General features: G+C 49.7%; 19 protein-coding genes, 3 long non-coding RNA genes and 1 pseudogene across 57 annotated transcripts; 14 read left to right on the forward strand and 9 right to left on the reverse strand.

The window, feature by feature from the left end:
- Positions 1 to 59009: 59009 nt before the first annotated feature.
- On the forward strand, positions 59010 to 203082 carry SSBP3 (single stranded DNA binding protein 3). 4 transcript variants are annotated; one of them, XM_084785587.1, is made up of 18 exons: positions 59010 to 59495; positions 60458 to 60530; positions 60758 to 60819; positions 63285 to 63369; positions 162816 to 162905; positions 181631 to 181711; positions 182625 to 182684; positions 185569 to 185635; positions 185746 to 185822; positions 190896 to 190984; positions 191593 to 191641; positions 192236 to 192271; positions 192741 to 192795; positions 193999 to 194069; positions 199680 to 199758; positions 200486 to 200514; positions 200602 to 200703; positions 201364 to 203082. In XM_084785587.1, exons 1-18 carry the CDS (start codon positions 59440 to 59442, stop codon positions 201391 to 201393), a joined length of 1191 nt encoding a protein of 396 aa, XP_084641713.1. In that variant the 5' UTR covers positions 59010 to 59439; the 3' UTR covers positions 201394 to 203082. The 4 variants fall into 4 exon arrangements, with proteins under 4 accessions (XP_084641713.1, XP_084641714.1, XP_084641715.1 ...); XM_084785588.1 differs by having other exon boundaries at positions 59012 to 59495; positions 190920 to 190984; XM_084785589.1 differs by lacking the exon at positions 181631 to 181711 and having other exon boundaries at positions 59014 to 59495.
- Positions 89132 to 454772, reverse strand: DIO1 (iodothyronine deiodinase 1). Of its 2 annotated transcripts, XR_014779950.1 has the most exons (5): positions 454368 to 454772; positions 444681 to 444824; positions 441387 to 441586; positions 438510 to 439023; positions 89132 to 89144 (listed from the first exon to the last, which is right to left on the reverse strand). XR_014779950.1 is itself a non-coding variant. In XM_084785601.1 (4 exons), the coding sequence occupies exons 1-4, from the start codon at positions 454702 to 454704 to the stop codon at positions 438931 to 438933; spliced, it is 774 nt and encodes a 257-aa protein (XP_084641727.1). In that variant the 5' UTR covers positions 454705 to 454772; the 3' UTR covers positions 438491 to 438930. The 2 variants fall into 2 exon arrangements, 1 of the variants encoding a protein (XP_084641727.1); XM_084785601.1 differs by lacking the exon at positions 89132 to 89144 and having other exon boundaries at positions 438491 to 439023.
- MRPL37 (mitochondrial ribosomal protein L37) lies at positions 209540 to 222192 on the reverse strand. Its single transcript, XM_084785581.1, has 7 exons — positions 221771 to 222192; positions 219372 to 219555; positions 219168 to 219283; positions 215696 to 215881; positions 214449 to 214606; positions 211236 to 211439; positions 209540 to 209745 (listed from the first exon to the last, which is right to left on the reverse strand). The coding sequence occupies exons 1-7, from the start codon at positions 222114 to 222116 to the stop codon at positions 209668 to 209670; spliced, it is 1272 nt and encodes a 423-aa protein (XP_084641707.1). The 5' UTR covers positions 222117 to 222192; the 3' UTR covers positions 209540 to 209667.
- Positions 222282 to 240072, forward strand: CYB5RL (cytochrome b5 reductase like). 5 transcript variants are annotated; one of them, XM_084785595.1, is made up of 8 exons: positions 222295 to 222359; positions 223794 to 223872; positions 224333 to 224577; positions 226795 to 226943; positions 228267 to 228354; positions 231641 to 231745; positions 235064 to 235267; positions 238432 to 240072. In XM_084785595.1, the coding sequence occupies exons 3-8, from the start codon at positions 224380 to 224382 to the stop codon at positions 238633 to 238635; spliced, it is 948 nt and encodes a 315-aa protein (XP_084641721.1). In that variant the 5' UTR covers positions 222295 to 222359; positions 223794 to 223872; positions 224333 to 224379; the 3' UTR covers positions 238636 to 240072. The 5 variants fall into 5 exon arrangements, with proteins under 5 accessions (XP_084641720.1, XP_084641724.1, XP_084641721.1 ...); XM_084785594.1 differs by lacking the exon at positions 223794 to 223872 and having other exon boundaries at positions 222282 to 222359; XM_084785598.1 differs by lacking the exon at positions 223794 to 223872 and having other exon boundaries at positions 222282 to 222359; positions 235127 to 235267.
- On the forward strand, positions 247966 to 264335 carry CDCP2 (CUB domain containing protein 2; the record flags this gene model as incomplete). Its single annotated transcript, XM_084785580.1, has 6 exons — positions 247966 to 248044; positions 254249 to 254596; positions 257813 to 258148; positions 258431 to 258784; positions 260936 to 261114; positions 264009 to 264335. The coding sequence occupies 6 exons, from the start codon at positions 247966 to 247968 to the stop codon at positions 264333 to 264335; spliced, it is 1623 nt and encodes a 540-aa protein (XP_084641706.1).
- On the reverse strand, positions 295700 to 334508 carry TCEANC2 (transcription elongation factor A N-terminal and central domain containing 2). The gene is made up of 5 exons (XM_084785603.1): positions 334265 to 334508; positions 333403 to 333545; positions 321793 to 321934; positions 304673 to 304866; positions 295700 to 296712 (listed from the first exon to the last, which is right to left on the reverse strand). The coding sequence occupies exons 2-5, from the start codon at positions 333502 to 333504 to the stop codon at positions 296524 to 296526; spliced, it is 627 nt and encodes a 208-aa protein (XP_084641729.1). The 5' UTR covers positions 333505 to 333545; positions 334265 to 334508; the 3' UTR covers positions 295700 to 296523.
- Positions 334661 to 355625, forward strand: TMEM59 (transmembrane protein 59). The gene is made up of 8 exons (XM_084785593.1): positions 334661 to 334926; positions 342762 to 342867; positions 344173 to 344267; positions 346678 to 346830; positions 348682 to 348763; positions 349756 to 349837; positions 352996 to 353104; positions 355002 to 355625. The coding sequence occupies exons 1-8, from the start codon at positions 334738 to 334740 to the stop codon at positions 355155 to 355157; spliced, it is 972 nt and encodes a 323-aa protein (XP_084641719.1). The 5' UTR covers positions 334661 to 334737; the 3' UTR covers positions 355158 to 355625.
- Positions 359738 to 367421, forward strand: LDLRAD1 (low density lipoprotein receptor class A domain containing 1). The gene is made up of 6 exons (XM_084785602.1): positions 359738 to 359832; positions 360180 to 360234; positions 362712 to 362837; positions 363470 to 363607; positions 364693 to 364821; positions 366699 to 367421. Exons 1-6 carry the CDS (start codon positions 359797 to 359799, stop codon positions 366845 to 366847), a joined length of 633 nt encoding a protein of 210 aa, XP_084641728.1. The 5' UTR covers positions 359738 to 359796; the 3' UTR covers positions 366848 to 367421.
- Positions 379331 to 401359, reverse strand: LRRC42 (leucine rich repeat containing 42). 3 transcript variants are annotated; one of them, XM_084785582.1, is made up of 8 exons: positions 401218 to 401359; positions 395353 to 395839; positions 387264 to 387395; positions 385723 to 385841; positions 384554 to 384642; positions 384000 to 384113; positions 381045 to 381129; positions 379331 to 379776 (listed from the first exon to the last, which is right to left on the reverse strand). In XM_084785582.1, exons 2-8 carry the CDS (start codon positions 395823 to 395825, stop codon positions 379523 to 379525), a joined length of 1266 nt encoding a protein of 421 aa, XP_084641708.1. In that variant the 5' UTR covers positions 395826 to 395839; positions 401218 to 401359; the 3' UTR covers positions 379331 to 379522. The 3 variants fall into 3 exon arrangements, with proteins under 3 accessions (XP_084641708.1, XP_084641710.1, XP_084641709.1); XM_084785584.1 differs by lacking the exon at positions 401218 to 401359 and adding an exon at positions 401102 to 401124; XM_084785583.1 differs by lacking the exon at positions 401218 to 401359 and adding an exon at positions 401070 to 401092.
- Positions 401600 to 430923, forward strand: IFT25 (intraflagellar transport 25). 3 transcript variants are annotated; one of them, XM_084785605.1, is made up of 6 exons: positions 401600 to 401715; positions 412055 to 412167; positions 423912 to 424018; positions 425505 to 425573; positions 427804 to 427847; positions 430502 to 430923. In XM_084785605.1, the coding sequence occupies exons 2-6, from the start codon at positions 412070 to 412072 to the stop codon at positions 430613 to 430615; spliced, it is 432 nt and encodes a 143-aa protein (XP_084641731.1). In that variant the 5' UTR covers positions 401600 to 401715; positions 412055 to 412069; the 3' UTR covers positions 430616 to 430923. The 3 variants fall into 3 exon arrangements, with proteins under 3 accessions (XP_084641731.1, XP_084641732.1, XP_084641730.1); XM_084785606.1 differs by having other exon boundaries at positions 401647 to 401796; XM_084785604.1 differs by lacking the exon at positions 401600 to 401715 and adding an exon at positions 401819 to 401929.
- A 4048-nt stretch (positions 454773 to 458820) lies between the features above and the next one.
- Positions 458821 to 506621, forward strand: YIPF1 (Yip1 domain family member 1). 2 transcript variants are annotated; one of them, XM_084785600.1, is made up of 11 exons: positions 458827 to 458932; positions 459166 to 459242; positions 459981 to 460060; positions 467443 to 467606; positions 479112 to 479192; positions 479435 to 479522; positions 484047 to 484163; positions 490883 to 491049; positions 491376 to 491558; positions 495812 to 495941; positions 506393 to 506621. In XM_084785600.1, the coding sequence occupies exons 3-10, from the start codon at positions 460030 to 460032 to the stop codon at positions 495905 to 495907; spliced, it is 927 nt and encodes a 308-aa protein (XP_084641726.1). In that variant the 5' UTR covers positions 458827 to 458932; positions 459166 to 459242; positions 459981 to 460029; the 3' UTR covers positions 495908 to 495941; positions 506393 to 506621. The 2 variants fall into 2 exon arrangements, with proteins under 2 accessions (XP_084641725.1, XP_084641726.1); XM_084785599.1 differs by lacking the exon at positions 459166 to 459242 and having other exon boundaries at positions 458821 to 458932.
- Positions 498017 to 498556, reverse strand: LOC311599587 (small ribosomal subunit protein eS24-like; annotated as a pseudogene). The gene has a single exon. The product of its transcript is annotated as a small ribosomal subunit protein eS24-like (transcript).
- A 10299-nt stretch (positions 506622 to 516920) lies between the features above and the next one.
- On the forward strand, positions 516921 to 565299 carry NDC1 (NDC1 transmembrane nucleoporin). Of its 4 annotated transcripts, none has more exons than XM_084787635.1 (18): positions 516922 to 517269; positions 518301 to 518421; positions 521694 to 521795; positions 525037 to 525211; positions 525910 to 526048; positions 528652 to 528760; positions 529648 to 529699; positions 532769 to 532904; positions 534156 to 534248; positions 536598 to 536679; positions 539848 to 540003; positions 542954 to 543193; positions 543282 to 543397; positions 545518 to 545568; positions 547604 to 547667; positions 548392 to 548492; positions 560854 to 561014; positions 563837 to 565299. In XM_084787635.1, exons 1-18 carry the CDS (start codon positions 517018 to 517020, stop codon positions 563898 to 563900), a joined length of 2214 nt encoding a protein of 737 aa, XP_084643761.1. In that variant the 5' UTR covers positions 516922 to 517017; the 3' UTR covers positions 563901 to 565299. The 4 variants fall into 4 exon arrangements, with proteins under 4 accessions (XP_084643764.1, XP_084643761.1, XP_084643762.1 ...); XM_084787636.1 differs by having other exon boundaries at positions 528655 to 528760; XM_084787637.1 differs by lacking the exon at positions 521694 to 521795.
- Positions 565300 to 588288: 22989 nt separating this feature from the next.
- Positions 588289 to 784712, forward strand: GLIS1 (GLIS family zinc finger 1). 7 transcript variants are annotated; one of them, XM_084785566.1, is made up of 11 exons: positions 588289 to 588422; positions 589537 to 589834; positions 708940 to 709108; positions 712608 to 713508; positions 766770 to 766931; positions 770024 to 770134; positions 773327 to 773459; positions 777413 to 777569; positions 781825 to 782000; positions 782295 to 782462; positions 784238 to 784712. In XM_084785566.1, the coding sequence occupies exons 2-11, from the start codon at positions 589579 to 589581 to the stop codon at positions 784393 to 784395; spliced, it is 2391 nt and encodes a 796-aa protein (XP_084641692.1). In that variant the 5' UTR covers positions 588289 to 588422; positions 589537 to 589578; the 3' UTR covers positions 784396 to 784712. The 7 variants fall into 7 exon arrangements, with proteins under 7 accessions (XP_084641692.1, XP_084641694.1, XP_084641696.1 ...); XM_084785568.1 differs by having other exon boundaries at positions 770024 to 770122; XM_084785570.1 differs by having other exon boundaries at positions 588302 to 588472.
- Positions 784713 to 817228: 32516 nt separating this feature from the next.
- DMRTB1 (DMRT like family B with proline rich C-terminal 1) lies at positions 817229 to 825287 on the reverse strand. Its single transcript, XM_084784715.1, has 4 exons — positions 824697 to 825287; positions 821418 to 821626; positions 819273 to 819486; positions 817229 to 817364 (listed from the first exon to the last, which is right to left on the reverse strand). The coding sequence occupies exons 1-4, from the start codon at positions 825232 to 825234 to the stop codon at positions 817282 to 817284; spliced, it is 1044 nt and encodes a 347-aa protein (XP_084640841.1). The 5' UTR covers positions 825235 to 825287; the 3' UTR covers positions 817229 to 817281.
- A 15283-nt stretch (positions 825288 to 840570) lies between these two features.
- On the reverse strand, positions 840571 to 840896 carry LOC311600776 (ATP synthase subunit ATP5MJ, mitochondrial-like). Its single transcript, XM_084787816.1, has one exon. It carries the CDS (start codon positions 840879 to 840881, stop codon positions 840699 to 840701), a length of 183 nt encoding a protein of 60 aa, XP_084643942.1. The 5' UTR covers positions 840882 to 840896; the 3' UTR covers positions 840571 to 840698.
- Positions 840897 to 849311: 8415 nt separating this feature from the next.
- LOC311599619 lies at positions 849312 to 851048 on the forward strand. Its single transcript, XR_014779972.1, has 3 exons — positions 849312 to 849538; positions 849862 to 850076; positions 850745 to 851048. It is a non-coding gene; the product is annotated as an uncharacterized lncRNA (long non-coding RNA).
- Positions 851049 to 881999: 30951 nt separating this feature from the next.
- Positions 882000 to 887675, forward strand: LOC311599017. 2 transcript variants are annotated; one of them, XR_014779755.1, is made up of 3 exons: positions 882000 to 882257; positions 887114 to 887274; positions 887446 to 887675. It is a non-coding gene; the product is annotated as an uncharacterized lncRNA (long non-coding RNA). The 2 variants fall into 2 exon arrangements; XR_014779756.1 differs by having other exon boundaries at positions 887117 to 887274.
- A 62858-nt stretch (positions 887676 to 950533) lies between these two features.
- LRP8 (LDL receptor related protein 8) lies at positions 950534 to 1025987 on the forward strand. Of its 11 annotated transcripts, XM_084784540.1 has the most exons (21): positions 950534 to 950810; positions 951535 to 951654; positions 983522 to 983644; positions 991815 to 991943; positions 994777 to 995157; positions 995992 to 996114; positions 996906 to 997028; positions 998944 to 998982; positions 1000059 to 1000178; positions 1000251 to 1000376; positions 1003004 to 1003178; positions 1005103 to 1005330; positions 1006560 to 1006678; positions 1006912 to 1007051; positions 1008238 to 1008379; positions 1009666 to 1009818; positions 1010912 to 1011139; positions 1013560 to 1013628; positions 1017817 to 1017989; positions 1018930 to 1019106; positions 1021269 to 1025987. In XM_084784540.1, the coding sequence occupies exons 1-21, from the start codon at positions 950702 to 950704 to the stop codon at positions 1021305 to 1021307; spliced, it is 3036 nt and encodes a 1011-aa protein (XP_084640666.1). In that variant the 5' UTR covers positions 950534 to 950701; the 3' UTR covers positions 1021308 to 1025987. The 11 variants fall into 11 exon arrangements, with proteins under 11 accessions (XP_084640666.1, XP_084640665.1, XP_084640668.1 ...); XM_084784539.1 differs by lacking the exon at positions 998944 to 998982; XM_084784542.1 differs by lacking the exon at positions 996906 to 997028 and having other exon boundaries at positions 950535 to 950810.
- Positions 981433 to 987175, reverse strand: LOC311598960. Its single transcript, XR_014779721.1, has 4 exons — positions 985287 to 987175; positions 984751 to 985221; positions 983553 to 983620; positions 981433 to 983327 (listed from the first exon to the last, which is right to left on the reverse strand). It is a non-coding gene; the product is annotated as an uncharacterized lncRNA (long non-coding RNA).
- Positions 1025988 to 1028144: 2157 nt separating the features above from the next.
- Positions 1028145 to 1035630, forward strand: MAGOH (mago homolog, exon junction complex subunit). The gene is made up of 5 exons (XM_084784583.1): positions 1028145 to 1028333; positions 1029661 to 1029719; positions 1031065 to 1031175; positions 1033403 to 1033485; positions 1035411 to 1035630. Exons 1-5 carry the CDS (start codon positions 1028246 to 1028248, stop codon positions 1035508 to 1035510), a joined length of 441 nt encoding a protein of 146 aa, XP_084640709.1. The 5' UTR covers positions 1028145 to 1028245; the 3' UTR covers positions 1035511 to 1035630.
- A 2497-nt stretch (positions 1035631 to 1038127) lies between these two features.
- CZIB (CXXC motif containing zinc binding protein) lies at positions 1038128 to 1045797 on the forward strand. 2 transcript variants are annotated; one of them, XM_084784579.1, is made up of 8 exons: positions 1038128 to 1038234; positions 1038458 to 1038541; positions 1039974 to 1040030; positions 1040496 to 1040577; positions 1040763 to 1040794; positions 1041662 to 1041739; positions 1043588 to 1043653; positions 1045480 to 1045797. In XM_084784579.1, exons 1-8 carry the CDS (start codon positions 1038229 to 1038231, stop codon positions 1045555 to 1045557), a joined length of 483 nt encoding a protein of 160 aa, XP_084640705.1. In that variant the 5' UTR covers positions 1038128 to 1038228; the 3' UTR covers positions 1045558 to 1045797. The 2 variants fall into 2 exon arrangements, with proteins under 2 accessions (XP_084640705.1, XP_084640706.1); XM_084784580.1 differs by lacking the exons at positions 1038128 to 1038234; positions 1038458 to 1038541 and adding an exon at positions 1038552 to 1038673.
- A 6714-nt stretch (positions 1045798 to 1052511) lies between these two features.
- Positions 1052512 to 1070691, reverse strand: CPT2 (carnitine palmitoyltransferase 2). Its single transcript, XM_084784562.1, has 5 exons — positions 1070387 to 1070691; positions 1062347 to 1062427; positions 1060290 to 1060396; positions 1055345 to 1056649; positions 1052512 to 1053077 (listed from the first exon to the last, which is right to left on the reverse strand). Exons 1-5 carry the CDS (start codon positions 1070536 to 1070538, stop codon positions 1052746 to 1052748), a joined length of 1977 nt encoding a protein of 658 aa, XP_084640688.1. The 5' UTR covers positions 1070539 to 1070691; the 3' UTR covers positions 1052512 to 1052745.
- Positions 1070692 to 1107111: the final 36420 nt, after the last annotated feature.

Below are 1107111 nucleotides of genomic sequence, written 5' to 3' on the forward strand. Positions count from 1 at the left end.
GAGAGTGGAACTCTATTTGGCCTCCTTGTCAGCCCCATCAAGGACTATCACGGCCAGGACACACGCCAGCCTCTGCTACTCCAAAGAGGTGTAACTGTGGAAACAGGCAGGCACAGTAGTTCACCAACTGTAGCCTCAGCACTCAACAGACAGAAGCAGGAGGATTACCATGAATTTGAGGATATCCACAAACAAACAAACAAACAAACAAACAAACAAAACCCAGGTCTGGGCTGGAGAGGTGGCTCAGAGGCTAAGAGCACTGACTGCTCTTACAGAGGACCCGATACCCACGTGGTGGTTCGCAACTGTAATTCCAGTTCGACAGGATCATCACTGGTGTGTGAGCAACAGGCACACACACAGTGTACACAGTGTACATACAGGCATGCAGACAAACACCCAAACACATTAAAATAAAAACATGCCGTTCGTGGTGGCACACACCTATAGGTGCAGCACTCAGGGAGGCAGAGGCAGGTGGATCTCTGTGAGTTTGAGGCCAGCCTGGTCTACAAAGTGAATCCAAGACAGCCAGAGTGTGTTACACAGAGAAACCCTGTCTCCAAAAACCTATAAAACAAAATTAAAACAAGAACCAACCAACGGGGGGGTGGGGGTGGGGTGGGGGAACCCAAGGCCATCGAGATGGCTCAGTGGGTAAGGCCTCTTGCCGCCAAGCCTGACAACCTGATTTTGGTCCCCAGGGTCCCCATGATGGAAGGAAAGAACCACCTTCCCACAAATGTCCTCTGAGGTCCATAGGAACATACTGTAGCATTACCCACCCCACTACTACCCACCCCAAACAATACATAGTAAATAAATGCTTCTTCTTGTTGTTTATTTTTTTAAGGGGGGGCAGCCTAGGAAACACTAATAGAAGGCTAAAGAGAGGCAGGCTTCCTAATAGAGCCCCTTTGTAGCCTCAGAACTCTCCCGAGCCACAGGTGAGGAGGACCTGGAAACTCAGAAAAGAACTGTAGCTTATTTCAAGGACCATCACACTAGGAGAATGGTGGGATTTGACTGTGGACCCTCAGAGGCCTGGGCTAGGCCCAGGACAGACCTAATGGGCCTTCAGTAGGTCTAGCTTAGAGGATCTGAGGCTAGCAGGAAGTCCTGGCTGGCCAGCTCCAGTGAGGGCCTTGGAATGTGAGGAATGTCCATCCCCAGGGCCCGGGTGTGGACAAGGTGACCTCTGGGGAGATAAAGTCAAATTCCAGTACTGCGAAAGTAAAGTCTCAGAAAGCTGCAGAAGCAGGCCTGGGGTGGTACAGGGAGGGACCAGAGTGGGAAGAGCAGCCTGCCTGGCTCCAAAGCCCTCTCAGAGATAGTCGTTAGGATTGGGGAGTGCAGCAGGAGCTGGGGGGGGAGGAGGGTTGGGGAAGGAGGACGGGGCAAGATTACAACCCAGCCCTCAGGACAGGTCAGCTGCATTCCTTGAGCCCTGTCCCCAAGCATTACCTGGTCACCTACCTGCATGTTGCCACTTGGAAAGCTCTGGAGGACCTCAGCTACTGTCACCTCACTGCATTCCCTGCAACCTCCCAGCATCCTCTCTGGAAATGCTACCTCTGTACCCCTAGCTGAACGCTCCGGAGCCTTGCTTTTCCCTTCTCCCTCTCATGCTATGGGTCTGCGTGCAGTGTCCCTGGGTCCGCCTTCCTCCGCCTACCACCATGAGCCAGTCTTTCTGCTCTTGATGCGAGTACATTCGCTGAGAGCTGGGGAAGGAGAGGTGATTTGCCAATGATCAACCAGATGTTTCAAAAATTAAGTATAAAATGAGAAAAACTTTTTAAAATTAATTTATTTATTATGTATACATTGCTCTGCCCACAAATACACCTGCACAGCAGAAGAGGGCATCTGATCACATTGTAGACAGTTGTGAGCCACCATGTGGTTGCTGGGAATTGAACTCAGGACCTCTGGAAGAACAGTCAGCACTCTTAACCTCTGAGCCATCTCTCCAGGCCTAAAATGAAATTTCTTTCTTTCTTTTTTATGGCTCATTTGCAAGTTTAATCCATCAGCTTCCCCCCCCACCACCCCATGGTACAATGATGGTGAAAATGATGGAAAAGACAGTATCTAAAATGAAATTTCAATGGAGCTGGTGAGGTGGCTCCTGCCTCCAAGCTTAATGACCTGAGCTCGATCGCTGGAGCCCCATATCGATGAGAGGAAAGAACTGACGCCCACAAGTTATCCCTTCATTTCCACATGAACAGCATGGCTTGAGCATGCACACAGTCACAATAATTAATAACAATAATAATAATAATAATAATAATAATAATAATAATAATGCAATAAATATGTAGCATTGATTTAAAATTATTTACATTTCAAATCAGCCAGTTAAATTAGAATTTCAATATACCATCAAAATGTTTATTGCAAATATATCACCAATGTTGCATGGGGTTATATTTAAACTAGAATTGAATTTGGTTTGTTGGTTTGTTTGGGTTGTTGTTGTTGTTGTTGTTGTTGTTGTTGTTGTTGTTGGAGACAGAGTTTCTCTGTGTAGCCCCAGCTATCTTGAAGCTCACTCTGTAAACCAGGCTAGCCTCCAACTCAGATCAGCCTGCCTCTGCCCATTGAGTGCTGGGAGTAAAGGTGTTGGCCAGCACCACCTGCTTAAAATTCAATCTGTTATTCATCTGACACAGTGTATTGAGAACCGTGTGTTTTACCAGACCACCCTGAGACAGCCCACTTTACCACTTGACAGTCTCCAGTGGGGGCCAGGAAGATGGCTCAGTGGCTAAAAGCACTGGCTCTTCCTCCAGAGGACCCAGGTTCTGATCCCAGCACCGACATGGCAGTTCACACCCATCTGTAACAACAATTCCAGGGGAATCTAATCCCTCCTCTAACCTGTGAGGACACCAGGCACACAAGTGGTGTACAGACATATACCCATATACACATTATAATAAATAAATGTGTTCTGCTTTCCCAGAACACCTGGGTTTGATTCCCAGCACCCACAGGGTAGTTCACGTCTAAAACACCCATACAGATAAAAATGAAATACTAATTTAAAAAATGTTTTTTTGAGGGCTGGAGAGATGGCTCAGAGGTTAAGGACACTGACTGCTCTTCCAGAGGTCCTGAGCTCAATTCCCAGCAACCGCATGGTGCCTCACAGCTATCTATAATGTGATCTGATGCTCTCTGCTGGCCTGCAGGTGTACATGCAGACAGAGCACTGCATACATAATAAATAAATAAATCTAAAAAAAAAAAAAAGCTTTTTAGCCGGTCATGGTGGCGCACGCCTTTAATCCCAGCACTTGGGAGGCAGAGGCAGGTGGATCGCTGTGAGTTCGAGGCCAGCCTGGTCTACAGTGTGAGTCTAGGACAACCAAGGCTACACAGAGAAACCTTGTCTCAAAAAAACAAAAAAATAAAAATAATTTTAAAAAGTTTTTTGAGAAGCTTGGATGTGCCCTGCTTAGAGCATTCTTCTTCCACTGGCCCCTTCTACTCTAAAATGTGCTTTCTCCCTGGCTGAAGAGTTCAAGGACAGAATCCTTTTTATTGGCTCTGTTTTGCTTGTTTTTCAGGCTTAGCCTCTTCCATGAGAGAGGCGGGGGCCAGCCCAGCTTGAACAGGTAATGTGAAGTAAAGCCCGCTTATTGGAAAGGTCTCGTTTTCTGCCTGGATGGAAGGTGTGCGTGGAGCCGACTCCAGAGGCTCAGCACCCAGACAGGGCGCTTTACCCAGCTCTCTAGCTACCAGACTTCTGGGCCTCCTCCAGGAAGCGCGATGCTTGAGGACCAGGAGGGTGTTCACTGGGCACAGGACAAAGTCTTTTACCCTCTGTACTTGCTTCCATTGTCCTCCAATGCTGCCTGCTGCTTGCCCCGTAGTGGGGAGAGGCTAAGAACTCCCTGCTGACACGGCTTCACCGGTACCTGGGGCTAGGTCTTCCTGGGGTCTGCTAAGTCTCCCTATCTGGGCAATCTGGGGCCAGAACAATCTATTGGCCTGGAGTGCTGGGGCCCCAGGACTGGGAGCAGAAAAGCGGTTTCTTGTTTCTAAAAGGCGGCTACAAGACAAGCTTTCCCCTCCCCCTCCCCCTCCTGCCTCCCTTTGCCCCAGCTCCCCAGCCCCGCTCGACTCGCTTCCTGTCGGTCCAGGAAACAGGCCTGCCTGAGCCCAAGAGCCTAAGAGGAGGGGGAGCAGGGAAAGCTTGGCCTCTGTGCAGCCGGTCTGTCCTTCCTCTTTTCCTTTGATCAGCCTGCCCAGCCACCTTGCCGGGATGGACAGCGCCTACGCCTACCTTCCACAGGAGAAAATTGAGACCCAAAAATGTGGCCATCCTAAACTAAGTCACACAGTTGACTGCTTGCTCTCTCACTGGTGTGTGTGGGCGGGGGGGGGGGGGGTTGGGGTGGAGAGCGGGAGCGGTACATGGGGACGAGATGGGAACCAGGCTAGCAAGAAAGGGTGTTGTAATTGACTAGAGGCAGTCTCCTTCAGGACCCCCCGCCCTCCCCGCCCCGCGCAGTGATGATGCACACCTGTCTCTAATCCCAGGGTTCTGGAGGTTGAGGCAGGGGAATGTTAAGGGAGAGGGATACTGAGTTCAAGGCCAGCTTGGACCGGACTACAAAGTTCTCTGCCCCCAAGTCCTAGAGAAAAATGTCCACGTTCAGACAGGGTTCTCAGAGAGACCAGGCTAGCCAAATCCTGTCCCAACATGCAAGTCACCCCACACCGCTTGGGGAGCCCTCCGTCAGCCGTATTCTGCCGCGCAAGAACCTTTTTGCCCGGTAAGTCCTGAGTGCCCTGCCTTGGACGCAGACTTCACTATGAGTCTAGCCCTATTGTTTCCCCGCTAGAAATGAGCGGCTACTGTCAGATGCTTCTGGCCTTTGCAAAACGGGGTTCTCTGGAGAGAACAGCTCATGAGAGAAAGAGCTGTAAGACGCAGACCTACAAAATTCTCACTATTTCAGTGGGGAATCAGACAGGTGACCCCACCCACTCACACAGCGGAAGAGACTTTGGCACATTAACTCCACGCTCAGCTCTCACTGAGACAGTCTTCAAGCCTTCATCCTCCTCAGCCCTGGCCCCTGCAGCTCCATCCTCCCCTTTCTCCCTCCAACCCCCGTTCTCCCCACCCTAGAACAAAAGGGACATTTGACATTCTTTGTCAGGTGCAGATGCATCCTGGGAATCCTGGGACCCACCAGGCCCACAGCTGAGACCTGCCACCTTCCCCTAATACTGGCCCTGCTCTCTCCAGGGGTGCTTTCCAGGGGAGAGGAAGGGAGGGGCCTTAAAGGAGCAGAGCCTGCTTTCCGAACTTGCAGGAAGGAAAGGGGGAGGGCACAAAGTGGCCGGAGGAGACTGTAGTCACGTGACCTGTCTGGGGACTCCACCGGGGCCAGCAGCCTCTCCTGGCTCCTAGCCAGAAGTTCTTCATTCACTGGGGTCTCAGGATTGGGCTTTATTTTATTTTATTTTATTTGTCTTTAGATCTTTTTTTTTCCTTTCTCATTTTGTTTTTGTTTGTCTATCTGTTTTGAGACAGTGACATTCTATGTAGACCAGGTTGGCCTGAAATTCATGATCCTCCTGCCTCAGCCTCGCCAAGAACCTAGTCCCAGATCTGCCCTCTTCCACTGCGTTAGCCTTGGTGGATTGCAGCCCCACCCGAGCCTCGGTGTCTTCTGTGTAAAATGGAAGGGGGGAATGAGGGTATTGTGTGGGGAGGCAGGCAGTGGGGAGGTGCAGGACACGGCACCAAGCCAGTTCCCTGAGTCTAGTCCTGGGGTCCGTCAGGAAAGGGCGCAGACGGTCTTGTGGCAACGGCTCCATTGCAAGAGAGGCCCCCCCAAAACCTGTCTGCTCTCTGCTGGTGTGGTCTTAGAACTCACAAAGTCCATTCACCACCCTATCTCCTTCCACCATCAGTGACCCCCACCCCCATGTGTGTGGTGTGGGGTGCGGTGCACATGCATGCTCTTGAGTGTGTACAGGTAGTGTGTGTGTGTGTGTGTGTGTGTGTGTGTGTGTGTGTGTGGTGTGTGCCTGTGTGCTCATGGGTATGGAAAAGATGATAAGATATGAGATGCCAGATATCAGATATTAGAATATATGAGGTTTATTAAATGAGCAGAGGAGAGAAGGAAAGGGGAGAGGGGTACCCGAGAGAGAGAGAGAGAGAGAGAGAGAGAGAGAGAGAGAGAGAGAGAGAAAAGAAGAAGAAGAAGAAGAAGAAGAAGAAGAAGGAGGAGGAGGAGGAGGAGGAGGAGGAGGGAGGTCTGTCATTTTATATACTGGGCAGGGCCACGCTGCTATGGCAGGTAGGCAATGACATCACAGGTAGACAGACTGAAGTAAAAATTCTTTTTTGTTGTTGTTTTTGTTTTATTTTGTTTGTTCTTTTGGTCTTTCGAGACAGGGTTTCTCTGTGTAGCCCTGGCTGTCCTGGACTTGCTTTGTAGACCAGGCTGGCCTCGAACTCACAGTGATCCACCTGCCTCTGCCTCCCAAGTGCTGGGGAAGCAAAATTCTAACAGAGGCCAGAGATCAACTTTAGATGTTGTTTCTCAGGAGTTGTCCACATTGGGTTTTGGTTTGTTTGTTTTGTGTTTGAGAGAAGATCTCACTTCATAGCTCTGCCTGGCCTGGGACTCGTTGCCTTGTAGACCAGGCTGGCCTCAAACTTACAGAGATGCACCTGCCTCTCCTTCTCCAGTGCTTGAATTAAAGGTGTGCACCACCATGTCCACATCTTTATTGTTTTGGTTTGGTTTGGTTTTGGTTTTTCCAGACAGGGTTTCTCTGTGTAGCCTTGGCTGTCCTGAATTCGCTTTGTAGATCAGGCTGGCCTCGAACTCACAGAGATCCACCTGCCTCTGCCTCCCAAGTGCTGGGATTAAAGGCATGTGCCACCATGCCTTGCTTCTTTATTGTTTTTTTTTTAATTGTAAAAAGAAGTATTATTTGCATGTTTGAGTGTGTGTTGTATATGTTTGTTCACACGTGTTAGGGTATACATGCATGTGAACATTACAGAGTTGGTCCCATCCTTCCACCTTCATGTAGGGTGACGGGGCAGTCACACGTCACCATGCTTGCAACCAGCATCAGACTGGCCGTGGGTGGAAGGAGCAAGGCAGAAACTCAGACCCTGCTGTCGTTTAGTTTGGCTGAAGTCTAGGGTTTGCTTTTTTGGGGGGGGGGGGGGAAAGAGGAAGCTGGGGGCCCAGCAGCTGGCTAAGAAGGCTGTTCTGTGGGCACAGAGAAGCACCGGGGCTCACTGCATGCCAGGCAGGGTTTACTCACTGCGGTTGCCGTTCAGAGCGACTGCAAGCTAGATCATGTGGCAGGAGGGACAGCTGTACACACAGGTACCTTCTGACAAAGGGACGTGGGGGGGGGGGGGAGAGGGGAGGGAGGGCTCACAGTGTTGCTGAGCAAGTCCTCCAGGGAAAGAGGGGGAAGTGAGCCGGGAGACAGAGCAGGGAGAGGAAATGGAAGATTAAGTGCACAAGGCCCATAAAGCTCAGCGCAGGCCCAGCCGGATGGATTCCCGGTTTATAGATACATTTTTATGTTCAGGGATGCCCCACTAGGCCTGAGGGCGCAGCAGCGAGAGCAGTCACCCATCGAGGCAGGAAAAGACACTGGGTTGGAAGGGACCCTTTAAGTCCTGTGGTCCTTTCTTGCCACCCTCCTCCACCTATCCCTAGGCCTCTGCCTGGCTGACAGCCCAGCTGGAAGCAATTGTAGGCGCCCCCAGCCTAGAGCACTGCATCCTACAAAAGGCCCTGGTAAATAGCAGCCCACACCCTAGACAGCCTGCAGCAGCACCCCCACAACCCCCAACCCTCCACCCCCGCCAACCCCTTGCAGCCCCCAGCCCGGAAATTTAAAACAACTGCTCAACACAGTCTTAAATCCTCCAGGACGGGCTTGGGGTTGACAGAATGCAAGTTTGAGGCTAGCCTAGGCCCTGCTTGGAGATTCCAGCCCCTCCCCCCCCATCCCCCCAGCACTCCCTGAGCACAGGCTGGCCAAGGTCTGATCAGACCTGTGTCCTGATTGGGACTGCTGTGTCCTGGCATTGGGACTGGCAGGGAGAAATAGTACCCTGTATAGGAAGAACCGACAAACAACCCTGTCATGTGACCCTGAGCCATCAAGATGCTTTGGGGCTTGAGTTTCCTCATTTATCAAATAGGTGTGACTTTTAGCTAGTCTATCTCTCAGGGTTATATAAAAATATGTGTGCTGGTGGGGCTGTGGGAGAGGCTGAGATGGTAGCTTACTTCTATAGTTTGTATACATGAATCCTGGGCCCAACAGCCTGTAGAAATCAGCCATTGCACGCCTCTAACGCCAGCATATGGAAGGTGGGAGCAAGGGGATCAGAAATTCATGATCATCTTCAGCTGCATAGTGAACGACAGGCCAGCCTGAGCTACGAGGCACCCTATCTCAAGCCTTAGCAACATGGCTCACTGAGTAAAGGTGCTTCGTGTCCAGCCTGACAACCCAGAGTTCAAGCCTTGTGACTCACATGCAGGGAAGAGAGAACTGACTCCCACAAGTCGTTCTCTGGCCTTCATATATGTGTTATGCACACCCCTATCCCCACCACCTGCACAAATAAATGTTATTTAAAAGTTTTTTTTTTTTAACATGGGTGTTGCATGCCCTTAATCCCAGCACTCAGGAGGATGAGGCAGGTGGATCTCTGTGAGTTCGAGGCCAGCCTGGTCTACAAAGCGAGCCTAGGACAGCCAAAGCTACACAGAGAAACCCTGTCTCAAGAAAAAAAAAAAGAAAGAAAGAAAGAAAGAAAAGGAAAAAAAGTTTTTAAAAAACACTGTCTTGAGAAGGTGGGAACGGGAAGATACAAGTGAAGGGATAATAACTGGGATGTAATCTGAATAAATTATAAACAAAACAAAACTCTATCTCAAAAAAGAGGAAGGAGGGAGAGAGAGAGAGACAGAGAGAGAGAGAGAGAGAGAGAGAGAGAGAGAGAGAGAAGAGAGAGAAAGAGAGGCCTCCTGCCCCAAGGAAGCATAGTAGGACAGCCATGGACACTGATATGTGGCCAATGCATGGTTTGACAAGATACACATCCCTGCCTGTGTACCTGGCTCACTCCTGCCACGTATTCTCCTGGGGTTGCTTCGGCTTCCCCTGGGAAGTACGAGGAAGGATATAGCCAGTCCCTGCACCAGATGGGTCTTCAGCAGCATTACAGGGCCCCAGGCAAGCCTTGGACAAAATTTCCACCAGAATCCCCTGGCCCGCCCCACCCCCACTCTGGGACAGACCTCAGCCAGCAGGCCTCCCAGCTTTGATCAATACAGGGCAGGCAGCCAAGGCGGCTGCAGGCTTCATCCTCCCAGGAGGCCCCAGCTCAGCCAGGGTCACAGTGGGGAGGGGCTGACGCCCAACTCAGGGGCTGGGGGCAGGGTAGGGGGAACAGAAAAGGCTTGGCTGGCCATCATTCACTCCTTTGCCAGTGTCTATTCAGTCCACAAATATTTAGTGAGCAGCAGCTATGTACCAAGCCCTGTCACCAGCATTGGGGACAACACAAGGAGCAGCTTGCAGGAAATTCATGGAGAAGAGACAAAATGCATGAACAAAACAGCAAAAAGAAGCTGGGCGTGGTGGCTCACACCTTTAATGCAGCACTTGGGAGGCAGAGGCAAGCGGATCACTGTGAGTTCGAGGCCAGCCTCGTCTAGAGTCCAGGACAGTCAAGGCTACACAGAGAAACCCTGCCTCAAAAATAACAAAACACACAAACAAAGACCAGCAAAAAGGATAGTTGTAAAAGGTGGCAAAGCCCGGTGTGGTGGCATACACGTGTAATCCCAGCTCTCAGGGAGGCAGAGGCAGATGGATCTCTGTGAATTCAAGGCCAGCCTGGTCTTCAAGGTGAGTCCAGGATAGCCAAGGCTACAAAAACAAAACCACAACAATAAAAACAAAACACAACAACCCTATCTCAAAAAAGCATAATGATGAAGATGATGATGATGTGGCAAAAACTGAGCATGGATACCTGTAATCCCAGAACTTGGCAGGCAGGAGCCACAGAGGCACAAGTTCAAGCCCAGCCTGAGCATAGAGTCTATCTCAATAAATAAATAATTTGTTTGAGATAAGATCTTTCTTTCTTTCTTTCTTTTTTTGGTTTTGGTTTTGGTTTTTCCAGACAGGGTTTCTCTGTGTAGCCTTGGCTGTCCTGGACTCACTTTGTATGCATCACCGTGCCTGGCTCTAATTTTTTTTAAAAAATGAATTAATGGAAAAGAACTGCTAGGCAGTGGCAGTGCATGTCTTTAGTCCTAGCACTCAGGAGTCAGAATTCTGGGCCAGCCTGGTCTACAGAGTGAGTTCCAGGACAGCCAGAGCTGCACAGTAAAACCCTGTCTTGAAAAAAAAAAATCATGATGATATGAATTTCATGCTGTGAAGAGAGAATTGACCTCCAAAGGTGTCCTTTGCCCTGTGCGTTCTCTCTCTCTTTCTCTCTCTCTCTCTTTCTCTCTCTCTCTCTCTCTCTCTCTCTCTCTCTCTCTCTCTCACACACACACACACACACACATCATATGCAATAATAAACAAAATTAAAGTAAATTTAAAAATAAGGATATCCAGGTGTTTAGTTTCATTTCCTTCGCTGTGATAAAACATCCTGACAAAACCAACTTCAGGGAGAGCATTTGCTTGGCTCCCAGTTTCAGGCTACAGACATCCCGGCAGGGACGTCACAGCTGCAGGAGTCTGAAAGCTCTGCTCACATCTCAGCCACAGTCACGAGCAGAGAACAGTAGACTACTGCGTGATTCTAGTGTTCAGCTCTCGTTCTCCAGGCCTCTCCAGTTCAGGATCCGCTTCCTAGGGGGTGGAGCCTCCCACAGTGGGCAGTTCCTCAGAGTGACTTCCAGGATAGCTATACACAGAGAAGCCCTATCTCAGGGATGGCTGAGATGCCGGCCAGGTAAACCCAGAACTGTGAGGCACAGAGACAGGAACGCTGGGGTTCGCTGGCTACCTGCCCAGCTCCAGGCTAACGAGGGACTTTGTCTTGTTTTGTTTTGTTTTTTTGAGACAGGGTTTCCCTGTGTAGCCTTGGCTGTCCTAGACTCACTTTGTAGACCAGGCGGGCCTCGAACCCACAGTGCCTCTGCCTCTGCCTCTGCCTCACAAGTGCTGGGATTAAAGGTGTGTGCCACCACTGCCCGGCGGGACTTTATCTTTTAAATATAAAACACAGAATGATAATCTGGCCTCTCTGTAGACACCACATACATATCACACACACACACACACACACACACACACACACACACACACACACACATACACACACACAAAGGGTGGTAGGGTGACTGGGGAAACATTCTCCATGGCAGAGAAGGGAAGGGTGCTAGCATAGTGCCGAGGGTCGGGACACCTAGGAAGCTGAAACTGGTCAGGGCATGTATTTAAAGCACGTGTGTGACTCCCTGTGAGTCAGAGAGGAAAGAGATTTGGGTGAGGAAAAAGGTAGACTGGGCTGCAGGGACCACAGAAGCCTTTGCTTACTCCCACAGGCTCTGGAGCCAGAAGCCTTGCTTGGCCTGGCTTGAGGCAACGGGCTGGGGCTCAGAACCTCTCTGAACAGCCATGGACCTTGGCCCCAGGAAAGGGGCCAGCTGTCTGTTGATGGACAGTCTCAACATCTGTTGCTGTCAGTGTTCTCTGCCACTAGAGGAACGAGAACCTCACCCCAAAGGGGGAGATTTGGGTGACACACAAAAGCATCCACTCCACGTTCTGACATTTGCAGGGCGAGCGTCCCAGAGGGGACACTTCCAAAGCCGACAGTGTGGCTAGCAGGTGGAGGCACAGCAAGAAGCCAGTGCTAGGGGACACTAAAGAGCGGGGCAGTGTCAGCATAACAACCCGAAGAGGTGGGCAGAGGCCACGCAGAGGAACTTCCTGCAGAAAGTTAGCAGAGAGGAATCTGCTGATTACCTCATGGGGAAAGACCCCGGGTGGAGACGAGGGCAGGGCACTCGGAGGGTGTGGACAGCCATGACTTAGGACTTAAGGCATGAGTTCTGAGATGAGCGGCCTGGGAGGTTCCGGGAGTCCAGGGAAAGGCTCTCACGGGTTATGGGCTACCATAGAGTATTGTAGAGATGTTTCTAGCATCCCATGGGGGTTTTAGATTTTTTTTTTTCCAACCTTAGAAGATTCTGGCATGTTGTGGATCAGAGAAGAAAGCTCACACCACTTCTTTTCCTTAAGGTGGGCAGTTATCGCATTCCTAAACCCAGCTGACAAGGAGACATGCAGCTCCTGTGTGCCCCCAAGGGCAGCAGCCCTCTGAGTTTTGATTCTTCTTCTGGAATATTCGTTCCCAGAGTTGCCTCCTTGGAGCTGCCTCCGGGGTCCCGTGTTTTTCTTCACCCTGATTGCGCCTGTTCTGCTTTCTCTGTCAGCTCCACATGGGTCCTGTCTCCATCCCTACCCCCACACCTGTGAGTTACTCCTGAGTCTCCATCACATGGAGCGTGGGCTCTAACTGTTAAACAATGGAGAAAATGGACAATGAAAAGATGGAGGGCGTGTGCCAGGTTGCCAGCACAGAGAGTTTAGCAGAGGTCCAAAAGTTGGCCTTCTGTGTTCTTGGGCCCTGTATCTGCACTGTGGCCGACACAGAGCAAAATGTATGGGAAGGAACCAGGAAAGGAAGGGCCGGGGACATAGTTTAGGTAGTGGCATGCTTGCCTGGTAAGCATGAAGCCCTGGGTCCCCAGGCACTGCATAAAATCAAGTACAGGGGTAAGTGTTTGTATTCATAGCATTTAGGAGGCAGAGCAGGAGGATTGGAAGTTTAAGGCCAGCCTATGCTACATGAGACCCAGTGTGAAAAAAAAAAAAAGAAAGAAAGAAAGAAAGAAAGAAAGAAAGAAAGAAAAGAAAAATAAAAAGAAAGAAAGAAAAATAAAAAAGACACGGTGGCATACACCTTTAGTCCCAACACTCAAGAGGCAGAGGCAGGCAGATCTCTGAGTTTGAAGCCAGCCTGGTCTACAGAACTCTACAGAACTAATGGCAGGGTAGCCGGGACTACAGAAAGAAACCCTGTCTCAACCCCACACACACACACACACACAGAGAGAGAGAGAATACATAGACATCCTCTGTAATTATTCTCTATATGACAGAGTATTTCTATAAAATTTCATTGTATTTACTATTGAAAGGAATCTTGAGATGACAAAATTGCTTATGAGGTCATATGCAATTAAGGGATTTGAGCATCTGTGGGTCGGCTTGGGGTCCTGGAAATAATCTCCCATGGACACCAATGGGCCACTGTCCTTAACATAGATGAGGAGGGCTAAGAAAACCTACTGGGAGTGGTAAGGTCCCCGGAGCCAGGGAGGGGGGAGCCTTACCTCTACAGTCCTGACTGGGTGAGAAAATGATCATTATAACCAGATAAGCGCTCAAGCCAAGTCTTGGAAGTGGGGCCTTGGAAGCAGGGGGTTGGGGGCCCCCTGACAGAGCCTTGACCCCAGAGGAGAGGGAGGAGAGGAATAGATGATGGGTTTTTTTTTCTCTCCTGCTGGGGTCTCCTGATAGTCGAACCAGAGGCCCAGTTTCCTAGGTTCCTAGAAATCAACCTTCGGGGCATGAAGCTAGCTGAAGAGGGAAAAGAAACAATAAGAAACAGGTCCTGGGACAGAGTGTGCTATGAAAACGAGAGCATCCAGCCCACAGGGAGGCAGTGCACTTGTGCTCTAAAAGTCACGAGATGTTTGGCCAAGGATATTAGAAAAAAAACATGATAGTTCAAAACCGGCCAGTGGTGGCGCATGTCTTTAATCCCAGCACTCAGGAGGCAGAGGCAGGTGGATCGCTGTGAGTTCGAGGCCAGCCTGGTCTACAAAGAGAGTCCAGAACAGCCAGTGCTATACACAGAAACCCTGTCTCAAAAAACAACAACAGCAAAAAGATAGCCCAAATGATGCGTTCGAGTTCTAAGAGCATAGAGTTCTTAAAGAACTTGGGAAGAACGGACAGGAATGGAGCTGGCACCTGTCAGAGAGTGGGGAAGCAAGGGGCCAGTGAGAGGGCTCAAAGGTCACGGAGCCTGCTGCCAAGACTGATGATCTGAATTTAATCCCTAGGGCCCACGTGGTGGAGGAAGAGAATAGACTCATACAAGTTGTTCTACGACCTCTACGAGTGCCCTGTGGCATCTGCACGCACACACACACACACACACACACACACACACACACACACACACACGGTAAATAACAAAGTAATTAATTAAAAGAAAGAAAGAAAGAAAGAAAGAAAGAAAGAAAGAAAGAAAGAACACTTGGCATAGTGGCACGTGCCTTTGACTCCAACATTTGGGAGGCAGAGGCAGGCAGATCTTTATAAGTTCAAGGATAGTCTTATCTAGAAAGTTCCAGGACAGCCAGGGCCATGTAGAGAGTATCTCAAAAAGAAAAAGAAAGAAGGCTGGAGAGATGGCTCAGTGGTTCAGAGCACTACCTGCTCTTCCTCCAGAGGTCCTGAGTTCAATTCCCAGCAACCACATGGTGGCTCACAACCATCTGCAAAGTGATCTGATGCCCTCTTCGGTCATGCAGGCAGAAATGCAAATAGAGTGCTCATATGTATAAATAAATAGATTTTTAATATATATTTTTAAAAATATATCATACACACACACACACATATATATGGAGAGAGAGAGAGAGAGAGAGAGAGAGAGAGAGAGAGAGAGAGAGAGAGAGAGAATGGAAAATGGAAAGAAGATTCCAGAGCAGTATAGGAGAGAAGTAAAAACATAGCTTCTTGGATAGGAGTGAGCAGTTCTATGTAGGATTTAAGGATATTGAGAAGATTCCAGAAACCTATGGAGTGGAAGGTAGAGATAGATCTCAGAATTTTTTTTTTTAAGATTTATTTACACAGTGCTCTGCCTGCATGTATGCCTTCAGACCAGAAGAGGGCAATGATCTCATTATAGATGGTTGGGAGCCACCGTGTGGATGCTGGGAATTGAACTCAGGACCTTTGGGGGTTTTTGTTGTTGTTATTGTTGTTTGTTTGTTTTTCAAGACAGAGTTTCTCTGTGTAGCCTTGGCTGTCTTGGACTAACTTTGTAGACCAGGCTGGCCTTGAACTCACAGTGATCTGCCTGCCTCTGCCTCCTAAGTGCTGGGATTAAAGGCGTGAGCCACCACTGCCCAGCAGGACCTTTGGAAGAACAGGAGGTGCTCTCAACCTCTGAGCCATCTCTTCAGCCCCAATCTCAGAAATATTGCTGTAGGAATAAAATAAAGTCACTGGCCATTTTTTAGCTTATTTAGAATATTCACAGAAGCCAAGCATGGTGGCATATGTGTGCAATCCCAGCATGCAGGAGGCTGAGGCAGGTTTTGTGGCCGACCTGGACTACATTGTAAATTCCAAGCCCATTTGAGGTATTGTTAAAAAAAAAAAACTCTCAAGGAAAAAAAGTTAATGAACATTCTAGGAGCTGGCATTATGATCCTTAAAATGTAGTTGGAGTGTTGGCTGGAAAGATGGCTCAACGGTGAGGACCTGTGTTCAGATTTCCAGAATTCATGTAAAACTGGGTGTGGTAGCTCCAGTCTATAATCCTGGTGCCTGTGACAGAGCCTGAGGCAGAGACGGTGTGCTGGTGTGCTGGCTAGTTTTATGTCAACTTGACACAGGCTAAAGTGATCTGAAAGGAGGGAACCTCAGTCAAGAAAATGCCTTCATAAAATCCAACTGTAAGCTGGGCAGTGGTGGTGAACATCTTTAATTCCAGCACTTGGAAGGCAGAGGCAGGAAGATCACTGTGAATTCGAAGTCAGCCTTGCCTACAAAGCAAGTTCAGGACAGTCAAGGCTACACGGAGAAACCCAGTCTCAAAAAAGAAGGGGGAAAAAAAAAAGAAAAAGAAAAGAAAAAGAAAGAAAGAAAGAAAGAAAAAATCCAACTGTAAAGCATTTCCTTAATAGTGATTGAAGGGGGAAGGCTCAGCCCATTGTGGGTGGCACCATCCCTAGGCTGGTGGTCCTGAGTTCTATAAGAAAGCAGGCTGAGGGGCTGGAGAGCTGGCTCAGAGGTTAAGCACACTGTCAGTTCTTTCAAAGGTCCTGAGTTCAATTCCCAGCAACCACATGGTGGCTCACAACCATCTATAATGAGGTCTGGTGCCTTTGTCTGGTGTGTACGCACATATTCAGGCAGAATGCTGTATAAATAAATAAATATTTTTTGAAAAAAGAAAGAAAGAAAGAAAGCTGAGCAAAACACAAGGAGCAAGCCTGTAAGCAGCACGCCTCCATGGGCTCTGCACCAGCTCCTGCCTCTCAGGATCCTGCTCTGAGTTCCTGTCCCAACCTCCTTCAGTGATGGACTACAATGTGGAAAGGTAAGCCAAATAAACCCTTTCTTCTCCAACTTGCTTTGGTCAGGGTATTTCATTACAACAACAGAAACCTTAGGACACAAGGTATAAATTTTGTTATTTGTTTACTTATTTGTGTGACATGGGCACCTGCCTGCTTTTGTTTCTCAAGTGCTTAGATTTCCTAAACCTTTTTTTTTTTTTTTTTTTTTTTTTTTGGTTTTTCAAGACAGGGTTTCTCTGTGTAGCCTTGGCTGTCCTAGACTCACTTTGTAGATCAGGCTGGCCTCGAACTCATAGTGATCCACCTGCCTCTGCCTCCAGGGTGCTGGGATTAAAGGTGTGCGCACCACTACAGGCTTCCCAAACCTTTTAAGCTTTTTTTTTTTTTTTAAGAATTTTATTATTATGTATACAATGCTCTGCCTGCATATACATCTGTAGGCCAGAAGAGGGCATCAGATCTCATTATAGGAGGTTGTGAGTGACCTTGTTGCTGGGAATTGAACTCAGGACCTCTGGAAAAGCAGTCAGTGCCCTTAACCTCTGAGCCATCTCTCCAGCCCCTTTTAAACTTTTTCCCCCCCTAAGACTGGGTTTCTTTGTGTAGCCCTGGCTGTCCTAGAACTCACTCTGTAGACTAGACTGGCCTCAAACTCAGAGATCAGCCTGCCTGTACCTCCCTAGTACTGGGATTAAAAGTGTTCACCATCACTGTCCAGCTTAATTTTTTTAAAATTTAATTTTAAATTAATTTATGTGTATAAAAATAAAATAAATTATGTGTATGAATGTATGTCCATCTGTATACAGGCACCTGTGGAGGCCAGAGGCATTGGATCCACTAGAGGTGAAATTCAAGCAGTTGTCAACCACTTAATGTGGGTCCTGGGAACTGAACTAGGATCCTCTGGAAGTGCAAGCAGTAGGTGCCCATAACCACTCAGCCATCTCTCTAGCTTGAGATTCCTGAAATCTAAAGAATATCATTTGAATTATAACTACTATTTATATAAACATTCAGAGCACAGGGGTTATTGAGATGGCCCAGCAGGTAAAGGCACTTGCTGCCAAGCCTAACAATTAGAGTATCTTAGATTTCCTCCACAAGCATGCTTGAAGGAGAGAACAGACGCTTACACTCACGCACACACAAATGTAGCTGGGTGGTGGTGTATGACTTTAATCCTAGCACTCAGGAGGCCAAGAGGCAGGCAGATCTCTGAGTTCAAGGCTCGGCAGAGAAACCTCATGTCAAACAGCAACAACAACAAACCAACAAAACAAACAAAAACAAAAACTGCCAAAAATAAAGAAAACACAAAACAAATAAATATAATTACTTTTCATTTTAAAAGTTTGAACAAGCCAGGAAGTGGTGGTGCACGCCTTTAATCCTAGTACTTGGAAGGCAGAGGCAGGCAGATATTTTCCCCCCAAGACAGGGTTTCTCTGTGTAATAGCCCTGGCTGTCCTGGAACTCTCTTTTTTAGACCAGGCTGGCCTTGAATTCACAGAAATCTGCCTGCCTTTGCCTCCCGAGTGCTGGGATTAAAGGCAGGCAGGCAGATCTTTAAGTTTAAGGCCAGCCTGGTCTACAAAGTGAGTTTCAGGGCAGCCAAGGCTGCACAGAGAAATCCTGCATTTTCCAGTCTCCAGAACAGTCTTATGTCCTCACTTAGCCACAGCCCTATAAAGTAACCAGGGTTGGGGTTGGGGATTTAGCTCAGTGGTAGAGCGCTTGCCTAGCAAGCACAAGGCTGTGGGTCCGGTCCTTAGCTTGGGGGGGGAGGGGGGAGACAAAATAAAGTAACCAGGGTCACAGGCATGCTAGGCAAATATTCTACCCCTGAGCTACATTCTCAATTTTAGAGACGAGATCTTTATATAGCCAAGGTTGGCCTTGAACTCATAGAGCTTCTGATTGACCTTCCCAAGTGTGTGTGGGACTGTAGGCATGTACCACCACACCACTGAGCTTACTCTGTGTGTGTGTGTGTGTGTGTGTGTGTGTGTGTGTGTGTGTGTGTTTGTGTGTGTGTGTGTAATACCGTTTTCCTACCAGTGAATTGCAGTGGCCTTTTTCACATACGTGTGATATATATAGAGAGTCACTGTTCTGTGTTAGCGATCTATTTGTATACCTTGTACTACTAAAGTGGTTTTCTTGGTTGGTTGGTTAGGTTTTTTTCTTAAGATTTATTTATTGTATATGAGTGCTTTATCTGCTGAAGAGGGCATCAGATCAAGTTATAGATGGCTTCGAGCCACCATGTGGTTGCTGGGAATTGAACTCAGGACCTCTAGAAGAGCAGGCGGCGTTCTTAACCACTGAGCCATGTCTCCAGCCCCCATTGGTTAGGTTAAGACAGGTTTCTCTGTGTAGCCTTGGCTGCCCTCGACTCGCTCTGTCTGTAGACCAGGCTGGCCTCGAACTCGCAGAGATCCACTTGCCTCTGCCTCCCGAGTGCTGGGACTAAAGGCGTGCGCCACCACGCCCAGCTTTGGCTGAAGTTTTATAATGAAGACACTTTTTTCCTTGTGTCAGGGTTTTGAGGAGTCTAAGTTGGTCTGGAACTCTTTCTGTAGTGGACAGTGATCGCGAGCTCCCAAGCCTTCTGCCTCTACAAGCCAAGTGTGGAGTCTTGGAATTAGGAGGATGTGCCAGCCTGCGTCCAGGCTTACAAGATGCTCTAAGTGGATGGAGTCCAAGGCTCTGTGCACACTAGCCAAGCTTTTTACCAGCTGAGCCACATCCCCTGCTACCTGCTTCCTTTCTCCTCTCTCTCTCTCTCTCTCTCCCTCCCCCCTCAAGATAGGGAGACAGGAACTCCCTGTGTAGACCAGCCTGGCCTTGGAACTTGTGGTAATCCTTCTGCATCTCATTTGGCATAAAGCCTTAAATGTTGTGCTTTGTCAGCATTATACTTTGTTAACTTCTTTCTATTTCTATATAAAATTCAGAATTTAATTTATTTTTTATTTTTTGGGTGGTTGTTGTTGTTTGAGGTAGGGTTTCACTATGTAACAGAGCCTTTGCTGTGCTGGAACTTGGTCTGTAGACCAGGTTGGCCTCCCTCAGACTCTATCTACCTCAGAGATCTATCTACCTGTCACTACCTCCTGAGTGCTAGGATTAAAAATGTGTGTCACAGCACTGACTGCTCTTCCAAAGGTCATGAGTTCAATTCCCAGCAACCACACGATGGCTCACAACCATCTATAATGTGATCTGGTGCCCTCTTCTGACTTACAGACACAATACTGTATACATAATAAATAAATAAATCTTTATTTAAAAAAAAGCAAAATAACAAATACAACAAAAGAATAGATCCAGATAGGGCTTAGTGGACTATCTCTTGGTTTGGATGGGGTGGGGGGAAGCAGAGGCAGAGGGGTCCCCTGAGTTAGAGAGAATTGGATCAGCTGGAAGCAGAAGGAGACATAAAATAAAATAAAAATATGTGTGTGTGTGTGTGTGTGTGTGTGTGTGTGTGTGTGTAAATTAAATTTAAATACAAATAGCCAGGCTCTTTCAGTATTGTGCCCAAGAATACTACATGACAACACTTACAAAGTCCTTGCTAATTGCCAGACACTGTACTAAGCATTTTTCCATTCACTAACTGTTTTTTTTTTAAAGAGGCAGAGGCAGGTGGATCTTCATGAGTTCAAGGCCAGCTTGGTCTACAAATCAAGACAAGATAGCCAAGGCTACACAGAGAAACCCTGTCTTGGAAAAAAATATTATTATATAACAATGTTCCACCTGTATGTACACCCACAGGCCAGAAGAGGGCATCAGATCACTTTATATATGGTTGTGAGGCACCATGTGGTTGCTGGGAATTGAACTCAGGACCTCTGAAGAGCAGCCAGTGCTCTTAACCACTGAGCCATCTCTCTAGTACTCACTAACTGATTTAAGCCTCAAAAACATGTGATGGTGTAATACCCAGATTGCCCAGATTGTGAGACCCCCCAAAAAGACTACCAGGATTCAATACCAGTGCAACATACACAGGGTCCTGTATTACAGGCTCGAGCTTGGGTCACAATCCTTCCTGATGCAACAGGCTAGGAGAGTGGTGCTGGGCTTCAAGGGTAATGGGATTATAAAGGGGGAAAAACCAGGGGCTGGAGAGATGGCTCCGAGGTTAAGAACACTGACTGCTTTTCTTTTCTTTCTTTTTTTAAAAAGGATTTTTATTTTATTACATATACAGTGTTCTACCTACACACCAGAAGAGGGCACGAGATCTCATGTAGATGGTTGTGAGCCACCATGTGGTTGCTGGGAATTGAACTCAGAACCTCTGGGGAAGTAGACAACGCTCTTAACCACTAAGCTATCTCTCCAGCCCCACTGACTGCTTTTCAAAAGGACCTGAGTTGAATTCCCAGCAACCACACACGGTGGCTCACAACCATCTCTAAGGTGATCTGATGCCCTCTTCTAGGCCTGCAGGTGTACATGCAGGCAGAGCATTGTATATATAATAATAAATAAATCTTAAAAATAAAATAAAATAAAGGGGAAAACAGCTAGCTGGGTTGTGGGTCACAGGAACGTCAAGCTTTAGGCGGGTTGGGTGGAGGCTGGATCACAAGGGGAAGTTGTGGGTCACAGGAGTGTCGACCTTTGTCAGCCATCTTCAGTTACCAGTAATTTATAAGCAAGGTGTACAGAACACAATAAATTTATATGTTTAAACAAAACAAGGTAAAACAAACATACAGTGGCCACACACATACATTTTAAGATAGACAGACAGAACTTTCTCTAGATGTAATTTCAAAAGAAAAGTACCTTGTCACTTGTTGAACGCAATTGATACAGGCAAGAGCTGGGGCTTTCCAGCGGTGTCCCGGATTAGGGGCATACTTGGGAGGCTCAGGCTTGTAACCAGACTGCAAGCTGGAAAAAGTTCTCACCAAGGCCAAACACCAGCCGCCCCAAAGCCCTGCAGTTCCTGTGTTATGCAGGTGCTTGTTCAGTGCAAGTGGTGGAACATTTTAAAAGACAAGAAGGCAGACCTTAGCAATCCTGTTTCCACCCATCTCCTGAGGCTGCTCAAGCCATAGAGAGCACAAGCAGGTGGGGAGCAGGGCATGTTGCTGCTGGCTAAGGGCTCAGGTGTTTTGTTTTGTTTTTAATTTATTTGTTATTATGTATACAGTGCTCTGCCTGCATGTAAACCCACAGGGCAGAAGAGGGCATCAGATCATATTATAGATGGCTGTGAACCACCATGTGGTTGCTGGGAATTGAACTCTGGACCTCAGGAAGAGCAGTCAGTGCCCTTAACCGCTGAGCCATCTCTCCAGCCCCAGGTGTTTTGAACCAGCAAGAATCCAATAGGCTCCCATGTTCATGGCAGGGGTCCCCAGAGGGCCTTTGGTGCTTGGGACAGGCCTCTCTACTAAGGACTCAGCAGCAGCCGAGTGTTCAAGTAGGGAGTGGGAGGCACTAGGCTCAAGCTGCCATGCTTGAGACCTGGCCCATTTCTAGAACTGAGACGGTTTCAAGCAAACAGAAACGCAAAGTGACTGCACAAACAGAAAAGTGTTGGTAGGCGACAGAAAAGAACCAAAATTCAGAACTGCGACTGTCCTGAGAGCCAGCGGGCTCTGTCACATTTTGCCAGAAATCAAACTCAAAGTAGCCTATTCCGTAACTGGGCTCTGCCTGAATCAGAAAGCCAGACCTGGTGTGGAAATCTTACAAAAGATTCTTAGTCACAAGAGTCACACAGAGACAAAAAGGAAACAAAGCACAAACTGACAAAAATCAGACTTCCTGGTGCGCACAAGTAGTGAGACATTGGCATCTCCCCGTACCGCGGGAGCGACCAAAGTTGAGTTGTTTGTCCTGGCCTTCTGTCTGTCAAAGTCTCAATCAACACTATACACATATACAAAACAGTTGGATGCACAAACACATTCAGGTCACTGATTTGAGAGGAAACAAAAGTACTGACTCAGCCATCCAGGAGAGTGCTCAGTAGCCAGATCTGGTAATAAACAGATGTGAGTCTCTAAGTCTTCCTGATGAGAGTCAGAGACCCCCTCCTGATGGGGACCAAAGCCCCCCCTAATGAAATTCTAAGGCCTCCCTGATGGGGGTCAGAGACCCCCCACTCCTGATGGGGACCAAAGCCCCTCCCCCAATGGGATCTGGAATTTCTTCTGGACTCCCGCAGCCGTGACTATACAGCACGTCCGCTAAGTCACTCCTGGCTGCCACAGATACAGAAGTCCTTGGACGCTTGGAAACACAGACCATGGCACAGACATACAGAATGACCGTACACTTACACAGACACACACTTACTGGCCAGTGTAGGACCCTCAATTTGGGGTCCTGGGGGGTGTGGGGTATCCCAGACGAGCCCCCAAATGTAATACCCAGATTGCCCAGATGGAGAGACCCACCAAAAAAAGACCACCAGGACTCGATACCAATGCAATATACACAGGGTCCTGTATTACCTTCTGGGCTTGAGCTTGGGTCACAATCCTTCCTGATGCAACAGGATAGGAAAGTGGCACTGAACTTCAAGGGTAATGTTCTTATAAAGGGAAAAATCCACTAGCGGGAGTTGTGGGTCACAGGAATGTAGACCCTTAGGCAGGTTGGGTGGTGGCTGGATCACAAGGGGAAGCTTGTGGAGGCTCAGTCTCCAGGGAAGTTATTTATCTCAGAGGAACATTGGATGCTGATTGTATATATTTGCTCTGGTGGAGTCTCTGGAAACTGCTTGCAGGTACAGTTTACAGCAGTACGTGGTCACTCCTGGAATGCAGGGAGAGGGGTCACAGTTCTCACAGAAAATAGAAAGCATGTAGTTAGTTACAGAACATACAGAACATGGCATTAGTTTGGTCCTTACAATGAGCCAAACTAATTTCTCATTTCATAGATGAGATATCTAAAGTACAGAATAGCAACATAATCTGCCCTGTTCCAGGCAGCTTAGTAACACCTTATCTCAAAATGAAAACTGAAAAAGCCCTGCGGTTGGCAAGACGTGGTGGCATGATGCTTTTTTTTTTTTTTTTTTTTTGGTTTTTCGAGACAGGGTCTCTCTGTGTAGCCTTGGCTGTCCTGGACTCACTTTGTAGACCAGGATGGCCTCGAACTCACAACGATCTGCCCGCCTCTGCCTCCCGAGTGCTGGGATTAAAGGCGTGTGCCACCACGCCTGGCTGGCATGATGCTTTTAATCCCAGCATTCCAGAAGCAGAAATGAGCAGATTGCTGTGAATTACAGGCCAGCCTTGTCTACATAGTGAGACTTTGTCTCAAACAAACCATCAGGGCCTGGAGAGACGGCTCAGCAGTTAAGAGCACTAGCTGCTCCTCTAGAGGACCAGGGATCAATTCCCAGCACCCACATGGCAGCTCACAAATGTCTGTAACTACAGTTCCAAGGGATTGGCTATTCTCTTCTGACCTCTGTGGGCATGTACACACATGGTGCACAGACAGACATGCAGGCAAACACCCACATGCATAAAATTAAATAAAATTAAACAAACAAAAGTAGCTGAGGTCAGCCATGGTGGTGCATGCTGCTAGGCAAATGCTGAACAGGAGGAGGTGGGGTCACAAGTGTGAGCCAACCAAGGCTATAACATAAGCAGAGAACATAGCTCAGAGCATCTGCCAAGCATGTACAGGCCCTGGATTTATTATTTATTTAGGGTTTGCTTGCTTGTTTGTTTTTGAGACGGACTCTCTCTAGAAAACCTTGGCTGTCCTGGAACTCACTCTGTAGACCAGGCTGGCCTTGAACTCGCAGAGATCTGCCTGCCTCTGCCTCCCCAGTGCAAGTGCTCAGATGGAAGGTGTGGGCCACCACCGCCCTGCTGAATTATATTCCTAGGCATTGCTTTAAGTTCCCTCACTCGAATATTAAAAGCTGTCCCTCCTTCTGGGTCTGAGTTGTGAGTCTATAACCACTCTCTAGGCCTTCACCAAGAGAGGTTCGGGCCCCACCCACCCCTTCTGTGCTCTGTTCTTCCCTACTGAAATTTACCTTCTAAAGCATCCTGAAGAATCGTCTTCCAGGATCCTCCTGAGACTTCGTCTACACTCACCTCTGCCTGGGTTGGGTGGTATGTCACTTTAATGTCTCATGGACCTCCACAGCTCTGATCAGAGCATGTGCACCTCCCTGCTGGATGTGAGGGACACTTGAAGTGAGTTTGTGGATGTGCCTGGCAGGCAAGGATCCATATTTACCTGTGTATCAATGTTCCACACTGTCCTGTCCTCGGGAGGCAGAGGCAGGTGGATCTCTGTGAGCTCGAGGCCAGCCTGGTCTACAAAGCGAGTCCAGGACAGCCAGGGCTACACAGTGAAACCCTGTCTAGAAAAACAAACAAATAAACAAACAACCCAGAAAACAGCAGCCAAGCCAAATGTGGTGGTGCATGCCTTTAATCTCAGCACTTGGGAGGCAGAAGCCGGCGGATCTTTGTGAGTTCAAGCCAACCTGGTCTACATAACAAGTTCCAGGACAGCTAGAGCTGTTTACACAGAGAAACCCTGTCTCGAAAACTGAAAACCAAAACCAAACAAACAAACAAAGCCAAAAAAAAAAAAAAAAGAAAAAGAAAAAAGAAAGAAAGAAACCAGCAGCCAACACGTAAACACGTAAGCTTTAGCTTTAGCAATCTAGAGCTTAAGGCAGGAGGATGAAGAATTTTAGGCCAACCTAGGCTACAAAATGAGACACTAAAGAGTGAGAGGGGAGGAGGGAGGAAGGGAAGAGAAAGGGGGGGAAAGGAAGAACGAGAGGAGGGGAGAAGTGTGAGCTCGAGGCTCCGCTGAGCGCCCTCAGGCACTTGTGGCGTGGGTCTGGCGAGGCTTAGGTTCTCCACATGTCTACAGTTTTAAACTTTTGACCACGCTTTTTTCAAAAAAGCCAATCGTCTATATTCAAACCATGTAATTGGTTATTTAAAGAACAATAAAAAACAGTTTGCTTACTCACCTAAACAAATTTATTTATTTCCTAATTATGTTATGTCATTTTAGAAAATTTGAAAAATACCTAACTATGGTAAAGAAGGAAATTAGAAGCATCTGTACGCCGCTGGCTTCGTCAGAGGATTCCTTCTGGTTCGTCTTCCATTGCAACTCATGGCGGGTTCCTGTTTGTGTGTTTGCTTGGTTGGTTAGCTCGTTTTGATTTGGTCTGCTTTTGGTTTTTTTGAGACAAGGTTTCTCTGTATAGCCTTGGCTGTCCTGAAACTCGATCTACAGCTCTCTAGACCAGGCTGGCCTTGAACTCACAGAGATCTGCCTGCCTCTGCCTCCCAAGTGCTGGGAGATGTACATACCACCATTGCCAAGAGTTTTTTTTTTTTAATTGTTGTTGTTGTTTTGCTTGTTTTTGTTTTGATGAGGAGGTCTCTCTACGTAGCCCTGGCTGTCCTCGAATCTGTCCTCAAACTTGGAGATCTTCCTGCCTCAGTCTTGTGCTGGGATTATAGAAATGTGCTGCCACAATCAGATCTCTCTCTCTCTCTCTCTCTCTCTCTCTGTGTGTGTGTGTGTGTGTGTGTGTGTGTGTGTTTATGTATATTTCATGTGGGTACCTCCTGAAGAGGCCAGAAGAAAGCATTAGATCCCTTGGAGCTGGAGTTACAGGCAGTCCTGAACTGCCCAACACAGCACTGGGAACCAAATTCTGGTCCTTTATAAGAAGAGCAAGTGCTGGGCCAGGCGTGGTGGTGCACGATTTTAATCCCAGCACTCGGGAGGCAGAGGCAGGTGGATTGCTGTGAGTTTGAGGCCAGCCTGGTCTACAAAGCGAGTCCAGGACAGCTAAGGCTACACAGAGAAACCCTATCTAAAAAAAAAAAAAAAAAAAAAAAGATGAGCAAGCGCTCTTAGCCTTCCTCTACTTCCTCTAGCTTTTCTTTTTATATTTTTTATTCACCCTTCTTTAGTCCCTACACTATTGGTATCAATAGTATATCATTTTACAGAGGAGAAAATAAATACTTTGACCAGAAAAATGGTTTTGTTCAAATTCATAACTACTAACAGATATACATTATATATAGTCTCCCTCCCTCTCTCTCTCTCTCTCTCTCTCTCTCTCTCTCTCTCTCTCTCTCTCTCCAAGTGTGTGTGTATGTGTGTGTGTGTAGTATGTATATAATTTGGATAAATATTGTCAAATCCTCTTTGCACCCTTTTTTTTCTCCCCTAAGCGGGGAACTCACATAGCCCAGGTTGACCATGAACCCTCTATGCAGCAAAGACTAACCTTGAGCCTACTGTCTCCACCTCCCAGGTGCTGAGATGCTGCAAATATGTACCACTACTCCCAGCTGTCCCTGTTTTCAGTCACTGTTAAGATGGCCTGGAATACATTCTGTAGCCCAATTTGGCCTAGAACTCAGAGCAATTCTCCTGCTTCGGACTCCTTGACTTCAACCAACAATTTCTGTAAAACAGTGTTGTGAATGACTGCAAAATCTTAGCATCTTTGTTCTGACCAGTCTCCTAGTAGGTAAACATGCCTGGTTACTGTTCACATTTAGTTCCCAGAAGTATACTTAGTGTGTCCCACAAGCCCTCCTGACACAGGCTGCCACCTGCTCTCCAAAAGGGCTGGCCAGGTACACACCCAGCAGAGCCGGAAGAGGCCCAAGTCCTGGCAGCCCCAGCAGCCTCGGCAGCCTCACTGTTTACCCCCCTCCTGGAGCAAGATAAGCATCCTCGGTGCTCTTTCTGCCCTCATATCATGTAGACACAGCCATAGGCTTCTCAGTGTGTTCTTACCTCTGCCCTATTGCTTCCCATGCAGGCATAGGGCCTCCTAAGAAGCCCCATCCAGAGGGTGAAGGTCAACACTTGCCAAGCACATGTAAGACTCTAGGTTTGACCCTCGGCCCTGAAATTAAACAAAATTAGCAAAGAAGTAAGTTATCAAAAACAAAAATAAAAAACAAAAACCAACCAACAAACCAAACAAACAAAAAGCCACATCTATAGATTGGGAATGGAAGAAAATCTAAAACATGACCAAAGAGACAGAAGATGCAGTTGAAAATGTAAGGGGCAATTAAGACAGCCAGTCATTAATAAATCAAGAGCTTGTGGACCAACTGTCTAAGTTAAACTCCAGACAGAAGCAAGATTTTAGCATAAATGATGACATCATGAAAGTTCTGGAGAACTCTCCCACGTGGAACTTTCCTGACTGGGAACCTACATATACTCTCAGGCATGACATCAACCTAGAAACTATGAAAAAAGATAACAATAAATTGGAGAACATACAGCCAGGTGTGGTGGCGCATGCCTTTAATCCCAGCGCTTGGGAGGCAGAGGCAGGTGGATCTCTGTGAGTTTGAGGCCAGCCTGGTCTACAAAGTGAGTCCAGGACAGCCAAGGCTACACAGAGAAACCCTGCCTCAAAAAACCAAACCAAAATTGGATAACATAAAATATATGTTAGGTCAAGCATAGTGGCTCATGCACATAATCTGAGTACTGGGGAAACTGAGGCAAGAGGACAGATGTGCATTTGAGGGAAACATGAACTACAGAGTGAGTTCTAGGCCAGGCTACACTATGTCCCCCAAAAACTTTGGATTTATTTTCATATCACAGAAAAACTGTAAAAGCAAGTAACAAATAATTATACACATGAAAGTAGGGGAATTTCTTTTATAAATAGAAGCTTACTTTTATTAAAGTAGAAATAATCTTTACAAATTAATCAGATAAATAGACAAAAGGTGGATAAAAAACAGAATTGAGCTGGGCAGTGGTGGTGTACACCTTTAATCCTAGCACTTGGGAGGCAGAGGCAGGTGGACCGCTGGGAGTTCGTGGCCAGCCTGGTCTACAAAAGTGAGGCAAGGACAGTCAAAGCTATGCAGAGAAACCCTGTCTCCAAAAAAAAAAAAAAAAAAAAAAAAAAAAAAGAATTGAGTTAAACACCAAAACCTCTCCGTATGGTGACTCACACCTAGGCAGATCTCTATGAGTTTGAGACCACCCTAATCTACATAGTAAGTCCAGGTCAACCAGAGTGACACAGTAAAACGCTATCTAAAGGGCTGGAGAGGTGGCTCAGAGGTTAAGGGCACTGACTGCTCCTGCAGAGGTCCTGAGTTCAATTCCCAGCAACCACATGGTGGCTCACATCTATAATGTGATTTGATGCTCTCTTCTGGCCTGCACAGACAGAGCCCTGTATACATAACAATAAATAAATCTTAAACAAACAAACAAACAAGCTCTGTCTCAAAAAGAAATGAATGGATAAATAAAAGAAAGACAAGTGGCCAATAAACATGCTAAAATATCAACATTCCCACTTATAATTAAATGAAAGTAAGTTAAGCCAATGAGAAACTAGTTTCACCTATCAGATTTTCAAGATTAAGTAATGTGCTAAAGGGCTATAATCTAGCACTTGGGAGGCTGAGGCAAGAGGATCAGAACTCCTAGACCAAAGTGAGATCCTGACTCAAACCAACCAATCAAACAAGTTAAAACAAGGGCTGGAGAGATGGCTCAGTGGCTAAGAGTACTGTTCAATTCCCAGCATCCACATGGCAGCTCACAACTGACTATAATTCCAGTTCCAAAGGATCTGACACCCTCACACCAATGCACATAAAATAAAATTAAATAAATTATTTATATAAAAAAAAACAAGTTAAAACAAATAAACAAACTGGGCACAACGGTTTGGAAGTGTAAGCCAAAGGAAACACTTCTGCCTGGAAGTTGCTCTTGGTCACAGTGTTTTATCACAGCAACAAAGCGTACCATGAATAGAAACTTGGAATCCAGCCTGAGCTACACAAGGCTGCTCAAAAAAAAAAGAAGAAGAAGAAGAAGAAGAAGGAGGAGGAGGAGGAGGAGGAGGAGGAGGAGGAGGAGGAAGAGGAGGAGGAGGAGGAGGAGGAAGAGGAGGAGGAGGAGGAGGAGAAGAAGGAGAAGAAGCAGCAGCCAACCCCAAAATCTGCTGAAAATGAGGACGGGGGTGACAGCTCACTGGAACACACATATATTCTCAGCGCTGAATAATCTTGGAAGGTCATTTGTTTAACTCATACCCTGAGATACTATAAAGCTCTTATAAAAAATAAGAGTGTTGGCCGGGCGGTGGTAGTGCATCCCTTTAATGGCAGCACTCAGAAGGCAGAGGCAAGTGGATCAATGTGAGTTCAAAGCCAGCCTAGTCTACAGAGCAAGTCCAGGACAGCCAAGGCTATACAGAGAAACCCTATCTTTAAAAAAAAAATACTGACATATATCTATATGTGTTATGAAAAACCAAAAGGGAGGAAAAAAGAGTAGGGTCACTCATAGTGGGCTGGGTTCTCCCATGTTAATCCTTAATCAAAAAACTGCCTCCACAGGCTTGCCCACAGGGCACTCAGATTAGGGCATTTTCTGTCAAGATTCCCTCCTCTCAAATGACTCTAGCTTTTGTCAAGTTGAAAAAAAAAAGAAAAAGAAAAAGAAAAAGAAAGAAAGAAAAAGAAAATCAACCAGGACAATGGGACATGCCTTTAATCTCAGGGCTCAGGAGACAGAGGCAGGTGGATCTCTATGATTTCAAGGCCAGTGTGGTCTACATCGTGAATTCCAGGAGAGCCAGAGCTACATAGTGAGACCCTACCTCAAAATGAAAAACAACCAAGCAAACAAAAAGAGCCAAGCTCAGCAAGGTCAATTTTACAATATGACCTTTCAAGAAATGACAGATAAGGAGGCAGAGGCAGGTGGATCTCTGAGTTCGAGGCCAGCCTGGTCTACAAAGAGAGTTCCAGGATAGCCAGGCCTACACAGAGAAACCCTGTCTCAAAAAAACAAAACAAAACGCCAGGTGTGGTGGCCCACGCCTTTAATCCCAGCACTCGGGAGGCAGAGGCAGGCTGATCACTGTGAGTTCGAGGCCAGCCTGGTCTACAGAGTGAGTCCAGGACAGCCAAGATTACACAGAAAAACCCTGTCTCAAAAAACCAAAACCAACCAAGCAAACAAACAAACAAAAACAAAACAAAAAAAAGAGAAATGTCACATGTCCGTAGGCACCGATACTCAGGAAGCTGAGGTATGGGTCTGAGAGTACAAGACCCAGCAACCTCGTGAGGACTCCCTCTCTGTAGAGATGGAGCCCGCAGCCTCACTGGTGCTAATAGCAGGCTCCGCCCCTGGGCGCTGCCGGTGGCCTTTCCCCTCCCACAGCCTTTGCCCTCACCTTAGCGGTTTATTAGAAGCCTTTGGTCCTAGGCAACAGAAACTGCCTGTGACTGTTGTGAGCCTAAAGCGGTGAACTGGAAGGCTGCGGTGCAGCTGTGCTGTAACAGAGGGAAAACACAATCATTACAACTCGGTGAGGATGACGGGGGCAGTCTCCCAGGAGGCAGCGCGAGCAGCCCTTTCCAGGTCTGCATTAGGCACCATCCCTGGACCTAAGTCACTCCCCAAATGCACCTCCTTCATGTGAGCCCTTGCTTGGGGATTTATTTGGGGAGTACAGACTAAAACAAAGCTCCATGCTGGGGATGAACTAACTACCTTATGCAACAGACCAGAATTCAGGTCCGTAGAGAGCTAGGCATATCCCAGGACTCAGGAGGCTGAGGCAGGAGGATTGTAAGCTTGATCAACCTGGTCTACAGAGTGAATTCAAAGCCAGGCAGGGATAGGCAGGGTTACATGGTAAAACCTCCTCTCCAAAAGCCGTAAAAAGGTTTTGGAGATGGGTCTGTGGCTAACGCTGCTTTCCACCAAGGCTCACAACTTGAGTTCATTCCCAGAAGCTACATAGGAAAAGGAGAAAACTGATATCCAAAAGTGGTCCTCTGACTTCCAGCACTGACACACACACACACACACACACACACACACACACACACACACATTAATAGAAAAATAAATGTTAAATAGCTTAAAACAACAACAACAACAACAGCTGGGTAGTGGTGGTGGTGCACACCTTTAATCCCAGCACTTGGAAGGAGGCAGGCGAATCTCTGAGTTTGAGGCCAATGTGGTCTACACAGTAAGTTCTAGAACAGCAAAGGCTACCCAGAGATAAGCTATCTCAAAAAAACCGACCCCCACACCCCCCAAAAAGAAAAAACTTAAACAAAACAATGTTAGAGGAAAGCATGCCCTGTCATTGGCCAGGTACAACAAAGTATAGTCCACTTCCCACCCTCCACCCCCACAGGGTTTCTCTGTGTAGCCTTGGCTGTCCTGGAACTCACTCTGTAGACCAAGCTGGCCCCAAACTTACAGAGATCTACCTGCCTCTGCCTCCCGAGCCCTGGGATTAAAGGCATGTGCCACCACTGCTGGGCACCTTTGGACTTATCACAGTGGCCTTAAGATGATTTCCTGTACAGCACATTCGCCCAAAGCAAGCCGTGATGCTCGAGTGAAAGGCCCTGGAAGCCCTCCAGTGGGATTTCCCCGACACCAGTGGGATGTTGGGCTACCTCATTCACATCTTGTCTAGACTTAGCTTTGTCTCCCACACACGTCTGTGTGCTCCTGTCTCTGCACACTATCCTTCAGACACCCAAGCCTGAAAGCAGTGAGGACCTCATCTTTGTCCCTATAGGCAGGCACTAACCATCTGGCCCAACAACTCACACTTCGCTTTTCTTTTTTTTTCCTCCCCTGCCTCTCTTTACTCCTACAAGGTTTTCCTAGACCTTAGCATGGCCTTAATCTCACCATGCAGTTTAGGCTGGCCTTGAACCCTTGGCCCTCCTACCTCCATTTTCCTGTGCTAGGGCTGTTGGCATGCGTCACCAGGCTGGGCTTCCTCTTTCCAGTCTCTTCTCCTCCCCTGCCCTGCCTGTTGTCTGTCCACAGTCCTTCCCATTGGCCTCCGTGCTTGCTCCTCTCTACTTTCCATCAGTTCCAGTTCCAGAACAATCTTCCTAAGGGACAAGTCTTAAAAATCACATTGCCGCCGGGCGTGGTGGCGCACGCTTTTAATCCCAGCACTCGGGAGGCAGAGGCAGGTGGATCGCTGTGAATTCGAGGCCAGCCTGGTCTACAAAGTGAGGCTAGGACAGCCAAGGCTACACAGGGAAACCCTGGCTCGAAAAACAAAAATCACATTGCCATATAGGACTCTTGACCAGATCAAATTAAAAAAGAAAAGAACAAGGCCGGGCGTGGTGGCGCACGCCTTTAATCCCAGCACTCGGGAGGCAGAGGCAGGCGGATTGCTGTGAGTTCGAGGCCAACCTGGTCTACAAAGTGAGTCCAGGACAGTCAAGGCTACACAGAGAAACGCTGTCTCGAAAAACCAAAAAAAAAAAAAAAAAAAAAAAAAAAAAAAAGAAAAGAACAACCCCGCCCTCATCATCCTCCAGGAAACGGTCTGGCATCTTCACATCATAATCTGCCATGCCCTGGCCCATCTGGCCTCTCCTGGGCAGCTGGCAGCATCCCCCGCACTGGTCCAGCTTCTGCCACTGCCATTCTGTGCGTCAGATCCTGCTCTTCCTGTCACTGGGGCTCAGAATGTCCTTTGGCAACATTGAACATACTGTCCTGACTCAAACTGGTTGAAACCGCCAGAAAGCAGAGTACCTTGCTCTGGGAGGAGGCAGAGAGGGAGCCGAGCCGCCTCTAGACAGTCTGCAGCTGAAAAATGCCGAGGAACCAGCTTTCTGTCTCTGTCTCTGCCGCCCTCAGGGGCAGACTCATCCTGAAGTCAAACCCTTTCAAGGTTGGAAGATGTGGCAGCAGATACAAACCGCACACCAGTCACGACAACACCCGGCAGAGGAAAATCGCCCTTGTTTGCTGTCTCTCTGTAAGGCACTCTCTCAGTCTAAGAGGCTTGCTGCTAAGCCAACCAGTAGATGCCTTTAGGATAGGTGCAAGGGTTGCTTAGCATCTTCTCCTGGACCCCAACATTTACTCTTCACCTCCCACCCCTCCTTTACTCTCAATTTTTCAGGACAGGGTTTTCTCTGTGTAGCCCTGGCTGTTCTGGAACACGTTCTGTCTCGGAAAACCAAAACCCAAACAAACAAAAATGTACTTTATGTCTATGGGTGTTTTGTTTGCGAGTATGTCTGTACACCACAAGCATGTAGTGTCTGCATAGGCCAGTAGAGGGCATCAGATAACCTGGGCTGGTCTTTACATCTGGCTGCATGCCACCTTGTGGGTGCCAAGACTCAAACCAGGGTCCTCTGGAAATGCAGCCAGTGTTCTTGTCTGCAGAGCCATTTTTTCCCCCTTCCCCAAACCAAAGTGTTACTGCCTCGGAAACAGCGGTTCTCAACCTGAGGATCACAGCCTCTGGGGTTGTCAAACAGCCCTTGGACAGCGGTTGCTTAGACCACTGGAATACTGAGATTTACACTACGATTCAAAACAGTAGCAAAATTAAAGTTATGAAGTAGTAGCAAAAATAATTTTACGGGGGCTGGAGAGATGGCTCAGCGGTTAAGGACAGTGACTGCTCTTCCAAAGGACCTGGGTTTAATTCCCAGCACGCACATGGCAGCTTACAACTGTCTTTAACTCCAAGATCTGACACCCTCACACAGACACACGTGAAGGCAAAACACCAATGCACATAAATAAATAATTTAAAAAATAATTTTATGGTTTGGGGGTCATGGCAAATGAGGAGCTGTATAAAAGGGTCGCAGAACGGGAAAGGTTGTGAACCACTGCATTTCAGAGCCCTAAATGTGGCCAAGGGTTAGAGCTCTGTCTGTCTATTCCACCAGACCAGAGCTGTTAGGCATGGCCATGTGAGCTCTGTGGCATACAGAATCGTGCTCACCAATACCTAGTGCTGAGGTGACTGGCTTCTTTAGTTTATCAAATATGTTTACAATTAATACAATCTTTAAGCCAGGCATGGTGGCACATACTTATAATCATAGGACCCGAGAGGCCGAGGCAAGATGACAGCTAGTGGAAAGCTAGCCTAGGCTATGTAGAAAAGCCTAAGCAAAAGAAAGTAAAGGACCATAAAGCCCATATAGTTTGTTACTGTTTGTTGTTGTTGTTGTTGTTTTTGTTTTTTAGGAAAAATAGTCTTTTGAGTGCCCTGCAAGAGGGTAACAGACTAGGAGGTAGCTAGAATTTGACCTGAAGAAAAGGCTTGCAGCCAGAGTTTACATAGTATTCCGTGATGTCGATACACTGTGTCAAAGATTATTCCACCCACATGGATTATTTTGCTTTCAAGTGTAATAAACAATGCTACAATCAATTTCCTTTTACAGTGAATTTAGACATTGTGTTATTTTCCTTATGATATAAATCCTTAAGAAGTGCGTATATGGGGGCAGGGAAGACAGCAAGGTTCAGTGGCTCGTGAATCCCGTGAATATAGTGTCTCAGTGATTTGGGAGGCTGAGGCCAGATAATCACATTAGTCCAGGAGTTTAGTTCCAATCTGTCTGGGCAGCATAAGACCCAGGCTTTCACCAGGCACAGTGGTATGCATCTGTAATCCCAGCACTCAGGAGGCAGAGGCAGGTGGATCACTGTGAGTTTGAGGACAGCCTGGTCTGCAAAACGAGTTCAGGACAGCCAAGATAACACAGAGAAACCCTGTATTGAAAAAAAAAACTAAAAAAAAAAAAAAAGACTCAGGCTTTAAAAACATACTAGGGAGGCCAGAGAGATAGCTAGCCCATTGGTTAAGAGCACTTGCTGCTTTTGCAAAGGACTTGGATTCAGCTCACAGCACACATACCACAGCTTGCAGTCATCTGTAACTCCAGCTCAAGGGAATCCAACAGTCTCTTCTGGTCCCTGAAGGCACTATGCATGCATATGGTGTATATGCATATATGGAGATGAACACTCACACACAGAATATATATCTATATCTGTATCTGTATCTGTATCTATATCTATATCTATATCTATATCTATATCTATCTATCTATCTATCTATCTATATATATATATATATATATATATTGGTGTTTTGAAACAGGGTTTCTCTGTGTAGCCTTGGCTGTCCTAGTCTCGCTTTGTAGACCAGGCTGGACTTGAACTCGCAGCGATCCACCTGTCTCTGCCTCCCAAGTTCTGGAATTAAAAGCATTTCCCACCACACCTGGCTAAAAATGTTTTAAATAAATAAAATAAATGATTAATTCATATTTTTAAAAAAAGGTTTTAACTCTTGGATCTGGTCCTATAGTAGGTGTTGTCTCTGTCCTCTCCTTTGTTTGTTTGTGTGCTGTTATTGTTGGGTTTTTTTTTTAAGATTTATTTATTATTATGTATACAGTGCTCTGCCTTCATGTACATGTGCAGCCAGAGGAGGGCATCAGATCTCATTATAGATGGTTGTGAGCCACCATGTGGTTGCTGGAAATTGAACTCATGACTTCTGGAAGAGCAGTCAGAGCTCTTAATCACTGAGCCATCTCTCCAGCCCCCTTTTGAGACAGGGTTTCTCTGTGTAGCCTTGGCTGTCCTGGACTCACTTTTTAGACCAGGCTGGCCTCGAACTCATAGAGATTCGCGTGCCCCTACTTCCTAGAGTGCTGGGATTACAGGCGTGGACCGCATCACCCAGGGTTTCTTTTTCTTTTTTAAGACAGGGTTTCTCCGTGTAGCCCTGGCTACCCTGGTACTCCTCTGTAGACCAGACTGGCCACGAACTCAGAGATCTGCCTGCCTGTGCCTCCTGAGTGCTGGCATTGCAGGTATATACCATCACTGTATTGCAGACATAAACTTTTGGTTCCTTAATAAATACTGAACTAAAATTGTACGGCTGCCGGGCATGGTGATGCATGCCTTTAATCCTAGCACTCAAGAGGCAGAGGCAGGTGGATTGCTGTGAGTTCGAGGCCAGCCTGGTCTACAAAGTGAGTCTAGGACAGCCAAGACTACACAGAGAAACCGTCTCAAAAACCAAACCAAACAAAAACCAAAATTGTATGGCTTAACAAAAGAAAGCATTTGTCAGCTTTGAGAGTTCCCTCCAGGACACAGTGGGGAAGGTGTATGCCTGGTCCCTGGTGCCATGAGTACATTTACTATTAGGTCTGTATTCAGTTGAATTTCCTGGAAACCCACCTTCATTGTGATAGTTGTAGTTGAGGGTTCAGTGTAGAGAGAAGGCAGGAAGGCAAGCCCAGGAGAGGCAGTGGCTGGGATTAAAGGCATGTGCTACCACATGTAGTATCCCTGAGCTTTTGCAAGCATTTCTTCTCACCCAGACAGCCTGCCTGGTGCAAACATTCACCCTAAGGAACTGAGCCCTAGGTTACTGTGCCCTGTTCAGACCACAGTGGCGCTACTTGCTCACATGGCACTAATGCCAGGCAAGGAACACCAGAGGGCACCTCAGTGAGTCACCTGAGTGTGACTCAGGGGCACTCTGTTCCCGTCCTGTGGGAACATTCCCTTTGTGCTACTGATGGTCTGGGTCATCTCTCACTGTTGACATTTCCTTTGCTGAAGGCAGCCACAGTAGCCCCCGGAGTAGTCATGGCTTTAATGAGCTTAATAGATATAGTGACAGCATCATTTCCTTGAGCCCTGTAGGCCCCAACCTTTTTTTTCTCCTTCGAGACAGGGTTTCTCTGTTTTAGCCCTGGCTGACCTAGAACTACTGAACATTGTAGACCAGGCTAGCCTTGTACCTCTACTTCCCAAGTGCTGGGATTAAAAGCATGTACCACCACTTCCGGGCCCACCTACTAGGGTTTTAATTTTTGTTGTTTTTCTTGTTTTGTTTATTTATTGCATATGAGTGCTTTATCTGCAGAAGAGGGTATCAGATCACATTATAGATGGTTGTGAGCCATCATGTGGTTGCTGGGAATTGAACTCAGGACCTCTGAAAGAGCAAATGGAGCTCTTAACCACTGAGCCATTTCTCCAGCCCCTGTTGTTTTGTTTTTGAGACAGGATTTCTCTATGTAGCCCTGGCTGTTCTGGATCTCACTCTGTAGACCAGGCTGGCCCCAAATTCAGAGATGATGATGACTCTTCTTCTTCTTCTTCTTCTTCTTCTTCTTCTTCTTCTTCTTCTTCTTCTTCTTCTTCTTCTTCGTTACAAACTGTGTGTGTGTGTGTGTGTGTGTGTATTAGTGCTATAGTGCACATGTGGTTGTAGAAGACAATTTGAGGAAGTTTGTTCCATCCTTCTGCCATGTAGGTTCTAGGAATCAAACTCAGGTTATGAAGTTAGCAGCAAGCACTTTAGCCGGCTGGGCTAGCATTGCCCAAGAATTAATTCTTTTTGGTTGTTGTTGTTGTTTTGTTTTGTTTTTCAAGACAAAGTTTCTCTATGTAGCCTTGGCTGTCCTAGACTCACTTTGTAGACCAGGCTGGCCTCAAACTCACAGAGATCCGCCTGCCTCTGCCTCTCAAGTGCTGGGACTACAGGCATGCACCACGAAGCCTGGCTCAAGATTTATTTCTTCATGAAAAGATAAGCCTAGCGGTGGTGATGGTGGTGGTGGAGGAGGTGGCACACAACTTTAATCCCAGTACTTGGGAGGCAGAGGCAGGCAGATCTCTGTGTTTGGGTTCAGCCTTGTCTACAGAGTGAGTTCCAAGACAGTAAAGGCTACACAGAGAAACCCTACAAAAAAAACATTGGAGAGATGGCTCAGTGGTTAAGAGCACTAGCTACTCTTCGAGAGGACCTGGGTTCAGATCCCAGAATCCACACAGTGGCTCACAACTGTCCACAATTTCAGTTTTAGGGGATATGACACCTTCTTCTGTGTCCACAAGTATTGCATGGAACATATATGTGCATGCATGCATGTGTGTGTGTGTGTGTGTGTGTGTGTGTGTGTGTGTGACAAACTGGATGTGGTGGCACATACAGAGGCAGGCAGATGTCTGTGAGTTCAAGGCCAGCCTGGTCTACAAAACAAGTCCAGGACAGCCAAGGCTACAGAGAAACCCTATCTCAAAAAACCAACAACACAAAAAGAAAGCAAAACAAAAACAAGAAAAAGCTCACATAAATAATAATTAAATATTTTAAAATTTGCTTTTGGCTGGGCTTTATGGCACATGCCTTTAATCCCAGCATGCAGGAGACAGAGACATGTAGATCTCTAAGTTTGAGGCCAGCCTCCTGGCTTCTGGCCAGCCAGGACTACATAGTAAAACCTTGTCTCAGACAAACAAAACAAATAGAAACAAGGAAATTAGCTGGGCATGGTGGTGCACACCTTTAATCCCAGCACTCGGGAGGCAGAGGCAGGCAGATCTCTGTGCGTTCGAGGCCAGCCTTGTCTACAAAGTGAGTCTAGGACAGTCAAGGCTACACAGAGAAACCCTGTCTCAAAAAAGAAAGAAAGAAAGAAAGAAAGAAAGAAAGAAAGAAAGAAGAAAATTGCTTTCATCTTTAATAAATGGTAAAATTAAATGTATACCAGATAATTAAAAAAAAAATTTCAAGCCGGGCAGTGGTGGCATATGCCTTTAATCCCAGCACTTGGGAGGCAAAGGCAGAGGCAGGCAGATCTCTGTGCATTCGAGGCCAGCCTCGTCTACAGAGTGAGTCTAGGACAGTCAAGGCTACACAGAGAAACTCTGTCTCAAAAAAGAAAGAAAGAAAGAAAGAAAGAAAGAAGAAAATTGCTTTCATCTTTAATAAATGGTAAAATTAAATGTATACCAGATAATTAAAAAAAAAAATCGAGCCGGGCAGTGGTGGCATACACCTTTAATCCCAGCACTTGGGAGGCAAAGGCAGAGGCAGGCAGATCACTGTGAGTTCGAGGCCAGCCTGGTCTACAAAGTGAGTCCAGGACAGCCAAGGCTACACAGAGGAACCCTGTCTTGGGGAAAAAAAACTTAACTTTTTCTTGGATTTTACTTTATGTGTATGAGTGTTTTGCTTTTGTATATGTTTGCTCATCAAGTGTATACCTGGTGCCCACAGACATCAGAGGAAGGTATCTCATGCTCTGGGACTGCAGTTAAAAATAGTTGTAACCCAAATACTGGGAACCAAACTTTGGTTCTCTGAAAGAGCAATAGGTGCTCTTAACCCCTCCGCCATATCTCAGCCCCAAGTCAACTGCTTTATGCTTTATTAGCAATAACTGTGTATTTGTATACTTTTGAAATATTTGCTTTTATCATGTCTCTGTGTGTGTCTATGTAGGTGTATGTATTTGCACACAAGTACTTTTAAAATTCAGCAGAGTATATCGAATACCTTGGATCTGGATGTACAGGAAATGATGACCCACTAACTGGGGGTTCTGGGAATCGAACTCTGGTCCTATGAAGAAGCAGCACATTTTCTTAACCACCGAGCCAGTCCTCCAACCACCACACAGACTTATTTCTTCTTGAAACATAAAAGTTTCTTGCGGGATGTGGTGGGAGGAGGTTAAGCAGCCCTGAACTACATCTTCTGCGTTCATGACGCAGGAAGAGAAGCACCCCTTAAAGTGATGCGCCTCGGTGTGAAGTGTGGTCATGCCCTGAAGCCAAACAGGAGTTCCGAGGGGAGTTCTCCTGTGGACCATCCCCAGCAGCTGACAAGAGTGCTGGAGCTACCACCATGGCATCCACGGAAGCATCTCAAGTGGGGATCACACAGCTTATCACCATGGACACTGGGGGAGGAAATAAGGTGATGCACGTTTAAAACCCTGAAATTGCTCTCTCTCTCTGAACATAAGTTTCTATTCCCTACTTCAAAAATATTTATTCATTATTTTAATTTCTGTGTATGTGTGTGTGCCCGGATGAGTTTACATGTACCACAAGCATGCAGGTGCCCACAGAACCCAGAGGGAAATGGATCCCCTGGGGCAGGAGTTACAAGTTGGGAACTGCCTCATATTGAGTGCTGGGAATCAAACCCTGGTCCTCTTCAAGGGCAGTTCTTGATGGCACAGCCATCTCTCCAGCCCTCTCTGTTCCCTTTATGACAAGAGCTCTGTATCTTTTTTTTTTTTATCTTGTTTCTCTTTTAAATTAATTAATTTGGTTTTCCGAGACAGGGTTTCTCTGTGTAGCCTTGGCTGTCCTGGACTCACTATGTAGACCAGGCTGGCCTCGAACTCACAGAGATCCACCTGGCTCTGCCTCCCAAGTGCTGGGATTACAGGCGTGCACCACCATGCCTGGCTTCTTGTTTCCCTTTTTTATCTTGGCCAGCAGGGATTTCTCATGATCATTCATAGCATATATATGTTCATTTTGTTCTCTTTTTTTGGTCCTGATTTCTCTTCTTTTCTCTTTCACTAACCTTGAGCCCAGTTGCTTTGTTTCGAAACATCTCTTTGCATCGGGAATCATGTTTATAGACCCCTAAGGAAATACCTAGGAGAGGGAGACGCTTTGAACACGGCTCATTTTCTGAGACGTGATGCTGCCTTACCTAGAGCACAGCCCCAGCCTCTTACTCCAACCTTGCCTTGATTTGTTTTGACATCAGCCAGCCAACCTACCAACCACAGGCAGCTAGGCTTGGGAATTCAGCGTGACTCACACGGCTATGACAAATTGGAAAAATAAAAGCAGGTACCAAAAATGGGGGAGGTGGGGTGGCGTTATCATGCAGACTACCAGGAGCCTCCTTCCTGCCTCTTCCTCACTTCAGACTGCTTTGCTAAGCCCTCCCACTCTCCCACTGGATTCCAGCCACTTGGAAGACAGAATGGAGCATGTGATGCTTAGATACTGGGGCCCAGCTGGGGCCTTCCACAGCACACGGGCCCTACCTCAGGGCACCTGGGTGACTTAGTCTTGGGATCCGCTGGTAGGCTACACTGGCATCTCTCTGCTCTGTGCTGTTCCCAGGATAATCTTGTCATTGAGGGTTGTCGTTTGCTACCCACCTTCCTGCCTGGGGAAGCCTCTCTGCCTGCCACCCTCCCACTCTTGTTTCCATGTATAAGATGAGCCACACTCAGGAATAACACTTGCTTGCAAATAGCAGACACCGCTGCAGAGGAGTTTCAAATAGTTTCAAATGCCCCATCATTCACAGCTCTGGCGGCTTCCATCCTTCTTCATGTCTGCTTCAGGGCTCAGCCTCCCAGGACCTGGGCTTCTGCTCTCATAAAGTAGTTCCTCTTGCAAGTATGCTGGGGCCCAGTGAGTCAGCACAGACTTGTGCTCAGGGAGGCCTATGGGCTGGGCAGGCGTGTATATGGTGAAAGTTCTAGGAGTGAAAGATACATTTCTTCTGTTTTTTGTTGTTGTTGGGTTTTTTGTTTGTTTGGTTGGTTGGTTTTTTGGTTTTTTGAGACAGGGTTTCTCTGTGCAGACTTGGCTGTCCTGGACTCATTTTGTAGACCAGCCTGGCCTTGAACTCACAGCGATCCGCCTACCTCTGCCTCCCAAGTGCTGGGATTAAAGGCATGCGCCACCACCGCTGGCTTTTTTTTTCTTTTTTTAAAAAAAAGATTTATTTATTTATTTATTATGTATACAATGTTTTGCCTATATGTATGCCTGCTTTCCAGGAGAGGGTACCAGATCTCATTATAGATGGTTATTATGAACCACCATGTGGGTGTTGGGAATTGAACTCCGGACCTTTGGAAGAGCAGACAGCGCTCTTATCCACTGAGTCATCTCTCCAGCACCCCCACCCCCTTTTTTTTCAAGACAGTGTTTCTCTGTGCAGCCTTGGCTGTCCTGGAACTCGATTTGCAGACCAGGCTGGCCTGGAACTCAGTGGTGGCTCATGCCTTTAATCCCAGCACTCGGGAAGTAGAGGCAGGTACATCTCTGTGAGTTCGAGGCCAGCCTGGTCTATAAGGTGAGTCTAGGACAGCCAAGGTTACACAGTGAAACCCTGTCTCAAAAAAATCAAACCAAACCAACCAAAAAGGCATGGCTAACTTTTTTTCTTTTACATTGTATTTATTTTGGTATGCATATGTGGTGCCACACTGTGAGTGTGGAGCTTAGAGGAGAATTTGTGGGAGTTGGTTCTCTCCTTCTGCACACGCGGCTTGTGGCTTGAGCTCAGGTCATTTGCTTAGCAGAAGGCTCCTGGTTTTACCCACTGAACCATCTCACCAGCTTCAAGGGTGCCCAGGGTCAGCTAGTGCAGCCATGGCTGGAGGTGGGGTACGGGGCAGTGGGTGGGTGAGGGGACTTGTGCATCACTCTTCCTCCCAAGCCTCAGCTTCCTCTCCTGGGAACTAGGTGAAATGCTACCTGCTTTTAGGTTTGTTGCGGCCACCTAATAACGTAGTCCCTGAGTGTCACCTACCTTTTCCTGGCCACACACCAGGTCAGGCACTTGACTAAGCAGACGATGGCTGTCATCCCACTTAGCTAGCTGTAGCCTCAAGAGCTTGTGTGGCCACCCTCGGTTTATAGAGTGGAGGCCAGGGTTCGTGGGACAATGGCATGGCCATAGGTGGCAAAATGAGGCCTCACAAACTCAGGCTTCGCTGATCCCAGGTTGGTGCATTTCACTACCAGGGAGACCAGCCTTTCGTGCATGTGCAGTTGCATGATGGTGATTTTATACCTCTTTGTCCATTTTCCCTGGCAAATCCCCTGAGCATACCAAGAAACTGAAGCAACCACATATGGTGCCATGTGTGGCCCATCCTGCTCAGTGCTGTACCCCGAGAATGGCATCACAGCTCTTACTTCTGGCCTGGGATACACGGGGCATGATTGGGGGCAGCGAAGAACCCAGCGAGGCCCCTTAAAAGGTTGGGTGGTGACTGGGTCTCATCAGACAAGGTGTAGCTCCATTCGGCACCTGTATCTGGGCTTGTTCTTGGACAGGGAAGCCCTTTGACCCTAGGGTCGGGTCCTTAGGTGGGGGCACTTGCTGGGCTGAGAAAAACTAGATCTTAGAAGCCAGGAGCTGGGCTGGGCGTGGTGGCGCACGCCTTTAATCCCAGCACTCGGGAGGCAGAGGCAGGCGGATCGCTGTGAGTTCGAGGCCAGCCGGGTCTACAAAGTGAGTCCAGGACAGCCAAGGCTACACAGAGAGACCCTGTCTCGAAAAACCAAAAAACAAACAAACAAACAAACAAACAAGAAGAAGAAGAAGAAGAAGAAGAAGAAGAAGAAGAAGAAGAAGAAGAAGCCAGGAGCCAGAAAGAACCTGCTGCTGCTGTGTGCTGTGTGTGTGTGTGTGTGTGTGTGTGTGTGAGAGAGAGAGAGAGAGAGAGAGAGAGAGAGAGAGGGCCTGCTGCTGTCGCTGCTGTTGCTGCTGCTGCTGCTGTTGCTGCTATTGCTGTTGCTGCTGCAGCTACCACCTACTGCTGCTGCTGCTGTTTCGTGCACACGTGCAAGAGACAGTGCAAGAGAACAGAAGGGACAGAGTCAGAGCACAGAAGAAGCGAGAGACAAAGGAGTAGGGGGAGAGAGGGAAGCCCATGTTAAAAGATCCAAAACAGCAGATGAGGGCCGGGAGGGGGCTCAGACCATGAAAGTGAGTAAAGGTGCATGCTGACAAACTCGATGACCTGAGTCCACTCTCCATGGCCCACAGGATGGAAGAAACCCAAGACCCAAGGGTTGTTCTCAAACCTGAACATGCATATGTTGTAGTGGTTGCATACACACACACACACACACACACACACACACACACACACACACACACACAAACACAGAGTAACAAAAACACATGCCGGGTGAGGTTAAGAGGGAAGACAGAGGGCAGGGAAGGACAGGACGAGAGAAGGAGTGAGGCACAATCTCCCCTCAAACACAGTTCATTCCCTTTCACCAGACCAGACACCACACCACATGCACAAGGCATCCAGCAATGGCCAGAGCAGGCCAAAACCCATCGAGGAGCCTGCTGAAAGAGACAGAGAGACAAGAGGACAGACCAGGAGGCAGGAACAGAGGCTGACAGAAATGTAAAGGATGGGATGTTGCGGGGGATGGAGCAGTGAGCTAAGGGAGGGACAGGGCTCCTGGCTTGCCCTAAAGAAACTCTTTTCCTACAAACCTGACTTTGACCACTAATCAGGCTTGCAGCAGGGGATTTGTGCTCTCTCATTCCCCCTATTGTGAGGCCCAGGGTTTTGGTTTGTTTGGTTGGTTGGTTTGGTTTGTTTTGGTTTTTTTGAGACAGGGTTTCTCTGTGTAGCCTTGGCTGTCCTGGACTCACTTTGTAGACCAGGCTGGTCTTGAACTCACAGCAATCCGCCTACCTCTGCCTTCCGAGTGCTGGGATTAAAGGCTGGCTGAGCCCCAGGTTTTAAAGACCAGGAAACGGGGGCTGCCGAGATGGCTCAGAGGTTAAGAACGCTGTCTGCTCTTCCGAAGGTCCTGAGTTCAATTCCCAGCAGCCACATGGTGGCTCACAACCATCTGTAAAGTGATCTTATGCCCTCTTCTGGCCTGCAGGTGTATATGTAGGCAGAGCACTGTATACATAGTAATAAATAAATAAATCTTTAAAAAAAAATAAATAAAGACCAAGAAACAAGTCTTGGGTTCCATGGCCTCAGCTTTGTGAGGGGAAGCTTTGGAGACCCCAGCCTCAGGCTGCCAGGCTCCTGAGACACTGACCACACATCTATTGACTTCAGGCCCTGTCACCTCAGAGGTCAATTAGAGCACTACCTGACTGTGAGACTGCTGCTTGGACATTCTGGGTGGGGTCAGGCCCGGATATCCATTGTAATACTGAAGTGGGAGCCAGGTGGAGGTGCCCTAGCTGGAGCATGGGGCGTCCTGCAGGCCCGACAACCCTGATGTGTAAAGTCACATGAGAGTAAGTTTGGAAGAGACCTGTGTTTGAAAGCTGGGACTTTGACAATTGCCGGTGCCTGTTTCCGTGGAAACGGGGATCAGAAGCAGAGAAAGAACCTATGAGCTCTGCTCTAGGTACCCCAGATAGTGAGGGGAGAGGATGGATGGCACCCACCCCCTTCAGCGGTGGTCTCTGGACCTTCTCTGCCTTGGGCTGAGCAGGGAAGGCTGGGGCTGCCTAGGAAATGTGATCTCTCCTGTAATCCGTTGCTCTGAGCCTGCGCAGTGGGGGATGCTGGAGCAGGACCACCTCAAGGCTTAGCTGCTTAGACTCCTCCCTCTCTCCACCCCTGCAATTAAAAAAAAATGTGTGTGTGAGCATGACTGTGGGTTTTTTCATGCCATTGCACAAGCATGGAGGTCAGAGGACAATTAGTGGGGATGATCTGTCTCCCCTCCATACAGATCCCAGCAATGGGCTCAGGTTGCCAGATTTGATAGCAGGCACTTTTTTTGTTGTAGTTTTGTTTTGTTTTTTTTGAGACAAGGTTTCTGTGTGTAGCCTTGGCTGTTTTGGACTCGCTTTGTAGACCAGGCCGGCCTCGAACTCACAGCGATCTGCCTGCCTCTGCCTCCCCGAGTGCTGGGATTAAAGGCGTGCGCCACCACTGCCCGGTTCATGGTAGCAGGCACCTTTACCTGCTGAGCCCTTTCGCTGGCCCTCGCTTTTTGCTTTTTGAGATAGAGTCATCACAGCCAGCAACTCTGGCCCCAGATTCCGGACGTGGCTGAGGATGACCTTGAATTTCCCCTGTTCCTCCTGCCTCTGCCTCCCCCGCACCCCCTCCGTGCTGCTGGTAACACAAGCATGCATCAGGACTCCAAGTTCAGGCAGCGGTGGGGATGGAGGTTACGACATCTTTGTGCGTACTAGGCAAGCACTGGCCTCGACCCCACCCCTTCCCCACTGTTTGGAGACTTTGTGTGATATTGTCTTCTGCCTTTTCATATGGGCACCTGCCCAACCTGCATGTTCACCCTAAAACAGCAAGCACTTGCGCCTGGATGATGGGGCGTCCCTCGTCCTCCTGACGAGCGAGCCAACTTCTCAGTAGCGACTTCTGCTCTTGCTGCCATTCTTGCCTCTCCTGCCTGACGTCATCACGTCATCCAAAAGCTCTTTCCAAAACTGTTTGGGCTACTTTGCTACTTTCTCACTGAAGTGCTGTCTTTCTGGTTCTTATTTTATTTTATTTTATTTTATTTTTTACAGTGTTTCTCTGTGTAGCCCTGGCTGTCTTGGAACTCACTCTGTAGACCAGGTTGGCCCGCCTCTGCCTCCCAAGGGCTGGGATTAAAGTTGAAGGCCTGCGCCGCCACCACACCCAGCTTCTGGTTCCTCTTACCAACCTCTCTGAGCAGTCCTCCTTGGTCACCCAACTGGCTACTCTTTCATCAGCCCTGTTGGTGCTCTGCAGAGCTGCCAGAGAGCCATCTTCTCCCTGGGAGGGCTCGTCATCGCCCATGACAGTCCAGGCAAGGCCATCTTCCCTGACCCCCTCCACCATCCAGTTTATCATTCCTACACTGTCCACAGGGGCTCATGTGCTCCGTCACTGCCCTGTCACCTTAGATCACAGACACTGCAGGAGCTGCCTGCTTCCCCATACAGGGACCATGGGTCTCTTATGTATACATCTGTCCCCACTACCCAGAACAACCTGTGCAAAGAGGCGGAAGCCGATCAGGCTTTCATGGCAAGGAGCGTGGGCTCCATCTTGTAGGTTAGGGAGGGAGCCACTGACAGGTCTTTTTTTTTTTTTTTTAAAGATTTACTTATTATGTATACAATATGCATCAGATCACATTATAGATGGTTGTGAGCTACCATGTGGTTGCTGGGAATTGAACTCAGGACCTCTGGAAGAGCAGTCAGTGCTCTTAACCGCTGAGCCATCTCTCCAGGCCCCCACTGACAGGTCTTGGGCACGATAGGGTCTCAGACCTGTGCTTGGAGGGCATGCCTCTGCTGGCAAGGGAGGACACAGAGATGCTGCAGAGACAGACGGGACAGTGTTCTGCATGCCAGCAAGTCAGTGGGGCCTGTGCAGACCTCGGCAGGACGGTTGCAGGAAGAGGTGGAGGGTGGAGCCGATGAAGAGTGCTCACCAGGTCCAGCGGTCAGCAGGCACTGGCTATGGTCCGGAAGAGGAGGGGCAGAGGCTGTCTCCAGCTAGCTGCCCTGGCACCTGGGGTGGGATGGATCTAGGGGGAGATCCAGTGGAGATCCAGGGACCATGCTCATATGTGAACTTGTGGAAAGAGCCAGAGCCAGAAGAGAGCAAGGGAGGAGCCAGCTTTGATGGACTGTGTTACCAGTCTGTACACATATATACATACACATATATGTATATATGATCTTAATATATATGTAATATGTTTATGTGGCCTGGGTTCTCTGCTGTGTTGATGATCTTGGATTTAGGGCCCTTATGCTTCGGCTTCCTGGGTGCTGGGATTATAGCTACATGGTGCCATTGTTTTGTTTGTTTTTGTTTTTGTTTTTTTGCTTGTGTGGTTTTTCTTCTCTCTCTCTCTCTCTCTCTCTCTCTCTCTCTCTCTCTCTCTCTCTCTCTTCAAAACAGGGTTTCTCCGTGTTAGCCTTGGCTGTCCTGGACCCACTTTGTAGACCAGGCTGGCCTCGAACTCACAGCGATCCACCTGCCTCTACCTCCCAAGTGCTGGGATTAAATCTACCTTTTTCTGAGCCATCGACGTTGGGGCTTGGCATGTGATGCTGGTGCAGAGTGGGGGAGCACATGGATGGGCTCGGCTTCTAGTGCTGTTATTAGGAAAGGAACATGCCAGGCACCCCTTGAGTGGGGACACTTGTGGGGGTACAGGGAAGTTGTGTCCTGATGCTGAGCTGTACAGCTGATGGCGGATCAGTGAGTGAAAAATAAATGGCTTTTATGATAAGCCACTAAGATGTGAGGACTGTTGCATAACCCTGTATCATTGATGGTGTGACTAATAGCATTTTAAGTGGAGGCTGAAGAAAAAGAATCCTTCAAGGTAACAGGAAGAACAGAAGGGAGAAAGGAAAATCAGGAGAGGTGGGGGCTGGGCATTAAGGCAAGGAGAAAGTTCTTGAGTTTTGAAACCTTGAGCTCAGACCCGGGAGGTACCATATCTGCATCTACAGAAGCAAAGGTGTCTGTGATCCCAGCATTTAGGGGCTGAGGCAGTAGTACTGCCCAGCCTGGGCTATGTAGGGAGTTCCAGGCCAGCCTGGGCTACAGAGGGAAGACAAGCATCTTTAGCTATACGGTGTGCTGGGCTCCCTTAGCTGTTCCCCAAGGCTTGGTCTGTACTCTAGATACCAGTGACTCTCCAAAGCTCTTCCTGGGACTCCGGACTCATCTTCTGCCGTCTTTCGGCTGTCTCCGTCTCCCCTGGACCTCTACTGGGCTTTCTAATCCCAACCCACCCAGGACTGACCTTGTAGCCTGGCCCTTAGAGTGTTCCCTTCCTGGATTCTCTGAAAACAAGTACTATACCCACACCGGGAGCCAGGGGGTCCCTCTGTGCTTCTTTCCAAGTTGACAAGCTCAGGAAATGCTCACCCAGCCCCCACCCTAGCCCCTGGCCCTCTTCCTGGCCCTCTTCCATCCTCTGTGTGCACCAAGGCACCCTAACTGCCTCCGTGCCTTTCCTGTTACCCTGGTCCCCAGCTCCTTCCCTGCACAGGGGATCCTCTCCTACCTAAAGCATCAGGGCTTCAGCAGGAGACAAAACCAATCTTCTTAGCATGATGCCCAACGCCCTAGTGCCAAGCGGTGCATGTGCTAACTCACGGTGCCCTTTCTGTCCCACTTTGTTCTATCCCTCCCTAGCTCCTACCAGGGCCTCCTGGGGGGCAGCTTTCTATGCCCCTCCCCGCCCAGTTCCCGGGTAGTTCAACCATAATATGGATCTTGCGTTTAAGGTGGCCCCTTTGAGACCTCAGATGTCCCCTAGCAAACAATTCTTCTGCCCCTGCCTGAGTACTCTCAGCTCAGGTTCTTTTTTTTTGTTTTTTTGCTTTTCTTTTTTCTTCTGAGATATTGTTTCTCTTTGTAGCTTGGATGTCTTGGAATTGAGGTCTTCTCTACCATACCCAGATTCTCAGCTCAGGTTTTTTTTGTTGTTGTTGTTTTTGTTTTTTGTTTTTTGTTTTTTTTTGAGACAGGGTTTCTCTGTGTAGCCTTGGCTGTCCTGAACTCACTTTGTAGACCAGGCTGGCCTAGAACTCACAGCGATTCACCTGCCTCTGTCTCCCGAGTGTTGAGATTAAAGGCGTGTGCCACCACTGCCCAGCCTTAGCTCAGGTTATAATTTCCTTGAATTAAAAAGAAAATGTGGTGCCAGGCAGTGCTGGCACATGCTTTTAGTCCCAGCATTTGAGGCAGAGGCAGATTTCTGTGAGTTCGAGGCCAGTCTGCTCTACAGAGCAAGTTCCAGAACAAACAGGGCTACACAGAGAAACCCTGTCTCTAAACAACAACAAACAAACAAACAAATATGGTAAGGGCTGGAGAGATGGCTCAGTGACTAAGAAAACTAGATGTTCTTCCAAAAGACCGAGGTTCAATTCCCAGCACCCACATGGTAGTTCACAACTGTGTAACTCCAGTTCCAGGGAATCTGACACCCTCACACAGACGTGCACGCAGGGAAAACACCAGTGCACATAAAATAAAAGTAAATAAACTAGTTTTTTAAAAAAGGTTTTAAAAATGTGGTAAAGCTGGCGTGGTGGCGCACGCCTTTAATCCCAGAACTTGGAATGCAGAGGCAAGTGGATCTCTGTGAGTTCGAGGCCAGGCTGATCTACAAAGTGAGTCCAGCACAGCTAAGGCTACACAGAGAAACCCTGTCTCGAAAAACAAAAACAAAAAGAAAAGAAAATCAATAAAAAATGTGGTGAACTCTGCAAACCATGGCAGAAACTGAGGTAACTATTTAAGTGCACAGCTGGGCAGTGCTGAGACCATTCACACTGCTGAGCAACCATCACCATGTCTAGCTCCAGATTTGTTTAATCTCCTCAAGTTGGCCCTGTAGCTAAGGAGCTACCAGTCCCTGTTCCTACACTGTGACTGCACGGCTTTCTGTGCCTGCCCACACTTTGAATAATGACACAGAAGCCTATTATATTTATCATCAGCTTAGGGTGCTACAGGCAATCAGATACTCAGCTTCCTAACCTGACAACTCAACACCAGCCTGGATTACGTCTCACCATGGGGTCCATTACCTGCCATCTTGCTTGTTTGTTTGTTTGAGAATGAGTTTCTCTGGTGTTTTTGTATGTTTGTTTGCTCAGGGGGTTTCTGAGACAGGGTTTCTCTGTGTAGCCTCAGCTGTCCTGGACTCACTTGTAGACCAGGCTGGCCTCGAACTCACAAAGATCCACCTGCCTCTGCCTCCCAAGTGCTGGGATTAAAGGCATGCGCCACCACTGCCAGGCTGGTTACCTGACATCTTAATCTCGTTCTGGCACCTGCTTCTTCATCTGTGTCCCGATGGCAACTCCTCTCTCACTCTGGTCCCTATGTGAGACAACCCTGGCCCCAGAAGTCCCACCTAATCTCTCCAGCTCAGCTTATTGGCTGGGCAGCTCTTTATTTGACCAATAATAAAGTGATAGAAAACGATGCTTCATAATAATTACAATAGCAAAGTCCTGCCTGTAATCAGATCTCTATGGAACAGAAATCAGTATTTGAATACACAGTGCACAAAGACTTCACTCCCTCCTGAGTGTGACTCCTTATAGGAGTGGAGAGATGCCTCAGCTCTAAGAGCACAGGCTGCTCTTCCAAAGGACCTGGATTCAATTCCGAGCACCCACATGACAGTTCACAACTACCTGTAATTCCTGTTTAACAGGAACTGACACCCTCACACAGACATACATGCAGGAAAAACACCAATGTACATAAAATTGTAATTATTATTTAAAAAAACATTTATTTATTTATGTATACAATGTTCTGCCTGCACACCTGCAGGCCAGAAGAGGGCATCAGATCACATAATAGATAGCTGTGAACCACTGTGTCGTTGCTGGGAATTGAACTCAGGACCTCTGGAGCAGCAGTCAGTACCCTTAACCTCTGAGCCATCTCTCCAGCCCACGAATAAATTAAAAAAAAAAAAAAGAGTGGACTCAAACAGCATTTGCTCTTTAGCATTCTGTTAACATGCCCCCACCCCTACCCGCACCCCTACCACTGTTCCCTCTCCTGACACTGGGTCTCAACTATCCCACACTGGCCTTGAACTTAATATGTAGCCAGGGATGGCTTTGAACTCCTACTTCCAGGAGGCGTTTGCCTCTATATATACCCAGTTCTTTTTGAAAATTTTCTTTTTCTTTTTCTTCTTTCTTTCTTTCTTTCTTTCTTTCTTTTTTTTCCCCCCGAGACAGGGTCTCTCTGTGTAGCCTTGACTATCCTGCACTTGCTTTGTAGACCAGGCTGGTCTTGAATTCACAGTGATCTGCCTGCCTCTGCCTCTCAAGTGCTGGGATTAAAGATATGCACCACTACACCTGGTTCCCCTTCTTTCTTTCTTTCTTTCTTTCTTTCTTTCTTTCTTTCTTTCTTTCTTCTTCCTCTTCTCCTCCTCCTCCTCTTCCTTCTCTTCCTCCTCCTTCTTCACAGGGTTTCTCTGTGTAGCCCTGGCTGTCCCGGACTCACATTGTAGACCAGGTTGGCTTCCAACACACAAAGATTTGCCTGCCTTTGCCTCCTGAGTGCTGGGATTAGAGACATGTACCACCACGCTTGGGTTAGTTAGTTAGTTAGTTAGTTAGTTAGTTAGTTTTTAAAGACAGGACTTTTTTTGTGTGTGTCACCCTGGCTGTCCTGGAACTTCGCTCTGTAGACCAGGCTGGCCTCGAACTCACAGAGATCTACCTGCCTCTGCCTCCCTAGTGCTGAGATTAAAGTGTGCACCACCCTACCAAGAAGAGACTTGATACCCTATAAGCATATACAGGGGGAGGAAGTCCCCCTCAGTCACAGTCATAGGGGAGGGGAGTAAGGAGAAAATGGGAGGGAGGGACGAATGGGAGGATACAAGGGATGGGATAACCACTGAGATGTAATATAAATAAATTAATTTAAAAAATGTGCACCACCATGCCTTCCCCCCCTCTGCCCAGCTTTGGAGTTTTAAAAATCTTTTTTTTCTCCTTTTGGAGGCAGGGTCCCCTCAGGTAGCTCATGACCTTCCTGCCTCAGTGCTTTGATTATAGGCATATGTTACCTGTTGCCATGCCCCTTTAAAATTTCCTCCCCTTTCCCCTCCTTTCTCTAAGGCCCTGCCCCCATTTCCTTCCTTTTTAAATCTGAATACTACTCTATGCATTTTATTTATACATTCATAGGTGGACACTGGGGTTGTTTTCATCTTGTGGACAATTATGTACAACATCTGGACTCCTGCTTTGATAGTACTCAGAAATAGAAATGTTGGATTTTTCTTTGTTTTTTGAGAGAGGGTTTCTCTGTGTAGCCTTGGCTATCCTGATCTCATGTTGTAGACCAGGCTGGCCTCGAACTCATAGAGATCCACCTGCCTCTGCCTCCCTGAGTGCTAGGATTACAGGCCACCGGCGTCACCACACATGGCTGACATGATGGCTTTTAGGGTGACTCTCCATAATGGTTCTCACAGTGGTTGTCGCATACCCCACTGACAGCACAGAATGTCCGATGCCTCCACATCCTCAACGTTCCTCACTTCCTGTTTCCTTTGGGTGGCCTTGCTTTTTGGTGACAGCCATCCTGATGGGGGTGACTCCAGTCTCTCCTCAGTTGCCTGGTCCCTGCACTGTTACATGGCAGCCCTCCTTCCCAGCTCTTGTCTTCTTTCCTGGGTAGTCTCTGGCACCATAGCAAGAAAGACTTCCAGACCCTGTGAGCTTCCTGCTGAGGCCATGAGGGTCAGATATCACCCATTCTCCCTGGCAGAACTCATGCCTGCTGCAGACCGCCCCCTCTCTGAAACACCTCTCCCACACCCCTACAGTTTCTCCCCTTCCCTCCTTCCTTTAGAACACAAAGTTGAGGTCACCCCCTCAGAGAAGCCCTCCTTCCCCACTGGCTCGCCTCCACCCAGTCAGCCTGCTGTTATTTGCTAGTGTGGGGCTGTCTGCCTCTCTCCTCTGACTGTTCCTAGCACTCGGCACAGTTTGTAATGACTGAAGTACCCGCATGCCTGCTGAATTAACCTTGTCTTCTCTGCTGGCCTCTTAGCGCCACGGACAGGAGCTGGAGACATCTTTTTGGTCTCCCCATTGTACGCCCAGCACAGACCGGTGCCCGGCCAACACTAGGCATTCAGAATACCCTTGCCGAGTGACCCTTTCAACCGCACCGTAAAGTCCCATGCAATGTTCCTGCCCTAATGAGGGAAGTGACGGTTGCTATGGAGAAAAGAAGAGTGCATCTGACCAGGTGTCTTTCTCTGGGCTCCTCGGGGAGGGACTGCAGCTGCTGACCCGGAGGAAGTGAGGGGACGCCACCAAAAAGGATGCTTCAGGGAGTGAACACCCTTGGCTTGTGGCTCAGAGTACACTAGCCAGGTGAGGGGCACAGCTACTAAGAGGCAAGAAGTGGGAACAGAGACCACAGAAAGGCCAAGTGGAGTGAGAACCCATTGCATCAGTGGCAACTTCTCCCAGTCGCCTGGACAGGGTCTGGCCTTTACTGTCTGATAGCGTCCTGTATTCAGTGCACACACTAGGTGCTTTCTAATAGGAGATCTGTCCTATACATTTCCTGAAACGGGTTTTACTCCAACACTGAATTACTCTGTTGAAAGACATTCATGCAAAGCACATTTGACTTTAAACTTCAACCCACTTTTTTTTTTCTCTCCTCTTTAGTAAAACCTGTTTGTGGACATCCTGTCTGCCTCCCCAGTGCTGGAATTAAAGTCAGGCACCTCCTCTGCCTGGCTTGGAACTTTATATATATTATTCTTTTTCCTTTAAAACATGGTTTTAAGTAGCCCAGTGGACCTGAAATCTAGTCAAGGGTGGCTTTGAACTCTTCAAAGTTCTTGCCTTTACCTCCCAGAGCGCTAGAATTACAGGCATGGACCATACTGCCTAGCTAGTGACCATCTTTTTAAAAAAGTTTTGTTTTTTCCCCAAGACAAGGTTTCTTTGTGTAGCCCTGATTGTCCGAGAACTCACTCTGTAGACCAGGCTGTCCTCAAACTCCCAGTGATCCACCTGCCTCTGCCTCCTGAGTGCTGCTGGGATTAAAAGCGTGTGCCACTACTGCTTGGCGCAAAAAAATAAAATAAAATAAAATAAAATAAAATAAATTGTATGTAGCCAGCTGCGGTGGCTCAACCTGTAATCCCAGCACTCAGGGAGGCAGAGGCAAGTGGATCTCTGTGAGTTCAAGGCCAGCCTGGTCTTCAAGGCAAGTCCAGGCCTGTCTTGAACCCCTTCCACATGTGTGTGTGTGTGTGTCTGTGTGTGTGTGTGTGTGTGTGTACATGTGTGCCTATAAACGTAGGTGCCCTTAGAGGCCAGAAGGCGGTGTTGGATCCCCTGGAGTGGGCTTACAGGTGGTTGGAAGCTGCTTAGCTTTACACAGTGGATGCTGGGAACTGAATGTTAAGCCTCTGCAGCCACTGAAAGCACTCTTAAACTGCCACCTCTCCGGCCCCAATCATCACCTGTTTTTCAGTTTGTAGAAACTTTTCCAAATCCTGACTTCTGAGTCCCCAGACTGCCCCCACCCCCCATTACCCAGGCTGTGGGCCCCGACAACAACGCTGCTGACAGAGAGCCTGGAATGCGATTTCCTATCTTTTCCCATCTCCTGTCCTCAGGCCTTTGACATGGACAGTAATACCCTCACTGCCCAGACAGGACACGGAGGCTCTGTGTGAGCTATCTTTTGCCCAAAGGTTGCCAGCGAAGCAGGGAAGACCTGGAATTCTCACCCTTCCCAGGGAGCCTCTGATGCCCTTGAGGGATGGGGGTGGGGAATTCCTGCCCAAACCCGAGCTGACATGGCGCTGGCCAAGGCTTCCAGCAGGGCTGGTGGTGATTGGATTCTCTGGACTGTGCTGGGGGCCGCAGGGGGAAGGGCTGCATGCTAAGCTTAAGTCCCAACAGGCTCAGAGGGCAGGAGGGAGCCCCAGCCTTCGGCAGCTGTGAGGAACGCCGTGGTCACACCACCAATAGAGCTGAGAACCAGCCAGAGGGAAACCAGATACCCTGGCGTCCCTGGCCAGCACAGCTTCCTCGGGTTGAGCTCACTGGCTTCAAGTCCCTCTCTTCCAACTGCCACCTTTTGAAGGCCCGGAGGTCTCGAACCATCACCAGTTTGTGGGAGAGGGAGAAGTAGTGGCCTAGTTCGCCCATCTGTGCGTTCCTTTCGCCGCCGTTGCCGAATGTGGTAGTCCCTAGTGAACTGGCAACTTTGCTGACCCGGAGGAGTGGAGTCATGTTTCCATGGGGGTGGGGTGAGGTGGGGTGTGGTGGGTGGGGGTCGATGCTTAGTGAACCACACTGAAGCAAGGTGCAGCCTTAGTGCCTTGGCTCTCAGGTCCGGTTAGCTGGAGGCATATCTTACTGCAGCCTGGGAGCTTGGGGGTGGGGGGCGGGGGGTGGGTGCGCAGGAAGTTCCTCAGTAGGGGGATGCGACCATCCAGCCGAAGTAAGGAAGTCGTGTGTCACAGGAAGAGGCTCCCGGCAGAGGTTTTTTTTTTTTTTTTTTTTTTACAACAGTGAAGCCCCACAGGATAAGGGGTTTTGTTTATGTTTGGGTTATTACTCTGTGCTCAGGGCAGCGGCTACATAGTAGATGTGCTACAGAAACAGGTTCTGAAACTAAGGGGTTGAATGCCATGTGTGAAACGGCTCGGTCATTATGGGATCTGACCGTCCAGTACGACTAGGTGGTAGAAGCTGTGGTGGGTGGGGCTTAGCACCGGGCGTGGTCTGATCTAATCCTATTGTGGGTGGTGTCGGTTTCTTATCTCTTCACCCAGCCCAGAGCTACTTCAAGCCTAGGGTGTTTTTTTTTCCCTCCTACCCTGGGTCCCATGGTGTCCTGGTCGTATCAGAATACGCGCAGGTACGGAACCTGTGCTGGGTTCTGGAGACACACGGACCCTTCTGTCTGGTTGGGGAGACAGACAGTAAACAAGTGGCTTTTAGACAATGGGCAGGGTAGATGGAACACTACTGTGCGGGTTCAACTGAGCAAACGGCACGGGACGCGAGCCCACAGGCTAGGAGCCGGGGGTTTTGCAAGGAGATTATGTGTGGAGGAGTGGTAGTTTTTTGAAGAGAAGGGGTCTGGGGTAAAAGGCATTCCAGGCAGAGGTGTCAGCCCAAAAAATGTGCTCCGAGGGAGGTAGGGAGACCCAGTGGGAAAAGATAAAGTTGGGGACAGAAAGGCCACCTATGGGTGTTTTGGGCCTGCTTCTGATTTGACTAGATTCTGGAGAGCTGCCAGCCGCGGCGTGCTAGCTGCTCCAATGCCAAGGGCTAGGACACCTCCCTCTGATCTCTCTGGCGACGTCCTCCCTCTAGCTCCCTTAGCTCCACCAAGGACCCACCAACCCACTTGGAGCCTCACTCTGCCAAGCCTCCCACAAAGGGCAGACCACGGGGGGGGGGGGGGGGAGGGGGACTCGAAACAACACCCCGCCCCCACATGTCCTGAAGGAGGGGCCAGTCCTTTTGCAAGGGAGGAAAAAGGAAGGGAATTTTAGCTTGGTAGAGCATCAGGCTATCAAGAGCTTAAAAGACCCCCGCCCCCCAAAAAACCCTTTGCCAGCTGACAGGCGAGGAAGTGGATGTGCCCGTGGTTCTGAGGCGACAGAGCCCTGGGGCTGCTAGGCACGGCCAGTCCCTTGGCAATGGGTCCCTGAAGGGCAGTGCCTTCCCCTCCCTCAAGACCTAACTGGTCCTCCTAATCTGCGGGGCCTGCAGACACCAATGAGTCAGGCATCTTGTGAGTCAGTGTGTTGACAAGCCACCCCTGGCCATTCCTAGCCCATCAAAAATGGAAGGAAGTCCAAAGGAAGGGTACGAGCAGACCTATTTAATTAGCACCGGCTCTAAGGTACCTTCAGTTAGCACTATTAAATTAAACCGCCTAGGGGAAAAATAACTGTAATTATTTCCTCTTCTTCCCTACCATTGTATGTCAACTCCCAGCCTCCACGCTGCTCCCCTCCTTGACAAAACAACCTTTAAACTAGGGGCTGGCACAGGCATCCCCAAACCAGAGCTCAGTGTTTCCTTTTTTTCCTGTCCTTCTGAGTTCCGGTTCCTAGCAGAAAGCAGAGAGTCTACAGGGGTCCACGGCGCTTGGCTGTATTCTAATTTAGGGAGGCTGTTACAAGAGCAGAACATTATTCCAAAAAAAAAAACAAAAAAACGCACCCTGAGTCTCCTTCCTGATCCAGTGCAGATCCGTTTGCTGCGGGGCATTTCTTTTTAAAAGACCCCTTTCTCTCTTCTGCAGAGCAAAATAAGCAAACTTTAATGGTAGGGAATTATTGTTTATTTTGTTGAAATCTAGTTCTGAGTTTTCCTACTTGAAACGTGTTTTCCCCAGGACACTGACCTATCCTTTAATTGTTTGGTGCGAGGCATGTTAGGGGGAGGGGCGTTACTTGTTTATTGGAACAGCGCAGTTAAAAAAAAAAATCAACCTAGGCTAACAGTTTCAAGGCTCCCCTAAAGATGTATCCAAACAGGCAGCCAATCAGCGCTTACACAGCTTTTTCTGCTTGACTCTTTTAAAGAGACAGTGCCGACAGTGGTTTATCACATTTAAAGAGAACCGCGCTCTAACAGTATGAAAATGGGGGAACCATCCCTTATTTCAGTAGTTTTTGATCTGGAGTCCCCAATGAGAGTCCACTGCTGGTTTCTGGGATCCTAGAGTGGACAGAAAGGAGTCGGGAGCAAATAGCTTGGTCACTCTGCCAACCCCCCATTTCCCATTGTACACCTGGGTCATTGACAATGGAAGCTTCCCCTCCCCCTACGCCCGACTCTAGTCCCCCCACTCCCCAATTTAGCTCCATTTATTTCAAGTTTGAGATTTCTGCGGCGCGCATTCCGAGTCGCGAGGCGCCCAGGTGACGTCTCTCACCCAAACGGAACCCACTCCCGTGGAGAAAGCGAAGGGCTAACTTGCCAGGGCTAGCAAACCTCAGAAATTTGGGAGAAATCACTCTCCTTCCTTCTAGTCCAAGAACCCCTATCCCTTCCAGCAGCCTGCCCGGGGCACGCCAAGGGCCATTTTCGCGCCGCTCCACTTTGGGGTTTCCCAAAGTATTTTAACGATCTAGTAAAGAAGCAGCCGCGCGCTTTGGCGCCAGCTTCTGCTGCCCAGCTCCGCGTGCAGCCCCCCGGTTAGCAAAGCAGGGCTGGGCGCAGGCTGCTCTGGGTGGGGCGGGGAGCAAGGCCGGCTGGGGTCCTGGTCCGCAGAGGGCAAGATCAGCGCGGGGAGGGCGGGGGCACTGGGGGCCAGGCCGACGCGGAAAGGGGCGCGCCTGGCCAGCCGGGGTCCGCGCCTCTCCCCGCGGCTGCTGCCGCAGCGCCCAGTCCCCGCCGCGCCGGCAGGGTGCTCCGGTGCAGGCCTGAACCCCCTCGCGCCGCCGCCCCACCCCAGCGCTAGGGCTAGCCCCCCAGCTCCCCCGGCCGGCGCACTAGCGGGCAGCGGCTCGCGGAGGAGGCGCAGCGGGACTGGCGCGGCCGCGCTGACAGGCGTCCCTCCCGGCCTCCGGGCCCGCCCCCGCGCGCCGATTGGCCGCCGCGGCCGTCCGTCGTGGGGCGTGGACGCCCGCCGCGCTCCTGTCGGGGCAGCCACGTTCGGTTGAGCTCCAAGTAGACCAGCGGCGGCGGCGGCAGCGGCAGCGGTGCTGAAGGCGCAGAGGGCGGCGCAGGCGGAGCTGGGCGGCGGGCGCGCGGGCCACGAGCAAGCGAGCAAGCGAGCTGCAGGCTTCGGGCGGGCGGCGGCGGCACAGCTCAGGCCGAGCCGGCTCGGGAGGAGTTCCAGGGCGATGGGGCCGCGGCCGGGGCTGACGCTTTGACAGCTGGAAAGAGCGCGGAGCCAGCGCCGGGGAGGGAGGGAGCGCGGCGAGCGGAGTGCGAGCGAGCGGGCGAGCGCCGGGAGGGGGCCGGGAGCAGGGCAGCTCAGGAGACCGGACGGTAGCGGCGGCGGCGGCGGCGGGTTCGGCGCCCTCTTCTCTGCAAGCCATGTTTGCCAAAGGCAAAGGCTCGGCGGTGCCCTCGGACGGGCAGGCTCGGGAAAAGTAAGCCTCTCGCGAGTGGGGCCGCGCCGCGGGCGGCGGGAGGCAGGTGGGCGCGGGGGTCGCGATGCCTTGTGCCCCGGGGCCGGGTCTCTGCTCCCGCAGCGGCGGCGGCGGCGGCGTGGAGAGCCCATTGTTGGGCGCCGGCTGAGACTGGGGCACCCTGAAGGGGCGGCAGGGCAGCGGCGGGCGAGGGTAGTTGGTAGACGCGCGGCAGAGCGGGCGCGGGGCCCCGCGACGAGGGTGGGCGAGGTCCTACTGTGAGCCGGTGCGCTGGGCCGGCTGGGCGCGGGGACCACACTTTGCCCACCGAGTGCGGGCAGGGGGCGCGTGGCTTTCTGCAGCCCCGAAGGGCTCCTTTTGTCCGCCAGCGGCGTGAGGAGTGCGTGCCGGGGGCTTTGTTTGCCCGGGAGCGCTCTCCCTTCCCAGCCAGCGGCCTCGCCGCCAGCCCAGTGCGCTCCGGGGCGCCTGGCTGGGCTGAGCAGGCGGCGCCGGCCTGGCCCCAGGCTTGGGGGACAGTTGTTTGGGGGGGGGAGATGCTGAGGGCGGCGCTTTGCTGCCCTCTCCAGAGCGCGCCAAGTACCGGGACTGGGGCTGAGTCTGCCCGGACCCCGAAGCTGGGCTAAGGCAGCGAGCTGAAGTGGGCTGGGTGGCTCAAGGCTCTTGTGGCTTTCGAGTTTGCTGCGAGACCTAAGTGGGTTTGGTCCCAGTGCCACTTCGAAGTTCAAGTTTGGGGACCGTTCCCTCCCTCCCCTAGCATGTCTGAGGTACCCACCCACTAGCTGTTCTGACCCGGATCCTGTCTCGCGGGTGATAGGTACTCAACCTCTTGTCATGGCCACAATGGGATGGCACAGACCTGGAGGGGCTCAGAGTCACTGGCAAAGGTCCAGAGCGAGCCTCAGTGTGATCTGACCCTTCCGTCTCCCTCTCTCTCTTTCTCTCTGTCCCTGCTCACTTTCCAGGTTAGCTTTATACGTCTACGAATATTTACTGCACGTAGGAGCACAGAAATCTGCACAGACCTTCTTATCAGAGGTGAGTGGGACTCTTTAGCATCCAGTTTCTTTATACCCCTTCCTCCCCACTATTCTTAGACCCTTTGTTTTCAGGAGCAGCCACTGTGGCCACCATTTTGAATTTTTATCACCTTTTGGCATTTATTGTTAGTTGGTCTTCACAGCCTTTTGGCTGGGGAAGGCCCTGCGGGCCCCCCCCCCCTCTTTTCTGCCTTTCTAAAGCTGCCTCCACTCCCTCTTTTCTAGATTCGATGGGAAAAAAACATCACACTGGGAGAACCGCCTGGGTTTCTGCACTCGTGGTGGTGGTAAGTTTGTGTGATAGTTGTGTGTGTGTGTGTGTGTGTGTGTGTGTGTGTGTGTTTTGTTCTGAGGCCCAGGTCCAAGCAAACAAAGACAAGGGTCTGGAGCAGGCCCCTCTTCCCTTAGTCTCTGCTTTGCGCCGGGCAGGGCACCTCTGGGTGATCTGACCAGGCTTGGTAAGGACGAGAAGAGAAGGCAGAAGAGGCGGCTCCCTGAAGTTTTTGCTGATGTTTCCCTGCCTGTGGGGAACTGACTAAATTTTTCTATGCCAGGGTAGAAATGTCTTACTTTTCCATCTCACTCTGGGGCACTAGGCAGGGGGGCTCGGAAAGAGCTAGAAGGGCTTTTTGTCAATCCTGCATACTGCTTTAATTAGAGGAGTGGGGGCAGGGCGGGTGGAGGGGACACCAGGTCTGTTCTGCAACTGGCCTGTCCCTTATGTTTTCTTCCGTTTTAAAAAAAGAAAAAAAAAAAGGCAAAAAAGCCAAACCTTAAGAGACATCTCCTGGGCCTTTCCCAGGGACCCTGAGAGAAGCGAGAAGGGCTACACTTCCTGTAACAACACTGATTCAGACTGACTGGACCTTCCTTTCCTCTGCCTACCTCCCCCCCCCCCCCCACCAGCATCCCTGCAACCACAAAGCCTTATTTTACCAAGAACCTTAACCAGCCAGAGGTGGCCTGGCAGGATGCCTTCAGCTTGTTCAGGGCTGGCTCTCCTTATCTGTGATCCTCTCTCTAGGCCTAAGCAGCCTGTGGTCTTTCCTGCAGGCAGGAGGGAAGCTTCGGGTCAGAGCCTTCAGCAAGCTGTCTTGAGTGTGTGACCTGGGTGTTTTGTGGGACTGATTGGTGGAATCTTTCCCATCCTTTTGAAAAGGAGGCTGGGTGGCTTTTGATATTTTGTTGGGAGTCCGAGGCAAATGCCGTGTGTCGTGTTGGGATGTTAGCGCTTACCTGACTGCAGGCTCAGGTTACTGTTTCAGGGCTCTTTGAACAGCGGGAGGGTGCAGTGTCTGTTCCAACCTGTGCAGATGAGTTTTTAATGACTTCTGCCAACCTCCCAACTGCCTGGTCGGAGGAGGCGGCTGGTGTGGTGCAAGGATTCCACCTGCGGGAGTGGGTGATAGGTTGGCTGTTTGGGGGTGAGTGTGTTGACGGGGTTGATTGGCATTTCTGACCGGCCTGGATCTTGTAGAAACATGGGCTCGTTAGTGAAAGTTATTCCGAAGGTGCTGGGAATTTGGTGTCTTGAAGTCTTGGCTGTGTGGAGTGCTCAGGGGGCAGTTGTACGGGAGGGAAGATGGTCCCCAGCCCCACCCCCACCCCCGCCCCGCAGCTGTGCAAAGACCTGGTTTCTCTGTTGCTCCTGGAGTTTCTCACAGCTTTTCGTTCTTGTTCCAGGAATGGAAGGTTGGTTGTACTGGGCTCAGGTTGTAGTGGCCGTGAGTGGCTGTAGTCTGGTTTGTTAGAATGTTTGCCTTGTGGCTTGGCACTGAACAAAATGCTGCCTGTTTCCTGGGGCCCCTGAGGTGGCGGTGGGTTTTGTTATAGGCGTATACCTGGAGGGTAGTGATTGTCCTGTGGTGCCAGTGGAGCTCCATGTGACAGGGCCAGCAGAGCTGAACCACAAAGTCAGATCGGACCTCAGTTCCAGTGTCCACTGTGCCCTTCAAGCTGGTTCTGGCTGGGCCTTGGTTCTGGTATAGAGTGTTTCTAAGGCTCTGCCTGTGTTTGGGTAGCATTCTCGTAGTCAGCACAGAACTTGTGTGTTCTTGTGACTATGGACTGTTGGAGTGACCATATTAGAATTACAGTCTGGAGTGCCATACCCTGGCCCTGTGCTCACTCCTGCCCCCTTATTCTGTTACCCCCCCCCCCCCATTCTGAACTGCTCCCCTTATTCTGTATCGGAGGGGTGCTGTCTGGAGAGGCCCTTCTGCTCAGTGAGAGGGAATACGTTCTTGGTTGTCAGCGCTCCTTCCTCTTTGGCTCACAGACAGGTGGGGGTGCAGGCTACGGGATTAAGAACCCATAAGGTTCCCTTCATTACCAGAGTCACCCAGATTGCCTGGGATGAATCATAGCTGGGCCCTGACTTTTGACGACTTAACCTTTTTACAATGTGCTGCAGCCATTTTGGTTTGGGGTGGCAAAAAGGACACAGACAGGACGGGCAGACTCTCGTCTAATTTTCTATGTGGACACCCATGGGCCAGCTGTGCTTCCCCAGGAGTGTCACTGATGTCAGGCACCCAGGCCAGGGAGCTGCCTGCATGGGAGACCATTACAGGCTCGCCCGGGGGCGGGAGAGAGGTTGCGTCCAGTTGTCTTGCGGGCTGAGTTTGTCCATTGCTCTCAAGCAGGCTTGGGAGACCTGGTGCTGTACCGTGCGTGCATCCTGCCCTCCCTCCCCGTTGTGTCCACAAGTAATAATTAGTAACCTGAGCTCACTTTGTTTTTCTATTCGCAGCGTATTTTGGGACCTTTACTGTGCAGCTCCTGAAAGGAGAGACACTTGTGAACATTCAAGTGAAGCGAAAGCCTTTCATGACTATGTGAGTAACAACTTTTTAATCCTGGCAATAATTACAGGGTTGGCTGGCTCTAACTTCCTTAGTATCAAAAGCAAGTGCACAGCCAACTGGCACTTTATTTTCTCCTTCTCGCCTTCATATCCATGCTTCTGCCCACCTGCCTCTGCGGCCTGCCTGCCCGGACCCTCCTCCCCGCCCCGGTGTTTTAAGTTGGGGAACAATATTTCGTTATTTTGCAGTTAGATACCCATCTGGAGAATGAAAGAGCATTTGAAGACTCAGAACCCTGTGGGGTTTTTTGTTAAGAGTTAGCTGGGAGGAGACGGAGGACTGAGCCCGGCTAGCGTTGGCTTAAGGAAAAAGTGACCACAACCAAAAAGATGGGAAGGAATCGTGAAACTTGTGTTTCAGGCTAGAAGGGGTGGTCGAGCAGCAGCGTGCTGGAGTGGACTTTCGCAGTCTTTTCAGTGTGTATATGTCACACGCAGTGTGGGGACCCCATATTACTCCCCTCAGGTATTGTGTACTGTAAGGTGCGAGGCTCACTCGCTCGACTTTGTCCAAGTACTCTCTGTTAAGTTACATTTATTTATTTGTGTGCACACTCACATCTGAATCGGACTTACCCGTGACACAGCGTGAGAATGGAGTCAGAAAACAACCTTCGGGTCTCAGTTTTATCTCCACACCATGTGCGTTCTGGGGCTCAAAGCCAAGTCCTCAGGTTTGGTGGCAGGCACTGTTACCCGCTCACCAATCTTACCAGTCCACCTGGGGTTGAGGGGAGCAAGGATGGGGCACCAGACAGCATCTAGTGCTGTAGCCCAGGTTGGCCTAGAACTCAGTATGTAGATTAGGCTGGCCTTGAATTTTTAGTAAGCCTATCTCCCAAGTGCTGGGCTAGCCACCATGATGAGCTCAAACTTTTCTTTTGAAAATAGTTAAATTTTACCAGGCTGTAGGGTCTTCTATCTGGATAAATGTAAGGTCCATGGACTCATTACAAGGAAGGTACCTGTGATGCTCGCCTTCCACGGCAATGCTGGGTTTTGTTTTTTGTGTTTGTTGTTTGTTTGTTTTAATGCACACTGAGCTAAAAACGGGTTTCGGCTGGCCAGACTTTATGATGTGATGAACCAGGTGGCTCACCTATGTCAGGGAAGAATGGAGTGAGGAAAGGGCAGTGCCTGGATGTCTTCCACCATTTCCGGGTTTTTGCTTCCAGTAGGCACTGCAGCTGATTGTGTGTGTGTAGATGTTTGTGGCAAACATGTGTGCAGGCACACAGTAGGAGATCTGTTTGGGCTTGTGTGGTAGGAACAGTCCTCATATTCTAGGTCTAGGAACTGATAAGCAGCCTCAGGACCCATCTTCTTGGCCAGGACATTTGCCTGCTCTGCATGCTGAGCTTGAAACTGGGCTAGGAGACCAGATCCCACCCGAATTCCATAGCTGGTCAGTTTCGATGCCGTGGGGGTAGTCGTGGTGAAAAATGGCTTCTGTAACGGGTTAGAGCTCACTGGCTTCCCAGGGAGTTAATGCGGTGGGATTTTGTTATGACTGGCAAGTTAATGCCCTCGGAGTAGGATGCTCAGGTACGGGGCCAGTTCTTGTGTCCTCTCGAGGCGTGAGAAAAAGAAGCTGGGCGGTGCTACTTGGAGTTTTCAGTTGTAAAAGGCTGCCTCACGGAACTGGAGCTTGCGGGAGACGGACAGGTACAGCAGCCAGGTGAAAATCGTCAGTGAACTGACCTACCTTCCCCTCTCTACCTTAGCAGAGCTATAACTACAAATAGCCAAACCTACCTTGCTAGTCTCTGACTACATTGCAGATGGTTTCATTTTAGAGAAGGAAGGGAGGCCGGGAGGACCTGCTTCAGAATCCCCTGCCCTTAGGCCGGGAATCACACTCAGGGCCCTGCATGTGTCCGGCAAACATTCTCTCACTTGAGTTACACCCTCAAATTCCTCAAGCCAGTCTTTGATAGACATTTATATGCTTTCACAGGAAATCATAGATGCTAATGATAATTTTTTTTTAAAGTTAGCATGTTTATTTATTCATTTATTTATTTACTTAGAGACAGAGTCTCACTGTGTATTCCTCACTGTCCTGGAAGTCACTAGACCAGGCTAGCCCCTGCCTCCTGAGTGCTGAGATTAAAGGCATGACACTATCCCCAGCTACTTATTTATTATACGTATGCACACCTGCACACACGAGTGAATGCACACCATGTCCATAAAGGTACCCTAAGGGTCAGAGGGCATCAGATTGCTGGAGGTGGAATTGTATACGGTTTGAGCCTCTTGAGGTGGGTGCTTGGGACTGAACTCGGGTCCTCTGCAAAGCAGTAAATGCTCTTAACCGCTGAGCTGTCTTTCATTCCAGCCCGAAGCTAATGCTTTTTAATCAGCTTTGGCACTCTAGTTAAGTAGCATTGAGATTCTCTCCGGCAGTTTGTGGTTTGGTCTTTCATCTGGGAGCAAGGTGGCAGTGGTAGAAATGTGTATGCTAGTTTGCAGCCGGTGACTCGTTAGGGAACGGCAGTCAAACCCCGCAGATCGCTGAGCTTGGCATGACATTTAGAAGATGCTGCTAAGAGATGAGGTCATCCTAGTTGGGGGCCCATGATTCAGAGGTTTGCAGCTCACGGCCCTTTTGCCTTAAGTTGGGATCAATTTGATGTGTCCTGTGTGTGACCTGAGTCAAGTCACAAGGGAGAAGGAACGATGCGTTTGAGTGGGGACATTTCCTCTTCTTTTCTTTGAGACAGGGTTTCACTATGTAGGTCTGGCTGGCCTAGAGCTTGCTATATAGACCAGGCTGGCTTTGAACTCAGAGAGCTCTGCCTCCCTCCGCCTCCTGAGTGCTGGGATTAAAGGTTTGCTGTCGCAAGGCCCTGGGATTTTCCCTAGCACTGCAAACGCAAGGAAGAGAAGAGATACTCCAGGCAATTACGTTGCTTTTCTGTTTGTTCTTCTCATTTCTTCATCTAGAGTCTCTATTCCCACGGCTCACTGAGCTAGCCATCTTCCTAAGACTATTCCAGTGGCTTATTATATTTATTTTGTGTATATATGATGTGTGAGCCTAGGTGGGTGCACCACCCTGCCTGTGTGGAGGTCAGAGCGTCACCTTCAGGAATCAGTTCTCTGGGCACTGAACCTCAGGTGTGTCAAGCACTCTTACCTGCTGAGCCGTCACGCTGGCCCCCAGTGGCTTCCTACTGGTCCTCTCCTTGGGCTAGAATGTGTTTTTCTCTGTTTTCTTGAGTTCTCATTGGAGGAGAACTTTTTTGTATGTGTGTGAGACTGGCCCTTACCGTGTTGTGATTCTCACTTCTCCCGCCCAGTTTCCTGAGACGCAGGGGTCATAGGCATCAGCCGCCATGCTCGCAATCGAGGACACCTGTGCCCAGGTTCTGTATTTGCCGATCCTTCCATTTGAGTGTCTTGTAAAAGTCACCTGCGCAGCATGTCACACTTGCCACAAATCTGGCTGTGTGCTAATGACTGGACTTGGTCACTTACCCTGCCCCTGCCTCGGACAGAGGAGGCATGCTGCTGCCTCCGTCTTGTAGCTGAAGAAACCGAGGCACGGAGTGGATAATCACAGCGGTAGAGTTAGAGTGTGCACGCAGCTCACGGCTAACACCATCACATGGCCCAGACCTGCAGTAGGCATCACTCGGCTTGCACGAGTCTGGCTAGCTTTTTAGATTTGCCTTTCCAGCTACAGCTCAGTAATTTTTTTTTTTTTTTTTACCATGGCATAGGCTGGGAGCTATTTATCTCTGTAGCTCCCCTGAGGCCTTCTACATAGTAAGCACATGCTGATGGGAGAAGGGAGTGAAGTAAGCGGAGGAACACAGGTGATTTTGGGGAGAGGGATAACCTGGGCCAGGGCAGTTCATAGACTATTGTGGGATGCTCTTTAGATGACAAGTTCTGGGATTTAAAAAAAAAAAATTTTATTTATTATTATATATACAGTGTTATACCTGCATGCACACCAGAAGAGGGCACTAGATCTTATTATAGATGGTTGTGATTCACCATGTGGTTGCTGGGAATTGAACTCAGGACCTTCAGAAGAGCAGCCAGTGCTCTTAACCTCTGAACCATCTTTCCAGCCATCAATCCAGCCTAAGTTCTGGGATCTTGAGCAAGCGGCAGTTTTAATGTCAGTTAGCTAGCTGTCCAAGTCCTTCTTAGACATGTACGGGGTGAAGAGTGTTCCCTGGCCCTGGGTGGTTGAGCCAAGGAGACTCATAGATTCTGAAAGTATGGGAAAAAGTGTCTGGGATTACCTATTGGCAGGGAGGAGGCTCCCCGGCTCACAGAGAGGGTGTGGGTCTTGGCCATTATACTGGGTGAGACTGTCATCTTGGCTGGTCATCTCTTTCCAAGATAGGCAGGGCCAGGGGGTTGGGTGATCACTAAGACCCCTCCCAGGGCAAGGCCAGATGTGTGGATCCTGGAATGAACCAAGTGAGTCAGAGCAAGGGGCGTTTAAGCTGTCTTTGATTTGGTGGGTTTTTATTTGAGTCACTGTCTATTTTCCGCCCCACACCTGGCGGCCTGGGTTTTCCTGGCTCATTTAGAAGCCCGAACACCCTGATGTTTTCCGCGTGTACATGGAGTGACAGCAGTTTTGTGTCTACAGCGGACTTTTCTGAGAACGGCTTTGCTTGCCCCGAGCACCTGAGGCTGCAGGATCCGCGGCTGGGTCCCTGTGTGATTTCTTTGCTGTTCACCCCAGGCTAAACAACTCTTCTTAAGAGTGATGAGGAAAACCCACAAGACTCCACTGAGTTCACCTCAGGGTTTTCTCTAGGTGATCTGTTCTTGTCCTTTGTAAGTTGGCCCTCCCAGGCGTTTGTGTCTCGTACTCTGGGTCCAGAATTGCTTTGGTCCCTTCCTTGTGTGGAGCTGTAGGATGGGTCTGTGGACAGAGAGAAGTATCTTGGGGGCCTCTGCAGACCTCTGGGTCCTCTTCTTCCTGTAATAGCTGTTATGTGGTAGCAAGGAAAGAGCAGAGTAGGGCGGCCCCACAGTGGCCCTCAGGTGCTACAGAACACTGCCAGGAGTTATCAGGGCAGCCTCAGGTGGCACACCTCAGACATGCGACCCTGGTGGCTGCCTTGTTGGTTGGGTTTTATTATTAAATCTCACTTCCGTTTCACAGATGAAGAGGCTACAGCCAGGCATTTTGCTTGTAAGTCTAGGAGGTGCCGGAGCTGAGGCTAAAATTCCCAGTCCTGCGCATCCTGCCTGTCAATGTTGACTGTATTCATGTGGTGCAGGCCCCCTGAAAAGAAACAAGAAACAAAAAACAAAAACAAAAACAAAACGGGAGATGTTTGCACTTGACCAGAATGTGCCTGGTACCCAGTCTGTGGCCCTTTCCGATCTCTGAAGAGATGACTTAAGAGACTTACACTGAAGCCCCCGTAAGGAGACCTGCGTAGTCACAGGGCCAGGTGAGACCCGACCCGTGGCAGTTGGAGTCTGTTGCGGTGAAGTGTGTCTTTGCTTTTGCCAGAAGTGAGGTGATAAAAGCTACAGGTTTTCCTTTCTAGAAGATTCATGTGTCCTCATAAAGGAGACTTTGTTCACGATTTTAGGAAATTCATGGGTTCTTGCTCCAAAAGCGCCTACACTCCGTTTCCCGCAGTGAAGAACTTGGACAAGGTAGCGGACTTGGTTCCTGTGACCTTGGCCGGATTTCCTCGCTTGTCTCAGTTTCCCTGACCTGAAGACCTGGCTCCTTTCAGTGTGTGCCCCTCCCCCCCACCTCCTTCTGGGGGAGAGATTGTTAGCAGAGGGGAAAGTGCCTGAGTCGTGGGTGTGGGCAGCAGCTGAGGTATTTGTGGCCGGGTGGCAGGGGTCCAGTGTCCTCGGTGGGTTTGAAATAGCAGAGTGATATTTGAGAAGGCTCTCCTTGGATATGCTGAGCTGAGGTTCTTGCTGGGCACCGAGTGGCTGTGCCTGCCAGGGCCCACTAGGAAGTGGGGATGAGAGGGTGGCTGTGGGCGCTGCTGGCACTGGAGGAGTGCTGTCCTCTTTGATAAGCCAGTCTTGCTATCTGGCCAGAGGTCCTGGCAAGTTCAAGGCTTGTCTTTGGCATTGACCCTTGGCACCTTTGTGCGGCAGATTAAAAACAACAGAATATACACAGTTGCGCCCTGGCGGCTACCCCCTACTCCTGACCTTCCTCACCCCCTATTCTCCCTCCCCACCGCCCCCACCCCCTTGCCCCCAGCTTATACTTTGTTTTTAAGTCCCCTCTTTGGGCTCCTGTCCTGTCTTCTTGAGGTCCTCTTGCCCCCAGAGGCTGCCAGACTCTTCTGTTAGTAGCTAATTAAACATTAAGTGAGGGACTGGAATTGCATTTTGCCAGAACCCGGGCAATGTGGCCACCGTAATGGGTTTCAAGTGGCTGTAAGACCCCAAATTGCAAATCCTTGCCCTTTATTTAAGGCGGGAGGTGGAGCTGGGGAGGGGGGAGCGGATAGTGGGGACCCAAACAAAGTTTTTGGCAGTGGTCACTTCATTTGAACTCCCAGACCACAGTGCGCAGCAGCCTTTTGCATAATGCCATCTTTGTTAGCTAAGCATTTGCAAGCTTGGACTGAGAGTTAGCTCTGTGCCAGCCAACACTTGGAGGGAGCTGGGAGACACCCAGTTCTGTGTCCCTTAGGTCAGCTCTGTTTTGTAAGGGAGGAGGGTTCTCCAGTGGGCACTCCAGTGTTGCTGGGCCCTTGTGTTCCGTCTGAGTGTGTGTTTAACCCTTAAGAGGAGATGTAGTGGTGTGTGCATGTTTGTGTGCATATGCGTGTGTGCGCGCGCACACTGAGGCTTGTCAGTTCAGATAGCAGAAATGTTACACTGGCTGTAGCCTTTGTAATACTGTCTGAGGGTTTAGAGTATTTAGCAAAATTAATCTTTTTTAGCTCGGTAGTAATTCTGACCACGGCACAAGTGCATTAGGGGATTCACATAAACTTCTTTAATATACGTTGCTGGGAGCTTACAGCAAATAGACAATCACGGTTGTTTGTTTTTGACTTGCTAGGGTAATGGGGTTTTCCATGGCCTTGGCGAGATGAGTCGGAGGGATGTCTTTCTGTGGCATACCTTTTCTTTTCCTGGGCTTGAGGCCTCTGGATTTGGTTGAGTTTGAGCTCTGGCTGGTGCCTTGGACTTGCCGCTAACTTCATGTGCACGCGTGCTTGCTGCTTCCTGTCTGGATGGACTTTGGGTTCATCTGCTACCCCATCTGCAGGCTAGGGAATGGCAGTTCCTGCAGGGGTGTGAGGAGGGTGAAGGGGCGCAATGCTGCCTATGTATAAATACAGTGGGCTGTCTCCCAGCCTGCGCATGCTGAGTCTGTTCTTTGTAGTCCTGACGTTTGCTCAGAAAGCTCTTTTATAGCACCATTTCCAGGAAGAGCAAGTTGACCCTTATGGAAGAACCCTGGGTACTTGACCGATCCCAGGGATGCCCTTCTCTTCCAGGGCCCTCTCCCTCCCAGCTGTCTTGTCTCACTCCCTGCACCCTCCTGAGGGGGCAGAGCTGGGGGGTCCTACCACAACTGGCACTGATAAAGGCTCCCTTGAGATGTCCCTGCCTCTTATCTGTGTTGGACAGAGTGTCCTGGACCACGCCTGCCTGGGCAGCCGCAGAGCCCAATGTGGAGGCCCAGGGGCTTGTGGGTGGCACTGGCAAGGATCTAGGTCTGAATATCAGCCTCACGCCTGTGCTAGCTTTGTGGTCCTCCGCTCCGTAAAACACGGACAAGGCCTGTCCTCTGCTCTCCACTTTGTGGGTGGCCAAAAGAAAGGCAGGAGAGCTGTCCCTGGAGGCTGGTGGTGCTGTGTCAATGTGCATGGGTGTGAATAGACTAGCAGTCCCTGGGTTAGGGTCCTGTGCCATCTGCTGCGCTGAGGCCTCACCTGATTTTCTGCTTCTGTGAGGAGTCCTAGGAGGGGCCGTAGGGGCTAGCCAGCTGGTGAAGGGACACACTGAGGAAGTTGTTTTGGTCTCTTGGTACTTCTTGGGGTGAACCCCAGGTGACCATGAGCCAGGAGCACATGACACTGTCCATAGCTGCCAGACAGCTGCCCTGCCTGCTGGTTGACAAGCTGGAGGTAGGCAGGACTGTGATCAGTGCTTCGAAGGGTTGTGCGCAAACTCCTGTTCTGGGTGAGCAGTACGTGTGAGTAGAGACGCCAGGGCTGCAGATAGTAGAGCTGGGTGACACTAGTCGTAGGGAGGCCAAGCAGAAGAAGGAAGGCCCAGAGGACAAAGATGCACACACCCTTCATATTCTCTCCCAGCTCTCAAAACTGCGTAGCCAAGCAGGATCCAAGACACTTTGTACTGTCTTGTTGCGTGCTAGCTGTGTGGACTGCAAGCGCCTTAATTAATTTACGTGCCTCAGTTTCCTCAAGTGGTAAAGAAGTGATGAAGCAACATACCTCTCAGGGTTATCATGTGATCTTATGTAGACACACACACACACACACACACACACACACACACACAGCATATACTTAAAGTGCACACTCATGCCAGGCTCATTGTAAGCTCTGCATATACGTGTGCCCTTGCTCTTCCTGACTCTGGGAAGTCCAGCTTTCTGACAGATGGTGTTCAGTGATTGATAGCAGGGAGCAGGGGGGCTTCGTGTGCGAGGTATGTACCAGTGAGGCTTACCTTTTGTTCACTTGCCCACCTGTTGACTAGCTTTGGGTCCCTGGGGTCCAGGCAACTGTAAGAGATAGGGGTTGAGGCATCGTGCGCACAGCCTCCACATCAGCGTGTTGCTATCGAGAATGAAACGAGATGGCACATGGATGCCCCTGACTGGTGCCAGCCTATACTCATACCCATTTCCTCTGCTACTCCAGGGACCTGGAACACATTCTTTCCCGGCTGCCCCTGGCTCTTCCCTGTGGCCCTGCTTGGTGCCATGGCATCCGGGAAGGGTGTTTTGTTTGCCTGCCCACTAATTCTTCTGCTAGTGCTGGTTTAGAATGCGGCAGCCTCCCACAGGCAGGCCCGCCAGGACCATCCCTTTCTTCCTCCAGGAACTTGGAAACACTCTGACTCACTTGTCACTTGTGGCCTTGGAAGAGAATTCTCTGAGTCAAGGCGCAGTGTCTTCCCTTCCTTCTCTAGACCCTTGAGGGATGAAACTTCCTCCATGGCCTCCTCTGCCATCCCCAGTTCTGGGGCTGATTGGGGCATCTTGAATAAACCTGAGATCAGCGAGCAATACTCCGCTCCCTGAGAAATGAGAAGGATTTGATCCTTGCCCAGGCACTTAGAATGGCAAGTAGCAGAGCACGGTGAAGCATTGTTTTGTAGATGGTTGTGACCCATTAGTGTATCTTGAATGTACTTAGTGGGTCAAGGCTGGCAATTACAAAAAAAAAAAAAGAAGAAGAAGAAGAAGAAGAAGAAGAAGAAGAAGAAGAAGAAGAAGAAGAAGAAGAAAAGAAAGCAACCACTGTATCACAGAGTAAACAGGGGAGCTGCTTCTGGCAACCTCTGTCCAGTGATTTATGGGCACGCACTAATGTGCATGTGCCCTGTCTGCACTGTGTAAAGTTGTCACAGCCTAAAGTCTGCCATCTACTGGCCCAGGGAGAGCTGAGGGCGATTCAGGTTGGGTGACTTGGGTCAGGTGATAGGCAGTGGCCGAGCCTCAGTTTCCAGATCTGTAATAAGAAGGAAACAGCTTCAGCTTTGGAGGGTTGAGGCAGACCCATTCCCTCCCCATCAGGTCTCGGGTTGGAGGGGAGTCCTTTGCTTCTGCAGTTTGCTGTCACAGTCTTAGTCTGTTGAATGCACAAGCAACAGTCAGTGCACGCTTGTTGCCTGCTGAATAAGTATCTCCCACTTGGAGGGATGGCGTGTGGGCAGGTACGGGAGGAGATGATGGTCTCACTTCTCAGAGGCAGAGCGAGGCTCATGGATTTGCTCTGTGGCTGGCCACAGGCAGCTCCCCATGCCTGTCTTAGGTTGGGGGCATCTCCCCAATACAGAAGATTGTGTGAGCAGTGTCCAGGAAGGAAGACTGCAGGAAGACACTAAGAAAGGGTCTGGGTGTCCTCTGTGACCTAGTTTGGCCCAACCCCTTAAATCCCTTATCCCCACCCTGGTGACAGCTTTGTGACCTTCCCTGTTTTGGGGGGGAAGCAGTGCCATCTCATCTGTGTTTCCCAGTTCTCTCCTATTGGGTTCCTTGGAATCTGAGATTTTCCTCCGCCTTCCCTTCCCAGTCACAGAAGGCTCCCTCAGAGAGGAGGCTCTGGGGTAAGAGCGGACTGGCAGAGTGGTTGTTGCTGGGCGAGTTTTCCTGGGTGTTGGGCACAGTGCATGGATTTGGAATAGGATGGCCAGGGACAATTCTGGGAGGGTCGTTTGGGTCTCTGGGAGTTGTTCCGGGTTTGCTCTTCAGCAGGAGGCAGACAGTGATGTGAAATCAGGGCTGGCTTCCTTCTACCCCTAGCTTTTTGAGTCACTGTAATGCTCTGCCCTTCTCCTTTTTATTTTTTGGGACAAGGTCTTGAGGCGGACACTAAACTCACTATGTAGCAGAGGCTGGCTTTGGGCTCACCATTCTGGCTCAGGTCAGCATCCCAAGTCCTGACATTACTGGTATGCACCACCTCTGTTGGGCTTGGGGTCTCTCTGAGAATTCTTTTTTTCACATTTGAATTGACTTCAGCTGGTGGAATACTGTAGATGGGGAAACTGAGGCTTAGAGCAGGGTGGTAACCCTGCTGGTTCGTGACTGTAGGGCCCCCAGATGGCCTGCGGTAGACACTGGCTCCAGACACTGTCCACCTATGAGGCTGCCCTGTGTGCCATCCTTTAGGAATCTGGCAGCCTTCTTTTCTGTGATGCCTTGAGGCCTTGGCTACCGGGCCTGTGCTGAGGGGGCAGAGGCCCAGTGGGCAGGCCTGGTGTCAGGCGTGTGCGCGTGGCTGGTCTTTTCTCGCTGCCTTTTAGAAGGCGTCCAGTACAAAATGTTATCCTCTCTCTGGAGGCCCTTGTTTTTGGCTGCTCCGCCTGCCAGCTCCTGCGCTGCCTGCCTGCTGCTTGGGTTACTCGAGGCGGTGCTGGCTGAGGCTCCGGGCACAGGTTCCGCCGAGGGTCTGCAAGCCATGAGCAGCTACGGAAGGGATTTTACAACATGACAGGGAATTTTCAGCCACCACGTTATCTCCGAATTGGCCAATTGATGGCTTCAGCAGAGCATCTCGGCGACCGGGAAGCCAATACAATTTGAGTTAGTTGTGACGGCTGCCACTTTAAATACCGCGGTGAGTTTCTGTCAGTGAGCTAATATGTGGAATAGGGAATTGCAGAAAACTTGATCACCAGAGTGCTCCGGTCGATTCTGACCCCAAGCTACAGAAAATGAACTTAAATCTAGTTGACTGTCGCCACATACTTTCTTTGGCATTATTTTGCTGGCAGCATCTTCGTCAAAGGGAACTAGGTAGAAATCACAGCGTTCGCCTCTGGCATCACCTGGCTTTAGAGAGAGGGAGTCTGCTGTGGGTACTGGAGCCCTAGGCGGTCCAGATGGCGGTTTTGTGGTGAGGGACAGCTTACTAAAGGCTAGCATTATGGCTTGCTAATAATCCCCTATCTAACAAATGATACAAGTGTTTACTGAGCACTTACTATGGATGCTGATCCTCAAGTTTTCATATTATTGTTGTAGTTATTAGTTATTATTGTCGGTGTTGTTGTTGGGGTCTCATTATGTAGTCCTGGTTGGCCTGGAACACTGTGATCACCGGGCTTATGCCTCTGCCTCTTGAGTAACGGGATCAAAGGCATGTTCTGAACCCATTCTCCTCCGAGAGTGTAGGGGGCGGGGCATAGATCTTATTTCATGACTAGAGGACTAGTGTTGGCAAGCAATTATTGAATGCTAACTGTATGCCTTATGCTGTTTTCAAGTAGGTTTCATCTCTAGGGTTGGATTATTTTGTTTCCATTCTTATTTTGTAGATGAGGAAATGGAAGTATTTGGAGTATGCTGAAAGCGGCCTTAAACTTAGCTTTCTCTTCTTGAGATAGTCTCACCTATCCTTGCTTGGTCTATATCTGAGGCTGACCTTGAACTACTGACCCTCCTGCCTCCACCAGCTGAGTGCTAGGGTTACAGGGAGCCCTGAGGTGGTACCTGTTTTGCCAAGTGCTGAGGATCAAGTCTAGGGCTTTGCGGATGTGAGGCAGATGCTCACTTGTCCCAGCTTTTGATTTTCCCAGTGCAGTCTTTGCTCCCGCGCCATGCTGCCTTCCTAAGAGTTAGTGTAAGCGTGTGGGATGGCATACGCCTGTACTCCCAGCACTTAGGAGGCTAGGGCAGGTAGAGTTCCAAAGGCGTGAGGCTGTCTGGCCTACATAGTGAGTTCTAGGCCAGCCTGCCTACAGAGCGAAACCCTATTTCAAAAAGCCAAAACAAAGTGAACCCCTACCAAAAAAACCAAAGCCCAACCCCTGAAAAACAAAACCAACAAACAAAAAACCTTACCCAAACCACACTGGGCTTAGCAGTCCTGAGAGTCCTGGACAGGCCCAGGCCGTGCCTGAGGGGACTAGGTTTCCTGATTAGATCTGGGATTCCCTGTGGGAGGAGGGACTGGCTGTTTTCTAACCACCTCATCTAAGAAGAAATTGGCCTGTGCCGGTTGCAGCAAGGGTTTCCTTGATGTTTTGGTTGTGAGGCCAGTCGGTAATGGCTGAACCATCTCTCTAGCCCAGGAAGGGTCCTGTCTCTACTTGCAGGGCCCCCTTTGACTTGTTTCCTGCCTCCTCTTGTGGACTACAGCATGCTTGAACGTACTTATATACTTTATTCATGAGGACATCACACATATCGAATCATCATTCATTAATTATTTCTGTAGTGTCAGGGCTTGAACTCAGGTCCTTGAACAAACTAGGCAAGGGCTATGACTGTCCTCAACCCAGAGGCACTGTTCATTAATTTGACTTGGCTGAGCTTTTGAGACAGACCCTTTCTATGTAGCCCAGGCTGGCCCTGAGCTCACGGCCTTTTTGCTTACGCACCCTGAGAGTACAGGCGTGCTAACCCCTATTCCGTAAGAATGATATACACGCCAGTCAGGGCTTCTTAGCAGCTCCAGGGAGCCAGCCTGAGTTCAGGTGGGTGCAGTTGCAGCGAGCAGAAAACACCTTAGCACGGCTGACCTGAGTCTTACAGAGCCCAGGTTAGCAGTGGCGCCTCAAGCATTCCCAGTGAAGTGTTCTGGAGGCCTGTTGGCATCGTTAAGCCGAGGACCTCGGCTTCCGTCGGGTATTCCCCACTGACAAACAGCGTCGGAGGCGCTGTCTAACTTGGTCCTGGCTCTGGAAAGTCAGAATGCAGAGTTGTCTCTGACAGGAACACCTGAGGTCCTATGTGGGAGAGCCCGGGCCGCTGGTCAAGGGTCCCACACGCAGAAAGTGCAGGGCTGGCTCTTTGCGGACTTGGAGAGGCAAGAGGGCTTATGCTTTCTGCCTGTCTGAGCTGTTTCCTCACAGAGAACCTGGATCAGGGCACAGCAAAGTCCCCAGATCAGCTTTCTTAACAGACCCTCCTCCTTAAAAGTGGCCGGTGATCATTGTCTTCTTCCTAGGCTGTGGTTTTCATAGCGTGAGGCTAGCGAGGTACATGAGGGTGACCGGTATTTACTGAACATTTACTCTGACATTTACACAGGACTAGTCCTGTGCGGGGTCGTAATATTTAATTCCCTCAGGACCCTGCAAGGCAGGGGCTGTTATGATCCCATTTCTTGGATGAGGAAATCAAGGCTCTGAGAAGGGAATTCAGGTACCCGGGGCCATGGCCTTATCGAGTAAAGAAGTCAGGATGACTTGCCCCCAGGGCTCTCTGCTCTTAGCCTCTGAGCCACTTCGGTACTGATAAACTATGGGATGGCTTTGGGAGATGGGTCCTGGGGGAAAACTGTTCTTTGAAAAAAATTGGAACATTTCATTACACAAACCTGTAAATGAGTGTCTTGAAGGAAAAAAAAATGTCAGTGACAGTTTGCTTCTCAGCGAGATGAATGCAGATAAGCCTATTTTGACTGTTAACTTATTTTGTTGCTTAAAAGCCAGTGACACGTAGCATTGGATTTATTTTTCTTCACAATGTTTAAGTGTTTGCCACTTCTTGAATGACGTGTGTGAATTTGGAAATTGTCTTTTTTTGGGAGTGGAGGCTGCTGTGAACACTTAGGCTTGGCCTTCGAAGGGTCTTAAGTTAGGTTTGCTGGGTGCAGGTGTATGTAGCCGGGACATGGCTGGGGAGCAGAGTGGGAACCTGTGCCTGAGGATGCCGAGCGAGCCCCACTCGAGAGTAGGGGTCACGATGGAGAGCCCGTCGCAGGAGTCTTTGTGACGGAAAGCCTAAATATTTATTCTGTTCTGTCCCTAATGAAAACAAATTGTCAACAGTTGTTCAGTAACTGACTAAATTAAAATCTGTAATTAGTCAATTAGATTAAAGAGTTGGCACAACCTGATTGTATCATGCTGCTTAGGTTATTAAGAGAAAGGGTGTGATTTTTAATTACTGAATGCTAATTTTGACAGTTTCAAATAGAAACAGACGTGATTTCCCCCCTTTCCCTAATTCTCAATGGTTTGGAAAGTGAAGACACTTAATGTTTAGATTATGGTTTTTTTTGAAGGCAAATAATCCAGGATGGCCTTCTGTAAGTTGGGAGGGGCTTGAGTGGAGAAGCCTGTGTTGGATCTCACTGAGGGCTGCCTGCAGATTCGTCCTTTCCTGAAAGAGGTGTGGTGTTTCTGCTTTGAGAGTCCAAGTCTCAGTTAGAAGTGATTCATCTGTAAGCTCTCTTTTAGGGGTTCCTCAGTATTTCACCATGTGTGTGTGCGCGTGCGTGCATGCGTGTGTATGTGTGTGTTCTCTTCCTCTACTCCCGCCTCTCTCTGCAGAGTCTCACTGTGTAATACCTGCTGGCCTCACTTCACATGTGATATGTGGACCAGACGGGTCTCAGACTCATTGAGATCTGCCTCTCAAGGGCTGGGATTAAAGGTGTGTGCCACAGTGCCTGAGCAGCTCTCATTTTTAAAGAAAGATTTATTTTATGCATAACGTTGCCTGTGTATATGTCCGTGCCCACGCCCGGTGCCCAGGAAGGCCAGGAGAGAGTGTCAAGAATCCTTGGAACGGGAGTTACAGACAGTTGTGAGCTTCCGTGTGCATGCCAGAAATTCACCATGGATCCTCTGGAAGAGCAGCCATGGCCTTTGACCTCCGAGCCATCTCTTCTGCTCTCTCTTTTTTGAGTCAGGGTCTTGCTGGGTAGCCTGGTTGTGCCTCAAATGCATGATCCCCCTGCCGTAGCCTCCCAAGTTCTGGGATTCCAGATGTGAACAACCCTACCTAGCTGTTTGGAGGTTTTGTTGTTGTTGTTGTTGTTGTTGTTTTGTTCTTTGTTTTGTTTCTGTCCTGTAGTTTAACAGCCTGAATCCAGCGGGGAAACCATGTGAATGAATTAGGGAGGGATGCTGGAGATGTTAGTTTGCGTGAAAAAGCGTGGAGATTTGTCTGATGTTTCTGTCTGCTGGTACCCAGTGTTAGGTGACAGTCTGGAGTTGTGGAGTGTGCTTTTCTCCACGGGAAGAAGCTCTGGGTGGAATTAACAGGTTTTGCTTTCTGGCTAAAGGGAGCTGAGAGCTGAGGGGTTGGCACTAGGTATTGGGGCTGATGACGGGGTAGGGTGGGGGCTATGCAAGGCAGGAGGGAGCAGCCTCTTGCTTGGGAGGAGGGTGGATCAGGAAGCAGATGCTGTTTATGGGTTAGGAGTGGGAAGAGCAGGCCAGAGCATATGGGAAAGTGCAGTAGGGTGACTTGCAAACGGAGCAAGACCTCTTTCTCAGTGTTCTGGTGGACGTTGAGGCAGTCTCTGGGTTAGTGAGCTCCTGGACCCCAGTACACGTCCCTGTCCGGCTGTCTCGGGTTGGCTCTGCTCCACGGATTCATGCTGTGGGGGCTGAGCTTCACAGGGAATACTACGTTGCTGCCTCAAAGCCTGGTGGGAGTGAGGGCCAGTGGCCTGTGTGAGCCTGCCACTGCTGCTAGCATGGGCTTTTTGGGAAGGCAGCATTGGCCTCCTGTGCCCCTGGTGTCATACTGTACAAACCGCAGCATGGGATAGAGTCACAGACAGTACTCAGGGTGGCTTTCTTGTGGCCACACCTTCATTATGCTGTAGGTTTTGCTTGTTTGTTAGTGTGTGTGGAAGTCGGAGGACACTTGTGGAATTGGCTCTCTCCATCCACATTTACTTAAGTTCTGCAGATCATACCTAGGTCGCCAGGCTTATAGAGCTAGCACCTTTATTTTCTGAGCCATCTTGCCCGCTGTCATGATTTTTTTTTTTTCTTTTTGAAGTGCCAGTTAGGAGAGCCCTTAGCCTCCAGGACCTCACATTTACAGTGCTTGGTGATCTAGAAGCTATTTTTCTTTACCTGTTGTGTCTGATGGAACCAAGGTGGGAACCCTGGAGCCTTCTGAAGGAACACAGCGTGGCACCCATCCCTGTCAGGCCCATCAGGTCTGCTCTGGCTTCTACCTCAGCATCCTCATCTGTAACGTGGGATTACACTCAGTTTGCAGTGGCTACTGGGTGGGCGTGGCGGGGAAGGAGGAGCCAGAGAACCTCAGGAGATGGAGTCAAGAGTCAGGGCTGACAGAGGCATCAGGCATCAGTCCTACGAAGGCCTTTGTTTCTGTTGGGTGGAGCTGTTCTAGTGCGTGTGTGCTGCACTGGAGGTTCCTCTTTCAATCTCAGGCTCCACAGGCACCCTTAAACCCCTTAATAGTTGGTGCCTGTGCCTGTACACCTGTGTGTGCATGGGCACATGTGCATGTGTGTGTGCCTATGCATGTGTGTGTGTGTGTGTGCCTGTGCGTGTGTGTTAGTGTATGTGCCTGTGCATGTGTGTGTGTATGTGCCTGTGCATGTGTATGTGTGCCTGTGTGTGTGCTTGTGCATGTGTGTGCGAGCGCGCATGTGTGTGCCTGTGCCTGTGTGTGCCTGTGCCTGTGTGTGTGTGCGCGTGTGCGCGCATGGTAGGGGCTGGTCAGAAGAAAGGAAGTAACAATGCTAGGCGAGAGTTTATTTTAAAGGCTGGTAGGTTTGTAGCCTTGGGTAAATAGGGAAGCTTGTAAATTTGATTTGATTCATTTTCTCCTGAAGTCTGTTTTTGGTTGAGAGTAGGGAAAATGGGGACAGCAGCAAGAGCCAAGTGCCTTCAGGTCACAAGCAGCTGTATGTTCCCAGAACATTCTGTATCCTTAGGGCTGAGGACCTCATGTCGCCTCCCTGGTGCCTGCTGCCTTGTCCCTCCTGGCGGGGTGGCCCTTGGGCTGGGGCTCTGGTCAGTTGCCTGAATGGTTGAGCAAGGGTTTCTGCACATGGGATGACTTCCTGCTTCCTTCCTGGCCTGGACTTTGCTCTTTTCTTTCAGTTAGGGAGTAGGCTCTCCCTGTCCTTGCTCATCACCCTGCTCTGGAGTCATGGACAGGCCGCCCACGGTGGCCAGTGGAGAGCTAGGGCGGGTCCTACAGTGGAGGCCTGTGTGAACAGCTCAGGAGTCAGACACTTGCTCTGGGAGGACACGGCACGAACAGAAAGGTGGGCAGCAGGCAGAGAGCAGTGGACATAGCTTGTTGGAAAAAGAAAATTGACGGGCATAGATGTTTCTTTGTGTTGAATTAAAAGTTATGATGACTTTTTGTTGTTGGACTGAAGTTTGAACTCTTGAGGCTTAGAGCTGCCAGGCTGTGGTTAAGCACAGCACAGGCAGCTTCTATACCTCAGGACCTTTGCACACGCTCTTCTGCTTGGCCCGCTTTCTCTCACTCTGGAAGAGTCTGATTGACTTTACATGTCTCAATTTAGATGTCACTTAATTCTTAAAGTCATGTTTGAGTTGCTGGAGACAGGTCTAATGGTAGATTTAGTAGTGGGCCCTGAAAACTCCGGTCTTACTTACAATGGACACCCAACTCAGCTTTGTTGAGGCTGCCTATCTTCCAGGTAGAGCTGTGTGTAGTCTGAATGCATTTGAAGGCTTCCTGAGGCCCCCTGATGCTCTCAGAAGCGGTCCAGGTTCGGCGCTCCCTTTGAGCCCTAGCTGTGGTGTTTGCCGTCCGTTTCTGAAGTAGGCCTTTGACATATCGACAGAACTTTACACGTCAAGTGCCCTCAGAGCTATGTAGTAAAAGGCTCATTCTTCACTTGACCCAGCCTTCCCCTATCTCCTGAGAGTCCTGGAAACCCCTGCCCAGGTTCTGTTTGTTTTAGGTGGACTGTGGGGGGGCAGGGAGGTGGTCTGGCATCTAGCTCACCTCTCCCTCAGCTTGAGGCTTAGTGGGGGTGCTAACCTGGCCTGAGGGAAGGCACCCCGGCGCTGATCATCAGACTTCCCTGAAGGTCTATGTGAAAATACTGTACTATTTGGCTCTGTAAGTCAGGGTTGTGGGTGATTTTTATCAAGCTCTCGAGTCTACAGTTGACCTTTGCTTTATCTGTAAAGACTCCTGTTTGCTTAGCCAAGGATAAGCAACAAGATTCCAGAGCGGGTGGCCCCAGTGTGGGCCCTGGGTCTTTGTATGCATCTGGTTGCTTCTAATTGTGAGAGTCTTATCTTTTTTTTTCTGGGAGGGGAGTTAGCTACACCCTGGTGTAGAAGCTTATTTTTTGAGCTGCCCGTTCAGGCCTTCTCAGGCCTTGAAATGCATGTTCCTTTAAAGAACCATTTATTAAAACTGTCCCAATATATCAGAGCCAAACTTTTTACCCAAAACCACACCTGTGGGTCATCACAGGGGCCTGTTTCCCTCATCTATTTAGTGTGTCTAGTCTAGTCTTTCAAGTATCAAGTATCAAGTATCAGATGCCTCTCTGTGTGTTGACAGACATTGGTGCATCCTTTGCCCTCACATGGCTTGGCTTCTAGACCCACCTTCCTATTGTCAGGGCTTATGTGCCATCTTTCCGGGTCACACGGGCCTGTCTCCCAGGAAAGCACAGGGTTGAACACCTTCCTGCTTTCTTGACGGCTGCACTTCCTGGGGGACCCGTTTCCCTCTGCCTGTCCTGACACCCTGGCTGTGCTGTGGGTCAGCATTGTGATGGGGCTAGTTGCTATGACTCCCGAGTGTTCACCTCCTCCTTGGTAACAGTGTGGTACATGAGCCCTTTGTGGTCCCAGTACAGGTGTGTGAGCCGGGCCGAGCTGAGCTGATGGGCAATTGGAGAGCCTGGAGAAAGTGGGGGTTGCTTCTCAGAAAGACCCACGTGGGGATGCAGTTAGAAAAGAGTGCCACGTTATTCTAGAACTGATGGAAGCAAGACAAAACAAAAAAACAAAACTGCCTTTGGGAAACTGACATCCACCAAAGAGGCCGAGTGAGAAGGATGCAGAGGTTCTCAAGGGCTCACATTCTCTCACATTTTAGTTAAATTTTTATAGGTTTTACTAAAAGCACAAAGTCTTCCTGTGCGCCCTACCCCCATTCAGGTTGGGCATTGCTCTCAAGCCCTGGGGGCCACCTCTGAGGCACAGGTGCTAGCCACAGCACCCCCTTTCCTGTGAGTCAGCAAGCTTGTCCTGGAATATCCCTCCGTGGTGAGGTCTGGGCAGCACTGGGCCATAGCTCCTCAGGAAGCTGGTGGGCCGTCCAGAGCTGCCCTGCGCACTTGAGATACGGCTGCCTCCTTCCCCCTTCCGAACGCTCTTTGAAAATGCTTTCAATGCAGAGCGTGTGTCTTCATGAAGGTTCTTTTCATGAGGACAGATGCTGTCACTGTATGCATCTGAGCAGCTGGTTTGGATCCGGAGCCCACTGAGGCCTGGTCCTCTATCTCAGTCTCTGGGGCCCTGTCAAGCCTTGGGGACTGGGGTGCAGAGGAGTCCTGGGGAGGGGAGGGAAAGGGAAGAAGAATAATCTACGTGTGACTTTGTCAGCGCCACAGAACAAACCTGCATGCTGCTTCTGTGGGAGGGGCTGTCTGATCTCAAGTGGGGCCAGGCCAGCTGGACCCCTCGGGAGTGGGGGAGGGGCGGAGGCACCCGGAGCAGCTCCTCCTGTTAGATCAACTGCTTCCCATTCCCTTCCCTCTTTGTGCTAGTGAGGTGCCCCCTCCCCCTTCAAGCCTCCTCTGTTGCCTCTCTGTGGGACCCAGGATGCCTTTTCCTTATCTGCCTCTCAATTGTGTCAGCACCGTGGATGAGAGTGGATGAGAAGGACTTCGGCCTTGTCAGTGTTGTGCTCTGCTTGCCACGTTGTAGGGGGGCTCAGATACTGGGGTGAATGAAGCAGAGTTCAGAGAGAGCAGGATTTTTGCACTGGGCACCATTGAGGGCGGAGCCGAGAAGAGAGGGGTGTGGCCTTCTGCAAGGGTCTCTGGGTCTTCTGTCTCTTGGCCTCACCAGTAAGTAGACTGTCTCCTTTTTGGCATTGTCTTGGGTACTGATGCCAAATTTTTGTTAATGCAAGATGTGATATCTGGCCCTTATTAAATCACAATCGAACCAGAACCAAGACCAAACAAATTGAGAGCCACCATGAAGACATCCCATTGAGGTTTCCGGCCACAGACCTAGGCAGGCCATCCTCACCCATACTTGGATTTTGTGGCAAAGGCCCATTGGGAATTAGTGTTGTTTCTTTCCTTCAGGCAGCAGGCTTCAGGACGGAAAGATAAAACAGAAAGTGAAGGTTGGGGTTCAGAGGGTGTCAGAGGTAGGAGGTATGTTGCTACTGAACACCCCCTCCCTCCAAGCCCTCTACTACACACATGCACGAACACACATGCACGTGTGCACACACACACACGCACACACACCAGTACCTTGCCCTGCGCAGCAACTAACAAGTCTGTCACTGGCTGACACTTTGAGGGGTTTCTTTTCTTCAAATAAATAATTCTTTGTCTCTCTTTGGGTGGCAGATTGGGCCTGGAGAGGCAGCCATCAATGGCAGGTGACTGCAGACAAGTAGGCTAGAAGAGACTAGACCAGGCAAGGAAGGTCCCAGAGACAGTGCCCAGCCTAGAGTGGGCGGGGCAGCAAGACACCTGGAGCTGCCTCTCACCCTGTGCGCCCTCTCACCCTGTGTGCCCTCTCACCCTGTGTGTGCCCTCTCACCCTGTGTGTGCCCTCTTGCCCTGTGTGTGCCCTCTCGCCCTGTGTGTGCCCTCTCGCCCTGTGTGTGCCCTCTCACCCTGTGTGTGCCCTCTCGCCCTGTGTGTGCCCTCTCGCCCTGTGTGTGCCCTCTCGCCCTGTGTGTGCCCTCTCGCCCTGTGTGTGCCCTCTCGCCCTGTGTGCCCTCTCGCCCTGTGTGTGCCCTCTCACCCTGTGTGTGCCCTCTCACCTTGTGTGCCCTCTCACCTTGTGTGCCCTCTCACCCTGTGTGTGCCCTCTCACCCTGTGTGTGCCCTCTCACCCTGTGTGTGCCCTCTCACCCTGTGTGCCCTCTCGCCCTGTGTGTGCCCTCTCACCCTGTGTGTGCCCTCTCACCCTGTGTGTGCCCTCTCACCCTGTGTGTGCCCTCTCACCCTGTGTGTGCCCTCTCGCCCTGTGTGCCCTCTCGCCCTGTGTGTGCCCTCTCGCCCTGTGTGTGCCCTCTCACCCTGTGTGTGCCCTCTCACCCTGTGTGTGCCCTCTCACCCTGTGTGTGCCCTCTCACCCTGTGTGCCCTCTCACCCTGTGTGTGCCCTCTCACCCTGTGTGTGCCCTCTCACCCTGTGTGCCCTCTCACCCTGTGTGTGCCCTCTCACCCTGTGTGTGCCCTCTCACCCTGTGTGTGCCCTCTCACCCTGTGTGTGCCCTCTCGCCCTGTGTGCCCTCTCACCCTGTGTGTGCCCTCTCACCCTGTGTGTGCCCTCTCACCCTGTGTGTGCCCTCTCGCCCTGTGTGCCCTCTCACCCTGTGTGTGCCCTCTCACCCTGTGTGTGCCCTCTCACCCTGTGTGCCCTCTCACCCTGTGTGTGCCCTCTCACCCTGTGTGTGCCCTCTCACCCTGTGTGCCCTCTCACCCTGTGTGTGCCCTCTCACCCTGTGTGTGCCCTCTCACCCTGTGTGCCCTCTCACCCTGTGTGTGCCCTCTCACCCTGTGTGTGCCCTCTCACCCTGTGTGTGCCCTCTCACCCTGTGTGCCCTCTCACCCTGTGTGTGCTGGTACATTTTCTTGCCCAGGAATATGCTAGTGAAATGCCAAAGTGAGGAAAGAGTGACTGGGCAGTTCCTTCTCTTCCTCAGAGGAGAAAGCAGGCTCCTTTCCTGTCTCTTTGTCTCTTGTCCCCTTTGTCCCAGCCTTCCAGCTCTGTGGCCTCCCCTCCCCCAGCGGTTCCTTCCTTTGTGCCCAGCAGGCCACTCACCAGTGGAACTTAGCTGAGGCCTGCCGCCCAGAGAAGCAGTGAGGCCCAAGGAGCCTGCGGATGGGCTTAAAGTGAACCCAGTATTTTCCCCCAGCCTCGAAAAGGTGGTGAAGTTTGGCCCTGGCTTTTGGCAGCCTCTTCAGAGGGAGCAGCATTGTTGGGGGTTGTGCCAGACCCAAGGTTGTAGCTGGCCTCACAGCCTTTTCCTTGGTTTTGCCCAGAGTGATTCTGGGGCCTTTGTGGTCTCAAGCCCTCTGTGAAACAGCTGGAATTATGGACACGCTGAACTCTAAAAAAGCTTAGCCCACATCTGTCACACGAAGGTGTTGGGTTTTTAAAAAATTAATATTTATTTTTATTTTATGTGCATGGTGTTTTTGCCTGCATGTAATATCTGTGTCAGGGTGTCAAATCTTGGAATTACACTTGTGAGTTGCCATGTGAGTGCCGGGACTTGAACCTGGGTTTTGGAACCACTACTGAGCCATCTCTCCAGCCCCTGTTTTAAAGAACTTTTAAGACAGGGTCTCTCATGTCTAGGCTGGCTTGAAACTCACTATGTAGCTGAGGAGGAGCTTGAACATCCTACCCTGCTGTCTCCACCACCCAAGTGCTGGGATGACAGGCTCTCTCTCTTCCCCCCAGTGCCAGTTTATGTTTTGTTGGCGGTGGGACCCAGGGCCTCGGCAGGCTAATGCTGGCCACTTGGAACACATCCCCACAAGAATAGTGCCTTGATTACCTTAAGTAAGCAAGGGTCAGTCACAAGGGCGGAAGCAAAAAAACCTCCAAGGAGGAAACCTGAAAGTTGGGGAAACGTATCAAGAGTAAAGTCGCTGGGAACATGGGGGAGTTGGCCTTGGTTCAGTTCTTTCTGGCAGATTGAACTCTGGCGCCTGATTTCTAAAGATCTGAGGACCTTAGCTTCTGGGTGTCTTGTGACCTGGCCCATTGTATTATTGCCTTGACAACCTGGGGCCTGGGAGGGTCCACAGAGGTAGATCGGGGCTGGCAGGGCCCAGGCCAGGCACAACTGTGGTCAGTTAGTGTACCGCCTTTGCTGTCTGCAGTGTTTTTCTCTGCTTACCACATTCAATTCATCAATTCACCTGCACACATTCAGATAATAAACAAAAAGGAAATGACGTACATTTAGAAACAATATAATTCACCCTCATTTTTTTCTATCAGTTCTTTAAAACACTGCCAGAAGCCACTTTTCCTCATCACCAACACTCTGCCTAAATTGGAGTTCTATTTTCACTTTAATGTGTGATCTGGTCTCTAGAAATTGTCTCAAGTCACAGGGACCCATTATTAACACGGGAGCTGGCTTTATAGCAGGTGTCCATGGCTGAAAGTGCTGCCATCCCTAATCCCTTGCCTGATGTTGGGGAGGGGGCAGCACTGAGTGTCAACTCCTTGCCTTTCTGAGTGACCCTGATAATTCTCCAAGCATTGGCATCTTCAGCCATAGCCGCCAGTGGCCGAGGTGCTGAGCAGTGCCTCAGGGCTGAGTACGGAGCGGTCAGCACATCCTTAAATGTTCCCACGGCATGCACCCCAGCATGCCAGGCTCATGGCAGCCCTGCTGCCCTTCTGGTGTCCAGAGTCACCCTGTGGGCCTGTCAGATGCAGATCTGTGGGGAAAGCCAGGAGGACCACAGTGGGTTCTGTTTGGGTTGGGCAGTGGGTAACCCATTCCCGGAGAAAGGCTTGTGACCTCAGTAGGCAAGGATCAGTAATGGGTTCAGGTGAGGCCCTTGGCTCCGGGCCATTTATTGATTGCCTGCCTGTTCAATGTAGTGCTTGCGACCTGACCTGTCTGCTGACGCTCCCTCCCAGAGTACTGTTTTAAATGCCCTTGGTTTGGGGACCTGTGCCCTGGAGGCAAGAGAAGACTTCCTACTCTGTGGAAAGGACTCAAAGAAAACATTGAGGCTTTGTCTTTTAACAGTTTTAGTCCGGAGCTGGCACTTACATCCATTGCCAGGTTGTCGTCATGGTCATCATTTGTTGGCTGCAGGGTGACAGTCCTCACACTCTGATCCTGGGTTGTGTTAGCCTGTGGCTGAGGTGTCTGTCCGTGCCCAGGTTTGTGGAACAGATTTGCATTGCCGTTTGTAAATAAGTGCTGCTTTGAATACCCACCTTTGATATGCCTGTTGTGAAGGAGCTGGGATTCTCAATTTAGACGTTTGACGTAACCTGAAAGTGAAAGGATTAAACGTGTGTATCTTAGGAGACTTAGGAGAGTGAGGGGCATGAGACCCCTCAGTGGAGTGTTGTCCCCTGGCTGACACCTTCCATAGCCTTTGCAGGAATCCCAGGCTGACCGCATGCTGAAGCTAGCCTTTCCTTCAAACTGTTGAACTGTCTGTCCCGAGGCTTTGCGGGGTGAGGTGGGGACTGGTGAAGCTTTCAGCGCTGCCTTCACTTTCCTGCTGCCTCATCTGGATCTCCTCTTGATCTTCCCCATTGCTGAGCCCAAAAGTGGGGGGGCCTGCAGAGGGGTGAGGTGCCAAGTTAGAGGTGTGAAACTAGGACCAGGAGGAAGGGTCTGGCGTGCAGGGCAGGTGTCTTTTTGCAGGGCTGCTGTGCCTCTTTGGGGGTGGAGGTGGTGTGATGGAGATGGGGGGGCACATGGAGGGGTGGGGTGTGTGTGTGATGGAGATGGGGGGGCGCAGGGAGGGGTGGGGTGTGTGTGTGATGGAGATGGGGGGGCGCAGGGAGGGGTGGGGTGTGTGTGTGATGGAGATGGGGGGGCACATGGAGGGGTGGGTGTGTGTGTGATGGAGATGGGGGGGCACAGGGAGGGGTGTGGTGTGTGTGTGATGGAGATGGGGGGGCGCAGGGAGGGGTGTGGTGTGTGTGTGATGGAGATGGGGGGGGCACAGGGAGGGGTGGGGTGTGTGTGAGATGGAGATGGGGGGGCGATGGAGCAAGTCCAGGAAAGCCAGGCGGGGGGAGGGGCCCCATTTGCATTGGTGATAGTGGCTCTTGGGGATGGGCCTTAGCTGGCATGAGGGAAGGTTCTTTCCTCCCCTCGCCCCTTCCTGCCCCTCCTCCCTACTATCTTCTGTCTGCTACTCTGCCTTCCTCCGTCCCTCCCTTGCCTCCTGGCCTTGCCTTTACCTCCCTGCAGACCCTGCATACTGCCTGGCCCTTTGCCATTGGTGCTGCCTGTCATACTAAAGAGCGAAGCTGGTACAGTTATGTGGGCTCCCAGGTGCTTTTTCTCATAACCGTCTCCTGCGCCTGGAAACTGTGGAGGCTCCTGGAGAGAAGACTGGCAGATGGTTTTCTGGAGCTTGTCCCCAACTTGACACTATGAGCCAAGGGTAGCTGCTGGAAATGAAGTGCCCAGGGCAGGATGAGTTCATCTCAGAATGGGGGTGAGGCAGAGAGGGGCCAGTGGACTGGCATGGGCGAGAGTAGATCTTAAGTAGTGCCACCGGGCCGGTTTGCCGTATGTCTTGGGGGAATCTGCGTGCTCTGTGTTCCAGGCGGACTCAGCTCCTGCAAAGGTTTGTCTTCCACCACCCTGCTGAGCACCTCTCCTTGAGAGACTGTCTGGTTCCTGGGGTCCCAGAGTGAAGACAGTGGGTGGGCAGCATATGGTCCTCTGCCTTGGTAGGCTGCAGGACAGGGCCACAGTCTTTCCTGTGCGTACCCCCACTTCCATCCCCCCCGGGAACACCTTCATCCTTTGTGTCCCTGGTGTCTGGCCTCCTACATACCTGAGTTATGCTTGGGCTTAGCATGTGTTCTTCTCACAAAATGAGAGAGAAAAGGAATCGCTTTTAAGCCAGCTTGTGCCCTGTTGGCCAGTTTGTACCCTGATTGCTGAAGCTGGATGCAGTGGGGTTGGCCTTCCAGACTGTTCATCTCTCTTTAGGCTTACAGCATGCCAGGACAGGCGAGTGTGGTGCTCCTTTGCATTCCCTCCCTTGGGTGTGGTGGAAAGGGTCAAGGTGAATGTGGCCCAGGCTTTCTTCATCTCCTCACGCCTGAATCTCAGCTGTTGTACCGATAAAATGGGGATCATGATGTCAGCGGCTAGGGCAGGATGATTGAAGGTCACTCACTCTACACCGTGTCACCAATAGGCTTTGGAAGACTAGTGGGAGACAGGCACCCTTTGTGCTCTGCAGCGGGTGGGGGGGGGGGGAACTAATAATAAAATGGGCCTTCCCGTGGAGTGGTGCATAGCTGCATCTCAGATGTGAGTGGCCATGATACTCTGGCCTCTTGGCTACCTGGTTGACCTGTCCCCTGGCCTGGACTCTGTCCCGATCTTCCAGGCTGCCAGCATTTTGCCAGTGTGGGCTGCCTCCTGAGTTTCTGCTCAGCCCTGACTTCGGTGGGAGCTACTCCTGTCCTGTTGTGAGGACGGCATCCAGCCACGGCTCTTTGTCAGCTGTGGTCAGCTCTTCTGAACTGTGCAGGAGCTCTGTGGCCAACTTTGGAGCAGCCTGCCCTTCTTGTCCAGCAGAGTGATGGCGGAACAAAGGCATGACTTTCTGGAAGTCCCCAGCAGGGGTGTCCCAGGCCCTCAGCTTCAGACATCCTTGAGGGTAGCAGGAGGGTAGGGGCGGGGCTTGCCGAGCTGGGCACTGACAGGCTTTTCAAACTGTCCTTGTCCTAGACGGAGCCCTCATAGTCTACCTCCTGTCCTCAGGAGTCTGCACTTGTCGATTGCCCTCTTTCCTGCTGAGCCCTCTAACTAGAACAAACCACGGAGGATGCATCCTGTCTCTGACAGACAAGGAAACTGAGTCCTGGGCAAGGAAGAGGTGTCTTCTTCACTGACAGAAAAGGGCCCCAGAGGCTGTTGAAAATTTCCCCTCAGTCTCAACAGCATACTAGTGAGGTCTCACCTTGCTCCCAAGGCCGTTGCTATTGGCAACCTACTTCCCCTGTTGGTTCTGGGGGCCCTTGAGGGGAAGAGGGAGGTGGAAACCAGATTTGTCAGGTGGCTGTTGAGTGCAGGTGGGGGTAGTACTAGTGACACCAGGAGGGAGGACCAGGCCGCATGGAGCTATCAGGGTAAATAAAACCTGTTGGTTTCTATCAATTGTTCCCTTTCCCAAGGAAATCATAGACGGAGACTTTGTGCTTTGTGTGGTGGCATGTCTCCCCTGTAACCCACAGGACTGAAATGGAAGAAAAACAAAGGGAAAAAGGTCAGCTAGGCAGTGTGTCTGTGGAAGACAGTCCAGCTTGATTTTTTTTTTTTTTGTTAAGCCAGGAATTCTTCAGTTTGGTGGTAATGGGGGAGTGACCCATAATCTGTCCAGAGGTGCTCAGCACCATGTCCAACACGCCGCCATCCCAACCCCCACCCCCGTGAGGCCTCAGTCAGGGTTTTCTGGTGGGGTCTCAGTCACATGGTTACCAGCTGTCATGTTAGTCAGGTAACCCTGAAGCTACAGAGTGCCCCCGTGAGGCACCGGGCTGAGAGGACCGGGCTGACTCTTGTCTGAAGGGCAGGCAAAACAGTTCACAAGACATGGATGACGGTCAGTGCTGGAGGGAAGGCAGGCAGCCACAGGAGGGGGTCAGAACAGAGAGCGCAGGAGCTGTGCTTCGGACTAGGTGTGGCGGGGGCTTCCTGGCTGATTATGGGATGTGCTGTAGCTGGTCCCAAAGGAGTAGGAAGAAGAAAGGGAGAGGGGGAGTGTCTCTGAGCTGGTGAGCTTTGCTAGCGGTTGGCCTTGAGAGGCTACAGGTGACGGATGTTGGAAGTAGTGAATTCCTGGTACCCTCAGCCCCAGAGAAGCGAGGCGATTCTGGCTCACCCGGCTCACACAGTGGACCCAGCTCCAGAGACCAGGGATGTGTGGAGCAATTCAAGTCACTTCCCTGCACTGGTGGTTGGGTATTTGTAAGCTGGTGACTTGGTGAGTCAGTGACCTTCCTTTTTGCCTCAGCTTCCTTATCTGTGAAGTGAATGTATGTAAGTTCCATCTGCCCATGTCTGAAACAGCTGGCTCTGTGGCGCCTGTTGGGTGCTTTGGGCTGTGGGGCACTGCCCACCCCCAGTTCCTTTGCCAGGTACTGAATATAGGTAGAAAGGTGTTGGGGCTTACGGTCCTGTCCGCCGTATGCCTTAGTTTTGGAAGTCAGAAGCTTTTCAGATTAGATACAGTGGGCAGACTGCTGCTCCACACAAGTGGGTGCATAGTGCCAATGCTAAGCAGGAGGCGTTTTTCATCGTTGTCTTATCTTTCAGTATTAGTACTTAGTATTGATGGTCCTCTTCTTCAGTCCTCACCATAGAGTTGGAAGCAGCGTCAAGGTGGGACACGCATCCAAAATCAGTGATGGGCAGGCAGGACAGAGCATGGGGTGTGCCTGTGCCACAATGAAGAGAGGCCTAAAATGGCCTCAGGAGTCCTCTGAGATAGCCTTCCAAACATGTGGGGTGAGGTGTGAGGCTGGGACCGACACAGGTGGAGCCTGCACTGGTCTCTCCTTCCACTTGGGCTGAGTGGTGCTGTTCTCCTTGAGCTTCTACTGGGCTAATGTCCTTGAAACCTAGACTCAGCTCTGGACAGAGTCTGGCAATTCGGAGAGTATATATGGTGGCCTGATGAGGTGACAGAAAGGATTGCCTGCAGACGCTGCCTTTGCTAGCTAGCAATGTTCTCTGTGGGTGGTACCCCGGGATCAGTGTCATGGCTCCCCACCCACCTCCATCTCCCCAACACCTGGAGCAAGTGGCCTTGTCATGTCACTCACGAAGCCCATTTGGTGACATTAGGATTGTGTGGTGTATGGCACCGGGCAGAGAGAACGTCTGGAAGAACTACTGAAGACACTGGATATTCACCTTTGTCCCCAATGACGGGGGACAAGAAACCCAGGCTTTGGTCATGAGAGCTAGGGGTTCCACCACTGAACGCCGCACTTGGCTAATTCTTTGTTGATTTGGAGGCCTCTCCAGGATTGTGTCATGCCTCAGGGCCACTCTTGTGGAGAAGGACTATAATCCTTAAATATAACAACCCCTTTCTTTCACTGGACACTTTATCCAGTGGTCTCCTGTATACAAGCTCATTGGCACCACCTTCCAGCAGTCCCGGGGGTAATGATAGGCAAGGCTTAGTCCCCTGCTTTGTTGGTGAAGAGGCAGGTGGCTTTAGTGACTTTCCAAAGTCACTTGTCCATGTGCAGTGTACGAGGAAGCTCAGAGTAAAATCCATTCTCAAGGCTAGTCGAGGTGTGCAGGGCAGATGGTAAATGCTTGGTATACTCTGGGGCCTGTCCCCCCTTGCTGGAGTCACACGTGCAAGCTGATCTCAGGGTTCAGGATTTTCAGTATGATATCCACTCAGTCGTTATCATTCAAGTAACATGCCCATTCAACGTGAGTCCATTGTCACCAGGGTCACTTGCCGGGCTGGGAGGTGGCCAGGGGTGTATATCCCTTTCTCTAGTTGTTTGGATTTCTAGGTAAGTGAAAGTTGGATGCGTGCCGTGAATGGAATCTACTTGGAAGACCTGTACCTGCCTGGCAGAGCCAGCCTACCAACTTCCAGGAGGGCCCTGGAGAATCTTAGGAACATGCCCGGCATTTGATGAAAGGAGGGCTGTTTGAGTCGGAGTGCCAGATGGTGATCCAGGAGGGCACGGGAGGCGGGAGCAGCGTTTTGCGGAAATGTGTTTGAACCGTGCTAGTTGAAAGAAGGGAACATGCAAACTGCCTTCCCGGCTGAACTCCACTCTGCAGATTGATCTCTCTTGGGATGTCCTGAGAATGCCTTTTCACGCTATATAGGGCCCTCAGGGTGTGGGGAATCTCAAGAAAGTTGGGGTGAATGAATTGGCAACTGTTGTGTCTGGGGTGTCACAGAGGGTACACCGTTCTGGGGAGTCCCATCAGAGTGGCCGGAATAATAGAGTTCGCCAGCCTCTTCCTGAGTCTGAGAATTTGGTCCTGTTCTGGGCATCTTCATACGTCAGGCTTGATATTCTTATTTAAGCTGAGCCTTGAATTGTGCACCTGTCCTTTGATGGCCGGAACATGGGGACAGAGGAGCGTCTTCTGTGCTCACCTAACTCAGGGCTGTCTTGTTTCGATCACATAACTCTCTTCAAAAATCAGCTCCGTTTCTTGCTGTCAGCCTCCACATTCGTTTTCCTGACCTTGGATTTCAAGGTGCTTTTTATCTGTCCACCTGGCTGGCTGCCTGTCTCTCATTCATAGAGTGGCGGTCATCTGACTTCCTGCTCATAGGAAGTCCTCTCTGGTCACCCCGGCCTTGACCTAAGGAACTGCTGGCAGAAGCAGTTCGGCTCCCCTGGATTTGAGGACTGTTCTACAGATGTCAGCAAGGAGGGACCCTGTATGATGTGGCTTCAGTCACCGCTCTTTCCTTTGTAGCAGAACCTTTTCTTTAAACCAAGTCTTACAGGGAAGCCCATATAATAAAATAAAGCAGACCGCTGTGAGCTAGGGCGAGCAGAGGCTCCTGCCAGTGAGCTGCTCTTCTTCATGCCTCTCAGGCACCTGCTTCTGGGGGGGGGGGTTCACCTCTGAGGGAGCGCTGTTTAAGATGCCTCTGATTGGGCTGGCGCTGTGACTCAGTGCTAGAGCATTGCCTAGCATGTGCAAAGCTGGGTTCCATCTCCAGTGTTGTTAAAAAAGAAAAAAAAATAGCAGCGAAGATATTTTTGATTCAGTTAAATACCCAGTGTGGGGGATCCTGACCAGGCTAAGGAGGCAGTGGCCACCTAGTCATACCGGGGTGCTTTTGGTCTGTCAGCGTTCCCCTGTTCTTCAGCGACATGTTTGGACCCATTTCAGGAGTGCATCCAGAGTTCTGAGAAATGGGATACACTGCAGAGCCCAGGAGAGGGCTGGGATCAGTCATGGCTGGACAAACAGCACAGGACTGCAGGCTCCTGAGCATTCCTAAAACTTCCAGAATGTTCCAGGCATAATGGCTTGTGAGTTGGTACCTACTTTTTTCAGTGTGTAGAAAATGATGCAAACAGCTAGAGTCTTAGAGTCAGTCCTTTGGCCTCAGGGTACTGTCACCATTCTTCTGACTTTGACTTTCTCCACTGGGTGCTTGGTGTCAAGGGCTCCCAGGTGCTCCCTCGAGTCCTTGAGTGTTTTCCATCTTTTTGGTGAGCACCACACTGCTTGATGTGCGACAGTTCACCCGTCTGTAACTGTTGTTTTCTGATGTTCTGGCGCTTGACATTATGATTGTTTGCCAGTTTCCCATGTTGCAAGTGGCACCCTGTGCTGAGCACCATTCGTGCTAGATGTTTTTGCACACAGGCATTGTGGTACTGTTAAGGTGTGGCACTGTTGGGTCTTGTAGTTAGAAATGCAAGTCTGGGCTGGAGAAACAGGTGAGCTCTTCCTGGGGACTCAATTTCAGCTCTCAGCACCCGGGTTGGGCAGCTCAAAACTGCTCGGGACCCCAGTTCCCAGGGACCTGATGTCCTCTTTTGGCCACACACACCAGCACACATATACACAGGGCCTGTCCACCAAGCATTCTTAGCATTGTTCCTGAGAGAGTAGGAAGGGACAGGACTGGCTGTAGAGGCAGGGAGCCCTGGCCCTGATGAAACCAGTTCTTGGGGAGCGGGAGGGAGACCCCCTGCTGTTTGTTGCCCTGCCTTATCTGGCCAGTCTGGCTCCAGAGAGCTGGGACATTGCCCCTTGTCACTTTCGTACTCTTTTCTTTTTTTTTATGCTCTGCTCCAGTAGCAGCCCTGTAGAGACTTCCTACATACTAATTGATTAGATATAGATGCTTTTCCCCGTGTGCCCGCTCAGTCACCGAGACCTGTTTATTTGAATGTACTTTGCTGCGTTGGTGGAGGCTTGCATAAGAGACACAGATTGGGCTGTAGGGACAGTGGGGGCATCAAGGACTTAGCTCACAAAGAGATCACTGTCTCCACCGCTGTTGCCTGGGTACTGCTGACCCCTTTAGGACTGGGATCTCAGAAGGTGTACGGGGAAGGATGATCAGAGAGCCAGAGTGGCTGCAAGATTCCCTCCCCCTTCTCTTTGCCCAAGTTGATAGTTTCGGAGGAGGGCTGAGTTTGGGTGTAGATAGTATTTATAATTGGAAACTGAGTTGAGCAGGTGGCAGAGGAGGGCAGGGCATTCCACTGCCAGCTTCCCAGAACCTTCTGTGAGCCATTTTACAAGATTCCCGAGGAAAACCTGTAAGGTGTAAATGGCATCATGGCTCCCCTTCTGGCGCACAGAGTTGAGCTACTAGGATAGTGTCTTGATAAGTAAGCACTGTCCTGCCGCTGTCAAGGGATGCCAGTAAGATTGGAAGCAGGTTTGTCCTGCTGCAGAGCCAGTTCTTACCAAGCTAATGATGTCATGGCCCAGGATGTGGAACAAGTGAAGGTTTTGGACAGAGTTGCCATGGCTCTGCCCCCATGTTGCAGTACTCTGCCCTCACAGCGGTTTGGGCGGTGATGACATAATAGCCACAAATACAGAATAAGCTGTGGCCGCATCAGCGGGATGTTCGCAGCACTCGAGTCTCCGAGGCTCTGGGGAAGCAGGTAATCCAGAGAGGTCATCAAAAGACTTTCTAGAGGAAATGCATTCTGGGGAGGGGTGGAGACCCTCACAGTATGCACGCCGCAGTGTTCTAAGCGCTCTGGACACAGACCCACTCTGTCTCACACCAGAAGCTCTGAGCTTGAAAGTAGGACCAGGCAGAGAGGTCGAGTAACGTGCCCACAGTCACACAGCTAGAAAGTGTCCCAGGCAGGGTTTGAACACAGGCAGTCTTAGTATTTTGGCAGGTGCAGCCTACCAGAACTCAGGAAAGATTGGGTGGGAGGAGTCAGGGGAGTCTCTGTGGGTAGTAGGAGACCTTTTCCCTCACACCTGCAGGCTGCCTGCACCCTCCTGCCCTCCCACGAGCAGTTCATAAGCCAGGGTTCGGTTCCCACTGTTGCTCTTCACTGACGTCCTTAAGTGGTACCCTTACCAGTATTGTGGCCATTGCTTTCTTGAGGATAATAGGAGAATCTGGAATCCCTGCTGCATCTCCCATTGGGAGCACACACTGCCAAACCCACGACACGATTGAGCATGCCCTCATGCTTGCGCTGTGGCCCCCCCCCCCCCCGCCCCCCGTACCTGGGCTGCCCCACGGCATTTTGACATGGTGTGTGATGTCCTTGCTTCATCATGCGGCACAATGGCGCCTCTGTCAATAAGGCAGCTAATTAATTTTAGCTCTGTGAGGTTGCCTCATCTCCACACACTGTTCACGTTGCCTGGTGTCTTCCCGGTGAATGCGCGAGGAAGCTCTTTGCTGCCATTGTCTATTGCTGGAGTGCAGCAAACATCTTTCCGTTTTGCCCCTTTCCAGCTGCTGGTGGCTGATTTTCCGGGGAAGTGTTGGGTGCTCCTTTTGGGAGTGATCTTAATTGCCGGAGGCGTCACATTTAGCACAGACCCCACTAATTTGGACCCCTCTGGGGCATGGTTGTGTGAGACCTGGAAAGATGACATTGCAGATGACTGTTGAGGACTGTTGAGGAAAAGCTGTGTAGTCCTGTATTGCAAGTTCACCCTCACTGCTGAGAAGGAAGTGCCCTGCGTGGGTAGGGAAGGAGGCGGGACTTGGGAGGAGCACCTGAGGTTTCTGTGTGTAGAGGAAGGGGTACTGGTAAAAGGCAAATAAGTTGCCTGTCCTTTTGACTATTAATTTGCTTTTGTTGTTTTTTCCCTCCCCTGATTTTAAAGATTTATTTATTTATTTTTACATATAAGTACTCTATTGCACGTATGCCTACATGTCAGAGGAGAACATCAGATAGATGAGGGCATCAGATTCCAGTATAGATGGTTGTGAGCTGCCGTGTGGCTGCTGGGACTTGAACTCAGGACCTTTGGATGAGAAGGCAGGTGCTCTTAACCTCTGAGCCATCTTCCAGCCCCTTGACTATTAATTTGGGTAGACCCTCGTGTTCCCCATCTTCTTTCCCCGTTTTCTACACCTTGATATGGAACTTGGGCTAAGCATTATGCCTGTGGGATGTACTGGCTGTTTCTAGTTCCCTGCTTAGCTTTTGTTTTGAGGACCCCACCCCTCATTTTATTTACTAGTGTCTGGGATTTGAGGGCAGCTGAGACCTTACCCTTTAGCTATGGGCCTCAGCGTCTCCCTGTGTGAAGTGGAGGTGCAGCAGCACCCCAGCAGTCCCCATTCTTTGAACTACCTTAGTTAATGCGTGTGCTTGACTCAAATGTGGGTCATCAGGCCTTCCTGGAAAGGGCCAGCCGGTAGATCGTTATCGTGGGCAGTGTGGTCTTGCAGCTCAGCCACAGATGATGCACACATGAATGCATGTGTCCGCGTCCCAGGTCAAGCGTGCTTACGGGTGCTGCCCTTAGCCCCTGCGCCTTAGTTTGCAATCTCTAGCTCTAGCGTGTTCTTACTCTCTTAGGCTGCTGCACAGCAGGGCTGCTCACTCACACTGCTGCAGCCTCTGCACCAGGTTAGCCTGTGAGGCAGGATTCCTGTTTGAATCAGGGCAGTACCTGAACCCTGAATTCTCCTGAGGCCCCCACTTTGCCATGAATCTGCACCTCACCCATACTTTGCTTCTGGCAGATGGAAGGTGGCTTGGCTAGCCCTCCCCAGGGAGCAGATGTGTCAGTCTGGGGCAAGTCACCCAGCTCCCTGGAGTGCTGTCACACTGGGGAGTTCCCAGTCAGAGTCTGGGTAAGACACTACCTACTGTAGAACAGTACACTCTTGCAGTGGGGGAAGAGGGGCAAAGTATGGTCAGTTCAGGGATTTTTGTCTTGTGTTTTTATTATATTAAATAGCTGTGGCTCAGAGGATGGCTGCAGGGATAATAATGCTGCATTCTTGTGCCCTCCCATATGGAACCCCCCCCCCCCCCACACACACACTTCTTGATCTTTACGATGCTGCTTAGCTGAGAGTCAGGAAAGGCTGCCAGTGGGGGCTAGAGGATGAGGAAGACAAACATGCTTACCCTTCTTTTTTTTGTTTTTGTATTCTGTTTTTAAAGTTTATTTTCATTTCATGTGCACTGGTGTTCTGCCTTTATGTATGTCTGTGTGAGGGTGTCAGATTCCCCTGGAACTGGAGTTACAGACAGTTGTGAGCTGCCATGTGGTTGCCGGGAACTGAACCCTGGTCCTCTGTAAGAGCAGCCAGTGCTCTCAACCACTGAGCCATCTCTCTAGTCCCTACCCTCCTCCCCCTCCTCCCCCTCCTCCCCCTCCTCCTCCTCTTCCTCCTCCTTCTTTTTTTTTTTTTTTTTTTTTGTAACTTTGCCCATTGTGGCATCAGATTGGTAGCGTTTCTCTCGTTTCTTTGAACTGTGCCGCGTTCCTGCCAGGTGGAGACATGCCGGTCGCTCACACTGCTGCCGGCTCTGTGGTTTCTTCCCCTGAGCTGGCTGGCCAGAGAGGGGTGCTTGTTCCCATCTTCCAGAGTGGTCAAATAAGGCACTTTGAGGTCCTGGATAGAAACTGTAGCTCGTACAGACTGAAGTGGCACTCACAAATAGTACCGGGCCTGGCAGGGGTGCTGTGCAGGAGCGGGCCTTGAAGGTCTGTCTGGCGCCTCTCTCCCTGGAGTGCCCTCCAGAGGCAGGGCCCTGACCACGTAGGTGGTGAGGATCACAGCCCTCTCTGTCTGGGGTGTCATCTGGACGGTGCCACCCGCTTTGAGACCATTCATTTTCTCCCCTGCCCCCTTCGGTTCTGTTGTGGCTCCCGAGGGAAAACGCAGCTTTAGAAACACGGTAGGGAGGCTCTTGTGGGGGAGTAGAGGGGGATCCACCACTGAAGCAGGACTTGGCCCCTAGGGCAGCCTGCATGTGGCTCAGCCGCTCAGACAAATGTTTGGACAGCTTAAGAAGATAAACTCAAACTTAAGTAAATAAAACCAGCTACCTGGTTATGAAGGAAAAGTCAGGTGTGGGGCCTTCTGTTTCCTGGCGCTTTTTAAAGAAAGCTCTGGAGCTCTCGGGTGAGGAGTCTTTGCTTTCCTTAACAACTTGCCTCTCTGTCTTTACACCTGTATAAGGACACCTGAAGGAGCCAGGTGGGATACAGGCTTCTGCCTTTCGGGGTATCCCTTCCGTGAGGCCGGCCGCAGCCCACATGCCTCTCCCCCGGTCATGGTCTGTCAGTCCACAGGACAAGTCCAGGAAGCCCCTGCTCTCCCAGACCATTTCCTGGGTGAAGAGACGGTAACTGTGGAGGACGCGAGCTAGGGAATCTGGGTCTGCCCTGCAGGGTCACCGTAGTGCTAAGAACGAGGCCACGTTGGTCCTTTGAGACCCGACTATGTAGCACAGGCTGGCCTGGAGCCTTCAGCCTCCCTCCCTCAGCCTCTTCTAACTATTATGAAGTTATTAGGCTTTTACCTGGCACTGAGGTAGTACACTGAATTTTACAACAGAAAAGGACACGTAAGGAATTAAGACATCATGTTCACAAATGATCTGTAACTTGAACTTTTTAAAAAGATGTATCTATTTTCCCTTTGTGTGTATGGGTGTTAGGAGGACTGCTGTGCACAAGCGCGCCCCATTGCAGCAAGCTGATTGGTACCCGAGTCGGACTGTCTCAGTGCTCGCCGCTGTTGGTGTGGTGGACGGGGAGAGGGAGTGTGTGTTTGTTTATGGTCTGCTGTCCTTGTCCTTACCATGGAGGTGAAGGCTGGAAGAGGGATGAAACAGTTAAGATGCTAGACGCTAGACTGGGAAGGAGAAGATGCACATTCTGATTTCTGCCTTCAGTTGGGTAGGAAACCCCATTCCTTCCTCAGTTCTGAAGGGCTGCCCAGGTCTCTGTGTGGAAGAACTTTCTGGTTCACTCTCTTCACTGAGGCAGTGAGGATGGAGTGCATGAAATAGGAAGGTGACGGGTCTTACCAGACACGTGAAGTTGGAGGAGAGGGCGTTTCCCTGTGACTGGTAGTGTAGCTGTTGCTTGCTGCCACCACTGTGGAACTGTAGCCCGGATGTATCTGCAGTGCCTTGAAAGGCCACTTGTCTTGATTTTGGTCTCAGCTGCTCATAGGAACACATACCCTTGTTCCACTGGGCCGGGAGGAGGAGAGGGGCCCTGGTCCCTTGAGGACAGGCTCTGCATCACCTCTTTAAACTCCTCCTCCTAACCCGGTAGCGCTTCCTGAATCCCCGCGTGGGAGTGTCTGCTGCTGGCGTGGGCGTGGGGGGAGTGCAGCGTTTCTGCGGAGCCCCACCGCAGCTTGACTTTGTCATCTCTGTGTGGTTCGACTTTCCAGACCTTTCTCCTTCTCTTTTTCAAACTCGAACCCTCTCTTTCGAGCAGTTTCCTGAGAAGGGAGCAAGACCCTTAGGAATTGTATTGTATCAAGATTTACATCTCTGTGGCGAGGACAGGAGTGTTTGATGTGTGGGTTTTTACGTGATGTTACATTGTGAAATAGTCTTGGTTGTCCTTTGTCCCGAGTTGGCACATGTCACTGGGAGCCCTCAGGAATTTCATGCCTAGCACTCCTCCCCACCGGAGCCTCATCCTGCCAAGGTGGCATGGGCATGGCCCCCCATTTTGCAGATGAGGAAGTTAAGGCTGAGAGAGGGCTGTTCAGTAACTTCCCCAAGACCACGTGGCTCTTTGCACGGCCCCACACTGCCTCCTAGCTTCCTCCTTGTGGAAACACCCAGGCTCTGGCAGGCTTTCTTAGATCAGCGCCATTCCCAGGAGGAGGTCTTACTTGGATCATAGACTTTCAAACACTTCAAAACAGGACCGAGTTCCCTGACATTGTCCTTTTGTAGCTGAGAAAAGATGGTCTCCAGGGAGAAGTGACTTGGCCAGGGTTATTCAGTGAACTTGTTGGCCAGATTCATTTCAGACATTCGTTGAGCAGAGTGGTGACTGGCATTTTACACACACACACACACACACACACACACACACACACACACACACACACACACACACACACACACACACACACACACAAAAGTCCTGGTGGACAGAACAGAAAAACCCCTAAGTTTGTGGTACTAAATTGAAGTTTTTATATTCCTATGCTTTACCTTTCCTCACTAAGCTTCTACATAGCTTTTATTTCACCATGGATTTGGGGGAATGCAACGGGGATTTTAGTGCAGTATTTCGAATTGAATACAAAGTGATAGATAAATTAGTTTGGGGAAAAGAAGTTACATAATTGAGTCTTAAATAGAGACCAAGTCTAGGGAGATGACTCAGAATGGCTAAAAGTGCTCAGGAGGACCCGACCTTGACTCTCCAGCACTCTCCACACAGTAAAAGCCAGGTGACCGCACATACCTGTGCCTCTGGGAGGCAGAGACTGGTGGGCTCCAGAGCTTACTGGCCAACTAGCCAGTGGGCTCCAGGTTCAGTGTGAGACACAAGATGGAGAGTGATAGAGGAACATTCTTACAGTAAGATATGCAGTGTCCTCCCCCAGGTTCTGCATTTGTATGCATGGTACATGTACGTTCAAACACAAACACACACTCCACGGGGTTTTCTGGTGGCCAAGTCTGGCCTTAAACTCTTGACCTTGCAGCCTCTAAGTGCTGTGATTACTGTGTTTGTCATACTGCCTTGCCTCATTCTTTGTGCAACTGTTCTTTGAGCATGTGCGGTCATGCTTTGATTGAGAGATTTCAGCAAGTGAGCCAAACCTGAGGGGACGGCAGTTCCATGGCCTTGGGTTATCCTGACACCCAGTAGCAATGGGAGGTTCAGATTTTAGTCTTTTGTGATCGCCAGTCAGATTTGAGCATTCCCCTTGGGTAGGTGGTAAGTTATCTAAGCATAGTACACTGTCTTTTTAGCCTGCTAGGCTGGGTGACACGGCCAAGGAACACCAATATGGCAGCAAGACCTCCCAGAGCCACAGGGACAACCTGATGCACTTCCTGTGCAGTCTGCCCTGAAACTGCAGGGCAGAAGAACCCTAAACATTTGAGTTTTCGGCACAATGGAGCCTTTCTTACTTACCCTCGTCTCAGTCACCACCTGCAGCTTTTGCCACAAAAGAGTGACCTCTGCTGCTTGGAAGAGGGGGTGGGGTTTGACCAAGGGTGCCAGAGAAGCCTGGTGTTTATAAAAAGCCCTCTGAGGTCAGCCAGAGGCAGGCAAAATCCTTCCATGCCCTCCTTAGGAATCCAGGACCTTTTTTTTTTTTTTTTTTTTTTTTTTAAAGAAGACAGGCTATTTTAAAACATGAAGGGCTGAATGTTCTCTTTTATATTTTCCCCATCTGCATATTATCAATTGATAACCTTTAAAGTCCCTTCTGAGCCTGACAGTTTCTCTGGCTCTGATTCCTACCACAGCCCATGCTTTGTCATAGAGGCAGGGGACTTGTCCCTTGGGAGGGTGGACAGATGCCTGGATGGATGGTAGGTATTTCCACCATCAAATGGACAGACCTTCTTGGACAGGTCTTCCCATGAAAGTCTTTCTTCCTCCACCCTCACCAATGGGTTCCCGTCTCAAATAGCCTCAGCTCTGCTTTGGATGGTATCGCACTGGCTTTGGGGTTGTCTGTGTTCTTCTGAAAATGTAGTTTCCCAAACTGACCTGTAGCCCCGCCTCCCCCCAACTCTCTGGCCCGGTGCCTTGAAGTGTCTGCAGTTGGCAACAGGGAGGAAACCTGGCGGTGGGGAGGAAGATGCTTCCTCAGGCTGGAGTTGGCAGTGATCCGCTTTGCTCTGTGGTAGATATTAACTGCGTTCCCAGGCCTGGTTCCTGCTCCCAAATGCCAACAGCTCTGCCTCTTAAGTGAGGTTTTAACTTAATCCCCAACCTTACCTAAATGTTACTTCTATTATTATTCAGAGCTGTGGGCAGAATTTCCCTGCAACACTGAGGGGCCTGAGAGGCTGAGCCTGTAGGTGATGGTGGGGGATAGGGGTGGGGAGGTGGGGTGGGGGTGGGGGGGGGCGCGCAACAGCGGGGTGCCTGCTCAGCCTGGAGGGCTCTAGGCAGCATCTTTTGTTCTTAGCCCCACCCAGCTAGGGCGGCTCCGGTCTCCTAGGGGTCAGTAGGGTGTCTTTAGAGGTTAGGTTGGACAACCTTTCATATACCAGCAGGAGAAACTGAGGCATGTGGGGCAGGCCTATCTATCTCCCCCTTTTTCTGTCTCAGAGTTAGAAACCAGGCTTCTTGTGGTGCAGCTCTCTGCCTCAGAGAGAGACCACAGTCTCTGAGATGCAGTCTTTGTGAAACTTCCAGGTGGGGTTTGTCCCACATAGAAGCCCCGGAACTGCAGTTCCTTTGCACTTTAGCTGGGCCCAGATGGGCATCCTTGAGCTCAGGGCCACTGTATTCACACGCTAAAGGTCTGTCACCAGGGATGGAGCATTGTCCGAACAGCATTCCTTGCCCAGTGAGATTCTCCCCAAGGGTAGACCAGATGGACCAGTCTTCATTCTTGTGCTTACAGTGTCTGATATATAGGAAGTGCTCAGCGAGGATGTGTTGAATGGGCCAAAGGGTTTGGATAACAAGCCATAACAATGGATAAGCTTGGTGGCAACCCACCTATCTGGTGGGTTTAAATGGGGGCGGGGGAAAAAAAAAACCAAAAAACTTAAAAAAAAAATCTCAAAAACACTCCTAGAGCTTTTCCTGAAAGAATGTTCCATTCTTGGGTGGAATACTCAGTGTCTTGTCTTAGGGTGTGGGGTGGGGTGGGGTGGGGGAGCGTCCTCCCTTCAAAGCTGCCTCTTGGAAGTCAGCGGCCAGCTTGCAGACCAGTGAGTGTCCAGATGCTGGCGTTCAAGCTGCACATGATAAGATGCCCGATAAAGTGCTCCTTTCTTACCCCAGAGTCGGAGGGGGGTGTCCTGCCTTCAATTCTGCCCCAACCCATCACCTCTCCTCAGCTCCTTCCAAACTTGACCGACAAACTGATCTAGTTTGTCACCCCTTGTCCAGGTGGTTACCAGCGAGGAGGACGTTAGCGCCTCGATTCACTGGGTTTTGTCCCGGCTGTCCCTTTTGGGTGGGACCCAGAGGTTGGCTGGAGGCTGAGGCACAGGATTGGGTTTTCTTTCGTGCTAAGCATCTTGGTCATGAACCTTTTCCTCAAGAGGGAAGTGAACTTGCTGAAGCAGAGCCTGTCTCCACACTGAAGGCAAGTTCCCTCGCTTTCTTTCTTTTTTCTTTTTTTCTTGTTTTTTGAGACAAGGTTTCTCTGTGTAGCCTTGGCTGTCCTGGACTCACTTTGTAGACCAGGCTGGCCTCGAACTCACAGTGATCCGCCTGCCTCTGCCTCCCGAGTGCTGGGATTAAAGGCGTGCGCCCCCCCCCCCCCCAGCGTTGCCTCGCTTTCTGAGTATGGCTGTGCACCTGCCAGCACAGTGGCCGCACCTGGTCAGTGCAATGTGCCAAGCTCCGAGAAGATTTGGGCAGATGTCCCTCTCAGATACAGACTCAAACCGGAGTCCCGGGTTGCCAGCCTCTTCCCTCGATCCCACTGGGATTTGTTCCCCATCCTCCTTCCTGATTCATCTCTTACTGGGAGACTATTAGCTCTCCTTGCCTCACCCTCCTTCCCAGGCACGGTTTGGTCCCCTGGGTCAACCACACAGGCCTGACTCCCTTCCTTGAAGACATGATAGAGGGGGGCTGTGGCGGGACCTTTTCCTCTCCTGTGTCCATTTTTTCCCTTCAAATCAGAGCGGCCGGGGAAAGTCCTTGTACACATTGGTTCTAATAGAGAGAGAGAGAGAGAGAGAGAGAGAGAGAGAGAGAGAGAGAGAGAGAGAGAGAGAGAGAGAGAGAGAGAGCGCCTGTGGATGCCGGTCCTGGAACAAATTGTGGGTGAGGGTAGAGGAAGGCTGTTCAGCTGTGGAGGATGGCATGGCTGGGTGGCTGGGCTGTCAGGGGCAGGAAGGATGCTGAGGATGACTTGCAGATGTGTGGGTGGAATGCAGGAGGAGATGCAGCTAGATGTGGCGACGCCACAGCGCTGCCTCACACCGGAGTGGGCGCCACTATACCCAGGCTCTACGATTGGAGTGGGAGAGCCAGCAAGGGGCTGGGGGCCTGTTTGGCAGCAGGTGCCTATGAGACAACTGGAAAGTGCCAGTGCTTGCGTGGCCATCTGTCCCCTGCGCCTAACTTCCAGCCCCCTTCTGCTTGCCACAGAAGGGCGGCCTGACGCTGTTCCACAGCACAGGGGCGAGGTGCCTGTCTGGGAGGGGCAGGCAGCTTTCCGTGTTGCCTTTGTTTAGTCCCATCTTCCTTGTAGCTCCTGGTGCTTTGGTGTTGCCAGGTGTATGGAAAGTTTGTAGGCTGCTGTCAGCCGGCCTTTTGGTGGGTAGTTGGTGGGAGGGAAAAGGTGGGTGTGGGCAGGCTGTTCACTCTCGCTGTTTGTTTGCCCAACTGTGGACTCTCGCCCTCGCCTGGCTGCTTGCCGTTTTCTCATTCTCTTGCTTTGATTGTGGGAGTATAGCCAAAGCAGGCCAACATTTGGGATCTGGGTTCGTCTGTACACCACCCTCTCCCAGCTACTTTAAAGGGTTAAAAATTATGGGGAAGTTCAGCCGACACTTGCAGCAAGATATGGTTGCCGTAGCAACAGGCCTTCTAATCTGGTAGGTGACCCGAGAGACTGGAGAAGATGTAGGGGTTGGTTTGGCATTTCATCATTTCAGAGGCTGCCTCTCCAGCTGGTTTCTTTGCTGAGCTGAAGCTTGCTGTTCCTGCCACCAGAATTGCTGGCACATTCCAAAACAACACTTTTCGGATGGCACGAGCAGTGCTCATGGGGGCTTGGCCAGGTGGGGTGGAAGAGAAGGAACTCTGGGGAGGGACTTTGTGTGGGACAGCCCCTTCCCCCCTCAAGAGAGATGGCCTGGACAGCGGTGGGTCTGGTGCACTCTCCTTATTCATTAGCCCTTTGACAGTTAGGTTTTTGTTTTGTTTTGTTTGAGACAAGGTTTTCCTGTGTAACAGCCCTGGCTCTCATAGACTCACTCTGTAGACCTGGCTGGCCTTGAACTCACAGAGATCCACCTGCCTCTGCCTCCCGAGTGCGGGCATTACAAACTGTGCTCCACCATGCTGGGCTGTCCATCAGCACCTTCAGTAAACGGAATTGTTTTTAATGTGTGTGCTTATGTATGTGCTGGTATGTGTACATGTGTGCATGTGTGTGGAGGCCAGAGGCCAGCCTTGAGTGTCATCTCCAGCGCTGCTCTTTCTGACTTGAGATGGGGGCTTCTCATTAGCCTGTCAGGTCACCAGTTCACCACTTGGGAGCTCATCAGTTAGGCTCAGCTGGCTGGCCAGCAGTGGGCAGGGGCTCTCTTGTCTCTCTGCCTCGCCAGCACTGGGATTACAAGTGGACACTACCATGCCAACATTCTCACGTGAGCTCAGGGGCTCAAACTTGGGTCTTTATATTTACTGGCTGAAATATCTCTCCAGGCCCCAAATCCTGTTTGTTTGTTTGTTTTGTTGTTGTTATTTTTTAAAATTGCCCTAAGAGGGACTAGCTCTTTAGGGAAACTTGAAAGGTCTTCCTCTAGTTGCTGAGAATACTCCTTAAATTTGAGGGCTCCTTTGACATGGAGGAGGGCTCAGTTGTTGTTGCTGTGTTCTGGCCTGTCTTCTATTTACCTCCAGATGGATTTTGTCTAGACATTTGGGTCCGTTGGGCCTATGAGGTACCTCATGCTTGCCAGGTACCTGGTCCAGCAGTGCCAGACAGAGGGCCTGGTTCCCACCAGTCCCTCACAGCCATCCTAGTGTGCTGCATGTGACAGGCAGCACTGGTTGAGTCTCCCAGTGCGTACGCGAGGAACCTTGGAAACAAAGGCAGGAGAAGGAACAAGAGCCACCTAGCCCACGTCTTTGCTTTACATAGACTCTGTAGCAGGGTAGCCAAGAATGTTGGCCTTGGGAAGGCCGTCGGTGTAGCCTTCGGACTTCCAGGCGCACAGGGCCTCATGGACGGTGGAGTTTGGTGGGTGCCGTGCTCTGTGGTGGGGACATCTCAGTCAAGCCCTGTGAGTCTTGAGATTCTCTCAGTATTAATCAGCCTCTGGTTTAGAGGAGGAGAAGTGGCAGATGATTGACCTGTGTTGGAATCTTTGGAGCCGCTTTAGTAGCTCTCAAATCTTGCGCACACACTTGTGTTGGTCACAGCAGTAAGGACAGTGCTGTCCTGGGAGGTACCACATGATCAGGGAACTGGGTGAGAACCGGACCCAGAAGACACCAGCCCCGGTACTGTCTTCACCGGGAGACTTGAGATAGAGTATAGGTGGGGCTAAGGGAGAAACGGTTTTGAGAAGAGATGAGACTGGACAAGAAGGAGGTGACCCGAGAGAGACAGAGTCTGGCGGAGGCTCTGCATAGTTTGTGGAGAAGAGTGCCTTTGTTCCACAGTATCATTTGAAGAAGCCATCTTATCTATATATAGGTCAGGAAGTCAGGACCCTTTGGCTTTCCTGGAGAATGTCACATTAAGCAGGCCAGATAGTTTCTCTGTAGAAGAACAGGACTGTGTCCCGTGCTATGCACCCTGGCATGATGGTTCTGAAACGTCGTTTGGTCCTTTATGTGGAGACTGAGGTGCCGCATGCAAAAGTTTGCCCTTTTGTGCTGTGAGAGCCTGTTGCTTAGTTGGGGCCCACCCACCTCTGCGGGGCATGGCCCCGCCCCCGCCCCAGGCTCCCAAGCCCCATCTGGGAGGTGAACTTAGAGACCCATGGCTAGGAGGGGAGATAGAGGAATGTGCTGAGCCAGGCAGGTTGGGGCAGGAACCTTCAAAAGTGCCATTGCACCCACAGGAACATTCACGTGCAAGGACTTCGCCACAGTCGGTGTGCAGATAGCTAGCACACTGGTCCCAGGGGGTCTCAGAGGACCCTGCCACGTTTCTGCGCCTTCCTCTGAGAATGCCCAGAGTTCCTTTCTGTCAGCTTGGACTGTCCTAGACCCATCTTCTTCTAAACATTCCACATTCCAAGAAGACTGTGAGATGAGGAAAGATCGGTTTGCCACACATGGGCTTGCTGAGTAGCCCAGGCTAGACCTAAACTCACCGCCTCGCTGCCACCACCTCTTAGGTGCCGAGATTATAGGATTACAAGCACGTGCGGCCTGTGGCCAGCTAGAATTGTTTTTAAAGTTGGGTTCTATTTAGACTCTTGAGATCCATGGCTGAGCTTCAGCTGTTCGTGGGCGTGACCAGAATGATTTATAGCCTCTCTGAGTATCACTGCGAATGCTTCCTGCAGGCCCGTGGGCCCTCTGTGGTTCTGTCTGGTGTTTTGTAGGCCGTCCTATTCAGTTTTTATGGCAATGGCGACCACTGTTGCCCTGCTCCCGCCAAGGGACCCGAAGTTGTATGTTCTGTGCACACTCATTAGGAAGTAGCAGGAAGGGGGTGGGGACACAGCGCTCAGGTGGAGGCTTGGGGACCCAACCTCAGCTCTGCAAGGAGCAGAAGGGCCGCCTGTCAGCCCTGTCCCCAGGCTCACTCTGCGCAGACAAGATTCTGAGGGGACCCCGTGAGTGTGATCACTGTACGTCCCCGCCCCCACACACTAAAAGTAAAGCAAATATTTAAGAACCCTGCAGCACCTAAGAAGCCGCAGAGGCTCAGTTTCTGTTTCTAGACTCTGGGGTTCGTTTTCCTCAGTGGGGGTAACTTTTGGAAGGGCTGTGTGGCGTGCACTTTGCAGACCCCAGGCTGCTGCCGGAAGATTTCTTGCAGCTTGGCACCCTTGGCTTGGGCATCCAGACTTGAACAAGACCCTTTGTGTCTAAGGAGTTGCTGTTTGGAGTGCTAATGAATCAATTAGGAAATTGCTTGCTGCTGAGGTCCTTAGCCAAAGCAGGGCTGCGCGCGCGCCTGACAGACCATCTGAAGGCCATACACGGATAAATCTTTCTTGGCCATGGCCCTCGTAAATCGCACCACAGCCTTTCCTGGGCCCGTTAATCACTTTAGCAAAGCAGGCCTTCTGCTTTGCTGGGCTGCCTTGTGCCTGGCACAGGTCTTGTGTCTCCATTTGTCCCGGCGCTGGTGAGGAAGGCCAAAGCCGCTTCAGTTCTGTATAACAGCCGTGGTGTGGAACCTCCCAGAGGCATTCTTAAGTCTCTCCCCAACAGCAAGCAGTAGGGAGATGTCCATCTTAATGAGAGGCAGCAGTGGGCCTCAGAAAGTGCATGCGCCCTGCACTCAGAACATCACTCAAGGCAGAGCTGGAGCCTCCAGATCCCAGATTTTCAAATAACACTGTGTTGTGTGGCCTTTCCAATTGGAATCCATTGCTCTATTTTTTTTGGGGAGGGGGGAGGAGTTCACAGTCCCAGGGTGGGAGTTGCAGGTGAGGAAAAGCCAGGTGGGGTGGAGGTGGAAAGGTAATTTTGGTTAAGTATCAGGGGTTGCTTTTGGGGCAGATGGTTAGGATGACAGCCAGCAGCTAAGGCTGAGGGAACCCATGGCTTTGGTGTCACTCATTTCAGGGCACTTGCTGGGGCTTGCACTTGGGGTGCATGGGAAGAGGAAAGAGAAGGTGAAGAGGAAGAAATTGTTGTGAGTCTCATCTGAGGTCAGGGGTGGCTCTTGAACAAGGCAACAACAAGCATAATGATTGGTGTATTTCTCTGGCTGTTATACCAGCTTCTTCCTTATTGGTTATGTACAGCGTGGACTCCCCTCCCCCCAGAGCTCTGTAATGTCTTTAATTGAGGCCTTTGCCGGTTCTTGCCTGAAAAAGCCAGCATGCTTGTCTGAGGCTGGAGCCTGAGGCAGCAGTTTGCTGGGCTCCTCATTTAATTTAGTTTCATGGGGTGTTGGGGGCATTGGCGTTTTGTTTTGTTTTGGTTTGTTTGTTTGTTTGTTTGTTTCCCTAGCTGAGGCCAAGGTTGTTTGTTTAGGGCTCAGATTTGTTTGTTTGTTTTGCTTTGTCTTGGTTTTTTTGTTTTGAGAAAGAGTCACTGTTGGTCTCGAACTTACTATGTAGCCCAGGCTAGCCTCAAACTTGTGGCATGAGCCACTAACCATGCTTGGCTAGATTCTGCCCTTTTCTTCCCAAGATGGTCTTAGTGTCTGGTAGCTCTGATGTGTTTGCTGTGGAGGCCTTAGATATCTGAAAAGGTGTGTGTGTGTGTGTGTGTGTGTCTGTCTGTCTGTCTGTCTGTCTGTCTCTGTGTGTGAATGCTGAGGCACCCTGGAGCATGCTCTGAACCTCTGAGTGTGGCAGCGGACCGAGAAGGGGACCACAGGTAACTGTAGGCCCGCATAGGTAAGGCAGAGTCTGGAACCTTCAGCCGTCCATCTGCGCAGCCAGCTACTTGGCCCTCCCATGTTGACTTGGCCCTATCAAGTTCCAGTATTGGAAGTCCAAGATAAATAAATGTAGCCCCTGGATGGAAGCAGGCTGGCTTTCTCCCTGTGGGAGCTCAAAGTGCAACAGCTGTGTCGGTAGACAGCGCCAGGTGATATCCTGTGTGGCAGGCTGTTGCGGTGAGGTTCCAGGAACTCCAGTCGGGATGGGAGGCAGATGCATGTGGTTGGCTATGGGCAGGCACAGGGGCGTGTCTTCTTCATCTCTTGTCGGTCCCCTTGACCTTCAGTTTCTTTTTAAGCCTTTTCCTTGTGTTTTGTTGTCTTTCCTAATTCCACTCATATTTCCACCCACCGTTTTCACGTCTGTGTTTCTTTTTTCTTTTTCTTTTCTTTAAAAACCAAAACCAAACCAAAACAACAACAACAACAACAACAAAAAACCCAGGGTTTCTCTTGTGTAGCCCTGGACCAGGCTGGCCTCCCTGAGTGCTGGGATTAAAGGTGTGCATCGCCATGCCAGGCGCACATCTGTGTTACTTGACACTAGAGTTGTTTCAGATTCTGCTTGGCTGTTTTCCAGCTGCCAGGCCAGGGGCCAGAGTACCACCCAGTAAAGGTGACTTTCTTGCTGTGCTCTGGGTGGCACTAGGACACTCTCTGGCCTGTCCCTGGTGGTCTTGATGAACCATCAAGGTTGGCTGCATAGATTTCCTTCCTTCTCTGTAAATTTTGAGGCCACTTGGCTCCTTTTATTTCTGAGGGAAGGGTGACAGGGAAAGGTGAAGGGTTGCCTGCTCTTTCCTGTAGGAAGGTGGGACTCTGATGGTTTTGCCATGTGTGAGGGCTGTCCGCTCTAGGCAGCCTTGGTAGCTGGTAACTTTTATTGGAAGGGCAAATACTGTGCAGTGTCAACACGGATGTGCTTTTGCTGTGGATAAACACGAAGAGCCAGGTGTGTGGTAGTATATAAATGGCTGGGGTCAGCCACCTTTCCCCCCTCACAAGAGTTTCCCATTGCGCAGAACCCAGATGAAATGTCTCAGAACCTCGCAGGCAGCCAGTCCGAGAAGAGCCTACCCAGATGACTGGAGTGGAGTAGAAGGCGTTTGTAGCTTCGGAGTTGATGGAACCAGTGTAGTATAAATAGGAAATCTGGATTATACGTATCCTCAAAACACTACAGCTGAAAACCACACATGCCCAGTGAAATGGCTTCAGAGCACTGTCTGCGGGCGGGCGGGCGGCAGGGGCTTAGGCAGTGGGGGACCTTGTTCCTGGTCTCTGTTACTCATCACCTCTCTGCTCTTGCTCCCACACGAACCAAGGAGACGAAAGTTAATTGTATTGTGTCTGTGCTTTCCCTCCTTCACAAGAGCATACCCACGCTGACGATACCCTGTGAGGAGGAGTCCACCTATGTACCGTTTCTGGCCAGAGCACATTTTATGTTTGTAATGAAGCAACTCCAGAGGAATTCAGGAAGTCTCCTTTCTGCCTTTCTGGGAGTGGCGTCTGTCACATTTTGGACACAAGTATTTGTTGCATCAAGAGTGGCAGATTCATATAGCTTGTTGTCCATACCCATAGAGAGAGAGTGTGTGTGTGTATGTCTGTGTGTGTCTGTCTGTCTGTTTGTCTGTCTTCCTTCTTTGTAAAGGTAGATAGATCACAAACACAAGCAATGCATCTCAGGCCTTCACGACCTGAGGATAATAGTACTGTTCAGATCCATTAATATTGGCAGTGTGATTCCGCGGCGCCCCCCCCCCCCCCCCACTTTTTCTCTCTCCAAACATGTCCCTGCTCTTAGAGGAGGCCACACCCTTCCTTGTGCTCTGATCTCCGGCACTGTGCTCTTTTCTTCTGGGCTCCCCAGTTGCCGGGGGCCCAGTTCTCTGTTTCCGTCCTTGCCCACTTTGGTGATCTGCATGACCAGAACTTTCTGTGAGGCCTACCCAGACATTCCATTCCCTCTTACAGCCAGCCAGAGGCCTTGGTGATGACCGTGACCAGTATCTTTCTTCTGGAGTGAGGAGGTGAGGTGTAGTCTTTGCTCCCAGCCTTAGAGTTGGGGCTTTATGTGGGAAGCGTTAAGGCATGTGTGTCAAGCCAGTAAGATGGTAGGTGTTGGCGTCTCAACTTCATGTGCCTCTCCTTTGCCCCCTCCTAGCACTGCCCACTAAATGTGTGTAGAAGCCAGGGATTTGGTTTTCCCAAGCCTTTCCCTAGGGGCCCCCCAAAGGCAGACCAACTCCCCAAACTACTGAACCTACTGGCCTACATGCCTGTCTTTCAGTAGGACTATTGAAAAGATGCTGATTGCTAGCGGCCGTGTCTGCTGTGCCCTGCCACTGTTCACCGCCATCACTGTGATACAACAAGGGAGAGATTTACCACGACACCCCCCAAAACAAAGACACCAACCAGCAAATGGAGGGTCAGAAAGGTGGTGTGCCCGGCTAGAGCCAGGACTGGAACCAAGCAGCATGGCTTCAGAGCGTGTGGCAGATGCCCAACATGAGCAAAGAATGCACTGTTGTTCTATAAACGGTGACAACAGCATTAGAAGCGGTGGCGGGTTAGGGTTCTGTTTCCTCCCCCAGGCTTGCACCTGCTCCGTGTCTCCTGGTGCAGGATCTGGCTCCTGAGGAGCCTGCAGGCTGGTGGAGGCGAGTGCAGGTCCGCCGCTCTGGGAAATGTGTGAAATCCTGTTCCTGAGCCGGCCGGGTTCTCTGAGTGTCCCGGCTGGCGTGTTTGCTAGTCACGAAACATGATCCATACGCTGTATTTTAGGGTTCCCCATCTGTCAGTGTCAGAAAGGTTGTCCCCTGAGGGGGATGGGGGTGGGGGTGGGGAACCCTTGGCACTTTGTGGTGGGAAAAGGGGAAAGGGGTCTGGGGTTGGCAGCCTAGGGCACTGGAAAGAGGTAGGCATGGGTCATGCTTCCACGTACATAAGACGTGCCAGGTCACTTCCCTTATGATGTTTCTCAGATAAAGGAACGGCCGTGCAGGGGGTTGGGGAGGGAGTCGTGCTCCTTTTCCACCCAGGTTCAGGGACTGAACAGCTAAGGTTTGAACATCCATGTTCAAACATCCATGTTCTGGAACTCTCTGCTGGTCACCGTGGGAGGGAGAGTGGCCTGGGAGCCTCAGAGATAGTGGCAGGAGCTTTCCTCAGGCCCGCTCGCAGGATGCTATTTGCACTGGTTCCCACCTGTCCTCTGGCCTCTGCTGGTGGCAGAGAGAGCGAGAGGGAGAGGAGCGAAGGGCTATTGATCTACCCTCTCCTCCTGGGGAGGCCACAGCACACTCAGGGCTTTCTTTTTAAAAATGTATTAACCTGACCGTAAGCAGGCCCCAGTTTAAAAATAAATAAAAGTAAGAGGCTAAACAAGTGGGAGTGGAGGGCAGGGGTGGGGTGAAACCTTTAGAGACCTGAAGGGCACAGGGAGGGCTCTTTTTTTCCTCAGAGTGCCTTTAAGCTTCACACTGGGCTCAAGGGTGCCTGTGGCCCCACTTTGCTTCCTTGAGAGCCCTTTTTTCTTTGGTTTAGTCTATACAGTGGACTTTCTTCAAACTTCAACCCAAAAGGTCCTCACAGAGTACGGGACAGTTGGCCACGAAAGCTTGCCTTGTTAGTCCTGCTTGGGCACCCTGGCCACCCTCCTTGTCCTAGCTCCAGCCTTTGCACGTGTGGCTTTCCACAATAGGGTTTAACCACCTCTGAGGTCTCACCTGGAGCATGCTTCTTAGGGAGTCTGCTTTCTTCTGTCTGGATCATTCTTTCTGTTGGCCCCTGTGGTTCCCAGGACTAGTGTGGAGGCTAAACACAGGGAAGACCTGTCCTCCTGTCTTAGGGTTTCTGTTGCCACCATGACTGAAGCAAGTTGCGGAGGAGAGAGAGCGTATGTATTTGGCTTACACTTTTATATCACTGCTCATCACCAAAGGAAATCAGGACAGGAGCTAAAACAGGCCAGGAACCTGGAGGCAGGATCAGATGCAGAGGCCATGGAAGGGTGCTTGTAATTGCCCCTCATGGCTTGCGTAGCCTGCTTTCTTACAGAGCCCAGTGGCACTAACTCAGGGATGGCACCATCTGTGGTGGACTGGGCCCTCCTTCGTCAGTCTTTAATTAATAAGATATCCTACAGTCAAATCTTCTAAGGCATTTTCTCAATTGAGTGTTTTTCCCTATCAGATAGCTCTAGCTTGTGTCAAGTTGCCATGAAAGTAACCCACATACACTCCCTCTGTATCTTTACACTAGCTCATGCTGGAGATTACCCAGCCCAGCCTTATAAACACAGATCTCAGGAACTCCTTATGGAATACAGGGATGGCGCCCAGGATTTACTCTTGTTGGTGCATGGATACAGTTTGGCAGAGGTGGAGGGAATGGCGTTGTAGTTATAATACCCAGTGGGTGCAACCCCCCTCCCCTTTCTTTCTTTTGAAACAAGATTCTTACTATGTAGCCCTGGCTGTTCTGGAACTTACTATGTAGACCAGGCTGGCTTCAAACTCCTCCTGCCTCTAAAGGCATACACAGTCATGCCCAGCCCCTTTAGCTCCCTGTTTAAGGGGAAGTAAACAGTGAGGTTTCAGTAAGTTTCAAGGGGGCATTTGCCAGCAGGCCAGGGTGTCTTTGCGTCTCCTAGGGTAGCTGCCGCCTCACATGAGTCTCTATCAGCTTGTTCCCCCTCTGCATGGAAAGACTGGAAGCCCAGAGGTTAGAAAGGACTTAGCCAAGAACCCAGTATCTTTATCCAGATCTCCACTGTCAGGGGACAGGGGTGGTGGGCATGTGCTCTGGGGCTCAGCCTCCCTGTGTTGGCTCACAGAGCAGTACCTTTGTAGGAGGAAGGGGCCAAGAGACTTGGGTTGCTGCTTCAGAGCACCACAGCCATGGCAGTGGCATCGGAGCTCAGGCTTTATTATTCATACCCTGCTTCGGCCTCCCACCGAGCTGGGGTAGTGTGACAGCTCCCACGTCTTGCTTGGGCTGTGGGGGGCACTCTGCCGCTGGTTAGTGAGAAGAGTCAGAGACTTGCGCGCCCCTCCGCCACTGCTCCCCCATCCCCTCCTCTGACTGTATTTTTCCTCCCCACCTTGAAATCACATTAGACCTTCTTCTTGTTCTCCCTCCCTCTTCCCTTCGAAGCCACTGGGGATCCTGGAAAGGTACCGAGCGAGGGTGATGAAGCAGAACCTCCACCATGCTGAGAGTAACATTCCATCATTTGTAGCTAAAAATAAAGCCTGCGCTTGCTTCTCTTTTGCAGCAGATATTTTGGGGGGGAGTGGTGGTGGGTGGGGAGTGGGTGGGCTTTGAAAGGGTCATGTGCCCCTCCCCTCCTCCACAGGTGTGAAGAGTCCCACTACTTGGGACACAGTGGGCTTGATGCTGCTCACCCGCCTTGCCCTCTTCAGATCTCTCAGGAAACCCATCTCTAACCTCAGCAGTGGCTTTGCACATGGCAGGGGTGTAGTGGGTGGTTGTAAGATGGGACAGGTTCCCTGACTCCCTTTGCTAATGTGACAGAAGCTGAGAGGAGCCAGGCCACCTTTAGAGGACTTCCTTGGTGCTGGATCTTTCTTTTTGATACCTAGAATGCACAGAGGCAAGGGAGCGAAAATTAGTTTGTTCAATTAATTTTGTAAACATTGACTGAGCAGAAGTTTTATGCCAAGTCACACGACAGGGACCTAAGCACTTAACTGAAAAGCAAAGTGGCTGTTTTTCTTTTTTCTTTTTTGATTTTCTGAGACAGGGTTTCTCTGTGTAGCCCTGGCTGTCCTGGTACTTGCTCTGTAGACCAGGTTGGCCTTGAACTCACGGAGATCCACCTGCCTCTGCCTCCTGAGTATTGTGATGAATGGTGCGCGCCACCTTTGCCCAGCATGGGTGTATTTCTTCTTGAAGGTACTTGTTCTTAGTTTTGGGGGGCAAGAGAGGAAGAATATGAGTGTGTGTGTGTGTGTGTGTGTGTGTGTGTGTATGGTTTGGGGGAGAACCACCTGTGCAATGGCTGTTCACCTTTCTTAAGGTGCTTAGGGTACTCCTCACCCCTGTAATCTCTTTGCTTACTGTGTGTTAGACTGGAGTAATACTTTTCTTGCATTTGTTTCCTGGGCTAAACATTAGCCTTAGTGCTCTTCACCCATTTTCCAATTGATGAAATTCAAGCTCCCCAAAGGTTCACTTAACTTTTGGGAGCGCCACAGACACTTGTCCTGTCAAGCTGTTTAGATCCACCTGCATGAGAAAGTACACCTGTGAAGAGCCACCTATCGGTCCACCTGCATGAGAAAATACACCTGCGAAGAGACACCTATCTGCCCACCTGCATGAAAAAGTACACCTGCGAAGAGACACCTGTCTGTCCACCTGCATGAGAAAGTACACCTGTGAAGAGCCACCTATATTTGTCCACCTGCATGAGAAAGTACACCTGTGAAGAGCCACCCTGTCTGTCCTCCGCACTTTCTTTTGAGAAGTCTTCAGTACAATGCTAGTTAATCTGAGGGATAAGACTCTCCCATCATTCCTGTTTCTTTAAAACAAACAAGCAAGCAAGCAAGCAAGCAAGCAAGCAAGCAAACAATCCAGATGGTGTTAAGTGAAGCTGATATCTGGAGAGGCTAATATGCCTTAAAAAAAAATTTTTTTTTTTTAAAATTTAAGGCAGTTGTGGTGGCACATGACTGTAATCCCAGAACTTGGGAGGCAGAGGCAGATGGATCTCTGTGAGTTGGAGAGATTTCGAACTCGCTTTGTAGACCAGGTTTTCCTCGAACTCACAGAGATCCACCTGCCTCTGCTCCCAAGTGCTGGGATTAAGGATGTGCCACTACGCCCAGCTACATGTATGCAGTCTAAATGGTGAGTGCTCCATGAATGAAAGGCACACAGGAAAGGTATGGAGAGAAGACTATCTTGTCACCTGGGCCTCAGGCATCCCACTTAGGGACTCCTTGCACTGTTGTCATGATCTGATTTCAGGTAGCTGTGAAAATGGCGGCAGTTGTAATGTGGAATTCCCTGTTGGCCCTCAGCAGCTGGTCTAGATGTAGGAGGCTGGGGCGTGTGTGTGTGTGTGTGTGTGTGTGTGTGTGTGAGAGAGAGAGAGAGAGAGAACAAGCTGAGGCTTGTTAGGGGGTGTCACTTTGTTCTGCCCTTTGTGCCACCAGGGAGAAGGGTGGGAGCAGAGAGCTACAGTAGCTATTTTTACATTGTTCACGTCATGTTCAGAAGTACTAGATGTTTGTGGCCAGATCCCTGTTTGGCCTCAGTTGGGGAGAGAGAGCTCCCTCAGCTGCCTGTACCCGCATGGAAACTTGAGCTCAGCCTCGTGGGTATATGTGTTGTTCCGAAGGCAGAGGAACCCAAAGTGACTGTGCGGTTACCCTGGGTCACTGGGACTTGTCCTATTGGGGCTTACATTCCCATGGTTCTTCAGAATGCTGCCGGGGGACAGGATGCCAGCGAGGGCGGCACTGGCCGTGGATTCACCCATGGACGTACTTATTCAACAGAAAGTCTCTCAGTTTGGGGCACACACTAGGTGTGTACTAGTGTGGGATAAAGTATTGTCTTTGGCAGTTTTATACGATTGATCATGTATAAACCAGGCATGTATGCTGGGCTCTGAGGGAGGGTCTGGCTGTGCACAGTTGGGCTGTTGGCTACTGAGCCTCACGTGTTCATACATACTGCTAGGGTCATTACATACAATTTTGTTAATCACCTGATGTTCTGGGAGTTTAATTTTTACCAAAAAGAAGGGTATACTGTCTGAAAAGTTTGGGGGTGGGGAAAGGTGGTATCTCATGCTTGGGATTCCAGCACTTGAAAGGCTGAGGCAGGAGGATCACCATGAGTTCTAAGCAAGCCTTGGGTACACAGTTCGAAACCAGCCATAGGTTGTGGGTGTGTAGCTCTGGGAGAGCATGTGTCTAGCAAAGCCATATTACAGTCCCCAGCATTTGGGTGAAAAGGGAAAAGAAAGAAAAGAATAAAACCAATGGAAAAGCTATGTACCAGTGTCGCACTTGACGCCTCAGTGGACAGATGGGAGCGCCTATGGCCTTGGACCTAGAAGTCATTGTATTTCTGCTTGAGAGGCCTGGCTAGAGTGGGTTGTTGACGAACAAGACTTAAAGAAACCAGTAACCCCCTGCCCCATTCTAGTTCACTTTGTACACTGTGTGTGCGTGCACACGCACGCGTATGTGCACATTTGTGTATGTGTGTGAATGTCTGCCCGCGCGCCTGTCCCTGGCACAGCATTATTTGCAATGAGTGTTCCAAATGTCAAGTTCCCCTCGACTTGAGCTGAGCAGATGAAACAAAATGGCAGATAGATTAGAAGGGGCTTGAGAAGCCTTTTAGGATTTGAAAACCGGACTTTGTTGACTTTGAAAGGCTGCTGAGCTGACCCCATCTGCACAGGGGCGGGGGCGTCTGCTACGCTGTGGGTTTGGAAGGCTGCTGGCCCCCTTGGATGCGTGCATCATCATCTCCAGTCACCTCCTCACCCCCATGCGTGCGGGCCAGCCTGTCCCTGAGCCCCTCAGAGGTAGAGCCCAGTCCTTGTTCTTGAGGGATGAGAGCAGGGGTGGGGGGGGCAGAGGGGGGGCAGAGGGGGGGCAGAGGGGGGGCAGAGGGGGGGCAGAGGAGCTGCTGGCGTCTCCTAGAGCTTCAGGGCTTTAGGCAGGTCTCCGAAGTGTGTGTGTGTGTGTGGGGGGAGGGTGAGAGGTGGGGTGGGGGGGGGTGCATGTCAGTGTCCCTGTTGAGTCTTTAAAGTATTTGCTGTAGCTTTGCCAGGGACCTGGTAGGTAAAAGGAACGAAGATGGCCTTATTGTGTCACAGTTTGTAAAATGGACCAAGACGGATGTGAAAGTTAAAGCTCACCAAAAGCATAGAGATCTTGGCTAAGAACTCGAGTGTCGGTGCCAGGAGAACCACGGAGAACCACGGAGATGGTTCTCCCTCTTTCTGTGGAGGTAGTAGCTAAGGCTCAGAGAGGTGAAACAATGGGTCCAGATCGGCCCGGGAAGCGGTGCGGTTGGAATGTGAGTGTGCCTCTTTGGCTTTCGGCTCATGCTTGTCCCATGACATCACATTGGCTTCTGCTCTCACTCTTCTCTTCTTCATAGCCTCATTTTTCCTGCTCTTCCTCCAACTGCTTCCTCTTCCTGCCTGGACTCCCCAGGAATCCCTCAGTGGGTGCTGCCCCATCCAGCCTGGGGGAAATAGGGGGAACAGAGGGGTCTAAGCAAGAACTCAGCTCCTTACTGCTCTGTGACACCTCATAGGGGTAGTATGTGTCCTTTATTTTCTTTCTTCATTCTTCCTTTTTTTTTTTTATTTTGATTTTTGGGTTTTGTTTGTTTGTTTTTGAGACAGGGTTTCTCTGTGTAGTACTAGCTGTCCTGGAAAGCTCCTTGTAGACCAGGCTGGCCTTGAACTCACAGAGATTTGCCTGTCTCTGCCTCCTGAGTGCTGGGATTAAAGGTGTGCACCATAAACCCCAGCTCAGACACACACACACACACACACACACACCCCTCCTACGGGACTGAGAAGATGGAATTCCTCTGCAATGACAGACGAGTGGAAGGACACATGATCCCTACCTTAAGCCCTGGATTGTCCCGCCTTCAGCAGTAAGGTGGACCACCGTGGCCCAGAGGCTAGAAGGATCTTTCTGCCCTTCTCTCTTACTTGCACACTTTGGCACAAGGGCCTTTTGTTCCCAGGAAGCGCCGTTTTCTCTAGAAGCATCACCAAGTAGCAGGAACTCTGATAGGGTTCATGCCAGAGGAATAAAACATCAGTTTGTGAGGAGGAACGCAGGAGAGACCATGGGGGCTGTGGGTGCCTGGCAGCAGCCTGCTCACACACTCGCACTTCCTCATGGAACTCCCTACTACAAGAGGGTGGCTCCCAGGTCCCACTGTTGTGCAGAGGGCAGAGCTGGCTGAGGCCCAGGGTGGCCATCCTTGTCTTCGCTCTGAGCGCTCTTTCTGTAGCCCCATCATTTCTCCGTGGTGACAGCTCTGCCAGGCCTGCTGCTGATCAGGTTGAGTCAGCTGGTCGGCAGATCCCCCTGCTCTTATTTCAAAGCAACAGGATGAGAGTGAATAGGCATAAATGTAAAGTCCTGTGTTTAAAAAAAAAAAGAAAAAAAAAAAAAGAACATGTGGCCGCAGGGCAAAGAAGAGTGGTTTTAATTGTGAGCTTGAGAAAGTGACCATCAAACCCACCTGATAGCTGGCTCAGTGTGCCAACAGTTGGTCACCACCGAAAGAAAGTAACACAGGATTCCTGAACAATGCCACATCCCCTAGGAGGACGACGATGTTATAATTGCCAGTAACTCTTAGTGGGTAGGTGTTACACCTGCATGACTGTTAAGTCATCTTTGAGGTGTAGTGTGTGGTCCTCCTGTTTCAGGACATGGCTTGTCTAGAGTTATTCAGGGGGAAGCACAGGACCAAATGACCCCAGGGCAGACCAAGAACTTGTACTGGAACACACAGGGTGGGTGACAGTAAAGATCCTGAGGGAAGGACAGAGTGCTGGAGGAAATTATAGCACTTTAGCCCTGAGGCAGCTTCAGCAGGGCCTACCTTTTCTTTGTTCCAGGCCCAATTCCAGACACTTTCTCCAAACAGTGATGGCTCTTACTGCTCCTATTTTTCAGGCAGAGAAATTGAGGCATGGGGTAGGGGTGCTGAGTTAAGTAATTTGCCCAAGATGAGACTGCTGTGTACAGTGGATCAGGGCTTCAGACTGGAACACAGGGCTTGCAGCCTAAAGGAAGACGCAGCGGGCAGCGGGCAGCGGGCAGTGGGCAGCAGGCAGGAGAGCCTTTTCTGCCCTCTACTGCAAGGTGATGGCTATTCTGCTTGGACTAAGGGAAGAGCCACAGCCTGAGTGTAAATGTTGAAGGAAGAGCCTGGTCCTTGACTCTTACCTCTGTGGACACCAGATGGCCACGGAGCAGGTTCCCTGTGGGTGGCAGTGAGCTCCCTGTTGCCAGGTGACTGCCCACAGCCAGGCTTGCCCTCGGAGGCAGGATATATAGAGCATGGCATATATAGGATACAAAGGTCTCCAGGGCCTACTGTGCAGCTGGCTGGCTCCCAGTGCTTTGTTGAGGACCAGACCTTCATGGCCTGCAGGTGGTTGTGTGTTCCGCAGGGGTGGCCCCCATGGATCAGTGCAGAGGAAGTGACTGGCTGTCTACTGGGTCCAGCTTGGCCATATTAGGGAGTACCGGTTGTCAGGTCCCACAGAATGCTTACAATGGTGCCTGGGAACAATGCTGCGTAGGAGGAGGCCTGTGTTTGCTCTCCTCCTGACCCGAGGACACACTTTTTTTTTTTTTGTCCCCTTTGGTCCCCAGTGAACACTCAGCCTGGCCCTGAGTGCATTCGGCTCTCAGGAGGTAGAACGTTTGCTGTGTGGCAGATAGACAGTCATCTGAGCTGGACTCCTCTCCATTGGCGGGGGCTGGGGGTTGCGTGTGTTTCTTGATGTTCTCGAAGCCCTTGTCGTGGAGGGGGGAGGTAGCAATCACCTCCTTGCCTGTCATGTGTGGAGGGGCAGGGAGGAGATGACATTACCTCACCGGCAAGCCTGACTATAATTAGCCTCTGGTGACTTGAACTGTGGTGAGGGGCCTTTGAGGACTTCCTGCACGGCCCAGTTGTCCTAAATGAGGCCCGGATTGGCAGCTTCGCCCCGGCCCAGGGTGTCTGAGGGCATTGGTGGCGACCTGGTGTAGAGCCGAGGTCCCCTGGACCCTCGGCACAGGCCTCTGTTGTGCTGATGATGTGTTTGATTGCAGCTCTTGCTCTTCCTGCCAGGTGGAGGGGAGTGACTGTGACTGCCGCTCAGGGGTTCTTTCCCTTGCTGCCCCCTCTGCCCTCTCTGGCTGCCATACCTTGTCACATCTCTCCCTGCTTTCCTGGGACCTAGGAAGGGATCACGGAGCCACGGTTCAGTTGCTCTGCTCAGGAGCTGTGTGTGGTCTCGGGGAAGCTGACTAACCTTTCTGAGTCCTAGTTTGTCTCCAGGATGGGGGTGGGGGGTTTGCGGGAGGGGTGGTGGTGAGGTGATAGGAGTTTGACCCCCCTCTGTGGCCTCCAGCCCTGCAGCTCTATGAAGGTAAGATTTCATGCAAGTGTGCAAGCCGCTCTCCCTCAGGGTTGGAGGCTCTGAGTTACGTGTAGGCGCCATGGGAAAGCCCCAGATGGGAGGTGCAAGGGACCCCCCGCTATCCTTCACCATGGCTCTGCCACTTGTTTATCTGCCTTGATGCTGTAGGCACAGGTGCTGTCCTTCCTTGCTTGAGGCTGCCTGTGGGTGTGTCTGCACCATACTCTGCACCAGCTGATTGGCAAGGCCTTGGTCTGACTGACAGCTGGGCACAGGCGAGTACCGGATCCCCCGTGTCATGTGTGGGTTGGGTTCCATCCTGCTTTCAGGCCTGGGACACCATGCTCTACGTCAGGTCCACAGGGGCGGAGGTGGCCACAGAGCAGACCAGGAGTCCCCATCTCACTGCCATTGTCAGCACTTTACATCCTTCGCCTGTGAAGCTACGTTATATTCTGAACTGATTCCGTTTTATGTAACCTGAACCCGAGTATAGTGAGCATGAAAGGCCAGCTTTTTCCTCCTCTTTCTTTATAAAGGATATCATAGCATCTGGAAGTGACTGGGCACCTGGGTTGAGGAGCAGAATTTTCGCTGGCATGCACACACTTGTATAGTGTAACATGGATGTGTCCATATAACTCTCCCATGTCTTTGCTTTTTTTTAAAGATAGCTAATTTATTTTATACGCATGAGTGTTTCGTTGGCATGTTATGTCTGTACACCACATGTGTGCATGGTGCCTGCAGAGGCCAGAAGAGGGTGGCAGGCCCCCTGGGAGTTTCAGATGGTTGGGAGCTGCCGTGTGGCTTGGAGAGCCTGACACCAGAAGAGCAGCCAGTATTCTTAACCACTGAGCCCCTCTCTGGCTGCTCCCCCCCCCCCCCATGTCTTTCTAATCAGGTGTGTATCAGCGATATTTCATGCCGGCTGGGGCATGGGCTTACACCACGCACACGTGGATAAACTTTGTTCTGTGCTCAGAGTGAGGACGTTGTCAAGGTTTTCATGATGAAAGCGCTTGCAGTGATGGATGCCGGTGTGTCTTAACAAAAAGTTTAACATGCCATCTAACAGTGCCTTCAGTGGCTAAAACCACTCATTTTCTCCTTATTTCCAGGCACCACAGGAGCCCTGTTCTGTTCCCTAGGAGAGGTGATTTCCACTCCCAGCCCCCTGTGGGTGCCTGGGAGGGGCGGCTCCATTTTTAAGTGGAACATCAATGAGTGGTCCCTTCACCACCTAACTTTGGCGAAGGTGAGACCCTGACCCAAGAGATTCAGGGTGGTCATGCCCTTGGGAGTTAGGCTCTGAAAGGTTTCTCTCTCCTCCTCCTCCCCACTCCCCCATAAGGTTGGAGCTGATCGTTGTACTGAGATTTGGGCTATGTCAGTAGGTGAACCCTGTGTGGCCTCACCTTGTGGGGGACAGACAGGGTGTACTGAGAGCCTCTCTCTGCATCTCGTGGAAAATGACTGTGGATGGGAGTGAGGGACCAAACCAGGTACCCTTGCTCCTGTTTGGTCCAAGAGGTAGTAGCCAGCAGATTCTTAGCTTTTTAGACTCAGCCCAGGGAAGAATGTGGTAGCATAAAGGCAAGTGAGAGGACGAGGGAGAGAGAGCCATAGAGGAGGGAGACGGGGTGCAGGGCCAGGCTGAATTGCTCTATGGGCACAACAGTGCTGCCCTGTACATTGTAGGCTACTCTGTGTCTTGGGGCTGATAGCACCCTCCCTCGCTCCTACCAGCCTTCGTAGGCCTTGTCCCAAGGCCCTTTGTGTGGTCCTCCCTCTCTCTGCAGGGGTGGCAGTTACATTTATTCAATTTTGGTCAATGTGCTAAGGTTGCCAGGTGTATACTAGGGCTCTCTAGGATGCCTGGCTCTTTTTATTAATTAGTTGCTAATTTTAATTTTTAGAATTCATTGTCTTTAGTCTTTTTGAGGCAGACTCTTTCTGTGTTGCCCAGGCTGGCCATGAATTTGAGATCCTCCTGCATCAGACTGCTCCTGGATGTCAGCACCACAGGCCAGGAAGCCTGTCCTGGGGTCCCTTTTAGGGTTCCTCCTTGTAGCCTCTTCTCCAGCCATAGGACAAAAGGAATTTGTGTTCCTCTACCCTCCCTCACTTGGGTTTGGAAAGAGGACAGCCACCCAGGGCCACCCTTTCTTCCCCCTAGTTTGGGGAGTGTGTGTGTGTGTGTGTGTGTGTGTGTGTGTGTGTGTGTGTGTGTGTGTGAGTGATTCCTTGCTGCCAGGCAGAGTCCCGGGAAGCATAGAAAGTTCCTGCCAAGGATTATGTATCTTGGGACAGTTGAGTGAGAGTTGGACTTCTGAGGTAGAAAATTGTCCTTTTTTGGTATCCCATTTAGAGCCTGGGATTGCCTGGATCTGTACCCTGAGCCCCGGGTTGAGCCCAGGGGCCTGAGCAGGAGGTTGAGGACAGTGGCCAGAAGTGGGGGAGAGTTTCTGCCTGGCCAGCCGCCTGCCACATCCTAAAGCATAGCTCAGTATTGATCAGTGAAGGAAGCTGAGGCTGTCGCACGCAGTAATCCATGCTCCAAAGCAGGCTTGCTCCTTGAAGGAAGAAAGAGAGCGGAGTGGTTTTGTCCCCGATCTAACATGCCTTTAAAAATGCACCTTGATTTAAGATTCAGCTTTTTGCAGCATATTTTAAAATGTCAGAAGGATAAATATACAGCCTTTCTAATGTGTCTGCTTTGAACAGCGCTTTTACAAAGGGTGCCGTTCATCCTCAGGGTCACCGGCTGCTCAGCTCCCTCACCCCCTCCCTTGCTGTGGGTGATCCGGCCACCTTCCCCAGGGCAGCATTTTGGTAGGGAGGGGAGAACAGAGGCACACTTCCTCCCTCCCAGTCCCGAAAAAGACACTCATATCTGCCTAGTTCCGAGACTGGTATAGCCGTGTAGTTCCTGGAATGCGTTTGGGAAGTCTGCTGTTAGACTTCCAGAAGAGGCACTGGCTTCTGGTAACTTCCATCTAGATAAATATATGTATACTCTCCTCACTTGGAGTAAAAGCCCTTTAGTCAGGGAGTCAGAAAGAAGTTGCTGGCTCTGGCCCACCTGCCTGTCACAGGTCAATGATACTTAGTCTGTCACCTGTGATGAGAAAGCAGCTGGGGTCTGGGGTGAGGCCAGGCTGTATTGTCAGGTACTTAGGCCAGTGCTCTGAATAGCCTTTCCTGAGGTAAGCTAAGATTGGGTGGGTTTAGGCCATTGGCGAAGGTGCCACTGGAGGTTGAATCAGGGTGTGCGTTGGTCCTGGAGATTGAACCCCAGTCATCTCACATGTTAGTCAAGTGTGCCACATCCCTAGGCTACTTTTCATGTTTCATTATCTAGGCTGTCCTTGAACTCCCTCTACAGCCCAAGCAGGTCTTGACCTTGCTGTCCTCTTGCCTAATCCCGACTAGCTTGGATTACAGGCCTACATGGCTCCGCCTAGCTGTAGCCTTTTCATCTCATCGTTGTATATGGATTTTTATAAAGATAACCTGGCAACCTAGCTGGTGATTTTTTTCCCCACCCTAAAGGAATTAGAGGGACCCCTGGGGCTTTGTCAGGATTCAGTTCCCCTAGCTGAGGAGAAAGAAAGCCTAGTAAGATGGCAGTGGTGTCCTGCTTGAGGGCTAGCTGCTAGAGAGCTCCTGGTTTGAGGAAGTAATAATCTTGTGTGTTTAGCCTGAGCTCCACTCCATAGGTAAAGCAGTGGAGGCCTAGAGAAGGCTGGGGTTTGGCCAGGGTTGCACAGTAGATCAGTGTGGACCTGGGAGCTTTCCCAGGATAACCTATAGTCTCTTATTCTGCTGCCTTAGGTGGGCTGAGCTGGGCTGAGGGTTGGGCAGATAATGCAGAGAAAGCCCTGATCTTAGCATGTGAGCAAGGCAGCTAGAGGGAGGCGTCACCCTGGACCACTTGGTTCTAATCTGTGCTCACTGTTCCCCCAATAGAACAGGAGGAGGAACACCCACTTTTGTGTGAGCTCCTTGGCCATGGGGTCAGGGCAAAGCTGTTAATTCTTCCTCCACTCCCTCCGGTCACCTTTCCTCTTTCCCCCCAAACCATTTTTGAGGATCATAACATTTATCATGAGCCTTATTATGAGAGACTTTTTCGTGTTTAAAAATAAGTGCCGGCTTACAGGACTATATTTGGTATATGGAAGTCGTTTGCATGTAAATGTGCTTAAAGGACAACAGCACATTAAGATGAGAGGAGCCCTCGCTAGAGGGGCCCAGGAGTGGACATGGACGGGGAAGGGGCTCGGATCTGCCTGCTGGGCCAGTTGAGTTGAAACCTCAGGCTTATTGGAGCCATGCACTTTTCTTTAGAGACAATTGCAAAACAGGATAACTAGTGCTTAAAAATTCATAGAAAATGTTTCTTATCACAACGTCATAATTGTTATGACTCAGAAAAGTAAAATTGCCATTCCACTCTGCCTGTCTGCCCTCACTCGTGTCCCCACAGCAGCTGCACAGACTCTTTAAAAAAGAGAGAGAGAGAGAAGGAAAGAAAAAGGAAGAAATCCAAGGCAATGCTTTATTTATGTTAACGGCTACATTTGACTTGAAAATTCTGTCCCCTGAGCCTTGAGGTCAGCACATTACGGGTGATTGATGGCTGTCAGGAGCAAGCCAGGTGGCAAATTGCAGCGGGGGAAGTGGGCAGATGATGCTGTGGCTTTCAGGGGCTTAGCAGACCCTGAGCTTTGAAAGGAACACAGCAGAAAACAAAAGCAGATGGACACCTCAGCTCTGGCCCCTTCTCTCTCTCTCTCTCTCTCTCTCTCTCTCTCTCTTCTCTCTCTCTCTCTCTCTCTCTCTCTCTCTCTCTCTCTCCTCCCACCCCACTTTTGTACTTGGCACTAAGAAGTGAGGATGGGGGTATTCATGCTATCAGAGCCACCCAGATTTATTACTTAGGGGCGCGATACTATTATGAGGCTCTGAGTATGTTGTCCCTAAGATGACTGATTCTCCCAACCCTGAGTACCCCAAAAGTCTTAGCCCAGAAACCAGGAGGCCTGGCTTTTTCCTTGGGTTGCCTGTCTCAAGGACATCTTGGATGCCCCCACTTCTCAGCCCCGTTTCTGAGCTCGGTAGGTCTCTTTTCCCCACACTCTTGCCGCCTCATGGACTGAGTTCCTTAGGATTATGTTTCCAATGGGCTTTCTGGCTAATCCTTGTGTGTTTTCTGTGGTGGAAACAAATGGTGTCAGACCCACAGGCCTGTTTACAGATGGGGAGGCACGGAAATGATGGAAGAGCTTTGAATTTTAAACATTAGCTAATGAAATTGCCGATGAGGGCACCGGATGGAACCGGCCCAGTATTCCTGTGTCTTGGAGGAAGAGTGCAGCTCAGTAGGGGGACAGGCAGGCCCACAGACCTTTGTGGAGTCCTTTCCCAGTGTCTCTGAGTGGCAGACAGTAGGAGCTCTGATGCCTGCCCCAGCATCTGGCCTGGTTAAATAGATGGTCAACACAGGATCTGAAGGGCACAACTCGGTGCTGTGTCAAGACTGGTGAATCTAGTATCTGCAGAGTTCCAGGTTGGGCAGGAAAAGGAGGCTGGCCTGGCGGAAAGCAGGCAGGGAAGCAGGACGGTGTTCCTGGTAGCTGCTGGGTGAGGCTAGAATCTCTTTCCCGGGGAATGGGCAGCAGTTCGTCATTTCCTCTGCCTCTGCTTCCCCCGCATTACCGCGCAGTGTGGAGCAGTTGTGTAGAGATGGGACTGGCTGTTCATTCATCCGCTAATTGTTTTGATAAGAGAGTCTAATTATCCACTGTGATCATCAGATTACCCTGGCTCCAGGAGGGAGACACTAGAGTTTGAGCTGCTGCTGTCGCTGCCGCCACCATCCCTGGTCCCTGCCAAAAGGATTCTTCTCCTAGTGCCCAGGCCACCCAGCCCAACGCTGATTGGAAAAGTATCAGAGGTTGGTGGTGGGCTCTGCCCGCACAGTCAGCCCAAGAGCATAACCCGCTGGTGTCGGGCAGGAGACGCCTTTTGATTATCTTTGTCTCACTGTGTTAAGTCCACAGATGGTTCTAGGGATCTCAACCTGTGGAGAGGAGCGTGGGGCAAACAGAGGAAAACACAGCAGGTCCTCTAATGCGTTGACGTCAGCACTGAGACAGATTCACATGCCTTTTTGTACTGTTTGATTAAGTTCTGCTTCTGTGTGATTTCCCCCCTGCCCCCATATAAAAGAACAATAGGCAAAAAAAAAAAAAAAAAAACAACCGAGAGGGCAGATTATAAATTAATCCAATAATTGAATCCCTCGGCAGAGGTAATGGCGAGCGATGGCATCGTAATTGATCTGATACGGGTTTTCACATAAGTGGGAGCTACAGCGTAAGGACCTGCCTCATCTTGGGAGGAGGGGTGGAGACCAAGTGTGGGATACCTTTGACACCTTGGCCACTGGGGATGTGTCTCGCCCCTCCCCTCCTGTTTTTCATCATTCAGGTGGGTGTCAATGGGACCCAGAGAAGCCAATGAGTGATGCTTCAGACAGAGAAATGGGATTCCAGACTGCCCTGTGCTTAACGTGGCTCTTAGAGAAAGCACAGCCCTCGCCCGTGGGACCAGACAGGGATCAGTAGGGATCAGTAGGGACAGGCAGCAATGTGATGGAGACTCCTCAGGACAGGAGTGGCCCTCATGCTACTGCAAGGCTGTGGTCCCGTCCCCTTTTGACCGTTGCAGTCTCATAAGATGGGCATGGAGCAGGGGAGTACCAGCTTCGTTTCTTCATTCTGAGCCTCATTCTCGCACCAAAGTGCAAGGCCAGAGATCCAGAATCCAGTTCTTGTCGGTTTCAGGGCCCCCTGCTGCTGCTGCTTCAGGATGTACTTTCGCTAGCCAGGCCATTGTCTTCACCTTTGGGGCTTAGCTAGCTCGGGAAGTTTGGCAACACATCAGGCCATACATCTAAAAAACCACCCTCCAGAAACCACCTTAGCAGATTTACCGACATTTTGGACCTGCCACTTCTCAGGAGCCAGCATACTAAATCACAGCAGGACCACTGCCCTTGCAGGTAGAAGTTTTCAAAACATTTCAGCAGGACACATCACTGCCCCATTAACCTGCTACTCCCAAAACCTGGAGTAGCTCTGGCTGGCCTGGAACTTGCTATATAGACCAGGCTGACCTTGAACTCAACAGAGAATCACCTGCTTCTGCCTCCCTAGTGCTGGGATTAAAGGTGTGCACCACCATGCCCAGCCTACTAAATGATTTTGTTGTAAAGGGGGTTAGTCCACAGCCTCAAAGACTAGAGTCTCCAGGTCTGGTAGCACATTCGGAGGCAGAGGCAGGTGGATCGCTGTGAGTTCAAGTCCAACCTGGTCTACAAAGCGAGTCTAGGCCAGCCAGGGCCACACAGAGAAACCCTGCCTCGAAAAACCTAACCAAACCCCAAAACAAAACAAAAACCCACTAAAGAGTCTATTTTGACTTTATGGTTCCTTGACCGGAAGGCTTTCTGCATTTGGGAGAGAACCTCATTCATTGCCAACAGAACTGCTTTAGAGGCCAAGGCTCTTGGTGACAAACTGTGGGCAGAAGGCTTCACCCTGGTTCCTGCCTTTTGCAGCTGTAGAGTGGGGCTTATTACAGTGCATTCTCCTCATATGCTTGAAGATTAAATAAGATGACTTTTGTAAACTGCTTAGGGTACCCTGGTGCATGCTGGCCATCTATAAATGGCATTTCATCAGCCTTATCTGAAGAGGACACACAGATCCAAGGGTTATACCACACTTAACACTGAGCTAACCTGATGGGGGAGACACCTCGGTTTGCTGGCTCTCAGCCCTTCCCCAAACCTCAACAGGCTTTTCAGTCTCGCTTTAAGGGAGTAGAAGCAGAGCAGCCACCCGACAGCAGTGCCTGCCTTTAATCCCATCAGTACGGGAGGCAGAGGCAGATGGAGAGCTCTGTGAGTTCCAGGCCAGCCAGGGCTACATAGAGAGAGCCTGTGTGGGTCAGACAGCCCTGTTGCTCATACCAGGGCCAGACCTTTCCAGATCTGGACGGGGAAATTTAGCTCTTAGCTGAACGCAGACCAGCTTTCAAGCCAAGCACCTTCCTCCCTGCCCTTTGCTTGCCTGGAGGCAGTAGCATGGGAGCGGAGCCGTGAACGGCACTGCCTGCCTGTCGGGACAGGGTCTAGCCAGCAGGCCAGGGCAGAAGCTCTAGGTAGCAGGCCAGGGCAGAAGCGGGAACACCACCTTCTAGGGAAGATGGGGAGCCTCCTTCCTTCTAGAAGCAGGACTCTGGCATCTTGTCTAGCTGGAGGAACTGGTTTCTAGGACTTGGCTCCTAGGCCGACCTGCTGGAGGGGTCCTGGGATGGAGAGAGAGAAAGAGGCCAGGGGCTGTGGCTCCATCTGCCTGTTTTCTGAGCTGTTTACTTTCCCCTTCCAGTAAAGCCACTTACTATCTGTGTGTCTCCTGGTCTTTCACAAAGCTAATTAAACCCTCCAGGCAGTTTTAGGGCCTAGATTTCTTTACTTTCCCGGCCATTGTACTTTTTGGTGTGCTGGAAGCTTGTCTTAGATCTTTGAGCCTTTGAGCTGGGAAAGAGAATGGAAGACCCTGTAACTTCTTCCTCCTCTGCCCACCTAGCATGGTCCCAGCATGCCTGCCTTTTCTGTCTTTTTATGTTTGTTTGTTTGTTTATGTCCCTTGAAAAATCATAGGTCTGGGGTCTGTAACAATAGTGTAGTTATTTACCAGTATTGTTCCTTGCAGAAGGCAAGGATTGTGGGATTTTATTTTACCTCTACCCGTCTCTCTCACAAAGAACTAGTAGAACAGGGGGTTTTCCCAGTCAGGTTAGCATGGGGGCCCCACCCTTAGCATGATGTCAAATAGGTTGCATCCGAGAGCTGGTGTGTCCCCCCTTAAATAAGACTTACTGAACGCTGCTTATAGAAGCACAGTTTGGGGGACCAGAGGTCTAGGACTAGTGACCCCCATGGGTGGTCAGCATATCAGCTGCCTTAACCCTTGGGGCAGGAGTGGGTTGTTGGTTTTTCCTGAGTCTTCCTTGGCTCTGGTCGGGGCCACTTGTCCTAGACCTCTGGAGACCAAATCTAGTGCGTCTGCTCCTCCACTCTGTGTGGGTGGGGAGAGCTTGCCTTCCGCATTCCCGCAGTGTATGCCCTGTGTTTCCATGTGACCTGGCCAGGCGATTGCCTTGTGGAACTTAGTGTCACCTTCGGTGTTTGTGATAAGTGGGTGTACTGTGAGGTGGTGACCACAGAAGGGTAATCTGCCTTGAGGGTCCTGCGGGGGCTTTCTGGGGCCGCAGGGACAGCTGAGTGGCGTGCAGAGAAGAAGGATGGCTGGCACAATTCAGCCTTTGGTTCTGGAAGAACCTCCTAGCTTTACCCACACCAGAAAACTTGACAGGCAGGGGCTGTGCTGGGGCCTTGGTTACCTCAGCTCAGTGGGATTTCTCTAGTCCTTGTCAATTCTGCTTCCTGCTACAAACTGCTGCTCTGTTGCTCTTTCCTACATGACCTGCCTGGCCCAGCCGCAGGCAGGGACAAGAGGACGAGCAGAGAGACTGGGAACCGAACCAGCCCCTCCTTGTGCAGCACTCTCCCAAGCTGGACCTTGAAAGGTTGACGTCAGGGCCGTAGGGTCCTGTCTCCTGTGCTCACAGCAGGCTAAGACCTACTTGAATTTGGAATGGGCCAGGGTGGAGTGCTAAGTCTAATCCCTTCTCAGAGCACTTCCTACTTCCCTTCTTCAAGCCGGCCTTGTGGGGAAACACAGCCTTCCTCGCCCAGCCACCTTCCCTGATTGGCTAAGGCCTCTCCACCATTTCCCACTGCCGAGGACCCATCGTCCATTTGACTCTGATGATTCTCAACTCTGTGTTGCTCATCCTGTCCTAAGTTCTCAGAACGACACCTAGAAGACAGTCAGGTCTGAGGAGCAGCACGCCTGTGCTCGAAGGGCCTTCCTCCCACACTTTGGTAGCGTGCGCCCTCTTGGCTTGCATGTTGCAGGCCAAACACCCATTCCTCTACTCCCCACACTGCACCCCACACAGGAGAAGAACCCGAGAGCCATGCTGCTGTTCATGCAGGTTCATCTGGGAGACATTTATAGCTCTGCGGGCTACTCCTGCAGTGCCGAAAGCTTTCAGGGTCACCATGGGTGTGTGGCAAGGAGCCTAGGACACGCCAAGGGCAGAACACACATCGGTATTTGTTCTGCATGTGTGTCTGTGAGGGAACTGGATCCCCTGGAACTGGAGTTACAGGCATGGAGCCTGCCATGCGGGTACTGGGAATTGAACTCAGAACCTTTGGAAGAGCAGCCAGTGCTCTTAACCTCTGAGCCATCTCTCCAGCCCTAGTGATGGCCCCGCTTTTTTGTCCTTAGTTTCCTTATGTAGAAGCTGGCCGCTGCCAGAGTGATCCAACCCTGGTGCACCGCATCTGCCATCCCGAGGGGCCCTCTCTGTGCCCTTTTCCTGGGGTCTCTAAGGGCCTGTGGTCAGCATCTTTGCTCAGAGCGCCCGCCTCTCCAGCATGAGCAGAAGGTGTCCTTGGAGTCCACTCCGACCGCTAATGTGCCTTTGCACGTGAGCTTCCTTCTGCCTGGTGTAACCCTTGCTCCTGCTGAGAGGACTGGCTTCTCTTTTCAGCTGGTCACCAGGCTGCTGCCCGCCCCCCTCGCCCCCCCCATACCCCCACCCCCACCCCAGATAACCTCCTGCCTCCTCAAACAGAGTAACTGTTCACTCTTATATTCCTGTGCTTCCTTTTCAGAGTCACTGGTTGAATGCTTAATGTCTGTCAGGCACCATACTGGTCGCAGGGAGTTCCAGGCAGCACCCACCCCCACCCCCACCCCTCACCCCCAAGCTTGCTTCTGTGGCATTCTGTTTTCTCTGTAACTCCCCTGTTTGCTTGAAGTCAGGGCCTGTCTCTCTTGAGTCTCCTGCAGGACAGTCTGCATCAACTTCCTAAGTGCCTGACAAGTGCCTGACACTTGCCAGGGCCCTAGTGTTAACTTAAGGCCTGTTCGCCTCACCCCTCTCTTTGGTTTCTTTGAAGCTAGTCCTCCCTGCTTCCGCGTCTTTTTTTTTTTTTTTAATCTAGAAGTGTCCAGTATCTCTCATCTCAGAAACTGACTTTTCTTTCATCTGACTTAGTTTCTTCCATCTGGAAAAACGCCCAATTCACTTCTGAAGTTTGTCCCCTCTCACCAGGTATGAAAGCAAGTGGCTGTCCTGAAAGCAGTATGCAGGGTTGTGTTGCTACATAGTAGAGGGGCCTGCTAGCCAGCCGAGCCTTTCTCCCCGGCCAGGCCCGAGGAGTGGTGAAGACTCTCTAGATACTCTAGATAAGAGTTTGAAACCAGCTTTGGTCCCTAGAATTTCACCCAGGCCACCTGCCTCCTTCAAAGAGAAGAGGCCAACAAAAGAAGAATAAAAATACCGGAAATACCATGTCTTAGCTGCACTTCCTCTTTCTTCTTTCAGGACCTTTTTTTTTTTTTTTTTTTTTTTTTTTTTTTAAACAACCCAATAAATTATCGCCAAACCTGCTTCTGGCCATTTTCCTGGAGGTGGTCATTGTCTTCTTGGAAGCTGGCGCCAGCCTGGAGGGTTGATCATTAACAGATTTTCCCGGGAAGGAGAGCGAGGGCCACAATGGTGGTATAGGTAGTGGGGCTGAGGGTGTGTGGCGAGTGGGTTGTGTCAGGAGCTTTCTCTTCCCTCAGGAGAGCCTCTTTCCTGTGGCTACTCTATCTAACATGTTTGTGAATTTTATCCACGAGAGGAGTTCTCCCTGGTCGTGGTTTCCCTTCTTCTCCCCCCAACAGCAGCAAATCCTCCTAATGCATGAGCAGTGTCCGTGTCAGGTGAAAGGCAAGCTGGAAGCATCTGCCTGTTTGTGGTCCTGCTTTAACAGTGTGATGGGGTGGGAACCGTGTGTGCTCATGCGCGTGCTTGTGGCCTACCTGACGTGAACCCTGGATCTGAGAGGTGGGCCCATCACCTCGAAGGGAGAAGGGACCCAGCTCCTTTAGAGCTTGGCTTCTTCTACCTGCCAGTTTGGGACAAGGAAACAGCCCTGACTTCTGGGTTGCCACAGAGAATGGCACCATCTTGCTTGCTGATTGGTTGCTCCCTGGCCCTTGCCCTGCTGGGGGGTGCCCTGCAGCAGTTGAGGTGCTGTCTCCAGGTTTCAACTTGCTCACATGCAGAATAAGCACACCTACTCACTGTGTTTGAGAGGTAGATTGAATCATGGGGGTCACTGTGCCTAGCATGTCGCCTGCCCCATCTCTCCGTCAGGACAGCTGAAGGGTATTGTGTGTGCTGTTAGCAGTGGTATATCAGACAGCATGTGAGGCCTGAAAGGTGTTGCCACCTCCAGCCTGGCAAGAAGGCTGCGGTGACCCCTCTGCTGGCAGTCTTGCTCTGTCTGCAAGCCTGTGCTTCTTGCTCCTTCCCCGGATGGCAGGCTCCTCAGAGCTGCTTGGAAAGCTCTCTCCCTCCCACCCCCCTCCCCACCCCACCCCAGAACTCTGGGGGTGTGAAGATGAACTGGTGTGACTATAGCTTGGTGTTTTGGTGTCTGTGAGAAAGGCAGAATTGGCTCAAGCTGCTTTCTCAGTTAAGGGGATTTAAGAAGAAGGAGGGAAAAAAAAATTAATCCTACCCTGGTGATCAATCTGACACCTTCCCTTTGAGCCCCAGATGGCTGGTTAGGGTAGAAAGTTGGCCAGGACTGCTGTAAGCGAACTGAATGGAGTATCTGTCTGTACATTGGAAATTGTGGCTCTCAGTTATGTGCATGGATTTGTGTGCGCAGCATGTGTGAGGGAGAGGCAGAGACAGAGAGACAGAGACCGAGGCATACTCCCAGAAGACTCCCATTGGTAAATGTCATTGTCGGAGGTGGCAGGCAAACTCTCCTTGAAACCGTGTTCGTTCGCCTAGGTTTGAGCCTCTCTCATCTCTCTTTTTTCACTTCCTGCGGGGGGGGGGGCGGGGGGGAGTCTGAGCTAGGTGAGTTGGAAGATGGGGACACAGGGCTAGCTGTCCCGTTATAAGCAAGGTCGGGGAAAGCTGAGGACGCAGAAGGCAATCTCCCGTTCCTACACTTGTGGCTGTGAGCCGATGCCTTTTCTTTGGATAGATAAGCTTGCGTTCAGCTATTCAGTTACACCTTAATGGCCGCAGAAGGTTTTGTTGAGCTATTTCCTGATTGTCTGGTCCCGCTGCCCCTTCCCTGCCGTCTTAACACTACACAGCACCACTGTGAATGTCTCATTCTCAATGGTTTCCTTGGGATAAATTCCGAGAAGTGAATTTAACTGAACGAGGAAAGGATGGGCTCATTTCAAGACCCTTGAATTATTTTGCCAAGGTATTTTTTTCAAAGGGTTATCTTAATTTATACCAAACACAGGCAATGCATAAATAAATGACTATGTTTTTTACTATTCTTTTACCTGAAGTGAAATTTTTTTCCATTTTGAAAAGTTTTTTGCTCATGATAAACAAATTATAGCTGTTCATATAGTGTTATTGCTCTAACTTCCCTTCTTTCTGCGCTAACCTCCCAGCATGGGATTGCCTGCTCGTGCTCCGCTTGGTGCCAAGTGATGTGAAGTGAACTCTCTTTCCCCAACTTCTAAGTAAGAAGGGGGCCGCAGGCAGACCACAGGTGACCTTGATCCACTCTGCAGGATCAAGATGGCTGCCTGTGCTCTCTCAGAGGTGGCCAAAGAAAGTTGTGGCCTAGAGAGCCTGACTATCGAGGAATGAGTGAGCACCCCAGGGCTGGCTTTGTCCACCAAGGCCCTAGTCCACCCTGGCACATCATTTTGTTCAACAGCATTTATGGGGCCTCTTGGGCACCAGGCTCAGTGGGGACTGGGAGGTGGATAAGAGCCAGCAGGCTCTCCAGGCAGACAGAATCACACACAGGGAATTTCTATATGATGTGACAGATGGCTGGATAGGGTGCCATGGATGATCAGGGCCAGAGTGACAAGCTCTGCCTTTCTTTTGTTCTTGAGATTTTAAGCTCCCTTCCCCCATTCCTGCTTATTAGGGGAGGTTAGGCTCCTGCTCTCCCTTCCCCACCCCCACTCCCAACCCCGAGACCCCACCCCCACCCCCCCACCCACCCCCCACCCCCGGCCAGTGCTGGTACCTGGGTAGCTTTGGATTGCATTGGCTTTCCACACAAAATGGGCAGCTTCCTCTCATCCTGGCGTGAGACCCAGCCCCACAGATTCCGCAGATACCCTTTGGGAAAGGAATTTTAAAGCAGAACCTAAAGGGCTTTAAGTTCCTGTGTTCTTGTCCTCAGGGTTCTTGTCCTGGCAATTCTCCCTGCCGGTCTAGGTGACTCCTGTGCGGTGAGTCTGTCAGGTGAGGGGCCAGCTTCATGGCCATGGCACTTCATGTGACAGCGTGTAATCAAGTGGGGCCTTCTCCTTGTGGCCCCCATGGCTCAGTGAAGTGGGGAGTTCTTTCTGATTGTCCTTGGTGTCTATGTAGTAGGTCCCCAAAACCTTTCATTTGCTCTCCCCCTTCACATGCCCGACAACCAAGTGATTCTGTCTGACTGGGGAACCAGGTCTAGGCGGGGAGCTGGCTCAGCGGAGCCTCAGGATCCTAAGGGAGACCTGGCCGCTGGCTCTAATTCTGTCTCTTGTTGTCTATCTGACGGGGCTCCCTCCGTCTCCTGTCTCAGATCTCAGCCACTTGGGTACCTCCTAGGTCTTAAAAGTAAAGGCCCTGCCACTCCCTGTCCTGGGGTTTAGAAAAGCTTAGCCCTAACTCCAGCTCCTGACCCAGGGCAGAGCTGATGCTCACACTTCACACTTCTCATGCAAGACGTGGGCATTGCCTCCAGGGTACGGGCTATTAGTGTCACAAGCCGTAGGCCTACAGTTGGCTTTGGAGTGTGTCCCTTGCCCCAGGTTCTAGCTGAGGAGCAGGAAGGCCCCAGGCAGAAGAGCAGGCAGGGCCCTCTGACTGTTAGAGGAGGGACCCCAGGCCTGTGCTCCCAGCTGCCTCCCATTGTCCTGGAACCGCAGGCGACAGCCCCCTCCCCCAGACCTTCCTCTGGAGAATAAACATATCAGCGGGATTGATTACCCTGCAGGTCCCTGGGCAGCTGGCTCTGGCCTGCATCTGGAGCTGATGTCTGTGCCGCGCCTCCTCCGTGCTCACCATTGTCTTGGATGGCTCACTTCCACACATCAGAGCTGCCTCTGCTGCTCTAACCCTAGTGCGACCCCAGCTTCGTGTTTGCCCGTCCAGTGGACACTTCCTGCTTGAGGAGGGGAGAAAGGCTGAAGTACACACGAGTCGGTCATCTGGCCTGATTTGGACAGGATGTCCCTTCCCATCCCAGCCCCTCCCTGGCCTCCCACCTAGGTCTGGCTTTCTGAAGGAGGTTCAAAGTAGGTGACATATTTCCAGGAAGTTGAACCCTATCTCCTGGCACCAGAGGGGAGACTCAGAAGGGAGAGATAGCCTAGTGGCTACCGTAAGATGCTGGGTTACAAAGTTCTGTACCATCTCCGACAAGGTGGGAGCTACAGGTCTTGAGGCCTAACAGTCCCTGGCATGGTCAAGCAGGTTTGATCTAAAATGCTGGGCTCAGGCAGGAACTGTGACAAGAAGGGACAAATTTCAGGTCACTGAAATCTCCCCCCCTCCCAGCCCCAAGGAGGAGCTGTGAAGGTGTCAGAAGGAGCATGCGTCCAGTCCCCCACGCCCCCTGCACAGTGACTTATCTGCACAGTCCCCTCCTTTGACATGCTGCGCTGCTCAGAGCCGATGCCTGTGCTAGTTTTCCCAATGGGCTGCTGCTTTCCATGGATGCTAGAGAGAAAGCAGGGGGTTAGATGCAGACTCATCTCTGTGGGTACTTTGGTCAGCAATGGGCGTATGCCAAGTGGGGCTGGCAGCTGTAGGTGTCAGTGAGTCTCCAGAGCCTCAGACCTGAGGATGCCCACTCTATGGGCATCCTCTGTGTTCTCTATGTGTGGGGTGTGTGTGTGTGTGTGTGTAGGGGGGGAGAGATGCAACTGTACAGGTGCACGAGTGTGCTCGTAGGGGGGGTCAACTGTACAGGTGCACATGTAGGCATGCATATGGAGACCAGAGCAGGATGTTTGCCATCTTGTATCCTTATTGCCTTAAGATGGGGTTTCTAGCTAGCCAGAAACATTCTGCTTCTGGTGTGTGTGTGTGTGTGTGTGTGTGTGTGTGTGTGTGTGTGTTTTGACTGGTTAGATATGGAGCTCTCTGGATCCCCGGTGTGTGTATGCATGTCTGTCTCCATCTCCCCCCCTACCCCCCACGCTCTCGCGCGCGCTCTCTCTCTCTCTCTCTCTCTCTCTCTCTCTCTCTCTCTCTCTCTCTCTGGGTGTGTGAGTGGTTGGTTGGTTTGACCAGCTAGATATGGAGCTCTCTGGATCCCTGGTGCTGGAATGAGGGGCGCAGGTGTGCGTGCCCAGCCTTTTGTGTATTCTTCATGCTCTCATCCACCAAGGCATCTGGCTAGCCTTACTTTTACAGCTTTTGTGCTGACAGTAACTTGACTTGTCCTCCACCTGAAGACCTCAGAACTTGAACACGGGCTGGGGGTGCGGAAGGGCCTGCTTGTTCAGTACGGTGGCCGGACTCCCCGCCTCTCTCCCCAAGCCGTGCTGATGGGAGTGGAGAAGCTGGGATGGCTCAGCCCTGTGGGCTGGCTGACTCACTTCTGATTGGGGCCCTGTGTCGCTGGCTTCTTTCTTTTGTTGTTTTCCAAGCCCTTTCCAAGCTCCACTGTCTTTATGAGCCCCACAACAGGTCCTGCGAGTTAGGGAGTCCGGGGAGCATGGCATCGTGCTGGTTCTTCAGGCGCTGGGCCTGTGGCCTCATTCTCTCTGGCTTTTGTTCCGGGAGAAGAACCCTTTCTGATTTTGAGTTGCCATGTGAAGCACGCCATGGCCTGGCCAATCTCTCTGGCCACTGTCAGACCTTCGTTCTGCTGCCCTCTTCTGGGGCGACCAGTTCTCTACTCAGGGGTGGCCCCTTGCCTGATCTTCACCCCAGGAAGTAAGTGCCCGGCTACAGAAGACTTCTTACTGCTTGAGAGCTCCAGAGAAATGACAGTGGGGACATGTCCTTTCCTCGTCTCCATCCATACTCCTTGCAAGGATGAGGACACATGCTTCTTATAGGTGCCATCACACCCCTGCCCCCAAATCCAGACCCACCCTAACCTGTGTTCCTGGGGAGACCCGTCACGTCCCTCTACCTCTTAGAGCGGGGTGGGTCATCTGCTTGTCATAGGGTGTAGGCATCTCAGCCGTTTAGTCTCCTAGCAGCAAAAACACCGGAGTCTATCAAGTGGGGGGAGGAGGAGAGGGGAGGGGAGGGGGAAAGGCAGATCCAGAACTGCAGATCTTCAGAGTCCACCCCTTTTGAGCCCTGCCCAGCAGACCTGCTTCCCACCCTGCTGCCCTCCCTGTGGTCTGGACCCACCCTGCCTTGTAGATTGCAGCATCAGGGAGCTACTTACCCCCATTAAAACTGGGAGGGCCAGGGAGGGAGGAAATGGGCTAGGGTGTGTTGGGAATGTTTTTAGCTAATGCAGGGAGTGCTTTTAAAAGGCAGGTAGAAAAAAAATTCTTTTTCTTTATAGATCAATTAAAAAAAAACCCTTCTTAAAGTGAGCCCCTGGGAAGGTGTGTCAGTAGACTCTTGTTTTCTTATGTTCCCTGACCCTGCGCCTCTTTCCTAACAGAAAGCCCTAAGAAATTTCTATCTGAGGGGACCAGTGTTTTTAAATGCCAGGTATGGAGAGCTTTATCCCAGGAGGGTGTGTGGACTGTGACTCCCCAGGGCCATACAGCCTTTTTGGCAGCAGCAGGCACGAAGAGGGGCATCTCATCAGAGCCAGGCAGATGGTGTTCACCTGCTCGGGACACGCTCCCTGGTGCTGGGGCCCTTGGAGTTGCTGAGATAATGACAGACAGCTGCCAGCCCTGGACCCAGATCTGCGGGCATTCAAAGGCGCAGACGTGTGCGGGGAGAAGGGGCCAGCCCAGGGCCTCCCCACCCGCCAAGTCCTGCTTTTGTTTTGAGAGTTGTGAGCCCCTCCTTTCCCACACCAACATCCGAGCAACAAGAGCGTTTTAATGGAGGACAGTTCTGTTTTGTCAAGTGTGACCTGGCCTTCCCTTTGTCTGGCCTCCCTTCTTTGTGCATGCCTGCGGCGGGTTTTGTTCTGAGGGCCAACGGAGCTGGACATGGATTTGGTGTGTTCCTGGGGTTTTCCTTTCTCTTTCCCTTTTTTGGCAGCAGCTAAAGCTTTTGGTTATTTCTGAGTGCAGGACAATTGGGGAGTTGGAGATCCGAGGCCACTCCAGTGCCTTTGAGTCCCTGAGTGGTGTCAGCAACAGTGAGTGGCAAAGAAGCCAACTTTCTGATGGCCCGGAGATTTCCCGGCTCATTGTATATGTGTGTGAAGGACAAAACATTTCTCATGGCCTCAAGTCCTAATAGGGGCATTTGCCCAAATATCCTCAGAAGGCAAGACTGGCTGTCTGCAGCCAACACTCTGCCCTCTAGCTGTGCCGAGGAGGATACCATGCTATCTTCCTCCTTCCATGCCAACTAGGTCTGTGCTGGCTGAAGTTGCCTGGACCCGGCTCCATCCAGTGTGGGCGCTCTGATTAGCGCGCCTCACGGTATTGAATGTGACTTCCCTCAGGGCAGGGCTCAGGCCTGATTCCTTCAGGCTAAGACTCAGGTCAGTTCAGCAGAAGAGTGGTGTTAATAAGATTATAGGATCAGCTTGATCGTCGTAAATGCTCCAGTCGGGTGTCCTGATTGTTCACCTGTGCTGGCACCTCCGACAGTTGTCCTCTGTTGAGTCACTGGAGCTGCATTCCATGTGTGCCCCTTAGGGCTTGTCAGAAGAGCACTATAACTCAGCTGCAAGTAATGGTTCAGGCCAGCATTTCATCTCTGTCTCGGATTATTCTAAGCTTGTGATATTTGTCCTGCACAGGCCTCCAGACAGAAATTGTCCTTTATCACAAGTTGTTAAAGTAGCCTTTTTCTTTCTTCCTTTTTTTTTTTTTTTAAGATTTATTTATTTTTATGTGCATTGGCTTTCTGCCTTCATGGCTGTGCGTGGGTGCCAGATCCTCTGAACTGGAGTTGCAGACCGTTGTGAGCTAGTTGCCATGTGGGTGCTGGGAATTGAGCTCCAGTCTTTTGGAAGAACAGCCAGTGCTTTTAATCTCTGAATTAAGGCTATCTAGGACCACAGTATAAGACCCTGTCTCCAAAAGATAAAACAAAACTGAGTTTTCAAAACTGTCTTTGAATGAGTTCCTGACTTCCTAGAAATCCTCTTCTTCTTACTGTAGTTATTTATGAATGTCTTTGGTGAGACTTTGATTTTTGGGTAGAGGTAAGCTTGAGAATGTCATCAAATGTATTTTTCACATGCACACACACACACGCACGCAGCACATGTGTGCAAGCCTATACACAGTGTGGTCTGATGACAGCCAGTAAGTGTGGGCTTCAGCTGGGCAGCAGCTAGAGTGCCGCTTGATCTTTGCTCGTTAGAACCCCAAGGTTGAAGGTACAGTCAGGAGTTGATTGGTGGTCCTAGCAGAAAACACAGTAGGTAGGCAATGCCACAAAATACCAGTGGCAGTCCTTGAGAAGTGTCAGGGTCCCGGCCCTGCCTCCTAACATAGCTTCCCCATTCATTTTGGGGGTGACCTAGGTAAGAATGAAGATGGCACTGGCAGTTTGTTTGTCAGGCTGGTTTAAAGTAATTCTGCACCTGTGAGCTATCAGCCTGGTGTCCTGGCCTGAAATGCTCTGCCTGCTTGGACCTGCAGCCTTGCAGGTCCACAAGTAGTGTGCCCTTTGACACCAGCCCAGGACTTAGCTGAACCAAAGTGTGTTACCATATTGTTCCTATTCTTACTCAGCAGCCTGTGTGTCACGTCCACTGCCTGTGGGCTCTGTGCTAGCCTGACTTGGTTCTATGGGAACCCAGGAGAAGGGTGGATGGCTCGAAGAAAATATGAAATGAAACAGGCTGCTGCCAGTCTGGCTAGAAGAGTGCCAGCAGGCAGTGACAGTGAAGGGTAAGTTTGGGAAGGGTTGCTGAGGAATATATGTCACGTTCCACTGGGACATGGGTCAGCATATTGGCACATAGGAAGGCTGGTGGGCTGTCGTGGGAGAAGACAGTCATAGAAGCAGTTTGCAGGTAAGAGCAGCTGGCTTGGAGGGAAAGTGGCAGCAGAGGAGAGAAGCCTGCTAAGCAGAGAAGCGCATGCGGGTTCTCAAGTGAGGGGTTCTTCCCCGCTGTGGCGCATCGTCCCCAAGAGCATCCAGACTTACACACACTTGCTTCTGTTCTAAGAGCACGTGTGGCCATGTGGCTGCCCAGGAAGGGAACTTTCTGCTCTCCGCATCTAAGCTGTCATTTCCTAGGCCATGGAATCTGAAAGCAGGAAATCTGAGCCTCTAGGATGTGTTCGAGGCAGGTGCCGGGTCCCCTGAAAACGCAGAGTTACACTGAAACAAAGGGACTTGTGCTATTCAACCTTTATTGCTCCCTTGGGAGGGAGGGATCTTTCCTTCTCAGACATGCTGGTACATGGTCCCAACATTTCAGGAGACTGAACTAGGGGAGTCCCAGATTTGAAGGCAGCCTGGCCTACGTATTGAGACTGTCTTAATGACAACAAACAGGTGAAATAGCCTACAGTCCCATTAGTTCACTCCTTCACAGTGATGGCGGCACTGTTGGTTTCCTGGGTGTTGTGAATGTAATTATTTGTGATTGTCTGAAGCCTGCCGTGGCAGACCTGGGATTATCCTGTGGCCAAGTGCCTGTCCGTTCTCTGACGGCACCCACCCTGCTCAGCCTCCAGCCTGTCTCTGACAGCGTCCCCTGCCTCCTGGCAAGCCCAGGGCGATACCTGGCTGTGGTGATGGCTGGACGAACAGTGACCTGTAGCTGCCCTCTCACTGCTTGCTCCTCACACTGGGAGGTTGCCTAGAATGACCTGTTTTTCTGGAGCCCTGCCTAGTCTTCCCTCTCTCAGGTACCCCAGTACCCCAGTCCGTCTGCATTGCCTGCCCAGTGTCTTTCTCTCTGCCAGAACACACTTTGCCCTCAGAGTGTGCCCATGGGCAGCCCATGTAGCAAGGCTTCCAAGAAGGACCAGCGGTGAGAGGCTGGCCTGCTTGGGGTTGTTTAGCCCTGCACCTTAGGTGGGTGGCCTATACTCACTGTGCACTTAGCAATCTGTACTTACAAGTGGTCAGAGAGCAGGAAGAAAAGGTACATGCAGAGGCTTCGCCTATTAGAGCGTTTGGTACTGAGAAATCCTGATGGCCTTGTATGTGAAAATACTGAGCCAAGGCCTACCTTGCTGCCAGAATCTGTTCTCTGCTTCTGGAGCTAGATACCAAAGTGGGTGCTGTCAGGTGACACTAGGGTGGCATAAGGGGTTGTCTGGCATAAGAACAGGCCACAGCAGGAACAAGGAAGAGAGAACAGTAGTTAGGAGAGCCTCCGGGTGAAGGAGTCTTCTTTGCGCTCTTGGACAGCACCAGCACCCTATGGCTCTGGTTGGAGCCCTCTGTCCTGTGTACCTGTGGTGTGTAGCGTGGTGAACCTCGCTCCTGTCTCTGATTGCGTGGTACAGTGTATACCTTACTGTATCAGCATATAATACTGTTAGCCTGACAGTTACCTTGTTGGCTAATTGTTTCACACATTTATCTTGTCTTTCCTGCTGCTCCTTCTGAGAAACAGGTACTGTTTCTATGAGTCTGATTTCTGCCCAGGGCCCAGTGGCTAGGGTGTAGCCTGGCCTCAGGGCCCGGGTCTAAGTCCTGTGTCGGCCAGGTGGATTTGATCTGTGGCCTTCTGTTGCCCACAAGCATGGTCTTTGAGCCCCTTTTAGCCCTGCTAATCTCTACTGTGGTGACTACGCCTTTAGGTTAGGGCCTTTCTGTTCTCGGAGTGGCCAGGCGTCACTCCTTTGTTCCGCACGAGTGGCCACTGAGGCTAAGTGTTGGAAGGCACCGATGAATGAGACATATGGGAGATTTTTTTGCTCTCGGGGGTCTAAAAGAGAAGGAAGTAGATACTCGAGACATAACCTGCACATTGTTCTTAGTTGGGAGCCACATCTACCCAGTATATATTAGACGTTTTGCACAGCCCCACCTATGCTGTGGGATACCAGTAAGCACTGGCGATGCCTCTAGTCCCGCTCTCACACTCAAAGCTAGAGAAGGTAAGTAAATATATACCCATTCTTTCAGGAGTGTGTTCTCCCACACGTGGTGCTTTGGGGTGAGCAACAGGCACAGAAAATGGGCCTGCACCCTCTGCTCATCAGAGCCCTGGGAGACTCCAGAGAGGGGTACACAAAGTTTTTGTGCGTCCCACCCTAGACAGTGACCCAAATCTGAGGTGTTTGTTTAAATTCTTCCTTTTTCATATATGATTTGGGGAGAGGCTGGGCAAGATTTTAAAGCTAAGCCAGATGAAGGCAACACCATGGGTGTCTGGGAGCAGGGCAGCCCCGGGAGCATGTGGCTGGGTCACCCCTTATAATTACACCTCTGTGGGGAAGCGCCCCCCCCCTGAAGCCAGGATGGGGGAGTAGGGTGGGGTGCCTGGCTTCCCATCTGCTCAGCCCCACTTGGCTCTGAATGGATTAGTTCTGTTTGGGTTAGAGCTTACTGTTGTGTGTGCTCTTCAGCCCCCTCCCGTGTGTTCTCTCCCTCACCCAGATGCCTGCTCAGGACTGTGAGCTTTAGGAGCAGAGAGCGTCCCCGTGTGGGTGAGCGAATTGTGAAGTGGCCATTATCCAAACAGGAGACAGCGGCAGCAGCACTCAGCTTTCTATTCTTCTGGACCCCCAGGAAGTGTCATTGTAGATGGAGTGCGATGAGGTGTCAGGACCCCGTGGGGCTGAAAGGGAGCGTAGTGTAGACATGGAGGGAGCCGTGTAGTCTGTACAAAGGCGCACCGCCCGGGACACGGTGCCCCGTAGCTTAGTTTGTGATGCTAAACCGAAGGAGATGCGACTGCTGATGGTTTTCTGTGACTTTCTTTCACACGAGATTTGTGAGTGGGCACTAATTCTTTCTGGCCAGATGGTCCTTAGTGAGGCTTCTATTGAAGGGGAACCATTGGCACAAAATTACTATTATGGGCAGTGTGACAGGATGGTCCGTCCTGACCTTGGTTTAGTGACCCCCCTGAGTCCCTGCTTTCTCAGTCTCTCGAGTGGAAATACTCATCTCTGCCCTGCAGGATTTATGAAAAGCAAAAGTAGATAAAGTGTAAGTGCCTCGGTGACCCCTCAGTGGGCACTAGTGTTCCCGGAGGTGTCAGAGCCTCTGGAAAGCCATGCCTGTCATTGCGTTGGGCATTTGAGTCGTTGGAAGTGTTGGTAGAAACTGTTTGAGTTGCTGAAGGAGTTCAGGGGAGCTTCAGTAGGGCCCAGCAGCGCTGCTCTGAGAAATGTGCCGTAAGACTCTACAAAGTTTCCTGGGAGCGAGTGGACACCGTAGGCAGCGTTGGAGCCTGCATTCTAACTAGCGACTAGAAATCTCACACATGTGGAACAATTAGAGAGAAATAACAGATGGTGTCTGATCAGATGTCACCGCGCTATGAAGCTCTCCCAGACTGCTCCTCCCCGAAGGAGAAAGAACCCTTCCTTTTCTCTGGTGTCCCGGGCGGGACAGGCCTGTGCAAAGCTGTATCGCATCGGTTGTAATGGGCCATTTGTGCAACAGCAAATGTTTACCGAGAGCCTCCGTGTGCCAGGGATGTCCCTGGGCCTTCCTCCTGTCTTTGCTGGCACCTTGCTGGGCCCAGAGCTGAGTTAACTTAGGACTTTCCACTCCCAGGGCTGGCAATGCTTATGACTCATGTGACTTTTGAGTTCCCAAACAGCTCTTTGCAGGCCACCTCAAGACACCCCCCTCCCCCAACCCCGGGGAGGGCAGCCCTCTCCTGAGTAGCTTTCCTTGGGGGCTGGTGAACTGAGAGTAATCTTTGGAGACTTTTGGCCAGCCTACAGTAGTTCAGGAAGGCTCTTCCTCCTTGAGGACACCCTCCCCTGCCCTCCCCTCGTCTGTCTGTCTGACTGTCCTGTCTGTGTGTCTGTCTATTTTGAGATAGTGTCAGACTAGTCCAGGCTGGCCTAGAACTATGTAACCCAACTTTGTCTCAAACTCCCCAAGTGTTGATGTGAACTGATCAGGTAAACTCCTTCTGGTATTGGGTTCTGAGAGTTTTGAAGTTTCTTTTGCAAATAAATACTTGAATGTGCTAGACTCTTAGCAAGGCTAGAGAGATGTAGATGATACTGCTTGCATCCTAGTCTTGGTCTAGGGCAGTGGTCCTCAGCCTGTGGGTTATGACCCTTTGCGGGGGGGGGGGAGTCCCATCAACTATCTTGCATATCAGATATTTATATTACTATTCATAGCAGTAGCAAAATAACAGTTATGAAATAGCAACGAAATAATGCTATGGTTGGGGTTCACTGCAGCATGAGGAACTGTATGAAAGGCTGACGGCATCAGGAAGGTTGGGAATCCTGCTCTAGAGGGAGAGACAGCTGCAGCTGATGTCGATAGTGTCTGCAGAACCTTGCCACTGATCCCCAAGAGTCCTGGGAGAAGGGCTGCCTTAGATGGCTGCCTCGCGAAGCGGCGTTATGTGTGAACCTGAAAGAGAAAAGGGGCATCAAGTGGGTGCCTGAGAAGGCTGAGGGTGTGGGGCACTCCAGGGTATGGAAGAGTCTGAGGACGTGTGCCAGCCCACGGGTAAGGGACCCTGTGAGCACCAGGAGCCAAAACTGAGTTCAAATCAGGCTCCATGCAGACAAGGCATCGGAGGACTGCTGAGGCTGATTCGGTGCACTGGGGAGCAAGCTAGTGATCCAGGGTTGCTGCTTCTGGGGAAAAGAGCAGGAATAAGACAAGGAAGCTGCCTGGCCTGGGGAGTCAGGCTCGAGGTGTACATCCTGGTAGTGTGGGGATGACAGGAACCCTACATGGTCCAAACCCTTGGAGTATTTGGTGGTTGGGAGACGTGCCCACAGCCCCCTCACACACAACATTGGCCCAATGGAGAGCTGTATTTGTACACCCCCATGACTGCTACCTTTGTTTCCAGGGGTTGGCGGCTCAAGCGTGTAGGGCAGGGTGCTCCCTTCTTGGCAAGTGAAGTGGAAAATGCCAGTGTCTTGCAGTGAGTCTCAGTGGGTGTGGGATTGGGTGTGTGTGTGTGTACTCGGCTGGGCGTGCCTCCAGCGTCTCCCTTGGACAAGGCATGCATGCTAGCCTGGCTGGAAACCTGCATGGAGTTCTTCCCTTATAAAATACTATTTTCCTTATACCTATCCATGACACCAAGCATAAAGCCCCAGCAGCCCTGAGCCCCTATCACACCCCAGGGGTGTGTGTGTGTGTGTGTGTGTGTGTGTGTGTGTGTGTGTGTGTGTGTGTGTGTGTGTGTGTGTGTGTGTGTCTGTGTCTGTGTCTGTGTCTTGTTATTTTGGATCCACTGCAGAATTTTTCACTGCTGCCAAGTTATTTTCTTAGGATATTTTTAGGCAAAGTGAGATAATCGAGAAGGAGGCCACATGTATTTGCGGGGATGTTTGCACAGGACAGCTGTGGTGTTTTGGGGGCCGGGCCTTCCTCACCCTTTCTAATACACTTGAAGAGAGTCTTGTAGCGTTTCCTCCTCTTGCCGGGGATGCATGGGCGGGGAGAGTGGTTGATGAACCTTCTCTTACAGAGATGAAATGCAGCTGGCTGTCCTCCCAGCACACCTACCGATGCCTCCTTCCCACAGAGGGAAGTATCCGCTCAAGGCCACAGATGGGTGGGGGCGGGGGTGGAGTGGGATGAGCTCAGGTGGGAGGGGCAGATGCTGTGAGTCTGAAATCTGCCAGAAAGGCAGGCACCTCCTGGGTAGCATGGGCTTGAGCGCGCACCCTGTGAGGCATGAGTAAACGCACTCTGTGTTCTCAGGGACAGCATCAGCCACCCCCTGCTCTGCACCCCTGCTAGAATGCCTCCATCCTCTCTTTGTAGATTTGCTGCCTCTTGAGTTTGAGTGTGTGCTGTCCACATGGTAAGCTGGATAGAAAACTAGAGCAGAGAAGGTCCCCTCTGGCCACCCAGGATGTGAGCAGCTTACACAGGCCCGGATGGCGCTCTTCTGCATTAAACCCAGGACCTCCATCTGCAGGATGGAGGCAGCGCTGATGAGATTAGAAGGCTGAACCAAGAGGCCAATTAGATCTGAAGCTGTACCTGTTTGGGCAGCTGTCTAAGCCCAGACCTGCACCCAGAGTCATGCTGGAGACTTTAAGGAGCCTGGCCAAGGCAGAGGGCAAGGCCTAAAGTAGCCTCACCACTTATGCCAGGAGTGCCCAGACCTGGTTGTAGTCAGGGCACAGGAGAGAAGTGATAGGACATCTGGTCCAGGGGCTCTCAGAGCCATGGCCTTGCGATCTCTGTGCAGCCTTGCAACCTGGGCAGCAGTTAACGTGAGCGTCCTGTTGTATGGCTTACAAAGCCAGAACTAGGTGTACATCCTTTGTTTGTGTGGGAGTGAAGGGGATAGGAGGGTCCCAGGGACAGCCTTTTTTAGGTTTCCTCAGGAGAGGTGTGTCTGTGCCTAGCCAGGAAGAAAATTCCATCCCCTCTTGGGCAGGACACTGAGCTGGCAAGATGGGCCATTAAAGAAAAGAAGCAGGAGCTTGTTGAGAGGTGAGCTGAGCAGTCTCCCCTGGTGTCTACAGAGAGTCAGCCTCAGAGCGAGGGGTTCTGTGTCTGTGCTCCTGGCTCACAGAAGCTGGGGAGTTTTGGGGGCGGTGCTGGGAGCGCTAAAGATCGGTTCTTCAGAGCGTCAGAGAACAGGTATGTGGCAGCTGTTAAAGGTGTGTGTGTGTCTATGGAGGGCCTGATTCACAAACACAGGCCTCTCCCTTGGATGCAGCAGAAGCCATGCGAGTTCTGGGGGGTATGGGGGTGGGCAGGCAGGGGTCATAAGCCTCTTTCTAGAGCCAGGCAAGGCACAGACATCTTGGGAACCCTGCTCTTGACTTGGTATGTGGGCCAAGGGGCCCTCCATCTCCTTCCTGTTACGTAGCTCTGGGTTGAGTTTTTGAAGGCCTGCCTATGCCTTGTCCAGGGTTAATTAAAAATTCTCGTCCTGGGTGGAGACCGGGGCTGTGAGCAGAATTAGACAAAAATCAAAGGAAAACAATACACATGAGGGCAGTTTTGCCACAGATCAGGGAGCTTGGTCATCTGTCAGGGCCCAGTGTGCTGCTCTGGGTTTCAGGTTTCACAATGGAGCAGACGCAGGATTCAAGTTTGGATTGCTCCAGCAATCTGGTCCCGTCTTCCAGTCACCAGCACTGGGCCAGGGAGTGAGGGATCTGTAGGAGTGACCCTGTGTTTGCCCCTGTTGACATTTGGGCTTATGCAAGTATGTTCTGTTCTTTGAGGTTTCATGTTTATGAAGAAGACTTAGGAAGGAGGATCCCCCCATGCCCCCAAGAAGGGCCAGGCTGAGCGTGTCCAAAAAGCCTCTTACCTTGGTTACCAGAGGGAGGGGAAAAGACAAGGGATGTATCCCTAGTCATTTGATGTTTAGTGTTTATCACATGTGGCAGACGCTGAGACCTGCTTTTCCTTTTCGGAGCCAGAAGTCTGCAGGAAGGACGTCTCTCACCCAGTCTTGAGGCCAGCTAAGAAATACTAAGGTGTTACCTATAGGAGTCTCACACAGGGTCGAAACAGTCTGCTCAGTGCCCGGGGCAGCCTGAGAGATGCATTGGCACGGCAGGGAAGTGGACGTTCCAAGTAGATAGGAGGTCATGGCGTGCGCAAAAGCTGGGCACGAGCAAGATTTCCCTATGGTTTCAAGTGAGAGACTGAGACCAGGAGGAGGATGGAACGGGAGGAAGAGAGGTGACGATGAGTTCACAGCCTTTCATTATCCCTGGATCTGCTTCTCAATGGCCTGCATCACAGGGCGCATCACAGGCCAAGGCCAATTGCCTACCTCTAATAGCTGAGCAGCGGGGGCTGCGGAGCCACCCTGAGTTCAGTGTGGTCTCGGCTTTGCTTCCCACAGCCCACTGCTGTGTCGTTTCCAGTGTCTCATTGGGCTTCCCCGCGGAAGGGACAGCGGTGGAAATCGGCGTGTTCTCACGTTGACCTCTAGTTTATAGGCCTTCTAGGTTATTTGTGTTTGTTCTTCTTCTGGCCTGGAAAGCAAGATGGTGAAGGTGGGTATTGATAGGAGACTGGGAATTCTCTGGAAGATGGAAGGGGGCGGGGGAAGGGAATCGGAGAGCTTGTTGAGCAGAGGATATGAAGGTAATGGCTTCTAGGGAGGGGGCTGGGAACTGGATGTTGAGTTGGCACTGTCCCAGGTGCAGTTAGCACAGGGAGGGGTCAGCGTGGGATGGGAGCCCAGTCGCTAGCCTCCCTTCCCTCTATCATAGTGTTTGGCAAGCAAGACTGAGGGAATAGGCACATGACGATGTATGGCAGTGTATCTCTCCCAAGCTAGCACACGGGCCTTGCTCTGTGATGCTTGTCTCTTGTACTGGGGGCTTGGAGGATTCAGCTGTGGCCAGTGGTCTCAGGCTTGCCCAAGGGACTCCGCTGCAATGGAGCGTGCTGTCTGAGAGTGGACCTCTGCGCAGTCATCCTCAGCTCCGCCCAGCCCAAGGGGCAGCGCCTACCTCTCTCTACCATTCCCAGACTCCACAAGCAGTCCGAGGCTTCCCTTGGTCCCCCTGTGAGTCCCATGTGACAGTGACTGTTTGGGCCAGTGGAACAGAAGGGTCTCGTTCGAGAACCCTTTGGTCTTGAGCCTGTCTGAGAATAAACAGCAGCTTTTGCTTTGCTGAACTGAGCCAAGAGCAGGAGAGACAGACTGGCCTCGTCAGTCCACAGAGAACTGAGTTCCCTTCCTGCACCCCATCTCTGAAGCATGGCCCTCAGGCCCTCTGGAGCAGGGAGTGACAACAGGAGCTAAGCTTCCTGAAGTCACCCCACTCTGCTCACGGCCTCTGTACTCGGGCCTACAATGCTTCCCCAAGAGAGCTGAAGACGACTCTATAGTTGTCATAAGGGGGAGAGTCAGCGGTGGTTGTCGCTGTACTGATGTGCCCTGTGACTCTAGGGCATGTGGTCTACCTAAGTCATCTGGTAGCAAGGACTCAGCTAGCAACAGCAGTGGCCAGGCATTCTCAGTTCCCAAGCTGGGGTATGCCTGGGCACAGTGTCCTGACACGTATGGGGCTGCGTGCATACACACGCACATGCGTGTTGGAGCGACTGGTTATTTGGACACGGCCTAGCGATAAATTAGAGGAAGACGGGAGTCTTGGGGTTTGACCTTATGGATGTGGTAACTATTCCTGAAAGGCAGCATTTCTGCAGGAATTTTATTTACCCAAATAATATTCACTGAGACAGCATCTTCTCTGCTCTGCACACTAGACCCGCCCCACCCCTGAGAAGACAGCTGGCTAATTTAATAAGGAATTAACAGTCAGGTGTGACGAGTGCTGTGATGAGCACTTGGAGGACGAAGGGGCATCCTAGGCTGAGACGAGGAGAGCATGGGGTGGGGTGGGGGGAGGTGCGGGGGGGAGGGGGAGGTGCGGGGGGGAGGGGCGGGGGGAGGGGCGGGGGGGAGGGGGGAGGTGCGGGGGGGAGGGGGAGGTGCGGGGGGGAGGGGGAGGTGCGGGGGGGGAGGGGGAGGTGCGGGGGGGGAGGTGCGGGGGGGAGGGGGGAGGTGCGGGGGGGGAGGGGGGAGGTGCGGGGGGGAGGGGGAGGTGCGGGGGGGGAGGGGGAGGTGCGGGGGGGAGGTGGGAGGGGGGAGGGGCGGGGGGGAGGGGGGAGGTGCGGGGGGGGAGGGGCGGGGGGGGGAGGGGCGTCTTACACAGGTGGTTGAGCAAACACATCAAGTGCGAGCAAGGCTCTTGGCAGCTGGGACCAGGTCCTGAAGCGTGTACGCGACAGCAAGCCATTCTTTGCCAAACAGAACCTAGAATCTGACTTGTTGGGCCTTGGTGAGGTCTTGTGAAGAGCATTTATTTTTGTGCTGTCAGCACCTTAGTGGTGGGTGAGGGGAGCACAGGCTGGCCCCTCCTCTATGGGGAAAAAAACTTCTGTTCCAGAAGTTAGATGAGATTTCTGAGTCCGAGAACTCGTGAATCCCTTCTGAAGTCCAGCTGGCCACCTCTCGCCTTTCCAGGTCGGGACTTCCGGCGTACACTTTGGCAGGTCTCACTAACACTCCATCATTGTCCGTGTCTGGAGGCTCTGGACCCTTTATTGGGATAACAACAAGAAAACACTATAGGCGTGTCACGTCCAAATTCTGATTATTAGACAAAAGCCAGCATTCCTCAGGGATTTGTGAATCCAGTTCTCATCCACCAAAGGAGCCAGTTTCTTCATCAGTGGCCAAAGGGACAAATGGCTCTTTGCTGCCTGTTGGTGTACCAGTGCACATGTTGGCCTCCACACTCCCTTGGTATCACAAATACTCATCCCATATTTTAGGGTCCATGCTAGCATCCTTACCTTAAACTTCATCTCACGGGCTCCCCCCACCCCCAGCTGTGCCCCCTCTCTTGGTCATCTCTCTTCCTCTCTTGTGCTCCCCACCCCTCCCCCTGGCCAGGTCCATCCTGCTGGCTGTGTTTGTCTACCCCGTTGAGTCTGCTGCTTTGCTCTCGCCGCTGGAGACTCTTCCAGACGCCTCTGGTGCTTCTCTTCCTTAAATCTACAGTAAAAAGACCTTCCACTTATCTTGGACCAGTCACGTCTTCAGTTTATACATAGTGTACCTGACAGATCCCCAAAAAGTATCCACAGAGAGCCCTCAGTGGCAGCCTCCAGGCCAGGGCTGTGTCCAGGACGGAAGTAAAAAGTGAATTGGTGGTTTGTGGTGCGTGCCTGACCCCTTCGCATTGCTTTGGAAGTGGACCCGTCAGCACTCAGCCTCCAGGGCGAGCTGTGCTCTAGAGTAACGCTGAACAGGAGTGTGGGGCTCCTCACAGCTGACTCCTGCAGAAACAGAATTTGAGACATGTGGCGTGGCTGTTTGGCTTCTAAGGAAAGCAGGTACCAGGGCTGTTTCCTTTCCTGTATTCTCTCTCCTCCTCCCTCACACACACAGTGGATCCTCAGGTATGAACATAGCCCTCTCTTCAGTGCTCCTTTTTTTAGTTTGTTTGGGGCCCTGAACAGTTGGGAAGAGGGTGACAGGACAAGTCTCTTAGGTTTAGCCCAGTACAGCCAACCGAATACTGTGTAACTGGTCTCCAAGGAAAGTGAGTGGCTCAGTATAGGGTCTGAGAGGACTCCTTCACAGCTGGATGCCCGCAAGGGAGGGCCACGTGGAGTGTGTTGGTGGTGTGATGTTCCCAGCAGTGTGACTTAGCTCTGAATATTCTCACTCCATGTGACCTCAGGGATGACCCCTTAGCCCCGTCATTCTGCAAAGCAAGAGCTTAGGGCTCTGAGAAGGCCAGAGCGGCCTTATTCTTGGTCTCCCTCCTGTTTCTGTCAGTTCGCACGGAGCGAAGCTGCAGGTGTGGAGCTCTTTTATGTCAGTCTGAAGATAGATAGAGGGGAAGAAATGTGGACTTTGAAGTGAGAGCCACCAGGTTTGAGTCCTAGACTGCTACTTCCTGGCCTGCCATGCAGCCTGGGGCAGGTCAGCTCTCTCTTTCTCTCTCTCTCTCTGTAACACAGGGAAGATAATACCTCAACTGTAGGACTGTTGAGAGGATCAGAGATAAGCACATAAAAGGCCAGGCATTAGGAGGTACCTGTTAACATGTCAACTCTTGCTGTCCTGTATGTCACCTCCAGGGGAGTAGAGACTTAGCCTAGGAGCCTGGAGGCCCCATCTGTAGGCTGCTCGCTTTGCAGCTTAGTGTCCAATTTAGGCCTCTGCCCTCCTGCTCTGCTGATGACAGCGCCTGGCAGATTCTCAGGAGCTGGTTTTGAGCCCCCTGACAAGGCCCTCCACCTTCCATGTCTCTGCCTATGCAAGAGGCAGACCTGAGCTGCCGTTGGGAGGGCCATCTGCACGGCCTCCCACCTGGCAGCTGGGCTGGAGGGCTGCTAGAGTGGACAGTGGCGGGCACTCTGAGTGCCCAGCTCCTCGTGGTGTTGTTTGGTCCAATTTCCTTCGCATTGTGACCTACATCATTCTTTATTTGCTAAACCCTCTGAGCAGGCAGCAGTAATAAATCAATTAATGACTCCGATGAATCGTTTAATGGCTGACAAAATAACACTAAAGCCAACAGCTTGCATCTCTCCAGCAGTACCAAAGGACGCTGGTTGACGCAGGGTGGGGGGGACGAAACAGAGACTGTTAGCAAAATTAGCCCAATTAGTGGTGCTTTAGAGGCTTAGGAGGCATCTGCTCAGCTCTGCGCTCGCAAGTGGGGATGGCTGCATGAACCACGGTGGGCGCCTCCTCGCTGCTTCTCCCAGTCCCTACGAGAGATCCCAAGGATTCTAGCCCACTCTGCTACACAGAAGAAGCTGGGTTTGAGTTGTATATCCCTTCCCCCATGTACTGTTAGCTTCTTGGCTTTGATATAGGGACCCCGGTGAACTTTTGAGACTGTGCAGTCATCTTGTCTCAGCAGAGGACGAGGAAAAATGACTCTGAGCCTACTAAATTGAGTGCCAGCTGAGGAGGTATGGGCTCCCATCCTTGAAAGATGTGTGGAGGACTTTGCCTTTAATAATTCCTTTAAAACTCAAAGTAAAAAGTTCCTAGAGGCAACGGCTTCTGTTCACTGTGCGCCTTGGTCCCGGCAGGATTAAGTTGTCATTGGAACTGAGCTCGTATGCGGGTCCACGCCAGGGAATTTTCCACTCTCAGGAGCAACTGCCAGCCCTTCTTGTTAAGGAGCTGTCATTGGCCTACTATGACATGTTTGTGGTTGTAAGTAGCTCTCTTTAAGACAGCAGGCAGTGTGTGCATGTATGTATGTGTGTTTTGCTAATGGCGTAGCCCATCTTTTTAAGAAAAAAAAACGATCATTGTATGAAGAGCATGCTGTTGACCTGGTGCTTGCTGTTCCTCCAGGGGCACTGCTCTTCCTCAGCCTCCCCAGCCGTGTGTGCATGGTGCAGCCCATGCCGTGGGCTCACAGAGAAGGGCACCCTGGTTAGGGTCCAAGGCACAACCAGGTAGCATCAGCCTGGGACTCCATCTCTTACCATGAGGCACCTTTTGATCCAGTTTCCAGAATAGCCTGGTGGGTGGGCCAGCCTGTGGTACAGGGGGGGGCTCTCAGTCTGGGGTACAGGGGCCCCCTCTTAGCCTGGGAAAGCCAGTTTCTCTTTCCTTTGAAAAGGACTTCCCTCCCTCGCTCTTTTTTTGAGATAGGGTTTCTCTGTGTAGCCTTGGCTGTCCTGGACTGGCTTTGTAGACCAAGCTGGCCTCGAACTCACAGAGATTCGCCTGCCTCAGCCTCCCGTTCTGAGGTGGCCACTGAGGAGAGACTACTTTCTAGAAGTGTAACTTCTTCACAGCAGACTTCTTCATCTTCTTTCCCTTGAGTGCCCAGCCCCTCCTGACACAGCTGTGCGAGTTCACAGACTCTGCCGCTCACACTGTGCTGTGTGTCTGTGGTCCTGGCTACTCGACCGAGGCAGGAGGATTTCTTGAGCTCAGGAGTAGGAATTCAAGGCCAGCCCGGGCAACATAGTGAAAGCCTCACCTCACAAATGAGCATACACAACAAACTCAGAAAACTAGGCCTGCCTGTCGCCCACGTCTGTGTCATGCTCAGAACTGCCGATGGCCTTGCACACCTGCTTTGCACACAGACTTCTTTCTAGGTGGCCAGCAGTCACCCATCCCCAGAGCGGGAGGCGCCATGGTTTTAGCCCACTGGGGTATTGCCTGTCGTTGGGGGGTATTACCTATTCTGAGCTCAAGGCCTCAGAAGGGTCTTATGGGCCTCTATTTTCTTATGTGCAGCAATAGATTACAAAAGGGCCGAGAGCGCAGGGCGGTGTAGCCATCCTGGGCCTGGGCAGCAGTTGCCCCCTTATGTGAAGGAACCTCCCCCCCTCATGCTGAGTAAAGGTGGAGGAGCCTGTGCCCACCCCTGTCTGGAGATGGGGCGGGTCCCAGCTAGACACAGCACTGTGGGAATTTGAGCCCCATGCTGGGAGAAAGGGTTAAGATGTCAGCAGTTAATCTCCTGCTGCATCTTCGGGGCCTGCTGTCCTGCAGGGCCCTGACTGGAGCACCACCTCTTCCTTAAAGCCGCCCTGATCCCCCCTAATCCTTGTTTCAGCGCCTGCTTGCAGCACCTTTCCCCGTCCCTCAGTTCTCTGTCAGCATCATGAAGTCACTTCATCTCTTAGGCCTTCAAGGCAACACCCGCACCGTGTTATCTTCCTGCCTAGTGGGTGCGTACTGGCCACCGGTGTTTGCTGAGCACACCTGATGTATACAGCCCGGCAGCCCCTTTTCCTTCCCACTGGCCTCATTTCTCCTTTTCAGGCCGGCCAGTTGCAAGTGAGGTCCACAGGCTCTTTGTGTGGATCTTACCTTCTCTGACATCCAAACACTGTCGCACTCCCTACTTCTTGGCAAATGGCCCTCTCTGAAGTAGAAGGTCGCCCTCCTCGGGCATGTTCCGAACACACAGGTGACCTCAGTCACAATGAATTGTGATTATTGGACGGTTTAATGATGTGCCTGCTGTTTCTTTTCATGGGCCAAAAAGTACCCAGCTTTTCTTGGGAACTGCAGGGCCTGCTGCAAAGACTGGTCCTTGGGCTTCCTGATTCCTGAGATGGGACATGTAGGGACTAAGGTTAGACCTAATTATTAACTGTATGACTTTAAGACTCAGTCTCCTTACAGATAAACGCAGAGATGCCAGCTTCCTGGGATGCTGGGGCTAAATACGTCTCCCCCATCCCCCACCCCGACCCCCAACCCCACCCCCTCTTTTGGTCTATGGGATCAGAGTGAAATGGTGCTTTGCTTATCAGTCTGCTGAGGGGACAGGGCATGTGTTGATCTACCTCCCCTGAGCTTTGTGGCCTTTTTCTTCTGTGTTGTAACCTTCCCTTGGTTGCCTGGATGAAAGGCTCAGGCGTCACTGGGACGACAGAGCCCTCAGCAGCCTTGTGTGCCACATACTCACACTTACAGGCCTGGCCAAGGATCATGGGGGGTGGTTTCTGGCCAGAGCTAAGCATTGAGGACCCTTTTTCCAGTGTTCTTTCGTGAAGTTCCCAGGATAGCCCTAGGTGGTAGGAGGCAATATAGCAATCTCATTTGCTCTGTCGCTAGTGAGCAACCCAGGTTACCCCGGCCCATCACCCCCAAGGCACCCTGGGACATAGATCAGGGAGGCTTTGTGTAGCTTGTTCTGTCATAGGGCCCAGAGCCATTCCTTGGCGCCGGGCAGATGTGTTCACCCTCTTCCCACATGCCCGCCTCTTGGCCAGTTGAAGCCGGGGACCCTATGTCACTGGGACTTGTTCTTGACACTGGTTGGTTTTGTCTCTTCATTATAGATCAGCTCTTTGATTTCTCTGAGCTGCAAAATCCGAATGCCATGTTCCACCCAAACCCACTGTCCCGTCGTGTGGCCTGTGCGGAAGACCAAGGGGCCACTTCTTTTGTGCCTCTTCAGTTGCCACTGCTCTGGCGGGGTACCGCCCTTCTCTCGGCCCTTTGAACTCCCACAGTGCATCTTTAGTCTGTCAGCATTGCTGGGGTGCACCAGGCTACCCCAGGGCTCTGCACAGACTCGTGGGGCATTGTTTGCTGGGAGAAGCACGGGTCTCCTGCTCTACCCAGGGGCCATTTCTGGCAGGACCACAGCTCCCTTTGACACTTTCATTTCTCTGGCCATATCCAGGACACACCTCCTGGCTTGGGTTTCAGTCAGGGAGGGTTTGCTGTTGGTGGTTTCACACGTGGCTAGGCCGCTGCATGCCAAAGCCTGCGAGCTGGGAAGGGCAGGCAGGGAAGAACTTGTAGGACAAAGTACTATTTTTGCAGCCTTGTAAATGGGTCGGGAGTTACTGGCTGACCTGGGAGAGTCCGGGGTTCATTGTCCATTTACAAAAATAGATATTTATTTATTTTATGGGGGGAGGCACTACGGCACGCATGTTGAGAATGGATTCTTCCTTTACTCTCTGTGTGGGTCCTGGGGATCGATCTTAGGTCGTCAAGCTTGGCAGCAAGCATCTTTATCTGTTGAATCATCTTAACCATCCATGAATATTTGACTTTTTTTCATTTTTCTTGCAACACGATGGGCATAGCTGTAGGAATCCATGAATGTGTGTGCGTGCGCGTGCGTGCGTGTGTGTTTTCTCCTTTGTCCATATATTCGTGCTAGAACGGGTGCTGGAGAGGAGGGTGTAGGGTCCAGAGCCCACGTGCCAGGGCTCAGAGACAGACAGGCCTCGGGTGCTTCTTGATCTGTCATCTCTGGAAGGGTTAGATGCAGGGAAGGTTGCCACTTAGTCCAGCTTGCTCTGCTGTCTCCAGCAGACCTTAGGAAACAGAGTCCCCACGTGAGAAGGGACCTGAGTCTGATGAGAGAGAGAGAGGTCCTGGCCTTTTAGAGCCAGTGCCCTTTCTGCCTTGACTCAGTGTGTGGGTGTCCATCCTTGGCAGCTGTGCAGTCCACTGTGCTGTAGGCCTGGAGGATGGACCAGGCGTTTGGGTTTCTGGAGAAGACTCGCTTGAGACGCTTTGTTGGTTGCCGTAATGGAACTCTCGGCGCTCGAAACCATGGGGAGAGGCCAATTCTTAGCAGTCCCGCGCCGTCTGGCTCCAAGGTGGTCAGGTTTGAGCAGATCTTTGAATAGTAAAGTGACCATTTATTGACCACTTGCAGTATGCCTCACCTTGTGCTGGTCTTGGGCATAGGTAAGCGGCCTCTGTGGTTAAGGTGTGGGAGGATGAGGGGCAGGTCAGATGTAGACCGGTACCCTTGGTTGACGTCTGTAAGAGCTTCTCCTGAGCACTCCCCTGTCTCTTAGCCTCTCAGCACCAGTTGCTGCTTTCCTACCCTTTTAAGTCTCCATTCCGGCCCCAGCTGAAGCACAGCAGAGCTTCTCAGCTTACCTGCTGGGGGAGGCTTAACAACAGAAGTCATCTCCTGGCCTCCAACCTCTTCCTCATGGTTGAGGTGAGAGCCTTTGTTGTCTTTCATTGGGGGATGGTGAAATGCTGAGCGTCCAGTCACTTAATTAGGACCATGTTTCCTCTGGCCTCTCACCCACCCTTAGTCCCCAGAAACACCCACCCACACCTGACTTCATAGGTAAGCCACATCGGAAAGGGAAACAGCAGTGTACTCACAGGTTCAGTCTTTCATTTAAAAGTTTGCCCCCCCACCCCCACCCCCACCGTGTTCTCCCACATTGTAACAAATGCCTCAACATGTAAAAAAGGCAAGTACCCAAATAACAAAGAAACTGAATGTTTTTCGGTGAAAGTAGAACTACAGTTGTCAGGGGAAGCCAGTTCAAAATGTAGCAATCCAGAGTGTTAGTCAAAATACCTAAGATCCTATCCAGTTGGTGTTGATTCCAGGTCTGCTAGTCGGCTGGGTAGTCGATGGAGTTGAGTGTGCGGTGCCTCTTTCGGAGGAGCCCAAGAGATGCATGGGTTTCATCTTAGCCCTGGTGTCTTGTGGTGATCTTTTTGCTCCTGGTACAGAGTAGTTGTTGGCTGCCCCAAAAAGTTGCAACTTAATCTTGTAGGCAGGACAGTCATTGTAAGTTCAAGACCAGCCTGGTCCAGTAGTGAGTTCTAGGCCAGGCAGGGCTATGGGATGGGGGTGGGGGTGGGGTGGGTAAGGAGGGAGATACTGATTTTTCATAGAACTCTTAGCCACAGAGAAACAAAAACACAACTAATGGCTGATTCCCCTTGAATCCTCTTCCAGGTAGAGGTGGGACTGGGTATCTCTGTGTGTGTGTGTCTGTTTGTCTGTGTAGGCCTATGTCTGTAGACTGGGGAAGCAGATGCAGGCCTACAGTGTTTAGGGCTAGGCAGAATCTCCTTAGGGAGGTTCTGTGGGTGTCTTCATTTTGAAAATAACCTGCAGCCAGCTCATTCTGTTTACCTGGGACCTGCCAGGCACCCGCTCCATTACTGAGTCTTCACCCCTGGACCAGCAGGTCTTTCCCTGCCTGCAGACCTCAGCGCGTCCCAGCACCCAGTCCCCACACTCTGACCACAGAAGTAGAATAAGGCACAAAGTCAGAGGCATGCCACATAAACTGTAGCGCTCTTTTGGTGGGCTGTTCATTCTCTTGTACTGGTATGTTATTAGTGGGTGTCTACACTTCCATTTTATGTCAAGAGGAGGAAATAAGTGACTTCCTGAAGTGATGAGAAGGGGCCACATTCACATATAAGAGGGCGAGGGATAGAGTGTCATGTTCTGGGTCATGATGGAGTTGGGGGGATTAAGGCTGGGTGGAAGTGGCCAGGGGTGTGTGTGGGCCGGGGGTGTTAGCTTCTATAGGGAAAGCAGGGGCGAACTCGGGGAAAAGACCTAGATCTGTGACTTCCTCAAAGTAGGGCTGTGACATCTCAGCCTCAGCTTTGCACATGTGAGTACAGAGTCGGGCGCACCAGCAGGCTGGACGCAACTGTTGGAAGGTGGCTAGGTGGGGCATCTGATGTCTGCTCACTCCTGGGTGGGGGGGGGGGGCTTTGTTGAGGCAGATGTACCAAGTGGAAGCCAGGACAGCAGCATTCAACAAGTAACGACTGTCTCCCATCGTGTAGCCCCCACCACACACTTCTCAAGAGGCGTTCGGGACTCAGTGAGGGTCAGAACACACAAGTCCTTTTGTTCTAACCTCAGTGTCTTCTTACTGCCCTGCCATCTATTCAGTAAGCTATGGGTATTTATGGACTGGCTCTGTGCACCATGTAAGATTTGTAGAGGTACCACTGTTTATGAATTGGTCCCCTGCTTCTTAGAGCAGCTGGTGGAAAGGCAAGGGGTGCTAGCAATAGACACAGGGTACTGACTGCATCACCACTCTGCCAGGTACTACAGGAGTACTTTTGCTATGTCCCTATCCCACCACTCCAGCCTAAGGGTAGACATTAACTCCTGCCCCCCCCCCCCCTTTTAGAGTTGAAGCAGTAGGGGCCCAGAGCTTGCCCAGTGGATGATACCTCTGCTGGGCTTTGCATAGAAAGTGGCCTTTGAGGAGGAAGAGTCTGTTGGGGGTAGGGACCAAAGAGTGTGGTTGGATGTCTGCCACTGACCTCCCCGTTCTGTCTCCACAGAGTGCAGCAGCTGCCCCAAGCCCTGTGCTTGGCAACATTCCCCCCAATGATGGGATGCCCGGAGGCCCCATCCCACCAGGTTTCTTTCAGGTACGTGCTGGCCCGGGGCCCTGTGCTGGGCAGGCAGGAGGAGAGGAGGGCAAGAAGGCAGCTTGGTTTGCCATGGTTTAAATACAGTCGCTTCGTGTTGGTTGAGGCCTCACATTCTCGTCTCATCCACTTCTCTAAGAGCCAGCAGAGGGGAAGAGAGAGCCGGGAAGGCTGTGGCAGCGCCCTTCTGTTCACCCTGGTGTGGTGGAGGTCAGGGCTTGCAGGCCAGTGTGGAGCTCTCTTAAAACAGAAGGCGTATTCTTTGTCTTTCCCCCCTTTTAATGAGTAAACTGTCCTCTGTTGCTGTTCTGTTGCTGCTGTCACCATTGTTGTTTACTTTTCCTGTCCAAACTGCAAACCTTAGGCGTAACTAGAACAACACAACACCCCCCCACACCCCACCCCTACCCCGCTCTGGCTAACCACTGATTTTTTCCGAGTGCCATCATGAGCGTCGCCCCACAGCATTTGTGCCCGCGCTCTGCCCGCCACAGGCAGGAGCGGATCCCACATGGGGTGGGGAGCCCCACCTTCCCCACAACACACCTTGCTGGTCTTTCTGGCAGGGATAGGGAAGGGTATGGGAGGTGTGAAGTCGCCTTTCTGTTTTGTCAGCTGGGTGTGGCTGCCACCCCCTCCTTACTTCCTTTTCCATTCCTTCCCCTCCCCTCTGGTGTTGATCCCTCTTGAGCCAAGCTGAGGCGGGGAGAAGTGCTGCAGCCTTAAGAGTGCTGTCAGCCTCAGCCTGCAGGGCAGTGCGAGAGAGGCTTTCCTGGTGGAGCTCTTGACTGTGGCTTTGCCAGTTCTTTCAAGCCTGTCCTCACTGAGTTTGAGAAGTGCTTGGTTGTCCATGCCTTGTAAAGGGCAGGGCTCCTAGATAAGGCTGTGGAAGAGAGCTCTCAAAGGAGAGCCCAGGAATGCAGAGTTGGCTCAGAGGGGCCCCATGCACAGTGCAGGATGGGAGCCTTGGAGTCGTGGGCATGGAGAGACACTTCCACTTTGCAAGATAGCACATTTTAGTTGATGGTTATTAAGGGAGGAGGGCCAGCACACATTACTCACTAAGAAGGACATCGGTGAAATTTGCTCCTTCCCTAAAACAGAAAGAGCAGACCACAGTGAGGAGAGATACAGAGATGACAGTTCAGGGCCTCAGATGGCCACACGTGTATCTATGTGTGTTGCCAGCATCACCAAAACTGGGCCTCTGTCCAAACTATGGAGTCAGGGACGGCTTCAGGAGTCTTAGGGCAAGGCTGCAGACAAAAGGAAGAGAGCCTGAGAGACAGCAGGAGCCTAAATACCCGGAACCTGTCAACCCAGGAAAAGCAGGAGCTGTGGCGTTTCTGTCCGTTACCAGAGAGGAGACAAGGATCTGGCCGGCCCCTACTGTTCTGCTCAGTGGGTCTTTTTCTGCTTCACGTATCTCTGCACATGGTGTCGCAGATGCCCTGATGCAGTCCAAGCCTGGCTTCTCTGCCTGGCCAACATAGCCCATCCACGCATCACAGCCACTGCGTGCCTGTTCTGGGTTTTCTAAGGAGAGCTGTGGCTTCTGGGTACCCACCTCAGGCTGCTTTAGTGCAAAGTGGAGAGTAGACAATTGCGAATTGTTTGTTTGTTTGAACAAATTAAATACGTGTTTAAAGTTTTGCTTTTATTTTATGCGTGTGAGTATTTTGCCTGCATATATATATGGACGTGCTCCATGTATGTGTCTGATGGCAAGGAAGTCGGGGCACAGCGCCGGATCCCCCCGATCCAGAGCTGTGCATGGTTAGAAACCACTTGTGGGTGCTGAAAACTTAACCTGGATCCTTTACAAGAGCAATAGTGCTCTGAGCTGCCAAATGTCTTTTTTAAAAATAGGCCATTGACTTCTATTTTGGCCTCAGCCTAGGACAAGGAATGGGTCTGCTTGATATGTGGGCAGCTCCCAACTTCCTGCTTTGCTATGCTCTTCCATGGTTAAACTCTAATTCCAGTCATACTTTGTGGGCCCTCCCCTATGACGTTTGGGGGTGTGTGGTCAGAAAGCCCAAACCAATTCCTGCCCTTATTTAGCCACTGCCAGCCACTGTTAAACAGAGGTGTCTTTTAGCCTTGAGATCATCTCTGTTCCCCAAGCAAGGCACTGCCAAGGCTTGGCTGGGTCGTTCAAGAAGGTTCTGGTTCTGAAGCCTCTTGGCTCTCTCACTGACTCAGTTGTGTTTCCCATTCCCTGTCAGTCAGATGAAAGGAGGCGGGGCAGGCCAGGCACACCGCGATGCTGACCACTTGGCCTGGGCCCCTGCGAAGAGAAAGGGTATCTCTCTAAAGGAGGAAGTGACGGCCCATTTCCGGGACAGATCATCTCCCAGCAGGAATGTTAGGGATTGATTGCTGCCCTTTACTGTCCTCAGGCAGCCACTCTGATAGTGGAAGGAAAATAGAGATGATATCAAGGGTTTTATCTGTTGTCAACAATTGTACTTCTTCTCTTTGTGGCTGCAGCCTGGGCAGGTGGCTGTGCCACAAGAGGATGGTGGCCTGGGAAGCCAGCCCAGGTGGCCGGGCCAGCCCTGTCCTGCGGTATCATATACCTTTACCAAGTCAGAACTGTAACACCAGTTGGTTCTAAATTTAGAAGCCAGTGGGGCCTCCAGGGTGGTCAGGAGGGAACAGCTGACTGTTGCCTATGGAAGCTCCTCAGAAAATAGCACACAGGACTATGGGGCAGGAGTTAGGAGGTTGGGCTGACAATACAAGAGGCTCTGCTTGCTGTCCTTCCTTTGGGCCCAGGTTTCTGAGATGGGCAGTGCTTGTTCTGGACCTGTGGGGTGATGTGATATGTGTCTGAAAAGGCCCTGACTAACCAACAGACGCAGCACCTGGCAGTACTAGAGTGGGACACAGTACACACTGGAACTGAGTTTACTTGTGGCGTTCATGGTACAGAACAGAGGCCGAGCCAGCCCTGGAGTGCTGACCTGGAATTCTGACCACACAAAGTCTGATCAAAGGCCAGCTTAGGCATCCAGGACTGACACTCTGGAGAAGGACACAGAGGACTTGGCCGTGTGCTTTCTGAATGACTTGGGCCAGTCTTCCCCGTTGCTGGCCCTGGTTGTTCTCATCAATAGATTGATGCGGGCTGGACTGGCTAGTCAGGTGTCCAGTTTGGATTTTTAGCTCTAAACCCAGATGGACTTTACACAATCAAGCAGTGGCAGTTTCCCCTCACAGCTTAACTCAGGCCTCACATCTGGCAAGCAGGTTAGCTTTGGCTAGGCTCATTGGCCTGGCCAGGGCCCCTAGTTTCTTGGCCCCAAGGGAAGACTGTCCAGTAAAGATTTCTAGGTCCAGAAATGGACAATTACAGGAGAGCAGGGGTCCTAGAGCAGGGCACATGGTGTAGACTGATTCTGTTGTTACTTTGTTTTTTAATTCCAGTAATTATTTTCAATTGTGTATTTTTAAGCATGCAGCTATTTTGCTCAATGATTCTGCCAGCGAGAGGGAGACTTAGAAAGGTGAAGGACTACTCCACATTGCCCAGTTAAGTAAAGTTTGTCCTCAGAGTCCAATGTCTGGCTTCCTGGCTCCCAGTGTACACTCCTTCCACGGGCCACTGAAGTCCGAGTGTAGGTGCCTGTCTGATTGTCTGAGAGAGGAAGGAGAGCCTATGGCTGTCTTCTTGAAATAGCAGCACATAAGTTTCAGCCAAAAACCAGATGGGGTTGCCCAGCAAACAAGTTCCACGGGAACCTACTGGCAGTGTTGGATGCACAGAGGACCAGTGAGCGTGTGGTCTATGTGGACTAGACATTCCAGTACATCTAGTCCAGTCTGGTTGCTCATAGTCTGGAGGGAGAAGGGCAGTGATGCCATAGGGGCCCCACAAAGGTCACAGGGTTGAAAGTTGTATCTTCTGTGGATCAGTCCTGGGATAGCAGAGGGAATCAACTCTTTTTATCAAAAGCTCAGCTGTGGAGACAGTGATTGACATTCCCTTGAAGGAGAGAGAAACCTGTTTTTGTTATGATCCCAAGTGTGGGATGGGGAATGGTCTTATGAGAGAACAGGTGATGTTAATCCACTAGAAGGCAAACCACCTTGTGTGGGAGCTTGATTGTTGCCAGCTGAAAAGATCCACGAACAGACTCTGGGAGGAGATACATAAATGAGCCCCAAACTGGAGGTGGGGCTTTTTGGAGACTTCGGATAGTTTTGGCTGTTAATTGCTCCACTTCGAGACACTCCTAGAGAGAACCACTCGAGGCAAGGCTTCAGGGCTTCCGCTCCTGCTGAGGTTCCGGGTTCTGGTTACTCCAGGTTCCAGCAAAAGAAATCCTGCTGATTACACCTGGAGAATCGCTCCTCGGAACTGATATTCTTACGGTTTTGTTATTGTATTTTTTGTTGTTGTTGTTTTTTTGTTTTTTGTTTTTTGTTTTTCGAGACAGGGTTTCTCTGTGTAGCCTTGGCCATCCTGGACTCACTTTGTAGACCAGGCTGGCCTCGAGCTCACAGCGATCCACCTGTCTCTGCCTCCCGAGTGCTGGGATTAAAGGCATGCGCCACCACTGCCCGGCTGTTATTGTATTTTTTAATCCTCTTTTCCTATTACTTAGGTTAGTCGGGTTATAAGTGACGTACGCTCGGTTCATAAGTTCGTAATAAAATATATTTGTAAAGAAAATTGAGCCTACATTCCCTAGCGCCCATCCTAGTGAGGCCCTCTTCCTACCTCCTTCCTCGTTTCCAGCCATGCCCAAAGCCCTGGAAATAAGCTGAGCTCTGCCTCTGAGGCCTGCCTTACCCTCCTCTGCCCCTATACAGGTACAAAGACAAGGCACTGCACACAGCCTGGAAAACAGGGAAATAAGCAGATAGGGAGAGATCTACAGCCCAGCCCTGCCTCCTGCAGTCTCAGCAGCCAACCCCCACCCCCCACTCCCCACCCCCAGAAGCAGCCTCAAGAGAAGAGGGCTCTGTTGGTTGTTGACGTCCTGCCAAATGGCAGAGACAACCTTGTCTTGTGAGGCTCCGGCCTCGGATCCCAAGTCCTTGAGGGAATAGAGAGAAGCTAATTCGAAGCTTTGTAGAGAAGGCAGCTCTCCCATCTGCAGAGTCTATGGTGAAGTGGGGAGCTGCTTGGTAGTCAGCAAAGACAGGACGGCTGGTAGAGAACCCTGCTCTGAGCCTTGGGGAGGGTGGTGTGTTTCCAGGCAGGTCAGAGCCCAACAAACAAGAACGCACGACCTGACTCATGGCAGTGGGTCAGCTCTAAAAGGTTGATGCTGTTTACTGCTGTCCTCCCCAGAATAAAGGGGGGAGCAGAGGGCACGTGGGCCATTCCTCTAGCCAGAAGCTGTACCATAGGACAGGCGCTCCTGCTCCCCCACTGGCCACTTCAAGTCGAGGGTTGGGGGGAAAAATTAAACCTCATTTTCCTGATTTCTGAAACCCAGTACTAACAGGAGCTTGCTGTCAGGACTCGGAGCCAATGGAAAAGATGGTGAAGCAGGGAATGGGGCAAGGACCAAATTCCTGGGTGTCAGACATGGTCCCTAGGGTTGGGGAACTGGTGAACACTACCAGAGGGGCCTGTGGACAGGAGCTTTCCAGAGATTTAGTGCAATAAAGGCTGTTAAGGAGGGAGGGACCTCACGGTGAGAGAAGCCATGCAGAAGGGCAGGCCGGGGTTAGGCAATGCTGGGCAGCTTAGGGGGCAGGGATTGGGTGTAGTAGTAAGTTAATGTCTCCTGCCTCTTTGGTCCTCTCGTTGCCTGTCCTGATGCTCAGGCCCTTGCAAGTGGAGCTATCTGGCCTTTTTAGAGTTAGGGTGCCAAGTCTTCTCCTCAGAAGAGGTATCTACCCCTTCTGTCTTCTGGGACTGTACTGACTCAGAGGGTAGGCCCCAGAGTTGGCAGCATGGCTACAGCACGGACAAGAAATCCTGCTGGCTCTGGACAGGTCTGGTTAGGAAGATGGTCCTAGACCGACCAGGCAGAGGACTGTGGGTACACTGCTTGTCATTCCAACTGCTGCCCACCCTCCACCCCAAGCCCTGCCCCTCCAGCCCAGCCTCTGCCTACAGGTGCTTTGTGATCCCACCCCCAGGGGATAGGAGCTCCCCACACACACACACAGCTTCTTACCAGCTCTAGTCATCTGCTTCCAGACTGACAGAAGGCAAGGTTGCCCCTGCTGAGAAGGATTAGGGTGAAGTGCCCAGCTGCTGGGTCCAAGTCTCAGTTGGAGGCGAGGTCCTTCCAACTCTCCCCCTCTACCTGTTCAACTCAGCATGCACTGGTTACTGTGATAGAAGCCAGCTGTAGGGCAGAAACCTGAAGAGCCACCCTCACCTTCCCCCTCTGCCCCCCTACACACAGCCCAAGATCTACATACCCCGGATTGTATCTAGCCCCGCTGACAAATACGTGTGTCCTTACAGAGCCTTCTATCCGCTCTGGGACTTATGTTCTCTATTCAGTGACAGAGCCTTACAACCAATCACCTTTCCTGGTCACCATCACCTCCACAGAGGTCAGGCTATGCTCACCCGGTGGCCAGCCTGGTGCCTTGTGTCTGCCCAGTGGCAGATGACCGGCTCCAGGGCTCCTAGCAACCATGGACAAAAGGTTATTCCTGACACGCCAGGCCGGCTGGGGCCTTGCCTGGTACGGCTGCCAGTGTGCATGTGTGTGAACAGGTTTGTGTCTGCACACTCCAGCTGCCCTCCCTCCCCCCTCCCTGCCCCCCCCCCAAAGCATCCTCCACATGTAGCGCCGTAACTCTCACTGATGAAATGGAAAGTTGAACATAAATCAATGTCTCCCTCCCCGTTAGCTATGCATCAGCGGTCAGCGCCTGGGAGATTTGCTCAGTAACAAAGCCCCCAGCGGCTCTGCAGGCTGCGACTGCCCCCTAATGCAGAGCCAACCCCACACCGTGGAGCCATGCGAGTCCTAGCCTCCAACACTATACAGCTCTTCTGTACACTCCTTCCCAAGGAAGCAAGAGGCCCCGGGCAGAGGGCCTGAAGGCTGATGCTTGCCCTTGGTAGGCCTTACCTGTCAAGCTGTAAACTGGCATCCATGCGTCGGATGCCGGATGCGCTGGCATCTACTGCTGTGGAAGGCCTAGGCCTGGTTTCTCCTCTCCTTCCTGGACCTGCATTTTATACTTGGGTTTCTTTCAGCATTGAGTTCTCTTTTCTGCTTCTGAGACCTGCTGGCCAGCTGCCCACCTCTCTGCTATTTCCTTTCCCCAGTAAGAGTCACCTGTGGGGGTGCTCCCATTTGTGGGCGCTATCTTGTTGGGGCTTTCTGTAGCCTATTGCAGGGGTAGACCCTCTGTGCCCGTCCTCCCATCAGCACACCAGCAAGTTGTGTGAGACTTTTCTTCTTTATAAAGAAGAGGTGAGATTTGCTTAGTCCTTGTAGCAGGAGGGGTTTGAGGAAGAGAATTCCAGTAGAGCCCTGTGCAGTACAGAGTGCAATACCTAGATCAAGATGGCCCCCTGGGCCAACAATATTCTATATTCTCCCCCTAGGAAGATCTAGGTCTGGGTCCTCCTGGGGCAGGATTCAGAAACAGCGCAACCATCTAATAGAGTATGAGGATTCTTCTGAGGACTTGGGACATGGCAGGGCCATCAGATGAGTTTCAGGTTGGCCCCCCCGGTTCCGTCTGAAGACCCTTCCCTAGGCAGCTTTTCCACACAGAGTTCCATTCAGACATGAAGGCCTTGACAGTCATGAAGCTTCTAGCCCAGGCCCACTGAAAACTGCTGTGAGCTTTCTCCCAGAAAGTCCCTGTCTCTTGCTAAGACCTAATAGTGGTGAATGAGGCTGGAGGTATTAGGGACGTTAGGGACAGGCACAACTTTCAGGAAGTCCCAGGTCTGTCAGGCTCTCCCACTCAGCACGTGACAGGGCATCAGCTCTGTATTCGGGGCAGGGTAGGTGTGGATGGTAACCCTGTTCAGGCCAAGGAGCAGCAGGGAGCTAGAGCAGGGCCTTGGTAGCCACAGGACTATGCCTCTTCCTGGTGGCAGAATGTGGGCTGCACTTGAGGTGCCCCAGAGGATTCCTGCTGTTGCTGTCTGTGCTGGAGGGAGATTGGCTAGGCACCTCGTATTTGGGGTTGGTGATCTAGCCATGGCTCCTTAGGGCCCCTGTGAAGATGCCATGATGCTATGATGCGATGATGCACAGGAAACCCTGCCTGGCTGGGTACCCGGTGAGCGCTCTGTACCTAACCAACATTTGGATGATTGCTTTGTGCCTTGGGGCCGCTTTGTTCTATGAGCTTCCTGAGTAGCCAGGATGCAGGGCTGCCTTGAGTGTATTCTCCTGACAGAAGGTCGTCATGGCATCGCTGAGGTTCCCAGATTCTCCAAGCCAACTGTCCTGTGGCCACTTAACCCTCCATTTCCACCGACAGGGTCAGGGCCTATGAGGCACCAGCCCCGTGTGGCCCTTAATGAGGCAGCCTCCTAATCCCTTCCTGAAGTCTGCCCCCTTGACTTGTTCCCTTGGCTTTGGCCACCGGAGTCCTTGTTCTTTGGTCTAGCCAACAGGAGCCTGTAGGGGAAACAAAGGCAGGGAAGGAGGTTGTGGGTTCGGGAGCGTCTGCTTCTGTTCCTAGTGGCTTATTCGTGTGAGCTTAATGGAGACCTGCTCAAGGCCCCAGGGACCACACCAAGTTCTGTCACCAGAATCTGCCAGAACATCATTTGGGTTTGACTTTTCTCTTGCCTGTAGAACAGAAACAGCTCTCTATACCTCCGAATTGAACCACCATGCATAAAAATTGTTGGGAATCTGCAGGATTCCTTTCCAGAGGCCAGCATTCAGTCACTCAGTCAGTCAGTCATGTAGCAAAGAGTCTCAGTTGAAGCCTTTGGCCTGCCTCTCCTGGGCCTCCAAGTGTTCATGGACATACTTGTCAGATGCCATCCTAGGCTGCCATGTCAAGTCCCCTGCCTGTCCATGGTGTTCTTAATGATAAAACTCCACGTTTCTTAGTGTAGCCTCTGAAGTACAGTCTGGTCTGTCCCTGCTACCCTCACTCCATGACTAGGCCAGCTCTCAGCCCCCCAGGGCAAGGGTCAGACCTGTTGCTCTAGGGCCCGGTCTCCATTCCTCTGTCAGCCTCTGTGAATTCTCCCAACTGCAGAGTTCTCTCTTCAGAGAGAAGGCTGTTCGTTCTCAGGCCATCATTCAAGAAGGCTTTGACAGAGTCTTGCCCTATCCTTGCTCCAGGGTCAGAAAGGACAAAGCCAACCCATGGATCTAGTCAGCTTCTTTTCCTGAAGTTAGTTTTAACTGATCCCTATAACCTTAGGCTCAAGTTGTAGGAATAGTCAACGAGTCTGGAAATTTGTGATGTTGTCTGGAACAGTCCTGGTCCCCGGTACCATTAGAGGGAGTGGACACAGGAGGCACAAGGGCAACCATATCCCAGACTTGCCATTCAGCCATTGAAGAGCCTTGTATCAAGTGGGATTCCTGAATGGGTAAAAAAAAAAAAAAGGGGGGGGGTCCCTGAAGAACTCTAGGAGGTGGGCAGACTCATGAGTGACAATGTCACATCTTAGCAGCTGCCTGTTTGGTGCTAGCTGGCTCCTGGCACTGACCTGAGTACTTGGCTTTGGCACTGCAGACTTGTGAGGCATGTTAAAATCTTGAGAGGCACACAGGCCAGGCTCCTGCCACAACCCTGGCTTCTTCCGTTACCCCAGAGTCACGCCCCGTGCTTCTGCCAAAGTTTTCCCGTGACAGTGTGGGCCAGGCACCTCAAACCTGTGCACTCCCGGGGTTCTGGCCACTCACCAGGTCACCCAGGCATGTCAGGGAAGGAGAGGCTTGAGAAATCACGCAGCTGCTGGGAGAGCTGCTGGGGCAAAATGCAGATAGTTGCCCTCTTGGTCTGTCCTCAGATTCTGCTGTTCGGTGGGTGGTGCAGGCTGAATTCTGGGCAGTTTGGATTTGTGGCTTCCAGGGGACAGTTACCCGCTTCCTGGCTGGCTGTGAACAACCGTGGGCCGTCTGTTGGGCGTGTGCGTCGTGTGTTAGGTTGGAGACGCTGTGTGTACAGTGTGTCTGGAGGGCTTCAAGCAGAGGACCCTCTGGGTGGCTGAGGCTGTGCCTCTTCAACATGCACCTCCCCTTTACTGCGCTGTTGTGATTAACAGCAGAGGCGGAGGCCGGGTGCTGGCAGGCAGGGCGGAGGCTGGCAGGCAGGGCGGAGGCTGGCAGGCAGGAGCTGGCTGCATCGGTAGCACCGTCCAATTTCAGAGCAAATGGCAGTTCTTAGCAGGTGGAGACTAGATTGCTCCGGCAAAGCAGGAATATTCATTCTCCGAGTGTCCCGAGGAACCAATGTAGTTTACCATGGGGTCCATCTCTACCTTCCACATACTCCCCAAACGTGTCCCTTCGCAATGACTATTAGTCGGAGGAGGAAAGAAGCCCTCAGGGGCGAGAGCGCATGTGCGAACCCTGACCTGATAAGTGCTGAGGTTGATCCCAGCAGGGCCGCAGAATCCTCCTTCCCTGTGTAGTCAGCAGGGGGCGGGAAGTAGCACCCCGGACAGCTGTTAACTCCCCGGGTTTTCCCCACGGCCACAAGTCCTGACTTCCGCCTTGAGAAGGAAGTAGAGAAACATCTTGGGAAGAAATGGGCAGGTGATCCTTGGAAATACCAATCTGATAGTGACTTCCTTACAGTGGCTCCCATAGGTGAAAACTCTCAGGCCCAGACCCGGGGACTCAGGTGTAAACACACCTTTCCCCGTCCTGGAACGGCTAAGACGCCACCCTCTGGGCCCAGACTGTCTGCCTTTCTCCGTCCAGGGCACATTTGTACCTTCAAGGTTCTGCCTCCCGTGATTCGTCATGATCATTGCTTGCCTAAATGCCCACTCCACTTGCTTTCTGTCTCCGCTGCTGCTGTGGCCATGCTTACCCTTTGGTCTCCTGCCGGGCAGGGGAAGGGTGCTGCTTGCTTCCAGTGCGTCATACACTTGCCTGGGAGGATGGTCCTCAGTGGTCAGATGGAGTGCCCAGTAGTCTGAATACTGGATATTTTTCCTTTGTCCCTAACAAAGCTGGCCGATTACACAGATAACAGACACAGTGTCCAACAGAGAGATATCCCCCCCCAAGGTTTTAGAGTCCCCAGATTGGCCTCCTCTTTTGCCCCATCCCAACCTATCATTAGGCCTGATGAATCCAGAGACTGCTCCATGAACTTCGCTCCTTAGGAAGGGGGCCAAGCAGTTCGAACCTTCCCCGAAGAGCACAAATGCTCATGTCACAGACAAGAGAAGCCCAGCACTGTGGCAGGGGATGAAGTAATTGAGGTCATTGACAAGGAGGGCCTCTGGGCATGTGGCGAGGGAAGCACCTGTGGAAGTCAAGGTCAGCTCCTAAGAGTGAGCTTTCTTCTTCCACCATGTGTGTCCAAGGACCTAGCTCAGGTCATCAAGCTTGGCTGCAAGTGCCTTTACCCACGGAGCTGTCCCACTAGCCCCCGCGGCTAGCTTTTATGCTGCGGTGATGAAGTGCAGTTTATCATGGACCAAAAGTTAAGCAAGGCTGGTGAATGGTGATGTGACCAGTCGGGAGAGAGAGTGTTTGCCGACCCCTGGCTTGCATTCATTTGGCTATCACCTATGGTATAACTTGGCTCTAGTGCCTTAATGTCACTGGATTGTCATGCACCCCTCCCCCCCCCCATTTCAAACTCAGCTGTGTAGTTGAAGCTATCTTTGAACCTTTGACCCTCCCTCCTACCTTCACCTCCCAAGTGCATGCGCCACTATGCCTGGCTCCATTTTCTCCTTTGCAAATAGTTGGTTTTTATTTCCTTTGTCTTGTAAGGAAGATGTGAGTTTTAAAAGCAGCAAGTAGGTATAGTATTGTGCTTTTCCTTGCACATTAACAAAGGCCCCAGTTTTCCCTCGTCAGCCTTGAGAGCCATCATCTCATTCAGGGGTCTGTAGATCATGCCTGTGATTGGCAGGCTAGCAAACGTCCAAGGCTTTGTAAGCCATGTTCCAACTTCTCAGCTCTCCCATTGGAGCACAGAGGCTGCTGTGCACAGCGTACAGATGAACATGGCTGTGCCCCAATAAAACCGTATAAAGAGCTGGCAGACCAGACTTCTCTCTGATCTGGTAGCTGTGGCCTTGTGGCCTTTGTGTTGCCATTCACTTCAGCCTCTCCCTCCTGAACCATGCACAGTATGGCAAAGGCCTGGATGAGTCTGAGCATGCGCCTTCATGGCTGGGGCGTGCCTGCCCCTTTCTCTGCCTAAGAGCAGTAAACATACATTTCCATAGGCCCCATTTGAGAATCGCATTCGCTGTGAGCCGTCCCTATGGCTCAGTGCTGTCCTGACATCACGGAAAGATGGACATGGAAGAAGGGCGTGACACTGGCTTTCCTTAGCTCAGGTAGAATGCAGTGCATCTCTGCTGATCTTTCCCAACTGTCCCCTGAAGTGAGACTATCACTCTGCACTTCTTCTCGCTCTTAACCGGTGACTTCCCAGTCCTAGGATGATGGCCTAATGTCACTTGTCTGAAGTCTAATCCCATCCCTCTGTCCTATGCCCGCAGTGCGTCATGTTGTGGGCTCACCCATTGGGCATCCAGCAAACCCATGTGATGGTGAGCATTGGGAGGCAGGTTCCTAACTCGGCTTCCAGAGGATGCCACCTTTTGTGTGCACGCCAGATCTATCCTGGGCACGCATAGGGATAGTCACAGCCCCTGTACCATGGAATCTGCTCTCCCCAGATATGCTCTCACGTAAATAAATAAATAAATAAATAAATAAATAAATAAATAGCGTTTCCAAGAGACACCCTGAAGCGGGACAGAAGGGCAGCTCTCTAATGGAGCCAGGTCCCTCATGCAGACTGAAGGAGTAGCTCCTCGTGCGATGAGCACTTGCAGAGTTGACTTGCCCTTCCCCCATCCTGCCAGATGTCAGCCTCCAGTTCTAGTGGGGTGAAGGGTGCCTGTGGCTCAGGGGCACACATTGGTGTCCTGTACAGAGCGAGGTATTAGCCCTTTCTGCCCACATCAGTGTCAAGGAACGCAGTCTGTGAACTGCTTCTGCTGTGTGTAATTTCATCTCTTCCCTCATCTATAGCAACATGTCCAGCAGGCAGGTGGCCGCTGGTGCCGCAAGGCTGATAGAGCCGACTGTCCCCAGAGTCAGGAGAGGTGGGCGTGGTATGGGGTCTTTACATCTTCGAGTCCCCTTTCCAGTAATCTTCTGTGAGGACAAAAGTCAGATCTGGCCTAGAAGATAACGACACTGTCATTCTAAAGCACTGTCCCAGCCCTGAGGACTGCGTGGGAACAAACAACCTGGGTGATGAGCCGCCATGGCCCTGGGCCACAGGCCAGGACTCTAAGCCTGCTTCCACAGCCTTAACCTCACGCCTGCTCCTTCCACACATGTGCAGGTACTCTTGAGGGAGTGTAGGTAGTAGCCTTTAAGAAAGGAGCACAGGAGGCGGGCAGTAGTGGCGCACACCTTTAATCCCAGCACTTGGGAGGCAGAGGCAGGCAGATCTCTGTGGGTTCGAGGCCAGCCTGGTCTACAAAACGAGTCCAGGACAGTCAGGGCTGCTACATAGAGAAACCCTGTCTCAAAACAAACAAACAAACAAACAAAAAAAAAAAAAAAAAAAAAAAAGAAAGGAGCATACAATTTATCCCTTCTTTTCTCCTTTAAAAATTAGCATATATTTACTTTAAAATTTTTTTTCAATTAAAGAGCTATCATTCTTTACCCAGAGTCATTTAGAGTACCAGCTTGGTCAGTCTGTGGTACTCACATGACATCATAGTTCCTCAAGCCCAAAAGCATTAGAGGTACCACCCAGAGCTGCTTGAGGCCCCTTGATGTGGCTGTGTGGTCAGATGTCCAAATCTCACTGCATGGGCCCTGCCCTGGATGTTCTAATGGGGCAAACATCAATACTTGTTGCCTCAGAGCTCTGCACACACCATCACCGGACAAGGAGGAGATTGGTGAGAGCTTGCAGGATACTATCTAGCTTTCCTCCAGCTCTGGACATTCACGGCAGGACACCCTGACGCAGGCCAGAACCAGCAAGACAAACTGCCACTTTCCCTGCCAGATGTCTTAGGGGCCCGTTGTGAGCTGGGCGACACTTGCTGTAGTGCCTATATAGATGGTTCTGTTTCTCTTAGGGAGGCCTGAGGCTCAGGGATGTTAGGGATTTTCCCATCATTCCTGAGGCATCGCTCAAAAGCCTCAGTGCAGGGCCTAGCCAGGTTGTGGCGGGAGGGCTCCTGCCGGTAACTGTGAGGTGCTTTTCTGCAAAAAGCTCCGATCTTCAAGCTGTAGGAGTGCCGCTCCCTGCCTTACTGATGCCCACAGAGGCCTTTTCACTAAACCGCCAGCCTCCCTACTGTAAGGTTCTGTGAAATGGCCAAACACTTGCCTCGATCACACCCGCAACAGAGCCTCCCAGGCCTTGTCTAAGTGGCTCTCACAGCCTGCTGGATGTAACACTATTCAATGCTGAAATTACAGGGGGAAAAAAAAAGAATGGAAAGAATGTGAGGGGGGTCAGGTATCTGAAGGCAACTATCTAGAGCCAGCTGTGAGGGAAGGGCAAATCCATTAACAGGGTCAGGCAGTGTGAAGGCTGCATAGGCCATGGGTATATTTTCCACCTTTTCTAAGATTTGTGAGCAGGAATTGCCCTTTGTTTTGGCTCCTCCTCGCCTCAGGTGCCCTGTCACCTGACACAGACAGTGAAGGGAGTAGAAATAAGTGTTCTGCTGCAGGACTGGACTGTAGCTCCCGTTCCAGATCCTGGGCCTCATAGAGCGGACCTGCCTCCTGTAGCCACTGTGGGCCTCGGCTTATCTCTGGGCATTAAGAGGGAGCTAGGTGTCCCTCCTAGAGCCCTAGGTGGGTTTGCCAGCTCTTGGCCTTTTTGTCATTCGGATCTCCTTTTCCCAACTGGCCCAGGAGGTGTCCTTGCAGGATGGTGGGCTCCCCATATATCCTGCCTCCCCCACTTAGTAACTGCAGTTGCTGGCTAGCACTCTCCCCTTTCTCAGCTTTGCTCCTTAGCTATAAAGCAGCATGGCTGTTGGTCCTTATGTGGCAGAGCATAGGATTAAGTGAGCCGGGAGCAGGCAAAGGCCTACTCGCCCCTGGGTTACCAGAATTGGTTTTGCTTGTCAGTGAGGGGACAGGAGCAGCCAGTGACAGAGCTAGCTAGAGTGTTGAACCCAGTTTTGTTGTTTGTTTTCCTAAACCTTGTTACTTTAAAAATAGGTGTAGATGGGGACGTAGTGTGCCACAGGGAGCTGCTACCGAGTTAGGAAGCTTAGCTCAGCAAAAAGCTAGTTCCTGGTAGTCTGGGGCAAGCTGCAACCCCAGGCTGGACTCCTCTTCTCTTAGAGATGAAGGGCAGTAGGGAAAGAGATGGCAGTCTGCTAGCATAGGGCCACCTATAAAGAAGCCCAACTCAGCCATCCTCATCCACCCTAGTGTTAAGCAGATCTATGCCAGGGGACCCCCCCCCCCACTCCCACCTCCCAGCACCACTGAGGGGATAGGCTGTGGCTAGCTGGACTTCTAGACACATTTCTAGCCATTTTAGGTTCTTCAAAAAGCTTACAGCCGCTAACTCCAGGAAGGCCCATGGAGAACTTGTCCTGCCTGGGGAACTGATCGCAGGGACATCCTCCTCCTCCCACCTCAGCAAGGGCTTTGCTTGTTTGTCTTGTTCTACTTCCTGTGTAGTGAGTGCTTTACCATCAGGTAAACTAGCTGGCAGCTCTCTGTGAACATGCTGGCTGGCCAGGAAGATGAGGCCACTTGTTAGTGGTTTAATGAAATGGCAGGAGAGCCATCACCTCCTCATGGAAGCAGCAGTGCATTTTCCTCACAGCAGCATAGAGTTCTCTGAACATAACGCCGTATTTTGTTCCTGAGGATGTGGCAAGCAACGTGGGGTTCCTTTGAGGGGGATGCCTCAGACCATCTGAAGGACACAGCACAGACACACAGCATAGTAAAAGATTCTCCGAGCTGAGGACAGATGGTAGGGGTGCAGAGACATGAGTGAACTTCCAGAAAGGCCAGGGGCAGCGCCTGGAACTCACAGACAGAGGCAGGGCATACAGGGGGCTGTGTGTGCCCTCAGGGAGATGACTTTCTTGTCATCTGGATTGAGGTTGCCATAGGGTTTCCCCTCTGGGCTATCTCTGTGGGCCTGGGCCAGGATTCTCTGCAAGGAGTCAGGGAGCTGCTGTGAACACAGTCCCCCCAGGTTCAACTGTCCGGTCCCTCCCTGCCCCCACATGCCCTCAGGGCCTCACCAACAGCTTTGTTCTGTGGTGTTTCTGTCTTGGTGACTAACTTGCTATCTCCTCTTGTGAGGATCTAGCCTGCTGCCTCTAACCAGGCTTCAGACACTGAACCTCACTTGTCAACTGTCACTTGAGGCCCAGAGGTGAGCACCTGGTGGGGCTTCAAGTTGTTTTCTCTGCTCAGCAAGTGAGGTGGCCACCAGGGATCACTCCTGCCCAGTGAGGCACACAGGTGTGAGGCGCTTGCCCAAAACAGTCTGCTTGCTCTGCAAACACGTTTGTGTGACCAGGGAGGGAGACAGGACTGTTGGGGGGGGGGGCGTTCCCTGTTGCCAGGAGCTGGGGGGCCGGCAGACAGGCCTTGCCCCCTCTCAGCAGCTGGACCTAACCCTTGAGCTCTCTTCCCACGTTCTTTTTCATTTTCTTTTTTTTTGGGGGGTTGGCTTCAAATTATCTTGTTTTGTTTACATTACACCCAAGTTTTGTGGTACAAAAGACTTGCAGGTGCAAATATGTCCCGCCTTCATTAACTTCCCCTCCCTTTTTAATTTATGTGATTTCAATTTTCCTTCCCTGTACTGTTAATTAGGGGACCCTCTAATCAGTGCCATTATCACAGTGGTATTCATGTTTAGGAAAGCCGCTAAACAAATGCTTGCAAAATTGCTAAATGGCTAATTAATGTCTGTTAATTAAGAAAATTGCTCATGGTAACAAACCATGCCGTTGCTGGCAGCCGCTAGAAAGACACACACTTGTTGAAATTAGTACCATGGCAGGTAGGGGAACATCTGCTCCTCCAAGCTTTCCGGAAGTGAGCAGCCCCTGACTTAGCCAAGAAGCTCTGGGTCTGTCCGCGATGGCGCCCTCAGCTGCTGGAGAGTCCTTGTCTCCTTGCTTGCACTTTGTTGTCTACCTCACCCTCACCCCCACGCCTCCCCAGTTCCGCATCTGCAGGGGCCCCTCAGCGAGCAGTGTGGCTGCCTGGCTTTGGGAAAGGACACTGTCACTAACTTGCTTTCCTTATCCCTCATGGATGTCTGGAGTTTTCCTGTACATATGAAGGGACAACTGAGGAGGAGAAGAAAGGTGCACTAGGCGGTGTGACTCATGCCCTAGCCTGAGTCCAGGTCCCAGTGGCCTGTTGGATCAGAAGGGGCTTCAAAGGCCAAGTCTCTGTGACCCACAACAGAAAACATCTATGGCATTGTCTCCTAATCTGCATACGTGCATGTGTATGTACAAACACATGCACATGCGCACATAATTTCTCATACACACTAGAAGTTCTAAAGAGATACTTTCCTTATGACACACATGGCTCTCTGGTATTCTCTCTCTCTCTCTCTCTCTCTCTCTCTCTCTCTCTCTCTCTCTCTCGTTTCATTTGTTTTAAAAATTAGTGTTTGCACTTACTACATTGATTTCAGCACCTACTGGTAAGGTTAAGTGAATTCATCTCCTCATATGTTTGGTAGCGAGTTGAGCTTTGGGTCAGCTTGGAACTGCACTGGGCTCAGCATCACCTGGCGTGGAAAGTGGCCCCTCCATCCACTGAACCACCAAAGCAATGACAACCTCCATGCTGGCGCCACTTGACCCTCAGCCTGTCTCCGCCACTTTAGAGCTTGTGTGGCGGAGGCCTGGTCTCTTCATCTCTTGAGAGAGTGAAGGTTGAAAGGAGGGACACCACCATAAAGAACTGTTTTGAACTGTAGGTGAATTCATGAGCCACAGAACCCTGGCACCGGGTGGGTGCTCGGTGACTCTGTATTGCCCGTTGGTTTAGAACCTAGCCCCGCCTGCTGCTCTGCCTCTGTCCGTGTTTATCCACTGTTCCCTCTGTCCCACTTCCACCAGGAGACCCTTGATGAATACTGTCCCAAATTATCTGTTCTCTTTCTGAGACTGTGAGCCCCTTGAGGGCAAGGACATCACCTGTGTCCTCTGAAAGTGGTACTTGGCAGGCATTGCCCCTGGGCCCAGGGGCCCCGGCCCGTACCCTTGTCTGAGTCAAGTAGCGCGTTTGACATGGCTAACTCTTTTCAGTAGTAGCCTGTGTCTGACCCTCGCTCCTGCGTGCTTTGATGAAGGTGCTTTGTTTTATTTTATTTTATTTTTGTTTTTCCAAATCCCCTGTGAATGTACTGGTCAGCCTCCTTCCTTCCCGCCTGCCCGCCGTTGTCCGCCATCGAACCAGGACCCCAGCAGCGCTCCACCACCCGCCAGCCACAGCCCACCACCCGCACGCCCGCCGCCACTCTGCGTTTTGGTTTAATTTTTGTTCTTTTAAGCTTCTTCTGCGCTTCTCCATGTGCTGTGATCTATAACCTGCCTCTACTGTCTGGCCTCACAGGGTCCTCCGGGGTCACAGCCCTCGCCGCACGCACAGCCTCCACCTCACAATCCCAGCGGCATGATGGGACCCCACAGTCAGGTAAACGCACTGTGGCTCGCCGGCCGCTGGCCGGGGGCGCGGGGCCGGAGGAAGGAGAGAGCCGCAGAGGAAAAACAAAAACCAAGATGTGCTCCAGCATTACCTTCCAGTCATAATTGACAAGTTTAATTAAAAATATATATTTTTCTAAATACAGTCTTCATTTGTTGGACATCCCACCCAGTTTGGATACAAAACCAAGAGAAAAGAAACAAAAATATTTCTGTGACCTTGTCAGTGGCCTTTACGTTTTTTGTTTTTTCCTCTCTCACTTTTGTTTGATTTTGAGTTTGGTTAACCATTTGTTTGTAACCAAGGCTGCATCCCTGGCCTTTTCTTTGTGCACTCTCGCTGCTGAGAAAGCTTTGTTGCCCATTTCCCTGCATTAAGTTAGGGAGCCCGCTGCCCCTCACTGTTTTGTTTTGTTTTGTTTTTCATCGTGTTTTCCCATAAGTCCTTGCTCCCTTCCCACTCCTCCCCGTCACTGGTTTCTGTGTGTATGCTCGAGTGTGTGCCTGTGTGCGTGTGTCCTGCTCTGTCTGCAGACCTGAAGATACGATGTCTTGCTCCTTTTTTTTTTTTCTTGTTGTTTTCTTTGCCCTTGTGGAGAGCAGAGGCGGCCTCCTTTGCCCTGCATTGATTTAGCTATTCTGCGTCCTGTGTGAAGTCCCAGCTGCCGCCCCTTCACCCAAAGTAGATTTCTGCAAGCCAGTGCAGGCTGGGAGACCTGTGTGGTGGATCTTTGCTCCTCTGCCCGAGGGAAGTTTTGCCTGGAAGGAAGAGGCTACCGGACTAGAGAGAGCTTAGAAGATCACTAGTTGTCATAAACTGGACTTTGCAGAGTGCAAAGCATTTGTGTTTGTCACCATACAGTAGTTCAGGCTGTCATTGAACTAATTCCCTGTAATTACAGCCTTTTATGTCACCGCGATACGCAGGCGGCCCCAGGCCCCCGATCAGAATGGGAAACCAGGTACAGTAACCTCTTGTTTTCCTCTTCCCTCTCAGCTATCCTTAGGCCTAGGTAGACCTGGACTCCAGTCAAAGGAAAGGCGCAAGGCCAAGGGGTGGAGTAATAGGTTTCAAGGTCGGGGAAGGCTTGCCCAAGCGTCTGCTTGGAGCCAGGATTTAACCTGCCTGTCCCAAGGAGCCTCGGATAGCCTGTATTCAGATAGCAGCAGCTGGAGGGGTTGCAGGGACCCAGCTCTTCTAGAGAAAGTGGCAACGACCCTGACCCTCCCTTCTAGCCTCTTCTTGGAAGAGGGTCTTCCTCCTTAATGAAGTCAATTGACAGTGTACATTTTTTTTTTCCTGGAAGCTTTTGAGAATTGCCACGGCTGGTAAATATAATCCTGCTGTTAGGGGGAAAGATGTCCTGTAGCAATGCTTAGATCAGGAGCCTGGCTACAGAGGGAGCAGGGTACTTGTGAGGTTTTCAGCAGTCTGCCTGCTTCCCTGAACAAGGCAGGACTTGTTCATATAATTCGAAAAGTACCCTGCTTATGAAGAGAGCTTTTCAGCCCAGGGTCCAGTACCTTCCTCTGGCCTATCAGGGGTGGCAGGCTGGGGAAATGGGTGTTCATTTGGTCTTCCGTGGTCCAGCCCGTCAGGGTGAACTGCTGAAGAGCAGTCTCTACTGAGGACGGACAGGCAGACGAGGTCTGATGTAGGCATCAGGGAGATTTCTCCTGGTGCCAAAATATTCTTTAGCCAGAATTCTTCCAATGACTTAGCAAAAAGTCTTCCCAAAAGTCTCTGGCAACACTGCCAGGAGTTCAGTCTGAGGCACTGCAAGAAAGCCCAAGTGACAATGATGTGGGGACTATGGAAGAACCTCTTCAGTGTGAAATTACCCAGCACATTTCTACCTTGCTGGTTTCCTCTGCCAAAGTCCTTTGTTTCCTGTTTTCTCCAACACAAGGGGTGGGGGTGGGGGCAAATTTAGAGAAAGGGAATTGAGAAACCCAGGGCTTTTGTTTTGTTTTGTTTTGTTTTTTGAGCAACAAAGGCTCTTGGGTATGTTGCAGGTAAGGGAACAGAAGGAGGGATTGAGGAATGACTTTTCCAAGGCTAGGGCTTTAGAAGAACAGGCTTGAATCCCGCCACTCAGGGTAGCAGAGGCAGGTGGATGGCTATGAGTTCGAGGCCAGCCTGGTTTACAAAGCGAGTCCAGGACAGCCGAGGCCACACAGAGAGACCCTTTTGCAGGGGACGGCAGAGAGAACAAGTTGGGCTCTGGGGGCATTCCTGTCCCCTGTGGACCTCTGGGGGATATGCACAGTGAGATTGTGACCCCATCTACAAGGCTAGGGTTCCATCTCAGTTACGAGGGCATCAATCACATCAGCCTTCTAAGGTGAGACTTGCTCTCCTTAGCCATCAGCCGCATAATCTCCCTCCCAAGTGGCCATCTCCCCATCTCAGATGCCTCACTGAAGTTAGTAATTCCCAGGCCCCTTAACCTACACTCCCAGCTAAAACCCCTTGACATGAAGCAGGTTTATAAGCTTGGAGAAGAGTGTTGTACAAAAAGCAGCCATTGTTATAGTCAGGTGGGTCATACTACACAAGGCATCTAGGAGGCCCCAAATCCCCGATCTCCATTAAAAACCGCCAGCCTAGGTGACTCATAGTCCAGGACCTTGAGGAGAAAGAGCCATGAGAGGGCAGGATGGCTAAATTTGGGGTACAGGGACCCAGCCTCACCAGGTCCCCAGGCAGTCAGAAACAGCAGCTGCCAGCAGCGCCCTGTGAACCTGTGATTCATTCAGCCTGTCAGGAGGAGGGGGTGGCCCTCATAAAGCCTCCTTGTCCTGGCCTCCCACTTCTGTTTGGAAGCTGAGGAAGCAGTGACTGCTGTCCCTTCAACTCTCACCTCATGGTGAGCATGCCTGGCGGCATTCCCTGCCAGCCAGAGGCTGACAGTTCTGCTCAGTTGCCCTCCAACAGCAGTTGAGTGTGGGAACCCTGTCATGGGCCCCCAGCCTTCACAAGCGTTGGCACCTTCAACCAGGAGCTGTGGCCCTCTGCCACCAAGGCTTTTCTTCCTGCAGTCAATAGGTCCCCTTTGGCCTAGCAGTCCCACAGGACACTTGGCCCAGCCTCTGCTGCTCTCTTGTTTTTCAAATTACAGCTAGAATAACTTCATCCCAAGTAAATTACTTTTTAGTCTGTTTTTGTTTTAGAGAGCAATTCTATCTCTTTTTGGCAGGTGTCGTACTGGCACCAACTGCTTAAAGAACCGGCCATCCTTAATCACCCTGTTCCTCTACCGGGAGCTGCCTTGCTGCCCTAGGGTGGGAACAGATAGAGGCTGTGAGGCCTGGGTGGCTCCGCTGACTCAGGCTCAAGCTCCTCAAGCTCTGGACCCTACTTAACCCCGCCTGAATTTCAAAGGCCCCTTTACCTGGTTCACCTTTTGAAAAGTGAACCTCCCTATGGCAGTGCCCCGCCCCCACCCCCACCCCCACCCCTGCTCTCCTTACCTGGAGGTGTACATCTCTGGGAGTGTACATCTTCAGAGTGACATCTCTGAAGCAAAGGGAAGGTAGGGCCGGTTTAAACTGCAGCCCTTGGGGTTTGTGTTCCGGACTACAAATATGTGGGTTCAGATGGAGAGACCAACCCCCCATCTGCTCCCACCTGACTGCTACAGTTTTGACTAACGCTTGCAAGGACTGTCTGCCCTGCTTTCCAGAGCTGAGGGACCCTAGCCAGCTTGCAAGGATAGTCTCGGGATGCCATGAGCAGCCCCATGTGGCCAGGGTGGAGGGGCAGGATGGGGCAGGCAGATGCGTCTTGCCCCCTCCCCCAGCTCTCTAAGCAGTGACTCAGGCCGTGTCTCACGTCTCTTCCAGCCTCCAGGAGGAGTTCCTGGGACACAGCCATTGCTGCCCAATTCCATGGATCCCACGCGACAACAAGGTAGAGAGGGCAGTCAGGGCGGGGCGGCCTGAGGCATGGGGGGCAGGGGGAGGCTCCTCTTCGCTCTACTCCTAACAATTCATGGCTTATTGATTTTTTTTTTTATACAGGTCACCCCAACATGGGAGGATCAATGCAGAGAATGAACCCTCCCCGAGGCATGGGGCCCATGGGGCCTGGCCCACAGGTAACCAGCTACCTGTTTGTCCGTCTGTCTTCCCCCCCTGCCATCTGTGTGCACCCGCCTTCTCTCCTTTTTCCATAGTCTGTCAGTCTCCCACATTTCTGGCTCCCCTCTCTGTGGGATGCTGGGTGGGTATAAAGCCCCTGAGAACCTGGGCACAGGGCGTGGCTAGGAAGCCATCTGCGTAGCAGACCCTCCCAGGGTGAGTGTCACAAGCTGTGATGTGGGCGGGGCGGGGTGGGGGTGGGCAGGGGGGATCGGCAGGAATCCAAAGCCACTTCCCACCCCGAGTGGAACAGACTTAAGGGTGTTCCAGGACTACCTCATGAGTGGAGATGATGTCCTCGGATGGGTCACTTTGACTTCTCTGGACCCCAGTAGGCACCTTGTCACCTACCGAATGAGAGTCTCTATCTGCGTCCTCAGGCAATGGGGCTAGCCATGGTCCTCAGCACCCCCAGGCCCTGCTCCTCCTCGCAAGTCTTACGTTGGCCCTCCCTCTCTTTACTGTAGGTGACTGGGTTTCCAGTTCCTCTAGGGTTGAGGTCTGTCCTCTTGCCCAAAGTTCTGGCTTTTGTAGGGAAACCTACAGACTCTGAACCCTCCGTTCCTTCCCAGAATCCCACAGCAAACCAACCTGCTGCCTTTTCAGTGGTGTTGAAAGATTTTAGGGCAGTCCTACCCTAAGTCCTAAAAGGAAAAAGGGCCACAGCAATCTTCCATGAGTCCCTCACAGTTCATGTTGTCCCCCTTCCTGTCATCTTGAGCTGACCACAGGACCACCCCTGGACAGGGCAGAGGGCACAGCATCCTCCCTACAGAGTCAAAAGTGGGTCCCTGTGCCCTTGGCCAGAGCCGTGTGGTATTCACTGCTGGTGAGGAATTGTCGGAGGCATTGGCTTTTCTTCAGTGTGCTATGGAATCTGAGTGATGCTGAGTGAGAGCTTCCTTTCCCTGTGGGGGCTCTGAGAGGCTCAACAGCCACAGCTCTAAGATGACTACACAGTGTCCACCACGTAGGGTGCTGAAAGTACTCAGTGCTCCGTGTGATCCCTGGGCCTTGCTTGCCCCAGAAAGAAACGTTTATATTTTCTGACACTAAGAACTTAAAACTGCTGCGTGTGATAGCTCACACCTTTAATCCTAGCACTCAGGAGGGGAGGCTGAGGCAGATGGAGCTCTGTGAGTTCCTGGCCAGCCAGCTAGCTCCTACATAGTGAGACCCTGTCTGACTACATAGCAAGTTCCAGGTCAGCAGGGGAACCCAAACAAAAACAGAACTTAAAACCAGTGTTCAGGGCTTCACCTGGTTAGGCTTGACTATGCTTATTCTCTTTCCCTGGCAAGGTCATTAACAGTTTCTGAGGCCTAATAGTAAGGTTGGGTGAGAGTGGTAGCACGGCTGTCACCATGCTTGTGGACCTTGGTTCCATCCCCAGCATCACAAGAAGCAAAACTGAAAAAAAGACCTACAGGGGCTGGAGACGTAAGCTCAGCTGGCCGAGTACCTGCTATGCGTGGAGCCCGGATGTGATCCCAGCGTTTAGGAGGAGAGTCAGAGCTCAAGGCTTACAGTGAGTTTAAGACCAGCCTGGGCCTCATGAGAAACTGTCTTAAAACAACAAAAACAGAACTAGAGAAAGAGTGAGAATCAGTCAGTCGAAAATGTTATCAGGGTGAGCACAGAATACCCCAGAAGCTTAGGCCTTTCTCCTGGCTCCAGAGTGTCTCACCATATCAGTCCAGAGGTTCCCAACATCCAAGATCCCCAGGCCTCTTGCCTTACCACATCAATTGGGTGTGTGGAGCGGCTTTGGCCATATTCCCTAGAACATGCTGGGTAGGGTGTAGTATTAGATTCCAAAACCAAACCTCTTGTGAGCAGCCTGGAATCCCCATACCAACTTCTCTGAGGCCAGAAGGCCTAGGGTTAATTCAGTACTGGGTCAGAGGCAGTCGGGGATTGGGCATCAGGGTCATCTAGGATGCAGCAGAGAGGACCCTGTCTTAGCTCCTGTTCTATTGCTGGGAAGAAACACCATGACCAAGACAAAGGTGGCTCACAATGGAAGGTGTTTAGCTGGGGGCTGGCTTACAGCTTCAGAGGCTTAGCTCATGGTCGTCCTGGTGGGGAGCCTGGCAGTGGGCAGGCAAACATGGCGGTGGAGCAGTAGCTGAGCGCTTAAATCTGATCTGCAAGCGGCAGGCAGAGAGACCGGGCCTGCTGTGGGCATTTGAAACCTCCAAGGCCACCCCCGTGCCGCACATTCTCAACAAGGTGTGCCTGCTCCGGCAAGGCCACGCCTCCTAATCCAACCAGAAGGTCAACGAATTAGGAACCAAACATACGCCTATGGCAACCTTTCTCCTCCAAAGCCCCTCAGCTCTCAGGGCTTCGCACTGGAGAGGACAGACCCTCTTATTCCCCGGGGACACTTCTTATTCCCTGACTGCTGAAGCTAATGGCCAGGCCCAGGAATGGACAAGAGGGTCTTGAACTTGGTACTGAGAGACACTGGTCTCTTCTAACTGTTGGCAAAATGGCCCTCCCGGGAGGTGGAACCCTGTGAGGCAGGGCAAGAGAGTGAGTGGCTGTGGACACTCCATTTCCTTTCTGCGTGACCTGCACTCTGCCTTCAGAGGGGCAGCCAGCCCGTCAGGCAGCACAGTTGAGCACCACTGCATGAGTTGGGCTGTGCTGAGACTAGGCTAGGAGTGGCAGTTTGGCCAATGACCGCCCCCCCCCCCCAAGTGCTTTCTAGAAGCAGGCGGGAAACAGTATAGTCTGGTGTCTACTCTATAGGTAGACTAGCTTTCCAGGTTTTGGCCCCTTATCCTATTTCAGCCCAGAGGAGTGAGCAGTCAGGCCTCACCCCGTCCTTTGCCTCCAGGGCCTAAGGTGGCCTTAATGTGCAGAATGACCAATGGGAAAGAGACAGCTCTTGCTGTTTGCTAGCGTGAGGTAGCGAGTGCCCTGTTGTCCAAGTTCTGGAAAGTGAATCCTTAGATCAAGCGAAATCTTTTGGCCTCTTGGACACTTTAGGTAAAGCAGGTTCAAGACCTTTGAGAACCAGAGGGCACCAACCAATGGCTGTATGCTCGGCCGTTCTGGCACCCCCTGCTGGCCCAGAATGCCAGAGCTGCCCTTCCTGCAGGCTCCAGTCATGCCACTTTAGGCTTAGAGCTGTGGAGCAGCCGCCTCTTCCCTAGGCAGGGGTGAGTTAGGGAGACCCTGTGGTCACGTCCTCCCATCATCACAGAGCAGTGCTGCTGAGGGTGAAGGGTCAGCTCCCGCAGCTCCAGAACCTGGGTGCCGATCTTCCAGCCCCGTTTGGAAAGCTGATGCTTCCAGTCGGAGGACTTGATCCCCAAACCTTGTTTCAGCTCAGCTCCCATTCCTGCCTTGCTTACTAGGCAGCTGTGGGCAAGTGTCTGGCCTCTCTGGGCCTCCAGGTTGTCATCCGTGAAGTGGGAGGTGTGTGGAGTGACCCTTTGGGCCGTGCATGTATACATGGGGCACTTGTCATGGGCTTGTGCCGGATGCTAGCTTGGTAGGACTGGGGTCCTCTGTCTGTGTCTCCCATCAGGGCAGCGTGCTGCAAGTCTAGATGGCCAGCCCTCTTTTGACCCACACTTTGTGCTGTCATCTCTAGTCACCATGCACCCCTCAACAATAAGGGTACCTCACAACTGACACTCCACAGTCAGCAGGGGTCCCCGGCAAATAAGCTCCTTGTCCCTGTTTTATAGACAAAAACAGGCTTGTGACCCTGCAGGCAGAGCCTGCCAACAGGCCCCTGTCCCAGCTTAACTAACACCCCGCCTAATTTATAATCACTGAGGGAGTTGCCGTGACTCTTAAATGTGGCACACATAAAATGTGGCGGGGTTGTGTCCTCCACAGTGAGAACTGTCATTTATGTAGTTGCCGGAGTCAACAGCAAGTGGACAGAGCTGAGGTTGGCTGTTCTGCGGCCTCTGTGTGAGCTGCCTGCAGCCTAGCCTCCCTGGAGACCTCACTCTTTGCCAGCCAGCTGGGTGTCACTGCCTGTACTGTGTGTAGGCAGTGTTCTAGACCCAAAGCCTCCATGGGTGACTTGCAGAATTGGGAGCCCCTTGGTAGTAGTGAGCTTTTGGGAGGTAGTTCTTTGTGAAGACACCTGTTTCCAGCCCAGTGTTACCTCCGTGCTTGTCTGACCCAGCACTGTCCCCTGGTTTTCATCTCCTTCCCGCCAGAGGTTTTGGGAAAGAGCCAAGGCTTCTGGGTGGAACCCTGCTCCGACATTCGTTCACAAGCCGATTTTGGCCAGCGGCTCCCTCTTAGTCCTTCAGTCTTGTCTTTTGTAAAGCGGGATCAGCTTCGGGGTGCTGTTACAAGGACAGACAGAGCAGATGCAGCAAAGGAGCAGTGTGTACACCGCAGAGGCCGCTCACACTGAGGCCGGATGCCGTCAGGCCGTCAGCGTTCCACCAGCCTGCTTCTCTCAGATGCCCGACAAGGGCAGTGCCCAGGCTCACAGCTGGTGCAGTTTGTTCTCTTCCCTGACTGTCTGTCAGTCACGGGCACCCCAGGGTTGTAGAGGTGTGGGTGTACCGTGGAGGCAGTGTCCTGCTGTCCTGACCCTCGGAGTCCCGCTGCAGGGGAGAGGGATGGCTGCGTGCTGGTGGGGGGACTGTTGGGCATTCTGAGGTCGGTGGCATGGCGGGCTGGTTTCCTCGGCTCTCTCCTCCCTCAGAGTCTTATGTGACCCCCTTTCACCAGTCAGCGTCGGACCTGGTAGCAGAGCTGGCCTTTCATCTAACTGCTGAGGGCTGTGGGAGGGGGCCCACAGCAGCTTGCTGAGTAGACACATTGTAGGGGGTGTCATCATGAAGGCCCTGAAAGCACATTGACTGTTGTGACTGTCCCTCTGTGCTGGCTTGTCGTCATTGTGGTCCCTGTCACTTGGTCCCCATCCTTTCTGAAAGAATGTATGATTTTTTTTTCTTCTCATCAGGTTGTCTTCACAGACTAACCCTCTCACTTATATTCTGTGTTTGTCTCCCTTCCCCGGTTCCCCCTTCTCCTTCTCATAGACTGACCCTTGGTTATCGTTGCAGAATTACGGCAGCGGCATGAGACCACCACCCAACTCCCTTGGCCCCGCCATGCCTGGGATTAACATGTAAGGCAAATAGGCCCTGGCCAGTGCCTCAGAGCCTGTGGCCTCCCCACCCACTGTTGGAGCCCCTGAAGACTCATAAGTCACTGGTGCCTCTCTGGACCACAGTTTCCTCATCGCTAGGGTGAGAGCCTCCGCCTTATACAGTGTGTGTGCCAGGCGCAGCGTTGGGCGCACTTCTGATCTTCAGGCTCCTCCTACAAGGGGTAGTTACTCCCTGTCTGTGGATGAGGTCAACTGAGGCCCAGAGAGGTAGAGTGACTTCCTTAGGCTTGCACAGCTTCAGTGGCTGATCCAAGATTTTATCCCTGGGCAGATGAGCCCTGATCTCTAGTGTTTACATGAGAATCTCTGGCCTATCTTCCTAGGGAAAAGCAGAAAGATGTTTACATTAAAAAAAATTTTTTTTAATACCATATATTTTACAAATTGTACATATAATTGGAAGGAGTGCATAAGTCTCCTTCCGTGGAACTGGCCATTACTACCCCAGAGTCAGGTGACCTCTAGGCCTTCCTGTCCCGCTGCCAGCCTGTTCCTCTGCCCCTGCTGGCTCCACTCCACAGCGTTTGTAGCCCCACCTTCATTGTCTCCATCTCTCCTTCCCTCAGGGGCCCAGGAGCTGGCAGACCCTGGCCCAATCCTAACAGTGCTAACTCAGTGAGTATCCAGGTCTGGTGGGGCGCCATTTTCTACAAAAGAGGTTCTAGGCTCTGGGTAACTTCTGTCACCGGGAAGAGGTGTCAGGAGGAGGGATTATGGTAGCATTCCACCTGGTGCCTCTGGGAAGGAGGCCCGTGTGGGCCGAGGCCGTGGGCAGTGTGCTGGGCTCCTCTGCAGAGGCTCCTGGGGGCCAGCCAAGAGCCCTGGTTCCAGGTGAATTATGGTTTTGGTTTCTAGCATTGAAGGCAGTGATTGGCGAGCTGGGAAGAAGAGATGCAAGCGGATGGGTGGGTGGGCGTTGCTCTCTTCCACCCTCCCCCCCAAATGGGAGGCCTCTGGAGACCCTACTCTCAGGCTCCGCCAAAGGCTGGGGAGAGAAACCCAGTCCCCCAGGACCCCTGCATTGGGGCTTCACTCATGTCTCAGGCTTCTTCCTCAAGAAACTGGCCAGGTTACTAATTCACTGGGTCCCCCAAGCCTCTCATAAGAGTGAGTGTACCCCAAAGTGGGTTTGGAAATGAAAGGGCACACACAATACTTCTCTGTCAGGGAAGGCAGCTCCAATACATGACTCCTAAATCTTCTTTCCAGATCCCGTACTCCTCCTCATCACCCGGTACCTATGTGGTAAGTGCAGCTGTGGGTTTTGGCTGTCCAGTACATATGACCAGGTGCTGGGCATTCAGGCTCTGATGTGGTCCTTGTGAGGGCACAGATGAGCCCAGAGTCCAAATTGCTAGGGCTTTCGCTATCTGCGTTTAAGTTATCTGTACCAGCCTGGGATAGCCCAGACTTCTCCAAACCTTGACCCAGGAGAGGACGCCTCCTGAGTGGCCAGCTTACCCAGCAGACCGTATATTCCCACTTAATGCCTCTGGCTTTCACTGGTTGGTGTGCATTAAGTGGGTGTGAGCAGATGTGCCACACCCACCAATGATGCCTTAGTTCAGCTTTCTTCGGGCTTGTGTGCCCCAGCTCTGAGTGCAGGAGAGGCAGCACCAGATGCCAGGCTGTTCTGGGCACTGGAGGATAGCAGAGAGGCCTCCCCAGGCCTCTTGTCGGCACAGATCACTGATGACAGCTTTTATCTCATCAGGGACCTCCTGGCGGTGGCGGGCCTCCGGGAACCCCCATCATGCCCAGTCCTGCGGGTAAGAGCGCTTGAGGGGAAAGGGGAAAAAAAAATGTCAGGTGGGAGTGGGGGGCTGTGTGGTCCTGGGGCCTGTGTTGCAGATCCTGGCCTCTCTGTCACTGCTAAGCCCTAAGCAGAGGATGCTCTACCAGTCACTGGTACCTGGAGGTTTAAGGGCTGTGAGCCCTTGCAGCCAACAGCCCATTCATTGTGTGGTGTCAGTCACGTGACCCGTCTGTCTTGTACACTGCTTTGAAAAGAACAAGGCTGAGCCGAGGTCTGAAACAATAAGGTCTCATTGCCCTAGGTGACTCAAAAAGGGTCTCTGGGGACCAGGATTTTCAGGCGCACACGCACACACTCATGCTGAGCTCCCGGCTCTCTGGGCTTCTGGTCCTCGGTGTAATGTAAGAGATCTCCTTCCCTTGTTTCTTTTTATCTGGAGAAGGCGTGCGTGCACACGAGGGCAGGTGCACACACGCTCATATACACAGTGTCACAATTCTCTGTCTGCCGGCTAAGAATAGCATTGCAGTCAGCCGGAAGAGTGCAGCATACGGCCCCTACCCAGCCCAAAATAGAGGGAGAATTTCTGCTCCTGACTGAATACTCTCAGCTGGTTTCCTAAGGAGACTTTCCTGGCGAGGTGGGGAGTGGCTGGAGCCTCCCCTGCCAGCTCCCCATAAAGGAAATCTGCTCAGCTGCAGGGGTGGAGCTGGCTGCAGCCGCAACTGGCTCCCGCTCCGGCTCCCGCTCTGCAGCATTGATGAGCAGCATGACCTACATTCAGACTGGGTCACGTTAACCCACTCCATATGTTAATGCGTCCCCATCCCCACCTCCTACCCCTCAGCCTAGCAGAGTGGTTCTGGGTAAGTTCCTGCATTTTCCTTCCCTGGGTGGGGCTGAGAGGAAACACAGGTTGTGTCCTTGTGTCCTTGCTGGGCCATGGGAAGGGATCTGAAGTCCTTGTGCTGTGCCCACCCTACTGCCCAGATAACCCTGAAAGTCTTGGTTTGTGGTTGAATGGTTTTTACAGTTGAATTTTCCGTGATTAAAAACTTTGTGAATCTTCATTAAATACAAATTAGCCAGAAGATGGTGATACTTAGAAGAAATTTTAGGTGATAAAATACAAAAGAACGAGTTCAAGTGCCACGAGTTTGTTTTAATTAAGAAATGAATTAATCACCTGAACTATATGGTTTCAACTATTCTACAGATTCAACAAATTCCAGTGACAACATCTACACAATGATTAATCCTGTGCCGCCGGGAGGCAGCCGGTCCAACGTGAGTCTGCTTTCTGCTCATTTACATACTAGATACCATAACAAATCATAATTAACTTCATCAGCTGAGGGGAAAGCAAGCGTAATTGATTTTAGCCATTTGTTACCAAAGATGAATAAAATAACCCATCAGAAAAGTGATTAACTCTTGGGGCGAGTCAGCGCCCGTCTTATCGCTAGTGGAGGCAGGAGGGGCAGGGCTCACCCTCTGGTCAGGTGTTGAGATGCTGGCAAGGGAAAGCCCCAGGCTGCGGGGGGGGGGGGGGGGGGCTTTGACTGGCTGTGTCACCTTAGGGAGTCGTTCTCCTTCCTACTTCCTGGGCATTATGTTGCTAAGAGGAAGCCTGAGGTGAACCTCCGGGGACCTGCCGGCCTGACCCATGCCAGCGCCAATATGGCAGCTGTTTTACCTCTCCTTTGACCTTCTCATCTGAGTCCCCCAGTGGTCTTCCCTCTGCAGGAGATGAGCTGGTCTAGCTTTGGGCCTGGAGTGCTCTGGGCCTCTGGTTTGGTAGGCCCAGTTCCTGAGATAATACGAGTCTCCCCCCCACCCCCAGTCCCCACCTGCGGGCTGACCTGTGCCGATGGCAGCACACATTTGATGTAATCTCCCCAGCAGCCTCCTTTGCAGGGCCACGTGTTGGATAATACAGGAAGCTCTTGTCTTATACAGCCCTCCCACCCGCCCGCTAGCCTTGCTGTCCCCCTCCCTAGGGCTGTCGTTGATCCAGATTTTACCATTGAATGCTCTGTGTCCTGAGATACCCAAAGGCGTAAGTCCTGTTCTGTAGCCTTTGGTATAGAAGGTTGAGTGGAAAGAATGCCAAACCCACAAAGGCCCACTGGACCCGGCGGAGAGCACTCTGTTAAGTCAGGTGGACGTGGCATAGGGCTACGGTCACCATTGTACTTTCCCAGGCTGTGGATGCTGGTGGGTACACAGGCCTCTGCCTGCTGCTGTGGTCTCCTCTCACGTTTGCATCACGGTACCACTGGGCTTTCACTTAACTTTATGAACACTGTGACCGTGTGCGTAAGAGTTGAGGTCCTGAAACTACGAACTGCAACAGTGCCAGCTCCAGTGCCACCCAGATAGCTGAGTGACTCTTCTTTTTCTGACAAGGGGAAAGGCACACAATGGGATAAGGACAGTCAAGAACATTCCAGGCCGTGTAGACGGGTACCTGGGTGGGGGAGCACACACTCACTCAAGTGTGTGGCGACTAGCGCATCTTTTAAACAAACTGACACTGGTGTCCATCCAAAATTCAGTAACACCCCAAACCCCAGCCCCAGCCCCAGCCCCTGCCCAGTCACTGCGAGTGCGCACTGCAGTCAGCGCTGCCGTCACCCAGTTCCCTGGTTGCTCTGGATCTAAGGCTGTTGTGCTCCGGATCCAGTGGTTGCAGCGGAAAGTCCTCTGTGTGAACCAAAGAGAAGAGGGGATGTTAGGGGATGTTGATAACAGATGCCTCAGCTGTGCTCGCCACGGTATGCCAATGGCACCTCACAGTGTTGTAACACAAGACTGCACACTGAGGGTGCAGCCCAGGGTTAGAGCACATGCCTCGAAGGCAGGAGACCCTGGCACCACCCAAGGGCTGGGGGGGGGGGGGGGAGGACCACCCTCCTGCTAGGTCCTTTGATTTAAGAACTGGAATCCTATGCTACCTTGATTTCCATGAGGCTTTTAATGAAATCGCAGAGAGCAGAGCTGTTCTCTTATCAAATGCGAGCTCCAACTTGCTTCTTGATCTGCATGCTCAACAGTTTTAATATCTCTCCTGGCAACTTCATCTGAAAGCATCTCACACCCCATGGACCACCATTTCCACAAAGGCCGTAGTTGCCTTTCTGTGAGAACAGCCTTCATGGGGAAAGTTTAAGTCACTTGTCACTTTGCAGAAAAACTTCATGCAAATTTTACTTCATAGAACCAGAATGCCTCAGATATGTACCTGTAAGCTGACAGTCATAGGGGGGAGGGCGGCTGGAGAGATGGCCCAGTGGTTAAGAGCACTGACTGCTCTTCCAGAGAACCCGGGTTCAATTCTCAGTACCCACGTGGCAGCTCCCAACTGTCTGCAACTCCTGTTTTTAAGTATGAGACAAGCTGGTATGGGGGTTCACAGCCATGATCCTAGTCCTCAGGAGGCAGAGAGGCGACAGGCTTGCCATGTGTTCTAGGCCAGCCTACTTAGTTGCAAGTCTGAGGTCAGCCAAGGCTATACGGTGAGAGCAAGGTCTCAAGACACAACAAAAGCAATGGTGTGAGACAAGACAGGTATCCACATCTACTCTGGAAATCTCTTGAGGAAAGGGCAGGAAAAGGAATTGGAATGAAAACACGTGTGGGCTCACCCAGATGGCTGCGCTAAACCTCACACCACCGAAAGAGTGACTCAGAGCTTTAGAAGTGAGGCCTCAGGAGAACCCGGAAAATACCATGGTCAAGGGCAGCCAAGTTAAATAGGACTTTCCTCGTTTCTTTCTCAAAAACTTAACTTACTTGGACTTCAGCTTGGACCTCACAAGTCCCAAGTGTCCTCTGAGCTTGAATACCATTTCTTCACAGGGCGTGTATCCTGTGCGTGCTGGTGTTTGCAGATGCTGGACATGGCAGGCAGGCATGGCCTTATAAAGAATGCCCCAATGCTTTCAGACAACTCAGGCTAGCAAGGAGAGCCGAGGTAGAACAAAGGGTGCACCTGTCAGGACAGAAGCGGTAGTGAAAATACACGGCTTCCTCATACATGACATTTCTTTAACCAACCTGGCTCCTACTGTTGACTAGTCCTGTCATTTTGGTTAAGTAATGGTGTTCCTGTGTTAACCAGTATAGATTAAAGAGGCGGAGCTGGGATAGCGGCACCCACGGGCAAGCAGATGAGGTGGCCTCCCCTCCTTGCTCCCGTGCACAGAAATGGGCTCAAGACCTAGGAGATGCTCTTGCTGTGCACGCATGCGTCCTCATTGAACCTCCCAGAACTCAAGGGGCTATCTTGTTTGATTTTTAAAAGCTGGACGTATGCTGTGCCTGTACTGCCAGCATTTGGGGAGCTGGAAGCAGGAGGAACCCAGAGGTCGCAGGTCACAGTCTAGCTGAGACAAGCTCCGGTCTCAGGTAGAGACCCTGCTTCAGAAAATAAGGTGGAGAGCAATAGAGGAGTCGTGTAACACTGACCTGTAGCTTGTACACAGTCACCTCTCCACCTGTGCACACAAACTCGTGCACACACACATATACACATAATTAAAATTAAATCCCCCCCCTCCCCCATTTTAAGCCAGGTGCACATTAGTGCCTATAGATGTGGCTGTTTTGGAGGCTGCAGTAGGATGATCACTTGAGCCCAGGAGTTCAAGGCCCATCAGGCCAACAATGGAGTCATCTCAAGAGGGGACAAGGAGAGGGTTAAACAGAATTAAGCCCCAAATATGTAAAGAGCTCTGACGAATCAATAATAAAAAGACAACCCAATTTGAAAAACATGCAACAAATATGTGAATAGATGCTTCTCCAGAATTGTACAACTAGGCTATAAACGCACAGGAAGAAGCTGTTAGGAAATGCAGAGTAAAACAACAAGGTACCTCTTCACAGCAGGAGGATGGCTGTGAACAAAAGCGTGGGCAGTGGGGTCTGGGAGAGGTGGCTCAGTGGTTAGGAGCACCGACTGCTCTTCCAGGGGGCCCAGGTTCAGTTCCCAGCACCCACATGGCACCTCACAACTGTCTGTAACTCCAGGATCCAACACCCTCACATAGATACACAGATAAAACATCAATTAAAAAAAAAAAGGCATGGGCAGTGACTATTATTGAGTCTGTGATAGAGAAAGAAGCCCTCCTCCATTGCTGGTGGTAATGCCGAATGGTGCAGCTTCTGAGGAGAGCATCCGGCACAGCTGGAGAGGGCAGCGACAGAGACTGTGTGGCCCAGCAGTTCACATGGGTGGACACGCCTGGCCACAGAGCTGAAAGCAAAACCACCCTGAGTGTGTGGTGACAGATGGATGTGGCAGTGCTCCGCTTTGGACTAGGAACAGTACAAATTTGAGTGAGAACACGGGGCAGCCATAGACATGTCCTAAAGTTGATGTGGTCATAGCCCAACCATAAACATCATAGATTGTATGGTGTAGCAGTGTTTGAGGTTATTAAAACAGAATGTGGAATTACATGATAATACGTAATTTCAAAATTATCTAATTTGAAGACAGATGTGTCCGTCTGTGTCTTTATCCAGTCCCTGGGAGGCAGAGGCAGGGGGAGGTTCTGAGTTTTGGGGTAGCCAGGGTTCCATAGGCCCTGCACCAAAAAGACAACTAAAAGTCCTTGACTTTTAATATATTGCTCATATCTATGTTAGAATAACAGTGCGCGTTAGTGTATGTATGTGATGTGTGTTTTGTGTTAGCAACTTTAAACACTATTTTTTGGCCTGGGACAGTTGTGTCCTGGGAGCCTAATAAGGTGACATCCCCTTCATTGTCATATCATTTAGGCTAATTAGCATGAAATTAGTGCCTGGAAGAGTGACAAAGTTGCTGAAGCCCCCAGTCCCTGTACACGTCAGCTCTCCACCAGCTGTCCGTTCTGCGCCCCCCCCCCCCCCCCCCCGTCCTGTGTCTGTTGCCCACACAGCAGTTCTAGAATGGCTTCTACAACCTGTTCTGCGTCCAGATTCTGCTCATTTCTGCCGAGGCTCCGCAGCTTCGGAAACTGCAGCCACGCCTCATCTGTGGCTGTGCTTGGAACTTGACCCCTCTGACCTTGGTCCTGTTGGGTGGCTGTGAGCTCCTTCTAAGGCCTGTGGCAGACGTGTGACTTGATCGTGTCCTCAGCACCCAGCCCAGGCCAAGTGCCCAGCAGTCCTCCCTCTGTCACGCTATGTCTGTCCCGCCCTGCCCTCTATCCAGTCAGCACCACAGGCACCGGCTCCAGGCAGGGCTCAGCATCACTACTCAGGATGTGTGCTCCTTCCTCCCTGTGGGGTGGGCTTGGCACGTGCAGGCAGCATGGAATGGAGCAGGTCCCTCACCGTTGCCCCCTGAAACTTAGCATGCCTGAGGTGTAGGCTCATAACAGACTGCCCTGCTCCACCCTGCTCCGTCCCACAGCTGGTTCTACCTGTGCCCTAGGAGACTGTGCAAAGCACCTCCCCTGCTCGGCTTCAAGTTGCTCCCCTGTAAGATGCCGGCGACAAGTCTGAGTCATTTGATCTGGCCTATGTAGTTGAGATACTTGTCAGTGCAACAATGAACCAGGCACCTACCCAGGAGTGGATCAAGCCCTGTGAGGAGGCCGAAGAAATTGGCAGCTGGCTGTGCTTGGAGCTTGGTGGCCTTCGTCTGGTTCCTTTCCCTTTCAGTTTGCCCGTTGGAGTGGTTTATAGACTCAGGCCCTTCCACTGGGCAATCCCCACGGCCAAGACAAGGAACCGTCTCCTTCTCCAGCACGTGGTACCTAAGTCTGCCCAGCCTGGAGCATCCTCAGTGTTCTTCTAAGCAGCCAGGGCCCAAGGCCTGATCCCTTGGAGGAGTTTGGGAAGCAGAAGGGTGGTGCCATGGGCCTGGGTCTGCTAACCGTGCTCTGCTCACCCCCACAGTTTCCAATGGGTCCTGGCTCAGACGGCCCAATGGGAGGCATGGGCGGCATGGAACCCCACCACATGAACGGATCCTTAGGTAAGCCAGCACCTGCGCATGCGCCACCTGCCCAGGCAGCGCACTCTGCCTCAACTCCTTGGTCACCTGGGCCTGGGAAGATCCTGAGCAAGACCTGCTGCCCCTGCGTGGAGGGTTCTCTACACAGAAATAATGTGAACTCCCATCCACGGAGCCAGAGAAAGTTTTCTCAGTTTAGAAAGAAGAAACAGGCTGGGCACAGTAGTGCGTGTCTTTTCAGTACTTTCATACTGAGGTGGGAGAATGGTTAATTCATGGCCTGGCTGGGCTATGTAGTAAGATCCTGCCTCAGAAAGGCAAGTGTGGGGCTGAGGAGATGGCTCCAACAGTAATGTGTTTGTTTGGCAAGCATGACCACCTGGGTTTGATTGCCCAGCACTCATGTAAAAGCTAAATACAGTGGCACACACTTTTAATACTAGCACCGTGTGTCTCAAAAACAAAAACAAGCAAACAAATAAAAAACCCAAAAAAACTAGCACTGTGAAGGCAGAGACAGGAAGATCCTCGGGGCTTGTCGCCAGCCAATCTGTAGTTGAATCAGCAAGCTGAATCCAGTTTCAGTGAAAGAACCTGTCTCAAAAAGGAAGGTGGACAGCACCTGACAGTGACCTCTGACCTCCTCAATGTCCACACATACATGAAAACATATGCCTACATATATCCTACCCCACCCCCCCAAAAACCCAAAAACGCCATCCTGACTCAGATTCTTCTTCCTTCTTAGGATCAGGCGACATAGATGGACTTCCAAAAGTGAGTGACACTCAATGTCCCCGCCCTCAATAATATCCCCCCGTCTGTTAGGGCGGCATGGTCTCACCTTCTTGTCTCTTTCCACAGAATTCTCCTAACAACATAAGTGGCATTAGCAATCCTCCAGGCACCCCTCGAGATGATGGCGAGCTAGGAGGGAACTTCCTTCACTCCTTCCAGAATGACAATGTAAGCTCCCCCCCCCACCCCGGCCTCCACCCCTGACTCTTCTAGTCCTTGGGACCCAGTGGTTCTCTCAGGCCTGGAGGCTCTGTAACTGTGCCTCCAAGCTATGCTACTTTCACCTCAGTCATTTTCCACCCACTTGCAAAGTCCTGGCCACTCACTGCCCGTTTTCTGCGGCCTGGTCCTTCCAGGGGCGCTGGGAAGGTTGGAAGCCTTTGGCATTCACAGCAGAATGGAGTTGGCAAGGTGGCACTGCCCCGTGGGTTCATCATGCAACCAGGGATTTCCTGGGCCCTCGGTGCGCAGGAGCCACGTGACCTTCTACGTCCCTACTCCTTGACGAGAGCAGCCTCTGAGAGCTCCAGACTACCTCCTGCCCAGAGCGCCCTTCAGGGGCCCTGACTCACTAAGTCCGGTTCCCTCCTGTCTTGGTTTTTCCGAAGAGAATGAGAACTGGAGGCCGTTTGTGCTGCCAGAGCTGTGGCACGAACCAGAACAAGGCTGGTCCCGGGGTTGCCACCTAGCTCCTCCCTCCCCGGCGCCCTTCCCTAGGTTTGCTTTGGTCAGCACTGCACGCGGAGCCCTCAGCAGGCTCTCGGCACATTGGCAAGTCCGCGGCCTCTCCTCCCCGCCTGATCTTCAACCTTGCTTTTTCCCCTGCAGTATTCTCCAAGCATGACGATGAGTGTGTGAGCCCCCCCTCTCCAAGACGCTGAGAGCCGGCATTGCAGGCAGAAGATGCCAGAAATTATGCAAGAAGAAGTGAGGTGTCGGTACCAGGAGCTGGGAGAGGGCGTCTCCTGCTCCCCCGTGCCCCTCTCATCCACTCCCCCACCTTTCCCAATTTTAGTTTCATGCAATAAAAAGGCCAAACTTTTTATTCCGTAAAACATGAAGGACAAAACTCAAAAGTATATTTCAAGTACAACCAGAAAAATCCCACCCTCTCCCTGCCCAAAAGGACCTTTCTCTACGTGACACTTTTTGTTGGGATTTTTTGTTTGTCTATTTGTTTGGGATTTTACCATTGCTGGGATTTTTAATTTGTTTTCAGTGGAGTTTCTTTGGGGGGAATTTTTTTTTATTGGAAGCTTCTAGCAAGCCCTCTGCCCCACCCCAATCAACCTCTTTGCTTTCTTCTTAAAAAAAAAAAAAAAAAGAAAAAAGAAAAGAAAAGAAAAAGAAAACGGAAAAAAAAGGAAAAAAGAAAAAAAAAAAGAAAGAAAACCCCACAAGACCTGCTGTCTGTCCCCAAGTCCTACCACCAGAAAAACTAGTCTGGGTGTGCAATGTCACACTGACGTTGTAGCCATCTAATAATAATAATAATAAACTGGACAGTTTACAACCGGTGGTTTCTTTCAAAAACTGGGGGAAAAAGAACAGAAGTCAAGCATTTGCACGTTGGCCTTTGGGGTTTGCTCTGGGCAAGGAGATGCAGGTGTCTGCTTGGCTCTGGTTTGGCTAGCCAACACACCGTCACTCCTGCCCCGACCCAGTGTCCACAGAGGGCCCAGAGCCCCAGCCTGCTGTCGCCCAACAGAGACCATCGCTGTGACCCAGCGTACACACTGTTCCAAGATGGCGCCTCGTCTACAGACCTCTCGTGCCCAGCCACTGGGGCCTCCAGTCCCTTGGTCCCACCGTCTCCTTGGCAAGAACCCTGCTAGCTGGGTAGTGGCTCAGGCGGGGCTGATGTGGGATGCAGAACGACCTCCATGTTCTGGTCCCGAGGTCCTCACATAGTGCACACTGGCAGGGTGGGCTGACATTGTGGTTTTCTTTTTCTTTTTCTTTTTTTTTTTTTTCTTTCTTTTTTTTTTTTTTTTTTTTTCCTCTTGTTCGTCTGTTTTTAAAGATGGGTATTGGTTGGAATTGCTCTGTTTTTGCGTGGAACTGGATGGACAGACTTCGGCATCGCTGTGGGGGTGGGGGGAGCACCAGCAACCAAACAGACACTGTTTCTGGTCCTGTTTTTATTTTCAAAAACCGACAAACCTGATGGCGGAGCCTGTCCCCTCTGAGGAGGGGTGACTTGGCTGCCCTGGCCTTGCCCCGTGGCAACCTTTGTGTCTTGTCCTGGAAGACACTGAATTCTTTGTACATTTACACCCTCCTTGTGCCCCGCCCACCCTTGTAGCTGGTCTTTGTTTTCTTACCTCCCCTTTCTGACCCATGTATATCATATTATGTGAGATACCATCTGCCTGAAAAAAGACCTTGTGCGGATTCTTGGGAACATTGTAGCTGTTTCTGTGTTTTTTCTTACCTTGTAGTCTGGTTCTGAATTATGAGAGGAAAAAAAAAGTAATTATGATACATTGTAGTTTGTGTACGATATATGTTGATAATGTTTTATTAAAGGGACATCTTTTTTCCGCAGCCCTTCCTGACATGTTTGGGGGTGGGGGGGAACCCGGGTAAGAGCTGATGATAATGATCAGAAAGGAGAGGCTGTGCCTGGCACCTGAGCTCAGAGCTGAATGCAGTGGCCTTAGGAGTGGCTTATGGCAAGTGGATGTGGGGATCGCCTCAGACTGTTGGAGGCCTCAAGCGGAGGCAGTTTCAGTTTTCTGGCCTACAGTCATGTTTCAGCTTCCCGGGGTTCCCAGGAGCCTGTGAGGGGCCAATTGCTTAACAGTCGCCATACCCAAATGCCTGCTATGTCTGGGATTGTCGGGTAGTACAAGGGTCTTGTAGGAGCTGGGTTATTGGAAGGTTGGGTTTGTTGGTTGGTTGGTGCTTGTTTTGTTTTTGTTTTTTTAATCTCTCAGGGATAGGGTGGGAAAGGCAAGATATTTGAGTGGGAAAGGATTTCATAACTGACCTGTAGCTTACAGAGGGGCTGGACAGTGCAGCAGATGCTGGTTGGCAGTGTTCACTATGTACTGCTGATGTTCTGGGTACATCTAGGACTTCAGGCCTTGGGGTCAGGGTGGGGACCACCAATGCTTGAACAAAGTGCTCTCTGCTTTTCCAAGAATCCTAGAACCAGGTTGTAACTTTGCAGGTTGGGTCTCGCCTCTGTCGCTCCTTGGGGCACAGCAGGTTAGTGTGTGACTGGCCTCAGGTTCTTCATCGCGGCTCTAATAGTGAGCAAGGTGTATGCTCACCACTAGCGGCTGCTGCGGCAGGACCATGGGATGAGGAGGAGCTGTCTGTTGGGGAAGCAATCCCTTTGGACCAGTGGGCGATGCAGACTGTGGCGACCACACTGGCTCGTTCATGCTTCCAGACAGGAGTTGTAAGGGGGTGCTGTGTGGGAGAAGACATCCCCAGCCCTGTCTTGGGTGGCAGGTGACCGGCCCTGCATTCCTACCCACCACCTGGGTGCCAGAGCAGTCCCTACAAGTTGGTTCCCAGTATAGATGGCCACCCAAACCCTGGTCTTAGAGGAGAGGACTGTCCTCCTTCACCAGGGTCTTGTCATTACCTTGCTCAGGCCTAACCCAAGACATCAGTACCAGGCCAGAGCATTGCCCTGAGCAGCATGAAGCTACCAGAGGAGGGAAGGATTGAAGCTCAGACAGGAGTGGAGGGGACAGCCTATGGCCTCCCTGGCTGGGGCGTCTCTGCTTCCTTCCTGGTCCTCTGCTGTGCACAGGCTCCTGAGTCAGAGGGGTAGCTGGCCTGGCTGGAGAGACCCACACACGTGCCCTAGCTGCCCTTTCCTTGAAAGCTGCAGTCGGAGGAGAATCTGAGTCTGTTGTTTACCTGAGCACCTGGCCTAGACCTGTCCATGGGGCAGCAGAGGCGTGTCCCCCCCCAGGAGGCTCTGGGCACCCACAGAGTCATGATTGTTCTGGCCCTGACTCTGGGGGTGAGTCACCTGTTCTGCAGAGGGGTGAGGCTTTCCACGGCTTGGCTGTGGGCTGTGGGCTGTGGGCTGTGGGCTGGGCAGGGAACGGGACTGGAGGGAACAGGACCGTCCTCTCAGCCCCAGGCTCACTGTGGGCTTAGTATTGGGCATGAAGATGGCACACAAACAACCAGACTCAGGGCCACATATTGAAAGATGGAGGTGCAGTCTGTCTATGCAGGGCTTCCTCCTATCCCTAAGACCCTGTGAAACTCCAGCCCCTGGCAGCTGGGGCCTGGACAATTAACTTCTTGTTCAGTTTCCTGGCTGCATTTTGGACCGTCCAGTGCCACCAAGATGCCATTTCTGAGGCTTCTCACTCTTTCTCGCATTCACCCACTTGTCATGTGTTTGCCGACACCTACCTGCTAAGCAAGACAGGCCTGGATGGACGGTGCCACCCCTTAATGGGGCCAGGCAGGTGCTTGTGCAGGTTACATTGAGTCAACTAAATAGGCAATAAAGAAACCAGGTGTTTAGGCCTGTGTTAGTGACTAACTAAGGGAACTGTTGGCATTTGGATGACTGATGGCTGGAGACAGGCTTAGGTCATCTAGAGAATAGATAAAGATGGGTCTTCTGGGGTTTCCGGTGATCAGAAATGGAAACGGGGGGGGGGCAATGGAGGGGGGACAACAAAGGGTGGAGGTGGAGCTGAGGGACTGTGGCGTGGGTCAGCGCTCATGGCATCTGAGGGCTGGAGTCTCTTTCCTTTCCTCACTGCCCAGCACTTGATGCCTCGTACATGACTCCCTGGCGGTTTGTCACCTAGGCCTCTCACTGTCCCTTCCCATCTGTTCCCTGGAACCAAGCCTCCAAAGCCCCACCATGAGGACGCCCCTCAGCTGTGTCAGCTGTGTGCATCCCCAGGCCCTGTGCTGATGGGTCCGTGTCTGCTTTCTCTAAGCCAGGACCTCTCTTCCGGCAGGTGCTCAGTGGGTGTTTGTGAAGGGCCTGAGGTGGCTGAGCCAGTCACCCCTGGAGCATGCTCCAGTCCGGCCACCTGTCCCCAGTGCTTGTTCAGGCATGGCTAGGTGTGGGGAAAGGTGGCTTTTGTGGGGCTACTGCAGATTCAGGGAAGCTAGTTATTGAAGTGGCCACCGGGCAGACTAGGAGCTCCTGGGGACAGGGACTGTGGCTCACATCTGAGTCTCCCAAACCCAGCATACTGCCTGGCACATAGCACATACTTCTAGAATAGTGTGAATGACTAAACTGCCAGGTGAGCGGTGTGGTGAGCTCAGGACTCCAGTCCTGTCGCATTTGGGGGTTCTCACATCGGTCTAGCTGGGTTAGCCTGTAAACCATGTATTCTAAGGGGCACATTGCTCTCCATGGGCTGGACTCAGAGAGGGAGGTCTTGCCCTGGCCAGCAAACCCACTCCCTAGATGGGTCTAGGTGGGTCTGGTGAGATGTGGCCTGAGGTAGCTGCCATGAAGCATGCGCTCCCAGGCAGCAGCACACTGAACCTGTGTGGCCTGACAAGTGAGGCAGGTCTGGGAAGGGGACACTAGGCTATCAAGGTCTGTCATCCCTGCCTCCAATCTTTTTAGAGAAGACCCCTACTGTGTGTGGCCCAGCAGGCTGAGAGAGCTGAGACTACTGGATGACTTTCCTCTTAGCCCCTGAGGGCACTTAGCCACCAGAACACCTAAAAAGTAAAGGGGTGTGCTTAGAGAGGGCGTTGCCCTGTGGGGAGGTGTGACAGCCAGCTGGGGGAAGGGTGGTGCTTATGCTTAAGAAGGACTGGTCCCTAGGACCCAGGGTGGATGTAGATGGCGGGCAGAGTGAAAGATACACAACCACTGGGGTTAGGGCCAGCTCACTCTGACCGCAGACCTGAGTTTGGCTGGATTGCCACCTCTACAAGGTCTCTGGAGGCTCGGCTACTCGGTCACTTGCACTTCTTCTTTTAGCAAAGATGCTCAGGGGCAATTCTACGAATGCTGTGGAGATGAGGGTCGGAGGCTCTGTGCACGGTCGGCTGCAGGCCTTACCCAGCTCAGAGGCCAGACTGTCTCCAGATAGTTTCCTGGCTTGCCCTATTCTCCATTCACACGTTTGCCCTGTGTCATTGACTCGTGGGCCTATTGCTCTGTGTAGCCTCCCCAGCCTGGGAGGGCAATGCTAACAACATCATCCTCAGCTGCTAGTTGCTAATAAGTATGTCCCTTCTGGGAACTGCCTCCCTCCAGACCTTACTGTTTCCCAGGCAGTGGCCAGTAGCTGATGTGGGCCAAGGTGGCACTGTCTTGCCTCAGTGGAGGACTCTGCTGTGCAGAAATGCAAATACTGTGGCTGTAGAGCCTATTTTGTCTGCTCTGTACCCACAGCCTTGCACCAGGTCTGCCACATGCCAGACACTCAATGAGCTGCTGAGAGTGGATCAAGTGGCTGGCAACTTGTCATCTGGGGCACGGAGTACATACTCGAGTTGACTGGAAGTAAATGCCTTCCTAGAAGCTCCCAGGATGTGGGTGAAGCATTTGGGTTCCCCATACCAGGTGACCCTCAGCATTCATGTGAGCATATTAAGGGACAGACTTCAAGTCCTGTGCCTTCTACAAGGGACTCAGCCTGAGCAAACATCTGAGCTGAGTTTGTGAAGCTCCTTCCAGCCTTCCAAGTGGAATCCCAAGGCCCCTGGGCAAGCCTTCCAGCCTCAGAAAAGTCAGCAGAAATTGAACCCCTTCCAGCCAGGGCTTCTAAAAACTACCAACCAATTTGAGGGAGTCTGTTGACGCCCACCTAATTCAGAAGTGAGAGGTTGTGCACAGGGGTTTTGTGCTCAGTCCATAAGAGGACGACTGGGGGCAGCTGGGTACCGGAGGCCACGGGGAATGGCCTCTTCCCAGACTTAATCCCCTTGAGACTGAATGGAGTCAACCTTTCTCCCTCATCCTTAGAAAGGAATGTATTTATCTTTGAAGCAGATCCATGTAGCCCAGGCTGGGCAGGAATCCCCCGTGTAGGCAAGGGTAAACCTTCCAGCTCCCGAGATTTAGATTTTAGGTGTCTATCTCCACTCTGCATGAATGAGCTTTTTAATGGGTTGGACGCACTCTTGTTCACTATAAGAATATCATTTTGGCCCCAAGTCTATTCTTAAAGTCCCCTAGGCTTTTCCTCCCTCCTCTCCTCTCTTCCCCCATGCCGTGCATCCTTCAGATGCAGGCTGGCCAGCTAGGCGCTTAGCCTCAGCCTCTGAGCCACAGACAAAATGTCACCCCATAAGAAAAGCAAACTGGAAGAGACACGGCGGTTGGGTACAGGGGAGTCAGGGAAGGGCGTTCGTCTCTGCAGAGGTGGCAGTTGTCATCACCTACAAACATTCTAGTTCTTCACCAGTAAATTATGTGGGCCTTGCCACTTCCTCGGCTCCCCATCTGTACGGGGGTGGGGATGCCCACCATGTCTCCTGCCTCAGAAAAGCTGGACTTTGTGCTCAGTTCGGTTCTTTGTGCAGTGGGCTCTGGGTCCATGGGGTAGGACTGTGGCCGACAGGCAGGAGGGCCTCACTCTGGAGCAGGGGGAACACGGACTGCCAGCCCTGTCACACTGGCCCATCCTGGGTCGTCTTGAGGCCTCTCTCAAGCTGCAAGGTCATGGGCTGACTGCTTACTGAGAGCCTTCAGCCCGGACTCGGCCTGTTCATTTCACCCTGTTCACTAGCCAACAAGCCAGTCCCAGAAGGACCAGAGCTGCCCTAGGCTTGCAGCCGTTACTGTCTACTGTCCCTTGGAGAGTTAACCATGGTGGCCTCCAGCTGGCCTTCTCAGTCGTCAGTGCCCTGTGCTTCCGCCAGGGTTGGAGAAACTTCCTCTGAGTCAGCAGCTCCACTGCCATCGATTTACCTGCCAGTTATGCTGGCAGAAGCATCCTAGCAGTCATGAGCAGGGATGCTCGCCGCTGCATCTTGTAAAAACCCACACCCAGAAACCACCTGTGTGGCCATCTACAGGCACAACTGCAGCAGAGGACGGCAGGGGTGGACCCTCCCTGAGAGTGTGGCAGGAGGGGGTAAGTGTGCCATGAGGACACTAAGTACACAGAGTTGTATGCTTAGAGCACACGAATCTTGATGTGTGGGAAACAAGCCGTATTGCCCCTTGAAAGTTTCTGTAAGAACCCAGCACATGTTTAGAGCACCTGCTATGAGGCAGGCAAGACAGTCATATTCTCGAATCTTGAAAATGAGAAAGGGGGCAGAGGTGTGACTCAATGGTACAGTTCTATCCACAGGTTCAAGCCCTAGTTCTGAGGGATGTGGCTCAGTGGTACAGTGCTTTCCATAGGTAAAGCCCTACTGAAAGAAAACAAACAAAAAACCCAAGGGACACAGTGTGATGCCACATGCCTGAAAGCCCAGGACTCGAATGCTAAGGTCGACAGCAAGTTCAAGGTGAGGCTGGCTCCACAAAACAGAAATAAGTGGGTGCTGTGGCATACACCTGTAATCCCCGCACTCAGGAGGCAGAGGCAGGCAGATCTCTGTGAGTTCAAGGCTAGCCTTGTCTACAGAGTGAGTTCCAGGACAGCCAAGTCTACACAGAGAAACCTTGTCTTGAAAAACCAACAAAAGAAAAAGGGGCTGGTGGGGTGGTAGCACACACTTTTAATCCCAGCACTTGGAAGGTAGAGGCAGTCAGATCTCTGTGAGTTCGAGGCCAGCCTGATCTACAAAACAAGTCCACAACAGCTAGGACTGTTATACAGAAAAACCCTGTCTTCAAAACAAAGCAAAGAAAAAGAGACAGCCAAAGACACTGAAACACACATAGTGATTGTGGGGAGCCCCAAACTCCAAGGAAAGTGGTATTAGCTACAGGGTTTCAATGAGGAAAATGAAACTCCAGCACCATTCTCTGAGTCCACATGAGTGAAAGGCACAGCTGGAATAGGGCCTGTACTGTAAGAGGCACATGGCATGGTCTGCACCCAGCACCCCACAGACAACTTCACACCAATGTAGGCACCAATGCAATACAAAGACTCTTTATTGCCAGTGAGACCACCAGACCAAGAGGGAGGCCAGGCCAGGCCAGGCCCCACCATCCCAGGTACAGGCTCTTCAAAGGAAGGAGTCAAGCCCCAGAAGGTTCTTAGTTCACACAGCGCCATGCAAGTACAGAGCTAAAAACTTCCTGAACGTCTCCGGATGGAAATCAACAGGCCCAACGGGTTCCTGGAAAAAACACAGACCATTAGACCCTGCTGCCAGTTTTCATGAGAGCAAACGAAGCAGGCTGCTCGTCTAAGAATCATCAGTGCCTGGTGAGTTACCATCTTTCTCCTACACCACCTCTCTGAACAAGGACACCGAGGACCTGCAGACAGGTGGAAGGTTCCTGGCATCTGTCAGCTCCCTAAGTCCCCTCCCTCCAACCACCAGGGAGTGACAAGAGTCCCCCATTCTACACTGGTTTGCAGGACCCTGCTCTCACTGCTGGAGGCCCAGGAGGGAGGCAGATCTCCTTCCTATCTGCAAGAGACTTCCAATCAGGTGTCAGACAGGAGTGTGTGTGTGTGTGTGTGTGTGTGTGTGTGTGTGTGTGTGTGTGTGTGTGTGTGTGTGTCTAACTCACTGACTTTCACACATGAAGGGCAAGTAGGTCAAGCCTGCAAGAAGAAAGGACGGAGGTTTAGAGACAGCACAGGGTGCAGTGGAAGGCACGAAGCCAAGATGAGAACCCAAGCCCACGGTGGTGGGGCGGAGGCAGGAAATGGAACTGGAGAGGTTAATTGGGAGCCCTGACCAACAGGCCCACTACAGATTTCATATTCCAGGAGAAAGATGGGACGTGACAGTAACAGCTGACTGGTGGGGTCGGGGGTAAGCTGGTGACTGCACATATGACAAAGGGGCTGGAGCCAGAGAAGAGTCCAGACTCCCACAGCATTTCAAGGGGAGAAACACACTGACAGGCTGGGGGAGTCACCAGAGAAAGGCCACTCAACTCCATGAGCACACAGGCTCTGTGTGGGGCACAGTGGAACGAACACACACACACACACACACACACACACACACACACACACACACACACACCCTGTACTCTGCGCGCCCTGTCTGCACAGTGCCTCTAGCTGTGTTCTATAAGGCCACTCAACTCCATGAGCACACAGGCTCTGTGTGGGGCACAGTGGATCAATCGAACACACACACACACACACACACACACACACACACACACACACACACACACACACACACACACACACACACACACACACACACACACACACACACACACACACCCTGTACTCTGCGCGCCCTGTCTGCACAGTGCCTCTAGCTGTGTCCTATTCTGAGCGGTTGTAGACACCACCACTGCCACTGCCCAGATATCAGGTGGACTCTTAGCTGAGCCCCAAATGCAGCAGGGACAAGGTCTCAGCAGGAGACGCACATGGCTGACAGGGGCACTCACAGGACTGCCTTTGGGGGAGTTTAGCAGGTAACCACAAGGCAGCAATGCGACTGTACTATGACAGAGCCACACTGAGTTACTGAAACAGCGGAGGAGTAGACACAGGACAGTTTCCCACAGCAGGAGCCCAAGAGAAGGGCAGGCAGATGAGGGTGTGCAGTCCCTAGAGACCCTCCTGCCAACCCAGGCCCTACTAGCAAGGTCACCCTAGAGGGGCAAGTCGAGGCCCTGGTGTAGGACTCACCACCACCACCTTCTTTTTGATGACTGGACGGCACCAGAAGTGCCGGTAAAGGAGCTGGTCCGAGTCCACCCACACCAGATTCTTGATGCCCTCACTAGACGCCACGTCTGTGGTGTTCAACTGCAACACCAGGAACTGGAAGACACGGCCGTCAGTGCCCACACTCTGCACAACTATGGGCTGCTCCAAGACCTTGGGGGTGTTCTAGGAAGAGAGGACAGATCAACTATGTGGTGGAGCAGTGCATACCAGGCAGCCCAATCCTACCCTTCAGAACACACACCTAAGCAGGGCGTGGTGGCGCACACCTTTGATCCCAGCACTTGGGAGGCAGAGGCAGGCGGATCTCTGTGAGTTCTAGGTCAGCCTGGTCTACAAAGTGAGTCCAGAAGAGCCAAGGCTACACAGAGAAACCCTGTCTTAACCCCCTTCCAAAACAAACAAACAAACAAACAAACCCACCCACCTGCTTCCTTTTTATGGCTTCATCTCAGGGCAGGTGAGGCAGAAGGAAGAGTTCCAGAGTCCACGGCCTCCCATCTCCCAGTTGGACCTCTCCTCGCCTAGCCAGGCCTCTCCTCACTTAGAACTGGCCCTCCTTCACCTAGCCTGGTTTTCTCTGCCTCAAGGCCCCAGAAACCTGCTCTGCAACTGCAATAACTCCCAGCCCAGCGGCCATTCCTGGGCATGCCTTGCCGTTCAGGCAGGTGAGCTGGGAGGTTAACAGTGGGAATCCCTCAAACCTCTGCCTTACACCCTGCTAAGACAAGGGTGACATCAGCTACCACAGGCTAGCCTGCACCTTTATGGTCAGACCTAGCATGCAGTTCTTGCTCCGTCTGACAGGCTCAATCCAGTAACCCGACTTGCCTGAAGTCCCACTGATGGACCGAACATGCTGTTGCCACCGGCCTTGTTCCCAAGGGCCTGGCATCACTGGTACTCCTGAGAGCTGGACTCCGCACCGCAGTCACCTGAGTCTCATTGGCTTACTGCGGCTTACAGTGGGGCACACTGCTGGAGGGTGTGCTCCAGGCACGTTACAGCCACTGCCTGCGCGGATCTCGTGGCAACAGTAAAGACATTCGAGATAGTTCTGGGAGCTCACCCAAATGCCAGGCACCCTGCCTGCTTTCCACTCACTCCTCTCATATATTCCTGCTTCACAAAGCTGCGGTTTGGAGAGGTTTGGTCAAGGACACCATGAGGCGTGAGCTAAGTCTGGTCACCCCACTGTTCCAGTGGCACCCGATGTCCTGGCACATCTGACAGCAGTAACCCTTGCCATTCTTAAGTGTTCCCGTTTGGGTAACTCCACGGCCTGCCTCTGCATACCTTGTACTAATCCAGATCGCTACCGGCCAAGGATCCCACAGTCGAGCCCTAAGAAGCAGAGCATCCCTGGTGTGAAAATGCTGCTGCCTTGCCCTCCAGGGCCCGCCCGACTAGGACTGGCTAAGCCATGCCCCAAGAGTGGGCCACAGCAGAGCTGTTGGTCTTATGAACACCTGTTCTCAGATGCACGAGAAATAAATAAGGAGAAGCACCTGCAAGTGTTAGCCGGGAAGCCGTACTGACGCTTATCTCCCTCCACAGATCAATAAAACTGCAGGCAGCACATAAATTTCTCAGCAATTTTACCTTTTACATGGAGGCTCTTCCCATAACGGCTCAACTTCACAGCCCCAGCAATGATTTGTACCTGGAGATGGTGGGGGAGGCTGCTTCTCTGGCCTAACTGGGTAGCAAGCAATTAGTCATCACCGCTACCTAGGCACTTCTGGCACTGGCTGGCAGGGACTGCACTGAGCCTGTGGGCCTGGGACATGTTAAGTGGCTGCTTCCTCCCTGTGTCCAGACTGGGGGCAGCACACCCTTCCCATCTGTAGGAGCCACAGGTCGATGGATCTCTGCTTTCCCACACAGTAGCTGTGGGATCCTGGGCGGATTTACCTAATCTTACAGAGTTCAGGAAGTGAGCAGTGAGGGAAAGGGACTAAGCCCACACTAAACCCACAGCCCCTCCCACTGTTAAGATGTGAGGCCACATCAAGAGCCACAGCTGCTAAGCTTTCTGGTTCTATTTCTTTCCATGCTGGGGACGGAGACCAGGGACTCACCCGTGCTGTAAGGTGCTACAGCCCACGCGCAGGCTCTCAGTTATCTGGTCTGGGACGTAACTGAGCCTTCCTGAGCCCATCCCTTCATCTATAGAGGGAGGCTAACAGCACCTGCCACACATGGGTGTGCAAAGGAGCAAACTGTGTGGGTGGTCCTCAAACTTCAGTGCGGTTTCCAGCCTCACGGGAGGGCTCTTTAAAGACTGACTGCCAAGCCCCACGTCAGAGCCTCCGATTCAGCGCGTCTACGAAGTTCCTGTCCGTCAAGCTCCCACATCAGGTCCTAATGCTCCTCCAGAACTGTATTTGGAGAACCTCTAATGTCAACAGTTTGTTAGTTTGTGGGAGCATCAGGTGCTCAAGGGCAGTTTATTCTACTGCGCACTCATGCAGCCAACCAAACCCCCTGCTGCTGATGCCTAGGCCAGGCAGGATGGGTGGAAAGCCAGATTTCATCACTCCCAGGATGCCTTTGGGTCTTAGGTTCTAATGAAGACCTGGGAGAAGAGCAGGGGCCACAGCCCAGCCAGGCTTTCCCCTCATCTTGAGACAGCTCTCTGCGGCGACCAGTCAGCCTCCGTTCTACACCGTCTAGGTCTTGGGACTTCCTCTTAATACTGAGAGCCACCACCATCTTGGGTCCCTGAGCTGAAAATGCACAGCCTGGGCCATGTGCTAAAGCTGACTTCCCCGGGCCTCTTGATGGTGCTGTGTGCTCCAGTTCTGACCCTATAGAACAGACTAGACCGTGGAACTCAAACAACCATAGGCTTCTGAGTAGGGGGCCCCTTGTTCCTGTCCTTTCCCCACACTTCCTGTTGGAAAATGCAGGGTGATTAGTTCCCTGGCCCTATGCGCACTGGAAAGTGGAGCACTAAATGACACCCAGAGGGCCACTGTGTCCTGGAGAGAGTGGCAGCCGCATCAGCCCCCAGGAGAGGTCAGCCGGTTGCTGCAGCTAGGCGGAAGTGCACTTTCCCAAAGCTCCTTAGTCAAACTCGGACTCAGTCCCCACTGCATTCGTCCTGGAGGCAGTCTTTAGAGCAGGAAGCCAGCCCCACAGAAAGCAGCTCCACCATCTTCACACACATACCCCATAGAGGCGCCTGGCCTGAGCCAGGGCATTCGCGAAAGCAAACAGGAGCATCTTGGCCCTTAGCTGTTCTGGAAGTAAGCGGTGTGGCCGTATATTGGCCTTTTCCAGGAAATACAAGGTGTGGGGGTAGGGGTAAGGATAGCCCTCCAGGAAGCCTGCAAGAGAAGGGACAGGACGGGTGAGGAGACGGATTCCCCAGCCTGCCACAGAGCCCAGGAGTCCTCCCCACCGTGGCTCAGGTACTGAAGACTTGAAGGGGACACTAGGGCATGAGTGTGCTCACAGATCTGTGCATGGCTGAGGGGCTGAGATGGAAGCCAGAGGCAAGCTGGAAGTCAGAAGGCTCTAAATGCTACTTCTTGGCTCATCACAGAAAACGCCTGCCAACCTGCAGCAGGTGCTTCCTACGCGCATACTCTCACTCCATCCGTTCGCCTCCTCTCAGTGCACAGCCCACAGTGATACAGAGTTGAGGATAACTAAAAGCTGTGCTCATTACTAAGAAGGCAGAGGTCAGTACTGTTCCATCGGTAACCAATGACTTGCCTTATACCTCACAATTTCAATTTAGTGCCTGTTCACTTCAGACATGACAGTGTGGCTATAAATAAATCTCTGACGGGCTGGGGGCTTCTAGAACAAGCGCCTGGATCAGTGGATGTGGGGAAAAGAGGAGGGAGAAAGACATTGGGGACGTGGGCTCTGAAAAACCTGAAGAAGAGTGCTGGTTGAGCAACCTGGCTTTCTGCATGCCTTGGTCCTTCAGGCTGCTCCACTCTGCAGCATGGGGACACCCAGCACGAGCCGGGCGAGGTGGTGCACAGCTTTAATCCCAGCACTCAGAAGGCAGAGGCAGGCAGATCGCTCTGAGTTCAAGGCCAACCTGGTCTACAAAGCGAGTCCAGGACAGCCAAGGCTACACAGAGAAACCCCTGTCTGGAAAATTTTTAAAAATAAAAATAAGAGGGCTAGAGAGATGGCTCAGAGGTTAAGAGCACTGTCTGCTCTTCCAGAGGTCCTGAGTTCAATTCCCAGCAACCACATGGTGGTTCACAACCACCTATAATGAGATCTGGTGCCCTCTCTTGGCCTGCAGGTGTACACGCAGGCAGAGCACTGAATACATAATAAATAAACCTTTAAATAAATAAATAAATAAATAAATAAAAATAAGAATAAATAGATAAATAAGAAGCACGTCCCTTATCCCTGCACTGGCCGAAGTGCAAGGCGTTGCTCCTTACCGGTGTCGTCCTCCAGGTCGTAAACATGGCATTCCCGAAGGTCGATGATAGGAGATACAGGATAGAAGGTCTCCAGAGCATGACTTCTGGTAGCTTCAACCTCCTCAGGGGAGGCCATGGTGGGCAGAGGGTCCTTGGCACTCAGTATGGCACCACTGGTACCTCGGACCTGAAGGAGAAAAGACTCTAAAATGGGGAAAAGATGATTAGTCTAACCTGGTCTTTTTACAGCTCTTCGTGTGTGAGGCCTTCATTACCCACAACCCCCAAGGCCGAGCCTGCTGCGCGTGCTCTCTGGATGACCACCAGTCCCGGCCACACGCCACACCTCACCTAGGCATTACGATATTAACCCTGAGCCCGAGAGGTGAGGACCTAGAACTGGGTGCTCTCTGGATAAACCCCAAGGCTCCTTCATCTTCCCAACACCAGCTCCAAGCAGAGTTACCCTTTGCTCTCAAGGAGCCCTTCAGGGGGCAGGTGCTGCGGTGTATTCAGAAACAGCCCTCTGTAAAGCCCAGAGCGCCTCCTGGAGGAAGCAAAACCTTAAAACTGAGCAGCTGAGGGAGCATTTGGGAGACAGGCAGGCGGATCTCCGTGAGTTCAGGGCCGGCCAGGGCTCCACCGTGAGGCTGCCTCAAAAGCCAACAGAGGATCCGAGGGAGAAGAAGGGTGGGCCTCTCTTACTGGGACCAGCTAACTCTCCATCGAGGGGCTGTACTGTGCACGTACGTGGTCAGCCGCAGCTCTGCCTCTGGCCACTGGACATCCATCCACATCCTCCCTCATCTAAGTCACAAGCACCAAAGCTGTCTCAGACACTGCCAAATGCCCCGCTGTCTCTAGGTGGGTGCCTGCCAGGCAGTGAAAATGAAGACTAGCGTGCAAAAGCACGGAGGAACAGGTCAGGGTGACTTGGACGCAGCACTGGAGAACAAGAGCCATGGAGAGAGAAGTGCTATGAACAGGGCCAGAGGGGGCATTGCTCAAAGCCACGCAAAGGGCCAGATTCTTCTTAACAGAGTGAGAAAAGCCGGGCAGATCCGAGAGCCATGGGTAAGTTGGATTAGCATGTATACGAATGGGGATTCAGGTGGTCAGAGGAAACACGCTTACAGTTAACCTATCAGTGAGCCTGTTGTGAATATGTGGGAATGTCGTCTGCACTGTTCCCATGGGAAGCCACATGCCACCACCAGATGAAACGTGTTGGGAAAGACCGTTGTCAGAGGCTGAGCGGCTCTGAGCAGCACCGCCTTTGCAGGTGCCTGGGCTTCAGAAAGTCAAATCTCACCGTGAAGGTAACAGATTAGAAATCGGCGTGGTCGGGGCTGGAGAGATGGCTCAGTGGTTAAGAGCACTGACTGCTCTTCCAGAGGTCATGAGTTCAATTCCCAGCAACCACATGGTGGCTTACAACAATCTATAATGTGATCTGATGCCCTTTTCTGGCCTGCAGGTGTACATGGAGGAAGAGTACTATATACATAATAAATAAATATTTAAAAAAGAAATCAGCGTGGTCAACAGCACTGTCATTCCATTAGCATGAAGTCTCACAAGATATGTAAAAACTGAACGCTCCATCTGCAAATGGGTAGATTCTGCAGTAATTGCACCTCAAGATTAGTTTTCTGAGGCATTTCCTGTTTCCTCTAACAAATGTGCCCGGACCTCTCCTAACCTTGGGTTTTAGGTTCTCCCCACAGATCACTCTAGTGTGGTTTCTAATTCAATTCCCTCCACATCCCTCCTCCAGTGACAGCTCAAAATGGGACAGTTTAATTAGAGGTAATACTTGACAATGGGCCAACAAGTACTCTCCATTAATGAGGGGCACTAATTTCCTTAGTGGTGCCATTACCTCTGCCAGGCTGAGTCCTTGCCAGAAGTCCATATGCAGAGGGGGGAGATGAGGACATCCCCAGCCCCGAGGACTCCACAGCTGGCTCCAGCTCCACACGTCTCTCCCGGAACACCTGGACTGACACTGCCAAGTACACAGCCCATGCAAGAACAGACAGGTGGGGAAGCTGGGCGCCAAAACGCTGTGCGTGACAAACTTAGGGACACAGGGAGGGGGCAGCAGAACAGGTGGTAACTAGGACTAGGAGGAGGCCACAGCATAGGGGGCCTTGTATCCCATGATAAACCACAGCACTGGGTTTCAAACGACGGGAACACAAAGAAGACTTGCTTTGCTGTGAGAACCCTAGCAGCTCTGCTGACGTGGACGTGGAAGGGCGCAAGGGTATGAAAAGGGAAGGTGTGTCAAATATTCTGAGCCAGAAGGCTCAAAACGATGCTCCAATGTTATGGAGAAATTTTGGGAGACTGTCCAGGCAGCCAAATATCTGTCATTTCTATACGTTTGGAAGCTGCTTGCCTGCACTTCCTACATATTTAGGTAATATTTATTCCTTCATAAGTCTCTGATGGGGTTGAAGACTAGATAGTTATAGTCTCACAGTTAAACTTAAATTGTTTAGGATGACAGAAATTGACAGAGTGCCAAAAATAAAATGTAAATGTTTCCTAATAATTTTCATTTTGCTGTCATTCTATATAGTTTGTTACTGTAAGAAGAGCCTTTTATTAGACTAAAGAGGGGAGACCTAAGTGTAAGGTTATTGTGTAATTCAAATGCTAACTTCTGTATCCATCCCCAATAGCTGCAATTCTTTTTCTGAAACTCTCCTGTCTCAATGTTGTATAAGCTCTGCCACCCAACTGTCCCCTGATATGCCAATAAAACAACTTACAGCCAATCGCTGAGCAGGGGAATGGACTTCCTGCCAGCCGGGGGAGGAGGAGTTAAAGGAGGAAGTAAGGTTGAGCCTCAGGAGAGGTCCAAGAAGACATCAAGAGAGGAGGTGGAGCAGGAAAGCTACAAAGTCCAAGTACCTCTGGGATGTACACTGGAGGAAACCAGATTTAGCTTAGAGAGTTAAGAATAGAGTAGTAACTGCTCATTTGCTGTGTTGTGAAGCTTATTATTAAACAAATAGAAAAGAGTCCCAATTATTTGTGTGATAGCCAGGTTAAGAGAGAAATTGAGAAACACAGTTTTGTAAAAATAACTGTAACCGAGCTACTGGGTGTGGGGACGGCAGAGGCCAGCGTGTTTTGTTATTTCCTTGTCATCAGTGTTTGGACAACCCCAAGCATACTGTGGGTACTCAGTATTGATGCTCAGCCAGCCGTCAATAGTGGAATAAAGTCTTAGAAGCAGTTAAGGACAGAAACGAGAAGAGGCTGGGTGCGGACTGGAGGACCACAGGCCAGCCAGTGCTGTAGCGCTACACCCTATCAAGGAGCTTGAGCCGAGAGTATGTGGCGGGAGCGGAACGGGAGGGATGGGCCCTGGCGATGGGGCTGAGAGCAGCAGAGATTAAACCAACCAACCAACCAACCAACCACCAACCAACCAAAACGGAACCCAGCAAGGCCTTCTGGTACACGGATGACTAACCTCGGTTCCAGGTGGAAGACAAGTAGTAGTTTTCGGCAGAGATCCGCCTGGCCAAAGAAGGATGCTTCCCAATCTGGGACTTGCACAGCTGTATGAGGCTGTTCACAATGACCGGGCTTGGAGGGAGAGAAAAGAAGAGTTGGAGGCTTAAGGCAACACGTAACTCCACTGTTCCTCAGCTGGGACTCTATGGAAGAAGCTCACCAGTAGGTCCGTCTCTTGGGGGTGTCCTCCGTGGAGTGCCAGAGACGGGCATGCGAGATGATGTCTAGAACACGCTCCTCTTCGTTCTCCACGTGATTCGCGGGATCCTCAACAAGACTAAGAACTCTCTTGGGAAGGCCTTCTATTAACTTGGTCTTAGTAAGCCAGAGAGCCTGCTTCACACCTTTGGGACAATCAGAGGGCGGGGGGGGGGGGGGGGGGGGGGGGTGTTCATGTCAGGTAGCACCAGGCAGAAAAGGCTGCCTCGGCAAAGGGCTGGGCTTGTTCTGAGACATCTGAGCAACAAAACCAAAAGCCGAGAGTAGGTTCAGATCACAGCTCAACCTCAGGAGTGATGGGAGTGAGAGTAGACGTGGGAACGGGTGCCAGCCATGGGAGGGGTTCAAACTATGCTGCCTCCCCTGCTGCCTCCCTCCAGGAAGATAAATCAAAGCCCCCAGACTAGTTCAGTGGAGAGCAGCCCTTCCCTTCACTTCCCTTCTAGCCACCCACATCCCAACCCTGACTAGAAAGGCCCAAGCATACTACACTTGCTTCATTTATAAGGTCTGAGTCCATTAAAGCTACTGCATTCTGCCACTGTGGCACAGGTGCAGCCACGGGCAAGAATTTGACGTGTACGTGGTTGTGTCCCAATAAAACTTTATTTACAAAACCAGGGCACTGCCTCATTAGCTGACCCCAGCTCTGCGATGTTTACTGCTAGTAATCCGAGAGCCAAGTGTCATGGTCCTCTGGCACACACGCGAAGTCTGTAGTGTTTAGAGCGGCATTTACTGAACGTCACTCCTGTTGTCATGAGCTTACTTATAAATTCAATGGGATTTTATAACATGAAGGGGGGGAGTTTGGACAGATGGTGGAGTTTGCTTCAAGTCACTTATCTTTAAGGTGACAAAGGTAGGTTTCTTTCTTTCTTAATGTATCTGAGTGTCTATCTGCATGTATGCCTGCAGGCCAGATGAGGGCAACAGATCTCATTACAGATGGTTGTGAGCCACCATGTGGTTGCTGGGAATTGAACGCAGGACCTCCTGAAGAACAGACAGTGCTCTTAACCACTGAGCCACCTCTCCAGCCCTCAATGAGTACAGTCTTAATTTCTAATTTAAAAAAAAAATTTTTTTTTTCTAAGACAGAGTTTCTCTATGTAGCCCAGGCTATCCTGAAACTTGTTCTGTAGACCAGGCTGGCCTGAATTCACAGAGATCCCCATTTCTGCCTCCTGAGTTCCAGGATAAAAAGAATGTAACACTACCTCCCAGCTGCAGTCTTAACTTCTAAAACACAGTCATCCCCTTGGCATCCGTTACTGGGGTCAAAGGAGTCATGTCCTGTGAGTGCCTTCACAGCAACTTCTGAATGGCTAAAAAATGGTTAATGGCTAGAAAAATCAGCTTGCAGGTATAGGAGGGGGCACTTTAGGAGGCTGGCCTGTGGCTACTAGTTTTTGTTTTGTTTTTCAAACTTATGACTCTCTTGGTTTAGCCTCCAACCCTGTTAGACCTCTTTATTTCCTAGTTATCCTTTGGAAAATACTGCTCCCGCATACCTCAGTTGTTTTTGTTTTTAGGATTTGCTCTAGCCTCATCCTGATGTAGGTGAAGAATGAAAAAAGGCACTCATTTTTAAGTCTTTTTAAACATTTATTTATTTATTGTGTATGAGTGCTTTATCTGCAGAAAAGAGCACCAGATCACATTATAGATGGTTGTGAGCAGTCATGTGGTTGCTGGGAATTGAACTCAGGACCTCTGGAAGAGCAGGTGACGCTCTTAACCACTGAGCCATCTCTCCAGCCAAGAAAGGCACTCTTCATAATCAGCTCTGGAAAATAATCCCTGACGATACCCTTGAGAAACAGATTGGTTTTGGTTCGAGAAATTTAGGGGGGCAAGAGGGTTGGTACAGGGTTTCTCTGTGTAGCCCTGGCTGTCTTGGAACTCACTCTGTAGAGCAGGCCGGTCTCAAAACTCAGAAATAGGCTCAGGACATTTTGCTCTGTTCTTAAGAGTGACGGGCTCCTAAGTGGGTAGACTTTTGAGTGCAAATCCCTTCCTTGGAAATACATCCCAGACCTTTAACAAAAGACACTGACCAAGGAAACTAGCACTGCGCACCTGGCTTCACTACCACCTCTTGGCTACAGCTGACGATCCTGTGAAATGAGCTACAACCCTGGGAGGATCCACTCAAATCCTCCATTGCTCCCTCTCATGCACACTGCCCTTTATATCCCACTCGGTCCTGACAACTCTTAGAAGATGGAAGCCACTCTGGTTCTACTTCGCAGAGGAAGAAACCGTGACCCCAAGGTTGGGGGGGTCAGTGCTGAACAGAGAGAACAGGGTCTCCTCCCGTTTGTCTCGCGGTCTCACCCTCAAGGAGTCGGCAACGCTGGTGGAAGACGTAGCAGGGCTGGTCCTTGTACAGAGGATGCTCGTGGATCGGGCCCGGGCGGTGGTTCCGTGGGTCATGCCAGCCACGCTCCCACGGCGGGAAGATCGGCTGCGCCAGCCACGGGACGAAATGCATCTTCCCCTCGAAGGTAATGGGCTCCACACCCGGAATCTCGTATACCCGGTGCAGGGGTCGAGGCTCGGGCTTCCGCGTGGAGCGCACACCCCACTCGTACGCCCCACGGCTCGGGGCCCCGCAGCCTCCGAGGCCAAGCCTCCCAGGGCCTGCTAGTGCCCGCACTGCGGGCCCAGACACCAACGCCATACCGACCAAGTTTCCAAAAGACCTCTACCTGGACGCCGCCATCTTTCCCCGTGCAGGGCCTGCTGGGAACGAAAGGGGCTGGGCGCAAAAATATCGCGTTTGGCAAATGACAGACACTTCAACCAATCACAGTTAAAATGTCCTTGCTTTGACCCCACCCCTCAGGCAGTTCCCATCCTTAGAGGTGGACCCTCCAAAGCGCCCTCTGCGTGGTGTTTCTGCTGAACAAGTGCAGGTGGGGAGGTGAGTGGTGGTGGCGCTTGCCTGGACCGGAGGAGTGCAGGGTCTCAAGCCTTGACCACTGTAGACCTTTAGAGTTCGAGAGGTGCCAGTCTCCTCGCTGTAAAATTAAGAATTGAAATGCCTTAGCAGGTCCGACACCTAGTGGGTTCTAGAACTGTCTTCCTCTCCCACCTGCTGCTTCCTACGCTTCCCTGGCTGAGGCTTTCCTGGAGGCCAGTGCCGGAACCGCTCCTTAGCTCAGCACCTGCTTCTGCCAGGCTCACTCACTGTGGGGGGTCGGGGTGGGTATTGTGCTAAGCACTGAGTGGGCGGGTAGAGCTTAGATTTAAGAGCCACAGAGCGAGAACACAAGCGAACATGGATAATGGCAACACACATATGTTTCCTGTCCATTTCCCTAGGTCTTTCTCTCTCGTTTAACTACTGTCAAAGTTGCTATCATTTTTATTTTTGTGTAATGATTGTCCTGTGAGCTTGGAGAGCTGCTGTGTCCCGTGTTCCTGGAGCAGTTGCCTGACATGTATTATATGCTTACAAATAAATACATATTAAAACAAATAAGGTGCTTGGTAGTGACAAGGGGACACTTGGGAAGAGCCTCTGAGGGGAGATGACCTTTCAGCTAAGGGCAGAAGAGTATAAAGAAAGGCATCCAGGCCAAGGCTGCAACAGGAATTATGCCATGTCTTTAAAAAGTGTGGGGCTGGAGAGATGGCTCAGTGGCTAAGAGCACTGGCTGCCCTTCCAGAGGTCCTGAGTTCAGTTCCCAGCAACCACATGGTGACTCACAACCATCTATAATGAGATCTAATGCCCTCTCCTGGCATGTAGGTGTACATGCAAATAGAACACTCATATACATTAAATACATAAATAATAAATTTTTTAAAATGTGATTGATGTGGCCAACATCTCTACCAATTTCCAAAATAGCTGAGACGATAGGACTGTTTAAACCCCACAAAGGAGGCACGTGTAAGGCAAAGGACGGTGTGGCTAGCACTGGACAGGAGTTTACAGTGAACAAAAAAGCCTTTTCACGTGCTTCATTTTAATATACCCCTCTCCAAACCCAGAGAGTGACTGGCATAAAGAGCGGCCTCAGTCACTCATGTTCCTGATACATAGCGTGCTGAAAGACGGATTGATTGGATGGATGCAGCACCGTGCTAGGTCCTTTTCTTTTCTTTTTTTTTTTTTTCTATTTTGGTTTTTCAAAACAAGGTTTTTCTGTGTAGCCTTGGCTGTCCTGGACTAACTTTGTAGACCAGGCAGGCTGGCCTCGAACAGCGATCCGCCTGCCTCTGCCTCCCAAGTGCTGGGATTAAAGGCATGCGCCGCCACCGCCCGGCTAATCCGTGCTAGATCTTAACAGGGACAGGGACCATGTCCTGTTCACTTCTGTGGCGTTCCACCACCTAATCTTGTGCCTAGCTCCTAGACCACAGGGTGAGCACTCACCAGTCAGGAGGAGCTTCCCGTATGCCAGCTCTGACAGGAGACTGCAGAAAAAGTAAGGCATCAACCGTGTTCTCACTGGTGCCCTGCCCTCAGAAGCATACTGACCACACAGCGCTCCCTGCACAGTAGAAAAGGGTTTCTGGGGGGGGGGGGGGCGGTCAGCTGGAGAGATGGCTCAGAGGTTAAGAGCATAGACTGCTCTTCCAGAGGTCCTGAGTTCAATTCCTAGCAACCACATGGTGGCTCACAACCATCTATAATATGATCTGATGCACTATATACATAATAATAAATAAAATTTTTTTTAAAAGAAAAGGGTTTCTGAAACCAAGTCCCCTTTTCTGCTGAGATTTATTTCATACACATGCACACACTCACACAACCCCGCCCCCCAATAATTGTAAGTAGTAAGTGTGTCCATCTGACAGCAGATCTCTGGTTAAACCATCCCTGTCCCTGTAACCTGGCAGGCCTTGGGGAGGACAGAGCTAACCCCTGTATTTTCCTCCCAGGCTGACAGCAAAGGAGAGCCTGGCCCACTCCACTCGTCCCAGTGACCATGGATCTGAAGGAGGACAGTGATGCCAAAGCGTGGCTGCAGCTGAAGCCTGTGGCGCCGCTGCCCTCCCAGTGCTGCGGCAGTGGCTGTTCACCCTGTGTGTTTGACCTCTATTACCAAGACCTGGAGCGATGGGAGACAGCCCAAGCCAGAAACGACAGGAGCCTGCTGAGTGGGAAGCAGCCACCTGAGACCCGGGTGAGGAGTCCAGAGTGGCAACATCTGTCCTCTCTGCCCTGCCCAGGGTGCCTGCTATGGGCAACCTTCCTTGACTAGACATTGGAGAGAAAGAAGCAGTCATAATGGAAGCAGACAGATCCAGGGAGCAAGGTCCAGACCTGAAGCCAGCCTAGTAGCTATGTGCATTTAGTCTAAGTCTTTTAACCTCTTGAAGCCTTAATTTCCCCATCTGTAAAATGGATCACACTATGTTTGTTTGTTTTTATTTGTCGTTTGGTTGGTTTGGTTTTTCGAGACAGGGTTTCTCTGGGTAGCCTTGGATGTCCTGGAACTCGCTCTGTAGACCAGGCTGGCCTCAAACTCACGGAGATCTGCCTGCCTCTGCCTCCCAAGTGCTGGGATCAAAGTCATGCACCACCAGCATCCAACTGGACCAAGGTATTTGTAATGTTTAGCAAGAACCTAATAATTATTTCGCCCAACAGATATCTACTGAATACCTGTTATACACCAGGCCCTGTAACCACTGAGGAAAGTGAGCAAGGCATAGTCCTTGTCCTCAAAAAGCACACTAACATGGTATTACACGGCCAGGTAAATAAGGTGCTGTGGTTACTAAGTTGTCTCCGGTGCTTGCTGACTTTCTTGTCCCTTCCCAACCCCTAAAGAACTTCGTACACTTCACAGTAGTTATATGTTCAGTATGCCGTGCTTATAATCACCTTTAAAGTGATATTGCGATGTTTGGTTAATCTTACAAAACACCATTTACCCCTTTGGGGTTTTGAGAAGGGTTCTCTGCATAACCCTGGCTGTCCTGGAATTCACTCTGTAGACCAGGCTGGCCTCAAATTCAGAAATCCCCCTGCCTCTGCCTCCTGAATGCTAGGATCAAAGGCATGCCCCCACACTACCTGGACGAAACAGCTTATTTCAATCTAATAATTTTATATTTTAAATTGTGATTTAAAATAATATATTAATTCCCATAGAAATTTACATTTTATGAAATACATATTCAGAACTAGGCATAGTAGCACACATATATTATATATAGAGATAGATATACACATATACGTATATAGATACAGATATATATACCTTGACCAAGTAGTGAGTAAGGTCAGTCTGAGCTATGAGAAAGAGAACAAGCAAGCTCAGTAGTAGTCATGGTATCAGAGAAGACTTCCTACAGGAAACCCAGGCGGGGGGGGGGGGGGGTTGGGAAGGGCCAAGACCTGAGATGCAGAGGACACGAGTCCCTGCTCATGGCTGACTTTGAAAAACAAACCGTTAGGTTTGGAGTAGGGACTGCTGCGTACTCTCACAGCTTCTGTGGTGTCTGTCACAGATGTGAGGCGGGCCCCATACTGTGACTGTGTGACTCTGTAATTCCTATTTCCCCAAAGGAAGTTTACCAAGGACCCCAATCAGGACTACTTACTATGGAGGCAGGTTAACTAAAAGGCTGAGCTTTGCCTCTTCTCCTGCCTCCTGGGAGTCACACACCCTGACTGCCAGCGTGCATTGTGGGCAACTCACCAACCACATGACGTGGGGCCCCTCTTTTCTCTCCGATGCCTGTAAGAGGGAGCCCCCGCTTAGCCTCATGGGCCTGAGCTGTATTTGGAATCTCCACCATATTCTCTGTCTCTGCTGTTAATAAATCTGTTCCCAAAAGGGCAGTCCACCCCCAGTGTGCCTCCTGAAATCCGAAAACCTGGGGCCTTGAGGCCTCAGTTTCCCCATATGTGGTACAAGGCTGTTGGGTTGGATCACCCCTAAGGCTCCATCAGTCCTTCAGCTCTCCAGATCCGGAAGTTATCAGATCTGAAGGGTGAGTAGGGTCCGGCACCGGAGTGTTTTGTATAGAGGATACAATAAAGACCTCGAGGTGGGCAGTGACAGGTGGCCTTGGTCTAGCGTCTGTTCTGTGGGATAAAATGAAGCTTGTGGCTGCCCACGGCTCCTTTGAGTAGGCTAACGAGCCTCTGCTTGGCCCTGCAGTGGTGGGGAGCTACAGACAGCTTCAAAGAAGAGCAAACTCCACGTTCTATGCTGTAGATCAAGGGGAGCAAGGGCCAACTCTGTCGCATCGGGAGATGGCTCTCATCGGGGGAAGTAGCAAGGATGTGTGTCCCTTGGGTCTGATCTCTAGAGGTCACATCTTTTCCTGTTGCAGGGCTGTTGTCCCTTGGGTCTGATCTCTAGAGGTCACATCTCTTCCTGTTGCAGGGCTGTTTTACCAAGCTGAGTCCAGAGACCTTCCTGGCCTTCCACATCAGCACCTTGGAGAAGGTCACCAAGGACACCTATCTTGTCCGGTTTACACTACCTGGACACAGTCAGCTCGGCCTGCTTCCCGGGCAGCACCTCGTCCTACGGTACACACAGGTAGTGGGGGGACCAGTGTCTGCTGCCCTGCTTTGTTACTAACCAGTTGAGTAGCCTGGGGCAGCTTGCTTGACCTTTCTTAAGCCCTTGTTCGCCTTCCTCAGGATGGACACAGTAGCAAGGAGTCCTCAGCATGGAGCTCAGTAAAATGTGCTTTTGTGATACCTAATAACACCAGCACTTTAATAGCACTTTCTGGCCAAGGCACAGCTCTGTCTACTCACATCCACAGAATCATTTAGCGTTCAGACTCTCTTAGCATTGCATTCTGCATTTGGTTTTTGGTTGTTTTGGTTTGGTTTGGTTTGGTCTTTTTGCGATTTACTCATTTGTATTTTTTGCATATGCATGTGTGCTTGAGTGTATGTATGTGCGTCATGTGTGCAGTATTCAAGGTCAGAAAAGGGTGTCAGGCCTTCTGAAATTGGTTACAGGCAGTCGATATAGGTGGAGACCCAAATGGAGGTTCTGTGCAAGAGCGCTGAGTGCTCTTAACCTCGGAGCCATTTCTCCAGCCCTCTGTTATGACTTTAAATGAACTTACGTCTATGGTATGCCTGGAACACCACAGGCGTTGGTACCTCATAGCTCTTCTCAGGACTCAGGATTGCTCTCCTGACCCCATGGTTAGCAACATTGTAAAGACAGTGGGTACAGTGGCAGGGCTTTGGCCTCGGACCCCTTTGAGGACTCTTCCAGGTCTCATGCTTGCTGGTCTATGTTAGACTCATGAATCTTAGCAGCTGTTTTGGGGGGGGGGGTTGTTGTTGTTGTTGTTTTTTGTTTTGTTTTGTTTTGTTTTGTTTTTTTGGGTTTTTCAAGACAGGGTTTCTCTATGTAGCCTTAACTGTCCTAGACTCACTTTTTAGACCAGGCTGGCCTCGAACTTAGAGCGATCCACCTGCCTCTGCCTCCCGAGTGCTGGGATTTAGCAGCTGTTTTTATCTGTATCATTTTGTAGCGTGGAAGGAAACCATAGTAATGTCCCACAAACCGCTCACATCATCAGTGCTCTTTGGCGTTCTATTCGGTCTGATCCCGGTGAAGTCACACAACCAGGACCTGAAGGGCCACTCCCCTGCTGTGCTACAGGAGGTGCCGCTGAGAGATTACGTGGCCTGCACAGGTCTCACAAGTAGCATGGGTAGCAGTGAGCTCAGTGTTCTTCCTTCTGCTGGTCCTCCCCTGTCCCTCAGGGAGGACCTCTGGGAAGGACTGGAACCCACCTTCACATCCATCAGCCTGGCAGAGGAGGTGCCTGATAGGAACTTGTTAAACGCCTGGCTACCTGACTGTGTGCTTCTCCTTCCCAGGGGTACAGTAGACGGCTTAGAAATTCAGAGAGCCTACACTCCCATCAGCCCCGTCACTGCAGAAGGCTACTTTGAGGTTTTGATCAAGGTGAGTTGATTCTTGTTGAGGATTCTGTAAGGTGCTGTAGACTTGTCCTTCCCCCTCCAGCTTGACTCGGGTGGAGGGATTCCCATGTGTTAGCTGGCGTGAGAACTGGCTGACTTGAAGGAGCAATACTTTCTGGGGAGGGCTCGCTCTTCTCCTTTTCTATGGAGAGTGCTGCTGGGCATTTGACAGAAAACATGTTATTGGGGATTTTAGGAAAGCTCTGCCTTATCCCGTTTTATATACTGGTGGGAAAAGAAGTGGGGAGCAAGTCCCTGTACCCCTGTGTGCTGGTACAGGGATCCAGCCTGACCTGGAGGGACCCCGCCAGGACACTGGTCAGATCAATGCAGTACAGCATGATGCTAGTCATGACAGAGGTAGCCGGGCCAGCTCACAGTGGGTGACATACAAGGAACTCAGGCCCAGCTTCCTGGGAGATGCTGTGTGTTTGAGGGCTGAGGAGCAAGAGAGCTGCGTGAGGAAGGCTCTGAGAGCCTGGGAGCAGCAAGGCAGAAGAAGCTGGGATTGGAAAAGGCATGTATCCAGGCACAGAAGGGGGCAGGACGCAGGAGAGAAAACTGGGCATGAGGACCCCACAGCCAGGGCTAAGCTGACGCCCTCTCTCTGGGAGGTGGCCTCGAAGGAGGGGTGTGGCCTGACCGTGGCAGAGAGTGAATGGCATTGAGGCCTGAAAGTGCTGCTAGCCAGACGTAGGAAAGGGTGACCGGACACAGGGCTAGGAACCCTCTTCAGCCCAAGTGGTGGAAGAAGAAGACGCTGTGAGACAGCGGGCTGGTGGAAGAGTCATCAGGGATGGGTGAAATGGGTCGGGTACAAAATGCAGTAAATTACAGACATGGAGGCCCAGGGTGAATAAACTAAAGAGGTTGCTTTCTGTGACCCTCTGGCGTTTGACTTAGAGCATGTGCACCTTCCCGTGAGCCAACCTGCTGTAGCTGTGCCAGGTGTGTCCAGCCTCTCACCACACCATCCTGTCACCTACAAAGTTGATGCTCCAGGACAAGTGACTCAACAAACCAAAAATACTAATAATGCTTTAAAATACGTTTGCGAGTTTGTGTCAGGCCACTTCCATAGCTATCCTTAGCAGCCTGTGGCCATGGGCACACATGCCCGCAAGAGAGAGCATTTCCCTCATGGAATCGTAAGGAGCTTCAGTACTAAAGAACAGCTCTGACATCCAAGCCTCCTCCTTCCTCGGCTGTCAGCATCCCAGCTCACTGTCAGCTGGCTGCGGCCAGGGAGGGCCCAGGCTGGAAGGTGGAGGAAGGAGTGTTCTGGGTGAACAAGCCCCTGACTCCGAGGCCTAGGGCTGTCTTGGGCCCCTGCTTTCCTGCCCGCCTGCGGAGCCTGAGTGTTTAGCCCTCCCCCACATAAGCCTGGACGAGCTCCCTTCTGCACGCTCCTGTTTGTCTGGGAGATTCCACAAATCCTCTCCAAATGGCCTGCTTCCTGCGCTGCTTGTCTAGGGCGCTTCTGCTGAGAGGATAAGCCTGGAGACAGTCCTCCAGAGCAGCCGGGTCCCTCCCAGCTGCACTGCAGCGGCTCAGGCTCATCTACTCCTTCAGAGAGGCATCATTATCCCTAAGCCACTGGCTGGGAAGGGCTGGAAATATCTTTGCAAATTGGGAAGGCAGTGGGAATTTGTGGGTGGTTTTTCCCTAAGGAGGGCTCTTTCTTCAGGCTCCCCCTAAGCCCTGGTTACGCTGCCTGTGACTCTGTTCTCATTTCAACCCATGACCCCAGAAAGGCCATACCATCCCCACCTTACCAGCGGCAAAACTGAGGCTTAACGCCTCTTGGGCAGTAGGAGGAACGCTGTGTTAGTTTCTGTTGAACATTTGCTTCAAACTAGGCTCTCTGTGGCAGAATGTTTTCTTTGGTGTTGTCTGCGTCACAGAGCTGCTTAGAGCCATAGCTAGGGTTTTGTTTGTTTTGTTTTATGTGTATGGACAGTAGTGAGCCAACACACAGGTGCTGGGAATCGAACCCAGGCCCTCTGGCAGGGCAGCCAGAGCTCTTAACTGCTGAACCATCTCTCTAGCCCCTATAGCTGGGGTTCTTACTTTCCCCAAATTGGGCCCAGAAACCAAAATGTGCTCCCATGCAGCTTCCAGTAAAAACCTTCCCTCCCAGGTCAGCAGGGATGTCCTGTGCCTCATGCAGATAGTCTCAGAGGTAGTCGTGGGCGCCTGAAGGGAGGTCTGACCACTAAACCCTAGTCTCTCCTTCCTGTTTTGTCTCTCACTGTTTCCCCTGACTCTACCACTCCATGGCCATCTGTTCATCCCAAGAGAACATCTGGCGTCCTGTGCCCTTGACCGTGCTGCTGCAAATGCCAGAGTCATCTTTGCTTGTCTCCCCAACACCTGTCCAACCTTCAGTGTCTCCACCTCCAAGAAGCCAGCCTTGCTTTACTCCGTAGGCTCAGGCTTTCTCCTCACAGACTGTGAGGCTTTCTCAACCTTGTTTTTGTCTGAGATGTGTATATACATCCTTCCTATATTTTGAGGCCTTTTAGAGGAGGCCTGACTGAATACATTAATTGATTGGAATAATTATTGCTGAATGTTCATGGTTCAGGCACTGGACTTGTTGGTGTTTCAGGTCCAACTGCGTGCCCTGCTAACCTCAGCATGGTGCTCAGAACAGAGCAGATAGGCTGTGTAAACAGCGCACCCACTTAGTCATCCCAGCGGGAGGTGGTATAGAATGAGCCAGAGACTGCAAACTGAATCCAGCATACAAATGTGCTTGGCTCCAGCCTGCCCAGGATCGCAGAATTCTGAGTTTATCGTTGGCATTTCATAAGTGGGAGGGTTTTCAGTAAAAAACATGGATCACCTTCATCTCCTGGAAGACCCCTGAGATCTGGCGACATCTGCACACTAACTACAGACTAGCACCTGCAAAGTTGCTTCCCCTAGTAGAGAGACTGCTGTCTTCCTGAACCTGGCTGTTAGCTGTCTTTAGTCACTACCCAGTTCTTTGTCGGGCTGCGCTCCCTGCACAGTCCCCTCGGGCATCCGGGTGTGAGACCTCTGAGATTGGGAGGTCCACTGGAGTCCCATCGCAGCCTTACCATCCACCGGGTTTAGTAGATGCCAGTGCGGATTAATAGCTCCAACACGTGGGGTGCACAGGAAGGTAAGCTGAGAGTCCCCCAGAGACACTGAGCATGCAGAAGGAGATCTAAGTGTTAGCAAGGGAGGTTTGCACAGTGCCACACGCCTGTCCACCAACTGTTGCCTGTGTTTGTTTCAAGTGCTATCGGACGGGGCTGATGTCCAGGTACGTGGAGTCCTGGAGACCAGGAGACACAGCTTTCTGGCGAGGGCCTTTCGGAAGCTTCTTATATGAACCAAACAAGGTCAGTGCCAGCGCCTTCAGTTCTGAGGAGCTTCCCCAGGCTGTTCTCTGGGCCGTGAGTCCCCTGTTTGAGGCTAACACTTCAACCCAGTCCCCGGAGTGGTGCTGAGCTTAGACAAGGAAGGAGATAACAAAACTGACCACTCGACTCCAAAGCTGTTGATGGCTGCCTGTGCCACAGGAAGTCAGGCTTCAGAGGTGGCCTTCAGGACGCCGCTGCCCTCTGACACTCAGGTACTGTTCCAGCCACACTCAGGAGGCTAAACGCAGCCCACACTCACTGCTGGGAGCTGAGAACTTCTGTACTGGAAGGCTCTCACCTCATCTGCATAGCAGGCTTGGCTCTCTGTCCAGTTTTCCCAGAGAGAACTGGCCATTTTTCATCGGCTGCGTCATGCCTGGGAAGAGGTCCAGTCATATGTAGCGTGAGTCTTGAGAGTCCTCTGACCCAGCAATTCCATTTCTGGAAGTCTGTTATAGAGAGAAAAGACAAACCCAAATGATTGTTCTTTTGCATGTGTTGGTGACTTTTTTATTTATAATAACAAAAGACTAGACTATCCAACAAAGGGGCCAGTTAAGTACACTGGCTACAGGTACTTCATAGAGGATTCTCCTAGATTCTGAAGTTAGTTTTTAATGTTGCTCTGTGTTATGCTATAAGAGCAAGTAACAAGTACTTGGTATAAAATACACACCCAGGGCCGGGCATGGTAGTGCACACGCCTTTAATCCCAGCACTCGGGAGGCAGAGGCAGGTGGATCGCTGTGATTTTGAGGCCAGGCTGGTCTACAAATTGAGTCCAGGACAACCAAGGCTGCACAGAGAGACCAAAAAACCCCAAAACAAAACAAAACAAAACAAAAAACACCTTGTAGGGAAACTAACTTAAAATGCACAGAAAAAATTGTATATGGACAATGTATGAAACATTAGTAGGTTGGGGGAGGGGAATTATGGGCAATTTTCATTTCATCATTATACTTTGCAAATTATCTAGAATGAACACCTATTACCTTTATAATTAGGAAAACAAAGCAAAGCCAAAACAAGTGGAAAAGAATGAATCATGCTTGCCTTGCCATTCTTTTTGTTTAATTTAAAAATAGCTTTTATTGTATTTTTCCCTTATTATAAATGCAAGTCATGTTTACTAACAACAAAAAAAATCAGAAACAGACAAAAAGGAGCCCAAATGCACCTGCAAGCCATCTCCCCAGGGTGCCAGCCTCACTTCCCACTTCCCAACTCTCTCCCACACATATATGCAAATGCATACATGCACACACATATATGAGCATCATACAGCCCTGCCAGGGCTAGGATATAGCTTAGTGTAGACCCGCTTTCCTAACTCTTCTGAGGCCCTGGGCTCCATCCCAGTAAATATCTACCCTCTTACACACTGCCGAACCCATCTGCAGTGCATCCTCTGTGCAGGCTCTGGCTTTAACACTTGCCATGTGGTGCTCACTCAGCCCTCCCAGCAGCTCCTGGCGATTTGTGCCTCCCGCCCCCATTTTACACACACAGGTATATATGCTGACACTCTCCAGCAGTGTTCTGGAGCTGCCCATGCTCAGTTCTGCATTCAGTGTTCCCCTCATTCTGGGTCCTTACCCTCCAGAACAGGGTGTGGGTGTTGTTTCTTCTCCTGGCTTGGAGCAGATGACTCTCTCACCATTTTTCCTATGAGAAAGCCTCCCAGTGCCTGTGGCCTGCATCTTTGGGACACCAGAGGCCTCTGTTTCTTACCTAGAGTCATTGGTAAGGGGCAAGGGTGGTGGCTCTCACATTCAGATTGCCACCAAAGCTTTGCCAGGGCCTGCTCTGCTCCTTGAGAAAGCTCAAGTACCCACCCTCTGTGGGTGTCGCATTACACACAGATGTTAAATCAACCACAGAGACATCTGTCTGCGCCATCATGCCACAGGCAGACACGAGCACCTGTCCAGGAGGAGGCTGGTAGTATTTGCCAGTGTTGTATGAGGGAGCCACAAGGCACTAGGGGGACAGGAAAAGAGGAGCCCCCACCTCAGCCCTGCTCAGGGAAGGCTCCCAAGAAGTCAACCTGAGCAAGAATGAGAGAAAGGGAGGGTGACACAGGTAAAGACCCAGAGGCTGGAGGGACCGTGGTTGCAGAACAAGGTGACCTGGCCCCGGATCTCAGGCTTAGTAAGAGGGAGAAACCTCAATTCCGTACCGGGTCTTTATGTTAGCTCATCTGGTCCTCATGGCGATTCTGAGATGGGAGCTATTTTAGGATAATGTTCTCATATTGTTTCCCACCAGTGAAGAAATTGAGGTTCAGATAGGACAATGGCTTGCCCAGATCACATGGCTGGTATTTATACACGGGAGCCTAATCTCTGTGTGGGTCAGGAACTAGCCTTTAAGAAACCGACTTGGAAAAAGGAAAAAAGACACCGACTCTGAGCCGGGCGTGGTGGCACACGTCTTTAATCCCAGCACTTGAGAGGCAGAGGCAGGCAGATATTGTGAGTTCAAGGCCAGCCTGGTCTACAAAGCAAGTCTAGGATAGCCAAGACTACACAGAGAGACCCTGTCTCAAAAAAACAAAACAAACAAGAAACCAACTGAGAGCCCAGTGATGGTGATGCATGCCTTTAATCCCAGCACTTGGGAGGCAGAGGAAGGCGGATCTCTGAGTTTGAGGACACCTGGTCTACAGAGTGAGTTCTAGGACAGAGAGACCCTGTCTGGGGTGGGGAGGATAAAGAAAGTCTGAAAAGGCCTGCCCTTTTTTAAGAGACCTAGAAACAGGAAATGGGCTTACTGAGGAGGGGTTAGTGGTACTAGGTCTCTTGGACAGGAACGTACCTTACAGTGGCGGGCTAGGCACATGTGTCACTTCATTTAATTCAGAGAAGAGAGGCTCCAGGTTCTAGACTGGGGCCCTGAGACCTTTATAGAGCTCCCCAGGGTCAGAGGAGGCAGTCCAGAGCAGGCTGGGGTGGAGTTGGGTGGGGCAAGCCTTCGGTGGGAAAGGAAGTAGCTTTGTGAGGTTGTGAGCTCCTTGCCAGCTGTACGCAGCATCCTTGTAGGGAAGTGTTAAATGGCAGCCCTACAGACATTTGCTCTCTGGGAGCCTCGGAGTCCCATAACATGTGTTCTGCAAGCCTTACGTGCTGCTGTTCAGAACCAGGTGGCTTCCTACATCAGGGGTGGAACATGGCAGAGAGGGGTGGGGCACTTGAGAAAGGCATTGCTGCCCAGCTTAGGCAAGACCAAGAGAAGACTCAGTAGGGTGGTGGGTGAGACCCGACCGTCCACTGTACTGTCCATCCTACTCTCTAGTATGGTGAACTCCTCATGCTGGCAGCCGGCACAGGCCTGGCCCCTATGGTGCCTATCCTGCAGAGCATCACAGACAACGCAGATGATGAGACTTTCGTCACCTTGGTGGGCTGCTTCAAGACCTTCGAGGGCATCTACCTGAAGACCTTCCTCCAGGAACAGGCCAGGTTCTGGAACGTGCGAACCTTCTTTGTCCTCAGTCAGGTGAGCCCCAGGTGGGACTTCCTCCCCTAACCAGCTGCATTCCCTTTGTGCTGCCCTGAGGACTGGCTGTAGCCTCGATGCCCTGTGTGTATGCATAGTCCCAGGTGCTCTGTGTGGAATGTAGGCATTACCGAGCCGTTCCTACAGAGGAGGAAGCTGGCTTAAAGAGGTGCTGGGCTGAGGGACATGCTAACGACAGGGGAGCCAGGACCAGACCCTGTGCTTCAAACTCCTGAGGACACAGACGATGCAACCCGTGCTTCCGACTGCTGTCCCCTGGGCTCACTGTGTGCTCGCATACTCTGTGAGGTGCTTAGCGTGAGCTTCCATCAAGACTGACTGGGCAGTGCCTTAGTAAGGTCCCTGCCACCTCCACCTGTTCCTCCACACAGCTGTGGAATGGCTGCTGTCAGACTCTGTGAGCTGTCAACTCTTCAGCTGGAAGCCACCCCGTGCCCTGCTTCCTGTGTCCCCATCCCCCAATGCTTGCCATAGCATGCACATCTCAAGCCCGGCTTCCATGACCGCTGTCAGTCTGCTCTCTAGAGGGTCTAATTTTACTACTTCCTGCACTCCCTGGGTTGGGGTTCCCTGCGGCCCCCTCTCCCCACTTCCTTAGTTCTGTGCTTCAGATGCCACCTCCTCAGTTTCCTTTTTGAGACCATTCTGGATGGTCTCCAACAGCTTATATGATCCCCAGCCGTATGGCTGGAGCCTTGTGGAGACAGAGTCTACAGACCTGTCCACGGTGGAAGGCTCTTTGACGCGCACGTGGGAGGTCTGTTTGGTGACCATTAACAGCAGCAGGACATTCCCAAGGCAGAGCATGAAACAGGTGGCTTGTGTGCAGCCGAGGGGATGAGGGAAGGCCACAGGCCAACAGCATAGTGGCCCTGCAAAAGCCTGGGCCAGGAAGGGGACAGGACACAGGACCCTGGCTGCTGGCTAGCCCTCCTTCCCTCTGTCCTCAAGGATGAGATGCCAGGGACACAAATGAAGGTGAGAGCTTCCTGGCCCCGGGGCACTCACCTGTCTACAAGGACAGCTGGTCACAGCTAGCTGTCTTGGTGGCCTTCAGTGGCTGCTAAAGACCATGAGAGAAGCAGCTCAGGAAAAAAGTCTTTCAGCTTTCAGCTGTGGTCCATCCACAGTGGAAGTCATGGTAGAAACTCAACCTGAAAACAGAAAGCAGAGACCATGAAGGAATGCTCTTTCCTGGCTTGTTCAGTTTGCTTTCTTATATAGCCCAGGGCCCCTGCTCAGGGATGGCACCAGCCACATCAGTCATCAACTAGGAAAATGACCAGCACTATGGTACATATCCTTTCCTTCTTTTCTCGCCACCCCCTGCCTTTTTTTCTTTCTTTCTTTCTTTCTTTCTTTTTTTCCTTTTCTTTTGAGACAGGGTTTCTCTTATATTCCTGGCTGTCCTGGACTCACTCTGTAGACCAGGCTGGCCTCGAACTCACAGAAATTTGCCTGCCTCTGCCTCCCAAGTGCTGGGATTACAGGTGTGCACCACCATTCCCGGGTTTTTTGGTGGGGGTTTTTGACATAACTTTTTGATGGCACACACCCAGCTTTTGAGAGGCTGAGGTGTTGAGGTCAGCCTGGTCCACATAGTGAGTTCTAGGCCAGCCAAAGCTATACATAGTGAGACCTTGTGTGTGTGTGTGTGTGTGTGTGTGTGTGTGTGTGTGTGTGTGTGTGTGTGTGTGTGTGTGTGACGGCTCCACAGGTGTGCCTATAGGCCAGTCTGATAGAGGCATTTTCTCAACTGAGAGTCCTTCTCAGATGACTCCAGCTTGCATCAAATTGACAAAAACCGATCAGGATCCTGCTGGTCTTTGAACATGTCTCTGTGCAGCATTCATAGCATTTCAGCCCTTACTACAGTCTCATGGAGTTTGTACTGCCATCCCACCTCTTTTACAGATGTGGAACCATGGTAACAGCAACAGAGAGCTGGGTACCAGCCTGGTTGGTCCTACACAGAGCAATTCTCTTAGTGCCTATCAGCATAGTGCACATGCATGCTGGCCAGCAGGGAGGGCAAGTGGGGTCAGGAATGCTGCACAGAAGGTGACGTTTGAGCCTGGTCCAGAAAGTCATGCTAAGGTTCCTGTTCGGCCCTGCCAGGCTTTGATGATGCTAGGTGCTGAAGGTTGGCAGGACATGGGCTGGCTGGCTTGATAGCAGGAGTAAATGGTAGCTCCACTCACACCCATGTACTTGACTCGGGTTGCCTCTCTCTCTGCCCAAGCCTGGCAACAGGTCTCTCCACTCCTTCCACTTCCTGCCAGCTTGTCCTTCGTTCTGCACTGGCTCCCACTGGCCTCAGGCCTTCCCAAGCTCAGCGGCCTGTTGACCTTGACAGCTCCATCTCCTGTCCTGTCCTGCCTTCCCCAATGCTGTGTCCTGCTGTCACTGAGCTTGCAGGTACAGCTGTGCTACACTCTCTGACAGCTAGCCTTTGTCCCTGCTGACCCCTGCCAGGTCCCCTTTCCCAACGCCTACTCACCCTTCCTGGATCTGCCGAGGGGGACACCCATCCTGCAGACCCTGGGTGGTGCTAGTGTTCCTGCTGTCACAGCCCTGCTTCTGCCACCACAGCACCTACCTACCTACCATTTAAGGGGCTCTACCACAACTGAGGAGTACCCAGCCTCAGTGCATCTTAGGGTGCACAATTTGGGTAGGACTAGTGGAGCCAACGAGTTGGAGAGGATTGGGAAGGAGAAATGAGGCCAGTGGGGCATGCTGGCTCTGCCCTCAAGGTTCTACTAGGTAGGGAGGGCATTTGGGGGAGCATAGGGAAATCTAGGTCACCAGAGAGTACCCCTTGACAGCACTAGAGGACCAGGAAGTCATCCAGACTTCTTGAGGGAGGGCTACAAGGCCTGAAGGCACGTGAGGCACTGGGAGCCCCTGTTCCTCAGGCCTCCACAGGGCTGTGTTTACTGTGGCCAGCAGCGCCATGGCCTCCGTAGCCTTGGCCTTCATCACATAGCTCAGAGGCTGGTATCTGAGCATGGCGGTGGCAGTTGAGTTAGGAGCGTCTTCTGGTGAAGGGTTTCTCCCATTTCCCACAGTGGCAGAAAAGAGCTGGCTGGACAAACACCAAGAGCTGCCAGGGGTCATCACTGCTCTTCTTGTCTTCCCAGGAGGCCTCCCCAGAGCAGCTTCCCTGGAGCTACCGTGACAAGACCCGCTTTGGCCGCCTGGGCCAGGAGCTGGTCGATGAGCTGGTGGCCGGCTGCCGAAGGAAGCCATTTATATTAGTCTGTGGCTCAGCTGCATTTACCGAGGACATGGCGAGGTGCTTGCTGTCTGCTGGCCTGACTGAGGACTCCTACTTCCTCTTCTAGCCCCCGCCATAGACCTTACAGCAGGGGCACTGGAGGGAGCCCAGCCCCACTGCTGACTTGCCCAGAGACTTTGGGCAAATGTCATCACCCTGGGAACTCCTTCCTGTCTGCCACATCCTGGTGTGTGGAGGGAGAGCAGCAGCTAGCCCGGGGAGCCAGGGAAGAGGACTCCCAGGGAGTCAAGCAAATGGAGCCCTGCTGAGCTCAGGCTGCCTGGGGGCTGGACGGGACAAGGGATGAGGAGCCTCTCTCATCCTTCCAGGGCCCAGGAAGAGCTTAGAGCTCTTCAGAGGACCTTGACTTCTGAGCCTCCTGTAGAGGTAAACCTGACTTCTGAGGGCTTTGGGTCTATGACCTGACCATAGAGCAGGGCACTGCCCAGGCTCATCTCTGTCCACGCCAAGTCTACCCTGCTACAATCAGCCTCACTCTCAGTCTGTCTTTCCTGGCTCTGGAGGCCAGCTCAGAGTCCTTTCCCACAAAAGAAGAGGAACAGAGGCAAATGCCCCTCCCTCCTGCAGGCAGCCACATAGCCCGTGCCTTCAGCTCGGTGCCCTGGCGACGGTTGCTATGGAGATCTAAAGATAGAGCAGGAGTCAGGAGACCTGGGTCCCTCTCCCAGATCTGCCCACTGAGTGGCTGCTGATCCAGGTCCGCCCAGCCCCCACCTCCGCCTCCTCCACCCTGCACGGGGCATGCCCTCTCCAGGGAACTCGCTGCCCCTGGGCATCACGTTGACTTAATGAATTCTGCTTTCCGCAGCCTGGGCCCCAGTGTGCTGCGCCAGCACAGGCTGGATACAGGCAACCCCAGACTTCTAACGCGGCAATGGACGCTTGGCAGTGGAATGTTAGAAGCCGAGAGGCAGAAGCCTGAGGATTAGGCATTTCTAACCGTGGTGTTGCAATGTTCCCAGTAGAGCAGAGCTCAGATGCCAGAAAGCCCTGCCCAGCAGATTCATTGTACACACAGGGAAACCAAGGCCCCATAGCAGCTCACTCAAGGTGAATGGCAGAGGCCTCCATAGAAGTCTCCCATCTCACCCCTGCTCATGGAGTGTGCATGCTTTTTAAACTGGGCTTCACGGGACGCTGGGAAGCTTGCCTGCGTGGCAGCGCTAAAGGGTGGCTGCAGGGATCCCAGGTCCCTTCAATCACAGCAGGTCTGCTTTCACCTCATCCTCACCTGAGGCCTGGAAGAATTTTTCAGAAAAGACTTTTCTATCCCACGCTGAAAACTTCCCAAGAAATAAATCCCTGTTCACTACACAGTTGTGGTGAGCAGCTGGGTGAGGGGACAGGTCCATGCTGCGCCTCAGGTTAAGAGACCTGTGGAGGTTTTACAGGGCGTTAGGTGTGACTTCTCAGAGCCAGGTGTCATGAGCAAGTGAAGGCTCCATAAACATAAGTCGAGACACTTGGTTTCGTTTGGCCCAGGTCCTCAACCTTCTCTGAGTCATTTTTCCCTAAGTCTTGCACCTAGCACAATGTGACAAGCCTGAGGGTCAAAGCTCCCAGATGGGGTCCTTGGTCTCTTCCTGCCTGGCGTGTGACTTGGGGAAAGACACATGTGCTCTATCGGGGCCTCTGAGAACTTCCTCAGCTTGCCTTGGTAGATCTTACTGGCTATCCTCATGGAGGCTCCCAGTGGACAAGGAGCCTGACCATCACAGGAGATGGCAGCAGCCACGCTGGCACAGCCTTTCCCCCGGGGAGCACCAGCAACAGCACAAGTCGGAACTCGTAGCTCTGAAAGGGGGTAAGTGTTAGAGAAATGGGGTCCACGGAGCTGAGAGAGTGGTGAGCCTGGCCTGCAGAATGACGGGGACACTTGTTCATTCATGGAGGGTCAGGGAGACCCCACTTCAGGGGAGGAGTCTAGGGCAGTTCCCACATCTCCCTCTCTGTACCATGTGAGATTTTTGACACCTAGACATTAGATCAGGCCACTCAGAGGCAACTGGCATCCCCTGTCCTTGCGTGGGTTGCCTTCCTCTTAACCTCACTCCATGTAGTCTAGGCATCCTAGCTACTAGTGGGATTAATTATCCTGGGACATTGGTGAGGGCACAGATGTGCTTACAATGACAAAATGCCAAAAGGTCTGTTGTCGTGTGGATACTTGAGATCTCATGAACAGTGTTTGCTGTGCTTGGTGAGGTATAGTGAGCGTGAGAGAGGACTGACTAATTCATCAAGTCACCCCGCTTGGTGGGTGGGTGGTCAGCTGTCCAGTCCTCCTGACAGTGCCTTGCTCTCTGCAGGCTGTGGGGATGGGGGCGGTGCTGCCTGGGTACTGCCGTTGTGTGACAGTGCAGTGGTAGAAGGGACACTCATGAGCTGCATATGACCTAAAGGCCTCAGGAGGCCAACAAAGAGCTCATTACTGTGTAATTGAGACAGATGAGCACCCCAAATCCTGCCACTGTCTCTCTTCAGTCCAGGAGTACAGCAAGAGCCTGTGTGGCCCAGCCCAGCCACCGTATTCCCCACACGCAGGGCGCTCAGCACCTCCTGAAGGCAGAGTACTTGAGACACAGCAGACTTGTGGAGTATTTGCAGGTGGCAGGACTCTTCCTCTACAGGGAATCAGGCCATTTACTACCCCAGGGTAGAGACAGAGACAAGCCTCTGAGCCACTAAGATCTTGTAAGGGGCACAGACCCAACTGGAACTGTTTTCAAGGCTCTACAGCCCATGAGCACACTGTTTCTGCACGGTGTAAGACAGTCAAGACTAAGCTCTATCCACGAGAAAGCAGGGTGAGAAATAAGCAGTCCTCTTGTTTGTTTTTCTGTTTGTTTTATTTGGATGCTGGGGGCTGATTCTAGAGCCTCATGGATGCTAAATTAAAGGCATCTTCACCACACCTAGCTCCACTGGAGGATTCCAGGGTGCCAGACTGTAAATGAATGGACCAGGTCTGCATGTACCAACATGTTTTTAAAAAGTCATTTTGGAACAAGCTGCACATGGTAAAAGGACATGCATGGGGCTAGAAAGAGCTTTGCAGGTAAAGGTGCCTGCTGCCAAGGCTAACAACCTGAGTTGAACCATGGAACCCACATGGTAAAAGGAGAGAACCAACTCCCACAAATTGGCCTCGGGTATGTGTCACACACTCCAATAAAAAGCAAAAAGGAACTGGGCATGGTGGCACACGCCTTTAATCCCAGCACTCAGCAAGGCAGAGGCAGGTGGATCGCTGTGAGTTCGAGGCCAGCCTGGTCTACAAAGTGAGTCCAGGACAGCCAAGGCTACACAGAGAAACCCTGTCTTGAAAAACAACAACAAAAGCAAAAAAAAAAAATTGGGTCTTCTACCTGGGAATGATAAAAAAAAAAAAAAAACCCAAATAATGTTTTCTGTTGAGGAGCTAGCCCAGGTGCAAGCACAGAGGTGACAGATGGTGACAGAGGCACCGGAGCAGGACTGCTGGCCATAGCTGTTGCGTTACAGACAGTATTTGAAGTGAGCTTCTGGCAAACCTGTGTGTTGGTTCCATGTTAGCTGCTTTATTATTTTCTTTTCCCCAACCTTATGTTTAAAAATAGTTCTACAGCTGGATGTGGCGATGCCTTTAATCCCAGCCCTAGGGAGAGACAAAGACAAGCAGATGTCTGTGGGTTTGAGGCCAGCCTGGTCTACAAAGGAGTCCAGGACAGCTAGTGCTCTTGTTACACAGAGAAACCCTGTCTCAAAAAACAAGCAAGCAAACAAATAACAACAACAAAAGTTCTACAATTAGATTGCAACACAGTATTTACAGGGGCAGGCCCACACCCGTCCTCCCAGAGCTTGGGAGGTGGAGACAGGAGGATCAGATCAAGGTTATTCTTGGCTACATAGGAAGTTTGAAGGAAGCTTGGGGTACCTAAGAGGCTGTCTCAAAAACTGCAAAACGAAATGATACTGTGTAGCCAGTCATATACTTCAGAAACTAGGGGGTTCAAATAGCCATGTGCGCTCCCGCCTCACCGTAGAGTTGGTGCTTCGTGTCTCCAAGCTCTTCAATAATTCACTGAAGAGTCTCTGTGAGCTCCTGTGTCCCGGGCCTTCTAGGTGTGGGAGACCCAACAGTGCAGGCAGCGAGATGGTCCTGGCCCTCAGACCTGGTAGGGTCTTTGCAGCCCTGTTTCTTCCTCTTTTACTCAGGAATGCAAGTCCAGATGATTTGCCAAACTTCATGGTGGTGCACTGCTTTTTTCTTCTTTTTATCCACTTTAAAAATAAAGCCAGCTCAAAGCAAATCCAGGACAGCCAAGGCTACACAGAGAAACCCTGTCTCGAAAGAACAAAAATAAAATAAAGCAGACCTAGGTTCAAGTCTCTTCCTGACTGTGACTCACAGCAAGTGACCCACTGAGCCCTTTAAAGCTCAGTTTGCTCATCTATACAGTGGGATGTAACTGTCCCTCAGGCCATCTGTCCTAGTGGGGATACAGAATGACATGGTGCCCTGGGCTGTATTAGTAGGTTTTCACCACTGAGACAAATGTCACAGAGAACCAGAGGACAGAGTTAAGAGTTTCACAGTCCCTGGTCAGCTGATTCCACTGCTTGGGGTCTAAGGCTAGGCACAGCATCATAGCAGCCAGGAGACAGCAGAGAGACAGGAAGAGGTCTGACCAGAGACACCCTGACACCGCTGCACCCTCAGTGACCTACTTCCTCCAGCTAGGTACCGCAGAAGTGTCTAGCACCTTCCAAAATAGCACCACACCTAGAGATGAGACCTTCAACATATGGGGACATTCTGCATTCAAATCATAACAGGACCAGTCAACCCCCACTTTCCTCTTCCTAGTGGCCACTCCCAGCAGTGCTCAGCTCATGGCTGACTCTGAGGACAGCATTTCTTCCTAAACATCACAGTCAGTAATCCTCTGGACTCCCAGCATGGTGGTGCTCCCTTAGAGTGTCATGCAGTCCCACCACGGTGGTGCTCCCTTAGAGTGTCATGCAGTCCCACCACGGGGGTGCTCCCTTAGAGTGTCATGCAGTCCCGGCACAGTAGTGCTCCCTTAAAGTCTAATGCATTCCCAGCACAGTGGTGCTCCCCTATATTCTCAGCTCAGATGCTGAGGTGGAACATATGCGTCCACCTCATATGAGGTGTTCAAGACCAGTCTGAGCCACATGGCAAGACTGTCTCAGAAAAAGAAAAGAGCAAAACCAAACACCCTCCCCTCCCCCTTAACTATTTTTCTTATGCTTTGGAGAATTTCAACCCCAAACTGCAAGTACTACATCGTAATTACTTATTTCCCATGTTTTTAGTAATCAAAGATGTAGACATCAGAAGGTGCTCAATAAATGCTGTGGAAGAATTAAAATTGATTAAAAAAAAAGTAATTCTCCCCGAACCCCAATGAGCAAACAGCGAGTGGAAACTGGTAATTCTTCTCTTGAAAAGTTGTTATAAAAAAATTGGGCTGGGTGTGGTGGTGCATGCCTTAAATCCCAGCACTCAGGAGGCAGAGGCAGGTGGATCACTGGGAGTTCAAGGCCAGTCTGTTCTACAAAGTGAGTCCAGGACAGCTTGAGAGCAGGTTCTCAAGGGCCAGCCTACATCGACACAGAGGGACACTGACGGGCATCCATATGTCCAGGCTTGACAGCTTGGGCACACCTTGATGGCCAGGAAGGTAGCAGCCTTTGTTCCTTCTCCACCTCCCCTGGGCAACAGTAGAGGAGCCCTGGGCACAGTCTGGTTGAAGGCAAGAGACAGCTAGGCAGCAAGAGTCCCCACCCAAAGGTGACCCCAAGGTGAGAAGGGTTATACCAAAACAGGAAGACCGGAAGTCTGTACTTGACTCAGTTTACACACATGAGCTACAGAAAGGAGGCTGCCCCAAGGACACTGGAGGAGGCTTTGACTCTTCACCCATCCTGTCCTCACAGGTGTGGAGGGGCCAAGGCCACACAGCTAATAACTCCCAAGTGGTCTTGGTTCTAGAAGTTACAGGCTTAACCACTGCACCAGGCCATCTTGCAACCCCCAGGGGTTTTGGGAAAGAACGTCTGTGTATTTGTGTCCCCAGCAATCACATGCTAAAATCCTAGCCCACAATTGCAGTGGAGATGCTAGCCTTTGGGAAATAACCAATCTTTTGGAGATTAGTGTCCTTATAAGTGAGAGCCACCCACCGCTCATCCGCAGAGATTCTCACCGCTCTCACCATGGGAGGACACCTTGGTTTTAGAACAAGCATGTGCCATTTAAGAGCCGCTCAGTCTGTGGTATTTTATTACAGCAGCTAAGCAGGGGAACAGGGTTAACAGCACAGCCTGTGGCCCAGGCAAGCGGGTCCAGAGGGAAAAGGGTACTTGCTAGCTGTGGCCTTGGGATGGTTCAGGCCATAAATGGCTGCTGAGCATCTAGGGTGTGTAAGTTGAGGCACAGGGCAAAGATGAATGTCTTAGGTTTCTATTGCTGTGATGAACACCGTGACCAACAGCAACCTGGTTTTGTGTCCGCTTACATCTCATAGTCCATGTGAAGGCAGGTTAGAGCAAGAGGCCAAGGCAGAGGCCTCAGAGGCAGGAACTGAGACAGAGGCCACGGAGCCTCTTCCTCATCCTGTTCCACATCCCTCTCAGCACTCCTGGGATTGCTTCCCAAACAGACTACTCACCCCAGGGCCCTGACATGAGCATAGAGCTTCAGCTTGTTCCCCTGTCAACTGTGGAACCTGCTGTGTGCTGTGCTTGCTGAAAGGAGGCTTGTGAATGAGCCACCTGAGCATCCTAGGACCGTGGCCCACCCTTCATCCTGCCCTGTCTGTCATTCATAAATAGCATCACCATCATCGTCGTCATCACCATCATCATCATCACCAACACCACCACCATCATCATCATCATCATCTGATAAAAAGCTTTACTTCTCAGCCTGCCCAGAACTTTCCTTTCTTTTCCATCCAGCTCCATGGATAAGCCAGTCTCTCCGGTCTGACCATTCCCGATGCCCTTTGCTGAACACCTTCCAAGTGGCCTCCTCTGCCAGCAGCCAAGGGCTCCCTGGGGACTGCCTGACAAAAGCATGGGCCAGAGGCGACATGTGCTCTGCCAGATGGGCAGCTGGGTTCCTCTTGGGTAGATAAAAAGCATACTTGTTGTGGTGTAGTGAGCCAGGCTGGTAAGACATGGTCTCATTTAATCCTACTGGAGAATAGCAGGCCGCAGCTACCTCTTTCTGTGAAGGAAGCTGAGCCTCAGAGAGAGTGTCTCACTTTCACAGATCCCCTCAGGCAGGCAGTAGGGCAGCCAGGATTGACTTCAGCCAATCAGAAGCCAGAGTCTTTACTTTTCCCTTAGTGGGAAGAAGGACATGTGTCCCATCTCTTTCCAGTCCCCCAGGCCTAGGGCAGGCCCTGCACAGACACAGAGACTAAAATCTTGTTGTAGAGGGGCGGAGGAGGTGTGGTAAAGTGATTTCCACACACACACACACACGTGAGCACTCATATTAAAAAAGAAAGAAAGAAAGAGAAAAAAAAAGCATGGATTTTATTTTTTGTTTCTTGTTTTTTTTTGTTTTTGTTTTTTACGACAGCACTTGCTGTTTCAGCACCGGGGAGGTAGAGGCAGCTGGACCCCTGGGGCTCACTGGGGAACTCTAGATTCAATAACAGACTCTTTCATAAATGCAGGTGGATGGGTGGGGTGGGAGGAGCAGGAGAGAAAGATGAGGTGGGTTTGCCCTTTTTATTTTCTGGGCAGCTGGCCCATCTAGTGGCAGGCAGGCAATGACATCATAGGTTGCTAGGCAGACTGGGGAACAGCACTCAAGGTTGGTGTGTGTGTGTGTGTGTGTGTGTGTGTGTGTGTGTGAGAGAGAGAGAGAGAGAGAGAGAGAGAGAGAGAGAAAGAGAGAGAGAGACAGACAGACAGAGAGGCAGAGACAGAGACAGAGAGAAGCAAGCACACAAGAAAGATAAAAACAGAAACTTAGAAAAGAACATGTAGTGAGTTGACTCAAAGGGAAAGATTCCTAGAGGAAAAAAAAGATCCCACTTCCTGCTGGCCACAGCCCTCTCTTCAGGGCACTTGCGCAGCCCACAGCACAGGGATCTGGACAGAGCAAAGTGTAGATGAGGCTAATGGACCAATGAGGGCACGGCTACTGTTCTCACCGCACCACAGGCCGTGAGCCATGTCTATCATTAGAAGACTCACAGCAGAAATCCAAAGTGCTGATTTCGCTCTTCCTGATGCAGTCTTCCTTGTAAAAACTGTCTCCTCTCACCAGCTGTCCACTTGCAGATTGGAAGGAAGCCTGTGGCGTCTGCCCCACAAACAGTCGGCTCCTTTTGGCTCCCTGTGGAGTGGGGGATGGGGAAGGACAGGAACCACACCTGCAGTGCTTACTGCATTTGTCAACACATGTGATCTCATGTCTTTTTTTCCAGTAGCCCCAGAGGCAGGGCGGAATGGCTGTGCTGCTTAGATCAGAAGGCCAAGAGCCACGGGAGTGAAATGACTTGTTTAAGATCATCTAGCCAGGGCCAGGCATGGTGGCGCACGCCTTTAATCCCAGCACTCGGGAGGCAGAGGCAAGCGGAGCACTGTGAGTTCGAAGCCAGCCTGGTCTACAAAGCAAGTCCAGGACAGCTAAGGCTACACAGAGAGACCCTGTCTTGAAAAACCAAAAAAAAAGAAAGAAAAAAGATCATCTAGCCAGCCGGGCGAGGGTGGTGCATGCCTTTAATCCCAGCATTCAGGAGGCTGAGGCAGGCAGATCAATGCGAGTTTGAGGCCAGCTTGTTTCCACAAAGTGAGTCCAAGACAGCCTAGGCAACACAGAGAAACCCTGTCTCAGGGAAAAACAATCACTTGGCCAGTGGGGTGCAATGGCATGCCTATAATCCCAACACCCAAGGAGGCAGAGGTAGATGGATCTCTGTGAGTTCAAGGCCAGCCTGGTCTTCAAAGTGAGTCCAGGACAGCTGAGGTTATACAGAGAGAAAGAGAGAGAGAGAGAGAAGAAAAAAAAAAAAGATCGCCTGACCAGCCAGAGTCTAAACTGGCCCTGGAATTTAGGTCTTTTGTCCACCACCCAGGAGCAGACCCACCCTGCTCCTCTTCCAGATCCAGGGTGGCCTTGCCGTCCTCAGTACGTGTCAACCTGCTGACACAAGATCCGTCACCTCGGTGAGGAGTGAAGGAAGCACCCGGATCAGCTTACTAATTCAAGGGCCCAATGAATTATTCACATCACCATTTACTTGGGGGGCCCTTCCGGCCTCACCCCTCTTTCCCCTCTCAGACCCTTGGATCCTGAGACCCCTGAACTCAGCCTTGGTAGGGGGAGCCCCCCGGTGAGGAGATGCTGGCTGAGCTGGGGGCCTGCCTACTGCTGGCAGCGGTACTGCTGGACTCACGCCCTGGGACCCAAGCCATGGAAGGTAGGTGATCTGGCAACTCACAGCTGGGAGGAGGAAGGAGGGTGCAGAGGAACCAGGGCCTCAGGAAGCTCAAGTCAGAAAGCAAGACCCCCTACCCCCACCCCCATTTGGGGACCTGGCTGGGTTGGGTGTGTGCTTGCTCCTGAGAAATGGAGGGCGGCACTGAGCGAGGCCTGCTCTCAACTTCACATACAAAGGAGGAAGTCCCGGGTGACAACTGGCCCCTTTTTTCTAGACGAAGAAATTCAGGGCTCAAGGGCCCAGGTTCAAGGCCACGCAGTTGCCGGTGCCGCCCATGAGGGGAATGGCTCCGAGGTGTGGAAGGCTCACGGTGGGAAGGCCCCTCTGTTCTGGAAGCCTGCTGCACTTCCCACTGCAGCCAGCGGTGCCAAGTTCTTCACTGTGCCATTCGGTGCCCCTGGCGTGCTGGCTCCAGTGTGTCTGTGTCCTTTGCTGGGAACCCCAACTCTTCCTCAGAATGCCCCTACTGTCCCTCTGCCTGGGGAGAAGTTCTTTCCTGGAATCTCCTGGAAGAATCTTGTTTCTCTTTTAAAAATACATTTTCAATTACATTTATTGTGCGTGTGGAGGGTGCATGCGCATGGTCGTGCCGCGCAGCACACTCGTTGGAGGTCGGAGGACAAGCTGTTGGGAGGTGGTTCTCTCTGTCCACCGTGTGTGCTGGGGATTACGTTCAAGTGGCCGGGCTAGGTGGCAAGAGTGTTTAGCCACTGAGCCAACGTCTAGTCACAGTCTCCTTTTCTCTTTTGTTCACCCTTAAAGTCTGAGTCCTGCCACTTCCTCAATAAAGCCCTCCTCATTCTCTGTTGGGCTGGATGCTCCCAGAGCTCCTGTCCCCCGCCCCCCAGGGTGTGACCCTAGGAGCTTTGTGTCACTCTGATCCTGCGAGTGTCGTCTATAAAGCTTGTGAAATCATTCTGCAACATGTGAACTTGTGTGCGTGCGTGTGTGTGCGTGCGTGCGTGCGTGCGTGCGTGCGTGCGTGCGTGTGTGTGTGTGTGTGTGCCAGCAAGTAGCCCCTTATAACCTGTCTTCCTCAAGCTCAACTAGCAGCCAAGAGAGAAGATGTGGCTTGCCATTCACTCTACTGCAGAAATGGATTGGGCACCTCGGGGTCTAAGTCCATGGCAGGGTGGTGGGAGAAGGGGTTTTTTTTGGGGGGGGTGGGGGGTGGGGAGGGATGTTTTTGTTTTCTTTTGGTTTGATTTGGTTTTTCGGTTTTTCCAGACAGAGTTAGCCCTGGCTGTCCTGAACTCACTTTGTAGACCAGGCTGGCCTTGAACTCTCAGAGATTTGCCTGCCTCTGTCTCACCCTCCCTCGAGTGCTGGGGTTAAAGGCGTGTGGCACCCCTCCTAGCTTAGTTGTTTTTTACTAACGTCTAATGCTTGGGTGGTTTGGTGTGACCCTGAGGGTTAGTGTGCCTGGCTGGATGTTAAGAGGCAAGATGCCCACTTGTGCTGGTGCCCAGGGCCACCTAGGCCGCAGGAGTTCCACTCTGACACTTGTATGGTCAGCATTGGGGGAAAGACAAGAGTGGACACTGGAAAATAGGTCCCTCTATCTTCTTGCCATAAGACTATGAATCATCAGACACCATTCCTGGCACCAGCCTGCCCAGACAAGGAACAAATCATGTGACCTGGCCCCTGTACCGCCCTTGCAGTGCCTCCATCTTCCTGTCACTTGTAGCACTGAGTAAGCACAAGGGTAGCAGCACCCCACCTCCCAGGTGCATGGCTGAAGTCCACAGAGGCCGAGTGATGGAGTCCCCTCCATCTTTACCAGTAAGTGCAATCTTTCCTCCCACTCTGCACATGTCACCTCCTCTCTGGGTCTCACCCCTCCCTAATGCCGCTGCCCCCATACCCCCATGCCATAGAGGGTACGGCATATGGCATACCACATGGTGTGGCTTCACCTGGCTTGCCTGACTCTCTCAGTTCCGTGAGCTTGCCTGGATGGGGTGCTCAGTGCAAATCAGCACAGACCTACAGTGGGCTATGTCTTTCTCCCAGGGACTTTTTTCAAGTGTGTAGCTGAGCCTGAGGCAGGCAGGGCCTCTTGGCCCAGGGCCATTTATTTTTCGATATGGCTCCTGCCATCTGTGGATAGTTTTTCACAGCCCTAAACTTGGATCCCCCAGTGCTCCCACTCCCAGCCTAGGGACCAAGGAGGAAGAGACCATCCCCCCCCCCCAGACATTCTGAGAAGAGCTGGAGCCTGGCCTGGAATATTTACTCTCCCCCACAGGTCAGGTTTATCATAGGAGCCAAAGCAGTGTCAGAAACAGGAGGCCCTGGGTCCCACAGGTCAGAAGAGAGGAGGCTCCCTCACCACTTACTGCTGAAGCACTGGGATTGTTTAATCTCACAGAAGTTTCTTCATCCCTGGCTTGGCAAAATGGAGCCTCATGGTGTTGTTAAGAATGTGCCTAGCCGGGCGGTGGTGGCACATGCATTTAATCCCAGCACTTGGGAGGCAGAGGCAGGTGGATCACTGGGAGTTCAAGGCCAGCCTGGTCTACAAAGTGAGTCCAAGACAGCCAAGGCTATACAGAGAAACCCTGTCTCAAACAAACAAGAAGAAGAAGAAGAAGAAGAAGAAGAAGAAGAAGAAGAAGAAGAAGAAGAAGAAGAAGAAGAAGAAGAAGAAGAAGAAGAAAGAAGAAGAATGTTCCTAAGCCAGGCGGTGGCACACGGCTGTAATCCCAGCACTTGAGAGGCAGAGGCAGGCAGATCTCTAAGTTCAAGGCCAGCCTGGTCTACAGAGTGAGTTCCAGGACAGCCAGGACTACACAGAGAAAACCCTGTCTCAAAAAACAAAACAAAACAAAACAAAACAAAAAAAGGAAAAAGACTGTTCCTGGGGCTGGCAAGAAGGCTCAGTAGTTAAGAGCACTGGCTGCACTCCCAGGGAGCTGACTCCGTCCCCAGTACCCATGTCATCAGGTGGCTCACCAGTCCTGGTTACTCTAGTTCAAGGGGCATCCGACACCTCTGGCCTCCATGGGCACCTACACTCATGTGCATACTCCCATATAGACACATATAAACACACATAATTTAAAACAAAAATAAATACTAAAAAAAAGAATGATTTTCCTTTGTGGGGTCAGTCAGAGGCCTCAGCAACTAAAAGCACTGTCTCAAGAGTTTGATGGCCTGAGTTTGATCCTTAGAACCCACGTGAAGCTGTCCAGAGTTTCCACATGGTGCTGTGGCATTTTCCCCACCCCCACGGTGCATACACATGTGTGAACACATAGTAATAAACAAAATTTACATTTTAAATACTTACTTTTGTCTTATGTGTGTGGGTATTTTGCCCGTGTGTATGTCTGTGTACCCTTAGTATGCCTGGTGCCTGTGGAGGCCAGGAAGAAGGTGTCAGATCCCCAGCAACTGGAGTTACAGACAGTTGTGAGCTGCCATATGGATTCTGGGAATCAAACTGATTCCTAACCACTGAGCCATCTCTCCAGCCGCAAAACTAATTTTTTAAAAAATTTATTATTTATACAGTATTCTGTCTGCATGCCAGAAGAGGGCACCAGATCTCATTATAGATGGTTGTGAGCCACCATGTGGTGGCTGGGAATTGAACTCAGGACCTTTGGAAGAACAACCAGTGTTCTTAACCTCTGAGCCCTCTCTCCAGCCCCCGCAAAACTAATTTTTAAAGTTTCTTTTTTTCTTTTTTTAAAGATTTACTTATTCTGTATACAGTGTTCTGCCTGCATGTACACCTGCAGGCCAGAAGAGGGCATCACATCACATCACAGATGGTTGTGAGCCACCGTGTGGTTGCTGGGGATTGAACTCAGGACCTTTGGAAGAGCAGGCCATGCTCTTACTCACTGAGCCACCTCTCCAGCCCTTTTAAAGTTTCTTACTTTAGTGTTCTTTTATAAGATGGGGTGGTAGCTCGGTTAGTAAAGTGCTCGCCATGCAAGCAAGAGGACCTGAGTTCAAGATCCAGAGGCTGTGGAATAGGTCATGCTTGTAATCCCAGGGCTGGGAAGCTGGGAACAAGCAGATCCCAGGGGCACAGGCCAGGCAGCCGAGCCTACTTGGTGAGCTCTAGGCCAAAAGAGAACTTGTCTCAAAACACAAGATGGACAGCCTCTGAGGGACAAAACATCTAAAGTTAAACTCTGGCTTCACATGCACACTTGTGCAAACACACACACATACACACACACACACACACACACACACACACACACACACACACACACGACCCTTTAGCTGGGTGCAGTGGTACATGCTGCAATACCAGCACTCGGGAACCAACACAGGAGCATCCAAAGTCACTTTGAAGCCAGACTGGTCTATGTAGTGAGTTCCAGGCTAACCAGAGCTGCATAGAAAAACTCTGACTCAGAACAGAAAACATGCATTTTGTTTGATTGTTTCCTTTTTAATGTAGGGAGTCGTGTGGTACATGTAGTCCTAGACACTGGGGAGGCTGAGGCAGAAGAATCACTTGAGTCCAGGAGTACATACACAAATACAGAGAGAGAGAGAGACAGACAGACAGACAGACAGACAGACAGACAGACAGACAGACACACACACACACACACACACACACACACACACACACACACACCCCTCATCCTAGCATCCAGAAGGTTGAGGCAAAAGGATCTGCAGTTGAAGGGTAGCCTGGACTATATAGCTAAGACTTTACCTCAAAACAAACAAACAAACAAACAAACAAAACTGTTAAGTGATGGTATATGCATTTCAAATTGTATAGCAGTCTACCATATGAAGTTCCATCTTGGCTTATTTTTTATTTATTAAATTTGTTCTTTGGCGTGTTCAAACCCACAAGCACACCTCCTGATTGCTTCACCTGCCCTCCCTCGTCTCCCTCCTGTCTCTGTCAACTCTGTTGTTTGTTTACTCTGGTTGTTGCTCTTATGTTTTTGGGTCATGGTTATTGTATGTAGCTCAGGCTTGCCTAAAATTTGCCATCCTCTTTCCCTAGCCTCCTGAATACTTCCCTTACAGGTGTGTGCTACTATTCTAGACTTGGATCTTTTTAATGATGTTTTTCAGACATTTTTTCAGTACAAGTGTGTACTGGCCCACACTTGTAATCTCAGCATTTGAAACTGGTATGAGGCTACTCAGTGTCACCTTGCTGTTAAAACCAAAGCAAAATTTACCTGTTTTTCAGAAGCTTAACAACACTCAGTGAACTTTGCAGAGCATATCTGTGTGGCCGAAGAACTAGGTTTTCCCTCTGGTCAAACTTTTCCTTGGTGGTACAGCAGACATTAATGGTGCTATCTAATCTAGTATTCCATTAAAGGTTGTCAAATCAAGCCAGGTGTGGTTGTGCAGGCCTTTAATCCCAGCACTTGGGAGGCAGGCAGATCAATGTGGGTTTGAGGCCAGGCTAGTCTACAAAGCAAGTCCAGGCCAGCCAAGGCTAATACAGAGAAGCCTTATCTCGAAAAACCAAAAAAAAAAAAAAAGGCTGGGTGGTGGCCGCACACACCTTTAATCTCAGCACTGGAAAGACAAAGGCAGGTCAGTCACGATGAGTTCAAAGCTGGCCTGACCTACAAAGCAAGTCCAGGACAGCCAAGGCTACACAGAGAAACCTTGTCTCAAAAAACTATAAGAAAATATAAAAAAAAGTTGTCAAATCGGCTTTTCTAACAGACTTTCATTGTTTCCTTTTAAAGTACTTACTTTTTTTTTTTTTTACTATGTGTATTTACTTTTGAGACAGGTTCTCTGTGTAGCCCAGGCTAGCCTGGAACTTACTATGTAGCCGAGACTGTTCCTTGACTCCCAGAGATCTGTCTGCCTCTGCCTTCCTAATGCTGGGGTTCAGGGTATATGCCACCACGCCTGGCTTAACTTGCTTTGTTGTTCTTCCCGGACCTTAGGACTCTCCTGTCTGTTTCACATTCTGTTTATATTTACTGTCCTCCCACTGAAACACACATGCTCTGAGAGCAAGGTGGCAGTATTTGTTGAATGACTAGAAAAATGCTTCTCCGGTGTCTAAAAGATGTCTGAGTGCTTGAGCGAGCTCAGGCATGCATCCAGAGTGACTTGAGACCCTGTGCTGTTTTATTTTCACCCTCAAGGACCCAGACTTCTCTCATGTAGCCAAGACCCCCAGAGCTGCCTCTGAGCCACCCTCTTCTCTCTCCTCAGGTGTCAAGTGTGGGGGTGTGCTCTCAGCACCGTCTGGAAACTTCTCCAGTCCCAACTTCCCGAGCCTGTACCCCTACAACACAGAGTGCAGCTGGCTGATCGTGGTGGCCGAGGGGTCCTCAGTGCTGCTCAGCTTCCACGCCTTTGACCTGGAGTACCATGACACCTGCGACTTTGACTTCCTGGAAATCTACAACGGGGCCTCCGGGGACAAGGGAAATCTACTGGGCAGATTCTGCGGCCAGGTGCCCCCACCGCCCTTCACCTCCTCCTGGCACGTCATGTCGGTCGTCTTCCACTCAGACAAGCACGTGGCTAGCCGAGGCTTTTCTGCAGGCTACCAGAAAGGTCAGGGGGCCCTGGGCAGAAAAGTTGGCCCCAGCTGCTGCAGGGAGGGAAGCCGGGCACAGGGGAGGTCCTGCGCTTGCACAGCCTCTGAGGACAAAGGTTGCTTCCTTCATACTCATGACCTCCCTGGAAACCACTGCCTGCTACCCTTATGACACTTTCCCGGCTTCCACCATACCTGCCAGGTCCCCTAGGCAGTGAGCTGTTTCCTGAAAGGAGGCTCACAGGGTTCTTCTGCCTTTGACCTTCCCCCTTGGTTTGGCATCAGGCCACAGGAGGATCCCAGCTGTTTTTCCTGCTGTTGATGTCCTGTGGCCTCTGCCTCTCCCCTGCCTGGGCCCAGAGCATGTGTGTGTGTGTGGGGGGGGGGGTATAGGGGGTTGGGGATGGGGGGAGAGGGGGGTGTGCCAACTTCTAGGCCCTCTGCTTCCTCCTCTCACCAAGCATCCCTCACCAGGGCTTCTTCACTGCTGACTCCTCCCAGCAGCCTTAGCCCCCGCCTCCTGAGGTGGAGTCCCGCCCTGCTCTTCACCTTTCTCCCTGCCTCCTCCCTCCCATCTTTGAGCTCCTGTGCACACACCCAAGCAGGACTGCCACATTGCCCATGTCCACAGGTCTACCCGCCCGCTAGGGAGGACAGCTGCCCCTGCTGAGTTTTAAAGCACAGACTGTGGGGTGTTAAGACACAAGAGCAAGTGGTGGTGCATGCCTTTAATCCCAGCACTCAGGAGGCAGAGGCAGGCGGATTGCTGTGAGTTCAAGGCCGGGCTGGTCTACAAAGCAAGTCCAGGACACCCCAGACTACACAGAGAAACCTTGTCTTGAAAGGAAAAACAAAAGCAAAAACAAAAAACAAAGACACAAGAGCAAGAGGGCTGATCTGACTCAATCATGAGGACCTTAGGCCTGTGGGGGTGGGGGGTGGGGAGGGAGGCCGTGACACCACATGCAGTGCTTTGCAGCATTTTTACAAACAGGAATAGCGGATCGCAGACAGAGCTGTCTCGTTAATCTTTGAGATGTGAGAAGATAAAGGTAGTATTTTAATGATATGCATTTATTCCACAAGTTCACAGTTGTGTGCATATGTGTGTGTGTGTGTGTGTGTGTGTGTGTGTGTGTGTGTGTGTCCATCCATCCTTCCTGGGCTCTCTAATTAGCCTAGAATGGCTGCTGGCCTGTAAGCTCCAGAGATCAACCTGTCTCTACCTTCCCAGCCCTAAGGTTACAAGTTCAAGCCAGCATGCCTGACTTTTGTGGGGATGCTGGGCGTGAAATTCAGGTCCTTATGCTGCTCAGCAAACACTTCAGCAGCCAACTTATTGTTCTGGCCCCAGGCTCACATTTCCAACATCCACTCTTGAAAAGCCAGTCACTGGGGGCTGGAGAGATGGCTCAGAGGTTAAGAGCCCTGACTGCTCTTCCAAAAGTCCTGAGTTCAATTCCCGGCAACCACATGGTGGCTCACAACCATCTATAATGAAATCTGGTGCCCTCTTCTGGCCTGCCAGTATATATGCAGGCAGAGGACTGTATACATAATAATAAATAAATCTTAAAAAAGAAAGAAAGAAAGAAAAGCCAGTCACTGTGAAACAGTGAATATTGATGGATCTCACTGGGCTAAATATTTATGTATAAGATGTGTAGCTTTGTATTCTGTCTTTTGTTTTGTTTTTTGTTTTTGTTTTTTAAGACAGAGTCTCTCTGTGTTAGCCTTGGCTGTCCTGGACTCACTTTGTAGACCCGGCTGGCCTCAAACTCACAGTGATCCACCTGCCTCTGCCTCCCGAGTGCTGGGATTAAAGGCGTGTGCCACCACGCCTAGCTTTCTGTCTTTTATTACACTAAAAGGTGGGTGGGCTGGGAGACTGCTCTGTGGGTAAGTGGCTTTTGGACCCCCAGCATCCACAAGAGATGCCAGGCATGGCTGTGTACATCTGTGACCCTAGTGCTGAGGCTGAAAATTAACAAGCTTTGGGTTCAGAGAGAGACATACCTCAAGGAGACAGCAGAGAGTGACAGAGAGGGATATCTGATGTCCTCTGTCCTCCAAACATACATGCACCTGCATGGGCATGAACAACACCCGCACATATATGTGAACGCACACACGTACTGTCCCACACACAGACACATGCCTACTCGCTCACTCTCTTTCTCTCTCTGGCACATGTACGGATGCGCTCACACACACATGCACGCACACTGGAAATGCAGCATAAGAATGAAGTCTGAGGGCTGGAGAGATGGCTCAGTGGTTAAGAGCACTGCCTGCTCTTCCAAAGGACCCGGGTTCAATTCCCAGCACCCACATGGCAGCTCACAACTGTCTGTCACTCCCACACCAATGGACATAAATTTAAAAAAAAAAAAAAAGGATGAAGTCTGAGCATCCATCCACTGAGGTTGTTATCCTGCTGAGCTCCATGTCTCCGAGGACTTTGTTTGTGTTTCTTTTTTTTTTTTTAATTGCTGTGATAGAACACCATGCCCAAGACAACTTATAAAAGAAAATGTTTGATTTAGAGTTCATGGTTGCAGAGGGTTAGAGTCCATGACCACCAAGGCGGGGAGCACGGCAGCCGGCAGGCAGGCATGGCGCTGGAGCAGTGGCTGGGAGTTACCTTCTTATCTCTAAGCTTGAAGCAGAGCGTTAGCCACCCGGAAATGGCATGGCCTTTTGAAAGCTCAAAGCCTCTCCCCAAGCAAAGCACCTCCTCCAACAAGGCCACATCTCCTGATCCTTCCCAAACAGTCTCACCAACTGGAGACAAAATATTCAAATATACGAGCCTATGGAGGAGGGCATTTTCCTTTAAACCATCACATAGTTAGTGGATAATTTCCTATCCCGCATGCTCCTGCAATGACATAACTCAGGTGTATGCTTTGCTCCAGCCTCAGAACTCCCTAGTGGGGTTCAGCAGCCCCCCTTAAACACACACTTCCCCATCTCATCTTATCCCCTTACTCCCACCTGGGGATTCTAGACCTCCAAATAAACCTCTTGTATTTGGATCTTTTATCTCTGGGCCTACCTGGCTGAGCTCAGGCTAGACAGATAAGTCACTTGACCTCTCACTGCAGAAGGTGAGTGCCATATGGGTGAGGGTGCAGATCTGTGGGTGCCATGCCTGAGTGCTTGTGAAGTAGCATTTTGGGGTGCCTGGTTCCCCCCAGAGAAGAGGTCATCTCCAGTGGGCTCCCTTGCAGATGTGTGCGGTGGTGTCCTCACCGGCCTGTCAGGAGTCCTCAGCAGCCCCGACTACCCCCACAACTATCCCAGCGATGTGGAGTGCCACTGGCTGATCCGTGCCTCGGGACCTGCCGCTGTCAAGCTGGTGTTCGTGGACTTCCAGGTCGAGGACAGCGATGAATGCATGTACGACTACGTGGCTGTGCTTGGAGCGCCTGGCCCCGCCCACGGGCACCACTACTGTGGCCGCACCAGACCCCCTACCCTTGTGTCCCTGAGCCATGAGTTGCAGGTGATCTTCAAGTCTGACTTCAACATTGGAGGCCGGGGCTTCAAGGCCCACTACTTCTCAGGTAGGAGGGGCCAAGGCGATGCCGACCCCTGTGTCTGTGAACTCCTGTCTACTGCTTTGTTTGGGGCTTCAGTTGATGCTTCCTTGTGTCCAGGGTTTGAATTTGCTGCACTGTACACCTGCAGGCCAGAAGAGGGCACCATATTTCATTATAGATAGTTGTGAGCCACCATGTGGTTGCTGGGAATTGAACTCAGGACCTTTGGAAGAACAGTCAGGGCTCTTAACCTCTGAGCCACCTCTCCAGCCCCCTTGTGCGTGACTCTTACTTCCTCCTCCCCAGGAGAATGCCAGGAGGTATTCACAGCTGTGCGTGGAAACTTCTCCAGCCCACAGTACCCTGGCTCCTACCCCAACAATATCCGGTGCCACTGGACCATCCGCCTGCCCCCCGGCTACCGGGTCAGGGTGTTCATCCTGGACCTGGGCTTGGAGGAGCCCAACAGCCTGACCAGAACCTGTGATTTTGACCATCTGGCGGCCTTTGACGGGGCCAGTGAGGAGGCACAGCTGCTGGGGAAGTGGTGTGGTCATCACCTGCCCCCACCTGTCACCTCACGTCACAACCAGCTGCTCCTTCTCCTGCACACTGACCGAAGCACCTCTGGCAGAGGCTTCTCTGTGGCCTACATTGGAGGTCAGCTGGGTTGAGGGTGTGGGTCCTGGGGAGCTTCTGTGCCCTCCCTCCTTCCTGGCTTCACTGTGACACAAGCCCTCCCCGGGTCTCCTCCACGTTCTACTCAGTCACCTACTCTGAGGACCTTTGAGGCTGCTCCGGTGTGGCCCTCGCTTATTTCCACTGCCCTAGGACTGTCTTTTCATAGCTCCTGACCCCATGATTCTTAACTTACTCTCCACCCGTCTCCTTTTCTGTGGGCTCGCTGACTCTTGGATGTTTGATCTGGTAAAGTCACATGATCAGTGTTAAGTGTTAAGTGAAACACTAAGATGCCACCAGCCCTGCCCATATTATCCAGAAGTGCCAACTGGACAAAGGACAAAGGGCACTTACTTGTCCTCACCCAGCTGTGTAGGCACTCTCAGTGTTTGGTCTTGGGTCATTCTGTTTTCTTTTCTTTTCTTTCCTTTTTTTTTGTGTGTGTGTGTGTGTGTGTGTTTTGTTTGTTTGTTTGTTTTTCTAGGCAGGGTTTCTCTGTGTAACTGCTCTGGCTGTCCTGGAGCTCCCTTTGTAGACCAAGTTGGCCTTGAACTCACAGAGATCCTCCTGCCTCTGCCACTACTCTCACGCCCCAAGCCCCAAGCCCCAACCCCCACCCCAGAGTGCTGGGATTCAAGGCATGCACCACCACACCCGGCAGGGTCACTGTTTGAAAACAGTCCCATGGCCGTGCTTTTGCTTCAGAGGTGGCTGGGGGAGCTGGTGTTGAGGCTTTCCTAACTTATATTTGCAACGCAGACTCGGTTGTACAAGACATGGACAAGGAGGATGCTGTAAGTGCAGGTGCCATCTGTCTTCTGCTCCCCGACCTGGAGTATCCCTTTTGGCCTCCAGGTTCTGGGTTTCCTGCCTGTACAGTAGAGACCTGAATTGAAGATTCTTCAGAGTCTAGCTTGCCTCCAAGAGCCTGAGTCTCAGGCCCAGCCTGGCCACTGCTTAGTGATTTAGACCCCACCCCCTCTCTTGCAGCATCTCTGGAGATGAGGATGGGGGCGGCGGTCATCCTGGCTCCTGTTCCAGGACCTTTTGTACTCCCCACACAGGTCCCGCTGGGAGCCTAGGGTCAGAACAGGGTACTGACGCTGGACCAGCAGCAGATGGGGCCCAGGCTGTAGGCAGCCTCTCCACGGGGAGGGCAGCCTCAGCATCAATCAGGGGTGACACACACAGTTCAGCGCCACCGAGATCATCGTGGGAGACAGCGGACCCATAAATCCCTGCCTGCCCAGACACCCGAGGTTGAAATATGTCTGAGCCATTTCCCGGAGAGAGGGCTAAGGGATCCAGGCCTCTGCCTGCCAGGTCTCTCTTTTTTTTTTTTTTTCATTCCAGCTAGCTACCAACCCCCACCTGCCTCTGCCTTGCATGCACCCTTGTTCCTGCAGCCCTAGACACTGAGAGTCCCGCTCTCTCACACACAGCACAGAGCATGCCGGGAGCTGACATATAGTAATGAGCAGACTGCTAACTGGGGAACCCTGACTGCCCCCCACCCCCACCCAAGTCTGAACAAACTCAGCCAAAACAGGCAGTGTTGATTCTCAGAGATTTGTTTCCAAAACTGAAGGGGCTAGTGGCGTACCCGCCATCCAAGGCCATCACAGAGAGGGACAACTGGGGTCCCCTCCCCTGCCTGCATCAGAGCCACACACCTCCCCCTTTTCTTCTGTCTTTGCTTGATTGTCCTTCATAGCACTCCTGTGTCTTTTACACATTCATTGTCCTGTGTAAGCCATGATGTGGCTGGCTTTTTCATGTCTGTGTCTGTGTGTACCGCTCAGAGGATGCTATCAGGGACCGTATTAACTGCATGGTGGGGCGTGTGGCTCAGGGCTGAGTGTTTCATTGTGGTGAAGAATCAGTCTCCCCTCACTTGCAGGTTCCATTCAGTCATTCAGGACGGTCACACTACACACCCTAAGAGCTCACAAACCCAGGGGCTCAATGGAGCACGGGCACGTAAAATATCCCAGGGGAGTCCGGTAGCATGTCATTGGCACCTTCCCCCCTCTGGGGTTCTGTTCTGTGTCTGCTGTCCTTCCAGGAGGGCTAGGGGTGATGCGATCTGACTGTAGCCTAAGGTCTCAGGCTCCCCCCCTCCTGTTTCAGTGGTGCCCATGAATGTGAGCTGCTCCCGCATGGACTTTCAGATCGTGATCTCTGCCCAGGCACTGGCCCCACTGGAGCGGACCAAAGTCTACCTAGGCAGCCGGAGCTGCACAGCCCAGGAAGTTGGCAGCAACTTCCGGATCCAGGCCCGCTTTGACACCTGCGGCACGGAGTCTCAGGTAGGGGTAGGAAAGGGAAGGTATAAGAGATGGGCCCTGAGCCTCACTGAAGGGCACCTGCTATCCTCAGTTTCCCCTCCTGGCCCTGGTGGTGCACACAGACATGGATGCAGGCTTCCTGGCACCTTTTCCAAAGACCCTTGTGTCAAACAACCCTAAATTTCCTCCCTGCCCCTCCCTTTGTCTGATTGCCCCCAGGGAAACCCTGATCCCTTTCCTATGCACGGCCACCCCCCTGCTCTCTGCTTGCCCACCCTCCCCAGCCTGAAGGTTCCCCCCCCACCACCTCCCTACTACATCTCCAGGCTCCACAAACAAATGAGCCTTTCAAGTATGGATCCACCTCCTTCCTAAGGCTGTGGAGCCTGCAAATGAGATTTTTTTTTTTCTCTCCTTGGATTCTGGAGGCTGTGGACCCTGACTGAGAAGAGTGGGTGGGAGGGGCCCCAAGAGAGTTTCTGGGCGGTGCCTCAACACCCAGGAGGATCCAGGGAACGGTCTAGGGAGGGAGGGTGGGAAGTCTTCCCTGTTAGAGTCTGAAACCTGGGCCTTTGCAGTCTGGTCTGGCATGCCCTGCCACACAAACATCCATGTATATCCTCACACAGCTCTCGCCCACAAAGAGTCCCAGAGATGAAATTATGAAGTCCTAGAGCCAGGGGCTCAGGAATGCTCAGTTTCCGAGCCCCACCCTGCCCCAGAACATAGGGCCGTAGACCACAGAATCAGCCACTTCGAAGGATAAAGTCCAGGCCCTTTAATGTAGGCCATACTAGTCCTCATGCCTCAGAAGGAGCTGCTGTCACCGAGGCATGAGTGACCAAGTGCAATCACAGCAGCAGGCTGACCTTTCTGCACCTGTCTGAGGATACTGGGCTTAGCCTCGAACTCGCAACCTTCTAGTCTCATGGGGCTTGCCTTCCTTTCCAAGGCCCCGTGCTCCCCAGCCCTGCCACACGCCTCTCACTCCATTCCTCAGCATGTGGATGGCCACCCTCTCTTTGGTTCCCCTCCACCCGCAGCCCCTGCTTTGTTTTGTCCTGTGTCCTGATTGTGTGTCTCAAAATCTCTAAAGTTCCCTTTAGAGAGCAGAGAGCAGGCCAAGCGAGGCACAGATGCAGAGGCCTAATTGGAGACGTGGCATTGGGGGCCTTTCAGAAGCCGCAGCTTGGAAGAGGCCTTAAAGCCACCTAGTCCGTGAAACTGACATGCCACTCAAACCTTCCCGAGGGGGTCACTTGGTCTTGCGTGATGGGAATTCTTATTTGCATCTATTTATTTTCTCCAGTTTAGGCAGCTTCACAATTCAGACATTCTCAGAAGTGGCAGCCCTGGATGGGACAATTTGGGCAGCCTGAGGAGTGCAGTGTCTGCTGTGGATGTGGCATACATGTGGCAAGCACACTCATGTCACTGCATCCCCATAAAAAAATCCCACTTTGCTGGGCGTGGTGGTGCACGCCTTTAATCCCAGCACTTGAGAGGCAGAGGCAGGTGGATCTCTGTGAGTTCAAAGCCAGCCTGGTCTACAAAGTGAGTCCAGGACAGTCAAGGCTACACAGAGAAACCCTGACTTGGAAAAAAAAAATCCCAGTTCTCAGGTGCTGGCTGACATGCGTCATCCACTCAGGGCAACTTGACCCCCTGATTCCTTCATCCCTGAGGTGAAGAGCTGCAGTGGGCCAGGCCTCTCACGTCCTGTTTTTCAGGGGCTCCTCCCAGACCTAGAGTGAGCAGGTCATCTAGGGTGGTGGCCTTGGGTGACCAGTGCCTCAACCGTAGGGACCCCTGTTTCATACATCACTGGGAGAAAATCTCCCCGAGGGAAGGCCACACAACAGGAACATAGCTGACCAATAGAGGCAGGGCCTTGCTTCTGGGCCTCACTCTGGGTAGATGACTGCCTCTGGGTTTAGCGGTCACAGCTGGGAACCACTAAGAGCGCGGCGAGAACTGACTGACCAGCTACTCGTTGGTTTGAGTTAAGTGTCATGGCTTAGGGGAGAGGTGGGCAGGTCAGGGTAAGACCATACATAACCTGTGTTGCTCATGTGCTGATGGCCTCAGACAAAGGATTTAACTAGGCCCGGGTTTCCTCATCTATAACGTGTTAAGGTTGATGGCACCAAGAGGGCTATGAAATGAACTGACACAGTCAACCGGAACCTAATTGGCTCCACACAGTAGATAGCTTTTGTTTGTTTGCTTCTGAGACAGACTCTGAGGAAGTCTAGGCTGGCCTCGAATTTAGCATGTAATTAAAAATGACCTTGAACTCTGTGTGCTCTTCCTCCTCTAAGGGCTGGATTACAGGCGGCATCACCACCTGTGCCTTAAGTATAGCCAATGTGATCTCAGTTCCATGGTGTTAGCTCTGGTTTCTATTTTTGCTTTTGTTTTTGTGCTTTTGCTGGTACTGGGGATTGAACCTGGAGCCTCACACATGCCAGTCAAGTGCTCTGCCCCTAAGCTATGGTGCCCAGCCTAGGTGTTCCTTTGATTTCTACCTTCTATCCACCCCAGCCCCTTGAAGCCAGAGCAAACATTGGCCCATCAAGTCTGATGCTCTTCACACCCTTTTATAATTATTTTAAATTACGTTTGTGTGGTGTGTATATATGTGTGTGTATGTATGTGTCAATCAGAGGACAATGTGTGGGAGGTTTTTCCCTTCCACTGTTAGAGTTTCAATGACAAAAATCAGGCTGTCAGGCTTGGTGGCAAGATTCTTCGCCCACTGAGCCAACTTGCTGGTCCCATTGCCCCTTTGATAGATGAGGCCTCTGTGGTTAAGGAACCCATGGCTAAGCTATGAAATCAGTCCCATGCATACTTAGAGGAACCAGGAGAGCCTGAGCCTCCTTGGGACTGAGCAAGTATCTGTGACCCCACAGAGAAGAAATAACACCTCTGTGATCGTCAGCGTGCTGTACATCGACTTCTCTGCTGCTGGGCGTGGGGACATCCACGAGTACGAGGTGCGCTGTGAGCCGAGGCGCAAGGAGGCCTCTGTCCACCTGCTGTCTGGCTCTGAATGGCTTGGGCCCTACGCTGCCACTGCTGAGCATCTTCAGGAAGCACCACCGGGAGATGAGGCAGAGGTCCCAGAGGTCCCAGAGACCATAGTGGCCCAGGACACCAGTGACATCGTCTTCCTGGGTCTCTGCATCCTGGCTGGAGTCCTTATGATCACCGCCATTGTGGTCCTGATGCTACTGTGAGCAGTTTAGGGACCCACACAGGGCAGGGTGGGGCTCATGGACTTGTTGGTGACCGTGGGCACATCGTGTCCCTCTCCAAGCCTCTGCTTCCTAGGGATCACCGCTCTGCCCAGCTCCTCACAGGGCTCCGAGCAAAGTGTGCAGGGGTAAGGGCTCTGGAGACTGTAGTGGTCACTGTTATGTTAATTTGAAGGATATTCTGCTATAGAAAGGGATGTTTCCATATGTGTTTATTTTTGTTTTGGTTTGGTTTTTGGTTTTTGGAGACAAGGTTTCTCTGTGTAACAGCTCTGGCTGTCCTGGAACTCGCTCTGTAGTCCAGGCTGGCCTTGAACTCATGGAGCTCCGCCTGCCTCTGCCTCTCACCCATATGTGTTTCTTGTGAGTTTGGATAGGTGGGGTCACCAGTGGCTGTATGAATGCGACAGGCTCATCCTGTTCTTTACCAACTCGGGGGACAAAGAAGGCACCTCTTAGTGTCTCAGACCTTCATTAATAGGAAGTCTAGTATCTGTGCAGGGCCTCCTCCCTCCTAAACTGACCTAGGTGAAGACCCTCTCTAAAGAACTCCTGCTCTTACTGGGCATGGTGGCACATGCCTTTAATCCCAGCACTCAGGAGGCAGAGGCAGGCGGATCGGCTGTGAGTTCGAGGCCAGCCTGGTCTACAAAGCAACTTCAGGGCAGACAGGAATACACAGAGAGACCTTGTCTCAAAAAAAATAAAAAATAAAAACAACAACAACAACAACAAAAAAAAAACAACTAAAGAAAGAAAGAAAGAACGAAAGAATCACTGCTGCTCTGGCCAGGTGGTGGTGGTGCACACCTTTAATCCCAGCACTTGGGAGGCAGAGGCAGGCGGATCGCTGTGAGTTTGAGGCCAGCCTGGTCTACAGAGTGAGTCCAGGACAACCAAGGCTACACAGAGAAACCCTGTCTTGAAAAACCAAAAACCAACCAACCAAACAAAAACCTCCTGCTCTGCCTCTAGGAACCGGGTAAGAGAAGCAACACGGCTAGTGCCATTATTTCAGCCCCTGCCGTGCCATGGAAGATTGGCTGTGTGCATCCTAATGGATGCTTGCCCATGGAAGTGGCAATGGCTGCTGGGCCCGGTTCCTATAGATGCCACAGCTAGGCTGGGCCGCATGCTCAGAGTGAGGCTGGAGTGGAGGACATGGTTCCTTTTACATTGGAACTTTTGCTTGAATGCCTTGTGATCCTTGACCAAAACATTGACTGAAGTCCCGTGTGTCTCCGTCCTTGCTCCATCTTGCTCCTGTCATCAGCTCTTCCTCACTCAGAAGATGAGTTCTCTTAGGAGCCTTTTGGTACCTTTTTCTACTCCAGTCCCTCAGAGCTACTCCAGTCCCTCAGAGCTACTCCAGTCCCTCAGAGCTACTCCAGTCTCTCAGAGGTACTTCAGATCTCTCAGAGCTGCTCCTGTCCCTCAGAGCTGCTCCAGTCTCTCAAAGCTACTCCAGTCCCTCAGAGCTGCTCCAGTCTCTCAGAGCTACTTCAGATCTTTCAGAGCTGCTCCAGTCCATCCTCATGATGTTTCTAAGCTTACATCAGATTAAGGGGACTTCCTGCCCTTCCCTGTGAGAATCCCTAGGATTAATATGCAAATTAACACACCCTTCTCCAGAGCTCTACTTGATGGCAAGAAGTGGAACAATCTTGTTAATGAAAAATAAACAAACGATGCATTTATAATCTACTGCTTGTCTCTGCTCACTTTTACAGCATAATGATCATTCAAGGGTCCTGCTACAATAACTGGGATCTCCAAACTCACCCTGCTGACCGCTGGGATCAGGTTGAGGAGATGGAAGTCCCATTCCAGCACAGTCCATTCAGCAGCCCATGGAGCGTGCACTAGGGCCCAGCTTCTGCTGCCTGTGCGAGGCAGCTGCAGCAGCACACAGCAGCACACAGCAGCACACAGCAGTGTACAGCAGCACACAGCAGTGTACAGCAGCACACAGCAGCACACAGCAGTGTACAGCAGCACACAGCAGCACACAGTAGCGTACAGCAGCACACAGCAGTGTACAGCAGCACACAGCAGTGTACAGCAGCACACAGCAGCACACAGCAGCACACAGCAGTGTACAGCAGCACACAGCAGCACACAGCAGCGTACAGCAGCACACAGCAGCACACAGCAGTGGACAGCAGCACACAGCAGCACACAGCAGTGGACAGCAGCACACGGGCAGATGGCATTCCTGCTTTTGAGATGTGTCTAGGGTGGCCAAGAAGAACTGGGCAAGAGGGGACAGACCAGCTGGGACCGTGAAGAAAAGGCAGAGAGCGAAGAACCCTGGGAGGAAGAAATGAGCTAAGTGGAGGAGAGCGAGTAGCCTGGACACTGAGAGTTAGACCGGTTCAAGTTCAAGGTCTTCAGCTTGTTACTTGTGGAGGGCGTGGCGATACGCTGGAGTAGGGAAGTCAGTTAGCATAGGTGTTCCTGCAGGGCAGTCCTCGATCGACCCTGGGATGTCTGAACACAGCCTTTCTCTCCCCTGACCTCACCCTCAGTCTGAGTTGAGTACCTTTGCTCTGATGTGTTGTAACAGACTCTATCTCTTGGTTTCAGTCCTAGTTTGGTTTCTTTTCTTTGTTCTGTTTTGGTTTTTTGGTTTTTCAAGACAGGGTTTCTCTGGGTAGCCTTGGCTGTCCTGGACTCACTTTGTAGACCAGGCTGGCCTCGAACTCAGAGATCTACCTGCCTCTGCCTCCCCAGTGCTGAGATTAAAGGTGTGCACCACCACGCCTGGCTCTTTTTTATTTATTTATTTATTTATTTATTTGGCTTTCCTTTTTTTTTGCGGGGAGGGACAAGGTTTCTCTGTGTAGCCTTGGCTGTCCTGGACTCACTTTGTAGACCAAGCTGGCCTCGAATTCACAGTGATCCGCCTGCCTCTGCCTCCCGAGTGCTGGGACTAAAGGCGTGCACCACCACCGCCTGGCTTATTTGGTTTTTCAAGACAGGGTTTCTCTGTGTTAGCCTTGACTGTCCTGGACTCGCTCTGTAGACCAGGCTGGCCTCAAACTCACAGAGATCCACCTGCCTCTGACTCCCTAGTGCTGGGATTAAAGGCTCCTAGTTTGGTTTCTATTACTGTGATAAAAACCTCATGGCCAAAAAGCAACTAGGGGAGCAAAGGATGTATCTTAGCTTATGGTTTATAGTCCACTGGGAAGAAAAGTCTGGACAGGAACCTGGAGCAGGAACTGAAGCAGGGGCCATGGCGGAGCTCTGCTCACCAGTTTGTTCTCTGTATGGCTTGCTCGGCCAGCTTTCTTATGCAAGCTAGGGTCGCCTGCTCAGGGCCGGCATTGTCCACAGTGGGCTGAATCCTCACACATCAATCAGTACTCAAGAAAATGTCCCTTAGACTTGTCTATAGGTCAGTTCACTGAAGGCATTTTCTCAGCTGAGGTTCCCTCTTTCCAGAAGACTCTAGTTTGTGTCAAGTTGACAAAACAACAATTTTTTTTAATTAAAAAAAAAAAAACCACACCAACACTAACCAACAAAACAAAAAAGACACAACCAACAGTTTCCCTACCTCTCTTTCCAAGAGAGCCTGGGGTGCTGTCTTCCATGACGTTGGGCTGTGTAATGCTTGCTGATCTGTGTGATTTCCTCACTTTATAGTTGAGGGAACTGAGGCAGTGAAAGGAAAGATGCTTAAGGACACGGCTGTGACACACTGGAGTTGCCTAAAGGAGGAGCTACTTCCTTAAGCTAGGGGGAGCGAGATACAAACTGGGCCTTCCAGCCCCCAGGGCAGTGTCTGGTGGAGAAGGCCAGCATGGCGAAGCATGAGAAAACACCTCTGTCTTCACAGACGTGCCTGCGCCTGCGTTGATTATCTGTAGGAGCTGTGGGGGATGACAGTCCTTTTTGGTTTTTTGAGACAGGGTTTCTCTGTTACACAGAGCCCCTGGCTGTCCTGGACTCTCTTTGTAGACCAGGCTGGCCTCGAACTCACAGAGATCCGCCTGCCTCTGCCTCCGAGTGCTGGGATTAAAGGCGTGCGCCACCATGCTCAGCCAGTTGGGAATAACAGTCTATGGCAGTGTCTATTAGAACTGAAAGGGCTAAGCCGGGCGTGGTGGCGCACGCCTTTAATCCCAGCACTCGGGAGGCAGAGGCAGGCGGATCACTGTGAGTTCGAGGCCAGCCTGGTCTACAAAGAGAGTCCAGGACAGCCAGGGCTACAGAGAGAGACCCTGCCTCGAAAAACCAAAACAAACAAACAAACAAAAGAACTGAAAGGGCTGAAGCTGCCCTCCAGTCACCAGGCTCAGGCCGTAAAGAGTGGGACAGGATGGGCGCCACACAGCTCTGCAAGCTCACTGATGAGCAAGTGGGGCCTCCCATCCCACACGTCCACTGTGGGTCTAGCCTAGGCCGGAGCGTTGGGTCCTGCTGCCAGTTTGTCCCTGTAGGGCTGATGTCACAAAGGAGAGGGGACCTTAGCAAGCAAACACGTTGGTCTTGGGAAGATGCCCTTTAGACTGCTGGTCAGTGGATCCCTTTTCACTCTTACTCTAACTCAGTGTCACCGACCTTTGGGCAGGTGTTTAAGCTCGCTAGGTCTCGTTTTTCTCCCACGTGGATAAGGACAGAAACGCCCTCCTTGTACAATTATCCTGAGGATGAAACCGCTGATGGGTCCTGACTCTGAGCAAGAGCTTCTCAATGAGTCCTCAGATCTCGGGGTTGGAGAGGGCCTCCCGGGGAAGCAAGTCCCCGCCTGCCTCCTTTACTCACCTCGCCAGCCAGTCTGCCCGTTCTACCCTCAGTAGAATGATTCCACTGGGGCATCCTTGGCCTTGTCCCTCCTCAGGCCCTTGCCCCTCAGGTCCTTGTCTCCAGTGGTGCTTGACCGCAGATGTAAGACGATGATGTGCTTGTCACCCCGCACCCTGCACCTGCTTTGTTTTCTTCATAGCATCTACCTAAAATGTATTTGCAAACCAACACGTGTGCACGTGGAACACAGCCAGCCGGGGGTGGGGGGTGCCCCCACCCGGGGAGGGAAGCCAAGGCCTCCTTTCCTTACTCCCAACTCCAGTGCAATGGCAGCCAAGTTTTCCAGGGCACAGAAGCATCCTGAGGGACACAAGGAGACCACGCAGAAATAAACAAGGATTTTCCTCTCGAGCATCTTAGGGACAAGGACAGAATCCAAGTGACAGGCTCAACTTGCCTAAGTGCTGAGGGGGGCTCGGCGGGAGGACTGGGCCTCCAGGGGAGACTCAGCAGGTACAGGAGAGGGAATAGCATCTCAGGACAGGCAACAGCACAGGCCAGGGCAAGGGGCACACCATGCCCAGGAGTTGGGAAAAGGGCTGGGTGAGGAGCCCAGAGGTTTACTGGCTGAAATCGAAAAGGCAGAGGCAAACTGGGAGGTTGCTTCAAGCAGCAAGATGGCTACTCACAACAGAAATGCTCCCTCTGTTGTGAGCTTCCAACAGAGGGTGGCTACTGGACCAAGTGAGTGTAGTGGCCCTCACACTATGAAAGATGCCCTCTATTGGCTGACTCGACACAAATAAATCAGGTGGCCCAGGGATCTAAGCCCTGGATTCCAGCTGCCTTGGTCACATGTGACCTTGGTTTATCCACCTCAGGAGGCCCTTCCTGGCACCCCCAGGAGCCAAGTCAAGCTGGCTGATCACTAGAATCGGGTCACAGGGAACCAGAAGAGGCAAACACTGGGAGGTGACCCTGTAACTGGTCCTAGCTTACTCTGGGGCTCGCTCTGAGGAAGCTCTCTCAGTCTCCACTTCCGTGTCTATGAGTTGGAAACAATAGCAGAGACATTTGTTGAAATATGCTGCATGCCAGACATGTTTCTAGACCTCCCCCATCTACTTACTCGTTTTTCATTTTCTAATGAGTAACTATTCCCATTCTTTCCTTAAAAGCAAATTCAGGCAGGGCCAATGAGTAAAAGCCAATGAGATGAGTCAGTGCTGTCCAGTCTGAAGACCAGGGTGTCATCTCCAGAACCCACAGGGTGGAGGAAAAGAGCCAGCTCCGAAGAAGGGTCCTCTGACCTCCACACCTGTCCTGTGACATGTGCATGCACACACTTGTACACACACACGCACACACAGGGACACACACACACGCACACAGGGACACACACACACACACGGGGACACGGACACACACGCACACACAAAGAGTTAAAAGACAAAACATCCAGGCAGCAAGTCAGTCAGCAGAGCCCAGACCTTGGCCATTCTAGAAGGCGAGTGGGGAAGCTGAAGGAACAGGTAGATCCGGGCCATAACTCATACAAACTTCACGCTTGGCCCTCTAAGACTTGAAGTATTCTCCGCACATTAGTTCAGTTCATTTACTCTTTTTGATAACACTGTGAGGTGAAGTGCACACGTTGAGATCTATTTCATCGCCAGCGAGAAAAGATGCTCAAGATGCTAAGTTGTGTAACTCACCCTAGATCACAGGTCACAGTTCACAGCTCCCTGTAAGTGAAGAGTAATACTAAGACCCAGGATCATTCTGGACATTTCCCTTGGCTTTTTTGTTTCTTTGTTTTTTTGTTCTTCTTTGAGACAGGCTTTTCCTATGTATCCTTCACTGGCGTGGAGCTTGATATGTAGACCAGGCTGGCCTCAAACTCGCAGAGATCCGCCTGTCTCTGCTTCCCCAAGTGCTGTGATTAAAGGTGTGTACCACCAGGCTCAGTTTAGACACTTTACATACATTGACTGGCTAGGCCTCACTGCAGAGGGACTATGGGACAAAGAGTTGGGGCTCACCCATACCACATTGGGGAGCAGCTAGTCCTCCCGTGCATTTCATGTCAGAACCCTGTTAGCTTGTGCTCAGAATTGAGAGCTCTGTCTTGGCACAGTGCTCTGTGCAGAGAGTAGCGTCCCAAGTGCTGCCCTGTCTTACTCAGACCCCCTCAGAGGCTTGAAGAAAGGGTCTGGCTCCCAAGCCTCCAGGGGGAGCCTTAGCAAATGTCCCAGCTCAAGCCAGTTCCATGCCAGGTTTCCAGGAACTCAGGGTACCATGGGCCACCTGATTCCCATGCAGGCCACCAGAATACTTGGGCCTGCCAGGGCCACTGTGTCCTTCCCTCAGCCAGTGATGTTTGTGGGCCTTCCTCGTGTAAAACAGCCATGACAGGCTTCTTTCTAGCACCTGCAGTGCCTGTGGGACCTTGGCGGAGGGGGGTATCGGCTCCATCTTTTCAGCACACTGCCCTACCTGAACCTAGACCATGACTCAACGGCTCACCATGTCCCTGGCCACAGCCTCCCAGAGGGCATCAGCAAAAGCCCTGAATGGAGCTGCTGGCATCCCTGGAGATGTTCCAGTGGCTCCACCCTGAGACACACAGGCAATTTATTCCTCCAATCCTTACAGCCTCCATGCTTTGCAAGTAAGGACGTTGAGGCTTATGGGCTAATGGAGACCACCCAATTGATTTTAAAGTGGAAGGCGGGATGGAGCAGGGACCCAAGTAAGTCCGGGTCCTGTTGGGGGCTCTTCCTATGAAACCCATGGAGTCTCCCCAGTGCCATCTCCCACCTGCTGAAGGCTACTTCGGCAGTATTCATTCAAGCCTGGGGTGTGCTAGGCCCACAAGCAGTGGGTATCCAGTATGCGGTGACAGATATAAGTGCATTGGGGAGACCCACCAATAACAGTGACACAAAGCAAATACGCACTGACTAGAAGAGGAGCCCCAATAATGCCCTGGAGGGGAGGGAAGACGTCCCCCCCAAGAAGAGGGGATGCCCATACAGGGTTCTGAGAGAGAGTGCTGGGCAGGAGAAAGGGAGAGGGTAAGAAAAGCATGGCATTTTAGCCAGGATGTGTTTGCTGTTGGCTCAATGTAGGGTAGGAGGGAACGGAGGCACCAATGTCAGTAAGACTCCTGGAGGCAGGGAATGGCTGGGAAAAGACTTCTCTAAGAGGCCGAGGGTGTTCATGCCTTGATCTCCACGCCATGCGCCCTGAGACCCTCAAGTCATAAATCCTGCACCCAGGCTTACAGTGGAAGGCACCCCGAAAGAAGGCAAGGTGCCTGGAGGCACTGGACTCAGACTCAGGCCACCTGACTGCCAAGGTGGCCCTGTCTCTGAGGCAATCTCCTTTCTCCTTGCCCTGGGATGAGTGCACACCTGAGCACTGTGGGGGGTGATGGGGGCCCCCAGCCCTTGGGATTCCCCTGGCAACTCTGTTGACTAGGCCCCACCTGCCTCACCTGGCCCAGGGAGTTTCCCTGCCTGTGAAATCAAACACAAACAAACCTCAAACAGAAACTGGTCCACCCCTGAGCCCCAGGTAAGCACAGTCCAAACCTGTGGGTGCCAATGAATCTTCTGGCTGGTCTCCAGGACGTAGAAGGAGGCTGTTTGAATAAAGTCCCTCTTACTGGTAAGCACATAAGGCCAGGCAGTTTGCAGTTGGCAAATCACTTCCCCAGGTGTCCTCCCCTTAGTTTCTCACACCTGCATGTCACATGCTTGAGGCCACACAGAGCTGGTGATAGATTTAGGGTCAGAGACATAAGGACTCAGGAGAGAGCAGGCACTGGCCATACATTGACGAGATGGCTCCAGCTGACCAGTGTCATGGCCAAAGAGCCACAAAGGTCCAAGTGGCATGAGGCAGGCATGAATAGGGTGGCCTCTCAGAGAAAGGCAGCAGTGTCAGGCAGGCGAGGGGGCTCTCTGGGCAGAGGAACGGTGTAAACAGAGGCCTGGAGGCAGCGAGGCAGCTGGACAGTGGGGCACAAGGAGTGCTTCCCTGGGGCTGTCGCCTGACCCTTCACTAGTCAAGGCTTCTTCATCTTGGTTACATCTTCTAGTAACTTCGCTGTCAGTGTTTAAACCTGTGTCCCCATCATCGGAATCTACCGAAAGTGAACGGCCATGTTTAGGTCCCTTTCATGTCTTTAGGCCCCAGCACGGTGCCAGGAGACAGCAAAGGAATGATGAACGGAGCTGGGGAGAAGGCTCGGCTGGCAAAGTGCTTGCCACATAAGCCGAGTTCGATCCCCCTGGACCCCACCTTAAAAAGCTGACTATGGTGGTGCCTGCCTGGAACCCCAGGGCTGAGAAGGCAGAGACAGGGAGATCCCTGGGATTGTCAGGTGAACTGTTGTAACTGAGTCAGTGAGCTCTGGGTTCATCAGGAGAGCCCGTCTGGAAAAGTGTAGTAGGAAGGATTGAAGAAGACACCCAACGTCAACCTCTATGCACACACAGGGGTGAGGCGGGATGGAAGGGAGGGAGGCAGGGAGGGAGGGAGGGGGGAGAGAGAGAGAAAGAGGGGGGGAGGGAGGGAGAGAGAAGACTGAGAATGTGGTGCCAATGGGATACACAAAATAGCAGTCAGAGATTCTTCGGGATGGGAGTGAGAAGACATGAGCGTTGCAAATGGAGTTCTGAGTTAAACGTGTCCTTCTCAGCATGCCCCTCGCTGCCCAAGTCCCTTTAGTGTTCCCCTTGCCTGCAGTGGTAGATGGAGGAGAAGCTAGCCTTGGGGAGCAGGCACAAGGAGATGTGCCCTTGGTCACACAGCCAGAGGCTGGAACCAGGGCTGTGGGTGTCAGTGGGTACAAGAGCACACTCTTAGCCACAGCTGAGCTTGGAGCTGACAGGTGCTGTGTGGCAGTGTGGGGACCCCTACCAGGAACTGACCCTCCTTCCCTAGCCCGGCTGTGGAGTGGTAGGGACACTGGACAGGAGGCTCACTCAGTAGCAAATGTCCAGGACAGCCTTGTGGTCCTAAACAGACACGTGGCTGTGTGCCTCTCTGCTGGTGTTCACAGGCATGGCCAGACAGGCAGGGCAGGGCATAGGTGTCAGGGCCAAGTGTTTGTGTCAGGGCGTGCTTGCATGTGTTCATGTGTCCAATGCTATTCTCCATGTCCCCTCCTGCAGGCCTGGCCTGTTTTTGTCTAAGACATTCCGTCTCCCACATACCTCATGAGAGTGCGGCAGAAGCAGAGAGAAAAGCTAGCTTGTACGCACGTGTGTGCAGGTGCAGTCACATGCGGGGTTTTGTGTACATGTGTGTGTGTGTGTGTGTGTGTGTGCATATATGTGTCTATGTATACCTGCTCTTTCTAGAATAGCCTGAGTTCTCTCTCCCTCTGGCCCCTCTGACCCTGCCCAGCATGCTGTTGGGGTCCTTGGGGGTCTGGGAGGAAGAAGAGTGAGTCTGAGAGAGAAGAGACAAGCATGTCCTTGACTGTGTTCCTGTGTCCCTGAGCCAGAGGGAGGGCCAAGCTCCAAGGGACTGCTCCCCACTCTCGGAGCCCACCTGGCAGAGGCCTGGGCTGGCGGTGGACACAGCGCCACCTTGTGGGCCACAAGAGGTAAATGGCAACAGTGCAAAGCAGATGGCTACCCTCAGGAGTAGGGATGGGAGGATGGCCAACCCTGCCAGTCTTTACGGTTGGCTCCTTCTCCTCCCACCCCTGCGACACCAGCCTTCCTTACCTTCACTGTCTCCAGTAATTGTTCTGAGTTTGTCCTGCTGGAGGGGGGGTGGGGGGGGACGATATTTGAGGTGTGAAAAGGGCAGGGAGTCCAGGGATGGCAACTAAAGACTTCTGCAGGAGGACAGTCCCTCAGGGTAATTTTAAAGGCTGAAATATGAGCCTGGACACGTGGGAAATGCCCTGGATGGACGAAAGATCTTGGGTAACAAGACCCAAAGCATTAAAGATGACTGACTGATGGAGCCGGGCGCGGCGGTGCACACCTTTAATCCCAACACTAGGGAGGCAGAGGCAGGCGGATCTCTGAATTTGGGGCTAGCCTGGTCTACAAAGCGAGTCTAGGACAGCCAAGGCTACACAGAGGAACTCGGTCTCAAAAAAAAAAAAGTTTAAAAAAGACGATTAACAAGTATGTTGAGCTAGCAGTACTTGAGACTGCGTGGAGTGGAGCCCATGTGAAGGGCAGCAGGCATGAGACTGAGAAATGGTAGAGTTCTTGACCACAGAATGCCTGTAGTGCCAACCCGTGGACCTAGGCCACAGAATGCCTGTAGTGCCAACCGTGGGCTGGCTCATAACAGGGCATCAGAGGGAACACTGGGAAGGAACTGACAAGATCATGGTAACTTACTGAGCTGACACGCACATAAAATATACTTTTAGTTTTTTTTTAATATTTATTTATTTATTTATTTATTTATTTATTATGTATACAGTGTTCTGCCTGCATGTACACCTGTAGGCCAGATGAGGGCATCAGATTACATTATAGATGGTTGTAAGCCACCATGTGGGTGCTGGAAGTTGAACTCAGGACCTTTGGAAGAGCAGATGGTGGGTGCGCTTACCCACTGAACCATCTCTCCAGCCCTCTACTTTTAGTTCTTATTTGTTTATATTTTGTTCTATTTCTTTTGTATTGAGACAAAGTCTTGCTCTGTAGCCCAGGCTGGCCTCAAACTCTGCATCCTCCTGCCTCAGCTTCTTGAGTGCTTGAATTACTGGTGTGTGTTACAACACCCTTCCTATAACTCTTTTAAAGTGCTCAATTCAGCTGGGTGGTGATGGCGCACGCCTTTAATCCCAGCACTCGGGAGGCAGAGGCAGATGGATCGTGTGAGTTCGAGGCCAGGCTGGTCTACAAAGTGAGTCCAGGACAGCCAAGGCTACACATTAAGCTCCCTCCCCATTCTCCTGAAACTGTCCACTTGCATCCTATCTGTATGGATTGATCAGTTCCGCATATTTCATATAATTATGAAATGTCATGCTGTGTCATACACTATGTGGTCTTTTGCGTCTGGTTATGCCCATAACACCGCGGTATTATCAGCACTTTGCGCCTGTGCTGGAAGTGTAGCTCTTGAGTAGTGAGCATTTTCCCAGCACGCTGAAGGCCCTGAGTCCGGAAGAAAACAGAACCACAAAACAACCACTTCACCTGGGTGTGGTAAGATGCGCATCCGTCATGCCCGCATGCTCCGGAAGTAAAACAGAGAGATTCTAGTTCAAAGCCCGTCTGGGTTACGTAGAGAGACCATGTCTTTAAATCATTCTGGGGGTGGGGCAGTGGCTCAGTGATTAAAGAGCTTGCTGCACACGTGTGAGGGATGGAGCTTGGATCTCCCAGAAGCTACGTGAGGCCAGGTGGGCGTGGCAGCTAGCCTTCGTTCTGGTGGTCAGACAGATGAATGGGCTCTCCTTAGCAAGCCCGCCAGCCAGACTACTGTATAGGCAAGCTCTGGGTTCAACTAAGAGGCCCACCTCCATGAATAAGGTGGACAGTGACTGTGCAAAACTACCTATGTCAACCTCAGGCCTCCACACACGTGCACACACGTATGCAAACATACATGTGTACAAACACACATGCATATGAAAGAAAAGTACAAAAAACTTCCTTTTTATGAATGAGTAATATTGATGGTCATTAACTTGGGGTGGATTGTAGCAGATAAGCTTATGAAAGCTGGATATACAGTACACCAGACACACCTAAGTTACTGGACAGAGCTGACGCTCACCCTTGTGACTGTGTGGCTGCTTGGGAGCCGTGGCTTGCTGCTGCCACCACCGTTGCCACTGCCACTGTTGCTGCCCAGTATCATGAGAGAGCATTGAACTGTATATTACCAGCCTAGGAAAAGACCAGATTCAAATGTCAAAGGAAAGTTTCATACTGAATATCATTTTTTAAAATTTTATCTTATATTCCGGGGCTGGAGAGATGATGGCTCAGTGGTTAAGAGCACTGCCTACTCCTCCAAAGGATCCGGGTTCAATTCCCAGCACCCACATGGCAGCTCACAACTGTCTGTAACTCCAAGATCTGACACCCCAACACCAATGTACACAAATTAAAATTAAATAAAAATTTAAAAAATTTAATCTTATTTTTGGTTATGCATGCCTCTGTGTGTGCATGCGCATGTGAACGCAATTGCCCTCGGAGGACAGAAGAGGGCTTCAGAGCTCCTGGGGCTGGAGTTTACAAGCAGTTGTGAACCACTCAACATGGTTGGCTGGGAGCTGAACTCAGGTCTGATGTAAGAGCAGCACTCACTCTTAGCTGTGAGCCATCTCTCTGTGCCCCAGTGTCACTTCCATATGGCCACAACACTGGAAAGCCGGAAGCCAAACAGTTGTCGGGACCACCAATATCCTGTGGCATGCAGCCGGCAAGTTGCTCACCCACTCAGGGTGAGCATTTGAGCTGCGCAGGCTCACTTTTGATCCCTCCTGTGTCCCTGTAGTGGTATTTTATGTTATGGAGGCAAGCAAGGTGCTCCATCAAGGGATATGGTAGGTGATGGGGAGGCTGAAGGATGGGACAAGAAAGAAGCCTTGAGCCACGCCGAGGAAGCTGGACCTGTATGATCTGATCTGATCACATGGAGGCTGAGAGCTAGAGGTACCAGCATCCTGTCCCCAGCAGCTCTCAGAGGGTGGCTCAGGGACAAGAGTTAAGTCTGACTCCCTCTTCTGCATCCCCAACATAAGTCTGGCACAGACTAGGAAGCCTGGCTCGAAATGTGAGTCAGGTACCCAGAATGGCACAACAGTGGGGTGACTCCAAGAGCCGATACAGAAGGACTCAGTGTGAGAGAGTTCTAGAAGAAGGCTTTTAAGCAGTTGGGCTAAGATGCTCACCCAGGTCTGGCTGAGTGGCCTTGCATGAGTCCTCCCGCCTCTCAGGCATTTATTTGAGCAGCCAGCTTCTTGGGGGCTGTGTCCTCCCTACCGCCTTACGCAGGTCCAGCCTCCTGTTTGCTGCTGTGACCCAGAGCTTCTGCAGAGGGAAAGCTCCCACCTTAGGAAGTGCTGATGAGAGTCCCCCCCCCCCCCAACCCCCACATGTTATGTGCCTCTGGAAAGGAGGTAGCTGGAGAAGGGATGACTAGAAGCTTCCAGATGCTCTGCCAGAGCTGTTAGGATTCCAAAATAATTTTCTTTCTCTCTCCTAAGCTGAGATTCCCCCCCCCATAAGCTCCAGATGCACCAGATGGGAGCGAGTAGACATGTGAGAGAAGCTGAGAGACTCTAGAGAAATAGGAAATCTAGGGCTGGCCCTGGCCAGACGGCTTGAAGGATAGATAGTGTGGGAGACAGGAGAAAGAACTAGATCCCACCTGGTCTTGTACCCAAACCAGAACGCCCCATAGGCTCTGAGGAGCCCAGAGCGTTGCTCTGGCCCTTGGAGCTTCTGATTTAGTGGGTCGCTGGTAGGAACCAAAGGTCCTCTTTTCTACACGTACCAAGTGATGCCTTTGACACAGGCGAGAGCCACCTGCCCCATCGCTCCCCTCTGGAGCCTGAATAGCCTTGGCTTTATAGGGAGATGCTCACAGGTTCTGCCCTTCGAGGCTCAGAGGCTGGGAGTCCCCCCTGTACCCCTCAGGCTGTGCCATTTCTCAGCAGAGGGATCTGAGAGCTTCCACGTGCCAGGACCTACCACTTCCCCTAAAGACTTTCTGTGGCTCTTGGAGCCCTGTGCACACAGGAAAGATACCAGGGAGCTGACATCCATCCTCCTGCAGTAGATCCTGGACAACGACTGGTGGATGCATGGCTCAGCTTTGTCACCACCTGACAGGGACAGCTTTGAGGCACGTGCTTGGCTACGATGCAGAATTCCTCTCTGAGGCTGAGCCTGGCTGGTGACAGCAGAGACTGTCTGGAGGGCAGTCCCTCTGCGGGCTTCTCTCCTTCCATGAAGAGTCTTCCAGTCACTTCTCACGTAAGCCAGTTGTTTCAAAGCCTCACACCAAGTTGTGTTAATTGCCGACCATGAATGGTAGCTGTGCTCACCAAGCACCTACTCTCTGCCAGACACTGTGTTCATATGACCTTGTCTGATCCCCCTTTCCAATGGGTACCATCACCTCAGTGTCACTGGCACATAGGATGTCCAGATTCAGAGAGGGGAGGTGGCTTGACAGAGCACTCGCTGGTGAGCATCCGGTCCACAGCAGTCAGACTCCACTCTCTGAACCCAGCCCTGTTGGCCCCTGGATAGTCCAACCTGGGAAAGAGGAGGTGGCCGAGGGTCCCAGGATGGGATCATGGTTTTCCTGCGGCATGGAAATGGAGGAGCAGCGTGACGCCGCCCATCAGTCTTGTTCATTGAGGGTCTGGTGAGGGGGACACTTAAGAGGACTGTAACTTCGGGGCTGTTTCGAGGCTCCCCATGGCTGTTTTGAGGCTCCCCTGGAGACTCAGGAGACCTCTGAGGAGAAGAAGTTCCTACTTTGGGTACAACAGCAGGATTCCACTTTGCAATGGCAGATGGCTGAAGCTGCGACTCCATGTTCAGGCGGTGCCAAAACATTGCTAATGGGTTTGTGGGACAGAACAGGGTCTTTGTCAGCGGAAGTGTAACATTTTACTTTTAACTTTAGTCTCAAAGCATGGTCTGAAGCAGACATTCTTGCCCTATAAAGAAGCCTCCGTTGGTAACAATGACGTCACAACTCATGTACACTATAGCCAAAGCCCTTGATGGCACAAAGGCCCCTGTTGGATGCCAGGCTGGACCTGCTTTCCAGGCAGAAGCTCCAAAAGTGTCCCCCTCCCATTTGACCTCAGTTTTCCCAAGTGTGACAAGGGAGACAGCCGAACACAGTCATGGCCCCGTGGCCTTGTGCTCTCTGGGGGTCCCAGGTTTGTCAGGACCTGTGGCTCTCCCGTGGGCCCACTTGGCAAATCCTGGCAGGTCGTTATCTCAGATTACAGATCTGTAACTGAACCTGCAGGGCCGTGGTGCCAGGCTCAGCTGTAAATCCCAGCTGGAAGGCAGCCGGGAGAGATAGATTATTCTGGCTCTTCTTGAGATTGGGGACAGCCTGTCTAGGGTGCTCGTGTGGACAGCAAGGGGAGCTGACAAAGGCATCCCCTGGGGTTGAGACACTCAGTGGAGGGCACAGGCGACAATGCCTGTCAATAAAAAGGCTGCATCAGATCAGCCTGCTGGCCCCAGTGCAGATGCTGGCTGGGAGCAGGCATCCCTGAGTGCAAGTTACGTCGATTGCACTCCAGGGTCCGCTGAGTGTCCTCCATGTCATCGATTCCTTCTAGAAGGCGTTCTCAGGAGTGGGCTGAGAAAGTATCCCTGCAGACGTGTTAAAAATGAAGATGGTGGGCCGGGCGTGGTGGCTTACGCCTTTAATCCCAGCACTCGGGAGGCAGAGGCAGTCGGATCGACATGAGTTGGAGGCGAGCTTGGCTTACAAAGCGAGTCCAGGATAGCCAGGGCTGCACAGAGAAACCCTGTCTTGAAACAAAAAATTGAAGGTGGCAGAGCTGTGATCCCAGCACCCAGGAGCAATAGGCAGCAGGATTGACACATTTGAGGTTGGTCTGGGCTACATAAAGGATTTCAGGTTAACTTGTGCTTTTTTTTTTTTTTTTTTTGGAAGGTGGGTGTGTGGGAGGGGCAGAAGTGAACAGATGGGAGGTGAGGATGAGACTGAGGCCAGCTGCTTTACTAAGCGCTGTATGATTTACTCGGGGCATTAAAAAGAACGTGACACCACTGGGCTTTGCTACTACCCATGGGCCTTGCTCACCTCACTCAGTGCCCCCCCTTCCCCCAACCTGTTGAGTTAGGTAGGTGGGATGATTTTGCTCCACACTCACAGACACCGTGACCCGAAGAGGCATGGGTGATGGAGCGGGTAGAGCCACAGAGCTGTGTCTTCCCGCTGGGCCGCAGTTTCTTGCTCACGCTGGCCTCCGGTGGGCAGCCATGGAAATAAAGGAACCGGAAAACATAGGAGCATAGGAGCAGTACAGCCAGCGGAGACCGGGGTCTACACCTCAGCACTCTGCGGCCTCCGGCAAGCAGCCTCCTGCCTGGTTTCTGGATTTGTAATATAGCATACCTCAAAGGATTATTTGAAAGGATTAACTGAGATACTGTAGCTCTGTTTCTGTAGGGTATACGAAGAGCTTCTCATTGGTGTCTGGTTGGGGACACAAAAAGTGTGCAAGTGAGGAAAGTAGGAGGGAGGGAGGGAGACAGTACCTTTCTGTACACTGTAAGATGTTTGTAGGGATTTTTGTTTTGTTTTGTTTGTTTTTCTTTCTTTCTTTTTTTGTTTTTTTGTTTTTTTGAGACAGGGTTTCTCTGTGTAGCCTTGGCTGTTCTGGACTCGCTTTGTAGACCAGGCTGGCCTTGAACTCACAGTGATCCGCCTGCCTCTGCCTCCCGAGTGCTGGGATTAAAGGCATGCGCCACCACACAGAGTTTCTCTGGGTAACAACCCTGGCTGTCCTGGAACTCACTCTGTAGACCAGGCTTGTCCCGGGAACTCACAGAGATCCGCCCGCCTCTGCCTCCTCAGTGCTGGGATTAAAGGGTGTACACCTGGCTGTTGGGAGTTCTGGTCTGTTTGTTTTGTTTTGTGTTTTGGGACAGGGGTTCTCTGTTTACCTTGGCTCTCCCAGAGTCTCTTTATAGACCAGGCTGGCCTCGAACTCACAGCACCACCTTACCCAGCTCTTTAGGGAGTTTTTTTTGTTTTGTTTTGTTTTTGTTTTTGTTTTTGGTTTTTCCACACGGGGTTTCTGTGTGTACCCTTGGCTGTATGTAGACCGGGCTGGCCTCGAACTCACAGCAATCCACCTGCCTCTGTCTCCCCAGTGCTGTGATTAGAGGGAAGTACCATCACTGCCTGGCTAGGGAGTTCTTTATCCTGATAAATTAGTGAATTTTGGAAACCAAGATACAGTGTAACAAGTGCTTAGCACAAATCTGACATTTAACCAAGACGTATAGTTACAAACAGCCCTGTCTCTTCGGAGACAGTAAGGGCCAACCGCACTTGACTCCTACTGACTCAGTTGAGCAGCCAGCACCTAGTTGGCTGTGTGGGAGATGGAGGCTGGCCTCCCAGGAAGGGGACAAAAGTCAGTCCCACAGCCTGCTTTGAACCCCTCTCTGCAGCCTCCTACTGCGTCACCTAGGGGAAGTCAGTGTCCGGAGCCATCAATTTTTCCTGTCTTAAATGAGACCAATGATGCTTGTTTGCTGGGCTTTGGCCTGGGGTGTGGGACAGCTGGACAGAGGGTTTGTGAGGCCACTCTGGGGGTCAAGGTGGAGATGAACCCTTCCTAACCTGGCCTACGCTGTCTCTGTAGACGCACCTAAGCCAAGAGCTGGTCTAACCAGTCACCAGAGGGCTGTAGACTGCAGCAGAACCCAAAATCTGAGTGTGACTAAAGAAGCTTTGCCTCAGCCACTCCCCCCCACCCCCGGGGCGCTTATGCTAATCCCATTCCCACCAAAGCCACTCAGACTAATGAAGCTTCCTCCACGCCCGCCCACGCCACACCATCTGTCAGCAGATCTGCAGGGTCTGAAGCCTCGTGAGCCACCTGGAGACAGGCTGAGCCTCCGGGGTTGGGGGGTGGGGGCGGTGGGGTTCATCCCAACTTCCCTCAGTGCAGTGAGTGGGTCCCGCTCAGCTACATCTGGGCGATCACTGGGGATCTGCGGAAGAGAGATGCTGGAGGTCTCCTGTCGCTCCCCCATCCCCACCCGACGTACACACAAACACCGCCATCCATCAGGAGGAATATGTAAGTTACTATTATGGGATGTTCAGATGGCATTACATCCCAGGACAGAAAATGAAGCCAGGGCTGAGGAAGGATGTGGCCTGAGCCCTGCCTGGCTTTCTACTCCATGCTTTCACTACAGGTGTGTGTGTGTGTGTGTGTGTGTGTGTGTGTGTGTGTGTGTGTGTGTGTGTGTGTGTGACTCCTGACCTGTACCAAATTTTGCTGTAGTATGGATGTGAATCAGAGTGCTCCCCACAGCGGGGGTGGGCAGGAAGGTAAAAGTCTGAGGTGCTGCAAGTGCTCTGTCATCTGCACCTGGTTGTTACTAGGAGTTTTCTATCTATCTATCTATCTATCTATCTATCTATCTATCTACCTACCTATCCAGGTATCACCTGTTAGTGTGTGTATGGGGGGGGATGTTGCATGTGCCATTGTATGTGTTTGGAAGTCAGGGGAAAACTTTGTGGAGTTGGTTTTCACTTTTATGTGAGTTCTAGGCATAGAACTCAGGTCATCAGGCTTGCGTTGCAAGTGCCTGTACCTACTGAGCCATCGTGTTAGCCCAAATATCTTTCTGTCTGTCTGTCTGTCTGTCTATCTGTCTGTCTGTCTCTCTCTCTCTCTCTTTCTCACACACATACACACACACACACACACACACACACACACACACACACACACACAATTTGTTTTATTTATTTTTTAAAAGATGTATTTATGTATAGGAGTGCTCTATTTGCATGTACACCTGCAGGCCAGAAGTGGGCATCAGATCCCATTATAGATGGTTGTGAGCCATCATTTTTGTAGCTGGGAATTGAACTCAGGACCTCTGGAAGAGCAGCCAGTGCTCTTAACTTCTGAGCCATCTCTCCAGCCCACATTTGTTTTATTTTATGTGTATTTTTATATCAGAGAGAGAGAGAGAGAGAGAGAGAGAGAGAGAGAGACCCAATATGTAGGTGCTGGAAACTGCTAGTAGCTAAGGCCTTTGCTGGTCCAGGCCAACTAGGCCCTCCACAGACTTAGGAAACCCACTCTTCCACCCAGCTCCCAGCCCTCTTGTCATCATTCCTTACCTCAGATTGCTGTGGTGCAGTGACTGGGGTCCCTGTCTGGTTCATCTCTGAGGGGAGAGGCTGTCATGTGAGTTGGGGTGAGGAAGGAGGTGTCCCATAAGCACCGTCATTTGTGAGGGAATGTGTTTATCTTCAGCAGGGCTGCCGTAACACGCTGTTGGCTGATTTTTTCAGTCTTATTGTTTTTGTGTGTGGTGTATATGTACATATGCATTCATGTATGAGTGGGGGTGGTGCCTGCGTGATCCTGGGTGGCCAGAGGTCAGTCATTGGGTATCTCCTTCTGTACCTCTATTTTTTGAGATAAGACTCTCAATGAGGCCGGGCAGTGGTGGCGCACGCCTTTAATCCCAGCACTTGGGAGGCAGAGGCAGGCGGATCGCTGTGAGTTCGAGGCCAGCCTGGTCTACAAAGCGAGTCCAGGGCAGCCAAGGCTACACAGAGAAACCTTGTCTCGAAAAAAAAAAAAAAAAAAAAGACTCTCAATGAACCTTCTGCTCATCGATTCAGCTACACTGGCTGGCTAGTAAGCCCCTGGAGTCCCCCTGTCTCTGCTTCCTCAGTGATGAGATCAGAAGGACAAGGCTTTAAAAAAAAAGCAATGTTGCCAGGACCTGAACTAATACCTCATGCTTGTGTAGCAGGCACTGAACCATCTCCTCAGTGACTGAACCATGTCCTCAGTGACTGGACCATCTCCTCAGTGACTGGACCATCTCCTCAGTGACTGGACCATCTCCTCAGTGACTGGATCATCACCTCCTCAGTGACTGAACCATCATCTCCTCAGTGACTGTATCATCACCTCCTCAGTGACTGGATCATCATCTCCTCAGTGACTGAACCATCTCCTCAGTGACTGAACCATCTCCTTAGTGACTGGACCATCTCCTTAGTGACTGGGCCATCTCCTCAGTGACTGGACCATCTCCTCAGTGACTGGATCATCATCTCCTCAGTGACTGGACCATCTCCTCAGTGACTGGACCATCTCCTCAGTGACTGGATCATCACCTCCTCAGTGACTGACTGGACCATCTCCTCAGTGACTGGACCATCTCCTCAGTGACTGGACCATCTCCTCAGTGACTGGATCATCACCTCCTCAGTTACTGACTGGACCATCTCCTCAGTGACTGAACCAGCTCCTCAGTTATCACTCTGTTGACTTACGTGACAATTAATTTCCCTGGAGACTGAATCTAAGATCAAGGTGTTGGCAGAGCCTTCTCAGGCTTCTCTCTGCTTTTCCAAGAGCCATGTCCTTGCTGTTTCCACAAGGTGTCTGTGTAGTCTGCATCCTCACAGTCTCTTTCCGTAACAGCATCATCATATAGGAGTAGGAGGACATTTGCATAAGATCTCAGTCAGCCCCAGTTACCTCTTCCCAGGCCTTTCTCAAATGCAGTCAATCTTGAAGCACAGAAAGGTGGGCCGTGAATTTAGGAGGACACTACCTGTTTATAGACGTGTGGTAAGATGGCGGGTACATAGTGAGAGGTCCAAGGAGGACACTGAGTAGGGCAGCAGGCAGTTGGTCAAGAAGGATCTTCATTTCTGGGCCTCAGGTTAGATTCCAGCCACTGGAGAAAATGAGGAGGAGGAAGAGGAGAACTAAATCCTATTTGGAGAGAGTGGGAGGACAGGGAAGGCATACTTGCTGGGGTTGTGAGATAGAGAATAGACGTAGATTGGGTTCATAGGATTTCTCAAGGACTGGTAGCTCTGAGGTCATTTTCCAGCATAAATAAAGAAGATAGCCAATAAAGATGTAAGGTCTCTTACAGGCAATGTAATGCCCAGACATTTAGAAACACACAAACACCAGCCTCTTCTCTTCCTCCAGAGCAGTGGTTCTCAGCCGTGCTAATGCTGTGACCCTTTATTACAGTTCCTCATGTTGTGGTGACCCCAACCCTAACATCATTTCATTGCTACTTCATAACTGTTCGCTACTGTTTAATCGTAGTGTGACTGTCTGATGTGCAGGGTATCAGATGAGGTGCAGGATATCATCTGATATGTGACCCTCCCCCAGGGGGGTCACGGCCCACAGGTTGAGAACTGCAGCACTGTTGCTTCCCCAGCTAAGGAATGGAGGCCCTAGAACTGAAGCCGCTTGTTTGAGGTTACTGGGAGAGTAGCAGGGAGCCTGTGAGCAGTGTCCTTAAAGGGACTCACAGGGATCTGGGGAGACCCCCCCCACCCACCCACAGAACTCACCCTGCAAGGTCACTGAAGAATGCATGCTACACCGGCCCCACTGTGAGGGGAGGGGGGAAGGGGGGATGGGGGGTAGGGAGGGAGGGGGGGATGGGGGCAGGGAGGGAGGGAGGGCGGAGAATGGGGCAGATGTTCCTCAGAGGCTCAGAGGCTCAGACATAACAAGCAGATCTGGAGCACTCCAGATTGGGGAGTAGCGATGTGGCTTTAGGGACTTGTCCCTAAGTCAGAGAGGGAGACAGTCGCCCAGGGGCAGCCCCACCACCAGGGGTGCCCCATGCTACTCTGTGCTCCTGATGGGCTGTGACAAAAAGGGGAATTCATCGAGGTGCTCTTATTGCCCCCAAATAATTCCAACCCAGTGAGGAGCAAATTGTCTAGACATCCAGACTGAGGGGCTGTCTGTAAAGGGCCCGACTGGTGCTGCTCAAGCCTGGAAAGGCTGTGAGAACAAGAAAAGATGGAAACTGCCCCAGCGCAAAGGCACGAAGGCACGAAGGCACGAAGGCACGAAGGCACGAAGGCACGAAGGCACGAAGGCACGAAGGCACGAAGGCACGAAGGCACGAAGGCACGAAGGCACGAAGGCACGAAGGCACGAAGGCACGAAGGCACGAAGGCACGAAGGCACGAGACTGAGTGTGGGGGATCCTGGGTTAGAGAAAGAACATTAGCGGCAAAGTGAGGACGTCAGTTAACAGTAGTGTGCCAACCGCGGGCTTTTCTTTTCTTTTCTTTTTCCTTTTGGTTTTTGGAGACAGGGTTTCTCTGTGTAGACTTAGCTGTCCTGGACTCACTTTGTAGACCAGGCTGGCCTCGAACTCACAGCGATCGCCTGCCTCTGCCTCTCGAGTGCTGGGATTAAAGGCGTGTGCCACCACACCCAGCTAACAGCAGGCTTTTCATTCTGACAAATATCCCACATGTAGGATGCTAACTGTCAGATGCTCAGTGGGTGAGTGCTTGCCACCAAACCCAATGACCTGAGTTGTTCTCCGGAATCTACACAGTGGAAGGAGAGAACTGACTGCTGGAAGTTGTCCTTTGACTTAAACAACACACACACACACACACACACACACACACACACACACACACACACACACACCCCACAGTAATTTCATTTATTTATTTACTTATGTAATTTATCTACTCATGAATTTATTTATTTATCATGTGCATTGATTTTTTTTTTTTTGCCTGAATGTATGTCTGTGTGAGCTTGTCAGATCCCCTAGGACTGGAATTATAGACAATTGTGAGCCACTGTGTGGGTGCTGGGGATTGAACCCAGGTCCTCTGGGTTAGCTTAGCTTAACTCTCTTAATGACTGAGCCATCTCTCCAGCCCATGATTTAAAAAAAAAAAAAAAGACTTCTTTTTCCTTTTTCTTTGGTTTTTAGAGAGACAGGGTTTCTCTGTGTAAAATAGCCCCGGCTGTCCTGGAACTCACTCTATAGACCAGGCTGGCCTCCAACTCACAGAAATCCACCCGCCTCTGCCTCCCAAGTGCTGGGATAAAGGCGTGCACTATCACCACCTAGCTAGACTTTTAAAAATTAAGTATTAAGTTAGCATACAAAGTAGTAATGGGTTTCTTCTGTTTCAAAGTTGCTATTATTCTGCCTTCAGAGTGCTGGAATTAAAGGCATGTGCCACCACAGGGAGAAATACTTCCTAGAGCAAGGGTTGGCAGAGTAAGGCCCACAGCCCAGATGCAGCCCACCACTTGTTTCTGTAAATGAAGCTGGTGGATAGCGGCAAACGTTTACACAATTCCTGTGTCTGCCCTGGCACCTCAGAGGTGGAGGAGAACGGGTGTGACAGAGTAGAAAAGATTCGCTATCTGCCCCTTAAAAAAAATTTTTTTTTTCTGACTCTTTTTCTAGAGGTGCTACTAGGTCTGGTTCTTGGGAGAGTGGACTCAGACAGAGAGCAGCACGCAGGAAGTTCCGGGGTTGCTCTCTCGAGATCCAGGAGGGGCTGCCGTTGGGCTGCAAGGCAGTAAGGAGGCCCCAGTCAGTCGTGAGCACCAAAAGTGTCAGGGTCCTTCTAAGTCCTCCTGCGTGGGACAGAAGGGCAGGCTGCTGGACTCAATGACCTGTCTTGGGAAATGGCTGCACTCTAGGTTGAGGTAGCTCCCCTCTGCACGGGGCATGCCCAGGACAGTCTGGCTGAGGCCACACCCATGTGACTGCACAGGGCAGGACGGGAGCAGTTGCAACCACACCCTGAGCTGCTTTCTCTTCTGCTCTTTGCGTTGTGTTTGTTGACCCAGGGCCTGTGCATACTAAGAACATGCTGTACCACTGGGCTACAGCACAGGCCCCTCAGTCAGCTCCTGGTTTCATTTCTCCTGGGCCTCTTCCTGGGAGAGGTACTAGCTAGTGGGGTCCATCACTGTGGCCGCTCTGGAAGTCACAGCAGATCTGCTCATCCTCTCCTTGTTCTAGCTGTTCCCCTTTGCCAGCACTTCTTCAGGCCTCTGTGCCTGACATGGAGGCGTGATCTAGACACTCTCAGCCCTGAGGCTGTCAGACCTGGGATCACACATCCTGCTCAGGCCATTGCCTCTTAACTGCCTACTTTTAGGATCTATTTTTATTCTTTATTTTTATTTCTCTTCTCTCTCTCTCTCTCTCTCTCTCTCTCTCTCTCTCTCTCTCTCTCTCTCTCTCTCTCTGTAAATGCATGCCATGCACGTGCTGGTGCACACTGAGGTCAGAGGAGGACGTTGAGTCCCCTGGAGCTGGAGTTACAGGTAGCTGTAAGTGTCTGGTTGTGGGCGCTGGGAACAGAACCCTGGTCCTCTGGAAGAGCAGCAAACACTCGTTAACAGCTGAGCCATCTCTCAGGCCTTGTTCTACTTTATAAACTGGGGAAGGTGTACCAGGAAGCCAGCTAGATCAACTGGGTACCAAAGATGTTAGCTTCCTGCTATCAGAGCTTTCTTTCCATCAGGGCTAAGCGTGGTTGGCATCTTTGGTATCCAGTAAACCTCATGATCCATGGTCAGATGATCTGCCTCCTCCAGAATTCTTAGCTAGTTAGAAATTGCTTTTTGTTTTGTTTTAAGGGCTAGTCACAGAGATCCCCCTGCCTCTGTTTGCTGAGTGCTGGAATTAAAGGTGTGCACCACCACACCCTGTTATCCTTGGCTGTAGATGGAGTGGTCCTGCTCTGGATCCCCAGGGACGACATTGTGATTTTCCTATGGGGTCTTGTCATATACTCTGTAGGTCATATTTTAAAAATAATTTTATTCTTATTTTGTGTGCATTGGTGCTTTGCCTGCATCTGCCTGTGTGAGGGTGTTGGACCCCCTGGAACTGGAGTGTGCTGCCATGTGGGTTCTGGGAATTGAACCTGGATCCTCTGGAAGAACAGCCAGTGCTTTTAACCCCTGAGCCATCTCTCCAGCCCCTGTAGGTCATTGTTTACGACGCCAGCTACCTCAGATGACACAGGCTCTACCAGCTAGCTCATCTGGCCCACTCAGCATGGCTGCTTGCAGGATGTTTGGCACCTGCGTCTAAGCCAGTAGCTTTGTGTCAGCCAGACCTGGAGAAACCTACTGGCCTGGGGTTGCTTAATTAATTTTTCTTTCTTTCTTTCTTTCTTTCTTTCTTTCTTTCTTTTTCTTTTTGGTTTTTCAAGACAGAGTTTCTCTGTGTAACAGAGCCATAGCTGTCCTGGAACTCTCTCTGTAAACCAGGCTGGCTTTGAACTCATACAGATCGACCTGCCTCTGCCACCTGAATGCTGGGATTAAAGGCGTGCACCTCCATCACCGGACTGGGTTTGCTTTCTTGATACTAGGCATGGCTGGTGGTTGCCAGGCCTCTGACTCATCAATCACAGTTCTCTCTTCTCTGCAGTGCACACTTCTGATGTACTAGTGTTTTTGCTCATCTGGCTCAGTTAGCTAGTGAGTTCCACCTACTGGGTCAGCATGTGGTCCAGGTTGGGCAGGATACTGCAGGATATTGCATACTGTATCAGGAGAGGGCTGGGTGAAATGGTAAATGTGTACCCATAAACATATACTGGTAAATGCTTACAGTGTATGTGAGCTGTTTCTGATCTTCCTTTCCAATAGAGAAGGAAGTAAAAACACAGCTCAGTGGCTGCGTACCTGGTACCCGAGAACAGGTCGATGTGCACATCTGGCCCAGATGCAGACACAAGACAGAAAACTGCTTCTCAGTAGGTTTTGTTGTTGTCAGGTGGGACTCCTCAGGTTTGGGTTGGGGCTAGAGCTATGGATTGGAGCCATGGTGAGCTCTAGGCCTCCAGCCCTTAAGACTCTGAGGATGGCGTCCATCGCTGCCATCCTGACCACCAGAAGGATGAGCATCTTCTAAAAATTGTTGTTGGGTGGGTCATGTGAGATGGTCCAGCAGGTAAAGGTGGTTGCTGCCAAGCCTGACAACTGAGCTCAACCTCTAGAGCTGGTAGAAGGAGAAGAGCCGACTCCCTAAGGCCTCCACATATGTGTGATGGCACGAGCCACCCAGTAGCTAAGCATGCAAAATATTTTTGTTGGCTATGGTATTGCCTTTTCCTTGAATTCCCATAAATCACAACCATTTGCCTTTGAAAGACACGGTCTGCTTAGGGCCACTGAGATGGCTCAGAGTACGGTGAGGGCAGTTGCTTCCAAGCTCAGTGACCTGTTTAATCACTGGCACCCACACAATGGGAAGAGAGATCCAGGTCTTGCAAGCTGTACTCTGGCCTCCACACCCAAGCCAGAGCACACACTGCCTACATCCCCAACCTATCTTCTTCACCAGACTGTGAGCTTGAGGCTAGAGTCTGTCATATTTATCCCCTGACCTCTGCGCCTGGATCACAAGAATCCAGCAGCGATGCACCAATGTAATGATTTTGACAAGATGGAAAAACAGCATCGCTGGGACAGCATGGTCCTCTTGGATCTGGAGACCAAACTACACAGCCTATGGATAAGTCCAATCCTGACAGCAAGTAGTTCGTTTGGGGGGAATTTAAAAGGAAACACCATGTCATCCAAGCCAACTAGCTCTCCTCTGAAGCCGAGGCTGAGCCTCTCCGGCCCAGTGGAAGCTCCCCAGCCTTGTTTTCCTGGTGGACAGATGCTTTCTGATTGCGGTAATGAGCAGGAACAGACTGAACCCTGGTCCCACGTGGCGGCAATAAACGCATCCAAAACACATTGCCCATCTCAGAGCGAAGCTTGGAGGCCCGAGGCGGCCAGAGAAGAAAACCAAGGTTGACAGCTCCCAGTTTAAGAACCTGATATTCTATAAGTGAAAAAAGGCCAGCTGCCTGTCCCATCACCGCTGAACGCAGTAAATGAGTTATCCGGGCCTTCTGTTATTTTTCAAACCCGGAACTCCTAATGATATCTGTTTGGGCAACTCTAAACTTCATTTGTCAAAAAAAAAGGTCTCCAATTTGCTGAATCTGAAAGTTGTTCTCTCTCTCTCTCTCTCTCTCTCTCTCTCTCTCTCTCTCTCTCTCTCTCTGTGTGTGTGTGTGTGTGTGTGTGTGTGTGTGTCTCTCTCTCTCTCCCTGTCTCTCTCTGTCTCTCTCTGTCTCTGGCCTTAGGTTGTTGAGCGTTTTTCAAAGCTGTTTCTCTTTATCTATTTCCATAAGGGGCATTTTATCTTGACTGCCTCCTCAAAACCTTTTCAGGTCCCCCACACCGAAGGACCAATTGGCTAAGGCCTTCAGGACCCCAGAGACAGTTCCACGAACCTGACACTGCACGCACCTCTCCTCTCTCCCTGCCCTGAGACCAGCCACACACTTCACACCACCGAGCCGGGCTTTCACACCACCGAGCTGGGCTTTCACACCACCGAGCCGGGCTTTCACACCACCAAGGCTTGTGCTTCACCTTGCTGCGGAGCTGAACTCTTCCAGGACCCTTTCCTCCTCTGAGGAGCTAATCACTCCCTTCCCCACCTCCTCAATATTTAAAACAAATGTCTACAGTAAACACCCGATATGCCACATTGTAATTATTTACTTCTGTGTCCTCACTGGACTGAGAGCCCCTCGAGTGGAAATTACATCGAGTTCACTGCTGTATCCCAGTGCCACTCTATTCCTTGGCATATGAAACACACACACACACACACACACACACACACACACACACACACAATTTGTTTGTTGACTGAATTAATGAAAATAAGGACACTTAGTACCTACCCAAAGGAGGACTTAAAACTTTGATTTAACCACTGGAAAAGGATGAGTGGGGTGGATTCTAACAGTATGGTTCCTCAGGCAACTGAACACATGGATTAGACACAGAACACCCAGACTTAAAGCTAACTTTCCCATCCAATCCAGGAGCAACCCTTTTATTTTTAATCATCTGGAACCCGCAAGTGCTTCTCAGCAGGCAGGTGGGCTGGTGACCAGGCCAGAGCTGGCTGCAGCCTCCTCCCCTTCCACTGGCTCATAGCAGCTCCATTAGCGTCCATGGAAATTCTGCGCATGCGTCCAAGGAGAGACCAGTCACCACCAGCAGCAGCCGCTTCCCCAATCGCCAAGACACATCTCTAAAATCATTTTATAGCGCAGCGATCACCGCTGAAGCCTTTCAGGCAGAAAGCAATTTGTTCTCAACGTACTATGGCCTCCTAAGTTGGCAGAACTCTGGGGTTGTTTATAAATGGGGCCTCCGGTTTCCATTCTCCCCTTCCCCGCTTCTCCTCTATAGACCCGGTTACCACCAACCCGACCAAAAGCGTCAGCCTCGCCCTTGCTTCCTGTTCCCAAGCAGGTCATCTCCAGGCCAGCTAGACCTGTCACGTGCCAGTGACCTCTTCTTCTGGGACTTTGCATGCTCTGCTTTCTAAGGAGGGTAAGCATCTCAGCCAGCCACGCCCCATGCAGGCCCCCCCCTCCCCCTTCCAGGAAGGACTGATTTGACCGAATGCTCTATGCCCACAACTAGTCACTCAACTATAGTACCAAGAGCTATGGACACCTAGCTGCCACTAGGCTCTGTTCCAGGTGCTGGAGACTCAGCAGGGAGGCAAACACAAACACTGCTTCTAGGAACCGGAAGTTCTCCAAGTGGAGAGAAACAACAAACAAATCAACAAAAGCCCAGCACTCAGGAGGCAGAGGCAGGTGGATCGCTGTGAGTTCAGAGGCCAGCCTGCTTTACAAAGCGAGCTTAGAACCGCCAAGATAACACAGAGAAACCCTGTCTTGGAGAAAAAAAAAGAAAAGAAAAAGGAAAAGAAAAGAACGCCGTGAGTTCGAGGCCAGCCTGGTCTACAGAAGTGAGTCCAGGACAGTCAAGGCTACACAGAGAAACCCTGTCTCAAACTCCAAAAAATAAAAGAGAGAAAAGAAAAATTTGGTTAAAAAGCCTCACATGTAAAGGGCTGAGGCAGGAGGAGCTCAAGTTTCAGGCCTGTGTGGGCTGCATCGCAAGACCATCCTACAACAGACACATGAAATAACTACCGGAGAGTGACCAGCAAAGAAGGCAGGCTCTCTGTTTTGCAACATTTGGGGACCAAACAAACTCAGGGCCTCGCACAAGCTGGGCCAGCACTCTACCATGCACTACGCCCTCAGGCCCAGCCCAGGTTAAAAGTGCTACAGAGTATTGGAAAGAAAATTTATACCGATGCCCACCAGGGAAGGCAAATCTACAAAAAATAGAAATGGAGATGTGTCCAGTGAGGGTGGTAACGCCCAGGGTCCGAACAGTAAGTGCAAAGGCCCTGAGGCCGAGGCATGCTTGGTATATGTGTAGAAACAGTGGCGCTGGGTGCGTGGTGAGTGGGTGGTTATTATTCTAGCCAGTAAAGCCTGAGAAAGGGATTGTGGGAAGAGAGGTCAAAGAGTCATCCAGGAGCAAGGGCGTTTGGAACCCTGTAACATAGAAGGAGATTAGGATTTTACAGCAAATGAAATGGAAGCCACTGGATTGAGCACAGGAGGGACACGGTTGGCTTTGCATTTTTAAAGGCTCATATTTCAGCCACTGGCAGATAACAGACTATAGGGGAACCGTGATGGGCAGAGACATCTGAACATACGTTTATTCCCCCAAAAGTGATTGGCCATACTGTGGACAAATCTTGTAGGTGCTGAAGATGCACAGGAAAAGAAGATCTCTGGCAGCAAGAAAGGCTCAGGCCAGTTGGGGGGCGGGCAGAGTCATAAACTTACCCACAGACCGCATGCCCAGGCTAGAACAGAGCACAGACCAGGAGCTGGGAAAGGAGCCAGGCAGAGTAGCACTCCAGAAGGGCAGAGAGCCTGTGAGGCCCTCTCAGTGGCTTCAAGAAACCTGGCAGGGAGCAGACTAGCAGCCACCACCTGATGTGGGAGGGGACGGGAGGGAGGGGAGAGCACAGGAGCACAACACTGGACCACAGCCAGCCCCACCAGCAGCACCGAGATGCTGGGGGTGGGGGTGGGGGGAGGGTTCCTCCTCCAGTGACAGGGCTCCTGTTGGATTTTACTGGGGACTGATGCTGGTGTTTCCAGCTTTGACATACTAGTTTGTTTATAGCAGAGAGACAAATCTGAAGAGGGTAAGGTAGGAGACTATACAGTCATCTAGGCTAAAAGTACTGTAGTACTGGTGATGGAGACGAGGTAAAAGAGTCTAAAAGTACCCGGGAAAGAAAACCATCAGGGCTGCCAAGGGAGAGAGCTGTGGAGCCAGGCTGGTCCCCAGGTTTCAGTGGGGAAACTGAACAAGATGCTGCTGCTGTGAGCCCAGGTTTCACCTGTAGCCGGTGCTGGGTATCCAGTGGGGCCCACGGCTGAGAAAACAATCCTTAATAGAACGAGCAAGAGAAGTGAACAGGCTCGAAGAACTACAAGACCCACATTGATCGTGCCAGACCAGGTAACTCTTGCCATGCAGGTGCTATCAGCCCCTTGCCTTCCATCCTCTCTTTCCAGCCAATCCCCTCTCCTCTGGACAGCCACTTCTGCCGTACTCTCCGTCCCTTCATCCTGGAAATGTGTTCCCACACGCTTTAGTCCCCAGCCTTCCTTGGGTCTTGCTATCTCCCTCAGGTTCTGTGTACTTTGAGACAGGCTCTCACTCTGTAGACCTGGTTATCTTGGAAGTTGCTGTGTAGATCAGGCTGACCTGAACTCCCAGGGATCTACCCACCTGCCTGTTTCTGCAGTGCTAGGAAAGAAGGTATACACCACAACACCTGGGCCTCCTTCCATTTTTGTCCTACCAGTAACTTTACCAACTGTACCCTTTTCTAACCCAGAATGCCATTTGCTCTGCCCACCCTCTCTCAACCACCCTTTTTTTTGTTTTGTTTTTTGTTTTGTTGTTTTGAGACTGTCTTGCTATGCAGCCCTGGCTGGCTTGGAAGCCATTAGAGTCCCAGCTGGCCTCACCTCATGGCAATCCTTCTGCCTCAGAATCCCAAATGCTGGGACTACAGGCAGGAGCCACCACGCTCAGCTCAATGAGGAAACCGCACTTCTTGTTTTTTTTTTTTAGCACATCTCAGTTTATTATTACTTTTTAAAGAGCAACTATCATTTACCTAACCATCCAAGCAGACCTGTATACAAGTATTTCATTGAAAATCTTCACGTAGGCATCTTTTTTCCCCCTACTGTAGTAAGTCACTGCAAGAGAGAGATTTCATTATGCATCTTCTACAGAGCCTGTATTCAAATAAAGCCTGAGGTGCAGGGGAGCTTCGGGCCAGCTCCTCATTAGAAGTCTCAGCATGGGGGCTCAGGAGCCCATCCCCGAAGGTCTTCCCGGAAGAGCTGAAAGGCTCAGATAAGTGAGCGCTGGCAAGCAGGGCTGGTCGCGGGCTCCAGCGGGCTCACCCCTGGGGTAGAGCAAAGAGAACAGACAGGGGAGTTCTGAGAGGCATCCGAGCTGTCTAAACTCAGGGGGACGGAACCGAGTGAGCAGCAGCGGTAATTGAGTTTCAGTTACCTGCAGGGTGGCGAAATAAAGTGGTAACTTCATCTGCCTGACATGGGGGGAGTTTAGAGGTGTCCTTGGCAAGCTCACAGTGAAACCTGTCACCCTTCCATTGTGTTGGGTGGCGGCAACTGGATGGCGCTTCCTAGTGACAGCCCTGTGCGTGCGTCCATCCATCCGTCAGCGCCAGCGCGAGGCAGCTAATGAAGCCGCTCCCACAGGCCCATCTCCCAGCGCTCCCCCACGGTCTGTCTGAGGGAATGGCACCGTGGGAATATCCAGCACAGCCGACACCCGTACCACCCAAACTCAAAAGAGTCTTTGAATGGTGAGCGAGGCCCAGCGCTGGGCCCGGTCCTCGGGTCACTTTTTGTGGGTCTGTACAAACGTGCCGACCGGCAGCGCCCCGCTCTTCACCTGCTCCCGGATCTCAGCTCGGTGCTTTAATGTGAAGACCAGAGCCCGCACCGTCCTCCGGTATGGCGCGTTAATGAGCCGGGAGCAGAGATGAAACGTTTCCCGTTCAATATTTTCAACCAGTAGGTGATCCATCTGAAAAACAGCAAAATTATCAAATTAGGGCCTTGCATTGCTTAAGGATTAAAAGCAGGAGAGGCTGGCCCACTCTGCTCTGGGGCCTCCATTAATCAACTGAAATTCAAGGACATCTACTTCCTGTCACAAGAGAAACAGGAAGAGCAAATTAATTCCACCCTGGCAATTAAGGAACAAGGCCATGTGCTTTGTGACAGGGACCTCATTCACAACCCCTGCCGGGTGGTAATATTTGCCATTATAACAGGAAACCGGGCAGAACTAAGCAACCGGCACCAGGCCCCGTGCCTTACCAACCAGGAAGCGGGGCCCAAGGACAATAAATCAGAGTAATGATGCGACGGTGAGGACTTCTTTGTTTTAAAAGTGCCTTTTAACTTTGTGTAACGTTTCAGAAATGCTGCTCTGGATCCTGAGGCGCATACAGAGCAGTTTATAAATCATGTTCACGTTTAATATTTGTAGCTGATTGTTACGTTTTACATCTGAGGAAGACACTCCAAGGCACAGGGGGGTCAGGATCTCACAACTGAAGAGGCAGGGCCGGACTCAGCCATGGCTCCAGATTCACTTGTCTTCCTTTCAGCGCTGAGACACTCCCAGAAGGCTGAGCAGGGCAGGCCAACTCTTTGGGGTCTGGAGCAGTGGCAGGGTGATCTGCCTCAGGTGCAAGCTAGCACGAGTTCCCAGACCTAAAAGAAGCAGATGAGGACCCGTGTCCCCCGTGGATCCAGGCCAGCCTGGGTGGCTGGTCAGGGACATCCAGGTATACCCACTGCTTCAGACCATCTCCTACTAGCAAAAACCGCCTTGCCCTAAGAATCACACTCTGTGTTAGCTGGCTTATGTCAATTTAACACATGCTAATCACCTAAAGGAAGGAGCAACTAAGAAAACACCTGCATAAGATTAGGCTGCAGGCAAGCCCGTGGGATCTTTTCTTTTCTCTTCTCAGATTTTTGAGACAGAGTTTCTCTGTGTAGCCTTGGCTGTCCTGGAACTCCACTCTGTAGACCAGGCTGGCCTTGAAGTCACAGTGATCTATCTGTCTACCTCTGTCTCCCAAGTGCTGGGATTAAAGGCGTGCACCACCACACCTGGCTGCAGGACAATTTTTATTTTGTGATTGAGATGGCAGGGTCCAGTCCACTGTGGGTGGCACCACCCTGGGTTGGTGGTCTGGAGTTCTATTCGAAAGCAGGGTGAGCTGGGTGTGGTGGCGCATGCCTTTAATCCCAGCACTCAGCAGGCAGATTGCTGTGAGTTCGAGGCCAGCCTAGTCTACAAAGTGAGTCCAGGACAGCCAAGGCTACACCGAGAAATGCTGTCTTGAAAAACAAAACAAAAACAAAACAAAAAAGCAAGCAAGGTGAGCAAAAGCCGTGGGGGAGCAAGCAGGCCAGTAAGCAGCCCATGGCCTCTGCATCAGCCCCTGCACCCCTCCATGGCCTCTGTATCAGCTCCTGCACCCCTCCGTAGCCTCTGCATCAGCCCCTGTACCCCTCCATGGCCTCTGCATCAGCTCCTGCACCCCTCCATGGCCTCTGCATCAGCTCCTGCACCCCTCCATGGCCTCTGCATCGGCTCCTGCCTCCAGGTTCCTGCCCTATTTGAGTCTCTGCCTTGACCTCCCTCAATGAACTGTGATTCAAGATATGTAAGCTAAATAAATCCTTTCCTCCTCAAGCTGTTTTTGGTCGGTGTTTTATCACAGCAACAGTAACCTTAACTAAGTGACACTGCTGTCCTGGTATGTGAAGATTAAGCAAACAGCCCACCCCAACCCCACTCCGAAAAAACTTAGTGCAAAGGCCTCAGAGTTCTTTAGGTCACAACAAAGTCCTCTGTGTCTCTTGGTTATAATATATTGCAGTACCCCTAGAAAGAAGTTCTTCAAAAATAGGAATACGATTGATTGATTGATTGATACTGGAAATTGAACTTGGGACCTTACACATCCCAGGCATATGCTGCAGCACTGAGCTATATTCATAACCCAGAACACATTTTTATTTCTCACTCCCTCTTTCCTCTTAAGTCCTTCCCAGGCACTTAGTGTGGGCTAGCATGCCCGGCTTGGTAAGGATTTCTACCCCTGTGATAAACACCATGACCGAAGCAGCTTCGGGCAGGAAAGGGTTTATTTGGCTTACACTTCCAATCTTTGTTCATCATCAAAAGAAGTCAGGAACCTGGAGGCAGACGCCGATGCAGAGACCACGGAGAGGCGCTGCTCACTGGCCTGCTCAGCCTGCTTTCTATCACCCACGACCACAAGCACCAGGGGTGGCACCACTTATGGTGGACAGGACCTTCCTACATCACTCACTAATTAAGAAAATGCCCTCCAGGCTTGCCCATAGGTGACTTTGGAGGGGGTATTTTAGCCAGCACATACTATGCAAAACACAAGGTGTGTGTGTGTGTGTGTGTGTGTGTGTGTGTGTGTGTGTGTGTGTGTGTATAGCAAGCATGTAACACAAATGACATACACAGAGGGCATCAGAGCCAGGCAGGAGGTGATATCCTACTCTTAAGAGGCCAAGGCACGACAAGCTCAAGTTCAAGGCTAGCCCGAGCTTCATGGAAAGTTCAAAATACAAGCAAGCAGCAAAACAGACCCCAGACCTGGGCGGCACGCCAGGTGCCAAGCCAGGGTGTGATGGGAAAAGCATGGAGGTCTAGCAAGTCTCATGCTTCTTGCTAAATCCAGGCCAATCAGAGTAAAGACATAAGGAAAATCTCGGTGCCATTTCTAAAGCCCATCATGCACTGCTCTGTTCAAGTTTACCGCACCAAGTGAAGGTTACTTTTGACTGACCCAAACCCACTCGGTGCTGACCCTTCCAGCGGGTCCCAACCTGGTGCTTTAGGCGAAGAAAGATGGGTGCTTCTGGGTGAACGACTCAGAGTCTCTTTGGGACCATGAGGAAAAGGGATTTTGCTGTGAGGTACATCTGCTGAATGAGAATGGGGGCAAGACGCACCCCCAAAGCTGAGGCAGCCACCAGATCCTGCCTGCATCGCTCACGGTCTCCGTGCTGGCTGGTTCTTTGTCACTTGACACAAGCTAGGGTCATCCAGGAAGAGGGGACCTCTGTTGAGGGAATGGCTCCGTCAGATTGGGCCGTGTAAGCCAAATAACCCCTTCCCTCTGTCAGTGTCTACCACAGCAACATGGGGCAAACGAGACAGGCCTCTGTCCCACTGGACTCTGCTCCCCTCCCTGCACCATGTCCACGCCAACTCTTGCAGCCCACTTCTCTCCTCCCACAACATGCTAATCACGGTCTGGAAAGGAGATGGCACCTAGCACAGACAACCAAGGGGCCGTATGGCCAGGTCACCCCATAACCACACTTCTGTTTCAACGCCTGTGCTGTTTTCTTGGCTATTTCCGAGCGATGGGCACTCTGATTTGCTGCCTTCTCTCTCTATGAGCCTTTGGGTGGGGCGTGTTTATTATTCAGTTGTCCAGTTCTGGGCCAACTAGTGCTGGGGGAAGATACAGGACAGCAAGCAGTGCTCTCAGAGGAGTGGGCCTGGCAAGAGACGGCACCGTATTCAGTCGCCACGTCTGTAAACTCACCTGAGCTTACCCTCGGCGCAAAACCTACACGTGCTACTCTAACTGTGGGCTGGTCTATTCCCCAGCAGACTGAGGGCGCCTCTGGGGCTGACATCATACACAGGACTCAGTTCCTCATTTTCTGTGCCCAGCTCAGGTGCAGGTATGTAGTAAGTGCCTAACAAATACCTGTTGAACGACTATCTTTTCTCTCCATTTATAACTCCCTTGTTTCCTGTTCTTTTAACAGTATCATTCCCACAGCAGTAAATTAGAGGTCCTCCCCCCCCCCCCAAGACAGGGTTTCTTTGTGTAGCCTTGGCTGTCTTGAACTCACTTTGTAGACAAGGCTGGCCTCAAACTCACAGAGACCCACCTGCCTCTGCCTCCCTGAGTAGTGAGATCACAGGCGTGCGCCATTGCACCTGGCTTATTTGTGTTTTCTAGTTCATAAAATTCTACCCCTCTTATTTAATCCCAGCACTCGGGAGGCAGAGGCAGGCGGATCGCTGTGAGTTCGAGGCCAGCCTGGTCTACAAAGTGAGTCCAGGATGGCCAAGGCTACACAGAGAAACCCTGTCTCGAAAAACCAAAAAAAAAAATTCTACCCCTCTTATAACAGCGAGCTCACCTGCCATCTCTTTCATGAAACCGTCTCAAATTCCCAGATGATGCTGTTGTGTGTGCACAGCAACTGCTCCCAAGGACCACTCTCTCCACCTGCCTTGTAGTTCTATTAGTCACTCACGGGCACTACACTTGGGGGAGGGGGAGTGAGCTTTTTAGGATAAGGAGGCACTTCTTTATGCATGTGTTCTCCCTCCCCCGGCACCTAGCAGATCCCATAGCTGTCGAACTGAATATTCACTGGGGGCAAACCTCACCACGACTAGATTTGTATATGGTCCCCAACTTCTTTTTGACCACTGGATACATTTGTGAGGGGGCTGTCAAAGCCAGGGGTACAGTTTGAATCCATTAAACGAAGGAAAAAAAAAAGCCCAAACCCTAACAGTCCCATGTGATGACATACCCGAGCTGGACCTCATTAGCACCATCTGCATCCAACTGGGCCACCAGCCAGGGTCCCAACGCTTAATGATATGGCTCACTTTAGAATCAGGTTCATTTTTTTAATGACATAATAGGAAAATGATCCCAGGCTGTGAGGTAGGAAGGAGAGTGGATAATGAGGAAGGGGAAGTAAGGGAGTGACACTACGGGGATGCTCATATGAGGAAAGATCTAACGACAGGGACGAACAAAGAAGACCGGGAAGGGGGAGAGTAAAGGGAACGGGGTCTGGGCTTCAGCAACCGCGACGGCGATTTTATTCATCTGGTTCATTCTTCCAGGAACAAGGAAGTGATCCATGAACATGGAAAGCAAATTCTGCAGCGTGATAAAGAGAGAACCTTTGGCGGAGCACACTCGTCACGCGACATTCACAGTGAAAGCATGAACCGAAACAGAAACACGGGAGCCTCGGGATTTGCAAAAACACATGCTAGGATGAATTGGAAAAGTTTCAGTCACTGGGCTGGGAACTCGGAGTGGCCACTGCGTGTAAGGCACATTCATGGCCCCCATGCCTGATGTGGACGCAACCAACAATGGTTACTTTCAAAGATTAGGATTAGGCGGGTCATGGATTTACCTCGATTGCGAAGGTTAACCTCTGTAATTATGTAAAAGGATTTGTATTGATTTTTTGGATACACTAAACTAACAAAAATAGCATCAAAGGCTGTTGATGCAAGGTAGACAGGCTTTTGGGGGAGGAGGGGCAAGAAAGTACGGTGCATACTTTACATTTTTGAAATTTACTCTTTGGGAACAAAACCATTTAGCTATACTGAACCTGGTATTTTTTCCAATTACGTTGGAAAGCACTAACGAATGTATCACTTTTTAAACTTCGCTTTGTAACACTTGAGTGCTTACCACTTGATGTGCCATTTAAAGGATAATTAATGGATAAACTAAAAGGATAATTATTATGGAGTTTAATATAGCAGGCAAACTGCTCATTAATCCTTACAAGCATGGCTTCGTTATTATCATTTACTTAAAAAGATACCACAGGGAACTGGTATTTACCACCACATTAACTACGTTTTACAGACGGCACTGTATGTTTCGGCAACAATTCTAGTTTATTTAAAAAAATAAGCTTTATTTAAAATACTGAGTCTGTTGGCTAATCGATATTCCGGAAAATGGTTTACAGCTTTCACATTTTCTCTCTTCACTATTCATATCAAAACTTCCTTTAAGAACAGTTAGGCTATCTCACAGTACAGCATCTGAGCTATCAGACTGACAGGAAAGGCCATACACATGAAAATAAAGATGTATAGAATGGGGTATACAAGATGACACTAACTGAGATTGAGCAAGGGTCAAGAGACAACCCAGATGGAAATAGTTAGGTCAATTTTCTGGGATGTTATTTGAATAATCAATAAAATATCTTATGGGACAATTCGGCAAATAATTTGCCATAAATAAATCCTGGATCACCATAGCTTGTATGACATCTCATTTAAAAACAATAATAATTCACCATAAAAGGAAATGCACCACAATGCTAACAACATTATGTCGAGGTGGCATCTGGTGACTGTTTTTTCCTTTCTGTATCTTTTTCATTTGATATTTTAAGTTAGCATTAAAACAAACAAACAAGCAAACCAAGTCTTTCTTTTAAAAGTGTAAATAATACATAGTAAGTCCATTTGCTTTCTTTCATGGATAAATAATTGAGACAGAAAGGAAACACAGGGACAGATCTAGCACCTAAGTCACACTCTCAATTCCTTCCTTGAAAGTTTTTGCTGTCATTTGCCAGCGCGGAGGGCGTGAGCGTGATGTGTGTATGGGGGACACACGTGGCAAGGCATCCACACCAAGGTCGGGGGTGGACACATGTGGCAAGGCAGCCACGCCAAGGTGGGGGGCACACGTGGCAAGGCATCCATGCCAAGGTCGGGGGGCACACGTGGCAAGGCATCCACACCAAGGTGGTGGTGGGGGGGGGCACACGTGGCAAGGCATCCACACCAAGGTCAGGGAACACTTTTGTGGAGTCAGCTCTCCTTCCACCTTTAGATACAGTTCTGGGATCTGGTTAAAGTGTCAAGCTCAGACTGCCAGTGCCTTCACCCAGGGAACCATCTTGCCAGTCTCAGATCCCTGTGTTTGCTAATTTATTCTTTTAGCCTATTTCAATAAGGAGAACTTACAACAGGGAAAATATAGGTGCCACATATCTGCTTTCTCATAATATTAGCTCCTTTATTTTTTAAAAAAAATTTTTTTCGAGACTGGGTTTCTCTGAGTAGGCCTGGCTGTCTTGAACTCACTCTGTAGATCAGGCTGGCCTCGAACTCACAGCGATCCCTCTGCCTCTGCCTCCCGAGTGCTGGGGTTAAAGGTGTGCGCCACCACACCTGTCTCATAATTAATATTATTATAGATGAGCAAAGTCTTTTCCAGCACGTACACCTCAAACCAGTACTATCACCTGGGCTTCTGGCTGTGGGGAACAGGGAATATGTCTGTTGAGTTGATTTTACGCCACAGGTCTGAAAGGACAGGTCCTGACAAATGCTGAAGGAAGGGAGTTTTTGTAAGACAGGGTTTCTCCATGCAGCCTTTGCTGTCTTGGAACTTGCTCTGTAGATGAGGCTGGCCTTGAACTCACAGACATCCAAGTGCCTCTACCCCCGAGTGTGCCACCACCTCCCAACCACTAAATTACCAGCAGGCACCACAGGCTATTCCTTTATATAAATGGTTTATTTAACTTTGCCAAGAACTTAGGTGGTAGGCTTCTCCCTTCCCAGGTGAGAGCAAGCCCCAGGGGCTCTGAGGAATGTTCCTGAGGCACATGAGGAACCAAGCCTGGGGAATTCCAAAGCCAGCACGCAACATCGTCTCCCCAAATGAGACAAATCCAGAATCTAAATTTTTATGTATGTGCCTGTGCACTGTGAGTGCCTAAAAGGCCAGAAGATGGAGTCAGATTCCCCGGAGCTGTAGTTATGCAGCTGGCTGTGAGCCTCCCAGTGGGGTGCTGGGAATCAAACCTGAGTCCTTGGCAAAAGCATTAAGCGGTACTCTTAACTGTTTTGTTGTTTTGTTTTTTGAGACAGGGTTTCTCTGTGCAGCCTTGGCTTGGCTGTCCTGGACTCACTTTGTAGACCAGGCTGTCCTCGAACTCACAGTGCTGAGATTAAAGGCGTGAGCCACTGGCTCTTCACTGTTAGACAGTCTCTAGCCCCAAGAACAAGTGCCGACTAGCCTGCATGACAATGAGAGCTCATTGTGAAAACACAGGCTCATTTAATGAGGAGCCACACAATCGCATTTCAAGCAAGGCCTTACCTTCAACTCCAAAGCTTCCGAAAGTAATTTCTGGGCATTTTTTCTAAATGATTCAGTTTTGGGATCACTTCGGACTTCAATAGAAGGCCTGTCCAGATGTTTTTCAATGAAAGTTTTCCACTCAGTGTAAACTTCTTTGGCGAGACAAGCCACCTCTGGGTCCGAGTGCCTACGCATCTTGTTCACAGAGTGACCTAGGACAGGAGAGAATCAGAAGAAATTACAGTTCTGTCTTCTGGAAAGTACAGAGCTTGAGAGGCTGCTGTGTGGCCCAGAGTGGCCACTCACGTATCCAAGGATGTAAAGAATTCCATGAGGGTAAAATGAGACAGTTTCTGGTGAGAACTGAACTGGCCAATGTAGCAAGTCATAAAGTAGACTCAGAAAGACCAAAGAAGGCCGAGTGTGGTAGTACACACTTTTAATCCCAGCACTCAGGAGGCAGAGCAAAGGCAGCAGGTCTTGATAAGTTCAAGGCCAGCCTGGTCTACACAGAGAGCTTCAGGCCAGATAGCGAGATGATGTCTCAAGAAACAACAACAGCTGGGCATGGTGGCGCATGCCTTTAATCCCAGCACTCGGGAGGCAGAGGCAGGTGGATTGCTGTGAGTTCAAGGCCAGTGGATTGCTCTGAGTTCAAGGCCAGCCTGGTCTACAAAGTGAGTCCAAGACAGCCAAGGATACACGGAGAAACCCTGTCTCGAAAAACCAAAAAAAAAAAAGTTCCAAAATTGCAATAAAGGTGAATGAATTAAGTATTTATCTTTCTTAGAATCTTAGTATATTTTAAGTAAAAAAATGTAGTTCTATTTATTAAAAGAATATTCCTGCATGGCCGTTGGTGCTATATGCATAAGTGTGCATGTTCCTGTAGGTGGTCAGTTGGAGGCTGGAGGTTGACATCAGGATGCCTTTCTCAGTTGTGTCTCCATCTTATCGTTATTAATTTATTTATATTACTTGTATGAGTGTTTATGTTCACATATGTCTATGTATACCATGTGTGTATTTGTTGCCTGTGAAGGTCAAGAGAGGGGTCAGACCCTCCAGAACTGGAGCTACAGATGACTGTGAGCTGCCTTGTGGGCACAGGCAACCAAAGCTGGTTCCCGGCGAGAGCAACAAGTGCTCGTAGACACTGAGCCGTCTCTCCAGCGACTGAGCCGTCTCTCCGGCCACTGAGCCATCTCTCCAGCCACTGAGCAGTCTCTCCATCCACTGAACCATCTCTCCGGCCTCTCACCTTATTTTTTGAGGCAGGGTCTGATATGGAACCTGAAGCTGGCTGCTTCGCTGAGACTGACCACCCAGCAAGCCCTGGGGCTCTTCCTGTTTCTGCCCTCCAGCTGCCAACCCTGGCTGTGTGGGTTCCGGGGCTTCCAGCACAGGGTCTCCTGCTTGCACAGCAAACACTTTACCCACTGAGCCATCCCCCCAGACTCTAAAAGAACACTTCTTATCCAACTAATATGAAAAGATTGAGAGGAAACATTTTGTAGGCCCTGATAAGTGATGCAGTCAGAAAACAACAGTGGATGAACCATGCAAGGGAAGGCTGGCGGGGAAAACATGAACCACAGTGTAATTGGCCATGTAAAGCCAGCTCCCAGGCTCTAGGAAGCCTGTAACAGAGGAGTAAGTCACAGTAAGAAGCAAACACACTGAGAACATGGATGCTCTGTAGGGCAACTGACAGGGCCTCTACAAGCCAATGGTGCTCATCACAAAAGGGCAGCTCCGGATTCCGCATCCTGACTACCAAATGGATGCGTGATCTAAATCCTGGACAGAACCACATAAAGGGTGTTTCGAAATAAACTAGAATATGGATACGCACCAAATATTAAATTATATTAGGGAGTTGTTAATTTGGTTAGGCACGAAAACCATGTTTTGACTAACTGAAAAGCTATCTAGATGCTGCAGAAAGGCACACAGAGGGACAGAGCCGTGGTGTCTGGTGAGTTCAGCAGCCTCCACCCACTGCGCCAAGTCTCCTTACTTTGTCTTTTTTTTTTTTTAATTTTAATTTTTTGACTTAGTTGCTGTGTTTAGTGTATCTATTTAGTGTGTTGTGTTTAAATGTGGTGTGGGGTCTTGTGTTTGTGACCATGGTGCACACTTGGAGGTCATAGGGCAGCCTGTGGGAGCTGATATTCTCCCTCTAGCACATGGGCCCCAGAGACCAAAGTCAGATTGTCAGGCTTGGTGACAAGTGCATTATTTGCTGAGCCGTCTCTACCCTGTATTTTCTCTTTTAAAGATTTTCCCCCCCCATAGGCAAACTCTTTCACACCAGTCCCTACTCTTTCCTGCCCACCTCTTAGCCACGTTTCTAGCTACCTGCCTTCTGGTCATCCTACACCAGCTACGTGTAGCTCCTAAAATGCTTGAATAATCTTTCTTGTCTCTTCACTTTGGAACACACATCCTTATAAGCATTCTGCCTGCCTACAATACATTCGTCTCTCTTCAGCGGGCTAGCTTTCAGCTTTGAGGACTCACTCAGGGTCCCCCCACCCCCACCCGGAAGTCTTCCTTAGTTACTAGGGCTTTGCCAGCAGCCTGCCCTGCGCCTTGTGCTCACTGTGACGATCACGAGCGCACGCTGGACCTTCTGCCAGTCACTTCCTGCTCACAAGTGAGCCTCTTGAGGAGCACATTGCTCTCTGGGTCTCCATCAGTGACGGAGCACAGTAGCGGGGGCAGGCTGGCTGAGACCCACAGAACAGACGCGCGTGTCTGACTAAAGCATGTGACAGAAGACCTGTATAAAGGGGAATGCATCATCACAGGACAACATGGAGACACACAAACACCACAGAGAAACTAACTTGATGTGGCGGCACAAGCTAGTGCTGTTAACACTTAGGAGCCCATAGCCTTGGTTACGGCTCAAGTTTGAGGCCAGCCTGTGCTACATGGCACCTTCTTTAAAAAAAAACAAAACAAAGCCAGGCGTGTGGTGGCGCACGCCTTTAATCCCAGCACTTGGGAGGCAGAGGCAGGTGGATTGCTGTGAGTTCGAGGCCAGCCTGGTCTACAAGTGAGTCCAGGACAGCCAAGGCTACACAGAGAAACCCTGTCTGGAAAAACCAAAAAACCAAAAAACAAACAAAAAACAAAAACAAAAACCCAAAACAAATAAAAAACAAAAAGAAGATACTGTAGATTTAACAGGATCTCAAATTAAAAAAAAAAAATGCAGTAGGTGGTTTTTTATTAGAATACAACCAAATATTTCTAGACTAACTTTGGAACTATGTGGCACAGGAGCAGAAAATACTATTTTGAAACAGGGGCTAACCTGCTACAAGTAGCCTTCTAAGTATCAGAACACATTATAAAGCAACATTACTTAAAATGACAGACACAGAACAACACTAGAATGAGCAGATGACGCTATGAGATAACGGCTCAGAACATACATATTTGAGTCTGATACAGAGCTGAGTGTGCTAATGTGAGCACTAGCTACTCAGGAGGCTGAGGCGGGAGGGATGGAGCACGGAAGACACCCCCCCCCCCCCCCCCCCCCGAGTGTGAGGGCGGCTTAGGTTGCACGTAAGCTCCCATCGGAAGGACAGAGAGGGGAAGCGTGGACTTAGTACGTAACAAAAGAGCTAGTGAACAAAGGAAAGCAGAGACTTCAGTTTGGGGAAGAGTCAAACGATTTCTCCAGTTTTGCCAACTGCACGGCCCCTTACTGCCTGGTTCACTATTCTCCGCACATTTGCCAAAGGCCATTTGTCCAGGGTTCTATGCCGGGCACTCGTCATGCAGGGCTCCAAAGAAACGGTCCTCACTTTAAAAAGGTTCTGTGAGCGGGATCCTGGAGATAGGGAAGATAACAGCAGCCTAACAGCGAGTGCACCGCCGCCATCTAAGCGGTTACTTATGAAGGGTTCTTATCTGTCCTTCTACTGACATGAGCACATGTGTCACTCAGCAGGAGGGGGACACAGCCCTCCTTACACATGGCTGATGGTGTTCTCCAGCTAACCAACGCTCAGGAGAGTACTTCAGCCCAGAGCCCGGCTCCCTCCTGGACACTCTCCTCTCTAAAAGGTAGACTGTCCACTCAGCAGACAGCTCTTTGGGCTGCTGGTCAGGGTTGCGAATGCTGAAAACACACAGATGGTGACTAAGGGGGAGCACGAGTGCTTAGAAGTTTCAAGGCCATGGTTGTAGTTTCCAGCACCAAAATGAGAAATATATAAAACTACAAAGAGAAAGAAGACATTGCAGGACTCAGGCACCTTAACTGTGTTGCTACAGAGATTTTTCTTTATGCACAGTCCTGGGGACAGAGGTGAACAATCCTTAGAGGTTAGCTTTTACTCACCCTGTCAACGTGTGCAAAAAAACCTACACGAACAGAATCCTTCACCGTAGTGCTGTCTGACATAGGGAAGAGCTCACCTATAGTCTATCCCAATGGCGGCAAGTGCACAGTCGCTACAAACCGGGATTAGTAAGCTGCACATGCCATATACAGTAAGACCATGCCTCAAACAAAAAGAAAGAAAGAAAAAGAAAAAAAAATCCACACTACAAAATCTTCCAAACATAAAAAGCAAATACTCAGATAGTTCTACATGTAGAGCCGTGGAAAGATATCACGTCTCTCAAGTGAAAACAGCAGAGCTCGTTCAGTGTGAGCCAATATTTGTTTTAAAAGTTACACATGCAGATATATGTAAATACCATATTTGTTTATATGTAGACAAAAAAGTCTTAAAGACTTTACAACAAAATTATTAACAGAGGTTTCTTCTGAGTGGCGGGCCTCTGTCTCGGCCGCTCAGCTCACACACCAAGAGGCTGCACATAAAGGCCCTAACGGCAACAGTGTGTGGAGCCAGCTCCTTCCCACCATGTGGTCCCCACTGGACCTTCAGCTCTTCGAGGAAAGGCACCGTTCTCCATGGATGAGAGAAGAAGACGCAGTCGCTCTGTGTCAAATCCAAGGGCCTCCTGTGTCCTGGCCCTGCTCAGCCTCAGAGAGCCTGGGGCCTTCTTTCTTAGCTGTTTTCTTGCAATCCTTCTTGGATTGCTAACTGCACACGCTAACTAACCATTATTTACTCGAGGACCCCAGCCTGGGCACTGTCCCTAGCTTCTTTCTCTACCTGCCTTTCCCAGGCAAAATCCTACCCACTGCTGTGATCCAACCTCCACCTGCAAGCAGCTATCTTCCAAGTATGTATCTCTAGCCGAGGGTTCCCCTGGGCACGGGACCACATCCTCAGTATCTTCGTGGGTACCTCCTTATTCTAAAGTACCCAGGATCAACACTTCTGGTCACGCAATAGCAACACCACCCACCATCACTTACACTCTCTTGTTTCCTTACTCTAAGCCACAGGTGCATGTTCTAACACTTTCTATAACCCCTCCTCTTCCTCCCTGTCCCTCCCACCCCTCCTGCCCCGACTCGTGTTCTGGTCACCTCCCCCTGGGTCCACAAAACAGCTACAATGAATAAGCTTAGTATTTAGAGAAGAAACAGAAACCTCTGCTGTACCAGTGGATTCAAAGGTATTCAATACTCTGGGCAGGGCTGGAGATGTGGCCCGGGGGTGTGTCTACGAACCCAGGCCATGTCTGTCCCTCATCTGGTAATTTGATGGGTAGGGGTGTAGACCCGTGGTAAACACTTGCTTAGTATGAGGGAGAGAAGCACAGAGAAGGAGGGGTGGGGGAGAGGGAGCGAGAATGTGAGTCGCAAAGTGTCCTCAAGTTAACATCTAAGTATAGTGTTCGAGCGATGGCTATCCTGGGGCCACTCTGGCCTCACCTCTCCTCCGCGCCAGCCGCCTCTGTCACTCTAGCTCTTCCACAGAAATGCAAACTGCACGTCTGCTTTGGGTCTCGCTGTCTGGCCTTGTCACATTTCTGAGTCTTAGCTCAAATGGCCCCTCCTGCCTAGACTATTTGTTCTTTATTATTCTAATTTTTATTTTGGTAGTGCCAGAGACCAAACTCAGGTCCTTACACTTGCTGGGCAAATGTTCGGCCATAGACCCACATCCCTAACCCTGCCTAGAATAATAAACACTTACTTTCTCCTCTAAGTTGTAAATATCTTGAGGGCAGAACCAATATCTCACTCTAAGTAACATTCCCTGACCTCAGCTCGGGACTAGTGTTTGCTGAATTGAGTCAAACTATTTTTGCTTGTTGTGTGTTTGTTGTTGTTTGAGACATGGTTTCTCAATGTAGACCTGGCTGTCTTGGAATTTAATTTTGTCTTAATACTTAGACACGGATGCAGATGCTTAGACACAACTGTAACAAAGTGAATTCAAAGGTGCTAAGGAGAACAGTTTTTGATTATTATTTCCCCTCCTGCTCAGAATTTCTACTGCCTATACATATGACCAGGCTTTATCCAGACAGCCCATTTACTTAACAATAAATTAAACAGCTCTAATGAATCCTTTCATGAATGGTCAACTGAAGCTCAGTAGAATAATTTACCAAGGTCTCCCAACTGGGAAGTCCTGAGGCCAGGATTTGAACCCAACAGTGTGACTCTGGGGCCACTCCCTGAACCCCTAACATCCTGTACTGCTCCATCATTAGGGCCAGGCACAGTGCTCATCGAGGCGCTCCTAAGACAATGCAAGGCACATTCTTAATATTCTCCCAGCAGAAGAGGACAGCTCTGAGAAACAGTTAAAGGGCAGAAGGCTTGACCGCCATGCCAGGGCAATGGAGTCCCTGCTATTAGCCTTTGGGGGGGGGGCAGTCTATTCCATAGAGCTTCCACAAGGGCCATGCTCACAGTGTTACCACAAGGGATCTGCAGGTCTGGAGGCAAGCAGGGTGAAAGGCCAGGCTGGGGGGATGGGTACAACACTGTTGACAAGAGGCAAGACTCTCATCACAAGAGTGAGATGGAGAAGGGCGATGTGGTGTGGGCTGAAGAGAATAAGCCTGAGTGACTCCTTTCCAGACAGAGGCAGAACCATACAGTTTAGAACAAGGCAGTTTGGGGGGTAACGTTTCTGAGCTAGGTTCTTAGCACTGTACAAGTCTACTGTGGTCCAGCCACATGTTTCCTATGGCTCATGCATTGAAAGCCGGGTCCCTGGCTGGTGGCACTACTGGGAAATGGTGGGGCTAACAGGAAGATCACTGGGGATGCACCTTTGAAGGGGCTATGTTCCCCCTTGTCTGCTTCCCCACCACACAAGGGGAGCAGCTTTGCTTCACCTCGAAGCCTCCACCGTGATGTTCTGCTTCACATGGCTTGGAAGCAATGGAGCCAAGTGAACGTGGCTGAACCCTTGACCTTGCTTAGCATCCATCTTTTCTCCTTTGGACAGCCATGCTTAGGTACTGTCACAGCAATGGAGAGCTGACCAACAGGGTACCTACCCTAACTCCTGCAGGGCCCAGAACTACAACTCCATCTTACAGGTACAGAGCCGGAGGCACTGAGGGCTGAATAACTTAGGAAGCAAGGTGCGGAGTGGGGCTGGACGTCAAGAGCATACGCAAACAGTGCAGCTTTTGCCCTGTTCCATCACCTCTGGTGATCAAACAGCCCTACTTCTCTGATTCCAACGGAAAAAAAAAAATGAGGTTCCATGACCTTTCCCCAAGGTTACAAGTTGGTCAGTAGCTACATCAAGGAAGTTAATGATCTGCAAAAAAGTCATTATTTGCTCCATGAGGTTTATGTTTTAAAGTAAGCAGTGTCACTGCTGGTCGTATGACCTGGGTCAGGTCCCCTGGGTTTAAGGTTAAGGGTTTCTGCATCCTAACACATTGTTAAGACAAATTCCCCACAGGAAGCAGCTGTTTGCTCATTTAGCAAACATTACTAAATACCAAGTATATCCCAGGCCCAGGCTGGGCACTGGCCAGAACGCTGAGCAACGCACAGTCCTTCTCTAAGGATTGCCAACACACCAAACACACCGACGCATGATGCTGCTACAGGCCCTGGAATATTACTGAAGAGGGTCTCCAAGGGCCCTAAAGAACAAATGAGCCAACTCCACTGACCAGGGAGCACCACCACAAAAGAGGCAGTGTTTCCCCTGAGTCTTGATAATTACTCAGGAAGATACAACTAGCATGAGAAGGGAGCAAGAACACGGAAGCCTCAAACAGTGTGGCAGAAATGAGGATGATGGTAAACGAATGATGTTCCAAGAGTGCCCACATCACCTCTATGACTACATTACTTTCTAGGTGTGACTAAGGCTATGGGCCCTGAGATTAGATTAGCCTTCAATTGCCAATGCGGTTCAATGTAATCACATGAGCCCCTTGAATTGGGACAAGGTGTGTGTGTGTGTGTGTGTGTGTGTGTGTGTGTGTGTGTGTGTATGTGTGTGTATGTGTGTAAGAGGCAGAAGGGTGGACCACAGAGATGGGATGTGAGAAAAGTTTTACTTTGCTAGTTTTGAAGATGGAGAAAAGGGACTACAAGCTAAGGACTGTAGGTAGCTTTTTTAAAAAAATATTTATTATTCTTTATTATATATACAGTGTTCTACCTGCATGTAACTCCTGTAGGCCAGAAGAGGGTACCAGATGTGAGCCATCATGTGGTTGCTGGGATTTGAACTCAGGACTTTTAGAAGAGCAGTCAGTGCTTTTAACCTCTGAGCCATCTCTCCAGCCCCCATCTGCAGGTAGCTTTTAAGAAGGAACTCAACTGTCCCTTAGAGCCTCTAGGAGTGGGGCCTGCCAACAGCTTCACTTTAGCTTTGCAGGCATTCAGGTGTTGGGAAGAGGAGAGCACTGGGTAAGAATCATCTTAGTACTGTCGTTCATCATTTGGTTGTCTGACTTGGAGCAAGTTACTTTAACTCACAAAGCTCCAATTTTCCCATTTTCAAAATAGAGAAAATAATTATAATGACTTTACAGGATTGTTTCATGGGTCAAATGGGTCATGGATGTGACAGCACTTTGTAAATGTGAGTAGCTATTTACTGTAGTTAACCAGTCATGGGCTAAAGTAGTGAGGCGTCTCAGAGTCAGGTCAGCCTAACAGACAAAGCCTTTCCTGGACTCTGACATGTAGCACTGCAGTGGGCCAGCCCTCAGCCCTGCCTCACCTTCTGTTTGCTCGATGCCCCTTGCCCACTGGTTTTATGACAAAGGAGTCCACGCACAGAGACCCGACAACTAAACTGCAAGCCCAAAGGCCTTTTTATAGCTGGCCCTTGGCTTCCCTGACCACTCGTTTCCAACGCCTAAGAGGACACTTGTCACCGCCCACAGGCCACTCACTGCCTTGCCTTTCTCCCGCTCCCTCCATCCTCTTAGCCTCTCCACAGCTGCCCCTCTTCCCACATCCTTGTCATGACCTTTGTTCCAGGTTCAATCCTTTGGCCTTTTAGTCATTCCTTTAACTCAGGGAATCCACTCACTTATGCAATTCTTAACAGATACTTCCTAAAAATTACTTCCAAATATGTATTTCTAGCCCAACAGTCTTACTCGAGCCTGACATTTTCATTAAAAGAGTTTATGTTGGAATTCAGAATGCTGGTTGGGCAAAGTGTGCACGCCTTTAATCCCAGCATTTGGGAGGCAGAGACAGGCAGATCTCTGTGAATTTGAGGCCAGTATGGTCTACAAAGCGAGTTCCAGGACAACCAGAGATCTTACACAGAGAAACTCTGTCTCAAAACAAAACAAACAACAACAACAAAACACAAAACAACAAAAACAAAACAATAACAACAAAAAACCAAAACAATAAACTCTTACAAGAACACAATTTATGAAAAAGAAAAAGAGAAAAAAAGGAAAAGGGACAAATGGCTAATAAGCATATTACAAACACTCAACTTAATAAGTGAAAATAAGAATCTATTTCTCTGCCCTGTCTTTTTTTTTTTTTTTTTTTGCCATTTGGATAGTGAGATTTTAAGAAAAATGTAGGAATACAAATGAGGACAACCTTCTTAGATTCCCAAACAGCACAAGACAGCAGGCACACAGGGCAGTCTGCATGAGCACAGGGCAGTCTGCATGAGCACAGGGCAGTCTGGATGAGCACAGGGCAGTCTGCATGAGCACAGGGCAGTCTGGATGAGCACAGGGCAGTCTGCATGAGCACAGGGCAGTCTGCATGAGCACAGGGCAGTCTGCATGAGCACAGGGCAGTCTGCATGAGCACAGGGCAGTCTGGATGAGCACAGGGCAGTCTGGATGAGCACAGGGCAGTCTGGATGAGCACAGGGCAGTCTGCATGAGCACAGGGCAGTCTGGATGAGCACAGGGCAGTCTGGATGAGCACAGGGCAGTCTGGATGAGCACAGGACAGTCTGGATGAGCACAGGACAGTCTGGATGAAGGCCTCTGGTAAGCTGGAGCAGTGAGCATGGGCTAAGTGCACTGGAGCAGCAGCTAGAGGCTGAGCCCCCTTTCTGAAGAGGCATCTTTGTTGGGGAAAGACAGACTGAAGCAAGAAGCAGAGATGGAGAGCGAGCAGAGCCATGGCCAACCCTGCCCAAACCTTCCTTTCTCACTCGGGGACAGGCACATTCTGTACTCCCGCCCCTTTATCCGTGAGACTTGAGACACTACGGTACATACAACAGCACGGTCCTCTTGGCACGTAGTTCCTGCCTAGCAAATAGAAAATAAAGAAGTGAAAATAATTAAATAGGTAATTACAACCTGAGATAAGAGCTGGGAGGGAAGCCATTTAAAAATGGAGATGTAGCAGCCAGCTCGGTGTTACTTATGCCAAGAGAGAGGAAAATAATCAATGGTTTCAAATCACAGGTCTGGAAGATGAGAACGGAGACAAGACCATTGGATTTGGACAGAACAAAATCACTGTGTCCTGAGAAGAGGCCTGCTGGGAAAGTGAGAGGGCCAGAGGAGGGCGCTGTGGGCACCGAACACTTTGAAGGAAGGGAAAAGAGACCCAGGTGCCTGGGAAAGGCGGCAAGGACAGCTGGCGGGGAGGATCTGCGCCTGGCGACGTAGAAGAGGCGCTGCTCTGTCACGCTTCTCCACTTCCACAGCTGGTCCTTGTGAAGTCCAGCTAAGGGCTCTCTGAGGAGCTGTTTCTCTGCTCCGATCTCGGTCCTTCACACTTTCATCACGTCTCACCCTAGTGACCAGAGCCACACTCTGTTCCCATGTTCACACAGCTTTTCCATGTTTGTTCAGATGCCACTCTCAGTGACACGCCTGTCTGCCCCGACACATTCACTGCCAGGGCCTTTGCACCTGCCCTATCTATCTTTCCGAGAGCTAACATTACCTACCACTACACGAACGACTTCTGTTTCTTCTCTGGTGCTTTGCTTCCTTCTGTTATTGTTTGTTTGTTTGTTTTGTTTTGAGACGAGGAACTGTGTAGCCAGGGACCCCCTATGTGGTCCAGGATAGCCTCAAACCCACGGCAATCCTGCCTTAGCCTCCTGAGCACCAGGGTTACAGGTATTGCTCCACCACGCCCAGCCTGGGCAGAGATCTTTATCGGTGTTGATCACAGGCATCCATGACAGCGCCTGGCACGTGGTAAGTGTTCTGGCTTCGCTGGTTGATATAATAAAACACTGTGGCGAAAAGTAACTCAGGGAAAAAGGGTTTCCTGGGCTGACAACCCCAGATTACAGCCCACTGCTGCTGGGAGGCAAGGAAGAAGCTTAAAGCCGCCCAAGCACAGTCAAGAGCAGGGAGCACAAATGCCCGTGCTCTTGCTGGCTTGCCTTCAGCTAGCTCTCTCTACCGTCACTCCCACAGTCCAGGGCTCCAAACGGGGCAATGGTGCCTCCCACAGCAGGCTGGGACTTCCTCTACCAATTACCAGTTAAGACAATCTCCCAAAGAAATGAATGCCCACGAGATGACCGGATTCGGATTCAGACTCCCGAAGGCTCTGGTTGAGTTGACAGCTTAACAGCAGCCAGCATCGCAGGCACTGGGTAATATTAGCTGAAGGAATGCCTGGACGGCCGCCCACATGGTCCCTTCCTCTCAGCCACCAGAAGCTCCAAGTCATTCATCCCATAGCTTAAAAGCACCGAATGTTTACAACAGTGTATTTCTGTAACCTACAGGTTGCTAATAAGGTCTTCTATTAAACACTTTCATGAGTTAAAACCAAAACCAAAGATGAACAGGCTTGACTGTTCTGGGGACTGAACCTAGGGCCTTGTGCAAACCAGGTGGGTGCTCCACCCCCGAACTGCCTTCCCAGTCCAGCTTGCTTCTGGGATTCCTCTCAGCCTATTACACGAAAGATTAGGATGGAAATCTCCGAGAGGGAGGGGACCGTGGTGCAGCCCTTTCTAAGCTTACCTGAACCCAGCACCCTTTCTTTAAAAGATATACTACCGCACCAGAGTTCTGGAAAATACACTCTAGAAAGCACATGCTGGGGATGAGGTCTAGACCCAGCTGGATGTCCTGCTGTCCAGTTTTTTCACAGGCCCCTCGCCACCCTCATCATGCGTCAGGCTTTCCTTATGCCTCTGCCGGAGATAACCAGGAGCTCATTTTGACCGAGTGAACCCACATCTCTATGAAAACCCTTCCCAGGCCATTGAGAGAGGAGAGCGCCAGCCACTGCACCCCCGCAGTGCGTACTTGCAAAGGTCAGTTGTAACTATACCCTTACGTGCTTGCTGTCTAGGCTAGAACTCTGAGTGTCTTACACGCACAGACCAGGCATCATTCTCTGGCGCTCAGCATAAGGCATGGTGTATCAAGGTCCTCCATGTGTCAAGTGAACGAACTATCCAGATTGAAAATAAAATACAGATCAAATGGCCAAGGCTCTTGCGCTCTTCACCTTTCTCATTAGTTTTAGCACAGAGCGCCCAGCCTGTAACTTCCTCCGATGCCAACTCGCCTCACTCCACCAGCAGGGTTCTAACTACTGCTCAACACGCCGCGGCTCTCTCCTGCCTCAGAACCCTGTACTTTACCTCTGCCCCTCCCTTATCCTGCCACCTCTCTCCAATACCCAACTTCTCTTCCCAGGGTCCTTTCTGTCCCCCACCTTGTCGCTGAGAGTGTCCAACAATCACTAATGAGTTTATTGTACAACCCAGTGCCATTTTTGGACTAAGCTGATTTGGTCCAGTGCCCAGCCATGGTCATGGCTGACCATACCTCTCCCAAACCCTGACGCTTTCCTTTCATCCCAATGCCGACACTCTCTTCTGTCTCTGGCCAACTTTCTCAGTATGGTCCTAAAATCCCTTAAATATTCGTGTGCGTCAAGGGTTCTGGACTTGGCTCTTTGCTTTCCTGATAGTCTCCCTGTGAAGGCTCGTGTGTTTCTGTCTCCTCAGTTCCCAGCTCTATGTTGATAATAAATAATTCCCATGGGAATGGCTACAATCTTCCTTTAGTGCCAGCTTTATGCACCCAATACCTTTTTTGTTGTTCTTGTTTGGTTGGTTGCTTTGGTTTTTTCAGATAGGATTTCTCTGTGTAGCCCTTGGCTGGTCTTGAACTCAGAGATCCACTGCCCTTGGCTCCTGACTGTTGGAATTAAAGGTTGCATACAACATCTTTTTGGTTATTTCCTCTACGATGTACTATGGTTCTAGAGAAAATAGGGAATATGAAAAAAATGAAAACAGCTTTGAAGTAAAAAGCTCGTGAATGAGTTAGAATCAACAGAAGAGAAAATTAGTAGTTTGGAAGGCATAGATCTGAAGAAATTCCCTAGAATGCTGAGAGAGACAAGGGGTTAAAGAATATGACATTAAAATATGAAGAATGGCTTTCACATAGTTCTACCTGTAGAGTCTCAGGGGGGAATAGAGAAAACAAAAGCACCATTGATTAGAGCATGGCTGTAAACCAGGCATGGTGGCTCTTGTCGCAGTCTTACTACTTGAGAGCCTGAGGCAAGGCAGTCACAGGTTTGAGTCTAGCTTGGGCACAGAGTGAGTTCAGAGGAACCTAGGCTACACAGTGAATTTTGTTTCAAAAACCTAGCAAAGAAACAAACAGCAAACGGTGGCTTCTGCATTGGTTGCTATTTCACTTCTTGTCCATTTTGTGATGGGGAAGTGAGCGGCTGTGAGGAGCGGCTGTGAGGAGCAGCCGTGAGGAGCGGCCCTGAGTGATGAGGACCAGTGCTTCCCTCAGCAAGATGTGCTACCTTGGAAGGCCCTGGGATGACCGCAGCTCTAGCCAACAGCCTGATGATCAGCTCTTAGAGGACAATGCATGGCAGGACGGGTGGTGGAGATCTCTAAGCTCAGTGCTTTGGAGATGGAGCCTAGAGAATCAGCATCTTAAAGTCACTCTACACTACATAGCCAGCCTAATTCTAAGGGCAACCAAGTCAAACGGAACCCACTCAGAGTCAGGACCACTCACACAAACCCACCCTGAGTCAGGACCACTCACACAAACCCACCCTGAGTCAGGACCACTCACACAAACCCACCCTGAGTCAGGACCACTCACACAAACCCACCCTGAGTCAGGACCACTCAGACAAACTTTCCTTTGTTTGTTTTGTGACAAGGTTTCTCTATGTAGCCTTGGCTGTCCTAGACTCACTTTGTAGACCAGGCTGACCTCAAACTCACAGAGATCCACCTGCCTCTGCCTACTAGAGTGCTGGGATTATAGGTGTGTGCCACTGTGCACTGAAATAATACTTCCTTATGAAGCTAGATTTTAGGGCATTTTATACAGTAATAGATAACTAATATATTGCCAAAACCAAACAGTACTGAATCGCTTACAAAAAGCCTTCTCCATCTGGTCCAGACTGTCTCTCAGCCACGTTTCTTGCCATACTCTCTGGCATATTGCGTTTTAAATACACCTAACAGCTCGGAGCTTTTGGAACACGACCACGTTCTCTCTCCCACCTCCACGCTCTGTGCAGCTTCCACAATGCGTCCCCTGCCTGACACATTCTCCAGCACTTTCTCTCTGACTTCCATGCACTTGGCTAACTTCTCCCCATCGCCAGAGCGCCATACTGCACCGCAGAACAAAGAAAATCTTATTAAACTGCCTATTTTTCCATCAGACATAAAACTCCAAAAGGAAGAGTTTAAGCCCGGTCTCCATGAGACCCCACAGTTGCCAGCACCCAGAAGAAACGCTGCAGGCATTTGTTGCTTACATCTCACAAGGTAGGGCCAGGCAGGAAGGCTAAAAGTTGAAGCATAAACACTCTCAGGAAATGATCCAAGTAAGATTTTCATCTGATATAGCTGTAAAGGAACCAAGAAACCCCCTGCATGCCACGCAATTTCAAGTTTAAGGAAGGCTTGAGTAAGGTCAGGATTCAAAAGTTGGATGGATTCCAATTCCTGCTAAGTCAAACCTCATGGTAGTTCTATTCCGGCCCTCGGCTGTAATCTCCGGACACCCGGCACACCCATTCTTGAAAGCACTCGCAAGTGCACTCAACGGTCAAACAGAAACGGTTTGAAATTATCACCTGCTCTGCCTTTTAGGACAACCCTCGCTTATTATGTTGAGATTTTAAGATCTGATCACGTATGGCATCTGTGGTACGTGTCTAAAATGGATCACACACATACATATATGCATAAGTAAACAGGTCATAAAATATTAAACACCAGTACCCTCTACTGGTGGAAAGACCTCACAGGCTCATGTGCATGATCTTACTGCCCTCTAGCGACCACAACCTGTAAAGACAGCGACTCCTGCAGCAGATGGGAGCATCTCCTTGGCTGTAATGATAGGGTTTTATGTTCTTTAAGCATCTAATTTCCTCGGATTCTGGTTTATATTACAGGGGTGCAGCTCTAAGACTCCTGGGGGCTCCCTGGGGACTCTGCACAGCTCTTCCCAGCTGTTAGGGACAGTGTGACGCTGCTCTCTCCTGCTTCTCAGGAACAAGAGGTCAAGGGGAGGCAGGGGAGGCGACGGCTGCACTAGTGAGGGCAGGGGCAGCAGCTGGGAAAGAGTGCCCCCCCACCCCCGCCGACTCCCCGGGGAACAGGGAGCAGCTTGAGGAACACATGTTGTTCCTCCCTTGCATATTATCCACAGTTGTGCGCTGTACTAACATGGCAGTTGTGCATGGTCCCTCACTTACCTTTGAAACGTCTCCTAAGCTATAATAAATGACACAGCGGCAAGTGTTGCTGTTGTCTTGTTTTGAAAACCAGGCTTTGCCAGTTCTTGCCACTGATGACAGACTAAGCTGAGTTTCTTTAACTGAACTGGCACCTCCTCTATGAAGCCTTTCTGCAGTACCCAGATTGTGGCTCTACCCTTTCGGCCTGCATACAGACTCTCCAGATTAAAACTGTGGACAGAGTGTCCTACGTGCTTATTTATAGGTACAGGAGGGAACGGCTCCTGTTTGTCTACACCATCACCTCTTACCAAACTCTCAGATAAGTCACAACCAAGTCTTTTTTTTTTTTTTTTTTTTTTGAGACAGGGTTTCTCTGTGTAGCCTTGGCTGTCCTGAACTTGCTTTATAGACCAGGCTGGCCTCAAACTCACAGCAATCTGCCTGCCTCTGCCTCCCAAGGGCTGGGATTAAAGGCGTGTACCACCATGCCTGGCTTCACAACCAAGTCTTGATCATTTTGCACAATCAGCATTGAGCACACTCCAAATGTTACCTACATGTCACTGTCACCAGTCTGTAAGGTAAGTATAGAAATTGAACACAGGCTTCTCACACCTTCTATAATGACTGAACAGAGCAATTCTGTGACCTCTAATAAAGGTGGGGGAGGTGTGGCAGGATGGCTCAGGGGGTAAAGGTGTTTGCCACCAAAGCTGACCACGTGAGTTTCATCCCCAGGACCCACATGTTAGAGGGAGAGAACCAGTGCACGCTAAGTTTGTCCTCTGACCTCTATACGGGCACTGTGGCAAACACACACCCAACCCTCTCCCACCACACAATAAAACGAAAACAAAATATTTAAAAAGATTGAGGAATGTGTTTTGTGTATTTTTGCTTCACTTTTTTTTCCCCCTCAAACTCTTGCTATATATTACAAAAGTATTACCCGGAGACTAGTGAAGTGTTCTAAACAACAGTCCCCTCCAGCGCCTGTGGACCAGCTCAGATGGACGGTCGGCTAACTCACGGTGTGCAGAAAGAGGGGGTGACACACCGGAAGGACTTCCCACAGAGCACGGGAGCATACCTATCCTCGTCGACCTCAACACCTCCCTGGACGGGATTTTCTTCTTTAATTCTTCTAAGGCTGCAACTAGGTTTTCTTTGGTTTGATCGGGAAGCTCCAACACGGTTTTCCATCTTTTTATGTCTTCTACAACCACAACTCTCTGCAAAAAAAAAAAAGAGAAGTCGTTTGGAAAATGGAACATTTTCATTAGGAAGGCATCTGCCTTCACCTGAGCTAATGGCTCTCCTATTGGCATATGAATTATTGATTATGACCTGAACCAAAGCACGGTGTGTCTGATGGCCCCAAATGATGGGTAATTGCTTAAAAGCAGGTCCTGCTTACTGCAAATCAGGAGGAGAGCTGCATCTATTAGGAAAAGTGCAACTTTTAATCTCACCACGCCAGGCACCACGGGGCACTTAGCAGTCAGAGGTACTAAGCAAGAGAAAGAACGGAAAGTGACGGGAACTAAGGTGAATCAACCTCACAGCTCACTTAAGTGTCTTAATTTGCAACAGCGGAGAAGTCATAAAACCATGTTTGCTTCAACAACAAAAACCACACAAACAGTTCCCCACTTCTCAAGGAGAAAACTCAAATTTTCTTTCTGAAAGAATTAAAACAAAACAAAACAAAACAAAACTTTAAAACACACAGAATGGTACAGAAAGTAACCCATTATTAAAAGGATTATTATTTTACCATTCCCCATCGAATAAGCATTGTAAAACTTACACCCATCATGAAACACCCTTCCCTTTCTTCTTCCCAGAAGAAGCTGCCATGTTAAGGCTGATCCTCTTCTTAAGGGTAGAACACCAGGGATTGGGAATATGGGGGAAGGAGCTGGAAAAGCTTTTGTGCTGTTGTAGGATTTTCTGTACTTTCGGAATAATTTAAACTAAGAGTCTTTTAGTGAACAAAAGAGGCAGACAAAAAGTTAAAAAGTCTAATTGAAAATTAAATGTTTTAGAGCCAGGCATAGCAATGCACACCTTTAATCCCAGCACTTGGATGGCAGAGGCAGGCGGATCTCTGAGTTCAAGGTCACACTGGTCTACAGAGCCAGTTCTAGGACAGCCAGGGCTGTAACACAGAGAAACCCTGTTTTGAAAAACCAAAGAAAATTACCTATCTTATCTTGGCTCTCCATTAACCCTGGGCTGGTGGCAGTCAGGGTCAGGAAGGGCCTTAGGAGCTTTGAGGGTTCTGGTGATGGGTGAGGGTTCACATCATGGAAGTTCCTCATCACACTTGGCACGTGCACACTTTTCTACATGAAATTTCAATATAACCATATTATAAAAACAACCTCCATAAAAACCCTATCTCCTTCCCTTGGAGGGAGAACATGGGTCGACTTCCAGCCTACACGCCAAGGGTGAAAGGGGGGTTACATTACCTCCCCATTCCCCAGCTCCCAGCCTGCTCGCTTGCTTTGCTTTCGCCTTCTAGGTTCAAAGCTAGGACGACAGCGAGGAAAAGATTTGACACTGATAGGCCAGAACTGGCAGGCATTTCAATATGGCTCTTCCCTCAGAGGGTGGCTTCTGCAGTTCTTTGGAGAGCGCCCTGCTGAGAACTCACCTGAAGTGCCTACCATACATACTGCTACTGATTTTTCTAACACACACACACACACACACACACACACACACACACACACACACACACACACACGGCTAAGAGAGGGGAGGCGATCTCAAGGGAGGAGGAACAAAGAGTCATGGAACCTATGTGACGTGAAAACAGAAGGGAAGCGGTTTGCGGGGAGAAGGGGGTCCAGTTGCAGGGACGGACAATGGGAAGTGGGTAAGAAAACGTAGTGAAAGACATGAAACGCTATTGTAAGAGCTGGTAAGATGGCTCGGAGGATACAGGCGCTGTCAAACTTGAGCACCAGAGTTCTAGCCCTAGAACCCATGCGGCAGAACTGCAAATTATCCCCTGACCTCCACACACCCACAATAAATACACATAAAAAGAAAACACTGTCACAGTGAAACCTACTGTTTTGTACGCTTTCTAAATAGAACAAGGACGAAGTCTCCTGGGGCAGCCTACCTCGCAGACTTTCTCTGTGGGGCCTCGGAGTCCTTCTAAGGATCCTGAGAACACATTCGTCACTGTATTGGACCCACACTACCCAGCATTCTCTCTGACGACTGCCCACATCTTTGCCCTAAAAACTCTCAAGGTTAAGAGCTTCAGTTCTCCCTCTGGCAGCAGCCAGCAACTGTCTTGGGACTTTCTCAAGCACAGGTCTGGTCTAGTTGTTGACCAAGCCTAGGAAGAGTTGAGTTCTCCAACTGAAAGTACACAAAAGAGCCCTCACTCTATACAGAGGAAGGCACCCTCTCTCCACTCTACACAGAGGAAGGCACCCCCTCTCCACTCTACACAGAGGAAGGCACCCCCTCTCCACTCTACACAGAGGAAGGCACCCTCTCTTCACTCTACACAGAGGAAGGCACCCCCTCTTCACTGTACACAGAGGAAGGCACCCTCTCTTCACTGTACACAGAGGAAGGCACCCCCTCTCCACTCTACACAGAGGAAGGCACCCTCTCTTCACTCTACACAGAGGAAGGCACCCCCTCTTCACTGTACACAGAGGAAGGCACCCTCTCTTCACTGTACACAGAGGAAGGCACCCTCTCTTCACTCTATACAGAGGAAGGCACCCCTCTCTCGCTTCCTTTCACTTGGACCTTCTTTATGGCCTATGGTAGGGGATGGGTTCAGGCTTTGGACACTAGTCCTCATGTACTGCCAGCCTAAGTTCTGGAGACATGGTCTAGAGTCTCATTTGGGAACCACTATTCCATATCTACTCTTTGTTCTCAGTCCTGGGGGGCTCACTCAAAACTGAGAGGAAAATATTTTCCTATGGGCTACTGTAGTACAGACTAGTATTAGCATCAAGTGAGGGGGGGGGGCGGGAAGCCAAACCCTAAGCCACATAAGGAGCCTCGTCTGTAGGAAGATATAAATATCAAGCTTTTCTCATCCAGTATATTTTCTTGATGTCTCCATAGAATATATGTAGCTAGAAATGACCTATGCTAGCAGTAATAGTAGTAGTAGTAATAATAATAGTAATAATAGTAATCCTATTACTCTACACATGCATCTTAGAATCTTGCAATCTATAACCCTGACAGGTATTTGGGGCTTCTTCCCTGTGTATTTTTACTGTTATAAATGCTGCCTCAATGAACTCTGTCTTTTCTGTATACTATCTCCGACCTGTTTACTTTTATCTTCTCATGCTCTCCCACCTCTGTGTCCCAGTGTAATCTAAGGATCTATTTCCCAACATCTCCATCTGTATTTTTACTCACTAGAAATATTTTTCCTTTACTCTTTGTCTCCTTCCTTATCTCCTGTTAAACTACTGAATTTTTGTTTGTTTGTTTTTGTTTTTTCAAGACAGGGTCTCTTTCTGTGTTAGCCTTGGCTATCCTGGACTTGCTTTGTAGACCAGGCTGGCCTCTAACTCACAGTGATCCGCCTGCCTTTGCCTCCCGGGTGCTGGGATTAGAGGTGTGCGCCATCACGCCCGGCAAACGACTGAATTTTTGTTGCTTTTGTTTTGAGATGGGTTCTGAGAAGCCTAGACTGGCCTCAAGTGCCCCGTCCTCTTGCCTTAACTTTGAGAGTGCTGGGACTACTGGTTTGCACCATCACCTTTGCCTCTGAGTTTCCTTTAACCTTGTTTTCTCTTCATACTTTTAAAAGTAATTGCACTTCTTTCATTTTTAGGACACAAATCTGTGTTGATCAAAAACTATTATGTTTTTTCATATTTCTTTTCTTTCTGTGTGATGTACTCTAAATGATTTCCTTATTATTAAGCTTCCAATCCACCATTTTTCTCTTCAGCTACATCTTGTCTGCTTTTAACCTGTCCACTACGTTTCTGCTTCAGCAAACATATATTTTCACTGGACAAGTTGTTTCTCTTTTCATTCTTTTTTTTTTCCTTTATAAAATTTTTGTGAATGTTACAAATATATTTACGACTTTAGACTGTTTCATTTCCTTATCCTCATTTCTTGGACAGGGAATTTATTACATCTATCTATTCATTCACCTTCCTTGTAGTTTCTTTTCTCATAGTGATTGTCTGAACCCTGAGTTCCTCTCTAAAGACTGCTTTCCCTGGGAGTCTTGTGGGCTCTAGGCTGGGAAGCATCTTAACAGGAAATGCACACTTGCTGTGTGTTAGCAGTCTCTTGGTTTTATACTAGACTTCAATGCTAACTTCTCAGATGGTATGCATAGTAGCAGGTGTGTGGTTCTAAAACGTGTTACAGTCAACTCTTTTTCCATCTATGACCCCCAAGAACATGGCAGTCTTCACAGTGTTTTCTTCTCTGGTAGGTGGAATTTTTCTTCCTCACTTTTCACAAACATGGTAGATTTATTTCAGTCTCAAGCTTTTCTGGGGGTGCGGTGTCAGCTCTGAGGCCTGTCCCATACTGACCTTCAGGTCTAGTCTCTAAGCATTACAGCCACTTTCAATAACCCCAAACAGCTCAGCTTCATAGCTTACTTACAGCGCCAGGTTTAAATTCCCTTTCTCTTCTTGGTGCTTTAGGATTTCCCTTTCTTCTAGTCCTGGCTGGTCTCGAACTCACAGAGATCTGTCTACCTCTGACTCCCCAGTCAGTGTTGGGATTAAAAGTATGAGCCATTATGCCTGTCTCATTAAAGACTTTTAATTTATACATAGTTAGAAACAGGCTAGAAATCACAAATCAGATCGTTTGGGCTTATGGAACAAATACATCTAAAGTACTTTTCCCTTTTTCTTTTCTTTTGGATTTTCAAGACAGGGTTTCTCTGTGTAACAGCCCTGGCTGTCCTGGAACTCAGAGATCCACCTGCCTCTCCTCCTGAGTGATAGAATTAAAAGGCGGGCGCCACCACTGCCTGGCTTTAGTCCAAGCTCTTAGGCTTGATCTAAAAGGTCTTCCACAACTTGAGATCCTTTAGCCTCATTATACGCACTGGATACTATCAGCAGCTGCCAAAACAGTATTTTACACCCACTTCCTAGGATGGTCTCCCTTTGCCTGATAAGCATTTGTCTTTTACAGACTGTCTTCAGCATCAAGTCTTCCTTGGAGGCTTCCTTCTCCTGCCTTCGGTCACATTCCTCTTTGTGAACTGTTTACTGTACCTATGCTTCTGAGGGCATCTGCTAACAAGACTATCTTTCCCATCAAACTACAACTCGAGGGTCAGGCAGTTTGTTCTTAATTTATCTCCCCATCCTCACTGCATTGGAGCCAAAAACGAAACAAAACTATTATATAATAGTTTCAGGTCTGAAAAGTAAGGGCAAAAATCAGAGAGGGTAGAAAAGAATTCTATTGATATCAAAGAAATATTTTCTTATAACTATCTTTTACTTTTTTTTTTTTTTTTGGAGGGCAGAGTAAGGGCTCAAGCAGCCAGGCTCCTAGCCTTGAACTCACTGGGCAGTTGAGGATGACGTTCAACTTTGACCTTCTGAGTGCTGGAGTTCCAGGAGGATAAGCGAACACCACCGCCCCCACTGTATCCAATCAAGAGGCATTTCAAAGTGTCTTCTTGGCATTACTTAGAACCCAAACAGACACAAGAGAAATGAAAACAGGCTACAACTGGAGAAGCTAGTCTAAGAACTGAATGGCTACCACTGGAAAGATATGCTTTCCCTCCGCTCGCACACAGGAGGATAGCTGCAATGCCAGGCTTGAAAAAAGAGACCACAGAAAACGAACACTCATGAGCAGTGATGTGGGCGCCATTCCACTGGCTGGGGCAAGAGATAACACGCGGGCCAGTCAATCCTACAAGGGAAAGGTTCATAAAGCATCCTGAAAGCTAAACCTGAAGAGAACTGGCATATTCTATATCTTCTAATGATAGTTTAAAAAAAAAAGTGTTCTTGGAACTAATAGAAGAAATTGCTTCCTAAAGCAGCAAGATGAGATTAACCAAATTAACCTTTACCATTTAAATGTGTGCTACCAAGTATCACTTTTATTGAATAAGATAAGACTATGGTGAAATTACTTGTAATATGCTGATAACAGAAGTAAAATGATCCTAAGATTTTTTATATCTCCCCAGCTTGGCATTCAGAAACCTCTACTTCCTTTTCAGTTTTAGTGGGCAAAATACATGGACTCAGGTGGCTTGTTCAAAATCCCCAGCTCTGCCACTCAGGGCTGCGCTAAAGCAAACCACTTCATCTCTCTGTGCCCGGATTTCTTTCTCCTTTTTTCTGCGTATGGCTGGTTTTTGCCAGCATACACGTCTGTTCACCTTGCACATGCCTGGTGCCCTCAGAGGCCAGAAGAGGGCATCAGATGCCCTGGAACTGGAGTTAGAAATAGTTGTGAGCTCTCATCAGTGCTGGGAATAGAATCCCGGTCCTCTGGAAGAACAGCCCGTGTCTCTTAACCACGGAGCCATGTCTCCAGCCCCGGGAATCTTGATCTGTAAGTGATAGAACCATGCCTTTCATAGCTGTTACTAAGACAAGAGTTAATATCTGTAAAGCATTAGCATAATGTCTGGGCAATAAAAACAAGCTCAATAAAAATCATCACCACAATAACCTCATCTTGAGCTTTAGTTTTTTTGTTTGTTTGTTTGTTTGTTTTGGTTTGGTTTTTTTTTTGAACTTTAGTTTTTACCATACAAGTATGCCTTTAAATTTTCTTTTTATATTTCTTATGAATTTATTTTGTGCATGCCTAGGTCATAGGACATATGTGTCCTTCAGAAGACAGCTTCTAAGTTGGTTCTCTCCTTCCGCCATTTATGTCCTGGATCATCAAACTAGGTCCTTAGCTAGGCTTAGCAGCAAGAGCCTTTCCCTGCCTTTTTCTTTTTTTCTCTTTTTGGATGGGAGACAAACCAAAACCAAAACCAAAACCAAAACCAAAAAGCCTACTACGTGGATCTTTACTACACGTCAGGTATTAAGCTCATCCAGCCCTCTCACCAAGTGTTTCCTTGTAAATTCTATGACAATTCTGGGTATTATTAGAAGTTATTCCTGACACTGATGAGGAAAACAAGGCTTCAGCCTCCAGTGGATTCTCACCAGAATGCTGGTCAGCCACATGCCTCTAACCCCAACACAGGGGGCCAAGCAGAAAGATCCTAAGCCAGCCTGGGCTACAGTGTGATGCCGGTGTGTGGGAGTAAGTGACTTGGCAGAGAGCAGAGCTAGCAAATTCTCTAAATCACACACAGTTTAATACCACTTCCTTTTAAAACTTTGCTACTGCATGCACATGAAAATAAACACACAGAAGCATGTGGAAACAGAACGGCAAGGGCTCACAGCTCTGTGCTGCTGCCTCGATTTACCCAGGCAAGTCTTCCTCTCCGCTCTTTAAGGTGCTTGCCACACAGGCTTCTCTTAGCACTGAAACAGTCACTTTTTGGAACGGGTTCTCATATTGCTCAGGCTGGCCTTCAATTTGCTAAGTAGGCTAGGATGGTTTTCCTGCTTTTATCTCCCAAGGGTGGAGAGTACAGGCACGTGTCACCACACCTGGCTTGCTCTCTTCTTTATCGCCTATATGACAATCTTGTAATAAATCACATTTATACTGTTATTATCTCCCACGCCCTTAGCCTCACGGAGGGCTTATATTTTGATCTCAGGTTTCTCTTATGTTTCCTGTAGTACCCAGTATAGTGCTGGGCATAACAATGTTTCACAGTAATAATTGTAGAACAGTTTCCTATCAAACCCTTATAAGTGGCTAGAGAAATAGCTCAGCAGTTCTGAGCGCTGTCTGCTCTTTGAAAGGACCCATGTTCAGTTCCCAGCACCCACGGGGCAGCTGACAGTGGCCTGAACCCCAGATCCCTGATGAGCTGATGCCCTCATCTAGCTGTCACAGGTATGGCTGCATATGGTGCATATATATTCATGCAGGCAAAACACCCTTATATACGTTAAAACAATGAATACAATTTTAAAAAGAAGCTGGGCGTGGTGTGGCACACCTTTAATCCGAGCATTCAGGGAGGCTCAGGCAGGCAGATCGTGAGTTCAAGATCAGCTTGGTCTACAAAGCAATCCAGGAGAGCCAGGGTTACACAGGGAAACACCGTCTTGAAAAAAACAAAACAAAACAAAAAATATTTTTAAAGAGAGAGAAAGAACTGAAGATGGGAGGGTTAATTCCCCTTAAAGCAGGCAGAAAATATTTCAACATTCAATTCTTAACAATTTTTAATGACTCCTTAATATGTAGCAGGCACTAATATATTCCAAGGGCACAGAGGTCAATATTTCAGAGTCCCTATATTCATGTGACTTATGAGCTAAGTTCCACAAGCAAAGTGGTTCTTGATTAAGATGAATGAGTAGGAGTTAATTCTGTAAAAACAAAGAGAAAGATTTTACAGGAAAAGGAACCATCGTCAAATCAAAAGAAAGCCCTAACAGCCTCAGAGAGACAAACATAAAAGAAGGGAAAAAGAAAGAGAGGGGGGTGTGGCTGGAAGTCACCTTAAGTCTCACTGGAGCCAAACAGGAAAGGTCTCACGTGTCACGCCAAAACTTCTAGAGTCCTAGATGGCTTGGTTGTTTAGGAAAATATCCTACATGTCAAGTCCTGTGCCAGTAGACACATGAGCCAAACCATGAGGACATACTTGCTCAAGGAGCTCAGAGGGCAGCAGGAAACAGACATGCAAAGAAGCAGTTTTGATAACGCCTAAGCGGGTGCAGTAAGAGGAGCTCACTAAGTTATCCGAATGACACAAAGGGCCATCTTCCTTTGGAGGATCAGACTGGGTCTGTACCCAGGCGGTGACACAGGGGAGTCAGTTCTCTCCTGCTACCATGCGGATGCCCAGACTGAACTATAAAATCTTCAGGCTTAGGGCTGGAGAGACGGCTCACAGGTTAAGGGCACTGACTGCACCGCCAAAGGTCCTGAGTTCAATTCCCAGCAACCACATGCTGGCTCACAACCATCTATAAGGTGATCTGATGCCCTCTTCTGGCCTGCAGGGGGACACCCAGGCAGAGTACTATATTCATAATAAATACATAAATAAATAAAATTTAAAATCTTCAGGCTTAGCAGCAAGCACCTTTTACCTGCTGAACCACCTCGCCTGGCTGGCTCCAGCATATTCTTAATCATTAGACCGCACTGCTTCCGAGACAATGGAGTAAGAACATTGCTGACAAAAAGACTGTCGATGCAAAAGAACAGAGAGGTATGGGGGCTGGGGAGCTACATGCAGCTCCATGGTAGAGCCCACCCAGCATTCAAGAGGCCTGGAGCTTAATCCCAGCACTGTCCCAACCCCCCTAAACTATCTTGGTAGCCCCTCTTCACTGCTTTCTGTTACAGGCCTGTAAGTCTATGGGGCGGGATGGGGTGGCGGGGATAGCCAGGAAAAGAATACATCTAGGATCTAAGCCAAGTAGAATCATATAAACTCAGCATTTATATGATTACATCTTTTTGATGTAGTGATGAAGGCTGCCTGGGGAGGCAGGAGAGCTCCACACATGGCAAGCACGCGCTCTACCACTGAGCCACACCCCCTAATGTATTTCTTTTCTTTCCCTGAGACCATTTTGCTATGCAAGCCATTAGGTTCTTGAACTTTCTCCATCCTCCTGCCTTAGCCTAAGTGCAAGGCCTCCCAGTGTGCACTAGCACACTTAGCTTTGCTGACTGTAAATACTCCTTTCCTCTTCCTACACAGCTGGAATCAAACTTCATTCCAGGGAGCAATCAGGCCATTTGAGTCTCTGTGGTCCTAGGTGGAGTTGTGGGGCCATGAGCCATATGCTAATATCCTGGCCAATGCTCTAGATATAAGATGCCAGAGCATGGGACTGGGGAGATGGCCCAGAGGTTAACAGCACTGTCTGTTCTTCCAGAGGTCCGAGTTCAATTCCTGGCAACCACATGGTCACTCACAACCATCTATAACGAGATTTGGTGCCCTTTTCTGGTGTGTATATGTAATAAGTAAAAAAAAAAAAAAAAAAAAAAAAGATGCCAGAGCACTATAAAGTGTCATCACTTTACCCTGTACTAGGTTTGTCTAGAGCAGTGGTTCTCAATCTTCCTAACGCTGCGACCCTTTAAGATAGCTCTCCATGTTGGTGGTGACCCCCAACTATAAAGTCATTTTGTTACTACTTTATAAGTGTAATTTTCTATTGTTATGATCATAATGTAAAAATGTGTTTTCTGACCTTAGGTGACCTCTGTGAAAGGGTCACTCACCACCAACAGGTTGGGAACTGCTGGTCTAGAGCACATAGAATTCTACTTGAAACTTTAGCAACGGGAAGATGACGGATGGCTCAGGGGTGGTTGAGAGCATGCACTGCTGTCGGTGGTGCCCGAGTTTCCAGGTTGATGGAGAGACACTGCAGGATGTTAAGGCCTTGCTGGTGCAGGAAGATCTTTAGATCTAGTCTCCGCAGACTGAATCTCTAACAGCCATGAAACAGCATAATTATTGATTTTTTTTGGGAGGGAGGAGGGTAAAAACGAGTTCCTCACACCAAAGTGCCTAATCTACTCTATATGTTTTGTGATGGAAGACATCACGCCTCTGCAACTTCAGTCTTTATTGTGTACTGTTTGCAGTACCCAATAGCCCAGGATGTTCCAGGTGTGCCATGATTGTCACATGACCAAAATCACGCAAAGTCTGTAAAGGCTCCTTCAGAAAAACAGCTCTATAAAGTATAGAAGAGAATTACTGTTTTCCGCAAAGATTCCCTCAAGGTCTAGATATTTCTAGAAAACAGTTATGCATTCTGATGTTTACCCTACATGCAGAGAAAAACAACTATTTCACCAGAACATTTACCCTAGATACAATGATTGTACTAGAATTCTTGTTCCACAGTACTCTTGGAGAGGAGCCTAGTTCACTTTCCAGCACCCACTTCAGGCTTCAGGTAGCACATAATCACTATTACTCGATCCAAAGCCTTCAGTGAACATACCCACATAATAAATCTTAGCCTGGTGTGATGGCGCAAGCCTTAATTTTATTTATTTATTTATTTATTTATTTATTTATGTTTTTCAAGTCAGGGTTTCTCTGCTTAGCGCTGACTGTCTTGGATACACTTTGTAGACCAGGTTGGCCTTGAATTCATAGAGATCCACCTGCCTCTGCCTCCTGAGTGCTGGGATTAAAGGTGTGTGCCTCCACACCTGGTATGGCACATTCATTTAATCCCAGAATTTAAGAGGCAGAGGCAGATGGAGTTCTAGCCAGCCTAGTCTACAGAGTAAGTTCCAGGCTACACAGAGAAACCCTGTCTCAAAAAACCGAAATAAATAAATCTTTTTTAATCAAAGCAAGTGGTGATCCTATCAGCTAGCAACCATACCCTAAAGCCAGAGTAACTTAATTAATTAATTCAGGGTAGCAGAGATGCAGGAACTGATAAAAGTCTATACAGGGTATGTGGGGGAAAAAAGAAAAAATGGCCCTTGAAGGGTGCTCAGCAAGGAATCCTCATGATCCACCACAACTGAAGAACCCCTTGGCACTGCCTCGCCATCACAATCCTTTGCACATTTTCTCTGGTCCCAGATCCCGTCTCACCTTCAAAGATTCAATCGTTGCTTGCTTGTAAACCTTCCCTCCGGCTTGTTTCTTCTGGGGGCTATTCTGGGTCCTAGGCGTTCGAATGACGAACTTATCCATCACTGGGGACTCCAATGACCCTCAGATGCTTGAGGTATAGTCTAGTCAAGAAACGGTGAAACTTCATTAAGACTGAGATGTGGGGCCAGGCGGTGGTGGCGCACGCCTTTAACCCCAGCACTTGGGAAGCAGAGGCAGGCGGATCGCTGTAAGTTCGAGGCCAGCCTGGTCTACAAAGGGAGTCCAGGACAGCCAAGGCTACACAGAGAAACCCTGTCTTGAAAAACCAACAACAACAACAACAACAACAACAAAAAGACTGAGATGTGTATTTCCAAACGTGACTCAACTGGATTTTCTAAACACTCCTGAATTATGGGGGCTTTTGGATATTTACAGGAAGTAAGATTTCGGGGCGGGGCGGCGCGGCGGGGGGGGGGGGAGAAACTCTTCTTTCAAAAACTGAAACTATAGGTAAGTTTACTTCCTGGGTTAGGGTCCTAGCTTCCAGATGGGCACACTAGGAAGGGAAGCGGATTCCAATACCCAGGGTAGTGGGATGACTTCTGAAACCCGGAGTTAGAGTTCCACTGAGCCCTATTTACAACCACTCCACGGCAGCCCAATTCCAAGAGTTTCTCTCAGACCACAACAAACATCTCTAGCCCTCGGTACAACACAGGAGCAGGTCCAGAAACCACGGCTAGGTGGTCAGAGGACCCCAACCATGTCCATAAGCAAGAACCCCATCCTTTCCTTGCCCCCAGCACTCGGAGGCCTGGAAAAGGGTTATCCTGTCACAGCTCGACGTGAGACCCACCGGGAAAATCAGCCAAGCTTACAGCTTGGTCTCTTGACCCCCAAGACACCAAATCCGGCCACGCGTCGGAACTATTTGTACTCTTCTTCTCGGGCCCAGGTCCTCGGAGGTGACTCGCGAGAACTACACTTCCCAGAACGCACTTCGAGGCGCGCGGTGGCTCGGGCTGCTGGAGGCGACACGCCTCGGCACGTTCCGGGACGCCGCGAACTACAGGCCCCAGAAGGAGCCGGGCGCCGCTCCGCACCCAGCGCCAAGATGGTTGGCCAGGTCCGCAAGCCCGCCCACGAGAGGTTCTTCGTCCTAGAGATGGGCCGGGAGGAAGCATCTTCGGCGGGCCAGGGCGGAGCCGAAGAGCTCTCGGAGGCGGAAGCGCTGGCCGCAGGGGCGGGGAAAGGGGCTGGCCCGGAAGAAGGAGAAACCCTGAAAAGAAAACAGCAACAAGCCGAGCTGCTGTGATAGAGAGGAGCAAGATGGCGGCGCCAAAGGGGAAGCTTTGGGTCCAGGCCCAGCTAGGGCTCCCGCCGCTGCTGCTGCTGACCGTGGCGCTGGCCGGAGGCTCGGGTACTGCAGCGGCTGAAGCGTTTGACTCGGTCCTGGGGGACACAGCGTCCTGTCACCGGGCATGTCAGCTGACCTACCCCTTGCACACCTACCCCAAGGTAGGTAGGGCCCATCGCTAGCGAGCTCCCCGTATCCCTCGCTGCCCATCTCGTGGCTTCCCTCACCGGTGTCAGCCCGGGGACCCTAGTGGTGAATCTGCACCCCAGCTGCTCCACCGCTCGTTTGTAGGCTGCACCCTACAACCTCGGGTCCTGCTTGCATCCAGCTCCTTGTAATTGCCGGAAGTTTGTGCTGTGGGACTCGATGATAGGCTGAGGGGACACAAAGATGAGAAACAGACGAGCCCTTGGGAGCCTGGCGGGGCCACAAGGGAGTGTATCTCTTGCTGGGGTGGACTGGAGATGAATGCGAGGTCCTGACCTACTAGCAGTGTGGGGGTGGGGAGGAAGGGGCGGTGCACGCCTGCACAAAATAGCGACTTTCCAGCCCGTGTTTATTGCGCGCCTCTTTGGGTCTGGGCGCGTTCTGTTCCGCGAGTCGGACAAGCTGACAATTCCCCTGCGGACTTAAGTGTGAAGTCAGCCCCCGTAGTTACGAGACGCACTAGAAAGGAGGACTTCCTGTCTGTGTTGAACGACTGTGTGCGAGCCTGCTGCCTTCATGAGGCAGCTGATAGGGTTCTGCCTTCAAAAGAAATAAAGTAAAATAAAGGTCGTCACTCAGTGCAGAAGATAAGGGACCCACGGAGTAGTTCAAGGAATTCGGCTGTCCTATGGAAGACGAACACAGTGTAGCTAGAGAAGGGACCGATTCCTAGTCCTGGCCCCACCCCGCAGCAGCTGCCTAGCCTTTAATTCTGCCTCCTTAAGTTGTTTTTCAGTTTCTTATGAATTCTGTTTACTCAACATTCTAAATTGCTTGGTGATTTCTCCCCTCCACGCCCCCCCTCCTTTCCCATATATAATTAAGGTTTATACCCCTTCCCTCCTAGCTTTGTAAGTGCTTTCGCTAATGCTGGTGGGGTTTTTTTCCCTTGTTTTCTTTGGTCTTCTGTATGCTGTTTGCTTAACCACTGCGGCTATCCCTCTTTCCCCCCTTCAGCTACAAAGTAGCCAGAATGACAGTTCCAGTGACTTTAGAATGTTCCATATTGACAAGTGCTTTCGTGTCTTTTATAGGGGAAGGTACAGGGTAAACTCTGTGCCTCCCAGCATTTTCTTTCCCTTACATACCAGAGGATCCTTAGTTACAAACAAAACATAAATGGCTCCACAAAATTGTGTTGGGACCAGCCTAAAATTTTCTAAGTCAGAACTTAATAAATAATTGAGAGAAAGGAAGAGCTGGGCATGGTAATGGACACCTCTAATTACAGTCTCCAGAAGGCTGAGGTCAGAGGGTCATGAGTTTGAGGCCTGCCTGGGTCAGTCTTGGGGAGTGAGGATTCTGCTTTCAGACTTTAGTCAATAAAGCTCACATCATTAAAACCGCTTCTACAAGAAAGTTCATCAATGCTGATTGTCTAGAATCAGACAGAGATATACTTCGTTATGTTAGGGTTTTGTTCCCTCTTTTAGGATTTTCCTTGCAAATGTAGCCAGAATTCTGGGAACATAACCTAATGTAAAAGGTATGCATACCAGGAATCCTCGGCTATTTCTTGGATGTGGTTGTTGTTTGCTTTTGAGACAGGATTCCCTATGGCTCAGGTTGGTTGGTTAGTCTCCTGCCCAGGCCCCCCAGGGCTGCTGGGAGGACAGACAGGCATCACCACGTCAGATGCCTTGGGTATTGGTCTCATAGTCACGAGTGCTGTTCTTAACCAGAGCTCCCGATGATTGGCTCCATGACTGTCCTGGACTTAAATTTATTTTGTTTTTGAGACAGGATATCAGGTTGGCCTAGAACTCATGACAGTCCTCCTGCCTCACCCTCCAAATTCTAGGATGAATGCAGACAGTGTCTTGACATGCAGCCAACATGGCCTCCAACTAACTCAGAATTCTCTTACCTCTGTCTCCTAAATGCTAAGGGTTGAGATTATACGTGTGTCCACCACACCCAGCTCAAAACTTACTCTCTTACTGGGCATGGTGGCACATAACTTTAATCCCAGCGCTTGGGAGGCAGAGGCAGACAGATCTCTGAGTTTGAGGCCAGCTTGGTCTGTAGAGTGAGTTCCAGGACAGGCAGGGCTACACAAAGAAACTCTGTCTCAAAAAGACTGAAAACAAACAAACAAGAGAAAAGAGTGGATAAAAAGTTAAGTGTCTTGCTGAAGGTCCTTATAACTAAGAAGTAGTGGAGTAGAAATTGAGTCTTCAACCTGGCTACCCTATGCTGTTGCCATCACATAAAGTTGTATTACGAATACTTATTCCACTGTTTCTAGAGGCCCTCCCTGAGTTATTGTGCATTGCAGCACAGGGAAAAAGCAGAGTGTGTTACAAGAAAGTAAATTAATTCAATCTCACATTGCCTCGCATTGCCTTTCTGTAGCTGGCAGAGAGAAATCTCAGTTTAATGACTGTATAATTATTGTAAGGATATAGAGTTTGTAAGTAGGTCATTTTTTAATTAATACATTTTGCCCTTTGTTCTCAAAGATGCAGTCGTATGATGTCTTGAGTTGAAGTGTAAGGGAGTTAAGTTATATCAGTAACAAAACTAGAGTCAGTGTGATCAGTTTCCACAGGGTATGCACTTCAGGGCATGTGAGTCTGTAGTCCACTCTGGCTCCACTCTTAACTATTCCTGCTGACCAGTTCATTTCCAAGGGTTTCATTTTGTAAGCTGTAGCAGAACCACGTATTTGCAGAGCTAGTGTGAAGATTGAAGACAATCTGACGCTTTCAGCGCAATGCCTAACACAGCCATGGGTGTGTTCTTCTCGTTCTGTGCGCTCAGGTTTGCGCACGTTTGAATTTGTAGTCCTGAGTAAGAGGATTCGTAAAACCGTGCATGTAGCTCATGCCCATAAGCCCAGCACTTAAGAGGCTGAGGTAGGAGGATTGCTGTGAGTTTGAAGCCAGCCTGGGCTACAAGGTAAGCCAAAAGCAAGGGAAAATAGGTTGATGGACTTAGCTAAGTTAACTAAGGGTAAGAAAATGTGTGTGGAAGCGATCTAGGCAGCACTGTTGTTCAGGGACCTTGAGTTACTTACGTAGTGAGTGATATCATTGTGACGGGAGGCACTGCTGCCTTGTGTTCTGTGTTCGGAGATGATAGTTTCTATAAGCTTGCCCGTGGATTGGGGTATGTAAGATCATGACATTTCTGCCATGTTTGGATTTGTATTCTATAGATGATAGTTTCTATAAGCTTGCCCCTGGATTGGGGTATGTAAGATCATGACATTTCTGCCATGTTTGGATTTGTATTCTATAGAATACAAAAATGTTTGAGCTAAGGATAAGATTCTTTGCTTTAAAAAAAAAAGATTTATTTTTTCATGTGTATGGGTGTTTAGCCTGCATATCTGTCTGATTACCATGTGCGTTGCAGAGCTGGCAAACACCAGAAGAAGGTATGGATCCCTTGGAGTTGGAGTTACAGATAGTTGTGAGCCGTCATATGGATGCTAGGAGCTGAGCCTGGGTTCTCTGGAAGAGCAGCTGCTGAGCCAACTCTCCAGCATACTCTTTATGGGTGTGAACACAGGGCCTGGCACATTGTGGGTGTTTATTTACTATATTATTAATGTAATATCTATCAGTACAACATGCTGTGAATGTATAACCCTCCTCGTGTGCCAGGTTAATATGAGAGTGTTCTCATTTACAGCCCCGAGGACACTGAGAGTCAGAGAGATTGGTAGCTTTACCAAGGTTGTACAGAATAAGTGGTGAGGTGAGCGTTCGGGCCTGATTCCTGACCCACTGCGCTCTGCAGCATGCCATATGGTTCCTTCACGTTGGTTCTGGGTGTCTTTTGGGGTTGGCTTAACAAAAGAAAGCCTATCTGAGCGGGGCCTACTGGCACATATGAACAGTCCCAATATTCAGGAGCTGACTGAGACCACGGGATTTAGAGTTCCAGATCAGTTTGGTATACAGAGCAAGCATATCTGAAAATAAAATGTCACTGGCGTGGTCATGGTAATGAGCTCTTTCTTCCTGCTTCCTGTGTGCAGTATAAGGAAATACGAGGTGCTCCAGAAACAGGAGAATTCTTACGCTGTGTTACAAAGCCTGTAAACTGTAAATGCTGCTCATATATGAAATATAGTTTTTACCTTAGCAATGAATGTAGTTAGAACCAAGGCCACAAAATGAGCCACTTCCAAAGTTGTACAAGAAAACTTCATGTCAGACTTGCAGCCATATGGGTTATTGCTGCTACATTAGGTTTACTAATTATTCTGCTGAAGAGACGTCCACACTATAACTGTTTGGGTGCCAAGTAGTAACTGGATTTTCTCAGACTCCCACCTCCCAGTAATGACATAGAGACCTTTTATTCATTTTGAAAGTTTGGCCTTAGCTTAGGCTTGTTCCCAGCTAGCTCATAATCTAGCCTACATTCTGTCACGTGGTCGATTACTGCTCAATCTTAGTCCTAGCTCTGGTTCTTCCTCCATGTCTGGCTGGTGATCCCTTTCCTGATTCTTTCCCAGAGTTCCTATCTCTGCTGGAAGTCCTCCCTTTCCTGCCTTCGCTATTGGCTGTTCAGCTCTTTACTAAACCAATCAGAAGATGTTGGAGGAAGTGATTACAAAATAGGATGCAACCAAAGAACAACAATCCCAAAGTCAGCTTTGCACTCAGCCTTCTGCTGGTGCAGAAGCCAGCATGTGAATGCACAAAGACACAGCGCGCAGAAGATCACCCCAACAATGTGGCTGTCCTCCACAGTTGCTAACTGGGATATGCGCATGTGTCCTTATTAAGGCCTGCCGGTTTGCACAGTGGGTTACACAGAAATTACAAGGGCTTCCTTACATATACTAGTTTGTTTAAAATACAGTATTCATCAGAGAAAAGAAAAGATTGTTGATCTCATTGATGTCTCGTTATGCAGTTACTATTTTCTAAGCATAAAGAACTATCCTAAAAAAAAGAGAAAAAAGTCCTATTTTGATTTTTTACATACAGCTCTCAATGCTTGTAATTGTTATTTTCTACTTTTAAAACATATTATTATAAAAAAGAAAAATATTACTGTTATGATTATTACTACTAATATTTATTAACATCTCATATGTCTCACACACTTTAGGATTAGCAGTCTTGGCCAGGTGTGGTGGCATACACCTTTAATCCCAGCACTTTGGAGGCAGAGGCAGGTGGATCTCTGTGAGTTTGAGGACAGCCTGGTCTACAAAGTGACTCCAGGACAGCCAGGGCTACACAGAGAAACACTGTCTCAGAAAACCAAAAAAAAAAAAAAAAAAAAGATTAGTAGTCTTCCAAAATAGTATTGTCTTATTTTATGATTAGAAAACATGAGATAAAGTAACTAGCACAGGTTTTTTGTTTTGTTTTGCCAGAAAATTTTGATTCTGGTCTAGCTGATTGTAGTAACTGTTCCCATACATCACATGGTTGCTCTTGTTTGTATTCTCAGTTAAAGTAAGCCTAAATAAATAAATAAAATAAAATAAAATAAAAACCATCGGGGGCTCAGCTGTTAAGAGCATTTGCTGTTCTTGCAGAAGACTCAGGTTCTATTTCCTGCAACTGTGTGGCAGCTCACAACCTCCTGTTAACTGCAGTACCAGAATTCTGATGGCTTCTGGCCTCTCCTGGCTCCTGCATGCACACGGTACTCATGTACTCACATGGGCTGACACACACACATACAAATTCTTAAAGACCAATGTTTAAACATATAAAAATACTTATGAATATTTGTATAGATACCTCACCTCATTTTTGTTCTGTCCTTTGTTTTGCCATTTGCTATATGAAGCTGGTCCTGATACTTTTGCTAATGAGCTGATGGTTAGGCATCATTCAGTGTCCAGAAGGTCAGCCTGATTCCACATCCAGTGCCTGCTCCAGGCACTGCTTGCCTCTGGACCAGAACGGATTGATGGACCAGGGGTCAAAGGTCTCAAAGTCTTGTTTCTTGCTCAGTACGGGACTCGTGGCTGGGCACTAGGCCAGGTTCCCAGTCTCTCAGGGGAGGTAGAAAATGAGTTTTCCACAGAACGTTACAGGTTAGCTCTTTTAGAATGAGATTGTTGCTATCAGAAGGCAGTGGAGACTCTGGAGCGCCATAAGCCTGCGATGATACCAAGAGTATTACAGCTCCGTGGTTGAGCTGCTGTGCTAAGCATGGCAGAGGAAGCAGGCGGATGTCCAGCAGCCGCTGCCAGGCAGGTCTGGCGAGATGCAGACTTGGCGGTGCTTCACTGGAGTCAGCAGTGGCAAAGGCAGTTCCACCATTGCTGTCTGACCACCAGGTTTCTGGCTGTGGGTCCTCCCACCCCACCCCTGGAATAAATGGAGTCTCTCATAGTCATGGTAGAGGAAGGGTGAGCAAGAGAGCCGAGAGCACGCCAGCCTTTGTTTGTCAACCTTAGGCAGTGGGGAGGTTTTGAGGATGAGTGTGACTAATTCACTAGGGCTAAGGGTGCCAGGAAGCTTAATCTGCATACAGTGGTACAGTACATTTACGTGTAGTAATGCTGGGTTCCTATCACAAGAAGGAAAAAACAGTATTTAATTATCCTATGGATGCGAGGATAACTTCCAGGTACTATTAGAGGTTATTTACTCGAGGCTAGGATCTCCTTGCATAGGGTGGGGGTACTTCCAGAAATTCCCTGTGCTTGAACAAGTTCCTTATCAGGAAAGGGTCCGGCCTGTAATCTTCCTCGAGGGCTATGTGACACTCCTTACAAGATCTGGGGTTACCAAATCAGGTGGAATGAAAACCCCATTGAAAAAGGGGAGTCCACCTTCACAGACTGAACGCAAAACGCCTACCCAGAGATGTCAGACTTCAGCCTCACCAGCAGAGTTCCGCAGCTCTGCGTGTGGATGTAGCGGAAGCAGGGCTGCCACTGGCTAACTCCTGTCTGCTTTGTGCAGGGTTCTGCTTGTGACTGTTATTTCTATTTCCAAGTTTTCTACCTGTAAGTTGTGGCCACGGAATATGCAAAAAAGGGTGCCACATTTAGCCACTTGGCTTTTTTCTTAGTATCACTTTAAAAATAAGGAACTGGGGACTAGGGAATGTGGCTCGGTTATTAGAATGCTGGCCTAGTATGCACAGGCTCTGGGTTCTCGATCCCCTGCACCACACAAGCCAGGTGTGGTGTCCCAGGAAATCCCAGCATCAGGAAGGTAGAGACAGGAGAGATGGCTCAGCAATTAAAGGGACTGACTGCTCTTCCAGAGGACCTGGGCTCAATTCCCAGCACCCACGTGGCAGCTCACAGCTGTCTGTGACTCTGGTTCCAGGGGATCTGCATGTAGGTGATACATAGACATACTTGCAGGCACAACATCAGTATACCTAAAAGAAAAATAAAATACTTGAAAACAAAAGTACAAGGCCATTGTTTATTGCATAGGAAGTTAGAAGCTAGCCTAGTGTGTGAGAAACCAAGTCTACAACCAAATAATTCAAATTAGGAACTAGAACTTTTTTCCCTTTTAGTATAAAACTTACTGTATGGTTTAAAATGAACATTAACTTCACTTTCTTTTTTTTTTCTTTTTTTTAAAATTAATTTATTCAGATTACATCTCAATTGTTATCCCATTCCTTGTATCCTCCCGTTCCTCCCTCCCTCCTGCTTTCACCCTATTCCCCTCCCCTGTGTCTGTGACTGAGGGGGACCTCCTCCCCCATTATATGGTCACAGCCTCTCACGTCTCATCTTGGTAGCCTGCTTATTAACTTCACTTTCTTCTTGACCTTTTTTCCAGCTTAAAGACCAGCCTTATTTTTTGGTAACCTTCTTTATTCTTGAAATTCCCAGGAGGAGGAGTTATATGCGTGTCAGAGAGGTTGCAGGCTGTTTTCAATTTGCCAGTTTGTGGACGATGGAATTGATTTAAATCGGACCAAATTGGAATGTGAATCTGGTAAGATGCTATGCTGATGATGTCAGCTGTGCGTAACAGTAGGGCTTTCTTTGAGTTGAGTTATGCTTTTGATGTGTTTTTCCTAGAAAACGACAGACATCCTGTTTATACCAGTCACCATATTGTAATTATAAAATCAGAGTTTTAATAGACGCTGCTAAAGATGTCACAGGCTCTAATCCATCTGCATTGAGACAGTGTTGATTCTGTGTTGTGGAGAGGATTCTTTGTTTAACCAAGCATTCTGTTTAGACAAATGCAGAGGTAATTATCCAAGTCATAATTCACCACTACCTTTTCACGGATAGGATAATTTCCCTGAACCTTTCAGTCAGTCAGCTAGTTGACAGAGCTCCAAGGTTTTTACTGAATCAGGCCTTTGACTCTGAAGGGTTTAATAGAGTATTCTTTATCAGTCATGCCAGTAAAAGTAGCCAGAGGCTTTGTCACCAGTTAACTGCTATTCTTACCTTTTGGTGAAAGAGATGCGTTTAGTAAAAGAAACCTACAACCAGGACACAATGAACATTTAACCTTCGAAAAGAACTGTAATGGAATCTTGTGGTCCCCCCCCCCCATGTACTCAGTGTGGTGGCACACAGCTTTCCCCTGACGGGGCTCTCCCCCCCTCCCCCATGTACTCAGTGTGGGGGCACACAGCTTTCCCCTGACGGGGCTCTCCCCCCCTCCCCCATGTACTCAGTGTGGTAGCACACAGCTTTCCCCTGACGGGGCTCACACACTATTCTGTGATATCATGACCTTATTTTTATGTCCCAATCTCCTCACTGGCCATCTTTGTATATTCATAGTGCCATGCCCAGTTTATCTGGAGCCCCTGAGTATGTTACAGATACTTATCTGAGTTGAGAAGAAAATGCAGTTGCTACAGTGATGAAATGTTACCTCACAGTGAAGAAGTGGCCAGCGAGCTGAAGGAAATGAGTGTATCTGATAGAGCCATTTCAGCTTCTCCCTGGTCTTGGGAGTGCTGAGAGTCAAACCCAGGACCTGGTGTGTGCCAGCCCAGTTCTCACCACGCACAAACTTCAGCTGTGAGGATCCCTTACAGGAACGTCATCAAGTAGCCAGAACCCAGGTGTGAACACTAGACTTGTTGATGAGACACTGGGCTTGTAGAGGAGAGGCGGGAGTTCCACTGAAGTGTTTCCTGCTATTGCCAACAGTGGCAGCTCCTGAGAGAAGTGCTTGCCTACGTCTTACAGTACGCCAGATCCCTTTCTTTTGCAGCCTTCGTCTTTACCACCCTGCTCCTCTTTCTAAGAATTTGTGGTTTTCTTTCAGCCTGCACAGAAGCGTATTCCCAACCTGATGAACAGTATGCCTGCCATCTTGGCTGCCAGGATCAGCTGCCATTTGCTGAACTGAGACAAGAGCAAGTAAGAGACAATGCTGCCTTTCCAAGCTGCCTCATGTGCTTGGCCTTGTGTCATGTGACATGGCCATTGCCAGCATGGTCTTATTTTACTGTTAGATTTTATCCTTAGTTTTCATTTTTGTTTTTTGTTTTTGTTTGTTTCCTTGTTTTTGTTTTTCAAGATGGTTTCTCTGTGCAGCCTTGCCTGTCCTGGACTTGATTTGTAGACCAGGCTGACCTCAAACTCACAGAGATCCACCTGCTCTGTCTCCCAAGTGCTGGAATTAAATTGTGTACCACCACGATTAGCTGGATCTTAATGTTTAGAAAAAAAGTTTTTAATTAATTAATTTTTGAATGTTAATTTTTCAATAAGTTTCAAAATTGGAAATATTAGCTGTCTCTCCACTGTGCAGCCACAGTTACTCACCCTGAAGTATTTTGCAGGTATACAAGGATATGCAGAGGAGTTTAGTTCCTACAGCGTGTAAAGCCTCTCTTTCACTGCTGCTATCCCATGTGGATGCACTGTGCAGCCCTCGTGTGGGCTGATGTACTGAGGCAGCTCTCACACAGCCCGGCTTGGCCCTGGGCTTGGGCAATAGCTGGGGGGACCTGATGTGTCTGATTTCAGGGTTCCAGGCTTGAGCTGTCATACCGAACTAAAGTAGCCTCTTCCTTGTATGTGAGCATGAAAGTTCCTTCTAATAGTTTTCTTTTATAAATGTTATATATATAAAGTAAGAACATAGGACTAGAATTGCTGAAGTTTGTACAGTTGTAATTTTGAGAAATAGAGCAAAATTGCCCTCCATGGAATTTGTAAAAAAATTTTAATTTGACAAATAACACATATTATAAAAATACACACTCTTCTACCTTCAGTGAATTTGAGTATAAATTATAGTTGTATAACTGTTGTCACTGTCTAATTCCACACATTCCTGTCACCCCAAAATGAGCTCCTAGACCCGTTAGCAATCACCTTTCTTCTAATTTGTGTTTTCTCAAGTAACATTAAACATATTTTCAAGTGTTGAAGGAACACTAACTATTTCAGTTCTTAGCTTCCCGCCCCTGGTTATATCTGCAGAACAGCTCACTTCCTAACCTGGGCGGTAGTTTTTGTTTCTGCTCCTGTTCCCATGTGCCTAGCGAGTCTCTCACTCTGGGGAAGTGTGCTTTTCTTTGTGAAGTCTTAACTCCCCTCCCCCCAGTTTGGACTAGGCTCCCCCCCCCCCTCGCTTCCCTGTGTTGATCCCTTTCCTCTATAAAGTGTGTGATTAAACACAAGTGTAGGCTCAGTGGTTAAGAGCACATAAACACAAGTGCACGCTGATGACTGAAGTAGATACAGTGTGTAGACATGTCATGCTTATAACTTCCACTTTCAGAACCTAAGCCTGGCAGACTGCAGTGTAAGGTTAGCCTAGAACCATATAGCAATACGCCAGCTCAAAAAATAAAAAGAGAAACACCTGGTTTCTGATCATTAAAAAATGTATAACCTTAGTAAGTACCCGTGAGTGGATCTGTGATAGGCCTCACAGCTATTACATGGGGAAACTGGATCTTCAATGCAGATTTTCTTACTCTAAAGCTGTTCTTTTAATAGCTCTGATGTCTTTGCTGATGTAAGATGAGCCAGAGCTGCCCCTAGAGCTCAGCAGTCTGCACTCCAGATGTGCTGGGGTCAGTGCTGCCTAGTAAGGTAAAAGGTCCAAATTGGGGTGGATGGGGACAGTACCAGTTGGTGTTACAGTCTTGTCAGGAGAGAGCCCATCACATCTATTAATAACATACAAATGCGTCCTGAGCAGTCACCGTCATCAAATGTCACTTCCGGTATACAGTTTTCCCTTTGGTGTTTCTTAAGACATGATTGCCCCTTTTTTTGGAACATTAGGAGGATAAGAATGATAGGAGGTGTTCTTTCCCATTCACATCTGTCATTTGGTGGTCCTTATTTAATGAGATCTTAAGAGTCCCCGTGCTGCCAGGCATGGTGGCGCACGCCTGTAATCTCAGCACTCGGGAGGCAGAGGCAGGCAGATCACTGTGAGTTCGAGGCCAGCCTGGTGTACAGAGTGAGTCCAGGACAGCCAAGGCTACACAGAAACACCCTGTATCAAAAAATCCAAACAAGCAAACAAACAAAAGAGTTCGCATGTTGTGGGACTTTACTCAAAGCCTGTTAGACTGATAGAGGTCATGGGTTGTGTATGAAGGCGTTGGATGGTGAGTTTGAGCAGCCTGGGATGTTAGCTTTCCCATAGTTAGTTTGCTGATGATTGAAGCTGTCCACCTGTCCGTGGGATTATCCTTACCCTCACCCAGTGAGATCTGAGTCATCTCCGTTGTGTTGCTCTCTGCATACACATACGGTAAGTAGTGTGTCTCTTACTAATTAAAGTTGTTGTTTGTTTGCTTAGCTCATGTCCCTGATGCCAAGAATGCACCTCCTTTTCCCTCTGACTTTGGTGAGGTCGTTCTGGAGTGACATGATGGACTCCGCACAGAGCTTCATAACCTCTTCATGGACTTTTTATCTTCAAGCCGATGATGGAAAGATAGTAATATTCCAGGTGACACCGTGTCTCTCCCAGCGTCTCCAGCCAATCGCCATTTCTTATAGCAGTGCCTTGGCATAGAACCATGTAATCCATCCCTTACATATGTTGTCAGTGGGTGCTGCTTAACTGGCCTTCATGGGAACACCGAGCAGAGGACACAGTGTGATCCCCTTTCCATCTGTCCCCTCAGCCTTACCTCAGGTTCAGCACATAGTTGGTCTTATTGGTTCTATAGTGACTAAATTGATTAAATAAGACATTTAGATGGGAAGATAAGAATTGTATACTTACAGTTGTCTAATAATTAACTGTATAGGGCTGGAGGGATGGCTTAGAGGTTAAGAGCACTGACTGCTCTTCCAGAGGACCTGGGTTCAATTCCCAGCACCCACATGGCAGCTCACAACTGTCTGTAACTCCAGGAGCTAACACCTTCACACAGACATACATGCAGACAGAACACCAAGGCACATAAAATAAAAATAAATACATTATTTAAAAAATAATAATTGACTGTATGATAATATGTTACTAGGTACTGATCTAGAAAGTTATATACAGTTGTCTGAGAGTACCTGTGAGAGATTGTTCCAGGATTCTGAGGGTGCCAGTATTTTGGGATGCTCAATTCCCTGATATAAAATGACATTGCATTTACCTATAACCTATAGTCTCCCTCCCTGTGTGGTTATGGGTCGTTTAACAATATAGTGTTCTTAAACTGAGATGGCTACAGATTGCTAGGTGGTAATACTATTACAGCATTGCTGTTGAATATCCAGTCAGTTAGCTGGAAAGTCATGCAGTGCACGACTGCACTTTAAATCGCCCCTGAGTTGCTTATGATACCTAGCTCAGTGTGAAAGCTGCACAGATAATTGTTACCCTATATTGTTTAATAATGGGGGCGGGGACTAGGGAGGGTAGACGCCTGTGCGTACTCAGCACAGATTTTTCCCCATGACTGGTTGAATCGTGAATATGAAAGGCAGTGACACGGAACCCACGGACATGGAGAACTGACTGTGTCACCTGAAGTCTTTAAACAGCCTCATGACGCTGTATCATCCCTGTCTGTAGATGAGGAAGCTGAGCATCCAGCTTGCTTTACGTCATGCTGCCAGTTACTAGTAGTATTCAGTTTACGCTCGGGGCACTAACAGCCTACTTCCCTTTAATTCAGTAGGTTCCCCGGATTTACCAGTCGTCAGATTGTGTTGTAACTCTGTCTTCCTCTCAAGTAGTAAGCCACAGCTTTTATACCGGTGCTGGCTGAATGACTTACTGTGGGGCTACTTTGTGATTTTTAGTATTTCCTGAGTTTGGGTCCTCTGAGCCTAATTCGATGGTGAGAACACACGAGCATCTTCTTTCTAATTATGCATAAATTGAGTGTAAGAGTGGAGCCCTTACTGATTCCTCGGAGAATGAGAGGTTATCTCTTTCCCTTAAGTCTATGTCAACTCAGGTGTAGCGTGGATGGAGAAAGTTTCTCTCCAGAGGCACAAAGATATGAAGTGTAGAAAATTTGCCTGCAGTGTGTCGGCTGTTTAGCGTTAAGAGAAGAACAGAATGTTTCAGATGAGAAAGGATATGATATGTATAGTATATATTTAGTTTAAAAATATTATTATGTTATAATCAGGATAATATATATTTTGCTAAAAATTTAGGCAGGCTTGTGAATTATTTTTGATCAACTAAAATTGAGATTCATTTTTATAAGATAATGATATTCAAGTATGTGGTTACTGTGTTTTTTTCAATTTAAATGTTGCTAGTATAGATGGTATATTCTAGAACCTGTTACTTAAAACAGAATCTAAGGCATAAATGACTTAATTTCTTTCATTACCATTTTAGTCTAAGCCAGAAATTCAGTATGCACCGCATTTGGAGCAGGAGCCTACAAACTTAAGAGAATCATCTTTAAGCAAAATGTCCTGTAAGTTTTATTCTAAGTAGATGGATAAACCTCAGCTGTCAGATCTGTTGTAATTGCCCGCTCTAATTGCTAATGCACTGGTCTAATCCATCTGGGAGCTTGCATTTCTTTTCTTTTCTTTTCTTTTCTTTTTTTAAGATTTATTTATTTATTATGTATACAGTGTTCTGCCTACATGTACATCTGCACACCAGAAGGTACCAGATCTCATTATAGATGGTTGTGAGCCACCACATGGTTGCTGGGAATTAAACTCAAGACCTTTGGAAGAGCAGCTAGTGCTCTTAACCTCTGAGCCATCCCTCCAGCCCCCAGGTTTGCATTTTTAACAAGTTCCACATCTAGGTGATGCTGCTAGCAAGGGGACCACCTGGAGAAGCACTGTTCTAAACATGCTCTCAAAGCATGCTTTGAGTATAAACTAACAAAGCAGTGTTGTTTTCTCAATAAGCAGAATAGTGAGTCTACCTTGAAAGTATGCCTTCCCCTGTTCTCTTTTTATTTCCATGCTAGCTGTCAGTTTAAATCATAATACAATGAAAATGCACTAACTACCTTATTTTAGTTATTGATATAATTAATTTACTGATTTTATTGTTGAGTGGGAATAAGGAGATTATGCTAACATAGACTGTTTGTATTAGAATAGAATAAAGCAAATTCTGTTACTCAAGTCCACGTGTAATTAAACAGAAAACATCAGTATCAAAACATATGAGCCAGGTGTGAGAACGGGCAGATTACAGGGGCAGAGGCAGCAGATGGCTGTGAGTTTGAAGCCACCCTGGGTACAAAACAAACATTTGGAAGTAAGGTAGGAAAATCATAATATGGTGGAATACTCATTTGGCTTTTGATGTGTCAAAGAAATTTTAACACGTAGAATGTATCAGATTACACTCACAAAAATTACCTGCATGATCATGCATCTAGAAGAGAGTGAGACTAGCATTTAGGATGCGTACTCATGGGCTTGTGCTGCCTTATTTCAGATCTGCACATGAGAAATTCACAAGCACACAAGAACTACCTTGACGACGAGGAAAGCGACGGCTTTCTAAGATGCCTATCTCTGTACGTATTTCTTCTTAACACGTGCACAAAAGATAAAGTCTGGCTTATGTCAGAGTAGTTGTTATTTTTAAATTAGAAGTTTAATAGTTAAAAAAAAGAGAGAGAGAATTTTTTTCAACCTCCTTTCCAAACTTGTACTTTTGAATGATTAGTGTGACGAAGGTAAAACCTGTAAAAATATGAGGTATGGTGTGCTGTTTTGATATGTATACACATCGTGTAATATCAGACAGGATAATTCGCCTACGCATCACCTTAGACATCTACATTTCTTTGAATCGCATTGGCCATCCTCTGTTGTAGCCGTTCTGAAGCAGTGCATTGCCCTTACCTGTGGTCACGCTGCTACACAGTGGGCAGAAACCGCTGTCTTCACACTGCCGCTTTACCTGGGGACCAGCCTCTTCAGCCTCCTTGGCCTGCTCCTTAGTAGAACCTAAACAGAACAGGTAGTTTTTTCCATAGCCCAAGGGCATTTTTGTTAGAATTCCTCAATTTGTGCTAGGAATTGTCTTACTCAGACACTTAAATTAAGCCTGGAGATGACGTAGTGGGTAAGGCCAAGCCTGGCAGCCGAAGCTCAGTCCTGGGGTGCACATGATGCAAGGAGGGAATCAACAGCCTCGGGGTGTCCTCTGACCGCCACACACCAACTTAAATAAGTTAGTTAGATAAGCTCAACTTTAAAGTACGTCTGAATGATTTAAGGATTGGGTTTTTATCTGCATGGACAGATAAGCAGTTAGAGATAGGTAAGGACCATAGACTAAGAAGAGCTAGGGACTGTCAACTCTGCAGAGATTCTTAAGGGGACTAGGAGACAGGCAGGAGTCATGGCTACCTCATGCCCTCCCTCCAGCTGAGCACCGTCAGGCGTTGTGATGGCGTGAAGAGGGTGTTATCAAAGTGTACGTGCTTCTACTCATCATAAGAGTGCCCATATGAGCCCCTCCCCTCCCCCACCCCTCAAGAAGGAAGGAATAAAACAAAGACAGTGGGCCATGCATTTTATTTGCTACTGTGTTATGTACTAGACCAAGCATTTTGATAAAGGTGCAAGCCATTCTGGTCACAATGCATTGTTCTAGAGGATCATTCTTACTGAGTATTATACTGCAGTGAAATATTTAAATTTGTGTCCTTGTGCATGCGTGTGTGTGTGTGTGTGTGTGTGTGTGTGTACACGTGTGTACAGCTTGTGGGAGCTGGTTCTCACCTTCCACTGTGTAGTTCTATGGATTGACCTCAAGTCATCAGGGTTTGGCAGCAAGCATCCTAACCAGCTGAGCAGTCTCACTGGCCCTAACCTAATAATTTAAAAGTAATATTTTGAATGTCTTACTTAGACTAACTCTTAACTAGGAGTTTATTTTCTAGAAGTTTCTGTGTTCAAATGTGAATTGTTATAGTATATCCTGTGTTGATAATGAGTGTCAAGAAGAGTCCCGTATGTAATGGCTAGGTGAAGGGGGTAGGCTGCAGTGCTGTGAGCAGGACGTTATGGAGGCAGATTGAGGCAGTGGGCAGGGAGGCAGGAGATCACGGACATGGGTGAGCATCTGCAGGATCTCTTTGGCTTTGCTGTGGAGGTTTGGGGAAAAGATCGATAGACTTGACAGTGAGCCCCATTTCCTGTCTGTACTAAATGCTGTAGTCCAGATATCAGATCTGTCTTCACTCAGGGAAGTGAGTTCCTTACAGAGACTGGAGAGGACAGGACCATGCACAGGAGAATGGGTGCTCTTTTGTTAACAGCAGTTCTTACTCTGTTGCCTTTTTAAAATTGGAATATTTAAAATTGAACTTAGTAAAGGAGAATTGCATGCTTCCTAGAAGTCTACTTCTTTTAAAGTAAATGTAAACACTTTATTTATTTGAGTATGGCACAGAACACGTGGAGATCGGAAGACAAGTCTTTGTTTTCACCATGTGGATTCCTGGGATCAAGCTCAGCTCAGTCTCCCACAGCCCAGTCCTCCTTTGTTAGGCTCTGGCAAACAGTGAATGGACCATTCATTGTTGATCTGTAGTGTAGCTCCTTGGGCCATGAATGAACATGTGAAAATTAGGGATTGTCATAGGTTCTACGAGTCCTAAATGCCCTCCTACTTTAAGATTTTTTATTTTTATTTATTTATTATCTATACAGTACTCTGTCTGCATGTACACCTGCACACCAGAAGAAAACATCAAATCACATAGATGGTTGTGAACCACCATGTGGTTGCTGGGAATCAAACTCAGGACCTCTGGAAAAGCAGTCAGTGTGTTTAACCTCTGAGCCATCTCTTCAGCTCAGATTTTTTTTTTTTTAATCCTAAGGAAAATATAGTGGTCACAAAATGTTTTATAATCCACTTACTCTACATACTTAAAATATTATAGGAAAACTGACTCCTGAGAGTTTGTTTTGAATCCTTTCATAAAGCAGATGATAATTTCATAATTTACCTTAACTTCTAGGAGTGTTTTTAAAATGAGTATCATTGCAATAACCTGAAAATTTAGAAACATTGTATTCAATTTATAGGATACTTGACTGCTTTGTCTAATTTAGTAATTAGAATGTTTTCTTCAGGTTTGGTGGTCCAAACTTGCAATCCTAGCAAGGTAGGAAGGCAAGCGATCTAGGTCAGCCTCATCACATACTGAATTCTGAGGTCCGGGCTACATGAAGCCTGCCTCAAAAGTAAATAAAAGCAAAACTTGTCTTGACAGTAGTTTGATGGGAATTATTTCTGGTTTTGTGTGATTTTTTTAAAAAATAGGGTCTTACTTTATAGCTTGAACTATCCTAGAACTCACTATGTAGGTAAGGCTGTCCTGGAACTCAAGAGATCCCTCTGCCTCTTCTTCTGCCTCTGCCTCTTGAGTGCTGGGATCAAAGATGTGTGTCACCAAGCCCAGCCATTTGAGGCAATTTTGTATACATAGTAGGAAGTCTGTATGTCTGATTTCATCATTATTAATTATTGTAAGAGTTATATAGCCATGTTACTGAAATTTTGAAATAGAGGAAAGAATATCAAATCATCCTAATAAAGTAGATGTTATATTTCTTTGTAATTATGTTTTGTTAGATAATTTTAAGGATGGTGCACAGAGTTTTTATTCTGAGTCTGTAAAGCAGCGTGGCTGATTGTTGTGCTGGTTTGCAGGAACTCAGGGTGGATTTTAACCATGACGCTTGTCCTCTCCGTGATGGTGCTGCTCTGGATCTGTTGTGCCGCTGTTGCTACAGCTGTGGAGCAGTATGTTCCCCCGGAGGTAAGGCTGAGCTTAACCCTTGGGCTACATGAGTAACCATTTTAAGTGTTGTTTAACTAGAGAAGGAAGGCCCTGCTAATAGGAAGAGAGCCGTGATGGTTTTACTCAGGTGAGGCTGGCACACGTGAAAACCACAAGTCTGTAAGCCGGACACAGTGGCTCCCACTCTGCACTGACATATCTGTTGAGGGCCTGGAGCATAGTGCCCCTCTCTGCTTCTCTAAGACTGAAGAGAACGGCTGGTGCCACTGTCTAAGCTGGGATGTGAGAGAAGACTTGTAGAGCCACTTAAAATTATGAATTAATTGCCATAACTATTGTTTTAGAAACTATGAGAATAGTCTCTGATTCTGAGTTCCTGTGCTCTGGCACATAGCAGGTCTTATTTTATTATATATATGAGCAGCCTTAAAAAAATCTAGGTAGTGTTTCTGTGATGCTTGGCTATGAAAGTAGTGATGCTGGAGTGAAGTTCATGTTAGATGTTTGTTTTGATTCAGGGTTTCGGTCTAACTCCAAAGCCTTCAATCTTTGTGTCTGGCCTGGAGTGGGTAAGCCAGGCCTCAGGACTGCTGTGCTCAGCACCTGCTTTGACACTGGGGAAGTACCCCCTCTAGGATGGGCGCTTCCTGCTTTGCCCTCCCATCTCCTCACTTGGTTGGAGTACTTGTTGGGGTGGTCTCTCACAGTGAATCCGCCCTTCTAGATAACTCTTTTAAAGGTGTATTTTATGTGTCTGTGTGTGTAAGTTTATGTGCACCATGTGTATGTGGGAGCCTCTGGATGCCAGGAGAGGGTGGCATTAGGTCCCCTGGATTGGAGTACAGGTGGTTGTGAGTGGGCATGTGGCTGCTGGGAACTGAACCCAGGTCCTGTGCAGTAGCATTCTCTTTCAGCTGCTGAGTTGTCTCTCCAGCCCTCAGATGACTTGATCTTTCTCGTTCATTTGAATTATATAATTCTGTGAGACAGTTTCTCCAGCTTCCTCAGGTCTTTGGGGAACACCTCCCTTAAAGTGGTTCAGTTTTGTGCTTTCATTCTTTTATTTTAGTATCTTAATTTTTTTTAATTACTTAATTTTACTTAAACGTATGTGTATATGACTGCTTGCTACATGTGTACCATGTGTATATAGGACTTACAGTGACCAAAAGAGCATCAGATCTCCTGGTGGAGCTAAAGGCAGTTACAGGCTGCCCAGTGTGGGTGCTGAGAACCGAACCCAAGTCCTGCAAGAGCTGCAAGAGCTGCAAGTGCTCTTAACCACTGAACCAGCTCTCCAGCCCCTGCTTTATTGGAATCTGTTTATACTTATGAAGATCTTTCTAGTAGTGTTAGAATGTTTCATTTATAGTCCGTGCTCTTAGAGATGGTTAAAACAGAGTGTGTCATTTTCCTTGTATGACAAGTTAGACACCTGCAGCAAGCATTTCCCTACGGAACAGGAGACTTTAGATCACTTGACATGCACCAGAACTCCAGAACGAAAGTTCCTGATGTGGCCAATTAAACTGAAGCACATTTACTTGGTGCTCATTGTTTCTCCTGTAAGGTTTAAGTTAGGACCTGTGGGAACAGCCCCTCCGGCCATGCACAGGGGACCTAGCCTCACCCATGAATATGCTCCAGTCTCAAAGATACCAAGAGAATTTTTCAAACCAAATATTCATAGGTTAATTATGTGTTACTTTTGATTGATTGTTTTGTTTTTGTGTTTTAAGACTGTATCTCTCTGTGTGGCCCTGGCTGGCCTGCAGCTTGCAGGGGCCTCCTTCTGCCTCCCAAGTGGCAGGAGCGCACCTCCATGCAGCTCTAGAGATTGAATCGTTGCTTGGAAACTTAGCTGGAGAGATTCCTGAGCATCCAAATGACGGTGCGCTGCGTCTTTCTTTTGCAGAAGCTGAGTATCTATGGTGACTTGGAATTCATGAATGAGCAGAAGCTGAACAGATACCCAGCTCCTTCTCTTGTGGTCGTTAGATCTCAGGCTGGGGATCCCGAGGAGGCCGGGCCTCTGCCCACCAAGGTGAACCTTGCCCACTCAGAAATCTAAGCTTTCTAAAAAAGTGTCGTTGACACATAAACTTCCATTCTTCATAGAGCTTTCTAAAATGGTTTTATTGGATATAGGCCTTAAGAAATCACTATGAAATGCAAATGAAGTTACCCAACTCAGTGAAGACTTTATTTGCTGTGACTTTACCTGTATTTTTCTAGTCATTTAAGATGGACATTGGGTTGTTTTTTATTTTACTAATATCGTAGCTACTTAGTTAGTTGCAATGGTCTTTTTGGTTTCCTCCTCTCTTAGCCAGATTCTCTGAGCTGGTCATTGTCCCCACCCCTGCCATGACCCTGTCGTCATCTCACTTAATAAGCTGAATACTTAGGGTGTGATGCTTCTGCCTGGAAACGGCCTCCAAACTGTACCCTGAAATATAGCAGAAAATGTTATTTAATGACACTACATTTTCAGTTGTATTGAATTGAAATCATTAAAATTTATTTGAATAATTTGAAACTTGAGTATCAGACTTTCTTGCTCTTCCCCTCACCCTTTCCCAGCGCAGAGTCATGAGATGCTGTACATCTGCTGCTCTCCGGCAGGTCGATGGCTGTGCTTAAAGCAAAAATGACCTTCTCAGAAGTGGCATTTGGGGTGTGTGTGTGTGTGTGTGTGTGTGTGTGTGTGTGTGTGTGTGTGTGTGTGTTGTGAGGAACATTTGCATGCCACAGCTTGTGTGTATGTGTGGAGGTCCAAGGATGGTGTTCTTTTCCTCAGCAGGTTGAGGTGGGTCCTCTCCTCACATTTCTGCTGCTGCACTGTGTGCACTGGCTTGAGAGCTTCTGGCTCAAGTGACAAACTCAGATTGCTAGGCTTTCAAAGCTCATGCTTTGGCCCCTGAGCCATCTCTCCTGAGCTCCCATGTGATGGGGTATAGCACAGCTTATAGGTGAGATAACTTTTCCAAGGGAGCTGTTTGTCCTCTTAAAACAGCAGCAAGACACCTTAGAGGAATTGTCATTTTAACATAAGACTTAGTCTCTTGTGATATAAGGTTACGTATAGATTTGACTTGGTAGAAATTAGCATTACTGCCCTTCCTTTACCATCAATGATAGAGATTTAGTATTTTTTTAATATGTATTTTATGTGTATTAGTGTTTTGCCTGTATGTGCACACTGTGTTCCTAGTGCCTACCAAACTCAGAAGAGGACATCAGATCCCTGGAGTTACAGGCAGTTGTGAGCTGCCATGTGGGTGCTAGGAATCAAACTCCAGTGCTCTGGGAAAGCAGCCAATGTGCTTAACTGCTGAGCCAGCTCTCAAGTCCCTAGTAAAAGAGATTTCAAACAAGGACGAGCTCGGGTACGGTCTCATACCAGATCTTAGCATGGTTCTGTGTCATCACACAGGAAACGTATCCTGACCAGCATCCTTGATCTCAGAGCTGCAGTAGTGGTCTGTCACTAGAAAGCCTCAAACTCGCTCTGTGGCTCAAAAGATACAATTGACAGCTAAGCAGGAAAGACAGCTAAGCAGGTAAAAACAAAATACAGGCTTTGTTTTTAAGATACAGTGTGTCTAGGTTTGGAGGCCACGAGGCTGGGGGCCAAGACTCAGTGCACGAGCCTTTTGTGTGGGCATTTCACGTGTGAACCAGATAAGCCTGGAGTGTTGTGGGAGCGCATGGAGGGTCCCTATCCAACCTGGAGGGAAACGGGAAGTTACAGGAAATAGTGTTCTGGGCAGTGGGACAATCTGCTTAAGCTGAGACAAGAAGCCAGGGACTGCAGATTGTTCAGCAAGCTAACCTATGGCAAAGCTGTAAAAACACCTCATTAAACTCCGATCCTGAGCATAGTGGAAAGTAGTTGCAGAGAGGTTAAGCCACAGGCCTCACTGTGGAATGAATGGGTCTCAGAATGACTCTGAAATAGCTCTGTGGAGTAGCCTGGAAAATGGGAGCGAGTGCAGGGGCCGCTGTATCTTAGCCCCGTTGTTGGTTTTATACTATAGACCAAACCCAGGGCCTTGTTCATATTAGGACGAGCTATATCCCAACCCTTGGATTTCTGAGACAGTCTCAGTCCGCAGCTCACTCTAGCCTTGAGCCAGATCTCACTCCATCCCACTCACAACCTGGATACGGATGAGACAACTGAGGCTTAGAAGGCTGCTACCTGTCCCCTTAGATAGGGACTTGTTAGAAGGAAGACCCAGTCTGTCCCACTCAAGCCAGGTGCCCCATGCCCAGTGGGACTCTCCCGGCTTCCACAAACTAAGATGTGGCCAAAAGCTAAGGAGTGCAGGAAAACGGCCATCGGGGAGGAGTGAAGACCCGCTCCATGGAGGCTTACCTAGCTTGTGCAGGGCAGACAGACTTAGGAAGCCTGCAGAATTCCTCAAGCACGTGACCAGGCTTAGGCCAGCAGTGAACTTACAGCCCAGATCAGGCTGGTGGCTCATATCTGTTACTCTACCATTAGGGAGCTGAGGCAGATGGATCACCCTGAGTTCAGGTTGAGTCCGACACCTCCAAAGAAAACAAACAAACAAAAAAAACCCAAAACCCTCTGTATGCATAAGGTTATTGTGTAGTTGTTTTTTGTTTGGTTTTGTGTTTTTGTTGTTGTTGTTGTTGTTTGGTTTTTTGTTGTTTTTTGTTTGTTTGTTTGTTTGTTTGTTTTTTGAAGACAGGGTTTCTCTGTAGCCTTGGCTGTCCTGGACTCACTTTGTAGATCAGGCTGGCCTCGAACTCACAGTGATCCACCTGCCTCTGCCTCCCAAGTGCTGGGGGATATTGTGTAGTTTAAATTCTGATTTCTGTCTCAATATTGTGTAAACTCTGCTCCCCAATTGTTCCATGGTATGCCAATAAAGCAGCTTACAGCAACCATTGAACAGGGCAGAGAATAGGGCTGGACTTCCTGCCAGCCAGGGGAGGAGGAGTCAGAGGGGAAGAGAGAGGGGTAGGCGGCCAAGAGAGGTCCAAGGAAGATCAGGAGGAAGGAGCTGGAGCCGAGGAAAGCTACGAAGTGCAAGTACCGCTGGGATGTTTGCTGGGAGTAAGACAAAATAACATAGAAGGTTAAGAACAGACTTAAACTGCTCAGATTGTGTTGTGAAGCCTTGTATTATAAAAGAGTTTCAGGCTGGAGAGATGGCTCAGAGGTTAAGAGCACTGACTGCTCTTCCAGAGGTCATGAGTTCAATTCCCAGCAACCACATGGTGGCTCACAACCATCTATAATGTAATCTGATGCCCTACTCTGGCCTGAAGATATACATGCAGGCAGAGCACTATATACATAATAATAAATAAGTCTTTAAAAAAAAAAAAGAGCCTCAATTATTTGTGTCATAGCTGGGTTAAGAAATAAGCTAAAAGAAACAAACACAGTTTTATAAAAATAATTTCAACAGCCCAATTCTGAGGAACCTACACCCAAGCCACCCTCTACCTTCATGTGTGTGAAGGGAAGGGACGTTTCCAAGCCGTTAGCGAGGCCGTCGTGAGAACCCGTGCTTCGCTTCCCCAGCCCGTGGTTATAGTTTCCTACCCCCATGTTTTGGCGCGTCTTTCCCACTGCAAGAGACACGGCCCAGCAGGGGACTTCCTGGTGGGAACTCATGGGCACCTGAAGGTGGGTACCACCCTTGGGGTATTTCTAGGGCCGCAGTCTCCTCTGTGGACTAGATCACTAGGGAATCTGTTCCTGCTGGGCTGGGAGATCATCTGGAAAGCAGCTCGTTCCCACAGAGGTACCATCTCAAAAAAGGAAAAACGTGTATCCATGTTTTTAGCAATTCAAGAATCTACTTACATTCTAGCTTTAGTGGAAAATGCATATGCTTTCTCTCTCTCTCTCTCTCTCTCTCTCTCTCTCTCTCTCTCTCTCTCTCTCTCTCTCTTTCTCTCTCTCCAGGGTTTCTCTGTGTATGTAGCCTTGGCTGTCCTAGACTCACTTTGTAGACCTGGGATTAAAGGCATGCGCCACCGTGCCCGACCCACGCTTCCTCCTTTTTATTTATTAATGTGTGTAGTAGGTGGATGTGCTTAGTGCATGTGTGGGGTGAGTTCTCTCCTTGCACCTTGACATAGATTCAGGGACTAGAACAAAGGTCCTCAGGTGAGCACCTTTACCACTGAGCCATCCTGCCAGCCCTCAGAAATGCACATTCTTCTGATCCTGGACCATCTACTTACTGAACAGCTCATCAGTGAGGAAAGGAACTTCTGACCACTGTGCCGAGACTCGGCCCTTCTGCCTGTGGCTCCCACAGCCTGGGGCCTTGGGGCACTGCATTCTGCTGGTGCCAGGGAGAAAAATATGCTGAGGCCCTGGCTCTTTTCTCCCAGCCACAGTGTGACTTGAGGCACACGGCACTTCCCCCCCTTTCCGGAACACCAGCCTGTCATCTGTGGAAAAGGATGAGGACTCCAACCCCAAGATGTCACTGTCCAACTGCAGCCTAGGGAGAGGCTGGGTAGCCCCCTCCCCCAGCTCTCCTCCCCCTCCCCCTACCCCCCATCCTCTCCTCCACTGAGGAGGCAGCCTGGGAGGGGAGTGCCACAGAGGAGGGCACAGCTCTGGCAAAGCCTTTTGCTGTCCCTCCCTCCCCCAGGCTGCCCTTGGTGACAAGACTCTTGACACTGAGCTCTCTACTCCACGCCGGTTCCTGGGCATGAGTGTTGGAGCCATGAACAAGATCTCCCCCCAGGTAAAAGCAGCTGAGCCTGAACTGGGCTCCTGACCTAGGGGGCCATCCTTGGGGTGGAAAGAGTTCTGGGGAGGGGGTACCCTAGCACCTACAGCCACATTCATCTGCCCTGAGGACTTAACTCTAAGTGAGAGCTAGGCATGCTGGGTGGCAGACAGGAGCTCAGGGGTGACGGGGCACTATCACCTGGGGGACCTGCCTGGGTTAATTTGAAGGGTAAAGGAGGGTGGGTGTTGGGGAGAAGCCACCCCACTGAGCAGTTGTAAGTGTGGAAACCTGAAGCGGGCAGGATGAGTCTGGGCTAGCAGAGGTGTGCCCAGCCTGCTTCTGGTTGGTCTCTTGGCCAGGGAGATGCGGAGAGCAACACTGCTGCTGGAAGGAAAGGCCGCCCTGGAGGGGAAGGTAAGGACAGAGGTGGAGGCCAGCCTGGGAGCTGCGGGTCTTTCCCTGGGAGCTACCTTGAAGTTGGGCTTGCTTCCTGCACCCAGCTTCCTGGCCAGCCATACTGACAACCACTTGCTGTGAATAGAACTGTTCGTTCTATGTGGCTTTTACCTGCTGGGCCACCACACTGAACCCCTAACACCCAGGACCTCCAAGTCGACCTCCAGGCCCCATGCCTGGTTTGGGAGGTTCTGTTGATCTTAGTAGGGTCAGTCAGGACCACACTTACACCTGTTAAGTTTCCCTCACTCCTGTGCAGCCAGGACCTTGTAAGATAAGGAAGGAGCACATGCTTAGTGAATGTGTGTGTCCCTGGGCCCTATCTTGGCCCACAGTTGATCAAGGAGGAAACAGGTAGATGCTAAGAATGGCTATAAAGGGGCCCGCCTGGGATGCCTGGGGCTGCGTGCAGGACAGCCCTGGGCAGGTGAGTTCAAGAGGCCGCTGAAGCTAAGAGCCTGGGTAGTCAGGTCATGGTAATTATGGCACTGGAAAGGAGGCCCTGGTTGCTAAGCTTCAGGGCCCTCCTTGTGCAGTGCTGGTGGCTATCCCCCACCCCCACCTCCGCAAGTCAGTGGCTGGTGGTAGGTGTGGCTGGCAATAGGTGTGGTTTGTCTTCCTTTGTTTCGAGTAGGCAGCAGCTAAGGAGTTCCTGGCTTTAAAGTGGGTGTCTTCAGCTGGGCCAGAGCCCTGCCTGCTGCTCCAGGCTTGCCTGCAGCCCCACCTTGCACACAACATACACTACACAAATATTTGAGAAGCAGCCACTTGGCTGGCCAGAAGTCTCCGTTGCCCAGTTTCAATACGATCTCCCTGGTGACCCAAGTTTACCCCGGGCTTGCTGACCACAAAGGAGCCACCAACTAGGGCTACAGGATTATAAGTTTTAGATGTACACTGCACTTCCTGTAGGCCTGCTGTTGTCCCCTCTACCAACCCACAGCCACATGCTTTCGCCCTCACTAGCCACCCACCAGGCTTCTCCTCCCACACCCTCTGCCTGATAGGCTGGCTCTTTGAGGACTCTGCCCTGCCCCTATAAATCATCTGGTTTTCCTGAGGCTCCTGTCTCACCCTGAGCTACTCAGAGCAGCCACCTTTCATTTGACACTGCGGGCACAGGTCTTGCTGGCAGTGACTGGAAACATGAGTGCTGTGAATTAAATGACCCAAATCAGGATCCTTCTCTTGGCTTCTGTGTCTCTAGTTTCTGCGTGAGCGTACACACACACACACACACACACACACACACACACACACACAGCACCAGTGAGAGCTAGGCCTGCCTCAGAGCCTGACCAAGGACTACGGGGATGATTCAAACCCGCCCCTTCCCTTCTGTGGCCTGGCACAGGGGACTGAGTCCCCACCCTCCTCCCTACTTGACTGTGTCTAGCTCTCCAAGTGTAGCTGTGAACAGAGGGCAAGCAAAGCTATGTCAATGCCTTCTACAGAGCAAGGTGCCCAGGAGGTCCCGAATAAAGCTGCTTTGCTTCATTTTGCAAGCAAGCAAGAATTAAGGAGCATAATCTAGGAATAGTGGTGGTGTGCATCCTTAATCCTAACACTTGGGAGGTAAAGGCAGGTAGATCTCTGTGAGTCCACAGCCAGACTGGTCTACATAGTGAATTCCAGGACAGCCAGAGCTGTATAGTGAGACCCTGTCTTGAAAAACAAACAGCAAACCAGAGGAGTATGGGAATTCTGGAGGATGGGACATCTGCCAGCTGCTCCCATGCCTGCTGTTTCCACAATGCCTAGAGAGACCTTGGCAAAAAAAAAAAAAAACCTACATTTTTTTTGGTAGATACACAAAAAAATGCTCCCTCACACTTAGTACCTGCTGTTTTAGAATAATCACTCAACAAACCAGCCCCCAGCAAACTACAGTAACCACCACAGTACCCACTAACACTCAAGGAAACTGAGGCATAGAAAAGTGAGTGGCTCACCGCGTGGCCCAGCTGGGAATCGATGGGCCTGGAGCTGTAGGGCACTAAAACAGAGGGTAGGCCGGAAGTGAGGAAAGGGTCTGGGTTTTAGCATCACACAGGTACCAGGCCTCAGCCCAGAGGAGAGTGACTGGGGCCCTTGCTTCCCTCAACCTCAGTTTGCCATCCACAGAAATAAAGGACGTTTGTGAGAAATAGAACCGCTGTGATGAGCCTGTGGTCACTTCTTCCATGGCACAGACTGGGTACACAGTTGTCCACTGTCATGAGGATGGGGAGGCTGCTCCACAGCCTGTGTGGAGCCGAGGCTAGCCCCCAGTGGCACTTGGTGATGGTAGTGGACAGGCAGGACCAGAGAGTGTTGTGGTGGATTTAGGAATGCTTGCTCTAACCCTAGTACCGATAAGGTGGGGAGTGCCTGCAGGGCTGGCGGGGGAGCCTGGAGGGGATCCCTGTACCTCTTCATTGTCTTCCCCTCCACAGGCTATGGCCCCCTCTGCTGCTCACGCCGTGGGGCTTGCCTCTCGCTCTTCCTGCTGTTTCTGCTGGCCACACTTGCCGCCTTGCTCGTCGTGGCCACCGTCCTCGGACGTCCATCCCGCACGCCAGGTCAGGGTGGCAAGAAGGAGGCAGGCATGGAGGCTCAGGGAGATGGAAACCCCAGTCCTGCCCAGCTTCTCCCTGAAGTGACCTGAGTGGTTCCCTAAAGTGCAAGCAGAGACCGCCTGTGCACCTGGGCGCGTATGGATACACGTCTGAGAGGCCATTTGCACACACATCCTTCACATATGCTATCTTAAACTTTTTGTTTTAATGTTTAAATTTTATTTTCATGGGCTGGAGAGATGGCTCAGAGGTTAAAAGCACGGCCTGCTCTTCCAAAGGTCCAGAGTTCAATTCCCAGCAACCACATGGTGGCTCACAACCGTCTATTATGAGATCTGGCGCCCTCTTTTGGCATGCAGAGGTACATGCAAGCAAAACACTGTATACTTCATAAATAAATAAATGTTTTTAAATTTTTTTATTTTCATGTGTACGGGTGTTTTGCTTGCATATATGTGTGTATACCACATGGGTGCCTGGTGCCCAGAGGTTACAGGAGATATTGTCAGAACCCCTGGAACTGTAGTTACAGACAGTTGTGAGCCTCCATATGGCTGTGGGAATTGACCCTACAGGTAGGTCCTCTGGAAGAATAACAGGTGCTCTTGACTACTGAGCCTCTCTTGTCTCTACAGAGACTCAGTCCTGTGTGACACTGACCAACAGGACAGGCTTCTTGTGCCATGATCGAAGGCACTGCATCCCAGCCCATGGGGTGTGTGATGGAATTCGCACCTGTCCCCACGGCGAAGATGAGGATGAAAGTTTGTGTGGTGAGTACCCTCTCAGTTCCTGTTTGTCTCCCACAACCACCTTAACTTTCCTTGCAGCTCCATGGGACAGCCTCAGCCTGGAGGTCAACAGCCCTAGCCACATTGTCATCACATCTGCCACCCCCATCAGGCTATGAATGCCTCTGGTGTAGGCTATTCTGGTCTGCTTGATCTTGGGGTCCCAGGACCCCCAGAACGACTTGCTGAATGAATGAGCAAATGAACAACTAAATCGGAAGACCTGGCCCATGCCTTAGACTCCTGTCCTTAGGAGAGGGGAGCCTGGCTATGTGAAATAAACATGACAGCATGAATGACTGGGGAGACCCGCAGCAGGGAGAGAGCTATGAGCTGGGGTGGAGGCTGGGGGAGGAGGGGGCACAGCACCTCAGATCCTTGAGAGCTGGACTCTAGAGAATCGATTAGCCCAAATCCAAGAATGGTGGTGCACACTGTAATCTCACAGTACTTGGAAGGTGAATGCAGGATGCCCAGGAGTTCAAGACCATCCTTGGCTCTACTTTAAGTTCCAGGCCAGCCTGCTTAAATGAGACCTGGTCCCCACTCCAGCTCCTAACCCACACACTGCTCCAGCAAGCCCAACAGAGAGCACCCAGCCTCTGCTTAAGTCTTTCTAGGACAGGAAGCTCACTACCTGAGGCTGGCCTGGGGTTTGTGTGAATTTGGGTCCACCCTGTGCACAGCTGCCCGACACAGAAACAACTTTGGACCCCTGAGGCCCACATGTAAGAAATCCAGGCTCTGCCTGCTATGTTCTCATGAGAGGGGGCTTCCGGGAGGGGAGGGACTGAAGGTGGGAGGTCAGCAGAGGTGGCGGGGAGGACTTCTGTGGCGAGGGCACACACAATGCTGAGGATAGGGACATACCAGGGATGCACAGAGTGACAACACGCCATTCCTTGGAACTGACCTCCTTCCTGGAAAACCCCCTATGCCCTTTCCAGAACGGACCGGGAGACCCTGAGTGTACTACCTACCAGGTTGGACTGAGTGATCCCAGTGCAGATGGCTGAGGTACTGTGGTCAGAGGTGAATTCTGTCCTGCCCTATCTGTCCCTCTGTAGGAGATGTGCCCCAGAGCCTCCCCAGTTTCCTCCTGGCCTACTGTGGAGACCCAGCCTCCTGGATCTACTCAGACCAGAAATGTGACGGCACCAACAACTGTGGAGACTGCTCGGATGAACTGAGCCCAGGTGGGGGATGGGCAGGAACAGGCAGCCAGGCCAAGGCCATAGGCTGCACAGGAATCTCCCAGGTCCCCTGCACACTGTCCCTGAAACCTGGGAAGAATATGTCCACTCCCACTTGAGCACCTCTGGGCAGAGGGGCTTGAAATGAGAGGTTCTTCTGTGGAAGCCACTTGCCTACAGGGCACTGACTGAACACTAGGGCCCAGAGGGTGACTGAGCAGACAGGCTGCCCAACCTGGATCTGAGCCTTCTGTCCTAGGCACTTCCTAGCAACCCTATGAGGAGGGCAGGGCAGGGCTCACTGGCCCAGTTCATATGCAGGCAACCCCCAAGCACTGAGAAGGGATCAGACATGGCAGGAGGGGACTGTTGAGGAAAGGCCAGAGTCCTGCTCTGGACCTCCCTAGATCCTTTCCCCAGGGCTGGGGAGAAGCTCAGCCACTGAAGTGCTGCTTCACAGCATGAGGAGCCAGATACCACCCCCAGGGTCCACAGGGTAGGAAGAGAGAGAACTGAACACAGGTTCCTGACTTCTGCACGCCACAAGCCACACGTGTACCGTGTCAGGTGCACAAAGTGCACACACAGTAAATAAACGTAATAAAGCATTTAGAGTAGGGTGCTGAGGCTGCAGCTTGGTTGGTGTAGTGCCTGCCCAGAGTGGGCAAGCCCTGGGCTGATCCCCAGCAGTGCACAAATGAGGCACAGTGGTACATTTCTGTAATCCTAGCCCTCTGAGAATAGAGGCAGGAGGACCAAATGTTCATGGTCATCTTTGGCTTCAGAGTTGAAGAGTTGAAGGCCAGGTGAGACCCTGTCTCAAAAGACAGAAGACGATGAACAATTGAGGAAGACACAGTGGACCTGAAGCTGCCATATAAGCTCACCTACACATGTATGTGCATCCATGTGCATGCACACATGAGAACACATTCTATCCCATGTATGTGCATCCATGTGCATGCACACATGAGCACACATTCTATCCCATGTGCATGTGCACATGTGCACACATTCTATCCCATGTACGTGCATCCATGTGCATGCACACATGTGCACACATTCTATCCCATGTACGTGCATCCATGTGCATGCACACATGAGCACACATTCTATCCCATGTGCATGTGCACATGTGCACACATTCTATCCCATGTACGTGCATCCATGTGCATGCACACATGTGCACACATTCTATCCCATGTACGTGCATCCATGTGCAGGCACACATGAGCACACATTCTATCCCATGTGCAGGCACACATGTGCACACATTCTATCCCATGTGCATGCATACATGTGCACACATTCTATCCCAAGTGTTAAATCAACAAACATGGCCTGAGCACTGTTGAGGTGAGGCCTGTGCCAGATTCTGGAGGGGAATAGTCAGGAGCTAGACACATGCTCAGCACTACACCATGCTGGTACCAAAAGGAAGTGCTGGGGCCCTGGGGCCACCAGACATCTCAGAAAAGGCATCTCTGGAAGAGACCTTTGAGAACAACAGTCAGGGTTGGAGCATAACGAGGAATGCTGGAGCCACCGGCACAGGACAGGGAACAGGAGAGTGAGGCATCCCCAGGGACCGCAGAAAGCTGGGTGGTGCAGCCTCTACATGTCCATTAATATCCAAAAGCTGCATCAATTGAACAGATGGAAACGGAGGTTTCAACAGGGCGAGCAGGTCACACACAGCTTGTGTCTGAGTTGTGGAATCGCGACTCTCTCTGCTGCAGGGAAGCTAGGAACACAGTCACCCGACACTAGATGGCCTAAGGCCGCAGGAGCTAAGGCATGTTGCAGAGCTAGAGTGTCGTAGTGTACGGGAGCCCAGGACCCACAGCTACTGCTTCTGCCACTGGCTCTTGTCTCCTCAGTGACTGCATGCCCACCTTGTGGCCCCGGATGGTGGCGCTGCACCCCAACTGTCTTCACTTACTGTGGCTGCATTCCAAGGGCTCTGTGCCGGGACCGTGTGCAGCACTGCGCTGACTGGTCAGATGAATACTCCTGCCCTGGACCTTGAGCGAGCCTCCTTTGGCAGCGGTGGAAGCTGACACCAGAAACCTCTGCCACCATCCGGTGGCATCTCCCCAGGGTCTCTGCACAGGACCTGCTGTTCCTCCCTCTCAGATGTCTCAGCCTTTTCTTGAGCACTCCCAATGACAAGGAGCTCGCCACCATGTTGGGCAGCCTCTAAGAAAGATGAGGTGGGCCAGCCTCCATCGTTTTAGGCCTGTCAATGGGACCACATGAGGAAATAACGCTCCTTGGCTCTAGAACAGGCCTGGCGTCTCAAATCTTGTCATCCCCTTGAAGAGGCAAGATAAATTTGTGGCTCAAATGCCAAGCAGAGGAGTTTAGCCCCCATGGGTAGAAAACAAAGTACACACATTTTTACCATCATCTGGTGCCTAAGGCAGAAACTTCTGGGCGCAAAGGCCACTGTGGATTGTTGTGCCACTCACTAGCAGCCCTGGCTGATGACACGAGGTTGCACATGGCACTTGGGACCTGGTATCTTTCTAGTGTCCCACTCTCCTAGAGGCTTGTGGCTCTAGAGTGGGAGACCCAGAGGGGGGGAATAAAACTCTCAATGCCTTCAGCCTTAGCCTTGGCCCTGTTTCACCCCACAACCACCCATGTGTTTATATTTTGGTCCTGAAGCGAGAATGAGTCATTTCCCTGCCTACCTTCTAGGCAGGCAAGGACGGGTGTGCTCACTAGAGAGACGAGGAAACTGAGGCCCAGGGGATGACTCGCCCAGGATCAGGACTGGAACTGGGACTCACAGTCAGTCTGTGGAACTCTGACCTCAGGGCCTCCCCTACTATTAAAGAATAGAGCCACACCTTACCTAGGGGTCAGCGGGGTGGGCGGATGGGTGGGTGTGGGTGTGGGTGTGGGTGTGGGTATGGGTGGGGGTGTGAGTATTACAGAGAAGTATCTGGTCCTTCTCCTGAAAGACAGACTTGAGATCTGACTATGGAGGGTCCCTGTTGGAAGAGACAGAGACAGCCCACTAGAAAGTAAGAAAACGGGGGGTTTCCTTCGTTAGTGTCACGTGAGGTCTGAGGTGAAAATGGCACCTACGGGGCAGCTGTATTCTGGCCATTCGTTCCTTCTTGCACTAATTTGTGCATTCATTCAGCCATTTCTGAACCGAGCTGGGAGCTGCACACCCCCCCCCCAAAAGAGGCCTGGGTCCCAGTACATGAGCCCCCTCGCACCATGCAGGGATTTGTAAAAGAAGAGGAAATGTGGGGTCCCAGTGATGCCACTTGAGGGGTGGTCAGCCTCAGCAGTGACCCTTCGGGTGGGTTCTGCAGAAGGTGGTGGCTATTGTCAGGAAGAGGGGCATTCTATGCTCGTGACAATTCTGCTCAACCATGGATGGTCCAACAGGCTGGAGTGGCCAACGCATGGGCATATGTAGGAAACACAGATCCTTGCTTCATCATAAGGGTGCTGGAGACTCAGCATAGCAAAAACAAATCAGTTTATTTTATGATCTTGCACGGCAGCAGCCTAGAATGGCAGGGCCCGGGACTGGTGAGCGCAGAGCGCAGTTATAAACCCTAACACGGGACTCTTCTTCCCTGTTGTGACTAATCAGAAGGGCACAATCTTACAGGCCATGGAAGTCTTGTCTGTCCCTCTGTCCTTTGCATGTGTCTTTTTCCTCAACAAAAATTTGGCGTGGGTTCATCTGTTTTATATCCTGTTTATTTTAAGGCTTATCAGATCTGGGCAGGCAAGCTTGGCTAGGAGTAATTTTCTATTCCGAAGTTTTAGTATGGATGGGGTGGGGTGAGGTGGGGGGCTTAGCAGAGTTTGGGTGAGGGTATGTAGACCAGTAGGCATTAGCAGAGGGCCAGTGTTTTCTGCTGTTTTCACTGGGCCTAAACTGGCTCAAGGCACCTTCGAAAGTGAATCATCAGATCTTTCTTACAGGGAGTGGGACACAGTGAGGAGAGGGTAGAATCAGTACAGACCAGTGTCTCAGTTCACCCCTCCAGAAGTGGGGTGCCATCAGGGAGATTAAGCCAGGAAAGTGGACTGGCTTTGTTTTTATCTTTTATTTTTATTTTTATTTTTATTTTTATTTTTGGAGACAGGGCTTCTTTGTGTAGTACTGGCTGTCCTGGACTTGCATTGTAGACCAGGCTGGCTTTGAACTCACCTGGTTTTGATCCACCTGCCTCTGCCTCCCAGAGTGCTAGGATTACGAGTGTGCACCACCATGACTGGCTGGCTTTTTTTTTTATTCTTTTGTTTGTTTGTTTGTTTGTTTTTCAAGACAGGGTTTCTCTGTGTAGCCTTGACTGTCCTGGACTCGCTTTGTAGACCAGGCTGGCCTTGAACTCACAGCGGTCCACCTGCCTCTGCCTCCCAAGCGCTGGGATTAAAGGTGTGCACCACCACCGTCCGACCCAGCTAGACTGTATTAATAGTACTTAAAACTTGCCTCTTGCTGGGCGATGGTGGTGCACGGCTTTTAATACCAGCCCTTGGGAGGCAGAGGCAGGTGAATCTGTGAGTTCAAGGCCAGCCTGGTCCAGGACAATCAGGGCCACAGAGAAACCCTGTCTCAAAAAAAACCAAAAAATAAAACAAAACCCATCTCTTGGTATCTTGGGAGATAGTGAGGAAAGTACTTTCTGGCAGGAATGAGGACCTGAGGTTGAATTTTCAGCACTCAAATGCAAGGCAGGTTTGAGGATGGCTCCTGCACCTCTCCAGTGCTGGTGGCATTTGTGTGCAAAGACAGGACCCTGGGGGCTGAGTGGCCACCAGTCAACCTGATGAACTCTGGTTCAGTGAGAGTCCTTTTCTCAAAAGACAGTGAGATGGCTTAGTGGGAAAAGGCACCTGCCACAAGACCGATAGTCTGAGTTTGATCCCTGGGACCCACAAGGAGAAAATGATCTCCTGGGGCTTGTCCTCTGCTGACATGCGTGTCCACACAGGCACACAAAAATAAAATAAATGGAAATATAAATAAAACAAATAAGTGGGGGAATGGTCGGTAAAGACACCACATGTTAACCTCTGGCCTCCACATGCGCTCCTAAACGTGCATGCATGCAAGCGTGTGCGCACGCACACACAAACACACTAAATTAATTAAAACCTATCAGTAAGAGGCGAGGCAGCTTGTTGAACACTGTGACATGGAGGACAAAGTAGTGTGTGCTGATTTTGCAGATGGACACTTATGGAATCTTGGGGGCTCTGTGGAAGGCTAACTAGTCAGGGTGGAGGCCTGAGCACAGCCTTGGAGAGGGTCCGGGCCAGTAGGACGCAAGGAAAGGTTGACAGGTGGGTGCAGGCAGGAGCAAGGCCCTGGCCGCTGAAAGAGCATGACAGTCTTGGTGCCTGGAGTGGGCAGAAGAGCCTTAGGGGCTGGCTCTCTGAGAGGGGTCTTGGCTGCTGGCCACAGTTCGTTTTCAGCAGGAGGAATACATTGGGTTTCTCTATAGGAAGAGGGACTTTGAAGACAGCTGGGCAATAAAGATCCAGCAAACTCACTGAGGGAAGAAGACACATTTGTAAAGGTTTGTGTGCAGAAGACTGGGGTGCCCAGAGGACCCATGGCTCTCATCAGCATTAGCAGTGGGGTGTGCGGACATTTTACCGGTGCCACAGCACACTACGTTAAGCCCTCATCAGCCCATCTCGGCAATCTAATTCTATCTCCACCCTTCCATCACTCCTGGACCTGCCTGGAGTTGGTTGCGCTTCCCAGAAACACAGAGAGGCGAAGCTGCTTGCCTACAGTCACACAGGTTTTCTTTGTTTGTTTGTTTGTTTGTTTTTGTTTTAATCACACAGGTTTTTAAGAGCCAGGAGTTCAAGGTTGAAAGGCCCAAGTCCAGAGGCTACCCTCACTCTCCTGAAACCTTGCTCTCTTGGCCAGGTCTGCCCAAGCAGGAAGCTCGAGCCTGGCAGGTGCCACAGAAGACACGCGGGAGGTGCTGGGCATCTGTTCCTTTCCTGTTTACTGGTTCTTCCCCTCATAAAGACATAGGTGCCATAGCCACCACCCAAACAGTTCTTTTATAAGCTATACCAGGAAAACATAGGCCTGGGGCCTGGGCCAAGCCGACCCACCCCTGGCGCCAGGCTGCAGAGCAGCCAGAAGAGACAGCTCAGCAGCCAGTGCCAATATTTGCCCCGGCCCCGCCTCCTTGGCCCCAGCCCCCGAGATCAAGGCTCTAAAGACAACAGGTTCTTTGCTGTGCAAACACGAAGGGCTAGATGAATGGAATTTAAAGTGGCTCCAGCTGGGCCCCAGAGTTTGAGTTGAAAATCTGCTCTGGGTTAAGCGCCTGCCATCTCTGTTTGCCGGGGGGCTCTCCCTTCATCCTTAAACTCACAGAACCACGTTTGCTAGAGCCCACAGGAGGCTCAGGCAGGCTTTTGACAAGAGGACACCACCTCCCAGAGAGGACAGGGGTTGGCCCAAAGCTGCATTGCCCAGTGAGTACCATGGGGCTCTGAGGGCCACACCAACTCTACGGCCACACAGAAGTAATGTCTACATCCCAGGGTCCTTTGTTTCTTTTTCTTTTAAGACACTGGGTGTCTTTGAAGCCCAGGGTGGCTTCAAGCTCACTATGTATTCAAGTCTGGTGTCTTTACATCTTTACATCACACACAGAGAGAGAGAGAGAGAGAGAGAGAGAGAGGGAGCGAGAGCGAGAAAGAGAGAGAAAGAGAGAGAGAGAGAGAGAGAGAGAGAGAGCCCACTAGCAGTAGTCAGAAGAAAGACACCCAAGCACCTGGCTCAGACTTGCAGCAGGCACCTCTATGATAAGTAAACATCTGATGGAGAGATGGGAGAGATGGAGTACTTGGTGGAGAGGTGGGAGAGATGGAGGGAGTACTTGAAGGAGAGATGGGAGAGAAAGGAAAGCAAAGGGTTAACAAACTGTGGAGAGAAGTAGATCCTGAGGACCAGCAGCAGTGAGGAACAAGCGAATATGAGGAGCCTACACAACCACCCGAGGCCATGGTGATGTTCCAGCCCAGGCTGCTGTCAAGAGCCATGCCTGGGTCCGGGGCCCTATGTCAGCTAGGGTCTGTGCTGATGTATGTGGCCCATGTTGCTACCTAAGGCCATCTGGATGTCAGTGGCCTGGGCTGCTGCCTAAGACCATGTTGGTGTTCCAGGGCTGTGCTAGTGTGTGTGTGTGTGTGTGTGTGTGTGTGTGTGTGTGTGTGTGTGTAGGGGGTCAGGCAAAATGATCTGAAAGGCCTGTGCTGCCACCAGAGGTCATGTCTAGAACCATGATCACATCACAGCCAGGGTCTATGATGATGTCTGAGGCCCATGTTACCACCAAAAGCCATGTGGATGGCCCTGGTCTGGGCTACCACCCGAGGCCATGTTGATGCCTGAGCACTGTGTTGAGCTGGCCCTGCCCCTTGCTGGCCATCACCCTCAGGAGAGCCGGCCCCGCTTCTTGCCTGGGCAGCATGAGAGAGCTGGCTCTGGTGGCATGAGTTCAGGAGAGCTGGCCCTGCCCCTCGTCTGCCATGTTAAGATCACCAATTCCAACCACCAGCTGAGGTCTGAATTTCCTGCATACCAGCCCTGCCAAAGAGCCACTCAGTCTCTGAGCCCTTCTAAAGACAAAGCTCCATCCTGACAGCTGTGGCTCGGGGGAGCTGATTCTCTGATTTTCACCGGTTAGGGCTAGATCCAGGAAACTATCTGGTCCCTCTGTTCCAGGGAAGCCTTCCTCTGCAACCTGGGGCCCATCCTCTCAGGGGCATCTCAAGCTGCATGGTCCCAAAGCCTTTGGCTACTCCTGATGAGGTCAGCTGTTAGTCACCTGAACAAGCCTAGAAGTAGAGTCAGGACACGGTGACCTTCATTCATCTTGGCTTCCTCTTGGTCCCTATGAGCTACTACTGTTGAGCTGGCATGGCCACTACTGTCCTGAAAGTAAGGACAGATGTGACTGGAGCTCAGATGGCCAGAGATTGCTTTTTTTTTCTAGGGCTTGTTCCACATAGCATACCGACATGGATCATGTCTGTCTTTTTTTTTTTTTAACATTAAAACAGCCCTCCCCCATCAGATTCTCTTTTGACTGCCTTCTCAACTTCCCAATTGTCACATCTGTCTCCCTTCCCCTTGCTGCCCAGAAGCCATAGCTGAGCACCGCTGCCATTTGATCATTCTTTTCCTCAGTTTCCATAATGGCACACTGTCTTGCTTTCCTCTGTTTGACCATTTCTTCTCATCCCGTGCTCCACTTCCCTTTAAATACTGCTCACCTCTGAGGCCCCATCCTTAGCCACCTGTTTTCACCATCTGCTTGAGGGACTCCTTTCTTCTCTTTGGAACATGTTGATAAATACAGATCCTTACCCCAGACTGGGGTGGGGGGAACACTCCCTTCCAAACCCATGATGCTTAATGTGTAACTCCAAGTTCTTAGCCTGAAAGCTGTTTTTCTGACTGATTTTATTCTCACCTCTGGCTTCTGTTCTTCCAGACTTGCTGTTCTCTTAAGAAATCACTGATGGGCGCCAACTCCTCTCAGCCCCACCACTATGCTCCAAGCCAGCTTGGTGTCTGTCTTTTTGCTTCCTCACCACTGAGCAGAGCCTGCCAGGTAGCAGGTGCGTCACCAGCACGCACTGAGTGAGTGAGCATGCGCTCTTCTGCATCCCTCTGCCTCGGCTCACCTCCCACCTGGATCTTTTATGGCTGCCCTCCGCGTAGCTTCTGAGGCACCTTTCTGAAACACGGATCCTTGTTCCCAGGCTAAGCTCTTCAGTGCGCTATAATTTCCAAGATAAAGACCTTCTTCCCTGAAAGGGTCCTTGCTGGCAACTCTTTACAACTCCCAGCAGCTCCGCCACTCACAGCTCTCCTGAGCTCCCACACATGGAAACGCTGTTGCTGGCTTCCACACCCCATTATAGCCCTGACAGCCTGGACCCTCTCCTTTGTGACTTGCTAGCACACATTCATTCTTCAAACCCACCTGGGTATCACTGTCATTTGGGAAACATTCTCACTTTACATTTGAACATCTTGCTGTGCCCTCACAGTTCTCAACACATGCAGAAATCACAGCACTGGCTACGTTCAGCTGCATGTGGAAAGTCACGTGTCTGTTTCTTACGTGAGGGCAGGAACTGTCTCATTTGCTCTGCCTACCTGGGCCCACTCTAGGTGCCCAGTAATTGTAAAGGGGTGACTGTGCTGGTCAGTTTCTCTAGAGAAGCAGAACTAACATGTCTGTCTGTCTGTCTACCTAGCCACCTGCCTGCCTGCCTGTCCATCCATGCATCAACGCACCCATGCACCCACGCACCCATGCACCCATGCATCCATCCATCCATCCATCCATCCATCCATCCATCCTTCCATCCATATTCTCTATCTCTACTTATCTGAGGGATTTCTCTTAGCAGACTGGCCTGTGCAGATACAGGGGCTGGCAAGTCTGAAGACTATGGGGCAGGCCAACAGGCTGTAAATCTCCCTTTTTCGTGGTGTCTTAGTCTCGTCTCTCAAAGCTGGTTGCATGATATGCATATTTTGAAGGGTTATCTGTTTTACTCAGTGTTTACTAATTTCAGTGTTAAGCTCATATTTTAAAAAGGGGCTGATATTTAGGAATATATATGTGTATATATGTGATATATTAAAATATGTAACAATTAAAAAAATAGTCCATAAATTTGAAAGAGAACAAAGAGACACACGTGGGAGAGTTTGAAAGAGGAAAGAGGAGGAAATGATGTAATCCTATTATAATCAGGGCAAGTGGCTACTTAGTGTGAGGCCCTGAACTTGGTCCATAATAACAAACGTATTTTCACAGCACTATGTAGGCTGCTGTTTGACCACATTTGTGCACCATATCTGAGTTACCTTGACATGAGATTTACAGCCACAATAAACCTTGGCTTCCCTATCTATAAAGCTGTTATCATGTTTTAGGCTTCTATAAAGAAATCATAATTGGCAGTATCTGGGGTAGGCTTGCAATCCCACTCACAATCTATCACTCAATCTCTAGAGTTCTGGAAAGGGAGTTCATCGTTAACTGCACTGTACAGAGGAGGAGACCAAGGCACGGAGGAAAAGAGACTTGCTGAGTAGCAGAAAGATGGGCTAGCCTGGATTTTCTGATTCTCAGCCTAGAACTGATCCATCTGGGCCTTAAAATCATCTTGTAAACTCAGGAGGAAGAAAACTGACAGAAGCAGGAGCTGACCTCAGAGGTCAGCCACAGAGGCACAGCCTGGTGTTGTCACCCTGATGCTGGGATAGGCCTGGAACCATTTATTATTTAGTGTGTGTAAATGAGTGCAGGCATCTTTACGCCATGGTGTACATGTGGAGGCCAAAGGACCAGGTAAGAATAAGAATAACGGGGCTGGAGGGATGGCTCAGCGGTTAAGAGCACTGGCTGCTCTTCCAAAGGTCCTGAGTTCAATTCCCAGCCACCACATGGTGGCTCATAACCATCTATAATGAGATCTGGTATCCTCTTCTGGCGTGCAGTCTTTACATGCAGACAGAACACTGTATACATAATATATAAATAAATCTTTTTAAAAAAAGAGAATAAGAATCACTTCTTTCCTGTTACTTTCTGGGATCCAGGGCTCAACCTTAGGCCATGAGCCCAGCATACAAGCACTCCTGCCCACTGGAACTTTCTAGAAGAGAAGAGTGCAAGCGCAGCCAGGTCTTGACACCTGGTGGATTAAGAACTATTAACTTGTCCTTCTGAAGGAGAATTAAGCATCCTCCCTAGGGTCCTCCTTACTATTTAGTTTCTTTAGGTCTGTGTATTGTAGTGTGGTTATCTTGGATGCACCAACCAAGGACCATGCATGGTGAGGACCTAGACCCCCTGCTCAGATGTAGTAGTCAGCTCAGTCTCCTTGTGGGTTCTATAATATGGGGCGTAAGGGTTGCCTCTGACACGGACTCTGGTGCCCACTCGTTGATCTTTCCCCCTGGCAGAGCGGCCTTGCCAGGCCACAGAGGGAGAGGATGCAGGCAGTCCAGATGAGACTTGATAGGCTGAGGTCAGACGGTAGGGGAGGAGGGCTCTCCTTTCTGAGGACTATGGGAGGGGGGCAGAGGGGATGAGGGAGTGGGCTACAACCGGGATGTAAAATGAACAAATTAAAAAAAAATATTTTTTAAACCTACTAACTTGAGGTCTAGTATAATTATCCAAAAGTAAAGGTGGCAGACATGTAGGTTAGAGCCGGAAAGTCTGAGCCACTGCTCTCTGCTTGCTTGGAGTCGCATAGGACAGAATGTTCTCATGCAAATCATCCTGAGGCTAGGCCTCCGTGTTCCTGCTAGCCCGAGGCTGCCAAAAGCCTTCCGCGGAAGGACTAGAAACAGAGCTGCTTCTGGTGAGGTATTCTATTTACCCGACTTGGTGTGATTCTTTACAACACCCAGAAAAGTAGTTAAGCGTAACCCTAAAGGGGCAGTGGAAGAAGCTTCAGATCAGAAAGCAATCTGCTAGCCACCTGGGCCAGGCCTGTCAAAGCAGCCAGACCCCCCAGGCTTTTCCATGATTGAAAGAGGAGGTGGCTAAGTAGTTAGAGCTTGTCCTGAAATGCCTTCTGGCTCTCCTGTTCTCCTGTGCTTCTCTGGGTCTCAGGGTGGTGGTGGTGGGGGTGGGGGTGGGGGTGGGGTGACCCACCTCCTTGCCAGGTTTCAGGCCACCTAGCCCCTTCGCTGTATTATTCCAGCATCTCACTTCCATCACGATCCACACACTTTACTTCAGATTCTAATCCTTTGCCTCTTCTTTCATCTTTTTCTTCCCCAAGACAGGGTTTCTGTGTGTAGACCAGGCTGGCCTTGAACTCACAGAGGCCCACCTGCTCCTGCCTCCAGAGTGCTGGGATTATAGGTGTGCGCCATCATCGCCTGGCCCTTTGCCTTGAGATTACATTGGGTCTTCCTGCCTTTGTGGATAATCTGGGATAATCTCTTCCAGGACTTGGATGTGGCTCAATGGCAAAGCACTTGCTTAGTATGCATAGGCCTTGGATTCTATCTCCAACACATTAGTAAAATCCTTCTTGAATTCCTTTAGTTATATCAACACAGTTTCTTTTCTTTTTCTTTTTTCGAGACAGGGCCTCTCTGTATAGCCTTGGCTGGACTCACTTTGTAGACTAGGCTGGCCTCGAACTCACGGCGATCTGCCTGCCTCTGCTTCTGAGTGCTGGGATTAAAGGCGTGCGCCACCACAACTGGACCAGTTTTTGTTCTTTTTAAATTAATTTTTATTTTATGTGCATTGGTATTTTGATTGCATGTATGTCTGTATGAGGGTGTCAGATCTTGGAGTTACAGACAGTTGTGAGCTGCCATGTGGGTGCTGGGAATTGAACCCAGGTCCTTTGGAAGAGCAGTCAGTGCTCTCAACTGCTGAGCCTTCTCTCCGGCCCCCCAGTTTCTGTTCTTTTGCAAAGTATCACAGGTTTTTGTGTGAAGCGGTTGCTCAGCTTGCCACTAAGGGCATAATATACATGCACTTTGTGCTATTCTACTTTTGAATGTTATTTTTAGTTTTTGTTTGTTTGGTTGGTTTTTTGAAACAAGGTTTCTCTGTGTTGCCTTGGCTGTTCTGGACTTGCTTTGTAGACCAGGCAGGGTTCCAACTCAGAGATCTGCCTGCCTCTGCCTCCCAAACGCTGGGATTACAGGCGTGCGCCACCATGCCCTGCTCTACTTTTGAATATGTTTTAACATAAATCTTGGAAGGAGGGGTTGGAGACGGCTGAATGGTTTTGAGCAAGGTTCTTCCAGAGGACCTGAGTTTAGTTGCCATCATCCACATTAGGTAGCTCACCACCACCTGAAACTCCATCACCCTCTCCTGGCCTCTACAGGCACCAGGTACGTATGTAGTGTGCACTTACATACATGTAGGCAAATAATCACACACATCAAGTAACAACTCAATGGTAGGAGGAGAGAATGGAGTCTCAAATGACAAATTCCAAATGGATTCTTACCTTCTATACATGTACACTCACACACATCACACATACATAGATACACAATACAAAAATTAAATTAAAAAATAAAAACAAAGACAACCACAAAGAACATTTAAGATCTAAAAAATTGCTTATCCGAAGGGCCAGGGAGGTAGCACAATGATAAAACAAGGCCCTGGATTTGATATATATTTAAAAAAAAAAAAAAAGAAGAAGCAGCAGCCTGAACCTCCCATGTTGGTCAAATACAAACAAATTACCCTAGCCATATTATACTGGTCATATTTTTTTTTTTTTTTAACCAGAGTAGGAAGTTGGTTGCATGTACTATAAGGAACACTGAACAGGCAGTGACAAGAAAACCACCTGTAGGCTGGCCATAAATTCTTGACCTTTTCCTCAACCACTAAAATAAGGGCTACACTTTTACTTGAAAGGCCAGTGAATTGTTTAGGTCACAAGAAATAATTGTTTAAAGGACTCATCGGTAAAGAAAAGTGAGATTCTTGCAGCAAAAGACTTTTAAAAATTAACTTTTAAACCAGACGTGGTGGTGCATGCCTTTAATTCCAGAAACAGGAGGATCTCTGTGAGTTCAAGGCTGGCCTGGTCTACAAAGTGATTACAGGAGAGCCAGAACTACTCTGGGATGGAAGTCTTTGCTAGCTAGGGGCTAGCGCCTCAGGACTCACTGGCACCATCTGGGTGCTTGCTAGAAATGCCAAATCTTTCCAAGCTAGCCTTGAACTCCTGACTATTTGGCCCCACCTCCAAATAAATCTTGATAGGCATATCTCGTGCTTAACCAGAAACTCTGAACAGCCCTACTCCAGACCTGTTCAAGCTGACTCTAGCTAACTGCCTCAACTGCACAGTGCTCACAAGGGTACCTGCTTCTTAACAAGAGCCTCCAGGTGCCAGGTGTGGTGGCACACACCCAAACTCTGGCTAATTTGCCAGCCACTTGTCTTTGTAAACAAAAATGTATTGGCAAGCGGCCATATTGATTTACTGTGTATAGCTGGGTATTTGTAACAAAACTCTTGTGGCCTGGAAACCCTACAACATTTATCATTGGGTCTTTTCCAGGAAGACTTAGAGTGAGAGAAGCTCCTGCCCTGTCACTCAGATCTTAATGAATACCCTCAATGGCTGCGGCGTCAATAAATGCTAACTACTGTTGAGAAGGCAATGCAACAGAATGGGCTTTGCAGCCAACTAGGAAGGAGTGTAAACTTCCACTTGTAAGCTCTGTGACATTAAACATGCCACTTAACTTGAGCTTGAATGTTCTTGGCTCTATACTCTGGCTAGCTTCCTCTACGCTTGCTGTGAGAGTAGGCATGGCCCAGGGCAGCATTGAGTCAGCGGCAGCTTCTCTCCCGTCTCCGTCCTGTCAGCGGGTCCTCACCGGCAGGGACAGATCATGCAGACTTGCTGGTGCACATGGTGCTACTTCCCATGGCTCCACCCTGCAATCCACAAGCAGAACTCAACGAGAGCAAAAGAGTTTATTTGAAAAAATTACTATGTATTGAAAATATACATTAGAAATTATTACATACGTCCATAGCACTCCCTCCCCACCACAAAAGTAGAAATATCTCCTTGCTATGCTAACGCCATAGGTAATCCAAGCCAAAAGAAAACCACCAGCAGTCTCCTCCTCAACTGGGTGTGCTAGTCAGTAGGAATTCAGCAAACCCCAGTCTTCCACAGACAGACACACACACTTCTGCTTGGTGGACTGCGGCGCACTCTGCTCCTGCTCTGACTCTTCGAAAGCTCTCTTTGTGCTCTTCTTTGATTCCTGGCTCAACAGTGGCCCATGGCAGTCCTGAGCCTGCTCCCTATAGAACTGGAGTTTTCCAGAAGAGTCCATGTGGGTGTCTGCCAGGGGACATATCCTTGAGGCTTCTGTGGCAGCTCGCTTCTGGTCTGTAAGAATACAAAGGGTCGGGTGAGGAGCGTTCTGTGCAGGTGGGCCAGGGCCTGCCGAAGCCTGAGAGCCCGCCTTAGACTAAGCCAGGCCCTGGGACGGTCTGGACTGAGTGCTGGCGGTAGGGGTGTTGGATACACTACCATGATGGAGGGAAAGGTGGGCGCTTATTGGGTTCAGGTGAGTCTCAAATACCTCAAGAATCAATTTTCTCAAGTTCCTATAAATAGAAACCCTAGAATGACACATAAATAAGTAAAATAATGTATATGAAGTGTCAGCTGTTGGCTTCCTCTTTCCTTTCAAAACCTGGACCTGACTGAGCCCTCCATAGGACATGATCTGTCCCTGTTATGTCTGGTATGTCCGTTATTTTTGCCATTTCTATTGTTTCCTTCAGTTTATCAGTTATTCCTTGTTTAAAATGACAACATAAACACAACAAAATTCACCACTTTGACCTATCTACAGAGCTGGATGGGATGCAGGGCCTTGCACATGTTCGATAAGCATTCTACTGCCAAGTTGCAGTCCTTGTCCTCACCTCTGTTACGATGTGTTTGTGGGTATGACATGAATGTGACACAGTGCATGTACAGAGCTCAGAGGACAACTTTGGGGAGTCAATGGTGAGTATCTGTAGTTTGAGGCCAGCTTGGACTGCAAAGTAAGTCCTGGACAGGAAGGCCTCTGTTATACAGAGAAACCATATCTCAAAAAACAACAACAAAGAAGTTTAAAAAGCCAAACAAACCCAAAAAAGATGTGTGTGTGTGTGTGTGTGTGTGTGTGTGTGTGTGTGTGTGTGTGTGTAGGCATCTAGGGTGGCCTGGAACTTGAGTTTCGGGTGGTTATGAGCTACCTGATGTGGTTGCTGTGAAGCAAACTCAGGTCCTCTGAAGAGCAGTACACACTCTTACCCACCGAGCCATCTCTTTAGCCCAAAATGAACCATACTCCCTTGTATATAAATATTGAATTCTGTTTATCTATCCATCTGTTGAAGGGCACTTGGGTTCTATTTCTTTTCTTTTTTCTCTAGTGTCTGAGACTGAATCCAGGACCTTGCCCATGCAGGGCAATCCTTGGTCACTCAGCTACACCCTAGTCCTGCTTCTACCTGTTGGTGACAATCTTCTGTGCTCTCTTTTCTTTGGGAAGAGACAGAATCAAGACTACTACAATTAGTTTTCCCACACAGAGAAGACAACTTGATTGCCCAAGTGAACACCCAAGAGCAAAACCTCCAGAACAGAGAGTTTCTCACAGAAGCACTGCGCTGCCTTTCGAGGCTCTGCGTCTTTCCGCTGCCGCACAGCTTCCACGCTCACTCGCTCCCACTGCAGAACGATCTACAAGGAATTTGGAAAGATTTGAACCCAAACAAAAACTTGTCGTTTTAATCTCAAACTTTTCTCATTCCCCCTTAGTGTCTTCCTTTTTTTTTTTTTTTAATACCAGGGAGCAAGCACTATACTCCTGAGCTAAAACATAATCCCACTGATGAATTTTATTTAGAAGAATCAAGTCAGACTGGATCCATAAATATGAAAGATCTATATATCTGTACAATGCAGGCCAGTCTGCTGAGCCTACTCCTGCCCAGCTCCATCCTTGTTCTAAGCTGGGAATTAACTGTATGAACTGCACATCTTTAAACTTAAACACTGAAATCTAAAGCCCATAGGCATAGTACTTTTCACACATCCCCAGACCCTTCTCATGCCTTGAAACACATGTAATAATCACTCTTGTATGTGTTTAGAATGCCCACATTTCTGTATCTACACTTTACAAATATAATTTTACTTATTAGCTATTGCTTATTTCTTTAGAAAATTGACTGGAGACAATAAGCTATACATGACCAAATGAAAATCACACGCTCATTTCAGCACATCTTGAGTAACAATGACTTTGCATTTCCTATTTCTTACTAATGCAATGTAACAATCACAGTAACCGTAATGAGGAAAAACACCTGCAGACTACAGAGCAGTCCAAAGACTACAGACCTAGCATGATAGTGCAGACCTGTAGTTCCAGAACTGTGAAACTGAGGCCAGCCTGGGATACTCAGTGAGACTCAAGATACAAACAAACAAAACCGCACACCATAAGAGCATATTTACTAGCCAGAATGCCCTTAGCTAGTGACTGAATTTCTTAGACTCCCTTTTTTTGGCGTGTTAAATAGAGCTTAGTAATGGTATGGTTTCCACAGGGCTGTTACAAGGAATGCACGAAAGTCTATCAGTGTCTGTCATAGAGAAAGCACTTGAACATATTAGTTATCAATCCTTCAATGATATTTCCTGGTTTTGAAAAATGGATACTGATCTAGGTGAAAGCCAAAATGGACTAAGTCAATTTGGTGACTTAGTAGGAAATAAAGACCCCATCCTTCCACTAACAGAAATAGAAGGGCTAGCTGTGACTTTGGGGTGGCAGGAAGAGATCTGTAGGTAATATTTGGGAATACATGTGGTTTCTGATAGATTAGAATCATCCTTTCAGGACACGGAGAAACCTAAAATCACCAGGGAAGTAGAGGTATAAAAGAGAAAAAGGGAAGGAAGGAGGAATCAGCTAAGGGAGAAAAACCCTAAGGCATGCATGTTTATATTAACGGTCACATAAAGCCAAGGAAGGGGAACACTGTGCTACCTGGCAGCTTCCAGAGACACTTACATTACAACAGTGGAGGCCAAAACCAGACTACAAGGGAAGGCAGCAAGGAGGCTGGAGAGCTCAGAACACAGAGCACAGATGCCCTGGGGCTGAGGACTCACTAGAAAAGAAAGACATCACCACCAGAGGGTGGATGTGCTGGTGAGAAAGAGGGTGACCCTGGATGTGCTGGCGAGGAAGAGGGGAATCCAATAAATGCAACACAGGAAACTCAAGGCTTCCGAGGAATAGAACTCAAAGAAAAAAATAAATAAGCAAGGCCTCACCATTGAAATAAACTGGCATAGTTGTTTCCTTTAAAAAGAAGGGAAGTAGGGTTGGACAGATGGCTCAGTGGTTAAGAGCACTGTCTGCTCTTCCAAAAGACCTGGGTTCGATCCCCAGCACCCACATGACACGTCACAACTGTCTGTAACTCCAGTTCCAAGGGACCTGACACCTACATATTACATACCTATGCACATAAAACTAAAATAAATACAAAATAAAAGAAGGAAAGTAGAATATGGTTGGTGAAGTACAGGAATTTGGAGACAGAAAAGGAAGTGGGCTCCTGTTAGACAGCCTCTCTCTTCAGGGATGGGCCAGGCCGGAGTCCTGCAAAGGGTCAGCAAGAGGCCAGGAAAGCATTCTCCCAGGCCCTGGAGGTCCCAGGTGATGTCAGGAAGCCACACTGGTCCAATGAACTTACTTCAAGGCCACACTGCTAGGTGTTTTACTTGGCCATTACCAAAACCAAAGAGAAATCCTAGTTTTTGTGTTTTACAGATGTAAAAACAAAGACTCAATGTTTCCTCAGTCATAAGGCTACTTGGTTTAAGAGGCAGAACTTTCAAATCTCAGGCTCTGACTCCACCACCTATGCTTTTTCCACCATGTCCCTTGCTAGCAACCTGTGGGAGGTCTTGGCAAGAGCATCCCACACATGTCCAAGTCCACTAGATAGATGCACCAAGGATGCAGTGTGGGCTCCACTCTGGCAATGTCTGCATCTGCCCATCTGGAGCCAGCTCCAGGTGCTTCAGAATCACTTGACACAGGTCTGCCTTCTTATCTACAAGGTGGTGATGCTATAGTCAGGCAGCTACACAAATTCACCATCATGCCTTCTGGCTCAGACCAAGGAGGGACTCAGAACAAAGTCTTCCATGATTCCACCAAGAAACAACAGCTAAGTGTCTGAAGAGGAATGGTGCCCCACACAGGTGAGCTGTTATCTACCTGGTACTGTCTCACTTTCTATTCAAGGCTGTACTTTCCAAGCTGGGAAAGGGTTTATGAAGTCAAGAGGCTGGTTCTTTCCCTGGCAGGGGTGGGGAGGGGTGGAGGAGAGAGAAAGAGAGAGAGAGAGAGAGAGAGAGAGAGAGAGAGCGCGCACACGCGCGTGTGTCAGTAACAATCACCATTGCTGACTGAGGTGAAGGCTACAATTGAGCCTCGGAAGTATCAAAGGGATTAATGTTAATTCAGCATACAGGTACCTAGAGTTAAAATGAAAAGCTAACTGACTGCAGTGAAAAGCCTGGAGTACCTGGTCAGCCCAGCCCTCTGTTTTGCAGTTACTATGATCAAATTCCTTCAAAGGCACTTTGGAGTGAACAAGTCCTATGTGTGTCTGGAGCTTGTCCTTGACGGCTTTAATATCCTAGAGAGGGAGAAACACCAGAGACATCAATACATTACACATTTCTTGTTTTTAGTAGCAAAACCATCATAAATTAGGTGTAGTGGTGCACACCTGTAATTCCAACACTTGGGAGACTGAGGCAGGAGGATCATGAGTTCGCAACCAGCCTGGGCTATCCAGTGAGACCAAAACACCAAACCAGCTGGGCATGGTGACATAAGCCTGTGATCCTAGTATTCAATATGCTAAGGATTGCCCTAAGTTTGAGGTCAATTTGGGCTACCTGGGAAATTCAAGCCTAGGATAATAGTAACACTATATCCCCAAAAAGCAAACCAAAACCAAACCCAAACAAGACCATCATAAATTCTAGCTCTTTCTAAACACCAAATAATAGAAACAGAGTACCAAATCATAAAGCCTGTGAAGATGAAAGACACTGGAAAGAAAGCCTTTACCTTTAGTCCTGTTCCAGAGATATCCAAGCAGTTTAGTTTTCTAAAGGAAAATAGGTATCCAATTCCAGCATCTGTGATCTCAGGGTTACCTAGATGTTGAAGATAAGGCAGCATCCTGTCATGACTTCTTTAGACCCCATAGTAAGCTCAGGAAAACGCCAGGCAGCAGCGGCAGGCTACAGAGTACAAGCTGGTGAACTTCTCAGAGTGAGTTCTGTATGAGGGCCCTGTTTTCTCTACTTGCAACATGAAGTAGCCACACTAGATCCTTCACAGCCCCAACTGCCTAATGATCAGGCAGTTATCCCTCACAACTCAATTTGGAGCTGCTCGAAACTAGTGAAAAGGCCCATTCTGATTACTCATCAGCATTTCCCCTCTGAAGTAAAGGCCTGTGCTTGGTCGGAGAGGACTTTCAAGGCATGTACAAAGGGACCGTCGTTGCTCTTGCCCGCTAGTGCCTTCCAAAGCTGCCCTTACACATTACCTTCTCACATCCGAGTGCTGCCTTAGCCATTTCCTCTAGGAATGCTAAGCACAGTGGCAGCTATGCAGCCTATGCTCAGAAGCACTTACTGAACAGGTAACTTCCCTGGGAAGTATGCCAGGGGATTCAGTAGCTACTGTACAGAGGCCAAAACCAAGGCTGTCAAGTCAAGTAGCTTGTCCAAGGAAACAAAACTTCCCTCTGTCCTCGCCTCTGCAGTTTCCATTCACTGGGAACCAACCCACCTGCCACAGATGGTGTCAATGGACTCTCAAACTGCTGACTTCCTACCACTGGAGTCAACGGATCTGGTTAACCTAAGTTACCACACAGTGATTTATTCTGCATATTAGGTAAACACTAATGAAAAGAACCTAGCTGACAGGCACAATGGATCAAAGACTCAAAGTAGAGCCAAATGCCCTCATGTATGCTCCTAGGTGACAGAAGGGCCCTGCCGGCTGTCGCTGAGCGGCAGGGGAAGTCTGAAAGGTCTTTTCCTCCATGTAGAAAGTGCGATAAGCTGCTAAAGGCACTGGGCCAGGAGTCAAGAGCTGGTGGCTTCAGTCCTGTCAGTAGGCTGCTATGGCTCCTAAGAAGGTCAGCTTGCCTTTTATCCTCGCAAATGAGGGGAATGATGACCCTAAAGCCATTCTCCAGACATTAATACCCCGTAACTTACAAGATAAGTCTAACAGCGTTAGATTCTCAAGGCCTCTTTTCATCACTCTGACTGGTGCTGTCATTTTCCGAACGCCTGCATCAGATAAGCAGTTATCCTTCAAGTGGAGCTGAGTTACACTAGAAACAAAGTCCACAAAAAGTACCATTTAAAGACTGTTTGAGAACATGCTATGAAACATTTCACTTAAAATCATAAAATATCAACATCTATAATTATACTAAATGTCCACGGAAATTTCACTAAAACATCCTTCTGTTTCCAACTGTCCTTTTCTGCTGCTGTTCTTGAACTTCTGTAAATTTTTAAAAATCAATGTTATGGGACTGGAGAGATGGCTCAGTGGTTAAGAGCTCTGGCTGTCCTACCAGAGGACCTGGGTTCAATTCCCAGTATCCACATACAAGCTCACACCTGTCTGTAACTTCAGTTCCTGGGATCTGACACCCTCACATAGACAGACATGCGGGCAAAACACCTATGAACAGAAATAAAAATAAATTTTATGTGCATAGTGTTTTGTCTGCATGCATGTCTGTGCACCATGTTTGTACCTGGTACATGAGGAGGCTACAAGAGGGCACTGGGTCCCTGGAACTAGAGTAACAGATGGTTGTGAGTGGCCCCATGGTGCTGGGAACCAAGTCCAGGGCCTCTCCGTTAGCAAGTGCTCTTAAACACAGAGCTACCTTTCCAGTCCCATTTGTAAAAAATGTTTTATTACATGTATTTATTTTGTGTTCCGGCAGCGGAAGAGATGCATGTGCCATGGTGACTGTGTGGGGTCACAGGAGGATGCACATGAGATTGGTTCTTTCTCTCTACTCTAGGGCTTTAGGGATTGAACTCAGGTCATCAGGCTTGGTGACAAGTGACTTTATCCAATAAGCCTGGTTTCCAGCCCCAATTTTGTATCTTGTTATAATCAACTAGGGATGCACAAACAAGACACAACAGTTTTTAATCCTGATGGTTTTGATTACTATAGGTTAAATAAAGGTTATTTAGAAGCCAGGCATGGTGGCGCACACCTTTAATTCCAGCACTGGGGAGGTAGAAGCAGATGGATCTTTGTGAGTTCAAGGCCAACCTGGTCTACAAATCAAATTGCAGGACAGCCAGGGCTACACAGAGAAACTTTGTCTCAAAAAGACAAATTGGGGGCTGGAGAGATGGCTCAGAGGTTAAGAGCACTGACTGCTCTTCCAGAGGTCCTGAGTTCAATTCCCAGCAACCACATGGTGGCTCACAACCATCTATAATGTGATCTGATGCATACTGTATACATAATAAATAAATCTTAAAAAAAAAACAACAAAAAAACCCCAAACAAAAACAAACAAAAAACAAAAGGAAACCAAACAAAACAACAACAATTATTTAGGAAAAAGAACAATCAACTATCTTTCCTAAGAGTTAGCCAACCTATATTGCTATACCAAGTGAATAGAAGTTAAGACCATTTAAAAAAAACAATTAGTAAATAAACACAGGAAGGTAAGCGGCGTCCCCTCGGATGCCCCAGGGGCAGCGCCTGGTACCTGGACAGGGCCTCGTTGGTGAGATGCTCTAGGAGCTCGTGCTCATCGCCAAGCTTGCAGCAGGAAAGATCTAGGCGGGTCAACTCCCGGAAGGACTTGATCTCTTCAAGTTTTTCTGCGACCACCAGATACCTGTGCAGTGTGGAGAGCGATCAATAGCTTGTCTTTATCTTTTGAAACTTTCTGTTTGTGACTGTGCCACAGTTAACATGTCATCACCCCAAAGCACCATGTAAGTACCATGATGATTGTATCATATGGGTTGGACTAATTAGTAAATACCTCAAAAAACTGTGTACATGATGGGGTAATAAACATTTCGAATAAATAGAAATGTATGAGCAAAGGCAAGTCATGAGAAAAAAAATCCAGGGCTGGAGGGATGGCTCAGAGTTTAAGAGCTCTGGCTGCTCTGCCAAAGGTCCTGAGTTCAATTCCCAGCAGCCATGTGGTGGTTCACAACCATCTATAATAAGATCTGGTGCCCTCTTCTGGTGTGCAGTTGTACATGCAGACACAACATTGTATACATAATAAATAAATAAACCTTAAAAAAGATATCCAGTTTGTAAGTAGCTGGACATTGGTGGTAGTGCTGGATTTCACCTGAGAATTTCCAAACTCTTTAATATGCTCAAAATTTCAATTACATACTCTTTTCTTTGGGAGGAAGGGAGCAAGAGTCTCACTCTGAGCCGGGCGTGGTGGCGCACGCCTTTAATCCCAGCACTCGGGAGGCAGAGGCTGGCGGATCGCTGTGAGTTCGAGGCCAGCCTCGTCTACAAAGTGAGTCCAGGATGGCCAAGGCTACACAGAGAAACCCTGTCTCAAAAAACCAAAAAAAAAAAAAAAAAAGAGTAGTCCAGGCTGGCCTTGAACTCACAAATCTTCTGCCTCAATTACAGGCATGAGCCCAGACTTTAATCTGCATATACTCAATAACATTTCAAAAGCTATCTAGCAGCTCACACCTTACTTTCTATGGGACGGAAGCTTGAGCAACTGGCCACACCACTGGGCCTGTTTCCCTAACTACCCTAAAAGTACGCGGCAGCATGACTCTCGTTTAGATGCTTATTAAGACAAACTATGAACATCAGTGACTTAATGACACTGCAGCACCTTGCCAGGCTGTTATCAGGAGGCATCAGGGAGGCCTCTGGAGAGGAAGGAGATCAAAGTGGCGTTCCACAGCCTGGCCAGGCTCTGCCCTGCCCTCTAGTTGTTCATCTATTTCTAATGAGGTAGCGCTGGGAGGATATGAAAGGGACTGGGTGTAACAGAAACAGGCAGAAGGGGCTCCTAAGATACTAGAGAAGCCTGACGGTGTCCTCTTGGATGCCTGGAAGTTTCTACAGCGGAGTATGTGATGTTAGTGAGAGTACAGCTCTTACGCAGCAGGATCTTAACTGCCCCAAACAGGCTGGACGAGCACAAGGGAAGAGTCGGGTGCAACTCTTTCCTCCCTATATGCAGCTGAAATTATCGGTACCCCAACTGACCAGTGGGACCCTCTTTAAACTGAGAAGCTTAAGCTGTGTGGAGACAGTTCAGCTGGGTACAGGAGTAAGCATCACTTACCCAACTGCTGTGGTTGCACCGTGAATAAAGCTGCTTTCTACCTTGTGATCACAATACTCAAGTGCGTCAGTGGGGAGTTAGGGCTGACTGGCAATTAGAGAAAGGAAACATAGATCCTTTGAGCAATTACCACAGGATTTTTAGTAATTCTGAAATTAAAGGTGAAGAATATAACACCGTGTAATGGGTTAAGAAACACTCTGGAGCTCAAGGCTGATGATAACATTCTAGGCACAGACTATACTAGATGCTAATCTAGGACACAAGGCTCCAGGTTCTTGTTTGCAGCTTGTCTTCCAAATGACCTTTGAAGGCCCAAACAGTAAAGAAACAACAGGCAATTTAGTGCAAAACAGACCTGAATTCTTTTTATTTTATTGTGGGGAGAGTAGCACAGAGAGAGAGACACACACAGAAACCCAGAGACAGGTGGGAGAGACACTGAGAGGAGCTGGGTTTTCCCCATGTTTATGTGGGCTGCGGGAGTCAAACTCAAGTGGTCAGGCTTGACTCACAGGGAGATGACTGAGCCACCCTGTTGGCCCCAGTCTGTATTTCAACAGCTTTAATTACTTGCTCCGTCACTTAACCTTCAATTTTTCCAATTATAAAACTGCATCTTTTGGGGCTGGAGAGATGGATCAGTGGCTAAGAGTGCTGCCTGCTCTTCCAGAGGTCCTGAGTTCAATTCCCAGCAACCACCTGGTGGCTTACAACCATTTGTAATGTGATCTGATGCCCTCTTCTGCAGGTAAAGTGCTCATATACAATTAAAAAAAAAACAAAACAAAACAAAACCCTGGATCTTCCCGTTCTTTCTTTCCAGAATTAAGAAAAACAAACTTTTATGAAGCATATGGCAGCCTATACACCACCCTTTAAATAGTGGTGATTGTCACTATTTCATTAACATAGGGTGACATTTTCAGGACAAAATATACCACCATTAGGATTAAAAGACAGTTTTGTCCAGCTGGAGCCTGGCTGTGAAGACACTGGCTTCTTCTTTTGGCAGGCAGCTTCTTGGCCTGACAGCAAGACCACAAGTGAACTCACCTGCCTACTTCTCTTATTTTCAATTATTTCCTCCAGGTCCTTTCCTCTGGCCTGCCCCATTTTATGCTGGTACAACCTCTGCTGCAGCAGCTCTAGGTTGCAAACACATCCCCACATCTCCTGCTTTCTGTGTTCTGAGTAGGCAGAAGAAAGGGTTTTTGTCATAAATGAAAACTCACTTGGACCTGCACAAAGAGTTTGGAATTACCTTAACAAAATACAACACAAAAGATTATGCTGAAAATGTTCCCTATATAATGAACATAATATATGATCATAAGGTAAATAGGGGATTAAGAAACTACAGAAAGCAGGCCGTGGTGCTGCACACCTTTAATCCCAGAGGCAGGAGATCTCTTTGAGCCCCAGACCAGCTAGTTCAAGGACAGCCAAGGCTACACAGAGGAACCCTGTCTCAAAAAAACTAACAAAAGGCTGGATTCTATGGCAATATCATTGTCTCAAAAAAACCAGTGTATTTTAGGCCAGGTGGAGGCAGTACACACCTTTAATCCCAGCACTCAGGAGGCAGAGTTGGTCTCTGAGTTCTGAGTTTCAGGCCAGCCTGATCTATAGAGCAAGCTCAAGGGCAGCCAAGGCTACACAGAGAAACCTTCTCCCTCTCCTCCTTTCCCTCCTCCCTCTCCCCCCTCATACAGAAAGTACAAAGAAAAATAAAACTAATTGCAAGTTTCCCTCATAGACATTAGAAGGTTTTTAAAACAATTTATAAAAATATTTCTAAAACAAAATTTAGGGTTAAAATGAAAAAAAAAAAGTCACCCAAAATTACCTTGAACTTAAGTCACTAGTACTACATGAAAATATTGCTTAAAAAACTGGGATCTGGGACCGGGTGTGGTGGCGCATGCCTTTAATCCCAGCACTCGAGGCAGAGGCAGGCGGGCCACTGTTGAGTTCGAGGCCAGCCTGGTCTACAGAGCGAGTTCAGGACTGCCAAGGCTACACAGAGAAACCCTGTCCGAAAAAGAAAAACACCCCAAAATCTCAAACTGGGATCTAGCCAGCAAGATGATAAGATATTCAGGTCTCACGACTAGAGGTCAATCTCTAACATCTACATAAACATGGAAAAAAAGAGCTAACTCCACAAGGTTGTTTGCTCCCTAACCTCCATGTGTTGTGACACACTGCATATGCTGTAGCATGCATGCACCTACTTACACATACAATATTAGAGTTACTTTTTAACAGCCCACTTGCAGCTAAGCATGGCGATACACACCTTTAATTCGAGCACTCAGGAGGCAGACCTCTCAGTTCCAGACCTGCCTAGTTTATAGAGTGAGTTCCAGGACAGTCAGGGCTACACAGAGAAACCCAGTCTTGAAAAAGCAAATGAAATAAAATAAAAGCCCATTTGCCTAAAAAAAAAAATTTTTTTAAAATCCTTTTTGGGGGAGTGTTCCTCTGGATTTGCATTGGAGACCAGGTTGTTCTTGAACTCACAGAGATCCGCCTGCTTCTGCCTCCTGAATGCTGGGATTAACAGCATGCAACACCACACCCAGCACACTTTAAAAGTTTTAGAAATGGGGTTTGCTAGTAGCTGTTTGGCCCTGTACTGGCTCCACAGCCATAAACTCACCGCACTCTTCCTGCCTCGGCTTCCTGAGTGCTGGGATTATGTCATTATGCCTAGGCTCATTTTTTTCATTTATCACATTCTGAACATTTTACACATCATTCAAATTATCTTACAGTATTATCTTAACATTATCTGACTATACCATAATCTGCATGACAAATTTTCCAGCTTTGAGCTTCATACTGCTACAAAAAACAATGTTATCATATTAGAGTGAATAGATTTAAAAAAAATTTTATTTATTATTTATACAGTATTCTGCCCACATGTGAGCCTGCCCGCCATAAGAAGGCATCAGATCTCATTATAGATGGTCGTGAGCCACCACGTGGTTGCTGGGAACTGAACTCAGGACCTTTAGAAGAGGAGTCAGTGCTCTTAACCTCTGAGCCAGAGGTGAATAGATTTTTTAAAAAGTTATTATTTGGAGGTTTTTGTTTTTGTTTTGAGATGGGGGTCTCACTATGTAGTACTGGCTATCCTGGAACTCTCTACATAGACCAGGCTGAGCTTGAACTTAGAGATCCGCCTGCCTCTGCCTCCTGAATGCTGGGATTAAAGGAGTGCACCACCACGCCCAACTTAAAAGTTATTGTTTGGGGCTGGAGAGATGGCTCAGAGGTCAAAGAGCACTGACTGCTCTTCCAGAGGTCCTGAGTTCAATTCCCAGCAACCACATGGTGGCTCACAACCATCTATAATGTGATCTGATGGCCCTCTTCTGGCATGAAGGTGTACATACAGGCAGAGCACTGTATATGTAATAATAAATAAATAAATAAATCTTAAAAAAAAAAAAAAAGTTATTGTTAGGCCAAGTCCTCATTATGGCATCCAAGCTGGCCATGAGCTGGGCCTTCTGCCTCAGCCTTGTGAGTGCTAGGACTGCAGTTGGATGCTGTTGTGCCTGGGTTCACAAGAGAGGCTCTTTCCTCTGTCGAGTCTCAGTGTCTGTGCCTGCCTGAAGCCCAGGAGTAAGAAGAAAAACAAGAAGGCTGACTCCTCTCACGGTGCACCTTCATTTGCAACAGGCATGGTCTCGGAGCCCAAATCTCCCCTGTAGGACGCATGCTGCTTAACAGGGTGATGACATGCCTGCTCAGAGCCTTAAGAGGCAGAATTATGGGCCAAGCATGGTGGCACATGCCTGTAACCTTCAGCCAGAGAAGACGAGGGAGGATTATCGGTGAGTGTGGGGCCAGTTGGATTTACAGTGAGCTGCAGGCAAGCAAAGCTTCATAGTGAGACCTTGTCTCAAAAAACCTAAGCAAACACATAACTAGAGCAAACTACGGGCTGGACAAATCATGGGCTGCTTCCATGGCTCTCAATACATACTGCCCAACTGCTTTCCAGAAATGGTGCACTTGTGTCTTATTTTGTTTTGTTTTTTTTTGTTTTTTGTTTTTTGAGACAGGGTCTCTCTGTGTTAGCCTTGGCTATCCTAGACTCGCTTTGTAGACCAGGCTGGCCTCGAACTCACAGTGATCCGTCTGCCTCTGCCTCCCGAGTGCTGGGATTAAAGGCGTGCGCCACCACGCCCGGCTCGTGTCTTATTTTGGTAGTGGAGCTGTAGTAACACTACGTATACACTCATCAAATGTGAATTCAACTTTTAGCACAATCTAACCCATCAAACTACAGAATAATAAGGACAAATAGCATTTTCAAAAGAATGGGAGCTATACAGGCGGTAGCGGTACCTGGGGAAAGCAGGAAGCAGAGTACCAGCTGTAGAGCACGCGCTCTCAGATGAATGAAAGCATGTATCTGAGCATCATCGCTGTGGCAGGTTTGCCAATTTTTTAATTTTAGTTTTATATATCTCAAATATGGAGTTTTTATAGACAATCCTGTTTTTCACTCTTCCAATTTTCTACAGCAAACACAAATAACTTAGAATTAAGTAAAAGAGTGAGGCAGGGCAAGGTGGCCCATGCATGCCTACAACAGCACCCAGGAGGCTAAGGCAGGAGTTTGGCAGTATAAGACCAACCTGAGACAGTACAAGATCCTACCAAGGAAGAAAGGAATGAGGGAGGAGGAGGGACAAATGTGGAATAAATTGGCTGTGATTTTCAGTAAGATAAGTATTTTCTTTTCATTGGCAGCAGTCCCATTAGGCCGTAGCACAGCTTTCAGGAAATGCCTGCTTTGTGGAAGTCCACGGTTCTGCTCTGGGTGTCCTTAGGCCTTCTTTTTAAAGCAACCTATGCGACTTGACCTAGGTGAAATCATTAACTCCATGAACCAATTAAATAAAGACCAGTTATGCTTTCTTCATGTTTTATCAGGTTTTTGTTTTTTTCTTCGAGACAGGGTTTCTCTGTGTAGCCTTGGCTGTCTTGGAACTTGCTTTGTAGACCAGGCTGGCCTTGAACTCATAGATTTGTTTGCCTCTACTTCCTGAGCTCTGGGATTAAAGGTGCCACCACCACGCCCAGCTATGTTTTATGAGTTTTAGCTTATATTTTCTGATATTGCTCTCTCTCTCTTTTATTGTATACTTAGCTTGGCCTCATTTGGGGGGAGGGGCAGTATTCAAGACAGGGTTTCTCTGTGTAGCCCTGGCTGTACTGGAACTTACTCTGTGGGCCAGATCCACATGCCTCTGCATCCCCAGTGCTGGGATTAAAGGTGTGGGCCACCACTGCCTGGCTGTTTGGCCTTGTTTTATAAGTCATACTAATTATTCATCATAATGGTGAACTGGTAGTTGGAGAATGTGGCTCAACACTTAACTTGCATGTATAAGGACCTGGGTTGGATTTTTTGTTTGTTTGTTTGGTTTATTTTGTTTTTCAAGCTAGGGTTTCTCTGTGTAGCCTTGGCTTTCCTGGCCTTGTTTTGTAGACCAGGCTGGCCTCAAACTCACAGCGTGAGTCCAAGACAGCCAAGGGTACACAGAGAAACCCTGCCTCGAAAAGCAAAACAAAAAAATAATATTCTCAAAGTTTTCTTAAATGACAGTTAAATGAATATTTTAAATAAATACATAAAAGTATATGAGCAAGGCAAATCAGTCACAAAAGAAAAGTCTCCTTTGTTAGGAGACAGGCCTGTGTGTTGGGAACTTATCTAAGCATTCCCAAACTTTAGGATGTTTGAAATTTTAATCATGCAGTTTTTAATGTTACTTTTTAATCTAACAGGCAGTATCTATTGTTCCAAAAAGTGAAACAGGACCAAGAATTCTACGTACTGATCTTCACATTCTCAAGGCTATACCAGGAGCTATCTGGCAGGCCACACCTTGTCTTTCCTGAACTCTCTTATGAGAAAAGTTGACTCCAAGGGAGCATGTACTTCAAAAGCTGATGAGAACCATTTGTGACCAAATTTTTTGTTTGTTTGTTTGTTTTGTTTTTCGAGACAGAGTTCCTCCATGGAGCTCTGGCCGTCCTGGAATTGACTCTGTAGACCATTCTACAGAGATCAGCCTGCCTCTGCCTCCTGAATGCAGGGATCAAAGGCGTGCGCAACCTCACCTGGTGAGCCCAGTTGTTCTCTATCAGCCTGGGCAATATAGCAAGATCTCAAAGACAGAGAGAAAGAGAAAAAAGGAAAGACAGAAAGAAGTTGGTTGCCAGCATTTTTATCTAGTGGAAAAACTGTGGCAGCCAACTAATCCTTACAGAACATTTTCAAAATGAGGCTGTGTTGTCTAGGAGACAAGGAAAGTCAGTCAGCCACTCCCCCTCCCCCAATGGCTTGTACTTGCAATGTGTAAGTTCAAAATTGAAAGTACCGTCTAATGCTAGCGCTTACGAGCCCACTAAGCCCCTGGGCTTGACAGGATAAACATATCCACCAAGTACGCACTAGCCTGATGAGAACACCCACCTGTTTCGCAAGCATAGCGAGCAAAGCACCAGACTTCCATAGGCCTCGGTAAATTTCTGTAGAGCCCTCAGCCCTGCACCTGGCTCTGTGAATTTCTGTCTGGCTTCAGCAGCAGAAAACAGCTTCTCGGCAATCTGCTCAGGAAAGCCGATAAGGGAATCAATGTGATCCACATTGTCGGAGATGAAGCCCAGCACCAGGCTGAAGAGTGACTTGGCAGAGTAGCGCAGGTTGCCCTCTCGGGTGTATGTGAAGATGAAGTGATCAGTCTTCTCTTTCTGCGCGGTGTCGTCTTCCCTGTTCATGCACAGCTCCACAGAGAAGCCTTTGGGAAAGAGTCTGAAAGGCCGCGGCTTTTGCAGGCTGTTCTTAACACCATCCAGAGCCAGCCTGACCATGTGCAGCTGCCCATTTTCTCTCACATAGATGGGTCCTGGATCCAGGTGCGTTTCTGAGTTGAGGTAGTAAGCCATTGCCTCGGTTGCAACTGTTAAAGCAAGGCACACAGAAGCAGATCCAATCAAAATGTCATCTGCAGTATGAATGTCACCTTGCTGTACTCACAATTTTATGATCCTACCACTGTAAGGAAAGCAAAACTCTCCACTTGCTGAGAACTTTGTCACTCTGAGGCCAATCCACTGTTTCTACCTAAAGTGCCTCTTGCACTTTTCTCACCGATTTAGGAATCTATTTGCCTTTCAGAACTTTGAGCTCAAATTTCATTTCTAAAATTCACCCAGATATAACCAAAAATACCAGCAAAAATTGTTTTAGAAGTAAATTCACAGCAGCACAGTTTATGTCAGCAAAGCAGTAGGAACATCCTAAATGCCCAGCACTGGAGAGTTGGTAAATAAAGTATACACTCCGTTTCATCGGATGTTATGAACCCATTAAATTCTGGAATTAAAATATGTTTTCACACAGGAAAAGATAGAAGTAAGTGCTAGTTTGGCACCTCCCACACACCTCTTTGTTGCACTTGGCTCACTGTCCTACTGATTTACTTCTGGTCCTGTCTTTGCTGCTTTGCACATAGAAAGACAGACCACATTTAATTCATCCAGACTCCATAAGAGGACTCTGGCACGTTACAGTCCTTGGGGAGAAATGTCACGGAACTAGCTTACTAGTTCCACAAGCCTGAGGTAAACACAAGCAAAAGGATGTCTTGAATTTAGAAAACAAGGCCTCCATCACAAAGGCTAATAATGAAGTCACTCCAGTCCTGAGTGTCAGATCTGCTCAGCTTCTGTTAGAGCACTCAGAGATTAAGTTAAAAATCCAAAAAGCACCTGGCCTGGAGGCGCATGCCTTTAATCTCTGCACTCGGGAGGCAGAGGCAGGCGGTTTGCTGTGAGTTCGAGGCCAGCCTGGTCTACAAAGGGAGTCCAGGACAGCCAAGGCTAACACAGAGAGACCCTGTCTCGAAAAACAAAACAAAACAAAACAAAACAAACAAACAAACAAAAAAACCCAAAAAGCAGTTGGGTTTTTCTTTAGTCATGTTGTCAACACTATGCATGCAAGAATTAATTGTAATAAATATGAGAAACTGCTATGTTCGGTAAAGTGAAGGCATCTGATTATCATTTCTACAGTAAGAAAGGGGGGAATGTGAGTTTAAATACACACAAGCCTGTCAGTATTTCTAAAGAACTCTGGAATTATCCCTCCAAGACTCTGCTTGATTTTTTAGAGTGTATCAACTCGGCTTCTGTATCAATTCCTACAATGTGGGCCTGAAGCCACTTACAAGTGTCAGCAAACAATTAAGTCAGTGACAAAAATGCTGAGTCTCCGGAGATCAAACAATGATCCTGTTTGTGGGAATCACTACTATCCATTTTCTCCCGAGAATAATTATGTGTGTAAAGCACATCAGAATAGAGGGCCCAGCCTCACCCTGGGGCCTCACCCTTTCCGGCTCATCTACTATGTCCTACTCTGTGGCCCTGCCGATACTACATGGGTAAACTGCCACTCACTTGACCCACTGGAACTGGCTTAGTTTACTGCCCTTGGTTGTTCTGCCTAACCTAGCTACTTCCTGCTCACCATTAACATCCAGTCCAACCATCACTCTCTGCTCTCCTGGGAAACCTCTCCAACCCCTGTACCAGTCCATGCCTGTCTGCTTTTCCCAAACACCCGGTGTTTCTTTTTACACGACACTCAGCACTGTGTACTATGTTCACTTGTTACTGTACTCAAAACTGAGTACTTGACTTATCGCTTTCTCAGGCCTGGTGTTTAGTACTGAGTTAGCACTCTACTCAGATATGTGCTGAGCTGAATGAGACCTCAAAGGGGCAGATTTAGTGCTGAGTTGAAGGGCCGGCTGATACTGTTGCTAGGAGCCAGCTCCTCTTCTAGGCAACAGCTGCAGGCTCCTCCCCCACTTGTCAGACCCTTCTGCAGGTGGTAGAAGCAGAGCAGATGTTGGGGCTGCATTGCTACTGGTAGTACCAGGGGAGAAAAACAAAACAACTAAAGTGAAACCCAGTTTGTTTGTTTGTTTTGAAGTCTTGTCACAGTGCCAGCTCTGATACTCCATATTCTCTTGCCAGCATTCAGGGTCTGCTGCTCAAGAGACGCACTCCCCCTCCCCCACCCCCACCTTACTTGGGCACTTCTTTCAGCAGGGGCAAGTATTTGGTCCCTTCAACCTCACAGACCTTAATCCTAAACAGAAGAAAAAGAAAATATCCTTTGATCTTTAAGACTAGACCTTCAGAGCCTACTCTACCTAGGTAACAAAAAGTAGATACCTGGTATGGCCCTAACAGAAGTTATTTGACACACACACACACACACACACACACACACACACACACACACACACACAATGAGCAAATGAGTGCATGAAGGAAAGGAAAAAAATATGTATATTATTTTAAGAGTGGCCCAAGTGCTGGGATTACAGGCATAAACTGCATGCTTGGCATAATGATTTAACTCTTAACAGCAGAAAAGCAAATCCTATGAAAGATAATGTATCTTAATGGGCCAAAACACCATAATGCTGATAAACAGAGGACGGAAAGAAAGATGAAAACCCAGGCTCTACATCTATGCACCGTTCTTAATCCTCACCTCTAACAATAACCTTCCACAAACTTTGGAGTAAAATGGAATGAATGAATGATAACCTCTCATGAGAATTAGAAGTGTGATTCCATCCACCAGAGGGCACAAGTAGCTTGGGACCAGAGTTCAGATGCTGATTGCTGTGGCCCTAATCCTGGCAGCTTTACTTTCCAAGGATCATTCGCAAAAAGGGGGGCACAGTTATGACTATATCATATCTTTAAGCTATCATCAAATGGTATTCTCTTTTTAAATGATGGAAAAATTCACTATTTCCTGAAGAGTAAATCTACATTATTTGTCCGGGCAGCAATCCAAGGCTTTGCTTTCTTCAGTTATTTGAAGAACTACATACACATAGTTTAGGGAATCATGGTAACTTTTTTTTTTTTAAACATCCTGCATTCTCCCAATAAGTTACTTCCTGATGTTTGTGAGGTACTATAATACTATAAAATGATCTAAGGATTAAATGAATTTCTGAACTTTCAACTTTAAGAACCATAAAGGGTAAGGCTTCCGCGCTGCACACTGCTTGCCCCTCACTATTGATCAGTCTGGCCTATTACAAACTGACCCCTCAGAAGACAGAGCCTTTTCCTGCCTGGGGGCGGGAACACCCATTCAAACTGGAAAGTGAAGACAATAGTATCTGCTGGACTAACAACGTTCAGTGTAGATCTCTTGTGGCTGTGTGTCAGATTAACAGAGCGCCAGGCAGTCTGTGGGCCTTCCAGCCCTCTTCAGAGAAGCAGCTCTGTGACCCACCACACAGCGCGCAAGCACAGTGCACTGGCGCATTCCCATTCATTCTGCTAGCGAGGCTGGAGTCAGCACATCATTTCTTCAAATACACGAAACATAAACTTGTTATGCTCAAAGTTCAGTTCTCTACAGCCTATTTAAATAAGAGGCAAGGTAAAATAATTAATAACTGAACATGACAATTTTTTTTTTAAACCTTGAAGCCAGTTTCCAAGCAAAACGTATAATTATTCCAGTCAGGTGAACTGAGGGGAGAGAAGGCAACAGGATAATAGTGACAAATCTGTGGGCGGAGCCTATTGATAATTTGGAGGAAAAAAATAACAACAACAACAAAAACAGAATCTAGAACACCTAGCCTTAGTAGGTACATTAATTATAATAAGTAGAATAAGAATAATACATATGCCAAAGTAATGATCAATGTTAGTGATATAATGTCCAATGTGACTGAAAGCAAGCACTATTAGGTACAACATAAAATGGTGTCATGCAATCACTGATCCAATGAGGTCAGTGTTGCCACTTAGTGGATGGAGAGGCTCCGAGAATGAAGTAACTTACTTAAAGGCTCACAGGCTCACAACTAGTAAAGGACACAGCCTGAATTCAATCAAGGGCTGTGTAACTCCAAAGCACAAGTCCTTTCCACTGGCATGCTGCTGTATACCTCAAGAATAAAAACATGACACCAGCCTTAAAAATGTTCTTAAAACACTCAAAATTAATCTCACCGGCCATTTGATCTCTCTGGTACTGACACATTAGCTCAAGCTGGGGATTAACGGGGCAGGGAATATATTTAAAACAAAACAAACAAACAAAACGAAACAGTGGTCATCCGAGGAAAGAGTGGGTGGAAAGAGAGCCATGGCTGACTTAAGGATGAGTGAGGCGTTCCTCCTCCACTCTGCCAGGGCAGAGATCCGCCATATCCACACACCAGGAAAACATCTGTCAACTCATGACCTTCGTCTCAAGTCTGCAGACACCGTTGGTTTACTTGAACATGCTGTGGTTTCTAAAGACTTTTTCTTAACACAGAAATCCGAACGGAAAGTAGTTCGAAACTATCTCTAACCAACTAACACTGCACCTTCATTGTTCTGTGTCACCGCCATATTCAATTCCCACTACTTCTTTTTTCCTCTAACTTGCATTTCCCTACCTGCCTTCTGCCCCAAACTGCAGAAACTCACGCCCTATCCACGACCCTTCTTTCTACAAGAGCCAAGCTAATCTCTCCCACAGCTTGATAGTTTTATCCACTCAACAGCTTCTCATACAAAAATAAATAAATAAATTCAGTCCCCATCCCCCAAATTCTAATCTTCCCCATTCACCACTCCCAGATTTTCTACCCCAATCTTCCCACACCTCAGACTCTTCTGTGCCTCTCAAAATTCGGCCCCCGGACCTCCAGGCTCCACCTGCCTCCTAGAGACCGTCTCCAAGCCCCATCTTTCTCTCCCCCGCCCCCCTCACCGTTCTCCCTTCCTCTCACCACTAAGGTTCCGCTTAGCACCTCAGTCTCCTCCAGCACTTTCCCAGTTTTGCGTCCTTCAACCTTCAGGAGCCCCTTTCTTCACGCCTCACTATCCCCAACTTCACAATCCACAGCCTTAACTTGTTTCTTCCCTGCCCCCCAAACCTCACCCCTCCCCCTACTCCAACCCTAGCTCCTTTTCTCCGTGCAGTCCTCAACCTCTTTTCTTTTCCTCCTTCCCCAGCACTCCCACCCGAGCCTCTCCCCAAGTCCACCCAAACCAAATCCGCTCCCTCTCCCGCCCAGAACCCCTAATTCTCACACACCCCACCAGACTAAAGCCGCACGCCGCCGACCCCACCCTTAAGCCCACCTCAGAACACCCCTACATCTTCATCCTCCTACCTCGCCCTCTACCTCGTCCCAAGGGCCTTCCCCTCCCCCAGCCCCTCACACTCCGCCCCCGCCCCCACGCGCTGCCCGAGGCTCGCCAAGCCGCCCGGCCCGCGGCCGCCACCTACCTGTGCCCCTGCCGGGGGCAGCGAGCGGCTGCACCTCACGGGCGGCTCCTTCCTCCACTGAACGGCTGACCAGGAAGCGGCTCGGCACCTAGGCCACAAAGCCCGTGAGGGTGAGACACTCACACACAGAGGGTGGCAAGAGGGAGGGGCTGGGGGCGACCTGGCACCGCGGGACCAGCGGGGCGCGGGGGGGCTGAAGGGGGGAGGCTTCGGCTGGGTAGGCGCGCGTGCGCGGGGGAGGCATGAGGGGCGTGGCCTGTTTCGAGGTGGGCGGGGCACAAGGCGGGGCGGGGCCGGGATTGGGGCGTGGCGGCCGAGCTGAGAAAGCCGGGCAGGAGCGGGAAGAGTGGAAGGGGCGGGGCTGGGCGGTGCGCGTGCGTGCGTGCGTGCCCGCGCGAGGGCGTGTCCCCCCCGGCCCCCCCCCCCCAAGACCTCTGCGGGCCCCCGAGGCGTCGCGGAGCTGGGATAGTCCCGAGGAAAGGCGCACGGGCGAGCGAGGTGGCGCATCTGGGCGGGTCCTGTGCCCGGAGAGGGTGGGGGCGGAGCTGCGCTGGGCGCGCGCCAGGATACTCTGCTGAGGCCAGTGCGGGGAGCGGGGCCGGGCGGGGCGGGGCCGATCGGGGCGGGGCGGGGCGTGCCGGGCGGGGATCGCGACCGGACAGTCCCATCTTGGAGCTTCCCAAGGCCCAGGCGACCGGGTCTGCGCTGCACGGTGGGTGGGCACCGGAGAGGTGGGAGCCTGGTGGCGACGCTGGCAGAGGGATGCGGGCGGGAAGGAAGCGGTTGTGAGGAGACGCGCGGCGGACGAACGCGGGAGACGCGGCGATGTCGTTAGGAGAGGGCCTGGCCTCTCTCTGTTCCGAAGACCTAGGTCCCCCCCTCCCCAAAAGCCTGTTAGTGTCCCGAAATGATGCTTGACTCCTCAAAAGAAAGAACAATTACATCACAGTTAATATACCAAGTGTAAGACATTATCAGCATCGTCCAAACCCAAACTGTTATAAATTATATTTAAAGTCAATGTGGGTACACGTAGGCTCTTTGAAATCTTTTGGGCCTAGACAGAGGAGCTGAGAGGACAGTTTCTGGCTGTCCCTCTCAGAGACAGAGGATGACTGTTTTTTAAACTTACAACAGAGTTATCAGTAATTAGATGTGTATAGGAAGGGATTTGGGGCATGCAGATGTGAGCAACTTGGACAAAATCAACCCAGGATTTGACCCAGAGGGTTTCAGAAGAAAGTACCAGAAAGGGCCTCACTGTGTATGTAAGAAAGCCAATGGCCCTGGTGAAGGATAAGGCACTCAGCATCCCTGACGGTGAAACAGAAAAGATGGAGGATTTCCTAGAACCTAGCACTTTGGTAGAGAGTCCCTGAGGGAATTCATGCTTACTTAAATCAAACATGTCCTCTCAAACCTGCATCTTGGAGCTGCGAAAACATGTCTGCTGACTGGCTTCATTGGTACTCCTTAATTGCAACAAAAACGTAGTAAAAGCCCCACCTCTGCTCCTTTCTTCCTTGTTTAACAAGACAGATGCAGGTGGTTCTAGGAGTATTCATTATGGGTTTTTTTTTCCTTTTTGTTTTTTTTTGTTTTTTTTGTTTTGTTTTTTTGAGACAGGATTTCTCTGTGTAGCCTTGGCTGCCCTGGATTCGCTTTGTAGACCAGGCTGGCCTCGAACTCACAGCGATCCACTTACCTCTGCCTCCCGAGTGCTGGGATTAAAGGCGTGCACCACCACGGGCCCCGGCTCATTATGTATTAAAGCACTTATTTGCCCTTTCCTTAGGCATCTTAGATCATTTAATCCCAGCACTTGGGAGGCAGAGGCAGGTGGATCGCTGTGAGTTCGAGTCCAGGGCAGCCAAGGCTAACGCAGAGAAACCCTGTCTCGAAAAACAAAACCAACCAAACAAAAAAGAATGAGGTAAAAAATGAAGCGAATATTTGAAGAGTACACAGTATATCCTATTCATCTGCTGTGTACATTGATATGAAAACATTTCCCTAAATGGTAATTCTTACTTCCTTGGCTTACTGAGAGCAGGTCCCAGGCAGGCCTTTAATTCAGGACCAGTCCTTCAGCCTTCATCACCTCGACCAGTAATCCTTTTGAACATTTGTTGATTCTCCCCTTATATATTTGTATCCACATAGAATATGCATACTGTAGTTACCTGTTTTGAGACATTCACATCAATTCAGAGAGCAAAAGTAAAATTAGGAAATATAAAATGCCACAAATTTGTCTGTCATCCTTTTGCAGAGGGCATACATCTTTAGTGTATGCATTACTGGAGGGCACACAGTAACTTTTCCAAAAACTTTGTTCATTTACATTTTTTATTACATTTAATTTGTTTGTGTGTACAGGGGCATGGGCATGCTCATGAACTTTTTCTCTACCCCAAACAGCATGGCACTTACTAACGTCCTTGAAACGTTCTACCTAGAACCGAACACTGGTTAGCACCCAGTGTGTCCATTATCTGCTTGACAAGAACCAAATTTCAGTTACAGATTGTATTGATGTAGTGTAGGGCCTTGGCCCGTAGTACATGAGGGCCTCTTACTGGTGTTCAGAGAATTTGATGGAATGGACTGCCTCTTTAACTTCCTAAGCTGTGTTTTGGCTTGTTAGGATGCTAATATCAAACCTAGGGCGCCACGGCTGCCAGGCAGGCACTTTCCCATTGGCTACACCCCCGGACTAACTTTTAGTATAATCTAAAATAACACTTTAAAATTTTACCTTTGTGACAGTTTCGTCTTATGTTGATTTTGTCATGGACCAAACCAATTAAATTTAATATATCTACATCAAATGTCATAAAAGGCCAAATATTATTTTAGGCTTTATAGTTTGTGACAGCTACTCACTTCTGGCACACAAAGGCAACCGTGGACTATATGTAAACAGATGAACATACCCTTGTACCAGTGAAACTGTTCTTTCTAGCCTGTTCTCTCTCCCTCCCCCTCCCTCTCCTTCATTGAATCCAGGATCATGAACATGCCAAGCACATGCTACACAACTGAACTCCACCCCATCTTCAGTCTTTTCTTTTTGAGGGCCAGTTCTATCGTTCAGCTTTGTCATGTCTACAGAGTTGAAAAGCAGACTTCGTATACCTTTAATTCGCAAAGATGCTATTTCAAATATCTTTACTTAATCCCCACCCCACCCCCTGTTTTTGGCAATAGGATCTTACTTTGTAGCTAAGGATGCTACAAAGCTAAGCTACTTTGTAGCTTACTGTGTAGCCCAGGATGCCCAAACATTTGTGATAATCTTGCTTTTAGCTTCCCACATGCTTTGATTACAGTTCTGTGCCACTATGCCAAACCAAGTAAGTGTTGAATAAGACTATAGCTCAACAGGAAATCATGTGCCTACCATTCTCAAAGCCCTGGTTCAATTCCTAGCACAATAAAAAAAAAAATTAGATTTTAAGAAGTGCTGAATAGGATAATAATAAAAATATCCCACAGGTTCATTTTGTTTTGCTAATAATTATTCTCTAGGTGTAGCTACTCAGAGAGTTATTAGTAACTGTTGAAAGTACCAGCCCATATTTTCTTGGCCCAAAGTGTAACTTGAAAATATTTGATAGCTGGACAGTGGTGGCACACACCTTTAATCCCAGCACTTGGGAGGCAGAGGCAGGCGGATCACTGTGAGTTTGCAGCCACCCTGGTCTACAAAGCGAGTCTAAGACAGCCAAGGCTAACACAGAGAGACCCTGTCTAAAAAAAATAAGAAATTAAAAAAAAAAAAAGGAAAAGAAAAAATATTTGTTAAAAATTTCAGAACAAACATGTTTCTAATTGATAGGGACTTCAACAAAGAAAAAGGAAGCTACCTTGGTGTAACTTGGTAGTTAATGTTCTTATTACGTTCACTTCTACTTGTGTCTACATTTTCAATTCTTAATACATTTTCTTTGTAAATAATATCTAGGTCCATTTATATAGGAGTTTTCCATTTTCCTCCTTTTAGATGTAAGCCTTAACTATATTCATCCAATACCAATTCTCTGGTATCAGTAGTATAAAGGTTGTGGAAAGATTTGTCAACAAAAATCTATACAGAAATGTTAGAACATGTCTTTCACAGAATGATGCCAGCTTTCAGTACTATTAATACTGTTTTAAACCATAATAAAAACTTTCTGAGCTTTATGCTAATATAAAGACCAAAAGGAGATGAAATAAAAGTGATCAGTAATTAATATAAAGCTTAAAAGATGGTCCGGCAGGGAAAGTGCTTGGTATATAAGCGTGGGTTGTTTGAGTTTGATACTCAGAACCTACATAGAGGTGTGGGGAGAGAATTGACTCCTCAAAGTTGTCTTCTGACTTCCACGGGCACCATGGAGGTGACGCCCACATAGGCATCATACGTACACACTCAGTAATAATAATAAATGAAATTATTAAACTATAGAAGTGGTTCGAGAAGTTATAGAAATCCTGAATAGAACTATCAGATTTGAAAGAAAAGTCGCTCTGGAGCTGGTGTGGGTGGAACACAGGGACACAGCTGTGATTCTAGCACTGGGGAGGATCTGGGAATACTGTAGCATTAAAAAATTTTTTTGTTTACTTGATCACATTAATACCCTTAAGAAAATTCATATGGTCAGCCGGGCGTGGTGGCACACGCCTTTAATCTCAGCACTTGGGAGGCAGAGGCAGGTGGATCACTGTGAGTTCGAGGCCAACCTGGTCTACAAAGTGAGTCCAGGACAGCTAAGGCTACACAGAGAAACCCTATCTCGAAAAACCAAAACAAGAACAACAAAACCCCCCAAAATCCATATGGTCGTCTTAATACATGTGTTTGATGGAATGTTTATGAATATTTAAAAGAAAAAGTTTAACTAGTACAAAGAATTTTTGCATCAGTAAGATCTAATAAAATATCAGTGAATGTGACAGTGATTACATGTGGTAAATACCCATTGTTTGGCTAAGAATAAAATATCCTGAGTGTTGTTTTAAAAAAGATTTCCTTTGCAGTAGCAGTAAAAAGTATAATGACCAAGAAGATGTTGATAAAACTGTAAAATATTTTAAGGACTTAAAAAGTCTAAGTAGGCAGTTGTGGTGTTGTGGTGGCACATGCCTTTAATTCCAGCACTTGGGAGTTAGAGACAGGCAGATTTCTAAGAGTTCGAGGCCAGCTTTCTCTGTAGAGCAAGTTCCAGGACAGCCAAGGCTTTATAGAGAGACCCTGTCTTGAAAACAAAAACAAAGAAAAAGTTCTAAGTAAATGCAGTCATTGACATTCGTATGTAGAAACATTTCAATTGTTTCAAAAAGCTTTTTAGAAAAACATAACTTGATGGAATTGTTTTTAGTAAGGTTCAAAGTATAGTATCAAGACATTTTAAATATTAAATAGGGGAACTTACCTCACTAAATATTGAAAAGTATACCTGTTGAACGTAGTCACTTAGGCCTATAATCCCAGCACACGTAAACTCACACAAGTTCAAAGCTAGCTCAGGGTATATAAAAAGACCCTATCTCAGAAAAAGAAAGAAGAAAAAAGCATACTGTATTTTATCATTTGCTTTCAGTCTGTGTCTTTATAAATTAGAGTGTGTCTCTTGAAAATATCTGGTTGATTTTTTTTAAGTTCAGTCTAATAAGCTAGTGGTTAGTTTACTAATGGTAAATGGAAAAATAATGTATTTGTGTTTAAATCTGTGTTTCTGTCCTCTTTCAGTATAGTCAAGTATTTTTCTGGTGGTGTAGTTTTTCTCCTCAGTTGGCTTTTATATTAGTCTGTTTTGTTTTTTTATAATAAAATACTTGAAGCTGGGTAATTTGTAAAGAAAATAGGTTCATTTAACACACTGTTTTGGAGGGCCAAGAACATGCTAAGATTTGCTTGGTTTGGGTGAGGGTCTCACGGGTGATGGACAGCATGTAGGGGGAGGAGGTCACAAGTCAAGGGAAGGAAGCAGGAGAGCAGGCAGGGACCAGGCGCCACTCACAGAAGTGAATCTGTTCTTACAAAACCGAACCTACTCTCTGAGACCATCATTAATAATCCCTTTAGCGGGGCTATTGTGACCCATTCACCTCCCAGTAGGTTTTACCTCTTAAGGGTCCCACCACCTTTCAGCATAGTTATAGTAGGGACCGAACTTCCACCATTTGAACAGAGAAGCCTTCTTTATTTGTTGGTTTTATCATTGTTAGTTACTATGCAACCCTAAGATTATGACATGAATCCTTAGTTCCCTAGTGTTGCTCTCTCTCTGGACAGTACTCTTACCACGGAGCTGCAGCCCCAGCCCCCTAGTCTATTTTGAATTAATATTATTCCATGTTCAGTGTTAAGAGCTTTACTAACATGACCTGTAAGTACAATGTCATTACCTTATTCTTGCTTTGCATTATTTATTGTCTTTGTTTTGTTCTGTTTGAGAAAAGGTCTTACATAGCCAGGTTGGTGTCCAGGTGGCTGTACACTTAAGAGCGGACCTGAGCTTCTGCCTCCTGCCGCCAGCCCCTGAGCACTTGAGTTACAGGCGTGTGCCACCACACCAGGCTCATATTTGCTACTTCTGCATCTCTTAAGTCCCTACTTTGCATTGCTCTTATTTTCAAGGCTATCTGGTAGACTTTGGGGTGATTCTGTGGTTCTTGTTGGGATCTCTTGCATCTAGGGCAAGTACTCTATTACTAAGTCACACTGGCAGCCCACGTCAGTAGTCATTCTACGCTGGAAATGTGTTTTCCACATCTAGTGCTTTCATTCGTACTGATCTAGAGCTAATCTAGAAATATTTACCATGATGGCTCATCTTGACCGAACTAAAGCATTACAAAGAACACTTCTGGAGGCATCTGTGTTCCAGACATATGTTACTGTGGTTTTTGCTTTTTTTTCTAACTGCTTCTCTTTTCTTTTCTTTTTTCTTTTTTTTAGCAATTGACTAATTGTGCCTTAGTAAACTCTTCTATGTGTTGTTCAACTTAAAGTTTGGAGTTTTTTGGAGTAGTGAATTTATATTTTAGATTTGGGGAAAATTTTCAACCGTCTTTCTTAATAGTTTCCTATACTATTCAGTTTCCTCCTCTTAAGACACCATCTCTAGTTGTGCATATTTCAGACTAGTTGACATTATTTCATAGGTCTGATGCTCTGTTCACTTCCTTAATTTTTCAGATAATTTATTTTATTGCATGTATGTCTGTGCACCACGTATGTGTAGTGCCCTCAGAGGCTAGAAGAGGGCATTAGACCCTCTAGAACTGGAGTTTCCGATGGGAGTTAGCTGCCACGGGGGGCTATAGGTCCTCTGCAAGAGCAACATGTGCTCTTAGCCACTGAGCCATTTTTCCAGCTCCCTTATTTTCTTAAGATTTATTTTTATTATGTGTATGAATTTCTGTATGTCTGCCACATGTGCTGTGGGTGCCTGTGGAGACCAGAAAAGAGTGTCAGCTCTTCAAGAGCCAGAGTTAGAGATGACTATGAGTGATGTGGGTGCTGGAAGCTAAAACTGGATCCTCTAGAAGAGCAGCAAGTGCTTTTTTGTTTTTTGTTTTGTTTTCGAGACAGGGTTTCTTCTCTGTGTAGCCTTTCCTGTCCTGGACTCACTTTGTAGACCAGCCTGGCCTCAAACTCACAGAGAGTTTGCCTCCCTCTGCCTCTGCCTCCCAGAGTGCTGGGATTAAAAGCGTATGCCACTGTACCTGGCATAGCAAGTGCTTTTAACAGTTGAGCACATCATTTCTCTTTTTTAATACTAGGCAAGTACTTTACCATTAAAACACACCTTCAGTCCATATTTATGTTAAGTGATCTTTACTTTTTTCTTTATATTTATTTATTATGTGTTGTGGGCATGTGTATACCATGGTACCCAGTGGAAGTCAGGACAACTTGCAGAGCTGATTCTCCCGTTCCACTATGTGTTCTGGGAGTTGAACTCACATCAAGTGTGGTTGGAAGCAACCTTACTAACAGATCTTGCTAGTCCCGCTGATCTTTGCTTATGGCAAATTCTATCTGATGTTAAGCCTAGCTGACAGTATTTTAATATCTCTCTCTCTCTCTCTCTCTCTCTCTCTCTCTCTCTCTCTCTCTCTTCCCAGCCCCGAGGGTTTTTCTGTGTATTCTTGGCTTTCTTGGACTTGCTTTGTAGATCAGGTTGGCCTCAAATTCACAGAGATCTGCTTGCCTCTGCCTCTCTGAGTGCTGGGATTACAGGTGTGTGCTACCATACCTGGCTTTTAACTGTATTTTCAATGCCTAAATTTCTGTGTTGTTCCTTTTAAGTTTTCATTCCCTTGTAAAACTCACTTTCTGTTCACTCATTTTGTCCATGTTTTTCCCAAATGAGCAGATTCTATACAGTTACCTTTGTATAGTCTAATATAAATTAGCACGTGGGTAACTCCAGCACCCGAGTCATCTGTTGAGCTGCTTCTGACCTTCTTTGATTCAGTCTCTCAGCAGAAGGTAAACAGATAATTTCCCCTCTGCAGACTTCACATCTTTCACATCTTTTCCTTTGTCTGGGGGCCGGGATAAGGGACAAAATCAAATCTTCTGCTAGGTTAGACCATGTTGCAATTTTAAATACCTTCAGTTTATCTCTGATTTTAAATAACTAAGTAGTAAGCTAGTTTCTCCTTCATTGGCTATGTCTCTTATGTACATAAGACCGAAAAAACCTTTCTTTACTTTTCAGCTAGCACCAACTTCCTGTGAAGCTTCACAAGGGCCTTTTTCCTTTGATCTCCTCTGAGGTGACGTGCATGGGGGCTGTACTGCAGTTGTACCTAACTGTACTTAATGGTGCTCAATATGACATTCATAAATCCCACAAACAGAATGAGGGAAAGAAGCCAGATACAAATAAGCCTGGACTGTGATTCCATGTACATGAACTTTAGACAGGCCTAATTCACAGTGTTAGAAATGATGGACAGGAGGAAGGAGAGGCAGTGATGGTGAAGGGATGAGAAAGACTTTCTCACAAGTGCTCACATTTCTTTATCTTGGTGTGTTTGCTTTGTAAAGCTTTATTGAATATACTGCTTGTGATTTGGTCCCGATTTTGTGTGCATATAGTTCAGCAGGCAACTATCTTGCATTAAAACCAAACAAAGCACAAGCCATAAATCAAGCATGGTGGAATATGCCTGTAGGCCTAGCAGTCAGAATGCTGAGGCAGGAGGGTTAGAGTTTGAGCTAATAGTGAGAGCCTGTTTCAAAAACAATGTGAAAAAGAAAAATCAAACCTGGATGGGGAGAAGACATCTGTAAAGACACACGAAATGCGATTTGTATCTAGAATATTTTTAAGATTTTGTGTAAGTGTGTGGGTGTGTTGTGAGTTACCCAGGTGGGTGCTAGAAACTAAACTCTGATGCCTGGAACCCAGGTAAAAAAGCCAGATGTGGCATGTGCTCGTCAGCTCAGTGCTGGGGAGGTGCTAATGAGAGACCCTGTCTCAAAGGAAGTCAATGGTATTCTTTTGATTGTCTTCTGGTGTTTGTGTGTGTGTGTGTGTGTGTGTGTGTGTGTGTGTGTGTGTGTGTGTGTGTGTGTATGCATGCACACATACAGCTGTCTGGTTACTTTGCATCTACCTGCATCACCGTCAGAACAGCTAGGATAAGATCTGAGAGAATCTTTTCTCTATTTTATGCTCCAGTCTCCTCTATAGTGGGGCCTCAAGATTTATTCAGCAGTATGATCCTAAGTCCCTGACCAGGTGACTAGTCCAAAATTCTTAGATAAGGTTATCACTTTACTTATTTCATGTGTCTGTTCAGAAAATGGTAAATGCTGTTGTTACAAGTCCTTATAATTTTAGCTCTTTGAGAGACTAAGGGAGGGGGGGAATCACGTGAGTCTCGGAGTTCTTGAGGACAGCATGACTAACAAAGCAAAGCTCTAATCTCAAAAAGCAACCAGAATAGGCTTTTTGACAACCAAATTGTCAATAAGCCTGGTGTGGTGGGCAGGCCTGAAACCCCCACTCACAGGGAGTAGACAAAGGGAAGCCCTGAGCATGAGCATCTTCTATGCCCACCCCACTCCAATGCTGCCAGGCGTGTTGGCTCATGCTTGTAATCCTAGCACTTGGGAGGCTGGGGAAGGAAGATTACTGTAAGTTCTAGGTCAGCCTACTCTACTAATGATTTCTGGACCATCCTGGGCTATAGAGTGACCCACACTAAAAAATAAAAGTCCCCATAGTCAATACTGTTTGATACTTGGATTGATAAGGGTATAGATACTTGGGCTGGAGAGTTGGCTCAGAGGTTAAGAGCACTGTCGGTTCTTTCAAAGGTCCTGAGTTCAATTCCCAGCAACCACATGGTGGCTCACACCATCTACAGTGAGATCTGGTGCCCTTGTCTGGTGTGTAGGCACACATTCAGGCAGAATACTGTATAAATAATAAATAAATCTTTTTTTAAGGGTATAGATACTCACAAAATACCTGTTTTCACCCTCTAGTTTTTTAAAAAATCATAAATACAGCTATAAACAGTAAAAAGTCACCCATAATTTATGTCACCATAGCTTGTTAACTATAATTACTCAGGGTTTTAATTTTAGAAGCAGAATAATGATATCAGTTCAAGTAGTCAAAGGCATTTTGTAGAGCCCAGAAGTGGAAGTCATCATTTTTTATAGGTCATCCCAGGGAGAGGGCAGAAGTGTGCAAGTCCCTCCCACAGTTTGAATAGCTTGGTTGTTAAACTGTGTGCTAGGCAACAGCCTTGCTTTCTTTTCTATTGAGAGTCAAGAGTTTGCTTTCTGATTACTGTATTTTTATAAACTTTGCAGGCTACCCATTTTGAGATGAGGAAGGTGGATCTCTGTTCGAGCACTGAAGGCACTGAGGTGATTCTGGCTACCTCGAGTGATGAGAAGCACCCACCTGAAAATATCATTGACGGGTGAGAATGGCTCTCCCTTATGTTCTAATTCCAGGCTTAGTGTTAGACCAGGGGCCCCTCGAGGACTGGGGCCCTATTTTATGACAGCTGACTCTATTAATCAGTTTAATAAATATTTAGTGAGCTAGATGACTTCATAGGATCTATTTGTGGAGCCATTCTTTAAACTAATTCAATTGTGAATAATGTTTTTATCCTTAATAGTTCTTAAACTGATCTCTTTGTATAAACAAGTTCAATTTTTTCATTTTATTCTTATTTAGTGTTGGAATTTAGACCCAAGGCCCTCCTGTGGTAGACAACTACTCTATCATCATGTTGTTTCCCTCGGGTTTTTTTTTTTTTCTGTTTATTTGTGCTTTGGGTTTTCTAAGAGAAGGTCTTACTGTAACCTAGATTCATATTAAACTCAAAATTCTCCTGTCTGAGTCCAGGATTATAGTTGTGTTCCACTATTCCTACTTTGCAAATAGCTGTGCGTGGGAATTGAAGATTTATTCATTTTATTTTATGTGTACTGGTGGTGTACTTATATGTGCGTATATGTCCCACGTGTGTGCGATGCCTGAGGACAGGAGAGCGTACTGGATCCCCTAGAACTGGAGTTACAGACAGTTGTGAACTGCTGTGTGGGTGCTGGGAGCCAAACCCGGGTCCTCTGCAAGAGCAGCCAGTGCTTTTAACTGCTGTGCCATCTTCCCAGCCCATAAATGTAGGTGTACTTTTAAGATGTATTTTTATTTTTGGTTTCTTATATCTCTTTCTTCCTTCTCCACCCCACCCTTTCCAACACCCCAACATCAAGTAGGGGAGAATGAAGGTTAGTGGGGAGAAGGGGCGTAGTTTTCCTTAGCTGCTTCCTGGTGTTTAGGGTCATTGGGTTCCTTGAGGCAAGTCCAATCCTCGTTTCAGGAGACCTTTACTTTCTTCTCATCAAACTGCATCAACAGCAACCAGGAGCAGCAGGGGAGCACCAGCTTCTTCTTTCTCAGAGCCCCCAGTCTCTCCCTGGGTCTGGAACTTATGCCTACTGCCAAAGACCACGCCCCTGCACGAGGCAGTTCCCAGCTGACAAACATGGCGCACCCTCAGGCAGTTATCAGCTGTGGACGCACTGGAACAGCCCCCATATCCCACACCTGGAATTAAAACAAAAACGTGTACATATAATAAGTTCAAACTTCTACAACACATAAATAGGTTTTTAAAAGTGGTTTACCAAGACAGAAAGACAGAAAACCAAAATAGCAACTTCTTTATGTTGTTGTTGTTTAATTATACAGTGTTTTGCCTGCACACCAGAAGAGGGCACCAGATCTCATTGTAGATGGTTGTGAGCCACCATGTGGTTGCTGGGAATTGAATTCAGGACCTCTGGAAGAACAGTCAATGCTCTGGACCTCTGAGCCATCTCTCCAGCCTGGCTTATGATTCTTAAAAAACCTTTCATTGTGTATACATCATCACAATCTGACTGGTAGAAACATATTGTTTAAGAGCTGAAAGGATTTATTAGGTTATCTTTAGACTTGTAGGAAGTCAGGTATATGCATTAAAAACTAGTTTCAATTGTTCAGGCAGAGCCAGTTGTAAGATGGAGATGTTATAAGTCTCCGTATTCTATTTTGTGTGGATATGATCTCAGCAATCAGACCTCTTTCTTCAAGGTCAATTGCTGCTCCTTGCTGACACCTTTTCCCTCAGATGAGGTTGCTCCATGTCTTTACTTGACTCCAGTAGCAGTTGGTTCAAGTCCCTATTATAAAATTGTGTGATTTTATTTTTTCTGTTTCTTTTTGGTAATTGTTTATCTGTAATGATTTGATTTTTTTTTCTGTTTCTTTTTTGTAATTGCTTATCCGTAATTCAGCTGTGAATTCTTAGAAATCAGCTTGATTATCTTTGACTCTGTAAAATCTTGAATTGTTTGTTGACTAAGTTGTTGATTTAGAACACCAAATATTTGTTAAACAATGGCTAATGTTGGAAAGCCTGAGAGCATAACTTATACATATGCACACATATATAAATACATATGTACACACATACATGTGTGACTGCAAAATTTGCGTAGGGCTTTGCAGTTTGGGAAGTAATAAGCACATACAAAAACTTCAACTAGGCATGGTGTCTGCTACCTACAGTCTTATAGTAGTGGGCAGTATAGTCGAGGCAGGAGGAGAATCGCCTTGAACCAAGACTAGCCTGGTCTACAAAGTAAGACTCTGTCTCAAAAAAGCAAAAAGAGGGACTGAAGAGATGTTTCAGAAGTTAAGAGTGCTTGCTGCTCTTGGAGAGGACAAGCATTTGTTCTCAGTGCCCGTGTTAGATGGCTCACAACCTCCTGTAACCCCAGCTCCAAGGGATCTAACAGCCTCTAACAGCCTGTAGGCACCTGCACACATGTAGCATAAACACACACATACTTTGCACATGGACTCACACACATACACATAAATCTAATAAACAAACCTTTTAAAGAAGGATTTTTAAAAAAGGATTACTACAGGTAAAAGATCTTGTTTTTAAAACTCACACAGATAAATGAATGATTCAATCAATTAACATGTGTGTCGTCTTCTTTTTTTGTTTGTTTGTTTGTTTGTTTTTTGTTTTTTTGACATAGGGCTTCTCTGTGTAACAGTCCTGGTTATCCTGGACTCACTTTTGTAGACCAGGCTGGCCTCAAACTCACAGCAATCCACCTGCCTCTGCCTGCTGAGAGCCGAGATTAAAGGCGTGCGGCACCACACCTGGCTAACATGCATGTCTTCTAAATCCCAATTAAAGGATCTGTAATGATAACTCAAATGTAAGGCTTGAATCAGAAATTTAATACCTGTCTTTGCCTGTGTCTCATGGTTTTCTTTTTTCTTGTATTTCCTGTGAAAGGCAAGTAATAGTTATTTATCTCACTGACTTGGTATAGAAAAATTAGTGTACATATATACACAGAACTGCAGAAATTTGTCTTAAGTTCTTCATTTAGAATAGAGATCTTAAGTCTGGCCATGGTGGCGTGTGCCTGTAATTTCAGCACTCTGGGAGGAGGCAGAGGCAGGCGGATCTCTGGAAGTTCAAGGCCAGCCGGTCTACAAAGTAAGTCCAGGACAGCCAAGGCTACACAGAGAAACCCAGTCTCAGAAAAAAAAAATAGACTAGAGATCTTGGGGAGCTGGAGAGATGGCTCAGTGGTTAAGAGCACTGGCTGCTTTTCCAGAGGTCATGAGTTCAATTCCCAGCAACCACATAGTGGCTCACAACCATCTGTAATGGAATCTGATGTCCTCTTCTGGTATTCACGAAGACAGAGTACTCATGTACATAAAATACATACATAAATAAATCTTTCTAATAAAAAGAATAGAAGCCAGGTGGTGCAGGCGCATGCCTTTAGTCCCAGCACATGGGAGGCAGAGGCAGGTGGATCACTGTGAGTTCAAGGCCAGCCTGGTCTACAAATTGAGTCCAGGACAGTCAAGGCTACACAGAGAAACCCTGTCTTGAAAAACAAAAACAAACAAACAAACAAACAAAAAAAAAGAATAGAGATCTTTCCAGAAACACCCCTCACTTTAATTGGAGATACATCATTTTTCTAAGGCAAGATCAATTTACCCTGCAACCCTCCTCCCTTTTTAAAGCCTTCCATTAAAAAACACATTAGGTGTATGAGTGTTTTCTGCATGTGTGAAGGTGTACCGTGTGCATGCCTGGTGCCCATGGAGGCCAGAAAGGAGCATCAGGTCCCCAGAAATTTGAGTTGTTGGCAATCGTGAGCTGCCATGTGGGTGCTGGGAACTGAACATAGGTCCTCCGAATCAGAAATCAGTTCTCTTCATTGCTGAGCCATCTCTCAGCCCCAGAGATTTTTAATCTATGTAGTTGTAGCAAACACAAATAGGCTTTATATAGATGTTAAAACTTATTTTCTGCTCAGAGGTTGTTTTATCTCAGTAGAAATAGCTGCAGAGTTACTTGGCGGTAATGGCACTGTAAATTCATTTTTCCAGCGAGGATTATTGTATGTCTCTGCTGTATACTTTAAATTTCCTTGCAAGTTAGTTGTACTACTTGCCATTATTGTTTGTTGTTTATTTTGAGATAGAGTCTCATATAATCAGGCTGGCATGGAACCTATTATGTTGCCTCAGATGACCTTGGACTCCCGATTTTTCTGCCTCTGTTCCCCAAGTCCTGAGATGACACTTAGCTAGAAAGAAGGGTTAATCTTAGCCATTCTGATGGGTGTAAGATGGAATCTCAGAGTCGTTTTGATTTGCATTCCTTGATGACTCAGGACATTGAGTGTTTCTTTAAGTGTTCCTCGGCCGTTCTGTATTCCTCTGTTGAGAGGTCTCTGTTTAGCTCGGAACCCCATTTCGTAATTGGGTTATTTGATTTGGTGGTGTTTAATTTCTTGAGTTCTTTATATATTTTGGATATTAGCTCAAGTGACAGCAGATGCTGGTGAGGATATGGAGAGGGGGGAGCACTCCTCCATTGCTAGCGGGAGTGCAAACTTGTACATCCACTTTGGAAATCAGTCTGACCCTTTCTCAGAAAATTGGGACTAGGACTACCGCAAGACCCAGCTATTCCACTCCTTGGACTATACCTGAAAGATGCTCCACCACACAAGGACTTTTGCTCAACTATGTTCATAGCAGCCTTATTTGTGATAGCCAGATCTGGAAACAACCTAGATGCCCCTCAGTTGAAGAATGGATAAAGAAACTATGGTACATTTACACTATGGAATACTATTCAGCTATTAAAAACAAGGAAATCTTGAAATTTACAGGCAAATGGATGGAGCTAGAAATGATCATCCTGAGTGAGATAACACAGGCTCACAAAGAAACACATGGTATATACTTACTTATAATTGGATATTAGCCCAACATGGATGTCTTCTGAGTGTCTTCATTCAGTGGGGGATTGGGACAGATGTTAGGACTCACTATTAGGACTCCAGGTGAGAGTGGTATAGGAGAATGTGGAGATAGAAGGACCCAGACGGTCCAGGAACCCCACAAGAAGACCCTCAAGGCTAGTGGATCTGGACTCAGAGGGACCTGTACAAACTGCTGTACCAAGCAAGGACAATGTGTGCAGTAAACCTAGAACCCCATTCAGATGTAGCCAATGGACAACTCATCCTCCATGGTTGTGGAGAGCAGGAACTGCCTCTGACATGAACTCTGGTGCCCCCATTTGACCACTTCTTCTTGGTGGAGAGGCCTGGTAGCACTCAGAGGAAGGGGAAGCAGGCTACCAAGATGAAACCTGATAGGCTGTGGTCTTATAGTGGGGTAGGAGATCCTCTTCCGTCGCAGGTCTAGGGGAGGGGAATAGGGTGAAGGAGGGAGGGAGGGGAGAGCAGGTGAGGGGACAACAGTTTGAGGGGATGTAATCTGAATAAATTATTTTTTAAAAAAAGAAAAAGAAAGAAGGGTGAACGAGAAAGTTTGTTTCCTCTTGACCTTGCCTTTGTCATCTGTAGTTGGTAAGTCAATGAAAAGGGAGAAGAAAAACTCCACAGAGAAGACAGCCAAGTTGCCTGGAGGTATCTCACACTTGTAATCTCAGCATTTGGAAGACTGGGGCAGGAGTACTTCAGTGAAGTAGGAGACCAGCCTAGACAGTTTAGCAAGATACTGCTTCAAATTAAAGAAAAAAGAAAAGCTAGGACTATAATGGTAGATCATTGCACGTGTGTAGTCTGGGTTCAGTGCCCAATACATATTCAGCCACCCCACACCTTAAAAAAGAAGTGTTCTTGCCGGACATGGTGGTGCATACCTTTAATCCCAGCACTTGGGAGGCAGAGGCAGGTGGATCACTGTGAGTTTGAGGCCAGGCTGGTCTACAAAGTTAGTCCAGGACAGCCAAGGTTACACAAAGAAACCCTGTCTCAAAAAAAAACAAACCAAAACAAACCAAAAACAACAACAACAACAACAACCAAAAAACAAAAAACCAGAAGTATCCTTTTTGCATAATTCAGTTGCATGCTATAGTTGAGACATATAAATGGAATCATACATATTATGGTTAAGTCTTTTTTTTAAAACAAGATGTTACTAGCTGAAGCAATTTACTGTTTATCCCAGGCCAGCCTCAAACCCACAGCAATCCTCCTGCCTTAGCCTTTCAAATGTTAGTTATACATGTGCATCATCATGCCTATCTCACATGAGAGCTAATATTTATTTGTTTTATTTTTCGTGATTTCTATGTCTTAATTTATGAGTATGGTGTTTTGCCTGTATACCCCATATGTGCTGGTGCCCACAGAGGCCAGAAGACAGTGTCAGATTCCTTGGCACTGGAGTTACAGATGGTTGTGAGCCACCACGTAGCTGCTGCAAACCAAACTTGGGTCCTTTGCAAGAACAGCCAGTACTCTTAACCTCTGAGCCATCTCTCCAGCCTAGCCCCCTTCCCCTGTGTGTGTGTGTGTGTGTGTGTGTGTGTGTGTGTGTGTGTGTTTATGACAAAGTCTAAGTGTGGAACTGACACAAAATCCTCCCGTCTTAACATGAGCCACATGTGCACTGTTGTGAGGCTTCTTCTACTTATGATTTAAAGGGTCCTCTGTCTTGTACCCATCACTAATTTTTTAAAATTATCAAACAGTATTCAATTATATTGATAGTGTGTGTGTGTGTGTGTGTGTGTGTGTGTGTGTGTGTGTCTGTCTGTCTGTCTGTCTGTCTGTCTGTATGTATGTATGTATATACCAGCTTGCTCTCAGCATCCTTTGCTTCTACCGTCCTAGGCTGGAATAACAGGAGAGCTGCTGTGTCTACCTGGCATTGGTATGAGCTCTAGAGAGCCAAACTCTGTCTCCCTTGCTTCCATGGCTGCTGCTGCTTCTCTTCCTCCTCCTCTTCCTCCTCCTCCTCCTCCTCCTCCTTCTTCTTTTTCTTTTTTTGTTTGTTTTGCTTTTGTTTTTTGAGACAGGGTTTCTCTGTGTAGCCCTGGCTATCCTGGATTCCCTTTGTAGACCAGGCTGGCCTTGAACTCACAGTGATCCACTTGCCTCTGCCTCCTGAGTGCTGGATTAAAGGCATGAGCCACCATGCCCAGCTCTCACAAGCTTCTTATATAGTAACTTTAAGAATAACCACTATAACACTTTTAAAAATAAATAAAAGAAAGAGCTACCTTGATGTCATGGTAAGTATCTGTATTCCTACCACTTGAGAGCCTGAGGCAAGAGGACCAAATTTGAGGCCAGCTTGGGCTATATAACAAGACCCTTTTTCCTAAAAAGGGATGGTGGTATGCATAGTGGCTCTGCAACCCTTTAATCCCAGCACTCAGGAGGCAGAGGCAGGCAGAACTCTGTGAGTTCAAGGCCAGCCTGGTCTACAGAGTGAGTTCCAGGCCAGCCAAGGCTACACAGAGAAACACTGTCTTAAAACAAAACAACTCTTTCCTTTTGGTTGTTGCTATGCCACCAAGACTGAGGAAGATCCAGAAACTGGCCATGACTGTATCAGTCAGCATTAGAAGCAGCCAGGAGGCCAGGGTAATACTGATAGCATGCATCACCACAGGATCAACTTTGACAAATATCATCCAGGAAACTTTAGGGGAGCTGGTGTGAGGCATTACCACTTAAAGAGGAACCAGAGCTGCCTAGCTGCCAACGTGGATAACTGAGGACACTACTGAGCAAGCATTGGTCAGTAAGTTGGTAACACTGCCAAAAATAAGACTGGAGCCACCCACTCACTGACGCAACATGACCCTGTACCAAAACGTTCTGGGGAAGAGAAAGTTTCCTACACAGCCTGTCCTCAGAAGAAGAGCGGAGGATGTTAAGGGTATTGGGGAGTTTGTGTCTTGATAGCTTGAAGCCACGTAGAAAGATTAATTAAATACTAACATTCTTTGGGGGAAAAAAAACTCTGCATGGGAGTCAGTGAGATGGCTCAGCAGATAAAGGCACTTGACACCAAGCAGAGAGACCTGAGTTCAGTCCTTGAGACCCACATGGCGAAGGAACATTGACTCCTGAAAGTCGTTCCTTGCCCTTCCTCTTCCCATATTGCCATGAGTTGTACATATGAATGTATATATGCATGTGTATATATATATATAATATATATATATGAAACTATAATCAAAAATGTAAAATGTGAGTAGGTTGAAAGTAAATGAAAAATGATCTTCCCCATAAACTATATATTTGAAAGAGGTTTAACTACATCCATTACAAAGCAGAAAATAAGACAGAAGATTACCAGAAGTATTTTATACTGTTAGAGGGTCAATTACTTAGGAAGTTAGGAATTCTACATGTATGAAACCTAATAATCAAAATTTTAAAAATATAAGGGAAAAAAGTTGAAACAAATCTACAGTTGGGTATTTAAACACTCTTCTATCAATAAAGCTAGAACAACATGAGTCAGTAAAGATTCAGTTAATCTGAACAATGCTATCAGTTATCTTGACTAATTGGCTTGAAATACTGTCGTCAGTGGTGGCATGTGTAACAACTGCACATTGACTTTCCCCGAAGTGTACTGGAAAATAAGTGCCGTCACCCTCAGAAGATTGAAGTCATAAAAAGAATGTTAGCTGGAAGAGGTAGCTCACGCCTGCAGTCTCGGTCCTCAGAAGGCCTCCGGGCTACACACTGAGGCCCTGTCTCAAAAAATAAACAAAATAAAACCATCATGAAAAAGAAACAAATTAAACCCCAGACCATGGAAAATATAACAGGGCTGAGGGTGTCAGTTGGTAGATTGCTTGCCTACCATGCATGAAGCCCTGAGTGTGAGCACTAGCTCCAGTAGTCTGTATTCCTAGTGGTCACGAGGTCAGGCAGGAGAATTCTAGTGCAAGGCCAGCTGTTTCAACAAACAAGCAGAAATACAGAAACTGTAAATAGTCAGTACTAAAGAGAAACTGTATTAGTAGAGCCTGAAAGAATTGCCATTACATTATAAATAACAAATTAGGTTAATACATTTAATAATTTAGAGAAAGTGACAAGTCACTTAAACTTTAAAAATGACACAAGTTTGGGCATTTGGGCTGGAGAGATGGCTCAACAGTTAAGAGCACTGGCTGTTCTTCCAGAGGACCTTGGTTCAATTCCCAGCACCCACGAGTTGTTTGTAACTCCAGCTCCAAGAGATCTGATGCCTCTCCTGGCCTCTACAGTCACTGTATACACACAGTGCACAGATGTACATGTAGGAAGATACCTGTATACATAAAATAAAAAATTTACATGACACAAAATGAAATAGAAAACCTGAACAGACTCCTGTCAGTTACAGAAACTATCAAATGCTCAAAAGAAGAAATATCAGTATTTTACAAAGCCTTATGAAGATAAGCAAAGCTGGGGTATAGCTCAGTGATAAAGTGTGTGCCTGTCATGCTCAAGGCTGCCTGGAATCAATCCTCAACAGATGGGAGGGAGAGATTTCCCACCAAGTATGTGCTAGCATTATCCCATTATCAAAACCAGACAGAGCATCTCAAGAAGGATTATTAAAGACCAGTGTTCTTTCTGAAAGTAAATTAAAAATTTTAACAAGATATTTAAAATTGAATTGGACGTAGTAGCACATTCTTGTAACACCCACCCTGGAGATGCTGAGTAAAGGCAAGATCAGAAGTTGAAGGCCAGTCTGGTATGTGATGAGTTTGGGGGTAGCCTGGGCTATGTGCATGAAAGTTTGTTGTTCATCTTGCTATCTGCTCTCAGCAACCTGAGAGGGTCCCCCAGTCCGATAAAGACACGTAAAACCTTTTTATTTCAATGGTAAAACTGGAAATACTTTCCCCATAAGATTGGAAAAGTTCTCTCTGGTTCTGTCTTCTGGAGATCGTATTGAGTACAGTAAGTTAAGAAGAGATATAAAAGGTAGAGAGATGAGAAACACTAAAATTGACTACTCACAGATTATACAGCTGTTTTCATAGAAAAACCCCAGAAATCTACAAAACCAAAACCAAAAATGATCGTAATGGAAAAAGCCTATAATCCAAGCACTTGAGAAACTGAGGTAGGAGGAGAAAGATCCTACTGGACTACACAGTCAGACCACCTGCCCCAGCTCCTGACTCCAGGAAAAAATGGAGCTAGTAAGAAAACTCAGTGGACACAAAAATCAAGATGTTACTAAAATATTGCTGTATATTGGTTGGAAGTAAAATGTTTAAATTTCCCTTATAGAGGCGGGGGATGTAGCTTAGTTGGTCAAGTCCTTGCCTCCATGTGTGCGGCCCAGGGTTAGTTCCCAGAATGGTATAAAGCTGAGGCTGTGGTGATACACGTGGCCTCAGCACTTGGGAGGTGGAGAGATGTAGAAGCAGGAGGATGAGAAGTTCAGAGTCATCCTCAGACACACAGCAAGTCTGAGGCTAGCCTGAGCAACCTAGTGAGACTCTGCTTCAAAAAACAACAAGGGCTGGAGAGATGGCTCAGTGGGTAAAAGCACTGGCTGCTCTGCCAGAGGACCTGCGTTCAGTTCCCAGCACCCACATGGCAGCTCACAACTGTCTGTAACTCCTGTTCCAAAAGATCTGACATCCTCAGACAGACAGACATATATGTAGCCAAAGCACCAATGTGCACTAAAAAAACAAAACAAAACAACAGCAACTAGAATGAGCTAGGGGGTAGCTCAGCAGCACAAACTTAGGCCCCTGGTTCACTCCCCAGCACTGAAGAAAAAAGCTGCAAAGGAATGAATATAGTAATGTTCATTGCATAAGCTGTGGCATTGCACATGGTGATAGAAATCAAAGCAGTTGTTAGCTAAGGGAAATAGAAATTGCCTGGAAAAAAGGTGAGAAATTTCTGGAATCATGGGAATGTTGTGTATCCTCATTACGGGTGCTGGTTACCATAGTGAGTCAGTAGCACGAGAGTAGACATTTGTCAAAATTCATTACACTTACATTTCATTGTACATAAGTTTTACACCCAAAAAAGTAAAGAAATGGCTTATATGTTTAAAATAGAAATAATTAGTTCTGTAGGCAATGCCGTACCTACAACTTACTATTTCACATGTGGTATTGACTATAAAAATTACATATACATATATATTATATATGTGTATGCATATTTATATGAGTGACCTGAAACTTCATGGGGTTTTTTTCAGCAAACATTGTTCCTACTATAATAGTTACTAGGGACATAAAAATAAAGGCAAGTGTCTGGGTCTGTAGGAGCTATAAGAGCAGAAGAGATAGATGTCTGGAGTGGGAACGAGTGCTGTGAGGCAAGTGGAGAGCGCAGAGGACGTGGTTCTCATCTGCTAGGGCTGGAGAAGGGGCCGTAAGCTTTTGCAAGAGGAAGAAGGACTTTGGGGTCAAGAGAACTCACTAAGTTAGGTTTAGGAGCATGAGTCCGCACGATGTGTTCGAGTGCTGTAAGCAGCCAGCTGTGGCAGCAGTAATGGGTGATGTAGTGGTGGGCGGCTGTATGCTTTAATGGTGGAGCTAAAGAGGTTGGGCTTATAGTCAGCAGGGGACTGCTGAAGGCTTTTAGATGGGAGTGACGTCAGTTCTGTTCCAGCATTGTAGGAGAGAATGTCTGTCAATAGTATAAAAAAGGTATTCAAGTTGGGGGATTATAGGAAGAGCTAAGTTAGAAAGGGATTATAAATAAAATACAACAGCTGTTTTTAGTGTTTATTCATGAGAACATTCTGATTACATCTTTATATCTGTCTTTTCTTCCTTTAAATTAACATTAGGAATCCAGAAACGTTTTGGACCACCACAGGCATGTTTCCCCATGAGTTCATTATTTGTTTTCACAAACAAGTGAAGATTGAAAAGCTTGTGATCCAGAGTTACTTGGGTAAGCAAATCACACATTTACTTTTATTATCCTTTAATTTTCCACAGGTAGAGGAAAACATGTAAACTTTGGCAAAAGACTAGTTTCTCTTTACAGCATGGGACCCAGTTTATTGCTGAAATGGGAGGGTGGAGAGTCTGGGTTAAGTGCCTTCAGCATGATTAGCCTCTTGAACTGCAAATGTGAAGGCCTTCCAAGGCACATCATAATTTCCATGCACTTTACAGTGTGAAAATATTTGGCAGAAAATTCTCTTAGGAATGTAAGAGGCTGGCTTGCCAGAATGCTGGTTCTGTGACATCTTCATCCTAGGTTCATTTAGCCTGTAGTTCTCAGAAATTTGCTGTAAATCTGATAACCCCAATTATTCCCACTGGATAGCTTTGATTCTTTAATTGCTAATGACATTTTCTGGGGATTAGGAGTGGAATCTCCCCTTGGAAGATCCAGCCCTGTCTGTGATAAAGTGTATCAGACAGAATCATGGCAGGAGACAGAATAGATCCCAAATGTTTCAAATGAAGAGACTTTATTACTAGATCTTCTTATAAAATTCTGGCCTGGGCTGCAGGAGTACATGAGGGATAGTGGGGCTCTCAGAAGCCAGTTATAGTAGGGAACCACTGCCCCCTGAGATAGGGAACGGGAAGGGTTACCACAGCGCAGGGAAATTTGGGGACTATACAGGGGGGCTGGCCAGTAGGGCTATGGTCTTGAAGGGAAAGTACCATCAGACATGACAAGACTGTGTAGATAAGATACCCGCTCTCACTTTCCTCCGCCCTCCAAGCTTCTGGTGCCTGCCACTGGCCAGCCCCGAGGGGAGCGGGTTGCTAAGTTAGTCTAGGAGCTATAATGTGTTGGGGTCAGCCCCTCCTGAGTAGGACGAGAAGGGGAAGGGTGGTTCTGAGGATCGTGTGGGGGCAGTGGAGAAAGCTGGGCAGGAGGAAGGTGCATGCATACGTGGTCTGCTTCTGTCATCAGTTATGGGGTGCTAGAGTCAGGCAGGCCTTGCGTATGAGCTTGTTCTGGCATTTATAGCTCTAGTTCACTGAGCACCTTGCCTGACTTCTGTAAGCCTGTGTTGTCATCAGCAAAGTGGGTTGATAGTCTCTTTCTCATAGAGTTCAGTCAAGAGAGCATGAAGGAATCTGCCTGATTCTAAGCACGTTTTCCGTAAGGGCTAAAACCATGACTGCCTGTGGTACCACATCCAGCAGATCAATACTCCAGATGATAAGCAGATCAGAACAGCACTACTAGATGTGTGCTCTGTAGTGACAAACACTGCCAAGAACAGCATCATACACCATTACTTGTTACTACAGGGATTTATGGGAAAACACTGATAGCTTCCAGGATGTGTTATTCCTGGTCCCAGTACTTTGTGTAGTGGCCATCAAGTGCAGCAGAGAAAAGAAGGACAGAAACAGCATAGAGTTAAATAGCTAACATTTTTATTTATTCTGTTTATTTATAATGCCAGTTCGGACCTTGAGGATTGAAAAGACCACATCTAAAGAGCCCTTCGATTTTGAGCAGTGGGTTGAAAAAGGTGTGTATTTATGTTGCCAGTACTGTTCTAAGCATGAGAGAGTAGACGCTTGGCCTCGGACTCTGTGCTATCAGTCCAACTCCAGTTTTGTAAATAAAAGGTGATTTTAATGATTCTTTAACACAGATAAGGCCTAGAAAAAAACCATTTTGTAAAGCCTTTTTCAGATACTATTTATGTAACAATTAACATTTTCAAAATTTTAGGATCTTTATCAAAAATGGAAATGACACATTTAAGGCTTTTGTGATCTACTTGCTTGCGTATGACCAGCAAACAAATATTAGTTTCTCACCTCTCCTTCCTGATTAATGAGAGTGCTTAAGTATCAGCTGAGCTGGGCGTGGTGGCACATGTCCTCAGTCCCAAGATTCAGAAGGCAGAGGCAGGGGGATCCGTGCGTTTGAGGCCCGCTGATGTACATAGATCATTCTAGACTAGCCAGAACTACATAGTGAGTCCCTAAAAAAAGTTCTTTTTGATAAATATCATCAGCTAAATTGTTATTCTTCATTTAAGCACAAACACATAATGACGTCATGTGTCCATTTCCTCTTCTTCGCAAATACTGTGAAAACAAATACTGTGAAAAGACATAAAACTATGAGGGAAAAAGAAAACCTAAACCTAGTGAGTTGAACCAAATAAGTGTAGAGCAATAGATACTGTGCCAGAGGGATCACCTGAACTTCTAGAACACAGCAGAATGGGCTGTAACCTAGAGCCTTCCAAGGAGAATAAAAAGAAGTAAGCTAGTTTATTACATTGAGCCGCAGACAGGCCTCAGACCCGAGAGAAGCAGGCAGCATGCAGTGACACAAGGATGGCTAGTTTGTAATTGATTTCCTATTTTAGCAGCATAATATTAGTGTAGTTGGATCAGGAAGTGAGTAGTGATTTAAGAAACCTAGATTTCTACTTATCACGACATAAACTTAAATTACAAATATATAAGATAAAGGATATAACCATACTATAAGTCCAGGAAAAACAACCTAAATTTGAACTTTAATGTGCGTGCATCTTTTGTCTGCATGTGCATCTATGTACCACATCCATGCCTGGTGCCCAGAGAGGCCAGAAGGAAGGCATCAGATCCACTGAAACTGGAGTCATAGACAGTTGTGACCTGCTGTGTGGGTTCAGGGAATTGAACCCAGGTCTTCTAGAAAAACAGTCAGTGCTTTAACCACTACAGCTCCACACCCTACACCCAACTCCTGACACCACTTTTTGGTTTTTTGAGACAGGGTTTCTCTGTGTAGCCTGGCTGTCCTGGAACTCAGTATGTAGACCAGGCTGGCCTCGAACTCACCGAGATCCTCCTGCCTTTGCCTACCACGTGCTGTGATTAAAGCACTGGACATGTGCCACCACGTCCAGTCCCTTGACACCACTTTTTATATAGGTGTTTTTCTGTATGTAGTGTAGGCTGGTCTGGAACTTATAATTAATCCTTCTGCCTCAGTCTCCTGAGTGCTGGGATTTTGGGTGTGAACCACCATACCAGGCTAGAAGTGGAAAACATTTACTGCTAGACATGAATAGAGGAGAAGGCTCGAGAAAGCAGGCAATAATAGTTTTTTTTATTATCTATGGAAAGCATTAGGAAGCAAGAAAAAAAAAGGCTCCAGAATCTTACTTCCCAAAGACTTCTCCTTTGGTGCTGGGTAGCTTTTGGAACTCTGTATGTTATTTATACAAATTAATGCCAAAAAGTATTATCATAATAACTAAATAGTTCATGTTTCTGAAAGAATACTCAATATAATTAATTCATGGCTAAATAAACTAATCTGGCCTACCATTATGTAAGTGGTGTGTTATTAAACTTGGGTACCAGAAGAGATCATGTCACAGGCTGTTCTGCCTCAGAGTGAAATTTTTCTGTGCAAAACTGATTCCTTACAAAAAAGTATGTTAAGAGCTTGGTCAATAAAAGGAAGGAGCGTCTGCATTTTATCAATTTTGTACTTTATATTTCTTTACTGTAATTTACACTTGCATGATCTTTTGCCTATGCTCCCTAGAGATATTCTATAGCTCACTATTTTTTTAACTTTTAAGCCAAATATCTTATATCAAGTTTCAACCCCTAAGTAATGATAATTCCTTTAAGTCTGGCTTTAATTTATAGCTTGCCAAATAATCACATTTTGCTGGGCATAATCTCCACAGCTATCTTCATGTATTTGATCCTTAACCTGTTTCCATTATATTTGTGCTTTAGATTTAGTACACACAGAGGGGCAGCTTCAAAATGAAGAAATTGTGGTAAGTGTACATACTTTGTAAAGATAAGGTTATCTCTAGTGAGCCCAAATTTAGACTTTAAAGTCTCCTAAAACTAAGTATGAATTATTCATGATGAATATCCTCATGGCATTAGCAGTTCTTTGCCTATTCAACCGTTAGAGATTGTTCTCAATAATATTATAAGCTAAATGTATTATTAATTAGGCTCTTTAAAAAAAATCTTGGAGAAAGTGGCAGCATGGATAAAATAGAATTGAATTCATTTATTTGTTTTATTTTGCTCAGTCATTTATGTTTTCAGCATGTTTACTTTCATTTGATTGTGTAGCCGGGTAGACTAGGAAATGGAAAGGGTTGAGATGTCAGAGTTGGATGTTAATTAAGCGTGAAAGGACAAGAGAGGGTTAGATGAGGGGAACTGGAGCATAGGAGCAGCAACAAATACCCAGAGAGCCGAGCAGAGAGCGCCAGGGCTCTTAGGGCAGCACTCCACAGGGCTCACTCGTCACGTGCATGAACGCCCGCTGACAGGGAAGCCGTGCTTCATCAGGAGCCTTCTGCCTGCTGCCTTGTCACGCCCTAGTTTTAGACAAACAGGAACTAGTAAAATTATCCAAGTGTGTTTCGCGCTGGTGTTGGTGTACAGCTAATGGCTTCTTAGCTGCCAGGTTTGCAGCTTTGAGTCCTGCCAGGAGCTGCTGTGAAATCAGCATTTCAAAGGCTCTTCAGAGAGCACCTGTAGTGCAAGTGTGACGACTTGAGCCTGATCTCTAGCACCCACACAAGATGGGCATATGGTGGCACCCACATGTAAGCTCAGTGGGGCTCACTGGTTCTCCCCCCCCTTCCCCCTCTCTCGTTCTCTTTCTCTGTCTCTCGAGTGTTTGAATCCCACAATTCCCATTTCTCCCACCCAAGTTTTGCATTCTTTGGCACTGTGTTGAGGACTCCCTGGGGAGGGGTATAGAATATATGGAAAGCAACTAGTAAGACAGACTAGGAGGCTGGAAACTACTCATGGTTATTATTGATAGTAGCTCAACTCCATTCAGTCTTCTAGCTGCTGACCCTAGACCTCAAATAGTTACAACAAAAATATATAGAAAACTTTATAATCATCTGTTGTGGTTGATTGGAGCAACTATGTATTTGAGTGTTAGTTGTTTGTCTCCCAAGATCTTTACTGTTCCACAAACAAATGCTCCCATGCACCAAGTGATGCTGTGTGACCTTGCCTCTCAAATTATCTCTAATTGGCCAGTAAAATTGCCTATACCCAGATGGGCAAAAGAGAAGCAGGCAGAGCTAAGGTTCGTGGGCTTGGAGTAGCAGAAGGATCTTGGAAGGGAGAGAGGTGTGGAGAGGAGGAAGGAAGGAGAAACAGCAGGGAGTAAGAAACAGGCAGGGGTGGGGGGAGCTTGCTCTACGGATTGGCATGATGGAAAAGTAGCCCGGATGGAGCATGTGCAGGTATTTACGGGAATTTTGGATGGAATGTGTGGAATTAGACAAGATAGCTCACACGGTTAGGATCTGCCTAGCCTCAGTGTTTAAGGCATATTAAAATCTAACAGGTGCCTGTCACTTATTTCTATAATAGAGGGTTAAATAATAACTGCTGCTTTAATAACCATATAAATCGATATTAAATTATTAAATACTTTTACAACAATCATCTTTTTAAAACTTAGTATTATATCCCAAATGTTAGAAGTTATGCTTTTAGGGTACAGTTTACCTATTTTTACTTTTTGTTTGTTTGTTTGTTTTTGTTTTGTTTTGTTTTTAGAGACAGGGTTTCTCCATGTTAACCTTGGCTGTCTTGGACTCACTTTGTAGACCAGGCTGGCCTTGAGCTCACAGAGATTTGCCTGCCTCTGCCTCCCCCTGTGCTGGGATGACAGGCATGTGCCCCCATGCCTGGCTACTATTTTTTATTTTTTATATTTTTATTTATTTCTAGTTTTTTTGTTTTGTTTTGTTTTGTTTTGAGACAGGGTTTCGCTGGACTCACTTTGTAGAACAGGCTGGCCTCAAACTCACAGTGATCCACCTGCCTCTGCCTCCCGAGTGCGGGGATTACAGGCATGTGCCATCACTCCCAGCCAGTTTACCTATTTACATGCATTTAAACTAGTTTATTTTTCTCTGTCATTACAAGTAATTCATAGTGAACATTAGTACATGCTCTGGACATTATGAATTTCACTTTTTTATTACTTTCTAGGATTAGGTTTCATGGAATGGAATTACTGGGCACAAGAGTATAAACATTTTATGGCTTTTTAACGTATATTGCCAAATTGCTTTTTTCTTGGGAAATTATGTAAATGTAAGCATATTGCCATGCTTCAGGGTAGTGTATGCCAAGGCAACATTAATCGATGGAAACCACTTAGCATGAACAGCTCTTTAGAAAGAGACTTGTAAAACAATTGGTCAGAAATGTGCGTTCTCACTGTTTTTCATAGAACCAAGAGTGATAGATACCGTGTTGAGTCACTCTCAGGCAACTGTGAGACGAAGCTGGCTTGTCTTCTGAACATTGTCTCATGTTTTATTACATGTTAGAGAAATTACTCTTCATCAAAGCCTTAGTTCTGCCAAGTGCTTGTTAATAGTGTTCTAGGGTTGCTAAAAGCATCCATATTGATTTTTGTTTTCTCTTACAGGCACGAGATGGCTATGCCACTTTCTTGAGATTCATTATTGTCTCAGCCTTCGATCATTTTGCATCTGTGCACAGCATTTCTGCAGAGGGAATAACAGTCTCAAGTCTTTCTTAGCAATTACAACAGTGCTCTGAGCTACTTTTAAAATACATTGATTGAAACACAAAGTTATCTTTGATATGTTTACTATTAAGTAGATTGTGTCACTATTTCCATTTTATTCATATTTCTTCAGTGTTTTGGGCAAAGAAATTCTGGTTCCATGAATCAGCAGTGTTGGAAGATATGAGGACTTTTTACTTCAATATACAGATTAATCAAGGAAATGACTGTATATGAAAATTTATCTATAATTCATTGTGCCTCCATGGCATCTACTATAGAGCCCATCAAATCTCAGTGCATTAATTTTTAATGATGTATTTATTTTTATTTTGTGTGCATTTGTGTTTTGCCTGTATGCATGTCTGTGTGAGGGTGTCAGATACCCTGAAACTGACATTTCAGACAGTTGTGAGCTGCCATATGTGTGCTTAGAGTTGAACTCTGATCCTCTGAGGAACAGACATTACTAACTAGTGCACCATCTCACCAGCCTCTAGTTTTGTCATTTATTAGGTGACTTTTGTGAAAGGCTAAGTTAGTAGTATAAGCAATAACAGTGTGAGAGTCAAGGGAGGAAAAGTCCTTAAGGGAAGGTTTGACCACAGGCCTGCACCCTGAGCCAGGCTATGCAGAGAGAGCCAGCTTGTGGTTTGCTTTTACTTGAGACATGGTCTCTCTGTGTAGCTTTGGCTGACCTGGAACTTGCTCTGTAGACCAGGCTGGCCTCAAACTCACAGAAATGTGCCTGCCTCTGCTTCCTAAGTGATGGGACTAAAGGTGTGATATACTGCCGCCGCCACCACTACCACTGGCATTTGTTTGTCTTAATGGTTTGTTTGTTTTGATTTTGGTGATATTTTTAAAATATTTATAATTTGAAAAGACTTCAGAGAAAGATTTAAAAACATATTTACTTCCCAATAACAGTAGTTATAGAGATAATTTTATATGTCCTGATATTTTTATAAAGCAAGGAACATAATTGGATAGACTAGTAAAATAAGACTTCTCTTACTGTTGGTTTATTTTGAAAACATAAATAACCAGTGTATTAAAAAAAAAAACAAATTATAAAGCGATGCAAAATACACCTTCTTCCCTGTGGTTATGTGTCTCCTAAGAACACCAGTCGAATTGAATTAAGGGTCCGCCCTACTCAGTATAAGCTTATTATGACTAGTCCTATCTGCACCAACGGGCCCAAGTAAGATCACGCTCCAGGACTAGTTGTTAGGAGTTTAATGTGTCTTTTCGGGGAGGAAGTTCAACCCACGACATACTATATTTGTAATGGTTAATTTTATTTATCAGTTGTCTGGGCCATAGTAACTAGAGGTTTGCCAGACATTCTAGGTGCTTCTGTGAAGTGTTTGCTTTTAATAATCTAAGCATTTAAATTGCCAACTTTTGGCTAGATAAAGTGGATTGAACTCCATAAAGCACTAGGCCTTAGCTAGTCATTTGGAGCTCTGAACAGGACAAAGACTGCTTCCCCTGAGCAAGAAGAGACTCCAGCTGTAGCTTTGGCTCTTCCCTGGCTCTCCTCTTGTAAACCTTCTCTGGCTTCTTTGGATGTACAAGTGATGCACTAGCCTAGCTTCTGCTTAGTTCCAAAGCAGCCCAAAATGTCCAGACACAAAGAACTTCACCTCACAATCTGGGCAGGCTTTTTCTAGTTTGTTTCTGATTTCTGCCATCAGCTGGCAACTTAGTCTAGGTAACAAAGGTTTTTTGGGCCTAAGTGGCCTCCAGCAGGGGTAGTTCTCAGCCCCAGGAAGAGCCTTCTGTGTCTGTCCTGAGCCTCTTAGTGATTCTAAAAAGTAGCAAGAGAGGGGGAGAAAAAGCCCACGTGCAATCATGTTTACAGTCTGCCTCGATTTCGAGGTCATGTCACACGGCAAAGGCCAGTGCCAAATAAATGTTACTCAAGGACAAGAGTGTAAGAGGTGTGGGGTACCCAAGGGCATGCGCATGACAAGGTGTAGGAGTGGGAGCTGTTCGCTCCTCAGTCCATTATACTCGGCCTGAGTGTCTCCTGGTGTGAGACTGTGGGACGCACAGAACAGCCTGTGAGAAGCTGGCCAAATTGCCTGAGCTGGAGTCTAATCGAGCTCCAGAATCAACTTGGGTTTTCAGGAAATTCACAGGGTAGGTGAACAGAGAAAGTGATGCCAAGGGAGTAAACAGACAAGTGGCCATTAATGCAGCTAACTGAAATGTCCCTATCTGTGACTTCCCTGCTGGTGGGTTTGGTATTCTTCCTGGCCTTCTTTGGGTAATGCCAAGTGATCAGTTCTGGCCAATGAGATGAAGAGCAATATACTTAAAAGCTAAGCATTAAATTCCCTTGGTGAGGCCCTTCAGGGCTCTTCTCTGCTTCTCAGATAGCCAGCAATGTTCTGTAGCAAATCCAGTCTGGGTCTGGGAGTGAGGCCAATGGCTAATAGATAGTCTTCCCCCACCCCCGACAAGGTTTCTCCATGTAATATTGGCTGTCCTGGAACTCAATCTGTAGACCAGGCTGGCTTCAAACTTCATAGATATCCACCTGTCTCTGCCTCCTGAGTGCGTGGATTAGAGGCATGCACCACCACACCTGGGATCTAGGATTTTATTTATTTATTAAACACTCAAGTAGGAATACTGTTTTGTAGCTTGAGTATGCCAGGCAAATGCTTTACTACTGAGCTACATCCCAGCCCAATTCGAGAGTTTGAATAGTGTTTTTGAGATTTACTGTAGTAAACATGCCTATGACATTGAATAGGTGTGGGCGGTAGATATATGGGGGGTGTTCAGTATGCTACCCTACTTTTATGTATTCTTAAGATTATTCAAGATGAAAGAGTAAAAATAGTGTACCAAGCCGGGCGTGGTGGCGCACGCCTTTAATCCCAGCACTCGGGAGGCAGAGACAGGCGGATCGCTGTGAGTTCGAGGCCAGCCTGGTCTACAAAGTGAGTCCAGGACAGCCAAGGCTACACAGAGAAACCCTGTCTCAAAAAAAAAAAATAGTGTACCAGAAAACTTTATTTATTTATAGAAGATTGACCATATATTTATTGAGGGAAAATCCCTGAGAGCAGGGTGGGTTCCAGAGGAGGAATACCTCAGGAGACACCCTGTGCCTAGGTTTTGTGTGCCCTTCAGACTCCTCCTTCAGATGAGGTTCCCAGAAGGGATCAAAGCTGGCGTTCGGGTTGATTGATTGGTTCGCGGGCATGGGGAATAACGAGCAGGGCCTCACACTGTTAGGCAGTTGTTATTTCACGGAGCCACACCCTAGCCCAGAGTTTTCAGGCTCTATGGATTTCTGACAAATGACTTAAAACAATCTGTGACACCGTTTACTCCTAGAAAGTAAAGTTTGGGCGTGAGCAAGGGAAGTTGGAGGGCATTTGGGGAACAACGCTGCCGCAAGAGATGGGAAGGTGAACACTCACTCATAAAGCTCGGCTGGGGAAGGACGAACAGAGGAGTCGGCTGGAGCAGAGAGCCAGCTAATCATGGTGCCGCACAGCCCTCGGGTATTTCCTGCAGCACGGAGGGGCCAGTAATGCGCTTGACACTGTGACCTAGAGTGATGGCTTTCATGTTCAATAGCATGAAATGCTGAGGATTTTCTTTTTGCCAAGTTCCTAAAGTGAAGTGTCAATAATTCTTTGCACAAGAATCTCCATGTTGAGCTGGGAGTGATGATGCACACCTGTAATCCCAGCGCTCGGGGAGGCAGAGGCAGGAGGATCTCGTGAGTCTGAGGCCAGCCTGGTCTACAAAGGGAGGCCAGGACAGCCAGGGCTACACAGGGAAACCCTGTCTCAGAAAAACAAACCAAGAAACTCCATATTAAGGCTAAAAGATTGCTAGAAGCAGTCTCCGGAGGTTATCGGATCCATCTCTGGCACATGCCTAGTGAGTTCTCTTTAAGCAGCTTCTGTGGGCTCCTTGTGGAGCAGAAAGTGGCGGGAGTGGGGCCCTGGGTTGTATTCCCAGAAACAAAAGCAAACAACACAGATAGACAGCACACACTATATGAACGGTGCGTGTCCTGGCGTGTTTCCTGGACATTCCTTCTCACTGGTTGGCAGTAGGGGCTCACCTGGGAGGTCCCCCATCCATTTCTACTCCAGGTTACCATTGCAGATTGACATTGTTGCCTTCCCTTTGCTGAACCCCATTCTTAAAATTTTACATTTGGTGTTTTAAATACTGTTGCTCTATAGGACAGCTTGAGATCAGGGATGGAGATTCCTCTGGATGATCTTTTATTGTACAAGTTTTTTTTTTTTTTAAGCTATTCTGGGCTTGTTTTTGTTTTTCTGTATGAAGTTGAGAACTGATCTTTCAAGGTCTTTAAAAAATTGTGTAGGTATTTTGATAGGAATTACATTGACTCTGTAAATTGCTTTAGGTAAGATGGCCATTTTTACTATGTTAATTCTCACATTCCACGAGTAAGGGAGGCCTTTCCATCTTCTGATGTCATCTTCAATTTTGTTCTTCAGAAACTTGAAGTTTTTTTTTTTTCATACAAGTCTTTCACTTGCTTGGTTAGAATTACACGTAGAGACTTTATATTATTTGTGTCTATCATGAAGGGTGTAGTTTCCCTAATTTCTTTCTCAGCACGATTGTCATTTGTATACATGAGGGCTACTAATATACTGTGGTACATTTACACTACGGAATACTACTCAGCTATTAAAAACAAGGAAATCTTGGAATTTGCAGGCAAATGGATGGAACTAGAAATGATCATACTGAGTGAGTTAACCCAGACCCAGAAAGACACACATGGTAAATACTTATAATTGGATACTAGCCCAACATGGCTGTCCTCTGAGAGTCTTCACTCAGCAGGGGATTGGGACAGGTGCTGGGACTCAATATTGGACTCCAGGTGAGAGTGGTATAAGAGAATGGGGAGATAGAAGGACCTAGAGGGTCCAAGAACCCCACAAGAAGACCCTCAACGCTGGCAGATCTGGACCCAGGGAGGCCTGCTTAAACTGCTATACCAACCGAGGACAATGCCATCTCTTGGGGTTCTGCAGGTGGATTGAGGGAGATGGAGAGTGACCCACAGAAGCTGACAGAGATAACACAGAAGGGTAGGGATATGGGACCAAAACTGAAACCAGACAAGACACATCAAAGAGACTTCTGGGTATAATGTGCCAGTGCCAGGACTGTGGGAATGGCTCAGTGGGTGGAGGCCTTTGCTCCTGAGCCTGGCTACCTAGCTTAGGGTAGGTTCTTTAAGGAAAGTGTTTTCTGTTTTTTGGGGGGAGGTCTTTTTTTTTTTTTTTTTTTTTTTTTAGGCAGAGTTTCCTGTAACCCAGGATGGTCCAAAACTCTTGATTCTCCTGCCTCCTGAATGTTGGGATTGCAAGCTTGTATCTTACTAGGCCCAGCCAATGGTTTCTTGTCAGAGTGGTTTATTGGTGGTACTCTCAGGAGAATCCTCTGGGGAACTAAGGAGCAGTAGAGAGAAGAGACAAAAGCTAACTCAAGATAGCCCCACCCAAAGTCTCCCTCATCCCCCATCACCGCCAGCCTTGGAGTGTGAAAGACAACAGAGTACACCACCCACTTACAGCAAGGGACCAGCCTTTGCACACGTCAGCCCACACTCAGGTGGAGGACAGTCTCTTAGATGTTTCTGGTAAGATGGCTCCTGTCACTTGAGGGCAGTTCTCAGGAGCAGGGGTGTCTGTAAGCCCTCAGTGGCCAGCATACACAGCAGCTGGCACAGGAGTCATTGGGATAGACGGGGCATCTGGGCAGAGCACCAGCAGCATCCACTGAGGCAGCACTTCTCCAAGGATGATCCTGGAACAGTAACGGCTTCATCTCTGGGAACTTTTGGAGGTGCAGGTTCCCCAGCCCACCCACAAGTCCACTGAACCTCAAACTCCAGAAGTGAGACTCAAGCATTTGCATTTTATCAAAAATTTAGGTACTTTAGTACATGTCCAAATGTGAGATCCACAGTGTTAAGAGGGCACATGACTAGAATTGATAAGATAAGTAAAATCCTGCAGAACATGTGTTGTAAGAGAAATTATGCACAGAATTCCAAGACTCAAGAGATTCTCCTGGTAGGGTGGCTGGGACTGTAGGCATGTGCCCCAATTTCTCTGACTCCTGCATTCTAGAGATACTTGTTAATTGGACAATACACACTGCAGTAGGCCTTAGTAGAATAGCTGGACTCCAAGTATAAGAGGATCTATGGGTTTCCAGGCAGAATAAATTATTCAAGTGCCAGGAGAAGTAAGTTAGGCCGACTGGAGATGCCTGTTCTATGACCTAGCTGCCAGATCACCTAGCAATGCCACAGATCTCAGGTAGAGATTGGAGCATGAGAGTCCTAAACTCAGCCATGGTTGCTCTCAGCTTAAAGATGACATCTGGTTTTCATGAGCACGTGAGGCTGCAGAGCATAGGGTCCAGGTGGTCTCCTTGGCAAGCTACTGGTAGCTTGAATGAACTAATCTGCTGGGGAGAGTCTAATCCTGGAGTCCTAATCAAACCGCTAAATGATACTTAGAAGAAAAAGTGGGGAAGAGCCTTGAACTCATTGGTACAGGAGACAACTTCCTGAACAGACCAACAGCTTTTAGAGATATAGTAGCCCTGGATGGCATGGAACTCCTTTTGAAGACCAGGCTGGTGGTCTTGAACTCACAGAGATCCACATGCCTCTGCCTCTTGAGCACAGGGATTAAAGATGTGCAGCACCATGCCTGACCTTTTTTTTTTTTTTTTTTTTTTTTTTTTTTAAGTAAAGCAGCCAAGCGTAGTGGTACACGCCTTTAATCCCAGTGCTTGGGAAGTGGAGGCAGAAGGATCAGGAGTTTGAGGCCAGCCTGACATACAGGAGACACTGTCTCAATAAAATCAAACAAACCAAATAAATGTAAGAGCAAAATGGTTTGACACGGTTGTACATACCTTGAGGCCTCAGCTACTTAGAGTGTGAGGATTGTGAATTCACAACCAATTTGGACCAGTAACTAGATCCTGTCTCACATAAACAAACAAACAAATGCAATATTAAAATATTTAGTGTGGACCCTAAGGCAGAGTCAAGGAGAGCCTGTGCTAGCAGGATGTTTCCCATGTCCACTCTCTCATCTCCTTTAAAGGTGCTTTGTCATGAGGTGAAGAGTTGTGTCCCTTCCACAGCATTTCAGGACGATACTACATTTGATGTGTGTCACATGTGCGTGTTCTTCTTCCAGAATGGGGCCCCTCTAGCAAATGATACTTTAGCTGATTAAATTCCACGGGCGATCATAAAGACAAATCAAGCCAATACAAGTCAGAAAAGAAGATGCAAGGATCACACTGAAGCCACTCAAAATAGCCGGACGGAGTTTAATCATTCTTAGCGTGTTGCGTCTTCTGACATTTTAAAAGATCAAGTCACAGCTGTGTGTACTTTACGCTGTGACCATCATAAACAAATATGAAAAGAAGCAGTCACAACAGATGAACCGACGGCTACCTATCAGCCCAATGTCATTGAACACAAAAGATCAATAAAAGACCATGAGTCAGTGGGACAGAGTCACAACAGAGCCTGAAATGAATGGCAGCTTCTGCTGGCCCCCGAGATTGGTTTGGTTAAAGTTATAACGCTATTTGGGTCGGTCGTTATTAGACAGCCACATTTCTGTGAAATTATTCAAAGATGGTAGAGGGAGTGGAATGAGATTGTGTTGCCATGGAAACGCCCATCACTAACAGTACCAACTGGTTTCTATCTTTCAGCCAAAAAAGGGTTGATGTTGTCTCTGGTTCCCATTTTCTCTGTCTTCAATTCCTCATCTCTCATTAACAAGTAGAACTATGCCCCTCCCACCCCCCCACCCCCCCCACCCCCGGGGCTTGGTACTTAAAAAAAAAAAACAGGTGAGCATTTTAATTGATTGATTCTATGAGCAGCAAACGGGGTCAGATGGATTGACTGAGCGTTAAGGGATGCCATACCAATGCCGGTGACATCATCTTAAGAGTCACCACACTTCAGAAGTCGGCCAGTGAGCAGGAGTGCTCCGGAAGATTCCTCACTAGATTGGTCTCCGCTGTGCGAACAGTGTGGTGTTGCACATTCACAGCTCGGCATTGCTCTATTTTCTGGTTGTAACAATCTGTGCTGGTTTTGTGCTGTGAGCCGCACTGCCTCCCTGGGAGTTATTTGTTTAGATCAGAAAGAATCTGAGCTAGTAATTAATCTGGGAGAACAGGTCAAAGATAAAAGACACCTGGACTGGTGTGGGGGAGTACCAAGCTTGGGGAACCCTCCTGCTGCTCCCCTAGAGCTGAGGCATGTGTCTAGGTGATGTGCAAAGCTTTTCCAGAACAGCGCGGACTTCCTCTGGCTTGTAGTTCCAAGGACCAGGTTTACCCTGCAAGAGAGAGGAGTCAGGTGTCACAGGTCCCACCCTCATCTCTGGGGAGTGGCTGAGAGATCTGGGCTAAAGATATATACATGGGAGTTGTCAACACAGCAGATACAGCCTTGACATAGGCCAGGTCACTTGGGATAATTGTGGAGAACAACACTTAATCTGAAGACTGAGCAGGGAAGTAAGCAGGAAAACAGGCAAAAAGTGACAGAAGTTTAGGAGAAGCAGACCAGCCACAAGCCTTCATGTTCAATTCTTTCCACAGAATCACCTCTGGCTCTCCAGACCCTCTGGCCTAGCTCAGTCCTCTTCATCCCGATTTGGGCAAGTATAGTACTTTCTGTCCTTAGTCGCTGCTCCCTCTGTCCTCTCTGTCCTCTCTGTCCTCTCTCCACAGACCCCAGTGACCTTTCTAGAGATCAAATCTAGAAATCTCAAATCAAACTCTCCTGTTCAAGCCTTCCTATGGCTCTTCTTGGCCTTTGGAGGGAGATGAAATTCCCTAGTCCAGAAGCAGACCCTGGTCGTCCAAATGCTTAATTCCCGACCCATGCCTTGCCCTCGTGCGCCTCACACCTTGCCCACCTGTCTCTAATATTCTCAACACATTTCCCTCCCCAAGCTTGCTTGGCTGACTCCTTACAACCCAAGGCCCAAGCTGGCCATATCCCTGACAAAGCCTGTTGTCTGAAAGCCAGAGCGACTCTGGCAGCCCACACTCTTTCATTTACGTGTTGTTCTAAAGCAGGATTGAGTTGCTGGGGAGTCAGAGATTTGGCTCAGGAAGTCTGTCTAGCTCATTAACAGAAAAGCCTTGCTGACTCCTGCTCTGGAATCTTACAGCGCGTTGGACACTGTTACTCTCCTTCTTCTTCTTCTTCTTCTTCTTCTTCTTCTTCTTCTTCTTCTTCTTCTTCTTCTTCTTCTTCCCTCCCCCTTCTTTTCTCTCGCTCTCCCTCCATCCCCCTCCCTTTCTCTCTCCCCATCCATTTCTCTCTCCCTCCTCCTCCTCTCCCTCCTCCTCCTTCTTCCTTCTCTCTCTCTCTCTCTCTCTCTCTCTCTCTCTCTCTCTCTCTCTCTCTCCCTCCCTCCCTCCCTCTCTCTGTATTTGTGTCTATGCAGAGGTATATGTGGAAGGCAGAGGTCAACCTTGGGTATTGCTCCTCCAGAGCCATGTTTTTAATTCTCTATATGGGAAGGGGTGGGTATGTGCACTCCAGAACAGGTACCCATGATCTCCCCAAAAAAGGCATGAGATCCCCCTAGGGATGGAGTTACAGGTGCTTGAGAGCTGCCTGACATGGGAGCTGGGACCAAACTTGGATCCCCTGAAAGAGTAGTACAGCCTCTTAATTGCTGAGCCATCTTTCCAGCTCCAACCTTGGGTTTTTGTTTTTGTTTTTGTTTTTTGTTTTTTTGAGACAGGGTCTCTCACTGGTCTGGGGTTTACCAATTAGGCTAAATTCCTTGGCCATGAGCCCCAAATTTAATACTCAGAACCCATGTGAAAAAGTTGAGCCCAGTGGCATGCACTTGCAATCCCAGTGATAGGACCTGGAAGCAGGCAGATGGAAACTATCCCAGATTGACAGCTCTCACCATGCCTCCTCCTTCCTGGAATGTCATGATTGCAATCAGACAGATCTCTGGGGCTCCATGGCCAAGGACTTTAGCATGCATGTACCCTCCTCCACACATGCAAGATAAATTACAATGTATTTTTAAAAATTAAAAATAAAGGCTTGGGGAGCCCAGCATGGTGGCACACGCCTTTAATCCCAGCACTCGGGAGGCAGAGGCAGGCAGATCACTGTGAGTTCGAGACCAGCTGGTCTACAAAGTGAGTCCAGGACAGTCACAGCTACACAGAGAAACCCTGTATATATATATATAAAGGCTGGGTATGGTAGTGCACACCTGAAATCCCAGCATTCAGCAGGCAGAGGCAGGTAGATCTCTGTGAGTTTAAGGCCAGCTGGAGCTATGTAGAGAGAACGTGTCTCATATACATACATATGTACGTGAATAAGTAAATAAATAAATAAATAAATAAATACTAAACAACAAGAGATAAGGACTAAGCCAGGCACAGGATTTGAGGCAGCCAGGAGGTCACACCTCTAGTCAAATGCTGGCACGTTCATGGGCACCACTTTACACTGTACTAGGTGGAGACCAGGCTCATTTTGCAGAAGAGAAGACAGAACGGCTCTGAGGAGAAGGGACTCCCCCAGGTTACAGTGAGAAGGAATGGAGCACAGCTCTCCCTAGGCTGAAGTCCTCTTCTGCCCTTGTGTACCAGCCCCCTTACCCTTCCCGGATCCTTTGTCCCTCCCGCCCCACCCCCCACCCCCCATCATCACCTTGTAGCGGATCCTGCCTTCCTGGACCACATAAAGCCTCTCGGGCAGAGCTGCGTAGAACTCGCTGCTCTGGTTCTGCATCGTGTCCACCACGATGGGACACTGGGGGCTCCTGGCCAGCAGCAGGTGTGCTGCCCGTAGGCGGTCCTGGAGGGTCCGGTGCTGCCTGATGTCCACGTTGTTCTTAAAAGCCCAGCCGTCTGCAAGACGAAGGGTAGGTTGCAGCCCCTCTCCCCCGCCCTCCCCCCAAGAGTTGCCTCACAGTTCCGGGAGTCTAAGTCCCACCTACTTTTTAACAGAAAGCCCCATATAACAGTGTGCCCTGTCAGAAATCGGCCAAGTCTCCCATCAGAGATGAAATGTGAGGCTGCACAGGGGGTTACCAGAACTGAACCGCTAGCTGTGGTGCTGACTGGCAGGCCTCGGGTCGTCAGTGGGAGACAGTTGGACAAAGCAGATCTTCATCTTTCATCTACATTTGAACCACTGGGGGGGCTTTGTCAGAGGAAGAGGCGAGAGTATAGCCGGCTCGCAGGACCACGCCGAGGTTGCTAGTGCTTCATTTGCACTTAGAGATGAAGGTCAGAGCAGGGGTTATCCAGGTGTGTGGTCCCCCAGCACAGCTGCACCAGCATCACCTGCGAGCTTGTGACTGACTGTAATTCTCAGCCCTGCGAGGCCATGGAGGAACCGGCTCTGAAGTGTGTGTTTCCACAGCCTTCTCCATGACTCTTAGGTACTGACCAGTTTAAGAACACTACTGTGGCAGGGCGGTAGTGATGCGCACCTTTAATCCCAGCACTCGGGAGGCAGAGACAGGCCGATCTACAGAGGCCAGCCTGGTCTGGTCTGCAGAGCAAGTTCCATGACAGCCACGGCTACACTCGGAAACACCTTTCTCAAAAACAAAACAAAACTAAAACCCAGTACTCTGGCACCTCAATAACTTCTGTCTCCTCGCTATTTCTCACCAAAATGCAAACCTGCCCTTGCCACTCCCCTGCCTAGATCTTTTGATGGAGCCCTGTCACCCTCACACTAGATAGATCCCAGGCGCCTCAATGTCTTCCAGCTTTAGAGGTAAGCTCCTCCAGGAAGGAGGAGCTGCGTGCCTCCTCTTTGGCTCTCCCTGGGTCCAGCATGGGCTTGAGGACAGAGCCTGTTGAATACGGTTGCCACATTGTGAAGTAAGAAATAAGTCTGAAAAGCTGACCGAGGTCACATGGGCAGCACATGATGGAGCAGGACCTGTACCAGGTCTAAAACCCAGTCCGTGACCATCCCTCTGTGCCCTGCCCGCCTGGGCTTTACCAGGATAAACACGGAGAAGCCAGCCAACTAACTTCGGCTACAGACCCCTGAGGGCCTAGGATGGGTGGACACTGGCTCTATGCATTTTCTCTCTGAAGTTCATGTTCCGTTCTGTCTGGCTGACTCAAACATGCAGCTCAGAGTGGGAGATGGGGCGGAAGGACTGTCTGCGGTCAGGGGGCAAGACCTAGAGGTAACAGTCCCTCGGGGCAGTGACGGGAAGCTTTTCCTGAGTGGCTCAGGTGGACAGATCTGAGTTCTGGGAAGGGTGACACCTGCTAGGTCTGACCTCGGGATTGGGAGCCAGTGCTGGGGTGACCCCACCCCCGCTACAGCTAGGAGAAAGGAAAGCTGGGTCCTCTACAGCGACGGAGACATCAGGTCTCAGCCCAGGGCAGCTTCTCACAACGAGACTCGCTGTGCCTTGTGCTTGAGCTCCTGCTGCCTAAACTCTTCTTTTGTTGTCATTTGAGGGAATGTTTTGTGGGTTTTGTTTGTTTTATTTTTGGAGACAGGGTTTCTCTGTGTAGCCCTGCCTGTCCTGGAACTTGATCTATAGACCAGGCTGGCCTCGAACTCAGAGATTCACCTGCCTCTGCCTCCCAAGTGCTGGGATTAAAGTCATGTGCCACCACTGCTCAGGAAGTAAGCTGTTCTTTAAATATATGCATATATATACATATACATATATAATAATATATACATATATAGCATATATATGAAAAGTTTAAGTATACATAAAACTATAGAGAAGAACATGCTCATCTTACGTACTTATTACCCCCATGATATTGTAAATTGTCCCCAAAACGTGAATGAGAATAGAAGCTGCCTATCAAATAACACACTATTAAATTGAAAATTTAGCTAAATAAAAATATAGCAGGCTTAGGTTTTGGCCCTGGAATATGCGTCTCCAACAAGCAACCCGGGGTGTCCTGTCTTCAGGGACCTCAGGACCACACTGGGATAGAGACCATACTGAGATGTGTGCCTCGTGGCCATCAGATGATCAGAGAGATCTCTGTGCTCTCCACTCATGGGCAAGCCAGCAAAGACAGTGTAGCCCAGATGGTTGTTCATCCAGCTTCAACAGAGCACTGACTGGACACGGACGCTACAGAGTCCTGGGTGACAAGGACATGGAGAGCCTCCCTCCCATCATGTGTAGAGGCAGGCGAGCACCAGTTCCCCTCCAGCATGGAAGCTTTCTTCAAGCTCTGAATTTGAGACTGGGGCTAAATTTAAGCCATCAGCCCCCATGAGATCAGGGAGGTGGGGATGTGCCTGACTATCCTCAGCGTTCAAGGATTAAGATGTAGGTGTTTCCTAGGAGGAAGCTCTGTGCATCCATTGTAAGTAAGCCCTGGCTCACTGTTTCATCTTACTCGGCGTAGGAACGAGGTTTCTTGTGTGGCGGTCATGGCAGTGATGGCCATGGTTAGGGCTGGTGAAGGGACACCTACTCAGGTAAGAGCTGTCCTTTAGCAGTGGTCCTCAGACCAGGGGCAGTGGCATCTCCTAGAACTCAACACAGATCTGTGAAGGCATATGCTTTAGCAGCGTTTCCCCCCCCCCCCCAGGAGAATGGGGGAATCTGATGAGCTGTGATGCAGACGGGCCATATGTGTCCCTTTGATCTTAGGAGACATCCTGAAAAACAGCTACAGGGCAGCCATTTTTCATTTGTGTCACACCAGGTCTCAGTTCCTTGTCAACGTGCTCAAATCAGCTGCCCTCCCTCGAACCCCCCCTCCCCCTTAACTAAGTTCCTCTTTGGACTTCTGCTCTGGATGCCCTTGTTGAAAGCTGACTGTGGAGAGAGAGGCAGCGGGGAAAGCCAGCGCAGGCTTTCTCCGATCCTCCCTTCCTCTCTCCCTCCCACTCTCCCTCCCTCCTTCCCCTTCTCAGCCACAAAGATGGGCTTGGACCACGGGAGAAAGAAGGGCGGGGGAAGAGTAGGGGCAGAGGGTCTTTCTGTACCTGTTGCATGAGCTTCTTCGATGTAAATTATGAGGAAATCTGCTGTGGAGGCAAAGTCGTCTACAAGGCTCTTGAACTGGTCAAATTTGAGAAGAAATGAAGGTCAGGTGCAACTGCCAAAATTCAACACCAGTGGCCTGTTGCCTGCAATAGGAAGAAACTATCAGGAGCCACAACTTGCATCATTTCTTCCCACGTGTACCATCTCCCCCTGCCCCCCCCCATCACATTTAATTCTGCTTCTTCTGTCCCTGTGTGGTGAGTCCTGAGCCTAGGCAGCATGACTAGTGGGGGCTAGGGGCTTTTGCCCCTCTGAAACCAGAGGTTTTGTTAGGCATCTCAATGACCACTGCAGATGCCAATCAAAATAATAAGACTCCCTTCCTTGTAGACTGTAGTTTATAAGGTAGGCAGATACCCATCCTCTATGAGATGTGATTGCTAATATTTAAGGTATGCAGTTACCCACCCCACCTCCCCCCCCAAGACAGGGTTTCTCTGTGTAGCTATGACTGTCCTGGACTTGCTTTGTAGACCAGGCTGGCCTCAAACTCACAGAGATCTGCCTGCTTCTGCCTCCTCGAGTGCTAGGATTACAGGCATGCCCCCACCAAGCCGGGCTTAGCCCCCCCCCCCCCTTTTTGAGACAAGGTCTCACTATATAGTGCTGGCTAGCCTGGAACTCACTATGTAAACCAGGCTGGCCTTGAACTCACAGAGATCCACCTCCTGAGTACACCACTATGCCTGGCAATTCTCTCTTGCTTTTACAAAGCGTCTGAAGTTTATGGGCTTGCTTCAGCACACACACACACACACACACACACACACACACACACACACACAGCGGGTCAGTGGCAGAAATAAAATGAACATCGGTGTCTGGACTTGCAAGTCAGTGCTCTTTCTCTTAGGAGCACCCCAGTTTCTTCAAGGGACATGATAACACATTCCCCACAGGGAACTGGACCGATGGCTCAGCAGTTTAGAGCGCTTTGATCTTGCTGAGGTTCCATTCTCAGCACCCACGTTAGGTGGTTCACAACCACCTACAATTCCAGTTAAGGGGATCAGACACTCTCTTCTGGCACCTGGCCCACGGGTGGCGTTCATACATACACACAGGCACTCACACACACACATGAAATAAAAACTAGATCTTAAGAGAATACATACACTACAGGATCATTATGACGATTAAGTAAACTAATGTTGATGAGGGCTTAACATGGCGCCTGGCCCGTAGGAGATGCTCAGTAAATACTGTGGCGAGGAGCTTGTGTCTGTTCCTTGTGCTCTGAAGCAGTGACATGGTGAAGAGGGCACCCCAAAGGGAACAGGGGTATGAACTACTTCAAAATGAAGAGCATCAAAAAAACAAAGCAAGTGCTGCTGCTAAGTCTGCCCTACAGATTCCTCGTGCCTTCTGTGGTCTCTCTCACCACCCGGCAGGTGTTTCAGTTAGCCGCTATTTACTGCCATACTCTCCCAAGCCCAAGGATGTTGGAAGGACGACAACAGGTCCCCATAGTCACATTGCAGCCCCGTAGCTCAGTGGGCTTTGTGCAGGTCTCTCTCCTCTCCTCCAGCCACGAGGAGTGCGCACAAACAACTCCCACTCTCAGCCAGGAGCACAGACGCTGACCCAGCGGCCTGCCCCTCCCCCGCACTTCCTTCCTCCCCTGGGGCATAGCCTCCTCTCTTCCCGGATGACCCAGGTACCTCTTTGTGGTAGAGGCTGACTGACAAGAAGCCTGCCCCTCCATGTCTCTGCCAGTCACTTGCCAAATGGCACAATATCAGTGTCAGTTCCTGGTGGGAACAGCATGAGCCACTGGAGGATGCTCACACTAGATCTTGCCCTTTGTGTTCAGTGATCTTGCCCCTTCTGGGGCAGAAAGTTGCAGCAGTCACTGTGGGAGCAGGGAGGCACACCCAGAGATAGAAGAGTGCGTCCTAGAGAGCATGCCTCAGACATTCACACTTGTGTGGGCTGAGGAGCCAAGCCTCAGAGCTCAGCCATCGAGCCACAAGGCTTGACAACCGAATGCAGATTCAATGATGAAATCATGGTTGGACATAGTGGGACAAGCTTATAGTCCCCGAACTGGGGAGGCTGAAGCAGGTGATTGCTGCAGGATATTTGATCCCACTGTGACCTCCACTGAGATTGTGCACTGGCAAAAACCTGTTTCTTGTGGTGTGGTTCAGCCCTCACACACACCAAGTCAAGAGGCCGACCAAGCAGCCAGTTGACAGGGAGTGAACACACATTAACAGAAGGAAAGGACATTGTGTTGAGAGTATTTAAGACAGTGTGGAGAAGGAGATAGGGCTTTTTTTCTTCTGGGACTTTGGTGAGAAGGAAGCTCATCTGGGTGCTTTCTCTGCCTCTCTGAGCTAGCAGGTTTTCACCCCTGCATCTGGCTCCTGAGTCTTTATTAGTAAAATTGTCTGTTAGGCTTTATTTTGTGGGTTTTCTTGTTTTGTTTTGTTTTGTTTTGTTTTGGTTGATTGGTTGGTTTGGTTTTGTTTGTTTGTCTGTTTTTTGGTTTTTCAAGACAGGGTTTCTCTGTGTAACAGCCTTGGCTGGCCTGGAACTCACTGAGATCCACCTGCCTCTGCTTCCCAAGTGCTGAGATTAAAGTCATGTGCCACTATTCCCAGCTTATCGGTAAAACTGAATGTTTGGGATTTTCTTTCTTTTTTAACAACAGGTGATTGCTGTGAGCTTGAGGCCAGTCATGTAGCGAGATCCTGTCTCACAACACCACCTTTCAACAAAGATGAAATCTTGAGAATCTCAAGCTAACTTGCAGAGTATTGATCCCCAAGAATAAGCCTTTCTGAGTGTGAGACCCTGTGGCAGTCCCTGGTCTCAAGGGACGACGCCAGCTCTAGGCAGGAGCCTTCTGTAATTTCTCAGTCAAGGCTGAGGAAAGCCCTGGGAGCCCCTCCTGTGCCCTGAGGTTTCTCTGGCTGAAGTTGAAAACCTGTTGAGCCCCAGCGCACATCTGTTGGCGGCTAACTGGCCCTGCATGGTGACATGGCCTATTGGAGCAGCCGCCTCAGCCAGACTGCTCCTTGACCCTAAGGGTCCATCCTCACGTGCCCCATTTTGAGCACACTCGTGTTCTGTCTGTAAGCCTCTATTCAGCATTTACAGTACGCCAGGCTTGCCACTGCAGCCAAAAGTCTGTGGCGAAGGAAGCCACCAGGAGTCTGCCTCCACGTAGTGTGAGGTTTGCTTATCAGGGAGGTGGACCACTGCAAGTAAACAGGTAAGCAAAGCATTGTGAAACTGCGATGCGTGTGATGAAAGAGATAGTAAAGGGAAGGCCCACTGCAGGCGGGGGGAGGCGGGGGAGCAGGGAGGGCCTCTGAGAGCTGTCATTCAACCTGAGGGGTGAAGGACAGGAACAGAGCAGGCCTGGGGAAAGGACGAAAGGAAAGGGCATTTCAGGCAAAGTGAGTCAGTGTACAAAGTCCTCAAGGAGGGACAAAGCCCAGTTTGTTTAAGGATCTCCAAGACCACTGTGTGGAACCTGGCAGGAGAGGGGCCAAGGAAGGAGTTGGCAGAGCGTGCAGTGGGCCAGGGCAAGAGGCACTGGGATTTATTCTAGCTGTGGTGGGAAGTCCTGGAGCTATAAAGCAAGGGTGGTGGGTATAAGCTACAATTCCTGCCCGCTTGGCTCCTTTGTCTCTTTTCTCATTTGCAAGGTCTGTTCTGCACATAGCTGATGGGACGGTGTGCCCAGCCTCGCTCTGTGGAAGACAAAAGAAGCAGGTGTGCCCTCCGCCCCAGCAGACAGTGCCAGGCAGCACTCCCCATCCAGGTTTTTTATTCTGAAGTCCCTGAGATAGAAGAACTCGTTCACAGCTCGGGGGTGGTACCCTCAGTGATGGCGATGGGCATCCCAACCACGGTGACTGCAAGATCGGGTGCTCAGTGTTGATGTTCAAAGACAGCTTATCCTCAAGACTCCAGCTGCTTTTAGTTCTAAGAGCCCAAGCTCCTTCTCATATGTTCCTTGGTGTGTGTGTGTGTGTGTGTGTGTGTGTGTGTGTGTGTGTATAGGTAGGGGCATGTGTGTAGATAGGTGTATTCATGTGTGTAGGTGGGTGGGTGTGTATGTAGGTGTGTATGTGTTGGTGTGTATGTATATGTAGGAGTATGTGTAGGTAGGTGTGTGTGTGTATAGGTAGGGTGTATATGTAGGTGTGTATGTGTAAGTGTGTGCGTGTGTATAGGTAGGGGTGTGCGTGTAGGTAGAGGTGTGTGTGTGTGTGTGTGTGTGTGTGTGTGTGTGTGTGTGTGTATGTGTGTACCTGTGTGGAGGTCAGAAGATGACATCTTGCAAGGGTCTGTTCTCTCTTGTTACCATGTGGGTCCTGGGATTGAACTCAGGTTGTCTGACTTAGCTACAGACCCTTTTACCCGCTGCATTGTTTTGCCAACCACAAGACACTCTCCAGATGCACGATGGCACACTTATAGAACACTTGTACCCACCCACATGTACATACATGCACATACACACACACACACACACACCACATATAAAAATAAGAATTTAAATGTAATAAAACTAATTTTTAAGGAAACCAGAACAGGGTCTGTTCTTGCAGACACCCCTAGCTTTGTGTAGCAATGAGATCCGTGCTTGACTAGCACCCTGGCTGCTGTGAGGAAAGAACGGCAGAGTGGGTACGGCGCTGGGAAGTGGGAGCCGCAGCTGATGCACAGGCAGGGAGCAGGCAGAACCCAAGGGCCTGCTGTCTGCTGGCTTGTGTTTCACGTCATCGTCAGTTGCACGGCTCCCTTGTTCTGCACAGGCTTGGAAGCAGCGTGCACATATGTTAAAACAGCAAATAGTAACCACGGGAAGAGATCATGGCCTCTGGAGAGTGCACAGCAGGAGGGGACATGGGGCAAAGAGGTTCTAAGGCGCCGTGCACCTTTGAAATTCGGTTTACTTTTTTGGCAATTCAGGCGGTCGAACCCAAGGCCTCAAACATGCTAGGCAAGAGTTCTACTGAGCTGTGTCCCTGGCTACTGTGTTTTCATTATAACAGAGTTATACATTTGACTTTGAATTTTTTAATAGTCCATAAAGGGAGAAGCACAAGTAGTTACTGTTTCCTAATTTGGAGCAGGCAAGACGGCTCTGATGTACAGGTGCTTGCTGCTAAGCTTGCCAACTTCAGTCTGATTCCCACATGGTGGGAAGAGACACCCCACTCCTTTGAGCTGTTCCCTGACTTCCATATGTGCATTGTGGTGTGTGTGTGTGTACATGTAAACACACACACACACACACACACACACACACACACACACACACACCCACACCTGAATAATGGATGGATCCCTAAAGTTTAAGCCTCCAGTGTGAGGGGAAGGCAGGCTGGTTCCTCTGCAGACACGCAGTCCTCCTTCGCTGGTTCACAGACTGTTTTCCTAGGAGGCCCTGGGAGGCCTCAGAGCAGGGAGGCTTCTCTGTCCCTGATGGTTGATTGCATAATGATTTCTCCCCATGTGACAGGGAGGCCCAGGCTTTGGCAGGGGAGGCTCTGAGGCCAGCTATTGACAAGCGGCTGGTCACTGAAACTGCAATGACCCTACCAAGCCACTCTTCAGATAAGAAAAGTGATTTCAGGTCAGGAGCAGCTCAAAATGTTGGCTCTCTGTGAACTTGCTTTTAATGGGCAAAAATTCAACCGGCCCTTGAAGGGACAGGACCATCCGTCTAATTATCTAGAGCATGGTTGACGTGGTGATGAGCAGCCAGGGCAAAGTCTAAACTTAGTGCCCTGTCCACCTGGCAGCAGCAGGAGGAAGTGTGAGTGCTCACGGCTGGCACCCTGCTAATGTCCACAGGCCACAGTCCACACTGTGAGAGAGTCAGGTAAGGACTTGAAGTTAGGTCAGCTGTGATGTACGAACAGGAAAACAGTTCTAGAGTGCGACTGGACTGGGTTCACGCTCGCGCCTCCCGGGCCAGCATGTGAGCCTCCCAGGCTCCCTCCCACAGGGAAGCTCCTTTTACCATTACCTTCGCTCCCTCCTCTGTGTACTTGGAGAGACTGCAGAGCCACGCTGGAGGAGTGTGTGCACACCGCGCACGTGTGTCCTTAACGGCTCAGGGCCATGCAGGGGATCGGAGATGGCCAAGAGTCTCTCTAAAGCCCCAGCGTCTCATTCAACAGTAGAAAGCAGGCTGGGAGTGCAAGCTCTTGTTCCTAGTCTACTGAGAACTCGCTGCTGGACGGATGCCGACTCAGCTCTTTACCACTCTAGCCCTTTGCCATCTGACGCAGTGAAAGGGGTCAGGGATCACCCTGGCCCCCCCAGCAGTGGCTCTAAAGTGAGTCTATACCCAAAGCCTCCTGCCGAGTGTTTCGAAGGCCTGCGAGGTTTCGGAAGAGTTGTGGGATGCCTCTATCATTGATGTTGATTAACTCTAATTGGAAGCCCTCCCCCATCCGTCTAGCTAACACCCTCAGGAGTGTGTGTGCCTTCGGGTAGCTAGACAGGACGCTCTCCAGCTCTGGTCCCTGAGCACCTCAGGAGCCTCCCCTTGCACCCAGTTACCACATCTGAGACCTCAGCTGCCCCTGCCCTCTGTCCTGTGCGGTTCCCTGAACCCTTGTCCTCATCTGCCCCAGGGCTTCAGGGCTGCTCGCCTGTCAGTTCTGCAGTGTATTTATTCCCTGCAGCTTTCCCCAGCCACTCAGGCATGGAACCTGAGTTCTCCAGAACCTTCTCCTCTGGGCTGTGAGGTGTGCTAGGTAGGGCATTGGCTAGTGGCATTCATGTCTGTTTCACCAACATCTGTGACTGCAGGGCATGCTGGGTCAATGTGCTGACAGTCAACTCCATTTTATACATGAAGGTTAGGTGGTCTATCGCTGCCTCTTGCATCGTTTGCTCTCTGATACAGCAGCAGGGATCAGGGACAAGCTGTACACTCTGCCCTTCTCTTTTCTTAAAAAGAACATGTATTTGTGTGTGCTTGTGCATGCACATGCATGTGCTTGGGGGGGTTATATGCGTGTGTGGGTGTATGCATATGCAGAGGCCAGATGACGGAGGTAGACCCAATGGAGCCAGAGTTACTGGCCGTTGTGAGCTGCCCAACGTGGATTCAGGCTTTCTAGAAAAGCTGGTTTTTTGAGATAGGATTTCTCTGTGTAGCCTTGGCTGTCCTGGACTTGCTTTGTAGACCAAGCTGGCCTCGAACTCACATCGATCCGCCTGCCTCTGCCTCCTGAGTGCTGGGATTACAGGCGTGCGCCACCACGCCTGGCTCGTAGCAACTATTCTTAACTACGCAGCCACCTCTTTAGTCCACTACATCCCACTTTCCTTATTTTAATCAGGGTCTCATGTAGCCCAGGCTGGTCTACAACTCTCTAGGTGGCGTGACCTTGAATTTCTGATCCTCTTGCCTCTACTTCCAGGGTTCAAAGGTCATAGACACCTACCACCATGCCTGATTTGCTGAGCGCTCTATTTGGGTCTTATTTTGGTATTGGGGATAAAACCTAGAATCTTGTGTATGCTAGGCCAGCACTACCACTCAGCCATGCACCCTGCCAGGAGATTTTTAGACAGTCTCATTTATATAGCCCAGGTTGGCTCTGCACCCCAATCCTTCTGTCCCTGTTTCCCTAGTGCTGAGACAACAGGTGTTTGCACCACCCCTGGGAAACAATTCGTTTTAACTAAGAAAGGACAGTTAACTGATACAAGTGGATTCTGTGAACTGGCCCCAAGGCGTGTGGCTTCCAGGGAAGTGGTCTTTAGGTTGATATCCAGCAGCAAACTGTTCTGTCCCACCAGTGCCTGGCACACAGTAGACACGGCATCAAAGCTGCCGCTCCCATCGCTCTCGTTCTAATGCTTATGTGCCAACTGTCGGCTGAGTGAATTAAAGTCCTTTTCATGTTATGGTTTAAATTCATTACTGAGTGTGGGGAGAGAGAGAGAGACTTGCCCTTCCTCTTCTACTCTGAACATTCTCCTCAGCCTACAAAATTCACATTCAATTCCAAACACACCTCCTCCAGGAAGCCTTCCAAGCCCTGCAGGCAGTCAGGCTTTCCCTGTACCCTGCACGTCACAGGGCCGTTGAACTTGCTTGTTCCGTTCACCTCTGCTGTGGAGCCTTAACGCCTTTGCGTCATGGAGCAGGATCTTGCCTGGGCTCCTGGTGTCTAGCTGAAAGTCTGGCACATAGGGGCTGCTCCCTGAATGTCTGTCAGAAAGCACTAAGAAATGGGAGGAAGAAAGCTGATACTTGGCTCGATCTGACACTCGCTCACTCGCTCACTCGTCAGCTCGGCCTCTCAGTTCTCTCCATTTTCCTTCTAGAACGAGGGGACTGAGTTATCTTAGGAATCATCACAAGCACCAACGGCTTTCCTTCTGGAGAGAAGTGTGTGTTGCGGGGGACGGGGGGGGGGGGGACATATATGCTTTTAAACCCCAGAGCCTTTCTAGACCTTTCCTGCGCCCCTTGTCTTGTGGCATCAGAGGAAGCTGACACGGGATGTGAGGGTTCCCAAACTGGTGTTATCCCCCTGCCTCGGAGCCCTGGGGTTAACTGAGTCAGACACAGCTGTTTCCAGGGGGAACTCTGCTGCGGGGAGCAGGAGCTGGGCAGGAAAAGGCAGTTCTTTGAGAGAAGGAGTGGGCAGGGTCCAGCAGGAAGACAGCGTTTCTCTCATTATAGAGTCTGAAGATGCGACTGAGAGGTGGCCCTGGGGCTTAGGGGAAGGCGGCTGGCCACACAGAAGGGTGTTCCAAGTCATCCGCAGTGTTAGCAAACGCACACAGTAGCCAAGCCCAAGATGGGCAAAGCCCCACATTGCTCTAGTGGAGTTGGCATGGAGGAATCTTGGAAATAATGTGGGGGCCAAAATCCCAAGCCTGACCAGGGAGGATTGTGAACATCAGTCTGAGGCCAGGGTTCCTCTGAATGTGGAAGTGTGCTGTTGTAGCGTGCTGTGCTGGGTGGCCTTAGCAAAGAGCGATCTGGCAGCCATCAGGTGGGGTCGGAAAAGAATAAAGGAGCGTAGACAGACAAACCTTCTGCCAGAAGAGGAGCAGCAAGGACTACTTAGGGCTTCCAGAACCCAAACCAACCATTATGCCAGGTGGGGAAGAGGATGGAGGTCTGGGAAATCCTGCACAAACTACTACCCTGTGCCCACATCGGACATGGGGGCCACTCTGGTGGGTTATTGGCCCCCGCTGTGGGATTTATAGACTAGCGAGGGTGGCAGGTGAAAGTTAGGTACCCACTCATAACTGCAAACCTTCAGTGTCAATAAAGCAAAGCTTGGGATGCTAGTTGGCATATAAAGAGGATAAGCTGGGGGAAGTCAGGGCTGGCTTCTTGCAGGAAATGGCACTGTATGTCAGGCTGGAGGCTGAGAAGGATTTCACCAGATACAGGTGAGTTGCCGACCTACATCCAGGGGCTGGAAGGCCAGAGTGGATGGCTTGTGATAGGAGCCCTGGAAAGATGCCAGCCAAGGGAGAAAATCTGGGAGGGTTCCACCGCTGAGCAGGAGGACCAGAAGCCCGGTGGGAGCACTCAGCAGTGGTACAAAGTTTGGTGCTTTCCAATGCACCCGTCCACCCCACCCGGCCCTACTATTCCAAGCCCCTGAGCTGACCTTGAATGAAATCCCAGATGTTGCACTTCTGTCCCGAGAGGCGGACTACGGTGCAGTTGGGGGCCAAGCCCCCACACTCAGCCCTGTCTTCCAGTCTCTGCCATCGGACCTTCAGGACGAACCGGAAGTACTGGATGCTGAAGAAGGTCGGCACCCAGTTTTCGGGGGTGAATCGGGGGTTACTGGCCATCCCGGTCTTTTGGCCCATGGCCAAGATGCTCTGCTTGACTCTCCCTGGGAAGAGTGTCATTAGCACCTTGCCCATAGCCACCTCCATGGCGACCTGCAAGAATATAATGAGCCGTTTCAGCCACAGCCATAGCTGGGACAGCCCCATCTCAGCACGGGGTCAGAACTGGCTCTGAGGCCCATGGACTGACAGAGAGGCCCCAGGCAGACAACGCTGGGCGGAGCTGGACAAAGGTGCAGGGCACCGTCACCAACCCTGACAAGAGGAGGTTGCCAGGGCAGCAGGTGTTTGCCTTGCTGTCAATTTGGACGGAAAATTCCAAACCACGTGCATAGAGATCTCTTTAGTAATTATCTTCCCAGATTCTTTGCTATCTTTTGAGAGACTCTTGGCTTCCCTCTGACTGATTAAAAACAAGCAAACAAACCAAACACTTGAATAGATTACTCTGTTAAGGCACAATGAATCCCACTATCTTATACAATTAATATGTAGTCTTTTTGGTTGGTTGGTTGGTTGGTTGGTTGGTTGTTTTTTCAAGACAAGATTTCTTTTATAGTCCTGGCTGTCCTGGACTCTCTTTGTAGACCAGGCTGGCCTCAGACTTACTGAAATCAGCCTGCCTCTGCCTCCTGAGTGCTAGGATTATAGATGTGCATGGCCACGCCCAGATACAGTCATTTAAAAAAAAAAAAAGAACAAAAAGGAACCCTGTTAAAAGATCTCTTGCTGCTGTTGTGGCACTTTTAAAGCTAGCACTCAGATTGAGGCAAGTGGATCGCTGTGAGTTTGAAACCAGCCAGGTCTACATTAGGAAGTTCTGTGTAGTGAGACCCTGCCTCAAAGAAGAACTAAGAAAGACAGACAGAAAGAAAGAAAGAAAGAAAGAGAAGAGAAGTGCAACATCTGGGGTTTCATTCAAGGTCAGCTCTTTTAAATGACTAGCTTTTAATGTTAGCTGCCTTTTAAATTATGTCTGTGTACCTTGTGTATGCCTGAGGAGGTCAGAAGAGAGTATAAAATCTTCTAGAATTGGAGTTATGGATGGCTGACATGTGGGTGCTAGGAGTAGAACACATGTCGTCTGCAAGGACAAAAAATGTTTTTAACCTCCAACCCTTCTCTACCCCTCTCCCTCTGTCTTTCATCAAAACTAAATTTACCATTTAAAAAATTATTTATTTTTATTTTTTGTCATTGGTATTTTAACTGCAGGTATGTCTGTGTGAGGGTATCAGCAGTTGTGAGCTGCTATGTGGGTGCTAGGAATTGAACGCAGGTCCTCTGGAAGAGCAGCAAGTGCTCTTAGCTACTGAGTCATCTCTCCAGCCTGAATTTGTATTTTATTATACACTTTTTTCTTTTGGTTTTTTGAGAGAAGGTTTCTCCGTGTAGCTTTGGCTGTCTGTGTAGACCAGGCTTGAACTCAAAGAGCCTCCTGCCTCTGCCTCCCGAGTGCTGGGATCAACACCAGCTACACACCATTTTAATAACAGAAAGATAATATGGTTCCTCATTTAGTCTAGAAAAAACATCTATAAAATTCATTTGTTCTACTTAAAAAAAAATATTGTCCTGGAGAGTTTAAGAGCACTGGCTGCTCTTCTAAAGGTTCAGAGTTCAATTCGCAGCAACCACATGGTGGCTCACAACCATTTATAATGTGATCTGATGCCTTCTTCTGGCGTGCAGGTATACATGCAGCCAGAGCATTGTATACATAAATAATAAATAAATACATCTTTAAAAAGAAATTCTTAAGCTGGGCACAGGGGCACTTACTTACCTTTAACCTCAATACTCTTAAGTTTAAGGCCAGGGTGGACCAGTTTGGATCTCACTGACCTTTGTTGGAAAACAAAAAGAAAGAAAGAAAGAAAGAAAGAAAGAAAAGAAAAGAAAAAGAGAGAAAGAAAAAATTTAGTAGAACCTTAAAAATAAAAGCAAGACAAAGCTTCATTAACCATAAAACTAATCTCAAAGTCATTAGTAACCATGATTCAGAAATTAGCCTTGGTCAATTAGATAAAGTAAGTCAATACATTTAATACAACTCTACATAGGAGCTGAAGAGATGGCCCAGTCCGAAAACTGCTTGCCTTGTAAATATAAGCATGGAGTTTGATCCCCAGAGCCCACATAAAGATGCTGTGTGTGGTGCAGGATGCTTCTAATTCCAGCACTCAAAGGCAGAGGCATGTGGATACCCGGGGCCCACCGACTGTTGGTCAGCTCCAGCTCAGTGAGAAACCCTGGCTCAAGGGAGGCGGATGAGTCCTCAAGAAAGACACCTGGAGCCGGGCGTGGTGGCGCATGCCTTTAATCCCAGCACTCGGGAGGCAGAGGCGGGCGGATCACTGTGAGTTCGAGGCCAGCCTGGTCGACAAAGTGAGTCCAGGACAGCCAAGGCTACAGAGAGACCCTGTCTCGAAAAACCAAAAAAAAAAAAAAAAAAAAAAAAAGAAAGACACCTGGGATTGTCCTCTGGCCTCTACACATACAAACACATATGCACACTTACACATGTACATATGCAGGCAGTAGATACACACTTATACATTTTATTTTATTTTTATTTTTTTTGTTTTTTGAGACGGGGTTTCTCTGTGTATCCTTGGCTGTCCTAGACTCACTTTGTAGACTAGGCTGGCCTCGAACTCACAGTGATCCACCTGCCTCTGCATCCCGAGTGCTGAGATTACAGGCATGTACCACCATATAAACAAGGGCCAGCAAGGGAGCTCAGCAAAAGCAGGCCCTTGGGTGCAAACCCGATGACCTGAGTCTGATTCCCCAGAGCCCACAAAAGCTGAAAGGAGAGACCTGGTCCACAATATTGTCCTCTGATTTTCACACGTGCACTGTGGAGTGTGTGTACATATGTACGACTGTGAGGGGTCCCTGTGGAAGAGCCCTGAGGCAGATTCCTCTCAGGTGGCATCTGAGCAGCCTAACACCCAGCCTCCACCAGTCAGAAGAGAAGTGTCTAGAAGGCGAGAGTTGGAGCCAAAAAGACAAGAAGTGGTGTCTGAAGGTGTTGGATGACTGGCATCTGCAGGAAGTCTGTGCTCCTGTACAACCTCTACTCTGTCGCTCTGAGTTTCGTTTAATCAGGGCGTGGCCCCTGTCTCCTAAGAGTGATGAGGAACAAATGAGTCTCTCAGAGGTCCTTTGACAGAAGAGGACAGCTCAGTCTGCAATGGTATAAGGGCCATTAAAACACCCTATGTGAGTTTGAGGCCCGCCTGGTCTACAAAGCAAGTTCAGGATAGCCAAGGCTACACAGAGAAACCCTGTCTGGATAAAAAAAAAAAGCCCCTTCATATGCATTATAATGACTAAGGTGTTGTTAATTACATCTGACAGTTAGAAAAGCATTATCAATAGTAATTAATATGCAGAGTGTGTTAGAAGTCAAATGGGGAGTGGCCTGGTGTGGTGAGGCTAAAGACACTGGTCTCCTTGTGTGAGCCAAAGGCAATCAAGTGTCTGCTGTCTACACTGCTCCAGCCAGCAGGAACTGTCTCTAGACCGTCTCAGCCTGAGATAGAGAACTGTGAAGAGTTAGTTGTGTGCTACAGTCGTTGGCTGGTGCTGGCCACCCAGAGACCAGAATCATTCCAAGTCTCTCTGTCCCCAAAGTGTTCACAGGCTGGCAAAGATGAACAAACAGTAGCAATTCAGAGGGACGCCCAGAGGATTAATAGAGCAACAGGAGTCTCAAGGGAGAAGACGGCTCTCGCTGTGAGGAGGACGCAGACAGAGCCTGGAGGAAACCGGGGAAACATTAACCAGGCCCCGGCAGGAGGCAGGACACCGGTTGCTCGGCAGACCATTCCAATGTTGCTGTTTGGGAGGTGACTGTCAGACAGCTGGGTGACACAGCTGAGGGAGGCCATCCCTGGCCAGCCCCCTGCCGATCCCCTGTGAACAGTGGTCCTGAGGCCTCCTTTTATTCATAAGCCGTCTGCTATGGAGTCTTCCTTGTTGGTTAAGTTTTCATGATCAGAGAAACCTGGAATTTGTGACTTTTTTTGTTCTCCTTTTCTCAAGTATTTTTCACTGCCCTATTTGCATATGAAAACGTATACACAATAAGTAAAACACTCCCCACCTTCTGAGAACGAGCCCTATTTGCGCCGGTCTCTTTAAGCGCTACAAAAAAAGGGGCGGGGCGCGCCTCTGCGCTCGGGAGTCCTTGGCAGCGCTTGCTTTAAGGAAGGGGCGGTGCTCTGCCCGGAGGAGGCGGAGAAATCCACTCCCCTAGCCCCACCCCCGGATCTCCGGCTTCCGGGAGCCGGGCTGGACGGTCACCTGTGCTGAGCATCCGAGGCCCCAACCTTCCCTGGACAGCTGGACCCTCTCTCCCTGCGAGGTGAGGCCGTCTGGGCTTCTGGGCCAGTTGGGGAATCTCATACCTGCCCGGGCCGCTGCTGCTCAGCCTCCCCACCCCACCCCGAAAGCCTGCCTGTGCTTCCTCAGGTCCCTGACTGCTAATTACAGAGTCGCCAATACTCAAACGCTACTAAATGCCTGGCTCTGCGCTAAGCGCTTTACAGGCACGATCTTATAGAATGGTCTAGACCCCATCACGAACCCATTTTACAGATGAGGAAGCTGAGGCCTCGAGGAGTGCGCACACACTGCAGAAAAAAAAAAGCAACAGAATCGGGACTCAAACCCAGGTCTGTGTGACTCCAGGGTCTGGGACCTAAAACCCGGCTGCACTGGCATGCGTTCCCCCATCACCCCTCCCAAATCCTTCTACTTTTTTCTATCTCCAGGCCTCACCTGGTCCCTAAACATTCACACAGTGGGTGACTCTGCAGCCAGTCTATTTTTTGATAATGGGGGCAGGGTGGGGGTGGAGCGGCTCTTGTAATCTATACCAGCCTCACCAAGTAGCCTAGTATATAACCTTAAATTTCCTGATCCGCCTGCCTCCACCTCCTAGGTGCCAGGATTACAGGCATGCACCAGATTTTTGCAAGTCCTGGGTATTGAGCTCAGAACTTTGTGCGTGCTAGGCAAGCACTTCACCAAGTGAGCTACAACCTCAGCCTTTATAACACTTTTAATAATTTCTGATGCTTAGAGGTCATCCTTGTATAAGCTGTCAATCCCTACTGAAAAAGTAGGCAAAGGAGAGCATTGTGGCAGAGGAGGTTGCTCAGCAGGTCAAGGCAGCTGTCCCCAAGCATGGCCCCATTCTGGGTCCCCATATGGTGGAAGGAAAAAAGAACTTACTCCCATAGCCACAGAAGATAAAGAAATGTGATAATCTGTTTTAATTTTTTGAGACAGGGTCTCACTATGTAGAGAGTGCACCAGCCACCACAGCTGGCTATAAAATTTTTTTTTACTATGATTTCTTTTTCACAGATTGTTCTAGCTTACTAAACTTATTTATTTCTTTGTTTTAGAGCTGAGAACGTTTTCTTCCTTGCCCTCGGGAGAAGAGCCTCTGGCTGAATGGCAGCTGTAGATGACGTGCAGTTTGAAGGTATGGCAGTCGGGTGCCCACCCTTTATCCTAGGATAGCAACGTCCCCTGTCACACCAGTGGACTTTATTATTGACGCATAAAGGATCTTATTTCAGGGGCTGGAGAGATGGCTCAGTGTTTGAGAGCACTGCCCGCTCTTCCAAAGGACTTGAGTTCAATTCCCAGCAACCACATGGTGGCTCACAACCATCTACAGTGAGATCTGGTGCTCTCTTCTGGTGGGCAGGCATACATGAAGGTAAAACACTGTATACTTAAATAAATACATCTTTTTAAAAAAGGGGGGAGGGTTCTTATTTCAAATGTCTTGCTGAGAGGCTGTTGGCCACTCCTAGGCTTTTCTAGTCTGGCCACATCAGCTGCTTGTTTTTCTCACAAAACCGTTCTGGTTGGCAGCAGGCATCACAAGAGAATGGCAGTTGCCACTTGCTTTCTAAGGACTTGCCGTACAGACAGTGTTGAAAACACTCTACACGTGACAACTCATGTAATCCTTCTTATATCATGTTTATAAAGTAATCATACTGCTTAGTTTTTCAGTAAGGACACTGAGACTTGGAAAGAAAATCAAGCTGTGTGCCTAGGAGTCACGCAGTTAATAAACCAGACAGCCAGCACTGGAACCCAAGCGTTGTAACATCATAGACTCTCCACTGTCTGAGGAAGATTTGATGTTTAAATAGAAATAACTTCCTGGGCAAATACTATCACAGCCATAATTCTCCATCTTATATCGGACCACCTGTATGAGCAGTTGCTGCTCTTCCAGAAGACCTGGGTTGAATTACCAGTACCCATCCACATTAGGTGACTCCCATCTATCTGTAAATCCAGTTCCAGGAGATCTGACGCCCCCTTCTGGCCTCCACAGGTACTTGCACCCGGGTGGCACATACACTCACTGCCACACACATACATACATGTAAATAACAATCAACCAAGTATCTGTCTGATTCTCATCCCCTGCCAGAACCCCATCAGGTTCACTGTACAAGGTCACCTTGGGCTCTGCTCATCTGAATTATAATCTCGGACTCCCTCTGGCTCCTTGCTTCCCATCCCACTGCCTCTGGTCCTTCTGAGTTCATGTCCTTTCCCACTCTCCCCTGGCACGTTGGGTTTGTGACCTAACCGAGTCCCAGCTTAGGCCTTTGTGCTGTTTTCCAATCACATAGTTCATACTTGATTTCTTCAGATCTTGCTTCATTGAGGAGCCCTTTTTTGATCATGCTAAGTAAAAGTACAGTGCAAGGAAGTGCAAGGGTTTTTTTTTTTGTTTTTGTTTTTTGAGACAGGGTCACTCTGTATAGCCTTGGCTGTCCTGGACTCACTTTGTAGACCAGGCTGGCCTCGAACTCACAGCGATCTGCCTGCCTCTGCCTGCCTGAGTGCTGGGATTAAAGGCGTACGCCATCACTGCCTGGCCTCAGAAGTGCAAGTTTTATGAACAGCATTTGCAAAGCCCCTGGGGCAGGAAGAATATTGCTTGGTTTTTTTTTTTTTTCTTTCTCTCTCTCTCTCTCTTCAAAGGGCTAAAAGTTGGCCCATGTTCCAGATTGTAGACTGGGCAGCAAAGGTTGTTGTTGGCCCAAGGTGACTTGAGAGGAGGCGACAGTGATAAAGATGGAGCTATAAATATGGTGTTATGGAGTATAGCTTCAGAAAAGAGCACGTGGTACTGAGGGTGGCACGGAGGGTTGTTCTGAGGAAAAATGGTAGACAAGTGGAGTTCAGGTGCCTTCTGTCAGAAGTCACTGTACCAGGAGAAGAAGGAAGCAAAAGACGGGCTTCAGATAGGCCAGGGTGGAGAGGCAGAGGACGTCACTCTCACACCACACAGCCTTGCTCAAGGGGTGGAGGTCGATGAAAGTACCCAGCACAGAGGAGGATACGTGGGGTCCTCATGGCAGAGATAGACGCCGTACATTCCAGATAGTGCCATCTGCTGTCCTTCCAGCGTGCGCACGCTTCCTCGTCCGCCCCTGAGTCCTTCCCAACCCTTTGCGTAGCACCCCTGGCCCTTCTCCTCGTTGGGTGTTTTCTCAGAAGCAGCTCCTGACCCCAACGGCTCTGGGAGCTGTTTTCCTTTGGGCCCCTCTGGCCTTCCGGCTTTCATGGCGTCCTCTGCTCCTCCTCCTGCGGTGGGCCTCTCCCCTCTAGCAAACTCCTGCTTTTGAATATGAATGACTTAAGTATGTCTTCTTCCTGTGGCTCCCTTTGACGGCATTGTGGCCATCCTTTCAAATGTCAGTACCCTGTCTGGCAATAAACAGCAGTTAGGACTTGCGTCATCTCATGAGGTCTCTGTGGGGTGGGTATTGTGTGCAGGCTTTAGCTGAAGATTCAGACACAGCATCATTACCTCGAGGACCAGGGCCGTGCACAATTGGAGTCTTTCTTTCTTTCTTTCTTTTTTTCCTAGACAGGGCTTCTCTGTGTAGCCTTGGCTGTCCTGGACTCACTCTGTAGACCAAGGTGGCCTCAAACTCACAGCGATCCACCTGCCCCTGCCTCTCTGAGTGCTGGGATTAAAGGCATGCGCCGCCATGCCGGAATATTATTAGAGTCTTTTTTTTTTTTTTTTTTTGGTCTTTTGAGACAGGGTTTCTCTGTGTAGCCTTGGCTGTCCTGGACTCGCTCTGTAGACCAGGCTGGCCTCGAACTCACAGCGATCTGCCTGCCTCTGCCTCCCGAGTGCTGGGATTAAAGGCGTGCGCCACCACGCCCGGCTATTATTAGAGTCTTAACTGAAACAGAAGGCCATCTCCTGCTCCTAAACTCCAGAGGTTGGCCACAAGACTGTAGTAGTTGTTACACCCTACCTGCCTCTTAAACCATGTTGCTTTGGGGCCTGGAGAGATGGCTCAGTGGTTAAGAGTGCCACCTGCTCTTCCAAAGGTCCTGAGTTTAATTCCCAGGAACCACGTGGTAGCTCATAACCATCTGTAATGTGATATGGCGCCCTCTTCTGGTTTGCAGGAGTATATGCAAGCAGAGCACTGTATACATAATAATAAATAAATAAATCTTTTTAAAAAACCATGTTGCTTTGATTTTTCTGCATACAGTATTGATGGAGTTGTGGGATGGACACTAAGAGGAGCTAACTAAGAGCCCCTCCCCACTGCTGGAGCCTGTGATTACAGTGTGCACCACAGCGGTGCCTGCTGGTGCTTTCTCGGCCTTCAAAAGCTCAGACATAAGCTAGGTGTGATAGTGTCTGTCTGTGATCTCAGCCTTCAGGAGGCAGAGGCAAGAGGATCTCAGGTTTGAGACCAGCCTGGGTCTCTGTAGTGAGGTTCTGCCTCAAAGGAAAATAAGGAAGAAATGTCAGTGCTGTCCTAAATTTCACTCAGCACAGCTAATCAAAGTGTCAGGATGCTCAGCAGTGGTCTCCATCACTGCGGGTGGAAGTTAATGGGGAAGGTTCTTGGATGCAGTTTAGCAGCATGATACACCCTAGAGCCTTAAAATGCTCCCTGGGGCTGGGGAGATGGCTCGGTGGATAAAGTGCTTGCCATGCAAACGTGAGAACTGCATGAAGGTGGTGGGCAGGCATGGTGGCTGCCTGTACTCCCAGCACTAGGGAGGCAGGCATAATTCCCACAGGCACACCAGCAAGCTGGACCAGCCCGAGCTGACAAACTTTGGGTGTAGTAAAAGTGCCTGCCTCAATAAATAAAGTGGAGAGTGATGGAGGAAGATGGCCGATGTCAATGGCAGCCTCCCCCCATACACATGCAAACACACAAGCACAGATGATTACACAGTGGTTGCAGTAGTTAGTGGTCATCTTAAGACGACCGTCTTGGCTACCCCAAAGCCTCACACTCCGACCCCTCATCTCTCTGCTCATTTGTTTACCTATTTGTCAGGTTAGCATGGAAAGTAATTGGTTTCACCATAGCATCTTCATATGTAGATGCCATAGTGCATTCTTCCCATAGTCTCCCCCCAAAAGCTTTGTCTACGCTGTCATTTCTTATATACTTCACTAACTATTATAATACAAAAAGCCCTTTCTATACAGTTGCCAGTAGACAAAGCAGGTTACGGAGTTGTTTCTCAGATGTTAGCACACCCAAGATCTGGACCTGCTCCCCTGTCCGCTGAGGGAGTGTCTGTTGTATGAAAGAGCCATCATCACTGGCATCAATCTCATTATGCAAAGAAAGGAAACACACCAGGATGCTCCTAGTGCCTGCCTTTGTGTGACCCGGCTAAGTGACTTTATTCTGTTATTTCCACTTTGCCTTTTGGTCCTCATGTTTTCTAGTGATAAGGAACTTACTTGAAGCAGAGATGTTCCATGGATCAGGTACCCTGCTAAAGGCTATTAAGATAATACTCCCAATTCCCCTTCCTCGCCGTGTCTGTGCTCAGGTGGAGCTTGACCCAAACTCTCCTGCTTCAGCTTCCCTAGTGCTGAGATTGTTTTCAGAGCCTCTTGCTGCTTGTCATAGGTGAGGCTCATAGCAAAGCTGAGACAAGAAGCAGTGTGAGGACTGGAAGCCAGGTCGTTACCCATGCTGAGTGTGTGCTCTTCCACTGAGCTACATCTGCAGCATGCTGGGTGTGTGCTCTTCCACTGAGCCACATCTGCAGCATGCTGAGTGTGTGCTCTTCCACTGAGCCACATCTGCAGCATGCTGGTGTGTGCTCTTCCACATCTGCAGCATGCTGGGGTGTGCTCTTCCACTGAGCCACATCTGCAGCATGCTGGGTGTGTACTCTTCCACTGAGCCACATCTGCAGCATGCTGGGTGTGCTCTTCCACTGAGCCACATCTGCAGCATGCTGGGGTGTGCTCTTCCACTGAGCCACATCTGCAGCATGCTGGGGTGTGCTCTTTCACTAGAGCCACATCTGCAGCATGCTGGGTGTGTGCTCTCCCACTGAGCCACATCTGCAGCATGCTGGGTGTGTGCTCTTCCACTGAGCCACATCTGCAGCATGCTGGGTGTGTGCTCTTCCACTGAGCCACATCTGCAGCATGCTGGGTGTGTGCTCTTCCACTGAGCCACATCTGCAGCATGCTGGGTGTGTGCTCTTCCACTGAGCCACATCTGCAGCATGCTGGGGTGTGCTCTTCCACTGAGCCACATCTGCAGCATGCTGGGGTGTGCTCTTCCACTGAGCCACATCTGCAGCATGCTGGGGTATGTGCTCTTCCACTGAGCCACATCTGCAGCATGCTGGGTATGTGCTCTTCCACTGAGTCACATCTGCAGCATGCTGGGGGTGTACTCTTCCACTGAGGCACATCTGCAGCATACTGGGGTGTATGCTCTTCCACTGAGCCACATCTGCAGCATGCTGGGGTGTGTTCTTCCACTGAGCCACATCTGCAGCATGCTGGGTGTGCTCTTCCACTGAGCCACATCTGCAGCATGCTGGGTGTGTGCTCTTCCACTGAGCCACATCTGCAGCATGCTGGGGTGTGGTCTTCCACTGAGCCACATCTGCAGCATGCTGGGGTATGTGCTCTTCCACTGAGCCACATCTGCAGCATGCTGGGTATGTGCTCTTCCACTGAGCCACATCTGCAGCATGCTGGGTGTGCTCTTCCACTGAGCCACATCTGCAGCATGCTGGGGTGTGCTCTTCCACTGAGCCACATCTGCAGCATGCTGGGGTGTGCTCTTCCACTGAGCCACATCTGCAGCATGCTGGGGTGTGCTCTTCCACTGAGCCACATCTGCAGCATGCTGGGGGTGTACTCTTCCACTGAGCCACATCTGCAGCATACTGGGGTGTATGCTCTTCCACTGAGCCACATCTGCAGCACGCTGGGGTGTGCTCTTCCACTGAGCCACATCTGCAGCATGCTGGGTGTGTGCTCTTTCACTGAGCCACATCTGCAGCATGCTGGGGTGTACTCTTCCACTGAGCTACATCTGCAGCATGCTGGGGTGTACTCTTCCACTGAGCTACATCTGCAGCATGCTGGGTGTGTGCTCTTCCACTGAGCCACATCTGCAGCATGCTAGGGTGTGTACTCTTCCACTGAGCCACATCTGCAGCATGCTGGGGTATGTGCTCTTCCACTGAGCCACGTCTGCAGCATGCTGGGGTGTGCTCTTCCACTGAGCCACATCTGCAGCATGCTGGGTGTGTGCTCTTCCACTGAGCCACATCTGCAGCATGCTGGGGTATGTGCTCTTCCACTGAGGCACATCTGCAGCATGCTGGGGTGTGTGCTCTTCCACTGAGCCACATCTACAGCATGCTGGGGTGTGTGCTCTTCCACTGAGCCACATCTGCAGCATGCTGGGGTGTGGTCTTCCACTGAGCCACATCTGCAGCATGCTGGGGTATGTGCTCTTCCACTGAGCCACATCTGCAGCATGCTGGGTATGTGCTCTTCCACTGAGCCACATCTGCAGCATGCTGGGTGTGCTCTTCCACTGAGCCACATCTGCAGCATGCTGGGGTGTGCTCTTCCACTGAGCCACATCTGCAGCATGCTGGGGTGTGCTCTTCCACTGAGCCACATCTGCAGCATGCTGGGGTGTGCTCTTCCACTGAGCCACATCTGCAGCATGCTGGGGGTGTACTCTTCCACTGAGCCACATCTGCAGCATACTGGGGTGTATGCTCTTCCACTGAGCCACATCTGCAGCACGCTGGGGTGTGCTCTTCCACTGAGCCACATCTGCAGCATGCTGGGTGTGTGCTCTTTCACTGAGCCACATCTGCAGCATGCTGGGGGTGTACTCTTCCACTGAGCCACATCTGCAGCATACTGGGGTGTATGCTCTTCCACTGAGCCACATCTGCAGCACGCTGGGGTGTGCTCTTCCACTGAGCCACATCTGCAGCATGCTGGGTGTGTGCTCTTTCACTGAGCCACATCTGCAGCATGCTGGGGTGTACTCTTCCACTGAGCTACATCTGCAGCATGCTGGGGTGTACTCTTCCACTGAGCTACATCTGCAGCATGCTGGGTGTGTGCTCTTCCACTGAGCCACATCTGCAGCATGCTAGGGTGTGTACTCTTCCACTGAGCCACATCTGCAGCATGCTGGGGTATGTGCTCTTCCACTGAGCCACGTCTGCAGCATACTGGGGTGTGCTCTTCCACTGAGCCACATCTGCAGCATGCTGGGTGTGTGCTCTTCCACTGAGCCACATCTGCAGCATGCTGGGGTATGTGCTCTTCCACTGAGGCACATCTGCAGCATACTGGGGTGTGTGCTTTTCCACTGAGCCACATCTACAGCATGCTGGGGTGTGTGCTCTTCCACTGAGCCACATCTGCAGCATGCTGGGGTGTGCTCTTCCACTGAGGCACATCTGCAGCAGCAGAGTTTTTGGTGAGAAGCAGCCAGCTGCCAGTGTGGAAAGGTCTCTAGATCTTTGTGCTTTGCTTCATTTCAGAATTTGGCGATGGAGCCACATTGCTGGCAACAAGCCCAGATGCTACCACAATAAACATTGAGGACCCCAGCGACTCTTCCAAACACCAGCCGAGATCCCCAGGAAGCTCAGGGAGAGAAGAGGATGATGAGCTGCTGGGAAACAATGACTCTGACGAGACTCAGGTTTGAACTTAAACCTTTCACTCCTTTTCCTTTACCTTTCTCAGCGCTTAGAGTCTGTGCATTTACTCATTATTTGTTACATGCCTGGTAAAGTGCCAGGCAGTGGTGACACGACAGTCTATGACCAGGGCATCACTTGTGTTGGGGGGCAGACAGGTAAACAGACCATCACCCATGAGAAGCAGGTGTGGGTGTGGGTGTCAGGGAAGCAAAGGGGAGGTTAGGGAAGGCCTCCCTCGGTCAGTGACGCCTGCCTAAGTTTGCTGCAGAATGGAAGATGGCCAGGGGAAAAAGATAGGCAAGGGTGGTGGGAGAAAGGGGAGGATCTTAGTAAAGCCACCCAGACGGGAAAGAGCACGGTGCAGACAGGAACCCTCTGTCTTCTCGTGCGTAGGAGCGAAGGGTAAGTGAAGGCAGGAGGGAAGGCTACCGACAGGCCCAGACCTAGTGAGCTCAGCTAGTTCTCAGAGGTTCTGAAAATCACCAGGAGCTAGTGAAAGATTGAAACTATGTATTTAGTTAAGTTGTTGTTGTTTTTGGGTTTTTTTTTTGTACTTTTTAAATTTTTTTTTGAGACAGGGTTTCTCTGTGTAGCCTTGGATGGCTATCCTGGACTTATTTTGTAGACCAGGCTGGCCTCAAACTTAGAGAGATCTGCCTGCCTCTGCCTCCCTGCGGAATTAAAGGGGTGCGCCACCACACCCGGCTGTATCTAGATAAGTTTAAAGATAATTTATATTTGGTGGCCTTAAATATAAGTGGGAAGAAGACAGACTAGAGGCCAGAGGATCAGACAAAGCCAAGCAAAATGGTCTTTACTAGAAGCAATGGGAGCAGACTCAGTATGGCTTATGAGGTGGTGTAGGTGAGGGAGGCCTGCAGGGAGCCTTGGAGGCCGCCATCCAACTGGGTGGCTTATACATCGAGTGGGTCTTTGTGACCATGTGACATGACCAAGGGGTATGTAAAGGGAAATGTATTTTTTTTTTTTTTTTTTTAGGATTCTACACGTTGAGTTATGTCCACAGTACATGAGAGGAGCACTTGCTCAGCATGTACTAAGTGGCTTCACCGTGCAGCTCTTGGGCACCATCCCCAGCTATGTGGGTCCTTGTCACAAGTAGGATAGAAACCAGACACTGACTAACCCTGCAGTGAGGGGGACAGTGAATCTCTTGCAGAAAAGGCATCCAGAAGACTGCGGAGCGCTGGGATTGGAGGAGTGAGCAGCAGGCTCCCCACAGGGAGAGCAGCCAGGAGCACAGGGGTGCATCTCAGCCAGGGAGGAAGGTTTTGACTGTCGTGTGTTCTCTAGGAAAGGACAGAAACTCAGCACAGATCTGCAGGTCTCCACGTCGCTCAGCACTTGCTTGTATGTGCAATAACAGCTCCCACTCGCAAGGCACTTAAAATGCCAGTGCTTTATAGCAGCCAAATTACAGCTCCCGAAGCCTGTGTGGTGGCACGTGCCTGATGGCAAGGTGCACTCCAGAAGATGAGGCAGGGTGATTGGGTGTGCAAGGCCAGCTTGGACTACATCGTGAGACTCTATCTCAAATAAACTGAAACAAAGCTTACAAAGTCTAAGGACAGTCCTGTCCCTGGTCAGAACGGGTGGCATGTGAGCGTTCACGCCTCTTAACCAGTTTGCCCACAGCTTCCTGTTCTTATTTTTGTTTGTTTGCTTGCAGGCCACTTGCAGTTCCCTGTTTCACGTCTCTTTTAAAGGTTTCCATCTCCTAATAAGGGCCCAGTGGCAGGGCCTTGGCCTTTTGTCTCTCTTGTTGGAGTGGCCTGGACCCAGCACTTGAATGGCAACTTTAGGTGGGATTCCTCATCACCTAGGAAACACAAACTTGTCCAAAGTGTTTATAGGGGAAAGGACTGAAGATGGGCCCTTAACAAAATTATAGGGCCAGCCTAAGGGGGCAGGAACCAAGTCAGAGGAACAGGGTGGTTTTCACTGATGACCAAGTGGCCTTTGGGTATGTAAAATAGTACCTAAAAAGTAGTCTGAAGAAAGACAGCTTATCCGTTAAAGGCTAGGCTCACAGCTGGAAATATAAGAGCCCGGTGGGCTGGAGGAGATAGCTCGGAAAGTAGGAATAATTTCTATAATGGGCCGAGATGCTAACATCTGGACTCTATAGACTTAAAGACCTTTGTAGTTACTGGTTCCAGATAGTTCAAATGTAGGCATGAAGGAGACACAGAGAGTTAGATAATATAGTTGAAAATATACGTATCGAAATAACATAATGGCGATTTGCTAAGAAGCGCTGGTGGTCCATGGTGGCCGAGCCAGTGGAACCAAGGAGCTGAGCTTCTCGTGGCTGTAGGTTGAAGTCACAAAAGAAAGACCAGAGCCTGTGGCAATCAGTCCAGTTTTCTCACTGAACACCGTGACCACTGGTGTCCTTTTTTGAGGAGATCCTGTAATAAATAGCTGACATAACTCAAGAGCCCATCCTGTTTTATTTCATTTTATTTTTACTTTTTTGAGACAGGATCTATGTACCCCTGGTTGGTTTGTAGCTCGCTCTGTAGACCAGGCTGGCCTGGAACTTGGAGATCTGCCTGCCTCTGCCTCCTGAGTCTTGTTTTAAAGGCATGGGCCACCATGTGTGAGACCAAAACAGAAACAACGTACTTTGCAAGTTACTGGCAGACCAAAACAGGACAAAGACACCTTGCAGGTTAAGGCTTCTGTGTGCAGTTAGGATAGTTATGGATCAGTTCTGGTTTGTCCGCTGTTTGCAATTAAGAACAAGTTCTTGTTTCGCAGATCTGGTGTAAACTGCTTGAGACTCCATTTCCTCAGCCCAGTTCCTTCCCTTTCACTGTGTCTTCCTAACAGTGTATAACAGGCTACTCTCTCGCCCCTCTGAACACCGCAGCTCTCCTATATAAGGGCCCTCAAGAGGCCAGCAGGGCTGCTGTCGCGATCCTGGGTGCACCCCAAAGTACGGCTTGCTTTACTTAGACAGTTAAGGACTTGACCTTTTCTCCTCACAATTCTCAGGGTTAGCATGTGGCCAGCAACCAGCCCCTACTACAAACACCGTTGCTTCTGTTCTCACTGATTTAAACTCCTCCCTGGTTTCCATTCTTTCACTGCGTTTCTGTGTTTCTGCCTGAGAAGGTGGCCCAAAGTACCCTTTTTTCCTCGCTAGCGTTAAGGTTAGTTGGGGTTCCTTGGGAGTGTTTAGGGGTCTCGTGAGGAGCCCCTTGGCTCCTTTAATCTTTGTCTTTGCTCTTCTGCCAAGACATTCAGAGTCCCACACCCATGTAGCTTTCCTTGGAAGCATGGGGGATACTCCCTTCTAGTGAGCCCCCTCTTTGCAGAGTGGGCCCTGCTTAGAGGCCTCGGAGAGTGACAACTTCTCTGACCAAGAGGACTGGTGACTGGAGTTTGCAGAGCCCTGGTAGAGGGATCCCCTCACCCTCTGGGTGCTGCCTGTGGAGGCCAAGCACTGACGGATGGCTTTTAAACACAGTCCTTTCTTGGCAGAGCTTCCAAGCTTTGGCTGTTGAGCCAGTTCCTCCCGCCGTGAAGGGGAGAAGTGGGTCTTCATTTGAATTTTTGTAATTTCCATGCATGTGGGGGACACCTTGAGATACAAAGAGGAATTGGATAGCTGCTCCCTTTAAGACTGGGAAGCCTTTGGCCTAGAGGTGTATTCTTTGGTTAGAGTTTGTTTGGTTTATTTTTTGAGACAGACCTTGTTATGTGGCCCTGATTAGTCTGGAACTCACTGTGCAGACCAGGTTGACTTTAACTTTGTCTCAGTCCTCCTAAGTGATGGTAATGCATGCGTATATCTCCATGCCTGGCTGGACAGAATTTTAACTGGGCTTAATTTTGTCCACTTTGGGGCCATTAGCACAAAACAGGGTAAGAAATGGAGCCTTAACATAGCCAGTGCAGGTCTCTGAGATGAATCTTAAAGCATTCACATTGTCATCTTTAATTAATTAGGCATTCATTATTATTGTTGTTATTATCATTTTGATTTTTTTTTTTTTTAGACAGGGTTTCTCTGTGTGGTCCTGGCTGTCCTGGAACTCATTCTGTAGACCAGGCTGGACTCAAACTCAGAGATCCACCTGCCTGTAGCTCCTGAGAGCTTGGATAAAGGCTTTTTATTTTATTGGTTTTTCAAGACAGGGTTTCTCTGTCTAGCTTTGGCTGTCCTGGATTTGCTTTGTAGACCAAACTGGCCTTGAACTCAGAGATCCGCCTGCCTCAGCCTCCCAAGGCTGGGATTAAAGGTGTGCGCTGCCATCACCACCGCCCGGCAAGGATCCTTTCTTTCTTTTTCTATTTTTAAAAATAGTTTATTTAATTTTAGTTTATGTGCACTGGTGCAGTGGTGTCAGAATCCAAGAACTAGACAGTTACAGACAGTTGTGAGCTGCTGTGTGGGTGCTGGGAATTGAACCCAGGTCCTCTGAAAGAGCAGCTAGTGCTCCTAAGCACCAAGCCATCTCTCTAGCTCCTTGCTTTCATTATTTTTAAAAATACATTTTTTACTCCAGGACTGCCAGGGTGGCTCCGTGGGTCAGGCGCTTGCTGCACAAACCCAGTCATCTGAGTGTGATGCCCGGAATCCCCGCAGAGCTGGGAGGAGAGAAGGAAAGCTACTCCACAGGGTTGTCTTCCGACCTCCATGCACACCCTCCCTGCACAAAATACGTGAATACATGTTAAAGCTTTTGTTTTGAGACAATGTTGTGTGTAGCTCAGGCTGGCTTCGAACTCACTGTGTACTGAGGCTGGCTGCAAACTTTTTTGTTTGTTGTTGTTGTTGTTGTTAGCTTTTTTGGGGGGGGGAGGTGGTTTTGGAGAGTTTCCCTGTGTGGCCTTGGCTGTCCTGGACTCGCATTGTAGACCAGGCTGGCCTTTTGGGATTAAGGCATGCACCACCACACCCGGCTGGCTGCAAACTTTTAATCCTCCCACCTGTACCTTCTATGTTTTGAAATTGCAGGCACATGCCACTATGCCTAGTCCCATAATTTATTAAGAGATTACTTTGATCAAATTATTAAATATTAATTGACAGAAATATTTACTCATTGCGTAGCTGGGTATGGTGGGGCATATACCAGCACTAAGAAGGTACAGGCAGGAGAATCTAAAGTTCAAGGCCAGCCTGGGCTACATAGCAAGACTCTGTCTCAAGAAACTGAAACAAGCAAACTAAAATAAGAAAATGAAACCAAAACCCAAGAGAATACCTATTACACTTTGTCCCTGTTGAGAGACAGACTTCCTAGGTGACTAATGTCCAAGTCTTTCAAGAGTGTCAAGTGTTTGGGCAGAACTGTCTTTGCTGGGGGCTGATAGTCAGTATACAGTTAAGAGCATGCAGCCACAAGCCTGAGCCAGCACTACTGACAGTTTCGGTTTGGACAACATCTGCCTGGTAACATGTACCCTTGAGCTCTGCAGTTTATAAGCTTTGTATGCTGGGGAGCATAAGTACATTAAATATGCAAATATACAAATATACAAAGGAGGCAGTGTTAGTTGGCATCGTTCACCCCCAAGTGCTGGGATTACAGGCATGTACCACCAAGCCCGGCTTGTGTTTACTTTTGTTCTTTGCTGTTTTTTTTTTTTTTTTTGTTAACAATTTTGTCCAACTTTTTTATTGGTTTGTTATGTATTTTTGGTTTTTTTAGATTTATTTATTTATTATTTATACAGTGTTCCATTTGCATGTATACCTACATACCAGAAGAGAGCACCAGATCTCATTATAGATGGTTGTGAGCCACCATGTGGTTGCTGGGAATTGAACTCAGGACCTTTGGAAGAGCAGATGGTGCTCTTAACCTCTGAGCCATTTCTCCAGTCCTGCTGTTTTGTTTTTGAGGCCCTCCTTGAGCTCACAGTGGTCCCTGTGCCTCCGCCTCATGAGTGCTGCAATTATAGGCATGAGCTATTGTGCCCGGCTTCAAGTTTTACATTTAAAGTAAAATTTCAACTCTTTATCTTGGCAGGATGTTAGGTCCATATATATTAACTCCATTACCCACACCCAACCTTCCCCTCCTCCGCGCCCCCCCCCCGAAAAAAATCAGAGCATAGCGTTAGACTTGTGACAAGTTCTAGAACCATCAACAATGGCCAGAGGGGCTGGAGAGATGGCTCAGAGGTTAAGAGCACAGACTGCTCTTCCAGAGGTCCTGAGTTCAATTCCCAGCAACCACATGGTGGCTCACAACCACCTATAATGGGATTTAGTGCCTTCTTTGGGCATACAGCTGTGCATGCAGATAGAGCACCATATATAAATAAAGTAATTAAAAACAGGCACTGGCCACAGACTGACTTTTGCCTAAGGCCCAAGGATGTCCAGGAAAGCACTTAATAAAGCAGGAAATACAAACCAGACTTTGTTTTTAAATAGAATTTTACTAACTTTTGTCTTAAGCTCTCTTTCTTCGTGTGTGTGTGTGTGTGTGTGTGTGTGTGTGTGTGTGTGTGTGTGTGTGTGTGTGTGTTTCAAGACAGGGTTTCTCTGTGTAGCCCTGGCTGTTCTGGAACTCACTCTCTAGCTCAGGGATCTGCCTGCCTCTTCCTCCCGAGTGCTAGGATGCCTGGCTTAAGCTCTCTTATCAAGCCTCTTCAGCCTAATTATCTGCAGTGAGCAACTTGAATGTAAACTAAGACTGAAAAGAACTGTAATGTCCAAGAGGCTCGGGCTTCACACAGATAGTTATGTATTAGTTTGTGTGTGTGCGAGAGACAAATATATCAGACCCCCTGGAGCTGGAGTTACACCCAGCATGGGTGCAGAGAACGCAGCACTGGTCCTTGGGAAGAGCAGCATGCACTTTTAACTTCTGAGCCCTCTCTCCAGCCCCTTAGAGCTAGATCTTTTTTAAAAGAATTTTATTATTATGTATATAGTGCTCTGGCTGCATATACATGGGCAGGCCGGAAGAGGGCATCAGATCACATTATAGGTGGTTGTGAGTCACCTTGTGGTTGCTGGGAATTGAACTCAGGACCTCCGGAAGAGCAGTCAATACTCCTAGAGCTAGATTTTGAAGAGCCATCACAATATAAACCATCAGTTCCTGGCAATTTCTTTAGAGTTGACTCAGTTTGGTTGGCCTCCTATTTAGAAGAGCCTTCATCCTCTCTGTGCTCTTGAGTAGCAAGCTATGCTTTCCCCAACACTCAGGGCCGAGTCCCCACTGGTTTTCCTAACTAGTCAGAATCTCTGTATCTGGCTGGCTGGGGATGCTGGGGCCATCTCCGCCCACTGCTTTGTCTCAGCACTGGTGTCTGTGTGTAGGCTCTCCCAGGCTTGTTGAAGCAGGTTGTCCTCCCAGGTCTGTAAAGGTCTCCTTGTCAGTACTGGAGATATTCTTTTGTTTTGTTGGGGTGGAGTGAGGTTTGTTTTTGTTTTTTGTTTCTCTGTGATATCCTGGTCTATAGACCAGGCTGGCCTGGAACTCAGAGACCTTCCTGCCTCTGCTTCCTGAGTGCTGGGATCACAGGTGTGCGCCACCACTGCCCAGCTAGGCAAGCTATTCTTAGCTTTAACTGGCGTCCTGGTGCCTTTCCGCCAGCGTGGTGCTGTCCCTGCAGTCTCGCAGTGTTTTCCTGCTTCACAGTAGTTCCTTTCCTCTTTTCCGAGTAGAAATGGAGGCACACTGGGCACAAGGGTTGGTACTCAGGGGCTCTTGGGAAGATCAGCTCAGATTAGAAACAAACAAGTTGGAGTCCAAGATCCAGAGCAGGTTGGAGTGACAGGGCCGAGGAACATTATCCTGTGTCTGAAGTTCAGCTGGTTACCTTCTCTCTGGATCAATTGTATTTAACAGAAGGCCAAGTTAGTTACAAGTAAAATGACTCTGCTTGGTGGCGCGCACCCCATAATTCCAGCACTTAGAAGGCCGACACAAAAAGATTATGACTTCCAAACCAGCCCAGACTCGTGAGACTCTGTTTCAAAATACAAATCAGTGGTGCACACCTTTGATCCCAGCACTCAGGAGGCAGAGGCAGGCGGATCGCTGTGAGTTTGAGACCAGCCTGGTCTATAAAGCCAGTCCAGGACAGCCAGGGCTACATAGAGAAAGCCTCGGAAGAAAAAAAGAACCAACCAAGCAAACAAGCAAACAAAAAACCCCACGCTCCACAGATTAACTATTAACTAACTAACTAACTAACCAAAATAAGCTCTTCTGGTTTAGGTGGGTATGCATCCAATGAGCTCCCAGGGAAGAGGCAACGATAAACACAGTATGTAAACCTAAAAAGAACTTTGAATCTCTGCCGCTGCCAGTTAAAGAGACTGAAGCCCTTTCCAAGCAAATCCCATCTGGGACTTTTCAAGGGTCAGAGATCAAGGTCAGTCAGACATAGTGGTGCACACCTCTAATCCCAGCACTTGGGAGGCAGAGGCAGGTAGATCTCTGAGTTCAAGGCCAGCCTGGTCTACAGAGTGAGTCCAGGACAGCCAGGGCTACGCAGAGAAACCCTGTCTCAAAGAACCAAAACAAAACAAAAAATCCCAAAACAAAACAAAACCCCAAACCCCAAAACCAGAGACCAAGGTCAGGCAATGTCACCAACTCTGAACACTGAAACAACAAAGATGTAAACAGATGGCACCAGGGGTGGGGGGTGGGGGGGGGAGGGGGAGAGTTGAAAAGGTGTCAGCTGTCCTGGTTGTTTTCTTCAATTGATGATTAAGAAGAAGAAGAAGAGGAGGAGGAGGAGGAGGAGGAGTGTGTGTGTGTGTGTGTGTGTGTGTGTGTGTGTGTGTGTGTGTGTGTCTGTATGTGTGTGTACTTACTACAGCCTAGAGTTCTCTGAGAAGAGGGAACCATAATTGAGAAAATGCCTCTGTAAGCCTGGCCTGTGGGTGAGTCTGTGGAGAACTGCCTTGATTAATGCTTTCTGTGGGAGTGTGGAAGGGCCCAGCCCACTGTGTGTGGTGCTACCCTGGGGCAGGTGTGCTGGGGTGGGTAAGAAAGCAGGCTGGGCCAACCAGGAAAACTAGTAAGGAGCTGTCCTCCATAGTTCGGCTTTGGTTCCTGCCTCCAGGTTCCTGCCTTGAGTTCCCACCTTGACTTTCTTACTGATGGACTGTGACCTGGAAGTGAGGGATGAAATAAAACCCACCTCCCAGTTACTTTCGGTCATGATGTTTATCACAGCAATAGAAAGCTGCCTAAGACGTGTGGGTTCTTCAAGATGTGTCATGGCCTCAGATACGCGAGGGAACGGGCAGTTTTGCAGGGCTGATGATAATGGAAATGCCAGCATAATCTTTATGGTGGGGCTTTTCTCGGACCCTCCAGCAGTAAAAGACACAGAGTCTTTTAATATACTTTAAAGCTTAAGCCTTTTGCTAGGCAGCCAGCCTCCTGCTGCCTTTTAAACTTAACCCAACTAATCCCATCCACAGCTAGCTCTACTTCCCTGCTGTGGTCTGGCCTGTCCTTTCAGCTCTGTGACCACTGGTGAAATCCCCTACACCTCTTTTCTTCTCCTAGCACGTTTCTGTCTTGGAAGTTCCACCCTCCACTTCCTGCCCAGGTATTGGCTATCAACTCTTTATTACACCCAATAGGCAAGTGAGGAAGGATGAATGTTTACAAAATATAAGACAGGTGACGGGCCATAGAAATAACAGTATCAAGATGAGGTTAGCACTGCCTGTTAGCAATCAGCATTTGAATAGACAGCTTCACACAGTGTACTCCAACGCAGTCTTTTTTTTTTTTTTTAAGATTTAATTATTTGTTATTATGTATACAGTGCTCAGCCTACATGTACAACTGCAGGCCAGAAGAGGGCATCAGATCCCAGTATAGATGCTTGCGAGCCACCATGTGGTTGCTGGGAATTGAACTCTGGACCTCTGGAAGAGCAGTCAATGTTCTTAACCTCTGAGCCATCTCTAGCCCCACCCCAACACATCTTAATTGGCCACTTTGTGTCCCAGCTTGTGATAAGTAGTCTTGTGTCTTGGCTGTTGAGCAGTCATGTGACAGTCTACTGTAATTCTGTCAGCCTTTAGCTTCTATTCAGGTTCCCTCTTTTTTCCCTTATGTCCGTCTGGCCTCCCTTGATTGTGCAGAATAACACACTTCATGTTCTGGATTGTGTTACTCTTTGCTCCCTGCAGTAGAGAACTTGCTGTCTGCTCTTCTTAGCCTGAGGACCAGCAATGCTAAGTCTTCTCCTCCTTCCTGATGCTTGTGTCTGTGTCAGCTGGGAGTGGGCATAGCAATTGCCCTTGGTCACTGAATGCCAATCCTGCATGTTGGTGTCTCAAGAAATGGGAAATCTGGGGGCTGGAGAGATGGCTCTGTAATAGTAACTTTTATTCACCAGATGTGATTGTCATCTCCGAGGCTTTCTGCCTCTATCTGCTAACCTAGGCCTAGTCCTGGAAGCTTCTAGCCACCGTAAAGCCTAACCTAGGCCTAGAATGTTTTCTGCCTCTGAGACTTACTGCTTAATGAGCTCACCCTTTCTAACTCTTTCTAAACTCTTGCTGGCTGGTTCAAACTCCTCTGCAAGCTGATTCTCTCAGCTTCTGACTGAATTGCTCTGCTTGGCCTCATACTAACTTTGGAAATCTGTTTCAGTCTTCTGGCTCTTTCGTATTTTCTGGCTCATTCTGTCTTCACCTGTGTCTAGCTTCTTCTCTCTCTTTGACCTGTCCCTGTCCAACTCTCTCAGTAAAATACCCCCCTCTCTCTCTCCCTCCACCCCCCCATCTCTGTCTCTGTCTCTGTCTCTGTCTCTGTCTCTGTCTCTGTCTCTGTCTCTCTGTCTCTGTCTCTCTGTCTCTGTCTCTCTGTCTCTCTCTCTGTCTCTGTCTCTCTCTCTCTCTGTCTCTCTCTCTCTCTCTCTCTCTCTGTCTCTCTGTCTCTCCCTCTCTCTCTCTCTCTCTCTCTCTCTCTCTCTCTCTCTCTCTCTCTCCTGCTCTTCTAAGTCCTCTTTCTTCCCTCCTCTCATGAGAGATGGGTATATCGTATTCTGTCAAATCTTCTCTGATTTGTCACCTTTTCTGACACTCAATTAGAAATCACTTTCAAACATGGGTGCTTCTGCCTACAAACTAACTTTACCTTCACTGTTTGGGATTAAAGGCTAAAGATGTGTACTAAGGGGATGTCTGCGTTCCAGCCAGATCACACAGACCTAGAAGGTTTTAAAATATGATCAGAGCAGCCATGTTGCTGGATTAAAATTCCTCTGCGTGGCTTACTAGTTTTTCTTCCAGAGATCTTGAGTTAAATTTCCAGCACCAGTATGGCAGCTCATAACCGTCTACAATTGTAGACCCATGGGATCATCTGATGTCCGCTTCTGGTGTACAGATATACATGCAGACAAAATACATACATATATACATATATATATACATATATAGAGATATATATTCAAATAAATAATTAGAAGAGAAAGAAGAAATTGGGAAGTCTGTTTGGAGTTAACCGTGTTCCTTTCCTCCCTGACAGTTACTTGCTGGTCAGAAGAAAAGCTCTCCCTTCTGGACATTTGAATACTATCAGACGTTCTTTGACGTGGACACTTACCAGGTCTGTGACCCAGCTGCAACCTCTATTGTCCATAGTGGGAACTCGTTGCTTCCGGGGCGGAGCAGCCATCATATTATGCCCTGGCATTAAAAGTGGTCTTCCTGAAGCACCAAGGCTCGCTGCATGTAAAACCTGTTATAAAAGCGGAAATAACCAACGTTGAGGGTTGTGGTAGCTGAATAGATTAAACCCCACAGAAGACCGACCTTGAGTAGAACTCCTGCTGCTGTGTTACCTTGCAGGTCTTTGACAGAATAAAAGGGTCCCTGCTGCCAGTTCCGGGGAAGAACTTTGTGAGGCTGTACGTCCGCAGCAATCCAGACCTCTATGGTATGTGCAGCCCTTGGCTTCCCTACCACATCCCAATCCATTCCAGGGAAGGCCAGACAATTGCACTGTTAGTCCGGTGTGCACACTTTTATTTGACTCCCTGAGATTTAGTAACAATGTTTGCCAAGAATTTAGAGAGAAACACAGTTTCTAGAGGAAATGTTACACCGGTGTGGTGGCTGTAATTCCTGTGACTGCAATTACTACTAGTCCCTTAACGGGCATTAGGTGTAAGGCTTGAGGCAGATAACCATCTCTGTGTGTTGTTGCTTTTCTTCCGTGTAGGATTGGTGGTGTAGGGGCAGCGTGGAGAAGGTTCTTTTTGGTTGGTTGACTGTACTCCATAGTCTCGGACACAGACACCGGTCCCCACCTGTGGCACTGTTTGGGCAGGGTTAGGAGGCATAGCCTTGCTGGAGGTCCTGTGTCACTGGGGCAGGACTTTAGGTTTCCAAAGCCACATGCCATTTCCAGTTTGCTCTTACTGCTTGCTGCTCGTGGGTCAGGATGTGAGCTCTCAGCTGTGCCCGTTGCCACAACTCATCACTGTGACGGTGATGGACCATTAGCCCGAGTGCACCTTCTATGAGTTCCGTGGTCATGGTGTTTTACCACGGTAATAGGAAAGTAATGAAGCCAGTTCTCTCACACCTTGTCACTCATCCTTCTCAGCTATTGGGGGCGGGGGGCGGGGCACTGGCCGTTGTAGGATTTAGTCACCCGCATTGAGAGTCTAAAACAGGGATTGGCTGCGGAATGGGGTGTAGCTCCTGACTCCCTTGCTATCTGAGGAAAACACAGAGGCCCACCCAGAGTTCCTGAGGGAAGGGCTGTACACCACGGCCGTTGCGTTTGAGGGGAGATGAGGCAGGAAGGCAACACTTGGATTCCCTCCGCTGGGCTGCCCACTCTGAGGGCAGCTCTTCTCCTTCAGCCCAGAGGTGTGTTCGCTGGGTGAGTCTTAAGTCCAGCCAAATTGACAACCAAGACCAGGCTGGGCAAGATGGCTCATGGGCAAGTACTTGCTGTGCGAGCCTGATGACGTTTTTGATATGGAGAGCCCATTGGGGGATGGAGAGAACCAACTCCCAGAAGTTGTCCTTTGACCTCAACATGTGTGTCCTTGTGTGGGGCACTCCGGGCACATGTGCAGAGGCTCAGTACCGACATCAGGAGTCTTTTTTTGGTTGCTTTGCACTTTATTCTTTCAGGCAAACAGGATCTCTGTAGTCCTAGAGTGAGATCTGTAAGCACCAACATGGGTAGATCTCAGAATAATGATAAGAGGCATGCTGCTGAGGCTATGAACGCTCTTAGTGATCGTTAGAACAGTTGTGTGGGCCGGAGAGATGGCTTGGTGGTTAAGAGCACTGCCTGTTCTTGGAAAGGACCTGGGCTCAACTTCTTTTTTTTTAAAAAGATAATTTATTATGTATATAGTATTCTGCCTGCAAACCAGAAGAGGGCACCAGATCTCATTATAGATGGTTGTGAGCCACCATATGGTTGCTGGGAATTGAACTCAGCATCTTTGGAAGAGCGATCAGTGCTCTTAACCTCTGAGTCATCTCTAAAGCCCATCATATTAAAATAATAATAATAATAATAATAATAATAATAATAATAATAATAATAATAATAATATAATTATTATTAATTTATTTATTTTGGTTTTTTGAGATAGGGTTTCTTTGTGTATCCTTGGCTTTCTTGGATTCATTTTGTACACCAGATTGGCCTCGAATTCACAGTGATCTGCCTGCCTCTGCCTCCCGAGTGCTGGGATTAAAGACGTGCGCCACCACTGCTCGGCTCCTGGGCTCAATTTCTAACACCTACATGGCAGTTCACAACTGTCTGTAACTCCAGTTCCAGGAGATCTGACACCCTCACACACATACACATATAAGCAGGCAGAATACCAATATACATAAAATAAAAATAAAATTTAAAAAATAGAGAAACATTCATTTAAAAAGAAATAAAGAACTAAGCAAGCCTTTAGTCCCAACACTTGGGAAGCAGAGGCAGGTGGATCTCTGTGAGTTCAAGGCCACCCTGGTCTACAAAGCAAGTCCAGGAATCCAGGGCTACACAGAGAAACCCTATCTTGAAAAATCAAACGAAACAAAGAAAACAAAAATTGTGCGTGCTGCCACATGTAGTGACCAGGGGTCAGGACTGGGTGTCTGTCTCCATTACTCTCCACTTACTTATCTGAGACAGGGGCTTGCCAGCTTGACTAGACTGGCTGCTCACAACCCCAGTAACCCCGTCTTCCTGGCACTGGGATTGCAGGTTGCATTCAACATGGTTGCATCTGGCTTTTTACATGAGGGTAGATGAAACTCAGACCTTTTTTTTTTTTTAAATCTATACATTGTTCTACCTACACACCAGAAGAGGGCACCAGATTTCATTATAGATGGTTGTGAGCCACCATGTGGTTGCTGGGAATTGAACTCAGGACCTCTGGAAGAGCAGCCAATGCACTTAACCTCTGATCCATCTCTCCGGCCTGAAACTCAGATCCTTTATGCTTTCACGTCAAATACTTTACTGAGCCTTCTCCCCAGCCCCAGTAGTATATGTATGCCTGATTGTTTTATTATTTTTTGCTGTTTTCTCTGTTACAAATATTTCGCATTATAAAATTAATTATATAACAATATTAAATATTATCAAGAATCAATTAATGTATTATTACTATCAACACATTAAAATGCATCAATATATTAGTATCATATTAAGTACATTAACATTGGATATAGTAAAAAATTAATATATAATAGTTCTTAAAGTGCCCTTAATTATAACTATAACCGAAATTAAGGTTTCATCTCACTCCCACCATGTAAGATCAGGGGTTTTCTGGAATGGGAGGGGGAGAAGAGGTAGAACAAAGCGACTTGGAAGAAGTCGGGTGAGTGTATGCTGCAGGACACTGGAACAGGTAGCTGGAGAGGTTACTGAGCCTTGATCAGTGTGGGCTTTTTCTCTCAGCCTGAGGATCTAGATTTTACTCCTGAGCAGTTGGGGGGTTCATTAAAAGTCTGCAAGTAGGAGAGAAGGCGTGTAATAAATAGCTCAGCAGACAGTGTAGACCCAGGACTGGTCTCTTGCTCCTGCCCATGGTGGAGTGAGCGCATTTGCGCTACACTGGCAGAGTGGTGAGCAGGCATCAGTGACCTTTTAGGCCTGAGTGTCTGCGGTTTTTAGCTTGGGGCTTGGAACAGCCAAAGGATGGCAGCAAGGAAGGCTTCCCTGGGTACAGGGGACTCCTTGTCCACAGGGTCTGCATCTGCGACCCTGTGAGTTTGGAAAACACTGCATCTGTGCGGAGCATACACTAACTCTTTGTCATTGTCCCCTAAATGGTACAGTATGATAACCATACACAGCGTTGGCATTGTATGAGGTATCACAAGGACTCTGAAGTTGACGGAAGTGTGCGGGAGTCTGGGTGGAGATGACATGCCAGTAGCGAACCAGTTTATACAAAAGGACCTGAGTATCGTATCCCAAGATGGATGTGTCCTTGGGTCATCCAGGAGCCAACGCCCACGTGTGCAGAGGGGCAGCTGCGTGACTGCCCCGCACAGCTTTCTTCTTGCTGCAAGTTCCTCTCTCTAGCAGGACTTCTTGAACCTTCCATGATCTGACCCTGTCCATCTCTAAGCTCTGGCCCTCCCTTGACCTTAAACTGTCTTTTTTTTTTTTTTTTAATGTGCATTGGTGTTTTACTTGCATATGTGTCTGTGTGAGGGTGTCAGAGCCCTGGAACTGGATTTTCAGAGAGGTGTGAGCTGCCATGTGGGTGCTGGGAATTGAACCTGGGTCCTCTGGAAGAGCACTCAGAGAGAGCTCTTGACCACTGAGCCGTTCCTCCAGCCCCCAGTTGACTTGCCTAAAGTTTTCTTCTTGCACTTCTCTTCATTTACAATGCAAAAGGACCTGACTGATTCACCTGTGTGTGCGCTGATCTTAACCTGGGTGCTTGGTTACAGGAAGCATTCTTCGCTTCTTGTGTGCTGAAGGCTTAACAGAACTGCATGTGCATTTTTGACGATCCCTTACTAAGGGAAACCATGTGTCAATATCTTTGTCCACCTGGTTGTGGACTGTGTTTTCACCTTAGACTCTGGTGAAAAGCACCCCAGCTTTTAAGGCATCTAATTACCAGTCACGTTTTGACCTTTTGGGAGTGAACATTTCTGTTAAGTAGGCGTCAAGCATGTTTAGAATTCCTTTTCTCAAGCCGGGCGTGGTGGTGCACGCCTTTAATCCCAGCACTCGGGAGGCAGAGGCAGGTGGATCTCTGTGAGTTCGAGGCCAGCCTGGTCTACAAAGTGAGTCCAGAACAGTCAAGGCTACACAGAGAAACCCTGTCTCGAAAAGCCAAAAAAAAAAAAATTTTAGAATTCCTTTTCTCTTGCTTGTATGACTAGGACGAGGCTGATTCTGAAAGAGTCTAACAGCAAGTGGCTCATCTCTCCCTTTCTGCATCTTCCCGTTGCTTCGCAGGCCCCTTTTGGATATGCGCCACGCTGGTCTTTGCCATAGCAATTAGTGGGAACCTTTCCAACTTCTTAATCCACCTGGGAGAGAAGACATACCACTATGTGCCCGAATTCCACAAAGGTAGGTGAATAGCTTGACACGTTTCGAATGCGGACTGTCTTTAACCTTGACCATGAGCTTTTACCCCCTGAGCACATTGTCCAGCCTCTTGGTGCTGCAGCTCCACTCTCAAATTCAGCTCCTCCCTCAGAGTTCTGCACTGCCCATCTATACAAACCCATAGCCCCTCCTCCCCGCCTTGGCAAAATTCCATGGCATACAACTTTGCATCCTAAGTGTGTAAGTGTATCTAGTGGCACACATACAACTTTGCATCCTAAGTGTGTAAGTGTGTCTAGTGGCACACATTTAGTCACAGTGTTGCAAATCTACATTATTTTGAGGGAAGCTGCCGGGCTGAGTAAGTAGTGGCTGGGCTTTATTCTGATATACAGAATGACTAACGCAGTGTGCCTGAAGCCCAGAGTGTAGCCCTGTTTGCGTTATCCTGGGTCTAGAAACAACAGCGGCATTGTTCTTTAAGTTCTGATGGCTCAGCTGGCTGAGAGGCCTGTAACCACTAATTATAAGCACCTAGAGCATCGTGGGAAACCAGTAACTATGCCAAATGGGTGCCTGCTATGTTGGCAGTTTTGCTAATGACAAGCCTGCAGTGGTCAAGACTTGAGAGGACCACACAGAATGTGACCCCAGTGTGAGCTGGTAAAAGACATTCTTGCTTTAAAATGTCCTTTCTTTTTTTATCCACCTCTTCTTGTGTGTGTGTGTGTGTGTGTGTGTGTGTGTGTGTGTGTGTGTTGTGTATACATGTGAGCATGTATGCCACATTGCACATATGGAAGTCAGAGAACATTCTGGATGTTGGTCCTTACCACCTTGTTTGAGGCAAAGTTTCTTGGCTGTGCTGCATGCTCCAGGCCAGCTAGCCTGAAAGGTTCCAACGGTTCTCCTGTCCCCACCTCACATCTCACCGTAGGACACCAGGATCACAGATGCACACCACCGCACCCAGCTTTAATGGAGTCTGGGGAATCCTACCTCAGTCTCCACCCTTGCCGTGAGTGCTTACCCACTGAACTGTCCCCCAGCCACTAAACTTCTTATCTTAAAGCAATGGCAACCACTATGTGGCATTAAAAAAGAAAACAGGTTGCAGGGATTTGCAGGTGACATTCACCCCAAAGTGAGGAGGGTTGGCCTTGCTGGAGTTTATCAAGGCCTGGTGCCCTTCCCTACCCATGCTCCTGCTAGGAGGCTGCATGCAGCCCGGATGAGAGCTCAGGCCCCAGGCTGAAGGGCAGCTGCAGAGTCCAGCCTTGCTACTCACCTGCCTTCAGCTCTTAGGGAAATGTCCTGAGTCTCAGGTTCCTCACCGGCAGAGTGGGAATGACTCACACTGTAGAGCATCGAGGGGCTGGGGGTGGTAGCTTTCAAGAATAATCCCTTTAGAGGTCAGACGATCTTGAGTCTGAGGTTAGCCCAAATAGTGAATGCTAGGACAACATGGGCTACACAGTGAGACCCTGTTTTAGAGAAAAAAACAAAACCAAAAAGGTTTTGATGTGTAGTGAGGTTAGAATAGCGGTTTGTATGGAATAAAATCAATAAATAGATTTATTGCTATGTTTGTGTACATGTATAAAGCATGTATTTATGTGAGAGCATTCATGTATCCTTCTCTTCCTCCCATTTAAATGTGTGTGTGTGTGTGTGTGTGTGTGTGTGTGTGTGTGTGTGAGAGAGAGAGAGAGAGAGAGAGAGAGAGAGAGAGAGAGAGAGAGAGAGGCAGAAACAGAGACAGAGACAGAGACAGAGAGACAAAGACAGATAGAGACAGAGAGAGAAACCATGTATCCTTCTTTTTCTCCCTTTCTACCCACTTTTTCTATTGTCCCTTTTTCTTTTTCTTTTCTTTCTTTTTCTTTTTTCTTTTTTGGTTTTTCAAGACAGGGTCTCTTTGTGTAGCCCTGGCTTCCCTGGACTCTTTGTAGACCAGGCTGGCATCGAACTCACAGAGATCCACCTACCTCCACCTTCCAAGTACTGGGATTACAGGTGTGCGCCACCACGCCGGGCTCTCCTGTCTCTTCTCAGTGTGGAGTCAGACATAGTCTGGTTCATGAAAAATTGCCATTTGAATGTAAACTTGGAACATGTTCCCCAAGCATGGTCGTTGCTTTCAAGTAGCTCAGTGATTAACAGAGCAAGATGGAGCCCGGCGTGGTGGCGCACGCCTTTAATCCCAGCACTCGGGAGGCAGAGGCAGGTAGATCGCTGTGAATTCGAGGCCAGCCTGGTCTACAAAAAGTCCAGGGCAGCCAGGGCTACACAAAAAGACCCTGTCTTGAAGAAAAAAAAAAAAAGCAGAGCAAGACGGTAACTGAATTTGATCTTCAGAAACCACAGTAGGAAGCGAGAACTGACTCCTGAACTTTTGTCTGGCACTCACACATGCACATACCACACATACACAGTAGAATTTCAGAACTGTTTAAAGCATGAGTTGGATCCCACGTTAGATCCTGCTCCCATCAACTTGGTGATCCTGTGACCTGGATCAAAAGCTTTGACTGCTCTCATTCTGTTTTGTTTTGTTTTGTTTTCTCTAAAGGGAAAATAGGGATGATATATGATACTTTGTCTATATACTAGCTAATAGCATAAAGAGGTCGTTCTAACTTTCTACATGGTTTGCTATATAGTTCAGGCTATGAAGTTGTAATTGTCTTGCCTGAGCCTCCCGAGCGTTGGGGTTACAGGCATGTGCTTGTATCAGCACATATACTCTAATCCCTCGCGTGTGGCACTGTGCTGGGGACTGAACCCAGGATCTTGAGCATTCCTGCCACTCAGCTTTATTCTTAGTCCCTGTTCTTTTAAGACAAGGCTTTACGTGGCCGACTTCCTGTTCACTACATATCTGAGGGTGGCCTTGGATTCCTGATCCTTCTGCCTCTACCTTCAAAGTGCTGGGGTTACAGGCTCTGGCACCATGCCTGGCTAAAAAGCTATTTACTTACTTATTACTTTTTTAAAAAGATTTATTTATTTATTTATTATTTATACAGTGTTCTGCCTGCATTGTGAGCTTGCACACCAGGAGAGGGCACCAGATCTCAGTATAGGTGTTTGTGAGCCACCATGTGGTTGCTGGGAATTGAACTCAGGACCTTTGGAAGAGCAGACAGGGCTCTTAACCACTGAGCCATCTCTCCAGCCCTACTTACTTATTAAAAAAAAAAAAGACTTATTGGCTCTTTGTGAATTTTGCATCATGTACCCCAATCCCAGTCATCGTCCCCATCCCCTCCTTCCCACCCTCTACCCTTGCAACCTCTTCCCCATCAAATTAAAAAAAGAACCTTGTTGTGTAAGCTGCAGTGTGTCACAGTGTGTCCCACTGCACACTCTTTCGTCCACACTTCCCTGCTCACAAATGTTGGTTGCAGTGAGTCATTGGTCTGATGCGAGGCCTCTGGTTTCTGTTACACTGTCAATACTGGAACCTCACTGGGACGCCTTTGGGATATCCTGTTGTTGTCTGTGTCTTGGGGATCCTGTAGTTTTGGATCTGTAGGACCAGCCTCTTCAAGTACTCTAGTAGTTCATCAGTGGGGTAGACGTTGGTGGGTCAATCCAAAGCCCTGGATCTGAGCTGGTCAGCCCACCAGCTCTCCTGTACCTACACCCCACCACGGGAGGCGAACTCTTCTGCCCTGCCCTGTCTGGCCCGTCCACTGCTGCTTGGCCAGCAAGGGGCAGAGCCAGCCCTCCTGCTCTTATGCCCTGAGGGCTGACTCACCTGCAACCCCACCCCCACCTCAACCAGGACCAGCTCTACCCTACTGCCCAGGTGAGGTGCAGGGCCCACTGTCCTGAGTGTTGCAGCTGGTGAGGGACATGGCCAGTTCTCCAACTCTCATGACCCCAGGACCAGTTCTCTCACATGTAGTTGGTGTCAGGACTGAGGGAGAAGAAGATGACATCTCTCCTTCATCTGCACCACTGCCCAGCAGACAAGAGCCAAGGTCAGCTCTCCTGTGCTCACACCCTTGGGGCTGGCTCACCTGCAATCTCCAAGTCCAGGGCCAGCTCTGTTGTGCTGCCTAGGTGAGGGACAGGGCCAGCTCTCCTGCTCTCATGACCCTAGGATCAGGTCTCCCACCTGCTGTACATAGCAAAGGGCAAGGGGGAAAGAGGATATCTCTCCCTCACCCGTGTCACTGCACAGAAGATGAGTGGCAAGGCCTGCTCTTCCACCCTCAGACCCTCAGGGCTGGCTCACCTGCAACTTCCACAACCAGGGCCAGCTCTCCTGTGCTTCCTAGGAGACGTTCAGTCTGCTCTCCTGAGTGCTGCAGCTGACTAGAGGCAGGGTCAGCTCTCCTGCTTTCACGACGCCAGGGCCAGCTCTTCCTCAGTGCCCAGGCGAAGAGTGAGACCAGTTCTGCACAGCCCTCAGACATCAACATGTTCCTTGGCAGCGGCCCAGACCAGGGATGTCTGCCTGGCCTTTGGTGGTAACAGACCCAGACATGGCCCCAGGTGGCAGCACAGGCCAGGACCCCACCATGGTCCCAGGCGGCATCACCAGCTGCTCACATCAGGCTGCTCCCCACTACCCTGGAGTCTCTGGTTCTACCTCTCTTCACTGTGCCCACATCCTCTGTTTCTCTTTCTCTTCAATGTCTCCAACACTTACTTGGTCCTCTTAGTGGCACCCAGGGTCTCTGAGTGTGTGGGGCCACCTCTGTCCCACCCATGCATTATGGCACCAGGCAAGGGTCATCTTGGGCATGGTCTGTGCCCCCAGACCCTATGCAGTGCCAGACTGGTGGTCATCTCAGACTAGTTCCCTGTCTGGGTCATCTTGGGCTCCCTCCTCTTCTGGGCCAGCCCACGCGGCCTCATGCAGGGAGGTATCATGCCTCTCAGGCTTGCTCCTGCCAGTGGACTGTGGTCCCAGGTTGAGTTCTAGTCTCTGGCTCACTCCTACTGGGCCTTTCAGCTGCAGGCAGGATTGACTCATCTGCCAGTCACTCCCCACCCTGGCAGCCCTTCCGGACCCACAAGGAGCCAGACTGGTAGTCATCCCAGGCCTGTTTTTCAGGGAGTGTTAGGCTGCTACTAATTATTTCAGATGTTCAGAGGTCAGAGCACTGAGTGTGTAGACATGGCCTCTGTCCTCGCTGCCACCTACTGATGCACATGCGACACCGCAGCCACACCTGCAACACCTCTAGGAGCAGCTATATCTTTATCTTTGAGACAGGGTGTCTCTACATAGCTCCAACTGTCCTTGAACTCACTGTGTAGAGCAGACTGGTTTTGAAATCATGGAGATCTCCCTGCCTCTGCCTCCTGAGTTCTGGAATTAAAGGTGTGCGCCCCAACCCCCAGCCTTATTTATTTTAAAATGTTATTCATGTGAAGAGGTGTTTTGCCTGCATGAACGTCTGTGTACCACTTGCTTGCCTGTTGCCCTTAGAGGTCAGAAGAGGGACTCAAATTCCCTGGAATTGGAGATACAACCGCCATATAGGTTCTGGGAATCAAACCTGGGCCCTTTGGAAGAGCAGCTAGTGTTCTTAACTGCTGGTCCATCTCCAGCCCCCACGCCTGTGGCTGTCGCTGCTCAGAATAGTTCTTACCCATATTTACTGTTGTATCTTCCTAACAGCCTCATAAAGCGATCTCATTCCCACCTTGCAGACAGGGGAACTGAACCAGGAACGTTATGCAACTCTCCACCTGAAGTTGCCTTGCCGAGGATTAGAACTCACGGCCTGGAGTCTGCTTTGCCTCAGACTCCACATTGCCTCTCAGTAAAGCTCTGAGTGCAGTGTCTGGTGTCCAGCCAGTGCTTACTAGCTCCAGCCAAGGGAGAATATTCTTCCCCTCCCCCGCCCAAGGAATAGGGATTATATCAGCAAAGCTACATGTGGTGCAATAAGACCATTCCAACATGAAGAAAAAAAAAACCCTGTCCTGGAGCCTCCGAGGGTTCTGGACAGTGTGGGCTTTAATCAGAGTCCACCTGTAATTGCTAGCCGGGGCCTGGTTTTGCAGGAGGTGCTAATTGAATTGAATTGTTTGCACATTCTCACGTTGGAAAGGCAGGAGCCTTGGCTTAGCACGCTTTAGAATTGTCACTCTAGAAGCAGAAGACAGTTCTGGGAATGCTGCTCTTCTGAAGAGGACCGAGACCAGGAGACCGTCCGGTGACGGTTCCCAAGAGCCGCTAATGAGCACTTCCCCGGCAGACACAGGGTTATTTATGTGGGAAGAAGCTAGCGTGGAGATTATTTCAGGCGCCTCTGAGCTGGAACTGTATTTTAGAGACAGATCACTAGATGCATGCAGAGCAGGTTAATTGCACCCAGGGCATTTAAATACATTTGCTAAAGACATCAGTGTCAGCTCTTGTTTTGCTAGGGAGGAAAGCGTGTTCTTCCAAGGGGGTAGTTAGATTTTATTTGATCCAAAAGCTCAGTGTGTTTAGACACTTTCAGCATGGCTCTCTGAAGTATTTCAGTTACATAATTCAGTTGTTCCTCTTACTAGTTTCTAGTCACCAAGTCAATTATAAAATTGTATAGGAGACACTGGTCACCACCACAAAGACACATGCTAAGCATTCATTAGTTCAACAACCGTTTATAAAGCACCTACTGTGTGCCAGCCCAGGAAACGCAGAGAGGGCAGTACAGGTGTGTGAAGCACCTGACAGTGTGCTTGCTAAAGGCCTGATGGCTTCAGAACTCTCCTGCCACCCGCAGTGTCCATAGCGGCGACCGTCATCTACGCCTACGCCTGGCTCGTTCCTCTGGCTCTCTGGGGCTTCCTCGTGTGGAGAAACAGCAAAGTGATGAACATCGTTTCCTACTCATTTCTGGAGATTGTGTGCGTCTACGGCTACTCGCTCTTCATTTATATCCCCACAGCAGTAAGTACACGCCCACGAGTGGACCGAGAGATGCTGTTTTGGGCGGAAAATTCAACCAAGTATTCCACTGGGCCTTGCTACTGTACCCTAATGCTCCCATGCTCCTGGAGGTTTTTTTAGAATTCAGGACAGATGGATGCCGGGAAGGCAAGGGCTTTGGCTGTGGCAGGAGCCCGTGGTGCGGGCGGACAGCATCCATCCCCATGCTGGAAAGCGCTCTGCAAAGCCACATGGCAGCGCACGGCCAGCTGTGAGGGGCCTGGCGGCTTTGTGAACACTTGTGCTGGGGATGAACAGACATCTCCGCATTCTCTCTCCTTTTCCAGGTACTGTGGATCATTCCCCAGAGAGCTGTTCGCTGGGTCCTGGTCATGATTGCCCTGGGCATCTCAGGGTCTGTGTTGGCAATGACCTTCTGGCCAGCTGTTCGGGAGGATAACCGGCGCGTCGCCTTGGCCACCATTGTGACAATTGTGTTGCTTCACATGCTGCTCTCTGTGGGCTGCTTGGTATGTTCTTACTGTGCCCGCTTGGTACAGGATTGATTGATTGATTGATTGATTGCAGATGCACAAGTGTAGGAACGTGCATGCCACAGTACACGTGTGGAGGTCCGAGGACAGCTTTCAGAAGTCAGTTCTTTGTTTCCATCACATGGGTTCTGGGGCTCAAGCTCTTGGCTTCCCTGCAAGCACCTTTGCCGTATGAACGATCTCTCCACACTGTGCGGGTGTTTCACAGACAGATGTTAACACCGATTTTGCAAACTTCTGGAAGGAAGATGGCAAAGATGTGAGGGTGTGGTTGTAATGTCTGGTTTTCCTTGCTTCTGTGATGTGGTTAAGATTCCATGTCTAAACCAGGCAGTGGTAGCACACGCCTTTAATCCTAGTACTCGGGAGGCAGAGGCAGGTGGATCTCTGTGAGTTCCAGGTCAGCCAGAGATACATAGTGAGACCCCGACTCAAAGGGGAAAAGAGCTGGGCCTGGCTGCATGTGCCTGTCGCTTCAGGCAGGTGGTTGCTGGGAGCTCACTGGCCAGTCAGCCTTGCTGAATGGCACACTTCCAGTATATTTCAAACCAATAAGATGAAAGGTTCATGATGTTCTGCCTGGTCCCTGCATGGATGTAGCATGGTCTGCATGCTTATTGCATCACACATATACAAATACACATCACACACATGCACACACAGATATATACATATACATGCACACAAACACACACATACACCACACGCATGCAGGCTGCATGCATGTGCTCGCATATACCCACACATGCACACACACTACACACTGCATAAATAAAATCAAATTAAAAATTAAAAGAACCTGTTTTGGGGTTGGGATGTAACGCTATTGGTACAGATACAGTTTAGCATGCACAGCGTCCTGGCCTTGTTTCTCTGTTCCACATAAACTGGGTGTCGTGGTGCATACCTGTAGTTCTCTTGCTTACAAGTGGAGGCTGTCAAGGTTCAGCAGCATCCTCGGCTACATTTGGAGGGGAAGGCCAGCCCGAGCTAGAGGCCTTCCCTCAAACAAACAAAAAGGAAAAACATAAATATAACACCTGTGACCTTCAGGATCTTTTACTACCCATGGCACTGCCTTCTGGGGTAAATGGTACTGAAGGTAGAGAATTTTCTAGAAGAGAGCAAGTGACATGAGATGGCTCAGTGGGTAGAGGTGCTTGCTGCCAAGCCCCATGACCTAACCTAAGTCTCCAGGACCCACATGATGGAAGGAGAGAACCAATTCCTTCTCCCAATAAATATACTTTAGAAGTAAAATAAATAATTCTCTAGAAGAGAGCAGCATCATGAAGTCCAAAGAACTCTGATGTGGGAGGTGCTTAGTGGTATAAACTGAAGCACCTTGACTGGCACAGCACCTCAGTTTTATTTCTCTCTCTGCTTCAGTGAGAGTCAGCAAATGGCTGTGGAAACCCTTCCTCTACCCTGAGGAAGGCCAAGGCGGAAGCAGGCACTTCCAGGGCTAGCACTTCCAGGGCTACTCTGCTGCAGTTTGTAACCTAGTACTCTCACAGGAGTGACCCAAGGTCGCACTGCTCATAAGCTGACCAAGGCTGTTGTTTCGCACTGGGACTGTGCCCTTTGCTGGTGCCTCTCCCAGGACCGTCTTGACGTGGACTTTTCACATATTATACTTGGCTGAGAAGTTGGTGGAGGTGCAGAGGTTGGAGAGAGGCCGCTCTGAAAAGTCTCCTAAGGGGGCACATTGGACTCTAAGACAGAGGTATCCCCTGGGAGAAGGGCTCTTCTGAAGAGAGACCAACTGTGGGAGCCCATGAGAGCCAGATGTTGAACCAGAACCTGTGCCTGAATTCTCTTGTCTGTGTTGGACATGGCTCCCCCTTTCTCTTTGGAGGTGTGGTGGTGAGGAGAGAGGAAGCCATTGCCCTCCAGCTCTCCTGCCCTGTTGGGCCGGTCTCTGTGCTGGACTCCTGTCTCTTTCCCTGGTTAAAGGGGCTGGATCGTGCTCACCAGAGCGCTGTCTGTCCCATTGGAGGGATTGGATGACACTTGCAACATGAAACGTATGACAAGTTAGCTGGGTCTGGTGGCTTGCATCTGTCACCCCATATTTGGGAGGCCAAGTTTGTGGCCTGCCTGGGCCTTAGAGTGAGTTCCATGCCATTCAGAGGTATATAGCAAGACCCTGGCTTATGAACAGGGGCTGCTGGGAGGATAGGTCAGTTGGTAAAGTGTTTCCAGAGGGCTCTGGTTTAGTCTCCAGGACCCACATAAAACGAGCTGGGCACAGAGAATGCTTATAATCCCAGAACAGGGGAGACGGAGACAGGGGAGGCTCAGTGTCAGCCAGCCGGGCCTACTTGTGAGAGAGACCTTGTGTGATTTTGGAGGAGGAAGAAGAGCAGGAGGAGGAGGAAGAGGACAAGAGGATAGTTTCAGAGAACAAACTTGAGGATGTGCTCTGGCCTGCACACCCATGTACATCTTACCTACATACCATACACAACTGAACATGCACATACAGAAACAGAGAAATATATGACTGTCCATGTAATCAGAAGACTACTACTACTACTACTACTACTACTACTACTACTACTACTACTACTACTACTACTACTACTACTACTATTATTATTATTATTATTATTATTATTACTGCAAAGTGGGAGGAGGTGTCGGCTGGGGAGTCATTTGAGCTGAGGGGCACCAGCTGAGCCCGACAGCCTAGCCTGGCTTTCCCGGTCTCCCCTGGGAAGTGTGGATTGGTGTTTTCCCCTCAGTGCACATCTGCTGAGATCCCCTGATGCCTGCATTTGAAAATGATCTCCCAGTCTTGGCTGTGCACAGCTGGCAGGGACACCGAAGGGAGCACCCAGAGGGTGGGTCCTTGGTGGGTTGCAGAGAGTCAGACAAGCCTACAGTTGATGATTACTGCTGACTTCAGAGCGACTGGTGTCTGCTGTCTGCAATGCCTCAGATCACAGGCTGCGTAGAGACTAGAAGAGGAAAGCCTCTTAGATACCATTTTTTCCCAATCTTTACCTTTCACAGACAAAGCTGAGGAGGTAGAGAAGCTTGTCTAGAGGCAATGTCTGCAGCTCATGTGGACGAGGAACCTGGACCTCTCGGCTCTGAGGTGCATAGGGTCTCGAAGAGCCTTTCCTGCAGTGGCCTGGAAGGGAGCCACTTCTTCACTGACTGTCCCACTCAGTGCTCCTGGGAGAGGGTTTGGTGAGCCCAGGATAACATGGTACTCTGGCCACTGCCTCACTTACTGGCTAGCGGAATCCCCATCCTTCATGCCGGAAAACAGCTACAAGAAAAGCCTTTAAAAGTAGCTTTGCCCCAGGGATGTGATAAGCTAGAGGGAGTTTGTGGGAAAAGGCAAAGAGAAATGAAAGAGATCTGTTAAGAGTTTCAAGGTTGGACACAGGCCTGGAAGCCCGAGCATGTCATGTTGGCGCCCTCTTCTGGCTAATAAGGGCAGAGCTGCTGAAGCTGGGTCTTAGCTTTGCACCTGAGCCACACAGATGCTGAGGGAATCCTGAACCCTTGATACAGGGACAGCTTCACATTCCCTTTGAAGGAGGAGCTCAAGGTTAGCAAGATGCTTGTTTTTCTGGGCTAACATTAGCATCCTCCAACCTCAAGGCAGAAAGGAAGATCTTCCTTGCGGCCTCCTCTGACCCACCACCTCCTGATTCCTGACAGCTAAACTGTGGATAGCGAGTGGAAGCACCTGTCATTTTCCAGCTCAAGTACTAGGAAGTGATGCGCGCCCAGCACTTTCTTTTTAAGGTCTCTATAGACAGTCAACAACTGGCTTAGCAACAGTCAGCCCATTAACCTTTGGCCGCTTACTATGGCGTCCAACCTAAGAACTTGCTAGTGAAACAGAGGTGGAGGCATAGGCAGTCCCTGGGTGACACAGTAATTGCAAACGTGAGCCCTGGAGTCAGGTGAGCTGCTGCTCATGCGCCCTGCACACTGGTCCAGGGACATCTCTGTGAACCTCAGTTTCAGCATCTGTCAGGTGAGAGCATCCTAACAATCCCTCAAGGTTGTCGGGAAGATTCAGACGTACAGTATAGCCCAGTGAACGGGAACTAAGTGTTCAAAGGCTGAGTAAGTGAGACGCACGTACAGAGAGATGGCTGCAGGTCAGTGTGATGACAAATACGGGGGAGGGGAGAGGCCCCAAAGACTGCTAACAAAGGCTCCTAGAGCACTCACCTGCTCCCCCTGTGCCTCTTTTCCCACAGGCTTACTTCTTCGACGCGCCAGAGATGGACCATCTCCCGGCAACCACAACTACAGCCACTCCCAACCAGACAGTAGCAGCAGCCAAATCCAGCTAACAGGGAGAGCTGTGCGACATTTTCATCTTGTGTGGTACGTCACCGATGGGCAGGTGCACCAGCTGTCCCCCAAGAGAGTATTTAGACCCTGGGGGATGACGTCCCTGCTTTTGTCCTCACACCCCACTTCTCTACCCTTTATATGCTTTCCAGTGGCACACAAGGGTTTCTTCCATTTCTTTTTTCTTTTTCTTTCTTCCATTTCTCTCTCTCTCTCCCCCTCCCTCCCTCTCTCTCTCTCTCTCTCTCTCTCTCTCTTTCTCTCTCTGAGACAGGGTTTCTCTGTGTAGCTTTGGCTGTCCTGGAACTCACTCTCTAGACCAGGCTGGCCTCGAACTCAGAGATCCACCTGCCTCTGCCTCCTGAGTGCTGGGGTTTAAAACGTGCGTCACCACTGTCCTGCTTCTTCCATTTCTTAACAGCCCCAGCGCTTTTTCTGCACCCCTGGCAGCTCAGGCTGGCCTCTGAAACCCACGTTGCACTCTCTGGAATGACCCCTGGATTTCTCCCAAGGCTTCTGAAGTTCGGTGCTCGGAAGTCATTCCCCTATGAATGGTTAGCTGATGGAGTTAGAGTGCCAGAAAAAGATCCAGCCTCATAACTTATTCTTTGCCTCCTGCTCTCCGCTCCTTAGGGGGCCAATGCTAAGTCTCAAGTTCTCATGTAGCCCAGGCTAGACTCCAGCTCACTAGGTAGCCAATGACCTTGGACTTGAACTCTTGGTCCTCATCTTCCTGCCTCTGGCTCTTGAATGCTGGTGTTACAGGTGTGTGTTGTGGGGCCTGGTAAGCCTTTCTCATGTCCCATTTCTGCCCCCCGACCCCCGACCCCATGGGTGGCCCCAGGGACTTGTACAAGCTAAGCAAGTACTTTATCGTACACTTGCGATGACCTTTGGTGAGAAAGGGCACGGAGCAGCACACAGCAATGAAGGGTACGGGAGGGCTGAGGATGGATTCTTTGGGGATGCTGTATTTCTTTCTTAAGCGTTAGCATTTCGTTGAACTTTTTCACACTTAGTGACTTGTCTTTTCTATCCAGCACCTTGCTATCTTATTCCAGATGACAAAACGAGATAGAAGATTTCCCAGTTTGTTTTTTTTCACTCCTTTTCTGGAGACTCAGAGATAAACGCGTTACCAGTGTCATTTACATACTTAAAGTTCTGAAGGGAATTAAACCTTCAGTCAAGAGGAACATTTGAAAGATATCAAAAGGAAAAGATAAGGCTGTAAACCAGAAAAGCAAAGCTGGCAGGGACTCAAGCACGCATGGCCCCACACAGTCCCTCTAGTGTACAGCATGGCGACTGGCCCCCTCCAACACTGCACCGCGCCTCATTCTTCATGCAGGACAGGGGAAGCTTTTCTGGGTGGCACCAGCGCTGGCATTGACCATGCTATAGTGCCCTCTGTCCTGACCGTTCTTACCCAGGTTCCCTTACCACCTGGGGGCCACTGTCCTCAGACCAAGGCCCACTTCTCACAGACTGAAGCAAAGGTGCACTTAAATATGGCAGTCGTCCAAGGCCTCTTAGGATTGAGGGGAGCATAGGGTCCCCCCCCCCCCCCCGTTTATGTTCCTTCACAGGTCCTGGGTCTCACCTCTTCTCCCATCCTGAACATTTGGCTGTTGATATTGCTGGAAGGCATCCACAGTTCCATTGTCTAGAATGTTCCTCCCTTCCCACAGTCCTCATCCTGTGCCCTTGGGAGTGGCTCCCCAGATGACACCTTCCTTTCTTCTCAGGGACAAGCAGTTTAGACTGAAAGAAGGCTGGAGCAGGATGGGCTTTCCCCCTCCTCTGTAGGAATGACGCTAAGGCCGAGAGTACAGTTCCTCGCCCACAGTCGCGGGAGTTTGGTAGCAAACTAACACATACCTATCAACTCTATTTACAGAGCGCTCCCCAGCTCACTGTCTCATCGGCATCTCTTCCCAGGCTTGCCCACATGATGGCACAGATGAGGAGGGTGAAAATGTGTAGTTGATTGTGGTCACCTACAGCTGAGAAGCAGAACTGGGACTTGAACCCAGGTCTCGGAGAGCCAGTTTCCGAGTTTGCAAGTTTGCCCATCCCCACCCACCCCCCAGTTTTCAGTGATGACATTCTTTTTTTTTTTTTTTTTTAAGCTTTTTAGTTTATTTGTCCTCTTAGAAATGTGCACATCACAGCTGATCAAGTCACCGCTGATCTAGTCCTTTGGCTGTATCCAATCTCCACTCACTTTTTGCCAGCACCAACATTGGCCTTTGCAGTCCCCCTGACCTTCTTCATTCTGTTCTTGTGTTCCTTTCGCTGTTTCCGGGAGGTCTTTTTCTTCTCATAAAGGCCGTGTCTCGCCAGTCTGTGTTTAGGCTCATTTTTCTTTGCGTAATCTAGAGAATCATAGATCATGCCAAGGCCCGTTGTCTTCCCACCGCCAAAGTGGTGGTGAGTCCAAATACAAAGATGACATCTGGTGTGGTTTTGTACATTTTGGCCAGCTTTTCCCAAATTTCTGTCTTTGGTACTGTTGCCTTCCCAGGGTGAGGGACATCGATGACCATCTGTTTCCTCTGAAGCAGACTGTTTGTCATGAACTTCCTGGTCCGGATCGTCACTGTGTCATTCATGATGGCTACGGTGCCTGAGCTGCAGAGGAGGAAAAGAGCTCTTTATTTATTTATTCTTTTTTTAAGATTTATTTATTTATCATATATACACAGTGTTCTGCCTGCATATACACCAGAAGATGGTTGTGAGACACCATGTGGTTGCTGGGAATTGAACTCAGGACCTTTGGAAGAGCAGGCCGCGCTCTTAACCTCTGAGCCACCTCTCCAGCCCAGTGATGCCATTTTTTCTGCCTCTGAAGCCCGTGGACCACACTGCTGCCATTCAGAATAATTGTGGAGCCCTCCTGTCTGGTCTAGAGAGCTGTAGTCAAAGTACTTGCTTCTTGACTATATATTTTGATCGTGGCAAGTCTGAGTCCCATGCCTATTACCGGCTGCTGCCTCCCCCTGTTGCTGTGGGCTGGGGAGTCTGGGTACAGCTTAGCCTCTTTCTCACTTTCAGGCCCCCTTACGAGGCTGTGGCCATGTGCTGGCTGGAGCTGGGGCTCATCCAGAAGCCAGGCTTGGGGGAGAACTCCTTCACCCCTAGGATCACTGGTGGGGTTCAGCCCCTGTGGCTGATGAAAATGAGGGAGCTTTGGAAGCTGTTGGCTGGAGGCCATGTCAGTGCTTTGTTGTTCACGTCTCTCCCTGTGATTGCAGACTTCACCAAGGCCAGAAATGGACAAGGGGTGGCTAAGAGTCTGTTAGCAAGATGGGAGGGACTGTCTTAATATAGCACGGACCTGAAAGTAAGTCTTGTCCTTGCTTCATTCTCTTGGTTAGAAGCAAATTAACAGGCCTAGTCCACACTGAAGAGGGGAACGGGAGACAGCCAGCACTGAGGCCATTTTCCATTCTTTCCCAGTGCAAACCAGTGATACACAAATGAAGTATTTGCATATGCTGTTGTCAATCTGAAGGGAACGTAAATAGAAGTTCTAGTGTTTTCTAGTGTGTGAAGCCTTCATGTGAACCTTCCTCATGGCTTACTCACCACTCATTCGGGTAATCCTGAGGGAACCTTGAAAGCTGCAGGTCTCTTCCTATGACTGCGGACTTCATCAAAGCCAGAAATGGACAAGGGGTCACCAAGACTCCTCTGCTGTTGATGGAGAAGGCCTTGGCAGGGCAGGTCCCTTCCCTAGGCCAAAGTTCTCAGGGATGAGACAGAGTCTTGTCTTGGCTGGCGTGAACTGCACAGGTGACAGTGCATGTGGGGCGGGGGAGTGAGCCAGCCTTCATGAGGTGAGGGCACAGACGAGGGCATGCGGGGATGGTGGTGTCTGTGCTGAGATCAGGTCTCTGCTACTCAAACGTTTACTGAGGTGGTTCTATGGGGCCTAGAAAGCTAGAGCTGGTCTCTGCCGCAAGGAGCCTCAGGCTGATGGGTGGATCCAGTCTAACAGGCCACATACTCCATGGTGTGAGAGAGTAGTTACTGAAGCAGATTGTCACCTGAGCGCTGTGGCAGGAGGCAGTGACTCGGGCGTCACGAGAAGGTTTCAGAAGGTGAGTACAGGCAGCTAGTCACTCACTTCTGACAGAGATGTCCACAGTCTAGGCTGTTCAGTGGGACATGGTGATGGCTCAGAGGCAAGCATCTCTGAGTCCAACTAGAGTGGGGCAGAGGGAACACAGGCAGCCGTTGCCTGACTCCTTGGCGAAGATACCAAGCTCCAGATACCAAGCTCAGGAGGGCTCTGATGCCTGACTCCTAAGTGGGGACTTAGGGCTCTTTCTTGCATTTTACTACGGAGGAGCTGCATGCTCTAGCCCTGGTGCTGTAACCCTCCAGAGACTTGCTGTAGGTTCCAGGAAGATATTTCCCAGCCTGGTCTACAAAGAGCTGGCACCTCTGGGCTTTGCACAGATCCACGAGCTGGGGTAGCTCCATTTAGGTGTCAAGTCTCCAAATGAGATAGTGATGAACAGTTTCTTTGCAGCCTCCCCGGCAGAGCATCCATCGCTTTGCCAATAAGAGGGGCTGTTCAGAGGCCCGGGCACTGTGGATTTACGAGCTGCCTATGCCTCCTCCTGGAAGCTCTGGGCTCCCAGCTTTCACTGAAGAAAAATGGCTTTGAATCTCAACAGTAGCCTTCCCTGAATAAATCTGTGCCTGGGAACGGCTCAGCCCAGAATGGGTTCCTGTGAAAACATTAACCTCTCCTCTCCCGGGAGCACTGGACTCATAGGGGAGCCTCTAATTATGGGGTAAGCGGAAGCTGCCCCTGAATAAGTCACTGAGGCAGGTAACAGAGGCTCTGCATCCATCCTTGTTTGTGCACTAACTTACCACCAGGGCCTCGGCGCTGTCTCTCCTGTGTCCGGACCCTGGGAAGGTCTAGAAACTACGTGGGAAGGTCTGCTTTGACTTGTGGGATTGCATGAAAGACCACATCTAGGCCAAGGCACCTTCCCAGGGGCAGTGACAAGTACGAGGGAGTGCACAGAGGAGAGCAGCCAGCAAACAGTTCAACTACGGTGATGAGGGCGTTCATAATAGATGAACAAAGGGTTTCTGGAGAGGTCTTTGTAGGGAAAATCCTCCTGACTGGACATGTGGGTTTATAAGCTGCCCTCATATCAAGAGCACTTCTTTCTTTGTATGTATGTATGTATGTATGTATGTATGTATGTATGTATGTATGTTGTGGGTTCTGGGAATCTAAATCGGTTAGCACAGTAATTTTCTTTGTAACAGTAGAAAATTTAGAGGTTGGGCAGGTAGTTGTGGCTCTCCTAGCATGACACAACGGTTACTGTCTTGAAGTCAGAACGGTTGTCATTATCTGCACTCACAAGACCCTTACACGACAGTCGGACTGGCTAAGATACCCCTGTGGAGACAGGGTGGGATTCACAAAGCTCCATCCATTCTGAAGAATACCTAAGCAACTCACAGTGGCTGCCCAGCACAGCTGACTGTATGCTGCCCGCTCTGCTGCAAGTAGCCCAGTTAAAACCATCTGTTGGCCAAAGCAGAACCGGGTGGGATTACTCTTTTTCATTTGTTTTTGTTGTTTGTTTTTGTTTTTTGAAACAAGGTTTTTCTGCGTATCCCTGGCTGTCCTGGAACTCACTCTGTACACTAGCTGGCCTTGAACTCAGAGGTCTACCTGCTTCTACCTCCCAAGTGCTGGGATTAAAAGCATGAGCCCCCACTACCTGTCTCTTTTTTCTTTCTTTCTTTTTTTTTTTTCAGGATTTATTTTTATGGTGCTAGAGAGATAGTTCAGCAGTTGAGAGCACTGCCTTCTAATTTCATATCCCACACATCACACAGACCAAAGGCCTTCAGAGGACTGTGGAGACCTCTGATCAGAACACTGCAGGCCAGGTCAGATTCAGTGCTGGGCCGGGCCAAGGAAAGGAGGAGGGATTGCCCATGCTATATTGGGGCTACCCAAGGTGGAGAGCGAGAAGTAGCCAGGGGTCAAACCTCAGGCTGAAAAGTAGAGGAAGTCTTTGAGAGAGGCAGAAGTGCTGGCTTATGGTGATGTCATAGGGTCATAGGCCAAGCTTGCCAGAGAGAGCAGTGCCCTTTACCTCCTGTCTCTGCCGAAGTATAGGAGCTCCTAGTAAGTTCCCTACAGACCACCTGCTGAGAGTTGGCAGGAGAGAAGAAAACACTCTGTGTGGAAATTCGAACTTATTATTTGGAACAGACATCTATATCTATAAAGACAAGAAAAAAAAACTCAACAGAATATTTAGGACATGGACTATATGCTCACCTGTGGGCCAGTTTCTCCCTACCTTTTATTTTATTTTTAATTTTATTAATTTATTCAGATTACAACTCAATTGTTATCCCATCACTTGTATCCTCCCATTCCTCCCTCCCTCCTGCTTTCACCCTATTCACCTTCTCTAGGTCTAAGACCAAGGGGGACCTCCTCCCCTACTATATGGTCATAGGCTATCAAGTCTCATCTTGGTAGCCTGCTTATCCTTTCTTTGAGTGCCACCAGGAGAGGTAGTCAGATATGGGGCACCAGAGTTCACGTCAGAGTCAGTCCCGCTCTCCACATAACTGTGGAGAATGTCCTGTCCATTGGGTAGATCAGAGTAGAGGTTCGATGTTTACTACTTATATTGTCCTTGGTTAGTGCAATAGTTTGAACAGAACCCCCTGGGCCCCGATCCACCCATCATGATGTTCTTCTTGTAGGTTTCTAGGACCTTCTGGGTCCTTCTATTTCCCCATCTCCTATATTTCTCTTATCTAAGGTCTCAGTAGGATGTCCTCACATCTATCCCAATCTCCTGGTAAGTGAAGACTTTCATGGGACATGCTTTCTGAGCTAGTGCCCAATTATAAGTGAGTATACACCATGCGAGTCTTTCTGCTTCTGGGTTAACTCACTCAGTATGATCATTTCTAGTTCCATCCATTTGTCCACAAATTTTGGGATTTCCTTGTTTTTTATAGCTGAGTAGTATTCCATAGTGTAAATGTATCACAGTTTCTTTATCCATTCTTCAACTGAGGGACACTTAGGCTGTTTCCAGGTTCTGGCTATTATGAATAAGGCTGCTATGAACATGGTTGAGCATGTGTTTTTGTTGTATGGTGGATTGCGGCCACGGCTCAGTGAGACTGAACCGCCAAAGGTGCGCAATCTAGACTGATCCGCTATTTCCCTACCTTTTATTAGCATTTCAGAAGCCTAAGCTGGTGTTTTCTGCAAGTTGTCACTCTGGTTTTAGCTTTTATGCTGTGACTACTTGTCACAGGGACCTTCTGGCCATCAGCAGACCTGAGCAGATAGTCCGTGCCACAACCTCTCCTTTGTGGTCTGGTCCAGTGCCGACAACTGAACACGGCACTGCCCTGCCCTGGGAAGTCCTCCAAGGAGGTTTTGGCTCTTCTGCGAAGAAGGCCGTGCGTTTGGAGCACCTCCTGCCACATGCCTTCCTCCCCTGTGCTGCCATCCCCAGCCCTTCTTTCCAAGTTCCCGGTGAGGTACCTCAACTTTGCTTTATCCCAAGCTAAAATGGTTTTCTAGTATACTTGTTGTCCAACGTGCTTCCCTGCTGTGACAAATGGCATTGCCATTCACCCTGGCCTCTGAGCTCAGACAGGGCAGAGTCCTTCCTTACTGTGCCCTCTCACACTCATTCACGGTCGTCATGAACTAAGTGATGCTTTGTGCGTTTGTTTGGCCTGCTCCTCCTTCTGCTAGGCCAGCTTTCTTGAGAGTTGAGACCATACCTGTCTTTTTCATCATTGTGCCTGTGACCTGGGGCAGGACATAGCACACGGGTCTTCAGTAAGATTTAGCTATCTGGGGCTGGAGAGATGGCTCAGTGGTTAAGAGCACTGCCTGCTCTTCCAAAGGACCCGGGTTCAATTCCCAGCACCCACATGGCAGCTCACAACTGTCTGTAACTCCAAGATCTGACACCCTCACACCAATGCACATAAATTAAAAAAAAAAAAAAGATTTAGCGATCCATACACAGAAGCCAGGCATGGTAGCATACACTTTTAATCCCAGCACTCAGGAGGCAGAGGCAGAAGGATCTCTGTGAGTTTGAGGCCAGCCTGGTGTATATAAATGAGTTCCAGAACAGCCAAGATTACACAGAGGAAACCCTGTCTCGGGGGAAAAACAAACAAACAAGCAACAACAACAACAACAAATCAGACAAAACAAAAATCCATACCATAGGCCTGGTGTTTCATCGCCAATATCAACTAAACAAAACAAAAATTACCCTCACCAGGCTTGGAGCAAGCTGTGATCCTTAGTTACCCAGGTGGTGGAGGTAGGGGCAGGGGAATGCAAGTTCAAAGACACCTGGGCAACTTTGTGAGAAATTGAGAGAAGTTAAAAAGAGAAAAGGGAGCTGGGCGTGGTGGCGCACGCCTTTAATCCCAGTACTCAGGAAGCAGAGGCTGGCGGATCACTGTGAGTTTGAAGCCAGCCTGGTCTACAAAGTGAGTCTAGGACAGCCAAGGCTACACAGAGAAACCCTGTCTCAAAAAGACAAAAGGGAAAAGGGCTGGGGATATAGCTTAGTGGCTGAGGACTTCTCTTGTATACACAGTGCTCTAAGGTTTAATGAAAACGGAAAGGAGGAAGAAGAAGAGACGGAAGAAGCAGCCTACCCCTGACTCAGCCACGGTGAGGGTTCACCTTGGTTGTCAGCTTGCTGGGTTTTAGAGTCACCTTGGAAAACAAATTTCTGGCCATGCCTGACCATCTAGTTTAGGGTAATTGTGGACAGTACTGTTCCATGGCTTGGCGTCCTGGACTGCATAAAAAGCAGAAAGCAAGCTGAGCACCAGCGTCCTGACTGAGGATGTAACCCGCCACCTCTTCTCTCTTCCACACTATGCCGTCCTTGCCATGATGGACCATATACCCTAGAACTGTAAGCCAGAATAAACCGCGCCTGCCTTAGGCTACCTCTGTCAGATAGTTTGCTACAGCAACTAGACAAATAACCAAAAATGCCCACCAGGCTGGACATCTCAACACCAATATACAATCCTCCGTCTCATCTTCCACACCTTATCACGAGGCAAGCACAGTTCCAGTCTATCTCAAATATACACACTAACACCACTTTGAAAATCCAAACTCCCTGGTTTGCCATGACCTGCCGTAATCTTTCTGTCCTTTCTCATGCCCTTATGTTTAACCTCTTCTTTCAGTGACCACAAGTAGCTTTCCAGGCCTGTTACGTGTCACTATTCTTAGGGAGCCACGAATAAATGTCCACTCACCCCAGACAGGGAACCAACGACAGATCAAAGAAAGGAAACGTAGCTTGGTGAACTACTGAGTTTGTTGGGTTTGCTTACAGAAGTGTGAGTGAGGAGTCACCTTCAGGAACAGGAATGACTCAGACAGAGGCATCACCAGAAGCATTACCCCAATGTGAGGAGTAGCTCAGAACAGCTGCGAACCTGAAGCTCGTGCGCAACTTGGCAGGCAGGGTAACGGGCTCAAAAGTGTTTCTCCCAGGCAGCTTAGCTGGTGTGAGAGTTTTTCTCAACACCCCCAAGTCCTTACACAACCTCGGGAGGGAAGGGCTAGTGAATCTGGTCAGCTTCAGGAATTTCCTGCCGCATTTGCGTTGCTTGTTTGTATCTTCATGGAGCTTCCTTGCAGGATGGACCGTTTCATTTCCATTTAGAACATCTGTAGGTTAAGGTGCTTCCCTTCAACAAGTTCCCAGCTCTTCTGTGTGTGTGTTTATGTGTGTGTATGTTCACATGTATGTGTGTCGGGGGTGGGGGCGGGGCATGTGTACACATTGTGCATGCAAAGGCCTGGGGCTGCAGTCAGGTGCCTTCTAGCAGCTTCCTCTTGATTTCCTGAGGCCAGGTCTCTTGCTGAGTCTGGAGCTCACTGATTCGGCTAGCTCACCTCCCAGCTTGCCTTGCGATGCCGTCTCTCTTCCTGCTGAGCCCCGGGATTACAAACAAGGCCTCCGCATCCACAGGGCTTCAGCGAAGGTTCTGGAGACCTAAACTCCAGTCCTCATGGTTGTGTGCAAGCGCTTTATCCACGGGGCCATCTTCCTGGCTCTGCTCTCAGATCTTTATAGGTCCCACCATGTCTTATTCACGGCTCCTCCTTAACACAGTGGAACCACAAAGAAGCAGGTGTGAGAGGAGTGAACAGTTCTTGGGGGTCCAGGTCGGAGAGGGTCAACTGGGTTTCTGGGAAAGTAGAGGAAAGGGTTAGGCGTTGCCGTGTCCTTCAGTAGTGATCTCTGCGTCAAGCATGGAACTCAGGGTGTGAGTTCAGGATCTGTGGGTTGATGTGGCAGGTAGCCCTGATACTGAAGTCGAAGACCTTTCTGCTGCTTAGCTCCAGGGGTCTTTATCTTGAACCTCACTTTTTCTTTTTTTCTTTTTTTCCCCAGTTCTCTGAATTTTGTGGGTGTGTGGCTCTTCTGGACACAACATCCACCCCTGGAAATCAGGATGGCCAATGTCAGCCGGAGACTGATTGTTGTCGAAATGAAGTTTTGTCACCTGTTTAACAAGAATTAAGTGGTGTTCTGGGGGTGACAGTCAAGTGATAGAACACTTGCCTAGCATATGTGAGGCCCTGAAAGTCCAGTCCTGAAAATAAAATGCAGTGATGTTCGACATGTGTCTTTCAGCTTTTCTTTTCCACGTACTGGTCATCGCTGTGACTAAAACTGATTGGGAATAAAGGTGAGTGTGAGGCAGGCAGGGGAAGGCTTAGGTGAGGGTCTAGGAGCTGGCGGCCAGTCTGGGCAATGTGTTAGGACCTGGACCCTTGTCACTCTCCTGACCCCATAACAATGAGGGTACACACCTCACACCTGAGGAAATCCTCACAGAAGCCAGCGTTAGACGTAATTACTGAGATGGGTGGATTTTTGTTTTGTTTTTGAGACAGCACTTTGCTATATAGTCCAGAGTAGCCTTAAACCTGTGTTCTTCTTGCCTCAGCCCCCCCCCCAAGAACTGTGATTACAGATGAGTGCCGTGTGCCCAGTTGAAAACATGGGGTCTGAAAGAATCCACCTTAAGCAGAGACTTAAGGGATGTGATGGTAGAGCCCACCCCGAATAGAGGCATAAGAACAGAAAACAACATGTTTGGGGGGGCAGTGAAGGGTCTGCAAAATAAGGTTCAGTTTCTTTTTTTAAAAAAAAACTTCTTGAATTTTCTGTGTTTGGGTCTCGCCTACATGTATGTCTGTACAAACCATGTCATGTGTGTGCCTGGTGCTCCCGAGGCCAGAAGAGGGTGTTGGATCCCCTGGAACTGGAGTTACAGAACAGCTGTGAGCCTCCATGTGGGTTCTGGGACTCAAACCAGACTCTCTGGAAGAGCAGCCTGTGCTCCTAGCTGTCTGCATCCCTCCAGCCCCCAGTTGCGGCTCCTTAGACCTCTACTTCCTGTCTTAGTTCAGTGCCCAAGAATAGCATGCAAGCCGGACACTAGTAACCGGTTCTTCCAGGTGCCCTGGTGGACACCCGTGAGGACAGAGGGTGGCTAACGATAAAGCCTGAATGCTAGACAGAAACTTCTAGCATGGTGCCTGGCTCTCTACCTCGTTTAGTGAGTGCTGGTGGATTAAGTGAACACAGTCATGTATAAAACAAGTTTTTCCAGAACTTTTTAAGTCATAACCTGGACTAGCAGGTTATTCAGCGACAGAGGACTAGGGAATCAGAGAGTGAAGAGATAGAAAAGTTTAGGACCAAGAGGTCTCACATAAGCTACACCTTAGGCAAAGCAAGTTCAGTAAGAAGCGCAGCGTCTTGTATACAGTTTGCAAGATGCGGGGACGGGTAGGACAGAGTCAACAGAAAGCTATCATACAGCTAGGTGAAGCCAGCAGGCAGCAAGTCAAGCGACGTTGCATCGCAGACCGAGCGCAGTGGCCTTCCTTGGGATTGATGACTCTAGTCTCTTCAGGGGAAAAGCCAGGTTCCCAGGAACCATACTTTATTTCCTTCAAGGCCCTGTTCCGAGTCCCAGCCTGGAGTTTGCCAAGTCTGCCCCTGGGCAAGGGCACTGATCTAGTTCTCTTTGTCCTTTCACTGGAGCATCTGAGAAAGCCTTGGAGTCAGCCTGGCTCTCAGCACAGACTTCTGAATTTGTTACCACTATTTGAGAGGGTTCTATGTCATTTTGTGGTACCCACCAATTCCAGAGTACCAACTTAAAACACCAGTGTTGTGTTTCTTGCACATTCATCACAAGTTGGTGGGGAGGTGGGTCATTCCATCCCTCAGGTACTGGGGCTGGGGTGGTTTATTACTCCATCACCCAGGTACTGGGGCTGGGGTGGTTCATTACTCCATCACCCAGGGGCTGGGGTGGCTCATTACTCCATCACCCAGGTACTGGGGCTGGTGTGGTTCATTACTCCATCACCCAGGGGCTGGGGTGGCTCATTACTCCATCACCCAGGTACTGGGGCTGGGGTGGTTCATTACTCCATCACCCAGGGGCTGGGGTGGCTCATTACTCCATCACCCAGGTACTGGGGCTGGGGTTGCTCATTACTCCATCACCCAGGGGCTGGGGTGGTTCATTACTCCATCACCCAGGTACTGGGGCTGGGGTGGGTCATTACTCCATCACCCAGGTACTGAGGCTGGGGTGGTTCATTACTCCATCACCCAGGTACTGGGGCTGGGGTGGTTCATTACTCCATCACCCAGGTACTGGGGCTGGGGTGGTTCATTACTACATCACCCAGGTACTGGGGCTGGGGTGGCTCATTACTCCATCATCTAGGTACTGGGGCTGGGGTGGTTCATTACTACATCACCCAGGTACTGGGGCTGGTGTGGTTCATTACTCCATCACCCAGGTACAAGGGCTGGGGTGGTTTATTACTCCATCACCCAGGTACTGGGGCTGGGGTGGTTCATTACTCCATCACCCAGGTACTGGGGCTGGGGTGGTTCATTACTCCATCACCCAGGTACTGGGGCTGGGGTGGTTCATTACTCCATCACCCAGGTACTGGGGCTGGGGTGGCTCATTACTCCATCATCTAGGTACTGGGACTGGGGTGGCTCATTACTACATCACCCAGGTACTGAGGCTGGGGTGGCTCATTACTCCATCACCCAGGTACTGGGGCTGGGGTGGTTCATTACTCCATCACCCAGGTACTGGGGCTGGGGTGGGTCATTACTCCATCATCTAGGTACTGGGGCTGGGGTGGTTCATTACTCCATCACCCAGGGGCTGGGGTGGTTCATTACTCCATCACCCAGGTACAAGGGCTGGGGTGGTTCATTACTACATCACCCAGGTACTGAGGCTGGGGTGGCTCATTACTCCATCACCCAGGTACTGGGGCTGGGGTGGCTCATTACTCCATCACCCAGGTACTGGGGCTAGGGTGGTTCATTACTCCATCACCCAGGGGCTGGGGTGGTTCATTACTCCGTCACCCAGGTACTGGGGCTGGGGTGGTTCATTACTCTATCACCCAGGTACTGGGGCTGGGGTGGGTCATTACACCACCACCCAGGTACTGGGGCTGGGGTGGTTCATTACTCCATCACCCAGGTACTGGGGCTGGGGTGGTTCATTACTCCATCACCCAGGTACTGGGGCTGGGGTGGTTCATTACTCCATCACCCAGGTACTGGGGCTGGGGTGGTTCATTACTCCATCACCCAGGTACTGGGGCTGGGGTGGTTCATTACTCTATCACCCAGGTACTGGGGCTGGGGTGGTTCATTACTCCATCACCCAGGGGCTGGGGCTGGGGTGGTTCATTACTCTATCACCCAGGTACTGGGGCTGGGGTGGTTCATTACTCCATCACCCAGGTACTGGGGCTGGGGTGGTTCATTACTCCATCACCCAGGGGCTGGGGCTGGGGTGGTTCATTACTCCATCACCCAGGTACTGAGGCTGGGGTGGTTCATTACTCCATCACCCAGGTACTGGGGCTGGGGTGGTTCATTACTCTATCACCCAGGTACTGGGGCTGGGGTGGGTCATTACTCCATCACCCAGGGGCTGGGGTGGCTCATTACTCCATCACCCAGGTACTGGGGCTGGGGTGGTTCATTACTCCATCACCCAGGTACTGGGGCTGGGGTGGCTCATTACTCCATCACCCAGGTACTGGGGCTGGGGTGGTTCATTACTCCATCACCCAGGGACTGGGGCTGGGGTGGTTCATTACTCCATCACCCAGGTACAAGGGCTGGGGTGGTTCATTACTCCATCACCCAGGTACAAGGGCTGGGGTGGTTCATTACTCCATCACCCAGGTACAAGGGCTGGGGTGGTTCATTACTCCATCACCCAGGTACAAGGGCTGGGGTGGTTCATTACTCCATCACCCAGGTCCTGGGGCTGGGGTGGTTCATTACTCCATCACCCAGGTACTGGGGCTGGGGTGGGTCATTACTCCATCATCTAGGTACTGGGGCTGGGGTGGTTCATTACTCCATCACCCAGGGGCTGGGGTGGCTCATTACTCCATCACCCAGGTACAAGGGCTGGGGTGGTTTATTACTCCATCACCCAGGTACAAGGGCTGGGGTGGCTCATTACTCCATCACCCAGGTACAAGGGCTGGGGTGGTTTATTACTCCATCACCCAGGTACTGGGGCTGGGGTGGTTCATTACTCCATCATCTAGGTACTGGGGCTGGTGTGGTTCATTACTCCATCACCCAGGGGCTGGGGTGGGTCATTACTCCATCACCCAGGTACTGGGGCTGGGGTGGTTCATTACTCCATCACCCAGGTACTGGGGCTGGGGTGGTTCATTACTACATCACCCAGGTACTGGGGCTGGGGTGGTTCATTACTCCATCACCCAGGTACTAGGGCTGAGGTACTACCGATTCTAAAATCTTGCTGGTCACTGGATCAGAGGAAAAGTTTTCCAGGGCACCTCACAGTGGCAGTGAAATCTGCCAGCTATAAATGACACATGGCAGTCCTGCTTACAAGAACTCATGGCTGCATTGACAGGCTATTTGAAAGGTGGGTGACAGGGCCCAGGGCTGTTTCAATATGTTGGTGTGAGTAAACAGAATACACTAGTGTCCTTCTTTCTCAGCTGAGGAGACAGACGAGGTTGAGTGCCTTGTTCAAGCTAATGTGCTATTTGCAGAGCTCTGGAATTTTCCCCTGAATCTGCTTCACCTCAAAACTTTTACCTATGGTCTTGTACACTCTTGAGTGTTCAGACTGAAGGCTTTGATGCAGCCTCTTTCTCACATACCTGCATGTGAGATGCCATTGGGTGTACTCTCTGACCATGTGTGTCATAGGCTTAAATCTACCTTTGTAAAAAACAAAAACAACAACAAAAACAACAACAACAAAAAAACCCAAAAAACCTATGCAGTGTTGAAAAGGGTGAAAAATCTCTGTGCAGCCTGGATGACACACTCTGCTTGTTTTACGTGGGTTTCCCCATGGTTCTCTCTTCCTTGGTTTTCCTCATGAGTTCTGATTCGCATGGAACAGACAGCAGAGACAGCATTGCCACATAGGCACAAGGAGTACTACCTGGGCAAGGGGGGAGAGAGGAGCCTGAGCTTGTCTGCTGATCAATAGACCAAACCTTTTGTGTTCTTTGCCAAGGCCTGGGATTGGGTGGTTAGAACCATGGCCTGCTCTCCTCCTGAAACATGAGCTCCCTACACCACACAGGGAGATACCACCCTTGAGCTTAATATCCTTTTCTTGCCCCATTCACAAGAGATGCTTGGATAGCCAAGGAGCTGTCTTTCAGAGTGGTTGTCTCTCGTTTTCCTTTTGCAGAGGCTAATTTCATTCTGTTAAGAGCTAAGTAGCCTGTGCTGGAGAGATGGCTCAGCAGTTAACAGCACTGACTGCTCTTTCTGAGGACCCAGGTTCAATTCCTGGCAACTGCATAGCAGCACACAACTGACTATAACTCTAATTCTAGGGGGTCTGACACCCTCATACAGACATACATGCAGGCAAAATAGCAATGCACATAAAAGGTAGATACATAGACAGACAGACAGATAGATAGATAGACGGAGCAAGCTAGTAGCCTTCTCTCTGGGAAGGATCGAGTCTGAAGCTAACCAGATAGGCAGAATGAAGGGTTATTTGCTACCCCAAGCCCTTATAGTTTTACAAGTTATAAAATAAAAAAATCTATACAATTGATGAATTTGAAATGAATGCTTTAGGACATTTTTAATACTTTAAGAATATGAGAGAAATTTTAAAACAAAACAAAAAGCCCACATTTCTATGTACCATTGCGTGGCTTAAGATGAGGGCAGGATTTTTCAGGAGCTGCCATTTCTCAGAGGCTAGCTCTTCTTTACCTAGCTTCTCTGTTTGTCACTTTTACTTTTTTTGTTGTTGTTGTTGTTGTTTTGTTTTTGTCTTTTGAGACAGGATTTCTCTGTGTAGCCTTGACTGTCCTGGACTCGCTTTGTAGACCAGGTTGGCCTCAAACTCACAGCGATCCGCCTGCCTCTGCCTCTTCTGTTAGTCACTTAAAATCTTTTTTTTTTTTTGAGAGAGGGTTTCTCTGTGTAGCCTTGGCCATCTTGGACTCACTTTGTAGACCAGGCTGGCCTCGAACTTACAGTGATCCACCTGCCTCTGCCTCCCGAGTGCTGGGATTAAAGGCGTGCGCCACCACGCCCGGCTTAGTCACTTAAAATCTTAAAGCATTCATTTTTATGTATAAGAATATCTTTTTTTTTTTCTGCAAGTGTATCTGTGCCCCATGTGTGTACAGTGGGTGCCCTTGGAAGCCAGAAGAGGGAGTTGAATCCCCTAGAACTGTAGTTACAGTCAGTCATGAGCCACCATGCGGGTGCTGGGAATTGAACTCAGGACCTCTGGAAGAGCAGTCGGTGCTCTTAACCTCTGAGCCATCTCTCCAGCCCAACCTCTACCTTTCTATAACGCACCAGATAATTTCCAAGCAAACCTCATTCAATACAACATCCTACAAGATGGTTTTGTCATTGTCAGGAAACTGGGCTCAGACAGCGACTATGGATGCTTGTGGGCACTTGTGGTAATTTCAACTGCTTCAGGGGACCAGCTCCCCAGTTCCTGCCTGGCAGCTGTGGTGAGCTGGGAACATCTCCCTCCGCAGCTCGGCCCCAATCATGGTCTCACTAGGTGTGTGCAGGGGCAGTAGTGGCCTCCTCTATTGGAGCAGTAACTTTCCCGCTCCATCCTACAATCTGTACTTTGCACACTGCTTTTCCGGTCTTTCAACACTTTGTCAGTTTTCTGCATTACATATTCCTTTGAGTTAGTTATCAAAAGTTGTTCTGGATGGACATTTCTGATATACTTACTTTTTTTGTTCTATTTATTATTTTGTCCATTGTATGGCATGCTTGGACTTGTACTAATATGACAAGCACTTTGGAAACAATAAGCTGCAAGACAGAGCCCCTCCTTTTGTGAGGGTTGGGGACCAGTGGGAATAAATGAATACAAGATGACTTAAGACTATGATAAATGGGCTGGAGAGATGGCTCAGCGGTTAAGAGCACTGGCTGCTCATCTAGAGGTCCTGAGTTTAATTCCCAGTAGTTGCATGGTGGCTCACAACCATCTATAATGAAATCTCATGCCCTCTTCTGTCTGATGCAAACAGAGTGCTCATATACACAAATGCACAAATAATAGATGTTAAAAAAGCATATGATAATTAAGGCCCGGCATGGTGGTGCACACCTTTAATCCCAGCACTCTTGGGGAAGAGGCAGGTGGATCGCTGTGAGTTTGAGACCAGCCTGGCCTACAAAGTGAGTCCAGGAGAGCCAGGGCTACACAGAGACATCTGAACAGCAAGAGCCTATCTTAAAAGTCCAAGCAAAGCAAAACAATGTGAGAAATTCTATAAAAAGGAAAACTCTCTTGACCAAGAAGACTTTATCTTTCCTGTGTAAATTAAGTCAGGAGGTGAAAGGAGGTCTCTCAGGACTGGTGTGCTGGCTCTAAATATTGCTTTCCTTTAAGTTCAATTCATTTTCCCGCAGCATGATGCTCTTCGTCTTAGTGCAGTGTGGCGCTAGTGCCCACGCACACGCCAGATCCAGGCAGATGAATGGAGAAAAGGATTAAGAGCTGAAGATCAAAGCCGGCTGGTGCTGCTCTCAGCGAGGCAGAGGCAGGCGGACCGATGTGAGTTCGAGGGCACCCTGGTCTACAAAGCAAGTCCAGGACACCAAAGGCTGCACGGAGAAATCCTGTCTTGAAAAACAAAAATAAACAAAAGAGGTGAGGACCAAGTACTGACTCACTTAGCTTCCTGATCTTTGAGAAGCTGCCGTGTGGTGTTTTGGTTACAGCACTGGCCCGAATCAATCACTTGGCCACACGCACAAGCACGAGAGGATGCGTATAGGTTCCCTACAGCAGCCTCGTATAATTGGAGGATACTGAAGTAGGTACCTGGTAGTCTGTACCACAGAAACGATTTCCTGGAACCTCAGATGTGCTTATGGAAACTTATTTAGACTGATTTAAATATATATTGTATATATTTACGTACGCACACACACACACACACACATATATGCATAAATATACATGCACACATGTGTATGTAAAGCTATTTACCAGCCACCCCTTCCAACCCACCATCACATGCAGACTAGTGAGTCAGCCTAAAGGTGGAGCACTCAGTTTCCCATTGAACTCACTGCTGGTTCCATCACGAGTGGTCAGATCCACTCGATGTGTTAATCCATAGATGAATCCGTAATTTAATGGCAGTGTTAGGAGACAGTCAACATTAGGAGGAGCGTTGGTTAAGGGAAGTAGATCTCTGAAGCTATTCACTGAAATTGTATCTTGTTCTTACCCTGTCTCTCTGCTTCCCAGCCTCCGTTGTGGTGAGCAGCTTTCCTCCTACCACATGCCCCGCCCCTCCCCCCTCCCCTCCCCCCACCCACCCCTCCCCCCACCCCCTCCATCCCCCACCCTGTCCCCGCAACGCTCTAGTTCACCAAGCCATGAAGTCAGCTGACCATGGATCAAGACTTCTGAAACCTTGCCCCAAAACAAAACAAATGCTCTCTTCCTTAAATATTTTTCTGATTTATAGTAAATTGATTAAAAAAAAAAACAAAAACAGTTCTTTCCATGACTACCTCAGAAAGAAGATTTCTTCATGGTGAAGACTTGATCAACCAGATGTCGTTCCGGTTTGTCTTCTGATGGTTCAGGTGTGACTGGTTTTAATGTAATTCTGGAAGTTAATGTGGTATGTTAAAGAAGCCAAGAAGCCATCGTTAACAAACAGCACAGAGAGCATCTCCTGTCATTTCAGGGTATCTCGTGTGAGTTTCTTCAGAGTCAACAGGACACCGTGTCCACCTCTCTGCCTCTCTAGGGTACTGAACGTGCATAGCATGTAATTGAGTATAAAACTGTTAACACTACTCACCCAGGGCTTTCAACTGAGGCCAAAAATAATCAGAGAGGGAGCTTGAGCCAGAGAGAAGAAGCTGTGTGTACGTGTGTGTGTGTAAGTATGTGCTCATGTGCACATTTGTGCATGTGGTGTGGAGGCCAGAGGTCAGCTTCGTGTGCTGTTCCTCAGGCTCCCTCCACCTCGCTTCCCTCACTGGCTTACGGAGCAGACTTGGCTTACTGGCCAGAGAACTCTCTATCTCCACCTGCCCAGCACTGGGATTAGAAATTCCCACGCTCAGCATTTCCACCTGAGCCCTGAATGTTGGGCCTCATGGTTGCATAGCAACGCTTTGCTGCCGGAGCCACCTCCTTGTCTAGGGCAATCTTTCTTTTTTCTTTTCTTTCTTTCTTTTTTTTCTTTTCCTTTCCTTTCTTTTCTTTCTTTCTTTCTTTTCTTTCTTTCTTTCTTTCTTTTTTTTTTGAGACAACTGTTTCACATATTCCAGACTAGTCTCAAATTCACTAGCTAAAGATGTCTTTGAACTTTATATTTTCCTGCCTCAATTTCTTGAGTGCTGGGATTACAGGCATGTGCCACTGTGCTGTGTTTTGGTGTCTATGTGTGTGTGTGTGTGTGTGTGTGTGATGTAGATCAAACCTAGCACATGGTGCATATTAGGAAAACATTCTATTAACTCAGCCACACCCCAGCATTGTAAATACATCTGCACCCATCAACAAGGTGTGCTTTTATCCTTATTTTACACTAGAAGAAGAAGATGCTCCGTGCAACAAGTGTAAGAGCTGAAGCTAAAAACAAAACACACCTTTCAAAGCAATAAAACACCAAATTGAAAAGAAGATTTATTTATTATTATGTATACAGTGCTCTGACTGCATGTACACCTGCGTGCCAGAAGAGGGCATCAGATCACATTATAGATGGTTGTGAGCCACCATGTGGTTGTTAGGAATTGAACTCAGGACCTCTGGAAGATCTGGAAGAACAGTCAGTGCTCTTAACCTCTGAGCCATCTCTCCAGCCCAAAACACCATTTTTTTGTTTTTTAAATTAAAGGTTTTAGTGAGATTACGGAGTATTAAGAAGAGGGCTGCAGTATCCTGTGATTTCGCTTTTAGAAAGATGACATTCTGCGGGGGGGGGGGGGGGCGGGGGGTAAGGGGGAGAAAGAAATCACATTTTCAGTTCTTTCTGACCGTATAACATCTTTCCTCACTCTTTCCCTGTGGTTACTACAGCTTTATTTTTAAACAAGAAATAAAATAAGAAGGGAGCGTTGAGAGACGGCTCAGCTTTAAGAGCATTGGCTACTTTTCCAGATGATTCAGGTTCAATTCCCAGCACCTACAAGGCAGCTCACAACTGTCTCCAACTCCAGTCCCAGGAACCTGACACCCCAGCGTGCTTTCACGTTACGTCGCGTGCTTGTACTTTGGAACTTCAAGTTCCAGAATGCAACGCTCTTCCTCCCGTTGGTTCACAGGAGTCGAGACTACAGTTCCCAGCATGCAGCACCGTCGTCCTTTGCTTTTGATACCCCGATGGACCCTGCTTAGGAAGGACTTTTTGGACTCCAGAGGACGGTTCTTCGAGTCACAGGCCCCCTCGGGTCATGTGGCTATGGTGCAGTTCTGTCCGGTTGAGTCTGTTCAGACGCAGCTGCGGAGAGATGGTTTGGTGGCTGTGCAGGACTCTGCTCAGGCAGCATTCCGGGCAGCCCCAGTTGGGTCCTCCCGGGACCTTCCTGCCTTTGAACAGTGGTGGCGGGCGGACACTCAGTTCCCCGCACGCTTGAGAGCAGGGTCCGCCATCTCCATGGCCACGGCTGCGAGTGGGCCCTGCGCCGGCGGGTCACGGGACATCCTCTGGCGCGTGAGTTAGCACGCCGTGGTGCTTACTGCCTCCCCGGGTGGGCAGCCAGGTTCTGGCCCTGCGTGCGTGCATGCGTGCGTGCGTGCGCGCTTGCATGGAAGGCGCCCGTTTTGGGGCAGTTTAGGAATAACGCGTAGGGACCTGACCGTCACGGGTATTAGGTACAGAGGTGTGGGGCGTCCTCAGTGGAAGTTAGGTTTGGGGTATTGAGCTGGAATTCCAAGTAGAAGTTGGTCAGCGTGGGTGGGTTGACCCGAATGGGAATTTGGACAGGGTAGGAAAGATGGAGCCGCAATAGGTTAGTGATTCGAGCTGCCTCGTAATAAATGACATACATGATAACTTTGGATACGAAATGGCAAGGTGTGCCCTGTGTTGAAAGAATATAGCGTGGCCTTAGCAGACGTCAAACCGAGCATATGCTCTGTTTTTTATTTTTATTTTTAAAAGACTGCTCCTTCATCAAGTCTATGTATGGGCGCAAAGAATAGTGTTCCTTTTCGCATACCTGGATGGTACTGTAATTTATCCTGAGCTAAAAACATTTTGGACTGTTTGTCACCACGTGTATCACCAGTCACTCTAAATCCTATAGAATTTGTTCCCTTATTTTATCTTTTTCTGTATATGTGTGCACGCGAGGGTGTGTGTGTGTGTGTGTGTGTGTGTGTGTGTGTGTGTGTGTGTGTGTGTGTGAATGCGCGCGCACCCTTGAGCATCCAGAAAGAAAACCAAGCACGCGGGGGCGGCGGGGAGGGGGAATAGATTATTTCACCTCCACCTTAAATATACTTGATTTTGCACTTTACTCTGAACCCAATGCTAGCAACACCCGTTCCCTGACAACACATGGTTCAGTAGTGGTTTGTGATATTACATACAGATAGTGGCAGCCGTTGGCTTTATGTATGCATGATGATTTGGATACAAATAGTAGTGGTTAGAGTTAGTAGGTTATATGAAGAAGCAGGATTTGCATGACTAAGTTAGTGTAACTGACTTTGTGACTGGGGAGTTCTCTTTAATTTTAGGTTTTGGGTTGGAGGATAGTTACAAGCATCATTTGGTCAGTGTTGCTTCTACCCGTCTGCACGACAGCCTTTATAATCTTCAACAGCATCGATTTATTCCACCCTGTACAGTGGCTGTCAGGTAAGTGGTAATTCTCAATTGCTGTCTATATTGACAGCATCAAAACATTCACTTTGAGATTAGGTGAAGGCACTCCCTCAATGACAGAACTGCCATTGTTGTTATAGAAATCAGCGTGTCAGGTTATGTATGAGGACAGAACAGAGACTCATCAGAAGACTACCGAAATAGTTAGGTGTGGCAGTGTACACTTGAGAGGCAGAGGCAGGACGATCTGAGTTCAAGGCTTGGACATACAGTGAGACTTTAGCTACATAGTAAAAAAGAAAAAGATATCACACAAAGACTTGTCCTTTTGTCTTTTCTTTTAAAATTTGTATGTGTATAATTTTTTTCCCTGCATGTATGTGTGTTCATCCCATGGATGCCTGGTGCCTGTGGATCCCCTAAAGCAGAGTTGCAGATGGTTGTGAGTAACCACGTGGGTTCTGAGAACTGAACCTTGGGTCCTATGAAAGAGTAGCAAGTGCTCTTAATGGTTGAGCCATCTCTCCAGCCTTGTCTCCCCACCCCCAGCCCCACCTTTTTAAAAAAATTTTTTATCTTTTTGGCAAATTAATTGATTTTAACTCCCCCCACCCCAGACAAGGTTTCTCTGTGTAGCCTTGGCTGTCCTGGACTTACTTTGTAGACCAGGCTGGCCTCAAATGCTCAGCGATCCACTTGCCTCTGCCTGCCAAGTACTGGGATTAAAGGCATGCGCCACCACTACCCAGCTATGACCTATATTCTAAAGAAAAAAAAAATGTCTAAGCTATCTGGTTATAGTGACACATATCTATAACCCAAGGCTTAGGAGGCTGTAGCAGGAGGCTCTGGAGTTCTAGAAGAAAATTATTTCAAAAACAATAAGCAAAGGCTATAGACATATTTAAAGATTACTTCATTTTTATGTTGTAGCCAACAAAGATAAAAGAGGCCGAAAATAAAGAATGGCAGGAAAAGCACTCAGGAGAGACAGAGGCAGGTGGATCTCTGTGAGTTCAAGGCCAGCCTGGTCTACAAAGTAAATTCCAGGACAGCCAAGGCTACAACAGAGAAACCCTTTCTAGAAAAACAAACAAAAAAAGATTGTCAGGGAAGACTTAATACAAAGTCTGCTGAGGAAGAAAGGATGGAAGCAGGCTGAAATGTTTGTTGGAATCTGGATATTCAGAGGCTGGAAGGATGGCTCAGTGGGTAGAGTGCGTGCTGCTCAATCGTGAGGACCGGGCTTTAGGTCCCCAGCATCATATAAAAGCCAGGTGTGTGATTTGCATCCTAACCCCAACACTATGGTGGGGCTCACTGACCAGCCAGCCTAGCCAGCTGCTGAGCTAGCTCTAGGTTCAGGAACGACCTTAGCTCAAAAAGTAAGATGGAGAACAACAGAGGGAGTGACCGAGTGTCAACCTCTGGCCCTCACACGTGTGTGCATGAGCAAGCACACCCACACAGAAATAGTTAAATCAGCTCATTGAAGTGTAGCTATTATGTTAGTGGAGCAGCCATTGCTGTCCCAGGCCCTAAGTAACTTCTGTATATTACCTCTTTCCTATAAAACCATTTAACGAGGTGGTATTGTGTCTGCTTTGTAAATGTCATACTAAGGTTCAGGTTAAAGTGGTCTGTTTACCATCTACCTAGTTTTTGTTTTTCCATAATATGACATAAAAATTTTAAAAAAAGGTAAAAAGTCATAAATGTTGTCAGCATATATTTTGAAATCTTGCAAATATTCCTAAGATTAAAAAGCACAAATTACTTTGGGAATTTTTTTTTCTCAATAATATCTTCCTTTAATTTTCCTTTCTTGTAAGAAAGTGTCAGTTATCAAGGCGTTAGAATCTTTTTATTGTTCGGCATTTGGAACTATTGCTACTAAGCAATAGAGTCATATTTTTGTTGGTATGTGCCAGTCTTTGCTAAGGCACACAGGAATGGATTTACCCAGAAGCCAAAGCAGAGATGGAAGATAATAAATTGTGCAGGCTTAGGAAATCTGTAATTAATTTTGGTCTCTGAATTCTACTTTGAGAAATAATTGCTTTCATTATTACGTGAATCTATTCAGCAAGCATATCTTTGTTTTGCTCATATTTTTAGATAGTAACACATATATTGTTTAAGCTTGGAAGTTTGTTGGTTGTTGAGTTACCCTGAAATATGAGTGTTTTGGTTTTCACGGAAACATAGTTGGTTTTGCTATTTAGACCAGCCCTTCAGGTGACTTACAAATTATGTTGTTTCCATGTTACTTTGACTTTTGGTATATGCACTAATTGCATTTACTGTATATATATCTTTTTAAAATACACACACACACACACACACACACACACACACACACACACACACACATTTGTTTTGATACAGGATTTCTTTGTGTAGCACTGGCTGTCCTAAACTTGCTTTTAGACCATACTGGCCTTGAACTTACAGCTATCCACCTGCCTCTGCCTCTGCCTCCCCAAGTGTTGAGATTGAAGGCGTGCGCCACTGTGCCTGGCTTAAGTAGAGTTCAAAAGTACTGTTTACATTTTGAAAAGAAACATGGTATGTTACTATGATAGCTTTCACATGACGAAATGTTTGCATATGGTTGTATTTTCTCTGTCATAACATCTGTGTTATTTAAAAGAAATTCTAATACCATTTTGCAGTACCCAGAACAAAGTCTGAAGACCTCACTTTGGAGTTTTGTGTTGATGTCCTGTTGGACCTGTCAGCAGTATACAAATAAATTCTTGGGGTAAAAAAGGAGACAGTGGGTCATGGTGGCACACATCTTTAATCCCAGCACTCAGGGAAGCAGAGGCAGGTGCATCTCTGTGAGTTCGAGGCCAGCCTGGTTTATGAAGTGAGTCCAGGACAGCCAAGGCTACACAGAGAAGCCCGGTCCCAAAAAACAAACAGTAAAACAACAAAAGCGGGAGACAGACTTAAAGTTGAAATTATAGTTGCAGAGTCTGTTGAGATGATGGCGCAGTGGTTAAAGTGTTCGCTGGGAAATCATGGGCCAGGGCTGGATCCCAGCGCTCAGAACAAACCAGGTGTCCCACAGATGCCTGTAACTCCAGCTCCAAGGGATCTAGTGCCCTCTGTCCTGTGATGTGTACACGGGTACACAAACATACACTGACATCTGTACACACACAAATAATGAAGTTAAAAACACTGTAGTTAAGAAAAAAAAAACCACTGTAGTGTATTTCAAACTCTTGTAGTGCAGTGTGTTGAACACAGCTGTAAGACTGAATGGGCGTGGCTAATTCATTTCTCTTGTGTTTTAGATTCTTTCAATGACTTATGTAGTTCGCAAGTAATCTTCTACCTCCTGCTGCTGTCAGTGGTAATTATAGTAATAAGTATTTTCAATGTGGAGTTCTATACAGGTAGGTTTCCAAATGTTAATATTATTTTTAAAAGTTTGATCATTGGGTGTGGTGGCACTTGCTTGTAATCCTAGCACTGGGGAGGTTTGCAGGAAGGTCACCATGAGGTTGAGGACAGCTGCGGCCATGGAGGGAGTTAGGCAGTTAGCCTAGGTTAGATGGCACACTTTGTCTCAGACAAAGCAAAACAAAAATAATTCGTTTTACCCAGGGCAGAATTTCAAAAACATGTGCGTAGCCATATTCTGTTATCCTCTCTGTTGTACTTAAAGTTATTTTGGTGTTTCTGTTTTGAAAATACCTTTAGACCTTTTATGATAGACATTGTGTGGGTCTGCTTGCGGAAGCTGGGTATATAGCGAGGACAGAGTGGAGTGGCCACTGGGGGCTGCAGGAGGAAGGGCAGTGGCCGCTGGGTGAGGCTTGCTGAGAGGGTGCAGGGCCAGGAGGTGGTGCTGGCGCTGCTTGCCAGCAGTGTGAGTGTCCTCGTGTCTCAGAGCTATGCATTTAAAAAATGATACCAATGGTAAATGGTAAATTTTATTTTATATTTTACCACAATGAAAAAATAAATGTAAACCTTTGATAGTCCACAGCTCATGTTAAAACTGTGAGTCAGCAAATGAATTATGAAATAATTCCTTATAGGATAGGGAACCAAATCTGGGTTCACCTCAGCTTTGTGATATTCTTTCCTCCGCCTCCTGGATACTTGGATTGCATGCATTTATGAATGCTCCACACCCCAATAACAAAGTCTGTAGTTTTTTGTTTTTCGTTCTTTTTGTTTGTTTGTTTGTTGTTTTGTTTTTTGAGACAGGGTTTCTCTGCATAGCCTTGGCTGTCCTGGACTAACTTTGTAGACCAGGCTGGCCTCGAACTCACAGCAATCCTCCTGCCACTGCCTCCTGAGTGCTGGGATTAAAGGCATGCGCCACCACCGGCTGGCTAAAGTCTGTAGTTTTATAATATTTAATTTAAAAAAACCCGGGCTTTGCCTTGGGAGAATCCTGGATTACAGAGCATTTTTTCACTTGGTTTATTCCTCTCCTGCCTTTTCAGATTCCTGAGTTTATTATTTAATTTTTTTCTGATTATTTATTTTCTTATTCTTGTATGTATGTATTTATATTTTTTCTGTAACATCTTTCCTCTCCTTTTAACTCTTTAGTATTAAAAATTCTATTTTAAAAAATAGTATGTAAAACTTTAAGTCCTGACTGGATATTGTAATATGTATTGTTTTTCCTTGCTTCCTTACTGCTTTATTGCCAGCCAGGTCTCTGTCTATTCACTGTTTTCCCTGTTCAGAACCCCTTGGCTTATGGCCTGTTCCTTCCTTGTCTCCTGTGCTTCTGGGCCGTCTTCTATATGTAGGTGGGCCAGGTGAGGGCGCTCGAGTTAGTATCATTTTTGAGATGAGGCTTCTCTTTGTAGTCCTGGCTGTCTTAGAATTCACTCTGTAGACCAGGGATCAGCCTGCCTCCTCCTCCCAAGTGACCTCACTAGTCACTTGGCTCGTCCTGTAGGACTAGGCCTTCTGTGTGTCCTGTGCGCCGTGCATGGAGTGCCCCCAGCTTGCTCCTGAGGATCTGTGAGGTGTGTTTGCCCCCAGGTGCACTGGGCAGGGATGAGGCAGTAAGGAGGTGTGCCTTTGGCCGAGCGCGGCAGCTCCCTGGAGGAGCTGGTGGCTGGACCAGACCTCAAAGGGAGGAGTTGTGTTAAGCACAAAGAGAAATTGTTTCCCAAAGAGAAGATGAAGCTTGAAAGGATGCTGAGTGATGTGCGGGGTTGGCCACATTAGGAAGTCAGTCACATAGTTGGCCCTGGGGCATTTCTGGTGGAGAGCAGGAGGTGATGGCAGTTTCTTTCCTAAAATGCCAAGTCTTAGAGCCTCTCCCTCCACACCACCATCTCTCCTTTCTCTCTCTCTCTCTCTCTCTCTCTCTCTCTCTTTCCTTTTTTTCTTTTCTTTTTTTTTTCTTTTTTTTTGGTTTGAGACAGGGTTTCTCTGTGCAACAGTCCTGGCTGTCCTGGACTCACTTTGTAGACTAGCCTGGCCTCGAACTCACAAACTCACAGGGATCTATCCACCTGCCTCTGCCTCCCAAGTGCTGGGATTAAAGGTGTGTGCCACCACACCCGACTCTCTCTTTCTTTCTCCATCATCATCATCATTTTCCCCCCGTCTCTTTTGTTTGGGTGTACTGAAAGATTATTCCGTGTCTATTGCAGGGAGCGTAGGCCTGTCTGTCCTCAGACGCAGATGTCCCTTTCCTCCCTTCCCACAGTTCTCCCCTGCTCATTTCCAGAGAACTGTTTGGATTGTTGGAGAGGTCCCGAAAATGCCTGCATAGGAGCTAGTGTGGAGGCTCAGTGGGCAAAGGAGAACTGACTCTAACCTTCATGCATACCTCCCTGCAAATAAATGATATAATGTAATGAAAATACCTATTCAGGCTGGGCGTGGGGGTGCACACCTTTAATCGCAGCACTCCTGAGGCAGAGGCAGGAGGATCTCTGTGAGTTCGAGGCCAGCCTGGTCTACAAAGTGAGTCCAGGACAGCCAAGGCTACACAGAGAAACCCTGTCTTGAAAAATATATTAAAAAAAAAAAAAGAAAGAAAGAAAGAAAAGAAAATACCCATTCAGAGTTGGGTGCAATGGCACACACTTTTGTAATAACTGAGACAAGCATTTATTTTAATATTCGTTATCGTGGCCATTGTCTTTGTAGCTTATTTTCATAGATGGACTCTAGAATGAGCTTCAAACTTTGGCTAAAGGCAATTTGGATCTATCTTCTAAACTAAACTATTTATTTCATGGCACTTAGGAAAATGTCAGAGTTGGCATTGTATTAACTGAAAGGTTAGTGTGTGGGTGCACAGCTGTAGTCAGGAGACAGGCGGGAGGACTGCAGTGGTTCAGATATATCCTCCACTGGATAATTTGTCTGAGGCCAGCCTGGGCAGCAGGAGACCATGTCTATAACAAACAAACAACCAAGAAAGATGACAGATGTCAATCATGTCTCTTCTAGGCTCCATCTTTAGAGTTCCTAGGTTTTCTTGTATGTATATCTCTTTTTATTTATATTTTCTCGAGAGTTTTCAAGTTAGAGTTGTTAGCTTAAGAGTTTCCTGTACTGATTTTACATTGACTGGGTGTTTGTGGATGAGGAACGCGCTGCTGTCAGGTGCCGCAGTTATGAAGCCATGGTGCTGTGCTCTCTCTGCAGTCGTGCCTTCCATCCCCGGCTCCCGACTGGCCCTCATAGGGAGGATCCTTCACCCTCAGCAGCTCATGCACTCGCTCATGCATGCTGCCATGGGGATGGCCGTGGCGTGGTGTGCGGCTGTCATCACCAAGGGCCAGTACAGCTTTCTCGTGGTTCCCTGTACTGCAACTGAGAGGTACAGTAAATATTTTCATTTTTAAAAAGATTATTATTATTTTTCTGTCTAGGAACCCTGTTTACTTACCAAGTCAAAGGAGATGAGTAGTATAGCACTCTGCCTTCCTGACTCTCAGAAGTTGCTGTTTCTGCGTATCTTGTGTTAGTGATATTTTATGTTTGGGGAAGTAAGCAAAAGTTTAAAGACATCTGTGTGTGGAAGGTGCTGTGTAGACACTGTGGGATTTCTGAGAGTAACTCAGGGGCGGTCTTGAGAATGAGAATGCTAGGGCGTGGATGCAGGTGAGGGCTGCCTGCTGTAGAGGCCAGTGCTCCTCAGATCTGGTCTCTTCCCGGGCATCCAGAGGCCCAGTTAGGAGGGACACGAGAAGCCGAGGCTCCTGCACCTGTGTTAGGTACACGCAGGTCGTTTTGTTCTGTGTTTAGATGAAGTCACCTTGCCTTGCAAGCAGCACCTCTGTGTACACATTCTTACCTCAGATTTCCAAGGAGACAGAGCAATAGTCAGAGTCCCGTGCATCAGGGGGAAATGCTTTGTTAAGCTTTTGCTCCTGTTTACCTAAAGTGAGTCATTTTGTTAGAGTTTTGGGCATTTCTTAAGTAATGAACTTGGAATTTTGCCTTCTGGCAAATAGCCTTAAAACACTGATAATGTGGGTTTGATTGTTGAGTTCATAGCTTAGCTTTTCTCCTCAGCTTCGCCAGCCCTGCTGCCCAGACCTGTATGAATGAGTATCATCTGTTTTTCCTGCTGGCGGGAGCGTTCATGGGCTATAGCTATAGTCTTCTGTACGTCATTAACAACATGAGTTACCTCCCGTTTCCCATTATACAGGTAAGATACAATTTGAGCATTTTCTTAGCTATAATTTGATAATATTAACATTGTCATGTCTGTCATATGGTCAACCTCATGATTACTTCAAGATTGATCAGTAAAACCAAAATGGCTCAGTGGGTAAAAATTGCCTGACAGCCAGGTTCAGGTCCTGTGAGCGTGCAGCAGCACAGCTGTCTGTGAGCTCGGAGGTCAGCCCCCCTGGGGGTAGCAGTGGGGAGACCCTATCTTAAACACACAAGTTTGCTTTAAACTTACGTAATACTGTTAAAATGCTCATGCCAGATTCTTTTTTATTTTATTAATTTTTATTGTTATTACTGTGGTCATTACTACTATTATTTTAGACATGGTTTCCCTGGATGGTCTACAACTCACAATGTAGACCAGGCTAGCCTCAAACACACTAGAAATATGTCTGTTTCTGCCTCCTGAGTGCTGGGATTAAAGGTATGCACCGCTGTGCTCTGCCTTGGTTCTTTTTTTTTTTTTTTTTTTTCTTTTAAAGTTGAGTTTTAATTATATGTGTGCTAGAGAAAAGATTCTTAATGCTGATGTTGACAAAGAAGTGAACATCTGTACCAGTGTACCTTTTGTGCAAGCATTAAGCAGGATGAAAGCAGTAGAGCATTAGTGTAGTGTCTGGTATATTGTATATATGAAGTAGCCAAGGCCTTCTTAAAAATTTTTTATTTTATTTTTTATTTTTTTATTTTTTTGGGTTTTTTGAGACAGGGTTTCTCTGTATAACACCTCTGGCTGTCCTGGAACTCCCTCTACAGTCCAGACTGGCCTCGAACTCATGGAGATCCACCTGCCTCTGGCCCTCTAAAATTTAACTGAAAAACTTCTAAACTTGAGACCAAGTAGAGATATGTTGGGTGCTCTGCACCTTGGTAGTAATGGCCAAGTAAGAGCTGCTGTGGAAACTGTATCCCTCCTGTTGTGAGGTGATGGGGCAGGTGCACCCAGTGGCTGCATGGAGCAGTACAGTTTCACGGCTGTCCTTTGAAATCCTTGACTGCACCAATGCAGTGGAAGCTGTAGTTTGTGACCATGTATTCATATGAGCTACTTTTTACAATTATGGTGTACAATTCGTTTCCATCTATGGCTGCAATTCTTTGCTTTTCTTTGGCTTCTAAAATGCCTTAAAGAAGGGTCAGTCCCAATGTAAATAATAGGAGAAAGCCAGAGTTTAGTAAGCTCATCTTTTGTTCCTTTGGCTTTTCGGGAGTGAGTGCTGGGAAGAAGAAGCAGCGCTTACTCAGTGTCTCTGCAGTGTGGCTTTGCTGTGCTTTTCTTGTTTAATAGGGTTTTGGTTTTTGTTTTTAGACTTTGCAAATATACAACAAGGCACTAACTTTTCTTTAGCAAGTTATTTTGCAGAGAGTGATGTGATGTGCCCAGGGTTACAGCACACACAGGCTGCACACCTGAGGTCTGGGCTGCGGCTGCCAGGTGTCTGTAGAGGCCGAGGACCGGCCTTTAAGGTTATGGTCCCTGGGGCTGGCCTGCCTGGTTCCATAGTCACGGTTTACGTCTGGCTAGCCACTTGAGTTGGGTGTGCACTCTCCATGCCGTAGTCTCGTCATCTGTAAGATGGAGCTGGTAGCCCATCTCTCTCCACGGGATTGTGAGGTGCAAACGACTTACACATGGTTAGGGCAACCTGTTCTAATCATAGTCCACAGTCAGTACCACAAAGACATCACCTGCTGTGTCCTCTTCCCTTTATTCATGGTTTTGAGTTCTCTAGTTTTACTCATCAGTAGTCAACCACAATCTGGCTATATTAAATGGAGAATTCCAGAAACAATAAATGTTAATCAAGTACTAGATAAATTTGTTTTTTTTATCATTGGATATTATTATCTTACTAATTTTTTTTTTAATCACAAGGATGTTTTATAAGAGCATGGTATATATAGGGTTTGGCACTGCCAGGCATCTTGGAATGCCTCCCCCATGGAAAAGGGGACTGTTGAGCTATTATGTTTTCTTGTACTTTCCCCATCAATAGTCCTTAATATCATATGGATTGATATTGTTAATTTTTAAATTTCTGATATTAGTTTTATAGGGTAAAAATTATTAGATATTTAAACATCAGAATATTTTGTCTTTATTTAATTGTTGTGAATCTTTTAAGTTCTACATTACATTCCTTCCCCCCACCCCGTGTGTGTGTGTGCACGTGTGTGTGTGTGTGTGTGTGTGTGTGTGTGTGTGTGTGCATGTGTTTATATGTATACAGCTTGTGGGAGTTGGTTCTCTTTCTTGTACCATGTGGTCATCAGGCTTGGCAACAGGCGCCTTTATCCACTGAGCCATCTCATAGGCTCCTGGCAATGGCTTGTTTTGTTGAGATTTAGGTTTTGGTGGTGGGGACTGACAGGGCCGCACACATGCTGGGAAGCTGCTGCCCCATCCCGCTGCCACTCAGCTCTGAACGACTGTCTCACCTTCTGCCCCTGCTGGTGTGTCGTCATTTGACTGTCTCACCTTCTGCCCCTGCTGGTGTGTCGTCATTTGACTGTCTCACCTTCTGCCCTGCTGGTGTGTCGTCATTTGACTTTTTTCCTTGTTGTTTTCCACAGCAGTACAAATTCTTGCGCTTCAGGAGATCTCTTCTCTTACTAGTTAAACATAGCTGTGTGGAATCCCTGTTCATGGTCAGAAATTTCTGCATTGTGTACTATTTTTTTGGTAAGAATTTCTACTTTCTAATATAGTTTATTATTGTAGAAAATGTCAGTTACAAAGGTAGTCTTTATTGAATTAGCTTTTTTTTTTAATAGTTGTGCTTGATCAGCTCAACTGATTTCATTGTCAGGATTTAGTTAAGGGAGTTTTTTATTAACGAAAATGTGATATATACATGTAAAATACTACTCTTTAAACAGAGAAATTTCTTGTTGCTACACAAGGCAAGTCATGAAGTTCTATTTACCTCAGCAAAACAGATGCTGCACGACTAAAACAGAGCAGTGAGTGGTTGTAAAGCTGAAAGCTGGTCGGGGCCTGGGTGTTTAGTCATGCATGGTGAGAAAGTTCTGGAGATGTGTTGCACAATAGAGCAGACAGCTCTTTACTGCACGATTAAAGATGGTAAACATGTCAGTCAGAGGACAGCTTGCAAGAGCTGGTTCTTGTCATGTGGGTTCTGAGAGTCAGACTTAGGTAATTAGACCTTCCTGCTGAGTCATCTCGCTGTCCCAGAAGCACCACAGCTGGAGTGAGAGGCAGGGGTGAGCGACTCCTCACCTGTAGACTCTGAAACAGGCTTGGGGGATCGGTCACTGCTCCTGGTGCGCATCTGTTAGCCACATGTATTGTGTATTGAAAAGTGCTGCCTACAAGCCGTCGGAGCTGTCTTGGTTTGCTTTGTTTGTGATAACCATGGTGGCTAAGTCATGTATGTCTCAGGGTCGCACAGAGGAAGGACTTACAGCATTTAGAAATTATCCCCTTTTCTTCTATTCCTAATCAGATAGCCTAGCGTTTAGCTGAGGCCCTGCTGTGCACTTGGGCCTCGTAGTCTAAAGCATGGTGTACTAACTCCTGTGTTCCTGTCTCGATATTGTTCTCCCAAGGCCATATCCCCAAAGCCTGGATTAGCACCGCTATGGACCTTCACATAGACGAGTAAGTCAAGTCTAATTTTACCCATTTCCTTCCTTTTAAATTTTGCTGTTTTCTTTTTCTTGTTGTTTTGAGACAGGGCTTCTCTGTGTAGCCTTGGCTGTCCTGGAACCTCTCTATAGACCAGGCTGGCCTCGAACTCACAGAGATCTGTCTGCCTCCGCCTCCCGATAGCTGGGATCACAGGTGTGCAGCACCACACCCGATTTTGCTGCTTTCTAGATGCTTTGTTTAGGTTTATCCTTTAATTTTCTTGATTGAAGTAAGAAACAGGAGAAGAGAGGGGATTACTTGGTCTGACAAGAAGGTGTTGGCTCATGTCCTTGCCATGTCTTGTTTACAGGCTGAAAACTTACAACTGCTCACACTCCTTAGCTGTAGGGATCAGGTGAAGGCCAAGCCTTGCTCGACAGCATCTCCTGTCTGGCTTCTTCAGCAGTCTGGCCTGGGATGGACTTATTAGCCTCTCACAATTAAGTTTGGCGTTGAATGCCATATGCTGGGCGCCATTGGGTTTGCCTGCTTCACTTTAACTCCCTAAAGATGCTAGGAGGTTGGTGATATTTTTAGTGTAGGTTTGAAAATTAATTCACTAGTAAATCACTAAGATTTCTGAGTCATGCACCCTGATGAACAAAGACATATATTTGCATCTGATACAATTCTTAGACGAAAAAAATTGCCTTTATTTTTGAATGCATTGCAGCTTCCATAGTTTAAAATCCAAAGACTTCTTCTAAAAGAGTATGGCCCACAGCTTTGAGAGCAGAAGCAGGAAGCCAACCTGGTCTACATAATAGTGAGTTTAGGCCAGCCAAGGCTACATAGTGAGACCTTGTCTCAAAAAAAACAAAACAAAACAAAAACAAAAACAAAAGGAGAGTACAGAGAGAAAGAGTCCTGTCTGTCTCCACACTCCCTCGGACCCTCTCCTAGCAGGAGAACTAGTAATCCAGTTAGCCGCCGCTGCTGCTGCTGCTGCTGCCACTGCCGCTGCCGCCGCCGCTGCCGCTGCTTACCTTTTATACTGAAGGAAACTGACTTCTGAGTTGCATGGCCCGTGTCTATCTTTGTCATTTATTATAAATAATGTAATTTATTCTGTTCATATCTATGATTTATTTATTTTTTTTAGAAAGAAGTGCTATTTTTTAAGTCAGGTGGTGGTAAGTGTGCACCTTAAATTTCAGCATGTGGAGAGGCAGGAGCACATGGATCTATGAGTTTGAGGCTAGCTTGGTCTACAGGGTCAGTTCCAGGACAGAGAAACCCTGTTTTGAAAAACTACAACTAACTAACTAACTAACTAACTAACTAACTGCCTTTTGTGTATGTGTGGAGTTCTCTCCTGGGGATTGAACTCAGATTGCCTTTACCCACTGAGCCCTATCACTGGCTCTCTTACAGAACTTTTAACGATGTAGTAGTGGTTTAACCATCAAATAAATATTGAAAACATTAGTACTCCAGTAATGTGTCGTTGCTTTCACTCTGCCTATAAGGCAGCCGTGATTGGTGGAAACGGCAGTGAGGTGGATGCATTGGAATCTTACCCACTCATGCTCTGCACACAGCCAAGGGCTCAGCTGAGCTGGGTGGAGTGCACTCCCTCAGTCCCAAGACTAGTGAGGCGGAGGTCGGAGGATTGTGAGTTCAAGGCCAGGCTGGGCTGTACAGAGAGATCCTGTTTCAAATAAACAGAGACCAAAATGGCTTTAATCTGTATTTGCTGGATAAAGTCAGTTTCCTTCAATGTGTGTCCTTTTAATCTTTGGTTACTTTACTGTGCGACTTGTATCATATGTGGAATCACTAGATTTACTTTAGAAAGTTGGGATTTTGACGTGTCTGGGAGTCTTAAGAGGTACTGTAGATTTAGGTTTTTTAAGATCCTAGTTAAGATGTAGTTTTATTCTCTGCCTAGTTATTAGATGAGAAATCAAATTCATGAGCCACTTACTCAGCCTACCTTGCAGACTTGGTCAACTGGAAAGAGGAAAACACTATTTGATAGAAATTTTAAGTTTCTGTTCTTTTTTTTTTTTTTTTTTTAAGATTTACTTATTTATTATGTCTACAGTGTTCTGCCTGCGTGTACACTTGCATGCCAGAGGAGGGCACCAGATCTCATTAGAGATGGTTGTGAGCTACCATGTGGTTGCTGGAAGAGCAGACAGTGTTCTTAACTCTGAGCCATCTCTCTAGCCCAAGTTTTTGTTCTTAAACAAAAAAGTCTTATTATAATATGGCCAAGTGCCTAATATTCTTCCTTCAGGCAAGTCAGGCTCCTTAGTCTGTATTACTTAGAAGCTGAACATCATTCTGTCATTTATTGGCCTTCCCCACGAATCCCATGCTGCGAACAATCCTGCTGTAAGCTGATTTCAATCTCCTGAGAGCCTGAGGAGTGGGAATGAAAAGCTTATGCTCTGTTCTGTGGCTAAAGACAATGAGGACGGACACAGGTGGTGATTTACCCAGTAGTGGCACCTAGGTGGCGGTCAAATTCAAGATTTATTTTGTATAATTACTAGTTTTGTGATTTTAGGATTTATAGCAGTACTAGCCTTTGTAGGCATTTGTAGGATGTGGGCTTCTAACTTCTTAGCATTAGTTTCTAAAATTATTTTAAAAACAGACACCATTGTTTTTGTAGTGTGCAATAATTCTGAAACTGTCTATATGGCACACACATAAATGGCTGTCTGAACCAGAAGTCCAGATCATGGTTTTAAGACTGGTGCCCCTTGGACTTCCGATCCTCTGGCCTCCTGCTTACCTTTCTTGTGTGCTGCTGGATGGCACCCACGAGCCACCGTACCCTGCTCCCTGTGTGCTTACTGGATTTAAAGAATTAAGCCATGAGTTAGCGGTAATAAACTCTCACCCGTGCTAAGAAGTGCACATGTGTCAGGGACTGCAGGACCAGTTCCTGCCTGCAGTTTCCCCTCAGCATCCCTGTGTGCCTCTGAGGGAATGTTGGGAAAAGAAGGTTCCAGCAGATGATGTCTGTTTCTCAGCACGGAATCCTTGTCTTCGCTGTGGAGTTAATGGCACTTGCTGCTTTCGTAGGCAGGCTCACAGGCCTCTTGACACACTGGGCGGCCTCCTGAACGTCTCCTTACTCTACCATGTCTGGCTGTGTGGTGTCTTCCTCTTGATGACTTGGTACATCTCATGGATGCTCTTCAAAATCTATGCCACAGAGGTCAGTATTTGGAGGTTTTGGTGATACCGTTGTGTTTCTGAGCCTAGAAGGTTGTGCTTTTAGCAGAACAGAACACTGCTCACAGCTACGTTACCTAGTTGGCTGTCAGTTTCTAAGGAACAGTTGGTGCTGATGGGAGATCTGGAAATTCAGCAGGACGGTGTTTACTATGCTTTACTTAGAGTCTGGCTTTCTTCCTGGGGTTTTGAGCATGAGGTTGGCCTAGATTTTAAGTTAGTTTTATGTGCTGTTAAAACAGATAAATATGTAGTTATACAATAGTTGCTTTTTAAGAACACCCTGAAATTTATGCTGAAGAAATGATTCTGAAAACTGAATTAATGTGGACAGTTTTATGGGTATTTTGCCTGCATGCATATATATATGTGTACCACATACATGGCTCTTGGTAGGTGTGGATACCCTGAAACTGGAGTTTTTTGCAACTGTGAGCTGCTAAGTGGGTGCCGGCCCTCTAGAGGAGCAACAAGTACTCCAGATCGCTGAGCCCGTGTGTGTGTGTGTGTGTGTGTGTGTGTGTGTGTGTGTGTGTGTGTGTGTGTGTGTATGTTTTTAAGACAGGGTTTCTCTGTGTAGCCTTGGCTGTCCTGGGCTTACTTTGTAGACCAGGCTGGCATTAAACTCACAGCAGTATGCCTGCCTCTGCCTCCTGTAGAGTGCTGGATGCTACCATGCCTGGCTTGCTTTTTTTTTTTTTTTTTTAAATTATCTGTGTGTTTTTGATAGAAATGATGTGTTCTGTTTGATTTTACTATCTCTGTGGTAATTTTTAGTGGTTTCATAGGATCTTTGTTTCTAGAGTTTTGTTTTATTAATAGATATTAGTTTGATAAAATTGGGACAGTAACACTTTAGAAAATATATTTATTTTTATATAAAACTTTATATGTATGAGTGTTTTGCCTACATGTATGTCTGTGTACCCTATTAACTGCCTGGTGTCTGGAGGCCACAAGAGTCCATAAGGTTTTCTGGGACTGGAGTTAAAGTCACTTACACCTGGCTATGTGTGTACTGAGAAGTACACCGAGGTCCTTTGGAAGATCAGTCAGTGCTTTTACCTGCTGAGCCATCTCAGCCCCCACACAGCGACACTTTTTAACAGTGGATCACCAAGACGCGGATTTGATTATATTTGTTTCTTTATAATCTCAGTCGGTGCTTACAGACTATAACAAGGTCATGGAAAGAATTCCTTTCACATTCTATGTATCTGATTGTATCCAACAGGCGTATGTGTTCCCTGTTCAGCCACCATTTGCGGAAGAATCCGATGAATGCCTCCCGAAAGTCTTAAATAGCAACCCTCCCCTCATCATAAAGGTACCAAAAGTGTGCAGCTCATAGCTTTACCGTTACCTCTGACTTACAGTACAGAATTAGAGTAATATTTAACAGAGCTAGGCATTTAGATTATATTTTCTGAGGGTCTAGAGGGCCTTTTGGGAGTCAAATGACCCTTTCACAAGTGAAAACACAGATATTTATATTGAGATTCATAACAGTAGCAAAATTACAATTATGAAGTAGCAATGAAAATAACTTTGTGGTTGGAGTTCACCACAGCATGAGGAACTGTATTAAAGAGCTGCAGCATCAGGAGGGTGGAGAACCACTGGCCTGTTGTTATTGTAAAAATTACCTACTTTCTAATGCTTTTAAAAAATAATTTCATGTGACTAAAGATGAAAATAAAGTACCCTGAGCATGTAGCAGCTATGGACATATGTTTCCCGGGATGGCTTTGGGCTCTTGGATTCATCCTGTACTCCTGCCTCAGCTTCCTGAGTTGCAGAGACCACTGGAATGTGTCACCACACCCAGCTAAGCCAGCTGCTTATTCATAAAAGAAATATAGTTCTCTCAAACATAAGATGCAGTGGTAGCCAACTAAATGCATAACTTCCACAAACCATTCCCAGTAACACAGCAGAAACATTGATGCATTTTTAAATTGCTGGATCAGTGTACTTTTTTATTCATTTAGTGTTTGTGGTCTCAAAGGAAATGTGCTTGCTTTTGTGTGGACATATAAATTACTGATAATTTAAAAACAAATCATAATCATAAAAATTAAAGAGGTTTACAAATCAAACTAAAAGAGGAGAACCATTGTGATTGAAATTACAATTTGAAATTGTAAAGGGAATCTAAATATAACAGGATATGTCTTACCCTGTTCAAAGATCATAGTGCATTATTTAATTAATTAATTAATTAATTAATTTTTTATGTATGAGTGTTCTGTCTGCATGTACACCTGCCTGCCAGAAGAAGAATCAGATTCCAGTATAGATGGTTGTGAGCCACCATGTGGGTGCTGGGAATTGAACTCAGGACCTCTGGAAGAGCAGACAGTGCTCTTATGCACTGAGCCATCTCTCCAGCCTGCAATATTTATTTTATATTTTTATGGTTTTGAGACAGGATCCTGCTATGTAGACCAGGTTGGACTTGATTTTGCAGTTCTCCTGCCTAAACCGCTTTCTAAGCTAAGGCACAGGCATAAACCAACGTACCCAGCTAGCTTAGTACTTTAAAACTAGTTAAAAGAAATGGTTGGAACCCAGTGTTTATGACACAGTCTAGAGAAGCTGTAGATTAGGAAAATGAACCATCGAGGCATTGATTGCTAGTGTCAGCTACTCATTTGACTTCTTAGCAAATCTTTATTGGCAGGCTGGTGTCAGGCGCTGCTGGTTGTGTTGTGTGGGAAGATGACTGACACATAGCATAGCCTAGTGGGAAGGGTGACACAAGCATTAAGTTCATACTGATGAGGGCAGTGGCGCCACCTACTCCCCTTGGCTCCAATGACTGCTGCTCAGAAGGACTGATGTTTGGAAGGAGTAAAGAGGCTTGCCAGGGAGAAGGTAGATTTTCAGTAGAAAGCAATGGTGGTGTTTTATGTGTTAGGCTCTGACTTGGGTGGAGGGGTAAGATTGTGTCCCTGTTCTTGTGGGCCTCCTAGTAGCAAGTGGCAGGATGACGCAACAGACACAAGTGCCACAGCTGAGAGCTGTGAGTGTGTGTGTGAAGGTAGGGCAGGCCCCAGGAGGCCGTGATGCTGGAGTTTCCCACTACAGAGCTATACAAATACAGAGCTCTGTAGTTCTTGTATGTACCCAGAGTCTACTGTGCGTAGGGAGGTGGAGGCAGGGGAGTTCCAGAGATCCAGAAGGGAAAGTTGTGGCTCTGAAATATTCCTTTTTTTAAAAGTCCACCTGACTTTTCCTCTGATATTTAATGAGTCTTGTTCTTAGATATGATTTTGCTAAAGCTTTGTTTGTTTGTTTCAAGACAGAGTTTCTCTATGTAGCCTTGGTTGTCCTGGATTCACTGTAGACCAGGCTGGCCTCAAACTCACAGAGATCCGCCTGCCTCTGCCTCCTGAGTGCTGAGATTAAAGGCGTGCGCTGCTGCGCCCGGCTATGATTTTGTTGAAGCTTTGACAGTCGGGGCTGGAGAGATGGCTCAGCGGTTAAGAGCACTGGCTGCTCTTCCAAAGGACCTGGGTTCAATTCCCAGCACCCACATGGCAGCTCACAACTGTCTGTAATTCCAGTTCCAAGGGATCTGACACCCTTGTCTCCATACCAATGCACATAAAATAAAATTAAATTATTAAAATTAAAAAAAAAAGCTTTGACAGTCTTTCTTTTTTCCTTTTAGTATTTGGCCTTACAGGACCTGATGCTGCTTTCTCAATATTCTCCTTCTCGAAGGCAAGAAGTTTTTAACCTCAGCCAACCAGGTACTGCTGGGCTTGTGTGTGTGTGTGTGTGTGTGTGTGTGTGTGCGCGCGCGCGCGCTCAGGGTGCTCCAGAGCTTTTGGAGAAGTGTAGTTTGTTCATACCACACATCCTGAGTCCTTTAATGATGACTAGACCAAGTCTTACATGACTTAAGTGGTAACATTGCTGTGAGTATAATTTATGTCACCAGGAAAAGCATTTATTTGTGGGTAGTCATGATTTTTCAGCTCCTTAAATACCTGAACCTGAGGAAATTGTGTAGTAAATGTCTCAGCAGAAAAGTTCAGCATAAGAATATACGCTCTTAGCCGGGTGTGGTGGCGCACGCCTTTAATCCCAGCACTCGGGAGGCAGAGGCGGGCGGATCGCTGTGAGGCCAGCCTGGTCTACAAAGCGAGTCCAGGACGGCCAAGGCTACACAGAGAAACCCTGTCTCGAAAAAAAAGAAAAAAAAAAAAAGAATATTCGCTCTTTTAATGCTGTTGAGGACCTTAAAAACTAGATGGCTTCATTCCTAGGTGGGATAAGGAGTAAGGTGCTTCTTATTGACTCCATGATGTAGCTCTCTGCTCCTCTGGGCTACTCTGCCTCCCTTAGAAGAAAGACAGGGTAGGCAGACAGTGGCTGAGGTGCCCTTGGCAAGCCTGATGCTCTCTGCCGTACTTGCCTGCCAAGACTGTACAGGCTCACAGTGACTTTGCCAGAGCTCTCACTATGTTCCTGGCATTGAAGTAGTCCAGGCCCAGTGGAAAGAGCCTGGGTAACCTTTCATCTGCTTTCTAATTAGCTCTCCATCATTTTGCCAAGCTCACCAATTCCCAGATTGTAAAAAGATAGTCTGTAGTTAAATGTGATGTGGAAATGAAACAGTTATATAAAAGTATAATTGATCAGCACTGCTTTCCTGTTAGTGGTGAGACCCAGTGCTAGCAGTGAGGGGGAAGCAGCAGCAGTGCTTTTCTGTCACACTTGGGCCCATCTTCTACACTTCATTTCTCCAGAGAGTCAAGCGACTGACAAAATAACATGTGCTTTGCCAGAGAACTTCTGTTCTGGGGCTTGTGATTAAAGCTTCATTAGAGTGTTATCCAGCTCTTCGTTGTGCTGAGTTACCAATACAGAAGGTCTAGTCTGATGAGGATCTTGCATGTGCTTGCTGGTCAGGTGATGGTCCATGGTACAAAAGGAGTATGCTTAAGAGTCATCTGCGTGACAAGGGCATGAACCACACGAGATGGGAAAAGCTCACAGTGGCTTCGGCTCACGCAATGGAGCGTCCTTGATCTTTGTGTCGTTGATAATTCTAGTAGAAGGTCTTAGAAAGTCAAAGACAGATGAGATTTTCTTTTTTTAAATGATTTACTTATTTTTAATTTATATAAATTTGGTGAGTGGGTGTGAGGGTGTTGGATCCCCTGGAACTGGAACTACAGACAGCTGTGAGCTGCCTTGTGGGTGCTGGGAACTGAACCCCAGTCCTCTGGAAGAGCAATCAGTGCTCTTAATCACTGAGCCATCTCTCCAGCCCTGAGATTTTTGGTTTTTCAGGCAGGATTTCTCTGTGTAGCCTTGGCTGTCCTGGACTTGCTTTGTAGAACAAGGTAACCTTGAACTCAGATCATAGGTCTGCCTGCCTCTGGTTCCCTGAGTGCTGGGATTACAGGTGTGCACCACTGCATCTGGCTGAGATTTTTTTAAAGAATGAGAATTACTACTTCATGTTAAATAATACAGTAGCTCATATGTAAACTCTCAAGTATGAAGAATTGAGTTGTATAAGCTGAGTCTGCTTAATTTCATGTTTGGGTGGGGTGTGTGTGTGTGTGTGTGTGTGTGTGTGTGTGTGTGTGTACACATGCTTCTTTTAATAAAATAAAAATTTAAATAGATTAAAAAATCATTATCAAACAGCCAAGACACTCCTAGACTTCTAGAGATACAATAGCAGATACTATTTTTTTTTTTAAAGATTTATTATTTAAACATCATTCTGCCTTCATGTGTGCCTGCAGGCCAGAAGAGGGCACTAGATCACATTATAGATGGTTGTGAGCCACCATGTGGTTGCTGGGAATTGAACTTGGAACCTTTGGAAGAGCAGCCAGTGCTCTTAACTTCTAAGCCACCTCTCCAGCCCTATTTTTTTTTTTTTTAAAGACAGGGTTCCTCTGTGTAGTCCTGGCTGTTCTGGAACTAGCTCTGTAGGCCAGACTGACTTTGAACTCTGATCCACCTGTTGCACCACCACACCTGGCACAAATACTGGCTCTTATACACTGTCTTTTCCTTACTTACGAGACATGTTCCAAGGTTCCCAGTGGTATCTGAAACTGGGTGGTGCTGAGCCCTCTGTGTCCTGTACTTTGCAATGCATACATACCTTTATATCTATGATAAAATGTATAAATTGAACACCCTAAGTGATGAGCAACAGGAGGAGGAAAGTAGAATAATTATAATAACATACTGTGATGAAATTGCTGCCATCTCTATGCTTCTGCCATGGGGCCACTATTAACTGAGGTAGGGTGTTTGACACAAGCCTCTTGGTACTGTGACGGTCAGTCTGCTAACCTACATGGCTGTGTAGTGACTACCTAGGAGGTAGTACATACAGCATGAATGTGCTGGGCGTGAGGGTGGCTGATGTCCCGGGCAGTCGGTTGTCACGGAATAGCGCTAGGTTCAATAACACTATTCAGAATAGCCTATTTAAAACGTAAGAATTGTTTATTTCTGAACTTTCCCACTGGGATCGTGGGTGACTGGGGAAGTGTGGATGAGGAGGAGCTCCTGTAAATGAAAATGTAAGGAAGCACTGACTGGACAGCCCGTGTGGCCGCACCAGAAGTGTCGTACGACGTCCCAGCTGTCACTGCCTTAATTCATTTCTCACAGACTAAGCAGTCTTCAGCTTTGCTAGTGAATAACTTTGCTCTTTTTAAAAAAATCATGGCTTAATTTTGGCAAGTAAGTTTTTAAGGGTGAAATCCAAATTTTTAGTTCAGGCTTTTGACAAATTGTCTCAGCCCAGTAGTTCTCACATTGCTGTGTGTTAGACGGCATGAGTGAGAAAACCGCCCTCTTTATTGACTGTCCCCCTCCCCAAGCTCACGGAGACGATACAGGATTTACTACATTTTAAAGGTGTTGTTTGGCTGCCCTAGGTGGACATCCCCACAACTGGACTGCCATTTTGAGGGAGTGTTTGAGTCTTTTAAATGATATGACTCAGAAGCTGGTTCTCTACCAAGAAGCTGCTGCTACAAACGGGAGGATGTCTTCATCATACTTGGTGGAACCCAGGAAAGTGCATTCTCCAGGTGACTCCTAGTCCTAAGAGGAGGGAAATGCATCTATTGCCTAGGAAAGTGACAGTGGTTAATTTCTGGCTATTTGCATGTGTGAAGTATATATATATATATATATATATATATATATATATATATATATATATATATATATATATATATATATATATTTATTTAATGTTTAGGTGAGATTGATCTAACATATTGATACTGTATTGATAAAAAAAGATAGACCTTTGTTACCATTGTAGATTGAAAACTTTAGTTCAAAGAGCAAGTCATTGGACATTAAAAAATACAGGTTTTGTTTTTCATTTGCCAATTCTTTAAATAATAACAGTATAACAACAGTGTTTTTAAAACTGACACAGTGAGAGTTTCCAAATAAATGTACAAAGCCAGGTGGGTCTCATAGTTAAGAGTGGATGATGTCTGGTGCACTGTCACAAAGAAGAGCAGCTGAAGTGACTGGGTGATTTTAGATTGTTTCAAAAGAGACTAATAGAGTGTTAGTGCCCCTTTCAGTTGAGGGACAGAAGCTAAGGCTAAAGCCCACTTAGAGGAACCTGTGCTAGTCACTGTATCCTTCACGTGGACGATGACCATGGATGCGAAGACTGGCAAGGGATTTTTTTTTAAGGGTTTATTTATTTATTTATTTATTTATTTATTATGTATACAATGCTCTGCCTGCATGTACACTTGCAGGCCAGAAGTGGGCATCAGATCCCATTATAGATGGTTGTGAACCACCACATGGTTGCTGGGAATTGAACTCAGGACCTCTGGAAGAGCAGATGGTGCTCTTAACCACTGAGCCATCTCTCCAACCCAACAAGGGCTCTTTGTTGAGAACTAGGCATTTAAGAGAGGTGGGTTGACTGTCTGCTAGGATGTAATAAATTTGCTTCATCTTTCTCTGTTCGTTAATGGGAGCTGAACTTTAGCCTCTTCCTTCTTTTTAAGAACTACCTGAAATCTGAAAAAAAAATTTTGTTTTCCCATTTTTAACATGTTGGTCTCTAGGCTTGATGTTCAGGGCTGGAGATGGAGGTTAGCAATAGCTTCACCACTAGTGCCTCAGTCTGGCATTGTACACGACTAACGGCAGCTCGTGTGTGTTTCAAGCCCTTACCCTGGAGCAGCACTGGCCGCCAAGCACCTGTGAGCAGCGTGGTTTAAATAGGTTCATAGGCATCGGAGTTAAGCGAGTCCAGCTGGAGTGGTTCAGGCGTCACTGCGTTCCAGGTAGCCCGTGCCTGCCTCACTTACTCAGCAAATGTTTAACCAAATGCTTTCTGCACACCAAGAAGGCGCCTGAGTAATGACGAGACAGTGTAAGCAGCTGAAAGGGATCTGTTAGAAAGGGGCATAAGTGAGGAAGGTGGTGTCTGTGGATGAAAGACTGGCTGCTACAAAAAGAATTTAGATGTTTAGGAGAGAAAGTTTGAGAGCCCAGCTATAGCACATGAGCACATGAGGAAGATCATGGTGGCCCTGCTCGGGTCTAACCGCGAGCAAGGTATTCACTGGTTTGTGTTGTCATTTCCATTTCAGCCAGAGTAGTCTCTAATGTTGAGGACCAATTGAAAAACCCTTACATACAACTTTATTACAGACTTCTAGTTTAGATTAATGTTTTAAAAGTCATGTGATAAAAGTTTAATTTTTCTTTCTCTTTTGCTTTTTCTCTTTTGAGACAGGGTCTCTGTATGTAGCCCAGGTGGTCTAGAACTCACCCTATAGACCAGGCCATCCTGGTCCTGCTTTTGCCTCGAGAGTGTTGGGATCAATACTTAATTTTTTTTATTACAGTTTTACTTAAAAAAGCAAAATGCTAGTGCATTGTATTTGTCTTCAGGCTTTGTGCCAGAGTGGTAGGGAAAGTTCCTCTGGTTCATGTAACAAACTAGGACTTTATTGACTGTTCGTTACAAGCTGACTTTTTGTTTTTTTTTTTCTGTTGATAAGGGGGTGAATCCAGATCCTCACACAGGCTAAGAATATGCTCTACTTCTTAGGTACTTTAGCCCAATATAAGGTGGTGTTTAATGAAGCTGTTTATTGGTCAGATTAATACATATCCTGGGATAATTAGTCTGTTTTCATAGCCTGGGTTGTGCGTGCTAGACAAGCGTTTAACACTGAGCTACGACCTTAAACACCACCTCGCCTTCCCCCTTTTCCTGTTCCTTTTGATACAGTCTTAGCAGTGTCCCAGGCTAGCCTTGACACACTTTAGCCCAGGCAGGCCTTAAACAACAATTCTCTTGTCTCAGCCTCCTAAATACTGGGATTACAAATCTGTCCTACCAGGCCCAGCAACAAATTAGTCTTTGTTGGGACTTTTTAAGGAAACACTAGCATTTCCCCCTGCCTATCTTCCCCATAAGTTAATTAGGGACATACCGTGAAACCAGATAGATCCTGATCCAGAAAAGTGTGCTGTTTAAAGGTGAAATGCAAATGGTGAGTCCATGTGAAAGTGCTTAGAGAAAGGAGCCTTAAATTAAGATGCTTGTGGAGGAGAAGGCAGCCACACTGACCTGACAAGTGACTGCAGGTAAAGGTGTTTGCTCTGCAAGCCTGACACTGGCCTTTGACCCTGGAGCCCACGGTGAAAGGAGAGAACCAGCTCTCAAAAGTTGTCCCATGACTTCTCCACACATGCCTGTTCTTACACACACACACACACACACACACACACACACACACACTCTCTCTCTCTCTCTCTCTCTCTCTCTCTCGCTCATAGTGCATAAAACAAATAAATTTAAAATACTTGAGTTGTTCCTGGATTATAAAAATAAACTCTGGACATTGTTGCTTAAATCTAAATGGAAGCCACCTACTGTGCTTTGGTTTAATGCCTTCAAGGGGGCGGGGTGTAGAGCTTGAGACCCTCTGTGCTGGCCTGCCTGGGCCACGTGGTCTCATCAGCACCACATCTGCTTTTTTACAGAAGAAACTACTTTTCAGACTCCAAAACCTAGCCAGATGCCGTCAGTGCCACCGTCAGTTAAAACATCACTGTTTTCTCCCAAATTACCCACACCCTGTGCTTCAAGTCCTCTTGGGACCCCATTTGGCTCCAGTGTAGTGAACCGAATGGCTGGAATTTTTGATGTAAAAACCTGCTATGGGTCTACCCAAAGTCCTCAGCTGCTGAGAAGAGGGCCGCGACTGTGGACTCATGCTTCTGGTGAGGGCTGTTGACTTTCTGACATTTGAGGTCTCATAGGTGCAGATTAGACAGCCTGAGTTCTCACCTTGACATTTCTTTCTAATAGATCAGCAAATATCTGAAATTTCTAATCCGTCTCCTTGTACCCCTGTTACTGCTGAGGGTGAGACAGTGAGACAGCCCAGTGTGATTTACTCATGGATTCAGAGTAAACTTGAACAGGTATGATGACTCATCTGGAGGTTTTATATTTACATGTAACATTGGAAGATTAAGGATCTCACAGCAGTAATAGCTTTTTATTTGTTTTATGTTTCAAGTGTCAGATTGACTCATGAAATCACCAACACTTGAGTGTTTTGAAGTCTATTACATTTTATAGGATGTAACTCTTTAATAGTTGCGTTTTAGACTCTGGGTTAAACAGCAAGTAAAGCCCTTTCCCATGTTTATATCTTAGTAAGGGAAGTAGACAAGTCAGCATGTATATTACTCTATATTTCTTTAAATGTAGATGGTCATTAATTAAATCATGTAAGGGCTGTTCTGGAAACCAGTAAGAGCAAAAGTTGCTTCATATGGTGACACGCTATTTACTCTTAGCTGATAGATCATGTTCAAGATGGGAAAAATACTCAGAAAAAGAGAATTTCAGTGTCTTAAGTATTACAAGAAAAAGCAGACCCAGCAGGAAAGACAGCACTTAAAGGCAGAGGTACTGCTTTACATGGTCTGGTCAGAGGCCTCACTGAAAAGGTGACACTGCATGAGAACAGGAGGGAGGGTGGGAAGATGTACAGATCCAAGGGAGAGAGCCTGCTTGGCTTGTGCTAGGAGAGTGGAAACTCGTGTGCCTAGAGCACAGTGGGGGACTGTGGTTGGTAGGTGGGCGAGCTTAGAGAAGTGTCAGGAACCAGAGTTTAGGCAGCACTTGATGGTGCCAAAAATGGCCTTTTGCCTCAGTGAGATGGAAAGCTGCCATATTGTTTTGTCCATAGGATGTTATAATGCTACGTACATTGTGAAGTTGCTTTCCTAATAGTGGGGTTGAGGTGAGGTTCTTCTGTATCTGGAGTTTGAATCCTAAGCAGGCATGGAAGCTGAGGGCCGCTGCTAAAGCTGCTGCAGTGTTCTAGTGGCAATGGTGGTGTGTGGTCATGGGGATTGTGATGGCGGCTGTGAGGAGTGATCAAGGCTTGGATACATAGTTTCACACACATGTAATAGGCTTTGCTTACAGTTTGCTTTTGGTATGCTGGAGGAAGTTTCAGTGTTTCCTTTTATGCTTTTGGCTTGAGGCACTGCACTAATATAGCTGCAGTTGCTTTACCACTGATTCTGAAGAGATTGACAGTGGTGAAGTTTTATCTTGGTTATGGCATCTCTGAGCTACCTATGTAGAAAGCAGGTAACGGTTAGGTGTATACATCATAGGTGGGAGTGACATATTAACATGAGAGCTAGGAAGGTGGGGTCACCAGGTCCACTATTGGAAATGGAACCCAGAGTCTGGCATACACAGGCAAGCATTCTACCACTGAGCTACTTCCCAGCCATTTTTATTTTATTTGGAGACAAGATCTAAGTTACCCAAGTTGGTCTCAGATTTTCTGGCCCAACCAGGCAGTCTTTGAACCCCAATTTCTGAGGTTGTAGGCCTGAGCCATCTTGCCTGTGTTTTGCTAAGTCCTTGACAAGTGCTCTTTGGTAGAGAAATCTGGGTCAGGAAGGCTTAGGCCAGGAAATGTGACCTCCCAGTCTTTCATGGGCTTTTCCTTTCAACAGAGAAATTGAGCTGTAGCTGTAAGGACTTGAAAGTGGGAGAAATAGAAACATGTTTGTAATGAGAAGATGAGGTTAGGTGTAGAATAAAGAAGTGATGTGACTCACGTGTGGGCCCGCTAGTTGTGTAGTCACTAGGTAGCTTCAGTCCCTGTGGATTAGTGTGGCCTTGGACAAGAGTATAGCAAGACACAAATTTGCTCTTAAGGTAGTGAGTTTAGAGTCTGATACAGAAAACTTATTCTCTGTAAATGTCATCTTGTAAAAAAAAAAAAGCATTTATTTGTTTTATAAAACTATACAGCTTAGTTTTGTTTTTTGTCTCGGCAAGACGCTAGTTGGGTGTCCAGTGTATACACGTGGGAAGACAGATAAGGTTAGAGGGCTCATCATGGTTATCTAACCCATAGCACAGAGGCATTTACTCACATAGTTTGTTGTAAATATTGTTCATTGCTACATTTTCATGTCAAAAACCTCTTCAGGAAGAACTTAGAAATGTGTACTGTATTTGAGTAGACTTAAAAGTATAACCATGTTAATTCTTTTTTCCAACTCAGATAAAGAATTTCTTGTCAAAACGGGTGCTGATAATGTACTTTTTCAGTAAGGTAAGAATATAAAATTACAGCATTGAGAATGGGAGGAGAGGAAAGGAAGTAGGGGTAGCACCTAAGATCTGCATTGTAATATTTTATAGATACAATCTCAGCAAGCCATGCTGAGCTCACTGCTGTTACATTTGGACAGTCTCTCCCTAGACGCACACACCACCCCATGGTCCCTGGGGCCTGTCTTGGCAGTGGATGCCGAGACCGCCTGGTGATCTTCATCACTGACCCTCCATGCTGGTTGGTGAGCTGGCCAGCTGCTGGGTGCTGCATGACTCACTTTCCTGCTCACATTGTTATGGCCTGTTTTGTATTCAAAAGGCAGGAGACTGGATTAAATGGCAGATGTTGAAGTTTTGATGGACTAAAAAGTTGCAATTCAGGTCACAAAGTTACATTCTGCGCCAGCATGATGGTTTACATTTGTAATTCCAGCACTCCAGATCTAGGGCAGAAGATTGAGAGTCTGAACTGAGACCTGACAACTTGAGAAATCCTTTCCACACAAACCTAAACACCCCACCTCCCTAGCCCCCAAACAAATAACCCTTTCAGCTGGCCTACCACCTGCTTCCGCTGTCCCTGGGCAGTAATTCTCAGTTGCCAAAACTAAAAATGTATTTGCATTTTCGGTTAGATGTAGCTGTTTTCTGTCAATCCTTTCTCAAGCAAAACCTTTGTCCACATACAGGGCAAAGTACTTTGGCCTTATAGTGTTCAGTCTGACCTCTTTGTGCACATACTGCAGTATTAGTGAACGGGCTAATGGAGCCTTTGGCACACAAGCAAATATTTTCATTATTCATCTGTGCTCTCTCTGAGGCCAAACAATGATGGGGAAAGAATTGAGCAACCCTGATATGAATATGTGAATAAGAAGAGCCATTTCAACTTCTTCACGGTGCCTTTTCACTCCAGGGGAAGGGAAGAGCTACCTAACGGTCAATTGCTTTCCTCCAAAACAGTGTATCTAGGACCATCCTTTATCAATAAGGGTCTTGTCCCTCACCAAGAAGATGAGAGTTCCTAACAAACTTCCTCTGAGTGTCTTATGTGTGCCATGCATGTTCCCTTAAATTCCCTCCTATAATTCCAACAGTGGTTCTTGCACAAATATCTCTTGGTCTTCACTTTATGGAGAAGACCATTTGTGCTCTGAGCAGAAAATCGTTTTTTTTTCGTAGGCAAGTATCTACTTTGATTCTAATTCTGCAAGAGCTGTTGTGTGGTGCAGACGTAGATGATGCGAGAAGCATTGTAGTAATGCGCCCACTCTCCACTAGGGGCTTACACAAAGCGAGCGTTCTTAGTTGTTTGTTTGTTTGGCTTTGGCTTTGGCTCTTTTGTTTTTTAGAGACAGGATTTGTCCTTGTATCCCTGGCTGGCCTAGACTCACTTTGAAGACCAGGCTGGCCTCTAACTCACAGAGATGTGCCTCCCAAGTGCTGGGATTAAAGGTGTGCGCCACCACGCCTAGTGTTCTCGTTTTTAGCTTGGGTTTTGACATGGTCTCAATAAGTTGTGGTTGGTCTTGAACTCATTCTGTATCCTGTGTAGGCCTTGAACTCCAGACCTTCCTGCCTTAGCCTCCTAAGTAACTGGGATTACAGGCCTGTGCAGCCCAGTCCTGATAGCATTTATTTAGATGGGCCAGTTGTTGCTCCATACTGTCTAGCCCAAGGCAAATTAAAGAAAGTCACATGGGATTTCTTTTTATTGGGTTGAGAGTAGTAGGCAGTTTATAAGCCATGCTCCTGGTCAGGTGGCTCTTCTGTTTTAAAGAGCTTCAGTAACTCTCCTTGAGTGATCACTGCTGATTGTCTGAGGTGGCTGATGACAGGTAATCTAACTTTAAATGAGAAACTGAGGCACTGTGGACTTGACTGGATTTTCTGATATACTCTATGTAATTTATTTCAGTTCTTAAATTTTGGGAGGCAGCTGTTAGTCTTTTATTTTTACAGACCACACAACAGATAAAATGGCATTTTTTTGCACAGTGGACATTACTTAAATATTTTTGCTTTATTTGTAGCACCCAGAGGCCTCTATTCAGGCTGTTTTTTCAGATGCCCAAATGCATATTTGGGCTTTAGAAGGTAAGTAGTATCTTTGAACTGTAATCTGTAACTGTGATTTTAATCAGTTATTTTTGAAGTCTGTTCACAAAAGGTCATTACTTGGATGTGGCTTTCACCCCCTTGACGTTTCAGATACATTTTAATCTTTGTTTTATATGGATAGTTTCTTATCTTCTCTCTGGCCTGTCAGCCCTGGGGACAGAACCCAGGGACTCATATCTGCTAAGGAAGCACTCCTGCTGAATCGCGGCTACAAGCCTTGGCGGGCTTTGATTTGAGTAGAATTATTTTTGCACATAAATAAAGAAGTTGAGGCTGAGAGTCTTCTATATCTTTTCATATAATTAAAGTGCAACCAGTGCATAGTCCCTTACATTGAAATATGAAAGCTTCATTCTTAAAGAGCTGTTTCACTTTATAAATAGTGCCTTGATGCTGCAGAGACCCAGGGTGGCCTTTCTTGACCACACCATGGCAAGTGTCCTCACAGTGGTCAGGCCTTGTTTCTTTGTGTGTTTTGTTTTGTGGTGCTAAGACATTTGAATACTTCTTCAGGGTTTGTTCCACCAACTGTCCAGCTTTGTAGTACAGCTCTACTTTATGGTTATATCCAGATTTATGTGTTTTAAAAGCTTATGTATTACAGTCCTTTATCCAGAGTATCAGCGTCTTCTCAGATAGATGTATTCCAGATGGGTTTGTCTGATTTTAATTTTGCTTCCCTGTTTTCTCCCACCTCGAGGTCTGTCTCACTTAGTAGCGGCATCATTTACAGAAGATAGATTTGGAGTTGTTCAGACCACACTCCCAGCTATCCTTAGTACTTTGTTGACCCTGCAGGAGGTAAGTGACCTGTCACAGTGTTGGGCGTGAATGCAGGCTACCCTTCATTGCCCAGTGTTTCTGCTTATTTCTCTAGTCCACTAACAAAATATGTTGGAAATTAAAATCCTGGTTCTGTTCTCACCCTTAGGAAATTACAATCTAAAAGAGAAAACAAGAAGAAAACCTTTATTTGCTTAAAACTTTTACAGAAACTGAAAAAGAAAGTGTGCCAAACTTGTGTTATTGGCTGCTGGAATTCAGGTAGATAGTTCAGGCTATTTTGTCAAGTTTGAGTTTTCTCTGTTGTTTCTGAGATAGGATCTCATGTATCTCAGAGTGGCCTTAAACTCACTGTACACCAAGGACAACCTTGGACTTGTGATGCATTTGCCTCTATCTTCCAAGTGCTAGAGCCCTAGGTGTAAGCCACCATGCTCCACTCAGCACCCAGGCCCCCATGTATGCTGAGCCAGCACTTTAGCAGCCGAGCTGCGTATCCCAGCTCAAGAGCAACTCAGAGTGGCCTGTGGTTTCATCACCTAGTCAGGTAAGTTCCTTGTTGGCCAGAGGCTCAACAGCTAAGGCGACTGGGTGCCCCTCACAGGGCAGTGTGAAGTGAGAAACCCGTGCATCCCTCTTTCCAGCAGGCTTCCTTCTTCTTTTCTTTTCACTTTGAAGCCTAGTTGTCTTGGAACTTGCTGGCCTCCAGCTTTTCTCCTTACGGCAGGGACTACAGGTGAGCATCGCCATGTATACTTAACATACATCAAGTCCAAGGTTGTCCTTGGCGTACAGTGAGTTTAAGGCCACTCTGAGATACTTGAGATCCTGTCTTAGAAACAAAAGAGAAAACCACAAAATAGCCTGAGCTACCTACCAGAATTCCAGCTGCCCATCACACAGGTTTAGCACACTTTCTCTTCCGGTTTCTGTAAAAGTTTTAAGCAAATAAAAGTTTTCTTCTTGTTCTCTCTTATATAATATGTCTTTCTTAATGTGTGGTCTTGGCAGCCTTAACTCTTAGAGATCCACCTCTCTGCATCCTCAGTCTGGGATTAAAGACAGGTGCCACCACGCCCAGCCCTTCCTTTCTTAACTCAAGTGATTTGTTTTATTCTACCTTTTGTTACTGTGGCCACAGGAGGTATGAACAAAGAGCTTGGGGCTTTGAGAAATAGTGTTGGGTTCCATAGGCTGTTTGTAGGAGATGCCCAGCTGGGCCGTTTGGTCTGGGGAGCCATTTAGGAAAGGAGGAAACGCTTGTTCACAGGTCCTTTGTTTCCAGTTTAGTTCACAGAAGCACTCAGGAAGTCTTACTGTAATAAAATCAGTCATTTTTTTCTTTTCCCTTTTTAATTGTTGTTGCTTTGAATAATCTGCTCTAAGTTTTTTATTTTGGGGGCTATTTTGAGATGGGGTCTCATTAGGTAGCCCACATGACCCAATAAAGTCCTAGTCCCCTGCCTTTGCCATCCAAGGCTGGGGTTAGAGTTCTCCGCCACCCTCTCCCAGCCCTCAGCAGGGCAACGACACTCTCCGCTGCTGTCTGTCCTCAGAACATCTTCATTTCTATCTTGTGAAGTAAGCAGTCACTCCAGTTGCAGATGAGGGAGGCTCACCAGTGCAGTGAGATAATCCAGGTTCACACACAAACCTCAGAGAGGCCAGAGCTAGGTCTTGAACCCTAACTGATGCAGGGAGCTGACAGTGTAGTAACCCTTAGGGAGAGCAGCACATAACAGCTGCATGCTTCTCAACCTGGCATGGGTTTTGGTTTTCCCCTACATAGGAAGTTTTTGTTTTTTTGTTTTGTTTTTCAAGACAGTGTTTCTCTGTGTAGCCTTGACCATCCTGGTCTTGTTTTGTAGACCAGGCTGGCCTCGAACTCACAGAGATCCACCTGCCCCTGCCTCTTGAGTGCTGGGATTACAGACGTGCGCCACCACTGCCAAGTACCTACATAGGATTTTTGAGAGGATGATTCTATCCTTGAAATGTTTTGGCTCGTGTGTGTGTGTGTGTGTGTGTGTGTGTGTGTGTGTGTGTGTGTGTGTGTGTGTGTGTTAGAAACAAGATTCCTGCTTATTTAACTTTGCAATGTGTTACAGTGTTTTGTTATTTAATTTCCTTAAAAAGTGCTGACTGAAATTGAGTTGCTGTTACAAGTGAGCGCGATGACCTCACTTCCTGACTGCACAAAGATCCCCGTGCCCTGGAGGTGTTCTGTCACCACCTCCCGACCGGCAGAAGTCCTAGCTTTTCAGTTTACTAGAAGGAAAGCAGTCCACATGTTTGGACCTTTGGGTAGAAGGATGGAAATCCAGACTTGTCAGAAAGCGTTTCCTTTCCTTGAAAGTTTAGATGGAAAGTACTTTTGAAGGGCAGAATAGAAAGAGGCAAAGAGGCCTCACAGTTGAGAGTCAGGGACAAAGAATGGCATTAGCCGGCTGGCTTTTCTGAGAATTAAGATCCCTTTGTGAGGCCCTTTTTGTTGTACTCAGGGACGTTCTCAGGCCTGCACCCCAGCACTGCTGCCTGCTGAGCCATCCTACCAGTCCAGTAATGTTCCTAAAGCCCTGGGGGTTAGAGGGAAATCAGTTATTTGAGCTGTAATTATCAAGACAGGAGTCTATCCTCGAGCACTCTGTGCCTTCAGATGGTTTCCAGTGGGGACTCTGTCCCGGGTTAGTGCTGTGTCATCATTTCAAGCGGTGAGGAGATTATGGTGCTTCAAGACAGCTGCAGTGGCAGCAGTGGACACGGAGACAGTGGGTGCAGACACTGCAAATGCCACCGTGATTTCATGTTCCTCTTCATAACTAAAGTCAATGCTAAGTTTATCTAGTACAGCCCAGCTGAGAGCCCTACTCTGGCACAACCCCCTGGTGCTCTTGCTTTTCAGACCTATTTTTTGGGCTCCTTGCCCTCATGTTGCCTTTCAGAAGCTACTCTAGGTCCTTTGTGGTGTTGTAAGTCCCTCCCAGACCTGCAAAATTCCAGTATCTGCCACCCATCCATTCTTTGACCCATCATTCCTGACTTTTCTTCAGGCCTCTGGCATTCCTGTCCAGAGTTATTGCTCCAGCCTCTTACCTGAGATCCCTTTCTTTCTGACTGTAGGCACTGCCATTCTTCCCTTGAGCCATCTGCTTTAAAGCCATGTTCCCTCAAGCATGACTTGAGGGATCTGACATGATCTGTTTTTCTTTGTTTAGAACGTGCTTTTCTTTTTCTCCCTCTGCTTTATGAATAGAGGCAGAGAGCCATCTTGTCTCACTTTGGTACTAGATATGATACGGTACCTGGCAAGTGACAGGTGCTTATTAAAATACTTGCTGGATGCCTGCTGACTTGTGTGATTACTGGATACGTGAGTGAAGTCATCTCTTCTGGGTCCTGAACTGAGTGGCAATTCTGATGCAGTGGGCTGATTATACTGGCTGCTGCTTTACCTGGAGGAGGCAGAGATGTCGTGTGAATCACATTTAGTTCTTTTATGTCTTGGGTTCTGTGTTCTATGATCTGGAATGGATGGTTGCTCATAGTGAGGTGAGTAACTTCTGAGTGTTTCAGTGCTTCAAGGCAAGCTGTGCAGAGTCGGCTTCTGGCTGTTACTAAGAGGTGTATGTATGGCTTTTTTTTTTTAACTTAGTTTCAATAGCATTAGTCATTTGGCTGTGAATCATTAAAAGCAAAATGAAAGGATAGGGAGGCTGTCGCCCTTTAAGCTGTTCAGAAGCTATGCCCGGCTCGAGAAGCAGGATTCTTGAGGGCAGAGCTTTAAGTTTGAAGGTGTGTTACTTAATTTTCTGCTCACTTTGACTATCGACAGTGACTTAGGGAGGAAGGGGTTGTGGGTTCAGAGGTCCCTAGCCACCATGGCAAGCAAGGCATGATGGTGGGAACAGCTTTGTCCATGGTACCAGCCAAAAAGGAGGATCCAGTGGCCATTTGTCAGTGGCTCTGTCCTCCTTATTTGTTGAGTCTGAATATCACTGGGTCCCTGGCATGGTGCTACATTCAAAGCAAGTCCCTCGTGCAGCCTCAGGAAACCCCTCCTGTGCACAGAGGTTGTCACCTAGGTGATTGTTAATCCAGTCAGGTTGACAGTGGAAATTGGCTTTCATAAAGGCCTAGGGAGTTTTCACCAGTATCCTGAAGTCAGAGTGTATATCTCATTTCTCTAGAATTTTATGTGGTTTGACCTAACTTGTGTGTAATACTCAAAAAGAAATGCTGTATAAAACTGTTAACAGCTTGGGAAGTTAAAACAGGGCTTGTTGCAGCCAGGTGTGTGCCTAAAATCCCAGCCCTTGGGAGGCAGGGGCAGGTGGGTCTCTGTGAATTCGAGGCCAGTCTGGTCTACAAAGAGTCCAGGACAGCCAGGGCTACACAGAGAAACCTTGTCTCAAAAAACCAAAGGGGACTGGGGGTGGGCAGGGGGTGAAGAACAGGGCTTGTTTTGCATGACTGAAGTTTTCTTAAAAGACTACATATTGTTATGACTTATTCAATCAAGGTTATACCAAGTAAATGGTTGAGTCAGAATAGGAAACCAGGCTTTTGGACCTCAAGTCCTAACCAGGTCACTTATCAGATTACCTCTTGAGGGCTTGGCAAAGGTGAACATTTCTTCACTTCCTTTCTTTAGAGGGAATGGCAGTCTGACACAAGTGCCAGAATGTCGGATCTGTTGGGAAGGGTGTTTGCTCCATTTCTTTGCATTAAAGAATCCGTTAAGTAGAAGCTATATCTCCATATTAGAAATCATGACATGTACAAAAGGATACATTATAGAACAAATGTATCTCGATGTCCACGTCTGGGTAGGTCGAGTAGTTCCTGCCTCAGGAGGTATGGGGGCCGAAATGGATCACTCAAGTCATTTGACCTCTCTTGTAAGTGGTTGTAAGTGTGTATTCTTATCATGATGCTGTCATCGCTCCTGGTTTGTACAGCAGAGCTCTCATTATGAAAAAAGCTTTCACATGAAAAGAACTCATTTCTCCCTGAGGATGTTTGACAGTGCTAGAAGGTACAACACTGGACAGCTCCACATCCACACCCAGGCCTCACTGTTCTGTGGGTCTCATGTCCATAGGAGGAGTGTCATTCTGAAACGTGTGCTACTGAAAGAGTTCCAGGGCTGGCCTTAGGGGAAAGAGCTCAGTCGTAAAGAGGTGAACCTGATCCTCACAACCACAGAAAAGCCCAGAGAGGGTGACCCCTGTGGCTTGGGGGCAGCCTGCCTAATCCACGACTCCAGCTCCTGGTGAGAGGCCACCAGGTGGTGGACGGTGTCGAGGAACACCACCTAAGGCTCACTTCACGCATGGGGCACAGACACCTACACACACACAGTGTTTTATGTTTTAGATTTTTCAGATTTTAGATTATTTGGTTAGACTTTAATGCTTGAGAATCCCTAATCTAAAATATTCCCAAATCAATTGAAGCACGTCAGATTTCAAAGCATTTTGGACTTCAAATTTTTCGTTTGTCGTTTGTGCACCTTACAGAATTACAAGGGTTAGCAGGAGTAACTTAGCTATAAGGGCCTATAATGGGCTGGAGAGATGGCTCAGAGGTTAAGAGCGCTGACTGCTCTTCCTAAAGGTCTAAAGGTCATGAGTTCAATTCCCAGCAACCACATGGTGACTCACAACCATCTCTTCTGGCCTGCAGGCAGAATGCTGTATACATAATAAATAAATAAATTTAAAAAAAAAGGCCTATAATGGTTTCTTTAGTTTGTTTAGGTGCTGAGAGCACGGTGAGTAGCAGGCGCTATTACTGTGAGCATAACTTGTCATGCATGACTGCTTTAGCGGATTGCTTCTTGAGATACTTTGCCTCAGTTGCTAACCCATGGTAACTGTGGTCACTTATTTAGCCAAGTCAGCAGTGCTAACAGTGCTTTCAACCACAGTCCATTTTGTCTCCATGGAGACATTCAGCAATGTCTAAAGACTCTTCTGATTGTCTTTATTTTGGCTTTTGCTAATGTGTGACTGTGGACATATAAACGGGCATTACTTTCACAATAGCAGCCTCTCTGTAGGCTTCCTTGAGCCTGAAGTGTAAACAGTGTGAAATTTTTCTCCAAGGGCATTTTGTCCATCAGTGTGCTGTGCTGGGCGTCACTGCTCATTCTTCATTGGACATACTCACTAGATGTGATCCTCCTCACATGTCTGAGTGGAGAGCATGGACCACATGCAGTGCATCAGCAGTGGGGTGCTCAGTGGGCGCTCGTGTGGAGTCACAGATGATGAGCACTTTGTTCTAATGCGGGTTCCCCACTGATAGTTATGGACCACAGGTGCCGAGGTTGAGCCTGTTGGTAAGCTGCCTTCCTAAACTGACCTTAGCTGCTCCTCACCACATGCTTTCAGTCACTAGCCATACCTAGTCACTTGGACGATGTAATATTTTAAATCATTCATTTTTACTTCATTATTTAAAAGAAAACAACTGTTATTAAAAGGAAAAATTTAGTTTGGCTTTCTGTAGGTAGAATACAGGTTTAAGGTAGTATGGTATTTCAAAGCATATCATATATTTTCAGAATTCAGAATAAAATTTCATTCTTTAATGATTTATTTATTTTTACTTTATGTGCATTGGTGTTTTGCCTACATGTGTGTCTGTCTGTGTGAGGGTGTAGAATCCCCTACAGACAGGCGTGAGCTGCTGTGTGGGTGCTGGGAATTGAACTTGGGTCATCTCTCCAGCCCCTAAAAATTCATTTAAGTGTTCCATTTTAGATTAACATAAACATATGCTGGTATGCTCCTTACACTATCTGAGGTAGATCCCAAAGAAGGAAATGAATAATTTTCTCCTGTGAAGTAGCCAAGCACGTGTAGTGGGTGGAGTGAGGAGATGAAGGTTATAAATAACCCGTGTCAGCTCAGGTCAGGTTTTTCTGCTGGATGAGGGATGTTCAGGTCAGTTTTTTTGCCACCGAAGGAGCTGTAAAAAGTTTTAGTTTTCCGTGGTTTTTTGTTGTGCTGTATTTGTTTGTTTTTTCTTTTTTCTTTCAGAATTGGGGATAAGGTAATTAAGAAAAGACAATGGTTCTAACTTCTCTGTAGCTACGGTTGTTTGGCCCTTGTCCTTTGGAATACATGAGGTTAGTGAGGACTCGGGAGATGGTAAGGGTGCTGGCTCATTCATCTAGCTCTCGTGCGTTTAGGTTTTCATCAGTGTTAGCTGTAAAGATTGATGTTTCGGTCTGGAGTTACCGTCTGCCGTAGAAGCTTTAGGTCGAAGCCCAGCATTGCTCATATGGCTGTAACCTCCTCCTTGCCGGGAGAGGGTGATGGAGGCAGAGTCCTGAAGCATAGTGGACAGCGAGGCAGCCTGCTGAGCTTCACAAGGATAGCAGGGTAGAGAGCAGCTGGGGACTGGCACTGATGTTGACTTCAGGGCTCCACGTGCACGTACACCCACACACTCTGATGCCACATACACACAAGAGATTGGTGGGCTTGGGGTTTTATTCCTAATTAGGAGCCTCTCAAAAAACAATTACTTACAAAAAGTTCAATAAAAGTTATTCTCTCACAGTTAGCCATTAGATACAGTGGGTCCTTCCAAGGGCAGTGGCCCTGTGATGGTGCACGCTTTAATCTCAGCACTCAGGAGGCAGAGGAAGGTGCGTCAATGAGTTCAGGACATCCAGGGCTACACAGAGAAACCCTATCTCAAAAAACAAACAAACAAACAAACATAACCCCCAAAATCCAAGGGCAGATGTATTAGGAAGGCAACCGTGATTTGACATTCTTAGTATTTTGAACAATTTATTTGTCATCCTAAGAAGTATTTCCTTTTAATGATCATTTTCCTCATTTCAGGTAAAAGACTAATAAAAACAGAAATGTTAAAGTCAGGTGATATTTTGTGCATTTTTAAGAAACACTATGTAAGAAATTTGGACATGGATCTTTAGTTGCTTATTCATAAAGGGTTTGTTGAGTATAGCTGGTAGTTCAGATTTTAAAAACTTCTTTAGCTGACTGTGCTGGTGCACACCTTTAATCCCACACCGTGTGAGGCAGAGGCAAGCAGGATTCACATAGCAAGTTCCAGCATACTCAGGATCACATAGAGAGAGACCCTTAAAAACAAACAAGATGTGTATGAGAGTTTTGTTTGCATGTGAGCTGGTTGCCCATGTAGGCTAGAAGAGGGCACTGGATTGCCTAGAACTGGGGTTATGAGCTGCCGTATTGGTGCTGAGAACCAAACCTGGGTCCTCTTCAAGAGCAGCAGGTGCTTTTAATTGCCGAGTCATCTCTCTAGCCTTCAATTCAAATTCTTTTTCAGAAACAGCAACAAAAATCTGTTGACAGTGGCAGAGGATAATGCTGCTCTTTAGCAGTTACTTAGAGAAAGCAGACGAGTGTAGAGTCAAGCAGCAGTAGCTCATCTTTGTCAAGTCACACGTGCTGGCAGTTACACCAGCAGAATGCAGTTGTTAATCATGCAGATTAGTGTTGATTTATCTTCCTTAGCTCAGTCATTTTACTGTAAGCAGTGTGAGGTTGTTAATGAGGTATTGTGTTCTTTTCTTCACTCTATCTTTGGAAATCTCGTGTATCTCACTGAGGTGTCACTGTTGGTGGTGACATTGATCTTGCAAGAATTAGAAGTCAGGCATGATGGCACATGCTTGTAATCCTACCATTTGGGCAGCTGAGCAGGAGCAATGCAGGTTTGCGGCCACGCAGTACTGCACACTGAGATACAGACTGGCTTCAGAAACATACAAAGACTCTTTCTCCAAACACAGATAGGTCTGGGGAGATGCTTTAGCTAAAGCTGTGGAAGCTTGTGGACTTGGTTCAAATCCTGAGAGCCCATGTAAAGCTCAGCATAAAATTCTATGTGTATGGGGTGTTTTGCCTACATGTGTGTGTCTATACACTATTTGTGTGCTCAGTGCCCACAGAGACCAGAAATAGATGTTAGCTCCTCTGGAACTGGAGTTACAGAAGGGTGTGAGCTGCTGTGTGGGTGCTGGGAGTGGAACACGGGTCCTAGAAGAGCAACTAGTGCTCTTAACTGCTGAGCCATCCCTCCAGCCTTAGTGTACATCTTTAATCTCAGTATGCCTGTGGCAAGATGGGAGACAGAGACAGGAAATTTCCTGGAAGTCCATTGGCCATGTAACTTGGCATATGCAGTGACGAACTGTCTTAAGATAGAAGGTGGGTCTGACACCTGAGGTGGTCCTCTGGCCTGCACAAGAGCACCATGTCATATGTGTAATTCACATACTTGATGAACAGTACTGACAGAACACCATTATCTCTGTGTATGTAGCAACATGCTATATGTACATGCATGTATGCATGCCTGCAGAGGCTAGAAGCTATTCTCAGGTGCTAGGCACGTTCTTAAGACAGGGGTTCTTTATTGGTGTGGATGGCCAGTGAGCCTAGGACCCATTTGTCTTCACAGTTAGAATCGTGTCACTATTCCCAGCTCTTAAAGCGCGCGCGCGCGCACACACACACACACACACACACACACACACACACACACACACACACACTGTGTTTTGGTCTATGTATACAAGTGTGCCTATGCCACTTTCACAGTGTGGGTCATGAAAATTACATTCATTCATTAGGCTTGAGCACAGGTCTTTTACCTGCTGTCCTATTCTGCCAGCCCAACAACAATATATTTTTAAGAAGAAAGAGAAATATATGTGGTATTCTCACTAATAAGCCACTCAGCAGGAAGGACAGTATTTTATAAGGTCATCATCTATTTTGCAAAGACTATACATAGCAGTTTCCTTCATCTTCTATGATATTTGTGCACCAAACTTAATTTTTAAGAGTATGGCAAATAATAGAGATGTTCAAATAAGGAAAAGGATGATGGTGAAGTGAATATATATATAGTTCTTGTGTCAATCCCTTGGGTTTGTAATTAGAAACCTAACAGTGAAATTGTAATTACATTGCAAAGGAAGTGTCTATGCTTTCTTCATCAAGATTCTGAAATTTTAAAAAATTGCATTTCCATTCTACAAACACAACGGCCAGGACTCCTGATGAGCTAGAATGTATAAGGAATATATCTTTGATTTTAAATCAGCATTTACAGATGAGATGTGCTTCAGATTTCACATGGTAGCTGTTGGGCTACCGTGAGGATGGCTCCCATTTCAGTTACATGTGAGAGCCCAGGCCTTTAATACCAGCAAACAGGAGGCAGAAGTAGGTGGATCTCTTGAGTTTAAGGCCAGCTTGGTCTACACAGCAAGTTTCAGGACAGCCATGATTACATAGTAAGATCCTGGTTTGTTTTGCTTTTAGATAAAACTTGAGTTTGCTACCTTTATATTCTGACTCACATATAAAGTTATTTTACATTATCATGTCATTCTTCTGTCAGTGTTTTGTAGGCTACTGTATGTGTATGTGTGTATGCATACATGCATGCATACATGTGGATATATGATGCTAGGGATGGAATCCAGGAGGTAATGTAACTTTAAACTATAAAAATCACTAGTTCAGTGGATCCAGGTGGTAAATCGTGATAGCTGTTTTCTTGGCATAACAGCATGGAATCGAGTGTGAGAAAATTACAATGAGAACACCCTCCCCATTATGACTCGGCCTTAGTTAACATTGCACAAATGTTTCTCTGAGCACCCTCTCCCATACTGCCTGAAAGTATTTCAAGTATGCCCTAGTCTTAGGAAGTGCTCTAATAAGTGATCGTTGCAAAAGAACAAATCACTGGACTTGGAGTTAACATGCCATAAATTACATATGCATCAAATTTTGTTCCTTTTCCAAAATTCTACTAGGGTATGGTAAAAGAATTGTTAAAATACATAAACCCACAAGCAGGGTTGGAATCAATAGCGACACAGTTTGTGAAGCTGGAAAGCAGATGTTGAGCTGATACACTTGGCAGATTCCAGAGGTGGGTCCTCAGTTGGCAGTGGGAAGGGCTCTGGTGCCTTTACAACCAAGGTTAGGCAGACAAAGCAGATCAGAAACCAGTAGGACCTTAGGCCCTCTGCTGCTAATGGCTCGTCTTCTGCTCCTGCCTGAGGTTCATCCTCTAGAGACTAGAGCACAGATTGGGAGAGGCCTGGCGGTATGGGGACTGTGCACAAGGTGGGTTCCACTTAGTACTGGGTCCAGCCCTTCTCACAGGACAGTAGGCGACTGTTCTCAGGTGATCTAGGGACGAAGGCTTCAAATGAGTGTGAAGCTCACCTCAGCATCCATGCTGATCACTTCCAGGAAGCCTGTCAGCCCCGGGAAGCTTTAGTAGTAGCTCCTTGGGAGATTCTACTTACAACCAGGAGTCAAACGTCCTCGGCTTTCTGAGCTAAGTCTCTAACATGGCTGATAGAGACCAAAGGAGCAGAGGGCAGAAAGTGTAACAACAAAGGAACTGTCATCAAACCCACAGAAATAGCGGTGTTATGTCCTTGAGCAAAAATAGGGCGCTAAAGTAAGAAAGAACAACAAGGTGACACACAAGGGCTTGAAATTCAAAACACGACGTCTGGAATAATTTCACTCCTAGTGATTGTATCTTTGGTGTGAATAAAGTGTGTGTGATGCGATCGCCTCACGGAACAGTGTCTTACCTCATAGGTGAGCATCCTTCATCTTTACGTTTCACTTCTCTTACTGTACTAGCTGTGTTATTTTTGTTTTCTTTATACAGATGAGCATATTTGCATGTATGACTGCATGACAGAAGAGGGGATCTGATCCCATTATAGATGGTTGTGATCCCCACCTCACCCCCCCCCCCCCCGCCCATGTGGTTGCTGGGAGTTGAACTCATGACCTCTGGAAGAGCAACTAGTGCTCAACCACTGAGCCATCTCTCCAGCCCACTGTGTTATTTTAAAATTACATTATTTGCCCTTGGCCTTTCAAAGACTTTAAAGCTTTTATTTCCTAACTGTATCAACTATGAATAAAGTCAGTTTCGCTGGTATACTCTCTCTTGTCCCATCTATTACTGCTTGCTGGCACCCATCCTCTAGGCCAAACCTAATTTAGAATTAAGAAAGAGGAAAGTATTTTAGTGAAGTTGTCTGTATTAAAGGTCCATTTTGGTCCATTTTGCTAAGATCAGGATAAAGCAATGATAAGCAGACTATGGGGTCTCGGGGCTTTGCTGAGTCCTGGGAACTTGGCGTACCCCTGGACAGCTTTTGCAGTCAGTTCTCTTAGATGTGGCATCTGGGCATTGAACTCTTACAGACCTAGGTCATGTGGCCTCACAGCAAGTGCCTTTACCCATACCTCAGGCCTTCCTGCCTAACCTAGCTTTCATGATAATCTGAACTAATGTGCTTTCTTTCTTCCTGGTCTAGGCTGTCGACAAGTATTTCAAGCTGCCTCATGTTTCTAGTAAACCGCCCCGAATTTCAGGAAGCCTTGTGGACACATCCTACAAAACATTAAGATTTGCCTTCAGGGCCTCACTGAAAACTGCTATCTACCGCGTAGCTACCACGTTTGGTGACCATCTGAAGTAAGTTCACCCATCTCATCCACACTGATGGTTGGCTCAGGAGTTCTCTGAGAGCTAGGCAGGAAAAGGCTTGTGCATTGAAAGTTTTCCTTCAGGCCCTTGATGATTCTCTGGGATTAAGAGCTTACATATAGACTTGGTATTTATATTTAAAAGTTTGTTTGTGACTATCTTTGGGGATTTCTTTCAAATGACAGAAAGTTGTAAAAGCAGCAAATGTGTGTGTATAATATATATATTATTAAGTTACCAAAAGATCTTTAAAAGAGAAAAAAATCCTGAATGCCTTTCCAGAAAAGCATATTAAAAATAATTCTCTTGTTACATTTTGGTCAGGAAACTAAGACTTGGGTACTTGGGTGAGCAGAATCTTCCATAAATGAGGCTGTGGCGCTTTGTGAATCATGCTGGAAAAACACCGGCAGATCACAACACCTTCAGAAACTGAAGCAGAGAGAAACCACAAATGCCAGGCCTGTTTATATTTAGTTCCGTTGATGTTTACTGCTTTGCTCTCATGAAATGGTCGAGCTGGACAGGATGAAGGGTACTGCTTTCCTAACTGAGCTGTGTTTATTGTAATTCGAAATGAGTTCTAGAAGGCATGAGAGGTTGTTCTGCCCTCTCGTATGCAGTCAGTAAACAGTACTGTACATGCTGCCTGCTTTGTTTTCTTTCACTTGCACAGCACAAGGCAGTGGCAATCCTAAGGATTCTGGCACATGTTGGTTCTGTGCGGGGACATAGAAGGACTGTAAACAGTCCTGTATCGTTGAGACATTTACCGAATTGTTTAAAAGCAAACAAAAATTATGTATTAATGGCCAGATCTGTGTTGTCCACTGTGATGGCCACGATGGTAGGTTTTTGTTCCTTTTTCTTAACAAATTCGTGAGGGGCAGAGGTTATCCTAATTGCACAGGTGTGTCAGCGGAGGCATAGAACAGTTAAATCTTGTCTGAAAGCATGTTTGCGCTGGAACATGAACCTGAAAGGAAGTCTTGCATGTTTTTAAAAATCTGTCCTGTTTTCATTCCCAGTTTCAGTCTGCCTCTAGGGTGTGAGCTGGTTTACAGGGTGTGCTCAGATTGTGTTCATTAATCTAGAGGATGAGTAGGTGTGTGTATCCTAAAAGCAGAGAGCACAGCGGGGGGGGGCAGTTAAGGATTTCTTAGCTAGGAAAGGTAGGTAGATGGCTGAAGTTCTGCCTTTCTCCTTCCTCTGAGGAAAGCCTTATTTTCTGTACCTGGCCCTGATGAGCAGAGTCAAGACCCAGTGGCGCAGTAGCACGAGTCTTAGCACTGGCTTTATGTCTGGCCATAGGATTGACGGTCTGGGGTTGTAGGGAAGTTGCTGAAGTAGCTTAGCCCAGGCTGGCCAAGCAGGTAGTCGGTTATAGAGCCAGGATTCAGACCAGATCTTGCTAACTCTGATTCTAGCTGCAGTGCTTAACCAGTGAGCCATGTGGCCCAGAGCTATGAACTGTCAGTGGTATTTAGGCCCCACTTGTCTTTCTTAGGTGTTAATAGAGAAAAATGTGGGATCGTGCGTATGTGTAAAGCCCCGCATACATTATATGTTACGAGTGTAATATCTAATCATTCACCCAGAGCTCTGCCCCAAGAACCAGGTACAGATGAGGTAAACTCTTTGGTAATTTGAGACAGGGTTTCTCTATGTAGTCCTGGCTGTCCTGGAACTTGCTGTGTAGACAAGGCCAGCCTTGAACTCAGAGATCCACCTGCCTCTGCCTCCTGAATGCAGGGATTACACATGTGAGCCACCATAGCCAGCTCCATCGGCGCATGAGTAGGCAAATTTGGTTTACTTCCAGCCAGCAACGTCAAAATGTACTTGAGTGGCGGCCCTTAGAGCTTGGGGCAGTCTCCTCTCCTGCTGGTGGAGAGGACAGTTGCAGGGCGAGGCGGTGGCCAGCTAGTGACAGCGGCCGGTGAGCACCTCTCTGGTTGTCGTCTTTCACAGTACAGTGCTTCCACTGGAGGTGGCTTCACGGTGTCAGGAAGCAGAGATGATCGCGAGGCAGTGTAGGATAATCCAGATGATAGGATAATGCAGAGACATTAAAACAAGACCTTTGTGGTACTGAAAAGAGTGATCTTCGCTGTCTGAAAGTTTATCATCCAGTGATGATTCTATTATAACTAAGAACTAGAAAACCAAGATTTTTACTGTTTTCAACTTTTATCTGAAAGTTTACAAAGAAGTTGTGTACTAGTTGTGGGATGTATTTGCTGGCCTTCTGCGAAGGTAATGTGCGTTTGTGATGGAGAACAGAGGGAGAATCGAGTCCCCATCCATAGCACAGTACATGTTCAAAGGGGGAAATAAATCCAAGCCACCAAGCTGTTACCTTTGAAAACGATTAATGGAATCTATTGTGTTTTAACCAAACATTTTAGTTTAAAGGATTTTATATTAAAGGCAATTCAAATACTCCACAATTCAAAGATAATGTTCAAATCTGGTTTGAATAAAATAATAAAATCCAGAAAATCTACTGCAGGGCCTGGAACGCTGCACAGCAGGTTCCATAGTAGAGCAGGTTAGAGCGATGCCTGCACTTGTCAGTCTGAATTTGCTCTGGTCTTTCAGAAGGTACAAACATGCCATTGCCCACTGCAAGCCTTTGCCTTCATTAGATTTTAAAAAAGGTTTCATCCAGTTTTTTCAGAAGTACTAAATAAGTGAAGATTTCTATTCATTTTTAATTGTTTTGAAAAATATTGACTCTGTACTCTGTGGTTCACTTAATATGCTTAATGTAAAATAAAGCTTATGCTTTGCATTTATGTTTCATTTAGTGCTGTGCAAGCATCTGCAGAACATCAGAAAAGACTTCAACAGTTCTTGGAGTTCAAAGAATAGTTAAGTAATATAAACTGTGTTCATTACCCTGCTGATACAGCTGCAGATGGGACAGTAAATGTTCAGCATTCTTGGATCAGAAGAAAATGGACTAATTAGATGCTTCCTTTGTCGTGGTGCTTGCTTTGAAAACTATACTTTAATGGGAGAAATCATGGAAAGAAATTCTCAGCAGAATAACCGAAAACTGCCTTTTCTGTACCGAATGCTTTGTGTGTGTGTGGGATAATAAAATCTTTATTCAGTTTTACAGGAGCATCTATGGCAGCCGAACTGTCTCTTGCTCGTATAACTTGATAATAATGACTCACAATTTTTTTTTAGAATTTGCTTTTGAAAGGAGTAGAGCCAGCTCAGAAGTTAAAGTAGGGTGACTTGATACAGTCTTTCCTAATCGCTCTTAAGAGGTTAGCTCTTTGTAAACTCAAAATATATAAACTTAAGATTAGTTTGTTTACTAAAGGATAAAAATGGTAACAGCGGAGAAAAATTCACAGTAAAAATATTGTCTACAGGACATATTTTGTTAATCTGTTAGGTTGTGTTTTTGTTTCCAGGGACAAATTAAATTTGCATGATTGTCCAAAAAGAGTCTCGATTTACAGATGCTAACTCTATATAAAGGAATGTGGAAAAACTGAGATCTTAAGTTACACGATTAAACATTCACATTTGGTTTTTGAAAAATAATTGAGCAACGTCTATGAGTTCATTTTGTATCATGCTAGTAGAGGATGAGAATGTGGCCGTTGCCCAGCCAGTTTTGCTTTCTTTTTTGAAGCAGCACTAAGCAATTGGCTGAGGTTTTCAACTGAGGGGAAGGTTTTATAAGAGGACCTGGGAGCTTCCTGGTCCCTACTGTTTGTCTCTGCAAACAGATCAAATTGTGCCGTGAGTCCAGGCTGTCTTCACCGTGGAAGCAGCCTCTGCTGTGCTAACTGGCTAATTCAAATATAATAGGACAGTCTTTAGAGCCAGAAACACAGTCATCAAACAGCAAGCTGAGCCAGGATGTCAGAGGCGTCACTGTACTCAGGAGCATGGACGTCCCAAGTGGACATGTGGTCATTTTATGACTTATTAGATCATTTCTTTGGAGATGAAACATTGGAGGTCCTGCTGGCAGATACTCATTGGATGAGCTCTGGACCAAATCCTCCTTCATAAATCTTTTCCTGTTATCTTTTCCCTGTAGCATCTCCCCCCAAAAATTCCTTTAAAGTCAGCACAGTGTTGTATATGAATCTTAAATGTGATGTGTATGCTTAGGCTTTGTCGGCTTCATTGATGTATTCTATCTTTACAGTAGTGTATTTTTAGCTTCAGGCCCCATTGCCCCTGCAACCAGCACATGGCAAATTAGCCTTAATTAAAAGTGTCTTTATGGGACAATTCCTCACCTCAATTGTTAAGTTTTGGGTCTTTTAAGCCCCCCTCTATCTTGTGTGTGAAGTTGACTTAATCTCCTTTTTCAGTGTGAACACTGGGTCTCCAGCGTGTTAGTTTTCCTGCAGATGACCAGAGAAGCATGGCTAGATAACAGAGGGGCGGGTGTACTCTGTGAGTTAAAGCCATAAGCTTTTTATATTCCCTGGCTGCCTCTGACTAAAGCATTTCAGGACACAAACCCTTTATCTTGCGTCTCCGTAAAGAACTGTTTGGTGTGGGTAACTCAGCAGAGGGCAGTCCCTTGCACTTGGACTCACTCCTGTGAAATGTCTGCCTTGCTCTAGGCCCTTGCCATTCCTGGGCCCTCTGGGGGAAAGTGGGTTTGATAGCAGTGTGAGTATTTCTGCATGTGCTGTGTAGGAGGTACAGACCATCCATGCGTGCCTGGTGGGGAGCGGGACACTGCCCATCCTCTCAGATCTGTATTGTCTTCAGAAGGCCATGAGTTTTCTCCGTTGGTGGGCAGTGGTGTTCTTAGGGGGCACCTTCCGTCAGCACGCAGGAGGACCTGCGGGAGGCCAACAGGAGAGAGGCGTTTCCTTTGGTGAGGTTGCATCCTGCCGACAAGCCTCCTGATGTGGTGGACTGAAGGTCAGGCTTTGCAAGCCTTTCTCTGGCTGTCAGTGGAAAACCAAGTCTATCAGCGCCTAGGTTTGTCTCTAATGGGACTACAAAGCTGCTTTTGCAGAGTAATGAGAAACTTCTAGAATAAGCCTTCTACTGGTGAGTAGACATGGAGAAGTCACACTGGGTTCCTGTGCTGGATTTCTTTATGACTGTTTTGTGTGTCTTCCTATTAATATTTATGATAATCTGTTTATACCCTTTTGTATATCATTGATACTGAATTGGGAGAAAAATAAAGTGACAATTCTTAACTGAGACTGTTCATTGAACTCTGGATCTCTCTGTGTGTTTCCTTAACCGTTGCCATTTAGCCTCATAGTTGTTGCTTCTAAAGTTTACACAGGGTTAACTGTTAGAGTAACCAGCTTTTGCCCTTAACCAGACTGATTTGGGGGTGATCTGTGTTTAGTAGTAATTTCAAAGAATCTCAAGTCTGAAAAGTCTCTCTCTCTCTCCCCCCCCCTCGTGTGTATGTGTCTGTCTGTCTGTCTTTCTGTCTGTCTATCTCTCTGCCTTTGTCTTTGTCGCTCTCTGTTTCTCTGTCTATCTCTCTTTCTCTTTTACCCTCCCTCCCTCCCTCTCTGACCCTCCCAAAACTAAACAAAGAGTGCAGGTGTTGAAAGTCATCTCTTAACAGGAGTTTCTTGCCAAAATAGTATTTCTAAACAGATCATATTCCCCAGGCTGACATGTCTGTCAACTTTACTTAAATTAGTTTGAACTTCACCTTCAGGTACTAAGGCTGCCTCTTGCTCTCCTAACCCCTAGTCATCTTTAAAATTGAATCACTTAATACATTCATCAGCCACCAATCCAACTATTTACCATTCTAATTGTTTTGCTTTGGTTTTGCTTTTTCAAGACAGCGTTTCTCTGTTACACAGAGCCCCGGCTGTCCTGGACTCTCTTTGTAGACCAGGCTGGCCTTGAAGTTAACAGAGATCCACCTGCCTCTGCCTCCCAAGTGCTGGGATTTAAAGGCCTGTACCACCATGCCCGGGTACCATTCTAATTTTTTTTTACTGTGTTAACCTAATTAATTAGTTTGACGGCAGAGCCTTCTGAGTGGCCAGGTCTGGCCTCGAACCCATGGTACTCCTGCTGCGTTAGCCTGCTGAGGGCTAGGGTCTATGCTGGTGTATCTCACCGTGCCCAGTGAGAACTTGCCACCACACCAGTGGTGACATGGCTCCATCTCTGTGACCCAGTGCTTGTTTCCTTTACCTGACTTTTACTTTTTGCAAACTTCTGTTCCTTATATTAAAAATTAAGTGTGTGTGTGTGTGTGTGTGTGTGTGTGTGTGTGTGTGTGTGTATGCCATGTGTGTACAGGTGCTCATGGAGGCCAGAAGAACACACTGGATCCCTGGAGCAGGAATCAGTGGCTGTGAGCTGTCTAACGAAGGTGCCAGGAACTGAACTCAGCTCCTCTGAAAGAGCAGCAAGCTGCTGACCCATCCCCGTGGCCCCCACACTTCCCAGCCCTAGCTCTTTAGAATGAGCCTGTTTTACCTTCCCACACATCCCCGTCTATTTCAGTGTGATCTCTCACTGTACCCTCCCTCTTTATTTTTATTTATTTTTGTTGGCCTAGTTGGCATTAAATCTAGCTGAACACAGATTTGCCTCCCCTTGAACACTATGAGCTCGGCTCCTACCATGGTTTCAGTCACCGCCTTTAGTATATCTGCAATCCTGAAATGCAGGGGTAATTCACCTGGGTTGTGTTTGTCAGCTGCAGCTCCTAGAGCGTCTCATCATCAAACAGTGTCTTTGGGTGTCCTGGTGCTAACCCACTCGACTGCGTTCAAACAGCTGTGTGGCTGCTGTTTGCCACGGGGTGCTCATGTTGCACCTGTCTTGTACCCACTGGGTGCTTCTGTTCCACCTGGCCTGCACCCACTGGGTGCTTCTGTTCCACCTGGCCTGCACCCACTGGGTGCTTCTGTTCCACCTGGCCTGCACCCACTGGGTGCTTCTGTTCCACCTGGCCTGCACCCACTGGGTGCTTCTGTTCCACCTGGCCTGCACCCACTGGGTGCTCATGTTCCAGCTGGCCTGCACCCACAGCTTCACTGGATCCTGTTGAGTATTCTTCATGAGCGACCCGCAGGTGGAGTGGTTTTGGGAATCCTAGGGGATATCACTGGTGGGGAAGTAATTGGGAGATGGTTTCTCAAGTCACCTTGATGCCACGTTGACTCTTGATTGGTTTGTTCTTTTGTCTCTGAACCTATTGCCCATTGGTTCCTTCCTCACAGTATCATCACCCTTGGTTACAAGACAATTTCCACCCCACATTAGCATAAACATGAAGAGGAAAGTTGATCCTCAAGGCACAGAAAGTGTCAGTGAGCCCAAGTGTAGATCACATCCAGGCCCCCTGACGAGCTTGAATGCTGTCAGTATCTCTGAGGCTGTCTGCTTCTCTTGCTGTGCTGACTGGCTCTCTACTCGTTCAGCTGCCCTCTAGCTCCTGAGCTTACACGTAATGGAAACTGACCAGCTGTTTCTGAATGCCAGCCGAATTCCTGATGGAAGAAAATTGGTCCAAGTAGATCAAGTGTCAAGTTATGCTTGAGACGAGGTCATGCGGGGCTAGCGGAACTCCTGATGAGAGAAGGTGGAGGCAGTTCCCAGAGACACAGGAGACAAAAATTTGGGGCTCAGGGCCTTCAAAAGGAAGATAGCAAGGAAGACTGTAGCTGTTAAGTTGAATTAAAGTGCTGTCTACAGTCCCTTCGCATCCCAGCGGAAGCTGTCACAAGTCCTCTGGAGAAAAGCCACGCCCTAGGACTGAATCCTGTGAGCAACAGGTCAGAGTAACCAGGCACAGGCAGGCAACAGACAATCCATAGATGCAGCCAGGTTCCCGATAGAGCTGTCAAACATACTAAAGTAATTAAGATTCCTCAGTGAAATTACAATTCAGTAGAGGACTGGAAACCACATATATACACAGAATTCACAGAATTCATTTTTGTTTATACAAACAAGATTTGAAAAAGCCACAAAAAATTCTAGAGCAACAACAAATTAGTCCTGAAAAGAGTTTACTAACCTAGAGTTTCTTATTCATCTTTTTTTCCAGACAAGTAGCTCAGGATAACCTACCACTTCTTGTCTGTTTGCCTCCACCTCCCGCTGCTGGAATTTCAGGCGTCTGACAGCATGGAGGGCTAAACAGTGCTAGGGTTGGGCCAAGACTTTGTGTGTGCTAGGAAGCACTCAACCGACTGAGCTACACCCCCAGTCCCTAGCCAGCATTTATCATCAAATATTGTGGGGTAAATAATGACATCTCAGACTAAAGCTGAGAAATTCTTACATGAAAGGAACTTATCTATGAAGTAGCACTTTTCCCCCCTAGGAAAATGGAAGGATGGTGAAGGAATCAAGAAAACAAAACAAAACAAAAACAAGCATGCATATTGACTTGTAAAACAGTGTCTTGTAGGGCTTTAGTATGTAGGGAATTTGTATGTACACACGAAGGCAGGTAAGCCAGCAGTCGGGAGTGACAGTGCTCTCAGGTCTTTGCACTGTCTGGTAAGCACAGAAGGCCAGGGTTGGCTGCTCGTGGGATGGACTCCTGCTCTGGAGGTCACGCTGGGCTCCAGCTTCTCAGCCCTGCCATCCTCAGCCTCTGCCACTCTGCCCAGTGTGGGAGGCTTTGAGGAGTTAAAAGATGCACGCTGTGCTTTAAGGATAACCAGTAAAATAATTTAAAAGAGGGGAAAAAATGAAATAAAAAGATCATAAAGCCAAGTACAGTGGTGCATGTTTTTAGTCCTAGTACTCAGGAGGCAGAGGGAGACAGATCTCTGAGTTTGAGGCCACCCTGGTCTACAGAGTGAGTTGCACAACAGCCAGGGCTACACAGAGAAACCCTGTGTTGGAAAACAAAACAAACAATATATATATACAGGCTGGGTGTGGTGGTGTATGCCTTTAATCCTAGCACTTGGGAGGCAGAGGGAGGTGGATCTCTGTGAGTCTGAGGCCAGCCTGGTCTACAAAGCAAGTCCAGGGGACACACACACACACATGCACACACACGCATGCGCGCACACACACGCACATGCACACATGCACACACATTTAACCCAAAATATATCAGTAATTACATTAAATATAAGTGGATTAAATGTTCCAATTCATACAACTTGGGAGGCAGAGGCAGGTGAATTTCTTGAGTTCAAGGCCAGACTGGTCTACAGAGTGAGTTCCAGGATAGTCAGCTACACAGAGAAACCCTGTCTCAACAAAACAAAACAAATCAAAAACCCCAAACAATCAGAAAGAAAAAAGAAATCTTTTTTTTGGAGACAGGGTTTCTCTGTGTAGCCCTGGCTGTCCTGGAATCACTTGTAGACCAGGCTGGCCTCGAACTCACAGAAATCGGCCTGCCTCTGCCTGCCAAGTGCTGGGATTAAAGGCGTGTGCCACCACGCCCGGCAAAAATGAGAACATTTATAAAGCCAAGTATCATTACATATCTTTACAAACTATACCTAAGGCGTGGGGGGGGGGGGGGTTGGGTGGGGTGGGAGAATCCTATAAGTTAAGAAAAGTGCTTCAAAAAAGATTCAGTTCTTACAAAAACCTTAATACACCTGGTAACAGCCTCAAAGAAAAAACATTAGCAAAGATGAAGTGGTCTTTAAGGCGCCCGTTTGTCTCAGTGGCTCAAGGGGAGATCCGTCATATTCAGCACTGGCCTGAGAGCGGTGGGACTTGCAACTGTGATGAGCTACACCTTCAGACCCATCCGACGAGGGCTGAGAAACGGAGAAAGTCAAAGTCGCTGGGGGAAGTGAGAACACTGACAAGATCTCTCCTAATACTAAACAGGACTTTGTCCTTCGGTCCGCTGGTACGTGCCCTAGAAAATAAAGGACTGTACCCATCAAACGCTATCTCCTCAGGATGCTAATGGCAGAAGTTCCCCCATGGTCTCGAATGCTGGCTTGGGGTGTGTAGCCCTGCCTGGCCTGGGCTTGAGTTTGCAGTGATGGTCCTGCCTCTCCCTCCGGAGCTGGATTCTAGCTCTGCTACCTTTTCTTTCTATTTTAGTTTGTTTTTGAGACAGGGTTTGTAGACTAGGCTGACCTCCAACTCAGAGTTCCATCTGCCTCTGCCTCCCTGAGTGCTGGGATTACAGGCGTGTACACACACACACACACACACACACACACACACACACCCCGCCCTGTTTGTTAATGACACGATTTCCCTTTGTAGCAGAGGCTGGCTTAGAAATTGCCATCTTGGAGTTACAAGTGTGCCGCAGTTTTTCAACACATTTTTTTGCAGTGCCAGTAGCCATGCAGAGAGCAAACTGCAGCAGCGTAGAAGAAGCATATAGACAAAGGAATGCATGCCACGCTTTCATACGCATTTCAAGAACAGGTAAGAGTTAACGGCAACAGACGTCAGGGTGGTGCAGGGGAGGATGCTGTGTACTGACTTGGAAAGGAATGAGGCAAACTTCTGAGGTTCTGGAATGTCTTAACTTGGGTCATGGGAGTGTAGAGCTCATTGAATTGAGCGTATGAGTTTTGTATACTTGAATGTACGTGGAGCCTCAAAGGGGCAAAAATATAGGGAGCCTAACAAAACTACAAGGAAAACGGGACAAATCAGCAATTTTATGTTTTCAAGTTCTAGACAGGACAAGACTTTAGAAATCAAGGACGTAGAATATTCGAATGATGTGGTTGGCAAATGACTAAGATTCATACAAAGGGACACTGTACCTGCGTCCAGATGGACAGCCATTCCTGGCAAGATACTTACATAGAATGCTCACATCTGGCCAGAAGTTGGTTCATAAAGCAACTCTCAACCCATTTCTGAGGATTAAAATTACTTAAAAGTGTGTCTCACCTGGCATGGTAGCACGCACCTTTAGACTCAGCACTCGGGAGGCAGAGGCAGGAGTATCTTTGTGAGTCTGAGGACAGACTGGTCGACAGAGTGTCACAACAGCAGAGTTACACAGAGAAGCCTTGTCACAATAAATAAACAAATAGAAACATGTCTCAGTAAGGCAATCAAGGGAGATCCAAGTGGTACAGTATTCCATGTGTTTTGAAATTAAGAAACACGCTCTTAAATCACCCACAGCCCAAGAAGAAAATAACAGAAAAATAGAGATTATTAAAAGAAAATTGGAGGGGAAGGGTGGGCACGGGGTGGGTTTCAAGACAGGGTTTCTCTTGTCTGACTGTCCTGGACTCACTTTGTAGACCAGGCTGGCCTCAGACTCACTGAGATCCACCTGCCTCTGCCTCCTGAGTGCCGGGATTAAAGTCATGCGCCACCACGCCCAGCTTAGAAAATTATTTTTCAATGAGTGCATATATTAGAAAAGAAAGGCTGGGCGTGAATGGGTTAAATACGACCTCAAAAATGTGCTCACTGCGGCCCACCACTGCTTGCAGTGCCCATGCATTGCAATATGTGCTTATCGGGTTTCTTTCTCCAGCCGTCTGTGAGTTCCCCGGGTTCAGGGACCGTGGCGTATTCATCTCCCCAGTGCCTACTAAAGTACCTCGCACACGGTTGATCTTTGTTCAGACTCAGACTCGTCACTGTGTTAGGGATGCCGTTAACCCGGGGTCTCAGACTCGGTGTTTATGAACCTGAACGCATGATGACAGCTAAGTGAGGCTGACTGGCTGGAGCAAGGGGCACCGTCAGCTTCGCTCTTGTTTATGAGACGGCAGAAGGGTGAATTATGATACGAAGCCCACATTTTTAGTTAAGAAACAAACAAACAAACAAAAATAACACAGTGGATGCCAAACCAAAGCACGCAGCCTATGGCACCAGTTACTCCTGTTTGACCTCGCACCTTAGGAGACGGATCCGCGCTTTACGCCAGCAGACTGCCTGAAGAAAAGCGTCCTGATTGCTTCCTAGCAGGGTTTCTGGGCCCTGGGTGTAAGGGGGTGGCAAGTCTTTTTAAAGCCTCCTTTGTAGTGAGCTGTTCACTCCAGCTGAGTCAGACATGTGTCCCAGGGATTTTTCCTTCCTTTTGTTGTAACGTTCCTAACGATGCATTCTGACTTTTTCACTCTGTTTTCTACACATTTGTCACCACTTCTGCATTTGGATCTTCGTGCTGGAAAATCTGAGGCTTACATGGAAGATTGATTTTTAATGCCCCTTGTGTTGTTTTTCTGCTATAACATTTGCATGCAATTATGTTATTTTAAAAATAGGAGACCATGGAGTTTGAAGAAGAAGAAGAAAAAAAAGAATCTTCTGGGTGGATGAGCAAATGGAAAGGCTGGCCTTTAATTTTGTTAACATCCCAATTACATCGTGGTAACCCTTGTGAAGATTTCTGTCCCTTGTAATGCAACACCTGGTGTTTGTTCCAGCCACAGGCACTAGTAGACTCAAAGAGGTGATTGCAGACTCATGTTTCCATTGGCCAGCAGAGGTCGCTATTTCAGAGTTGTTAGAGGGAAAAATTTCCACAGTCCACATGCCTCTTTTGTTTGCTGGAGTGAGAGGTGTTTTTGTTTTGTTTTGTTTTTGTTTTAATTTCATTCCCTTTTTTTCCTCTCTGATTTCCTGGTACTTTACAAAGTGAGTTTTATATATATTGTGTTGAAAAGTGGGGATGGCTTGAGAAGCCTTCCCTAGGCAGCGGCACCCACACTGAGAATGGCTGCCTACAGCATGCTGGGGGCCTGTGCTCTGCTTGCTACGTACTGATCTTTATGTATATAGCCCATCTGCTTTCAGGGTTCTTGGGAAACTTTTGGGAACCTGGTCGGAGTAAGTGAAATGATTTGTGGGGTAGATTCCCTTTCAGGGAGATCTGTGCTCAAAGCTAAGCTCTTAACCTTTATGGAAACTATTTTACCTAAGGAATATTTCAGCGGCTTCAAACAACCACCACATACACATTTTCACTTTAAAAATACTTGTTTTTAACCAGGCGTGGTGGTGCACATCGTTAATCCCAGTACTTGGAAAGTGGGGGCAGGTGGGTCTCTGTGAATTTGAGGCCAGCCTGATCTACAAAGAGAGTTCCAGGATAGCCAAAGCTGTTACACAGAGAAACCCTGTCTCAAAAACAAAAACAAAAAACAAACAAACAAAAATACCAGAAAAAATTTTATTTGTGTGTGTGTGTGTGTGTGTGTGTGTGTGTGTGTGTGTGTACAGGCTTGTGTGTGTGTGTGTGTGTGTGTGTGTGTGTGTGTGTGTGTGTGTGTGTGTACAGGCTTGTGTGTGGCTGGAACGGGTGGAGGTTACAAGCCCGAGTTTAGGAGTCGTTCTTTCCTTGCACCATGGGTTCTGGGGATGGAACCCAGGGAGTCAGGCCTCCGTGACAAGTACTTTTACGTGCACAGCCATCTTTCAGGCTTCCATCTCGCGGGCCCGAGAAGTGTGCAAAACCATACAAGTAGCTTGACTTTGTATTGTCTTTCCTTACCAAAGCCTAGCGTGTTTTCTGCTTCAAGAAGCTAAACCTTGCTTCTTCTGGGTCCTTTGAGACTGGAAGCTGTGGTCGTTTGTCAGGGAGGTCTCTCTCTCCCTCCTCTGGGGGAAGATAAATGTGAGTGATGGGTTTTTTTCCAAACATGTCCCAATCTTGAGACCTATTTAGTGGCGGTTAAAGTGTACTGAGGACTTACTGAAACTTTAAGGATTTGTTAGTCAAGCTTTCTACTTGAGAACTCAATGGTAAGTGAAATGGGAAGATCACCTTTCCCTAGCGGGTCTGTGCATTCATGTTGTAAAGTTAACCAGGTACATGTTCCTTGACGCTAGAGAGACCTGGGACAGCTGGGTCACCACTGGGTGGCAAGCAGGCGTCTTGAGTCCTCTTCTGAGAACAGTTAAAAAGCTTTGTGTGTTTGGCAGCTGCTAAAAAAAAGGGTTTTGGCTTCCTGGTTTTCCTATATTGGCCTGGTACGCTCCTGGCCAGTAGTGTTCAGATAATCTTGTGTTTTGTGTTGCTGTTATCTATCAAAGTTATTCTTAGAGTATAAAGTTATATTGACATTTAGATTTTTTAATTTATTGTCTTTATTCTTTTGGTTTTTGAGACAAGGTCTTACTCTCGAGTTCAAGGCCTTGAACTTGCTAGTGATCCTCCTGGCTCAGCCTCCCACATTGCAGGAGAGAAGCAGGAGGATTTGGTGTCTTCTGTGGATGGTTGACAAGCACTGCTGGTGGAATGACTAACTGATGTGAGTATGAAGTAAATGGGATTGTTAGGACTGACTCTAAGCTTTTGGCTGCTGTGGTTGGATGGATTGTGAATGGATTGTCTTTTGCTTTTGCAGGGGCCAGGACCGGGGGCAGAGTGGGTTAGTGAACTTTGCCCGCATATTCCTGAAGTGCCAGCAACAACAAGATGGTCTAAGGAACGGAAGTTTCATTTTATTTATCCATTTAAAAACAAAAACAAAATCAGGCTAGCCTGTTGGTGCTGTTCCGGTGATTGCCCGAGCTGTCTGGGATTCAGGCTTCTGGGCATTGAGAAGGGAGACTGGGTCTTCCCTTCTTTTTCTTCTTCTCCCCGCCACAGGGTTTCTCTGTGTAGCCTTGGCTGTCCTGGGCTCTCTGTGTAGACCGGGCTGACCTTGAACTCACAGTGATCCGACTGCCTCTGCCTCCTGAGTGCTGGGATTAGAAGCATGCGCCAACACACATGGCAGGTCTTTCCTTCCTGAGACTAGAAAATCGATATTCTTACACTCTTATCGCCTTGGCCATAGTGGAGTCACATGCCATATCTGATAGCAAGCGTCTGGGAACTGTCTTTTAGGAGTTGTACGCCATCCCTTAAAGTTGTGGCTTTGTTACTGGAGAACAAGGAAGAAGGAACAACTAGGTGGCCCGGCTGGGAGCCTTCCTAGAATACAGTCTTGGAAGTGAGTTTTAGTTTCACGTCTGATGCTAGGTAGCTTCATGACCATGAGCTGAAGGTGTGCTCCAGCAAACCTCCATTTCAGCAGCAAAATCAAGGAACCAGACGGAGGAACATTTTTGAAGTCCACTTTTAACATTATGACCCAGTCTTTGGCCTGTGTGTATCGATGGCAAATACAGAATTTATAAAAAGAGATAGGAAGTGTTGAAGAAGCAGTGGTGCACATCTGTAATCCCAGCACTCAGGAGGCAGAGGCAGGAGGATCACTGTGAGTTAGAGGCCAGCTTGGTCTACAAAGTGAGTCCAAGATAGTCAAGGCTACAGAGAGAAACCTGTCTCTAAAAAACAACAAACAAGCTGGGCTGTAGTAACGTACACCTTTAATCCCAGTGTGAGAGGCAGAGGCAGGCAGATCTCCATTGAGTTCTAGGCCAGCCTGGTCTACAGAGTGAGTTCCAGAACACCCAAGGCTGTCTTTGAAACCCTATCTCAAAACAAAAACAAAAAACAAAAAACAAAACAAAACAAAAACCAAAAAAACCCAAAAAACAAAAAATAAAAAACCCAACAAAACAAAAATAAATAAAAAACAAAAACAAAGCTGGGTGTGGTGGCGCAGACCTTTAATCCCAGCACTCGAGAGGCAGAGGCAAGTGGATCGCTGTGAGTTCAAGGCCAGCCTGCTCTACAAAGTGAGTCCAGAACAGCCAAGGCTACACAGAGAAACCCTGTCTTGAAAAAGCAATAAATAAATAAATAAATAAATAAATAAATAAATAAATAAATGTTAGAAGATAAAAAAGTGTTGGAGAAAAAAAGTTTTTGCAAGAAGATGTCTGTTGAGGTGACATGATGGGGCGTGCCTGTAGTCCCGGTTATGAGAAGGCCATGACAGGAGGACCACTTGAACTCATGAGTTTGAGGCCATTCTGGGCAATATAGTGGGAGTCTGTTAGGAAGAAAAAGGTCTGTCAAATGCTTTAAAGCTGATTTTGTAATAGGTTCTGTAATGTGTCGTCAGACTTGCTGATGAATAGTTTTATTCTTGCTTGAGAATGCTTTGTGCATGGAGAGGAACTACCGTGTGCCAGCAACGAAGCAAGCAGACGATGGTGCTGTGCGCTCTGCCTTAGGTTAATGCTGTTGTGGAAGAAGACGACGAGGGAACGTGAGTCATCAGTTCTGCTTACTCACAGCGGCACGGTGGCAGCTCACTGACCTACTTTTTGACCTCATGAACCACTTTGCTGTGTAGCTGCCATGTTACAGGCACCCTTGCTTCCAAGCAGGCTCTGCGTTAGTATCAGCAACACAGCAAAGCCACACACAGGCTTGTAACATGGCAGAAAGCAAGTGTTCTTAGGTAGCTGACGAGGGTAGAGTCCAAGAAAGGAGGAAAGACAGAGGCTTTGTGTGTACTTGGCTTGTGGCTGGGATGGGAAAGCAGGCTGCCTGGGGGAAGTGGCCATTAGGAATCCTGGATGGATGTGTGTGGAGCGGCCAGTCTTCAGCTGGAGACGGGGGCATGATGGGAAGAACCTAGTGTTTTAGGCTCAAGTAGACCCAGGGCTGAGCCTTGAACCTGCTGCTTTCCCTGAGTCTTTGGAGCTCAGTTTGCCATCGCATTGGTGCCTGCACTGAAGGTATATCTTTATCTGCAGCTGGCTGTGTGAAGGTGCCTGCCATGGGGCTGGTGCCGCACCTCCATTGGCCCCCTTCTCCTTTATGTACAGCTCTGGTCGGCCCTCATAATTTCCCAAGCTGTCAAAACGCATTGTCTCTGTTAGCAGCATTTGATGTGCATTTTGTACGGCCTTATTTTGTTTTCCCCGTGAATACAATGACTCGCTGAAAGCCAATTAAAATTTCTATAGAAGAGCGGCAGCGTGTGACCAGCGTGAGGAAGGGAGCAGCCTGAGGAGCCTGTTGGTGTGACATCTTCTTTGCTTCTGGAAACCACTATTAGGGATGAAGAATGCCTTGGGCCAGCCAGGGGACATGCCAAACTCTAGAGCTTGTGTCTTTCCAGGCCTCCCGCCTCTCTTCCCCTCTCCCTCATTGTCCGGTGTCCTTTATTGTCAACTTTGCATCTGAAACACGGCTGCTTTCCAGACCCGGCTCCCATCCCCACCGCTCCTGGTGCCCAGTTCCAGGCTCCTCAGCGCCTCTCTTTGGCCTTCTGCCTACTCTTCCCACACCCGCTCTTGCCTCTTTCTCTTGCCATTTTCCCTGCGACAGCTGGCCTACTATTTTCAGAACAGATCTGATGGTGGCTGTCTCCAGCCTACAGCTCTCCTTTGCCTTTCGGACCTGGCCGGCTCCCTCCCCCAGTGTCATCTGGTGTCCTGCTGCCCTCACACTGCTATTCCACGCACACTGCTCTGCCTCTGCTGCCTGGAAGGGATCTGGTTCCCTGAACCGCAGGGTACCTGTGTTCATGGTTTCTGGCTGGCTGGAAAGCTCCACAGCCCATAGCTTTCTATCCCCAGAGGGCCTAGTTTAATCCTCACCTTTATGGTGAAATCCTCCTCTGCCCTGTACATGGGGTTTCCCCTCTCTGCGTCATGTTTTCTCAGTGTGGAACATTCTCCCTTGGGTCTTACCATGATTAGACATCCATTTGTATGACTAGCTGAGTATTTGAGTCCACTAATCAGCTGGAATCACTCAGTCTCTGGAAGCTAGGGTGATGCTTGGAGCAGAAGCGTTCTCAGAAAAGCTGTCAACATTGGGGGTCTTCCTCTGTGGCTCTTTCCCTTATTTTTTGAGGCGCGTCTCTCGTTAAACCTGGGGCTGCTAATTAGCGTGACTGGCTGGGTATCAAGCTTCTGGCTTCCTCTTGTCGCCCCCATCCTGGCACTGGAATTATAGGTGTGTGTCATGCCCGGCTTCTTGTGTGGGTTCTGGGGATCAGAACTCACCTCCTTACACAATGTGGCAAGCTCGTTACCCACTTTACTCCCCAGACCAAGGAGGCTTCTTTCTTTTCTGAGATTCCGTGGGATTTTCTGCATAGACAATCATCTATGTCATTGGTCAATAGAGACTTTTATTGTTTTCCTTTCCAACTTGCATACTTAAACTTGTCCTTGCCTCACTGGACTGGCTGGGACTTCCGGGATGCCCCTGGAAAGAGACAGTGAGGGATAAACGTCCTTGTCTGTCCCAGATCTTAGAGGAGAGCACACGGTCTTTGCACTAAGTGTGGCGTACGTGTGTGATGTTGGTTGTAGGTTCGGTGTTCTTTGTTGTTTGTTTGTTGGGCTGTTTAATCAGAAAGTTCCTTTCTAGTCCTAGGTTAGTTCTTAGTCCCTTACGTAGACATTTTATCTAAAACATCCTTAGTAGCCTTTTGTAACTGTGATTCACACAGATGTTCCAGGGTTTCCCCCCACCCTCTGTCTCTGTCTGTCTGTCTGTCTGTCTGTCTGTCTGTCTGTCTGTCTAGGCCAAAGGTCAATATCAATGTCTTCTTCTGTTGCTCTCCACTTTATTCTTGAGACAAGGTAGCCCACTGAAGCTGGAACTCACTGATTGGCTGGCAGCAGACACCCTCCTCCCTGCTCCTGGCATTTTCCTGTCTCAGCCTCCCTAGCACTGACATCACAGGCCCATGCTGCCGTGTTCAGCTTCTTGAATGGCTGCTAGAGGTCCAAACTCTTGTCTTCATCCTTGTACAATGAGCACTTTACCCACTGGGTCATCTTCCCTGTCCTGTATTTTATTTTTAAAAGCATCTTTGGTGCCAGGGAGATGGCTCAGTGGACAAGGCACATGCTGTGCAAGTTTGATGACCCCAGTTCAAATACCCAGAATTCATGAACAAGCCTGGCACAGTTCTAGTACTTTCCTGTGGGCAGAGACCGGACAGCAGGAACGCACACATGCGCGCACATGCACGCACACAGCATCTTTGTTAGAGGGATACTAGATAGAAGGGTAGCTGTGGGGTGGCCCCTTTCTTAATATTAACTATCTCTCACTTTCTGTCTTGTTTGTATTTTCTTCCTTTGCACAGCATCTCTGGCAGCCGTGTCAGGTCAGATACTGCCATCTTTATTTGGCAGGGATCGCATTCAGAAACCAGAAATGGGTTTGCATATCATCCAGATGGTATCACAGCCACAGCCACTGTAGAAGTCTTGCTCTGGGCCATTCCCAGCCAATGCCCAGAGCGTACTGAGTAATGGAAGCTCTGGCTTTGGACTCGGGCATACTTTATTTTTATTAACTTAAAAAATTGATTTAAAATAGCCAAAACACTAAGAATATAGCATTTATATAATTCCTGATTGTGTCACGGTTCTTCTTGCCATAGCTAATCTATGGTATATATGTGCAATAATATAAATGTATATGTACAAAAATAAAATAATAAAAAAATTGATTTAATGCAGTGACATTCATTAACATAAAATTATTTAAAATGGACAGTTCAGTGACATTTAATATATTCCTGGTGTTGTGAAATGTCACCCTTCTCTAGTTTCAGATATTTTTTTTTCAGGATCCAGAAGAAACCCATGCCAATAATCAAATTCCTCCTGACCCCATCTCCTTGTCCCTGACAGTCGCCATTCTGCCTTTTGTCTCCATTAAAAACAAACAAAAGACCCCTACTGTTTATTTCATGTAAGTGGAGCCACATAACTTAAGGCCTTTTATGCGAGTGTATTGCACCTAGCGTGTTGTTTGTTTTTTGTTTTTGTTTTTGTTTTTGTTGTTGTTGTTTTAGGCTCATTCGCAATGTGGACTAAATCTATGTGTTTTCCTCTGGAAAGTGAATTCTGCCCCACTGCGTGTATGTAACAGTTTATCACGACATCTGTTAATGAGCATTTGGGTAGCTCCGACCTTTTGCCTGTAGTGAAATGTACTGTAGTGCACACACATGTATGTGTATTTGTTTATGTTTTCAGTTCTTTCAGGCTTATATCTAGAATTGGAGTTACTGGATCACATGATAATTCTGTTAAGTCTTTGCAGCCATTTTTATCAGATTTAACACGATGTTCCGCTGTGGTTTTGCATTCTCCTAGTGACTGAGAATGTTGGGCACCTTTTAACATCTTTGTGAATCTTCTTGAGGAAATGTCACATCAGATCCTCACTTGCCCCCGTTTTCAGTCCTCAGGACTGAGCCCATGGCCTCTCGTGTGCTAGGCAAGCTCTTTACCCCTGAGCTACACCCTCCACCCCTCCTCTTTCGCGCTCTGTCACTCAGGAAGCTGCTCAAGGTGGCCTTGAACTCACTCTGTAGTCCAAATAGGCCTTGAACTTACGGTTTCTGCCTCTGCTTTCCAAGTAGTTGAGAGTACAGATCTGTGCAATCAGGTCCAGCTTTGCCTATTTTTAAAAATTGTATTGGGGCTGGAGAGATGGCTCAGAGGTTAAGAACACTGACTGCTCTTCCAAAGGTCCTGAGTTCAATTCCCAGCAGCCACACGGTGGCTCCCAAGCACCTATAATGTGATCTGGTGCCCTCTTCTGGCCTGCAGGTGTACAAGCAGGCAGAGCACTGTATACATAATAATAAATAAATAAATCTTTTTAAAAAATTGTATTGAATTTGGGCTTAAGATTTTCATTCTTTTTTTTTCTTTTTGCAGGGGTGGCTTGTTTGAAATAAGGTCTCACTATGTAGCCCAGACTTGCCTCAAATTCCTTGTCTTTTTGCCTCAGCTTTCCATGGGCTGGAATTAAAGGCCTGTGTACCACACCTACCTCCATACACTTTTGTTTTTTCCTTCTGGCTCTGTTTTTTTTTTTTTTTTTGTCTTTTGTCTTTCTTTCACTCTGTTGCCCAGGCTGGACTTGAACTCTGGAGCTTAAGTAGTTTTTTCGCCTCAGCCATGCACAACAGCACCCAGCTAAGCCATCTTCTCACTGTCCTCTGAGGCAGAAATGTTTTAATTTGGGTTGAAGTCTGAGTCAGTTGGCCATCGAGTCAGACACTCTGAACTATGAGGGCTTCATATTTCTTTTTTTAAAAAAAGATTTATTATTTATTATGTATACAGTGCTCTGCCTCCATGTTCACCTGTACGCCAGAAGAGGGTGTTAGATCTCACCATAGATGGTTGTGAGCCACATGTGGTTGCTGGGAATTGAACTCAGGACCTCTGGAAGAATAACCAGTGCTCTTACCCACTGAGCCATCTCTCCAGCCCAAGGGCTATATATTTCTTAATCTTGAACCTTTATTTCCTCACCTATGACCTCTTCTCTCAGAGGCCTTGTCACGACTGCGCGAGAGCACACACAGGGCACACAGCAGGTGCAAACAGTAGAGGCAGAGTAAACAGTGGCGCATCCATCACTGTCCCTTCCTGGAGCTCCAGGGCAAAGATACGTTGAGACACAGAACTGTCTACTTGTGTCCCATCCGTTTTCTGAATGTAAGCTCGCACTCCTGGACAAAGACCATGAGAGGATAGGACAGCTCTTCCAGGAGACGTCCTTACCTAGGAATGCAGGCACAAGCTCCATCTTTAATAATCCAGCAGCTCCATATACTGACTTTGTGCATGAAATTCTTCCAGTCTTGGGGACAGGCAGGCTAAGGACTACCTCTGCTGTGGCTGAACTCCCGTTCAGAGTGTTAAACAAGCAGACAAATCCTGGTGGTAAGTGCTGAGATAGGTCCAAGCAGAGGGCCCTGTGTGTGTGCATGAGAGGCTAACCCTAGCCAGGGGGCTTGAGAAAGGCTTGTAGAAGGTGCAGTTGAGGTGGGTATTAAGGGCTTATGGGTAGAAAGGTGTAATGTGGATAAGAGAGGACAATGTTAGCTTAGGAAACATAATCCACAGCCATAAAGTGATAGGACAAAAGGTAGATTATTCAATCCACAAGCCCCAAATACATTGGTATGGATTATTATATATTGATAGAAATTAAGATTATTTTGTTCTACTCTTGCTTAATGTGTTGTACATATGCAACTCGTTTGAAAATGTGATGTAAAGTTCTAGTCTTATGAAAGCTGCTGTTGCAAACTGTTTAGGATAATTAAGAAATTAGTAGTTAGTCACCTATACATAATCTTACTTGTAGCCTTGTTAGGTACTGTTTTAGTTAATTTCTGTATGTATATGACTGTATATGTGCTCAGGTTAAGCAGAAAATACATAGCTAAAAACAAGCAATGCTTGGCTATTTAGGCATACTGAGATAGATAGGTTGTCTTCAAACACCTCAGAGATCTACAGAATATGGCATTTAAAGATGTTGTACTAATAAAAGGCTTGGGTTGGAGAGATGGCTCGGCGGTTAAGAGCACTGTCTGTTCTTCCAGAGGTTCTGAGTTCAGCTCCCAGCAACCACATGGTGGCTCACAACCATCTATACTGAGATCTGATGCCCTCTTCTGGCACACAGGTGTACAGTCATATGCAAAAAATAAAAATAGATAAATAAAAAAAAAATCAATAAAGGCTTTTCTGAAAGAGACACATCTGCTCCCGGCACCACTCCCTTTCTACCTCAAGGAAGATGATAGGCATCAAAGAAACAAATGTGGCAAGATAGCCATTAGACCAAAAAAAAAAAATGTCCTTCTTAATTGCTGACAGCAGGCTGTCTAAACTGTTGACAAACAGGACACGGGAAGATTGACTGTCCAACTTTGCAGAGACTAAGTAGACCAGTCCTTCAAAGTTCCTGATTCACAGAAAAGTCTGTCAGATATTCTGGGCCAGTAGGCTGAAGACTGGAGGCCCCAGTGACACAGAGGAGCCTCTGGTGACTGTCCAGGCGGTCAGCTGTCTCTGTCATTTCTATAGTTATGGAAGCTGCTTGAGCTGCACTTCCTACATACTTAGGGAATATAATTTCCTTCTAAAGTCTCCAATGGGGTTGAGGACTAGATAGTCTCAGTCTTAACTACAATTAAGCGTAGTTGTTTAGGGACTAAGGCAATGTTTTAGGTCTAAAAGGATGTTTTTAGATCGATAAACTTAGGTTATGATAAGAAAGTGATTTAGATATAGAATTTTGGACTCACTAAGATAGGATAGATAGTGAAATGCTTCTCAAAGATTGCCGACTACAAATGGACTGGAAGATGTAAATATAATTCTTACCTGATAATTCTCACAATTATTCTCATTGTATACAGTTTATTAATGTTAGAGAAAAAAGCCAATTACTTTTAGATAAAAAGGGGGACACATAGTGGAAGTCTTGATTTCTTTAAAAACTCAGTTCCATGTTTTTGTTTTAATCCCAATTGTGGGACATGGGGCTGTCCCAGTTTGTCCACAGCTGTTAACTATAATCACCTTGTGTGGGGGCATGGCCTTTGCTAGCTGAGACAGTCATACTCTGAGAACTCTGGGAGAGTATAAACATCAGAGCCCAAAGAGAGGAAGAAATGCTGTGAGAGAAAGCTTTGAGGAGACACTCGGAGGGAGAAGAAGGCTGCCGCCGGTCTGCTTCATTTGTTGTTTGCTGCTTTGTTAGACTGCTGGATATCCTGATGGCCGAGAGTGGTATTGCCCCAAAGACTCTGACAACTCTATTCTGCAGGAACGAAGCCTAAAGAAGTCCCTTTTAATCTTCTTTCTCCCCTACCTAGTGTTGGAAGGTTGGAAGGAGGGTAGCTGCATAAAGACCTCTATTAAAATAGATTGAATAAATACACAGTGCAATAAAGGCATGTATGTAAGTTCTAGGCTCTAGATGAAAATATTCTAGTTAGGTAGGAGTAAGGGATAAAAAGTATTTTGATGAAAGACCATTGAGATGGCTCAGCGAGTGAGGGTGGCCCAGCTGGGAAGCCTTCCGCCTTCCACATGATGGAGGGAGAACTGAATCCCACAGGTTGTTCTCCAGACCTCCACGTGTTTTAAATATGATTTTTAAAGGTGGGGAGATAACTTAGTGGATAGATGCTCTTACATTTGGTGACCTGTCCTGAGTTCATTGTCACAAGGTGAGAGAAAAGAAGGGACTTCCAAGAGTTGCCTTCTGACCTGCATACATATGCCATGGCACCTGTGCACCTGTGTACATACACATGCATATGTGTGTATGCACACACACAAGCATGCACATACTAAATTTTTTTTTAAACCTTGATTTTGGTGTTGGGAAGATGGAACAGTGGTTAGGAGCACTGGCTGTTCTTGCAGAGGATCCGGGCTCAGTTCCCAGTACCCACATGTTGGCGCACAACCATTTGTAATTCCAATTCTAGGAGATCTGGCAGCTTTTTTCTGACCTCTGTGCCACAAGGCACACACACATGGGACACAGAGACACACATGCAGGCAAAGCACTCACACACATACAATGGATAAATGAATCTTTAAAAGCAAAACCAAGGGCTGGAGAGATGGCTCAGAGGTTAAGAGCACTGACTGCTCTTCCAAAGGTCCTGAGTTCAATTCCTAGCAACCACATGGTGGCTCACACAACCATCTATAATGTGATCTGATGGCCTCTTCTGGCCTGCAGGTAGAGAAGTGTATACATATTAATAAGTAAATAAATCTTAAAAAAAAAAACCAAAACCAAAACCCCTTACTTTTTTATTTACATGACCACTGGGGACTGTCAATGAGGTTTAAACTGGGAAAGTCCCATGTCCAGGTCTGCACTTCAGACTGATGGGGAGGTCACTCTGAAAGATGGCTTCTTAGGCATAGGAGGATGAAGGCAGGAGAACAGCAAGAAATATGATGAGGACTGGAAGGCCATTTGTGATCGGCGAGGGGCCTGGGATAGTGCTCAGGTGTCCTGTGTGGGGACTTCACAAGGGTCATTCACCCGGAGTGTGGCACAGTAGTAAAGGACAAAATAAGATGGCAGATGGACCCAGACGTGCATGCCCAGTAGGCAGCTTGTGTCTAGGTAGGCCTGGCATTCCATGCTTGGTTAGTGTGGGAAGTTCATGTGCCTGGGGTTGCGGAGTCACAAGTAGAACGCTTTAAGAAGCTCTGGTCCAGCCTGCTGAGGTGAGTAGTAGGTTTTGCTTTGCTCTTGCTTTGTTCTTTCTGATTAAAATATTAATGAGTTTTTTTTTGGGGGGGGAGGGGGACGGTTTGGAGACAGGGTTTTTCTGTGTAGCCTTGGCTGTCCTGGACTCCTTTTGTAGACCAGGCTGGCCTTGAACTCATAGCGATCCACCTGCCTCTGCCTCCCGAGTGCACTAATGAGTTTTAATGCCAAAGCTGAAGGAAAAAAAAAACTATAATCTCTTAACCCTTGTGGAAAGCTAAAGAGAGTAGTATGTCTTGTTAGAAAATACCAATGTTTAGAAAATGTATATAAATGTAGAGTGCAGGCTTCCGGTGTCTTCTCGCCCCTTCAGCGTTCGTAACAGGCGGCTTTATTTCCTTTTAGGAAAACTGTATAAGCACGCCAGACCTGCACATCCGCGCAAGGGCCCTGCTGCCATGCGGCGTTTGTTGTGCCTGGCTACCTGCTGTGGCAGCTCCCTGAGTGCTCACAAGGTCCCTAGTTCAACTACAAGGGCTGGGCCAAGGAAGCGGTGCAATCAGGAACAAGAAAACGAGCCGGGGAGTTTTTGCCTGATTGTCCAGCTGGCTAAGGGACAGTCGGAACTAAATGTGCAGTCCTCTCTGTCTGTCTCTGTCTCTCTGTCTGCCTCTGCCTCTGTCTCTCTCTGTCTCTGACTCAGGGTGTGTGTGTGTGTGTGTGTGTGTGTGTGTGTGTGTGTGTGTGTGTGTTTGTGTAAGAGCAGAGTGCTCAGCTCTTGGTTGAACAGCAGAAGAGGCAAAGCTAGAACTTCCTGTTTTTTTTTTTTTTTTTTTTTTTTTTTGCTTCTTGAGGGATAAACCAAGCAGGGCTATTTGTCTAAAGCCGAATGCCTGTTGTCCAGAGCCAGGACCTACATTTCAGAAATGGGGGGTGGGGGGTGTGAAGTGGGAGAGGGGAGGTTCAAGTACTTGGGGGGGGGGCGCAGGGAGGCAGCTATTCTTCCTCCTTTCTACTCTTTCCCATCCTGCCTTACAAGTGGCAGTCCCCATCGGCAGGTCCCCAGAAGGAGGCAAGGCCTGAGATGTCTGTACCTCCCTGGGCCTGTGTGTCACCTGCACCCACTCTTGACACCTGCACTTGGTAACGTGCATGGTAAGGGAGGAAAACATTGATGTGGGAGTCAGGAAGCCTGCTCTGCCACACCCTACGCTGTTGCTGCTGGCCATGAGAGTCGGGGTGGGCTTAAGTAAAAATGTCAAGGTTCTTTCAGTTACCGCTGCTCTTTCTAAGTCTCTTAAGGCATAGGAAATTAAATCTTAACACTCTGTGACTGGAAAATCTTGGGTTTTTTTTGTTTTGTTTTTATTAATTTCTTCCTATTACATCTCAATTGTTATCCCATCCCTTGTGTCTTCCCCTTACTCCCCTCCCCTATGACTGTTGGAAAATCTTGTTTTACCATGGTTCTGGGAAGGCTGCTTGCGCCGTCTTCCTATGTGTAGCATCCCAGTTTGTGAACCTGGCTGGTTGCAGGGGCTCCACACATGTTTCCCAGTTTAAGACCAAGGTCAGAGACCACTCTCAAACAGTTTAAGCCAGGGAAGACGCTTCGGGCAGGTTGTTGTCCTCACTAGTACATAGGGGGAGGTGATGACAGAATGCAGATACGTTTTTGAGGCTTCCCGGGATCCTTCAGTAGGCCCCTGAATATAGGTCAGATCTCAACCAACACACCTCATTTTGCACGCTCAGAGATGGGAGCTGACCCGCAGCTTCTAGTCACTATGAGGCCTCATAAGGGCTATTCTCAAGCAGTGCTCCTTAACGACCCTGAACCGGGGTCGCAGAGAGGGGATGAAGCAAGGGACACGTTGAACAGGGCCCCTTGAGACCCTGATGCCTGGATGGGAGGGGAGGGGTCAAAGCAAGCAAGAAACAGGTACAGGGGACTTTGAGATGCTCTCTCCCCTGGATGGACCTTTTCTAGAAAACATTACAGAAGTCGTGCGAAAGTGGGCTGAGGCCTGGGTACGGATGCCGACTTTGCTACTGACTTGCTGTGAAATCTGTGCGATTTCAAGTGAGCTGTTTGGAGTTTGCAAAAAACAAAACAACTCGTCCGGCACTTTTGCGTCTGCTACCTCCGCTTTAGCAGGTCCGCCGTTCCCATTTACCAGGCAGAAAACGCGACTAGGGGAGAAGCAGGATCCCGCCCGGAGAGAAGGGTCGAAAACTGGTTGTGCTGGCTCAGTCTTCGGACCCCAGTCTCCTCCTCTGGCCTCGGCTGGGACCGGCTGAGTCCGGACAGCCAAAGCGCAGGGTTCGCGCGGCTGTCAAAACCTCAGCCCGGGAGCGCCCCGCCCAGCCCAGGCCCCCAGGCGAGCGGCACGCCCTCGAGCCGCCATTGGCCTGTCCGGCAGCCCCCGGGAGCCGCGGCCAGAGCGACTGTGGGCAGCGGCGGGCCGCCCCGCCCCCGGGGTGTCGCCCCGTAGGACGCGGCGGCCGTGGCGGTGGTGGTGGCGGCGGCGGCTGCGGGGGCTGCGGCGCCAGAGGAGGCGCGCCGTGCTGTGCGCCCCGCGAGCCGCTGCGCCGGTGGCGAGGTGAGAATGGGCGCGCCGTGCGCGCCGAGGACCCGGCGGCGTCCGAATCCGTGAGCTCTGGGGTGGTTCGGGGCGCGCCGAGGGGCGAGGCGAGTTTGGGGGCCCTGAGGCCTCGCTCTCGCGGGAATGATGCTGGAGATGATGCCGAGGCTCCGCGGCGTGAGACTTGCGGCTGCCGGCGCTGCGGAGTGTGAGCCGGTGAATGGGGTGTGTGGCATGGCTAGTCTCGGAGCGCGCATCGACGGGGCGCGAGTGTGCGTGGGAGCCGGCGTGCGTGGGCGACCCTGGCTGTGCGGGCTCCGGTGCCCCGGGTCTCTGAGATGTACGTCTCTCAGATGCGCTTTGTGGGCTCGCGCAGTGGGCGTGCGCGTTCATCTTCAGCCTGGTGTCTGGCTAGTGGCGGGGCTCGCGGGTGTTCTGCGTCTGCACCCCGCGGCCGTGTGTGTGTGTGCAGTGCCCGGGCTCTGCTCAGCCCGCCCCGGAGCACCTGGAGGAGCGCAGCTAGGGACTCATCCAAGCCCACTCCGGCTCTCCTGGAACCCTGCTCCAGGGATCAGGCTGCTGCCCTCTCCCTGTTCCTTTAGGGAACTCCGGACAGGAACTCCCATCCCGTCCCAGTGTACTGCCCTCTCCCTGTCCCTTTGGGGAACTCCTATCCTATCCCAGGTCTTAGTTTCGCCTTTCGTCCTAAGAGGGCTGACCCTGGGTGGAAGCAGATTAGGGCACGAGGGCTTCGGAACCTGTGGGGTCAGGGCGGCGGCAGCGAGATGGGGACGACCACAGTCCATGGGGTCAGGTGGCTCAAGGATGGGGTCGGTGTGGTGACGCTAACCTATTTTATTTTATTTTTTGATTTTTCGAGACAGGGTTTTCTGTGTAGCCTTGACTGCCCTGGACTCGCTTTGTAAACCAAGCCGGCCTCGAACTCACAAGAGGTCCGCATGACTCTGCCTCCCCAAGTGCTGGGATTACAGGAGTGTGCCACCACGCCCTGCGATGCTAACCTTTTTTAGAGAGATCAGAACTAAGTAGAGCGTGACTGCCCAAACTGTAGTCTCAGGACTGGGAGCTCCGTTTCCCGCATTCTAAAGCTCGGCGCTTTCTCCCTCCGCAGGAGCTTGGCTCGACCCCCAGCCGTGCGCCCCGCCCCGGCGCCATGCATTGCGAGGTGGCGGAGGTACTTTCGGACAAGAGGCCAAAGGAGGCCCCTGGAGCTCCTGGCCCCGGCCGCGGGCTCGCCGGCCTGGGAGCGCACATGGCCTTCAGGATTGCCGTGAGTGGCAGCGGCTGCGGAGACGGGAACCCTCGAGACCTGCTGCCTCGGCTGCCGGTGCCACCACAACGCGCCCACGACCTCCTCCGGCCCCGGAGCCCTCGAGACTATGGCTTGTCTAAGGCCGTCAGCGGCAAGGGTGAGTCCGATGGGCCGCACCGATGTGCTGACCCGCCAGCATGCAGAGTTCAGTTAGGGCTGCGGGTGCCGGCGAGGCGCCGCTGCCACTGGCTCTGTAGGGATTCTCCGGAGAACTTCGTGGAACTTCCTAAAGAATTCCTCAGTATCTATGTGGTTGGTTGGGACTGGCCTGTCAGTTTGAACTGATGCCTGGAAGCATCCAATTTAAACCAAATAGGCATGTTTGGGAGGAAATGTGCGTATAGAAAGCTTATATTACATAACTTTGCTTCTGTATGTTTCTGATAAAAGTCGTGTGAAACGTCAGATTTTTATTGTACATTCGTTTCAGCTTCTGTGTCTAGTAACTGTTTCTAAGCAGCTGAAGGCATACTTTGAACTATCCCAATCTCCCAAAGTAAGAAAGAAAGAAAAGCAAGCAAGCAAAACAGAGGACTTTGGCAGGATCTCCCCCAGTTTCCCCATCGGTCCTGACTCCTGACTTAAGTTCTTCTGAGTCTATAATCCAGCCTGGGCCAAATGTTGTCTTAGACATGACTTTTCTGTGCTTGGTGAAGGCAAGGCAAGCTGGGAACCCGCTATGGGCAAATTCAGAGACAGGTGCTGCTATTCTCCTGAAAGTATCCACCCGATCATAGTTAATTATTACTGACGTGTTATTTATAGGTTTTATGGTAACAGATGATTAACCAGACGTTAGAGAGATGGTTAAGGGGTCTAGCGTTCTGCTCTTTTATTCCCCATTAGCCGAACCAGCAGCTTTGGGGTTTGATCATATCAGCCCTGGTACCCTTTAGATTCTTTTCCCAGTTGGTTTACAAGGAAGTCAAAGCCAGTGTTTCGTAGTTGTAGATTCCTCTTCCCATCAGCTCAGCACCTTGGGCCAGCTTGCTTCCGGTTTCTGGCCTGGTTGGAAGAAATAAATGTATATAGATTTCTCTTTGGCTTTGTAGGATAGCTGTTATTCTTGTCTTCAGTCTCGTCTCTGAGGAGAGATGATTTTAAAAAAGAGAGTGGAATACGGGAAGATGCTCGTTGAATAATTTTGCTGGGATGTATATTCAAGTATGGAGGGGGGTTGAGTGTTGCATAGCGAGCCATCAGCAATGCTTGCTGCAGAGAGCGCCCTGGCTTGTCAGGTTCCGCAAACGGTCCTTTCTTACACTCACGCCCAACATCTGCAGATCAGGTCCTGCACAGCCCTATGGAAGGGATGGCTGTCCCCCACACAACCTTTGTTTTCATGGCTAACTGGAATTAACTCGGTGCTTTGCGTATGTCTTGCCTTCATCCTGCTCAAACCTCGATTATGTTTTCCTCACCCGTCGTCCCCTCCTCTAAAAGATCTGCGTCTGGAAAAGACAGCAAAAGGGCGAACACAGACTCTTGCCTCGTACTTTGAACTGGCCCTTTCTGGTTACAGCAGCACCCCAGCAGCTTCTGCATTGTGAGCCTTCACAGCTCCGGGGGCCGTTGGGGTCGGGCAGACGGGCATCCATTTGAAAGGTGAGAAAACCGAGGGGCTGGCGCTCTGGCATGATGAGGAAGGTCTGCCTTCACCTTCCTCAGAATCAGGCTGGGTATCCCGAGAGAAGAGCAACCCTCTCCTGGTCTTCTCAAGATGCCTTCTTAGGAACGTCACCCGTGAAGTGACACCTTCTCCCGAGGCCTCCTCCTACCAAAACAGTCCGGGACTGCGCAGCCCTTTGAATGTGCGCCGTCCTGCCCCATCCACTCAGGGTTATTAGAAACAGACGAGCAGAGATACCGACTGAAGCGTATTTATTGGGCTGAGCTGGAAATGATAAGCCATCCAGCCTCAATGGGTGATGGGATGACAGGGAAGTTCTTTCTCCCCTCGTGAGCTTCAGGTCTCCTCCTGGAGACTGACTTAGACAAGAGCACTTTAGGATTGAGATAGTAACACGTTGGATGTTCTCAGTCTCTGGAGGTGACAATGCCCATCAAAGGGTCAATAAAACAGTCTGGAACAGGTGCTATGTAAACGGAAAAGGTCACTTTTGTTAATACTTGCAAGGCGTCATGCGAGGGACATTAATACTGGAGGTAAAGGCGGCAGATTGAAGAGTGAGAAAGATCTGGTTTTTAAATGTTCAATGAGAAGAACACAAATTCTGGTGCGCTGGACAGGAGAGGCCAAGAAGTGCTGTGCCTTGGGTCACCCGTGGCCTCTGGTGCCCAGCGAAGGGAAAGAAGACTGCATGGTGCAGGGTCAGGATTCAAATGGTGTGCCTTCTGCCTTGGATGGACCTTAAGCACAGGAAGGGATGAGCTAATGAGTATTTCCAAGTCTGCACCTGGACGGACTAGGCATGGGGTTGACATCACGGACTAACGTCGTCATCGTTGGTGATAAGAATCACTATCTGTAGCCGAGTCCCCTTTGTACAGATTCCAAACAGCTGACAAGGCCAAATTGCCAAATCCTGCATTTTTAAAATTATTATTACACACCTGACACTCTTTTGTAAGTCCTGACAAGGGGAGAAGGAAAACAGCTGGGCTTTCCCTGTCAGACAGCTTTGTGGCCCTAGCCGATGATGTGTGCCCTGCCTAGGGCTGCAGTGTTTAGCGTGTATCCACGCACATTCCTTCATCTGCCGCTGCCTACCTCGTGGGCTTTTCTCGGGAACAGATGGAGCGCTTGTATCGGACGGGGCAGGAAACTGATCCCTCTTTGTAGATTAATGCACGGAGGTTCCAGGATTTGCTCAGAGCTACGGACGGACAGGGGATGGCAGTTCCCGAGGCCTCGCGCTCCAGATCTTTATGGCCTTAAACTTGTACCGTCTCCATGTGTGCGCTTGCATCTGAGAGCTGGCATTCATAAGTAGGGCCTTCTCAACATCCAGAGAATGTGACTGCATTTGTTTTTGGTATGTCTCCTGTCTTAAATGTTTGGAAGTCGGTGATCGTCTCTGTGCCCCGTCTAGAAGAGTTTGTAGTTTACCAGATGATTCCATCTGTCCAAACCAGATAATGATGTTACTGTTTAACTCACAGCCACTCGATGGGCCTGGACCCTTTTACTATGACCTCATACAAAACGAGCAAAGAGCGGACGGAGATTGACGATTGGCGATCATACAAATGTGAACTCCACTATTAGTTAAAAACAGTCCCCTGTGACACAGTTGTAAATGTCCAAAAGCGGTCAGTCTAGTAGAAAAAGAAAGAAAGAAAGAAAAGAAAAGAAAAAAAAGAAAAGAAAAGAAAAAGAGAAGAAAGCAAGCAATTATAGGCTGTGTGCCTGGGTGTCAGGCTGCTGGTGTGGAGCAAGGCATGATGGTTTCAGTGTGCTATCTGGGTGAGTTGTTTTTTTTTTTTCATCAAAGCAGGAAGCTACTGCCATGTTCCGAGGAGGTCAGGAGAGGCCAGCACATCTGTAATAGAAAGGTATAAGTTATTTTTAAAGCATTTTCCCCTCTGGCTCTGGTGGGCAATTTGCTTGCATTTCATCCATTTTAAAGTCCTGGTCCTGGGATCCGGAAATAATCAGATCCAAATTTTTTCAGTGCTTGAGGTTTCAAATCAGGGGGGAGAGAAACCTGCTGGCCAAATGTCAGGCTCGCCGAGACAAAGAAAAGCAAGTATGTGTGTGGGTACACAAACGAGATAGGGACATGTGTGTCTACAGCCGTAAGAGTGACGCATCCGACAAATCCTTTATAGACACGCAGTGGAAATGTAAGTCCCAGAGATTCCCTTCAAATTTTGTGCAGCTAGAATTTTTCTCCCTTTTGTGCCTTTTAAACTCTCTAAAAGTTGTTTAAGCCTTGGCTGGCAGAGTGGAAAGGAAGGGAGGTGTCACTTATGATTGTGCCCTAGTTGGGGCCTTGTTGGTTTCTCTGCCGGTTACCTGCGGTGTACTTAGCTGGCTCAAGGTCTCAGGACCCTCTTGGCTGTGTAATCTGATAGGGTGTGTTGCTCTGTCACTGTGAATTTTCCTATGCCACACTCCCCCCCCCCCAACACTTCTCGTCTTAGTTACTCGTCTCCCTCGTTTCGTCCGCGTGAGGAGAAAAGTGAAGTAGCGTGCTCGTTTCTAACGTGCGTTAAAATCCCAACATGGACCTAAGTGCATATTCGCTATTATGTTCTTTGCTCTGAAGGTTGCATAATTATCATTTTCTTCGGTTTTATTCCATGGAGTTTGGCCAGCATCCTAGAGCAGAGGAGAAACTTAAGCTTGGAGTAGGGGTTTTGGTCCTTTTTTGGATATGATTAGAAAGAAAAAACAACAAACAAATAAACTTTACTTGGAACTGGACCATCACTAACTGTGCGTGGCTTTTACTTAAAGAGGAGAATTTTCTCAGAAAATTTAAAGCTGATACAGGGTGTCACACACACACACACACACACACACACACACACACACACACACACACGAGTTAAATGTGTACCTATGGTTTCCTAATTTTTTTTTCCCCAGACTAGATTTTAGTTGCAGTTAATTTGGGCCTAAGGAGCCAGTCTGTGTCTTTAGGTAGGGGCTACTTTCTTCTTGTGTGTAAAAGCACAAAATGTTCAGTGTAAGAGGGAGAAGAAATCAAGCAAACTGCAGCGGGCTTTGAAAAGTTTGATCCAATAATCTAAAAAGCACAAACTGTAATACTAGGTCGGAAGGAAACAAAAACAAACTCCCCCCCCCCAGACCTGTGAGGTATCTGCACTATCCCCCAGTGCTCTTGACTCTGGCCGTTGGAAACCGATTTCTTGTTTATCAAAAGCTGCTGCCCAAATTAATAGTTTACAATGAAAGAGGAAAAAAAAAAGTCTTCGGCGTTGGAAGCAAAGTCCGGCCCTGACAGCTGAGTTACTGAGTAAGGAAAGCAGACGGGAGGGGGCTGTTTTGTGGCTGCTTTGGTCTCCCAAAGCCTTATTTATAAGAAACCGAAAGAAAACAGAGGCTGCTTTTCTGGCTGGGGGTGGAGAGAACACAGCCCGAACCCAGGGCTCTTATAGTTTCCAGTCACTGGATGCATCTGTTTGCTCCTTTCCTGTCTTCCTCTTTAAACTCGAAAGCATTGTTCCTTCAGAAGGTTCCGGCAGAGCGAGAGGATTGTGTTAGCGTTATGTGCTGTGTTCTTGAAGTCAGCGTTTTGAGTCAGATGCAGGATAGGCTTCAGCCTGTGGACTGAGGGACACATTTCCTGTAGGGCCTGAATTTGTTTGGCAGTTATGTTTGCACTGCCTGGAGCACACACAGGCACCGTAGTACAGCTTTGATGCTGCTTTGAGCCGCTGCCTCCCTCTCTGTAGAACGGGGAGCAGTTTGATTGGATGGGCTGTGTATCCCTTCTCTGCTAGGGATCTCCAGGATACCACACTACCTAAGCTAAGGGAGTTGGGAGGACATCAAGCGCTGAAAGAAGTCTATGTTTATCTTTAGGCCAGGCTAAAACTTCGACTGCTCCTTCCAACTCTTGACTGTTGAAGGTGAATACAGAAGGAAAAAAGGGAAAGGGAGGCCCATTAGCTTTTATTGAGCACCTACTGTGTGCCAGGCCAGACATGGCACAGCTGTGAGTACATTTAATTGTCTCTGCGCCCGGCATCCCTATGGGGGGGGGTGGGAAGCAAAGAGGCGTTCTCTAAACACTGTAGATGAGCTAGGAAAATGCCTTGTTGAAGGTTGGGCAGGCAGCAAGTAATGAGCCTGACCCCTGAACCCTATTGTCTGAAAGCGAGGCCAGTATCTCCCCCTAAAGCTCATACTCTTGTGGGACGGCTTTCATAAGGCTTGTGTCTATGGTTGGCTGAGCCATGTCCCCCTTTACTGGCCAGCAGGCCAAAGTGGTGTTTCAGGGGAGACTGCTTGGTTGTGCATTGCTCCCTGCCCCCCACTGCAACACTGGGAGGAGATGGGTTTCCGGTGTGATTTGTGTCTTTAGGGAGTTGGGGTCCTGTGAGGGCTCTCAGGCTGGCCATGGAGGCTCCCTTCTCTGAAGCAGGGGACAGGACCCCGCCCTCCCACCCCGCCCAGGGTTATTGCAGGTTACAGTCCCTGGCTGAGGCTGTCTTGTGGTGTGGAAGAATTCCTTGAACAGGCCAGTGGCTCGGGGATCCAGGAAGAGGTGGTTTTGTTTTCAGCACTTAGGGAAGATAAAAGGTAGGCTTGTAGGTGTGGGCACACTAGGGACCTAAGTGACCTTGAGAATTTGTTTTAGAAATGGATCCTCTGTGTCAAGTGATGAGCTGGCCGGATGAAGGCCAGGGGTCTCCTTCCAGGCTGAGTCTGGCCTGGCACCATGTGTCCAGGAGACAGCTGTACTCTGAAGGAGTCACCACTTAGATCTGGGGACCGAACTGCAGGAGCCTTCCTGGTCCCCGTGTCAACGTGTGAAACAGCATCAGGGATGTGTCTTTTCAGCCACCAACATTGCGCTTTTAGACGCGGTTGCTTTTGTTTTGAAATAACAGGCTTGCTGGAAAATAGCGCTTTAGAAAGAAACCAAGAAGGTCCATGGGCCTGACTTGAAAAAGACAGAGCCCGTTTGCTGTTTTAAGCTCTCTGGAGGGCCGGGGACTGGGTTTACTTTGGAACGCGGCTGGACCATATGAATTACTTCTCTGAGCGCTGGGCATTTAATACCTAGTAGAAGTTTGTATAAGAGCTGATGATGTATTTTGCCGACTTTCCAACCCTGTAAATAAATTACACGTGCCGGCAGAGGCTGCCAGGATCCACTGTGTCAATTGAAGCTTAATTTTTATCCCAAACCACTTAATACTTTGTCCTAGTGAGCACAGGAAACCAGACGGTCGGCAGCCAGTCCCCAGATGAAGAGGAGCTGCACAGGGCCAGGCCTCCGTGTAGTGGAGACTTTGCCGTAGTGTTTGGTGATTAGTGTCGTCCGTTCTCTCTTCGAGGCAAACAATGATAATATGATTTTAAGTGTATTATAAAATGAAACGGGATGGCTTCCACTCCCGAAGCCTGGCTCACCTCTCTCCTCTAGAGGAAAGGGCTGAAATTGTGTCTTTTTATCTTAATACTACTGCTGGGCATTTTTATCCATTTGAGGGCAAAGCCCAGGTAATATCATTGGCATTTCCAGTGCGAAACAAAATAGGGCTTCTAATTTGGACACACTATTAAATATTTCATGCTTCAACCAAACTCAATTCTTTTTTTCCTGTAATAAGTTTAAATATTAATTCTCTGGAATGTCAGATGCCTAAAGCGAGGCATTTAGTGATCCGCAGTTTCAAGTGTCCCGAGGAAGGTTTATGAAACAGGATATTTCACTGGGAGAGATGAGTAGCGTGTTTCAGAGATATCTGAGTTCAAGGCAGCGTCTTCTGATTTACTTTTTAAAGGGAAAAGGTCATAAAATAAGTTGCTTTATGTGCTGAAGGATTAAGTGGCTTAGGCTGAAATAACAGCAGGCACTTTACTGGTTTCCCCCGTTATATTTTAACAATGCTTTTTGGGGGGAGGGGGTGGGTCATTTTCCCGCCTGCTTGTCTCCTCCTCTCTGGCCGCCCCCCCTCAGCCAGATGGCTTTAATTCCAACCAAATCCCACGCGGAGGCCAAATGATTGATCAAACAGTCATTTGTACTTACGTAGCGCTTTGTGAGAATATGTCTGTGCCGTAGCTTCTCGTGGGGCAGGCTCTTCGTGGGGCCTTCAGAGGGGCACTTGGAGCGGTGGGGGTCCAGGGATGGATGGAAAGCCGACATCCTGGACCGTGAATCCTCGGAACTTCTTGTTTAAAGCCTTTCTAATACCGCCAGGCCCAGGCACCAGGGCTGCCCAGGTTGCCTAGCCACAAGAGCGTGCTTGCAGTTGGACAGCTAGTGCCTGCTGATGGAGGGGCTGCCTAATGACGTCTAAGTGTCTCCTAACCTTATTCTTTTTTTTTTTTTAAAGTTGCTTAGTGTTTTCCAGCAGAGCAACATAGGCACGTGTCTGGGAGGACACAGGTTGTCCTACAGACTCGGATGTACTTTAACGATCTTGACCTGCCAGCCAGGGGGGAAGAAAATAGGACCCTTGCTGGCTGGCTAGGCTACCATCTCTTGCTAGTTCTGCGTCAGTACAGACTTTCTTGTGTACCCCTAAGTGGAATTTGCCTGCTTTTCTTTCCTTATAAACCACAAAATTACTCTTTAATAGAAGTATTTAATTTTATTTCATAAGCATTGGTGTCTTGCCTGCATGTATGTCTGTGGGTGTCAGATCCTTTAGAACTGGAGTTACAGATGGCTGGGATCTGCCACGTTGGTGCTGGGAATTGATCCCAGGTCCTCTGGAAGAGCAGCCAGTGCTCTTAACCACTGAGCCATCTCTTTAACCCCCTCCTCCCCCCCAACAAACTTCTTTGTATTCATTGTTGTATGCCCTTAAATCACTTTGGGGAGTAAGGGAGAAAACAGATACTCACTGTTGTGGCCTTGTGTCCAGCACTAGCCATCTGACCAGGAGTGCTGGCAAGTGTTTGGGATTGGTTGAGGATATGGGTGAGGAACATGGCATGGAACAGGCTGCCAGGTTCAAATTATGGCTTGGTGGTCTCAACGCCCTGATCCATAAATTGGGGACAGTAATAATTAAAATTTCAACAGGCTGTGATAAGGGATGATGGGTTAACACAAGTACAAGTGCATAAAACCAGACTGGCTCCTGATTAATGTTCATCAGTAATTACAGATGTTGTCCCTGCGGCTCTTGCTGTAAGTGGCATGGGGGCCTCTGGGAAAGGCTCTGCCTCCCCCTTCCTACCATGCTGGCCCTACTTAATCTTCCCTAGCAGCTGAAGAGCCACCTCACTCTAGGAGCATCTTCTCACCAGTCTTCTTTCTACCTAGAACTGTTCACACTCCGTTGCAGTTATTACTTAGGTGAATTTCAGGACAGGGATGGCATGTCACTGTCTCTGTGTCCCAGATGCTAAGCATAGACGTGAGTCAGCATGGGTGGCCAAGACATTGGGAAATGGTGACCCAGTTGCTGCCCTCAATGAGCCTTGGCTGTGAAGGAGTGTTTGATAAACCTGTTTTCTTTCACCAACCAAGGATGGACATACAAAGGCTTTCTGTGAGAAAGGTTTATTTTATTGATTCTTCCGCCGCCGCCGCCGCCGTGTGTGTGTGTGTGTGTGTGTGTGTGTGTGTGTGTGTGTGTGTGTGTGTGTTCGTGCACCTGCATGTAAGTGTGTTGCTTGAGGAGGCCAGAAGAGGGCAGCAGATCCCCTTAGAGCTGGAGTTAGAGGAAGCTGTGAGCTGCCAAGTGGGTGCTGGGAACTGAACTAGGGTCCTCTGGAAGAGCAGCCAGTGCTTTTAACTACTGAGCCATCTCTCCAGCCCCGCAGCAAATGTTCTCTGCATCATGGTGCCTCAGTGAGGTGCTGAGTGACCCCCTTATGCAGACATTCGTGTTCTCTCTCTTTCTAGCACCATTTTGGGGTCTTCACAGTGAGCTCTGTCTTGTCCTGTTGGGTGACCTTGGCAAGTCTTCTCATTCTTCTAGGCTGTCCTTTCCCCTCCTTGTTGGGAAGGGCTGACCTTAGGAATGACATATAATTTACAGTCGCAGGTCTGTGGAGTGGCCAGGCTACAGGCCAGGTAGAGGACTCCACTCCGTGCCAGGAACTCATTGGTCAGCTAGTTTTGCAGAATTAATGAGAGACCCTGTCTCAAAAAATAAGGTGGAGAACAATAGAGAGAGAGAAAAAAAACATAACATGGTTGTCTGGCTTCTCTGCACATGAGCATATGCACTCCCCATGTACATAAGGATGAATGTGTGCATGCACACACACATGCACACACATGTACACACAGATGCGTGTACCCATAACTCAATGGCAATTGCTACACATGTGACCCAGAAATCTCTATTCTTTATGTCTAAGATAAAGTATTTCAGATTGAGTGTTGGAACTGAGACCTGGAACTAGATGGTGTTAGATCTCAGACACAGCCGGGCGTGTGTGTGTGTGTGTGTGTGTGTGTGTGTGTGTGTGTGTGTGTGTGTGTGTGTGATGTCCACACTGGAAAGTCAGGTCCAGCGCAGGCAAGGATGAGGTAGAACTCCTGGGATGGTGTTGGCTTCCTGGCCCCTCTCTGTGTACCATTGTGGACTTTGTAACCTTGGGCAAAGGTGGCCACGGGGCTTGGGAGCCCACACTGTGCAAGTGTGTCGAACTCTGCGCCTCAGTTTTTCTCTTCTGTTAAGTGGAGGCCACTTCTGTCTGGAGGGCTGACTTGGAGTGAGAAGTCTGCAGACCTTGTGGAATGGCGACTAGCACACGACAGGTGTGTCTGTCGCAGAGCAAGGATGGGCGCGGGGCAGATGTGAGTCTAGGTCCTGGGTGATCAAGGATGGGCGCGGGGCAGATGTGAGTCTAGGTCCTGGGCTAGCTGATCGCCGCCTTCCCCTCCACACTGCAGCGCTCTACCCGCTGTCCACTCTCTGCCTTCTTGGGTGTAACTGGGGCTCTGAATGCCAGCTGTGGAGGACATGGGTCTGGTCGGCTGGTGGCTTGGTTTTATAGCGGGTGGGACTGGTCAGGAGCAGCTGGTCTTTGTTGAGGTGGGTGTGGATGGCGTCGGCTCAACTTGACGACAGGTCCTGGCCTCGGGGTCAGCCCAAGATGCACATGCAGCTGGTGTCCCATAGGAAGGGAGGGGGCTTGGCCGTGGGGTGGATCCAGAGGTGCCGGCACCCCCTGGTTTAACGGGCTGGGAATTACTGTCTGGCTCCAGCATCCTGCTGGACTCTTCGTTGCCTCTTCCTTTCAAGTTGAAGGTGCTCCGACTGCTCTGCCCCTCGCTGCCCGTGCAGCCAGCCTCCGTGGCACTGTCGGGCTGGCATTTGTCGCTCCCCGCTGGGAGAAGTATCCCCGAAGCCATTCAGGTTTCTCCATTTGCTTCTTGAGAGTTGGGTATTACTGGCCTCATTTTAGATAGGAAAACAGGCCCGGAGGGGACCAGTGGCCCAAAGCTGTGGAGCGGTGCTGCAGGCCGACCTGCCTTTCTTCTCCCTTCACCACCTCCTGGGGCTTTACTCAGCTACAATCTGTTTCATTCCTCATCTTCAAGAAACGTCTCCCTTTCAGCCAGGGTTAACCTTGACCTCCTTTATGTCCTGACTATTTGTTGGTACTTTTCTCCTAGGAAGAGGCAGTCTGGCAGAGCTCCTGGTTTTCTCTCCCAGGGTTCTTCCTGAGGGGCAGGGTCTGGGATGAAATGACTGGTGGAGTTCCTAGGATGAGCTCCTACAGGACCCTGACATCAGTTGTGCTGCAGTGAAAGCGTGCTTCTGGGGAGTCCAAAAGCCGACTTGAGTTTCTTCTTCTTCTTCTTCTTCTTCTTCTTCTTCTTCTTCTTCTTCTTTGTCTTCTTCTTCCTCCTCCTCCTCTTCCTCCTCCTCCTTCTCTTCTTCTTTTTGGTTTTTCAAGACAGGGTTTCTCTGTGTAGCCTTGGCTGTCCTGGAGTAACTTTGTAGACCAGGCTGGCCTTGAACTTACAGTGATCCACCTGCCTCTGCCTCCCGAGTGCTGGGATTAAAGGTGTGTGCCACCACTGCCCGGTAGGGCAGCATCTTGAGTTTCTAAGCTTTATTCTTTCATTGAACACGCGCTATTCAGGTATCGGGGCTAGCCCTGGACATGGTGGTGGCTTTAACAGAGCTCATAGCCTGGCAGGCAGGTGGACGATGAGTATTGCAGGATCCCAGCTCAAACGGGAGCCCAGCCCTCCTGTGCGCACTCACACCTGGGTTTCTTTCCTAAGCAGACACCCATCCTCCAGCTGATGTCAGCTGATGACCTCAGCCTTGACTTACTAAATGTGAAATGGACACATTTGCTGGGTCCTCTGACTGGCCTTGGGTGCAGGGCCAGTGGGGGCCAGTATGGGAGAGATCAGTAGGTGAGGGGCCTTGACTTCAGAGGGAGCCCTCTGAAGGCAAACGGGGGCTTGGATCTGCAGAATCGTCCTCGGCGGGGCCCTGGAGGTGGAGCCCACCTTGGACAGTCTGTCCTGGATGGGGCTGCCTTGTCTAGTTCCTGCTCCCTCTAACCTCTTACTAGTTTCTGCTGTGTGAGTGAGCCACCTTCAGAGGTTCCAGTTGCTATGCCCTGGGGACAAAGAAGAGCTGTTTGCCAGGGTGTGAGCCATTGTTTGATATTGGCCGAGCAGGCACAAGCTTTGTGGCCTCTAGAGAACCCCCCCCCCCCCCCCCCCCCGCCACATCCTCCCCAGCGCTTCTGTGTTCTAGACTCATCATTTACTGGGCACTGCCAGCCACTCCATCTCCCCCCTTTAAAAAAAGCGGATTCTCTTGTTGAATGCGGTGAGTATCCTGTGATGTACCTTTATTTTTCCTTAAGAATAGTTGTAGTCATTTGAATTAATTACATAGCATTAACAACTCTGTCTTTGGGTTGTTTTACCTACATTCTAAGTGCCCAGTAGTACCAGGCTGGGGGCTACACGACCTGGGAATGTTCTCATGTTTGCAGAGAGTTCTGGATAGAGCTAGGGTTTTGTTCTTGAATTTTCCGTCTGCTTCCTGATGCCCTCTCATATGTGAAGCTTTGTGCCCTTGGTCTCTGCTTTGGGGGAACATCCAGCCATAAGGGTGGGCAGGAGATATACCAGCCTTGAGGTAAATCAGCACGCTGGCTACCAGGCCAGCCTCTCGTTGGGGACACAGACCTGAGTCCTCGGGTCTGTGTGCTCTGCTCTCAGAGTCCATGGAGCTGTTGTGATGAGAGTTCTGGGCTTTCCTGGAGAGGTGGCACTGAGTGGGCAGGCCCTGGTGAGAGGGAAGCAGCCCAGAGGCTGTGGTGGCCTCTGTAAGTCTGTCCTCAGGCTGAGAACACGTGGAGGGTGTCCTGTGCAGCACTTAACAGTGGTGGGATTCGGTTTTATCCTTGTTGTTTCCTGACTTCTGGCAAATTGCTTGGCTTTAGTCCTAATCCTTATTTGGGAGGTGACTGGCCCTTTGAAGATAATTTAATTTATTAATCCTTATTTTTCCGCTCATTTAAGTAATACAGACAGTTTGGAAGCTGTAGAAAGATGTAAAAAAAATTCTTGGCTTATAATCACATTCCTTGCAGAGCCTGTTGCTTACAGATTGGTATATTCCTCTTCAGTTTTGTTCATGTTTAATATAATATTAATATATCTTTATATTACTGAGATATTATATATCCTGACTATAGCCTTAAGCACTTATTTGTAAGGTTAACATTCTAACAATCACTTCCATGTTATTAAAATTCTTGGTAGACATCCCGAAGTGTATTAAATTTCATTTGCTTAGATTATTTTGAATAAATCACACATTAAAATGGTTTCAAATTCAAAAGATCCAAAAAGAGTCCTCAGGGAACCCCTGTCTCTTTAGTTTTTCACCTGTGTCTGATGCCCCATCCCCAAAGCTAGTGATGTCTAAGTTTCCCTAGCCTATCAGTGATACCCTCTGTGCCGGAAAAACAAACATATATAATGCACATAATCGTATATGCATAGTTGTTAAACTTGCATGCTGGTATAGAGAGACGAAGCGGGAGCACACACAGTATCTTCCTGCCGCAACCTTCAGTTGAACCGCTGGTACTTTCTCCAGTGTGGGAGAAGGAAAGCCTCGTGGGGAGGCGGCGAGGCTGCTGGGTAAGAACACTGACTAGATGGCACCTTTTAAAGGCTGAATCAGTTTTCCCAGCTGCAGACAGCGCCTCCTCCGAGAACATACTGCGTGCACCCGCACCTGAGCCTCAGAATTCCTTTCCTAACTTGTAGGTGGAAGCGACATCTGGTTATCATTTCATTTGACGTTTGTCTGACTTTGAGTGTGGTGTAAACTTGCGTTGAGTGTTGATTCATAGTTCCTATCTCTCCTGCTGAATATTTTGCTTTCTGATAGCTTAGTGACAGAGGGCTTGCCTAGCATACACAGGGCTCTCAGGGTTCGAGCCCCTGGATCACCAAAAGAAATAGCTAAGTAAGCCTTCTGACGTTAAGAGTGAACCTGTTCTTTACATTGCTTACATTTTTTTTAAAATGAGTCTGCTGCTTAACTGAGTTCTTTGTGATGTTTTGAAACACATTAAAGTTCTTTTTATAGTCGGGTCGCCCAGATTTTCCCTTGCCATTTTCTTCATGGCTTTCTTCTTTGTCACTCACCAGGCCCCATTGTTTGTTGTTACTGCTATTTGCAGAAACTTGTTTTATTAATGTTTTAAAATAAAAACTTTATTTTTAGCAAAGTCATGCCAAGCATAGCTTTTAAAATAAGCCAGCATGATAAGGAGAAGCTGGGTCTGCACAGCCACCCCAGGAAGGCAGCCTTCAGCCAGGGTGACCAGTGAGCTCTGCCTTCAGGGGCTACCCAGTTGTGTGACATGGTAGCTCTGCTTTGGAGTCATTTATTTTCTAGCATTTTCTTCCACACGTATCATCTATAATCGTAAAACTGTTAACAGTGAACCCTCCTGTAGTGACTCAGCGCATCCCACACGCCATCCCTTTAATTCCCCCGGCAGTCCCGGGGAGGCGTGTCTGTCATTATCTCTAACCTGCGGGTGAAGAGACACGCCAGAGAGGGAAGGCAGCTTGTCCAGGGTTACAGGGCTGGCAAGGGGTGAATGTTAGGTCTCCTTAAAACACAGTTGGCCATGGTGTTCCTCACTGCCCAAGTCCTGCTACAGCAGAGGAAGGTTTAGTTCTTTCGAGTCCCATTGGCCCATCTGTGTGGCCTGGCCTCCTCCCTGGCTTAGGGCGCCTTGAGCTTCTTTGGCAAACCAGTGTGGAGTTAGGACTGTGTGTGGTAAGAGGTTGTCTCTTTGGGTCTGGTAGGACCCTAAGACAGCAGGCATGATGGTGGTGCTGGCCACGCGGCCCTGAAGTAGGACTCCACACTGGTTTGAGACTATTACCCAGCATGCACTGAGAGGGGAGGAGGGATAAAGATGGAAGAGCCAAAGGAGAGTTGTTTTTTTTTTTTCTGAAGAGTTGTCAGAGGCAGGGATGTCTTTCTACTCATGCCAAGTGGCAGAAGGGATTACCTCCTCATGAAGCTTAGGGACTGGCCGTACCAGGACCACACAGGGAATATGCATGGCCAGGGTGTCAGAGGGACAGAGCGACAGGTGGATAGATGACCTGTGTGGCAGTGGTGAGGAGCAGAGGCCGTGGTTGGGGACCACTGCCTGCTGGCAGACTGAAGAAATGCTCTCTGGAGGGTGCTGTCAAGCCCACCTCGCCCGGAGTGCTTCTTGCCAGGCAGAAGGAAGAGGCTCAGAGTGTCTCCTGGGACACAGAGGGGAAGCAGCCGTCTGCTGACCCTGGGACCCACAGAGGTGCCCTAGTGGCAGAGTGGGTGACTCCAGCCTAGAAGACAGCTCAGCTGGAACAGCCACTTCCTGCCTGGCCGCACGGGGGGGAGGAGCGTAGCTGAATGTGGAGTTCAGAGTTGAGATTATTAATCTGGACAAGACATCTTAATTACTAAACCGAGACTGTGCTTAGGACTGAAAGTCCTTGGGACTGAAAGATGTTCCGAGATCTAAGAGTGACCCCGAGTGTCCAGAGAACTCCCAAATTTTTAGCTATAGGGTTGGGGAAGAGGGTGTGTCTGCAGATGGAATTTTTCTAGAGGGCAGCGGGAGGGGTGGGCAGGAAGGACAGTGACAGTGCCCCTGGAGCCTGTGTTCTCACTGGGACTTGTCAATCAAGTAATCAAGTCATTCAAGCCATGAGAGGGCCTTTCATTTTCCTGGTGTTTTGGTGGTTGTTGTTTTGTGGCTTTTTTTTTTCCTTTCCACTTTTATTTGCTCGGTTTTACATTTTCCCCCAATTACTCTCTCACTCTGTCAGATGCCAATGCTCTCTCTTTCTGGTATCCCCGTGTGGTATGGAAGACTTCTCTGAGAATTTTATTCCCTGAGAGGATCTTCGCATGTTGGCTTCTCATCTGTCATGTACCCTGGGTGATGGAAGCAGAAAAGAGACTTTAGCGTAAGGGTGCTGACGGGGTTTCGGAATTTCCTGCGAAGGCTGGAGAAGGAGGAGGCTTGGTACTGAGGCTGTCCAGTGGCACGCTCTGATATGGGGAGGTGCACACGCGCGCAGGAGTAGGGGGAGCAGCTGATGCTCCTGCCTTGACCTGGGATCTAAGTGTGCTTTGGCGCTGTCTTCTTGCAGTCATGTTTTAATCCGAGTGTGTGTGTGTGTGTGTGTGTGTGTGTGTGTGTGTGTGTGTGTGTGTATTGGGGGGAATGCCACAGCGTGTATGTGTGAAAAGCAGAGAACAGCTTGCAGGGAGCCAGATCTCTTCTTCTACCTTGTGGGTTCCTGAGAGGCGTCTCAGGTCCCCAGGGGAAGCATCTTCACCCACTGAACCATCTTTGCCAGCTCCTAACCAGCAGGTTCTGATCAGCATATGTTCATGCTATGGAAGATGGGAAAGCGAGGGTTGTTTCTTGTTGTTTTGTTTTGCTTTGTTTTAGACAAGGTTTCACTGTGTGGGTTGGGCCAGCTTAGAACTTGCAACCCTGCATCCAAGTGTGCCTGGAACAAATAGTTGACAAAATATTTTTTTTTAACTGAATGCGTTTTCACTGAGCACTTGCTGTGAGGTTCACATGCTTCTGGTTGCAAAGATACCAAGGAACAGGTGATGGCTATGTGTGTGGCTGCAGGGCTTACATTCTACAGGGGAAAGCGCAGTCATCCAGTGAGCAAATCAAATAGAAAGTTTTCCAAATGGTGGTTCGTAGTAAAGAAAAAGTGGGGAAGAGACTTGGGGGGGGGCGGCGGCTACTGTTCTGCAGTGGGGACAGGACAGGGAGGTTGGCATTGTTAGCTTCTCTGGGTTTTCAGCTTGCAGGCAAGTACACGTGTGTGCCTGTACATGCTCCTTGGGGTGGATTAGGGGTTTAACTGTATAAGGTAATTTTCCAGTAGGAGGAAGGTGTTCGGATGCTGCTGCTGCTGCTGCTGCTGGTGCTGCTGCTGCTGCTGCTGCTACTACTACTACAATACACACACACACACACACACACACACACACACACACACACACACACACGTGCCATTTACATCGTGATTTCCTTTTTCTTGGTTTAACTGCAAAGTCTGCTAGGGCACATTTTCCTGATGTGTTTCCGAGAAGGCCTCAGTTTTGATAGTGTTAATAAGAACTCTAACACGTGTGCCAAGCACTGCTTTGATGACTTTGCCTGAATTAATTCATTCTCACAAACCCCAGAAGGAGGCGGGCCCAGCCCGTCGTGATGTCTCTTTGACAGATGAGGAAACGGAGACCCACTGAAACCGGTTCTGTGGCTGCAAGGGCTGATCCTGTGAATTTCTAAGATGGTATCCTGTATCCTTCAGTGCCGTCCAGCTCTGAGCTGACCCCTGACTCTGCAGATTCTATTCGCCCCTTCTCCAGCCCTCCAGCCCACCCCCTCTGGTTTTTAGGTTTCTAAGTACTCTGTGTATCTTTGATTTGGAATTTCCCAATGATGTGCTTTGGCAGGGGCTTTTCTTTAACTGGGCTGGGTACTTAGCGGACCCTTTATTTCTAGATAGTCATGTCTTTCAATTTTAGATGTTTTTATTTTTAATTTTTTTATTTAAGTTTTCCCAATACTATTACTCTGTTGTCATATTCTGGAACTCTCACTAATTCTATGTTTTGCTTTTTGTATGACTCTTTAAATTCTCCTCTTTTCCCCTGGGCGCCTACCTCTTTGCCTTTTAAATCTGTTTTCTGAGAATTTCCTGGACCTCGTCTCTCATTTTAATTTTTCACTTGAGTTATTTTTAATTTGCAAAATCACTCTGTTAGTCTCATGTGGTTCCTCTTTTGTATATTCCATCTGTTGATATATTTAAAATTTTGGGGTTTTGTTAAACTGTCTTCTCCCCTATCCTCTGCCTTCCTGTTTCCATTTGTAAAATATAATTCAGATTCGTTGATTAGCTGGCCTCCTTCTTCCAGGCTGAGGGCTTTCCTGAGCTGCTTCTGTCACCTTCTGCCTGTGTGGGACGATGTCGGCCATCTTGACCCATCACTTGGCACGATTCATCACTCCTTGGGTCCTTGCTTCCTCTATGCTCAGCCTCATCCTGCTGTCACGTTCATGATCAGGCCCTGCCTTACCCTGCTTGGAACCAGCTGAGTCTGTCACGTGGTGCCAGTAAGTGACTCCCTAATGACCCGGTCTCAGGGAGTGGGCTCAGGGCTGCAGGCCCTGTCAGGCCTGCCCTATCTGCAGTCACGCTTTGTCCGTAGCTCCAGCATCCTGTGTCCCCAGCACCTCCCCGCCTCCCTTCTCTCACTGGCTTTGTGTCCATCACTGAGTTTTCCCCTTAGCGCACAGACATGTTAGGGAATAGCTGTTCCTTATTGCGGTCTGCTTCCCGCACCCCTCCCCCATTTCTGTCTACTCCGCACCTCCTTCCCCCCCCCCCCCCCCATTTCCTTCCCTGCCCTGGCCTGTCCATGTGGCTGAACCCAGCTGCATTAATCTCACTTGACCTAACGTCATTATTGGGAGAGGTCCATGTGGGGTCACCTGGCTGTCTCCTTGCATCAGTAGCCCGTTCTCGCGGCTCTGTGCCAGCACCTCTGATTCCTGAGTTCAGTTCTGATCCTGGGCTCTGCCACCCCCTTCTGGCTTGTGCAGCCCCCACAGCTCCGTCCTGGTCTTTCCAGGGTCTCCCCATTGCTGTCGTCTGGGCTTCTGTGTACTCTATTCTGTTCTTAGCTGCTGGGACAAGTTTTTCTTACGTGGTGCTACCACGGCATCTGTCTGTGCAGCTTCCGGTGGCTGTTTTCCCCTCTGCTCTGGCCTGCTTGGACAGACCTGAAGTCCATCTCTGTGTCCTTTCTCGCTGCCCCTGTGCTGAGATGGCCCTTCGGTTCTGTGAGTCAGTGAGTGAGTCTGTCCTCTTGGCAGGACCTTTACACAGCCTCCCCTCTGTCTCTGCTGAGTGAGCTTTCAGCGCCCCTTTCCATGGCTGACTCAGGTTTGCTTGTGTGTCACTTACTGGTACCCCCCAACCGCCCCCCCAACCCCCTGCCCGCAACCCAGTCCTTTTCTATTTGCTCCACTGGATTTCCACCACGGCCCTTGTCACATTACTCAGTCGCTTGGTCATCCTTTACTCTCAATGATGAGAACTCTACAAGCAGATGGCCCTAGCCCTAGCAGGGCCTAAGTATCCGCAGCAGTTGTTTCTCTAGGCTGTGGTGCTGCTGCTGTGTGTCCACCTCTCTAGGGACCTGGGACCACTCTTCCTCTATCTGTTCCGTCTCAGGGCAATGTGAGCGGCTTGACCACCATTGCTAGGAATAGATGCATTTCTGGTTAGTTGTGTATGTGCCTTAGTTGGCATGGTGTGGGGAGAGACTGGGGCTGTGTGTGTGGCAGAGCTAGACCTCCGTGCTGCTGAAGTTCCACTGTTTTAAGGACTGAGTAAGTAAGTACTCTTTATTATTATTGTTTCTTCTTCTTCTCTTCCTCCTCCCCCCTCCTCTTCTTCCTCCTTCTCCTTCTCCTCCTCCTCCTCCTCCTCCTCCTCCTCCTCCTCCTCCTCCTCCTTCTGTAAACTGGAGCGGTAATCTGGGTCTGGGCTCCTGTGCAGCTCAGGTCAGATACTGGATAGGGAAGTCCTTTTGAAAGCGCAGCTATGATGGAATGCCAGCATAACGCATGCCGCCCTCTGTGTACAGTGCCCCTGGTGGAGATCCTGGGTACCACACCCGACTGTGTTCTGCTCAGTGAGCCCGCCTTCCTGTCTTGCTGCGGAAGAAGCTGACTTCTGAAGATGAATGACTGGCTGGCAACATGTGGCTGTTTTCTTAGGCACAGCTCAGGCTCCCACCAGCTTCAGACCTTGTCTTCAGAGTGACAACGATTAAAAAAAAATCCAAATTGCTGTTTCCAGTTTATATTTTCTCACTTAGTAATTTTTTGAAGAAAAATTTTATTCTCTGAGAATTTCATGTAATACATCATAATCATATTCACTTCCTCCTCCGGACCCTTATGCACCCAACTTTGTGTCCTTAAACAAAAACAAAAACAAAACAAAACCCCATCAAGTCCAATATACTCTCAGATGTCTGGTCTTCACTGGAGGAGGTTGACCTACCAGGAGACACACTAAGAAAACTGACTTCCTCCCAGTAGCCATCAACTGCCAATAGTTAGGCCTCCTCGGCTGGGGCTGGGGCTTCAGGCCCACCTCGCCCTTCAGGCTGGGCTCTTGTCTGGCATGGGATTGGACGGGTCTTGTGCGCGCTGTCACGGCTGCTATGAGTTCTTCTGTGCTGGAAAACCCAGCAGTCACGCACTGACTCTGGCTCTGCCAGTCTCTCCACCTCCCCTCCCGTGATGATCCCTGGGTCTTTGGAGAAGGAGTGTGACACCAGTGCCTTGTTTCAGTCTGGGCATCCCATGCTCTCTGCGTGTTCTCTGCATCTTAGTCAGTCCTGGGTCTCTGTGTTAACCACCATGTACTGAAGGAAGACACTTCTCTGATGAGGACCGAGGGCTGCGCCAATGGATGGCTGTAATGATAGGTCATTGGGGGTCACTTTAACACTCAGCCATTTAGTAGAACAATAATGGGAGCTTCCCCTCTGGGACCTAGGACCTGTTTAGCCACAGGGTTTTGGTTCCAATAATGTTGCTGGGTATTGGGTTCTTCTTGTGAAGTGAGCCGGAAGTCCATTCAAAAAGTGATTGGTTACTCCCATGGTGCCCTTGCCACTCTGGTCCCAGTGGGCCTGTTTTGCCATTGTCATTGTCATTGTAGCTTTCAGACTTCACAGTTGGGTGAGGCCGATGACTTTCCTCCTCTGACAGTGTGCATGGCTCCTTCCTTCCAGCACCGTGAAAGCTAGCTAATAGGGATGAATTTTCTAGGTAACTGTCATCTTGATTCCTCCATATTTTACAACTCAGGCGTGTAGTATCTTTGTCAATGGAGTTTTACTCCTCAGTAGGGTTTTTTTTTAACCTTGACTAGATCTTCTTAAACTGTGGGGTCACATAGCTGAATGTGATTGATATAAAAAATGACAATGGTCAAGAGTTTGCTGAATATACAATGACCAAAAATTAGTTGAGAATCCAACAAGTAATGATGCTGAGGGGCTTTTGGCAGCACGTACTTGTGTTGTTACCTTGGTTCTAAGCACACAGCACATGCATCTGAACCGCTGTGCAGTCACGCCATGCAACACCAAGTGAATGCTGCCCGGGACACCTCGGTGCAGACTCGAGACAGTTGTATGTTATACAATGTAGGGTTTTACTGTGCGTACAGCTTTTTTTTTCTTTTCTTTTGTAGAAGCATAATGGTTTAATTATAGAAAACAAAGACCTTAATATTTTCCTACTGTCATTCCTTAACATGTACCAAGTTATGTGTCTTCGGAGTATACTGTGTTAGAATGATTTTCAAAATTGCTCTGTAAGTTGCTGGGTTGAGTTTTTGTTTTTGTTTTTGTTTTAAAAAAAAAACCATTAGATGAATTTTGGCTTGGGATTAGGACAGAATTTCCAACCATTTATGAAATGGCCCTGAACATACTTCTGCCATTTTGTACTATATATTTATGCAAAGTGGCTTTTTCGGCATGGCCTGTTATAAAGCAAAAGTATAAATCAATTCTGAAACATGTTGAAGATGTTTATATAGAAACTCCTTATACAAAGACAAGCATATGCATCTCACTAGTATGCAAACGTACTTTCATCTTTAATAAATGGTAAGCTTATATGTATACCAGAGAATTGTTTTAAGATGAATTTCTTTATGATTTATTAACATTAAATGTCTGGTTTATTTTTTAATTTATTTTTTTCCTTTATTTTTATTTTATGTGCCTGCATGTATGTCTGTGCACCACATGTGTGCAGTGCCTGTCGAAGCATCAGATCCCCTGTGGGGGTGAGGGTGGAGGGTGGAGTTACCAATGATTGTGAGCCATCATGTGGGTGCTGGGAATTGAACCCTGGTCCTCTGCAAGAGCAAGTGCTCTTAGCCACTGAGCCATCTCTCCAGCCCATTTCTCAGTAAGTGATTTGTATCGCTCTTTTATATCTCTCTGTGCCCGGCATCGTGTAAAGATTTTTCAGGCAGGGCTGGAGAGATGGCTCAAAGGTTAAGAGCACTGACTGCTCTTCCAGAGGTCCTGAGTTCAATTCCCAGCAACCACATGGTGGCTCACAAACATCTATAATGTGATCTGATGCCTTCTTTGGCATGCAAGTGTACATGCAGACAGAACACTGTATATGTAATTTTAAAATTTTTTTCAAGCAGAACAGAGTGGCAAATAAAGTTTGGGAACCCCTGCCGTAGACAGGAAGTTGGGGAGGCTGGTGAGGCGGAGGAGTGAGAGGCCTTAGTTCCTCCTGGTCATCTTCTCTAAGACTCAAGTGGCAGGTGTGTCATGCAGAGGCCACAGGGCCTCCAGAGCAGGTGTCCTTTCAGGGGAGAGACCTTTTTTCCCCCCTGTCCACTGATTGGTCAAGGGCTTCCTTGTTCTTCAGATCCCGGCTCAGGCCAGCCCACTGCTGAATCCCGTGCCTTGTGGCAGGACCCATAAATAACCTGCATCTCCAGGCTCCACCACTGGCGATCCCCTGCCACAGGGTTGGTGACAGTGACAGTGAGCAGGTTTTAGGTCCTCATCCTAACTAAGAACACCCAGAGGGCAGGGCCCAGCACAGGACCCAGCACCCAGGGCATAGGGTCGGTGAGCACCCCTTAACCCTGTGGTTCTCAACCTTTCTAACACTGCAGCCCTTTAATATAGCACCTCGTGGTGTGGTGACCCCCAGCCACAAACCATTATTTTTGTTGCTACTCCATAAATTTAATTCATTATTGTTATGAATAAGTAATGTAAATATCTGATATTCAGGATATCTGATATGTACCTTCTGTGCGGGGGGGGGGGGGGTCATGACCCACAGGTCGTGAACCACTGCCCCACATGAATAAATCACTGAGCTACATTTCAAGCCTGTCCACAGGACCAGGCAATCAGATGCAGGCCTGCCTCCTCCGCTGCCCAGGGCTCAGAACCTGCTGCACTGGGTATGGCTTCGTAACTTGTGGGGGCAGCAGGGGTGGGGTGGGGGATGAGGGGGTGGGTGGGGGTGGGGGTGGGTGGGATCCACCCTTACAGCAGAGCCGCTGTAAGGAAGGACAGACTCCTTCTGCTGCGCTAGACTGGAAAAAAAAAGGAGGTGTTGCCAGCAGAGGTATGGCTGACCGTGACTGGGATGTGGCTGGGCGGGAAGATTAGGCTTTCTCTTTCAACAAGGAGCACACCAAAGCACAGAGACCCCCCCCCCCCAAGAAATTCGCCTAAGGCCACACAGCAAATCAGAGAGGAGACTGGACTGAGAAACCATACTAAATGCCAGGTCTGGAACCAAGTGGTCTCCTCAGGCCAGTGGAGCGGCTCACTTCCGGATGGCATCTCCATTACCTAGGAAACAAAGACACGACTAAGAATTAGTGAGATCTGGGCCCTGCCCTTCTGTCTGACTGACCACAAGTCCTGAACTCCAGCCATGCTCCGCACCTGGAGGATGGGCAGACCAGAGTGAGCCTCTCTACCTGGAGGTGGAGGGGTGCACTCAGAGGAGGGTGGCTTCGGGGAGTGGGCGTCCTCTGGTGTGCTGGTCACTAAGCTTCCTTCGTTACTCCCCTGTTGGGATTACATGGCGTTCTGGTAGATGGTCTTGAAGGCCCGTGCAGAGTCTGGCTTTGTATGTCATGCTGGACTGCAGAGGTGCTGGTGGGTGGCTCAGCCCTGAAACCACAAGTGTTTGCCTTTTGGCCTGTCTGTAATCAGGTGTGGGTAGTTTCCATGCTGGGGGTGGGTGTAAGGAAGCAGAGGGTGGCAGTTGTGTTGGGGCGGGGACTGACCGGCCACTCCAGCTTGGCCACCACGGCTGGCTCCTCCCCACATGTGATTCTGATTAGGGGCCTGTGTAAAAGTTACCTAAACACCAGTCTAATTACTCTGTTTAGGAACATTCGCATGTGTGGGAGGGTGCCTGGCACTGGCTTCCCACATGTGCTGGGGGTCTGCAGGAGGCACCGCGTTTGCACGAGCGTGACAGGCACAGGCATCGGTTGGGGGGGAGCCCGTGGGACAAGTCAGGGAGTCCTTCCCTGGGTTCCAGAGTCCTGGCCAGACCCGGGTAAGGCTGGCTGCTCTGGGCACTCCTTGCTGGTAGGGGAGTGCGTTGAAGAGCTTGCTGCTGTGTGCAGAAGTGAATGTTTTTGTCCGCTGCGAGAACAAGTTCTCTCAGACGCTGAACCGTCTCTCTAGCTCCTGATCCACAGACTTGTGTCAGCCTGTCACAGTCCCTGCTCTGCTTCTGCCTTAGGGCACACATTAGTGGGCAGGAGCTGCCCCTGCGTTGGGGTTCAGCGGTGAGGTTTTCTGCTTTTGACGCGGAGGAAGGCCTGGCAGCTCCTGGCCCTTCCTTTAGTGTGAATTGGGAGTGCAGTTCAAATACTCATTCATCAATACACTTGCTTATCTCTTTCACTCAGTTATCCATGTGGAAGCTGCCTAGTCCACCTGCTCGTGTGCTAAGGACCAGTCTTGTCACCTGACTGCCGCAACTACTCTTTCAGCCCCCAGCTTCCTGCCAGCCCGGCCATCCTCACCCCAGCATCAGTGGGATGTCTCAGGTGCGGACCACTCATGGGTTCTTGAACTTGACCTCGATGACCCTTCCAATCCCTAACATGCAGAAGCGTAAAGCAGGCCTCCAGGGCTCGTTCATTCAGCGAACCCGTTATGTCCCACAGTCCCTGAGTGCCACCGTGTACTTGATGACCCTGTTCTGGCAAGGGGGGTGCTGCTGCTAGACAGTTTTCAACAAGGCCGTGGTGATAGTCTGTCTTTGGTTGAGACAGGATAAGCAAGTAAATCAATGATCACTGATGTGGTACGTGCCTCTGGGTGTGCGGGCCAGGCTGCCTCATGGGAGATCCAGACAAGATGTGGGTAGAGGCAGGGTGGCTAGGGTCTGCGCTGGATTCTAGGCTGGCATGCAGCTCAACAGCAGGGGACTACAGAGGGACAGCTGAGGAAGCCTTCCTCGGGAAGGGAAGCCAGCACTTGCCCCAGAGAGTGGGCCAGGAAGAGGGGATGGGTCATAGCACTGGAGTCTTGCTCAATCATGCCTTCTGCCTTTGGTCCCTTGCTACACCCCGATGGCTAGGCACTCAGTGAGTGTTGGCCCACCCTCCATCCTGCCAGACAATGCCTGTGTTGAGCTCCACCCCCAGTAACAGGTCAGAAACAGTTGCCTTACATGAGATATGAGGTTTCCTAGGCCTTGAGGAAACGCTGAGGTCTGCGAGTTTCATTAGAAGAGGAGACATAGCTAGGGCATGCTTTATGGTAGCATTCTAGAATATACCACATGAGAAATAACCCCAGTAACAATCCTGTGGGCAAGGATTGCTTTTCATCTTATCTGAAGACTACCTTCCTAATGCGCCACACTGCCTCCAGCCTTTCCTCTCCACCCAAAACTACAGGAAGAACTTCCGTAGCGGTGGGTAGATTAGAGCATTGAAAAGCACCAGCCCAGGGCCGAACCTTGCCTTTGTCAGGGCGTGGTCCTGAGTCGCAGAGCTGGCTCATTGACTCTCCTTTTCTATTCTGCACTTCGGATCTCTTGGAGTGCTGCAGAGGAAAGGATTTTGGAAGGAAAGCCCAAGGCCCTTAGCATACCATCTTCCCCTCTGCCCTGTATGTGAGGAAACTGGTGGGGGGGGGTATGGGGGGGGGGAGGTAGCCCCTGTTCCTAAGAAAGATGCTTCAGGGCACTTTGGCTTTCTGCAGTGGGGGCAGCGGGGCACTGGTGAGTTAGGTGTGCTGGGCTTTGACACGCACTGCCAGGCAGATAGTCTTTTGTTGAAGAGCTCCACACTGGCACTGTGCAAACAGACCGGCCCCGCCTCCCTATTAATTATGAAGCCTTAGAATGTTCCCAACTATCCCCCAGATTCCTGCTCATGAAACTGCGCAGGTCAGAGGCCACACATGTTTTGCTTTTCTTATTTGAGGTATTATGTGTTCAAGGTAGATTTATGCTACAACCTTTGTTTATTGACTTGTACTTTCCCCTGTGAACCTGATGGAACATGACAGACGATATTTACAAGGCACGTGTTTCTGATTAAATCATGTGAGACATTAAAGCCCGATAAATGAAAGCCCCTTTGAAAGGCCAAGTTCAGAGGAGGAGGCAATCCCTAGCGGGGTCTTGAAGGTGGACTCGTCCCTTCAGCTGGCTGCAGAAAGTGCTGTAGATGGCTGGCAGGCCCTGTGGCTGGATGGGGCCATTTGTCACTGTTCCCAGCCAGGGACTAAGGCCGCTTAAAGCTCGGAAAAAGTGCATATGAAGAGCCTTTCCTCCCTCTCACCCGCTTTGGGATGGCAGGAGTGACAAAATGCTCCTTGAGTACCTACTGTGTGCTGGGCTGTGTGAGCTGAGTGAGAGCTTTCCTGTAGTCTAGGCAAAACACCAATGTGCATAAGATAACAACCAATAAATACTTAAAAAAAAAAAAGAATATACTTTCTGTGGACACTGAAGGCAGGCAGCCGTAGCCGCAATCCAGGCCTCTGGCCACAAAGCATTTCACAGTGTTACCAGGCAGTTCTGCTGGGTGATGCAGGGCAGGCAGAGCCACCAAGTGTGGCCTGGCCACCTGCTGCACCAGGCTGTGGGGCTTCCCTTGGCTTCGTCAGACTTCGCTGGAGTGGTGACAGGACATCTCAGTAGGCAGACTTGCCTACTGGAGTCATTCCGTGGAGGTCAATTAAGAGATTTGGGCAAATCTGAAAAGTGGAAACAGCTTGGGGTGGGGACTACACTCTCTCCTTCCCTTCCTCTGCCTGCCTCCCTGTCTGTCCACTGTGCCGTCGAGAGATGTTGGAGGGGACCACTGTCTACAGGTCTCACACAGCCATAGGCCTCCCCTTGGCCTCTCCTGGACAACTGGTGGCAGGGGCCCTGCTAGCCAGTGGTTTCATACTTAAAGTTTCTGTTTAGGATTTTGGGCAGCTTGGGGACTGCTCTATGGGAGCAGAGAGTGATGGAGAAAAGCAAGAGCCGGCCCTCCTCGGCCTCGCAGAGGAGGACCTTGCTTTGGAAACAGCCTTCCTCTTCCCTCATCTGCAATTTTCCTGGAACTGGGACATTCAGACTGAGTGAGGTATCTGTGAGGTGGCAGGCAGTGGCTGTGGAGACAGCTATGTGGGCCCTTCCCAATCTGGCTTTGCTTCTCGTTCCTGGGTACCTTAGGCAGGTGACGTCACTACTCCGGCCTCTGTGCCATGTTGCGATAAACAGCTGCAATGGCAGTCAGAGGCAACTGGATTGAAGGTCCTGGATTGGGACCAAACACCGCATTAGGATCTGCTCATCTGCCTGGTGGGTCAGCAAGGCCTGGGAATAGCTCCATATAGCATGGTCCCTCCTTCCTACCCCCATGCGCCCAGTGCCCCTTTGAGCAAATTCTAGGGGCTGTGTGAATTGGAATTCCAGGTGGTCACCTCCCTTCTGTAGTCTCCCTTGCTTCCTCTGCAGAAGAAGCTCTCTTCTGACTCTCATGAGCTGTCATAGAAGGAAGTCATGGGAAACTGCGGATGTCAGGGTGTCATGGTGGGTGTGGCTTGCCATGGGCGCGGGGGTGGGGGTGGGGGTGGGGGGGAAGGGAGGTCACAGCAGGTCACAGCATGCACTTGACCCCTTTAACCTCACTGCAACACTCTCCTGGCGCGGCAGGAGTCTCTCCGCCTCCTCTCAGGCACTGCTTGCAGAGAGAGACTTGTTCAGGATTCAGTGCCTCTGGGTTCCACAGAGCCTCGCCCTGTCCTGCTGCCCCATCCTTGGAGAGACCTTGTCTCCGGGGAGCAGAGTAACTCGTGAAGGCCCCTCAGCTTCCTTCTAACCTAAAGCCCCGTCTCCTTCTCTTCCTTCAACACCAGCCGTTGAGATCTAGACATAGCGGGGTGTGGCTGTGTGGGAGGAGAATGGGGGGGTCCCCTGAGCAAAGGCAAGGGACTGCCTTGGTTTTAAGTGACCAAGTATACAGCCTTGTTACTAACTCTCAAGGTCAAGTTGCTTCTCCTCTCTGCGCCTCGGTGTCTGCAGACATCAGGTGAGATTGATAACAACCGCCCTGCGCCTGCCACACATTTGCTGTAGGGGGCTAAAAGCAGTGGTGACCGAGAGAGGGTAGGAACCAGTTAAAAGTGTTCTTTAAGCATGGGGGAGCTGGAGATTGCAGTCCCGGCAGCCAGCAGCCAGTTTCCCCCAGGTGAGGAGAGGCTTTGTGAAAGCCATTTGCCGGCTTCAGTGCCCAGCCGTACCGAGGACCCAGGGAGTGGAACTTATTTTTGTAGATGATAATGCTGATGCTCAGGATGAGCTAAACAAGTCCCCTCATTGAAGAATGCCGCTTGGGGCTGGGCCTGATTAAAATTGGAAAATCTAAGCGGCTTAACTGTGCGGTTTTGGTCATGGAGAGATCAGGAGCTTTGCCTTGCTCTGCCTCTCGGTGGCCCTGGTGGTCATGGAGTCTGAGGCCACAGAAGGTCAGAGACAGTGACAGGCCATTGAGCAGTCTGTGTAGTTGGGAGGGGGAGGGGCTGGAAGGCCCCTCTGGCTTAGTGAAATCTCAGAGTTCTGGGGGGCTTTGGGCTGGGAAGATGTGATGAGGGTTGGTGTTTCCTTTCTGCTTCTCAGTGCTACCTAATTCCCTGTCAAATAGGGTGCAACCTGTGCCTGGCCTAGTATAGAGAGTATACAGGACAGAACGGGGTACAGGCAGCCGTGCAGCACATTGTATCCTGGGGGCCCCACAGGAAGGGATGGCATTGCTGTTTACATCCAACTGGCAGGGATGCAGAGGGGGAAGTGCCTGTGGGGGCTGGGCCGGTCAGGCATCCAGGGTCCAGCTGACTTTGAAGCCCAAAAGATCTGCTCTGCAGCAGGAGCTCCCACCTGACGTGGGTGACAAGCTGTGGTGGCTTCTAGTGCCCCCATCCCCTCATGGCATCGGAGGGAGGGCAGCTCTACACCAGTCAAGTCTCATTTGCACATTTATGCTCCTCAGGATACTTGCAGATAACCCAGGCTCGGTGACTCAGGACGGGGCGGGGGTGGGGGGTGGGGGGGAGATACCTGGTTCTTAGCTGGGAAGGTCAGATCAGCCACCCATGGTCCTACCCATGGGTGAAGACTGCTGTACCCTTGCTGAACCCAGATTTGTTTCTGACCTTGGCCCATGGGTAGATACCAGGGAAGACTGTTCTTATCCCCGTCTTTCAGATGAGGGCAGAGCCACAGTGTCCCCCGGATAGGTGGCCTGTGGGAGGCGAGCGCTTCTTAGAGTACGTGCCTCAAGTCCAGTCTCAGGGCAACCCTTTTCTGGATGGGCAGGGAGGGACTTGTGAGGCAGCCACTCGTAGGCAAGATACAGGGAGGGGGGCAGGGCACCCCTGCGTTTCCTGACTGCTTTCCATAAACAGCAGATGTTGACTGTGTGGCTGGCATCCATGGTGGGCAGGGCAGCCTGGAGGAAGCCGGGCTCTCCAGTGGCAGTGACAGCACGCGGGGGCACCAGTATAAAGCCAGCTATGTTTGCTGTAGCGTCTTTCTGTCTGATGGATCACAGCAGAGAGCTTGGGCTCTGCTCCTGCCTCTGCCGTCCCACTCACTTTGATGTGCACCGCTACAGTGGGGGCAGTTACACGGCTTACAGCATACCCACACCAACACCAGCTCTCAGTGGAGGCCTTCAGGTAGGAAGGAGCTGAGGGGAGCAGGCTCTGGAAGATTCTGGCTCCAGACGGGAGAGAAGACAGTCCCAGATCAGGAATCCTGATCTCTCCCACGTGAGCTGCCGCTTTGTACCACCCACATGGCTATAATGAGGATGGAAGGGGAGGAGAGCTGACGAGGGCTGGGAAAACCTGGAATGTTCTGCTCTTACACTGTCACATGTAAAATGTGCCATTCCTCAACATGGCAGATGCAGTTACCCTTTGAGCCAGCAGCTACAGCCCTAGGTCTGGACCCCGGAGGATAGAAGATGTGTGTCTATACAAACTTGTTCACAAGTACAATAGTTGTAGTGCTCACTGTAGCCAGCCAGTGGAAACAGCCGAAATGTTCCTCGGCTGACCCATGGATAAACAGAAGTGACATGGTAGAACGTCAACTCAGTCACAAAGGTCATGAGGTGCTGATACCTGTGACAGCATGGACGTATGGACGTGTCTTGGAAATAGACCGTGTGTGAATGATGCCAGCTGAACATGGGTGCCCAGCGTGTAACTCCATTTACATGAAATGGTCTGAACAGACGTGCATACAGGGGCTGGGAGGAGCACAGGTGGGGTGACTGCCGAGGGGGAAGGTCTCTTTAGGTGCTGACAATGTTCTGGAGCAGATGGCAGTGATGGGTGTCGCCCTGGCTATAGGGAAACTGCCAGGGTGCACCTTCAGTGAGAGTCTTGAGGTGTGTGTTACAGTTCAGTTAAAAACAAGGGCGCTGGGGATGTGACACAGGCCTGACGTCCCGGCACACAGGAGGCAGACACAGCAGAACTATTAGTTCCAGGCCAGCCTGGGCTACATGAGACCTATCTCAGGCAAACACAATGACAAGCAAATACCAGAAAACCAAAGCCCTCTGCTGTAGCTGTCACTTCCCCCACCCCATGGTCTCCTGTCTCCAGCTCTGCTCCAGAGTGGGCCTAGGCCCATGGTCTTGCCTGATTTTCTCTCCGCTCTTTCTTTTTTGATGGGGTCTTGTTGTATAGCCCAGGTTGGCCTAGGGACATGTGATTCTTGTGCCTCGGCTTGTAGTATTGGCTATAGCCCTACTCATCAGCTGGCGATTGTCTTTTTCTTTCCTTTTCTTCCTTCCTTCCTTCCTTCCTTCCTTCCTTCCTTTCTTACGTACTTTTTTGTTTTTGTTTTTTTTTTTTGAGACAGAGTTTCTCTGTATAGCATTGGCTGTCCTGGACTCACTTTGTAGACCAGGCTGGCCTCGAACTCACAGAGATCCATCTTCCTCTGCCTCCCAAGTTCTGGGGTTACAGGCGTGCGCCGCTGCACCCGGCTTGCTGGCTTTTTTCTTAATGTGGGCTGAGGGCTGAGAAGCACCAAACAGAGGGTCTCACAGGAAGAAAGTGGAGCTTAAAAATAGGTGGAGTTAGAGACGGGCCAGTGGCTAGCAACTGTGAGGGGAGAAAGTGCAGGAGAGACAGGGGAAGGGAGGGAGGGAGAACAGGAGGGAGGGCAGGAGGAAATGAGGGCAGAAAGGGGTGAAGGCAGGGAGGGAGTAAGGGGTGGGGACTGTTGGGAAGTAGGGGTGGGGTTGAGACCCTACTGCTGAGCAGGCCTACCAGGCTGAGTGCCTTGTGCCCTGCAGTGATCCAGGTGGTTGGAATATTGACAGTGATGGGGCAACGGCCCTGGCTGAGCATGTGACTGGACGTCTTAGGGTTTTATTGCTGAGAAAAGACAACAACGCCACAGCAGCTCTTATAAAGGAAAACGCTTCATTGGGGCCGGCTTAGAGATTTAATCTTTTGTCATCATGGCGGAAACATGGTGGCATGCAGGCAAAATATGGCGCTGGAGAGGTAGCTGAGAGTTCATCCCCTAGTGACACACTTCCTCCCTTCCTCAAGGCCACACCCCTGATAATGCTACTCCCTATGATCCTGTGGGGCCCATTTTCACTCGGATCACCACACTGGGCTTTGTCCTCCGCGTTGAGCAGCCCAGCTCAGAGTCCTAGCTTTCCGTCAGGAAGGCTTGGGTTTGAATCCCAGCCCTTCTGGCTGGTGACCCTTGTCGTTTGAGTGGTCTCTTCAGGACTGTGGGCTGTCGCAGGCATTCTCTGGACTGCCTGGGTCCCCTCTGCAGTTCACATGTCTTGAAGGCCTAACCCCCAGTGGGATGGTATTCGGAGCTAGAGCCTTGAGGAGGTAATTGGGTTTGATGAGGCCACAAGGATAGATCACAGGGATTCGTGTCCCTAGTAGAGGGGTGGGGGTGGGGGGGACACCAGACAGCCCTGTTTCTGTGTCCCTCGTACATAAACTCAGAGCAAGAAGGCAGCGTTTATGACCTGGGGAAGGGGGCCTCTATCTGAAACCTGCCATGTTGCCTCTTAATGGCCAGAACATAGAAATAACCCTTTGCTAGCCACACCTGCATCTGTGGTGTTTTCTGACTCAGGCTGCACTGAGCAAGCTAAGTGCTCTGAACGGCCGGCCATGGAGGCAGCTGTGGCAGCATAGCATGTGTCCCAGGGCCAGCATCCCTGTTGTTACCTGGTGTGTGTGTGCATGCATGCTTGCCTGTGTGTGTGTGCGTGTCTGTGTGTCTGTGTGTGCGCATGCTCACATGTGTGCATGGCTGTGATGGTCACGGCCAGCAGCAGGACCATGGAGCAATCACTTCTGTGTCTAAATTTACGTCCTCTGAAACTAGGGCAGCAATGCTGCCCGCAGAGGCTGTGGCCAGTCTCAGATGAGAGAATCAGGCTGAGGAGGTTTGTGGCCCATTGGCTGGCATGTCTGTGAAGGGGCAAGGTTCTTGTGGGGTTGGAAGCACTGGCAGACTCGGCAGAGAGCATCATGGGACAGAGTGTGGGAATCTTGGTGAAGGTGCTGGGCAAGCATAATGGGCAAGGGTGCCCTGGCTGAAACGTTCCCCATGTGGCCTTCTGAGAAGGAGCAGTTTGGGCTGCAGGCCCCTGGTGCCTCCGTCTGGGTGGCAGCTGCTGGACAGCACTTCTAGGCTTGGTCCTGAGTTCAGGCGTGGGCAGCAGGCTGGCCCGGTAGTGCCCGGAGGACATGACTGCCACCTGTGGCTGGGGTGGTGGCCAGCTTTGCCCCCAGAAAACCCTGGGTTCCAGAGAAGGCCTCATTTGCTCCTGCCCAGGCGCAGCACCGGGATTCTCCAGGTGGGAAGATCCCAGCCTGGAACCATTGCATCATTTCTCCTGGACAGTTGGGAGATGTTGCTGTGGCATTGTCCACAAGCTGAGGCCACTGGCCCCTCAGACATCTCGCTAGTACCAGTGTGTGGGAGAGCGTGCCTGGGAGAGTGCATGGGGTTCGCCTTGTGTCCTGTTTGTTTGCTGTCTGGTCTGGACGGTATGTGGGCAGGGCAGTGAGTCCTCGGAATGTTGGCCTGGGCAGCACAGTGGCTTCGCTGGGGTGGAGAAGGGCAGACGTCAGAAACGTCTATAAAGCCTAGAGCCAGGAGGCTTCCAGACGTCAGAAGTTTGGTTACTAGAATAACTCAGTCCAGGCCCCTCCCTGTAGGCCAGCACTTAACCTCGGGCGTAGGCTGCAGTGATTAGAGCCGCCAGCCGAGGCCCATTGCAGTGATGTAGCCATCTAGTCCTCTCCTCTTCTCTGCGAACCGTCCCAGCAGTTGGAAGTGCGCCTGTGTTTGCCACAGTGCCCAGCGGAGTCGGTGCTCAGCACACACCTTTGCTGGATGGGCATGTGGTGTGGAAGACAGCCAGGCCAGCCAGAAAGCTGCTGCTGCTGCTTCCTCGACTTGATGCTGTCCAGGGCAGCTCTCCTGGGATCGCCTCTGCTTGTGGTCATGAACCTGCCCCAGGAATATTCACAGACTGGGCTCAGGGCTCAGGAACACAGTAGCTCCCCAGAGGAAAGCCTGCTAGGCTCACGCTCTAACACGGGACTGCCTTGAGGTATAGACAGGGGTCCTGTGAGAGTCAGGAACTCTGGGGAGGCTTAGAGGGGACTTTGAGTGCTGAGCTCAGGAGCCCTCAAATCTACCCAACAGCAGAGGCACCCCCAGCAGATCCTGGGTGGGGTGAGCTGCTCTCCCTGGCATTGCTGTTCCCCCTGTGCTTTTTTTTTTTTTATTTAAGCAGGTGTGTCATTGCGTTATCCTCCAGGTTCTGCTCTGACTTGTGGTATCCTGCAAAGGCCTCCTCTGGCTCCCTTCCTTGTCTGGAGAGAAGGAAGCCACTAGGTCACCGATTCACCTAGGAACTCAGCCTACAAATGCAGACATACCTCCCGAAGATGCCAGGCGCTGTGAGGGGAAGCGGAGGGGCCTTCACAGCAGAGCCGTGGACGGGATCAGGGTGCTCTGGTCCTGGCGCTGTGGCTATTTCCAAAGGAGAAGGGAGGGACTTGGGTGCATGTTATTCAAGGGGGCCTTGGACCATAGGTGGGTGGGGCCAGCGTGAGCAAACGTACTGAGAACGAACAGGTGGCTACTGTGAGGCTCAGAGTGCTGTCTGTCAGCACCTACGGGTGCCAGGGAGAGAGAGTGAGGTTGGAGAGCCTGGGCACCCAAGTGGTGGTAGAACAGGGACGCTTGGGCCAGCGCTCTCATGCTCTAGTGTCCCCGAGGAGCTGGGAGGGCATTTATTGGCATCCAGGAGCCGGGTGGCAGCAGGTCCTGAGTTTGGAGAAGGGTGTCTTGCTACATGAACCGTTGTTAGAGATCCCCAAGAGATTCCTGCCATCATGTGGAAGGCAATAGCTCTCCCATAGATGCGCTACAATTTGGGTCTCAAGTGGGGAACAGTGGTGTGTAATTCACTTCTCCTGGTGCTTGATCTGAGATCCCAAGGGAGAGAACCGGAAGGAACTTGCTCTATAGGACAACTTAATTGCTTGAAGGACAAATATTATTCTTTATTGTTAACCATTAGCTGCTCCCAGTTTTATTAGGCTTCCGCCTGTGCGGAGCTCAGCGTTAGCCTCTTGGAGCTAGCCGGCTCCTGAGGGCCAGGAAACCCTCAGAGCTGTCCCACCTCATAAACAGGCCTCGAGAATTCTTACAGATCAGGCATATTGGTACTTGGCGCAGCATCCCTGGTTGTTGGGGCATGGTCTGGTATGGACTCTGCCCCAGTGGTCCCAGGAAAGGCCCTGCCCTGGAGCCAGGCAGCCAGATCATCTCCTGAGGTAGAGGATGCTGGTTTGTGTTTTATGGTTTGTGTGTGTGTGTTTGCCGGGGGGGGGGGTAGTTTTTCTTCTAGGGTACTTGCTAGTGCTAGCTGAATACCCTAGTATTTAGCCACACACCTCTCCAGGTTACTGCCTCTCTTAGTTAACACTCTAGATTCCAAGCCCTTGTTTTCTAGGGTGCTGCTTGGAGCCCTGTCCCACCCTGCCCTGCCCTTCCCTGCCACCTTCCTTGGATAAGCAGGCTCTGGACTTCGCAGGGTGCGCGGGTGTAGGGTAGAAATTAAATACAACTCCTTCCCTCTGTTGCTTGCCCTTCACATCCAGGTCCCTGTCTTGGGGACTGCCCAGCTGGACCTATGAAGAAGGCATGACAAGAACTGCAGTGCGGTGGCCAGTGTGTGCATCTCGGTCTGTCTGAGATGTTGAGATGGTAACCCTGAGTAACCTGTTCCTGGTATCTCCTGCCACCCAGAGTCCAGGGCCTGAGTCCGGGGTGCCACAACCAGAGGCAGCAGAGCTGACCTGTCTGAATGCCCTGTCTGGCTTGGGCTTTGTTTCTGCCCCTCTCATGTACCCTTAGCACAGCACAGTTGAGGGCTATTCCCACCGGGCTCTACCAAATGGGCTGTGAGGAGAAGGAAGGCAGAGGGGACCAGGTGGGGCCAGTGGCTTACAGAAGGGAAGTGTGGTGTTCTGAGCCTGACGGGGCCTTGCTGTGGTCGCTGACTGTGTATAGTGCCCTTTGTTTTTGTCATTATTCTTGTTACTCTTGGCCATCTTGGCTACACTAACTCTGGGAGCACCAGGTCTACCTGTCTCTCCTATGTGCCCACGCCATTCCCTGCCTAGAGGAACCACTCTTCTCCATTTGGCTAACTCCCAAGTCCTGTTTCAAGGCCACTGGAATGCCCTGACCCTCGGGCTGGCCAGAGCCCCTTTTCAGCGTCTCGGGCTCAGGAATGTGTCTACACATGCTAGCCACCTGTGTGCTGATTTCTATGTTCCATTTCCCCCACAGGGCAGTGGCCTGTGGATGCTGGATGACATTCATTCCTGCAAGCCCCAAGCTTGGACCTGCCTGGGGCAGGCTCTCAAGGAAGGCTGGCTGGGGGTGGGGTACTTAGTAGCTGATTGTAACGCCTCATGCTTGAACCCCCACCTTGCTTCTCAAACGGCTCATGCCCACGCTGCTGAGCAGCCTAGCTCTCTGCAGGCCAGGAAACAGACAATAAGTATGTTTTCAAGAGGAGGAAACTGAGCCTCAAGGAAACACCCACGCTGCTGAGACCATGTCGCCAGCCTGCAGGCAGGAATTTCTGTAGTCAGCTGCCTTCCCTCTGAGGAGCTCATCTATTGAAAGGGTGGAGAGTTGTGTTTGAGGTAAGGGTGTGAGGCTGCCATGGTTCTGACTGGGGCATGGTCCAGGAAGGGCTTGGGAGGCTGAAGGACCATGCTAGACCTGGCTTGGCTGTTCTGGCCTCACAGACTTTTGGGACCTATCCCAGTGGCTGGCCAAAGCCTGCCACACACATCTATGAGTCTTTGCAGGGTGGTAGAGGGTGGTCTAAGAAGTTCAGGATGCTTTTTTTTGGAACAGTGAGGTGCTATTGGGCCAATCTTGGCCATAGTGATGCCTCCCAAGACTGAGTGTCCTTGGAAGGTGACTCCAGCCCTGCCTGGTGAGACCTGGGGCCGTGATAACAGTACCATTCTTTGCTTCAGTTTTCTTCCCTGCCTCAATACATAATAGCAGCCGTGGAGGGGCTTGATGGGAGATGAGCTTGTAAAGCATTGCCTAGAACATTCTGGGTGCCACAGTGTCCCCTCTTCTGTAGCACAGAGCTGGCCTCCATCTTACTTATCTCCTAGGGCTGCACAAGGGCCAAGGAAAGCACTCCGTACACTGTAAAGTACCATGCATCCGTGATGGGCGTGCCTTCTTTCAGAAGCGGGAGGCAGGTGTCAAGGGATAGAGCCTGTTTCTAAGCTGCTTTCTGGGGTAGAGAAGATCTGTAGACCCCAGGGCCAGACTGACATCTGGCCACGTCAGTCCATCCTGTCGGGGCAGATCAGCAGTCGGGGAAGACGGGGTGCCATAAAGAGCGGCAGTGTGTTCTCGGGTGGCCGACCCTCCCTGGAGGTCCGGGTCGTGCGGGCCTTAGCATGCTTATCCAATGCTGGCAGCACACTCGGCGCTCCAGAGCCTGGAAATGGCCACCTGGAAGGCCCAAGCTGGGTGGTTCTAGTGCCCCCAACTTCTCTTCTCAACTTGACACTGAACAAGTCAAGGCTAGCAAGGGCACCCTCGAGTGGGCTGTTAGAATGTTTGCATCACAAAGGTGACTGTGATTGTGAGACTTTTTTTATTTTTAATCCCCACTGTTAGAGCCTCCATAACGCAGAATTCCCCAAGCACACATCCCATGGACGTCACCTCCTGCTTGCCGTTCCAAGGACTGTGTTCTCCAGGCAGCGGGGAGCCAAGGAAGACTTTGAGCAGGGGGACCACGCAGAGCTAGGCTCCAGGTTGACTGATCTGGCAACATGCTCACGCCTCATTCTGTGGTGAGGTCACCTCAAAGGTTGTGTCATGTCACTTTAAACAAATACAGCTTTTTCAGCAATAGCTTTCCTCTTTTAACTGGAGGGAGAGATCAGATAAGGAGGAAAACAGTTTATGTTAAGAAAAAGTCAGGCAGTTGAGGGTGTCAGGTAATTAGTGGGAAGGAGGGAGAAGAGTGGGCTGCACACCTGCCAGGGCATGCCCCCCCCATCCCCCTGTCCCCCCAAATCCATCCTCAGGTCAGGTGAGGGGTAACACCCTTCCCCCAACCCTGCCTCATGACTTTTTCTCTGGGAGTCTCTTTCTATTCACTGTAGATAGAAAAGACAAGGATGGAAGATGGAAGGGTTCCATCCAAGTCCGGCTTGGTGAGCCGATGAGCCTTGGCGGGAGTGCACATTTGCATCAGGTCGTGAGTGACAGCAAATGAGGGCATGCAGATCAGTCCAGGGTGTGAGACACAGCCACAGCAGCAAGAAGAGGGCATCACCAGGACATCCTGAGAACAGTGTGGGTGCTGAGGGTGCCTTGGGGCAGCCAGAGTGCTGTGAACCGCTGCCACAAAGGGTCCCCAAACCCTCCGGAGCGTCCTGTGGACCCCAGCTTCCTTGCCACCATGCAGTTACTACCTGATACCATGCCCCGGCCCTCAGCTATGAGCTCTTGAGGCCTGAGCTGACTTTTCTCCGGGTCCATGGGCATCCAGTGCTGGCTGCAAAGGGAGAGGAACAAGGTGCCAGTTCCCGGCAGGCTTGGCCAGAGACACTAGGCAGGTTAGCCTCACACATGGCCTGGCTACTTTGCACCACAGGGAAGTAGCATCAGGACCAGGCCAGGAGGGGCGCCTGATGGCACCATGCTGGAGAAAGGTGACCGAGAGGGCCCTGCTGGGACTTCAGCTATTCTTATGAGACATAGCAGGGTCTCCTCCAGGACCAGCTCTCAGGGAGTCTTCGTGGAAACAGACCCCAAATCTTGAAATGAACATGATAGACCAAGTAAGCGATGCTGTGCCAGAGACAGCCAGGCCTTCTCTGAGGCTAAGACCATGCGGCAGAAGTGGTCCGTTTGAACTCCTGAGGAAGACAGCGGAAAGGGACCTGCCCAGATGGGCCGGGCATTGGGAACAGTGCGTGGACTGCCCAGAGCAGCCGGAAGGAAGGCTGTGTACTACTTTAACCACTTCCTGTCTCTTGTAGGTGTTATGTCCTCATGATAGCCTCTTAACACAGGCACAGGTGTTTTCTCCCTTCCTGATGGGGCGACTGGAACACAAAGCTTCAGGTGCTTTCCTGAGGCTGCCGAGCTCGCAGGTGTAGGGGCAGGATTGGTACAGACCCAGGCTCCTAGGCCCAGTTCTCTGTCCACAAGGCTCCTCTCACCCACTTTCCCGCATCCCATGCAGGGCCTGGCCTGTGACTGCTGGGTGAGTGAGGCAGCAGAATGCCTTTGAGCAGTCACTCATCTTGTCTGGAAAGCTCCTATGTACCTCTCAAAACCCAGTTCAGGCCTTCCCACCTGGCATGCTTCTGTGGTTCCTCCCTTCTTTCCCAATAGAAAACCAGCCTAGTCTAGAACTCACAGCCCTCTTGCCTCCCGAGTGCTGGCTTTTGTCTTCCATGTTTTGTCCCACCACCCTCGCTGCCATCTCTTTCGGCATATAGTCAGTCACTCTGATCAGGTCCAAACATTTGTTACTCTGTCCTCTGTTTTCTCTGTCCCCTGGATCGCCTCCCCAAAAAGCAGAGCTTCTCAAGAAGAGGGCTGAGTGGTTCTCCTGGGCCTCCAGGGCCCAAGGTTGCCCGCAGACCAGTGAGGCCCCTTAGCTGGCCTCACAGGAGTTTTTTTTTCATCTTTCACTTGCTATTCTCTTGAAAACAAAGCCACCACCCTACTCCCAGGGAGAGGCGTGGGAGCTGGAGCAGGTCGGGGGTGAGATGGGCTAAGGGGAAAGAAAGGTCTTAATTCGACCTGGCCGATTGGGCTTGCATGAGACTCACGTTCGCATCTTTACCCATGTAAACCGAGCCCCACCTGAAAGACCTACATGGGATGGTAAGAGCTAAGCAGGGTCAGCCTGGTGTGGTAGTGACCTTGGGGACGTGTGACTAAAGCAGATGCGAAGGCCATCTGAGACAGGGCGTGTCTATAGAAATTGTGCTTGAGAGAGTCATGCCTGGGGTCAGCAGGGAACAGTTTTTGGGCCAACAGTAGCTTTGATGACAATTGGCTGCATGTGGAAGATGGATGCGGGGCAAGATAGGGGGTCCCAACTGGTAACTGATGGACAGGGCATGGCTGGGTCCTGTTGGATCCTGGACGTGATGGATGAGGCATTTGTGGAGGTAGAGGTGAAGGTGAGGGAGCTGATCTATCAGGCAGGAGGCCACAGCCTTCTCAGAAAAGACTCACCGGAAGAGCAGGGAACACGTGGGCTCTGTGGGACCTCTCCAGGGGTAATTTTGGCTTGGGTGGGATAGCCACTGATCCGATTGTAAGTCAGGTACGGGATCGCAGAGAGTGCAGCAGATCAAAGCCAGGCCGATTGGGCGCTGATTAGACCCTGTGAGGAGGCCAGACTCATCACCGAGGAATGCACACAGGCCGGCCCCACTGACGGGGATAATAACAGATCATGCTGGCCGCAGACACCGCGGCGCTCAGGACGCAGTCCTCTGTGGCAGGGCAGCCACAAGGAATGGCATGTTTGCAGGCTGCCATGGGAGTGGGACTCAAGGGTGGGTGGCAGCATGCTGGGTCAGCTGCATGGCCAGTCCCCTTGGTGGTCTTTGCTGGCCTCTTTGCAGCCTGTGGGTGGTGACTGCTGCCAGGGACACCTTGGCAGGGGTTGGCCTGGTAGCACCTCATCCCTTATTTTCTTCTCCTCCTCCTCCTCCTCCTCTTCTTTTTTCTTTCTTTCTTTCTTTTTTTTTTTTTTCATCCTGAGACAGGGTTTCTCTGTGTAGCCATGGCTGTCCTGGACTCACTTTGTAGACTAGGCTGGCCTCGAACTCACAGCAACCCAGCTGTCTCTGCCTCCTGTGTGCTGGGATTACAGGTGTGTGCCACCATGCCCAGCTCTCCCTTGTCACTTCTGTGTGCCTGCCTGCTTAGGACCTTTCTCTACAGTGTTGCTGGCATGGCCTCTTCCAGGATTCGGCTCCTCTCCTCCAGGAAGTCTCCCATGACTGCCCAGGCCCTGTTTCTCCTCTGGGTCCCATATGGCTCCATCCCCTCCAACTGTGACTTCTTCAGAGACGGTGGGCCTCTCCTACATCCTCTGTGTCTACTTAAGGCGCAGAGTAGATGCCCAGTTGCGTTCACAGATTTGGGCAGAGCCAAGTCCCTGGAACCACTGTGTGAATGAAGAATAAGGATGGGCCCAGATTGACTTCCTGCCCTGGAAGAAACCCCAGGACTTCGGTGCAGAGAGGCCACCCAGGTGAGGAAAGACTAGGGAGTCCTTGCTAGCTGGTATGGAGGCTGCATGCAGAGGCTTCGTATAGAGGAAGAAGGAAATGGTGCCAGATGGATGAGCCTGGACTTGATGCTCAAGGCACTAAAGGTTCCTGATCTGGGGGACCATCAGAGAATGGGCTGTGTTTCAGGGGGGCTCTAAAGGTTCTGTCCTGGTGCTTCTGGATGTCAGAGAGAAGCAGTATCCTATGAGCTGTCACCTCCACTGCGGTGTGACTTGCAGTTATGTCCTGCAGTGTGATGTGAGGCTCCTCCACAGTGGTCCCCATCTGGGTCCCGCTGGTTGGCTGTGATCTCCAGCGTACTCAGCTCAGAGGTTAGGGTACAGCAGGATGTCCTCTGGGGCTTCTGACTCCCCATAGGTTGGACTAGCCTGAAGTCAAGCCACACTTTAGGTTCACAGACTCTGCCAACTCCACGCCTCCATGTGCAGGCCCTTTGTTGGGCCTGCAATGCTGTACAGCGCAGCTCCCTTGGAACAGGCAAAATGAACTTGGCTGTGACGTCATGACCCAGGAACGTTCTGCGCACAGGTGGTTGCCACTACCATGAGACCCTCACTTTAGGTCTGTCCTACCCTTCTCCAGACACATACCCCACATCCCTCCTTGGCCCCCCCATTCTTACCTTCTTGCTCTTGTCAGGGTCTTGCACTGGCAGGGGCACAGTGAGAGTGACAACGGCCTTTTATGAGGCCTTTTCAGGTACTATTGCTGCCCTTCTTCTGCAAAGGGCTTCTGAGGAGCCATATGCATAGCAGGGAAAACCTTGAGAGACAGACGCAGGGGATGCTTCTGAGGGGGTGGAGAGAGGTGTGGACATGCCCCACCTTGGAGCTCAAAAGGAAGGAGCATAAAAGCCTTTATTCTCCCAGCTACAATGTGGACACGTCATCCATCCCCTCCTCAGCTCTCGTCCAGGCCCACGAATGTCCAGCGTGGGAAAAGGATTCCGATCTGAGCCCCTGCAGAGTCAACACATTTTCATAAACTTGGCCATAACCCAGCAGGTTGGTGGGTCAGCACTGGACTGCAGACCTGGATGGGACTGTACCAAGCTCCTATCCTAATCTAGGCCCTGCCTGTGCCCAGGTCCCTCTGTAGCATCCTCAGCAAACGGCCACCCTCTGTGAGCTGGAGAGGCTTTGGGGACTGGTGCTGGCCTCCTTCCCAGGTCACCCCTCAGAACTGTAACATGCATTCCCTGGGCTCAGACCCCACACTCCTGTCCTGTGCAAGGTCCCCACTGGGGCTGGAGACAGGGCACTGAGGATGGCCCGTGATAGACAGGAGCTTACTGACTTAGAGGTAAAAGCCCCTCTCCTCACGAGGGGACTCTGCAGCAAGCATCTGCCTCATCCAGTCCAGAGAGGAGGGCGCGGAGGACTCGCCTGAGGTGGTACAGTACAGAAGCATGGCTGGAGACTGCTCCAGGCTCCTTTGATGCTACAGTCTGTGCTGTGGAGAGGGCTCTGGTCTGGAGACTACCTGCCTGATGGGAGGGCATCCTTGGGTACATAAAGAGTGGAAATCAGTGGTCACGAGTGAGCACCCAGGAGGGGTTAGGCTGCACACGACAATATTGGGACCTGTCTTGCTTGCCTCAGTGCCTTTGCACCTGACCTGGAATGCGCTTCCCTCCCCCGGCTCCAGCAGCCTTTCTCACTTAATATACACATGTCTCGCTTCCCTGTGCATGCCCTCCACACCTCTGACGACTTTCATATTATATGTAGGATTCTCTGGTTACTCTCTGTGCCTGTCTCCACCCACCACGCCCCCACAGCTCATGTATCAAACACGTGTTCCCAGCTGGTATCCTGTTTGGGGAGGCGGTGGAAGTTGTCCACTGGGGGTGGGACCCTGAAAGTTATAGAGCCCAGTTCCTCATCTGTCGTTTCTGTGTCTTCCTAACCCATTGTGATGTGTACAGCTGCTGCCATATGCTTCTGCCACCATGAACCACAGTACCCTGCTCTACCTTCCCAGACACAATGGACTGAAACTGAGAGCCAAGATAAATCGTAGCCGTCCTTCAGTTGTTTCCGTCAAGCATTGTGGTCACAGCAATGTAAGCGTATCCATTAGTAGTCTCTGACTCCTTGTGGGTGCTAAGCTCAATGCCCGTTGGGCCCATCATGAAAGGGGCAGCCCTTTCCCAGCCTCAGTTTCCCCATCTGTAAAATAACAGGTTTGTGGAGGAATTTTTTCTTTCTTTCTTGCTGTGGTGCCCTTCAGCCAGCTCTAGTTATGTTATGAGAGAGCTTCTCATGACAGTGACACTGGCCTCAGAATCTGCCCTTATTCTCCAGGAACCAGGTGAGAGAGCAATGGTATAGTCTGAGTGAAGCCATCTACCTACGCTGTACTTGTGGGGACCAGCCCTTACATCACAGAGCCACTTTTGGCATCTCTCTTGTGAGCAGTATCCCTTGTAGGACTTGTCCAGTAAGCCGGCCTGCAACTCGGTCAAATATGTGCAGTTTGTTTGGGGCTTGTATGGAAAAGGGGGTGACTAGCAGGACCAGACAGTGCTCCGCCAGACTGTGAGCTCCTCCCATGGGGCAGAGGGACAGGCCTTGATTGTGCTTCCAACACCGTCTGACCCAGGGACTGGCTCTGCTGGTGGTGCTGACTAGCTGAAGAGTGAATACCAGTTGGGGTGCTGAAGGGCCCCCCACCTTCACACCAGCCTAGGATGTCCTGCCGTCTATGCCAGTTTATTGCACACAGCACAGCGGTTTCAAATCATCTCACAGAGCTGATGAATCTGGTGAAAGATTAAGAACACTGGAGAGATGGCTCTGCAGTTAAGAGCACTGGCTGCTCCCCTAGAGGACTGAGTTCAATTCCCCGCACCCACATGGCAGCTCACAACTGTCTGTAACTCCAGTTCCAGGGGGGCCATCATACATGGTACACATATCTGTCCCTGCAGGCAAAATACCCAAACACATAAAATTTTAAAAAACACTTGCAGAATAGCCACCAAATAACTAAGTTAGCATGTGTAAACTCAACACAAGGTGGCTGCTAGTGGCTCTGTAAAGGAGACTGGAAGATCTGGCTGTCTGTGTGGGACTTTGAACTTCTGTGGGGGAGGTAGGATCCATCCTAAGTTCCCTTTTGTTTTTTGTTTGCTTGTTTGTTTGTTTTTAGTGTGCATGTCTGTGTGTTTATGTGTGTGTAGGAAGATGTGTGTGTGCAGGTGTATGCGTGTACTTGTTAGAGGCCAGAAAACAACTTCAGTTGCTATCCACCGCCGCCTCCTTCTCCTCTTCCTCTTCTTCCTTTTCTCCTGCTCTTCCTTTGAAACAGTGTCTCTCAGTGAGCTAGAGCTCACCAAGTAATGTTAGGCTGGCTGGGCAGTGAGCCCCAGGGAGCAGACTGACTCTATCTCCCCAAGGCTGGGATTATAGGCTTATAGGCATATATGCCGCCTTGCTTAGCGCTCTCTCTCTCTCTCTCTCTCTCTCTCTCTCTCTCTCTCTCTCTCTCTCTCTCTCTCTCTCTCTGTGTGTGTGTGTGTTTGCATGCATGCATGCATACTCACCTGTCTGAAACCGGTGACTGTCTGCCCAGGAAGCCCCTGAGTACCACCTGTTTTGTCCCCTGGTGCTGGGTGGGCTGCCATGCTGGCTTTTGTGTGGGTGCTGGGGATCTGAACTCAAGCCATCGCCCCAGCCTGGTTCCTTTTCATGGGTAATGGGGATCACCCTCAGGTCCTTGTGCTTGCAAGGCAGGGACTTTGCTGACTGAGCTATCTCCACAGCCCACATTTTAACTTCTAAGGGCTCATGTGCCCCAGGGACTTAAAGCAGTCTTTGTGGGGTTAGGGGTAACAACTGACCAAGCTCCACCCTTCTCATCTGCCCCTCCTGACATCCTTGAGAAGGAACCTTGTCCTGGAGCCTGGGTATTTCTCAAGTCTAGCCCATCCTGTTGGTGAAGGATATCCCTGCTCTTTCCTGGCTACCCATGTTGGGTGGGACATAGCCTGCTAGGCTTGCATCCATTTTTCTGCTGCTTTCAGCTTTGCGTGAATTCTCCCCCAAGTCACTGTGCAGGCCCAGGCCCTTGTGGTTCCCGCCAGTGTACTCTACCTGACTGGCACCATCTCTGAAAAGCCAGGCAGTGCGGGTATTGCAACAGTCCAGGCAAGGAAGGATGAAGCTTTGAAATGGCCTCTGTGCCCAGGGTGCTGCCCAGCCTTGGCTCACAGTGGCTACACTCCTGGTTCTGCCATCCCAGGGCTGCTTTGTAATTTCAGGAGCTTAGAAGCTGTGCGGAGCTGGGGCTGGGAGCCAAGTCCTAATACACTACCCTCTGCCCAGGTGTCAGTGCGGTTGAGCCCAAGCTTGGCAAACACAACACACTATGTCCTGGGTACAGACTATCCGGCAGTGTCTGTCATAGGGCAGTGGGTGTGTGGGTGCACGTCACTCCCGAGAAGTTCACTAGTGGCACAGCAGAGGAAAAGCTCTTGTCACAGTGAGTCCGCATCCTCGCACGGGTCTCATCCAGCTAACTCAGACAGCAGGGGAATGGTTATTCCTCCCTTCTGCTGGACCACTAGGGGAAGTCAGTCTTCGGAGGCATCCGAGGGCCTGAATAGCATTTGCTCATCCACCTGTATCCATGCAGCATGTGCGAGAAGCATCTCATATCAGCCCCAAGGTAGGATTTACTTGCTCACAGCGTGAGTCTCAGAGTCCGGTCCTAACTGCGTGGTATTTCTGCTTCCCGTCGTTGGCAGCTCACAGGGAACTTTTCCTTTCTGTTTTCTGAAGGAGAGGAGGTTTGCTGTTACCTCTATGTTGCAGGGGAAAGAAGAGTCTTAACTTCTGTTCAGGGTTACACAGCTCCATCTAAGCAGAGGTCTGTGACTGTCCCGTTTTTGTCCCGACACCCCAGTCTGGCATTGATGTCAGTGAGGGGCAGGCTGGGTGCTCACGGGATGAGCAGCATCCACTTCTTACCCAAGACCCTGTATTTGTAGACAGAGTGGTAGGATTTTTTTTCCCAGTCTGCTCGGCTCTGTGTTCTTATCTGTGATACTTAGATAATGGTGTTTGCTTACAAGGACAAAAGCTGCTGGATAAGAAAGGTGATTTTTTTTGTTTGTTTTTTGTTTTTAATTGGCGGCAGAGACACATTAGACAACCTCTGAATGAGGTGGAGGCCTTCCTTCCTCCCTCCCTCCCTCCCTCCCTCTCTCTCTCCCTCCCTTCCAGGCTCTGAGAACCTGGAGAACTAGGTGTGTCCTTGCTCTTGAGGAGTTCCCAGACATGTGACCCAGGATAGATGTGGGTACTGTAAGTACAGGGAGGCCCTTTCACCAGGTAGGGGCTGCTTCGGGCAGGAGTGAGGGTAGGGGATCCCCAACACTAAGAGTGCTCTCTGAGAAAAGATGGGTGACTGGCAGCTGGGAGAGCTGTGGGATGGTAGGGCTGGCACTGCTCTGCTGAGCAGCATGCCCAGCAGCAGGCAAGCATGCCGGGCCTCTTTCTGTACCCTGCTCTGCAGCAAAGGTGTGCTCAGGACTGCTGTGAGGCAGCTGAGCAGTGTGCCGTGGCCTTGCCGAGCTGCACAGCCGAGGTTTAGGCTCAGTCTCCGCACTTCTGAGATGCCGTGCCTCTCCTGTGGCTTCAGGTGCCCACACAGGAGACTTGGGCCATCTGTGGTTCAGGGTGCAGGGAGTCTGGGTCTTGGGGTCTTCACGGGTCATTCTAAGCGTTCTCCATCCCCCCAGGTTTCTGAGGCTCCTGCCCTAACAGCAGATGCTGCAGTTCAGACATTTAGCCTCACATCTGCTTTCTCTCCTCCTTTCATCTGAAACCCAACCAGACTGTCTCAGTAAACAAACAGTAAATTCAACAATATAATCTTTTTTGAAATGCCTTGTAGTTATTTTAAGACTATTTGGAGATTTATTTTAAAATAAATAGTTGCGGGGCCCTGCTTCCATAGTCACCCAGCTGCTGGGGGCACCTGTGGCTGCTGCCTCTTGTCTATCCTGGTGAACCCCCCGTGCCGCCCACCAGTGTCCTGCTGGCCTGCAGAGGAGGTGAGGGGACGTGGGTGACTAGTCCACCATGTCCAAGCTCCTGCTGTATCTGTGCCTCAACAGTGATGCTTCTTAGGCAGGAAGCCTATGCCCTGAGGGGAAGACAGACTGGCAGGTAGAGCATTCTAGTTTTTTTTTCTCTGTTGCTGCGATAGAACACTGTGACCAAAAGCATCTTGGGAGAGGAAAGGATGCGTTTGGCTTACACTTGCATACGTCACAGTCCACCGTTGAGGGACATCAGGGCAGGTGCTTGAAACCGAGACCATGGAGTAACGCTGTGCTGGCTCACTTCCAGGTTCATACGTGAGCCAGCTTTCTTATACAGCTGAGATCACCTGCCCACAGAATGGTGCTGCCCGCAGCCAGCTGTGCCCTCCTGTATCAGCTGACAATGGAGACAGTCCCTCACAGACATGCTCGCCGGCCAAGCTGATCTGGAAAACTCCTCAATTGACGCTCTCTCTCCCATGTATCTCCAAGTTGTGTCAGGTTGATACTAGGATACTCCATATCACTTTAAACTATAACCTTTCAATTCCTTATCCCCAAGATCTTATGATTAATACAAAACACAACTTTAAAATATCAAAGCTTAGGGTGTGAGGGTGATCTGGCTTGTGACGTCGGTCGCCCTATTGATCGCCCCGGTTGATTTGGCTGATCTGGCAGGTTCCCGTTTCTTCTACACAGCTCCAGATGTGTCCTTCCTGAAGCTGACCACTCTGTGGATGGACATCTGTCTTAGTTAGGGTTTCCACTGTTGTGAAGGGACACTGTGACCAAGGCAACTCTTATGAAGGAAAACATTTAATTGGGGCTGGCTTACAGTTTCAGAGGTTTAGTCTGTTATTATGGTGGGGAGCAGGCAGCAGAAGGAGGTTGGATTCTACACTGGGCGGAGCTTGAGCATAGCCCGCCCCCACACTGACACACTTCCTCTAACAAGGCTACACCTACTCCAGCGAGGCCACACCTCCTAATAGTGTCGCTCCCCATGGACCAAACACTCAAACACATGATTCTAGGGCGTCATTCCTATTCAAACCACTACAACAACCCTTCCTTGAATAGAAGACTGTCAAGCATCCATGGTCCCTTGGAGAACCTCCAAAAGAGTTCTCAAGGATTTCAACACTTTTAAAGTTCATCTTGCAGGGTGTGGTGATGCTCACCTTTAATCCCAGCACTCAGGAGGCAGAGGCCAGCAAATCTCTCTGTGTTCAAGGCCAGCTAGAGCTACATGGTGAGATCCAGTCTCAAAAAACAAAACAAACAAACAAACACCCCCCACCCCCCGCCGCCCCAGACAACCCACTGAGGTATCTTTAAAAATTCAAAGTCTGTTAACTGTGGGCACCTATGAAATAAAAAACAGGCCATATACGTACTCATTCTAAAAGGGAAGAATTGAGGCAGAGGATCAATCAGATTAAAGAAAACTCAAAATCCAGGAGTGTAAGTCTACATTCTGTACCTTGGTGTCTAGCATCTGGGACTCATGATCTTCTGGGCTCCCAAGGGCTTGGGCAGAGAAACCTTTTCAGCTTGTCTGTCCATAGCACACACAGATTGTCTCAGGCGTAAGCTTCATACTTTGCCCTGTTTTTAACAAATGCCCCACAGCCCTGGCATCTCCAATATCCTGGGGTCTCCACTGCAGTTGAGGCTGTATCTTCACCAATAGCCTTTCCTGGCATCTTCTCCGGGATTCTGATCCTACCATAGAGGGCCAAGCCTTGGATTCTGGCCCTGGCCCTGTCAATCCTGCGGTTTTTATGTCTTCAAAAAACAGTACTACTTGAGTGACCCTTACACACTGCCAGATTCAGCTGCCAGCTTGAGATGTCGCCTCCTCCCCACCTGGCATGACAGCCTCTGTGTGCTGATTACTTTTCTGTTGTCCCAGTGAAGGACAGGTCTCATCTCAGTGATGCTGAACTCTTGTTAATCACAGCCAATGTTTTTTAAATCTCTAACTGATAAGCGCACGCAGATTCTTAAATATCATTCAAGTGTCCCCTGTCCCAGTTCTGAGGAAAGTCCTTGCTTCCCTCTGAAAAACCCCACACCAGACTCCGTCATCTGCGTCCTCTTAGCGGCCTTCCAGGCTTCCGTAGGAGTGGCCCAGTAAGCTCGGCCCACAGAACTGAACCGCCTTCCAAGCCCAGAGTTCTGAATATCTCATAGAAATTCTGTTCCCGAGGCATAAAAGCCAGATAATCAGGTCCGTCATAGCTCTGCCCGCTTGACTGTACCGTTTTCTGCTCCACTTCCCTTCTGTTGCTGTGATAAAACACTTGTCGCCAAAAGCACCTTGGGAGAGAACAGGATTGATTTGGCTTAAACTTCCAAATCGTAGTCCATCACTGAGAGAAGTCAGGGCAGCAACTCAAGAAGGAGCCTGGTGAGGTAACACTGCAGTGCTGGCTCCCTCGCGGGCTCAGACTGAGCTGCCTTTCTCCTCCTCCCTGGCCGTGGGATAGTGCCAACCCCAGTGAGCCGTCTTTCTCCATCAATTAACAGTTAAGACGGTCTCCCACAGACAACGCACACAGGCCCTCTGTGACTTGGATGGTTCAGTCGGGGCTCTCTTCTCAGGAGATGCTACGCTGTGTCAACTTGACAGTTAAAACTAACTGGGACAGATGAGTTTCCTGGCCGCATAACGTTGGGGAAGGACCAACAGGGCTTGTTTTAGATTTGCTCCCAGGAGCAGGGCCACAGACCCACCCCACTGACAGAAATAATCAGAAATAACCAGGAAGTTGGTTCCAAAGAGGCCAGATGGAGTCTCCTGACTGGGAGGGGTCTATGGAGATCAACTCGTTCACAGTTTTCTCCCTGTGCCCCCTCTATAGCTGCCCTCCACCAAGGGGCCTCCTTCTCTCTTGTTCTGCCCCTGACTGACCTGTACTCACTCAGTGCCGTCTCCACTGAGGTCCGTGGCACTGGAGAACCTGGAGTTTCTAAGCTTCAGGAGAATTGCACCTAGGAAGGTCCAGGATGGTGGTCCTACCCTCAGTACAAGTGACAGAATTCCCTCACAAATGTGAACTAGAAAATACCCGACGGCTGAGGGGCTGAGGGGCAAGCTATTGAAACTTTCTGGGCCTCGCTCCCCCCTCCGGTGGGATGAACAGCAATGGCTCATTCCCAGGTGATGCTGTGCTCCTATCCAAAGGCCCCTGGCCAAAGGCTCTTGTCCACTGAAAGGACCCTCTCGGAGTCCACTGTGCTGTGGGAAGGAGCGAGCGCCTGTGTCTCCCCGCCTCTGCACACAGGCAGAACTGGACTCGGCTGACCTTCGGCTGTCCACTCCATGCGTTTCCCAAGGAGCTGGGGCCAGGGAACAGTGAAGGAATCCCACATTATGGAGATGCGTTCTGAGTGCCAGGCCCTTCGGAGATGTTTATTCCCCCCACAGCTCTGGCAAGAGGACACCATTGTTCCTATTTCATACATGAGGGGCCTGAGGCTAGCTTGGAAGGGACACAAGAGGCGAGCACCAGAGGCCAGCTCCTCCCTCAAGAGGAAGACTGAGAACCTCAGCCTCAAGATGGGCCGTTCTTAGCAGAGAGAGTTGTAGAGAGATGATGGGATGGCGTGAGAGCGAGTGAGAGGCCAGGGTGCTTCTGGCGGGTGCCTAGGCTCTGATCCAAACAGAGTGAGGCCCAGGCCTTGGGAGACGTCTGGTCTGGGTCCTTCTATTTATTTGCACATCACCAGATGTAAACTAATTTGTTTAGCAAGAAAAAACACATTTTTATTGCCTTTAAACCGGGCTGTTTTCCTCTGGCTCTCCATCGTGTGCACTGGTAGACTGGCCAGGAAGCAGAACTTTTGGGAACAGTCTGAGGTGAGGCTGAGGCTGGGCTGTCCTGTGTGGGGTGTTTATCCCCAGTGGATCCCTGGCAGCTCCTACTCTGCCGAAGCAGCCTGCGCATCTCTAGCAAGCTGCAGGCCGTGGAAGCTCATGCTTGGACTCCCAAGAGGAAGCCTGGTCGGTTTCTCCAGCTCTGCTTATTTTGACAAGTGGTGGCGTCCGTTGTTAACCATCCACCATACCTCATCGACAAGTCATGGTCCTAGTCAGGGGCTGGGCCCCTGCCTGGTGCTGTGGAACGCAGAAGGCACCCTAAGGCTAGGAGGGAAGACAGCTCAGGTTGCCTGGTCCTTACTGTCTTGCCTGCTGCCGTGTTGCTGTAGGTCACGTCCCTGAAGCCTCAGGGCTCCGAAAGTGGGTTTTACCATTCCCACTTTGCAGACGGTGCTCACAGAGGCCAGGAGTGGGGTGTGCAGAAGGCTGGAGAGCAAGTGTCTGCGCTTGGAGGGGTTCTCAAAGCTCTGGGTGGAGGGAGGGAGATGCCTTGCCTGGGCCCTAGAGGGTGCTAGAGGGTATACAGCGAGCTCAGGATGGAGCTTGGGGAAGGGGAGGGAGGGGGAGGGAGGGAGGAGGGGAAGGGGGAAGGCTGCATTTGACCCCAGGACCCAAGCCTGGCAAACAGGGATGGCAGCTCTAAGAGTAGAGAAGGACCAGCTTCCTGCTTGATCAGCCCACTTTCCCCCGAGGGACTGGCCTATGACCAGGATGGTGCTGGTGCCTTCTGCCCGAGCTTCTGTTCGCTCAGCTCAGTAAGTGTCCTGGGGTGTTGGGGGGATGCTGTTGAGTCTCTTGGGTATGTGGTTCCCAGCTGAGGTGCAGTGCCAGGGCACGGGGGGAGGGGGGGCAGAGAGATGGGGAACTGGGAGGGGAAAGGGAGCCTTGACCAGTGCTCAGCCTATCAGCCTACGTAGAGTGGCGGAAGTGGAGCTGGCCTGGGCCTCTGTTTGCAGTGCCAGAGGGTAACCAGGAGTCTGGCCCCGCCCCAGGGCCTTTCCCTACCCCCAGTCCCCCAAGTAGAACTACAAAGCTTGCATGTCAGGCTTGTGGTATGGGGTGTCCCAGATTGCTGTTGCCCATAGTCTTGATCTAAACCCCAAACCCCAAACCAGAGAAAATGGTGCTAATTTGCTGAATCCCAAACTAAACCCAAGGATTAATTTTTGTACCTGAACCAAGTCCCATGGTTTCTTACTGAAAATAAAGAAAGAAGGTTCTATTTAATTTAAAGTCTGTACTGTACTTCTTCTCTTCCTCTGCTATCGCCCAGAGCTGCTTGGACAAGGTCCTGTTGGCTGCTGGCTCTGGCTTGACGCTGCAGTTCAGGTGGTGGGGGGAGGGGAAGATACAGTCTCCATTGAGGGCTGTTGGGAGCAGTGTTGGTGGAAAGGGTGGCAGACAGTGTCAGCCCTGACAGAAGCAGACAGGGGACTAGGTGGAGTCTGGGCCTTTCTGCTCCCTGCCCATGTTAAGTTCCGTTGAGATGAGGGAGCTGGCCCGTTGCCTGGAGTCAGGGGAGCAGTCCTCTTGAGGTCTGTGCGTGAGGTCAGCCACACAAGCTGATCTGAGTGACGCTGCACGCTGCCATGGCTTCTTTTTTTTTTTTTTTTTTATCTTTGGGCTTCCCTGCAGACCAAAGGAAGTTTGGGGTGTCCCTGTCAGCTGTGGGACTTCCTGGCCCCCTCATTTGAGTCTGAGCCAGGTATGAACCTGCTTCTGACTCCAGGGAGGCCAGGGGAGTATAGTCAGGACACAGCCATCTGTGTCAGCTCATCCTGTGTTTCTCTGAGGGCCACAGGAAGCCCACTAAACTTCTCTGAGCCTCACCTTAGGGGCTGAAACAATGGCCTGGTGATAAAGAGGAGCGCTTAATGTTCCTCCAGAGGACCCAGGTCCCTAGCACCCACATCAGGCAGCTCCCAACGGCTCTAATTCCAGCTGTAGCGGATCCGATGCCTTCTGGCATCTGCAGGTGGCACACATGAACTCACACATGCACACACACATAAATAAAAATAAACGAATCTCTTTATAACAGTGAAACAAGAGCTAGAGGCAATAATTGTCTTGTCCTCGCTAGGTTTAAGGCCACCAGCATGGAGTGGCACACAGAAGGTGAGCACACAGAGTATGGGTTTCATGAGTACAGGACTTAGGGCTGTTTGGGGGGGAAATTCCAGGTTCCTGAAGTTACACAGACCCCCCACACACACCTCTAACCGGAGACCAGCAAAACTGGAGGCAGCAAAGAACCAGCTGTTACCATGTGACATGCTATGTGCCTCAGCCTGACCTTCAGCTAGTGAGTAGTACTGAGTTAGCAGTACTAGATCATCAGTACTGAGTCAGTAGTACTGCGTGCTGTCTCTCTTGCCATGGCCGTGGTGAGGGAGGGGTCTCAAAGTCTTTCCACTTGAAGTCCCTTTGGCCCCTGGAAGCTTTCTTGCCACATTCTGCTGGGATGACATCAGGCCTCAGTCTTCTGTAAAACAGAGCTGTCGGTCCCGTTAGGTACTGTAGGGTTATAGGCCCGGCATCCTTAATGGAGACAGCATTAAGTCAATCTCAAGGTGCTGTGCCGAAGCCCTAGGGTTTGCTCATCTGCCGACTCCAGCCACACTCCCGAACACTTCCTTGTACATCTCTTGGAGCAGTGTTTCTCAAGCTCCCTAGTGCTGTGATCCTTTAGTACAGTTCCTCGTGTTGTGCTGACCCCCGACCATAAAATTATTTCATTACTACTTCATGACTGTAATTTTGCTACTGTTGTGAATCATAATATAAATATTTGATATGCAGGATATCTGATACGTGAGTCGTCCCCCCCCCAGGGGGTCACAACCCACAGGTTGAGAACTGCTGGGCCTCTGTCCAGCCATGGTGTCACCCTCAGTGTTCCACAGGGGGCAGAGCCACAGGGCTCCAAGTCAAACAAGTACCAGTATCAGCAAGAACTTGCTGTTCTGCTCACCTAGGGAGCACAGTTACCTGGGTTCTGTCCCCAGAGGCAGAACCTCAGGCACCAGGAACTGACATAGACAGCGACTTGGGGTTATGATGGATGCCAAGGCTTCTCACCCAGGCTTACCAATTCCTGGGCCCTGTCTCCATTGAGCCTCTCTGTAGCTGGACTTTTGGCTACTTTATTGGGTTCTTTTTCCTACCTCCCTACACTACCTCATCCCTTCCAACCCCCCAACGCCAGGTAGGAGAGAAAGAAGGTTAGAGGGGAGGGGGGCATTAATATCATTAGATTACTTTCTGCTGATTAGGGGCATTAAAGTCCTTGGGGAAGTTTTGATCTTTGTCATTAGGATATCTTCAAGCCCAGTAGTCCAGTGAACAGCAGCAGCAGCAGCAGCAGCAGCAGCAGCAGCATCAAAAGGGGCAGGAGCAAACGGCAGCAGGGGCAGCAGGGGCAGCAGGGGCAGGAGCAAACAACAACAGCAGCAGCAGCTTCCTCCTCTCTCGGGGCTCTGGCATTATATACCCTCTGACAAGTCCCCAGAATTTCAAATGTAAACTACCCGCAGCTGGCAGAATCACACCCCTGCTAGAGCATGAGGCAAATAATAGTCAGCTGCTGTGGACAATCTGAAGCAGCCCCATATCCCACAGCTAAAATTAAAAAAAAAAAAACATATTCCCATAACACTTCTGTGTTTTTAAAGAGACCCAGAATTCTTACTACATGTCTCCATAGAGCTGAGCAGGCCCTGAGAATTGTCCTTTCTGTCTGTTTCCAGGTAGTGCCCGTCCAAATCGCCTCGACCCAGGTACTTTCTAGTTCCGGGTCCCAGGGTTCCTTTTACCACATCTTTGCCTGAGTAGCTGTCCACGAAGGCTTCTGTGTGTTCTTGCCTCACCCAGACTGTCATTGTCCCGCTCGGCAGTGGGGTGTGTAGGATGGAAGGTGGTTTCTTTCTTTCTCTAGGAAAAATTAGGTCCATGTGGTTGGACTTGATCCTTCTAAAAAAAAAATGCCTGCCCATGCAGCAAATGCTCACGTATGCTACTCTGCCCCAGCCCCTGAGCTGGATGGTGACTGAGAGGAAACCCAGTGTGGTAGGAACGTGTGGGCTGCTAAGGAGTGGTGCGTGTCCACAGGGAGGAGCCTGGGAGCAATGTCAGGGCTTGAAGCCAGGTCCACCCCTCTCTCTAGGGCTTCTTGGCTCCCTCCCTCCCTCAAGCGTACCTGGAAGAATAGGCTGATTTTGATTTTCCTGTGACAGGCTGTTTTCCTGGAGGTGGCCCCAATGGCACTCATACGTCTGCAGTGGCGTAGCATCCCAGCTCTTTGGAAAGGCTGTCTAAACCGTGTCAGTGATGTCAGGAAGCCACTGTGGCGTGGCCATGGACAGAGTTAAAGCCATTGAGTGACGTGGTCCCAAGCGCGGGTGTGATTAGGGAAGCAGGGCTCATGGGGATCCAGACAGCATGAGGCTTCCACGTCCTTCATTGGCGCCACTCTGCCTTTATAGGCAGCCAGTGGCAGGGAACACGCAGCACTTGCCAGGTCGGGTGATAAGGCTGTGGTGCTGGAGTGGCATGCTGGGCTGAGGCAAAGTGTGTGCCTCAGCTGTGATGGGAAAGGGAGGGGGAGGGGGGAGGGTGGGGCTGCCACAGGTCCAGGCTCTCTTACTGCCCTGGGCAGACCAAACCACACCGAATCCAGGCTGCAGGACTGCCTTGAGGGGCTCTGTAAGTTAAATATGTCCTGGGCCAGGAAGGTGGGGTTTGACTCAGCAGAGAGGCCTTGCTGCCTGCCTGTCCAGCTCAGAATGCTGCAACTGGGGACCAGGCCCATGACTATGTAAATAATCCAATGATAGGGGGCATTCTGGGTTTGAGAGGAGCGGAGAGTGACTTTTCTGGGAGAGGGATAGAAAGGGACCAGGGAAAGCTTCCCAGAAAAGGTGACTTTATTGCTGGACCGTGAGGCAAGGAAGAGAACTCCATACCGCCGAGCGGGGCCAGATGGATGCGATGGTTCCATTCTGCATGAATGCATCCTTCAGGTGGGCCTTGGGCAGGTGGAGTATCCTGCCAAAGTGATGGAGGCCAGCTGTTCCATAAGCTCCAGCTGCTTCCCAACCTCTGCCTGGGGAAGCGAAGGCACTGCCCTTAGCTTCTGTCCCACGTAACAGCTAGAGCGTTGAGGATGCCTGGCAGGTGTGTTAGGGTGGCCGGGAAGGCAGGGTTGACACAGATCTTGGGCTTTCTTCCACTGCCACTGGCTGGGCCCTGCTGTGTTCCTTAGGCCACACCTCTCAGCTAGAAAGATTGACATTGCTCTCTTTCATGTTAGGAGGAAATCTGAATGGGATTGAAACAATATTTTTTAATTAAAAACATTTAAATTATAATTATGTAACTTTACACCATCGTTTTCTTCCCTTCTGCTCGTTTGAGTCCAACCCTTCCCATGCTCCTCTCACCCTCCCTCAAATTCATGGCCTCCTTTTCACTATTATTACATACATACACACATATGCACATGTATACAAACACTCAAATGTATATAAATACAACCTGCTGAGTCTGTTAGTGTTACTTGTGTGTATATGATTTCAGAGCTGACCACTTGGTATCGGATAACCAATTCCGGGGCTCATCCCTGGGAAAGACTAATTCTCCCTCTTTTATCGGTCATTAATTACCTGTAGCTCTCTGTCTAGGGATGGGGCCCCTGGAGACTTCCCCCTTCCGGTTAGCATGTCTATTGGTATTGTCACTGTGCAGGTCTTGTTTAGACTGCCATGTTGTTGAGGTATAATGGGTGAAGCTTCCCAGTCATTTCAAGGAGACACAGCAGACTTCCTTGTCCTCTGACTCTTACAATCCCCCCACCCTTTCTCCTTCTATGTCCTCTGAGCCTCAGGTGCCAGCGTTACGTTGTAGATATATCTGTTGGGGCTGAGCATCCCACGATCAGTTTATCTCAGCGTTTGGCCAATTGTGGTTTTTCTGTGATGGCTTCTCACTGACGCAAAGAGAAGCTTCTTTGATGAGGGGTGAGATCTACACTTTATTTGTGGGTATAAATAGTTAGAACGTAGTTAGGAATTATACTGGTCTAGTAAAGTGGCAGTAGTAAGGCCTAATTCCGTGACCTTAGTAGCCCCAAATAGTTGGTTAGGTTTCCAGTAGCAGGCATGATTTTCCTTCCTGTTGAGCGAGCCTTAAGTCCAGTTAGACAGCTGTTGGCTACCACCAAGATCTGAGTGCCGTTCCTGCACCTTTAGGGGTACTGGTCATCGTTGGGGTTCATAGGCGTCACCGCTGGGTAACCGTTGGCCGCTTCCTTCCCTGGGCAACTCGCGTAGCATCTTCTGGGGCTCTAGAAGCTAGTCCTTAGGGAGGAGGCTGACCACACGGGCCCCTCTTTTTCAGGGGCATCAGCCAGGCCATCGCTGGGTCCCTTCTCACTATGTGAGGTTCTCAAGTCCCTACCCAGATACGGTTTCAGGAGCCAGGCTTCAGCCAGCCACCCGAGCTGGGCTCTGCAGGATAGGTTTTGTGCCTGGATATTTTTCTTCTAGTAAAAGTATTTTGAGATCTCAGTACCATGTTGACTCCAGGCTTAGTGAGCACTTTTCCCTTCACAACCTTCTGCATTTTAGAAATATCTCCCATTTTTCTATAGTTTTAAACGAGCTCTCCACGGGCAGCAGCGACTAACTCAGCATGAGATGCATTCTTTCACAACTCCACCTCATAGAGACGACACCGGCTTCCCCTGCTCTTCCCTGTCCATGTCCACAGGCGTGTTTGAAAGGTGACTTGACTCATTTGTGGACGATGCTGGCTGGGTGATGTGGTGGGCGCTGGAGAGCAAAGGTGACCACGGCACCTTAGAAACAACACCACTGGGGGAAAGGAATATGGAGACACGTGACAAGAGCAAGTCAAGTCAGTCTTCTGGGAGCTTCCAAGGAGGCAGGGGATTGCCAGGAGGGCTCAGAGGCCGGTGTGGAATGCTCTGTCCAGCGTGGATGCAGGGATGGACCTGACTGAGGCAGCAAGGGAATGAAGAAAAGACAGACACGTACACGTGGACAGGATGGGACTGGGTGGACTGCGTTTGCTGATGGAGAAGCTACAGCACCCTGGCTGCTCGTCACGTTTAATGTGTACAGTTGGAAGGGATGTGCAGTTGTTGCATGCAGCCGAATGCGGTGGGGTTGCTACATACATATAAGTGAGGAGGCGTGATTATTATATACAGCTGAGCAAGGAGGCAGGTCTAGCTGATCTCATTAGGAGGAGCCTCTGTAGGGGAGCAATCTTCAGGCCTTCCCTTTCTGAAGAGGAAACGATAGTGGACCGTTCTTAACATCCACACATGGACTCCCCCGCCCCTCCACCCCACCCAAGGAAGACGTTGCCATCCCTCTGAGCCTCACCCCAGGGAGAAGGCTTTGGCACTCCCTTGGGGGGCTGAGGCGTTGGAGTACTCAGTGTGGCTGTCCCCATGTCAACATGTCACATCCACTCAGGATTTCACTCATTCTCCTTTGCTCCCCACCATGCAGAAGTTGGACAGTATTGTGGGCCTTGACATTTTTTTCCTATCAGATTTAATTTAGCTGATGTGCTAGGATGAGCTGAAAAATATTTTCCTTTTAGAAAGTTAAGATACAGGCCCTTATAATCTTTTATTAGCTACCTTCTATGCATTGAAGTCTGGGTATCAGGAAGTGATGAGGGAGACCCTGCCTGGATTTTAGTCACTAACAGCCCTCCTGTTAAGACAACGTGGGCGTCTGAGAAGCTACATCAAGACGGGATTAGAAAGGGGAAATCAGATCTGGGTTTGTGGAGTTTTGCTCTGGGAGCTGGACGGCCCAGAAAGTCACTGTCTTATCTACAAACTGGACGCAGCACAAGCCACTATCTGACTGGGTGCTGTGGCCCCTCGTGGAAGAGTTGAGTTCAGCTTCGGAATCATCAGGTGTTTTTTTTTGTTTTTGTTTTTAAAATAAAATCATCTTTTATAAAAGAGAGATTTATTCATTATTCTGTGTGTATGCATTGTTCCCGCTCCTCTCCATCTTCCTTAATAGTGTCATCGCCCAGACAGCTGCCTGCAGGTCCTGTGGGTAGGGAACCCCTGGGAGTGGCAGGCAGCGGTGAGCTTGATGAGAAGACTTCATTGAGCAGTTAAATGGAGGGGGGTTTCAAAGGCTATTTAAACCTTTTGGGGGAGTAGGTAGAGACTTTCAGGGTAACTGTACATCATTGGCTGGGGCTAAGGTGCTGGGAGTGCCTTACTTGTATGAGAAAGAAGTCCAGGTTCTTGCTGGATATGACCTTACTAAGGAGAGAGGAAGTTTAATCTGGCCGAGACTACGTGATCTCCTCTGGTGTGAGCAAAAGTGGGGGTCGCAGGACATACAGGCCTGGAGCAGGAGAGGAGTGGCCCCCGTTCCTGCTGCTCTGGAGACGAGATTTCCGGGGTTGAATGTGGCTCTACCCCGTATGCTCTGGAGCAGCTACTTCCCGTTCCTCGGTACTCTGGCCCCACATGTATGTCTGTGTGCCTGTGTCATATACATTTATGTGCACCACACGTGTGCACTGAAGCCTTCTTGGTCAGAGCTGGTTTATCTTTGAATCTGAAGGTCTGGTTAAGAAATGGCACTCCTGCCTGTGCTGCGGCTGCTCGGCCCCTTCTGTCTTAGGTTTGAGTCATTCAGTTGACAAATCAGACCAATAATCTCTGCATGCTGTCACAGAGCCTGTACAACCTCTAAGTGTCTGCCACAAATCAGACCAAATCCTGGCCCCACTGGGCCATGTACCACCTGGCCATGGAGTCCTTGGTGGACAAACAACTTCCTTTCAGAATCCGTGCTCACGAAGGCTCCTCTGCCCGCCTAACTGATGGCCCACCTGGGCCCAGACTGCTGCCTGGGATGCATCCAGCTTGCTTTTTGACTGCCTCAGCACTCGCACACTGCCTGGCACAGAGGAGGTGCCTCGCTGGAGTTTGTGAAATAAGTGACTAAGGAGGACCTGGTCCAGCCTGGACACAAGGGCACGGAGGGTGCCGGGCTGTCACCCAGCCTTACCAGGTAGAAAGGATTCCCCGCTTCCATGCCCTCGTGCCAAGCCCCTGCTGGAGTTGTGATCCTGTGCTGAGATGGGTTCATAGAGGGGTCTCACGTGACCACAGGGGGGGACCATGAGGCTCTGTTTACACCCGCCCCTTCTTGGGGTGCTCTGTTAGTGCAGGATGCTTGGGCACACCTATCCATGGCCGTGCTTCCAATATGACAAGTTCAGAACTCTGGTGATTGTAGGGGAGGTGTGGATGAAAGGCCCCAGCCGACTGAGGGAGATGGATTCATTTAGCTAAAGAGCATCTGAAGGGGACATTCAGGCACAATCCAGGGGCTTCCTAGACTACTGTGTGACCTTCAGCAGCGTACCTACCTGACGGATGCCTCAGTGTCTCCATCTACACTGTGGATATCAGGAAGGTCACATGGTCCTGGGTCCCAACATCCTGAGAGGGGAAATGGGATGCAACTTTGCAAAATCGCCAATAAGAAAATGCCCCACGAGTCAGTTTAATGGGAACATTTTCTTGTTTGAGGTTCCCTCTTTCCAAATGACTCTAGCTTGTATCTGGTTGACATGGAACTAGCTTGCACCCCAGGGGATGAGCGAGTATGAAGGGGTGAGCCACACAGCCCATGCTTCCTAGCGTCATCTTGGCTGAAGGCTGCTCCCCAGCTTTCAGGAGCGCCCAGTGAGAAGGACAAAGGGCAAAGGCTACAGTTTGGAGCATCCTGGAGGGAACACAGTCTAATCAATGGCCCAGAAGCTCCCTGCATGGCTGGGTGGCCCACAGATGGGAGTGGGTTTGGGAAGGTGCTGCTGAGGGCACGGGGTATCAGAGATGTTTCTCTGACCAGGGCCTTCCTAGGCTTAGGCCCTTTCTGCAGTGTTTATTTGTGGGGGAGGAGGGAGATTCCAGGCTGGATTAGCTAGCAAAGGGGCCGATGATAGCCAGAGGTAGATTGTAACTAAACTTTAGATCTGCAGCATCTGAGTGTCTCCACAGTCATTGAAGTTATAATCAATCTTGCAAAAGAAAAGGTCCAGGGGAAAGCGCAGTCATCTCATTCACACTGGTCGGCCTTTATACAAGCAAGGGTTGAGCACAGTGGAAGGGTGCTAGTGACGCTAAAGCCAGCTTTCTGGGGGGAAGGGAGGGGGCCAGATCTTAGCTCTCACACTCCCTGGCTGTGTAACCCCAGGCACACTATGGCCGCTTTCTGTGAAGTTCGTAGCTGTGACAAAGTCATTGGAGAGTGTGGGAAGAGCTAATTGGTACCTCCTTTCTTACCCCAAATCTGTCCCACCAGGCTCCCATCCCAAGCATGCCCAGAACGAAGGTCCCTCATTGTACATGACTTTGCAGCAGTTGCTCGCTCCCCTCTTTGACACACTAACTTAGTTTGTGTTCAGGACATATTGTTTCCCCTCCTTGGTAGCCACTCTGCCTAGTCTTCAGCATCTTTTCCACGGGGTCACGGGCTGCAAGGCTGCCATCTCTGTCTACAAGGCTCCTCCTGAGGATCTTGGTTATATATTCGTCTTTACGTATCATTTGCTTAATCCCATTTTTCCCCTCTTCCTTTGGCCTTACCTTTGAACTACAGATGTCTCTGCCTTTCGTTGCATGTCTAGCAAATAATTCAGCCTAACTCATTCCTAATCAAGCCCCCCCAGAACCCAGTCTGTCTCTGTGTTCCTGCTGTTTCCCCCGAAGGCCCTGTCTTTCCTCTTCTATGCTGCACATCTGACTCATGCTTAAATCTTGTTGTCTCAGCCAGGTGGTGGCGCACACCTTTAATCCTAGCACTTGGGAGGCAGAGGTAGGTGGATCTCTGAGTTTGAGGCCAGCCTGGTCTACAAAGTGAGTTCCAGGACAGCCTAGGCTACACAGAGAAACCATGTCTTGACGAACCCCCCTCCCCCTGCAAAAAAAAATCTTGTTGGCTCTACCTTGATAGTAGGGGCAGCCTATGAGGTTTTTTGTTTGTTTGTTTGTTTTTGTTTTGTTTTGTTTTGTTGGTCATTGTCCTGGGCAGGCCAGCATCATGTCATTTGGATAATTTCCTTGTAATCTTCTGTTTGGTTTTCCTGCCTCCATCTTGACGTCTCTGGGGCTGGGTCTTATTCACACACAGACTCTTGTGGTGTGAGCCACAGCCTTTGCAGTGGTGACAGCATCCGTGCCTTCCATTGTGCACTCTCACCTCATCTTGTAGCAAACACTCTGTCCTCCTGTCACCCAGTCCTCCTTACTTGTCTTCGTATATAATAACTTGGCTAGTTAAGACAGTGCTTGGTGGGTGTCTTCGGTACTTTCCTATTGTTGTGGCAAAGCACCATGACTAAGGCAACACCAAGGAAGGCATTTTATTTGTGGAACACGGCACCAAGCATGCGACAGCCATGGGGCTGAGAGAACTAACTGGGACTGGCGTGGGCTTTTGAAACCTCAAAGGCCACCTCTGGTGACACCCCCCCTTCCAAAAGCCCACCCTCCTAATCCTTCCCAAACGGTTCCACCAACTGCTGACCAAGCATATAAATATATGCGTCTGAGTCAGTCTTATTCAAACTGCCACAGTAGGTGGTGTGAGCAACCCCAGAATGACTTGCCCATATAGAGACTTCTGCAAGCTGTCTCTCTGCATCCCTGCAGTCCCTTGGCCTCCCAGGTGGGCTGTGTTCAGTTTGGGTCACCGTCAGAAATTGCTGATGTCTGCCAGCTTGGGGCTCAGCTGTGAGCTAGGCCTTAGAAACTGAAGAAGGAGCAAGGCAGGCCCAAGACCCAAGAGTGCCTTACTCAGTGGTAAAGATAGGCCAAGAGGCTGGTGGGGAGCCAGTGGTCCCTCAGGCTGGGTTGGCTCTGCCGTGGCCGAGCTTTGGTTGGTATCGGTGGTCACAGAGGAGAGAGGAGAGGTGCAAGGATATTTGGGAGGCGAGAGAAGCAGAGTGTAGGTTTGCACTGAATAAAGAATCTTCAAGTTCAAACACGGACTGTGTTGTTTGCTAGCTGCCACTGTGACTTTGACCTAAATGTTGTTTAGCTTTTCTGTGCCTTAGTGTCCTCATCTATAAAGTGGAGATGCAGCAGGGTTTACATGAGAGGACTGGGAGGTAGAGAAAGCTTCTCTGGAAACCATGGCCACTGTCATGGTTGATGACTGACTGGATTGGAGCGTGCACCATCCTAGGAATGTCTAGGATGATGCTCTGAGTACCTGGAGATGGGACAGGCCAAATTCTGGTGGGAGTGGGAAGACCAGCTCCCTCAGTTGGATCTGGGGACCCTGTAGAGCATCTGGTAGGCAGAAGCTCTCTGCTTCCCACTTCCCTTCCCATCAGGAGGCAGGTGGCCCCGCGTGTGACAAGCGTGGGACCCATGGATTGCTTACTGTGTGCGCATCTTGCTCCCCTCCCGCTCTGGAGGCAGGAGAGGGATGCTGCGGTGGCCATCAGTGCCGTCATCGTGGTGATAATGGCAATGATAACGGCTCGCATTTGTGCCAAGGTTCACATCTCACACAGAGTGTCCTCATGTCCATTACCTCATGGGAACACATGGTTCCAATAGTGGCGGAGGGCACGTTTCTCGTGGGCCCTAGGAGGCCGCTCTCCGAGAAGTCTGTTTCAAATAATAACTCACGGCCCGCGCATTTTTACAGCGCTTTGTGCTTTGCAGAGCATCTTCACGTCCTTCCTCTACCTTGGTCCTCACACTCCTTTTGTGGCCCATGGTCCCAAGGAAGAACTTCGCGTCTGACGAACATAAACTGGAAGACCTAGGCGTTCTGGGCATTTCCAGGCTCAGGAGTCTGATCTGCATTTTCAGCTAGTCTCTGGGATGGTCAGCCCTTCCACTGAGCATCTTCAGGGACAAGGACGCTCAGTCCCTGTGAGGAACAGGCTGCCATCCCCAGGAAAGGCTTCTTATCCGTTCCTGTGCTGGACCTAGCTCTTTGTTTAAAGGTGCCAGCCTAGCTGGATCCTCAACACTGTCCTCCTCAGAGTGCAGCCCTAGCTGATTGGTCTTGCGCTGCTAGTGACCCCATAGGACATAGCCTGACTGTAGCATCTTCCTAGGTATCAACCAGGCAGTCTTTGGTGTCCCCCAGTCACTCATGTCCCTAAACCTCCCTGAGGTGCTTCCTTCTGGGTGGGCCCTGTACAGGGTGGTCTGGGGAGACCAGATAGTTGAGGATATTTCATTGCTGAGAGCTAATTGGGGATTAGGAGGAATTCTGTTGCAGGATGAAACCCAAACAGCATAGCAGGTGAGTGAGATGCCTTTGCCATTCCACATTGCTGCCACCTCAGACGGCCGCACCTCCTCCAGGTAGCCTTCCCAGCTGTTTTCAAGTGGGGAGGGGCTTTTATGGGCTCCTACAGTACAGGGCCTCTCTGCTTACCACTGGCTTACTCACCTTCACAGCAGCAATGGCCCCACCATATCCTGAGAAGTCTTAGCAGTCTCACTTTGTCTCTTCTCCAGCCTGTTTTCCATGGGCCAGGTAGTGCCAACACATACCTATACATACAAGTGTATGCACTTTTCTCAGTCTTGTAACCCCGTGGGGACATGGCCCAAGGCCATGCAAGGGAACAGGCCATAGATGAGTCCACTCAGATCTGTAGATCTCACGTAGATCACTTCCTGCAAGCCTTCCACGAATGCTGACCGTAGCCAGCACGCTGAGGATCAGAGCCGGCTTACCTGGGATTGCTCTTAGATTAGTAGTGACCCTCCCCTATTCTCCTGGGAGTCTGTGCTCTGCTAAGTTCTGGGGGACATACTGCCATCAACCTGAGCACCATAGAGGTCCCCACATCCCTATCCAGCTTGGTGACAGGATTGTTGTGGTCTGGGCTGAGCTCAGGGGCTGACGCTTCATGTAGCCCCCTCTCCCTGCCCTATCCGGCCAGCACAGGGCTCTTTGCCTCCCAGTGGGTTGGCAGTCAGGTCAGGTGACTCTGACTGGAGCTCTACCCCCACCCTCACCCCCCTGTTCCTCTGTCCTTCCTCTGTGAAGAACTCTGTAAGTCCACTGTGACTAGCGGCTGGGAATGTCCTCTCTCTGAGCTTGCTTCCTGGGGTACACATTGGGTACGCAATTTCACAATCCCCAGATTACTATGAGCCTTAGAGAAGGTCCCATAGGCAAGGGCCTGGTACCCTGCCAGGCAGGCAGTAGTTAGTGACTGAAGGGTGATGGCAGGAGAGGACGTGTGGGGAGGGTGGTGACATGACCAGAAGGGCCACAGAAGTCAGGCAGGTGGAAGACACAGTGGATCCCTGTGTCTTTCTGATAGTCCCCGTTTGAGGGCTTGGAGAAGTGGCTTCCTCTTGCTGGGTGCTGATGAGATGTCTCTCCAAGTCAAAGAAGGCCTAGAAAAGCCTAAGTAGACATATGATGCCAGTGGCTGGGACTTGTGTGACTTCTTGGCCGAACTGCCTACTATAGAGGGGGCTAGGAGTGACTGAGGTCTTTATGTGTCTCAGTCCTTTAGCCAGAGCAGGTCTGGATCCCTCTGTTAAGGTACTTCTGAGGCTGGCAAAAGGCAGCAGGTGACTTAACTGGGCTCTCATCAAGGGCTGGTTCTGAGTCCTTGCTGTCTTCACCTTATGATTCCTCATATAAACCCTCTGAGGCAAGACCAATGGCTTCCACTTTACAGAGAAGAGAACTGAAGTTTGACTCAGCCTTTGCCTTTCTCAGGGTGGCGCCAGTGGTGCTTGTGGGTGCTCCAGAATACAGGGACTCGGCGTCCCCAGCAGGTGGGTAAAGTGTCTCTTTGGGTCCTCGTCAGCATGAGGCCTTTGTGATGTGGTGTCATGAGACCCAGGTTCAAGTCTTGCTGTGTCTCCCATTTAACCATGACCCAAGTACTTTGGCAGTTCTGGCTCTGGTTCCCCAAGATTACGTCAAAGATTAAGAGGCCCTGTGGGCTGGTGTGATAGGCAGCCTCGCCTTGCTGCCAGCTTGTCCTTGCACCAGGCAGCTCCCCTCAGTGGGCCTTATGGGAGCTCCAGAGTTCGTGTCCCCCTCCCATTACCCTCGTTTTGGGCTGGACTGTGGAAAGCTTTCCTCCTTGGGCCTCTCCCTTCTTCCTCCTCCTCTTCCTCCTCCTCCTCCTCTTCCTCCTCCTCCTCCTCTTCTTCTTTTAAGGTTTATTTATGTATTATTATGTATACAGTGCTCCGCCTGCAACATACCTGCAGGCCAGAAGAGGGCATCCAATTACATTATAGATGGTTGTGAGCCACCATGTGGTTGCTGGGAATTGAACTCAGGGCCTCTGGAAGAGCAGATGGTGCTCTTAACCACTGAGCCATCTCTCCAGCCCCTGTCCTCTCCCTTCTTAAGGCCGTCCCCAGCCTTAGAAACCCTGCCTTTGGGGCTGGGTTCATCCCTCGTAGCTCCCTGAGGAGTGGAGGCCAGTTGTCAGTGCACAGCACAAGCCACATTCATCCTGTCATGGTCCCTGTTCATAGGAGAGGCAACTGCAGGGTTGCTCAGCCAAGACCACAACAGAGAGTCCAGGCTAGCCCAGCTCCATGGTGCACTACTCTTTGGTCCCTCACTCTTTCTATTCATTTACTCATCAGGCCTGCTCTGTGTAGAGCTTGGAGCTGTCCCTGTGCAGGTGTGATGCTGTGGTAGAAGCAGAGGTCCCTTGATTCCAGGCACTATTGCTTACTGCTGTGGGCAAAGGAGGGGTGTCTAGTGGGGTGCAGGCAAGGCAGTAGCATGCTGAGTCAGAGGAGGCAGAGTCAGCTCCACCTCAGAGGACCCATGCTCTGGAGGAGGCTGAAGTGGCCTCTGTGGGAAATCTGTGCTAGAACCCGGCTTTCATATTGTCTTTTGTTGGTTTTTCGAGACAGGGTTTCTCTGCGTAGCCCTGGCTGTCCTAAAACTCGCTCTGTAGACCAGGCTAGCCTCGAACTCAGAGATCTGCCTGCCTCTGCCTCCTGAGTAATGGTATTAGAGGATGTGCCACCACTGCCCAGCCATATTGTCCTTCTTAAAGAACACTTGGGGGCCATAATAACCTATGTTGACCTTCGTATGTTATACATTTGTTATTCCACTAATTTAGTGAAACACGGATGCATCCTGTGTCTGTGTTAGCACAAGGCAGACAAAGCCCAAGAGCCTCTGTCTCCTCCGCAAGCAGCTTCCCATTCTAAGAGGGTGATGGTGAAGGCTAAGGGGTGAGAGGGGCAGCAAACGTCCAGTGCTTGAGATGGCACTGAAGGGTAAGTGAGAGTTTGTGGAGCAGGTACCAGAGACTGGGGAGCTAACAGAGGAAGCAGAGGGTCCAGCAGCACAAAGGCTTTGGGAGCACTGTGTAAGACATGGTCAGTAGGGCGCAGGTGGGCATGGGGGCTGGAGGGTGGTCAAGGCCACATGGGGCTCTGGATACCAGTGAGGAGGAGGTGTGGGTATGACCAGGCCTCAGCTTAGCGAGGTCAAGGAAGGCCAAAGGGACCAGTCAGCCAGCTGGGACCTCAGGCTGGATGGGTCCTCCAGGAGAAGGGAATAGGTTAGTAGGAATTATAAAGATTGGGGACAGGACAGAGACGGACAGCCTGTGTAAAACACACACACACACACACATACACACACATACACACACACACACACACCCTGAAAAAAAAACTGGTGGGGCCCAAATTGCTAAAAGTTTCATCATGTCCCCACAGTTTTATGGGTTGGGGGGTTTCGGCCAGGCTCCTCAGGTGAGCCTTTGGCTTGGGGTGAGGTTTGGCCAGCAGGTGGTCTGCTTGCGGGTACAGGACAGACTCCCCATTAGGTTCTTTCTGATTTGTGTCCCATCTCACGTGATACCAAGCAGAGAGGTCAGAGGTCTAGGGAGCTGACAGAGAGTCATCAGGTTCCTGGGCCCAGCACACTTCACACATTTGTTAAAACAGCCGCAGGCCTTCCGAGGAAGAGTGCCACATGGATGGCTATTTTACCCCCTCCCCTGGAGAGACTTGTGTCCCTCCAAGGACAGGAGTAAGATGGAACGGGGCAGGGGCAGGGTACAGGCTCTGGGGCCTCGCCTACTTTTGGAATATCTACTCCATCAACGCTGACTTCAACTACAGATCCACCCCCCTGGGACACTGTCTGCTTGGTGGACATCAGGGTCTTGCAAGGTTAAAGTATATTTATTAATGCCTGAGTGTGTCACTGGTACTCCAGCTGCCAGCACGCAGCACAGGGGTCTATGCTTAGACAAGGGCAGCTGTGTGCTCTAAACCCAGCTGTGGCTACCGAGAGTGTCGCCTGTAGTTAAACTGAAAAGGACCTGGAGCTCGGCAGGCCTCAGAGAGTGCTTGATCGGTTAGTGATGTCTGCTTTGTCAAGGGGGTGGGGACTGACCACATCACTGCCTTTGCCCATGAGTTCCCATGGCATCTCTTGGGCATGGCCATTGTTAGGGCTCATTCACAGACCCGGTGTCCTCCAGAGCACCAACAGAGGTGCACACACCTGCCCCTTTGGAAGCCTGCCTGTGCACCCTTCCCCCGTCCCCTAGACACAGAGCCCCTGACACGATGCCCTCGGGTGTCCGTCAGCCGGATTGCCATACCCAGCCTTGCGGCAGCCAGCCTGTACCTGAGCCAGGCCAACACCGGCTCTGGAGTGCTGACACCAGCCCTTATCGGACTCACACCACACGCCATCACTTTACCGTCTCCCGCTCACCCCTCCGACCCCGTTCTTCACCACGGAAGGTTTAATTGTTGCAAATGGAATCCGTGTTCTACAGAAGTCCAATAAATCTGCAGTCTGTCTTCCTGGTAATCCATCACAGATTGCAAATCGCACGAGGAAAAGTCTATAAGATATGTTCTTCGTGTCTAGCATGTTGGGTTATTTTCATGTCTTGTGGTTTGCATTTGGCCACTGTCATTTTAGAGGAATTTCCTGCCATCTGCGTTCAATTGAATTTTCTCACAGATTTGTGCTTGCTTGTAAATACTCAGGGCTGGCAGAAAGGGGAGCTTTGTTCTTGGTGACATTTCAAAAAGCTGTTCGTGTTTCGTGCAGCCTCACCAGCCGGCCGGCCGGTCTGCAGCTCGGCCAGGAGAGCGAGCGGGGGTGAGAAGGTGCCTCTGGGCATTGGGATGAGATTCGCTCCCCTGCAGGGCGGCCAGCCAGGGCAGCTCCCTACCTCTCCCGCACCCAGCTGTTCCCCTCAGTGCTGCGGCCAGTGGTGCTAGGTGTCTGCATTCCTTGGCTCTGTGCCCTTCCTCTGCAGGAAGACGGTGCTGGACCATAGTGTCCGGACCCACTCTGCTCTAGTTCAATCCTGGTGATAGTAGATGGCCCAGCTCTGTGTGACTGTGGACAAGTCGCTTTGCTCCCCAATGCGTCAGGCTCTCTCATGGACCTCGGTTGCTTGTTAAGTCTTGAGCGGCCTGCAGCACGCAGCTGGAAGAACCAGCTGGCAGTTCTTCCCTTTAGCTGAAGCTCATCGCCTGCCTGCTGTGTGCTCGACCTGTTTGGGCATAGGAAATAAAAGGATGCAGAAGAAACAGTGGGTCTTGTCTGTGAGGACCATCGGTAGCTAAGGTGTGTCACGACCATCCCATGGCAGGGTAGGAGGAAACCTCTCTCTGTGTTGTAATAATAATGCCAGTGACAAGCCTGTCAACAGGTGCTGTTGCGTACAGCACGTGATCCTAATTTATTTACTCTCCTGCCAGTCTGTCATCACAGACAGGTGTCCTCTTATCCATCATCGTATGGATGAGGAAGCTGAGGTTTGAAGATGTTAGCAGGCTGCCTGAGGCTGCATAACTTCCCACGTGAGACCATGAGGCACCGGGGGACGAAGTGACTTGTTCAGGGGTCACGCAGAGCTAGGGCCTTCACTCATCACCAGGGGGTGAGCTAGTAAGTGCGAGTGGTTACGTCCCTAAGGGAGTACATTTTCTCCTGAGGGATGTAAGGTGTTAAAGTGTGGAGACCGTTATCCAGAGAGATGACGGTCACACTTGCGTGCGTAGGAAACATCACAAGGCGGGGTTAGGGGACAGACTCACCATCCTCTTCCCATGTGTAGAGGAAGTTAAAACTGAGAGATGGAAACTCCGCATGGGAGACTGATCTTGAAGTTTAGGCAAGGCATCTTGGTCTAAGTTTTCTCAGAAGAATAAGGACAAGTCTCTACCTAGCCAGCCTCTGGGTGTGAGTGTCCTGCTGGGGCTGTTCACAGGACCCCTCACCTGCTGCAGGGCTGAGTTCCTGCCATCCACTGCGACATCATCCCTGTCCCCATAGTAAACGTTCCTCCCCTCCCCAGAGCTGCTCTGTCCTGCCTGCCGCCTCCAAGAAGACTGTCCTGAAAGAACCAGTGGGATCTTCCTTTCCATTTCCCTTCCCCCCTTTCTACTAGCTAACTCTTGGCCTTCAAGTCCTCAGCTATTTCTCTGCTGCTCCCCCAAAAGCCAGCGCAAGCTGCCACGTCACCCTGGCCACCGAGTCAGTGTCTGATCTTCATGGCCTTTGCGTGTGCTTACGTTCCTCCTCATGGGCGCAGCTTTGTGATGTCTTGTAGACACCATAGTCTTCTCCAGCCCCTTCTGGCTTCTGCCTCACCTCAGTGCCTGTCGCGCTCTCCTGATCCTGGGAGGCTCAGGCTTACTTAAGGCCTTCCCTGTGTTTTCCCAAGAAAGAGGAGTTAGACTTAATGGGTTCTGAACAGAGCTGAGAATGTCCTGGCCACAGCTCTGCCCCTCGTCGGCCTGCTAACTGGAGGCTGCGCCCACTCACGGGCGGAGACTGTCCATTTTTGCGCACTGCTCTGTCTCCAGTACCTGAAGCAGTGCCAGGCACAGATGAGCGCTTAGTACTTGATGAAAGGGCGCATAGGTGAGCGAGGACCCTGGAGACTGCTGTGCCGTGCTGTGCTTACCTCAGCAGGAGAGCAGCATTGTTTTCTCTCTGAGGTGTCTTGCTCTCATTGTCAAGCAAGATAGAGCTTAACCTATCCCTCACTGAGCCACCCCGTGTCTGCCCGGTAGCATGGCAGAGGCGCTTTGGCTGGGAGCCCCTTTGTGGAAACGAAGACTCGTGGTCCCAAGAACCATGTGTCTGGACCTGACCCAGATAGGAGCCTCTAACTTGGGATCCCTCCATCCTCCTTTCAGCAGCCAGGAGGGTTGGGCTGGCCTGAGCCAGGCATGAGGGACTATGCATAGCTTGGCCAGTGGAGGGTGGCACTAGAAGGCCAGCCTCCGTACACCGTCCATGACCCGGTCACAGCCGGCTTCAGGCCACACCTCCCTGTCATCGAGGATGTCTGCCTCACCCTGATGCTCTCGCTGGTTACTGCAGCATCTCCCTGGATAGAACATCTGTGAGCACACCTGGGCGGAAGGGAGGAAGTCAGTCACAAAGGAAGCCGTCAGGCAGGGGGAGTAGGTGAAGGAAGGGAGAGAAAGGAAGAGAGGCGGAGACGGAGAAGGGCAACGGTGGGTGTCGAGAGCAGCATGGGACCATGGAAGGCAGAAACCCATGGAATGACACCAAGAGACGCGGTGGCGCTGGAACACAGGGAGACCCGGAGTTCCATCTCATGCCTTTGCCGGCACTCCTGCTAGGGGCGGTCGCGGGCAGAATGGGTGTAGGAGTGAGTCTGTTGGGGACTGGGAACAGCATACACCCTCTGCAGGAAGAGGAAGAGCCAGAGCCCCGAGGTCTGCATCTTTACTCATTCATTTGTCCTCATTCATACGTCAAGCTTGGCTGCCGTCTCTGTGCTAGCATCCGCCGTACTCCCACGCAGCCCAGGCACTATGCTCATTCATCTTTGCTCCCTACCTGCCATGGCCAGCCCGAGGGATGCTCCGGTTCTCAGCCTCCTCTAGTCTAGCCAGCCTCTAGCCTGGCTTGTCTCCTTGGCCCCAGGGTGTTGCCACAGTTGTTGAGAGATGTGGCATGTTGAGGGGGCGGCGGTTGAGAGCGCGAGTGTGCGCTGGTGAATTGCCACATGTTTGCCCCTTCTCTCTCCTGCTGTCGGTGGTCTCTAGGCACCTGGGGGTGGCGGCCACTATTTTTACGGCCACTGGAAGCTCAGTGGCCTGTAAGTCGCTCGACGGCCTGTATGTAGTACCTACGTGGCCAGCGTAGAGTGGTTTTTGTGATGGGCCTTTGGCAGCCTTAGGTGGTCTTTGTGCCATTTCTAGACACAACGTCCCTCTGTATGATTGTGGACCTCAATTTTAAGAGGGGTTACCCAGGAGGATTTTTTTTCGGGATCCAGAAGACCCAGGACACATGTATCACCGGAGACTCATCCGCTTGCTCATTGAGTGTCCGGTCTGTCCTAGTTTGGCTGGGCACTGAGCACTCAAATGAGTCAGGCCTTGTCCCTGTACTTAGAGGTATTTGTGGTCACAGGGCCTGGGGACTGTAGCACATACTCCAGCCAGCCAGCCTAGGATGGCTAGGGACTTCTAGAGAGAGCCTGACCTTAGCGACCCATGTCACCTCCTCTGCTGTCATCACGGGTCTGAGTGGCTGGTGGCTGAGGATACATTTTCAGGCAAGGCAGATGGGGACTCATTCCCAGCCTGTTTCAGATTCAAGCCCACTTCCCCCAGCCCTGGGCACACGGCACCCAGCTGGCATCTAACACCCGCAGCCCGGGGCTGGCACAGATAGGACCACCTGTAGTGTTCTAGGCACTTGCCAGTGTCACTGTGCATGGGGCTATGATGGACTCACAGAAGGGCCCCACTTCACAGAAACCCAGAGCACTGTGCCCTTGTCCCACCTGCCTTAAGTCCCTCCCTCCCAGGCCTCAGTACTCAACACCTGCCGTCCCCACCTGTTGGTTGATTGCTGGACAGATTGGGTGACAGCACCCGATTCACTGGTCCACAAGAGCCAGGCTGTCCTGCCCAGGCCCACCCGGAGCCAGTGCATAGGGATTTGAGACTCAAGTTCCACCGCTGGGTCACATAGTCCCCTAGTTGCTAGGAGAGTGCTAGCAATTGTCCTTGGAAATGATGTGGTTAATTTTGTGTTTCTGTTTAGGGAGGGCCTTGCTCGAATGGGAGCCCTTATTAGTATCAGTTTGGGAAAAAATACTCAGGCATTCACAGCCAACTGCTTAATAGTTTTCATTGAATTAATTTTAAAATGAGAACCTTGTTTTCCTTGTTTAATAGTAGCAAACGACTTCCACATTCAGGCCAGTAACAGCCTCGGTTACGGGCTCTCCACAAACAATACACACATTAAAGGCATTGCGCTGCCCTTGTGTGGAATGAAGGATTTTGTGCAAACTACTTATTATAAGCACACGATGCTCTTAACCCTTTTTTGTTTTAATTTTTATTTTTTACTGTCGTGGTGACAGATCCAGCCCAGAGCTGAGCTGTTAAATGGCACAGACTCTGGCTTTTTCAGTCTATGAAAAAAAAAAAAATGGAGTAACATTTTAGAAATGCCACAGGGCTAAAAGGAAATTGTTAATTCATTTGGCCCAGCATCCAGGGTTCCCTGGGCCAGTGCTCCCTGCTAGGAGAAGGTGGCTAGGGGCATCTCACTGAGGCTTGGTAGCCACGCCCATGCTAGCCCAAATAAGCATAAGCCTTTGGGGGTGGGGGTGGGGGTGGGGGTGGGACTGGGCTTTAGTGTCAGGGCACCGCTTGCTTCAACTTTCTCTTAATCCACCTGTCCCTTCCTCTGCTGGGACAATCAGGAAAATAATATTAATCCTGGTGTTAATGAAGGATTATGCTGATGGGCTGTCTAGGGGCCCATTAGGTGGGTGATGCTATTCTGAGTCCACTGCTCTTCTGGATGAGTAGGCCTCTATGTATTTATGGCTTCTTTTAGGGATTTATTTTTAATTTACGTGTATGAATGTTTTGTCTGCATGTAGGTATGTGTACCACGTGCATGCCTCATGCTCACAGAGGCCAGAAGAGGGCATCACATCCCTCTGGACTGGAGTTACAGATGATTGTGAGCCACCACGTGGGTGCTAAGGAAGCAAGCAAGCCTAGGTTCGCTGGCAGAGCAGCCAGTGCTCTTTACCCCTGAGCCATCTTTCTATAACCTTGATATTTGTGTTTTCAGTAGGAAACACATGGGATTTGGTTAAACACAATCATTAGCTTGTGTCATTGTTTTCTTTGGTTCATTAGTGTGCCTGAATGTCTGTCTTCTTGACTCCGCCTCTCCTTTCCCATTGCAGTGTGATGAACTACCCCAGACCATGACCTCAGACACTGCCAGGTTGCACCTGCCTGCGGGCTCCCCTCTCTTTGGAGGTGACCATTTTACTAAATTCTGCTCCCATTTCTCTGTTTAGATTATGCTTCTTGCTGAAAAAATAAATTATACATTTAGAGTTGTGCACACAAATGTGTACTTTGATGATCTATTTTGATTTATATATTCCATGCCATTGAAGCCAATACTTAAGTTAAAAAATAGACTATTATATTTACCCCCAATAAGCCCCACTCACACCGTCCCATCCTCTAGGTACCCACAGGCCTGAGTGAATTAGTTCTAGAACTACACATTGGCTCTTCTTTTGAACTTGTGGCTAGGGTCATGCAGTGTTTGCTCTGCCTGGCTTCCTTTGCTCAGCACTGTCTCTGACATCTGTGTTATCCCACACCTCTGACTTATACCTTCGCTAGTGTTTATAGTGAACTTTGGTTTGATTCCAGTTCTTCTTTTTTATTTATTTTATTTTATTTTATTTTAGTTTTTTGAGACAGGGTCTCTCTGTGTAGCCTTGGTTGTCCTGGACTCGCCTTGTAGACCAGGCTGGCCTCGAACTCACAGGATCCATCTGCCTCTGCCTCCTGAGTACTGGGATTAAAGGCGTGCGCCATGACCGCCTGGCTTGACTCCAGGTTCTGACTGTTGTAGACAGCATGCCTATGAAGACAGCTGTGTGTGTGTGTGTTATGGTAAGCATGAACCCACCCTTTTCCCATTCAAGCACTGACCAGGCCTGACCGAACTCAGCTTTCAAGATGAGATACGATGGACCGCGTTCATGGTGGTGTGGCCATAGACATATATTTGTTTCTGTTGGGTGGAACTGTGGGTTTATTTTTGGTTTTCTAAAGCGGTGGTGCCATTTGGTCTCCCGTTAGCAGAATGACAGTGTGAGCCAGGGCTTCTCGCAGCATTATGTTATTGGACAGTGCAGGTGACTCTGCCCATTCATTTTCACTGCTGTGTGACAGCCTCTACTCTACTTGTTGGATACTTACTTGGGTTGTTCCCCTGTCTCTCTGTGCTGTCATATGGTGCTGTTTTTGAGGACCGCCAGAGAATTCTGCTTCCATGGGTGTGTCCCCTGGGGTGCTAGCAAAAGCTTATAAACTGTCTCTATGGGGGGGGGTGTCATTGCAGGGTCTTCCGGTTTCTGTAGCCTTCCAGGCCTTCTCTCAGAACTTGGCTGTGGCTGTGGCTAAAGAGCTGATTCCCCTTGATGGGTGTGAGCATCCCAGCTGCTGCCCAGGGTGACGGAGAGAGTGTGCTGACGGTTCTCTTTCCCACATGTGGTACTACCAGGCGCATCCATTTTAACCAGCACTTAAAATACCAGACAATCTTGATGATGTTTTCCTGAGTAAACGAGCACCCTTGAGAACCTAGCTGTGCTGATGTCTGGGAGATGACGCTCAGTTAGATGGAAATCCCTTCTAGAAGGCTGTGCCAGGAGAAGAGAGAAATCACCACCCATAAGCAGGGCCAGTGAGTAAAATAGATGGGATGATGTCAGAATGCAAAAAGTTCTGTAGGGGGAAAATACAAGAGCAGAGTAAAATACATGTAAAATGGCGCCACACTGTGCTCTTTCCCTTGCCTTTGTCATCAGTCCAAGCTCCCACAGTGGCTAAGCTTGGCAGGCTCTCCCACACCCTCACCCTATAAGTCCCAGCTGCAAGGCTCACGCCAGGGCCTGTGCACATGCTATTCTCTCTGCAGTGTTCCCCTGACCTCCGCCTTGGCCCCAGTTGTTAACTCTTTGCTTGAACAAGATCTAGAAGGAGCCAAGTAGACCCAGGATAAATCTCGGCTCAAACACCCCCTTGCTGAAGTTACTTACTTTCTCTGAGCCCTAAGCAATGCTCCTTGGGGTTCTCAGGAAGCAACTGAGCAGGACACCACCTAGCATTCATGGCACAATTCCTCCTCTCCAGCCTGGAACTTGGGGCTGTGATTTGTAGACATCTGGAGACCGGTCCACTGCCTTGTAGGACCCGATTGTCCTGTGGCCAGAGACAGAAAGGTGGACAGATATGGTCACTCAAACCAGGCGTTAACCTGGGTCTCCCATTCCTGGCACAGCACTCAAGTGACCTTTTGTGTGAACCTAATGTGTGTGTGTGTGTGTGTGTGTGTGTGTGTGTGTTTTTTGGACTGTTAATACTTAATGTTGTAAAACGCCCTTGTGTCACTTGGGGCGGAAGCCTGTGTCTTCAGTGGCCTAAGTGTGACTCTGAGGCCTGGAGCCAACAAGTGCTGCCACCTCCCCCCTCCCCCTCCCCCTCCCTCTCCTCCTCCCCATCCCCCCTCCTCCTTCTCCTCACCTTTGTACTACTAATTATTAGTGCTTTCTTTTCCCTGCTGGTAGGATGTTCTAGGAGATCAGAGCTTTCTGCTTCTTCAATCCTGTGTCAGCCCCCAATCATCGACGGCAGCTTCTAGAGTGCAACTGAGGCTCACCGGAAGCTTGTTTGCGAACTTCTTCACCAAGAGTGTGCCTGCTAGTGTGATAAGTGGTGATGAAAAGTGTGAGGCAGGGATATTTGGGCTTGGTGACACACACTTGTAGTGCTAACGCCGAGGCAGGAAGATCAAGCCGTGCTTGAGGCCAGCCCGGCCTGCACGGTGAGCTTAAGCTCCGTCTGGGCTAAGTCAGTCCTGTCTCAAAAGAGGCAGACAAAAATCATAAAGTGAGAGGTCGCTGGTGAGAGGCTGGCGATGGTGAGGTGAGAATACAGTTGTCGCTGGGTTGTCATGGGCTCGCTGAGCAGTGGCATCTGAGCACAGGCTGAGTGTGAGTGTGTTGGTGTGTGTGGGGGTACTCTGTAGGAAACTTGGGGGCCACTGATTGGATGGCAATAGAGGGGGACAGAGGTAGGTAAGCTAATCTTGGATGGTTCAGTTTGGCGAGTGCAAAGCCAGTAAGTACAACCAGGAAATGAAAGAGTGGAGAGATGTTTATCGCCCTCACCAGAGAGAGCAGCAGGGCTATTTCCAAAGCTGCTTCTCTCTGCAAGAAGGACGCATGGCATCTCAGTCATGGCAGCTATGCATGTTTATACCAGAAAGCACTTTAGGGACAGGTGTGCTTATGAGCATGCTCAGTGTAATGTTATTAGGTCAAGAAGAAAAGAGGGCCACACAGTTCTGAACATGCTCAGCTTAAAATAATAGTGTGCATGCTTAAAAGGGGAAGACGGCTGAAGGAATGCTTCTGAGCATGTTCAGTTCCATGACTTAGCAGCTAAGAGCACTGTCTGCTCTTCCAGAGGTCCTGAGTTCAATTCCTAGCAACCATGTGGTGGCTCACAACCATTTATACCCTCTGATGCCCTCTTCTGGCCTGTAGGTGTACATGCAGATAGGGCACTCATATACATAAAATTATATATATATATATATATATATAATCAAGGTTGCCTAAAAGGATGAGCCAGAGTGGCTGGTGACTTTGGCTGCTGGCTCAAAAGTTCCTCTAGAGTCTTAGCAGAAAGAAAAATCCACAGAAGGATAAAACAGGACATACGGTAATGCTAGAGAGCGTACCTCCATGTGCCTGCTGTACTTAGCAGCTAGCAATATCTGGTAAAGGCACCTTCCTGTATTTGTCAGCTAGCCCTAGGGAAGATGCTGGCTGACTCCGCTCCCTTTGTCCTTTCCTTTCAAAACAAGTTGGCTTGGGACAGTTTTGATGATGCAAGCACACCTGGCTGGTATGTGGACTCCAAAGCTGGGCTCCCAGGTGACTGAGTGAGAGGCAGGCGAGCCTCGCTCCTCAAACCTTGTAGTCCTCACATGTGATGTGGGGGACAGACAGCTCTGTTATCTCGTGTGTGTGTGTGTGCGTGTGTGCGCGCACGTGTGTGTGTGCGCGTGTGTGCGTGTGTGTGCGTGTGTGTGTGTGTGTGTGTGTGTGTGTGTGTGTGTGTGTGTGTGTGTGTGTGTGTGTGTGTGTGTGTGTGTGTGAAGGAGACCCAGGAACTGATGGAGTGGCTCCCTATGTACTACTACCCTCTTCTTTCCAGTGGCCACCATAGACTTGAGGAGTCTGAGGCCCTGACAGGAAGTAACTTGTCAAGTCCACACTACCTGTGTGTGATAGAGTCAGAACTAGTGCCTCGTCCCAGCTGCTGCCCCATGAAGCCTTCAGTCCAGGTAGAGCTCAGGTGACCCCACCAGGGTTATAAGGGCCTTTGGGCCAATCCTCCACCCTAGTTATAACGGGCTGTTTCCTGTTGTGCTCAGGGTTTGCCCCTAAGACTTGCTGGGATAAGACTGAAACTTCACAGAAACTTCTGGGAAGAAGAAACCCCGAGTGTAAATCAGGTTTATGGCCGGGATAATGAAGTCGCAGTTCTTGGGTCTCTTTGATTCCTTCCATATGAAGCTTCTGGTCACAGTAGAACATAGTGGTTTCATGTGTCCAGTCCCCGGAGCCAGGAGGGCCCGACATCCAGATGTGCCATGAGCGCTGATAGGCTGCCCCGTGGCTGTTTGAGGATAGCATTGTTTATACCTCCTCTGCCTGCCCGCTTGGGACTGACTGGGCCTGTGCCCCAACACAGGTGGCAGAGTGCTTCCAAGGTGGCGTATGTCATAGGTACGCCAAATGATAGTGCAGTGCAGGGCCTGGGGACCAGGCAGGCTGGGGGACAGCCGGGGAGGGCTTCCCAGTAGGGAGCTGCAGAATGGCGAACCAGGCAGAGGGACAGGCACCCCAGCTCTGAGAGCTGTTGGGGCTCGGTTCGTGTGAGGGACAAGTTCTCAAACACGGAGGAAGGAGGGGCTTCCTGAGCGGCACACGCGGACCTCCTGGATTAGGTGTCACTTTAAGCAGGGCGAGAAAAGGGTGGATGGGAGTTTATCAGCTCCCACAGGAGATCTGCCTTGGCAAAGGCCTGGGCAAGTGCCTGGGGGTGTCCAGTGTCCAGCAAGGTGACTAGGTACAGCTAGAGAGGCAGTGACAGCAGTGGACGGCTTGTGTGCTGCACTCCACCTAATAGTCCCTAACAGGTACTGGGGGGGATGTATAGGGAACTGGTGGTGACATGAACTGTCTGTGCCTCCATCCAAGCCCGGCAGCTTAGTTCTGGGCACCTGCATTGCTGGTGTTTGTAATTCCAGTGAGCAACAAGATCGTGCTTATCAAATGCCTTAGGCTGATTGAGTCAGGGGCCACCAGTGCCGGTAATGAGCAACAGAAGCCGGACGCCATATTGCCTGGGGAAATCATAAGGTGAGTACAGGGTCTCTGGCCCTGCTGGGACACTGAGGTGTCTCTGTCTCCCTGTACCTGGCAGTGCCTGATTGTTGGGGGTGAGAGTGAATATGTATTCTGACAGGGAGAACACTCTGGATTCTCCCAGGGAAGCTGGTACATGTCCTGGATTGGGCTGCTTCCAGTGGTGGCCCAGGCCGTGTACCTCACCCCACGAGCACCTCCTCAGGCCTGGAGTGAAGACGGGTGCTGACTGCAGTTCCAGGTCCAGAGCACTTGCATCCATCGCTCTCTGGCTTTTTCCAATACTAGCTCTTCCTTCCAGAAGCTCGGGCAGTGCCACTGTGTCAGGAAGATGTGCCAAGGATGCCACTAGCCCTCTGCTGCCAAGGCCCCACCTCTCTGGGAGCTTTGTCATCACCTCACTTCTCACCCTCAAGAGTCGCTGTGACAACCTTACCCCCACCCCCAGGGGCCAGAATTATCCACCCCTGTCTTTTCAGATAAGGAGCCTAAGAACCAGAGAGTGGTCACCCAGTTGGGCACCCAGGTCTCCTCCCAGAGGGCTTTGTTACCTCAGCCTTCCCTGGTTCCTCGGTACCTTCTGAACATTGCAGGATCACGGAGCTCTTACAGCAGTCAGTGAGATTCTGCATTGGAAAAAAAACTCCATCCCTTCAGCGACGCAGCTTATGCCTAGGAACTGTTGTCCACAGTGTAGGATGAAGAGAGGCCAGCCCAGGGAAGGGGAGAACACGCTGCAGGGCATCAGTGGAGTCGCTGCCTGGAGCAGAAGGGCTTACTTTTCAGGGACAGCCATGCAGAGCGGGGAGCCAGCCTTTGCTGAGAGCGGTCGCACTCCCTTACTTGTAGAAAGACAGCCAGCATTTCCCAAGAGCGCTCCTTAGCATGGTGTGTGTGAGGGGTCTAGGAAGGAACGCTAGCTAGTTAGCTCACAGTCAGGGCTGCTGGGTACAAACTGGGGACTCTAAGGCAGGCAAGTGGCTCAGCAACCTGAGCCGAGCGAGGGTGGGGAATTGACGTGAGATTTAGTGTCTGTACTAGCTACGCAAAGTCCTTGGGTTTTTTTCCCAGCACTGGGTTGCTGGGAGCTGAGGGCCTTGGATTTAGGCTTCTCCCTATGTAGAGTGAGTGGGAGCAGGGATGGCTGTTTCTGAGGTGCTGCAAAGAAAAGTTGTTGCAAAAATGGTGCAACTGGGTAAGGAAGGACTAGCAGCGTCTACGCTGGCAGGTACAGTCAGTGTACCACAGAGTTGGGAGGGATCCTGGGGGACCTGTCCATGTAAGCCACTGACAGAAAATCTACTCCACACTCTTGGGTTGAATCTGCCACAGCTCACTACTGTCTTGGAAAGCCACAAGCACCCTGAGAGGCAGGCAGCCAAGGGCAGAGCAAGCACTGAGGGCAGGCAGCCTAGATGTGACTTCTGACCTGCCCTTCCCATGTGCTTCCCAGCGTGCCTGCCTTTGAGGAGCCCTCCGCCCCTGCCTGTCCCTCCATCTGTCCAACGGCCCGTGTCACCCGCTACTCACATAGCAAGGGCGACCCTCTGGAGCCAGGCTGCTGCTGGCTGCGGAGGCCCAGCTGGGCCGCTGATTGTTCTAAAGAGCTGAAGGCTCTTTCAAGGGTAACTGCAGTCAATTAGTGGAGAGTGGAATTTGAAAGGCCCAAATCCCTTTTTACCCCGAACTTCAAATCTGGTTTTCGTCAGTGGCTTTGAAAACAAATACCAAAAGAACCCTTTTTTAAAAATTATTTTTTCCCCTCCTCTTTTCCCTTCCCTCCCTTGCATTCTCTTGTTTCCTGGGCTTTTATCTCTTTGAAGAGCAGCTCTGGTAGCCTGGCCTGGCTCTACTAGGATGGCTGAGCAGGTGGCTGTGTGGCTGTGTGGCTGTGACAGACCCCACCCTGCCAGTGCATGCCTGAGCCTTGGCTCCTGTCGGTGGCGGCAGGGGGGTGGCTGGTGAGGAAGCCATGCACGCATTGCTGCGTTTCACTTCTCTGTGCCCTGGGCTCAGCCCCTATGGGTGTTGGGGCAGCTTAGAGCAGGTTGGCGCAGGTGTTGGAGCCCTGCAGTAGGAAGGGGAAGGGAAGTGCTTGGTAGGATGCTCAGGGAGGGCGAAGAGAGCTTAACTCCAGGCAGGCCCAGAGCTTGGCCTTCAGAGAGCCACCTGTGCCTAGGCCATCCATTATTGGGCTTTTTGCTCACTCATGCTGTGAATGTTCACTGACCATCTGCCCTGGGACAGACCTGATCCTGAGGGTCCCAAGGCAAATGGCCCGAGCAGCCTGGAGTCCAGTGGAGAAACAGCAACAGCTGTGGGGAAAGGCCCGGTGGAGAGAACCAGGCTTGATTAAGAACACAGAAGGTCCTGGTCACGTGCAGTGGTCAGCAGAGGCTGTGACAGGCCTTTGGACTGGCTCCTGACAGATGAGAGAGTTTGCCAAGGAGAGGGATGGGGAAGGGCATTCTGGCAGAGCAAGTGAGCGAGCCAGCAGTGGCAAAGACTCCCACTGCTTTGTAGGAAGTAGGTGTGGCTATACCCAGAGCGGGCTGTGGGGCGAGGTGGTCGAAGGCTAGCCCAAGATGTATGCTGTGTGCATCTTGCCATAACACATAACACTTGGTGTCCAATGAGCTCCCAGGACTCCCAGGCGCTGTGTCATCAGGACAGCTCTGAGGTTGTGCGAGGGGGGTGGGGGGGTGGGGGGGGTTGGGGGGTGGGGGGTGGTCACAAAGAGAAAAGCTTTTCCCAAGGGCCACAGGTGCTCAGCTGGGGAATGGGCATTTTAGGGGGCAAAGAGCCAAGAAGAACTGGCTATCTAGAGGCTGCCAGCAGACAAATAGCATCTAGGGACTCCTCTAAGGACAAAGGGGGTGGAGCTTGTATGTAGAGGTGTCAGCTGATTTGCAGTAGAAATGTCGGACTTGGGATTTGAACCTAGGACAAAGGCAACAAAGCCACAGGTTTCACAAGCACATCTCGGGTTCCCAGGAGACCCTTGACACCCTGCAGAGCTCATCCTCTGCTCTGCTTTTCCTTCCTCTCCTCACATCACAGTCTTGCAGCCAATGTCAGCTGAGCTTGGTCTCTGGCTGCTGCCTGAGTATAGGCAGGGATATGCGTGCGAGTGTGAGTGTGTGTGTGTGGGGGTGGGGAGGGGTGGGGATGGGGACAGCCGAGTAGTGTCAGCCTCGTTTCACATCCTGGTTCTACTTTGCCAGTAACCGGGTCACTTAACCCTCCTCTTCCACATAACGGCAATGACAGGGCTCCTTCCTTGTGGGGCTGTGCTGAGGAGTAAGGACTTTGCCTAGGCAAGCGCTTGACATTGCTTAAACACAGCAGCAGGTTCAGACCTAGACTTTGTCCAGCGTAGAGCTGGGGGCCCCAGAAAGCCTGCCACCCAACCCTGGGTATGTGATGAAGAGCAGAGACCTATACTGGGTGTGGCGGGGTATGCTTCTAAAAGGATGGTCGTGGGTTTGCAGCCTCTGAGCTCCCAGGCTTAGGGGCTCACTCCACTGCCCTGCCATGCCCCATACTTCGATATCCTCCTTCTCGCCGCAGGAAGGGCCTGAGCCTTCTGACCATTTGCCTGCCTGAGGGCTGATACTTGGCCCTGGACCTCCATTCTGACCTCATGTGTCACCTGTCGCTTCTCAAGGCATCTGAGCTTCCACTGTCCTGGGGCATTGGACAATGGGCAAGGGACACATAGCTGTGTCCCTTCTCTAAGACGCCATAGAAGTACATTAATATCAACAACTTACCCGATGATTAAAATGTGCTCAGTCCTAAACATACACATTAATTTAAATCTTACACCCGGATTTCGTCTTCTTTTTTTTTTCTTTATTTATTATTTACACAGTGCTGCATGTATGCTTGTGTGCCAGAAGAGGCCACCAAATCTCATTATAGACGGTTGTGAGCCACCATGTGGTTGTTGGGAACCGAACTCAGCACCTTTGGAAACGCAGCCAGTGCCCTTAACCTCTGAGCCATCCCTCCAGCCCCACTTTCTTAAGTTTGCCCCCCTCCTCCATTTTGCAGAAATATCACTTGAGGTTTGGCAAAGTATCAGACTTGAGATTTGAACCCAGAGCCAAAGGTTGCAAAAACCACAGCTTTAAGCCGTATCCATGTTTTCCTTCCTCCTCCATGATCTGGCTGTGGGGTTCTGGGGAGAGTGCTGTGTACCATAGAGCCCCCGGCCCCAAAATCTGGAGTCCTTGTTACTAGCTTCCTAATCCTGGGGTCTATAAATATTCACTGAGTAAACCTACATTTGCGTTGGCTCTGTATAGAGGGCTGGAAAAATTCTTGCCCTGTCTCCAACATAAGACAGGAAAGAAAATATTATCGTCACCCTCTGGTGGAACCAAATCCAGGCCTCTGTCCCACTGAATCACCTGAAGGTCGAGTCTCACCACAGCCACAGAAAGGAGCTGGGTTTCCAACCAAAACAGCATGTGTACATCTGCCTGGAATTTAGTGATTGATTTATGGGGTGCCTCCTGCCAGCACTCAGGAGATGGACAGGCCTTCTCCAAGCATGGCTGAGCCCAGCCTCCCAGAGAAGAGGGAAGCCCTTGGGGACCAAGGCACAAATGAATGTGAAGACTAGCAGCCTAGCATGATACAGTCAGACTCACAACTGAGAGAGGTCGCTCCAGGCTTTCAAGGGCTTGGCGGGCCACGGCCACCCTGAACACCCTCTTCTGACTTCCCAGGGTGCCATCCATATGAATTGGAGAGTGTCCCTAGTGACCGATGGCTTCTCTGTGTCCTCCGGTGCAGTTTAATCCTGTGAGGCAGGTGATGGGACCCCACGTTACAGCTGAGGAACCCAGGGATCTGGTCACAGCTCTTCTGTTCCCAGCGGCAGATCCTGCTTTCGGCCTTTGCATTGTTTGGCTTCTGCTGTCAACACCTCTGCAGAGCTGCAGGGTCTTAGGAGCCCCGCCCCCTCGGCCTTCACGCCCTGCCCTAGTGTGGAGGAAGCCAGGCCTCACAGAACTGCTGAGGGCCTGAGAGTTTTGAGTGAACATAGGGTCTCAGCAGTGTCCTTTCTCGTGCACTTTGTCACGCTGTCTGCTCATACCTCCCCCTGTGGCCTTCCTGACCACTCCCGTCTTGATCCTGGTCTACTGGCTCCATCTACCATTACATCTTTGGTTTGGGGTCCAAAAGGACCCCAGGATTGGAAAGGGGCTCTTTGTGAGGTGAGCTAGTCAGGGCTCTGTAGTGGTGTATAACTGGGGCGTGGACGGGTAATGCTCTGCTAGAGCCCAGGGCCGGGTGGCGAGCAGTTCAGGGAGAGAAGGAGGCTATAATATTAGTTCATAGCCAACTGGCCACTTCTGCACTCTTGATTCTGCAGTGGCTACTGGTTAACCCTGTCGTCTGTGGAGGGGGACCTGGCTGTCTGACCATGCAGGACTGAACCACCCGGGAGAAGCCAGCCCCTTTGGATAGCAATCTGTTTCGCTCACCCTCTCCTTCCTATTACACAGCTCCAGTAGCCCCTACTCAGAGTGCAGTTGTCTCAGAGTCCTTAGGCTTGGAAACACCTACACAGGCAAAACCGCGTGAGCAGCTCTATTCCAAATCCAAATCCAAATCCAAAATGTTGCAGATTCAGAAATGATAAATCAGTACTCAGGAAATGCTGATTTTAGTGCACTTGAGGTGTCTGGTGTGTGTGTGTGTGTCTGTGTGTGTGTGTGTCTGTGTGTGTGTGTGTACACATCTAAAAGATGGCATTGGGGCCGTGTGTGTGTGTGTGTGTGTGTGTGTGTGTGTGTGTGTGTGTGTGTTTATACACATCTAAAAGATGGCATTGGGGCCTGTGGAGTTAGAGGTGGTTGTAAGGCGTCTGGTGTGGGTGGGGGATCCAAACATTGGTCCTTTGGAAGAGCAGAACCTCAGAGCCCCAGGGCTTCCGAATGGGTGTTTATAGATGCTCAGCCTGCCGTCCCTGAGAAGATGGTGAGCTGGAGGGCTCCCTGGCCCCTTTGCTTCTGTGATCCAGCATCATCAACCAGGCAGGCTGTGGCTGTTACTTGCTGAAATGACACAGGAACACCCTCATTCCAGGGAGAGGTCGTCCCTGCTTCCACTCTCCACACACTGTCCACATGCAGATCCATCTTCTCACCCAGGGGACAGATCCTCCCTCCCTCCCTCCATCCCTCCCTCCCACTCTGGGTGCTGGCTCCCAGGGCTCAGTGTCCAGCATTGGATCTGCTAGCCCTGAAAACACCACCAGCTTCTTTCTTGTTCCTGTCCCCTGCGCAAGTGGCTCTGTTCTGTGAGTAGTCTCTCCTTCCTACCTGGTTGGCTCGTGTCTGCCAGCCAGCGACGGCAAGTCTCTTGGTGACTGTGAAGTACCTTACATGAGGATGGTAATAATTCCTTCCAGAGACGGGGTCACTTTGTATCCGCTGTTGGGTGCCCACTGTCACCAGCCAGCCGAGGCCTGTGGGAACTTCACGCACCACATACATCGCATCTCGCCCATCCGTGAGATTAGCTGGAATCCTGGCTGAGACCAAAGAAGCAGCTCTGTGGTCTCACCCCCTTTCCTAATTGATATGGCTCTTTCCCCCAGAGACCCGCTCAAGGTCCCCTGCCCTGGGACAAAACGCAGTTTCATTGTCATAGCACTGACTCTGCCGTTCATGCAGTGCTATTCAGGGGCTTTTCCCGAGGGTCCCTCACCTACTCTTGGCTCGTGGAGTTAGGCTCCTAAGGCCTTCATCAGTCCAGCAGAGAGCAGCTGGGTCTCAGTGGCCACCAGCAAGGGCCTGCAGAGGGTAGCTGCTTATAGCATGCTGGGCCAGCGGGTAAGCCTGTCACAGGGATCACGCTGCTGCACTCCAGGACACTCATCCTGTCACTTGTTAACAGATGCTCCCTGGTGTTGGCATGTAAGGGGCCTGCCCCCTAAGCTGCTTAGCAACCTCTGACATCATCATTTGGCTGCCACTGGGTGTGTGCCAGGGGCCCAGGATAAAAGGAAAAAAAAAAACCCTCCATCTGTTACTCTCTTACTTTGTCTCTTAGTCTTTCTTACTATTGCACTTTCTCTAAGGGTGCCCCCTTGTCTGTCTGTCTGTCTGTCTGTCTGTTTCTCCCTACCCTTTTGGCCCACTGAGGTCAGGTCCCAACTCCTCTCCATTTCCTTTCTCCCAAATAAATCTCTCTATATTCATATCTGTTGCATGCCATCTCATTTTTAACCCTAACACCTGGGACCAGCGACGAGGTGGAGGCTGGCGGGTGGGGTGGGGTGGGCAGGACCACAGGGGAATCTGACCCAGTCCTGCCCACAAGGCCCTGCAGGAGCCAAGGTAGGGGTGCCATACACACCCAAAAGCTACCCATTAGGAAGGAGAGCTAGAAGCCCATCACAGGTGGATGGCAGTAAGAGGAAAAAGAATGGCAGGACAGTGAGCAGGCTCCCAGAAGGCCCTGCACTTAGCTACTGAGTGGCTGAGTAAGGGAGCACGTGGGGAGCTGGAGACGGGGCAGGGGGGTGGCGGGGGGGGGGGTGTGCGCGCGCGCAAGCAGTAGGAGTGCCTGTGAGCTGAGGTCAGAAAAGCTGAACGTGGAATCAGCTTGTTTGGGTTGGTTTTCTGTTGCTATGACAGCATACCCAAGGCGGAGTAACTTAAAAAGAAAAGTGTTCTTTGGCTCAAGCTTCCGGAGGACAGGAAGCCAAGGCCAGGCATCTACACCTGGGGAGATTCCCTGGCTGCTTCAGCTCGGGGCAGGAAGCGGTAGGTGAGTGGACATGTGCCGAGAGGGGGAGGGGAACGGTATGCAGCTCAGCTGGTAGACCGATGGCCCAGTGTGAACAGGTTAAATCCCTGGTAACACGTAAGATGCCTGGAACCCCAGAGTTGAGGGCAGGAGGATCAGGGGTTCAATGCCATTCTCAGTTGCATAGTGAATTTGAAGCCAGTCCAGGCTATAGGCGATCCTGCCTGGGATAACTGACCGAGGGAGCGAGGGAGGCGCCTGACCGACCGCCTAACACAGTTGACCCATTTCCTGCAGAAAGGCATGGCTGTTCTGGGCACCTTGGTTCCCCTCGACCCCAACACTGTCAAACTGAGAAGTTAAGGCTTTAACACATATACTTTTGGGAGAGAGAAAGGCACACACACAAACCAATCCTTAGTCTTGCTGTTTATCTTGGGGCTGTCTGCCCTGGCTGGCCCCTCGAGGGTAGCATGGTCATGGCGTGGTCATGGCGTGGTCATGGCGGGTACCCTACCTTTCCATCTTGCTTCCAGCTTCAGAGGAAGCTTTCAGTATTTACAGCAGTGACATTTGCTGTCGGCCTTCTGTGAATTTTCTTTGTCACATTAATTTCTTTTCTTTTCAGGTTGGCTGTTTCCTTTGAAAAATGAGTGCATTTTGAATTTTTATCATATCTTTTCTGTGATTATCGAAATGATTTTTTCTGTATCAACTAACGTCATAAACAGTGTTAAGCAAGGCTGCAATGTCAAACCAACCTTAAATTGTTCCCATATGTATAGTCCCACCATACTGCGTTTCCCCCGGTCTCTCTCACTGTGTAGCTCTTGCTGGCCTGGAACTCACTTTGTAGACCAGGCTGGCCTCAAACTCACCAAGATCTGCCCAACCTCTGCTTCCAAAGTGCTGAGATTAAAGGTGTGCGCTGCCACACTTAGCTTGTTAGTTAATTTCTCATTTAGAATTTACTCATCTGTGCTTACGAATGAAATTAGCTGTGAGTTCTTTCCCCGTTCCGCCCTTGTTGAGGTTTAGTGCCCGGGTTTCCCTCACATCATGGCATGAGGTAGGGGCAGACACTTTCTTCCTGCTCTCTCTGGAGCACAGCATAAAATTGTTTCTTTGAATGTTGGACGAGTTTGAATATGGGCCTAGAGTTTTCTTTACGGGAACATTTTAACCATTAATTCAGTCTGCCCCTGACTGTGGGCTTGTTCAGGTTTCCAGCTTTTCCTTTATTCGGTTTGGATAACTTTCGTCTTACTAGAGATTGGGCCATTGTGATAACTCAGAATCACCGGGACAGTGATGTTCGCATTGTTCGTTCTCAGGGTGGCTCCATGTCTGCAGGCTGACTTCTGGTTCCATTCCTGACAGGGCTGTTTGCACCTCCTCTCTCCTTACTGTGAAGATCGTGGTCACTTGCTTGCCCGTTGATCTATCTTTTCGGGGAATTGATTGGGGTGACTTTACCGACCCCTCCGTTGTGCTGTGTGTAGGAGAGGCATGCTGCTACTGGATCTTTCTAATTTCTCTGTACGTAATTTTGGTTTCCTTAACGTCGGTGAAGGAGAGGTTTCTCCTTCTTATGTTATGGTTCCCTCCGTTTGGGTTCTTTGAAGTTAATGGAGCTCCAAGGCCCAGTGTCTGGTCGGCTTCATGTGCACTGCTATGGACTCTTTTTTTTTCTTCTAACTTGCTCAGGGGCAACTCCACTCCAGTTATTTCGCCCCTGTCTTTTCCACATCAATTTTTATCCCTTTCCCAGATTGTCCCATTCACATAGGACCCTGTTATTATTTCTAATGCGCTAAGAAAACCAAAACCAGAGACCACTTCTGTGGACCATCGCACCTCTCCTGTTCCTGCTCGGTGCCTGAGTACAAGCCCGGCTGCCCTAACAGCAGGAACTCTACTGCTCTGGGACTCTTGTCCTTGGAGAGTGGTCCCGGGGTCAGGAAAGAGAGATGAGCGTGAGACAAGGCAGCAGGCTCCTATCCCCTCTGTCTAGGGGGTCCTGAAGCATTAGCCTCTATCACTGTAGAGTTGAGCCTGGAAGCCTGGATTTCATGTACTTGCTTGCCTTGCTTGCCAGGGGTGCTTCCAGGAGTGGTGGCCCTGCCCAGAGCCATGGAGGTGGCCTGCAGGTGGCTGCTGTGGCTCAACTAAGAGCATCGGAGAAGATGTCACAGGACACGAAGGACCCAGGAATACCTTTGTGCAGTGTAGAAGGGTCTCTTCCCTCCTGGTCCCTCATGAGTGAAGTCTTTTCCGGCCTCTGCATCGTCTTACTGCCTCGGTCCTGCCTCTGGGTATTCCATGACCTGGGGACCAGATCATTCTCTGAGCCTCAGAACCTCCCTCTCTTCTGGATGCCTGCCTCCACATCTGCCTTGACCACATCTCTTCAGCCATAGCCTCTGAACAGCATGTGCCCAAGGGCTGAGTCCTTGAATTTTCAGTCACCTTCCCTCCCTGGTGGTCACATCCCATGTCACCGCATCCTAGACATCTGCTGTGGATCTAAAGGTTTGTTTTCAGCCCCGATCTGGCCCTTCAGCTACCAGTATTTCTCCTCTGTGAGTTGCAGTGGCTTTTTTTTTCTTTTGACATGCAAGGGTCTCACTTTAGAGCCCTGGGTGGCCTCAGATTCATGGCCTTCAGGCTCCCAAGTGCTAGGATTGCAGGTATATGCCACCATGACCATTTAATTTGCTTTTGCTGTGTCAGCACGGGCACCAAGGAGATCCTGTCAAATATCTTTAATTGGTTAAAAGTTGGAGGAGATTTTGTCACATGGTGTTGGGGGGACATGCACACTGTTGAGGGTGCTGCTTACCATCTCGGGGTGCGTGAGCCAGCTCCCTAGAACAAATAACTCTCTGCCCCAAGAATTCAGTAGTGCTGAGCTTGACAAACCCTGTGCGGAGACACAAGCAATGTCACTTTTCTTTTAAAAAAATTATGTGTAATGATGCTTTTCTTCCATGTACCCACATATGTACCTGGTGCCCGAGGAGGCCAGAAGAGGCCATTGGATTCCCTGGGACTACAGCTTAAGATGGTGTGAACTGCCTTGTGGGTGCTGGGAACTCAGGTCCTCCAGAAGAGCAAACAGGACCGTAACCTCTGAGCATCATTTCTCCTGCTCCCAATGTTGCTCTTCTTAAGTTCACCCAAATTCTACATTACATCTCGATGTGGAGGTAAAGCAAAGCCTGTACAGAGACTTCAGTGCCCTACGTAACACACACACACACACACACACACACACACACACACACACACACACACACACACAGAGAGAGAGAGAGAGAGAGAGAGAGAGAGAGAGAGAGAGAGAGAGAGAGGGGGGACCATGCTAGGCGAGTGCTTCAGCAGTGACTTCCATCTTCGACCTGTAATTTGCCTATTTTGTTATTTTTATGTCCCCCTAGAACATGAGCCCCGTGAGAGCAGGAATTATTACCCATCTCATTCACGGCTACATTTTTAGCTCTGAGAGCAAAGCCCTGGCCCATAGCAGGTGCTCGGGGAAGAATGTGGTGAGCAGATGATGAATGGACAGCGCTTTGCCGAGCATAGGCATGTGCATTTGATGTGTGTGATCATCGTTATTACTCTACACGCTGCCCAGAGGCATGCTCAAAGCCCTGCCGTAAGGATCTGGGAGAACATAACACAGATGGGGGCAATCGCTTAACTATTTGGGGGGAAAACATGAAGTTAAATCTTCACCTACATTATCTCACAAAATCCATTCCAGATGGATTAAGGAGTTAAGTGTGAAAAATGAAGACACACAAAAAATTAGAAGAGATTATAGGGAAATACTCAGCTGACATCTAGTTGGAGGAGGGATAGGTTTACATAATAGCTGAGAAAGGGATTGTAACCAAGACTGTTGGAATGCTTCAGGGTGTAAACATTTTAATATGTAAGACTCTTGTCTTTGGCTAGGTATGGTGTCCCAAGCCTATAACCTCAGCATTGAGAGGCTGAGACAGGCGGACTGAAAGCTTGAGGGCAGCTAGGATACAGAGGGAGACTTCATCTCAAAAATAAAAAAATAAAAATAAATAAATAGGCAATAGAAATAAGGGTGCTCACTTCAAAGACCAAAGGTGATATTGTTTGTAAAGGAAACAATCTATAAACTAAAAAGATCCCCCGGACTAACAGCCAGGGAGAGGAAATGGCAGGAGGAATACAGAGAGTCAACCAGAACACTCAGACATTTGGCCCTAGTCATAAAATAGAGGAAGAGGACGTTGTGCCACCGCCGTCGCCGTACACGTGGAGCCAGCAGGCTCATGGCCTCAGGAGGGGCTAAAACAGGGACGCTCTTTGGATAGCAACTTGACAACAGCGTTCCAAGAGCCTGGAAAATGTCCATCCCCTTTGGCCCAGGCATTCCTCCCCTTGGAAGTGATCCTGGGGAGTCATTTGGAGCTGCGGACAGTGATTTATGTGCAGGGGTGCTCATCCGGGTGTGACTTAATAAGAGCCAAGAATTGGAAGTGTCCGAAGTGCTTGACAGCAGGGGAGAGCCGAGTGAGCAGTGCTGACGTCCGTGACCAGACGGTGTCCTGTGCAGAGGAGGGGTGGGGGAGAATTCCCCAGTAGTAAAGGGAAAGGCTCAAAATTCGATGGGTTTTGCTGTTTATAAAACAAATGTGACTCTGTATTAAGACCCAGAGTATTTGCCCATATGTATGTACACCCATAATCACATACATGGGTGTAATGAATGTGGATATATCAAATTTTGAATCAGTCTGAGGATGGAAATTTTTAAAAGTTTTCCCCTAAGTTCATTAGAAACAAGCACGTACACCAGCCAGCTGTATGTGTCTCAGGGAGAAGAAGGCCTAAAGTGCATGTATTGAGAGGTCTCAAGGCTTATATGTGTGCAGGAATGCTCTGGAAGGCTCTAGGCTTTGCAGAGTCCCCCGAGTTAGCAGCTATTGATACCCCGGAAGCCCCAGCCTTCACGGATCCTGTGTTCAAGGACACAGACCAATGGTAAGTAAATAACCAGAGGAAGATGACAGAGCTGACAAGGCCCCTCACGGGACATGCGCTCCCAGGGACAAGAGGCAGCCACCTAGTGCACTGTCCTGCACAGGGTGCGTGCAGGCTGCGTGCAGGCTGGAAGGAAAGGGTGCTTCCAGTGAGGTGTGGGAGGAGGCTGGTGTGGTGGCAGCAGGAATCCACTGCATAAGGTACCCGCTGACGTGCCTGGTCACACCGAACTCCGTCTCACTTTTCTTGCATCTCTGTGGACGTACGTGTTCCCCGTCAACAGGTCCTAAGCCAGGCAGCGAGGATAAAAGGATGACTAGAGAAGACTCCGAGGAGTTGACAGACCAGGAGTGGGACAGCAGAGCCATTCGCGGTCCATGGTCCCGCTCCTCTCTTGGCTCGTTCATGGGACTGTGAACTGCAGACCCATGATTCGGCAGGGAGCGTCTGATCTGGGCTTTAGTATAAGTAGGCATGACTTTACCAAGCTGAAGTGGGCAGAAAGGCTGTCGAGGCCGCCATGGAACATGAGGCATGAGTGGGGTTGTACAGCTAGACGATCATGGGAGAACAGCACGTACCTCCAGCTGTGTGTGTGGTACGTGTGCGTGATGGTAGGGAGGCAAGTCCTGGAGGGCCCGAGGTGTGCCTAGCAGGACAGCCGAGGCCTTTTTTGAATCGTGGTGAGCACGTGCAAGGTAGGGCTGGTGCCAGGCTAGCAGCTATGGCATCCCAGAGCCTCCAAGATTTTGTGTGGAATCTAGGGCAGGACCTGGAAATGTCTCCGAAGTTGCCTCAGAGGTTGTGGTGTGCCAGAGAGCTGGGGTACGTGGGAGTCATGGAGAAGTGAAAATAAGGAGAGCCAGGATTCTGTCTTCAGAGCCTTCCCTGCAGCTGCCCCTTCTAGCTCTGGGTCCTGGTTTTTGTCCCAGTACTTGAACCTTGGTCATTAAAGTCCACTCTGTCTCCACCCTGTAGTTTTTGTAACATGCTTTGGATGTGCTGCTCAGCACACAGTGGACTGAACTGGCCTTGGACCTGACGGATGATAGGTATGGGATTAGGGAGCCTTGAAGGTAAAGGAGGGGGGGTTCCTGTGTGGGTGTATGGGTGCCTGGCATTCTCAGTTCTGTCTTCAGGGCTACTACAGAGTGAGCACTGAGCCGCGCGGACTGAATAAATATGAGCTTTCACTGTAGCATCTTCTGCCTGCCCCAGTTTATTTCACGTGGGCTCCCTGGGGACAAAGAAGGCAATTTAAATACTGTCTTGGCCTTGGGCAAGGACCCACGTCAGGCCCGGCATGAGCCTGAACGTAGGATATGGCCACGGGAGGTGCTATGGAAACATCACCCACAGGACTAAAGGCCTAACAGTGGGAGAGTACCGGTCTCTTGGGTCGGGGGGAGGGGGGGTCCTACCACAAGCTGAGGAACTTACTTCTACTGGTTCTCTAGCTACCCCCCACCCACCCCCGGGTCACCTGTGGTCCCTGGTCCCTCCTCACTACACACTGCTAGAGGACTTTGGAGTGAGAAGACTAGGCAGTGCGACCTGCAGCAGCACATCTTGAAATCCTCATCCGCAAAACGGGCACATCACACTGCCTTCGTGTGCTTGGTACCCGATCTGTGCAAAACAAGTCATGTCAAGCCCACAGACGAGTCATCGGCATTCGTTCTATGTCTCCACTCCTTTCCTGGCCCACCTCTGCTCAAATGGATGCTGGCTTCAGGAAGACCCCGGAGAGTCCCCACCAGGCCCCATTGGCCTCACTGGCCTCACATTCTGCTATCTCTTCGAGATAATAAATAGGAACAAAACCTAAATCCATTATTAGCTTCTTCTAGACTGCATGATTTATGGCTTCAAAGTGTCTCTAGTTAATCTGTCGAAAGGGATTTTAAATTTCATCCGTCTTCCCTGCTGGCAGCCCCCTTCTACCTTGAATTCAGCTGTTTGACATGTCTAGTACCGGGGTCCCATTTTAAAAACATTTACAGTGGGTCGGTGGAAAAAAAAAAACCCGGAGCTGAGCGGCAAGCATGAGGCTCAATTTGGCACATCTGCTTTGAATTCCACGCATCTCCACAAGTGCAAATAACTTGAAAGTTCGCCCTGGGAAGAGGTCTGCTGTGCCCACGAGGGCTGCCTTAGGTGACTTTAAAGGAGAGAGGGATAATTACTGAAAATGAATTGTCACTGAAATAGAAACCTCCCGATCGGCATGCTGACCATCTGCTGCTCACATGTGTAGGCCGCCCACACCCCCGCCCCCTTCCCTTTCCTGCTCCGGAGCACGCTGCTCTCTGGCTTTTAAATCTCTGCTTCCCAGGGCACTCAGGTGATGCTCTGGCCATGAGTCATGCAACCTGGGGTGGAGCCGCACACTTCCAAGTCTATGGCTATGGGACTCAGAATCTGGGTAGAGATAGGAAATTGCCTAGGATTTGGTCTTGCGGATATGTGTGGGAAAGGCTCTGACAGTAGGTCCTAGGGACATGGCGGGGCTGGGCCAAGCACACACACACAGGAGCATACTTACATGGGGTATGGTATGTGTGTGGGTCAGGAGTCGGTTCTTTCTTTCCACCATGTAGGCTCCAGGTACTGAGCTCATGTTGTCAGGCTTTGCACCTTCACCCGCTGAGCCTTCTTGCGGGACATAGCATGCTTTTAAGTAATGTGGTGCGCTCTGAGGATGCTAGCGAGGGATGATGTAATTAGAAGATCTTCCCAGGTGGTTGAGGAAGGCCTCCCTGGCGAGCCCAGGGGTCCCTTGGGAGCATCAGCCTCACGGTGTGAAGGCTACAAAGGAAAGACTTTGCTGTAGAGCCCAGTTGGAAGAAGAGTACCCATGCCCGAGGCTGCTGGGTGTCGAGGAAAGGCGTGGAGGGAGCTCCCGGGCAGGGCAGTGGTGGCAGCCCCTGGGGAAGTTGGGAGTTGTCTGCTCTTGATTTGACTTGTCTCAAATTGGATTAGCAGGTCCCACTAGCTGCAGCAACGGGAACTTCAGTATTTGGCTAGGCTCTCATGCCAACGAGAGGGGTGGGCATGGAACAGAAGGGGCTGGGCCCTTGGCTCTGAGCCCTGTCCCTTCCTTTGGCCTCCTTAGAACAGTCCTCCTCCAGCCCCTAGTCTTTCCAAGAGGCAAAGAGCTAGTGCCGCAGCCATTGTCACGAGCCTTTCAATGCACCAGTGGTCAGCGGGACTCCCTCAGTCCTTCCAGGGTCACCCGCATTTGGCATCTGGCGAGAGAAGGCAGTTCTGAATGCAGGCTGCTGTAAGCTCTCCTGAGATAGCACCATGGCACCCCACCGGCCTGTGCCAGACACTGGGCTGGGTTTTGCCTGAAAACAGATTCAGTTTCTGCACAGGTAGACACAAATGAAAAAAAAAGATTTTTAGTTCTAGTTGATCAGCTGTCTTTTTGGTTGTGTCTATGTCTGTCCACACACAGATGCACATGACTGTGTACTCTTGTGTGTACAGAGGACCTTGGGTATTTCCTCAGCTGCTATCATCAGCATCAGCAGCATCAGCAGCATCAGCATCAGCATCATCATCATTAACAGGTTCTTTAGCCACAGAGCCCTAGTAATCATCTCACCCCTGCCTTCCCAGCACTGGGATTACAGGTGCATGCTGCCAAGCCTGGCTTCTAAGTGGGTCCTGGGCGGGGGTGGGGTGGGGGGTGGGGTGGGGGTGGGGAGAGGGCCACTCAGATCTTTGCACTTGCACAGCAAACACTACCAACTGAGGCATCTTCCCAGACCCCTTTATCAACTTCTCAAATGTTTCCTGTTTTTGTTTTGTTTTGTTTTTGTTTTTTGGTTTGTTTTTGTTTTTTGGTTTCTGTTTTAAGAAAACTTTGCCTGTCCCAAGTGTGAAAGTGTGGGAATCAGACGGCCTGGAGCTTTGAATCGGTTCCTCTCCTGAACTGCCCTCTGTGCTCATCTATAAAGAGGTGGGAACACATGAGGATTAAGTAAAGCTGTCATGTAGCAGTCGGCCCAGCTCCAGGCACACAGTCGGTACCCACAGCATGGTCACTGGGCTGGGAATAGGGGCTGTTGTCTAGGGTGAGAAGACACAGCCGCATGTGTGCAGGCATTGCTTATTGAATGAATATCTGAACAAGGGAACAATGAGATGAATGAATGAATGAATGAATGAATGAATGGCTTGCTTAATAGGATTTTGTCTACCGAGGGTAGACTCCATCATGACAGAGGCTGATATTTAAGATTACAGATGTAGCCTCCAGGCCCCACCCACACTAGCAGCCCCTCCTCATCTTCTGTGCTTCCTGGGCCCCATCTGAAATACTGAAGAGACCCTAGTATATTTGTGATAGCCAGAGGCTGGCCTTGCCCTTGGGGCCTGTTCTTCTTCTTCTTGTTTATCTTTTGAAGAACAGCCTTTCCGGATTCAGCTTGAGTCATCTCACAAGTCAGAAAAGGCAGCGGTCAGTGAGGCCTCTGCTTCCTAGCCGGCCTGGGGCTGCCAGCAGCTGCACTTGGGCATTTGTTTCCTCCGGGAATGGAGCCCCTTGTGAAGGAGGGCTCTCCAGCCCTTTAGAGGTCATGCGAGCCTCAGGCAAGCTGGGCCTGCCACCGTGCTCGCTTTTCCGGATGACTAACTGCAAGGCACCTTCTCACTTGCTTGGGTGCATGCATGCGCAGATCCTCTTCAGGAAAGTGACTGCTCGGGCAGTGATTTATTTTAAATTCTGTTGTTTGTCATTTAGGTCTTAAATGCAAGAAGAGTTCCTTGCGTGCCCTTGACACAGATCTGATTGGTTGGCTGCATGTAATTGGGAGTCTCATTCTCTGTCCTGCCTTCCTTTTTTTACTTTACATAGAACAGGGGCTTTTCATTTTGAGTCAGTCAGTCCCATCAGGTTTTTACATGTATCCTGCCTTTTGTGTTCCAAGAAAACTGCCTGTCCCAAGGTGTGTACTGCTCTGCTATGGTTTAGCTTTAAGGTCAGGCCAGTTATACACTGTCAATTAAGCTCTGTGTGTGGTGTGAGGTAGGAGTCAAGTTCGTCTTTTCCATACGGCTATCAGGTTTTCCTGCACCGTTGGTTGAAAACACTCTTTCCCTCACTGGTTTACCTTGGCACCTTAGGAAAAACTTTATCGAAAGGGCTGGGGATACACCCCAGTCAGTAAGATGTCTGTAGTGAAAGCATGCGGACCTGAGTTCAAATCCCCAAAACCCACGTAAATGCCAGATACAGTCACATGTGTCTGTAACCCCAGCACGGGTAGGGTGTGACTTCAGAGACAGGCAGATCCCTGGAGCTCGTTGGCCAGACAGCCTAGCTGCTTCAGTGAGTTCTAGGTGTGGTGAGAGACCCTGATTAAGAGTGGTTATTAACTCACACAGGATGATTGTTTCTAGTTCCGTCCATTTGCCTGCAAATTTCAAGATTTTTCTGTTTTTAATAGCTGAGTAGTAGTCCATAGTGTAAATGCACCACAGTTTCTTTATCCATTCTTCTACTCAGGGACATCTGAGTTGTTTCCAGATTCTGGCTATTAAGAATAAGGCTGCTGTGAACATAGTTGAGCAAAAGTCCTTGTTGTGTGGTAGAGCATCTTTCAGGTATATGTCCAGGAGTTGGTGTAGCTGGGTCTTGAGGTAGAATTATTCCCAGTTTTCTAATAAAGTGCCAGATTCATTTCCAGAGTAGTTGTACAAGTGTGCACTCCCACCGGCAATGAAGGAGTGTTCCCCTTTCTCCACATCCTCGCCAGCATGTACTGTCACTTGAGTTTTTGATCTTAGCTATTCTGGTGGGTGTAAGATGGAATCTCAGGGTTGTTTTGATTTGCATTTCTCTGATGACTAAGGATGTTGAACCTTTCTTTAGGTGTTTCTCAGCCATTCCATGTTCCTCTGTTGAGAATTCTCTGTTTAGCTCTGAGCCCCATTTCTTAAAGACACACATGGTATATACTCATAATTAGACACTAGCCCAACGTGGATGTCCTCTGAGAGTCTTCACTCAGTGGGGGATTGGGACAGATGCTGGGATTTGCTATTGGGACTCCAGGTGAGAGAGGTGTGAGAGAATGGGGAAGCAGAAGAACCCAGAGGGTGCTGGAACCCTACAAAAACACCATGAAGGCTGGCAGATCTGGACCCAGAGGGCCAGCACAAACTCCTGTACAAACCAAAGACAATGCACACAGTAAACCTAGAACTCTATTCAGATCTAGCCAATGGACAGGACATTCTCCACAGTTGTGTGGAGTGCAGGGACTGACTCTGACATGAACTCTGGTGTCCCATATTTGACCACTTCCCCTTGGTGAGGCCTGATGGCACACAGAGGAAGGGGAAGCAGGCTACCAAGATGAGACCTGATAGGCTGTGATCATACGGTGGGGGAGGAGGTCCCCTTCTGCCACAGGCCTAGGGGAGGGGAATAGGGTGAAAGAGGGAGGAGGGGGGGACGAGAAGATACAAGTAAGGGAACAACAATTTAGATGTAATCTGAATAAATTATTTAAATAACAAAATTCCCAGGAAAAAAAAAAGAGTGGTTATTAAGAGCTCTGGCTACTCTTCCAGAAGACCTGGGTTTGATTCCCAGCACCCACTGGTGTCTCACCCTTGTCTGTAACTCCAGTTCCCGGGGATCTGATGCCATCTTCTGACTTCCACAGGGACCAGACACGCCTACAGTAAGCAGACATACACCCAGGCAAACACACACACACACACATACACACACACATACACATACACACACACACACACACACAAATAAATAAAACTTTAAAAATATATAAGATATTTAGAAAAAACTAAAACGGAGAGCAGTTAATTGAGGATGATGCCCGTTTCAATCCTTGTCCCTCACGTGCATGTACACACGTGTGCTCATGCACTCTCATACACACTCATACACATCCCAATGTAACAAAAGGTCACATACAGTTTTTGTTAATTTTACTGGTAAGCATTTTATGTTTTGTGCTGATATACAGTATTTCTTTTAAATCCCGTTTTTGAAAATCTTTTCCCCTATTACCTAAAATTGCACTTATTTTTGTACATGTTGACATGGTATCCTGTGAGGTGGCCAAGCTAACATACTCTGTCCTTAGATTGCTTGGGGAATGTGTTAGAGCTTTCATATAAACTGCCATGTCGTCTAAGGTTGATGAGTTAAACTTCTTCCCCTGCCTTTTCTTTTCTTGCTCAGTTGCGTTAGCCACGACCACTAACAGAGTGCTAAGTAGACAGGGTACGTGTGGCCATCTGTGCCTTGTTCCTCATGCAGGGCAGAGCATCTTGTCCTTCACTGTAAGCTTGAGGCTTGGTACAGTTTGTCGTTGACATGTGTTATGGGTTGAGGACATTCGTCTGTGTTTCTAGTGCGCTGAGAACCCGCATCATGGATGGCTGGGTTGTCTCTGCATCTCCTGAGCTGACCCTGTGGCTCTTCTCCCTTATTCTTCTGCCTTCGCCAGTTATCTGCGTTTATCTAAAATCTTGTCTCTTTTGAGTTGACCTCATTAGAGCGTGACATATAGTAGTTTCCTATATTACTGAATTTATTTTCAAACGTTTCTAAAGAGCAATCAGCAGATTATTTACATATGAAATTGTAAATAATTATTTTTATATTTATTTTTTCGAGGCAGGGTTTCTCTGTGTGGCCTTGGCTGTTCTGGACTTGATTTGTAGACCAGGCTGACCTCGAAATCACAGAGATCTGCCTTCTTCTGCCTCCCTGGGTGCTGGGACTAAAGGCATGTGCCACCACGCCTGGCTGTAAAGAACTAATTTTAATAGTTGACTGTATATCATAATCAGTCCTTACATGGATGAAGTGATTACACTAAGCAGCATTTTACGTGTCTGTATCACAGCTGTGCATTAACTGCTAGAATAAAGGTTAAGACGTTTCTTGAGAAATTGCAGAAGAACTCCTTGAAAGAGGGTAGGTTGGCAACACAGAAGATAGCATAAAATGCGAACTAAAAACAGCAATGTGTATTAGTGCCACGAGGCTGCTGTAACGCAATAGCACAACCTTGGTAATTTAAAATTCTGGAAATTGGAAACAGCAGATGTTTATTCTTGCATGGCTTCTAGAGGCCAGGGGTCCAGACTCAAGGCAGCAAGCTGCTCCAGGCTGCCCCCAGGGCCTCCAGGAGGGAACCTGTGGCTTGCCTCTTTATTCTGGTGCCTTCTGCCTCCTAGTTCCACGGCCCCTCCCTTTTCTGTGTGCCTGTCTCCCTAATAAGATGTAGGGCCCGTTCAGATAACCCAGGATGTTCTTACCCTAAAATCCCTTAAGGGCTGGAGGGATGGCTCAGCTGTTAAGAGCTCTTGCTGCTCTTGAGGATGACTCAGGTTCAGTTCCCAGCCCCTGTGTCAGGCTGCTTGAAATCGCCTGTAACCCCAGCACTAGGGGATCGAACACCTTCTTTAGGACTTCATGGGCATCTGCACGCACGCACGCACGCACGCGAACCCACACTAAAATTCTTAACTTAATTATAGCTACAAGACGGATTTTCCCAGGTTCTGAGATACAGTGTGAGGTCTTTTCAGGAACCTCCGTTCAGCCTAGCGCACGGCAGTGCATTAAGATTTGCTATATGACACATTGGCATTTGGTTGCTGAAGACAATGAAGTAAGCCCAGTGTGAATACTAAGAAGACTAAAGTTAGCCACCCAGGATCTCTGATTCTGACCAACTTTGTATTTTTTTTTCAATACTGCTTAAACACAAAGTGAAAACTTATTAACTGAAACTAAACCATCCCCTGTAACATAAATTGTTGTCAGCTTTTATAAATGGTTAAAATACACAAGTTTGGTCTAGCTGTTTATTTGGAAAATTTGGGAATGAAGCCACTTGGCAAAGTAATTTGTAGCTAATTGGCTTTTGATGAATTGGTCATTTGACACATTGATTTTTGGCCAACTGGCTCTTGGAGAATCAATGTTCAGCCTGGGGCTTCGTGCCTGGGGTTGGTATGAGGCCCATGGGGCGCCAGCCAGGCTGAATGCTGCGCCTAAGATCTAAAGGTCACCTTAGACCAGGAAGGACATCCCAGAAGACCTAACCATCCCCCAGACCTGGCCAGGGCCTGCTTCTAGCCAGGTGATATGAGACTTTGGGGTCTCAACTAATACCGACACTTTGTTGACTTTAGTGCCTGAGCTAAGGCCTTGTGGTGGCTGTTCTCTCATTTTGTTGTTGCCTGTACAGCAAGTGTGATCTTGGCTTCACAGGGAAAGGAAGGGCGAGCACGGGGAGGGTAGCTGAACTTCCTAAGAGTAGAGACCTGGGTAAGTAGTTCACGTTCCAGGCCAGGTTCTCTCCCTCCCTCCCTCCCTCCCTCCCTCCCTCCTTCCCTCCCTCCCTCCCTCCTTTCCTCCTTCCCTCCCTCTCTCTTCCTCCTCCTCATCTTTCTTCTTCTTCTTCTTCTTTCTTTTTCCTCCTCCTCCCTCTCCTCTTCTTCCTTCTTCTTTTCTCTCTCTCTCTCTCTCTCTCTCTCTCTCTCTCTCTCTCTCTCCCCCCCCCCCCCCGTGCTTTTAACCATGGGGCTCAAACAGACCTCCTCTAGCCTTGCCCTTAGTCAGTTCGGATCTACCAGCTGGTTTGTAAATGTTTGCTATGGGCTCTCCACTTGGGTAAACTGAGGCAGAATCTAATGTGATACATATCCAGGTTCTAGCATCACAGCTGAGCAGGAGGGAGGCTGTTCCCGCGGCTTCCCACAGCCTTTCTACCTCCAGCCTGGAATGGGGGCTTCTGCTGCTTGGTTTCTTGTCCGCGGCAGTGGGACTAGCCTACAGGCTCGCCCTCCACCCCAGCCTTCCTTGTTTATATCCCCGTTAATGGGCCCTTGCAGGCCAGCCCAGCTGCTGCGGGAGAGCCAGTGAGCCACCTGGAGCTGTGTCTGCTGCAGAATGTTTACGGTGCGTGGAGCCAAAACGAAGCTACATCCATCTTGCTGACTGGTCGCAAACACTGCGCCCATTCATGGCCAGGCAGTGGATGGTCCTGGCCTTGGCAGTGAGCTGACACAACTCAGCAGCTTGCAGGACAGCAAGAGGGTGAGGAGGAGGCAGGTGGGCTAAGGTGAAGTCACGCCCAAGCCCAGGCAGCCCCTGTTCCGTTTTCTGTTCGCCCAGATGTGTCGTAAAAGTGGTACACTAAGATGGTAGGGTTGCCTGAAGAGACGTCCTCAGCCCCTGAGGCAGCTTCCGAAGGTATAGGTTAGCCCTAGCCACAGACCTCAGCCCCTCAGCAAGGCCTGAATGAGGCCATCTGTCCATGTGAGGTGTGACAGCTGCCTCTGATAGACTGACAGACGTAGCAGTTACCACAGCGAAGTGCCAGTTTGCACCTTTACCCTAAAGAATTTCCATCCTGGTGTGAATCCATTATAGCATCACCTCCTATTTAAGGGTCCCGTGACTCACACACAGGCCTCTGAGGGCAGCAGTAGTGTCAGACACACCCACACTCTTGTTCAGAGACAGGTGGGTAAAGCTATCTTTGGTTCAGATCAGGGAAAGGTTTTAGGACAGGCACCCAATCCAGAACAGGAAACCCTGTTCGTAGTGTAGGTTCCCAGCATTAGGGCTAGAACAGGAGCGGGAAGCCTGGCCAGCCTCTTCAAGCCCCTCCTTGGGGTCACAGAGCCTTTTGGTGTGTTCACAGTGCTGGGATCAGATGCCACCTACACGCAAGAGTGGCCTCTCCCTTGTCCTTTACAGAAAAGTAAATGAAGACCCACGGCTTGGGAGTTCACAGACCGTGCCTTCTGCCTAGGGTCTGCCTGGACTCAGCCTTCCGTGTGAGAAGGCCGAGTTACAGGAACAGAGCAGAGAGCAGAGCACACTTCCCATGGAGGCAAAGGCAAAGCCTCCCCAGAGGGCAGGCTTTCTCCTCAAATTCCCCGCCCCCAACAACCAATTGCTTTTGTGCAGCCTCTGGAGCAAGGACGGGGGTCTTCTTCACAGCCTGTGCACCTAGAGAAGAGCTTCCGGCCTTCCACTCACAGGCCCACTTCTGCCTGCAGTGAAAATTCGCTCTGCTCAGGAGCATTTGTCGTTTCTGTCTTGTCTCTTAGGGAGTTTCAGTGTCTCTTAGCCAGTAGAGCCAGGGAGTTGCCATGTGCCCTGAACGTGCTGTGCCATAAACAGAGGTGAACGCATGTGTGTCTTTCCTCAATGCCATAATTTATTGAAGAACAATAGATTCATAAGGTACAGTGGTCTTAGTAGCAGCAGTTTGCTAGGTAATCCCACCCACTTTAGTAATCTCGTGAATGGAAGTTCTTTTATCCCAATCTCAATTAATAATATCAAGGCAACCCCCCCCATCTCTCTCTCTCTCTCTCTCTCTCTCTCTCTCTCTCTCTCTCTCTCAGGAGTTACAGAATGACTACAAGTTAAATAGGCTCCAGTAGACTTCCTGAGGTTGCACAAGTGGGCTAGCAGGGCTGGAGAGATGGCTCAGTGGTTAAGAGCCCTGTCTGCTCTTCCAAAGGTCCTGAGTTCAATTCCCAGCAACCACATGGTGGCTCACAACCACCTATACTGAGATCTGGTGCCCTCTACTGGTGTGCAAGCTAACATGCAGGCAGAATACTGTATAAATAAATAAATTAAACAACAACAACAACAACAACAAAAAGAAGTGGGCTGACAGAAGTGTGTATAGTCTGTAGTGATAAGCCAGCAGACCCGGGCGAGCTGCAGAGAGGGAGCCGCTGCTGTGGAGAGCCAGCCACAGGAGAGTTGGCCTTGAGAACGAGGATATAGTTGGCTGCAGAAACAGGAGTTATACCCTTTTCTTGGTCCGACACATCCAGTAAGTTCCTGGGTCTGGCTTCACTGGTATGATTTTAATATGCCCACGTGCCCTTAAAGTCTCAATGCATCCCAATAAATGTATGCAGCAACACCTTTTCTACGCTCAGAAGTAAGCCATTTGTCAGTCTGTACTGCATGGATACTGCCTGACAGACAGTGGTGCTTGTGGCCCCTCCCCCAACAGGCATCATCAAACACCGGCAGAGTAAAGTCAACAGCTATGTATAAAATGGAGGGAGCCTCCCAGGCTAAGGCCCAGCTCCGAACACTGTCTTGCACAATATAGAGTGACTTCCTATGTCTTGCTCCGTCTCACTTGAGACCTAGCCCCCGCTCTCACTTAACCTTGCTCACTTCAGCATTTATTCCTTTAGTCAATGGTTCTCCTGACCGGGCGTTTGGTACCCTCACCGTCCAGTCATTACTATCCAGTGCACGGGGAACGCGGAGAGGAAGGGTACGCTCGGTGGAGGAAGAACAAGAGGAAACAGAACAGCGCAGGTCTGGGGAGCGGTGAGCAGTCAGGCATGGGGGGGGGGCGGGGGGACCCAGGCACATGGTGGGAGCTACAGAGGAGGGGCTTCTGCGTGGAGCCACACTGAACGTCAGTTTGTCTTGATTGGCTCAGAAGTTACGTCCTAGGGCGCGGAAGGATGGGGGTTAGACATGGCCACGTCTGGGCCAGATGTTTGTTATTTAGAGATTGCTCTGGCTATGGTAGTGGCTGGGCCACATCTAGGGAGGAGAGGAGACTGGTCCAGATGAAAGGTAGTGGCTGAAAGTGAGGCAGAGTTGGTAAGGACAGAGGAAGGGAGGGACTGAGAGAGGGCGAAGCTGAGATGGATGGGGCATTGGCTGGGGTCAGGCCGTGGCATTGACCTCATCTCCAGGGCTCAGCCAGTGCCTGCCAAGGCTCTCCTGGGTGCCTGGGGGAGAAAGTCTGGCATGCCTCACCTCGCACCCCAGCACAGATCTGGACTGCCGCTTCCCTTGCTCTGGGCAGCATGTGTGGAATCATGTGCCTGCCCTCCTGTAGGCGCCTCCAAGTTCAAGACCTGGCCACAGAATCCAAGAACAGACCTTGGGCCTCGGGGAAATGAGACCCAGTCTTGCTTTCAGGGTGCCTGTGTGGGATGGAGTGAGACACACGTGGGCCAAATACTGACCTTGTCATGCTTGCTCTTGTGACCTTGGGAAGACCTGGCTCTCCTCCTCTGCAGAACGAAGAGCAGGCCTGGGTCAGAGGTCACCTGCAGGGCACCTTTCTCCGAACAGGACCGTTTTTTACTGCCTCCTTTGACTCCTGACACGAAACCCCTGCCTGCTGATTTGGAAACCCCCATATAATGCTGTAATTGCAACATAAAGAAGAGCGAGAAGGGAGGTAGCCAGTAAGTGACGCGTCTCCTCACGTGCCTGCTCAGGCACCATTGGCTGGGTGAGGTGGTTGGTGGCCCGCACCTGTGTGCGTCATCATCTGCTTGATGGCCACAGATGCACAGAGTCCCAGGCAGAGTGGCCAAGGTGACGTGATTCTCTGAAATGGTGAGCAACCCTTGGGCAGCTTCCAAGCAAAGCACAGCACAGTCTTTCCCTAATTTACATGGTAATTCCAGGCCTGGAAATTTCAGTGTATGTTACAACCATGAAAGAAAGCACTTTGTTTTCTGTGTAAAATGGACCTATGTTCTGGCTTCCATAACTGGGTCGCTTGTTGACAGATATTTTGAATATTTGGCATGATAATTAAGCAGTTAGCTTAGGACTGACCCACCCTTGGCAGTAAGCTGGCCCTACCCCACTGAAAGACAGTGGCTGTGACCGTCAGAAATCGCCCCAGTGATTTCCATTGTGGCCCTTGGAGTGGCCCTCACCCAACCCCCTGCTGCATGGATGCCTGGGCTGAGGGTGGAGACTGGAGAACTGGAGGCGGGAATGGGAGAGCTGCCCTCTACCTCAATCACAGGGCTTCCTCCTCCTGGAGGGCTAGGCGCTGCATGGATGCAGATCTGGGGTGGAGCTAGGGGGATTTTTCAGGAGCCAAGACTGCCTTGCCCTTCAGGCATTCCTAGCCTTTGGACCAATCTGTGGAACAAATAATCTTTTCCACAGGGTACAGAATCCTGAGCTTCTCTGAGGGCCAAGGAGCCATTCACATGTCTTCCCACCAGGCCACATCTTTGCATGGTGCTGTTTCCTGGAGGTGGGGCGCCCTCATTCACAGGATGGTGATGGGGCGGTTCTCTCCTCGGATAAACCCACTGTAAATAGAAAGCATAGTGTGTTTGCTGTTTCTAACCTATCAAGGGGTGGGGGAGGGGTGGCTCACTGCCACTAGCCATCGTCAAGAGATTATCTTTAAAAAAAAAATCAAAATTCCAAAGTGGTTTCTGCCAAATGTGTATTGCTTTCCGTCCTTCCTGCCGTCGTAATTTCAGATTTCTGCCGGGGACTGACTGTGTTCTCATCACTACTGATCCTTCCCACACGCGGGTACCACTGTCTCCATCCTTCTACTCTTGAGCTGTCTGGAGCTGGGCACCCTGAACCCACCCTGCTGCTGCCCCGCCTTCCTTCTTGGGCTTTACGTATTTTCCAGAAGTTGGAAGGAACGTTACAGCAGTGGAGAGAAGAGCAAATGGCGCGGGAGCTAACTAATTAGCTTGTTTGAAAGGAAAGGGGTTTTTTAAGGAGGCGGGATTGGAAGGTGCTGAATATACACCTGTGTTAACAACTCCGAACTCTGGACCTGCTGTCTGCCCTCAAGTTTTATAGAACCCAACAGCCATTTCCCCTGGATTCCTTACCACCCTGGTAACTGTCCTTGGTTGGATAAAGACAAGTGATTTTTGGTGACCGTTACTGTCCTCCTTGTGTGATTTGGGCTAGGCAGGGCTCCTGTGGGGTTCCAGAGTGTCTGAGAAAGAGTAGGGTGCGGATGGAGAGCACGGAGCCTGGTGTCATGGGCTCTCGGGCCCATCTTGGTTCTGTTTGTTTGTTTGTTTGTTGTTTTTGAGACAGGGTTTCTCTGTTGTAGCCTTGGCTGTCCTAGACTCGCTTTGTAGACCAGGCTGGCCTCGAACCCACAGCGATCCGCCTGCTTCTGCCTCCCAAGTGCTGGGATTAAAGGCATGTGCCACCATCACCTGGCTCTCAGGCCCATCTTAAAGGAGGTGCTGAGCTTTCTGAGCCTGTAGCACCATACAGTGGGAGAAATGAGCGTGCTAGGCTCACTGATGCACCAAGAGCTCAGCTTTCAATGTTGGAACCGTGGTCACTGAGCGTGATTAAACAGAACCTGAGAGAGTTAAGAAATGTTAGGATTTATTTACTAAGCATCCTTCTCCCACCACTGGGAAGTTCCCAGATTTGCTGAGGACATGTTTTCTTTCTTTGGGTCCCTGACACCACAGAATCTTTTCTGCCTGAGCTGGTCAGTACCCCCTGTCACAGGGACTGAGGGGGTTCCCTGAGGAAGAAGAGTCCCGGGCCCTGGGAAACCCTGGCAGTGTGTCTACCCGGCCAGCTGCAGATATTTCAAGCTCCTTTTAGGCTGTGCTCGGCTATTCTTGAGGAGACCGGGAGCCAGGGCACGTTTGCAGACCTAGAAGCCTGGAGAACAGTCACTGACAAGCCAGGCGTCAAGAATCTTAATTCAAACCCACCTGTGATGTAGCCTCAAGGACTGCGTATTCATTTCAAAACAGTATGCAGTATTTTGATAATACAGAGGTTTAAAACCTATCTTAACATTTATACGCTGTAAAATTTATCTATGTTTATGGGCAGTTTTATGAGCTGGGGCAATACCTAGAGCAATGGTTTTAACCTGTGGGTCACGACCCACTGTGGGGGTCAAACAACCCTTGCACATGGGGTCACACATATCAGATATCCTGTGTATTAGATATTTACATTATGACTCGTAACAGTAGCAAAATTACAGTTAGGAAGTAGTAATAACATAATTTTATGGTTGGGAGTCACCGCGGCGTGAGGAACTGAACTAAAGGGTCACAGCATTAGGGAGCTTGAGAACCACTGGCCCGGAGTCACGTTACCTGTTTCCTCTGTCCCAACAGGGAGCAGAGAACATTAGAGACCCTCAGCCCTACAGCCGTCCTCCAGGTGGCTGCTCTTTCTTCTGCAGCCTTTCCTATGCAAAGCCAGGGTGAACCCTATGGCCCGCCATAGCTGCTGTTCCCTGCTTAGGACCCATGGCTTCCTGAGGGGACAGACCGAAACCAGTACTGCTGTCACCACCCACAGGGTCCCGCACGACAGCCCCAGCCTCTCCTGTGGCCTCACCCCCACCTTCTCCCCCTTGCTTGCTGAGCCCCCTTCCTTGTGTGCCTTCCTGTGCCCCTTCTCTGAAGAACACTCTGCCCCAGGGCCTTTGCTTGCTAGCCCCTCTGCCTAGAGTGTGTGTGTCCCTAGGTAGCTATGTGGCTTCTGCCTTGCTTTCCCTCAGACGGCCCTTCCCTGACCCCGGCTGCCCTGCTTCTCCTTGCTTTCTAGCCTTTTGCCTCTGTTTTAACTCACAACCTGTGGTATCCATCTGATATTATAGGGTTAATTTGTGTCTTTACGTGTGAGGTGTGAATCGGCTTCTCTTCTCTCCTACCACGGGGACAGAGGTTTTCAGTTCTTGGTCGGCACATTCATGCGCAGGGCAGAGGGGAGCTGTGCTTCTGCTGCCTCATCCTGGCACACAGTTAGGTATTCAGTGCACGTGTGGTAAGAGAACACAGTAATTGTTAGCATTTGCGATGCCGACCTCTTTCCCACTTTTTTTTTTAAACCATCAAGATTTTTAATTAAAAAAAATATATTAAATTCCAAATTCCTCCCTTCTCTGGTGTCTGTTTTCACGGTGTTAGGGATTGAGCCTGGAGCCCTGAGTGTTCTGAGCATGCGCGCTCTACCACTGAGCTATATCCCCAGTGGCCTCTTCACTGGATGTAATTCTTAAAAATGTTTCCTCTTGTGATGAAGATTTTTCATAAATCCAGAAAAGCACTATGGTGTGGTACGATGCCTCGTGGTGAGGCAGATTCCTTTGGTGCGTGTGGCCATTGGTGGCTGCTTAGTCCATGTCCAGTTCCTCTGAGTGGGTGTTGAGGGTCCCCTGTTCTCAGGGGCTGGGCGGGCAGAGGGTGAGCCTGAGAAGCGATCCCCTTGTTGCCTGTGAGATGGTCACGGTTCCTTGTCTGATACACACGTGAGTTCTGGGGAGAGGCTACCAAAACATCATTCACAAACTACGTTACTAAGCAACTGAAGCTCTTGATTCACGCTCACTGCATTGTGGCGGCATCTCGCTGTGTCACGTCTAATGCCTCTCAAATCTCTGTTTATTTTCTGTGGTTGACTTAACCATTCTATCGAGGGGGGGGCATACAAAAAGCCACCTGTTCTTTTCTATCATCGGTGGCTCTAAACTGTTAAAGCTAACGGATTTTTACTTCTGGGCAGGGAGGGAGGGGAGGGGGGGGGAGTGTGGGCGTGCACATGGCGCTGCATGTGCATGGAAGTGACAGTTGTCAGGAGACTATTCTCTTCCTCTGCCACGGTGTTAGGGATCAAATGCAGGTTGCCAGGCAAGCAGCTGACTCACCAAAGTCATCTCACTGGCTAGCTCTTATTTCCAAATGGGAGCGACCAGAACCATACATAGAGAGAACAGGAGTAAAGTTATAGAGCCCTTTCGAAGGGCAGTTTGCATAGTAAGTCAGACCATACTTAAAAATGTGCATATCTTCCGGCTCAGCAACCCCATATCCAGAACATTATCCTAAGGCTATAAATACGGATAAACACAAGCTAGGTGATCGTAACTTGGCTGTTTTGTTTTATCTTCCTCTTTTCTAAACAATTTTAACTATAACTCTAAGGAATGAAGTATGTGCAGCCATGAAATAGAATATGCTACATACTCATTACACGTACTTGGGTTTCACATCTGGCCTGTAGCAAATTGGCTTGTATCAGACTGAGCTTCTGTCTTGGTCTGTTTTGTGTCGTTAGCATCCAGTACCTGAGAACGGGTCATTTACGTTGAACAGAATGTATTGACTCATGGTTTGGAGGCTGGGAATGGATACTGCAGTGCCGACAGCTGGCAGAAGGCATCGCAAAGCTGGAAGGTAGACAGAGGGCAAGAGAAAGCAAGAGGGAGGCAGGGCCAACAGTCAGTGACGTCAAGGGAGTCTTTTTGCAGCCTTACTGCATGTGTAGGCTCTCGATTGGCGTTTAGGGCTATCAGGATAGGCCGAGCCAGAAAGGCCAGGTTCCCAGGGAGACAGAGATGCTGAAATCTTACTGTCATTCCACGTTGCTTTTTCTGCTCACTCGTATTTGCTGATGCAGAAGTGGCATGGGCATAGGATGGCAGTGTGAGCAGAGCCTGGCAGAGAAGCTACGTGAACTTTCAGTGGCTTCAGATTCTAGGGAGACAGATATTGAAGTTCTGAATCAAGCAGGAGGAACCTGACATCCCATGCCTTTGATTAGAGCCCCCAGAGGTGGTCCTTAGGAGAAAGGATAAGCCAGAAGCACAGCAACAGAGATCCAGGGATGAAAAGAGAATCGGGGAAACAGATTCAGAAGTGGTCCAGATGCTTCTGTTATTAGACACAGGAACATAGGATAAAAATAATAGAATTAAAATAAGGGGGATGGATATGAATAAGAATGTGTTGAGTATGGGGGCGGTGTGTGTGTGTGTGTGTGTGTGTGTGTGTGTGTGTGTGTGTGTGTGTGTGTGTGTGTGTGCTGGGCTGCCTTGCAAAAGAAGTAGGAAAAAAAAACCCTAATCTATTAAACAGTAATAGGTCAAGGTAGCTGTTAAGAGTAGAGCAAGTTGTGTCTGATAAGCTAGCAGAGGCAGAAAACAGAATAATAGAAATGATTTAATATGAAAGAAGTTGAGGATGAAGAGGAAAAATACAGACTAGGTGGGACAAATAAATTGGTAGTAGGATTGTATATTTAATTCAGAACACGTGGCAGTTACATCAACTCTAAGTGGTGTGAGCGGACTACATATTCACGTGGGAAAGGTTGCCAGAGTGCATAGAATTCTTTCCTAGAATATTGTGTTAACAGGTCTGTTTGGTCGTAACAGGTGTTAAATACGACAGGAGCTCTGCTGAATGGTGCTCAGTCGTTCTGCTTGAGGTTCCGGGTTTATTGATACTGTCCTCACAGCGACTCCTTGAGGGATAATGGTTTCTTCTTGAGCAAGATGACTCCATCTAGTTCCCAGAGCTACCCACGTCCTCATGCAGGAGGGCACGGCATGAAGTGGAAGCTCCAGGCTGCTGACCTAGGCCTGCTTGCGTTATGTCTGTGCTACCCACTGGCTGAGAGCACTAGCTCACGCCGATCAGCATGAGAGCCAGGGGTGAGGGCAGAGTGCCTGCTGCATGTCCAGATCTGCACTGGGCACCGCAGAGAGTGTGAGAATGGCCTCAGCTTCATAAGCTATGCCACAGAGAACAGAAAGCATGTGCTCTCCACACAGTCATGGAGCTGGGAAACGACAGCGCCAAGATTGAAACGTGGCCATACTGGCCACAGAGTCCACACTGTATCTGCCAGACTCTTCTCTCTCTGTCTCCGTCTCTGTCTCTTCTTTCTTTCTTTGTTTTTTATTAATTTATTCTTACTACATCTCAATTGTTAGCCCATCCCTTGTATCCTCCCATTCCTCCCTCCCTCCCGCTTTCCCCCTACTCCCCTCCCCTATGTCTGTGACTGAAGGGGACCTCCTCCCCCTGTATATGTTCATAGGGTATCAAGTCTCTTCTTGGTAACCTGTTATCCTTCCTCTGAGTGCCACCAGGCCTCCCCATCAAGGGGACGTGGTCAAAAATGGGGGACCAGAGTTCGCATGAAAGTCAGACCCCACTCTCCACAGAACAAAGCGACAGCCTACAGACTGGGAAAAGATCTTCACCAACCCGTCATCTGACAGAGGCCTAATATCCAAAATATATAAAGAACTCAATAAATTAAACACCACCAAACCAAATAACCCAATTGAGAAATGGGGCTCAGAACTAAACAGAGAATTCTCAACAGAGGAATATCAAGTGGCTGAGAAACACTTAAAGAAATGCTCAACCTCCTGTCTCGTTTGTAAGCTCTATAAATAGGGCCCGTCTTCCTTCCTGTCTCTGTCAGCAAGGGGAAGGGAAGGATTGGACGGTGGGGAGGGGGTTGTGGACTGAGGGTGTTCTCTTCCCCCAGGCTCACATGTTGAAGTCTTAGTCCCCTGTGTGGCTGCATTTGCAGTAATGGAATAATTACAGTCGGACGGGCTCATAAGCGTAGGCTCCTGAGCAGCGGAACTAGTGTGCTCACAGGAAGACACCAAAGCACTCCCTGCTCTCTTTCTCTCTGTGAGCGTGTACCAAGGCCAGCCAGGCCATGTGAGCCCAGAGAGAGAATGTAGCATCTGCAAGATGCAAAAAAAAAAAAAAAAAAAAAAAAAAAAAAAAAAGCCGTCCCCGGGACCTAAACTTCCTGGGATCCATCTAAGCTTGGGAGAAAATAAAATCCGGTTGTTCAACCACTCTGGCTACGGTGCTTGTTGTAACCGCCACAGGAGACTTACCCGCTGGGAGAGTGATGGACCTTGATACGGAACAGTCTTCCTGGCAAGATGGCTCTCACCTTATTTGCTGACAGCTGTTTACAGTGGTGTGACCGTAGACATGTCCCATATCCTGCTTCTGGAAAACAGGAGTTAGCATATGTCATGGATGGAGCCAAGAATTACACAGGACACATGACACGCATGTCGTCTCTTTTGGTTTTCATCATTAGATGAAAAAGACAGGACAAAAGAGTGTGTTAGCGACTTTATTATCCTGATTTTTCACAAGTAAAAGCTGTATGCAGACACATGGAAAGAACTATCAAGCTTTTTAAAATGTATTATCTCCATGTCTGCTGTGGCTCTCTGGCTAGTGCCCTTACTGTCTGCCTTCATTTTCATTAAAAAAAAAAAGTTTCACAATTAGTATGTAAGAATGTGAGGAAAGAATTGGCCCGTCTGTGTGTCTGTGTGCCAGCATGTTTCTATCCGCATGTGTAACCATCTTGGGCTGTCCATGGCCTGCCCGACCTAGGACAGAGCTGTGGGTTTGCTCGGTTTCTGTGCCATGCCATCTCGAGGTGAGCTGGCTCAGGTTTTATTGGCCTGAGTCCCTGTAAATCTCGCTTAGCTTTAAAGGGGGGGAATTTATGGGGTTCTTGTGGCCTGGGATAAGAGATGGTGGGGAGGCTTTAAGCCTGGCGCAAGAGCTCAGCCATCAGGAGCTGTTGCTGTAGAGGCTTTGTCCAGATTACAGGCCCCCTGGTAGCCGTGAATACCCCGACATTCCTGCAAGTGAGCCTTGGCTCCCATCTTGCTGGGATACGGGGATGCGGAAGAAACCTGGCCATTCACCTCTTACCACCTTCCTCTGGTAGCCCCAGCTGCGCACTGGGCTTCAGTGTTTCACATGCTAGGAAAAGATGTTCCGGAAGCAGCCTGATGAGGCAAGAAGGACCTGAGAAGTTCTTTGTACCCTGCCTTTTCTATATCCCCTTAGGTCAGCTACCCACCGGGCCTGGGAATAGGAGGCACTGAGCCCTCTGTGATCTATTTCTGTGACGCCCCTGCTGCCATGGGCCAGGCACATGAAATCCAATCATCGAGTCCCTGCTGCTCAGAGGGAGAAAGCTGAGGTTCAGCATAGCCTACGCTCACACTGCTGGGGAAGAGCTGCCGGCAGGGCAGTCCTGGCCTGAGGCAGGTCCTTCTGTGGTATCTGGGACTCACTGCCCAGGGGAGGGGGCTTAGCCTCGTGCCTGTCAAGAGGCCCCAACACAGGGGCCTTTTTCAGAATCCCAGCAGAAACCACACCAGGGGCTCAGCATACATGGTCTCCTTTAGTGCACACAGCCACTCCTGTAGCTGAGGCTCTAAAGCCTATTTTGCATATGAGGAAACTGAGGCTTAGGGGGGGGGGAAGATCACTCTCCCTGAATGAAAGCAGTAGCGGCCTTGGACTTGCCTAGGTGTGTGTGCTCACATCTGGCATAGAGTAGGCATGAGAGTGAAGTTCACAGACAGCCACTCTCGCAGCCTTCCCAGCCACCTGCTGTGGACCTATCTGTGAGCTCAGAAGAGGAACACATCCCTAGAGGGGCCCAGAGATGTCTAGAGAACCTACCTGCGAGGTAGGATGGCCAAGCTCCATCCTCAGCTGGGGCCCTCTTTTCTGTGTGAAGAAGGTTGGGCCAGTTCACATCTGGAGCTGGGTCTGCTAACAACAATTCCGAGACTAAGATCTTTGCCTTGGGCCTTTTGGGGGGGAGGTGGAGCTTTAACTGTTCCCACAATCCAATGCGGCAGTACAGTGGAAGGGTGGGGTAGGTGAAGGGGTGACCCAGCTCTGGTGATAGGGATGAGACATGAGGTACAGGCCAGGGCCGTGTGCACAGGGCACCTGAGTAGCAGTTACTCCCAGGGCTGCGCTGAGCTGAGTGGTGGAGGAGCTCCTAGAGGGCTAGATTCAGGAATGTTCTACAGGAGAGGAACTTGCCCAGGGCTCTAGATTGGTAAGGACATACCTTAGCAAAACATTGTGAAGATGAGAAGTGGCCCCCAGATGAGTGGGTGAGCCTAGGCTGTGGGGTCCTAGAGCCAGGCTGGAGCCCCATCCATCTGTATACCCACCTTGTGCTGAGTGGTTGACTTTCCATTGTCAGCGCCACTTGCAAATGTCTCCTCCACTGTGTAGATGTGGGACAGCACAGCAGTTCCGGACTCTGAGTCTCTGGCTCCTTCAGTGATCATCAGACCGACAGCCATGACTGTCTTTGTTGTTGTGTGATGAAATACCTGTCCACAGCAACATAGGGGAAGGCAGGGAGACAGGAGCATCATGGCAGCGGAGAGCTTGGCCCAGAAGCCAGGCCTCAATGCCACCCTCCAAAGCTTGCCAGCCATGCTCCTGTCCCAAATGTTCCTCCGCCTCCTAACACCTCGCCACCAGCCAGAGACCAAGTGGTCTCACTCAGATCAGCACATCTAACTAGCCAGCTCCTGATGGTCTCAATGAAGCTCACAGTCGGGGACTATGGAGTTTTTAATGAACTGTGAAGAGTTGTAGCCTATCCTTGGCCTGCTACCTGGTTGGTTCTGAAAATCTGCTTGTTGGGAAACAGAAGTCAGTTACCATGTAGGCTTTTCCGGTCCCTGTAGATGGCTGCACATGGCTACGGGTGGTGCCCCTGGGCCCTGGGTGCGGAATGGCAGCAGGTTTTAGCACCACCCCGCCGCGGTCCTGTGGGAGTCACTCTGGGTGTGGTTCTACTTTATAGTCAGGGTATTCTGGTAACTGGTGAAACTTTTGAGTATACAGTGTGACCGCTTGCCTCGGGCTGGCTCGTCGGGACTGAAACAAGGCTGATGAGCCCCAGGCACTTGGGGAACCCTGAGCCTGGGGTTTGCCTGTCAGAGTCCGACTTTGGACCATCCTGCCTGGGGATGGGCTGCTTCTCAAACAGCTCTGCCTGAGCTTCAGGAAGCACAGAAGAAGTAACTAGCATCACTCTTACTCTAAGTGTTCAGGGTAAGCTAAGTCCCCACCATATGTACTCCCTTGTCACCACCACAACCCTTTGAGGTAGGCATCAGCTCCACTGTACAGACAAGAACACTGAGGCCAGACCACCGGAACCAGCAGCTTCTTACTTGGTTTCAGAAGTGTCAGTCCAGGCTCTACTGTGACTGTATGGCCACACAAAGCCCATTTCCTCTTAGAGCCTGGTTTTCTGTATACTAACAGAATTAGATGGCCAGTTCCAGCTCTGACTTTGTAGGGTTTCTTACCGTTTGTCAAGGAGCTTCATGGACTCAGAGAAAGCCAGGATGCAGGGTCCGTTCTTGGCTTTCATGGCTCAGGGAGAGACATGGCTTCTAGGAACCCCACCTTGTCAGGATGCCCCTACAACAGGGCCCCAGATGTATACTGTTCATCCACTCAGTCTCCAGAGAAGATCTGTCCTCCGTCCTGGAGGCAAGATGAACAGAAGCAGGCCTGCTCTGGGTCTCATGGTGCCCTTGGGGATGGAGAAAAAGACTCTTCCGTAGAGGAGACAGCGGACCTGGGTATGTGGCAGGTGGAGGTGGCTGTGTCTCTGGGCCATAGATTACAGCCTTTGGTTTGGTGTCCAGCCTTCGAGGAAGGATGTGGGAGACGGACGGCAGTTTGGCTCCAGCTGTGGCAGTGGTTGCTTATGTGACCTTGGGTGACCAATTGTCAGCTCTGGTGCCCAGCTCTGCCAAGTTCAGAGGCCGGACTTTCCCTCAGGGGCCAGGGAAGTCTAGGAGACAAAGACTTGAGTAGGCTTACGGCATCAGCCAGTGCCAATGTTGACCTCAGAGCCTCCTCATCAACATCAGCTGTTTGTTTACTGCTGGGGAGAGCTCACACAGTCTCCAGCAGAGAAGCATCGAAAAGGCCCAGCCATTGATCTACTATTTGTTGCTGCTTACTCTAATCAGCTCAGGGTGTCTTTCCTGTGTGACCTTGGCAAGCCAGTTAACCCTGCCTGGTGGTCTGCTTTCACTGGAATCCTGGTTGGGAGTGCTTGTTTGCCGGGGGGTGGGGGGGGTGGGGGGGTGGGGGTTGGGGGGGTGGGGGTGGGTGGGGAGGGGAACAGGGTTGCAGGGCAACACTTGGGTCTTAGAGTCCAAGAGGTCTGGGTTTGGATTGTGTCCCTGAGCCTGGGCAGAGGCCCTCAGTCTCTTTCAGCCCATCTGGAAAAAACCCAAAACTGTCATGAGCCTGCCCTCGGATGGGTACCAGGACGCCTGAGGAGGAAGGGCTAAACAAATGCAAGGCCTGTCACCCCTGCTCTCCAGGTCCCCCTTTCTTCTCTGCACCCTACTTTGTGCTGCCAGGAGGAGGTACATGACCAGAGGGCTCAGATGAGCCTGGAAGGAAGCTTAGAACCACCGTCGTCACCTTCAGGATCTGGGAGAAGTCCTAGCGTAACAGCCCGCCCCCCCCCCCGCCGTGATGTTCTCTGTTCCAAATGCCATTAATGATCATAAAATTATCCACAGTCTTTGGAGGCTGGTCCCAGGGTTTGCCTCAGTGGGACAATAAAACTGCTTACAGAAATGATCTGGAGAAGGGAAGGACAGCCAAGCCGAGCCGGAGTTAAACGAGCTGCAGCCTGCTCTCATTAACTCAGGCCATTCGCATTTGTTACCAGGGATTTCTTTTTAATTAAAAAACAACCCAGTTATTAAAGCATAACCCTAAGAAAGGCTGGCTGGGCAGTCGCTGAAGCCAGCAGAGCGAGCGGTCCGCGCAGCAGGACGGGCCAGTGCCGCCGGGGAAATGGCGTGAAACAGATGTTAGTTTGAACCCTCACCCAACCCGGGGCCTTGAAAGCTATGTTTCTCATCTGTGCACTGTAGAGTGCTGTTCGGAGCCGGGGAGAGAGTCCATACTGTCTGTCACTGGCACAGGGACAGCCTGCGCTAAAGAGATCGTCTCAGCTGAGCTGGGACTGAGGATGCTATCTTAAGAGCCCAGTTCTTGTCACATGGCAGCTGGGGTTGGGGTCTGGCAGACTCAGTGCGGGGGCCCACCACAGATTTCTAGCTGTGTGTTCTTGAATGAGCAATGTAGTTTGCCTGGCTTGTTGGAAATGCGTGACATGTGGCCTCATTGCTGTCCATGTCCTTGGTTTAGGGATTTCTCATTCGCTCCCTTGGTATTGACAGTGCCTAGAATCCTTGGCCTGTGAATAGCATTTATTTATGTCTCCAGGGCATAAGTGCTTCATAACCTGAGAGTGTTCACCATTCCTGGGGCTCCTAGAAGGGCTAGCACTGTGCATCCCATGGTACCCAGGGAAGCAGAGGGTCAGGCACAGAGGATGCGCTGAGTCATGGAATGGGTCTGGGAAGTGACGAGGCTCATGCTGTGATCTTCAGGCCCCCCAAAGGTGACAGAACAAAAGCCTAAAGGATTAACTTCCAGATTAACTGCTGTTCTCCAGAGATGAGCAATTGTGGCTGAGGGAAGGTGAGAGAGGCTCCTAGCAAGCATGCCTGACATTATTATTGACTTTGTGGGGTTTGTAAGACCCGTGTATAGCCTCACCTGAGGCATTCACAGAGCCTGTAAGCAGTGTGGAGTATAGGGTAGTTGGGCCATCAGAGAACCACAGGACACAGAGATGAATAACCGTGTCTGTGGTGTGACATGAACTGGGAAACAGTATAGAGGGGAGGCTTAGTACAGTATAGAGTTGGGCAGTCACCTCCTTGCACACGTGCCCCAAACATCTCCAGTCCAGGGTCCACTGGTGCAGCATCATTTCATCCAAACACTGAGGCACACCTGGGATTGTACACCACACGTCCATCACATCAGAACCCGAACCCCTGCCTAGGGTCTGTGTGTACTCAGGTCCCACCTTGAGGCAGTTGTAGATAACAGTCTGTGTGCTTCAGGGCACCATGGGTTTGGCTCACCAGGGTTTTTGCTCTTAGAACAGTCATGTTTGATTCATCAATATCCAGTGTTTGCTAACGGTCGTACAAGCTCTGGAGCAACTGTGCGTGCACACCTGCGAATTGAGGGGTTTTGTCACAGGTTTTGCCAAGTGGTTCTGGGAACTAAATATGGTGTCTCCAAGCCTCAAAGGCAGCAGGGTTGCTCAGATGGCCGCAGGGGCTCTGTCCTCTCTCCAAGCTCCCTGCCAACTCGACCACTCACCTGTGCCCTCTTTCCTGTTGTCTCACCCCAGTGAACGGGAGCTACGGGACCTGCCCAGAGAAGAGCCTGCTGGACCTGGACCTGGCCGAGGGTCCCAGTCCCTCCTGCCACCAAGGTCTGTTTCTCCCTGCAGGGAGCCCACCGCCTCGGGGTCACCCCCCTGTCTGCGAGAGGCTGCTTCATTTCCCCCACCCTAACAGGTATGTGCCCGTTCCTGGCCACCTCACCTAGTCTGCTTGGCTTTGCACGTGTCGGTGGAAGCATACTTACCACTCACGCCCGGCGGCAGCACGCATGAAGCCAGCTTCACAGGCGAGACACCCTGGATACTGGCCCAGATACTGGTGTGCACTTCACTGCTTCACCAGCCACATAGCGCATGCCCTGTGCCAAGTGCTGGGCTGGCGCTGGAGTCCTTGGGGGATGGTGACAAGGATCTCCATTGTGGGAGTGCTGAACAGTGACAAGTATTACAAGATAGGAGCATGCTGAGGACTTCAGGTCCCTGTGGCGTTCTTTGATACCAGTGAGACTTCTATTTTGAAAGAGTATATTCATTTGGTCAGACCATCTTAATGAATGTCATAGACTGGGTGGCTTAAATAAAAGAAATTTCTTTCTCATGGTTCTTGGAGGGGGGGGGGTAGGGTTGAAGGCCAAGATCGGGGGACTGACAGGTTTGGTTTCTCCTGACCTATGCATTGCTCACATGGCCATCCCTTTATCTGTGTGGTTTGCATTCCTATCTTATAAGGGAATCAGACAAATTGCAGTAAGGGTCTTCATAACCACATTTAACTTAAGTTGCACCCTTAATGGCCCCGTCTCCAAACACACGCACTCTGGAGAGGTTAGGCTCCCAACATAGGAGTTGGGAGATGCCAGTCCAGTCTACAACAGGAGTGCGTATCATTTATCCTTCAAGCAGCCTACTGATTAATGATAATCACATGTGTCTATTGCCTGGATTAATCACAGAGTTTCTGGCAGCACACTGTGTTGGGGCAGGGGCAGGGGTGGCGGGGGAGGGGTGCATTCTGTGTTGGGCCGTGCTGGCCGGAGATGTGATTGCACCGAGTAAAAAGTCCTGAGCCCAGGCTACAAGCTTTAGGCCACAGAAGCATGACTCCCCCTGCACCCCTGCCACTAGGTGTGAGCCCCCCCGCCTTCTACTGCAGAAGCTGATTACTTACGTTGAACAGCTTTGCAAAGAGTCCAGTGATGGCCAAAAGGAGGTTTGCATCCTTGGCTCAGAATGTTGATGCCCGAAAGAAATGACAGTGTTCCCACAGTCATTGGACAGATTGGATTCTGGCTTCCTGGTAATGGCGTGACGAAGAGTGCTGGGATTGTGGCCCATAAAGACCACGGTGTCTGCTTTTGCTCCGTCACTATGGCCTTGGGGATATGAACCTGCATAAAGCAGGTGATGGCCCTCTCTTAAGGAGAACTTAATGCCTGTCATCCCACTGCTAAGATAGGAGTCAGCCCTCATGGGGGTACCTGGTGCATCTGGCTCTTAGGCACTGTGCGATCACAGTTTCTAGAGTGAATTGTAGACCTCAGCCCCAGAGCAGCCAGAACCACCTGCCAGGCCTCCCGGGGACAGAGAGTAAGAGCCAGGCCATGCCACATCCATGAGACCTCAGGTGGGGACCTCCCACTTGTCCCACTGAGGCCATTCAGAGTGCTGTCAATGACATTCCTTACTCAGCCAGATGCTGCAGCCTGTCCTCTTTGCTGACGTCAGCTCATTGTCCTGGAGCCAGTTGTAGAAGCTGCCCACTGGTGCTTCTTACTGCCCTCTCTGCCAGCCTGCCTCTGCCAGCTTTGTGCCCTGCTAAAGCATCAGCTGTGGTTTTTGTTTCTTTAAATTTTATCAAGTCCCTACTCTTACATGGACTCTTTCAAGTAGGACTTGCTGCTGGCTGTGGCAGGTCCAGTGTCCCCACCCGTGGGGATGGGCTGTGTATTTGCTCCTCTGCAGAAATGCTGAGGGAGAAGAGCTCAGTGGACAGTTGCTAGATGTCTAAGAGACAGACATTTCCCTCGTGCCTCCATTCAAAGGCCACCTGCAGTCAGTTCTGCACAGGAAATGGAAACTGGGCTCCTGGTCCAGGCCTGGCACTGGCTTGCTGCTGCACGATGACCTAGTGGCCCTCAGGCGTCAGGCCCCACTCCCTCCACTGGCCCTGCAGTGACACAGGGTCAGAGGCTAACTCTGAGTGCCACAGGCTCCGAGCTCCTGGAACCGGAGGGGCAGGGGCTAGATCTCAGGGGTGTCTTAGAGAGCTCAGCTCCATCTGTGAGAGTTAATGGTCTTGCAGAAGCAGTAATAATGGTCCCATGGCCTAGCCCTCTCCTTCCCAGGGAGCTGACCCTTGACCTCAGCCATCATCCTCTTAGTTCTACATATAGTGGCGTGGCCCTTGTCTCAGGGATGAGGAAGCCGATTCAGACAGGCCATGCTAGTCAGGCTCTGAGCCTATAGCCAGGCCTGTAGCAACTACATCCAGGTCTCTCTCATCTTCAGTCTTCCGGTGACAGGCGAGCAGGGGTGTTTCTGCCTATATGGACAGGTCTCTGCGGAATTCCCTAATTTCCCTAGATATGGCCTCCTGGGAAGAGGGTTGAAAGGCTCTCTGCCACTGGTGAAACTGTGGACCACTCACATGGAAAAGGCAGCCTCTGTGGCCAGCCCGCACCCCACCATCCTGCCATCCCCATCATCGCTGAGGATAGGGGTCCCAAACTTGTCCAGAGTGAAGCAATTTGCCTGAGTTTGCCCATCTAGAGTGGAGCAGACCCCAACCTCAGACCCCAGCCTCAGACCCGGTCTCCCATCTCCCGTATGTTTCTCCCCAGAACTGCAGCTTCACGTACTTACATCTCAGCTCAACATTCTAGGCCACCCTGCTAAGAATCTTGATCCTCACTGTGCCTGTGCCTCAGGTCCCCACCCAGTCACACCAGCTATAGGAAGAGAAGCTGGGTAGGGCCAGATGTCATTAAATAAAGGAAAGAGTACAGAAATTAAAAACTTAAGGGGCATTTAAGTCGAATTTAAAGTGCTGCTGGGCCGGAAGACTCCTCAAAATGCCACCCATAACTTTCTGCCCATAGATCTCACTTGAAAGGCATGGGTGGGGGGGGGGGATTGGGTGGATGGGGTGGGGCTGGAGAGATGGCTCAGAGGTTAAGTGCACTGACTGCTCTTCCAAAGGTCATGAGTTCAAATGCCATCAACCACATGTTGGCTCACAACCATCTATAATGAGATCTGTATCCATAATAAATAAATAAATCTTTAAAAAAAAAAAGAAATGAAAAGAAAAGAAAGTCATGGGGGGAGGGTAGGGCCGACCCCAGGGAAGTAGGGGAGGCAAGCAAGGTGGTGACAAAAGAGGTGCATGGGCCAGGTTCCGGCACAGGGCGTCCTCATCCACCCCATGGTTAGCCTTCTGCCTCTTTTGCCTCCTACATCTTTCTCCAGGCCGTGTCCTTTTTGCTTCTACACTTCTCTTCCTCTTCCCGGCCCTTGGCACAACCAGTCCTGGTTTTCCTATCCTCCCCTTCTCCCTTGGACACCCCCCTCCCCTCCCCCGCCAGATCTCTGCCTCTGCTTCCCAGGGGCGCTGCCTGACCCTCAGCCCTGGAGAGTGCCTACCTTTCATAATTACTCTGGCTACTGTCTTCCAGGTCACCCAGACCTCAGGCCACATATGTGAATGGCAGCCTCCCAGCGGCTCAACACATCAAGCAAGAAGCCCTACCTGACTACCAGGCCATGGCCAGCGCCCACACACCCCTGCCCACCCACTGCCGGGCCCCATCTTCTTCCACGGGCCTGCATTCAGACCTGGACTTCTCAGGCCGAGGCCTCACCAACCCTGCACCTTCCTGCTACCTTCTGGCCAATGAACCCATCTCAGGCCTGGGTCCCCAACCCGAGACCCACCTCCCTGAGGGCAGCCTGAAACGCTGCTGCCTCTTGGGCCTGCCCCCTGCTTCTTCAGCCTCCTCCTCCTCCTCACCCTGTGCCTCCTCCGACAACATCAATCCTGTCATCCACTCCTCCCAGACAGCTCTAGTCAGCTGTGTCAATGGACTCCGAAACCCACCTCTGCCAGGAGACCTGGGGGTCCCTCCCAAGCGATCACGGCCTGGGCCTGGGCCTACATCCGGTGATAGCCACGAGGGCAGCCTGCAGCTTGAAGCATGCCGGAAGTCAGGCTTCCTGAAGCAGGAGCCCGTGGACGAGTTCTCGGACCTCTTTGCTCCTCACCAGCAGGGCTTACCACCCCCCTACCCCCTGTCTCAGTTGCCAAGTGGGCCCAGCCTTGGAGGCCTAGGGCTGGGCCTGGCGGGCAGGATGGTGGCCGGGCGGCAGGCGTGCCGCTGGGTGGACTGTTGTGCGGCCTACGAGCAGCAGGAGGAGCTGGTACGGCACATCGAGAAGAGCCACATTGACCAGCGCAAGGGGGAGGACTTCACCTGCTTCTGGGCTGGCTGTGTGCGTCGCTACAAGCCCTTCAACGCCCGCTACAAGCTGCTTATCCACATGAGGGTTCACTCGGGCGAGAAGCCTAACAAATGCATGGTGAGTCTGGGCTGCCAGGCCCTTTCAGGCTCCCTGCAGGGCTGCACCACCCACTGTACTAGAAAGGCTCCCTTGGGAGCAAACAGAGCTCCCACAGAGCCCAGGGCTGTGGGGGTGTGGCCAGTGAAGAAGACCATCTGTGTTCCTGTCACTGGGAACCTTGGTGGGACTACCTTGTCCTTGTCAGGTACTCTGGCCCCCACACTGACCTATTGGATAGGTATTAGAGGTAATTTAGCAGGCCACACAGCATGATGCAGCGTGACCTCTGAACCTAAAACAAGCCTGGCCAGACTTGTCTTTTCCATGTCACCTGATGGTGGCAGATGAATGAAATGGACCATGTGGCCTCCTCCAGCACTGGCTCCTAGGCCTTCTAAGTTACCCACAGCATTGCCTTCTGTAAAGAGCTCCTGGGTCCCTAGGGTGGGCATTGAGCTGAGGTCAAGGCTTAGCATAAGCAGTGTCTGGCTGGGGTTGCGTCAAGGCTTTGGGGAGAAAGAATATATGTGTGCACATCACACAAGTTAGAGGCAGGCAACCTGGCCTCCGCCCCTTCTGACTGGTGGCCACGTCCATGTTCTGTGATCGCTATGGTAAAAAGCCCTAGCAAAGGCTGGGAGAGGGATCTTAGTTCCTGTACCTGAATCTCCCTCCAGCCACATCAGCCTGGGAATGAAGGGCTGGCCCTCCAGGGTGCTGCACAATACAAACACAGACCACCCGGACCACCCAGGTCTCTCCTTCCTAGCTACCATCCAGTAGCTACCAGTGTTTCTGGTCTGTAGAGCTGAGGGCAAGCTTTTCCCACCATGCACTGCCTGTGTCTCGCTTTCAGTTTTAGAAGAGTCTCCACGTCCTCTGTCCAGAACACATTTGTGGGGTATCGGGTAGGGACCATTGGTAATTGTGGTGTGTAAGATTATTCTCTTGAGGCCACACTTGTCCCCAGGGCTCATCTGCTGTGGCACTCTGAGCTGGACAGGCTGAGCGTGCTCGCTGGTCTTGAATCTGTTGGTTAATAGACAAGCTACAGGTGGGCAGCCTTGAGAAGAGAGGGGAGAGGGTGGGGCGTGGGAGCTATTGTGCTGCACAGAGGCACTGAGCTGGTGGAGATTTTTACTTTAATGTTTTTGGGCTTAGAGTATGCAGATGGGCGCAGGGGGCGGAGCAGGGGCAGAGGCAGGCATGGATGAGCCAGTCCTTATAGATGCTGCATCCGTGTGGGGTCTTACGACACATGGCTTAATGAAAGATGTGCCTCTTCAAGGTGGGGAAGACCAACAAGTCCTTAGACCAGGGCTGCTGGAGACAGACAGTTCCTAAAAGAGGGAACCCCAGTGTCTATATGGACGCAGGTAGTACCCTGAGGTGGCCAGCAACCTTCTGTGCAGAATCTCGGCCTCCTCCAGTGGTCCCGTGAGAGAGCTAGGCCTTCCTTGAGTCTTAGTGGGGGACCCTGGTTGCTCAAAGCAGCCCCAGAATCTCTCCTGGCCAGAGTTCTCACTTGATTCCAACTTCTATGATACTGGGGACCTAGACATGGCCCTGTCACAGTCATTGGCCTGAAGGACCTCGCACTTAGGAATGTGTCCTCAAGCCATCCGTCAGGCACCAGGCTGTGACAGCACTAGATAGGAGTTTGAAGAGGCCCAGGGAGAAAGCCCAGAGGGTTTTATGGGGCAGTGTTGATGCCCACTGGGGATTGCACCTAGTCTTTATCAGGGACCTGCGAGACCCAGAGCTTTCATATATGGAGAAACAAAGGCTGGGCTCAGATGGGTCTGTCCAGCTGCCCACACTCTTGGCTTTGCCTCTTCCGGGTTAGAATCACAGTGGTGACAGGTCAGGCAATTAGCTGCCGAGTGCCGGCTTCACAGATCCATGCGGTCCTCACCACAGTTCTGCGGATAGGTACCACTCACCCCCATTTTACAGATGAGAAAGTGGAGGCTCCGAGAGGTCATACAATTGGCTCCAGGTCAAACAGCCAGTCGGAGAAGCAGCAAGATAACAGAGGCTCAGAATCAGAAAAGTAGTAATAAAAATAAGTTGTCCATAATTACACCACAGCTAACTGCTGCAGTGGGACTGATCCAACGTCCCCGTCTGCCGCAGCGCCCTTGATAATTTAGATCTGTTAATTTAGATGCTTCTGTGGGGCCTGCAGGCTGGCACTGCTCGGTGGGGCCATCTGCAATAGGAACCTCTGTGGAGCCCCACCCCAGGCTGCTCCTGCCCATGGTGGTGAGAGTATGCTGATGGAGTTAGGTAACCAGGGCAACAGGCCAACCCCCCCCCCGGGCCACACCCAGGTGAATAGCAGCAGCTCCCATCCCTGTAAAATTATTAATTTCTCATGACAGGCCTGTGCTACTATGTCTGTAATAGACAAAGGAATCTTGGACCTGAGTCCTCTGGAGGACAGGAAATAGATGAGACGTTTTGATTGAGGAGTAAATGGCCCACTAAAATAGCAGTTAATCCTTTTATTATCTCCCCAGCAGCATTTCCACAGCTTTCATGAGGTAAGCTTCCTTCGCCCCCAAATAACTGCAACACTCCCACCCCCACCCCCGCACTGGCAGCTGGTTTAAATTTAGCCTGTGGAGCCTCTGCTCTATCAGGTACCAGGCAGCCTGGGTGTGGAGAGAGGCGCCTACTCCCCACCACTACCCTTTAGTCCTGAACTCTGCTAGCCTCCAGGTAACCCTGCCCTGCCTGGCCAGTCCTGCCCTGTTCAGTACGCAGCCTGAGGAAGCTTCTAGATCTCTCTGCAATATCCTGTTGTGCTTGATGTTGCTCCCCTTGTCTCAGTCTTATTAAATCCGGGCCTTCATCTGCGTTACCATAACAAGCCTATGTCCAACCCAAATACGGACGCGGCGCCTCGAAGACGTGGGCTTTGAAAAGATTAGTCCCCTGCTTTCTTAGGTTGGTCCCACCAGACAGCCAGAATCCTCGTTGTCTGAGCTGCAGAAGCCAGCAGCCGTGAGGCTTCTCAGAATAGCCCTTCCCTGCCATGGACTCTGTAAAACAACAGCCGGTGCCCGGAAAGATCCTTGCTATGGTGGCGAATTTTAGCAGCCCTGGGACCCTGCGTGGAGGACCGCAGAGCCCACCTAGAGTCCCACATACCTGTCTCCCAACTCGACTCTGCTGTTGGCCAGCTCTGTGTCTCAGGCAGGTGACTCTGAACCATGGAGTACTTATTTGTAAAATGAGGCAATAATAGCGCTTAACCTCTGGGGCTGCTGTTAGCAAGGTTAAAATAGGTGCTGCAAGGAGAGCGCCTGGTTTATCCCCTTCCTCCCTGTCGCGCCCTTGAGCGGTGATGTCCCTGGTAGTGGAGCCCTGCTGTGTCTTTTCTTGGTGCCGCTCCGAGCCAGATGGAATCTGCACAGGTGTCTGTCTGTCTGTCTGTCTGTCTGTCTGTACTGGTAAGCAGCTGAACTGCAGACTGTTCTCACCCTGCCCAGCTCTGGCCAGCTGCTGCCTTCTACCTTCTACACTCCTCCGCCTGCCAGTCTGGCCCAGGTGCCTGTGAATGGTGACCTGGGCACAGCCGAGCATTATGACAGCCAGAGTGAGCCAGAGAAGGCAAAAACTCAGCCCCAGTGGTTTCCCCTGACACCCACTGCCACCAGAGTTACATTTACCCCTAGTTCTCGCCTCCTTGCCACCATGCCGCAGCCGTGGTCCCTGGTGCAGGGGGCGGCGGGGGGTGGGGGGGGTAGGGTGGGGGAGGGAAGGTAAAGCTGGGGATAGGGGGCGGGGAGGGGGGTAGGGGTGGGGGAGGGAAGGTAAAAAGGGCAGGCATATTCTTAGAGTGTCATTCTTCTGCAAGGACTCAGTGTGAGCCTCAGCTTAGAACAGAGCTGGGAAAAACCGGAAGGCTCGGAGGGGCTGGTCAGCTTCCAAGGGTTGCAGTCTGTCAAGGGCAGGGACCCATAGAGCTGATAATGGAGGCGGCTTTCAAAGTCTGGGATCCTCCTCTTACATAGGAAGTCAAACTGGTACCTTCAGAGACTGGCTACTCCAGCCAAGAGTCAGCTGCTTACAAAGGAGCCGCCTACTGATGTTCACAGCCAATCAGCTCTCTCTGTTTCCTAACCTAGCTGCACCCTCCTTCTCATTGCCTTTGTACAGTCTAGATGTATAGCCCGATCCAAGCTGGTCAAGGGAGTAGGACACAATAAAAATCCTTAGGTGGTGCTGAGGAGATGGCTCAGTGGGCAAAAGTACTTGCTCCTCATGGACCTGAGTTCAGGGCTCCAGCAACATAAAATCCTCACAGGGCCACACACGTCTGTGAACCCAGTGCTGGGGACAGGGCACAGGGTGTGGGGACAGGCACAGGGTGTGGGGACAGGCACAGGGTGTGGTGTGGAGGCAGATCTCAGCAGCTTCCTGGCTAGCCAGCCTAGCCAAAATGCTGAGGCTCCGTGTTTAGCGCAGAAGTTATGAGGAAGGTAATTCTGGTGTCAACCTCTGGCCTCCACATGTAACCACACAGACACACAGACACAGACACAGACACACACACACACACACACACACACACACACACACGCATGCATGCACACAAACACACTCACACACACGCACATGTATATGCACACACACGACCCCATCCTTGGAGCATCCAAGGCACACGGACCTCATCCCACTGTGCAGATGGGGAGGGTGTTCTAGGACATAGAGATCGGCAGCCCCACTGTGCGCTTGGGAAGGGCAGTGGGAACAGCAGTGTGCGCAGGTTCACACTCAGGCCGGGACACCAGGGGTAGGATTTGAACCTAGATCTCAGCCTGACTCTAGACACATCTTAGCCACAGCTCCGAGATGGGGAATCAAGTAAATATCCAGATTTGAAACTTAACCTGTAAACTTTCAGGGACCCTTACCTGGCTGGGTCTTGGAGTCACAGAGGGGCATCAACGCTAGCCTGGGTGCTGGAGCCCTCAGCCAGATAGGAAGACAGACCTCTAAGTCACCCAGGGAGCCTGTTGGCTATGATGTGGTGTTCTTTCTGAAGGGACAAATAAGTCACCCGAGGGCAAGCTTCTGGCCCGGAGGTTGGGACGGGAGGAGTTCCTACCCAGGTGTGAAGGCTGCATGATTGAGCGTGCTTTAACACTTCTGGCCCAGGGAAGCCTGCAGCAGGAAGTCTAGAGCAGCCACACTGTTCTGCCAGCCCAGGTCACCAAGTCTCACCCTGCTGTGGAAATGGGGCCTGAGTATCACCTCATTCCAGGGTTGGGAGGTGCCTAAGTAGGGAGACCGTTTTGAGCAGACAGCTTGTGAATTGGCACCCATAAGTGCCTGTGGTACCAGCCTCTCCTGGCATCAGGTCAGTTCCTCATCCACCTCATTAGCCCACAGAGTTTCAGCAATCTTGTGCTGCTTGCCTCCCTCCCCTCCCTCAAGGCTTTCTCTCTTCCCCGGCTCCTACGGGCTTTGTATTCAGCCACTTCTTTAAGGCCTCTAGGCCTTGGCTTCTGTTTTCTGTGTCTGCAATGCAAGTTTCCCAACCCTTCACATCCCAACACAGCGCTTCCTGCCTTGTTACTTCCCCGCGCCTGCTGTTGGAGCTTCTTGGTGTGGCCAGTTCTCCCAGAGACTGTATTACTTTTCCCAGGGCTGTGACAGAATGCCTGACAAAAATCATCTTAGGAGGCGAGCTTCCAGTTTGAGAAGGTAATCAGGCCTCATGCAAGGAAGTCGTGGCGTGAAGCAGCCTTTAATGCTGCTGTGAGGTCAGGATGCAGAGGGATGTGAATGCTGGTACCCAGTCCACTCAGGAGGCAGAGGGATGTGAATGCCAGTACTCAGTCCGCTCAGGAGGCAGAGCGATGTGAATGCTGGTGCCCAGTCTGCTCAGGAGGCAGAAGGATATGAATGCTGGTACCCAGTCAGGAAGCTGAGGGATGTGAATGCCGGTACCCAGTCCACTCGGGAGGCAGAGGGATGTGAATGCTGGTACCCAGTTCACTCAGGAGGCAGAGGGATGTGAATGCTGGTACCCAGTCAGGAAGCTGAGGGATGTGAATGCCGGTACCCAGTTCACTCAGGAGGCAGAGGGATGTGAATGCTGGTACCCAGTCAGGAAGCTGAGGGATGTGAATGCCGGTACCCAGTCCGCTCAGGAGGCAGAGGGATGTGAATGCCGGTACCCAGTCCGCTCAGGAGGCAGAACGATGTGAATGCTGGTACCCAGTTCACTCAGGAGGCAGAGAGATATGAATGCTGGTACCCAGTCAGGAAGCTGAGGGATGTGAATGCCGGTACCCAGTCCGCTCAGGAGGCAGAACAATGTGAATGCTGGTACCCAGTTCACTCAGGAGGCAGAGGGATGTGAATGCTGGTACCCAGTCAGGAAGCAGAGGGATGTGAATGCTGGTACCCAGTCCACTCGGGAGGCAGAGGGATGTGAATGCCAGTACCCAGTCCACTTGGGAGGCAGAGGGATGTGAATGCCAGTACTCAGTTCGCTCAGGAAGCTGAGGGATGTGAATGCTGGTACCCAGTCCACTCGGGAGGCAGAGGGATGTGAATGCCGGTACCCAGTCCACTCACACCTTTTTATTCAGTCCAAGGCCTTGGCCCATGTAATGGCCCACATTCAAGGTGGGTCTTCCCTTCTCATTAGCATCCCTAGAAGTGTGTTTCCATGGTGATTCTGAATCCAGGCAAGTTGACAATGAAGATGAACCCTCATAGAGACTGTGGGCCTTGGTGGCAGATGAGAATAGTCTACTTGGTAGGTCATGGGCCTTTCTGCCCCGGCGGGACCTAGTGTTGTCACATCTGCTCCCTTGGCTAACACTCAGAGCTTTTCTACAGGGACACCTGTACCTGGAAGCTGCCCTCGGCATGTGACTGGTGCAGGCCTGGCTAAACCCCTCAGCCTCCATTGTCTTACCTTCAAAGGGAGGTGACAGGGTTGTCGTGTGGCTTTCTGAATGGGGTGGAGAGAGTCCCGAAAGGGACAGGAAAGCATGTTGTACAAAGGATTCTGTTACAGGCTGGCCTCCTTAAGCCTCTGCCTGCAACCCTAACACCTGCTCCTCCATACCTGCACCCTATGCCTGCCTGCTGCCAGGCTCAGCCCCTCCCAACACATTTTAATTCAGAGATACTCAGAACCCATGTGAAAGCCCCTCCTGTACTCCCAGCCCTCTGGAGGAGGACACAGATGATCCTAGGGGCAAACAGGTTTGCTAGACCAGCTGAATCAGCAGGCTCTGCTTAGCGAAGAGACCCTGATCAGTAAATAAAGTGGGGGGTGATGGAGAAAGACACTGACTTCAACCCCTGGCACCCATACACACACACACACACACACACACACACACACACACACACACACACATACACCTACGCCCCTGAGCCAGGGGCTAGTGAGCCAGCCTGGGCAATGGCCAGTGCCTATGTTAACCTCCAGGTTCAGATCTGTACTCTGACCTTTGGCCAGCTGTGGGAGTTTGCAAGTCACACAGTTTCTCCCAGCCTGGATGGAGGGGGGCGGCATGTTATGAGAGTGAAATGGCATGTGTATGAGGAGTGGGTGCTGTGTCCTGGAGCTAGGAGGAGCTGGGATACAGGAGCCCTGGTGCTTCATATGCAACCCTCTAACTCTCTCCCTGGGAGCGGCAGGCTCAAGGGACCTGGAACACCAGCCAAGTGCTGTGAGCTCAGCATTGCTCTGTGGAATATGAAAAACATTAAGAAACACACACACACACACACACACACACACACACACACACACACACTCCTGAATCGAATTTAAAATAACAAAAGAAAAACAGCTTTTGAATTTAATGTAAACGGAATTGAAATGATTCCCTTGTTGGAATGAGAGAGCCAGATAAAATCAACAACGACTCTGAGAAAGTGTCCAGACTGCCTTTTCCAAGGGCAATGTCATGGGGATGGCAAGCTCCACAGCGAGGCATTAAACGATCCTATCTCTGCTGTGTGGCAGACGCCTGGCCAGAACTGGCATTGGCCTCACAGGGACAGCGCAGGGCAGACTTCATCAGTGTCCTGTCACTAAGTGGAGGCTGGGGCGTTGGGTTGCCGCAGACAGAAGGTGCTCCAGAGACGGGGTGGGTCCCTCTGCATGAATCTGGGGTGCTCCATACAGTCCTCTTCCCTTCTCCAACCTTTCAGCACAGCTTTACTGACACCCTGGGCCAGGTTTTGCCAGAGCAATAAGAGGGATGGGATGAGATGCCGGATGGGGCTGCAGCACAGACAGAGAGAGGACCAAGCCTTCCCTAGGGCGCCGTGAGAGCTGGGCTCTGACGGGGTTAGTAGGAACTTCTCAGGTGCGGACCAAGAGGGAAGGCGTTGTAGAGAAAGGGATTCTGATCCTCGCCCTTGGCGGGTGTGTGTCTAGGTCGAGCCGTATGCATGGTGGCTGGGAGCAGAGTAGAGATTGTAATTGGGACTTTGTAGTTTTCAGAGTCCAGTAAGCAGCTCGCAATCTGCCCCAGAGGCAGTGGCGAGTCCCTGACGGGTCCTGAGCAGGAGAGTGGCGTGATGGAGAATTGATGCTGGTGTAGGCACAAGGGAAGGGATGGCAGCAGCCAGACACCAAGGCCTTTGAAGGGGAATGGTCCTAATCCAGAGCCCTTCTTCTCAAGATCCTTCAGAGCAGCCTGGCTGGGACTGTGCCCCATGAGCAGGGCTTGGCTGGCAGCCAGCACTGGGCATCCTCTGGCTGGGCCCAGGCTGCTCAGCATCTGCACACAATTGGGCACCAGAGCTTAGTCACCATTAGAAACGATGGCCAGCACATTTACCAGTGGGAAGCGGGAGAGACATTTCCCATCACGTGGCTGGGTAAAGCTTGCACGACTTTTCTTTGTTTTCCATCGGGCCCCCACAAATAAATCTTCCTGCACTGCCAGGACTGGGGCCATGGAGGTCTGTGAGTGATTAGACCCAGCTCCACCTCCTTGCCCTGCATTCTTCCTGCATGGGTAGTGGTAGGATGAGCCACGGGTCCCACAGCGCGGGTTTGTTCCTTTACTGTTGGCAGATTTGAAAACTGAGGCCCGTGGAGAGGATTTGGCTCACAAAAGGTGAAAGAACCCATGCCTTCCTGCCTCGTCATGCCTCCTAGACAGGGTTCTGGGCCTCGTGCTGAGGGCTCACATGCCTCACTCTCAAATCCTGAAGCTCAGCATGTTTTGGGGCATGCACCGAGGAAGACGCCTCCAGGCTGTGGCACCTCATCTAGTGTCCTTCCCGGCCACCAAGCATCCCAGGAGCTGACCTGAAGGTCCAGGACATCTAGAGAGATGACCTGCTGAGTTCAAGGCAGGAGTGGCTGGCATGTGGTCACCAGAACCTTCTTTATTTTGGCAATCCGATGCTCACGACGCTGCCTGGCTGCCTCCTGGGACACCTGTTCAGCAGTGTGTTTATGTCTTGCCTTCCTGATGTGTGCTGGAGCCGTGCGGTGACCGATGGCCTTGGCTGTCAGGTCCAGAGGGCATTGGGTGGGTACAAAGATCCACACAAGCACACACAGGAGTTAATCTGCTTCCTCTATGGGTCCCAGCCTGCCACCTCACTGCTGGGGCTTCGATGTCTCTAGGTGTGACAAAACATTTTTGATCAGATGAACATCTTAGCTGTTCTGTTCCGACTCATCTGTCTCGAGACAGCACAGCACAGGGGACAGCGCGGCACAGGGGACATCACGGCACAGGGGACAGCGCGGCACAGGGGATAGCATGGCACAGGGGACAACACGGCACAGGGGACAGCACGGCACAGGGGACAGCGCGGCACAGGGGACAACATGGCACAGGGGACAGCACGGCACAGGGGACAGCACGGCACAGGGGACAGCGCGGCACAGGGGACAGCGCGGCACAGGGGACAGCACGGCACAGGGGACAACACGGCACAGGGGACAGCGCGGCACAGGGGACAGCGCGGCACAGGGGACAGCGCGGCACAAGGGACAGTACAGCACAGGGGAGTGGAGCCCATTCCCTCTCCACTTCTGTGGGCAAACGCCTGTGCCTGGAGCTGGTAACGCTGCTCCTTTGTAGCCTCATCTTTCTTTGTTTGTAAAGTGGAAGACATGGCCTCCAGCATCCCTAGATCTTCTGGAACTCTGCAGAGGCGCAGAGGCCTGGCCTGGCCAGCAAGAGGAAGGTGTCACAATGAAGGGAAAGACAGGCAGGGTCCTCCTGGACCCTGACCCTAGTTCTCTTCCGGCTACACTGGCCTCCTGGCTACTTCTCAAAACATGCTGAGCTCATTAGAATCACATGCTCTCTGCATAGCTGTTCCCTGTGCCCAAATGCCCCCTACTCTAGTCTGACCTCTGTGCACCCAAACCCTGGCGCCTGTGTCACCTCCTCCAGGAGGCCTTCCATGACCTCTAGCCCACTCTGTAGTGTTTGAGTTGGCTCCTACCATGTGGCCAGGCTCTGTGATGTTTAGCCTTTTCTTTTCTTTTCTTTTTTATTTTGTTTCTTGCTGTGTGTTCAGTGCTGTCCCCTGTCCCTGGGGGTTGAATCATACAGGAATCCCAGCATCCAGACCATAGTAGATGCTGAGCACTTCCCAACCTGGTTCCTTCATTGCTCCCTCTGTAGCACCGGTACAGAGTTCCTGGAGCATCGCATGCCAACAAGACACTGTCCCCTTTACCAGCTTGGAAACTCATCCTGGTTTTTATGATGTTGCTGCAGCTCCGAGGGAAATTTGCATTCAGGTCCCCACACGGTAGAGGCCCATCTCAGTCATTGCTTTAGCTGGTTTTATGGCCAAGGTCACAGATGGGGTTTGGGTACAATTTGGCATTAATTGGCAACAAAAGGATTTGCAGTCCAGGGATGTAGCGGGGACACAGTGTGGCACCACCTTAAGCAGCCTACTTGGAGACTGGAAGGGAAGCCAGCTGCACTGGGTGCAAACGTGCCGTCTTCTGATAGCAGAAGCTTTCCGGCTGCACCTCTGTGCCGAATCGATGACCTTGGCATCGGTCCACTACACAGATGAGGAAGTGGAGAGCTGGGGTGCAGTGTGGGATGGCAGCCCCCTTTCCCCTGTGTTCACCCCAGAGACCTAGGAGGCAGCCTAGTTATTGCTATTCCTCAGACAGTCACATGGAACTAGGTGGCCTCAGAGCTGATCCCAGCCCTTAACCTGCACCTAACGGGTTTGGCTGAAACATGAATTGGCACCATAAGCCCTGGGATTCCTCCTTGTTATCTCCTACTAGCAGGAGGGTGGCCCATCCCACAGGAAAGGGAGGGGACCAGGACCAGAGGTGGGATTAGAGGAGCCAGGGGTGGGGGCATCCTTGGACTCTGGCCTGAGCTGAGGATCTAAGGTATGTGCAGGGGGTAGACAGACTGCAAGAAATCGGGAGCTGGCACAGCCTAAAGTCTACATAAGCCCTAGACAAGAGGTTCTCAACCTGTGGGTTGTCACCTCTCTGAGGGTTGTATATCAGATATCCTGCATATCCGATATTTATATCACAGGTCATAACAGTAAGAAAATTACAGTTAGGAAGCAACAATGAAATAATTTTATGGTTGGGAGTCACCACAACATGAGGAACTGTATTAAAGGGTCTCAATAGGAGGGACGTTGAGAACCACAGTCCTAGACACTTCTGGTAGCATTGGCTGGTCTCCCGTCTTGTTCCTGCCTCAGTTTACCTGTCTAGGCTGTAGAAATGATGAACCTGCCCTGTCTGGCTTGGGTTCTTCACCTGCCCTCCAGAAGACTCTCCACCTCGAGGCTATTGTTCATCTTCCCCACGAGGACACTTGGGTGGCTGAAGCAGAGAGTGGGTGCGGTGGCAGGCATCACACAGCCGCCAATGGTGAGACCCAGGGCAGGCAGGTTCCTGCCACGCGTCTCCTGGGGTCCTCTCAGGCTTGTGCAAGGTGAGGAGGTGTTTCCCCCGACCAGCACGACCCTCACCACTGCCTCTCAGTGAAGTGGGCCCAGCTGAGTGCTGAGGAACACAGGCTGGGCTCCCGGCTCCAGTGGTTAGGAACAGTGGAGCCGCGGGCTGCCTGCAGTCAACACCTCCGCAGGAAGCTGGCTGCTTACTCCTGGAAAGCGCCAGCCCTTTAATTGTCTCCACATTGAGAACCAGGAGTGTCTGTCCCAATGACTAACTGGCGAAATCAACCAGGGACCCCCTCCCGCAGCCCACAGGGGCAGTGGGTCAGCCTTTTGAGAGCTGTCTGAGGTGGTTACTTGGGTCCAAATTAGATGCACCTGGAAGTTTGGGTGGGGGCGGGCCCGGGGGACACTCACTTCCTCTGGTAAATTCAGGATCAGTGGAGAGAGAAGGAGCCTTGGGCCTCAGGTGAGCTTGGTTGGTGGGACTTGAAGATGTGCACTTCCTGTTGGTGAAGTTGGGAAAGTGAGCAGCGCCTTGGGGGTCTTTATGGCCCTCTCAAAAAAAATGTATTTTATGAGAGCATTGGCACAAAATCAAGCAGATCAGTATCATCTTACTGACTTATGTATGTTCAGTCTGTCTCCCCAAAAGCCAAGCCTGCAAAGCCTGGGAATGTGGGAGTGCCATCTTCCCTTCCCCCGTCCCTGTTCTCCCCGCCTCTGTGGAAGAGGGGGCCAGGGAGACACCGCAAAGTCCACTGTGCGGTTCTGGTCTGTTCTCTAGATCATTTTCTTTCTTACTCCTGGGTTCTTTCTTGTCTTTGTAGCTTTTGCAAGAAAGGGCCTACATGCAGCTAAGTTGACACCTATTAGAGGATGAATGTGGAAAAATTTAAACTTGTTAACTTAACTGGATTGAACCCCAGGTTTTCTTGAAGGTTTCTGGTAGCCAAGGCGGAGAGGGCAACTTGGCGATCTTCAGAATTCCTTTTTGTCTAGGAGAGGAGGCAGACCCATCGCTTATGTGTTGGGACTGGCTTTTCCTGGGATGCTGAGCCCTTACGAGGGCTTTTGGTGGGAGCCCCCGAGCCAGTGGCTGGAGGAAAGCTGAGCAAACGGAGTTTACGATTGACACGATGCTGATGTGGTTACTAAGAAATCATTCAGCTTTGCATTCATCAGTAACTGCTTGGTCTTTGAGAAGAAGCAGAGGTGTATGGTTGTGGAGGTGACGATGCTGGTGCCCCAGTCTGTATCTCTCAGTCCATAGAGACCACTTCACAGAGGAGAAAATAAGGCTTGGAGGAGCGACCCTGGCATCAAACAGCTTAGTCTGTTCCTTGGGGTCTGATCAAACCCCCTTTTCAAGGAGCGTGGAGCCTGGTGTGCCCGTCTGCCTTAAGTAATTGGAGACACTATGATTGGCCTGGCTGAGGCAGGACATCGGAGGAGCACCAGGGAAGAGGTGAGGGGCATCCAGGAAGAAGCCAGTGCATGGTGCAAATCCAAGGGATAGATGCTTCAGCCTGGCCTGGCAAAGGAGCGGAGACACCTCTGACCGCACTAGGCCCATGTGCCCATGGGTGTTTGGCAGCCCTTATAGAGAGGAGCAGGGGCAGTGGACAGGAAGCTGCCATTCACTTCTCCAGAGCCGGCCATTCCAGGGTGGGGGTCTGTGATGCTGTGCTCTGGGTGCCTTTGGGGTCCACTCTGACAGGATGACCCGTCTGCCGGGCTCCCCTGATCCAGGTTCCTCGCAGAGGCCTAGGTGGGCTCCCTGTTCATACTTTTACTCCTCACTCTAAACAGTAGTCTTGAGTATTTGGTGTGGGGCACACATGTCTTTCAAGGATGTGACTGCATCTGGGAGGGAGCAGGGAGAGTTGATGAGGATGTGTCGTGTAGGGACCGGGGAGAGCTGTGTGAATGCCCGAGTTCCTTGAGCAGGTGGGTGGATGCTTCTGCAGGGACCAGGTGACTTGGGTGGAAGGAGATGGGCAGAAGCTGGAGACCTTGGCCCAGTGCTGGCCCAAGCTGTGTACGGTCCTGTGTGCACATGCTCCTGTGTGCAGTGGACCGCTTGTCCTCAGCAGCGAGCATCGACACAGGCAGGATTATGTGGTGATTCGCTCAGAGACCATGGGCTGCAGTGGGCAAGCAGCTGAGGGGAGCCGGAAGGCAGACCCTGAGACTCATGGAGCTGAGCAAGGCTGGAGGCAAGGCCAGAGAGGCCCAGTGAATGGGGAGGTGGCCATATACAGACGTCCTCAGGGCCCGGTGCTCAGAGCAGTCAGTGTGGGCGTGTGGGAGAAACTGTCAGAACAGTTGGCTTCTAACTAATAAGCTAGGGATAATTCCCTTTTGTGGATGAGAAAAACGGAGACACAGAGAAGTCAATCCATTTACCCAGGAACACACAGCCAGTGCTAGTGATCAGATCCGACCTCCTAGGAGAGTAGGGGATTCTGGGAGAGGCTGGGTGAGATTAATGGAGTGGAGATGGTTTGGAGTAAGAGGCTTTATAGAGGCTGGCCCTACATAGGGAGGAAGGCTGGGCTGGGGAAAAGACCTTTGCTGTGAAAGTAACGTGTGAGGTGAGGGTTCAAGGTAGCTCTCCAGAAGCTAGTGGGGGGGGGGGCTGAGGGGTTTCTAAGGTGTGGGGGTGTCTGAGCTGGGATGCTGGGCGCACCAGGCTCTCCTGTGAGAATGTCCTGGAGTCCGGGTACAAGGAAAGGCAATGTGATACCCATGGCCATGTGGGGTGGGTAATATCATTGCTTCTCTTGCCCAGTGGGCCTCCAAGAACTCCAGCATGCTCCCGCTTTCCCTGTGTCTTCCGAAGAGGCGCAGACACTTGTCCAGGACCCCTGAGCTCCAGGTAGGGAAGGGTCCCTGCAGTCCCATTGAGCCATGGCTCTGTGCATTCGTCAGCTCCAAGCCGGGTCCTCGTGTGCCCGGGTACACTCATTGACCCATCGTGATTCAGATTCACCAGCCATCGCTGGACAGCTGTTCCGTGTCCTGCCTTGTGCTCAGTGTCAGTCACTCAGCAAGGACATCTGCCTCCTGCTTCAGACAGGAAGGCAAGTCTCAAGACCCGAGCTGCTGTGGCCTGACTTATACAGCCCCCCCACCCCAAAAGAAGAGAATCAGGAGCCCCACCCAGGGGGCAGCCAAGAACAGGGACCCTGTAAGGGAAGGGGGGCTAAGGTGAGGTGTAATGGGATGCTGAGAGGTTGGGGGGCTAAGGTGAGGCGTAAAGGGATGCTGAGAGGTTGGGGGGCTAAGGTGAGGCGTAAAGGGATGCTTAGAGGTTGGGGGGCTAAGGTGAGGTGTAAATGGATGCTTAGAGGTTGGGGGGCTAAGGTGAGGTGTAATGGGATGCTTAGAGGTTGGGGGGCTAAGGTGAGGTGTAATGGGATGCTGAGAGGTTGGGGGGCTAAGGTGAGGTGTAATGGGATGCTTAGAGGTTGGGGGGCTAAGGTGAGGTGTAAATGGATGCTGAGAGGTTGGGGGGCTAAGGTGAGGTGTAAATGGATGCTGAGAGGTTGGGGGGCTAAGGTGAGGCGTAAAGGGATGCTTAGAGGTTGGGGGGCTAAGGTGAGGTGTAATGGGATGCTTAGAGGTTGGGGGGCTAAGGTGAGGTGTAAAGGGATGCTTAGAGGTTGGGGGGCTAAGGTGAGGTGTAATGGGATGCTGAGAGGTTGGGGGGCTAAGGTGAGGCGTAAAGGGATGCTGAGAGGTTGGGGGGCTAAGGTGAGGTGTAAATGGATGCTTAGAGGTTGGGGGGCTAAGGTGAGGCGTAAAGGGATGCTTAGAGGTTGGGGGGCTAAGGTGAGGTGTAATGGGATGCTGAGAGGTTGGGGGGCTAAGGTGAGGCGTAAAGGGATGCTGAGAGGTTGGGGGGCTAAGGTGAGGTGTAAAGGGATGCTTAGAGGTTGGGGGGCTAAGGTGAGGCGTAAAGGGATGCTTAGAGGTTGGGGGGCTAAGGTGAGGCGTAAAGGGATGCTTAGAGGTTGGGGGGCTAAGGTGAGGCGTAAAGGGATGTTTAGAGGTTGGGGGGCTAAGGTGAGGTGTAAAGGGATGCTGAGAGGTTGGGGGGCTAAGGTGAGGCGTAAAGGGATGCTTAGAGGTTGGGGGGCTAAGGTGAGGTGTAAATGGATGCTTAGAGGTTGGGGGGCTAAGGTGAGGCGTAAAGGGATGCTTAGAGGTTGGGGGCTAAGGTGAGGTGTAAATGGATGCTTAGAGGTTGGGGGGCTAAGGTGAGGCATAAAGGGATGCTTAGAGGTTGGGGGGCTAAGGTGAGGCATAAAGGGATGCTTAGAGGTTGCGGGGCTAAGGTGAGGCGTAAAGGGATGCTTAGAGGTTGGGGGGCTAAGGTGAGGTGTAAATGGATGCTTAGAGGTTGGGGGGCTAAGGTGAGGTGTAAATGGATGCTTAGAGGTTGGGGGGCTAAGGTGAGGCGTAAAGGGATGCTTAGAGGTTGCGGGGCTAAGGTGAGGCGTAAAGGGATGCTTAGAGGTTGGGGGGCTAAGGTGAGGTGTAAAGGGATGCTTAGAGGTTGGGGGGCTAAGGTGAGGTGTAAATGGATGCTTAGAGGTTGGGGGGCTAAGGTGAGGTGTAAAGGGATGCTTAGAGGTTGCGGGGCTAAGGTGAGGCGTAAAGGGATGCTTAGAGGTTGGGGGGCTAAGGTGAGGTGTAAAGGGATGCTGAGAGGTTGGGGGGCTAGGTGAGGCATAAAGGGATGCTTAGAGGTTGGGGGGCTAGGTGAGGTGTTAATGGATGCTTAGAGGTTGGGGGGCTAAGGTGAGGCATAAAGGGATGCTTAGAGCTTGGGAGGCTAAGGTGAGGTGTAAAAGGATGCTTAGAGAAGCACAAGAAAAGCACAAGAAAAAGCCAGGAGGTGAGGGCATGCCCAGAGCACTGAGGGCTGGAGAGAGCAGAAGAACTGCAGAGTCCCGAGCTGAGGCCGGTGGGAGCGGGAGGCTGTGAGGAAGGTGTGTGTGGTTCAGTTGTGCTAGGCTGGTCCTGAAAGCTGGTGTCCTGCTCTCTTAGTTTGTAGGTAACTTGGCTTCTGGAAGCCTTTCCCAGAGCATGGCCAGCATCTGCCCATCCTGTTTCCCAGGGTTCCCCTTTCCTCCAGAGCCTTGTAGGTAGCTAGACAGCCATGGGGGTTTCCCACTGGTGTTTTAGCTTGGCCCCAGACTCCTCCATGCAGGGCCAGGCTGACCATTGAGGACCCAGGTGTGATGGCTGAGCCGGACCCGCTGCTGCTCACTATGTTCTGGAATGACTTCAGGAATGCGGTGTGTGTGTGTGGGTGCTTTGCAAAGAGCAAGAGCTGGGGGGAGGGGGCAGTGGCATGGCCTTCCTGTGGGCTTGAGGGCTGCCCTGAGAGGGCTTGGCCCTCCTCCTTGGGTGAGTACCATCTAGACAGCACGGCCAGGCCAGGCTCACAGGGCCCAGGTGAGGGTCACGCCTACAATCCATATGACTTGGACATGATGAGCCACAGTGGATACTTCCTTCACTAGTCTCAGGGACCTCAGGCATCAGGACACCAGGTAGATGGGACCTTTGCTGTATGTGTGGCTTGGACAAGTCACTCTGCCTTTTTGAAGCTCCCATTTTTTTGTCTGTAGGATGATACTTAGTTGGGTGTCCTAAAAGTAGACTCAGCTGAGCAAAGGATTCATGAGCAAGTGACCTCAGAGGAGACCAAGGAAAGGTCTGCTTCAAGTAGTAATATAATCCAGGGTAGGAAGGGGTCCAGTCATTTAGATAACATTTCTCTACTGAGAGTAAGGAATGCTGGTGACAGAGGTACAGGGGACCTAAGAGGAGGGCAGGCTGATGGGCCAACTGCAGAAAAAGCTGTCCTGGAGACACCTGGGGAACCCGAATCACATCCATGCTGGCCAAGGACGGCTTCACCAAGTGACCTGGAAGGCATTTATTGGCAGAATAAGTCAGGAGCCAAGAGGCCTTGGAATAGGTGATGTCCCACCCTAGGTGACAGCACCCCTTTGCAGGCCTAACCAGGCTGAAGTGAAGTAGGCAGTGGGAACAGTAGAGGCCTCGGATAGGCCAGCCAGCCTGGGACTTGTTTCTTGAATTGCTGTCACCTTGTGATATGTGCTATACTTTGTGTGCAACAGAAACTACATTCTGATCTCTGTTACTGTATGTTAAAGACCCCTCAGATGCCAGGCTCACTGAGAGCCTGGGGACCCTGCGGTCTCCTGTACTGGTAAGGGTGAAACAATTTGATAGCTAGGAAGCCACACACCTTTACCTGGAGGTTCTGGCTCTAGCTCCCTAGTGTTCTCAGGGTGCTTCGGCAGGCCAGTGTTGGCGTGTATTTGTGTGCAACAAGGTGCTCAACATCATGTGTGTACACACATGTCTGTGCATGTACAGGCCTGTGTGTTGGTATCTGTGGCCACATTTAGGTGTGTCTCCGTGAACCAAGATATGACCCGTGTGCCTGTGAATACGTCGGTGTGACAGTGTGTGTGTGATGAATATGTGTCTACACATCTCTGTCCACACAGCATGTGTCCTGGGACTTGGGCACTGAGAGGCTGAGTAAGATGTGACCCCCTAGGGCACTGTGGCCAGAGGAAGCCACCAGTCAGAGCAGGAGGGGTCAGGCAGTGTAGTGGTGATGGGAAGGGCTCTAGTACGGCCGTTCTTACTCCATTCTCGAGGCCTAGATGGAGGATGCTATTGAAGAGACTTCAGCTCAGGCCTAGGAATGACTTTCTACCAGAAAGGTCCTTCCCCAGAGGGGCAGCAGGCACAGGAACAGAGGCTGGTTTACCACTTATGCTCAGCCAACACCCCTTGAAGCCTTTCTGCCAGGCCTCACACTGGGCCACGGCGGACAGACATAATTTGGGTTCTGGTCCTCAGGAAGGACCCTAGACTGAAGGCCACAAGCCTTGGGCCAGCTTCTTCAGGGAAGTGAGGTATCAGTGCACTGGCACAGCTGAGCCCAGTGCTGTTTCACAAGGAGGGTCGGAGCCCAAGTGGGAGTGTCTAGCCTGTGTTCTTCCTCATACTATTGGAACCCCACCCCCAGGGACTGGTGGCCACTGGCTGTCTTCCCTTGCCTTGTATGTAGGCAGTGGAGCCAAGCTAGGCTGGGACAAGGCATGTTTCCATCCTCGTTGCCCACACATAGGTGATCAGGAGGTGCCCCTGAGTCCTGCTTACCCCCTGTCACTTTCACTGGAGAGAGAGCACCCAACATCCACTGGGCTGCTTATTGAGCAGGTCAGAGCAGCTGTGGAGCCGAGTGAGGCTTTGAACACACCGGATCTACAGAGATCTGGAGGTAGGGGCATCAGCCATGGCACTGCCTGACACACCTGCTTTTTTGACAAGCGGGCCACGGGGCTCTGGGGGGCAGGGCGAGAAGGGAGCTGATGTTTTGGGGGTCTAATGGAAGGGGACACCCCGGGGCCTTGCCACCACTTGTGCTGATCATATGATGTGTGTGATCCCCGCCCTGCGATGGTGGCAGCTCCCGAGAGCAGCGAGGGAGCTATCGCTGTCCCTCCTTTAAGGAAGCTTAGAAGGGAAGACAGACTTGACAAGCTCACAGTCTAGTCAGTGAGGACTTGATGGCGCAGTCTTCAGGCTCAGGGCCCTTTACTCATGTTAATGTTTTTATCAGACCGTGTTTGGTAGGTTCAAGAGAATGCACGCAAGTATGTGTCAACAATAAAGCATAACAAGATGGGTGTCTGCGAGGTCCTGAAACCACGTTCCATCTAGGTTAGCATTCCCTGCTTAAAAAAAAGAAAACCCGGGGGGCTGGAGAGATGGCTCAGAGGTTAAGAGCACTGACTGCTCTTCCAGAGGTCCTGAGTTCAATTCCCAGCAACCACATGGTGGCTCACAACCATCTACTTTGTGGTCTGATGCCCTCTTCTGGCCTGCAGATGCACATGCAGGCAGAGCATTGTATACATAATAATAAATAAATACATCTTTTTTAAAAATCAGAAGATATGGTTTCTCCACACAGTCATATCCTTAAACAGCACATTGTTTAGTTTTGCTTCATTTAAAGTTCCACAAAAGCAGTATACTGTCTGTGGACTCAGGGGATTTTCACTTAACGTTACCTTTAAGAGTCTTCGCACCTGACTGCAGAGCTATAGCTTATATTATGTAATTCAGTTTTTTGGGATGTCTCCGTTTTCTCTTAGTATAGACTAGGCTCTGTGAAGAGTCTTGTTCATTCATGTATCTATTTTACCCCCATAGGGAAGTGTCCTTGTAATGCGTTGCTAAAAATGAAGTTGCCTATTTGGCAATGGAAGAGAGCACCAATCCTTTTTAGAGGTGGTTTTGAGTGGTGTGCTCCCCCACCTACAGTATGGGGAAGCCCTTTGCTCTGTGGTCCAGCAGGCGTGGGGCTGCACTGCACAATCATCCCTTAGGTGATTACAGAAGAGTTGAGCACCTCCCCTTAGTATAGCTTGTTCCCGCCTCCTCTTCCTCGAAGCCCTGCCTTGCGGGCAGCGTGTTACTGGTTATAAGGATCCTGGGCCCATCCTGTCAGTTTCTGACTTACCGTTTTCCTTTCCTGGTAGCGTTTGTCCTCTGTAGGAGCTCTTCACTTTAATGGATTATCAATCTTTCTTTTCGTGCTTTTTCTGTGACTGTTGCAGGAACTCTTTCTTTACCTTGAGGCCAAAACCAAATAATCTCATGTCGTGGAGGGTGTTTTTAAAAGTTTGCTCCCACTTGTGAATTTTAAGTTCAATGGAATTGGAGTCTATGGCTTGATATCCTTCACGTGTGTGCGTGTGTGCGTGCGTGCGTGTGTGCGTTTGGCCATGTGGAGGTGCACTTAGTGCTATTTTGATTAGAACTGCATTGAATCTGTAGTTTGAACTGGGGAGGATTGCCATCTTGACAAAGGTCAAGACCTCTGTGAACACGGGCTGCTTCTCCCTTAATTCTTCCTCGGTGCCTTGGATGGGTGCTTTGCAGTTTTCCTCGCACAGATGTTCCTTAGCTTGAGGACGGTGTCACATGCTGGTAACGCTATGTTAAAGTTGAGAAACTGTAAACCAAACCTTCCTAATTTGGAGGCTTTTGCTGGACTTATACCTAACTGCTTCACTTTTAAGGAGTGCTGTTGTGTTCTTAATTTCTGAATTCATTTGTTCACTCCTAGTATATAGGAATTTATAACTTTTGTTTATTAACCTTATATCTTACATTGCATGGTTTACTTATTCCAAGAAGTTGTCATGGGGTTTTTTTTTTTCTAATTTTTACATCCATTCTCATGTCACCCGTGAATGGCCTTACTTCTTCCCCAGTCTGCATGCCTTGTTTCCTTTTCTTGTCACATTATCCAAGATTTCCAGTATGATGTTAAAAATGAATTGTCAAGACTCTCAATCAGGGCACTTTTTTGTTTATTTGCTTTGTTTTGTTTAAGACAGGGTGTCCTCTGTGTAGCCTTGACTGTCCTGGACTCACTTTGTAGACCAGGATGGCCTTGAACTCACAGAGATCTGACTGCTTCTGCCTCCCCAAGTGATGGGATTATACGTGTGTGTCGCTGCACCCAGCCAGGGCATTTCTTTTTGTTCCTTATTTTTCTGAGAATATTAGAATATATGAACATCAAATTTCATCAACTCTTAGACAACTAGGCTAGTATATGTGCTACATATTTATGTATATAGGATGTGTATAGTTTAATTTTCAAATGTGAAAGTTGTGTACAGACTTTATACTGTGTTGTTCTAAGCCACCCACTTCAAGATTTAGGTGCCTTTGCCTGTGAGTGGTGTCTGCTGTGTTCTCCTCTCTTTGCTCTGCTGTTTTGATATCAGGGTTTTACTGGTCTCTAGGAATGAGTTGAGGAGTCTATCTTTTCTATTCCTTGAAGCGTTTATGTAAGATTGGAATGTTCTTTGGACATTTGGTAGAACTTGCCTATAAAGCTGTCTGGATCTGATGTTATCTTTGTGGTATTTTAAACTACTGTTCCAATTGCTCTAATTGCCATGGGACCATTAAGGCCCCTCTCTCTTTTGAAGTCACGCCCTGCCTTCAGGAATTTGCTCTTTCTGGGTCTGTTTTCAACTTCATGGCCATGAATCAGTCACCGGTTTGCTTTTTGTTTTTGTTTTTGTTTTGTGGTACTGGTTTCAGAAGCAAGGGCTTTCTTTGCACGCGCTGCACAGGCAGTCTCCCGTTGAGATCTGTTCCCAGCCTTCTTCTTCTGTTTTGAAACAAGTTTCTTCCTCGGTTGCCCGAGATGGCTCGACTTAGCATCCACCTGATGCGGCCTCCTGAGTAGCTGGGATTATAGGCATTGCCTGGCCTTGGTGGATGTTTCTTAGTTTTGTTTTGTTTGATTGCTTTTTATTTGTGTGTGGATGATTTTTCCCACATGTGTGTCTATGTACCTTGGATCCCCTGGAGCTGGAGTCACACATGGTTGTGAGCCACCATCTGGGTGCTGGGAATCGAACTCTGGTCCTCTAGAGGAGCAGCCAGTCTCTTAACCACTGAGCCATCCCCCCCAGCTCCTGCTCTCACTGTTTAAATCTCTGCTGGATCTGTAATATGTTGCCCTCTTTCCTAACAGTGGTCTCGTGTATGCTGTCTCCCTGTTCGTCTTACTCATTTCACAGAGGTCTGTCTCATACTCTAACATTTTCAAGAACGAATTCCTGACTGTTGGTCTCTACTGGACCTGCTTAGACTACACCAACGTCCGCGTTTATCTTTATCATCCCCTTCCCTCCCAACTTCCAGCACGAGTCGGCTAGCACACCGATACCCAGCTTCTTTTTTTCCTCGTAGACTGATCCTGTATAAAGCGATCCTCCCCTCCAGCGCCTCTGTCCCTGTACCAAGAACCGCAGGGCTCTGGCTCTGGCTTCATTGCTTAGCCCAAAGCTACTACTGCTGTACTCATGGCGATGCTCTGACTGATGCAGGAAGTCTTTCATTTTCCAAACATAGAGACACCCCCCCCCCGCCCATTTTATTGCCTTCTAATTAAATTCCACTGTAATTGAAGAGCATTATTTACACAATACGACCCTTAGACCTAATATATGGCAGGGTTTTGTAAATGTTCCTCATGTGCTTGAGGAAAAATCTGCACACTCGGTTTTCAGTCAGTAGAAAGTCTTGTGTTGTCCAAATCGACAACTTTATTCACTTCTTTGTGCTAAACATATCAGGAATGGAAAGAAAAGCGTTCTCTTCCCCTGAGGTGGTAGCCAGCGTTTCCATCCCGTATCGCTGCGTTTCAGTGCGACTCTGTTGGTCTCTAGCAGTGTAAGGCTTTTTATCATTAGCAAAATGGGTCTACCTTAGTAACCTTTTTGCATAAGCTCTACCGTGTCAGATGCTAGTGCGGCTATACCGGCCTTGTGGATGGTGTGTGTGTGGTGCGGGGTACATCTTTGCTCACCCTTTAACTTGATGCTCTTTTACATTCTTGGGTTCTAGGTGGAATTGGTGTAACTGGCAGATGGAAATTATCGTTGTATTTTGTTGTTCATCAGTCTGTTCTCTCTCAGTAAAGCATGTAGCCTTTTCAGTTCCGTGGTTACCAATGTATTTGAGCATGCTTCTCTTTGTATTGGTGGTGGTGGTTCAAGGCTGCACAGGAAGTCAGCAATCCTCCTGCCTCAGACTCCCAAATGCTGAAATCACAGGAGTGCACCACCACATCTGGGTCCATGTTTCTGATAGCTTACATTTTGCTTTCTACGTCTGCTGTTCCTGTGCCCCTCGTTTTTTGTTTTTGTTTTTCTTCTGGGTTTCTGATTAATTGATTTATCTCTCTGATTAGGAGCAAAATTTCCCTTATTACTTGCCCAGCCTCCTGCCTGGTGTCTTAGAAATTATATACTCAAATTCTTTTGTTAGTGGTTACCTTTGAGTTTTTGTCAGACATTCTTGACCTTAAGAGTAGAAGGTGAGGCCCGGCATGGTGGCGCACGCCTTTAATCCCAGCACTTGGGAGGCAGAGACAGGTGGATCACTGTGAGTTTTTCGAAGCCAGTCTTGTCTACAAAGTGAGTCCAGGATAGCCAAGGCTACACAGAGAAACCCTGTCTCGAAAAACTAAAAAAACAAAAACAAAAACAAAAAGAAAAAAAGAGTAGAAAGTGAGTGAGCACCTGACCCTGTCTGTTGCTGTACAGGCACCTCGGGCACTGCCTGCCTCGCAGTCCCTGCCCGCGCCGGGGCTGCAGTGCTCCGGCCCTGCCTTGGCTCCCGCCACATGTTTGGAGCACCGTTGTTTCTCAGTAGAGGCGCTGAGCTGAGCTCTGCCTACACGAGCGTAGCTTCAGGTGCACACACCTGCTCTTACATCCCTCACACCTTCCTTCTGGGATCATTTTCCGCCCCCCAGTGAGTGTTCTCCTTTGGGAGTTCCTTGCCAGGGGTGCTTCCTTACAGGCACATTTGGGAAGCTATAGTTTGAGGGGAAACTTTTCTAGATTGGCAGTTCTTTTTCTCGGTGCTCTGGTTGCATTGCCCCCTTGTCCCTGGCTTCTGGCGTGGTGATGAACATTCTGTTAGGCTGTACTGGGCAGCCTTTGTGTTTCCTGGCCTGTGCTCTTAAGTACTTTACCGTTTCAGTCCACCCGGTTTTCTCTGCTCTGGAAGATGCCTCTGCTATTGGCCTCAGCCCTGCTTCCGTGTTTTCTTCTTCCTGAGGCTTTGATTGGAGGTGTGCCTTCTTAGCCTGGCTTCTAGCCCTCTGGTTGGAGTTCTACAAAATATCTTCAACTCCTCCTCCTAAACTGCGGTTTGCCTACTTTAAGTCACAAAGATATTATCAATTAACGGTTTTATTTTCAGTTACACAGACTTCTGCTTGGTTCTTTTCCAGTACTATCGGTTGGTTTGGATAGTCCAAACCTTACGGTACGGTCATGTTTAAACCTCTGTGTGGTGGCGGGGAGCACATGGACTCAGACACATGGGAGTCAGAAGTTGAGTGATGTGCCTTCCTCGGTCACTTTCCGCCTCACCCCACCCCCTTTTCGAGACAGGGTCTCTCAGTGAACCCGGAGCTGGCCCAGTCGGCCGGCCAACTGGCTGGTCAGCAAGCCTCAGAGGCCCTCTTGTCTCTGCCTTCCCAACACTGGGACTGCAGTGTAGCCGCTGCACACACTGGCTGTGTGGACTCGGAGGACGGATGGCAGGCCCTCGTGCTCCTGTGGCTGGCAAGCGCTTTACTGACTGAGCCTTCCCCTCAGCCTCTTCCTCGTGCGTGCTGCATGCTTCACTCCTGCGAGCGGTTCCACACACTGGAAGCCACGGCAGGGCGTGTCTGACCTTAAGGCTCGCTTCCCACCCTGGTTCTCCCATCTGCCTGCCTTCTCATGCTTATGATCTCTGATCGTGAGATGCTGTCTCATGCCTTTGTCTTGTAGAGGGGCACAGTTGTCCTTCCTTATCCATGCGATGTTGGTTCCAGGACCTCCCACAGATAACGAAATCTGCAGATGCTCAAGTCCCGTCTGTGGAATGCTGCAGTGTTTGCCTGTCATGTGGGCGCATCCTCCAGATACTTTTAAATCATCTGGAGATTCCCCCCTTGCATCTAATTTACATCACACTGTAACTGCTGTGTAAGTGGCTGTTTTGCTGTCCGCATGGAGAATAATGACAAGAAAAAGTCTGAGCATGTTCGGTACAGATGGAGTTTAGGGGGTTTGGGGGGACACTTTTGATCCTTGGATGGATGACTGTACACGGAGGCCAACCGTAGCGTTAAAATGTTTCTGCAAAAACACTGAGAATCTGGCGGTGGGGGCCGCTTCGGAGCCTGGCTGTGTCTCCAGTGCAGGCTAAAGTGAAGGTGGAGCAGTGTGACCTGCCCCAACACAGCCCAGCTTTGTCCTACAGCTTTCTGGATGCTTTCTCCCCAGTCTCTCAGAACTTCCTGAGTCCCGGATGGTAGAACAGAATCCACAGTTCTGCATGGCCAGGTTGTGTCACAGCAGAATGGCCCCAACCCCACCCCCAAGCCCCGGTGTAAAGTGGCCAGCAAGAACCGCAGATCTTAGAAATTAATACGAGGCAGAGCATGAAGAAATGCTACTCAAGGAATGACTGCCATATGCTGCTGTTTTGAGGCGCGGCGGAGTGGTTCCCATACATTATCACCCTGAGGCCCGCCCCCAGATCCAGGCCTGTCATCACCTGCCTTTCACAGTAAGAACCCTAGGGGTCTAGCGCCTAAGGCTTACCTTCACCACCATGCTACAGTGTGTTACTGCTGGAGGAGCCGCTGCGGTGTCATGGTGCCAGGGAGCAAGGCTGCACCCTTGTTGTGGGACAGTGTGGTGCAGTGTGGAGTGCTGGCCAGGACTCAGACAGGCAAGGGGTAGGGCTCCTCACAGATCAGCGTGTGGCCCGGGCTGTGTGCACCGCAACCCCTGGCCTCTTAGGAGCAAGTGAGAGGCTTAAGGGTACTGGGGTATTTTTCCACATGTATGAGCCCCTATAGAGATGTGACCCTCTGTTGTTTCATTTGTGTGGCTGCCCTTCTCTGGTGTCCCCCTGTCCCTGTGTCCCATCTTCATGTGGACTCCTTGATACCTGCCTCCTATGGCCTCTAAGGACTGGACTTCGACATTTCTCTCTGGTCCTCTATCGCCCACCAAGGTCTAAGGCCCGGCAAGTGTTTTCATCAGGTCATGACTTTGGTCGGTAGCCTGTGTCACCTTTGTGCCGTGGGGTCATCCAGCCTCTGCCAGCTTACCTGGCCTCAGGACTCCCCCAAGGCTGCCTTCTTGCACTTCCTGCCACTCGCATGCTACATGTCGCTCGGATCATCTTCCCTCATGGGCAGACTTTTGGTTGGTAACAATGGTCTCTGTAACTCTGCTTCCAGCTCTTGTTTTTATGTGTGACAGGGCAAGGGCCTTGAAGCTAGGCTGCTCTGGGCTCACACCCTGTCCTCACCACTAGCTGACTGTGTGGGCAATTGCTACCACTTCAGTGAGCTTCAGACCACTCATCCACTGTAGTAGGAAGAGGCGGGCCAGCCTCCTAGTGGTGTAGAGAGAAGTGCACTGTGAGGGGGATATCTCCAGCCTCCCTGCCCCCTCCCCCCACTTGCTGGCATCATCCCCTAACCCAAACATGCTGGCTCTCCAGGCTTAAGCCGCTCCGGTGTCACATGGTATGATGGCACTCTGTAGGGACTGCCAGCCGCTCTGACTCCTTCAGCCTCAGCCAAGCCCGGCATGTTCTAAGGCTTCCCCGAGTGTGCCCCTCGCCAGGCCCATTGCTGTGGTGTTTGCCTGATGAGGAGGCAGCTGCCAGCTCACTGTTTACCTTGGGCGCGGGGGGCTCCTCTCTGGCAAGGTTTCCAGCCACAGAGCGAGGGCAGATTTATGGACTGGGTTACACAGAAATTATTTAAGGCCCTGGTCGGCCAACAGTAACGTAAAGACACACAGTGCCTGTTTGGAGAAAGATTGCAGTGTCGGTGCCCACGCCGCGGTCTGATTTACAGCATAGGCTGCCGATCCAATTAGCAGGCACAGCAGGCTCTGAGCTGAGACCAACGCCTTCCAGGATTATGTAGACTTTCCAGGTCCCAGCTATGATGAAATTATAGCTGGAGGCTTGTAAAGTCATGCACCGCTTATAAATGCAGTGTAGTCTTAACTGCCCTGCCGCTCAGCCTACCTATAAGGCCCAGGAACCCCCTTAGGTCTGGCTTGTTGTTCAAAAACCCTGGGAGATTATTATAGGTAGACTTGGCTCCCTCTGACTTACTGTGTGACCTTGTGTAAATGCCTAGCCTCTCTGAGCCTAATTTTCTCATCTCGGTTAGTAGTGGGGCCGAGTGAGAGTGAGACAGGTGCCCACTGAATGTGTGTATGGGGGCCTTACTTAGGAATAGTGACAGAAACTCTGCCTTATGGAACAAAGAGACCAGATGAAGATTGTTGAGAACTTATCAGCATCCCTAGCATGCAGTAGCTATCCCATCATGGAGTGTGCGTTCAAGATCCTAAAAGGAACATACACCTATAGCCTCCTCTCTGGTTCTCTGCCTTGGGGTAGGATGGAGGAACATGGCACAGTCAGGATGAGGGTAGTGAACACTAAATACTGTCCTCAGTCCTTTGGGTAGCAGGGCCCGGAGACCCACGGGATCTATGTGGGTCTTCCAGCCCTCTTGTTAGCCTGGGACTCATCAGCCACCTTTGGCTACTTCTGAAGAGCCAATTAAGTAGATATGGTCAGGCTCTTTCTAAAGCACCTGCTGCTTGCGTGACCACCTACCCCCCCCCCCCCCGCGCGCCCGTCCTAGAACATGGTGGCGTGTGGTGTCTGAAGATAGTTGCTGAAGGCCTGCCTTTGGAGCTGCTTGCCCTAAGGTGAGCCAAGTATAGACCTCACCAGCAGTCTGTGTGTCACATAGGCCCCATCCCCCACCCCACCCTGTTTCTTCTGCCCTCACGGAGACATAAGGACTGCCATGGCCTTGAGAGGGAGACAGGTGCCCACTGAATGTGTGTATGGGGGCCTTCCCTGGCCGAAACTGCATGCAGAGGACTCATATTTGTGTGAACTGGGAGTGGGTTCATACCTGCAGTCCTCAGCCTGGAAAAACCTGGAAATATTGTTCCTCCTCTTCCTCCTCCCTCAGTGCTGGGACTCCAGGGACAAGTCAGCCCCCACCTAGGCACAGGGCACAGCTGGATTTTCCTTGCTCAATTTCACTGTGTGCTACAGGCGCTACGAGCTCCTAGCACCTCCCTGGATTCTTCTCAAGTCTGCATCAGGGAGGTCGCCACTGCCAACAGTAAAGTCCAGCAACTCAGAGGCTGCGCAGTGCCGTGTACAAGCTGGACCACTTGGGATGTTGCTTAGAGAGTCCAGAGGGCTCTGCCTCTGCCTGGGCAGTCAGGGAGGTCTTCTCGGAGGAGGAAGCACTTGTTCTGTGCCTTGTAGGATGGGTTATTGGCTGGAGGAGGAACAGGAAGTCCTTTGCAGGGGAGGGACCATTGTGAGCAAAGGGATGGGCATGTGCATGCGTGCGTGCATGCGTGCGTGCATGTGTGCTGATGCATTGCAGGTGTACATATATGGCCCAATGGACATACGTGTATGAGTGTGCATAGATGAAGGTGTCAGTACATGTGTGTACAGTTATGACAGAAACAGGCCTCTGGTTATGATGGTTATGGTGGTTGTCGAGGGTGAGACAGGCAGATCTAGGAACCAGAACGGATCTCAGCTCTAAACTACACGCCAGGTGTCATGCTTTGACCCTGAGGACAGAGGAAGCCAAACTCTTGGTAAGGGTGGACCACAGGAACCCCCATAGCTCCATCCCTGCCTGAAGTGGCCTGGCTGGAGCAAGGCCAGGCCAGCAGGGGGCAGATGCTCAAAAGGACAGTCCCCACCAAGGGCCTAACTAGCATGAGGGACGAGTTAGAGCCCTTCTAACTCAAAGTGAAGAAAAAAAAAAACTCAGGACAGTTCTAAGGCTGAACAAACGCCAAGGAAAGATTGTGGCCCGAGGACTTTTGGACTGACAAGCTCTCTCGATGTGTAACAAGTCAACAGTTCCCAGCGCCCTACCCGTTCTGTGTCGGTCAGCCTCTGAGAAGGATTGGACACAGCCAAGAAAAGTATGGTCCCAGGCCTCCGAGAGTTAGAGTCCAAAAGAATGGGATTTATACAAAATGTCAGAGGCCGGCAAAACCGCCTACATTCTAAATTACTGTTTCAGAGACGCCCTGCGGGTCTCTGGACTATCCCAGGCCCTTCTAGCTCTGGTCTGATTATTAACTTCTGCTAATTTTTACTCTTATCACTTGGGTATCTTTATATCTTTTCTCATTTCAGTTTCTAGGACAATATAGACAGGCCTGGGACTTCTATCTGATGTCCAAGCATCTTGACCTTCAGTCAATAGGGTACTGTGAACCCCAGAACTGTCAGGAGCCTGGACACAGGTGTGGCTTAGTAATAAGCACTGGCCACGTTTTGGAAAGCTATACATATTCTGGGACAGAGGAGAAAAGCAACACAGTCTGACACTGTCCCCCACCACACACACACACCCAGAAGAGCACGTGAATTGAGTGAGGCAAATGGCTCACACATGGGAGAGATGAGCGTTCCTTCATTTATTCTCACACTCTCTGCTGTCTGCCCCTTTGAGTCAGGCTCTTGTGGGCTCTGCGACACAAGCGCCATGTTCTCCTTCATCTTGCCAGTGTGGCGCGAAGGCCAGAGAGCAGAACAAGATACGTGGGCAAGGGAGTTGCCCTTTGGGGAACAAGTTGTAATCTGTGACATGTGGCAACAGTATGGTCCAGGAAAATCATCTTCAAGAATGGCTGCAAGTCTACTGATGCCGGAAAACTGAGCAAGGCCGAGGCTAGAGTGGCCATCAGGGACCAGCCAGGCTGAGTTAACATACATGAAGACCTAGTGTTGTATGTAGAGATCATGATGCGGCCACAGACGAGGCCTCCCCAGGCTAAGATCACATCACTATAACAGACAGAGCTGGGGGCCAAACTTAACAGGATGATGCTCAGCATGACCTAGAGGGGTCAGGGAGACATCCTTCCCGATCAGGACCCTTGACTGCCTCTCCTATGCTGTGATGCTCGGCATGACCCAGAGGGGTCAGGGAGACATCCTCCCCGATCAGGACCCTTGACTGCCTCTCCTATGCTGTGATGCTCGGCATGACCTAGAGGGGTCAGGGAGACATCCTTCCCGATCGGGACCCTTGACTGCCTCTCCTATGCTGTGATGCTCGGCATGACCCAGAGGGGTCAGGGAGACATCCTCCCCTATCAGGACCCTTGACTGCCTCTCCTATGCTGTGATGCTCGGCATGACCCAGAGGGGTCAGGGAGACATCCTCCCCGATCAGGACCCTTGACTGCCTCTCCTATGCTGTGATGCTCGGCATGACCCAGAGAGGTCAGGGAGACATCCTCCCCGATTGGGACCCTTGACTGCCTCTCCTATGCTGTGATGCTCGGCATGACCTAGAGGGGTCAGGGGGACATCCTCCCCGATCGGGACCCTTGACTGCCTCTCCCATGCTGTGATGCTCGGCATGACCTAGAGGGGTCAGGGAGACATCCTTCCCGATCGGGACCCTTGACTGCCTCTCCCATGCTGTGATGCTCGGCATGACCTAGAGGGGTCAGGGGGACATCCTTCCCGATCGGGACCCTTGACTGCCTCTCCTATGCTGTGATACTCGGCATGACCCAGAGGGGTCAGGGAGACATCCTTCCCGATCGGGACCTTTGACTGCCTCTCCCATGCTGTAATGTTGTCCAGCCACTTTCTTGTGCGTTGCATATTTGACAGACAGTGAGTCCTCTAAGCCCAGCAAACAGTGCTTGCTGCAGCCCCTGCCAGCTCATCCGTCATCCTCCAGGACCTGGTTCCTGAGCTCCTCCTACGTGGCTCGGTCCTGCTTTGATTTGGGGCTCTCCTAATGACATTTGATTGACAGTAACTGGAGCCAGCCATCAGCTCAGGCGGAGGTTATTTATGTGTTTTCTCTCTTCTGTTAACAATGACTTCAGAGGGGCATATGGAGTGGATAAGGGGGCTACATACAAGACAGAACTTTTCAAGGCACTAGAAACAATTGGGCAGAAACTCGCTATTTTAATGTACTTCGTTTATAAAAAGACATATTTACCTAATCTGTCTGCTTTTACAGGAAGTGAATTAGGAAAGGTATTCAAAAGAGTAATTGGAGTGACAAGATATTTCATGGTAGCGGCTTCATGAACTAAGTGCCATGTGGCTGTTTCAAGGCCCCCCTCCCCAATAGGCCCAGAGAGCCAGATCCAGACTTTCCAAGCTACCCTGGACTTCACTGTGGAACTGACAAGAGTTCCAGAGGCATCTGTGCTTTATCTTTTCTTCTTCCCTGCCTGTGAGTGACGGTGCAGGGAGTCAGCTTCCTTCCCCTCTCTCTGGGCCAGCTTGAGAGTCCATTTGCCTTGTCATGCTTTCTATCCAAGTGACACAGAGCAGTGGCACAACTGTCTGTGCCTCAGTTTCTCCCTCTGTACAGTGCGCATCATGATAAGCACATTCCCGTTAGAGCAATCTGATCTTGTGGACTTGACGAGACAACGTCCATGGTGTCTGGGACACACTTTGTTCTCGGTCCTAGCCCATAGGATCGCTCTGGAGATGGACGGGGAGGTGAGAGGTTTAGGAGGGCTGTCCCACGTGCTCCCCTGGCTAAGCATGAGGCCGCCTATAGAAGGTGGAGGCACAGTCCGTGAGAGGAGGCCGCATGTGGTCCGTGCTCACCTCTTCCCAGCCTAGAGAGAAACATCTTTCTAAGTGCCATTTCTGTGTGCTGCCTTCCCACCAGTCACCCTTGGCATCCTCAACAGAGACTATCTCTAGGCCTCTCCAGAGGCCTAAGGACAAGACCCCGGGTCAGGAGGAAGGGCAAGGCTGTGTCACATGCTCACACACATCACAGTGAGCCTTCTGTTTGTAGGTGTTTCTTACTTTGCCTCCATGTCCTGAGGCCTTTCTAAAGCTCTGCCCAAGAGGACGGTGACCTCATGGCAGAAACATGGCCTGGTTAGAGACGGCAGGAGCAGAGCAGTCTCAGAAAACCCTCAGCCAGGGTAGGGTTAGGATTAGAGACTTGGCCACTAGAGTGGAGGTGGCCAGACCTTGGTTATAAATGACCATGTAAATCTTCCTGTAACTTTCTGGCCTCCAGATCCCTGAGCCTAGAAAAAAGCAGGTAAGGTCTCCCAAGTCTACTCAGAGATAGTTGTAGTCATCCAGAGAGCGGCTAGGCCATCTCAGATATCCATCCCCCACCCCCACCCCCGCTTGTGTGGCCTTTTCTACGCTGTACCCAGAGAGCGTTGTCTCTGTGTCTCTGAAGCCTGGATGGGACCTTGGAAGGCAATGTGATGTCCTTCAGAGGTGCCACCCCCAGGTCCAGAGGACGTGTGGGCAGGTTGGTGAGGCTGTGGTGCTGCCTCCCGAATATGACCCCAACCCATCCCTAGCGGCACCCTTCCCCTCGAATCCCTGACACCCACAGGCTCAAACCTGGATGATCTGCATTGACACTAACAGATTACTTGATGAGCCCTGAGGTGACAGATTTGCATCGAATCCAGGCTCTTCCCTAGATTCCCCCCTGTGGCTTTGGGCAAGTCACTTCTTGTCTCTGAGCTCCAATTTCTTTTCGTAAGCTAACGTGTAGTGTCCACCACTCCAATCTCCAGACATCGTCCTGCTGCAGGGCTGTGGTGGGATCCCCTGGACACCTAGAAGAGAGGACTTAGCTCCAAGTCTTGCTCAGCTCACAGCTCATCATTTGGCCCCAGATGGCTGACAGCTTCTCCCTTCCTCAGTTTCCACATCAGCCAACAAGAGGTCATCACTACCCTCTCACCGTGCTTTGGGAAGCTCGCAGAGACCGAGGAATGAGTAGACAAGTGCTCGGAGAGCAGATGCTGGGCTCACGGCAGCCGTTTGCCATTCTCTGTACCCTGAGGCAGCCCTGACAGAGGCTGCTGGAGCCAAGTGGGGCCCACCTAACATGCCCTTACCCACTGTGACCCAGCACTCAGTCTGCTGCCACTTTCCTGCCTCAGGCAGGACCTTTGCCCGAGGACTTGTCTCCTCAATTTAGAGTTCTAGAACCCTGGAACTTATCATTGGTAGTCTCTTTTCACCCTCAGATTTGCTTCTTCCTCATAGAGGCCTTCCCCAGCCACCTCCCAGGCAAAGGTCACCTTACTTTGTCACATCATGAGGCCAAGTGTTTTCCTGATCACATTACCCTGCCTGACCTTGTCTTCTCACTGGATTGGTGTCTGTGTGGCCTCACTAATGTGTGACCTGCAGAGGGCAGAGGCCACATGTATGCTGTTTCCCTTGCAGTCTCCGTCAGCTAGTGAAATGTCCTGTACCTTAAGACGCTTAACAGGAATACAGCTAATGTGTGTGGGTACGTGGCTGTCTGGCTGGACAGACAGTTAGGAAAGGCTGTCTGAGGCAGGACACAGCATCCAAGAGCTGTGTGAACTAAGGCTGGGTAGATTCTGGGGGAACCTGGGATAGACAGACTCCTGGCTTCTGGGAAATCTGTGGGAAGTAAGCCAAGCCCAGGGACTGTGTCTAGGCATTCCTGTTTTGGCCCAGGTGTACAGTGGAGCTGTCCTCTTCCGCAGGGCCTATTCTGAGCTGTGGAGTGGGTTATGAGGTCTGAGGAGAGGCCAAGGAAGTTGGCAGTCCCACAGCTAGCTAGGGATTGGTTACAGCTTAGACTTCCATAGGCCAAGGTTGTTCTGTGTTTAAAGGAGCCATGTAAGAGAAATCTGTGTGTGTAGCGTCTCCCTGCCCAACTCCCATCCAAGGTGGATGACAAAAATAGAAATAGAAAGCCTCACAAGAGGCTGCCTCCTATGTGGCTGTGGCTGGGTAGAGGGCCCTGAACCAGCAGGCCGTGGGAATGTTTGCTTTGATTCCCCCAAGAACTGGCTGTGGCCATGTAAATCACCCTGAGGAGCTCTAGAGGGTCCCGAATGCATCTGTTGGTTTTTATAAAGAAAGAAAGACAACAATCTTTGTGGTCTGCATAAAATATTTTCATCATTAATGAGCAAGGGAAGAGTAAACCCCCCCAGAAGGCAGGAATTTGAGGGGAGTTCTGGTGAGGGCTGCCCATCCCCCTACCACCTGGGCCCTGCTGCACAGAGCTGGTCCAGGCATAGAAGCAACAGGAATGGGGGAGGCGGCCTGTCAAAGGGTTTGAAGAGACTACCTGGTTCTACCCACTGCAGCCACACTGTGCATCCTTCGTGGCACATGGCTGAGCATTTTTGAGGCAGGAGAATGCTATGGTGGAGAGAGGCCAGGGGTTGGGCTTCGGGCTCATGTGCGTGCTGTGTCTGTATGCCTGTTAAGCTTTCAGCTACTTAGGAGACATGTCATCTGTCTACGTGATTACATGTCTACTAATTGTGAGTCTATATGGCTGAGGGGGCTACATAATCTGAATAAGTGTGGGGCACTTGAAGTGTGTTGAGTGGGTGTGGTTGCAGAATATATGTTTAGGGCTGTGTGGTTGGGAAGGCTCTTAGATGTAAGGATGTGGGAATGTAAGTGTGGGTTTGGGTGTCGGGTAGGAGGGATTATATAGTTAGCTATGTGCATATTGAGGATGCGGTAGAAACAGGCACCACGTATTTACAAGAACCGTTACCCATCTATATCCAAGATACCCACATCCCAAACATCACATCCAAACACATTCCTTACCAAGTGTATGCCCCGTAACACACATGCTACATACAGGATGTATGTGTGTGTGTGTGGTTTGGGTGTGGACAGGTGTTAAGTTTCAGGAGGTTGGTACGGTTGTGGCATGTGCCGGTGTTTAGGGAGTATGTGCCTACTAGACACGCATGGTGGCTGAGCATGTATACGTCGGAGGACGTAGGGGAGGCTGTTGTCAGTGTACGCATGTGTAGTGAGTGTGGAAGATGAGTAGGGTTGACTTGTGGTGATATGTCAGGGGGGTAGGGTGGTTAGCTTTGCCTCGGGCAGCACGTTTAGCACACGTTGTGTGCTAGGTCTAAGGGGCTGGTGCATTGTGCTGGGTGTGCACTGTGTGTGTTTGAAGTATGTGTTGCGCATGTGTATTGGAATGGTATAAGGGATTGTTGTGTGTGTAGTGTGTGTTTATATTGGGTGTAAGAGGTTGGTGTGTATTGAGTGTACTTTGTGCATCTTTCGGGTGTAAAAAGCTGGGTGTGTGAGCTGGAGAAATGGTTCAGAGATTAAGAGCACTGCCTGTTCTTCCTAAGGTCCTGAGCTCAGTTCCCAGCAACCACATGATGGCTCACAACCATCTATAATGAGATCTGGTGTCCTCTTCTCGCATGCAGGCACACCTGCGCACAGAATACTGCATAAATAATAAATAAATCTTTTTTTTTAAGCTGGGTGTGGTGACACACTCCTGTAATTCCAGCACTCAGGGAGGCAGAGGCAGGCAGATCTCTGTGAGTTTGAGACCAGCCTGGTCTACAAAGCAAGTCCAGGACAGCCAAGGCAACACAGAGAAACTGTGACTCGAAAAACAAACAAAACAAAACAAAAAGTAAGTGTGTGTTCCTTGTGTGTACGCTGGTTGTAGGGGTTGGTGTGTGCATTCTGGGTGCTTATTGAGTATGTGTTGGGTGTGGGAAGATGTGTTAAGCATTCACTGTACATCTGTTAGGTGTAGGAAGTTGGTCCCTTATGTGCTCATGTGCATTATGTGTTGATATGTTAAGTATAGCGTGCATGTCTGTTTTTTAAATATTTTATTAATTTGTTCATATTACATCTCAATTGTTAGCTCATCCCTTGTATCCTCCCATTCCTCCCTCCCTCTTTCACCCTACTCCCCTAGCCTATGTCTGTGACTGAGGGGGACTTCCTCCCCCTAAATATGCTCATAGGGTATCAAGTCTCTTCTTGGTAGCCTGCTATCCTTCCTCTGAGTGCCACCAGGCCTCCCAATCCAGCGGACATGGTCAAAAATGGGGCACCGGAGTTCGCGTCAAAGTCAGACCCCACTCTCCACTCAGCGGTGGAGAATGTCCTGTCCATCGGCTAGATCTGGGTAGGGGTTCGAAGTTTACTGCCTGTATTGTCCTTGGCTGGGTGCATGTCTGTTTTAAGTGGATGGGAGGGTTGGCGTGGGGCTCCAGTTCCCGCAAGAGATGCCACGCTCTCCCTCTTTTGAATCCCCAGAAACTGCAGATCGACTTTCTATTCCCATAGATATTTTTTTACACACTTATGTAAGTTGAATCATATAAATGGGTTTTATGCCTGGCTTCTTTTGCTTAGCCTTGTCTTTCTAAGACTCCTCTGTGTTGTGTTGTAGTATATATAACACTTCAGTCATTTTTAGGGTTTAATAATGTTCTTTTGGAGCTAGTAAGATGGGTCAGTGGGTAAAGCTGCTTTCTGTGCGGGCCTTGCAACTTGAGTTCAGTTCCTCCTGTGTTAGCAGGCCCCCAACCGAGAGGGCAGAGGACAATTTGAACCTGTCCCCTATGAGTCTATGTTCCTCCATGCCCAGTCCACCATGAAGTCAGAGTTCCCCTGGCTGCTGCAGAGCCAGTCCTAGGATGCTCATGGCCGAGCCCCCTCTGACGTCATCAGCCTGAAGCATCATCGTCCGTGCTTTGCGGTGATAGATCCTGAGTTGTCACAGCCTTTACTCCCTTTCTTACCTACTAGAACATGCATGCCTGTAAGGAAACTAACTCCTTCCCACATCCCTCAGGATTGGCAGGGGAGGGCAGAAACCTCGGAGGTAGCCTCGGTCTAATGGCCCTAACACCTGTGGGGAGAGCCACACCTCTTTACAGGGTCTCCTGCTGTTTGAGGCCCATGCCAGCCCCCGAGAGGTTCTCCTTCCTAGGAGGAGCTTTGGCAGGTTGGGCTATGGTTGTCCCTCATGCCCCATGCTCCACTCTGCCGCTTCCTAGATGGGTGAACCGGGCAGGTTCCAGCTTTGTGGCTGCTTGTCTGCAGAGTGGGCATTATGTCATCAGTGGCTTGTGGAGTCGTGGGGGGAAAGGCTTCAGTATGGCTCCATGTGTGGTAAGAGTGGCCGACGTGGCTTTTGCTCAGCTCAAAGGCAGCCCCCTCTGCAGTCACGGGTCTGGGATGGGACTCATCACGCCCAGGTCATGTTAACAGTGGGATTTTCAGTGGGCAAAGGCTCGAGTGACATTTCTCTGAGCAGTTATAGAGATGGTCTGGTGCCCAGAAGAAGGTGCTTAACATCACTGACCAGGAAAGTGGAAGTGGCAAATGAGAAGTGTTGTGACTGACGCTGCTTAATGGCAGGAACCAAAATGTGATTTTGATACAAGGGTTAGGGAGGTGTGGAAACCCTGGCACCATCACCTGTTGATGGTGCCCTGGCTTTAGAAAACAGTCTGCAGTTCTTCAGGCTAACATAAGGTTGATGTCTATGCGGGGTTATCATTACACTCTGAAAGATACCCAAGAGAGGGCGAGCATCCATACTAAACCCCAGACATGAATATTCATGGCCTCACTAATCGGAGCCCAGAATATAAAGAACAGCCTCTGTACCTTCCACATAACAGAGCACTTCTAAATTATCGTTATTAATTTATTATATTGGTGTGCGATGTCGTGGCAGGGCATGTGTGTCACAGAGTGTGTGTGGATGGCAGAGGGTAGTTCATTCTCTCCTTCCACTTAAACATGGCTGCCAGAAACTGAACTCAAGTTGCAAGGCCCGCACAGCAAGCAACTTTACCCACTGACCCATCTTACCAGCTCCAAAAAAGCATTACTAAACCCCCAAAATGGCTGAAGTGTTGTATATACTACAACACAACACAGAGGAGTCTTAGAAAGACAAGGCTAAGCAAAAGAAGCCAGGCATAAAACCCATGTTATATGATTCAACTTTCATAAGTGTGTAAAAAAAATGTCTATAGGAATAGAAAGTCGATCTGCAGTTTCTGGGGATTCGAAAGAGGGAGAAATGAGGAGTGAGTGACGGCCGGGAGCAGAGGGTTCCTTTGGTGAAAATGTTGTACAAACCGTTGTGGTGATGGTTGCCCAGGCGTGAATATGCTGACAGCCGCTGAATTATATGCTTTAAGTGGTGGGGTTTGTGGTCGTGTGTGTTCCTTCTCTGCAGAGCTACTGAAAAGCTTTACGGACGCCTCCGATGACCACAGGGAAACACACCCACCATATCTGGCCCCAAGCTTGACCTTCATGGCTCAGCTTCACAGGGCTGCTGCCAGGGCTGTCCTCAAGGCAGGCCCAGGGCTGTGGCCGCAGCACAAGACAGAACGGCAGAGTGGCGGGAGCTTGTGTTCTGAAAACTGTATTGTTTGTGACAGTTTCATATGGAGAGCACGGTCCTCCTTCTGCCCCTCACAGGAGAGACTCTCCCGTGAGATCTTCCTGGAAGTGATGAACCCTGCTTCTTTTTCTTTTTTTTTAAAGGTTTATTTATTTATTATTATACAGTGCTCTGCTTCCATGTACACCTGCACACTAGAAGAGGGCATCAGATCATGTTATAGATGGTTGCGAGCCACCATGTGGTTGCTGGGAATTGAACTCAGGACCTTTGGAAGAGCAGGCAGTGCTCCTAACCTCTGAGCCATCTCTCCAACCCGAACCTTGCTTCTTATGAGAGGTGACTGCCAGCTGCCCTGGTGATCTCTGCTGACGGTGTGAGCAGAGAGGCACATACAGTGCTTAGCCTCAGCCTACACCGGGTTTGGGTTCCACGATGCAGTCCTTCCAGGAACCTGGAAAGCTGTTGTGTTAGTTAGCAAATGTGGCCTGAGTCCTGGCCCTCACAGTTCCTCAGGTCCCTGTTGGAGAAGTTCTGGGGGCACCGAGTGAGCTGTGGGGCTGTTGCCAAGTCAGACGTGAGAGCAGGGGCCTCACAGAGATAACTACTGCTGTCCCCCCACAAAGAGCCCACCACGCTGTAGAGGAGTGGAGCCCAAGGCCAGAACACCATCTAGCACTGCAAACATGACAGGAGGGACAGCACTAGCAGCATCCGCTGCTGCCTCTCCTACCTGTCACCCCTGTCCAGCTGGACACTGTTGTTGGAGGAGGTCGGCAGTCTAAGAAAAGGGCTCGAAGGTTGGAGATGAGGTCAGGCCACTGCCAGTCTGACACTCAGCCTTGAGCCTGTTTTTGTGGTCCATATCTGTAGCGCATCCCCATGCCTCAGACCCTCAGTGATTTTAATAGCAGGAGAGCCTTTCTCCTTTCCCAGCAGTGGCATGGGACAAGGAGGCTGGCTCTGATGGAGGAGTCTGTTGACGTCAGCAGACCCCAATGGAGCACCTGCGGTACATCCAGTCCATAGCCAGGTCAAGACCAGAGCCGGCCTGTGTCTGGCCCCTTCCTGAAGCAAAGAGCACAAAGTCTGGAAGTTACTGTGCTGAGTATGAGGCTGTGATGGAGGAAAGAACATGGCGAGGAAGCCTAGGGAAATCGAGGGAGGCTTCTCAAAGAGGTGGTGAAGAGCTGGCGTTGCCGGGTGACAGGCATTCTGAGTGGATGGTGGTAAGAGGGGGGCACGTGGGTCCTGGCATTATGGAGTAGACCGTCCCCTTCGCTGCTCCTACTTCCTCTCTGATCTTGTCTTAGTCCTTACAGTAAATCTACTGCAGGGAGAGTCACCTCTGCTCCAGGACAGAGGTCAGGTGACATGCCCAAGACCCCGAGCCAGCAAAACATCAGAGCTGGCACCTGGTCTTATCTCCCTATCCGTGGCCCAGGCCCCGCCCGGGTGCTTCCGTGCTTGAGGCTGTGGCCACGGGTGTTGAGGGTACGTTTACCCCTCCCCAGGGCTCTGCAGCTCAGTGTTCTTCTGGGGGGGGGGCACAGTGTTGCCACTGCTCTCCCACTTTGTCACCACGATTTAATTAAAGCTGCCGCTCTATTTTTCTGATGCCTCGGACATCACTGGCACATCCAGTAACCCGAGGTTGTATGCTGACCTAAGAGAGAAGTCTGGAATTGAAATCTAGACCAAACCATAAAGGCTTACACTGCCCGCTAACGTTTCACAGCATGGCATAGTATGAAAGGGCACGGTAAGAATGATGTTTGAGCAAAGTAGAGTGTGACAAAGAATAGGGTACCGCGGATGGCACCACTCACAAGTGACCACTGTTAATCATTTTGGTAGGGTTTCCAAGCCTTTCTCTAACACGTGATAAATGTACTTTATTAAAGGAGTGCTTGCTTTCTCATAGACAGCGTATTTTGGACATCTACCATGCACAGTTAGCTAAGCATGGGGAACATGAATGTATGAAGGAAGAGGGGAGGGAGGGAAAGAGGGAGGAGGGAGAGAGGGAGGGAGGGAGGGAGGGAGGGAGGGAGGGACTCCAGTTGGCTCTACTATGCCACCATCCAGCAGACCTGGGAACTGCCTAGACTGCCTTTCTCATGTATCCAGGTACCCACTTCCCTTCAAACCCCTGCCCCCACCCCCAGCCTTGAACCCTCAGTTTCTCTGTCTGCCCCCACCCCCAGCCTTGAACCCTCAGTTTCTCTGTCTGCCCCCACCCCCCAGCCTTGAACCCTCAGTTTCTCTGTCTGCCCCCACCCCCAGCCTTGAACCCTCAGTTTCTCTGTCTGCCCCCACCCCCCAGCCTTGAACCCTCAGTTTCTCTGTCTGCCCCCACCCCCCAGCCTTGGACCCTCGGTTTCTCTGTCTGTGCTGAGGTAGTAGTTCTGCAGCAATGTCTGGCGCTGTCTCTTCACAGACCGCTGAGGCGTCTCATCCTTACCTCTCTCACTGTGGACCAGGCATGCTGAAGCCCAGAGTTGGATGGTTTGTACCAATCACATGTGGCCTTGGGAGGTGGGGGGGGAGCGCATCAGAAGCTGAATCCAGACACAGGTGACTCAAAGATTGATACTTCATCCACCAGGATGAACACGTGGGAGCAGAAGATCCCTCCTGGGACTGCAAGGGGGCGTAGACTGCCAGATCTAGGGGACAGAGGAGGCCTCGGCAAACCTTTGGGCTACTGAGGTGTCTCCACCTGTCACATGAGGGCCTTTGGAGGCCCAGCTAGGCTTGAGAGGTTCCCTAGGCTGAAGTAGACTTAGGAGGCTCAAGACTTTCTCCCTAAAGGTGCTTACTGTAACACGTCTCTGTTGGTGCTGAGCACTAACACTTACGAGCATTCCCGGAGGAGGGAGAAGGTGCGATGAAGTTCTGGTGTCCCTGTAGGCCAGTGAGCCAGGCTAAGAAGCCTGCAGGGAGATGCCAGGCTATGCTTTTAGTCTAAGCCCAAGATGGGTTTTGAACAACAGCAGGCTGGCAGCCTCCGAATCCCTGGCCATGGGGTAGATGATGGACATGAGAGGTGATGAATAGACCAGAATTCAGTAGAATAGCAACAGGAAAGCCAGTAGGAGAGGCAGGCAGGGTACATGGAGGATAGACGTCCTCCCCTGGTTTGGATCTTGGGCTATACCCAACCTGCTTCCTCCTGGAGCAAGCTGCAGATGCCCCTGCTATCCTTGGCCTTGTTGGCAGTCTCAGAGTCCTGCATGGACCCAGGTGCTAAGCAGCAGTTTTCTTTCCTGTGAATTATTGGTGCCCAGGTCACAGCTGAGTGGCTCAGTGCAGCAGCATCTTTCTCTTTTCGTCCTCCTCGATGTTCGGAGCCAAAGCTAAATGTTTTAATTTTACATTATTCCTGACACAACGCTAATGAGTTCCAGCCGCCCCTTGAGTTGGGGTGGTGAGGCTCCGCTGAGCCAGGCATCTATCTATGCAGCTGGCTTCCCAGAAAGCGCCTCATGCCCCCAGAGCTCAGAGGAGCATGCTATAGCTCTCGGTTTCCCCTCAGGGACTTGTTTATCTCATAGACACAGCTCTTTGGTTTTCATAGCTGGTTCTTCAATGTGGTGACAATAGTGCTTTTCTCTGTGTCCCAAGAGAGAGAGGGAGTACCCTGGGAGAGCAGAAAGCCCAGGCCTTTGCAGAACCCCAGTCCAAACTGGACTATACTGCTGGAGACTTTTGGTTTTAGGAGGCACGGATGCTCAGTGTGATGGCTGGTGACCACTAGGATTGTTTTCTGGTGGTTTAGTGACTGCTTGCTTCTTCTCTTGCCATTTCTTTAGAGTGGCCCAATGTTTTCTTAATCCCTGTAACACCTTGCTTTTGATTCAGTACATTGTAAGAACCTTAGTGTTGGGCATCCTTCGAAGTCTCATCTAAGAAAAGCAGCGTTGCCAGGCGCAGTGGCGCACGCCTTTAATCCCAGCACTCGGGAGGCAGAGGCAGGCGGGTTGCTGTGAGTTCAAGGCCAGCCTGGTCTATAATGCGAGTCCAGGACAGCCAAGGCTACACAGAGAAACCACATCTTGGAAAGATAGAAAAGAAAAGCAGTATTGTGGCCCCTTCATCTAGGCGGGGGTGTCTGAGGATCGGCTAAGCAGGGCAGTAGACAGGGCTGCGGAGCCTGATGGAGGTGTCCCATCGCTGCCAGCTATGGCCCCTCCTTCTTGTCCTTGTCTCTCCATGTTATTTACGTTGAAATCTGAAGCCCACAGCTGGAATGCGGAGAGAAGATTTAACCTTTGAGTTTGCCACAGCATGGGCATCTGTGCCTGGAGCCCATCTCCAGAAGCTCACGAGCGGCACCCAGCAGTTCCCCAGTATTCTCTCAGGGTTATGTAGAACCAAGCACCTCAGTCTCCAACACCTGCCAAGCCACCCTGCCCCACTTCTGGCCAAAGTCCACTTGTTGCCCCCCTACATCTGATTGAGTCCGAGCTGGCTCCAGAAAATCTAATTCCCAGTTGGTCAAGGGCAGACCTCCTTCACACATGTAGAAACTACCAAAGGGCAGTCAGGCTAGATAGAGCGGCACCAGCACCCCTAGAGATTGGCGGGATCTCCACTATGTCCATGGCTCTTGTTTCCCCCTCTGTCCTGGCCAGAACACTGTTGGGAAAAGGGAGTTTGTAAGGCTCCATTCTTTCACCCCTAAGCTCACTCCTGACCTCATAACTTGGGAGACAACAACTGGATAGCAAGATACCCTGCCCCACTCCACCCCACCCGCCCCCTGAAATGTGACTCTAGATGAGAAAGAGGGAAAGGCTTCCTTGGGTCGTGTTTATTTCGTGTCTGCATTTGGCTCTTAACAGGTATTCACGTACACAAGCTACACCAGACAGCATCCTGAGCGCTCAGGTGTTCACGACCGAAACATTATTTGAAGTATTAACTACTTGACTCATACGGTCTACAGAGTTCTTTCCGCTTTGCTCTTGAGGCTGCTCAAGAGCCAAGAGCCTGTTCCTGTCTGCTCTGCTCTCTGCAGCGGCATCGCCACCCCACGGCCTTTAAGTAGAGTTATAGTTCTGTTCTGCACACACCCACTCTACAGATGAGGACTGAGTGAGGGCCTAGCGGCGAGAGGCACTTTCCCAGGGTACCTGGCCTAGTGAGGGGCGTCTGTGTGGCTAGGTAACTGGATACCCCTACGGACACTGGAGAGTGAGCCACACGCAGAACTACGGTAAGCAAGCCCCTCTCCACTACCGAGAGTGAGCCGTAGAACAGAGGCCTCGGACTGGCGTGTGCACCTCCCCGGCCTCAGCCAGCTCACTGGCCACTGGAGACCCCGTGAGATATGGGCGTTTATAACTGGCTGCCTTCTCCACCTACCTCTGAGAGCCACAGCCTGGACACACTGAGGCTCTGCCTCTTGGTCATTTCCTTGTCATTTAGTGCCTCTATTCACCCCTCTCAAAGATAGAAGCCTACTCTTGCCTCTCCCGGGGTTGCTGTGATGCTGATGGGACCAGGGAAGAAAGGTGCCCAGCACACAGTGGGGCCCTGGCCAGCAGCATGGTTCTCCTCAGTTTCTCATTCCCTCTGTAGTTGGACTTCCTGTGCTTGAATGTCCTGCTGTTTTTGTCTCTGTCCCTCATTAGCTCAACGACGCAAACGGGGCTGAGGCCCTGGACCCGGGTTGTTACTGTTCCTCCATGTCACCTCTACTGCGCACCCTGCGTGAGGTTGAGCACTGGCTTCAATCTCTATTGCAAGTGTGAGGTGAGGCCCCAGAGCCTCAAGCAAAGCCCCCAAGGAATGTGCGATGCGTGAGCAGGGAAAAGTCCACTTCGGCACTGGTACCGGTGGGTGTTTCGTAGTAGGCCAGCAGGAAGGAGACTTAGGAAAGGCCTCAATATGAGCCGAGCTCAAAAGAATCAGAAGGGCTGAACAGCAAAGCAAGGGCCTTGTGAGAAGGGGGTGGGGGTGGGGCAGCGTGGGTGTAGGCTGAGGGCAATGAGGTGTGGACTGAGCTGGGTTGGGGGTTTTCACAGGCTCTCTGCCCAACCCAAAGCCTGCCTCATATAGCTACCCTGGGGAAGCCAGGAGTCAGGACATCCAGCCTCTTCTCCCCGAAACTTCTCAGCTACCTCTTAGAGCTCTCTGGAATCTAAGAGAGGGTGCGAGAGAGTGACAGTCTTGGAACCCAGCTACACTAGAGGGTGTCATGGGAGAAGCCTGTGTCTCTAAGCGGCATGCCTTTCTTCTAGAACACATGTACTGGCTGTCCCGAGGACACCCTTATTCCACATGTGTGTCAGTTTGTGCGTGTGTTGTGGTGCACACAGGCCGTGTATCATAAGTGTCTTTAGAGACTGTAGAGTTGACATGTTTGTGCAGGGGGTGGTATCTGGGGCTTGTGTATCGTTGGGTATATGTACAAGCATGTGTGTGTGTTGACCTGTGTCTCATTAGTTGTGGGGTGTCTGTGTGATGGGGAGTGTGTGGAGTATGTGTGCAGGGCGTGTGTATGAGAGAGAATATCTAGGCCTTGGTGAGTATGAGTATGAATTCGTGTTTGTGTGCTGGTGTCCTAAGTGTGTCTTTGACACGCTGCTAGGTGGAGAGGAGAAAAGTGTCAATTTTAGGGCATACGTATACGTGTGTCTGTGATTCCGGGTCTCTATCTGGTGGCCTGGTATGTATGTGTGGGAGAGAAGGCTAGACCCCCTGTCTCTCCTCTCTTGTAGCCCTGGCCCCTAGCCAGGCCCCATACCTGTAAGGCAGGCCATCTTGGTCTTTTGCTGCTGACCAGCAAATCTCTAGGCTTCCTTCAACTCCTAGGAATGGAAACCTGTTTCCTTTGTGGACAAGGGTTTATGCCCAAGGTGAGCCTGACCCAAAGTTACGGTGTGGCTCTTGTAAAGAAACGTCCAGGCACCACAGCCTCGGAACCCCCTTCCCACAACAGGCATGACTCCTTCCCTCCCTCCTCCCTTTCCTTGCTCTGTGCCCCCACTTTACCACAGCCTGCCAGCTTCTTTGAGTGGTTTCAAAGGGTCCTGGAAGCTGGGTTAGCAGGAAGAGATTGCCACACTGGCCTGCCTCGGATTAGAGTGTGTCTCAAGCAGAAAGCTCAGCTGAGATATGAGCCTCAGATTTAGCCTTAGCGAGTTCACGGACTCTCGCGTGCTCTGGGCCTCAGTGTCCACCTCTAATGGAGTCAGTCACTCTACCTACCTAGTGGGATTTGGGGGAGGGGAGACAGTGTTCAGGGAGTTTGATGTAGTCCCAAGTATAAAGCAAATGTGACAGCCGCTGCAGGGCAGTGTCCCCTACTGCACACAGCTGCATGCTTATTCCTTGTGCCCAGCATTAGACTAGACCTTCCTCCCACAGGCCTCATAGTTGAGAGGCAGAGTCCAGAACAGTGTCCTTCAGCCCCACATCCCGAACCTTCCATGCTTGGCTCGCCCCTTCATGCCCTGACCGTCCCCTGGAGGACTGGCAAAGCCCCGGGGCTCTGAAGACCCCTGTGAAAGCCCCAGGGGGATCATAGGCTGGTGTGCTCAGGGCCAGCCTGAGTCTCTCCCAGGGTGACGGGCTGAGGAGTGGCCCTCAATCCCCGGATGGCTGGCCTTTAAAGCAGGCCAAGCACAGCACTGTTTGACATCTTGGAAAAGAATCTGGCACCGCACATTTCTCCCATCTAAACCATTGTAAAGTAACTTAAAAGTTTGTAACAAAAATGAGAAGCTGATCTCTGAATGGCCTGCCAGGCTATTGTAACCCAATATATATTTTACCCTTAAACCAGAAATGTGTTTGTTTAGAAGCAAGTCACTGGCAAATGCCAAATCTGGAGGCATTTCCTCCTCTGCCCTGCCACACGCCCCATTCCCTCAAAACTTCTTCTTTACTCTCTGCATCCAGAGTCTTCATTAGGGCATGAGAAACTGGGCTTTCCTCCCTCTTGGGCCATGTCAGCCTCAGGGAAGAAACTTGACATTCATCAAGCACCAGCTGTGTGCCAGGCTCCTACTCCGGGTGTATCAATATATTTACTCCCACAGAGCTGTTTGTGGTGGCCCCATTTAGAGAGGAGAAGAATGAGGTCAGAGATGGGATACAACTTGCCCAAGCTCGTGGTCCTTGCTCTGTGTGAGTTTAGGCATGGTGTCATCATACACCTTATGTGTGAAAACAGAGCCCCCTGATTCTCCTCCAGGGGCCAGAGGGAAAGATCATCACCAGAGCCGACTGTGTCCGCCACCCAGAAGGTTTCCCTGCGTGGCCTCAGCCCTTACTCAGGAACAAAAGGCTGAGAGCCTCGCTAGTCCTGCGGATTCTAAGCCTGACCCAGGCATGAGAGGTCCTGGGCTTTGACTGATCCCCCCCACCCCTCTGCACCCAGAACTGGAAGGGTCCTCGAGCTGGCCCTGGAGGGGAAGATGCGACCCCCTCCCTGGCTCCAGCGATGGCTCCCCTCTGTCTTTCATCTCCTGTCCTCCGTACTGTGAGCTGCACGCAGCAGTAACGGATTGCAGTGGACTTTTTTCAATTAGGCTGATTTTCCCCTGCCTGTTACTATAAAACTCCAGATGGTCCGGGGCTTCACGGTTCCCGGGGTATTTTCCCCCATTATTTTAATCTTCTTTCGTAACACGCCCCACATGTGGGAACAGGGCCTTTCAAGGCTCTGCGCTCTGTGAATCCGCTGAGCTTCCCTCTCCACTGTGCAGCCTGGGGTTCCCTTTCTGTTTGGCGGCACCACAGAGAGCCACTCTCACCATCACTCTGGACCTGGATTGTGAGAATCAGAACCCATGTTGGGCCCAGTTTCAAGTCACAGGACTAATAGCCTGGTTAAGTGCTCTCTGATTCGACCCCTGGGGCACTGGGCAGAGTTTAGGGGTGTACCGCCATGTCAGACTCCAGGCCAGATCCCAGCTCTGATTGGCCAATACGAGTATGATGACATCACCTTTCTGAACCTCACTCCTGCAGGGTGAGGCTGGGAAGTCACTCCTCCAGCAGGGCACAGCGCCTTCACTGAACATACACAGCACTAGCCAGTGGTAGGTGTGTGAGGGGCTCCGCCGGATAGCTGGTGTTTTGAGTTTATTCCACTGTCCCTTAGGATGTATTTCATTGTTGATAGCCACCCATGTTGACACGTTTTGAGACTATTGGACACCCTGGCTCTCTTCTCTGGGTACTCTTCCTCCTGAAGTCACCCTGTTTATTCCCCTGTGTGAGAGAGAACCTTTGCTTTAGGCTAGGTGAGCCTGGAGTATATCTGGTTAGTTGAACAGCATGTTTAAATTGACCCTGAACAAGAGGTGTCCGTGGAACTGTCTGAGGATACTGATGGCACCTGGACCAATGAGTACAGGATGCTACACACACGCTTTGGTTCACAAACAGCATCCTTCCTTATGTGCCCAAGAGATAGCTGGGCTCTGGACAGGTGAAATGAACTCACCTAAGATCATCCCTGTGGGGTGTGTAGAAGATTAATTGGTACCACACTGCACAGGATCCTGGAATGAGGTGATGTGAGAGCCGATGACACTGTCAAGTACCACCAGGGCCTGATCGTACCAGCCAGAATGCCAGGGTAACCATGTATACATGCCCAAGTACAAGAGAGCCAAGCACAGTGGTAGCAAGGAGGGATAAGGACAGACACTTATCTGGATGCTAAGTTCTTGTTCTGGATGCCATATGGGAGTGAACTGGGAGGAGGCAGGTAGCCATGTGGATACCCAAGTGAGTGATGCTGCGATGGGTAGAGACAGGATGCAGAGGTGTTGGAGAGATGGCATCTCCATGGGCTGCTGACAGGGTGGATGCTGGGGTCAAAGACAAGGAAACAGCATCTGGGTGGAAGGTGGTTCCACCAGCAGAAGCCATGCAGGAGGAACCCCCCCACACACACACACACATACCCCGCCCTGGTGAACAGCTGCGTGTCATATTATATCTTGGGCCATGGCACTAATTGTACGGGAGTATTCTGTACAGTTTTTCAGGAACAGAAATGCCGGTACTCACCTGCTCTGCCATGATCGAAGGCAGGCCCAAGCTCCCGCTTCTCTTTCCCCTCTGCTTTCCTTTGGTACTGGCTCATAGCTGTCTCTAAAACCCCCGGTCCCTCCACAGCTCTCACGGCTGGTGCTCATGCCTGCTCACTCCCGAAAACACATTTCTTGGCACATCATTTGTCAGAGGCCAGGCATCGGGTCACAGCCCCCCCCCCCCAGGAAGGCCTGCAACTGGACGGAAGGCCGCCACATTAGCCCCTTCTTAGAGGGAGCTCTCGGCAGCTTCTGCTCTGTGTGGGACCGTGAGGCATTTTGCGGCTTTGTTGCTGGATTGAGAGTATGGTGAAGGGGTGATCCAGGTGATGGGCTATGGGGCTGGGGGTGGGGGGAGCAAGAAGAGGAAAGGGGGGTATTGGAAAGTAGGATATGTGTGCACACAAAGGCAGGGAGACAGAGATGCACACACACACACACACACACACACACACACACGTACACATGAGTGTACAAGAGTGTACACAGAGTGACTTGCCTGGGATCACTCAGTAAGTGAGCAGGCAGTTGTTGGCAGGGTAGTCTGTAGCAGAGGCCATGTCTGTAATCACTGTGCTCGCTGCCACTGAACCTCAGCCCCCATCTGACTGGACAGAAGGCCATGGGGACACCATGCTGTGACAGCGCCAGGTCCATTGGAAATGGCACAAGTGCTGACCTGGTGGTTGGTCACTCTGAGCTCATCAGTGCAGTTGTTGAGGAGAGATAATAGAGATGACCACAGGGCTCGCAAGGGCTGAGCGGGGCTGGATCCTGGCCCCGATGGAAGCACAAATCTGCCAGGGATCAGACCTGTACTAGTAAGGCCGCATCCCTCCTCTACCTGCCCACCTGCCACTTCCTCTAGGTGTCCTTGGAGTGACAGGCCAGTCCCAGGACAGAGATGGGGAGAGAGGCAGGGCTGCGTGGGGGGTGGGGCGTGGAACCCTTCCAGGACAGATGCAGGGAAGGCTCCTCCTAGGAGGTGGTGTTTAAGCAGCAGAGGCAAAGGAAATAAGGGGCCTTCAAGGCCTCATGAACCTTTGGGGTGCAGAGTCCTGGCAAGTTCAGAGCCGTCTCTCCACAGCTGATGCGTGGGCTGTATGGGATGGGAGAGACCTGGGGCCATCCTGGAAGACATTAACACAGACCCTGGACTTTTGAAAAATTGTCAGAGTGAGAAGGGAAGGCCTCCCGGGGGGGGGGGTACAGTCTGAACAAGGGCGGGGATGGCGAAACAGGTGTTCTGAAGCTCAGACAAGGATTCATAGATTCCCGCTGGGAAATAGGTAAACTGATCCCCAGAGTCGGACGGACTCTCCCAAAGTCAGAGAAAGCACGCAGCTAGGAATTATTGGTCTCCAGCAACCTTTCCCCTAAGCCAGTCTGTGAGCAACAGAGGACCAAAGTGGATGCTAGGAGGAAGCCCTCCCTGTCCTGTCACACGGGGATGACCTTGGCACAAGGCCTTTGCTGGTGAGCAGGGAGAAACTGGCCATCTGCTGTTCCCATCCAGGATTTTCCTTTTGTCCTGATAACTAGAAATCCAGTTGCAAAGGTTTGCATTAGGCTGACCACAGTGGTGGCCTGGACTCTGACCCACTCGGCATCCAAGGGGTCATTGGCTCTGACCCCTGTCCTTGTGGCTGTACAGGAAGTTCTGTCATGGCCTCTGCTCTTGCCTGGGCCTCAGTGGTCCTCTTCTGTAACTGCAGCAACTGCCTTCTCTCTGTCACTTCAGGTCCCACTTACCACGAGCGGCCAAAGGCAGCTCCTTACGTACATTTCTGACACTGCCCACTGCCCCATCCCTCCCAGAGTGCATATATCACTCTGTCCCTTCTCAGTCCCATAGTCCACATGCGGATTTCTGCCGCCACTGCCACCCCACCCCCCACTCCCCAGTTTTCAGAGTATGCTGCAGATCAGCTCTTCCCTGACCTCCACTCCTCAGTGTGAGTTGCAGACTAACTCTGACCTCCCTACATGATCCTCTCCCAGCATTCCCCAGTGCACAACTTACAGTGCGGAGGGGCTCAGGGTTCCACAAGGGACCTGTTCCTTTTTGCATGCTCTTGATACCTCAGGCGACCCTTTGTGGCCTGCTGTCCTGTCAGCCACTGTTATCTGGGCGGTCCTGTCATGGGTGATGGGCTCCCAGGAGCATCCGTGGAATGAGCGAGTACGTGGATGAAGGCATGACTAGCTGCTGTGTCTTCCACGCCCCTTGCTTTCTCTCTGCTTGAGGCAGTCGTCACTCACCGAGGCGTCTCACATACGGTTCCCAGGCTGGCTGATTCGCCCATTCGGTGTTGCTGAAGCCTACAGCTGCTCTCTTGCTCTGACAGCTTGGCTATGATATTTTCTGATGACATGAAATCCCCTGTGTGGTCTTGTCCTCCAAGAGGGCAGCATCCATATTTGAGTTCCCCTGGGCTCACCCAGCCCAGGCTAAGGCTGCGCCATCCAAATGAATGGCCCCAAGCTAGAAATTACCAGGCATAGAGCGCCTCCCTGGGTTAAGCTGCCTACCCTTCTAGGGGCAAGGACATAAGCCAGGTGCACCACAGGATCTTCTCCAGGCATGCCCCAAACTTACCAGTGGGTATCGCGCCTTTAAAGTTGGCAGAGACAATGAAGAACAGATGGCTGCTCGTGAGAGAGGAGACAACAGAACCTTCAGCAACCTCCTTCCCCTGAGAGGGAGCCTAGAGGAGCGGTGTAGAAGAGCTGTCTTGGAGCCCTGACCCTCAGGGAACATGGCTACCCTTCTTTGTCCCCAGCTGCCTGCTGCTAGCGGCCCAGGGGTATTTGGTGCAGGAGGCTGGAGTCTCGTAGGTCCTAACCTGTCGTGTCAGACAATGCTGGCTGTGGACTTGCGGGAGAAAGCCAATTTTCTCCATCTCTTTGTCCTTAGTGGTCACTGGAACCCAGCAAGCATAGTCACCCTCCCTAGGTGTTGACGTCTCATTCGGCCTGTCCCTTGTCTTTGCTATGTTATGTGACCTTGGGTGGGTCGCTTCATCAACGTTTTTGAGATGAGGACATTGGTGTCACACGCTTCAGAATTTTGTAGTTAAACACCAGCACTGCACTGAAGCAGCAGGTGCCAGCCAGCCACTGTTGGCCTCTGCTACATCCTGAAATACACGTAGCCGGAAGGCCAGCTGGCATGGGCAGGCAGTGGGGAGGGGCAGAGCAGGGCAGTAGTTAGCACCATAGCAAAGGCTGGGGTCTGCTGCCTCACTCACCCCGTCCACCTCTGGGCTGGACTTTGAAGGCTAAGCAGGAGGTAGTCGGATGGTCAGGACAGATTACCTTCCTTGCTGATTAACCTGTATGAACAAAGGCTGAAAACTGCTTATGGCTAGAGGCGTCTGGGTGGGGAGGCCACAGGGATAGAATGCCAGGTGGCAGGTCTGGCCCGATTCTATTGCCTTGCCGGGGCTGTATGGAGGCCAGGGCAGGAGGCAGGAAGGACTGGACCTGAGAGGATATGGAAGAGAGGTCCAGGCCTGGCAGAGGTTGCAAAGGTGCAGTTGAGGCCATGAAGGGAATGTCTGGGTGTGCAGAGGCCCCATGCTGTTTCTTCCTCTCCCCTAACAGTTAAGCTATGTCTACTACATGTCCAGTAGCCAGCACACAACCTACTAGATGGTGGGCATAGGACAGCTAATGGCTGCTGGCGACGCAGTGACACTTCGTTGTACAGATGTAGTTACTGGTTCCAACAGTTACCAGGAATGTCGTTCTTTGCCATTCATTGTCCTTGCTTTGTCTCAGATGGAGAGCCACAGCCTCACCTTTAGGAAGAGGCAGATACATCAAAGGCTCAGGGGACCCCCAAAGCCTCTCAGGGATGGTGTCCTTCTACTCCACGCTGGGCTCCCACTTTCTGGGATTCCGTGCTCAGTAAGACATGGCCTGTCTCAGAGTTGCTGACCCGGGGTAGACAGCTGGCATGTGTGTAGGTTGTTACTCCCAAGGTCAGAAGCAGGAAGGTCTCTTTTTGTTTATTTGTTTATTTGCTTTGAGGGAGGATTTCTCTGTGTAGCACTGGCTGTCCTGGACTCACTTTGTAGACCAGGCTGGCCTTGAACTCACAGAGGGCAGCCTGCCTCTGCCTTCCTGAGTGCTGAGATTGCAGGTGTGCACCACTGAGCCCAGCAGAAAGGGCATTTTGTCCTGCCCTAGGAGCCCATTTCTGAGTATGGCCACTTTCTTAGCCCTGAGCACTTCCCTGGGGCAGTATTCCCAGAAGCTTGGGGGAGGACAGGAGGTAGTTTGGGCTGGGCCTGGCAGGCTTGGGGTTACAGTTTCTAGGGGGATGGGCCCTCAGGGGTAAGGCCACCCCTCATCAGCCTCTCCTGCAGTTTGAAGGCTGCAGTAAAGCCTTCTCCCGTCTGGAGAACTTGAAGATTCACCTGCGGAGCCACACGGGCGAGAAGCCATACCTGTGCCAGCACCCGGGCTGCCAGAAGGCCTTCAGCAACTCCAGTGACCGTGCCAAGCACCAGCGCACCCACCTCGACACGGTAGGTAGGCCTGAATGTGGAGGCTGGGGCGCCACAGGGCTACACACAGACTCCTCCCTCTGCAGGCACTGTCTGCCTGTACCTTCAGGCTCTGTGACACAGGGCAGGTAACGCTGTGGCACTAGTGGGTGGGGCGTGCGCTTTGTATTATAAGATGATCAGTAAGCTCTTGGGATTCCCACTAAGTAGATAGATTTTTCTTCCCCCCATCATCCTCCAGTTGTGACAAACACAAACAACTTGAGTATGGACCTATGTCCTCAGGGAGGATGTGGGATGGGCAGACCAAATTTCAAGTGCCTCCAGTTGAGATTTCTCTACTTGGCCCATGGGTACCAGCCCAGGCCCCATATATAGTCTTTATGAGAAAGTGGGTTCTCTCACTCCCACATGCTCTCTTTGGCAGGCCAGCTACACCTGCATCCTGAGCAGGCCACTCCCCCACTCGTCTCATTCCTCACTTAGGGACCATACATAGGCTATCTTTGTCCCTTAAGGAGTTGTAGTTGGTCACACATGAGGTTCAGCATCTTGCCACAGCAACCTGACCATCAGTGTTGGGTCTCTTCCCAGCTCCCTGTCCTTGCTTATGCCTGGCAGTAGATTCCCCACCGCCCTGTCCCAGGCTGCCCCATGCTTCCCCTGTGCAAATAAGGACATCAGAAGTAAACACAGCACTTTCAGGACTTCCTTCCTATACTGACTCTGCTACCAAAGTCCCTGACCCATTTGACACAGGAGGGAAGTGGGCTTAGGGGCCCTGTGGCTGTTCACGATTGCATGGCTGGACTCTGGCAGAGGTTACAGACTCAGTCTTTGTTCCAGTCTCACTGGTGCTGGGGAAAGTGGCATGTCCCTTGGGAGGACCCCAATCCTGTATGCAGCACACAGCTGGCGTCGGCTGGACCTCTGCTGTGCTGCATGTTTGGGGAACTGGGATGGGGCTAGGTATCACTTGATAAACCTATCCCATCCAGTATGTGATGAGTGTGGGGCTTGGCCTGGCAGCCCCTGTTCCAGTGTGTGCCTCAGTTTCCCCACTTCTGTTTGCCTGTTTGATTGGCCTGGTCAGAGGCCCTGAGAGAAGGAAGTCCCCTGAGGTACACACATACCTGCCGACTATGACATCGTCTGCAGAATTGCGACAAGCCTCATGGGTGGGTGTGGGACTCAGGGAACCATGGGTGGCCAGTGCTTAGCAGTGCTGTACCTAGGAAGCCCTTGGAGACAGAACCATCTCCCACGTCCTACTGATAAAGCTCTGTACAGACAAGGAAGAGTAGCCTTGCTGGCAGGCATAACACAGCCTCAGGCTTTGAGCTTGTGTGGGGATTCCAGGCCTAGGATTGGGTTGGTGGCTTGGGACAGCTATGGGGTTTCCTGAGGGCTCAAGGGAGTCAGGCCTGAAGAATGTTCTATACACATCAAGCCCTGGAAAAACAAATACCAAGATGGGCCTTGCTCCCCTGTTTCCAAGCAAGCGTGCCTGCCACACAGAGATGTTTGTTTGCTTTTTGACCAAAGTGTGTGGATTTGTATCAGCAGTCCCGAGGGACAAGACCTGGAGCCAGGCAGCTCAGGGGCAGGGCAGAGCTCATGGGAGAGTGTTCTGGGGTTGGGTAGGGCCCCCAAAGAGAGGAGGGGAGTGTGTGTGTGTGTGTGTGTGTGTGAGAGAGAGAGAGAGAGAGAGAGAGAGAGAGAGAGAGAGAGAGAGAGAGAGAGAGAGAGAGAGAGAGTCAAGGTGAAAGTCAGGTCTCAGGTGAGGGGCTGTGGGGTGGGGAGGGAGGGCGGCTGGCATGCTGAAGCAAGTGGTGGGGCAGTCCAAGGCAGGCCTTCCTCTCCTGCCCCTGCCTTCCTATTGGCGTAGTCAACTTCTTACCACTGTCTCTCTCTTTTTGTTGTTTTCCATTCTTTAACCTGGCTATCTCCGTGGCAGCTCCAAGGTATGGTTATGGTCATCTCTTTCTGTTTCTCCCTACAAGGGCCCTGGACAATGGGCACCTCTCCCAGCGTCCCCGCCACTGGACGGGCAGAATTGCCTTGAGGCATGAGGGCAACTTCACTTGGTGTGTCTGACCGGACATGGCAGTCTCTGGGGCTTACTCTGAGAGGTGCCATTTCCTACACACACACACACACACACACACAAACACACACACACACACACACACACACACACACACACACACACACACACACACACACTGCAGTTCCAAGAGGAAGCCCTGAGGGCTCTGAAATGCTCAGTGTGTTTCAAAAAAGAAAATCCTGTGAACTTCATGTCCCAGTGGCAGACAGGAACCCCAAACTGGTCCTTTGGAAGCCCCTGAGCTGTGAGATACAGGTAGAGCCATGAGTTCCCTTCCTGGCCTCCAGAAACCTAGACAGGATTAGCTGGGTCCCTTGCTGGTAGAGCAGAGGGGCAGTGGGAAGACAGGCAGCACAGGGTGGGCAGCGTAGCCTGTGGAAATCTCAGGCCAAGCCAGAGGACAGGATCTGAGCAACACTAAAGAGGTGATGTGGGTTGTGGAGGATGGGAGGAACCTTGTGGGGTATAGGGTGGGCACAATGGTAGGAGGACCCCAGTCAGTGCCAGGAAATGACCTAGTTTCTGACTGCTCCCTCTGCCCCGCCCCTAGTTATTGGAAGGAGAGCCTTGCTTGCTCTACCCTGTAGTGTCACTTTGACTTGCCTACCAGGAATCATGCAGGCTGACCCTGGGAGACACCCCCTCTTCCTCTCTTCAGTCTCCTGCCCAGGACAGCCTCTCATGTACCCCTGCTCCACACACTACTTCTGTGCAGCTATGCTATGTGGGCACTTTCGTCACAAGCAGTGTGAGCTGCAAAGACCTATAGGACTCAGTCGGTCCCCTTTGGCAGATAAGAGGCAACTCCCCTGCACTCCCAGCATGGTGGCCGAATGGGGACACAGAGCCTCCCCTCTCCCAGACCAGGTGCCTTCCCGTCATCTGCAGCCTTCATCCTGCAGCCTGCCCCTTACCCGCTCATCATTCCATGGCAGGTCACATAGGGGACCTTGACCTTGGACAGTGGCCTCTTACCGATCACTCGTGCCCCTTGATATTACAGAAGCCATATGCTTGTCAGATCCCTGGCTGCTCCAAGCGCTACACGGACCCCAGCTCCCTCCGCAAGCACGTGAAGGCCCACTCAGCCAAAGAGCAGCAGGTGCGTAAGAAGGTAGGTGGCCCGCAAGCCCAGTCCCATCTCTGCAGACACCTCTGGTCCCAGCCACTTGTCCAGCACTAGACCAAGTGTCCCACCACCTGTGTGCATGCTACTCCCAAAACACTTGAAAATGCTCTTCCTCCCACCCAGTATCCCAACCCACAACCCTTCCCCCGTCACCCCAACCTGCTAGACATTCACCCACCAACACACTGGTACCCTTAAACCCAGCCCTGGGCTAGGCATTCCAGGTGTAACACAAAAGACATGGTGCCTGTTTCCAGTGGCCTGAGACAGATAAGAGAAAGCTCCTTGCCATATGATGATGACAAAGGCAGGGAGGTCATCTCTGGCACAGAGAAAGGACTTTGGCCCATCTGCATGGGAACAGAAAGATCCCAGGAAGAAGCATCTAGAACCATAAAGGATAATGGCTTAGGGGTGTGAGCTCTGGTTCCACCTGCAGGGCCTGCCACTGCTAGCTTGGTGGCCCCTATGCCTCTATGTTCCCTGTTTTCTCAGCTGCTGCCTGGGGAGTGGGTTACTAGTGAGGACTGAGTAACAGAATATCTGCCCGGGGCTGAGCCTATGACTGGCACAGAGTCACAGACATAGAGGCGTGGACACGGCCATAGTCTTGGAGTGTGTGCCTGGAACAACCCACGGCACATGCACGGGCATCGTACTCATGTCTACACTTAGATGCGCAGTTGCCATGTGCTGGAAGGCCTGCCGGAGACTTGAGCTGTGCCCTGAGACTGTTCAGTGCCATCAAGTGGTCCCGAGGACCACGCGGAACATGGGGGTGTTAGAATGAAATGTAAGTTCAGCACTGAGAGCAAGGAAGGTGGTGGAGATGGCCCTGGGTAAAATGATGGAGACCTGGGCTGGGCAGCGGGGGGCGGGGCGGTCATCAGGACCTCAGGGGAAGCATCAATGGTGGTACCCTTCAACAAGGACTGAAAACCTGCATGGTTTGCATGAGCATGCCAGCAGTGAGCTGCTGGGGACTCCAGGTCATGAAGCGGGCAACAGGACAGCAACCTTGGGTAGAGCATCCTGGCCTGCAGCACTCAATCTCCAAGGGCCATGAGAGTCGAGGGTACGCAAGTGTCAGAGGCTGTGAAGGTGAAGGGACAGGCAGGAGCCAGCCACGGAGGACCAATGAGGACGAGCCCATTCACTTGCTTAAGCAATGTGAGAAGTGAGCACTGTGGGCCACACTCAGTAATCTCAGACACTGCTGTGAATAATACAGCAAAGCAGTATATGGACTGGGAGAGCCGGCGGCCTCCATCCCATGCAAAAGGCAGATAGAGAAGGTACCAGGAGCAAGCTAACCTCGCGACGGAGATGGATAGGAACCCAGGGCACAGCTTTATCCTGGAGGCACTGGGGACCCATTTGAAGGGTAGAGCAGAGGAAGGTAGAGTCAGTTTATGCAGCAAGCTTACTTGTGCAAAAGCCACCACCTCCTTAACTCACTGAGCAGTGGGACAGGCCGCTAACCCAGTGGCTCCTCAACTCAGACAGGGTACACACTGTTTTACATACTGTAGCTGTCATCTTACATGTGGGTTATGTCCCTAGCCTATGTCCATCTCAGGGATGTAGGGACTGAGTCTCAAAGTGTTAACAACGTAGCCCAGCCCAGGAGAGACAGCCAGGGTGCTGGCTCCTGACACTGCCCTCAGTGAAGGGGCCTTAGGGAAGCAAGGGATGAGTCAGGCTTCTGTAGGCTGGCGCTAAATGCCAAGGAGGCTGCCGTCCCCAGTGGACTGGTGCCCAAGGTCCGGAATCCTGCCCTGGTTTTTCCCAGGCCCATGCTTGGCTCCCATTGAGCCCCCAGGGAGCTGGGCTGCAGCTCTGCAAACTTCCCAACAATAAGCATCCATTAGAGCCATCGGGGATGATGGATCTTTCTGGGTAAGGCGACCCTTGTATTATGACAAGTCCTTGGCAGCCCTGTTGCATTTTGGAGAGAATTAGAAATGCTTTTCTTCCTTAATTCTCCTCTCCTGCTGTTCCTAATCCAATCGACATGCGGTCTGCAAGAACATGCCTTGGCCCCTCTTTTGCCAGAAACTTCATTTACATGGAAAACAGCTGCTGGGTCAGGCGCTGAGAGCCCAGTGCAAGGCTGGCATGCCTTCCCGGCCTGGTCAGTCCCCCGACCTGGGAGGATGCAAAGCCCCTTAGGGTTGACTCTCAGGTGCCCAAGAATGTGGGCAAGGCCTTTTGGCCACCTGTTTTGGCTTGGTAAAGCAAGCATTTGGACACTTGACTGCTAAGCTTTGGGCTTCCCCTAGAAGAGGGTCACCTCCCATGAACATGCCTGTCCCCTTGTCACCCGTGGTCTTGAGAGCCCCACCTTGTCTGTTTTTGCTCCACCTGGAAACGTATAGATGCTTCAAGCATCCCAAGTGGCGTTGGCCAGATCATCGCAGCCAAGTTTTACTGAAGACAGTTCAGGTCCCTCCGACGATCCGCTGGGCCACCACTGTGACCCTGTGGGGATCAGGCAGCTGGACCCTAGCCAGCCCTACACAGAGCACTTCACAAATCATCTTTTCACTCCTCGTCTCACTGCTGGCCTGCAGTGGTAGAAGCAGTCACAGCTTTGGAATACAGGCAAGATGGGTGAGACCCAGAGAAGTTAATTACCCACTGACATTCAGGGATGAAGAGGTGGCATGGGACTGGAGCCCAACCCTACATTCTTTCCAGTATCCCTTATACTGACAGGGAGGATGGATGGAGAAGGGAGAAGTTACAGTTGCTAAGCGACATCACTCACACCATCACAGGTTGCCCTGATGGGAGCTACAAAGGCCCAGGAGTTGTACTTGACCATCCCTCCCAGTTTATGCTGAGGCTACACCTTCAAAGCTGATCTCTCAGGGACCCTGAATAGACCCCTCCCAAGAGACACACACAGGATGCCACTGAGGCCAGCCCGAGAGGCTCCCCTCCCTCCTTCCTTGGCTCAGTGGCATACTTTCTGGCCTACTTCCTCCTAGGAACATCCTCCGGTCCTTACATTGTCAAACCCCATGGAGTCCTTACAGTGCCCCCATGAGGAAACCAGTACAGCAGGGAAGGTCCTGCCTAGGGCTGCTGCCTTTCCGGCCTTGTCCCCTGAAGCAAGGGGTGCCTGTGAGCAGGTGGCCTGATGCTCACACCTCCCCACTTCTTTCTCCCCAGCTGCATACAGGTGCCGACCCAGAGGCTGACGTTCTGTCGGAGTGTCTGGCACTGCAGCAACTCCATGCTTCCACGCCTTTGCCTGCCAGCAGAGGGAAGGGCAGCCAATCCCTGAGCCGGGAGCTACTCCCAGGTATGTGCAAGTGAGGCAGTTCTCTGCCAAGCATCCCCTGGGGATGAGGGGGTGGGATGGGGGGGACACAGGCACCCTGTCATCCCAAGGGCACGTGGGTAAGACTTACTGCATTGCCTTCTGGACTCGACTGCTTCTGCCTCCCTCACTTTCAAGATGTCTTCTCAAAACTCTTCTAAGTAGATAGATGCTCTTTAATAATAATTCCCTGTTGCCATAAGATGGCGCCCTCTCCCCTTTAGTCTGGCCGGAGGCCTCCTGGGTCCACTCTGAGCACCTGTCCACTCTTCAGTAAGCCCCTCCCCTCCCATCACCAAGGTGGCTCTTACTCTGCTCCCAGAACCTGCCTCCTCATCCCTTCTCCCCTCCTTTTAGAAGTCTTCGCTGGGGCTGGCAGTTTCCCCTCTCTCTCCCACCAGGCTGTGGCTGGGAACTCCTCTGGGGAAGGCCCAAGTTGGTCTCATCCCAGAGTCAGCAGCACCCAGCATGGGGCATGTGCAGAGCCAGGCTGGAAGGGGGGAGAGCCGGGAGGGGGGGGGAATGTGGCCTGTATGAAATAACCCCGCTGAGTGTAAGCCAGGTCCTTCCTTGTGTCACATCTACCCACAATTCATCCACAGTGAGGCACTCCAAGAAACACCCCAACAACCCCACTCTGGACTCGAGGTCCTGTTCTGTATCCAGCATGACTCCTTTTAGAAGAGAAAAACCAAGGCTTTGAGAGAGTGGGCAACTTGACTGAAACCACATCCTACTCACTGAGTTCCGTGGCCCAGCGTAGGGCTCTCTGGGCCTGACTCTGCAGGCCCATTGGACAGAACTCATAGCCACTGGTCCAGCAAGAACAGCAGCTGCTGGCTGCAGGGTGCACTCGGGCCGTGGCAGGAATCCTGGCTTCGTGGCTTGGGAACACTGCCCAGCCGCAGGCAGCATGGCCTTTAGATTCAGCCGAAGGGGCTTGTGCCTTCCGCCCCTGCTCCCCGAGGAAACCACAGCCTCAGAGCAGAGAGCTCGGCGTCCTCAGGGATTTCTTGAATTACTCTAACCATTTAAAGCATTTTTTTATTTTCTAATTTTACTCCTTACCCCCCCCAAAAAAACTGAAATTGGAGCGGGCTTTAAAACATGCCAAGGCAGACAGCCTTGGGAGAACCCATCTGCAGACCTACTGTGTGAGGATGCCCTAAAGTGCATGCAAGGAGGAGGGCTGCACACACACCCCAGCTCGACACCCCCAAAAATCCCAAAACTGTTGCCCTGGAAGGGACAGGAAGGGACTTATTCCATTGCTGGGACCCCAAGCTGAGGACTCCAGGGAGGGGCCCCCACTGATGGGGCCATGGCAGCCTGCAGCCCCCACATGTCTACCCTGAGATAACTCACCAGGCAGGCAGGTTTAGCCTAGGAGCCTCTTTGTCCTCACAGAGGGACAGGGACAGCAGTCTCACCCAGTGCCCAGTTTCAAGCGGCACTAGTGAGCAGCACATCCGCCAGGGCACGGTCACAGGTGGGAGGGACTCCCGCTAATACCTGCCTGACCTGCTGTCAAGACAAAGCCTGGATCCGCTTCACTAGGGTGGGGGGCGCCTGCCTGAACCCAGGCTGTGTCCCTGAGGCCCTGCTCCTCGCTCAGTATCTCCCGCAAGCTCTGCGAAGGCCTCGGGCACAGTTCTTCATACCTGCTGTGCACTGGCTGTGCTGGCCTCAGTCCTTCCCTCGGGCAAGAAGCAGGAAGGATGATGGCCTGCCAGGCGCTCCCTGGAGCGGGGATGCACGCAGACGGCTGAGGCACAGTTGGGAACAGATGTTAGGGTCGGAGGTTAAGTGCTCATGGCTGATGATTGATGTTGCTGCTTTACAGCCCAAAGTGGTGTCTGGTTTGGGGGGAGGCTACAGGCCCAGACCCCTCTTCTGTGGCTTTTCAGGTTCTGGTTATTCTTTCATCTCATTCACAGTCTATGTACGTGCTCTGTCACCGCCATGTGTCTAGCTGGGGCCATACGGGCAAGGACATCGGCCAAGACAGCAGCAAAGGCCGGGGATGGGTTCTAGGAGAGTCAGAAGAGTCCAAACCTGAGAGGGTGAGGGAGCGATGATGTGAGGGTGTCAACTCTCTGATCTGGGAGGGGACATTTACCTAGCAGGGATGTCTTCAGCCCCAACAGGGCGCCATGAGCGGTAGTGAGGATGTGAAAAGCATAGCGTCAACGTGGTGGAAGGACCTATCAGCATTCCAGCCTTTCCAGCTGTCAGGCCCCCAAATTGATTCAAGATGGCAGGCCAGGAGGTGCTGAGGAGGCTGCAAAGTGAGTCAGGCTGAGCAGCGCCAAGCCAAGCTAGTTCCACCACCGTCCCCTCCAGGGGTCACCTGGTCAAGGCAGGATGACGTGTGGCCAGGACAGGCAGCAATGGGCGAGTGGCACCGCTGGCAGTAGAGGTCCCCAAGGCACGGAGGGCAGCACTGGGGAGGAGAGCATCAGGACACTCGGTGGCTGCCCGGAGTCTGGGTGTCATGATCCAGACCCCTGCTCAGCTGGAGCCCTGCCTCAGATAGGCAGCCTCTCCATTTGGCCCATGATGTTTATGGGGTCTGAGCTTCTAAATTGTCAGATGAGGCATGGGGAGAAACTTGGCACATAAATACCATAGTTTCCAACCGTGATGACGTTAATAATGGGATTTCTCTCAGTGCCGCCTAGCCACAGCTACCACCAGGAATTGCAGGTTATCTTCAAGTGCTGCTATCCGAAAGTGGCAGCTAAAGGCTTTTGGGGCCACATCACCACAACTTCCTGATGCTGCCCCGGGCCTGGAGCCCAGCCCCATTCAGTACCCTGAAACAGCCTCCTTGGAGGTTCTTGTCAGAATGTCCCGTCTAGGATGAGCTAGCCTTTCATTGCTAAGCAGCTGAGCCCATCCTGGAAGAAACCTGTGCGTTCCCAGGCCAGTCCTTTAGAGGTCATAAAAAGCTTTGGGTCTGAGCTACTGCCCCACCCCCATGCACCTATACAACTAGAGCAACATTCAAGAAGCAGCAGCTGGCAGGGGAGAGACTGGCTAGCCAGTGGACGTTGCCTCAGTACTGCGGAAAGCATAGCCCTGGGGGACAGTCCTCCCAGGATGTCACCTCAATGCACTGATTTCAAGAAATGTGATACTTCTATGCAAATAAACATGTTAGGTTAACAAAGGAGCCAAATTGGGTCCCATATTTTCAGGCAAAGTGAGGAGCATCCAAAACGTTTTACCCATGAGCCAATGGTGTGATTCAATAGAGGTCTTGCCTAGCATGCGCTGGGCCCTAGATACCGTCTCCAGCGCCATAAAACAAAGTGCAGATCTTGTTGTGCCCATCTTAGGTCCTGGCCCGGGGGAGGGGACACCCTCTCCTGATAGGGGCTCCTTGGCAATGCTGCCCTCAGTGATGAGGAAGAGAGGTGATAAAAGGTAGGACCTTCACGTAGGGTACAGCCTGGAGAACAGCCCATAGCCGGCCTTCCCAGGAGCCTCCAGCCATGCCTCTGCATCTGGTCACGGTGGAGGAGGCAAAGGGAGCCCCGCTGTGCCGCTGCAACACTGCTTCCTGGAAGATTCTGCCAACCTCCGAGCTTCTCTCCACTCCAAGGTCCCCATCTGCTTCTGGGGATCCAGAGCCATGCTCTGCTTTTCCAGAATAGCCCCCCATGGAGATGGGAAGCAACTCACCCTGTACAAGTTCCCCCCACCATGCCTCTGACAGCCCCCTCTATCACCTCAGTCATCACACACACAGCGGCCTCGGCTCTGTTAGCCAGGATCTGGACCAGGCAAAGCGGTGCCGCCCCTCCCCCGCACCCCCTCTGATGCACTGTCCTCCTTGTCATCCTCTCCATACGCAGATAATCACAGCTCCTGCGACGCTCATACCCTAACGAGTGGCCAGAGCCCAGTGACATCTCTTTGGTTCCTTGCAGGTGTGTATCCTGGCTCCATCACCCCACAAAATGGACTTGCGTCAGGCATCCTGTCCCCCTCCCATGATGGTCCTTCCAGGCACCACCCGCTGGAGGTCACCACTGGGTCCCACCACCACCTGTCGCCTCTGCCCACAGCTGAGAGCACCAGGGATGGGTACGTATGACAAGCCAGTCCTCAGGAGCCACACCTTAGCACTTGTGAAGGAGGCAATCAGAGCAGGCTAGCTGCACACAATCTGTTGTTACTGGTGGCGGCAGCCTGCGGTTGTACATCACAGACTGGGTCCTGTGCTCTGTGCCACCTTCTGTGTAAGATGTTGTCGGTGCCTCCCAGGGCCACTCCCTACCACCAGAAGCAAATGGCAGTGGTGCCCAGGCTTTCAGTCAGCCACATACTCCCTTTGGAGCTTCTGGGAAAGTTCTGCTGCAGCCAGGCTCTCAGGAGTAGCCCTGCAGCATCTCCCTGGCTCTTTGGGCATTTGATACCAGACTTCCCATAGAGGGGCCAGCCTGGGTCCCGTTGGAATCCCCTAGAGTCTTCCACAGGGCCACTGCATTCAGCATGCTCCTTGCCCTATTGGCTGGAGCTGGCGAACATGCTGCCATCCTCCATGTTCAGAAGGAACCCTAGCCTCCAACCCTCCCCCATCCTGCCTAACACCACTAGTGACTGGCTTAACTTTGCTGTTCAAGGTCTGGCCTCAGCTATTTCCTCCTTCCTTGTCCTCCCTCCCCAAGCCTGCACAGCCTTGACCACCACTGGCCATAGGATCAGTCTGGCTTTATTAACGAATCTGTGGCCCGCTGCTCCTACCTGGGTCATCTTGCCACCATTCATTCATCTGTTCCTTCACAGTTCCTGTGACCGGGCCACCACTGGCTTTGTGTGGAGGGCTGCTGGACAGGCTCCACAGTATGACCGTATGGGGGAGGAGCAGAAAGGGCCGCGGAGGCCCAGAAAGGAAGCCAGCGGGCCAGATGTGCTGCCTACAGGAGGCAGTGCTAAGCCAGGCTCCAGGAACCAGGTGGGCGGGCATGGGAAAGAGTAGCAGGAACAAAAGGCAGCCATGGTGAGAGCTGGGAAGTGCTGGGAGAGGGACCATTGTGTGGGATCCTGAGCTGGAGAGAGGCCCCAGGAGGCAGACATAAGGCCAGGGATAGAGGTACCCTGAAGATTATGCCGGGCCGCCAACATGCGTTAGATAGTAAGGGGCAGTAAAGGGCATAGGACACGAAATGACAGCCCGAGCTGAGGCTGGGCAGGTAGAGAGAGAGCCCAAACAGCCATCATAGCACAGGCTTGACCCTAGCTAGATGAGGGAAACCCAATGCCTTGGGCCTTTCCTGAGCCTCTATCTCTTCCTCCTTAAAAGGCATTGAAAGGCCCTCCTCCAGGAAGGTGGTGAGGATCACCTACCCCTGCCTGGTGTGGCTTGTGTCACACAGTACAGGTCTCCTCCATAGTAGCCCCTGCTCTTCCCGCCTCCAGCTCAGGCCACCTGCTTAGCCAGTGGCCAGTCTCAGCATAAGACGTTAAGCCACAGAGGCCCTCGCAAGGCCTAGGCTTGTTGCTTGGCCTCATTCATCACCCGCCTGCCGCCGGCGTAAGTGCCCATCAGGAGTGCCTCCAGTGAGAGGCAGAGTGATGACAAGACAGGTCCCCAGCCCACCCGCCCAACCCTGGTCTGCAGAGTGCCTAGAGTTGTCCCCAGCCGCCAGGCGCCCGGGTTCCGGATGCCTGCTGGAGAGAAGGGCCCCACGGTTGACACAGCCTGGGGCTCGCCTGAATGGGTTTCTTTTTCAGCCCCCAGAGGAGAGATGGGCGGGAAGGCCTTTGGCTTCCCCTGCTTGCCAAAGTCAACAGGGACTGGCCACTTGAGGCTCCCCAGTGGTTTGCTGGGGACGTTTAAATAGCCCGATAGAATTATCTGATTCTCTCAAAAATATTCTAAGAGGGCCTGACTTCATGACCAAATGTATTTACCCTGGCTCGGAGGAGACACCAAATTTGGTGGGTTTCTTTCCCAGCCCTGTGCAAGGAAGGCACAGAGCCCTGGGGCTGCCAGCCAGGCCCGAGGTAACTCATATAGGCTTCAAGCAAAGCTCAAGTGTGCCACAGGAGCCACTTGCCTGGCTCCAGAGAAAGCTCCAGGTGACCTTCTAGCCATCAGAGTGGCACGGCTCTGCCTGTATGTTGGCTGTGTGCACTTGTGTTCTGTTTAATCTCACAGGCGGTGAAGGTGGCAAAGGAGAATTTATGGCAGGTCTGGACAGAGAAAATAAACCTTGAAGACACACATGCTTCCCCAGACCTGGGCTTGCTTTTGCGTTGCATGGATTTGGGGGCTGAGTGGTTTAGAAATTTAACTTGAAAAAAAGAAAAAAGAAAAAAAAAGAAATTTAACTTGTGGCCAGGCATGTTGACATACACCTGAAATATAACCACTCAGGACACTGAGGCAGGAGAATGGTGAGTTTAAGGGCAGCCTGGGCTAAACATTGAGACCGTGTCTCCAAAAGAACCTGTTTGTGGATATTTGTCATTGTTTGCCGCAGGCCAGGCCCCTTCATGGGCTCTGGTGATGCAGAAGACCACAGCTGCCTCCCTGTAAGGCACAGCTGGGTTATGAGTTCTCAGACGAGAAGGGGCAAGGCAGACACCCCATAGTTTTGAAAGAAAGAGAACTTCTCCTCTGACCATGTCCTGGCCTGGCTTCCGCCAGGAGACTGAGCAGTGTAGTCATCCGGCTGGTGGCCCGGCCTTGGCAGTTGGCAGTGCACAGAGGGAGACTCTGTCCCCATGGACTGAAAAACATTAACAAATGGAGAGGTTAAGTACAGAGATCCAATGAGGACTTGGCTCTTGAACTTCAGACGGTGACGTCTAAGTGTGTGGAAGATGGCAGTGTACTGGCAAGGCTGTGGGAGCGGGCTGCCGAGGCTCCAGGGCTGAAGGAAGCAGAAGGTATCTCCAGTGTGTCCCTGGATCTCCTGTCCGCGCCACAGAGCCCTACTTCTTTCACACTGGGCACTGATCTGCCCCCACAAACCCAACTTCTAGTGTGAGAATGAAGATGAGGTGCCTTCTTGACAGAGTGGCCTAGAGCCATGGCATTGAATTTGCTGTCTGCCTTAATATAGACCAGCGGTTCTCAACCTTCCTAACGCTGCTGCAACCCTTTAATACAGTTCCTCATGTTGGGTTGACCCCCCCCCAACCATAAAATTATTTCATTGCTACTTCATACTGTAATTTTGCTGTTATGAATTATAATGTAAACATCAGATAAGTGACCCTTTGGGGTTGCGACCCACAGGCTGAGAACTATTAATATAGATGGTCCAGGGAATGCACAAGTCAAACCTATGTCTTGGCAACCTAGCTGCTGTTCTTTTTCCTTCTGCAGTACCTACATGCACTGTCCGGCCACAGGCCTGTGCGTGGGTTCAGAGTCCCTGAGCCTAAAGGCCCTCAGTCCCTGTAAGTAAAACTCAAGGCTTAGGATGGAAACCTGAGGCGGGAGCCTGGCCTGTAGGGTCTGCAGCCAAGTCATTGGCATTACACCGTGGCTGCACTCAAGGGCACCTGCGTAGCTCTCCAGCCCTGCGGTTTCAGCTCACAAGAGCTTCCAAAGAGCACAGGCTGGAGCCTGGATCCCTCAAGTTATGTATGAATGTAGGTGGTGCGCCTCCCATCACAGAAGCTATGCAAGAAGACAGATGGCCAGGAGGGAAATTAGGAGAGGCTCCCTCAAATACACTGCACAGTAGAATAAAATGGCAGCATGCATGGCAGGTGCAAGAGCTAGCTTTTCTTCCCCTCATTATGGCATTTATTAATGAGGACGTATGCACATTGTACTGGGTCGTTTGCTTACATGGTTTTGACTTTACCCTCATCAAAACCTGTGTGGCCAATGCTGCGGGGCCACGTGGACAAAAAGCCTTGCGCAGCCTCTCTGAACCTTGGTTTCCCGATCTACCAAAGTGATCTAGTGAATCAGACTCCAGAAGATCTGTTCTGTCCCTCATCCAGAGTGGCACACAGGAGAGCTGGTCACCAGCAGGGATGGGTGGCATTTAACCCAGGAGAGCGACAGCTGCAGCATATCAGGAGGTAAACAGCACCCTGCAGGAAAACCGGGGCTCCCAACATTCCAAGGTCTGTGTCTGGTGGAAGGTGCCCAGACTTGAACTCTGCCCCGTGCATTTCCGAGGTCATGGACATCTTTGTTCCTTGTTTCCTGGCATCCCGAATGCTGAGGTCTCAACTAGCCTATAGCTTCCGCTGGACCATGACCAAGCGAGAGGCTCATGGGCATGTCTACGACGCTAAATTAGAGCAGATGATGAGGCCCCTGGGTCGTGCCCCTGCCCATGAGGAAACCATGGTGCTCTGTTCTCTCCAGCCTGGGGCCTGGCCTCCTCTCACCCATGGTCAGCCCGCTGAAGGGGCTTGGTACCCCATCACTGCCACCATCCTCCCAGAGTCAGTCTCCTGGAGGACAGTCATTCTCCACGCTCCCCAGCAAGCCGACCTACCCACCCTTCCAAAGCCCACCACCACCTCTGCCCAGCCCCCAAGGTAAGCTGCACTTAACCCCTAGTTGACCAAGAGGACTGACGTGGGGTGTTGGGGGTGGCAGGTGGGTACTCTGAACAACAGGTTGGGTTCCCTGTGCTGGTTAAAGGAAGAGTGGGTGGGTATGCTGTACTTGGGAGATGGAGGGACAGACCGCCTTACCCTCCCCTACCTTGCCCTGTTCTCTCTTCTCATCCACACCCTCAATGCCTGGACCACACAGCAAGGGGGCTGATCCCCCCCCCATGACCTGGGTGTGTCCCTCTATCACCACGCCCTCCCTCCCTCCTCTTGCAGGCTACCAAGGCAGTTTCCATTCCATCCAGAACTGCTTCCCCTATGGTGACTGCTACCGGAGCACAGAACCAGCAGCCTCCAGGGACGGACTAGTGGGTGATGCCCATGGTTTCGACCCCTTGCGACCCAACACCTACCCCAGCCTCAGCGCACCTTTACCTGCCCCGGGTAAGCTGCCAAAGCCCCCCTTCCCTGAGCACTACCAAGGCTAGCCCTCTGGGACTTTCTGCACTCTTGTGGCTGTTTAACAGCCCTGTGTGGTAAGGCTTCCCATGTAGAGATAGATGCAGAAGCTTAGAGAGGCCCAGCCTCCCTGAGCCAGGGTACTGCCATAGCTTTGCCCAGCTTCATCTCTCTGGGAATCCTTAGACTCTCTTATTTAGACTGGAATTTACTAGACCTAATGGTGTTTCATACCTAGCATTTATCAGGCACCTGCTGAGTCCTGGCTCAGCCCAGGGTCGGACCCTGATCCCTGCTTCACAGGAGAGAGACAGGAAGGGCCTGGGGCATGCCTGTTCCCCTGCAGGGCCAGGGATCTGAGAGTGCAGGGGATGGAGAGCCTGTTGCCCTAGCCCTGGCTCCTCAGGGGAGAAGTGCAGTGGACAGGAAGGGAGCACGTTGCCCAGAATTGGAATCAGGCTCTGTCCAGCAGGCAGAGCAGAGCTCAGGGCAGTATATTAGTAGGCAGAACTTCCTGAATTACCTAAGCCAAGCCTCACCCAAGTCAGCCTCAGGGGTGAGGCTAGTGGAGGCCATAAGGCTCAGACCAAGGGGAAGCTGAGACCCTCTTGAGCAGCCTTGAGCAGCACAATGGGAACAGAGGGACATGGACACTGGACACAGGGCCAGGCCAGAGAGGCCACCAATAAACCAGACTTGTGGTTCCATCATCATCATCATCATCACCGTGGGTTAGGCTGTGTGTGTTCCCACACCTAGTCTATGTCTGTGTTATCCCTTCCCATGTTGGGGGGCACATGTATGTAGGACAGGCCCAGGTGGTTCTGAGCACTTTGAAGGGCATCCATGGCACATGCATGTGTTTCACTGATATTCACCTCCCCACCTGTGTCACGTTGTTACCTACCCTGAGACTCACCTCCAACTCCACAGACATGCATGCACATGTGTGCATAAGCATGTCAACCTGCTTCAGGTTGCTGTGCTTGTATGTACATGGGCCTGTGTCTGAGTGCAGGGAACATACATCTGTGTGCATACGTGACAGACCTGTGTGCAGGCCACCTGTGTGATCAGTTCCCCCATTCTGTGCCTATACTGCTGGCTTTCACTGTTCTGTGCTCACGGCCCCAACCCAAGGGAGATTTATACATTTAGCAGTCTGACACCAGAACAGGGAGTCTCTCACGTGGGCCGGAGAACAGTTCACTCCGTGCCCATTGCACAGATGTGGGAGACTGAGACCCCCTCTTACCAAAGCCACATAAGCCATGACCCAAGGACATCGGATAGGATGATCCTTTCAGGCCTCTGCCTCAAGTCCAGTACCCTGCTCCCCGGGGCAGTGGTCTCACTCTGGAAACAGCGTGTCCCCCAGAAAAGCCACATGTCTCCAGAGCTGGATGGACTTCCGTTTAAGTGCCAGCGCGCCCCACTCCCGACAACTGCTCTCCGAGCCCATCCTTTCACCATGAAGATGGTGAATCCTAGGACACAGAATCACTGCCAGGTTGGCTACGTTGGGCCTAATGATCACTTTCTAAGTTTCAGTAAATGCTGGCTCCCGTCCTGGGGCATCTTGTGTCTGAAGGGTGAGAGGACACCAGCTGCCCTGGGCTCTTTAGCATGCAAGATCCTGTGACTCCTCTCCACCCAGGTCACCAGCTGAAGGCCCCATGAAAGGAACATAAAAGGAGAGACCCAGATGGGTCACATAGCTCAGCCGCTGCCATCTGTGACCCTCTGCTCTCTGCCCACAGGCTATGAGGCCCTGGCGGAAACCCCGTGTCCCACAGCACTGCAGCCCCAGCCATCTGAAGACCTGGTACCCAGCGCTCCCGAGGACTGTGGCTTCTTCCCCAATGGGGCCTTTGACCACTGCCTGAGTCACATCCCGTCCATCTACACAGACACCTGAAGGTGTCCTGCTGTTATCTGCCTGCCCAGCTCCTGACACTACTTCGCCTGCTTGCCATCGGCCCTGGTGCGTCCCTCAAGGGGCAGCGAGGCCACACTGCAGGGACTCTGCCTGGAGGGCCATCTGGTCTCAGCTGCCAGCCAGGGACTGTGGCCCTGTGACAGTCCCTTAGGCTGTTTTTTTCTCCCTTGTCTCTCCCTAAGGTTCTCAAATCACAGACCTCGTGTATATACAGTGTACAGGACCTCTTTTCCACCTCCCCGCGAGTTTTATATTTTTGGTTTTTACAAGAAAAACATTAAAAACTGGAAACTAGATGTGAAGGCTTTGTTCTGCTTTGGGATTGAGCCTAAAGGTTGAGGCCCGGAAGATCTGAGGGCAGTGCAGCACGGAGCCCAGTGCCCAGGACGCCTTGAGCTACAGCTATGGGGATGGAACCCCTCCTTCTGCCTCCTGTACAGTGACCCTCACAGACCCTAGGCCAGTCCCAAGGCAGCAAGCCAGGTGGATATAGTCTCAGGGCAGGGGAGCAGATGGAGCCTGAGGGGTGCTCACAGACAGACAAATACCAGACAGACAGACAGACAGACAGACAGACAGACACACACACACACACACACACACACACACACACACACACACACACATACCACACATACACAGATCATGGAGCCAGCCTACTCACCTTGTACTTTGAGCCGTCACCCTGTAGAGCAACCAGCTTTGGCTCTGCTGCCTGGACTGTATGCAAGTCAAGGACACCGTGGGACCAGGAAGCCTTTAGGGACAGAGACCCATCAGCCTCAGAGAGCAAGAGGTAAAAGATTCCCCCACAGAGCAGGTGTAGAGAGCGCTGTGCCCATGGGAGCCCACATCTCCACATGGCCCCAGCCTCTAGAGGAGGCCAGTTCTGAGCGCACCACGGCCTTCCTAGCCCTTCTTCCATTTTGTCTGTCTCTGGTGTCTGGCCCAGACAGCCGACCCACATTTAGCCTGTACAAGTGAGCTTCGTGTCAGTGTCACCTGAGGAAAAGATGAAGGTAAGCATCCCTGTGGGCTGGGGACCGAGGGGTCCTAGGTCCCCTACTCACTTCATGCATACCAGCCCTCCCCTGCTCCAGAAGTGCCCTCAGGAGGGTCTTTTCCCCTGCTGAGCCCAGCTCAGTCCACATGGCTGACTTACATAGGCATGGTGACCGCTAGTTCTGAAGGGAAACAGGCTCATAGGTTACCCAGCCAGCTGGACTGCATGCTTGGTCCCTCTCTGTTATCTAGAGACACCTTAATCACCCCAATTACGGGAGTCCTAAGAAAAGCCACGAAGAGAACACTGTTCTGTGTCCCTGCTGTTCTAGGGTCCAGGGCCCGATGGGTCCTGTAGCTAATGAGGCACCAGCGTGGTTCACAGCTCCACGCCTGGGCACCACAGTAGTTTTGCAGCATTAGGCAGTCCTCATCCGGCCCCATTCTGCTTGATAGCAGCCCTTGTTTTCTTTCAGGCACAGGATGAACTTGGGGCTGCCTCTCCCTTGACTGCAGCAACCTCTTTCATCACAGTAGTCTTTGTCTAAGAGAGCCACTTGTCTCCTTGTGTGACTGAGAAGCTGAGAGACGGCGAAGCAAACCACTCATGGGATGCAGCCACCCTGTGCTCCTACTCAGTGTGCCTTTGGTCTCTTGGATGTAGGGTTCCCTGCCTCTCACATCTGCCTCAGCCCTGGCTTCTTGATGTAGGCCCAATCCAGGCCCCAGTGAGGAAAAGCTAACCCAAGTCACACAGCACAGAGGGCCCCTGACTCCCACCCAGGGTGCCCTGCCCACTCCACACATACCCCCTACTTTTTATGGAAGTAATTAGGCTGTGGCAAATTCCCTTTAGCAGGGATGCTCAGGAGTCAATACTGCATGTCATTGTAGGCTCTTAATCTACTCCAGATAAGCAGAATTAAGCTGTACAATGAGGACATATTTCTATTAATAATGAGAAGGGCTGAGCCTCGAGCACACAGGGAACACACAGAGTGCTGGCAGTTGGATTCCATTTGGTTTCGGAGCAGAGAGAGAGAGAGAGAGAGAGAGAGAGAGAGAGAGAGAGAGAGAGAGAGAGAGAGAGAGAGAGAGAGAGAGAGAGAGACAGAGAAGAGACAAAGCCATTAGACACAGACCAGAGAAGACAGGGTTCCTGGGGCACCAAAGGTGGCTGCCGTGGTGGTTGGGACTCCTCCTCCGTATCCCCCCATTTCAGGCATCCTCGGGGCCTCAGCAGTGTCTCCTCTAACATGAACGCAGTGCAAGAGGGGCTCCATATCTCTGGGATATCTCTTGATCCTTTCTCTGGCTAAGCAAGGCTTCCTGGCCACTCCTCAGCTCTGTCCCTTAGATCAGAGAGGGCCTGGGAGCCTCCCTGGCGCCACTCCCAGGGACACTATGTCCCTAAATGGCAGGGAGACAGGACTGTCATTGTCACTCAGTGTAGGCTGGAAGCTAGGTGGTGTTTCTTGTTGGGCCTGCAGAGTCATGAGAGAAGGAGGGAGCACAGACAGCCACAACTTAGAGGCCCAATGGAGGGGTCTGTCCAATGTCAGGACACCCTCCCAGGTCCCCTAGGAGCCCTGCACCCTCCTCCTTTCCCTCTTCCACACCATCTCCCTCCCATAGGGCCCCTCTGTCTCCCGCTGCTATGCTCTGTGCCCTGTGCCTCGCCCCCTCCCCTTCCAACTGCCTCAGGTTCACCTCTCCCAGCTCATTCACCCTTCCTCCATTCCCCCCCCTCCCCCCGCCGCTTTGACCCACCACAGCCAACATGTCAAATCATCTGTATGTGACCAGGGCATGCTCAGATGGACAGATGGGGGGAGAGGCCTTTGGGGCAGCGTTTCATCCATCAACCCCTCAGCTGGACCTGGGTCTCTGGGATGTTGTGCATTCTGACCTTGTCTCCTAGCCCTGTGGCCAGGCCCAGGATCCCCGCAGACTGGCACCTGCCCTCTAAGGATTCTTGATGGTTTGGGGGGGGGCGCCAAGAGTTACCTCAGGACCTAGGCCATCAGGCAGAGCCCTGCCCTCACTCCGGGCTATACCACAGGAAATCCAAGCAGAGGACAGTTCCTGAGGCCCCTGGCCGCATCCCCTGCTCCTGAGAGTCCTCATGGCGAGCAGGATCCTCATGGCGAGCAGGAAGCTACTGCTTCCACTGCAGGTGCTCCCCCTGCTGGACAGGGCAGGGCAGGGCAGAGCAGGGTTTGACCAGTCTAGAAGATCGTTCCCAAGAGGGCTGTTCTGCCCTCCTAGCTCCCAGGCCCAGGCCCAGAGGTACTTAGTGTGACGTAGTTGTTACATACCTGTCCAGCAAACCCATCAGTGAAGCCAGAGAGAGACAAGAAACAATGACGGGCCCCTACAGAATCTCATGCATAGTAGGACCATAAAGAATAGAGCTGGAGCCAGGCTCGGTGGCACACGCTTGTAATCCCAGCACTGAGGAGGCAGAGGCAAGCAGATCTCTGTGAGTTTGAGGCTGGCCTGGTTTTCAAAGCAAGTCCATCCAGGACAGCCAGGCTACACAGAGAAACCCTGTCTCAAAAACAACAACAAAAATACCAGCCAGGCGGTGGTGGCACACACCTTTAATCCCAGCACTCAGAAAGTAAAGGCAGGTGAATCTCTGTGAGTTTGAAGCCAGCCTGGTCTACAGAGCTGTCCAGGACAGCCAAGGCTACACAGAGAAACCCTGTCTTGTGGGGGCGGGGAGGTGTGGAGATAGAAAAGAGGGATGTGGGTTGTGTAGAAGTACAGAGTGGGTCTGAGGTTAGCCCAGTTAGACATGGAGAGCCCACCACACCACACCCACTGCGTCAGACTCTACAGTACCACACACAGCTGCCAACTCCCAACGGCCCATGCAACTCCAGTCCATTTGGTATGCTAAGACCTGTGACCCATTTTGCAGAGCAAAGGACTGAGGCTGAGGGCAGTTACCCATCTGTGGCCATTTGGGCAGAGTTGGCATCCACAGCCCCTCCCCTCTCCTGCCTTGCCCTACTCTGTCAGTCTACACGACAGCTCGGGATTTGAGCCCCTGGACCCGCCTGAGGACTTCTGGCACACGCCTGTCTCTCCTGTCCAGAGGGGACCATTAGGCTTTTACAAGTCCCGATTTATATACTCGCCTGGGCCATGGGCCCCGCCAGGCATTTATAGGTTTCTAAGTGGTCCTGTCTCTGGGGGAAATGCAAACAGAACAGGAACCAGGAAGGAGCTGCCAGCCCTCATCAACCAAAGCCTTGCAGTCATTCCCAGGGGGCCCGGGCCTGGGGCGACTGGATCCTGTTTAAGAACATGCGTGGAGGGAGACTCCGGGCAGCGCAGGCTGATTTAGAGGGACGGTAAAACAACAAACAGTTCCCGGTTGAAGATGCTTAGCTAGACTCACGTAATACAGGCTGAGGCGCGTTGGGGAGGGGGGTCTGGGACTAAGTTCACCCTTACTGTGTGACTGTCCTGTCACTGGTTGCATGGGTTGCATATAGCTTTGCATATAATTGGCCCTTAATAAATGCTTCTTCGAGTTAATTTCCCAGTGACAGATAAAGAGTTCACGTAGAAAGGAGGGAACAAGACTAGGAGGAGGCCGGCTAATCTTATAGAGGCAAGCCTGGAAACACAGGAGACTCCACTCCCTGGCCTGAATCCCAAAACTCTACAAGGTACCACAGAGGGGGAGAAGACTGTGCTGGGAGACCCTCAAGCAGGCTGGGAACCCGGAAGGTGGGGCTGGGCCAATCTCAGATTTTCAGAACAAGCTGGACGGTAGTGCTGACCCGGGACTTCTGGTTAGGTTCAGGGTTATGTCAGCCTTCAGGACCCAGAAGACAGCTGTGCCAGGGCCAGCTCCTGTCTCCCTGTACCCCCCCCCCAACAGTCCCACTTTCCCTGCTCACCTTGGCAGCAGTGCCCTCAGGAACCAGTCACCCAAGGGAGGTGAGTAATGATGGAGTCCAGAGGACCTTGTATTGCTCTACCTCTCAGAGATCCCATCCGCCCATATTAGCAACAACCACTGAAAGCAGAGTTGTCCCTGCCGTGGCTGTCCATTACAACTGCCAGGGAGTCCCCACAGCCATGCCTAAAGGCTCTAGGTAAAGGACATGGGGGACACTACCACCAGAGGGCTCTGTTAGCTCCAACCCAGTGCAGGTCACACCTGTGGGGTACTCCCGTCTCACAGATAAGGAAACTGAGGACAAGAGTGGAAGAAACCGCCCTGATGGCATGTGGCCGAGCCAGGGGTTGAACCACTGTCTCCCTAGCTGCAGTGCCCCAGGAGTCAGCTTTTGAACCCCGGCCCTGTGTATCGTAGACCCCAGATAGGGTGTCAAACCTAGTCCACAGCCCGCTTCCTGCACTCACCTGTGGTGACTTGCCTCAAGCTCAGGACCTCCACTCCTCTTCTGAGCCCGGAGCCACGCCCCCTCCCACCTGGCCCGCGCACCAGGGTGCAAGAGCACCCACGAGGGTGATGAGGCAAGGGGGCCACTGTGTAAATCGGGAGGGGCAGTGCCCAGGCAAGGCAGGATCTTCATGGTTCACCCCTTTGTCGCCATCCGAGGTCACCTCTCCCCCCACCAGCCTGAGCCCCAAAAGAGGAGTGGGCTGTCTCTTACCAGAAAGGCTGGGAACTGGAAGGCAGCCGCAGGGTGAGGTCATAAGTCTAATGAAGGACAGACTGCCAAGTGCACAGGCTCCACAGGCCCTGAACCCTCCCCCTCGCTAAGCAAGACACAGCCAGTGTGAGCCTGACTTCAAGATGCATCTCTGGCCGAGGGAGAACACTGGCTAACCCTACTCTACTTTTAATAGTGGAGAAGTGGGGGACCCTGGGAACTTAAAAGATGAGAACTGGGCAGTGGTGGCACATGCCTTTAATCCCAGCACTCCGGAGGCAGAGGCAGGTGGGTTACTGTGAGTTCAAGGCCAGCCTGGAATACAGGACAGCGAGTACAGGACAGCCAGGGCTACACAGAGAAACCCTGCCTCAAAATAATAATAATAATAATAATAATAATAATAATAATAATAATAATAATAATAATAATAATAAAAGAAGAAGGAAACATGGTGAAGACCTGAGAGCTGACAGCAGGATCCCACAGTCCCCACACTGGCTTTCTTAAGCACTGACAGGGGCTCACTGAGTCTGGGGTTCTACTCCAGAATCTGGGGTGATGGCCCCTCTCTTGGTGGGAAGATTCAGTGCCATCACGTTGAGGGCCTGCACATAGCAAAGTTACTTAATAAATGTACATATTAGTGTTCCTTTTTTTTTTTTTTTGAGACAGGGTCTCTCTGTGTAGCCTTGGCTGTCCTGGACTGGCTTTGTAGACCAGGCTGGCCTCGAACTCACAGCGATCTGCCTGCCTCTGCCTCCCGAGTGCCCTAAGCATTCTCTCCATAACTGTGAGCCAAGCTCCCGTACAAATGGACAATCAAGATAGGAATGTTCCAGCTGGCATGGAGAAGCAGGGAGTTCGGCAGTAGGTCTGCTCTTGTGAGTCCCGCAGTGGCCCTCGCTGGTGAGCACACCCCGGCCTGTCTACCCAAAGTCTGGGACCTCAGCTCACAAATTCCAGCTGTGCTCTCCCGGCTTCTGCCTTGCTGTGCTGAGGTGGGGACTGTGTGGGGTCAGGTGTAATGGCCTTACATGCAGCCGCGGAGAAGCAGGCTTTATCTAGTGATTCGGTAACTGGTGACTTCCTCGCCTCCCACTTGGTCCACAGAGTGAGCGGCTACCCTGGCCGTGCTCACATCCATCTAATGAGGCAGGGCCCCTGCCAGAGAGCTTTGATGCTCTGCACCAGACGCGTCCTCAGCACGACCTCCCTTCCCCACTGCTCGCAAACCTCTGTCTTCTCTCATTTCTTTCTGTGTACTTGGTGTGCTCTTGAAATAGACTGTCCTCCATGGAGCCCTCTTAACGACCACTGGACACAGGCCCAGACATGGGTACTCCTTTTAGCCGTTCCCTGCAGAGGTTAGTGAGTGGGGGAGGGGTGCAGAAGTGCATGCCAGACACAGACAGCTGGGGATGCTGCCAGCTCCCAGGCCCAGGAAGCTCAAAGGCAAAGCCACCAGTCCCAGTTCGGGGATCTTCTCTAGTCACGCTGCCATACTGCCACTGATAGCCGAGAGCCCACTGTGGCCTCTCCAGCTTTCAGACCTTGTCCCTAATAACAGGATTCTCTGGAGTCCTTCTGCAAGCAAAGCACGTGACAATCACCTCAGATCTCCTAGGTTCTGAGGTCCCTGTTCCCTCTCCAGGAGCCAGCTCTCTTCCTTAGCCAACCAGAAATGAGAACTTCTTCAGTGTGCACAACTACACGGCACATGCTACATACTACACGTTGGTGAGAATGGACAGGCTTTCCTCTGCCTAAATCAAGAACAAGACAAGCACACTCACTACAGTTTATTCTACAACTGTCCAGAAATTTCTAGTCAGAGAAACTAGGCAAAAATAAATAAAAATTTAAAAGACAACCAAGTTTTTTCTTTAAAAAAAAAAGTAAAATTATGATATATTCTTTCCTTTCTTTCTTTCTTTCTTTTTTTTTCTGAGACAGGGTTTCTCTGTGTATCCTTGGCTGTCCTGGACTCACTTTGTAGACCAGGCTGGCCTTGAACTCACAGCGATCTGCCTGCCTCTGCCTCCCAAGTGCTGGGATTAAGGAGAGCCAGGCACGGTGTTGCAGGCCTCTAATCCCAGCACTCAGGAGGCAGAGGCAGGTGGATCTCTGTGAGTTTGAGGCCAGCCTGGTCTACAAAGCCAGTCCAGGACAGCCAAGGCTACACAGAGAAACCCTGTCTTGAAAAGCCAAAAATAAATAAATAAATAAATAAATAAATAAATAAATAAATAAAAGAAAAATCTTGAGAATACATACACATGTGTGCACATACACTCACAGGCACACATATATACCTATTAAAGCTAATGAGTTGACTGACCAAAGTTGCAGGTTACAAGGTCAACACAGTCATTATTATGTTTATGCTTGAGACAAGCAAACTCAAAATGAAACTAAGGAAAAACTTCATGTAAAATAGCATTGAGAAGGATAAAATGGCTGGGTGTGGTGGTTACGTCGTTAGTGCCAGCACTCGGTTGGCAGAAGCAGGCGTGTCTCTGTAAGTTTGAGGCTAGCTTGGTCTACATAGCGAGTTCAAGGACAGCCAGGGCCACATTAGTGAGGCATTGCTTCCGACCTGCCCCACAAAACAGTAACAACTTGAACAGGCTGTATTCTGAACACTGCAATCATTGCTAAGTGGTTGGGGAGACATCCCACATTCATGGTCAGAGGACCAATCCTCAGCACACTCATGTTCCCCTGAGTCAGACCAACAGTCCCTCTCCCAAGCCCCGTCTGACCATGAAATTCATATGCAGACTCACATAGGCCATAGCATAATGCAGGCTGTCTTGAAGAAGGAGGAGGAGTCAGGGCTCCTGCATCTGTTTCCAAACACAACACAAAGCTGAGTAGCCAAGGCAAAGTCAAAGAAGCACATGGAAAGCCCAGCAGAGCGGACAGCTCCAAGGCAGCCGCACTGCCGTGCTCCGTTGGTTTTTGACAAGCGCCAAATAAATAACCGAGGAAAGAATGTTCTATGTGTGCACAGGGACAACTGAATACCCATGCACAGAGAGTGAACTTAGACCATGATCTTAAACTGTACGTAAAACTATTAGCTCAAAACAGACTGAAGGCCAATAGAGGAAATCTTGGTGACCGTGGCAATGATTTCTTAAATCTGACCTTAAGAGCCGTGCCACCAACGGTGACACACTGGACATCACTAAAATGAAAACTCTTTGTGCATCAAAGCACATCGTATCAGGAGAGCGAAGAGGCAATCCACGGAGCAAGAGAAAATGTTCTTAAATCGTGTATCTTAGGGAAATTGTGCCCGGAACGAGGATGTTTATAACTCAGTAATTTTAAAATATGTTTTAAGTGGGTAAATAATTTCAACTGATATTACTCTGAAGATTTATAAAAGAAAAATGGCCTTGCCTCATCAGCCACCAGGAGAATGCACATTCACATCCCACGGGGACCCGCCAGTGTGGCCACCACCTGAAGCCACCACAGAAACGCCGGACAACACTGGAGAACTAGACCTTCAGGTGCCACTTGTAGGAGTGTAGCATGTTGCAGTTGCCATGGAAACTTCCTGGCAGCTCCTCACAAACTTACTGTAGAGTTTTTATACAACCTAACCATTTTACTCTGAAATGGAATTAAAAAAAAAACTCCAGAGAAATTAAAACATGTTTACAAAAAATATTTTTTAAGATTTATTTATTTATTTTATGTGTATGAGTCCTCTATTGGCATGTACACCTGCAGGCCAGAAGAGGGCATCAGATCCCAGTATAGATGATTTTTGAGCTACCATGTGGTTCTGGGAATTGAACTCAGGACCTCTGGGAGAGCAGACAGTGTTCTTAACCACTGAGCCATCTCTCCAGCCCCATTTACAGAATATGTTGTACACAGATGTTCATGGTAGCCTTATTTACAATAGCCCTCAAGTAGAAGCAACCTAAGCTTATCCACGAGCACTGAACAGATAAACAGATGTGGTACATCCACACGGTGGAGTATTACTGAACAATAAAGAGAAATGACGTAGGAACACGTGTGAACACATGGGGGCAGCCTGAAGACGTTAGGGTAAACAGGAAAGGACAAGCATGAAATGCTGCACACTATACGGCTGTGTCACTGTGACATGCCAGGATGAGCAAAGCCATAGGGACAGAAAGCAGTGGCCAAGAACAGCCGTGCCGGGGGACCGTGGTGAGTAACTGCTCGCGGACACAGGGCTTCCCTGTGGGGTGATGACAGTGCACTACAACTCACTGTGGTGGGGATGAATAACTCAGCGTTGGAACCACGGAACTGGACATAGTAAATGGAAATTACATCTCGGTAAAGCCTCCATAAAAAAAAAAAAAAGCTGTGCTGAATTTGTTCCTTACAAACCTCCTCATAGTGACAGAGCCATGCAATCTAGTTAACAGCCAGTCTGGCCACAGCCCCAGGTGACTAATCTGTTATTTTTTCCTCTGGTGCTGCGTTTCTCTTGCTTGGTCACCTCGGAGACAGAAAATGAACAGGTTAGGCACTAATTAGGGAAAATAAAGCCTTCTCTAGTGGAAAGGGATGACCAGAAGGGTGTGCGTCCCTTCTGGGGTCCAACTTTTTCCACAAGCCAAAGTTGTTCAAGGGTCTCGGCTCTAGCGAGGCCACGGGGAAACACCGTGGAAGGCTCTCTTACAGGCACAGGGCTGCTAGAGGAAGAGCTAAGGACTCTTGCCAGCCACCACTGCCCGACGGCCTCACACAAGCTAGGCTAGTGTTCTACCACTGGGCTGTAGCCCCGCCCTCGTATGGTTTACTTTCTGAGTCAGGGTCTCATTAAGTTGTCCATGCAAAACTGGAATTTGTGCTCTTTGTCACATTGCCCCTTGAGTAGCTAGGATTATTGGCCTATGTCGCTAAGCCCAGAGCCCCAAGGATCTTGTCCCTTTTCAGAGGACCAACCTGTGCAAAGGTGTGGGAAAGCCTGGGAACGTGAGGACACAGAGAAGCCGGCCTGTGAGCAGTCAGGCAGGGTAGAGTGGGACAGCAAGGGGCCATGCCCCTCCCTCCAGGGCTGGTAAAGAAATTTGGATGGCCCCACTGGGCCCTTATGTGTCAGCGACATCTCAGAACCTGACTCTGCCTCCATAGCAGGCTCCCTGAGTAAGAAATCCCATGAGATAATCCATTGTCCCATGCTTAATGGAGCAGTGGGAACAGAGCAAGAGCTGCATAAATCTTATCTGCTCCGATGATGATGATGACGACGTTTCCTTGGCTTCCCCAGACATTCTGACATGAGTAAAGTGTAGCTGAAATGGCCAAGAGAGGCTGAATGTAACCAAAAGCTCTAAGAATTGGCGAGGCCTGTGGAGGCCATGGCTCCAGGCTGTGGAAGAGTCCTGCTGGGAATGTTGCCCAAAGGAACCAGCACTAAGGGCACCCAGTATTTAAAAAAAAATGGGGAGAGGTGGAGTAAAAACAAGGGGTTGGTGAAAAGGCAGTGAAACAGTTTTCAGTCTCCCTGGTGCCCCTCAACAGCAAAGAGCCAGCCCTGCTCTCCTCCCCACACACTCACCTTCTTTCTCTCAAGATCAGCAAACAAGGGCGGCTTGGTCCAGAAATGCAAAGCAGCTGGGCATCCCTCCGGGCAGGAGGCTGGATCTTTCTTGGAGCCTCTAGAAGTGGGTATTTGAATCAACTCCCAAGAGCTGAGCCCTTCTCCCTTTCCCATGGAAGCCCACAGTCAACAAGCCAGGCAGACTGCAGTTGCCCACTGTCTCCTCAGAGCCACACCTGGGCTTTTTAGAGCCCGGCTTCCGATGGGTGTTACCTGCCGGGCATCACCAGACCCCACCAAGGAAAATGTGGAGGAAACAGAACCCTGCAACAGCAGACGGAAGGCAAATCAAACAGCGCCTAGGAGACGAAGACTTGAGCAGGTGACTTCAGAAGGGGCAGAAGACACAGAAATGGAAAAGTAGGGGGCAAAAATGAAACTAAAAGTCAAGACAATAAAATAAAATCTTCCTGAATGAGAAAGAGTTGAGCCTCTAGCTGGACAAAGACCACTAGGGTCTTCTGCAGCGAGTGACAAGGAGACCAACACTGAGCTGGTCACTTGGGAGCCCTAGAGGGCCAAAGATAAGGCGGGATCCAAAAGGAGAGAGAGGGCAGAAGGAGGGAAGAAGCAAGTCCAGGCAAAGCTGTGAAATTTGAATCTCATCTGATTTCAGAGCAACACTGAAAGCTATAGGCTGACAGCGAAAGCCTTAAGAATTTCAAAGAAAACCAATTTTCAGATGCAAAGTTCATGCTAAGTCATAGTAAGGGTGAGTATAAAACAAAGACGGTCTTGGGCAAAATAATGATAATTTTGATGCACCAGTTTTCAGAAACATCCGTGAGGAGGAGATTCAACAAAGCCAGCAAACGGTGGGATGAACGCAAGCTTTCTCCCACTCAAGGACCCCAGGGCAGGAGGCGTCTCTGCAGAAAGAGCTGTCCTTCAGGGCCTGTGGGACAGTTAGCTGGGGGTCAGGGGTCAGGGGTCAGGGGTGGGCAGAGTCAATCTATGGATGCCCTGAGCAGCATGGTCAGTGACAGGAAGAAGTGTGACGTAAGGCTGTAAAATGAGGTTGGAAAGAATTAGCGTTAGGACGTCGGACAATGAGACTGTGAGAAAGTAAGTGGGAAACTAGTTGACGTGTGAGAATACGTTACTGAGCTGGCTAGATCTGTGCCGACTTGTGGTAACATATAGTTGGAATATGGGTTCAGCAGAAGTGTGTGTATTAAGAGCTCCCGGGAGGCGGAGGCGGGGTGGGTGGAGGTCATGAAGAGAAAGGAGTATTCCCTAACCTCTGGGAAGCCCGTGGGATTGTCTTCAGGGAGTAGCCCAGGACTAACACACTACTAGCCAGCCTGGGACTATGCATGCCACTGCCCTAGAAAAGGAAATGGCAGGTGGGGGTGGGGGAGGGGTGCTGACTACCATAGAAGGATGGCATTTTGAAACAGGGTTATTTGTGTTACTTTGAGAAAAAAATGGAAACCCGTGTTACACGGATGTAAGCAATCACTCTTAGCAAGAAAGGCAATGAATGAGGCTCGACAAGCCTAAGGGTCTTCGCGTGGACAAGTCAGGGCAGGAACTGAGTCAAGCACGCTCAGTGACTCCCAGCGACACTAAGGGTGCTCTTGGACAGGGCAGGAAAAAGGGCTGTTTGCACACGCAGACTCCAGAGGTAGCTCCATCCTCCAATGCTGGAAAGAGTTTAAAACCACTCAGTCCTGTTCACGTCTGTGAAGTTAGCAGAGGGCAGGAGTGACAGATGCCTGTGATTTGTGTGTGTTTGATCCTAAGGCTTTTCTTTCAAAGGGAGGAAAAAAATATGGGACCCGAGGAAATTCTTCTCATCAACCATGAATTCTCAGGCCACAGAGCAGCGGTGACAGTTTCCATAATGTTCCACCTTATTCTGCACAGGTTTCCCAGCAGCCTTTGCTGCTGCAGTGAAGAGGTGCCCAAATGCCACCCCACCCCCAACACTTGCCCTGAAGCCTCAGCTCCCAGGACACATCAGTCCCTCCAATCTGCAAGATGGGGTACAGATATTTGGAGGTGTGGATTTTGGAGGTACCAGGGTTCCTGTTGGGAGGAAAACTCAGAAAGTTCATCAGCCATTGGCCCCCCATAAGATGGTAAAAGTTATCCCTGCTCAGTTCAAAGGCCTGAGTGAGGCACTGGGTCCCCGCATCAAAGCCCTGTCCCTTCACCCTTAGTGGACCATTGCTCAGTGGAGCCACCACCCTGGCCACACTCTCATCCACTATAGGTTAGCATCTTTCCCTCCAGTTGGACCACAGGGCTCTCAAAGGCCTGACCCAGTATGAGCTCTGAGGTCCTCAGCTGGGACAAGAGGTGGAATCGTGAAAAAGAGACGAGAGTAGTGAGCGTGTGGCCTTTCCCCTGGGTGTGCTCCTTCCCCTCACAGCTGCTTATCCAACATGGTGGCCACACGCCCCTTGCTTCAGGGCCTCTTGGGGTACCTGCTACAAATACAGATTTCTGAGCTTAAAGCCCCTGCCCCAGGCTCACTGACAAGTTCCTCCAGATGGCAGAGGGCTATGTATTGTCCTCCCCTAACCTTATCCAAAGCGGTTCCTGGCTGAGTACTGGTAGCAAGGCGAAACGGAACCCACCCAGCCCCAGGCCCAGCGTTCAGCTTTCCCTGCCGTGGGAATGTTCAGGGTGAGAGCACTGGGCTCCCACTTCCCTCTAATATGGTCAGGTTCCTCCCTAAACTCCCAGGAAGAGCTAAGGACAAGCCAGGGTCAAACAGCAAACTTCAGGGCACCCAGGGCCAGGAGCCCCGAGGCCTCGCGTTGGCAGTGGGCAGAGTGATCAGAGACAACTGCAGGGGGTAGAAGGTGGCCAAGGTACCAGAGGCTTCTACCAGCTTCTCTGCCTCCTGTCAAGGGCAGCCGAGGTCCTGCTCCATAGCAGATTTTTCCCAGCTTGGAAAGACTGAAACTGTATACAGAGGGCAGCGCTCAGGCGAGCCTTGGGTTGGGTCCTGGCGGCCCCTAGTGGCCATCCCTCTGGCTTTCTCCACAGGCCGGCACATGCTGATGGGAGGAAACCTAGGTCCTCCACAGGATACCCAGGGCTGGCTCGTGTGGTGAGCTTGGCCAGAGGGCTGCAGCCCCTGAGCACACCGGGTGGCTTGGGACAGGCCTCTGAGTAGGGCCAAACCAATTGTCAGAGAAGCATGGAGCAGAAGGACCTCAAAGTACACGGAGCCCCCTCCACACGTTCATCACACAGGGGAAAATGGAAACACGGATCCTGACAGGTGTCACCCCTGCTTAGGTGTGAGTTCAGAGCTGGGAGAGGGTTACTGTGTGCTGGAGAACGGGGGCTTCCAGAGCCCGGGGAACCTGACCCCAGGCTTTCACCCCCACCTGACTTTCCCATCCTGACCCAGCCCCCCCCCACCACTTCAGTTGATCCACCCTCCTTCGCTGCCTCTAATGTTCTTCCTCCCCAGAACCCACCTGGACACCCGATGGCCACCAGACAGGTTGGGAGCTGGAGTTCACGTCCCGGCCTCAGTGTAGACCCTGAAGCCCCTCTCCCTGCTTGGCGCTCCTCCACCCTGAGGACCCTCCCTCACCCAGCCCATCCAGAGGACGCCGTTGCCAGAACCCTCCAGAGCCTGCCTGCTTGAGCCCTCAGTCGCCAAGGCCCTTCCTGCTTCCTTGCACACAAGCTTTGTCTCCTTCTCGAAGATTCCTTATCTAAGGGACCCCTCTGACAACTGGGTACGCATCCATACACACACAAAGAGAGAGACAGAGACAGAGACAGAGACAGAGAGACAGAGAGAGACAGAGAGACAGAGAGACATACGCATGCAGATACACATACACACAAACACACATATACATGCAGATATATACATACACACAAACACACATATACATGCAGATATATACATACACATGTAGACACACATATATACACAAACACATATGCAGACACACACAGATATACATACACACATACGCATAAACACACATACAGATGAACATACATGTATACACATAGACACACAGAGACAGTCACATACACACTGTAGACTTCTTTACCACCTCTACTATTTGGCCATTTATAGCTCAAAAAAAATTTTTGGACAGTGTCTCACTAATCATCCCTGTCTATCCTAGAACTCTCTACGTAGACCAGGCTAGCCTCACACCCACAGAGACCCACCTGCCTCTGCCTTCTGAGTGCTGCAATTAAAAGCATGCGCCATTATGCCTGGCCTCCAGCTCTGTGTTTAGAAGATGAATTCACACTCACTCGTGCGTGGTTCCTTCCTGCTCCAAGGAAGGGACTCTACAGTGTCCTTATTCCTAAATCCAGCGGCCACCACGCAGTCCTATCCCAGCAGCTGGCCACCTACCTCCTGAAAGAACTGCCCTGCTCCTGCTTGGCTACACCCTTCCCAGGATGCACCTGGGCTTGTCTGCTTCTCCTGGCCTGTGCTAGCAGGGGCATCCTTGTTAGTGTGGTGTGCCATCCTAGGCTTAGCCCCGTCCTTCCCTGCCAGATAGCTCTTCAAACCCCACATCCAACACCTTTCCCCTGTGTTCTTGTCTCTCGAGCTAGAGACCAGGCCTTGTCATGGTTCTTGGCTGAAACTCCCTCAAGAATGAATCTGGATATGCCCTGAATGACACAGGGGACACCAGAGCCACATGACAGGTGCACACTTATGACCTTCCTGGCTGTCCTTCAGCCAGGAGCTGGGATAGGAGAAGACAGAGCTCTGAGCCCCCCTGGTTAGCAATATGAAGGAGAGTCAGCCCAGCTCAAAACCTCTCCACACACCAACCCCAAACCATGCCAAACCTCCCTCAACATCAGGGGACCCTGTACCTCCTGCCAAGGGCTTCTTTATGGGCTGTGGTGGGAAGGTGTGTGTGGGTGTATGCAGGTACATGTACCTGTGTGTGTGCCTGTGTTTAGGCCGTCTAGTGCCCTAGTCCACAGATGTCCCTTTTATCCCTCCAAGAAAGGGACTCTCTCTGATTCTGGGGCTAGACCAGCAGCCAGGGAGCTTGGGGGAATCCTTCCCCCATAGCACTGAGGTTACAGCCATGGTGGCCATGGTCAGCTTTTAACACTGGGTCTGGGACTTTAACTCAGGCACTCGTTTGTGCAGCAAGTCCCGTTCGGTGCAGAGCCATTCCTCCAGCCCCACTGTAGAGCCTTCTCAGTCTTCAACAGCAGCAGCATTTCCCCGGAGACGCCCGTCCAGCTGCCCAGGCTGGTGCAGCTCCTCCTGTGGGTGCAGACCCCGCTTCCTTCCTTTAGATCTTTGGGTATAAAAGCCCTTTGCCTGGCTCAGAGCCTTCCCACGTGTCACTTTTTCTTCCAGGACCCATTTCTGTCCCAACTATCTCCATGTTGGTTCCAGACCCTTCCCTGCCTCTTCTAAGTGGCTAGAGGCCTCCAATTCTCAGACCCTAGTCTTCCTCTATCCCAGGCTGCCCTGCTGGATGGTCCAGCCTTGCACTCACACCTGTCTCCCTGAGGAGCTGACAGCTATGAGTTCCTACGCTTGCTCTACCAGGGGGATTTGCGTGTTTCCAGCCTGCCTGGCATATAATCACTTGATTATTATCCCCGTCTTACACATGGAAGCGAGGCTCTGTGTCCCAGGCCTGATACCCAGGCTGTGCTGGGAAGGGCTTTCCCAGACCCGAGTTCCACAAGAACAGCCGTTCCCAATGTGGTTTAAATGGAAACCAGCCTGGGCGCTGCTCCCCACCCCCAGCCGGCTCTGGATGGAGGCTGTGCACCCCCTTTCATGCTGTTTATTCTTTTGAACAAATTGTGAGTTTTACAAGACATCCAAAGTCTGTGGTGGCAAACACATGTTCCCATGGTGAGAGTCATTTGGCCCACTGAAGCAAGGGCTATGAGTGCAACAGGCAGCCACACAGCCCCCCTCCCGCCCCCACCCCCCACCCCCGGCTCTGTTCTTCCCTGTGAGGCTTACATCTTGCTACACCAAAGGCCACCTCCGGAAGAAGCTGTCTCCACCTCAGTGTCCCATTCACATCCCTGGACCCCACACCCACAGCTCTGCAGAAGCCAGGGCCTCACAGCATCTGACAGAGGATGCGGTGGGTCCACTTAGGAGAGAAGGGAAGAGGTATACAGGGAGAGGTGACCAGTCCAAGGTCATGCGCTGCTGGGAGCTGGAGCTAGGGCCTCATCTCCCAGGCCTCAGTTTCCCCTCTGATGAACAAGAGGACGGGCCCTGAACTCCACACCCCTCCCCCATGTTTCCGAGAGAAGAGCACACTTGCTTCATCATGCACCTCGAGTGTCAGGCTGCCCCCCCCAACTCTGACTCCCCTCCACCTGTGTCACAGGCATACTCAATACAGACATACTCAAGAGAGCTCAGGTGGTTTTAGTCCAAGAAAATTCCCCAGTCAGAACTGAGTTTCCAACTAAGAAGACAAGAGCCCCATTACACCTAGTAAAGCCTCAGATATGTGTCTGCGCGTCCCCTGAGCTCTGAGGGATGTATTTGGGCTTACAGCCAACCATTTGTCTTATAGTCAACCCTGTGTGGTAGTAGCATCTCCTCAGCATCTTCCATCTTGCTCGAGACCTCTTTGCCCCTACCCTCCCTAACACCCTTAGCAGGGCATTCCCGCAGACGCCCAAAAATCTCATCACTCGCTCCCTCTCGCCCCTCCCAGAAATCCAGCCTTATCTGCACAGCCCCTTCCTGAGACCAGACCTGAAGGTTTGGGGGTTCACTAGGCCTGATCCTAGAAGCTGCAGGGCCAGGTGGTGTAGAATAAGTATCTGAGAGGGTGACTCTGATCTGAAATAGGGTGATAAAAGGGAAAGGGGGGGGACATACCAGGAAAGAGCAGGCTCAGAAGGTCCTGCCAGGGGAGGGGCTGCAAAGGTGCAGAAAAGGCCTCAGTGGCCTCTACAGTGGGGAGGAGGGGAAAAGGGGGGGGGGTGACAGGGATAGCATGCGCCCCCAAGGCCAAGCCTGTGTTGTGGGAATGCTGGTGAGAGAGTGCAAGAACCCTGGGGTGCTCAATGAGACGTTTATGCAGGAAGTGACTTCCCACCCACACAGCGTGTGAGGAGCACCCTCTTCCAAGGCAGTGTTGGCTCCAACGACTGCAGCCTAAAACAACTTTTAAAGGACCCTTTAGGAATATGAGCAGATGTGATGGAGTTTTCAAAAGCAAGAGAGCACATGAGGCTCCTAGAGTCAGGATACTAGACGCCACGCATCAGGAAGTGAGAGCAGGACCCAGAGCCACAGGGAGGTCATTATCCAAGCCCAGTCATCTTCTGGAGCTTTAGATTGATGAGTGTCCCTCATATATTAAAAACAAAGGAGCCAGGTGGTGGTGGCACATGCCTTTAATCCCAGCACTTGGGAGGCAGAGGCAGAGGCAGGTGGACCTCTGTGAGTTCGAGGCCAGCCTGGTCTACAAAGCAAGTCCAGGACAGTCAAGGCTACATAGAGAAACCTTGTCTTGAAAAACCAAAAAAAACCAAACAAACAAAAAACCAAAGAGAAGTGTGGGCCATGTTGGGGCCAAGGATGAGTGTGCCTCGTGCACCATCCTGGCAGTACAGAAGATTGGGGACCCAGAGAGCAGGGGTTCCCCGGGGGTTATGTGGAGGACCACCCAGAGAGACATTAGAGATATGATCCATTTTTAAATGCCACCCTGACTGTAGGGAGAACAGGTTGCTGGAGGTAGGGACAAGAACTCTATCTTGCCATGCTGATTTGGGGGCGCTGCTGACCCTACCTTTGCCCCTCCCCTTGAGCGTCTCTCACACACAAAGCCATTTGCCACAGTGTTCTGTGACCCAAAGCCTAATCCCTAGAGAGACATGGCCTTCACTCCCTGGCTTTCACGAGAAGACAAGAGGTCAGATTCGGAATGTCTCCTCCAAGACAGATCCATGACTGCACCTTCGCCAACTGCTACTAAGCAAGAGGCCCGGTGAGTGCCCAGGGACCTCTTTGGATCTTAGATGCTGCATGCGGCATGCCTGGTACAGCCCTGACTCATCCTAGGGGACTGACAGAGCAGATAGTTTTCAGCGAGCTCACGCGTGGCTGTGTTAGACTGGGGCTACAATGCCAGCTGCTCCACCAAGAGTTTTAATAAATCATCAGATCCAATGGAGCATGTCTGGGAAGACAGGTCAAACTAAGACCTAGACATTCTCCTGAGCTCTGAGGTTTTGGAGTCTAGCCTGGGCTCTTCCGCATTGAAAACTACTCAGCTGGCCACATGGCCCTGCCACAGACGGATACCTGCCCAGAGAACCTACACAGCTATGTGACCCAGATGGCTCGCTGGATGAGTTCCTGTCACCTACATACCCTGGCGCAATCTCTCCTCCTAAGCCCCACGACCACGCCCAGGGATTCCTTGGGCCCCTGGTTTCTGGTGAGGCTCAGCATGGAAGAGCCCTGCCTAGAGACTGGAGTGTGACAGGAAGTAGCATCTCTTCCTCCAGTTCTCTTCCTGCAGGATGCTCCTGGCTGGGAAGTGACTGCTGCCTCATGGCCACCTCTATACAGCTGGCTTCCAGGTCTCTTGGCACTGCCCTTCCTATGGGTTTCCTATCCCCTGCTAGGGCTTTGTATTAGTTCGTTCTCTGACCCCACTTCGAGGAGCTTAATTAGACTGTACTCCATGGTTCCCTCTGGGACCCAGCGTGATGTAAACAGAGGGCCAACAAGGGTCCCAGGACATAGTCCCAGTGTACATGGCTTTGTAAGCCCCTCTCCTTGATCCCTGAGTTCCAATGTGATGGAACACTCACTTTCGTATCATGGCAGACTGGAGAAACAGCTGCTATGATGAGGCCACCAGGCAAGTGCCCGACAGTAGCCTCTTGGAGCCGGGAACGACTCCCAGCTGGCTGCCAGCAGGAAATTGAGACTTTGGGCTACAAGGACTAAACATCAGTTTCAATGGCCCTGGAAGAAGATAGGATGGTCGTCCTTACTGAGACAGCTGCTTAGCTGGCACCTTAGTTTTTGGCTAAGTCAAGATGCAAGGAAATGAGCCCAGGCCGACTTTCACCCAGTTCCTGAAACTAAAAAAAAGGAAATGGAGATAATAAACTAGTGTTGGTCCAGTGACTACGATGCTGGTCGCCGTTTGTTAAGCAGCAATAGCAGCTACTGCCCTGGGTTTTATCTGCTCCCTCAAATCACAGCATCCACACGGCAAGCTGCTGAGTCCCTATGTGAGCTCCAGTATTCCAAATGGGACCAAAAGACACAAGCAGCTACTTGGCCTGGGCTCCCCTGGGGCCTATTCCTGTTGCTTTCCTGTCTCTTCCAAAGAATTCCCGATGGCCAGTTAACAGAAGAAAACCCACTGAAAGACAGGTTTACAAAGGATGTAGCTGCTATGGCAGGCCTTACCAGAGGACTGGAACTCCCTTCAGGGCCTGCCCTGAAAGATGGTCCACTTCAGTGGAAGGGGAGCCATTCATGGCCAGGGGCTTCCAGGTGCCCAGGAACTTGGGAAAAAATGAGATTGAAAAATTGGTGGCAAACACGTAGGCATATGGATAGGCCTCTCCATCGGGGGTCGGGGGACAGTGCGAGAAGATGTCATGTTTCAAGTCCCCTTTCAGACGAAACTATTGGGAACTAACTGGGCAAACAAGAACAGCCACTCTGTTGGATGTCAGTTAACCCCTCTCTCCTTCTAATGGGCTCATGACTAACCATGACAGAGAGTGAGGGGCTCATGCTCCACCTGCTGCGGTGACAAAATGCTGCCCACTGGATGTCTTAATCCAGACGTCAGCCTCAGGCTCAGGCCTCTTGTTCCCAGGTGGCCTCTATCCCACTGGGCTTTCCCATGACCTCTTTGTTCTGTTTTTTTTGTTTTTGGAGACAGGGGAGGGTCTCACTGTATAGTCCTGGCTGGCCTAGAATGCTCTATATAGATCAGACTGGCCTTGAACTCACAGAGATCCACCTGCTTCTGCTCCCCAAAGGCTGGCATTAAAGGTGTACGCCACCACTCCTGGTTCTCATGAGCCCTTTGTGCATAAGAGGAGACAAGGAAATGGTGGGGGTGGGGGAGGGGTAAAGAAGGAGAAAGATCCACTCTAGTGTCTTGTCTTTCTTTTTGTTGTTGTTGTTTGTTTGTTTGCTTGTTTTGCTTTTCGAGACAGAGTTTCTCTGTGTAGCCCTGGCTGTCCTGGACTCACTTTGTAGACCAGGCTGGCCTCGAACTCACAGAGATCCACCTGCCTCTGCCTCCCAAGTGCTGGGATTACAGGCGTGCGCCACCACTCTCGGCCTGTGTCCTGTCTTCCTTATAAAGTCCTTAATTCTACCTCACATGCCCTTATTTACCTCCTTAGCGTCACTGTGACCCCCATCTCCAAGGATGTCCACTGGGGATCAGTGCTTCCTCATGCTATCTTGGGGGACACAGGCATTTGGTCTGATTTTCCAAGCCTGAGACTTCCCACAGTGACAGGCAGCTGATTACACCGTGAGCTCTCCCTCACAGAGGGGGCAGCAATTAGTCCTCATGGACTCTAGATAGAGGTTCTCTTTCTGGGTCTGAGACTTCTGCCAATGTGGCCATCTGGAGCTCCACAGGATGCCTTGTCTATCCCACACTGTTTGGACTCCAAGCCAGCATTTCAGTACAATGGTGGGGTTGCACCTGACAATGAGCCAGGGAGGATGGAGACATGGCTGCTGGGAGACAGCTCCCTGTGAGGTAGAGGACTTGTCCGGAAGAAAGGCACGTGCGCAAAACAGAGTTGAGTATCATGTGGGCCCACACTATTTTCTTTAAAGATTTATTTATTTATTACATATACAGTGTTTGCCTGAAGGCCAGAAGAGGGCACCAGATCACATCATAGATGGCGATGAGTCACCACGTGGTTGCTGGGAATTGAACCCAGGACCTCTGGAAGAGCAGATAGTGCTCCTAACCTCTGAGCCATCACTTCAGCCCCACACTATTTTCTTACCACCGCAGCCACTCCCTTACCTAGTGTGTAACTCCATGGCTCTCTGTGCAGCCACATAATTGCACAGCCCAAGCATTCTCTGACAATCGACCCATGGACTCGGTTTCCCCATTCTGTAGCATGGCAGTGAGAACTGCTGTGAGCAGCAGGGTAGCCTGGCAAGAAGAAGGATCCAGCCACCCGTGAGTACAAAACTACCCCAGCTGAGGGACTTGGAGACTTTGAGAAGAAGTGATGGTTAACTGAACCCTTCCTGTCTGTCAGCTACAGACATGGTGACCATAGACAGCCAGTATTCCTGCCTCACACACGCACTGGTCTCTTTCCCTACCCCCTGCCCTGAGATGACATCATGTGCTTGGGCTTTGTGACCGGCTGCTCAACCTTTCTTAGGTGCCTGGATGCCTTTCAGACATGCAGTTAAAGAGGCTGCACTGACCAAAGCAATGCAGGTTACCGTCCAAGCTAGTCCCCTGGGCCAGATGGGAGCCGTCTGGTTTCCTTTCTCTTGTTGTGATGAAACACTCTGAGCAAAAGCAACCTGGGGAGGAAAGGGTTTGTTTGGCTTACGTTTCCAGACAGAAGCCGTCACTGAGGGAAATCAAGGCAGGAACTCGAGCGGAAACCACAGAGGACACTGCTTACTGGCTCAGTCACAGGCGCATGCTCAGTTAGCTTTCTTATACAGCCCAGACCCACTGGTGCTGCCCACTGTGGGCTGGGCCCTCCTATATAAATTAGCAATCAAGAAAATGCCCCCACAGGTATGCCCAAAGGCTTCTCTGATTGAGGCAGTTCTTAGCTGAGGTTCCCTCTTGCCACGTGACTCTAGATTGTGTTGACAGCTGAAGCCAACTGTCTTAGTTTGGGTTTCTGTTGCTGTGATGACACCATGGTCAAAAGCAAGTTAGGAGGGGGAGGGTTTATTTGGCTCCTGTTTTCACATCATAGAAGGAAGTCAGGACAGGAACTCAAATGGGCAGGAACCTGGAGGCAGGAACTGATGCAGAGGCCACGGAGGGGTGCTGCTTACTGGCTTGCTCCTCATGGCTTGCTCAGCCTGCTTGCTTATAGAATCTAGCACCACCAGCCCAGGGATGGCACTGCCCACAATGGGTTGGGCCCTCCACCATCAGTCACTAATTTTAAAAGATGCACTGCAGCTAGATCATATAGAGGCTGGTATCAAATTACATAGAACTAGCCAGGACGCTAAGACAAGGAATAAGGACACGGATCTGAATGTGCTGCCCAAAGAACATCAGCTAAAAGGAGGGGAGGGGCTAGAATCCAGTGTGATGCCCGCACCCAGGGGCAGGCAGCCCAGGCACGAGACAGGAATCACTGAGGGCCCTGGCAGCAGGAGGCCGAGGGCAGCGGTTCTTAATCTTCCTAATGCTGCGACCCTTTAACACAGCTCCTCACCGTTGTGGTGGCCCCCGACCATAAAATTATTTTTGTTACTACCTCATAACTGTAATGTTGCTTCTATTATAAATCATAATGTAAATGTGTGTTCCCCCCCCCCCCCGCCATGGTCTTAGGTGACTCCTGTGAATGCGTAGTTCAACCCCCAAAGGGATCATGACCCACAGGTTAAGAACCGCTGGCCTAGATGAAGGTGCGCAAATGGAGTTAGAAGGCCTAAAGAACACAGGACACGGAAACGATGCTGTTGTTAACTCCGAAGTGCGGGTTAGGTGTGATTCTTAGTGGCTGGGAGCCAAGAGGAGGAAAAAGGAATTGCATCTTGGGGAGAGACAAGGTTCACCTGGCCGGGAGTAGAGCAAGGCTGAGTCCTGAGAGGTGACTCCCTGCAGTGAAGAGGCCGTGGCGGGTGGAGGGCATCTGAGTGGAAGGTGCTGCGCGAGGAAGGCCTGGGGACATCTGGGAAAGTGCTGGGACAACAGGGACCAAGCGGCATAGAGCACCGCATGCTTAGTGCTCAGCTGGAGGGAGGGCTGTGAAGAGCTTTCCTGGGAAGAGTCTCCTGTGGGGGCTAGCTCAGCCCTAAGTAACAGGGAGATGGCACAGAATGTCCATCTTGTCTTAAGAGGCCAGCACAAGGCCTGGCACGCTGTAGACGCCCAGTAAATGTACTGAAGTTGTAGATGGAACATAGGCCCTGCCTGTCTGATGTCCCAGATGGTGGCTGACATCATTCCATGACTGATGTGAATATGCCACGGTAGTAAAAAAAAAAAAAAAATCACTCCAAATTAGAAAAAAAAATGTCTAAGAGCCAGATGTAGAAGAACAGTGACTTAATTAGTGACTGACAACTGGAGTGACAAGTTTCGAAGCCAGGTACACTTCACACATCAGCATGAGGTGCGATGATCTCTCTTTCCTTGAGGGCAGCAGCTGTGGCAGGAAGTGCCGGACAACACTGGGAGACAAGTCAGTGAGTGTTGGGTAGCCAGACTGTACCTGGAAATGATGGGCTGTGACTGTGGGAAGACAGCCAAGTCAGGTCCACACTGAGTGTCCTGTGGATGGATCTGCTACCGAGGCAAAGTAAAGAGAAAGAGAAAACAGAAAGATAAAGAGGAATGAGGAATGAATAGAGGGATGGAGAAGCGAGAAGGGAGGGAGAGAGAGGGAGGGAGGGAGAGAGAGAGGGAGGGAGGGAGGGAGAGAAGGAGGGAGGGAGAGAGAGAGGGAGGGAGAGAGAGGGAGGGAGAGAGAGAGGAAGGGAGAGAGAGGGAGGGAGGGAGGGAGAGAGAGAGAGAGGGAGGGAGGGAGGGAGGGAGGGGGAGGGAGAGAGAGAGGGAGGGAGAGGGAGGGAGGGAGAGGGAGAGAGAGAGAGAGGGAGGGAGGGAGGGAGGGGGAGGGAGAGGGAAGGAGACAGAGGGAGGGAGGGAGGGAGAGGGAGAGAGAGAGGGAGGGAGGAAGGGAGAGGGAGAGAGAGAGGGAGGGAGGGGGAGGGAGGGAGAGAGAGAGGGAGGGAGGAAGGGAGAGAGAGAGAGGGAAGGAGGGAGAGAGAGAAAGAGAGAGAGGGAGGGAGGGAGGGAGGGAGGGGGAAGGAGACAGAGGGAGGGAGAGAGAGTGAGAGAGAGAGAGAGAGAGAGAGAGAGAGAGAGAGAGAGAGAGAGACCAAACAGATTTTCTGATTCTCATTTTTTGAAAGAAAAAGATGAAGAAAAACACCACCCAGCAGCTAATTGTTCACAGGCCGGTGCCTGTGCTAGCTCAAATGCAAAAGCTGACATGATAAAAATGTTAGCATCTTGCGATCTGCTGTTAATAAAATGTAACACAAAAGCACAGAGGGGTTTTACATCTGCTAGCAGCCTGCTGGCAGAGCCTGGAGAAGCCTCGGCGGGCCACCTACCCGAGAGCTGGCTCCAAGTGGAACCCAGGGCTGGGCTCGGTGAGCCTGTGGGAAAGGAAAGTGGGAAGCTTCAAGAAGAAGCAGAGTTGGGCCTGAGGGCTGGGGCTTGCCGAGACTCCCTCTGGAGTGCAGACCGCTGGCTACCCATCACTGGCCAACGGTTGCTGGGGGCAAAGGGCTCAGCCCAGCGGCCCTCCCAGGAGTAACCTTTAAGAAATTAAGTTATCAGTAAAAACAGAAGATTAGAAACTAGTAGGCGGCTGGCTACATACACTAATTTCTATTCAGTAAAATACTACAGAGATGACAGGAATGAGGGAACACCAAGGCTCTGCAGAAAAGAACGATGTCTTGGTCGGCACTAACTTCTACCCATAATCCACTGCTTCCTTCGATGATGCAAGTTGGTGTTAAGTGTGAGATGGATTAAGTGTGACCTGGTCATGAATGGAAACCGTAGCCACCCTCAGGTCACCTTACAGTGTTTCGAATATCTGAAGAGATCAGTTGCAGCCGTAATTCTAAGCTACGCATAGCAAGCCACTGCTGAATCTTGTTACTTGGTGCGTTCGTCCAGAAATACATGTAAATTCGCCTCTGTTTTGACAGGTGTACGAAAACGTCACTGGTTTCCTCCGTAACCTCGTGGGTAATGTTTTCCACAAGTGCTGCTGTGAGAGGGGCTTTGCTAATGGCCTGGGCAACTGACAAAGGCCCCGTGCCACAGAAACACGGCAGCATGCGAAATCACTGTCAATCATCCATCTGCTACTGCGCATGGCTAAGAAACAGATGCTAGCTGGGCGTGGTGACACACGCCTGCCACCCCAGGACTGTGGAGGGGGAGGTAGGAAGGCTAGGACTCCGAGGTCATCCTTGGTTAGCGAGTTTGAGGTCAGCCCGGGCTACTGGAGACCGTGTCTCAAAGTGAGAAAGAGAGAGAAGGGAAGGTGGAGAGTGCATATGAATAAAGCTGCCCGGAGCGGACCACGGACCCCCAAACAGGCCCTCAGACACATGCAAAATGCCATGGAAGCCACTAGTGCCCTTAGACTTCCACACGCCTCGCGCTGAACCCTGTCCTTAGAGCTCAGACATGAAGTGTGAGCCGCATGTGAGCAAACTGGGCAAAGCACACCAGTTTAGGCGCGGTGTCGCCCACTGCCCTACGCAATACTGTGTGGGTGGGAAGTTGGTCAGCGGTCCTTAGGAGCCCTGTATTGTCTCTCACAACTGCAATGGCCCTGCAGCCATCCTCACTCCAACGTTTACAGAAGAAGCTGAACACACTCAAATCACATCTAGAATGAGACAGGAAAAAGGTCTGCAGGGGCGGGGGGAGGGGTGGGGGGGACGGGACTCCACCTGGGTAAGAGTAACGCAGGTACAGATGAGTCCCATTCCTACCTTAAATTTGTATTACACATTATGTAGTTCTAGGCGTTACCTAGATTTATAAATCAGCCTGGAGAGGGCTGGCAAGATGGCTTACCAGGCAAAAGCATTTAGCACACAAACCTGAGAGTCTGAGTGAGATTCACGGAGCCACGATAGAACAAGGAGAGAACACCTCCCCAAAGTGGCTCATGGCGTGGTGGTGCACATGCCTTTAATCCCAGCACCTGGGAGGCAGAGGCAGGAGGATTGCTGTGTGTTTGAGGCCAGCCTGGTCTACAGAGTGAGTCCAGGACAGCCAAGGCTACACAGAGAAATTTTGTCTTGAAGAACCAAAACCAACCAACAACAAAATGTGGCTCATGGTACGTGCGTACACACCGACATTAGACACACATTATAATCCTAACAATAGCTTGGACATGAAGAAAGGATGATGGGAAAATTATTCTAGTAAAAAGCAAAGCTGTTTTCTATGGCAGAATGTAGCAGTCCTTGGCTGTGATCCCAGAACTCAGAAGTTGTAGCGGGAGAATTTTTGAGCTTGAACTAAAAGTGGTCTACACAGTGAAATGCTGTCTCAAAAACAGACAGACGGACAGACAGGGATGGAACTGTCTCTTAGGTTTGCACATTTGAACTAAAAGCACTAATATTAAATTTTTTCTAATCTCCTTTAACCTCTTAATATTCACTTGGGTTTTTTTTTTTTTCAAGACAGAGTTTCTCTGTGTAGCCTTGGCTGTCCTGGACTCACTTTGTAGACCAGGCTGGCCTCGAACTCACAGTGATCCACCTGCCTCTGCCTCCCGAGTGCTGGGATTAAAGGCGTGCGCCACCATGCCCAGCTAATATTCACTTGTTATAAAAAGTCATGGTTGCAGCCGGGCGGTGGTGGCACACGCCTTTAATCTCAGCACTTGGGAGGCAGAGGCAGGCGGATCACTGTGAGTTCGACGCCAGCCTGGTCTACAAAGTTTGTTCAGGACAGCCAAGATAACACAGAGAAACCCTGTCTTGAAAAAAAAAAGTCATGTTTGCTTATTCATAATTTTTCAAAATGAAATGAGTTTGGAAGTTATTTTTCTTAAGGTTTATTTATTTATTTTCATTCATGGTTCTGTGTATGTGTGCCTGCTGAGTTTATGCACACCACATGAATGCAGGTGCTCACTGAAGCCAGAGGGTGCTGGGTCCCTTGGACCTGGAGTTATAGGTGGAGTTATAGGTGGTTGTGAGCCACCTGATGTGAGTGCTGGGAACCACACTCTTAAGCCATCCTTCCAACCTGAGTTTGGACTTTCTTTCTTTTTTTCTTTTTTTTCTTTTTTCTTCCAATTATCTTATTCCTGTGTAAAACCTAACTGTTGGCTGTCCTCAGCTCACTGACACCTTGCTCTGGGTGGCCGCTGAAGAGGGCTGCCACGTCTCCCTAAGATTTCAGTGGTCCTCCTGAGGAGGAGGAAGAGGCCTCAGTTCAGTTAGGAGCTTGGCTCTGAATGCAGGAAATTAATCCACTCTGCCACAGACATTGTGACTAAGGACAAGACTCGCCTGTGTCATCTGTAGGTGAGGCATCCGTGGCCTCCCTGGAGATGTCATGGGGAGCCCAAAGACTTTCAGGAAAGCACTCACACTAACATAGTGCAGGCACTGGGTTATGGGGAGCACCTGGGAGTAAAGAGCCACGATGGCGGCAGCGCTTCCCTTCGCAGGCACTAGGCTCCTGCCATGACCTCAAAGAGGAGGCAAATGTCCTAAGAACCCCGGGTCCCAAGTACCATGTGTTGGGCATCCATGGAGGTGGACCATGGTGTGTTCTAAGGCTCTGTGTGGGTCCCTGTAAGGGAAGTCTAATCCCTAACCCATCAAAATAGTATTTAGGAGTAGAGGAAGCTGTGCCTCGTGCCCGGGACAGCAGGGAGACAATCTCCCCACTACCCCAGGCACAGGCAGGCACGTTTTGTCTCCAGCGAGGGTGTGCAGCATCCTCTCACCCTGTTCTCAAGAAACACTAAGACCATCAGTGGTGTGCGGTGAAAGGCACAGTAAAGCCTGTGTGTCTGGCTTTAAGTGAAATGTATAGTGATGCCTTTGCTGTGTTTGGGTCAATCAGTAGAGGCTGAGAGATTCTTTTGAGACTGAACCTTGAAGAAATGTCGTCTCTCTGGAGAGTCTTCACTTGGTGCTACGTGAGAGCCTGCAGCTGCACCGACCTTGGTCCTAAGATACTCCTAGCAAACCTGGAGTTCTTACCTTTGATTACGGCTTAGCCATGGTCAAAGGGGGCTGAGATTCGTGTGGGTTTTCTTCTTTCATGGGCAGCAAAGGCACGATAACTTTGCTGGGTTGAGTGGCGTGGAGAGTGAGGCAGATGTCCTCAGGCCACTCTGCTAGAAGACAGCAAGTATATGTTCTGTGTCCCAAAGTTCTCAGGAGGACAGGTAGTACAAGACAAACGTTTAAACTCTACAGCTGGCAACGGGGCGGAGCGGGGCGGGGCGGAGCGGGGCGGGGCGGGGCGGGGGCATCATACCCCTTCACCCCAAACCACACTTCTGCTTGGGGCTCTGCCATTTACAAACTGTGACTTGGGTGAACGGCTCTCTTACCTTTCCACAGTAGGATACCATGGCTGTGGTGAGGGTGCAGCGTGGGAAGGGGTGTGATTCTTCCCTCAGATCCCCGAGAGGCCCCAGCAGAGCAAAAATGTACCACAAAGGATGCGTCAGTGGATGACTAAGGCAGGGCGATTCAGTCCTCCACTCCACAGGACGCCCTGAAGTTCACTCACTCATTCACAGCAGGCCCCCCAACTGCTGGACTAGATAGACAATGCAGAGTCCAGCGCTGGTGACACGGACTAATGAGGCCTCATTCCGGCCTCAGGTTAAGCACAAAGTCCGGCGAAGACAAGTCACTGGTCCTCCAGAACCTCCTAACCGGAGCTTGGGGGTTCAGGGGCACAGGCAGGTCCCGTCTTTGAGAATAACAAGAAAGGATGACTGGGTAACTCGCATGCGCAGAAGCACAAAAGACGCGGATTACTAAGAGAACACACCAGGGTGATATTTTAAGACAAAGAAGGATTATGGAGAGGCTGGCGATCATATAGATCACATAGCACAGTCTAGGGGCTTATTTTTTTTTTCAGTGAAAGCTCATCTCCGAGGGTCGCTTCAGCAATTGCGCTCCAGGAACCCCCAATTCCCTGAGCTACACCAGGGGAGCAGCTTCGAGCTGAGCATCCTCCCCTAAGACGGTCGCTAGGCAACAAGCCCCGCCTCCAGTTGCGACCCGCTCGCCCTCTTGCGGCGGCATCCTGCCACTGCATCTGACGCCCGAGGAGGCTGGAGAGCCAGTGTTTTTATTCTTGTAGCTTAGAGAGTTAAAACTGGCTGGCAGGCCTGCCGCTGAATCCAGATCTCTTTCCATCCCCCTTTGTTTAAGTCTGGCACGATTGTTTTGCCTATTCAAGACCCCATGCTGGGTAGCAAGGAGGAAAAAGCTAGGCGGGCGGGCAACATGTCTCAGTGAAGACAACGGTTCTTATTCAAAGGCTAGCTTTTGAGGAAGGCAGCAACAGCCGGGCTTTAGCTGCCTTGCTGCTGTTGGGACAGCGGGGTATTCGAGGAATGTGGGTTCTATTTCCCAGATGCTTCAGGGTGCATGCATCCCCCACTTCAAGAGAGCTATGACTGTGGTAGACCTCCCAGAATAATAAAGAGCAGCTTCAGATTGGCAACCTGGGGTTGACAACCTGAGGCGGTCACACAGGCCATTCTGCCTTACTGATGCGCCAAGCATCCTGTGAAGACAAGATGAGTGAGGCGTATGGAGAAGGCAGGTCTCCTCCTACAGTCGCAGGTTCCTGAGCACTGTGGCCTGGGAGAGTAGGGCCGGCCTTGTGGGACCTGACAGTTCAATCCACAGCCAGCCTAGTCCAGACTCATGGCAGCACTGGCCCCGGCTGAAGTCGGTGCTGACCTGCAGGCCCCAGACTGCTTTTCACAGCGTGACTGCTTTTGTCCCAGAGAGCACTTTACAGTCTCATGGCAGTGTCCGCTCTGGTACCTTCCAAGAAGGCAGGCCGTGGCTCTGGGTCTTCATCATCACGCTTGCTGAAATAGGGCACCTCTGCCCAGCGACCCTGATAACCTGCCAGAGGGCCTAAAAAAATGGCTTCAACTCTCATAGATTCTTGGATGCAGACAAGATAGCATGGGTACCAAGCCTTTTCTAATCCTAGGATAGTTCATGCCATCTCCCTCTTTCCTTCTGCCTGCCATGGGGGTATGTACCTATCCTTTACCTCACTCTTGCCTCCCAATTCAACCAGGCTTTCTCTGGCTCTCCACCCCACCCCACCCCCACCCATTTCTGTGCCCTGTATAGGACTCCCCCCACCCCGCCCATCGCTGTGCCCTGGTACTAGTACCATTGGACTATCTGTCCCTCCGATCGATGACATGACTCTCATGGGCAGCGCTAGACATCACTAGGCGCAAATCCAGCTGAGAAAGGCTTTTTTGGTTATCTCTTCAGAACCGGAGAGTGAACCTGAGGGTTGCTTTGTAAATGGAGGAACAAGAGCCGGGCGGTGGTGGAGCACGGGAGGCAGAGGCAGGCGGATCTCTGTGAGTTCGAGGCCGGCCTGGTCTACAAAGCGAGTCCAGGACAGCCAAGGCTACTCAGAGAAACCCTGTCTCAAAAAATCAAAATCCAAAACAAAACAAAACAAACAAACAAACAAACAAAAAGCCCAAAAACCCATGGAGGAACAAGTGCTAAGAGGAAAGCGTCTTGGGACCCTTAAATAGCAGCATAGGATCAAGTTCTGGCCCTGGACAGAGACCATGAAAAGTGCTAGACTAGGAGAAATACTCTTGACATTTCGAAAGCATTTACATCCATTTCCTTGAACTCTCCCTGATGAAAAGCATGGGGGAAGCTGAGGCAGGGAAGAGCCCAAATTTGAGCCTAGTGTGGGGTACTTAGTGCGAACCTGCTTCAGAGCCCACCCTCAAAGTCTTGACAGTAATGACCAATATATATATATTTCCTGCCTAAGGTCAAGGGCAGGAAAGTTAGACCAGGGAAGCTTGCCTCAGCAATACCAGATCCTCAACCCAGGTACTCCACGCTCCCCAGCGGGGCTCTTGCCCAACGGCCCACCTTCTGTGAGAATTAAGCCTTCCACAAGGATTTCTAATGCTCACTTTATTCAATACTCAACTGTCCTCAGAGAACAAATTGCCATTTTATGCTCTGGGAACTGCTTCGGCGACTACCATAAAACACCCAACGCTGAAATTTACATTTTGAAATGAGAAAGGATGCCTGTCATTGCTCACTAGCTGGAAAAGGACAAGAGGCAGTGGCTGAGCAAAGGTGGGGTGCTGCAGAACCTGCTGTCAGCATCCCAGCCCTGATGTTTGTGGTACCCAGCCCTGGGGATCAGGCAAAGAGGGCAGAGAAAATGGATGGTGCCTTCTGCCCTGAGTGAGGCCTGGGGAAATCAGAGGCCACCTCTAGAGGTAAATTTCATAAGTGGCATGACCAGGATGGTTAAATTCATTCCTAAACTTGTGTTTCGCTAGCGCCCCGCCCCCCAACTCTTCAAAGTCCCTGCCTCATCCTGGACACACTCTCCGTTCATACACCATTTCAACACCCCACACGGGATTTAGAGAGCCTTGCAGACACCTTCCTCTTCTGTCTTGAAATCGGAATTAACTGCCATCTTACACCCTTCCTTCCTCCCTAAATAACATGAACACGGGTGGAAAAAAAATAATAACTGCTGCCATACACACCTTCCCCCACCATACACGCCCTCCCCCACCCCCACCCCCACCCCCACCCCCACCGCCGCTGCTGCCCGGTGGCAGGCCTTCCAGGTGGCCTGCAGCTTAGTCGGACTGCTCCTGGGAAGAGCGCTGGCTGGGCTCACTGGGCGCTTCTGCTTCTGCTTCTGCTTCTGCATCCTGCTCGTCTGTAAAGGACAGAGAGAACAGCCGTATTTAGAAAGAGGGCTAATCACCTGTTCTCGGTGCAGACGTTCTACAAGGCCTTCTCTTGTTCTGGGGGTGCGGCGGGGGGGGGGGCTGTGGAGAGTAGAGAGTGACTCTACTTTCATTTGCTGGGCAAGAGACTGGCTTCCAGCCCTGGCCACATAGAACAGACCTAAGTCCCCCCCCACCCCAACCCCGCATCCAGCCTGGCCCTTCATAGCTGTTTTTTTCCCAGCTATGAACCTCCACTTGTCCTTCTGTAACAAGATGACTGGTGGCCAGTAAGGGGCAACTAATTTCGAGAGTGCCTTGCTGGGCTTCTGTCTGTAGGTTAGAGTCTCAGGCCACAGAGACAGCATTTTGTCCACTTTGTCAGGTGCTGGACCTGAAACACCACAGACAGCATGCATGAGCTTGTCCAAGGTCCTGCAGTTAGTCTAAGCAAGAACAAAGCGTATGCCCAGGCCATCAGCCGGTGAGCGTCAAGCTACCCTACACCAGCCAGAAAGCAAGTGTGCCACAGGCCTCAGTTTCCTTTCAGTAAAACTGGGTAGCACCAGCTCAATAGACAGTTTTGAGACTTATATGAACGAGCACTTTGGATTTGTCAGCTTTTTCAACTTCTTTTTTTTTTTTTCCAAATCACAGGGGGCTCAGGAGACTGAAAGGAACGAAGCCTTAGGAATGTTGAAGCCAGGCTGGAGAAATGGCTCGGTGGCCAAGGACATTGGCTCCTTTTGCAGAGGCCGTGAGTTCAGCCCCCAGCATGTTGGCCCACTCCTAACTGCCAGTAACTAACTCCAGCTCCAGGACCCCTGATGCCCCCTTCTGGCCTCTACTGGTACCTGCACATACAAATTAAAAACAAAACAAAACCCCATGAAAGCCACGAGGGACCTCAGAAGAAACCCCAAAATAAAGAATTGGTGGTGTGATAGTGAGATGACTCAGCAAGCAGGGGCTCAGAGCTGTCCCTGACCTTCACATAAACCTGCAATCACTCGTACATAAAAATAAATAAACAGAAATTTAAAATTGAATTAAAAAAAAAAAAAGGAAGAATGGAATATCCCTAGGCTGGAGCGCCAGCTCAGTTGCTCAAGTGTTTGCCTCTCAGCACAAGAACCTGAGTGTACTCCCTGGAAGTCCTGAGAGGCATGATGGGGTGTGTGTGCCTGCAATCTCAGGGCCAGGAAGGTGGGGACAGGGGATCCCCCTAGGTCCCGGCAGCCACTCTGCTGGAACTGGTGATCTTCAGCTCAGGGACAATGAGACGCCCTGTCTCAAGGGAGGTGGGCCGTGTTCCTGAAGGTGACACCCAAGGCTACCCTCTAACTTCATACGTGTGCTCACGTGTGTGGATGCTCACCCCCTACACGTACACACAAACACGCATGTGTATATGCATAGATACAACATATCAGTTTTTTTAAAAAATTAAAAAAAAAAAAGAAATCGTAAATAAAAAGAGTGTTCATAAATCCCAAAGGACTGCTGAGCCTGTGAGGGGGTCGGTGCTGTGGGGGTGGGGGTGGGGGTGGGGTGGGGGTGGGGTGGGGGTGGGGGTGGGGGCGATGTTCCTTGCTCAGGTGTCCCAGGCAGCAGTGGCAGAGCAGTGGTTCAGTGGCCAGAGACTCTCCAGCTCCTGCTGTGGCTGTAAGTCCCTGCCTGGTCAGAAGTCCCAGAGCCTCTGCTCTACTGAGCACACTTTTCCCACACCTTGCACACGAAGCCAGAGAATCCCCTTCAAAGCCCATTCTAATATGGGAGGAGGGTTGTGCAAACACGCTCAGCCCTCAGCCCCTCTCTCCACCCCCACTTAGGATGACCGGCTCCTCCACAAAGCCTTCCCCGGGTCATCTGGAGGCGGGGACACTGGTCTCTCTTACCGGTATTCTCCTTGTCTGTGCTGTCCAGCACGGTCAGCGAGAAAGACGGCGGAGACGGTGGCGGGGGCGGCGGGGGCAGGAAGTGGAGAGCAGACAGGTAGCCTGGTGGCAGGAAGGGGGCCTGCTGTGGCTGGCTCGGGGGCGGTGGCAGTGGCGGCGGTGGAGGCGGCGGCAAGCAGTAGGTTGGCTGGAGGTCTCTGGCTGAATCTGGCACCTGCGTGGGCACGGGAGGAAGAGCATAGAGGAGACGATGAGGCAGGCCTGCGGACCAGTCCCATGGATTATTTCTTACAGGCGTGGGCCACCACACACGGCCTGAAAGGCACACTCTTTCTTTCTTTCTTTCTTTTTTTTTTAAGATTTATTTCTTTAATATGTATACAGTGCTCTGCCTGCATGTGCACCTGCAGGCCAGAAGAGGGCATCAGATCACATTACAGATGGTTGTGAGCCACCATGTGATTGCTGGGAATTGAACTCAGGACCTTTAGAAGAGCAGGTGGTGCTCTAACCACTGAGCCATCTCTCCAGCCTGAAAGGCACACTCTCAATAGTTGAGCTGGGGAGTTTTTGAGGTCGGGAGAACAAGAGCCATGGCAGCCTGACCAGCACTAGCTGACATGACTCTCTGGCTAACGCTGGGCTGGCGATCAAGGTGATGATCCGTTTCTTGTACCTATTTTTGCCTTCAGCTCCCTGATGTGATTTTTTAAAAAATTGTTATTGAGTAGATGTGTACCTTGAGGATTTAAAGTAGAAACGACTGATTGTTTTTATGTAAAGGTTCAGGTTTTTATCAGATTACTGTTTAAGATAAATAATAGAAAGCTGATCCTTTCTTTGTAACCTGCGAACTGCAGCCTACAAGGAAGAGAAACTGGCTGAGAAAATTACCTTGCCTGCTTACACTTTGTCAACCTCTAACAAGTTGCTTAGTTACAAATATACGTGGGTTCTTGGGAATAATTTGTTTTTATCTGTAATACGTAAAACAGTTGAACATGTGAGGGTACTGGGGAGCATGGTTTTTTTCTAAAGGTGGTGGCGCACGCCTTTAATCCCAACACTCAGGAGGCAGAGGCAGGTGGATGACTGTGAGTTCGAGGCCAGCCTGGTCTACAAAGTGAGCCCAGGACAGTCAAGGCTACACAGAGAAACCCTGTCTCAAAAAAAAAAAAAATTGCAGCTGAGCCGGGCATGATGGCACACACCTTTAATCCCAGCACTCGGGAGGCAGAGGCAGGTGGATCGTTGTGAGTTCAAGGCCAGCCTGGTCTATACAGCGAGTCCAGGATTGGCAAGGCTAACAGAAAGACCCTGTCTTGAAACCCTCCCCCTCCGAAAAAAAAAAGTAGTTGCAGCTGAATTAAAGCCTTTGTTTGACATTCTCCACCCCGGCACTGACCCAAAGCATTTGAGAGAATTGACCCTGAAGCTAAAGCCTCATTAACTCTTTTTGGAAGAAAGAATTAGTTCTCAAAAACTCCTTTGTGTAGATTACACTTATCAGTGGACTCTTGTTTTCCTTCTACTGATTTTTGTACTGCTTAAAAGCTTTTGCTGGGATGTATAAGCTGTGGGAGAAAAAAAATAAAGTTGAAATATGTGCATATGTGTATATAAATATGCAAAATGGGTGGAGCTTGTTGAAGCTTGCTTCATCCACCAAGCACGTGGGTGTGTGTGTTTGTGTGAATGTGAATGTGTGTGTGTATATATATGTGTGTGTGTGTGTGTGTGTGAGTGTGTGTATGTGTGTGAATGTGTGTGAGTGTGTATATATGTGTGTGTGAGTGTGCATGAGTGTGTGTGAGTGTGTGTATGTGTGTGAATGTGTGTGTGAGTGAGAGAGTATGCTGCTTTACAGTCATCACTAACCCTGCATCCCCTCCTTGGATCACTGAACACAGTCTTCAGAGCTCATAGTCCCCCCTGGCCCCCAGTGCCTTTTGGCCTCCAACTCTGAAGCGCAGACACCACAGCCCATGCCCAGTGGTGCAGACCTGTGTGTGTGTGTGTGTGTGTGTGTGTGTGTGTGTGTGTGTGCACTGCTAGAAACACTCCCTTAAGACAACTAACTGGCTCTCTGGGATGAGAAGCTGTGAAAGCGGTAAGGAAGAGCTCAGGAGTCAGGCTCCGACTTACCAAGCTGCCTCCATGGTAGGGGCTGCAGGAGACGTGCCGGAAGCTTCTTTGTTGCGGGATCCCCAGAGCTGAGGATGCGTCCTGGCCACCCAGAGGGAAGGGCTGGTAGGATGGCATGGGGGTGCAGGCAGGGCACTGCTTGAAAGGCTCTCCTTTCTCAGGGTACCCAGCTCCCACCACATGATCAGAGTTGAATCTCAGAGGATGCACTAAGAAGATTAAACAAGGAGAGAAATGTTAACACAAACCTAAGGGATAAAGCATCGCGTCGCTGTCTCCCAGGTAACAGCAAGACCGACATAACGACTAAAGAAGTCTAACCTTACTCATCATTATACTTTCATACGTGCATATATAATGTATATTTTGATCGCAGTCACCCTGTGACCTCTCACCCTCTCACTCTCACTGACCCTTCGCCATTTATCCCCTTTCTACTCTAATGTCTCTTTATGTGGGTGTGAGAACCAGTAAGATTAACTAGGGTGACTTACAGGAACATGGGTGGCCACACCACTGAATAAAAAGTGTCTCTCCATTGCTCTATTGATTATTTGTTGTGTATAGATCCTCAGGAGCGGGGTTGTCCTTGTGGGTTTAGTCTTGTGCAGGTAGCAGCCTGCAGTGAGTTAGTGCATACAAAGGCCAAGCTACGCTCTCTGTCGCTATGCTCCATGCCTCTCCTTGGCTATTATATTCCTCCCATGCCCTCTGCACGGCAGTCCCTGGACCTGGAGGACGTGATACTGGAGGCTCCATCTAGGACCGAGCATCCTGCAGTCCCTCCTGAGCACTCTAACCACTCAGGAGTCTACAGAACTGCCACCCAACACAAACAGCCACGTGCATCTTTGAGGGTGAGTTCTGGCACACCTGTGAAATTCTCAGCCCTCCCCTGACCCCCCCCACCCCGTCCTCCTGGGCTCAGCTTTGTGTTGGGGCGTAACTCTGTGAGCCCTTAGCTTCCGCAGCACTCCCCGTGTTCCACAGGAGGGGAGGGTCTAAGCCATCGGGTGGTGGTTCTCACCCACCCCCTGGACTCTGGCTCCATTTCCACTGCAGTCACTGGGACACCATCTCTCCTACTCATTTTTAACCCTACTGTCCTTAAACACTCAGACATAACTCCTTTGCTCCCTCACCCATCCAAAGCCCTTTACAGATGTCGCAGCTGACTCGTCAAATGTTAGACCTCTCTACATCGACTAGCAGGCTTCTTTGAAGAACACTGCCCCGCCCCCTCCCCAGCAACCACAGGATCCCAGGAAGCAAGGGGAGTACATCAGTCTGTCACTTGTCACTGACAAATACCCAGGGCAGTTTAAGGAAGGGATGACTTGTTTTGGCCCACAATTCAGGGCTGTTGGCACCCTGGACTGTGAGTCTTGGTGCAGCAGAGCGTGCTGGTACAAAGCTGTGGTGAAGCAAAGCTGCTCAGTTCCTGTCAGCTGGGAAGCACCAAGCCAATGGCCCACTAACAAGCCTTCCTTCTCTCACCTTTCATCCTCTCCAGGACCCTAGGCGGAGATGGTGGTACCCACCTCCCTCACTTAGTAAACTGCTCTCTGGAAATGCCTCCCGGATGCATCCGGAGGTGTGCTCTCCTCAGCTAGGTGCTCCTCGCCTAGCCAGCTGACAACCGAGAATAGCCACCCACCCCGTCGGGGCCAGCAAGATGGCTCAGCAGGTAAAGCCGCCTGCCACCAAACCTGACTGACAGCCCGAGTTCCAACCAGGAGCTCATACGGTAGAAGGAAAGAACCAACTTCTCAAAGCTGTCCTCTGACCTCTCCTCCACACGCGCTGGGATGAGCCGCAGAGCCTACCTTCTCCACACCTCCTCACACCCTGTGCTCAGTGCATTTTACGTTCAGCACTTTTTACGTTCCTGTTTGTTGAGAGATGGAACAAAGCTACGCTCTCCTAGGATTGCTGTTTTAGGTCTGTCTTCCTCATCAGACAGCTATTTCCTTGGGGAGATCAATTTCTTACAAAATCCCAGAAAGCAGAAATGATTAGAATCAATTTCTGAAAGCCTGTCACCGAAGTAAGAAACTTGTCCAAGGTTACACATGAGCCTCCAGCCCTTTCCACACAGCCCTAAGGAGGTACCAAAACCACATCTGCATCCCAAAGGGCCAGTTTCCAAGAGCCCCCAAACCTACAGTACTTGAAACCCTACTTTAGGGGCTGGAGAGATGGCTCAGCGGTTAAGAGCACTGGCTGCTCTTCCAGAGGACCCCGGCTTAATTCCCAGTACCCACAACATGGCAGTTTACAATTGCCTGTAATGCTAATTCCAGGTGATCTGTCACCCTCACACAGACATGCAAGCAGGCAAAACACCAATGCACTATAATAAATAAATTATAAAATATAAATATAAAATTAAATGAAAGAAAAAAAAGAAATCGGACTTTAATCATGAAAGCAACACGGCATAGGATTATGTACAAAATGACGAGAGAAAAAAAAGCCACATCTAAGTAAACCAACCGGTCGCTCTCAAAAATACTTTATGCCCAAGCACATTCGGTGAGACAGAAAAAGTTGAGTACGTGTGCATTAGGCCAGACTGCCGTAAAAACTAGACTGGGCCAAGTGAGGGGGGGCGGGGCGGGGGTTGCGCCTGTGCAGTCGGAGCAGAAGAAGCCACCCAGAAAGCAAGGTCTAAAAAGTCTCCAGCGGGAGAAAATGGCAGTCTGGAAGGGGGGTGGGGGTGGGGGTGGGGTGTCACGCAGGTGCAAGAGGTCTAGACCTGGTAGGGGGAGGGGATGCCGTGCGAGCGCGGTAGGTCTGGTTTTTCCCTAGAGGAACCACAGAAAAGGCGCCACTGCCAAAGCTGCCCAGCTGCCATTTTGTCTTTGCAAAAGAACAAAGGCGGGAAACTCCATCTCAACATCACGCGCGCGCGCGCGCTCGCGCCATCACACGCTCGCGCGCGTACACACACACACACCGTACCGCGCACAACACACACACACCGTACCGAGCACAACACACACACACACACACACACACACACACACACACACACACACACACACACACACACACACACACACACCGTACTGCCTGCTCTTTTCCACCAGCCTTTTCCCATTGCTATCAGAAGCTACCCACGCAAATCCTTGTCTGGGAACACATTCTCAAAGCGGGGTTACCTAGGGAGGGCCCCTTTCCTACCCCGGCACCAGTCTGGGACGCCAGCTTAGAGCCGGAGGCTGCAGGCCTGATGCAGGCCCCCGAGGAACCGTCAGCTGCACGAGGCGGGCTTACCGTAGTCGGGGAACGGCAGTCGGGGCGCGGGCCGAACCGGCAGGCACTGCTCCAGGCGGCAGGGCTCGGACATGGGCTGGGACACCCACGCGTGGTGGGGTCGGTCGGGCACCAGTCCAGACTGGAAGGTGCCGGGACCCGGGCGGCCGCCTGGGACCAGCTGGAAGGCGCTCGGGCCTGGGCTCCGGACATGCGGAGGCTGCTCGAGGAAGCAGGTGGCCACCTGGCTGGGCCCGGTGCCTCCAGGAGCCACTTTAGGCAGTGGGCAAATGCTCGAGCTCGAGGTGGCGGCGGCGGCAGTCGCCACCGCAGGGACCATCGGAGGCAACTGGGGCCCCTGAGTGGCCACAGTTACCACCTCCTCCTCGGCACCTTGGGTCTTGAGCATCTTCTGGGCAGCCATGATCTTCTGGCGCTCGGTGATCAGGTAGCACTTATCACAGATGCACTGCTTCCAGCGGCACTTGCCCGCGTGGCCCTTGACTGGCACCAGGTAGCCATGGTTCCGGCACCTTGAGCACTTGGGAGTGCGAAGCATCTTGTCGTCCAGCTTGGCAAGCTCTGCTTCTAAACACAACCGCCACTTCCCGAAGCCGCAGAGCAAGTGAAGCAGGAATGAGCGATGCCCCATAAGTCTCTGCTGCTGGGGACATTGGATACATTTGTAACAAAGTGGCCCGGGAACTGCAATAGGGCTCTTGCGTTTTCCCCTCGATTTGGGAGGTACAAAATTTACAGTACTTTTGTGTGTTGGGTAATGGGTATTAAATACATTCAAAATAGAATATTTATTGCATGTATGTTATATGGGTTATTTGAAATCATTGGCACTTGAATTTTTCAAACTTCCTGTTCCCGCCAAATTGTAATTGGATAGTTTGATTTTTTTTTTTAAAGGCGGACTACTATTCAACGGTCCAGGTCCAGAGTTTCAACTCCTGCGCAGAGTTACCCATTTCATTGGAAAGTTCTAGAGGAGGCAATATTTTTCCTCCCGGAAGCTGCTGCTTCTGCTTTCGTCTCTCTTCTCTGCTAAGAAAGGCGCAGTCATGCTTCCAGAATATTCATAGGAGCTTAGTGCAGTGTGGTGGTTGCTTACAGGCATGCTCTTGCAGAAATTCTGAGGGTTTTTTGTTTGTTTTGTTTTGTTTGTTTTGGTTTTTTTTTTTTTTTGGTGTCCTGCGAGTGTTAGCACTGGTGTCTGAAAAATGCATGCTTAATAGTGTTCTAAAGTAAAAGAAATAAAATCTTCTGGAGCTCGACTGAATTATTGGGGTTTGAGTGTGTGTGTGTGTTTCCTGTTTCATATGGTCTTTTAACTGTCTTTATAAAGTTAAGTAAAACTACTTGGAAGAACCCCTTAGCCACTGCAAGTACAACGTTGATGGCGCGTGCATACTTCTCTCAAAAAAAAAAAAAAGGCTCAATATAAACAGCACTGTCAAGAACCTTCCTGAGACATCTCTTCAGCCAGTGTGGGGCACACAGCACAGTGTATACAGACCTAGCTTGGGGTGGCTTCTACCTCCAGGAGGGAGCTTTTACCAGAAACTACAGCTATTTCAAGGAGCCACGGTTTGCTTGTCTTTTTTTTTTTTTTTTTTTTTTTTTTTTTTTTTGAGACACGGTTTCTCTGTGTAGCCTTAGCTGTCCTGGACTTGCTTTGTAGACCAGGCTGTTCTTGAACTCACAGGGATCCGCCTGCCTCTGCCTCCCGAGTGGGAACAGAAAGTTTGAAAAATATATATGTATATTTGAGGGGTTTCTTTGTTTTTTGAGACAGGGTTTCTCTGCGTAGCCTTGGCTGTCCTGAACTCAGTTTGTAGACCAGGCTGGCCTTGAACTCAGAGATCTGTCTGCCTCTGCCTCCTGAGTTCTGGGATTACGGGTGTGCACCACCGAACCCGGCTTATTAGGTCTGTTTTGTCTTTTGGGTAGGATTGCTCTGCAAAGGTTGGTGCTCCCTTTCCCTAAGAGTGAACGGACTTGAATCCACACTTTGTCTCAAAACCCGCAAAGCTGGGCGTGGTGGCGCTAGCCCAGCTTTTTAAAAAATAGTTTGAATTAAAAAAAAAAAAAAAAGGCGGACTACTACTCAACAGTTCAGGTCCAGAGTTTTAAAACTCCAGAGGAGCAGAGCTGTTAGTAAATCCCAGCTGCGGTCCCCGCAGTGGCATCCTGACTATGGCTCCTACAGTTTTGAACCTCAGCAGAAATCTGTCTGGAACTCGGACAGCTTCTGCCCACTTGCCCTCTGGAGCGTTAACGCAGTGCGGAGGTCCTATAGGGGGGAAAAGCCCAGGTTTCCAGCAGAGCTCCCTCGGCCGGCCATGGGGTACAGTTTCCCAGAGCTGGCGACTTCGATACTTGCAGTTCACCGCCATGACCGAGCACTTGGCATCGTCCGTGCTCTAGGAGGAGGAAAGCCGGAAGCTGCAATATCTTTTCAAATATCTGTCCGTAGTCGTCGCGATGGCGCATGCCTTCAATCCGAGCACTCAGAAGGCAGAAGCAGGAGGATCTCTGTGAGGTCAAGGCCAGCCTGGTCTACAAAGCGAGTCTAGGACAGCTAGGGCTGTTACACAGAGGACCCCTGTCTCGAAAAACAAAAACAAAAAACAAAAAGGAAAACACACACACAAAAGATCTGTCCGTACTTCCGGAAGATATAGCCTAGAGACTGCTCACTGGTGTAGAAACGCAGCGTGCCTCAGAAAAGGTTGACTTTATACGATATGGTGGCGGTCAAGGCTGAACAGTCCCTGACCCAGATTGGGGGAGTCCTGGCTCTACGGAGCCTCCTGACTCCGTAGTCTGGGCTCTTTTAACTCTAGCGAATTTCATTATCTCTGTAAAGCAACCCAAATCTTGGAAAGGCTGGCACGGACTTCCTAGTAGTTGTTTTGTGCTTGGAATGAACCACGGGCCTCGTGCGCGTTAGGCAAGTTATCCAGCTATAATCCACCTTTTCTCTTTCTTCCCTCCCTCCGTCTCCCCTCCCCCCTTCCTTTCTTTGCGAAGACTCTAGTAAAGTTACCCAGGCTGCCCTGGAGCCCCTTAGTAGCCCAGCTGGTCCCTGAATGCGAGATCCAGCTGACTTAAACTCCCCAGTAGCTCCGATTAAAGCCACGTCCAGCTACAAACATTAAACAGGGACGTTAAATTATTCCTAAATTTATTTTGATAAAAGTCTATGGCACTCTTGAGGGGTATCATCTGAAGGGGGTGGGGTGGGGACACACTAACACTTAAGCTGAAAAGCTTATGGCAGGATCAGTTCTTTGTGTGTGTGTGCCTGCGTGCCACCCACGGGTCTTGCTTTTGTTTTTCGAGACAGGGTTTCTCTGTGTATCCCTAGCTGTCTTAGAGCTTGCTCTGTAGACCAGGCTGGCCTTGAAACTCCCAGAGATTCTCAGACCTCTGCCTCTCAAATGCTGAACTAAAGGCATGCAACACCACCACACCACCACGGGGCTCAGGATTGGTTCTATTTAAGGAGATATTTATACTTGCTAGCTAGCTAGCTTCTGTGTAGTTCTCATTGTCCTGTTTTTTTTTTTAAGATTTATTTATTTATTTTATGAATATGAGTGCTCTGTCTTCATGCACACCAGAAGAGGGATTTATATTCCACTAGAGATGGTTGTACTCCACCAGGTGGTTGCTGGGAATTGAACTCAGGACCTCTGGAAGAGCAGCCAGTGTTCTTAGCCGCTGAGTCATCTCTCCAGCCCCACTGTCGTGTTTTCAATTTTTATTTATTTATTTTTAATGCCTGGGTACAAAGTCAGCCTTGGTTTTCCCTACGTCTCTGATTGCAGCTCTCTGTGACGTTTCCCCCTTGCTTGGGGATAAGCAGTTGTTACCATTCGGAGCTCAATAGACTTCAGAGAGCTGAATCCCCATTCATAAATCTTTGCTCATTTAAAATGCATTCCTCATCTTCTAAAGTGGGTGAGAGCATGTTCCTTAGGCTGTCACTTCAGGAAGTTTACAGGTAACTGGCACCATTTAAAGAGTCTAGGTTTTGCCGGGCGATGGTGGCACACACCTTTAATCCCAGAAGTTGGGAGACAGAGCCAGGTGGATCACTGTAAGTTCGAGGCCAGCCTGGTCTACAAAGCGAGTCCAGGACAGCCAAGGCTACACAGAGAAACCCTGTCTTGGAAAAAAAAAAAGTCTAGGTTTTAGCCAGGAAATGGTGACACATGACTTTAATCCCCACACTTGGATCTCAGAGTTTGAGGCCAGCCTGCTCTACAGAGCGAGTTCCAGGACAGCCAGGGCTACACAGAGAAACCCTGTCTCAAAAAACAAAGCAAAAAGGTTAGGCCAGGTTGTCTCTGCCCAGCTCTAACACCTATGTTCATTTCAGATTTTAAAAACAGGGCTCTAAGGTAAAGGATAGACACTCTTTCTCCAAACCACCCAATTCAAACTGTCTAATTTTATTCCCTGATCTTGTTATTTAATATTGATACCTAGGGCTGGAGAGATGGCTCAGAGGTTAAGAGCACTGGCTGCTCTTCCAAAGGTCCTGAGTTCAATTCCCAGCAACCACATGGTGGCTCACAACCATCTATGAGATCTGATATTCTTTTTTGGTGTACACGCAAGCATAACACTGAATACATAATAAACAAACAAATGAAATCGATACCTAAAAAGTCATAGTTTCGGGGACTCTGTGACCATGCATCTTTCACAGAGTGTGAGTACCAGAGGGGGCCTCACACGCCAGACAAAAGAAGCTTCAGGGTACACATGTGTTGGTGGCAGGAATGGCTTTTTTGTCACTAGGTTTAGTTGCCAAGGGAATCCAGAGGCCAAAGCTGCCTCGCAAACCAGCTAACGCACAGCAAGTCACAGCCTTCAGACTGTGTGTGATACTGGACCCAGAAAGTGTCCTTTGAGGAAGGTGATGTTAACTGTATCACTGACTCAAGTGAAACCAACAGATGGAAGGAAGGAAGGGTGCCTGCGAAGGCAGAACTCAGCTAATTCCAGGCAGGGATGTGGCTGAGCAGGCAGAATCCGTGAGCACCAGCTGGAAGATGCTAGCGAGCGTTTGGACCACCCAGCGGACAAAGCTGGGAGAACTGCTCTGTCCTGGACTTGCTGTGGTCATCACAAAGGCATGGCGGAAGTAATGTTCACCGAGCCAAACAGTGAACAAAACAGAGTGAGTGGGGAGATGCGGCTTTCCATGCCGATGCCCGGAACGGTTCTACAGACACCACTGTCCAGCGGCTTCTGGAAAAAGATAAGAACAGACTTAAGAAATCTGGTCCCAAACATGACCACTAAGGCTGAATGTGCATCACTCCTGGAAAGAGGCAGGAAACAGATTTCATTTGAACACTATGAAGCACCCAGGGCTACTTAAAAAAAAAAGTTACTTCTCTGGGTGTGTATGTTTGTGTGTGTATGTGTGTGTGTGTGTGTGTTTGTGTACATGTTTGTGTGTGCGTGTATGCGGAAGCCAGAGGTAGACATTGGGTATCTTCCTCAATCACTGGCCATCTTATTTTTTGAGACAAGGTCTCTTGATGACCCTGGAGTTAATTAATTCAGCCAGACTATTCAGCCAGCAAGCTCCAGGGACCTCCTTGTCTTGATCTCTTGAGCAGTGACATCACAGGCATGTGCCCTTGGGTTTTTACATGGGTGCTGAGCAGCCAAACTCAGGTCTTCATGCTTGCTTGGCAATCGCTTTACCCTCATCCCAACCCAGCAGGATTCTCTTGATGGAGAAGACTTGGATCCGCTCCTCTCTGGAGCTGCTTTGGTATCTATTTGCCATTCCAAACCCTGTTCCCCTCCACCAGGGCACCGATGGGGAATGGCTATCACTCTTGGCTTGCCAAAAAGTGACAGAACAAGTTTCTGTGTAAAATAATTTGTGTTCACCAGACTGGGTTTAGAAGAAATTGTTTCTATTTATCAAGCTGTAGAAATTTATAGAATTCTTGTTCCTGTTTAAAAAAAAAAACATCAAATTTAGCTGGGCATAGTGGTGCACGCCTTTAATCCCAGCACTCAGGAGGCAAAGGCAGGCGAATCACTGTGAATTCAAGGCCAGCCTGGTCTACAAATTGAGTCCAAGACAGCCAAGATAACACAAAGAAAGCCTGTCCCCAAAAACAAAACAAAACAAAACAAAAACCAAACTTTTCCTTTAAGTTCCTTACCTCAAAGAGTGGGATATTTTGAGTGGGTTTTCCAAGAGAGAAAATGCTTATTATTTTTTTTAAAATTTATTATTATGTATACAGTGCTCTGCCTGCAAGCACACCTGCAGGCCAAAAGAGGACATCAGATCACATTATAGATGGTTGTGAGCCACCATGTGGTTGCTGGGAATTGAACTCAGGACCTCTGGAAGAACAGTCACTGCTCCTAACCTCTGAGCTATCTCTCCAGGCGCCAGAAAATGCTTATTATATTAATAAGCCAAAGTACTTAAAAGGAAATTGTTAGCTATTCTGACAAATATAAAGATTTTAAGAGTTTTAAATACCGTAGTTTCAATATTAATTTTCAAAGGTTCTGAGGAAAAGGCTCGGGGTCATTGACGAAGTGGGTGCTTGTCTAATAGACAGAGGCGTTGGGCTCGTTTTCCAGCACCAACCCCCAAAAAGAGATATCTGTGTAATATTTATAGGTACAATATACAATATATAGTACAATAGTATGGTGAATTATCACATATATATTAAAGTCCTTGCGTTGGAAGCGGTAGCAGAGGCATGAGGATGGCTGCAAGTTTGAGGCCAGCCTAGTCGACATAACAAGCTTCACACCAGCCAGAACTACATAGCTAAACCGTGACTCAGTTCCCGTCATCACCAGCGCCACCTAAAAAATGACCGGGGATAAACTGCATTACGCAGCTCAATAATACCAGATAGCAAGGTTACATTTTCCACTAGCAAACTTAAGTTAGAACATCAGGGAACGGTGGACAACCAGGCCTAAAAAAACGTGCTTTATTTACATTTCACACCTGACCAGCCAAGCTCTCTTCGTTTTCTCATTCATAATTTAAGGGAAAAATCCTATTCAAAGCAAGTTTTTTGAGCTAACATATTTTAGTCTTGTTAAACACAAAACGCTTCTGCGTTCACTTCACAGCTGGAAGGAAGGGCAAAATAGACCCACGGCAATAGGAATTTGCAGAGTGCTTTGAAAATATTAATAAACAGCTGCCTATCTTTTAACTCAGTAGTCACGTGACGAGATGCAGAGTCCCTGGGGTTATAGAATAAACAAATTTCAGCTGCTTATCCCCTCCCTAGTCTTGATTTGTGTAGGTAAATTTCAATAGTGCTTTATTTATTTTCTCCTTAGAAATTCAGGCAAATTGATAGCTTTGTGTTTTAAGGTTGGGAGCTGCTTGTGTCTAAGGCTGATGCTTTTTAAGAGAAATAAATACAGCACATTTCTTTAACTTGTTATTTTAAAAGACTATTGAATATAAAAAGGGGAAAGTAGATGTCAAGAAAGGATAGGTAGGCAGGAACGGGGGTTGGGGGGTGGGCACTCTACTTCCTATACACAGACAGTATTTTTTTTTCTTCTAGTCTGATGGTTTTGTCTAATTTTGAAATTTTTTTTTTCAGAGGTGAGGACCGAACCCATGGCCTTGTGCTTGCTAGGCAACAAGCACTCTACCACTTAGCTAAATCCCCAACCCCTAATTTGGAAATCTTTAAATTACATATATTTATCGTACAAAACGGTGGGTTTCATTACAACATCTTCATACAAGTATATAATGTATTTAGCTCATATCCAGTCCCAATGCTCTCTCTTGTCCTCCCCACCCCCACCCTTCCCTCCTTCCAAATACCCCATACACTTTGTAGCATACATGTTTTTAATTATAATTTTGGGGGGGATTTATATTATAAAATTCCCCCTCTCTTTTCTTCCCTCTGAGCCCTTTTATATATCCCACAACCTTGATTTCTGTCAAATTCTTGGCCTCTTTCTCTTTGTTGTTGTTGTGTGTGTGTGTGTGTCTGTGTATATTCCTAAATATACAAATACAACCTACTTGGTCCATATAATGTTACTTGATGTATACGTTTTCAGGGCTGACCATTTGGAATCAGATAACCAATTGGCAGGTACTTTGCTGAGGAAAACTATTTCTCCCTCTCTCAACATTCCTTAGTTGCCTACAATTCTTTGTCTAAGGTTGAGGCCTTGTGAATGATGTGTGTGTGTGTGTGTGTGTGTGTGTGTACTTTTTTTTGTTTTTTTGTTTGTTTGTTTTTGTTTGTTTTTTTGAGACAAGGTTTCTCTGTATAGCCTTGGCTGTCCTAGACTCACTTTGTAGACCAAGCTGGCCTCGAACTCACAGTGATCCGCCTGCCTCTGCCTCCTGAGTGCTGGGATTAAAGGCGTGCACCGCCACACCCGGCCCCTGTCATATATATGTTTTTTAATACATTAAAAAAAATCTAAACTGGGCGTGGTGGCGCATGCCTTTAATCCCAGCACTTGGGGAGGCAGAGGCAGGTGGATTGCTGCGAGTTGGAGGCCAGCCTGGTCTACAAAGTGAATCCAGAACAGCCAAGGCTACACAGAGAAACCCTGTCTCGAAAAAAAAAATCTAGACTCTGATTCTGAGAGAAATATGATATTTGTCTGAGTCTGGCTTTTTTTCTTAGTGAGGGTCTCTCTCCAGTTACATGATATAATAGCAGAAAGTGGGCTGTGCAAGTTGGTTTTAGGTCAACTTAACACAAGCTGGAGAGAGAGCCTCAAGCGAGAAAATGAATGTGGGAGGGCCCAGCTCACTGTGGGTGGCACCATCCCTTATCAGATGGTCCTGAGTGCTATAAGGAAGCAGCTTGAGCAAGCCACGAGGAGCAATCGAGGAAGCAGTTTCCTCCATGGCCTCTGCCTCCAGGTTCCTGCCGAGCGCCTGTCCTGGCTCCCCCCCCCCCGCCCCCCTCCCCCGCGATGGATTTGTAATTTGCAAGGTGAAGTAAACCCTTTCCGCCTCTGTTTTGTTTTATGGCTTTGGTCACAGTGTTTTATCACAGCAATAGAAACCCTAACTAGGATGAGGCTCTATGAGCAAAGAAAGGTGTCGAAAGAGGAAGGCAGAAGGGGAGCAAGAGAGGATGGTGGGAAGAAGGGAGAAGATAACATTTTTCACATATAGTGTCTAAACTTAACAACTTAACTGTGTGAGAGAGACGTGAACGCACAAGGGGGCTTTTGGGGTGGGAAAACAGCGGGGGAAGGGGACAGCGTGGAGGAAGTGGAGTAAACATGAGCAAAAATGCAATGACATGAACTTATAGAACTGCCATAGTAAAGCCAGTTATTTTGTATGCTGGCTAAACACATTTAATTAGAAAATGGGCGGGGAAAGGGGAACCTTCATGGGGCGCGCATGCGCGTGGGCATCTGTTACCAGGCAGCTAGGCTGACTCCATCACCTGGCTGCTGTGGATAGCGTTGCAATAAACACTGATTGCAGATGCCTCTGCTGAGTGCTGACTTAGATCCCCGGGGGTTCATCCCTGGGAGGAGCGTGACTTGGTGGTGTGGCAGGTTCTACTCTCAGCTTCTTAAAGGGCCTTCCCATCCATTCGCAGGGCCTGCACTACGGTCCACTGCCACCAGCAGTGTGCAGGGCTCCTCCCCCTCCTCGCCAGCACTCTTTGTCAGTTTTCTTTCAAAATCCTTTTTACACTCGTGTGTGTGTGTGTGTGTGTGTGTGTGTGTGTGTGTGTGTGCGCACACACACACACACACACACGCACGCACGTGCGTGCTCCCGTGCTCAAGCTCACACAGGCACAAACACATACATACATGTACATACCACAGTGCATGTGGAGGAGGTGTCACATGACAACTTGTGGAACTTAGTTCCTTTTCCCACCACGTGGGCCAAGCAGGTAGTCGGGCTTTGTAGCAACGCCTCGCCCTCTGAGCCCCCTCTGCAACCCAGTTTGTTTTCTCAGGATCGCCTTTCTGCCTGGGATAAAGTAGGATATCAGTGTGGTTTTTGATTTGCACTCTCTGATAGGTAAAAATGTTGAACATTTCCCCACAAAGCTGTTGACTGTCTGTATTCATTTGAAAACTTTCCCTTTGCCTGTTCACTGACTGAATTATTGGGGGGGGGGGGGAGAAATAACTTCATATTCTGTAGCTATTAATCTCCTGCTTGGAATTTTTTTGATTAAGAAAGTCCATCCTCATCAGCAGAGAGACCGTTACAAAATGGCTAGTCCCAGTTGCTGAGCCATCCCACTTTACCTAATTAACCACGAATTAATGGGGTGGCTTGGTCATCATGTCTCACTCCCAACTTCAGATATGGCCCCCTTTACTCCCAGGGGCCCCCGTTTCTTAACCCTGCTCCTCATTGGCTAGTACGCTTGCTCGTGTGACTGCTTAGTTCATATTCATTATAAAGAGACTTGCATTATGTAGTACGCAGGGGCGTCGTTTATAATCATTAAATGTTCCATGCCCTGGATGGTCCCCTTGCCGGAAGCTTTCTGCCTGGAGCCTCCTTCCCCTGGCAGCTGTAACCCAGATACTGCTCTCCTCCTGTCCCCCGGCTCTCTGCTGAGCAGTGAAGCCTTATTGAAGTTTTCATTGAGGAGGCGGAGGGAAGGGCTCTCTAGAAGATGCTTGAAAAGCCTGCCTCAGCATCTGTTCGCTCAGTCCCCCTGCCAGGCCACACCCACTGACTGCACCTCCTACCTGACTTCCAGCCTCTCCTGTTCCCCTTTCCTTTCTTGATTTTTTTTTTGAGGGGCGGGGGGGGGGGGGGAGGAGGTCAGCCTCTTCAGGAAGGATTCTGGCTGTCTTTTCTTTATGTCTAGCAACTATTGGACACTCAGAAAATGGTTGCGAAGCGCCTGAGTGACTCCTGCCTCCCTCTCCCACCGATGTTAAAGGCCATCCTCCCTGGTTGGCACACAGCTACTTGAGCCACTTTCCCCAAACAGTAGCAAGTGTTGAGCGAAGCAGAAAGCCTGCACTGTTCAGGGACACTCTCTGACAAGCAGATTCCGGGATGAAACTTGTCTTTGCTTTTAGTTCATCTCCCACCCCTAATAATTTAATAATAGTGACGGCACTGCGTGTTTACATGTACCAGGAACTCTGAAGTCATTCACTTGTATTTGTACACATGATGCTCACACACATGTCCTCAAAGTGGACATTATCATCCATCCCATCCACCCATGAAAAAAACCAAAGCCCGGAGATGCTAAGGACAATACGTGCAGTAAATTTCGAACCCCTACCCAGATCTAGCCAATGGACAGGACATTCTCCACAGTTGAGTGGAGAGTGGTGTATGATTTTCACACGTACTCTGGTGTCTCATATTTGACCATGTCCCCTGGAGGGGGAGACCTGGTGGCACTCAGAGGAAGGATAGCAGGCTACCAAGAAGAGACTTGATACCCTATGAGCATATACAGGGGGAGGAGGTCCCTCTCAGTCACAGTCATAGGGGAGGGGAGTAAGGGAGGGAGGAATGGGAGGATACCAGGGATGGGCTAACCATTGAGACGTAATAAGAATAAATTAATAAAATAAAATCTAAGTACTTCCCAAGGATTCAGAGTTGTGATTAAACCAGGAAATCTGTTCTCAAAATCTGAGTGTTTCACCTGCATGTATGTATGTTTGTATGTATGTATGTATGTATGTATGTATGTATGTATGTATGTGTGTGCACCATGAGTGTGCCTGGTACCTACAGAGGCTAGAAGAGGACACTGGGTCCCCTGGGACCGGAGTTACATGTGGTTGTGTGTGGGCTGCTGTGTGTGTGTTTCTCCAGTCCCAAAGTCTCTATTCTTAAGCATATATATTGATAATAAAAAATATCAAAACAGTGCTCCTCCCACAAAAGCTCGGTGATACATAGAAATATGTCTTATTATATACTTCAGGACTGGTGCTGGCGCAGTGAGTAAAGTACTTGCTGTGGTAAGGTTCAGGTTCAGTGAGAGACCCTATCTCAGAAAACAAGGTGGGCACATTAACCAGTGGCCATCATAAGCACCTGCACACACACACACACACACACACACACACACACACACACACACACATACACACACACACACACACACACACACACACACACAGAGGAAAACATCCCAGGATGCAATGCCTCGCTCCTACATACATACATACAGCCAATAGTTATGGAGTGGCCACTATGAGCCCAGAATAAAACACCTCAGGAAGAGGACAGCATCCTTGTCTCTTTAAGGCACACGTTCTGGCTGGCAACCCAGACATTAAAATAATTCCAGTGGGATGAAGGCGAGGGAGCAACCCAGGATGCTGCGGAGAGCCCACATGGCTCTTTCACCACACTTGAGCAACCGGGAAGGCCTCCCTACGGGGCTGAGTTCTCAGCTGGTGCCTACAGGGTGGCAGAAGTAGCCAGGTACAGAAGCAGGAGAGGCGTGTCCTGTGAGTTTGAAGCTCACGAGCAGCTGGGGACTGGTGAAACCAGGGCGAGGTAAGCAGCAGGTTGTGGGGGAGATTAAGGGACCCACTATCTAAGACCAAGAAAAGGGAGGACGTGATGAGGCCAAGCCAATAACCTTGGCTATTCTCCCAGCAAACGGCGTAATTAGAATCTGTATGGGTACCCCAGGTCTAACGTGGTAGGATGGGGTTTCTGTTGTGATTATTACGCACGGGGCCAGCCACACCCTGATCCTAACACTAGGCCAGAGAGGACTTCCCTGCAAACTCAGGAACAGGGTTCAGATCAATTAACTGACCTCTGCCTGAGTTTCAAAGTAACGAGGGACACAGCAGTGCTGGAGGGTGAAGGGATGAGAAGCGCGAGGTGCACTCGGATACACAGAAGGCTGTGGCGGGGTCACGCACATAAAGACGTGCACAAGGCGGCCTGTGGAGCAGGTCAAAGCACTCCGTCCTAGTAGAGCGTCGTGGAATGTTAGCTGAGTGAGACCCAGCTGTGTTAATTTTAGTTTTGCTTTTATTTGCTTATTTGTTTAAAAGTCTTTAAGTGTTTATACACATGCATATGATATGCACTGTTGATTGCATGATTTAAAAAACTTTCTAAGTACTGAGGATGGAACTTAGTACCTCATGTCTACTCAATTCTGGCCTTCTTTTTACATACATCCATCTTTCTTTCTTTCTTTCTTTCTTTCTTTCTAACTATGCATCTATCTATTTGGGGGATGCCTTCCTCAATCACTTTTCAGCCATTTGGTGGAGTGGGATTTCTTTTCGAGACAGGGTTTCCCTGTGTATCCCTGGCTGTCCTGGAACTCGCTCTGTAGACCAGGCTGGCCTCAAATACAGAGATCTAACTGCCTCTGCATCCTGAGTGCTGGGATTAAAGGCCACCACTGGCCAGCTCAACCTTCTTTTTAAAATAAAGTCTCTCACTGAACATGGGTCTCATAGCTCACTAGTTGGCCAGCCTGCCGGGCAGGAAAGCCCCAGGGACTGATTCTACATCTTCCTCCTGCCTCACTGTGAACTCCGAGGCTGTGAACTGTAAAAACCTGTCCTTTGTTTGGTGTGGTCCAGCCTTAACACACACCTTTAATCCAAGAGGATTTAATAAAGTTAACCCTAAATCAAGACACAGAGCAAGAACCCAGCTGACAGGGATTAAGGAGAAAGGAGGGGCTTTGAGTTGAAGGGTGTTTAAGACAGGGAAGGAGAAGAGGAAGAAGAAGAGGAGGAGGAGGAGGAGGAGGAGGAGGAGAAGGGGCACGCTAGTTCTTTGGCTCTAGGGCTTGTGGCTTTTCTCCTCCTGGGCCGTGAGCTGAGCTAGCAAGCTTTTGGCTGTTAGCTTTTGGCCTCTTCCTTCTGGGACCTGAGCTGAGTAGGAAGGTCAGCTGGGTGCTTTCTCTGCCCCTCTGAGCTATCAGGTTTCCACACCTGCATCTGGCTCCTGAGTCTTTATTGGTAAAATTGAACAATTAGGATTTTCATTCTTTAAAATGACATCCTCCTCGTTGCTGGGGCCATAGGCATGCACCGCACGTACCCAGCTTTATCACATGGGTGCTGAGGATCCAGACCCATGGCCTCCTCTTGGGGTGCAGGCGCTTTATCCTGCGCCATCTCATCACCTCTACTTTTTATTCTGAAACAGGGTCTTACTAAATTACTCCCAAGCTTGTAGTTCCCCTGCAGCAGCTTCCTGAATGGCTGGACTTGCAGGCCTGTGCTGTGAGGCCCAGAGCACTTTTGACAGTACTGTCAAATTTCTATAAACGTCAAGACTTTTTTTTTTCTGGAAAAAAAAAAAGCCCTTGCCCATGTAAATATATTACTGATTGGAAAGAATATAACCTTTAATGTCACTGTCACAGGGGCAAGGTGGCTTAACATGACAGGCATGGCATGACAGGTAAAAATCTCTAGTAAAAATCAGAATCAAAAGAGCAAAAAAGCCAAAGCAATTAAACCCAGCCTTCCTGGGCTGGAGAGATGGCTCAGTCTGTAAAGTGCCTGTCGCATAAGGGGCCTGAGTTTGGATCCCCACAAGCCATCTTTAAGAAGCCAGGCAGGCTAGCATATATTGTAACCCCAGTGTTCAGGGAGCAGAGAAAGACAGAGCCTGAAGTTCACTGGCCAGTCAAGTCTAGCCCAGGCAGCGAGCTTCAGGTTCACTGAGAGACCTAAAAAAGTAAAAGTTGAGACTGACGGAGGGGAAACATCCAAGGTCACCCTCTGGCTTCTGCAAGCACACATTCACACACACATGCACATGCATGCATACACATGCACATGCACGTACACAGATGCGTGCACACACACCTACATACACCCCCAGAACAACACACATACAGCATGCACACAAACAAAAAGGGAAAACAATCAATTTTCCTATTTCTGTGTGTGTTGCTTGTTTGACCTCTTAGAATTAAACAAGCAAGCAAACAAAAACAAAACAAAACAAAACAACAACAACAACAACAAAAACCCGGGGCTGGAGAGATGGCTCACAGATTAAGAGCACTGGCTGCTCTTCCAAAGGTCCTGAATTCAATCTCCAGCAACCACATAGTGGCTCACAACCATCTATAATGAGATCTGGTGCCCTCTTCTGGCCTGCAGATGTACATGTAGGCAGATCACTGTATTCGTAATAGATACATAAATCTTAAAAACAAAACAAAAACCCTCCACCAAATTTTGCTTCTGTGAGGATGGCAGATTGCAAGAATTTACCTTTCCAGGGGTTTGGGGAGATGGCTCAGCAGTTAACAGTATATATTGCCCTCTCGGGGCACCCAGGTCAATTCGCTTACAACCGCCTGGAACTCAGACACCAGGGCTTGCAACAACATCTTCTGGCCTCTGTGAAGACCTGCACACAGGTGCCGTGCGCACATACCCATAATTTAAAAATAGAACAAATCTTTGAAAAAAGAACTTATCTCCAGACAACTTGTGTGTGACCCCCAGACCACATATAAAGGTGGGAGGAGAGGACTCCAGGGCGGGTCACCTTCTGTCCCCCACAAGTGGGCTGTGCCACTCTCCCCCCCATCCTGTGCACGAGCATGCACCCACACAAACAAAAGTAATACTGCTGTAATTTTTAAAGTCTCAAAAAGAACTTACTTCTCAAGAGTCCGTTTCATTTCATGCCACCGAGTTAACTCTGTATTGTAAAAGGGGACAAGTAGGGAGAAACACTAACGGCAGTGACAGGAGATGAGAGCCTGAGTATTAGGTGTTAACTGTGCGGCCTAGGCTGAGCTGCTTAACTTCTCTGAGCCTCCCTCATATAGTAATGCTTGCATAATGTGTACAAATGCTGTATTATTCCACATTTATCCACACTAATGTGTTTTGGTGCTTCTCACATTTATTAATGCCACATTGTAACGATACTTAGACAAGTGTACAGCGACGGGCCATGCCCCTCTAACACAGTTTGCTTAAGCTTAGCCGACACGCTTCATCTTGAGTGGACACATGGAGCGGCTAATGATGGCCACGGGCAGGTGCAGGGCTGGAGCCTTTCAAAGCTTTGCTTCTTTCATCAGCACTCCTGATTTTATAAAGGATGAAGGTCATTAGCCCCATTCCTACCCAAATTTCCTGGTAAACCTGGGTACAGTAGGGCTTCATCGGGACCCAGATGTTCTTAATAAGGCTTTGAAGCATCTCCTCGGACCAAGGCCACAGGCCACACAATATGGCACTAATGTTTTTTGTTGTTGTTTTTCAAGACAGAGTTTCTCTGTGTTAGCCTTGGCTGTCCTAGACTCACTTTGTAGACCAGGCTGGTCTCGAACTCACAGTGATCTGCCTGCCTCTGCCTCCCAAGTGCTGGGATTAAAGGCGTGCGCTGACACAGATATTAGCGAATGTGCTGGACATGTGTGGTGCCGGGCATGGTAGCACAAGCTTTTAATCCCACCACTCAAGGAAATGGAGGCAGGGGAAAGTGGATCACTGTGAGTTCGAGGCCAGCCTGGGCTACAAAGCAAGTCCAGGACAGCCAAGGCTACACAGAGAAACCCTGTCTCTAAAAAACATATTTAAAAAAGAAATAGTAAGCCGGGTGTGGTGGTGTATGTCTGTAATCCCAGCACTTGGGAAGCAGAGGCAGGTGGATCTCTGTGAGTTCGAGGCCAGCCTGGTCTACAAAGTGAGTCCAGGATAGCCAAGGCTATACAGAGAAACTCTGTCTCAAAAAAAAGAAAAGAAAAGAAAAGAAATAGTAATGACTACTTATACCTTTGCACGTGTGTCTTCACGTGTATCACATACTATATGTCTGTGAGAAACACGGAAACGTCTCATGAAGACAGCCCTCCCCAAGGCTCACAGTGAAGGGAGCAGTGTGCATGAGTCCAAGCTTGCTCTAACCACTACTCTATATTGCTCCCATTTGACTGTTTCATTTACTTGAACTATAGGCCAAGGCCTGTGATTCTTACAGGGCAGAGATAATGCATTTGGAATGCCCACCATACTGTCTGGCACCTGGTATGATGTTAGCATCCATTACATGGTCTCATAGAGAGGTGGGGCCAAAAGGAAGGGAGGTGGGAGGAAGTACTCTGCCTCTGTATCTCTCTGTGTGTCTCTGTCTCTGTCTCTTTCTATCTCTGTCTGTCTCTGTGTGTCTCTGTCTCTGTCTGTCTGTCTGTCTGTCTGTCTGTCTCTCTCTCTCTCTCTCTCTTTCTCACACCTCTAGTCACAAGACAAATAGGCTACACTGGTTTTCCAGGTGCCGCCAGGATTCTGCCAAGCTGCCGTTCTATGTCCCTACCCCCCTTTGTGGCCTGTGAGCCCTGCCTACATGGCAAGTTTACACTGAGATGTGCTGACAGTATAAAATACATACCAGATTTCAAAGATACTGTATAGGGAAAAAAAAAAAGAATGCAAAGAGCTCCAAAATTTTGCATAGAATACATATTGAAATAGTTAAGCCACCTTTTATTGTGGCTCCTCACTGTTTTAATGTGGCTGCCGGAGGATCTGAAATTACATGTGTATCTTGCATTCTTCTGCCATTCCGATGTGTCTGTTCAGGCCTCTGCCCATTGAGGACCAGATTTCAACAGCAGCTCAGAGCCAAACTGTTCCAATACCTTCATGTGGAGCACAGCTCTGCCACACACACCCCTCTGTCCTGCAGGCTGGGTCGCCCTGGAGTGGAGGGCGTGTGTGTGTGTGTGTGTGTGTGTGTGTGTGTGTGTGTACATACATATAGAGACTGGATGCCTATCGCTATCACTTTCCACATTATTGTTTGAGTCAGGGTCTCTCTCTGGCCCCACTCCCTAGGCTGGCTGGAGAGCAAGCTCCAAGGATCCTCTGGTCTTTGCTTCCCTGGCACCAAGATTGCAGACAGGTGGGTGCTGGGATTTGAACTCAGGTCCTCATGCTTATGTGACATGCACTTTACTGACTGTGTCGTCTCCCCAGCCCCCAGGACCTTCTAGGTAGATCAATACACTATCTTATACCCTAGAACTAGAAATATTTACCTATTAGAAAATGCCAACCAGGAGAGTCTTACAAAACTCATTTGCATTTTGAAACCTCACACATAATGCTATTTTTACGGAAATATTTTCATATTTATCTTGTTAGGTACAAAAAAAACAGTAAAATTCTGTGTAACCTGAAAAACATGGAAGGGTCTCACCACATACAAGCTTATAGCATGCCTGCCACACACAATCCATCGGATGGACCAGGGGCCCCAGAAGGCATGAGGTCATTAAGTCCACACTGTTTGATAAATGGGGTCTCTGGGACATTTAACACTGTTAAGAACTCTGGAAATTTAATTTTGAAAATACTTGATTAATGCCCTCTTTCTCCCTGAGCCTACTGTAGATAAACACCAACCCCCGCTGAGAACACTGGAACTGCTTTTCACAAACAGCTCCTTCCACGGAAAGGCCGCAACAGTTTTCTTCAGCGCGTACAGCAATTGTGGCCTCCCTCGACACTTTTGAAAACATGACTTAACTTAGACGATCCGTGCCGGGGTAGTGGCTTTTTCCTCTTTGACTCCTGGTTGAATGAGAAATATTTATTTTAAGAGACAGCATAAGGAGCTCTGTAATTCTCAATCTGTCTAGGGTTTTTACAAATAAATCTAAGGTGAACGCTTAGCATTGTTTCCCGTCCAGTCAAGCAAATGGAGATAGAAATATACAGTTCATCAGAGCAATTAGTTGATTTGGGGTTGAATAGTGCTGAGAATAAACATTTAAGTCCCTCTGGCACCTCAGGAAGCCCCTAGAGTAAAAAGGATTATAAATTAAATATACAGGCCAGAGAATGGCCCAGGATACATTTAACGTCGAGGAAAGCATGTGGGGCACATACATAAGCTAAAGGCGGGTGTGTGCTTAGGGTCGGCATGCCTCTCATCAGAGGCTTACCAAAGCTCTGAGGGTGGGGTGCAGGGAAGCAGGAAGAACGGACTAGTGGTGACAGTGCCCCCTACTCCCCACGAGCCACTTTCCTTCCCTGATGTGAAGCCTCAGGGGTGCTTAGAGACACAGTACCCCAAGGGAAGTCTGGGAGAAAGAACGGGTGCTCACTGGGGGTCCTACAACACTACAAGTGTTGTGTGCACATTGAGTTTAATAAATAAGAAGTTGGGGCTGGAGAGGTGGCTCAGAGGTAAAGAGCACTGTCTGCTCTTCGAAAGGTCCCGAGTTCAAATCCCAGCAACCACATGGTGGCTCACAACCATCTATAATGAGTTCTGGTGCCCTCTTCTGGTGTACAGGTATACACGCAAGCAGAACACTATACATAATAAATAAATACATCTTTAAAAAAAATAAATAAGAAGTTCACTACAAATTCAGCAAAGAATAGGATATGTCTTTACGGATGAAGAAATCCAGGTTTGAGAAAGTCAGATAATCTGTTCTGATGCCCAAAGTGAAACAGCCTGGGGTCCAGACCTAGGGACGGCTTTCTCCAGCCTCATGCTCTCCCAGCTCAGCTCTTCTGGCTGCTGCAATGGGGTGGCATCTACTGAAGCACACTGCCAGTGACCAGAAACCCAGCGCACAGACATACAATGTCCAACTGTCCTGACTTGCCTGGACCAAGGAGGTTTGGAGGACACTGGCTCTTTAGATGTAACACTGGGACCCTTCTGAGCAAACTGGCTGAGCTGTTAACTGCTGCTGGACTCCAGCTGAACAAAGCACTAGATAGAATGGTTCTCTTGGGGAAAAGAGGATGTCCCGCTGTCTGCCCTGTCCCCTCTGTCCAGGCAGCAGTCACAAGTAAGTCATCACTGGCCCACTTGTCCTATACCTTAACACATCTCAGGGCATTATCAAAAAGTTTATGTCTCAAACTGTGGGTCAGCAGGAACCTAGGAAACGGGATTACCCACTCCAGTGAGAGGGAGAGAGCTTTGCCTGCTGCCCCCACAGAAGCACAGGCTTTCCGTGGATGGAGGGCGAGAGAGGGGCAGCAGAGGCAGCCACGCTGCCGCTCACACGGGGCTCGCTAATGTGTGGGGACACTGAGCTCTGAGCTTGAAGCCCATTATCTCACGCGTCTGCACACATTCCCTCCTTGTGACAGCCCTAAAAGGTAGTTATTGTGAGCACAAATTACAGGTCTAAAGAAGAAAATAAATAAATAAAGCCAGAAAGAAGCTAAATAGCATGTCTAAGGCCACACAGATAGAAGAAAAAAAAAACCTGAGACTCAGAATTTATTTCTGTCCACAGCTGTGCGACTATCTTTTTGCTATATCACAGTGTCTGGCTGTGACATTTTGAAATGATATGTATCTGATCTTTTTCCTGGCTCCTGGCACAGGGTCCCTAGAGCGCGTGCGCGCGCGCACACACACACACACACACACACACACACACACACACACACACATACACCGCCTTTAAGGGTTTGCTTTTCTCACATGCATGTGTATAGACATATGTACATGAGTACAGATGCCCACAGGGGAAGCATCAGATTCCTTCTGAAGCTGGAATTCCATGTGTTTGTTAGTCATCTCATGGGCGCTGGAAATCAAACTCATGTCCTCTGCAAGAGCAGAATGTACCATGAAGCACTGAAGAGCTCTCTCTCTCTCTCCAGCCCAAACCATTGTTTTTTGAGTGATATGCCTTTAATCTCCAGTGAGGAGGGGATTGTGATGACCTCTGACTTACAACCAGGAGGTCAGAAATATTAAGAGACCTTGCACTCATGGTTGGTGTCTGAAACATTAGTCTTAGGAAAATGAACCTTTGACCAGTAGGGTCTAATACTAACTCCAAGTAATTAGTGTCAAATAGAATTAAAAATTAGATGCCCTGGGGACAGAGAGATGGCTCAGCTGTTAGGAAGAAGACCCAGGTTTGTGCATCCACAAGAATAAATGTGCACATACATGCCTGCAGGTGAAACATGTATACACATAAAAAAATAAAAAGAAATCTTACCAGGCGTGGTGGTGCACGGCTTTAATCCCAGCACTTGGGACGCAGAGGCAGGCAGATCTCTGAGTTCAAGGCCAGCCTGGCCTATGAAGCAAGTGCAGGACAGCCAAGGCTACACACCAAAACCCTCTCTTGAAAAAAAAAAGAAAGAAAGAAAGAAAAGAAAAAAGAAAAAGAAAAGAAAGAAAAAGAAATAAATCTTGGGGCCTGGAGAGATGGTTCAGAGGTTAAGAGCCCTGACTGCTCTTCCAAAAGGTCCTGAGTTCAATTCCCAGCAACCACATGGTGGCTCACAACCATCTATAATGTGATCTAATGCCCTCTTCTGGCCTTCAAGCACTGTATACATAATAAATAAATAAAATCTTAAAAAAAAAAAAGAAAAAAGAAATCTTAATTTTTAAAAGTCACTGAATATGCTTTTGGTGTAAGGGTGAGCAGATAAATTGTCAGCATTTTCTCTGCCCACTAAATAGGACCTGGAATCCAGGAGACACATGCCTGAGTGACTGACTTTCCACAGAGGTTTAACTGAGGGAAGAGTCCATATATATATATCGCATGGCCTGCGGTCTCAGACCGAACAAAAAAGGGGGAAAGAACAAAGCCACTGCAAATACGTCACAGATGGAGCATGCATACTTCTCTCAGAAAAGAGGGTCAATATAAACAATCACCTTCAAGAACCTTCCTGAGACATCTGCTCAGCCAGTGTGGGGCACACAGCACAGTGTATACAGACCTAGCTTGGGGTGACTTCTACCTCCAGGAGAGAGCTCTTACCCAGAAACTACAGCTATTACAAGGAGCCATGGTGTGCTTGTCTTTTCCCCCCCCCCCCCCCCCCGAGAATGGGTTTCTCTGTGTAGCCTTAGCTATCCTGGACTCGCTGTGTAGACCAGGTTGGCCTCGAACTCACAGCGATCCACTTGCCTCTGCCTCCTGAGTGCTGGGATTAAAGGCGTGCGCCACCACACCCAGCTATAATAAATAAATATTTTTTAAAAATCTGGTGCTGGTGACTCATCCAGGCAGTGGTGGTGCACACCTTAATCCCAGCACTAGAAAGGCAGAGAATCTCTGAGTTCAAGGCCAGCCTGGTCTATAGAGTGAGTTCCAGGACAGCCAAGGCTACATAAAGAAACTGTCTCAAAAAACAGAGAGAGAGAGAGAGAGAGAGAGAGAGAGAGAGAGAGAGAGAGAGAGAGAATATGAAGCCAGCTGTATTAGTTTTATGTCTGTTACTGGATATATATATATATATATATATATATATATATATATATATATATATATATATATCAGACACATTTGATCCCAGAAGATGGCTCAGTGGTTAGATGTATTTGCCGCCAAGAATTGATGACCAGAGTTTGATCCCTGAGTAGGAGGAGAGAAATTAATGCTGTGCACTGTGGCCTGTGCACCTAAGAACCCATCTCTCACTCTTTCTTGCTGTCTGTCTGTCTGTCTGTCTGTCTGTCTGTCTGTCTGTCTGTCTCTCTCTCTCTCTCTCTCTCTCTCTCTCTCGCATACGCATGCATGCATACACACGTACATAAAATAAATTTAATAAAAACAACTATAAACTGTAAACAGAAATAGACGCCAGTGTACCAAGTTGCCTCCCCATTAGGTTCGTAAGAACTTAAATTCATTAATTTCAATGACTTTCATGTGTTTCCATATTTTAAAAAAAAATTTTTTTTAAACTTTAATTTGGTATAACACAGGCCTTCACTATGGAGGATTCAATTACTATTTAAGTTCACTATATTAATGAAAATCTATTGAGTGGATGAAAAAATACATTTTCTCTCTTCTCCTTACAGGAAAGTTTGGCCCAGCCAGGCATGGTAGCACACACCTTTAACACCAGAGCTTCGGAGGCAGAGACAGGCAGATCTCTGAGTTCAAGGCCAGCCTGGTCTACAGATTGAGTTCCAGGACAGACAGAGCTACACAAAGAAACATTGTCTTAAAAAAAAAAAAAAAAAAAGTCTGGCTTTCTGGAAGTACCCTACTTAACTTGTCAATTCACATCAGTAAGAAGAGCGCAGGACAGTGTAATAGGTCACGACCTATTAACACCATGGCCGCAGTAGCGGGTTCATGTTAAATGCTATAAAACTAAATCTGCTTTTTCTTGTCCTCGCCTGCTATTGCTCTCTGTCTTCTACTACAGGGACACAGCAAGCAGGACCTTGTCATGTGGAAGAACCAGGTTCGTGAACTTCCTGGCTTCCAGAACCAGGAGCCAAGCGAACTTCCATTCATTACAAACTCTCAGGAAACTGACTAGAACGCAGCTAGTGGTTCAGGAAGCCGAGTCGTGTGGGTGAGACCGGAAATGCCCCTGCCTCTGATGACTCAGCTTATCACGTGTCAACGCTGGAACGGACACGCACACGTAAACCACTCCACTTTTCACTTTTAGGACACTTCTCAGTAAATACTTAGCTCCTCCCAGAACCTTAAGAGAGTCCTCCACCTCCTCACCACCACATGCTTGAGTTTAACTTGGAAGTTTAATGAGGGATTCTCCCAAGGAGACTGTTACGGTCTTCTCAGATGTGACCTCAGAGATTCTCAGGCAGCGGTTTGGAGTATGGCCTGGGACTTTTATGTTTTTATTTAATTTTTAGCTTTTGAAACAGGGTGTCACTATGTAGTCCTGGCTGGCCTGGAGCTCACTCTGTAGATCAGGCTAAACATCAAACTCACAGAGATCTGCCCGCCTCTGCCTCCTGAGCGCTAGGATTAAAGGCGTGCGCCACCACACATGGCTGTCACCTGGGATTTTTAATAAACAGTCCCGATGATTCTGAAACAGACCAGCCAACAAGGGAAAAAAAAAATCAAAGTCCCGAAGACAACTATAGCCCTCCAGGGTTTAGTCCCAGCTTTATTTTTCCAGACTTAACTCCTGGTTCACAGCTTGTTGAGTGTACAGGCCTGTGCCTGTACATTGCCCTTAACCTAGTGTTTTCTTTCCTCCTTATGTGACTGCTGCCCTAACCTGCAGGGTCACCAGCTGACTGCCACCTCTTTGGAAGCAGGTTGACGCCATCAGACAGAACTGGTTACTCACATTGTTTATCTAGAACACTATTCAAATTGCTATGTCACTATAATATTAACTTCTTAGAGGGGGGAAAAACCTGCTTATTTAGGGCTGAGGATAGAGCTCGGCTGTAGAGTGCTTGCCTAGCTCTAGCGGGGCCCTGGGTTCAAATGCCCAGTCAATCTCCTTGTTAAGAAGTAAGCAGGATTGTGCCCAGCTCTTTACCTAGGTCCTGGCACGCAGTGAGTTAAGGGATGAATGGCGTATTATTGGTCTCCCTGGAGCCCCTGAGCTCTCACATTCTAGGCCTGTGAGACTGAAAGCTCCAAGGGAAAGTAGGACTTTCTACTTCTGTGTATACCAAAACCACGCTGGGGAGCCTCATCAGTGAAAAAATATCCAGTGGGTGACCAAAAACTAGCACTCTTGCCCATCCCGACTTAGGGGGTACCTCCCTGTGTCCGACACCCTCCCTACGGATAAGAATGTTCTTAGAAAACTGACAGCCCAGGCAGGACTGGGCCTCCGAGGCCTCCTTCCCAGTTCTCTCTGGCCCTTCTATTGATAGAACACTGTTGCTATGGAGATGACCACTACTCTAAGGGGCAGAAGCGAACGCAGCCTCCAGTAACTGTGCATGGAGTCTCTTCACCCGGCCATTCATCTTCTCCTCTACTTACTCGCCTATTTCTGTGTCTACTCGTGTTTGTATTTGTTGGTTTATTTTATCAGCATCTTGGCAGAGCACTAGGCAGCCAGGTTGGACAAAAGCCTTTTTGGGGTACAGGAAACCCTACCCGCTGCCCATGGTGAGATCTAGGACCCAACTAACATTGGCCAAGAAAGGGTAGCACCAGGAGCTGTGAAGGGGCGAAGGCTGGCCTTGCCAGGAAGGGGCGGGCCTAAGGGGAAGAGCAGGGTGATGTTGGCCACATAAGCTTTGCTTTTGCCTGATGCGCTCATTGCAGGATGCCACCTCAGCCACGCTGTGGCAGGTTGGTGAGGATTAGGTGAGAGCTTCCTCCTGAAGGCCCTATGAGCCCTAACAAAGTGGGGACAGAGACAGGCCTGGTTTGGGCTGTCTGCAGGTGGACAGGGTGCCTCTAGACTTCTTCAAGTCTGGCTTTTACAGGGTCTTCAAGACAAGGCAAGGGCAGGACTGGCCTAGGTGCGGCTGTCTCGCCTGTGCCTGGCCTCTTTGCCCTGCGCCTGGTTGGCTTCTTGCTGATGGGCCTGTGGAAGGTCCTTCATCCTACGGAATGACCCATCTACTCAGTCAGTGGGCTTGTATTTCAAGCTCCCTCCCCCTGCCATCGTCCAAGCGTCCAGATTTCTGAAGAAGGCGAAGTAAGTAGGCGTGGATGTGTGGACTCCTGCTGCCACACAGCTCAGGGTTTTCATTAAGTGGGGAACTGTCTGCCGATGCCTCAAGTATTAATGTGTTTGGTGTCTTAGTAGGCAGTGGCAAGTACTCTGAGAGGAAGTGTAAGACGCAGAAGGAGATGGAGGTGGGAGAGAGCGGGGTGGAAATTGTGTATATGTAGTATTCCTGTATGAAATTCTCCAAACGTGTAAAAATGAGGAAGTAAGTAAATAACTACTGGGGGCTGGAGAGATGGCTCAGCGGTTAAGAGTACTAACTGCTCTTCCAAAGGACCCAGGTTCAGTTCCCAGCACTCACATGAACGCTCACAACTGTCTATAACTCCAAGATCTGACACCCTCACACAGACATGCATGCAGGCAAAACACCAACGCACATAAAATAAAAACAAATAAATTATTTTTTTAAAAGACATACTGGCTCCTTTTTGGCTGTCCAATAGAATGGCATGTGTTTTATTTATTTTTGGGAGTTGAGTCATATTTGGGGAGCTGGCATGGTGGCTTTAGTTTAAAGGAAGGGGAGCACACCTTTAGCCTGCTGGTAAGAGGGAGCAGTGGGCAACCTTAGGAGGAAAGTGGGCTTGGGAAATTTAGCATCCGGTTGCATCTCTCTTTTGTCATTTCTGTAGCCTACACAAGGGGCGCTGCAGAGCCTACAGATGAGGTGTGGAGGTCAGCACCGCGGCACAGGACAGGACCACGTGAAGCTCTGTTACAGCATCCCAAAACTGTGAAGAGCTGACAGGCTGGTGGGCTACCCTCGCTGCTTTGGGGCATGGAGGACTCTGCTTTTTCTCATCTCGCTTTGTTCCGGCTCTTCCCGATGTTGCTGATTAGAACCCAGCGCTCTCCAGGAAGCACAAAAATTGGATCAATCTGGAAAGCAAAAAAGGAGATGAAGGGCGGGCTCTGGGAATAAATATATAAAGAGAAGCCTCTGCTCCCCGGAGACCCCTTTCGTGTAACCCTGCTTTCAACAGCCCGACATCCAAAGAAGGCAGGCATTACCACCCTGACAACTTAAGTAAAAAGTTCAACAACTTTTTTGGTGAGCTATTAAAGAATGGGTTGGGTGCCTTTTGAAGGAAACTACTACTTTTAGTGTGGTGAATCCTATTAATTTTGGAGGTGTTTCAGAGATCTCATGGTTGGAATTTATAAGATGTACTGAGGCTGTGAGGACTTCCAGTTCTTCGTAACCTTCACGGCTCTGGTAGGGAAAATCATAAAATCAGCAGATGTTTAGAAATGTAAGAAACAAACTCCAGCCTGATATTTTACATTATTTGCCATATTGCTATATGGTTGCCATGAGAGTTTGTATTAGTCTGCAAATTCTGGATGTGCTAATGTTTTAACTTTGCAACAGTAAACTCATGGTTAAAAGAAGTTAGCCATGGGGGCAGGTACGTAGCCTTCTAGGCAACCTGTGCGCCAGCGTGCATGAGGACACCATGCTGGCCCTCCACCCAGAAAGGAGGCAGCTCAATTAAATTGTGAGTTACTGCCTCTGTTGTGTGTGGTAAGGAGGCTCGTGGTCTGTTGGGAAGGCTTATAGGCTCTCTTGATTCCCGCTCCCCCACCCCACCTTTTTTTAGGGTGTTGTTGTTGTTGTTTTCAAGACAGGGTTTCTATGTGTAGCCTGGATGTCCTAGAAAACTCTCTGTAGACCAGGCTGGCCTCGAACTCACTGAGATCTGCCACCTCTGCTTCTGCCTCTGCCTCTGCCTCCTGAGTGTTGGGATTAAAGGCATGCGCTACCACTTGGCACCTGGCTTTCTTGGGTGCTCTCTGTAGGGGACAAGTGGGCAAGTTTGTTCAGAAGTTCTCAATAAGAAGCAATAAATTTATTGAAGATTAATCACCCACATTCAGCTTTGCCAGAACACAATATGCATTCTGACCAGTGTTGTCGGATAAAGTGCTCCCAGGAAGTTTCTTTTGGTCAACAATTATTATTAAAGGCCTTCTCTGATGGTAATATAATTTGCGAGATAGCTCCAAGAATCTATGGGTTACAGGATATTAGGCGGTCATCGGTCTGTGGAGCTTCATGATTGTTCTTTGGTGTGGGGCCATTGTTTTTGCGTGCATCGTGTGCGTTTGGAGGCGTGTCATCGAAGGGGAGAAGCATGGTCTGGTTCTGGCTCTTGTGAATGTGGCCAACAAGATGGCTTACTGGCTTGGGTCACACGTTTTCATAGTCAGTCCATGAAGTTCTAGCTACTTGGTTTTAATTGGTGGCTTGCAAATGTCTGTTGACACAAGATCCTGGATAGCTGACAATGAAGAATATAGAGTCATTAAAGATCACATGGTGGGGGCCAGGGGGGCTGTAGAGATGGCTCAGAGGTTAAGAGCACTGGCTGTTCTTCCAGAGATCCTGAGTTCAATTCCCAGCAACCACATGGTGGTTCACAACAATCTATAATGTAACCTGATGCCCTCATCTGGCCTGCAGGTGTACGTGCAGGCAGAGTACTGTGTACATGATAATAAATAAATACTAAATCTTAAAAAAATAAAAAAATAAAAAAGATCACATGGGATAAGACCACTAGGAATTGTCCCTTGGGGACTATGAAAGTGTTTTACCTTGCCTGCATGGCAGACTGGGACATGCCACCCCAAAGTATGAAGGATTGTTGAACACAATATATCTAAGCTGCAGCTCGGGGCACGCTCTCTGCCTCTTCTCTCTACAGAAAGGCAAAGCATAGGCCGACAAAGACAAAAACTCCTGCCTCTCTTCCACAGCCGGGAGGGCATCTTATTCCCATCCGCCTGGGGGTGCTGCTAGACACGGCTGCAGTCACAAGCCCCCTTCCGCCGTCTCTATCTGCCCTTCATTTGCCTTCTCCTAACTGGGGGGCAGGGAGGGATGGGAGGAGTGCCTCTACATTCAGATTCCTACATTTTCTCTAACACTTTGCAATTCTTTGTTGAATATTTGATGTAAATAAGCTGAGAGCCACGTCTAAGGGGATACTTCAGTGTCTGGGCTTCCCTCGCTCGCTGTGCATATATGAAGTATATATTTATATATGTTTGTTTGTTTGTTTGAATAATTAAATAATTATTTCTATTTTATGTGCGTTAATGTTCTGCCTGTTTGTGTGTCTGTGTAAGGGTGTCAGATCCCCTGGAACTGGAGTTACAGACAGTTGTGAACCAACATGTGGGTACTGGGAGTTGAACCTAGGTCTTCTGGAAGAGCAGCCAGTGCTCTTAACAGCTGAGCTACCTCTCTAGACCCTGAAATATATGTATTAATAATTATCTATTTTTCTCTCTTTAGTACTAGAGATTTTCTTTTTTAATATATTTTATTAATTTATTCATATTACATCTCAATTGTTATCCCATCCCTTGTATCCTCCCATGAGATTTTCTTAGTGTCCTTTGTGTACTTTTTATTTTGAGACAAGTTCTCTCTTAGCTGTCCCTGCTGATCGGCACTCACCCTGTAGCCCAGGCAGGCCTTGAGTTTGCAACCTTCCTGTTTCAGCCTCTGATGTAGCTGGGATTACAGGGTCGCACTGCCAGAGCCAGGTTTTTTTTTCTAATCTGTTTTTTTATGACAGATACCACAATTAAAAACCTAGGGAAATGTTCTTCTTCTATACCTGTAAGTGTACTTTCTGAGAAATCATGCATTATTTGAATTATAGCAGCCGTAACACACATCACTTTGGCTCCTCAGGTAACTACAACCAGTACACGAGCGCGCGCGCGCGCACACACACACACACACACACACACACACACACACACACACACGACACTCACATGAGATAACCTGTGCAGAATCACAGCTAGTTGGCAGCACAGTCTGAATAAAAGCACACATTTTCCTCACTACTCCAGTGTAGCACATTATTATAACCAGTGACATATTTTTAGTTTCTTTTTATAGTATCCAAAATTACTTAAGCGTATGTGTGTGTGTGTGTTCCTGTGTATGCATATGTGTGTACAAGTACATGCATGTAGAGGCCAGAGGTTGAAGTCAAGTGTCTTTCTCTATCCCTCTCAACCTTATTTTTTTTTTTGAGATAGGGTTTTCACTGGACCCGGTCTTGCCGTCTGGGCTAGACTGGCTGGTCAGCAAACCCCAGAATCCTCCTGTCTCCACTTCCCTAATAGTGGGATTATAGGCACATGTCACCTTACCTGGCTTCTTACGTGGATGTGGGAGAGCTAAACCCAGTTCTTCATGTTTACACGGCAAGCACTCTATCCACTGAGCCAACTCCTCAGTTTCCAACTGCAATGGTTAGATTTGTCTTCTTGCTTTTTCTTGTTTTTGTTTGTTCGCTTGTTTGTTTTTTAAGACAGGGTTTCCCTATGTGTGACTGTCCTGGAACTCATTCTTTCTTTAGACAGGCTGCTTTTCATCCCCAGCACACACACACACACACACACACACACACACACACACACACACACACACCACAGTTATCAAATTGTACCTGAATCCTACATTAAGAGGCTGATTATAAACAATGCATTTTGTGTGTGCATGCATGTGTGTTTGCATACGTGTGTGTGTGTGTACATGTGCTTATGCATGCATGTGTTTGTGTGTGCACCCCTGTGTATGCATGCATGTGTGTATATATATGTGTCTGTGCATGCATGTGTTCATGTGTGTGCCCCTGTGTGTGTGCATGCATGTACATGTATGTACAATTTCAGGAAGAGGCTTTATTCTGTCACATCCTTTTCTTCCCTCCTCTGAGCTTTGGCCCCTCCAGCTAGGGAAGCTGCTCTGAGCTATTTATCTTCTCCCAGGTGGTGATTAAAGTCTCTTTCTCAAGTGTACAAAATTAATTTCGTGATAGAAAGCTGTAATCTCGTCCCATGATCTGTCCTTTGAGAAGTGAATAAAGGGAGGACTTAAACCCTCAAAAACAAAGGCCATATTTATATTCTAATACCACACGGCACAGATTGGGAAGGATCAAAGTACCTCATGCTTTCAGTATCTTTCCTCGCTGCACAAGAGGCTCTTTGCAAGCATCTCTTTGGAGTGTTCTTCAAAGCCAAGAATAATCACCTCAGACAGAAGATCACACTCTACAGGCCGCCATTAGATTACAGCATGCTTGTTTTTTGTGATCTAAAAGGTCAGTTCTATTTTACATTATGAGCAAAGAATTGTATAAAGGGAATTCTAACTGTAATACCATTAAGTAGACTCTTGTTTTCCCTGTATCCTGTGATGTGGCAATGGGGGTGGGCACGAGGGATGCTGGCAACAGTGTGGATATAGGTTGTGTGTATGCATGTGTCTGCTTCGCTTAGAATGTTTTGAGAACTTTTAGGACCTCACATTTCCAGGAACATTTGATAGTTCTGCCCACGTCCTGTCTGCAACACCACCGACTAATGTCTATGAGCCAAGCGCTGTCTAGGTTGAAGGGTTTTTGTGAGGCACATAATACATTGCTTTTACAGAGCTTTTAGAGCATAGGAAAATACATTACAACTGTGCAATGTGCTGCAAAGAAATATAATGTTGTAAGATTGTAGACCCTTGGGGCTGGAGAGATGGCTCAGTGGTTAAGAGCGCCGCCTGCTCTTCTAGAGGTCCTGAGTTCAATTCCCAGCAACCACATGGTGGCTCAAAATCATCTATAATGTGATCTGATGCCCTCTTCTGCAGATAAAGCACTCATATAAAATAAATAAATAAATATTTTTTAAAAGATTGTAGACCTACACGATGCGTATGATGAGACGGAGGAGAACAGAAGACACACAACTGTCAGAGATGACTTGGCAGCGGTCACAGCTTGTATACTTGCCCTAAAAGGAGAGAGAACAGCCCGGGGTCTTGAGGAGGCAGGGCAGCTCATTGTGGCTGGAGCCATTTACTGCTCAGGGGATGATGGGAAATGTGCATAGGAGGACTCAACTAGGCTTTGTGATTTCCCAGAATAATCTTAGAACTAATGGACAATCCTGGAAGGGCCATAAACATGGAATGACCTTCTGAGAGGAGAGAGGCAAGCCTGGGGACACATGCCTGCGAGCTCAGCACTGAAGAGGCCAGGGAAGGAGGGCTGAAAGTTCAAGGCTAGCCTGGGGCACGTAGTGCATTTCTGACCAGCCTGGGAGGCAGAGTGAGACCCTGGCCAAAGGTAAACCCAAACAGATTCAGAGGTTGCTGTGAGGAGAACAAACGTGGAATAGGTTCCTTTAAGAGTGGTCATTTGCTGCTGCTACAGTCTTGCTGCTAGGCAATACTGAAGAAGACCGATGACAAGAGGGATGTCAAAATGTTATGAGAAGGCAAAACACAGAACCAAGCTGCCTGTCCACCAGCACATAAACAAAGCGTGGTGTAGACATACGGGAGGATACTGAGCTATAACAAGGAACCGTGTATGGATGCTATAACATGAATGAGCCTCAGAAACATCACGCAGAAAAGAGAATCCACATGCAAAAGGGCATGAAGTCACCTTTTTTCATACCTGGGAACTTGACACATCCCCAGCCCTCTTTCAACTTTCTGTTTTGAGACAGTCTCACTAAATTGCACAGGCTAGTCTTGAACTTGTGATCTTCCTGCCCTCACCACAGCAAAGAGCTTGGATTATAGGTCTGCATCACCAGGCCCAACAATACATTGTATAACTACTTCTATGTTGATTAGAAAGGATTAGAAGGTATGGCCTTGTTGGAGTGGGTGTGGCCTTGTCAGAGGAAGTGTGTCACTGGAGGTGGGCTTTGGAGTTCCAAAAGTTCAAGCCAGGACCAGAGTCGGTCTCTTCCTGCTGCCTGTGGATCCGGATTTAGAACTCTCAGCACCTTCTCCAGCACCATGTCTGCCTGTGTGTGCCGTACTCCCCACCATGATGATAATGGACTAAACCTCTGAAACTGTAAGCCAGCCCCAAGGAAATGTTTTCCTTTATAAGAGTTACTATGGTCGTGGTGTCTTTTCACAGCAACAGGACACTGACTGGAAGAAAATAGTACGTGAGGGACATTGTGAATACACTGTCACTTACTTGCACACTTTTAAATGATCGCCTTAAAAACATCACAAGACTCTTTGCTCACAGTAGCCCTAAAGAAGAAACTACCTAAACACCCACCAGCTACTAGAAGAGCAGGGTGTTAAAGAAACAAAAGCCTCATCTTCTTCAATATAATGAACTAAAACACATGCTGCCACATTGGTGAGCCTTGAAATCATTATGCTAAATTAAAGAAGCTGGACTCTGAGCATATTGCAGGATTAGATTTATGGGCAATGCCCTGATTAGGGAAAGCCATACAAACAGAAAATGCATTGTTCAAGAAGCAGGCATGGCCGGGCGTGGTAGCACACGCCTTTAATGCCAGCACTGGGGAGGCAGAGGCAGAGGCAAGTAGATCTCTGAGTTCGAGGCCAGCCTGGTCTATAAAGTGAGTTGAGGACAGCCAAGGCTACACAGAGAAACCCTGTCTTGAAAAAAAAAAAAAAGCATGATGGGTAGCAGTGGGAGGGAGGGGCAGAGGGTGGCAGCTACTAGGTCCAGGGTTTCCTGGGATGAGAGGATGAAAGTGTTCTGGGATTGATGATGCGAACTGTTGTGGGTGTACTAAAATCTGCTGCAACTCTTACCTCTATCTTCCTCAATCAAGTTAAGACCACAGCTGCACAAAGTAAACTGCTGACGACGACAGAGTGACAATAAATGCCACACGGACGAGTTTTAAAATCCGCCGGGCAGGAAGGGGGTGGAGATTACGTCTAGGGAAGGGATGATATCATGTGTTCTACAATGCGGAGCTCATCAGTTTTGGAGAATCACTTCACAGCATGTACCTAAGGCAGCACCAAGGTTGCCCTTTGTTGTAAAAGGGGAAAGAGGCGGAGTGCGAGGACTTAACACAAAGCAGGAGCAGAGACAGCACACAAGAAAGCCTGAGTTAACCAAAGTGCTAGGCATTGGTGAGTGTGTTTAGCTGGCTGTGGGATGGCCGGAAGTTCTCTCTCCTTAGCATTACAATTCCTTGAGTACTTTGTTTTGCTTCCCTCTTAATAATAGGCACACTAAATACGGTTACTAACTCAGAGACCGGGAAAGCCCGGGGCTATTATTAATGAACAAAAGCCAATGCTCACCTTACAGACCTGTAGCCATGGAGATGGAAGGCTTTCTTTCAGCTGCACGTGGGCTGCCCCAGATGTGAGCAGACACAGACACTGAGTGTGCTCACTGAGGAAATTATGAACCTTTGGGAGGTGCAGCCTTGCTGGAGGAGGTGTCACTGGGGGCGGGCTTTGAGAGTTTACTGCCTTGCCCCATTTGTAGGTTTGTTGTTGTTGTTGTTGTTGTTTCCTGTTTGAGTTTGCAATTAAAGATGTGATCTCTCAGCTTCCTGCTCTGGACACCTGCTGCTATGTCGTCCCCCCACCCCCACCCCCCACCCTCCACCCTCTGCCATTATGGACTCTCTCTCTGGAACCAAAAGACAAAACAAATCCTTTCTTCCATATGCTGCTTTTGGCTTCAGGTATTTTATCATAGCTACCGAAAGCAATGGATACCCCGGCTCTATGGCATTGTCCCTGTTGGGCGCATCACATGACACCTTACAGTGTTCCACTCTGTGTCTTAGTGGACCGATTTCAAAAATCAGAGCTTCATATGTGTCCATAGTCCTGTGAGTGGTGAAGTGATCTGAAATGGAAGTCTGTGTCCAAGTAACTTGCATCCTTTTCCTTCTCTCTCCTGCACATTTTCCCCTCCCTTTCTCCCAGTCTGTTACTGAGCATTGAACCCAGAACCTCTTACAAGCTGGACATGTATTTTAACACTGATCTATACCTTCAGTCTTAGACTCTTTCTTCTTTGTGTGCATACCCGTGTGTGTGTGTGTGTGTGTGTGTGTGTGTGTGTGTGTGTGTGTGTGTGCAGATACATATATGTGCATGTACATGTGACTTCCAGAGGTCAACTTTGGACGCTTTGTTTTTGAGATAGATCTCTCCCTTGGACCTGGGGCTCACTAACCTGCTTGGTGAGTGAGTCCTGTGGATCGTGCTGTCTCTGACGCCCAGCCTGGGAAGCCAATGCATGCCACCACAGCCTGCTTTCCACAGGGTACTGGTGACAGAATTCAGGTCCTCACGCTCGCACAGCAAGCCAACCAAGCATCTCCACATTTCCCTTGGGGTTTTGAGACAAGTTCTCACTCTGTACCCGAGGCTGGCCTGAAACCCACTACGTAGCCCAGGTTGCCTTCAAGCTCACAGCAATCCTCTGCCCCAGTTTCCTGGGTTCTATGATTGTAGGCATGCGTTACCAAGGCCTGCCCTAATCCTTATTTTTTGGGGTGACACACCTCTGCCATCTTGGCCGACTGACAGTACACACAGGTGATTGTCAGACTGTGAGTCCGGCTGCTGCTGGGTGGTGTGTAAGGGTGAATGGAAACGTGGCAGAGGACTGTAGTCTTTTCATCTCTGTCATCTTGTGGCCTGGCTGCTGTTTCATGTCTTCCCAGAAGGGAGGATTTGTCGCTGCAAAGATAGTCCCTACCTCAGTGGCTCCCCCCTCCACTAAGAGTATAAAAGCTCATTTTTTACCTCATTAAAACTAGGTCCCATTCATCTCATTACCCATGTTGGGATTTGAAATCTCCTTTTCGATCGGTGCTTGTGCCTGACAAATGCAGCTACTGGTTTTTATATAACAGTTACTTCCCATTAGACATAGCTCTAGTCAGTTCCTTCAAACAGTTTAACCATCGTGTGAGGTTGGTGTCCATCTAAATTAGTAGTGGATTTTTTTTTTTGCTATGCCCAATATAGAACCCATTGATTGTATAGCAGGCTAAACCACAACGCTCTTTAACGTTAAGAATCTGGACATAGGTGGACAAAGAAGAGTTTGTTAAATAGATTGTTTCCTGAGGACAAGCCACTTCCTGCCTTCACCCTGTCATCTTTAGTGTGACAATGATATCGCCTCTCATGCCCTAAGATGGATGCCACACACCATCACCTCCCAACAATAACATCAGAGTAGGAAACCAGGGGACAAAAGCCCAGCAGCTTTCTATCAGGGTGCCTCTCCTACCTGAGAGAAAAAGCTTTTCCCTTCAGGCTCAAGACTTCCTGTAGGCTTATGACTTCCCTGCAGTCACATGACTTCCTACCGCATCCCCAGCACCAATAGGAATCAGTCCTTAGCTCGGTGCGCTGCTCATCAGCTGACCTGAACAAAACTGGAACTCTGTTTATCGGCGTCCTCACAGTGAGGAGAGCAGTGGTCAGCGGGCAGGCACCCAGGGTCAGCTGGGTATGCTGAATTGACAGGTGGGGCAACCAAGGCTCATGGGATTAGTTAAGGTCAGCGGTGACAACAAGCCTGCTCTTTTCCTGATGAGTCTGCTTCAAGAGAGCCTGTCAGAGTCCCCTGACCTGTTCAGGGTGGAACTTGCCAGAAGGCTGCGCTGTTACAGATCACATCACGTGGAATTTATTACTGCAAGCATCAGGGAGACCTGTCTCTTAACAGCAACTAGTACAGGAGGCTCTCAGAGCTGCTAGCCTTCGGACAACGCTGCGCTGGTTACAGGTAGATATGATTAAAGGTATACTTTAGTTTTGTGCCTGAAAATGGAGATTAAGAAAGAAAAACACAAAAACAAAAGGACATCTTTGAAGAAAGCAAATGTTTATATTTGCATTTTTTTTTTTTTTGCAGGCATCCATGGCCTTTTCATTCTGTCCTTTGTCTTTACAGAAATGGCTAATTTCTTTCAAAGCCCTCATCAGATAAGCCGATTTAAAGGAACCACACTGGCTTTTCTTTAGCAAGCACCCGGAGCATCTGACTTGCTACTGATAAGGTCTCCGTAAGTAGCATTCTAATTAAGCCCCCACACACAGTACTGTTTCCAAGAACACGGCTGGACTGGCACTGAGGCGCAAGTGCACTAAGCAGGAGCTTTCCGGGACATCTCAATGACCCCATGTGGCCTTTGTGAGGCCTCCCATCCTGCTCTCTTAGCATTGTCATTGGCAACACAAGCCACGTGACCATTCACCCAGTGTGCCCCTGGATTCGTGTATGAGATGCCTGCACTAAGCCTTGGGTCTGGTAATGCTTCCTGGTTCTGGTCAGAAAAACAAAACAAAACAAAACAAAATTCCTGGCAAACCAAAATGGTACCCTTCTCCCAGCATGGAACCCTACCTCAGGCTGGTGGAGACAGCCGAAGTGGAGGTGGGGAGCAACAGTGTCTAGCACTAGAGAAAGAGGGTGACAGTGGGGACAAAGGTGGCCAGAAAGGGCTAGCCCTCAGATCAGGCATCCAAACCTGGTCATGCTACTTCCTGGCTTGCATGGCTTTGGCAATTTACCTTTATTTCGCCATCGCTCAGTTTTCCCCCCTCTGTAAAACAGGGTACCACAGTCCCTGCCCTGAAGACAGATTTCATTTAAAATATGATACGTAATAAAAATCTTAATGTATTGTGGCACTTAGAGTTCTTGTCGCAAGCTTCTTAAGTAAACAATGGGCAGGCTGCTGGCAGGGGTGATTCTGCATGCGTCATTACTGCTAGAGTGGATTGTGGAAGTACACAGGATACATTTGCTTTAATTTTTAATGCCTCATAAAGCACATAACGCGTTGTGGGGAGTCAGCACGGAGAAGAATGAAAAGCAAGCAACCTGGCGGTGTTGTACATAGAAGCCGACGGTGGCAAGCCCACCTTCCTCTGGCTGCCCTGCCTACAGCTGCTGCTGCTTCTTCTTCTTCTTCTTCTTCTTCTTCTTCTTCTTCTTCTTCTTCTTCTTCTTCTTCTTCTTCTTCCTCTTCTTCTTCTTCTTTTAAACAAATGTGGTTTGGGTATGTAAATCACTGTACAGATTTCTGTGTGCAAAATACAGCATAGAAAAATGGCCTTCTTGCCAAAGAAGATAGGAGCTGTTGGCTACCATCGAGTGAAATGGTAGCAAATTCCGGATGCCTTCCCTACTGTTCTTTCTAACAATGTATGGGGTGAGCAGATTTTTGGCATGCTGAACTGAACTATTTTGGCTTTAGGTTGTGTGTTCTTGTGATAAAAGTGTGCTTATTGAAGCCTGTAACTACTTTTTGAAGCCATAATAATGTGTCGTGGTATTTAATTTAGCATTTCACAACAGCGTGCCACCTCCAGCTAGCAAGCCCGCTTGTTCTGAACCGACAGACGGCTTCACTCCTGAGGGCGGGCTGCTTGACTCACACGCTTCCTGCTTCCCACAAAGAATTGTGCTTACTCAGAGACTTAATTTTACATTTCAGAAAATGTTTCCTAATGAATGTAGTCCTTAGTAAGTGAAAGCAGTGCACGTCACACTGGAATGTTCTTTCTTCAGGGAGAGCAGGTGAAACTAGAATCGAACTCTCAAGGCAATAGTTTATCATGCCTCACCAGTTCCAAACCCTCTCCCCACTGGCTCCTCTCAGGAGAGGAGGGGAAATAAAAATGTATCCCAAGGTGACCTGTGACAGGGCCTCTGGTCTCCCAGGCTTAGGCATATTTTTGTCCACAATCATGCTTGAGATACCAGGCACCCCAAGCCAGTAGCCCAGATCACATACCTTTCCTCGTTTTTTCCTTTCTCTTACCCTCCCAGTACTTTTTTGTTCATTTGGGGGTACTTCAGACTGTGACCTGTTGGAGAGATGGCTCAGAGGTTAAGAGCACTGACTGTTCCTCCAGAGGTCCTGAGTTCAATTCCCAGCAACCACATGGTGGCTCACAACCATCTATGTAATCTAATGTCCTCTTCTGGCCTACAGGTGTACATGCAGGCAGACAGAGCACTGTATACATAATAATAAATAAATATTTTAAAAAGGCATTAAGATCAGAAATCTGGGGTATGGTGGCGCATGCCTTTAGTCCCAGCACTTGGAAGGCAGAGGAGGGTAGATTTCTGTGGGTTCAAGGACAGCCAAGGCTATTACACAGAAACCCTGTCTTGAAAACAAAACAAAACAACCAACCAAAAAAAAAAAAAACCTTGTGACCTTGCTAAATGAGATGCTTATTGACTTTCTAAAACTGAAATTTCATTTAAAAGCATTCTCGGGACAATGCACACAGTCTGAAAGCAAGGATAACAGGGGTAAGCCTGCCATGGCCCCAGTGGCTGGAAAAGAGGCAAAGAAAATCTTCCCAGGGCCGTTTGTTCGCATGCTCATCCATGCATGCAGCCGTTGGTTCCTGCATGAGTTTATTTATGCATTTATTCATTCGTACATTTGTTCACTTGACTTCCTGCTTACTATGTGCTGGGTATTGCCTTAGGCACAGGAACACAAAAATAAAAATATTCCCAGCTATTGAGGAGTTCAGTGTCAACCCGAAGAGGCAGCTGCATGGGCTGCTGCTGCTGCTGCAGTGAAAGCGCGCACTACACACGTGTGCACAGGGGGGCGGTCATGCATTCTGGCATACTAGCAGCCATGGAGAGCTGCTTGGATCCTGGCAAAGCTTTGGAAGCTGAACAGACGTAATCCAGATAGGTGGGTGGGTCGGTGGGTGTAAAAAGGAGCCCCAGAGACAGAGGAGACCGTGAGCAAGAAGGTCTGGTGGCCTGAGCAGCCAAGGCTCGGGAAGCCTTTTGGCTGAGGAATTTCTTTGACCTAAAAATAGATGATAGGTGAGTATAGGGGTCTCAACTTTATGTGTGTCTGCCTCACCTTTTAAGATTTCTAGTCCGTGACACATGTTTGGTCACCTGTGGCTTGACCGGAGAACTACCACAGTCTGTGACCAGTCAGCTTGACTCCAGCTTCCTCCTCCACTGACCTCAAAGGCTCTTCAGTGCCTACCCCCACCCATCTGAAACCCACTCAGACAAAACCAAGTCCCTTAACCCCTAGAGCAAGAGGTTCTCAACCTGTGGGTCGTGACCCCTTTGGGGGTCACATATTGGATATCCTGGATATCAGATATTTGCATTATAATTCATAACAGGAGCAAAATTACAATTACGAAGTAGCAATGAAAATCATGTTGTGGTTGGGGGCGGTCACCACCACAACATGAGGGACTGTATTAAAGGGTCGCAGCATTAGCAGGGTTGAGAATCGCTGGCCTAGAGCATAAACACTGCTCTGATATGGCCCCTCCTGACTGCTGGCTTTGATCATTTTCCACCCACTTCCCACACCTTGCACTGTCCCTTAGGTCCCGGCTCCCAAGCCCAGCCTGCGGCTAGCACCTCTCCTCCAGTGCCACCTCCATTCCAGTAAGCAGCGGCAATGGGATGCTCCCCTTGTGGTCCTCGGGATGCTCCGCTTGTGGTCCTCGGGATGCTCCCTTTGTGGTCCTCGGGATGCTCCGCTTGTGGTCCTCAGGTTACTCCATCTCGGCTTGCCTTCCTGTCTGCCACCACAGTGTCAGGGACTCCATGGTTTAGGGTCCCAAGAGGACATGGGTTCTGAGTCTGGCTCAGAAGTTGGAGATGCTTCCTAGGCTGTTTCCCTAGGCTGTGGTCGATGTGTGGCCCACCTTGGCACTTGGGGTTAGCAGGGCATGCTTAGCGAGGGACTGGCATGCAGTCTGCAGATGCTGGAGCTTGTTGTGGTGAACCGGTTTGTGAAGCTTAGGCAGTGCTGCCACCCGTGTCAGCCAGTGGGCCTGAAAGCCTGGACACTAAAAAGTCCTTTGAGCAAAGCAAACTGTTGCATATGTCTCTGTTAACATGCCACTTAGTGTTGTGCTTGTGTATTAAGTCACTCATTTCACGTTTACTGAAGTCTCAGTATTGGATACCTTGAAAGTTCAGCGCTTGGAACTGAACTCGGAAGCTGAGCAGAGGCCCTTGCCTGTAATCCCAGCACTCGGGAGGCAGAGGCAGGTGGCTCTTTGTGAGTTCGAGGCCAGCCTGGTCTACAAAGTGAGTCCAGGACAGCCAAGGCTACACAAAGAAACCCTACCTCAGAAAAAAAAAAAGAAAAAAGAACTTGAAAGCATTTGGAAGATCCCCCCCCCCCCCCCGAAAGATCTCACAACCTCTCAGGGGAAACGAGGCCATCAAATCCAAAACCAGGTGAGACCCTCACCACTCAGTTGGTGAATCAGAATGAGGCAGGGACTTGGGGTTGTGTTCAGGTAGGGCAGCCAGGAGGGCATCTGGAAGACTGTGATGTGATGCAGAAGGGCAGGACGTAAATACAATCAATACAGTCAATACAGGCCAGGAGAGATGAGACTGCTTAGGGTGTGACAACGGGTTAGTGCAAAGGTGTGGTGGGTGGACCTGGAGAGACTGCAGCTGGCCCAAGCATCAGAAGAGCAGACTGGTACGGATGGAAGACGCATCACACTGTGTGTTTGGGGACGCCTGGAATTCTGTATACTCAGCTGGCCGCAAAGCCTTCAGGACGCAATGGCTCGTCTTTTCATTGTCCCACATTCACACTGCACAGCCACACAGCCACAGCCAGGACTTCAGGGGGAAAGGTGAGAAGGACAATGGGACTTTGTGAAGATTTGCAAGTAGAGCCAGTTCAGTGACACCTGGGGCTATGCTTTATATGTGCTGGGGAGTTGCATTATTCAAAACGTAACATAGCCGGGCGTGGTGGTGCACGCCTTTAATCTCAGCACTCGGCAGACAGAGGCAGGTGGATCGCTGTGAGTTCGAGGCCAGCCTGGTCTAAAAAACGGGTCCAAGGCTACACAGAGAAACCCTGTCTTGGAAAAACAGAAAACAAAAACAAAAGCATAACACAACATGAGTCAACAAGGAGATGTGAGTTGCACGACAGAATGTCATTCAATAAGCCTTAATGAAATGACTCTAGCTAGATACAAGCCGAAGGGCGGGCAGTCTGGCCACGTGCTGAGATCATGCAGCAAGCCAGTCATTGCAAATGTGGCCGCCAAAGCCATTTACAGTCTGGGACAAGGTTGAAAAAGGCACATGGGTGTGACCACAAACAGATTGATTAGGAAGCCAGGGATATAGGCTCATGACTGTAACTTGTCAGAGACCGAGCATCCGGAACCTTTTTCCTTTACGCGCACTCTGAATAGAATAGAGATCCGACATCAGAAATCCAATGAAGCCTCTGGCTGCTCCCACCACCCCCAGAAAAGAAACACTTGAAAGTCTGCCCAGATCTTGTAATCTTATTAATCTAACAAAGAGACTCAGTAACTGCCTCAACCAGGGGGATCAGTGTTTACCATGTAATTTGCAACAAGCCGATAAAACACACCCCCCTGCAAGCAAGGCAAACACACGGCAGAAAATGGTGGAAGCGGATTAAGACTAAAGTTTCTGGGTAAATGTTTGCTCACCTCCCCTGCCCCTGGCTTCCCTGCCTGGCGCTGTCATCTCCCAGTTCAAAGGTACGTGGTATATAGATAGCATCTTCTGGTCTTGCCCTCCAGGGATCTGCCCCGTGGTTCTGGCCGGGAGAGATGGCCCCTTGAAGGGAATCTTGCTAGGCAGCCCTGAGGTTCTTCTGTCTTGTAGATCTTAGATTCCTACTCCCTTTGGTCTGTCGGGACAGTGGAGTTTGACAAGAGCATCAAAGCCTGTTTCCATGTAGACTGAATCTCACACGAGAGTGAGCCTTTGCTGAATACAGCAGAAAAAGAATTTACCAGTGTGAGTGGGAGTCCCTGAAGTGAGGCAGTGAGGTTATGGTAAGTTACCACAGGGACAGGCTGAAGGCCCCACCCCCAAGCCAGGCCCAGGCACCCCTTCCTGATGAGGCCAGCAGAGCGGCAGTCAGCTCAGAGCTCAGCCCAGGTCTCAGCCCTCAGATTTAAATGACAAGTCTCCCCTCTGCTTTGTCTCCCACCAGGACCAGTGAGCCAACGGCAGGCATACTTAGGTGAGATTCAAGACAGAAAGTACCCATGGTGCTTCATGCCGAGCGCCTCAGTGTGTCACCTCAAGACCTCACAGCAGAACTATAAATTAGAAACAGGGCCACAGAGGAGTTGGGTCAACATCTCTGAGGCCACACAGCTAAGAAGAGTCAAGCCTCACTGTAGAGGCTCATAAAAGAAGCTGGTCTGGTGCCTGCAGTGCTCCAGACCGTGCGCGGCAACCTCACCCCCTTCCTGTAGCTCTCGCCTCTCTAGTCACTGCTTCTGTGTTCCTACTGTAACCTCTTACTTTACTTTGTCATGTGCCTTCTTAGGCTTGATTTCGGAGCCATTGACCTTGCCCAAAATGTGCCTCCCACATCAGTCATTAATCAAGGAAATGCCCCCTCAGATTGGCTTGCATGCCAATCTGATGGAGGTAATTCTTCAAATGGGGGGGTCCCCTTCCCAGGCGAGTCTAGGTGCTCCAGCACACACAGGCTATCAAGCAGGACTAACTGAACACGGGAAGTTCTCTAACTCTATGCTCAGGGCTGCCTTTGTCATGGCCCCTGGTTTAGAGCGCCTGTCACTCTTGCAGAGGGCCTCAGTTCAATCTCCAGCATCCACGTGGTGGTTCACAACCATCTATAACTGCAGTCCCGAGGGATCTGGTGCCCTCTTCTGACCTCTGTGAGCAGCATATGTACACAGTGCACATATATGCATGCAAGCAAAAACACTCATGCGTCAGAGTAATAAAGATACAGTTTAAAATGATGGAGCTGGCGCCGAGTCATTGGCTGCAGGGTAAGAGCACTTCCACTAAGTCTGATGGCTTAAGATCCCTGGGACCCACATGGTGAAAGGCAAACCCCAACTTTCACAAGGCTCCTTGTGACTTACACATGCAGTAAATAAATGTACTAACAACTTGAAAATAAAAGCAGGCATGTCTGGTGCTTAGCGCATGGGAGCATAATACTTGCCAAGCTAAACAGTGAGATCCAGAGAGAGGCCCTTCTGTCTATGAGGGCAGCACTTATTCCAAGAGTCACAGTATTTTTGCGAGCATAGTAATAATGACGCCTACATTTCTCTCCCTTTAGAAATCCTTTCGTTCGGGTTGGAGAAATGGCTCAGGGGTTAAGAGCTCTGTCTGCTCTTCCAGAGGACTTGGGTTCAAGTCCCAGCACCCACATAACAGCTCACAACTGTCTGTAACTCCAGTTCCAAGGGATCCAACACCCTCACAGAGGTACATGCAGGCGAAACACCAATGCACACAAAATAAAAATAAATAAATAAATGTTAAAAATCCTTTTGTTCTTCCCCTTTTCTTACCTCCTTTAAGATTCCTGATTATGGGCTGGAGAGATGGCTCAGAGGTTAAGGGCACTGACTGCTCCTCCAAAGGTCCTCAGTTCAATTCCCAGCACCCACATGGTGGCTCACAACCATCTATAATGTGATCTGATGCCCTCTTCTGGCCTGCAGGTGTACATGCAGGCAGAACACTGTATACAAAGCAATAAATAAATATATATTTTTTAAAGACTCCTGATTATATGCTTGGGTGTATACTGTTGGAAAATGCTCTGCTCACTTATAATTAATTTTAGTAGGCTGGGCGTGGTGGCACACGCCTTTAATCCCAGCACTCGGGAGGCAGAGGCAGGAGGATTGCTGTGAGTTCGAGGCCAGCCTGGTCTACAAAGCGAGTCCAGGACAGCCAAGGCTACACAGAGAAACTCTGTCTCAAAAACAACAACAACAACAACAAAAAAAAAACAAACAAAAAAAAGGAATTAATTTTAGTGATGTGTGTACATTTAGTGTGTGCATGCACAGAGAGAGAGAGAGAGGCAGAGACAGAGACAGAGAGAATGAGAATGCACAAGTCTTCCTGCCCCATCCACCTCTGAACTCTAAGCACGACAATTTAGACTGGCTCTCCAAGGCAGGAGGGAACCATGTGTGCTAGCCTTCTGCCTAGCCTGGACCCCACAGAGATTCCTCAGCAAGGCACGATAACCATCCGTAATTGTAGCAGGCGTGGCTGTGAATTGAACTCATCCTCCTAAAGGCACAGTGCCTCAGTACAGGCATGCTACCTCTCCCGAGGCCCTACCGTTTCGCAGGCGGGTGGGCACCTGGCAAACTCCTGAAATTCAACCCTGAATGAAAATCCCACCAGCCACGGGCAGTATTTTCAAAATAAACCTGTTTGGAAATGAGAAGTAACAAAGGTCTAAAAGCTTCGGGAGTGATGTAAAAAGGAACGGAAAAGCTCAAAACACCTTTCCCTAAATCAGAGTGACTGAATCTGTCCCCAGCAGCTTGGTCCTTTCCTGAAGCCAGCCTGCCAGGGCACATCCATCACCTGCAGACATGTCGTTGGTCTCCTGCCACAGAAAGTGACTGGCATTTCCTCCCTACCTGTGTCCTGCTGCCCCTCAGCCAAAGTGCCTGCCAGGCTGTGTTAAGAGAGAGATGATGCCACTGACACAGATGGCCATGATGCCTGCTGAGTGAGGAAAGGAGGCAGCCCTGCCCACTGAGAAGTACACTTCCAAGACATGGGCACTCCCTCTACCGGGGCTCACAGGAGACAGAGATGCTTACCGTCAGGAGCTGGGCACCTGTCGGGAATGCTTCGCCTGGGAGAAGTGGGAAAGAGCCTATCAGCAGCTAAAAAGCTGGGCCTGCCTGTGCTGTTTGGGAGCACACTTTTCCTGGGGTCTCTGCCCCATGAGCCTGGTTCTCTGAAAGTCTCTCCAGGGGCTGCTTCTCATACAGCAGGTGTTCTGAGGGTAGCTAAGTGTCTCAGCCACAGGAACATGGAACTTGCGTTGTGGCGGTGCCCAATCCTGTATCTAGTGTAACCACTGAGCTTCCTTGCCCCTCAGCAGAGTGGTTTCCTGCCTGGCCGGGATTTCTAAGGGGTCTAGCCTCCATGGACTGACGATCAGACAGTTTCGGATTCAGAGTCCAGGCCAGCCTTCAGGGAAGTTTTCCTAGCTTCTCCAGCACCGCCCCCCCCATCTTGCCCAGGGTGCGATGACAGCATTTACCTTTTAAAAATATTTCGTTTTAAGATTTATTTCATGGGACTGGAGAGATGGCTCCACAGTTAAGAGCACTGGCTGCTCTTCCAAAGCACCTGGATTCAATTCCCAGCGACCACAGCTCACAGCTGTAACTCTAGTGAGGACCCAGCATCCCACACGCAGACATACATGAGGCAAAACACCAATGCACCTAAAATAAAAAAGAAATAAAATTTTAAGAAGATTTACTTCATTTAAAAATTATGTGTGCCAGGTGTGTTGGCTTTTAATCCCAGCACTTGGGAGGTGGATCTCATGAGTTTGAGGCCAGCCTGGTCTACAAGAGAGTCCAGACCAACCAAGGCTACACAGAGAAACCCTGTCTCAGAAAAAAAAATCACGTGTATATGTGTGGACATGTGCATAGGAACGCAGGTAATGTTAGTCCCATTGACCCAAATCATCATGGTCAAATTAATTATAGCAAGCAATTAATTAAACCAATCTTGTGTATTTGTGTACATGATCAGCCTACCCCTAAGGCAGGGTTAGAGAGGTCAGCATCGGATATGAGAAAGACAGGTTTTTATAGCTCAAGAGTAAGGGGGTTCCAAAAGAGGGAACAGGAGCAGAACAGAAGCATAACGCCTTAGTCATAAGAACCTTCAGAAACACAGACATGGCTGCAAGGTGGTGATGACGTAGTCAGAACAGCGGAGAGTCACCGCAAACTTTTGAAACAAAGGTAAGGGTTGCAAGGTAGTTATAAACAACTTTTCGAAACAAAAACCATGGTTTTCATTTCTGCAACAGGAATTAAGCTTACAGGCGGGGAGTAGCCCAATCCTTGAGAAACAGAGGCTTAATCACAGACAGGGATGAACCTAGTTTGTCTTCACTGTAAGATGGCTTTTAAGCCTAAGATGGAGGCAGGCTGGCTCATCGGTCCCTGCAGAGGCCAGAGGCTTTGGTCTCCTGGAGCTGGAGATCAAAGGTTACAGAGGTGGTAGGTAGGTATGCCACCCAATGTGGGTGCTGTGAACTGACTCAGCTCCTCTGCAAGAACAGTATGCTGCTGAGCCATCTCTCGAGCCACTGAAAACATTTTAAGTTACATTTTGTTTATTTATCACGTGTGCGAGGGAGCGTGTCACAGCACACAGCGCAGAGGTCGGCAGCAGACAACTCGTGCGAGTCAGTTCTCTCCTTCCGCCGTGTGGATCCTGGAAAGCATCCATCCGGCCCTCGGGTCATCAGGCCATCTGGCCAGCCCCATAAGCACTTACCTTTAAAGGAAGGTGTGTAGTACAGAAATTGCTCGTAACAGCCCGTGGACTCTTTTCTTGGCAGAGTGGCTTTAAAAGGCCACCATGGGGCGTCTAGGAGACTCCCAGCCACCAGGGATGAAGACCTTCCCACTTGTTCCCCGTGAGCTTCAGGCAGGATGTGAACCCCCGCCCCAGCTGAGCCCAGGCTCAGAGCACTTATATGTGCATTCTACACGCCTTGGGAGGGGCCCTGCACACCCCCTTGAGGGACGGTTCTCTGAAAAACCCTCTCCTTGGTGAATTCTCCTTTCAGAGTGGCTCTGGCGGCTTCAAAGAAAGGTCTGCAGGTGTCCTGTGATCACAGATGGAGAAGGTAGGGCCCTGTGTCCTCGCTTGCTCTCTGTTGCTGTGATAAACACCATGCCCAAAAGCAACCTGGGAAAGGGACCGGCTTCCTTGACTTCTGCGTTATCACAGCCCATCTTTGAGGGGAGCCAGGGTGGGAACTCAAGGCAGGAACTGAAGAAGCCATGGAGGAACACTGCTAATTGCCTCCCCATGACTTGCTCAGCCTGCTTTGTTTTGTTTTGTTTTTTAAAGATGTATTTATTATGTAGAGTATTCCACCTGCATGTACACCTGCAGCCCAGAAGAGGGCACCAGATCTCATTGTAGGTGGTTGTGAGCCACCATGTGGTTGCTGGGAATTGAACTCAGGACCTTTGGAAGAGCAGCCAGTGCTCTTAACCTCTGAGCCATGTCTTCAGCCCCTCAGCCTGTTTTTCTTATAACAACTTAGCACCACCTGCCTGGGTTTGGCACTGCCTGCAGTGGGCTGGGCCCTCTCACATCAATATTCTATCAAGAAAATGCCCCATGGGCTTGCCTACAGGCCCCTCTGTTGAAGACGGTTGAAGAGGGTTTATATTCCCTCTTCCCAGATGATCCCAGCTTGTGTCAAGTTGAAAACAAAAGCAAGTGGCAGAGCTATGAATGACACTCGTGGATTCCAGGGCCCGGCAGCCTTGCTGGAAAAGCGGTCAGGCAGCCTTGGCTGTCACCCTGGTAAGGCCACAGAGCACAGCTCCCCCCCCCCCAGGTGTTTGTCCCCTAAAAGCAGCTCATTTGGGGGTGGCCTGTTAGCTGTGCAGGCCAGGAAGCCCGGGAGTAAGTCACTGCATAACTATTGGGAGACTAGACACTCATGAGCCACAAGTGTGACCTTCTTCAACCCTGCCTGAGTTCATGGCCTGTGAAGGTGTCACCACCCACTTTCCTCATCCATCTCAAGCTCCTGGCCACACCTGTGCCCCACACTGTCTCTTCACATATCTGAAAGCCCAGCGCAGGTCAGGGCAACAGCCTTTGCACACCACTGCTGAGCCCTATTGGTCAGCACCACTGTCCATCCCCTTCCTGCTCCACCCCCACCCCCACCTCCGTTTACCCCCCATTGCTCTACAAAGCTGGGTGGGACTTTAACCCCAGGTTGATGAGACTGAAACACATAGCTGCCCTCTGACCCATGTCTTCTATATCAGCTGCAGCCACAGCAGCATCCATCCTTCCGGGGAAAATGGGGTGGTCCACAAGACCCCTCCCCCACACCTCACCTCTTCTCCCCTGGCACCTGCAGCCTCCAGGAACTCTCATCCACTGCTCAGCTGCTCCTGCCACCCTCCTGAACTGGCTTGTCATCTTCCTCTCCCTCCCTCCAACCCTGCCTTGTTCTCTGATCTTCTGCCGCCATGGCTGAACCAGTCTGGATCGGACCACACGCACCCATGGACAAGGTTCCTTTGCCAGCCTCTGTAAGCACGATGTCCTCACCTATGTCCTCCCCGGGGCTTTCCTCTACCCCTCTACAAGATTCTCAGTCTTGGCTTGGACTCCCCTCCTCACGTATGAACCTCAGTATTCCCCTAGTCTCTTAGATGGATTCTTTAGGTGTTCCATCCCTGATCTTTGTGATCTGCCCTCTGCATGGCTCAAGCCAAGACTTATCCCACACTGGCTCCCCTGAGCCCTTTCCTGTTCTTGGTTCTAAAACATGAAAGTCCCTCAGCCTGGAAGACCTGGCCACCTCCCAGCTGCCCAAAGCTTCTCCATTGTCCCCAGCAGCTCCTGTGTCTCCTCGCCTTTCTCGGGAGCAGCTACACTCAGTCTCTAGCGTTCAGATTACAACATTTCATTGCCCCTTGGGCCAGTTGGCATCACGAGGCGCTGCAGTTTGTCTACATATCGGTCTCCTGCACAGCCAGAATGTTCTTCCAAGACCCAGGTAGATTTGGCACGTGATAGAAGTGGGCTGGAGTGTACACCTGGTGCCTATGCTCCTGCCTCGCCACGGAAGAGCATTCCCTGTCTGTGTGGAAGAACTAATCTCTAATTCCATCGTCTCTTCTCCAGTGCTGAGGGCAGGAGCCTGGGCTGCAGGATCAGATGGTCTAAGGTTCAAATCCTGACTCGCTCACTTAGAAGTTAGGGGTCTTTGGACAAGACAAGTGACCTCGCTGTGCCTTGGTTCCCTATGTGTAAAATGGAGTGGCCATGCCCACCTTCTGGGGGTCTGATAAACCTGTACAGAGTGAACCTTGGAAAGTCAGAACTATCACCCCAGTGGGCCTCTTGGTAGCATAGACTAGTTTAAAGAGGATAGGATTGAATCCAATAATACTGGACACTATGCTTGCTACAGAAACAAATTGGGGAGAACAGACTGAGCACAGGGACAGCCACTGATCGCACTGACTGACAACAAAGTATGTGGAGTGTCTTAGGGTTTCTGTTGCTGTGATGAAACACCATGGCCAAAAAAGGAAGTTGGGGAGGAAAGGGTTTATTCGGCTTACACTTCCACAGCACTGTGCACCCTTGAAGGGAGTCCAGACAGGAACTCAAACAGGGCAGAAACTTGGAGGTAGGAGCTGATACAGAGGCCATGGAGGGGTGCTGCTTACTGGCTTGCTCCCCACGGCTTGCTCAGCCTGCTTTCTGATAGAACCCAAGACCCCCAGCCCAGGCATGGCATCACCTACAATAGGCTGGACCCTCCCCCATCAATCACTAATTAAGAAAATGCCTTACAGTCAAATCTTACGGAGGCATTTTCCCAATTGAGGTTTCCTCTTTTCAAATAACCCTAGCTTGAGTCAAATTGATATAAGTCTTGTCAGCACAAGGAGGGTAAATAGTTTAAAATGGAAACTCAGGCATCTCTGCAAGACTCTTGCTCTACCTTGCGATGCCGTCAACTACCACAAGCAGCCTGTTGTTCTCCCACTAAGGAAAAATAAATCAAAATTCCAATTCTATTTAAGGACAAAAGAACCAAGGTTAGAAGGGCAGGTTAGTCCTGAGTTCCCACGGGAGACTCCCACTGATACGAGCAAAGGTGACTTTCCCTCTACAGGGCTCAGGCGCAGTAGTACTTAGCACAGCCATTTTGGGAAGCCAACCATGCCCCTGTATCCCTGTGACTGTGAGAAAAATGGCTGGTAAGAGCTTAGAGCTGCACAACGCAGCCTTCTGGATGAAATCTGCAGGGAAGACAGAGCCTTTAGACATTACAGACTTTCCCAATATTATTATCACTCTATAAATATCTCACGCCCACGGTGTATCAGGTGCCACGTGGGAAATACTAGCGTTGGCTGGAGATTTTCTTAAAAGACACACAGCAGCAGCATATGCCACTCATCTTGAATAATATTTATGTACATGCCAGAGAAGCGAAGATTAGCTGTGTCAATATGTACAGGAAAAAAAAATCCCACAAAAGAGTCTGTGGGGCGTGTTTTATCCACACTTACCACCAAAGGCATTTGACTAATTTTTTCACTTCTTTAAGAGCTTTTCCACCTGTGGGTGAGGACCTACTAGAGCAGAAATGAGTGGGAGCTTTTGCAGACCTCAGGGATCTCCTACTGGGGCCATCTGGGTTCTCCGTAGCTAAAAGGAGCTCTGACAGCAAGCTGCCGTCCCTATCTACTGTGCATGAATGGGACTTGAACACAGCTCATTCCTTTTCCACAGGAGACCCAGAAGAATAAACAAGCCTTACAAATATGATCCCACGTGCAAGTTACACAAGAAACACCATGCAAATGGCCAGTCAGAAAGGTTAGACAGACGGGCACTAATGGGTGGACTGTGTCTCCCACCCCACTGTGGAAGCACTAACTTTAATTTGAAGAAATTTGGGGATGGGGCCCCGCAAGTAATTAGAGGGAGGCATGAGGATTGGAATTGCCTAATAGTACCTGTTAAAAAAGGACACTAGCCAGGCACGAGGCCATGCACAGCACTTCAGAGGCTGAGGCAGGAGGATTGAGAGTTCCAGTGTGCACTGTAGAGTGAGAATATGTCTCAAAACCAAACAAACAACTGAAGGATCTCAGTCTCCTCCCCTGCCCCTCTCTCCTGCACACCCTCACCCCGTCTCTGTCAGTAAGTATATATTAAGAATCAGCCATCTACAACCTGGGATAGGCCCCACACCAGGACCCTCACCAGAGCCCAAACCATGCTGGAGCTGGTTTGGGTAAGCCTCAGAGCATTGAGAAGATACAAGCCTATTGTTCAGCTCCCTGGTCTTTGTGGTGACTTGTCACCACAGCCTTATGTGACTAATACAATCAGGTTCTTAACGCTTTGTGCTTTCATCCTAAACAGTGACGAGATCAAGCTCGGGGATCACGTTGAGCAGACATCCGAGTGGCCGACCTGGCAGAGGTGATTGTTAAGGACTGAAAGACACACAGCTAGCTTTGAGAATCAGTCCCCAGCCAAAAAATATGGAATCAGCCAATTATTTGGAGCCCGGATCGGGTTTAAATAGACTAACGCCAGTGACATTGAAATCCTGTGACAACGCTGTTGAGCTCAGGCGGGAGGAGAAGGGGGACAAGTGAGTGGGATACATAGGAATGGCGTTCTCTCGATTATGCAGTTTCATTTTAATTGCCAAGTGTCTGGCTGAGCCGGTTATTAGTGAAATTTATTTTTGTAATAAAAGCTCTTTGTTAAATCACAGTTTTGATAATAATGATGTGAACTAGATTTTGCTCTCATAAATAAGATACCGCAGTACTTTGTAACTTTTGAAAAAGAAAACACACACACACACACACACACAGAGAGAGAGAGAGAGAGAGAGAGAGAGAGAGAGAGAGAGAGAGAGAGAACAAAAAGCTGCAGCCTGCTCCAAATGTTCATTCAACCATTAAGCAGAAAAGCAAGTGACTTGATTGGAGTGTAGAACTCAGAAAGACTTTGTTAGGACAAGCTTGGAGCTTTCCGGGTTCCAGGAACCTCAGGTTTTGGATTCAGTTTGACCTCTACACAGCTGTGTGACCTGGGGCAGATCTCTTGCCCTTTCTGGGATTTAGTTTCCCCACTGTTAAAAATAATTTTTTAAAAACAATAATAATAATGTCAAACAAGAAAGCAAATAAAGCTGAATGTCCCTGCTCTCCCAGGCCCTTGAAAGTACGGCTCCACTCAGCAGCAGGCAGTCCCAAAAGACAAACTCTTCTTGCAGCAGAAAACCAAGGCTTAGGAACAGAACTGAAGCACAGAAGCCACACACACCCAGGAGTGGGGGCCTCAGTTTCTCACCACTGCTATCCCCTCCGAGCAGCGCCAGCTTATGCCCTCACGTCACATGGGCAGTCAGGCACATCCAACACTGAACCTATGGAGCCACAGAAGGACCTGGGTGGAAATGTCTGGAACAGAGGCACTGAAAGGAAGGGCACCTGGAAGAAAGGCAGCCTGAGGAAGGGGCACGTGCAGAGGTCCCCAGACAGCGTCACTTGGATCCCAGGGTGAAGATTCTGCTCAGTTTTCTGTCCTGCCAGGGGCTGGAAAAACCTTAATTCCAGTGAGCAGATAGCAGCTTGGAGCCAGGAGTGAGCCTGCACACTGCAGCATTGAGGTGGCTCAGAGAGACAGAGAAGAGCAGCGGCTCCCAGGTGACCTTCCCCCAGCAGGCCTGGGTACGCTGGGGCATGGGAAGCCATCACAGATGCAGTTTCTCAGGAGGCCTTAGCAGAGCTGTGCTTCCTCACAGACCCAGAGCAGAGGCTGGTTTCTCCTGAGGCCTCTCTCCTGGGCTTGTGGGTGGCCATCTTGCCTGTGTCTTTGCTTTTCCTTCTGTGTCCCAGGCTCCTCCTGCCCTTATAAGAGACTAGTCTCCCTGGACTTTGGCAACAAGGGTGCTCATCTGTAGTGAGAGAAAGCTCTCGTGGTGCCTCCATCTTAGGTTTAAAAGCCATCTTATAGTAAACACAAACTAGGTTCACTACTGTTCTATAATTAATTCTGTTTCTCAAGGATTGGTCTATGCCCCACCTATAGCCTTAACTACAAATGGTTCGGTAGTGCATGTTCCAGGAATGACAACCGTGCCTTTGTTTCCAAAAAATGCTTATAGCTATCTTCCAACCCTACCTTCGTTTCAAAAGACTATAATGACCACCTCTGACTACCTTGTTATGACTACCTGTTGTTATGACCACCTGTTGTTATGACAACTACCTTGCTATGTCCACCTTGCAACTGTGTCTTTGTTTCAGGAGCCTGTGTAGGACTAACTCGTTATGCTTATGTTCTGCTCCTGTAACTCCATCTATTTTGCCCAACAAATCTCCTATTTGGAAATCCACTACCCCCGAGCTATAAAAGCCTGGTCTTTCTCCTTTCGTCTTTGAGATTAACAGTGGCATGGAGGTGGCAATGCCACATGGACAGAAGAGCAACTATCTAGGGGTGGGAGGAACTTTGGAGGATGCTGGGCATGCTCACTCTCTGGATGATAGCCATTGATTCTCAGATGATGCGCACCATCAAAGCACCAAATTGCATGAGTACACACACACACACACACACACACACACACACACACACACACCTGGATTAGAAACATGCTAGTATGGTTTTTAAAAAGTTAAACGTGTGGCTTGGTATGAAGATGCTGTGTGGACACCACCAGGCCACTCACCCCCACACAGGTTCCTGAAGTGATCAAGGATTCTGGAGTGCAAAGTTCTCCCAAGCCTGTCCTGTCCTGGTCCTGTCTTTGTTTCTCAGGGTGGCTTGTGTGAAGTGACAATCATGATACCAATGTAGGGTGCCATGGAGGCCACGTGATGGCCATTGTAGTCTAAGAGGAACTAAATGCCTGTGACAATCCCAGACAGTGCCAGGGGAGAAACAATTTTCTCGTACCCGCTGGGCCTCTGCCTGCCACTTAGTCCCAAGACACAGGGATCCTGACATGAAATGGTCTCTGGCACACAAGCACAGCCCAGTGGCACTCACAGGCACAGTGACCGTCCTACCCTCATCTTCAGCACACCCAGCTGACAGGGTCTCACTCAGGAGCCCACCCTCACCAGTTCTGAAGAGATTGTTCTAGGATTTGTGGGGTGGGGTGGCGGATGGGGGCCTTTCCTCCAAGCAAACAGGTTTTAGCCATTTGGAAAGCTCATTGAGAAGCCAGGCACGGTGGCTCACGCCTTTAATCCCAGCACTCTGGAGGCAGAGGTAGGAGGATGGCCTTGAGTTCAAGGCCAGCCTGCTCTATAAAGCAAGTCCAGGACAGCCAAGGCTAACACAGAGAGACCCTGTCTCAAAAAACCAAAGAAAAAGAAAGAAAGAAATGAAAAGCTTATTGAGTACTTTGGCTGCACACACACACCAAGTCAGAGCAATACAGAGGTCAGTGTGGCTTCTGCAGAGCATGGCTGGCAAGTCTATGAAGCATCCCATAGGTAAGTTAAAAAAAAAAAAAGAAAGAAAAACACACTGAATTTATATTTTAAAAATAAGCTGGGTGTGGTGGCACACGCCTTTAATCCCAGCACTCAGGTGGCAGAATCAGGCCAATCGCTGTGAGTTTGAGGCCAGCCTGGTCTACAAAGCAAGTCCAAGACAGCCAAGGCTACAGAGAGAGAGAGAGACTCTGTCTCGAAAAACAAAAATAAAACAAAAATAAAATAAAAATAATAAATAAATACGATATTAACTGAAGGACCTTTAAGAGGAAACTCAGAAATACATTTGAAAAGACAGGAAGTTAAGAGTGTTGACCCAGGGCAAAAATGGAGTGCCCCTGAGGGGGGCAAAGCATTCAGGATGGTCTTTTGTCCCTTGGGCTTTTTAACTGTTAGAACACAGGACAGAATTCCTTTGATCTCAGAGGGTTTGCTTCCTCCTTGGAGACAAACTGTTCTACCAGCAAGTACAACAGGGGTGAGGAGTCCCCAGAGGCAGTGCAGGCCGGGCATGGCAATGTCAAGCAGAAAACGCCAGTGCACTCTAGCTGCATGGCGAGGCATCCCCCACCATCTTTGCCCTCATTTGTCATCTCACTGCCATCCCTGTCCTGTCTGGATATGCAGGAGCCCCTGGTGCTGAGGCTCAGATGACAGCCTGCTTTCTCCGTCCATTTGCCTGCAAGATAAGCAGGCCTAACTAACTCAGGGAGCTGGGGGAGGGGTGGGAAGGGAGAGAGAGAATGTGTGTGTGGGTGTGGGTGTGTGGGTGTGTGTTTTCTGTACATGTGTGTGCAGGTTCATGAACCTGTGCACATACATGCAGAGGCCAGAGGAAGACTCTGTGTCTCCTCAATCACCTCCACCTTATTTCCTGGAGACAGGTTCTCTCACTGAACCTGGCCGGAGCTTAAGGTTTTTAAGCTGCAGCCAGAAAGATCTAGAAACCTTCCGGACCCTGCCCCAGCAGTGCCAGGGTTCGAGGCACGTGTGGCCACTGCTGACTTCTTGCATGGGTGATGGAAGATCCATGCTCAGGTCCCTATGCTTGCACAGTTCGTGCTTTGACCCATGGAGCCATCTTTAGCCCAGGAGTAGGTACTTCCTGACCTCCGAGAAAAGACTGTCCGCGAGGGAAAGCTAATGAATGCACCATTGAGGAGACTTTGGGTGGGCAAGGTGCCTCCTCAGATCTGGGAATTTGGCCAGGAAAAAATTACCCTCACGGCCCTGCTGGCATGCAGAGACAGTGGCCTGACCAGAGAAGCCATCAGGAAGGACCATGCCAACTGTAAGGGTACAGTAATAAATAAATAATAAAAACATCAAAATGGCCACTCCATGAACGGGGAGAAGGCTTTCACTGTAGGTGAGAGAACAGCCAGAGACATCTGGAATAGTCCAGATTAGAGAGAGAGAGAGAGAGAGAGAGAGAGAGAGAGAGAGAGAGAGAGAGAGAGAGAGAGAGAGAGAGAGAGAGAGAGAGAAACAGACTGGCCATGGCCAGGGCTAGAGGCAGGGTGTGGGAAAAGCATGTGTGTTATAGGAGGGCGGGCAGCTGTAGGGAGGGGAGCGGGTGAACTGGGGCAGCCTGGGAGTTTAGGGTAGAGGAAGAGGCCAGGATGCTAGTGTGGACTTTGAAATGCATATGTGAGTAGGGACTGCGGGAGTCTGGAGGCCAGCATGGCCTTTGATATGTAACAAGGGAAGTGGCCCCCGCTGGCAGGCAGGTTCCTGCGGAATGCTCTGTGTGCACCTGCGAGCTTTTATCTCTCTGCCAGCAGTCCTTTTACATAGTCTAGCTTGAGCTGAGCCAAGACTGTCATTTGGGAGTTCAGATTTGGACCAGACACCAACCACTCTCTGGAAAGGTCTCCTGACACCCCCTTTCTCCCAGACCCATACTATACTATCCACATTGGGGGTTTTGTTTTTGTTCTTTTAATTGGTTTTCGATTTTGAGACAGGATCTCACTATGCGTGCCAGGCTGCTCTGGAGCTTGCTATGAATCCTAAAATGACCCTGAAGTCAGGATCCTCCTGCCTCAGCCTCTTCCGTGTTGGTATCATAGATTTCAGCCACCACACCTGATCCACATTGGTTCTTTGTTTTTCTTGAGGAGGATACACAGGCTCAGTGGCTCTTGTACCAGGGGATAGCTAACCTGTGGCTTATCTTGGCAAAAGAAAAAAAAGAAAAAAGAAAAAGAAAGAAAGAAAAAGAAAAAAGAAAGAAAGAAAGAAAAGGAAAACGGGCTGCCCAAGAGTAAAAAGGAGAAAATTGCAACAATAAAAGAGTAAACCTCACACTGCGTTCGTCCGTGCATCTGAAAGCCTATGCTCCGTTACAGAAGGCAGTCCCAGAAGGCCTCAGGGTAACCTTGTACTTGCTGTGTGCGTGAAGATAACTTTGAACTTCTGACCCTCTAAATGTGCTACTGTACTGTTTCCGAAGTTCTGTGGGTCAGACTCAGGACCTCGCGCATGCTGGACAAGTAGCCAGTGTCTGCGCTACATCCCCAACCCTTGTATTTCTGTGATTGTCTGAAAAGAGAGAAACTGTAGGGAAGAGAGAGACCAGTGTGGCCAGAGCCCTGTGGGAAAGGGACTGAGCTAAAGAGGGTCTGGGGGAAAATGCTATACATTTTGTGGGGGTGGGGTATGGGGGGTGACCTTGTTGAACTTCTCAAACAGCACTGAATAGATCAGTTTTCTTGTGTGTGAATTATACCTCAGTACAGCTGGCTGAAAGTCACTGTGGGGAAAGAAAAGTGACAGTCACGAGCTCAACACAGCCTGATCTCAGTCCCTCCCTTAATGGTTAATTGTCCCTGGGGAGAACCCTAAGGAGTGGCTGACCCTGAGGCAGTTAGAGAGGCTGCCTGCCAGAGGTGACATTCCAGCTAAATTGGGACAGGGTGAGGCACCTGCCAGTGGAAGACCAGGAGCATGCTGGGAAGCAGAGGCAGAAAGCAGCACGGTTTTAGGGAGGAATTTAAGGAAGGACATGCACGGTTTGCTTTTCTTAGAGAGAAATGTATGTGACATCTGGTAAGTCAGGGTCCCCTTGGGTCTTGACAGCTCACGAGGCTTGGGCTTTGGACTCTCCTGAGGCAGCGACAGTCGCTAAGAAGCAAGGCCATTGGATTTTCATTTTAGAAGATTCCTGATGGCAGACACAGAGGCCTCCGGGGTTCATACGCCAGGTTGGTTTACATTTTGCACCTCAAGTGCATAGCTATGGCTTCGAGAAGCCTTAAAAAGCAACCACTGTTTTCTGTCACCATTATGTCAAAAGCAAGAGGTAGGGGGCTGGGCTGCTGATGGGTTTTAATGCCCAGTGATGGGAAGGAAGCAATCTCAGAGCGCAGCGCCTACCTTAAAGTCAAATTCATGCCCAGAACTGGGGAGGCAGAGGCAGGTGGATCTCTGTGACTTCAAGGCCATTCTGGTCTACACAGTGAGTTCCAGGCCAGCCAGGGATATGTTGTGAGAGCCTGTCTCACACAAAAACAAAAACAAACAAATCAACGCAGCTTCGCAGAAAAATTACCGCTTACCTGAGGATTTCCTCAGGCTTGGCCCAGGTCATTAGACAGGCAGGAGGTTGGGCACAGTCTGAATTCCTTATGGATTCCTCAGAAAAATATGCAACAAACAGCTCACACTCTAAGCCTCTCCGTGGGAGGGGAGCTGCCAGGAGCTGAAGCAGCCAAAGAAGGTTCTAGAACTCTACTACGTGGCCAGCCCGAATGGGATGTGTTTGTATATATGAGTGAATGTTCTGCATATGCTGGGGACTTCTCAGTCTTGCTGTGTGAAAGGACCTTAGGTTGTCAGGATGCCTTTAATAATTTTGGTACCTAGTGAACGTGTGCTGAAATGGTAACAGTTTGAAAATGTTGGGCAAAAGAAAAATGGTATTGAGCTAATTTCAATGGACTCCTTTTCCTGTTTAAAAAAAAAAAATAAAGATAGACCCTGTGGCATGCGCCTGCCGGCCCAGCCGTAAGTGTGGCTGAGCTGCAAGGATAATTTCAGACTAGGAGTTTGAGACTGTCTCAGAAAATAAAATAAAAACATGGCTACTATTAATAGAACTGTGAGGCTCATACGTCGTGTCTCACATTTATGTCTTGTGATTTTTTTTTTTTTTTTTTTGGTAATTCCACAGGCTGGAGTATAAGCAAAGGCAGAGCAGAGGAGCAGTAGGGGACATGGCTATCTGTGTGGGTTCTAGGTTAGGCTCAGGAAGGACTCAAGGTCTTCCAAAGGGGGCAAGGTGGAGCAGCTACCATTGGGAGTAGATTTCTCTGCAGCCTTCTGCAAAATTAGAGGTTGAGGGGCTGTGTTCATTGTGGGAGGGATGAGGCTGGGGAGTAGGGGGTAGAGAAGCAACCATATTTTCTGGCGTATAAGACGACTTTTTAACCCTGAAAAGTCCGTACCGAAGCCGGGCGTTGTCTTTTAAGCCGGGTACTTACCTGCAGCTTGCTTCCCTTTGTTTCATATGTCTGGTGCATATAGTGGGGGGTGGGGGGGTGGGGTGCCGTGGCCGATTCCCTGTTCTGTGCGGGGGAGGGGGGGTATGAAGCAGGAAGGAGCAAGCTGTGTACATCTTCCTGTTCCTCGAGGAAGAGAATGTGCACACGGATTGGCTCTCCACCAGAACCCGCCCATTCGACTTGAAGGGCTGCGCCTTCTCACGTTGAGTGTGGAGTGCACCTTAAGGGATGGTGTAGCCTGGCACTGGCTGTCTGCTGGCTTTTAATAAAGCTCCTGGCTCTCTGTGCCCTGCCTGCAAATAGACACAAGCCCAAGTCTGCTGGACAGGGTGTGCGTTGGAAGAGGTGTAGTCTTATACGGCAAGTATATTCCAAACTGTATACATATTTTTAAAAGATTTATTTATTATTTATACAGTATTCTGCCCACACGTGTGCCTGCCCACCACAAGAGGTCACCAGATCTCATTACAGGTGGTTGTAAGCCACCATGTGGTTGCTGGGAATTGAACTCGGGACCTTCGGAAGAGCAGATGGTGCTCTTAAACCTCTGAGCCATCTCTCCAGCCCTTCAAACTATATTTTAACTGGAAAAGTTGAGGGTCATCTTATATGCCCAGTCACTTTATACGCTGGAAAATACAGTAGTTGCGGAGTGCTGCTGGCTTGCAGTAGTCCTTGGGATTTGGGAACAGAGAGCCCCTCCAGAAATCTACTTCAAAAGCCCAGAGTGTGTCAAAGAGAAAAGTCTGGAACACCCCAGGGATTGCTGCTGCTGGGCCACACAGTTCCTAGCTTTGAGTTCTCCACCCCCACAGCCAGGGCACAGGTAGAAGGAGAGCATACCATGATGGCTGACCTTTGACCCCTTCCCTTCCTGGCCGGGGCTTGCTGTCCTTTCTGTCTAAGCCACAGGGCAGGATGCCCAGGGGAACCTGGGGGCTGGTGAGTGGTAGATGTGTCTTCTGTTCCTGAGCCATAATCCCAGTCAGTCCGTGTGCACAGCTGAGACAGGGCACTTGGGGACAAGGGAGGAACACACCAAACTGTGCTGCAATCTACATCTGGCTAGAGGAACCACTCAGGCGGTTCTGCGATGTTGGCAGATTTCAGTCCCATCTTACAAGTGGGCAAACAGAATCTGGGAAACGGGCAATGATATGTCCAGAGAGGCCAGGCATTTCCCAGTGAGCCTTGGCTTGGCTTGATACATTCTCTCTACACTGTCCACGGACAAAAGAAAAACATCACAAAATTTCTGTGAGCAGAGGCTGTAGGCCCTGGCCTCTCTTCTGGGATGCCACCTGCCTGTGCCCAGAACGGCAGCTTGGCAGCCTGGAAGTGCTCAGGCTTACAGAGCAGAGTATGCCTGCAGCCAGCCCCCCCCCCCCCCCCCCGCCCCCCAGGCTCTGTCCACCCAAGCAGAGGCCTGAGTCCTGGAGATGCCATTTGTCACTGTGGCCAGCAGGGGGCAATCCAGGACAGTCAACTTCTCAGGCCACAGGCGTCACCAGGGAATTGTGTCCTCCATGCATACATTCAAGCCCATGTCCCCATTTTCCTCCTCTTCTTAAAGACTAGACCGCCAGATGTTTTCAACACATCAAGGAATGGGTCAGAGGCTCTTGGAGTTTGGGGGGGCGGTGTGACTCATAGGGCTTCCTGGGGAGCCCCTTTAATCATTCAGCAGGGTGGGTTTTGTTCAACTCATTCCCTAATCAAACCCCTCACTCTAGGGTCCGCATGGGAGAGAATTCAGAATGTCGGAATCCTGCCCCGTCTCCTCCCCTTTAACACTCACAGTAAGGCTTGGTCTCCCTCGACCCAAGGAAAGTCTGGATGCAAGGCCAAGGCTGGGTGGGTTGTTTTCATGCTAAAGCCAGCTCTGAGGTAACTCAGAACTGCCCCCCACCAGCAGAGAGTAGAGGGAGCCTGGGGCCTAGAGATAGGTCTGTCCGGGTTATTCCTGACACTGAGCAGGAAAGCCCATTGTGCAGACACGTCACAGTAGCAGCAGAGTTAAGTGCTGTGATGAGATGCCAAAACAGCAGTGACTCCCACACCTGCTTAGGGATGTGGCGTGGTACTTGTAATGACTGTGTAGAGCGCGTGTTGTACAAAGTACTGTAATTAGTGGTGGTTTTGCTCTGTGGACCTTCGCAGCTTCCTGATCCCTGTTGGGTCTTTCCTTCCTCAGGCAGGCTTAGCCGTTTCTTCTGCCATCAGTTTCTGTGAGAGTTTGCCCACCTGGACAGAGGTGTGGATGTCCTGGAGGGACCCTCCATCTCCTGCCCACCCAGGGCTTGTGGTCTAGGTGGTGCCTAGCAGCAGTGGTGAGCACATGCTTCAAGCAGACCCCACACTGGAACCTTGCACCCATCTGCACCCACACAATGGGTTCCAACAAACTGCAAAGCAGCGAGCCTGGGCCCTCTCAATATGGTTGCATCTCCCAGATCCAGCCGTGACAGATGCCAGCCCTCAACCCCTTAGTCATGTGAGCCGGTACCCTCAGGCTTTTTCTTCAGCTCATTTGCATTAGGCTTGCCACCTATGCCTAAACACTTCTTGGCTCTGATGGAAGCTTTCGGAGGGACTGGGGTTGGATAAGTATTAGGCAGATCTGCGAAGAATGGCATCATGGGATTAATGGGCTCCCCGGCTGGATCTGTGGAGAGAGGAGCACAAGTGTGGTGCTCACCACCAAGGCACGGCGCCAAGCCACCAAGACACGGTATTCTCAGAGGCGGAGAATGAGAAGGGATGTGTGTGTGTGTGTGTGTGTGTGTGTGTGTGTGTGTGTGTGTGTGTGTGTAAAGACACCAGTTGCCCTTTGCAAATGACAGCTTGTGTGCTCCTAGGACACCAGCCTTGCTCTTGTGGGCCGCTTGTGCGTGGGGTGCAGAGAGCCCTTGGCCTGAGGAGGAGGCAGGTGGTCAACAGAAGGAGAGGGAGAGGCAGAGTCCAGAGTCCAGGCCCAGCTGTGTGGAGAGAGGGTGAAAGCATGGGGGTTGAAAAACAAGGGGTCTGGACAGTCCCAGAGAATCCCGAAAGAGCCACTGTTAGTCGCTTATTAATCAGGCCAGCTGCCAGCAGCCTGTAAACACTGTAAGGGACAAGGACCGTGGCTCGCAGGCCTAGGACAGCCTCAGACACCACCTGCCTGAGCTGCACCCGTGAGTGAAGGAGAAAGGCGAACACAGGGCATAGGCAGGAGTTTGATCTGAGTCTTATAAACAATAAGCCGGGGGCGGGGGGGGGGGGAGTAAAACAGATTGGGCCATTAGGAGACCAGGCTGGTGGGTTACTCAGAACGGGCTCCTTTGTCTGGCACCTCTGTGAGGCCTGTCTTCTCCGGTTTGGGGGCCAGCACCCTCCCCCCCACTCCTTTCTCTGCCTTCTGCTGTTTCAAGTCACAGCCAGCAAGGAGCTGGCAGGGAAACAGGTGGCTTGGTTTCATTTTCCTTTCTAAAGCCTTTTAATATAGATGCCCCCTCCGCACCTGGCCCGAGCCTGAGGCCTCTGTCCTCTCTCTCTCTCTCTCTACATCTCTTCAGCAGTGCCTCTGTCCCTTGGGCTTCCGGATGCTCCCCCAACTGACCTCCACACTGTCTGCTCCTGCCTGGGTCTCTCTGACCTTCAGATGCACAGCCAGCGTCCCGCTGGACAAGAGCCAGGATGCCAGGCGCTAAAGCACACAGTGGCAAAGTGGAAGCAGGTGTCTTTGCATGTGCCCTCTCTTTGTGCCCTCTGCCTGGGAGGAGGGGCGGGCGAGGGGACACTGCGCTCTGATTCCCTGGTGGTTTTTATGTTTTGTCTCCAAGCTCAACGACCCCTTGGATCTCTTTAAGGCTTTTTTTTCTCCTCCGCCTGCTTCATTTTCCCTCAGTCCCTGCCATCTAGGCGCTCCACCAACTACTTCCTGTCCATTCCTCACCGCCCTCCTTCATCTCCTGCCATGTCTGATGCTGGCTCAGATGACCCGCGTGAACGGGGTAGCACCCTTCTAACAAAGGCTGAGGAAGCGCCCTTACCCCTTCTTCCAGGGAAGATGAAGCAAGAGCGACCCTCCGCGAGGCCCCTCCACCTCTCCTGGTGCCTTGATCCTGGATTCGGAACTATAGGCAATAAATGTGTTTTGTTCCTAAATTACAGTCTCCAGTGTGTCTCTGTAGCCGCTTGAATAGATTCTGACAACCTATCAAGCCCTCCCATAACACTCTGCCAGTGGAAGGGGAAAACATCTTCCTCCTGGCCACTCCCCAGGCCGACTCGTCCCTGAATCAATGTGCCTTCAGTTACGCCCCCTCCCTTCCCCAGCCCTGCCTGGGCATCAGACACTGTCTTGCCTGGTTGAGTGTGCTGCTGAGCCCGGCTGATAGGTATCTGGGGTGACAGGATGGACACCATAGGTGAGGAGAGGCAGATAGCTACCTTCAAACACCAGAGTTGGTTGCACTCCTTGGGGGCTGACGCAGGGGAACTCCTAAGTGAGCGGGATTATCACCTTGTGATTTTAATTTGCATGTCCCTAATGAGCCATGATGTTGAACATCTTTCCATGTGTTCTTTTCTCGATCACATACCTGCTTGGGTAAATGACCTGTTCAAACCTTTTGCTCAATTTTGTTTCTTTGGGGGGGGTGGAGGGTGACAAAGACAGGGTTTCTCTGTGCAGTCTTGGCTGCCTGGAACTTTTTCTATAGATCAGGCTGGCCTCAAACTCACAGAGATATGTCAGCCTCTGCCTCCTGAGTACAGAGGCTAAAGGTGTGGGCCCCTGCCACCACCACCACCTGGCTTCCCCTGGCTCTTCTGCTCAATTTTAAATATGGAGTCCATCATCTACTGAGGTGTAAGAGCTTTTTTGTGTAATTTAATCTTTGTTAAATGGCTCTTGTGTTTTTTTTTTTTATCTCAATCTTCATTGAGATAAGCAATTTCATCCTTTTAAAATGCAGTGGCCAGCCAGGTCACCCCATCAGCCCTGATCCAGCCACTACACCCAAGCATTTTCATGTCGTTTTAAGGGATGTGACCGTTTTCAGGACAGTGACCAAGTTTCGGCCCCCTCAGAGAGGGGCCCTTGCCACCTCAGTCTCCCTCTTCAGACTGTGCCTGCCACTCTGACGCACTTCCTCACTGGAGACGCTCTGTACTGTGAGCTTCAATGAGGTGGTGATTGAAGACTGTAGAAAAAGTGTTTTTCAATGTAAACTCTTTTTTTTTTCCTTTCCTGAATGGAGCAGGTGTCTGGGAGTCACAGGCTCAGAAATAAAAGGATCACATTATTCTACATTTTCCTGTAATTAAACTCATCCACTGTCTGAATGAGGCTCTGTGCCAAAATATTAACCATCTCTCCCACTTTAGGATCCGTTAGTCTGCGTAGCAGGACGTCCTTGGGCTTTGGTGGGGCAGGGGGGAGGGCTGTGCTGTGGACGCTGGTGAAGTCCTCTCACTGAGCCCAGTGCAGGGCTGTTGTCACTTGAGTCCTGTTCTGGAAGTGCTAGCCTCCTTCCTGCTGGTGTCCTGCGACTGCGGGAGGGGGTGAAGGGAGCCTCTGTGAGGAGATCGAAGGCAAACTGGGCCATGGCGTGATACTAATTGCTATTTATTACAATCCGTGGCTGGATGCTTAATCCTCACAGAAACCTCATGAGGAACAGACTGGGAAGCCACGGCTCTTATGTTCGAGGTCGCACAGCAAGTTGGTGGTGCTGCTGGGATTCTCTCTACCCAGAACCATTTCTTGTAGGTGTCAATTCTCCTTTGACCTGTTCTGCTGACGATGCCCATCCACCCCCTCTTTTCACAAGGAAACCAAGGGATCAAGGCGGCTGAGATGTGCTGAGCACCAAGGAAAATGCCAGTCCTGACCATGACTGACCCCAAAGGTCCAGGAACTTGTCAAGCCAGGAGCCGTGCAGAGGTTACCTTTCCGTTCTGAAAAGAGCAGAGTGAGCCCTCTACCCAGCCTAAGTCTATGCTGTTCCCCCACCCACACCAACCCCCTCTGAGCCCAGAGCCTTTTTTTTTCTTGCCCCCAAAGACCCAGGCAGATCTTCAGTGCGCTCCGCCATTGTGCCACTAGGCAACACCACCAGTGTGCTGTGTGCAGGGTTCTCTCCAGGAATTCCCTGGGGTGTTACGTTTTCCAACTCTCCCATGAGGCTATGGAGGCTGGAGGGTAGGAGATACTTTGTGCAAAGAAAGTGATGGGGGCGGGGCGGCGAGAAAGATGGCTCAAAGGTTAAGAGCACAGTTTGCTCTTCCAAAGGTCTTGAGTTCAATTCCCAGCAACCACATGGTGGCTCACAGCCACCTGTAATGAGATCTGGTGCCTTCTTGTGGTGGGCAGGGACACATGTGGGCAGAATACTGTATAAATAATATAAAAAAAAACTTCAAAAATGTTTAAGAGAAAAAGAAAGTGATGGCTTCAGGGTTTGAACTGTTATGCTCTGATGCCACGTGACTCACCAGTACTTACGGAGAACATGGGGGAGAGAGAGAGAGAGAGAGAGAGAGAGAGAGAGAGAGAGAGAGAGAGAGAGAGAGAGGGTGCTCTGTGCCTTCTGGGGGCGGGGCGGGAAGATCAGACAGCGGATATTGCAGTCTTAATCCAAGGCAGCCCTGACCACACAGCTCAGTTCTAAAGCTTCCTCTAAGCCATTCTGTGGATTGATTCCAGCTTGTATGGGTCAGGGCCTTGGTGAATAGCAACAAAAAAAAACGGATTTAATGAACTGAAGCCGAGGAGGGGCTTGTGGAAAGGAAGGCTAGCCACAGGCCACTGAGGGTAAGGCACATCCTTCGTCTGCATATGATCTCCCTGCCTGGCCCGCAGTATCCCAGCCAGCAGTCCCTTCCTCCATACGCCCCCCCCCCCCACACACATCTGCAGAACCCTGTAGTCATCACCATTGAAAATGTTAATAACGGTTAAGCCTCATGGAGCCTCACTTTATTGATGAAGAAACCGAGGCCGGGGAAAGCAAGCCTAACAGCCGGTAAACAGAAGAGCCAGGAACCTGCACCCACCCCAGGCTGGACCATTCGGAGCCTGTACGCCAACCAGTGTGGTTCTGGGCTGAACCCATGTCCCTGATTTCCAGAGGAGTAGAGGCCAGGTGTGCTGGCTCCTGTCTATAAGCCCAGCACTCAGGAGGCAAAGGCAGGTGGATCTCTAGGAGTTCAAGGCCAGCCTGGTCTACATAGTGAGTTCCAGGTCAGTTAGGGCTCCACAGTGAAACCCTGTCCCAAAAAAAAAGAAAAGAGAGAGAGAGGAAAAGAGAGAAGAAAGAGAGAAGAGGAGAAGAGAATGGAGGAGAGGGGAGAGGAGAGGGGAGGGGAGGGGAGGGGAGAGGGGAGGGGAGGGGAGGAGGGGAGGGGAGAGGGGAGGGGAGGGGAGGGGAGGGGAGGAAAGGGGAGGAGAGGGGAGGAATCTAGTCTGTTTCCAAAGTAGGAGACATGGCCTCATGTCTCAGTATCTGGAGCTGACGGCGGGGGTTCCGGTGTGAAGCACACCCTCGTGTCAGCTGGCCTCTCCTAGTCTCGAATGACTCCCTAAAGGCTGCTTGCCACATACTCTTCTCAAAACCTTAAGGCCCCAAGTAAGGCTCTAAGGTGCACAGACTTTGAGATACTCAGCAAATCGGGATATCCCTCGGTTCCACGGGAAGTGGTGGCTCATAGGGACGTTAAGCCTAAGTTCTTAATTGCCCGAGAGCCTTATCCACAGAGTTTGAGACGCCACAGCCCAAGTTGGTGTCAGCAGCCCTCATATGTAGCCTAAGCTCTGTTATGGGCCAGCTGTCTTCCCTAGCCTGCAGTGGCGGCTTCCCCAGCGGGCCAGGCAGATCTCAAGGAGAGCAGAGCTGCTATCTTTGTTTGGCATTGTTCAGTGTCAGCAGTAAGGGAGCAAAATCAGCCCGAAGGGCTGTTTAATTGCAATTGGGGAAAAAAATCATGCTTTTTCAAGGGAGAAAAGGAGAGTTCTCCATCCTTTTGGTTTCCAGCGAGACACTGTATGTGCTGATTCCGTCTCATTCGCATCTGAACAAGCACATTCATCGTTCCAGGAAAGTGGCACTGAAGCAACTGCCTTGCCTCAAGTGGTCCCAAGCACATTTAGACACAGCGCAAACTACTGACCCCCAGAGACCAGGCACCGAGGGGAGATGATCTCCTCCCATCTCCCTGGAAAAAACACTCCCTGGTTCCTTGTCCCCCAGGGGCAGAAGGAATGTCAGTAGAAGCCACTTCCTAGTCAGAAATCCATGTCCCCTGCAGGGACTGGAGCTTGGCTCCCTCTCTGCAAAGCCAGCCCAGCTGGACCAGGGACAGCATCAAACCTCAGTGTTCCTTCTGTTGCTGCTGCCCCGGTTCCTAAGTACTCAAGGCTTTATTTAACTGGCCAAGATTCGGTCTGTGTCCTTCAGCACAAAAGTGTCTCCTTTCCCCTGCAATCTGCAAGTCTCCTGGAGCCATTTCAGGCAGCACACTTGAATTTTGAGAGCAGCGGTAACAGTTCACACACCTCCCTGCTGTGATGTGCGGCTGCCCTGGTCACCCTGTGAGCTGTGGTAACAGCAGGATCCCGGCTCCACCCCCTGCCTTATGGAGGAAGCACAGACCTGTGAGTAACTGGCCCAAGGTCACACAGCTGGGAAGATTCAGACTTAGGCTGCCAGGCCCAGGCTTTGAACTCTTAACCCCTCCCTTGGACATTCATACTGATTGCATCACGGTCCTCAGAGCAGGGTGTGGTGACACAGGCCTGTAGAGCCTGCCACAGAGGCTGAGGCAGGAGGATCACAAGTGAGTTTAGGTCAGCCTGGGGTACACAGTGAGCTCATGGCCAGCCTGCATTATTTAGTGGGAAATTAAGTCAAAAGGAAAACTTTTTTTAGAGGACAGAGAAATGGACTGTGGACAGAGACAGGGCCCACACCTTGGTGGCCTTTATGTACCTACCTGTCCCTCTATCCTCAACAAATGGGTGTTGAATAGTTGGGTAATCAAATGAATAAGTAAAAGTGAAAACCAGAAAACCTATAGAGACAACACAATCCTAATGGTATTAACGATGGCTCTACGTATGGAGTGTATCTTACTTAGTTAAGCATCACTGTGGCAGTTAATCTAAGTGTTCACTGTATACTACACACGCGACCCCCACTTGGTAAGGGTTTGGTAGCTGCTACACTTGGACTAGATCCTTTCACACTTTTTTTTTTTTGTCTGTGTCCACTAGAAAATATGTTTCACACACACTCTGAGACGACAGTGCCACAAAGCTGATGACTTTCTTTCTTAGCCTATCAGGATGAAATGCTAATGATGACATACTAAGTCACTTTCAAGGCCTGTTGATGGATCGGGCAATGTGAAAAATGTCACCTCATTGAAGGCTGGGCAGTAAGGAGCTAATATAAATCCTGCTGTCAGCTCTCACTACCTTTGGGTGCATGCAAGACCCCTATCAAGCAGGGCATTTTTGTTTTTGTTTTTTTGTTTTTCTGTTTGTTTGATTTTGTTGTTGTTGGTGGTGGTTTTTTGTTTGTTTTTTGTTTTTTGTTTTTTGTTTTTTGTTTTGAGACAGGGTTTCTCTGTGTGGCCTTGGCTGTCCTGGACTCACTTTGTAGACCAGGCTGGCCTCGAACTCACAGCGATTCACCTGCCTCTGCCTCCCGAGTGCTGGGATTAAAGGCGTGCGCCACCACCGAGCTCAGGCAGGTTGTTAGTGAAGGTACTCTGGCCAGCTGGAGCAAGGCAAGCACGGCTCTGGCAGGCCTTGACCTTCTCCCCTGTCTCCTCTGCCTGGCTATAAACCGTTTGGATTACAGTCCTAACGCTAGCCCCCAAGGGCTAGTCTTTTTTTTTTTTAACCACTTCCCCTTCCTGAGGCTGACTTCCAAGATCCAGTTATCAAAGTATTGAAGATCATAATCAAAACCCCTCTTTGGATCGCCTAATCAACATGCCCAGTTAAAATTAAGCACCTCATCCTAACAGGGGGTTTCCCCTTGTACCTTTATAAACCACCATTTTCCTATGGGCCACATCTGTCTCCTCTCTATCCAGGCTGTCCTTTGTCCCCCTCCAGACTCTGTCTCCTTTGTCCCCTCTCCCTTGTTCCCTTCCGCTTCTTCCTTGTCCTCTATTTCCTGTCTTTGTCCCTCTGGGGAACAGAAATCTGATTTGTGCTGAGAACTTGGTCTTGGGGGTCCTGAGCTGATACATTTCCTAACGGTTACTGTTTCTACCTCTCAGATAAGAAAACATCCTGGTGTACCAGTCAGCCACTGCCACAGAACAACTGGGCACCCCAGGGTACAGATAGTGGGCATCTGTTTCTCACAGCCTGTGCGTGTGCTGAGACAGCCAACCAGGACTTACTGTTTCTCCATCAATGGTACCTCTGCTTCACGCCCGCCATCTTCCAGCTCACGGGAACGCACTGTTGCACTTTCAATTAAGGCTTTGGCTTGTCAGAAGAAAAGAGCACAGACAGACCTGTGTGCAGCAGCACGCAGCGCTACCTGGTACATGCAGCCGGTCCTTTCAGTGGGGAGTCAAGTAAAAACCACACTGAAAGTCATCCATATGCATGGTCCACGTCGAGGCACTCTTTGTTCGGGTGTTTCCAGTGAGTTTAGTCCTTTGATAAGGAAGGAGGACAGAAGGGGGTGGGGGAGCCCAGGGGGTGGACATGTGGGCGAATGGCCCACCGTGTCTGAGCTGAAGTTTCTTCACCTTTGAAATGATGACCCGGATGAATACATTTCAACACACTGCTGAGTGACAACACCAGGGGCACAGTGTGCAGTGTGGTGCCTCATTTTTGCAGGGATGTGGGAGAATTGTTTGTTCAAATCGCCCTCACTCTTATCTCTGTCTGTGCACTACTACTGTCCTGAGTGTGATGCAGGGCACACGACAGAACAGGACCAGTCATTTTTCCAAACAGAACCCAAAACTACCAGGGCCTAAGCCCTGGACCTAGTGCCCTTAGACAGAGGCCAGTAGGCCATCCCTACTTGCTGGCTTTTTGGCCTTTTCTGGAGCTCTGGCCCACTTTATCTCCCAGATAAGATAAAAACTCCCTCCCTCCACATCTTAGCCTTGCGTCCTCACTCCTCCTGCCCAGCATCCTGAGCCCTCCGGACATCTTATCATTTGCATTCCACCTCCCTTCCACGTTCCCAGGGCCTCTAAAACTGGTGAGTTACTTTTCAGTGACACCTCCTGAGACTGAAAGTTTTCATTCATTCATTCATTCATTCATTCATTCATTCATTCATTCATTCACTCGCCCACATACCCAGCACTGTCTATTCATTCACAACTATTCACTAAATCCCCACTCTGTTACGAGGAGGCCTTTGAGGGCTGCCAGGGACCCAGAGATAAGTCAGGTGCCGGCCCCGAAGGTATCCCCAGCCTACACAGCAACAAAAGCACAACAGGAGCACAGAGGAAGTCCAAGTCCACAAACAGGGAAACGCTGTGGCCTCCATACACAGACGGGGCACACAGAAGCCACAGGGTCAGCACGGGAAGCCCTCAGAGGAATCTGTTCCAGGTGGCAAACACATCCGGTGGCATTGCCACCCCTCCCTTGTCACGACCCTGGCAGACGCTATGAACCAAGCAGGTACCTTATCTTTCCTCCTGAGCCTTTGAATCCATGTCAATACAGCTAGCTGGGTCTTGGTTTGCAGACACCAAAGTCTGCAGATGCTTAAGTCCCTTACGTGAAATGATACAATATTTGCATATAACCTACACACAACCTCCTGCATGCTTTAAATCATCTCCTGATAACTTGTGGTACTTAATGCAATGTAGATGCTATGTAAATTACTGTCACAATGCATTGTTTGGGTAATTGTGACAAGAAAAAAATATCTGTATATGTTTAATACAAATGCAACTCCCCCCCCCCCCATTGGTTGATTGAATTTGTGATTTAGGAAATGTGGACGTGGGGTGCAACTGCAGTTGGTTTGTGTGCCAAGTCTGAACGCGGGTGGGGAACTCGGGGTGGTGAACACTATCTATGCGTTCAGCTCTCTACTCATTGCTGTTGGGCAGGGAGGAGTCAACTCAGTGTGCAGCTCCAACCCTGTCTCCCAGCACCACCAACAGGTCAACTCTGGGGGGGGGGGAGAGACAGCCCTCTGCTGGAGAGACCCATAAGGCTTGTGGCATGTGACTTTTTGGCAGGTTTCATAAATTGCCCAGAGGATTAGGAAGGATAAATAAGCCAGAAGATGCCAGGCCCACACATGGGAACAGGTCCAGCTTGGATGTATTTCATTTCTGACCACACCAGAGCAAAGCAAGAATTATGGGCAAAGTGCACACACCTCAAGCATTTGTGCCTGGTGATTTACTCTGTTCCCTGCTGTTTCCAGTGTCCTGGCCCTGCCTTGTTCCAACCCCAGAAACCATAAGGAATTGAAAAACTACTTCACACTGTAATATGCCAAGAATCTCCTTCTGAAGGCATGACTTGTTGCCATGGGGGCGTGCACACAAGGGTAGCCCAGGGCCCCACCCTATGACCTTGCTGTGTGGACCACACCGGAGTATTTAGTCACAGAACTAGAAGCCTAACTTAGGTAGCTATATTAATGGATGATGGAGGTGGATGGGTAGGTATAAGTGGGCAGGTGGGTGGATATTTGGAGACTATATTTGAAAGATGTTTGACTGTGTTCTACATTCTGGAATCAATGTGGATTTGAGCCAGATCAAATTTGACCTCCCTACTATCAACCTGAGAGGTGGCAATCCTGCCTTCTTCTGTAACCCACTCCTCATATGCATTGGAAAATTTCCCTAAAGTCCTTCCCCAAACTGCTTACATTTTTCCAGTTGCCTTAGACCTAGCACTGCCCCCCTGCTTTCTCCTGCGTTCTGGCTAAAAGCCTTGCTTTGAAATTCAAGGTTACCATTCAAGGCCTGTTCATGCTTTAAGTTGGGTACAGCAGGGTAGGGCAGTGGGGGCAGACTGGCTGGGAAAGTCAGAAACTCTGTAGGCTGGGCCACGACAGCAGAGGCACCTGTAGAAAGGTATATGGCCTACACCAGTGACGACAAACTTCTGGGCCCACCCACATAGGCAGAGCGTTCAGGTCACGAGCCCTTAGCTCAGCTGAGTCCAGGGCACTGGGCACATGAACACTTGCAAAGGCAAGCTTTGATCAGAGGCTGCAAGTGGCTGTGCTTGGTGCCGGGCTTTCCTCCTCTCTCCTGCAGCCATGTGACCCAGGCAGGAGGCAGTCCACAGGGAGTCACAGCCTTTAGATTAGTGGTATCCGGTATCCGTGAGGCGGGCAGGAGTTCCTGAGGCACCACAGAAGCCTGGACCTCGGTAGAGAGAGACGGCATCTGGGCCACGGAAGGAGGTTGGCAAGGGGCCTTGAAGGAGCCAGGTGCCTGCCACCCCTTGCTAGTTGTGATGTTGGTTTCCTGTTCTCTAAAGGGGCCATGATGGCCTCTCCCACCTGGTGGTGTTGACCCCAGGATTAAACAATCGAGGCAAAGCTTGCACTGGCAGCAGCACAGCGGGACCCACGGTGCGCTCTACAGTAAAGGAAGAGCCTTTCCCTGCCAACAATAGGACTTCATCCAGATTCCCGCCACCTCCCCGGCCTGGGAACTGCACCTCAGAGTCTATCACGAGCCTGTGTTCATTGTTCCTTTTTCCTCACTCGCACTGCTCCCCTCCCTCCTCTTCCAGAAGGGCAGTGCCTGAAGTGTAGGCACCAGAGTCAGTACAGCTGGGGGCGCGGGGAGGCGGGCGCGGGCGGGCAAGGTTGGTGACAGGCAGGGAAGGGTACAGGATGCTGCACAGAGTACAGACTCTTTGCCCTAGAGGCAGGCAGGAAAAGGTCACAGTCAGGGATGGGCTGCGTGCTTCAGAGGGCCTTCCAGTGCCCCTCACGCCCACTATAAGGCAGGCACTCTCAGCTACTACAGAGAAAGACACTGACCTGTACAGCGGGCAAGAAGCACATCCCAGACCCCAGGCTAGAAGGTAGCAAAGCCGATGTCCAGGTTGTTCTAGCTGAGGCACTGGGTGAGCATAGACAGGTGGACAGGTGGGTGGGAGATAGAGACTGAAGGAAACTGGAGAGTTGACAGCAAAAGAGAGAGAGAGAGAGAGAGAGAGAGAGAGAGAGAGAGAGAGAGAGAGAGAGAGAGAAGCCTGAAGAAGCCCAGTGCATCTCCCAGGTTTTCTCTGGGCCTCTATGCAAGGCAAAGTAGACCTTCCCAAGTCTCTCCAGAGCCTTGGGGATCCTGGGTCCCAAGCAACAGTGGACGAGGCTGACCTGTCATGGTAGAGCTCCCTTCCTTCTGTTCCCACTCTGCTCTTTCTGTCCCCAAAAGTGTGAGGGCAGAAGCCAAGGGCCACCTGGGAGGGGGCCCAAATGGACCCCTGTTAGGGATGCTCTGGCTCTCTGGGACTGTCACACTCACCCCTGCTATGACAGAGGTACCCTGGTTAAGGGGCTTTGGCTATAGCGCGAGCATCCCTGGGGGTTCCTGAGTAGCACAGCACAGAACCATTTGCTCCTCATCAAAGCTCAGCCTCTTCCATTATTCACCAGGCTAGCTAGCTTCCCACTCCCCCGCCCCCTCACCCTCACCCACCCCCTTCTGGGCCTCTCCTCCACAGGCTCCTGTTCCCTCTGGAGCCTTGAAGATCAAACGGTTCTCTCTCCCTAAGCCTGTTTTATTTTTAAATAGACTCAGTTCCTTCCTAGCATCCTGGTCCATCAGTAGGGACAAGTTTTCTTCCAGATGCGGAGACCTGAAACCTTGGGCCATTCCCTCCCATCACCTCCATCCATCAGATCTTCAGGTACCTCCTTTAGATTTCAGTGTCTTGCTAAACCTCCCACCCAGGCCTGAGCCCCTCCGCCTCCTCCTCCTCCTCGTCCTCCTCCTCCTCCTCCTCCTCCTCCTCTTCCTCCTCCTTGTTCCCACCCCCAACTCGCTTCTTCTCAGTTAAACAAGCTGCAATGAACACAAAACAAAGTTGAAAAAAGGGAGGGGGATTCCAGTGCCAAACACCTGTAATCCCAGCACTCTGGAGGCGGAGGTAGGAGGATCACCCCAAGTTCAAGGCCAGCGTGGTCCTCATATCACTTTCCAAGGCAACCAGAGCTACAGATGGGTATCTCCAAAAGCGAAACAAAAGCTTTAGACTCCGAGTTCTACATGGCTCCCTGAGTGTAAAGTGCTGCCGCCGCCCCTCCCCCCAGGCCCCTCCTGCCCTGCCCCTAGCTGTCTTCCTTCAGCCTGTCTAACTCCTTCCCTTCCCTAACTCTGCCTGCCTCCTGGATGTCCCTGGAGATCCCGCTTAGGTACCTACATGGTGCCCCACCCTACCCCACCCCGCCCCCACCCCGCCCCCACCCCGCCCCCACCCTGCCCCCACCCCGCCCCCACCCCGCCCCCACCCCGCCCCCACCCCGCCCCCAGCTCTCTAACACCGCTCACTGCCCCCAATAAGCAAATGTACCCAAGCGACATGACCTGGTTGACTGTCGTGCCTTCCGTTAGTGTGCCCTGCCCGGATTCAGTAGAAGCCAAAGCTGTTATGTCTTATCTGTCTTTGTGGCTCATTGCTGGGCACATTGTGGCCACCCAGCACATTTATCCAGGTTGTTAGATAAATTAAACAGGTTGTTAGAAATGTCTTTGCTGTAGAAATATCTTCCGTGTTATAAAAGTAGCGTGTATGGCAAAAATGGAAGACAACTAGTCATAACATCTAGTCCAGCCAGAATATTTCAGAATGATGGCTTCAAGTGTTCTGCTACAGTTTATGCAAGTGCAGGCATCCCGTGTCCACAGTACCATCCCAGGCCATCTCCAAATACTACCATGTTTCTTCAAAGACTTATTTTTATTTATGTGTGTGTTCATAGGTTCGTGAGTGCAGGTGCCTGCGGAGGCAGATGCTCTGGAACTGGAGTTACAGGCATTTGTGATGCACCCACATTGGGTGCTGGGAACCAAGCTCGGGACCTCTGCAAGAGTAGCAAGTGCTCTTAACCTCTGAGCCGCCTCCGCCTCTCCAGTGCCCATCCGTTCCTTTTCATAACATGCACAAGGCTTGTGCTTATTTTTAAGACAAGGAGAGCGGGGCCTGAGAAACAAAGTATAAACAGTGATTTTAATAATGGGCTGGTCCTGGGCATGGCCTTTTCATTTACTCATGTTATGATAATACCACAAGGCCCATTTGTAAACAGCATTTTTAATGACTATGTAACATTTGCCAAGATGATATGCTATTATTTCCCTAACCAATCCCTTGCTGTTTAGAATTTGGGATATTTCCAGCTTATTACTATGAATAATTAATACTCTTAAACACAAAGCTTTCCCCACATTCTGATTATTTCCTTCATCTACATATCTAGAAAGGAATGTCCCAGGGATGCAGTTGTGTGGGTTTTAAAAAACGTCTCCTAGGGCTTGGAATGTAGCTCATCGATGGGGGGGGCGTCCAAGGATGCTCAGGCCCGGGGACCAGTGTCCAGTGCCACACGCACACAAAGTCCTATCGGATAATAAAGCTGGGAATAGCGTCACACAGTTGTAAAGCCTGTAATTTAAGAACTCAGGAAATACAGAGGATGAGGAGTTGACGGCTATTCACGGCTACTTAGTGAGTTCCAGGTCCTTGGCTCAAAATAAACTAATCAAGAAAAATAAGCCTCCCTGTGCTTGTCACTGACTCCACGCTGTGACGATGATGTTTAGAACGAAGGGGAAGGGACGTTGGGGACTTTTCCATTTTTTGTTTTTGTTTTGTTTCCTGCGGTGCCTTTGCCCTGCTCCTGGCCTAGAATAACTGAGCGGTGTTTCTCCTGGCAGGTGAGGCCCTTGTTCATTATTGAAGCCCCAGCCCTCCTCGACCAGCTGCAGCCAGGGCTTTTGGTCTGCCTCATTAATATTGCAGGCCGACTCTGAGGACCTAAATATTTGATCAGAGTGTGTGTGTGTGTGTGTGTGTGTGTGTGCGCGCGCGCACGCGAGGCTGTCAGTGAGCTGTGCTCCCTCTTAGCTGCACCCAGGCAGCAAGCTTGAAACCCGACTGCTATCAGAAGCGGTGGTCAGTTGTCTGTGGAAAGCAAATCACTGTGGGGAACAGGTTAAAACAATAACGATACATATTACAACAGCCCCAGGCTGTCCTCTTTGACATTCTACATCAGACAGGCTACAGCACACGCTGCCATTGGAGCCCAGGGCCCTGGACCACCTGTCCTCAGCCTCGGGGGGGATACTGAGTTCATTCAGCCACTTGACTCGATGTTTTTAATTTTTCTTCACGATTCCTTTTTATTTGTTATGTGCGTGGTTGTTTTGCTTACGTGGATGCCTGTGTGAGGGTGTCGGATTCCTCTGGAACTTGAGATACAGACAGTTGTGAGCTGCCATGTGGGTGCTGGAGATCGAACCAGGAGCCACTGGAAGAGCAGTCCGTGCTCTTAACCACTGAGCCATCTCCCCAACCCCTCCACTTAACTTTATTAGGCCCCTTCTGAATACCAGCTTTGTGCTGTGTGCTTTGTAGAGATTCCTTCAGTAGCACTTAGCGCCTAGCACATGTATCCTAAACTGCTAGCTGTTTGCAGTAACCATGTACTATTCCTTTCTATTATTTTTATCTCAGTTCCATGGGGGGGGGGGGAGTCTGATCATTACTCCCATTTTACAGAGGGGCAAGCAGGCGCATGGATTTAGCTAAGGAGCCTACAGCAGGACCGCAGACCTTGGTCATCCATTCCAGACCTAGAACTGGATGTGGACCCTATGTCCTCCTAGGCCAGCTCTGGGGCTGCTGGGATGCTGTGCTTACCTGTGCAGCCTCCACTTGTCCCAGACCTCAGCATCAGCTCCCTGCCTGGCTGAGTGAAGCAAGTAGGGAAGAAAATCTCCTGGGGCCAGCACATCTAACCGCCTTGCCCTTTGCCTGTGTGTGTGGGGGGGGGGCAGCGGCAGTGAAGACCCTATTTCTAGTGGAAGAGGGCCCCCCACCCCAAGCTGGTGTCGAGCCCCCTGGTCTAGTGTTAACGCCTGGCTGGTGTTCTGAAGAGGTCCAGGGTGGGGTCTCTGGGGATGGATGCTAATGCCCTTCCAGTTCGCTTCATCTCTTGGGTGGTCAGGGCTGGCGGCTCGGGCAACTGATCAGGATTGAAAGAAGAAAAAGGAAAGGGAAAGAGAGCCCAAGGTTTCTTCTCTAGGGACTGGCTGTACTGAGGCCGAGGAGGAGAATTAAAACACTGTTCCTATGGCTAAGGCTATAAAAGTGGCTTCTGTCTAGAAACTGCACGGGGGTCATAAAAGGAGGCTCTTTGATCTGTAGATAGGCCTCTTTGCAGAGATCTCTAATAAGTTGATGTAAACTTAGGCTGGGTAAAAAGCCTTGAGACTGCTAACTTATTTGCAAATCTACAACGAAGTGAGAAATAAGAGAGAAATAGAAAATAAACCACCCCCAGACATACATTCAAGAGAAAAGGCAGATGGAATTAGGCATCTTGACTTCAACTGAAGTCAGGTTTCCCAATTTTCAGCACATACATTCAAGAGAAAAGGATCAAGAAAAGAGGTGGATGAAGTCAGGCAGCTTAACTTCAACTGAAGTCAAGCTTCCCAAATTTCCAGCAGCGTTTATTGTAGAAGACCGTACTTATACTTCTGAGAAAAGGAAATACTTCAAAAGTCAAAAGAGTACAATTAATCACAAAAACAAATGAATTCTGAATTACAACAGGTTACATGTTTTAAATCTAAATATTTCTTATCTATGTATTGACTACACAAGTTCATAATGAGTTCAGAACGACAAAGGTTGGCAGGGTCTAAGGTTAATAGGGTCTGAAACTTACAAGAGTGTACAACTTAAATTAAGACGGACGTAACTATACGTTATCCAGCTATCTCCTAGTTCATTATGAGCTCAGGACAATAATTTTATCTGTCTTTCATTCTAAGAAACAGAGTAAATTCAGATATCTCTAGGTAACTTCATTTATTCATGCGAAGTTTAAACAAACCTGCCTATATTTATGGTGAAATACCAGGATTCATGGTGCCATCTGTAGTGGAGGCTTATCTGAAGCCACAAATCTGCTACAAGGCATCTTGAGGTCCACAAAGGTATTTATTATAGCCATAAACTAACTTTAACTTTTAAACCTATTTTAATCAAATCAGGAATTCCATAATCAGGGATTAATTCATCTGAATAACAAATAGTACATCTTCAATAAGATCCTGTAGGAAGTTTGCTCAATCAGAGCTGGTCAGTACCCAGAAAATAACAGTTCACTTCAATGCCAGGTGAGTTTACTTTTGGTTTTTCAAGACAGAGTTTCTCTGTGTAATCTTGGCTATCCTGGACTCACTTTGTAGACCAAGCTGGCCTTAGACTCACAGTGATCCACTTGCTTATGCCTCCCTGGGTACTGCGATTAAAGGTATGCACCACCATGCCTGGCTCTAATGCCAGATTTTAGAGAGGTGCAGTGGTACACAATTGACAGGGTAGTCAGAGGCTGGAAGCAATTCTGGGGTACACCACAATACAGAACTTGCAAAGACTGCATCACTTCCAGAGATCTCTCATGCCTCCTGGACTTCCCCAAATCAATGGCTCCTGACAGCATGTCAGAGGCTGGAAGCAGTTTGGGGCTGCATCGTGATACAAGACCTTGCTAACACCAGATCACCTCCTAGACAGCCCACATGCCTAGTGAGCTCCCTTAACAGGGCGGCTCTTGGCATCTCTCCCTTTCGAATTAATTAAATGAGGAGTGTGAATGTCTCTCTGGGCAGAATGGACTGCAATTCCTAGTTGTCTGAAGAGGACTGGAAGAATAAACAAAAGTAAGATGATCAATTCCATGATTATTCCTAAATTTACAGCTAGCCAGTTCCTCAGTGGAGGATCCCTGTAAATATAAACGACTAATAGCACTAATCTGAGAATGTAGAGTTTCCAGATTAATAGCAAGTTGTGAACCATTCCAAGTGCTTCAAAGGTGTGCCTGTATCTGGTTCCAGGACATGTCTGACCTCACAGATGACAGAGGAGTAACACAAATCTATCTTTAATCTGTATGACATGAGATAGTTGGGCGGGGGTGGGGGAAGACCCTGTTTCTAGTGGAAGAGGGCCCCCACCCCAAGCTGGTATCCAGTCCCGGTCTAGGATTCCAAGTCCCGAGTGACAAGGGCCTGGTGGGGAAATGGGAGGGAAGAGGGGAGTGGAAGAAGGGATGGTACAGGACCAAGGATGACAACAGAGGAGCCCCATGACAGAGAGCTACCCCTCAGGAACATAAATATAGGGTCGGCATCTCAAAACGACACCCTCTTGAGCAGCCAAGTACCAGGGCCAGTGAAGAATGCAGACCCTTGGGCAATGATGATGAAAGATGACTCAGCGGATGAGCATGTCTCCAGGGCAAGACTGCTGACTTTCAGTTCAGTCCCCCAAACCCACAGTGCAAGCAAAAAATAAATAAATAAGTAAATAAATAAATAAATAAATAAATAAATCTTGAAAGCTATCTTCTGACCTTTACATGTATGCTGTGATATGTCCATGTGCACGTATCGCCACACAAACACACACTAGAGCTTTTAAGAAAGAGTTCTGGCGGGCTGGAGAGATGGCTCAGTGGTTAAGAGCACTGCCTGCTCTTCCAAAGGACCCGGGATTCAATTCCCAGCACCTACATGGCAGCTCACAACTGTCTGTAACTCCAAGACCTGACACCTTCACACCAATGCACATAAAAATTAAAATTAAATAAAAATATTTTTTTAAAAAAAGAAAGAAAGAGATCTGCTGTGGGCAGGGACCCAGACTCATCTGAGTGCCTGGGGGTGGGGGGGGGGGACGCCTCTCCTCACTCTGGGTGTCATGGCCTTCCGACTGAAGAATGCATTGCCCCACCCTCTCCTGCTGTCTCTGTGACCATGAGAGCGGCGGAAGTCTTAAGACTCTTAATCATTGCCACTTCTAGAGGGAGCATATGCTGTGAAAATAATGGAGGAGGCTACACAAAGCTTTAGCCCAGCGGTGCTCATCACAGCGTGGCAACTGCAGCACTGTATCCCGGTGACTGGGCCAGTTCCTGCGTACTGTCACTGTCACCAGTTCCCTGCCTCGTCAATCCACCCAGTCAGTCATCCACCCCTCCACACACAGCAAGAAGGGCAGGCACCTCTCCCCAACCTCAGTCCTTCCCACTGACCTGCCATCACAGTGGCACAGAAGTCACACTAAATGCTCTGCCACCACCCTCCTCTCTCAGAAGTCTCCGTTCCCTCTCTGTCACTTTTGTCCCCTGCCTCTCTCTGCCCCTAGTTGTCACCAGATGACCTTCTTTCCTGGCCTGCGGCTGAGGTGCCCTCCCATCCCACCTCGCTCTATCTCAGCTCCCCTGGTGGAGTTTCCCAATACATTACCTCACTTGCTAAGTTAACTGTCGATTCGAAACTCCAAACTCTGAGGACAGGGCCTGTCTTGCTCCCTGCTGGCCCAGAAGCACGCTACTCATACCCTGAATTATGAAAGGAAGGGAGGATGGGAGGACCCTAGGACTGGAGGGAGGGGGGGAGGGAGGGCGAGGGAGGGGGGAAGTGAAGTAGACCTGGCAGGGCTCCTATGCCGGCCCTGAGCAGAGCTAGGGCTGCATCTGAGAGCGTAGAGCCCTGCCCCTACAGTGCCTGCGCCTGTGTAGCAGAGTAGGCAGCCATTGCCAGTTTTATAGGGGAGCCTCGGCGGAAGAGATTGACAGGCCTGGAGGCCCGCCCCAACCCCCTCCTCTGCCAGGTGAGCTGCCCACCCTACTTGGCATTCTGGCGGTGAGTCCTTCTCCCTCACACTTGCTACCATGCCAGAAGTGGCTCTGTGATAACATCCGTATAAATTATTGAAGCCGCTTTCTGGGAGGCCGAGATGAAACCCCAGGCTAATAGCTGTGTTTGGGGGGGTGGGGAAGCTGGGGCTCCTGCACCTGCAGAGGTGTTTCCTCCCTGTCCCCCCCCCCAACACACATACACACACACACACACACACACACACACACACAGGCCTCAGCAGGGAGTGGGGGGGGAATCTGTAGGAATTTCGCCAGGTGTTATCTGGCTTGGGTCAGCTGCTCCGGACCCTGGCTTGAAGAAGTCACTAAAAGGGAGGCCATAGTACTTAGTGACCAGCAGGGAACCCCACTCCAGATGCCTGCTAAGCTTAGGCAAAAATTAGGGCAGGGACCCCATAGGGGTGGGAGGGAGGGAGGGCTGGAGTCCCCCTGTGGAGATTGGAGAGACCCTGGGAAGGGCGTAGCTGCTACCTGAAGAAACACTAGGGCAGATGAAGAAAAAAGCTGGGTGTTCTGGGGGCCAGGGGGCCATGTGTGCCAGCCCTGCTTTTGGCAATCCCTGGTAATAGCATAAGCCATGGCTCTGAGGCCACATGGCTCCTCGGGACTCTGGAAAGGTGGGGGGAACCTTGGCACTCCCATCCAAGGCTCAGTAAAGGCACAGTCTCTACTCACTAAGAGCTACTGAGGGAAATTCCTTTGTCTTTTCTCTCACACTTTCCTCCAAGGTCCCCCCTCAGAAGCAAGCTGTCCTAAGGAGTGTCTGAAATCTAAGTGTCTAGTGACAGTGTGTGCTCTGGTCTACACTACACCTCTCCTCACCAGGAGAACAGAGCTCAGTTTGCAAGCTTATGTTCCTGCCCCATAATTGCCAGCAGCGGCAGCAGTGGTGGTGGCAGCGGCAGCAGCATTCTCTGGCACCAAGGCTTCTTCTGTGTAACCGTTTAAGTAGCAGAACAGCCACCAACAGGGAGGGCAGTCAGGGCCCAGTGACCTTGGGTAGGAATGAGGGTAGAAGGAGGAGGGACTGATAGCCCAGGACGGGCACCTGAGCCTTAGATTTCTTTCAAAACGTGCCAAAGACAAGTGGGGACCTAACTGGGTGGGCGTTATTTACCCTTTTTTTTGTTGTTGTTGTTGTTGTTGTTGTTTTGTTTTTTGGTTTTTTTGTTTTTTTGCTTTTTTTTGTTGTTGTTGTTTGGTTGGTTGGTTGGTTGGTTTGCTTTTTGGTTTCTTGAGACAGGGTTTCTGTGTGTAGTCCTGGCTGTTGTGAAACTCACTGTGTAGACCAGGCTGACCTCAAATTCAGAGAAATCGCCTGCCTCTGCCTCCCGAGTGCTGGGATTAAAGGCGTGCGCCACCACGCCCAGCTGCTTTATTTGTTCACTCTTCAAATGTGGGCTATTTGGGAGACGATATACAGCAAATGGCTAAAGCCAAATAGGTGAAGGCCTGGACTCTGGACAGTAGTTACTTGGCCCTCGATGAGTGTCCTGGTCTCTCTGAACTGTCATCTCCTCCTAATCTAGAGCTCTAACATAAAGCATCTGCTGGCAGTGAGGCTGTGCCCTCCTCACCACTGCCTCAGAGCTGTCACCTGGGCTCCAAATAGGACATAAATGTACACAGTCAGGGTCCTTAAGGGAGAGAGGCCACGTGTGGGGTGCTGAGCCGGGCATGAAGCCGAGGCTCTTCTTCCCGCCCCTGCCCGCCCCCCCCCCCCGAAGAACATAGTTTTGGCTAACATTGATGGAGCGCCAGGGTCCTGTGTAGTGCATGTGGCAGCCTGTAGAGCCAGTGTTGTCCCAGAGCTGACCTGGCCACCTTCTATATCCATCAGTGGACGCTCTAGCCAAGGTTGCAGAGACTGGAGGTGCCCCAGGCTTCCTGGACCGGGGACCTCTGTTCTATGTCACAAAGTCGACTAGGAGAAGCTGAAGCCCAGGACAAGGCTATGGGCGAGACAGTGGGGCGAGGAAGAGAGTCCACTGGGAGCAGGGTTGGAGGTCTGTACAGAGTGACAGTGACAGCCTCGGTCCCCAGCCAAGAGCAGGGCTACATCACCTATCTGCTTTCCATTTCCCCGGGAGCCTGTGAGCACTCAGCAGGGTGAAGGGTGGGAGCCTGCAGCTGCGTAGGGAGCACTTGGTGGGAACCTCCTAGCTTCCAGCTGAGAGACCAAAAGAAGGAAGCTGTGAGCCCACAAAACCTACGCCGGACCAGGCCCCAGAGATGTCATCAGCCTCGCTTACTCCTCGTGCCATCTGCTTTGTGGAATGGCTGTGGTGGTTCAGTTACAGAAGAGAAACTGAGGACAAAAGAGCCTGGAAAGAAAATAGATTTAGCCCATAACATCTGTGACTCAGATGCATTCAGGAAAAAAAAAAAGCATCTACTGAATATGTATAGATTTCCCCCCTTGCCATTAGTTCCTCAACAGCTCCATATAACAATTATTTACATTCTATTACCTTGCCTGAGTAATCTAGGGGTGATTTAATGTATGCAGGTGGCTGTGTATAGGGGAAATGAAACTCTATACCCTTGTCTTGGGGTTTCTATGGCAATGATAAAGCACTGACCAAAAGCATCTTGCGGAGAAAAGAGTCTACTTCAGTTTACAGTTTCATGGCACTGTCCACCACCGAGGGAAGTTCACAACAGGACCCTGGAGGCAGGCGCTGATGCAGAGGCCATGAAGGGGTGCTGCTTACTGGCCTGCTCCTCCTGGCTTGCTCAGCCTGTTTTCTTATACACCCCAGGACCATTATCTCAGTGATGACACCGCCTACAGTGAGCTAGGCCCTACCCCATCAATCATCAATCAAGAAAATGTACCACAGGCTAGCCCACAGGAGAGCTGGTGGGAGCACCTTCTCAACTGAAGTTGCCTCTTCCCAAACGACTCCAGCTTGTGTCAAGCTGACATAGAACCAGCCAATTTAGATACATGTCTAACTTATTACTAATTTATTACAAGTCAATGACAAGGCAAGGCATTCCAGGCATGAGAACACTTGGACATGGGGCAGGGATGGTTAGGGCGTTGCTTGGGGACTCTGAGTGGTCCCTAGAGCCTGGAGCCATGGTCTGGAGCATGGTAGGAAGTAAGGGAGGCCAGGTAGCCCTGTTGGGGGTCCTCCTCGGGGAACAGATAAAGGGAGGGGCTGGGAGACAGGTGAACAGGGCCCAGTGCAATGAAGTGAAGATCAAGGCTGGGAGTGAACCCACCCCCAGCTTATCAAGGACTCACACTTGAGCATTTACACACGTGGCCTTAGGTCCTGGCTCTGCCATCCCCAGTGGGTAGACTTAGAAAGTTGTGTGCTGATCCTCACTCCAGTCCCCTACCTGCTCAGTCAAGCAACCCACGGGAGCTCACAGAGCTGTGTGGATTGTCAAGGCTTTGTGTTCAACCCACTGACCCAGGAGTAGAAGTGTTCTTAATCCAGTTCTCCCAGAGGCTGATCGCAGCCAGGAGTAATGGTTGAAGCAGTTCCATCCACATGGGAAACAGGCGTACACAGACCAGCTCCATCAGGCGCGCTGTATTCCAGCTTCCTCCTGCTAATTCTGCTCCCTTCCCACCTTTCCCCAGGCATGATCTTTAAGATGTACCTTCCGGGCTGGAGAGATGGCTCAGCTGTTAAGAGCACTGACTGCTCTTCCCAGAGGTCCTGAGTTCAATTCCCAGCAACCACATGGTGGCTCACAACCATCCACAATGAGAGCTGGTGCCCTCTTCTGGCATGCAGGTGTACATGCAGGCAAAATACTGTATACATAATAAATAAATATTTTAAAAAAAGATGTACCTTTCACATCCAAGTCCATCTCAAGGTCTGCTGCAGGCAACTCCACAGCCATCCCAAGATCCTCCTGCGGCCAGTACTCCAGTCTCCACCCACCCCAAGGAGGACAAGGCTGGGCCCAGAGGAAAGCAGCAGCCTGTGAGGTGAGCACGGAGGGAGGGCCCTCAGCGCCAGCTGCATTGAGAGCATTGGGGGCTGAATGGCAGAACCTAGAAACGCTGCCTTACTTGACTCTCGTTTATGAAAACTGCTCGTTGAACTTAGAGCCCACAAGTGGGAGACAGACTCATAGAGAGGACAGAAGACTGGGGTGATGAGGCCACAAGCCAAAGAAGCTGGAAGAAGCAAAGAAGGCACCTCTACCCCCAAGTCCCTGGAGGGAGGCAGGCCCCACGCCCCTCCATCTGAGGTGTCTGGTCTCAACCCTTCGGCAGTTTGTGGAGGCTCCATTCAGCCGCCACAGGAAAGCCATATATACCTTCTCCAATCCCACTGTGCTCCTTCCTGCAGAAGCTCACTTCCCAAGGCCCCAGACACTGGGCACAGGGCTGCCTGCCCAAGGAGAAGGAGCTAAGAAGGGTTCCTTTCTTGGGTTTTGGCCTTGAATAAGGGATGTTGGGAGGGCAGGCAGGAGTTGAGCCAAGGGAAAGAATGTGACTTACAACAGCCTGGAGAAAAGGCGCTGCAGATACGACCAAAGTACAAGATTCTAGAGCAGAGGAGGAAGATGAGCCTGGACAGGGGTCAGGGCAGATCAGAGGTCATGGAGGGGCAGATCAGAGGCCATGATGGACAGATCAGAAGCCATTGGACACCAATATGAGGTTTCTCCCAGGTGATTTTTCATTTCATTTTATTGTATTGTTGCTGCTGCTGTTTTGTGGGTTCTTTGTTTTTGTTGTTTATGATGGTTTTGTTGTTTGTTGTTTGCTTTATATCACAGGGCTGTTTTAAATTTCCAGAAAACTCATGAAGGTGGTGTACATGGTAACTTAAAATAGGGCCAAGCGTTGATTTAAAAAAAAAAAAAAGCATCATTAGCCGGGTGGTGGTGGCACATGCCTTTAATCCCAGCACTTGGGAGGCAGAGGCAGGTGGATCACTGTGAGTTCGAGGCCAGCCTGGTCTACAAAGTGAGTCCAGGACAGCCAAGGCTACACAGAGAAACCCTGTCTCGAAAAACAAAAACAAAAACAAAACAAAACAAAACAAAAAAAAAAGAAAAGAAAAAAGCATCATTATACTGAGAACTTCGATAAATTGAAAATATATTTAGTGCCCACTACATCCTGGCCCAACCCTGCCCACCATCTACAGGACCAAAATGCTCACATTAGCTCCTGGGCCAAATCTGTTAACACGCGCCGGGTTATGGTAGGCTGCTGAGTGACTCCTGTAACTTACGGAATACTGTACTGGAGGTGAGTGGCTGTACAGACACAGGGAACCCACGTGGGTACTTTGTGGATGTGGTTAGAGGTCAAATCCCAAGTGCTGGGCCCATGTCTACCACCAGTAGTTTCTCCCTCACAGTCTCTGAACTGGTGGAGGGGTGTGGCTTTCTTTGGTGGCCCAGCATTAGCAGACGTTTGCATTCCTGTCTTCAAAGGCTAGACACAGGACTTGTGGGTAAAGTGTATCTCACATCACTGTAAAGCTCAGAAATGGTAAGCCGAACTGAATAGCTCGGGATATCTGTCTCCAGCCCTAAGTCCCCAGCTCCCCTTAGCATCTGACCTTGGCTTGGGGACATTTGTGACAACTAATGAGCCAGTGTTGACACTTTATTGACTAAAGTCAATGCTTTATTCAGACTGTGTTAGTTTGTAGCCTAATGTCCTTTCTCTGGTATCAGTCAGGGATGCTGCGTTCTGTGGAGCCATAGCGTTAGCAATAGGCTGGTTTCTGGTCTTGACAACCTCTGGACAGGCCTCATCTTAGATGACCTTGACATATGAGAGACCTTGGCTGGTGTTTGTGGAATAGCCACTTGCTGGAACGTCACCTGCCATCTCCAGAGCAGTGTCAGGAGACTGTTAGTATTTTTTTTTAAAGACTGGTCTCACTTTGTAGTCCCAGCTGAACTAAAACTCACTCTGTAGATCAGGCTGGACTCAGACTCACAGAGATCTTCTGTATCTGTCTCCCAAGTCCTGGGATTAAGGCTATGCACCAGTAGGCAAAAGTCCTCCTCTTCCTCCTCCTCCTCCTCCTCCTTTTTGGTGTCTTTTGTTTTGTTTTGTTTTTTTGATACAGAGTTTCTCAGTGTAGCTGTCCTAGAACTTGCTGTGTAGACCAGATTGGCCTCGAACTCACAGAAATCTACCTTCCTCTACCTCCTGGGTGCTGAGATCAAAGGTGTGTACCACCACACCCTGCTAAGAGCATTCTTTTTTCTTTTTTCTTTCTTTCTTTCTTTCTTTCTTTCTTTCTTCTTCTTCTTCTTCTTCTTCTTCTTCTTCTTCTTCTTCTTCTTCTTCTCCTCCTCCTCCTCCTCCTCCTCCTCCTCCTCCTCCTCCTCTTTGGTTTTTTGAGACAAGGTTTCTCTGTGTAGACCAGGCTGGCCTCAAACTCACAGTGATCCACCTGCCTCTGCCTCCCGAGTGCTGGGATTAAAGGCATACACCACCACGCCCTGCTCTAAGATTCATCCTTGTGAGAGCACTTCCAGCTTTCAATGGCACCCCCTTTTGTATGACAAGTTCTGTCACTGTGACTTGTCACTGATTTGATCTAGTGGTTGGGATGACATTTTTTGAGATTCTCTGAGGTCACAGTGTGGGTTCCTCCCCACCCTGCACGCCCATCTTCTCCAGGAAATTGTTTGTGTGGGTACTTGAGGATGTTAAACGCACAAACCCTTTGACCCAGCAAGTCACTGCCGTGAAAATGTCTACTCAAGTGACACCAGGCAAAGGAGCCTTTGGCCACCATTGTGGGACGCCACCAAAAGTGTGAATCAGCCAAACATTGCTCATTGGTAGGACAGCAGGGCAGATTCACATCACAAAGTACCAAGCAACCATCCCACTCCTGGAACTAAAGCTGAGGGAAGGCAAGTTGGCATAGCTCAGCGATACCAGCTCACCTGTGGTTACTGCTGTACCGTTCAGTGTCAACGTCACAGGCTCTGCCTGGGAGTCAATGAAAGAGCAGATAAATACCCCACACAGTGGAGTATTATTCATCCATAAAGAAAACTGAAATTATGTGATTTACATGAAAATAAATGGAACTGGAGAGCACAATACATGAAACAAACCAGGCTCAGAAACACACACACACACACACACACACACACACACACACACACACACACAGTTTCTCTGTGCAGCCTTGCCTGTCCTGGACTCGCTTTGTAGATCAGGCTGGCCTCGAACTCACAGTGATCTGCCCGCTTCTGCCTCCCGAGTGCTGGGATTAAAGGCGTGCGCCACTGCGCCCAGCTCACATATATTTTTTATATGCAAAATCTACTTCTTGTTTTTGAAAGGCATGAAGTATAAGGGAGATTATTTTGGGGGGAAAGGGAACCTTGGGCAAGAGGAAGGGCATAATGAGTGCAAATGTGACTGGAGCGAATTGCATATGGCTATGAACGGCCACAACAAACTCCCTTATGCTGTACAATGATGTATGCTAATGAGAGTGATAAACAAGGCTGTAAAAATACACGTCTGTGGACAGCTGAGCTTCTGAAAGATGTGTATGAAGCACTGCTGGAGCTCTTTACAAGACTGGGACGTACACTCATGCACACGCAGCACGCCCAGGAAAGGACCCGTCGCTGTGGTGGCTCCAAGGTGGGAGCAGAGGAAGACAGCAATTTCCACTTTTCCCCCTTGACAGCTTTTGACATTCTGCACAATAAGCAAGTATTGCTTTTGTGATGAAACGCTTTACATATTCATGATGCCCCGGAGATCTGCATTTGAAGGAAGCTGCTAGGCTGCTGGGGAGGTGTGAGCTGGGGAAACCAAGGTGAGCAGCAGGCCAGGTGAAGACTTCAGGGTCCTGTAAGAAATAGGGAGACAGAGCAGGGGACTACTTAGGGGGTGGCATTGAAAGGACTGATGGCTTTTTTGCTGGAAAGAAGCACAAGGCATTGCCAATGTTGACGTCAGAGGAGAGTGACAAAGGAACTGCTCACAAGCACATGGCAGGCAAAGAGGTGCCAAGAAGGGACAATCTAGTCATGAAGCCCTCAAGGCTAGCCACATACAGAACCGTCACCACCATCCCCAGTCCTGGGGACCCACTCAGAGTCACCAGTCCCCCACAGCCCAGTGGAGAGGGGACTAGGCAAGCACTGCCCAGCCCCAGTGTTTCCCTATCTCCGGATGGAGGTGGTCCCTTCCCATAGGCCTATCCTAACTCATGCATGGTAGCCTCCTGGGTGCTACGGGTTGGAGGGTGGGAGGGTTGGAGAGAGGAGACCTGCAGAGACAGGGAACCTCCAGGTTAGTGTCCAGACTTCCGTCTCCGGTGTCTGATGGGTGGAGTTTCCCTTGGTGAGGTGATCCCAGCAGAGGAGTGGGTCTGTGTGAGGGCAAAGACTCTTAGGAAGGGGGCCACTTGCTAACAGCCCTAAAGCCCTCTGGGAGTGGTGTTGGGACTAAGCTAAAGCTTATCATGCATATCAGATATTTACATTATGATTCATAACAGTATCAAAATTACAGTGATGAAGTAGCAATGAAATAATTGTATGTTTGGGGGACGGTCACCACAACACAAGGAACTCTGTATGTATTTAAGGGTCGCAGCGTCGGGAAGGTTGAGAGCCACTGTCTTAGACACTTTGAAGAGACTGCTTCTGTGGGAAATCATCAGGAGAGGCAGGGCAAGGCGCCGAGCATCCTCAGCAGGATGGGGCTCGGGACAATATGAAAGGCGTGTGCAGAGGCAGCCCCACAACAGTGGCCACATTTCATGGGATTCTACACTGTCAGCTCCAAGGAAGACCAGAAATCTGAGGAGGAGGAGGAGCAAGAGGAAGAGGAGGAGGAAGAAACAAACAAAGAATAAGCCCCCATGCCTGCCCCCTAACCCTACCCTGAGTCTCCCCGAGTCTTAAATCTTAACATCCAGTTGCTCCCTTCACTGGTCCAAGTGAACACAGCCTTTGAGGGCCAAGGAGACCCACCTAGGGCTACGCTGTGCCTGAGCTAAACCAGGCTTGCTTGCCCCGTGGAATCCTGGCTCCTCAGCACCTGTGTGTGACAGCCTCCCCATGGCCAAAACTGGTGCATGGTTTGCAGGAGTCAGAGCAAAACAAAATCGCAGGATTCCTGTTTAAGAAAGATGAGAAGGCTGGTGGAGAGACAGCTCCCAGGGTAAAGGTACTTGTACCAAGCCTGGTCACCTGAGTTTAATCCCTGGGAGTCTCATAATAGAAAGGACAGAGTCTACTCCAAATGTTATCCTCTGACCTGCGCACAAGCACCATGGTGTATGCACACATGCACGCTAACTAACTGACTGACTGACTGATTAAATAAATAAATAGATTCACTAAAGCTAAGTGTGATGGTACATGTCTATACCATCTAGCACTCATGAAGAAGAGGCAGGAGAATCAGGAGAGAGAGGGAGAGAGAGAGGAGAGGGCACTGACCCAGTGAGTAGGAGCAGTTGATGTGCAAGCAGGATGGTTTCAGTTCAAATCCCAACACCCACTTAAAACACCCAGCATGGCCAGCCAGCCTAGCTGAAAAAAACCTTTAAGATGCCAGTTCAGGGCTGGGCGTGGTGGCACACGCCTTTAATCCCAGCACTCGGGAGGCAAAGGCAGGTGGATCGCTGTGAGTTCGAGGCCAGCCTGGTCTACAAAGACAGCCAAGGCTAACACAGAGAGACCCTGTCTTGAAAAACCAAAAAAAAAAAAAAAAAAAAAAGATGCCAGTTCAGTGAGAAACCCTGTAGCAAGGGACAAAGACACAGGACTCTAGAGGAAGGCATCAAATGACTTCCTCTGGCCTCCATGTCAGCACCATGGGCACAGTGAAGCAAATAGACCTCATGTCAAGAAGAGGAAGAGGAAGAGGAGGAAAAAACAGCTATAAAGTTCAAGCTTTGTTTTTTAATTATAGCCGGGCTTGTGAGGTGGCTTATCAGGTAAAGGCACACGCTGCCACATCTGACAACCTGCGTGTGATCCCTGGGATTCACATGGTAGAAGGACAGAGGTGACGAGTGAATGCTGCCCTCTGACCTCTACACGCACTCACACAAATAAATAAATGTAGAATAAAAGCTTTTAAGTCCATACCCGTAATAGTCAGAGGCTACGTTATGCCTTCCATTAGTTGGATCCTAAGCATCTCTGCATCTAGAAGCAACCCCCATTCCCTTGGCTAGAATTCTCTCCTACGACTAAGGAAGCCTAGGATTTGTGGCCAACCTATCTGCTTAAGAAACAAAGGTAATGGGCTGAAGCTCACTCTCTTGAGAAAACCACCGGGTTCTTCAGTTTGCATGAAAAACACATGAAAGCCAAGGAAGGACTGAGGAGACCCCCAAGTGAGTCAAACAAGAATGTAAGACCAGATCCCTACTACCCAGGTGGGCACGGTGGCCCACCAGCCTGTACCCCTGGTGTGTGGAAGGTGGGGACAGGGGATCCTCAGGAGAATTTGTAGCAGCACAGTACGTCATAGTCAACCAAGGCTGTTCTAAAAGTGCAAGGTTACCTTCCCATTTGGTAATTAATATAATTCCCTATTTATAAACAAAGGAGAAAACCCACGATTGCTTCTGCGGATACTCAGAAAAATCATCTGAGAAAACTGAAAATATAGTCATGATAGAACTGCAATAAAACTAGAAGTGGGCGGTCCCTTTCTCAGTGTAGTAACAGACAGACTTCTGCTAATGACCTACAGCCAATGCCATGCTATGTAGTTCAGTAATGAGGCGAGGGTGCCCGCTCTCACTGTTTCTAGTTTATACTGGAATGGAAGTGCTAGTGCAATTAGGCAAGAAAAAAATATATATAACTATAGGGAAAATAAGTTAAAATGCTGAAATTTACAAGTGACATTCAGTTTCAACAGAAAGCTCTGTAGAACTTACAAAGTGTTTACTGGACTAGATGTGTAAATTCAGCTACAGGATATGAGGTGGGTTTATAAAAGTCAGCTGTGCTTTGCTTTGCTAGAAAAGCGAATTGGAAAATGAAAATTTTAAATGTCACATAGTTATCAGAAAACAGAGAATACTAAAAATATATGTAAGAAGGTTGATGTGTGTATCTAAAGGCTACAGAATATGGCTAACAGAAATTGATCTATACATCTGTAACCACGTGCACTGTGTTGGAAGATGGTGCAGTCAGGATGTAAGTACCTTCCAGATGGCCTAGGGCTTCAACACAACCCCAGAAGGGGCTGGTGAGATGGCTCAGCAGGTGAGGGTGCTTTCTGCCAAGGCTGGAGACCTACACTTGATCCCTGGGACCCTCATGGTTAACAGAGAGGACAGACACCTCCAAGTTGACCTCTGCGTCCACATCCATACCTTGGTGCATGTCCTACACACATACACACTAAATAAATAAATGCAAAATTAATAAGAAAGTAATCCCAGTAGGCTTTTTCTAGACGAGAGGTAGGAGGATCAACTTCAAGGCTAGCCTGGGCTACATGAGAAGACTGTCTCAAAGACAAAAATGAAAATGAAAAACAAAACCTGTATGATTTGTGAGAACTTGAGAGTCTGTGGTCTAAAGGACTCTTGAGTTGAAGAACACACTTGAGGAACCAACACTGAATGACTAACCAATGTGGTACCCACGAAAGCATGACAAAAAAGGGACCGAACAGATTCAACCCAGAAATCCACGCATGGTCAAATGGGTTTCAACCAAGATCCCCTCATTGGGAGTGATCGGTTTAGACAAATAAATACTTTGAAACAATTAGCTACCCATAGGAGGAAATATTAAATCTCACCCTTACCTCACTCCAAACACAAATGTTGAACTGGTCCAGATCATGAACTTAGATGAAAGTGCATAATCATAAAGTTCTTAGAGAACTCTTTTCCTAGGATAGGGGTTCATAAGTGATGAACAGTTTTACCAAAGTTCATTCTGGGGAAACAAAGAGTCTATGAGGTTTACTTACAGAGCGTAGGTGAGGGGTATCTACGGGGCTGTGAGTGCTCCTCCCCCCGCCCCAAAACAGTCACTCCAGAAAGTCTTTACAACAGGTCTAAGGACTGTTCTACACATGCATACATCAGACTTCCCTCTGTAGTCTCTCTGGAAATATATTCTAGTCCCTCCCTCAGGTCATGTGCAGTTAAGACAGAGTAACACTCGCCAGGCCATAGGAAGTGACTGGAAATTCAGGTGAGGGCCTCGTGACCCACCACACCCTTCCATGGAAGGCTGTAAACAGTCACAAGCCCTGATGAGTGGTTTTTTTTTGCAAAGGGGTGCAGCTCAACTCCCAAGATGGTGGTTGTTTGCCCCATAGGATAGTCTCACACAGCAGAATGCTTTGGGGGCTTTGAGGTAAGCAAGAGGCTTTTGCACAGGAGATAACCATAGAAGAGAAAAATGTCCACTCAGATCCACTGGTGATGGACTGACTCCCCCCGAGACACTCCAATTTGAACAGCTATTCACACACCAAACTACCTTCCCAAGCCCGATGTAAGATTTGGTCTGAGAAATTGAAGGCACTTTAGAGTTTATTGAGTTCAGCCTCCTGCTCGGCGCAGAAACGGCCAGTGTAATCGTTTTTGATAGTTTTTCATCTTACTTCCGCTTCAACTCCTGAGTTCTTTCTGGCATCTTGTGAGTTCCTGTCCCTTGAAGATACAGAGAGCCATGTGATGAAGCCCAGACTGCTGATCACATAGAAGGTGTGGGGCGTCTTTTTATTCCATCTGATTGTGTGGATGAACTCTTGCTTGATTTACCCAAGAAACATACACCATAGTATCCGAAGAACAGAGTTTTGTTCGGGGGCTTCAATGAGACTGCCGGAGGCGCAGAATAATGAAGGAATACAACAATTGTGGTTTCCCAAATGGTTGTACAATGAGCCATCATAGATATTCCTAAAATGTATCTATATATTTATTTGTGTGTGTCTGTGTGTTTGTGTGTGAGTGTGTGTGCTTGTGTGTATGTGTACTTGTGTGTTTGTTTGTGTGTGCTTGTGTGTATCTGTGTCTATGTGTCTGTATGTCTGTGTGTTGGTGTGTGTTTGTGTGTGTGTCTGTGTGTTTGTGGGTGAGTGTGTGTGCTTGTGTGTATGTGTACTTGTGTGCTTGTGTGTGCTTGTGTGTGTCTGTGTGTTTGTGTCTGTGTGAATGTGTGTCTGTGTGTTTGTGTGTGCTTGTGTGTATGTGTCCTTGTGTGTTTGTTTGTGTGTGCTTGTGTGTGTCTGTGTCTGTGTGAATGTGTGTTGGTGTGTATTTGTGTGTGGGTCTGTTTGTATTTGCATGTGTGTGTGTGTGTGTATAAATGTTGGTGCACGTGTGTCATGGTGTGTAGCTCAGAGGATAACCTGAGACATCAGTTCTCATCTTCCACCCTGAGACAGGGCCTCTTGCTTTCTGCTACACAGGCCAGGCTGGCCAACCAGCTCCCAGCATGCACCTCCTTTCTGCCTCTCATCTCCTCAGGGGAGTGTTAGGCTCACCGTGGCTTTTACATAAGCTCTGGAGACTTGAACTCAGGCCTCATGATATAAGTGCATATGCACATTGAGCCTTCTTCCCAGCCCTGACATTTAAAAAAAATAAATAAACCCTTTCTATGTCTTAAGATGTCTTGCCTATAGACTGGAAAATGCAACCTGCCATTACAGGTTCATGTCCAGGAAGTGATCCAGGTTGAGATCAAGATACACTGGATATGTATATGAAAAAATTGTCAAAGAATAAGGCAATCTTTTCTAAAAAGTTTCACCCCCTCCCTTTTTTAAAACCACAGCCTCATGTGGCCTAGGTTTGCTGAGAACTGGCTGTGTAGCTCAGGATGGCAATGAACTACTGATTTTTCTACCTCCGCGCCCCACGTGCTGGGGTTACAGGGCTGCAACTGTGTCTGTCTAGCATGCTCACCTCTTCCAAGAAAAACTGCCTGAGCAAAGGAGTGGAAAAGTGCAACAATGATTCTTCGTGTAACATAAGCACCTGATACCACTATCTTTTAGTTTTATTTGTATTATATAAATGAGAGTTATAGTTTAAAAAAAAAAACCTCATTGAGAAAATTAGTAGGCATGCACCAGGTTGGTAGAAAATACTTGCAAATCATGTGTATGGTCTCTAGGAATCTAGGAATATAAGAACACCTACAGTTTTATTCTTTCCTGAAAAGATCATTGTATTTAAAACAGGTCACAGACTTAAACAGACACTTGCCTAAGGATGTGTGCAAACGCCCAATGAGCAGTAAAGTAGCTGCCCCGTAGCTGTTACCCATCATCTGTCATGGTGACGTGTCAGAGCAGTTAGAAACGACAGGGCTGGAATACCAAACACAGCTGGGTGTGGTAGAGCACACCTTCCGTCTCGGCACTTGCGTGGCCGAGGCAGGCAGATCTCCTGAGTCTGAGCCTGATGTATATAGCAAGTACCAGGACAGCCAGAGCTACTGTAGAGCAGTGGTTCTCAACCTGGGGGCGGGGATCAACCGTGTCACAGTGGTCACCGAAAACCACTGGGAAACACAGATACCAAATTATGATTCATGGCTGGGCGGTGGTGGCGCATGCCTTTAATCCCAGCACTTGGGAAGCAGAGGCAGGTGGATCGCTGTGAGTTCGAGGCCAGCCTAGTCTACAAAGCAAGTCCAGGACAGCCAAGACTAACACAGAGAAACCCTGTCTCGAAAAACCAAAATAATAATAATAATTAAAAATAATAATATAAATTATGATTCATAATGTGAAAATTTATAGTTATGAAGTAACAGTGCAAATGATTTTATAGTTGGAGGTCACCACAACATGGGAAAATGTATTAAAGGGTCTTAGCATCAGCAAAGTTGAAAACTACTGCTGTAAAGAGACCCTATAAAAAGAGAAAATACTGAATATTAGCAAGGTATAAGTAAGTGTAACTGAATTTTGTACACTCTTTTTAGTGGGATATAAAAATATACAACTGCCTTTGGTTTTGGTTTCTTTTACTTCAAGATAAGGCTTCTCTGTGTAACAGCCCTGGCTGTCCTGGAACTTGTTTGTAGACCAGGCTGATGTCAAACTCACAGAGATCTGCCTGCTTCTGCCTCCCTCATGCTGGGATTAAAGGCGTGCGCCACCATGCTCAGCTACTGTTTTTGGGTTTTATGATCTGATGCCTCTTGGTTTTGTCTGTTTCTGGTGAATGGTTTTGAACTCGGGGGAGTAGGACATGCTAGTCAGCTTCTGCCACTTCTATATCCCCAGCTGACAATCTTTTACAAAAGTGACATCCACTGACCTCTAGACTAGCAGTTTCACCCATGAGAAAGAAGAAATAAATGCCTGTAGGAGGGTTTCTATGTGGATGCTGACAACTGCTTTATTCATTGTTGTCCTGGACAGACTCAGAGTGTCTGCAGACGGGAGATGGGCTAGGCAGGTTGGGGAATGTCCCTGTGATGGGACTCTGCAACAATCGGCAAGCTACCTTTTTTTTTTTCCCAGATAGGATTTCTCTGTGTAGTCTTGGCTGTCCTGGACTCGATTTGTAGACCAGGCTGGCCTCGAACTCACAATGATCCGCCTGCCTCTGCCTCCGAGTGCTGGGATTAAAGGCGTGCGCCACCACACCCGGCCCGGCAGGCTAACTCTTAGTACTGACCTGCACAGAGCTTTATTAGAAGAAGCAAAACAAATCTATGAGGGGAAAACCCCCCAAGGTTGCTGCTGAGGGTGCCTGGCTGGGGAGGGATGATGGAGGGGTTCTGAGTGCTGAGTTGACAGTGACAGGAACATTTAATCTCCATATTGTTCTACAATAAATAAATAAATAAGAATAGCTGGGACAATGTTTAAAAATGATGGATTCAGAATTGGGCAGAACACAGGTGACAATGAGTTTTATTGCAAATGGGTAGCTTAGTAGATTATTTAATAATGATTTTTGAGATGCCTGGAAAAGGGCAAATCAGGGACCAGTGAATTGGCTCCAGAGAGTGCAAATCTGAGGACCTGAGTTCGATCCCCAAATCTCATGTAAAGATGGAAGGAGAGAACCAACTCCACAGAATTGTCCTTTCACCTTCACACACTGACACTCTCCATCATGTATGTGTGTGTGCTTGCACACAGACACAACACACACACACACACACACACACACACAATACAATAATAAGCTGCATGCCACTTCTTGCACTAATTTTAATTTTGAGTGGACCAAGGATTGAAAGTACTAAATGAACCTATTGGATGCTGAGGCAAACCTGGGTAATTAATTCTGTGGCTCTAGTTTAGGGCAGAAAGGCCTTCCTCGAAGTAATTTAAACCCAGCTGACAAGATAGCTGCCGACCCGAGCTCCATCTCAACATTCAAGTAAAAGTGGAAATAGGGAAGTGACTTCATAAAGTTGCCCGCTGTCCTCCACACATGTGCTGTGGTATGTGCACACTCCTCCACATCGCACATACACATAATCATTTTTTAAAAAATAATTCAAACCAGGAACCTTAAAAGAAGAATACATACCCACTGAAATCAACCACGTGTCATGTGAGTGAGGGGTAGGGCTGAATAAAGGAAAAGGGATGAATTAGTATGTAAAAAGAGATTGCTTTTTTTTTTCCTTTCTTTCTTTCAAGATTAGTAACCCAGGAGAAGAGTAGGCACAGGATGTGGACAGATGGCTTGCAGAAAATACATGCACATGGCTTGTAAACACACAAAAAGATGTCCATGCTCAATTACAGAAAGAGAAAGGCCAACGAGAAAATGGTACCGGTCCCTTGATTGGATGGCTTGGCTCTCAGTGCGTGGCCGGCTCCTGTGCTGGGCAAAGCAGAGCGCTCTCTCCCGCCTTGTTGATGGGATTATAAATTGATGAGCTCTTGGAAGACAATCCAGCCTTATCTATCAAATATAAAATCGCCCTCACCCTGTGACCCAGGCATTCGGCTTCTAGGAATTAATTCAACAGATACACTTCCACCTGTCCAGCAAGACAAAAGGCAGAGGGGCCCCGCGCAGCCTTGTTCGAGGTGGCAGATAACGGCCATCAAGAGGAGGCTGGTTAAATGAATGACCCTGTCTAACCATAATGGGATTCATCGAGATTGCCTGAAGTCCACTGCAGAGGTTTAGTGGGATCCCTGGGAACTCACACTCTGGAGCCAGACACCTGAGTCCTGTCCTGTGGTGACTGTGTAGCATTTGTGACAGTCCCTTGCCTTACTTTCTTCCACTGTTATATCTCCCAAACGGGATTGTAACCGCAATAACAGTAACAGCAGCAGCAATAATTATAGTAATAGTAATGCCACCAACCTCAAGGCTGAAGATTAGCTTTTTGGTTTTTTTTTTTTTTAAGGACAGGGTCTCTCTACAGAGCCCCAGCTGTCCTGTAATTTGCTATGTAGACCAGGCTGGCCTTGAACTCACAGAACTCTGCATATCTCTGCCTCCTAGGATTAAAGGCTTGCACTACCCCACACCAGGCCTAGAGGATTATTTTTTAATTTATGCATTTTCATGTGTATGGATGTTTGCCTGCACGTGTGTCTATGCCATGTGTGTGCAGTGCCAAAGGAGGCCAGAAGAGGGCATCAGATTCCCTAGAATTGGAACTGCAGAAAGTTGTGGACCACCATGTAGGCACTGGGAATTGAACCTGGGTCCTCTGGAAGAGAAGGCAATGCTCTTAACTCCTGAGCCATTTCTCCAACACCAAAACCGAGGATTAAACGAGCAAATACACTTCAAGCATTTAGCTCAATGCGCTTACCTCAAATGATCTCCACAATACATTATATACAAAAAAACCAAGGTGTGGTTCCAGGGGCCCGAGAGATGGATCGGCAGTTAAGAGCACTGGCTGTTCTTCCAAAGGACCCAGGTTCAATTCCTAGCACCCACATGGCATCTCACAACTGTTTGTAGCTCCAACTCCAGGGGATCTGTCACCTTCACAAACATATATGCAGACAAAATACCTATGCACATAAAATAAATATAAATAAATCTTAAAAAAAAAAAAAAAGATGCGGTTCCAGCTGCAAAAAGCCAGGGTGTGTTAGAATGTCACATTGTGCCCAGTAAATAGACTGACCACTTATGGGGTGGATTAAAAAGTAATGAAATAGGACAGAGCTACACGTGTGCTTGCACATTCATATGCCATCCCTGGAAGGTTGTCCAGGTAACTACAAATTATCTGGCTGCGGTGTACATCTGTGATTGTAGCACTGGGGAGCTGAAGCAGGAAGATCGTGAGTTCAAGACCAGCCTGGGTTACATAAGGGTCTAAAACAAATTAACAACAATAAAATAAATACTACGAATTATATATCTGAGAAATGACCAGGGGTGGGAGCAACTTTTGTGCAGTTAAATATACTTTTTTTTTGTTGCAAAGTTTATATACTATCTATTCCAAAAAAATTTTTAAGCGTATTTTGCAAAGAAGCTCTTCTGGATGATGGAACCATTCTGCGTCCTGATTGTCATGGTAATGACACATTTTAATTTCACATGTGTTTCTTTGCATATGTGGTGTGTGTGTGTGTGTGTGTGTGTGCGCGCGCGCGCGCGCGCGCGCGCACGCGCTTGCTTGCTTGCTTGCATGTGTGTGGGTACAGGGATGTGAAGGTGCATATGTGTGCATAAGCATGCAGAGGCCAGAGGGTGACATCATTCTCCACCTTACATACTTAGCAGGGTCTCTCCTTTGAGCCCAGAGCTCACTGATTTGCTCTGTCTAGTTGACTTGCTCTAAGGATCTCCTGGCCCCACCTCCCATGTGCTGAGATGCAAGAGGGCTAGCTGCCTCTCTCGCCCAGCACTTACACGGGTTTCAGAGCAGCTGCAGGACAAGGAGACCAGTGGGAAGGTGGCTGCATCAGGGGAAAGTATCAGCGTGGGTGCAGGAAAGGAAGGGAGGACTCGGTGTGCTGTGGGGACACAGGAGGGAGGACCCAGCGAGGCATGGGGATGCGGGAGAAGAGGACTAAATACAGTACGAGGGGATGCAGGAGTGTGTGTGTGGCGGGGGGGGGGGGGGGGGAGGGGGGGACTCAGGATTGGGATGGAATGCACTGCTTTCTTCTCAAGGCAGGTGGTGACAGTGCTCACTGTCGCCTGGTCCTGTCCAGCCACACTCTCCTCACAGACCTAGAAGATGGCAGATAGCATCACTGTAAATTTTCAAGAGAAGTCAAAATGATTTGCCCAAGATGCACCTCCATGGCAGGGCCTTTAAAGCATGCTAGACTAGGGTGTGTGTACGTCTTAACACAAAAGACCTTCCATTAGTAACTTACATCCACGAGAGTCAAGATGGCCTTCAGAAAGAGGGTGACGCCTGACCAAGTGCCTTGGAGAGTTTAAGCGGCTTCTGTCCTGCACCACTCCAAGCAGTGTCATTTATAACGTGAGCTCTGTGACCGTGGCTCCTGCTGTAATGCCAAGACGCAGTCTGCACAGCCACAGATAGCAAACCCTGCAGATAGCAACACTGGCTCAAGAATCCCTTCCCAGGGGAGCTGCGAGCCTAAGGTCCCAACAAGAAACCAAGGCAAGGTCCCACCAAAGTTCTCTCTGGGGAACCAATGAATTTACTAGGGTTCCTTACAGAGCGTAGATAGGTGAGAGGTTACTCACAGTGCTATGGGGACTGCTCCCCAACCACCTGCACCTTGAAACACCCAGAAGGGATGAGGGTTCCCCGTGGCCACACAGACAAGCCCACTCTTTAGTCTTCTCCAACTTACATACGCTCTAGGCTCTCCAGAGTTGCCGATTGCAGGGAGCCATCGTGGAGGTGGGGGAGGGGTGTAAATCATTAACCAGCCCAGTTGGGATGGTCTTTTGCAAGGTGGGTGGGCACAGGTGAGTGTGCCAAGATGGCATTTTCTTGCCTTGCAAGACAATGAGTCAGTCAGGCACAGCACTCGCAGAGAGATGGGGAGACGTAAAAAGTGAAAGTCTTAATGTGTAACAACATTCCAGAACACAGACACTGGTTTCACACAGCAAACCTGCCAGCTGGCAAGGCAGTTCTGACCTCAGCGGGAAATGGGGGGTAGGGGATGGGGGGATAGGGGTGTTGGGGGTTGCTCCTGTACCTGAGTCAGTTGGTAAAGCAGCTGTAAAGAGATCAGCCATTTTAGTTTCCTTGGGACTGTTGCAATCATTCTGCTGAGGGGCCAGCCAGCGACCCAGGAAAGCCTCCCATCTTAGGCAGGTGCAGAGCGGCTGCCTCGGCCAGTCAGGGACAGCTGGGCCTCTCTCTCCATGGGCTTTCCAGCCTCCAGCAGCCTGGCCCAGGTCATTCCCAGCAGCCACACAGTGCTCCAGACTGCAAGCAGCTGCACGCAAGGCCTCCAAAGTGGGGTTCCATTCTGCATGCCCAGACAAATGGGAAGAAACGGCCCCCTCCTGTGGAGGGGGTGTGGGGGTGGCGGCAGCTAGGAAGCCACATTGCAAGGGGCACCCTGGGGCTGGAGGCTGGGGCAGGTTTTGTAATCCGTCTGTCACAGAAGGGAAGTCTTGACTCAGCTGCAAAAGACCCGGTGTGATCAGAATGGCCACTAGCTTGTAAATACTTATTGTCTTAAACCGACGGCCTTTTATCACCCAGCAAAAGCTAACTGCCACACTGTCCCCATGCTGTGTAGTACGTTCAGGGAGTGGCAGGAAGGTTCCTGTAGCTGGAGTCGGCTAGGGAGGGTGCTCTCTCAGTTCTTCACTGATGGGATGGGAGAAGGAGATCCACGTTCCTTTCGCTAGGTGAAAAAAAGACAGGGCCCAGAGAGGTTAAGCAGGCACCCAAGGCCACACAGCAGGTTGCATAGACTAGGGTTGGCATCAGCATTTCCTCTTGGACTGAAGGAAGCCTTGCGGGGAGAGGAGCCTCTGTAGGTGCTTCTGCAGTCTCTTCCTTTAAGAACAAGAGGTTATCAGCTATCTGTCAGAAAAAACGAGAATAGGTTAGGGAAGAGGCAGATGAGAGTTGACATCATAGGACTTTGGCATTATCGGCTGGCAATCCTGCAGGGTTGCTTGTTTCTTGCATTTGAAAGATTGTTTATTTTCTGATGCTCCCTTACGGCTCCTCCTGCTTCTTAGGTAGCAAATAGATTTCCAGGTGCTTAATTAGGCTAGAAAAATTAGACAAGCCGAGGAGGCCTCGACCAGGGATTCTCCCGACTCCCAGGAGTTTCCTCAGGCCTGAAAAACAGGCTGGTTCCAGAGCCTGTTCTGGCCAATTAGGCCCCTGCAATACCTGCCACTCACTGGGGTGGCCTTGGACTACTTGCTCCCTCCTCAGCCCCGAGGCTCCCGTCTATTGGCAGAGGTGGGACAGAAGGGCAGGTCCGAATGATGCAGCACACCGGACGGGACACCTGTTTTCTTTCAGCAGGTCCTGTGGCAGGACCAAAAGTGACCTGTGCTGGGGGGACATCACTGCCATCACAGTGGTTGAGTTGGGGACAGCCAGAGTGAGGCACACATCCTGGGCAGTTAGGAGTGGGCTTTGTCCTCTTTTAGAAAAGGTAGAAGTCACAGTTTGACCAGAAAGCCAAGGTGCTGCTCCCCACGGCTTTCTCTCTCTCTCCTGGTTGGTTCTCTGTGCTAAATGGTGGTGGATGAGGCAACTGAGACTTGGGAGGGGAAATAGGCACTGTGGGGCTGGGTGGGGTGGGTGGGGTGGGGTTGGAAAGGTGCACGGTTGCGTATATATGTGCAGGAGCCTCTGTCTGCCAGCTTCTTCTCACCCGTATACCAGGCGTCTATAGCAGTGGTTCTCAACCTGTGGGTCACGACCCCTCCGGCAAACCTCCATCTCCAAAACATATTTACATTACGGTTCCTAACTGTAGCAAAATTACACTTATGAAGTAGCAGCAGAAATAATTTTACGGTTGGGGGGGCCACCACAGCAGGAGAGACCGTATTAAAGGGTCACAAGAGGTTGAGGACCACTACTCCACAGTTACCAGCTGTGGGAACTAGACGCCCTTCACTGTCCCTGCACTCGGGGTGGGGGGATGTAGCCAGTGAGAAAAGCAAAGGCTGCGGGGTGGGGGTGGGGTGGGAGGTGGGGGGTGGAGGACCTGGGGGAGGATGTGGAGTTGGGGCATATGGGGGTGGTTAGGCACGGCTTGTAGAAGGAGGTTGTGGGAGGAGCTTCCAAGGTTAGAGGAGGCTGCAAAGAGCTTCGGGCCTGTTGCTCACAACTCTCCCTTCCCTCCCGCCTGCTGTGGTGTTCTGCAAACCCCTGGTCAGGGTTAGGAGGGAACAGATCCAGCGAAGCTGAGTTCCCACCAGTCTCCCAGCTAATCTCCAGAGCTGACATTAGGTTACCTTAATCAGCTTGCTATTTTGTAAAAGTTCCTTTAAAAAAAAAAACAAGCAAACAAACAACAAAAACCCAAAGCCTGCCTATTTTAAACACACTTTCTTCTTTAAAATAGTTTGAGGTTTACAGGAATAGGATGGCGGTTCATTTTAATATAATATTTTTATTAAATTTTTTGAGAGTTTCACAAAATACATTTTGATCATATTCACGGCCACCGCCTCCCCCTCCCCCCCAACTGCTTCCCATTTGGACTTGCTTCTTAAATTTTATTCCAAAAGGATGCTTCATTATTTTTGAGCATAGAAAGCCAGCATGATTCACCCAAATAGACGTTAATCTTAAAAATGAACACGAGAAACAAAGTGAATGCTATTAAAATTTTACATTGAAATAAAAAATTAACAGCTCAATACCAGCAGTGATAAATCTGACTTACCAAAATGTAATCAGCACAGAGAGGCCAGTGTGTGCATGTATGTGTGTACATGTGTGTGTGTATGCATGTGCACATGTGTGTGTGTGTGTGTGTGTGTGTGTGTACAGGCAAAGAGGAGTGGAGGGAGCTGAGGATATAAGTCAGTAGGTAAGTTGCTGCTGTGTGCCAACATGAGGACCTGCATTCAAATTTTCAGCACCCTTGCTAAAACACTGGAGCCAGATAAGAAGGCACACACCTGTGATCCCAGCACTCAGGGAAGCAGAGGCAGAAGGATCTCTGAGTTCGAGGCCAGCCTGGTCTACACAGTGAGTTCCAGGACAGCCAGGGCTACACAAAGAAACCCTGTCTTGAAACAAACAAACAAACAAACAAAAAAGCTGAACTCAAGAGACAAGTTTGGTAGCACATACCTTTAATCCCAGCACTGGGGAGGCAGAGGCGGGCAGCTCTCTATGCATTTGAAGCCAGCCTAGTTTATATAGTGAGTCGCCGGCCAGCCAAGGTTCTTTAGTGAGACTCCGTCTCAAACAACAACAACAAAGTGCATACTTCTGTAAGGGGGACATAGATACAAGAGCATCCCTGGGACTCACTACCCAACTAGTCTTGCCAAATCAGTGAGCACCTGATTCAGCAAGAGATGAGAAAACAAGGTGGAGATGGACAGAGCAAGGGCATCTCACTTCCACGCCTGGCCTCATATGTATACAGTTTCGTACATGCGAACACATACAAACACACAGATGAACATACACTGATATAGGTACACATACATTGTACATGATGACAATAACAATGATGATGGTGATGATAACAAAGTATTTAAAAGAGGAGGCGGTAGGCGGACCCCTTCACAATGCAGGGTCCCCTGCAGCTGCCCTGTGAGCCTGCCGGGAGCTCTCTGAGGAAGGAGCCAACCCTAGGACAACGATGGTTTACTCAGCATCCCACGGGACTCCCTGAGATTAGCCCATCCCAGCCTCTGGCAGGTGCACGGTGAGGGCTGTCACTGTCTCCTGTTCAGAGGTGGGATTTAAGGCAGGTTGAGGAAGCAGCTCAAGGCCATAGGCAGAAGCTGTCCCAAGGCCCAGGGCTCCCAAGTCTGCACTTCGAGCCACTGCTACCAAGAAGAGAACAAAGGACGGACTGTTTTTTAAAAAAAGAAAGTCAAGGACAATACAGGCGGTAAACCTTAAACCCCTACCCAGATCTAGCCAATGGACAGAACACTCTCCACAGCAGAGTGGAGAGTGGGATATTACTTTCTCACATACTCTGGTGCCTCACCTTTGACCATGTCCCCTGGAGGGGGAGACCTGGTGGCACTCAGAGGAAGGACAGCAGGTTACCAAGAAGAGACTTGATACCCTATGAACATATACAGGGGGAGGTAATCCCCCTTAGGAACAGTCATGGGGGAGGGGAATAAGGGGAAAATGGGAGGGAGGGAAGAATGGGAGGATACAAGGGATGGGATAACCATTGAGATGTAACAAGAATAAATTAATAAAGAAGAAAAAAATGAAAAAAAAAACAGAAAAAAATAAAAATAAAAAATCTACTTGGAGCCCTAAAAAAAAAAAAAGAAAGAAAGAAAGTCAAGACTGTGGTGTGGCTCAGCCTCAGAGCGCTTGCCCAACATGCCCTAAGTCCTGGCTTCCTTCCTCCACATTGGACAATTTTATTTCCCCCACTCTGCCCCCCACCGTATTACGCAGCAAGTGTCTCAATTATATAGAGAAGCTCAGAACAGGACAGACAAACAGCTTCCAGACAGCCTCCTCCAATGACTGACAGCGCCTGTGAGCTGTGAGCATGTTCAGTTTTGAGTTGAAATAAACAAAGCCTTTCCCCCAAGAGTCCTTGGCAGTAATTCCAGGTTTGGTGTGTTAATACACTCATTTTTAAAACGAATATATTCCCATGAAGATAAGATGCTTGTCTGCAAACCTTCCTAATTTCCGGTGCACCCCTGGTGGTACCAGCACCACACAGTGTGAGAAATCAGGCTGTAAAGCAGTGGCTCTCAAACCACCCCCTCCCCCATGCTGCAACGCTTTAGTAGAGTTCCTCACGTTGTGGTGACCCCCAACCATAAAATCACTTCATTGCTGCTTCATAACGGCAATGTTGTTACTGTTAGGAATCATAGTGTAAATACCCAATATGTGACGCCCCCCCACACACAAGGGGGTTGTGACCCACAGGTTGAGAACCACCGCTCTAAAGTGAGGGGAGGGTATCTGTCATCCACAGAGATCCCAGAACCCCAAACCATGGTGAGCTACGTGAATGACTGTGAAACAAGCTTGCTCTATACTCAGACCCCAGGCCTGGCCCTAACTCCCGGATCCTTCCAGCCTTTGCTTAGTAGTCACTGCCATAGGAAATCCAGTCTCTCCATTCCTAAGAGGTAACCACACGTAGGGTTTTTTTTTCTTCTAGTATACAGATGTGATTTTTTTAAATGTCCCTCCAGCTGGGCAGTGGTGGCACACGCCTTTAATCCCAGCACTTGGGAGGCAGAGGCAAGTGGATTGCTATGAGTTCGAGGCCAGCCTGGCCTACAAAGCAAGTCCAGGACAGCCAAGGCTACACAGGGAAATCCTGTCTTGAAAAACCAAAACAAACAAACAAACAAATAAATGTCCCTCCAAAACTAGATTTGCATTTATTTCAAATATTAATGTAACATCCTGAGGGAACTGAGAGGTTTGTGTCACAATTTCCTAAGTAGTGGGCCACTTTGACATCATATTCAGGGGCCTGGTGCCTGCATGGGGGACCAGGGAGTATGAGGCCTTCTGGAATCCTTACAGGGATGATGCAGCTGACTTCAGCTGAGGCCCCAGCAGCTGTGTGACCGTGAACCTCACCTTTTATACCTGCAAAATGGGGAAAGCATGTTTTCATGGACCCCAAAGCCAAGGAGCTATTGGGGATCAGACTCCCATCCTGGTAACCCAAGACCCAACTGAGCTGTCCCATGCTGAGAGCCCTCAGGCAGATGAGCAGAGGAGAAGCCCTAAGCAGTTACCTGAGCACATGGTGGTGACGTTGGTCAGGGGGCTCACAGCGGCCTGATTCCAAGCTGTGATGGATGGGACAAACTAGGTTCAAAAATGAAGTCAGGGGGCTGGAGAGATGGCTCAGCGGCTAAGAGCACTGACTGCTCTTCCAGAGGTCCTGAGTTCAATTCCCAGCAACCACAAGGTGGCTCACAACCATCTGTAATGTTATCTAATGCCCTCTTCTGGTGTGCATGCAGGCAGAACACTGTATACATAAGAAATAAATAAATATTTTTTAAAAATGAAGTCAGAACTCACCTCAGAAACGTGTCTCCAGACCACATTCCTTGGCTAGCGTTGGCTGGGAGTGGCTAGTGCCACGTGAAGGATCAACAGCTCCCATGACCTTCTGGAAGGCCCAGGCTAGAATCTTCACATTTTCCTATCCATCCCCTAAGTTCTACCCAACAGCCTTTGCTTGTTCACCTGAAGTGACTGACCACTCAAACTGCCTGTAGACCCAGCAGCCTGCAGCCTGCTGCATCAGTCAACAGTTCTTGCTGGTGCTAGGAATGGTCTTAGCGCTCAGGAGACTGAAGCAAAAAATAAAAAATAACGGGAGTTTACGGTCATCCTCAGCTACATAGCAAGGTTAGCCTAGGCTAGCTCACATCTCCCTCAAAAAGAGTTCTTGGTGGTGAGGTACATAGGCCAGGAGTCTGTGTTCAAGGCCCGCTGAGAGGTTAAGGCTGTCTCCTACCCACTACCGCTGCCTGGTCCGGAATGAATGGGTTTCTGGTTTTTATTGGGAACCCTAATGATGCTCTCACACTTTAAACAGTAACTGCCCATCAAAATGAGCACTGGATTCAACCACTTGACTCCCAGGCACGCAAGCTTCCCAGCTGCTCCCCAAAAACACAGAGCTGGGCAAGGTGTATGTAATTCAGAACTTGAGGGGCTGAGGCAGGAGGATCCCTCTGAGCTCAAAGCTAACCTTTAACTACAAGGTAGGAACTATATAAGTGAGGAATCTTTTTCTCCCAGGGGACTGAAGCCAGGGCTCAGCACATTCAAAGCACATGCTGTGCGCCTGGCCTACATCCTCAGACTTACAAAGTCTACAGACCTTCCTGTCTCCGCTCCCCCCGCCCCCCGCTGTGTGTGATGTCCTTGGTGCCACCCAACCCACTTTAAATCACTGCTTTGTTTGTTTTCTGGTTTCCCCTCTGCACGCATTGCTCCACCACAGGGATGGCTGCCTTCTTATCTTTGTGTGAGGTACTGGGCCTCGCATGAGCGGCCTCAAATGTGAAACACAGAAAGAAGAAAAAGAAGAACAAACAGCAGGCGCAAAGGCTTCTGGGAGTGAAAAATCATGGAAAGAAAGACGGTGGTGCAGCCAGAGGCTGGGGTCCCAGCATGGTTCTCAGGAGATGAGGTTAGGGGAAACACAGCATGGCCCAAGTTGAGAAAGGTCTAGAATGTTAGGCCAAGGCTTAAAGGATGATGTGAAACATGGCATGTGTTAGAGGAGACAAAGAGGTGGTGTCTAGGTTTAAGAGACACTCCTCAATGGGAGGAATGACGTCAGGGGCCTGAGGAGAAGCAGAGAGTGCCTGGGGAAGCCAGGAGTCAGTGAGGATGGGAGGGCCAGGAAGGGAGGCAGGCATGACCCTGGGACAGGGTCAACATGGATTCAGCTTCTTCCTGAGTGGCCCCAGGCTGACCGTCTACTGGGAAAGCTTCATCTGAAAGGGCTGCTCTGGGCACTTCCGGGCTAGAGTCCCAAGCTTGGCCATGTCTCATCAAGACCCTGGGGTCCGGGGACGGGGGGGAGGGGGGATTCTTTTTGTGGCAGGAATTTGGAGCCAAGGTGTGACCATCACTGTCTGCCACACAAGTGTCAAAGTGCATTAATCTTATGGAGACATTTCCAACACCAAAACTAGGTCTGGGAGGTTCAGTCCCATGGAAGAAGGCTGCTGGCATTAGTTGGCACCTACTGTATGCTACATAGACCATAAGCGTATCTGTGTGTCGGTGTCCCTGTCCATGTTTGTGTGTGCGTGTCTGTGTGGAGGGAAGAGTTCAATGTCAGGTGCCATCTTTGGTCACTCTCCATCGTATTTTTGAAACAGGGTCTCTCACTAAGCCTGGAGCTTACCCATTTGGTCAGAATTATGTCTGGCAGGTCCCAGAATCCTTCTGGTTCCATTTCCCATGTGCTGAGATTACAGGCACACACTGGCCACATCTGTCTTTTATGTGCGTACTGGGAATTGAACTCGGATCTCCCCTGTTCTCATGATAAGGATTTTACTAATCAAGTCATTTTCTCAGCAATCACTTTGTTTTATAGGCAATTAACAGGGTGATAATTTTATCCCCAATTTACAGGCCAAACATAAGGAACCAGGCAGCAGAGCCATGGGAAGCCAGGGTCAGCACAAAGGAGGAAGCAGGTTCTCCTGCTGTCCCCGGAAGCCTGTGTCTCGTTTTGTAGGAAGGTCCTAGCTGAGGGACAGACACATTCTAGGGGCAGAGCCTCCTCTTGTGACCAGACCTGCCACTGCCGAGCCACAGGCTGCCACTTTACTCTTGAGGGTTGGGGTAGCAGGTGGGGTGACCATCATCTTTGAGACAGATGGAAAAGCTGAGACCCAGAGAAACCAGTGAGCCTTGGTCCCATCAGAGCAACTGATGGATGGGACCAAATTTGTTATGTGGTGGTTTCCTTGGGCTTTGGTCACTGAGGGCCAGCCTTGCCCTGGTGGCTGAGACCAACAGGACGGATACGTAGATCAGAGCTACTCAGGGGAACAAGAATTCCTACAGTTCCCCAAGGCTGTCCTCAGCTTGCCCTTGGGAACCCAGGTGTGCAGGCAGGAAGTGTGGGCGGGGCAGCTTGGCTTAGAAGCTGTTGGAGCAGCACGCAGACCAGCCTCCTGAATTTTGGCCCCACTGCCTGAGTCCTGTGCCTTTGAGCCTGTGCGTCTTGGGAGGCAGTCCCAACCCACAGACAGTTAATATGCTAGCTTGGCCCATCTTGGCCCTCGAGTGGCTCTCAGGAGTTGTGGCTCAGCCATTATCAGCTCGATCCCAAAGGCCTCAAATATTTCTCGACAGAAGCCGGGCATGGTGTCTGCTTTAATCCCAGCAGAGGCAGGCAGATTGCCTCTGATTTCAAGGCCAACCTGGTCTACAAAGCGAGTCCAGGACAGCCAAGGCTAACACAGAGAGACCCTGTCTCGAAAAACAAAAACAAAAACCAACCAAACAAACAAACAAAAAAAACATTCCCCGACAGGATGCAGCCAGCACAGGAGTCAGGTTGTTTTAACCAAGTTGGCTTGCTGACATTCAGGGGAGAAATGGTCAGGTTTCATACAAAAATCCAGATTGCCAACTTTTCTTCAAAAACTAGAAGATCTAATCTCATTATTTCCCATCTCTGCCAGGCGACAATGTGAGGAGCACTCACCCTGCAGGCTGGGTGGTTGTGCTCCGCCCTTCCCCCTCCCCCCAGCCACGTCCCCGGCACCCAATGGTTTCTCTACCACACAGTCAACCTAAGAGCCCCTAGTCTCCTATTCCAAGGATTTGGTCATTGACTGGGGCCTGGGCTGACAGGTGGGTGTTCGGTTGTGATAAAAAATAATAAGAGTGCTTGCTCACTGTCCCCAGTTTTCCCAAGGATCATGACGGGGTCTTGGTGCTTTGTAAACTTTGATGTACCACAAACGGCCAATGTTTAACAGGTGCCTGGCTCTGATCTTTCATTGTCTCATTTGTCCCTTTCTATGAGCCTAGGCACCTTTTCCTCTCTTACCTGGCTCAGGAGGTAGTTAAAGAATCTGACACACAGCGCTTGCTCAATGTGCGCTAGCCGTTTGTACACAGGGCAGGTACTCTCACCTGGTGGCCAGATGACATCACCAGCCTAATGTTACAGACAGTGATCAGGGAACAAACACAGGCCACACAGGGGAAGCTTCAGGGAGGACTCCAATAAGGGACTGGACTCCAGGGAGGGTCCCTGGTGCTGTCCAGACCTGGTCACTGGAAATGCCATTCTGATTTTCTTTTTTTAAAGACAAGTTTTCACTATGTAACTCTGGCTGTCCTGAAATTCACTCTGTAGACCTGGCTGGCCTTGAACTCAGAGTTATGCCTGCCTCTGCCTCCTGAGTGCTGGGATTAAAGGTGTGTGCTTCTGCCACCTGGTTTTTTTTTTCCCCTGGCAGGTGAGGGGGACATCACTCCAATCCCGCTCCCTATTGCACACTTGTCACTGCAGGCTGCATGTTTGTGTCCTCTGTCCCTCTGTCCTGAGGTCCCACCTATCAACCTTCTCAATTCTGTGGTGAGGAAGTCAAGGCCAGGACAGACAGCAGACAAAAGGAGACGTCTGAGTTTCAGGTCACACCCACTAGTTGCCTCTTATGCTGAGGGTCCTGCTGACACCCTGGCCGAGCCCTCACTGTCCTGTCATGACTCATCTGTGGTGTCCACTGGGCACAAGGTGTGGCCCTGAGAGCCTTTCTACATCGTTCCATCCATTCATGACAGCAACCACATCTCCCGGACCTGGAGACCAAACACACAGCAAGGGACAATGACTCTTTTGGCCACACAGCTGGGGGTGGATTCAGACTCCAGATGTGGATGAGCCCAAAGCCTGTGCTCTTGAGATGAAAGCATTAAGTGAGCCACGTGTGGAGGTTGTGAGAATGTAATTAGATAATAAATAACAAAACGGTAGCAGATGCTTTCACAGTTCCGGTACCAAGTGCTGGTCTAAGCGTTTTGAACATATTAGCTCACTTAATCAACCCTCGGCAGGAACCGGTGTTCCTGTTTTTGAACCGTGTTATGAACTAGGAAAATGAGGGACAGAGGAGGGAGGTGTCTGACCTGAGGTCTCAAACAGGTGTGTTATAGGGTCGGAGTTTAACCCAAGCTCTCTACATCCCGAATCCTTGCTTAAGCTACTGGCCCCAAGAATACAGCACAGACGTGCTGTACCCTAAGACCTACAGCTCTCCTCAGTGCCCCATCTGTATCAAGTTGAGGGCAGATGAGCCGTGAAGATGCTGGGCACAGGAATTCCTGTCCAGGTGGCTCCCAGCCAAAGCCCTGCAGCTCCATCACATTGTCTGCCTGCGCCTGGCTGGGTGCTCAGGCTGTGACCTCTGCAAAGAACTCTCTTTGCAACATGACAACAGCACAGGAGCTGGACCATCTGTCTCCCTAGACACAGGAAGCTGAGCTGGCTCAGGGCATGCTGGCAGTCCTGTCTACCTCCGAGTCTCCATCTCTACCAGAGTCTCCTTCTTACTTCCTGGAGTCTCGCAGGAGCCATAAGCATGTCCTACCCTGTCCTGTCTTCCCTCCCACCCAGCCAGGCCTCATGAGGAGACCTGCATGCTACATCTTCAGTGTGCCTTTTTGTTGTTGTTGTTGTTGTTGTTTTGGTTTTTTTGAGACAGGGTCTCTCTGCGTAGCCTTGGCTGTCCAGGCTGGCCTCGAACTCACAGTGATCTGCCTGCCTCTGCCTCCCGAGTGCTGGGATTAAAGGAGTGTGCCACCACGCAGTGTGCCTTTTTTTTTTTTTTTTTTTTTTTACCTCAAGCTCTTTTCTACAATGGTTCCTTTTACGCCAGGCCTTTCCCCTAATCTATCACCAGAGTCCCTTTTAGCTCTTTGTTCCCACCAAAACTCAGATCAAAGGTTGGTTACCAAGGTAGAGGGATAGACCTTTAAGAAGGATTCTTATTTATCTTGCAGAAGGCCTGGAGAGCAGGGCCTAGGAAGCCAGGCTGCTACCTCCCTTCTGAGGGAGAGACACACGGCACTTGTGTCTGTTGGGATCCTACAGACAGGGAGGGGGTGCTGATCCCTTCTTGCCCCTCACCCAGTGAGTCACTGGCCCAGGCCTTCATTAGCAGGAGCCCAAAGGCTTCCGGTTCATTGTTCCTGACAGACTGGACCCAGAACCCACAGTCATCTCTCTTCAGAGTCACTGTCTCATGGGACCCTCTTGGGGTCCTTCTGACAAATGGGGATCATTCCACTCACGCTAAGGATGGGCAAATGGAGGTTCAGAGAGATGACAGAAATTGCCTGGTGACCCAGTCTTCCCAGGGTGGTTCTGACCCCTGGGTGCCCCAGGCTGGTTAACCTTCCCTGTCCTCTCCCTCTACCAGGAGAAATGGCAGGATCAACCAAGCCCTGTGGGTGAGGTCTGCCTTTGGTTGGGTAGCAGGAGAGCTGTTGCTGAGCACAGCTGGCCTGTGGGAACAGGGACACCATCCCTTCCTGCTCTGCATTCGAAAGCACCTCGGAAAACCAGTGGGTGCTTTGACTAGCACCTCCAGGTATTAACTGGCTGTGGCTGGTTGTTATATAAAGGTGGAAGGTTTCTGCTGGACCTAAAGATCCCAGACCCCTGACCAAAGAAGTGGGAGTCTTAGGCTATCCTGGACCCTGAGGGGGAAACACTTGGGCACCAAAGGTTTAAGAGATTATGAAAAGAAAAGCTTAAGACCAGGAAATCCCCACTCAAGGGCTAATTGCCCTATGAACGCTAGAGACAACCTAAAGCAGGCAAAGAGAAGCTGCTCCTGACCTGACCCCAGTTGGCCTGGCCTCCTCCCTGGGGCTCTAAGGAACTCTCCTCCTGGGAGTCTGCGAACCTTGACCAAATCCCACCTGTGCCACGCTTTGTCATTGCCTGGTGTTGGACTGGGCCCTGCAGCAGAGCACTCAGTGTGACCACAGGCTCACCCGCCTTGTTTCTTCTTCCTCGGCCAGTGGGAGGATTGCATTCCCAGCCAAAACTTCCAAGGCAGTAAAGTGCTATGGTTGGTTCCCCGCAAAACTCATAATGAAGTTGGGTGGCCGAGGTAGTTGTGTTGGGAGGCAAAACTTTTAAGAGGGATATTTTCCTCACGAGGCTGGATTAGTTCCTGTAGGGGTGGATTAGATCTCACAAAAGCTGGGTTATAAACTGGGTCAACTCTTTTGCACCCCCTTTCTCTTTCCCATGTGCCCACTACCTCTCTTGCCCACACATCTCTCCCTTTGATGCCATCCACCATGGCATGGCAACCTTACCAGTTGAAACCACCAGATCCTGAACATCTCAGCTTCCAGCACTGTGTGATAAAGAAACTAACTACTTTCTTTACAAGTGACCTAGTATCATCAGATGGGCTGCTGTAGAAGCAATTCTCAATCTGTGGGTCACGACCTCTTTGGGGGTCAACTGGACCTTTCACAGGGGTCGCCTAAGACCCTCAGGAAACCCAGGCATTTATATTATAGCTCACAACAGTAGCAAAGTTACAGCTGAGAAGTAGCAATGAAAATCGTTTTTCACTGGGGTTGGGGGGTCACCGCAGCATGAGGAGGGGTTGCAGCATCAGGAAGGTTGAGGACCACTGTGCTATAGAATCATCCAGCGGACTAACATCATGCAACTGGATTCTTACAGAAGATGTGTAGGTAGAAGTGATGTTTGCTTTTCCTGGGTCCAGCTTTCCCTGTTAGCCCTGGAGTGACACTTGCTTTTTCCCCTGCCTTCCACCACATCCATGAGTTAAAGATAAGTGGTCTTTTTGTTTGTGTTTTGTTTCTTTTGTTGTTGTTGTTGTTGTTGTTGTTTTGAGACAAGGTTTCTCTGTGTGGCCTTGGCTGTCCTGGACTCGCTTTGTAGACTAGGCTGGCCTCAAATTCACAGAGATCTATCTGCTTCTGCCTCTGCTGGGATTACAGGCCTGTGCCACCACAACCGGCAAGTGGTCTTGTAAAATGAAAAAAAAATTTGCGCTGAGCATCTTGGAAAGCTGAGGTAAGAAGATCAGAGGTTGACGTTATTCTCAGCTACACTGCTAGTGCAATGCCAGCTTGGGCTACATGAGGCCCTGACCCTGTTCCCTGCTCCCACACCCAGGAAAGGAAGGAGATTGAATATGTGAGGTGGTGTGCTCAGGAGAGTCACTGACCTGCACTGTATTTGCACAAGCAGGAAATAAACCTTTATGACTACTGCACTGGGATTTCAGAGTTTGTTACCTTAGCACAATTTCAACCACAGACTAATAAGCTGCTCTTTTTTATTTATTTAGTTTTCTTCCTTCTCTAGGTTTTGCAGTTAGTAATGAAATTACAGTCTTCCAAAGTGGTTGCAGCAACCAACCCTGACTACTTCATAAGGAGTCCAAAAGAAAGTTTGGAGCTGGAGAGAGGGCCCACCAGCTGAGAGCACTCGCTGCTCCTTCAGAGGACCCAAGTTTAGTTCCCAGCACCCATGTTGGGTGGCTCACATCTCCCAGAGAATCTGACACCTTCTGGTCTCCATGGGCACCTAAACACGCACGGCACACACTCAGACACGTTTAAGGGGCGGAGGAGGAAGAAGAGGTGGCAGTGGCTTGTTGGCTAGACATAATGGTGCCCCCCTGTGATCTCTACTTAACTTAGGAGGATGATAATTTTCTTTTTCAAGACAGGGTTTCTCTGTGTAGCCTCGGCTGTCCAGGACTCTCTTTGTAGACCAGGCTGGCCTTGAACTCACAGCTTCTGCCTCCCGAGTGCTGAGATTAAAGGCATGTGCCACCATGCCAGGTTGGGAGGATGGTATTTTGAGTCCAGTGTGAATTAAGTAGTACCATCCTGCCTTAAAAAGAAAAAAGAGGAGAGGCGCACGCCTTTAATCCCAGCACTGGGGAGGCAGAAGCTGGTGTATCACTGTGAATTCGAGACCAGCCTGGTCTACAAATTGAGTCTAGGACAGCCAAGGCTACATAGAGAGATCCTGTCTCAAAACAAAACAAAACAAAACAAAAACAAAACAAAACAAAAAAAAACCCAAAAAACAAAAACAAAAGCAAACAAAAAGAAAGAAAGAAAAAGATCATGTGTTGATTCCCACATCAACTGCACATCACTATTGGGATCTTTCTGTTCGTTTGTTGTTGTTGTTGTTGTTGTTGTTTGAGACAGGGTCTGTCTATGTATTCCTAGCTGCCATGGAACTCAGTATGTAGACCCAGCTGGCCTTGAACTCAGAGAGAGCCTCCTGTCTCTGGAATTCAGAGCATTGTGCCGCCATGCCTGGCTGTCTCTGGCTCTTCACTTGCATTTTCCTGATTTTTACTAAGGGTGAACTGCTTTTCTTTCGGTTTGTTTTCCATTTTTTATTTCACCTAATGCGAATTGATTGTTGATCTCTTTTTCTTTTTAAACCGAGTTGTTTGTCTCCTCCGTGATTTGTTGGACTTTTTTTATGTTCTGGGCGGTAACGCTTTGTTCGTTATCCGTGCTGTGGTACGTTCTCCTTGTGTGTGTTTTCAGTAATGAGCAGGGAAAGCTCAGTTGGAGAAAGCAGAGTGTAGGCATGGCGAGGAGCACCTCAGCAGAGGCAGCAACAGAGCATCACAAACGCGTTACTTCAGAAAACAGGAGAAAGTATTGTACCCATGAAAAAAAGAACAAGGTAATATGAAAAAAGAGCAGTGAGACAGCAAAGGGCTCTTGGAAGTATGATAAAAGTGATGATGAAAAAGTGGAGAGTTGAAATTTTCCCAAAGAGAAAGAAAAAAAAAAGATGGAAAAATAGGTGGACAAAAGCTATATAGAATTAGTTCTAGAAAAATATCTTCTGACTGAAGCTGGTACATCTCCAAAACAGGAGAATCTACCATGTGCCCAACACCATGACTAGAAACAAACGTGTTCCTACACACACTGAGTGAGAAAGAACAGGCTCTTTTCATAGATGGGAACAGAATGTTGTTGAACTCTTTGGCAGAAACTGAAGACAACAGAGCAAGCCTTCAGAAGCAGAAAGAAGATGATTTCCAGTTTAAAAAATTCTGTACCTGGCAACTTGTCAGTCAAATACAAAACACTTTTAGAAATGTAAGCTTCTTAGCATTTCACGTTAAGGACCCCTGTACTGGCCTGTTTTTGTTGCTAACTACACAGCACTGGGTACATTTTCACTGGAAAGAGGTTTGTTTTGGCTCACGATTCTCATCCGAAGTGGAGGGCTGCATCCGGCAATGGCGTTCTTGCTAGCAGAGTGCTTAGGCAGCACAGGGCATCATGTGCTGAGCGTGCCCCTCTGCTGTCTCTCCTTCCCATAAAGCTACCAGGACTGACCGGTGCCACCAACCCCAAGACCCCCGCTTCCAAACAGCATGGTCAGAGGTCCCTGCTATTTTCTTGCCATGGGAAATGAGTTTTAGGGGCACATCCTGTTTCCTTTTGGGAAACTGTAGAGAGGTAGTCCCTCAAGTAAGGCAGGAGCTACAGAGGAACTAGGAAGTGAGGGATCCAACCCAGGAGAGAAGTCAGAAAGGCTCCAGGTGACCTTGAAGGGACAGTCCCAGGTGACCTGAGAGCTCAACCTCCCCCTCCAAAAAACAAAAAAACAAAACAACAACAACAACAACAAACAACCAGGAAGAAAGAGCTAGAGACCAGCAGTGACTTCATGTAGGGGAGAGAGCTTCCAGAATACTTACTGTGTGTGTTCGTATTGAGATTTACACAAATGAGGGAGACTGGAGTCGGGTAAGGGATGAACATACAGAAATAAAATACCAAAGGAAAAAAATCAATGATTAATTCCAAGTTAAACACAACGCTGTGTAAGAAAAATATTAATCACAGCACACTGTGAGTGTTATTTATTTTTTATGATCATATAAAAAAAGCTTTGCAAAATGCAACAATAAGACATAGGCAACAAAAGACAAATAGAAAAATTGGGTTACAACAAAATTTAAAAATGTTTAGCAAAGGAACATCAACAGAGGGAAAAGGCTACCTACAGAATGGTGTACACACATTTGTAAGTGTATAACTGATGAGGGGCTGGTGTGAGAACCTGAGTTTAATTTCTGGCAACCTATGCCAGGCAACCCAGAACTAACTACCCGTAACTCTAGGTCTAGTGGATCCAGCGCCCTCTTCTGGCTTCCAAGGGCACCTGCACTCACATGCACATACACACACACACACACACACACACACACACACACACACACACACACACACACACTCACACTCAAATAATAATAATAATAATAATAATAATAATAATAATAATAACAACAACAACAACAACAATAGTCCTGAAGAAAAAAAGAAATCCAGGAATTTCTACAATTCAATAATAGCAACTATAAAAACTATCCCATCTTGATTTAAAATTGGGCAAAGGACTTGACTAGACATTTATCCAAACAAGATAAACAAATGGGCAACCAGCATGTGAAAATATGCTCATTATCACTGACAATTTGCAATGCAAATTCAAACCACAATTAAAAAAATAACCTCACGCTCATTAGGATAGCTATTATACTTACAAAACTCAACAAAACAAATAACAAAATCCATAAACTAGCAACTTCTGGCTGCTATGGGGAAAACTGGGAAACCTTGTACATTGTTGATGGGAATGTGAAATGGAAGTGTTGCTGTGGAAATAGCTCAGCAGTGCCTCAAAAATTAAAACTACAGTCACCACATGGTCCAGCAAGTCCATGTCTGGGCAAGTTCCAAATGACCTCGAGCAGGTGCGTGTGCAGGTGTGCTCGCTCAGCATCATTCACGATGGATACAATGGAAGCAGTGCAAATGTCGCACAGTTGGGTGGATGTGGAGTGCTACATATCCTCATAATGGAAGGGATCCTGGAACATGCTGTGACACGGATGAACCTTGAAGACATGCGGCAAGTGAAACAGGCAGGCCCCAGAGGGAAAATAATGTATGGTGCTCCTTCCTTGAATACTTGAATTGGCTGAGACAGGAAATGGGTGGTTGCCAGGAGTTGGGGACGGGAGCTGTTTAATGGGTGTGGTTGGTTGATGGTGACAGTTTCACAACCAAATGAACACACTCAATGCCATTGTTCGAGTCTCATTTCTGTTGCTATGATAAAAACAGTCTAACCCAAATCAACCCAGAGGAGAAAAAGAAGCTGACACTGCACGTTACAGTCACCATTGTGGGAAGTCAAGGCAGGAACTCGAAGACTGGATCCACAGTCAAAAGCAGAGGGAACCGACTGCACCCGGCTGCCTGCTTCCTTGCCAGCGATGACTTCCGTAAGGATGCCTGCTGATGGGCCTGTTTCCTGGGACCCACACGGTGGAAAGAGAATCAGCTCCCTCAAGTTGTCCTGCGATTTCCACACGCACTCCTTGGCACGCATGTGCATGCACACAGACAAATAAACAAAGCAATGGGATATATAAGCAACAGAAAGAGTTGTGTTATTTAGTGAGGCAGATACCTACCAAATAATTCAGCCCAAAGTCAATAGCAGCTGCCTATTGGGAGAGGGAAAAGGAAGTGGGGACCCAGTGACTTAAGTTTTTCATAAACTGTACGCAAATATAACTGAGTAAAGGCTGATGCCCCAGAGGTTCTGAACTCTGGCTGCTCTTTCAGAGAAGCTAAGTACAGTTCCCGGCATCCATGTTGAGTAGTTACACCATCTGTAACTCCAGTTCCAGGGGATCCAATGCCCCCCTCTTCCGGCCTCCACAGGCACCAGGGATGCACGTGGTACTCAGACACACATGCAGGGGAAACACCCGTATATATTAAAATAAGCTAATTATTCTAAAAACTTTGTTTAAAAGGTAATTAAATATGACAAAAAAGGTTGTGAGTGTCCTCTAGAAGGCCCTGTGAGTAGGTCAAGGGCACTGAGGACCTGGGACATATCCCAAGACACCTTGAGAAACACTCTCCTGTATAGCCAGAGTGCTCAGGGCTCTGGCGCCCCACCTCCTTTGCCAGAACAAATGGGGTGCCTCAAAGCATCCGTTAAAGAAGCTCATCCCCTGACAGAGGCTCTGTCACTTACTGTCATAGCCACACATTCATTTTAATGTGTCCCAGAAATGCAATTCGCATATCAACCTGGTGGTTTCGGGGAGATTTTTGCTTAGGAGGAAGTCAAGTTTATTAAGTGAGAGGATTTAAGGAAAATACAGTGGGTGCTTGATATACATGAGTTTCACATCCTCAGATTCAATCAACCACGGGCAGCAAAATACTGTATAAAAACAGCGTCTCTATCTACTGAACCTGTACAGACATTTCCCCTTTGTTGCCATTCCTAGACAATACAACAGAACACCTAGAGATCACTCACATTGTCTTAGAAATTCTAATCGTGCTGCAGGTGATGTATCCGCATATTCGACATACACTTAGGTTATATGCAAACATGGAGCTATTTTATATTAGGGACCCAAGCAGCCATAAATTGGTCTTTTCTTCTTTTGAGACAGGGTCTCTGTGTGTAGCCCGGGCCAGCCTGGAAGTCCTCTCTCGCTCAGCTTTCCCAGTGCTCTGATGGTGCCACTTTGCCTGGCTATCCATGGGCTTTCGCTTTGGCATCTCTGGGGGGCAGTGTTCCTGGGCCAATGCTCCCCAGACCCTGAGAGCTGACTGTAGGAGGGAGACACCCGAGGAGACTCGTGAAAATGAGAAACTTCACTTAAGTTAGGAAGGGCATGGCAGAAGACACAAGGAATGCTGACCTGGCCCAAACCCCGAAAGGTTAGGGACAGGAACGGCAAACCTGAAGAAAAGGGGATCCAGCTTGTGTTGCTAGAATGCGATGGAGGAGGAGTGGTACCTGGCTCACAGAGCTTGGCTGAGATGGAGGCGGCATTTATTCTTCTTTTCTGTGACTCTGGAACAAGGGTCATCTGTCAGCTGCTGAGTCTTTCTCTCTACAAAAGGTCCCGCAGTCGTGTCAATGGTGGCTGCTCAGAGTCCTCCTGGGGTGCTTATTCTCTGCGTGACAGAAGCAGGAGCCACGGCAGTAACGAGAGCAATCGCTCATAAGCTATGGGCTGCATGCCGGAAACCCTCTGAAGAGCGTCAGCTATGCTAACCTGGGCTCCCACACCCTAGGAGATGATGAGGCAGGCAGCCTCCTGCTGGTCACATGCTCGAGCTGCCTCCCCTGAAATAGGCTGACCTGAGCAATCAACAGGACATTGCAGCAATGCTGGTGTGGCATCCACTCTTAGGTCAGGAAAGACACTGTGTGTATGCACCACATTTTCATTGACCACTCACCTGTGGACATTTAGGCTGATTCTGTCCCCTTGCTTTTACCAAAAAAAAAAAAGAGCGATAAAGCTGTATGTTCAGGTACCTCAGCCATAGGTATGCAATCCTTTAGGTACGTGCACGAGTGTTATAAAGCTAGGCCATGATACTTCAATTTTTCTTTTCTTTTTTTTTGAGAAACCTCCACACTGATTTCCACTTTCATCAGTAGCTCTGCTGTCATTTGTTTTCTTGATGATAGCCACTCCGCTAGGGTGAGAGGGAATCTCAAAGTAGCTTTAGTTTACATTTCCCAGGTGGCTAAAAATATTGAATGCATCTTGAAATATTAATTGAATATTTATACTTCTTCCTTTGAAATCTGTATGTTCAGGTCAGTGGCCCATTTATTGATTGACAGTTTGAAAATATGATAGATATACACATGGAATTTTATTTAGCTGCATAGAGAAGTGAAATTACGGGTCTGGGCAAACAGTTCAGCTGATAAAGTGCTTGCCTTGCAAACACGAGGCCTGAGTTTGATCCCCAGAACCCATATGTAAACAGCCAGGTATGGTGTTGTGTGCTTGTAATCCCATATGCTGAAATCAGCTGAAATGGGATCCCCAGGGCTCGCTGGCTAGCCAGCCTAATTAGCAAGTTCCTAGGCAGTAAAAGACCCATGTCACAAAAACAACACGGATGGCAGCTGGAGAACGTCTGTGGGAGGGGTCCTCTGGCCTCCACATGCATCTACACACATGTGCATGGAGGCATGCACCTGCACACACATGTGAAAAGGAAATGAAAATGAAATGGTGATGCTGGCAGGGCAACGGGTGAGGCTGGAGAGGCAAACCGGAAGGACGAGCACCTCCTCTTGCCCCATCGATGGATCCTAGCTTCTGACTCGGATACATGTGTATGTGTGTGCACCTAAGTGCGGGTGGAGGTCAGGAACCCAGAGAGAGGTCCATGAGGGGAGAAGGGGGCGCCTAAGGGAGTGGGTGAGGAGAGTGGCAGAACACAGGAGGCATGAAAGCGAAAGGGGGGGGGTTTGCTGGAGTTGAAATGGTGCAAGTGGGGATGATAGCGGGAATTGCACAAGATGAACGCAGAGTGGGGAGGGTCAACCGAGACTGAGCATGTGTGGAAACAGCAGAGGGAAGTCTGTCTGTTACTTTCTGTGCTAATTAAAAGGTAAATTTAATTTAAAGAATACTGTGTCCTGCACAGTGTCCCCTGATTTCAAGCGGATCAGCTGCCCTGGGAAGCCAACTGACACATCATGAGGACACTCAAGCAGTTGCAGGGTGACACATGTGAAAACCCAAGTCAACAGCCACTCAAGGAAGCCATCCTAGAGCCTCCAGCCCAGCTAAGTCTTGGAAGAGCACACAGCTCCCACCTGAGCTGCCCCCCAGTTCCCGCCCCCAAACCCGTATTGTCTTTTCGTGTGGTTTGCTTTTTGAGACAGAATCTCTCTACGTAGCCCTGGCTGACCTGGACTCAACAGAGATCTGCCTCCTGGCTGCTGGGATTAAAGGGGTGTGCCACCATGCCAGGTGCCATTTTGTCTTAAATTGCTAAGTTTATGCGTCATTTGTTACGTAGCAATAGATAACGGATACTCTTAAGGAGCAATCCCCTTTTTAATTTTTATTTTTGAGAAGGGGTCTTTACGTTGCCCAGACTGACTTCAAACTTGTGACAATGCTCCTTGTCTCAGATGCCCAAGTGCTGAGAATCCAGGCATAAGCCTCCATGACTGACTCCATTCCTACTTAATCTACTTACTATTTGATTTATTTATCAAAAAGTTTATTACTGTGTGTGTGTGTGTATGTGTGTGTGTGTGTGTGTGTGTGTGTGTGTGTGTGTACCCATGCATTAGATGGCACCCATGTGGAAGTCAAAGGACAACTTGAGAGTGTCAGTTTTCTCCTTCTACCAAGAGCCCTAGAGGTGAAACTCGGGTCACCAAGCTCTGTGTCAAACACTTTAACCCACTGAGCCCCCTCACGTGGCCATATTCCCAGGTTATAGATGAACACACAGAGTCCAAGAAATGTCCCCGAGGTCACACATAGCTATCAAGTGGTTTAACCCCTGAAGTTCATCTCATGAACTAGAACGGCTATCTTACAAGACACTGACAAGGAGAGATAGGCAACAGGTCCACAGCATAGCAAGGGAGAGCGGGGCTACACATCTGTAAAGTGAAGGGAGGGGGCAGTGAGAGAGCGCCACGCTCTGCAGCTCAGCTGGAACAGTGGTCTTGCACCCTGGCTGTGTGAGTAATGCAGGCCTGAGTGATGGGGGCGGAACCTGATGTCCCTGAGCATGAGCAACGGGCTCTCTGGGGTGCACATCCTCTTGTGACGTCATCACTGTCTTTCCAAAGTTGTCTTGGTCCTTAGAGGACAGAGCGCCAAGGACAGGAACAGAGTCTTATCATCTATGTCTCCCCCCTCCATCCCCCATCCCTGAGCCAATCAGGACAGTAGGCTTTCTGGTCCTGGAGCAAATTTATGGGGCTACGACCACCTTTGACAAGCCACCAGTGGAGACAAAGCAGGGGCTACAAAGCAGAAGGAAGCCTTTCTGACCTGAGGTCTCTACACAGAGAGACTGACCCACGGAGCCCATGGGAACTGGCAGGAGCAGAATGTTTCTGTAGAGACCAGAAGCTTCCCTAGAGAAGGCTGTGAGAGCAGAGGCCCAAGGATGGACAGATACCAGCTTAGACTTGTGCTCCTCTTGCCCCAGCCTCCCAAGTAGCTTGAATTACAGGCCTGTGCCCACTGAGCTACATCCCCAGGCTGGGCAATTTGTATTCTTTGAGGTCTGGGGAGCCATCAGAGGTTTTTTTTTCCCCTGAGGGTGTTCGAATAATAGTAACAGTAGCTAATATTCATCAGGCATCTACTGTGCTCTGTACATGGCTATCACACCGCTGCATCTAATCTAAACCTCACAGCCTGTGTAGTGAGCACACACACACACACACACACACACACCATTTACATGCAGAGCCTGACCCACAGAAGTGGGGGCGCCCAAGTTTGTACAGTTGGGGAGAGAGGGCAGGCTCAGACCCAGAAAGTCAGACCCAAGGGCTGATGCTTCTGTCCTTTTCACATGCTGCCTAAACTTTACCCCATGTCAACATCACAGCACTAGAGGGAGCCTCCACGACTGACTTCCCAGTTCTTGATCTGCTCACTGAGGCCCAGTAGTAATGGGGCTGACTTTCCAGGAGTACAGAGTAGAAGCAAGTGCGCCTGAGTGGGTGACTCTGGGTTGCAGGAGGGGGTCCATCCTAACTTCCAAGGGTTTCACAGTGGGCATCTTTGCTCTTGGGACAAAATCCAAATTCCTTGCTGTGGCCTATAAAGCCATCCTATGACTGGGCAGCACTGACTTCCCAAAGCCTCCCCTGATTGGCTGACTTCTCCCTGTCACTGGGTTTCCAGTTCACCATGATGCCTCTGCCTTGCTCTTCCCTCTGCCAAGAATGACCTTCTGCTTGTCGGTCATGGAGATGATTCTCTTCTTTAATTTACCTCCGTTTCCCCCCACCCCTCTTTTTTTGGGGGGCAGGGAAAGGGGGTTTCAAGACGGGGTTTCTTTGTGTAGCCTTGGCTGTCCTGGACTCACTTTGTAGACCAGGCTGGCCTTGAACTCATAGAGATCCGCCTGCCTCTGCCTCCCGAGTCCTGGGATTAAAGGCTGGCACCCCCCCCCCCCCCGCCCCCCGGCCCTCAGTGCTCTCATACTGTTTATTTTCTCACCCCGATTACAATGGTCTGATACAACTTTTTTTTTTCTTCTGTATTTCTCGCTTCTAACTAATATGTACGCACCAGGAGGTCCAGGAAGGAACTCGTTTACCATTCTGTAGCCTTGAGCCTTTGAACAGTGACTGACAGCCAGCATATGCTTCACAAATTTTTGTTACATTTTCTTATCTTCTGTTGATGGCCTGTCTTCCTCTCAGCTAGGGACCTCGCTGTGGCCGGAACTTCCAGACCCAACATGGGGCCTGAACGTGATCAAGGGATGTTGGCAGAAGCACTTTGTGGTCTTCCAAGGTCTCTGTTCTTTTTGGTGGAGTGACCATAGCCATTGTAATGGCTACCCTTGGGGGAGGGGGAGACCTAAGACAGAAGAGGCTAATGACCCAGCGGAGCGGCACACCCAGGCTGATGTAGGGATCACAGCTCGCACCATTTTTATTTTTATTTTTCCTTTAGAGAGAGAGAGCGAGCCGATTTAACACTGGGCCTTGGCACCCTCCGTGGGCCTGGTTTACAATCAGTGCCCAAGAATCTCACTCTCTGAAGAAGGTTGTGCAGGTGGCTGAAGTCTAGTCTAAGCTTTGCTCTCCCGACAAGGTGGAGTGGGGGAGGTGGGGCCGCGCTGCCAGAGGAGGGGCTTTCTTTGTGCAGAGGCTAGTGGGGCCTAAACAGAGACCGAAGATGTGCGGCCTCTGGCGGCAGGGATGACACATCCTTCTTCTGGGCCTCCACAGCCTCTACCTTTCTCCGCAGCAATGATTACCTTGCCATGCCGGCAGGGCTCTGATCCGCTTCTCTTCTAGGCCAGCGGAGAGAGCTGAATGTGGTTACAGCAGTCTGTGCTTCAGACTCAAGACATCTGCCACACCTCTCTGCCTAGGATCACAGTGTGTAACAATTACAGATGTACATGATCGCAGAGGGCAACTACTCGTCTGATCCTGAAGCTATAACAGGTGCAGAGGTCCTACATAGCTCCTCTAGCTTTTCCTTTAGCGATGCTTTCAGCCTTCCCGCGCTCCGCACGTTCCTTATACCGGCTTTGAGTCTGGAACGTAGCCTTTCCCCGCGCCCCGGCTCTCCCCTACATCCCTCTTTCTCTCATCTGCTTGCCACCTCCGCGGGGAAACCAGGGGGCCAGAGCCTAGCCCGGCTCGTCACTGTGACTGCAGCGCCCAGTGCCAGAGCGCACATAGAGCAGGGTCGTGTGGCTCGCTCCGAGAGAGGAGGGGACCAAGGACAGGAGGGGGAGGAGAAGAGGCGGTGGCAGGAGGAGCGTGGGGCGGAGGCGGCGGCAGGAGGGTGCGCGCGCGCCGGCGGCGGCCGCCCAGGGCCGGGGCCGCGCGCCCAGCCTGAGCCCGCCCCGCCGCCGAGCGTCACCGAACCTGCTTGAAATGCAGCCGGGGAGCCGGGGCGGGCGGCAGCGGTGGTGGTGGCGGCGGCGGCAGCGGCAGCCCCGGCGCCGCGGCAAAGACTTGGCGGGCTGAGGCGCGGCGGCGGCGCGGGGGTCTCGGGGCGCGGCGGCCGGAGCCCCGGGCCCGCCATGGGCCGCCCAGAGCGGGGCGCGCTCCGGCCGCTGGCGCTGTTGATGCTGCTGCTGCTGCTGCAGCTCCAGCATCTCTCCGCAGCGGATGCGCTGCCCGGCGGCCAAGGTGCGTACAACGCTTCCCGGGCCGGCTCGGAGCCGCCAACAAAGCGCGGCCGTGGGGAGGGGGCGCTGTGCGGCGAGGCCCCGCGAGAAAGGCTCCGGAGCCCCCGGCTCCTGGATTTGCCTTGGACACCCGCTCTCCGCATCCGTTACCGAAGCTCTGCCGGGGCTCCGGGCACCCTCTTGGAGGGGGATGGGTGTTGGGGGGAACGCTCTTGGCTGTTGAACTTTGCGGGGGGTAGTCGTTCAGGGTCTCGGGCAAGAGGTTTGGTTTATTTGACACGCGCCCTCCGCGGCGATGATGAGCGAAGCCGCATAGCCTTTCTTGACAATGCGTTTCCGGGGACCCCTGCGGGCCGAGGAGAATGACAGGTAGCGAGGGGAGCTGAGCTGTGCTCCCGGTGCGTGTGTCGCCAGTGTGCGGAGCTCCCAGCAGGCTGGGTCTGCGTAGACATGACTTGGGCTATGTGTGAGGGTGAGTGTGTCTGAAAGCAAGGTATAGTCGCGAGCGGTAAGCTTGTTTCGGGTCTCGCGGTGCTATCGGTGGGTCCTACAGAGAAGGAATCCGTGGCATCCTGTGCTCGCTCCCAATTAAGGTGCTTGAAACCCCGGGGCTTACCGGTATCTCCCCCTTTCCTATATCTGCTGGACTTCTTGGCAACCAGAGCCGCGCCGTAGGGAGCGAGCGCCAGTGCAGCGACCCAGCTCACAACCCCCACCCCCTGCAGGGCCAATTAAGGAGTGCGAAGAGGACCAGTTTCGGTGTCGGAATGAGCGCTGCATCCCCTCCGTATGGAGATGCGATGAGGACAACGACTGCTCGGACAACAGCGACGAGGACGACTGCCGTGAGTCCGGGTGGTCAGGGGTGGGGGAAGTGTGGGGGGCGCCATGCTTCGCTGCGCACGTGGCTGCATCCGTCACGGGGCCACCTGCCCCAAGCTGGCGGCCTTGTTCCTGTCTGGGTAGCTCTTAGCTGTCGGCGGGAGCTGGGTGGCAGGCGTGTCTTGCTTAGTTAGGGTGGAGCCCAGCGCCGCGAGCTGGGGCTGTTGGCCCAAGACTGTGGGCGGGGACGCGGCAATCTCCGCACACCTCTAACCTCTAGGGATCGGAACCCCAACCTGGACCCCACTGGGCGCGCACATTTCAAAGTTCCACGCAGCGCGGGCCGCGAGGGGCTCCTACTCTGCTCGGTTTTATGAATGAATGGGCTCCCCGGGGCCCCTGATTGGCTGCGCAAGTACCACCCCACAGGCCCGTGGCCGGAGCGGCCAATCGTGGGGCCGGCGGTGTGCTGTGTGCTGTACAGTGCGCCGGGCTCTAGGCCCTGCCCTGGCCCGCCCAGGCCGCACCCCTGCGCGCATCCTCCACGTGGTAGGCACAGATCCTGGTCACAGCCCGCTGTCGTTCTGTCGAGTCACCCTTGAGACAGCGTTCTCCTTCAGTCTGCCCAGCCTGGGTGTGTGAGTCATGGGGCCGACAGCAAGGAGGGGCTCAGGAGGAAGAGTGTGTTTCCTGGAAACCACTGAAGCAACGGCTGCCTTTGCTGAGCGTGGACTCTGTACATCCTGAGTAACTAATGGAAGTTTCTCTTGCACGGGCCTGTATTCAGGTGGCTATGGGGCTGTAACTGAGCCTCTATGAACGGAATGGACTTCCTGGTACCAAGAACCCAGACTCTTCTAGCTACATATACCCTGGAGGCCTTTTCAGTAGTCATTACAGGAGGCTTGCTTGTGCTGCCTGCCGGTGTTGGGCATACATGATCAGGCCAAGCCCCGCAGCGTGGGAGCACAGAGTCAGAATAGGGAGAGCCCCAGGCGGCCACATGCCAAGCCCTCAGGAAGGGTAGGCTGACGGGCACTCCCACTCGGAAGCAGTCTGTTAAGTCCTTGTTTAACATTTTTTGGGGGGCGGGGTGCATGTGAAAAGCATGCATGTGAAGATAAGAGTACGGGCGGTGTTGAGTTCTGTTGACTGTTTGCCAGTCAGCCTGATGTTTCACTCCGTACTAGCCTAGAGCAGGCTCTTGGGCATACTGAACCTGACTGCCTTGGTTTCTCATTTGAGCTGTAGCTGCAGCCCATGGGATGCTAACACTCTTCACAGTGATTTATGTTACAGATGAAAAGCGGGCTCTGGGCTTGAGTTACTTGCTCTGTGGCTACTGAGTTGCTAAATAGAAGCCTGAATTTAAGCGACTTCTACCAGAGTTCTTAGCCTAATCCTTATATCTTAGTGTATGCCGGTGGTTGGGTAAAATATTAGAAGGGATGTCATGCCTGGGACTTGTTCTGATTTTCTTAAAGGAGCACACAGAGGGCTGGGTACAGATATAGAAGCCTCGTATCTTTTTGTTGTTGTTCTTCTTGTTTTCTTTTGTTTTCTGAGGTGGGGTTTCTCTGTGTCACCCTGGCTGTCCTGGACTCACTCTGTAGACCAGACTGGCCTCGAACTCACAGCGATCCGCCTGCCTCTGCCTCCTGAGTGCTGGGATTAAAAGCGTGCGCCACCATGCCTGGCGAAACCTCATATCTTACCCCTTGGCACTTTAAAGCACTAGTCTTGTGAGTGTGGTTGTGATGCTTTTCTTGTCATCTTGTTTTATAGCTAGAGATACTGGCTCAGAGAGATGAGGTGGCTTGCCCAAGGTCACGCAGCACAGGGTGGCAGACTTCGGTCAAGCTCTCCATCTGCATGTTAGCTCGGGCCATGAATGGATGTGGCGGGGAGTGTGGTGTGGACAGGAGCGCCTGTTACTCTACAGAAGGATGTAGGCATGATGGGCAGTGGTGGCTGGTCATCTGAGACTGGACTAGGAGAGCTCTCAGGCAGTCTGGAAGCCGCTTTGGTTTGAGATGGGTGAGGCGGAGTCCTGGGCATTCAGTGGGCAGACGTCCATGGCGCTAGTGGTGTGAGGTAGAAAGTGTAGTGGCTTCTAGTAACAGTAGATGTTGGCTGCACACGGCTTGACTCTACTGGATGCCCACCAGGAAGCCTGTCTCTCCTCTACACTAGAACATAGGAAGTCTTCTCATGTCTCAGGCAAGAAGGGGGTGGGGGAAGACGGTATTTAGATATTCTACCCCCACAGAGCTGGAGAAATCACTCGCCAGCTAAGATACTTAGTGCTCTTGCAGAGGACCAGAGTTCAATTCCTTTCATCTACATCCCTGTCCTGTATCCCATAACTGCCTATAACACCAGATCCAGGAGATCTGATCTGATGCCCTCTTGTGGCCTCTGTGGTACCAGCGTGTGCATGCACACACACACACATACACACACTGAGGATCTGCCATTCCAGGCCACCTGCCCAGAATCACTCCACCCCTGATCCCTCCCTCTCTGTCCTGTGCACAAGGGGCCTGGTTGCTCAGCCTCTGTACCCTTCTAGGCTGCAAAACAGGGCAAGGGAAGTGGTTGTAATTAGTTTAAAAAAAAAAAAAAGGTCAATGTAGGCATGATGAATCTCCAAGCATTTGATGTAGCGCAGAGTGCTAGGGAGGGGACTGAAGGGAAGGAGGGAGCTTTTGCATTGAGGAGGCTGTGACGGACTTCCTGTAGAAGGCTACTGCTGAGCTGATTCCTAGAAGACGTGTCTTCTTAAAATAGGGGCACAGGGCGGGTCATGGTGGCACATACCTTTAATCCCAGCCCTTGGGAGACAGAGGCAGGTGGAGTTCTGTAGGTTTGAGGCCAGCCTGGTCTACATAGTGAGTTCTGTCTAGTCCAGCGACTGTTACATAGTGCGACCCACTCTCAACAAACAAACACACATAAAAGGTGGCACAGACACCGTGCTACGGAGGCCACCTGTGCTCAGAGCGGTGACCCGACACTTAAGTCATGTCGCTTGTCCTTGTCTCTGCAGCTCACACTGAGGTCTTCTAAGTCTTGACCCTTATCTGCAAGGAGGGCTTTTGTCTCACAGCTGGTGGGCTAGGGAAAGGAAGCTTACAGGAGCTTCAGTTCCCAAGATGCCTTCAAAGCGGAGGAAGAGTCTGACGCCCGAGGGTTCCAGCCAGGGGAAGTCGGGTGGGACGCCAGTCTGTGAACTCACGTAGGACTGGGCTTCCTGCTGCTTCCTGGTGTCTGGGAGCAGAGGTGGGGATTCTGGTGTCTGGCCAGGCCTTTGCTCCTGGGCCATTAGACACAGCACCTATTTACCCTTGCGCAGCGTTCGCCTCTGGCCAGGCTTGGTATTCCTCCATCTATAAAATGGTTGACCCTGTGAGATTTGAGCCGTTCCCACCGTGTAGCGGCTCAGAGGGGTAAGGGACAGTTGTGTTTAAGGGAAATTACTTTGGTGTGTGCATTCAGGCATGCAACGATGGGGCCTGCGCAGGTCTCCCCACGCCTCCGTTTCTCATCCTGAGACCATCTGTGAGGCCGACTGCCCCAGGTCTTGGAATGCTGGACTGCTCTGTGGGAGACTGGGTCAGGGAGCAGCCTTTCTGTGCTCACCTGTCCCTCCCTTGCGTTAGCTAGCTGCCAACCACCATCCGTCCATGGCATTCAGGGAAGAGCAGTTACAGCTCGGCCTCCCAGGCTTCAGGCCCACTAGTTAGTTGGTCCAGGCCAGGCTACAGGAATTCCAGAGCTTGCTTGGTGGTGGCCTTATGAATGATGACAGCTTGGCCACCGGCCCTGGCTTGTAATGTAGCCCACATCTGGCCTGCAGGGTACAGCCGGGACACCAGGCCCCACTTTATTCCCCTTTCAGATCGATGACATCACTGCCAAAGCTGTTCTTCGCTGAACCTTGGCTTCCTCGTCTGACCAAGCTGTTCAGCCTCTCAGCACCCTGAGGATGAAGCTAGCACAGTGGACTCTTTGTTGGCCTTCCTTTGTCAGGCCCTGTGCCCACTGCCTTCCAGCCTCTTCCTGCATCTTCCTGTGAGCCTGGTCACCATCGCGTCTCGGTCACCTTCCCTTTGTTTCTCCCCTGTGGCCCTTTGTGTGTGCTGCTTGCTTTCCTAGGAACCTCCTCTCACGTGGTCCATGCTTTTCCAGTGTGTCTCAGCCTGTGGGTTGTGACCCCATTGAGGGCCACATAGCAGATATTCTACACGTCAGAGATGTGCATTATGATTTAAAGCAGTAACAGAATTACAGTTATGAAGTAGCAACGAAATAATTTTGTGGTTGGGGGACACCACAGCATGAGGAACTGTATTAAAGGGTCGCAGCATTAGGGAGGTTGAGAACCACCGTTGGAGACTTAGACAGGTCAGAGAAGGAGTCACCTCTTGAAGAAGGTCATCCACTCTCTCCTCCTCGGGCTTAGATAAGGGACTTCCGGGGACAGTGCTGAAATCCCAACTCTGTGTAGCCCTGGATCAGAAACCCCAGCTGTCCTCTCCTGGCTGAATGGGCCTGGTGACAATAGTCCCTCCTTCCCAGAGATGCGGGGTTGATGAACGGCAGTGGGTAGCATGGTGGGAGAAGCTGTGGGGAGCCCCTTGAAGGCTGCTTCTGGAGTGGGCTGCCCAAACCCTGCTCCAAGTTTCTGAAGGCTCCAGCAGAGGGTGTGGCTTCAGGCAAGTGCTGCTGTGGAGGTGGCTCTGAGATGGTGGCAGAAAGTACCTAGGGCGGGGCTGGGGAAGAGGTGACTCTAACAGACAAGGCTGGTGTCTGAACGTCGTGTGGGTCTGGGAAGAGCAGGTCCTGAGCGATTAGCCTCCTGCTTCTGTCTTCTCTTCCAGCTGTGTCGGCTACCACTGTGGCACTCCAACAGGCCCCAAGCTTGCCTTGCTGTAGGTCCAGGCTGTGCTGCTGGGCTGTTCCAGCAGGATTTGGGGGTGCTGCTGAAGGCTCTCCCTTGGGCCTTCCATAGGCCCTCCTAGGTCAGAGTCCCCTAAGTTTCTGAGGCCCGTGGCTGTGACTTCCTCCTCACCCACAGCCTGCAGGCTGCTGACATGACAGCTTTCTTCCTTGGAGAATGAGGCGGCAGGTGAAGCCGAGGGACCCAGACGGCTAGTAGAGCAAGCACCCCTTCAGGGTGTAGTCAGGCGGCGTTCTCCTGGCCCAGAGTGAATGGTGCTGTCCCCAAGGCCCTCCTAATTCAGGAAGTCAGGCTGGGTGCCAGCAGGGTCTCTGAAGGTGTGGCCTAGGTGCTGCCTCTCTCAGGGTACCTTCCCTCACCCTGTCCCCTCTTTAACCTCAGGTTCTTCCTCACTGTGCTGGCCTTGTGTTGAGCACCAGGGACTCCGGAATAGACACCTTCCTCTCTGGAGATTTTCACCAACAGAAGCCGGCTACTAGCTCGAGGCCTGTGGCTGTGCTGGGCAGCTTGTTTTCTTCAGCTTCTGTTTTCTTCTTATCCCCATTTTAAAGAGGAAATAGGAGCTCACAGAGAAATGGCATGGCTTAAGTGCTGCATGGGGCCTGGTGCTTCTGGATTGGAGCCCTGATGTCTAAAGCCGTAGCTCCTTCTTCCCTTTCCTTCCCCCTTCTAGTCCTCTCTCCTCCTCCTCCTCCTCCTCCTCTTCTTCCTCCTTCTCCTTCTTCTTCATCTTCTTCATATTTTCCCCCTTGAGATGTGGTCTCACTCTGTAGACCAGCTGACCATGAATTCACAATTATCCTCCTGCCTCAGCCTCCTGAGTACTACGATTATAGACACAAACCAGCTTCTCTCTGTTCTGTCCATCCTGATGGGGTCAAGGGGTACATTGCTCAGCAGTGTCTCTCTAGGGTACACGCTTCTGGCCTGGGGAGTGGGTCTGGGAGGGGGCCTTCTCAGAGACCCCATGGAGCTGCAACACGGCGCCCCCTCTCCTAGCCTCACGGGCTTCTGTTAGCTGTGCCATTCAGAAAGGAAGACCCTAATGTTCTGATGATGGGAAGAAGAGAGTGTCAACCCTTTGTCACGGCTTCACCTACACTCTGTCTCCTGGCTTCCGGACGCCTGGCACCATCAGGGCCCAATTCTCAGCTAGGGTGCTCAGCTCCCTAGCGGAACTCTGGCAAAGAACAGCAGATATATGCCGTCCCACTCTTTCACACCCACCTGCCACACCTCTCTGTTCACTGGCCGAGGGGCAGACACATGCCTGCCACACCCCAGATCTTTGGATAAAGTGATTGGTGTGTGTCTCTGGCTTCCTGAGTGTGCTCTCTGCAGGGTCTTAACTTACACAAGACTTCTAGGCAAGGCCTGGCATTGTGTGATTGCATGTCGTCGAAGAAAAGGCCAAGAGTCAAAGTCACTTGCCCTAAGTCAGGGGTAGAACTTGCTCCTGCCTGTAGCGGCTGTTGCAGCTAAAAGGAGGAGATCAGTTCACACACACACACACCAGTCACAACAGCGTGTCAGACCCATAGGTGTGCCACAGAGACTTTTCCAAGCATTCTAGGCATCTCTGCCAGTCCCTGTCATAGGGTGCGCTGGTCCCTCGTGAGCAATACTAGCCCCCGAGATGCCCTTGACCATCCTCCAGGAAGGACTGCTGGTAGCAGTTATTTTAATTATCAGCCCCTAAACTCTTGGAGTACAAGCTGCTATGTTACCCACCCTGGGGTTGGAATGGCCCAGAAAGAGCTGAGGGCCTTAGGGAAACCCTGCTCAGTACCAACTCCTTGGGGGTATGGACTCTGGGGTCCTATCAGATGATCAACTCACCCAACACCATCCACCCAGTAACCACGACTCCTGACTGCCTTCACCTACAACCTTCTGGGTTTATTTACTTCCTGTGTATGAATTTTTGCCTGTGTATACGTATGTACACCATATGTGTGCCTGGTGCCTTCAGGGGTCAGAAGGGGGCGCCATGTCCCTTGGAATTGGAGTTATGAATGGTTGTGAGCCACCATGTGGGTGCTGGGTCCTTTGCAAGGGTAACACATGCTCTTAATTGCTGAGCTATTTCTCCTGCCCCTTCTAGAGCCTTCTAGAACATGGCAGGACACACAGGTGAAAGCCTTCCTGAGAAACTGCATCTGCCAAATCCATTGGAGTGGTCCTGTGGCCCCACTCTACCCTGGACACTGGCCTTGAGGTTCTAGAAGGAACTTAATCCTTGTTATTCTGTCAGTTTCCTGCCACCAGCTTGTCACACCTCGAGGCCACCCAACAGACATTGCATGTGGGAGGCAGACACTGGCAGTGAGTAAACCCCACTGCCCTGAAGACAGTTTCAGGCTGAGGAGGCCCACAGGACTCGCTTACGTACTGGCAATTCCGGAGCTAAAACTTTGGTTGACTCTGTTTATCCATCATTTATTTTACCTCACAGAAACAGCTTTTTTTCTGACTACAGGAAAGCAGTTTTTTTTAAAGATGAGCTCTCGTTATTCAGATCATTTTCTCCTCATATCATACGTAGCTTCCCGTGCCAGTAACATAGATGCACACTGTTTTAAAGGACTGGAGGGTGACCTGCAGTGTGGTGACATGTTCTCCTATGGAGAGAGGTGTCTGTAACCCCAGCACATGGGAGGCTGAGGCAAGAAGACCCGTGAATTCTAGGCCAGCCTGGTCTTTATAGCTAGATCCTAACTAAAAACAAACAAAATACATGAAGCTGAAACAGACACCAGAAGGTGACGATGCCCTAGGAAGGACACGCCTAGCGTGTGCATTTTTATCATTGCCACGTCCCTTCCCACCTCAGCAACAACCCTACACGCCCTAATGACCCAGGTGTCCAGCCAGCCCAAAGGACCCTCTGTCCCCTAAGCACAGGGCCACCTTGTCCCAACCGCACGACACAGACAAAGTAGCCATATCTGGGCCACACAGAGCAAGGATTAAAGGGCAACTATGTTCTTCCCGAAGGACACTTACCAAAAACCCCACAATAGAACTCAACTATTGCTTCATTTGTTTTAACACATTGTAAAACCCATCTCCCTTTTAGCTTTCAGTGATCTGTGTCTGTTCCAAACTGTCTGCGTGTCTTGGGCAAGTGGCTTTCTCCCTCCACCTGTTGGTCCTTGCTTGGTCTGCACTGCGGGGGGCTTCTGAGTCTCAGACTCCTGCCTGGGGCCCGAGCTTAGGGCTGGAGCTAGCCTGGGGGAAGGGAGGACTACCCTGAGCTATATAGAGAGAGCTGCTGAGCGGTCTAGGATCCAGAACTCCAGCCTCAAGGTCCAGGCTTCTCAGACCACATTCCCTTCTGTTTGCCTAAGCTCCTGGCCAGGCCGCACAAAGTACAATGATGGAGGGGAGAAAGAAGTGATGCTCAGCAGCCCCTCAGGCCATCCTGAAACACCTGCCACAGTGTGGCGGTGTGAAGACCTGTAGACACTCCTAGCCCCTGCCTGGGCACAGGATCCCTGCATATGGGAAGAGCACTGTCAGCCACTGTCCTGTACCGAGAGAGCACAGGAGAGATGTGGGTCAGCTGCTCCGAGGGCAGGAAGGAGGTGACCAGGCTGCAGTAGTACCTCAGCCGCCATTCCCATCCTGACTGCAGTGGGGCCCAGGGCAGCTGCTTCTAGGTAGCCCCCGGGAACTGGCTCACCCTTGGTTCACAGTGAGTCCAGGGTGACATCAGGGACATGGCAGCTGATGAGAGGCAGGAAGGTCCCACCAGGCCTAGGTTAAGCCGCCTGGCTGAGTAGCTGCAGGCAGCGTGGGCTTTCCTGATGGCCGGGTTCCAAGGACATTCAAGCCAGCTCTCTTCCATCCCCACTGCCCAGACCTTGATCTGCCATCTGCTGCCCATCACCCTTAAGTCCAGGTTTTTTATTGTCTTAGAGAGGAAAAAAATGTGGTGTGTGTGTGTGTAGGGGGAAACATGGTGTGGGGTAAGTAGGGAGGTGGGGAGGATCTGGGAGGGATTGGGGGTGGGGAAAGAATATATCAAAATAGAGTGTGTGAAAAAAAATTCAATTTAAAAAAAAGAAAGTCCCTTCTTTTGGCTGTGCGCACAATGTATGCTTGAGAGCAAGTGTAACCAGGAGGGAGAGTGACTGTTCTGGACAAACCAAGGTGACACTCTTCTTCCTTCCCCTGCCAAGGTAGCCTAAACCAAGCAAAAGTCCCCCTCCAGGCTATTGTGGCTGGGGTTTATTTGTAACTGAAAGGGTGCTGTTTCTAGGGTCTCTGTTCCTAGCCTGTCCTGTGCCTCTGCCCCCTGGCCACAGCCTGGGATGTGCTATCTGGCTTCTCCCTGAGGACTGAGGTAGTTACCAACAGCTGGGGACCAGGCTGCAGGCCCATCTTGCCACGTGGCTGTTTGGCAGGTTCTTGAACCCTTTGAGGGGGAGGTTCTACTTTTTGGAAGTCGGGCACCTTTAGGCCCTATTCATCCCAAATCCTCTAGGATTCTGTTGTTTTCCCCCTGAAATTTAGGGTGTTCATAGAAGCTGGAACTTACCATGGTCAGCTCCATGGGGGGGGTCCCCAAGGAGCTTCAGGAGGCTCAGACTGTGGACTGTGGGGGAGCTGTGAGAGCCAACCCTATGGGCCGTAAGGGCCCTGCCCTAAACCTAAGCAGACATGGACAAAGACAGAAAATCATGTTTAACAGTGTGTGTGTGTGGTGTGTGTATGTGTTGTGTATGTGTGAGTGTGGTATATGATGTATGTGGGTGTGTTTATATGTGTGGTGTGTGTGGTGTGTGTGTGTGTAAAGGTGTGTGTGGTATACGTGTGTGTATGTCTGAGTGTGGTGTGTGTATGTATGGATATGGATGTGTGTGGTGTGTGTATGTGTGTGTGGTGTGTGTGTGGTGTATGTGTGTCTGTAGTGTGCATGTATATGAGGGTGTGTGTGTGTGGTGTGTGTATGTCTGGATGTGGTGTGTATATGTATGTGTGTGTGGTGTGTGTATGTATATATATGTGTGTGCGTGGCATATGTACGTATATGGGTGTGTGTGTTTGGTGTATGTGTGTGTGTTGTGTGTGTGGTGTATGTGTGTCTATAGTGTCTGTGTGTGTATGAGAGAGAGAGAGAGAGAGAGAGAGAGAGAGAGTGTGTGTGTGTGTGTGTGTGTGTGTGTGTGTGTGTGTGTGTGTGTGTTCTTGCAGAGTCCAGAGGTTGCTCTTGCTTGTCTTCCTCTATTGCTCTTCTTCCCGTGAGACTGGGCCTCTTGCTGAACCTGAGGCTCAGGGTTAGGCTGGCTCGCTAGCTCCTGGACTGCCTGCCTCTGCCCCCTAATGCTGGGGTTACAGGTTTCATGCTGGGCTTCCCTGGCAGCTTTTACTTGGGGTTTGGGTTCCAACTGGGTCTTGGTGCTTGCACAGGAAGCCTCTTCCCCACTGAGCCATCTCCTCCACCTCTGCTTGGAGCTTTCCATGCCTGTTTACTCTTGCTGATCTGCCTGGGGTGAGCAGACTTTCCATTAGCTGCCTGTGAAAGGCTGTTTGTCTCCTCCTGCTGCCTGCCTCACCTGTCTTCTTCCCTGGTAAGGGCTGAGCGAACTGGTCCTGGTGCCCTTGGGCTTTGTACAGTGTCAGCTAGTTCCAGCACCAGCCCTGGGCGAGGCCCTTGAACCCCAGACTGTCTAGTATAGGGATTAAGTAATTCCTAGCTCACGGAAAGCACCAGAAGCAGTGTGGTCCCATGAGTCCATACCATTGGTTGGTGGTCACACAGTGTGGAGCGCAGTCATGTGGTGGTTTGTGATCAGCACTTTCTTCTTTTCCTTCCCTCTCCCCAGAGCAAGGGTCTTTCCTGCCCCTACAGTTCTGTGCTGAGCTCTTTCTCCCTCTTCCTGGAAACCCAGGCCTGAACTCTTGTTGCTGTTGGAGAACTGAACTGTGTTGCCAGCTCCACCACCCCAGGATCTCAGGCCCACCCTAAGACCCAGGAAGCTGCACTTTGTGGTGACTTCCGGCGGGACTCCGGCGGGGAGGGTTTCATGGTCCAGTATTTGAGCCACTGTGGGCAGCATTTGAATTTTAGCTCCAGCTCCTTTCCAGGCCTAACTAACAATCCCAGCCTAGCTCATGGTCGGTTGGGAGCTCAGCTGTGAAAATCCTCCTCAGGCCTTCAGTGAGGCCGAGTCCAACGCTCAACATTTTGTAGCTGAATGACCCTGGGCAAGGTACCTGACTTCTCTGAATATTCCAGACATCATAAGTGGCACCACCACAAACTATCTCCAGGTGACAGTGGGATCCATTGTAGAAGCAGAAACAACAGAAACAGAATCCTTGACAGCTTCTAGACCTGTCTTCAACCTGTCCCTGAGAGACGGCCTCCTGTACCATACTGTTGAGTGGGGTGTGAAGAGCCAGGGAGCCCCCAGATTTTCTTTTTTCGTGTTTTGGTTTTTTCCAAGACAAGATTTCTCTGTATAGCCTTGGCTGTCCTGGACTCACTTTGTAGACCAGGCTGGCCTTGAACTCACATGAGATCTGACGGCTTCTGCCTCCTGAGAGCTGGGATTACAGGCGTGCGTCACTGCACCTGGCCCCTAGAAAGATTTTTTTTTTAGTACCTCTCATTCCTGTGGCCCCAGGCTGGAACTTACTGGCCCAGTTTAATTAGATTGAGTCCTTCCAGGATCCTTGTTAAGAAATGAGCGCAGAACCTCAGGGACCCATAGTGGGTGGTGTTCAGGGGAGGTTACGTGTGGCCCTGCACCACAGTGTGCCCAGGAAGGGAAGGACACTGGGCCCTTCAGAGAGGACATAGGCCTGCGATTGGAGTGTGACAGTCACCTCTATGCCTGACCTTACAGAGATGTCTCCGTGAAAGCCCCAAGGCACCGTGTGAGCAAGCTTTGGCCCTTGGGTAGGGAAGCGGCTTCTGGCTAGCACATACAGGAATCTCTCAGCAGCCAGAGGCAGGGCCTAGCACCTGGTAGGGCACGGAGGCCACTGACTGTCCACTGCTCTCTCTGCCAGGCAGTGTTTTCAATCAGTCCTGCCTGCCTGCCTTCAGGTTCCAGCTAATTTAGGAGCCCTCGCTTACAGAGACCTCACTCACGCCTCCCCTGATCCCTTCCTCTTTACCCTGCTAGGGCCCCGGTGTGGGGACGCTCTTCCTCCTGAGAGTCTCCATCTCTCTGACCTCGGGGTGGGGCCTACAGGCTGCACATTCTCTGGCACTACCTCCCTCTAACAGGACTGACTTCCTGAGGGCAGATGTGCTGTGCCCAGAGGCAAAGGTGACATCCTACAGACAGCTTCCTGGGCAGCAGTGCCTAGGTGTGCGATGGCCTTGGCACAGCACATGAGTGGGGGGGGGGCGGGGCCCCACGCTCCCCCTCCCCCCCATTTGCCTCACTCTCCCAGACTTCATGGTAGTTTTGCCCCTGTGGTCTGTCTTCTGGCCACTCTGAAAGGGCCAAGTGTGTCCTCCTCCTTGCCTGCCCTTAGGGATGGCAGCCTCCTCGGCTGACATCCAGAGCCAGACATAGCTTAGCATGCACCTGTCTCCTCTGAAGCCCTCGGGTCTCCATCCAGTGCCCCAAACCCGAGGACTGTATTCCCAGTCCATTCCCAAGCGAAAAGCTCTACCCTCTCTCCCACGCAGTTCAACCCTACTTTACCCATGAGGCCACCGTTTCCGGGGTACTCTTCTGACACACTTCTCGCCTCCCATGTTTCCCTCCATTTCTGTCCTTGTCACTCTATACTGTGATAGTCTAATAAGAGTCTATGATTCGGGGCTGGAGAAATGGCTCAGTGGTTAAGGGCACAGCCTGCTCTTCCAGAGGTCCTGAGTTCAATTCCCAGCAACCACATGGTGGCTCACAACCATCTATAATGTTATCTGATGCCCTCTTCTGCAGATAAAGCACTCATATACAATAAATAAATCTTTAAAAAAAAAAGAGTCTATGGTTCTGCATGTATATGTGCCCCAGGGGTTGGGGCAGGGGAATGCCTGTGGTGGAAGGGACAGTTAGTGTAAGTGGAGGGTGAGCCTGGGCCTTGCATGTGCCTAGTGCCTACCTCTTGTAGTATGTCTGCTTCCTTGGCACCTGGGGTTGGGCATAGGGTTTCTGAGAGTCCCAGAGAAGCATGGAGGAGCCTAGAGCTCCAAGCTCCTCCCTCTAATATTCCCTGAGTTGGGTTACATGCCATGGGCCCTTCCCCAGGATCACTGGCCCCTGTTTCAGGGTTCTCCCCTCCCCCCCCATCCCCCCCCCCGCCAGCTTCAGCTTCTGCCGCTGTGGAGGGGTGGGAGGATCTGTGACCTCCCCCCAGCATGCTGTCCATAGGGTCGGACCAGAGCATCCTCTCCACGGGGACTCTCAGAGGTGGGACCAGCAGGCGGCTCGCTTTTCTGGTTTGCTTGTTGCTTGTCATTGCCAAGTGATACCCCACACAAGGGTGACTCACTGGTTTCTGATCTGCTCAGAACTGCCTCCGGGTTAAAAATAGCAGTCTCACATCTCAGAAAGCCCTCAGTCCCTGGACACTGAACCAGCCCTCCTGCACCCCCACAAGCCCTGGCTGCTGCTCCCCGCCCCCGCCCCCCCTCTGCAGCAGGGCTTCCCTGGGCACTTGGGGAGGCAGCTGGGCATGGCTCACTTGAAAACAGAAATGCTGCTCTCTACTCCACAGTTTGGAGAACGCAGAGGGAATTAGAGCCTAGTGGGAGGTTAGGTCTGTCAGGGCATCCTGGGTGCTGTGTAGAGGACCAGAACTCCTGGCCACTGATACAGACTCTACATCCATCCAGCCTATAATGGCGTTTTGGTTTCTCCACTCTTACTCTGCTCAGCTCTTGGTGAGCAATTCTGGGGAGACTGTGTATCCCTGATGGGTCCACCAGTGATCCTGTTGCTATTGGTACTCTGCAGAACACTTATCCACCAAGTCCTGCTGTGGCCTCATGACTCCCAGAGGAAGGCAGCATTGAAACCCTAGACAATGTCAAAGACACTGGCCATCTGTATCTTACAAGGCTTCACAGTGGGCCAAGCCCTTTCCATGTGTGGTCTTGAAGTCCATGATAGCCCTTGGGAGGTATGATGTACCCATTTTACAGATAGGAACACTGAGCTTGCGATCTCATCATCCCTTGATGGCTGGAGAGAAGGGAAGACAAGGGGGTGGCCATGCTATGGTCATGGTAGCTGTCAGGGGTTTTGCTGGGTAGCCTGTCCTCATCCTCTCTGCATGTCCACTCTGTCACTGACCTCATCTGTAGGGACCATGGAGACAGATGGAAGAGGAGGGGGAGACACGGGAGGAATAGAGAGGGGAAGAGAGTGCTGGGAAGGCAGGGAGAGGGGAGGAGGTCCATACAGCATTGCTACTTCCTCTTTGGTTCTCACAGTTTGTCTGCATCGATTCCTGACAGATGGAGAGAGGGGAGAGCTGGTGCCAAGAGGCTGTCACCGCAGGCGGGCAAAGCCGGGGGAGGGTGCTTTGTGTCCATGGTTTGTGTAGGGAGGAGAAGCAGCTGGTGGTCTGGCTGCCTGGCCTCCTCAGAGCTGGCTCCCCAGGAACTTGGGGGTGGGTTACGGGTGGATGTTGTGGAGCAGGAAAGTGGGCAAGGGGTGAGCCTGCCACCTGCCTCGACTGGCTGTGCTCTTGCCCCTACCCACCGAGGACAAATGTTGCTCTCTTTTGCTGGATGTTGGGAGTAGCCAGGGGGCTCTAGGGGCTGGCATTGAGCTGTGGTCAAGGAAGGGCCTGGAGACAGGAGGCCTTTGGATCACAGAGCACAGGGTGGGGGTGGGGGTGGGGCTCAAGCAGAGTGCCTTCTGGGCCAGAACTCAATAACTTGGTGTGCTATTCTGGGTTTCATCACGCTGCCTTCGTGGCTAGAAGCCCCTTGCATTTCTTCTAGGCCCTGAGACATTCGCAGAAGTGGGCAGTCCTGACTTGAGGTTGACCTGGTCCCTTTGGTGTGTCTTGTTTCTTTAGGGTGGTTGCCTGTTCAACAGGCAAGAACAGCTCTCTCAGCTGGGTGGTGGTGGCACAGACCTTTAATCCCAGCACTCGGGAAGGCAGAGGCAGGCGAGTCACTGTGAGTTCAAGGCCAGCCTGGTCTACAGAGCAAGTTCCAGGACACTTATGGCTGCCCATGTCGACATAGAAACCCTATGTTGAAAAACAAAATAAATAAATAAATAAGAAAATAAATAAGTAAATAAATAAAAAAATATCTCCCAATGGCTCTTTCCCAACCCCCTAATGGCATACAAGGGTCCAGTGGACACATGTTACTTGGATGAGTGGATGGATGGATGGATTCTTCGCTTGCATAGCTTCTGACATAGAGCCACAGTCCCTCATGGTGCAGTTCTTTTTGTTGGTCCTGAGGCCTCAGGGGTCCCAGCCTTCCACAGGGCCTTTGGTTTTGCTTACTCAGACCATCTCTGTGAATCCAGGGTCTCCCTTGAGTCTGCCCAGTTCTTAGTGACCCCTGGCAGGGTTGGGCCCCCATGTTGGGTCTCCAGGTTGTTGGCAGTGGTGGTCTCTACTGAGCCCTCACCTTGTGTTGGTTCCTGGAGCAGGGACTGTGTGTGCTGGGGCTTGTTGGGGGCCACTGACCTAATAAGAGTTCCCAGTGCTTTTCTGGAGTAGAAGCTGTTTATGCTCCATCCTGTGCCCGGACAGGTCTTTGGCACCAAGTTCCAGCTGGGTAGTTTCTCACCAGGAAATGAGGACTGAGGGCCCAGGGCCCCTCCTATCCCTGGGAGCCAACGTGTGGTCTACTTTGGGATGGGACCCAAAGCCCTTAAACTGACAGGTGATTTGCTTAGAGTAACCCAGGAGGTAATGCAGGACTAAGGCCCTGGGCCTCTTTCTTAGGCCTGGGCATCTTCTCATTAATATTGATAATGGCAGTCATTAATGATAAATTACAGTGTGTCTGCTTCATGCCAGGTCTCTGCTGGCGTCCTGGGGCCAGCCGTGGGGAATGGAAGATGATGGTGTCAGTCTTGAGAGCAAGGGATGTGCTTCTCCCTGGATTCTCACCACTGTTGTCTTTTTTCCCCAGGGCCTGACTCACACTGGCTGGGTACTCGGGGCGATGAGAAAGCTCCGTTAAGCCTCAGTGGCTGGAAGCCCACTCTCGTTGGATGCCCATTCACTGTTAAAGAGTACATTCTTCCTTCCTTCCTTCCTTCCTTCCTTCCTTCCTTCCTTCCTTCCTTCCTTCCTTCCTTGTCATTACCAAGTCATTCCACAAACACTGTTGCCAGGCCTGGGCACAACTCAGGGTAACCCCCAGGGCCTAACCTTCCCCCCCACCCCCAGAAACTGGCTCTTTAGACTCTTCAAAGGACTCTTTTCAATGAGTGTAATGGAAGGCCATGGCCCCTCCTTCCACCCACACTGTGGCCCACTCTACCACAGTCACACAGCATGAGAGTTGGGTGGCTCACCTTCCCTCGTAAGGTCAAGGTGTGCTGGCTGCACAGTCAGGGCTTGGTGATGTCCCCACCTTGGAGGACTGCGAACTGATGGGCACAGTGTACAGTGGCTACTTAGTGGCCTTACTCTGTAAGGCAGCAAAAGGTGGGGGAAACTCACCTAAGGTCTCCGTGGCCTATGAAGGGGTGGAGGCTGGGATCGAGGCTTCTGGCATCCTGCACTGACTCAGACTTCAAGACCCCCAACCCTCTGCTCCTAATCCTATGTTAGGGACAGCCTCCATTTGTCCATCGGTATCTCTGAGAGCCCCCTGCTGAGCCTCTCACCTCCCACATGAGCAGGAGAGAGCAGGCAGGGGCTTGGGTACAGGATATGGGGTGCCCCCCCACCTCAGGTTGAGATCTGTCACAACATTAATGTTAATTAAGCCTTGTTATCCAGCCTCTGTGCTTATGCAGGGCTCCTGACAGCCGATTGCTCATAACTGAGGCGGTTAAGTTTCCAAAACATTCAGGAGCAAAGACCACATTGGGAAAGGCCGGGAGGGTGGATGATGAGGCTTAGTCCTCCCTCGCCTGCACCTTCCTCCATCCTCATGGCCTGGCAAGGGTAGTGGGGTAGAGAGGGTGAAGGGTTCGCTCCCTGGAAGACTTAGGTCAGCTGACTGTTTCCAGCCGCCTGCCTCACTGGAGTGCAGAAGCTCAGGGCAGGGAGCCTGGCGGCCCTTCTGCCTGGTCCCTCAGCTCTGCCTCACTCCTGTCTACCAGCCGACTGCTGTGCACAAACACATCCTCTTCAGACTCTTCCCACAGAAGTGCACAGGCTCTGCACACACTAGGGCTCGGCAAAGACAGCTGTAAGCCTCCGGTCCACCCCAGTGCAGTGCAGTTTGAGGGACCTGCCCCCTCCCGCTCCCCAGCAGGAACAGAGCTCCCCGTGGACAGATGAAAATAAAAGAATGCCACCATGTAGTCTTTGCCCATCCTGAGCTGTAGGGGCAGATGGCCACTGCCCCCTTGTTAGCAAGGTGATGGGTGGGGCCTCTGTGAGGTGCAGTGTGTACCCCCCCCCTCTAAATCCTGCTGTCTTCCTTGGCCTCTGGCTAGGCCATGCCTGAGACACTTGGAACAAATCCAGGCCTTGGGTACCTAGGATTTTTTTTTAATTAATTAGAGCATTAAATGGTAGCCCAGTGGGAGAAACCTACCATCTGGCTGTCACAGGAGAGGCAGGCAAATCTCTGCATATTTTTCTGCAGTGTGTGAGCATCATAGGAAGCCACCTGTGCGTGTGTGGGTATGTGGCCCCTGTGCTGCAGCATGTGCACAGTGTGGCATGTGTGTCTCAGTATGCTTGGTATGTGGGGGCACATATGAGTGTATAAGTGGCTGAGTATATCTCTGTGCACGCATGCTTTTCTGCATGTGTGCACACCATTTGCCATGCCTGAGGGCCTGCATGTCCATTTTAACATACTTCCTGGTGTGTGGTCCAGGCTCAGGCCTGGCTTGTGAGCAAAGTGAGACAGGCTGGGCTATATGCCCAGTGGGTCTCTTGAGCCTTCCTGGCAGAGGTGGTAGTCACAGACTGTCTGGGCAGAAGGCAAGATGGAGATAGGGTTGGCAGGTAGGCACTGGCATTGGGAAGGGGGCAGGAATCCTTGTGCTTTGTTTGACAGATGGGGAAACCCAGGCCTGTCCAAGCACAGAGCCAGGGTGGAGGGACAGGACTGGAGCCCAGTCCCCAGATTCCCTGTGGTATTTTTCTGCTCCACTAGCCTATTGCCCTGGCTAGCAATTTGTGCCTTAAGCATCTTTTACACTGTTAGATTTCCATGGTGGCTCGGAGAAGTTCCCGAAAGAGTACCACTCTGATTTTCAGGACTGACCAGGATCACATTCTGAACTCCTACCGCAGGTCCTGTCTTCTCATTCCATAGAGGAGGAGCCTTGAGCGGCTGGGAGACCACGGGATCTAGTAGGTCTACTCATTTGCTGGGTGATCTGGGCTGATCTTGTCCCTCTCTGAACCTCAGGATAGTTGTAAGAACTAAGGAAGGACTGGGGAGGTAGCTCAGTTAGGAGAGCGCTTGCCTAGCATGCACGAGGCCCATGGGTCAATCCCTTCAACCCCCAGCACTGCATACATCAGGCATGAGAGTGGAGAGAGCGGGATCAGAAGCTCAAGGTTATCTTTGGCTACACAGTGAGTTTAAGGCCAGCCTGAGCACCAAAGTGATCCGCTACCCTGTCTCCAAAAGACTAGATAGATAGATAGATAGATAGATAGATAGATAGATGATAGATAAGCACTTCCTTAACTTACATTAGGTCTTAGGTTCATTTCTCAGCACAAAATTAAGAAAGCCTATATGCAGGAGGCTCTGTACAGCTCCAGGAGCAGTGAATTCCGGTGGCCGTCACTCCATAGTCAGGGCCAAGTAACCTGCATGAGGTCACCCAGCCAGTGAGAGGCAAGTCCTGGCTCCCTTAACCTGCTCCTGGCAGGAGGAAGGACCACAGCAGGCAGTAGACTTAGAGTCTCAAGCTTCCGCGCCAGGAGGAACTGGCCACTTGAAGGGAAGACCGAAGGGGATGAGTTTGTTCTGGAGAGACAGGCAGAGCTCGTAGGGTAGGTAGGTTCACCTCCGTGCAAGCCACAGCAGGGCCATTTTCCTGGGCAGCAGGAGAAGTAGAGGGGCTGTAGTGTAGGCCAGGGGCCTGTGAGCAAGGGAGGCTGTGCTGGGCGCCTGGCCTTTCTTTTTGCCTCTGTTCCCTTCCCCAGCTGCTGTCTTGCTGAGCCCTATGCTGTAGCCCCTGGCCACCAATTCTGCCTCTGCTTGCTTGCTCCCTGGCTGGCATCTCTCCGGGACCAGTGCTCTGACAAGGTCCCCCGGAAATCTCTTCAACTTCAGAGTTCATCAGTACCTGGCAGGTGGCTGGCATACAGTACGCACCCTTCCTCCCCTCCTCATTCTTCGGCTTCCGTAGAGACCTGAGACGCTCCTGTTGAGTAGGGTGAATGAAGCTGGTCCTCCCGGATCCTATACCTGGGACTGAAGGTGCCACAGGAGGCAGGACAAGGGGCGGTCCTAGCAGCCTCTGCACCCAGCCCTCCTGGAGTGAACCTGGGGATCGTCTATCCTGAACACTTTGCCAAGCAGACCAGTGGCAATGCATGGGCTTGCCCCCTCCCCACAACCCCTGCCCCCTCCCCCAGCCAATTTTGGCATAGCTGTCTCCCAGGTAACGGGGAATTTTCCCTCACTCCCATCATTAGGGTGCCAGGGCAAACAAACAGTATAATCCAGATGAGCCTTGGGCGGCAATCACACTCTTTGGGGGGTTTTCTTTTTTATTTCTAGCCGTTTTGAGAAGCTTGAGGTAATTGGTATTCCACACAGGTTAACAGCGCCACTGCCTCCTCAGTATTATGCCTTAATTTTCTTTATCGCATGGCAAGTTGGAATGAATCGCCTGCTCCTGCCTTTTTTTCCACCGAAACCTATTACCAGCCTGTCTGCTGGTTAAAGTCATTTCGTGGCAGCTCTTGGCTCCTTGCCACTTCCCCGAGAATCTTTCTGACCAGAGCCAAAGAACAAGGAGGGTGAAGAATCCATTTGTACAAAGTGGGGGTCTCCCGTTGAGAACTTATTTCCCTCCCTGTTCAGGAGGGACAGCAGTCAGCCCCCTTGCCTGCACAGACCGGCCATATGTCAGTGGTGGGAACGGGATTCCTGTGCCCGGGGTGGGGGAGGGGCGGAGGCGCCTGCTGCTTCTGGCACCTGCGGTAGATCCCGTGACAAGAGTTTCTGGGGTTCCCCGGGGGGGGGCCGTTGCCTGTGAGAGTCTCTGGGAAGCTTCTGTGCCTAGTGCCCCCACATGCTGGCCCAGTGGGCCTGCGGAGGAGTCTGATTTTGTGTCTTGAGACTCTTAAGATTTTTACTTTGGGATATGTAGAGTTGAATCTGTGGTTCTGTGGCTCTTTTGTGATTCTGGCGGTCGGGGGGGGGGGGCGGGGCGGGCATTGTCATACAGAGTTTCTTACTGAATGTCACTGAACCCAGAGCTCACTGTTTGGCTAGACTGCTGGCTGGTGAGCTCTAGGGTTCCACCCTTAACCCCGTAACCCCTCACAGAGTTCTGCTTGACTTTTTTTTTCCCCGTTTTTAGTGTGGGTACTAGGGGCCCAGAGTCAAGCCCTCTTGCTTGCACAGGAGGCTCTTTCTCAATCAAGCCAGCTCCTGACACTCCCCTGGGTTGCACTTAGTTTTGTCATGTTGGGTCTTGCTAAATTTACCTTGGAAATGTCATCTCACGTTGGCCCCAGCTTCCCTGTTCATAAAGAATTGGGCCAGGTTCATCCTGCCTGCCTATAGGGCCCTACGTAGCCTGGTTTCTGTCTAGTACTTCACGGGACCTGAGCTGCATGGCATCTTGTCCACCTGAGCCCTCAGCCGTTCCAGAAGGGAGGCAAGGCAGCCCAGCTCTCCCTCAAGTCCCAGCAGGAACGCGTCAGTGGTGAAAAGCCTTGGCGGGACGAGGCAGTCCGCTACATGACTTCAATATCCATGTCTCCTCGAAGTCCCTCCATCCCAAAGTGTTAGCCCTGTGTTGATAAGCTTATCTACCATTGTACAGCTTCCTCCTGGGGCCTTGCCGGTCATTGTGGCCTGAAGAGTCTCCCTAGACGCGGGAGACCTGGCTTAGCCAGCGTGTAGGACCTCAGTGAGAGAGAGAGAGCTCTGTCCCTTTTCTCTAAGGTCCAACTGAAGTCCCTCTTCAGGCAGCCTCTCCCCCACCCCCCTCTTCCTCTCTGCCACTGCAGCTTGTTTGCAGTGTCCGTGTCCTAAAGCTGCTCCGCTGAGGATAGGGGTGGGGGTAGGGATGGGACAGAGATGTCCTGTGTACCCCTGGCTGGCCTTGAGACCCACCCACCTCTGTCTCCTGAGGGCTGTGACTAAGGTATATGCCATAAGGCCCAGCCTTCCATCCTTGCCTCTAATCCAGCCCCTTGTCCTGGTGCATTCTGGGTTGTGGCCGTCCATTCCTCTGGGGTCCTTGTTACTCCCGCTTGCCGTAGACAGCGTAGGGCCATCTGCCTTGATGTACTTCCTTTGAGCTCAGCAGAGTTTTCCACTCACCTCTTGTGTCCTCTAAACAGCTCCCCTACGGTTCCCCACCTCTGAGCTAAGCTCCTCAGTTGTCCCTGCCATTGCTTCATCCTTTGGGTACTTTCCTGAACCCTGGACTCAGCCGACCTTGCCACCTTAACAAACACCTGCCCTGCCCTCCGGAAGTTGGTGCTGCCGTGCTGGCCCCACAGCTGAAGAACTCCCCGTCTGTCCCTTTTACTGTCACCTGTAGGCACCTGGAGCAAGCCCTTGAATCGGGCTCATGGACAAACTGCCTCTTTTCTCCTCTGATGACTATCGGAGGAGGAGACTCAACTGCTGGAGGGGATTTGTCCAGAGAAGCCTCCAGAAGCCAGGGGCAACCTGGAGTAGCGCTCGGGACTGCCTCAGCCCAAGCCTGGCTTTATGGACCTCCCCAGATCCCGTAGAGCTTATCCACTGCACTGGACTGGTGAGGGTGTGCAGCCCCCTGATCCCAGCTGGGGAAGGTGGGCGAGCCTTGTATCAGCATGTGCTGAGCCTCTAGGATGACTTTCCCAGCCCGATCCTGTGTGGTAGAGGTCCATCCCTTGATCTTCCCAGGGCGGAAGGTGTGCAGCACACAGGCCGATCCCTGTCCTGTGTGGCGCTGCATGGCAGCGGTTCCCCTGCACTCCTGGGAGCTGGCCTATCCAAACTGCCCGGGGCTGGCAGGGGGTGGGGGGTATGGGGTGGGGTAGGCTGAGGGGGGGGTGGCAGTCTAGGCTGGGAATCTACTGGGTTTTGGCCTGTCAGGTGGGGCACCATCATACTGGTGCTTGAGCTGCTGTGATTGGAGGCAGATGCTATCCGGGGAGAGAGGAGGGCGGGCCAGCACGGAGCTGCCCATGTCAAGCTTGCTGGTGAGAAGGCTCTGGTTGACTGTGGCTGGGAGTGATTGGGGGAAGCAGGTGGCCAGTAACCGGCGTAGTAGATTCCCGAGCCCCTCAATAGTCCCTTGACCGTCTTCTGAGGAAGAGAAGGATCCGCAGGACATGCAAAGATGCCTTCCTGGTTGGGGGGGGTGGGGCTTCATTTATACTTGCCTCCCAATACCTTGAGCCAAAGCAGCATAGACAGTGAGGACCTGGGCACCAAGCCACACCTCCTTCTGCCCGCCTTGCCCTGGGCCTGGGTAGTTAGGGAGCTTGGAGCTCATCTGTCCAGTCTGTCACCCCACTGATGAGATCAAGGCACAGAGAAGGCAAATGCCCCCAGAGAACGGCCAGGATTCTGCAGGTGGGGCTGGAGGTAGCCCAAGGTTAACCCTGTTCTCTGTAGAATATGAGCCAGTAGGGGCCAGCAAGAAGACTCAGTAGTAAGCAAGCCTAATGACCTGAGTTCAGGCCCTTGGATCCAGATGGTTCATGAAAAAAAACAAAAAACAAAAAAAACCTCTTATAAGTTGTCCTCAGACCTCCATACGTGCCCAGTGGCACGAACACAGACACGCTGGCACGCCCCTCCTCAAGCCTGCTGAGGCCCTTTGCATTTGGGAACCTGTTCTTCCATCCGTAGGCCTCCTGATGGGAGTAGAGGCAGCTCTGCTGCAGTTCAGAAAGAAGGCTCTAGATTGCATTCTAGCCCCCACTCTGCCGATATGCTGAGGGACCCTGTGCAGGCTTAAGGCAGAGTTCCCAGAACAAAACTTGGCAATCAGTGCCAAGGAAGCCAGGCTACAGAAGCCCAAGGAACCCCGGGTGCAAAGGAGTAAGGGATGGAATGACAAACCTCTTCCCACAGGAGGTCGCCCCCAGGCAGTGCTGGGTCACAGTGCTGACTGAGTGGAAGATGCCCAGTAGGTGGAAGCATTTGTGTGAGCCCAGAAGCCATTTGACAGCAACTCGTGTTATGGGACATCCGCTTCCTGGGGCAAGGCCTCATGCCTCTCTGGGGCATACCTGCCTCTGTTCTGGGCCCTCACTTCCGGCTAACAGGTGTGGGATAGGCAGAGTTCAGGAGTCTGTCACCACCCAGATCACCCCCCAGAGTCTAAGGACTCTGCTCATCTTTGTGCCCAGTTTAAGGAGAACCACAGACCTCGTAGAGGCTTCAGGTGACTTTTCTGGGCTTAGGGAGAAAGGTTTCTGGTTAGAGGAGGCAGGTACCGTCTGCCCAGCGGGAATTGTGAAGCAGGAGCTAGGCAGGACCGTGGGCTAGAACCCCTGGTCTAAAGGGATTTCCCAACCTCGCTGCCTGCTTTCCGGAAGCTTCTATTTTGAGTCTGCTCTGAGTTTCCTTCTAGCTGTTTTGCTGGGACCTACAGTCCTAGTGCTGAGTAGGGAGTACACATTCCAGCATGGGGCTGATGTAATCCTTAGACGACGGTGCTCCCGAGGTGTGCACCCACGCCTCCAACCAGCACGCATACATTGGGTCTGGGACCTTGTCAGGCAACCGGCCCAAGACCCCTGCTAGTCGCATCCTATCCACTTTTCCCTGTGCCCCCTAGCCCCGCCCCCAGCTGTCAGTGGCTCAATACTGCCTGCGTCTACAAATCACTGGGACAGGAAGATGCCTTTGTTGCCTGTCCCTCAGAGCTGCTCATCTTTCCTGTGGCGACTGGGAGTCCCACATACCCCAGTGAGAGCTTGTACCTCCCTTGGTGACAGCCAGACCGTGGTCGGAGTGTCTGATGGCAACTGGGATGTGCTGGGTCTGGGAGGAGAAGGGGCTGGTTGTGGGAAGCCCTGAGTGACCCTACAGGAGGATGTTGGAGCACAGCAAAGGTCACAGCCTCTGTGTGTCTTGAAGCCACTGGTCCAGAGCATCAGCTGGAGAGAGTCCTTAGAGGTTGATTCAGATGAGGAAATGACATCCAAGGAAGAGGCCCCCTGGCCAGTGAGGGATGTAGGGTTAGGGAGTCTCCGGGGGAGTTCCTAAGCTAAGGACACTGAGGAAGGACCCGGGTCAGGAAGAGAGGTGTGGGTTTGTGTCTTGGCTCAGACCCTGCTTGCTGTGACCTTCCTCTAAAGGGCCACAGCTGAGGATGGCAGGAAGGCCCATCTCTTCGTTGGAAGATGATAGTCCTGGCTACTTAATGGAGTAACACTAAGGATGTGGGCCACGGCCACGGGTCACCAATGACCCTGACACTCCAGGCCTAGTTCTACCCACCCCCCTACACAAATGTCCCTGCAAGTGTCTCCCACATGGCCTCTCTCTGGCTTCCCAGCCCCTTCCTACCTTATTTTGTTACCTCGGTGTTTGGGGATGTTTTTGTTTGAATCCTGATGTGCCCTCCATGGAATGTGTACCTGTAGTGAACTGGGCAGGAGAGGAGACATCCAGGAAAAGATAAGGGGAACTTTTACCCACTTACTAGCAAAGAGGACTTTGTTTACGTGATCTGCACCCATGACGTCTCTGTACTAGGCTCTCGCCTCCTTAGCACCTGTGGGGTCTTCCTCATTCTCCGCAGGTGGCAGGAGAAGGGGCTCAGATGCCTTGAATGTCACCTGCTAAGCCCTGGAACCGGTTGGGCAGCACAGAGATAGGGACCTGAGCTGCACATGCCACGCGATGTCAGGACTCTAGGAACAGTCTGCTGCTAGGGCCACCAAGAATGTGGCCGCCTGGACCCCGGGGAAACAGTTCCTTGTGGGGGTGCAGCTGGTGCCACCCACTGTCTTCTGACATCTCTGACTGGCAGTGACTTGTCAGAGAGAGAGAGAGAGAGAGAGAGAGAGAGAGAGAGAGAGAGAGAGAGAGAGAGAGTGTCATAGCAGCTGGGGGAGTGGCATTAGAATTAGGATTCCTTAGAGAGTTAGTGCCTGAGACACGGGGAAGCTGCTTTAACCGTCAGAGCCGTGGGATCTATAAACTCAGGGCCTGTGGGAATGTCATATGCCCAGGGAGGGAGGGGTAAGGATTTGAACCCAGAGCTGCTGAGCCACAAAGTAGCTCCCAGGGCGGGTTCAGAGTCCCAGAGTTTCACGAAGGTTTGTGCAGGGCTGTTGAGGGGAAACAGCTGATGGGATCCTGCCTTCTAGCCCTGATTTCTATAGCACAACTCCATTTTTACGTTTTATGTTTTCCGTGTTGGGGTTTCACTTGGGAAAAGATTCCTGTGCTTAAGTGCGAAGAATAACACTTGTTAGGCCTTGCACCAAGCGGCAGCTCCATGCCAGGACCCGCCAACAGCCTGAGGGGGTTGTCTCTGGCAGTGGGTGGACAAGCCTGCAGGCCAGGGCCTCCTGGGAGTGTAAGGGGGGGGTGGTGCAGGCTGCTCCAGGCCACCGTCTCCTCCCCCTCTCACTCCTGCTGTGTTGTTGCCGCAGCTAGAGAGCACTCCCAGCCTGTCGTCCTGTTGACTGGGGTGACAGTTTAATAGTAGCTTCCTGGGCTGTCATTTAAATCTGCCTGCCAGGTTAGTAGGCCAGGGGCGGGCTGGCACGCCCCCCCCGCCCCCCCTGCCCCCCCCTGCCCCCCCCTGCCCCCAACCCGGATCTTCATTCTGTTGGCAGCAGTCGTCTTGGCAACCCCAGGGCCTGGCGAGCTCGGCAGAAGGGTAACTGTGTGGGGAGCAGCCCTTTCATCTCCCCGGACAGGGTACAAGCAGCCCAGCTGCCTTAGGGCTGGCTGCAGGCAGAGCCAGGCCACCCAGTGCTGGCCTAGGTCTAAGAGGGGGATGTGGAAGCTGCTGAGTGAGTCTGTCTGGGCAGGTTCTGAGGCGAAAGCTTTCTGTTCGTGGGCAGGGGGGAACCCACCACCCCAGGTCACTCAGTTGCAGTGTTGAGCTGGATTCCACCTTTCTTATTGGTCTCTTGCTCTGCTTCTTCTCTGGAGCTCAGGGGACCAGAAGGAAGATGCTCTGCATCCTTGGCATCTACCTCCCTGGCCCAGGTGGCTGTCCTGAGCCCTCCCTCAAGCAGCCCCTGATCTGAGGACTGTGTCTCCCCAGTGCTGACTGCCCTTTGAATACCTGTTATTCAGAGTCTAGTAGGAGGGAGGCCCCCAGTGAGGTGACTGGGTACCATTCTCTGCTGGGTGCCTAATGGCCAGCCTTTCCTTCCAAAGGCCTCCTCTTCTCACAGGATGGAGAGCTTGCATCACACAGTGTTTCCTGGGTATGGCTCACTGGACTTGCTTTTCTTGGAAAATTAATAGACATGGCATCCAAAGGGGTTGGGGCAAAGATCTGGGCAGATGGCCACCCAGGCTCCTCTGCCTGTATCTCTCTCTTCCTTGGCTAGGGGCCACATTGGTCTGTGTGGCATAGCCTTACCATATCCCAAAGCAAACAGATGTAGGTCTCACCCGCTGCTGAATAAGCCATCCTGAGCTTAGCCAGATGTTGAGTGGGTCCCTAGGTGAGCTCAAAGAAAGGAAGATCAAACCGGGCCTCCAAGGGACATTTTGATGCGACACAGAGCAAGTTGGCTGCTAGCCTGGTAGCACCCTCAGGCTCGACGGTACTTGCTGCTCCCCAAAACCCCTCACAGACTCTGCTGGTTCCTCCAGTCCAGGCCTGTAAGGCTTTCCCAGAATGCCCCTTCATCCCCTCACCCCATCCTCACAATAGGCATCTCCCTCTTTGGGCACAGTCTTCCTCTGGTGGCCTTTATCAGGCTTCCTGGCCACACTGTGCAGCCTCCCACGGGCACATGCTGTGACCTTGAGTTGTCACTCGTTGCTGGGACATTCTCTTGGCCGTGAGCAGCAGCTGGCAGCTGGACTATTTGAAGCCACGTCTCTGCATAGGAGTTGGTTGTGTGCTGCGCGTGGGATCCACAGACCGAGGACATGCATTGTTTGGGGAAGGACGCCTCTGGGGGTGGTGAGTGGGAGCGCTGAGTGATCGTAATCATTTGTGGAATCACACAGGGGCTGAGAGCTGCTGAAGGGCCCGTAGGCACCACACCTCCATCCGCTGAGGAGCACCACCAGCCAGACGGCTGGACCGACACCCCTGTGTCACATCCCTTTTAGCTGGGGCTAGGGCTGTGACTCTATACTCCTCAACCATCAGAGCAGCCCTGTGTGTCTTGTGAGGCTCAGAGTAGTAGTAGATCCTGAATAAAGTCACACAGCCGCAAGTGGCAGCAGAGTCCCTTTGACCACGAGCTGCTGTCTGATGCTCCCTTTTTGGCTTCTGGTCTTATTATAAACAGCAGTAGCTTCCCCCCCCCCCCTTCCTTTGTCCTGCATTTCCCACTGTCCTCTGCTCTTCCCTGGGGTAGGCCCCTCCTCACCACCCTGTGGAATCCCAAGTCCTTTGTGGCAGTCCATCTGTTGCCATGGCACCAGATTATGATGTCGCAGACCCTGGATGACTATGTATCACTCCTGCAGCGTGGAGTACAGGGACTCACAGAGGTGGGCATTGTCCGAGGGGCAGACTGGCACAGAGGGACATAAATCCCTGGAAACAGGGAACCACAGCCTGGAGCCCAGCTGGGGGATTGCCCTGGGAACCAAAGCCAAGGCCAGGAGAGCAGGGGCTGCCATGGCCTGCAATGCTCGGCCTCTTCCTGTGGCAGGGCTGAGCTAGCCCGATAAATACTGGAGAGGCCTGACGACGACGCTGAGTTTATTCACTGAGCTTTTTGGCTTTTGTCCTGTGGCAGTGCTACACAGGAAAGCCATATCCCCACTGGTTCAGAGACAGAAGGGGCTTGCCCTCAGTCACCTAGCAAAGGGGTGGCCATGCCAAAATTCATCTTAGGCTTCAGTGCCAGCTCCTTCCGAGTGATCACAGAAGTCCAACCTTCAGAGGCAGCATAGTCGAGTCTCTGTCCTGAGCGTGACCGTGACACCTTAGTTTCCCAGGGCACAGCTCATCACAGGCCAGGTTTCTGCTGCCTACTTCCGGGCGCATGGCAGCGGTGTGCAGGAACCTCTGTGCTGGGTGGTTCCCTTGCAGCGAGGTCCCTGAGCTTTGAGGGGCATCTGTTTCAGGAGCCTTTACTATTCACTTGCCAATACCCTGGTGGCGGCAGGCCTTGCCGGAAGGGATTCACCTTTGGCAGCTGCCACACAGACCCCTGAGGCCCTCCCTCCTCCTGACACCTACACACTCAACTCTTTGCACATCACTGCCAGGGTAGCCGTGAGGGGTTCCTAGGACTTGGATGAAAGGTTACACATCTAGATCTTATGAAAATGACCAAAGCAGCCCAGATGCTGAAATAGTCTGTCCCACAGTCCGCCATGGGCCAGCCGTCCCTGAAGCTGCTGTTGCTATGGCTTCCGTGCCCAGTGGCTTGACATACAGGGAAAAAGCAAGCTCTCCTTTGTACTCCCAGAATACCCAGGAAGAAAGGGTCCTGGGATGGTATCTGGTTGTCCTGTGCCCGGCAACAGTCCTATTACCTTATGCAATATGTCTTGCTCCTTGGCAGGCTTGCCTGTGTGTTGGAGCGTCTTGTTCTAGCTGTCCTGGGCTCTGCATCACCAGGGCAGCAGCTTGTTGGATACTGGGGCTCTCCCAGGCTGCTCCACTTATTTGAGGGGCTTCTCTGTCACATGTGCCACTGTTTGAGGACTGTGCTGGCGAACCTGCTGACTTGACAGGTTCAGGTCTGCTCCCACTGGCGTGTGAGCTCGGGCATATAACTTCACAGCTCCTCCTGGGACTCTGCCTATGTCAAATGAGGAAATGCCATGCTGTTGTCCCGGGGTTTCCTGAGTAAAACATCCAGCAGAGACCGAGAGAGCTGGGCAAATGTGAAGAAAGCTTCTCGAACAGAGATGCCCTGACAGATGCCATGGAAAAGCAAAGCAGACACAGGTGGAATCAAAGAAGCCAGTCGGGTTTTCCAGAACCTTGCTAGGCAGCTGGAGGACCAAGGAAAAACAATAAAAACGAAGCAAAACCCTTAGGCCATGGAATGTGCTTACCAAGGGGAAGGAGACCTACCCTGGATGTGCAAAAGCAGAGAGGCCAGGCATGGGCATGGTGTCCTCCTGAGGGTCTGTCCTGTGTTGGGTCCTGCGTGTAATCAGACATGGTCGTAGAGGGCCAGACCACAGGATCAGTGATGACTTAGAGCAGAGGGCATCAGATTTAAGGACACAGGCCAAAACCAGCCCATTGCTGGCCTTTGAAAATAAACTTGGGCTAGAGAGATGGCTCAGAGGCTAAAGCACTGACTGCTCTTCCAGAGGTCCTGAGTTCAATTCCCAGCAACCACATCACAACCATCTATAATGAGAATGGGTGCCCTCTTCTGGCCTGTGGGTGTACATGCAGGCAGAGCACTGCATACATAATAAATAAATCTTTAAAAAGAAAAAAAAAGCCGGATGTGGTGGTGCACGCCTCTAGTCCCAGCACTCGGGAGGCAGAGGCAGGCGGATTCGCTGTGAGTTCGAGGCCAGCCTGGTCTACAAAGTGAGTCTAGGACAGCCAAGGCTAGCACAGAGAAACCCTGTCTCAAAAAACCAAAAAAATAAAAGAAAAAAAAGAAAGAAAGAAAGAAAAGAAAAGAAACTTTACTGAAACCCAGCCCTGTGAACCCACCTACTTTCTATCAGGGCTCTCTCTGTCCACAACAGCAAAGCTAAGGAGCAGGACAGAGCCTCTGCAGCTGGAAGCCCCCTACCATCAACACCAAGTTTGCCAGGCTGTAGAGGACCATTTAGAGATGATGGCAACTCAGGGGAGGCCCTGACAGAGACTGGAGGTGATGGGAGGCTTCCAGAGGAAGTAACATCCAAGCTTATAATGGGAAAGCAGTGTCTAGAGTGAGGGTCTTCGGATGACAGCCTTGCAGAGTGTGACGGTGTTAACAGTAGCTAGGGACCAACAGTAGTCATGGTGGGGCCAACTGGGAAGTCAGAGAGGGGATAAAGAGGAAGAAGACCTTTCAGCCCATAGAGAGGGGTGATATCCAGGTGGTCCCCAACATCACCTCTGGTCCCACTGTCATTTTGTGAGAGGACTTCCAGGACCTGGGCTCCCTAAGGACCCTCTTATGCTAGGAAGACACTGTCTCTGCCAGTTCTGGGCCTCTTAACCTGTGGCTACCTACCATGTCCAAAAGACTGTGTCTTCCCTTTCCCCACAAAGAAGCCAAAGGCTTGGAAGGGAAAGTGTCTTACTTGAGAGTCATGGCAAAGCAGAAGAGCCAACGTGCACATCCTGGCCCGATGGCTTCCTGCATAGTGCTCGCCCTTTTCTGCCCCCACTGCTGGACCCTCAGTCCAAGCCTAGGCAGACGGAGCTGGAGAGATGGCTCAGAGGTTAAGAGCAAGCACTGGCTGCTGTTCCAAAGGTTCTGAGTTCAAGTCCCAGCAACCACATGGTGGCTCACAACCATCTATAATGCGATCTGGTGTCCAAGCCTAGGCAGAGCTCGTGGAAGTGGGAATGCAAGTGATGTTGAGAAGTCCCTTGGAGGTCCTGCCGTGCATAGAGGGTGCAAGGAGCCAAAGGCCAAGGCTACACTTTCCAGGGTGGGCAGGCAGGCAGCCAAGCTCACCTGTTGGGACAGCTGCTTTGTTCTGCCCCTGTCTGAAGAGATGGTCAGTGCCAGGCACCAGGACAACACAGGGAAATAATATGGGGACAACCTTGGGACATGGCATTCTTCTCTACTCTGACCCTTAAACTGCAGTTTCTCTCAGAACTAGGCACACAGGGCAGCTATTAGTTTGGGACTGGACCTGGCATCCACATTCTCCCGTCCCGTCTGCCCCCAAGCCATGAGACCTCAGCCTGCGTGTGCACACAACACCCCGTTTCTTTCCCTTCTAATTACTGTCCAGACAAAGGGCAACAGCTGTGGTGACAGCAAAGCGCCTGCCGTGTGCCGGGGCCCGGTGGCACGTCCTCATACATGGACCCCTTGCTCTTCTTCAGCCCTTCGTGTTCTCTCAGTTTATAGTCAAGAAGAGGGAGTTCAGGGGTTAGTAAAGTCCTCAAATTCACGCAGATGGCAGGGGCCCAGCAGGGTTCCAAAACCCAGAGGCAGGACTTGAGTCTTCCCACAGAGTTCTAGAACAGGGGACCCATGTGGGTCCCGTCTCGGCCACAACTTGAAGGACAAAATTCCTCATTCGTTTTGCCACAGAACCGTCGTCTCCATTTAGGGTTCGTGGTCTTGAGCTCCCTGGGGCTCTTCCAAGGGGCCTGGTTGTGGGTTGGGATATCAGCAAACGAAGAGGCTGAGAATTTCCTGAAGGAGGAGTTGAGAGGAGAGATGGTGTGGTGGGAAGCCATGGTGGGCCTGACTGAGCTCCTGCCTTACAGACCCTGTAAGGAGGGCTGGTGGTGCACATGCCAGCTCCCGGCTTGTCACCCGCCCCTGTCTCAGAAAAGCATCCAGCGTTCCCCAGACCCCTTACGCTCCTCCTTATCTTTGTCCCACAGCTAAGAGGACCTGCGCAGACAGCGACTTTACCTGTGACAATGGCCACTGCATCCCGGAGCGGTGGAAGTGTGATGGCGAGGAGGAGTGTCCTGATGGATCTGACGAATCAAAGGCCACGTGTTGTGAGTCCCGCCCCGCCCCCGCCCCCACCTCAGCTTCCTCTTCGGCAGGATAAGGGGACGTGGTCGGAGGATGGATACTCTGTGCCAGGCCCGATGGGGAGTAGGAGGCTCCTGGTAAGGGGGCAAATGTCTGTCTAGTTGCCGGTTGCCCGGCCTTCTCCTCAGCTCCCTGCAGCACCGGGAGCTAGAATCAGCCCCCAAATACCACTCAGATGTAGCCAGGCAGGGCTCATCTCCCAGGCAGGCCCCCTGCTCTCATTCTTGGGGATTTTAATTGTAATTCCAGTAGCACTGACGGCAGCTGGTGCGCGTTAATCATTTACTGCGTGCCACACCTCGCTAAGCTCTTTGTACGGGGCCGTCGTTCCTTTTATCTTCACAGCAGCCTCTAGAGGCAGGTAACCCCCCATTTTCTGAATTTTCAAAAGGGGTACACAGAAACTTCCAAGCTGGGGTGATTTGTCTGTGGCCAGCCAGCCAGGACTTCAAGGGCCGGGCGGCGGCAGCGGCTCTTTCTGTCCTTCGTGGCCATCTAGACGATGACATAAGGACGCACGGGTGAGGTGGCATGGTAGCTGGCGCGCTCCAGGACTGCCTTCCACCCTCAGGGTCTTGTCTCTCTCGTGGTTTCTTTTCTAGGCTCTAATCCTCAAAGCAAACTTAGACCTGGCAGGTCATTCTGTGACATTTGTTAAATTAAAAAGGAGACGGGCAGGGGGAAGGGGGGGAGGGGAGGGCCCAGCGGTCCAGAGGCAGAGCTGCAGTCGCGCTAGACTGAGACAAAAGGCTGCGGGGGCGGGCGGGGAGGAGCACGTGGAGGATGGTGGGACTGAAGCGGGGAGATCCAGAAGGCCCTCTCTGGAGCTAACATTTGCCCCAGAGGTAGAAGCAGGGACAATGGAGGCCAGAGTCCCATCTAAGGCTGCCGCTGATGATGATAACTGGGTTTCCTTGTTTCCTAGCAACAGAGCTAGCTACCAGTTTCCAAGAGAGAAAGAGAAAGGGAGAGCAAGAGAGACCCCTGCCCCAGACAAAGGGCCCCTCACTCCCTAGGCAGCTGCCAAGCCCTCCCCACTTTTACTGCAGGCCCCATCCTTTCCTCTTACCACACCAAATGCCCCTCCACGCTGGCCTGGAGGCCTGGAGGCAGAAGGAATTCCAGTGCTTTTCTCTGGCCTGGAGTGAGCGAGCGAGGGTGACAGATTCCCCACAGAGAAAGAAACTGACTGGACCAGGTTTGGCCAAGCCAAGAGGCCTTGGATGGTCAGCACAGAAGGGACAAAGCCCTATGCCTCCTGGCCAGTTTCTGGAGTGGGTTGGGGCTTCCTGCCCTAACAGCCAGTTCTGCCTTGACCCTGGGCATAGGTTAAGGGCTGGGGGAGCTGTCTTGCTTCCTGAGGGCTGTGCTCCCTTCTCTCTGCAGCTTTGTTTTGTGATGTCACTTCCTCCCTGCCCTTTTGGACCATGTTCACCTGTTCCACTCTCTTGGGCTCCTCCCTTCTGGCTCATACTTCCTGCTCCTAGGCCCCGCCCCTTGATACCCCTTTCTCCCATCCTGCCAGCTTTCTCCTTCAGACCTCACTCCTCCTGACTCCCAGTGTCCCTGCCTTCCTACTGCATGGTCTGTGCTGGACCCTCAGACCCCACTCCTCCTGACTCCCAAGTCCCCTCATACTTAACAGCTGAGCAACTAGAGGGCTCAAGAACTTGGTAGACTTGCCTCACAGACACACAGCTTGTTTGTGGCAAGTGTCTCTCACGTGACAAACGTCAGGCTTCTCAAGCTTGCCGAGACTCATGGGTGCCAAGGCAGCACCTAGGAGTGACGAGGCCCTCTTCCCCACCCCGTGGTTCATCCCAGGCAACTCCTGTGAGGGTTTGTCTCCCCTGCACCTGCAAATATGGGTGCCATTCTAGAACCCCAAAGATTTCCTCACTTTTTAAAAAATATGTATTAATTTACTATGTATATAGTATTCTGACTACATATATGCCTGCACACCAGAAGAGGGCACCAGATCTCACTATAGATGCTTGTGAGCCACCATGTGGTTGCTGGGAATTGAACTCAGGACCTCCGGAAGAGCAGCCAGTGCTCTTAACCTCTGAGCCATCTCTCCAGCCCCTAAGATTTCCTCCTTTTAAGATTCCTAAATTCTTAGTAGTCCAAGACCCTCTTTCTGCCCTTGTCTTGTGGGATGCAAAGTTTGGGATCCCTGTTTCCTGAACTATTGCATTGGTCAGAGACAGTGGTCATGAGAGGCGGGCGGGATCTTTGACTAGGGAGGGCTGCTTGGAAGAAGCAGCCAGAGAGGACCTTGAAGGCCAGGCGGAATTTGGGGCAGCAGGCTTGTTCACAGCTTCCCAACTGAATGAAAACCCAGCAGCCAGCCTGCTGTCCATTTAATTGGTGTTGCCATAGCAACCTCCATAGCCTACCGGGTTCCTGGACTGGTGCCAGCCCCAGGATAGCTCTTACTCCTCATCCCTAACAGAACGATGACAGATAGAGTACAGGAGGCTTGGGATCTGGTTCGGTTGGGTCAGGTCCTTTGCCTTGAAACCTCAGCTTGGTTGCCTAGCCTTCCCGAGCCTCACCTTCTCCATTTGTAAAGTGGCATAGTGATACTGGCCTTATAAGGGATGTGTGCTTCCAGCGAAACATACAGGCATTGGAGTAAGTGCCGGGGTTGTTTATTATTGTACTTGGACCTCAAAATGTCTGCCCCCAACATAACAGTTTATTAGGCTATCTAGACACTAGATTCATGCTATTTAATATCGCTATTAAACATTATAAGGGGTGTGTGTGTGTGAGAGAGAGAGACAGACAGACAGACAGACAGAGACAGAGAGAGACAGAGACACAGAGAGAGACAGAGACAGGGAGAGAGAGAGACAGACAGACAGAGAGACAGACTGACAGACAGACAGACAGAGACAGAGAGAGAGACAGAGACACAGAGACAGAGACAGGGAGAGAGAGAAACAGAGGGACCTGGGATCAGGTCCTCATCAAGTACAGCCAGAGTCACAATGGAAAACCCAGAACGTTTGCCTAATGAAGGTATCATTTGGGCTCTAATTATAGCTCCCTTGATTGGGGACGCCTCTGACCCACCTTCAGGCATCTGCTGGGAGGGGCGCAGGCAGGAAGGGAAATGAGTTCCAGAGGTGCTACTTACTGCGTGTGGATGGATTTTTTTTTCTCTCTTAGCCCTCGCTGCTTGCCCCTGCTCCCATGCTCCCCTCCTTAGAGACCAGAAAGTACAGGCGATCCGAGGTCACCCATTGTGCCTAAAGCCGTGTGGAGGAGCCTGGTGTGACGCTGCTCCTTCTGGGAGACAGGGTGCAAGGGTGTGCTTCCTAAGACAGGGACCCAGCCAAGTGACACTAGTGGTTCCTTATGGCCCAAGTCTCCAGTCCCCTTAGATCAGGCAATCCCCATTTGGAAGCTGTTTGTCCCTAAAGCTCAAGCCTCTAGTGAGTAGCCTCCAGGTACTAACAACAAACATTTTCCTTTTTCCTTAATTTATTAATGTAGGAGCTGGCAAAAGTACCCGAGGGTTTGGATTTCTGGAACGAGATTCTCAGGAAATTAATAAATGCCTTCAGTCACTTCGGGGTGGCATTTCAAGCCCCTTCACCAATGTTGTCTGGCAGTGGGGACTTTTGCTTCTGCCTTGGACAGCAAGCCAAGGGTGTCCTTTGGGAGCATCTATCCCAGAGGGAAGGCTGTGCTAGGGTGGGGACCATAATCATCACGAGACACACAAGCTCCTGGGCACTCCCCAGAGGTGGAACCAGCACCCCACCCCCAGCCATTTACATTTTCATTGCCTGGGACAAGACAAGAGCAACGTCTCCTGAGCTCCACCTGTGTTCCAGGCTTTTGAGAGTAGGGATTTCTGCGTTGCCTCATGCAAACCACTTCCCAGCCCTCCTAGGGAATCTTTCAACTCCATTTTCAGCAGAGGAGACCCAGGGAGCACAGAAGTCAAGTGTCTTGTCTAAAGACCTTAGTAAATCAGATATGGTCCTAAGGCTTTCAATTCTAAACCTCGGGCTCTTTCGCCTGTACCAGCTTGCCTGTAAGTCTAGGCTTCAAGGACCCTGGCAGTTGACATCAGATGGTCACATTGCCCAGCCTTCCTGAGCAAAGGCTAAGTGGGCACCCCATTGGCCTTTCTGGCCACGCTGGAGAAGCAGCCATTGTCTCCTGGTGTGCACCAGCTAAGCAGGGTAGACCTGGGATGGAAATCCAGCTCTACTCCTTCCATAAGACTCTCAGCAAGCAACTAACACTCTCTGGGCTTTGCCCCCTGCCCGGGAGATACCCATCAGCACTTGCGGCAGCTCGGCAGTGGAGAGCCAGGCCCAGTCCCAGCTTTGGGGAAAGAGCCAGATCACAAGAGAAGTGCGTGCAGGCAGTAAGGTTGCAAGAGAGACAGGCATTTGACCCACCTGCCCGTGTGTCTGGACCCTGGACTGTCACTCCAAGAGACGCTTGTCAACTTGACCTCCTTGGCTTCTTTTGTCCTGGCGTTCCAAGAGCCTTGGCTCTTTATGAGGGTGAAGGGACTGGTAGCCAGCACTGCTGGGTCCTTGAGAGCCTGTAATTAGAACTGTCTATTTAGGGACACAGCAAATGCCTTATTAATTATAAAGAAAGGAAGCAGACAGATTGTTTAATCATTGTCCTTGTTGAAAGGTTATGCTGTTAACTGTATAAATATTCATTAAAAGTTCAATCGGCTGCCTGCTGCACTGAGGTGGTGAGTACATCTGGCCAAAGGCTGTTCCCGTCACCTCAGCTTTCAGGAAGAGAGTTTGGGGCTGGCTGTCAGTCATCTGTGGTTTGATGGAAAGACAGGGCCTTTGTGAGGGACCCAGACTCCGTCTGTCATGTGCTGTGCATGTTTGGGTGAGTGACTTGATGTCTCTGAATCTTAGGACTGCTGTCCTATTCAGTTTAGGAAACCCTACTGCCACAGTCCCTTTGAGAACAGTGCTCCCGGAATCTGTGCTTGCAGCCTTTCTTGCCTGTCAGAGTTCAGGGTGAGGGGGATGACGAGTTGGTTCTTAATTGGTTCTGGATAGTAAAGCAAAGTGCCACACGCCGGCCTGGGTACGTTGTGAATAGAAAAATCTATCTCATGTAGTTCTCGTGCCTATGAAGGGTGCCCACAGATTGGCATCTGGTGAGGGTGCCTTCCTCAGAGATGCTGTTTTCTCACTCGGATCTTCATAATAGAGGGCGTGGAGTCCACCTCGAGCATTTACACCGTATCATAATGTCATACGTAATTTTCATTGTGTGCGTTCACGTCCGTGCCTCTGTATTCCATAAGGGCATTTTCATACAAACACCTTGCGTTAAGCGTATTCCTCCTCTTCCACCCCTCCCTCCCCATTAGCCCCTTTGTTCCTGTATATAATTTTGCTTCTATTTTAATGTCATATATACACACTTAATTTTATATATGCATATAAAATTAGGAGCACAAACGAGAGAAGACATGCAATATTTGTCTTTCCGAGTCTGGCTTAATTGCTTAATGTGATTATCTCCGGCTGCATTCATTCTCCTGCAGATGACATAACTTTGCTCTTTATGGCTCAACCCCCCCCCCATGTATACATAGACCACATTTTGTTTTTAATCCATTCTGCAGCTTCTTTTATAAGAGGGCACTAACCCCGCTGCTTAGGTGTAAAGTGGAAAGGGAAAACAAGTGTTGTTTTGGCCCAGAGCAGCCTGACCCACTCACATGCTTGTAACTGTGGCCCTTTTCAACTCCCCGGTGAGGCTTAGTTTCCCGAGTGGACTACTGCTCAGGGGTGACCTTCTCCCACCCCCCATTGCTTTCTCGGGGGCTTGCAAGCATTCAAACACCAGCATCACTTTTAGGGCGCCCTGGTATTACAAAGAGACGAGGTGTGCCATCTCTTCTCAGTATGCAGGTGGTTAAGTCAGGGGTTCTCCCACAGAGGTACCTGGAAACTGCTGGAGTTGAAAGTAGTCACTGAAATGCAGGTTCCAGGGTTTTTTGTTGTTGTTGTTGTTGGGGTTTTTTTTCCTGCTTTTCCAGAGAGCTTGAATTCAGGCTCCAACACCCAGGGATCGATGTCCTTTTTTTTCCTTCCCGCACCCGCACACATGTAGCAGACACACATGCAGTGGAAGAAAAATATTACACTTTTTTAAAAATGCAAATTCCTTGTCCTTAAACATCTAGAGCCAGTCAATATGGCCTGGGGCCCAGGAACTTGAGCTTCTAACAGCCCCCTTAGTCCCAGCCTCTTGGTTAGAGTGCCTTCTGGCCTGTTAGCTGGTCAGTTCTAGCTGTTTTGTGTTTGGAAGTATCAAGAGGGGCCCAAGATTCTGCATTGCTGGTGACAGACAGAAATGTTATCTCCAAACAAGGCCCAAAGCAGCCTTTTTCCCTCTTTTAAAGAAAAAAAAAAGACAGGATTTCTCTGTGTAGCCCTGGCTGTCCTGGAACTCACCCTGTAGGCTAGGTTGGCATTGAACGCAGAGATTTGCCTGCCTCTGCCTCCTGAGTGCTGGGATTAAAAACGCGCACCACTGTCCTCTAGCACAAGTGGCCAAACAACGGCCACTGTGTTCCCAGTGGACACGTGCCCCCGCGGGATAGCTTCCTGACCCACATGGGACTGAAGACTCACTCCTCCCAGAGCAACGTGTACCATTTGGGGACCTTGATTTAGACACCTGCCCCTGCCCACTGCCCCCACCCACTCTTCTGTGCCTTTTCTTGCCTCGGGCCACTTTTATGCATCTCTCATAGCATCTCATTCCAGCCACAGAAATAAAATGAGAGGAAACAGATCAGAGATCAGAGTGAGACATGGGTCACCTCTCTTCTGGGCCTACAACACTGTGCCCAGTCCCTGGTATCACACAAAGCTGCCGAATCCTCATGTCATTCTCTGCTGTGTGTGTATGTGACTGGCACTCAGGCCTCTTACCATCATGTCTGGTACCCAGCAGTGCTCAGCATTAGCCGCTGAATGGACACACAAGACTCAGAGTCTCATCCATTATGTGCGGATAATAACAACGGGCAGCATATAGGAAGCCTAGGCTCAGTGTTCTCCTGAACGTTTTACAGACATTGATCTGGTCATTAAACCGATCCAGCGCAGCAGGTCGTGGTGTCATCAACACTTTGCTGACACAAAGAAGTATTTTAGGCCAAGGTCACGTGGCCAGTGAATGACTGAGCCGTGAATCAAGCCCAGGCAGCCAGCCTTCAGAGGCCACGTCTTCACTTTCCATGCTGGAGGCCAAGACATAATCCTCGCCCTGCTGGGTTGTTATGAAGATCAAATGGGAATGTCTAGCAATGTGCCTGGCACAGTCCAGAGACCTGAGGCTGGGACTCCCGCACACTGTGGAGGGCGGCGGCGGCGGCGGCGGCGGCGGCGGCGGCGGAGTAGGAGGAGTGGGGGGGGCGGAGCCAACCAAAGAGGTCGAAGACACATCTGCCTCAGCTGTCACGTGGATTAGGGGAAGCTCGGAGGAAGAGCTTCCCCCTAGTCCTGAATAGGGTTCTCATTCCTCCAAATTGAGAATCAGCCCTGGGGCTCTAGGCCCCTGATTGAGTCAGCCTCTGATTGCGACTGCAGTAATTATAGCTGCGCCGTCCCGCTGGGCCCTGCATGTGGAGGCTGCTCTCCGTGGTGGGCTCCACACCATCTTTGCAGAGACTTAGGTTGTTGATGCCGAGGCTTTGACGGTCCCTTCCAAACCCACAGCTTCAGATCGCAGAGTTGCTGATCGGAAGGTTAAACCGAGGTCCAGTGAGGCATATCTCACCCAAAGGCACCCAGTTGAAACATAGCAAATGTGTGGCGGCTCCATATTGCTAAATTTTTAAAGGGGAGATGAAGTGTGTGTGTGTGGGGGGGGGGTCCTTAGATCAAGAAAGACTTGGGCGTCTGGATCGGGAGACCATGAGAGAGTGTTTGGTGAGGCTGTGCCAGGGTGCGGTCAGATTTAGGACTCGGAAAGAAAGCCTTTGGAGCGGATTGGCTTCCGCTGAAGACGTGGAGCAGGAGGGCCCTGGTGGAGTGCTGGGGACTGGCTGGTGGGATGTCCTGTGTCATCCTTAGCTAAGCCGTGCACGGATGTCTGTCTCCACAGCCAGTGAAGAGTGTCCTGCCGAGAAGTTAAGCTGCGGACCCACCAGCCACAAGTGCGTGCCTGCCTCGTGGCGCTGCGATGGGGAAAAAGACTGTGAGGGCGGAGCCGATGAGGCCGGCTGTCCAACCTGTGAGTCCAGGGCCAGAAGGGCAGCCGCGGGGCTGCAGGGGCCTGTTTCTCTGTGCGGCCTGGTAGGAGGGAAGGGGAGAACAATGAGGAGAAGGTTAGAAACGGCTGGGCACTCGGGAGACATTTTCTTCTTTCATCCTCACGGACCACCTCATGATTAGCCATCACCATCCCCATTTTATGGGTTGAGGAAACTGAGGCTCAGACAAGGGAGGAAACGTGCCGGGGGGCGGGGGGGTGGGGGTGCTGCCGAGGGATGGAACTGAGATTCCAATTCAGGTCTGACACCCAGCTTTTTTTGCCATGCCTGACATTTGCTCATCCATTCTACAATTCTGCGGATTCTGCTGATCTCCAAGCAAAAGGGGTGGGGGGAGGAACGGGGATCAAAAACTGGGCAGGATGAATGAAGTGAGGTGTCTTGTGCCAGGACACTGGCAGCACTGGGAACGGGGCATGTGCTGACAAGATTCCTAGGGCATGAAGGATTACTGTTGCTGAAATCTCAGACTGGGGCACACTGTCGCATGCAGAGAGGCAGCCTCAGCAGGGACAGATGGAAGTGGTCATTGGGACAGTTCCACATGGCTGAACTTCAAACATAGGATTATCTGCTTCTCAGAGAGCAGGCCAGCAAGGTTTGGGCCGGAGGATGGGGATGCTGGGGTCGGGGGTTGGGGGGCGGGGGGTTGGGGGGGCGACAATGATGACCACGCTTGGCTCTCTGGGTACCTGCCATGTGCCAGGTCTGGAGTAAGGTTCTAAAAGGGACAATAAGGTGATCCTTCAGTCCTCCCCTTGGGGACCACAGACTGGCCGTGCTACTAGCCTGGGCTTGAGATACATACTAAGTGGTCATGCGGGAGGGTGTGTGCCAGGCACTCACCCGCCACTGCCTCTCTAAGCATCTCCCCACCCCCACCGGGTCTCTCCCAGCCACATCCCTCCTGGTTCGGGAGCAAGGCCCATCTCCTCTTAAGGCTTCTGAGATTCAGGTGTGGAGGGTTGATGGGTCTGAAGCAGGATGTGTATGGATGGTGGAGGGGGAGGGGGAGGATCCAGGCTAGGACCTGCACTTCAAAGCCTCAGTGACGGCAGCTGACTTCAGCTGTGATTGTTTTGTGAGAACTCAACCACCCATGATAGTTCCCCCCCCCTTTCTTCTCAACACCCCCAACTGGTACTCAATGGCCCTTCCAGTATAAAGCCACTATGGGAGTATCTGACTAGGGCATGTTGGGACAGGGACATTTCCTGGTCATTTTAGGAACCAAAGGTGAGAGAGAAAAGCTAATCAGGCTCCCTGTGACCTGGGCTGAGAAAGAGCCGTTCTGTCTCCAGTTCTCTCTGAACCCCTTCCATTTGTGAATGCAAGGAGTGGGGGCCCCTGGCCTTGGTGGGGTTCTGCCAGTCGCCGTCAGCTTTCAGAACCTCGCTAAGAATCCAGTGTATGGAGCACAGACTCTTTGGTCCCTGGGCATGGCTAAACTGTGTCTGGACAGGGAGAAGGGCGTCGGCAGCGGCAATCTTGGGAGCCGAGGCCCCGGAGGGGATGTGATTTTTCCCTTTGGTGCCCCCCACATCCCAAAAGCCCAGAAGGGGAAAAAACTGCAGCTGTCAGGGACTTGGTAGAGCTGTCAGAAGAACGTGACACCGAAGATAGCACTTTATTTTATGTTCAGTAACAGTGAATTGACATCTTGTCACCAGAAAATAGAAATGTGGACTCAGGGCGCCCCCGTGTGGAGAGATGTGGAGCTGCTGCCACCACCGTGTTTGTGGTGGGAACCACAGCATTTCTGACTAGTGTCTGAAGATGTGAAAGAAAGGAGGAGGCAAGGGGGTGGATATCATAAAATAGTGACACTCAAGAACAAAACAAACAAATAAAAATAAACAAACAAAAAGCAGGAGATCTGAGAGGACGAGTCAGAGTAGAAGCAAATGCCCGGAACCTAAGTTCTGGGGATCTTGTCATAAGTGACCATGAGCGAGGTGCTCCCGTCTCTGGGGCCTCAGCAACCGGGCTGGCTGGTCTCTAAGGCCTTTGCTGTGGACTCCAGACTAGCCTACCAGAGAGAGGAAGCCCAGGTCCCAGACAGGGCTAGGGCCTGTTCTTTATCACTTCATCCACATGGTGCAAGGGGCTCCATGCCAGTCCTTAGAATAGTGCATGGGGTCTGAAGGATACGGAACCCAGCCCTGTGGGTTGTGAAAGGCACACAGAGAGCAGGCTGCAAGAGAGGGAGGCTTCCTAAGCAGGAAAACAGGAAGCATGTGAAGGATGAAGGTGGAATTTGGGCCGGGGGCTGGGGAAGCAATGGTGGGCTGCCATGGGTTCCCAGAAGATGGAGCGGCTTGAATAAAACCTTGGAGGGGAGCTGTGTGCCCTGGGCCTAGCAAATCGTCAGGATGGCCATAGCTGGGGTATGTTCAGGAGTGAGGTGAGGGTAGTAGACGCCACTCTGGAAACTTAATCTCTACAAGCTATATACACAACTGTCCACAAGTGGGCAAACCCCTGCCTTGTCATCTGGTGTCAGCCATGTTACAGACGATTTCCTGTCCATCAAGACCATGGTGCTCTGCAGTGTTAGAGCACTAATCAGCCCCACCATGCTGCTGGCTGCAGGGCAGAAATTCTGTGTACTTGGTGAAGCCCAGAGACTCAGAAAGGGTCAAACATGGCCCAAGGTCAGCTCCTATTCTCCAGCAGGACCTATTCTAGCCTGTAGGTGAGGGTCAGAACTCCCTGTACCCCTGTAGCAGGAGCAGCGGGCTGGGTTATGGGGCATGGGATCTGGCCGGCCGACCGGCTCTCTGTCCTGCGCAGTGTGCGCCCCGCACGAGTTCCAGTGCAGCAACCGCTCCTGCCTGGCCTCTGTGTTCGTGTGCGATGGCGACGATGACTGCGGCGACGGCAGCGACGAGCGCGGCTGCTCGGACCCGGCCTGCCCGCCCCGCGAGTTCCGCTGTGGAGGAGGCGGCTCCTGCATCCCCGAGCGCTGGGTCTGCGACCGCCAGTTCGACTGCGAGGACCGCTCGGACGAGGCGGCCGAGCTCTGCGGGCGAGCGGGCCAGGGGACCTCCGTCACGCCAGCAGCCTGCGCCCCGACCGCCCAGTTCACCTGCCGCAGCGGCGAGTGCATACACCTGGGCTGGCGCTGCGATGGCGACCGTGACTGCAAGGACAAGTCTGACGAGGCTGACTGCTGTAAGCCCCCTACAGGTCACCCAGTCCCACCCAGAGCCTGCTGATATGACCCTCCTACTGGGAGTACATTACCCTGCTTTCACAGAGACTTACACTGGGAGAATGAAGTCACTTGTGGGAGGTCACATGGCTGTTAAGGAGCTCAGGTCTGGCTTCTTCACTGTGCCTTTGTCTCTGCTGTGTGGCCATTGCATCACACCTGTTGCTGCCCTTTCCTGTCACAGGCAGTCTGGCACTGGTTCTCTACCCCGTCCCCGTCCCCACCCAATCCAGAGACCTCTGTCCTAGGAGGGTCTGCACACTGGGCCTGTCAGATTCTACTGACTGTTTCAGCTGTGTTGGGTCCCTCCCAGGACTTGGCAGATCCCTGCCGCCCTCTCATCCAGGCCCAACTCACACTGTGCTATCTTCATCTGTGCTTTCCCCATCTCTGTCTGCACCTGAGCTTCTGGAAACGGGCCCTTAGTCTCTGGGCTCCCTCCAACACCCAGCAAGGCTCAGCGCATTCAGGAAAGGTTGACTTGCATGGACCAAATCACTAAGCCACGAGCACACCCAGGAGTCAGTGGGAAAACCTCATGTCTGTGCTGAGGTGGTGGACGGGGGAAACAGGAAGCGGGAGTGCTGTGTGACCTTTGGCAAGGCCTTCTCCCTCTCTGAGCTTCAGTCTCCCCGTGTGTACATTAGGGATGATTTGCCTAGGTGTCCTTTGAGGCCTCCTAAGCTCAGCCACTGGTTCCATTCTTTCCAGAGGTGGATGTGACGACACGTGAGGTTGTGGGGGAAGGCTGTCGCCACACCGCTCCTGACCTCCCCTCGCCTTCTTTTCCGCAGCGCCAGGAGCCTGCGGTGAAAATGAGTTCCAGTGTGGGGACGGGACTTGCGTCCTTGTAATCAAACGCTGCAACCAGGAACACGACTGCCCGGATGGAAGTGATGAAACTGGATGCCTGCAGGGTGCGTGCGGTCCGAGGAAAGGCTCCGCGGGGCCTCTGTGAGGAGAGAGGCCTTGTGACCCGGGCTTGGAGAGAACAGAGTTGGGGGGGGGGGTGTTCTCCCCTTGATCTCTGAGATGCTTTTACCCTTCAGCATCATTTACTTGCCCATTATCACTGGGGTTCTTTTCCATGGGGTTCTGGGGTCCAAAGAACTGGACTTCTAATCACTTTGTAAACGCTGCAGAGGGCTAAGGGGACATGACAGGGCACTGCAGGAAATCTAGCCCCACCCTTCACCCCCCACCGTCTGTGGATTTCCTTACTAGTTGCCGGATGTGAGCAGACTGAAGCCCTGCACCCTGAGAGTCCCTCTCAGTGTTACGTGGCTCGGTTGCTCACCTCACCACCTGCCCTGCCCACTAGTCATCTGGGGGAGCTCATTACAGTGGGCAGCGAGGCAGTGTACCTTATCCAAAGTTCATGAAGCAAACAGCCCCCTTCCTTGGGAGATGGTCAGTCCAGACTCAATCTCTATAGAGCTGCTGCATGGTCTTTCCCAAGACCCTAGCACCCCCCCCCAGAACAGACAAAGACCCCCCCCCTGTGTGGATAGATGAGGCTCTGTCCTGTGAGAGGAGCTTCTACAGGCCTGGCCCCACTGTCTGTCCTAAGGTCCCCTAAGAGACCCCCGTTAGGGCTGGTGCTTGAACTCTGTTCATTTTCTGTGAGCCTCGGTTGACCCCGCCCAGCCTCGCCCTTTCCCACCCACCGTCTCACAGGCACTGTCCACTCTCTTGTCTGGCCCGACAGAGTCAACTTGTGAGGGTCCCCGCAGATTTCAGTGTAAGAGTGGCGAATGCGTGGACGGCGGGAAAGTGTGTGATGATCAGAGGGACTGCCGGGACTGGTCGGATGAGCCTCAGAAAGAGTGTGGTATGCTACCTGTCTATACCTAACAGCTGAGCTAACACTTGCACCGTGTACCCTCCTGGCATCCAGCCGGGATGAAGGCCCTCCACACCTGTTCTGGCCCTCTAGATCCTGTGGCCGCTGCAGCCTCACACTGGGCCACTTGCCACTGGGATCTCTTGCTCTATATTGCCGCAAAGCTCCAGGGGCCTTTCCGGTGCCTTCTAGATCTTCAAACATTAGGCTGCTTCTCGCAAAGTCAGCCTCCTCGTTTCTGCCGCATACAAACTGAGTGTGTGCCCTCTGCGAGTTTCTCTCTTCCTCTCCGTTCCCGCCCTGCTGGTCTAGCCATGGCCTTGGCCCTTGGGCTCTTCCTGTCCTTGGCAGGACACCTCACAAAGTCAACGGCTGGAAGAGGCAGCCAGGGGACCAGTTAGAAGCATGTCCGGGCACCGCTCACTGCTCAGGCCAGGCAGGCCTGGAAGGGAGGAGGGCACTCCCAGCATCACGAGGTGTCGCCATTGCTCTACATCCTAAGATGCTGGAGCGTGTGGGAGAGCTCAGACTTGCAGTGGAACTAGAGACAAGTAGATGAGCCAGGGGGAGCAGAGGCTTTGATTTTGAGGGGGGCAAGGAATCCAGTGAGTGTGCATGCGGAAGAGTCTCTGCTTGTCTCAGGCCAGAACTTCAAAGAACTGGGCAAAGGCGCCCCCAGAGAACAGAGTCTAGTTTGACCCCTCCTTGTCCTCTCTGGGGAAGACTGCCCAGCGTCTCTTCCCCTCCCCCTTCTCGCCCCCCCCCCCCCCGCCCGCCCCGATCCTCAGAGGATCACCATGCCCCAGGCTCCCACCTCTTGGCTCACTGTCTGAGGATTTAAATAAAACCAGACTGACCGAAAGGAAGCGTAGCTAAGCAGAGCTCGCTGAGCCTCCGCCTGGGCTTCAGCCTGCTGCCCCCAGGAAGAGATCTAGAAAGGGCTCCTGAAAGCGGGGACAGGGAATCAGGAGCTGCTGAACCTGGCTCCCCACAACACTCAGAGCTGCAGTTATCCAGGGACTATTAACCTGCCAAACAAACTCTATTCTCATCTTCTGCATGACGCATCAAAGAGAAATAACTCACTCGTTTGTGCCCGTGTGTGTTCTTTTTGTCTGTGCTGGTGAGAGGCCAGTGTCTGTAGCCGCATCTCTGAATTACTGCATTCATGCATCTCTGCCTGCGTTTCCATGTCTGTGGAGCCTGAGGACCTGTCTGTGCCTCTGCACATAAGCTGGTGTGTGTATGTGTATGCGTGTGCGCATGAAGGTGTGTGCATGCAAGTATGCACCGTGCTGGGGAAAGTGACATCGAATGCTACCCAGGCCTCTACACCACTCCTCTTCCTTCCTCTCCAAGGCTACACAGAATTAGGGCGTGGCGGGGACTCCCTGCAGGCCATCCGAAGAAGATGGTCAGAGGTAAAATAATTGGGATCGCCTAGCTTTTGTCTTCTACCAACCCTATGCTGGCCTTGGGGCACCCTGTACCTTCTTTCACCAAAAGCCACAGTCATTTGGAGCTCTTCCCGAACAGCCAGCATCCTACACATAGCCCTGGGCTAAGTGTCCGCTAAACAGAACTGTGGGGTTGGTTGCTGCTGCTGCTGCTGCCTGCAAAAAGAGAGGAAGGAAGTGGCGAGCGCATGAGTGACGCAGTGAATGGTGGGGAAACGAACGAATGGATGGTGCTCGTGGTATAAATAATAAAACCCAAGACAGGTGACCGAGGCTGTGAGTGACCGAATGACTCCCAGTGGTAGGTAGATCTCCCAGCAACTACTCCAAACCCCTCCGTGGCTCAGAGCACCTCCAGAAGTCGGAGGCTTCCCAGGGATGGGCCCTGACTGAGCTCCTCCCAGTCCCCCCAAAGTCATGGGCTTGCTGTGGTCTTGTTCTTTCAGTTGCGCCAACATTCCAGGGGAACAGGAGGAGGCCCAGGGGTAAAGGGGGCAATTCCCTAAGCATGGCTCCGGCTGGAGGTGGGGACACCCACAGCTGTGCATGGCCTGGGATGGGCAGCTCCGACCAGCTGTACGCATGGCCACGGCTGGCTCCACTCAGCTCTGCTTTGCTTGGCGTGCTGGGCTGAAGGGTGGGGTGGGATTTTTTCCCCCTGGCTTGCGGAATTAACTTTCTGTGGTTCTGTGGTTCTAAGCTCAGGAGATGCTGTGAGAACGTGGTAAGCCTTGGTCCTGGCCTCCCCTAGGATGCTCCAGAAGGTGGTGAGGGAGTGGAGGATGAGGGAACCAGTCCCAGATGACCTCTTGGCATCTCTTCACCCTTTGCAGCACTTGGGGATCCTGGTCTAGGCTTGTGGCGAGGTAGATGAATGGGAGTTGGAAAAGCTCCTACCTCCCATCCAGGTAGGAGAGAAGTTTTGACTTGGCCACAGGCGTAGGTAAAGAAGGGTCCGGCCTAGAGACTGCGCTGTAGCAAATAAGGGCAAACTAACTCTGGGCCCTGCCTTGAGAAAGCATACAATAGTGAGGCTTGGGGGAGGGGGAATAACGCAGCAGTTTGCAGAGATCTGAGGGAGCCCCTGCAGGTTGGCCAACCCTATAGAGCAGCACTGGGAGGAGGAGCAAAGCTACAGGAGGCAGCTCCTGTCAGGAAGGGATCTGTTAAGGGCAGCAGCATGCCAACATGGCGTCACCTGCCTTGAATCCGGAGACGGATATGCAGAGGCACTCAGAAGGCGTTCTTCAGGGGTGAACATTATACACGCAAGCTTAGGCTCAAAGGTTAGAAGGAAAGGCCTAGCTGCCTCTAGTCTGGTAGCAGATGGAGCCCTGGCCTAGGAGGACAAGGACCTGCATTCCCCTTGTTCCACTGGCCCTGCCAGGGACCTGCCCTCTGATCCTCCCTTCCTTCCCAGTCACCTGGCTATTGGTTCACTCAGCTTCCTGTTTTCCTGGTTCTGTCAAGGGGCGCGGCCTGCTGCCCCAAGGCTTTGCTTTGCTCTGGGCCACTTCCCTGCTTGTCAGAGGAGTCCAGCAGCCTGTGTCCCCCTCCCCAGGGCTGAACGAGTGTCTGCACAATAATGGTGGCTGTTCCCACATCTGCACTGACCTCAAGATTGGCTTTGAGTGCACATGCCCAGCAGGCTTCCAGCTCTTGGACCAGAAGACCTGTGGTGGTGAGCCCTCCCCCATCCACCCAAGCAGATGCAGCTCCTCCTGCCAGCTCTGACTTCTGGTCTCTTCCACAGACATTGATGAATGCCAGGACCCAGATGCCTGCAGCCAAATCTGTGTGAATTACAAGGGCTACTTTAAGTGTGAATGCCACCCTGGCTATGAGATGGATTCGCTGACCAAGAACTGCAAAGCTGTAGGTACGGACCCTCCTAAGGGATAGATAGGGATCAACTCTGGAGGGTCTAGGACGCACCAGCCTTCCACATATGCTAGGAGTGGTTAAACACACGCGCGCACACTAAGAAGCAGGTCGGATGCACACGGTACTCAAAGTACAAGTGAACATCGCCTGCACAACGCACAAATGCACGCTAACACCCACAGGCGTGGCTAGGGCCACTCATGGTAGCCCACGGTGTTTACATGTGCACAGCACAACGTACAGGCACACACTTGGACCACATGGCCGACACAGGCAGCGCACGTGAGGAGCGTGGCTTGTGATCCGTTCAGCCAGCTGACGTAATTGTTTATTTCTTCGTATTAAATGCAACAGCATTGCCGTAGGCACTAGAGATTCGGTCAGCATACGACACCAAGACTGAGACAGACAAAACAAAAAGAAAAAGAAAAGAAAAGAAAGATGATCGATAAATAAAGTATAGCGCAGGGTGGCTGGGAAGTAAGGCTGAGGAGAGAGAAAGCAGGATGTGGGGACAGAATGGTGAGTTATGGTTTTAAACGCAAGAGTCAGGGAAGCCCTCACTGAAAGAGAGCGGGAGCCTAATGGAGCTGAAAGAGTGAGCCCAAAAGCCACCTGCAGGGATGGCATTCCTGCCTGAAGGAACCGAAAATACAAAAGCCCTCAGAAGGAGCGCGCTTGGATGTTACAGGGACAGCGAGGAAGCTGGGGAGGAGATTAGAGGCGAGGTTCCCCCCAGAGCCTTCCAAGCTGTTGTTAAGACTGACTTGATTCCTCCCGAGTCTGAGGGAAGCCCTCAGAGGGTTCTGAGTGGAAGGGAGATGCGTTGTAACATTTAAAGCTCTGCCTGGCTTCACTGCTGAGCGCAGCCTGCCGAGAGCCAGGGCGAAGCCACACGTTACTGCAGTATTCCAGGAGAAGGGCTTGGAGCTGGATGGTCATGGGGGGTGTGGGGGGTGGGGCAGTACTGAGACGTGAACAGACGTGTGTATATTTTGAAGGCCAACCAACAAGATTTGCTTATAAATTTAATATGGGATGCTAGAGAGAAATGAGCCAGAAGATTCCAAGGACAAATAATAGGGGTGGGGTGGGGTGGGGGGCGGGGCGTGTTGCTATTTCCGTGTATGAGACAGATGGCGAAAGAAGAAAGTTTAGGAGGAATGTGTGTTGGACAGGTGAGTATAAGGAAACAGTAGCTCTCCACATGGAGGGATTAAACAAACAGCTCAGTGAAAGTCTGGAGTTTCACATAAATACTTGATACACAGTAGCTACAGTGCTTGATATGAAACCCATAAATCTTTAACTACACCACCCATGCCATACACTATATAACACACGTTTTACATGTCACATGTGACCTGCCTTTATTACTATATGGGACGTAAGTAACATGGACAGTATATATATGTATGCAGTAGAGAGAACGTTCTGGATATATACACCAAATCATGTGACCATCTAAGGTGCAGTGGTATAGAAACTCAAGTCATAGACACACAGATCCCTGTTGCCGACACAGTTGTCAATCAGAGTCACAAGACACCCTCTAAACCAGCTTGTCACTTCAGAGAGGTAATGTCGTGGCTATTAATCGGCAGCGTGAGGAAAGTCCTGCTTTGCTGGTGACCCAGCAGGCCTAAGAACCTAGCTTTCCGGCTGGTGCTTCCTGCACTCTGAGCCCCGTTGTGTATCATCGCTTCCCTCTTACCCTCCTGCCCTCCTGAAATAGCTCCCAGCACCACACACGGTATATTTGTGTGTGTGTGTGTGTGTGTGTGTGTGTGTGTGTGTGTGTGTGTGTGTGTACTACACAGCCCCAGTTCTTATATGGCTCTCTACAGGGCCCATCCTGTCCCCATTAGCCTGGCACCGATGCACAAAAATAGGGACCGGGTGGCTGACAGGAATATGTACCGAAAACATGGGAACTGCCTGAGAATTGCCTGCTCCGTCTCAAAGCCACCTGGGGCTGGCCAGTGCAAGGTCCTTAAAGGCCTCTGGGACAGCAGCCTTCCAGGTGGAAGGGACCTTTTTTAATCCAACTCTAGAGTCTAAAACTCGGTTTTGGATCTACATGGTCAGTGCATGTATGTGATCTTGTCAGATGCCCCCGGTCCTGTCTCTGTGGGTGGCTCGGCAAGCTTAATCCAGCCAACTCCTAGCATCTTTATGTGCCTTAGGTGAGCCGTTCTCATAGGATGGCAGGTGAAGCCCCAAGCAGAAAGGGCTTCATCGCTGGGAAGAAACATTCTTGGGGGCCAAAGGAAAAGGCTTGGAAAGAGCCTAGGGCAATGATGCTTGGCTGGAGTAAAAGCCGAATGGCGGGCAGTTTTAGCTGGAATCCAGGACAGGACAAAAAGCGGGACAGGAAGCAGGGTTATCCTGCAAAAGGCCTCAGTGCAGGCGCGAGGCCGCGGTGGGGGGTGGGGCGGGTCCGTAGAGCTTCCGCGGTCTGAGGGTACTCATTATTTCATCTGCCCTTTCAGCCTATAAGGTAGGGACCATCACCCCTTACTTCGTAGGAAAAGGAAACCTCGCCCCCGGCAAACCAGTGGCGGAAGCTTGGTCTCTAGACTCCCTGCTTCCTCCACTGACGCTGCCCCCCTTGCATGGCAGCTGGGAAGAGCCCCTCCCTGATCTTCACCAACCGACACGAGGTGCGAAGAATAGACCTGGTGAAGCGAGACTACTCGCGCCTCATCCCTATGCTGAGGAACGTGGTGGCACTGGACGTGGAAGTAGCTACCAACCGAATATACTGGTGCGACCTTTCCTACCGCAAGATCTACAGGTAAGCGGCATGCGCCCTGCAGCCCTGCAGCCCAGCCGTGAGGGCCAGTTCCCAGCCTCTCGGGGCAGAGCTGGCCTTGAGAACGGATACAGACTCATAGTGGCAGTAGAAGTGCCGAGGACTTCACCAGCCAGGACCTGCCAAGGCGGAGAGCTACTGTAGTGGGAACACAACCTTGAGTCCACATCCTAGACTGTGTCTGCCCCCTGGTGGCCTAGCCGTGAAGTGCAGCACAGAGGAAATGGGAAAGGGAGAACACTCCTGGGTTCTCCGAGCTACAAAATAAGGCCACGTGTGTTTGGGACCCTGGGGACTCAAGGTGACTAAGATGTGATCTCTGACTGGAGGATCCCACATATAATTGGTGGGCCACCTTTTTGCCCTTATGGGAACTTCTAAGGAGACCTCTGATCAACTGGGTGGTTGGGAAGACTTCCTGGATGGTGGTACCCACTCATCACTGGGTCCCCCGGGCCCCCCCCCATCACTGACTATGACTTCAGCAGTGGACTCTGACACTTGGGAAACTCCTGGGACACTTGAGAAAGTTCTCCCTTGGGTCTTTCTCAGATGCCATAATATCTGGCCTCCTTGGAGAGCTAATTTTTGTTGTTGCTGCTGCCCTTGAGATCCACTTGGCTGGACCTACTGATAACCAGACATGGGGTAGACACTGAGTCACTGTAGAAGGAAAGATGGGGTGGATAGGTAGATGGGTAGATTCACTGACAACTAGGTTCCTCCTTTCCTACAGTGCACGCGTACGCACGCGCGCGCGCACACCCACCCACACACACGAGTTGATGCCTACATTCACAGAAGCAGCTAGAGCCTGCCCAACAGATGCGACTGGGAGGCAGTGTTTACTGAGAGTGGGCACGGGGCTGAATGAGACATTTACCTTCATTAACTCACTGGTTAGGTGTCTCAGGAATCTGGTTGGGGCTTTCACCAGCTGTGCTACTCATTTAGATGGAAGCCGAGGAGGTTGGTGTGTGTGTGTGTGTGTGTGTGTGTGTGTGTAGGGGTTGGGGGGTGGGCAGTCTGTGCTCGAGGGACAGGAACACGGATGAGCAGTTCGCAATGCGTTGAGCAAAGGTGCCCATGTGATGGCTAAGATTGCTGTGCCAGCATCGCAGCGTCAGAGCTACGGCAGTGGACAGGCAGTATGGAAGCATCCCGCGTGGAGAGCACAGTGGGGGAGGGAACGGCAACCTGCAGGCAACGCCTGCTCTGCTGCCCCCTGTATGTCTGTATAGTCAGTTCTCTCTGCATGTCGTAAGCCTCCTCACGCCCCCCGCCCCCCCCCCCCCGCCAGTACTTTCCCTTCCATCATCCCCCTCGCTTGCGAGTCCATCCATCCATTCCACAGGTAACCTAACAGTCCTTGGACCCATTCAGTTCCCTGTCTCACTGTTACCTCAAGGTGCACTCCAATCCTTTAGCGGTGCTCTCAGGGCTATCAGCGTGTGGGTCTTGCTGTACTCACTTCCGCTTTTGCATCCCATAAACCGGCTCTAGCACAGCAAGCTCTGCACCATTTCAGAACACGCTCTCTTCCACTGCTCTCTGCGTGTGTCCGGCTTCATCTTTAGTGGCCCTGGTGATCTAGTCCTTCAGGACTCAACCACAGAGGCTTCTCCCACTCGGCAGGCAGGACGATGCAGTCTCCAATCGCAGCTGCAGTAGCTCACCTGCCTGCATGCATCTCCCCTGCTCCCCACTAACTGAGCTCCACCAGGCCAGAAACTAGCTGCTTCAGCCTGTGTCCCTATCCCGGTGGTTCAAGGAGTGTGTTGAGGAAAGATTAGGAAACCCACTGCCGTGGCCCAGAGAGAAGACAAAAGGGGAGGGTTGCAGAGGCAGCTCCACATGGGCCCGTGGGTGGAGCATCTGCCCATGGCCAGCCCTGCTTTCTCCCAAGCGCCCACATGGACAAAGCCAGTGTCCCGGACGAGCAGGTGGTCCTCATTGATGAGCAGCTGCACTCTCCAGAGGGCCTGGCGGTCGACTGGGTCCATAAGCACATCTACTGGACAGACTCAGGCAATAAGACCATCTCAGTAGCCACAACCGATGGGAGCCGCCGCTGTACTCTGTTCAGCCGTGAACTCAGCGAGCCCAGAGCCATTGCCGTGGACCCCCTGCGAGGGTGAGTAGCCCCTGCTCGAACTTTCCATTCCACCAGCAAAGGTGTTCAGGTCTCATGTGTCAGTTGCAAGAGCTCTTGAAGGTTCTAGAAGCCTGTGGGCCAGTCAGACACAGAGAAGAAAGTCCAAACGGCCCTGTGCTGTTTGTCCCCAGCCAAGGTATTGGCCAGGTCACTTGGCTCACTCATTCTGCCACTGAAATGGCTTGTCTTGGGGCAGCACAGGACTAGAGATTCCTAGTAGAAGTTTCTGGGGTAGAGGCCTCTCTTCAGGCTTCTGTCTGTGGGTGTCTGGCAGCTGCTTAATTATTTTAGAGGGTTGAGAACTCATTACATTTGTTTCATGGAGCATATTTCACTGTGGAATACCTACCCATTACACAGTGGAGTTTTCCCTCATAATCCCAAATCTGTCTCCCTATAGCTTTCCCCAGTGGGAGTTACGTAAACCACACACTCAGTGCCACCCTGGGGCTGCCCCGCTCCCAGCTCCTCACCTTCCCCCGCCTCTTGATGCCCAGTATGTGGGCACCTAGGCTGCCTCATTCTGGCTATGCCTGCATGGAGGCTTTAGGAATGCTGAACAAAACAGTACCTTCTTCTTCCGTAGTGGAAATGTTCCTTCTTCCTTGTCCTTGGTTGTTCGGGAGGCATAAGAAAGCCGGCCGTGGTGGCGCACGCCTTTAATCCCAGTGCTCGGGAGGCAGAGGCAGGCAGATCTCTGTGAGTTCGAGGCCAGCCTGGTCTACAAAGTGAGTCCAGGACAGCCAAGGCTACACAGAGAAACCCTGTCTTGAAAAACAAAACAAAACAAAACAAAATGATTTTTAAAAACCCTCTTAAATCACGGTCAGCTGTTGACAGCAGCCTTGTGAGAGGGTGACTCAAAAACGGGGGTGGGGGGGGGCTGTTACAATCTCTAGAAGAACTGAGGCCTAGGAACAGAACCTGACTTAGGATGGTCATGGACTTTCTTCTCTGTAAATCAGGAGACATTTGTAAAGGCCCTTCCCACACAGGTGCTCTAGCCTTCCGGTTAGAGCTGCCAGAAATGAGAGCAGGGCTCACAGGCAATTCACGTGAGAGCGCGCAGATTATGGGCCCAGAGGATTTCAGAGGCTTCCCCATTAAACATAATCCCCGGCTATCCAGTGGGTCACTGAGCCTTCGTAACTCAGGCCACTCCAACCATCCCAAACAAGAAGCTAAGTTTGGGCTCATCTATCTTTCAGGTTCATGTACTGGTCTGACTGGGGGTTCCAGGCAAAGATTGAGAAATCTGGGCTCAACGGTGCAGACCGGCAAACACTGGTTTCAGACGATATTGAATGGCCCAATGGAATCACCTTGGGTGAGCCCTGCCTATCTACCTGAGTTGGGAGCCTGGACTAGAATCTGTTCCTGACCACTGTTAGGAGTTCCATCCATCGGTCTTGCCTCAGTGTCCCCTCACGGTCGCCAGTGTCTTTGTTTCCCTTAGGGCTAAGTTCAGTCCGAGGCCTGGGAGTGTGGGTTGGGAGGAGAAGAGAGGAGCAGAGCCGCAGCTGCAGTAACGGCTGTCTGACCTGACCCCTCCTCCCCAAGACCTGCTGAGCCAGCGTCTGTACTGGGTGGACTCCAAGCTGCATCAGCTATCCAGCATTGACTTCAATGGAGGCAACAGAAAGATGCTGATTTTCTCGGCTGACTTCCTGAGTCACCCTTTTGGGGTAGCTGTATTTGAGGTGAGCCCCCACAAGGCGGGTAGGCGTGGTTCTCCCTGTGCTTCCCTGAGGACTTGTCGAAAGGGAAACAGAAGAACAGGGAAGCCAAGTTGACATGTTTGGCTATACTCTGAGAGGCTCTGCAGCCCGGTCTGCCCGGCAGCCTTTCCTGGACTCGCTCCCCAGGGGCCTCGTTCAGAGAATGCCACATAGGTAAATGTCTCAGCACAGACACTTCGGCTTCCACATCCTCCGCACCTAGCCCTGGGTCTCACATGCAGAAGGCACTTAACCGAAGGAGGAAAGGGAAGGGGTATGTGTGTCCTTGGAACCCCTTTAGTGTAGGACACAGCCTGAGAGATGCTATGCAGTTCAGCTCATTTCTGTTGGCCTTTGCCGAGTCCTGGGGGTCATAGGAGTAAACTAAACACTATCCAAGAGGCTCCCGAGAAGGTAAAGACTCAAGACGCCCACCTGCCCTGACCCTCACAGCCTTTCTTCTTGGGAAATAAGGAAGCCAGAACCTACACAGAGTTTCTTACACAAAGCTAACGCTGCCATCGAGGGGAGGTAGAGTGAGGAGACGGCGGTGTGTGGTGGGCAGTGGCAGCGTTTTCTTAGACAAGCTGCATTCGGCACGGCTTGAGCTTGTGAGCAAAGTATATCCTCTAAATCCAGCCTCTGCTTCGATTCAAGTGTCTTGGACGTGTATGTGTGCTTGAACATCTCCCCGGCGTGTGTAAAGTATGTGCCCGTGGCTGCATAAATGCACCAGAGTAAAAGTGTGTGCTCCTGTGTGTGCACGTTTATGTGTGTGCGTACACTGATCGAGACACTTGCATGGCTCTGCCCTTATGAGTGTAGGTGGACCTGTGTGATGTGTCTGGATCTGTGGATAAGATGCATGGATGTGGCCTGGACTTGTGGATTTGCCTAGAGATGCATGTCTCTTTGGGCTCCAGGAAGTAAGCCTAGCTCAGCAGCACAGAATCACTAAATAAAACCATCTAAGGTAGAAGGAAACTAGGAGACTTTGCTGCCTCATCAGAGGCAGAGAGTCCTCGGAAAGCCTGTGGACAGACAGGGTAGCTAGTGCTGCGAAGACAGCGGGTCAGTTCTTCCTGCCGCTGGTTTGGGTGTAGGTCCTAAGTCTTGTATCGTGAGTGCAGGTTCTGGGCTTCCAATCCATCACATCTGTATCCCACAGGACAAGGTATTCTGGACAGACCTGGAGAACGAGGCCATCTTCAGTGCCAATCGGCTCAACGGCCTGGAAATCTCCATCCTGGCTGAAAACCTGAACAACCCGCATGACATTGTTATCTTCCATGAGCTGAAGCAGCCGAGAGGTAGGGCCTCCCCGGTCCCCCCGGTGGCCTGCCTGCAACCTCCCCTGCCACTTAGCAGGCCGTGTTTCCTTCCATTCGTGTCATGACCCAGGATGCCCAGGAACAACACAGCTGCCCCTCTCGCTGTAGAGTGTGCTGCCACATTTTGTCTCATTGCGGAGCAAGGCTAGGAGTAAACAAACACACAGGTGCCCTAGTTTCGCCAGGGCTATAAGAGGTGCTTATTATATCTCTCATTCAACGATAGAGGGAAACTGAGGCTTGGACAGAAAACGATGTTAGCGAGTAGAAAAACAAAACTATAAACTCAGGTCTACCCGATGATGGCAAAGTTCCTTCTGTCCCTGACGCTTCAATTCTTGCTCATTTCTCGCTCCCACTTGGCAGCAAGAGAAAATAACGTGTCTCAAGGCCTTACAGTGAGCCAGGTGGCGCACTGGATGCAGAGTCCAGTAATCATGCTGCTAGGCTGTCTCCTCTGTCACTACTAACTGTAACAGGTATTAGCTGCCAGGGTGAGGGAGACAGCCAAGAGGGCAAGGAGATAGGATTGGTGCCTGAAGCTGGGCATGGTAGTGAGTCGCCTTTAATCCCAGCACTCGGGAGGCAGAGGCAGGCGGATCGCTGTGAGTTCGAGGCCAGCCTGGTCTACAAAGTAAGTTCCAGGACAGCCAAGGCTACACAGAGAAACCCTGTCTTAGAAAAATAGAAACAACAACAACAAAAAAGATGGGTGCCTGATTCTGGTTCTAGAAATCTAAAGCAGAAAGAGAGGACAGGAACACAGAGGAGGAAAAAGCAAAACAAAAACAGTAGTGGGGAGTGTTTAGGTTGGGAATCAATAAATACCTCAATTTAAAGTCTGTCCCTGGGTTGGAGAAATGGCTCAGCGGTTAAGAGCACTGAATGCTCTTCTAGAGGTCCTGAGTTCAATTCCCAGCAACTATGTGGTGGCTCACCACCACCTATAATGGGATCTGGTGCCCTCTTCTGGTGTGCAGGTGTACATGCAGGCAGAGCACTGTATACATAATAATAAATAAATAAATCTTTAAAGTCTGTCCCTTAGATCTCCTAGAGTTGGACCATAACACCCACCTCTCAGAACTATTAGAACTAAGTGAGAGCAGGGATAAAGTACTGGGCTGGTAGGTGCCCAAATCGGAGTAAGGAAAGGTTTTTGAGCAAGTCCAGTTGGTGGGATCTCACTCCTGGAAGACAAGCGGACATGGCACGGCCTGCCAGGGTCCCAGCATGGTGTCTGTCTGCCTCTCTCCCTGCATTAGCTGCGGACGCCTGTGAACTGAGTGCCCAGCCCAACGGCGGCTGTGAATACCTGTGCCTTCCTGCTCCTCAGATCTCCAGCCATTCCCCCAAGTACACGTGTGCCTGTCCTGACACCATGTGGCTGGGTCCAGACATGAAGAGGTGCTACCGAGGTTAGCGGCAGACATGCCCTTGGCGTCTAGGACACAGTGTGCTCCTGGTTTTCCTCCGGCTTCCCCGGTTGCCTGTCACGTTTGCACATTCCTCTTGTTCCCTTGAGTGCGTGAGTTCCTGCCGCCTTCTAAGGCTTTCCCTTCTCTCAGAAAAGTGCAATATGCACAAAGTATTTTAAGTTCAACTTCCAGGAAGTTTCTGGAATCCCTTGAAAGCCTCAAGGTAATGGGGCTAGAGATGGCCCCGCGGTTGAGAGCACTTGCTGCTCCTGCAGAGGACCCAGGTTCAGTTCCCAGCACCCACGTGGTGGTTCACGGCCATCCTTAACTCCATCTAATTCTGATGCCTTCTTCTGACCTCTGAGGGCACCAGGCGAGCATATGGTGCCCAGGCAAAACGCCCATAGATATAAAATGAAGTAAATAAATCTTAAAAAAAAAAAAAAGAAAAGAAAAAAGAAAAAAAAATAAAGCAAGCCTCGTGTGAAGAGCCCTCGATATCCACTGACTGTTCTACACAGATGGCTGTGTGCTCACCTGTTTCTTAGCTAGGCCCAGCACACTGCATAGAAGCCCTTGATGTACAGTTGTAACTAACAGCGGAGGAGCACTTCATCCTCATAAATGGGGTTTATTCCCAAGCCCCCGTGTACAGCCAAGACCTCTAGTTTGAACGTTAAATCTGTTGCATCATTTATAATGTCTAGGTCCAACTGTTTAGTGGGAAGAGCTTAAACCTAATGATATAACTACATAGTAGGATAAAATGCTTCTAGATGTGAGTTTCTGCCCCTCCCCCCAGTCTTTTACAGAGGCCCCACACACACACACACACACTTATTTCTGCAGCACTGTTGTACTGACTCATCTTTATCAGAGCAAAGTGAAGGGCTAGGACTCAGCTGAAGAGCAAGACCATGGCTCATTCGGGGGGGAGGGGAGTTAGGGGGTGGTGGTGAGGGCAAGTTTCACAGAAGTGGCGTCTGAGCTAAGCCCAGAGGGTGGGCCCCTACGTGTGACTCCGCAGCAAGAATGTGGCGCTAGAGCAACAAACTGCTCTGTCTAAGTGACTTCCCCGGTCTTTCCCCTCTAGCACCTCAGTCTACCTCAACTACAACGTTAGCCTCCGCCATGACAAGAACCGTACCTGCTGCCACAAGAACCCCTGGGACAACCATCCACAGCCCGACCTACCAGAACCACAGCACAGAGACACCAAGCCAGACAGCTGCCGTCCCGAACTCAGTTAGTGTCCCCAGGGCTCCCAGCACCAACCCATCTACCCTGAGCCCTGCCGCCACCAGCAACCACTCACAGCACTGTAAGGAAACCAGCTCTGCAGCCTTCATGACTGGGGGAGGGGGTCCTGTGGAAGCCAGGGTGAATGCTGGGAGTGGCTGGGAAGGGAGAGCCTACCAGAACTAAGGAATCCTCCCACCTCCTCGGAGGAAGCAAGGGAGGGAAGAGGCCATCCTGGGACTGAGGAGACTTGACTTTTCAAGTGAAGCAAGCTATAATGTCTCCGCTACTTGCTCCTCAAGACGAAGCAAAGGAGCCTGGCATGGTGGTGTGCGTCTTTAATCCCAGCAAACAGGAGACAGAGGCAGGTGGATCTCTGTAAGTTTTAGAGCCAGCCTGCTCTACATAGAGAGTTCTAGTCCAGCCAAGACAACATGGTAAAACCCTGCCTCAAGAGAGGTTGGGGATGGGCAAAAGAGTCATTGTAAATGCAAGTGCTTGGCTGCCTGGGTGTTTGTCAGTGTCTCATGAGTTCCTGAGCTGTGGGTGTCATCAAGTTTGGAAAGCTCTGATCTGAGCTCCCGGCAGCCTCGGTGAGTTGCCTAGACACTACCCCGTAACTGTTATCTACTTGTCCCTGTTTCCAAACCCTGGGCTGAAATAATTAAGCTCACCACTTCTTAAATCACTGGGCGCAGTAATTGTCTCTGTCGGAACTGCTCCGTCTCATGACTCAGAGGACACCTTTGTGATTGCAAGGGGAGTTCATTTTAAAGGCTAAACCATCTCTCACATTTTTTCCCCCATACATGGCTGGCCCAGAAACCAAGCAACCTGGTGGCAGCCTTCAGCTCAGGGCTATTTTACCAGCAGAAGCTCAACTCTAAGAATAGAGCACTCACCCTGATGCCTGCAGACGAGGTAGACTTCCACTTCCTCTCAACTGCGGCACAGCTCTGAGCAATCCTCACACGAAGTTTTCTAGCATGTCAGAGCTAGCTTGTTTTCTTTTATCTTTCTTTTTTCCGTGTGTGTGTGTGTGTGTGTGTGTGTGTGTGTGTGTGTATGTGTGTGTGTGTGTGTGTGTGTGTGTGTATCTACATGGTCATGTTTGTGGTGCGTGTGTCTGGGGGAGGGTAATGCGTGTGTGCACGTAGAGGCCAGAGATCAACTTTGGGAGTGTTCTCGATAGTTCTCCATCTCAATTCTTGAGGCAGAGTCTGTCACGGAACCAGGAGCTCACTGATACAGCCAAACCGACTGGCCCAGCGAGCTTCAGGTTTCCTCCAGTCTTCCCTTCCTCAGTGCTGGGACTGTGGGCACATGCCGCCACGCCTGGCTTCCCTCCTAAGGGGAGGCAGAATTCGGGTCCTCATTCTCACAGGGCGAGCACTTAACAAGCAAGCCATCCCTCCAGCGCCCTCTAGTTAGCTTTATAAGCACTGCAGCTGTCTGCTTAGGTTCACTCGAGGTAGCTTGGAGAAATAGATCGAGGGGACGGCTTTGGGGACATTGGCAGGAAGCAGTCATCTCCTTACTTGGAGCAAATGTGGCTAGCTGGTCCTCCTTAGCCCTCAGAGGGCTCTCGTGGGAGCCCAGGGGACAGTGTGCTCAGACATCTCAGAGAAGATGGTCACTATGGTTAGCAAAGGATATTTATTTAAAATACAGTACGTTTCCCACGCACTCTTCAGTTTCAGAATGTGTTCTTATATTGTTTAAGAGCAATAACCTTTCTTTTAGGGATGAGAGAGGTCTGACTATGTATATGTAGCCCAGGCTAGTCTAAACTCGGGCTCTCCTTTCCTTACCATCCTGAGTGGTAGGTTATATGCATGCCACCGCCTTGCCTGGCTAACATACCTTTTTAAAAATTTAGCCCTTATAACAATTGCTACTCCCGACTAGCCTCTTGAATTAGGCAAGGCCTGCTAGGTTTTATGCTAAATATCTTATATGAATTATTCCACTTAATCTTTAAATATATTCCTAGGAGGTAGAAAAATATGTTAAAATAAAGAAATATAATGTGCACTATATGTCTAATGTTATAGTAGCTTCCACAGTGTCACACAGGTCATGAGTAATACAGATAGAATTTGAACCCTGACCCAGAAGCCTGTACAGCCCTGGCTGTCCTGGAACTCACTCTGTAGACCAGGCTGGCCTTGAGCTCAGATCCACCTGCCTCTGCCTCCCAAGTGCTAGGCTGGGATTAAAGGCGTGCACCACCACTGCCAGGAATCTTGATACTATGGGAGAGTATGGGACTTGGGCCATGAGTCCTGCCTGAGTTCAAGTCCCAAGTCTGCATTTATCAAAATTTAGTTTCCCATATGCGAAATGCCCTCTGCCTTATTAGTAAGACTGAATTTTTACATAGCAGCTGGGAGCATCATTTTAGAGCGAGAGAAGAGGCTGGATGGGTCTTACAGACTGAGGCCAGTCAGGGTTTGGATTCTGTTAATGGCGCATCACTCTGTAGATGTCGGTGTTTTGCAGATGGGAACGAAGGCAGCCAGATGGGCTCAACAGTCACTGCTGCGGTCATCGGGGTCATCGTGCCCATAGGTGAGTGTGGTCCCAACCAAGAAGGGCAAAAGGACTCTTTGCCCAGGGTTCGGGAAGGGTACTAGAGGGATCAAGAACTGTGCGTGCTGCTCGCTTCAGTTTGGGTTCTTGCCTGGCACACAGCGCTCCTCAGCTTCTGGCCCTATGTGAACATCCAGGTGCACCTCCCTGCCCCCCTTCACGCCCCACGCTCACGTGGAGACCAAATGAATGCTCCCAGTTGGTGTGCCCTGCTCACTACTCCTAGCAATGGCTGCCGCACGATAGGGAATTGTGTGCTTGTTAACCGAGGAGCTAAACTAACTGCTTTTCATTTCTTAAGGGGAAAAAAAATCATCCTGTCTCGTTTTCTTTCTCCTTAGTTCTCAATAGACATTTATCAAGCAGCTACTGTGTGCCAAACTCTGATAAGGAAAGGGAAGGTAGTTAACGTAGAAATAAGACATGCTCCTATCCTGTGAAAGTCTGGTCTTGATCTAGCAAGATAACTCAGCGGGGGGCGGGGGTGGGGGGGTACGCTTGCCACCAAGGCTGACTACCCAGGTTCTATTCCTGGCACCCACATGGCGGAAGGAGACTTGGTTCTGGCAGTGTGCCCTCTGATCTCTACGCGCGCACACACACACACACACACACACACACACACACACACACACACACACACACCACCTTGTAGCATGCATGCCTCACCCCACAAAATAAGTAAATACATGTAACTTCTAAAATAACCGGCAGGAGAAGGGACACATAGCACAGGTGAGCTCATTGTGACATGGCCAGTCCCGAGAGTAAGCTGGGGCTACTTACTCCCCAGCGGGAGTGCCGAGGAATCACTGTAGTCCAGAAGGGAAGGGACCGGCAAGGCTTCCCACTAGAAGTGACTCTTGAGCTGAGGAAGCCAAGTGAGGAAGAGTCACGAGCTGCACAGACAGCACTTGCAAAGCCCGGAGTGGGAGAGGTGTGGGAAAAGTCGGGGAGGTGAACCGGAGTTCAGTCCGGCAGAGCAACCCTGGTGAAGACTCAGAACCTGGGGTTCACTCGTTCTCTCCCGCGCCCATACCCACTTTTCTCTCATACCTTACTCGTGTCTTAGCGGTGTTTTTGAGTCAGATTGCCCATTTTCAGGCTTATCTCCTGTCTTAGGGGGAGAAAGGGTTTCTTTGGCTTACACTTCCATATGGCTGTTCATCACTGAAGTCAGGACAGGAGCTCACAGAGAGCAGAGGCCGTGGAAGGGGTGCTGCTTATTGGATTGCTTCCGGTAGCTTGCTCAGCCTGCTTCCTTCCTTCCTTCCTTCCTTCCTTCTTTCCTTCATGTTTTGTTTTATTTTGTTTCTGTTGTTTTGTTTTCCAAGACAGAGTTTCTCTGTGTAGCCCTGGCTGTCCTGGCATGAGATAGAGATTTAGCTGTTTTCTTTTGTAATTATATCTGTTCTAATCTGTGACTTTTTTTTTCTATGTGTGTCTAGATTCTCCCAAACCATATTTAGAGACCCATCATTTCCTTCTGACTTGAGCGATCGTCTTTATTTACATGTAGTATGTACATGCCTATACATGCTGCCCTGTGTGTTCCCCATCACCACCCATAGACTAGCAACACTTTGTGAAGTGCTCGTCTTGTAAACACTTTCTAAAGTGCTTCCATCTGGCTTCTCTTCCAGATGAACTTTAGAATAGTTGTGCCACTTTGTAAAATCTATGACAAGATTTCCATTGAATTGCTTTGGATATACACTTATGTAAGGGGAAGTCACACATTTACAGTGTCAACCGTTCCGTTCTAGGACGTGACGTCTCTAGTCCAGCCTGCACTGTGTCCTTTAGCAGAGTCTGATGATGGATCATACCGCATCTGGCTGCTTCTTGCTAGGTTACCGCAGGATTTCTGTAACTCTGCTGCGCTGCTACAAATGTGCTCATTCCCTGGCACCTCCTAATTGGTTATTTATTTGGGGAATTTGTTTGTTTGTTTGTTTGAATGGGTGTTTTGGTTTTTTTGGGGGGGGATTGTTTTGCTTTTGAGACAGGGTTGCAGAAACTCTGTAAGCCACACTTGCCTGAGCTAACTTGTAGTCCACACTGTCCTTGATCTTATGATAATCTTTTTGTCTCAGTCTCCTGAGCGCTGGAACTGTCTGTAAGTGCAGAATTCTAGTGTGTTACTGCTTAGTTAAAAAGAAAGCTATTGAGTTTTTATATTGATTCTGGATTACCTAGATTATTTCTTTTCTTTTTTTTTTTTTTTTTTTTTTTTTTTTTTTTTTTTTTTTTTTTTTTTTTGTCTGTTTGGGTTTGGTTTTGGTTTTTCAAGACAGGGTTTCTCTCTGTAGCCTTGGCTATCCTAGACTCACTCTGTAGACCAGGCTGGCCTCAAACTCACAGAGATCCGCCTGCCTCTGCCTCCCGAGTGCTGGGATTAAAGGCGTGCACCACCATTCCTGGCTACCTAGATTATTTCTAATACTCTTTTTGCCCACTTCTCTAGCACTCTTAAGTTTTCCTCATTGCTATCTTTAATTATGGTTAATCAGACAGAGACCCTTCTATAGCACCCTAAATAGTTTCTACCGATAAGCTCAGAACCACTGTGCACTTTGGTGGTCACAGTCTTAGACGCTCCCTTCCTGTAGGCCACCCTGGGTCATCTCTGAGGGTCCCACGTGGCCCTCGAGTTCTTGCCCATTTCTATCATCTTGATCTGACTCTTTGCTTGCACTTCCACCAGCCCCAAAAGACCTGTCCTTCACGTTAGAATAGCATGGGTCCCTTCTAGGGCCTTGGCTCCAGACCTAGAAGATGCTTCTTCCTTTGTTCTCTCTGGTATTGGGGACAAAGAGCATGCTTGGCCTTGACTCTCTCATCCTGTCCAACAAGAACCAAGCTGCTTGGTATTTTTCACCAGCTCTGAAGCCGTCAACCCAAACCTGTGTTCCCCTTCTCTGTCCCTTTCTAGAGACACTTGTCGCCTGATGGAGCCTTAAAGTTGCAAAGACTTGTAATTTGGAGGGACTGGCTTTCTTAAGGGATCCAGAGAAGTAGCAGCATTAGGGCACAGGTGGAGGCAAACACTTCTCAGCCGTTTAGCATGTGTCACTGAGCACATGAGTACTCGGCATGCGCACGGAGATAACTAAGTACACCCTGGGCTGCAGAGATGGCTCAGCAGTTAACAGCACTTGCTGGTCTGTTTCCCGCCATCCTCGTCAGGTGGCTCACAACAAACTGTAACACCCGTTCCAGGGCAGCGGATGCCTTTTGCTGGTTTCCACAGGGACTTGCACACACGTGTACATAAAAATAATTAAAAAAAATTTTTTTTTGGAGACAGGATTTCTCTATGTTATTTTGGCTGTCCAGGACTCACTTTGTAGACCAGGCTAGCCTCGAACTCACAGCGATCCGCCTGCCTCAGCCTCCTGAGTGCTGGGATTAAAGGTATGTGCCACCATGCCAGGATAAAAATCTTTTTTATTAAAGTTAGCACAGCCCTCAATGGCTCAGTTCAGTTGGGGAAACAGGGGTTTAAAAATAGTATGACTTGGGGCTGGAGAGGTAGCTCAGAGGTTAAGGGCACTGACTGCTCCTCCAGAGGTCCTGAGTTCAATTCCCAGCAACTCCATGGTGGCTCACAACCATCTATAATGTGACCTAATGCCCTCTTCTTGCCTACAGGTGTACATGCAGGCAAAACACTGTATACATACCAATAAATAAATCTTTCTTTCTTTTTTCTTTTTTCTTTTTTCTTTTTTTTTTCTTTTCTTTTTTTTTTTTTTTGACAATGGTGAGCTGGACGTGGTGGCACACGCCTTTAATCCCAGCACTTGGGAGGCAGAGGGAGGTGGATCGCTGTGAGTTCGAGGCCAGCCTGGTCTACAAAGCAAGTCCAGGACAGTCAAGGCTACACAGAGAAACATTGTCTCGAAAAACAAAACAAACAAACAAACAAAGGTGTGAGTTGGGAACGCACCTAAGGGAGCAGCAGAGTCTTCCCAGAGCAGCTGGGAAAGACGTCACGATGGAGGAGTTAGCAAAGGACAGCAGTGGTGAGAGGACCTGAGGCTGGAGAAGACGAGCGCACAGAAACAGTGCTGGGAGGCGGCGACGCTGGGGAGCTGGCAGCGTGTGTGCTGGCCCCGGGCCAGAGCTCCTGCATGTTCAGTGTGATGTGTCCTTCCTCCGCAGTGGTAATAGCCCTGCTGTGTATCAGTGGGTACCTGATCTGGAGAAACTGGAAGCGGAAGAACACCAAGAGCATGAATTTCGACAACCCAGTGTACAGGAAGACAACGGAAGAAGAAGATGAAGACGAGCTTCACATAGGGAGGACTGCTCAGATCGGCCATGTCTACCCCGCAGTAAGTATTCCTCACTAGGAGAGCTCCTTCCCTGCCACCTTTCCTCTTACCCTACACCCTTCCTTCCTTCCTTCCTTCCTTCCTTCCTTCCTTCCTTCATTCCTCCCTTCTTCCCTCCCTCCCTCCCTTCCACCTTAATCAAGAACCTCCCACATGCTGTTCTGGCTCTGGGAAAACACAGACCTACTGAAGCAGGTGATGGGGGTAGCAGACCATAAGGACTGCCTTTTACCTGGAGGGGCTTCTGGGCAGCTAAGAAACCAAATTTTATATATATATATATGAATTCCAACAGCTCTGCATGCCATTTAAAGGCCAAACATCACATTAGACAGCAAGCATTCCGAAGTAATGAAGGAACACATTGCTTCCCACGTAGCTGGTGGGGAGTTAGAGGTGCTAAGTGTCATGGGTGGAAGTTGGAGAAATCTGTCTTTCTAAGAAGCTCCCCCCCCCCCCCCAGGCTTGCTCTCTTCTCCCATAGTCTCCTGGGCTTCTCTATCCACACACAGTCCACTTAACCTTCAGCTTAGTAGTTAACCTGTTAGACCATGAGGTTCCCCGAGGGCAGGATCTGATGTGGTTAGTCTGTTTTCCTGGGCTTGGCAGAGCACAGCTGGCTTCTAACAAATGCTGACTGATTGAGCTGTATGGAAGCACAGCAAGGGAGCTGCTGATTATGTCGGGGGAAGCCGGGGCACATAAAATGACTCATAGTAACAGATGAGCTGTGTCTTCTTTTAAAAAAAAAAATAGTGATTTTTCAGGTAGGGAAGAACAGAGCTGACATTCCAGAGTCGCGTGCAAAGGCTTAGAGGCACAAAAGAGCGCGGCCCGTTGGGGAGCGAGGATTGTGAAGGGTGAGAGGAGGTGTTGTTGTCCAGCAGAGTCAGGGGGCTGAGTATGACCTCAGAGGCCATCCAGTCCGTCCCCCTGTCAGGCAATCAGCAGCTTTGATCGCCCACTGTGGGCAGAGCCCTGTCTTGGGGAGACCAGAGACTTGGAAGACCCAGCCCCTGCCCTCAAGGAGCTTTTTGTCTTGCCGGGGGAACCAAGGTCACAGCCGCACCACCTCCCGAAGAACCCTCTTTCCGAGCTGCCTGTCGTCAAGTGCAAGGTAGGGCAGCGCCACTCTGAGCCTGAGGGGCTGGTGAGTGAGGGCCTTAAACCTAGGCAGGCACAGCAAATCCTAGAAGGCTCTCTGGTTTTTGGAAGGCTACAAGGGTAAGCTTGATACTGGGACAGAGGAAGAAGAGTGGGCTCATCACGGACCGAGGACGTGGCATGTGGAATAATGTCACTGAGTGTGTGGCAGGCAAACTGCCGCTGAGGCTGACTGTGGAGGGGAGACCTATGAAACGAAGCTGAACAGTGTTGTGAAGGTCAGCAGATGACCTTGAGGCTCCTTAGCCGTAGCCAGTTCTAGGCCAACAGCTTTTTAGAGACCAGAGAAGGCTCCAAGCCTTGACTCCATTCCACTGGTAAATAGCCCTGTGGTTTGGTCTTCTTATCTTTACCAGCGCAATGGGAGTGAGAACTCCCATCTCTGCCTCCTGAGGTTATAAAGTTTAAGAGGATCTTGTAAACTACAAATCGGTCTGCACTAAAGTATCGCCATAGAGAAGGCAATGGTGGCAGTGCAGTTACCCCTGGTTAACAGAAAGCCCGTGCGACAGCACTGTGCCCACTGCAGAGGAATGGAGAAATGGAGTAGGCAAAGTGGTGTTGGCAGGCATCCCCTGTGTATCAGACACTGGCTCTCTCAGGGCTTCGCGTGCCCTTCTCTCATTTAGTCTTCACAGACGCCTTTGGAGGAGATAGAATTAGCTTCACTTGCCGCGGAGAAAACCGAGACCCATAGGATTTTAATAGCTTCCCCGAGATCATAGGCAGAAAGTGGCAGGACCAAGATTAAACTCTAGGCGGTGTGCAGAGAGGCCCCTGCCCTTTCCACTCTGTCACGGGGTACTGTCCCACAATCTCTGGAAATCAGAAGTTCTCGACCACCTGTCTTCTCCTGTCCCTTGCTCCTGCTGCTCTGCTGTCGCTACTGGGGCCTGTCTCTGGCCTAAAGAATAGGCTTAGTGAAAATAAGAGGGTGGCCCGACAGTATCACTGTTTGTAAAGCACGGCCAAGCGGGCCTGGAGAAATTAATAGTAACGCAAAATTAACTTGCAAGGCAATGGGTTGTTTTTGCCAAGTTTTGTTGTTGTTTTGTTTTTGTTTTTATTGTTTTGTTTTTGTCATATGTAGCCTGTCCAGAGATGGGAAAATGCTTCTTTTTATGCTGGTTAAGTTTGACTGGGCTACTCCAGACACCGTACTCGCTAGGTAGCATGTGAAAACTCTAGATAGGTTATTTCGCTTAGTTTCTCACCAATCCTATGAAGCAACTCTAGCCTCGGTGACAGCTGATGAAGCTAAGACTTAGAAAAGTGAAAAGAGGCTGTCCCCAAATCATGTAGCTTTGAGAAAAGTAACGAAACGAGGGTCCATGCAAGGAAGGTGTCCAGGAACTGGAAAAGTGGCAGTCAAGGCTCTATCAGGACGCGCTAAGGAATGTTAGGTGTGGATCCTGGAAAAGGGATTTGCTTACTCAAAAAATAAGTTTTGGAGTATTCTTGTCCAGACTCGGAGACTAATACAGAACCAGGAACGTGAGACTATATAAATCACATCCAGTAGAGGAAAGAATTTTAACCCTTAAGGGAACAGAGCCATTGGTTAGCCGTTTGAGGCAGAAGAGAGTTAAGCATCCTGGAACTGGAAATGAGGGACAAGGCGGAGAGGGACTGAATGCGATTGCTTGTATTGCTTTCAGTGCTCTTTTATCAGTTCAGAGGGGTGCAGCGTGGTACCCACCTAATTGGGATCTATATTCTGGAGATGGGTGCTAAGAGCCCAAGAGTTAACGTTTGAACTTAAAGAGATAGCTCTCTTTAAGTTCACCCAGCTTAAACTCCCACAAGGGACCAAAGTTTAGACGTTTGCTACCTTTCCTTCTGAAAAGACAGAACAAATTGATGGGGAAAGCTACACTTGTAGATCCTACGTGGGATCCACTGTAGTTCAGCTGTCGGCTGTGTGAGCCAGGGTGGTGTAACTGAGCCTCAGCTTCCTCACCTCTAAAATAAGTAAGATAAGTCTTGTCATTGGTGGTTTGGAGGCTATGTGAGCTAATCTCTTTAAAGTAATGTCGTATCTGGTGCTTTTGTTGATATTCAGTAAAGACTGCCTCTTATAGATCTAATGACAATTCCTTTGGTCTATTTCCCCAGCGAGTGGCATTAAGTCTTGAAGATGATGGACTGCCCTGAGGATGGGACCACCCACTTCGTGCCTCATGGAGATCAGTCCTATGCACTGCTCGCTCTGGATGGTGTGTGACTGGATGAATGCCATTTCTATATATGGGTCTGTGTGAGTGTGTGAGTGAGTGTGTGTATGTGTGTGTATGTGTGTGTGTGTATGTGGGTGTAACTTTTTTTAAATTTATGTTGCGGAAAGGTAACCACAAAGTTATGATGAACTGCAGACATCCAAAGGATGTGAAAGTTTTTTATATGTATAATGTTTTATACACTTTTTAACTGGTTGCACTACCCATGAAGAATTCGTGGGACAGCTACTGCTGCGTGACTAACATGATGTACATAACCAAACGGGGGCCAATGGTACAAACTTTACTCATCATTTGAATACTATATTTACAGAGGATGTTTGATTTGAGGGCTTTTTTAGGTTTGAGGAGCTTGGGGGTTTTTTTGTAAATAAAATTATGCTTTGTGGCTATCCATCAACATAAGTATAAAAAGAAAGAACACATCAATTCCCTTCCCCATTTAGATTATTTATTAACATATTTCAAAGTGAGGCTAGCTCTATAAATAATTTAGAGAAGAGAGAGTATTTATTTTTTGGTATGATTGGCCCACTGCACAGACTCTGTGTTTATGTATGTATGTTTGTATGAGAGGGGGAAAAAAATCTGTAGAGAAGAGGCACGCTTATGACTATTGTTTGAATACATAAAAATAAGATTATTTTAAAACAGTCCACAAGGAGGGGTATCTAGTTTTCAGAGACACCTTCAGAAAACCTTGCTCAGAACATAGATGCCACGGGTTCGTACAGACATGCGCTGGGAAAGGTAGATCTCTTCGCCTCTGCCTGCTCCTGAGGCCCCGGGTTTTTAGCTCCTCCGTGGCCACCACGATGCCCTCTTAGGCTTTCTCTTCTGTGGCTTAGGTCAGCGTACAGATGCTGCACAGTGCCGCGAGGCCCCGGGAGCTCAAGATAGCAGAGCTCAGTGCGTCCTTCTTTTCAAGTTCAGCTCTTAGTGAGGACTCAGGTGCCTCTAGAGCAGTGGTTCTCTACTCCATGGGTCGTGACCCCTTTGCAGGTCAAAAAAACCTCTGTCACAGGGGTCGCATAAGACCTTTAGAAAACACGGATATTTATGATTCGTAGCAGTAGCACAATTACGATTTTGAAGTAGAAACAAATGGTTGGGGGGGTCACCCCAACATGAGGAACTGTACTAAGGTGTGGAGCATTAGGAAGGCTGAGAGCCACTGGTCCAGAGCTAAGTGACTATATTTCTCTGATTCCCAAGTTTACTGTCAGGACTGGGTCAGGCACTGAACCTCTGAATGGCTGCCAACGAGGACAAAGATTTTGGAATAGGCTTGGTTACATCTGCCCCTCCATCCCCTTGCTTTCTACCATTTTCTCAAGTAGGGGAAATATTTTTGAAATAATAAACATGACCCTTACCACCGTATGTTCACATGGATAAAGCATAAGTCCAGAATGGTGACCACATCTAAAGTTCTATTTGGGGGGAAACCATAAGAGATATTATAGCACCTCAGGCATGTGTGCACACAAGGGTTTGTTTTACTGCTTTATAAATAAAAGGAAAAACTCTGGGTATTTATATAGGTTTTTCTTCATTATGAACACATTTACTTTTTCTGGACCTTGGGGTTGGGGTGGGGAGAAATGCCCTTTTCTGTCTGTCTGGAATCCACTACTGGGTGCGTAGTCCCACAATCCCAGAAGGAATTCAGTCCCCACTAGCTTTCTCTTCCAAAGTGTGGTCTTTCCGTGACTCTGCCGCTCTGCCAGTTCACCGCCAGCTAAATGACCAGGGACAAGTACGACCCGGAAGTATTTGGCTTAAGTGTGAGCAGACAGATGCCTAACTTTGGCACACCTGGACCGGGATGCTTAAGAAAACACCTCCCTGTTCCCCACCCTCCAGCTTCCCCCCAAAACCAACGGAACTTGAGTGGCTCACCAGCGTGACGCTCTCTGAGTTTCCAGGTGGATGTCTGGAGTTCTGTAATCCTGTTCCTAGGAGCTTGCTCTATGTCAGTCATGTTTTCCTAACCTTTAAAAAAAAATGGCTGTGTTCTAAGCTTGGCCATTTTGTCTGTCAACTTCCTTTTGGTATGCATTGTATTGATGGCCCTGAGGTACTCACTGGAGAAATGCACTGACCTCTGACCCATCCCGAACAGTCTTAAGAACAGGTGGCCAACTCCTATGGAGCTTACTCACCACCATTCATTCAAGAATGGAAAGGAAAACCAATTATGACTAGGGGGGAGGGAGGGTGAAAGTGAAAGAATCAAAATTTACACAAAACAAGCTTTTTTCTCCTTTAATCTGCCTCCAAAGAAATTGAAATAACTGTAGTTATTTCATGATACACATAGTTTCTGAACTTTTAGTCAGATCCTAGCCTTCAAAATAAGGCTGAAACATACAGTCTAGGGTTTCCAAACGATTATTACATTCACAACTTAGACACCCTGTGTTTCCCGATGGAGTCTGAGAGCAGAGACTGTGGAAGCAGCCTACAGCAGACACCCTGACAAACACACCCTGGCAGTGGACCAGAAGCAGTCCAAGGAGGCAGATCTACTCTCTCCTATGCTGGAAAACTTCTTGAGCCACATTCTAAGATGTAATCCAAATTTTCTGTTGCCTTTTGCCCCGGTGCATATGTATCCACAGCCAATAAGAGCCGGGAGGATGCTTAGTGGTAAGTCAAGAGAGCAGAATAGTCAACAGTACTTATTAAAAAATGAAGCCAGCCCAGCTCGCCCTTCTCCAGAAGACAACTTTGGGCTGCCTGAACATCCTTGCCTCCTCAAGCCTGCTTCCTCTTCCACGGCTGTCTGTCCAGTGAACAGATGAAGGCATCAACAGAAGTGGCCTTTCCAAAACAAGAAACTAAAACTGTTTATTCTTCAGAGTGTGTGTGTGTGGGTTATAGAGACAGACCGAAAGGGCTCCTGGTGTCATTGAGTAAAAATGGTGAGATGGGATTTAAATTGATGGCAGTTAATACTGTTGAGCCCTCCAGTTAGTCTTACGTTTTGCAACAACGTATTCTCTAAAACTATTCACTAGTTGCTCTGTGCTAGGAACTGCAAACATCAAAGATCAGTTAAATGCTTTTCCCCCTTCCAGAGCTCACAGCAGTAGAAGATACATGCATGTGGGGAAAAAAAAATAGGAGGAAGAAAGGAAAGAAAGAAAGGTAGATTTCACTTAGAATACTCCCAGGGCACAATGAAAGAGATGGCCACTTTTCCTGAAGAGATAGAAAACCGGGTCTTCATGGAAGCGACCGAAGCCAAGTCTTAAGTGTGGTGTTCAGCCTGCTTCTGGCAGAGGCGCCGAGCTGCCACCGAGGCGTGACTCTGTTGCAGGGCTTTGGGGAACAACACGTAGTTCATTTTACCTGGAGCAAAGAACTCCAGGAGGGTTGGCAAGGAGTGAAACTGAATGAAAGACAGCCGCAACATAAGCACTTTATGACATGATTTCTGACGTAACTAAGCAGACACTTCTTTGGTCATTTACTGTGTCCAAGGCATCACGGGGAACGTACCGCCAGCACTTTGCAAGCACGGCACCGTCCCTCCTCACGCTTTCCAGTGGCCACAGGGAAACGCTGACTGCTTTTTATTGATTTGAGTCAGATTTTGATATGGTTAGTGAAAACCAATGTAAGGGCGGTGGGATTTTTCAACAGAAGCCATGTTCCTTTTGGATGTTCACGAACCACAATGAGAGAGACACAGAATCTGGAGAGGGTACCCCAATCACAGCACAGTCAGGTGCTACTGGGTTCGGGAGAAAACAATTCTAATTCCACAGATCTACAAAGATGCTCTCGTCCCGCTACATACCATTTCATAAAGTCATAAGTCAGCAGTTTCAAAAGATATCATTTCCTTCCCCACAGACGCATGACGATGGAGTGTCAGAGTCTCTTTACACTGTATTTTTAGGGTATTTGGGAGTTTTCAGCATATGAAGAATTTAGAAGGTGGAGGAAAATTACAGCTTCAATTTTTCAGTTAATTAAAGGAAGCTTCATTCAGGCCGTGCACCATGTGCACAGTCTTAAGAATCAGCAGGAACTGCATTTGCAAACACTTTGTGCTGTAAAAAAAAAAAAACAAAAACTAATTTTAAAAAAGCTACCTGTATAAATATATATATATATATATATTTAAAGACAAGGTTTTGATACTTTTTTTTTTTTTTACAAAAACTACAAGAGAAGACTGTACAAACCACACGATTTTAAAATAGCATTTTGTTCTACACAAGCTGTTAATATGAGGGGTAAGGTACTGGTTTGCAAACTTACACTATCCAAATGGGTTTTCTTATTTGTCGCCCCACCCTCCAAATTACCATATTTGCTGTAGTAATAGGGCATGTAAAAAAAAAATGTTGGGTCGGACTAACCATTTCTGCTCTTGTCATGTCACTCTTGAGTTCTGTTAGATTCTGGACTCAGAGCCTCAGGAATCTAGCTTTTTCCTGAGGCGGGGGGACTGAAGGAGGTGTGTTCCATTTCACTAGCTGTACTGACGTCATCTTGGTGAACTGAAAACCAAATGTGGACATTTGTAATAAAAAATCAGTACACTCTTTCTAGAGAGATTAAATTCATTTTTTAAAATCTGTTTTGTTTCTTTGTGGTGCTTTGATGGGAGGAAGATGTGAACCATCACTAATTAACTTCTTAATGAATACCAAATGGTTTAGTCACGTGCTGTAGCTGTCATCTCGGAGGCTTACTGCCTCAATCTGCTAAGCTAGGCCTAGTCCTGGAAGCTTCTAGCCTCTATACGTTGTAGGCCAGGCCTATAATCTTTTTAGCCTCTTAATAAGCTTACCCTTTCTAGTTCTTTCTGGACTTTTACTAGCTAGTTCAACTCGGCTATTTTTGGCACAAACTCCTCTCCAAGCTGACTAATAATTCAATCTCTCAGTTTCTCATTGAATTGCTCTACTGGGCCTCACACTAACTCTAGCCATCAGTACTGATCTTCTGGCTTGTTCTGTCTTCAACCTCTCTCTAAAGCTCTCCCAGTAAAAACTGCCTCTGGATACGAATTGAACTGCCACAAATTCAGCCCTTCTGCACTGCCTCACAAATTCACTGACCCAACGGAGCTGACTGGTCTGCATACCTCTCTGTCCCCCAAGTGCTGGGTTTAAAGACGTGTACCATCACGCCTGAACCTAAGCTTTTCTTTATCTGAAATTTGCTCTATCCCAGGCTGGCCTTGAACTCAAAGGTCCCTCGTCTCCTGAGATTAAAGGCACATCTGTATTCCAGCCAGAGTAGCCATGTGGCTGCATTAAAAACTCCTCTACCATCCCCTGCACATTGGTCGTCATCGGATTACTACTCCCGTGGATTACTTCAACTACCTGTCTCAATGTATTATATACTTCTGGCCTTTCTAGGCTAGCTTACACGGCACCCAGAGTGACCTTTCTAAAATGCAGCAGGAACTAGGCACGGTGGTGGCACGGCCTTTAGTCCCAGCACACCAGAGGCAAAGGTAGGCGGATATTTGTGCTCAAGCCCAGCCTGGCCCACATAGTTCCAGGCCAGTTAGGGCTACACAGTGAGACTCTTGTCTCGAAAAACAAACAAACAAACAAAAACCAGTGGCAGGGGAGAGAGTGGTAAGGGGGCTGGCTCACCTGATATAAAGATGTATGTTAATCTTCTATAATTAGACCTTTGTTGGTTTTACCTACTCAACCTTTTAAAATTCCTAGCCAGAAAACTTTTCACAGCGGTCAACTTTGGCTCTTGAAAATGAGCCTCATGGGTAATGGTCCCCAATTTGACTCACCTACTTTTTGTAAAAGGGTCTCACTTTGTGGTCCTGGCTAGCCTGGAGCCTATCATTAGGTAAAATAATAAATGGCAGAAAAGGACATTGGCTAAGTGCAGGCAAGCTCCAGGCAACGTGGATTGGGGAAGGAGTCGTTGAAACAGTTTTCTTAAAGACTTTATTTTTTGATACGGGCTTTTAGTATGCAGCTGCTGGTCTCAAACTCCTGACCCATAGACGAGGCTGGGTTTAAACTCACAGAGCTCTACCCGACTCTGCCTTTGAAGTGCTGGGATTAAAGGCCTTGGTTACCATGCCCAGTCCTGACCAGGGTATTTTTTTTAGAAGCTTCAATGCAACTGCATACCACCAAAATGCAGCGAGTCGCTAAGTAAGATGATAAGGAGCGGGAATCCAACACCAACTTACACAATACCTATCCTAGACACCAGTGAGCCCAGAAGACAGGAGAGATGAAAGGCAGCTTGCTGGTGAGTGGCGATGCTCTGGAGGAGGAGGTAGGCGCGTCACAAATTCCAGCTCATAGCTGGGCGAATCATTTTGCTCCATTTTACTATGGAGACTCACCTGCCCTCAAGCGATCTCAGTGTGAATAGCCTCATTCGTTCCACTCACTTGGTGTTTAAATTGAAGCTAAGCCCTGACTGAACTCTAAAGCGCAGTGTTGGGACTAAAGATCTCCAGGTGGTGGCGCACGCCTTTAAACACGGGAGGCAGAGGCAGGCAGATCTCAGTGAGTTCGAGGCCAGCCTGGTCTACAAAGTGAGTCCAGAGAAGCCAGGACTACATAGGGAGACCTTGTCTCGAGGAAGAAAAAAAAAATCCTCCAGATGCAGTTTTAGTAGCCCACGCCCTTCCAGAACCCTTGACTTCCGGCGCGGGGATGTGGAGCTCTTCATCTTGCCTCGGGACAAGGGGGCGTGGTAATCTCGGTCCCGCCTCCGGAGAGTGGAAAACCTGTTACAGTCGCTGTCGTTTGACGTCATTTCCGCGCGCCACTTCCACTATAGTGTAGAGTGCGGACCGTGGCCGTGTGATCTGTTTCTGAAGTTCGGTCTTTGCGAGCCATGGAGAGTGACTTTTACCTGCGTTACTACGTGGGTCACAAGGGCAAGTTCGGTCATGAGTTCCTGGAGTTTGAGTTCCGACCTGACGGTAAGAGTGGCCTACCGCCTGCTGGGAGTGGGACCGCCCGGGGGAGGGCGGAGGAACAGCAGCCGGGCTCCCGAGTGTGGCGAAGCGAAGGAAGGGACTGAGAGCGCTGCTGTTGGCTTGTGAAAGGCGCATTCTTTTGTGGACATCACTGGTTCTTTTTGTTCATACGCTGGCGCTTCTCGGTCACTTTTTAAGAAGCCAGATTGCTTACATTTCAACAAAGACTGATTGAATCTCCATCTTAAACCGGCCTGTGTTCCACTCTGGGGACAGAGCAACGGAGATGAATTTCCCCTCTGCTGGGACATGTGTTTCAGTGCTGGAGGAAACCACAGACAATGCTCTCCTGTAGTGAGGGGTGTTCAGAAAATAGGGTCGCTTTTAGAGCGCACTTTGAAGAGTGGGTATTTGAATTAAGCCGTAATTGAAAAGGGATCAGTTTTTGAGGTGTCAAGGTCATAGAGCGACAAGGAACCAGGCATATTTCAGGTGGCCGTTGGCGTGGCTGAGGGTAATAGTGAACTCCAAGGACAGTAGTAGGAGATGATGTCAGGTAGGGGCTCCCTCCGCCTTCCTGACAAAGTGTAAACCCTTCCCACGGCCTCCAGGCAAGCGGAGGTCCTGCCTTTTCAGCCACAGCCCTGCAGTACTCTTCCCACACATTACTTTGTTTCTCCTTTGTTTCTGCCTGCAACATCTCAAACACTTTTTAGTTTTCAGTCTCTTCGCTGTGAATTCTGTCCAAAACACCAGCTTGTCTTTTCTTCGTCCCTTAACCCACACCTATGTTTTACTAGACATTTCTCTCATATCCCACCCACTGCCCAGGCTCATGCATGAAACTGCTCAGACTTTCAGCCTAAATTAGGTGTTTCTGCTCTCCAAAGCTCCCTCTGTTCTTCCTGCCACAATACCTAATACACTGGTGTTTGTTTTTCTTTTTTCTTTCTTTCTTTTTTTTTTCCCTCTCTCTTTTCTCTGTGTATCCTTGGCTGGCCTCAAACTATCTGCCAGTCGGTGCCTCCCTGTCTGGGGGGAGGAGGGGGAGGAATCCTGTTTACAACCGAGGACATCACCCTACAGAGAAGCTATCACAGGAAGAGCCTACCTGTGTTCTTATGCTACATCCTAGTAGCCTTTTGCCCGAGCTCTAGTTCGGTGCCAGGTAGTTTAAAGTGAAGCACCAGAAAGACCAGTGTCACAGCTGTGAAATGGGTTGAGAAACTGGATCGAATTTAGGCACCTTTGGTATTCTTAGTGGGCTGATGATGCTGTGTTCATGTTTTGTAGTACGTTACATTCTTTTTTTTTTTCCTTGCCCCCACAGGAAAATTGCGATATGCCAACAACAGCAATTACAAAAATGACGTCATGATCAGGAAAGAGGTATGAGCCTTGCCTTCGTTCCAGGCTAGCCTTCGGCTTTACACTGCTGCCGCTCTAGTCATTGTAGTGAAAGAGGAAGAGTAGGGAAGCCGGCGCTTACTTCTAAACAGCTAGATCATTTCTCAGATCTTTAGTTTACTTTTTCTTGTTTCTTTTCCTTTCTTTCTTTTTTCTTCTTAACAGTGCTGAATCGATAATTGTTTGAACCCTCACAGTATGCTCCGTACTGAACTTGGCTGAACTTGGTCTCTGTTTTTTTAACTGCAAATTGAGGCATAATAAAACCTACCTTCCATTCCCACGTGCTACCATAGAGTTAAATAACTTACAGTGCTTGATCCTGTTCCTAGGTCACAGACCATGAAGAGAATGTTGAGTTTGCTTCTGAAAGTGCAGGAGGACAAGGAAAAGTCTTTTAAGTGCAAGCTGATGCCTTGTGTGGCACTAGAGATTTACTTATATGTATATTCTTTAATCTTGATTATAAAAGCCCATGTGACAGACTATTCTGTCATATTTACATATAGAAAAATGATGGCCCAGATATTAAACCTGTGGCTTGCTCAGAGTTACTCCTGCTTCTGAGAGACAGAGGTGGAAGTGTGGGCCTGTCCATGGCTCAGTAAAGTTCTTATGTTTCATTCCGCTGTGATTTCTACCACATCAGTAACTTCATTTTAACCACTCTGTCATGCTTGAAAATATATCTTTAAAAATAGGATGTAGCCAGGGAGTTGGTGGCACACACCTTGAATCCCAGCACTAGGCAGGCAGAGGTAGGTGGATCTCTGAATTGGAGGCCAGCCTGGTCCACAAACAAATCTGAGACTGGACAAACGTGTAAAGAGTACATTTATCCTCTCAGTGAATTCCAAGACCTTTTCAGGTTTGGTGTGGGTGAGGACGCACTCTGTTCTTGATGGTGTCTTCATCGCTACAGCCTCCCCCAAACAACCTTCCTTCTTTACATGGCAAAGAGCTGGAAGGGAGTCAGGTGTCCCCTTGAGCCCTTTGTCCTTGTGGCTTGCTCTTGCGCTAAAGGCTGTACCTCTCACTCTTCTCACACTGGGAATTATGTTGCAGCCTAACTTGGAGGGACACAAACATTGAAACCACAGCAGAGAGATTGATGTGATCAGGATGTGCCAACAGGCAGCTGGGGAGCCAGAGTATTGTCACTGGGTACTTTTTATCCTGACCCTCCATACAGAGGTGCCAGAAATATCTTCAGGAGCGGTCGTTTTCATCTTGTGTTACTTTCTGAGTTAGAAGGTTGTTGGGGTATTGGTTAGGGTTTGGTTGAGAATGGGCCTTATAGGCTCATATATTTTAAACTTGATTTCAGGCTTATGTACATAAAAGTGTGATGGAAGAGTTAAAGAGAATTATTGATGACAGTGAAATCACCAAAGAAGATGATGCCCTGTGGCCCCCTCCTGACCGAGTAGGCCGGCAAGTAAGTGCTTTATTGACTGTGCCTTTACTTCTAACAAACAAGATAAAAACTACTGCTCTATGGGACATGGGGCGGGGGAGAGCCCTCATGAAACAGACTAGGAAGGAACACCCACGTTGTGCTGGGCATGGAACGCAGATCCTCTACAAGAGCAACCAGTGTTCTTAGCCACTGAGCCAGCTTTCCAGCCTATGTTACCATTTTGAAAACTAAAAAAATCAAGATAATTCCACTTTGACTGTTATTGTTCTACTCCATCTTGTCTAGTCCCATGTTTCTATCCTAGAGCCAGGGATGTCTTCTAAAATGTAAATTGTGCTGGGCATTGTGGCACATGTGCCACTAATCTCAGCACTTAGGAAACAGGTAGGTGTATCTCTATCTCGGCATTCTAGGCCAGCCAAAGGTACATAGTGAGACCCATCTCAAAAAAACAACAACAAAACCAACTTTTTTTCTTTCTTAAAGGAAAAGATTTGGTTTTGAGTTTGGATTTTGTTAAGGGAGTTGTTTTGTTTTGTTGGTTTGATTTAGTTTTTCAAGACACTGTTCCTCTGTATAGCCCTGGCTGTCCCAGAACTCACTCTATAAACCAGGCTGGCCTCGAACTCAGAGATCTGCATGACTCTGCCTCCCGAGTACTTGGATAAAAGGTATGTGCCTTTCAGGAATAGATTTGTAAATCTGACTTCATTAAACTTGAAATTTTCTGGGCAGTGGCAACCCACACTTTTTTGTTTTTGTTTTTCAAGACAGGGTTTCTCTGTGTAGCCTTAGCCCTCCTAGACTAACTTTGTAGATCAGGCTGCCTCAAACTGACAGAGATCCGCCCTCCTCTGCCTCCTCAGTGCTGGCAGCCTACACCTTTAATCCCAGTATGTGGGAGGCAGAGGCAGGCAGATCTCTGTGATCTGTGAGTTCAAGGACAGCCAATGCTATACAGAGAAACCCTGTCTCAACAAAACAAATCTTAAAACTTGTTTGATAAGAGACATCAAAATAAAGTTGAAGCAAGCCACTGGATGAAGATACTTAGAAAATGTATCTAACAAGGAGTTTCTATAAAAAACTATAGACCAGTAAAAATATGATAACCCAAGGTGGACAGAATGTTGCAAAGCTTATAAATAGACAGTTTATAGACTTAAATAATGGCCAGTAAACATGGAAAATATCTACAGGTGCATTTGTAACCTGCAAAAATTAGGACAACACATTTTTAAAAGCCTCACCCAGGTCTTTAAAAGGATAAGAGTTGATGCACTGTTGGCATGACTAAGTATCAATGCAGCCACATTGGAGAGCCATTTGCATAGGAACTGGCAGAACAGAAAATACTTGTGATGGGTGTGAGGACCTAACCCCAGGACTAGCACAAATGTTTAAATGTGAGCTCAGCCTCAAGACCTAGAACATTACTTTTTTAAAAAATATTTTATTTACATTGGTGTTTTGCCTCCATGTACATCTGTGCGAGGCTGTCAGATTCCCCTGGAACTGAGTTACAGACAGTTGTGAACTGCCATGTGGGTGTTGGGATTTGAACCTTGGTCCTTTGGAAGAGCAGCCAGTGCTCTTAACCACTGAGCCACCTCTCCAAGCACACCACATCATTTACAGTAACAAAACTTGGGAACTTAAGTCTGCTTCAGTAAAGAAATGGCATGTTCTAAGCATTTAAGTATTGAACAACTCAACATGAATCAATCTTAGAAAAATATTGAATGAAAATAACATATACATGTGGAATAGCCATTTATTTTAAAAGTATGCTGCTAAATCTAAAAAGCAAGTGGAAAGAATGCAGGCCAGTTCTAAGGGATGCCAGAGAATAGGGAGGGAGACAGGCATTACCTTGTGTTTCCTTTTTAAAGGATGGGGTGGGGATGGGGGAAGCCAGATGGCCCAGTAGGTAAAGGCTCTGCTGCCACATCTGGCGGCCTGAGTGCAGTCTCTATAACCCACTAAAGGTATAAGGAGAGAACTTACATAAGTTGTTCTCTGACCTCTGAGATTCATGCCTACGTGCATACATCACACACACACACACACACAAACACACATACACACACCACCACCACCACCCCAACAAATAAATATTATTTTAAAAGAGTAAAAAGGGTTGGAGAGATGGATTGATGCAAGCGTGAGGACCAGAGTTGAGATGAGCCCTTGTGTGTTTGATGAATGAACCAATACTGCCTAACTTTGATTTTGATGTTTTCAGGAGCTTGAAATCGTCATTGGGGATGAACACATTTCTTTTACAACGTCAAAAATTGGTTCCCTTATTGATGTCAACCAGTCCAAGTAAGCATCTATGACATTTATATCCAGTTGTGTCTGTCTGTTGTTGGAGATTGGAAAAAAGGTGTCAATCAAATGGGGCCAACGTAGAAAGATGTGGTGCAGACACAAATGGGCAGTGTGGTCCTCACTCACAGGGGCTCCAGGCTCCAGGCATTGCGTATCGTGGAGGGTTGGTACCAGAACCTTTGAATGTTCAATTCCCTTGTATAAAATAAGTGTCATGATTGCATAGAACCTGTGTGCTTCCCATAAATTTTAAATCATCTTTATAAAACCAAATAGCTATAATAATGTATCATTTAGGAAATAATAACAAGAGAAAACACCTGAACATACATGTGACAGTTGGAAACGCCATAAACCCAACTATATCTTCAGCTCATGGCTGAACCCACAAATGCAAGCTTATGGATTCAGGCCAGTTGTACTTTCATAGTTGCTTCTTTTACTTGTGGTGGTTCAGTTACTGCTTCTCCGTGACATGGAGGATTGCATGGTAACAACCAGCAGAGAAATGAAGTAAGGCCGAACAAATGTTAGCTGAATGAACAGCTTTCTCAGTGTTGACTGTTCAGACTAGCCCGTCCTCATCTTGGTGAAATGGATGTGAGTCTGTTTGCTGTAAAGAATCCTTAGAATTTGGTGGGCTCTTTGGTTCCCACGGTTTGAGGATTTCGGGTTATGGCCGACATTAAGTAAATGTTGGACATTTGCCTGTCTTTGGGTAGTCTCCCTGATCTTAGCTAATGATGCCATAGTGATCTTCAACTGTTGGTACTGCTTACTACTTTCCAGTTTTTTCCCAATTCGGAAAGTAATAGATGGTCACTGTAGAAAATGCAGGAAATATAGAAAAGCAGAAAGGTAAGATCTTCTATAACCTTAATAGACAACCAGTGGCAACATCGTTTTGGTTTTAGAAAGGATCTTATCATGCAGCCATGGCTGGCCTGGAACTAGCTCCGCAGGTCAGGCCAGCCTTGGACTTTGAGCAGCTTCCTGCCTCTTCTTCTGGAGTGCTGAAATACAAGCATGTGTGGCTCCCATGCCCAGCTGTTGCTAGTATCTTGACGTGTCATTTCTTAGCCTTTTTCTCCCCTTTTGGTTAGAAAATACAGAGGAGCTAAGCATGGTGGTGCATGCTTGTAATCTCAAGTACTTGGGAGGTATAGCACAGGAATTTCATTTTGAGCCATCCTGGTCTATAACAGTTTCGCCCCTCACCCCGTTCTGGGGGTGGGAGTGGGACTCTCTGTTTGTGGTGCTGGGAATTGAACATGGTTAGAGCCTTGCATGTGTTTGGCAAGTGCTCCACTACTAACCTGGATTTCCAGCTCTATATATACAGGTTTGTTTTTTGTTTTCTAAAGATTGATTGATTGATTTACTATATGTACAGTGTTCTGCACCAGACCTCATTACAAATGGTTGGGAGCCAGCATGTGGGTGCTGGGAATTGAACTTGGGACCTCTAGAAGACCAGTCAGTGCTCTTAAACCTCTGAGCCATTTCTCCAGCCCCCTATACAGGTTTGTTTGGTTTTTTTTTAATAGCACAAGAGACAAGATTTGTTTTAGAAGACATGATTTCTCCCTCCTTAATTTTGTTATTTTCACATTAAAAACAACATGCTTAAATGGCTTCATAATGCTCCATTTTAATAAGTGCCCTTTCTTCTAATAGTCATGTGCTTCCTCAAGACATCACTATTGTAAATATATTCATAAGGAACAATTTTGTAGTAATTGTGGTTATTTGGTTTTTTGCCAGGTTTGTTTTCATTTTGTTTTGTTGTTTTGTTTTTTCGAGACAGGGTTTATTTGTGTTATCTTGGCTATCCTGGACTCACTTTGTAGACCAGGCTAGCCTCTATTTGCCAGTTTTTATCTGCTTCTTAAACATTGTGGTTTTCTTTTGTATTTTAGGGATCCAGAAGGCTTGCGAGTGTTCTATTACCTTGTCCAGGACCTGAAATGTTTAGTCTTCAGTCTTATTGGATTACATTTCAAGATTAAACCAATCTAGATTAGATATTGTGGACACAGGGGGGTAGTTTTACCATAATTAGGATTTTTTTTTCTGTATATTGGGGCAACTTTTATAAACAATAAATGATGGTCTTTAATAAATGTGATAACATGTTTATTTTTGGTGGTGTTATTTTTCTAAACACCTGAAATGTGAAGTATTCTCAATATGTAACATATATTCTGTGAGAGACTTGAAAAAGGAAAGTGGGGGGGACCTAAGCAGTTCTCGTAAGAACTACCTTTTTACAGGGGAAAAGTTTAAAAGTCTGAGAGCCAGGAGATGGATCTGGCAGTGAAGGCATGTGGTCTGAATAGGAATGGCTCCTGTGGGGGCGAATGCTTGGCCACAGGAATGAATGACGCAGTTAGATGTGGGGGGAGGGGCGTCACTGGGGCAAGCTTTGAGGTCTCTTATGTGCTCAGGCTACTCCTGGTGTGGCAGTCTCCAGCTGCCCTCAGATCAGGATACAGAACTCTGAGCTCCTTCTCTAGCACCATGCCTGCCCGCACTCTCCTGCTGTGAGGATAAACTGGACTGGACTCTGAACCTGTAAGCCAGCCCCTGTTGAATGTTTTCTTTTGTAAGAGTTGTTGGGGCCATGGTGTCTCTTCACAGCAGTGGAACCCAAACTTAAGACATTGCATAAACCTGACATGACAACCACCATCCACACCCCTGGGACCTACATGGGCCAGCTAGCCTGGACTCAGCCACCCACGAACAGAAAGGGACCCTGCCTCAACAAGACGGAAAGCAAGAACTGCCTGGGAGCTTCCACCCCTGTGCTGTGCCGTGGGCGCGTGCTGCTGTCCACACAATGAGAGTTGAGAATCTCATTAGCAATAGTCAAAGGAAATCCTAGGACAGGTTTACCTCAGTTTTGCTTTAACCTCTTTGCTGCCCAGGATGGCTTTGAACTTTGGGTCAGTCAGTCTCCCAAGTGCTGGGATTAGAGGCAAGTGCCACCACATCCAGTTCAACCTATATTCTTAAAGTCCAAGGGAAACAAAACCTGCCCAGCATTCATGAGGCCTGGAATTTGATCTCTATCAAGGCAGACAAAATAATGCAATATTTGATCCTAACTGAGTCATGATAAAAAGCTGTAAAGTTGACACCATTCAATTTGAAGCCAGTCATAGTGACAGCACACCTTTAATTCCAGCACTCTGGAGGCAGAGGCAGGTGAATTTCTGTGAGTTCGGGGCCACCCAGATCTACAGAGTGAGTCCAGGACAGCCAGGGCTACACAGAGAAACCCTGTCTCCAAAAACAAAAACAGAAAATTGAACACTGGCTGTTGGGTTTATGTTTATAGTGTGTGTATAAGACTAGCCTTTACACATGCTAATCAAGAACGCCACCCAGGGGCTGGAGAGATGGCTCAGAGGTTAAGGGCACCGACTGCTCCTCCAGAGGTCCTGAGTTCAAATTCCCAGCAACCACATGGTGGCTCACAACCATCTATATAATGTGATCTGACGCCCTCTTCTGGCCTGCAGGTATATATGCAGACAGAGCACTGTATACATGATAATAAATAAATAAATCTTTAAAAAAAAATGCCACCCAGCTACATATCACAGCTAGGGAGTGTTAGCTTCTCATGCATAATATTGTACAACTCTTAGAAAGGGCTTTACTTTTTTATAACTCCTTTATTTCAGTGTGGAGGAAAACTTAAGTAGGAACTTTATCTTGTCATTACATAGACCTCATGGCTTCAGGCAACAGTTGGTTAGCTTGCACCAAAAGAAATGGGACGTGATGAGTTTAAATACACATCCTAGAGACATTCCAACCCGAGACAAGGTCCCAAATGGCCCTAAAACTTAACACTCCACTCTGCCTGCATCATGTCATTTGTATGTGGCATGTCAAGATGCCAGACTCCTGAGATATTTAGAGGCCAGTCTGGTGAAGACACAGGAGCAAGGGAGAGATGGCTCAGGGGTTAAGAGCTCTTGCAGAGGACCCCATTCCAGTTCTAGCAGCCACAGGGTTGCTCACAGTTATTTGTTACTAGGGTATCTGGCGCCCTCTTCTGGCCTCGGTGGGAGCTACATGCGTGTGGCGTACATACAAACAACCAGGCAAACACTCAACACATAAACTTTAAAAGACTAGATCATAAAGTGTCAAGTGGGACGTGTTTTCGAATGTTGATGCCCGGTTTCTGCAGTGTCGGTAAATACCTGATAGACTTAAGATGCTGGGGAAGAGCCAGCTATGTTGACCACGAGAAGGACGTGGACACGGGACCGCCCCGTGGGAAAGATCGCAGAATCAGGTCTGGCGTGTAGATCGAGTAAAGCACAGTTTAGAGAAGGATGAGCATCCCAAATCTGCGAGGCTGCACGGTAATCTGAAAAGCCTCGGAACCATAGGGTAGTAAGAAGTCGGAAAGATAACCGAGGGCCTGGAGAGGTGTGGCCGTGGTTTGGAGCCGGACTATCTTGCCTGCTTTGTGATGGCACAAATTGAGAATCAGGAATTATCTCTGGCATTAGCGACTCCACCTGTTCCAATGCACCTACCGACGAAAGCCGAACCTGGCAGGTTATGGAGGGACAAGATTAAAAAGCGCCAGCGTACACTGCTCACCAGCGCCCCGCTTCCCGCCCACCCGCACTGAGCCTGCGCGGCGGCGCCAGCCTTTTACGACGGGCCGGAAAGGAGCCGTCGCACAGGCCTAACGTGGACAAGACAGCTATGGGGGTAAGGGGAGGCGATTCCCCACCGGGGCGTCCGGAAGCCGAGTTAGGGGTGGGACGATGGTGGCGAGGACTTGAGAGTCGCAAGCTCAGGCCAAGAGGGAGTGAAGGGAGTAGGCTCGCTTGGAGGCCCGGGACTCTGGGCTTGAGGCGGGAGGGTGGAGTGGGGCGTGGCCCGCTCTGGGCAGGCGCGGCCATGCTTTCAACCTGTCCCGCCCTCTTCGCAGAAAATCGCGCTGCAGCTCAAAGCCACGCTGGAGAACGTCACCAACCTTCGGCCAGTCGGCGAGGACTTCCGGTGGTACCTGAAGGTGCGGCGGAAGGCGGATCTCTCCTTGGGAAGGGAGGAGGAGCATCGGGAGGCAGTGGGCGTCTTGGGGTTCGGGGACCCAGCCGCGAATTTAGTATTAAACTGGGAACTTTTCTATTCTGCTGGGTCCGAGGTAGTTAACCAGGCATAAATTTTTGTTGTTGTTGATTAAGCATTAGTCTAATGTAAACTAGGCTGGCCTTGCGCTCTTTATGTAGCGGAGGATGACTTGAAACTCTTGCCTTCACCTTCCGTGTGCTAGGATTACAGATGTGCATCCTCCTTACACTGTGGAACTTTTCCCTTCAGTTCCAGGGCACTATCCCAATCTAGGGCCGAACGCTAGCACACTTCGAGCTGGTTTATAGACAGCCACCGAACAAAATGTTATGTGACGCTACCTTTTGATTAATTAATAAGGTGAATAAATTCACCTTGTTTTATTTGATGACTTTACGCACGGTGAAAGTTAGCCACCCTTCGTCCTCATACAGTACTGGTAAACCCGGTAGGTTCTCGGTCCATATGGTCTGTAGAAGTCCACACAGTATGAGGCGCTTAATTGTCCGAAATTCTGCCTTACTCTATTAGTCTATTACAGTGACCAGCCAAAGCCTTGTTTTTCAGGAAGCCATAACTGATCGACTTTATTTCCACCCCCCAGTAGTAGATAAATGCTCTGTCATTGCACCCACAGCTCCTATTTCCATATGTTTTGGGACACGAGTTCCAGGGTTTATTTGAAGAATGAACTTCCTTGACTTGAAGAAACACAGAATAATGGAAACAGAAAAGAGTAACAAAAAGATGGATGCTTAACCCCTGTGCTCTTAGGACCCTAAGCACAAAGCTCCTGAGTAGGTAGCATTGCTGAGGGCCTGTGACTTGCATTTCCCCAGGCAAATGGCCCAGATTTTACAGGAAGAAAGAGGTGACAGTATCAGAAATAGCTTGTTCCTTGCCTGGAGATAAGTCTGCTTATGTCCTCAGTGGGGCTGTTGCAGGATGAGGTAGGAATCACCTAGAAGCTCCGCTGGCTTTATTAGGCATAGTGGCAGTCACTCGTAATCCCAGCACTGCGAAAATGGAAGCAAGAAGATCTCGGGTTCAAAATCAGTTTGGGGGGGTGGGGCTGGAGAGATGGCTCAGTGGTTAAGAGCACTGACTGCGCTTCCAGAGGTCCTGAGTTCAATTCCCAGCAACCACATGGTGGCTCACAACCATCTATAACATGATCTGATCATACTGTATACATAATAAATAAATCTTTAAAAAAAATCAGTTTGGGCTGTGGAGTGGGATCCTATCTGAAATAACTAAATGGAGGCGGCGTGGGGTTAGGAGCCCGCTTTGCACTATACTTCCCTTTCCCGTAGTGTCTTTCCGTTAAGCCAGCTGCTCAGCTAATACTCTTTTTTTTTTTCTCCTCCAAGATGAAATGTGGCAACTGTGGTGAGATTTCAGAGAAGTGGCAATATATCCGGCTGATGGTAAGAGTCCCTGCCACATCCACACACACACTCCTGGGCAGGGCCTTGGGGAAGCTGGTCCTCACCTCTTTCCTTTGAACATTTTGGGGAGGTAGGGGGGGGGGGGTTGAGGGAACAGGCACCGATGTGATCAGCCCTGGGAACAACAGGCATCTTTGGGATATGAGGCAGAGTTCAAAATCAAGAGGGACCTTTTTTTTGTCATCCACAAGAAGACTCCTTAGGATTCTGCCCCACCCCCACCCCCACCCCAGGGATGCTGGGAGGATTGAATCGGGCTTTGCACATCCTAACATGCTCTATCACTGAGCTATCCCCAACCCTCTCGTCACTTGTCAGCAAGTGACTCACTTCTTCTGTGGGGCTTGGTTTGTTTCACTAGATAGTACGTGGTGGAGTGAGATCTCTCTGGGACCCTTGCACCTAGCTGTTACGTGACTAGAGACTCTGCTTTCTTCTTGTCAGGACAGTGTGGCGCTGAAAGGAGGCCGAGGCAGTGCCTCCATGGTCCAGAAATGCAAGCTGTGTGCACGGGAAAACTCCATTGGTAGGTCAGACAGTGACTGCCAGGCTCTTCCGGGCTGACCGGAAGCAGGCTCGTGTTGTGCAGGGGTGGACTTGGGTGTGGAGCGCTGAAACCTGTGCAGCTCGCCCTCCTCCCCAGGCCATGCCTGGGCTCCTGGGTGGAACCTGAGTATAGATTCAAGTCAACTTTCCCTTTTTGTATTTCAGAAATTTTGAGCAGTACCATCAAGTCTTACAACGTAAGTTTCCTGCTGTAGTGACAGGGATGGAGGCGGGGGTTAAATTTGAACCTGTGACTAGGAGTCGGTTCAAGAGCAGCTGTATCAGAGCGGCCTGCCACTGTGCATTTCCCCACGTACCAACTCTTGGTTTTGTTTGAGACTAGTTCTCACTAGGTAGGCCAGGCTTAGCTCGAACCCATCCTCTTCCTGTCTCAGCCTTCCGAATGCTGAGACTCCATGGCCCTGACAGCGTGCCCTCTGGCTTGCTTACTATTTAATGTACTTAGCGTAGCTGTTCATTTGCTCAGTCCACTCTTTGTCCACCACACATTGGCTGACACTGCAGTGGATTGAAAACCGGGACGTGGTGCCTGGTAGCCACTGAGTCCAGGGGTGAAGTAGGCATGGATTCCGTGGCTTCCCGCCACCCCACACCCCCAACCCTTCTCGCCACATGGTGGATGGTCAGCAAAAGGCCGTGGCATGCTTACTGGGACCGTACGGATGGTCTGGGCCCCATGTAGCCTAACTTTCTTGTCGTCTTGGTGTTGATCATTCACCATTCATTGAGTGCAGCGTTAGGGCCTGTGCTTGGCTCTCTGTACGTGACCCAGACTCTTACAGTGGACATGTAGGTTTTCCTCAGCTCTGTTGACATGCAGGAAGGCTGACCCAAGGGTCCTTACTCTTCTGCAGAATCTGTGTCTACAGAAGGTCCTACTGGGAGCAGTGCCTACGGCAGCTGCTTTTTAAAAGGGCTAAGTTGTTCTGGGTGCTGTTCGAGGCTCACAGGTACAGTAAGGGCCCACAGGGTAGGAAGGACAGAGGGCATGGTGTCTCCTCAGGGCCCACCGGGCCTGCCTCCTCAGTACACTTCCTTCCTAGGCTGAAGACAATGAGAAGTTCAAGACAATAGTAGAGTTTGAGTGTCGGGGCCTTGAACCAGTTGACTTCCAGCCCCAGGTATGTATTTGTAAGAGGACTCTAGGGTGGGAATGAAGGGACAGAATTTTGCTTCTTACAGAGACTACAAATGAGAACTCTCTACTCTGCTTTTCCCTTCGGTGTCCTAGCGCTAAGCTACACACAATGCAGGAATTCTACGAATGATGCTTGTCACTTATTGAATCCTACTGTATGCCGTGCCCCACGCCTGTCACCTTCACATGGTACTTTATTTCATGCTTACCATAACCCTGTGGAGTAATTTAACGTTTAGACAAGGGAACCTCAGAGATGTGCAGCTAGCCAGACCCTCACAGTTAGTGAGCAGAGGCTGTAATTTGAACCCAGGTCTGTCTGATTCTTACAGTCAGTGTTCATCCTTTTATTTGTGCATTTTTACCTCATAGTAAACCTGTGGGGTATGTTAGAAAAGATGGTACTGGCATCCCCACTTCATAACAAAAATCTTCAGCCACGGGCTAGAGAGATGGCTCAGAGGTTAAGAGCACTGGCTGCTCTTCCAACGGTCCTGAGTTCAATTCCCAGCAACCATATGGTGGCTCACAGCCATCTATAATGAGATCTGGTGCCCTCTTCTGGCATGCAGGTGTATATGCTGGCAGAACACTGTATACCTAATAAATAAATTTAAAGAGAAAAGAAAAACAAACAAAAAATAATCTTCAGCTACACAGAGAGTTTAAGGCCAGCTTGGGATGCATGAGCTCTGTCTCAAAAAACAAAAAACAAAAAAAAAAAAACCCCTAGGTTCAGAGCAAGACACAGTGGTGCCCACCTTTAATCCCAGCACTCAGAAAAGCTGAGGCAGGTGGATTTCTGTAAATTCAAAAACAGCCTGATCTACATAGTGAGTTCCAGGACAGCCAGGGCTATGTAGAAAAATCCTGTCTCAAAAAAAACCAAAACAACAGAGCCAGGCGTGGTGGCACTCGAGAAGCAGAGGCAGGCAGATCTCTATGAGTTCGAGGTCAGCCTGGTCTACAAAGTGAGTCCAGGACAGCCAGGGCTACACAGAGAAACCCTGTCTCAAAAAAACAAAACAAAACAAAACAACAACAACACACACAAACAAAACACAACATAAAGGTTCAGAGAGAGGAGTGGAGTATATACCTAGGTCTTTAACAAACAGCATGATGGGAGAATTGGCCCCACTCTTGCCTTTGTGCCTGGTTAGTTTTTGTTAACAAGCTAGAGTCACCTCACCTGAGTAGGGAGCCTCAACTGAAGAACTGTCCCAATTGCTAATTGAGGTGGCCTGGAGAATATAAGAAAAACAGCTGCGGCTGGGCATGGTCACACACCTTTAATCCCAGCACTTGGTGTGCAGAGGCAGGTGGATCACTGTGAGCTCAAAAGCAGCCTGGTTTACATAGTAAGTTCCAGGTCAACCAGAGCTACATAGTGTACATAGTGAGACCCTGTCTCCAAAAGGAAGAGGGGGAGCAGGGGAAGGAAGGAGAAAAAAGGAAAAGAGAAAAAGAAAGAAAAGTATCTGAGCAAGCCAGGCTGCACTCCTCCTAGGAGGCCTCCGCTTTATAGTTCCTGTCTCTAGGGTCCTGCCGTGGCTTCCCCAGATGGTGGGCTGTAAGCAAAGTAAAGCCTTGCTCTCCCGAGTTGCTTTTGGGCCATGAGCTTATCACAGCAACAGAAAGGAAGCAAGGCAGTCTTCTGAGCCATGGTTGTAATTTAGAGATGCCACAGCAGTGCTGGGTAACTTGGAAACTCAAGTTTTTCAGGAGCAGCTGAGTCATCGTGAAGGCTTTACTCGTAAGACCAGCCCTGGGCCAGTCTTCACAGGCACCGTCTTCCCCAGCCTCACTGCCGCATCCCTGTCCCCTGCAGGCTGGGTTTGCTGCTGAAGGTGTGGAGTCAGGGACAGTCTTCAGTGACATTAATCTACAAGAAAAGGTGAGACTTGGGGATCCTGCATGGTGTGTTGTGGTGCCTGGTGGGATTTGTCCTTTTGGTGAGCAGGGCTTATCAGAGGAGAGCTAGCGCCATATTGTTGTGCTTTTTGTTGGCGATTCTGCCATTTGAATGGCTCGAAGTGTAGTGCTAAGGAGCTGTTGGCGGGGTCCCCAGCAGGTCAGGGTTCCCAGTAGGAAATGTGGAGTCGGCAGTAAGAAGACACACACAGATGTACTGTGTTAAAACAAGCGCGTATTTTCTCCTGTTATCCCTTACATGCTACTCAGAAATCTCCTCATAATCATAAGCCACATATTTCAAAAAAGAAGTTTGCTCAGAAGCCCACAGGTGGTTAAACATCTTCCTCCCTGTATTTCCTCCCATAATTACATCTTTACTCAAAAGGAATAATTCTTTTATTACTGATTAACAAAGTTCATGCAAGTCAAGTAGATTTCAGCCATTTTTCTTGTGGTGATGACACAGTTGGTGGTTATAGAGTGGCAGACTTTTGTTCTTGTTTTATTCTACAAGACCTTGCTCAGCTGGCCTAGTGAACCGTCGTCTGCTCTCCTCTCCCACTCACAATAGGGTCATTTATTTTCCTCTTACCACTCTGTTTTCTTGAGATCCATACCAAAACCCTGCAATTAGGTCTATAATCTACATGACCAGGAGACTCTACAGGAACATAATTGCTTTCTTTGATCACCAGCCTGTCTCTCTAGACAAGACCTGTGGGCTAGCAATGCTGAAACTTCACTGTTGAGAAAGTCTTGTGTCCAGCTAGGGAAAAGTATTTCTAGTCTACAGAGTGTGCTCTGTATCCCTCATTAGAAGATCTAGCCGAAGGCTGGGTACAGTGTTGCACGCCTGTAATCCCAGCCCTCAGGAGGCAGAAACAGGCAGATCGCTGTGAGCTCAAAGCCAGCCTGGTCTACAAAGCAAGTCCAGGATAGCCAGGGCTACGCAGAGAAATCCTGTCTTGAAAAACCGAAAAAAAGAAAAAAGAAAGAAAGAGAAAAGAAAAAAGAAGAAAAATTAGAAGAAGCCCTAGCCACTGGTGTCCTTAAACTTTTCTCAAAAAGCTCAACTGAATCATGAATCTGTCTAAACAGCATTGCCCTGGGTAAAGCTTCGCTCTCATTATGTACTGCAGGTAAATTGCCCAGAGCACAGTGGGAGTCCCCCACAAAATAGTCGACCATGCTCAGTACAGGAGAACATGAGAGCACCCAGGCCTAGCAGCAGTGAGGGGCATTCTGGGCACAATCTCCCCAGGGCTTTGCCTCTCCAAGGGTTGCTCATTGCAGCTCTGCTAACCAGTGAACTGTACTTCATAAGACACACACGCACGCACGCACGCACGCACGCACTTCACCAGCTGATGAGCAGATGCTTGTGAGACGCTAACCCGCTTCCCCAGGCGGCAGCAGCTGAATGTTTGCAGTGATCACCTGTAGTCCTGATGGGTTACAGCCCTGCAGACAGGCAAGTCTTTGCTCCAGCTGTGAAGGAAGGCCACCAGCCCGTTCTATTGCCCCACCTCGTGCTGGTTTCCATGTGCTTCATTTCACTAAACCTCACTCTCAAGTCCCGTGTCTCCCTTTTATAATAAAGGGCAGGACACCGGCTTGGGGAAGTGGCATCACTTGCCTGGTTACCAGACAAGAGAGGGATTTCAGGCCTGTGTTGTCTGCTCTGTTAAGGGTTCATGACTAGCTGAGTCAGAGCCTGCAATTGGCTTTGCAACTTTCCGTGTCAGTGAGCTGTCCTCACTGTTCTGTTCTGCCTTGAGAGGCTAATGCTGCCTTCTTATCTCATAGGACTGGACAGACTATGATGAAAAGGCTCAGGAGTCTGTGGGGATCTTCGAGGTCACCCATCAGTTCGTGAAGTGCTGAACTTCCTGCAAACTTGCCCATAAGAACTAAGAAGAGACAGAGTGCCCTGGGCAGCAGTTCCCATGGAGCCCTCTCATCTCACAGCTCACAGCTCACAGCTCCTAGGACCTGTACCAAGCCCTCACGGTCTGCATGCTGGGGTTTGTCACGGTTCTAAGTCCCACCAATAAAGCCCGTGTGGGTGGCACGGCGGTCTGTGAAGGGAGTCTGAGCAGTGCTCCCTCCACAAATAAGCATGGACTCTGGAGGCCTTTGCTTTCTAATTCCTACTCTGTACCTGACCCAATGTGCAAAATACACAGGCGCACACAGCTTACATCAAGGCTCTCCAGCTCTTGGGAAACAGGCAGGTCAACCTACAGGATTAAAGGCCTGAAGGCCAAGTGCACAAAGGGCAGAGAAGCCAATGGCGTGATGCTGGGAACCCAGCTGCTCCAAACTAAAACACTCCCTGCTCACCATGGCCCTCCAGAAACCCAGGCATCTCTGCTAGCTCCTCCTCACACATCCCTGACCTCGCTCCAGAGACCAGCAGCCCACTGCTGGCACTTACCATCTACTCCACAAACTTCCCGGCTGATGGCCAGTCTCTGTTCACTTGCTGTGATGGAGTACTTCCTGGCAGAGTTAAGATGAGAGTTCTGTGTCCCCTCAAGTTCCCCTTGCTGGTCCCAGCTTAGCCCTTGTTCTGCTTCCAGACAACGCTTTGGAGTGAACACAGCAGTCATGGGCTGCTATGTCTGGTGGAACCAAAGCTCCCCGTCCACACGAGCTGTTGAGTGCAGTACTAGGCAGGCAAGGAGGATGCTTTGCCTTCATATCTGGGAACCAACCATTTGGAAAACCTGTTTCCATAGACTGTATTTCTCTAATATTCTACTGGACAAAAAAAAAAAAGATTTTGTTTTTTACTTATGTATACTTGTGTGTATTTAGGTGTAGGTATGTGTGTGTGAGTGCCAGTACCTTCATAGACCAAAAGAGGATGTCCTGCCCCTTAGAGCAGGAGTTACAGGCTATTGTGACCACCCAGTGTGTGTCCTAGGGACCAGTTCAGGTCTTCTGCAAGAGCAGTGTGTGTTCTTGACTGCTGAGCCATCTATCCCTCTAGTCCATATTTTCCCACCTCTGGGAGTAGAAGAGGCACGCCATCCCCAGGCTGGCTGAGAGGGCCTAACAAGGGTGCTGGCCCGCTAGCCTATCTGAGAGTGGGAGGGAGGTGCCTACTTTGCCTCCCTTCAAGGCTGGCAGCCATGTCATGTATACAAAGGCCCCTGTGTTCCCGGCTTCCTGAGTGCTTCTACACCTGACAGAGCAGAACTTCTATCCTCCCTCACTCCCTAGAGGCAGACTCTCCCCCACTAGGCCCAAGCCGCAGTCTACTCGGGAGGCAAGCAGGTAGCCCTGGACTGGGCAAGTAGCCTTTGTTTCTAGTCTCTATAGTCAGTGTGTTAAGTTCATGAAATTAAAGACTCATGGTTCAAAAAGACTGGGGAGCCAGTAGTCATGAAGAAGTAAAGGGAAATTGAAATAGACTATGCAGATATTCAATACCTATTTAACCAAAAAGCAGCAAAGAAACTTAGCAGTCCAAGACTTAGGGGAAAACCAAAAGCAAGTGTTGCGTTTAGTGTGTGATGAATGCTCAGGTGTGCCACTCAGGTCTGCGTGGAAGGAGCATCCCTCTGCCACTGCTTCTGCTCACTGTGCTGGTCCCACCAGTGTGATAAAGAAGGAAGAACTTGGCCCAAAAGAGTTCACAGGTGCTAGCCTTAAAATCTACGATGAAACCAAAGGCCTTTCAATACATAGAAGCAAAAACACAACTCAAGAAAAGATGCCTTTTCTAATAGTCTAGGGTGAGGTGCCTCTCAGAGCCAGGGTTCTGGCATCGCATTCCTGAACCCCTGAGGACACTCCAGGACCACAAGGAAGTATAACAGCAAGAAAACACACCTCCTCCCCCAGAGTAACAAGGATTTAATCTCAAAGGAATTTGTAACAATGGAGAATATTACTAAGCACCACTGAAAGTCATGAAAGGCCCATATTATGATGACAGGTGGGAAGACAATGTTCAGATATATTTTTTAAAATGTTACATAAATATAATTGAACCTGCAACTTCTGTTTAGTATAACTTTAATCAATTCCTGAGTCACAGATGGGAGACTAATGTACCAGATGCCACAGTGTACAGAGCAGTGGCAGTTAAGCTAGTATGGTATTAGCTCTGTGGTAGCCAAGTAGATCAATAAACAGGTTAAACAGACCCATTGGTACAAAAGAACTAATGACAGATGGTGTTATAATTGAACATGTTAATTACTAACTCTGAATGTGCAGACACAAACGTTAAATTGCAGTGAGGCACGGAGCCCTACTTCACTGCAGTGAATGTAAGCTTGTAAGTGTGGGTGCCTGCTGCTGACGTGTGAGCGGGGCGGATCCCTGGCTCAGCATCTGCCTCCCTGCAAAGCCTGGGCAGGGGCCGCCCATTCTTCATGTGAACAGTGAGCACAGTTCACTCGAGCGTGTTACTCAGTGAGATGAGTCCAAACAATGTCTGAGCCCTGCTTCTCCTTGCCAGGCCTGCACCCTATACAAGCGCTAAACAAACTTTCAGGAGTCCGGGGAGATGGCAAGGTGGGAGCAAAATATGTGGAGCTCAGAGGACACTGCCAGAGTTGGTTCTGTCCTCTTGCTATGTTCAGAATCCGCTTGACAGCAAGTGCCATTACCCACCAGGCTAGCATCTTACTGCTCCATTTTTCTTTAGAAATTTGTGTAGGGAGGGCCATGTGTGCCATGATGCATGTGTGGCGGTCAAAGGACAATTTGTAAGTCTGCTCTTCCCACGTTGTGGGCTCCTGGGAATTGAACTCAGCATGCTGACAAGCACCTTTACCCACGCCACCGAGCCATCTCACTGCTTCTGGCTTTTGTTTGGACGTTAAGTAAAAGTGCTCAGTCTGCCTTTAACTTATCCCTGAGCTTTTACCTTTTTTTTTTTTTTTTTTTAGGTAGAGCAGTGAGTAAACGTGGCTTTTTTGTGAATAACGATGCTGCGGTTGTGGTATGCTGCATGCTTTGTGTACCACTGCCTTTTCTGCTACTTCTGCAGAGCAGAAACACCCAAGGGCTCTGCTTGACTGCCTGTGGTGAGCACTACACAACACTGTCGGAATTCTTCAGTAAGTCAGGAGCCAGTGGTTGAGCCCTCTCACTGGTGGCCCCTGGGGAGCAGGCGTGGGGGTAGGGGGCTTTGAAGCCAGCCCTCCAGAAAGCCACAGGGCTTTACGGTTTCCTGGCACATTTTATGCAACTGCACATTCACTTGGCATTGTCTCCAAGGGCTCTCTAAACTAAATGCTTGAAAAGGGTTATACAGGAGCAAACCAGGAGTGGGGCATAAGCCTTAGCTGCTATGTCTCCCCAACTGTTCTTCCCAATGGGAAAACTGTTGAAAATCCCACTTTCCTGGCTTCATTACAGTCACCAGATGTGCCTCTCCAGGTGGAAGCCTGAGACTGGCAGAAGCATTCCCAGGGGAATGGGATGGCCCTTCACAGCAGAAGGGCTGTGTCACCACAGGAGGAGGGTTGTGCGGCTGCAGCAGGGAGAGGCCAATATGCTCAGGACGGGGTCAGGCCTCCGGCATGCTGAAGCTACTGGAAACAATGATCTGACCAGATGAGCACACAGGCTATACTGTTCTCTAGTGACCCAATATCCACTGGGAGCCAGCCTGACTCACACCTGCTAGCCCTCCCTGGCATCGAGGACACACTAATGCCTGCCACCCTGTTGCTTCTGAAGAATCTGGCTGTTTTCAGATGTAAAGACAAAACCTCTGCCCAATAGCTGCCTCTTGGCACTCCCTAAAGCGAGAAACAGGAGAAACATAGCTTTGTCTGTGTTCCTTAGCCGGGGCTATGAGCAGGCTCTGGACCTCAATGATTCAGAACAGAAAGCCAATTTAATTCAAGGAGAAAGCCTTCAGTGTAGATCAAATTTAGAGCCAGTTATGGCTGTTTCACAATAGTTCACTTAGGAAAGCTCCACGGCCTCTGGGGAATTGTAATCACCGTCACCTCAACCAGCTACAAAGAGACTGGGAACCAGAAGTGATCTCAGGCCACAGTCAAATAAAACAGCAGCAAGACTAGGGAGTCCTGCTAATTACTTTCCTGTTGTGATAAAATGCCGTGACCAAGACAACTTACAGAAGAGTTGACGTTGGCTTACAGGTGCAGCGGGATACGAGGCCAGCAGAGCAGGGCAGCGTGGCAGCACGTGGCAGGAAGAGGGTACAGAGACCTCTCGTCCTGAACTGTAAGCACTAAGCAAAGACAGCAAACCAGAAGTAGCCAAGGTCTTTTGTATCCTGCTCAAAGCTGGTCCCCAGCAAGATCATAACTTCCTAAATGTCCCCAAACAGTGCTGCTGTCAATTGGGAAACAAATATTCAGAGGCGAGAGCTGATGGTGACCTTTCTCATTCCAACCACAGAGTGGAGCAGGTGCTCTCCCCCCCCCCCCCCCCAGCCTGCGCAGCGTGTGCATGTGTAAGACCGTGACGCTGAGCACTCTAATGAGGATCCACACAACACCCACCAAGGGCTGGAGGCTACTTGTAAACGTAACTTTTGTCTACCTGATAGAATTGTCGTCTCGGAGGCTTACTGCCTCCATCTGCTAACCTAGGCCTAGTCCTGGAAGCTTCTAGCCTCCATACAATCTAATCTAGGCCTAGAATGTTTTCAGCCTCTATGATTTACTGCTAAATAAGCTCACCCTTTCTAGTTCCAGACTCTAGTTGGGTGGTTCAGTGCAGCTGTTCTGGCTCAACCGCCTCTCCAAGCTGACTGATTCAAACTGGCTTCTCTGTTTCTCACTGAATTGCTCTGCCTGGCTTCAAACTAATTCTAGCTATCTGTTTTCTTCTGGGTCCGTACATCTTCACCTGTGTCTAGTGTGTTCTCTCTTCAACCTCTCTGTAGAACTCTCCCAGTAAAACTACCACTGAATTCCACAAACTGAGCTGCCATGAACTCAGCTCCAGCACACTGCCCTCAACTCAAGCCAACTGCCTGAACAGCACTGACTAGAACTCAGAGGCCTGCATGCCTGTCTCCTGAATGCTGGGACTAAAGGCGTGTACCACCATGCCTGGACCTAAGCTTTTCTTTACCTGAAACTTGCTCTATACCAGGCTGGCCTTGAACTCAAGAGATCTCGCCTCTACCTCCTAACAGGAAGGGCACGTCTGTAGTCCAGCTGGATCACACAGACGTAGAAAGTCTCTGGATGTGATCTCTTGCCAAAACAGCCATGTTCTGAATGTAAAATCCTCTACAGTCACTCTGTGAGATACGGTGCAAAAAGTAGAGATTTAACCGAGAGGAGAAACACCAGGGCGGTGAGAAGGGGCAACTCCATCAAATCAACACAGCCATGTTGGGTACAGGAGCACAGGAGGCCCTAACAGTGCCTTTTCACAACCTTCAGTCATCCTCTCTGAACTCTTACACTTCCTAGCATCCGTAGCTGGATGGTTTTATGTCAACTTGACACAAGCTAAAGTCATCTGAGAGGAGGGAACCTCAATTATGAAAATGTTTCCAGCCGGGCGTGGTGGCGCACTCCTTTAATCCCAGCACTCGGGAGGCAGAGGCAGGTGGATCACTGTGAGTTCGAGGCCATCCTGGTCTACAAAGTGAGTCCAGGACAGCCAAGGCTACACAGAGAAACCCTGTCTTAAGAAAAAAAAAAGAAAGAAAGAAAAAGAAAAAGAAAATGCTTGCATAAAATGGGACTGTGGGCAAGTCTGTAGGGCATTTTCTCTCTCCACACCTCCACACCTCCACATCCCCATATCACAGTCCCCACCCAGGGCCTCAGATCTTTCATGACACATCACAGCCACCTGCTGATACCTCCACCACTGAAGTGCTACCACGCAGGGCCCGCAGTGTCTGCTGTAGACCTTTAGCAGTTCTCAAAACAGCCCCATACACCCAGTGCAGACCCGGCCCAGGAAGCAGCCATGCCACCCCGTACCACCTGAAAGAAGCCTGCCGTCCTGTGATCCCCCCACTGACAGCTCCTGCCCTGCTGGCCACACCTTAGTTACACATCTCTCTACCTTCTGCACTGTCCGTGCCTAGCCCACTATTCCCACAAAGCCCTACAGGGGATACCACCACGCCAAGCTGCCCTGGACAGACACCCACACCCCAGTCCACACAACTTCAACTGCTTGTCTCGTTCTTCACATCAGGAGCACCAGTGCTCTTCCTAAACTCATCCCGGCCTTATCGTATCCTACCAACTGTCCCAAAGGCAAAGTGAAGCACAGCTCCACTGAAGTTCATTCTGAGGAGCTAAATGAGTTTATCGGGCTTCCTTACAGCACATAAGTGAGAGGTTACTTATAAGGATGAGGAGACACCTCGCCCCCAGCTGACCACACCCGGGAAGATTTACCCACCAGAGGCTAGAGCTTCCCTGCAGCTGCCAGATGGAGCATCACCCCCTTCCCACCCTTAGTCTTTCCTGTCTCAGCAACTCAGAGGCAGGCAGATCTCCGAGTTGGAGGCCAGCCTGGTCTACAGAGTGAGTTCTGGGACAGCCAGGGCTACACAGAGGAACCCTGTCTCGAAAAGAATGAATAAATTCTTTAAAGAAAAAAAAAACCCTGGGATTTCTCATTTACTAGAAAAGAATAAACTTAAGTAGTCTTTCAACCTATGGGAAGAACTTCTACTGCAAGCGGATTAGTCCATGCCTCAGGAAGGAGTGCTTTTAAACAGATTGCATTCCAGAGATGGAGACCCAAGCCACTCCAAGACTGGGACCCTGAGGTCACTATGCTACCTGTTCCTGCTGTTGGAAAGTTCTTTGGGAGATTAGGAAGCAAGGTGGGGAATTATAATAAAAAAGGAACCATATCTCAAGCAACAACTGAGCTTTATTGCTGTTTAAACAATAAATACACCTGAGTTAGTTTTCCAAACTGTGTGATCGCCATTCCCTTTGGCTGGGACCTTTCAGCTCACACACACTGCAGCCCTGGCTTTCAGGCACCTCGGAACTAGTTTTGTTAGGCACAGATAGTACCTACCAGCTACATGGACACCCATGTTTGTGATGAGGAAAAAATGGAGACTTCTCATCCACCTAGAAGCTAAGTTTTGATGGCTTTGCCTTCCAAGGCATCGAACATGTCTTCTAAGCACTTATGGACGCAGCGGAGAAATTCCTGGGCGTTGCGCCCTGAGTAGGAGGAGACATTGCAGCCTATCCAGTCATCATGAACAGAATATGCGATGCCAAAGCCATCAGGGACCACGGGGGCAAAGCCACCGATACTCAATGCTGGGCTGCTCAGAGTGCTCGTGGACAGGATGTTGTGGTTTATCTGCTGGTATGCAGGGTCCAGGTAGAGCTCAGGTAGGGTGACCCCTCTGGCTGTTGCCAGATACCGTAGAGCAAACAAGTGTCGGTCAAAGCCCTGACCTGTCAGAGACAAACAGAAAGCCAAAGTCTCAGGACCTCACAGTGAAGAGGGTACAGGCAACTCCAACATGGTGAGTCAAGCGGGGGGTGGGGGGGTGGGGGGGTGGGGGGGGTGGGGTGTAAGCAGCCCCAAGATGCTGAATGAAGGGGGTACAAGAAACCCCAACATGGTGAGTGAAGGGAGTGTAGGGGACCCCAACATGGTAAGTGAAGGGGTGTAGGCAGATAGGAACTTTCACATAAAAAGTAGAAGGGTCTTCTCAGCTGCCAACACATGGGCTAAACATTAATGTAACATGAAAGCACTGAATGGTGCACGCTGTACTCGCACCTCGGGATGCTGAGGCAGGAGGACTTTAAATTTAAGGACAGCATGGACAACAGGGCAAAACCCATCTATCAAAAACAAACAAAAGGCCATGTGTGGTGGCACACATCTTTAATATCCTGTCACTCAGAAGGCAGAGACAGGAGGATCTCTGTGAGTTTAAAGCCAGTCTGGTGTTGATATTGAGTTCAAAGACAACCAAGACTACATAAAGAGGCCCTGTCTCAAAAAACAAACAAACAAACAAGCAAGCAAGGTCTGGAGAGCTGGTCCGTGGAAGCATTTGTTAATCTTGCAGAGGACTGCAGCTCAATTCCCAGAACCCACATGGCGGCTCACAACTGCCTCTAACTCCAGTTCCAGGAGATTTGATGCCCTGTTCTGACCACCACACAGTGCACACACATACATGCAGGCAAAACATGCTCACACATAAAAAACATGCTCACACATCAGACAATAAATTTAAAATAAGCAAAAGGACTGAAACAGTTCAGAGTTGGGATGGTATGAGAAGATACGGAGAACAATGAACTCACCTGAAACAATGGGTTCATCCCTCAAACACACACACACACAGATACACACACACACACACACACACACAGAGACACACATACACAGACACACACACACACACAGACACCCCACACACACCCCACACAGAGACACACATACACAGACACACCACACACAAACACACAGAGACACACAGACACACCACACACACACCACACACATAGACACACACACAGACACACCACACACATACACAGAGACACACACACCACACAGACACCACACACAGACACACACACAGACATACCACACACACACAGACACACACACACCACACACACACAGAGACACACCACACACACAGACACACACACCACACACATACACACCACACACACAGACACACACATTCTTACATGTACTTGAGTGGGTAAAAAAAAAAAAACTAGGGTAAAATTCAAAGTTTATGTGTAAAAGACTGACTGGGTGGAACAAAGTGCTAGGGGCAGGCATCTCCCCGGGGCTCTAACCTCAGCCTGTGGAACTCTGGGCCAGTGTTAGCCTCCTAACTTAAAAATGGAGGAAGAACGACTAGATGTCATGAGCACCTCTCAGTTCCCAGCTCTATTGAGCACCACACAACAGGACTGGACTTTGAGATCCTCAGATTACAAAATACTCAAGAAAAAAAATGACCCCAGCAGAGACAGAAGCAGGGGGACCTCTGAGTTCTAGGCCAGCCTGGTCTACGGAGTGAGTTCCAGGATAGCCAAGGCTACACAGGAAAATCTTGTCTCAAAAAAACAAACAAACAAACAAACAAAACCAAATAAATGGGGCTGGAGAGATGGCTCAGAGGTTAAGAGCACTGACTGCTCTTCCAGAGGTCCTGAGTTCAATTCCCAGCAACCACATGGTGCCTCACAACCATCTATAATGAGATCTGGTGCCCTCTTCTAGTGTGTAGATGTACATGCAGACACAAGATTATATACATAATAAATAAATAATTCTTTTAAAAATGAATGAATGAATAAATAAATGTGGTGAGCTTCTACGATGACCTATTTACAGAGAGCTGCCACACTGCAGCTGAGGTGAAAGAAGAGGGACAGGCTTACACATCCAAACTGCTAAGAATGTGCTTGATGACCAATAAAAGGCAGGGGAAAAAACAAAACAACGACAATAAAACAAGCCATTTGCCACAGCTGAAAGTGACTTTAAGTGAGGGCAAAGTTCCCTGTGTCGTCTTAGTGTCTGATCCCTAGTGGCTCCTCTAGCTGTTCAGACGTGGCTAGCGTAGGGAAAAGACCATTTTGGGAGTTGGTAAGTGGATTAAACCTAGTGACGGGTAGGGATCAGCTGTGGCTCACTGAGGGCAATAAGACCCATGGTGCTCTCCTGACCCGCGCCTCACCCATTGCTGCTTCTTTAGTCAGCTGGCCATGGTATTTGGAGCACTCAGCCATCATGTGCTGAAGCTCGCCCACACTGTGCTTGGAAGGCTCCCGGATGAACGCCTCGGAGCATCTCTTAGTGAAGATGGAGGCTGGGCGAATAGTCTCCGTGCGGCCGTGCTTGAAGGCTGCAGTGCTGCAGGACTCATAGGTAGCCACTGTCTGGCCGTACTGTCTCAGGAAGGCCATCTGGAAGGCCAGCTGGGCCACTGCATCAGGGCTCAGCTTCTGCTTCTTCAAGAAGTCCTTGCCACCCCTCTGAAACTGAATGGAGTCAATGCTGAGAGTTTTCATGGTAGCATCAAACTTTTCCTTAGCGGTGGTGATGCCAGCCTTTAAAGCGTCGCTCAGCTTAAAGCTGAGTTTCTGCACAGACGCAGAGGAGTCGGTAGCAGCTGGCCGGCCCTGGGGAGTGATGGCAGGCGCCTGAGTGCTGTCTTTGAACACTTCATTAAAAAACCTAAGCACCGCTACACCATCCCCCCATGCGTGCTCAAAGTTGACCGCAGCGGTGCCATCCTTGGCTACGATGAGGTTAAAGGACTTATCAAACCAGCGGTTTGTGCCATCGCCATGCAACATGGTGTGTGACAAGTGGGTGACATCTTTCATTGCAAAGTCGTCCAGGCAGAGGCAGAAGACAGCAGAGTCCACTTTCCTCAGGGCTTCCTCGTTGCCACCTTGCACCAGCTTCTGCCTGAGCTCTGCCCAGATGTCCCGATTCTCACTGGTCAGATATGCCAGGGGAAACTGAGGCACAGCGCTGCTGTCGGAGAGAATGTACTTCAGATGTGCCTGGATTTCTGAGGGGCTCACGATGTTCCCATCTCGATCGAGGACATCAAAGACATAGAAATGTCCTTTTCTTAGGACCAGGAGGTGTCTGGCCTTGGCATCAGTAAAGAGTTCATCACGACTGGGTTTGGGTAAACGAGTTGAGTTGAAGAGCCGAAAATACTGGGACATGTCCAGGGGATAGGCGTTGACCAGGTAGGCTCCATACCAAGACAGAGAGGAGGGAACAAAGCGTATGAGTCTTTTGAAGGCATCCGTGTCGCTTTTGGCAGGGTTCAAGTGGAATACTTCTGGCTCTAGAAGGCCAGCCCGAAGTGTCTTCAGAAACCGGACCGCAGACACGGTCATGTTGGTTGCCCGGGTGAGCTGGTCATTGTACTCGGGCCTTGGGTCCGGATTGAATGCCATAAATGGATTAAAGTTTAAAACGACAGAGTCTCGAGCAGTTAAATACATATCAAACCAGGGCCCTAAAAAAGAGAAAACATAAAAAGCTAAATCCTTAAAAATAAAATTTAAGACAGAAAAGATCTCCAGCTCAGGCAGAAGAAACATCATCAGCTTCAAGGAGGTCACTGTATTTGGCTGCACAGTAATTCATGACACTAGCAGTATATCACGCAACGCATGGCCTCAGGCGTCTGGCTTCTGTTACTTCCAATAACAGTTCTGAGGTTCTCCCAGGTTCAGCATGCATCAATTCTTTTATTTTTACAGCTGAGTAAGGTTCCATCATATGCATATGTAGGGGAATTTTAATTCAGAACATGGCTGCTCTGGTAAGAGATCACATCCAAAGACCTTCTAGGTCTGAGTGATCCAGCTGGAATACAAAAGCCCTCAGGAAACAGGCAATCAGACTGAGTTCAAGGCCAGCCTGGTATATCATATCAGATAAAGAAAAGCTTAGGTCCAGACGTGGTGGTACATGTCTTTAATCCCAAACAATGAAGTAAAGTTAGTTTGTAGAAGGAAGCACCCATGTTTGAAAGTGATGTCTAATTGAGTGGCAGACAAAGAGATGAATCAGAGTAAGATTTGACAGAATAGGATACACCCAACTCTCAGGAAAAGGGAAGTCGCCTAAAGAGAGGGAGGGAAGCAGAGGAAAAGAGAGACAGAGACAGAGACAGTAATAGAGAGACAGGTTGCAGAGACAGAACTCGGGTGAGGACTGAACGAGCCAGAGAATGAGAAGAAACCAGAAGATTAGAGCAGATTGTTGGAGTTAGTTTGAGACCGAGAAGAGCAATTCAGAGGCCAAAAGAAAAGCAGATTAAATAAGTCAGCTGGGAGAAGAGTTTGAGCCAGAACAGCTGAGTTGAACCAGCTGGCCCAGAGCTCAGAAAGAACAAGAAAGGGTAAGTCTCAGAGGCTGAAAACATTCTAGGCCTAGGTTAGATTGTATGAGGCTAGGAGCTTCCAGGACTAGGCCCGGGTTAGCAAACAGAGGCAGTGAGCCTCCGAGACAACAACTGAAGCAGGCAAATAAAAGCTCCTTCTGCATACATATGGTACATTTTGTTTATCTACTCATCAGTTAATGGACATCTGGGGTCTTTTCATCTCTTAGTCAGACATGATATTCATATGAACCTTTATATGCAAGTGTGTACAGATGTTCTCATTTCTTTTAAGGATATATGTAAGGTAGCTAAGTCTCTGCTAAGCCTTTTCCTCCCAAAGATTTATTTTATTTATTATTATGTATACACCACTCTGTCTGCATTTATACCTACAGGTCAGAAGAGGGCATCAAATCACGTTAAAGATGGTTGTGAGGTACCATGTGGTTGCTGGGAATTGAACTCAGGACCTCTGGAAGAGCAAATAGTGCTCTTAACCTCTGAGCCATCTCTCTAGCCCCTCTGTGAAGCCTTTTAATTTTTTATTTTTTGTTTATTTAGGTTTTTTTTGTTTTTTGTTTTTTTGTTTTTTGTTTTTTTGAGATAGGGTCTCTCTACACAGCCCTAGTGGTCCTGGAACTCTGTAGACCAGATCAACTTTGGATTTACAAATATATGCCTGCTTCTGCTTTCCAAGTGCTGGGATTAAAAGCGTGCTCCACCACGCCTGGCTTCTGCTAAGCCTTTTGAGGACTACCCACAAGCCCTATGTGCATGCTCCAATTCCCACAGCCTTAAAAGCAACTGTTATTATGTATGTATCTCTTTTACATCCCTTGACAGGGTCTCACTGTTGCCACAACTGGTCTCAAATTTGTAATTCTTCCCTCTCATCCTTTTGGGTAGTGAGAATTTAAAAAAATCCCAAACAAACCAACGTTACAGTCCAGAGAATGAGAGAAGAAAGACTGAAAGAAAGTATGAACGTATCTAGGCAACTGGTAATGGCCAAAACAGACGGAAGAGGCAGGAAGACAAGAACAATGTGCTTACCCAGCAGGCCACCAGAGGGCCTGCTTGAGATGGCGGCATTGCCCCTTGCCTACTGCTCTACATAGGATCCCTCCCTTGCTCTGTAGAATATAGGCTCTGTTCTCTCCATCAAGATAAGCTGGGAGACACACACATCACAACCAAGCTCACGGATCTCCGCCACCCCACTTCTTTACGCTGCACTCCATGAGGGGGTTACTAGAAACACCTTCCTAGAGAAGCCGATCAGACATGACACCAGAGACACCCAAGGCACAAACCCAAGGCTGAACCCAAGCACAAAATAGTTATGTCTAAGCCTGACCAGCCCCAGCCTTATCCACAGAGAGCATCTCACTCACTGACTCTATAAACAGCATGTACGTATAACGGATAAAATTATAAACTATGAGCCAGGCGTGGTGGTGCACGCCTGTAATCCCAGCACTTGGGAGGCAGAGGCAGGCGGATTGCTGTGAGTTTGAGGCCAGCCTGGTCTACAAAGCGAGTCCAGGACAGCCAAGCTCATACAGAGAAACCCTGCCTTGGGGGGGTGGGGGTGGGCAGGAACCAAACCAAAATAAATAAACTATAAACTACTTCTTTAATCCCAGCACTAAGGAGGCAGAAGCAGGCAGATCTCTGTGAATTCGAGGACAGTCTGGTCCACAGAGAGAGTCCAGGACAGCCAGGGCTACACAGAGAAACCCTGTCTCAAAGGAAAAAACAAAACAAAATGCCGGGGCACAGTAGCACATACCTGTGATCCCAGCACTCAGGAGGCAGAGTTTGAAGCCAGCCTGGTCCGTCTACTAAAGTGGGTCCAGGACAGCTACGTCTATACAGAGGAACCCTGTCTCAAAAAACCAAAAACCAAACCAAACAAAAACAAAAGCAAACAAACAAACAAAACAAAACAAAAAAACCTACAAACTATGAGCCAAGAAAATGGCTCAGTGGGTAAAGTGCTTGCTGCCAAGCAAGCAATCTCCATTTATCCCTAGGAGCCCGCATGGAGGAAGGAGAAACTCAGACCTGCCATCTGTCCTCTGACCTCCACATGCATGTTGGTGCACATGAACCCCCACCAAAAATAGATAAATGTATAATTTTTTTAAACCTGTATTATTCTAGGTATCGTGGTCCATCTGTAATCCTAGCTACTTGACACAGAGGGATTATAAAGTTGAGGGCAGCCTGGGTTACAAAGGGAGACCCCATCTCAAAAACAGTAACACATTGTTTTTTAAACTTAAAAACAAAAAAACCTAAATTAAAAAATAAAAGTACAAGAGCAGAGGTGAACACTACTAACTCTAGACTGAAGACACAGAGAGAACTGACGTTTCATAGACCAACTGCTCTACCTGAATCTCAAAGGATGGATCTGCCAGTTACAAATGTAAAAGAGAACAACACGGGCAAAAGCCTGACAGTTCAGGAAGCCAGATGTGGCAAGTTGACTGGAGCATGAGAGGCGGGTGAGATAAGCCGCAGAGGACAGTTAGCCCAGACAGTGACAGACACAATGACACTCAAGACACAGGACTGACTCTTGCATCTTTTTCAGACAGAATCAATTAAGTTTTGTCTCAACCCCACATACACTGAAGGCAAGCCACTGACTTTGAGCATGGATGCCAACCCATTTGCTTAAACACTGGGATTCAAAGCCTCCCTCCATTTACTGCAGGAAGGGAAGGGGCGGAGCCCGCGAGCCCCGCCCACCCACCTGAGATGTAGCTGGTGTGCTTGTTCTGCTTGTCCTGAGCAAGCAGGTGCCCATGCAGTTCCTTCCCAACGCCACTCTCAAAGCTCTTACACAGCTCTTCTGTCTTCCTGGAACGTTCAAGAAAAGATAGATGAAACCACAGAGAGGAATACATGATTTTCAAGTTCCTGGCCAGGATTTCACTCTCTGATCCCCCACAGTGTATCCCAGAACCTGGGAATATGATCAGAAAGTACTGGGCTGCATAGATGGCTCAGAGCATTGGCTGCTCTTCCAGAGGTCCTGAGTTCAATTCCCAGCAACCACACGGTGGCTCACAGCCATTTATAATGAGACCCGGATGCCCTCTTCTGGCAGGCAGCATACATGCAGACACAACATAATAAACAAATAAATCTTCAGCAGAGCGTGGTGGTGCACATCTTTAATCCCACCACTCAGAAGGCAGAGAGGCAAGCAGATCTCTGTGAGTTCAAGGTCAGCCTGGACAGCCAAGGCTACGCAGAGAAACCCTGTCTAAAAAAAAAAAAAAAAAAACCCAGAGAGTACCTCTGAAGAGAAGAGCACAGATCAGCCTAGAATGGATGCACCTAGGGACCTGGGAAGGTCAAAGGTACCTCACAAAGCCATCTGTCCACTAGGGGGAGGTTTCACACAGAGAAAAGTTTGGGGGTCAAAAAGAGCTAAGTTTGACCACTAGCTCTGCCACATTCAAACCCAGTGACTCCAGACAAATTATCCCATCTCTCCAGGTCTCAGTTTCTACTTGCAAAAAAAAGAGAGATGATAATGCCATCTCAAGGAATTAAAAAACATAGAGCTAAGGACTTGGGGATAGAGGAAGACATGACACAGTAACTGGAAGCCATGGCTCTGTGAGAGGAACTGGACGTGACTAGACTGTGAACAGTTCATCTGTTTCTTTCACTGTGCACTGAAGGACTCTGTGGCTGTAGTAACAATACTAGTAACGTGCACAGACAATCCGTGGTGTGGGAAACAGCACCAGTTATGCTAGGCTACGAGGGCTTGATGCAATTCCGTTCAGACAATACCCAATGTGCTCTAAGAGTCTGTGCTGCGTTGACTTCCTAAGTACCACAAACCAATATGGCTGAAAAGTTTACAGGAGTCAACTGAGTGTGGTGGCACACACCTTTGATACTAGCACTCTGGAGGCAGAAGGAGGCAGAACTCTGTGAGTTCAAGGCCAGCCTATCTACATAGTGAGTTCCAGGACAAGCAGTATTATGTACAGAGACCCTGTCTCAAAACAACAATGGCAAAAACAAAACAAAACCCAAAACAAAGAAATAAAACAAAAATCCAGGGTTTTATTCTCTGGGAGTCCTGGTGGCTAGAAGTACAAAACCAAGGCATCAACAAGATGTTCTCTCTGCATACCATGGGAGAGAGAGAGAGAAATGTCCATGCACTTCTCTTGGCTTCTGGTGTTGGCAACAATTCTTGGTGTCCCTGGCTTGTGGACACAACACTCCAATCTCTACCTGAGTCCTTCACGGCTGTGGCTGACCCTCTTAAGGACAGCAGTCATGTTGGTTTAGGAACTCCCCCAATCCCTGCAGAACCTCATCTAAACTAATTACATCTGCAACAACCTGGTTCCCATATAAGGTCTCATTCTGGGGTTCTAAAAGGACGTGTGCTTGGGGTGCAGTACCCCATTTGTTAAACATCTTCAGCGAGCAGGCTCTTATGGGCCGCCCCCGCCCCCCCCCCCCAGAACACAGGGCTCTTGAATCTGACCAGTACTAGCCAGCCTCCCAAACATGCCTACAAGATAAAGCACAAACAGCCACTGTGGCTTATACTCCATCTCCTGCTGAGTGAGTTAGAGGCCTCTCACACTGGCTGCATTAGTCCTTTGTGAATGAAAACCCAAGTCCTGAATATGCAAATATATAAACCAGGTCCCAGATTCTGGAGGCCTTGTCAGACCACAGATATCCCTTGACGTTTGGTCAGTGACCACTACTTTTGAGCCTCCCTTGAACTCTGCCTGCTGGCAATGGTTCCCCGGGCTTCTCAGTGTTTACCTGAAGTGGCTGCTATCCAGGAGAGGCTTCTGTGCACTGAGGTATCTCCTCATGGTGTCTTCGAGTTTGGGGATAGGCAGCCTAGGGAGAGAGCAAAGTCAGTGTGAGGCCGACAGTATAGGAAGACCATGTAAGGCCCTGGTCCATGCACTTCGCAAGCCAAACTAGTAAACCAACTAGTGGATAACTAATTTCCCCTTTTAAAAAAAAAAAATGCAAAAGCCAGCAACAAGTCAGAACTGCTGGGCAGGCTGGGGCGGTGGTAGCGCACTTCCCTAGTATAGCATACGCGGGGTGCTAGCTTTGACTCCAGCACCACAGTTCATAGGCGCTATCAGAACTGGTGAATTTACTCCTGCACCAACAGCTAAGTCCATCCCATTCTAGTAAAATTACTATCCAAGCAATGACAGATTCCAAACCGGGAAGCAGAGACTATCTCAAGCATGTCTGCTTCCAGCCACAGTCACACTATGGCTCCAAGTCCTGCCCTTTGACTGAAGATGCATTCCAAAGTATCCATGATAAAAACAAAAACAACTTTATTCGTAAAACATTCTTGAGCATCTTACAAAAGAGAATCACACAAGAGTAAAACAAAGGCAGACGTGGGGGCCCATGCTTTTAATACCAGCACCTGGGAGGCGGAGGCAGGCAGATCTTTGAGTATGAAACCAGCCTAGTCTACACAGAGAATTCCAGGACAGCCAGGGCTACACAGAGAAACCCTGTCTCGTGGGGGGGAGGGGCGTGGGTGGACGACAAAGATCTGTCCAAAACAGCTCGATACGGAGGCTGCACACACTGAAAGGTAGAAACCCCATGCCCAGCACCAGCCCTGTCAGGAATCGCCTGGCATCGCCCTGTGCTCAAACAGCAGCAAAAGCACCCACTGCTGACTTACTCACCAGCAACAGACTCCCTAACCACGGCTATGATGGCGAGCATACCGCTCCGATGGTGAAAGGAAATGCAGACAGCTTGGCATCTTGTCTGCTATTTCAATAGTTTTGTTAAAAGACAGACACCCTAGTATTAACACAATAATAGCTTCTTACTTTACTTCTACCAAGATGAAATTAAAATATGCAAAATACTGAACCTTATCAATCATTCATGAGAACCAAACCATTATCCATAAGCAAAGCTCAGTTATGACCTCCTACACTGCACCTATTCATTTTAAATGCATGTTTAGCTATAATTTAATAATAAAATACAAATTATTTATAGCCATTGTGAACTTAGATACCCCAAGTAACCAGCCATTCAGGGCATTTTCACCCCACAGACTCCCTTTCAGGCACTGATTTGTACAGGAAGTCCCAAATGCTACCTCTACAAAATGTATAATTTATATTTCTTAGGCTTTAACACTAAGGTTATTATAGAAAGTGTTTCCTTCTTTTTAAGGCAAACCCTAAATCAGAGACAGCGGTGGTTTGCTAAAGATGGCCCTTAATAAAAACTTCTGAATGACCAATCTCTGACCTGAATGAACTTTCTTCAGCAAATATGGACATTTTTAGAGTGGTGACTTTGTTTTGAATTACTAACTGCGTAATGAAAGACAAAAGTCCTGAGCAAAATACTGTAGAGGAAGAGAGACTGGTTTGCTCACTTCAGGAGAGCTCCTGGGATGGACCCTGAACTGGAGCATCTGCCGGTTTCTGTGCTGTGCACTGCTCCTGCCAGAGATGCTTTCCAGCCACCAACCAGCGTGATGTCGAGCATGAAGCCCGGAACTGCCTCTGTGGCTACGGCAGCTTATGGAGAAGGCCCTTTCCGCTCTTAGTTCTTCCAGTAGAACTTCTTCTCTGATCACTAGTGGCCCCTGGGCCAACACAGGGGAGGCTTCTAATAAACTCATGTTCAGTGAATTAGCTTATTGTTTCCTCTTCTGCCCAATCTTAGTCTGTTTTATGCTGTTACAATGCAGGCAACATCATATACAGAGAGAAATGTACACTCTGGAGGCTGGGGGGTCAGAGAAGGCTGGCTGGCTTTATTTATTCATTCATTTTTTTGAGCATGGCTTGGGATGCACCTCCCTCTTCTTTCTCTTTCTTTCTTTCTTTCTTTCTTTTTTTTAATTTATTTCATGTGCATGGATGGCTGTATGAAGGTGTCAGACCCCCTGGAACTGGAGCTACAGACAGTTGTGAGCTGCCACATGGGTACTGGGAATTGAACCCTGATCCTCTGGAAAAACAGCTGATGCTCTTAACTGTTCAACCATCTCTCCAGCCCCAATCTATCTATCTTTCTTCCTTCCTTGCTTGCTTGCTTCCTTTGCTTATTATTTAGGGACAGGGTCTCACTATGTAGTCCTAGGTGGCCTAGAACTCACAGAGATCCACCTGCCTCTGCTTCCCAAGTGCTGAGATTAAAGGTCTGGGCCACCTCACCTGGCGGAAGACTAGATTCTCGAAGGCCATCTTGCTACATCATAACACGACGGACGGTAGCCGCACATGGGCACAAGTGCTGACACTACAGAGATAAGCCACTATGCCACTTCAAACTTAATATTATAACAAATTTACTCTCACAGTAATAACCCACTCCCAAGAAGAAGAACGTACTCTCCCACGCTGCGGGATTTTTGATGCCATTCTGATCCCTGAGATTGTGATCTGTAAAAACCTGTCTTTTGTTTGGTGTGGTTGAGCCCTAGCACACACCTTTAGTCCAAGAGCTTTCTGTGCACAGGATTTAATAAAGTTAGCCCTAGGTCAAGAGGCGGAGCAAGGAACTGGCTGACGGGGATGAAAGAGCAGGAAGGGCTTTGAGTTGAGGGGGACTTAAGACAGCGGGTAGATGTAGAAGGAGCTTTGGCTCTTGAGCTCTTCAGCTCCTTGGCTTTGGGGGCTTTTTGAGCTTTGAGCTAGCAAGCCTTTGACCTTGGGTTTGGGGCCTTTTCCTGCTGAACTGTCAGTTGAGCTAGCGAGCCTTCTGGGCCTTCTCCATCTAGATGTGAGCTGAGCAGGAAGAGGTCAGCTGAGAGCTTTCTCTGCATCTCTGAGCTAGGTTTTCATGCCAGCATCTGGCTCCTGAGGTTTTTTAAAAATTAATTTATTAATTATTACGTATACAATGCTCTGGCTGCACGTACACCTGCAGGCCAGAAGAGGGCATCAGACTGTCCTGGACTCACTTTGTAGACCAAGCCGGCCTTGAACTCACAGCGATCCACCTGCCTCTGCCTCCTGAGCGCTGGGATTAAAGGTGTGCGCCACCACCGCCCAGCTAATTGGAGAGTTTCTAACTGTATCTTCTATATGATAACAATTCCAGGCACCATTAATGATCTCATAGTCTAGTGAGGAGGAAAATAAGTAAGAATTGCCACTAAGTTAAAAACAACAACAACAAACACTTATTTGTGTGTATGTGTGTACACAAGTGCATTCATGTACTGTGTCTGGTATGTGGAGGTCAGAGGACAAATTTTAGGTTCTTGCTCATCATGTGGGTCCCTGGGGCGACATTAGGCTTGGTGGTAAATGCCTTTACTCACTGGGCTCTCCTGCCACTAAATTTGGTAGAGAAAAACCTGGGAGTGTTGTTTAAAAGAAAATCCCAGTTGTTCTATTTTACCAGTAAAGACTCAGGAGCCAGATGCCATCTTCTGGCATGCAGGTGTACATGCAGATAGAGCATTCATATACATAAAATAAATAAAAATAAACCTTAAAAAAAATACTCGGGCTGGAAAGATGGCTCAGAGGTTAAGGGCATTGACTGCTCCTCCTAAGGTCCTGAGTTCAATTCCCAGCAACCACATGGTGGCTCCCAACCATCTATAATGAGATCTGGTGCCCTCTTCTGGCCTGCTGGTGTATAAGCAGCAGAGCACTGTATACATAGTAATATACAAATAACTCTTTAAAAACAAAATCATATACTTGAAAACAGTGACTTCCGGGCTGGAAAGATGGCTCAATCAGTAACATGCGTGTTTAAAAAGCACGAGGGCCTGAGTTTGATCCAGGTGTGACAGCTTATGGGCGTAATCCTAGCCCTAGATGTAGCCAAGACACGGGAATGCCAGGGGTTAGCAGAACCAGTCCAGATTGCTATCTTATATAATGACTGTTTTTTTTTTTCATTGTCAAGCGACACAATCTAGAAGCAGCTGGAAGTAATCTCAATGAGGAACTGTCTGGGTCGGGCTGGCCTGCAGCATGCCTGTGAGGGATTTTCTTAGTTGGCTTACGTGAAGTGGGAAGACCCACCCCGAATGTGGACTTCCGCCCTCATGGTCAGATCTTAGGAGACCCAGTGTACACCGATGAGACAGGACTACTGTGGGATTTTTAGGAAAGAGCAAGGTTCGCTGGCGTCGGTTACCGAGAGATTAGGTGCAAGCTACGTCTTACGCGCGCGGCTGCCTCTCTGCAACCACGAGAAAGCCTGCTTGAGAATGAAGCCACACAAGTGAAGACGTCAGCAGGAAGGCAAAGCAGCATCCATGTGGATCCCGGAAGCCTGTGTGAGCTCACAGACCTCCAGTTACTCGAGCCAGTTTAACTGGACTTTCTGTAACACGTACAGAGATTCTTATTAGAACAATCTTTTTATAGAGAGTTTCCCAACCATCCTTCCTGTAACAAAGTCAAGACGGGACGACATCTCAGTTCCTTTGACTCCCAGGGGTAATTCACCAGACCTTAGAGATGCTCACAGAAATTTCATCTTAACCACGCATGCTTTCCGCCCCGCCCCACCCCGTCAACAGTCTTTTGCCCTAATACAGATGAAGGGAAATGCTAAGCAGATTTCCCTCCTGTGTAAGCCACTGTGTCACCTGCGCTCTCACACCCAGTCTGCCTCCCAATGACAGGGACTTTGGCATTCTTCCTGCAAGAACACAGCTAAGATGCATTCTCTGTCACAGGACCTAGTTATAATGGGGACAGTGTTCACCAAGAGTCATTTAGGGGTAAAGGTATTGTGGGTATCAAAAAGACCGGCCTGAGCTGGGCGTGGTGGCGCACGTCTTTAATCCCAGCACTTGGGAGGCAGAGGCGGGTGGACCACTGTGAGTTTGAGGCCAGCCTGGTCTACACAGCGAGTCCAGGACAGCCAAGGCTACACAGAGAAACTATGTCTCAAAAAACCAGATAGATAGGTAGATAGATAGATAGATAGATAGATAGATAGATAGATAGATAGATAGAAAGAGGACTGGCCTGAAAGACATGCCTTTGGAGTTGACAGATTTGTTCCTACCAGCTACCAGCTAAACTCTGCCACTCTTGCCTCACGCATCTGTATTCTATAGAATCTGCCCGTTATGTTTTGAACACCTGCTATCACTGTAGGTGGTTAAAAGAAAAGCAACCCATAGCTGGCATTTATTACTATGACTCAACTGTAGATCTAACACGACTTCCCAAAATGTCTCCCCCCACCCCAAACCATCAAGGCCTGAACAGCAAGCTCTGTGCTAATGCCTACTGTAAACCTATCAGCCTCTCCATTTACGACACTGTTTCAGGCACCTTTTCCTGTCTTCCTCTCACTTGGTAAATGTCAAAGGCCAGGTCAGGAAAAAAAAAAAGGTTTTTTTTTTCCAAAGAGCCAGGTGGTGGTGGCATATGCCTTTTAATCCCAGCACTGGGGAGGTAAAGGCAGGAGAATCTCTGTGAGTTCAAGGCCAGCCTAAGCTACACAGAGAAACCCTGTCTCAAAAACAAAGCAAAACAAAACCGATTCCAGGTCAGTGTCACCTCTTTGAGGCATCCCTCACCTCCCCACACGTTAAGTCACACACACAGGGCAATGGTTCTCTTCCAGTACCATTCGCCGTGCTTGTCACTGCCTGCTGAGCCCGAACCCCAGCCACGCTCTGCACTAGGGCTCTATATGGGGCTGTTGAATTCCAATCCCTCCCTCTGGAGTGACAGGCCGGTGTGGACGCCGGGAGCCGAACTCAAGTCCTCTGGCAGACCAGTAGCCACTCTTAACCACTGAGCCCCTCCGCTAGACCCCCTGTTATATACATCTTAGTATATACAAAAACAAAACCCACAACACTTTAAAAAAAAAAAAAAGATAATTCAAGGGCTCCTACTAGAAAAAGTCCAAGACCAACGTGGCTGAAAGGAAGCAGTAACATGAGGAACAGAACTGGAGTGTGACAATGATTTTCCCCTCCCCCACCCCATCCCTGGCACCTTATCTCAAGTATGCCCAAAGAGTCCAAAGAACTGTGTGTTGCCATGCACCTCACGGATGGCTGCGCAAAACCATAGCTCCAGTGGCAGCTCCAGAATCTGAAACTGAGTTCCACCAGGCCTCAAGGTCAGGGCTCCTTGCCAAGTGTGACATCGCTGTGAGTGTCAAAGCAAATATACATTTTACTAGCCCAGAACTGCTGACACAGAGAGTGTTTCATCTAATAACCAGTTCTAGACGAGGTACCACAAAGTCAGCTGTTCCATGAGGGGTGTATAGTAGTACTATGCGGTTTGGGGGCGGGATTTTTTTTTTTCTTTTTTTCAAGATAGGTTCTCACTATTTAGCTCTGGCTATCCTGGAATTCACTATCTAGATCAGGCTGGCTTGGAACTCACAGCTGGCCTCCACCTGGGATTAAAAGCATGCGCCACTACACCTGACTAGTAATACTTGTTTTAGTTCAGGAGCCTACAAATGACTGTGCTGTGGATGGGACTAACATACACTGCCTGTTCTTAGGGTTTTCCAGTTCTAAAATGCTCTTAAAGCTGGGTGAGGCACGGGCCTGCCTAAAGTCAGTGCCCATCTGACTCAGCAAATGAAAACCCGATTTCCCAAGTCCTCACCTTTCCCCTACATACTGGCCCAGACCTCACAAGCTGTCAGGAGGGCAGCAGGTTACACCCTCATCCTACAATCGCAAAGACCCTTTCTCTCTCTCCCCCTCCCTCCTGCTGAAGTCAGATAACCTCACTGTAGTTGGTCTTACATGTTTGCACACTGGATGTTCTTGCTGAGAAGGCAGATGGCGGCCCTGGGTTAAATAACTGCTGGGTGTGGAGACAAACACAAACCCCACAGCGGGAACAATATCTTGGTACAGTGCTGGGCTTTCCCTGGATGGAGCAGGAAGCTCCGGGATGGGAGGACCACTGGCAGCTGGACCAGGACAGTGAAAAGAGATTTTGAAACGGGTTTGGAGCTTGGTTCGGGACATAAACAATGAACAAAGAGAAGACAATTTAGCTTTGGCTTACAATGAAGTAATGGAGTAGATCTGGCCACCCACATCAAAGCCGAGAGATCAAAGAGAAAACTAGACTCCAGATTTAAGGAAGTACTGCGTTTGGGGGAGAGGGGGTGCAGGACGAGGAACGGACCGGGTAGTCTAGCTGAGGGGTTGGGGACCGCGGAAGGAATGCTAAGGAAGATTTGGTGGGACTGAAGTCCCTGGTTAGAGCTGACCATATAAGTTAAGACAGGAAGTGCTATATCGAGGAGAAAGTTGTGCTTGCAGCAACTGATGGGACCCCAACAAACAGGGTACTGAAAAAAAGAGGTGTGGGCTGAGAGTTCTCAGCAATAGCCAACGAAGGCGAATAGTGAGAACTGACCGAGGGTGACCAGGGTTAGGAACTGGCTATCATCCACGGACGGTGGTGCCCTGTGCTTTTACAGAGGTAGGCAGATCTCTCTGTACGCCAGTCTGGGTCTACAGAGCTAATTCTAGGACAAAGAAACCCGTCTCAAACAAAACAAAACAAGGAATTGGCTACCCTAGTTGAAAGGATTCGGGTAGTTTTCAGGCATTAACTGTGAAGGGCTCAGGATAGCTGCCTGAAAGATTAAAAGAGAGGAAGTTTGTAGGATTCAAGATGAAACTTGCAGACGGAAAGGTTGCGGAGGGGACCTTAAAGTTTCTGAGTCTTCTGAGCCAGGGAATTCTCAAATCGCCAGCTTTCCAAACTGGGGAATGTGGCTGCCTCCAGGGCGGAAGATCCGGGGCGGAGGTTCAGGGCAAGTCCTGAGTGCCAGGAGTCAGGCCTGCGGCCGGGGCCAGGAGGCTGGGCTCACCTGGGCAGGCTGTTCTGGTAGTGCATGGTGGGCACAATGCTGCGCTGTAGGTACTCGTCGGGCCCCGAGCTGGCACTAAAGGGCCGACTAGGGGCTCCCAGGACAAGCACCGGGTCGCGGGGCCAGGCGCGCAGAAGCAGGCGTGGCATCATCGTCCCGGGCAGCAACGGCGGCTCGAGCTCCCGGCGGCTGAGCAAGTTCCTGAACAAGCAGGCCGCTGCCCTCAATGCCAGGGTCACGGTGTCAGAGACTCAATGTCCAGTTCATCTCCGCCCACACGGGCACTTCCGGGCCCGGACAGGCGGAGGCTCCGCCCACACCCGACCCTCTCCCAGAACCCGCCCACATACTGGCCACGCCCGCTTTCTGGCCATACCCACTCTAGCCGGAAGCAGTCTTTAAACAGTAAATCCGGCTTCTTGCCTCCGCTGCCCTGTGTTAGCTGCCTTTTTTTCCTTTCACAGAACAGGATAGAAATCAGAGGTAGAGAAAAAGAAACGCTGAAACTTGGCATTTGGTTTTTCTTTTCATTTTCTTTCTTTCTGTAGCCCTGGCTGTCCTGAACTCGCTTTGTAGACCAGGCTGACCTAAAACTCAGAGATTGCCTGCCTCTGCCTCCCTTCCTAATGCTGGGATTAAAGGAGTGCAGCACCACCTGCAAAACCTGACATTTGGCAGACCTAAACTGGTCACGGCTTGGTCTCTAGAGTCCGAGAACATTTCAAACCTTTATGTCTTCTAAGAAGAGAACGCGATCAACAAATTCTCAGGGTTCTAGATTTACCAAACAGTAGCCATACTTATTTCACCGATATTATTTGTTAAGCGAAATGCTTCGCTCATATTAGGTCCACGTGGCACTCCCTCCCCAAGCTTGAAGTCTTCGAAGTGAGTGGCTCAGATACCCTGCCAGCTCAGTTGGGCAGTGTTTTAAAAACTGTATAGTCAGGTATTGGGGGTGCATACCTGTAATCTGCAAGAGAGGCAGAGGAAAAGAATTAAGAGTTTTAGGCTACATTCAGCTACATAACGAGTTTGAAGCCATCCTGGGCTACATGAGACCCTGTCTTAACCAAAACAAACAGAAGGCAGGAAAAAGAATACAGGAACCGGAAATGAGCATCCTTTTTTTCAGCTTGAATTTTTCAAAGGAAACAAACAAACAGGTTACCTACCAAAAGGAAATCCTTGTCCTCTGGCTCTGGGTGTCTTCGAGGCTCAGTCTGCTGTAGGAGGCTGCCAGTCAGCACATATTGGTCCTGAAGTTTCCAACTCTGACTGGAAGATTCCTCAAGTTGAACATTCTTCATCCATCAGTAAACCAGCACAGGCGAGCAACATATGCCCCGCCCTGATCTCTGTCTCATCTGTAGACAGATGAATTAATAGGTTCTATCATCTTACAGAAAGAGAGGAGAGACAGAGACAGAAAGAGAAAGAGAGAGAGAGGAGAGACAGAGACAGAGACAGAAAGAGAGAGAGAGAGAGAAGAGGGAGAGAGAAATTACTCTGACCTGAAGCACAACAGAATTCCATTCTCAGAACATGACCTTCCGTTTAGCTCCATCTGTCTGTCAGGACCTTGTAGATGTGAGGCAGCCAAGTACATTTTGTCTATTCCATAAGTAGGCAGGCAGAGCCAAGAACTGGAACACACCCCAAAGAGCACTGGATTTATAGTTCAGGGGACCTGAGTTTGTCTCTCAGCTCTGTCCCTGTTTAGGTGACAACCAGTTAAAAGGAAGATCACCGACAAGCTCCACACTCATTTACTCAAGAACTTAGCAAAATTCAAAACTAATGGGAATTGGGGATGTAGCTCCGTGGGTAGAGTGCATGCGTGAAGCCCTGAGTTCGGTCAAACCAGATGTGGTGGTCCATGCCTGTAATCCCAGCACTGGGGAGGGAGATGGAGGCAGAAGTGATTCAAGGTTGGACTGGTGAGATGGCTCAGTGAGTAAAGGCCCTTGCCGCTGAGCTGATGATCGGAGTTTGATCCCTGAGACACACGTGATAGAAAAAGAACTGACTTGTGAAGGATGCCCTCTGACCTCCACACCGCAAAATAATAAAATATAATTTTAAAACAAAAACACTCACATTCAAAAGTACTAAGCATCTAATTTTCCTCCCTTGAGGAGAGAACAGGTCCATCTGGCCCAAGGTCAAAGCATCGAACTCTCTTATCTGTAGTATATAATGTCATTGGGGGAATATAAAATCCTTTCTGAAAACGATCACTTGTCAGGGTGAGTCGAGTGATGCACACCTTTAATCCCAGCACTTGGGAGGCAGAGGCAAACCGGTCTCTGTGAGTTTGAGGCCAGCCTGGCCTACAAAGAGAGTTGCAGGACAGCCAGGGCTACACAGAGAAACGCTGCCTCAACAACAACAACAACAACAAAGATCAGTTGCCTCCGAATCCTAGTAGTTTTCTAAGCCTTGAAACCTGTGGAGGATAGACATCCAGATCGGTGTAGAGATACAGAGCTCGATCAGGGACCGGGCAGAGATAAAGGACCTGGTAGAAGAGAGCGGTTGCAATCTTAAAGAGTCAATGAACGACGCCCACTTCATCAAATGACTAAACTGAGGCTTTGAAACTCCTCTGTAGGTGTATGGCTAGAAGGTTGCCATCCCAAGGCCTTTGTGTTCTGGTTCTGCCTGCTTCACCCCCCCTTACGTCACCAGGAGATCCGGCTCAGCTCGGAAGGTGCTGGTCACCCCATCATTCCCACCCCTTGTTCTTACTCCACACCTTTTTTTTTTTTTTTAATAGAGCTGCCTCCTAGCCAGGAGCCTGCTTTCCACGCATCGCCGCCTGGTGCGCTCTCAGCCTTCATACCCGTTTCACAGCCTCAGTCTCTCTGAGGTCCCTCCACCCTCATCCCTCCACTTGCAACACCGCCTCCTCCCCTGCAGGGCTTTCCCCGCACGCACTTCCGCTGTGGTGTAGGCGAAGCACAGCTACATTGTGAGGTATTTAATTATGCACCTCTCACGATAAAATTTGAGTTTCTCCCCGACAGGGACCTTGTTTGCATTTATGTGCCCGGGTCTAGCCTCGGCCCTTCTGTGGGCAAGTACTGCGCGTCTTTTGCTTAGGAATGGTCCTGCACCTGGTTAAAGAGATCATGAACTAGGAATCCAGGAAGACCACATTTTTCTGGATAAGGATCAAGAAAGTTCATCTAGCCGGACCGTGGTGGCGCAGGTCTTTAATCCCAGCACTCGGGAGGCAGAGGCTGGTGGATCTCACTGTGAGTTCAAGGCCAACCTGGTCTACAAAATAAGTCCAGGACAGCCAAGGCTACACAGAGAGACCCTGTCTCGAAAAACAAACAAACAAAAAGAAAGTTCATCTACTTAAAGAAAAGTCCTGAAGATTGAGGCAGCTGTATTGCTCTGCTTTGAACTAACTATGAACAGATAGAACGCAGTGGCCAAATTAAAGTAATGTTCCTTTTCAAAATAAAAGTTCTTAGAAAGAACGGACTTTAACTAGACATAGAAAAAAGAACTTGCATTTCAACAAAATGATCCAGCTGGGAAAGTGCGACCAAACACAGCCTAAGTAAGCACTCAAACAGTCAAAGAAAGAGAGAGGAAGTGGCGCCTTTACTTGGCCAGGCTCGAATCCCATGTTTCCAGATTCCACCAGGCTTTACCTAGAGCAAATGCTGCTTAAAGGAAAAGCAGTGACAGTCTAGTGGCTAAAGCATTCACTGACCTGGTGGGCTTTGCTGTAATGCACCCCAACCCTTTGAAAAGACATTGAGCTGTCCGGGAAATGGCTCAGCAGTTAAGAGCACTGGTTCCTCTTGCAGAGGACCTGAGTTTGGTCCCCAGCACCCACAGTCCTCAGAACTACCACAGAATAAAAGCAAGGGCAGCGGGAGCTTAGTTCATGGGCTCTGAGGGCAGTGGAAAATGGAGTGTGTTTTTGAGAGGTCCAGGGGACCAAAATTATGCACCCCTGGGCTGGTCAGTGTCTAAGTCCCAGAAGAATACAATAGAGAACAGAAGAGGGAGAGAGGAGTGGATACTTCACCCATAGCTCAGAAAAACAAACAAACAAACAGACAAACAAACAAACTTCTGGGGCAGGGTCCTGGCACCCTCGGAACTCTGTGGCTATGGATCCCTGAATTTGCGTGTACACTGAGACCTTCCAGAATAAAACTGAGCACTTCCCAAGCCCCTTCCACATCATCATTTCACTATGCTATAGCTGGGCGCAGATGACCGGCAGGTGGGGAGAGACAGGGTATCAACGCCTGGAGATGACAAACAGCAGGTGAATGTTGAGTGATAAATATAGAGCAGACAAGGTTTGAAGCTTCAACACCAGTGGCAGGGGAATGCCCACCTTCAGGGCTCAGCCTGGCGAGCATGTGACAACAGACTGAGTTGAAGATGGTGCTACAGAACCAGCTTTCTCTGGGGGATGTCATGTGATCAGGTCGAGTCTGCACAGGGAGTGGTGACCTGAGGGTAGATGCTGATCTCAGGACAGCCCTTGGGAGCCAGCCCCGGAGTTCCTCCCTCGACGCGTCCCATCTCTCCCCTCCAGCACTCATTTCCTCCAGCTGGGCTGTCTCTGAACGACTCCAAACTCGTTTCCTTCCATAATTTAGGTATACATTTCTCATGGCCTGGAACACTCTTACTATCTCTTCACTTGAATCTCTCTGGTCTTTCCTTCAAAGCCTTATCCTAGGGGCTGGAGAGACGGCTCGAAGGTTAAAAGAACTTGATGCTCTTCCAGAGGACCAGAGTCTAGGCCCACAATCACTTGTAACTCCAGTTTCTTGGTATTGAATGACACCTTCTTCTGAGTTCTTGGAGTGCTCGAACACACAGAGACAGAAGGAGAGAGGGAGGGAGAGAGGGAGGGAGAGGGAGAGGGAGAGGGAGAGGGAGAGGGAGAGGGAGAGGGAGAGGGAGAGGGAGAGGGAGAGGGAGAGGGAGAGAGAGAGAGAGAGAGAGGAGTGTCCCTTCTAGCTCATTCTGTGGCCTGTCAGTATAGTAGTCCTAAAACACACACCTGGCAGCAGTAATAGTAATGAAATAGGGCAATGGCAAGGCTAGCTGTTGGGCCATGGTCTGGTGCTTTGTATTTGTTAATTGCCTGCCCCCTCCCCCCATTCTTACTGTTTACGAGCATCATGTTGGGGGTTGTCTGATGTATTTTGATGCTAATTAATAAATGGGCCTTCACATTTGGGCAGGGCAAATGGGATAGGCGTGGCTAAGTTTCCCCGGGCTGGGAGGAGACAAAGAGAATCTTGGAAAGACCTGAGGAGAAAGGAGAAAAGAAGGAAGGCCTCCATGGGTTAGGTGGAGGAGACGTGCATGGCCGGCGTGGATGGAGGATTTGGCCCAGATGAAGAACATTAGCAAGTATTTGGGATCATGGATGGGGGTGGGGAGTAGCTTGATAGAAATGATTAGAAGCAGATGGCATGGGGTTGGGGCAGGTATGGGATACCTGAGAAGCAGTTTAGAGGATAATGTCTGCCCTGCCCCAGCTTAACGAAGGCTATTTAAAAATATAACAGCTGTCTGTGTCTTTATTGATTGCTAGCGGGTTAGAAAATACTGTTGTAATAATAATTATAGGCTAATGTGTTAGGATTCTGCTTCAGTCTACCTACCTATGGTGTCATTGCTTACCTGCCACAGGGGTGTGGCCCTGCCCAGGGCCATATAAAAAAGGACAAACCATCCATGTGGCCTCTCTCTCTCTCTCTCTCTCTCTCTCTCTCTCTCTCTCTCTCTCTCTCTCTCTTTCTTTCTCTCTCTCTCTCTCTCTCTCCCTCCCTCCCTCCTTCCCTCCTTCCCTCTCTCCCTCTCTCCCTCTCTCTTCCTCTCTCCCTCTCTCCTTCCCTCCCTCCCTCTCCCCCTCTCTCCCTCTCTCTCCCTCTCTCCCTCCTTCCCCCTCTCTTTTTTCTCGCTCTCTCTCCCTCCTTTCCTCCCTCCTTCCCTCTCTCTCTACCTTCTCTCTCTCCTTTCTCTCTCTTCCTCTTCCTCCCTCTCCCGTCTCTTCCTCTGTCTCTGTCTCTCTTGGGTACCCCTTCCCACCCCCCATTTAATAAACTCCTCTACAACATAATATCTACTGCCTGGTACCTTATTATACCTTATTACCTTACTGCCTTAATTATTAAATATAAAATAAAGGTAAACATTATTAGGCCGTAACTGGTACTTTAACAACAACACTGTCACGTACTCCGAGTTTTGCTGTTTAACCTTGCCTCCCTGCTTGACCTATAAAAAGCCTGTACTCGGCCAGGGCAGAAGGAAGGGCTGGAGGAGGATTCTTGGGCTTGCGGGAGAGAAGGATCTTGGGTAGGAGAGGGAGGGAGGTACTGGAGGAGGAGAAGGAGCAGAATCATGGCTTAGGAAAGAGCCACATGGGCCAGGAGGAGGAACTCTGAAGTTCTGCGTGGAAAGAAGTGGCCCAGGTGAACAGCATAAGCAAGTATCTTGGGGTTATGGGTGAGAAATAGCCCAGACAGAAATGATTAAAGCAGATGGCATGGGGGGGGGGGGAGCTGGGAGGTAATGGAAGGTAGTTTAAGGGTTAACATCTGCCCAGCCCGAGGTAATATGAGGCTACTCTAACATACAACTGGTGTCTGTGTCTTTTATTGAATATGATAATGGGTTAGGTAATACCACTGTAATAATTATAGGTATTTAATAATAAACATTATTAGATATCATATATTTTCTATGATAGCTAACATCATCTGTGTTTGCTACTAGTCTTTATTTAACTTTCTTTCTTTCTTTCTTTTTTGAGATAGAGTCTCTCTATAGTCCTGAATGTCTGTTACTTGCTCTGTAGACCAGGCTAGCCTCCAAGTGCTGGGTTATCATTTTCACCTACTTTCTCCATCCTGAGTGAACTCAAGGTTATCCCAATGCACAGAGCACTGGGTCCCCTTTATTCTGTGGTCTAAGCTGACCCTTAGATCCGTTAACTCCATGCCTCCGTCTCTTCCTGCTTTCTTTTCTGTTTGTATGTGCGCATGTATGTGCATGCATGTGGAGGACAGAGGTCCACCTCAGACATCCTTCCTCAGGAGCCGTTCACCTTATGTTTTCTGAGGCAGGCAGAATCTCTCACTGGCCGGGGGTCTGCCAACTAGACTCGCCTGGGTGAACCCAGGGATCCACCTGTCTCTGCTTCCCCACTTCTGGGGTCACCAGTGCACCACTGTACTCAGCTTTCCTTCCTGTTCTCAACCAACCAAACTAGGAGAAGCCTCTACCCATGTCTACCCATGTCTACCCATGTCCTGGGCTCCCTGGGCACCCACCAAATACCTGCGATGTCTGGCTTCCCACCCCCCCCACCCCCCCACCCTCCACCGCCTTTGCTGTGTGTCTTGTTTGTCCTCACCATGGTCAGTGGCTGGCAGGGAGTAAATGCTTAACAAATCTCAGCCAGTGAAAGAAATGGAATTATCTAGAGATCAGAATTACAAAGCATCCCAGGCCCCGGGCCAGTGGTTCTAGAATTATCTGGGCTGCCTGCTAACATAGATGCCTGCACCATACCACGGAAATTCTGATTCAGTAAATCTAGGACCAGGGCACTGATGCTCAACTCCCTTCCCTGGGGGTGGGGGGCACGTGAATAATGTGTACCCCTCTTCCTACTGTCCCAAAGACAAAGCCAGGTGAGGAAGGATCATGGGTGACCTTAAAGCAGCCACACTTGAGGGTTTGCACCCAGTGTGGATAATGGCTTCCTGTTGGCTGTGTAGATGGAGCCCCTTCCACCGCCCTTCCCCACCTATAAACTCCAACCCTTTCCAAGACCCCAGTGGCCACTTGCGATTAGGGTAGACTTGTTCACAGCTGGTTGGGAGGAGCGTCTCCATGCTCAGACGAGGCTCCTTTGACCCCTAACCCCTGGGCTTCTGGGTCGACCCCTCTGTCTCCTGTGTGAAATACGTGTTGACCCAGAGCTCCACCAGTAAACTGCCTCATGTGTTTACAGCAAGACGGTCGTTTGTGTGTCTTTGGGTGTACGCCATCCCGAGGCTTGAGTGAGGGTCTCCCTTTGGGGGTCTTTCAATATTTTGTGAGCAGACCTAGCTAGACTCCTGAAGATGGCAGCAGGAGCAAAGTCCATGTTTTATAACTCTCACAAGATAATTCTAATGGATACCCTGGTGGCTGACTCAGACCTTTGCTAGTCAGTACAATCGATGGCTTGGAATCGCCTAGGAACTTGCTTGCCCTGCAGACCTTTATGGGGGAGGGAAGGCTGCACACATGCAGTCTTAGCACTTGGGAGGCAGAGGCTGAAACGTCAGAGCAAGGTCAAGGCCGGTCTGGCTTAAATAGTGAGTTCCGAGCTAGCCAAGGCTACAGAGTAAGACCCAGTCTCAAACAAGCAGATCCAGAACCCAGGGCATCACTCTAGATCTACTAATGTGGAGTCCACAGATTGACAAGATCCCCATATGACTCCTGGGCACTTAGTGTTTGAAAATAACTTTGAAATAGTGATCAATTTCATTGGGCTATCTCCTACGAACAACTAATATTGGCCATTTTGTGACTTTAAAAAAACATATTTCAAGTATTATGAGGCAAGTAACTAAAAAAATCATCCACTGCCCACTTTTTCTAAGTGCTGTACCTGTATTTACTTAATGTGCTCCCCATGGCAGGACCCTCCCAGGATGCTTCCCTAGCCGGGGACAGGGGGATCTTCAAGTGGAGTGATTGCTGAGGATGTTCTTGTGGACATGGATTTCTGAGACCAACAGTTTCATTTTCCCCATAAAACTTGCCAAATGGAAAATTTATTCTTTCTTTGTACCAAGGAGTATCAAGTCCTTTCATCCATGTCACCTTTGTTTTTCTGGTTCGTCAGCAATTGGCCTTACAAAGCGGGAAATGGAGTAAAGTAACCATGGAGACAGCGGGACTGAACTTTAGGCACCTACTGAATACTCTCCTTAAAGATCCCCGGGGTCGGTTGTCATGGCAATGTGGCTGCATGACCGCTCTGGACAACCTCCTCCTAAAGACCCCAGGCACCACAGCCACAGCTGCAGCCCTGAAACAATCAGTGCTCCTTGCAAATTGCTGTGACAGAGATCTGGAGCCTGGTGGGCTGTCAGCTGTGCTTCTGTATCAAACGTGGTTGAGTTCTGCCATCTTCTTTAGGATTCCATCCACGTGACTAGGAAGAAAGGAGCTGGAGAAGGGAAGGGAGAACAGGAGGAGCATGTGGCACAGAAGAAGATGGCGGTCCCGTCAACCTGACTGGAGCTGCTGCCTTCCTGTAGCTCACCTTCATTCGGTTCTTCTGATGCCCCCAGAGCCCTCACTCTGAGCTGTTGTTTTAAATATTACCTGTATTAGTAGTAGTATCAGTATGCCTGGCTAGCAGTCAATTGAGACACAGGCACTCGTTATATATTTTAAAATAGCCTTCGTTAACCTGGGGCAAGGCAGACATTAATCCTCTAAACTACTTCTCATAGTGGCCCGGGTATGTGATACCTGCCCCAAACCCATGCCATCTGCTTCTAATAACTAATGCTCTTCATTTGGACCAAATCTCCATCCACGCCGGCCATGTGCTTCTCTTCCACCTAACCCATGGCTGCCTCCTCTTCTCTTCTCGGGACCCTCTCTTCCTTCCTTCTTTTCTCTTCTTCCAAGGATTCCTCTCTCTCCCTAAGCCTGGGGGAACCTTAGCCCTACCATCTCCTTTGCCCTGCCCAGGTGGGATGGCTTTTTATTAATCAAAAGGTGGGTCACAGAGACAGCAAGCAGTAATTAGCATCAAAATACATTAGACCATCCCCCAGCACTTGCAGAGAAGTAAATGTGGAAGGTGGCACCAGTCAGGTGGACTTAAAATCAAGTGCGCAGCAGTAGAATGCACGCCCCGCAGTAGCAGCATGCCTCAGGTGCCACGGAGACAGAGGTGGGGGGTGGGGGGGGGAGGGGAGAGGGGGAAGGAGGGAGGGCTTCTCCCCAGGAACTTAGGAGGTAGCTGGCCCTAACTCCACAGACCTTACCAGTCCCAGTCCTTTTCAGCAGCCACACCGCTGGCCGCCCCTGATCCCCAGTGGTGTTCCAAGGCCTTAGCCAGGCCCCTCGGCAATCATTGGCTTCATTATCACTTGCAGCTCTGTCTGGATCTCATACCTTGTCCCAATTATGGCTTCGTTTTTAAGCTTTCCCTCTCAGTCACTCGTCCCCAAACAACTGTCTGTACCCCATGTGTACCATAGTCCTGCTTCTGCCAGCAGCTCCTCTCCTTCTCCCTGCTCCCCTTCATTCCCCCCCCCCCCAGGGCTGAGGACTGGACCCAGGGTGTCACTCATGCTTGTCTAAGCTAGTGCATCAATAAAGGTAGCAGACATTACATAATGTCACTGTGTGCCGGGCGCATGCCGTATATGAATTCATTTCCTCTTCACCTCAACTCTGTGACGTGGGTGTTGTTGCTTCCCCAGTTTACAGTGGAGGGAGCTGAAGCTCTGAGGGGCAACCCACTTTCCCACTCCCACCCAGTCGGGAAGTAGTGGGCCTGGACTCCCAGCTTCCCTTCTTGGCCTGCTGACCATCCGTTCATACACAGCACCCAAAGTGACAAGTGAAATGCCAGCGGGTCCGCTCTTTGCTTAAAACCCCCCCAGCTCACTCACAGCAAAACTGAAACCTTGTAATATCCTCAGCGTCAACACCCACCGGGGATTGACCCTGACTGTCAGGCCACTCTGCTCTGCGGCCGTGTTTGTATAGGAAGCTTTATTGGGATGCAGTCCTGCCTACTCTTTAAAAAAGAAAAGAAAAGAATTTAATTATGAGTATGTGTATATGTGTGTGTGTGTATATGTGTGTGTGTGTGTGTGTGTGTGTGTGTGTGTGTGTGTGCATGTGTGTATGCACGTTCACGGGGGCCAGAATAAGGCATGTGACCCTCTGGAGCTGGAGTTACTGGTGCTTGTGAATCACCTGACATGGGTGCTGGAAATGGAATGGGGAATCCTCTAGAAGAGCAGCAAGCCCTCTTAACCACTGAGCATTCCCTGCAGCCCCTCCCATTCTTTTACACAGAGTCTGTGGCTGCTTCTGTGCTTCAGTGGCCAAGTTGTGTAGTCGGTCGCAAGAGACCACCAAGTCCGCAACGCCTGAATGTTAACTATCTTCTCTCTGTCTCTCTGTCTCTGTCTCTATCTCTGTCTGTCTGTCTGTCTGTCTGTCTGTCTGTCTGTCTCTCTCTCTCTCTCTCTTACACACACACACACACACACACACACACACACACACACACACACCTTACCTGACTTGAGTCAGCCTCAGTCACACTGGCCTCCTTGCTCTTCCCAGAAGGCACTTGCTGTTGTCTCTACCCAGGATGCCTCCTGCCAGGACTTGGGACCCCTGAACTCCCTTGTTCCCTTAGGCTTTTACTCATCTTCTCGCCAGGGCCTTCCCATCACCTCAGGTGAGCTTGAGAACCACTCTACATCTGCACCCTCTGTTCTCTGCTCTTGTTTAATTGTTGCCCACCGCCCTCAGCGTCATCTCAAGCGTGAACTGGCCACAGCCAGCCTTTGACTTTATTGTCTGTGTGTAATGCCGGGCAAGCAGTGCCTGGAACGGAGGCAGGGGTCAGTCAATGTTTGAGGAATGAATGAGCCGCTTCTGCAATAGTCTGAGTGTTTCTATTTTTTCCTATCCACGCATCCTGACCATCCTAAACACAGGCCCTCCATCACCAAGGCCCCTCCACAGCACACGTGGCCCTGCCTGACCCTCCTGCCCAGCTGCAACTCTATTTTCCACTCTCCCCCGGGGCCTGGGATTCCCCAAACCCAGTTCTTCCTGGGACTTCTTGGAGTCCTTTCTGATTCCTCTGTCTGTTTTACCCTTTTTCTCTGCTGTCCTTTTTTTTTTTTCTTTCCAAGACAGACTCTCGTGTGGCTTACACTGGCCTCAAATGTGTTATGTAATGAAGGAGGGGCTTAAATTTCTGCCTCCAGCGGCTGGGTGCTGGATTCCAAGCCTGTGCCACCACATCAGCATCTGCTGCCCACTTCTGTGTACTCTTTAGAAGACTTTCCCAACTCCAGATCACATGGCATGTCCTTTTAGGGAGCCTCTAGATCCTCCTTCCTAAAGTCCCATCAGGCTCTGAAGCATGGTACCCGCCCAAGCCGTGGCCCTCGCATGCATTGGCAATAGATTCCAATTTAAACTGTTGGGATATAAAATCATGTGGTATAAAATACTGATAAATTCCGATGTTGTGTCTGGTAACGTTAAAATATATAACCCTTGCCAATTTAAATAAAAGTTAATAACAATGCAATTTCAAAGGGGCTATCCAAGTCCACTGCAAGTGGTGTTTGCAGTCCGGCCACACGGTGGCACCACTATAGCTGGTAAACAGAAGTCCCAGGCTGTGGGCTGCCAGCTCATCAATCAAGCTGTTGTTTATACACACCAGAATCTTGGTGAGTGAGTGTGGGAGTTTATGTAGTTCTCGTGCATTTAAGTTCTCTTTAAGTGTCGTATACTGATGTCATCCAGACAGTCCAGAAGCAGTGGGACTGCTGAGTGTGTCATCAGTCACCACTGAAGGGAGCTTGGATGCCTCAAGCTTCCTAAGGCAGAAAGCAGAACACATGCTAAGATGCTTACAGAAGGATGTTCTCCAGAGTGCATTCCCACCGGAAATAGCCCCCGGAGGGGAAAGGACACTAAGCTCTCAGCTCCTGTCCTGTGTTTTAGGGATGCTTCTTGGCTGTTTGCTTAGGGTTCCTTATAGAGACTCTGGCTTAGCTACTTGTTCAGCAAGGAGGCTCAAGGGCCGTGGAGCGAGACTGAGTTGAAATGCCAACTCCATCATCACTTCTAAGCAGTGGTCTTGCCGAGTCACCGGTTTTCTGCATCTCATTCCCTTTTCTGTAAACCGGAGCCATCACAGCACACAATACCAAGGGTGCTGAGCAGGTGCTAACTGGACAGTACCTACAGAGGCCTGGGGCAGGGGACATGCCTATAACTGGCAGCCATCCTTCTCTTCTTCAGCATCATTGTTACCCAGAGCTGTGACAACCCCCAGGACATAGGGTGTGCCTGTCACACTCAGCGCTCACCCATGTCTTCTTGGGCTGACAGCCCCTGTGCTGACTGCTTGGTCCAAAGAATTAGTGATCTTGGTCTTTTGCCAAATCCTCATTAAAATCCAGGAAGAACGTTTGGGCTTTCCTGGAGGTGTAGGGGCGGGAACGTTGTTGTGATGGTCTTTCCTCTACAAGCTGCCTTTCCTTTCCCAAGCCAGGGTGGTATCGGGGCTCTGCCAGCTCTGGGCACAGTCATCTGTTTCCACCCTGGGGTTTCCTAGGCTCCAGGGACCATGTGGTTGGGCCTAACACTTGGCACTATGCCCAGTGAGCATGCAGCGTGTATGCATGTGTGGTAGGAATATTTGCTGCACACTCAGAAGTAGGGCAAAAGCCGGGGATGAGAAGATGGAAGCAAAGAATTAGCATAAACTGACCCTGCAGGGTTCATATGCTTCAGAAGAAGGTGGGGGACAAAGAAGGGAAAAGCCAGGGAGGCGAAAGGGTCAGTCACTAGGGGATAGGGAGGGTGGGCTGATGGAGGCAGTTATGGCTGACAGTCTACTGAACAGGCTTCCTGCTCTGGAATGATTTGCATGGCTCTCAAGCGGTGAGACATTCAACCACATGAAGCCTCAGGCCTCTGCCATTGGCTGCCTGACAGGGAAGGTATTGTATTAGGTATTGTTTTGTATTAGGTAGCATTCCCCTGAGAGGCTGACTCGTGCAGGAAATTAGCTTTTACATATATGGAGGTAAAGTCCCAAATCTGTGGGGGAGGCAGGCAAGCCAATTTATGGAAGGCAAATTGCTTTTCCCAAAGGCCACCTATTTAAATGTCCATCTTACTCCCAAACATCCTGGTAGAAGCATCCAGAATAATATTTAACCAAGCATGTGAGCACTGCGGCCCAGACAAGTTGACATATACTGTCAGACCACTGGGTCCTGACCTGAACAGTCCATCTGCAGGAGACATGCTATGCCTGTCTCTACACACACACACACACACACACACACACACACACACACACACACACACACACACACACCCCACACAGAGTCACTTTGGGAGGTTCAGGGGACTGTTGGCCCTGTTCTACCTGTATAAGTCTTCCACCGAGCTCCTTGCTCTCCTCCTAGCCCTGTAGTCAGTCACACTTGAAAAGCTCATGAAAAGCTCTGGAGAGAGAGAGCAGGATTAAGTTTCTGGACTTCCTTTCCTCGACCCCACCCACCAGGTTTAAGGAGGACATTAATGTGTGTCTTCTCGGCTGAAGATGGAGTGGGCAGGGAACAGTTGGCGTGTTCAAACTCTGTATCTGAGGACACTTGAACAAAGGGAAGGCTTACAAAGATGTGAAGGACTCATAACCAGTGGGAAGTCCCTGCGTTGCCTAGTAACACGGCCGTCACCATCACCAAGACCCTCTGCAATGGTTACTTGCATGGAGAGACCATGTGACCATGCTCAGAATACACTCAGCCTTAGGTGGCCCCGGAAGAAGAAAGTGATGGGGTAGATACTGCGGGCCCCACTTTCCCCTGTCTCCTTTGTCCTAACCCTGCCCTCCTGGTCCTTCCACCAGAAGCAGAAGGCAAAGCAGCCCCAGGATGTCTTCACAGGCCAGCTTCCTGGAGTGAGGGCCGGGATGGAGAAGGGCAGGAAGGGATGTGAAAGGGGACCCTGGCGCCACCTGGGACAGCAGCACAGAGCTCTCCTTCTCCAAAGCTGCCCTCCTCTTCTGTCTTCAGAGGGGACGTGGGGAGGAGGAGGGCAGGACACTTGTTCTGAACCTCAGACTCTCGGTGAGGCATCTGCTGTGTATGCCCCACATTGCTGCTTTCGCACAGAAGGGACAGTGCCCTCCCTCTTCTGCCCCCTCTTCCTCCTTTATTTTCTTGTCCTTCCTCCTGCCCCTCCCTCTCCCTCTCTTCTTTTCATCCTCCTCTCCCTCCTGCCCCCTCCCTCCTCTTTTTTGTTTTGTTTTGTTTGTTTGTTTTGATTTTTTCGAGACAGGGTTTCTCTGTGTTAGCCTTGGCTGTCCTGGACTCACTTTGTAGACCAGGCTGGGTTTGAACTCACAGTGATCCGCCTGCCTCTGCCTCCCGAGTGCTGGGATTAAAGGTGCATGCGTGACCACCACCTGGCTTTTTTCTGATTTTTGCACGAGGTCTGACCGTGTAACTCAGGCTGGCCTTGAACTTGTAATCCTCCTGCCTCAGTCTCCTGGGTGCCAAGTGTCTGATCCCAAGAAATCTCTTCTCCTAAAATCTGGCATTTAGACAAAAGGCTACACCCCCTCAAGGCCTAGGGAAAATAGCCTCTACCTGCCAAAAGGAAGGGTTCTTCTTGTCTCTGGCGAAAGGGACCTCTAGCTCTTCCATTAACAAAAGCTGGAAGTGCCTGTTAGCATGTCAAGGCCTGTGCTAGCTTCTAGGCTCCTTCAGTCCTACTCAGCAGTACCTCTTAAATTTCCCGTCCTCCCCAGAGGCTTACAGCTTCCCCTCCTCCCGGGTACCTGTTCATTTTATTTTATTTTATTTTTTACCTGTTTCTTTTAAAACCCTGGAAATCCCACCACCACCACCACCACCAGTCACTTCTCTGCTTTCCCAAGAGACACCCTTTGTGATTTGGAATAAACTTTTCCCTTTTTACCCACGGAGCGGCCATTTTGGTTTCTTCACTGCACCCGTTTCAATCACTAGGAGGGCAGGCTGAACCGTCATTGATATAGTTAGTTCTGAAGTAGTTAAAATCCTCCGTCTTAGTTCCCACCAACTGGAAGTTTGCTGGCACCCAGCGTAGCGCAGCTCCTAAGTCCCTCCATATCTCCGCTGCAGTACCGCTTATTTAACTTACTTTCGTATGTGTGTGTGGTGCATGTGTGTGCGAGTGTTCGTGAGTGTTGAGTGAACCTGTGAAGGCCAGCGAACGACCTTTGGTGTTGGCCCTTGCCTTCCGCCTTGAGAAAAGGTCACCTGTTCACTGTCACATATGCCACAATAGTTGACCTTCCAGGTTCTGCGATTCTCCTGTGTCCACCTCCTGCGACTCCTCCAACCTCTCTGTAGGGCGTGCTGGCCCGAAGTGTATGCTACTGTATTGGGATTTTACGTGGGTTCTTGGGATCTGAACTCCAGTTCTCCCGCTTGTTCCACAAGTGCTTTACCCACTAACCCATCTCACCAACTCTTCTCCTGTCACTCCACATCCAGCTGAGCCTGGGTTCTGCGTCCCTTGGACCAATCCTGGCACTGTTTGCTTCCGGACAAGAACAGAAGGACCTCAAGAGCAAAGGTTCCGTTTCTTGCAGGAGCGATTAGAGCGCTCAGGGGGAGGCCCGGGCACTAGGCGAGGAGGCTCCCTGTCTCACAGGGGATAGAAACAAGTTTCCACTGGGTGTTACAGTTAGCTCTTTCAAAATGAGATTGCTGTTATCAGATGGCAGTGGAAACTCAGGAGCCCCAAAATCCTGTGATGATACCGAAAGTGTTACAGTCCTTTGTGAGGCTTTGGCACAGCAGAGGATGCAGGAGGAGGTCTGACGTTGGCCGGAAGGCAAGGCCAGTGAGACACAGGCCTGGCGGCTGCTTCCATGGTTCAACACAGATCTCGAATTGATGGAGTGGGCTTCCGAGGCTGCCAAGGCAGCTCCGCCGTCGGTGCCTAGCTGGCAGTCCAGCCTGGGACATCCAGCAGCAATTCTTCTCCAGAATAAATGAGTCCCAGAGAGTCGTGGTAGAGGAGTAGAGAGAGCAAACGGACCTTTATTTTGATGACTCGGGACATTATAAACCTTGGGTAGTGGGAGGGGTTTCAAGGATGATTGTGTTTGATTTGCTGGGGCTAGGGGTGCCAGGGATACTTAATCTACACGTAACAAAACAGCCCTCTCATAAGAGGGGAGAGCAGTACTTAATTATCCTATTGGTGGGGGAGAATCTCCAGGTACAGTTAAAGGTCACTGGTTGAAAGCCAAGACACCACGATACCTTGTTAGCATAGGGTGGGTGTGTCCAGGAATCCCCAGGTGCTTGCTGAACAGGTCTCTTATTAGGAAAGGCTTGGGCCTATAATCTTCCTGAGGGTTATGTGATGCTCCTTAGAGGATCTGGGGGTCCCCAGATCGAGTAGAGAGGGAACCGTATTGAGAAAAGGAGTCTGCTGTCAGATACCGAGGCAGAAGCTACCCGGAAACGGCAGACTTCGACCTTACTAGCAGAGTTCCACATTTTCCTATTTTATGGAAGAAGGAAGTCAAGTCTCTGCTTTCTGTTGGGTTCGTGGTGGAAGCCAAGAAAACTCACTTCAGAGACAGAAGCTTAAAAGGCAAGCTTTGTTTTCTGTGCCCACAGGGAGGCGGCCAGCTTGAGATCGGAAGCTTGTCCACTACGGGAGATCGATCGTACAGCATTTTTAAAGGGTGGGAACACCAAAAAAAGGGTGGGCATGGAGAAGGCTCCAGAAAGGGACCCGGGGGCTGGAGGAACGAGGACAAGTGAGGACTCTGCTGTAGGTGGAACAAGAACAGGCCGAGGGGTGAGGAAGCAAGGATGGGGACAAACCAGTCTGGGAGCTTTTAGAATTCTCGACAAGGTACACGTTCAGACTTTACTCAGACAGAACGTGCAGTGACAACCGAAGGCTCTGAGGCGGACGCTGCATTTCATTTGTTCAGTTTGTCCAAACAGCTATAAAAAGAGCTAAATCGAGCTTGAAAAGGATGTTTGGATTTTTTTTTTTCCCCTCAGTGCTCAGGAAACAGGATTCTCCCTGATTTGGAAGTCCCAGCACTGTGGGCCAGAACAGCTTCTCAAGGACCCCCTAGGGGGCCTCTTCCTCTGTCTCCGCTGCCTTCTCCATCTTCCTGCATCCACCCACAGCGTGTTTACTCATAAGCTAAACAACCTCGAGATCCAAGGACACGAGGGAGGATGCTCGTAGTTGGCAATCAATTTTATGAGCAATAAATAGTAAGAAAACAAGCTTCTGTGACGCTCTTAGCTCTACAGCAGCCAAGGCCCCGGACGGCCACTCCACCCCGGCCAGAGCCAGCCCATCTCAGCACAGCTTGCACGGCTCACACTGTTGCCAAGCGCTCACGACCCAGCTTGAGACAAGGTCTTGTTCACTATGTAGCCCAAGCTGGCCTCGAACTCCTGATATCCTATGTGTTGTGATTACAGGGTGGACATTACATCTGGCTATTGTTCTGATTTCTAACATATAGAGGCTAGATGTTGGTGTTGGGGATTTTCTCAATGTCCTTCCACCATTTTTTTCATGAGCATTTTTAAAAATGTGTATGAATGTTTTGACAGCATGTATGTCTGTGGATCAGATGTGTGCAATGCCTGAGAAGGCCTTGGATTCTCTTGGTGCTAGGATCAAATCTGGGTCCTCTGGAAGGACAGCCAGGGCTTTTTTTATTTTTTGTTTGTTTGTTTGTTTGTTTGTTTGTTTTGGGACAAAGGGCAGTGCAGATGCCAAGGGAAGACACACTGGCTAGCGATTCAAAGGAGTCACCCCCTCATTTATATCTGGCATAAACTCAAAGGTAAGTCAGAAGGAGGAAAACTTTATAGTATAAACAAAGACTCCATGCTGGATTCTTGGCATCCGTTAGGAACCTCTCTCCACCCCCCACCTCCCCACTCCAGAAGCATCATCTTTACGTGATTGCTTGGGAAGATATTTGGCTTTGTCTACAGCTGGCCTTAAGTTGGTAGCAGGGGCGGGAACGCTGACAGCCACTGCCCAAGTCCTGACGGTCCTTGGCAGATTGCTATACAGCAGAGCGCCCAGGCTGAGGGGCTGCCAAGACTGGAGATCAGAGCTCTACTGTCCTAGGTCAGCGATGGCAGGGCACCAGCCGGAGACACAGCCCCACGCTGTCCCTACTCCCAACCCGCCTGAGCTGTTCTTCTCAGGGACCTCCACTCAAGTAATGCCAGATCCTTGACTTTGCCTCAGAAAAGAGTTTCAGGATGAGCCAATCTGAAGCAGAAAGAGAGCCGCTCTGGGCAGGAAGACTTAGCCTGGTGTGGTGTGGCCTCCTCCGGGGACAGGCACAGTTCTGCTTCGCAGCCATCACACACAGGGGTCTGGCGAGTTCCGAAGTCATTCCCGACAAGGAGTTGCTAAGAAATCTGAGATCACAAGGTGGCTTCTGAGATGTACAGACAGAACTTCAGTTGATAAGACTCTAGGGCCCCACAGCTGCTGGAAGCTCCCTGCTGCAGAGCCGTCTGGGGGACCCTGACTCTCTGCACTGCAAAGATGGGTGTCTATGCTGCACCCACCCAAGGCTTGGGGAGGACTGAAGCTACTGACGCTCTCACACGGTGTCCTGCGGTACAGACAGCGGTGTCTTGCGGTACAGTCAGCGTAGAGTGAGCTCACTCTGAAATAAGAGCAGAAGTGTAGTTCTGTGGACAAAAGTGAACTAGCGGCAGCGCCCCCTGCTCACATTATCCAGCACCATTCCCGGTACAGAGCTGGGCGCTTTGATACAATCAGCAGAGGGTAGCACACATGACCTTCACCGTCCCACTGTAGAATATGTGGTCCACTGTGACGGTGTGCTGTTTACTGCACCATTACACTCTCTGTGTATTAACTTGGAAATATGAAAAGGGTGTGTCTTAGGTTACTGTTGCTGCGATAAAACACTGAACAAAAGCAATTTGGGGAGGGGAGGGTTTATTTGGCTTGCGTGTCCTGAATCACAGTCCATCAAGGGAAGTCAAGGCAGGAACTCAAAACAGGCAGGAACCTGGAGGCAGGAGCTGATGCAGAGGCCATGGAGGAGTGCTGCTTACTCATAGCTAGCTCAGCTTGCCTCTTTATAGAACCAGGACCACCAGCCTGGGGTGGCCTCATCACAATCCCTCATCAATCACTTAGTTTAAAGTACACTACTTTAAACTACTTTAAACTTGCCTGCATATAGCTGGATCTTCTGGAGGCAGTTCCTCAACAATGCTTCCTCTTCTCAGATGTCAAGAGCTTGTGTCAAGTTGACATGAAACTAGGCAGCTCAAGGGTCCTCACTCAAAATGAAATATTACATGTTTATTATGTAATACAGCCATGAGGTTGTTAACAACGGCAGTGAGTGGTAAGTAAGAACAGGATTGAATGTCCTTGTGTAAATATTTTTGATTTTATTTGCCAATTAAAAACAATAGGCTCGGACTGGGAAAATAGCTTAGGGGTAGAGCAGTTGCTTAGCATGAGGAAGGCACTAGGTTCAATTCCCAGCACCAAACCAAAGCAATCAAAAAAACCCAAATCCTGGGGCTGGAGAGATGGCTTAGCAGTTAAGAGCACTCACAGGTTGTTCTTCTTAGAAGACCCGAGTTCAATTCCCAGCACCCGCATGGCAGCTCACAATAGTCTGTAACTCCAGTTCCAGGGGATCTGACACCCTCACACAGATAAATATGCAAGCAAACACTAGTGCACATGAAATAAAAATACATTAAAAAACCCAAACCTAAAAAGAAATTAATGAACTATATGTGAGAAAAATATAACAATATTTTGTAACATTTCTGTCTTATGATAAGTCAGATATTTAACTTTTTATAATTCTTTATTGCTGTATAAATTTTGTAAGCTGGGGCTAGAGAGATTTCTCAGTGGTTAAGAGCACTGGCTTAACAAAAACATGCCCCCCCAAAAAAAACCCTCCCAGGACCCAAATGGTGGTTCACAGCCATCTGTAACTCCAGTTCTGAAGAGCCTGACGCCATCTCCTGGCCCTACAGGCACCAGGCACCCATATGGTACACAGACGTACATGCAGGCAAACATTAATATACATAAAATAAAATTTAATAATAATTAAAAAGACACTTTGTAGGCTAATTATTTCCAGCTATCACTGGAAGATAGGCAGACATTTTTGCCTAATCTCCAGAAACATGAAGAAGAAAACGGTGAGAGAAAATGTGTATTGTTTAAATTTCATGTCCATTTATGGCGCTCCATCTTTGTTTCTCGGGCTGGCCGCAAGCACCTTGACCACTGCGAGCCTCTCTGCCCCCGTCTCTCCAGTGCTGGGGCCACAGATATGTGCCACCGTGTTGCGCCAGCTGGGAGAAATCACATTGCTCGAGCCCATTAAATTTCAGTATCTTTGCTGGATCTCAGCGAGGCGAGCCCAGAAACGAGGGGGCTGTTTCCGAAGCAGATCCTTGAAAACTGCAACTTGTCTTGGGTTCTTTACTATAAAGTCTTCCAGAGTCTCGAGCGTGTACCATGGCTTGCTTCCAAAACTGAAATGCAAACTGAATAAGGAGATAAATGTTCTGAGAAGGCTTGATTTGGTTCTCACTGTTAAACTTTATGAATACAAAGATGACCGAGGACCACTGGTTATTTCCAAGAAGAAAACTAACTTCCCTGCAAGTGTGTCAGACTCACAAGTCTTACATTTGAAGGTTTTGTTGTTTGTTTGTTTGTTTTTAAGACAGGGTGCCAAGTAGCCCAGGCTGGCCTCAAACTCACCCTGCAGCCAAGGATGCTCTCAAACCCTTATTTCCTGCTTGTACCTCTCAAGTGCTGGGGGTGCAGATGTGCACCACTAAGCTCAGTTTATATGGTGCCAGGGATCAAATCCAGGACTGTATGCATTAACAGGCGAACACTCTGCTAGCTGAGCTACAACCAGCCCTTGGGTTCTTAAAAAGTTTTATTTATTTTTATGTGTATGGGTAATTTTGTCTATTTTGGTATCTGTGTACCATGTGCATGCAGTGCCCACAGAGGCCAGAAGAGAACACTGGAGCCTTTGGAACTGGAATTCTAGGCAGTTGTGAGTCACCATATGGGTGCTGGGAAACCAGCCCAGGTCCTCCCCTGGAGCAGGTGCTATTAACAGCTGAGGCACCCTCTCCAGCCTCCTGTGTTTTTACCTGCTTGAATTGCACTAGGACCATCCCAGACCCCCATAATAAATAGGTCCTCATTTTATGACTTATTAATAGATACTGCAGCTACCGACAGAAAGCAACAGCCTTGTTGCAAATGATCTCAGTATTCCTTACACTTACGCTACATGCCAGCTGCTGCCCTCGGAATGGGAAGTGCAGTGGGGAGCAGACACTATAAAACACAAATCTCACCAGAAGCTGGGGCCAGTAACTCTGCCTGTATGAAGAGAGTCCACTGTTGCCGTCGTTGCTGTTCCTCACCCCCACCCCCCCACACCCCACCCCATCCACTGACCCCCATCCCCCACCCCACCCCACCCCTGCACCCACAACCCTGCACCCCACAACCCTGCACCCCCACAGCCCCAACACACCCACACACCCCCAACACACTCACACACCTGCACCCCCACCCCACCCACTCATCCCCACACATCTGTACCCCACCCCACCCCCACACCCCCAACACCCCCACACCCACCCACACCTGCACCCTACCCTACCAACTCACCCACACACACCTGCACCCCCGCACCCCCACTCCACCCACTCACCCCCACCCTCACCCCCACCCCCACACCCCCACTTACCCCCACACCCTCACCTCACCCACCCACCCCCATCCCCCCCCACAGCCCTCAACCTCATCCTTGCTCTATGGGCATTCATTTCTTTGAAATCTATATCCCTGGAGAAAGTGACCCCACATTTGCAACCCTGGAACCGCACTAGGCACCTGATGTAGGCGAGGCTCCCGACAAGCATTAAGCGGATTTCAGATGGGTCCTTGTTCCTCTCTTGAATTGACTGTGTCTCACAAGCCAGGACACCGTGAAACACAGCTCTGCCTTCCTCACGCTAGAGAAGCTTGCACTTGTCTCATGGGTTAGAGCTGTAGCAGGCTGTGTGCAGTTGCTTAACAGATGTCAGAGTGGCCGCTGTCACTTCACAGGTGTCACAGCTAATGGGTCATGTGACTCTTCCGAGGCCACATCGCCATCAAAGAGTGTAACAGGGGCGTATCCCATGCAGTTGGCCTCCAGGAATCTCTGTCCAGCTAGCAGATAAGGGACCATGTGCCTGTAATGGCTGTCATTAAATTAGGACAGAGGCCTTGAATCTGAATTATAGAAGTCATGGTCGACTTATTTAAAGGCAGAGTACATCGATATGACCAGCCAGGATAAAATGTATATTTTTATAAGTTGCCTGATACACATGGTATACCTACCACGTATGATGTAATGTTTTAAAATATATATGTTTGGGCTGGAGAGATGGCTCAGAAGTTAAGAGCACTGGCTGCTCTTCCAAAGGTCCTGAGTTCAATTCCCAGCAACCACATGGTGGCTCAAAATCATCTATAATGAGATATTGTGCCCTCTTCTGGCCTGCAGGTGTACAGGTGGACAGAGCACTGTATACATAATAAATAAATAAATCTTTTAAAAATGTGTGTTAATGGAGTGATTTTTTTAGTGTTTTGTAGTTTGTTTGGGTTTTTTGTTGTTTGTTTGTTTGTTTGTTTTGAGACAGGGTCTCTCTGTGTTAGCCTTGGCTGTCCTGGACTCGCTTGGTAGACCAGGCTGACCTTGATTGAACTCACAGCAATCCACCTGCCTCTGCCTCCCAAGTGCTGGGATTAAAGGCATGCGCCACCACACCCGGCAATGAAGTGATTTTTTGGGGGGCGGGCAGAGTGGAATCCAAACCCCTGGGGTCTCACCCGAGCGCGGTCTCATGGTCCTGTGGCAGGAGAGCATGGACAATCCACATGACAGGATTTCCTTCCTTCATGGGAAACACCAGCACTGTGTTTTGGAGCTCTCAGTATGGTCCTTTGGTGGCTGTGCAGTCACTGCTGTTCCACGGATCAGACTCAGTGTGCGATCGACGCCATCTTGGGTGATCTCGGCTTGAGTGTTTCTAATACATCGCGCTAAGCTTTTCCTCCCAGTCAGGCCGCTCTCGGGGGTGAACATTTCTGTGTAGCTCTGGAACACAATCATCTTCCCAGAATGCATTGAGGACCTCATCTTTCGAACCCTACGACCTGCGCTTGCCACCTGGAGTGATTTTTTAAAAAATCTAGCTAACTATCAAATAGAAGTGATGCTATGTGAGCCTGAAGAATGCTGAAATTTGGACTAAAAACTTGGGCCAGAGCCAAGGCCCTGGTGGGCTTTGGAATTTGACCTTTAAGGCAATAGTGAGGACTGGCTAGTTCTTTGGTTGAAGATATAAAACCATACACTGTTCTTTGTTTGGAAATTATGACTGTCTGGCAGTGTGCCGAGTGAACTTCAGTTCTTAGACAGGTTTTTGTTTTGTTTTGTTTTTTGTTTTTTCAAGAGAAGATTTCTCTATGATAGCCTTGGCTATCCTGGACTTGCTTTGTAGATCAGGCTGGCCTCGAACTTGCAGAAATCCGCCTGCTTCTGCCTCCCGAGTGCTGGGATTAAAGGCATACGCCACCACGCCCGGCTCTTAGGTTAAGAACTAAATTCTAAAAGAAACTCTTTGTTACCTTGGCCCTCATCTTTGGTCAGTGGTCACTCAGTGAAGATGGGTGGACTCCCCATCAGCCTCAGAAATGCTCTTACTGTGTGCTCTGTGCCCCTGAACTCCTGCTACAAGACACTTGGAAAGAAGGACAAACAGACCTTGGCCCCAGAAACTGGCCTGCCCTCCAGCAAGGCCCACTGCCCTGTAAAATGTAACTCAGGACATCAGTGTCATAGGAGGATGCTTTGTGACCCAAGAAGAGAGAGAAACGCCAAGAGTAGCGCAGAGTCACTGAGCCAAACACAGAGCACTGACAAGCCCTGTCTGACGGACTGCTATGGCCACACAGGTGACAGTCTTAGCATTCTAGGCATATTAGGAATGTCTTGGTTTTCCATCCATCTCCAGAGACACATCCTTCCTCCTTAAATCCTTTAGGCCCGTGGTTCTTAACCTTCCTAATGCTGTGACCTTTTAATATAGCTCCTCAGGTTGTGGTGAGCACCAACCATAAAACTATTTCACTGCTAGTTCGTAACTGTAATTTCACTATTATTCATAATGTAAATATCTGATTTGCAGGAGGTCTGAGAGGTGACCCACAAAGGGGCCATGACCCACAGCAGGAGAGCCACTGCTCTATGCTCTTTTCTACAGCTGATGCTGAGAAGCCGCAGTGGCCAGAGCTGCCCGTTCTCTATTGCTTTAGCTTGTTCAGTTAAAACCTCGACATTTTGGGGGCTGGAGTGATGGCTCAGTGGTTAAGAGCACTGTCTGCTCTTCCAGAGGTCCTGAGTTCAATTCTCAGTAACCACATGGTGGCTCATAACCATCTATCATGAGATCTGGTTCCCTCTTCTGGTATGCAGGTGTACATGCAGGCAGAACACTGTATATGTACTAAATAAATAAATCTTTTAAAAAACTTGACATTTTGCCAGGTGATGGCGGCTCACACCTTTAATCCAAGCACTCCTCGGAGGCAGAGGCAGGCAGATCTCTGAGTTCAAGGCCAGCCTGGTCTACAGATCAAGTTCCAGGACAGCCCAGGCTACACAGAGAAACACTATCTCAAAAAAACAAAAACAAAAACCAAAAACCAAAAAACCAAAAACAAAACAAACATGACATTTGAAAAGTAGCGCTATAGGAGAGGTAGGACCCTACTGAAAACCACAGAACCAGTGTGGGTTAAAGATCACGAGGCCAGCCTTGTCTATAAAGTAAGTCCAGGACAGCTAAGGCTACACAGAGAAACCCTGTCTCAAACAAACAAACAAAAACAAAACAAAAGGGCCTGTATCTATTGAGTATCCTCCCCCTGTGTGTCGGCTGAGGATTGAACCTATGGCCCTGTGCATACTAAGCACACATCCTCCCACTAAGCTCCACCCCATCTCCTTATCCTGGGCTTTCCAGCTACATGAACTGTCTTCCTCTGTTCCTCAATTTCCTCATCTGTGAAATAGGGATCATGACATTTCCTAGTAAAATTGTTATTGAGAGTAAGCCCCGCAGAGTCCCTGGAATATGCCTGGTACATGTGACCGCTGTTGCTATTATCCTCAGCCTAAGTCACATGTTCATCCCAGAAGATGTCAACACCAACCTCAGGGCAAGATAAAGGAGATAAAGGCACCTTACAAACTGGAGGCCTGAATTAGGAGGGTCCAGGAGACTGGGCAAGAAAGCAGCAGGTGGCAGGGGCCGCTGGCTGCAATCACGCAGATGTTTGCCATGAGGCCACAACCCCAGGTTTTTAGGTAAGATCCCCAGTTTTATTTTGTTTGTTTGGTTGGTTTTTTATTTTTTATTTTTTTGAGACAGGCTTGATCCGCAGTTTTGAATGCTAGAAACGACTTTCAGTTTTTGCAGACTGCTCAGAATGCCAATCAAAACAAGGGTGTCGCCACCGATCCATGACTTACAAACATTTGCATCTATTGCTTAACAAGCCAAGGGAGAAGCACGAAAACAGCTGATGCAATGGCCACCCTGGAAATCCAAGCAACAGCTAACACGTGCTGCGTGCTGTGTATCATGTCACCACAGAGCTGGGACCTCCCCCAAAGACAAGTGTACATCTCTACTGCATAGGCAAGGAGACAGATCTGATGCGAAAGATGACAGAACTAGGTGTGGCCAGTGGCTGGGGTCCTATGATCCTCTCTGATGGAAATTGCAACTAGCCCACCAGCCCCTGGAGCTCCCAGCATCACTAGAGCCCTAGCCTGCCCTGTACCACAGAACACCCCTGAGAACACAATAAAGTGTGGATGAAGGACCTCACTCCCACCCTCTGGATCAGAGGCAGTAAAGAGATAGCTGGTAATTTGTGTTCCCACAGCATTCCCCATGGTGCTGACCCATGCTTCTCTCGTCTAATAAACACAGTTCTGTTGCTTTCTTCTGGAACTTTCCATGCCTCTTTTGTAAACACTGGTAACACAAACATTTATTCCTGTGTTCTCCTTTCTTGACGTGTGCTGGAGACTTTCTTTTCCTGTATATGGAAGTGTAACACTCATTGCTCTAGGCTTTCCTAACATTTCCTTGCTTGGCTAGTTAACCACCTATGAAGGTGGTTGGTTTATCCTTCTAGAAGGCTAAAGGAGACATCAGCCTTCTGCTGCTATCATGGCTTGCTTGTACAAGTTAGTATCAAGAGCAAGGCACAGAAGGCAGAGGCCTGTAGATGTCTATGAGTTCAGGACCAGCCTGGTCTACACAGCAATGAATTCCAGACCAGCCAGAGCCACACAGTAAAACTCTGTCTCAAAAACAAAAAAACAAAAAACAAAAACAAAAACAAAAACAAAATAAAACAACAACAAAAACAGGGCCATTCTAGAAGTAGAATGTTCTACCAAGGGATCAAATAATTTGTAAATTTTATAGAAATTGTCAAGTTACAGCTCAGAGTGAGCTTGTCTCTCCAGCAATGTAGCCAACTCTAGTTTTAGCCTGTTTATCTTATTTTGAATGAGGCTGAGCATCTTCACATATGTTGAAAGGCCATCTGTCTTAGCTAGCTCTGAGTTCAAAGCCAGCCTGGTCTACAGAGCCAGAGATACACAGAGAAACCATATCTTGAAATAATCCAAAAGTTAATAATAAGTATAAGTATATAAGTATTTAAAAATTTTAATCTATTTAGTTTTATGTGTACAGGTATTTTACCTACATATATATCTGTGTGCCACATGCATACTTGGTGCCTGTAGAGACCAAAAGAGGGTGCAAGGTCCCCTGGAGGTGGAGCTACAGACAACTGTGAACCTCCATGTGGGTGCTGGGAATGGAACCTGGGTCTTCTGGAAAAGAACCCAATAATCATAACCACTGATGCATCTCTCCAGCCCATGTATGGAGAGTTAACATGCAAGTAGTATTTCTGTGCAACGCAAGCAGGCCTGGTGCTCATAGAAGGCCCAAAAGAGTGTCAGATCCCCCAAGAAGTGGAGTTACAGTTGTGAGTGACCAGGTGGGTGCTGGGAATTGAATACTGTTCCTCTGAATGAGTGGCCAGTGCTCCTAATCACTTAACCATCTCTCCATCCTCTGAATATAAATATGTTCTTTACGTATTAATTGCCTCAGCAATGAAAAGTATATGCTTCTCTTGCAAAGGGCCTGAATTCAGTTCCCGGCTTACAACCACCTATAACTTCAGCTCCAGAGAATCCAACACCCACTTCTGACCTCCCTCAACATAGACAGCTATGGTAACGTAGCTTTCCGCCAAGACACACATAATTCTAAAAAAGTAAAAATAAGTCTAAGGAATAAAAAGTCAGGCTGGGAAGATGGCTCAACAGTTAAGAGCACTGGCTGCTCTTCCAAGGACCAAGGTTTGATTCCCAGCACCCACATGGCAGCTCACAACTGTCTGTAACTCCAGTTCCAGGGGATCTGACAATCTCGCATACAGACAGACATGCAGACAAAATACCAGTGCACATAAAAATTAATAAACAAAAGTTTTTAAAAATTAACGGTATTTAAAATGACTATAAACATATAGTATTAATGACAAAATGTCAACAGGGGGTTAGATAACCACCCGATGGGACAGACTCCAATGATACACACTTAATTTTATTTCAGGGCAGCCATTTTAGTTTCAGTTGAAAAGGTAGATTTTTCAACTGTAGAAAAATTAAGTAACCTAAAGAAAAGCAATATTAATTTTATACCAGCCTAACAAGGTTGGGTAAAGATGGACATTTTAAAAAGTAACATTATGACAATTTGTAGAAGGGTTATTAATGTGATATGATGCAAAAATTTAATATGGCAGCATTTTATCTTTAGCCAAGCTAGTTACCCAAATAATTGACACAGAGAGACTATGATTTTATTTAATTAGCCTTGAGCACAATACTGAGTAATTAGTACTCCAAACTAAACCTCCAAGATAATCTAACTTCCTCCCAAACAAATACCCCATCACGCTTGCATTTTTAACCATCTCCTGCCTCAGGGTCACTTCTCCTGATGCTTCCTGGACCTCTCCTTGTGGCTTAATCCTCTACTTCCTCTCTTTCTCCTCCCCTCAAGGAACCTGATGCTCCACCCTATTTTCTCTATTGCTTAGCATTGATTGGTCAGTGTTTTATTGACAGAACAGAGAACAAATGGTGGGCATGTTTACACAAACTTGAGACAGGAGATACTTAGAATAAGTGTTACAGTGCCACGTCTGGATTGAAACCAGATAGTGGGGTAAAGAAATCAGCATTTGAATGAACAAGGTTTAAACTGTTTACAGTGTGCAATAACATGACTAGGACAGCCAGGGCTACACAGAGAAACCCTGTCTCGAAAAAACAAAAAACAAAAACAAAATAAAAAAATCAAACCCCAAATCTCATGTATGCCAGGCAAAGCCCTTCCACTAAACTACAGCTTTTAAGAAAAGACAAGATAAAATAAGTCATAAAGGAAAGGCCTGAAGCATTCACTTACATTAAAAGTTGTAACTTTCATATCTTTTTCATTATCATAACTTTAAAAGACATTTAAAGCTAGATAAATGCATACAAGTGATAGTTAATATGCAGATTATGAATCAACAAGAAAAGGCAACACTATTAAAACTGTTCAAAGGAAATTAATAGCATTTTCATCAACGATGAGGCACAGATGGCTCATTAATATATTAAAATGTATTCAAAATTAATAATCAGGGAAATGCAAATTGTAAGCATGAATACTGTTGTTTCACATTGAGCTGAGTAGCGAAAGTTAAGAATTAATCAATGCCAAATGTTGGTGAGTGTGTGGCTCCCATGGAATCTTCCATACATAGTGAACAAATATGTCAAATGGCAAAAATGACTTGAAAATGGTTGGCAGGGTCAGGTAATGCCAAACATCTGTATCCCTTGTGACCTGGCAACCCATCACTATGTGGATAACCTAGAGGGACCAGCACATGTAAGTTAATTTTAGTGCTTACAGCAATGTTCAAAATTTGGGATACTGGCTACTTGGGGAAGGAAGAAATAAATATTTGAGATAAATACTTGAAATGATCACATGTGATGGCTAAGACTTAATTCTTTGTTTTGCTTTGCTTTTCTGAGACAGGGTCTCACTCTGTAGTCCAGGCTGGCCTGGAACTTGCTGTGTAAATCAAGTTGGGATTGAATTTGTAATGATCCTCTTGCCTCAGTCTCTGGATTACTAAGTGGGCCACCCTCCCTGAAAAGCCACTTGACTGTGCCTTCCCTAGATCATATTTAGAATTGAACTCAAGATTTCTTACATACTACACAAGTGTACACACACACACACACACACACACACACACACACACACACACTAAATAAAATGTAACTAAGACATTTTAAAACGTATACATGGCTGGCAAAATGGCTCCTCTTGCTGTTAGGCCAGATGACCTGTGTTCCATACCTGGAACTCACATGGTAGAAGGAGAAAAGTGACTTTTTCAGGATGTCCTCTGATGCACATGAATGCTGTGGTGAGGACATGGACACACACACACACACACACACACACACACACACACACACACACACCCCAATACAAAGATTTAAATGCACACAATACCCTGAAAAGCCCACTGTAAGGCACACTGCAGTGCGTCTACAGGCTCCTTATTCACAGCCTGATAAACTCACTATAATGTTAAGAATCTGTAAGCCGAATCCTCACACATGAGGGGCCATCCGTGTTTCAGCGTCTCCTGTGCCTAGACGGTGCCTGATACAGCAGTAAGATGACAAATAGTGACATGTACACAGGCAGTGCACTGCTCTGAGTGTCACATGTGTAAATTCACCTCTGTATGCTATGATGTCATTATTTCTATGCTACAGATTTGAAAACTCAGCCCAAGGCACAGGGTAACTGTCCTAATTATCACTGTGATGCAGCACGTGCTTTCGATCTGTGCTCCTGATAGCTGCCCACAGTGCAGGTGTCGGGTCAAGAATTCAGGAGTGGGTTGGTTGTAGTGGCTGAGGCCGCCTGTGATCCCACTGAAAGTTCCAGGCCAGCCTGGAACACAGAGTGAGAACCCTGTGTCAAGGAAACCAAAATACAGAATAAATAAGTGTTCTGGTATGCCGAAGGACAGGCTAGAGAGGGAGAGCATCCCAGCCAGCCAGCACTTGGAGCAGATGGCCTCAGGGCTGGGCTCCACCTTGGTTGCGGGTTCTGACATCCTCAGCATGCCAGCCTTATAAACAGGGATGGTTTCCATACTGTGTGATTTGTGCAGCCACAGGAGCCCTGGACTCAGAAGGGCCGGCCTCATGTTCGGCTTAATGTTCTGCCTTCATCTTAACTTGACCTTTGAACTTACGTTCTATACGTAGTGTGTGATGGGCCAGTGAGCCTGCCTGTGAACAGAGGAGATATTTGCCACCCATGCCCAGTGCTGCCTCAGCCTTTCCAGTCTCACTCGGTGTGTGTGTCACATCCTGGGTGTGTGAGCTGGGAAAGCAAGTTCAAAGGAAGCAAGTTACGGTCTGTGAGTGAGCAAGCAGGAGGCACTGACAGCCTCCAGGAACCCTGCTTTCCTCAAAGGAAGACTGCTTTTGCCCCCACCAAGGACAGAAAGCGTCCTGTGAAACTTGGCCAAGGAACCTCACGTCCATTGTACTCACCTGCCTTCCCCACAGTGACTGGTCACGTCAAGGACACCTCAGTAGCCACAGTCAACAAACACCTGTGCAGCATGTCTCCCTGAACCATGAAATAGACGCAGTTTTGTGCTGTGTTGTCACCAGTCTGGTAAAAAGCAAAAATACTTACAAATGTGTGAGACACAAAACACAACCCATGATTTGATTTGGGTGATTCTGAGTTCTGAAGAAAACCTTAACATATATATGTGTGTGTGTGTGTGTGTGTGTGTGTGTGTGTGTGTGTGTATACACATATATATGTATATATATATACACACACACATATATGTATATATATGAGTGTATATATATATATATTTTTTTTTTGACAAGGTCTAACTATGTAGCCCCAGCTGGCCTGGAACTCATTATGTAGACCAGGCTGGCTTCAAACTTGAAAAGATATCTCTCCCACTGCCTCCTGGGTGCTGAGACAGATTAAAGGCTTACCATAGCAAGCAAGCAGCTGTATATTTGCACTTGATACTGGCATTGCAAACCTGGCACTTTAATCTCGGCACTTTGGGAGGCTGAGGCAGGAGGATTGCAAGTTTGAGGTTAGCCTGGGCTACAGTAGATCCTATCACAAAATGAAACAAACAAGAACAAAGCAAGAGAATTACATTAGGTAGCAAATAAAACCAGATGGCTAGTTGGGACCGTGGAAGCAGGCAAGCTGTTGTTTGTTTCCCTGCTTTGTGAGCGGAGACACACTACACTGATTCTGTGTGTGTCTCCCGGCTCTGCGCCCCATAAGTTCTGTCATCTGCTCGCATATAAATTTCCTTTTTAACTTATGCTACTTTGATTTAATTTTCTGTGACTTGATACCAAGAGTCCTGACTGGCTTTAAAACTTGCCCTGGGCCTGTGCTAGCTTTATATTTGACTTTAACCAACATATTCCAGTGAGAGGCAGTGTGGTACAGTGTAGAAACCAGGGGCTTTCGTAAATGAGAAGGAGGAAGGCTCAGAGAAACTCACTAGCTTCAGGAACACCACACAGCATCCACAAGGAGTCAGGATTTAGCTCATTGCCTCCACAGAATGTTTGCTAGAATTCTCTAGAACTATGGACTGACTGCACAGTGCAGTATTGTGGCCACAAAGCCATTCAGTCCTTGAAGTATAACTCGTTTGACTGAGCATTTGCATATTTTGTCCATTTTACTTAATTTCAATAGTGGGGTTTGATGACACAGGCCTTGCGACCAGATTCTGGTCCAGTGAGTTCTTCCAGGGGTGCTGGCCCGCTGGCTCCTGGGAGGCCAGCCTTTCTGGCAAGTCCGGGTGATGGAGTTTGAGTGCCCACAGAGGCTTACACAGTGCTGACCTCGCTGGGCATCAGGCCTGACTTCCCTAAGACAGGGCAGGAAGGAGATGGCAGGTGCAGGTGTGAGCTTTCCATCAAATCTCTTCCCTCCATCTGATGAGACCAGTGAGGCTGGTAGGGCCCTCCACAGAGGTTAGCCAGGTCTCCAGTGATGAAGGACACCAGGAATTCACGCTGGCGGGATTGGCTGCCCACAGCAACCTTCCCAGAAGGGCTCAGCCCCTGGCAAGCTGGGGAGAGGCAGGCGCCTCTGGTATGTCTCTGGAAAGCTGCCAACAAACCCAGAGCTGTCATCACCCCAACCCAACCAGGGGCCCGAAACAGCTCAGCTAAAGCATCTTGACACCTGCCGGAAGGGGCCATGTCCCAGTCCCTGAAGTTGCTAGCTCTCCATCTTGGCAGAGCACTCCGTTCCCTCCCCGCCCCCACCCCGCCCCGGCCACGCCTCTTTCAGAACAGTCTCTTCCCTTGCACCCCCCTCTGGCTTCCTGAGGTTAAAGCCAACAGGCCCTACTTTTGGAAAGTCTGTTGTGCCTTTCCCCGCTCCTCAGCAAGCAAGGTCATCCTGCTGTTACTGGGCATACCCTGGCAGAGCTGTACTGCCCTAGGGCTCCAGACTGGCGCATGCTGAAAGCACCAATGACCTATTCTCTGCCAACATCTTAACACTGGCAGCCCCCCCAGATACCAACTGCCAACACACCATCCAGCTGCAGGACCCCTCACAACACACTGCCCAGATGCGGGACTCCTTCACAACACACCATCCAGCTGCGGGACCCCTCCACAGAGGTGTTTGCAGTTACTGGCTATCACAGGATATTGTGCAGTTACCAGAGCTACTTGGCAAGGAACTGGGGCTCATCACAGACCTGAGCTGGGGATAGAAAGAGAGGGTGTCACAGGCAGCCTGTGGCAAAGGATTGGCAGAGGAAGCAGCGAGGGCAAATATTTGAGGGGCCGAGGAAGGCTGCCTTCTTCATAACAGACAGGAAGAGGGGCAAGAGGGGGACCCTGTGCTGGTTAGCTCTGGCTTTGCTTTGCTTCTGTTAACTTGACACAAGTCAGAGTCATTGGGGAAGCTGGAACCTCAGTGGAGAAAATTCCTCCACCTTGCTGGCCTGCAGGCAAGTCTGTGGGGCACTGTTTTGATGATTGATTGGTGTGGGAGGGCCCAGCCCACGGTGGGTGGTACCGCCTCCAAGCAGGTGATCCTGGGAAAGGAAGCCGGAGCCAGAGGAGCAAGCCAGTAAGTAGCATCCTTCCTGTCCATCTGCGGAAGGCCTCCGGTTCAGCTCCTTCCTCCAGGTTCCTTCCCTGCTTGAGTTCCTGCCTTGATGTCCCTTTAATGACTGTGATGAAGGTGTAAGCCAAATACACCCTTTGCTTCCCAAAGTCTCTTTTGGTGATTTTTTTTTTCCCTGACAGCAATAGAAAGTAACTCAGACAGGCCCCAGGGCCTCAGATGTCCTGAGAGGGGCATCTGCATGTTGAGGCCCCAGCTTCCCGTGCGTGCCCCAAGTCCCAAAGCCTCATAATGTTCTGAGGTCCACACAACAAGGCTACTGAGTCAACTGCCAGCTTTGGAGATCTAACGCACCCCAAATGGAAACACTGTTGCCTAGGAGTACCTGGGTGCCACGCAGTTACAGGGTTTCTCTGTGTAGCCTTGGCTGTCCTGGACTCACTTTGTAGACCTGGCTGGCCTCGAACTCACAGCAATCCGCCTGCCTCTGCCTCCCGAGTGCTGGGATTAAAGGCGTGCCCCACCACGCCCGGCTGTTTTGTTTTGCTTTGTTTTAACAGCATCTTATGCAATGTAGGGTGGCCCCTGACTCCCTAAGTGCACAATCCAGCTCCGCAGCTGGACCTTTAGCTTCAGCGAGCTGTCAGCTGGACCAGAGTGAAGAACCCGATTAACTGTCTTAGCAGCATTTCCCCAACTTGTTTGCTTTATATGATTATTATCTTAGTTGGGGTTTTATTGCTGTGAAGAGACACCATGACCATGGCACCACTTATAAAGAAAAACACTTCACTGGAGCTGGCTTACAGTTTCAGAGCTTTAGTCCATACCATCATGGTGGGAAGCACTGGGGCAGACATGATACTAGAGTTCTACCTTCCCCCCCCCCCCCACTCCCCAGAGACAGGGTTTCTCTGTGTAGCCTTGGCTGTCCTGGACTAGCCTTGAGGACCAGGCTGGCCTCGAACTCACAGCGATCCGCCTGCCTCTGCCTCCGAGTGCTGGGATTAAAGATGTGCGCCATCACGCCCGGCCGCGTTCTACCTTTTGATCCACAGGCAGAGGAAGGAGACTGTGTGCCACACTGGGTGTGGCAGGAGCACCAAGACCTCAAAGCCCACCTCCACAGTGACACACTTCCTCCTCCCAAGGCCACACCCACTCCCCCAAGGCCACACCTCCTAATAGCGCCACTCCCTATGGGGGCCATTCCTAGCCAAACCATTATAATCATGTAAACAGTTTTGCATATTTAGTCATAGTGTAAAAGACTATTGATCTGTGAGCCGAAGTGATTTATTAAAGGGTTCTAAGGCAGGGGTCTTTATGTTTAATTCAAAGCCGTCTGTAGTAAGCTCATCATCAGTCATTTACACTTCAGTGTGAAGTAGTCCCTTTTCTTGGAGGGTCTCTGAGGCCAGATTGTGGCTGACACAGTGTTCTGTCCCCAGTACCCACAGAGATAGCACACTATGCTGGTATAAACATCTGCTTGCTGAAGACAGTGGGAGCTGTGAAGGGATCTGGAATATGGGGGAGAGGCAGGTAGCCTGGGGGTTACAGTGTGGAGGGATGGGGTCAGCGGCAATTGCGGGGGGCAGGGGAAGTGGAAGGGGACGTTCTGGAAACAAAAGTCTTAGAGCCAGAGTGGAAAGTACGCTATGCCCACTCTGCAGCACAGCTCAAGGTGGGCCTAGATATTGTTCAAAACCTACCCTGAGTCTACCCAGGATTCCCCAAGCAACAGTTAGCCACCTGGTAACCTGGAACATGAGCCATTTGAGGCATTTGTTGGCGCTGAAGGTGGATTAGGGAGCTTTGAGCTTTAAGGGAGTGGGAGGAAGATATCTCTCAGACTGATGGGCACCTCACCTCCTCTCCTGCCGCCGAGTAGCTGCCCAGAAGGAGGGGCTTCCGGCTGCTCTGTGCACATGTGCTGCCTTTAGAAAGGACAGGACTGAGGGTGAGGGCACAAGCTGGTTCAGTTGGGACCAGAATCTGTCTCTTTACCATCATGGCATCAGAGCCTGTGCCCGGCTTCCTCATCCTATCCTCCTGGCCACTTGTCAGGAAGAGGCAGCCTGTGTGTGTGTGTGTGTGTGTGTGTGTGTGTGTGTGCGCGCCCCACACCTGTCACATCCCCACCTCCACAGCAGCCTGCTCCCTGCTGCCACCTGATGGGCCTGACTGGCCCTAATAAGATTACAGATGTCCAGTGACACAGGCGGGTTAATTCCTTCTGGCTTAAAGGGCAGGCCAGGCCACAAGCAAGACCGGAAGGAATCTCCTTTGAGGTGCTGTGTGATGATGCTTCCAACCACGGTTGCTGCTCAGCACCTAGAGCTGCCGGGTACCCTAACCTATCTACCCTCTGGCTGGGTGCTATCATCACCTATGTTTTATAAGTTGGAAGAC

Source organism: Acomys minous, assembly GCF_964271855.1.
Source record: "Acomys minous genome assembly, chromosome: 6".
Taxonomy (NCBI): Eukaryota; Metazoa; Chordata; class Mammalia; order Rodentia; family Muridae; genus Acomys; species Acomys minous.

Bases quoted from the DNA above. Each gene is read 5' to 3' on its own strand.
- GLIS1 (XM_084785566.1), top strand. From the start codon at position 589,579: ATGCATTGCGAGGTGGCGGAGGTACTTTCGGACAAGAGGCCAAAGGAG. The intron at 713,509-766,769 runs GTGAGTCTGGGC...CCTCTCCTGCAG, and splicing joins AGAAGCCTAACAAATGCATG to TTTGAAGGCTGCAGTAAAGC. The intron at 777,570-781,824 runs GTACGTATGACA...TGTTCTCTCCAG, and splicing joins GCTGAGAGCACCAGGGATGG to CCTGGGGCCTGGCCTCCTCT.
- NDC1 (XM_084787635.1), top strand. From the start codon at position 517,018: ATGGTGCAGTTCTGTCCGGTTGAGTCTGTTCAGACGCAGCTGCGGAGA. The intron at 526,049-528,651 runs GTAAGATACAAT...TGTTTTCCACAG, and splicing joins TCCCGTTTCCCATTATACAG to CAGTACAAATTCTTGCGCTT. The intron at 561,015-563,836 runs GTAAGTTCACCC...TGTTTCATTTAG, and splicing joins ACGTTTGGTGACCATCTGAA to TGCTGTGCAAGCATCTGCAG.
- LRP8 (XM_084784540.1), top strand. From the start codon at position 950,702: ATGGGCCGCCCAGAGCGGGGCGCGCTCCGGCCGCTGGCGCTGTTGATG. The intron at 998,983-1,000,058 runs GTAAAGGGGGCA...CCCCCTCCCCAG, and splicing joins GAACAGGAGGAGGCCCAGGG to GGCTGAACGAGTGTCTGCAC. The intron at 1,011,140-1,013,559 runs GTAAGGAAACCA...GGTGTTTTGCAG, and splicing joins CAGCAACCACTCACAGCACT to ATGGGAACGAAGGCAGCCAG.
- TMEM59 (XM_084785593.1), top strand. From the start codon at position 334,738: ATGGCGGCGCCAAAGGGGAAGCTTTGGGTCCAGGCCCAGCTAGGGCTC. The intron at 344,268-346,677 runs GTAAGAGACAAT...TTGTTTGCTTAG, and splicing joins CTGAACTGAGACAAGAGCAA to CTCATGTCCCTGATGCCAAG. The intron at 346,831-348,681 runs GTGACACCGTGT...TTACCATTTTAG, and splicing joins GAAAGATAGTAATATTCCAG to TCTAAGCCAGAAATTCAGTA.
- YIPF1 (XM_084785599.1), top strand. From the start codon at position 460,030: ATGGCAGCTGTAGATGACGTGCAGTTTGAAG. The intron at 491,050-491,375 runs GTAAGTACACGC...CTCCTTTTCCAG, and splicing joins TCATTTATATCCCCACAGCA to GTACTGTGGATCATTCCCCA. The intron at 491,559-495,811 runs GTATGTTCTTAC...CTTTTCCCACAG, and splicing joins TGCTCTCTGTGGGCTGCTTG to GCTTACTTCTTCGACGCGCC.
- CZIB (XM_084784579.1), top strand. The intron at 1,040,578-1,040,762 runs GTAGGTCAGACA...TTTGTATTTCAG, and splicing joins TGCACGGGAAAACTCCATTG to AAATTTTGAGCAGTACCATC. The intron at 1,041,740-1,043,587 runs GTATGTATTTGT...TGTCCCCTGCAG, and splicing joins CAGTTGACTTCCAGCCCCAG to GCTGGGTTTGCTGCTGAAGG.
- IFT25 (XM_084785605.1), top strand. From the start codon at position 412,070: ATGAGGAAGGTGGATCTCTGTTCGAGCACTGAAGGCACTGAGGTGATT. The intron at 424,019-425,504 runs GTAAGCAAATCA...TTATAATGCCAG, and splicing joins TGTGATCCAGAGTTACTTGG to TTCGGACCTTGAGGATTGAA. The intron at 427,848-430,501 runs GTAAGTGTACAT...TTTCTCTTACAG, and splicing joins TTCAAAATGAAGAAATTGTG to GCACGAGATGGCTATGCCAC.
- DMRTB1 (XM_084784715.1), bottom strand. From the start codon at position 825,234: ATGCTTCGCACTCCCAAGTGCTCAAGGTGCCGGAACCATGGCTACCTG. The intron at 821,627-824,696 runs GTAAGCCCGCCT...TAATCTTCTTAG, and splicing joins ACTGCCGTTCCCCGACTACG to TGCATCCTCTGAGATTCAAC. The intron at 819,487-821,417 runs GTAAGTCGGAGC...GTGCCCACGCAG, and splicing joins CCTACCATGGAGGCAGCTTG to GTGCCAGATTCAGCCAGAGA.
- LRRC42 (XM_084785582.1), bottom strand. From the start codon at position 395,825: ATGGCTTACTACCTCAACTCAGAAACGCACCTGGATCCAGGACCCATC. The intron at 387,396-395,352 runs GTGGGTGTTCTC...CACACTGCACAG, and splicing joins TCGCTATGCTTGCGAAACAG to GTATCTGGTGGTCGCAGAAA. The intron at 384,643-385,722 runs GTAAGTTACGGG...TTCAACATCTAG, and splicing joins AACGCTGTTAGACTTATCTT to GTAACCCTGAGATCACAGAT.
- SSBP3 (XM_084785587.1), top strand. From the start codon at position 59,440: ATGTTTGCCAAAGGCAAAGGCTCGGCGGTGCCCTCGGACGGGCAGGCT. The intron at 63,370-162,815 runs GTGAGTAACAAC...CTGTCTCCACAG, and splicing joins CGAAAGCCTTTCATGACTAT to AGTGCAGCAGCTGCCCCAAG. The intron at 185,823-190,895 runs GTAACCAGCTAC...TCCTTCTCATAG, and splicing joins CCATGGGGCCTGGCCCACAG to ACTGACCCTTGGTTATCGTT.
- MRPL37 (XM_084785581.1), bottom strand. From the start codon at position 222,116: ATGGCGTTGGTGTCTGGGCCCGCAGTGCGGGCACTAGCAGGCCCTGGG. The intron at 219,556-221,770 runs GTGAGACCGCGA...ATTGTCCCAAAG, and splicing joins GCGTTGCCGACTCCTTGAGG to GTGTGAAGCAGGCTCTCTGG. The intron at 214,607-215,695 runs GTAAGGAGCAAC...CTTCTCTTGCAG, and splicing joins CGACCTGGAGGACGACACCG to GCTTCCTGGAGGGCTATCCT.
- CYB5RL (XM_084785594.1), top strand. From the start codon at position 224,380: ATGGATCTGAAGGAGGACAGTGATGCCAAAGCGTGGCTGCAGCTGAAG. The intron at 231,746-235,063 runs GTCAGTGCCAGC...CCTACTCTCTAG, and splicing joins TCTTATATGAACCAAACAAG to TATGGTGAACTCCTCATGCT. The intron at 235,268-238,431 runs GTGAGCCCCAGG...TTGTCTTCCCAG, and splicing joins CCTTCTTTGTCCTCAGTCAG to GAGGCCTCCCCAGAGCAGCT.
- CPT2 (XM_084784562.1), bottom strand. From the start codon at position 1,070,538: ATGATGCCACGCCTGCTTCTGCGCGCCTGGCCCCGCGACCCGGTGCTT. The intron at 1,062,428-1,070,386 runs GTGAGCCCAGCC...CTCTCTCCCTAG, and splicing joins TACCAGAACAGCCTGCCCAG to GCTGCCTATCCCCAAACTCG. The intron at 1,056,650-1,060,289 runs GTGGGTGGGCGG...TCTCTTTTTTAG, and splicing joins GCACACCAGCTACATCTCAG to GGCCCTGGTTTGATATGTAT.
- TCEANC2 (XM_084785603.1), bottom strand. From the start codon at position 333,504: ATGGATAAGTTCGTCATTCGAACGCCTAGGACCCAGAATAGCCCCCAG. The intron at 304,867-321,792 runs GTATGCTCCCGT...CTCCTGTCCTAG, and splicing joins GTTGAGGTCGACGAGGATAG to GTCACTCTGTGAACAAGATG. The intron at 296,713-304,672 runs GTAAGGCCTTGC...GCTGTTTTTCAG, and splicing joins CGGAAGCTTTGGAGTTGAAG to ATGGATCACCTACTGGTTGA.
- LDLRAD1 (XM_084785602.1), top strand. From the start codon at position 359,797: ATGAGTGTTGGAGCCATGAACAAGATCTCCCCCCAG. The intron at 360,235-362,711 runs GTAAGGACAGAG...TCCCCTCCACAG, and splicing joins AGGCCGCCCTGGAGGGGAAG to GCTATGGCCCCCTCTGCTGC. The intron at 363,608-364,692 runs GTGAGTACCCTC...GTCCCTCTGTAG, and splicing joins TGAGGATGAAAGTTTGTGTG to GAGATGTGCCCCAGAGCCTC.
- MAGOH (XM_084784583.1), top strand. From the start codon at position 1,028,246: ATGGAGAGTGACTTTTACCTGCGTTACTACGTGGGTCACAAGGGCAAG. The intron at 1,029,720-1,031,064 runs GTATGAGCCTTG...ACTTGATTTCAG, and splicing joins ACGTCATGATCAGGAAAGAG to GCTTATGTACATAAAAGTGT. The intron at 1,033,486-1,035,410 runs GTAAGCATCTAT...TTTGTATTTTAG, and splicing joins ATTGATGTCAACCAGTCCAA to GGATCCAGAAGGCTTGCGAG.
- LOC311600776 (XM_084787816.1), bottom strand. From the start codon at position 840,881: ATGCTTCAAAGCCTTATTAAGAACATCTGGGTCCCGATGAAGCCCTAC.